Genomic DNA, 1,153,433 nt, shown 5'->3' on the forward strand with positions numbered 1-1,153,433 from the left:
TTTCCTCAGTTGTCTGCGTCCCATGAGACAGTACGTGTTTGTTGGATTTAAGGGAGTTTCAGTTTTACACTACTTTGGCTTTATGCGCCGACCGCAAAATGTAACCCTCATGTAAAATGCAGACCGACTGTATATTCAAGGAGTACTTAAAGTTCTTCAGAAACCCTAATCACAACCATTGGTAATATAACTCCAAACCTTCAATGATTTTATGTCACATTAATTAATCAGACTAACTACTTCTCTATGGTTCTGTGCAGTCACAACAGTCACTTGTGTCATACATTTTCTACCATCAGAAAGGAAACAATATTCAGAGAGACAGGGTCCAATCCTGTCCAATTTTTCAGTGCCGATGCAGCTGTTCCAACGGCACATGATTGAGACATTCAAAATTATGCATGGGAAGGATAAAGTGGATAGAGAAATGCCCTTTACCCTCTCACATAACACCAGAACCAGGGGACATCCACTAAAATTGAGTGTTGAGAGAGTTAGGACAGACAAAAGAAATTATTTCTTTACTGAGCATGTGGTTGATCTGTGGAACTCCTTGCCACAGGGTGTGGTGATGGCATCTGGTCGAGGGGCATTGGACAAATTTCTGGAGGAAAAATCCATTATGGGTTACAAGACATGATGTGTATGCGCAACCTCCTGATTTCAGAAATGAGCTATGTCAGATGCAAGGGAGGGCACCAGGATGAGGTCTCTTGTTATCTGGTGTGCTCCCTGGGGCATTTGGTGGGCCACTGTGAGATACAGGAAACTGGACTAGATGGGCCTATGGCATGATCCAGCAGGGCTGTTCTTATGTTCTTATGAGTTGAAAAGCAGAACTTCTATGGCTGAGGAAAAACATTCCAGACTGGAAGCCCAAGCATTGCTTTCATGTGAAATAGTAATGCAAGCCAGATCAAGACAGAATTGGTGGAGCACAGTGAATAAGTATATGGGATGGAATGTGGAAGACCAAGTTGCTAATGTAACTCGGCTATGAATGGGAAACCAAATGACATCAGTTGTGCAGTCACAGTTATTTATTAAAAGGTCAAGTTAAAAATTAATATTCCACCACAGAAGTTATAAATAACAGCTGAGGATCATTTAAGGGAAAAGGGATATAGGTGTGGGAAAAACATCTTTCTCCTCCTGCAGTTTTTCAATTAATTTCTCCCCCCCCCCCCGCGTTTCTTTTCTTTTTGTGGGGGAAAATGTATGAGAACCTATGCATTTTCTACCTGGGTGTGGGGAAGGCAACCAGGGGTGGGTTTTTACTGTGGAAACTAAAGGAATAAACACTAAGAAAGTGCACAGAATACCAAGACTGATAGAACAGCCTGATATGAAAAAAAAAGGGAAGGAGAAAGAAAGTTAAAAATGAATATAGACCATTTTACAGCTGTTAGTAACATTATTGAGCAACAGCAGTCTGAATAGATTATAACTGCAAGGACATGGAAAAGGCCAGTGTTTCTCAAACTGTGGGTCGGGACCCATTAGGTGGGTCGCAAGCCCATTTCAGGTGGGTCCCCATTCATTTGAATATTTTATTTTTAATATATTAGACTGGATGCTACTGTGGGATGTGACTGCATTTGGGGAAGTGTTACATACCTGTACTTTTACGAAGCTATTATGTATAAGTTAATGGGACTGACTCCTGGGTAAGTATGGGTAGGATTGCAGCCTACAATTGTTGAAAATTTTCCTGCTTGATGATGTCACACCCGGTCATGACATCACTTCCGGTGAGTCCTGACAGATTCTCATTCTAAAAAGTAGGTCCTGGTGCTAAAAATGTGTGAGAACTACTGGGCTAGACCATGAGACACTTTTAAAAAATGAAATAATGCGAAGAGTGAGATACATATATGACACGGCAATAGTTTGGCTATTTGCAAAGAATCCTGCTTTGGTGTTTTGAAACCCAGTGCAAGGACTATTTAAGTTGATTATGTAGAAAAGGCCTCAGACAGTGAGGCAAACCCTGAGTATTTAAATTCATTAGGCCAGTGGTTCTCAAACTTTAGGTTGTGACCCAATTTTGGGTGGATCACAGGCTGACTGTGGCAGTGAACTGTAGTGCCACAAGACATTATGAGGCACTTCTCAGAACCTGCAAGGCATTCTGGAGCACAGCATAGGCAACTAAGGGCCCAATCTGTCCAATTTTCCAGCACTGGTGCAGCTGCAATGCAGTCCTGAGGAAAAGGAACAAATGTTCCCATACCTTGAAGAGAACTCTGTGACTGCCTCCCCACCACAGGCTGCAGTGTACATCTCACTGGCACGGCTGCACTGGCACTGGAAAATTGGATAGGATAGGGCCCTAAGTGGGTCGTGGGCCAGTGCTATCCAGAAGCTGCAAGGCATTCTGGGACATGACGTAGCCACCATGGCTGACGAAGTGGGTCACAAAGGTAAAAAGATCAAGAAGCATGCATTAGGGCAGTGTTTCTCAAACTGTGGGTCAGGACCCACTAGGTGGGCCGTGAGCCAATTTCAGGTGGGTCCCCATTCATTTCAATATTTTATTTTTAGTATAGTAGACTTGATGCTACCATGGCATGTGACTGCAGGGAAATGTTACAACCTGTACTTTTAACAAGCTACTATGTATATTCTTTTAATAATGATAGTCAATTGGACTTATCCCTGGGTAAGTGTGGGTAGGATTGCAGCCTAGGATTGTTAAAAATGTTCCTGCTTGATGATGACATTCCGGCCACAACATCACTTCCAGTGGGTCCTTTCTGATAGGGGGTGTGGTTTCCAGCAGCATGGCGTAAACACTAAAACTCTTACTTCTCCTGCTGAGATAGAGCTTTATCCAGAGAAAACAAGAAGATATCTCCCTATTTGACAATTTAATTTGAATGATAAGTTGTGAGTAAAGAAGCTGAGGGAGTTAAGCAGAAAAGCTGAAGGGGAGGATTAAAAGAGTTGTAAATTTCGTGATAACAAGGAGAAGCTTTCCTCCCTTTTATAGTTAATGTTAAATGAAGGACTGGGAGAGATAAAATGTGTTTGGTGAATGTGAAAGCTGACCGGACCTAGAAAAGTTTAAATTAAAGAGAAGAATGTTATAGAAGATTTCTCCTCCCCTCATTGTTTGTGAGAAAAAGAATCCCGATATTGATAGAAGCTGATGGATTCAGAGTCTTTCTCCTATTCTCTTCTCCATTTCTGAGGTGGACTTTTGAAGAAATAAGTTATTATTTATTACTAAAAAGTTAAAGAGGAAGCCATGTTGGCCATTTGAGTGTATAATTAATAACAGCTGGGGAAAGGAGAAGATAAGAAGGGACTAGAGACTTTATTGGCAGCTGAGGAGATATTGGAGTAACTGTGGAGCCATCTGTTGGAAATTTACAAAACATACAAATTGGTAAACCAACTTTCTAAATATCAAAAATAATTGATGCCAAGAGGGAGGAAAAAAGAAAAAGTTAGTTAGATAAGAACATCTAAAACCCCAAGTGATCATTCCTTGGAAAGAATTAGATGATTACAAAGGATTGATACTGACAGGATGGCTGGAGGAGGAAAAGAAAGCAAACAGGAGGAATTACAAGATATTAAAAGCAGTATGGTACAAATGTGGCAGGAAGTGAAAAAGGAAATTATGATGGAATTAAGGCATGTAGAAGAAAGTATAGATAATAAATTAACCAAAGAAATGCAGAAACTTAATATACAGATGGAAGGAATGAAAAAATAAATTACAGATAGAATTGAAATTACCCAAAAGGAAGTAGAAGAGATAAAAAATAAGTATGAAAAATCAGAAGGAATTATAAAAACTAATGTGACAAAAATATATAGACTGGAAACAACAGTAAAGGAAATGGAAAAGCAACTGGTGAAAATTATGGATCATAGCAGGAGGTCAGATTTAAGGATTAGAGCAGGGGTGTCCAAAGTTTTTGGCAGGAGGGCCACATCAGCTCTCTGACACTGTGTCGGGGGCCGGGGGGGGGAAAGAATTAATTTACATTTAAAATTTGAATAAATTTACATAAGTTTACATAAATGAATATTAAAGATGAACTTATATGAACGAATGAAGGTCTTGCAATAGCTCAATGCCTATAAAAGGCCTTGCACAAAGCAAGGCTGGCCTTTCCTTTGCTGCCGCTGCTGCATCACAGATGTGAAAGAGCAAGCAGTGGAGGGAGCTCTCATCCCAGAGCTCACACGAGAGGTCAAACAGTCGCCCTCATGCTGAGAGAAGTTGCGTGGGCTTCAACAAATCTCTGGAGGGCCAGAGGCTCATTGGAGACAGTGGGCTCCCTGAGGGCCACATTGAGAGACCTCAAGGGCTGCAAGTGGCCACCGGGCCGGGGTTTGGGCACCCCTGAATTGGAAGGGTGGGGAGAAGAACCTTCTAGAGGATATTTTATAATGGTTGAGAACAATACTCCCTAAGCAACAATGGTCACAATATGATCTGGAGAGAATACATAGAGTTGGGAAGAAAAAATCAACTGGATTGCCTCCAAGGGACATTTTATTAAAATTTTGGAATTTTCATAAAAAAGAGGAGTTATTAAAAGTAACTAGAGCAAATTCAGAAACACTAAGGATTAATGAAACTCCTGTTCTCCTTGCTTCTCCTTGTTTGGTTTCCCTGCATTGAAAGAAATCCCCATAGTTGGGTTCCCCTTTTGTTAAATTGCCTGCTAGCGTGTGTTCCTCGATATCATTGCAGGAAGTGTGGGGGCTAGTGAGTTGAAGGCACCACACATTTGTTTGTAATTCCCCCTCACCCAATCCTCTAAACAGGAATCAAAGCCTCTTTCCCCTCAGTCGGAGCTTGTACTGGGCCATGGTGTAGCTAATGAAAGTGTAGCCCAGTGCCAAGTGCAAAATGGTGCCCCAGAAGTGATGTCACACCCAGACTTTTTGAAAAGTGAAAAGTGGGGGGAAAGTGTCACTATGTGAAAAGTGACATAACTAAGGTATCTGCTACCCAGGGTCAAAGAAAATTTTGTAGCCTCCACAACATAATCAAATTTAATTTATTAAGTAAGTTAAATAAATAAATAAAAAGTTTTCTGGTTAAATGGCCATATCTTTTGATAGAATACAGATATTCCAGCACAGTTTCATTACATTTACCATTACATTACCTATCCAATAATATATAATATGATGTTATCATTCGTGAGCCATTAGATATTTGATTTTCTCTGTAAACCGCTTTGTGAACTTTTTGTTGAAAAGCGGTATATAAATACTGTTGTTGTTGTTGTTGTTGTGTGTACCAATCAGGGATGGGCAATTCCAGCACAGCTTGACTTGGGTTGAGTCACAGGGTCTCTGTCCCCCCACGACGGACTTTCTGAGTTGCCCAGAATGTTTTGGTGACTCAAAAATACTTGGGTCTTGAGTTGTTCCCTTCAAAAACCCAGCTGTGGGAAAAAACAGGGCTGCTGCTAGGATGTGTATGTTTGTGTCGGAATTCCCTTTAAACACTCCACTGCTGGAGAGCAGGGGCAGAAGCTACAAGAGGGTCACACACAGCAGCTGTGTGTGACGACCCAATACTTTGCAGCCTTACTTAGAAGAAGTCTCAATATAAAAAAAACTTCCTCCTCCCAAGTAGCAATGGAGCCTATCAGTAGCATAGCTAGAAGGGTGCAAAGCACTAAGTTTTGCAGGGAGCCTCACCTTGGTTTGCAGAACACTACATGTTGCACAAAGCCTCACTGCAGGCATGAACGTCCCCCCCCCCTTCAGAGCAAGGATGTGCAGTGTAGGGCTGGCAGGTGAGGTCATTGTTTGTGGAAAAACACAGCAGCTGCCCCACCTTCCTACACCTGAGGAAGCTCTCTGAAAAGTGGGTGTAAGGACAGCCTCTTCAGGTGTAAGCAGGTGGGGCAGCTGTGATGTTTTTCCATGGACAATGACGGGCAGGTCTGCCTCACCTGACGCCGCTGCTGCATTGCACATCCCTGCTCTGACATGCAGGAGGCCACTTGCATGCTTGTGGTGAAGCTCTGTGCAACACGCAAGTCAAGGTGAGACTCCCTGTAAAACTCAGTGCTTTGCATCCCCTCTAGCTACACTACAAGAGCCCACAGCAGCCAGCCATGAGTCACCTGATTCAATGAAGTGTTCCCATCCCTGATACCAATGAAGGTATTTTCTAGTTAATTGGCCATAATTTTTGATAGAATATAGATATTCCAACACAGTTTGTTGCATTGTATTCAGTATTAATTACCTTTCCAATGATATATAACATGATGGTGGTATTTGTACATACCAAGATTCTCACAATTTTGGCCACTAGTGTCAAACTTAACTTGTTGTCTGCCTGAAGCTTGTCACCTGGTGCATTTGCTATCCCCTACACCCCCTTAGCTATGCTACTGGTACTGGAGTTATACATAGTTGCTAGATTTCAATACATGTTAAAATTAATTATCAGAAATTAAAGCGGGAGGTATTCATCAATTTACAACTCATATTTAGGAGATTCATTTAGGCCTGTCCCATTCCATGTGCCCTGGCAAATACTGATCTATTAAGGATGAACAGAAATGTAGATTTCTGATTTTCCCATCTGATCCTTGTTTCCCCGGGGTTGTCCAGTCCTATGGAGTGGAGCTTGTGTCTTCAACAGCCCGTGGAATAGTTCACGTGCTTGAATCAAATGAACATATTCCAGCTTAAAATTATTTCAGGAATACCAGCTGCATAAACAGTTGCCACTCACAGTGAATTGTACAGATGTTTGAATGTATTATCAGTGCATTTGAAATCTTAATCTTGTTCCATGTATAAGAATAAAATTGAAATTCTGTACTTGATACTAGAAAGCTTCAATGTTAGGTAAAACATCCTCTTGTGCAGGAAACTTGGTGGATTATACAGCAGGTTTAACTGGAAGATGGAAATATCTATGATGTAGCCTTAAACTCATCTGAAGATGTGACTTTCAAAATTTGTTCCCTACAAGTGTTTCCAGCTTGTTCCAGGTATGATTTAAAACTAGCAGCATTTCAGCAGTGACTTCATCTGTGTCTGGATTGCCTTAACATAATGCATTTTCAGCCCTAAGAGTATCTTTGAAAGAATGCTGACTGCACAGAAAGCCATGAGTATCTTTTGAGTCGGAAAGCTTTTCTTTCCAGACATCCATAAACTAGTCCTCATGTATATCATGGTAGGATAAGTATCTGAAACCAAAGGAATTTAGTATTTGAAAGATAGTGCATGAACAAGCAAATGTTTCCTGGCCTTATGTTAAAAAAGCTTGAGGTGGCAATCTTTTGCAGATGTCGGCTGCAATCTTGTGCACACTTACCTTGAAGAAAGTTCCATTGAACTCAGTGGGACTTAGTTCAGAGTAAACATGCAAATTGCACTGCACGGATAATCCCACAGCCAAGGAAGACTTGGAAGACCAAGCTCAACATTGCTTTCATATCAGAATCTCTACCTGGCGCATGAATTACCTAACATTCCCAGTCATATACCCCAGGTTTCAGCCTTTGCTCAAAGTTCTTTTGTGCCAACTGCATTCATTTTCACATGTTTCAGGGATTTGATCAAGGTGAAACAAACTTTGTGACCTGGCTGGAGGCCTGTGCTGTATCCAGTGCAAGACTGGGGCCAGAAGTGGCTCAGCTGGAGGCAAGGAGAACCTCTTCCCTTTACCCCCAGATAAGCTACCACAGCCCCAATGGGTCTTCTTGGACTTGTGCCATCTCCAGAGGTGGCGTAAGTCTGAGGAGATCGGAGTGGCTTGCAGCTGCTCTGCACTGCTTGGGAAATGGGGTTGGGATCCGGCATAACAGCAGGGTTCCAGACCCGCCTCCCATCCGCCCACCCCTTGGACTGCCCTCCACCCGCCCTACCCCCGCTCTGGAACATCTCCCTCCCTTTTCCTCCCTGCCCACCCCAGACCCTTGCATTGTCCGAGCTCAGCTGACGCCACCCTCCCTGCCTGAGTCAGTGTGGCGGCTGAATCCAGCCTCCGCAGGCCACTGCATGTCCCAGTACTAGCCCAGCTGACTCTTGAGGAGGCGCAAACGAGCAGATGCGCCCTCAGTGTCCTGGTTTTGACCTTTGAAATCCTAAATGGCTTTGGATGAACTGTTAAGATATGCAGAGGAGAGGTCATTGGTTTTCCAAAAGGATCCCTTCTATGTTGTTTTCAGCGCTAGCAAAACTAAATACAATGCATTTGGGTTGTCTCATGCATTGTGAGATAGTGCCAGGCACCTGGACCATTTACCTGCACAGCAAAATACAAAGCACAGCAACATATAACCTGATTTCTGACCCTACCTCTCAGAAACTATTCCCTGAACACAGTCTCATTCTTTACTTCATGGTGGAATGAAATGATACAAGGTACATGTGTGTAACTGTCCTGGGAAGCTAGAAGTCTTTGGTGATATACTTAGAGGAAGTCTATTGTAGGGGACAGAATTTAACTTTTTGTTTTTTGAAGGAAGTCAAATGTAGCCATTTTGATAATTGGCCTTTTCAGCCACACTAGATGCTGTTCCAGAACCACCATTCAGAGCGCGATACCATAGTCTTTCGAGACTGAAGGTTGCCAACATACAGGTGTAGGATTGATCCATTTGCCTTTGTATGGATGTCTGATGCTCAGTCCACAGCTAGAATTCTAAGTATACATTCTAGGAAATAAGAACTATTTTCAGTGCAATCCTATGCATGACTACTAAAAAGTTAAGTCCCACTGTATTCAATAAACACACTTTCCCAGGAAAGTGTGTATAGGATTGCAGTGTTTGTCTGTAAACTGGTTTGTGAAGTTTTGGTTGAAAAGCAATATATAAATATTTTTAATATTAATTATTTAGCACAATGGGACTTCTTTCCAAGTAAAGAGGATTGTAGTGCATGTTCCTGATGTGAGGCTTCAAGTCAACTCTGTGCTTTTTAGATATATTTGTACCTGGAGACTCATTTCCCCATTTGTTCACAATCATGATTCACCTGCATGAGACCAGAAACTCATAATCTCAGGTTAGTTGATACTGCAATCAGTTGCACGGGGCTTCAGATACTTCTTACATGATAGGCTTTCACTGTGTGCTCCTAGCTCATGAGGCAGCACTCATACCAAGGACATCTGGGATGTGCTCAGTCAATAGGCTAAGGTGGAAGCATGTCTAAGAGACAGAAAAATGACATGCACAGCTACACAGGATAAGGTATAATCGTCCACAGCCCAACCATTTACTTAAATTTATTACATCACAATAGGACAACCTAGTAAAATACACAAAATTCATACCAGTCCACATTGCCAATGTACAATCTTTAAAGGGTTAGCATCTGTCTTTATATTAATTTTTTTAAAGTAAGCTAATGCATTCCATTTATAATAGCTGAAATGTCCTGTCATTTAGGCAGTTTAGAGAAATCTAATTAACTTTTTAAAAACTAACTTCATAGTCCTTTTGGCACTTTAAAAACAAAACAAGAAACTAGATTCCATATCATACCAGTTGATACAAAGTACAGCATAAACTGTCCAATGGCAGAAAACAAAGTGTCTTTTCTTCTAGTTCACTACATAGTCCAAGTACGTACTTGATGGAACAGGGCCAGCCTTATTCTACTGTGCTAGTTCTTGTTCAGCTTGTGTCAATATGGAAACATCCTTGGAATTATTTCACAGAACGTTGAAGATTTTTTTGTGTGCCTAAGGTATGCATGTAATAACATGAAGATGAAGGACCATGTGAAAGCTGTACCTTCTTTCTATCTTTATATGCATTTCTTATTTTCTGCTTGGGAATGGAGAAACATTAGTCTGAAAAACAGTCACCTCACAAAATTGAGAAATTGAGACTTTTGTAGCATTTACAACATTATCCTATTCTGGCTGGATTTCCATTCTCGGTAACAGAGTCTATAGCTTCTTGGGTAACAGATGCCATGAAAAAGAATAAATCATTAGGAAAAGGATGCTTGTGCCAAAGACTTGTTTATGCAAGAGAGTGTTGTTGCATTTGCTTTTGCAAACTTTTGGTCTCTGCAGATTCTGGTACATTTCGATATTATAAATTCCAGCTGCTTCTTGCATCACATATTGTACGCAAAATGACAAATCCCACTCTCCTTCGTGGCCTTTGCTCCCTCCAGCTCCTGAACTGTATTCTTTCAATCAGGTTTTGGCAAAGTAACTAGTGATTGTTTTATGTTACACTGATTGCAGGCTCCATGAACTTCTGTTTATTCTGAAAAGCAACTATTGTATCAGTCTTCCCTCTCCTGCCTGAAATTATCCTGAGAACCCATAAGGAAATCTGAACAAACTATTGTGGCTTTCAGAAGACTGTAATTAGAATCAAGACTCTTAAGCATTTTCAGACTCCTGAAATTTGAAGGGAGAAAAAAAGGGTCAAAATGCTTGCAGCATGATAAATCGGGGTTTATTTTGGAGAGACTGTGCTAGGCACAAAGTGGGATTCACTTTTATGCCTGTTTTTAAGACATGGATGTCTTCCGCCAAGAAGGGCCTCATACCAAGTTCATGGGATTTAGCCATCATCTCTGGATCCCAGCTGGAATGCTGAGTGCATGCTTTCTCTTAGGCACTTAAATTTTTTTTACTCTCTCACACACACGGCTCCTTGGAATTATAGGCTACCCTATATCATGCATGCAAGCAAAACAAAGGGAAAAGAAACCTGAGAAAATAAGATGGCTAGGTTATATGCGTATACAAAATGTCAAAGACATTTGGGTTATAATAAAATTCTCTAAGGAGTAACGCCTTTGTTAGAACATTTCCCACTCCAGAACTCTACTCTGAAGACGGGTTACACATTATGCCCACACCCCCACTTGGACAAACAGCTTCCACACTGTGGCTGTGCAGCTGCTGTAACATGGCTTACCACGTGGATTGCTGCTGCTATCCCATGAAGACTTCCCATGCTATTGCCAGCAGCCACCTGAAATACTTGGCAGTGGTGGAGGCAATCCATGTGACCAGCTGTTCTGCACAGCTGATCTGCTCATGGATTGGCTGCCATGCACAGGCTGTTTCAGCAGAAGCCACGTAGGGAAGCAATGGTGCAAGCAATCTAAGAAACCATTTGTTATCTGCATTTATTTTTAGTTTCACAGGAGCCCACTGAAAGGAAGGATGAGGGTTCACTGTGGCAGCAGATGGAGTACATGAAACACTCCCAAGAATTTTAAAATGGATTGTCATATAGTCTGGTAAGGTGGTTTTTCAGTGCTTTTTTGCATTTCTGCTTTGCAACCATAAAGTCATGTGGAATGACAACAAGGAGGTTGCCATGATAGGAGATCACTATTCAGTCTGTCCCCTGCATGAAACAGTGAACACATGCAGGATGGAAGCCAACAGGGAAGGGGGCGGGGTCAGTAGGAGAGAATGCTGCTCCACTTCATCGAGGGGCAGAGAAGGATGTACCCAGCAACTGGATTATCCCCTATGATATTTATTAGGTGTTACACAGTGCTTACTTTCCATCTTCTTATGTTAAAAAGAACAACTTCTTCAGCAAAATATTTCTCATATTAATCATTTTCATGTGTGCCTGTGCTAGAAAGCCACTATAACTGATGAAAAACACAATAGTGTGAGAATGAATCATACATAGAAGACAAAACATTTTACTACCATTGCATTAATATGTGCATAATAAAATCTGTGCATAAGGCCCAAGCTAATGCAGCATCATAATGTGCTTTTTTTGACAGTGGTGTCAAGCAGATTCACAACAATGACAAACACAACTTCATCATCAGCTGAGAGGGATATTAACTGAGCATGCCTGGACAGGAAAGACAACAGAACTACCGCTGTGGGATGTGCATCTTTCTAGAATCTTTCAAGACTCGTTTCACTGTTTCTGTAGTAGATCCTTTGAATCACCTTCACATCTGGTCATCGTGCAAAGCTTATCAACTATACTCTGTTTTTAATCCCTGTGTTTAGGTTTGATAATTTTTCCAAGAACAATTTTTTAACTGTAAAAAAAAAAAATCCATAGTAAAAATAACTCACTATATGATACATATACCCCAAACGGTCAGATACTTTATATAATAAAAGATGAAAATAGTCACTTTTCATAATAAAAATAACTTCTATTTTTGCTTATTTTACAATATACTTAATACTCTCTTCTTCACTTAAAAGTTTAAAAGGTCCTGTTTTTTTTTTCATAGCACATCTGAGTCGATACAGGGGGAAAGAGGCTTATAAACATTTTGCACAGCCACACTCCACGTGTCTCTCTAGCTCTTCTGTGAAGGAGGAGCCGTCCTCACACTGGAAGACAAATTTCCGCCTTTTGCTCCGGAGGGCAACGCAGCACTGATCATTCCCACAGCTGCCATGACACTCCATGCGAGGCACCTTCACACTGGAAACACAGGAGATGGGACCTTGCTGCTTCCGAATCAGTTCACGAATGATCTCTCCTTGGCATAGATTCTCTGTTAGGACAAAGTAACACATGACATGAGAACGTTTGCGTAGCCAAATCATGAACATTTAAGAACACAAGTTCAATACAATCCATGACTTTATAGTGACCACGTGCTTGCTCTTTGCGGCAGAATATCCACCACAGGTAACTTTGCCATAATGTTACACTGGAAAGTCTTGATTATGCTGGTGTAATCTTAGGCTGATATAAAAGGAACATCAGCATGAAACTGCCAGTATGTCAAATGGATGAACTAGAGCAGGGGTCTCTAAACTTTTCCGCATCAAATATCTGGCATAGTGGCGAGGGCCAAAAAAGATATAAAATTTAAATCAATACATTAGAGATGGAACTTAGATGAATGACTTAATGAATGATTGAACAGGCTCAAATGTCCAGGATTTCTCCATGCACCATTTAAATCGACCCCCATTCCCCCACCCCACAAGCACAACTTCAGTTGTTTGGTCAACTGCGCCAGAGGCTCTCAGGGGATCAGAGGCTGGCTGTGGGCCGCATCTGGCCCCTGGTCCAGAGTTTGGAGACCCCTGAATTAGAGGTTAGAAGGGGAGAGGGGGAAGCAAGACTTAGACATAATCCTATAACTGCTCAATGCTAACCCTGGCAATGGTGTGACAAAACCATTGGGTTAATTAAAAACACTCCAACTGAAGTTAATGGAGAACCCAGAATGATTGCCACCACCTTCTGTATCACCTACACAATCATAGTGGAGGAAAGCATTCCAACTAACTCTGTAGTCAATCATGGCACATATCCAGCAGTTTATAAGACCTAGCAGGGAACAGATACAGTATCTCAGACAACAGGATGTGCAGCATGAGGCTATACTATTCTGGTGTCAACTCATATAACTCAGAGCACACATGGGAACTTTGGTGAATCGACACTTGGCAAAAAAAAAGAGGGCAGAAGCCAAGACTATCACAAAACATAAAGACAGTGGTTCCCCAACATTTTTCAACTGGTGGCTCTTTGAACTTACTGGGCCATTGGCGGTGGCTCCCCATTAGGGTTACAATCCTATACATTGTATAGGGTGAGGGTTTTCTGAAAGGATTCCATGGCTCTCTGGGCTGGTTTCTGAGGCTCCCTGGGGAGCCATGGTTCACATTTTGGGAACAACTGCATAAAGGGCATATTGAACACTTGTCTCCTCTGAACTGCAGTGAAACCTCACCAAAGGACACCATGACACCAGTGCAATGCAGTTAGTGGCCATCACCATAACAGTTGTAGGATTGCTCTGCCATTCTCATGACACCATGAGTATGATGTATTTGTATAGTCATCTATCAACAAGTTCACTGCTAAGGTTTAAGAAGAGACCAATTGCCTAGTTTAATGAGATTGATTGAGATTGATTGAAATGACATAATCATTTGTGTATATTGATACTACTGGAATTTATCCAAATAGTGCTTTGGGACAGGAGGATTGTAGGAGGGCTAAGCTGCTGTCTGTAGATGTGAAGCTGTCTGCAAGGTGGGAGCTCTTCCTGTTTATTTCCTGGTTACAATGACTTATTTTCATCATTATAATCTCTAGCAAGCTGTAACCCACTGAGAATGAGATGTTGCTGATCCACTCTAATTAGATTTTACACCACACTTTCTAGTAATAACATGTTTTTCCTACATGTTAATAAGGTTCATATTTAAAGCAATGAGTCAAGGAAGCTGTAATAGTCAAGAGGCCTCCCTTCAGAAAATGGAAGTCCTGCTGAAATAAGGAACACAAACTCTGGCAAAAGAAAGGTAAGCAGTCAATAAAGGACACAGGAAGTATGAAAACTGAGCTTTAAAAGGGGATCGGACAAGTTTATAGAGGAGAGGTTCATCAATGGCCACTAGTCATGCTGGCTATGTACCACAGTCACATCCAGCAGAAGTATGCCTCTGGATACAAGTTGCAGGGGAACAATGGTGGGAGAGAAATATATGCTCTCTCTCTCCTGCTTGTGAATTTGGCTTCCCAAAGGCAGCTGGTGAACCGCTAAGGGACAGAGTGCTGAACATGATCCAGCAGGGCTCTTCGTGCATTCCTCATGTGTTCTCATCTAATTGATGCACACTCTGTCTTCAGTTCATCATTAAACATACACACAACAGAATATTATGTTTCTAAGGAATTATAAACTGCTTTCAGCTCTGTATAGATACTGACCCCCTCCATTATAGATACAGAACAGTTACTGAGGGATAGTTGCGTTTTCTAGATTTTTAACCTTTCTAAACACGTCATGCAAGCTGCTTATGTAGTAGGATTGAAGGTAGAAGTGACTGCATGTTTACAGCAGTGCAGATGCAAGAACATAAATATGCATTGTTGATATGTGGAACAAGCACACACTGTTTCAGCACCATTTGTAGACCCCAAAAGCCCATTTCCTGTCAGTTGCATTGTATCAATAGTAGTGTTAAAGATATTTCATATCTTTATTTTTGGTGTCTGGGATCTCACAGAATGAAATCTTCTGAACTCTCTTATCACTTGTGCTCCTTAATAAAGAACAAACAGATCTAAGCAAAGTACATATCACACATGTTGCAACCATACCAACCTCTATCACAGCGTTCTCCACTGTAGTTTGGATCACATTCGCAATAGGGCTCCCCGTGTGCTGAGATCTTACACTGTCCGTGAATGCATTTCAGAACTCTGCAGGGGTTGGATGAATCATTCTTTCTATCACAGTACATGCCCATATAACCTTCTAGGCACTTACATGTGTAAGCAGAGTTGGTGGCTATGCATTTACCATAGAGGCACCTTTATAGGAAAGAGGAAGGGAGAAACAGCATGTGTTAATTTGTGGATCACATACAGAATACAGAATTTAGAGTACTGCTGACAAACTCATAGATAGGTTTTCTTTTTGATGCATAAGGTTCCCATTTTCCACCAGACTTCTGAAAAATAACATAGAACTTCACAGTTAGGGAGCTTTAGAAATTGCCCCCCTCCAAATCCTCCTATAACTACAATTTAAAAAAAAAGTTTTATCATGTAAAGAAGTCACCAATAATGGGGCGAAAACTTATTTTCTTTCAGTAAAAATGTATTATTTTTAATACAAGTTCTTACAAAAACTGTGATTGGTGGCTATCATTTTAGGAGAGGCATTCCACCTTCTCTTTCACACAGGAAAGGCAATGTCTCTTTTAGGGACAATGCCTGCTACAAGATAGGGGTATCACCTTAAAACAAAGAAAGGAGAAGTATGCTTTTGACTTTAGAATGAGTATTTTAACCTTCATGTAAAATGTATGCAACTTCAACCAAGAAACTTACTAATATTCATATGCTTAATGGAATAATTAATCTGGAAACAGTTCTTAAAACTGTTGTGTTGGTTGGTTTATGTTGGTTTAAGTCAGCTATTGTCAACCTTCTTCATGTCACAGCACACTGACAAGGCACTAAAATTGTCAAGGCACACCATCAGGCTTTTGACAATTGATAAGGCACACCATGCTGCCAGTGGGGGGGTCACATCCCTCATTGGCACTACTAGTAAATGACCTTCCCCCAAATTCCTGTGGCACACCTGTGGACCACTCAAGGCACACCAGTGTGCCACGGCACAGTGGTTGAAAATGGCTGGTTTAAGTGTTGGTTTATTCAAATCATTTTTTGAACCTAAAGTTCTGAGAATTCTGATGAGAAATAACTTGACATTTAGCTTATCTCTGTTAGATTATGTTCAGAAGTTGGAGGCAGCATTCACTGATGACCATCTTCACAGTGGGTTGTGTTTTAGGGCCCAATTGTATCCAACTTTCTTGCCCCAGTGCAGCTGCAGTGCAGCCCCAAGGTAAGGGAACAAATGTTCCCTTGTGGAGGCCTCCATAACTACCCTCCCATAACATGACTACACCAGGGCTGGAAAGTTGGATAGGATTTGGCCCTTAGTTAGTCACTGTTCACTATTCAACACTGGATGAAACTTACTTGCTATTGAGGCAGGGATCTTTAACTTCTTGATCACACAGTGAGCCTGTCCAGCCTGGGTGGCACTCACAGACAACACTTGTCTTCTCAATTGAGCGACAGATGCCATGCTTGCAGATGTTACAGGACTTGCAGCCAGGAAGGACCCCTATGGATTGATGTGGTAGATCCTTGAAATCCTGCAGCTCATTATTAATGCGGACATCATGAATGCAGCCATGGAAACCGCTGGGTGTCCTCTCTGTACCCTGCCGCAATGAAGACAGTCCTGTGGACGTAGGAATGCCTGCAAAGGAAGTCAGGAAGTACTACAGGATAATACTTTAGCCCTTTAATGGTATCCCAAAAACTCTTTATAAATATAATATCACAGAAGAAAAATCGTAGGAGTTCACGATGCATAGTATGTTTGAGATTACATCTCTCGCCTCCTCCATTCCCATGCCATCATTTATTAGGCATGACTAATTGATTTAAGTTTTGCATCTCATTCCAAAGCAGATCATGTTGAAAGTACACCACATGATGCAAAGAAAAAGCACTTGCTTGGCATGAATTTCCTAACCCAGAAAAATTCATGTCATAAAAACAAACCAATAAGATTACAGTGGACAGCTTATGAAGTTTGGACATTTATTTGTTATTAATTTCTAAACTGTACTCAAGGATGGCACATAACAAAATAAAATCAACCACGAAAATAAAAACAACACAACACATGGGAACAGTGTGACAAACACAGTAAGGAAAAACTACATTCTGTACCAAATGCTAACTGAATGAAGAGAGCTTTTATGCACTTCTGGAATGATGCCAAACACAAAACATGGTGGATGTCAGGAGGAAAGTCATTCTACCAAATACATCTGGGGCAACAGGTATAAAAACCCTGCTTCGGTTGCAACCTAACATGACAATGGAATTCGAAGCAGGGCCTGATCAGATGAAGGTAGGAGGTGTGAGGGACAAAGCAAGGAGAGGTGGTATGCAAGACCTGGGCTCAAAACTCTGTTCAGCCATGAAGTTCAGCACTTTGCTCTACAAATGCACTATTTTTCAAACTAGCCTGCTTCACAGGATATATTGCAACTTATCCTGATCCTTAACCACACAAGAATGTGGTCTGTCTTTGCTCTTCGTTTTGGGCATTTAAGGGTTTAAAATCCCTCTTCCAGCATTGCTATCAATATCAAAATTTTACTACCCTCTGGTGGCTGCATTTATCACTTAAGAACTGTGAGAGATCAAATCACATATCTCCTGATGTTCAACCCCCTAGCTACAATTCTGCAAAAAACCAAACTCACCTCCAATGTAGAGAGGAGTGTCATGATCAACCACAGGCTGTTTCTGCAGTTTACCAAGGCTCTTGGGAGCACCCTTATCTACAACCAGGTTCAAGGTCTGGTTCAACACTACCAGCTCCACACTGTGAAACTGCCCATCATTGACCGTTTCCACACTAACAGAGAAAACAAAGAGACAAGGGAATTAGGAAGTAATTAACAGAAGTATCATATCCAAGTTTCTATTATGGTAATTCCCTTTAAACTCTATTAACTGTTGTAAGAAAAATACAAATGCAGGACTGAGTAGATATATGCAATTAGAATACATTAATATATAGTTCTTTGGTTACTGGCTGAGATTGATGTTTTATATGTTAGCAGATCTGAGGGAATCAATTAGTCCCACACGGCAAAGTGAAGTTCTGTTAATAACTTTACAACAACAACAAAAGGACTGTAGTCATTGTAACACAGACAGAACAATAAGAAGGGAAAAATAAGTAGGCGTAGTCAATGTAGGAGAGAGAGAGCAACCCTTTAGGCCCAAATCCTAACCCACTTTCCAGCACTGGCATAGCTGTGCCAATGGGATGTGTGCTGCATCCTGCAGTTGGGGGGCACTCACAGAGGTGTCCTCAAAGTAAGGGAATGTTTATTTCCTTACCGAGAAGCTGCATTGCCCTTAAGTCAGTGCTGGAAAGTGGGTTAGGATTGCGCCCTTAGACTAGCAACTAGACTAGCAACAAGGTTACAGCTTCCCCATACTGTAGCATACAGTAACATATATACCCACACCCACTGACTATATAATGAATGGCCCTGCTCATATGCTGCCATTCTTCCTACATTATAAATACCACCTTTTTACTTTCAGTCAACTAAAGTAGTGAACAATCCAACAATGTAAACGGAATTTTAACCTGCACTGACTGCTTGCTTGTTCCAGAGAGCAACTGGTTGAACAGATTCACTTTTTTATCCCACTTTTTTCCATTAGTGGTCCAAGGTGCAAACAACGAAACTTATGAAAGACAATATAAATATAATATTGAAAACAAAAGTTGAACACCAACAAGTTCTTAATTGGAGATGCCGTTTGTCAGCACAATACTATACACGTGTACTCAAAAGTAAGTTCCATTGCTTTCAGTGGGGCTTACTTCTAAGAAAGTGTGCGTAGGATTGCAGCCTCCACAAATCAATGGATTGCTCCTCATGGCTGGTATACTCTGGTTCCTGCTATGGGAGCTGCCTTTTATTTAAGTTTGGGAGGAAAAACGAGTGATTTCTGAATCAATGTCGTTCTCTCTGCCTTATCTGAAGAAGTTCAGGTAATAAAAGATTAACTATAGTATTTAGCAATGCTATTTTTTATTTCAGGCATAAATCACTGGGTCCTCCACAGCACATGGACTTTCTAGATTAAGGGATAAAAGCTCTGATTCACAGGATTATGGAGGCTCAGATGTCTAGCAGACAGTACTGAAACTTTAGGAAATGTCTAAATAGAAATGTGAGCTGTTTCAAAGATCTTCATTAAAATAATTAAAATTTGTTCTTATTAAATAAAAATAGTTTTCATTTACTCTTCACTGGCTTTTTTAAAGATCCAGGTATGCAGAGTCCACTTTTCTAACTTCTATATATAATTTTTACAAAATAAAAAGTGGTTTTTCTACTGCAATTTCATTCTTCCTTTCTCATTCCTCCATAACATGTCATCTTTTTGTTTTTTGTTTTTTTTAACTAAGTACAATACACTTAAAAGCTTTAGTCATAACAGACATTCTAACTATCTCATTGAATCAGAGGATATGATTCAGTAGATCAAACTGAGCTGGCTGTCATAAATGTGAATGTTATAGAAATTAAATGCTATCGTGCTGAAAAATGTGGGAATACATTATCACTATTTGAAAATATCTGTTCACAATAAAGCATTAACTGTTCATATTTTTGGTTCAAATAGAGTAATAGGCAATAGCTACTGTGAAGTGCACAGCTGTTTGCAGGTGCCCTTTCCTAGTATTGCCCCGGAATATGTGAAACAACTTTTCATATTGTTCGGTAATGCTCAACCATCACCAGTGGAAGGCAATGAAGGGGGTGAGTAGGAAAATCTCTAAAAATTCTTTCAGTGGGGCACTTGTAGGGTTAATCTGTTAGTATAAATGAACCCTAAATTATTACCATAGCCGGGACCCATGGTGTGATCGCACTCCACTTCCGGTTTTGCAGAGGCGGGGCGCGATCACTCCATTTTCACTTCTTAAGCTTCGGGGAGCCCTACAGTCTGTTGCACAGGGCTCCCCACACCCCTGGGAGGCTGCAGGAGGCTCTGGTAAGTACAACCAAGCCCCTGCAGCCCCCTGAGCAATGTGATCCTGGGGATTGCGTCGCTGCCTTCCCTCCACCCCCGCAAGGACTTAGAGACGCTCAAACTCTCCCAGAGAGTTTGAAAACCACTGTGAGTGTGTGTGTGTGTGTATGTATGTATGTATGTATGTATGTAAAATGTGTGTGTGTGTGTGTGTGTAACATATATATAAAATGGATGCATGGATATGGTCTTTAGAGTTAAGCACTTTAAAATCCCAGTGATTTTAAAATTAAGCACATATCTGCCACTGAATTCAATGGGACATATATATAAGACATTTAAAAACAATGAAACACAATAAAACTTGGATCCCCATTAAAATATGTTCATAAAAAAGCGCCATGCCAGGTGTCAGCATAGAAAGGCTTCCCTTAAAATAAAGGTCTTAAGACCCTGCTGAAAGGATTCTAAAGGGGGAGATGTTCTCAATTCCAGGGGGAGGGAACTCCACACATGGGGAGCCACCACTGAGAAGGCCCTCTTTCTTGCTGCCATCCCCGTCACCTCCGCTGGTGGCGGCACAGTTAGAAGGACCCCCTCTGATGACCTGAGAGGATGGGTTGGATTGTATGGAAGGAGGTGGTCCCTCAAGTACCCTGGATTATATCACATTCAATATCACATCCAAACTTCCTTGGGAATGGATGCATGGATATGGTCTTCAGAGTTAAGCACTTTAAAATCCCAGTGATTTTAAAATTAAGCACATATCTGCCACTGAATTCAATGGGACTTAAAAATACTGGGTGGGCTATACCCCAACTGTTTTAAAACCAAGAAGTTGATAATGCATAATTAAAGGGGTATTCATACTCTAATGAGAACCTGAAAAAACTTATTTTGTTAATCAGCAACTGTACCCCAAAAGACAACAGTAGTTTTTGAGAAAGGATTTCTTTTCAAGGAGATAAGTGCTTATATAATTATTTCTTCCTTGAGAGCTTGATTTGCTGCTGCTGTAGAGTAGACAGCCGTCATTGGAGACAGCTGGAGATAGTGGCTTGGCTTGGCAGGAGATGAAGAGAAGAAAGCCACAGACACTAAACAGTGCGTCACTGGCCAGCATGGCATACTGGCTGTATGTGGGGATGGGGAGCACCATTTCTGATGAAGGCAATGTTTGTTAACATGGCAGCTCAATTGGTAATAAGGTGTGTCCAAACTGATCCACCAAAAATAATGCTAGAGATGAAAACACCCAGACCAGTGTCTAGGGTTCATCTTGCTGTACTCTCTCTCTCTCTCTGTTTAACTACCTACATTACAGAAGGGACAGACAAAAATTTTCTTAAATCAGCCACATAGTGACAATGCCACAGTATAGCAAATTATTAAATGCTTTCAATATTAATGTGCAGGTCTGTCTTCAGCCAGACACAGTAGAGTGGAAACTTTTGCTGGTTTGAAAAGCTCTGGAAATGGCATGGTGTGACATTAAGGTGCAGTCTAGTACTTCATTTCTAGGTGGCAGTAGAGCATCACAAAAAGACAATATGCTCACAAGAAACAGCAGTGCTTGCATACTGACTACACAATCATCTCAAATCAGAATGTAAACAACAGCATGGTAGAAAAATCAAGCTGGGGCAGGATGAACTACCACCAAAATTAAAGCTTTCTAGGAAAGGAGAAGAATGAATCTGATCTGTACAATTGAAAAAGAGAACATGTAATAATGTTTGAACATCTGTAAATGATCTTTACATAGAGGGAGGGAGGGAGGGAGGGAGAGAGAGAGAGAGAGAATTTAAAATGGGAGTTGGATCAGAACCAACTCTGTGTTTGGATTCATAAAGCCAAAGCTTGTCTTAACAATTCTCTGCCAACCAATTAGAAACACTGCTTGAATTTTCACTGTGGGCTAAGTTCCAGTTAAACTAAGTGGAATCTGCCTTGTTTGAAACCATTCTGGATTTCACAATATATCCTTTAAAAAAACTCATTGAAATATAAACATATCTCAAAATATTCAAATGCATTTGATTTGACATCTCTATAAAAAATAGCAATTGCTCAATCTGTGCATAAAATGAAAAACAAAAACAAAATATAATGTATAGAAAGAAGCTGTCATCAGCAGTTATGTTACACAGGACAGGATTGCCTAGCTTTTGGTGATCTGGATTACCAGAATATTTGATCCATTCACCCACCTTCTTTTCCCTATTCATATTTTAAACTATAGTAGCTATATTTCAGCTTCTAGATCAACACACATGTTAACGTCACTCTGTTTTCTGCTAAGTTCACCAAGTATCTTCCTGACTAGTTCACTCTTAATTTGAGCCATATTGCAAAATGTATACTGTGTTTTATCCTATTCAATTAACTGTTGTTGGGTTCTTTTTGCTTTTACAGATTAACAGCGAATTAAAGGGTGTTTGGGAACACATGATGTACCCTTGGATTAAAGGGTACACATGATGCTCAGTCAGGTGATCTTATCCAGAATGGAACACCAAGGGGGTAATTTTAATAAGAAAAATGGCCTGCAGAGAAAGACCTTTCCACTCCCATCCTAAACTTTTCAATTCAATTACAGCTTTCCACAGATGCTTTGAGAAAAGGAAGAAAACCACCAACCAGTCATGGGGAAAACATGCAGATAAGTAGGTGTGTTGTGGAATTTGGTGCACAGACATCAGATACTGCAACTATATTGAGTTTCCAAATCTAATATGAGAATGAATTGCCTACATAAAATGCACCAGAGGGCTTTCCTATATTATCCACATTCAGGACAGAAACAAGTCAAGCCTCCGTAATACTAGGCCCTATGTCCCCACCAATCAAATCAAGATAGATATAATGATTAATAACAAAGAGAAGGGAACAAAAACCCATGTAGACATATTCAAAGGGATGCCTTTGATCCAGAATAGGTGCACACAGACTTCTTTTTCTTGCTCTGAAAAGATGTGCACCTGCTTTATTCACTCGCGGGTATGCTGTTGACAGTGCTTAGTGCTAGAGGTAATTAAAAATGTTCCCTGTTTGAATGACAGGCAGAAAATGAAGGTGTTTAGCTGAAACTGGAAGCTGAGTACTAGGAAAAAAAATCACTCCACTATCTCTTAAGAAATCAGATATCTAGTCAGGAAATGAAACTGCTTCAACTTTATTAGCTGGGTGGCAACTTGTACTTATAGGTTCAATGTTTGCAGCATAGCTTAAGAGAAGCAGGTGAAGAAAGAGCTTTTGGATGATACATGCCTGGAGATCTGGAGGGCAACATATGATTTTCAAAAAACGAAGGCATTCATAAAACAGGCAAGAACATTATGTTTTACAAACATGCACATCTATTTAAATAGTCCTTAAACAATGCATTAGGCAGCCTTGAAATAGAATGCTATGGGGAAGACATCCCCTAATCAAAGTTAACTGGAAGCAAAAGCTCATACTGAATCTTTTCAGTGTGTTGAAAGTCCTAGATACATTTACACAAAACAAAAGAGAGTGATAAAATCACAGCTGTGAAGTGCCATAAATATGATGGAATCAACCTGAGGGATGTACAAGATCATGCATGCCATCTCAACAGTTGCTTTTCATGAATAGTGAGAATTTTTGTCTTTCATTCCAATAGTTGGCAATGGAAGCCCTGGGTGAATCACGGCAAGCTGTAAGCAGCATAAAAGTCCCAGATGAGCATCTTGATCATTGACATATCACTTACTATGAATTCTTTGTCTGCATTTTTTTTTTAAAAAGACACTACTTATATGCTTCCCACAACAGGGAGTAAATTATAGTTAGATGCTATATAAAATGTCATTTTGCTTTGCTTATGATGACTTTCTGCTTGCCCTCACTACAATTATTAGGAATCAGTACATTTCTAAGGGAAAACAATACAGTCATTTAGAGCTAGAGCTTCTCTAGCATCATTTCATGTTAGCGTCGTCATCATCTTTGATGCAATGGCCAGTCTACGAACAGGCCACTTAATGATGAATATGTTACACCAGTGACAAAAGTTCTTCATTGGTCCCCACTTTTTTGGCCTGTGAAGCCTTCAACATCCTGGGACTGGGACATCTAAATGCTTGTTTTACCTTCCAAATTAACCTGTCACTCAACATCTTCTTCACAATCCCTTCTCCACATGTACTGCCTTCAGAGTGAAGGGTGGACTACCAGACAGAGGGCTTTCTTGGGGGTGGTGCTCAAATTATATTTCTCCCTCCACTGACATGTCCACAAGTGCCTTCTTTTCTATCTTTTAGACACAAGACCAAGTTCATTCTGTTGTCTTGTTCTGCTTGTTGTCATCTTTAATGAGTTTTAAAAGAGATCCTTTTAACTGCCTTTTAGTTGGACTTTTAATTCCTGTTTGATTTAATATGCTGGATTTTTAAAATTGTATTTTAGTACTTTACATCATAAGCTGCCTTGGTGTGGACAGAATTGTGTTTGCATTTGCATGTGTGTGTCTGCATATGCATCTATATCTATAGCAGTTGCATGATCGGAAGAAATTCAAGTTTACCATGGTGCTATAGAAGACCACAAAGTCATAAAAAACTGTAACTAAAATTCTGCTTAACATAAGGCTTCAGAAAAACGATTGTCAACTTTATTTCATGAGTCAATCTCCTCATTATATAATATGAAAATCAGTTGCTTAAGAATGAACAATCAGATTACTAGCTTCTGATCTTGCTTTACAATACATCATACTCTATCATATGTTATAGATACAATGTATCATTATATTCTAATTTTAAGTACTGCAGAAACTTAAAATTTAAGAACATAAGAACTTAAGAAGAGCCCCACTGGATCAGGCCAAGGGCCCATCTAGTCCAGCTTTCTGTATCTCACAGTGGCCCAACAAATGCTTCAGGGAACACACTAGACAAATGACACAACCTGTGTCCTGGTACCCTCCCCTGCATCTGGCAATCAGAGGCAGCCTACCTCTACCTGGGACATAACTACCATGACTTGTAATCCATGATGAACTTTTCCTCCAGAAATTTGTCCAATCCCCTCTTAAAGGCATCTAGACAAGATGCCATCACTACTTCCTGTGGCAAGGAGTTCCACAGACTAATTACATGCTGGGTAAAGAAATGTTTTCTTTTGTCTTTCCTAACTCTCCCAACACTCAATTTTAAAAAGCTTTTAAATATCAAGTAAAAACAAGGTCTCAAGGGCAATGGTAAACTGAGCCGTTGGTTGGCTGAATTACATTGCTTTAAATTCATAGTGGACATTTGCCTAGAAGACATGGGCTCTAAAGCCCCATTTAAAAAATGTTTAACATTCCAACAACAGCACAGATGAAAATTATCCAGTGGAGAAAAGAATCAATAAAAACCTTCTGTCCAGAAAATGTCAGCTATAATCATAATTTTTATCCTAACTGAAGTTCTTACAAGGCAGAAAATCAATAAGCAGAATGTTTACAAAAAAATCTAGCATTCAAACACAAATATACAGTGATTTAAAATAAAGCCAAAAAGGCCCCCCCCCCCTTATATATAAATTGGAAAAACATCAACATAGTGTCTTTTGGAAATGTTGGCAATAAAATATCTGCATGTTTAAAAGTTTCTGGTTTTAAAGTTTCTATCAACCATAATATACTTTTTTGTGATGTCAGTTTTGGTTTGAGCGAAGGAACTTCTTGCGTTAATTTCCCCCTCCTTCAGGTTAGTGATAACTGGCAATATACTTTATGTAATCTCTGCTTAAGGATATTTACTGACTTCTACCTGACATTACAGTGAGTGCCCAGAAAAACATTAATGCAAACTTTGACCTTTTTACTCCAAGAAACAAGGCAGAAAAAATCTGAGGTGAATCCCAAAAGCATCTCAGACTTTTCTTACATTTTACACTGCTTCTGAGTGAAAAATAATTAGCAACATACTGATGTGAGTTACTTCCATTCCACTCACAAAACAGCTACTACCAACTTACTGCACAGCCTTCACGGTAGTAATTGCTTTTCATTTTATCTAACTGTATTTGAATAAATCAAAGATACCCATTGGGCTAACACAGGGGTCTCCAAACCCCGGCCCTGGCCCGCAGCAAGCCTCTTTCCGGCCCGCGGCCAACCTCTTGTCCCCTGAAAGTCTCTGGCCCACTCAACTGAACATGACCAGAACCGTGCTCTGATTCTGTCTGGAGGGTGTTCTGAGGGCCAGAGAGGTTGAATGAATGAGCCCATTCATTCATTTATTCACTCATCTATGTTTCATCTCTAATTTATTTATTTAAATTTTATATTTAAATTTTTTTCCTGGCCTGCCACACCATGCCAGATATTTGATTTGGCCCTCTGGCCAAAAAATTTGGAGACCCCTGGGCTAATACATTAAAGAAAAGTACATCTAAGTTAACACAAGAGCTTTTGACTTGAAATAGTTCAAGAAAGAAAACGTTTTTTTCCTGGTATAAAGTAGAGAAAAAAGGCCTCTGTGCAGCAAGAATCCATATCCTCCCTCCGATATGCAATTTCATCTTGGACTGGAAGATGGCTGAATGGGCTACAGTTCCAGTTTGAAACCCATCTAAGGATTCCATATTCTATCAAAGTGTGCACCAACTGCATTTTATCCTTTGTGGGGTATTCCCGAAAGACTCAGTCTGGAAATGTTAGCATGGCATTTCATGGACATGCAATAGACTGTAGGAGATGGGGGAGGAGTAGCCATGTTGCTGTGGTGCTGATACATACATGCACCTGCATGTGTTTATGTTGAGTATGTGCTTCACTGTGGAAAAAGAGGAGATCAGAGGTTCTAAAGATTCTAGGGACTAGATTCTAAAGGCAATCTAAACGTTCTTACAGTGAAAGGAATTTAGATGACAGAGAGATAGGTAGCGGAAAAGGTGTCTGGAAAACTAGGTCTGTTTTACCTTACTCTAGCAGAAGTCTCTGCCTAGACCTAGAGTGAGGTGAAACTGACACCCCACAACTTGCAACTCTTCCTGCAATAATGGAGGACAGCCCTTATATTAGTTGAATGCAATCTGCAATACTCAGGATGGTTATTATTATTATTATTGCTGCATGTATTCTGTATTATAGGATTTGGAGGTTTGTTTAGTTTTGCAAAGCACTGAAATTAGCACATGAACCATCTGGATGATAGCTGCAATCCACCATGGTCCATCTTTCACCAAAAGGTGAGCTTCATTCTGACAATGTATTAGTCACCACAGCTGCGATTCAAGGATATCTGCAAGAGGGATCCGAAGGGCTTAGGAATGGACCTCAACAGATGGGAAACCTTGACCTCTGAGCGTCCTGCTAGGAGGCAGGCTGTGCAGCATGGCCTTTCCCAGTTTGAAGAGTCACTTGCCCAACAGACTGAGGCAAAGAGGCAAAGAAGGAAGGCCCGTTGCCAGGGAGACAGACCAGGGACAGACTACACTTGCTCCCAGTGTGGAAGGGATTGTCACTCCTGAATTGGCCTTTTCAGCCACACTAGACACTGTTCCAGAACCACCATTCAGAGCATGATACCATAGTCTTTTGAGACTGAAGGATGCCAATGATGATTAGTCACTTGGTCAGGTGAAAAGTCTAAAATATCCTTTGTCTTACTCTTATACAACTTTTATTTGATTATGTCTCAGCTTTGTCTTATTGGCCAAGGGCATTGGTCAATACCTTAGGCATTGTGACTTGCCATTAGATGCTGGCCAGGTAGGGAGAGGAACCCAATCTGGGCTCATGCCACCTGTAGTAGGAGAGGCAGGCTACACTGGTAACTTCAGTGTGAAAGATCTTAATCCCTAAACAATACATGTGGTGGCCTGGTTAATGACAGCAATCCTGAAATATTCACCAGCCCATTTGAGGTGGGGAGGTAATCCAAGGATTTCCACCACAGCTCTATGTGACTGTGGCATAGTTGTACTCTTTGTTGACCTTATATTATGGTGTGAATGGGATTACTTGGTGACAAACCTGAAAACGTTCAGCAGTTATACACCTCAGAATGACAGAGTGTTTACTATGGGTTTTGCCTCTTGACACAGCAGGCTCTCTCTGCTGGTGGGGTAGACTGTAAAAGCCTTTTTTTGGAGGGGGAGTTGGAAATATCAGCTGCCTCTGAGGTTAAACTGAACTCCTTTGTGTCCTAGTACTGCCACAATCCACATCATGAGACTTCTTAATGGTGTCTAAGATTTACTTATAGGAAAATACGTTCATTTACAGAATAGGAAGCAAAAGGAGTTGGAATTTTCCCCATTCCGAAACCGCCTTTTTAAGGGTAAAAAACCTAATGCACTTAGACACTCTTCCTTCTCTCTCCATCTTTTGACATTCTTTAGGTGCAGTTTTTCTCCCTTTGCCCAATCTTTTCCTATTGAGATTCATGCAAATCCCCATTCTGCTACACTCCTTAAACTAATAAAAGATTAGAGTGACATTTCAGAAAGGGCATCACATTAAGCAGCAGCTTTCACCATCTCAACAGATCACACAGCGCAAAACATAGCCAGCGAGCAGGCCATTAATCTTATGCTAATGAGGTGTCATTCCAAATGGAGACCTCCTTCTTGATCAATGTGAAGGGCACGGGAATAACGAGGACACTGATGCTTAGTACCACTGGTAACTTTGCCAGGAAGAGGAGGATCCATAAAACACGGTGATATCAGAAACAACCTCTTGTCATTATAGCATTCTGCTATCTACAATAGGGAGCAGGCACCCGCTCTGATCTGTCACCTCATGTGTTGTCTGCAGCTAATGAGCCTTCTCCTATGTTCTAATTAGTGGCATAAACCTGCTGTAACAACTCTGGCTTTGCTATAACATGGAATCAATTAGGATTAGCTGCAGAATAAAGAGGCTGTTTTCATGCCTATCCCACAAGGCTATAATCAGTGGTGAAAGTAACCAACAAAAACCCTTTGGATGGGTAGACAGCCTAGCTCAGACCTAATGATTGGCCTTTCTGTTCCAGTACAGAGCCTAATTAGTCAATACACCACCAGCACCGAAAGCAGCATACTGAGTTTGCTTCCACTTTGTTGCATACAGCGTAGCCCTCTAAAAAGAACAGATGGCAGCTCCAAGCTGAGCTAATTACCCATCCTGCCTTGTTTCCTGAGTATTTAAAAAATCTCACACAATAACAGAGACTGTGCAAGTGGTTTCCTGTTTCTCTGTTCATAAAATTGGTCCTTTTAAGTTTACTGTGCAGGGCCATAGTATCCTCTTTAATGAGAAGATATAACCTTCCTTTGGGGCATCAAAAACTACCACAACTAGAAATAGGACTTTGGGTGCTAAAAAGCTTTGGCCAACAACATCTCATTTGACTTAATGGATGAGTTTTGCATTAGGAAGGCTTCCCTGGGCCTCCTAAAGCCTTAGAAGGCATTAAAAAGTCAATTCCCATATTACAGAGAAACTGGAAGTCACTTTTTTAACCTTAAGGCTCAGTCTGAGCATGGCAAAGACTGCAGATGGAAGTCCATGGCCTCTTTTGGGCTCAGAGGACACTCTGGAGGTGAGGAGAGCGGATTTCCCCTCAGCTCCGGGGGGGGGGGGAGGTGTTCGCCCATATCTGCAGTTTCGCTTAACTGCAGGGGGTTCTGGAATGGAACTTCCGTGGATATGGGGGCATACCTGTACTACATTTTAAAAACTCATCTCTTCCCCATTTTCCTCAACTGTAGCCACTCTCATAACTTGATAAGAAAAATAAGAAATGTATGAAGATTGAAAACATACAAACAAATTATAAGTAAGTAATCAAGTTATAGAAGGGGGAACTATAGTAATATGATTTATATTTGTGGAAAACTGTGCTTCCTAATCCTTCAGTCAGAGAACTTACCTGTATATGGTTGTGGGTGGAGAGTTCAGTGTGTCATAGATAAGCCTTACATGACCTTGATACAACTCTAAAGCCAGGGGGTCATTGTCCCCTTTGTACAATAAGATGCCATTGTCTTTATCTGTTGCCACCTACGAACATCAAAGAGAAGATGATTAATGATGAAATATAAAAGTAAACAACAGTGCATACATAATATATTTTGGCATGCTTAGAATAAGCAATAAGCATTCTAATACTATTTCTCCCAATGTCACTGTGCAACTCTTCAGGGAGTATGATAGATAATTTGTGGATTACATTTTGTGAATGGCAACTACAAACATTCCAGTTGGCACCTCTGTGAACTGATATTAAGACCCATATCACAGCTCCTATGCTTATTCTGTGTGAGGAGGTTTTGCTAGCACAAATATTCAAGAGAAAATAAACTGGAAGGACACACTTCTTGTACTACCAGATGCTTAACTGGAAAACTCTGTATCAGGAATCACTGCTCATGTTAAGCTTCCTTCAGATCAGAAGAAAAGTGGGAAGCTCATGAACATATAGAGCTTGAAATGTACATCAAAACTGCTAGATTGCAGCCAAGAGCTGAATTTGAAATCTTGAGTTTGCTTGTTTTTGTAATATATAACCAACACTTCTGCTTTAAAAACCCTCAAAATAGCTAACAAAATTCTTTAAACAGCATAACATTCCACATAAGAAAAATATTATTGTCCTTTACGTCACTTATTCAAGACATTTTTATTCCACATCTTTCATGGTTTGAGATGACTTAGAAACAAATAATAAAATGTAACATAATAAACTTCTAGTAACTTTATTTACCCACAGGCAACATACACATGCCATAAATTGTCAGCATTAAAATAAACCAGCTATTCAGATTTACTTGAATAAATGGTGTAGTTTCATCAGGGTTGATGTCATAGGTTAGTCAGGTAAGGCACTAGCCTAGGGTCTTTCATCAGAGGCAAACTCCTGAAGCCTCAAGTACTGCTAATAGTGGTAGTAGTGACTGTGCCATTTAAGTAGCAATAAAATATCTGACCAGGATTCTCTCTCAAATGCAGGGTTCCAAGAGGGAGTGCATGTGAGCTATTTTATACAAAAAGTGCTTAAGCAAGCAAGTCACAGTAATTTTCTTGTGATTGATATCCTGCTCACCTCCCAATTTTTGCCTGTTTTTCTTAAATAGGCATATTTTTGGACATTTCTACCACCACCAGAGGACTTCAGGATGCTATAGCACCCCAAACAGTCTGGTTGGCATCTTAGAGGCAGGAGTCATTACCCTGGTGATGTTCCTCTACCTGAAACACTATTCTCAAAAAACCTACACGGGCAAGATATGATCTTACTTCCTGTCTGAGACCAAACAAAGAAAATGGCTCCCAGCTACTCCACCTGTTAAAATTGACATTTGCCTACTAATTACTCAGCCAAGATCACATTTCTAGGTAAAGGGGTAGGATGGAGTGGCCAGGTGCTTTCATCCAATCAGGTAACACCATCAAACCTAGGTTCCTTAAGGCCAAGCACATGAATGTTTGGGTTTGTTTTACCAGGTCTGCCATTGGAACCAGCTGCTGGTTTGCAGAAGACACACCTACTTACTTCTCTGTGAGTGCAGGAAGTCAGCATAACTGGAACAATGTAAGATGCTAGCAACAGAGACTGCATTTCTAGTTGACTTGTTTAGGAAATTAATTTTGTTTTGCTTGTTCCTTCCACTCCAAGCCAACTTGCAAACTTCCCTGGTAGCAACACATCGGCATTTGGTGTGCTTTTCTCTCAAGTGGCTTACCTGGCTACTCCTTTTGGACATTACTAATTACTACATCCAGTTTTGTCATGCTAGCTATCTCACAGTAGTCATTCAGTCAAGTCTTGGCATTTTTCACCAACCTACCTGCTGTACTTCTTTCTACTACTTCCACATATTAATTCCCTTTTTTGAGTTGTTTTTAAATATACTTGTTATGTTTTGACTCCTTGCCTGCCTAGTCCACTGTCAGTGGTAATTAAAGTAAGTAGATTTTTCCAACTTTAGATCTGTCCATTTCGGTCAAAGTTTTCAACTCCCAGCATTTCAGCCATAGTTGCCATAACTTTATGGGGAACATAAATTCCCCTTAGCTAATAAATACTCTTTTGCAAAAAAAAAGAGGACTCAAAATATAGAGTCTGATGTAACTACCAAGAACACTGGCTCATATTATTTCTAGTCAATCTATCAACAATGTGGTTTTGACACTGCAAAAGATAATATTTAAAGGATAAAAAATGTATATTCATATACATATACAATGTATTCATATACATTTTTTAAATTGTCAAAATATTCTCAAGCTGTTGAACTGAAAGTGACTTTTTGTTTATTTTTTGCGTTATTTTCATTAGGAGGCACTCTTTAATCCTGTTTTAATAGATATTTAGTTAAAATTACTTTTAAAAAAACTTGACTGGCAATTAACTACCAGATGGAGAAATAATATTTTAACTGCAAAATAAGCTTTGAGAACACCATCTGTGGGAGATTCATGTAGTAAATAAGTCTGGCTTTCATGTTACCATCCAAAGTACATTTTTGTCATGAACCTGTTTCATAATCAAGCCCAAAATATGACCTTTGTTGCTGACTGTGCCTCAGCTCATAAATCTTGAAATGAAAAATGAAATATTTTTACTTTGTTATATAGGCTGAACCAGAAAGAATGGGAGTGGCTTCATATATTATTAAGAAAGATTAAAGCAAAGCTGTAATGTTTCCTCTTTCGATGCCTCATGTATTGGAAGAAATTGTGTATCTCCCCCATTGACTGCACAATCCTATTCCCCTCCCCCACTAGCATTGCGCCAGCAGAGGTTGCTTTGTGGCAGTTGCAAAGCAGCCTCTGCTGATATATGCTGCAGGCCCACTGCCAGAGAGGTCGGAGCAACCTCCTGCATGGTGGCAGATCCACAAAGACCTGCTAGAGCATGTAAGCCCCCTGCAGGGGGTTGGAGGGAGGCGGGTAGAGAGCTGAATGGGGTAGGATGGTGGTGGAATGAGGCAGTAATTGTGTGGGAGAGAGGGCAGATTGAGCCCAGGAGGGGGCAGGTTCAGGGGTGGCAGTGCATGCCAGATCCTAAACCCCTTCCTGGGCCTGATCTGTCTTCAGGGATCAGTAATATTGTTGGCACAGGTTCAAGTTAACCCACAGCAGTTACTGAGGCTTACCCTGAGGAAATCTCCAGTAGCTGAAAATCTGCTGTGGGATACAGCAGTAGCTTACCTTACATGAGTAGCAGTAGCATAAGCTTCAGAAGCTTATGAAGCAGTTGATTAGTTGTCTGCTAAGGAGGCCAGGTGTTACTTTGGGACTATAGTTGGAAGGGGATTGCTCTCTACAGGGAGACTGTTTTTCCTGACATCTCAGTCATACGTACATTCAATATGTGCATTGGCCATTTGCCTAAGTTCTTTGCCATTACCTCTGTCAATAAATGTGCATGATATGGGATAAAAGAAATCTGAAATATATTTCTAATCGGACCACTGTGTTGACTGAAGGCATAGTCTTATCTGTATGACTTACTTGAAGGGAGATGTTTGCTTGAGGGCGGACTTTTGCTGGTGGCAGTTCAACATAGGAATCCTTCCCAACAAAATTGACAGTAATGAGTTTCTCACACTTCTGGCCAGCAAAGCCAGCCAGGCAACGACAGACTGGTTCTTGCTGTACGACAATGCATTGTGCTCCATTTTGGCATTCATAGTGGTCACAGGGGCTGGTCTGGAGTAGAACCATTGGTGGAGGATTTTCACAGAAGAGTCCACTTCAAAAATAAGAAAGAGAATGTTAATCTGAAAGTACCAGCAAGAGCTTAAAAGATACGAGGTTCGAATCTACTAAAATTGTCAACCTCTGCTGATCTATGATATATGGAGAAAATAAATACTGGGCCAATTCTGAATTAATGTTTCATACCCATGTGTTGATTTTTGAAATGATCTCATGATGATGAAAGAGTACATCACAATTGGTTATCATATAACCCTTCTCAAAACAATCCTGGAAAAGTACCCACAGTACTTTGGTTCAGGTACAAAGAATAATCCTGGGGAATAGAAAACCCAAACCTGATATGTACTCATGAGATCACTGCATAATCTGCATGAGCAGAAAGTATTACATAGCAACCAGCCTGATCTTCTAAAACAGAAAATGATCTGTTTCAGATGCATGCTTAACCAAAGAAATTTCAGGCTTCGAAAGAATGCTGTAACAAAATCAAAATATGTGATTGAATTGATGGCTAAATATTCATTTGGGGCCCAAATCCTAACCCACTTCCCAGCTCTGGCATAGCTGTGCCAATGGGACGTGTGCTGCATCCTGCAGTTGGAAGGCACTCACGGAGGCCTGCTCAAAGCAAGGCAATGTTTGTTTCCTTACCTAGGAGCTGCATTGCCCTTATGTCACTGCTAGAAAGTGGGTTAAGATTGCACCCTGGGATAGTTATTCTTGTGACTTTTGAAAATAAAAATATTAAACAACCATTCAAAACTATACCACTCATTTCATGTAGTTCCCTTAAAATATATCCTGAAATTAAACAAATATATTCTATCTGACCTCAATGATTTGTAGCAACGTAGGTTTTGAAAGCAACACACATAGCAGTTCCCATAACTGTGCTGGAAATAAACATTTTGCAAGTCTGTTCAGCAGAAAATTATCTTCAAACAGATTAGAATTGATAATAATGCTAAAGCTGGGCTGACTGAGGTGGTCTTGACAATGGCATTGGAATGTCCCTGGCTGATTTTGCTGGGAGATTTCAATACTGAGGCCCCAATATCGGTTGGCCCAGAATTTCATGGCTGCCATGACAACCATTGGCCTGTCTCTGCTAGCTGTGGTCCTGATTCATGTGGATGGGCACATCTTGGACTTGATTTTCACTGCTGGACAAAGAGAGGGTGGTGGAGAAGGTCACATTTACTCACCTTCTAATAGTGGGGTGTTACTGCCTAGAAGTTACTTCTAATAGGGGTTGTTACTGCCAGGAAGCTTACTGAATTATAGCAAAAATGCATAAGGGGGAAAGCAAATGGAAACAAGGTTGCTTCACTGTTCTGTTCAATTCCAGCTTTACCCAGCAGTTGCATCACTCTAGGTGAGACATAAGGATTTAATACAGGTGGTTGTTCCACATCCACAGGTTCTTTGTGGCAGTTAGGAGCAGTACAGGAGCCAGCTAATATGGATTCCTAACCTCAGTGCTGGTTTGGTAGAGGCAGCACATTCCTAGCCCCAAAGTGGATAAATGATGGGGGGAGGTGGTCTTTTGGTCCCATTGTCTCCTGCCCCTAAGAAAGTTGGGGGGTAATCTGGAGTTTTGCCCTTCTCTGTCCAGAGTAACTTGACAGCTTTCCTCAAGTCCTCTATCTGCTTATTCTCCAACATCCCTATTTCCTTGCCTTTGCCTCACCCTGTTACTAGCTTTCCACTCCATGGGGTATGTTGATTTATCCTCTCCTTCATTCATGTTGATTTATCTTCTCCTTCTCCTCCAGGGCTTCCTTCATCCTCCTCAGGCTTTCCTTCCTCTCCTCTTGTTTTTCTCTTCCCAGGTTCCAGCTTCTCTGTGTGCTTGTCTCCTTCTCCTTCTCTGCAGTCATTTCCCTTCTTGGATTCTCCAGCTCCTCATCTTGCATTGCTCCTCCTTCTCTCTCCTTCATCTTTCTCTTGTTCCTGGTTTCCTCCACCTCTTTCTCTCCCCAGGCTCCTTCAGCAGCCCTATTAAGACACTGGTGCAAGCTGCCCAGGCCTGCCTGATTGTGGCAGCTGCAGTGGTGTCACAAGGCTGAGTGGGCTCAAGGAGGTGCATCACCACACCATCTGAACCTCCCTTTAGCAATATTTGTGCTGCTTTGGGTCCAGTCACTGCACTCTCACTGTGGGTGGTGTGTTTGCTGTGGCGGCTGGGCCTGAAGCGGCCTGAAGATCACCAAAGGGAGGCAGGTTTTTTTTGCATCTAAATCAAAATGAGAGCCCAGAGAGTAGAGGGTGATGTGATCACATGATTACATCACCCCCAAGCTTTCAAAACACCAAGATCAATGTAAACGCTGCCACCCCGGATGCAATCCATGGTAGGAATGCTTCTTGACATCTGTCACCTGTGTGTCTCTCTAAATGTTGATGCCTGGTGACAACAAAATTGCCAGACATTGTAGAACTGAGCAGCTGATCACAGCCATCCTAGGCAGCCTCCCTTGAATGGTGGTGAGCCTTTACAGTTCACAGAGTCAAAATGTGGCGAAGTAGTTCTAGATCAGAGTTTTGAGTAATCTGGACACTAGTTTACATTTGGTTTTTCTCTTTAGTCTATCTTAGTGTCAGGGGTCGAGCCCTTGTCCAACCCCTGCCTTACCTGGCTGCAGGCCAGGGGCAGAACTGCCTGGCCATAGAGCCACCACCACCTCTCCAGTTGACCAGGTAAGACGTAGGGCAGCTGGGTGGGATACTGTCCCCCAGGGCTCACCTGACCTGAGCAGTGAGCAGGGCCTAGTCACCATTAACCACCAAAGAGGAGGGAAACAGGCCAGGGTCAGGGCCCCTTTAAGCCTAGAGAGGGAGGCAGGGGAGGAGCCAAGGGTGTGGCTGGGCAGGATAAAAGCAGGGAGGCCTGTGATGACAGGCAGTTCTGGAGAGGGAAGGCAGGATGCTGGAGCCCCTGCCTGAAGACCAAGGGCCTCAGGTCCTGCCTCCAGGGAGGAGGGCAAGGGTGTCATGAAACCTCTCCCCCTGGCTTGGTCTGAGGCTTCCCCTGCAAGGAACCCCAGGGAGGTGGACACCCGACCCAGGGGTCCCATGAGACCATCCAGCCCACGCTCAGCACCCTGCCAGAGAACGCCCTGAGACCCCCCCTTTTCGGGGCACCTCTCACACTTAGTATTCTAATTTGTGTTAAAAATTTCTAAGAAATTTGCTTTCCCTACTGGGATAAGCCAATGACAGATAATTACTGACAAATAAATAGCTAGTGGAAAGATGTGTGAAGAATGATTGTGAACTTTCAACAAGTTACTCACTTATTCCAAGCATAAACTGTACATTGCAACTTCATATCCACTAAACCAACTATGCTCAATTTTCAAATACTGCTAGACTGGGACATTAAGCAGGTAATGTGGCAAAGCCAAGGAGGAGGCAGATTAATTTCATGGTCTTTTTTCCCCTTCTTCTTTAGAGAGCCTATCAATGTTCCTGCATTTTGCCCCCTGCTCCTCTTTATAAGAAATTTCTAGATTCAACCTACCAAACCATTTGCAATGCATAATGAGCACAGCATTAACTTACTCTGATCATTTGGAACCACTGCAGCTAGTGAATAAATAATGCAACAAAAGTCACTCGACAACACACAGAAGATGGCAAATAGATTCCACAATGCTATATTTCCTGTTTCTATATATCTATGCAACAGTTAAGATATTTATTCTGTTCTGCATTGTTGTAGCAAAGCCTCCTTAGTTGGACTTGGAGTCCAAGCTAGCAATTAAAAACAAATTTGATGTCACAGAAATGGTGTATTCCAGATCCTATGTTTTCCAGCAACAGCCTCCCCACCCTCTTTCTCTCCTCAGACTTGCACCAGCTAAAGAACTGGTCTGGGGAGACCCATTGTGGAGCAGGAAGCTTATGGAGGTGTAAGGGGATTTAAATCCCCTTTCCCCTATGAAGTTTCCCGATCTGCTCCTCCACTGAATACAGCGCACCTGATTTGGGCACAGCTGCATGGGGAGGGGGGGGAAGGAAGGATAGGATTGGACCCTTAATCAAGATCCAAAACACAGAGTAGCCATTAGTAATTAGGGGCCTGTTCCTACCCATGTATTAGATGAGTAACAGATTTTGTGGTGCCAGCATTTAAACAAATGAGAGCGCAATCAAATTTCCAACATTTCCAGCACTGGCATAGCGGTGCCAGTGGGACGTGCTGCATCTTGCAGTTGGGTGTCACTCACAGAGGCCTCCTCAAAGTAAGGGAATGTTTGTTCCCTTACCTCAGAGCTGCATTGGCCTTAAGTCAGTGCTGGAAAGCACTGGCATAAGGGGTTAGGATTGCACCCTGAAGATACAATTCATCTTAACTAAATTGCTTTGTGAATTTTTTTCTGTTGAAAAGCAGTAAATACCTATTGGTATAATATTCCTAATGCTTAACAACAATAATAATTTTTTGTTCTTTATAACATAATTATTCTTAATAATTATAATAAGCGTCCTATGCATCAATAGTTAAGGGCTTGGACAACCTTTTCTGCTTGTTTTTACCTGCCATAAAAATTCACCTTCAGTTATAAACCTAGAATAACCAAGAGGCAAGCATCAAGTGCCATGGAGTTAGAATCTGTGCTTAATAAATTCTGTCCAAAACAAAAATGGAAAAAAATGGAAAATATCTTTCAGAGGAGAGCACATTTCCCAAATACATAGCATGATATTAGCCTAATTAATACAGGTAGTTTGTATAATCTACGATTAACTGCATGCCTGCTGGGATTCTGCAACAAGTCTTCCTAAATTGGATCCTTTAATGACTACCCATCACTCAGTTTCTTACAAAAAGGGTGCCATTTGTATAAGAACTGACTGGTCCTTCAAATTGATGTCTGCTAATACTGAACTTTAATGCCTCCCCCCCTTTTTGGCACCACCTTCAAAAAACAACCAGCCCAGATACTACTGTTTGATGCTGACTTTTTTCCTCAAGATTGTTATAAAACTAAAAAAATATTGAGTATGCTCAGTGTTTTGCACAGAAAAAACTTAATAGTCAATCTTCAGAAGAAAACAGTTTATCATCTTTAAGCCTTTGAAATGATAACAATGGTTTATTGAAAGACAATTGGTAGTGTGGTTTACATCATTTAAATATTTGGGGTAGGTTAAAGGATGACATAACCCTTTTATTTTGTCAGTAGGGAGGTAATAAAGCCTTTTCATGTAACAGTTCAAAGAACGTGTTGTAGGAAATGTGGATACATGGTGTCAGGTCAGCAGGGGAGGATTGCCCTTGCTTTCCTGATAGCAGAATGGCATGGGAGCATAGCATAGGGAGATAGCAAAAGAAGCAGGCGATCTCAAACAGAGCCAAAGAAGCAAACACAGGCTTGTTTGTTGCAGAAGCATGCAGAAGAGTAGTCAAACGGTCCAGAAGTCAGGGATACAGCAGGTCACAGTCACGAGAAGGCAGTCCAAAATCAGTACACAAACCAGCAGCACGGCACACAGACACTCCACCACAACAACCCACACCTTGGTGTCTGTGCTTGCCCCATATAAATGTCATAAATTTCATACAAAAATGTGTGAAAATATATACCGGGGCCAGACAATCAGAGTAGGGTGACCTCATAGTGACAAGACAGTCTTGTGACCCACTCTGATTGGCTGTCCAGTGGTGCATTGCACCACTCCACCATAGCCTACATGACTCTGCGCACATCTTCCCAGAGTCATGTGACTCCCACCTGCAACAGGTGCAGCTGATTGCATCAGCAGTGCTGCCTTGCTGATTGCTTCACACCAGGCCCAGATATCAGGACCTTCTGCCACATCCTGGCTAATAACAATCTCAGGCCTGGGATGCCAAAAACCTGACACATAGAAACTATTTAGACCAGAAGAATCAAATGTAAGCCTCATGGGTTGGATGTGGGCTGCAGGAGCTCTTTATCCAGACCTCAGGCTCTCCCAGCACCACCATCAGCTGCTGACTTGTGCTGAGTGTCATTGCTGAAAGGGCAGTCCACATGATAATTGGGCTCTCCCATATCTTGAAAATATGATCAAGTTGTGTGCCTTTTCTCTTTTGTCATTTACAGATAATGAGTCAATGAATTCCTGAGAAAAAAGTGCTTATTTCTGGTCATGACCTGCTTAAGGACATCCAGCCCTCAGCAAGAATCATAAATGCTATTTGGCCTGCTGTATGAAATGGGTTTGATATCCCTGAACTAGACAATGAGGAACATTTTATTTGGTGGTTTTCTTATATTTAGGAGAGAGAAAGCAACTGTCAGGCAGCCCGATCCTAAAGGTGGAACTGCCGCCAGGTGCCAAAGCAGCTACCACTGCATCCTGCAGTTCCACGGCAGCCACTGGAGATACCTTTGGGGGAAGGGAACTTTCGTCCCCTTCTCCCAGGGAAAGCCCCAAGCCCTGCAATGGGGCTTCTCAAGTCTGTGCCAGCTATTTTGCTGGTGTAGACTTGATTGACTACATGTTGGACTTTCCGGCCTGACATGGAGTTCAGGATCTGGCAAAGCAGAGCTCTGCAGGTTCCACCCCCTCCTGTCCTGGTTCCTCCACCTGTCCTACACTCCCCCCATCCTTCCCTGCCGTAGAACACTTCCTCCCCCTGCCTCGAGGCTCTCACTGCTCCCTGGAGCTCTTACCTAGCTCTGGGAGGTGTACGGCCAGTGCTGGGCTGGTGCTGACTCAGTGCAGGATGTCGCGGATGTGCCTTATGGTACATTTGCAACACCCAGCACCAGCAGTTGGTGCTGGCCGGGGTCAGGATTGGGCCCTTATTCATTCTAGCATAGCATCTCTCCTAGTGGCCCTTGTGTGTGTGTGTGTGCGTGTGTGCGTGTGTGCGTGTGCGTATGTGTGTGTGTGTGTGTTTAAAGATTCTGAGCACCTTTGGAATAGGGAACCGCTGTTTTATTCCTTTGCTATGTAAATTGCTTTGAGAACTATTCCACTGAAAAATGGTACATAGATACCAATACGAATAATAATCTTTCTAAACCATTTCAGTGACATCATACCAACATGAAGGTGCTATTAAACTGTTATCCCACCCCATTCACGGACTGGCTTCATTGCTCCGTCACCCATGACAACTATTTTGCAACCCAGAAGTGCTGCAGCAGCACCACTATTTGTATATCTAACTAGTGGAATCTGAATCTGACATCTGGTCCCAACTTGTAAGAAGTGCCTATGGCTTCAGGATTAGACTTTATGATTCTTGTTTACTTAAATGATTGCTGCTCAGATTCCTTTGCTGCAAACTTTCACAGTGGGGGAAACTTTGAAACAGCAACATAACAAAGAAATAAAACAACATGTATTATACGAAGCTCAGCAGTTGCAATATATGTTTCCCCTCTAGAGTGACATCTATCAGAAAAACAGGTGGCTTGCTAAAGGAAAGGTTTAACAAGTCAGACTCTACTTACTATGGGTTCATGAGTTGTAAAGAGAGTTCATGCAAAGGTGAAAACAAATTTAACACAGAGTCAATATCTGGGAATAGGAAGAGAACACGCTATTTATTTGAGGAGTACACATACTAATAAGCAACCTCAGAGTTGCCTACACAACAGCTATCAATAAAGAATGATATAACCTGTATTTGCCCTTGCTCTACAGAGGATGAGGTCAGATTTACTGAATGTGGAAAGCAGCAGCCTTGTATGCAAGTGTTTAAAATCCACTTCCTCATCCCCCTTTCTCTCATTTCCCCATCTGTTCTTCCTGCTTTCCCTCCAGAGTGCTGAGCAGGATTCTGGAGCAATGTGGCAACTATCTCAGAGAGCAAGGGCAATGTGGGGGGCTGGCCCACCCAGCCAGATTGATGTCTGGTACTGGTGGCAGTGGTTGGATAGTCAAGAGAAATTTGCTGCTGTTGTACCAGCAGTCCCATCTACATACAAATGAGAACATCCTCAGAGACTTCTGTATCATCATGTGGCTTCTAGGGAATGCTCCCATTGGCTAATACGGAGGGCAGGAAGAGTTGCTGTGGTTGCATTGGCAGGATTTTTTTTTTTTAAATTAGATTGAGCTGTTACCATTGTTGCTCTCTGTGGATGATTGCTGTGGTGTATTTTTAGTAACAAGTTCTGCATTGGGCTCCATACTGAATAAATGGTAGATACTGCATTTCCCAGTCTAGTTTAAGGTGTGATGAAGCAAGTTTACTTAGCCACCATTTTTAAATGTCTTTTTTTTTTTTTTTTTTTTGCAGTAAAATAAATCCTTTTGTTGTACCTTTCACCATTTCCTCCGTTTTCCTTTCCCTGCCAAATTATACAGCTCTGCCATTGGCCACCAAGCAGGATCCCTGCACATGACTGTTTTTCGCTGTGTGTGCATGTGACATGTTTTAAAACCACTCCCATTAACACTCCCAGCCTTAAACAAGGGTCCAATCTTCTCCAACTTTCCAGTGCTGACACAGCCATGCCAACAGGATATATGCTGCATCCTGCAATGGGGAAGCAGTCAAGGAGATCTCCTCAAGGCAAGGGGAGCATTTATTCCCTTACCTTGGGGCTACATTGCGGCTGCATGGTGCTGTTCAACAGGATTGGGTCCTAACAGAAATAGTTTCAGTTGATACCCCATACTCCCTCATACTTATAGGAGCTGTTTCTCCTGGCCCTAAGAAGCCAGAAGAGTCAGATTTCCCAGCCTGGATTTGAGCAAAATTACTGAAGAAATAAGTAAGCACTGCATGCTGACTGCCCTAAGTAAGCAAGCAAGTAGCTAATAGCTCCTCTAGGCAAAAGGACTGTTCCGTATTTAAATATGATGCCTTAAAAAAAGACATTCAAGAACGTATTTATTTTAAAATGTATATCCTGGCTTCCTAGTTAAAAAGGAACTCATCAATACATCAACTATTGTAGAAACCTGGCCCAGGGTAAAACTGATTTGAGAAACAAGCACAAAGTTTAGAGGTAAAACATTACTGCTGTAAACAATTACGGAGTACAAAATCTATCTATCCATGCCTGCTTCTTCACTCCTTCTATTATCTGCCATGACAGAGGATTAGTATAATGTGGAAAATGTAAAGGCAGACTACACTCTCCATAAGTTCTTGTGCTAAGGAGGAGTGGTGCTGATGAAAATCAAGGCTCAAAGAGATACCCTTCCAAATTTCAGTGCCCAGATTACAATAGGCTGCAACAGATATTTGCCAGACTCCTCTCCAGTCTTCGTTCAGGACCATTAAAACCTGACATTGACTGCTATTTTGGTTGGGAAACCTCATGTATTTTGCTGGTTCTATGCATGAGTTTAGAAGCTGCAGTTGGCCACAGCTTCCCAGTATGCAAAAGCAGCAAAACATGTACAAATTATACAATGGTCTACATCAGTGCATAGCTAGCGAGAGGCGGGGGGGGCAGTTCACCCTAGGTGTCAACCTTGGGGGGTGGTGACACCACAAGTGATCAAAATCGCTAAAATCATGGTTTTTAGGAATAATACCATCAAGTTATATACCATTTGATGCAGAATTTACAGCGGAATGCAATGAAAAAACCGGAGTGAAATATCTCCATTCTAACAAAAGTTATGGTCAAAAAACAAAAATCCATGGAGCCCTATGGAAAGTAAAACTGAGTCATATCATGTGTTTACTCATGAGTAGGTAAGTGTGCCTTCATCCACTGTAAAGGGCAGGCTGAGAGTAATCCAGCTACATCAGAATGGTCCGGATCTGATGAACACAGCCCCCCAAAAATACCAGAGAAGGAAGTCCCTCCCTCCAAGTTGATGAATGTATTGAGCCCTATGGAAAGCGAAACTAAGCCACATGGTCACATTTACTCAAGAGTAAGGAAACGTGCCTTGGCTCATGGTCAGGTGAGGCAAAGGGGAATGTGAGGTGACCTGAATGGTTCTGATCTGATGAAAGTGGAGCTCAACAAATGTTCCAGAAGGCAGCACCCATATTAGAATAAAACAGAGGCTTGAGCTGGTAAGGTGAATTTTTTTCTATTTTAGACTTGTAAAGCTAGGTGGGTCCTGATAGTGATATGGTTTAAATATAAGAACTTACATTGAGCTGGGCACAAGGTGGGGTTGAAAATCTTATTTTTTTGTATGGGAAAATTTTGTTTGTATTTTGTATTTTTTGTATGTATTTTTTTTGTATGAGTGGTTTTTTTTGGTATTTTTTTTGTATAACAAAAAAAAAATCTTATTTTTTGTGTTATTGCAGGCAGGACACTTGGTGGAACAGGGCTGGCTTCCCCTTACTCACCGCAGACACTCACGCATAAGTCGATCTCACAGATAAGTCGAGGGCAGGGTTTGAGCCAAAAAATCATGGCATTTTCAATGACAGTCTGATAAGTCTGGGGTTAAAATTAGGGGGGGTATCTGACTACAGTTTTGTCTGATTTTATCGGAGGCCAGATCCTGAAAAATAACCTGCCAATATTTGTTACCTAAGAACTATACAGTCTTTATTAAATATATAGTAAAATATCATAAAATACATTTTTATTCTTTTTAAATTCTGGTCTTTGCCACCTTTTTGTTAACACAATCAGAGTAAGTGCACTGTAAACAACATACTAGTAAAGCAACCTGGGGTTCATGTACCCTCAGGGGCACTCAACAGGACCTTTAGGGGTACTTGAAAAAGAATGGAATAATGGCAGAAAAAGGCAGGTAGTGCTCCAGAATGCCTTGGAGGGCCAGCAAGGCAGGAAGGGAGGTAGCTAGCTGGCTGTGAAAGCTCAACCAATAGCTAGGTTTTGGTCATCAATTCATCTATGAACCAGTGATTGAAAACCAGCACAGTAAAAACGCTGAAACATAATATGGAAAGTGATCAATCACCCAGAATTTCTCAGCACACTTGCGGTACAAGAGAGTGCAAAAGCATAGTCTTCAGTTCTTCAAAAAGATGAAAAGAGAAAATACTGTGATGAATACATGAAGTCTGGGCTTTCATATAGAGGAGATGAGGGCTTGTATTATTAATACGGTTTAGCGGAAGCGGAGTGCAAGCACTCCACTTTCACTTGTGAAGCTTCAGGGAGCCCTGAGGACTGCCACACAGGGCTCCCCGCACCCCTGAAAGGCTGCAGGAGGGCTCTGGTAAGTGTATGCAAGCCCCTGCAGCCCCCCTGAGCTGCGTGATCCTGGGGATCGCCGCTGTCTCCTCCCTGCCTCCTGGCTGCCCTCATCCCTTAAGGGGAAACAGGCCAGGGCCCACAGGCTGGGGCGTCACAATGCCCCAGTCTGAAAAGCCCCGATCTACCGTATTTGTTTTTCTTTAATTTACCTATTTATAATCATTTGTTTTAATTTGCTTGATGATGTCACTTCCAGCCATGATATCACTTCCAGTGGGTCCTGGACAGATTGTCATTCTAAAAAGTGGGTCCCGGTGTTAAAAGTTTGAGAACCATTGCCTTAACTCAAAATGGACCAATGAGACATTCTTGGGCTGGGTCGGTGGGTGGGTGACACCCTAGTGACCAAAATTGTGGAAACTGTGGCTGTTAGGAATAATACCATCATGTTATATACCATTTGATGCAGAACTTCATCCATTGCTTGTGGGGAAATATTCACTGCATTTATTTTCTGGCCGTTATAATTATTCATTTCAAGTCATGTCTATTACTATCTCTCAGTCTCACCTACTTCACAGGGTTGTTGTAGGGGAGAAACCATGCACACCATCTTGAGCTCTTTAGAGCTGTGGTTCTCAAAATCTTAGCACCAGGACCCACTTTTTAGAATGAGAATCTGTCAGGGCCCACCGGAAGTGATGTCATGACTAGAAGTGATGTCATCAAGCAGGAAATTTTTTAAACAATCCTAGGCAGCAACCCTAGTTTCATTTACTATCATTGTTAAAAGCATATACAGAGTAGCCTGTTAAAAGTACAGATCTGTAATATTTCCCTGATGCAGTCACATGCCACCCTCCTAGTGGGTCCCAACCCACAGTTTGAGAAACAGTGGAAGGGTGGTATAAACATGTAAAAAATTAATTAATTATTAATTAATTAAGTTGTATGAGGGTGACAAAAATTTATGGGCGCCAGGTGTCAAATTACCTAGCTACACCACTGGTTGACATTCAGGTTTCATGATTTATACGGAACTTCTTTTAATGTAGAACTTTTGTCATATTTGGTGATCATTACATGTGACATGCAACAGACCTTCTATCAAATCGTTAGAAGATCATCATGTGCTTCCTTAGACTTCAGCTCAGGTACTATCACTAGCTGCAGTTTATTACAACTCTCCTCATTTCCATTCCCATAGGCCTCTCAAACAATCTGTCTCTTTCACTGGTGCTTACACTTCCAAATAATTACACGGTTAATGCCCAAGGCATGTGCTACAGCACCCTCTTGTAAATGAATTGAAATTGATTTTACATGCACACACATCATAGAACTCAACTCTGTTGTGCTCACAATGTTTGCAATCGCTGTCTTTACAAAAAAGGATTCAAAATTCCCAGTAGAGCATCCTGCCAGGAAAATACAGAAGGCCAAATTCATGTAAAGAATACTAAGTAGAAGGATTTTGTTAGCAGAATGTTAATCTTCCGTTTGGGCAACTGCAGTGCCCCAAGAACAAAAAGTTGACTACATAAGAATTTAGGCTTCACTGCTCTACAAATAATATAGGGACAAGACAACAGTTCTGTCCAATTTCTGTGACTCACATTCTGTTTACATATGAGCAGAATTAATTGCTTCTCACCCTTTCCTCAAAGAATTCAAGGTGGTAGAAATGGGATAACTTGTTTTACCCTCACATATCCCATAAAGTATGTTAGTTTGATAGATTGTGATTTGCTCAGACCTATCAAGGGAGAATTATGGCTCAGTAAGACTGGAATCCAGGTTTTCCCCATAATAGTTTACATAAGCAATCCAAATTTCCATGTACGAGATTGTAGATTGCTTATTTTCATTGAAATAATTGGTATGTCACAATATGGCTTTTTGTTTGACAAGATCAAGAATACTGCAGAGGCACAAGAAGAGGGCAAATAGGGTACAAGTAAGCAACAGATAATTGCAAATCTTACAGTGCACATCTACTCAGAAACCCCATTGAGCTCAATGGAGCTTAGACCCAGTTAAGAACAGAATTGCAGCCTCAGTAATAGGTATGAGCAGTCAGGACATCCTAAAAACATTCTAGCTATTCATGGCCTTATCCTAACTAGCACCTCTGGAACAAGCATTCTGTCGGCATGAGACACTTTCTGGCAGTTGCAAAGTGCAACACATCAGAGAGTGCAGGCTGGCCGCTGCCAGAAGCAGCAAGAGGCCGGCTCTGTGCGGCAGCAGACTAGGCAGCTGTTGCCCCAGGTAGGATTGCACAGGAGGTGGGAGGGAGTCAGGGGTTGGGTGGAACGGGGTGGGGAAGAAGAAGAATTGAGATTAGGAAGCGGGTGGGTTTGGCAGCAGTGGCGTCTGTGGAATCCAAGCCGCCTTCTCAGGTTTGACCCATCTGCATGGGTCCACATGGACTTGCACTAGGGATATTGATGGCTTAGGTCTCAGTAGACCCACCAGGCTGGCAGGGACTTAACCTGGGGCAAGGGAACAAATGTTCCTTTCCCCTGACTGAAACTCCCCTGCGGAATGCAGCAGATGCCATGCTGGCGCCACTGCATTGCCGCAGAGGGAGTTATGGTGGATCCTATACACCTTTTCCTGGGAGTAAGCTCCACTGAACACAGTGGGACTTGTTTCTGACTAGACACCATAGGATTGCACTGTTAGTATTGTTTTAGTATACTGGGTCATATTAATGTTCTATATTGATTGTGCAAGCACCTTTACAGTACAACTTGCGACAATTTAAGCCCAAGCCAGGCTGTTCCGCTACTCATGCTTCTGATGTATGTTGAGAATGTCAACATGCTCTGACACTTGTTGGTCGTCTTTACATTCAACTTAAGGTTGGCTTTGGATGTAAACAACTTCCCTGAAATCTATGATTTCTTATATGCATAGTGCTGCTCACCACATCAAAGGCTATCATCCTAAAAGCAACTGGTTGTAGCACCACATTACTTTTAAGCATGTTACAATTCCATTAATGGTTAAAGGTTATGTGCCACCAACAAACAGATGCTTTTAGGAACCTATGCGATTAAAGAATTTTGATGAGAATATCCATTAGCCTTTTTTGTGCAACCAGCATAACTTCAAGGGGAGACAAGACAGGCAGAGTGGACAAAGAAATTCAGTTGCTTATCTTAGCTTTTGTAAGCACTGAGCTCTGGAGACCATGGCCTTACATCACAGAAAGAATCAATACCTGTTCTTCAAAATGCTAAAAGCAGAGAAATGGGAGAGGAGTATGTGGTAAGGACAACAGAAGGACGACGATGAAATTGGGGAAACAGTAAATTGCTTTGGGTTCAGTGCCAAGGAAATAAAGTTCTACATTTCTATTTTAGGAAAATCCATTTAGTCCAGTGTTATTGCTGTCTTGCTGCATGTATATCTGTATGCACGCACATGTGCTTGCATGTATGTGTGTTCCCAAATACAGAAAATATTTGTCTGGAAGAAAGTAATATCTAACTCCCAGGCAGTGATAAATAAATCCATTTGGCAAAGTGCTCTTATCTTTGACGTACAGTGAGATTTCTGGAAGACTGGTCTATTGGCAGCTGTCAGAATTAGACTTCAAATTGTCAGACAGGGCCATGGAGATCTTGTCACCAAAAGCAAAGCACTATTATGACCATCAGAATCTTATGATTTCAGAGTGGTAGGGTATGATAGGGAGGAGGAATGCTATATGACACAGAACATAACTTGATTTTCTCAGTTAGCCTCTGTGTTAACCCCACCATACTCATGCACACCTTTTCAACACTTAAGCATTTAAGGTTACTTTAACTGTGGTGAGTTTTTATCATTCTCTCATACTAAAAGCTTTGCTTATAAAGGCACCCCCCATCAGCTGTGGACCCAGTAGCCAGTATTCAAATATCCATGTTTTCAAAAATCCCCGTCACCAGTTATGGACCTGGCTCCTGTGGCACCCTGGAGCACAGGTTTGCAATGCTGCCCCTGCATCATGCCCCCTCCCCAGGATACTTATTGAAGCATACGGAGCCTCATGCGGTGTTTGGGACTGCTGCAAAAGCCTTCTGAGGTTTCTGACGTGGTCTTAAACAGTACTTCCTATTTCCCAGAAGTACTATTTAAGACCATGCTGGAAGCCTCAGAAGGCTTTTGTAGCAGTCGCAAATGCTGCACAGGGCCTTACCCACCCCTGGAACAGCTCTGGAGTGCAGGCAGAGGTGGCAGCAGCACAGTGGTGCCACCCCCACAACGCCTGCAGGTGTGGCACCTAGGGCTTTTGCCCCCCTGCCCCCCAGGCCAGCCACTGCCCATTACACACCCTCCATTGCACAAAAAACTGAACTGCTTGGAAGTTCAGCTTGGAAGAAATTACAGGAAGTGTTTCCAGCCTTCCTGACACTGTTCCTGAGTCTTACTGGTTCTTTTCTAACCACAAAATGGAAGCATGAAGCACTCACAGAAAGTAAGGCAGAGGACTGAAAAGAATGTGCCACTAAGGTCTTTGAACTCAATGATAAGTGTCACAGTCTTTTCAGCCCTCTGCCTCATTTCCTGTGAGAGCCTGTGAGTGCTTCCTTGCTTCCATTTTGCAGTTAGCAAAGACCCAGCAAGACCCAGGAATGGTGACAAACAAAAGCAGATAAGTAATCTGCTGCAAACACAAGCACATAAGTAATTTGTGTGATGGGGAGCACGATGGGGTATTTTTGAACCTTTTTATAGGGTTCCCTTTTATCTACAGTTTCCATATTTGCAGGGAACGGGCAAGGAACAGCATCCCCTACAGATATAGGTGAACACATGTATATACACTGCTTTTATCCTCTGCAAAACAGGCATAAACATCAGCATCAGACTAATAAATCATCCTCTGTGTACTTCTCACTTGAAAACATTTGAACATATATAATTTGAGTGGTGAATCTATTGTGCCACTGCACTTATTGTTCTGGGCAGATTATTGTTCTGGGCAGATTATTATTATCCGGGCAGACTTATTGTTCTGGGCAGATTCACAATCGTCTCTGAATTTAGCATGAGGAAATTCTCTTTTCCCTGTTGGCAACTAAAGGGGTTGGGCACAGCATTGACTGGCTGGCCATTGTGACACCCATCTTCCCCTGCTCCTAAGATCCGTTTTTCAAGTTTCAAAAAAGTCTTTGTGATTTTTTTTTAAAGAAAATAAAGCACCAAAGAAATTTTTAAGCAGAGGAATATGCAAGGTGTTGGAAGCAGAAGGCACATGGAAGTGTTCAACCTGCCTGAGCCGTGGAAGGAGGAAAAAAGAGGAAATCAGTGTTGGAATAAGGGCAAATACATGTGCCAGTTAAAGAGAAATGTCATAGAGTTACTCTGTTTGCCTTACTATAGAAAAACGTCCTCACTCCTTTTTGTAGGTATGTCTGTATGTACCCTAAAGGCTGCAATCTTATGCATGCTTCTAGCTAATGGATGTTCAATGGGAGAAAGCCCTATGGAACACAGCATGACTTTATGAGTAAATATGCAGAGAACTGTGGTCTTCATGTGATTTAGAGCAAAGAATGTTTGTTCAAACCACATCCACCACACTTAAAATGTTATGTGGGTCTTTTCCCTAACACAGTATCTTTCCAGGTATATTGAAGGAAACACTCTAATGGCATTTGTCATGTTTTAGAACTTTTCTCTTAATCCTTAAGTCTATTGTACCGCCCTGTAACCATTACAACAAGAAAACTGAAGATGCAATTCAATACAATTAATTATAAATGTAATTAATATAATTTACGTCTGTTGGGAAGGATATTATGCTAAATACCTAAATACTTACTGGCCCTTAGTTTTAACAACAACAATTGGGTGCACTCTGTATCCAATGAGACAAAAACAAAACAAAACAACCAGGTTTGTGGTCTTTGCAACAATTCTGCCTTAAAGGTTTCAGAATGGCACAGACTGCTTTTTTAAATAGGCAGTGCTATCCCTTCCAAAATGAATCCTTTTATTCTAGTTTTTGATACATGAAATCCCTTTCCTGAAAGTCATATTGTCTTGGGGTCTGCATAAACCAAGGATGAATGCAATGACTTGTTTTGTCAAGACAGGAAGGCATAATTCAGGTTGTCACCTATTACTGAGAAGTGAAAGCTGCCATGCTTGGTGGTAGTTGACTTATGTTTATTTTATTAATAACTCCCTTTCTATCCATTGTGACTGCTGCACCTGAACCCAAACAAAAGTAAAAAATTATTGACACCAATAATGTGTACATATAACAAGTCCCTGTCATTTGGCGGTATGCTTCTAACCATTCTCTAAAGAGTCACTGAACCATGAATATAAGAACATAAGAACAGCCCCACTGGATCAGGCCATAGGCCCATCTAGTCCAGCTTCCTGCATCTCACAGTGGCCCACCAAATGCCCCAGGGAGCACACCTGATAAAAAGAGACCTCATTCTGGCGCCCTCCCTTGCATCACGCATTCTGACATAGCCCATTTCTAAAATTAGGAGGTTGTACATGCACATCATGGCTTGTAACCCATAATGGATTTTTCCTCCAGAAACTTGTCCAATCCCCTTTTAAAGGCGTCCAGGCCAGATGCCATCACCACATCCTGTGGCAAGAAGTTCCACAGACCAACCATACGCTGAGTAAAGAAATATTTTCTTTTGTCTGTCCTAACTCTCCCAACACTCAATTTTAGTGGATGTCCCCTGGTTCTGGTGTTATGTGAGAGTGTAAAGAGCATCTCTCTATCCACTCTGTCCATCCCCTGCATAATTTTATATGTCTCAAACATGTCCCCCCTCAGGCATCTCTTTTCTAGGCTGAAGAGGCCCAAATGCCGTAGCCTTTCCTCGTAAGGAAGGTGTCCCAGCCTCGTAATCATCTTAGTCGCTCTCTTTTGCACCTTTTCCATTTCCACTATGTCTTTTTTGAGATGCGGCAACCAGAACTGGACACAATACTCCAGGTGCGGCCTTACTATCGATTTGTACAATGGCATTATAATATTAGCCGTTTTGTTCTCAATACCTTTTCTAATGATCCCAAGCATAGAATTGGCCTTCTTTATTGCCACCGCAGATTCATCGACACTTTCATCGACCTGTCTACCACCACCCCAAGATCTCTCTCCTGATCTGTCACAGAACCCATCAGCCTATATGTGAAGTTTTGATTTTTTGCCCCAATGTGCATGACCTTACACTTACTGACAATGAAGTGCACCTGCCATTTTGCTGCCCATTCTGCCAGTCTGGAGAGATACTTCTGGAGCTCCTCACAATCACTTCTGGTCTTCACCACTAGGAAATGTTTGGTGTCGTCTGCAAACTTTGCCACCTCACTGCTCAACCCTTTCTCCAGGTCATTTATGAAGAGGTTGAAAAGCACCAGTCCCAGGACAGATCCTTGAGGCACACCGCTTTTCACTCCTCTCCATTGTGAAAATTGCCCATTGATACCCACTCTCTGCTTCCTGGCCATCAACCAGTTCTCAATCCATGAGAGGACCTGTCCTCTAATTCCCTGACTGTGGAGTTTTTTTAGTAGCCTTTGGTGAGGGACCGTGTCAAACGCCTTCTGAAAGTCCAGATATATAATGTCTACGGGTTCTCCCACATCCACATGCCTGTTGACCTTTTCAAAGAATTCTATAAGGTTCGTGAGGCAAGACTTACCCTTACAGAAGCCATGCTGATTCTCCCTCAGGAAGGCCTGTTCGTCTATGTGTTTTGAGATCCTATCTTTGATGAGGCATTCCACCATCTTACCCGGTATGGATGTTAGGCTGACCGGCCTATAGTTTCCCGGGTCCTCCCTCTTTCCCTTTTTGAAGATAGGCGTGACATTTGCTATCCTCCAGTCTTCTGGCACCGTGGCCGTTTTGAGGGACAAGTTGCATATCTTAGTCAAGAGATCAGCAACTTCATTCTTCAATTCCTTAATAACTCTTGGGTGGATGCCATCAGGGCCCGGTGACTTATTGATCTTTAATTTATCAATGAGGTCTGAAACATCTTCTCTTTTAACCTCTATCTGACTTAATTCCTCGGTCAGGAGGGGCCATTCGGGCAGCGGTATCTGCCCGAGGTCTTCTGCCGTGAAGACAGATGCAAAGAACTCATTTAATTTCTCTGCCATCTCTAAGTCTCCTTTTATCTCCCCTTTCTCTCCCTCACCATCCAGAGGGCCAACTGCTTCTCTGGAAGGTTTCCTGCTTCTAACATATTTGAAGAAGCTTTTATTATTCCCCTTAATGTTGCTGGCCATGTGTTCCTCATAGTCTCGCTTGGCCTCCCATATCACCTTTTTACATTTCTTTTGCCATAGTTTATGTTCCTTTTTATTCTCCTCATTAGGGCAAGACTTCCATTTACGGAAGGAAGCTTCCTTGCCCTTTACAGCCTCTCTAACTTGGCTCTCTAACTTTACAGCCTCTCTAACTTGAAAAATAGTTCAGTGGGCCAAAAGCATCATACACAGAGATCAGGATTTGTCTGGAAGGAAAAAGGGAGACGCTGCTTACCTGAATCCTTGAGGACAAACACAGGTGTACCCATTGACAGCATCTACACACAGTGCACCATGGCGACATTTGTGTTCCACACAGTCATCATCGTCAGTTTCGCAGTGTCTGCCACTGTAGCCAGGTAAACATTCACATCTGAAACAAGATCATCAGTGATCCCATAGTGATCAATAAGCACTTCAAGAAGCACACTTCAATAAGTACAAGAGCATTCAATTAGACAATTCATGATATGATAATGAAAGCATTATAAAACTGAAAGCAAAAGGGCATTGCAAAAAATCTGATGATGAAACAATATTAACATATAATTTATTTTTCCAGAACATAAAAGAAAGCATGATACAACCTTTGGTTTGTGCAGGGCTTCTGAAGCTTATTTATGTATGTGTATCTTTGAAGTATAGTGGGCCCTCCTTCTCTACAGGTTCGGCACCCACGGATTTTACCCAACATGGCTGCCAACTCATGCTGGAGGGCCTCACATGAACTTCCAGATGTGACTGGAAGTGCATTCCAGTCATATCCAGGAGGAGTTCTGAGACACTGAGAGGCTGCGCAAAGCCTCCCAGAGTCATAGAATCATAAAGTTGGAAGGGACCTAAAAGGTCATCTAGTTCAACCCCCTGCCTGTAGAAGGAAATCCTCCCAGAGCATGTCTAGCAGGTGCTTGTTGAGCCTCTGCTTGAAGATTTCCGGTGAGGGAGAATTCACCACCTCCTTTGGCAATCTGTTCCACTGCCAAAATACCCTTACTATCAGGAATTTTTTTCCTGATATCCAGTTGAAATCTCTTCCCTTTCAGTTTGTACCTGTTGGATCTAGTTCTACTTTCAGAGGCAATTGAAAACAAATTTGTCCCTTTTTCCATATGACAGTCCTTCAGGTATTTGAAGAGCGCTATCATATCTCCCATCAGCCTTCTTTTCTCCAGGCTGAACATACCAAGTTCCCTCAACCTTTCCTCGTAGGACTTGTTCTCCAGCCCTCTGATCATCTTTGTCGCTCTCCTCTGAACCTGCTCCAGTTTGGCTGCATCTTTCTGAAAATGAGGTGCCTAGAGGTGGACAGAGTACTCCAGGTGAGGTATAACCAATGCAGAGTAAAACGGAACCACAGCTTCTCACAACTTGGGAGCTACAGTTCTACCAATGCAGGCTAAAATAGCATTTGCCTTCTTTGCAGCCCCATCACACTGCCTTTCAGAAGGCTCCAGCAGGCCTTCTGAGGCACAGGGAGGTTGTATTTTACAGGAAAAAACACACTGTTTCAGAGGCATCACTTGTAGCTAGTTGTGGATGGCTGCCAACAAGTACAGAAGATAGGGTAATGTTACATAGTAAGGTAATACAGGTGACATATTGAGAAATCGTAGCTGAGTTAGGAGATGTGAAATGTGTTAGGACAATTAAACCGAGATTTAAAAATATTTCTCCATCAGGTGCAGGAGGTTTATCAAATGGCAAAAAAAAAAAAAATACTGATGAATGAATTTCATAATATTCTCAAGATATTCTCAATATTCTCAAGATTGTTATGAAACAATTTATCTTCATTCTTATAATGGTGCTCATTGTTTTTATGTTCTTAATATTTCTCACTTTTAGGGTGCAATCCTAACCCCTTATGCCAGTGCTTTCCAGCACTGACTTAAGGGCAATGCAGCTCTGAGGTAAAAGAACAAACATTCCCTTACTTTGAGGAGACCTCCGTGAGTGACACCCAACTGCAGGATACAGCACATGTCCCATTGGTACCACTATGCCAGTGCCGGAAAGCACTGACATAAGGGGTTAGAATTGTGCTCTTAAGTGTAGTTATGGTACTGGAAGCAGTGTGACGATTAATTTCTCAGATCTTGATACGAAGATAAAACAATGAGGTAACACCATAACCCTACCTTTAGATGGCAATTCATTCCCAGAAAGAAAGTGGTTTAGAGAAACCCATGTAACAGCAAACATATATAATTATATTTATTTTTATTATAGTTGTTACATTGGTTTTGTTAAAGTTGTGTCAGCATTTCCATTATAAACTCTATTTTCAGAGGTTTATTTCTCAACCATAAAATATGTACTCTAGGCTGAAATTTGGTATTGAGAATCTCAGACAAGAGGGAGCAGATCTCTCTGGAAAACTGGGCAGCCTCTCAAAATCTTAGACACTATGTTTTGGACTGGCTTGAATGTATTTCATCCTATAAACCACATTTCAAACCTCCCAGCTGGATGTTACTCTACAGCTGGGAAATAATAAGCATATCATTCAAACCAGAAAAGAAGGACATCTATTACTTCCCCCATTTAGCATATGCTATGCATTTTTGAGACTGTACTTTCATTTACCTCTGAACTCTAGATATCAACGTCTTATTTAAGTCTAATGCAGGCCTTCTAATTCTAGACCATTTTCTTCTTTGCAAGAAAGTCTGGGCGCAGAAAGCTGGAGAAAGAGCTATTATCAAGATTTTAAAAGGGAAATATGGGGCAAAGATTATCATTTCATTTTTGGAACAATCCTGAAAGGACCTTACAGCACTAAAAAAAGTGTTCTGGTAGCGTAAGACTCTTCATGGCTGTTGTAAAATGCGACATGACGCAAGCGGCAATTAACCAGGTCTGCACTCCAGAAACTGGAATTCATTATCAGTGCCTGTAGGTCAGCACAGGGGGTGGGACAGAGATGGGGAAGGGCAGAGCAAGGAGGAGATGGGGCGGGGAGGAGAGTGGGTTGAAGCTGGGAAAGGGGTGATATCAGTAGCAGCTGTGTTGCTAATACTCTATCCCCTTCCTAGCCTTGATCCCCCGACCCAGGTTCACAGGGACATTTGCCAGCTACTTCGCTGGTGCAGGTCTGAGTAGATCTGGTGGGCCAGCGAGGGTTTTCCTCTGGGCATGGAACAAGTGTTCGCTTACCCTGAGGAGACAGCTGGGGCCTGAAACTCTTCCGCAGATACCTCACGTGCCCATCAGCATAGCTACACTGCTGTGTGGGGAGTTATGGAGGATTGGGTTGCCCATCTTACATGGGTGTGCTCAATACCAAGGTAGCATTGGCACTTCCAGGTCTGCTGCCTGGAATTGTCCCTAACTTACCACTGCTACCTTTACCTGGGGATTTGTGCACCCGCAACATCTTCAAAACACCCTCTTATCTCCTAGCCGAGATTCTTCAGTCATACAGTTCTTTTCTGATAACATGAATGGTACATGCAAGGAAGGAGCACTTTGCAACTCATTCCTCTTACTCCCTCCTTGCACGGGACATAAAGTTTAAAGGGAACATTCCTTTAAACTTTAAATGTCACATGAAGATGGAGCAAGAGGAAGGGGTAAAGGAAAGAGGAAGGTAGAGAAGCAAGTGATCTGATTCCCGCTCACTTTTAGCAAGCAAGAAGTGGATCAACATGGCTTGTGTCTCTGGTGGGCTGGATGGAGGCAGGTGATGAGGGAGCGGCAGATTCAGGGTGACCTATTATCAGTGATTCCGGGTGACCTGAATCTGCCACTCCCCTGTCACCTGAACTCGACACAAGCTTCCCCAGGGGAAGAGGACAAATGTCTCCATAGCAGCTGAAAATGCCTCAGGGATTCAGCATCACTGATTTAGTTTGGATTGGGTTGTTTATCAAACATTAAAACTTATAGTGAGCCCAGTCTGATACCCAACTGCCAGTATTGCCTCTCTCTTTTTTCCATTCTACTTTAGCATTTTCCCCCTTGCTTACTATTTGCTTTGGAGAGTCTGTCCAGCTCTTGTTTTTTGGCTCTGGATCTAACAATTTCATGCACTGTTGACAAGATCATCTGCCATCAGTCAGCTCCTTTAACACTCTCCACCCAGGACTAGATGCCATGACCAGGCCACATTCAGGTCACTGTGCTTCCAAGAAGCTTGACTCCTCAATTTGCAATTCAGAGCAACTGCCTCTAGTCACATGATCGAAACAGAACCGCTCCTATCAAGCTTACAAATAACACTTTGGATCAGATAGAGTTACACTCTATAAGCATCGAACAGAAAAAAAAAAAAAGCAATACAGTGTTGGAGAATGTGTTTTACTAATGCAAACATTTTCAACCACTGTGCGGTGGCACACTGGTGTGCCACGATGGTGTGCAGGTGTGCCGCAAGAGTTTGGCGAAGAGTGATTTGTTAGTTGAGCCATTGGATGTGTGTGCGCCCCTGCTGTCAATGTGGTGTGCCTTGTCAATTGTCAAAAAACCGGGGGTGTGCCTTGACAATTTTAGCACCTTGTCAGTGTGCCATGAGATGGAAAAGATTGAAAATCACTGGGCTAGAGACTGTTCCTTCTGAAAGTTTTGCAAAGAGCACAGCACAGGAGCCGAGCAACGCTTCAGGCACTGGCAAGCAAACAGCATCCGTCATAAGATGCTGTGGGAGGAAATAGCAGCATTTAATCCTGTTGCTTTATTGCTCCCTGTTGTCCTAATACAAAATGATGCAATAATGAACAATGTGCAGGTCCTTATTCAAAGCTGCCATGCATTACTTTTATGATGTGTATTGGCCATCACAGTAATGATAGAACCACCACTTTTCTTGCAAGGGTTGCATTAAATCAGTGCTTTATTCTTCAGGTAGTAATTCTATGCTCCAGAATAATAAAGCTTATTTATAACTGTGCTGCAATACGCAGAAACTGGGCAAATGGCACAACAGGCTTATTTCCTGGGAAGTCAGACTGCATTAGGCTAACTTTGGAAGCATTTTGTATAGAAAAAGAAATTATAATAAATAAAACTAATAAACTGGAAGATACACATTAGGTATGTAAAATTGCCCCCTTTTACTCATGGGCCCTTAGATGCGCTCCTGGCTTCATCCAGCAAGGCTCTTCTTATGTTCTTAAAACTGCAGATATGAAGACCAAAAGCAACAAAAGCTACTTGCCATAGTGGTGGTTACAAAAGATTCTGTATAGCCATGTACAATTTCCTTGTATTTTTGTCTTTAGTTGACAGCTTTCCCTCATATGTTATTGTCATTTCTTGGATTAGTGACATTGTGCTTTGAGGATGTAGCTCCAAGCTGCCTGTTAAGTCCTGGACCAGAATGCCAAAGATTACTTCCATGGGCTAAACTTTGAATCTTGCATTTTGTCTTTTTTATGTGTTATTATGACATATAGGGCAAAATCCAGAGGTACCCTTGGGCCGACGCAAGTCCGACGCAAGCTCAGGAGGGTTGCAAATGTGCCATAAGGCATGTGTGCGCCTCCTCAGGAGGAAGCCAGGTTGGTGCTCAAAGAAATGCCGGCCTGTGGAAGCCAATGCAAGCCTCCGTGCTGGCTTCCTCCTTGCAAGTTACTTTGGCCCGCATGGGCCAACGCAATGAAGAAGGGTAGGCGGGGCGAAGGCAGGGAGGAGGCGGAAGGGAGGTTGTTCCTGGGCAGGGGGAGGGCGGGCAGTGGACGGCCTTGGGGCCGGGCGGGTGAGGAGCAGGAGGCAGGGCTGGGATCCAGCAGTTATGCCAGATCCCAACCCCTGATCCCAGGGAGAACAGAGCGGCTCCAAGCTGCTCTGCTCTCCTCGGACTTGTGCCACCTCAAGAGGTGACACAAGTCTGAGGAGACCTATGGGGGCCAGCAGCTCTTACCTGGAGGTAAGGGGGAAAGTTTCCCCTTGCTCTGGCTGAGCTGCACTGGAGCTCCACCCACCAAGCCGAACCTCCTACTGCTGCATGTTGCATTGCATTGTTGGTCTTGCTGACAGGTGGCAGGAGTCTGGGGGCCCCATGTGTTCCACTGGACATCACCTTGAGTACCAACGGCGGTACAAGTACTACTGGTTGAGAAACGCTGCTCTAACCTATTCCTTACCTGACCTGTATAACAGGCATACAGATGCTGATTAGATGGCTGGAAACAGATTATACATTTTGGTTCAACCTTTTGAACTTTGTCTGCAGAGGGACATCCCAGTCTTGTATCCTCTGACTTGTATCCTGATCTACCTTTGTCCAGCACAGCAACTGGACCAGACAATTGCCAGTTCAAATTTGTAAAGGTTGTCCTACATCAGATCATGTATCTTTTGATATGTGTATATTGGGGAGAGTGAGGGAAAGAAAAAAGTTATAATTCAACTGCTGCTTTATTGTTGTAATCAAAAGGAATGCTTTCTGGTTTTAGCTGCTGCTTTATTTTTATGATGCTACCTGTGGCAGAAAGGCAGCATACAACTGTAGGTCGCTTCTCTTCGACATTACCATTATTCATCTTCTCACTGCTGTCCTAAGAAACAGTTTAGCATGGCTGGTGTACCTGTCTTCCCTCACCCCCGCTTCTATTACAATTATTGTTGCTGTGCCAGAAAGTTTGCAAGATAGATCAATAAATTTGCATTGCAGAGACAAAGCTCTATGGTAATATAGTTGTGTTGGTTTTATATACAATATAGGATGAGTGTGTGTGTATGGGGGGCAATTCAAGAGCAATTACATCAGTTCTGAACTGAGGCTCACTAGAGAGGCTCTCTCTAATAGCATGGGGCAGTTTAAATTTCCACATGCTAAATGATGGAACCAGTAAAAAAACTAAGAAGCAGGAATAGGCACTGAAATGCTATCTGTACTTTCCAACATGCTGTGACGAAAGGATTAGCCAAGCAATGGATCCGTTAAAAGAAAAAGCCTGAAGAAGTGTCAGAGAGTCATCAAGTACTAGTTGGGTGTCTGCTCCTACTCAAAAGAGGTCATTTCAGGCACTCCACATCATTCAACAGTTTTCTTTTGCATAGGAGATGTTGGCTTCTTCCTACATGCTTTCAGTCAGCAGATATGTTTTGCCATCAGGTATATATTTTGGTTTGAGGAGGAAAGAATGGCTTTGAACTAGTGCACAACAACAAATGCTCAGTACTGTCATTATGCAACAACCAATCTGGGACATTAAATCCCTACAACAGAGAGATAGCAAACCAAGAACATATAAATTCCAAGTGCTACCTTTAACATTTTGTTAACAGAAAAACAAAAGATCTCTGTACATTGTAGACATGCAACATCAGGCAGTTTGCACAGCTACACCCTGATTAATTATACAACATAGACAAGGCAATTTGATATGAATCCTATATATATGTACTTGGAAGCAAGTTCTCCTGTGTTCAGTGGGGTTTACTGGAAGAGCCTCAAAGATATGTAAGTAACAGAAAAGTTTACCATACTTAATGATAACATACAGTGGGCCCTCCTTATCTGTGGGGGTTTGGTTCCAGGTTCCCCCACCCCTGCAGATAAGGAATTCTGCTGATGCTCGGGTCCACTCTTGAAGCTCATACAATTACTTACCTGAAGGTGTCTCCTGGTTTTGTTTACTAGATAAAACTAATTCTTCATCCAATCCCATTGATTTCTGTGGCTGAATAGTGCCTACCATGTAAATATCAATATGTACACACTTACCGATATCCTTTGTCAAGAGAGATACACTTGGAGTCATGTTTGCAAGGGTTTAGCTCAGGTACACATTGGTTGATCACCTCGTCACATAGCTCTCCTGAGACAAGAGACAAATTAAGAGGGCTTTTAAATACACGTTTGCTATGAGAAGTGTGCTGATTCTCCTCAAATATCTCCAATCTGAGGTTTCAGAGATGGTTTGAGGGTATGACAGACAAAAGCAAAACAGTACCACAAACTTGGAACAGTTCAATCAAGTTGTGTACAAGGCTTTAGAGACAAACAGATTTATTGGGGCATAACGTTTCTTGGATTAGAGACTACAGCTGCAATCCTAACCACACTTTCCTGAGAGTAAGCCCCATTGAACAAAATAGGACTTACTTCTGAGTAGACCTGGTTAAGGTTGTGCTCTACTTCATCAGAAATATCACCATGGCACAAGTTCTTACTCCATGAAAACGTATGGTGAGTCTGCTAGTCTTTAAGATGTCACAAAACTCCCTACTGTTTTTGTTGCAACAGACTTTGAAAAGGTACACTTCAATGCAGTGGTGTCGCTAGGGAGGTGCGGGGGGTGTGGGCCACACTGGATGCCGCGTGGGGGACACACACGCCCTGGGGGGATGACATGCTAAAATCGTGGCTTTAGGAGCTACCCTGTCATGCCATACACTGTTGGATGCGGAATGTCCAGCGGAATGCAATGCAGGAAACCAGAGTCAAATAGTTCCTTTTCTTCAAAGGTTATGGCCAAAAAACCAGAAAGAAAAAATGCATGGAGCCCTATAGAAAGTGAAAGTGAGCCATATCATGCGTTTACTTGCAAGTAGGCAAACTTGCCATAGTCCATCAGAAAGGGCAGGCTGAGAGGAATCCAACGACACCTGAATGGTCCTGATCCAATGAATGTAGCCCCCAAAAACACCCAAGAAGGAGGTCCCTCCCTCCCAGCTGTGAGTCTATTGAGCCCTATGGAAAGCTAAGCAGCCTCACGGTTGCGTTTACTCGTGAGTAGGCAGACGTGCCTTGGCTGCTGGTCAGGTCAGGCTAAGGGGAATGTGAGGACACCAGAATGGTCCCGATCCGATGGAACTGGAGCTCAACTGATGCTCCAGAAGGCAGCCCCCCCCCCACTAAAAAGGACAAAAAATAGAGGCTTGAACTGGTAAGGGGAATGTTTTCTATTTTGCACTTGTAAAGCCAGGAGGGTCTTTATCTTGATATGCTTGAAACAGAAGAACTTTAAACTGGGCACTGGGGAGGGCTGGAAATCTCACTGATTCTTTTTGGGGGGTGTTATTGCAGGCAGACTACAAAGAAAATTCACTTGGTGGAACAGGGCTGGCTTCCCCTTATTAATTCTTTTATTTTAATTTAATTATTTATAATTATTTATTTTAATTTGCTTGATGATGTCACTTCTGGCCATGACATCACTTCCAATGGCTCCTGGACAGATTTTCATTCTAAAAAGTGAGTCCCGGTGCTAAAAGTTTGAGAACTGCTGCAATAAGGTGTTAGTAAGTTGACACGGGGTGCGTGTGTGTGACTCTACAAGTTTTCAAAATTACTAAAATCAGAGTTTGGAGGAATAATACCATCATATTATATATCAATCAATGTGTAATTTCATGCAGAATGCAATGAAACAAACCACGTTGAAATATCTGTGTTCTATCAAAAGGTACAGCCAAAAAACCAGTGGGGGCGGGGCAATGGTACATCACAATGCCCACTACCTGGGGCGTTGCCCCACCTACTGCATGGGGTGACGCGCAGGCCTCCTGTACCGGGTGACATGAATCCTAGTGACGCCACTGCTTCAATGCACCAATACTGTCATGGTATCCATCTCAACACAGCAGCACAGGATACAGAGCAGCATCACATGCATTTCTTCCTCCTATGTGGTACTTCACCATGTGGCAAGTTCCATGGAGCCATTAGCAAAAGGAACTAGTGACTCATTTATTAATACATCTGCAGCCCAATACTATCCCCTGCCAGCCCAGAGCAGCAGGGCTGCTGACAGAACACATGCTGTATGCTCTAGCGGAGGGGTGACCGGATCACCCAGGAGCAGTCAGTAAAAATTTATCTCTCCGTAGGCTGGAGGAGACGCCAATGGGTCTCCTCAGATGTATGCCAGCACTTTTGCTGGTGTACATCTGAGGAGATTCCTGGGGGTGGTAGCAGGCAGAGAAGAGGGGATAGATCTTTCCCCTTCTACCCCCAAACCATCCCTGGTTCAGCCTGCTCCCTGCCCTGAGCCTTTCCCAAACCACCCCCTCCACCACTTTAGCTGCTGGGAGGGGTATCTGGGTGTTGCTGACATGTGCAAAGAGCCTCTGGCCATTTGTGCTGGCAGTTTGGTAGCACATGACAGCTGTGTGGCATTTGTGGTGCCACACCGGAACTTAACAGCAGCAGATCTTGCAATCTGCTTCCATAAGACCCCAACAGAATTGGGTTGCCCATGACATTACTGGGGCTCCATAAACATTTAATGTAAACATTTACTTTCATTAGAGTGAATGTTTTATTTTCCTAGAATAATATCACAACTTTATTCAACATTATAAGAATAGGTTTTCATACTAATGCTGAACAGATTTAAAGCTGCATACAATTATACAGCATGCACTAAAAGAGCAAGAATCTCCTAGACCCACAGGATATGCTGTCTTCTTAGTAAAATGGGCCTCAAGTGGAAGCAACAGTTCAGCTGTTTTTAGTTATTACCTGTTCAATCCAAGGCCTAGTCTTGTATTTCTAATAATGAACAGATCCGCAGTATTGGGAAAAAAAAAACAGCCGTCTTCTGAGTCCCATATTATTTGGTTATACTTCAGTACCTCAGAACTTGAGATACTGCCCATGATGGAACTGGAACCCTTTTCTTGTAAGGAACAGGCAGGTTATTAAATCCTCATACCAAATGTGATCACAAAGTCTCCTGAGCAGTTTTACCACACTGTAAAATATCACAGACAAATAGTGTGTGCATAGACAGCCCAACATGCATTTTGTATTCACATCCCTGTCTCTATAGATCCACAACAACACTCAATAGCAAAATGAAAATGTAAAGAATGTTGTCAGTCTCATTCTTCTATGTATTCACCTTAATGAAAAACTCATTTAAGGATTACTGGCAACAAAAACAATATATAGCATTGCCAGTGCTCTTGCTATAAGTACTGTAGTCACAAGCCTGGCCCAAATATCAGTCATAAATGCTGCCCAAAAGAACTACATAGAGTCAGAACCATATGGGACCTTCCTGCTAAAAATAAATTATTGCACTCACCTGTGAGTAAGTGCCCAATCCTATCCAACTTTCCAGCACTTGTGCAGCTCTACCAATGGGGCATGAGCTACATCCTGTTATGGGAAAGCACTCATGGAGGCCTCCTCAAGGTAAGCAAATGTTTGTACCCTTACCTTGCTGTGTGTGTGTGTGTGTGTGTGTGTGTGTGTGTGTGTGTGTGTGTGTGTTACAATTCAACACTCAGGCACTTAGTCCAACTAATACAAATGCAACTTCTGAATTTTTGTAAAATGCAAGTTGTAAAATGCAACTAATACAAATGCTGCCCTCTCCCAATCGAAGCTGCTCTAAGGCCTTTTTTGTACATTGTACATAAACAAAAGCAGGGTTAGCAAAGAGTGTACTTGAGGGAGTGAATTATTGTTTCTATAGACCAGCCATTTTCAACCACTGTGCCGTGGCACACCAGTGTGCCACGGATGGCCTGGAGGTGTGCCACGAGAGTTTGGGGGAGTGTCATTTGTCAGTAGGGCCACTCTCGGGGATGCGAGCCTCTGCTGTCACTAGGTGTGCCTTATAAATTGTCAAAAAACTGATGGTGTGCCTTGACAATTTTAGTGCCTTGACAGTGTGCCATGAGATGAAAAGGGTTAAAAATCGCTTCTATAGACAATCATTTAGTTATAGAAATATTTATTTCTATACTTTTTCCAACATTGCAATGTAATAATAATAATAATAACAGTATTTATATACCACTTTTCAACTAAAAGTTCACAAAGCGGTTTACAGAAAAATCAAATAACTGGCTCCCTGTCCCAAGAGGGCTCACAATCTAAAAATGTATCTTCTTGAACCTAACAGATTTAAACCAGCAAAAGAGCTGGCATAGATTCTGGTAGGCCCATTGGGGACCAGGAAGTGGTGAAGATATGTACAAAATTTTTTTTACTTACTTCTTTGCTGCTGCCCAAGCCCCAGCCAGGCTGTGGGATGCAGCAGAGGCTGTGTTGGCACCGCTGCACCCTGAAGGCTAGACAAGGATAGGACTGGCCATTAATATGTATGGGCTATGGACAGTGTAAAATCCTGGGCAGCCACCACCACCACTTTGTTTCTGGTGCACTACAGAGTAGGTGAGAAGAGGAGAAAAACCCCTCCTTGCCACCCCTGCTGCTGCTCATACCTGTTGACAGGTGAATAATTTCTAGGGGGAGTGTGCTTTGGGAGGGTGAATAGCTGACAGGGAGCACTGATGGGGAGGCAGTTGCAATTTCCTCAGTTGTCTTGGGAAATGATCCCATTTTGTCTTGCTTTTCCAGAGAAGTCAAATAATTTCTAAACTAATTTGAGGAAAGCGGAGAAGAACCCACTCATCACTAAAAATAACGCACCAAATCCATGTCAGAGCCATCATCTCTGCCTCCTCTCTTGGTACTATTCTACAGTGGCTTTCAGAAATCTCAATTGATTTTCCAATGGTACTTTTATCAAACACAACGATACTTTCTCACTTCTGCCCTTTCTCCAGTTTTGCCTTGCATTGATTTTCCATGCTGGATGACACTTGCTGTGCTACAGTTGTTTAGCCAGACCAGAGCTGGAGAGCAGAAGAATGGTCCATAAGGCAATATGAATGTTGCAGAGGAAAACATTTTTCTCCATAATACTAAAACTTACCGGGGGCTCAAAATGACTGCTTGGCAGTAGGTTCAGGGCAAAGAGAAAAAGAGTTATTCACACAAAACATCAATCGTTTATGGAATTCAGTTTCTGGAAATTCAGATAAGGAAGGGGTCATTGCCTTAGAAGACTTTAGAAAAGGATTCGATAAATGACCCGATCTTATCACATGTAGGCATGCATGGATCCTGTACACAGGCCAGGGACCAAAATGGCTTGGAGACAAACTTTATGTACCTCTCTAGCCACTGCCTGGTTCCCTATGGGACTTTTCGGATCTATGCCAACTCTGTTCACGAGTGTTACTTCTAAATGTAAGAAATAGCTTTTTGGCCATGAGGACCATGAAGGAGGATTGCCAGATCTCCTCAGGTTCAGACCCTAGGGCTGCTTACACATGTAAGTGAATGGAGAAGGGCCTGGTGGGTAAAGCACCTATCAGTCAGTGACTAACCCCTATCTCCCTGTGTCACTCTTTTAACTGGGAGTGAACAAGGAAAAGGTAGCTCACACTGCCACCACCCAAAGTTAAAGACCCTATATCAAAGCAAGCCTCCTTGAGAAAACCTTCCCCAAATGAAAAGCAGCTCCCAAATCTGGGGAATCCCCTAAGAATAAAACAATAGCAGAATGTCTGGGGCAGTCTGTAACTGAAAGATAACATATGAATTCAAAAGAAACAGATATCCTACCTCCCCACATATTCTCAATGTTTTATTCATTTCCCGTTTGTGTAACAGGCTTGTGGCCCTACAACCAGGCACTCAATGAAGAAAGAGATATGGACTGGTGAGCAGCCTCTCTCTTAAACAGAGTCCTCATGGGAACTGGAGGGTTCTCCGGTTTTTCGCTTTCTCACATCAGTTTACATGGTCCTTCAACTCATCTTTGCAGCATTATTGATCTACTTCATCATAAACTACATCACAAACTGCATCTGCAAGATATACTGCAGGAAGAAGAAGGCAGCTGCTAGAGGGCAGTAAGTGGCAGCCAGTGTCCCCTTTTGCTGCACTCATGGAGAGTCACTACCATAGTGTCAACCTTAGACCCACAGCTTTCCTTGTAGGTGTGGGGCATGTGACATCACAGATGCAGCTGGGCGTCCGAGGTACCTTCCCAGACCCCCTGGAGCTGGGCTAAAGACGACTCGCCATGAAGTCATGAAGTCACCCAGTCAAATTTAATATTAGAAAGAAACATTTCAAAGGACTGTTGGGGTGCCCAAACCTAAATCAGACTCCTGGAAGGAGCAGATCTGTCATTTGTTCAGCTTCCAGGTATCATTGAGGCACATCTAGAGTCGGCGCCAGGGTATTTTGTGCACTGCCCAGGGTATTTTATGCAAGGCTAACTACTCTCTCTCTCTCTCTCTCTCTCTCTCTCTCTCTCACACACACACACACACACACACACACACACACACACACACACACTGCAGATACAGAAACCATGGATACAGGGGACACTATTCAAACACTGAAGCAGCCCCCCATGCTCATTCCATTACCTTCGTTTTTGTGTTTCTTTCATAAATAATGTGAAATCCTTGCCGAACTGAAGAGTGACATACAGTCAGCAAGCCTGCACACTTCAGGCAGGAGACCAGAGGCATAACTAGGGTGGAGACTGAGGATCACTTGCCCTGGACACTACGTCACAGGGAGGCACATGACTGCCCCTCAGGCTCTGCCCTAGTTCTAGTTATGGAGAAGGCAGTGGTGGCCTTACATCCCCATTCTTTTTCCTGTGGAAAAGGAATGGAGGTGCGAAACCATTGCAGCAAGTGCCCCACTTCTGCGAAGAATCCCCCTCCTGGAAGAATTTGGAAGTGAGTGCCTTGCACCACAAGCGGTGCATGGCAATCACTTCTGGGTTCAGTACAGAGGAGGAAGTGCCAGCGGCTTCACGTCCCCTGTTCCTTTTGCTGTGGAGGCTTCCCCTGAAGGGTAAGTGACTTCAAGATTCCTTGAAGGGAAACCTCCACAGGAGAAGGAATGGGGGAAAGAAGCAGCCACAATGAGTGTCCCTCTTCCAGGGAGAGCCCAGAAGTGACTGCCTTACACTGTAAGTTACACAAGGCAGTCACTTCCGGGTTCTCCCTGGAGGAGGAGGTGCTGACGGCTTTGCGCCCCATTCCTTCTCCTGTGGAGGCAGCCCTTCTCCACAGGAGAAGGAACAGGGGACGCAAAGCCACTGCAGTGAGCATCCCCTCCTCCAGGAGGAGCTGGAAGTGATATCATGTGACACACCAGTGTGCAGGGGCAGTGTGTTTCGCCTCTGAGGGAGACTAACTTTACATTAACTGGAAGCACTTCCTGTTAATGTTCAGTTAGGCTCCATCTAGTGTTCAGGCTGGTTCAGTCACTCTTCATGTCAGCAAAAATTTCCCTTTAAGGAAGACACACAGGTGCATCCAGCACTAGTACACAAAAACTAAGGTAATAAAATCAGTGCAGGAGGTGCAGGCCACTCCCCCCCCCCATTCATGGATAAATGAATCCATGGATACCTGATCCGCAGACAGAGGCCCGCCTGTATGTTTTGTGTGTGTGTGTGTTTTATCCATTTAGTCATGTCTGACTCTTGGTGACTTTATAGGCAAGAGCTCTTCATATACCCTGAGAAGCACAGCTTCTTTTAATTGTTGGACATTAAACTTTGTATCTGTTTTGATGGTATTCAAGCCAGTGCATTCTTTGCTTTCCCCTTCTTCTTGTTCCACTAACAATTTCTAACATCATTGACTTCTCTAGTGAATTCACATACATGACAAGTTTTATGTGTATCGTGGTACTGATCTTAAAATTTTTAAAAAAATATTTTTATTGCATTTTTGCAGTTGCATTTATTATAGCTGCATTTTTACATGAATTAAAAAACTAATCTATATAAAATGGTGTCCCTCAAAGGTCAGTACTTTGCCCCCTGAAATCTGTGCCTAGTAGCAGCTGCCTAGTAGTCCTAATGATAGCACTGACCCTGGTCACACCTGTGCACATCTTTCCTCAGTTGTGGCAGGCGCGGCACATTTTCAGCTAAGGAGTCCCTGACAAGGGGTAAGGAAGCAAAGAAATGAAGGACACTCTCTGTAATCCAGGGCTTTTGTCATAGTGGAAGCCATGTTAGTCCCTTTTCCTGCACTGCCCAGTCAACCTCCGACAGACTTCCTGACTCTGTAAGAATCCCAGGAACCCTTGCAGCAAACAGTGTGGGAGCTTTCCTCTGAGGCTATGTGTGCCCATATAATTTCCCACTCCAATTTGCACAGCAGAGTTCTTCCCCATGTTCTGCACACCTGGATTTCAACCAAGGAAGTGGGGTTCCCCTAACAGGAAACACTTTTTGATAGGATATATTTCCCAACCCTGGTTTCTTGCAAGAATGTTTCCCAAGAATTGCGAAGTTGGAGTCTCACTGCTGCAACCCACTGACCAAATCAATCCCTGTGCACAATATATTCACCAGCACGCAATACATTCCTCTGCTCCCCTCCCCTGGACCTCAGAGAGGAAGTATATCAAGGGTACAAAGTTTCTTCTTAAAGGGGAAGGGGATAAAATAGAGCAGGGGAGGGTGGTGACAAAGGTGGGCAGAACAGGCATGAGGAGGGGGCAAAATAGGGTAGGGGAAGGGTGGTGACAGCCAGAATAGTCTTCGGAGCCCAGGTCTATCTTCCCATGTAGTGTCGGCAGCTAGATACAGTAATATGAAAAACCAAATGCATTCCTCTCTAAAATCTTTTAAATATAGAAAATCATTGCAGAAAATTAGCATCATTGAATTTAGGCTCACACTAGAATGGAAAGTGTCCTGGTTGCACCAAAAATACTTCTGCAGTAGCTGTAGCCCCACAATTATGTCTCTAATTTCCTATATACTCCTTCATGGTAAGAGGATCTACATGCCAAAGAGTTACTGCAGTAGACCAGTTTCCTCCTGGATTTGACACAGTTAAGGAGTGTCATGCATACATTATTTTTTTTCTTGGCCAGGAAGATTTTCTAAAACCCCATGTCCAAATAGATTATGTTTATTTTGTTCAGCTGAACCAGATACCTTGGATCACATCCTCCTTCGGCGCACTGCTCATTATAATCTTAGGTCTCACTTACTTGACACTTTTCTTTCCTCCCTTCCTGTTTCCCTTGTTGATCCTTTCCCAATTCTCCTTAGCGATTTTTCCCTCCCATTACCAACTTGGTGGCGGAATTTTTAGAGGCAGTCTCTAAGGCCAAAATCAGAAACTAACATCCTTTGTAAAGTTGTATCTATTTTATTATGATATGTTTGTTCTTGTAAACTCTTAATATGCCAATAAAGGTTACTGAAGAAGACATTTCTTGGCCCAGCACATATGGCTTTTGGTAGCAGCAATAGCTGCACAACTAGCATCCCATGTGGGAAGTAAGTCCAGGTGAGATATGAAAATATCCCAGGAATTTTCTGGACCCGCTTCTTTGGCTCCTGGGCCCCCTTTTTGATCCTGGACCCAGGTACAAGTTATCCCCTTTACCCCCATCTCACAGGCTCTGACTTTTAGTTTAGTTCATAGCTTTCTGCTGGTTCCCTAAAGATACAGCCAAGTGCTAGGCTTATCATGTATCAACCTGGGATTTTCCCAGGGAAGGGAGAAAAATCTGCTGACAAATGTTGAGACTTGCAGAGAATGCAAAAGTGTTTCAGTTTTTAAAATCAGTGGCTCAGTCAGGATGGTGCTTATTATCTTTTATACTGCATCTAGGTACATTTAAGTATGGAACATGAATTATTACTAGCACTGCAGATGTGATAGAATCATATTGCATACAAACACTTGGTACAAAGGTTTTGGCAGTGGTTCATAAACTGGGGTTGGGGTCGGCAACCTGCCATTCTGGAGCCGCAAGTGGCCCTTTCAGCCTTCTCCTGTGGCTCCCTGCGGGGCCAAGCCGTGGGGGGAGGGGCACGCTCCTCCCGTGAAGCAGCCGCTGCTCACCAGCCCTAGCGCACAGGCGCAGCTCCCTCACCTCCTGCGGCTGCGCCCCATAGGAGAAGACGTGAATGGCTGGCGGAGCAGCTCCTGCCCAAAGAGCCTGCACCACCGCCGCTACCGCACATTCCCTCCCGCCCGAGCCACAGCCCCAGCCGCCTGCCTGTGTAGGGGAGGGTGCGTAAACGAACCTGACCCCAGGGAGCCAAGGCAAAAGCAAGCAATTGAGTGCAGCTGCTCTGTCCTCCTCCCAAGCTTAGAGCACAATCCTGTGCGCGTCTCCTCAGAAGTAAGTCCCAGGAAAGTGTGCACAGGATTACAGCCTTCAAGCTCCCCACTCAGCATCCCCCGGTCACTCACTCACACTCTCACTGCCCCATTTCCTTCACTTGGAAACTTGAAAGGGGTTTGGAGACCCCTGCACCAGATGGTATTCTGTATATGTTTGTATACTGTATGTGTAACATACTGTATATGTAGCACCAAAGCATATTTCATGGTTGTGAAGTAATCACTGTTAGTATGCCTTTTATTTTATGCAGTTTTGAACTCTTAGCTTGTTTGTTCAGGAGCACCTTTGTGAACAGTGTTAAGTAGTACTAAGTGGTCTTGTTCAGAGGTAGTATTGTGTGGAAAGGCATTTACAGAAGTACAGAAGTAAATGACAGTAAAGAATGACAGTATCCTTCACAAGCAGTTCACCTGTGCACAATCTAAAACAGTTGTTCTCCAACTGTGGGTCTGGACCTGATTTTTAGTGGGACCTAGAAGAGGGAAGTATATTATATAACTGTGACCTACAAGAGGGAAGTGCAAACTATATATGCAGTGTATATATACTCCCCTGGGAGTGAGCCCTGTTGACTCTACTGGGGCTGACTTCAGAGTAGACAGGGAGAGGAGCCACTCGCAGGCTGCACTCCTGTCCATGCATCCCTGGGATGAAGCCCCGTTGACTCTACTGGGGCTGACTTACCTTTTCCTCTGTTTTTGCACTGGTATGTATGGAGATCTGCCCCCCCCCACTTCCATGTGTTGGTTCTGTGTGCAAGAGGTTTTGCAATGGTCTTGCTGTGATATCTATATAGAGATCTTCCCTCCCCCGCACCTTCTCCCAGTTTTTGCACTGGTCTGTATAGAGATTTGCTCCCCCCCCCACTTGTATTGGAATCTAGGAAGATCTGGTGAGTAGGTAGATGTGGTGTCAGCAGTGGCCCCTTTGAGGGTAAGGCCTGGGCATCCAGCAGAGTGTGCTGCACAGCTGCAGCCACTTGAAGGCAATAGGGCCCTCAGGAATATAAGAGCACCTGAGGCAGGAAGGGTTTGCGGTTTGTAGAAGGAGTGCAGGTTGACTTTGGAATCTGACCTGGCTTATTGACTTTGACTTGGATACTCTGACTGATTTGACTGACTTTGGAATCTGACCTTGTATTGTAACTTGGCTTATTGACTTTGGACTCTGCCCTGGATACTCTGACTGACTTTGTGACTAAGGGACTGCTAGAGACACTGGAGTTTGAAGTGTGGCTGCTGTGCCCAAGACCTGCTGACGATCCAGGGTCTGCTGTAGTGGTGGGAGGCTGCTGGCAGGAGAGAGGACCTCTGCAGGTTGAACAGGGGAGCTATCCTGGAGGTGGGGTCCAGCAGGACTGCAGGGCAGAACCAGGGTCATTTGTTGGGGGAAAGGGGAGCTAATTTGCTTAAAGTGGGCATAATTCTCCAGGCAGAGAATGGCCTTGGAATCAGGCAAAACACCATAGAGGACCAGGCGTCTGAAAACACAGGACAAGAATGTATGACAAAACTAACTAAAAGCTACAAGAGGGGGCTACTTTATAAAAATGGGACCTATAAGAGCATAAAGGTAAAAAAACAACAACAACTATATATGCAGTGTTATCTTCATTTTAGGTGTCAAAAGGGTTTTGTGGCTCCCGAGGTTTTTTTTCCTCTGGAAAATGGGTCCAAATGGCTCTTTGAGTGTTTAAGGTTGCCGACCCCTGAACTGGGGCATTGTGATGCCCCAGGCAGAGGCCAGGGCGCCCTGCAGTCCTGCTGGACCCCACCTCCAGGGTAGCTCCCCTGTTCAACCTGCAGAGGTCCTCTCTCCTGCCAGCAGCCTCCCACCACTACAGCAGACCCTGGATCGTCAGCAGGTTGTGTAAAAATTGTGATTTTTACTGACTCTGCAGTGTGGGGAGCCTTGCAGAGGCTGGTGTGGGGGCTCCCCACACCCTCAAGAGGCTCTGCAGGCTCTGATAAGTGACAACAAACCCCTGCACCTCTCCAAAGTGGCACAATCCAGTGGATTGCATAGCTGCCTTCCACCCTCCCTGCCCCTTAAGGAGGCAGAGGGCGCTCTGCCTCCTTAAGGGGCAGGGAGGGTGGAAGGCAGCTATGCAATCCACTGGATTGTGCCACTTTGGAGAGGTGCAGGGGTTTGCTGTCACTTATCAGAGCCTGCAGAGCCTCTTGAGGGTGTGGGGAGCCCCCACACCAGCCTCTGCAAGGCTCCCCACACTGCAGAGTCAGTAAAAATCACAATTGCAACAACTGGTTTTGCAATCACAAAACTGGAAATAGTTGCAGTCACAATTTTGAGGTTCTGCGCAGCGTGGGGAGCCCTGCGGAGGCTGGCATGGAGACTCTCCACACCCCTGGGAGGCTGCTGCAGGCTCTGGTAAGTGGCAGCAAGCCCCTGCACCTCTCCAAAGTGGCACGATCCAGCGGATTGCGTTGGGGCCTTCCCCCCCCACTCCCGCACACACTTACTACGGCTAAAACTCTCCCTGAGAATTTGAGAATGGCTGGTTTTGGGGGACTCTGGTTTGGGGAATCCAGTCTCTCTGCAGAGCATCACTACTTTAAAAATCATGAGAGTATCTTGAGATAATGCACACACACCAACTCCAAGCTATTCCTAAGGTACTCCTATGTAAGGAATGGCACAAGGGTGCGGGTCTCTTGTTGCCTTGTGTGCTCCCTGAGGCATCTGATGGGCTGCTTTGAGATACAGGAAGCTGCACTAGATGGGCCTGCGGCCTTACCTGGTAGGGCTGTTCTTATGTTCTTAAGACCGAAATGTGAATTTACCAATATTCAAATCTTAGTCCACTCTCACCAAGAAAAGTGAGAAACAGGACTAAGATTATCTGACATACATATCAAGGTTCTGTTAAAGTACTCTTGAGTTTTTATTAGAATCTCTTTTGTTTTGTCCCATTGAAGGCATTGTCATTTGTTTCTAGTTGGATTAATTTTTTCAGAGTTTTTCAGATTTTCTGGCTTGAAAGAGTCATAAATACCATACATTTTGTGTGTTGGCCAAGCTTGTGAAGCTTAATTCTTATCCCACAAATCATCCTCACAAGACAGACAGAGATCTGAGGTATGAAAGAGGCCAATGTCACTACTGTTGTACCCCCCTCATCCTTCAGCTCTAGCCTTCCTTTTCTTTAACCCCACCCCACTCCCTTTTGCTTCTTTTATCCCATTTAAATACAGAAGAGCACAACTGGTATTGGGCTGAAGGCAAGAGGCCTCAGGACTCACAGGCCAACTACAATGTTAGTTTGTCAATCACCATTTTAGCTGGCTGCCAAGGAGTTACCTTTCAGCTGTTTCTTGAGGAATTCAGTAACTTGCTTGCACAGCATATTTGAATCTGTAAACAAAAGTCCTGGAAGCTTTCTGACTTGGAGTAAACAAAGTGACACAAAAAAGGGTCCCCAAACGCAGCTTTCCTCACTCAGTCCATGACTAAACCTAATCAACAGCTGCATGCTGATTGAGGACCTGGCCTCCACAATTAGTTTAGATATTAGCGTCAGGTATCCAACATACAATTTTCCCCAAACCGTCCATCAAGAACTCTGAGACAAAGTTCCTATTAGTCTTTCCCTGGAGGCTTGGGATATCAGAAATGAAAAAGGTCAGAGAATAGCCCTCTCACTGCAAGTGAGTGAAGTTATTTTCATAGCCTTTCATTTTGAAGGGCTCTTTCCTTGCCTGTAGCTATGCAGCTACAGGGATCTGCAATGCAACCACAGCCAGAGAGGATTTCCCTCTTTTCAGTTCCCTCTTACCTCCTGCTGCTGCAAAACTTCTGATTTTTCCAGCCCCAGTTCTCTCAAAAAATCCTGTTTTCCCTATTTCCTTCTCCCCCCCCTTGTTTGGGATATTATGCACCCCTTACCTTGTACAGATCTTATCTTTACTCAGAAATGGCTTACATTTAGGGCCTAGTTGTTTGAGTACCTAGTAAATACATTGCATTACTTTTTATTTTGATACCCTCTTCCCATTATTGTATTATTTTCCAAACAAAAGAATTATCTGTTGTTGCACCTTTACCCTTGTTTCCCTCTTTCTTGTATGCTATTCCAGTGAATTGTGCTATTGGCCACTACACTCGATCCCCACACATGTAGTAGAGTCCCCACATGTGCACATGTTACATTTGTCTTAAAAAGCAAAGAATATGGGACTATGCAAAAAGTGGTTGTTTCGCATAGTCCCATATTCTTTACAGGGATTCAGCAGTGAACACTACACCAGAATCAATACAACATAGTTCTGCCACTGTCATATGCTGTTTTGTTCTCTCAGTCACTCACACTCAGTGATAATTTACTTTTGCATGTAGGAAGCACCAATCCTAGTATAAACTGGAAAACAAACCATCTCTGAACTGGTGGAAGCCTCAACACTTCAGGGCTGCCAATATGCACATAGCATATATGTAGCTCCAGCAAACCCATATGTTATTTTCTCTGACCTTACTTACATAAGTAAAGCATTGAGAAGGACATTAATGATGTTTGTATGCCTTAACCCACTGAGGAGTCACTGCTAGGAACATACGAGCATTTTAACGTATTTTAACACTGTTCATAACCTCTGATGACTCTAAAATGAAAGTAGCAAAAACAAGAGAGCAGTAAAGAAATCTCTATGTAGTTTGTTTCATTTAATCATTTTGCCAGTTTACCACATCAGAATTGCCACTTTGGAATATATATTATTTATTTCATGCCACATTCAATGTTTCATATCCATAATACGAATCATATTGTTTCACGCTCAGTGGAAAAGAAAAATGTTGAGTACTGTATTTTTGACATATTTTTAAAAATCCAATTTGTTATTATCTTAACAGTCAACTGGTTAAAGTTCAGACAAATACCATATGATCCAAATGTGTTTTGCCTACAATCTTGTTTGGGAAATTCTTTACATTTGTTCCTAATATTAAGCAGAATAAGTAAGGATGCATGGAAAATATTTTCTGCTTTCTGCAAAAAAACTTCTGGAGAGCCCATAGGCTAGGAAAAAAGTTTATAAAATAAAGCAACAAAAAAGGAGGACCAGGAAATGGGGATAAACTGAACAATATATAACTGGCTAATATTTGCAACTAGCTGTAGGAAAATTAGCACAAATAAGTAAAACAGTATTATTATTAAGAATATTTACACACCGCTTTTCAACAGAGTAGCTCAAAAAGTAGTTTATATAGAAATAAATCAATAAATGATTCCCTGTCCACAAAGGGATTACACTCTTTAAAAAATACAGAAGAGACACCAGCAACAGCCACTGGGAAAAATGCCATGCAGGGGTGAAGAGGAACAGTTCTCTACCCCTGCTAAATACAAGAGGACATCACTTTAAAAGGTGCCTCTTTGCCCAGCCAGTCAGGGTGGGTAACACTTTCTTAAGGCCCAGTATCCTACAAGCTGAGCATGCATTCTGCTGGAGGCAACTGTTGCAAAAGCACCGTAAAGTACTTTTCAGCAGTGTGCTGAGTAGCAAGATGTTATTGTTATATACACTAATCCTGCATCTTGCTCAGAAGTCTGTAATATTTAAATAATTGTTTCAGTGTACCATTTATTAAAACTCCATTCCTTTTTTATTCCCATCATGCTGGAGCAGGGATGAGGAATGAATGAAGCCTTATGTACTTCAATGAATGACATGCACCGAAGAAAAAAAAATCTAAAAGTTAAACACTTGTGAGATGCAAAACTAGAGTGTATGACAATGAACAGATCACTAATTTTGCATTGCTTCTAAATGTGGAATATGTCACTGAATTTTTTTTTAAATACTATAGAATAAAAAGAAATGAAGAGCTGTGTTTATTTCAATGGTACTTCTATCTGTGATGCAGTTAAGTGTTGGAATTTCTAGTGAACTAATGAGTTAAACATACACACACACAGAATTCAAAACACCGTTGAAAATTATTCTTGAATGGATTATTATACAAATAATCATTTAAGACGGAATTAAAATATTAAGTAGCAGAAGAGGTGCTTTATATCAAAGCCATTCCTTAGCATTTTTATTGGTTTTAAATTTAGTAACCAGGGACAAAATCTTGACCATGCTGAAGGCAGATTCTTTGCAGTGGGATTTTATAGTCATTTTACCATACGTCTATGAAATGTAATATACTGAAGAAGAAACACAACCAGCTCATTCTTCAATTTTGACCACTAGAGACCAGTCAGGTTTGATCCTTGTGATTAACACATAATTCCTTTAGAACTGAAATGCAATTCCTTCATCTTAGCTGGTATCATTTCAGATCTCAGATTTCAGGTGATTAAATTATTCAGCACTAGTATTTTAAATTACATAGACACAATTTGACCCTATTTTTATTCAGTTGCAGGCCAATTATTAGCTTCAAGGAAAAAGGTTTCCTTGAATTTCTGCAAAATTAACTTCCATGCTTCTGAAACAATATGGTCCTAGTATTTCACTAGATTATGCTTTAGTTTCTGAGATATTTCTCTTTTCCGAGCAAAATTATACAACCTTTTGAAGCCTTTCATCTAAGCTCCAAAATACCTCTGCAATCAGGCTGCCTACTCTCTTTTGGAAAGTTCCAGTCTCAGAATGCACAGATGAATTTAAAATTCTTTTGAGAGGACATGGGGGAATAGCTCTAAACTGGGCAAGAGTAACAAGGCAATAATAAAAATCTGTTTTCCCAGGGTTATCAGATGGGATTTTCTTGAAATACAAAGCAATGTTCTATGATTCATCCCTAAATATCCATTCATACATGAGCCCTGCATTTGAGACAATTAAGACAAATATTCTAGTAGGTAAACCAACCCTGAAGGTTTTACAAGTGAGCTTTGTTATAGGCGTAAGTAGAAGATGGCTAAAAACGTTCCTCACAACTTGACTTTTCATGCCAAGAGCTTCAGAACTGAGCTATTTTAAGAGACTGATGTGACTCACTGAAAGTTACTATCAACATTGAAATCCCAGCCTAGGCCCCCATTCAAATTATTTCCAGCAACTCTGGGAAGATGCAATATCCCCATCATACAGGAAGAGTTGCTGGAACTTTTGCATAGCTTTTGCATAGCTAAAGGAAGACTCTGCTGGAGGCATGCGTCTACCCATTTTACATGCAGATAGGCTATAAATGAAAAATTAACAGATAATATAGATACAAGGCAATAGGAATGATTGGATCAAAGCATCAGGTTCCTAATCTCTTCACACCATTGGAATTCAAGCATTGGAAATGTTTCTGGCAGAAAGATGGTTAAAAATAACAATTAGTTTTCATTCAGATGTAAGCGTTTTCCTAGTCAACCCTGAACCCAGACATCCCAGATGGGCCCCAAACAACATTTTAAGAGTTTGGGAAATTTCATATTTACTTAGCAAGCCACTCAAATCTGATACTTATTAAATCCCATGACATGTAATACACTCCAGCTTACTAGAAGCCTTCCACTAAGTGTCTGAAGCTCAGAGAGTAACAAGACCAGTTCACATTTTCATGGTTTCATAAAATGAAGCTATTTTCTTACAAAACATATGGTGACTATAGCCAGTTAATAGTTTGGTGACTTGTGTTCTTAAATCTTTGGGCTAATATAGTTTCTACCCATAAAATCAGAGAGAGTGGGGACAGGGAAGAGAAGAGATCTAAAGCCAAGGACAGACAATGTGGAAAGCAGATCTTTGAAATCTGCCATTGATGCACTGACTGAATCTGTATAACAATGGTCATCAATGTTTTTTGTGCCATGACCCCCAATAAATATGAATATGAGACTGAAGATCCCACTCTCCTCCTGGACCTGCCCTGCCCATCTACCACCCCTGTTGCTGCCCAGCCCAGCCCTGCCTGCCCCATAGGCGTGCATATTATATAAAGAATTGTATCAGTTTTGATAATGCAGTACCAATATTGGATTTGATCCAAGACCTCTCCTGCACAGGCTTTGAAAAGTTTGCCCCAACCCTCCAAATAAGGCTTTGCAACCCCATTGGGGTTGTGACCCACGGGTTGAAGAATGCTGCTGTATACTATTCCTCACACCAAAGATTAGAACTAAGTAGCTTTAAAGTTGGGATTAGGTTTTTACAGAACCGTATATTTCAGTGTTCTTTAATTATGAATTTCTCAATTATTATGACAATCTGAAAAAAAGCTAGAAGCTTCCCTGAAGTTATGGAATGGGAGCAGAATATTAATGTAAATACATGAAGGTGATTGATGTACGTAGTGCTTTATAACCTTAAAGGAAAATTGCTTTACCCTATTGCACCTTGTGGAAACAGTAATCTCTTTTAATCTCCAAATCTGGAGCAAAATGAATAGATAAAGTTGAGAATTTGGAACATAGGAACAACCCTGCTGGATCAGACAAAAGGTTCATCTAGTTCAGCATCCTGCTTCCTGCAGTAGTCAAACACATTGCTTCAGGAAGCTTGCAAACAGGCCTTGCAGGCAAGTTGTCCTCTACTTTAGCAACTGGCATTCAGAGGTTCAAAACAGCCAGCATGATTCATTGCCATCAATAGACTTATCCTCCCCTACAGGTCTGAACTCCACTCCACCCCTTAGAAAACAAGAACATCATCACATAGTTGGTGTACAGTCCACTTTCTGTCACAAGGAAATTCATACCTCTTTTGCTTTTTCACCTGCCTTTCAGCTTTCTTCCACATACACAGACATTTTCATATCCTTCCTCATTCCTTATCAGGCAAGCTCAAAATGCGCTTTCAAGAGGGCTCATTTGGTGCTGAGTGTGATTTTTATTGTGTCAGGCAAAGATATTTCTATTTGCCCAGGTCCTCCAGCATGTTACCTAATTGGTTTTAAACAGCTATATTTTGCTGTTTAATGAGTGAATTTTTTACATAAATAAAAAAAGTAATTTTTATTACAGCCTGTTCAAGTAACAAACGTGCTTCTAGCCATAGGTGCCCAGCTCTGCAGTCCTAGTCCTTTCCTGTCTCACCTGAAATCTTAGAGAGCCAACTGTCCTACTTAGGCACAGTATATTTCAATTCTCAATTTTCCTACTACCATTGAATTCAACAGGCTTAGAGAGAACTAACTTGTCACAGGATGCAGCTGTTGTTAAGATGCCTTGTGACTGAATAGAGATAATTCAGACTGTGACATTCCTGATTGTCCCCCACCACCCATGGCAGTCCAGATTTCACCCCAGTTTGAAAAACAAAGGGACAGGCTTTTTCTGAAAGAAGCCTGCAGTTATCCAAATCCTTCACGGTATCTGGTGCCTATTAGTAAACCTAAAATAGGAAATAGCAAGAATGCCCCCATAATTCTTGCTTCATTGCTCTAGTAATTATGTTTGCTTACCTGTGTAATTAGGGAGGCAGAGGCAGGCGTAATTGTTTATTCCATCCATACAAGTTGAGTTGTTTTCACAATCATTATCTTCACAGTCATCTGGATTAATTTCACATTTCTTCCCTTCGAATCCAATAGGACAGGAACAACTTTTAAGAAATGATTAAAGAGAAGTATTAATTTGCATTTTGAACTGAAATGATTCGGAAATAGGATTTGTATACACTGCATTATTTTAAAAGCTTCTACCCTACCTTTCCCCATTAAAAAAAAGTCACAAAACAACTTACGACAAGTTAGCCTTAAAAAAAAAAAAAAAGATACACCATATCCTAACCCCCTTCAGACATGCCCTCCCCCACACCACAAAACCCTATGCCAACCCAGCTGGCACAGGCAGGAGTAACCCCATAGAAACAATAGGAAAACGTAAAACCACAGAAAATTGCACCTTCTGCCACCTCACTGCCTCGTACACTCTCCTACCATGGCGAATAGCAGGGGTGCCCTAACCCCGGCCCTGGGGCTACTTGCAGCCCTTGAGGACTCCCAATCAGGCCCAAGGGGAGCTCCCAGGGACTTGCTGGAGCCCACACTGATCTAATGCAAATGCTCTCAGTGTGACGGCCAACTGTTCAACCTGTCATGTGAGCTGTGGGACGAGGGCTCCCTCCACTGCTTGCTGTGTCACATCTGTGATGCAGCAGCGGCAGCAAAGGAAAGGCTGGTCTTGCTTTGTGCTAGGTCTTTTATAGGCCTTGAGCTATTGTAAGACCTTCTTTCATTCATTTAAATTCCATCTCTAATATATTCATTTATGTAAATTTATTCAAATTTGAAACATAAATTAATTATTTTTTTTCCCGGCCCCCAACACAGTGTCAGGTGGATGATGTGGCCCTCCTGCCAAAAAGTTTGGACAACCATATATGGCATATAGGATACAGACTACATTTGGTAGCCAATCACAGCACACCAACCCTGCAGGGAGACCTCAGCTCAGATCATCACATAGCATGGAACTGTATTTCTTGGATATCTTGAAGGGGACTTCAGTTGCAGGAACCATGGTGAAAGGACACCTGGTACATAAAGGAAGCACTTTGCACAAACAATTGTCCCTCACATCATGTATGGCAAGATAGTTTGTTAACACTTGCCTTCTCAGAATTCTTACTGCAGCTAATCTGCTCCAGGAGGACTCCACACTCAAATACCCAACAGGAATCACAGAAGGTGCCAGATGAGAAAAACAACAGAATATAAGGTTGGGAGGAAAGTGGCCTGCTTTGCCTTCTAACAGATAGAGATGAGTATTAGGGTTGGGGAGATGCATTATTTTGTTGCAGGTTCCTTTTGTCCTTTCTATTCTTTGAAAATACCATCACCTGTCAAGTTTTAGGTGCAGGCAGGTTGGTGGTTATGTGCAAACAGACACAAGTGAAAACAGTGATGAACACTGCAGTTGTGGGGAGGGCATATAGGAGCTGGAGTTTAAAAAAGCAAGAAAACCCCAGCTTCTGAAATAAATGAACAAAGTAGGAAGACTAGAAACAAACAGGCAACTTTGTGTAAGCTGCCACCGCCAAGTTTACTTAACTTGATTGTGTAGATGAGCAAAAGGAGAGAGACAATCCCCCTTACTCCTAAGCACCCCCTCCCAAACTTACATTTTTAAAGACATATGAATAAAAGAGGTACAAAGAGCAGTAAGAAGAACACAGACTCGAATACTTTCAGATAGTGTGTAAAAGCACTGCTGCTATTGCACTGTTTTCTTTGTTGTTTTTTTTTTAAAGGACCATAACTGTATTCAAACTGATGGCGTGGAAGAGCCTTGACACTTTTTATCCTATGCTGACCACTCATAGGTCATGATAGCTGGAAGGGATGGGGATATATCTTTGGAAGGGATGACTGAAAACAAACTGCTTGAATCAATTCCACTTAAAGCCCACTAAATCAATATGAAATATTTTCTTTGCCTGTCCTTTACCTCATTAGTACCAATAAAAAACGTCCTCTTTCTGACCCTGTGGAGATACACGGGATCACAAGAGGCAGATAAGAGAAGAGAAGAAGAGCTGGCACAGCATCTTTTGTAGCCAAGACAGGGTGCGGAGGTGGGAGGGGGAAGGATAAAAGAACTCTAATTAAATAAAGTGATCCATTCATCATGTCTCCCGTTTCCATTACAAAACCCCATTTTTCAGGGGTTTATAACTCAGCCATAAAAATGTGCTCTAGGCTGCAACTTGGCATACAAGGTCTCAGTTTGGGAGCACAGATTCATTCTTTCAATTTAAAAGAAAATAAAAATGAGGAGCTAGCTAGTTATTTCTATTTTTTGTTTCTGCATGTCACATTCTGATGAGAATTGGTGATGCATACAATTAATGCTATACTACTGATAAGAACTCTGGCAACAGGCCAAAGCCCTGGAACTGGAGTACTTTAAAACTAAAGTACTTTAAATATGTATTTGCATTTACTAACATAAAATGTCCTAATTAGTTATAGGTTCAGAATGTGCATTTGTGAAATTTTTTTTTTTTAAACCTTTAGTACAATTTCAGCCCTATTCTGTCCCTTTCCCTGCATTAGCAGGCTGTGCTGCATTCTATGGGTGAGGGGGCTCCAAGGCAGGAAATTTGGGAGAGATGAGGGAAAATATTTTTCCTTACCCCTCTGTAAGCTCTTCAGCTGGCACAAGTCTGTACAGACAAAGAGAGCACGGCGGGAGGCTCTGGAGGGGACAGATCCAGCACAAGTGGCTCGAGCTGGGTGACATCCCCTCCTGCCTCCAACACACACCCACCCCTCCACTAATCTTCCCACTCCATCGGCTTACCAACATCAGCAGAGCTTCTCCTAACTGCTGTTGCCACACACAGGACATCTGCAGCGCATGGCTTTACACACTTCCAGACTGGCATTTGTGACACAGTAAAGTGTGCTGCACAACTGGAGCACTAGTTACAGCGGCAGAGTTGCTTGATAGGATTGGGCCATTTGGGAACAGAATGACACATCCTTGGGTGTATCCTCAAAGACCAATTTACCATCACACTTTGCTGGAGGAACTAAATTGGCAACTTGAGGAGTATAGAATTGGGGGGTTGGAATTAGACACTAGGGTCATTAGACACTTGGAATATTAAATATAGAACATCTAGCTCAAATGAACAAGTTATCTCTAATTAAGAGACATTCCTTCCACCATCCGTCCTGGCTGTAATTTTATAATTTGCAAAGCTTTAGCTGTTGAACTGAATAATTTGAGCAGAAATTGGGTGAGAAGAAGAGTAATTACTGAATATGGGTGCATGTTTTTACTGTAATTTTCCAGCAAATCTGTGAACCTGGATCATTCAAACAATGCAGGAGTTTGGAATGTAAGAGTTAAGTGGCAGAGCAAATGATGTATAAGCAGAAGAAGGTTCCAGAAGAAGGTTCCATTGCATCTCTAAGTAGGGCTGGGAAAATGGGCCGTGCCAGAAATCTGAAGAGCCACTACCAGTTAACATCAACAATACTGAGCTAAATGGACCAGAGGTCTAACTTGGTGTAAGGCGTCGCTAAGGGATGTGGGCTGCACTGAGTGATGCACACGGGGGAGTGACACCACTACTGGCCAAAAAATTTTAAATCTTGGTATTTTTGAATAATACCATTAAGTTATATTTCATTTGATGAGTAATTTCATTCAGAATGCAATGAAACAAACCATTGAAATATCTCTAGGCCAGTGTTTCTCAAACTGTGGGTCGGGACCCACTAGGTGGGTCGCGACCTGATTTCAGGTGGGTCCCCATTCATTTCAATATTTTATTTTTTATATATTAGACGATGCTACCATGGTATGTGACTGCATTTGGGGAAATGTTACAGACCTGTACTTTGAACAAGCTACTATATATATTCTTTTAACAATGACAGTAAATTGGACTTAATCCTGGGTAAGTGTGGGTAGGATTGCAGCCTAGGATTGTTAAAAATGTTCCTGTTTGATGATGTCACTTCCGGTCATGACATCACTTCCGGTGGGTCCTGACAATATTCTCATTCTAAAAAGTGGGTCCTGGTGCTAAATGTGTGAGAACCACTGCTCTAGTCTAGGCTATCAAAAGTTTTAATCAAAAAACCAGTGGGTGATGGTGCATCACCAGGCCCACTGCATAGGAGGAGGTCCATCACAGAGGTGATACGCTGTCCTCCTGCATCGGGTGACACAAACCCGAGTGACACCACTGGTAAGATGGTTACATACGGATAATATCCTGGCTAGTTCTTCTGCTGTTGGGAGAGGCCTCTTGGAACAGAAGGAGCATTCTTGTTGCACAAGGGATTCTTGAAGGGGACATTCTATCAGTTCACAGAGGGAACCTCCAAATGTGGAAAAACTAGTTGAGACGTTCCCCTAAATCCATTAATGCTCTGGGTGGGTGGGGTTAGGATCCCCTGCTAACTAGGCAAAGAGACCATCTGAAAGTGGTTGCAGACTTGTATTTAGCAGTGACAGCACCACTATCCCTATTCACCATAGAGCAAAGCATCATTTTCAATAGAGTTCTCTGCTGCATGCCTTGTATATATATATTTTTTATTTTGAGCTTTGTGGAACAGGCAATCATTTTTCAAATTTCTTTTGCTATATAAACAGATTCATGAATGTTTAAAAAAAAATTTATCATTGAAAGAGGTGAGTGTTTTTGGTCCCAGAAAATTATGGTAGCAATAAAGGATTATGTACACAAGATCTTAAGCCAGCAGGACTTGGAGAAGGAGCTGGTCCATTTAATGCAGTAACCTTTGCTACATAAATTCATGCCACAATAAGACATGATAACTATGCTCTATGAAAGGCAGCACCTTTTTTTTCGGGAGTGTATCTATTAATAGGATTCTAATTAGCCAAACAATGTAGAAAGATACTTGACACAAATTCCCATGTGAAACGGCACCCATTCAACCTCCATATTTCATACCAAATATATGAATTTGGCCTATTTTTCAGCTGCTAGGGAACTTTCTGTCTTTCATTAAGAAACATGCATCTTGATCCAGGGCCAAGAACATGTAGCACATAACTTACCGTAGATACTCACGTATAGTACATGAAATTTTTGCCAAGTAATCAAGCTCCAATTATCACTTCGCCTGATCTCTGGGACAATCAGAGGGCAGAGCCTTTCAGCTCTGAACAGTTTCCTTTCTCAAGTGGCAGACAGACAGGCACCAAGTTTCTCAAGCACCAGGCAGGCAGGGCAGAGATCGTTTCTACCACAACTGGGAAATTCCAGCCAAAGTTCACCTTTTAATCTCCTTCCTTCTGCTGCAGCCTGGTTCTGCTTGGCAAATGCTTGCAAAGCAGGTCTGCTTTTTGAAACACCAGGATGGGACCCTCCTTACCAGGCACCATTATTCAGTGCAATTCAGTGCACCATTACTTAAGAATAACACCCATGGAAAGTAGTGGATCTACTTCTGAGTAAAAAGAGCTGAAAATATATGCAGCTGCATCTCTCTGCTGTGAATTGAATTGCACACTCCCAGTTATGTGTTATGGGTTGCATGTTGTATGTAGAGCTTCTGGCTTAACACACCAGACACCTTAAAGGTGTCTTTGATTCATGGTTCAACCTTTTTCACTGGCATATTCCTTGGTAGCCCATTTCCATAAATTGTACCCTTCCTATTAGCAAAATGTTTGTAATTAGTAAGACAAGCCCTCATCTCCTCTATATGAAAGCCCAGACTTCACATATTCATCACATATTTTCTCTTTTCATCTGTTTGAAGAACAGAAGGCTCTGCCTTTGCACTGTTTTACACCAGAAGTGTGCTGAGAAATTCTGGGTGATTGTTCAATTTCCATATTATGTTTCAGCTTTTTTACTGTGCTGGTTTTCAATCACTGGTACATACATGAATTGATGACCAAAAACTAGCTATTGGTGGGGCTTTCACAGCCAACTAGCTACCTCCATTCCTGCCTTGCTGGTCCTTGCAAGGCATTCTGGAGCACAGCCTGCCTTTTTCTGTTATTATTCCATTCTTTTTCAAGTACCCCTAAAGGTCCTGTTGAGTGTCCCTGGGAGTACATGAATACCAGGTTGGGAACCACTGGTATGTTGTTTACAGTGCACTTACTCTGATAGTGTTTACAAAAAGGTGGTGAAGACCAGCATTTAAAAAAAGAATAAAAATATATCTTATGATCTTTTACTGTGTTTTTAATAAATTAGAGACTACAGTTCTTAGGTAACAATTAGTGGTAGGTTATTTTTCAGGATCTGGCCTTGGGCAAAATCAGACAAAACTATAGTCAGACACCCCCCTAAGTTTAACCCCCAACTTATCCGAGGGTCATAGAAAATTCCATGGGGTCGACTTATAGGCGAGTATCTGTGGTAGTACTGCACTTTTCAGAGGCACTTTTCTAGCAGAATTCAAAATGGCTGCACTAGAAGTACTAAATTATATTTGCATGCTCGGATCAAGTGATTTAGTATTTGGATAAGATGATTATTGGCCAGATGTACTGCAAGTTTACAAATCAGCTGTTGTGTTCAAAACAGGTTTTTTTTTTTGTTTTTTTTAAAATAGCAAATGTTTTAGGGCCTTTTGGCTAAGGAACTATGCACACCTGCATATCAACTGGACATACTCAATAGCCCATAAACACTGAACTCATCCATCAACTATGGAACATTAATGCTGCAAAATCTATCAGTTCAGGTTTTTTAAAATGCTCTTAAGTCCGCTTTAGATTATTGGAAGGAAAAGGCAAAAAGAACTGCAGACTGATGCAGTCCAGCTACAGAAATAATATGCACAATTAGCACAGGAGCTATATATTTTTCAACACAATGAGCAGGACCCAGGGAAAATTAAATAGCTTTGAGAACCGTTCACTTCAATGGACTTTTCAAACAAATCTTTACACCTTTCTCACTGAAATAAACAGGATGTTAAACTCCTTTAAGATGTTTACAGGCCAATGGACTCAAACACCACTGAATTCACCAGTGAAGCTTAACTCTGGAGAATGTGAATGCAAGCTGTGAAATGGGTACACTATGTCTTGTTTGCTGTCCTATAAATCACAAGAGGGCAAGCACATTTTTAATTACAAAATATAAAATAAATAAAAGGGAATTGTCTCAAAAAGAAAACACCATTTTAGACAATGGACAATGAGAAGCTTTTAAAAAGGCAATTATTAAGAATTCCATGGGATCCCATGCCCTCTGCTGACACTGTTGTGGCAGCATGCTACAACAGTAAATATGAGAAGTGGAATCACCTGCTGTTTGGGCCCCTTATGCTACCTACACACAGCAGGAGAAGGGAGGGTGTGAGGATGGAGTTTCAGTCATAACAGGGTGAACTTCCTGGCTTATGTCACCACCTTACCGTTACTTAAAAGATAATTTTTCTTGTCTGCGACTACAGGAACCTGGGAGTTAAATCACTTGGCATTTCATATGGAGGAACGCTTTGGCTTAAGTTTCCTTTTACAAGTGCAAAGATTTGACATGTTTGGCAGCTGTACTTGTGTATTAATACGTTTCCCTGGGAGGAGGGAAATGTATAGAAGATATAATTTCTTTCGCAGGCCACACAACAGAAAATTCCAGGGGACGGACGGACTTCTTTTTATAACATTTAAGACCCAGCATATTACTTGACAGAATACTTTCTCATCTTGAGGCATGACAAATAGGGATGCAATTCCTCCTGTTGTCAGCAGGAGCTGCATGTTGACTATTTGAGTGCAGGACAGTAGTTGCTTCCTGACCATGACTGCTCAGGTCATGGAGATGTTACATGGAAGTTCCATGTAACTCTCTCAAGTTTTTCCTTAAATGAAAAAAAGCTGCAGGAGATTGCCAGGTTAAAAGAAAAATAGTGAAGGTTAATTCCTCTCCCCACCCCCAGGGCTATTTACTCACTTAAAATCATGCAACTGATATAGAATATCGGGGGGGGGGGATATACAAGTAACCACACTTCCTAGTCCTATTCCCTTGGCTCCTGCTTCTATGTCTTCCCACCGTCTTTCTCCAGCCTTTACCTCTTTTCAGTCTCAAAATATTAGAACTTGGAAAAAGTCAATGAAGTTCACTGGCAATAAGTTCAAGTGGGTTGGGTAGCCAGGACTTAGGATAACATTTCATAATAAGATGTTCCTTTAAAACCTATTCAACAATGACAACCTTTCAGAAGAAAAAGTTTGCAGTTACTTATAATGCTAGGATAGGGGGGAAAACCTCTTGAACAATTGTGAGTTAAATGTCCTAAATTTACTATGGTCAAACTACGTTACAGGCACCCCCCAGTATCTGTGGTGGATACGTTCCAGGCTCAACTCCACAGATACTGGAGACCACGGATAAGGGGGAACCCTATCTCCACGGTTCTTGGTGGATCCGGGAACTGCAGATAAGCAGATTCGTCGATATTGGGGGACACCTGTACTATGGAGAAGGTTTTAAAATGCAATAAGAGGAAAATAAGGTGGCTATCAGAAGAAAAAAATATGCCACTATGAAGCCAAATTAATGGCATGTCCCAGTCAAAATAAAGTGCTTTGTTCCCTTCATTTAAACAGAATACATTCAAAATTCTTCCACTGAAAGAAACAGAACTTAAAAATGCTTAACTTTGCTTGTATCATGCCCCAATTTAATATCTGGTAATGAGATAGTTATAAGTTTTCATTATTGTGAAATAAAAAAGGTTGAAGTCGCTTTTTCCATTATCTTGCTTTTAGTCCAACTGGCTTTCACTTACCTGAATCCATCTTGATTTGTGTCAGTGAGATGGCAAGTTCCCCCACTCTGGCATGGATTTTGAATGCAGGCATTAATGGGTATGCTGCAGTCTCGACCCTATCAAAAAAGTTCATGAAAAATTGTTAGTTTTTTTTCCCCTCACACTCAAGCTTAGCCATTCTAGATTACCCTGCCTGGTTTTTTTTTTTTTAATTAGAATTATGGATACATCCTTTTGGGAACTAGAAGATGCTAGTTATTTATTTTATCACCTACTTTGAGATATTTGCTCCTGTTGTACTAATGTACTTGTAAAGTATTCAATATAAACAATAATAAACCAATATGATTAGAGGCATGGTGCATGGAGTAACATAGATCATGTTCATGACTCAATCAAAAAATAAGTGAAGCAGCATAATACCAAGAAACAGATATGAAAGAATGCTAATTTGAACACAGGATTTACTATAGATTTTTTTCTTCTTCAAAACAACAGCTTTAAGGTTACAAATAGTCTTGTGACAGCTGCTCTGCTTTGTGGTCACTTTTACATCCGTCTAGAGAACAAAACCTGCTCCAATTATCTGCTGATAAGTTCTGTCTACTTATGCTTACGCTCCAAAGTAAAATAGAACCCAATGTTAAGGTACAGTAGAACAATTAATGGATATAATAAACAAAATTGTATGGCATTCTATGTATATGAAATAGATGACAACTACTGATGTCCATTTCAGATCTATTTATGAAGGACAAGAAAGCTTTTGGTTTGGTGTCACAATTATTATTGGATGTTCTGCATGAAATATTGGATAAAACTTCCATTATTTTGCTCTTTAGGGCGGTTTCAACATTTTGTCTTTAAGTAGCCCATTATATCTCAGCTAGTTGCATTTTCTCTAATTTAAGAAAGTGTGAATCATGTATTTCTTTACAATTAATAAAATTCCTGTAATATGCTTTTTAAAAAGGAAGATTTTGTTCTGTTGTAAGCCAAAGGGATGCTTATTGGTACAATACACCTACAAAAATCATACCCATATAAAGCGAATGGAATGGCTCTATTTCTCTGTAATTAAACAGGAAAAAAATCTTAAAGACTATAGTGAAATTGCCACTAAAAGTGTCAACTCAATGTTTTATCGTGATGAAAAAAGCAAATTCCATGTTATGGATTATTAGAAAAGAGACTGAAAACAAATAGCAAGTATTTTTTTAGCAAGGGCAGGAGGTATATTTTTAGCAAGGGCAGGAGATCTGGTCTAGAGGGTAGAGCCTCCGTCTGCCTGAAGATAACATCCACAAGGTCGCCAGTTCGAGGCCACCGGCACCGTGCGACCTTGAAGCAGCCGAGCTATTCCATCTGCTCCGAGCATGGGAGGATGGAGGCCAGTGTGTGAAGCCAGATCGGAACGAAACACCTGAATGTAGTGGTTCTTGAAAGAAAGAACCTTCTTTCAAACTGTAAAAATCCCTATTTAATAAGGGATTTAAATAAAGCCTGCCTATGTAAACCGCCTTGAATAAAGTCTTGAATAAAGACCAAGAAAGGTGGTATATAAATACCTGTTGTTGTTGTTGTTGTTGTTATTATTATTATTTTGTCTCCTCCATATAAATCTACGGTGCTTGGGAAACTGAGCATAGGTCAGTCTGCTCAAAGAAGGCAACTAAAAGCCACCTTGGGCATCTGCTCCAGCAGTGGAAAGGCAGGGTATAAATATTTTAAATAAATAAATAATCAAGAATTTGAAACATCTTCTGTATCAAGGAAGATAAGGAGATCAAAGTTGCAATCATAACCACACTTCCCTGAGAGTAAGCCCCACTGAACAAAATAGGACTTACTTCTGAGTAGACCTAGTTAGGATTGTGACCCAAAAGATACAAGTTGCTGTTTTTAATTTAAGGGGTGATGTGACAAATGTTTAATAGTGACACGCCTAATGCTCATAAAAAAGTCAGGATAGACAAAAAGAAATACTTCAAAACAACATGTAATTAATGTACAGAATTCACTTCCAACAAGGTGAGAGACCATGTTGGACTACATGAACATTTGAGAAAACACAGCAGAAAAGTTCTGATGTTTACACACTGTCCTACTTATGTTTCGAGGAATCATAGCACAATGGATTGGTGCTCCACTCCTGAAGTTGTGGCCAGTGCTGGGCAAGACACAAGCATGAAGGACTCCCAGGGGGCCCCAGGGTTTTTCCTCCACTGCTCAGAGATGAAAGGGGATTAGCCTTTGCCCCGTCTGCCTCCTCTCTGGTGGCTGGCTCCTCTGAGCTACCCAGAGGTCCGTCTTCAAGAAGTTGACCTCTGCCTCCTTCCCATTCTTATCATAGGCCTTTAAGCCATTTCTGCCCAATGATGCATTTATGCAACAGGGATCAAATGTGTACACCTGTGGGCTGTTAGAAATGGGTTAAAGGGCTTGTAAAGCCCTTTCCCATGCAGGTGTACTTCCCTCCACCAACCACCAGAGGGCTTGGATTAAGTATTTCATTGCTGAGACAATGGGAACACTGATTGGCACATTTTAGTGTGGTTGATCATGTAGCTAACTGTGAAACCTGGCCACAGGCTGTTAAGAAACTGGAAATTATTTTTCCCAGAAATGCATGCTCATTATAAATGAGCAGGCACTTGCAACAATAGCACTCTAATTGTGTGAATTGCTCTTCCCAGACAGTTTAAGTTGCTTGTCATTTCAAGTAGTGGAAGTCCAAGAAAAACATCGGCCACTGTCATACAAAAAAAAACAATACACGCTATCTGCTGCTTAATATTGTAAAAAAAAAAGTTTGGGATTAACTTTGTAAAGAATGAAAATCCTCTCCATTATTTCTGTTTGCAAAATTACATTAACAGTTATTGAGTTATGATGAGTTGATGAGTTTAAAGATTACTGAAATATTAACTAGTTTAAATATTTTACAGAATAAAGAACATGCACAGTTATAGAATCACCTAGATGTTTCCTTCAGCTTTTAATAGGTCCAAATTTGATAAAGACTAGTGCCATTTCATATCTTGTTATAGTGCGAATTCATTCTTTTGTTATAATGGTCAGTCCTCTTTCCATTGTCCCTCCTTTATTTGGAGGCATAGATGCTCTGAGATAGATGGCTGTGATAGGATTGCCTTACTGCCTACACATGTGAGCACCATTCTGGATTTTCTACCTGGAACCTCGGTATTGTTCTAAGCAATATTTCAAAAGGCCAACTGGGGATAGGACGGAATAGGAACAGGTACAAGTGACCTGGTCCTCTTATCCTCAGTGCAATGCCTTGACAAGATAAAGAAAACAAGTCCAGTCCGTCCCCAAAAAGAATGATTGAAGTTAACTATGAGGATAATATGGCTAACAAGATTCAAAAGGTTGCTTAACATCTGCAAATGCTGTCTTTGCACATGAGTAAGCAGATACCCTACTCATAAATGTTTACATTTTTAATACGTAACATATACTGGTTGGAAACCAAGGAGCATCACCTGTACACGTATTGCTCTGCTGTGGATACAAGGCAGCCATGGAGTGAGAAATCTTTCCTATTCTTTGTTAGACATAACATTTTGAAATCTTTGCTAGACGGATGCAGGAATATGACAATATAATGCACAAATGTGCAAGAGTGGAGTCCTATGGAGTGGAGTCCTATGTTAAATTATTAAGAATATTTATATGTTGCTTTTCAACAACAACAAAAGTTCATAAAGCAGTTCCGAGAGAAAATCAAAAAACTAAAGGGCTCCCTGTCCCAAAAGGGCTCATAATGTAAAAAGTTGGAGGAAAACACCAGCTGCAGACACTAGAAAAGGCCCTGTGCTTGAGTGAAGAGGGACAGCATATTCACACTTCCCCTGCTAAATATAAGAAGAGCACCATTTGAAAAAAGTGCCATTTTGCCCAGTTAGCGCAGTACATGCCTGTACTGTTTGTAGGACCTGCTGAGCTTTGAGTCTATGGGGCTGCGTGATAGTGAGGGCTCATCAATATAACCAACATTGGATGCTTCCTCCTCCATTCTGGATATCCCTCAATGCGTTAAAGCCTGCCAGCCCAATAAGGCTTCTGAGTTCAGCAGTATGGAGGCTGTTGCATCACCTGTCCATCCGTCTCTTGGTTCCTTCCCTTGGCTTGCCCCAGCCCCAGAGCAGCCCTCAGGTAGCTTTCCAGAGAACTCTTATCATTGCCAGGGTTATGAGTGTTCAGCTGGAGTACCCAAGATGGTGCCCAAGATGGTGGGGCAAGTCTGGGACACAAATATGTCCAATGATTCTCTGTGGACCAACACCAAAGCCTGTTTGGTGCAGCACTGGCACAGTATTTGCAGCTAACGAGAACAGAATCAAAGATAACAAGAAGTAGGTCGCAAACCTGCCCCTCGCAGATAAGTGAATTCGCATATAAAGATAACTAACTATATATCCATTTTCTAAAGATTCATGGCCTAGAGTTCAAACTCTAATGGATAGTGTGCTATGTAATCCTTGGTTCTAGCATCAGGGGACTGTCCTACCCTGATCTAGGGCTCTATGGCACATTGCTACAGAACACAATGGAACTGCAGGTAATAATTTCTTTGGCCACCAAGATACAGGGGATAAAATCCTGCTTTCTTAGACTACTGGAATTTAAAATGCTCCTAGTTTCAGGAGGCGCTGGGATTCTGGTCTCCAGTGCCTCGCCTCCTGCATTGCCCATCTCTGTCCCCTCAGCAAGCCACGCTGAATAGAGTCAGAATGCCCTCTAGGTTACAATGAAGAGTCAGTTGACCCCTAGCCTAGATGCGGTCAGCTGACCCCATAAGAACATAAGAACAGCCCCACTGGATCAGGCCATAGGCCCATCTAGTCCAGCTTCCTGTATCTCACAGCGGCCCACCAAATGCCCCAGTGAGCACACCAGATAACAAGAGACCTCATCCTGGTGCCCTCCCCTACATCTGGCATTCTGACTTAACCCATTCCTAAAATCAGGAGGTTGCGCATACACATCATGGCTTGTACCCCGTAACGGATTTTTCCTCCAGAAACTCGTCCAATCCCCTTTTAAAGGCGTCTAGGCTAGACGCCAGCACCACATCCTGTGGCAAGGAGTTCCACAGACCGCCCACACGCTGAGTAAAGAAATATTTTCTTTTGTCTGTCCTAACCCGCCCAACACTCAATTTTAGTGGATGTCCCCTGGTTCTGGTATTATGTGAGAGTGTAAAGAGCATCTCCCTATCCACTCTGTCCATTCCCTGCATAATTTTGTATGTCTCAATCATGTCCCCCCTCAAGCGTCTCTTTTCTAGGCTGAAGAGGCCCAAACGCCGTAGCCTTTCCTCATAAGGAAGGTGCCCCAGCCCCGTAATCATCTTAGTCGCTCTCTTTTGCACCTTTTCCATTTACACTATGTCTTTTTTGAGATGCGGCAACCAGAACTGGACACAATACTCCAGGTGTGGCCTTACCATCGATTTGTACAACGGCATTATAATACTAGCCGTTTTGTTCTCAATACCCTTCCTAATGATCCCAAGCATAGAATTGGCCTTCTTCACTGCCGCCGCACATTGGGTCAACACTTTCATCGACCTGTCCACCACCACCCCAAGATCTCTCTCCTGATCTGTCACAGACAGCTCAGAACCCATCAGCCTATATCTAAAGTTTTGATTTTTTGCCCCAATGTGCATGACTTTACACTTACTGACATTGAAGCGTATCTGCCATTTTGCTGCCCATTCTGCCAGTCTGGAGAGATCCTTCTGGAGCTCCTCACAATCACTTCTGGTCTTCACCACTCGGAAAAGTTTGGTGTCGTCTGCAAACTTAGCCACTTCACTGCTCAACCCTGTCTCCAGGTCATTTATGAAGAGGTTGAAAAGCACCGGTCCCAGGACAGATCCTTGGGGCACACCGCTTTTCACCTCTCTCCATTGTGAAAATTGCCCATTGACACCCACTCTCTGCTTCCTGGCCTCCAACCAGTTCTCAATCCAGGAGAGGACCTGTCCTCTAATTCCCTGACTGTGGAGTTTTTTCAGTAGCCTTTGGTGAGGGACCGTGTCAAACGCCTTCTGAAAGTCCAGATATATAATGTCCACGGGTTCTCCCGCATCCACATGCCTGTTGACCTTTTCAAAGAATTCTATAAGGTTCGTGAGGCAAGACTTACCCTTACAGAAGCCATGCTGACTCTCCCTCAGGAAGGCCTGTTCGTCTATGTGTTTTGAGATCCTATCTTTGATGAGGCATTCCACCATCTTACCCGGTATGGATGTTAGGCTGACCGGCCTATAGTTTCCCGGGTCCCGCCTCTTTCCCTTTTTAAAAATAGGCGTGACATTTGCTATCCTCCAATCTTCTGGCACCGTGGCTGTTTTGAGGGACAAGTTGCATACCTTAGTCAAGAGATCTGCAACTTCATTCTTCAATTCCTTAATAACCCTTGGGTGGATGCCATCAGGGCCTGGTGACTTATTGATCTTTAATTTATCAATGAGGTCTGAAACATCTTCTCTTTTAACCTCTATCTGACTTAACTCCTCGGTTAGGAGGGGCCGTTCGGGCAGCGGTATCTGCCCGAGGTCTTCTGCCGTGAAGACAGATGCAAAGAACTCATTTAATTTCTCTGCCATCTCTAAGTCTCCTTTTATCTCCCCTTTCCCTCCCTCACCATCCAGAGGGCCAACCGCTTCTCTGGCGGGTTTCCTGCTTCTAACATATTTGAAGAAGTTTTTATTATTCCCCTTAATGTTGCTGGCCATGCGTTCCTCATAGTCTCTCTTGGCCTCCCATATCACCTTCTTACATTTCTTTTGCCACAGTTTATGTTCCTTTTTATTCTCCTCATTAGGGCAAGACTTCCATTTACGGAAGGAAGCTTCCTTGCCCTTCACAGCCCTTAGCAAAACAGTGAAACATCAGACCCTGTAAAATCATTGCTTCCAAGCCAGTCCAGAAATCTCAGCAACTGGTCTTAGCAACAGTACAGACTCCTTCATTCTGCATCACCTTGCTCTGATTAGTCTGGCACCTGAACACCAGCTTTCCTCTGCAATGGAAACTACAGTAGAGAATAACCTTCAGCATTTCACCTGCTCGATCAGCTTTTTCTCTTCCAAAACTCCTGTTGCTTTCTGCCCCCTCCACACAGGAAAACATTCCCAAGTCCTGGAGTAGGGAGTTCTGCCAAACTTCTGTCAATTTTCAGAAGATTATACATTTTGTATACATTGTTTCCCAACCAGAACGTGGAAGCAAAAAGGACAAAGAGGACTGTACAGCAAAGTAACATTCCTATTTAATGCTGTTTGTGCTCACTAGAACTCTTGGTAACATTAACAAAAGATGTCTAAGGACTGATAGGGACATTAATGCAATTTAGGAGTAGATTAATGGAACCTTCAGAACATAATGCATGGAATGGCATTTCAGCCCTGGGTTTTTCTAGGAGACAAGAACAGTTTTACAGAGCTGACACACCCCCTGAACAAAATACTGCTCTTAGTTTTGTCTGATGAAATAAGGTAAGATTCTGTCCCACAATAGGTCTCCAAGCTTAGATTTGGCAGCTGAAATTTTTTAGCAATTTGACTATGAAAGAAAATGAGCAAATACTAATGAGATGAAATTTATCGATTTTCATAGAGATCAAGATTTACACAATTTATAAATAATGCTCAATGTATTATGTCTACTCTAGTTATGCCCCAAAGGGAATTAAATTTCTCAGTTTCTCCATGACTAAATTCCTCCTACTGGTTAGAGTTGTGGAAAAGATGCTACATAGGCACAAATTTTGAAAGGTGGTATTTACTGCATTATTTATTGTGGCTCCTGTAACTTTAGTGTACATATTTTTGGGTTAAGAGTTCAACATTTGGGTGTCTCTATGACAACATGAAGAATTGAGGAGCCCTGGGCTAGTACTGTGTTCTATGACAACTCATTTTCAATTCATCAGGAATTTTTAAGAGCAAAGATTTTAAGCAAAAAGTGAGAACAAGATGTAAGGACAATGACAGAACAAAGTAATCCATCCACAGCAACAATTGTAGCTGGTAGCTTTGTTATTGGGTATATACTTCTATCTGTTGGGTTCAAACTGCAGTTGATCAAGACTCTCACTGGGAACTTTTGCACAAGTAATTGTTGTTTGCAACTACTGAGAAAGCAAACTTAGGGTTCAATACTATCCAACTTTACAGCACCGATGCAGCCACAGTTCAGCCCCTATGTAAGGGAACAAACCTTAAGGAGGCCTCCAAGACTGCCTCCTCCATGCTGAATGCAGTGAATGCTCTGTTGGCATGACTCCATCAGTGCTGGAAAGTTGGATAGGATTGGGCCTTCAAGTTTTTTTATCTTCAGAATTAAACATAAAACTGAACATGGTTGTCTCACACAGATTTTGTGAGGATTTGTTCTGCATATAATCTGAGCTAATGTGATGCAATTCTAGAAAAAATAATTGAAAATTATCTGACAGCAAAATTAAGCCCTGCTATGCTCAGTGGGACTTACTCTCTGTTAAGTGTGCATATGATTGTGATATAAGGATCTTTGTTCTCATTCTCCAGTTACAGAACACAATAATATAGGCAAGGGGACACACACTGATGGATGAACACCAACAGCTATAATGCCATTCCCATTTCCTGGGAGTACCTCCTCTTGAATTTAGTATGACTTAATCCTGAGTAAAACATGCATAATATTTGATTGTGGATGTTGATAAGCTCAATATATGGAGAAAAAAAAGATACATATGTGACATGAAATCTTAATATTTTATATCAGTGACAGGTGCAGAAAGACAGAATAAAGTAATGGACTTTCATTCTGAATTTCACAAAGATGCCCTAGAGCAACAATATGTAAATCATTTTAATATCACAGAACTGAAACTCTTATAATCGGCACTGGTTGAGCCTTAGATTTAAGGTTGGTCATATAAATTGTGGGAGTGACCTCTGACAGAAAGCGAGGGACTATAATTGGGTAAAAACAAATTGGAAAAGCCCAGGGAGCACAGTGAGCCAGTCCCAGCTTGGTATGCCTTTGAATGATGAAAGCCTCCAACTATTTATCATTATATGTCAATACCACGTGTAGGACATAAAGTATTTTACTATGCATAGGAAATGGCCATGTTTCAGTGATAGAGGGACACCACATATTTTGTATGCATAAGGTATATGGCTCAAGGGCATTACCAGATAAAGTATCTCAAACAGTGGGGCTGGGGAAGCCTTCCACTTCATAGACCTTAGAGAGTTGCTACAAGTCAGGGAAGACAGTATTGGACCAGATGGTCTAATGGTCTGACCCATTTATAATACAGTCTTATATGGTTACAAACTTCCCTTACCTATCTTCAAAAGATCACGTAGGTCTGCACTCAAAGTCACTAAGCAAATGCCCCTATTCCCCACGCAACCTTTGTAGTGGCTGTTTGCTGGCATTTCTTCTGCAGCTTTTAAAACTGAGAGCCTTTAAGGGGGCAGGTAACCTTTCATTTATTTACAAGTGGGGCCTTAGTATCTGTGGGGAATCTGTTCTCAGACTCCCCGTGGATATAAAAAAATAGCAGATAAACAAATCCACGATCTTTGGCCCCTTAAACCCTCTGAAAAGGACTAGAGCTGTGCTCCAGTCCCCTCCAGAGGAATTTCTGAAGCCTGCAGAGGCCATCGGCATCTGCCTGCATCCTCTGTGGGTTTCAGAATGGCCTGTAGAGACACCCCCCCCCCCACACAAATTCAGGTTTCCCTTGAAAACCAGAAATGATGTTTTTATGCCTTTGAAGGCATTCTGAGGCCTGGAGAAGTTCTCTGGGGTAGTGTTTCTCAAACTGTGGGTCAGGACCCACTAGGTGGGTCACGAGCCAATTTCAGATGGGTCCCCATTCATTTAAATATTTTATTTTTAATAGATTAGACTTGATGCTACCATGGTACGCAACTGCATTTGGGGAAATGTTACAGACCTGTACTTTTAACAAGCTACTATTTAATGCTTTTAGCAATGACAGTAAATGGGACTTACTCCTGGGTAAGTGTGGGTAACCTTGTAGCCTAGGATTGTTAAAAATTTTCCTGCTTGATAATGTCACATCTGGTCATGACATTACTTCCAGAGGGTCCTGACGGATTCTCATTCTAAAAAGTGGGTCCCGGTGCTAAACATGTGAGAACCACTGCTCTAGGGGCTTTGGTTCAGGTGGGGAAGAGTCTGGTCCGACACGGGTCCACGGGACCCACGCTGAGCCAGATCCACAGATGAAAAATCTGCAGATAAGCAGGCTTCACCTGTACTTTTAGCTGTAAATATTCTTAATAATAGTACATGTATGCTCACACAAGAGTTTGTGGTGGATTGATTAGGCACAGGCAGCCCAATCCTGAGCTCCTCCCTGCCATCTCCCCATCCTCTCTTCACCTCCCCCCACCCAAGAACACCTTCTCCCTGCCTTCCTCCACTCACTTCTCTACCGCCTTGGCGGTCCACATGATCACCAAGCTGTCAGCATCAGTGACCCACATGTGCTAGCCTAGTGCTGGACGGTGCTGAACTAGCGCTGGCACTGGACTGACACTGAGGGCCACGAACGTGCTTTAACGTGCTTTGTGACACTCACAGCCGGTGGAGCACTGGCTGTGCAAGCTCAGGATTGGGCTCTAAGGCTGCAATCCTATACATACACAATTTCTGAGCAGACATGCATAGAATTGCACTGTAGAGAATGAATTGGGGAACAGGAGACATTCCCATTCAGATATCCCCCAGGCCTTGCATGGCTTGGCTAAATTTGAACCTGTTTATCCATGTCTAGGATTCTATCCACTAGATTCTTCTGAATTACTTCAATACTCCATTTTCTTTTGTATCAGTGACTGCTTTCATCTGTGTTAACACATATGGCTGAGTGCCTGCTGCTCATATGGTTATGAACTATGTAAGTGCCAGATAAGTAAAACATCTTTTGACTTCTACTGCTGAGCGATCAGTTCAACTCCTTCAGCTCCCTTGCCCAAGTTCATACTTGGATTTAGGGTGCCTCCCATCCCACCACTGTAGCAACAAACTCCTCCACACAAGATTTTTCCACGTCTACATCAAACAAGGAATAACAACTGCAGAGAGGGCAGACTTAGGATAATTTATCAAGGTAAAGGAAATAGCTTCCAGATGGACGGACGTGTTTGGTGCTAGCTGATGAGAAGGAAGCAAGGTATTGTTACTGAATTAGCATGGCACTCTGGTGGAGAACAGCTTGGTGCAAAGAAAGTGTTTCTTTCATACAGATTACATTTGAACCACAAATTTATGGCAAAGATGTATGGATTTTTTCATTTTCTTTTTTGTGGGGGGGGGGGAGAGCTTACTGTGGGCCTCCCTCGCACAAGCTGCTCTTGTACTTGGCTATTGTTCTTTCCTCTGCTCTCATGACGACCTAGGTCAGTTCCATCTATCTTATAGAATGTTATTAGTCACTTTCAGGTGCAACAGCAACTGAGCAAATGCACATGCATCAGGACTATGATAGAAAATTTGGGCATCCTCAAATTTGTTGGTATTCCTCACGTCTGGATATTAGCTTTTCTGATTGGGCACTGCTGCATACAAGAGAGAGACCAGAAAGTCTCTTTTCTCCCTTGGGATAACTCTGTACTCATGCAAGAAAATTATTGGAATGGATATACATTGCCAGTGTGTGGCACCAACGTATATTTCTCACTGTGAACTTAATCCTACCTACCCTGGATCGAGTTGTTGGGAGGAGGAGTTTACAACAGTGCAAGAGACTTCCACTGCTGTAAAATGGCTGTTGATGGTGTGTGCAGTGCTCTGTCAGCGGCCACTCTGTGAGTGCTACCACAAGAGGCATCAGTCCTGCAGCTTTGCCACTAGGCCTAGTCATGCCTGCTGCACCTGGTAGGTCAATCAAGGGTGTGGGGGTGGGCGGCAAGTGGAAGCACTAGGGGTATAACTTGGTGGAAAGAGGGGAGAACTGGGTGGAGAGGAGGTGGAAGGGGATCCTATGCCCTCCATTGCAAGCCTCCTTCAAACCAAAGGAAGTGGCATATGTTTGAGGAGACCCACAGGCAGCCCCAGGGCTTACATGGAGATAAGTATGAATATTTTACACTTACCTCCTGTTTGCCTCCCTCCCTCACTGCTGGATGCAGTGCACACCTTTTTGCTGCTGCTGCATTGGCATGGCTGGCAAGGGATAGGATTGGGGCTTTAAAGAGTCAACAGGCCACTTGGGATTTCATTCAGTAGTGTAGTCTGATTGTAAACATACCTTGTAGCCAAATGGACATGTGCATCGGTAAAAATCCACTGGATCATTGGTGCAGGTTCCATTCTTTTTACACGGGTTGGATAGGCAAGGGTTACACTTGGACACAATATTGATATCCACAGGCCCTGAAATATGAAAAGAGTACAGCTGAAAAATCGGTGTCTAAAGTTCCAGTTATTCTCAGATACAACATTTGTTGATGTTACAAGGGTATATTCTCCTTCTTTATCTTAAAGAGTTTCAGGTGAATTGTACTGGGTGGCACTATGGTTTACGCACAAATTAGTGCGGACGCAGTAGGGGGACAAAAACTACTTCTGTAGAACCTTACTAAACTACAACGAAGCATTTCTTAAGATGGATTCATTGCACCACGCTATCCATGTAATGAACACAACAGTTAAACTATAGTAATTGGAGACTTTCCTCATTTGTCAAGGGGATTATTATTTTTTTTTTTGGTGCATGCAGGTTGCAACCAGCAGAAAGAGAAACTGTTTTCTGCAAACATGATCAATGTGTACATTAGTGGTATGAATGCATTTCACTTAATAATGACCAAATCAGAAATACATCTTCATCCCTAATTTTCATTTCCTTTCTTGTGGTTAATTTCTAGCCTTTGTCTTCCTTGTGGCTAATTTTTAACTGCAAGGAAGGGGCAATCGGTTTAATGGTAAGATTTAAATATAAATCTGAATTTAGTAAAGCCATTGAGTAAAGTACATAGGTGGGCACAGCACAATGAAAAAAGTGAAACACTATTCTTACATAAGAATATAAGAACAGCCCCACTGCATCAGGCCATAGGCCCATCTAGTCCAACTTCCTGCATCTCACAGTGGCCCACCAAATGCCCCAGGGAGCACACCAGATAACAAGAGACCTCATCCTGGTGCCCTCCCTTGCATCTGACATAGACCATTTCTAAAATCAGGAGGTTGCACATACGCATCATGCCTTGTAACCCATAATGGATTTTTCCTCCAGAAACTTGTCCAATCCTCTTTTAAAGGCATCCAGGCCAGTCGCCATCACCACATCCTGTGGCAAGGAGTTCCACAGACCAACCACACGCTGAGTAAAGAAATATTTTCTTTGGTCTGTTCTAACTCTCTCAACACTCAATTTTAGTGGATGTCCCCTGGTTCTGGTGTTATGTGAGAGTGTAAAGAGCATCTCTCTATCCACTTTATCCTTCCCATGCATAATTGTGTATGTTTCAATCATGTCCCCCCTCAGGCACCTCTTTTCTAGGCTGAAGAGGCCCAAAGGTCGTAGCCTTTCCTTATAAGGAAGGTGCCCCAGTCCAGTAATCATCTCAGTCACTCTCTTTTGCACCTTTTCCATTTCTACTATGTCTTTTTTGAGATGCAGCGACTAGAACTGGACACAATACTCCCGGTGTGGCCTTACCATCGATTTGTACAACGGCATTATAATATTAGCCGTTTTGTTCTCAATACCTTTTCTAATGATCCCAAGCATAGAATTGGCCTTCTTCACTGCCACCGCACATTGGGTTGACACTTTCATTGACCTGTCCACCACCACCCCAAGATCTCTCTCCTGTTCTGTCACAGACAGCTCAGAACCCATCAGCCTATATCTAAAGTTTTGATTTTTTGCCCCAATGTGCATGACTTTACACTTACTTTTTACACTTACTTACATTGAAACGCATCTGCCATTTTGCTGCCCATTCTGCCAGTTTGGAGAGATCCTTCTGGAGCTCCTCACAATCACTTCTGATTAGAGGGACCTGCCCTCTAATTCCCTGACTATGGAATTTTTTCAGCGGTCCCTCACCAAAGGCTACTAAAAAAACTCCACAGGGAATTAGAGGACAGGTCCTCTCATGGATTGAGAACTGGTTGAAGACCAGAAAACAGAGAGTGGGTGTCAATGGGCAATTTTCACAACGGAGAGAGGTGAAAAGTGGTGTGCCCCAAGGATCTGTCCTGGGACCGGTGCATTTCAACCTCTTCATAAATTCTTGTAAGCCATGAAGAACCTAATAGTAAAGAACATGGCCCTGTCTGAACTAGGAATGCAGAAAATGGACCATCTGCAGACAAAGTGTGTGTATACAAACATCTTTACACCTATGATATTGTCTGCACATTCAGTGAAACTTCCAAATATGGTGAAAAAGGTATTCATTTAGAAAAGGTTGGGGAGAGCAAAAACTGAAAGACTGCACATATGTGCTGCTCTCCTGCCGACAATGAACTCTGGCAGAAAGAGGGACAGATCAGATGCAATCTCTCAGTGAGCCAAGTGGCCCCTAGGCTAAAAGGAAGCATCCTGCTTGCCACTTGCTTCCATTTAGGTGAAAGTATATGCAGAAGGGAAATCAGAGAAGCGACAAGATATTCTACGCATTTATCACTGGACTTCAGTTCACTCCTTCCGGGATCCTTTTATCTGAAACCACTATTACGGGGACTCGGAGCCTGAAGAAACCACTTCTGGGGAGGCAAATAAAGGGACGTATAATAAATGCCATTTCATCGTTGTCGTATACTTGAACTCACTCCCAGGGTTTTGGGGTGCTCAGAGTTGTTGGTTCTGAACCCTAGAGCCCTCAAAGATCCCTGTTCGGTAGTACTGCCACCACCCTGTAAGAGCCAGTGTCTCAGTCCAGGGAAACCCTCTACGCTTAACTATATCCCTTGTAGGCACTGAGCACTTTCTTTACTTAAAGTCTCAGTCCTCAAGTTTCTAGTCCACAATGAGGATTTTTGGTAGCTTGCTGAACGGCTAGGCAGGATTCTGAACCTTTGTCCCCAACAGACAATGAACCAACATGGTAAAAGGATTTTTACTTTATTAAGTACATAGGTTACAAAAAGTTACAAAAGGCAGCAAATGCTAGAGGCATAAAAACTTCTGGGAAACATATCAGCATAAAACAACAAAGCTAACTGGCTATCTCTGTTATTTCCTAACTCTCACCTGGGTCAGCTTCTTTTGTAGATCTTTCAGCTCTCAGTTACCTATGAGGTCCTGGCTGGGAAAGATGTGCACCCTCGCCAAAAGACAAAGACCAAGACGAAGACAAAGGGCAAGACACCCCTTTGGGCTTTGTTTTTTATACTTCTCAAGCCAAGAGGATGGTGTGACTCTCTACTCATTTCAAACTGCCCAATCAGAACTCTTGGGGACAGAATCTTCTCGAAGTGGGGCTGGATGCTAGTTCTCTTAGTTCTCTCCCTCCCCACTGGGAATTCCTGGGCGCCTCTCCGGCTACTGAGGTGCTACATTTATCACCTTCCATGAGTTGTAAATACCTTTCAGCTAGGATTCAAGCCATTCTAAGTTACTGGGTTACTTTGGTTCAGGCTTTGCAATGCTACTAGGCCTGAACTGCACATATTCATGACAGTCGTCATCATCAATAACGTCATCACAGTCTAACGCTCATACAAATGTATTTTCCATAACACAATTTTCAATTCATGTTTCCTATTTACAGATGGTAGGCTGTTTCTTTTCAACATTCAGTGTCATTTCTTTAATCCTCCCCAGCAGCTATAAAAAGGCTGAAAATGTAAACAGTAATTTAAAAAATGCAAATACATTAAAACAAACATATGCAGAGACCCCACACATTTATCCACATATAGAAGACTGTCTTATAGCTTGTAACAGAAAACTGTACTGTTTGGAAAACATATGTTTCACCTGAATAAACTGTCTAAAAGGCAGGAGGTTATTCACTGGGCACAATTATGGTCTATTGTGGCCATTCACAAATTACTGGTGGATGCTGAGACAGCTTATAGACACATAAGGGAGCCAAAATGGAAACCAGAAGTATTCAAAGGTTGGGAGATGGGCAGCCCAATCCTGAGCTGCCTGGAGCTGCGGGACCCGGTGGCTTCACAAAGGGCTCCTGCCAGATCCAGAGCCTCCACGCACTACTCGGGAGGCTCCTCCTCCTCCCTCTACCATGGGAGGCTCCACGTTCCGAGTAAGGGAAGCAGTCCCGCAATGGGACTACTCACTTTAGCGGTGACTGTTTCATCGCCGCTAAAGTGAAGGCACTCGTGTAGGGCAAGCAGCCCTACCCGAGCGCTCTGGATCCTGCGGAGCTCAGCTCCGCAGACTCGTCTCTCCCCCGCCCCCGGGAGCGCCCCCGACCACGCCTGCCCCCAACCATGCCTCCCCCCTCCCCGGAACGCCACCCCCATGCCCCAGGAATGTCCCCATTCCCCGTTCCGCAGCCCAGTGGTTGCAGGCACCATCGAGCTGTGGAACACGGGCACCCACCGGGCAGTGGCTCTGTGCCAGCCGGAGCTGAGCCATCTCTGGTGGGAGCCCGGCCAGTGGCGTCACTAGGATTCGCGTCACCTGGTGCAGGAGGCCTGCGCGTCAACTTTGCCCCGCCCCCACCGTTTTTTTGGCTGTACCTTTTGTTAGAATACAGATATTTCAGTGTGGATTGTTTCATTACATTCTGCATGAAATTACACATTGACTGATATATAACATGATGGTCTTATTCTTCCAAATTCTGATTTTAGTGATTTTGAAAACTTGTAGAGTCTCACACACACACCGTGTCAGCTTACTAACACCTTATTGTAGCAGTTCTTAAACTTTTAGCACTGGAACTCACATTTTAGAATGACAATCTGTCCAGGACCCATTGGAAGTGATGTCATGGCCAGAAGTGACATCATCAAGCAAATTAAAATAATGATAAATAACTAAATTAAAATAAAATAATTAAATAAGGGGGAGCCAGTCCTGTTCCACCAAGTGAATCTACTCCGAAGTAAGTCCCATTGTGGTTAATGGGGCTTATTCTCAGGAAAGTGTGGATAGGATTGCAGCCTGTGATCCCAATCCTATGCATGTCTACTCTGAAGTAAGTCCCATAGTGGTCAATGGGGTTTATTCTGTAGTCTGCCTGCAATAACAACCCCCCAAAAAGAATCAGTGAGATTTCCAGCCCTCCCCAGTGCCCAGTTTAAAGTTCTTCTATTTCAGGCACATCAAGATAAAGACCCACCTGGCTTTGCAAGTGCAAAATAGAAAACTTTCCCCTTACCAGCTGAAGCCTCTTTTTTTTCCTTTTTTTTGGGGGGGGGGAACGCTGCCTTCTGGAGCAGCTCCATTGGATTAGGACCCTTCTGATGTCCTCACATTCCCCTTTGCCTGGCCTGACCACCAGCCAAGGCACGTCTGCCTACTCGCGAGTAAACACGACTGTGAGGCTGCTTTGCTTTCCATAGGGCTCCATAGACTGGGAGGGAGGAACCTCCTTCTCCAGTGTTTTGGGAGGCTGCAGTCATTGGATGAGGACCATTCTGACGTCCTTGGAGCCTCTCAGCCTGCCTTGACTAAGGTAAGTCCGACTACTCGCGAGTAAACGCGGCCACGTCACTTCGTTTCAGGTTCAGACTCGCAGCTGGGAGGGGGGAGCTTCTCGGGTGTTTTTGGGGGGCTGCATTCATTGGATCGGGACCATTCTGCTGTCGTTAGATTCCTCTCAGCCTGCCCTTTCTGACGGACTATGGCAAGTACGCTTACTCGCGAGTAAACGCACAATATGGCTCACTTTCACCTTCCATAGGGCTCCATGCATTTTTTCTTTCCGGTTTTTTGGCCATAACTTTTGAACGAAAAGGGCTATTTCAACTCTGTTTTTCGCACTGCACTCCACTGGCCATTCTGCATCCAATGGTTTATGGCATGACATGGTAGCTCTTAACCCCGCGATGTTATCACGTCCTTCCCCCAGGGCGCGTCACCTCCCTGGCGCATCACCTGGTGCGGCCCGCACCCCCGCATCACCTAGCAACGCCAGTGAGCCCGGTGGTAAGCCCTGCAAATGTGCCTTATGGCACGTTTGCGACTGTAGTCTGCACCGCAGAGGTGCGACGCGGACCACAGGACTGGGCTCTCGGTAACTTTCAATTTTCTTTCAGGAACAACAAGGTTTTTGTTAGAAAAACAATGCACAGCAACTTCTTTTGTATAAAAATGTTCAAATAATAAAAGAGTGAAAATTTTGTTGAATCCTTCAAGTCACACCGTTACTTTTACAACTGAATTTCACATAATTAAGAAGCCATTCTTTGCATTAAAAATATGGACTTCAATGATGAATGGTGGGAAAGGCATATCCGTTTGCTCAAAGGGGTTTTTTTTTTTTCTTTACCAGAGAAGCAAATATTTTCTTCGGGCCAATTAAATGGGAAATAATACCAATACACATGACTGGCGGAAAATGAATAGTTTGGCTAGGCAGCATCTTTAGTTCTTCAGATTAAAAAGTCAGTCTGTCTTTGAGCATCCCAGTTAAAGTAATTATTGACAAAGACTACAGACTGAAGTACTTTCTCTCACATACTGTCATATTTAACAGGATCGCACACACAATTCCATGTCATTAAAAAAAGTGATGTTCACCAGGGTGAGTGAAATAACATCCTTTGTCTTATGTGTGACAAACTTGCCATTAAAAAGTGTTTCCTGTAGATAGGAAAAAGTGTATAGTTACACCAAAAACTGATGTGACTGAAGGCTCACAGGTTGTGTCCTAACAGAGCCATTATGCCACATGTGCTAGGGATAAATGACACTCATCAGTGTTCATGCCTGCGTATGAAGTGAAAGAGATACGAGTTCACCAACAACTTGCATGATATGCAACAGAGAGCAATTGTACACTTATACTTACCTTTGCACTGGAAGTGGTGAGTTGGTGTTGTTAGCAGCAGCCTATCTGCCATGTCATCTGGACTGCTGCATCGTGCAATCCCTGGTTCCTTGTACCCAGCCTTCACCCACTCAGAAAGCCAACGCAGACTGCAGTCACAGTGCAAAGGATTGGTACCAAGTGCTCTAGGGAGAATTGAAAAAAAACAACATAACCCACAGAGTTATTCAGGTAACCTTTAAAAATCATTTGATTTAGTTTACAAAAATGTTTACATGCTTAAACTTTCAGGCAGATGTGATTAAAAGAAAAACTGTATGATGATCAATAGGTTACATTAGTCTCCAATATTGATTTCTGCGATGCCATCTGGACAGTTTCAGTCTAAGCGGCAATTCCTTTTGTCCATCCTCCTCCAGGTCAGTTGCCTTACTGCTTTCAATTCAAGCTCTTACCTAATTGCTATGGAGAAGTGGGATTGACCATCTTTAAAAGTAGAAAAATCAAGTTTCTCTGTTACTTGCAACCCATGCAAGTAGATCAGAAAAGGGGCAATGAGATTTGATTCCTCCATGCAATCCTATAACTGGGCTCCTTCAAAGCAGCCCCAACTACATTCTACTCTTCAGTTCTGTACATCTGGGATATCAAGAGGACTCTTCGCCCTATGTATTCTTCCTGAGTGATGCTAGTATATGGGGGTTTGGGGATGTGGCTACTACAAAATTCTTGCTAGAATGGTAGAATTTTCTGAAGGGGGACTAGGTCTCATAAAGGTGAATGCATGGACACCGTGAAGAAGAGTACTGGGAAGCAGAGTGAGAAAATCACTGCCTCAAAATGTCATTTTATTTTTTCACAAATTCATTCATTATCTTTTTCTCTTTATCCTCACACATTGTAAATTGTCAGTTCTTTCTCTGAAGGAGACTGGCCTTAAACATGAGACATATTCAGCATTTTCTTATTCCTTTTGACCAATACTTTGGTTTTTGTCCTTCATGGGAAATTCATCCTATTTCCAGGATTTTGTTTCATACTAAAACAATTAGTATCTAGTGAATAAGCTGACATGTTTCAGACTAATAATTCCCCATATCGGTAGATTAGGCAGATGAAAAGTAAATGCTTTGAATTATGGTCATTCTATCAAGTAATGAATTATGTAGCCTGCTCATTTAAAAAATGGTTTCTTTGTTTTAAAAGAATAATTTTTTCTACCAAGGTTTGTAAAAGGAATTATATTTAAAGAAATAATACTTCTTACTGAATGATATGTTACTACCTCCATAAAATATTTGTCTTGGATCAATTCATTTCTTCTTGGCTGATGTAGATTTACATGGTACTGTGCTTGATTGATGCATTTAGTATGGTGATTCTATACATTCTCTTTAACTTCTAATTAGACACAGGCTGTAACCTTATACAAACTTACATAAGAGTTGTCTCATGGTGTTGAATAAGTCCTATTTCAGAGCAGAAATGCATAGGATTATGCTGTTAAGGGAGTTACTTATTTGGGATCTGTTAACAGGAAATGGGTGCCTAATTATAAGACACAACTTGAAGCTTCATGAAAGTATATTTTCTAAGACAGTCCACCATTTACAACTTAAATTGTAATTTATTAGTATACAAAGTTCTGAAGGAATGCTTTTTGACAACAATCTATATGTCTTAGACTGGTTCCAACATAATGCTTGCACTTCACAGGAATACTTAGCAATGATTCTTGCAGAAGAAAAACATTATGCTGGCTTTGGCTCCCAGAGAGAAAGTTAGGAAACTATTTACACAGAAAAGTGATCAAAAATTGATTTTGGATGTTGACATTTTCTGTTGGAGATAACACAAATAATTTCTGAAAATAGAGTCCAGGCTCAAAAATGCTTTGGAAAAAAATGCAGACAAAATACTGACATATGAAATTCCACTAATGTTGTTGATATAATTTCACAGACGTGACTGATTAAATAACTCTGCCTAGACAAATTCATGCTGAGAGTTCATGAGTTGAATTACCGGCAGGGGTTCATCCATCAAAATTAAGTAAAGGCAACAGCAATGTTTCCTTAAAGGGGCCAAATATACCATATTTCCCAATCCTTACTAACTAAAAACACTTTGATGTACTATCCGTGAACTGGCTGGCAGACACACACACACACACACACACACACACACACACACACACACACACACACACACACACACACACCATTAATTTGCATTAAATCCAGGATACCAACAGTGAAATAGAATGATTTAAAGGAATAAGAGAATTTAAAGTGTATTCATTTATCACTTTCAACATGGAAATAATACCAGGGTTGCAAAAATTCCTGAGACTACAGTTCTCTGCTTGCTTATTTGTAATTTTCATTGAAATCAGTGGGATTCACTTCTGAGTAAAACACACAGGTTTGGTCTTTAAGAGCAAGAGCCATATACCAAAAATTCCAAATGATCAAGAGGCAGAAAATGACATTATCTTCAACTTTTACCACCACCAAATGTACTTTTCTGAAACATTCCTTCCACATTCATACATTCTATTCCCAGAAACCTTACCATAATTCCTTTTGTCCTTGCAAAGTGTCCTTCTCCCCTATGCATTCTTAAGGTTTAGCCTTCCCACTCAGGAAAGTCTACTTCATCTATCCCCTCATCTTTCTTCCTTTCTCTGGAGTTTTGGCAGTTGCAGCTTATCACAGAGTGTAAAAAAAAAAAATTCAACTGAGGAACTTCTCTCATCTTCACAAATTTTAAAAATACTAGAGCACCTTTGCATCTGGACACCCACCCTCTCATGTTGAGGTAAGTGCTGGCATTAAACTGAAAACAGCACACTGTATCTAGGGATAAGCTGCATCTCAAATCAATCACTTTAGTTTTCACCATCAATTGGAGTGTGCAATCCATGCCCAAGGTCCTTAATGTAGCTAGTACAATATAGCCACTTACAGCCCAATCCAACTAGCTTTCTATGCCAATGCAACCACGGCAATGAGGAGTGCACTGCATTTGGGAGGGGAGGTCACAGAGGCCTCCTCAAAATAAGGGAATGTTTGCTTCCTTACTTCAGGTTTGCATTGTGGCTGCAACAGCGCGGGAACGTTGGTTAGGATTGGGCTGTCAATTTTCTATTCAAACAGACAAACGATTTCTGCTTTAGCTCCAAGAACTCTCTCTAATGGGATTTAGGGTACAACTTATTGTGCAACAAACAGTGAGTGAGCCAGGAGTGATGTTATCAGGAAATATGAAAGCATAATAAAGATATTGTATTCAATTAAAAAAAATCTGTCTGCCCCAGTTTCTAAAGAAAGAAGAACAAGAGGAGAAGCAGGAGCAGGGAATTACAGGTTCTTCTTGTAGTTCTGACCATGATGCCATGCAGAAAGCTTTTATAATACCCTGGATTCCACATGACATGGAGATGAGATTCTGCTTTGTCACTAAGTGCTGAATGAAATCTTAAGAATCTATGAAGGAATTGGAAAGCAGCCAAAAACTATAAGGCAGTAAACAATGTATGCATTGGCTCTGTTTGATGGTTTTAAAAATGGCAATAGGTTCTATGACTTTAACATATTGTGATCTGTCTTGAGCATTTCTGGATGATGCTGGCTTCAAACTGAATAAAAGAAAAAAATATATTTGAATTAGGTGTGCTTTATATGGTTGGTTGCATATACTTGTGAACTTGTTTATTCCGTTGCTTCTATTGCTCTAAAAACATAAGTGCAATTTCTTAAGGTGAACAATCTACCATGAGGAGCAAAACCATTTCCACTTAGCATAAATTTGAAGAATACCCAAACTTATTTATATGACTTGAAACCTTGCATGGCAATTTACTCTGAAAAGCAAAGGTGTTAGTACCACCCAAAGCCAAGATAATTAATTGACCCAGAATATATTATTCCAGAACGAAGGAATAATTCTACATTCTACATTTATTACATTCAATTCTATATTCTACACTCATTATTTGGTGTGGAGGTTGAATGAAGGTGAAAGCGCTAATTAAAAGTTGAGGTTACAGAAAGCTCTTAGATACTGCATTAAAAAATCTGCTCCAAAGACGATTTCCAAGTTTGTTACCGGGCAATCCTTCCTTCTGTTTTGTGATTCCTGGAAGAGGCTATTAGAAGGTAGCAGTGATTATGGCAATAATTTTGAAGATAATTTATTTGGATCAGAAATTTTGGAATTGTTTGCATTTTCCTTTGCCTTCAAATCTAAGTTGAAGCCTGCCTGAGAAACTTATAATGCAATCCTATGCATGCCTACTTAGAAGACCACTGAATTCAATAGGACTTAGGGCGCAATCCAGCCCTTGACTTGGGTGCAATCCAGCTCCACTCTCCTCAAGAGGTGGAGAAAGTCCAAGGAGACCCATAGGGGTCAGTAATCCTTACCCAGAGGTAAGGGGAAATGTTTCCCTTGCCTCTGGCTGATTCACTTATGGCCCCTATCCTCTTGGCTTACCTGTTCCAGCACAGGATAGGATTGTGCCCTTATTCCCAGATAAGTGCAGACTGTAGCTTTAATCATTTGAGTTTTTAAAGAACCTGTAAGTGCATACCACTGGACCCTAATGATTTCTTACTTTTAATTTGCCTGGGTCTTTAAGCAGCATGTTGGGAAATAAAACGTAACTTGGTGGTTTTAACAATTCAGCAATGGTTGACCATAGGTGGCTTTAATCTTGTCTCTCCTCTTGTCTGCTTTCTTCTGCAAACTTTATCACAGACCATTTTGTGATACAGCCTGGTTAATGTCTTCTCCACAGCAAGGGGGAGAAGTGGGTGAGGGAAACGCCCTGCCACGTGGGTGAAAAATACATTGAAAACTGCTCCTGGGAGAGATCGATTGGAATGTAACAATTCCAAACATAAACGCTGATAAGACCATGCAACTAATTTGCAATCCTGCTGGATTTTGGTTTTATGTTTTCTGAATTATCTGCATTTAAATCTGACATAAGATATTTGAAATTTTTCTAAAGTTCAACATCACTGTAATATATCATTTGTCTTCCACAACTGATTAATGTTTTAAAAGATCATCCATGAAGATGGCCTTCAAATTTGCTGTGAAGGTACAAAATGCACAACAATAATACATATATACATGACTGCAGTGTAAAACAGCTGTACAAATCCTACTTAGCAAAATGATTTGTACAGTATCATTAGTTGATTGAGTATTACAATACTCACAGGTGGGAAAGTGACACAAGATCGTTGAAAGACCCTTCAGGGACACTGGAAATATCATTGCCGTGAAGAGTCCTAGGAAAGGAGTGAAGAACATGATATTGGAACACAGTTCGCACCAAGTACCATGCTAGTTTTAACCACTTTTCAAGACACACAGGATACATGATGGAGGAAACAGAGAACTTTGCCATCAGCCTGTTTTAAAATTAAAATGCCCTGTGTGAGAAGCTTTAAGAAAAAAAAAGGAAAATCACACAGATAAGTCTTAATCTTTAGCAACAAGGTTTGGTAAGAATGCAGAGGGCCCACAACCAAATGCAACAGAAAAAACTGAAGGACAAATCAAAGAGTTACCTACAAATATATCTTTGTGGAAAGGAAGCTAAAGTCTGCAACACTGCACATTAATTCCTTTACATAGAAGGGTTTCAGAACATACCCAGGTGAGAAATTATTTCAAGACTGTTGCCATAAGGGAAATCCAACACATTTAATAAACAGGTTTAACGCAGATGTTATGATGGCAATTGCATAATCTTATTTAAGCAACTGGAGCAGGTTACAAATTCTCTCTCTCTCTCTCTCTCTCTCTCTCTCTCTCTCTCTCTCTCACACACACACACACACACACCTCTGCACCCTCTCTAGTCCAAAGTACAAATTCCAAATGCCAGGTACAACAGCTGTTGCCTGATGTTGGAATTTTTCCATTTACCCATTAACTCAGGATGTGATACCAGTTGCAATCAAGTTCTGGCTTAAGCAGGAACCTTGGTTATTTTATCCATAGGAAAAGTGATCTTCAGCTTGCTTAATTAATCAAAGTTTAAGCAATGACAGCATAACATTTGCAGTGGTCAACAGCATTGTCCTCTTGTTTGGTCTCATTCTCTAGACCACTGGTGCTCAAATTGGTGGGTCATGACCCACCATCGAATGTAAAACATTCCCCCTTAAGGGGAGTGGCACAGAAATGGGCACCCTGGTGGTGCCTCAATGATCATGGCACCGCAGGCACTCAGAGGCTTGTCACCCTACCTTTCGGTAAACTGGAAGTTGCTCCAACCTGCAGACTGGAGCAATAAATTGTATGGGGGAGACACACAGAGAGGACTGTGGGCCTACTGGACCCTCTTCAAGACTTACATTGCCCCCCCAGGTAGGGTGACAAGCCTCTGGGTGCCCGCAGCACCATGATTGCTGTGGAGCAGCCAAGACGTTTGAGAACTGCTGCTCTAGACCATTTTGAATAAATAACATTTTAGTAGTTTAGAGTTTGGCTGCATCAAGAACTGCAAGAGGGAAAGATCTTATCTTGGTTCTAATGAATTATCTCTATTGGAAGCAAAGGTGTTATGCAAGTGCTGCCCATAATGATCAATTATGATGATTAATGCTAGTATCATTTATGCATGATCTACCTCAGGAAATCTTGGGCATAGGCACAACATAAAATGTGCATCCGCTTTTGCTCTGAACAAATTTCAATTTGAGACATACTCAAGCAAAGGTAACAATCTAGTTGTCAATTTATTATTTTTATGTTTTATAGTTGGTGTTTAACAATTTAGCCCAAATCTGACCCAAAAAGGTTCTCTGGAGATATCTGCATACACATACACACACAAGCTAAACACAAAGTTATAAAAAAATTATTTTATATTTATAGGGATAATAATAGGTTATCAGGTCAGTTCTACCCATAGCCATTGGAATTCCACTCCAATTTGTTACGATGCCATGAAAGATATATAACCCAGAAATTTGTGGTAAAAAGTGAAATGCTTCAGTTTCCTTTGGATCAGTTTGTGACTCTGGATCTCCATGGGTAATACAATACATGCTTAATCTATTAACTTTGCATTAACTATGTGATCAATGTACATAATTATGCATTTCATTATATACCGCCTATTTAAATTATCTATATTCAAAACCGTTAAGCATGTCGTAGTGAAGGTCTGCACTCATAGTTTTTGTAGTGTGCCTACTTTTGTTCTATAAATATTTTAAAACTTTTTTACTTTCAATATCATCTTCTATCACAGAATATAAACACAGGTTGACAGCATTGTCTTAATTAAACAGAAACGCACTTGTGAAATCCCATTGAGCTACTCCTAGCAGGACAAACAGTGTGTTTGTAGGACAGCTATGGGTCATTTCACTGCAACAAACCTGTGTTTGTCAGAGAGTATATAGTAAGGAGCTGCAACCAATTCCAACTTCCTGACAGGTGTCCCTTTATGATACCTGCTTTCAAACATCTATTTGTTATACTCAGGCACTTATGTATATGCTAAAAAACAACCCAACATTTAGGCACAAACCTAAAAAAATGAATTGTGTGAAGTGAAACATGGATGCTCAACTGCTGAACCAGGCACACCTTAATGCACCTATAATTACATTTAGTATTCAGGGATGCATTTTGACTAATTTTCCTATCTAATATTGATAGAGTAAATTTGCCAGCAAACAAAACAAACAGGGAAGGAGTGGCTCATGGGCAAAAGAGTCCTGTTACCTGCACATCCAAGCCAGTCAGACAATGAGCTATGTTATCTTTCAAAAAAGAAACCTGAAAACGTGGAAATGGTTTTGCTGATTATTCTGCAACTGAGGTTCTCTTGGGAACACTGATAATAAATAAATGACACTAACAGATTGCATGCTGTCACTTGGAAGCACTTTTCCCCCCAGGAGAATTGATTTTTAATAACAACGTAGATGACATGTGGCGAGGGTTGTAGCTGACACCAGAGTTTTGTAGACCATAATAAATCAAATCAATCTGGAGGTTTCCAAATGTACAGAACTCAGAAAGAAAGACACTCATTCATGCTTCATTTCACTTTTGCACGTTATCTCTCAGAATAAAAGTCTGTTTCAAGATACCATTAAGCAGGTCTTCTAAGCAAGCACCAGCATCTGTATTTATGAAACAAGTCCTTACTCAACATCACATTCTTTGCACCAGTGGAAAACCACATGGAAAATGTATGTAATTTTGATCACTATTTAATGCTTGCATAGTTGAAACAAAAGGTATGTCCCCATTAATCAAACTGTGAAGTAGTAAATTATCTTTTAGATATACACAGACAGTTACATCTTGCTAATTAACACTTTCTGGCATTTGCTTGTATATAAAAGCATTTCTCAGATGATGTGTCCGGCTTCAATATGTTTATATCATGCATGAAGTTCCCCTTAGTGGCAAAACAGATTTCCATAAGGCATCAACAAGTGGCAGACCATGGGCTATATCTGACTGTACACTGTTTCCAGTTGGCCTGCCTTCTCACCAGTGTCTCCTTTCACAGTTCCCTTAATTACCTATTCAGATCCCAGGGTAGATACTGGCATCATGAAAGAAAGACGAAGCAAGGGTGCTTCAGGAGCACATGATTAATACAACCCAGATTCTTCTATCAGTGAACACTCCATAGGCTACCAGACTCTGATCTGGCTAGCTGCAGGAGAGAATGAAGCTGCTGCAAACATAGGTGGCATGCCACCCTCTGTTGCCTACAGCAGCAATTTTCAACCCTTTTCATCTTACTGTCACACTGACAAGGCACTAAAATTGTTAAGGCACACCATCAGTTTTTTGACCATTGACATGGCACACCATGCTGCCAGTGGGTGGCTCACATCCCCCAATGGTCCTACTAATAAATGATGCTCCCCCAAATTTCCACAACACGTCTGCAGAACATTCGCGGCACACCAATGAGCCATGGCACACTGTTTGAAAATCGCTGGCCTATAGTTTCTTCTAACCTCCCAGGACAGGCACGCACAGATCTGGGTGCCAGTCAGTCAGTATGAGACAGGGATGCTTGTTGGAGGAGGTAGAAGACACTGGCCTCATCAAACTTGCACTTTCATGTGGATGGGCTTCTCAGCTATTCTTATTATCAGCTATGTAAAACAGCATATGCCATTTTTATGGTTTCACTGTCACCTGTTACAAAAGATGCTGAAGCATTTAATACAAGTCCTCTTATGAGGAGCCAATTCCTCAGGCATCTTTATAATTAATAATCTTCTGAATGGCTAAACGGATCTGTCTCTGCACAAAAACCAAACATTCACCTGCATCAGTGCTTCCAGACTAGTTTACATCTCAGCACAAGTACATTGAAGCTAATTGTCTGGAAATCTGAACGGTGAGGTAGTGAGACAAGTGAAAGCCATCTGCTTGTTAAAAGTCCCACTGTCATCTACAGCTGAAACTGTAACCCAGATAAAGTGAACAATACTTACAATACTCTAAGAGACTTAAGGCCATTGAATGCATGTACTGGGATACATCGTAATCTGTTGTAGCTTAGGATCCTATGGGATCAAAAAGAAATAGGTTATGTCACTTTGTCACCAGATGACTGAAGCAGAAGCAAAGCCAAATTCATTCACTTAGTCCTTATTTAACGAAACTGACTTTGCACTGAGCAGCAATTACCTCAGAATACTTACAGTGTTGATAGCTGTGTCATATTACTGAAGGTATAATTGGCCAACATGCTGATGCTGTTGTTGCTGAAGTCACTGGAGAAAATTGCATAAGTAAAGGTCACTGGACACACAATCAAAACCATGAACCAAGTTATTTCAAAACAAATGATCAACGAGGACTGATACTGTAAGGCAGGGGCTCTCAAACTTTTAGCATCAGGACCCACTTTTTAGAATGACAATCTGTTTAGGACCCGGAAGAACATAACCGGAAGTGATGTTATGACCAGAAGTAACCTCATCAAGCAAATTAAAATAAACAGTTATAAATAATTAAATTAAAGTGAAACAAATAATTAAACGAGGGGAGATGAGATGGGGAAGCCCCTCCTATATGAACAAGTGCTCTCTGTCACCTGCCTAAAATAACCTTAAATCCCCTCCCCCCCCAAAAAAAAATCAGTAAGATTTTCAGCCCTGCCCAATTTATTTAAGTTCGTATATTTATACCAGTTCAGTGTGATTTGGGATGAAAACAGTTCTAAATCAAGCATGCTTTTTGGGGGGGGGGGGGGCTGACTGAGATTCAAAACTTCCCACTAAACAGCATTAAAACCCCAAAGTGATGGGGAGAGGAAATGAAACTCCATGGGGGGGGGGGAGGAGAGCAGTTTGGAAAAGACAACAACCCTAAAAAAAGTCTTTAAAAGAAAAAAAATTCACCTTACCAACTCAAGCCTTTGTTTTTATTCTTTTTAAGGTGTGCGTGTGGGGGAGGGCTGCCTTCTGGAGCATTTGTTGAGCTCCACTTTCATCAGATCAGGACGCTTCCTCTTTGCCTGACTTTCAACATGAGCTAAGGCATGGTTGCTTACTCATAAATGAGACTTTATAGCTTATTTTCACATTTCACAGGACTCAGTACATTTGTCAGCTTGGAGGGAAGGACTTCCTTCTTGGATATTTTTGGGGGCTATGTTCATCGAATTGGGGCCATTCTGGTGGAGTTGGATTCCCCTTGGCCAGCCCTTTGCAATGGACCAAGACACATTTGCCTACTCATGAATAAACAAGCGATGTGGCTCAGTTTCACTTTCCATAGGGCTCCATGCATTTCCCTTCTGTCAGTTGCAGCTTTGCGACCCACCAACAATCAGGTTACAACCACCAAGTGGGTCACAACCCACAGTTTGAGAAACACTGCTCTAAGGGTATAACAATACTCCAAGAAGATCAAACCAACACCAGCAAAGCAGGGTCTTTTCTTGGAGTGTTCATGCAAAAGCACACTGGTGGGGGGGGGGGGAAGAGAACACCTACCCTGGTGATTTCTAAAAAAAGACTTGAAGTCAATTACAATATAAGACATACCCAATAAATGTATTTTTTTTAAACCAACTTAAATAATACATTCCCAGTAAAAGACTTGACACAATGGCCACCTCATTGTGAATGGAAGATTGGACATTTGCTGTTCCAGGGGCTGCAGCATGGCTGGTTTAGAGGCTCTTAACCTTCTTGGTTAAAGTGATCAGTTACTAATATTTCCCTATTTAAAAGCAGGGCTGAGTATGTGCTTTCTAGTTCCAAAGAGCCTCCTATACTAACAATAATTCCAAGGTCACTCTAGCAACATTTGTGCAAATTTGCCAGTCATAGCTACAATTTTACAGCAACATACAAGATGGCCCCAACAGTATGGAATGGAAGGAATGTTTTTCTTGGATTGGCACCAAATGCTGAGATACTTACATCAGTGTCAAATGCTTGAATATGGAGAGTTCCTTTGGCACAGCAGATAAGTGGTTTCCTTCCAGGTATCTGAAAATAATGTTTTGATTATATGTTATTGATTACTTCTGCAAATATAGAAACAATTAGAATTGTAATAGGGTATGTTATACTTTGTGATCAACTAGTTTATTTTGTCACCATTATGATCAATGGTGGAAGGCCCATAGCCAGGGAGACAGTCCAGGGACAGACTGCACTTGCTGCTGGTGTGGAAGGGATTGTCACTCCCGAATCGGTCTTTTCAGCCACACTAGACGCTGTTCCAGAACCACCATCCAGAGCACGATACCATAGTCTTCCGAGACTGAAGGCTGCCAACAATTATGATCAACTAGTTATGCAACATAATAAGTTGTAAGAATGGGGATGAGCACGTTCATTTGGGTTAAAAAAAAATCCAGGTTGATAAGATCAGAATGAGTATACAGATGGCTATGTGAATCCAGATGTATAACTGAATGACTCCTTGGACAAAAGCCTATTTCTGCAAGCCCAACAATCTTAGTGGATTTGTTACATTTATGTCAACGTATGTTAAGTAAACCCAACACTCTATCACCATACTGCAGTTTATGCAAGAAACAATGTTATTTGGATTTCATGAATATTTCTTTCAGTGCACTTTTAAACACAAGTTATCTCAATTAGTTAAACATGTCGTCACCTTTTTAATTATATTATATTATATTATTATTATTAGAAGTTTTTTTTTTGTTTGTAAAAATATTTGAAAAGCAACATAAGGTATGCTATTAAAAAGAGAAAAAAGTGTAAAGGAGCGACTTCGGTATCCACTGATTTGACTCACCACTGATAGCGGGGTCCACCATGAAATGCCATGTAACAAGGGAACAAAAGCATTAAGATCCAATTTCCTACTTTGTGCTGTTAACCCACACTGATTGTAAGTTTAGCTTTAAAGACCCACTTCTGAGTTTCTTGCCCATCCATTGTTGTGCCAGAATGCAATGGTACAGACGCTGTTCAGTCACTACATGGGATGAATAATGGAATCTAATGCAGGGGTGTCCAAACTTTTTGACAGAAGGGCCACACCATCTCTCTGACACTGTGTCAGGGGCCGGGGAAAAAAAAGATTTAATTTACATTTCGGATTTGAATAAATTTACATAAATGAATATACTGTAGCTGGGACTTATATGAATGAATGAAGGTCTTGCAAAAGCTCAAGGCCTTTAAAAGGCCTTGGACCAGGGGTGCTCAATATGTGGATCACAATCTACCGGTAGATCGCGAGGCAAAATGAGTAGATCGCGGAGTGCTGACCCCCCCTTCAGGTGCCTCTGGGAGGAAACGCCGGGAGTAAGGCCCACTGTACTCAATGGGGCTTACTCCCAGGTAAGTGTGGCTAGGATTGCAGCCTCACAGCCTAATCCTAGGCAGGTCTACTCAGGAGTAAGTCCTATAAGTGTACCCTGAGCCCCACTGAGTATGTGGGGCTCAAGGTACACCAACATACATTGTGCACATAAATGTTATGATGGCGTGAACATTGTAAAAAAAACTCTGGTAGATCTCCGGGCCTTGCTGGGTTTCAAAGTAGCTCTTGAGCCAAAAAAGTGTGAGCACCCCTGCCTTGGACAAAGCAAGGCTGGCCTTTCCTTCACTGCTGCTGCTGCATCACAGATGTGAAACAGCAAGCAGTGAAGGGAGCCCTCATCCCACAGCTCACGCAAGAAGTCGAACAGTCACTCTCATGCTGAGAGCAGTTGCATTGGGCCAGCACGGGCTCCAGCACATCTCTGGAGGGCTAGAGGCTCATTGGATACTGGGGGCTTCCCGTGGGCCAGATTAGGAGTTCCTGAGGGCCGCAAGTGGCTCCCGGGCCGGGGTTTGGGCATCCCTGATCTAATGGAATAATTCCATTCAATTAGATTCCATTATTCACCCCATCAAGTGGCTGAATGTGGTATAGCATGTATACCAATGCATTCTGGGGCAACAACGGAGGAACAAGAAACCTGGAATTGCTTCTTTAAAGCTACTTTTCAACTGATTTGGTATCCACTGACTTTTTTAACCCACTGGGAGTTCCAGAATGAAACTCCAGTAGATAATGAGACATGACCTGTATATATACTGGGTCATATGAAAAGAAAAAAGTGCACACAGAGTGTGGACCTTAAATGGAATCTGTACATCCTGCAGGAATTTTGAAGAGGAGAGGTAGAAAGTGCAAGAACAGGAATTAATATTAATATGATCTGGGGTGCATTAAAATCAGATGTCTGCTATACCAACAACCTGCTTGAATACCCTTCTGCCTCCCTTGCAAACCAATGGACAATATCACCACCATGTTATTCTTGCTTTTCTTTAGATAACAAATACTAAACAGGGGAATCTATTGCAGAAACCTGACATAAACGCCATGATTTAGTCTTCTAGAGATCAAGGTAAAAGTGGGGTAACACCCCCAAATATGTCTTTACAATAAGGAAGGGGTGCCCAAACCCTGGCCTGGGGGCCACTTGCAGCCCTTGGGGACTCCCAATTCGTCCCGTGGGGAGCCCCCAGTCTCCAATGAGCATCTGGCCCTCCAGAGGTTTGCTGGAGCCCGTGCTGGCCCAACACAACTGCTCTTAGCGTGAGGGTAGCTGTTCGTCTTCTCTCATGAGCTGTGGGATGAGGGCTCCCTCCACTGTTTGCTGTTTCACGTCTGTGATGCAGCAGTGGCAGTGAAGGAAAGGCCATCCTTACTTTGTCCAAGGCCTTTAATAGGCCTTGAGCTATTGCAAGACCTTCATTCATTCATATAAGTTCCATCTCTAAGGTTTCATTTATGTAAATTTATTCAAATTTGAAATGTAAATTAAATCTTCCCCCCCCCCAGCCCCTGACACAGTGTCGGAGAGATGATGTGGCCCACCTGCCAAAAAGTTTGGACACCCCTGCTATAAGGTTATACTTAATTAAAGCTACTAAAAAGAACTCCAAATGCTAACTGACCTTATTAGAATTATTTCTGCCCTCTCACTGCAAATTGCTTATGCAGGCAATATTTCAATAACACATCAGAAGCTGACTCAGTCTAGCTGTGCTAATCCATACAACCATTTACTTTAACTACTTAGTAAAAATGTAAAATGAATACACAATATCATGTATAAATAAGGCAGCTTTATTTAAGAAGTTAGATATTGCTGAGGTTATGTTTTAAAATTTACAAAATGCATTATTGCGCAAGGCTGCCTCAGAGGCACAGGAGGAACAGATTGCTAAAATTCTCACGTAAAACTACTTGAGCCTAGTTCTGTACCAAATTCTCAGCCCTCCAATATTTTGAAGCAAAATGTGGAAATGTTACTGGTTATGTAAGCTGACAGGAATGTTCATACAATGAAGGGTTGTTGGCAATGCATATGAAGTTCTTACTCTTTTTTTACTGTGTGAGGTCCAAATGCTTATTTTCAATATAGCACTTCTGTTGTAGAGATGACACCTAGGTGGATGGTGGTGCAGAGCTACATTGTATCTGGGCCTAGGGTCAAAAAGGGGGCCAAAAGGAGTCAAAAAGGGGGACAGGGAATCAAATTCAAAGGGAAGAGGCCCAAATGAAATTTTGTACCCTTTGATAAAATTTATCTCAGGGGCTCTGAACACAATAACCATACCATTTTTGGAAGCTGTATTATATTTATTTTACCTCCGTAGTGATTCAGGATCCAATCTTATCCAGTTTTCCAGTTCTGGTGCAGTTGTGCCAGCGGGGTGTGCACTGTATCCTGTGGTGGCGGGCAGTTACTGGGGCCTCCTCAAGGCCTCCTCAAGGTATGGGAACATGTATTCCCTTACCACAGGGCTGCATTGTGGCTACATTGGAGCTGGGAAGGTGGATAGGATTGGACCCTCAGTTCTTCAGTATACCACTGACATAAATTAGCACTCATATAGCCCTTTTAAAAGAGTAGCAAAACCCAGAAGGATTTCTTCTTTTCTGTACAAGCATACCCTATCACTTCGTGAATTTTCATATCTCTAAACATGTACATCTTTGACAGCTGTGTGCTTCCAGCACTTGGGCGCACATCTACTTTGATGCACAGGGCAAAAATACGAAGTGGGAAAAACATCTCTTTGTCTTTCTCTCCTGTAACAAGGCTATTCCCTCTTTTCAATTCCATACAACTGGCAGTGGATCAATGCTAGCGCAAGCATAGGAAAAAATTAATAAAATGTAGCCTCTGTATATGGGGAACAAATGTACTTCTAAAAAAGACTTCAAATATTACAAAGCTCTTATACTGAAAACATGTTTGTATGATTAAAAAAAACCCTATGCAAATGACATGTGGATTATCACAGCTTTTTAGTACACATGCACAACAAAACAGATGTATCTGCAATCATGGCATAGTATTTGCAGTCATGTGATAACACTGCAAATAATGGTGTGATAACACACATTCAATTTTCATGCTTCACATAAACACTTTCTATATTGGAAATATAGAAAGTTTGGCCTTCATACACAGCTTTATTTCCTAATAATCCATATTAAGAACATAAGAAGAGCCCTGCTGAATCAGGCCCAGGGCCTATCTAGTCTAGCTTCCTGTATCTCGCAGTGGCCCACCAGATGCCTCAGGGTGCACACACAAGACCACAAGATACTTGCATCTCATTATCACCTCCCTGCATCTAGCACTCTATGCTCACACTCCCCAGCGAAGACACCAGATTGCAATTCGGTTTAACTTGTGCTACTTTATTGAACGGAGTGACCCATACTGCATTTACAAAAAAAAATAAGATTCTTGCACATCATGGATGGTTTTTATGAAAGTTTAAAGGCTTCCACACTTCTAATAATTTTTAGGGACCAGAAAACCATTTGAGTTTGCTTGGCAGACCCTGAAAGGGTTTGCAAGAAAGAAAATGAATGTCCCATATTCCAGGATCCAGTTTGATAACTGGTTTATTTTTGATCCCAAAGTTGTCCTCCTCAGTTGATTACAAACTGAACTACATCTTCTAGAAAAACACAAAGTGAGAGGACAATTTAGCAAGGTATTCAGTGTCAGAGCCTAATGATAATAAAAAGGTAAATCCTTTATTATCAAAGGAATAGAAAAGAAAGCTGACATTTACTCAAAAGGTATGAACTTTCAATATGAACAATCCCCCAAAGTGAGATTTACATTTAGAGTAGGTGGGGGGAAAGGATCCAACTTGACTAGGATTAGGTCAAAGAAAGGGATACTAAGTTATTTCTGAATTTTAATTTGTAGACAAAATCAAGTCTAAATGAATAGTTTTATCTTTTCAAGCATGGAGGTCCCTTGGTCTGCTAGATGACTCTGTACAAATCACAGTCTCTGCATATGTATAAAATGGTGAAGCCTTATCAGCAGAATGGTGGTAGTATTCTGAAATGGTACTATGAAGGAGGTGTATGGGGTTTTAAGGGGAATTGGAATTATAAGGGATTATTTAATATATAAGAGGATGATGGGACAGGTTAGGATAAAGTAACTGAGGGAGAGTACTTAACATAGAGGGTAAACATGGGAAAGGAAGCTATGCTTTTGAAGTTAGAACTGCATAGTCAGGCAGAGTGATGGAGTGGAAAAGGTGTGAAGCAGCAGGAAGGGGGAGGAAGAGTTAACTTTGAAGTGGAAAGCAGAAGAAATTCAGAAGGCCAGATGGCCTTGGGAACAAGAAAGGCAGCACCAGGGCCCAGAGATAACACACAGGTGCAATTGATAAGATCATGCTATGGAAGAGAAGTACGTGCAGGGGTTCTGATTGGACTGATGGCAAAAGTGGATCCAAGTGTACGAAGTGTACGACTGAACAGCATAATCAACCATAATCAACCAGCATAAGACACTGTAAGTGTATATAGGCATGCGAGTAGAGTAGAATCAGTTCGCTTTCTTATTTTCCTGTAGCTATGTGTGTACTGACATCTCTAGCTGCCTTTGAGAAGCCCACTAGTTGGGTGGCAATTACTTAAAGTACTAACCTCAGTTATAATAAAGAACTTTTACTCTGATTTTTGGAGTGTGTGTGCTCAGGGGCGGGCTTGGATGACTCAGGAGAACCCAAGGCCTTGTGCGGGCAAGCAGCATGGGAGTTGGGCAGCCCAATCCCTTCACAGGTACACTACCACTTTAGTTTGCAGGATGGTGTGTGCACATGCACATGTTTTAACGCTTCCTGTAAATTGGTTTTTTTTTAATCCCTGCAAATAAAGAGCTAGAACATCAGGAAAAAAAAGTTATATCCCTGCTTGCTCCCCACCTTTTATCAAACTCAGAATAAGAACATAAGAAAAGCCCTGCTCGATCAGACCATAGGCCCACCTAGTCCAGCTTCCAGTATCTCACAATGGCCCACCAGATGCCTTAGGGAGCACACAAGACCACAGGAGACCTGCATCCTGATGCCACTTCCTTGCTTCTGGCATTCTGAGATAAACATTTGTATCTGAAACAAGTCATAAATGCACAATCTTATCTAACTTTCCAGTGCTGATGTAGCTGCAATACAGTCATGGGATAAGTGAACAAACATGATCTTATCTTGAGGAGACCTCTGTGACAGCCCTTCTAGTGACGGATGCTGTGGACACTCCATTGGCACGGCTATATCAGCACTAAAAATCTGGATAGGATTGAGCCCATCAGTTATTGTGACACTTAAAACTCTTATGATTGTATCAAGAGTATATTTTCCTGGGTTGCTTTTTTTTAAAGATTTTTTTTGTTCTATTCCAATATTGTCAAACCCTGGAACATTCAAACTTCCATTTCTGCCTTGTATTTTGTCAAGCTCTCCAGTACCCAAGCCTTTCTCCACAACAACTTTGTTATGATTTTTTATTTTCCCTTTCAAACTGATTTCTAAATCTAGCACAAGCAGAATGTGCAAATAAATAAATAAATAAATAAATAAATAAATGAAAATGTGCATTGCACTAGCACACGCTGCCACAAAGCAGCCTTAAAGCAATTTAAGGCAGCACAAGCTGTCAGCACACCAGCCGGAAGGCTGGAACCTTTCTGCACGCATCAGTGGACATCAGGAGGCTTGCTGAAGCAGGTAAACCTAGCGCAGAGGATGGAATGGGGTGAGAGACAGGGAGGGGTTAGAATGGGACAAGGATGGGCAGAATGGGGATGTGGGGTGGGTACATTGCACCCACTGAATCCAAATCCCCTTCCCGGGCCTGATACACCTGCATGGGTCCACGCCAACTTGAGCCAGTAATATTGCTGATACAGGTTTGAGTTTATGCATAGAGACTGCTGGCACTTACCCCAGGGCAAGGTGGTAAATGTCCCTTACACTGAAAAGACCTCTAGTTGCCAAAACTCCTGTATGGGATGCAGCAGAGGCTGTGCCAGTGCTGTTGCATCACTGTGTGAAGATTTAGGTAGAACTGTTAAAAATCTGTTTCAAGCTCCTAATTTAAACTCTCTCTGGTCTCTCTTCTATTTCAATATGATCATCATCATCTTAAGCAGACTAACTTTGATCCAAAGCAATGTAACTAGCTTCAGAAAGTAGCGTCCATCAACTCACACTGATAATTCCATAGTTCCCTTGATGCAATTCAATATAAGTAAGTGTAAAGTCATGCACATTGGGGCAAAGAATCAAAACTTTACATATAGGCTAATGGGTTCTGAGCTATCTGTGACAGATCAGGAGATCTTGGGGTCCTTGTGGACAACTCGATGAAAGTGTCGACCCAATGTGCAGTGGCAGTGAAGGCCAATTCTATGCTTGGGATCATTAGTAAAGGCATTGAGAATAAGACAGCTAATATTGTAATGCCGTTGTACAAATCGATCGTAAGGCCACACCTGGAATATTGTGTCCAGTTCTGGTCGCCACATCTCAAAAAGGACATAGTGGAGATAGAAAAGGTGCAAAAGAGAGCAACCAAAATGATTACTGGGTTGGGGTACCTTCCCTATGAGGAAAGGCAACAGCGTTTGGGCCTCTTCAGTCTAGAAAAGAGGTGCCTGAGGGGGGACATGATTGAGATACAAAATCATGCAAGGGACGGACAGAGTAGATAGAGAGACACTTTTTCCCTCTCACATAACACCAGAACCAGGGGACATCCACGAAAGCTGAGTGTTGGGAGAGTTAGGATAGACAGAAGAAAATATTTCTTTACTCAGTCTGTGGAACTCTTTGCCACAGGAAGTAGTGATGGCATCTTGCCTGGATGCCTTTAAGAGGGGATCGGACAAATTTCTGGAGGAAAAGTTCATTACAGGTTACTAGTAGGTATGTGCAAGCTCTTGGTTTTAGAGGCAGGCTGCCTCTGATTGCCAGATGCAGGGGAGGGCACCAGGACGCAGGTTGTGTCTGTTGTCTTGTGTGCTCCCCTCAGGCATTTGGTGGGCCACTGTGAGATACAGGAAGCTGGACTAGATGGGCCCTTGGCCTGATCCAGCAGGGCTCTTCTTATGTTCTTAATGTCCTGCATCTGCATGCACATAACAAGAGGCTAAATAATCTCAGGGAGGGCTGGCAAAGGTGAATCATTTGTTAACTGTAGAATCAGGATGACTTGTATATGTGAATGAGCCATCAAAGATTAATCACACAGATAGATACTACATATCATCCAATGTTCACTCTAATGCCGTATTTTACAAGAAAGACATCAAACATATATCAGCAAATGTTGGAGTGATCAAACAGTATACATGCATGTGTAATGAAGTCCTTTGCCATCTGCCATTTTGTCAGTGTTGTAATATCATGATGCTAAAACAAGCTGTGGTAACACATAAATTAAGAAGAGAAACTGCAAATGTGGGTGTTAATTTGGATTAATATGCTGAAATGTTCATCCATTGGTTCAGATCTTAAACAGTCTCAATTAAGTTGCTGCATTAAAAAAAATACAGCAAATGAAGAGTGGTCCACTTGATAATGTTCCTTTCAGTTCTTTATTGCGGAAGATATTTTTTTCTAAAATCAGTGAATCCTTCATTACTTGATGCGTCATTTGATACTGTTGATCATTTGATACTGCTATTCTTCATTTGAAATGCAGTTTAAATTTTATAATGCTGCAGCCATTAAAAAGCATTTTGTACTTTGACCTAATAACTCAAACATAAAACTGAAAAAAAAAAATTTATCTCCAGTGGATTAAAAGAGCTGCTAGAAGTTTTGTCATTTTAAAGAAAGCTAGCAGAGGGTGATGTCAGATTAAGCTTTCTGGGAAATTGTTTGGTTCCTTTCACTGTTAAAGAGGAAATTCTCTCAGTTATAAATTAACAGGTAGCACATAAGGAGCAACTATTCTTCAGAGAACAGAGACATCAGAATCTACAAGCAGACTTCTCCATCACATGTTGCACTTTACAATTATCACTTTGGTCAGCAGCTAAGATACGATAGATAGCAACAACATCAGTCAGCACTCAATTTCCTAGCAATTTTGTAAGCATCTCAATTTTTCCCTTAAAATGTGAGTGAACTAGTTATCTGGATGCAATGAAATTTGGAACGAGAATGTAGCCACTGAGCATGCAAAAATAATTGCTACTGTTCTGAACTCCGGGCTGTTGCAAATGGAGAGAGCACCCTTGTCTCCTTCATTAAGTCATGCAGCAATTTGGGTGGCTGGCAAAGCCTTCAGATTGAGTGGCATATGTATTTGGTTCCAGAGAAAGTAATGAGGACAAAGGAAGCATGCATCTTTCTAGGAAAGGCAAAACAATCTAAATTGTTTTGCCCTTCCTAGGAAGCTCTGAAGGATGGCACAAAACATCACTGATGAGAGCTAACTGCTTCCACACCAGGCATTGGTGAACATCCTGTTGGGTTGTACAGTATCAGACCATACAATTGAATATGCTTTTCAAGGATTAATAATTATATTAATTATTGGTGTCTACTGGTGAAACAATGGAGTTAATATTTAAAGGAATGCGGTCAGACCCTTTTCCTGTTTCTTCTTGGAACTGGCAAGATCTACATAGTCTTCCATGCGTTATTCTTATTCGAATAACGTGTCTTATTCGACAATCAGCAGTTGTGTGTATCTCCCCATCTATCTGCAGCAGCCACTATTATTAATACACAGAAAAGGAACACAGTAGGTTCTGTCAAAATTTGTGTCAAAACTTGGATTCCGTAATTCTACCCACAGAGGGATATAAAATGGTATGACATTTGATCCACAGGGAGAACAATTAAGATCACCCAACAAAGACTTTACCTTTTGCATGGGAATCTCACTTCAAGCATCAACAACCACTATGCACAGAAAATATTTGTACACAGTTCCGTCATGGCTGACTGCTTAATTGATTTTTATTCTTTATTTATGTACCTGTTCTGGGTTTGCTATGATAAAATCCACATTTATGCTTCCACACAGCAATTCTTTAAATGTAAACTTCAGATACATAGAACGACCATTTTAACACATCTCCCATGCATGGTAAAATCATCCTTACTACTTCGCAGATTGATACAGATGACTAAACTACCCAGAGATTAAAGCTTATCCTGGGCTCATCTGTATGATGCTTTCATTTCCAGCAAGGAACTAATATTTTCAGTTTTCTTCTCTAGGTAACAATCTCTCCTGACAAAGATTACTTGCGGGTTATAACTGACAGGTGACTATGAGTGCAATTCAATCTCTCACCATTGACAACGATGTAGACACGCTAAGGATGTGCGTTCATCCAATGGTTGGGGGTGGGAGCATGATGATCAGGAGGCCTAGTGTTCAAGCTGCCACAAAGGGCATTGCACTGCCGGAACACAAGTTCTGACAATGCAAGGCCCAGATAGAACTGGACTGTTTGAGACTTTTTCCATTTTGCAAGCTTTTTTCCCCCCACCAAATATAAAACAGCCCTTTATTTTCTGTATTATAGGACATACGTAACACAAGACTCACAGAGCAGATATACATTAACTCCCTTCCGGCCTATTTGCAGCTTCCTGGTTAAATTTCAAACACCTACTCTATGTGGTCCACTTCCCACTTCTTTGTGGGAAGAAAGACGACATTTGAATTCTAAGAGATCTTCCTGTCTGTGCTCCTGGCAGGGATGAGGTCACTTGAATCTGAGCATCTAATTAATTAAGGGGGAATTAAATAAAAAGGGGGGAACACAGCCCTGTCTGACCCCTTTATTAACTAAAATTGGTTTCGTTAAATGACCACTAGATTAACACCTAATCCTTATGCCAGAATTGCTATATAAGCTGACCATAAGCAACAATAATCGACGATCAATAGATGAAGCTGCAAACTTATCCCATAGGGATTAGATCAGGGGTGTCCAAAGTTTTTGGCAGGAGGGCCACATCATCTCCCTGACATTGTGTCGGGGGCCGGGGAAAAAAAAGAATTAATTTACATTTAAAATTTGAATAAATTTACATAAGTTTACATAAATGAATATATTAAAGATGAACTTGTATGAATGAATGAAGGTCAGGCAATAGCTCAAGGCCTATAAAAGGCCTTGCACAAAGCAAGGCTGGCCTTTCCTTTGCTGCCGCTACTGCATCACAGATGTGAAACAGCAAGCAGTTGAGGAAGCCCTCATCCCACAGCTCACACGAGAGGTCAGACAGTCGCCCTCATGCCGAAAGCAGTTGCGTCGGGCCAGTGAGGGCTCCAGCTAGTCTCTGGAGGGCCAGAGGCTCATTGGAGACTGAGGGCTCCCTGAGGGCCGCATTGGGAGTCCTCAAGGGCCGCAAGTGGCCCCAGGGCCGGGGTTTGGGCACCCCTGGATTAGATCAAAAGCAGTCTTGAAATCAACAAAGGCTGCAAAAAGTCTAGAGCCCCTAGTGGCCAGATGTTTCTCGACAAGGAATTGCAGCACCAAAGTCTGATCGAGGGGTGATCTTCCAGGGCAAAATGCTGCCTGAATATCAGCTATAATGTCTTGAGATTCCATCCAGGCTAATAGCTTATCTCTTAGATGTAAAGCATAGAGTTTGCTAATAACATTTAGCAGGCTAATAGGCCTGTAATTTGAGGGAATTTCATGACTTTCTTTCTTATAAATGGGAACTATAATCGCCCAACCCCAATTTGAAGGCATATTAGCAGTTTCATCGATATATGAAAATAAAGCAGCCAAAGTTGGAGCCCACCAATCCTGGTGTTCTTTAAGCAAATCACTCCTAATAAAATTTTGCCCTGGAGCTTTTCCACTTTTTACTCTCCTGATAAGAGAGACAACCTCCTCACTAGTTACAGGTTCCCATGATGGAAGATCTTCAGCTAATAATTTTGATCTTAAATCTGGACAGGGGGGTTCCTCCGATGCATAAATCCCCTGAAAGTGTTTCACCCATTCTGATGCTGTAATATGATTAGAGGCTCCCGAGGGAGACACTTTCAGTAGTGGATTAATTGTATGCCAGAAAAGAGAAGTATTTTTCTGAATGGTTGCACTAATTAAGTCTTCCCAATTTTTCTTTATGAAGGTTTCCTTCTTAAGTTTGATGGTTTCCTTAAATTGCTTTTTTAAGTTTTTTAGATGCACATAATGAGCCTCCAATTGAGATTCTCTCGCCATAATCAGAGCAGCAGTAACCTTCAGGATCCTACGTTCAAAATCGTACCAATCATAAGATCTACGTCTCAGACTGATACTGTTGCGCGTGTAACTACTTAAAAAAGATTTTAAGGCAGCAACAACATTATTATAATGCGATAAAGGGTCACCCTCCTTAGCTATAATCGCATCCCTAAAGCCTGTTACCCGCTCACAACTCAAAAGCCCCTGAATTTTAACACTGACATGACTGGTCCATTTCACATCTTGTCACAGGACCTGGATGATCAGTAGGGTGATGAATCTCTTTAGACTTAAACTGCCCAGCTGTTGAAAGTTTGAGCGATAAAGGGAGGTGATCACTCTCTGATCTACTAAGTACCCTGAAGTCCAGCAAATCTGGGAGCAATGACCTAGAAATAGCCACATAATCTAGAAGTGAGGGTTTAGCCCCCCTCCAAAAGGAGGGAGCACACAGCCGGGTGATCCTCAGGCCATGAGCCATTAAGAATTATTAGATCTTGCTTTATGCAGCATTGGGCCAAAAATAAGCCCTGACGATTACACCTACAGTCATTTGATACCCGTTTGCACAATGGAGAAGGGTCAGAAAAAGGTGGAGGAAAAGCTCCAAATTTTGTAAAGAGTTCAAAATCATTTCTGCCCATTTTAGCATTAAAATCCCCCAAAATGACCACCTGAGCAGAAGGATGTGCCTCTTGAATCTCCCCAAGATTCTTCTCAAAATTGGTCCATATTTGCCTTAAAGTGACTAAACCCACAAGTGGCGGGAAGTACACATTAACCAAAATTAGGGGACTTGGCTGTAAATTAAGTTTTACCACCAGAGTATAACGGTCAAAAGCAGGCAGGGATTCCACTGCAATAGACAAATTTGTAGAGATCAATGAGAGTAATCCCCCCTTAAGTCTACCCCTTCCCAAACCAGGGACTGCCGGAGTTAAAAAGGCTCTAAAGCCATCTACTTGGGGGGGGGGGAGAGGAGAGCCAGACTTCCTGAAAACATAAAACATCCCATTTCTTGACAAAATCCAAAAAATCAGACTGCCCTAATTTCCCCGCCCACCCCACCACATTCCATGAAACAAGATTATACAAGAAACAAGAAATACATTAGCTGCACTCGGGTCAAATACCCACTGAAGGGGCCTGACTATTTGCAAAAGGAGAGATGGTAAAACTTATATCAGCTGCCACACAGGGATTCGGTACAGGGGACTCAGCCCCCACATTTCTGTATGGAACCCCCTTGGAGACTCTTTGAATCCCAACTGGGCTTGAGCCCAACTTCACAGCTGGATACAAATTTGTAGTATTTGGAGAAGAATGAGTACACTGCGCTGGGCAATCCAAAATTGTCTGGTCATTACCAGATGAAGATTCAACAGCCTCCATAATGTTCAGTTCACTAGAAAGATAACTTTGTTGTGAAACATCAGTTACTGTTATTCCAGGGGTTTGACATCCACTATGTGCAGACAAGAGCGCCCAGCCATGGGCAACAGAAGCAGACTTTACTTCTTCCAAAGTACTCTTTCCAACCTGAGAAGGAAGCAGCAGAGAGGCTGAAGAAAGAGAAGGTGCCACTGACTGTTCTTTAAAGTCCATTAGACACTGTAGATCTGGATGAATGATCTTAGAAGCAGGTGTTTGTTTCACAGCTACATCCATTTCCATCAAATCTTCTGGAGGGGCAGCCTGCTTCTGGAGTAGAGTAGAAACCGATGTATCTTGTATGTTTTCAAAGTCTTGCACCAGTTCCTTCAAAGCTGAGATCAAACGCTCCTGTTCTAACAGAGCTAGCTCTGAAAATGACTCTTTCAGCTGAAGTTCAAATGTGGGGTCCAAAAGTTGAGAGTCCATATGCTCAGAGGTTCTAGGCCTAGTAAGGGAAACCTCTGCCCTAACTATATCGGGATGTCCAACTCCCTGAGATTGGGTAAAAGCAATAATGGGAGGTTCATGATAGACTTTCTTAGGTCGTATTCCAAAACAATATAGAAGAGAAGATAACTTAAAAAGCATTTGAGGTATTATATCCTGGCGAAAAGACAGCAGAATATTTTGCCAATTGGGAGAAGAACTTAACTTGGTCACATTCAGCAGGTCCACTTCGTGCAAATCGCAGCGTAAAAGACTGCTCAGAGAGGATTTTGCTCTGAATTTTGTATGCCACCTGCCATAATTTAACTGGCTTTGAAAAATGGAGAGGGAGATCTTGCAAGGTTGCAGTCTTCTTCTCATCCTCACTTCAGATGTTGAGAAAACAGCAGGAATGTCACCCCCACAGGGAAACCTGTCCCTCACTGTGAGTGCTTTCATCTGCCTACACAAAGCCTCTAACTTGCAGGCCATAGACTGCTGGCCTCTAAAGATAGTATGTAGAGTTTGTGAAAAGAGAGCACATTGTTTACCAAATAAGGCTTTCAGTTCCTTGAGACCTATCAGTTCCAAATTGTCTGTATTAGTAGCTACATTGCACACTGAATTGGGTTTCACTGCCCCCTTAAGTACACAGGGGGATAATGGCGTCTCACTCCTTTCTCCAGGATGACTTGATGTTTGACTCCCTTCTTCTATCTCCTCGACCCCCTCTGAATTTAATTCCACAGTCTTACTCACTTTTACATGATTAAGTGGGCATTCAGATAGCAGCAGCTGTTTAGAAAACCTTGAGGCTGCGTTTCTTTTTCAGGGCGGTTTCCCCGGAGGCAGCTGGGCTGGTTCTCTGTCACTTGCTTCGTTTCTTCATACCAACAGATAAACACTGATTTCTTATCCCCAACAAGGACATTTGCAAACCAAAACACTTGGCCTGCAGACCTACATTCAGAGGTGCCACAGAACAGGATAAGTTATAATAAGGCACACATAAACAGGAGAAGAGAAGTTTTTTAGACGGAGCTCAGGTGAAACAGGTCCTCCCTCTCTGAGACCGAAGCTCCTCCCCGGCCAAAAAGCACATTGTTATACCATCTACTTCAATGAAAATGCCCTCAGGGAGGCTTACTTCTTGATTGTGCAGGTACATGCTGCTGTAACAGAGAGTAGCAGGTACATGCTGCCTCCACTGTAAAAGAAAGGCAAATGCTGCTGCACTTCTATTTAATTGTGATTCTGTAACAACTGACTACAGTAAATCAGGCAAATTATGGTGGTGCAAACAATTATATGGTGGTCAAAAGGTTTTTAAGGACAATAAATGAGTCATCCCCAGTCTTGTCTCATTTTTCCACTGCTACATCAACACTATCCATTTTTGTGACACGTGCTTTGAACACTGCTATCATACTGTACCTGACAGCAGTGATTGCTGCTGTTGCCACAGAAGCATGAACCCAGGATGAAATAACCTGGGTCAGCAACTGCATCAAGGCATTGTCAAAAACTGTGATGCTGCAAACATCAGTACAGGTGTTGCCTCCTGTCTGTGTATATGAGACTGTAACAGTGCCATGTGAACCAGTCAAGCAGTCTACAAATATTTAATATAAGGGCCAGGGACATGCCAGATCAGATATTCCTACATTTATATCTGAAAAAATAAGTTCCATTTCAGGGCCCCTATGGTCAGTTGCCAAAGCTGAAAAAGTTGGAGGCTTGAAATGCCGCAGGCAGAAGATACTGCAATGTTAACTAGGCAAGGACAGAAAGCTAGGATCACATGCATGGCCAATTCAGAATCTTTATACTGCCTGTCAACTACAGACCTGATCTGCATAAGCCTGCACACCCCTCATGCCACAGGAGACTGGTGTTTATACGACACATAGTAGCTCCTTAGACAAGGTTCTGTTCTCAAACTGTGAGATTCCTCCAAGGCTATGCTTGTTGCCCAATAATGATTTATATCTCAGAGAAGTGTTTCCAAAAAGTAGTCAGGAAGTATCCCCTTGGACACAAAGTTAAAGCATGGGTGTTGATCAATAATAACATAGTGTATCCTCTACATTGCCCTGTGGCACACATATCCAGTTCACCACCACTGGAAAAAAAGTACTATTTAAGTATTACTTCAGCATTTGGCTACAGTGAAACTCTACCTGCTGCGGAATGAAATTTTCCATCTGTCTCAGTATCCATTTCAGTGTATGTTATTTAGGACCTGTTGCAGTAAAAGATTTCCTGTTGGATGGATATTTTGAACTTTATATACAGCTCTAATTTACTGGGTTTTGTTAGATGTATGGCAGATTTTTTATTAAAATGAAATGTATAAACATGCATGATTACCTTTTAATAAAAAGCATTTCGGCTGAACATGTTTGTCACATAGCAGATGCGATTTTCCCTTGGCAAATGTAAGTTTATAAATGCAAGTCTCCACAGCATTCATTACAGTGCTACTAAATAAATCCTCCCCTTCATTATTGGAAGTATGTCTGAGTGCCAGATCAGACCAGTGAGAGAGAGAGACTCGTGGGATGCCCAGAAACTCTTGAATACCTTGACTCAGATATCAGGAAAAGCATGCACTGCTAAGCACAGATCCATAGTTACTACTCTAAAGCTGAAGGGGAGCAAAGGTTAGGTATTGGAGATAGACCCCAGCGCGAGAAAGCAGATGTACAATGAAGCATGAGCACACTTTAGGCCTGCTTCCAGCATGAAGTTCAAAAGACTTATCTTGGGAATCACATGTCTCTTTAAGAAAAATGAAATGGAATGCAGAGGTATTACTTTGAAGACGCATGTAAAGCAAGCATTTAAAAACCTTTTGGGAGTCTAGAAATCAATACGGATAATTACCTTCTGACACCTGAAAAAAATGAGTATGAGAGTATAAGGACTGCTGAAATAGTCTTGCAAAATAATAGCTGCTATGGGGTGGGTAGAGAAGCAGCCCCATACAACAGCGCAATCACTAACTCTGACTCAGCACTCAAGACTGAGTGCCCTTCAGACCAAATCTCCATTTCATCAAGCCCATTTCTATCTGGGGCAGTGTTACTAAACCAACTGGAAGAAGGAAAGATTGGAAAAACTATTTAGCCTTATGTCCTGTGCATGAATAGTTGATCCCTGTAGAGGGCTTGTCCTGTGGCAATATAATGGAAGAAAGCAGAATATATGATCCCCTCAAGTGTCTGAACTTGCTCACGCCACAGTGGCAAAGATGGCAACGGAAGAAATACCTTGCCAATCAGGCTAAAGGCCCACCTAGTTCAGCATCCTGCTTCACACAGTGGCCAACCAGCTGCCTCTGGGAAGCACACAAGCAGGAGATCAAGGCATACAGGTGCAACCTATTTATCCACAGATTTTTTTTACCTTCAGATTTGTCTCAAAGCGAATCTGGTGGGGGGAACTTAAAGTCGAACACACCTTTGCCTTCTTTGCCCTGTGTCTGGATCCCTGAAGCCCAAAACACTGCAAAAAGGCTCCGCCTCGCCCAGGCAGGGAAATAGCCCTATGAAAGAGGTTCCCCTTTCTAAGGAACAGTAACACTCTTGGAGCCCCTGAGCCAGCAAAGAGGCTGAAGAGGGGAAGAGGGGGGGGTGGAAAACCTCTGTAGCCAGAGCATGTGCAGCAAGGTGGAGCTCACTCACTCACTCGGGCAGGTGTGGTAGCCACAGAGGGGATTGCTTTAAAAAACCCAGGGAGTGTTTGCCCAATTCCCCCCCCACCCCGCCCCAGATGGTGCAGGCTCTCCAGCCTATGGAAACAAAACAGTCCAGCAAGCAAGTCTTCCCAGCAAGCAAAGCATGAGATTTAGGCTACAATCCTCTCCACACTTTCCTGGGAGTAAGCTCCTTTGACTACAATGGGGCTTACTTCTGAGTAGAAACGCATAGGACTGGACTCTTGGAATGGAACTCACCGTGAATAAATAGGCTCCACCTGTAATTTCCTGCCATTGCTCCCCTGCAACTGGTTACTGGGACCTTGAGGAGAAACATGAGTCAGAAGAATCTCTCTTTTTCTCCTCCTACAAGTAGTGATAACTTATGAACGAGAGGACTGCTGGGGAGCCCCTCCCCCACCCTCCTAGGGGTTTCTGAAAGATCTTGCCTGAAGAAAGGCAAGAAAGGAGAAGCCCAGGTCATGGAGCTCCTGTCACCAGCTCCAGAGAAACTTCAAGGGTCTGAGACAACATCATTTAAAAAATATTATCATTCATTTGACACATTTATATCTCACCTTTTCTCCCTCAATGGGTGTCTTTTTATAACGTGTATATAATCTTTTGTAACATGTTTGGTTTAATAGTGTAAAATCACCCTGAGTGCCTCTGCCAAGGCAGAAAGGCAGTATATTAATGCTGTAAATAAATACAAAAGAAATAATCAGTGAATTCTTGAGTATGTGCATCTGACAAAGCAAGTTTCAAAAGTCCAAACACAGATTAAGCTGCTTCTATACAGGTCCAGCCTTGTTATACACGGATTTTTTATACATGGATTTGACTCAACACTGAGTCACTGCAATGGCCACTGCAAATGAGAAGGAATGTGCTGATCCCTGGAGAAGGGGAAAAATGCACCCCTTTAAAATGCTTTTCTTACTGTTGTAGAGATTTTTATCTCAACATGATGAGAAGGCCCTTTAAATTAAAAGAAAACAGTTCTTTACAATAGTTAGAGAGAGGGCAAACAGCTGAAAATCCATCAATCATTCTCTCTCCAAGACCCTCTCCCTTCTCCCTGAACACCTGAAAGAAAGATAATCCTTCCTAAGCACCTAGAGAGAGACTGATTGTTGGATTGTCATCTTAATGACTCTGACTTAACATCACAAGGTCAGCAAGGCTGTTTTTAAATCACCTGAGCAAAGGGACTTTGCTTTTTAAATTGATTTGCTATAGTGTGATTTTGACATCCCGTTCTGGGAACTGAACCCACGCAAATAATGAAACTCAACCTGTACTATGAAAAACATATGGGGTACTATTCTAGGAATTTCTAGGAATCAGGCCACTCAAAAAGCCAACCACTTCTGACAAACTGGTCTTTTAATAATCGATAAAAGTAGATGAGGACAATTACCCAGCAGCAGAACTACATGTCTTCAGGGGTATAGGGTATAACTGGCATATATTGAACAGCAATGTTAAATACAGCTCTTGAACAGCAATTATGAGAGACTCAAAACATCACAGCCAAAGACTCAGAAAAACTAAAAGCTGAATTCCTCCCAATTGAAACACTGTTGGGCTGAAACAGCAGTAAGGGGTTGTAATGCAGAAGTAAATTTTGTTTACACTTTTGAGATACATGAACTAATGAATAAAAAACACTGAGGAAGAGTTTACATTCATTAATTTTGTGCACAACTTTCAGTATGAAGGGAAAAAAACTCTTCCTCCCCATGTTCCCCCCCCCAATGTATCACATCACACCTTGCTGTTGATGTCCTCCTCCACTGCAACTGCTTCTTCTAAAGTGGCCAAGCAGGGAGGATGCTGGGAAAGCAACCAGAAAGCTATTGCTAGTATCCTCCCCATCTCATCACCTTGCAAGAAGTGGTGAGGACTGAAAGGCAACAGAGCTGGCAGCAGTCATCTTCCAAGCATCAGAACTGAAGGATAAGGAGGAAAGCCCCAATCTTCCTCTCAAGGAAGGAAGGGTCAAAGGCCAACTCAGATTGAGGCTGTTCCTGGAGATTTTTCTCCCAACATGGTACAATGTTGGAAATTCTACTATTTTCAGTAGTCAATTAGAAATTGATGCCGATTCCTGGAGACTCCAAGGCCAATACTGGAGGGATGATAACCTTATGTATACCTACAAAAGTTCCTTGCCATATAAAAACAAATCACCCTTCAACAAACAGAGAACTAAGGAGCCCCCAAAAGGGGTAACTTGGTGCCCAAATCCATCCGAATTTTCAGCACTTATGAAGCCACAATGCAACCCAGAGGTAAGGGAACAAATATTCCTTTACCTTGAAGGGGCCTCTGTGACTGCCTCCCACCACCACAGAATGCAGCGAGCAACCCGTTGGCACAGCTGGATCAGTGCTAGAAAGTTGGATAGGATTGGGCTCTCAGGCATCTTTATAGCTGACAGAATCATAGATAGTATGGATGCTCACAAGGTTCGAATACATTCTGAAGTCTTTAGTCTATTACTTTATTGGCAACACATTTGGCAAAATCAGTGGAGGCCGCTGTAAGCAAAAGGTTGGAGATCAAAGATGAAGAAAGCATGGGTAGAGGAAACAAACTAAGCAATGAGAAGGGGGCAAAAGAGGACATTGTCCTCCTCCCTGGACAATGACCTGGGGCTCTGTTTAACCCATTTCTGCCCAGTCCACAGGTGTACACATTTCATCTCTGTTGCATATTTGCAATGTTGGGCAGAAATGGCTTAAGTACAGTGAAGGTATGTAGATTATACATCCCAAGGACATCCTCTTGCCTGTCACCTCCTTCTGCCTCCCACACTATGGTGCTTCCCAAAAGCACATCAAGTCTGAATCTCTTGGCCAGGAAATTGTTCTTAGGTTTCAATGGAGAAAGGAGTTTTCTTGCCATATTCCCATTTTGCTAGTCATTGCTATATCATTTGCTGTGCCTCACTCTAGCCTTGGCAAATAAAGAGTGTTATTACAGCTTCTGTTTCCCATCAGACTATCAAAGACAGAACCTAATAGAGTTTATAGGCAGAAGAAGCATTAAGTACACTCACCATTTCTGTGATAAGGATATAATTAGTGGCCACCAACTGAACTTACATGCCATAAAACCAATGATGTCTGCCTCATATTCAACAGGCAATTTGAATCCAAGCCACATTTGCATGGAGACACTGAAAGTGAAGAATGACATACCCCACCGCCAACTTCTTATGTCATGCAGTTTCCCTTCTATTACAGTATTTTTTCCAAAGGAAAACCGCACACTCTAAACTCACAGCAAATGAGATGCTGTCCTCACCTCATGCAAATCTCCTTTACAATTTAATCCAATTATCTGTGTTATTTTTAGCATGTTTTTGTGAGTTTCAGAGAAAAGAATCCAATGTTGGTTTTCTCTGTTTTGCTTTTCTTTTAAAAAATGTCAACGAGCAGGGATAATTAGCCCACAGATAATTGTGGTGGGAATACGTTTTCAATAGCTCAGTCAAGTGATCCATTGTGAACATGCTACATCCTGAGGATAAAGCACTACAGAACATTCAATATTGACTGATTTAATTTGACTCACATAGTTAGAATGAGCAAAAAGAGGTAAAAGGCTGTTTGGCTGTTAAAACAACCCCATTCTAGGCACCTTCCCATTCTAGTGAGGCATATAAAAGAGGATGTACCCATCACAGTGGAAAACTATTATCTAGAGAACTCGGAATGAAGAGCACGGAAGACAAATTGGCAGGGCTGGCCCAAGACTTGCTGACACCTGAGGCGGCCTGCCAAATGGCGCACCTCCTCACCCAATGTCATTACCAACCTCTGCTCTTCCCACTCTCCAATGTCTTAGCACAGCACTGTCCTCTGCATTTCCTTTGCCTCTCTGTCCCGCAATTCCATTTCCAATCCAGGAAGTGGAAGGAAAAGCAGTGGAGGCAAGAGGGTGGAGAAAGAAGAGTGCCTCCCATCAATCTACTACCTGATGTGACAGCTCTAGTTGGTCTCATGGATGGGCCAGCCCTGATCACTGGCTACCAGTGATGATGGCTATATGCTACCTCCAGATTCAGAGACACCGTGCCTCAGAGCACCAGTTGCAGGATAGCGCTTCCAAGGTAAGAATATACCCTCATCTCCCACATCTCAGTTTCCCAAACGTATTGGGTTGGCGACTGTGGGAGACAGGACTAGATGGGCCTTTGATTTGATCTAGCAGGACTGTTCCAATGTACTTTTAATCCATATGCAAAATTGGCCTTGCTTTACCCAACAGCAGGTAAGGGTGCAACACTAACCCACTTTCCAGCACCAACATAAGGGCAATGCAGCTCCTAAGTAAGGAAACAAACATTCCCTTACTTAGAGTGAGTGCCCCCCAACTGCAAGATGCAGCACACATCCCAAAGGCACAGCTATGCCAGTGCTGGAAAGTGGGTTGGTATTTGGGCCTAAGAGAATCAATTGTTCAGTTCTACTAAAGTGTGCTGCACCTACTTGTTCTAAGCAATTTAAGTGATATTGCTAAATTATTACATGGAAATAAAGCTCTTTAAAATAGGCTTTATTTATTAATGGGCAGGAGGTCTGGTCTAGAGGGTAGAGCCTCCATTTGCCTGAAGATAACATCCACAAGGTTGCCAGTTCGAGGCCACCGGCACCGTGCGACCTTGAAGCAGCTGACAAGCTGAGCCGAGTTATTCCATCTGCTCTGAGCGTGGGAGGATGGAGACCAGAATGTGAAACCAGATCAGAAAGAAACATCTGAATGTTGTGGTTCTTGAAAGATAGAACCTTCTTTCAATTGTAAAAATCCCTATGGGGATTTAAATAGCCTGCCTATGTAAACTGCCTTGAATAAAGTCTTGAATAAAGACCAAGAAAGGCTGTATATAAATACCTGTATTATTATTATTATTATTATTATTATTATTATTATTATTATTATTATTATTATTATTATTATTATTATTATAATAAATATGGCTTACAGTTCAGTCACATCTTTGGGGACACCCTTAGGCAGGAACCGCAGCCCTTTGTTGCTGCAACGAACCACTGAATCCACACAGGTACACTGGTCTGGGCAACGGGGCGAGAAATGACAGCTGCTTTCAACATTGCCTGTGGGGGGTGGGGGGAGAGGGAGAGGGAGAGAGAAGGCATAAAATAAGTTTAAATAATAATGGGGTGAGCCTGAGAAAGTTCAATTCTAATACAGCAACTCACCTCATATAAAATAGTTACACCTTCAAATAATCCACAACTACGGTTACTGGATTACAGAATCGTATCAATTCTTTAGGTGGCACCTCAACACCATATATTAAATGCAAACTCACCCTGTCTTTTGCACTATTCCCATACTTATAACAACAGCACATGGCCAAATATAAGCACTACAAACTGAATTAAATTAACGTGGCCGTGGAGGAGAGGATAGCCAGGGGGCAATATATATAATAACAGAATTGTAGATTTCTGTTCATCTACAGTGAAAACATTAAGAGCAGCTTTGCTTAGAACCCATGGAATCTCTTTTTTAAGATTTCCAGGGCTGGACAGATATTGGTCTGGAATATTTTTGTGTACATGATCTTGAAAGTTAAGGTTACTGCCTCTGGAGATTCCTTCTATGGCTATGAGTCTATCTGACTGGTTCACAAATGCATATACAGCACAATATATCTGTACTTGAATATTATATCCTATTTACTTGTTATGTTCAATGCACATGCACTTTGTACAGCTTACATATTTGTTGATCTGTATGTGCATACAGTTATTCACAGTGTTATGTTTAACATGCATACACTGGCACTTGTGATCTGTGTCTTACATTTTTGAGAACAGCAGACATTGTATTGAACTTTTATAAAAAATCAACTACAGGAAAATATGTATACAGGCATGCATCACTTAATGACCTTCTGGCCAGTGACAGCCCACATATGTGATGGCCGCTGCTGGTCATGTGGTTGGACCTGGACACACACACCCCTAGCCTCTGAAGGCTTTGCTCCCCTTGCCTCTTTTCTGAGCCTCCTAGAGGCAGCATGTGTGCTCCCTCTGTGTGCTCCCTCTGTGAGGCTCAGAATGCTCCGATCGCGCAAGAGGTACGATTTCTGGTTTCCTCTGGGAAACCAGAAGTCGGATCTCTGTGTGATTCTGGCATTGTGAGCCTCTTGGAGGTTCAGAAAAGCCTCCAGAGATGAAGGGAAAGAGCCCCTTGCCTCCAGAGGCTTTGCATTATGTCAAGCTCCACTTGACGACTGGGATGCTTGTCCACATCCCTGTTTTGAAGCAGCACACAACTGTACATGTACAGTCATCTGTACATGCATATCACATAATGTGCGAATAGCCTTTGTACCCTTCATGATTGACAGCTAAATGACTGAGCCCTGACTTCCCTGAAATGCATGGTGTTTAAGAATACGTGAAAAAGTATGGAAGTTGTGGCCCACACACACATTTGATGTTGCAATTATTACTTGGTACTGAAATAATCTAGTACAAATATGCATGCGTGAATCATGCCCTGAACAGCTAGCCATCCTGTTTATTATTTTTGTGAAAAAAAGAAAAGCTTAAACATATCGTGTGTTTCCTGGCATGATGAATATTGGTTAAAGAGCAGACGTTCAATATTAATACAGCACATTCCTTAATTTTTCTAATCACAAGACCTCTTTGTTTTTAACAAGCATAATGAGAATAAAAGAACAAGATAAGTTATGCATCCATAAGTGCTGGAGATCCATGTGTGCTTGCATAAAAATATCTAATATTTTCATCATGACTGTTGAGTTGTATAAAACAGATCTTATAAAACAGATTAAACCTCACAACTGGAGGGTAAGAGGGTTACTGTTACAAAGCTAAATCTTTGAAATGAGGGCCATTAAAGCATGGATTTCTCCTACAATGAATATGCAACCTCACAAAACGTTAAGAAAAAAGTAACCTGGAGTATTGTGTCCAGTTCTGGTCACCGCATCTCAAAAAAGACATAGTGGAAATGGAAAAGGTGCAAAAGAGAGCGACTAAGATGATTACGGGGCTGGGGCACCTTCCTTCTGAGGAAAGGCTACGGCGTTTGGGCCTCTTCAGCCTAGAAAAGAGACGCCTGAGGGGGGACATGATTGAGACATACAAAATTATGCAGGGAATGGACAGAGTGGATAGGGAGATGCTCTTTACACTCTCACATAATACCAGAACCAGGGGACATCCACTAAAATTGAGTGTTGGGCGGGTTAGGACAGACAAAAGAAAATATTTCTTTACTCAGCGTGTGGCCGGTCTGTGGAACTCCTTGCCACAGGATGTGGTGCTGGCGTCTACCCTAGACGCCTTTAAAAGGGGATTGGACAAGTTTCTGGAGGAACAATCCATTATGGGGTACAAGCCATGATGTGTATGTGCAACCTCCTGATTTTAGAAATGGGTTATGTCAGAATGCCAGATGCAGGGGAGGGCACCAGGATGAGGTCTCTTGTTATCTGGTGTGCTCCCTGGGGCATTTGGTGGGCCGCTGTGAGATACAGGAAGCTGGGCTAGATGGGCCTATGGCCTGATCCAGTGGGGCTGTTCTTATGTTCTTATGTAACCTGAGGTAAGAAGCACATGTCTAGAAAGTTTTTGTATGCTCTAAAACCAATAAAAAAACTTCAGATGTTTCACAATTGAATTAGGCTCTACTGAACATTGTAACAGTCTGCTATTTGCTGATTATTCCAATAACAGGGATAAACAGCAATTAGTATGCCAAAAAACAACAAAAACAAGAACAAAAACAATAATTTGAACAGGTATTTTCTTTTGCCCTTGTGCCACTACCAGAACATTAGATAAAATCCTCAAGTTAGAGTGGATGTTTCAGCTCAAATACAAGGAATAGATTGATTATGGCTGAGTAAATGTTAATTTCCATTAGGAAAGTTGCTTGGAAAAAACAACAACATGGTGACAGAAACAGAATTCTGCTTTTCAGTCTGATGCTGGTTTCTTTTATCAAACCAGAACTAAAACAAGCCACAGTTCCCTGTGTTTATAGTAACACAGCTTTGGTTCATTCTGAAGCAAAAACAAAAGCAGGAGCTTCACCCTTCCTCTTATGTGTGAGAAAGCAGGGGAGGTGACGGAGACATACCTGTATAGGTCTGTGGGTGCTTCCATTTTTGTTCATTTGTACCAAACTAGTACTTTCCAGGTGCTAGGATGGGGAATCAGCTAATGCAGGGGTGCCCACACCCCGGCCCTGGGGCCACTTGAGGCCCTCAAGGCCTCTCAATGCGGCCCTCAGGGAGCCCCCAGTCTCCAATGAGCCTCTGGCCCTCTGGGGATTTGTTGGAGCCCGCACTGGCCCGATGCAATTGCTCTCAGCGTGAGGGTGACTGTTTGACCTCTCGCGTGAGCTGTAGGATGAGGGTTTCCTCCTCTGCTTACTGTTTCACGTCTGAGATGCAGTAGTGGCAGCAAAGGAAAGACCAGCCTTGCTTTGTGCACGGCCTTTCATAGGCCTTGAGCTATTTCAAGACCTTCATTCATTCATATGAGTTCATCTTTAATATATTCATTTATGTAAATTTATTCAAATTTTAAATGTAAATAAATTTTTTCCCCCGGCCCCCAACACAGTGTCAGAGAGGTGATGTGGCCCTCCTGCGAAAAACTTTGGACATCCCTGAGCTAGTGTAATGATTGCTATTCCCCCCTCTTATCCTTCTCAATGTATTCCTTATATGCTTATATGCTTCCAGGCCTCGGGGAGCACTGCAGAGGGCTGTGCAGGGCTCCCTGCACCTCCTGCAGCCTGCTGCAGCCCTGTCTTCATAAAGTAAGTCACAAGCACCCCCTCGCCCCCCCATACTGGCACGATCCTGGGGATCACTTCCCTGCCTCTCCCCTTCCCCCGCCCCTTAAAGGGATGGGGGAACCTTTACATGAATGGTGGGTTTCGACCCACCAGTTTGATAACCACTGGCTTATACTGTATACGCAAGCATTGCCACTGTAGCTGGAAGACCATCTCTATTATTTCTGCAGATATTTCAGCGTGTTAATTAGGAACACTGACCATTCAGAATGTTTATCTGCAAAAGCAGAAATACAATTTTTTGCAAGGGGAATACTTTCCAAGTTCTTGTTCTGTATGTTAGTTCAGATCTAGCATTATTGTAAGGCTTATATTAATTGTGCATTAGTCACACTCTGAGTATTAGTGAGTGAGTTCTATATACCATAGATTTTTTAAAGTTTTTTTCTTTAATTTTACAAGCTATTTGATTACTGTTCATCATAGACATGCATTAAAAGTTTTGCCAAACTTGCTATCGCTCAAGTAGTTTCACATGTTATTTCACATGACATATGGCCATTTCAGATCAGACTATTGCATACTTGCTCTTAGGAATTGGAAATGCTGATTCCAATCCCTCACCTGGAAGGTCCTAAAGAGCTTCACCAAGCAACAGAAATTTTCCCCCCAAATCATCACAGACCTGCTCTAGATGTTATGAAATACTTTGAATTTTAGTATTTTTTCCCCTGATGAAAATTAGAAGCCCCTAAGTCCTGTGATGCAAACATACTGTTCTGTTTTTTTTTTTAACACTCATCTTTGTCGCCTGGATATGGAGAATAATAAAAGACTCTCCACAGCAGAGGAAGCTGGGCCCTTCACAGCCCCACTAGCTTAGAAAATATATCACATCGGATGCAAGGAAGTCCCATCAAGACATTGTTTTATGGGAGAAGAATGAGAATACAATATGCTTATTTGTTTGAAGAACTAAGCTACACAGGATGGAAGAGTTTTAAGCGAGCATTACTAAAGAAAACACATTTCTGAAAACACCGGGCAAGTAACACTTCTCTTTTGGCAGCTCACTCTCTCCAGACTATTTAGCTAAAACTAGTAGTATTGACTCTACAGCAAATTCTACCAGGAACGTCATTAGACCATTTTCCAGAAACTGTCCTTACCATCACATGTGAAGTCCTGGGTAGCCACATCCTGAATTGGAATCTCCTTCAAGAAAAATGGTTTCTGGCACCGAGGATTTCCACTGACAATTCTCCTCTTCCTCAGCCACTTTCCCAGCCATGCCAAGTGGCAGTTGCAGTTAAATGGATTAGAAAGCAAATTACTGGAAAGAAAATGAAGTAAAACACACTGCCAGTTATTACAGAAATAAAGGGATGGGTTTTTCCCCCCAAAACCAAATTGTCAGACAACTAACTACTAGTCTCTATTGTGGGTATCTCACAAAGGAGACTGCATGTCCAATAGTTAAATCTTCTTTTCAATGAAGAAATCCAAACTGGATTTGAGAGGTTTTGTTTTCTCTCTGCTACATTTTTCTAACTGGAGACAGACTACGAGGAATGTGGTCTGCCAACCCGGAAGATGCTTCAGCATAGTGCTACTTCCTTGTTTCAGGATGAGGGCCAAGCCCTGTGTCTCTCAGTGACACAGGAGATCTGTAAATAGAATCTCCCTTACAAAAAAAAATTAACAATAACTGGAACAGTGGAGGGGGGGAGGATGGGTATTCAGAACAGCACTGCTCAGAAAAAAGGGGTTATCTTGTTCCCCTGCATCATTTCCCAATGTATTGGATTCCCAAAGGATCTATTTGCTGTATGAGGAAAACATACAACTACCCATATGGTACTTGCATGTTATTGTCGTGGAGTACACAGGAGCTGGTGAGGGGGAATGAAACTGGGAAAATAATACAGGGTGTGAGAAAGCCCTTAAATGACTATCTGACTGCCACAGTCCCAGTCCAAATCACCTCTTGTGGCTCTTTTTAAAGTAAAACAATGAATCTGTTGGAGATTCTATTATTGGATCTCCCCATGCTGCTTTTTCTTTATTTAAAATATTTATACACTACCTATTAGCCTCAACAAGGGACCACCAAAGCAACTCACAACACTGGATAAAAATACACTTTGGTCCTGATATCACAAGAAGCAGAACACATTTACTACATGCATTAAGTAATAACTCCCATATCGTTTCAGCCCAGCTGTTACAAACTAACAGAAATTCAAGCTAACAAAACATGGCAAGAAATGAATTGACTGATGGCAAGCAAAAGCCTTCCAAATCCAGTCTCACTACCTCAGAATTCTTTTGTTTTTAAAGTAATATTGGTGCACATCATATATCAAAAGCACAACGGAAATGTGCCATCAAGTAAGGTTAAGAGCAGCAAATCACAGACATTAAAAAAAAAAACCTCACAGGTGTAACTCCACTGCCAGAGTTCAAGCCCAGCAGTATGCAATACATTAAAGCATAAAACTTCAGTGACATTTTTATTGCCGATGGTGGGAAGAAAGGGATCAGCACACAGCCATACGAAGATCCTGAGAATCTAATGGTTATGTGAAGATTTGTTCAAATGAATCCAACAAAGGACAATGTGATTGTCAGACTGTAAAGCCACAAAGCCAACATAAAAAAAAGAAGAAAAAAGTCATATCTGGCTTTCAAAACTCTGCTAAAAACTCTGTCCATAAGTTTAAGAAGACAGTGATTTTCATACATTAAGGATCTCAGATTAAGAGCACAATCTGAACACGTACAGCTGGGGCTCCAGCCCTACCACCAGCGGTGGGTGTCGTGAAAGTGCTGCAAGGCACTTTCCTGCTGGCAGGAGACAGCCAGCGCATGCAGAGAAGCCAGCACTAGTTGTATTGTATGCCCATTCGGATTGGGCTCTTAATCTGAGATCAGCACCAGGAAGATGACCAGGAGGAGTGCCGGTGGGGTGGGGAGGCATTTCAGGGTGGGGGAAGGTTGTAGAAGGCAGGGAGGGGGAAAAACTAGGCAGAAGAGGACAGATTGGAGGGAGGATTGGGCCTACAAGCGTGGCGGGGATGGCAGCAGAGGCCATCTTATGCTTCCTCCTGAGCTGAGCCGCCCAACACAGGCCTCTGGTTCTGTGCCCAACAAGTACAGGTCTGATGAGACCCACTGGCACCAGCCATGTTCTACCCAGGGTAAGGGAACTGCTGTTCCCTTACCCAGAGGGGACTCTGGCAGCTGCTCTGGCCCTGCAGGATACAGTGGCAGCCATTTCGATGCTGCTATACCTTACAGCACCTGCAGCCCACAGATTGGGCTGCCAGAGTCTGTGTAATCCTGGGACTTACAAGTTACAGAGCCAGTTTAAAAATCTATTTAATATTTTTGCATTATCTTTGCACTTCGAAGTTCTCAAGCAGGTTTACAAGTCCTGCTTGCTACACATGGGATACAGGGCCTGCTACTTTGCAGTACACGAAACAGACTTCAAACTCTGCTTCATAGTCAGCTTAAACCGAATTGTTTCAGACAATTAAGTTCCTTTGGCTCCAGTGGATATTCAATCAATTAAAATACTGCAGCTTCATGTGAGCTGGAAACTGAGCTGAATATATGTACAACTTTCATGATGGCAGTGAAATGAGTAATGTAAACCAATAATGCAAGTGATTCTTGATAAACAACATGTTTGTTCAAGCCTTTAGAAAAATAAGTGTATAAATGTGGATAAAACTATTGCAACTGTTGTCATGCTTCCGTTTTTCTTCAAGGCATCATAGTTTATTAGAGAAAGGGAGACAAAATATACTTATGTCTTGGCAAAGCTACAACTGTTTCTATAGCAAGATTATGATGTGCCTTTTGCAGGGCCTATGAGAGGAATTTTAGCAGGGAGTACAAAGTTTCTTCTGGGCCCCTTCCCAAAGGGGAAGAGGGTCAATGGGGGCAAAACAGGGGAGGGTACTGACAGCCACAGTAGTCTTTGGAGCTCAGGTCTACTAGGCTTCTTGATGCAGAGCCCAGGTCTACCGGACCATGCGGCATTGGCAGCTAGATAAAATAATATGGAAAACCAAACACACTCCTAAATCTCTTTAAAATTTTTGAAATACAGAAAATTGATTGCAGAAAATTAGCATCATCGTATTTAGGCTCACACTAGAATGGATCAAAATGAACTTCTGCAGCAGCTGTAGCCCTATAGCTGGGTCCCTGAGCTTCTATACACTCCTTCATTATTATGGGATCCACAAGCCAAAGAGCTACTTTAGCAGGCCAGTTTTCTCCCAGATTTGACACTGTGTTAAGGAGGGTCATTGATGCTTTCCTGGTCCTGATGTGTATGGCTTGCAGCAGTACTTAACACTGCATGCATGTGCTTGTGCCCCAGCATTATGCACTGGTAGTGAGTTCAGGTGAGATAGGAATATGCCAAGTCCCAGGAACTTTCTGGGTCCCTCCTTTGGCTCCTGGGCCCCTTTCTGACCCTGGGCCCAGGTACAAATTACCCCCTTTACCCCCTCTCCTAGGCCCTGGCCTTTTGCTGGACTCATGAGAATGTGCATATTGAAAATATCAGATAGTGAAGAAGTGTTGCTGTGCAAATTGTTTCTGATAATAAAGGATTTACAATCTGGAAGGGGACATTAAACTGAAGCATTCTTAATGCAAGTTTTGACTATATCTATTTTAAAAAAAAGAGTTTCTCATGTACAAATGGTGACATTTGACCACTGAAGTGGTATATAATTGGGTAATCAGATTTTCCTCCACAATGAGAGTCAGGCTGCAATCCTATATACTCTTACTTGGGAGTTAGGTCCCGCTGAATTCAGTGGAACCTGCTTCTAAGTAGACATGTATAGGATTTGCCTGTCAGTCACACAGAAGTAGGGCAATGAAGTATTCTGAAAAGTGGTTTATTAATATTTCATTTTATCACAATTTAGATAAGAAAAAGACCAACAAGTTAGTAACTGAAATTCAAGCTAGACTACAACTGAGCAAAAGCAGTGCTCAATGCTATCTTTGGCAAAACTCCATGAATGTGGGGGAGGGATTCATTTATGATCCAGATATCAAGTAATGGCCAGTATGCAATTTAAAGTGTGCTTTGTGGCCTCTTATTATGCACACATATAACTGTGTATACAAGCTCAGCATGGAAAAAAATAACAACAGTATTGCAAAGCTGAATTATTAGTTTTTATTCTACTGAAACCTCACAACTGGGAGGAGGGAGGATCAAGCACATGCGTGAAGCAAACATTTGTTCTTCTTTCACTGCAAACACTATTGTCAGAGCTGCAGTCATTCAGAAGTTGTTAATGATGATGGCACAAAAGCCTGCATAAAGCCCAAACGAAACCAGTAATCATTAAAGCACTATGAAGGAGAAATCCAAGTTAAAAACTTGGAAAGAAATGTGATCATTCTTAGGAGTGATGAGCCATACAAAAAGAATGTAGGGTCTTAGTACAAGAAAGAGCAGGAAACCAGAAAAGTGTTACTAAGTTTTTTGGGTAGGTAGACCAATGGGAGGTCTTAAGGATCTGACTCAAAAAATTAAAATGGTGTGTAGAAGAACAGTTATACAGTCTGTATGGAATGGTAAAAATGCAATAAAATCTCAGATCCCTCAATTTCTTTTGGGCACAACAAAGTTCAGTCTTATATGACAATGCTTCCTCTTTGCAGCACCTAAATTAGATGCAAAGATCTTGCCACACCAGCACATATACACCGACTCAATTAATTCAGCACCAGTAAGAACATCTTTCACAGTATGTGGTTTCTCTGCAGAAAGAAAAGGGACAGAGCATTGATACAGGTGAAGACCCTTGTTGTATTGGTAGGATGGTGAGACCAGATTCCTCAGCAGTTAGGACATTCTAATGGATGGTGCCACCATTGAAAAGACCCTATACCTGGTGGAGGCTCATCGCAACCTGGAAGACAAGGACAATTGGCCCATAAAGGAAGGCACATATGGTTGAAGATGTCCTTGAGATAGCCAGGTACTAAACCGTTTTGACCTTTAAGGGTCACAATGAACACTTTGAATTGATAACACATTTAAAATAACCAATGCAATTCATAAAGAATCAGGATTATGTGATCATACTGAGCAGTCATGGTTAACAACCTGACTGCTGCAGTTTGTACAAATTAAAGTTTCTAACTATTTTCCATGGGCAACCTCACACACAGTAGCAGAGCTGGGGGGGGGGCTGTAAGTGTTGCATGGCTCAGAAACTCATCATGTAAGCAGCTCCTCTCCCTTGCGGCCATTCTGAGGAGCAAAAGCAACACCTCTGTTTTTATCATTTTCAGTGGCTAGGTGGGGGGAGGAAGCTGCCTTCTGGAGCATTTGTTGAGCTCCACTTCCATCAGATAGGGACCATTATGGGTGATCTTGCATTCCCCTTTGCCTGGCCTTCAACACAAGCTGAGGTACGGTTGCTTACTCATGAGTAAACTTGAATGTGTGGCTTCGTTTCACTTTCCATAGGGCTCAGTACATTCATCAGCTTAGAGGGAGGGACTTCCTCCTCGAGTGTTTTTTGGGGGGGGCTGCGTTCCTTGGATTGGGACCATTCTGGTGGCATGAGATTCCTTTTGGCCTGCCCTCTGCAATGGACCAAGGTATGTTCACCTAATCACAAGTGAATGCACGATGTGGCTCAGTTTTACTTTCCATAGGGCTCCATGCACTTCCTTCTCAGCAATCATCTTGTCAGCTTCATGACCCACCAACAGACCCACAGTTTGAGAAATCCTGTAATAACTTATTTCACAGTTTTATTGTGCTAATGAAAGTGAAGTGTTTGGTACACTCTCAAGCACTATATAGTTGATGATGATGATGATGATGATGATGATGATGATGATGATGATGAAGACAACAACAATGATGATTCTGTAAAACTGACAGGATGGTGTAGTGATCCTAGTGTTGGACTTAGACCTGGAAAAGCCAGTTTCAAATCTCTGCTCACCACGAAGCTTCCTACATGACCTTGGGCCAGTCACTATCTCTCAGCCTCACCTACCTCACAGGGTTGTTGTGAGGATAAAAGGAAAGAAGAAACTATGTACACCACTTTGAGTTCCTTGGAGGAAGAACGGTATAAAAAACCCCAATATTTTACCCCACTTCCTTGCTTTAATGTAATTAAATTAAAACAACTATTGAAACCAAGTTCATCATTTACTGTGGCAAAAAAAAAAAAAATTACTTACATTGTAGATAAAGAAACAAGTGTATTGAAGGCTCCTGGTGTGATTGTTGTTATCCGATTGTCATACAGAGAGAGCAATCTTACTGAGCTCAATCCTGTGAACGTGTCATTGTTTACACAACTGATCATGTTGCTCCTGAGCATCCTGAAAAGATTAAAACCTAGCATTAGAATATCTTTACTGAAAGGGGGAGGGAGAAAGGAGACACAAGGAAGATAATGTTTGGAGAAGTAATCAAAACGCAATGTGCTAACTAGGGATTAGCCAATGCACAGAGATATCCACAAAACTCATATTCCCTGGTTTGGAAATTAAAACTCTGGGGCACAATGCTTGCCTCAAATACAAAGCATCTATTACATTTCCACCATTCTTTCCTTGTTCAGGTTCCCTTCCACCAAGCCCACCCAATCCTACCTTTCCACTCACATGTCCACAACCTCATTCCACACAAGATGTACAGCAGCAGTGGACAGACTAGTTAAGGAAAAAACTTCACTTTCCAGTGCAAAAGAATTTGCAAGCAGTTTGGACTGCTGGGAAAATGTGATTTCCTTGCAAAAGAACCCTTAGCTTGAGGGAAGACATTTGTATCCACAGTTCAAAAAAATGAGTAACACCACAGCTCATTTATGGCACAAAAGAAAACATGAGGAAATGCCTCACTTCTTATTATGTGCAGGCTTTAACAAATGCCTGACAGCACAGTCCTATATATTTTGCTTAGACGTTAGTACCACTGTATGATACAATGGTGCTTACTCCCAGGTAACTGTGTACAGCAGGGGTGTCCAAAGTTTTTGGCTGGAGGGCCACATCAGCTCTCTGACACTGTGTCGGGGGCCGGGGAAAAAAAGAATTAATTTACATTTAAAATTTGAATAAATTTGCATAAGTTTACATAAATTAATATATTAAAGATGAACTTATATGAATATAAAAGGCCGTGCGCAAAACAAGACTGGCCTTTCCTTTTCTGCCTCTGCTGCATCACAGACATGAAACAGCAAGCAGTGGAGGGAGCCCTCATCCCACAGCTCACGCGCGAGGTCAAACAGTCGCCCTCACGCTGAGAGCAGCTGCGTCGGGCCATTGTGGGCTCCAACAAATCTCCAGAGGGCCAGAGGCTCATTGGAGACTGGGGGCTCCCTGAGGGCCATATTGAGAAGCCTCGAGGGCCACATGTGGCCCCAGGGCCGGGGTTTGGGCACCCTGGTGTACAGGATTGCAACCTAAGGCTGCAATCCTACACGCAATTATATAGAAGTAAGTCTCATTGAACTGAATAAGATTTACTTTTGAGCAGACATGAAAAGGATTGTGCTGAATGTTAACTTTTCAAGCTAGAAAACCATATGCTTGATCCAAGACTCAGTTCTGTAGGAAGAGGAACACAGGGTTTGAGTAAACAGATATTCGGTATAGACAGAAATATTGAACAAGCAAAAATCATAGAAGATCAAATGAACAAAGAGATCAGTGACTTAGAGATCTATGCATACACCAAGTGTTGTTTTTGTCCCAAACAGCCTGATAGCAAAACCAGCAGGACTGATTGAGCGTGATCAAACAACCGCTAGATGCACAAAGCAATGGGGCTCCCCCCCCCCACTGCTGTGATCTAGGAAAGGCAAGCAGGTTTTAGACTTACAGTGTCTTGAGCCCTGTAAGGCCTCTAAACATTCGTCCATGCACGGATTCCAGCTGATTCCCTGTCAGCATCAGTTCCTGCACCCCTGCTGCCCCATCAAAAGTGCCTTCGCGGATCTCTTTTATCTTGTTGTTACTCAGGTTTCTAAAATGGGTAACAAAAGACAAGCAATATTATTTGACAATGCTGTACAAGTTTCTATAGCACAAACACAGGCAGGTTTGCGCTTGGCAGTGAAGAAAAAATGCCAGCACAGTGTGAAAGAATGGGCCTGGGGTATTCTCTGGTGCCAAAATTTCCCTCTTTTTCAACTCTTCTCACACCTCCCAATATTTTGCAAGTTTTTTTTACAGGAAGAACATAAAACCCTCAATGCATCTGCCAGCATATCTGACTTCAATTCCTGTATAACTTCAGCAGAATGCTACTTTAGACAGTGACATTGTGCTAGTGCAGCAGTAAAGTCACCCCCCGCCCCCTTCTAAGCATGCATTTGTTTTTGGACTGGGACACAAATTTCTCTTTCAAGTATTCTTTTGCAGAACAGGATCCCCTGAAAAGTGGTTGTGAGAAATACAAAAAATCAGAAGCTCATAGCAAACAAATAGTATTAACATTTGTCAACCAAGCATATATGCAAATCAACATGCATTGCCTTATTTATGACATACTACCTCTAGTAGTAGTATGATTCAAAAAGGTGTTTTCAGTTGGACTAATTCATTCTTTACAGGAGGAATATGGCCCTTAAAGTATCATGACCATAGTTATCATCTAACTGCATATGTCAGTACTGGTATTACTCCTTATGATTGTATATAACTACTCTAATGAACTAACAATGCAATCCAATACACATCTACTCAGAGTCCACTGAGCTTTAATGGGGCATTTTCCCATGCAAACAGCCTAAATGCTTCCCATGAAATACTAAAAACAAACCAGGCTCTGCACACAGCTGGATGAAATTAAAAGACAACAAAAGGTATGGCAATAGGTATGATGCCTACCCCTACCAACTGGGCAAAGAGGTGGCTTTTAAAGAGATGGCTTATATTTAGCAGGGAACTTATAACTGCTGCATAGTGTTCTTTCCAGAGGGCGTTGTAGGTGTCTCCCTTGTGTTTCTTTTCAGATTGTGGATCCTTTTGGAACAGGAAACCATTTTCTTATTCCCACCTGAACTGCTCTGAGATTTTTAAATGAAGGGGAAGCTTGGGAGGGGGGTATAAGAGTTGCATATTCAAATATTGTTTAGAGGTGAGCAATGCTTGCATACTATTCTAGCACAAAAATATGGCACATTCATCCTGGGCACCCTGATGTAGGCATAGAAGGGTGGGGTAGTGGGGTATAATAGCCCAATTCTACCCTAGCACCCACAGCTACAGCAGCAAACCAAACCGCTGTATCCTATAGGGCCAGGGAAGCAGCACCATGTAACAGCCAGGCGGCCTCAATAGGTCTCCTTGGATCTGCGCCTGTTACTGAGTGGGAGCAGAAAACTGAGGAGACCCGTGTTCGGCTTCCTGACCTGGGATGGGAGTTGGGATATGGTGGCAGAACCTGCTGCCATCTCTGCCCCAATCCGCTCCTCCCCTCTCCCTTGCCCCGCCCTCACCCACCCAATTCTGCCCTCTTCCTGTCCTCCCCCTACCTTGAAAAGCCCTGCGGCAGGCCGCCAGCCAACCTCACTGTTGGCCGTTGTCACTGCCAGGAGCTCCCAATGTCTGTCTTTGGGTGCTGAGGCACAGTGCTGGCACAAAAGTTCCTTCCGGCACCTTTGCAGCAGCCTAGGTCAGTGGCACTGGTGGAGTGCCAGCACCACAGCCCATAGGATTGGGCCCTAAACCTTTTAATTAAATAAACTGTAGTCATTGCCTACAGGCCAGGGATGATCTAGTTTACATGCAAAAAATTTGCAGTGGTCATCACTGAGTGAAAATAATGTTGAAGGCTGAAGCTGGACCATGTGAGTAACTGATAGCCTGGTTTCTGTCTCCTAAACAGCAGAGACAGCCTGGCTGCACAGCTTGTGACCCATCACCTTTCTTACTGTCTGAGTTAACAAGGGAGGGAAGTGTCGGCTACAATAAAAGCACAAAAATAACCACAATAATATGAGCTCATTTTTCCTTTAGTCTCTGAAAACAGTTTCATGCATTTTACTTCTATCTATAGGATAAAGATTAGACTTTATGGTCAATGTCAGGGAAAGCCCAGAAACTATGTTATGACAGATGAATTTCATCTGATGCTCAACTGTTGCCTGATGAAAAACTTAGTTAAGCATCTCTTTTGAATCTTCAGATTATGTAAGAGTTCTTGTCACCATATCTGGGTCTTACTGCAACTGGGGACCAATTATCCAATTACATTTTAAAAGCACAGGTAGCTTTAACTTTTTCAGGGATGGTGCCCTTCTGCTAGCTTTTAAGTGTCACTAAACATGTTTTTATTCTGCAAGACATTTCGATGAATGTTATGTTCAGCAGTTGGATTGTGGATTGGTTTTAAATGCTTTTGCTTTTAATCTAAGTTTTTAGTGTATGTACTATATTATATTTTATGTTGATTTTTAACACATTTTTAACCTTAAATGTGCTTTTACAGGAAGGGCAGGCTAAGAATCCCTTTAATTCTTATTTTTTAATTCTTAAATCCATATGCATATGAATGCCGACATCCTGAATTGGTATACTGGAATGCACAGAGCAGATTCAGACTTCAATTCATCATGTCATGGCAACCAGGACATGAATTATTTGGTGTGAGCTGATGTAGCAAGAAGGTTTCTGAGGCTGCCACAGGTTGAGATGGTTGTGTGAACAGACCCTTACTTGATACAAGGTAAGTTCAAATGATTATCATTATAGCTCAGGCTGAAAGTATGTAATGCAGACAATCAAAAGTTAAGATGCAGCTGTGGTGGAAACACAGTTAATGAATACTCCCCTACATCTATAGGGCTTTGGGTTTGTATCTCAGCAGCACCCTTTAACATGCCCCAAAGTAAACATTTGAAATCTGGAGAATTTCAAAAACAGTTTTTAAGCTGTTCATGGTTAGGGGGGGAAAAAGCACAGATAAAACACACAAGGCCATGAGAACATTTCAAATACTTCCCTGTATTATGGTTTCTTTCTCTACAAATTATGCGTACTCCTCATCTTTTAGAGCACTAATGTGCACCCCTGCTTTACTACTAAAACCACAACTGGCCAGAAATCCACTACAACCACTCCTTAATGCCATACCTCACAGGTGAAGAAGGTTGCACTTAAGCTGTCTGTGAAGGCTCTAGAAATATTTTCAATGTGCATCCACCTCAGCATTTTAGTATTATATTCAGATATTCTTTTCCTACTAAAGGCTTGCAGTTCACATTTATCAGAAGCAGGCACCTAATGGCTTTTCAGTATTCATGCTGAGCTATCATGTAAATTTGTACCAAGGGACTTCTTAAAAGCAGGAACAGTTGACCCTGAAATCAATTGTGTCAATGAATCCTTTGGGGCCACTTAAACACATGACTTATTGACAGAACAGACAAAGGCTCCAAGTGAAGCTACTCATATAGACCGTTACTGCATACCAATTTCTTTTTGGTCAACTTATCTAACTGAATACCCATTCACTTGCTTCCTTTCTATTGTGGGCAAAGCAAATGGGGAAAGTTGATTAGGTTTCACCCACTTGGAGATCTTCTTGCTTAGATAGCTACCCTTATCTATGGAGGAGCTACTTTCCCTGCCCACCAAGGGGCACCTTTTTGGCTATGTTTTTCCTTTTTGGGGGGATCTGAAACTCTGCAGTCCGAACTCACTTCAACAGGGACATGCGGTATGGGAGTAGTAGGTGAGGCAAAACCATCCTGTTTTAATCTGTGGAAAACCACTGCAGACGCCACCACCCATTTACACCTGAGGAGGTGCTCCTTTTTCCCAAGTAAGTGGGTGTAAGAAGAGCTTCCTCAGGTGCAAGCAGGTGGAGGCAGTTGCAGTGCTTTTCCACAGACTACAATGGGGCGGTTCAGCTTGACCTGCCACCACCACACAGCACATCCCTGCACTTCAAAGAAAGACATTGTACCCCAGTTTACCCAGTAGATTAAGAGCCCAGTCCTATTCTTCTCCCTGCCAATGCAGCAGCACTGAAAAGGCTACCGTTGAATCCTTGGGGAGGGGGGCAGTTGCAGAAGTCTTCTTTGGGTAAGGGAACATTACCCTTATCCAGGGGCAAGCCTCTGCAGTGTGGACAGGTCTACTTGTACATGTGCTAGCAAAATTACTGGCACAGGTTCACTTGGATCCATGCAGCAGGATCAGGAAGAGGGCTAGGATTCAGCAGATGCCACTGCCACCAAACCTGCCCCCTTCCCTCCTGCCATGCTGAGGGGAATGCCAACTTATCTGCCTTGGTAACTCTGCCTGGATCCACTAGTGCACAGAGGAAGACTCTGGCCTTCCTGCTGGCACTCTGGCAGTATAGGCACATGCTGCTAGACTGTTGTTTATGACAGCCTTGCCAGTCAGTGCTTGAGGAACTCTCATTCTGCCAACAAGGTGGCTGATAGGGGATTTCCTCCATTCTTCCTCTAATCCTTGTAACAACTCCCAGTCCTTTCTAACATGCTTCATTTCCCAGTGTCCTTTTTAAACCTCCCCTTAACCTTCTCCTTCTCTCTTGTGGGTCTTCTCTGGCAGAGGACACTCACCCCAGCTGGCATACCTACTGTCACTCTCTTTCCCACCCTCACTTATCTGTGCCTCTCCAAACAGAGCTATTGACCAATATTCTATTTACCCACAACAACTTAAATCTCTGCACAACTGATCCGACAAGTAAACGTTACCTTTTTCTTGTTTCTCTATATAAAGTCTATTTTCCTTCTATTTTGTGGTTACTGTTAGCCTAACTGGGGGCACTCTGAGGCTGCTATTCAGTCAATGGTCCCAAAACAGCCATATGCTGCATTTTGGCTTCAATTCATTCAATTTGGTTTTAATTCAGGGCCAGGCAAACCTGAGTCTAAAACTATATGTGTACATGTATAGTGTAGACACAAGTACATGTGTAGTATAGTCACAAGTGTGTGTATGAAAGTAATGTTGCCAACAACTATTGTCTTCATTCTTGGGATGATCTATTTGTTGTTTCCAATTTTAATGTCTTTCTCTCTCTGTCTAAGCAGGAGTTCCTCATTTTCCATCTATCTCTTATAGCTGGTTTCAAAGTACAGTGCTTCCTTTCTCTCTTCTCTGCATCCTCTCTTAGAACTTCTTAGTTGCTAAGCATACAGCTTGCATATAGCCTCTGAAAATGTCCTTTGAAAATAAGTTTTTTTGGCGAGGCCTGAAGACCCTGCTCTTTAAACAAGTCTTCTGATTCCATGGCCTTTTTAACACTTTTATACATCTTTTAGTTTCTTTTTGACAGACTGGATTCCTCTGTGATTTTGCTGTTTTATGCTCTTTTTATTCTGACTTTATTCTGACTACTGTTTTTATGGCCTCTGTTAATGTGTTTTTAATATGTTTTTATCTGTGTTAAATCATGCTTTTAAAAATTGTTTTTTACATGTTGTAAGCCACCCTGGGTCCCTTTCAGGGAGAAGGGTGGGATACAAATAAAGTTTATTAATTATTATTATTATTACTTTCTGTCGCTTCTGCTTGGTTTTAGTGCTTTGCTCCTATGTCTAATATTGTAATTAATTCTTCAATAAGCCCCATTCTAGTTATTCTTTAATCCTGTCTCTTGTATAACTGCTTATGTGTCAATATATATTTGGGATGAACCAAGGGTGAGCTTTTCCACTACTTCTGTCATTTTCACACGCAAATAGTATGTCCTCTACAATTCTATTTCATGGTTAATGATGTGTGGAATAACTGTCAGTGCCTCATTCAAACAGGTACCTCTGATTTAAGGTTGTACATCCTATTGCATTTCCTCTGTATTTTCTTGGTTAGTATGAAAAAGGATTGCCCATGTTTGAACAGTTTGTAACTATGGCTTTAACAATGTATCCGCAACAATTAGAAGGTGATCATGCTTAATTCCCTGCTATAAAAATCTTTCCCTTCTGATTTCTACCCAACCCATCTGTGTTAAAAGAATAAGAGTGGTCAGATAAAGCACTTTTTATTTCTGTGCAGTTGACACACAATGATACCACAAAAACAAAATCTTCAAAACACAAGTACTGTGAGGGTTCCACTTCTCATTCTTCTAATTCCAGTGGACAATATACAGCGGAATTAGAATTGTCCAGTTACCATTATAACTGGTGTGGGATCCATCTGAACAAAATCTGAACTGTTTGAACAAAACATCTGATCCATCTGGCCACAGTGAAAAAGCAGCTCTATGTTGTAGCAAAACAAGCAATACTGTTACTCTATAAATTGCTATATATACTGGCAATGTGTTAACAGTACAACAGCAAAACAACAGGCACTCTACTCAGAAATACTATCTTGTAGCAATTTCCTACTCAGAAATACTATCTTGTAGCAATTTCCTACCATGGAGAGGGCCTCCTTCATGGACATGGACAAAGGGAAGAAGAGTTCAAAGGCAATATCCAAGCACTGATTTATGAGAAATCTGCATTCCTTGAATGTTAAATAGCCTTAGACTCTATTTTTAAAAAGTGAATAAGTTTCAGAATTCCAGATGAGGAGAGGTGGTGGTTAACAACATTAATAACATTAAAAACAAGCCTGATTAATGGTTTTTTGGAAGTGCTCTTCTGGATTGAACATCACAATACGATGCACCAAATATTCTCTCTACAGTGGGATAAAGATAGCACACAGGTAAAGGAGGACAAAATATCCCAGCTAATTAAAAAAAAACAACCTTGAGAGCTTCCTGCTTGGAGGCCTCTATGTTAAATCAGAATGAGGCAATTTTTATGAAGAACCGCAGAGCATTATGACCTCTTGCTGCCAGAATACAGACATCTGAACTGCACCTGTACTCTTACATGCTTATCTTCTGCCATGAGTAGATCGTGAAGAATTTATTGCTTCATAAGACATAAAATGGTAAAAGGGAACATGGCTGTTCTGTGCTATATTTATTGCACAGCAATGCTGTTTGTCCAACTGTTCCTGGTCTTTAACAGCAACATGCAAATAGAGGAAAGGTACAGTACCAGTCTCTTAAAGTCTTTCATGAAATAAACAAAGGAAAGAACTATCTATTTCCAATAAGCACAACACTAAAGAGTGGACAGATGACATTTGGAAATCCTGATATAAGTTGCCCTTGAGAATTTCTGGACCTCAACTGATAGCATAACCCTACAGCTACTTACTCTACAAAGCAATATAACTCATTAAGTTTGAGTCTTAAGTGCTACTAATTATCAATTACTAATTGGGGATAGAATCCAAGTCAGCTTTGGATCCTGAACCTTATATAATCTGATATGAATACTGAGACCAGGTGCTAAAGCGCAAATATGGAAAAAGAAAAAAGGAGAAATCAGTACAGTCGTGCCTCTTTTTCCACAAAGGTTCTGTTCCCAGAACCCCACAAATGCTGAAACCTGTGGATATTGAAATCTGTGGGTCAGAGTACACTAACCCTCTGGATGTGACCAGAGCTGTGCTGTGGTTGCTTTCAGAGGCCCTGCTGAGGAAAGATCTTCTCTGGAAGGCCTCCTGAGGATCGGGAAGGCCACGCCAGTCTCCCTGAAGGGACTCTGAACATGACCAGAGCACAGCTCGGAGATCAGGTAAATCCATGGGCTCGGGACCCGCGATGAAGTAAAACTGTGTGTCCCAAATCTATGGACAGGAGGCACGGCCTGTACATAAATATAACAATTATGTGATCTGCATCTGGTTATCCAACTATTATGGATTCTTTTTTCTTCTACAGCCTAAGAATGTGGAGAGGATTTTTTGGATTACATGCTTTTGTGTGTGTGCGTGTTCGCATCAACTGCATCACTTCATGTCTCAATTAGACCTACTATGGTTACCTATGCATTAGTTACAACAAAGTTGCGCTATTGTAATGTGCTGTATGAGACACTGTCCGTGAAATCCACTTGAAAACAAATTTTGTTGCACAATTCTTGACTGGTGCTCAAAGGAATCATGTCACTGCTATTACATCAATTACACTGGCTTCTAGTCTGTTTCACGTGCACGTTCTTATTTTTAAAGGAAATAATGCATCGCTTCCCAAACTTTTTAGCACCACAATCCACCTCATCCTCCATGGTGGGTCACAATGTGATGCTCCCTGTAGAGCCGCAATGCCTTATTCAAGCCCACAGAGGCTGCTTCTGGGTCACTCCGGGCAACTAAGCCATTCCATTGGCCTATGTAGGCCCTAGTGCATATGAGGTTGCAAACCACTGCACATTCAGTCATGACCACCAGTGGGTCACAATCCACAATTTGAGAAAGGCTGCTTTAATGGTTTAGGATCAGTGTACTTAAAGACTTGCCTTCCCCTTCAAATTAAACAGCCCATCACTTGAGGTCTAATAATAATAATAATAATAATACAGGTATTTATATACTGCCTTTCTTGGTCTTTATTCAAGACTTTATTCAAGGCGGTTTACATAGGCAGGCTTATTTAAATCCCCATAGGGATTTTTACAATTGAAAGAAGGCTCTATCTTTCAAGAGCCACAACAATTCAGATGTTTCGTTCTAATCTGGCCTCGATCCTGGCCTCCATCCTCCCACGCTCAGAGCAGATGGAATAGCTCGGCTTCAGCTTGTCAGCTGCTTCAAGGTCGCACGGTGCCAGTGGCCTCAAACTGTTGACCTTGTGGATGTTATCTTCAGGCAAATGGAGGCTCTACCCTCTAGACCAGACCTCCTGCTCCTAATTGGTTCCTCCTCTGTATACCACCACCACCATAAGTTCAGTTGGGGTGACAAGGGAGGGCCTTCTCTGTGGTGGTATCTCTCATGTGGAACTCCCTACCAGTGAAGAGCAGGATGGGTCCCTCCTCCCCAGCATTCCAATGAGAGTTGAAAACCCATCTTTTATGGTCGCATTTGCGTTTTGGCTTTTGTTTCTTTTTAATGTTTTGTTGTGTCTGAGTGTGTGGATGGATGGGTGGGTGTGTGGCGAAAGAGAGTGAGAGAGAGAACATAATTTTACTGGTTTATTTAATATATTTTACCTTGCCTTTCCCCATTAATGTGAGTGAAATATTATATCTGTACAAAATTGGTGGATCTTGTTTTTTTTTTTTTGTATACCTCCTTGCCTGAACTTTTATCTTCTTATCAGTATTATCTTGTTTATTTGAATTGATTGAAAGCTGCCTTGTGTGGTTCCTATTTGGAGGGAAAGGGTAAAAATTCTTTAAACAAATTAATAAAATAGAAATAAAGAAACTGCAGGTATCAGGTACAGGCAACACAATTTTCATACATTATGAATGCATTTATGATGTGACTACAGTCTAGCAAGCTCAAAAGCAAGAAAGGATGGTCCAATCTGCCATGCTACAAAATTTAACATATATTCAACAACATGCTAGATGTTTTTAAAGGTAAGTTTTGTCAAGGCTGCAGAGCACAATACAAGAGGTCACATGTCTAAGAACTACAACACATACTTTTCTTACTTAGTCTACTTTCTGTATAGGAAAAGGAGCATAAACCATATTGTATGAAGTGTGGTGTGTTATTTTCTCCATGAAAACTGTGAACAATTAGCAGGATAATCAGCTAACCAAGAATACATTCACAGCAAACAAGAAATGGACAATATATCAGACAACACTGCCTAAGACAATGGTAACTAGGTTAGGTCTACTAGGACAGTCATTTTACAAGAAAAAAAATGGGAAGCCTCAACATAGTCGTAAGAAAAAAACAACTTTTTTCCTGAGTCAGAAAAGTATGCTGATTAACATATTTATATCAAAATCAAACTGGAGGAAGCTTTCCATTTTGGGGTATCATAGCTGATTTTTACTTGGGGCAATGTGAACAGTTAAGTGAACATAAGTGGATATCTATTGCTCTGATCCACTTAAAATGTATGTCAAATTAAAGCCAAATTAACTCTTATTGATGCATCCTGTGCCACTGTCAAGAATTCCAGGCAGCCATAATGCTAAACATGGTAAAAGAATTGATCTATTACACAATTACACACTTCATTATTTCTCTAAAGGTCATTGTTTCAATTATTGTAGCTATAGGTTGTTCCAGAACATGTTCCAGAACAAAAATCCACAAGAAGCCTTGTTTAAAGAACTGTTCGCAATTATAGAAACTTTACATTGTTCAAAATTATATTTTTATTACAATTTTTAAGAAGTTATTTTTGCTGTTAAATTAATTTGTTTTTTGTAATTTCTATAACTACCAAATTTCCCGATAGATCAATACTATTTTTTCATTAGGTTTTTCCTAAAACTCAAAAGTAACTGCTGACTTGGATGGTGAAGCAATATGCCACCTCTGTTGAACCTGTCTTATTAACTATATAAGAGCAAACTGTGATACTAGATTCTGTGCATGTTTACTGTGAAGTTTACTCTTGAATAAATGTGCACAGGATAGCAGCCTAAAAGCCCAATCCTGAGCTCCCAAGGCACACAGCTTCAGTGGCACCGAAAACAGCTGCTGCTGCATCCTGCACACCTCGGGCTACCACAGGTGGCACCTCGGGAGAAGGGAACTTTCATCCCCTTCTCCCGGGTAAGGGAAGTAGCCTCGCAATGGGGTTACTCAATTCACTGTCGACCAAAAGGTCGGCGGTGAGGTAAAAGAGTTTGTGTAGGGTGCCTAGCCCTGCACAAACACTCTGGATCCGGTGGAGTGGAGCTTCATCAGACCCACCGCCACCCTTTCCGCTTCCTCCCTTGGCACGCCTCCTGCCCATCCTCTTCCTGCCTCCCGCCTCCGTCATGCCTCCTCCCTGCCCTCTCTCTGCCCTCCACTTGCCTCCCCAGAACGCCTCCTCCCCGCCTCCCCCCCTGCGCTTTCCTCTCCACAGCTTGGTGGTCCGTGCAACCACCGAACGGCAGAGGCCGGGCGCCCACCCAGCAGTAGCCCAGTACCAGCCATTGCTGGGCTAGCATGGGAATCGGCCCAGCATTAGGTACAGTGTGCGCTGGCGGTAAGCCGACGTGTCGAGCCTAGGATTGGGCTCTAAGTCACCCCATCTATTTTTTTAAATTAAATATAATTTTAACTTACATCTTCCTTAGGTTGGGTAGCTTCTTGAATATTCCAGTAGCTTCCAGAACAGAAATATCATTGTCATGTAGACGCCTTATGAAAAACAACAACAGAAGCATTGTAACACCTTACAATCTCAGAAGTGCCTCTGTGGCTTGCAAATTTGTCACACAAATATTAACAACAAAAACAAAGAAGTCTGGCTTGAACAATTCCTTGTCTACTGTCCTCTCTGTGCGCATCTGCACTGCAAGATCAATGCAAACACATGTGCTTCAACCACTTTGTGACATACCAGGGCTTTGTAGCTGAATTGCACGCGGAACAGTTCATCAAGACTACCCCATTAAAGAATAACTAATACCAGGGTTAACTGAACTGAAGCCGCAACTGCTGCTGTCCAACCCCCAACAAGAAAAAAAAATTGGAGTTACTTACCTTGGTCCTTCTCATGTGATCTCACATTACCAAACAGTAAGCACAAGTGATGCTGGAAACTCCCAGCATGTCCCACAGTTTGTTTCATTTAAAGAGATCCTAAACAAGCATCCAGGTAAGTGGTTGCTTTCCTCATACCCTCACTTTGCACCTTATTGTGCAGTTTAAAGGGACTGCAGAAGGAAGGAGATAAGGGAGTAGGGAAGAAGGTTGCTGCTGCTCATGCCCCCCAAAACCAAGTGGGTCATGGCAACCAGCTTCCCTACCCTCTCACTGCACTCCTTCCTTGTGTAGTTGCTTTATATTTAAAGGGACATTGCAAGGAAGAAGCAAGGTGAATGAACCATGCTGCCTGCAAGGTTTTTCTGACATGGGCAGCAGTGATCCACTTCCCTACCTACTCACCTTGCTCTTCCTAACATGGTCCCTTCAAATCACACAAGGAAGGAGTGAGGTAAGTAGGTAGAGAAGCAGATCAATGCAGGTCTATGCATGACAGGCTGGAGGTGGTGACAGACTCAGGGTGAAGGATGAAGACACCTGGAATCTGATACTATTCCCACTGTCCACTGTGAACATGAGCCGCCATGGATGTGAGCCACAGTGGATATGAACTCACTTCATGGATGGGCCAGCCCCAGCTGCTAATACTACACTTAAAGTAGTACAAGCTATGAACATATGGGGCAGCTCAGCTGAACCATCCCCACTTCCATATATTTAAAATAAGAACCCAACATGCCAGGAAGTGGATGAAGCACACACCCTCATGTTGTAAAAAGGGGGACAAAAATATTGTCTATTGTCATAATTATAATAATACAGATATTTATATACCACCTTTCTTGGTCTTTATTCAAGACTTTATTCAAGGCAGTTTACATAGGCAGGCTATATTAAATCCCCATAGGGATTTTTACAATTGAAAGAAGGTTCTATCTTCCAAGAACCACAACATTCAGATGTTTCTTTCTGATCTGGTTTCACATTCTGGCCTCCAACCTCCCACGCTCAGAGCAGATGGAATAACTTGGCTCAGCTTGTCAGCTGCTTCAAGGTCACACGGTGCCGGTGGCCTCGAACTGGCAACCTTGTGGATGTTATCTTCAGGCAAATGGAGGCCAGACCTCCTGCAGTTTGGCTTACAAATGTGTTTCTAATATTAACTGGATTGCAGACACAAGCTATAATTTTTCAGAATTGTGTTAAGAATCAGAGCAATATATTTTGAATTTATTTGGGGGGAAAACATAACAATTTTGACAAACATTTTAGAGCTTCTAAAGTAAAAGTGACTATAGGTGAGGTTGGTCCAAGGTCACCCAGTGACTGGCCCAAGGTCACCCAGGAAACTTCATGGCTGAGCATGGATTTAACACAACCCTTCCATTTAAAAGACTCTTGAAAGGAAATGAGTTGTGCAAACATTGTTCTAAAATAATGAGATTTTTAAAACATGTTTTAATTTCCTCCATAGCAGTTTAGAAAACTTCAGACTGCAGTGCAGCAGTAAGCTCCATCCATTGACCTCTAAAGCCTCTAAATGCACTGGCCACAAAATAAGAAGAAATAACAGAATTATGTTAACAGTTGGGAAACCCACATGACTCCTTGTCAGAAATACAACACTTACAGGTCTGTGGTGTATTCTGGGAGGTGACTGGGAAGTCGAGTGAGCTTTTGGTTCGAACAGTCTACAATCGTTCCCTCACAACGACACTTTTCAGGACAGATGAGATCCATAAAGCAATCCCCACTGAACTTACTCCTGTAGTCCTCTGAACCTGCAAAATTGAAATGTTTTCAGGTAAGTAGCTGCATTATAAAATAACTGAATCAAATTGGTAATAGAAAGGCAAGCGTGGCAGTGGTTGTGACCAGGGGCAGGCAGGAGGGTTCCTGAGTGTCCAAAGTGCAGGGCACACTTGTGCTGCATAGTAGCTTACCCAAATTACTTCAATATAGTCCTAGAGACTGAGATCTGTTCCCATTTCTTAGAAGAGTGTTTAAGATGCCTTTTCCCCTTATAGAAAATATTTTCTGGATAGTAATTGCCCCATGGCAAATGATGTCTTAGACCAGGGCTCTCCAAACCCCGGCCCATGGCCCAGATCTGAGGTTTGGAGAAAGCTCTCTCCCCCATGATCAGCGCTTACCATTCTGCATCCTTGTACCCAGATCAACTTGAAAGAAATGCAGCACCATAACAGAAGAGTAAGTGCTGCTTGAGACGGGGAGGGCTTTTTCGGAACACAGCAGTTTCCAGTTTGGAGACTGCTGTCTTAGGGCGCAATCCAAATTGCACCTTGGGCCGATGCAAGTCCCTTACGCCAGCCCAGGAAGGTCGCAAACTTGCCATAAGACACATTTGCGCCTCCTGATGAGGAAGCCGCATCGGCACATCCAGATGCACCGACACACGGAGGCTGAATCCAGCCTCCTTGGCCACTTCCCCGCCAAGTCTTGCAAGGCTAGGCCAATGCAAGGGGATAACATAAGTGTGGGGGAGGCAGGGAGGAGACGGGAGGGAAGCATTCCTGGGTGGGGGAGGCTGGGCGGGAGGTGGGGCTGGTATCTGGCAGTGATGCCAGATCCCAACCCCCGTTCCTGGGGAGAACAGAGCGGCTTCAAGCCACTCCATTCTCCTTGGATATGTGCCACCTCCAGAGGTGGCGCAAGTCTGAGGAGACCCATAAAGGCCTGCAGCCCTTACCCGAGGTAAGGGGAAAACCCCTTGCCTCTGGTTAAGCCGCTTCTAGCCACTATCCTGTGCCGGATACAGCACAAGCCTCCTGGCTTGCCTGTTCCAGCACAGAATAGGATTGCGCCCATAGACAAATAAAAGCAGAAAAACAAGACAATCAGCTCAGTTGAAATATGATTAAAACCAAAAAGTCTACTTTGCATGGATAAATATTTTTACAAAATGGAATAACACTAGTGCAGTTGAAAGGAACATGAGTTCCAATCATATTCACTTTAATCACAATAGTTAATGTTTATATTTAGTAAAAATTGTACTTCAGCATTGTGCTGCAGCTGTCAGGTTCCCTTTGACTTGTTTTAATGAAATGCTGCTCTGGTTAAGTTCAATAAACCAGTCTTTTGCAAAAGTAACAACGAGAGGTTTAAATGTGATCTGTGTGCTTACGGCAACCAAAGCTATTAGTGGATATGTAATCAAAGAGTTGCCAGCACAGATCCAATCATGCATTATTTGCCCACTGACTTCATTGTTCATTATGGGAAAAACTAAATATTTTTCTGAAATCATTTATTATGTCCGCCCATCCTAACTAACCTAATTGCTTTTAACTTTTCCAAGATTTGTAGGCCAATCGTAATTGCAACTTCTAATTGTCAATGCCAAAAATCATTTAGATGAGAAAGACTAAAGTTTTAGAACAAAAATTTGGGGAAGAAAAATGGTTGGCGGGTAAAAACACACAACTGAACTGCAAGAGGACCCTGAAACGGGCCATGAAAACATGAACCTTAGCTGGTATTCGCAGAGACTTGAGTGAATATTCAGCCATTAGCATTCTTGATCCAATTTGAAAACACCAACACTACTGTTTGCCATAGCTACAATCTAATGCAACTGTTCTCTGTATGAAATATACACATACCCAAACACTGCCAGGCAGAATATTCCACCTAAGCATGATGCATAAAACTTATAAATCAACTGGTCCAGAGTTCAGTTGCCTGAATGCTAACCAGGACCTGCGAAAGTGGTCACATTAGGCTAGTTAAGGAATGGCCCAAGACTTTCTGACACCTGAGGAAGCATTCCAAATGCAGCCCCCCTTACTTGAAGAATTGTCGGCTTCTGTTTCTCCCACACTCCAACATTCTAGCTCAGCTCTATCTTCCTCTCCACATTTCCTTTTCCTCTGTCCTGCTCTAGAGCAGCAGAGGCAAGTAGATAAATATAGATTGGTACCCCCCCCTCCAACTGCTGCCTGAGGTGATTGCTTCAGTTGGCCCATGGATAGGCCAGCCCCATACTGGTTATTAAGTAGCTGCAGGGGTTACTAGGCAGCTCCCAAGCATAATTCAGAGTGTTAGTTTTGAGTTTTAAAGCCCAAAATGGACCTAGACCCTAGATATCTGAAGAAATGTCTTCTTCCTTACATTCCTCATATGTTACAATCATCCAAGAGGTTGCTTTGAAGGATATGATACTAGTAGACATCCACTGTGTAGCAAGTAGACTAGATTCTTAGGGCACAATCCTAACCCGTGCTGGAACAGGCAGGCTGACTGGTTTGCGCTGTATCCAGCACAGGTTTGATGCGGCCTGGGGTACAACTTGGAGTAAGAAAATTTTAGTCTCCTTCCCCCAAGCAACACCACAGGCAGCCCTGTGGAGCTACTTGGATCTGTGCCTGCGATTTCATGGGTGCAACTCTGAGTGGCCCGAGGAATGCCGCTAAACAGTTCATCCAGTGAGAGTACAACATCTTTATAGTTGATTCATATGAAAAAGCAACAGCAGGAAAACAAAGTGGCAAAGATGTGTTTTTTCTCTCTATAGTCTACCCACATCTTAAGTGTGATGAACTTGTGCAAGTTCAACTTCATGCAGTTGGCAAAAAAAACAAAAACCGCCACTTAAATACTGTAGGCAATTCCACCCACCTTTCTACTTACTAAGTACATGCCCAGGAGGGAGCCTGAGATAGGAGAGTGAAGCAGCTGTTCTTGCCTGTATCTCACCATTTTTAAAGAGAAAGTATGCCTTTTCGCATCTCAGAGATTTTTAAGGCAATTTTGAGTACATGCGTCTTTGGCTTTACACTTCAACCTCAGAACGTAACCCTTGCATATGATGCAGGCTGACTGAAAAGTGTGCATTAATATTTTAAATCTGAGTTATCTAGAGGACTATGGAGTGCAAGGTTATAAATACCATATGCCGTCATCAAGTACTCTGAGTTACCCATCAACCTGCAAGGGAGCAGCAATCAGCAGCCAACAAGAGGAAATTTACTATTTAACTTGAGCCTTGAGATCACTTGGACAGGTGGCAGTTCTATCATGTTATTCCCACTAGGGAAGCTAATGTGAAAGCTAGCCATCTGGTTGTAGTACCAGTTATACGAGTCCATCCATCTCAACATGCACTACTTTATCAGCATGCTCCCACGTGTTTTTAAGTGGTTATGGTGTGATTCAAGACATACAGCATTAAGGATTATGTACAGGCATTCCTTACTTTATTATAAAAATCAGTTTTGGTGATCCCCTGGAAGGCAGCTTGGAAAACTGTATTGTGGAACTATGAAAATATTTCTGAAACATCATAATTAAAGGTTTTGATGAAACCGAAATGTGTGAGACATGGCATCTCGCTCTTTGAAATCAATTTCTTAAGGGCATACTGCTACTTTATTTACATGTATACTATCTGCAATATTTTTCTGAAAATATCTATAACCACTAACTCTTATAGCTTGTGAAAGGACCCAGGTTTGTGGACCAGTAAAATGGTAGTTCCATTCCTTCTGGTCTTACAGGTCTTTGTTGCAAATATTGCATATCTTTTCTTATAAACAGGAAACAGAAACTTTAAGGAGACTAGCATCTCCCCCAACTTTTCATACACATCCATTAAAGAGAAGAGGCAACCCAGAGAACAACTCTCAGTGAAAAAAATAACAGAACCAAAGAGTTCATTTTAAGCTATAAGCAGAAGTGAATAAAGATAATTTACTATTACAGGTCAAGCCTATTTATACACGGATGCCCAAAACAGCACAAAGGTGCATGGGTTCCACAAGAGATGCGTAGAGGTTCTTAAGAAGGCAAATCAATATTTTCTCTGAAGGTAGAAATTTTAAAATAATTGACAGAGACAAACAGACTGCAAAGAAAAAGAGGCAGTAGTTGCATGCACACTGGTACCATGCACACTGTAGACAATTAGCCCTAGATACATTTTAATTGTTGACACAAATGAAAAGCATTAGCATAAAGTGTGCAAGGAGGTGGAACAAAGGTCAGTATTCTAGGGCTATGATGTCAACTACCACTCCTAGTATTCTATTCATTTGCTATGGTTTCAGTTTCAGACAAAATGATGCTATGATTGAATACCAATTTAGTTCAATGATATTTATATCTAATACAAACAGTGATTTTCTCCGTGTTACGCAAACAGTGGACCATGCAGTACAGTAGCCTAATGCACTGTCTAGGTTTACAATATTCCCTTACAGCACAATTCTCTGCATGTCTGCTCATAAGTAAGTCTCATTAGAAATAACAGAACAGAAAAGTACGCTATAGGAAAATGCATATAGAATTGCAGCCTTAATATAATTTTTAAACATTTCAGCACTACATCTGAAACACAACTGAGGGTACAATCCTAAACCCTTATGTCAGTGCTTTCCAGCACTAAGGGCAATGCAGCTCTGAGGTAAGGGAACAAACATTCCCTTACTTGGAGGAGGCCTCCGTGAGTGATGCCCAACTGCAGGATGCAGCACATGTCCCATTGGCACAGCTATGCCAGTGCTGGAAAACACTGACATAAGGGGTTAGGATTGTACCCCTAATCAATCAACTAGATGCCCAACTTGTTCATTTTAAGAGGAATTAATACAGCAAGTTTGCTTGCAAGCTAAGTTTGCTTGCAAGCTCTGTGGCAAAATCACTCCCTGCATTGTCTTCAATTTTGGGGTTTTCTTATTATGAGATCTGTATCCAGCTTTTTAACTGTATGGAAATTACAGTTCCCTTTACCACAGAGCCTCTTTTTCAGTTGTCCTGTCAGTACGAGGAAATCTCTCACCTTTTGATGCTTCTGAAAACAGAAGTGTCCCAGCATGCCAAGCTGCAGGAAAGCATGGAGCCTTCCATGGTGCTTGACAGAACCATGTTCAATTTGTATTGTTCTACCACATGGTTAGATCAAGCACAAAGGAAAATCCCATCAACAGCCAGAATCAGTGTTAGGCAGCCACCAAAGAGAGAGGAGCGTTGAGAGGAAGCAGCATGGAGAAGCACAAGCTGGAGATTTCATTGTGAGCTGTAGTCCACTTCAACCATGCATTAAGGAGCCGAAGTTCAAGAAGTCAATATTTATTGCTACAAATGCAAAAACACTTGCTAGCACAGCCTGTTAGCGTGTGAGAACACCCACCAGAAGATATGACTACAGGTATTATGATAGAAATCCAGTCAAAGACTTACAATGGACAGCCTTCACTGTGTTCAACATACTGTATACAAGGAGCATGGGTAAACTGTGAACATCATCCACACCACCATTATCACATTCATAGAATACTGTAAACCTGTTCATAACTCTAAGAAAACCTCCATTCAGTTTGGTAGAAGCAGCAAACCTCTCTTATGGTCCAAGTATTTATACAAAACTTACAGTATTATAATGAGTTGGATAATCACACTTTAGCCGTGCTCATTTCTTTCCTAAAAGACCACCTCATTTTATAGACGGGGCTTAGGTAAGAACTAATAATTCTGAGAGTATCATGATTGCTTTTTTGCCAAATGTAACGTATAATACTTGAGTCATTTCTTGGTTGAAGTTTGACTAAACATTGGTTACAGTTCGATAGTTTTCTTCTTAACATTCTGTTCCTCCCACATTGTCAGTGTAGGACTTTTAAATCCTCTTACTCGGAATCAGTGAAGCAACAGGCATCTGGCACTAGTGCATTTTTCTGAGCCATTTCCTCCCAAATTGGTAGAAAGGAGAAATCTGATGATGAAGATTATTATTTTAAATACATTTTCAGTATGTTCTGTTCCAGGTCTATATGCCATCTAGCAGATTTTCATTACCTATATCTATAGTTTTGCATACAGAGAAAAAAGTCCTCTTATGAATACTGGAATTTTGGCTTAAATCAAGTTTTTCTACCAATGAGAACAGGAACCTGAGCATTCTGTTCCACTTCCAGCTCACCATCTTAAATACAGTAAAAACTAACAAAACCCCTCACAAATTTTAGGGTTGCTACACACCTGTTTGCTGCTAAAAAAATATACTTCCAAATGGCAGATAGAGCATATGGTTGCCATAACTTATGTCAAGAGGTGATACCATGTGAACTGGAACTCTTGTGTGGCACTGGTTTTCATGTGCTATCCAATCAAAACAAAAAAAACTTTAAATAAGTTATAACAGCAACGCTGAGCTTCCACCATAAAAATCTACTTTTGGGAAAAAGTATTTCCCAAACTGTGGGTCATAACTCACCAGTGGGTTGCGACATGATTGCTGGTGGGTCATGAAACTAACAAGCTGATAGTTGACAAGGCAAATGTATTGAGCCCTACGGAAAGTGAGACTGAGCTACAATAGCATGTTTACTGGCACATAGGTAAACATGCTTCAGTCCACTTTGAAGGGTAGGTTGATAGGAATACAACACCACCAGAGCAGTCCTAATCCGATGAATGCAGGTCCCAAAACACACTTGAGAAGAAAGTTCCCCCTTCCTCAAACTGACAAGGCAAATGTATTGAGCCCTATGGAAAGAAAAGCTGAGCCACACATGCACATTTACTCACACATAGGCAAATGTGCCTTGTCTCCTATTGAAGGTTAGGTGAAGGGGAACACAAGGCCACCAGAATGGTCCTGATCCAATTAATGTGGAGATCAATAAGCACTCCAAAAGGCAGCCCCTCTACCACAGTAAAAAGGATAACAACAGAGGCTTGATAAAAATAGAGGTAAGGTGAAACTTTTTTAAAGCCTTGTAAAGCTAGGTGGTTCCTGATAGAGTGTCATTTTAAAAAGTGGATCGCAGTGCTAAAAGTTTGGGAACTACTACTATACAACTTAGACCTAAGTTCCATTGTATTCAATGGAATTTACTCTCAGCAAAGTGTTACAGGATTGTAGCAGGAATGATAAATTTGAAAGACAGGTGTGAATTTAGTTTTTAAAAAAAGCTCTTAAGGTTGTAATTAGCAAGCTTTTACTGACATCATGGGAATAATATTAACATTGGAACTGTTCCCCTTTAATATACAGCCAGTGTTCTTGTAAGTGAAATTATCACACCTTCCTACCCAAATATACATGGCAAATAAGGTATGCGAGAGTGTGCATGCAATATAATTCCTTTTCCAACATGTGACAGCTATTCAGGAAGACTGTCACCTGTGAAACAGTCCACAATTAAAGAGAGAGACACTGAAATCAGTATTATTTCCTAGTCAAAAGAAGATCTCTATAACCAAGCTTGAAGACACCTGATTTCATTTTTTTTAAAATTTTTATTTTCTGTCATTTATTTATTTATTTAACTCTAATAAACATAAAATAGAAAAACAAATACATACATAAACAAAATTCCAATAAAGCAGCACGAGCGAAGCCAAAACATTCCCATACTTATAATCCAAATACATACAGTCCAAACATTAACAAATGTTAATCTATACCACTAATACTTCAAAATCAATCTTCAAATCCAAAATACCTCAAATCCCCATCCTCTCTCTGATTCAAAAAATCAATAACTGGACTCCAATTCTTCAAAAAGGTTTCTGTTGAATTCTCCCTAAGCAAAATTGTTAATTTAGCCATCTCCGCATAATCCATAAGTCTTATCCACCATTCCTCCACCGAAGGTATATTCATAGTCTTCCAATTTTGAGCATAAAGTATTCTGGCAGTGCTTATCATATACAAAAATAAAACTTCATTTTTTCTTTCCACATACTCATCTGTCATACCTAATAAAAATACTTCTGGCTTCAATTGTATATTTGTTTTTAAGATCAACTGTATCTGTGCATGAATTTGTGACCAATATTTTTTAACTTTTGAACACGTCCACCACATGTGGTAAAATGTTCCCTCTTGTTTCTTACATTTCCAACAACTATTGGACATAGTTTCATACATTTTAGCTAATTTACTTGGTGTCACATACCAACGATAGATCATCTTATATATATTTTCCTTAATGCTAACACTCAAAGTAAATTTTGTCTGTTTTATCCATAATTTCTCCCATCTGTCCATTGAAAGTTCATAACCCACATTTTTTGCCCTCTGGATCATGCATTCTTTAACCTGTTCATCTTCTGTTTCAAACTTCAAAAGCAATTTATATATTTTAGATATTACTTGCTCATCTGATCTTAATTGTTTCTCCAATATTGTCTCTCTCTCTTCAAAACCATATAATTTTTTATCAATTTTAAATCTTTCTAATAATTGTAAATACATAAACCATTGGCAGTCAAAACCCTCTACAATCAATTCCTCTCTAGACTTCAAAATACATTGACCTTGATTACATTTCAATAAGTTCTTATACAATAACCATTTATCTCTTGGTACAGTTCCCAAACCAAAAAGATACCTGATTTCATGATGCCTGGAGAACACCACCATTATAAGGACCCAATCCTATCCAACTTTCCAGCATGTGTGCAGCTGCAATGCAGTCTTGAGGTAAGTGAACAAATGTTCCTATACCTTGAGGAGGCCTCTGTGACTGCCTCCCCAACACAGGAAGCAATGCAGACCCCATTGGCACAACAGCACCGGCATTAGAAAGTTGGATAGGATCAGGCCCTTAAACAGCTTGCACAGGACGTTGAATTTGTATTTACCTTTCCATTATTAATGATTACTATACATGCTTTAGGCCTGCTTTGGGAGTTTGTATTTATTTTCTTGGTTTATAAGCATTTTCTATATATTTGTCAAGTTTATAGGTATATAGGCAACCGCTGTTGTAAGAATTAATGTCACAATGGATGCCACTATGTAAAATACATATTTTGTTATTGCTAAACTTAAAAGGTAGGAGGCACAGCAGTTTATTAACTTGTTCATCCAGTAGTATTCAACATGCAACAATGGTAGTGGTACAGCGGTAAATTATGAAGTGGAGGGTTACATCATGACACATTCCATAGCCATACCCCAGTAGGACTATAGAACAACAAAGCAATCTTTAAAGGCCTTTATTAGAGTGCTTTCTTCTTCTAGCATTTATTCTTATTTTGAACTTGACTGGATTTCTTTTAAAGATCTAGCTAATTTTATGACAAACTCTGAGTGGGCTGCAATTGATTGTATAAAATTAAAAAATATTCCACTTGAATATAAAATATCTATTAGAGAGCTAGTCTCTAAGAACGTTTTTCAGAAGCAAGTCCCACTGTCTTCAGCAGGCCTTCTTCCCAGGTAAATTTGCATAGGATTTTAGTCTTAAAGCATCTTGAGCTACATACTGTCTCTCAAGAGCACTTGTGAAAGACAGTAGCATAAATATTAATATATGCCTACATGCAAATCTTTCGGTTTGGCTCCTGCTGATCCCAATGTTTGTTTTTTTGCCGAAGATCCTTTGAAAAAAACCATTTCATACGCAGCATTTGAGCGTTCCTGCTGACAACATCTCCACTTTTGTTGTAGGGGAAGTCCTTTCTGCTCTCCTTCCACTACACCCCTGACAAAGGGGGGAAACCCCAAATGAAATCCATCAGCTTGGCACCATTTTGGACATGTAGCCAGTGATATCTGAAAACATTCACCATTTTCTACTGAGAAGTTTCCTTTGCAAACTGTTACTGAGAACTCATGCCCAGATCCCAAACAGATCCAATACATGTTTTTGACAGGTTCTGAAAAACAGAGGACGACCTGCTCCGACACACAGAATTCTTCTGTAATGATAGAGGTTGTGTGGAAGGGATACTAAACATTCAGGCACTCATGCCTCGGTCTTCCAGCATCTGTACCAAAGCTGCTCTCTTCAATTTGGGCTGAACTACCAAAAGGCAGCATCTGACAGGGAGAGATTTCTGTTGGCAGATGGCTCATTGTCCTATCTGCATTGTTAGTTGTGGTAGTGGTGTGTATGACAACTATCTGGCATTGTAACAGCTAATTAAATCAGTTAAATGGAACAGGAATCAAATGCCACAGATACGGAGGAAAGGCTTTTGGTAATCAGAGCTTCAAATGAGAATCAAATTCTTATTGTTATGGTAGGAGAAAGCAAAGCTCCAGTGACTCTGTTTCCTTTCATTAGCAGGGAAACCACAGAACATGGACAGATCAATCAACAGCTAGTCAAATGGGAAAGAAAAGAGGATAAAGAAACCTACAAGAGAAAACAGAAAGAGACATTTCTTGGAGTGGAGCAACATTTTTCATGCCATTGGTAGCATTAACTGTAGAGTTGTACACTAATCAAGGAGTCCTGCCAATTTTAAAGCAATGCTAGGCTATCAGTGGGCAAGTACAATCTGCTGCTGGATTCCTTTGATTTCCCTTTAGAAAACAAAAGGTGTATGGCAGTTATCTTAATCAAAGAATGCCAAGGAGAAGAGCCTGCAGAGAGGAAGAGTCTCTGGTGAAATGGGGCTGCCATATCTTGCTGGATATTTGCCAGCTACTGGACAGAGACAGCAGGGGAGAAAATAAACATTACAATTACTAATAATATTTCTATACTGCTTTTTCAATAGAAGTAGTTCACAAAGTGGTTTACATAGTTAAATAAATCATTTAATGGTCCCCTGTCCCCAGAGCGTTCACTATCTTAAAAAATATAGAAAAGAAACCATGTTGGAGTGAAGCGGGACAATTGCTCCCCCCCATTAGATATAATACAACACAATACAATAAAAGGTGCCTCTTTGCCCAGTTACCAACGTCTCCTTTCGAATGAGTGGTTTATTAAAACATGTAGTAATAAACTCCTATTATCTCTCTTAGGTGTTTTAAGGAAATATCTGAATGTATAAAGTAAAAATGCAACGAACATGATACAGCAAATACATCCATTATATAAGAACACTCATCAGGGAATTAACAGCACAATTCTATGCATGTTTACTCAAAAATAAGTCTCATTGAGTAAGGGTGTACAGCTTTGCAGCCTAAGAGCCCAACCCTGGGCTCGGCGCGCCGGTACACCACCAGTGTGCACTGTCACAAAAGTGCCATAAGGTTCATTTGCGGGCCCTACCACTAGGCAAATGCTGCTGGTAGCCCAGCGCTGGCCGGCATGGACCGTCAAGCAGCAGAGAAGTAAGCGGGGAGTGGGGGGAGGTGGGGGGGAGGCGGATGGAGAGTGGGGAGGAGGCATTATGGGGAGGCGAGCAGAGGGTGGGGGTGGTGTGCTGGGGGGAGGGAGCGGAGAGGGAGAGAGGTGGGATTGGTGGAGCTATGCTCCACCAGATCCAAAGCCTCTGCATCGAACTCACCGCCCAACATGGTGGCACTAGATTCACTGTCAACCTTTTTGTTGGCAGTGAATCAAGTAGCCCCACTGCGGGCTACTTCATTTACCCAGGGGAAGGAGATGAAAGTCCCCTTCTTCCAAGGAGCTCCTGGCGACTGCCTGAAGCACGCAGGATGCGATGGTAGCCATTTTCGGTGCCGCTACAATCGTGCATCCCAGGCAGCTCGGGATTGGACTGTAAATTGCTTCTAACTCTCTGTTGAGTATAACACCAGGAGTTCCTCTGTGCAATGCCTAGAATAGCCTTCTCTCATCAAGCATTAATTTTTTTTAGCAGTTTTGACTATTTATTCCTGTTTTTAGGTATGCAAAAGTCTAACTAAATCCTTAACCATCATCATATCATTCTCAAGACCACATCCTCAGGGCTTTTGTTTTTGATCTGAGACAACCAACCCTAAGCAATTTAGGGAAAGATGACAGACAGTACAGCTTTGGGCTGCTCATTTATAACATTTTGCATAGTTGCCAGGTGCTTTGCTGGGTTATGACCTTTCATTTTCACTCAAGAGCAGATACAAAGTAGCTAGATATTGTTCTGATCTAAGCTAAGAGGAAGAACTGTTGACTTTGCTTATTTCATGGTTCTAAAATATTCTCTTTTATTCACTCACAATCCTAGTCAGACCAGATTTCTTCTGCATAGCAAGGTCTAAATATTTGTTCTTTAAAAAATTAAACCCAACCCGTGACACTCTTACTGAAAACAATTTATTGATGCTAAATACAAATCAAACATTTTGCAATCAGGATATCACTCTAAGGGTGCAGTCCTAACCCCTTATTTCAGTGCTTTCCAGCACTGGCATAGCGATTCCAACAGGACGTGTGCTGCATCCTGCAGTTGGGTGTCACTCATGGAGGCCTCCTCAAAGTAAGGGAATGTTTGTTCCCTTACCTCAGAGCTGCATTGCCCTTATGTCAGTGCTGGAAAGCGCTGGCATAAGGGGTTAGGACTGCATCCTAAATGTATGAAGGAATTTAACAAACTCAAAACCACCAAAGGATGCCTGGATCCCTGAGTTCCCATAGTTCAAAACAACACTGTATTTTAATTTCACCCTCTATCCTTTGAAAAGTTATAAGTATCAGAAGCTAAAAAAAGAAGCTATCAAGTAGTAGCGGCTTTAGAAATGAAGAGAAACACACCATACCTCCACGTAATTAAAAGCCATTTACTCCTGGATTGGGTTATTCCCAGTTTCAGCAATAAGAAACTGAAGCTCTGACTGACCCAAGGCCAACCAATGTACCCATAGCAGAGAAGAGACATATTGAAACTCTTGATTTCCAGGACCACACAGGCTCTCTTCAACAGCAGAGCTCACTGTCTAATTGCTTCATACTAGATCTGGCTTCCAAATGTCACTGGATCAAAATAGCAAGTAAATTTTAAAAAACTGCCACCACAACTCCAAGTTATGTATGTAATTGATATCCATAGGTAGGTATATAATAAACGACGAAACATTATTGTATTAATATAGGGTTGTTTATGGATGAAGGCTAATTGAGGAGAAAAAGAGTGCATATAATTCTCTCTCACATAAAACCAGAGTCTTCTGACATTTGTACTTAAATCAACAAGCATGAAATCCATCAGAACCCTTTTTCAGGTGAAAAAAACAAACAAACATGAAGATAATAATGACATTAATTTTTTCTTCTCAATCCAGTTAATGATTTTCTGTAACAACAAACTCTACCTATTCTTGATGTTTGCTTGAAATAAATACTGTATTGTATTATTTCTATGTACAAACTAGAGACGAGCAAATAAAGACTTTTGCCTTCAAAAGGCAATGTCTCTGGACCGATGCCTGGAAGATGAGACACACACTAACAACAAAGAATACTGATTGAGAATGGAGAAATCTGTCTATTCCATTTCAAGTCAGCTCTAGAGGTCTAGATATGATAAACATTAAAGCATTTATCAAATCCTGCAGATCAATTTTAACAATTTTTTATTACTTCAACAGCAGTTTTGTTTGAATCATTAAAATCATCAAGATTTGGTCAACAGGCAATTATTGTGCATCAGACATCAGATTTTGACTACTCTGTCCTTCAAAAATTATTTCAGCAGTTACCTGCCCATACTTTTTCATGAAGCCCTTTTATTACCAAAAAAAATTATTCAATGAACACATTAGAACCTGTTTTCCCAAATACTGCATTCATTTGAGAATGCCCCAACTAAACACGCTGTAGTTGGGAAAATATAACACTTTTCATTCAGCAATCACATTCTTTATTATTATGACAGCAGCGTGGAATAGGGTTGCACAAGTTTCCACTGCCAGTACTAGGGTTCTGCTTTAGAGTCCTGATAGCTGCTTTACAGCTGTTGCAAACGATGCTCTGGCAACTTCTGAAATGTGGCTGGACAGGCCAGAGTGGCCCCATGAGCAGTGGTAGGGTGAGGAAGGCCCACTGATCCAGATTATGTTGGCAGGAAGATCAGAATGGGAGAAGTGATGGGGGCATGATGGAGACAGGAAGGTGTGGCATCCAGCACAGGTGACTAGTGTTGATTGCTATCCCCTCCAGGAGCAGCCAATGCCCCCTTTGTTTCCTTGGACTTGAGCCAGCTAAGGAGCTGGTGCTGGTCCGAGGAGACCCACTGGCAATCAGAAGGCTTATGGAGGTGTAGGGGGAAATATTTTCCCTTTCTCCTCCCAAATTTCCTGATCTGGCCCCCCACCATAGCATACAGCACAGCTTCGTTTGGCACAGCTGCATGCTATGGCGGGGAAAGGGATAGGATTGAGCTCTTTTTTAAATTATATTTGTCAGAACTTGGAAATTGTGTAATTCCCTGCACTGAAGTCCTGCCCAAGATGCTTTGATACTTTGACATTCGAATGACTGCTATTACACTTTTGTATTTTGTTTTTATTCTCTAATGGTCTTTTAATTATTTGTAGGTTGCTTTTTCAAAAAAACTTTTGTTGTGAGCCTGGGCACCTTGCTATTGGAAGGGGAATGGCAGAATATAAACATTTGAAAATACATACATTAATAACTTCTCTACCTAGAACTTTGTCATGTCGCAAATTGGTAGCGATGCAATTGCCTCGAAAATATCTACATCTAATATTTGCAGAGGGATATTGCACTATGATCACTGAAACATCATATATGAGGATCACAGAATGGCTAAAACAAGCTTGTAATACTGTTTTAGTGATTGGTAGAAAAGTCCTCCCCACAAATAGTTTATCTGTTCAGTGAGTATTTTCTTATGAATGATGTGAGCAGAGCTGTCAGAATTTTGCTCAAAGTACATCTGAATTCTTTCATTACTAAAACACATAAATAAAAAACAGACATTTACCACACAGGATCATCTGGACCATATCTTTGTTGCAGCCAGCATATACAGTGCTGCATTCCTTTCAAAATTACATACTATCTTTTAAACAACCAACTAAATAATTCAAAATGCAAGCTAAAGGTTGGTCTCTCTTTTAATGCATAAGGTAAATAGGTTTTCTGGTGGAGTAATCCAATTGCCTAAATTTAATTTTAGAAAGATGCTCCATAATACCCATTATAGCAAACACTGTCCTACAGATTTGATTAGCAGGCTCTTTGGACCTGCTTATTTCTGAGCTGAAAGTGCAGCACAGCCTAGATAAATAAATTACCTGAGCAACGGAACTTCTTGCTCTTGATCTGGCTGATTCGCTTGTTGGCAAGGCGACGTGGGCTACTGCATCGAGCGCCGCTGGTTTCTATTGGATTATCCTGCAGGTAATCAGCCAGCCACTTCAAATGGCAGTCGCACACAAATGGATTCTGAGCTAAATGCCTGCAAGAGGGATGGGATGTTTAACCAGAAGTGACCTGTGACACTGTGCTCCATCATGGTGGTTTTCCTTTTTCTTTTTACAAATATAAAATTGAAGAGTGGAGTAATTGAATCAGCTTCCAGTACACCAGGCCTGGCGGAAGCCACATGGAGTTGTAACTTGAATGGAAGAAATTCTATGAGCCATCTTATTATTTAGTTCATAAAGTCTATAGGGAGCCCTTTCAAGAAGGAAACAAAAATTAATATAGCAAAACCTGCTTTTAAAGGGTACAGACCTTCTGTCTCCGAAAGCCATAGCTTTCTGACATAAGGCACTGCATTTTTTAGAAATGCTAGAAGAATTTATTGCAAAGCTGAAGCTTTCCAGAAATCAAGATGTGGTTGTAGGCAAAGGTGCAGATCTCCTCTCAGGACTGAAATTAAAATCTGAATACATTGGTCAGAATAAAACCTTTTCTAAAAAGAGAACTCTGCCTTTGAAAGGCTTCAGCAAACCAAGCAAAATTTTATTTACACTTTTTCTTTGGAAATATCTTCAGCAAATCAAGCAAAATTTTATTTACACTTAATCTTTGGAAATATCTATTATATTTTATCTGAGAACTTCAGTTTCTTAGAATGATGTGAAATGAATAAATGGGACTGAATTCCTCTTCAGTTTGTTCCTGTTTCTATTAAGCCAACTGCAAAATGTAATGACTTCCATATAAATATATATGGAAATGACTTTAAAAAAATGCTTGGGGCATTTGGTGGGCCGCTGTGAGATACAGGAAGCTGGACTAGATGGGCCTATGGCCTGATCCAGTGGTGCTGTTCTTATGTTCTTATGTAAAAAGGTATATAAATCACTTCAATATAAAACTCTTCAAAGGCATCGCACAGTTTATTGTTTTATATTCACCTGAGCCAATTACCTACAATAATCCTCCTTGGCTGCCTATTTGGAGGACTGAGAATGAGTTTCATGCTATGTGCCAAATTTAACAGAATACTTCCTGGTTTGCCTGATTGGACATAATGCCAAACTGTGATTTGATCAAACTGTGCTTTAAGTAAGCACAGCAAATTAGAATTACAAAGCACATTTTGATTCTAGTTTGCAACTCTGGCTTAGAGGGCTTACTCAAAGAACAGCTTGCTGGTTTGCATATAGCAGCCAAGTGTGGTCTGATCAAGCCAGAAGTGTTCCATGAAGTCAGACATACAAAAGGAGGAAGGAATATGTAAGCAAGCACAGGTTTCATTCACAATCCATTAAAGGGATCAGAAACATGACACCTGAAAACAAACAATGGGTGCCACAAGCTGATATACACAGAGTGCTATGAAGAGGGGAGGCTGTACATGGGAAACAATAGAAGGGATTTTTTTATTATTGTACTAACAAATTAGGAACAAATTATTTCCAATTATTTCAGTAAAATATGACTGCTATTTTATGGCAACCACTGAATCAAGAGCTGTTAACGTACACTGACTTCCCTTCTCAGCAAATATTTACAGGATTCTCAAAGTCCAAGTAAGACTTTGGGAACCATTGGGCTATATGCATCAAGGGTTAAACAATGTGCTACTTGGGGAGAGAGCACTGCTGCCCAGTCACCATTATAGCCAGACCTTGACATTTATTTATACATCAAGTAGCAGTCTCTAGGGACTCTAAAAAGTTTGAGAACCACTGTATATGGGGATAATAATACTATATTTAACAAGGATTACAACCAGATAATACATCTGTAGTACTAAAATACTATTTGAACACTTGAAAAGAGCTATATACATTTTTATATTATTGTTAATGACACAATCACATTATGTGTTACAAAACACTTTTCAACTGTCCAAGTTGGCTCAGAACCTATCTCCTGAGAGATCACCTGTCAGCTCACCAAGCCCTGGCGCTAAGTCCCTCCTAATCATATATTTTTTTTAACCAAAAACATTTCTCATGGAGCCTAGAAACCTGGCTTATTTAGAAAAAAATTAATTCTCACAGCCTTGTGAAGAAAGGCTGTCCAAGAAAATGTCAAGAAATGGCATATATAGCATATTGAATAAAAATAAAACCATTTTGACTCCTGTCTTAATCCTTATAACCTGATACCATCTTTCACTGTAAGACATAAAGAAAACAAAAATATATCAAATTAATATTTTGAAAAATAATATTTTAAAAGGGACTAAATGACCAAAAAAGGTATGATGATATGTAGCATTTGCTCTGCGAGAGTGGGAATGTAATTTTAAATGAAATTTCATTATCCATGAAATATGCAGCTTTGGATAGGGATTGATACTGAATACCTTTAGGTCACACAAAGCCAGTGAGTACATGTTCTAAGGGAATGTAGTTTAAGGCCAGGGTCCAAAGAAAGGGTAAGTATGTGCCAGAGACAATCACATATTCAGCTGGAGCTCTGCTTCTGATTTGGGATGCGACTTTTTAAAAGACATAATTTTTAGTTCTAGATGTTAGGCAGAAATGCTGTCATGAAACAGACAAGAAAAACTCTGACTAGAACTGCTTAGCCTATTGTTGGAGCCTAGTCTAAGGGCCCAATCCTGACCAGTGCACACCAGCTGGGCTAGCACCACCACTCAGTGGTCGCGCGGGCTGCTGGGCAGCGGAGAGGTAGGTGGGAGTGTGGGAAGAGGCGGGGAGGAAGTGATCCAGAGAGGGGGGAGGTGGAGGGAGGGTAGGGAGAGGGCAGAGAGGAGGCATGCCGGGAGGAGGGAGCGGGGCGGGAGGGAGGCAGAACTGGTGGATCCTGAGCCTCTGTGTCGGACAACCCTTGGTCATCATAGAATTGAGCAGCCCCATCGCGGGACTACTCGCTTTACATGAGGGAAGAGGACAAAAGTCCCCTTCTCCCGAGGAGGCAGCGGCGGCTGCCTGAGGCGTGCTGGATGCTGTGGCACCCATTTTCGGCGCTGCTGGAGCCTTGCACACTGGGCAGCTCAGGATTGGGCTGTAAGTATACTATATTTAATTCATTTTGAGTCTGTTCATATCACCAATTTTGTTCAGAACATGATGCTCCCTTACTTTAGAAAGTGAGGCACATGTACATGTATAATAAAAAGATTCTATGAACCCTCATTGATTGCAAGGAGTGGTGTGACACAATAGTCACACTACCAGCTCATGGTGACAGCAGCTGCAACAGGCCAATAGCATGAGAAGAGAAAAGTTTCCACCATTGGTAGCAACATGAAGGATCACTGACAACAGCAGTATCAGGAACAAACAGAAATCTCCATTACTACTATCCTTTATCCCTTCATTGAAGTGACACCTCAAGCGTTGAATGGGGAGTTCTGACAGGCTTCCTCTTTTTCTGTCTTTAGATGAACTGTTAAGATTTTTATTTAAGAAGGCATTTTGAGTTTAATGCTATTCTCTTCACTGGCTTGTTCCTGCTTTTTTTAAATTGTTTGTTCTATTGGCTCTGGTACTGATAGGTTGAATGGTTTTGGATTCTGATTGATTGTATGCTGGTTTGAATACTTTCTTTTTTTTATAAAAGAGGTTTATAAATCACATAAAATGTTTTCTTTCCTTTATTTCTGTTTTCCTTTCTACGCAACCTATGTTTCCTTCCATCTCTTTGTCCCCTTTTCTAATCCTTGCCATGTGAACCTTTCAATCCCTCTCCCTCAGATGGAATTAAACTGGCTTTGTTGCACATGAGCATAAGTGTTTGATTTCCGTCCCTGGTCCTCAGGCAGACCTAATGTTACCCAGGATTAAGGGACTGAAAGAGGACCAGAGACTCAAGCGCACGCTTCTTCTTGAAAACCTCTATAAGCGTGCTGATTGATTGATTGATTGATTGATTGATTGATTGACTGATTGACTGATTGATTGATTGACTGATTGATTCATTCATTCATACCCCGCTTTATCTCCCTAACAGGCATTCAAAGAGGCTAATTTGGCTGCATGGGAGGAGATCCAAATGTAATATTCTTGAATACTCACAGAGTTTGAATTGATTGTAGAGGGGCAAAAAGTCCTCTGCTGATGGTCTGTAGTTTATTGTCATAGAGAGATAGCAAATTGAGATTATGCAGATCTTGAAATGTGTTCACCCTCAGACAGTTGATTTTATTGGCATTGAGAAGCCTGTAAGTAAAGAGAAGAGATTTAAAATATACACATTCCTGAGTATCATATAAAGCAAGCCTGAACTCAGAGATTTGTCTCAGACAAAACCTTATAAAGAGCAGGGAATCTTTGTTGATATCTTTAGCCTATCTAGTTCCATCAGAAAGCAACCATGCATAATATAGTTGTTATAGATATGTATAAGTCCTGACCATTTTTCTAAGATTCTTGAATACTCCCAGGATTCTCTTCACTAACGTCAAATTATAACATGCTGTTATATGCAATACGGAAATGTTCAGCTAGCAATTATTATTCCCATACAGACAGAACCACACATCCCAGAGTTCTTCGGGATGCCTATTAAAAAAAGAGTAAATCACAAGAGTACGCATATCCTAAGAAGAGTCAGATCCATGAACAAGAAGCTTCAAAAACCTTGACAGACTTTCTGAGAAATAAAAAAGTATGTATTTCGTAACATTTCACTACCAAATTCTATAAGGTGGCATAGATACATTTTCTACTATTTGTACATCAACTTCACAAAGTAGACTGGCTCTAATGTGGAATTTCTGTGTTGTAACAATACAGTGTGAAATTGAACCTAACTCCATGCACGGGAGATTTTCAGCTGTCAGAGGTCTCCTTGGAGTAAGGGGACATTTGTCCCCTTGTCCTGGTGTAAGCCAGGACAACTTGGCTTGCTTGGCTTGCCAAGTTGCTATGGGGCAACTTGGACCTGTGTCAGTTCAACTGCTGATGCAAGTCTGTATTTCTCCATGAAAGAAGATGAAGCCCAGAAAGGGTTCAAGATTTGGCATGTGCTTTTGCCACCAATCCTGCCCCCACTTCAGGTCTTTACTCTGTATTAAGTGATCCTCTGTCTTTGCATATAAACACAAAAGTGATTCTGTAGATAACAGTAAGACCCACCTAGTCCTGAATTCTTTGCAAGGTGGTCAAACCGGATGCTCAAACTAGAATCTGTAATTTTTCAATAAGAAGGCAGACAAGCTACTAGACAGACACTCATTGCATGAATTATATGAGTGTGAGCTGGGGGTGTTAGAAGTGTCCTCACTTGTGTGGTACCTAAACTAGAACTGGCTGGTAGCCTACACAAACTGAGTGCATGCCCTGCAATATGCTCCAGAATCCATGGCAGGTATACAAGGGGATTATTAAAAGACCAAATGTGAAAATGGTCTCCTAAAGGTAGGAATTTTGAAAGCCATTCTATTTGGACATTATTATTAGTAGTATTAACTTTATTTATATCCCGCCTTTCTCCTCAAGGGACCCAAGGCAGCTTACAACAATTAAAAACACACATTAAAAACATGATTTAAAACAAGGTAAAAACATATTAACAGACATCTTAAAAAACAGCAATCAGATAAAAAGTTTAAAAGAGCAACCAGCAGCAATTTATAAAAAGAACCCATGGCTGTAACCAAGTATTAAAAGGTGTTTAAAAAATGTTGTTAAAATGGCCAGGAACTCAGAAGGCTTGTCTAAAAAGAAAAGTCTTCAGGCCTCTCCGGAAAGTTTCAAGAGAGGGAGCAGTTCGTAAATCAAGGGGCAGGGAATTCCATAGTGTTGATGCCACTACTGAGAAGGCCCTATTTCTTGCCGCAGCCCCCTCGCTGGGCGGTGACACTGGTAAAATGGTCAAAATTAGTAACAAACACATACTGTGCTGCATTATAAAAGATTCTACCACTTCTCAATTACATAGAAACATTTTATAGCTCACACTGAATGTACACAACACTACTGTGCTGCACCAAACTAAAACCTCATCTTGTAAAGCAAAAAAATATGTCAGAGCTTGCAAAAAAAAAATACACTTCAGCTGAGGCTTTTTCAAGCACGTGCACTGAAGTGGCAAGTAAATAGATGAGATAATCAACAGCACTTCTGCACAATAAAGATATTCTCCTGCTTGAATTATTAACTTGAGTACAGTTTTGAGCATTTCACATTTAAATAATCTTCTGAGCTCCCAAAACAGAATTATTGAAAATAATTGGTTTGATGGAGGGAAGAGAAATGTTGATGTAGTATTTACTCTCAGCAACATTTTAATTTACCGATCCAAGATGACAAGTGAGCAAACTACAGAAGAATAACTAGATTACTCTTAGTTTGGAAGAGCAGGTTAGCAGTCTTAGTACACTCAGGAGACTACCGATTGGCTTCTGTCATTGTCAGATAGACAAGAAATCATTTTAAGTACACTAATAACCTGAGAGACTATCAGAGGGACAACCGCACAGAGCTTATACAAAGAGATTACTTTTTTCTCTTGCCTGTCTCTTATCGCAGTATCATTAGCAATTCTCCTATAATTAATAGCACATGTGTTCTGTGATTAATGAGGTATATCCTGAATGACAGGTATTTAATAAAAGTGAGAATGGGTAAAACTATATGGGGGGAAAAGAATTAGACCAAATTAGACTGGGCATGCTCTACTACCTTGAGAAACTGTAGCTGTGCTCAGATAAACTTCACAATCTCTACTTAAGGACTGGATATCTTTAAAGGATGCTTACAACCCAAATAAAGAAACATTAAATGTTGAAGAACAGGAACACAGTCATGTCTCAGCATCTGCGGATAATGAAATCCATGGACTGATACAGGATCTCCAGACGTGACTACAGGTGCCCTTCAGGGACATCTGAAGGTGTTCTGAGACACAGGGAGCCTGCATATGTCCTCCCCACATCTCAGAAGAGCCTGTCTGAGGCCTCTAAGATACACTTCTGGTTATAGGAAAAAACAGAAGTGTGCCTTGGAGGCCTCTGGCAGGCCTTCTGAGAGGAAGTGCATGGCCTCCCCACGTCTCAGAACACCTCTGGATGACCAGAAGAAACCTCTGGTCACGTTCAGAGGGTACAGGTTGGCTGGCCGCTGCAGGTTCAGAACCTGCGGATAGTTAAATCTGCAGATACCAAATCAGTGGATAAAGAGGACTAACCTGCATTTCAACACAATAATTATTCAATTTTTTTTTAATTAAGTTTGAAAACCCTAGCCAGAAACACAGTTTGGATTCTTTCACCATTCTATATAAGCTGAAATAAATAAATCTTAGCACTTCTACAGTGCTTTCAGAGAGAACAAAGCACTATGCATGTATTATTTTGATGTAATTATTCCAACAATCCTGCAAGGTATTATTGTCTCTATACTGCAACCTGGGAGCTGAGGCTGAGGGGAAATGGCTTGCCCATGGCCACTAATGAGTTCATAGCAGGGGCAAGATTTGATTAAGGAAGGTTTTCAGGAACAACTGGACTATGCCTCAATTACCCCTGCTAATTGGGTAAGAGGCACTTTTTCAAGTGGGTGCTCCTTTTTTTAGCAGGGGGAGAGTAACTGGCCCACCTCACCCCAGCACTGTCTGTTCTAGTGGCTGTCTGCTGGTATTCATTTGCATCTTTTTAGATTGTAAGCCCTTTTGGGACAGGGAGCCATTTAGTTATTTGATTTTTCTCTGTAAACCGCTTTGTGAACTTTTAGTTGAAAAGCGGTATATAAATACTGTTTATTAATAATAATTAATAATAATTATTCTTCATGTGACTTATAACTGTCCTCGGGTCCAATCCTAATAAACTTTCTAGCACTGGTGAAACCGCAATACAGCCCTGAGGTAAGGGAACAAATGTTCCCATAACTTGAGGAGGCCTCTGTGACTTCTTGCCCACCACAAGATACAGTTCATGCCCCACTGGCACAGTTGCACCGGCCCTGGAAAATTGGATAGGACTGGACCCTTCCTCTATGACAGTGTTTCTCAAACTGTGGGTTGGGACCCACTAAGTGGGTTGCGAACCAATTTCAGGTGGGTCCCCATTCATTTCAATATTTTATTTTTAATATATTAGACTTGATGCTACCCTGGTATGTGACTGCATCTGGGGAAATGTTACAGACTTGTACTTTTAACAAGCTACTATGTATATTCTTTTAACAATGATAGTCAATGGGACCTACTCCTGGGTAAGTGTGGGTAGGATTGCAGCCTAGGATTGTTAAAAAATCTTCTGTTTGATTATGTCACTTTCAGTCATGACATCATTTCTGGTGGGTCCTGACAGATTCTCATTCTAAAAAGTGGATCCCGGTGCTAAATGTGTGAGAACCACTGTTCTAGTACATTTCATAGAGAGCTGAATGTTAATGCTCCTTTTCTAATAGGCCTGGATCAGAGATGCAGACAAAAGGACAGTTTTCTATTCTGCTTGTTCTGCTCTATATAAAGAACTGCCAAGCATTGAAGTATTTCTGCCCAACGTTGGATATACACAACAGGGACTAAATGTGTACACCTGTGGGCTGGGCAAAAATGGGTTAAATATAACAGACAAAGAGAAGCTGCTGCATGTCAAGTTGTTGCTTTTATCACATGAGGAAAAAAGAGTAAAGGTGAACAAACTTAATACAGGTAGAATTGAGCCCAATGTGTATGTGTGGGGGGGAGAGGGTTGTAAACAGATTTTAGATTTGACATTTATCCCAAGCACAGCCAGCCCAACTGGGACTGCTGCCTGACACTGTGTATGCACCTTCCTCAAAAGAGGGTCCTTACTCCTTTACTGCATTCTGTCTTCGCATGTGGCAAAGCACACTGTCCTTGGGTTTAAAGTTTAAAGGGATGAGGTTTAAAGCCCCATGCAAAGATGGAGCACAGGAAGTGAAGTGGATGATCCCATTCTCACTTACTTGTAGCCCATTTTGTCTGTTCTAAGTCTCCCAACACTCAATTTTAGTGGATGTTCCCTGGTTCTGGTGTTGTGTGACAGGGAAAAGAGCACCCCTCTATTCACACTATCAATTCCCTGTATAATTTTGTATGTCTCAATCATGTCTCTCCTCAGGTGCCTCTTTTCTAGACGGAAAAGCCTCAAGCGCTGCAAGCTTTCCTCATACGGGAGGCAGCGCAGCCCAGTAATCATTTTGGTAACTCTCTTCTGCACCTTTTCTAGTTCCCCTACGTCATTTTTAAAGATGTGGGGACCAGAACTGAACACAATACTCTAGGTGATGCCGAACCATCAATTTGTACAATGGCATTATAATAGTAGCTGTTTTATTCTCAGTCCCCTTTTTAATGAGCCCTAGCATGGAATTGGCCCTCTTCACTGCTGCTGCACATTGAATTGACATTTTCATCGAGCTGTCCACCAGCACCATTTTGAAAGAGCCTAGTCCATTTTGAAAAAGCCTTTACCCTTCCTTACTAACATTGCATAATGTGTTATAACGCTCATGATAAACTTTAGGTAATTGTACTGACTACCAGGATACTCTCATTAGACCATTCTTAGCATTATGTCTCCAGACTAATAAGAAAAAAATCCAATCTACTACCGACTAAATGCAAAATTAGATCTAATCAAAGAGTACTTTTCCAACTGCTCAACAGCAGGTTTCAAACCAATGCATGGTTATTATGCTTCAGGAATCTAAAATAAAATAAGATAATCACAAACTGATTCTGATGGCTTAGAAGACAAATTCAGAGCATTTAAAATGTTCCAGTTAACATAATATAAGTTTACATCTTTATAAAACAAAAAGGTCCAGGAAACACTGCAAGTAAGAGTTTCTTTCTTTCTTTCTTTCTTTCTTTCTTTCTTTCTTTCTTTCTTTCTTTCTTTCTTTCTAAAATTATGCTTTATTAAGTAGGTGTCTGCTCTTACTTTTTAAATCTTTATTTTTATACTAACATAACAAATATACTGTATTGCAAGATCAAGTAGTTTCAGCATGACATCTAACAACAGAAAAAAATTCCAGATGGAAGCAAAAATGAAAATTTTTTAAGTGAAAGGGGTTGAGGTGACCAACAGGCCTTTAACCATAATGTGTAAAATAGAATGTACTAACAAGTACCAGTCCTTCTCCAACAACAATTCATAAGACAGATAGCCATATGCCATGAAAAAAGTCAAGACTGCCACACTTCCTATAAAAGGAATCTAGGACAATGGTACTGTTTACTGAACAAAACAGCTTCTACCTTATGGGTAAATATAAGCTTTCAGCCAGTTAGTAAGGTCCTGTAACCATCTGAATGTCTCTCTTGCTTTGGCTCTGTTGATTGCATTGCTTTTAATTGTTGCAATTATGTTGTTAGCTGCTTTGGGCTACAAGACAAAAAACAGCATACAAATCTGAAAAAAGACCCAATCATATGGACTTTTTGTGACAGGAGGAGAAGCATCCTGCTGTTGCAAAATGCCCAGTGATGGCACATGGAGCTCACCACTGCCAGGCCAGTTCAAGCTGCAAAGCAGTAGTGGCATAGGAGCCCAGCTGCGGCAAACCCTGGGCTGTGTCAGCCTTGGAAATTCAGTGGTGGAGGCATGTTGTGAGCAGGGAGAGGGAGGGCAGGGGGCGGTACAGGAGAGGAAGGGGCTGAATCTCAGTGACAGTGACTTGTGCCAGGAACTTATCCCTGGAACTCTGCCTTGGACACCCCTTGACTCTCCTTAGATCTACACCAGCAGAATAGCAAGAATTCCCATAGGTGATCAGGTAGTCTATTGGGGTCTGATCACCCCCCCCCCCACTAGAGTATGTACTGCACCTATATGGCATGGCTGCATGCTATAGTGTGATGGGGGGTAGGATTGGGCAATAAAAAAAATACAGATGCGAGAGATAGGCATCTGTGCCATTTTTCATTTTGGGTATGCATTTTAAAATTTTTGAGGCACTGCGTCTTCATGTCTGACACCAGCTTGATCCTAAAAAAAAAAACAGGCATTACTATCCACTGCTGGACTGTGGACCACTAACCTCAAAACACATCTAACCTTTAGATTCACAGGGCAGTCTTCAACTGATCTTTATTTCAGTGTGCTTTATTTCAGTGTGCTGTGGAAGCAGATAAACCTTAGAATTGCAAAGCACTTTTTCCCATATTTCCCTGAGTAGGAAATACATACTTTCTGATTACTTACCATTTGTTTATACTGCAACACCACTATGTAATAGCTATGTATTTAGCGATTAAAAGTATTTCTAATGACATCATCTATTGCTCTTGGGAAAACTGCCAAATAAGCTTGTTGAATTAGCTACTTAAAAGCCCCAATAAATTTTCAGAACACCAGGTAACAGAACAGAATCTACTTTGCTGAAATTAGAGGTGTAAATATCTATAGATTTTGGTCAAAAAACAATCAAACCAACAAAAAGCAATACTCACAGCAATTGCAGAGACACAAGTCCATCAAATAGACCTTTGGGAATCTCTGTGATTTTATTTCCATAGAGTACTCTGAAAAGTATGAAGGGAAAAAATAAATGGTATACCAAGTTTTTGTATGTATTTTTAGAAGTTGTTTCTCCTTCAAAATGTAATATTTCTTCTAGATACCATATCAAACATTGTAATTTGTTAAAAAGTTGCTACATGGAAACTCAACTCCTCTGAAATGACACAGTGGATGGATGAATATTACAGGATCATATTTGATCTGGATACAATTTGATTTACCACCTGAAATTTGTGGGGTAGCTAGAAATCATATCAGTGTGCCAAAACTCCTCAGCCTGGAAACAAACATCAAACAGAAAACACAAAGTAGTCTTGATATTTGAAAACATAAACAAATAACTAAAGTTGATACTGAATTATAAAACAGAAACATCTTTGGGTTTTCAAATATCCCACATTCACATCAATTGCTTAGGGCTATGCAGAGCGGACCGTCTCACTAGGTTTAAAGCCATATGCAATCTTCCATATCATTAATCAGAATGAAAGCAAACTAGATTCACAAGGAAACAAACATGCCATTGGCAAATAGTTGACGCTCAAAATTTATTCTATTTATTTAAAATATTTATAGCCTGTCTGTCCTCTTTCCATTGAGAGGTGCCCAAAGAGGTGGCTAAAAGTATGGTATTCTGAATCTCCAGAACTGTTGTTAGTGGGACACTGGAATAAGGAGAAAAGGGTTTTAAAACGCACATGAGGGATTATTCAGAGCTTAAGTTTGTGTCAGTATCTGGAGTGTTTCTAAGGATAGAAATGTTATTTCATTATTCAGAAGTAGTTATAATTTCTTATTTAAGTGTGAGAATACATCATCTCAAACCATCTATGCAGCCCTCAAAAAGGTTTGAAATGCCATACAACTTCCAGAAGGAAATGCTAAAGGCAGTAGCAAAAGTTTAACAGGCAAGCGTACTCTGCTGCTCAGCAAAAAGCTGCAGGAATGTTGGATAATGGCTATTCTGGAGATAAGAAACTTCAAGGTAGAAGAGTTGTTTCTAGCAATACTGAAGAAACCCCAGCCAAATAAATCAAGGTAATACAGAAATTATTGCAGTAATTGTCTATCAGCAGATTCATTCAACAGCATCTTGGTTCATCTCTGGCAGCCCCCCAAAATGACAAAACATCCTCACTCATGATGTGATAATGGTCGTGTGAATTATTGAACATGCTAAATACAAAGACCTGGGTTCCATTCGGCTCCAAAGTAATCTAACATTGGAGCTTGAATCAGGAGAAAGATTTTCACAACATAGACAGATCCAAAATAAATTCATCACTGAATAACAGAGGACTGCCTTGACACATCACATGAAATGTCTCCAGACAGTCTGGACAAGGTCTTTTAAGCTCTGGCACAGCCACACTAAATGTGCAGAAAGCCTACTGGCAACCAGAAGTCTTATATATTTGACACTGTGTGCAAAAAGATTGTAAGCCCCTTGAGGATAGTAATAGATCTGTCTTGGTGAAATTGCTGTAACATTTCTTGAGCTCAGAGGATAGGGCAGGCTACAAATATAATAAATAAGCAAAGAAATAAGAAGCTGATGCCAAATGCTTATCCAATACTATTTTGTCTAATATTTAAGCTAAAGGACTCATTGAATAAAATGGGAATTCATTTTACTTCAGTTAGTGTACAATGAGGTAAAACAGTGTTTCTTAAACTGTGAGTCAGGACACACTAGGTGGGTTGCGAGTCAATTTCTGGAGGGTTCTCACTCATTTCAATATTTTATTTTAACTATATTAGACTTGATGCTACCATGGTATGTAACTGTATTTGGGGAAATATTACAGATCCATACTTTTAACAGGCTACTATGTATATGCTTTTAACAATGATAGTCAATGAAACTTACTCCTGGGTAAGTGTGGGAAGGATTGTAGCCTAGGATTGTTAAAAATTTTCCTGCTTGATGATGTCACTTCTGGTCATGACATCACTTCTGTTGGGTTCTGACAGATTCTCCTTCTAAAAAGTGGGTCACAGTGGTAAGAGTTTGAGAACTACTGCTATATGGAACATATCTCAAAGTAAGCTCCAAGGAACACAATAGTATTTACCTCTGGGTAGATAGGAATAAGACTGCATTCTTAGTTTTGTTCCTTACTCTGCGAACATTTCGGTTGGCTCCTGATTATTGTTTGCTGCCTTGGTTTGTATTATTAGTGTTGACATGACAGTTGATTATTTTATTAACAGATACAAATTTAGCAATACGTGTGTATCACCCAGGGGCGTACCATGGGCAGCAACCCCCAGCGGGGAATCAGGAGGAGCAAGGAGGGCAAGCGGAAGGAAGGGGTGTCCAGACACAGGGAACCCTCCAGGGAATGTCCTGGAAGAACAAGGAGCCAGCCAAAGAGGGCGAGGCTCCTAAGTCTTTGCTATAGTCAGCCTCCTCACCTCTGGGGCGGGGCAGCACAGGTGCCACTTCCCCTTTTAACAGAAAGGGTGGGACCGGCAGGGAGAGGATGGGCGATCTCACAAGATCTCAGCCCCAGGTGGGGCCAGGAAAAGGCGAGGCTAGAGGGACTGCCCAGGAGGATAAGAGGAGAGGAGACAGCACCTTCCTGAGCTCCATAAGGAAGGGGCTAGGGAGGGGAAGGGAAGAAAGTGCCTCTAGTAGACGAGAGGCAAACAAAGCTGAGAGACAGCCAGGGGCTGGAAGAGGTCCAAGACTTTGGCTCCTTGAGGAAAGAGCTTCTCAAGGGCTTTGGGAGCTCCCCAAGTACAGAGGACCCTAGGAGCATCTCTAAGCTGAACCCACAAACTGGTGAGAACAGAAAGGAGAGGAGGGCATCAGCCCGACCCAGCTCTTTCCAAAGAGACTGCACTGACTCCACGCGCCCAACACCTTTCCTGGTGAGGATTGTGGGAGAAAGGTCAGTGGGGCAACTGGCCCCTTGATTTCAGGAAACTGGAAAGACTGTCACTGAAACTGTACCTGGGGGGTACTGGGGTCTTGTGAGGGAACAGGACCCCTCAATGAATGTAAAGGCCGCAACCAAATTAAAGAAGGTAAACAAACCCCTTTTTTCAGTTCCCCGTTCTTCGCGCCAGCCAGGGAGAGACTGGGCCGGTCTGGAAGGTACAGCAGAACCAATACCCCGCGGGTCCGCCTTTGTAATGGACATCACAGTGTGTTATATAGCATGATAGATGCTTCAAGATTTTGCTGTCTTACACACATTATCTGTCTTCCAATTGATTCTAGGTCTCGAATCATCACAGAAAAAGTTCCACTCCATGGAGATGACGTGAACATTAATGAAGGATGAAATTCAGAACAAAGTCTCATTGGCTGACCTATATGTAATTATGACTTCAATGCTTCAGAACCAAGTTAGTCCAAAACTGATTTTGAAACTACTGTATAATCAGCTTCTACAAAACCATATACGGTTTAGCCTGGAAAATAACCCATCTTAGTTGGAGATCTTATCTGGGCAGCCTCTGTCCTTTTAAAGTTACCCAAGCATTTTTGACATTAAGTCAGTTTGTTTATGGGCAGTTCAGCTGAAACAGCACAGTTTCTAGATGTGATAGCATGAACTGGCTGCCCTTGCTTTAAGGATAAGGACATTTTTTTTCCAGTTATGAAAAAAGTTCCTAAAAGGTGCACTCTGCTATAATGCTTTGCCTTATACAACATTTTAGTCTATCTACTTTAAAAAAGCAATAATACTAGCACTTAGTAGCTGTGGTTCCTATGACCTAGCCATATCATTTGCAAATTAAATTCCAATATGTTTGCTAAAAAATAAATAGGGTCCTGGGCTTCATTCAACAAGATATTCTCACTGAATATTATATTCTCTGCTATTACTGCCAACATGGCTTTTGACACCCAATGAAAGGAAAATATCGTGTTTTGCAGACCTGAATTGCTGATGTTTTGCAGACCCGAATTGCTAACCTTCGTATATGGTGTTCATCTATAAAAGGAATGTAGACCTGCATAAACAATGCCACCTTCAAGTCTGCCTGATCAATTTCCAATTTAAGAAAGATTAGGTTCGTCACACAAGGTGACAATTGTACAGGGAAAAGGAAAGCATCACACACTAATACTTGATCTATTTATTTTTAAGACTCCACATCTCCCATTCAAGGTTACCCTCTACTTACAGCGAGGTGAGAGATTTCAAGCCCTGAAAAGCATCTGATGCAATATCCGATATTTGATTCTTGCTGATATCACTGTAAGGATACACAAGGGAAGAAGACAAGTTACCAATGAAAACACAATTTAGCAATGTGCTCCTAGCTTAAAAAACAACTCCCTTTCCAAAAAACCACCCCAAAACAATTTATCTTTAGATGCTAGTAACACAGTCTAAGTCAACTCCTTAATCCTGTTGAAAGAAAGATGCTTATTCACTGATAAAGGAGTGCATATTGTACTGCAATCACCAACTTGACTGCTAGGGTGGCATCCTGTCAATCTGAATTTAAGCCTATGCAACAATACTGACCTTCAAGTATCATCTCGTTTCATATAATCATTTTATATATATGAGTGACAGATAGCTGAACTAAAAAAAATCTAGATCTGATAAGAGAACTGCAGGAACTCCCAGGCATCCAGTAAATCCCCTGCTGCAGCTTTACAGTTATGGTTCTTACAGGCCAATGTTTGTGACATATGAAGACCACGTTACATCAGCGACTCTTCCCATTTACACCAATATAACTATTTATACTAAAACAAATATTTAATAAGGTTACCAATTTAAATGCACATGGAAAAAAATATGAACCATCTCTGTAATCTACTTCCCTTACACATGGAATCCACTTTCCTTTCTGACAGAAAGATAATTTTGAGACCTAACCATATTATAATTAGCGTTATTTAGATTTAGAATATTTTAAATACTGCTTTTCAACAGAAAAGCTGACAAAGTAGTTTACACAGCAAAATAACCTTACAGACTAGCCAATGTTTTTTAGCATAAGTTTATGTGGACTGCAGTCCACTACACCAGATGCAGATGTTATCTTCAGTTGCGCACAAAAACCGAAGAAATTAAAAGAAAGGTCTCTGGCCAAAAGGAGCTCACAACTTAGGGGAAAAAAACCAAAACACAGGGGAGCTGGGAGGAATGCTGTGCCAGAATAAATAGTGACAGTTTTTCTATTACTTGCTCAAAATAAGTCATTGCTTAAAAAGTGTCTTTTGCCTAGTTAGCAGTGATTACGATGGTGCTTTCTGATCTGATTGGAATTAACTTATCTTCTGATTTACCCTCAGTCATCAAAGTTTTCACCTCAGCTTAACTCTGTACAGTGAGCCCTCCAGCTTCTGACCATATAATTGGGGGGTGGATGGGAGAGACAGAGATCTACCAAAACCCTTCCCTTGAGTTTTGCTATAAAGGTCCAACCTTGTTATACATTGATTTTTTATACATGGATTTGACTCAACACGAATGACCCCCTGCAAATAAGAAGGAATGTGCTGATCTCTGGAGAAGGGGAAAAATGCACCCCTTTAAAATCACAGTTTAAAAAACTGCTTTTAACTGTTGCAGAGAGACAGTCACACAAGTGATTACAGGTATAACCTAAGTATCCACACATTTTTTCTATCTCACAGTTGATGGGAAGGGCCCTTCAAATTAAAGGAAAACAGTAATTTAATAATGCCAGAGAGGGCAGCTGGCTGACAATCCATCAATCATTCTTTCTGCAGGCTTCGCTCCTCCCTTCCCCCTGAGCACGTGAAATAAGGCTAAATGGCAGCGATTATAACCTTCTCCATTCTTTCCCCCTTGCTGGGGCTTCTGGTGCAGGGAGGAATTGCTGCCCCCTAGTGAAGCCTAAGCTCCTGGAGAGAGTCTGATTGTTTCTGTGTGCATTACAAAGGTCAGCAAAGCTGTTTTTAAATCACCAGAGCAAAAGGCACTTCGTTCTTAAATTGATTTGCTTTAGTAAGTTTTTTGCCATCCACGTGAGTCCTTCGAAAGGAAACCCTCGCAAATAATGAGACTCAACCTGTATTGTCTTCTCTTCCAATTAAATACATGGTAAGGACAAAGTTTCATTTCTTGTACCACAATGTCAGATCTCCGGCCTCATGAACTCTACATGCATAAGTTGAACCAGATGCATGAACATCTAATCCATTCGCAACTTCTTCTAATCAATATTTCTACAACAGCCATGGCGGCTATGGTCAAACCGAATCATGTTTTTTTTTCTCCCTCTCATATTCGATCTCATGCACAGCAATAAATCAAAATTTTCTTTACCACTTTCATAGGAAAAAATTAAATTCTTTACCATTCTCACTTGGGAAATACTAGATGTGCAAAATACTTTGCACATAAAGCCTACTCCTTCTCTCCTGAGAAGCCTGGCCTCCACTTACCACGACCCTATAAGAGTGAGCAGCCATTCAGTCATCCTTGCAAGATAGGAATCTTCGTCCACTGCTATTACTCTGCTGTCACTCCACATAACTACTGCCTAGTAATAATTTAAGCTAAGCCCACTCTTTTCCTTGGGATTCTACAAGTAATAAGACTTTCCATTTAAAGACATTTCAACGATTAAAGCACTTGAGGCAGACTACTGGTTCAAAATCTCCTCAAGTAATTTTTTGGAATAGAATCATTTTTGTTAAGTTTTTAAACAAAACTATTGCTCTGGGATCTAATTATACCATCTCCTACTGTAACTTTGGTTCGTTAAAACTGTGAAAAACATTCTTTTTGTTTTTTCTTTTGAGTTAGACACCCAACTCATTTGAAACATCCTGAAAGGTAGTATTTACTCTCAGGCAACCTTTAAAATCTCTTTACATAACAAGCAATCTTCACAACATGTGATTAGAGACTGACGAAAAAATGTACCAGTCAGGTTTCGTGACATACAGCTGATATCACACTACTTCAGTGTTTCCCAAACTGTGGGTCAGGACCCACTAGATGGTCCCCATTCAGATGGGTCCCCATTCATTTCAATATTTTATTTTTAATATATTAGACTTGATGCGACCCTGGTATGTGACTGCATTTGGGGAAATGTTACAGACCTATACTTTTAACAAGGTACTATATGCCGTAGATACTCACGTATAGTACCCAAATTTTTTGCCAAGTAATCAAGCTCCAATTCTCACTTTGCCTTATCTCCTGGTCAATCAGAGGGCAGAGCCTTTCAACTCTTAATAGTTTCCCTTCTCAGCTGAGCTGTTGCTCAGCTCAGGCAGTTGCTATAGTTACTTTCCAGGGACATTCCAGCCAAAGTTAACCTTTTATTCTCTTTCCTTCTGTTGCAGCCTGGTTCTGCTTGGCAAATGCTTGCAAAGTAGGTCTGCTTTTTGAAACACCAGGATGGGGACCCTCCTTCCCAGGCTACAATTCAGTACACCATTACTTAAGAACAACACCCATGGAAAGCAGTGGGTCTACTTCTGAGGAAAAAGGGTTGCAAATATCTCATCTCTCTGCTGTGAATTGAATTGCACACTCTCAGTTATGTGTTATGGGCTGTATGTTGTGGGCTGCTATGTAGAGTATGTAGACACCTTAAAGGTGTGTTTGATTCATGGTTCTCCTCATGTCCACCTTAAAGGTGAATTTGATTCATGGTTCCCCTGCAGGGGTTGCCAACCTTTTTCACTTGCATATCCCTTGGGAGCCTATTTCCATAAATTGTACCCTTCATATTAGCAAAATGTTCGTAATTATTACAAGCCCTCATCTCCTCTATATGAAAGCCCAGACTTCATGTATTTATCACAGTGTTTTCTCTTTTCATCTGTTTGAAGAACAAAAGACTCTTCCTTTGCACTGTTTTGCACCAGAAGTGTGCTGAAAAATTCTGGGTGATTGATCACTTTCCATATTATGTTTCAGCTTTTTTACTGTGCTGGTTTTCAATCACTGGTTCATACATGAATTTATGACCAAAAACTAGCTATTGGTAGGGCTTTCACAGTCAACTAGCTACCTCTCTTCCTGCCTTGCAAGGCATTCTGGAGCACAGCCTGCCTTTTTCTGCCATTCTGCCATTCTTTTTCAAGTACCCCTAAAGGTCCTGTTGAGTGTCCCTGGGACTACGTGAACACCAGGTTGGGAACCACTGTTTTACTGGTATATAGTTTACAGTGCACTTACTCTGATAGTGTTTACAAAAAGGTGGTGAAGACCAGAATTTAAAAAGAATAAAAATTTATCTTATGATCTTTTACTATGTTTTTAAATAAATTAGAGACTACAGTTCTTAGATAACAATTAGTGGTAGGTTATTTTTCAGGATCTGACCCTGGGTAAAATCAGACAAAACTTTAGTCAGACACCCCCCTAAGTTTAACCCCCGACTTATCTGAGGGTCATAGAAAATTCCATGATTGTTGGTTCAAACCTTGCCCTTGACTTATCTGTGGGGTTGACATATAGGAGAGTGTCTGCGGTGTATTATTTTGGCGATGATAGTAAATGGGACTTACTTTACTCCTGAGTAAGTGTGGGTAGGATTGCAGCCTAGGATTGTTAAAAATTTTCCTGCTTGATAATGTCACTTCCGGTCATGACATCACTTCCGGTGGGTCCTGAGATTCTCATTCTATAAAGCTGATCCCAGTGTGAAATGTGTGAGAACCACTGCACTACTCTGTAGCTTTTAGACAATTATTAAAAAACCGCAGCAAAGCATTCTACTGTACAGCGAAAGGCCCCAACATCTTCAGCCATTTCTTGATATTTGTTCTACACTGCTATCCTGCTACTTGATAAGGAATTGCTTTTACAAGAACATGTTGTAAAGCCAGAAAAGCAAAAGAAAAGGAACAGCAATACTTGCTAAGTTCCTTTGATCACGTGTGTCATCTTTTTAAAAGCACAGTGGGTTAACTCAGAAGAGAGTTCCAAGTTCCAGACAGGCTTCTTTTAGTCTTAGATGCTAGGTGAGCCCACCAATAATATTAATCAAGTAATCATTAACAATCCTAGAGCTGAACAAAAGGAACTCTCCAAATTAAACTAACAAAGCAGACCCCAATTAGGAATTTCAGAAAAGCACTTTTTCTACACTAAAAGCATTATCCAGTGGCTCCCAAACTTGCTGGAAATTTGAGAACCAGGGGTAAGTGCTTGCAGGGGAGGGCTAAAGACAATGATGCAATCGCCATGATCGCATCGCTGTTGGGGATTAAAGGGTCTTTTAGCTTACTATTTGCAGTGCTGGCCTTTGGGGGAGTTCAGAACAAGTAAAAATAGTGATTGCAACCCACTTCCCATTTGTGATTGCAAAACTGGAAGTGGGTCACGATAGCTATTTTTAGTTGTTCTGAGGAGTGAGGAGCCCAGCAAAAAGGTCTGTGGGCTCCTCGCACATCCCAGAAAGCTGGTGATGTGAAGAGTAAGTTAAAAAAAAACAACACCTATCCCTGGCAGCAGTGCAATTGTGGCAAATGCGTTGCTGCTTTTCACCTTCACCCTGTCCCTTAAGGAGGCAGAGACAGGGCTTCCTTAACTAGGGCATTGCGATACCCCAGTTTGAGAACCTCTGGCGTAATCCTACGTATCAACTTTTCATCTGGTAAGTTTTTAAGCATGGCCATGTTTTGCTTTCTTTTACACTGACATAATTCATAGTAATTATACTGAAGTTGCTGAGCATTTCCTAGACTAATCAGACATAGATACTAAAAAGGATTCCCAGTCCACCATATTTACTTAGAAATTAAAGTGATTTCCCATCAACAATAATATACTATTACATTTGAAAAATTGCTCTTAACAGAGCAGCCTTTTCCTGCTATAAGCCAGTTGCTTAAAATTAAGTTAACAAATAAGCAGGATGCACATACCTAAGGCCTTTTCCTCTGAGAAAATAAATCTCATATTATGGAAAAGTATTAAGTACAGTAACTTCATCTCAGAGAGGACAATCAAAAATCAGTAGTGTTTTAATTGTTATGCATAGTCAGATGTATTGGCTGATTTACACCTTTCCCCCTTTATATGTGCCTAATCTGCTCCTGAAAACAGCCCTTATAGAGGAAATCTGAATGCATACAATTACTACATTAATTTCAATGGGAAAAATTCTGACTTGTTCTAAAGTCATTCCAAATTCACCCCAAAATCACCCTAAATGCTTAACAGCATAAGTAAAAAGTTGTTTGACATAATAAAATAGAATAAATAGCATCAATACAATGTTTTTATAGCATCAATACATCAACATTATACAGCATCGTACATCATACAGCATCTTAATATTTGTTTTTCATTGCTGTTCTATTTGATATAAAATTGCTTTTATAAGAACATGTGTTAAAGTCAACTATGAAAATGTTTCAGATGTTCTAGCATCTCATAGTGAGGTTTAGCACCTTAAGCTTTAGTTGCAAGCTATGATAAATTCTCTTAAGTTTCATTTATTTTCCCACTTTCCCCATATTTTTCATCTTCTTCTGTTCAGAATCCATATTCACAATAATTTGTAGAAATAAAACACAAAAACAGATACATCATAAAAGGGAGTGCGTGATGCGCATGCCTTGAAAGTGAGGGGATGCGCTACACATCAGGCAGCGCATCTCACATGGAGGAGACCTCTTCTCCACCCATGCTCAGACCTCCAAGGGTTCAGAAGAGCACTTCCTTTAAAGCCCTCAGGAACACACTTGAGAACAGAGATGCTTCTGGACATCTGTACTACCAGTGCAAGAAGTCCAAAATTCAGTCCAACCTCCTGGAACTCCTTCTTGGGCATATGAGGCAAATTTGTCTCTGGAGCTCAAAGAAGAAGGGAGCTCTGCTTTGAGCTACCCAGTAGGTAGACCTGGGTAAAATGGCAGACCTTTCCTTCCTGAGGGGCGTGGTCCTTTGCCTCCCATCCTTCCTGAACCTTATATAAAACATCTTACTATGGATAAAGTGGAACGGTCTAAATATATGCAGTCCGGATAAGTGAAAATCTGTATTGTGAAAGTACTTAAAAAGAGGGAAGAGTTTACTTAGAAAATATTATCTGTGCAGATCCATGTGGACTTCACCATATAAGCTGTTAAACATTCAATGGATCTGGAAAGTCATTGTATATATGACTGGGTTGATTTTCTATTAGTTTTCCTTTCAGAAACATTACATGTGGCCTTAAAAACATTACAACATTGAGGGTGCAATCCTAACTAACTTTCCAGCACTGGCATAGCTGTGCCAGTGGGGCATGTGCTGCATCCTGCAGTTAGGGGGCAGTCACAGAGGCCTCCTCAAAGTAAGGCAATGTTTGTTCCCTTACCTCAGAGTTGCATTGCCCTTACCTTGGTGATGAAAAGTTGGTTAGGATTGTGCCCTTAGCTGCCTGGCAAAGAATCTACTGAAAACGAGGTCTAGACTGCAAAGTATTCAAGATGCAGGTGTGTATATTGTTCTTATACACAGGGCTCAGCAAATGCAAGCAAGTCCCTTCTTTTCCACAATCAAAAGTGTAAAGCCCACTTGCAGACATGGCTGCCTCTGTATGCATTACTGTAAATGGTAAAAATGTTATATATTAGAACAACTTACATCCTTTTTAGTTTCTTGTACTGAGAGAAAGCTCCTGCAGGAATGTTCTTGATTGAGTTCTGTTCCAAACGGCTAGAAAGAAAATAATAAAAGTTAGTACCAGAAAAAGAAATCCTCCCGGAATAATTTTTGCTTTTTTAAAAATTTACCAGACACGATTCAAGACAAAGGTAACATACAACAAAAAATCATTACAAACTGTTAAATTTCATTAAAACTTCCCAAATCCCTCAGCAACAGCAAAAGAATGTAGTAAAAATATTTTTGAAAAATGTTGGGGTCAACAACTGCCTAATGATCCTACACCCCCAAACAGTATCGTAGTCCACATTATCTTCTGCCTTTTGTCATCAACAAAAGTAAGAGTGCTAATTAACTAACTGTCCACTTCCAAAAAGTCTAGAGTGAATCTAAGATTTAGTACAAATATGAACTACATTTAATATATTCTATAACCTTTACATAAACCATGAGCAACAGTTTACGTACACTGAACTAAAGGGTTCTAAAGTGATGCCCTTGGCTCTACCTTCCAGCCCTACAATTCTAAGATTTGTTTTGTTCTGTTGATAAACAGCTTCCTTGGCCTTTGGGAGCTTTATTTTTAAGGCTTCAACAACTGTTCAGGTCAAAGGACAAGAGCAATTTCCTTCACTCTCTCTAATAAAACAGCAAGGCCTGGAGAGAGCGTCGAGAAGCTTGATGAATTCAAAGATATTTTCCCGGAACATGCTGTGGCATTAGGAACAAGTCCCTGTTTGCTCTAGCTTTGATTTCTGTTTTTAAAAAGAACTCCGCTGTCCATGCCAACAGAATAGCAGAAAACAGCAGGACGACAAAAAGATACACTTAAAGGTGACAAATGATCTTCTAGCAAAGCACCTGAAATCCTGTTCTAATCAATCTCAAGGTTCAGCACTTTTGGTCACCTCCTTAGTTGGCACCCTACACATCCCTCCCTCCGTGTGTGTGTGTGTGTGTGTGTGTGTGTGTGAGAGAGAGAGAGAGAGAGAGAGAGAGAGAGAGAGAGAGAGAGAGAGAGGAAGGAAGGAAGGAAGGAAAAGCATTAACAATCATATATTTATGTGTCTATATTAAAGAGTAAAAACCTAATACAGCTTTTTAAAGCCAGTACATATTCTTGGGAGTATCAAAAGTGTTTGCCTTGAAGAGAAATACCTGTTGCAGACTAGGTGAAACAGTTCTATCAATTCAGATTACAACTCTCTCTTTTTACTAGTGGAAAGGGAAAAAATCTTGGTCAGCTTGCTAATGGGAGCAGTTTGCTAGCCATTTTTCCACTCTGAGCAACACCTCAGATAACAACTGCCTACCACTGCGTAATTGTTTGTCAAGGCTACCCGTAACACTGACAGATCATTAAGTGGCAGGGGGAAAAAAGGAACAAAGCATCAGTACAGATAATTCTTAGCTGTTAGATGAATGGAGTCTACAAATGAGACAGCCCCATTGTATTAGCAGCAGTTCTGCACTCTGTTTTGGCTGTGTCAGAACTCATTCCTTCTGTACTAGGAAACCAAGAACACACTCATAGACCAGGAAGACATTATCTTACTGAGCAAGCTCATGTCTCTGCTGTTTTGGTTTACATTGTTAGATCATCTAACTCTAAGATGTGCTCTCTTCAGAAGCCCAGAGTTCCAAAATATAGAAAGATATACATAAATTGTATGCTGTCATTCATATAACAAGGAAAAAAGGTGATATAGGATATGATTGCAATCATGTCAATTCAGACTTGATCCTTGTCTCTGTTGAAGTACCCATCAAGGCGTAAATTTCTACCTGACAATCTAGTCTGTCTTTAAATACTCTCATATCTCAAATTTAATTTTAAATGTGCTTGCTAATTGATTAACGGAAAACAAAAAATCAATTAGTAGCATAGGCCAACACACATTTCGCTTCCTTAAATGTTACACCAATTCCTGGGTATATTTGGGGGCCGATTCCAAAAATGGCATCCGTTTTGCCCTATCACGTCTAGTTTTGGAGACACGGCATAGCCTCTTTAGTGAATGGTTCAAGCAGGTTCCTCATAAGGAAGTCTACACCATGGATTTCTCAAGAGGAAGCTGCTTGAACTATTCACTAAAGAGGCTATAATATATCTGCAAAACTAGACGTGATAGGGCAAAACGGATGCCATTTTTGGAATCGGCACCCCAAATTCATAGCAAACCACCATAAAGTTTGGGAAAAACTTTTATGGCCCTCAATTTTGTAGGCCTGTGTAGTTATACAGCTGTATAGTTTACTGGTAGCTGAATATGATTATGCTTTCCTGTTTTTATCTCTTTCTTGACACTTTATTGTAATATAAATCTACATTTAATGGATAGAGAAATTAGGGTTTCAATGTATTGTATTGTAAAAATGTAGGTATTATATATGTACAGTAGTCACATAAATTACATGAATGTAAAGTTAATATTTATTTCAGATTTTTAAAAGGGTTCATATAATTTCCTTGATTCCCCCCCCCCCGGTGGTTAAACTGAACTTTACCACAATTAATTGGGAGGAGAGGGAACAGAGAAAGCAGAGGGCCTGAAGTGACATACCATCATGATGCTTTTGCTTCCTGAATACTGGAAGATACAACAGAAATTATTTTCCCCTGCCAGAAACAAATTTTATTCCATGTCCAATTTAAATTTATTCCATGAAGAATTTAAATATGGAAACAATGTCTAACATGCCTTCTATGGGAAACATTTGGTTCCATTTTATACTTTTTTTTGAAAGGACTGTAAATGTGTTGCAATCTTGCTTTCTTTAACCTACCTGTGCAGGATTGTAACCTGTGCAATCTGAACTATGCTGGTAGCGATAGAAGCAGTCCCAAGTTCCCTTGCATCAGAGACACAGTGACGCAGTAGACTGGAAGCAATGCTGCAACAGTCAAGGTTTTCTAGTTCAGGAATGCTCCCAGTCTTGAACACTTCTCTAAATCCCACAAAAATTAAAAGGAACTTTCTTTTGCTGTGCTATAATAATTCTGTACAATGATCCTTTCTACAAATGTTGAATTCTTTAGGATGACGCAGGTAAATGCCAGTGGATTTTAACTTAGATAACCGCTACACATGCTCTGACTAAGTTTAACCCCAACCAATTTTTCTGTCCGTCAGTTTAGCTCCTGGTATCAAACTCCCTATTAGAAATAATATTTTGCTATAATAAATAGCACTCTATGGTACTGTCATCTATCTTACAGAAAAGACAGGCTCGAGCACAGCTTTCTGCCTGGCTTTCCTCTTGTGAAGTCAAAATGAACTGCTAAGAACGTTTCCAAGAAACGCGCCCTTCCTGAGACAGCCTGCCATAAGAGATTGGTGATTGAATAGTATTCTGCTTTTCAGCTGCTGCCTTTGTAGCAGATGCCACAGCAGATGGCGTCTCGGCCAGGGCTATGGCCGCAGGAGTTGCCATGCACCGCAGCACCTGGCTGCGTAGCTGGGACGTGGATGCAACCTCACACGCCAGGGTTACCAGCCTCCCCTTCCAGGGAGCCAAGTTGTTCGGGGACACCCTGCATCCACTACCGGTGGAGTCCAGGGGAAAGAAGAGGGTACTGCCCACCAGGGAAAGGAACCCAAGGCCCGCCCAGTGACCCCAGCGCCAGACCTCTCGGCCCTCAAGGAGCTCTAAACCCATTACCACATCTTCTGCGGCCCCCTTTCAGAGGTCAAAGGCCCGTCTGGCACCCAAGACGGCCAGCCTACAAGCCCAGAGGACAGCAGCCCCAGCACATTGGTGCAAAGGGCCCAAAGTCTCCATGACAGCCAGCCAACTGGTTCCTACAGAAATGGAAAAGGTGCAAAAGAGAGCGACTAAGATGATTACGGGGCTGGGGCACCTTCCTTATGAGGAAAGGCTACGGCGTTTGGGCCTCTTCAGCCTAGAAAAGAGATGCCTGAGGGGGGACATGATTGAGACATACAAAATTATGCAGTGGATGGACAGAGTGGATAGAGAGATGCTCTTTACACTCTCACATAACACCAGAACCAGGGGACATCCGCTAAAATTGAGTGTTGGGAGAGTTAGAACAGACAAAAGAAAATATTTCTTTACTCAGCGTGTGGTTGGTCTGTGAAACTCCTTGCCACAGGATGTGGTGACAACATCTGGCCTGGACGCCTTTAAAAGGGGATTGGACAAGTTTCTGGAGGAAAAATCCATTACAGGGTACAAGCCATGATGTGTATGCGCAACCTCCTGATTTTAGAAATGGGTTATGTCAGAATGCCAGATGCAAGGGAGGGCACCAGAATGAGGTCTCTTGTTATCTGGTGTGCTCCCTGGGGCATTTGGTGGGCCGCTGTGAGATACAGGAAGCTGGACTAGATGGGCCTATGGCCTGATCCAGTGGGGCAGTTCTTATGTTCTTATGTACGGGTCCCCAGACCCAAGTGCTCACTAAAGCACGGCAAGACACTCAAGGCAATCCAACACCTCCTACAGGTCGGGGACATCGAACCGGTTCCAAGGGAGCAGTGGGGGTCCAAGGTGTACTCCCACCTCTTCACCGTGCCCAAGAAATCCGGTGGCACCAAAGCCATTCTCGACCTCAAGTGGCTCAACAGATGGATGCATCAACAAAAATTCAAGATGGAGACCCTACGCTCCACCCTGATGTCCATCAGAAGGCACAGCTATATGATGCAGAAGGCACAGCTGAGATCTGCCTCACCAGAGAAGGGCGCCCTACACCTGCACCAGACCATCCAATGTCTCTGGAACCACTGGTTCCTCATCAACTTAGAGAAGAGTCACCCTCACAGACCACAGAACACCTGGGAGTAATCATCGACACCTCCCAGTTCAAAGTTTTCCTGTCGACAGAACAGCGGGCCAAGACTGCAGACCTGAGTAACGCTGCCCTCTGCTCCCTCAGACTGGACGTATTGATGTTGGCCTGTATCCTAGGCATGCTGACCTCCTGCCAGGACATCTTTCCCTGGGCCAGGTTCAGGGCACGGTCCCTCCAGCACCTGCTGCCGCCCTTCCAGGACTTCATCGTCTCCAAAAGGAGCAAGCGTGTCAGACTGGACCTTCGATGGTAGATGCGGCCATGCAGGCTGGACCAGGGCTTGCCCATCCAGATACACCACAGAGCCGTCCTATTCACAGATGCAAGTCTCCAGGGATGGGAGCCCACACCCCTGAGGAGGTAACACAGGGCCGCTAGTCCCCAAGCAAGAAGACAGCTCCCATCAACCTGCTAGAGTTGAGGACCATTTGACTAGCCCTGCTGCCCTCCCCCAGCTCAGGGACCAAGGCGTTCTAGTTTACTACAACAACATCAGGGCAAAGGGGGCACCAGGTCAGCAGCGCTGCAGATGGAGGCACGCAGACTAATGCTGTGGGTGGAAAAGAACCTCAGGTCCATCAGAGCCAAGCACATCACCGGACTGGAAAGCACAGCAGCGGACTGGCTCACCTTTGGCTCAAAATAAACAAGAATTGAAGGTCATGACTGTGAAATTCTTATCCTATGACCCAAGAGATGTGAAGGTGTGGCTTCAACCACTCATGTAGAAAAGAAAAAGAAAAACTAGTGTATTCTATAGGCTATGAGATGCAGGAAACTTGTTTTAAAATATCTATGAAACATCTACCCTAATTGGCATACTAGCAATGTCCTTTGTGCAACGCTTCATTCTTTTGCCAGTTATCACTGCTCCATACAATTTGCATCTTCCTGATTCTTGCTTACTTCATTACTCTCACATGTAGTGCAAGGGTAGTGCATGTAGACAAGGGTATTCACATTACACAAGGGTATTCACATTACATTGAATGCACATTCAATCTGTTTATCTGTACCCAACATTTCAGCGGTCAGCTGCATGCATTGTAAAATAAGCACATGTTGGTCATTCAGAGAATGAACGTACAGGCACCAGCAATTATAAATTTTTACTCTTATTTTATGGCTGGGGTAGTTAAGAATTTCAACATCACTTTGATTTTAGTATGTTTTATAGTCAGTGGTAGCTTTGGATGACCAGTAGACAGGTGGATACCAAACTACTCATGCAGCTGTTGCTTATTTCCTGACCTTTGTTCAATTAGGGCAGGTGTCAGTCAGACTGGTGCTCCCAATACATAACTACCCAAGCTGCTGTTGCTGAGGTGCAGGGTGACAAAGGTCAAGATAGCAGAGATGGACAATGCTGATTCATCCTATCCACTGCCACATTACACACCACAAAAGCTTTCTATGAAGGGACTCCCATTCAGCATAGTCAATTACTACTATACACTTTTCTTTCCAAATCCAGGAATCCAAACTAACTCTCAAATGGAATTATTGAGATAGGTTTCAATATCAGGTGGAGTCACATTAGATGCTTTGAATATTTGTAAAGAACAAAATTCACTCAGAGCATTTAATGATTTAGAAGAGGAGGAAATGAGCAGCTCTGTGTTTTCTGAGTTTAAAGGACATGGCGCTTAGAGATTAATAACCTGAATTGCTGCCTGCCTGTAACTATTCTAGCTGAAGTTCAGAAGGCAAGTCATTTTTGCCTCCTGTAGTTTAAATAGCATATGACTCTGTCATTTTATCTGGAGTGATACCAAATACTAAGCTATTTCTTAATGAATACTGTATTAGAACAGAAACTATTCCAGAATTAAAAGTCAGTAAATGAACAGTCAGTAGTATTTCTCAGGAGCTCATTTTAGCACTAAATTGTGCAATTTCTTCCTGTTATAAAAGCCCATCCTGAAGGTCTTGGGGAAATGGAAAAGATACAGTGGTATTAGTTTGATTTATGTGCTTGATCTATGAACCAAAAGTCTATGGAGTTACATTATCTATAAAAGCAAGAAGTTTTAAGTGCCCAAGTCATTATGTAAATACAGCGCTGAAAGCATAATTTAATTACTGTAATTGCTGATTTGATTGTTTTAACAATGTTGTAAGCTGATGGTCCCTGTGGGGATGAAGGGGGTTGGTTCTGTATCTGGAAATTACTCATTAAAGGTGGCCAGACAAGGGATAGGCACAACTAGAATAGGTATTACAGAGCAGCTCAAGCCAACATTTCAACCATGACAAAACTGGAGTCATTACTTCAAAGTTTCTACAGCTGGTTGCAAGAACTGATGCTTGTTACTTCCCCAAGGAGTTAGATGAAAGTAACATGATAACTCATTGTTACCATGTTGTAATGGAAGTGCGTAAGATTCCTTGAGGAGATAGGGTGTGGTTTCAACAATGGCCCCTTGCTTTAGCAGATCTGGGAAGCATGGGGTTAAAACCAGGGCCTTAGATTGCAGTGAGTTTGCTGCACAGCTGCAGCCACCTGGAGGCAACAAGGTTCTCAGGGTTAAAATAGCACCTGGAGGAAGGAAAGGGGGTGGGTGCAGAAGGAAAGAGGTTGAAGAGACCAAGAGAACAAGAGAAAGGAGCTTGGAGGAAAGAGGATGGGCTAACTGACTGATGAACTGATTGACAGACGGACGGAACAGAGACTGTGGAAGATACAGGAGACTAGTGTGTGGTTGCCACACCCAAGAGCTGCTCAGAGCTGCTGGTGTTGCTGTGGTGGCCAGAGAAGCTGCTGGTGGGAGAGGGAAGGAAGGAGGACCTCTGCAGGTTGAACAGGCGAGCCACCCTGGTGGTGGGACAGTACCCAGCAGTGCTTTCTGCAGAAATTAGGGCTATTTTGAGTGAAGAAGGGAACTGATTAGCTTAAAGTGGGCATAAGTTCTCTAGGCCAAATTTGGAAAGGGAATTTGGCAAAACACATGTCGCACTAAATCTTTGAGACAGCCTTTGCAATCCCAGCCAGAGGACTTAACAGCCAGCCTGCCACCTGTTGCCTGCGTTGCCAATCTTGTCCAGCCCACTCAATTTCACAGGGCTAAGGCATGAATTAGTAGGTATCTGATTGGTTCCTGTCTCTTAGAGATGCAGCCTAGCTGATCTGTAGTCAGCATTATGAGGCTTTTGCCACAATCTGGCTTTCTACGTTAGTGGGAAATTTTTCCACCAACCCCAGACTGTCATTTGGTTGAAGTTGTTCTTATTGCTTTTGGTGACCTTGCATGTTTTATGTTGACCAGGGAGGCAGGAGTAGGGATTTCAGTACACATCCTGAGGAAAGCCAAAGTTGGTGGGTACCTATCCCTGCAGGCTTTCCTGTTTGGGGAGGCTGGCTTGTCTTTTTTTTTTTTAGCACAGAGCTAAGACAGTACTTACATTTCTACAATATTTTCAGGCAGGTTGGCAGGAATTTCAGTCAAACCCTTTCCTCGACAGTCCACAATATTGTTGCTGCAAGTACAAGCAGATGGGCAGCTGATGGAATTGGCATTGCAGGATGGAGGTTCAGCTTGTGAACCTGAGAAGGCAAAGAAATCAATATCAACGTTAAACAAAGAGGTGTTACTTTTAGAGGTGTTTGTTCCCAGTGAGTAAGAAAGGATTACATTCTAAGTCTTATGGAACACAACGGGCTGTGTAAATAAAATACAGTTTTCAAATACCTTTAGTATATCTGTGTATCTCTATTACTATAAAACAGAACCTATTTCCCTTGTTCAGGTATTAATGGTACAAAAATTGAAACTACTACTAGCGGGCTGTATATGTCAATGGGGAATGTTACCTTGACAAAAGGAAGAGAGAATTATTGGAAACTCAATATACAGAAATGTCACAGAACCTCCTGAGAATCAATGCCTGTGCACTTGAGTTACCATCAGCACAAACAGATGCATGGTCATCTCATTGTTCAATATAAGACGTATTAGGAAACAAATAGACACATACATACACAGTTCCAGTCCATCAACTTTTAGAACAGATTAACAGATTAACAATGTAGAACACATTGCAGTAGCACAGACATAATGTAAATAAGGCATGTACTACTATTTTTTAAAATTAATTTCTTAGGGGGATGGATTATGTTGCTACCTTGGATATTGCCATCTTATTTTCCTTGACTGCTATTTTAATCTGTACTACTTTGTTGCTGTTTGAGTGCTATTTTTTTTAAAATGCTGCTGGTATTGTTTTTATTATGTTTATAAAACATTTATTATGATTTTATTTTAAGTGACCCTGGGCATCCCATTAGAGGGGGAAAGGCACGATAAAATTATTTAAATAATAAACAAAAATAAATAAATAATAAAAGTGCCCAGAAGCTTAAAATGGTCCTAAATGCTGCAGCCAGACTGTTTGCAGGAGCCAGTTATTAGGAATAATAATTGACAATAATAATACTTAACACTCATATAGAACTTCTTGAGTATGCAAGGGCGCAATCCTATCCAACTTTCCAGTACTGATGCAGCTGCAATGCAGCCCTGATGTGAGGGAATAAATGTTCCCTTACCTTGAGGAGGCCATTGTGACAGCCTTCCCACCACAGAATGCAGCGCATGCCCCATTGGCATGGCTGCACCAGTGCTGGAAAACTGGATAGGACTGGGCTGTAAAGTGCTTCACATGTATCACAGAAGTCATACAAGGCACTCCAGCAGCATGTAAAGCCATGCACTGCAAGAATGCTGGTGGAGAGGCCACAGCAGCCTCTTGCATGCCAGTGGATTGTTGTAGGCCTGCCAATAAAGGAAGGCTGATGGGGGTAGTGTGATGAGGAAGAACAGGAGGCAACAGGAAGGGGAAGATTGGCTCTGGAAAAGGGGTGGGTTCAGTATCAGTAGCGGTCACCAAATCCCATTCCCAGAACTGATCCTACAGCACAGGTCCATAGGATTTCACTGGCGCGGGTCTGAGTAGAACTATCTGTGCCAAGGAGGCTTAACTATGGTTAAGGGAACATTTGTTTCCTGAGACCTTCCTTCCTAAGGCCTGGATGTCTCCCCCAGGACTGCTCCCTCTGCAGGAGCCTTTTTGGCACCACTGCATCAAAAGTTGGGGGAGGATATGATTGGGCTGTAAGTCACAGAATTCTGTGAACAAGCATGTTACTAATTAGTATATGAGATAAAAGAGCTCAACTTTCTAACTTATCTGTACTTTGCTGGGAAAATATTGAATTGTCCACGCATACTTCAGATATTAAATTACCCTGGATACCTAAAATTGTCTGAGGGATTATTCAGATATTTTAGAAACTAACACAACAAGAATTCCTCGTTAATTCAAAAGGTATGCACACTTGCAGCCTGAAAGAAGTTCACCAACAGAAGGAGGCAGACTGTCACATTTTGACCGGCAGAAGTTAACAAACAGAAGCTCTGACATTAAAAATAAAATTGCAGAGCTTCCACATATGCATGGACTTACTCAATAAAAGCAAGTGAATTCAGCTGGGACAGCCCTGCTCATCTGGACTGTGCAAAGCACAATGTCTATATGAGATGACAGCTGAAGTCACTAGGGAATCCCCAGCATATGCATGAGTTCCATGTTTGAATATGCTTTGGTTTATCCTATTTCGTAGCCTTAAAGAAAATTCATTTTTTTTATCTCAGCTATTCAAATGGGCTGATCTGACATCTGTGGCCCAAAGGGGAGCAAATCAGGTTATTCTGTTGTTGTGTTTAATAATTTAAAATGTAAATTATATGTAACTGTAACTTAATTTTTAACTATTTTGGGAATCTTACATGCATACAACCCAATGGAATATGATTACTAAATGCTTTAGATAAGGTTCTGTTGCATAGGACTTTTGCAATTCAGAGCTAAGAATACTGATCACAGAAATCAGTTACAGTAGACTGAAAAAAGTTCTACCAATTGGCAAAATAAACACAAATTTCATGTTGTGATGCTTATGCAATTTCTGCTACCAGTGACAATTTGGGTGACTTAAAAAACATCCCCCCCTCCAATTTTAGAGGTATCATCTTCATTGAATCAGAATACATACCCACCACAACTCACAGTACATATGCATATTTCACATACAACTGCTCACTCATTCTATTTGTATGCTAGTCGGATATAGAAGGATTCCCCTTGAGAAACAGCATTATATTATTTGTTAATTATTCTTCCATATTAATATGATTTGAGACTACAATTTAAAAAAGACAATTGAAGTACAAAATCGTTAACATGGCCCAGCAGTTCAGAAAAGACTCTGAACAAATCATAGTAATTATAACATATGGTTACATTGTTTAGCTAGCACATGATTGAATTGGAACTGGCAAGGAATGACATTTAAATAGGACCAACATTAGAATAGTTTATTCAGTGCTTAATGTGAACATCAATGCAAAATGGCAGAATAAAGCAATATCCAGGATGTTACCTGAACAGATGTATTCTTTTTTCTGAACATCTGCAACATTAAATCCCCTCAGGTGAACAGGTGCCATGCAGAATGTGAACTGTCCAACTGATCGTCTCTGACGCAACCAGTCAGAAAGCCAAGCCAGGTGACAATCGCAGTACAAGTAATTGGAATGAAGCCGTCTGCAATGTTCAGAAAGAGATTCACATCAGATCTACTATCTTTCCAAATGGGAGCATAAGAGAACAATCTAATTCATGTTCAATTAAATATGCAACCCTACAATCTGTATTGGTTTTGTGGATCAGTTGCAGAACCCTGATGATCATCAGATCGCAGTTTAGTTTCAGTATTCGACTACAATTCGACCACAGGAATCAGCGACAAAGATTCTGTCACCTGGCAACATAAAAGCGCTTTCACATTATAAATAATAATAGCTGAATAATTATAGCAAACAAGAAGTAAAGCAAGGTGTCTTTTTGGATGGCATATGTTGAAATGGAATGCTTTTGGCAACTTGGTTGTGAATTTTATAGTGCTTTGACTGAAATATTTTTTGAGCCTGTTACCTCTTAGTCGCCGCTTACTGCATGTAAATCTGATACTACCAGTCCAACTACATCTCAGACAGAACAGTGGTAAGACCACTGGTAGCTGGTGAGGTTTATAGTTGGTGGGGCCAATGTCTGTTGCTGATGCATAGCATACATCACTACAACAATTGTAGCGATTCATGCATGCAGTACACACACATAGTTTTCTTATGTGTATGTATACTTTAGGATAACCACTGCATTTCAAACAAAATCCCTTCACTGAGACTTCCCCCTATAATGTCATTTCCAGCAAATGACAACTGACAGTCACTTCTTGCATTATCACATTAATGATATCAAAAATTGAACACTGGAGAGGAATGTGCTCGTTTGTGTTGCTTCACATATCCCCAAATGTGGAGCCTATTGATTATAGCCTTTATTCATACTCAAAGCTCAGTATGAGCAGCATAAAATCAACAGTCTCCACACTAGGGACTGTGTGTGGTAACAACACAAATACAAAACAGAACACAATCCAAAAATACAAATACAAAACAGAACACAATCCTCTCAGGACCTCAGCGCAGAACAGAATAGCCAACTGGAGAAGTCCCTCCCAAATGTTTTTTTTTATACAATATCAAACTATTAAGTACTGATTTTAACAATCTCCTAGAGATTAATGTTGATTCCTGGAGAAATTCAAGTCAATCCTAGAGGGGTGGCAACCATAGGACAATGCTGCAGAAATTTAGACATTAAGGACATCCATACGATCTTGTCTACTCAGAAAGAATTAATACTGAACACTTCAGATGCAGCTAGACCACACAGACCAGTCATTTCTCACAGCTTAACCACAGGGGTTTTTGTGAGGATAAAAGGAGGTTGAGGAAATGACATGTCTTGCACAGAGCTCCTTGAGGGGAATGGACTTGTTGAAAATAATTCCTTGGTGGGAGGGAGGCGGTACTGAGAGGAAATTTGAACATATGATTTGAACATCAGGTCTACTATGCCAGGCCTATCCTTCTACACCAACTATGTCAGATGCTAGAAACAAGGCCTGTTGCAAAGGGAGGGACAAATTTGATCTTTAGAATTGTGCCTAATAGGGAAATTGCTTCCTACACAGTCAATTGGAAGGAAGTGGTATCCAGGAAGTATCTTAAGCAGGGCTGGCCCTATTATTTATTTATTTATTTATTAGATTTGTATTCCACCTTTCTCCCTGAAGGGCACCCAAGGTGGCTAACAATCAATTTAAAATACAAACAAACTAAGATACAAATAAACATTAAAAATACAAAACACTTAAAAACAATTAAAACAAGATAAAATACATAGCAGCAGATTAAAAGCACGCAGTAAAAGATAATTTATAAATTTATAAAAACAGCCCTTATAAGTGCCTCAAAGTCTTTCCTGAATAAAAAAAGTCTTCAGGCCCCGCCGGAATATTAATGACAAGGAAGCTGTCCTCAATTCAAAGGGGAGTTAATTGCACATAGTGCAGATGCCACCACCGAAAAGGCCCTATTTCTGGCCGCCATTCCCTTCACAACTCTCAATGATGGCACAACCAACAGGGCCCCTTCTGATGACCTTAGAGAACGGACCGAACTATACAGAACAACGCGGTCTCTCAAATACGCTGGCCCCAAGTCGTTTAGGGCTTTAAAGGTCATAACCAGCACCTTGAATTCAGTCCGGAAATGAATGGCAGCCAGTGCAGTCACCGGAGTAGCGGCATGACAGTGTCAAACCACTGACCCCCCAGCAACTACCCGAGCCACCGCATTCTGCACTAGCTGTAGCTTCCGGACCATCTTCAGGGGTAGCCCCACGTAAAGCATATTACAATAATCTAATCTTGATGTCACCATGGCATGGCATGGGCCACCGTGGCCAGATCCGCCTGAGACAGGTACGGCCGCAGCTGCCGCACCAGCCGAAGCTGGGTGAAGACGCTCCTGGCCACAGCCAACACCTGGACATCCAGGAGTAGCTGCAAGTCCAGGAGAACCCCTAAGCTGGAACCTGCTCTTTCAGGGGGAGTGCAACCCCATTCAGAGCTCTTTGTTATGCGCCCCAGTTATAGGCTCACTGGATTTATGTGATTGGCTGAAAACTGCCTCAGCAACAGCCTCAGCAATAATTGGCTGAAATAAATTTTCAAAACTTGCAGCCAATTGCTGCTGAGAAGGGCAAAAACAATTGGAAACTCCCTGCACTGTTGTAAAAAAGAAAAGAAAAAGGAATGCGAGTCTATGGCCTGCAGGCCCCTCCCTCTTACCCTGGCAGTCTTAGAAAAGCATAGACAAAAAGCCAGCTTGAAACTAGATTGCTCGTGCATCACCCAATAAATACATGAGACAGGGGCTTGAGTTAAACTGGGCCACTTTATTTAAATAACAACAGGTAAACACATCTGAGGAAGTAAAACTAATACCTTCCCAGCATGCAGGCAACTAACTTAGGGGACACAGTGAGAGTTCTTATGTTCACCAACCAGCCTCCTTGAGCCAGCAAATGTCTGAGGAGTGCCACTGGCTCACTAACTGACTTTGCTCACCTCAGGATGCACACCAATAACTGCCTCCCTGACTCATACAACATGTGCCAAAATGGGAGGAGGGGCTGGACAATGAAGCCATCTGTCGGCAGCAGCCAGCAAAGCTCTGGGGACCTCAGGCAGAGTAACAAACTAGCCTTCAGTTGGAAGAAAGGATGCCCTAAAACTGGACTTCACCAGTTGTGTTCTGGAGCCGGATTGAGGAAAGATTCCCCATGCCCCAGTAACTGCTGGCTAGGCTCTCTTTCCCCCTGAAGTAACTGAAGGCACCAAACAGTCCTGTGGTATGGACAGAGCCAAGCAAGGAATACTGCAAGTGCAGCAGTGCGCAATCCTAACCAATATTCCAGCATGACCTAGCCGCAATGCAGACCCAAGATAAGGTCACAAATATGCCTTTACCTTGAGGTGGCCCCCCTTGACTTCCACTCACTGCAGGATGCAGTGCATACCACACTGGCACAACTATGTCAGTGCAAGAAAGATGGTTAGGATTGCGCCCACAGACATGAAAGAGAGACGCAATGGGCCTGGACAACCAGAACAAAACCAGGAGTATTTAGATGGTGACTTAGCCTAAGTAACACAGCAATCTGTACTTGATTAATGCCATTTAGTCTTTAAATGCATTTCTTTCTTTTTTCTTGGAGGGGCTAAGCCCCATTTGCCTCTATGGAGGAGTATCCACTGGATAAGACATTTTCACAAGTGTGTGTTTAGACATGGACATAAATGATATTTGGGAGATTCAGTCTCCTCAGTTCTTGAAGTTAAGCTGCCTTCTGTTACATTGCGGAGGGGAGAAAATCTGTATTTGAAAAATGATGTAGTCTGAATCGCCAAATAAATTCTGAAATACTTCATCCCATCTCTATGACTCATGACAGGCTGGTATTAAAGCAAAGTTCAGATGACAAAAGTGTCATTTCTGTAGCACAAGGCTGGACAAAGCACTCATTTTTGACAGACTAACATTACAAATTACAGTGACAAACATATGGTGCTATAAAACACAGTTTAGTATAACTCTGAAATAAATTAATACTGTGAGAGAGTTCTGGCTGAATGTTAGACAGTCACAATTGAACTCAATGGTGGCGCCTAAACCGACAGTCTGTAGATTTGTATGTCTGCTGGTGGCCTACAAGGCTTTCTGGCTGGGAAATTTACAGAATTAACTTAGGCCCAAATCCTAACCCATTTTCTAGTACTGGCACAGCTGTGCCAATAGGACATTTGCTGCATCCTGCAGTTGGGGGGGCACTCATGGAGGTCTCCTCAAAATAAAGGAATGTTTGTTTCCTTGCCTGGGAGCTGCATTGCCCTTATGTCACTGCTGGAAAGTGGGTTAGGATTGTGCCCTTAGTTGCTTTGTCCAGGAAAGCTTAAGTTGCTTGACCCACAGGACAGACTATAAAAAGCACACATATCTTTCCATCAAATATTGGATGTGGGCTGGTTTTACTGGCACAAGGAAAGAGATTCAGGTAGTGACAATTGGAAAACAATGGTGTGGCTTCTTTTAAAAGTAAAATAACTTTTAAATGTGAAATAAAAGAAATTCAAAAATTAGCAAGTTCAATATTGTGCATGATCCAGAGTACCCAGTACTTAATCAAGTTCCAATAAAGTCTAACTGAATGCATTGTTTAATCAATTTTAATACATAAGAATATTAATAAGCATTTGTCATATGTGGTTGGAAATAACCAGAGTCTGAAATTGAGTTTAATTATTGCAACGCTGTGTCAAAATCTTCATGGATAATTTGAGACTGGTTCTTTAACAAAGTATCATTGGACCCAATCCTACCCAACTTTCCATTGCTGATGCAGCCATGCCAATTGGGCATGTACTGCATTCTGCAGCAGGGAAAGAATCCGGAGGCCTCCTCAAGGCAAGGAAATGTTTGGTCCCTCATCTTAGGGCTGCATTGTGGCTACATTGGTGCTAGAAAGTTGTATAGCAGGGGTGCTCACACGTTTTTGGCTGGAGAGCTACTTTGAAACCCAGCAAGGCCCGGAGATCTACCAGAGTTTTTTTACAATGTTCGCGCCATCATAACATATAACATTTATGTCTACAATGTATGTTGGTGTACCTTGCATAACCGCATGAGCCAATATTGCACAACACAACATAATTAACTATAAACATTTTTTGTAATTACTTGAGTTTACTTTGATGACTTGCACTGAAGTGAATCAGCCAAGGATGCATAGTCCGGACAGTAGCTGCTGACAGCCAGCCTCAAGCACACTTCCAAATGTTCATCAGTCATGGTGGAATGGTACTTGGACTTAATGATCTTCATGTAGGAAAAGGCTGACTCACATAAATAAGTGGAGCCCTTCCTGCCTCAGGTGCTCTTATATCCCTGAGGGCCCTATTGCCTTCAAGTGGCTGCAGCTGTGCAGCACGCTCTGCTGGATGCCCAGGCCTTACCTTTAAAGGGGCCACTGCTGACACCATATCTACCTCCTCACCAGATCTTCCTCGATTCCAATACAGGGGGGGGGGCAGATCTCCATACATACCAGTGCAAAAGCAGGGGAAAGGTGTGGGAGAGGGAAGATCTCTGTATAGACATCACAGCAAGATCAGTGCAAAACCCCTTGCACACAGAACCAACAGATGGAAGTTGGGGGGGGGGGCAGATCTCCATACATACCAGTGTAAAAGCAGGGGAAAGGTGTGGGAGAGGGAAGATCTCCGTATAGACATCAGAGCAAGACCAGTGCAAAACCCCTTGCACACAGAACCAACAGATGGAAGTTGGGGGGGGGGGTCAGATCTCCATACATACCAGTGCAAAAGCAGGGGAAAGGTGTGGGAGAGGGAAGATCTCTGTATAGACATCACAGCAAGACCAGTGCAAAACCCCTTGCACACAGAACCAACAGATGGAAGTTGGGGGGGGGGCAGATCTCCATACGTACCAGTGCAAAAGCAGGGGAAAGGTGTGGGGGAGGGAAGATCTCTGTATAGACATCACAGCAAGACCAGTGCAAAACCCCTTGCACACAGAACCAACAGATGGAAGTTAGGGGGGGCAGATCTCCATACATACCAGTGCAAAAGCAGGGGAAAGGTGTGGGGGAGGGAAGATCTCTGTATAGACATCACAGCAAGACCAGTGCAAAACCCCTTGCACACAGAACCAACAGATGGAAGTGGGGGGGCAGATCTCCATACATACCAGTGCAAAAACAGGGGAAAGGTAAGTCAGCCCCAGTAGAGTCAATGGGGCTCACTCCCAGGGATGCGTGGACAGGAGAAAAGCCTGTCAGCGGCTCCTCTCCCAGGGAGGAGCCTGCCAGGTGCTCGCTCCCTGGACTCGCTCCCTGGGCTCGCAAGCCTGCCAGGGGCTCACTCCTAGGGATGCGTGGACGGGAGAGAAGCCTGCGATCGACTCATTTCGCCTGGAGATTGACTGGTAGCTCGCGATCGACATAATGAGCACCCCTGTTGTATAGGATTTGGCCCATAATCTCTTTTTAGTATTACATTCATGATCTTAATGAGGAGGCATTTGGTTTCCTAAGAAATTATTTAAGAGACTAACAGCCCAATCCTAACTTGCTGTGAAAACGGGCAGGCTGGTGTGCCTGCACTGTCTCCATCACAAGTTTGGGGCCAAGAGCAGCACAGCTCAAGGCAGGGGGAATCACCTTCCCTTACCCTGTGTTATGCTGCAGCAAACACAGTGGGTTTGCTTGGACCTGAGCCACCTCAGGAGGTGGTACAGATCTGAGTAGAATGGAGCAGCCAGAGGTTGCTCCACGCTGCCCAGGAATGGGGGTCAGGATCTAGCATAACCGCCAGGTCCTGGCCCAACCTCCCACTCCACACCCACTCACCCCTGGGAACACCCGCCACCTGCCCACCCTCTCCCCTCCCCCCACCTCCTCACCAGCTGAGCTCAGCCGCACAACTGACCCATCCTCCAGGGCCCACAGCAGCACAGGGATGCCTGCACATATCCATGCACCAACCTAACTTTCTTCAGAGAGGTGCAAAAGTGCTTTACGGCACTTTTGCAACACTCTTGGGCTAGTGCAAGGGACTTGAGTCGGCACAACTCCTCCTTACGATTATGTCCTAAGGGCCCAATCCTATCCAGCTTTCGAGCACTGATGCAGCTTCAACGCAGCCCTGAAGTAAGGGAACAAATGTTCCTTTACCTTGAGGTGGTTTCCATGACTGCCCCCCCCCACTGCAGGATGCACAGTATGTCCCATTGGCATGGTTGCATCTGTGCTGGAAAGTTGGATAGGATTGGACCATCAGGAAAATAACCTTCTTTCTGCTTGACTGACCATCCGTTTAGTTGTACAATAGTGTTTTCAATGCTTATTTCACAAAATTACAGCTCAATCCTATTGGGCTCCTATGCTGGCAGAACAAGCATTCTGCAGTACTGACTACCTTATGGCAGTTACAAAGAGCTCTTAGGTAGCGCATGGTGATGAGAGCTGCTGGAGCACCTGTGGCAAAGCTGGAGTCTTCCCCCATGTGTTGGCAGATCCACAAAGGTCTGCCAACACAGTAGGATGAAATAGGAGGCAGGACAGGGTGAGGGGAGGGCAGAACAGTGTGGGGAAGGGCAGAACAGGGAAGCAACAGGGGCAGGGGATGGGCAGATCAGGTCTGGGAAGGGGACAGCTTCAGTGGCAGCGACTGCTGCTGAATCCAAACCCCCTTTCCAGACCCCCAAGTAAAGTCCATGCAGACCTGTGCTAACAATTTCACTGGCGCAGGTTCAAGGAGACTCACCTGCACAATGGAGGCTGACTTCCAGGTAAGGGAATAAATGTTCACTTACTCAGAAGAGACTCCGTGACTCCCCTCCCGCAGGACGCAGCAGTTGCCATTTTGGTTTGGTTTGGACGCAGCAGAGTGTGGAGGGGAGGATAGGAGTAGGCTGTTAATGTTGTTCCTCAATCTCTAATGCCCAAGCTGTGCTCCAACTTTTGATCTGCAAATTATTACGTGTGCTGATATTCTTTACCATATAGGATGTGTTTAGGAATCTTCCCTTGAGAGAAGCCCACTGAAAAATTTAAGCATTTTACACATCACGCATGTAAACTGTATCTTTGATAAATGAGTACAGTAAGGGAGCTCTGCTGTGAGTGAAATGATTTGTTGCTCTCCTTCTTAGGCAACTTTTTATCTAGAGAGGAACACAGACAACTACCTCTGCAGCTAGTCATTCATTTGCAGAAACAGCAGGGCAAAAAATGAATGCAGGGCAATATTTAGTATATAAATATGGATGTCTCTTCCAAAAGAAAGTAGAGCAATGCATACTAATTCTTGCCAGATCTAATCAAGACTTTTTAAAAAAAAAACCTATGAAAGCAAACAATTAAAAAGAGAACAATTGAAAAGGGAACCAGAAAATCAAACCTGTAATGTAGAATAAAATTAATAGCTACAAAAAATGACTTTAGGATGCAGTTCAATGCTCAATTTCTGCCAGCTGAAGATCTTAGATTTGGTTTAAGTTTCCTGTGCTGGTGATGTTGATCTCACATCAGGTTAATGCTAGAAAAATGCAAGAGTCATGCTTGCATATTCCATCCATTATGCAATTCTCTCAGCAAAGGAGTCAAAAATGGGCCGAGCCATGGGCACATTGGATAGGAAGAAAAATCATTGTATTCAATGAGACTTAAAATGTGACTTAAATTTGGCAGGATCATATACTGTATCATAAGGACAACACCTTGTTCTCCCTATGGTAGTCAGTAACACAGTGGTATACGCTATTATATTGATACGACAGGGAAACTCTTAAATGTACTTCATCGATAGTACTGAAAAAAATTGTTAGTCAATGAAGGCTTCTACTGAAATGAGAGAAGCCTGTATAAGAAGTTACTCATTGCTATATTTTTTTGAGCCAATTTAGATTCATGTGGTTTCCCCACCAGCTTTTCTTCACCTGCGAAAGTCATCTTATTAAAAGAGAGGAAGAAGAAAACTCATAATTGAAACCAGAAACCCAAACCTTCCTAAAACACCCTCTCTCACACACATTGTGCGTGAGTGAGTGAGTGAGTGAGGAAACAGCATTTCTTAATTATTATCTTAGTTAATGTTATCTCGCAGAATATAAAGGAAATACTTTTCTGATTTAAATACATTCTTAATCAAACATGTAGAATGTTCACTTAGTGTAGTTTTAAAGGCCTACTACATGGGTAGTTCCATAATTTGGCACAGTGAACTGAGGTTCATTAATATCCACCTCAATAATATTAATTTCTATTTCTTTTAACATACCTTAATAATCAAGATACGCTAAAAGAAGTAGAAATATTTACTAACACATTGAAGAGAATTTGTAACAATTTAGAAATAAAAACTAAATGCATCTTTCCTACGCATCTTGAAATAAATTCTAAAGATAAAACTTGGAAAGATCTAAAAGATGAAAGATTATCAAAGATCTAACCTCTCTGTTATAGTTTAGCCCTACTATTTTTCATTAAGAGCAGAATTGTTTAGAAAGTTATTGCAAATTATTTCAAGCACACATGGACTGAACCATGCCACTTAAAATTGATGGAAGCAAATTTATAGCACACAAAAGGAGAATGAATACGAATTCTAGTTTTTAAAAGTGCCCTTCTAATCACAGTCTAAATTAAATTTTGAGAAATTCCTTTTGGGTCAGCATTCAAGTTTTATAAAACTTAACTCTCAAAATTTAATATAAAAGCTATCCTTTAAATCCTCTTTATGACTTCCTTCCCCCTTTTCCCCTTTAATTACAGCAAAAGGGAATTAGTCAATATAAGTCACTGGGGAACTACATACAAAATCATCTTTGAAATTAAACTAAAGGGAAAATGGCACTGTGGTCTGGTTTTTGATCAATTTGAAATAGTCAAGAGACATCTCTACGCTAGTACAAGAAAAATAATCAGTGGTTTCCACTAAAAATGTATATACCATTAATTGATTAATATTGCTAATAATCCATGTCATCAATGTTCATTAAAGAGGAAACATATACAACCATAAACCTGCAGGAAAAGTTACCAGTCTGACAGCATGGGAAAATGATAGCCAGTTTATTGGCATACAATGGTTATTCTACCACTACATCTAGCAGGAGATCAGTTTAGTACAACAGGTGATCCACTAAGCTGAATGCTCCAGTTCACCAACACTGAATTATAGCCTGCCAGGTGCATAATAACCCTACTATTTTTGCAATCTGACAGACAGCAAAACTTAAGCATTTATTGAGCCCTTGGTTATTGTCTTATGCAAGTGTATGGGGTGAATATAGACTAAGGAAGCAAGTGGAATCTGGTGTAATATGGCACCAATGAGTAAAGGTATTTGTTTTCTGTGAGTAAGATACGATACAGCCTAAGTGTTACTGAACTCAGTGGGCTTACTTCTGAGTAAAGAAAATAACATTTTCAAACATCTCTACCAATGAGCATGAGCTGTGAACCAAGAAGCTTGATTAAAATGTCATCTCAGTCTCAGGACTGGTTATTGAAAAGATTGCTGAGACAATGTATGTGATTTAAAATCCTAAAGCACCATCATCATCTTAGATCCTGAACTTTAGACTATAACCAGCCCAGCATAGGCTCTGATGAAGTAGTATAGTAATAAAGAACATGAGAAGATCACAGGATATCAAGATCTGAGAGCGGAACTTGGGTGTCTCTGGGAGAAGAAGGTCAACATTGTGCCAATTGTCATTGAAGCCCTTGGGACAGGGCAGAGAAGTCTGAAGAAACACCTCAACATTCTTGGCCTTGAGCAAATTACAGTAGCTCAGCCCAGTTCCAGAAAACAACATTGCCTGGAAGAGCAAGAATTATATGATGATATCTCTTCTTTTCCCAGGATCATCGCCTAGATCCCAAATTGCAGACTAAAACCAGCCCAGCATAGGCTGTGATTATAACAACAACAACAAAAACTATAACAATAATACATATAGTATAGTATGTTTTGATTGTGCAAAGCACTTCGCATGCATTATCTTACAATTATCTTACAAGTCTGTATGCTATGGGAATGGCTTGCCTGAGGCTACCTAGTGAGTTCATGGCAGAGGTGAAATACAAACTGAGGAAATTTTGTTTCACAGGGCAGTCTCTTAGGGTTGTGTCCTCAGATTTCCTTACACCTACAGAAATACACCTATTTCCCTTGTCCCAAATAGGGAAATAAAATAAAAACAGATGTTTTTTGGCTTTCTTAGAATAAACTATTATTTCCCCTGAGTTTACATTTTTAAATAGCACATTATAATAAAAACCTGGAACACAATAGGCATTAATACAGGCTGTGGAGTTTCAGAATTGAGTACAGTACTTACAAGGTCCTGATCTTTGGCATATGGTTGAAGCTGGTGAGAGGGATGCGTGTGATGTTGTTATTATTGAGGGTACTATAAAAAAGGGAAAAAATACAGATGGATTCAATAATTTACATTATTTTGACAGCACTATTTATAGAATCAAACTATAATCAGCAAAAAAAAAATACCATGGGAGCAATCTGACTGTAGTTAAAATGGAATGTGTACTGTAAATATCTATGCACAGACAGACACAAAAAAACCAGCTGAGCATAGCGAGGTGTACAATGCCTACATTAGATTATAATGAAAGATTCCTGGTGGTGTCTTCCCAGCTATGTATGTGGAAGCATGGAGACAGATATATAAGACTTCCTTATAGAGAGTTTTGTGGTTAGTATTCAATACAGGTGCAATCAGGTGGAATATGCAGAGAGCTCCCATCTTAAGAAAATTCTTAAGAGAACCTGAATTGCATTTATTTATTAAAACATATCTCCCACACCTTTCCCTCCTAAGAAGGAGATGTCCAAGGCAGCAACAATCCACTGAAACAAAATAACAATCATACAACTATAAAAACAAATAAAAAAAAATAAAGTATCAGCTAGCCCTCACATAATGATGATCTAATGCAGTGTTTCTCAACATTTATTCCCCACCATACAACTTTGTTTGGTCCACCTACTGGAAATATTACCAGAAGTAACTGGTGATGACATCACCGCCAGTTACTTCTGGGTTGAGAGACCAGACGTAACATGACAAACACCAATAAGAGGCTTAGGGTGGAAAGGAGGGCTTTCTAGAGCACATGAAAAGCATGCTTTGGAGCTCTGCCCACCGAGCCGAGCCTGCTACCAATGTTTGTCGCATCACGTTGCTGGTCTCCCTGCTGGGTGGCAAATGTCCAGGGGTTCCACAAGTACCACCAGAAACCACCCCAAGTACCACTGGTGGTACCTGTACCACTGGTTGAGAAATATTGATCTAATGATCAGTGTTCAAAATTTTTATTGTAAAACAATGCAGCAATTCCGTCAACAAACATGTTAAAATGAGCGGGTGTTTGCACTATAGTACTATCATGGAATACAGATGAATTATGAAGGTTGAGTGAATCATAGTAATGAGTGGTTAGAGACTGAATAGCAGCTGCCTCTAAATCTTGCACCTTTGTTCTCTTGGCTATTTAAAATGGATTCTGAACCAAGAGTACAACAACAAGAGGTTTCATTAGGTCAGAGTGAAGGAGATAAGGAGCAGACTAAACAAGAAAAATTGGGATTTTTTATGGTTTGGGTGGGAAATTTAGTTTAGGAAGAAGACATTTTGGGGACAAGACAAAAGAAATAATATGGGGGGAACTGGAAAGAGAAACTCATTGTAAATGGGGAAAATACTCCTGGACATTTTTGGACAAAGTAGTGGTAATTGATATTTGGAACTCAGAATTTCCTCACTGCATTGTACTCAGTTTGTGTCCTCAGGCAATTCATTTATCTCAGTCTAGTCTAGCATGCTATTTCCAACATTGGACAGTCAAATGTTCCTGGAAAACTTACAGTCAGGACAAGATCTCAATAGTATTCCCACTTGTGTGTGCCCAGTTTCTAGAATTCAGGGGAATATGACTATAGATGGTCTAGTATTTAGGATGGTAGATATGAAGGGATTCTAAAAGCAGAGCTTATGGGTGGGGGTGATACTGCTGATCTGAAACAGAGGGCTTTGGTGCACCTTTCTTCCCTTTGCATAAAGGCGAGTCCCCTTTTTAGCAACTTTGGGAACCCCTTTGCAAAACACCTTTGATCAACATTTTTCATTCATATGCAGATATCCACACAATAGTTTTTGCTTATGTTAATCATCACAGTCCACTTACATTTATTTAATGAGAACTATTTTGCAGCTCCTTCTGAGAAATGTGACCCCTTCCCTTCACCATGGCTCCTGGTTGCTGATTAATCACTTCTGCATTCCTTGGTTCAGCAAACCAGGGAGAGGGGAGGGGGTCGCTTTTCTCAGAGCAAGCAGCAAAATAGCAGTTCTAATAATCTGACTTCCCAGAAAAGCAATTTTTAGAACAAGGATTGTAAAGGGGTGTTTCCCCCCTTTTTCAGGGGTCAGCAGGGTCCTTATCATTTGCAGTGTCCATTAGTATTGAGTTCAATCCGTGGATTAAAAAATCAGTGCATAAAAAGACTGGACCTGTATTTTACAGGTTAAGGCAGAGACAGCAATAGCTATACTCAAAAGCAGAAAGGGCTGCTACTAAGGGCAGTTTAAATAGTGACCTCGATACTTGGTGCTGAGCACCTGCCTGGAGGGATGTTCTGCCAGATTCCCAGTCCAAGCTCCGCCTGGAGAACTATGCCCACTTTCAGCTAATTAGCTCCCCTTCTTTCCTCAAAAATGACCCTGGTTCTGCCCTGCAGTACTGCTGGACCCCACCACCAGGGTAGCTTGCCTGTTTAACCGACAGAGGTCCTCCTTCCTGCCAGCAGCCTCCCGCCACTACAGCAGCCCCTTGGTCCTCAGCAGATCTTGGGCACAGCAGCCAAACACCAGTCTTAGTGTCTCCAGTAGTTTCTGCTCCAGCAGCTTCCAAAGTCCATTCACACATCAGTCCATCAGCAGTCTACTGGCCATCAATTCCTCAGTCCATGTCTCCAGCCTGTCCTTCCTCAAGCTTTCCTCCTTCTGCTACTCACACCAAACTGTCCCTTCATCAGGTGCTTTTATGCCTGATGGACCTATTGCCTTCCAGTGACTGCAGCTGTGCAGCACACTCTCTGCTGGATGCCCAGGCCTTACCCTTAACGGGGCCACTGTTGACACCACACCCTACCTCCTCGCCAGATCTTCCGCGATTCCAATACAAGGGACAGACCAGTAAGTTATCTATCAGAAGGATTAACTGGTATGATGCCACAGATTCTCTGGTCAGGAAGGCCACATTTTGAACAAAACAGGCCAGGAAAGCTACACACTGATTTCAAGTCATGTAATCACCCCCCCCCCCACACACACACATTCCTTAATTAAGCCTGGAATTTAGTGCTCCAAATTGAGACAGAACTTGCTTATAGCTTAAAAACTCATGTCATTTTCATGCCTTCAAAATGGAAATGAAGGTTTCCAATTCTAACTCTTGCTAGAACAACAGATTTAATGGTTGACCACCCTTTCTGAAAATCAAAGTCCAGGTTTCACATGTCCAAACATCCTCAGCAACCACCTGATGAAGAAAGTTTTAGCCCTTGATCTAGAAGATTTTCTAGCTGCAGTTCACTTAGCCACCACATCCCCCAACTGGGTGGGTGAGACAAAAGCAGAACACCTCCTGGCTCTTGTCCTAATAGGAACACCATGACTGATACACCACACCTAAGAGTCCCATAGGATTCTATGAGGCAAAAACTTACAAAAACCTTGGCTTCAGAGCCTTGTGTTCTCTGCCCCTTGTTCCTCATTCTCCACTCAGTTCCTGGTTCCTCCAATCCATTCATATCCTGCCTTGCTGAGTCTGTAGCATTAAACTGCTGGTGCTGCACCCAGAATGGTAGTTTCACAACCCTTTTCCTTTCCAGTTTCACTCTCTTTCTTCTCCTTTCTCCTTCTCCTGAGTGTTACTGACTTACTGAAGTCAGCCAATAGCCATGACTTGCTGGGCAGTCAACTTCCTTAGGTTGTTTTCTATGTGCCCTCATCTCCTCTCTCTTTTCCTCCTTTTGGGATGAAAGCAATCCTGTTCCCTTGCCTGGCTTCCTTCAAGGCTACTGCCTCCATTGCATTCATAGCCCTCTTTCTCTCTGTGACTCTCCCCACTTTGTCCAGGGAGACTTGCTGTCTGCTGCAGTGACCCTTGCAATGGCACAATCTCAAGCTACTCAGAAAGTGACAGTTAACTTTGGTCTGCAGTGCAACCCAAAGCCAAGGACCCAACAAAACTCATTTATCTTTGGACCCAATCTTATTCAACTTTTCAGCACCCATGCCAATGGGGCATGCAATGCATTCTGTGGTGGTGGTGGTGGTGGTGGGGCTCTCATGGTGGTCTCCTTAAGATAAGGGAACAGTTGCTTTCTTACCTCAGGGCTGCAGCCAGGAGCCCTGCACTGTATCCAGCACAAGATTGAGGCAAGAAGTGGCTCAGCCAGAGGTAAAGGGAAACTCTTCCCCTTACCCTGGGTAAGCCACCATGGCCCCAATGTATCTCCTCAGACTTGCACCACCTCAGGAGGTAGCATAAGTCTGAGGAGAACAGAGCTGCTTGCAGGGGAATAGGGTTGGGATTCATCATAACAGCTGGGTCCCAGCCATACCTCCGGCTCCCCACCCTCCCTGGAAAGCCTCCTTCCTGCCTCTTCCCCAGACCCCTGCGGCCAAGCTCGGCCGATGCAACCCTCCTTTCCCAAGTTGGCGTGGAGGCTGGATACAAACTCCAGTGGCCAGTGCATGTCACTCCCAAGAAGGTGCAAACGTGCTTTACGAGATGTTTGCGACCCTCCTAGGCCTAACAGGGAGTCAGGATTGCACCCTGTGTATATGAAATAACACAAATATTGAATTTTGTAATCTTGAAAATATCATTTCAAATGTTGCAAGACTAAATTGCAATCCTAAACACATAGCCAATGATTGAAAAAATGGTAAAATTGACTCCCAACAGTTTGGAGATAAATACTTGGTGGACAAAAAGGCAGGGTGACTCTCTTCTCTCCTTGCAAGTAGCTATCAGGAGCGTGCTCATTCCATTTCTCTCATTTGAATTACGCAATGTAAGCAATTACAAGCATCCGTGAGTAATGCAACTGTAATGAGAGAAGTTCATGACTTCACAATGATAAACATTTTACAACATCTTACCAGCACTGAAATTATTCTGTGGGAGTCATAATGGTCAAGGATTAAATTTTACTCCTACAAGATCAGGAAAAAACTATGATGGAAAGTAACATTTGTATTTTAATTGCCTGTGTTAACCAAGGTGACAGGTGACAATATGAACAGATATATAATTTTGTAGCAAGTGAAGTAAGTGCACAATGAATTTGCAGAGACTGTCATGTCGCCATTCAAAGGTCCATTACAATCGCTCTATGCCATAGCAAAACCAGTCTGTTTCCTCACAGCAGAAGAAAAAATGTACTGCAGAAGCCTCATTCTCAAGGGACATGGCTATGCACCAATTAAATATGCATGATGTGTCTTTGTTACATGGGTTTTGAACTGATGTGCATTTTATAACTCCCCCCCTCCAACCCACTGGGTCAGAGTTGGAGGGAGACTTTGGTTTCAGAATATAATACAGCCTCTGATTTTCTGTTACATTTGATTTCTGGAGCCGATTACCACAAACAACTAATCAAATTGACAAATGATATGGTAGATTAAATTTTTGATTAGTGCTTGTTCAGCACTAATGAGCATCTAGCATGATTACCAGGGGGCTGTTAGCCATTCAAGTCTCTGGATGATAAGCAGCAGGCTGCTTTTTGTATGACATTTGGCTCTGTTATAGCTCTCAGCACAATTCCATTCTGTAAAGCAACACAAAGCCACAGGCGATGCTGTGCAGCAACAATACACAATCATGCACTTTCACTTCTTCTGCTTAAACATTGGGAGGTGTACTCAAATGTTTTACAGATATTATTGCCATGTCTAGAATGAAAATCAGTGCCCTTTTTTGAAGAATGCACCAGGGTAGGTTTGGGGCTTTTTTTTTTTTTTTTTTGACAGGGGGGCAGGTGTACTTACATTTTTTCTAACAATGATTCATTCATTTGCTATACTTGCACTTATACTGCTTTCAACCACTTCTCCCCAAAAAAGAGTAATTTTTAGGTTGAAGTGTAGTTATTTTTAGCTTTACATGTACAGAACTTTGCACTTTCAGGAGATCCGATTATAGACAACTACAAGACTATTTTGTAACAGGTAAACTCTGTGTTGTTGAACAGCCTGCACTTCCCGCTTAATTTCTTTATCACTTTAGAACCAGCCTTTGGCAAGTTTCTTGAGCGGTAATTTATTCCAGAGAACAAATGTTCAGTGTATATTAAGAGTCATGTAGCTCTGAGACCACGACACAGACCTTTGAGACTGGCTTATTAGTAATGGCAACAATAGGAGAACTAACAAGTGTAACATTTCTCTCTGTCTCCTTCAATTAGATCACTCCTTTATCACAGTGCACTTTGTTAGCTGTCTGTGTGTGTGTGTGGTGTCCACAATGCCATGTAATTGACCCCAACACAACAATACAATGTGTGTTTCTGCACATACCTGTCCACAACAGATGCAAGTTTACAGCATTCCAAGAACTGACTTAGTAAACTGTTAGACATAATTTGCATGCCATTAACACAATTTAGTTTGAAAACAGCTGAACATTTTTATATAGCAATATATATAAATATTTATAGCAATATATATTACAATAACTTAACTGAATTCTCCAAAATGAATATATGCACCTACTTTATCCAGCACACAATGTATGCCAAATGACCATCTTAAGGGCAAAACAACTTCAGAAAAAAATCAATGTCATTGATTTTAGTGGGATTGCTGGCAATCAAGGAACTAATCAAGAAGTTTTAAACTATAACCCAGTGGATCTCACTCCTTTAGCACATGGGACCAACTTTTAAGAATAAGAATCTGTCAGGACCCACCAGATGTGATGTCATGACCGGAAGTTACATCATCAAGCAGGAAAATTCTTAACAATCCTAGGCTGCAATCCTACCCACACTTACCCAGGCGTAAGTCTCATAGACTATCATTGTTAAAAGTATGTTCATAGTAGCCTGTTAAACGTACAGATCTGTGACATTTCCCCAAATACAGTCATTTACCAGGGTAGCATCAAGTTTAAAAAAATTAAAAATAAAATATTGAAATGAATGGGGACCCACCTGAAATTGGATCACGACACACTTAGTGGATCCCGACCCACAGTTTGAGAAACACTGCTATAACCAATGCAAGTGCTCAGATAGCTTTTATAAAGGAATCTCTACCTGTCTCCCCACACAAGACTGGAATTCTGTACAGGGGAACACACTATTCTTTGTTAAGAAAGATTAGGGATGCAGACAGGGATGCAACATCGCAGGGTTTGAGTGCCACAATTCACTAAAGAGGTAGGGTGAGTTTAGTGGAGGACTAGAATGGTGACTTGTCCAGCATTTGTAGCAGTGGCTGGACTCACTATGGGCATCATCCCCCCCCCCCACTTATTCACAGTCCATTGTGTACAAATGCCAAACACTGAGCTGACATGACTAAGGAGAGAAAAACAGGGGCTAGGACTTTCTTGGGGTAAGAGGGAGAATTCTAGGAAGCAAATGAATGTTTTGTAGAAAGCTAACTGGAAGAAGAGAATACATGTGGGGAAAGAAAAATTTTTAAAGAAACTATTTTCAGTCCATATGAGGCATAAGAGTCAAAATTCAGGGTATAGCTGTTACATTAGAACACGGGTTCATGTAGTCAGATGAAAGTCCTTCTAGCCTAGCATTCTATTCCAAAAGCTGATAATCAGCTACCTCTAGCTCAGCAATTTTCAACCTTTTTCATCTCACGGCACACTGACTAGGCACTAAAACTGTCAAGGCACACCATCAGGTTTTTGGTAATTGCCAAGGCACACCATGCTGCCAGTGGGGGCCTCACATCCCTATTGACCCTACTAATAAATGACCTTCCCTCAAGTTCCTGTGGCACACCTGTGAACCACTCACAGCACACCAGTGTGCCATGGCACAGTGGTTGAAAATGGCTGCTCTAGCTACTCACCAGCAGGGCCATGATGGTGCTGCACTTTCCTCTGTTGTTTGGCCTAAGCATCTAGTATCAGAGGTATACTGCTCCTAGGGCACAATCCTAACCAGGTCTACTCAGAAGTAAGTCCTATTTTGTTCAACGGGGCTTACTCTCAGGAAAGTGTGGTTAGGATTGCAGCCCTAGCCATATAACTTCCACTGTGTAGCACATATTTTGGGGTGCAGAAGCAAAAAATGGCATCGCTTTTGTCCAGCTGGCTCTCATTTTGTGGGTATGGAACAGCCACCTTAGAAGCTGATTCAAGCAGCTTTACTGTGAGGAAGCCAACGCCTTGGCTTCTGACACACGCGGCCTCCTCATGTATCCAGGAGGTCATGTGAGGCCCTCCAGTGTGGGTAGGCGCCAGTGTTGAGTCAAATCTGCGGGTACCAAACCCGCGGATAAGGAGGGCCCACTTTATGTAGCAAATAAAAAAGATTAAATAAAACTGGCTTTATTCCTGGCATTCTGGGTTGGAGCCTGTAGATATTATGATGGACTGAGGCAACTTTTAAGAAAAATCTTGTGTGTGTGCTGGGATGCGAAAACAAGTTCACATAATGGTCTTGGGCAATGTAATTTTCAGTCGTTAAACATTATAACGTTAAGGTATTCAAAATATTTTTTGTCCAATTAAAACATTTTCTGTGATCAATTTGATTGTAATGGATGTTTTACAACATCCAAGCATAAAATTAAACATATAAAAGAATAAGCATGTAAAAAATAGCAGCATATCAGAAGCAAAATGCATAGTAACAGTAAGCACATATCACTAACAACTTTTGTTAATGGCAGTGTCTCTCCATAATGCCTGAAATACCATCCCTGAAAAAAATGTCATAGAAAGAAAAGATAGGAACAAGAGATTGGAAAAAAGCGCACACACAAGCACAAACAAGCTGGGGGGGGGGAAGAGGAGGAGGAGATGGGTGATGTGGGATCGAAGGTGGTGCTAGGTGGGTGTGGGATCGAAGAAAGGAAAAAATGAAACCAATCTGAAAATAAAGAAAAAGTACTGTGAGAAAAATGCAGACTGTGAGAAAGTATGACAGCTCTTAGCCTAATACAATGCACCACCAGCAGTGACGCTGCAAGTGATTACTCCACAAGCATCAATGATTAGGAAAGCACAACAGTGTCACAAGGGGCCTTCGTCCATGACTTATAGTAGTTGAATTCTAACCTGACACCTTAAATTAGCAGTGAAATTAGTAACAGCTGGGATTTTTGTCTCACTACTTGTCCAATTGCTATATCCATTTGACAGCCTCTTAGTACTATTTTTAAATAATACAAGTGCTAAATGGTCTCCAGGTGTCACTTTAAAATATGTGAAAATAAACACATCATCCTGCTAATTTGCTTCCCACGTGCTTGCGTCTCAGATGCAACTCTTTCCCAGTCCCCATCTCCTTTTTTCAAAAACATTGCCAAAATGGTGAGAGAATATTATTAGTCCCCAAGTATTAATACAAAGATATCCCCACCTTTAAATAAATATATTTATGAATGAAGGCAGACTTATGAATGTGTTATACTTGATATCAACAGGTTCATTCATGCAAAGAGGCCATTCCGGGCAGCAACGGTAACACGAAGGTGCTTGCCGAGCCAAACAGCATCTCCTGCATGTTGCAGTCACTACCTAGAACGGCTCCTACAGCAAGCGGGAGGGGCCACTTTCATGGTGCGTTGCAGTGCCTGTAGTACCTACAGTTTTGCCCCTCCTCTAGCTACACTACTTAGTATTGGTAGTTTGAAGAAAGATACAGCCCCTTGTGTCTGGTTAAAATAAAAAAAAAAACAGAAACTACATTTACCTTTAAATGAATTCCTTTGAAATCAGTGAGGCTCAACAGTAGCTATGAGATCTTTCTGGCTTGGTATTTCCAAGATCACTAGCAGTCAAAAATGGCAGTTTCAGGCAACTAGTCATCTTGCTACAGAACATCGCTTAAGTACAGCAATAATTGTTTCAAATAGTTGATGACTGACACTTGGAAGTTCCCATGCATCTTTTCTGCTTACAACGGTATTCACCCAACAGGACAGGGTGTACACTCATTATGAAACTGTAGATAGTGTTATTTAATAAGTGCCAAACAGATTAGGACACATACAAACACTTTCACCTTCCCTGAACTTTGCAAAGCATAAACATAGCTCTTTTTCAGTCAAAAATTTTCTAAGCTTGTCCCTGCAAGTTGCTATTGTTTCTTAAGAACATAAGAACATAAGAACATAAGAACAGCCCCACTGGATCAGGCCATAGGCCCATCTAGTCCAGCTTCCTGTATCTCACAGCGGCCCACCAAATGCCCCAGGGAGCACACCAGATAACAAGAGACCTCGTCCTGGTGCTCTCCCCTACATCTGGCATTCTGACTTAACCCATTCCTAAAATCAGGAGGTTGCGCATACACATCATGGCTTGTACCCCATAATGGATTTTTCCTCCAGAAACTCGTCCAATCCCCTTTTAAAGGCGTCTAGGCTAGACGCCAGCACCACATCCTGTGGCAAGGAGTTCCACAGACTGACCACGCGCTGAGTAAAGAAATATTTTCTTTTGTCTGTCCTAACCCGCCCAACACTCAATTTTAGTGGATGTCCCCTGGTTCTGGTATTATGTGAGAGTGTAAAGAGCATCTCCCTATCCACTCTGTCCATCCCCTGCATAATTTTAGTGTTACCATCTTTGATCCTTCAATTTGCAATGGAAACTCCATTAAGAGCACTCAGATATATTTCCCATCCAATTTTGCTGCCTTAATTTTTCTGGAGCAAATCGAGCAGGGAATGGAGTGGAAGAATGTAGCCTTTTCATCATCCCTCTTATTATTAAATGACTCATGTGACTAGCTTTAAAAATTAAATATTACGTCTTGAAAATAGGAGAGTTTTTTTATGTTACTGATGGATTCTTATTTGCTTCTTCTGTCAGAGATGAATACATTCTCATTCTTTGTAGGTCTGTAGGATTCAATACAACAATATTAATCCATGTAATACCCTTCTAGGGGAGAAAGGCATTTATTTCAGTACAATTTTATTTAGCCACATAGGCTATGGAATCACCACTGTATCTCAGATATCTAAAGTATGTTTATATTGGCTTCATCTAGGACAGAGAATGGAGTTTATTTGAGAACATTTATTTTACATTCCTAGGTTACTGAAAAGTTGCACAGAATGCATTTTATATTAGACACATACTTTTGGGAAGATCCTATACCATGGTATCTCCACCAAAACAAAAGAGTAGATGACTACCTCACTGTGATATCATAGTTTTACTTTAATAAGTACTCTGGTAGAGGAACGAGTTGATTCTTGTTTGGGTGATTAGTGGTCACAGATATAAAAGTAGTTTTTATTCATGTTATTAAGAAAAACAAAAACAGTACATGTGTGATGAATAAGAAATAGGAATTCTGGTGTTTTTGAAGTTCACAGAAGGAGGTTTATAAAGTTCTAACGTACTATTTGCGACCATTTCTTATATCAACAAATTACTATTTGTGACCACTTCTAATATCAATAGTTTCATAGTGACCTCTGAAATATCTATTCCATAATAGTACATCTATTCTTAAGCCTCTTCTTGAGTCATAGTATCTCTTCTCTCTTTAAATATTCCTACCATGAATCAATATGCCATAAGAACATAAGAACAGCCCCACTGGATCAGGCCATAGGCCCATTTAGTCCAGCTTCCTGTATCTCACAGCGGCTCACCAAATGCCCCAGGGAGCACACCAGATAACAAGAGACCTCATCCTGGTGCCCTCCCTTGCATCTGGCATTCTGACATAGCCCATTTCTAAAATCAGGAGGTTGCGCATACACATCATGGCTTGTAACCCGTAATGGATTTTTCCTCCAGAAACTTGTCCAATCCCCTTTTAAAGGCATCCAGGCCAGACGCCATCACCACATCCTGTGGCAAGGAGTTCCACAGACCAACCATACGCTTAGTAAAGAAATATTTTCTCTTCTAACTCTCCCAACACACAATTTTAGTGGATGTCCCCTGGTTCTGGTGTTATGTGAGAGTGTAACGAGCATTTCTCTATCCACTCTGTCCATCCCCTGCATAATTTTGTATGTCTCAATCATGTCCCCCCTCAGGCATCTCTTTTCTAGGCTGAAGAGGCCCAAATGCTGTAGCCTTTCCTCGTAAGGAAGGTGCCCCAGCCCCGTAATCATCTTAGTTGCTCTCTTTTGCACCTTTTCCATTTCCACTATGTCTTTTTTGAGATGCGGCGACCAGAACAGGACACAATACTCCAGGTGTGGCCTTACCATAGATTTGTACAACGGCATTATAATATTAGCCTTTTTGTTCTCAATACCCTTCCTAATGATCCCAAGCATAGAATTGGCCTTCTTCACTGCCACCGCACATTGGGTCGACACTTTCATCGACCTGTCCACCACCACCCCAAGATCTCTCTCCTGATCTGTCACAGACAGCTCAGAACCCATCAGCCTATATCTAAAGTTTTGATTTTTTGCCCCAATGTGCATGACTTTACACTTACTGACATTGAAGCGCATCTGCCATTTTGTTGCCCATTCTGCCAGTCTGGAGAGATCCTTCTGGAGCTCCTTACAATCACTTCTGGTCTTCACCACTCGGAAAAGTTTGGTGTCGTCTGCAAACTTTGCAACCTCACTGCACAACTCTGTCTCCAGGTCATTTATGAAGAGGTTGAAAAGCACCGGTCCCAGGACAGATCCTTGGGGTACACCGCTTTTCACCTTTCTCCATTGTGGAAATTGCCCATTGACACCCACTCTTTGCTTCCTGGCCTCCAACCAGTTCTCAGTCCAGGAGAGGACCTGTCCTCTAATTCCCTGACTGTGGAGTTTTTTCAGTAGCCTTTGGTGAGGGACCGTATCGAACGCCTTCTGAAAGTCCAGATATATAATGTCCACGGGTTCTCCCGCATCCACATGCCTGTTGACTTTTTCAAAGAATTCTAAAAGGTTTGTGAGGCAAGACTTACCCTTGCAGAAGCCATGCTGATTCTCCCTCAGCAAGGCCTGTTCATCTATGTGTTTTGAGATCCTATCTTTGATGAGGCATTCCACCATCTTACCCGGTATAGATGTTAGGCTGACTGGCCTATAGTTTCCCGGGTCCCCCCTCTTTCCCTTTTTAAAGATAGGCGTGACATTTGCTATCCTCCAATCTTCTGGCACCGTGACCGTTTTGAGGGACAAGTTGCATATCTTAGTCAAGAGATCAGCAACTTCATTCTTCAACATTCATTCCTTAATAACTCTTGGGTGGATGCCATCAGGGCCGGTGACTTATTGATCTTTAATTTATCAATGAGGTCTGAAACATCTTCTCTTTTAACCTCTATCTGACTTAACTCCTCGGTCAGGACGGGCCGTTCGGGCAGCGGTATCTGCCCAAGGTCTTCTGCCGTGAAGACAGATGCAAAGAACTCATTTAATTTCTCTGCCATCTCTAAGTCTCCTTTTATCTCCCCTTTCCTTCCCTCACCATCCAGAGGGCCAACCGCTTCTCTGGCGGGTTTCCTGCTTCTAACATATTTGAACAAGCTTTTATTATTCCCCTTAATGCTGCTAGCCATGCGTTCCTCATAGTCTTGCTTGGCCTCCCATATCATCTTCTTACATTTCTTTTGCCACAGTTTATGTTCCTTTTTATTCTCCTCATTAGGGCAAGACTTCCATTTACGGAAGGAAGCCATTTGTCCTAATTCAAAATCTATTCAAACATTTCACTTAAGATGGTTGTTGCTTTGTGTCCTAAACCTCCGAGAAAGATATATTTGCACAGGCCTAAAAAATCACGCCTTTTTTTAGTTGCTAAGGATGTTACCCCTGGGGGCTGGGGATAAGCATAGGCCCTCAGTTTGGCTGTACTTGTCGTAAGAGGCGACTAAACAGCCACCGGGTAGATGGGACTCGTCAGCCTGGGAAGGCAGCTCATCTGAGAGAAGGAAAACTCTGATCCCAAACCTCCACTGCCTTGTGGCTACATCCAGTTATGGAAAAGGCTTCAGGAGTCAACCTCGAGGCAAAATCTGGAGCCGGAGTCCCTGAGGCAGTTCATGGCTGAACACAGTCACGTTCTGGCAACTCCTGCGACGCCGCTGGAACCAACCGTATTGGCCTCTGCCTTTCCATTGGACCATTTCAGCGACGTGGAGAGGGGGGATTTGCTGCAGGGGTAACAGCCTATCCTCCATACCTACTTTACCCAGGCTTCGCATACTGGAGAGGACACTCTGTTCCAGAACTACCATTCAGAGCGTAACACCATAGTCTTCTGAGACTGAAGGATGCCAACCAAGGATGTTTGAAAAATTTAGGATATTTTTGGGATGCTAAATCCAAAAATGTATCGGTTTTGCCCAGCTGCATCTAGTTTTGGGGATATGGCATAGCTGCCTTATATGCTAATTCAAGCAGCTTCCTTGTGTGGAAGCCTATGCCATGACTTCCTCATGAGGAAACTGCTTGAATCAGCATATAAAGTGGCTATGCTATACCCCCCAAACTACAGCCAATCAGGCAAAAACAATGCCATTTTTTGATTCAGTACTGCAAAAATATCCAAGAATAGGTCAAAATTTAAGACAACAAAGTAAGTGTTGGAATGTGTAATAGGTTTGATGATGTCCACGTCTCACCTATGTGGTTTGTTGTAAGGACAAGATTTTCATTACATTGACAAAGTATGGAGAAGTAAAAAAAAAAATCAAACTGGCCTTCCCTTGAAGATATCCCGTTACCAACTGCAACACTTACAGAATAACATAATTAGAGTTGCTCATTTAAATTCAGAAGAATTTGCGTCCTGAGTCCAATGAGCGACATACTTGCCCAATTGTGCTGAAGTTAAAATGCTAAACACCAAGCATCTCACACATTATATACAGGTTTTTTTTAAACTAAACATTTTGTGGTCTAAAAACCAGATTCTAGGTTCAGCTAACATTCTACACTTTACTTTCCCTCAACAAATGTGGAAAATATCTATTCCCAGTTAATTTCAATGCTTACATTAATGGAAAAAAAATGTTCATTCATTTCAATGTGCATGTAATGAAATCCTAATAATCAACATGCATAAAATCTTTATATACGGACACCAATTACCAATGAATTTTCAATTACATCTCAATTTGTATTTTCTTCAGTTTATTTATATATTCTAATACCAGTCTACCCTACTGATCTGCAAATATTTTGTAGGAATCAAATTTTAGTATTCTTGTGGTACATTTTATAGTTTATGGTTATCTTTAAAACCTAGCAAAAGGTATATTTCACAATCTATTACTGCTAAGTGCAATTGCTCCATTGTTCAGGATGAACTTTGATCATCTTTGATCACTTTAAACATGTAGGCGGTACACTTTATATTATGAAGATTTTAAAAAATATAGCCCCTAATCCAAAGTCATAGTCCTAAATTAATTTAAATCAAGGCATATTAATTGCTGGTGTGCTAAAGCCTAAGCAGTTGTAACTCTACTCCTGAAGGAGAAAGTGAAAAAGGTACTTACCTCCTGCTTTCCTTAAAGATGAATATGTGTATTTTTAAGAAACCCTTATGCTTATTATGTCAGATTACCTAAGTGAACAAGCTATAGCCTAAATGTTAGTTTATATTCCGATTCTGTTCATGTGCACACTTAAAAACATTTTAAATGAACAAAGACATTCACACTACACACCAGTCAATAAAGTACTCTTGATTCTTCTCTACCAAATTATCAAGCCAGGTCTGTGTTTTGCAGCAGGATAGCTGCCTTAAGAATCTGCCTTGCCATTTTATGTATGGCGAAGAACAGCAAGAGTGGTTTTAAGACCTATTCAGAACCGTTATGACCATATCAGTGAAAATATTCATCTTCCTCTAGGGCTGGCACTGATCCAGCTGCTGCCCTTCAGCAAGTGTCGCACTGCGGCACACAAGCTATTCCTGATGATCTCCCTATACTCTCACTATGGCTGCTAGGGGCGGGTAGGGCAAACCATGTAGTTCCAATAGCCACATTAATAGCTATTCTCACAGAACATGAAGACAAGGCACAAGAAAAATAGGTACTATAATATTTTTTCTTTCTGTTAGGACTAGCAATCCAGCTTCAGCCAACAAACATAAGAATGAATAACTGCAAGGAAACTAATGACCAGATCAGATTCAACTATCCCAATAATGAAGAAATTCTTTCTGCCCATATAACTTAGCTTGTCAGACAAGCAGTTTACCTTTCAAAAGCAATTCTTTATTCAAATCATGTTTGTTTATGATGCCAGTAAGGAAGGCACGCTGAAGAAGAACATTTGAAAAATAAGCTATGGGTTTGGTGGAAGAAAAAGGATACAATATCTCAGTGCAGACATATTTGTTCAGAAGTCCTTTTTCAGGTTCTACTAGAGCAGCATTTGTGGATCTCTGGAGCCCCTCAAGACCACTGTTAGGAATAGCAAGGGCTCCAGAGACCAAGACGTTTGGGAACTGCTGAACTAGAAGAACAATTGTTATCAAAAAGCAAACATTCTTAAGATCAATAACTTGCTCTTACAAATGTATTAGATTCTAGAAAGGACTTGCTCATGAGTGTTGAAAACTGGGTTCTACAGGATTAAAGTCAAGTTTGTTTCATCTTATCAAAGCTCTAATATTCCATCACAGTTATTCACAAAGCCTTAAGAGTGCTACAGTTTTAGTACTGAACATTGTTTTAGAAACCATTGCTCTTTTTCTTCTGACATGGGTAGGAAACTGATCTCTGCTACTGGAGAAAAGAATCATAAAGTGAAAGTGCAAGAACGAAACCAATCAAGTCAGTTGGAAGTAGAATGGCAATTCAGCATGGACCTGCAACCTAGTTCACCTAGCCATAACATTTTGCTTTGGAGGATTTCCCACACATTCCTCCCTGGCTCCAACAAATAAAATTTTTGCAAAATAAAATCAACCAAATAAAAATATTTTTAAAGGCAAACCCGTGGTTTATTTCATTTCCAAACTTTTGGTTTCCACTATAAGTTTAGCTTGTTGTGTTCATTTATTTGTCTTGTGATATGCAGTTCTTCAAGTCTCTCCCTGATAATGTTGGCTATACACATTTAATTTAGCATTATATAATAAATATAACCAACAAATTGAAAAATTTGAATGTAGATGATGAATACTCACTGTGATCCACTTGTGGAATATCCATAAAATAAATACAAGACGTGAAAAAGCATTAATAAACTTAAGTCAATTTGAGGTTACTGTCTGTTAATAATCCACAAGCCTGAAAATAAACTAAATATTTATCATGAATCTGGTGAAAATCATTTATCTGGTTTTAGTATTTATATTCAAATTTAATAGGATACTCCTTCACTAAGGAAAGTCCATCCCCACAAGTTTAAGTCAGGAGATAAGTGCCTCACCTGAGTTTCAAATGCCACTGCAGTAGAGGTGGGAAGAGATGGCTCTAAGATACCACAGACCCACCTGAGTTACACCCAGCAGCGAATAGGCAGGCTCTGCAGTTGGCGAAGAGATAAAATACGCTCTCTTCTACTAACCCCGCCCAGCACGCAAGCAACCTCATTTTGTTCTGGCAGAAGCTGAGTGGTCTTCAAAGATGGTGTCACAGAGACTGCATTGCGGCAGTTCATGGACTACTGCATGGCCAAATGTAAATCTGAAACTGATTGACCCAAGTTATTCACCATAAATATGAGATAGTTCCAGTGAATTATACCATGTAGATCCTAGAAAACTAGAATGCAGAAATACTTCCAAACTGGGAAATCTAAGCCATAGCAAGCTAACCTCCTCCATGAAAGTAGATGTCTTCTCATCTCAGACCAAAATCTAAGCTATTTGGTCCATTTGAATTTGGTCTATTTGAATGAATCTAAGATACACAACAAATTCATTCAGTTGCAGTTCCTTCCACACTTTAGGGAAAGCAAATGGGACATGCTACTTAGGTCTTTATCAAAATGGAACTTAATTAAATTGAAGGCTCATTTCTTGCTTACTTCTCATGAAACTTCAAAACACAAACTAAGAATAGTTGAATAGAATAAAGAGAATTTTCAGGTTTTATAATGATAGAATGCTAAAACATCCCATTCACTTTAACTATCACCTTAACTATTACAGTGTGCCTATATAATCAGTCTCTAGATATACCTGAACATCTCTAGAAAGTCAATAGCTGGGAAACATAGTTCTACTATGGCCATGATTTAATGACATATGAAAGTCTAGTACTACTAGAAGCTATTACTACTACTGTGTTACTGTATAGCTGTGATTTGAGACAATCATAACAACTGCAAAGGTCTGAAGTATTAGTGCTATTAATATATAATATATTATATAATATATATTAATTAGTACTATATAATTAATTAATTATATTAATATATAATATATATTATATATTAATATAATTAATTAATTATATAGTACTAATTAATTAGTACTATAGTACTATAGTACTAATTAAAGTACTATAGTACTTTTCTAAGAGGCATTCTTGGGGGTAAAAACTGGCTATAAAGGTGCTCTTAGAAGAAAAAATCTGAAATTAGGGCCTAAACCTACCCAACTTTCCAGCACTAATGCACTTGCATTGTAGCCCTGAGGTAAGAGAACAAACATTCCCTTACCTTAAGGAGCCGTCTGGGACTACTTCCCTCACTACAGGATGCAGCACGCATCCTGTTGGCATGGCTGCATCAGCCCTGGAAAGTTTGATAGGATTGGACCCTAAATATAGTTTGAGTAGTAAAAAGATAATAGTAATGCATGGCAGTAAATTAAGTAATTGTAAGTGTTTCCCAGAAACTTTGGGTAACAAAAGAATGGCCTTGCAATGTTTCTATGCAGAATCCACCTTCAAAGAATTCAAATTGTTATTTAAATTCACTCTGACATACAGTGGATTCATCATTGGATCTGGCATTAGATCATTTGGAAATCTGGGGACAAATACCATACACGAATTGGTGGCAGTTCTTTTTTTAATTGCTTTTCTAGTGAAGACACAACACATTTTTTTTTTTACATTCAAGAGAAATTAAAGAGGCAGAATCGGGGGTAATTACTCATTGTGAATCATTAAAAAAATTGACCATGTCTGCATAACAAGTAAGTAAATTCATGTGTACCATAGTCTAAATATTCAGCAGCTATCTTGATTTGACTCGGTTATAAAGGTCGTCATATTTAAAAAGAGCTATAGAAATGTTCTCATATGAGCACAATACAAGTCGAATAGGGTGGACATTCCCAAAAACATGGATTAATTCAGAATAATTAAACAATGAATATGAATATAGAATTGTTAGCATCAACAGCCTTTTGTCAAAATATGCCCACACTCCTCCAAATGTTTTCAAAATTATGACATTTCCCCTTAAATTCAGGCTATTTCAGAGATGAAGGGCCCAATCCTATCCAACTTTCCAGCACCGGTGCATCTGCAGTGCAGCCCCGAGGCAAGGGAACAAAGGCTCCCTTGTGAAGGCCTCCATAACTACCCTCCCACCACAAGATGCAGCACACACCCCATTGCACAACTACACCAGGACTGGAAAGCTGGATAGAATTTGGTTCGAAAGCAGCTACAATGCATTCTAATATGGAGAACGCCTTGGTTCTCTATTAATAGTGGAGAGTGAAGCTTTTCTATAGGAAATGAGACAGGAAAGTTTTCATAATGGGATTTGGACATACCACTATTGCAGCACATTTCAACTAGAACCCAAAGGAACAACCCACAACTATTTGACATTTAATGCCAACCATGTGCTAAGTGTGCTAGTGAAGATTAAAATTACATGGATAAGATCATTATGCCTGGTGATACTCTTAATCTCTAGTAAAATGGGGGATTCTTTTACAGTTTTGACCTATAAATAGTAAAATGCAGTCCTCAAATAGCATTTTGAAACAATGCGAAACCAAAGAAAACTTGGCAGCTGATGCAGGAATTCAGGTCCGGCTCTACCATTATCCAGGGAGAAGCAGACTGCCTCAGACAGCAGATTTTGAGATTGTATTAAAGGTCAGCAAACGGTCAATTATTTAGTATTATATTTTGACCACCACAGTGGGGAAGGACATTATTTGAATATTCTGCTTCATGCCCCAGAATGTTTTGAGCTCTGTCTTTGCATATTCTTAAAAGTTATCTCTACACTGATAAAACGTAGAAGTTACAAGGAAAGCGCACTTTGCTCAACTATACTGAAACTGCAGGCACTGCAACTTCCACTACTTTGCATTCAAAGAGTGTCGTGCAATGCGGTGCATGGGTCTGGGCAGGTCAGAACTTAATAGCATACCTGAAAATCACAGTATTCCCATTTTTATCACAACCACTTTGATCACAAAGACATTTTATCACAACTAGGGGGAATGACTCTCCCAAAGTCATATACATGATGGGGATAGTAATAGTAAAAAAATTAAACCATGAAAAGTGACCTTAGAATTAAAAGGCTTTTCTTTAGAAAACAGAGGAAGAAATGAAGACAATGGTTGTGGCAAGGAAGGCAAAGTTACATACTTAGGAGGATATAAAACAGGATGAGCATGTACAACAAAGCCTAAGTTCTGTTACACCAGTGTTGATGTTTTGCTTTAGTGTTAGTTCCTGTGTTTTATGGAAATGCTCATCAATATAATTTGCAATGATATGCAGCAGATTACAGCATTAAGAAAATACTAGTCAAGGTAGTTTTACAGATACCCCTGACCTCTCCCCTAAAGCAACCAGCTTAACAGCCATCAGGGATTTTTCAGACAAATTCAACGTATTAAATTCAGTCTCCGATGTCTTGTTCTCTGCTGCTGGTAGATGATAGAAGGCCTGTCACCTTGATGCCATCTGGCCACTGTTGTTTTTGCTCTCATATTTCTAGCATGTGAAACTGTAAGAAGATTGTCTCAAGTATCTCCATATGCTGTGATAAAACTGTATAGGCGTGCCCCGGAATCCGTGGGAGTTCCGTTCCATGGATACTAGGGAAACCACAGATACCAGGGAAATCCTGGTACCCATACCAGGGAATGTCCCCCTGAGCCCAGCAAAGGCCACAGACATTCATCCGCGGTCTCTGCTGGGCTCAGACTGAGCCCAACAGTAAAAAAAAAACCCTTCTGGTTTCTCCCAGAGGGCTTCCCCAAGCCTCCTAAAGCCTTATAAGGTATTAAAAATGTCACTTCCAATTTCATGGAGAAATCAGGAGTAGCATTTTCTTTACTGCTGGGCTCAAAGGGCTCTCCAGAGGTAAGATGAGCAGGGCCCCCTTTGCCTCCAGAGGGGGTGCACGTGAGGGGCACATGTGGGGAGCACGCGGGGGTCCGTGGACCCGATCTGCAGATAAGTGAATCTGTGGATATAGGATCCATGGATACGGAGGCCACCCTATTAAACTTCAATTCTTTTTGATTTAGCATTGTTGGTTGCCATTTAGGAATGGGTGCAATGTAGTCAACAGTCTTTCACATCAGGCCCCCAAATTTATTTAAAGCACATTAAGAGCCTGTTTTCTTCTGAAATGAAGTTTTGAAAAGCACCGGTTTGAACAACTTCACGGGAGCTTCTCACATGTCTAATCTAATTCCAAAAAAGGAAATTGAAACTGCTAGCACTATGTTTTCCCAGCGCACAGCTCTTTTACTACAGCGATCTACAATGAGACAGGGACTGATAAGGGAAATTAGTGGATGTTCTGATAGCACTTTCTGCTGGAGTGCCTACAGATAGCTGGTGAGGTAAAGAAAAGAGAAGCCACCTATCAATCCCAACAATCTCTCTGCATGTTGGCCTAAAATAATCTGCCAAGGCAGATGTGTATCTTGCTCTGTTTCCAAAAAGCAAATTCAAGGAAGAAAAAAAAACACCTTTCTTTAAAAATTAATCCTATTAAATCTGATTTTAACTGGAACAATATCAGTTAGCTAATTGATTAAATAATGACAATAATGACTATTATGCATTTTTGGTTTTCACTTCATTGTGGTCCCAAACAAACTTTCACCCACTTACTGTCGTAAGTTTACTCTAAACATTGCTTTATATTTAAAGGGAAGATTCTTTTTAAAAATACTTATATAATTTACCCGGCATAATCTGAGAGAAAGTGGTACATGCAGCTGAGCAATGTTCTGATAGCGATTTCTGCTCATTAAATATTCAGTTTGCATAATGACAGTTAAGAATGCAACTCACACTATTCAAATTAATCCTAATTCTCTAAACTGATGATACTTTGTAGCAACATAAAACAACAAATCACATCCTTTTGCCATTTATGGGATTTCGTTATGTAGTGACATCTCATTTATTTAGAAATATGTCACAATGTTGAACGTGGCACCTAATTAGGTATAGAGATATATATCTCCACAAAACAGCAGGTCAATAGATACAAAGTTTAATTCCAAGGTTCTTTAAAGAGACTTTTCCTAAACAAGAACATGCCTTTCAATTGAAAAATACACATAATACGTATTTGTTATCATATGTTCTATGGTTTACCTCACAGGTGCAAACTTGACAGATTGCTGCACTTTACTAAGTATGGTTTTCTAGTTTACACTGCCAGATTTCTTGAATTGTGAGGTGGAACTGCTAAAGAGGATCAAACCGCTGCTAACTTAACTGCATCACCATCTCTAACTGTCACTTCCTCTGTGATTTGAAAATAGGGGCGCAAAAGCATATCAGTTACTTTTCTTCCAATAAATGGGTTCACCTGGAGAAAGCTCAAAAGTGGTTGAGGCTGTGGATAGATATGGGACACTGCACATTTTTCTGAGGGAAGTGATACTTTGAGTTATTGACTATTATAGTGCTATTAGGACAAAAATAATGGCCCAGTCTCCAACCCATGTATTTGGGTGAAGGGCATAGGAATAATGGTCCACTACAAAGGTTTATAGCAGTAAGTACTATATAAAAGATGGGATTCATTCTAGTAATAGTATTGTACATCCTCAACAAAGGTGGGCAATACCTTTATTCCAAGAGACTAAAGGAAACGGTTTTAACCTTTTTTCAATTACCCACCACTCTCTTCATATTTCCACAATGAAAAGATTTAGGCAAATATGCTGAGGAAATATGTTGCCTTGAGGTATTGCCATAATAAATTGATTATTTCCAATTTTCTATTTTATTCAAATTGCATAATCTTAACAGTGCTTTTCCTGAAAACAGAGTACAGAATACTATCAGATTTCCCTGCACTAATAATTGACTAGCCATTTGAGTTATCCTTTGACCACATCTAGCAGATCAGAGAACTGCAATTCCAAGAGAATGATCTCTAAGTATAAATAATTTCAAATGGGGAGTCATAAACTAGGAAAGGCGTGTCGTAAAATGGACTGACAAACACATCTCGAACTGTTCTTTAGTCAGTATTCCTGGTAAGAGTTCATAGTGGTACGTGAACAAGAGTTTTTAGGTTTTCTTTCCAATGGCAGCCACCTGATGCCCTCCAAAAATCATAAAGTTTGGGGCATTCCCCAAGAGCATCACCTATGAGATAGGAGTAATTGTCCCTGGAAAGATAGAATGCCTCCCTGTCTGTCCACAGAAGCACTTTGGGCACGTGTGCAGGCCTGTTTAGATCCTGGTTATTTAAACATTGAAAAAGTGTAAATGCAGATATTTTACCACCTGGAAGACTACCTACAATAATTAAGTGGAGATTTTATATACACTTACCTGAGAGTAATTTCCATTACTTCAGAGTGGGCATGCACAGGATTGCGCTGTTTGTGATGAACCGCTGACATTTGCAGTTTTTCATTTTCAAACCATTATTTACTACATATAATACTTTGAAGGTACATATCAGACCATTTTAGGTAACCAACGTATTCTTCATGGGAATGTCTTTGCTCTACTTGTAACACTACGATATTTAGCCACTAGTGAAAAGCTCCATGAACAGATAGTACCCACTGGTGGAAAGAAGACACAATGCCAACAGCATAGATTACATCATAGATTACTATCTATACTATAAAATGTTGAGACAACAGTTTCATTGCCAGAACAGTGTTAGTCACAAAAATGTCTAGTGTTCCATTCAGCTTGCTACTGTAAAGCTAATTTCAGTCTCATTTTTATTCTTGGCCCAACTGCGCTGAAACTGACATAATGGATGTTTGCTAACTAAGAAGGCACGTGCCAATTATGGGATTACATTTAAACTTTAGACCAGTTAATTTGCTCTACAGTACTAAGCAATGGTAGGAAATCTCCTCCTCTGATTTTATGAATGTCAGTTTGATCTGAACAAATGAAATATAATTACAAAAACTGAGGGTTCATTCAGAACACACAAATGCAAATCGCAGAAGGATATCCACATGATATGAATGTAAATTGAGATTCTTATGCAAATACATTGCCCAAATCACTTAAAGAGTTCAATAATCAGAGAAATTCACACAATATGATTGCACAGTTTTCTAGGCAATGGAACCATTGCAGAGGTCCTCTCACTCCTACAAAAGCACTGCTGGTAAGGAATCCGTTTTGCTTAGAGGGTGCTATGAACGTCATCGGGGTTTTACTATTGCCTTATGAAAGTAGTCAACGAACGGTTCATAATTTAAGTGACGTTACCAGTTCACATCCTTTTCTTTATAGAGAGTGGAAGTCAGACTTACATTATTTGATGTCACTTTTGATTTTTCAAGTGGGGATGAACTGAAGAACAGGCTTTGCCCAGGTTACTGTGCAGTGACTTCCCTCCTGCTTAATTAACTAGAGGTGAGAGCAGGATTTTAGAAATGGAGCAGTAGCCATGTTCTGAAGCATTTACATTCTGTGCACTTTGCAAGTTCTTTTGTCAAATCTAATTTTCAAGTTTCATCATTTTTTAATTGGTGCTCCTTTTGCCAGCTTTCAAGGCTGAATGTGTGACATCCCATGTGCATTTTTAAAATTACTTTTCACTTATCCTTTATATATCCTGAAAGTGTGCTAAAGAATCTAAATAAAAGTATAATACACTGTGGAAGCAGTGTACAGAAAAGGAGTGTATGTCTGGAAATGACAACACAGAGTTTACAATAGATTCACAACACAGAGTTTACAATCAATTTCTCCACTGGCCTGTACCACAGTTCAGACACAAAATGGTTACTGTATGCGTGTGTGTTTGTGCATGTGGCAGGATTTTAAACATAAGTGTACAAATATTAAAGGAAAGTTTACTAGACAATCCATGGAATTCAGGATGCCACAAGCAGTGCAATTTGTGGTGAAACGAAAGCAACTATTTCTGATAGCCAGTGTGACAAAGTATCAGAACTATTCATTATCTTAAAAAGATACATCCACTTACACAGTAAAATGACTTTTTTTTTCTTAAAAACAGTCAAAATACCTTATTTCCCATCTAAATAAGCAATGAATTGGACAGAAACTCTTTCTAAAGTATCAATTTTTCCACAAAACTACCGTTCAGTAGAACCAGCGCTCAAATTCTGATCAGAACTCAAGACAATATGCATTTTCACTAATTAGTAACATGATGTATGTGCCTCAACTTTTGAGGCAGATGTAGAAAATCAATCATCAAAACGTAAATCATCAAAACATCAAAACACAATCACACATTTAATTTTATATTAAAAGATAGAACTAAGAAAGAAAACTGAAAGACCAAAGCACAAGTAAAGGGCACATTTTCGCCATGACTACAACCAGAATGTTTTAGTTTATGAGTTATGAATACGGATAGAATCACAACACAATTTAAAAAGGCACCATATCTCAATACACGTCTAGTTTATGAATAAGGACGTACAATTTTCCCATCTAGGCCTCTAGGTGGACACAATCTTCACCATGAGCGTTAAATTGGATAAGGCCTAATCACCTTTACCACAAATAGACTTAGAAGCAGGCCCTGCTTCAAGTAGTAAGAAGTTTTAAGAGTGTTCTTTGACTTGCCTAACTATTTATATATCTTCCAAAAATCACTCATTTCATATACTAGGCACTCCAGAAGAAAAAAAACGCAAATGTCAAACTTTTCTTCATAACTTCTTAAAACTTCTAATTGAGGAAATAAAAATCAAGTGCCTGTAATAATGCAATCCTTTACTATGTTTTCATTAATTGGTTTTTTAAAATGTAGCTAGAATAAAGACAGAAGGCTTGCATGTGGGGATGAAGCTAGTCTGCCTTCACAAAGCATTGTCACAATTTTCTTAGAGTACATTTTAAGTATTTAAAAGTATTTAAGTATTTAAGTATTTAAAATGTTTCTCTTACAGAACAACCCTTCGCATATCTCCTCAAAACTATGGTTCATTAAGTTCAGTTGGACTTACTCCCAGATGTGTACAGGACTGCAGCCTTAATTATTGTATGGGAAACGCCTTGATAAAGTGACCCCCATTTATAATTCAGAGTAGTGCTAATTTGATCTGCTCAAGATACTGTAAATGGTTTATGGTTTTACAGTTCTATGCCTTAAAATTGCGGAATTAAAAATTAAGAGATGTGAAGTTCACAGCACCAATGTAGCAGTTACTAGCATTATCAGCCTTTTCCTAGCCACTGTACCCCACTATCCTGCCAAAGTCCTTTCTGTATGTTCATCTCCCCTGTTTACGTCTACTGTAAATCATCTCCCCTGTTTAGGTCTACTGTTTAGGTCTACTGCTTCCCAATATTATGCCACTCAAACCTGTTAGCCATCCTCTGCTCTGTACTACATACAGGTTCCAGCTGAATGAACACAGAAGGCTATATGTGATTCGAAACTCATTAAACCCCATCTGTTCAATACACAAACCTATGTGGCTTTTTCACTGCTCCTTAGGACCATCACAACCAAAGCCTTCTTTTACGCCTTAATTAACCATAACCTCAAGTCAGCAAGTGAGAAATTTCTGTTGACTGTTTACACACTCCAGCCAAAAAGAAAACAAACAAAAAAGAAAACAGCAGCACTGCAGCATGCACGCGCAAACACACAACACGCAAACACACTCCTCTCTCTGTCTCTCTGTCTGTCTGTCTGTCTCTCTCTCTCTCTCTCTCTCACACACACACACACACAGAAACATACACACAAACACATAAGAAATCAGAAAGTCAACTCACAGAATCTCCAAGTCACGCAGGGCTCGGAAGGCTCCATCTTCAATGCAGCTGATCTGATTGTTGTCCAGTTGCCTGCAGGAAGGAAGGAAAAGTATGAAGGATGCCTGGTAACCATGCTGCCTTGGAGTACCATGTTCTAAGCTCCACTGTCACTAAGGTGTCCCTCCACCCCCTTGCAGTCTTTACTTGTCACCAGGAGAAAGCCTGCTTGGAGCCTGCCACGCTGCTCTTTCTCTCCTCACTGACTGTCTGAAAGAGCTGCATAGTACAGCACATTGAAGCCTGTCAGGTCTCAGTAAATATTAATTGCGCTTTTTCCCCCCTCTAAGGCAGAAGGGAATAATTTCATTACATTAGGGCATCCAATCCATTATGAGCTTTTACCGTCATGTCACTGAAACAATTTCATTAAGCTAAAGGCCTGTAAATCATTGGAGGTCACCGGGCTGCCCTCTGTGACCTCCCAGAAAGCTGTTTTTTCCCTTTTACTGGAAGTTGTAGGCCTCCGTCCTGACAGTACTAAATCTCAAGCCTTTATCTGCCCAAGAGCTTCAAGGGTGCACAGGGAATATACCAATTCCAAATTAGACTCAACTAATCTAATTTTATAGTCTTTTTATTATTCCAAGCACCAAATGTCTGTGGTGGTTCGATGCTTTTCTGCATTGTTACCGGCCCCATCTGGTAGGCCTGTCTATTGAAACATTTGTGACTGAACAGAGAATCCGCGCAAGTGCATCAAGCAAGAGAGATCTAATCAAGAAATTAAATGTCAAAATATACATGCTGGGGGCAAATCCTTAACCTTGGGCACATCTGAATATGCCTGGGTAAATGCAGGCATGACCAAATAATAGGATAATGGAAAGAAGGAAATGGCCATCGTGTTGCTTATTTCAGAGGCCGACCAGGTGTCTCCCAGTTACCCACACAGGCAAGCTGGGCCCTGTCAATCATGAGCATCATTCAGTGCCTCAAAAAACTCAGATGAACACAGTGGTCAAGCCCCGATTTGTTTCCATACAGCCACATTTACTTACATATCTGATTTAGCCCAGAAATTATCATGAGGAACCCCTGCATAATGATTCAGTGCAATTGTAACTAAAAGTTTATCATATTACCATTCCTCATTTATTGCTACAGACCACGATTTTTCAGTGATAAAATAAAAACACATAACACCGCTTTCTGTATTTCTCATTTTTGTAAAAGAAGTAAAAACCTGAAACATGTGAAAAAATAAACTGGGAAACCTGCAAAAGAAAAATTAAAAAATAATGGTTTGAAGGAGGGAGAGCATAAGTAATGACTGTGGCTGCATCTGCCGACACTATACCACCTATCTTAGCTACCGAGTACACTTTTAAAGCAATTATAACTTATAATTATAATTTATAAAAATGCACTCTTGGGATAAAAACACACAAATGTGCTTTTTGCACTTTTCCTGCCTGTGAAAAAAATGAAATATGTGAAAAAATAAAAAGTTAAAGAACATCTCTATTTATTGCTCATGATACATGGATACTTCAAACACATTAAACATCCAACGCATACATAACTTTCCATTTTAATTAAGCAGGAACGCAAATTTTAACTAACTATATTTTATGCCTTCATGGATATTTTAATCCTCCTTTTAATGTTATCCGCTTTAAGCATCTCAAGTTTAAATGGGTTCAAAAATGAAATGCACCTAAAAATATGTGTCATCAGATGCTGTTTCAATGCTGGCACAGGCCTCTCCACTGGTGGTACTGGCCTTCATGTGGTAGAAATGTCTTACAGCACATTTGTGACAACATGCATGCCCGTCCCGCTGATGGGAGCTGAGGGGATTCTGAGTCCTGCAGAGGCCGCAGGCAACCGTCTGCAGCTTGTGCAGGCCTTCGAATGAGAGCTTAAAGTAATAAAAGTAACTTCTGGTTCTTCGTCAAAATGGGAAGTGATGCTTTCAATGCCTTATAAGTTATAGGGAAGCCCAGGAAAGGACCAGAGCCCCCGTGAGCCCAAACCCCACTTCCCTGGGCCCCCATGCCTTATAGGGCATTAAAAACATCTGGTTTTGACAAGAAACCAGAAATTGCACTTTTTTTGCTTTAATTTAAACTGTCATTCAGAGCCCTCTGGATGCAAGGGGGCAGAGTTCCCCTCTCCCCCAAAGGCTGGGGGAAGCATCCCCTGTATCTACGGGGGTTCTGAAACAGAACCCCAGTGAACATGGGGGCACACCTGTATAGGTGGGGCCTTGGTATCTGTGAAGGATCTATTCTAGGCATACAGAAAACCGTGGATACTGAAATCTGTAGTTTTGGCCCCTTTAAAGCCTCTGAGGGCAAACAGAGCTGTGCTCTGGTCACATATGGAAGGTTTTTTGAAGCTCGCAGAGGCCATGCGCATCTGCCCACTGCCTCTGTGGGCTTCAGAATGGCCAAAAAGGCTGAAAAAAATGCTTCTTCCATGCAACTAGTTGCAAAAATGCAACTAGAAGTAGTTTTTAATGCCTTATAAGGCTTCCCGGAGGGCTTCCCCAAGCCTCCCAATGCCTTGTAAAGCATTAAAAACATCACTTCCAGTTGCCCTCCAGAAACCAGCATTAGCTTTCTTTTTGCCATTCTGAAGCCCGCAGCTTCTGTGGCTTTGTGGGCTTCACAAAGCCCTCCGGAAGTGACCGTAGGGTTCAGGTGGAGCCAGGTCTGGCTCAACGCAGGTCTGGTGAACTTGCATTGAGCCAGATCTTCGGATATAAAATCCGCGGATCAACAGGCTCCACCTGTACTTGCAATTTTAAAGTTCCATATATGCCAAGGTTCAATAAAATTGGTAAGAACATAGAAAATACACAAGTACAGTTTTGTGGTCCTGAGAGATGTTATATCTTTTGGCATTTCTACTGCCTTACATACATTCACTTTTAAAAATTCTCTTTTTTCTGTACATCTCAAAATTAACTATTTTATTAAAAAAAAAACTAAAGCAATATGTTTCTGTCTCTTTTGCTACAGGACCTTGATTGTATTACAGGCATAGTATTTTCACATATATACCACATGGAGAAGAAAAAAAAAGAAATCATGCAAGTGATCAAGCTAAAACTCATACTTTTTAGCACTGGGACCCCCTTTTTAAAATGACACTCTACTGGGACCCACCTAGCTTTATAAGACTTTTTAAAAGGTGATCTAGAAAGACATATTTTATTTCTTTGCAAAAAAGAAAAAGAAAAAAAAAAAGATCCATTTCTCGTAATGAAGCAACCCTAATGAGTTGAGGGGCTTAAGTTAGGTGACCCAGCCTTCACCTGCCCCCACTATCTGTCACTGATGAATCTGGAAAAAAACACACCAGAAAAAAATGCTCAAACATTTTTCTCCCTATACTGTATTTACACAAGCTTTCAAACTGCAGGAGCTCAGCTCTTTGCAGGGAAGTTAGCAGCTATCTGATGGTTAAATAGCCTCAGGGTTTGAGGTAATTAGTTAACTGACTTTTCCATCCCCAGTGTTTTCACTGGAGGCTTCTTGGGACCCACCAGAAATCTGGTTCCGACCCACAGTTCGAGACACTCTGAGCGAAAACATTCCCTCTAAATATAAAATAATAAGAGAAAACTATCTTGACAGAACATACTGGGAAGGAGGGTTGGAAGGAGTGGAAGTAACAGATAAAAATTGAATCAAAATCTATCAATTCATTTCCTAGATATGTTAGAGCAGGAAGAAACAATTCCCATTTTTTCTATGAATGGGAAGAGTGAATTAATACTAGCGTAACATCATTAGCTTGAAAATTCATAATAGCTCAACACATAACAAGCAGTTTGCCTGTTATTTCTAGTATCGCTATCATATTTCAGTGTTTATTAATAGAAATGCAGTGCTAAATCAGATTCATCTAGCAAATTTGTCTCAATAGCTGAAAGTGTTTTGACACTTTTAACAGAAATACACTTTCCATTTGCAGTTGCCCCAAATTCTACAGTAATTAGATGAAACTGCGAGTGTAACAGAGGAAAAAAAAGAGGTTTGACATAGAATGTACTTTAATTCTGCTGTGAGATACGCTGTAACAAAATTAGTACATTTTAAAGAGTAGACTAGAAATGCAAGCATACACAAACTTCTTAGGAGTAAGCCCTATTGAACCCAATGAAATTTACAACTCAATAAACATTTATTATTTCAAATATTTAAATTCCGCCTTTACCTCTGAATAAATGCAGTGCTCAAGGCAGCGACATGCACAGGATTCCACTGTAAAATACCCTTTTCAGTTAATACAAACTGAAACCTATGCACGCTTTTGTGAGAGTAAACCCCACTGAAGACAGTGGGACTTGCTTTTAAGTAGACATGCCCAGGATTCGCTGATAATCTTTTACAGCCCTTTTGTTTCCCACTCACAGGTGCCACTGCACCGAAAAGGCATGCATAGTAGCCAGTGGGGGAGGGGTGGCTTCAGAGGTGAATGGGGATTTAAATCCTCATACTCGTCCGTAAGCCTTCTGCCACATAATGGGTCTCCTTGGACCCGAGCCAGTGATTTTGCTGGTATAAGTTTGAGGAAAGAAAGGGGGTGAAGAGACTGCTGCCAGAGGGAACAGGATCTAGCTTCTCCATCCCCATACATTCCCCCTCCCCACCTAGTTTCACCTTCTCCTTGCCCATTCTGCCCTCCTCCACCCCTCCCATTTCCCCAGCTGGCAAGATCGAAATGTGTGTGGGAAGGCTCCAGCATTCCTACTGGTATTCCAAGCAGCTCACTACTCAGCGCACTGTTTGAGCACACAGTGCTGTTGGAACGCGTAGTCCATCAGCGTGGCAGCCCAATAGGATTGCAATCCTATGCATGCTTACCTGGGAGTAAGCACCACTGAAGACAGAGAGGTTTACATATGAATAAATATGCATGGGATTGGCCTGCTAAAAACAAATCCAAAACTCAGCTCCTTACATTGACATGCTTGGAAAGCAACCATTTGCAACTGTTGAGTACAACCTTTCACTCATATAGTGTTCTGGTGCATCAAACTCAGTAGTATCATTTATACCAGGGGTGCCCAAACCCCAGCCCCATGGCCACATGCGGCCCTCGAGGCCTCTCAATGCGGCCCTCAGAGAACCCCCAGTCTCCAATGAGCCTCTGGCCCTCTGGAGATTTGTTGGAGCCCGCACTGGCCCGACACAGCTGTTCTCAGCATGAGGGTGACTGTTTGACCTCTAGTGTGAGCTGTGGGATGAGGCTTCCTCCACTACTTGCTGTTTCACGTCTGTCATGCAAAAGCAGCAGCAAAAGAAAGGCCAGCCTTGCTTTGTGCAAGGTCTTTTTAGGCCTTGAACTATTGCAAGACCTTCATTCATTCATGACAGTTCATCTTTAATATATTCATTTATGTAAACTTATGTAAATGTATTCAAATTTTAAATGTAAATTAATTCTTTTTTCCCTGGCCCCTGACACAGTGTCAGAGAGATGATGTGGCCCTCCTGCCAAAAACTTTGGACACCCCTGATTTATACTACAACCAAATTAAATAAACCATATGAAACAGTATGAATAGTCACACTAGGAACATATCCACCACTTATAAGTAATTATAACAGAGCAGCTGCCATATTATTTGCTGCAAGGAATATTTAAAAAGCAGGCTTTTCAATATTGGCTGCTCTCCTTATAACTGAAGGCTGCACAAAGATTCTAACTTGCGACTTATAATAACCATGATCTTGGTCCTAGAGATTATAGCTATAACTGGTGTCCTTTTTCAAATACAATTTCTGAAAATAATATTTTGCTCAGTTGTTGTCATTCTGTTTAGTTAGAATTCCAAACTTAAAAATATTATACTGACCCAAGATGAGCCTTTAAGTCAAATGTAAAAGTTCAATTAATATTTCAAATAGATATATAATTTTTATATATAAACATTTCAATGCAACAGCGCCAATGACTTTGATCACCACATCTGAGACCATAAGGAAAATGAAACTTTTAATTTTTCCAAACATAGCAAAAATTGCTTAATAAAAATTAAATATACAAAATTTCTGAAGGGAAATTATGGAATTTGGTTTTTCTCAGTTGTTGAATTTTTCTTTCTGGTGAGTGTGGGTCCAGAATATAATTTCAAATGCTTTCCTGCTTTTTGTCTCTTTGGCGAATGTATGAAAAATGGATAGTTGTCACACATTCCACTACTGCAGTCAACACATTTTAGAAATTAAGCTTACAGGACAAATGGCGCCGAAGCGGCTACTGCTGCATCCTGTAGCCCCACAGCAGCCACTGGAAGTCTCATTGGGCAAAGGTTACTTTCATTCCCTTCCCCTGGTGAAAGCCCAAAGCCTTGCAATGGAACTTTTCAGGATCCCACGTCCCATCCACTCCCACTTCCTCCCCCCACCCCAGAATGCCTCCTCCAGCCTCCAAGGCCCTCACCGCCACCACATGCTGAGTTCTTACTTAGCTCAGCATCAACTGGCGCTGGGTCAGTGAAGGTGCCAACTGGGCACAGGGTATCACAGGTGTGCCTTGTGACACGCTTTCAACACCCAGAGCTGGTGATGGAGGTCAGGATTGGGCCCTAAGTTCTCCAGTAGGGAATTCCATAGTTGTGGTGTCACTATAGAAAAGGATTGCACCCGTGCCACCATCCCTCTAACTTGGGATAAAGATGGTGAGAGCCTCATCAGATGACCTAAGAGAGTGAACCAGAATGTATGGAAGAAGGTGGTCCCTTTGACAAACAGGACACAAACAGTGAAGGGCTTTAAAGGCCAATACCAGCACCTTGAATACACACATGCATTGAGAAGCACAAGTACCCAGAAGTAACTATGTTCAATGCCACTTACTCTGAGGTAAGCATGCTTAGGTTAGTATTTTTTCCACATTATGTTTTATGTGTTCAAAAGTTTATAGTGAATTCTAACTTCATGACTCAATCAGATCTAAAACGCTTTTTGCCTCAGTGACCTGAGACATAAGATTAGAGTGTCCTACAATATATAGCTAAATTATCTGCTCTGGTGTCACATGTCCCTAGAGAACAAACACTTCCATGACAGGCAATTAACTGTAGATAAAGCTAACAAGGACAAAGCTTAGGCGGAAGCTACCAAAAATACATTGAAAGAACCAGATTAAAATTTACTAGCTAAACGAGATAGAGAGTTTTTTTTTAAGCGTATAACAAAAAATGAAGACCTTTTTAAAAAGATGACAATGTAAGCGAAATGGCTAAAAAGACCAAACCAGGTCAACTAGCACCCAGTTCAAATCTCACCTCTGCCATACACTGGGTGCCCTTCGGGGAGAAAGACGGATTACAAATCCAATAAATAATACACGAGCTACTAGGTGGTCTTAGGTAAGGGAGTCTTCCCTCAGTCATTCTCGCTGATCTGATTTAAGGCACAATCCCAACCCATGGATGGAGATATGCCAGCACAGCAGGAACTGTGCCAGTGTAAGGCATCCCATGCCAACCGGCACAGGTGCAACCCTGGCTCACATCCCAGGCTGGTGCAACCCAGGCAGGGTACTGAACCAGCACAGTGGTGGCGGTGCTGGGGGCGTTCTGGGGACTTCTGTGGGAGGGGCACAGAGCAGTGCAGTGGCACCAAATTCTATCCCTCCCACACGAGCCAGACACACCCTCTTCCTATGACAGCCACTGCACCAGTCATAGGCCTGGGGTAGATCTGAGGATTCCCAAAGGGGAGGATTCCCAAAGGGGTATCCAGGAAGGCATCACCAGCTGGTAGGGAGGAGAAGCTGCAACACTACAGGTGCACCTGCCGGTGATTTGAAGCACACCTGTGATTTATATATTGGCCTATATTGGCCAATCAGTCCCTCAAAGAAAGCACATTTTTACATGAACGTGGTTCAATTGCACTTGAAAACAACAGCAATTTGAGGGACTTACAACCCGATCCTATTCTGGGACAGTGCTAGGAGATGGCTGTTGCAAAACATGCCATTAGGCACACTGCAGCACTCAGAACAACAGAGGCATCAGCGTGGTTGGGAGCCAGGCCTCCACGATGGTCTTTAGAGCCCTGGGAGCCATTGGTGGTAAGTATCCTGCCAAGTGGTAGAGAAGTGTTCCAAGGTGGAGGATGGTGGCAAGAAGCCGATGCCTGAAAATTTGGCAAGAAGTAACTAGGTCACAGTCTCCACTACCTCTCCATCTCTGGTGCAAATCCATCAAGAATGGGAAAGATACAGCAGTCTAAAATCTACCCAGAATCTTGAGGCCTTTCAAATATTCGTGACTTTTTCCATCAAATTCAAACAACATTTTTGAAGAAACAGACTTAAAATGCCTGTTGCATTCAGCGGCTGATTGTACTGGCATACTTATGTCACACAAGCACATTTGGGAGATTTGACAAATCTTCCTGAAATGTGAGATCACAATCCAGCATCTCATTAAATTTGGTCCAAATAAATCAACAAATAAATGAGTGAGAAGCTGCACTTTCAAATCTCCCCACAAACCCACTTTTCCAGTCTTCCTGAGATGTAGTTTGATACAGTTAGAGATCTGATTTCCTGCCTCTGCCCCAGCAAAAAAAAAAAAAAAAAAAAAAGGATTTGGCGCACATCCATTAAGAAATGAACAAGACATCAGGGCCCACTGGCTCCCTGTCTGTTTCCAGGCACAAAAGTGCAGGTCTTCACTTTCACATCCATATACATGTATATAAGTTGAGGTAATCAAATAAAGCCCAGCCTCCAACCCCTTCTTTATTGAAGATCTATCCTAGTGGTACAAGGGCCTTTTCAACAGGGGCACACCTTCTTTGCAAGATAACTTGCAAGGCTAACTCTGTCCTCACCCTTTGGAAACTGGTTAAAAAAGTCATACTCCATTCAACATTCTTTGGGAGAGGCAGATAACCTGTTTTGTTGTGGAGTTATGGAGGAATTTTACTCACTAGTGAGCTGATTCAAAAGATCATACTGCATTTTGATTATAACCAGGCAAATTACACACTATTGTCTACACATCCCAAAAGCTGAGGAAAAAACTACAACAAAGAAGTTAAATTGACCTCAAACAATTTCAGTCCATTGGGAGCCAACCGAGTTCTAATGATTTGTGCGGACTTTGGCATGTCTCCCTCTCTAGGCTGTGCCTTTATTCTGCAAATTCTGAGATATATATCATAAATTTGCCAAGCCTCCCATTCCTGTACAATTTATTGTCCACTCCTCTTCCAACCTTTCTAGCTTATTTATTTCCACTTCTTTCCTATATTTCAGGTCCAGAATAGGCACTGTATATATTTTGAAAAAGTATATAATTAAAATACAAATTCTAACTTTAAAATGTTAAAAATTCAAATTTCAACCTATTCAAAATACATTGATAATCCCATAGCCTCTTAAGGTTGCAACCCTATGCATACTTAATTGCAAATAAGCGTAAATGCATACAGCGAACTTCTGAATAAATATGCACAGAATTACATTGTCACAAACCAATTCAAATAATCTGATCTGATGCATAGGTACGTGCAGTGGCGTCACTAGGATTTGTGTCACCCAGTGCGGGAGGCCTGTGCATCACCCCATGCAGTGGGTGGGACAACGCCCCAGGTGGTGGGCGTGGTGATGCACCATCGCCCTGCTCCCACTGGTTTATTGGCTGTACCTTTTGTTATAACACAGCTATTTCAATGTGGTTTGTTTTATTGCATTCTGCATGAAATTACACATTGATTGATATATAACATGATGGTATTGTTCCTCCAAATTCTGATTTTAGTGATTTTGAAAACTTGTAGAGTCACACACACCCACCCACACACACACACACACACACACACCCCTGTGTCAACGTACTAACAACTTATTGCAGCAGTTCTCAGACTTTTAGCACTGGGACCCACTTTTAGAATGACAATCTGTCCAGGACCCATTGGAAGTGATGTCACGGCCAGAAGTGACATCATCAAACAAATTAAAATAAATAATTATAAATAATTAAATTAAAATAAAAGAAATAATTAAATAAGGGGGAGCCAGTCCTGTTCCACCAAGTGCATCTACTCTGAAGTGAGTCCTATTGTGGTCAATGGGGCTTACTCTCAGGAAAGTGTGGGTAGGATTGCAGCCCGTGAGCCCAATCCTATGCATGTCTATTCTGAAGTAAGTCCCATAGTGGTCAATGGGGCTTACTCTGTAGTCTGCCTGCAATAACAACCCCCCAAAAAGAATCAGTGAGATTTCCAGTCCTCTCCAGTGCCCAGTTTAAAGTTCTTCTATTTCAGGCATATCAATACAAAGATCCTCCTGGCTTCACAAGTGCAAAATAGAAAACTTTCTCCTTACCAGCTGAAGCCTCTTTTTTGTGCTTTTTAGTGGGGGGGGGGGAGGCTTCCTTGTGGAGCATATCCAGCTCCATTGGATCAGGACCATTCTGGTGTTCTCACATTCCCTTTTGCCTGGTCTGACCAGCAGCCAAGGCACATCAGCCTACTCATGAGTAAATGCGACATGAGGCTGAGTGCTTTCCATGAGGCTCAATAGACTGCAGCTGGGAGGGAGGCAGGAACCTCCTTCTCCCTTTTGTGTTTTTGGGGGTTGCATTTATTGGATCAGGACCATTCTGACGTCCTTGGAGTCCTCTCAGCTGCCCTTTCCGATGGACTATGGCAAGTATGCCTACTTGCGAGTAAATGCGTGCTACGGCTCACTTTCACTTTCCATAGGGCTCCAAGCATTTTTCCTTCCAGTTTTTTGGCCATAGCTTTTGAATGAAAGGAGCGATTTCAATGCTGTTTTTTGCACTGCACTCCGCTCCACCCCACCCCCTAGCGACACCAGTGGGTACATGGACTGGAAATCTTCCTGTGGAGAGAGATCTACTGCTGGGGAACAGTCATCAACCATGCATGCAAGTGTTATTGAATGTTCCAGAGGTTCCAGAGGTTTAAGCTCTCTGCCTTCTTTCTGAGCACTGGTTTCCTGTGTTTTTAGTTCTAACAGCCCAAATTCTAGGGACACTGCTGAATATCTACCTGTTTGAAATAAGTAGGACTATCCTTTAATAGATATTTCTCCTCTGTACAAAATGTCAGTAAAAGCTCTATACTCCAATTATGACAACTGGAAAACCTGAGAATACTAAGGCCTCTGTTTAGATGATGATGCACCATTATCAGGTTACCCTAATGTAACATTATGTCCTGTTCCTATGTCATAGGTTCCTCTGCAGCCTCTCTTATCTTACACAATCTAATGAAAAACCTCTAAGCATGCTATCCACCTCCTAGATCATGTGAAAGAAAGTTTAGGGTGAATGGGTATATCGAATAACCTTTAGAAAGATAGGTATGTTAAGTTGCAACCCTATCCACACTTTCCTGAGAGTAAGGTCAACTGACTATAATGGGACTTACTTCCGAGTATACATGCGTAGGATTCAGCTGTTAGTTGCAACAAAAACAATGGTGCCTTGATTTGTTGAAACATAAGCTTTCATAGACCACAGCACACTACATCAGATGCATGAAGGGATAGCCTCAACTGGCAGGTGAATGCACACATCATGTGCAGAGCCATCCCTAGAAGGCTGAGGGCAGGGTGTGGGTCCGGGGCAACTCAACCAGTGTGGAGTCCCCCTACTGTGGCCATATATTAGTCATGAGAGTGCAAGACCCAGGGCGGTCGCCCCCATAGCCTTAACCAAAGGACAGCTCTGATCATGTGCATTCACACACACACACACACACACACAGGCACAGGCACAGGCACAGGCACAGAAAAGAAATTGTGGAGCCAAGAGGTACATCCTGTGACCATTCTATGTGAATCTTACAGGTTGCAATCTTATCCTCACTTTCCTGGGAGTAAGTCACATTGAATACAATGTGACTTAATTCTGAGTAGACATGCATAGGATTGTGCTGACAGTTATATAAATATAGTGATAATTCACAACAGCAGAAAATGAGAAGCACAGGTGGGCTTCCTTCTGTACACGTTCCAGTGTGCAAGCAGCCCGAGAGACAAGTTGCAGAGGAAGGAGAGGGTTCCAGTAAGTCAGATGTAAAAGCCTTCATATGGGCATTGTTGTGCTAATGGGGGAGGGGGATTGAAAGGTGCTTTTAAGTCTTCAACCAAATAGCTAAAATGCATAGCTGAACTGAGAAGCCACCCAAAGTATCTTCTGTCTTTAGGAAGGCAAAGATTACTATGCTACTAAAAACACACTATGCACCTGTTTAACCACTGTGATCCTTTGAAGTGAATAGGACTTCTGAGTTAACATGGTTAGGACCATGAAGAATAACTTTAAGTCATTTCAGCAAGGTAACAAAAAAAAAAAAAAAGAGAGAAAGAAGATTACCTAATATAATTGCTTTTATTTGTCTGAACCGCAGCCTATCTCCTGTACATATCCCTATGTGTGAAAACTTTTTACATGAAGGATTTTATTTTAATTAAGAAGCTGATGCAGTTTATTATCTTCTGTAAGATGGAGATAAAATACACAGGCACTTTATTCCAAATGTGAAATCATTTTACACCTGAAAGACCAATAAAAATTGAAAAAGAAGCTCCATTTTCAGGGAGACATATGGTTAAGCCTACTTTAAACTTAAAATTCATACTTTATTTAATGCCACGTAACCTGGCTTCTATAAGAAACAGCACTGGACTGTTAAAAATACACTCATTTTTGAGACCATGCATTTCTCACTTAATGTGCAAACTAAAAAATTCATTTTTAGAGCTCTCTGTGGTTGCAAGAGCAGTCAGCTAGTGACAGTTAAAATCATATTTTATCTGATCTAACATATCTGAAAAGTGTCACAATATTACATGCTTTGAGTATACCAATGCATTTTTCCCTCATGAACATTTATTTGCAGGGTAGGTTATATGATATTTGGAGAAAGCAAGCTCAGTGATTGGAAGCAACTATATACCTCTATCAATAAGAAAAAGAAAAGTTCCATTCAAACCAAAACTATTTAAAACTGATTCACACCAAATTTGTCCAGCTGTACTGCTTCTTCACATAATGATCTCTGAACACGCTTTATACAATTAGATAAAGACTGCTATTGAGAGTCTCCATCTGTTAACCCTGTACTGCTTGTTTAAAATTACTTTTCTGCACAATCATGTACTCAGAGACAGTAAAAAAATAAAAGGCGAAAAAAAAAGAGAGCAATAATGTGTGTGTGTTTGGAGTCAGTGCCAGGAAATGCTTGGCCTTTGGAGACTTCGCTCCTAGGGCTGCAATTTGTGTGACTTGACAAGTGCATGCTTGGGACCCCAAAGCCCTTGTGCAGCTGTGGGATGAAGGGAGGAGAAGGAAGCATTTGCAGGGTGACCAGATGTCCTCTTTCTCCAGGACATGTCCTCTTTTTCAGCCTTGCGACCTGGAAAAGAACTGAAATGTCCTCCTTTTTCCTGTGAGAGGATCCCTGCAGGCAGCACATTGCCTTCTTGCAATTAATAAATTATAGGTAAGTATATGCAAGTTATTTTTAAATTTAATAATAAGTAATATAGTGTTTAAATTAATCCCATGAAATCAACATATGAGTGCTTTTAGCTTTTATTTTGTCATGTCCTACATTTTGAGGTGCCTCGAACTCTTTTGCGGTTATGATATCTGGTCACCCTGAGCATTTGACTGTAGCTCTCTTTCACCTGCCTGCTTACATTTGGCATCAGGAGCAACACGCCTATGAGAGTCTTGCAAAGGCAGTCCCTCCTCTGCCATTTCCTCTCCTAGAGTGAGCAATCCAATTGACCAGAAGTGGAAGACCTTGTTTTCCTCTACCACTCCTGACCAACTGGTCAGATTACTCAACTTGGAGACCAATGCAGAAGGGGGTAGCAATGGCATGATGCATGAGGCTCAGCACTTTGTTCTTTAAATACAAAGAAATAGTGGGTGCCAAAATGCTGGGAGTCAGGCAGGCCGGCCTTGGAGAATCTGTGAGTAGCCAAGCCAATGCAGAACCTGACTGGTGCAACAGTGTTCAAAGTGTGAGTGTGTGTTGTTCAAGCATAGTCTAGTTCCTGCTACAGCACATTGTGAAGCATCATGCAAACCACACAAGAAAATAAAAAGGGATGGATAAAAAGAACAATTTCTGTGCTTGTACCTCCAAATATCTGTCTACTCATTTGTGGAAGTTTCAAGACTTGAAAAGGGGGAGTGAATTAAGAGACAATTGGGACAAAACAAGCACAACTGGGGGGGGGGAGAGAAGAATGCCTGGCTACTGAAAATCTTGCCTTGTCTTGCTTTTTTCCTAAAAAAAGAAAAAGAAAAAGATCCAGGGTGCGCCATCACTTCCTGATCCACCTCCTCCCACAGCATTTTCACCCTGTTTTGCCCTCTCCCTGCACCCACCATTGCCTCACCTGCTCTGACAGGGGCAACATGATCCAGTGACTTCTGAGGTCCAGCAACATTTGGGAGCGCTTGTGGAAGTGCACCCTAAATGGCCACACTCCGTTGGCAGCCATTTTGCAACAGTGAAAGTGTCTTATGCTGTGGCAAACCACTTCACAGTACAGCCCAATCCTTCACAGGATTGGGCTGTTACCAAATTTAAACCATAAATCTAAGTGTGGGTAGAAACAACCCTACTTTGCAGAAATAGGGGTGCATAACAGACCCAAATACTATCTTGAAAACCCTGTACTCTCACTGAGTTTGTATAGGTCACATTGGCCTATTTCTGCAACAATCCTGCTGCACTGTGCCTACAGCCTGCTATGATTTGTTCAAGGAAATTATTTGTGCTGAACTGTTTTGGCCAAGACACTACATGTTGACCTCCTGCAATCCCCAGAGAGCAGACTAACTCAGTACAAAAGGTTTGCATTAAATGTAATGAAACAAATGACAAAATCAATAAACCAGGAACTATGAGGCTATCATAAAAATGATGTAAATCCAGAGTTCACAATGGTTATAGAGCTATTTAAAATTGTAATTAAAACCAGGACAATTTTTTCCAAGATAAAAGCCTCTTTGACAGCCACAAATATATGCTACAGGAAGTCTTCAACAAATATATTCAAAGTTGACATGAAGTCAGCATAAATTAGTAAAAGATAACCTCTAAGTGTGCATTTTTGATTCAAAGGAAGTAAAAACAGAACTGAGCATGTTGATCTTTCACATGACAGTATAAATGGCATGCTGGTACATACGGCACCAGTGGCTCGCTAGGAAGTGTGTGTGTGGGGGTGTGTGTGGGCAACACTGGGTGATGCACATGAGGGGGTGACACTACTACTGGCCAAAATTTTTAAAGTCTTGGTATTTTCAAATAATACAGTCAAGTTACATATCATCCAATGCATAATTTTATGCAGAATGCAATGAAATAAACCACTCTATTGAAATCTCTATTCTACCAAAAGTTATAGCCAAAAACACAGTGGGAGTGGGGTAATGGTGCATCACCACGCCCACTGCCCAGAGTGTTTCCATGCCTACTGCATGGGAGGCGGTCCATCATGTGGGTGACGCACTGGCCTCCCTCACCAGATGGTGCAAACCCTGGTGATGTCACTTTATGGTACCATCCATTTCAAACAAGTTAAGCTCAGAAAAGGCACTACATAGCCCTAATCAATGTAATCAACTGTGTGTCAAGGAGATTTTGTTTAATACCAACAGCAATCAATTCCACTGAAGGGTCGGTTTTAGCTCCATGTATTTATCCAGCCCTACTATTCAGACATTGACTTCATTTGCTGCCCAGGTAAAAGAAACATTAAGTGCCATCATGCAACATTTAGGCTCCAAAACTATCCTTCCCCTCCCCCTGCTGACATAGCAACACCAAATGGCTACTGCTGCATTCTGCTGTGGGGGGGGGCAGAGGTCTCCTCTGGGCATCAGAACATTCATTCCCTTACCTGGCCATAAGCCTCCATGGCACAGAGGGGTCCTGCACTTGTAGAATTGCTGGCTTAGTTCCATGTGGACGCAGGCCACAGGAGCAGGTCTGGGAAGGGGGCTAGGATTCTGCGGGTGTTGCCAAACCCGTCCACTTTCTGCCCTCCCCTCACCTCCATCACTGCCCCATTCTGCCCTCTCCTGCCCCGTTCCACTCCCCTCCACCCTGTCCTACCTCGCCCACTGCCTTACCTGCATTGGCAGGTCTGCAGTGATCCTCTGGTACACATAGGAAGACTCCAACCTAACCACTGGGACTCAGGCAGCATGTGCCTTCACTCACTGCCTGAGTGTCTTTTGCAACTGCCCAATAGGATAGGGCTGTCAGTCATCTTAATTAATTAACATTAACAGTATTTATATACTGCTTTTCAACTAAAGTTCACAAAGCGGTTTACAGAGAAAAATCAAATAACTAAATGGCTCCCTGTCCCAAAAGGGCTCACAATCTAAAAAGATGCAAATGAATACCAGCAGACAGCCACTAGAACAGACAGTGCTGGGGTGAGGTGGGCCAGTTACTCTCCCCCTGCTAAAAAAAGGAGCACTCACTTGAAAAAGTGCCTCTTATCCAATTAGCAGGGTAAGTCATATGACTAGTCATATGACTACTAACTCATGGAAAATGTTTATCTGAGGTTTTCAGGTCTTATTCCATTATATATATTCAGCTCTAACATCAAGCAACAAGGTGAAGAATGTCCTGCTCAAGGTTGTACATGAACAAATTAGCATAATGTTAACTTAAATAACAGTCAATAACCTCACAAAACCTCTTCTTCCTCCTCCTCCTCAGTCCCCAAAGCATACAATTCTCATAAATTTTCAGAAAATATAGGTGTACTGGAGACAGCTAGGAGGGAGTGCCTTGAGTATCATTCCCTTGTACTCAAAGATTTTAAACTTAATCCCCTCAAATAAGAAACAAGGACTCAGAACCTCCATGTAGTTTCTGCAGAAAATCTCATTGCACAATGAGAATGGAGTACAATAGAAACATTTCATGAAGATTTGTTGGGTACAGAGACAGAGCAACATAAAGTTAAATACAATTATGTCCGTCTATTCCCCAAAAATATATGAAAAAAGGTCTGGATTAAAACTGGGCTAAATTTATGCAAATCAGTGCTGTGTAAAACTTGCACAACAGGTCCTAACACCAGACTTTTCTTCTCCCTTTAGTGCAGGTACCTGCCTGGAACAGCAGCAAATGTAGCGCTTTGCAAACAGGGTAAATGCCCTATGTACTGAGTCCACACACCTCTAGAACAGCGTCGAAAGCCTCATGGAGGTTCCTGACGTGGTTGGAAACTGTATTTCTGGTTTTCTGGAAGTATAGTTTAAGACCCCGGGGAAGCCTCAAAATGCTTTCCCGGTCAGTCCTGGAGTCACACAAGGCTCCGTTTCACTTTGGTGTGTGTGGGGCGGAGGGGGGAACCTTCACATACAGGGAGGTAGCAACACGGACCTTTGCCCCGGGCGCGGGGCTGGGTAAATCCACCACTGCCCTGGAGGAAGCAGCATGTTACTGTCTATCTCCCTTTTCAGCATTCCCATCCTGACTCACAGCTGTAGATCATCTGCTGCTGATCCATGCTTTTCTACGTCAATTCCCAAGGGTTGAATTGCATTGTCTCACCCGTGCCAGAGAACTTTTGATGTAGACTCTGTAATCCAAGCTCAAGAATCACCAGACAGCATCCCCGATCCAGACAGCCTCTTGAGATTGGTTCTGGTCCTCTCTATGATTCATGTGTCCTCCTCAGAATGTATACCAAATGCATTCCAAGTCCTGCTCTCTGTCCTTCACTACACCACACCACTAGAACAGACTAGTTCTTCAGGGGCAACTAGCTAGATTAAGATTATATGAACAGTGGGACGGGATGGGAGCAGTGATGGACTCAACAGAATCAATCCTGGGAAGGTGAGTAATACTAACACAACCATGCTAACTCCTTTCCCTTTCTGTTAACCATCCAATGGGGTGCTAGGGATTTCCTGCCTTGCCATGTGCAAAGAAGGGCAGGGTAAAGACAACTGCACCTTTACTTTAGGACAGCAGTTCTAAAACTTGTAGGAAGTTTGAGAGCACAGGTAAGTCTTGGCAAGGGTGGGAGGAAGGCAGCGACACGAACTGCAGGATTGCGTCGCTGCCAGGGTCACAGGGGCTTTTTCAAACTTACCCCTGCCTGCAGCAGCTTCCTAGGGTGTGAGAAACCCCACTGAGCCCTCTGCAAGGCTCCCAAGATTCAAAAAATTAGAAAATGTTATCGCAACCACTCCCAGATCACAACTGCAAAACCAACCCACAGTTTGAGAAACATTGCTCTAGTTGATGTTTTCTGATAGGATTTGCACCTAGGTGGCAGGCGTGCTGAATCAGCATGTCTGACACCTGTGAACCACATGGAGACACTACTAATCCCTGTGCTGTGCATTACTATAGGCAATTCAGGATATGCCTGAATTCAGAGCAGCAGATGTAAAAATGAAGGGCCAAATCAGACAATATCATTCTCTGATCTGGCCCATGTGTGCGGAAGGAATCAACACTGTGCCTGCCAAAACCGTGATATTCATATGTTCCAAACTGTGTAGACTGTTACCAAGTGTGCATTTAAACATGCACACACATGTGCACACAAGGTAACACTATCTCCTGTGCTGGGTCCCTTTGGAGGGGAAACACAAGGAAGATGAGGATGCAAGCTGCACTATGCAAACTTTATTGTGAGGATAATTTGACAATAGCAGAGAAAGGGAACAAAAAGTTAAAGGCCAATTCAGTGTTTCTTAGCCATTCATATGGCCAGGTCCTAAATGTAAACAGTTACTATGTGAAAAGGGGGGAGCGATAGGGAGAAAGGAAGGATTTCCTTACAAGGGAAAGGACTGCATAATAGCACAAGCATGGAAGGGAAAAGAAGGGGGAGAGAAGAATGTAGGAGAAATAGGTGGGTTACCACAACTGTAAAAGATGGATCAAAAATAAACACACAAACACACAGAGAATGTAAGAACACTAAGTGCTTTGTCAATTTGACTGCACATGAGATAGTAAAGCTAGAGTGGAGTTTTTTGGGTGATGGTGAGGCTGCACTAAGGACCAAGGTTCCCCGTTTCTGCTGGTTGGGGTGCTGCACTGCAGGAGTCACAGGGTAGGATGCCTGTTCCAGATTAAATGGAAAGGGTTCTGAAGCAAACCCCAAGAGCTAGGCAGGAGCTGTAGCAAGCTTTAACTGAGAATTGGGACAAAAAATCCAAAGCCGCTTTCCTGAGGGAAAGGGGCACGTTGCTTACTGCGGCACTACTGGATCAAACACACAAATACAGTGGGAGCAAGGCAGACAAAGGAGGGAGGGACAAAAGATCCCAGGCTCTAGTGACGCAGATTTTTATTTCTTTTAATCCCATACTGTTCTGGGGGATCTTTGTGGGGAACTTGTGACTGGATGGTCCTTGATGACACATTATCCCTGGTTATGAGTGGCGCCACCTTGCTTGTAAACACCTTGCTATTGATATGCACTTTGCTGAGGGTGCTGTGGCTAGCTAGCTCAGCAGGCTAGTTGCTTCATTACCATGGCTCCTTGATTGAATTAGGCCAGCGATTTTCAACCCTTTTCGTCTCAAGGTACACTGACAAAGCACTAAAATTGTCAAGGCACACCATCCGATTTTTGACAATTGACACCATGCTGCCAGTGGTGGTGGGGGGCTCACATCCCCTATTGGCCTTACTAATAAATGACTTTCCCCCAAATTCCTGTGGCACACCTGTGAACCACTCATGGCACACCAGTGTGCCATGGCACAGTGCTTGAAAATGGCTGAATTAGGCCATGGAGTTGGTGAGAACAACTATAGCTGGAGACCCTTCATTTGTGTCATTCAAATCTTTGTTCCAAATTTGGAAGCTTCCAGGTTGTGGCTTTTGTTCACAGGATCAACTATGCTCCCCAACCAGGTGCTGCCTTTAGTAGAATTTTCCCAGGATTAAGAGGCTTTCTTCAAGCAAGCCTGATAGAGCTGGGCAGGAGGAGAGAGGTAATTGTTAAACATGGTCTTCCTTTTGACCTGTGGATCTGAATTCCCTTGCCATCAGTGCTTCTTCTAAGTAATGGTATTGGCCTAGGTTGTGCTCTTCTAGAAGGCACCCAGCACGTGTCACGCATCTTGCATATTAAAAATAAAATAAAATAAAGATGATTGATGGGGAACAAGACCCACATTGTGTGGTTGATGAGAGGATTTGGGGGATGAGAGGATTAAACCCAATTGTTTCCTTTCTTGTTCCTCTGTTCGCTCTACCCTGCACTCCACTCCTCTCATATCCTGGTTTATCTAGGAGAATTTCTAAAATTAATTCTGGGAATGCCTTTTGCGAGAGCTGTTCCACACTTCAGTGCTTCCCCTCTCCTGTTAGCTTTGTAAACAATGTACTTCCTCAATGACATTGATTCCAGTCCAACCTCTGCTGCAGGGACCTGGCATAGATTGGGCTTGTGCTATTGACAACCGTACTACACCAACCTAATGAAGTTTCAGCCTGGTTCAGACTCAGCCCATAACCTGTCCCCGTCCACTACAACACTGGCTCAGATTGGCTCAAGCATTGGAAGTCTTTGACCTGCTTGCAGCTGAGCCCTGGTGGCGAAAAATGCACGGCAAGTTAATTGACACAGATGGATTGTGTCCTGCCTATTGTGTGCTTTATGTCGGAGACCTTAGGAAACCATTCCAAGTGACCCTCAATTTATTTAGAAGAAGAATGTGACACTTTCCTTGGCTCAGTTGCAGTTACTGGAATGGGGTACAGCTTTAGCAGTCTGGAGTGCCATGAAGGTTGCTAAGCTGCAGAGTATATTCTTATTTGCAAAATAAATTGAAAATTTTAACACATTTTTCCTCAAATCTTTGATTCCATTATGTGACATCAAAAATGACTAGAATTTTGACTTCTGAAGCAGGGACACTTTTGTGCAATTAATATTATGCAACCATGCACATTGAGTAAAATCTATAGAAGGATGAATAGAAGATTGTACTGAAAGGTTCAACAGAGAAAATGTTTGCATTCCTTTTCTGCCTCCGGCTACAGGCTTTGCTAGTCAAGAGATATCTTTCAACAGCAAATCACTTAAAAGCCAAACTTGTCACCCCTGAAAAATAAATTTCTCCTACTGCAGTGCTGGCCTTCGTCCTTCCATCACCACACTTGTCCCAGTAAAATGTCAAATTGGTAAGATATTAAACTGGACTTTGGCTTAACTTTAAAGCTACTGAAAGAAGCTATAGGCACATCGTTCAGAGCTTGTTTCTTGCTTATTTCTTTAAAATGAATTAATTCCATCACTTAGACTAGATATTTCCAATCACTTTATCATTAGCAAGCCTAAATTCTAAAGCCCTGCAACACTCTCAAATTAAATTGAAAATTACAGTGTTGTCATCCTTTGACCCTAGGTTCGATTCTAGAAGAGGGAAAGCTATAAATAAGAACAGTGCAGGTGTGTATGAAACAATATATGACTGCAGAGCAAGCAATGTTTAATTTATACCAGTGTTTCTCAAACTGTTCCTGAAACAGGTCAATTTCAGGTGGGTCCCTATTCATTTCAATATTTTATTTTTAATAGACCATGGTATGTGACATGGTATGCTACCATGGTATGGGACTGCATTTGGGGAAATGTTACAGATTTGTATTTTTAACAAGCTACTATGTATATTCTTTTAACAATGATAGTAAATGGGACTCACTCCTGGGTAAATATGGGTAGGATTGCAGTTAAGGATTGTTAAAAATTTTCCTGCTTGATGATGTCACTTCTGGTGGGTCCTAAAAGATTCTCATTTTAAAAAGTGGGTCCTGGTGCTAAAAGTTTGAAACCACTGAACTAAAGGAAACACATGTGGGGAAATAAATTCCATTTTGAGTCATCCTTGTATCTCATCTTTAGATCAACACTCCTATTTGGAAAAAATATTTGGTAGAAAATTGTCATATTGATTCTTTGGGGTTCAAACATTTGTTCCCTGGGCCAATTATTAGGGTTCTTTCAAAACCTTTTAACACCATTACAAATTACAAATTATAAAGAACTAACTGCAATGAAATATCATCTAGAAAATGGTTTTATTCAGTAAAGGAGAATTCATCCTTGGCTCCATCTGCATTTCAATCCATAACACTTTCTCATGATGTAATTGCGAAGTAGGTGCTTTCTGCATTTATAACTACAGCATTGAACAGATGGCAAAGGCTGAGATTAATCTAATCATTAAATTAACTTATTCTGGAAGTAATTTTTTTCTGACAGGAAGTTGGTGACATAATTTTAATAGTTCAGTAATGCAGCCTAGGTTCGGAATTTCCAAGGAAGTTAAAAGTGATAGCCAAAGGGTTATTTCCTGAATTCATTAAGGTCAGCATCTGACAAAATTCCACTAAAAGGAATCACAAGGATGTCATCTATTTGGATTACTTTGAAAAGATGCAAGAAGAAATGCAAGCATGTGACCCCTTTTAAAGTTACTGGTGGTGCGTCCTATACTTCCATTAAGAACATTTTTCTTGTTTGTTGGAAGCTTTTCAACTATGAATTCATGTAGGGGGAACAGGAAGCATGACTGCTTCTCCTGCTAGGGTGAAACATGAAACAGTGGGTCAGAGGGGGTTCAACCCTCTTACCTTTGCTTTGCCAGGTCGCTTAGCTACTGTGTGGACTGAGATGCATTTGCCTACGCATGAGAAAAGGCACATGTGCTGCTCTGTTTCAGTTCCCATAGGGTTCATTACATTTTCCTTGTCAGCTAATAGTCTGTCAATTTCATGACCCACCAAAACTGGGTTGCGACCCACTGGTGGATTGTGACCCATAGTTTGAAAACCACTGATGCAGTTACATTATGAGAGGAGCCTTTACTACAATGGAGGCCACATGTTGTGTTGTTATTCCCACTGCCCCCTACCTTTTTGCCCCCCACTTCAAGCATTGATATGAGTTCCAGAAGCAGAAACAACCTGCACATCTCACAACAGGAGAAGACGAACAGGTTTACTTCAGATATAAGAAGTACAGCGATCAGAAGGCATGCGACCCTTGCACTTCTGGTTCCTGCTGAAATCAGAAATTCTCAAAGCTGATCTCTTTAGACTTTCAGGTGCCTAAGGGCACTTCTGGAAGGAACATTTCAGAAGAATCAGAAGTATGTTGGATATACTTCAAGATCTGTTGAACTTAGTAAGGCATGCACCAAAAAGTTGATAATACAACTGGTTTTTTACAGGCAGTCCAGGACACTGCACAATAAGCATTAAATCAAATACAGGTGCAGCCTATTTATCCACGGATTTTTTTGTCTGTCACACCGGGCTCCCCACACCCTAGGGAGGCTGCAGGAGGCTTGCGTAAGTGCACCCAAGCCCCTGCAGCCCCCTGAGCGGCGCAATCCGGGGATTGCACCGCTGCCTCCTCCCTGCCTCCAGGTTGCCCCGCCCCTTAAAGGTGCAGAGGCCAGGGCCCACAGGCTGGGGCGTCGCAACGCCCGAGTTTGAAAAGCCCTGCCTCAGCCCAAGGAGACCTCCAGCCTGCTCAATTTAGCATAGGATGTAGCAGTAGCCATTTAGAGCCACTGCTCCTGTGCTGGATATGATTGGGCCATAGGCAGTGGTTCTTGAACTTTTCCGGCTCGAGCCTCCCCTGATCCTTGTAGTCATTGGCCACGGCTCCCCATTACAACATTTCACCTCAGTTACCCCCAAAATGGGGATGAAGGTGTTATAATTATACACTGGAAACAAAAAAAAAACAGCTGCCAGCACTCAGAGGCTGTAATCCTAACCACACGTACCTGAGAGTAAGCCCCATTGAACAAAATAGGACTTACTTCTGAGCAGACCTGGTTAGGATTGTGCCCTGAGTTTGTTAGCAGCACACCTGGAGGGTTTTGGAAAGGGAGGGGGGAAGAAGTGATTAATTTGCTGAGGGAGGGGAAGACTTTGTTTTGTGTGTATCTACTAATTGCAAACTGATGCAACCTGAGACCCAGAGACTGTTTGGTTGGAATCCTAACCACACTTTCCTGGGACTAAGTCCCATTGAACACAATAGGACTTACTTCTGAGTAGACCTAGCTAGGATTGTGCCTTTTGTCTTACAAGAGCAGCCAACAGAGTATCCCTCCCCCCCCCCCCTAAAAAAAAGGAGGCAGGAAGAAAAAGGGGATGGTGGAAAAGAAATGGGGATTTTTATTTTTAATCAATTTTTGGAGACAAAGCCATCAAGAGTGGCTTTTTTTCTTTTTTGAAGGGGGAGGAAAAAGAGAAAGGTGAAGATCCTGGGTTAAGTCCAATTCAGTGCAAATTCCTGGGCAGCAGGGCAATCATGGGCCAGGGCAGATCTACCCCTCCCCATCCACCAGTGCCCCCGCTGCTACCTTACCTTCTCTAACAGGCACAGAAAGGTCTGGAGACAGCTGGGGAAAACTGCAGCCTCTTGTAGCAGCCCTTGTAACATTGGACTGCCCATGAAAAATTTTGCTGTTTGATTCTGTTTACCTTGCCTAATAATAAGGCTGTCACTTCTCAAGACTCATAAAGGACAGTGAAGGAATGTGCATGGATTAAATAATAGTATGCAATAGTATGCAAGCTGATTATGCAAGCTGTATTATTATTACCTATTTGCAAGCATGGAAAATATTTCCACAGTGTCCTCTTATATAGCATGGGGATAGCAACAGTTCATCTTCACACAGGTTCAGTGTCTTTCTGCATTTTTTTTAAAACTGTAAGCTCTTTTATTTTGATGTCTAAAGCACTGTGAATGACTTTTTGTTGAAAAGCAGTATAAAAATAGTTTAATAATCATAAAGCATTCATTACACAATTGGCTCTTAAATATGTATTAGTTGCATATGCAAATTTTAACTTAAGTTCTATCACAGATACTACTTACAAATTCTTCACATCAGTGATTCCTCGAAAAGCCTTCCTTGGAATGCCTTGAATCTGATTTTCACTTAAGTCTCTGGACAAAACAAAACAAAATATATACTGATTAAAACAAATAGACCAAAACAAATATAGAATCACTTATCCCTACTGACCTTTTAGATTTGGATAGATAGAAAAGTTTACACATCTACATTATTTTGACTGAACATGTGCTGATATTTTGCTGTGCATATTTTACCCATTTCATGAACTGCAAAACGTATGTGTGATATAAAACCAGCGTGATATAATGGTTACAGTGGGTTCAAATCCTCACAGCCATGACGTTTACGGCAACAACTTTGAGACTGTCACTATCTCTCACCCCAACGTTATGCCCCCAGATTTTTCCATCATTAAAATGGTCAGGGGTAGCGAGGACCATGCATGACATCCTGAGCAACTTGTAGGAAGTGTGGAATATAAAATATAAATAATCAAAGCAGTTAAGGAACTTATAGGTTACTATTCTTTTTCGACTGAGGACGCAGTCCTATCCAACTTTCCTGTGCCGGTGCAACTGCAATGCAGCCCTGAGAAAGGGGAACAAATATTCCCTGTCCTGGAGGAGGCTTCCATGACTGTCCCCTACTGCAGAATGCAGCACATGCCTTGTTGGCACAGCTGTTTGTATAATCTTTGTAAACAAATGTATACAGAACCTGAAGTTTATAGAACAAAACAACTTTTTAAATGTATAGCAAAGTTAAGCTAAGTGTCCTTAGTGTCACTTTGTGTCCAAAGTTAAGCTAAAAATTTTAAATAATGTAAGTGAGCCTAGCACACCATTTGCTGTTGTAACTGAAGAGTGCATTGATTTTAGAGCCGTTCATCCCAAAGTTACTGATATTTGCAGTTTGAGGCATTTATAAGTAGCTTCCCTTGAAGCTGAGGGTTTAAAAAACAAACAAACAAAAAATGAAGCCGCAACTATTAGAATGCATTCCATGGGATTTTTCTCCATGTCAATAAATTCTGCGTTCTATTGTGAACCTCCATTAAATTGATTTTATTGAATAACAACATTGTGGCTCTGAATGAGAGCACCACATAGAAAACCCACAGTGACATCCAGGTCAAGCTGTGTCACAGAGGGCTTTTTTCTGTTTTCCATCAGGATGATGGTCTATTCACCCCATTCAACCCAAATGTCCTTGTCAGACAAATTCAATTTATACTAGTCATCTAGTCTACACCAATTCCTCTTGGTAGCTGTAATTGTTCTCTCAGACTGACAGACAAATGTACACAAACAATGCCTTCCTGTTTTCTAAAGATGAGTTTTCAAACATATCCATATGCTTTTCAACTTTTGCAATTTATTAAACAGTGACCAGTAAGATAGCCCTATTTTCTTCATCCTTTGCCCACTACTTGATACTGAAATATTAAATGCTGCATGGAAGACTTTTGTTCCAGCAGTGATAGGCTGGGGTGAGATTTCAGAGACGCAACAATTCCGTACTAAAGTATGTACAATGGAAAGCAATATGAGAGAGCAACAGCATCTGGTTTCATCAATGAATAAAACATGGTTACAAAGATTTAACAACAAAAATAAGCAACAAAAGAGAAAAAGAACTATATGGTACATGAATCAGGAAAGCATCCACTTTATGCAATATATTGACTATCATATCTACAGTTTATGTTATGTCCTTAACTTTTATCCTTCTCTGCTATCTTTTCTCAAGGTATCTAAGAAAATAGAAGATCATGGGAAATTAATCTTTGGTTGTAAAAAAAATTGAATAAAATAAATCAGTTTGTTAATTGATTAAGGGCGCAATCCTAACCCCTTATGTCAGTGCTTTCCAGCACTGCAATGCAACTCTGAGGTAAGGGAACAAACATTCCCTTACTTTGAGGAGGACTCTGTGAGTGACACCCAACAGCACATGTCCCATTGGTACCGCTATGCCAGTGCTGGAAAGCACTGACATAAGGGGCTAGGATTGCGCCCTAATTTTATCTTCTATTGAAATATTCTTCACTGGCCAACAATGCAGTCTCTTCAAATCTCTACGGTTGTGCATTGATTTTATAAAGTACTTCCCATATTCTAACAGCCTGATAACTTTAGAGGTACTGCTGGGGTGATACTGATGTTTCAGCAGCACGCTGCATTTATGTAGCTGCCCATTCGCATTACAAGTACGCTGCACTGTGCAGGTATTAAAATACGTTGATCTCTGTTTGATACTAATGTTTGAAAGGACACAAAGACTTTTCAAGAACAAGTCTGTCCTATTCACCCAACATACAGAAAAGTGAACATATTTCATAACAGAAAAGTGAATTTTAATTGGTCACATTCATGGCTGTTTTCTCCAAAGAGCATTTTGTAAAAAATCCTTTTAGTTTGTGACAAAGGTAAGAATAAGGTATAAAACAATTTCTCCCTCCTTGTACTGATAGAAAAGAACTGTAGTTACTGATTTCAACTTCACAAAGAATCATCTCAAAGAGAGAGAGAGAGAGAGAGAGAGAGAGAGAGAGAGAGAGAGAGAGAGAGATGCAAACTACACTATTATTCTCTACAAAGATCCCTGCCTCTTTAAGGTAATGCTTTCTATAGTCTCCTAGTTGAAGAGCAGGTCTTGAAATAGCTACATGGGGCCTGAAACAAATGAAACATGCACCATCTTACTTACACACATACATAAGTGTGCACAAAAACAAAGACTCAAGAAATATCAGAAGGGATCACTTTCTTTCATTGCAAAGTGGGTAGGAAAATGGCCTGAGATTGCATCCCTCACAATCACCTCTGAATATGGCGATGCAGGATGCTGGTGAGCAGAATCCCTTCAGAGAACATCTGATTCAGACTTCACTTAATACAGGCTTGAGGTAATATTGTAAACTCTTTGTAGATCCATCCCCATATTGCAATTTCCAAAATTGCCAATGTGCTTTCAAAGAAGGCCTGGAAGTGACTCCTTTGCATCTTCCACAGCTAACACGTGACATCATAACAAAAGGCATCAAGGTTGTTCACAAATGTTTTTATTAGCTTGTTTTTAAAAGTATATTCTTAATGATTTCCATCTTAAATCTTTCCATCTTAAACTCTGCTCACTGGGGAAGAGGCACTTTTTCAAGTGGGTGCTGCTCTTTTATTTAGCAAAGGGAGAGTAACTGGCCCGCCTCACCCCAGCAGTGTCTTTTCTAGTGGCTGTTCTTTTGCATCTTTTTAGATTGTGAGTCCTTTAGGGACAGGGAGCCATTAGTTATTTGATTTTTCTCTGTAAACCGCTTTGTGAACTTTTTTGTTGAAAAGCGGTATATAAATACTGTTAATAATAATAGTCCAAATGTTAAATATAGATTTCTGCTCAGTTGGGGAAGAAAAGAGCAATTTTTAATTGGTCTGGGGGAGAATTAGGAGCTGACCTGACTGCCCCAGATAAGGAGTTTTTTAAAATAAGCAGGTGCTGACAGTTTTTGAAAGGAAATCAACTTTCTGTTAAGGCCATTAGAGAAATTGTCTTCATCTGCAGTATATTATGCATTCATTTAACTGTTTGAGTATGAAAATTTTTGATGTAAACTGTCTCTATCTGCCTCAATTTTCACAAGTGTTTAAACTTACTATCCTTTAAAGAATTCTAAACAACGAGTTTTGTGACATCTTAAAGAATAAGCTATTGTAGTGCACACTTCTAAATAGCCTGCTTCCATTCTACAGACTAACATGACAATTCCTTTAGAAGTTTTAAAGAAACAGAAGGAAGTTCTTTGCTAATTTAAAATATTGACTCAAAAGGATTTAGATCATTGATAAGATTTGGTTATAAAGTCTTGGGGCAAAGTTACAGTACAATCCAGTTATTTCATTTCAGAAAAGTTAAGGGTTCAATCCTGCATTTATACACAAGAATGAGGTTTCACAATCACAAGCAGGCACCAGGACTGTCACATTAACTCTGACTGACCTTTCTCACTTCACAGCTACCAAATTAGTGGTAGAGACAATTTCAACTAACTGGTGGCTTTTATGTTTTCCAAACACAGAATTATAATTATATTGTTCTATCAATATGCAATCTTTAGAACCAGGCACAATCCATAAGCTTAATTCACCTACAAAAATTACTTAAAACAATAGGTGGCTGTCTTGATTCATTTGAAGAAAAAAAATGTAATTTGGATTACATAATTTTTTGAATCACTGTCATTAAACCGTGCCAGACTTGATTCATCCACAAACCATTTCCCCTTCTTCTTTTTTGTTTGCTATTAAGCATTAGGAAGAGTTCTGAAAGTTTCAGAAATTTTTAGCTGGCCATTATGTCACTGTTTCTGTTTGGGTGCTGAATTCCTGTTAACCTCCATAGTATCAATTCAGAAACACAACAGACTTGCTTTTGCACATATCACTAACAGTATTTTTAATATTTCTTTTAGGTTGGAATAAAAAAATCACATTAAATCATGAAACAGATTCCAGCTGCTATAAGAATTACTTACATGATTACAGTCTGACACACTGAGATCCTGAACAACAACTTCCTCAGTCTATATTATTCAATCATGTTATATCTGCCAAGCAATCTTTGATTATACGCTGGAATTAAATTGATATTTTACTTCTCTCTAGAATTCAAACGGCCTTTTCCATTCCAACACATAAACATAAAATTTTCCCCCCTCCCAAAAAAAAAAATATCCATATGTTTCAACATACAAGTCTTAGCTTACTGAACATCAACTGAGATATTTCCATTGAGGTTAGCAGAGTCCTGATGGAATTCATACGGCTGTGTATATTTTGTCTGGCAGAGGTAGGACTTTGAGCAAAACAAGCACTGTTCTGCTGGAAGTTACTCAACTTTAACGTAATGACATTTTGAAATGCTACTTCTGGGACTTGTCAGTGACTTAAGGACATTTCTGTTTGTTTATAATTGCATGCCTCTATCACTGAAATACTAATTTGCCAAGCATAGGCCAAATAACCAAACTGTGCGTCCACCTTTCCTTTATGGTTGTTATATATATAATACTAACTAATTCACTGAAAGACTCTCACTGCACTACATATTCATTTTGGATAATGCTATTGAAAAGAAAAAAAGTTGACTGAACACCAGAAGCATTTGTAGAAAACTGTTAGGATGACCAAAGTATAAAATCAGATTGCTTTATTTTAGATGAATATTATATTGTCAACAAAGCGCATAACACATGTTTAAAATCTATCAATGTTAAGATAAAATCCTTTTTCTTGTGCTCCCCACGAAGTCATCAACATTGATCATCCTTTTGTCCAACAACTTAATTCCTAAGAAGCTTTCATGATAGTAGAAAACTTGCAAAGCAAGAGTAGAGTGGTTATGATTTTTCAGACAACCTGGGTCAAAACATGCTGCGGTAAATAAAAGAGCACTGAGTAAAATGTAATGAGATACTCCAGTTAGGACCTTGAGATAATCAGTTAGGATCTTGAGATATATTATCAACTGCTTTTACGGAACCAGCCATATTTAATATCTTTCTTCCTTGACACATAACGTTTTTGGAAGGGATAAGCAAGACCGGGAAATACACCATTACAGTCTATTCAACATTGGTAAAGTAACAAATATACTGAAGAAAAAAGTATGAAATACCTTACTGGATATGTGAAAAGCAAGTCTTGATGGGTATTTGGCCTTACAGCATACAACAAAGATTGTACAACATGGTTAGTGTCAGACTTCTCACTTAATGGCACACAATTGTGCAAAAAATGTGTGGGTGTGTTCTTGCTATTTAAAAGCATTAAAGTATCTTCTGACATTTCAAGGTTTATTCCTGGAGAAGACAAGGACAGAACTCTGATTAATCAGCAAATGTCTTGGCTCAGCACTCTGTAAGAATATTTATCTACATAATAGCACTTCCAAAAATTAACTAGACTTTCTTTTGAGTTGCCATCAAACATGTTATTGGATTGCAGATTGACAATGTCAGCTCATACAATTAAATTAAGTATAAAAGAGAAAGTGATGGCTGGCAGGGGGAAGGGAGAAGACCACATGCTTAACTGGCTCATATAAAAGTTCCCATGTTCCCGTTTTTGTTTACATACTACAAGGGACTACATAAGGGACAAAAAAATGGTCCTATGGCAATTAACTGTTATCACTTCTGGAAGGGAATAAATTGTAGCTCTGGCATGTATCTGCCTGAAGTCTATTCGTCATAAAGAGGACTGGAAAAGTAAGTGTTCCAGCTAACATATGTTTGCTTATTGTAAGCACATGTTTGAAATTCACAAAGTAGGGAAGAGAAAATGGTCTACTACCAATATTAGGAGGACTTGAAAAGCTAATCATGCAAAGAAGATAGTTTCCAGCAGCAGTTCACTTCAGTAAGCTCTTCTAAGGCAGGATTAATCTTCCCATCTCCATGCATACATTCAATGGCACTGTTAGGGGACAATTCTCCTAAAGGGTTGGGAATGTTGGGAAGAACTGTGTCTTGACCTATAGCAGTGGACAGGAGGTATTATTCATTAGCTTACCTCTCATACAATGACAAGATTCAGGTAACAGAAACAAAGCAAAGGGCATTTTTGCTGCTTCTGCCTTGCACAAGGCAAGGAGGGAGAATTAAATCAGGCCTTCAGTGGAAGGCCAAAGCAGGGACAAGACTCTTCAGTCATCTGTATGTTGGGCTGGAAAGTCACCTTGCCTATCCACCCAGTATAACAATCAGATATTAGCTGATCACTCTTGAGGGCTAAGTAGGAATTTTTGCCCTTCGCCAGACTGATCTATAGTTGAGTTTTTTTGTACTCATTCCAGACTATTTCAGAGGGTGTATGTAGTGCTTTAGCCAGGTTGGCCACAGATGGAACATATTTGGGAGAACAGGGGTTAAATACTGTATATGGTTTGGTGTATCCTATGAGGTAGGTTGGTCAAAGGGCCACTGTCCATAAGCTGCCCGGCTCATAAATCCTTGGGCAAGGATTGTAAATGCAACCTCAGTAACTGCTTAGCTTGGGGAGGGCTGTACCAGGTGTCACCCTTAGGAGGCGGTGAAAACACACCAACCGAGCCTCCATTTTCCAGTCTTTGCTGCCTCACTCTCTCACAGGCAATCATGTTTTCACTGCTCAGCAGCAAGAACATGAAGTGACTGGGCTTGGAGAGGACCAAAGATCACCGAATGGAGGTGGGCTTATTGCATTAAATCCGATGCAATGACCCGGTAGGTTGGGGGAGATGAGATTACATCATTATGTTATCCCTGAACGTCCAGAACGTTGAGCTCAAGCAGGTGAGCACCACAACAGGTGATGCACACCCCTGGGATGCCTCTGTATAGTACAAGTCACTATTCAACAATTCAAAGAAGAAATGCAAACATGATTCTTCAACCAAGTTCTACACATTGTATCCAATTAGTTTCAATGCACTGACAACTCTAGCCTGCTCTAAATAGCCTTTTTCTTTAATACATGAACAGAAGGTTAGATACAACAAATAAAATGCAAATCAACACTGTGGATAGAGGAGAAGATGTCTCCAATTCTAACAACTGTTTGTGGAAGCAAGTTTGCAAGCAGACTTTCTTGCCTCTTCTTTTCCGAAGCATCCTCCCTGAATGCCTCCAAAAGTAGATCCTGTGGGTTCCTCAGGAACTTGTTGAGATTGGGCAATTGCAGGGTGTTTTTCCAGATCCCCAGTCCAAGCATTGCTTACTTAGAGAATTATGGCCACTTTAAGCTAATTAGCTCCCTTTCCCCCCCAACAATGGCCGTAGTTCTGCCCTGCAGCACTGCTGGACCCCACCTCCAGGGTAGCTCGACTGTTCAACCTGCAGAGGTCCTCCTTCTTTCCCTCTCCTGCCAGCAGCTCCTCCCACCATTACAGCAGCACCTTGGTCCTCCACAGGTCTTAGGCATGGCAGCCAAACACCAATCTCAGTGTCTCCAACAGTTTCTGCTCCAAAGTTCATTCACCCATCAGTAGTTTCATAGTCCATCAGCTCCTCAGTTCATCAATCTTACATTTCCTCCTACTACTACCCACACCAAACTCTCCCCTCATCAGGTGCTTTTATGCCTGAGGGCCCTATTGCCTTCAAGTGGCTACAGCTCTGTAGCACATTCTCTGCTGAATGCCTAGGCCTTAATCCTTAAAGGGGCCACTGCTGACACCACATCCTACCTCCTTGCCAGATCTTCCACAATTCCAATACACAGGGTAAGGGGGAAATCCTCTGAATTTGAGCTCAACAATTTTCCACAAGTTCATAGAGAAGCTTGTTCCTGGATTGGGGGGATCTCCCCCTCAAATCTCTCACATCACATCTCAAACCCCAGAACTGGGTGGAAGGGGGCTTTGGAGTAGAGGTCACTTATGTGAACATCCTTCTGCGTGAAATTGTTATGATACAACCCACTGAACACTTAGAGCCTAATCCTGTGGTCGGCGGCATGGCTCCGTGCCGCCGAGCACAGTCACAAACATGCCATAAGGCACATTTGTGGGGCTCACCACCGGGCTCCCACCGGTGCTAGCCCAGTGCCTGCGGATGCTGGACAAGCGTGGGGCGGTCATAAGAACATAAGAACAGCCCCACTGGATCAGACTACAAGGCCCATCTAGTCCAGCTTCCTGTATCTCACAGCGGACCACCAAATGCCCCAGGGAGCACACCAGATAACAAGAGACCTCATTCTGGTGCCCTCCCTTGCATCTGGCATTCTGACATAGCCCATTTCTAAAATTAGGAGGTTGCACATACATATCATGGATTGTAACCCGTAATGGATTTTTTCTGCAGAAACTTGTCCAATCGCCTTTTAAAGGCATCCAGGCAAGACGCCATCACCACATCATGTGGCAACGAGTTCCACAGACCAACCACACGCTAAGTAAAGAAATATTTTCTTTTGTCTATTCTAACTCTCCCAACACTCAATTTTAATGAATGTCCCCTGGTTCTGGTGTTATGTGAGAGTGTAAAGAGCATCTCTCTATCCACTCTGTCCATCCCCTGCATAATTTTGCATGTCTCAATCATGTCCCCCCTCAGGCGTCTCTTTTCTAGGCTGAAGAGGCCCAAACGCCATAGCCTTTCCTCAGAAGGAAGGTGCCCCAGCCCCGTAATCATCTTAGTCGCTCTCTTTTGCACCTTTTCCATTTCCACTATGTCTTTTTTGAGATGCGGCGACCAGAACTGGACACAATACTCCAGGTGTGGCCTTACCATCGATTTGTACAACGGCATTATAATATTAGCCGTTTTGTTCTCAATACCTTTTCTAATGATCCCAAGCATAGAACTGGCCTTCTTTACTGCTGCCGCACATTGAGTCGACACTTTTATCGACCTGTCCACCACCACCCCAAGATCTCTCTCCTGTTCTGTCACAGACAGCTCAGAGCCCATCAGCCTATATGTGAAGTTTTGATTTTTTGCCCCAATGTGCATGACCTTACACTTACTGACATTGAAGCACATCTGCCATTTTTTTGCCCATTCTGCCAGTCTGGAGAGATCCTTCTGGAGCTCCTCACAATCACTTCTAGTCTTCATCACTCGGAAAAGTTTTGTGTAGTCTGCAAACTTTGCCACTTCACTACTCAACCCTGTCTCCAGGTCATTTATGAAGAGGTTGAAAAGCACCAGTCCCAGGACAGATCCTTGGGGCACACCACTTTTCACTTCTCTCCATTGTGGAAATTGCACATTGACACCCACTCTCTGTTTCCTGGTTTTCTACCAGTTCTCAATCCATGAGAGGACCTGTCCTCTAATTCCCTGACTGTGTAGTTTTTTTAGTAGCCTTTGGTGGGGGACGGTGTTGAACGCCTTCTGAAAGTCCAGATATATAATGTCTACGGGTTCTCCTGCATTCACATGCCTGCTGACCTTTTCAAAGAATTCTAAAAGGTTCGTGAGGCAAGACTTACCCTTACAGAAGCCATGCTGATTCTCCCTCAGCAAGGCCTATTTATGTGTTTTGAGATCCTATCTTTGATGAGGCATTCCACCATCTTACCCGGTATAGATGTTAGGCTGACCGGCCTATAGTTTCCCGGGTCCCCCCTCTTTCCCTTTTTAAAGATAGGCGTGACATTTGCTATCCTCCAATCTTCTGGCACCGTGGCCGTTTTGAGGGACAAGTTGCATACCTTAGTCAAGAGATCTGCAACTTCATTCTTCAATTCCTTAATAACTCTTGGGTGGATGCCATCAGAGCCCGGTGACTTATTGATCTTTAATTTATCAATGAGGTCTGAAACATCTTCTCTTTTAACCTCTATCTGACCTAATTCCTTGGTCAGGAGGGGCTGTTCGGGCAGCAGTATCTGCCCAAGGTCTTCTGCCGTGAAGACAGATGCAAAGAACTCATTTAATTTCTCTGCCATCTCTAAGTCTCCTTTTATCTTCCCTTTCCCTCCCTCACCATCCAGCTTCCATGCCCAGCTCGGAACGGACCGCCGAGCTGCGGAATGGGAGGCAGGGGTGTGGACAGGGGCAGGCGGGAGGTGGGGGGGAGGCAGGAGGGTCAGCGAAGCTGCGCTCCACAGGATCCAAGGCGCTCATGCACAGCTGTGCGCCCTACACGAGCGCCTTTCCTTGTAAAGTGAGTAGCCTGTAAAGGTAAAGTGAGTAGCCCCATTGCAGAGCTGCTTACCTTACTCGGGGGAAGGAAACGAACGTCCCCGTCTCCCGAGGTGCCAGGATTCGGCAGCAGCCCTTCTTGGTGCCTCCGAGCCTGGGTGCCCCGGGAAGCTCAGGATTGGGCTGCCCCCCTACAATCCTATTCACATCTACTCAGAAATAAGCACCACTGAATTCAGTGAGACTTACTCCCTAGAAAGTGTGTTTAGGATTATAGCCTTAATGGTGCAGTACGGCAAATTATATTTTGAATGACTGAGTGGTTTTATTTCTATCGAACAATATTTGCAAGAAAACATTGTTTGCAACACTTGGAAACTATTGCACATGCCACAATATAGAAGTTTCAATAGCAACCACACATTAATTTTTTAACATTCTTCAAACGACTGACAGGAGCAATTCATTGACATTATTATCTGGAAAATGTGTGTTAAGGTTCTAACATGGCATATGTGTGCTAGGAAAAGACCACCAGTACACTGAATTCCTGAACGAACACCAGTACACTGAAAGTACACTGAATAAGTGGAAGATTTATTTTAAACCTTTTGGATACCAGGCATCAATAATAAAGTGTTAGAATAAATAGTTAAGAAAGGCGTTAAAGATATAGAGCAGAACAAGAGAATCTCTGAACAAGCAAACTCTCATGCATAATGGCTTTCTACATAGTGAACTTTTGCAAGTCTGTACTTAAAAATTGCAAGCATCTTCAAAATTCAAGAATAAAATTTCCAAGCACATAGTTAATGTTCAAATGGCAGAATATATTGATTCTCTGCCCATCTCCAAGTATCTTAAGTTTACCCAGAAGAGTATTTTATTTAATTAAGCTGGTGCTTTATTAATATATATATATTCCTCTATTGATCATAAGAGAAGCTGACGCATGTTTGAGTCAGGCATACATCAGATCCATTTAATGGACCTCCACTTAGGAGAGTGGTTGGCTCTAAATCAAGGTAAATGGGAGCAAGTGCTCCTTTGGGATGGCAGGGCTTAGCTGAATCTATAACATTTTTAAAGGGGTTTTTTTTTTCCTTTAAAGCAGAAAGCATATGGAAATTAGATATGAAAATGGTCTCTCCTTGCACGTTTCAATTAAGTATGTCAATACCTTAATTAAATTGCTCAAGTTAATGAGATTTATACCAATGAGCGTGTTTTATACTTATAATAGCTTTTTTGGCTGCTGTTCAGAATGTCAAATAAATTGTGAGAACTGGGATTAAAAGTAGAAATTGACATCCTGAACTAAAGCCAGTAATTCTTCTAGACTCATTTTTCCCTCCATTCATGTGATTTTGGAGAATTAATGAACCTTGTAATAACTTTGCTCTTTTTTTAAGAGACTTTTTATCCTTCAACTCTTATATCAGTTTCTTTGCAAAGTGGTAACATTGTTATAAGGTACACTTTGATCATATATAACTATAAGTTCATTCTCTTCAGTATCTTGCAATCTATTTTAAGAATTTTTTCCCTGATAAATAGTAAATTTTATCATACAACATAATTCACTGGTAAAGTCTTAAAAACAATTCCAGAGATTAAAGGAGAAATAAATTACAGGAAAAGAATAGAAACCCCCCCAACCCGATTTTGACTTGGTATTTAATGTAAGCAATAAATAAATGCTTTAAAAATCACAATACGGAAACTTGAACTTCATTATTGAACGTGTTTCTAAAACACAATCATATGCATGTCTACTTAGAAGTATCCCCCATTTGGTTCATGTAAGAGTGTACAGAATTGCAATCTCAATAAAAAGGAAAAGACATGATGTATTCTAGACATAGTCACCTTTCTCCTTCTTGTTGACTTCTCAAGCCATTGTCGTCAAGTGTTTGTATAGGTCAGTGTGGTTCATCTGACTTAGACCCATCAAATGCAGTGATCATCTGTTTCCTAGCTGAATGTCATCAATGTGAAGTTTTAAAACTTTTTTAAAATATTGGGAATTATGGTTTATAAACCATATCTCACACAATGATTATACACTAATACTGGTCTGCTAGCAAAGTTTATCTTTTGCATTTTGTCAGCTCTGTACCTAGGATTATATGATGTGATGAGAAGTGACATGCATTATTTCCATTGATAGTAGATGATACATTTGGGAATGAGACGAAGAATGAAATGGTTTATTTGCAAAATGTGTCTCTCTTCTTAATCCTTTACAAAAATGTAACACATTGCAAGTATTTTATTCCCATTCTGATGATTTTCTTTTCAAATTATAAGCTTCTTTGAGCTTTAGGATAGTGCAATAAAACAATCTGACTATATTTCTTTTTAATTCAGCTAAGTAGGAGTGTTGCCTCATACTCACTGGCCTCACGTGTACGGAGCAAGGCATTCAGACAGGGAAAATAATATTCATTGAAAAAGTCTGGGGGGGTTGTGGAAGATCACCATAGTCTAGAAACAAAATAGAAATATGATACAAGGTGGGTGTTGGGGCAAATTGGTACACAAATGGCTGGACCTCCGTTTTTACCTACAGCACATTTTGACTGTCCTAGTTCCAATCAGCAAGAACAAAAAATGTGTTTTTAGTTCTGTCAATTGCTATTGTCACAGAATCACAAGTGTATGTGTGTTATTCTCATGATCATGATTTATGTTGCTCCTACAATCCACCCAACATTGGGGTACTCGGCCCAGTTGTTTAAAACTACTCCACACTAAGAAAAAGATATAAGAATTATTTGTCTGCAGCTGTTACCATGATCAAATTAAAATAAGAGTAACAAAATATCCTTAATCATACCAACAAATTTGCTTTTTACTCCTTTTGTCATACCATTAAGTTAATTTCTTTAATTGAAAACCTGATAGCAGATTCCTAGATAATGAAGGATGAATTTTTCAGAAGAAATCTGTTTGTTGCAAGAGCACATGAATGAAATTGTTGTTGAAATATCACAGGAGAAAAGAACATTTCAGGATGAATGTATTTTATTTGCCAGTCTGAACAATTTAAACTTAAAACGATTCAAATTCTTGTCACTTTTTTTAAGGTTAGCATAATCCTTTCTGATCAATATAACCCTAAAATAGGGAGTAAAGCTATTCTGAAATACGTCATTCTTAGTTCAAGACTTTAAGGCTGAAAATAATAAGAGTTAATACTCATTGCCTTGTTTTCATTTAAAGACATTATTTTTTAGTTTAAGAATATTTTCGGGTTGATATTAGATAGCCAAGGCATTTCAGTACACATGATAAAAGCCTTATATATTCAATTTTTATTAGAAAATACCTTTCAGAGTAAGACCTTTGTTTAATAATTACAATTAGGCTGTTAAAAATTATTTTATTTCAGAATCTTGTTTATTTTTTAACTTGAATAGCAGGTTTTTTAAAAATATGTTGGTCATTCACAGAATATATATCAAAACAATAAACTCCCTAAAAGTTTTAAGGGCTGCACATTCTCACATCACCCTGGTACATTGTTATCATGATAGTGATATCACTGTGTTAGTGATAATAACCCAAGGACAAATTAAAAGTAGGAGTTAAAATTTCACCTTTCTGTACAAAAAATCCAACAAAGACAACTTACAAAATAATTTCAAATAGACATATTAAAAAAAAAAAACAGACGGGGAAAAAAGCATGTAGGGAGAAAGTGGAAAATTTACCACAAAAAGGTTTGTAATTAAAACTCCTGTACAAACACTACCAGTGGACTTTTCACAGGGCAGTGACACAGGCTAAGATAGAGGAGAAATATAGTGAATAAGGAAGAGAGAGTTGTGTCATAAAAGTTCTAGTGGGCCATAAAAAGGTGTTGAAAAATGTGTGTGGAAAATAAGAGCTTGCAAAGAAGAACTGAGGGGGAAGGCCTATTGGGGAGTTTTCTCCTCCTGGAAATCTAAATTATCTGAATTTCCTGATGTACAGAAATTAGCAAACTCGCACACCACACTATCAGTAGGGAGCCTACACAGTTCACCAGACCATTCTTACTGAAAGATAGTAGCAGGGTCTGGCAGCCAGGCCTGAAACCTGCAAAGTAGAGACTAATGGCCCAATCCTAACCTCCCCCCGCCCCTGCCGACATAACCGTTGTTATGCAGCAGAAGCTGCATTACACCAGTTGCAACATAGCTTTTATCAAAACATGCTGCAGGCCCACCAGAGCAGATAAGCCCATGTAGGAGTTGGGGGGTGGTTGAAACATGGGAAGGGGTGGGCAGAATGAGGGTGATGGGAAGGAGGGCAGATCATGCCTGGGAGGGGTGCAGGACTAGCACTGCATGCCATATCTCAAGCCCCTGCTGGGCCTGATCCCCCTTCACAGAGCAATGCAGACTCATGCCAGCAATTGAGCTGATGCAGGTTCAAGTTGCCCCAAAGTGGCCATTGGGGCTTACCTTGGGACAAGGGCACAAATGTCCCCTTATCTTGAGGATACATCCAGCAGATGAAAATCCCTTGCAGAATACAATGGTAGCCACACAGGTGCCGCTGCACCTCTGTGTGAGGTTTATGTAGGATTGGGCTGTAAGGGTACAGTTCTAAGCACACTTACCTGGGGGCTGCAGTTTGACCCTATCTCTTCCCCTACCTGCTGGTGCAGCTGCACTAAAAAGGTGTGCACTGTATCTGGGGTGGGAGGAGGCTTTCCACCTCAGGAGGCAGACCTCCTGGGGGTCAGGAGGCTTCAGAAGGGAAAGGGGATTCCACTCTGCAATGGCTATCCTTTGACCTGTGCCAGCAGTTTTGCTGGTAGAAGTCTGAGGAGAGAAAGGGAACAGGGAGGCTGCTGCTGAAGGGGATAGAATTTGGGACATGCCACTGCCACCAGACCTTGTCCTTCCCACAGCCCCTGCCCCATTCGTCCCCCTTCCTGTCCGGTTTTGCTACTCCTTGACCCTTTCCATCCTTGCCTCCTGCACTGGCTTTCCTGTTGTGGTGGGTGGCCAGTGATCCAAAGATGCACACAGAAAGGCTCCAGTCTTCCTGCTGGTGCTCTGGCAGCAAGCTATTCACTGTGCTGCTGGAGTGTACTTTATGGCTGCTTTGCAGCAGTCTGCCCTGGTCTATGTGCATTTCGCAAGCAGGGCAGCCCAATAGGATTGGGTTGTAAGTCACACTGAACGCAACAGAACTTCCTTCTGAGTAGACATATGCAGGATTGCATTGTGAGAGGCCTTCCTCCTCCTTCCCATAACACTTAAAAGACTAAGAAAAGGTAAATTCTGCATCCATCCAGTAATTTACCCTCCACTTTAAAGGCCATACTAGGCATTAGATATGTGTCAGGGCTAAAAACAGAGCATGGTGGTGATGACCATGTTCAAGCTAGGGTTTGAGAATGAGCATGGGGGTGAGGTCAGGGGAGTAGAAGTTTGAGGAAGGGCAATGGGAGAGGCTGAATGAGTGGTCATATAACTGCCATTTAGATAGAATGGAGATAAAAGGGGTGTGGAAAGGTGGAAGATTATGTTGTGGGTAATAAACCAACTATTATTTAAAATAAGGCTTTTGCTTTATTTTTAAAAGGGTTTAAATGCTACATTTTTCTTTTAAATATACCTTGGTTAAAATGAAATCTGAATACAAGCGTATTCTTGTAGCCAAGATCCTCAAAGCTCACCATTCTTGTTCAAAGAATAATCCATGTAATGTTTCCTTTTTTGTTATAAACAGACTTACACCAATAAACAAGTCAGACCCACTTCAGATCCATTGCCTAGAATTCCATAGTCAAGGTAGATATTAGATTCTGCATAAGAGTATGAAATGGAGCTTGCAGACATGGCTTGAAATTGGCCTGAAATCTATTTCAATGACTCTACTTAAAGTATGACCATATTCTTAAGTAGACAGATAAAAACTGTCTGCCTGTCCAGAGCCTTACCAGAGTCCAGAGTATGTTCTTCATCGCAACTGTTTGCCACAGTTTAGTTTCAAAATGTATAGAGGTGGGGCCTCTGTATCTGCGAGCAATACATTCATGGATACCGAAATAGTGGATAACGAAATTTGTGGTTTTGGCCCCTTTAAACCCTGAGGGGACACCCAGCCCTCCTAATGCCTTCTAAAGGCATAAAACATCACTTCTGATTTTCGTCTGAAAACCGGAAGTTTTTTTTTGTTTGTTTGTTTTGCCTCTAGGAGCATTTCTGCGTGCCGATGCACTCAGAAAGCCCACTGGAGGCACAGGAGCCTCCACCGGTCACCTTTGGAGGCACAGGAGTTCCGGTCACCTTTGGAGGGTTCTGGCTGAGCCAAGTCTGGCTCAATGCAGGTCCAGGAAACCTGCGCTGGGGCTCAAGCTGTATATAATCCTATATAAACAGGTAAAGCAGTGTTTCTCAAACTGTGGGTTGGGACTCAATAGGTGGGTCGCAAGCCAATTTCAGGTGGGTCCCCATTCATTTCAATATTTTATTTTTAGTATATTAGACTTGATGCTCCCACAGTTTGTGACTGCATTTGGGGAAATGTTACAGACCTGCACTTTTAACAAGCTACTATGTATATGCTTTTAACAATGATAGTCAATGGGACTTACTCCTGGGCAAGTGTGGTTAGGATTGCAGCCTAGGATTGTTAAAAATGTTCTTGTTTGACGATGTTACTTCCACTCATGACATCACTTCTGGTGGGTCCTGACAGATTCACATTCTGAAAAGTGGGTCCCGGTGCTAAATGTGTGAGAACCACCGAAATAAAGCATCCATATAGGCAAAGTGAGGTCCCTCTGGTCTTTCTCTTTAGCACCACATTGGGGTGTGGAATGTTATAAAGGTTTTCTTTTCTCCAATACATGTGCAATCTACACGTGCAATATGTGTGCAGTCTGATACAGCACCACCAAAGCTAGAAACATACTGGAAGTAAATAAACTATTTACTATTCAACAACAAAAAAACCTGTTATAAGTAACTTACTATATTTACTTCCAGTTTTTCACTCATAAACCACCAAGTGTTTTAAACAATTATTAGAAACCATATAAATTTTTTAAAAAAATAAATAAATAAAATTATGAAAACAACAACTGAACAGCAGTAGCAAGTAAGGGGGTGGGGAAAGATGGCAACTGGGGCAGGGGTGGGCAGATCAGGCCTGGGAGGGGGAAGGCTCAGTGGCAGCCATGTATGCCATATCTCATTCCTCCTTGCAGACCCAATCCGCCAAACTTGAATTTGCATAAGCTGTTTATTGCTCAGGCTGGGGCTTACCATGTGGCAAGGGGGCAAATGTCCCCTTATTTCAAGGAGACCTCCAGACGTCCCCCACAGGATGTAGTGTGGACTGCACTGGCTCTGGCTGCAGTGGCATAGGGGTGGTAATGGTTGGATAGGATTGTGCTGAAAGTCTTCCACCCACACACACCAGTTTGTGCTACACAGGAAAACACCACTTCCCCTTTTACATATGAGTTATTCTTTCTAAAGCACAACACTGCTTTTAGGATTCTGTACTGTGGGTATTCATCTATATTTTCAGGTGTACAGGGGTTTCAGTGTCAAAGGACAACTAGTTTTCTACTGAGAAAAAATAGTTTTGAGATTTTTTTACTGCTATTATTGGCTTTTTATTTTATTTTTTGATTGTTGCTTTTATGATTTTTTTAGTGTTGCTATTTTGCTTCATTGCAACAAGCAGGGTAATAATACGATAATACTGTCTGCAGCTACTAATATCAACATTAGTTTTGACACTCACAACAACAAACTGATCTCATGCACCAAAACTGCCATTTCCCCTCCATTCGTTCATGCAACCAACGCAAATAGTGTTATGTGCACTACGCTTGCACAGTGTGGAATAGGAAATGTTCTATGATCTGCGGATATGCATCATTTACTGCATAGTGTGGAGGAAACAGCAAACTGCCCTTCATTATCTCTAATGGAATCTCAAGGTCAATGGCCAGTCATAAATGTCCATTTTAAATAAAATATTAGAAGCTCTCTGTCCAATGACTTTTTATACTGGTTTCTAGGGAAACTAGAAGATTTTTTTTTTTAATCATCACACATTTGGAGACTGAACCAAAAAATCATTGAAATGGTTTATTCCAAATTTTCATTTCGCATTAGGCAGAGGACTAACTTCTTGGCAGACTGTTTCAGAACCATTATATATTCACATTCCACTTAATAACATAGTACAATTGTGCATCGCTTAGCGACAGGGATGGCACCACCATCATCAAGCAAGGCTTGACACTATACGAAGCCTCCGAAGACGGAGGCTCTGAAGTGGCCACCCCACTTGAGTGTTTCTCTTTCATATGCTGCTTGGTTGCTGATACAGCTCAAGAATTCTAGCTTGTGGTATTTGTTGCAGGCAGCACAATCTTTTGTATCTCTGTGAAAAGGATGATAGATGTAGGTCTGCGCTGATCTCCACTCTGTTGTGCTGTGTATAAAAATTTGATGCAAGGGAATGAATAAGCAGAGGTTTCGGTTCAGGACAGATGGCAGGTGGCTAGGGGAATTCAGCCAAGAAAAGCAAAGAAGTAGACAAAACTCAGGCTTGCTTGCAGTTACATGAAAAGTTTCAACTGCCAGCCTTGCAAGAGATTTCCAAACTTGATTAGCCACTTTGTGCTGCATTGGTGGGACAGAAATCCATTAACAGGCTATCATGATGAACCACACACAGCAATGAAAGCTGCACCTTAAAACCCATTTTGTACCAGGAGTGCATGAACTCACCAATTGTAAGAAATGGGCTAAATAAAACTTCTTTTTCTAATTTTTTTTTTTTTGTGGAAAAGTGGAGAGATGCACTTTTTCTGCACTTTTTCAGAGCAGTAAGGTCATTCCATTTCATGCACCAGAAGGGTGCACTGTTTGCACCCTTGATCATGATCACTGTTTTTAGGGAAAGTGGGGCACTGGAATTTTCTGCAGAGTATCTCTCCCACTGGAAGTAAAACTGAAACTTCGGCATACTTTTTATGGCATACTTTTTATGGAAGGGACTAGACTTTGTAATCCACTTTGATTGAAGCCCTTCAGTAAAAGGTAAATACCTGAAATCAGCTGTGGAACAAACTGGTGTACAAACACCCCTAATGTAGGAACAGGAGTCACCTAATGCAGGAACAGGAGTCAACGTTTGTAAGTGGTACATACTTAGCTCAAGTTGAACTGCCACAACAGGTAGCTCAATGTAAAATATTGGGTTTTTTCCCCCTCAAGCTTTGTTCAGGGCATTCACAAATCAAGGAAGCCTCTCCTGAGGCCATGCCTTCCAAATTTTGCAAGAGATGGACCTGGATGCTCAGTCAAAAAAAATATATATATAGTTGGGGAGGTATTCTTGCGTGGGGGCAACTTTTGAATATGATTTACATAAAGATTTATCTGTCAGTACCTTGGACAGCACTGCCCAAAACACTGTACCTTATTAGCCACAGGTGCACATCTGCATCCATTTTGTTTCAGGAATATGGACATCCCCCCCCCCCCAAAAGCCTTTGGTAGAAAAAAGACAGATGATGTTAGTGCTTTGTGCTTCCCCTGAAGTGCAAATAAAGAAATAAAATCCTGAACAGAATCACTATATGGAACAACATAGTACGGTGTTTTGTAAGCCTTCATGTCAGGCTCTGCTGGTCATACTAAACACACCTCAGCTATACGCTTAACTAAAAGGGTATGTCTAGAATGACGGTAGTTAATAAAAGAGAAGACTCCTCACTGCATTCCATAAACATGACCAGAGTTATGAGTAGAAAAATGGAAGCGCTGTTCAGCCAGGGGAGAAGATATGCTGTCCCTCTCATGCAGAGCTAGAATGCTGTGAGCTCTTGGATGAGCTGCCTCTCAAATGTTCTCTACTCTGCTGGATCAGAATGCCAGCAGTCTGACTTTATAGCACATGACATTCAGTGCAAAGGTCCCTTGATTAGCAACACAAGCAGAGTAGAGCATGATGTTCATAAAACTGTTGACCAACCTGCATGAACAAGAGCACTAGCTTAAACTTACGGTAGGAATGCTGGCTGTGAGCCACTCAGCCCAGCTCTGTATGCAACTCTGAACCCCGACTGTGTTGTCTCCAGAAAGCAACCCTCAGGAACTGTCATCATGTCAGTGCAATAATTTGGCTGGTGTAGGTACAATGGCAGCCTCTGTGTTTGACAACTCCCTTTGACAGCACAGCCCTGCTCTAAACAAGCTTCTTGTTTCATCTTTCACTGGAAAGCTTTTGCAATTCTGAAAGATCAGTGCAAAGGGACACATGCTGTGTAACCCCTGCTGAAACTTTACACACATACAGAGAGCTGTCAAACAATTAAACCACACCTCCAGCTGTCAGAGCCTCAGAGCACTCTTTTCTTTCCAAGCCTCTGCTGGGAGAGTGACAGCTCAACAGCATGCTTCAGGTATTGCACATAGCAACAACCTGTAAGGCTTCTCTGATACGGAACCTGTTTAATTGCTAGATGAGTTTACATGCTGCACAGCACACCACAGATATTTCTTTGCCATGACAACTGATTTCAACAAAGGCCACTACCTTTATTCAAAGAATTGCTCTGCCAATAAACCACCTAATCTGAAAGAAAATTTTACCAAAGTGGTTGCTAGACTAATTCAGTAGGAGTTGCTTCCTCAAATCAGCAGCTTCCATTGCTCCCATTCTCCAACGCTCCCCTGTCAGATCAGCCTGACGTGACCAGCCTCCTTCATTGATGGGTTGGCTGTAGGCACAGCTAAGGCACCTGGGCACACCAAATTTTTTTACACCCCCTCATGGGACAAAATCTGGAAGTAACTGCAGTGATATGATGATGTCACTGCCAATTACTTCTGGGTTATGGCCTGCTCAGAGCAAAAGAAAGGGGTGGGGGAGCAAAAAAAAAGCACAGGTCACCCAACAAATCAGTAACCAACAAAAAACCACTGGCCAACTTGATGACACGCACACAATTTAATAGGAGTTCTAGTATTAGCTATTCATCATCATCATCATCATTATCAGGACTATTTATGTACTGCTTTTCAACAAAAAAGTTCACAAGTTGGCTCACAGACAAAATCAAATAACTAAATGGCTCCTTGTCTCAAAAGGGACCACAATCTAAATAGTTGCAGAACACCACCAGCAAACACCAGCCATGGGAAAAGACAATGTGCTGGGGTGAAGAGGAACAGTTATTCTCTACACACACACACCCCAAATATAGTGATTAGTCTCACTGGTCAGTTTTGACTTAAGAAAATCAACTTTTGTTACGTAAGCCTTTGTGTTTTCATTTTCTGGTTATTTGGTTAAATAACATTTGATAGAATACAGATAATTCAAAGTGTTTTGTTTTATTGCATTCTGTATTTAAACTAACTTCCTATCAAATGTTATATAACGTGATGGTTTCATTCATAAATACCAAGGTTTTCACAATTTTGGTCATCAATGTCAAACTCCCTTGACACCCCTCAAGGTCTGGTACCTGGGGGAATGTACCCCTTTCCTGCTATTAGCCATGCCACTGGCAGACTGTGGCTGCTCTTTTCCTGTTCATGTTGATTTCTCCCAGGTCTGTAGACTAGAAACAAAAGACTCTATACACCCACCCAGCAATGGCGGCGTAGAACTTGTCGAAAAATCAACTCTGCAAATACAAGCTACCCCAGTTACATTTTTCATTCATCCTCATGGTGTAGATTACAGGACACAACATGTCCTGTTTTTATGTACTGGTGGTAAATGTGATAAAGTTTTGGTGGTAAATGTGAACCAGACAATATGTTCAATTTAGTACTGCCATAAAATAATCATATTTTATTTTGGCAACAGTCATGTGTTAATTCAGGGTATCTGCTTCAATTCCTTCCTATTTTCTGCTTCACTCTCCATTTACTTCCCTCTATTCACTTTTACCTATAGGAGAAGAAGTGTTCCTATACAACTGTCATATCTGAAGCAAGCACTCAGCTCTGTACAGTATGCACTTTTTGGCATCCTTACTTTCCAATTCTTACTTTTTCACCACATGTATTTATGCCTAGGTATAAATGAGAAGTCTCCAAATGCTGCAACCTTCACTCTCTAAAAAAGCCAGCATGGTGTCCTTTGCAAGAGTGCTGAGCCCAGATACAGAACTCAAGGTCAATTCCCAATCCACAAAGCACAGTATAAAACTCTAACCTCCTCAATGGATGAAAACCATATAAGAAATTAACTTGGTAAATGACAGAAGTCTAAAAGAATTCAGAAGAAGAAAAAAATTAATTCCTGGCCTTGCAGTGAATGCTGTAGAATCCCAGGAATGAAGCATTCAAGAAACGGCCCCCACACTTCCTTCTCTATTGTCACCAACAGAACCTAGTTTGTCCATACAATACAAGCACAATGAACTGTCTTGCATGGTCAAGAATCCCAGACAAGATTCAGTCTGAACTACTCAGGGTAAGGAGAAAAGGGATACACACACTTAGACAGTTTCATTTTTCATTTCCTGACTTTCAGTCTGGCACAATATTTGGGTAGCAACCTGACTGTTACAAAATGATGGGTTGTTCTATATAATTATAGTAATTAGTAAGGTTAAATTAACAGAAGTACCCAAAATCCCCTTAGGGAGGTGAGATAAGCAAATACGAAGTATAATTACTGAAGTGGTCCTGTCTGTACCACCCTGGAACTTGATATTTGATTTGTGTTAACTATGCTTTTAGTAGTGAGGATGATTAAAGAGTAGAAAAATTAAATAGTCTAGAAACAGCAAAGTGCAATGTAAATTATCATGATGGTTTTTGTTTATGCTTCTATGCAGCAAGCTTTGTTTGGGACACTGGCAATCAGCAGGTAGCACTGAAGGCAGACTTGCACAGAGTAACAATTTGAGATGAACACTTTTATTCTCACAAATACAGAAGTGACTTAAAAGTCAAAGGAGATGTAGTGCTTATCCAACTCATTTTAGCCAAACCAGTAGTTAAGCAGCAATTTTGTACATACAGGAAAATTACCAGAGACACTGCAATTATTCTTGAATGAGTAACCCAAACTAAACCGCAAAATTAGCGCATAATCTACTCTTTTTAACAATATCACAGCATCAAAGAGCCAGAGTTGTCTCCAGATACCCACAGTGAGTGACCCAATGAGAACACCCATTCATCCTGGAAGTGAAGTATAGCTGGAAGACAGCCACCTGATGCCTGCAGTATGTGTGTGTGTGGGGAATCTGGTGCTAAATAATTTGTAGATGACCTCACTCTGGGTCAGGGTTTTTAACACCATAGAACAACTCTCTTCTTGTGATCTATTGAAAGTCATCCCTCAGCACAGAAATAAAGGTAGATGAAACAAACGTGCCATTCCCCCAGAGTGAAGAGATGATTTATTCTAAGTTTTAAAGTAGCTGTTGAAAATATGCATGACCACCTATGATAAAGGAAAGATCTGGGCATATGTCACTGTGCTGACTAGGTAGGGTTATTTATTCATTTATTTATTTATTTATAGAATTTATATCCCGCCATTCTGTCCAGGTAAAGGGCACTTAAGGAGGCTTACAAAAGAAATAATATAAAAACACAAAATACCTAAATATGTATAAAAACAAAACATTTAAAATCAATAAAACACAATAAAATTTGGAACCCAAAATTAAAACAAATTTTAAAAAAATTATGTGATGTTATGTGACATTATGTGCTGATATAAGCTGAGAAGTGCCTAAAAGGGATTCTCTTATGACTAAAAATGGCTTACTCCAAACAATTTATTGTTTAATTAAGGACCCAAATCTATCCAACCTTCTAGCACTGATGCAGTTGTGCCAATGGGGTGTGTGCTGTGTCGGGGGGGGGGGTGATGGTCCCCCCATCTGAGGCCTGCTCCAGATCATTTGTTCCCTTTGGTTTCCTTACCTCAGGGCTGCACTACAGCTGCATCGGTGCTGGAAAGTTGATTAGGATTGGGTCAAAATGTATAAAAGGTTGATGTATTTTTGAAAAAAACACAAAACAAAATAAAAACAAACAAAACATAAAACATGTTTTATGTCCATATAACATGATGTGGTTACAAAAGGACAAGTTTTACAATGAATTTTGATCTATTGCATATTCTAGTGGCACAAAATTAAATGGGTTAATTTAACTGATATCTATTTCATATTCAGAGGTTTTCATTTCTGCAACTATAAGACTTCTTCTTGAACTTCTATACACCTGTAGTTATGGATCACTGACCCTTTGTACGAATTTTGACATGATTATTGTTAAAAGAATTTGATGTAGATTCATTTGCAGGCTTGGTGCTCTTTTTGGTCTTGATAATCCAATATCTGTTGTTGCTGTCTTTGATCATTATTTTGGTAATTTTTGGTCATTGTCCATATATGAACATGGTCACTGTTCATATATGGACAGCCCTGTCAATACATTTCCGAGCTCTCGGAGTAGTTTTAAAGCTCAAATATTCCAGACTTGTAAAAAATTAATCAGTCCTATTCATCAGTAAGGACATTTCCATTAGCATATCCTACATTTTTTTAAAGTAAAGCAGAATAATGATAGTTGTCGTATGTTGATATAAAAAGAATCAAACGTGCTCCATTTTTTGTTTGTTTCTTTGCTGCTTAAAGGACACTGCATAATTAAGAGATGGTCAGGAAGGAATACAATAAGTCAATCATGATACACAAGTCTATTAGAAGATTGGCAACATTTAAGGCTCCTGCTATTTCTCAGGGGCTGCCAATTGAAGAAGTGATTTATGGAGGAAACTTTTTCATCAAGTAATAGCAAATGGTTTCCAAGCTCATAGTACTGAGCAATCTTCTGGAAGCATTGAGGTAATTCTCAGGTCTTTGTAACCGAGGATTCAGTCAAGCATTTTGACTAGCTCATAAAATGTCTATCACTTATTCAAGGTCAAAAAACCCCCAGGATAAGAACAATCTCAGGTTAAACAGGTGAATCTTGGCATTACATATGGGGCTTTCCAATAAAGCACTCAATAGCTCAGTAGATGGGAGAAAAAGCAACCTGACAATAAGCTTCTTGGATATTAATACTGGGGTGTTTTGTTCTGTTTTTAAACAGCACATTGCTATTCACGTACGCTCTTTAAATTCCAACTCAGAACTCTGCCTAAAATTGCTTATTACTTCCTCATATCATCTAGGTCAGTGTTTCTCAAACTGTGTGTCGGGACCCACAAGGTGGTTCATGAGACTATTTCAGGTGAATCCCCATTCATTTCATAGTGTCCTTTATTTTTAATATATATTAGACTTGATGCTACCATGGTATGTTACTACATTTGGGGAAATGTTACAGATCTGTACTTTTAACAGGCTACTATGTATATATGCTTTTCACAATGATAGTCAATGGGGCTTACTCCCTGGTGAGTGTGAATAGGATTGTAGCCTTTGGGATGTTTGAGGAATTTTTTTTAAACAGAACAGCAACTGCCTGGGAGCGTTAGTTCTTCTTTATTTTAAATAATTTTTTAAACTTACACTTATTGTAAACTTTTAATTTATTTACTTGATTGATTTTGTTGCAAGGGGGTGTTAAAAATGGTCCTATTTGATGATGTCATTTCCGGCCATCCATTCTAGGTTAATGACATTACTTCAGGTAGGTCCCAACAGGTAGTCATTCTAAAAAGTGGATCCCAGTGCTAAAGGGTTTAAGTAGCACTGGTCTCAGTAATAAACAGCAAGGCAACAGTCAGGTAATAAACAGCATTCTAGCAAACCTCTCAGCATCACAATACTATTAGCACATGGTCATCTGAATTATCATTTTCGTCTCTCTCTGAGAAAAACTGTCCACTGACAGGGATTCAGTTGTGTATCCAGTGGGCGTGGGGGGGGTGGATCACCCTGGGTTCCACCCTGAAAAGTCATATGTGGGTGTCTGGGGCAGCCTGACTAAGATGATACTGCCACTGCTTTGTGAAGTAGCCACTCAGCCCAGCTCCAAGCTGCTGCTTCTTTGCATACCCCCTTCTGAACAGGGGCCAGAAAGGAGTGCACAAAGAAGAGGCCACTCAGAGCTGGGCTGAGCAGCTTCTTTTTTGCCAGGAGGAAACACCCAGCAGCAGCTTCACAATGTGCCCACTGTTGCCCACTGTAAGCGATGTTGTTCAAGCGGGTTCAAGAGTTGACAGAACACCACCCAGGCAAGCACCTTGCCCCTAAAATGGAGATATATGTGTGCACATACAAGCAATTTATCTATATCTGTTATTGATGCTATCAGAATGTTGCGAACAGACAGGCCCCAGGTAATTCTGGACCATGGAAGGGATAGGAATATAATGCGGTGAAGTGATTCACTTCTGGGCCTCAAAACTCTGGTTCAAAAACAGAAGGCCTCTCTTTTCCTCTTGCTAAAAGCAGCCAGCAAATTATAAATATTTTGGACTGGCATTCGGAGATGCAGTCCTGTCTTGTACCTCTTTTATTCTGAATAAAAGACAATTTTCTGGCTCAGGTGGACATTGGCTCAGTTGAGACCTGAAATGAACCTAGATTCTGCCCAAAGTGCTGGCCATCTTAAGGGTGTGCAACAGAAATAATTAAATGGGCCCAAAAGGGCTCACAATCTAAAAAGATGCAGAAGAACACAAGCAAACAGCCAGTAGAAAAGACCACTGGTGAAGACAAGACAGTTACTCTCCCACTGCTACATATAAGAGGAACAGCCTTTGAAAAAGTGCCTCTTTGCCCAGTTAGCAAGGTTGGGCATTACCCAACTTGCTTTTCTACGTTTGGTGGAAAATAACTGAGTTTCTTATGGGAAGGGGGACATCTGCCCCCATAACCAGAGAAGCAAGTTGAACATGCAAGGAGAAAATGTCTAGGAGTGTTAGCATGTTAGTAAATGAATATACAAGCAATATGGCTTAATATCAAATGAAAAATGAAATAAACATTTTGTTCTTTATAATTATCTGAGTTTCCTTTTAAAATAAGCAGTCAAGATTAGTAAAGAATATATGATTCTTTCACATAGAGTGACATATTGAATGAGTCATTGTGACACATAATCTAAAACGTTACATCAACATTCATCTAGGTTTAATTTTCATGATGTCAGAAGTTAAGGCAATATTGCATTATACTTAAAGCTGCAGTATAAAGGGTGTGGACACCCATTCAGTTTTTTGTTCCTACACTTGCATATTGCTGCTTAGCATCTATGGTCACAGTACATCTTCTTCTATTCGAAGAAAAAAATCAAGATCTGTCCAAATTTTAAGGCAACACATTTTTTAAACACTGATTATATCTTTAAGCAGCCTGTTTTTTGTTTTTTTTACAACTACTGAGCTTCAGCTTTCTTTGGTAACTAACATCTTGAACTACTTGAGTCTGGTTCTTCCAGAACAAACTTCTGGAAGGGAGGGAGAGCCATTTTCTTATGGCCACTGCAAGAAAACCACAAGAAGCATTTTTACATCATTATTTTCCACTGCCTCCTCCACTAACAGCCCAGTCCTATTGGGGCTGTACACTGGCAGAACACATGTTCCACCAGTGTAAACTTCCTTATGGGAGTCTTATAAGGTGCTCCAGAAGCGTATAAAGTCACGTACTGCAGGAGTGCCAGTGGAGAAGCAGGATGGCCTCTTACATTCCAGCAGATCCTCATAGGCCCGCTGACAAAGGTAGAGGAGACAGGATGGGACATGTGAGGCAGAACAGAGATGGTGATGGCAGGTGGCAACAGGGGCAGGGGAGGGTGAAACTAGGTGGCAATAGGGGTGGGGGATGGCGGATCAGCTCTGGGGGTCAGATTTGGTAGCAGTGCCAGCCACCAAATCCTAGCCCTTTTCCTGGATCTGTTCCCACAGCACAAATTCATATGGACCTGTCCCAATGTTTTCAAAGCCTAGGGGAACCCTGCGGAGAACTGTGCAGGGCTCCCCAAACTTCCTGCTGCTTGCCCAAGCCCACATCATGTAAAAGCACCCCCACGCCCCCCCTTAGCAATGTGATTCTAGGGATCGTGTTGCTGCCCCCTTCCCCCACCTCTTAAAGTAACAGAGAAAGCTTTACATGAACTGTTGCGCTTCAACCACCAGTTCAAGAACCACTAGGGTTCTTTAGAACTAGGGTATTCTTTACTTCATAAGGACTAGGGTATTCTTTACTTCATAGAAATGCATGGTACAAAAAAAGGCTGTTTATAAAGCTGTTTGAAGCAGGTTTGTGCTTTAGAGGTAGGTTGAAAATGAGGTACAAAAAAAAAACAAAAAAACAGACACACGTAGGTATCCAGATTATTTAAGCTGAAAGTCAGCTGAGCACTTAGGAACGGCATCAAAAGTAGCCGCTTACCAGTGAATTCAACCTCATAAATTGTTAAACCTTGACCTGCTTTCTTGGATTTAAGTTAATAAACTCTTGCATTGAAAAGAAAGGTCATGCAAATTGTACACAATTGTACAAATTGTACACAATTGATCCAGCAACAAACACATTGGGCAGCAGTTTTCAAACTTTCTTGGAGAATATGAGCAGCTCTAAGTTCTTGTGGGGGCGGGGGGAGGCAGCGGCGCAATCCCCAGGATCACGCCACTCAGGGGGGTTGCAGGGGCTTGGTTGCATGTACCTGAGCCTCCTGCAGCCTCCCGGGGATGCGGGGAGCCCTGCGCAATCTTCTGCAGGGCTCCCCACAGCTTCAGAAGTGAAAGTAGAGCTGCCTCCAGGCTGCCCTCACCCCTTAAGGTGAAAGTGGCTAGGGCCCACAGGCTGGGGCATCGTGATGCCCCAGTTTGAAAAGCCCTGACATAGGGGTCTGGCAGGATTCCATGAAAAGTTTTGATTGTCTTCTCTAATTAGATATTTAGTCTGCTCTTCTAAGGAATTAATAAACAATTTTGTCACACTGCAAAGCCATGAGGACTGAAAGTATTCTTTCAGTTAGTGTCTTGCCTTAAGAGTGCAATCCTGTGCATGGAGTAAGTCCCACTGCATTCCGTAAGGTTTGTTCCCAGAAAGTGTTCATAGGATTGCAGCTGTAGATTTTTTCCAGTTGCAATTCAAAGTTAAAGTGGAAAAAAGTGCAATATTTGTGCACTTACAGTGCGTTGTTCACAAAGGAAACAAAATCACCTAACTAACCTCAATATTCAATTACCTTAAGAGCTTTAAATGTCTTCCTTCTGACAACACCATCAATGCTGCTGAATTCATTTCCATCTTGTTGCAATTTATGAGTCACTTGAATCATATTGATGTATGATACAAAATCATGAAAAGTAAGCCATCAAAATATAATATGTGGAGTGCATGAGCCAAATCTAATGAAACAGGTAAGAAGTCCTGGAAATTAGCATAGCTTTATATTTGAGATTCTTATAGATACCTCGCAATCTTTTTTTGTTTCTTCTTTGCTACCTATTTGATTTTTCTCTATTAATTCATATAGTTAGGTACTGAAATACAACAACGGGAGAACAGTGTTGGAAGTGAGGGTGGAGGAGAGGGGAAACCCGGAGTAGGGTACAAGGGAAAATGGATAGCAGCAAAGAGCTTTGTTAAAACTCTGATGTCCCAATCCTATTGGGCATTTATGTCGGTGAATCTTATGATCTTACCGATATTATCCGTAAGTGCCGCTGAGGTGTTGTAAATGTTGTACCACTATTGTGAGTGTTGGACCTGCCAGCATAAATGGCTGGAAGCTCCATGCACCCGCCAGAGATGGGCACAGCCTGTAATGGAGCAAGTAAGGTGCTGGTGGGGGCAGGCCATGGGTGGTTCAGGGGAAGTTCAGGAGAGAAGTAGCGCAGGGAATGGGGCAAGCAGGAGGCAGTTTAGGGTAGATCTTGGCATTGCCAGTGCACCCTTTTTTCCAGTCTGATACACTCCCTGCCTCCTTGGACTTATGTCAGCAAAAGAGATGGTATAGGTCCAAGGAGACTAAGCGCGCAATCCTAACCCCTTATGTCAGTGCTTTCCAGCAGTGCCAATGGGACATGCACTCAGGGCCTATGAGAGGAATTTTATCAGGGGGTACAAAGTTTGTTCTGGGTCCCTTCCCAAAGGGGGAGGGGGCAATGGGAGCAGGCAGACCAGGGGTGGGCAAAATAGGGTAGGGAGAGGGTGCTGATAGCCACAATAGTCTTTGGAGTCCAGGTCTACTAGGCGTCTTGATGCAGAGCCCAGGTCTACCTGACTATGTGGCATTGGCAGCTAGATAAAGTAATATGGAAAACCAAACACACTTCTAAGTCTCTCTAAAATCTTTGAAATATAGAAAATCCATTGCAGAAAATTAGCATCATCATATTTAGGCTCACACTAGAATGGACCAAAATGAACTTCTGCAGCAGCTGTAGCTCCACAGCTGGGTCCCTGCTTCTGTACACTCCTTCATGGTTATGGGATCCACAAGCCAAAGAACTACTGCAGCAGGCCGGTTTCCTCCCAGATTTGACACTGTGTTAAGGAAGGTCATGGATGCATTCCTGGGCCTGGTGTGCATGGCTTGCAGCAGCAGTTAACACTGCATGCATGTGGTTGTGCACCAGCATCATGGTTAGGCAGCGAGTTCAGGCGCAATAGGAAACTGTCAGATCCCAGAATCTTTCTGGAGCCCCTTTCTGACCCTGGGCCCGGGTACAAATTACCCCCTTTACCCCCCTCTCCTAGGCCCTGCATGTGCTGCATCCTGCAGTTGGGTGTCACTCACAGAGGCCTCCTCAAAGTAAGGGAATGTTTGTTCCAGTACCTCAGAGCTGCACTGCCCTTATGTCAGTGCTGGAAAGCACTGAAATGAGGGGTTAGGATTGTGCCCTAATTTAGTGTCAGGTGCTCTATGGAGAGGTAAGTTAAAATGTTTTTATTTATCTCTCCCAGGCCATATAGTTGCTGTCCCACCACAGTATGCAGCATGTGCTCCGTTGGTGTGGCTGCATAGTATAAAATGGTGGGGGATAGGAGTGGGCTGTGGAAGCTGAAAGTAAAAATATAAATTCTAATGCCACATCTTCCAAGTAATTAGCTAGACCACTAACAGCACAATCCTATCCACCTTCTGAGCTGATGTAGCCATTCCTGCGACATCTCAGAGTGTTGCAAATGTGCCATAAAAGATGTTTGTAACTACTCTTGAGGTAGCAGCACCTGCCCAAAGGCCTGTGCTGGTCTGCCAGCATTGTATCCAGGAGCAGTACCGGCTGGTGCAGGTAAGTTGCACCAGGTAGCCCAGGAGCATGGGAAGGATGGCAGAGAGGTGGGGAGGGGCGTTTCTGGGTGGGGGGTGGAATGAGGGGCAGATCAGGCCCAGGAGGTAGGCGGGATCAGCAGAAGCCTGCTCTGCTATATCCTAACCTTCAGGCCAGGCAGTCCTACTCAGGGCTTCCTGGATTTGGACCAGCTATCTAGCGGGTGCAGATCCAAGAAGCCCTGCATGGGTGGCTGGGGCATTACTCAGGATAAGGGTAAATATATACCCCTTACACTGATGAGACCCCCCAGCTGCCTTCTAACCTGTGCTGGATCCAGTGCAGACCATGTGGCCTGGCTGTGCTGGCGCAGGTTAGGACTGGAGTACCCACTTCTTACATGCACTTCTTACATACTAACTACTAATTCCTCAAGTCTCTTTTTGATATAATGTGTTCACCAACAGGCAGGTTTTGTCCATCATTCTCACATGTTGAACCTTTGTCTACTTCCCACATTGTGGAGCTCTACTACAAAGCTATCCAGGATGTAGTAAATCTCAGTTATACTGTCATGTGAGTGCATTCAGAAGAACTGTTCACAATGAGAAAATGATGCTGACATCAAAATGAGTATAGCATACCTAAAATGAACACGAGTTTTATTCTATAAACGGCTTTCAGTATAATAATAGATAATTCACTTATTCTTCCTGCACTTCAACTTGTCTTACCAATAAAAGGCTTTGAAGCTGAGGACATCAAAATGTTTTAAGTGCAACCAATTCTGTAAATCATTAACTATACCTCTAAAGCTATAAAAGTCTCTCTGTGACAGAGCTAATATTATAGTAAGGCAATATGGATCCATATTAATCACACGACAATATGGAACCATCAAGTCTTAAATATTTAAGATTTTTATGCTCTTTTTACACTTAGAAAATTGTTATTTAAAAAAAACTTTAATAAGATTTTGACATTTTCTCCTTGAAAACAAAGTGATACCATGGAAAGGAATATGGAATAAGGAATATGAAGAATACATTTAAAATATTTCTGTTTATGAAACAAACTGTTTATTTCATATTTTCACTTTTTAAAAGAATGGCAGACAGAAGGCAGTCAATCTGCAGTTTTAGGCTTTGTTTACTAATTTAAAAAATGAATACTTAAGCTAATTTATGCTAGTTCAAAATTGGTTAAAATAATTTTTCAGTTCAAATTACTTTTGAAATTATTACTGCAATTTAATTGGCATTTTCTATGTACTGTTTAAATTTATTGCCTAAAGGTCAAACAAAATAGACTAATACACCTTGTAAGCTATTGTAATTACGCCATGGTGATTATGATTCAACATTTTGAATCCATTATAACTAGGCTGGCAGTCGCTTTCTGGCAGGTACAGAGTCACACTGAAACCAAACCCCCTTCCTGGGCTCAAACTGCCTTCATGGGTGCATGTGGGCTTGTGCCAGTGATATTGCTGGCGCAGATTCAAGTTCTCATGTGGTTCTGCTTGCCTGTACTATAGTTCTCATGTGTATTATAAATAAGCTCATAAAACTCATTCATTCACATAAGTTCCATCTCTAATGCATTTATTTATGTAAATTTATTCAAATTTGAAATGTAAATTCATTCTCTTTTTTTTCCCCTGGCCCCCAAAACAGTGTCAGAGAGATGATGTGGCCCTCCTGCCAAAATGTTTGCCCACCGCTGGTCTAGTGCATAGCTAGAAACAACTATGCACTGCAGGAAAACGAGATACTGCTAAGGGAAACCAAACACCCCCAAACATTCTTGAAATTTATCCAGCTCTGTTTCATAATTTGTGTGAATTATTTAAATTCTCTCATACTTTTTTCCAAATGACAAAATGTATTAGTAAGCACCTAGACAAAAAGTTTAAAAAGAATCTTCTGGAATGAAGCACATAAGGTACATACATGCTAAGCATTAAGGTGAAAGTCTTTTTGCAATATATGTGCTTTTTGCAATATATGTGCATAACACTACCAGTTATGTCGAGGGTCTGGGGGGGAGCGGTCCCCAACAGTATTGATTTCTGTATATTTCCAAAATAAAAATACATAGCTTCTCATTTATAGCATGTCCATTCACATACACCATTCATGCTGCCTTCTTGGTACAGAGATGATGCACTTTATGAACATACTTTTTTTTTTTTAATGGCAAGATGAAAGCTCCAAAACAGTACTTATAAGTTGTACATTTTGAGTGTACATCCATAAGGTGGATTGTAGTTTTGTAAATGTTACAAGCAGCTATAGGACATTCCCTGCAACAGTTTTTGATTAAGAGTGAAGTAAACCTCCTCCCCCCTCCTCCAGCACTCAGGAGAATTGTTATTGCACCTGAGACATTTTATGAACTAACAGTCCAATCCTATTGAGGACTGGGCTGTCATGCACAGCCTTCTGCAACAGTGGAAGTGAGTGCCACTGCAGTAAAATGCCTGTCAAATTCCAAAATGCTATAGAATTGGTCCTCCAAAAGGTCCAAAATTGGTGTTCACAAGGTGGCAGCACTCCCAGTCTGCCAGTGGATCTCCAGTCACCAGCTGGAACAGGTAAGGCAATGGTGGGGGTGGAGAGGAAGTAGGAATGGGGTGGAGAGGCTGAGGGAAGGGTGGATCCAGCAGCAATACCACATGCCAAATCCTAACCCCCTTTTCTTCTGCAGCCTCCCTGCCCCCTTTCTTTGAACTTGCAACTCGGAATTACTGCAGAATCAACAAAACATGGTTGGAGCATTCTTTGATTGATCGTGTGGAAAGTTGTTACAGAGACAGAGTCCATACTCATTAAAAAATTGATGACTGAACTGATCAGTGCTTCTGTAATTTCAGGAAACAAATTACAGCTAAAGTGAAAAAAGTTATTAAACTACAAAATGTAAGCAAGGTAAACCAAGAAAGCTGCAGTCTTGGATTCAGTTGACACAGACTTGCTGATTACATGCTGACTGCAGCATCTAGCACTGACTTTCATGTGTGAGTGAAATATCACAGGTCTAACATCACTGGTTGAACTTGTAATGTGTTGTCATCTCCAACACAACTCTTTTCAACAGAAGCCATTCACACCTTCTGTTGCATGTCACCAAGGGATGAGAAATCAAGTGTAAATAGAAGTGTGAACCAGGCAGCTCTAAGAAATTCCTACTGCAGAGAACAAGAGACTAGAAAGAATATGCAATAAGGCATCTAATAGTAGGGAAACTATCTGAAAAGATGGCTTTGAACAAATTTTAAGATTTGTAATACCTAAAGGAAGGCAATATGGTTATAAAGCAGTGGTTCTCAAACTTTTAGCATTGGGACCCACTTTTTAGAATAAGAATCTGTCATTCTCATGTCATTCTTATGATCACTGGAAGTGATGTCATGACCGGCATCATCCAGCAGGACAATTTTTAACAATCCTACCTACACTTACCCAGGAGTAAGTTCTACTGACTATCTACATAGTAGCCTGTTCAAAGTACAGATCTGTAATATTTCCCCAAACGCAGTCACATACCATAGTAGCATCAAGTCTAATACAGTATATTAAAAATAACATATTGAAATGAATGGGGTCCCACCTGAAATTGGCTTGCGACCCACTTAGTGGGTCCTGACTCACAGTTTGAGAGGCACTGAGCATCTATTTAACATACCAACCAGTATTCCAGAATTTTGGAGATGTAACTGATACAATGTTTCAAGATATTAAAGGATGCTACAGAAATCAGGATGTTGTTAAACAATGTACATAAAGTATGCACCTTGAAGAAACTGCAAAAGAAAACTTAGAGAAAAGAATTCTCTAAGTCTGGATTGAAGTCTTGAAGCCTGTATAATTTTTTTTCACAAAGATTGTGCAATACCATATTCTTCATTAAGCACTTCAGAACTTTTGTTCAAAGAGCCAGGGTCACCAATAACCCTTTTATGTACTTCTTGATTTCATAAATAGCAAGTGTACTGAATATTTGGCTACTGCAATAATCTATGAACTGCAGAAAAAAAGATTTCCTATCCTTATGGTGTGATATTTAGCTAGGGTAGTCACAACTGGCAGGTACAGACTAGGATGGGGCGTAGTGATTAGTGATCTGGTATGTACCTTGAGGTAAGAGTCAGAGGGAGAACCAGAACCAATCCTGATAGACTCTCTCTGGCTCAGGGATACAGGCTCAGGCTTGAATCAGGCTGTCTATCTGAAAGGTAGGCTTGGGGTAGGCAAAGCAATTTGACTGCCTTGACCCCCTTTCCAAGGGTTAGCATGGAAAAGCTGGAGTCACTGAGAGACAAAGGGTGCAGTCCTAACCAACTTTCCAGCACTGGCATAGCTGTGTCAGTGGGGCATGTGCTGCATCCTGCAGTTGGGGGCAACCAAAGAGGCCTCCTCAAGCTAAGGCAACATATGTTCCCTTTCCTTGGAGTTGCATTGCCCTTACCCCGGTCCTGGAAAATTGGTTAGTATTGCGCCCAAACCCAGATTGCCAAAGGGGGAAGTGACTGTTGCATGCTGTTTCCTCCAGGATAGGTGCCCACACTAAAGAAGGAAGGTTGGTGTAGATAGAACCCATTGCAGGATGTCATAGCAAATTTGTTTGTTGAAAATAGGTACACATGGCCTAATTTACTCCAAAGCTGATCTTGTCTCCTCTCATTTGTGGGCAGTACCAGTGCAATAGAAATTTGTTGCACTGCCAAGAATTTAGCTCTGGACTTAGGACAGGTGAATAAAGAGTAGAGATATTCTGACAAAATGACAGGTAGCTGTCATAGAGTTGTATCCTAACTTACTATGAGCACAATTCCATTGTCACAAGCTCCTTCTACAAGTGAATGTTTTACTAGTATAAAGACATCATAGGTTAGTAAAACTCTACTTCGGCCAGTGGAGCTGAGCAACCTATAGTATCAAATGTGTGTGATCACATCAGCACAACCATTTCAACGCCCTGCTCACTCTACCATTGGCATTCCTGGCTGGCATTGAGAAAAACCTCCTAGGGATAAATTGAATAGTTGAATTTGTAGCTGAATCAAAATTATGGTCTCATTAAGTACACACAACCCATATCTGTAGTGCTTCATTTGTAAAATAACAGTTCTGCCACTTAAGTCCATCTGCATATCATGCACTCTGACCTGGAATTCTGACTCCTAATTTAAAGTGTGGGAGGGCTAATTGTCATTATTCAATGAAGAGGGAAAGACACTCTACAAATGCCCTTTATATAATTGCTTCACATATTCCAAAGTTGAGCCCTGGCAAGATCTAACTCAAATAATAACAAAGCATCTGAACTAAAGGGCAAAATGTGTATAATTACAGTGTAGTGACAGAAATAATTACCTGATCATGTAAACGCAGGGCCAGTGGTGTACCAAGGGGGGCAAGGGGTTAATGCCCCTGGTGCTGCATCTGTGGGGGTGGTGCTGCCAGCCTCCCCCCCCCCATGCCCATTTATCTTTTTTTTGAATAGGCTCTGGTGGTTTCTTCCTCTTTAAAAAAACCATCCACCTGATGAAGGAAGAGACAGTGTACAATCGTGCCAAGAAGGCTGCAAGTTGTGGCCACTCCAACCACAATTCTTGGCTGTTCTGGGCTGCCTCCTCCTATAGAGGAGGAGAGGAAGGTGGGGGCCTAGAGTGGCAGCATGCCAGAAATTGCAACTGTCGGTGCACTGCCACTCTAAGCCGCCCCCTTCTCTTCTCCTATTAAGGAGGTTTGGGGGCAGGCCAGGACAGCCCAGAATTGAACCAGGAGTGGCTGCAAATTGCAGCCACTATGGCCGCAATTCTGGGTTCTGGGCCGCACCCTCCTCTCTGGGAGGGGCGGCCTAGAGCAGCAGCGTGTTGAAAGTTGTGACTCCCAGTATGCTGCCGCACTAGGCCACCCCCCTCCTCTCCTCCTATAAAGGAGAAGTCCTATTAAGGAGAAAGGGGGGGTGGCCCAGAACAGCATTGAATCACGTCTGGAGTGATCACAACTCGCAGCCACTCCCGGTGCGATGTCATACCTCTCTGCACTGCATCCTTCCTTTCCTTGAAGAAGAGGAAGGGGGACAGCTCTTGAGGTTTGGATATGCCTAATACACTTCCCCCTAACCAGTGATCCCCCAGTTGCCAGCTCACTAGCTGTTCTTCATCTTGCTTCCTGGATTCCAAAGAAAGAGGGGAATGGAGTACAAGAGGAAGTGTGGAGGAGAGACGAATAGTGGGCAGAGCATTCCCACCACTCATACATCCTTTTTGGTCCATTTCTCTCTTCCTTTCTAAACCCAAGGAGCGGAAAGAGAGAGGAGACAGTTGCTTCTCACCAGTCCGCTACCAGTAGCAAACCTCTTCAGTAGGCCTCATGACAGGGTTGCCCTGTGTAAGCCAAATGTGTTAGATTGTGTTCTTGCTTTTTTGACAGGGTTCCTGTGCCATTAATACTGATATGGGTGAAAAGGCAATACTTTCCCATCTGCATGCTAGAAAAATTTTGCCAGTTGAATTTTTCCATTATGCCATAAAAGGCAGGAAAAAAGGTGGCAACCTAACGAATAACCAATCATAGCCATCATTTATCCAACTGCCTCCCAAACATCTCTACAGAAAGAAAATTGTAACAATTTTGTGTGGTCTGATTGAATTTTAAGGAGTTTATGGAATTAGACAACACAGTGTAGGAATGTATTTGTAGAGAGGGTATAGCAAGTATGTTATCAGGTGCTGATTTCCTTTTTCTCATTAATAGAGTTGAGCTGAACAAGCTACATATTGCTACTGAGATGTTGATTCTGCAGTTGACGGAGCAGTCAAAACAGTGTATTATGAACTAAAACAAAAGTAATAAAACACTGACATTTTCTTAAATGAATGAACGATGCACAAGATTATGTACAAAAATCAGGGAAGTTTTCTAGGATTTTAAGAACTAAATCCAGCCAGTGTGAATTATCTCCGCATTGTCACAATGGCCAAACTCCTATAAACCTTACCAGATTGCATGCTTAAGTCTTTGTTATGCTCAGCGCTATTCTACATTTAATCTCTTTATAATGAACTTAATCCCATTAGTTGCAAAGAACAGCTAAATGCCAAAGTAATTGGATAATAGCCCTAGATTTTGTAATTATTTCATTATACCAGTAGGCTCTCTGTAGAGCTGTATGCCTACTGGCTACTATCATACTAAAACAAGCTTTTAACACAACTTTCACATGTCACTAATTCAGCTAACATCAGCAAACACATCATTCAGGGATGTTAATTCATGTATTAAGGATTCCAAAACTGCAGCAAATAGATATGAAAAGCCCTGCTGGATCGGGCCAAAGGCCCCTCTAGTCCAGCATTCTGTTTCCCACAGTGGCTGACAAGTCACCTCTATGAAGCATCAGCTACCTCTACAAAGTCAACAAGCAGGAGAGAAAGGTACACTTCTCTCCCTTCATTGCTCCTCTGCAACTGATATTCAGAGGTATATGGCTGTTGAATTGGAAGGTAGCACAAAGCCACTATGTCCTTTCCTTTAAATCACAAGCTGTTACTAGCTCTTACTAGCTCTTGGGACAATGCCTCCATGTTGTGAAATAGTGTTGTCTCTGATGGTCAACAATTTTAGAGTTGAAAGTGTACAGCTTTCAGGGCTTTCAATGTTATCTTAAAAACTTGAGTATTCTGATATCACTGCTATTAAAAGTCACGCAAGCCAAGCAATACTGACAGATAAGTGTCAACATATTGAAATCTCTTTTGTTCTATGGGGTGCTACTGAGGTTCAGTCCCAGGCAGAAATGAAAAGTTACACAGGTTGCTTATCCGAACTGCTTGGATGGGAAGGTGTCTGGATTTTGGATCTGCCTGGATTTCTAAATAATTACATAAATATAGTAAGAAATGCTTCCTCTCGCTCTTTTTACTGTTACCCATACGGGTGTCTGTTGGCTTCTTTGACATTTTTCGACATTGTCTGTACAAGTATAGAACAGTGGTTCTCACTCCGTGAGCACCAGGACCCACTTTTTAGAATGAGAATCTGTCGGGACCCACCGGAAGTGATGTCATGACCAGAAATGACATAATCAAGCAGGAAAATTTTTAACAATCCTAGGCTGCAATTCTACCCACGCTTACCCAGGAGTAAGTTCCACTTACTATCATTGTTAAAAGCATCTTCATAGTAGCCTGTTAAATGTACAGATCTGTGACATTTCTCCAAATGCAGTAACATACCTTGGTAGCATTAAGTCTAATATATTAAAACTAAAATATTGAAATGAATGGCTACCCACCTGAAATTGGCTCGCAACGCACCCTGTGGGTCCTGATCCACAGTTTGAGAAACACTGGAATAGAACTTATAGCTTGTACCTGCACCTTCTAGTGTTCATTACAGAAAGTTTTTTTAAAAATAAATCTTGGACAAAAAATGTCTGGATTTTCGAATAGTCTGAATTTCATATGTACAGATAAGAGACAAACTACCTGTATCAGAATGTTTCTGTGTTATAGTGGCACAGACCCTCAATTTCCCTAGAGTGATAAATATTCTAACAATATCCAGTTATGTTAGGTTCTTGGAGCCATCAGCAATTCTAAAATTGTTGAAGAGTTATTGTAAAAAACAGAAAGTGTAAAATTAAATGTTGGCCTTGTTAAGGATGGGAACAAGATAGAGAAGGAGTACATTCACATTCAGCAATTCTTAATATAGCCAGATGAATGCTATTTCCCCTTTATTTGTGTGGAGCAACAGTGACATCCAGGGGAAAAGGAGTGTGATCACAGTGTGAATCATAGAGTGTGATTTAGTGTGATTCATTAAAACATTGTCTTTTCAGCTGTGCTAAGACTGTGACATTTTACATATAGCTTAGCTAAGCCTGGCTGTCAATTCTGACTCTTTTATGGAGAGCAAGTCTAGAAAATAATCTCATCCGCAGAGTTATGGGCATTATCCCAGAATGAATGGGATGTGACCACTTGTGTTATGTCCGATCACGCTCCACTTCTGGTTTTGCAGAAGTGGACAGCGATTGCTCTACTTTCACTTCTGATGACCTGGGGAGCCCTGCAGATGCTCGCGCAAGGCTCCCCACACCTCCGAAAGGCTGCTGCAGGAACTGGTAAGTGCAACCCAGTCCCTGCAGACCTCGTGAGTGGCGCAATCCTGGGGATTGCATTGCTGCCTCCTCCTTTCCTCCCCCCTGCCCCCGCCCCTTAAGGGGAAAGAGGCTAGGGCCCTCGGGTTGGGGCGTCACGACGCCCCAGTCTGAAAACCACTGGCTTAGTGTTTTGTTGTATTCTTCCTACTCCATATGGACAGCTTTATTAAGTTGTTTACCCTCACTGGAAATATGACAAGGGTCAGATGTACAGGATTCAACTCAAATCAGGTGTCAAGGGCTCAAGTACACTATTGCTCAATCTTATAAGGCCACTGAGAATACAGCTACTTTACTTCTTGTTCTCTCAACAGCAGAAGATGCAACCTATTAAATACACTTTCTCATAAGAACATTTACATACTGCTTTTGAACAAAAAGGTTCACAAAGCAGTTTACAGAGAAAACCAAATTACTAGATGGTTTCCCATCTAGTGAGTTTCCCATCTAGTGAGTCAACAAGACTCACAACTAAAAAAATTCCAGAAGAAGTACCAGCAAACAGCCACTTAGGAAAGACACTGCGCTGGAGTGATGGGGGGGGGGAGTTACTCTCCCCTACTAAATACTCGTATAAGAGAAGCACCACTTGAAAAAATGCCTATTTGCTTTGTTACTAGGTAGAGTATTCTAGGACTTTGTATTGGACTGTGGATTGTGAAATTGGGAATGTAGGTGGAGGAACAGTTAGGAGTATACTTTATGTAGAAAAGTAGGACAATAATGAAATGAATGATTTAACAACCCAATCCTAACTAAACTTCCCTGCGGCAATGCAGCAGCTCCGGCGTGGGCTTCCGCTGCATAACACTTGGGAGTTTTGGCTGCTGGAGTCTCCTCAGAGTAAGTGATAATCAAATCTGAACCTCAGAAGACCTCCAGATGTGACAGTAAGGCCATTCCGGCCACGTCTGGGAATTCCTGTGAGGCCCTCCAGCTACAGGGTTGAATCCACGTTGAATCACATCCTTAGATCCCAACCCTGCAGATAAGGTGGGTCCACTGTACACATAGGGGCTCTTTCAGATCTTATAATGAATATTTGGCAGTCAGTCGGATGCTATCCTGCTTTTCCCCTCCACATGTTCAGACTACACCTGAAAAGACTTCCTAGTTCACAAAAGCCAAACGGCGTGTAATTTTAAATCACAAAATTAGCACTTTCAGTTATACCAAATTATAGAACTAAACAAATTTAGGGAAACTAAAGATATATGAGAAACATTAAAATGGATGATACCAATCTCTCTCCCATTTCCAAACAATTTTAAAAGACCTTTCTAGATGTAATTGTAAAACTAAGTTGCAATCTTTTATTTAAAATCCAATACTAGGAAGTACAGAACACAGTCAAAGTGTCAGTGACAAAAATTAGATTATTTTTCAGTGAAACAAAATTGCTTGCTAATTTTCCAGAGGCATCTCATATTGCAAAGGGTGACGTTTCTCTATAAAAATTGATCACTCTAAAACAGAATTTAATGAGAGAATGACTTCATATGCAACAGTCAGCATGGGAAGTTTGCTTCTCCACTCTGCCTGAAGCAGAAGTTCTCTTATATGAGGGAACCCACTGTATTATTTTCAGACATCCTATACAGCAATCGTTGAAATTAAAATATTTGTTTTCTGTGTCAAACAAGTGACACAGGGTTGAGATTGTGGTGTCATATGGTCCATCCTTCTCCCCAAAGTTTTCCTGTCTGAGGTGATGGAAGGAGCTGCTTTTAATCTACTCTAGGTAGCTGTGAGCCTTCTCTAAGCTGGTAGAGTTTGCGAACTTTAATGTTCATGCCAGGGACTCTGGGTAGGACCAACTCAGTGCTTCTTGGCAACCCTAGTCCAGACTCAATTAACATATGATACTACACACCCTCCTGGACACATGCTGGACTTGGTGTTTACCAGTTGGCAGGTGCATAGCCATCTGGTTATGGAAGAGGTTCAGTCGCTTCTTTTTACAGGGACAGATGAAGGTGACCTTTGGATTAATCAGATCTCCTTTTCTCCTCAGGATAAACCTGTAGATTTACAAATGTAACCAGGTACCTGATGGCTTTGGAGGGGGGATTTCCTGCTGTTAGGGCCAGTGATTCTGCTGTGGCCCTGCTCAACTACTGGAATGGGGAAATGACTAGGGCCACTAATACAACTGCATCTGAGCATCCTCAGAGCACCCAACCATAGAAGTAAAACAGTTTTCTGCCAACTAGTGAACTGCTAGTAATGAAGGGCCTGGACAGACACCAGGCAAAACTTGACTTTGATAGTTCCTATTGTATTCTCTGCATTTGCTTGTCCAGTTGTTAATTATTTTCAGTTAATGTGGCAGTTGTCTGCCCTCTCCTGAAGAAACCCTTCCTGGATTTAACTGTTCTCAGCCAGTCTCTATAGTCTTTGAACAGAGTTTTGAGTTGGTTGTAGCAACCCACTTGCAGAGCTTTCTGGATGACTGATTAGTAATCAGTGATTAATTTATTTCAATGTGGTTTTTGACCAGGGTTTGAAATGGAAATCACTTTGGCCATCCTAGTTGATTATGTACCAGGGTTATAGGCATTTGGCATCATCCATGCTTCAATCTGTATGAATTCACTGGGGTGGTTAGCTGTCTGGCCTGGATGAAACTAAATAAGCTGAAATTAAATCCAGGCAAGACAGAGTTGCTATTAATAGGAGAGCTGCAAGCAAGGTTAAAGACTTTCAGTCTGTTTCTGGATAGCATTATGTTCCACTTGAAAGAGAGTCCAATCCTGAGCTTGGCACAGCGGCTTCATGCTGCCACGCACTGTTGCAAACATGCCATAAGGCACGTCTGTGACACTTACCGCCGGGCTACCGCCCGTGCTAGCCCAGCACCTGCCAGCACTGGGCTAGCACCAGGTTAGTGCAGGGCGGATGCCCAGCCTCCGCCACTCGGCGATCTCACGGACCGCCGAGCCACGGCATGGTAAGAGGGGGCAGGAAGGAGGCATTCTGGGGAGGGGGGAGGTGTGGGGAGGTGTGGGTGGGTGGGAGGCATGCCAGGGGGAGGGAGAGAGGTGGGTCCCATGGAGCTCCACTCCACTGGATCCAAGGCGTTCGTGTGGGGCTCAGTGCCCTACACGAATGCCTTTACCTTTGAGGGGCTGCTTCCCTTACAAAAGTCCCCTTTTCCCGAGGTGCCGCCTGCGGCAGGCTGAGGCAGCAGCCATTCTCGGCGCCACTGCAGCCGTGCACCCTGGGCAGCTCAGGATTGGGCTGCCATAGATTGGATGTTGGACTGCCCCTGGACCCAATCCTGCACCTGTATGTCCTGGTGTTAGCTGTGGCTTGGGGTATCTTTGCTCACTTAAGCTGGTGCGTCAGCTGAGTCCTTTCTTGATCAGCAAGACTGGACAGTGGCTGTCCACACACTAGATTACTATAATGTGCTCTTTGTGGAGCTGCTAGTTGAAATTTCAAATAATGCAGAAGGCTGCTGCATGATTGTGGATCAGCACAAGGGGCAGTAAGAATGTCACACCTCTGCTTTATCAGCTGCATTGGTTGTAAGTCTGTTTCAGGGTGCAATTAAGGGTGCTGGGTTTGATCTTTAAAGCCCTAAATGGCTTAGATCAGCCATTTTCAATCACTGTGCCATGGCGCACTGGCGTGCCGCAAATGGTCTACAGGTGTGCTGTGGAAGTTTGGGGGAAGGTCATTTATTAGGGCACTGGGAGATGTGAGACCCCCACCAACAACATGGTGTGGCTTGTCAATTGTCAAAAAACTGATGGTGTGCCTTGGCAATTTTAGTACCTTGTCAGTGTGCTGTGAGACCAAAAAAAATTGAAAATCACTGGCTTAGATAGATTCATGAAGCATGAATCTGCCCACCCCTGAAATAAAGTTAGAAGGCTTTCCTGCATATTCCACTGCAGGCAGAGGTGTATTTAGCTGTGACATGTGAGAGGAACTTCTCTGTAGTGGCTCCCAGATTATGAAACTCTGCCATGGGTGTTAGGCTGATCCCATCACTTCTACAATTCTAATGCTCTGTCTTCTTTTAGTTATGCTGCTTTGATTGGGGGGGGTGCTGTATACTGTCTAACATGGTTTAGTTTTCTTAATAATTGACATTTTTATTGCATTTTATTGTAATTTTAATTCATTGTGCCTTAAATGCTTCCCTTACGAGAGGGGAAAGGCAGGATACAAATATTTTAATAAACAGATAAAATGAGGAGGCATGCCAACAGGAATCTTAAGGTGTTTGCATGCCCTTTTCCTCCTACATCTTCCTTCCATCATATTCAATTCTACTCTCAGAAACTACAAAATACTTTTACTGCGCAACAGCCTATTATGTTCTCAAATGCCAGGTGACTCCTCCAAGACATGTCTAGGCAATGAAACACACCACAACTTTATGGCTGGCTGCAATCATAAGTCCTAAGTCCCTGGTATTATTAAACCTGCATCAAAAAAATATAACGTGGTAATAATTAATGGTTGTTTTCAGGAGCCTAAAAGAGTAACTTACAAGTCCACCCTCAGAATTAGTATTGTACGGAAGAACCTTTTTAAAATACCCTTATTCACTCCTTCTCTCATGTCTGCGGAGGGCTCGCTGCCACCATTTCCAGTGATATTTCCGCTGCACTTGTGGAGATCCAAACCTCCAACTCTACTCACCTCATAAAGAGCCCCTCTCTTGTGTAGCAAGCTTGGTAGAAATGCTAATTTATGAAGTTATAGCTCTTTCGAGAACATCATATGTCAATAAAATTGAACTCTCTCTAGCTCCTTTAACAACGTGTTCATTTGCCAAACACAATCTCTTCTTACTCCCAGCACATTAAGCCTACCGATCATGTTTAAATTTGTTTGCTTCCGCAGTCTGTAAGTGAAGATTCAGTATTTTTGTGCCTCTGCTTGAAGTACAGAATTTCAGCAGCTGGATTCTAATAGTGAACTTAGGTTGTAAGACTTCAGCGCAGGGTCTCACCATACATGCTGTTCAATACAGAGTACTTTGTCTAATGCTCTTGCCATAACTGTTCATGTAGAGTACGAAAATCACTGCTAACAGATTTGAATTTCTGATCAAGAGCCATGAAGAAAGACCTGGTGCTATAGGAGTGAAATAAGGTCTTGAAAGAAGTCTCTGAGCGAAGGCTCACAACCACAGCAGAGTCTCTTAAAGAATTTGCCTAGGACAATTCAAAGTCAGCCTGAGCAAGGCACTAGACAAGCAGGTGGCAAACTCCAGCGGCCCATCACCCATTCATCTCCATCTCACTTATGCCCTCCTCTTTTCTCCTTCTTCCATCTTCCCCTACTTTGGCACAGATCAAAATGGCCTTGATACATATCTATCTTTATTTGAATGCAATTTATATCCCCTTTCGTCTTTCAAAAGTTCCGTGTCACTGCAGGAAGAAGTCTGCTGTAATGCCTTTTGTCTACAGAAGAACTGGCCTTCCAAGTAAGAACTAGGAATTAATTATATCACTTTCTGGCTCCATGGTAGATCAAGAAATTACACAAAGCAATTCTGATGTAATCGACAAACACAAACATAAGTGGCGATGAACACGGGGCAATTTCTCTATCTCTATTCACATACTTTCCTGAAGCATAGCACTCCTCAACATAGGCAAATTCATCTCTTGTGAATTCTCCAGAGGATGACTACTTTAGTTTGTCTTTTTACAAAGGCAAAAGTGCACTGTTAACAGTAATATATTATTTGATTTACGTGAAGAATGAGAAGCAAAGAGGAAAGGCCTAGATTTACATGCAAACCAGCTTTTGATTCATCTCTAGCTAAACAAAAAGCCTCATATTTTTTTTTTGACAATTCCAAGCATTACAGCTGTAACAACTTTATTATTGAATCTTTACGCATGTTTACATTTTTAGCTGATTGTTGGCACTGCAGCCACATCTGGTACCATTTCTCTTAACTTGCCTTATTATTCCTTTCAGCAGACTCCCCTAGTGAGCTGCTCCAGGATCTCTAAAAGCCCAGGGAGCTTCCTCTCCCCACTAATTTCCCCCCACTTTAAGTGTCTCACACTTTGCTAACCTTTCACTAAACAGCTAAAGGCCAGCTTGTTACAATTCTTCCCCTTCTTTCTTCTCCCCTCCCTCCCCATGCCTGGGTGGAAAATATGCTGATTCTACATTTTTGCCAGCCTCCCTAGACCCAGGTTCAAATACAAACTTTATTCTGCCACAAACCCCAAGTTGGCTTCATTAACCCCATTCATCTGTATATTTATAAGTACTTTTATATAATCAACACTCTTTCCTAATAAACAAAGCTTCCCCCAACCTTCCTTCCTTTATGGCAGGCAGCATGTCTCTGAGCGTATGCTACTGCAATCACAACCACATTATGGCTAGGGTGAGTCTGTGAGTGAAATAAACATAAAATTTGGACTAAAGATACACAGAACTACAGAAACATGCTTTATGATTTCACTTGTAGTCAAGTAGTCTGCTCTCACACGTAAGCAGTGATGTACAGTCTTATTGATGCCCAAACAGCAGGCTTTGTTGAGGATGTTCATTGAGAGGCTAAAGAAATATGTTTCCAGTGTTTCAGAGTTGTCATGAAATATCCTGGAAAGTGCCACCACTGTGGAATATCTTGCTGGACCTCACCCCTATCATCTCTGAACAGAGAAAGGAGGAGACGCTCAGGAAGACAGAGAGGTCAGTCTACTTCATGCTCCTTCATGGTCTGTGCAGGAGCAAACTAATAGTTTGGAGCAGAGGCGTAGCTAGGTCATTTGACATCTGGGGCCCATAATTTTTTGTCACCCCATATGACATAATTAATTATTAATAATTATTATTATAATTATTATAATAATTAATAATTATAATAAATAATTAATAATTATTTTAATTAATTGATTCACATTTTTATACCACCCTTCCTCTAAGCAGCTCAGGGTGGTGCACGTGGTTCCTCCCCTTATTTTGTCCTCACAACAACCCTGTGAGGTAGGTGAGACAGAGATAGTAATAGTCATGACATGGAATGAATAATAATAATGGCCAGAAAAATAAATGCAGTGAATATTTCCCCAAAAGCAATGGATGAAATTCTGCATCAAATGGGATATAACATGATGGTATGATTCCTAAAAGCCTCGATTTCCAGAATTTTGGTCACTAGGGTATCACACACACACACACCCAGATGTCTCATTAGCCTGTTTGGAGTTAAGGTAGTGGTTCTTAAACTTTTAACACTGGGACCCACTTTTTAGAATGACGATCTGTCCAGGAATCACCGGAAGTGATGTCATGGATGGAAGTGACATCAAGCAAAATAAAATAATTATAAATAATTAAATTAAAGAAAAACAGATAAATAAGGGGAAGCCAGCCCTGTTTCACCAAGTGAATTTTCTCTGTAGCCTGCTTGCAATAACACCCCCCCCCCACACACACACACAGATAAAGCAGTGAGATTTTCAGCCCTCCCCAGCGCCCACCTTACCAGCTCAAGCCTCTGGTCTATTCTTTGGGGGAGGAGGAGGTTGCTGCCTGCAATAACACCCCCGACACACACACACACAAATAAATCAGTGAGATTTTCAGCCCTCCCCAGTGCCTACCTTACCAGCTCAAGCTTCTGGTTTATTCTTGGGGGGGGGGGGCTGGCTTCTGGAGCATTTGTTGAGCTCCACTTTCATCAGATTGGTACCATGCAGCTAGCCTTGCATTCCTTTTTGCCTGACTTGACCAGGAGCCAAGGCACATTTGCTTACTCACGAGTAAATGCGACCGTGAGGTTTGCTTTCGCTTTCTATAGGGCTCAATACATTCGTCTGCTTGGAGGGAGGGACTTCCTTCTTGGGTGTTTTGGGGGAGCTGCTTTCATTGGATAGGAACCATTCTGATGTCATTGGATTCCTCTCAGCCTGCCCTTTCTGAAGAAAAATAGCAAGTTCACCTACTCACGAGTAAACGCACAATAAGCCTCAGTTTCATTTTCCATAGGGTTCCATGCATTTTTTGGTTTCCAGTTTTTTGGCCATAACTTTTGATGGAAAGGAGATATTTCAATCCGGTTGCTGCATTGCATTCCGCTGGAAATTCCACATCCAACAGTATATAGCATGATGGGGTTACTCCTAACCTTCGCGGTGTTAGCAGTGTTGGGGCATTTGTGGTGTTACACCCCCCCCAAGGGTAGTACCCAGGGCGGTACTGGTTTGGAGATGACACCTGCACTGCACAGGGTGGTTAAAAAGTTTTTTTGTTTTTCAATTTTTAAAATAATGTTCTGGCACAGCAGCTGAGCCTCTCCATCTGCAATTTTCAACCAGTGTTGGTGTACCGTGAATGGTCTACAGGCATGCCATGGGAGTTTGAGGAATGGTAATTTATTAGTAGGGTCACCTGGGATGTTAGCCCCCACCAGCAGCGCCACGTGCATTGTCAACTGTCAAAAAACTGATGGTGGGCCTTGAAAATGTTAGTGCCTTGTCAGTGTGTCATGAAATAAAAAAGGGTAAATCGCTGCCCTTCATTCTCCTCCATTCCTCAGTCATTCCTCCATAGTGGAAAGTGAGGGCCAACTTTCCAGCACCAATGCAGCCAACAATACAGTCCTGAGTTGAGAGAGCAAGCTTTCCCCTGCCCTGATGAGGCCTCTGTGACTGTCCTCCCCTCACAGGATGCAGTGCCTGCCCCATTAGCAAGGCCATTTAAGGGCTGTAAAGTTGGATTGGACTGGGCCCTGTAGGTGCAGTGACATTTTTAACAGCAAGCTTTCTGAGGTATTCCTTCTCCAGAACCAAAGACAACAATCCTTCTGTTTTGTACTCCATAATTTCCCTGAGCAAATGGCTGCTTTGAGACACAGAATGAATGTTAGTTTCCTTGTGTTACCATACCTGCTTTAGGACAGATGTACTAACATGCACAGGTATGAGGGATCTTTGACCACTGGCTTGTGGCAAACCTACACTTACTAAACTGCTGTTTATTGGGGGACTCTAAGCTCCCACAATTTGCAAGCATGAATAAATACAAGGAGATAAATGTGTCTTAGTTAATGCCCCCTAATAAAAAATTTAAACACACACACACACACACACACACACACACACACACACACACACACACACACACCAGAAGATACGAGTATTTCTTCTAGATCTCTTTTTTTAAGATTCATAAACCTAGGTGGGTCCTGGTAAGAGTGCCATTTTAAAAAGTGGGTCCTGAAGCTAAAAGGGTTGGGAACCACTGACATAAGCTATTGTCAGCTTTGGAAAATGCCACACTCCATGTGGTTTTGTATTAGGAAGGAGGGTAGGAGGAAAAAAAAGGGGGGGGGAAACAGGTCTTTAAAGCATGTCTGGGTTTCATGCCATCCTGACATTACCTTGGGCTAATATATAAACACACACACACACACACACACGCACATACACAGTGCCTCATATGAGAATAGGGCAGTTCAGTAACACATTCTAGATCAGGGATGTCAAACATAATGCCCATGGGCTGAATGCATCCCCTGGAAGAAATTTATCTGGTCCCTGTTACAATTGGGCTCTCCCAGGTTGATCTTTGGGATCTCTCATATCTTGAAAATGTGAGCAAGATTTGCACATTTTCTCCTTTTCTGTCATTTGCAGCTAATGAGTTTCTATGTGAGAACAAAGTGCTTATTTCTGGCCATCATCTGCTTAATGATGTCACTTCCAGTCCTCAGCAGGCACCATGAATGCTCACTTTGCCCTTCTATATGAAACGAGTTTGACATCTAGATGTTTTCCTTGGACTAAAACAGGTGTGTGTGCATGCTTCAAAATTTAAAATCAGGTGATGCATACTGTAAATACACACAAAGCTTTTCTCACTCCTAACAGAAATATTCGGAACATAAAAAGGAATAAAATTCCTTTTTATTCGGAGAATAAAAAGGAACATAAACTGTGGCAAAAGAAATGTAAGAAGGTGATATGGGAGGCCAAGTGAGACTATGAGGAACGCATGGCCAGCAACATTAAGGGGAATAATAAAAGCTTCTTCAAATATGTTAGAAGCAGGAAACCCGCCAGAGAAGCGGTTGGCCCTCTGGATGGTGAGGGAGGGAAAGGGGAGATAAAAGGAGACTTAGAGATGGCAGAGAAATTAAATGAGTTCTTTGCATCTGTCTTCACGGCAGAAGACCTCGGGCACATACCGCTGCCCGAACGGCCCCTCCTGACTGAGGAGTTAAGTCAGATAGAGGTTAAAAGAGAAGATGTTTCAGACCTCATTGATAAATTAAAGATCAATAAGTCACCGGCCCTGATGGCATCCACCCAAGAGTTATTAAGGAATTGAAGAATGAAGTTGCTGATCTCTTGACTAAGATATGCAACTTGTCCCTCAAAACGGCCACGGTGCCAGAAGATTGGAGGATAGCAAATGTCACGCCTATCTTTAAAAAGGGAAAGAGGGGGGACCCGGGAAACTATAGGCCGGTCAGCCTAACATCTATACTGGGTAAGATGGTGGGATGCCTCATCAAAGATAGGATCACAAAACACATAGATGAACAGGCCTTGCTGAGGGAGAATCACCTCACGAACCTTTTAGAATTCATTGAAAAGGTCAACAGGCATGTGGATGTGGGAGAACCCGTGGACATTATACTATATATCTGGGCTTTCAGAAGGCGTTCAACACGGTCCCTCACCAAAGGCTACTGAAAAAACTCTACAGTCAGGGAATTAGAGGACAGGTCCTCTCATGGATTGAGAACTGGTTGAAGGCCAGGAAACAGAGAGTGGGTGTCAATGGGCAATTTTCACAATGGAGAGAGGTGAAAAGCAGTGTGCCCCAAGGATCTGTCCTGGGACCGGTGCTCTTCAACCTCTTCATAAATAACCTGGAGACAGGGTTGAGAAGTGAAGTGGCTAAGTTTGCAGTGGTGAAGACCAGAAGTGATTGTGAGGAGCTCCAGAAGGATCTCTCCAAACTGGCAGAATGGGCAGCAAAATGGCAGATGCGCTTCAATGTCAGTAAGTGTAAAGTCATGCATATTGGGGCAAAAAATCAGGGGATGGACAGAGTGGATAGGGAGATGCTCTTTACACTCTTTACACTCTCACATAACACCAGAACCAGGGGACATCCGCTAAAATTGAGTGTTGGGAGAGTTAGAACAGACAAAAGAAAATATTTCTTTACTCAGTGTGTGGTTGGTCTGTGGAACTCCTTGCCACAGGATGTGGTGATGGCGACTGGCCTGGATGCCTTTAAAAGGGGACTGGACAAGTTTCTGGAGGAAAAATCCATTACAGGGTATAAGCCATGATGTGTATGCGCAACCTCCTGATTTTTTGAAATGGGCTATGTCAGAATGCCAGATGCAAGGAAGGGCACCAGGATGAGATCTCGTTACCTGGTGTGCTCCCTGGGGCATTTGGTGGGGCGCTGTGAGATACAGGAAGCTGGACTAGATGGGCCTATGGCCTGATCCAGTGGGGCTGTTCTTATGTTCTTACTCAAGGTCTTTGAAAAGACAAAGCAGGAAAATTCAGATGTTTTCTATTGAAGCCTGACATGAAGACTAGACCAGTTTATTTGTATAACACTATCACTGGCTGTCTACATTGTTTCTCATGATAGTAAAAATGCTGCCAAAGTCACTAACAAATCAAATATGAAAGAATGGGTGTAGGTGTTAACAGATGGCACAACTACATTCAGAAAGGACCTGAATATAACTAGCTCTGTTCTGTAAATAAAAGTGTTAATGCAAAATAGAACTTCTTTAAAAATAGTAGTGTGAACTCACATCAAATAATGCATCTTTTTCAGTAGTAAAGCTGATACACAACATATCCACTATTTGCATCTAGTTGGCATAACAGCCAGTGTAAAGCTATAACTGAGCATTGTGCTTTGGCTTATGAAATCCAGATTCATTTCCCATCTTGATTCATTCATTAAGGTCATTGGTAGAGGTGCGTGAAATTGGTGGTAATTGGTAATAAAAACACTACAACATCGCTTTCTGCACTTCTCATTTTTGAAAAACAAAACAAAAACACCCCCCAACCTGCCAAAAAAAGCCATTTTATTTGATTTTTATTTATTATTTAACGGGGGGGGGAGTTGCATGGGTAATGACTGCGGGTGCATCTGCTGATGCTATATCACCTACCTAATACACTTTTAAAGTGATTATTATTTATACTCATAATGTAAATTTGGGGGGGGGGAAGAGGTAATACAGCTTTCTGCACTCCGTACTTTGGAAAACACCAAAATCCATGAAAAAATAAAACCGTTTTTACTCACCTCTAGTCATTGGTTGACTTGGGTAACTTGCTTTCACTAAGCCAAGCCAAGTTCACATGGCTGCTGTGCAGCAAGAACACTGTTGTATGTTGGCTCTGTGAAAAACTAAATGGGAGTGCCACCGAAGTCCATTCGCAACCTGCCATCCAACTAAGGGCCCGATCCTATCCAACTTTCCAGTGCTGATGCAGCCAAATTACAGCTCCAAGGTAAGGAAACAGATGTTCTCTTACCCCGAGGAGGCCTCTGTTACTGCTCCCCATCACAGGATGCTTCATTGGCACGGCTGCATCAGCACAAAAAAAGTTGGATAGATCAGACCCTAAGAAACAACCCAGATCAGGACTTTGCAGATGGTACTGGCTTGGTTCTCAGTGGTTCCCACTACAACATGAAGTAAACCAAGTGCTACTGAGGAGATAATAGGAGTGGGAATGTTCTAACCAACCACTATTCACAATGTTATATGTGAGATTTTGAATTAAATGGAATTCTTAGGCTGGATTATCAAGATTTTTTAATATGGGAAAATAGATGTTTTTGAGTCTTAGTAAGTTAAGCCTTGCTTGACTTCATCTCTAGTTTCACTGTTAGGATAATGAGGAAGTTTCTGCAATCTTAATTTAAAAAGTGAGGAACTAGTTGCTTCACGTACCATTGTCACAACCTCTCTGATTAATGCAGAAGATGGCACAATACATTTTATTGACTTCATGGTGCCCAGAACTTTGCTGTCCTTGTGGTTCATGCCTTTAAAATTTAAAATTAAATGCTTTTAAATAACCTCTGTGTATCCAGCACATGAGCACAAATAGTGTTCCACAGCAAATAGTGCACTGACCAGTATAACACAGTATCTGGAATCCATTTTGAACATGTTCATATAGAATGATATCACAAGCATCTTAAAATGTTCAACATATGGTAACAGTTTTCTACATTCCTCACCCAGGGTGCATGAAACTTTACAGAATCTTGATAATTTCAGTAAAGGAACTAAGGAGAGATTTAAAACCTAGATTAAGGAAGCCCTGAATATGAACATCCATTAACTTTGGATTTATTTCTCCCTGAGATCATTAAAGAAATGCACTGAAGACGCAGTGAAGGTTTATACCTCAAATGTTTTGGAGATAACACTTTACTGATGCAGACATGTAGACAAAGCACCCGTTATTAATCATTATAACGACAACCTTCTTTCAGCAAACACTTGCATGTTGCACGAACCCTAAAAAATTGGCATAAAGAGAAAACTAACAGATGCAACTACTAAAGAAGCTGCTCCTTCTCGTACTCTGTCATGCTGAGCAAAGACATTTCTTTGGAGCGAGTTGGAGTGCTGTCTCCTCTGTGTGAGATGCAAGCATTTCCAAACCCTTCCGTAGGATGTACATGTTGAGAAGCCATTCATCTTCCCTTCCTTCCCATTCTGGCTCTGTAAGCAGTTCATCTGATTTCATTTTCAACTCTGACACCACTTACCATAATTCAGAAACCTCTGAGAAACTGAGCCATGTATAAATGGATGGATGGTCGGATGGACAGATGGAGGGACACACACATACCCTTAAAATATAACAAGAAATAGCCCAGGTGCTTCTTGAATCAAGATTCTGCCACGCCACATTTTAAAACCTTTCAGGTAATGGCATCTAAGCTGATCAGATTTCACCTAGCAGCCTGCTCCAACCACCACATAACTTCTGCTTTTTCCTGCCCGGACAAATAATTTTTGCCATGGTTAACAAGATGCGTCATCACTTTGAAATCTGTGAGACAAGTGTTTGCCTTCATTTCAGGCTAGTGGCTTAAGGGAACACCAATGCTTTCATCTGCTGTCCATCTCAGACTCATCCCATGGCACTCAGAGGGCCATTGTGAGTGTGAAAACCCAATACTCATTGTGACAACTCAGTTCCCTCCTGGTGAACAAAAATAATGGCTTACATGACAAGAGGAGACTTGACCCCCTAAAGAAATGATAGGATATGCCCTTTGGACTCATTTTTTTGCAGAAAGACACTAAGTAAAACCACATGCAGGATTTTGTCTGACAGTTTTAAAGGAACACTTTGTAATCCTTATCAGTTGATATGCCATGAAAAATAATCTGGCCTGTTTAATTCTTTGGGTGGTCACCATTACATAGTGGCCCAAAGCATTCCAGTTATAAGTCCAGAACACAGAAATCCCATCTTTATGTTGCAGAGGTAACTGCAACCCATTATTTATATTAATTTATGTAAGATTTTATTTCTAATACATTATGGGATTTATGATGCAGAGTGTATATTTAGGTTTGTGAGAATTACATATTATGATTGTCTACATTTTCTACCAATTTGAATTTCAAATTGTGGCTGATAACACAGCTCAGTTTCAAACAAAATTATAAAACTCATTAACTCTGCTACACAGATATATGTCTCAGTTCCAGCAGCTCTCCCAGTCCCTAGAATTGCACCCCTGCTAATTGGGTAAGAAGCACTTTTTCAAGTGGGTGCTCCTTCTTTTAGCAGGGGGAGAGTAACTGGCCCACCTCACCCCAGCACTGTCTGTTCTAGTGGCTGTCTGCTGGTATTCATTTGCATCTTTTAGATTGTGAGCCCTTTTGGGACAGGGAGCCATTTAGTTATTTGATTTTTCTCTGTAAACCGCTTTGTGAACTTTTAGTTGAAAAGCGGTATATAAATACTGTTAATAATAATAATTAATAATAGATGAGTGTGCCTAGTTTGGATTCAGCATACAGTGTTCTGGCCAAGCCAAAGGCCTGGTTCCCACATTCATAAACATAACTTGATGTCTCTTGGCTGAACTTATCAACCGCCTCCACTGAAATGTTGAGCGTGTTACTAAAACTTTGTGTTGTTTGACCTATGACAACTGCTGGGGTCATGATGAAAACCCACTCTACGTGACCATTCTTGGGATAATTAGGGGATCAATATGCATAAACTGAAATGTGTCACCAGTGTCCTCCCTCTTTCAACACATGTGCAGTCTTTCCTAACTCAATTTTGGCTTCTAGCTGGCAGTCTTAGGAGCTAGGCAGAACTTTGCACTAAAGGAGGTGAGGTCAGGCTGAACTAATAGGAGAGATCATGCTAATCAAGGGCCATAAGAACAGCCCCACTGGATCAGGCCATAGGCCCATCTAGTCCAGCTTCCTGTATCTCACAGCAGCCCACCAAATGCCCCAGGGAGCACACCTGATAACAAGAGACCTCATTCTGGTGCCCTCCCTTGCATCTGGCATTCTGACATAGCCCATTTCTATAATCAGGAGGTTGTACGTGCACATCATGGCTTGTAACCCGTAATGGATTTTTCCTCCAGAAACTTGTCCAATCCCCTTTTAAAGGCGTCCAGGCCAGACGCCATCACCACATCCTGTGGCAAGGAGTTCCACAGACCAATCACACACTGAGTAAAGAAATATTTTCTTTTGTCTGTTCTAACTCTCCCAACACTCAATTTTAGCGGATGTTCCCTGGTTCTGGTGTTATGTGAGAGTGTAAACAGCATATCTCTATTAACTCTGTCCATCCCCTGCATCATTTTGTATGTCTCAATCATGTCCCTTCTGAGGCGCCTCTTTTCTAGGCTGAAGAGGCCCAAACGCCGTAGCCTTTCCTCAGAAGGAAGGTGCCCCAGCCCCGTAATCATCTCAGTCGCTCTCTTTTGCACCTTTTCCATTTCCACTATGTCTTTTTTGAGATGCAGTGACCAGAACTGAACACAATACTCCAGGTGTGGCCTTCCCATCGATTTGTAAAATGGCATTATAATATTAGCCGTTTTGTTCTCAATACCTTTTCTAATGATCTCAAGCGTAGAATTGGCCTTCTTTACTGTTGCCGCATATTTAGTCGACACTTTCATCGACCTGTCCACCACCACCCCAAGATCTCTCTCCTGATCTGTCACAGACAGCTCAGAATCCATCAGCCTATATGTGAAGTTTTGATTTTTTGCCCCAATGTGCATGACTTTACACTTACTTACATTGAAACGCATCTGCCATTTTGCTGCCCATTCTGCCAGTTTGGAGAGATCCTTCTGGAGCTCCTCACAATCACTTCTAGTCTTCACCACTCTGAAAAGTTTGGCCTCGTCTGCAAACTTAGCCACCTCACTGCTCAACCCTGTCTCCAGGTCATTTATGAAGAGGTTGAAGAGCACCGGTCCCAGGACAGATCCTTGGGGCACACCGCTTTTCACCTCTCTCCCCACTGTGAAAATTGCCCATTGATACCCACTCTCTGTTTCCTGGTCTTCTACCAGTTCTTAATCCAGGAGAGGACCTGCCCTCTAATTCCCTGACTGTGGAGTTTTTTCAGTAGCCTTTGGTGAGGGATCGTGTTGAATGCCTTCTGAAAGTCCAGATATATAATGTCCACAGGTTCTCCCGCATCCACATGCCTGTTGACCTTTTCAAAGAATTCAAAGAATTCTAAAAGGTTTGTGAGGCAGGACTTACCCTTACAGAAGCCATGATGGTCACTTAGAGACTGCTGTGGAGACTTCATTTTGTGGCATTTTTTCCCTGCTGAAGAGACTCCCTTCTTTTTGCTGCAGAGACTCCCTTCTTTTTGTGGCACTTTCTTCCCACACTATCTGATTTTGTAGGGCTGTCCAATGCTCAGGAAGTCTCTTGCTCAGATAGCCACCTTCACCTTCCGAAGAGCTGCCTTCCCTATGTTTTTCTGTTCCTCTGGAACCTGAAGCTGTGCAGTTCAGCCTTGCTGATTAGAAGGACAATGTACACTAACCTCCCCAGCAGATTAGGATTGATAATCTCTTATATAAAAAGTTGGCCTTCCTTTAGATGTTCCTACAACCTGTGTTAGTGACAAAACCTCTCATTTTTGCAGTAGAGATTCCTGCCATCAACAGAAATTAATGAATGCCTTAGGACCCAATCCTATCCAATTTTCCAGTGCTGATGCAGCCATACCAATGGGGCATGTGCTGCATCCTGTGAGGGGGCAGTCTTGGAAGCTTCCTCAAGATAAGGGAACATTTGCTGCATTGTGGCTGCATTGGTGCTGGAAAGTTGTCTAGGCGTGGGCCCTGAATGTATCTATGCACTACAGCATGTGAAATCCTGTTGAATAAACATGAGATACAAAAGGATGGAAATGTAACTATTTAGAAGAATTTTCAGTACTAATAGATTAAGGGCGCAATCCTAACCCCTTATGCGCTTTCCAGCACTGACATCAGGGCAATGCAGCTCTGAGGTAAGGGAACAAACATTCCCTTACTTTGAGGAGGCCTCCGTGAGTGACACCCAACTGCAGGGTGCAGCACACGTCCCATTGGCACCGCTGGAAAGCACTGACATAAGGGGCTAGGATTGCGCCCTAACAAATGTTCTTCATTTAAAATATGGGACACTGTCCTTAAGGACAAAGAATTTAATATTAAGTAATACAGCAAGTATCTCTGTACAAGGATGGTCTTGGAGGTACCCATACAAACTATTCGCTAAAAGAGGAAAGTATTATTTCCTCATTTTGACAACAAGAAGTCAATGCCTTTGGAACTGCTTTGTGATAATATCTGTTGTTCAAAGATTCAAAGTCAGAAAATAAAGGAAACAGTAATTTAATATATGGAAGAAATCTGAGGATAAACTAACCACATTTATTTTTAATGGAACATTCAAATTGTGGCACCAGGAAAGGAGAAACTGTTGTATAGAAGTCAGCAGAGTGCTTTCTCAGACAGCTCTGATACCAGAGATATATTTGCACATAGAAATCTACTGTTATTGAAATAAAATGGGATTGTATACCTCATCTGGTTTGGACAGGTAGCGTTATGATCATTTCTTGAAAACCAAAAACTTGGGCATACTGTGAGAAAGGTTGAGGAAATCTTTCTGCTGACATTTTCCAGGGAACATGGTGAGAATGAAGTAGTTTGGAGAAAGGGAGAATGCCTGCTTCTAATGTAGATCTATGTGGTGGGGTTGGTTCTGTCCTTTGCATCTCCAACTCAAAGATCTCAGGTAGCAGGACTGGAAAAGACCTCTGTCTGGAATCCAGGGGAACTGCTATTGGTTTGATTGCACTGGGCTCGATGCACTATTAGTTTGACTCAATATATGACAGCTGCAAGGCTGGTCCAGCCTTGAACAACATGGCTTATGTTCACAGCAGGCGATGGAGAAGTGGCAGATTCAGGGGGCCCTTCCAAAGTCTGCTGCCATCTCTTTCCACTTTGTCCTCACAGCCCCAATCTTGATCACTCCACTATTCAGCGCTGGCAGAGCAGGGTCGCAGGACCCACAGCATATGCAGTGCCGAAATTGAACGGTGCCGAAATTGAGAGGTCTCCTTGGGTTAAGGGAACTTTTGTTCCCTTATGCTGTGTCAAGCTCTGGCCAGCCCAAAGAGGCTACTTGGATCTGCACTACTGAAATCACTGGTGCAAGTCTGAGTAGCCCTGGTAGGGCTTTCACACTGGGGAAAGGGGTTAGGCTACTACCCTTCTGGGCCTGAATCACCTCCTCCCTGCCCCCTGTTGTGAAATGCCCATGCCCCCATTCTGCTCTCCCCCTGCTTCTCCACTGATCAGCAGTAGCTTCCTGCTTCATCCAGCTTAGTGCCTGGACTCAGTGTCACAGGACCTTTGTGACACCGGCACATTTGTGACAGCTAGCATTCACTAGCATTCATTACCTATCTACCATTAAATCATTCCAATCTAGTCTTTATTAAGTTAGTCTGAAGTTGGCCATTAATAGCTATATTTGCCACTTTTTACTTGGATATTTTCAGCATGTTTTACAGTCATAGATCAGGAAATCTACCAGCAAGCATGGAACAATTTCTGAACATGCTGTTTTTGTTAACATTTAATAGCAGCCAACCAACAAATAACAATTTTGACTTCCCTCATAGCATGGCAGGTGCAGGTTTCAGTAAGTGCAAAATATCTCTGCAATTTCCAAACAATGCCTGGAAATAGCTATTTACTGTCTTTGGTTTATGAGCTTGAAAATCAGGTTTCTGCTAAAGCAGAGTCATAAATTTCACCTGTTATTTTCATATCACTCAAACTATAGCTACTATTACAAAGGTGCTAATGCCACAGATGTAATCGTTTTGCCAAGTTAGAATTCAATGGAGAACAGGAAAAAAAACCAGCAGAAGTAATCTGGGGTGCAACTTCGTGTGAGTCAACAGAAGCAATTCCAAAGAAATAACCCATGTTTAGAATTAGACAGAATATCTATTGCAAGGTCCTAGACTTGAAAATTTCCTATGTTAAGCAGTGGGAATATGCTGTTAGAAATCTGTGATTCAAATTGTTCTAATAATTGGATGGTTGCAGAACAAACACTGCAATATGGCAGCTGCTTATATCATCATCCCTGGCAGCCATAAGAACTAGAGTCCTGACTATCCATGAACTATCCCTGCAGTACCCTTCCTATTTCATGAAAACACAGGGATTCAGCAAGGTCTGTGCCACAGCATGGCCTATTAGACTACTATGTTTTTGGTTTTGCCACTGTTCAATCCAATGACATAATTTAATGCTACCTGTTAAGACTCCCAGGAAGTCAAGCATCCATCTGTACTGAACACCCAAAAATCAAGCACTGCAATCACTGCCATCTTGCTAGAGACAGATGGGCTATACGTGCAAGAATCTCTTACATGCTCTTTATCTTTCTTTCATAATTGGAGGAGACTCAACGTGGACTCTGTAAGCCACAGTTCAGTGGCAGAGCATGTACTTAGTACATGAAGGTCCTAGGATCAGTCCCTGGTTTCCCATGTGGGACTGGAAAAGACTCCTCTCTGAACCCTGGAGGGCTGATGCCAGTTTGAATGGTCAATACTGGTTTGACTTGGGTCAAAGGCGCTGCATATTTTTGTATTTTAAGCAGAAAAGGATGCTTGTTTCAATTCCAAATAGTAACTGACAGTCCAATAGCAACTGACAGCTAACCAACTTTCCAGCACTGATGCAGCTGTACCAATGGGGGGCACGCAGCAGACAGTAGTGGGGTGCATCATGGAGGCCTCTTTTGTTCCTTTACCTTGGGGTTGCATCAACACTGGAAAGTTGGTTAAGATTAGGCTTTGAGAGATTAATGATGCATTTGGAATCTAGGGAAACAAGGAAGAGTTTTATGTAGCACCATATTATAGGTGCAAGCAATTTCCATTTCTCAGATTCAGATTTAAAACAACCAGCTCAGATCACTGAACACAGAAAGACTCCTGTGACACACAGTATAATCTCACACAGATGCCTCTCAGGAAAACTGAATGTAAAACGAACATGTAATAAAATTGAGAGTAAACAAGAAAGCTTGTAAAAAAAAATGAATGTCAATTTCTAGGCAGGGTTCCTGCTCAGATGCAATTCTGTTCAGCCAAACACTTTAGAGAAACCATCAGTGAGCCAGCCTTGTTATAGAGCACTCATGTCGAATAACATCATGTGAAATTGCTTTCCTTTTCAGCTTACCCCTATTCTATATCCAAACTTTAAAAAAATATCTCATTCATCAAATAGCTAAAGACATATTTGGCTGGATCCACACAGTCTTAGCACTGTCCCCTGAATTATGTCTATGGTTACAACAAATGAGCACAAAAACAAGGCCCAGTTATAGTTCCTTAGATTTAGTTTTCCCATGTTATAAGAGAGCTATTACTTGTGTGCTGCTGCAGCCGAACATATCGGGTTGCAGCCAAGGGGAGCTTTGCTTAAATGATTTGTGGAAACTAACTTTGTTTCAAATTTTCCATTCTTGCTCAGGTTAAACCTGAAGACATCATGTAGGAACCTAGATTCACAATGTATATGGCTTTTAAAAATCAGTAAATTACACATATATGCCAAGTATCTTCTGTTGAATTGACATCAACTGCACTAAATTGGAGGTTTTCTGACTGCCCTGACTATTTCCAAAGCCTTCTGAGCAAGAACAGAGTAGACAAGTGCTAAGTTGCAAAGTCTAGAGACCAAATGTAATCTACCTCCCACGAAGCCCTAGTTGACCAGCAGCACATATCTTGTGGATTGCGCCTCTGTTCCATTTGCAATGCCACTTTCTATTGGATATGTGCAACTGGCACATTCCTGTGCTGAAACATATACAGAACAATTCCCCTTCCTTTTGCTTTTATCTTCACCTTTGAATAAATCTAGCAACCAAACCCTGCAAAGAATAGCAGCCACGAGTGCCCTGCTTATTCAGACAATCAAAAACTAGATTGTGCTTTGGAACTTAATTTTTCTGATAGCATACATGACTGCAATTACCTTGCTTCAACACAAGCCATTTCTGCCCAACGCTGCATATATGCAACAGGGACTAAATGTGTAAACCTCTAGGCCGGGCAAAAATTGGTTAAGTTTCTATATAATATAGAATAAAATATAAAAATATAAAAATATATTTATTCTATAAATAAAATGAATAAAAAGGGTATCAATATGCCTGACAAACTGACAAAGAAAAACAATTAATAGGCAAAAATATGTAGTCCACAAGCACTTATGGTTGTTTTTAGGCTTTTCCAGACAATGAATCCAAATGTCTTTTCCCTAGCCAGAGCTCCTGTTGCAGGAAAATCACATTTTCCCAGCAGTCAAACAACAACATTTGGTATGAATGCAATTATGAGCATGTTTGGATGAAGCCCGAGTGCCAGGTCTTGCTCTAGTACTGTATTACAAGTACTTAGTATAGAATGCCTATGGCACCATTGGTGATCACTGATAAGTGACAACTGTGGCCTACAGCATATTTAAATAGGGACAGTAAGAACTTCCACTAGTGTTTTTAATACCCAAGTGTGCAGCTTTCACTGGGTCCAAATCTGGGGACATCTTCTGAACCAACTGATCCAAGCTGGAGACATCGTCTGATGACATGTCCTACGCAAGTCACTTTCTAGTGCATGTGAATGACCTCAACAGCCATATGGGCTGTTGAAAAACTTAAATACAGTAGACATACAAAGGAAGACTTCTCAAGTTTCTGCTCAGTTGGACTGGGGGTTTCACAGAACTTGGTCCCTGTGGGCCAATTCTGAGTTCTACACAGCTCCCTTGTTCTTGAAGTTCCAGAGCTCAGCTCTGCAGAGTCGCTCAAGGACCACTCAGTTTCCTGGGGATTTCAAGCATGGCCCTTTGGGAACTTTTGCAAAACTCACTGTCAAGAATGTATTTTATAGTCAGGATCCGGAAGAAAAAAACAAAGTGTTTTTTCCAGTGATGGTGAAACTGCAACTGTTTTGGCATAGCCTTCTTTTAAATGTTTTTAAAGTTCCCATCTCATCATTCAGATCTAAGAGTGCTCACAAAGTCTTGGAAAGTGAACAATAACAACAACAACAACAGAGTTAAACCATTATTAAGGAAACTTCTTCACTTTGAAAGCAATGGCAAATTTCTATTTAGAAAAAAAACCTTCAAGATCTATGAACTGCCCCCCCCATTTTGCATTTGAATGCAAATCTTTAAAAACAGGTAAGTAAGGAAACAACCAACAAACAAGCTTCCTGCCACCAAATAAGCATACCCTTATGGTGATGGAGTTGTATTGCATCACCAAGGATCATTCAAGGCTAGCAGAATACTCAGAATAATGCTGAAGTTGGTTTTGAAAGAGCAATATCTAGACCTCTAAAAATATTAGGAAAAATTGTCTGAACAGATTGTGCTGCCCTCTGCTGGTTTTCACACTGCATTTTTACCCATGTTTGACATACCATACTATAATACTAATGCATGTAACATCAAATTAGTTCTTTGCCATACATTTTCTATGGGAGTACTGCATTCAAATTGATGAATGAAGTGGGTACAAACCTAAAGTCACTGGGATGAATTGAACCAGGTAAATACTGGGGTAAATACTGGGGTTCAGCTTTTGTAGGCAAGAGGAGACTGATATAGGAATTCATGTAAATCAGAAGCCATTAGAATGAAGTGGAGGAAAAGTCTAATAAATGTTATATTAAAACAACACTTAGGTTATTGTGTTATAAAGGTTATTAGCAAAATGGAATGCTGTGTTTTGCATAAAGAGAACTGAGTAGGGAAGTGGCAACAGAAAAAAGGTTTTAGTAGCTACAGTGCAACATATAAACAATGTACAAACTAATGAGGCTCAGGGACAAAACAGTTAAACAAGCAAACCAAGAAGCTGCTGCCCCCAACTCTACATTATCTATGATGAGACTAAAATGTTTTCAAGCAGTAGTGACCCCTGCAGTGCTTGGGGAAGGGTTACTCAGGTTTAAAAAATCCTTAGAGTCCAGTCCTATGCAGGTTTACTCAGAAGCAGACCCCATTATAGTCCATGGGACTTACTCTCAGGTAAGTGTGGACAGGATTTAGATTTAGGCTCAGATCCAAAGTAGTGAGACATTCTTGCACTTATCCAAAGTGACTTTTATGTTCCCTCCCTCTATCTGCAGTTCCCTGTGAGCCACTCCAAAGTTTGGAGGACCCTGTGCAGTAGATGAGAGGAGGCCCAAAGCCTGCAGCTGAAAGTCAGTTTCCTCTATGCAGAGATAAAAATGCCTTCCAGTCACAGATAGGGAGGAGAGTTTAGATCCAAAGTCTAGGATTTCCAGACTTTTGTACTAAGGCATTTTGAGTCATGCCGTCTGGAATTCAGGCCCTTATCAGTTTGGGTTGAGAGCATTGCTGATACTGTCCTTCCATCTCTGAACATGGGGGTGTCATCGATACATTATGATTCCTGAGACCTGATTCACCATCAGTACTACCTGCACTGCCCTCTCTCCCTCCTCCCTCTCTGGCTTGGGATTGGAGAGTCCTGCACCCTTGGGAGTAACCACCAAAATGGCTGCACATAATTGTGTCAATAGTTGGGGGGCTGTCTCTTCAGACTGGGAGCAGGACTGTGGGAGACGGAAGGACTTCACCGAGTGAGAAGTTTACAATTGCATGGGTGTAACAAAAGAATGAGATGGTCTCCCCTTTCATTTGCAAATCACTGTAGGGCCTCATATGACTACTTTACCCCCATTGAGAAATGTGTATTTGAATTATCACATTGTTGTGAAACACATGTGAACATGTTGTGTCCTCAAACCATGTCACGCACATGGCGGCTTGGCACCTAAACCAACATCCTGAGTGTTTTTTAGGGTCTCCAGAAGGCAGGTCTGCATTCAGTTAAAAATATTAATCAACTGCAGATGTGTCCCAATTAACTGCACAAATGGATTTTAAAATTAGTTTTAATACAAATATTCATAAAAACTGTAGGAAGTAGAGATAATCTTAAAAGAGACATTCCCCCTCCTCTCACACCAGTGGCATCACTAGGGTTTGTGTCACCTGGTGCAGGAGGCCAGTGTCATCCCCATGATGGACCTCCTTCCATGCTGTGGGTGGTGCAACGTCCCAGGAAATGGGCATGGTGATGCACAATGGTCCTGCCCCTGCTGGGGCTTTGGCTATAACTTTTGACAGAATAGAGATATTTCAACGTGGTTTGTTTCACCGCATTCTGCATGAAATTACATGAAATTACATGATATATAATTATTCAAAAATGCCAAGATTTAAAAAATTTTGGCCAGTAGTTGTGCCACATCCCTGTGCGTCAGTGGCGTCGCTAGGAGGTGCAGGGGGGTGCAAACCTCACCCGGTGACGCGCACGGGGGGTGATGCGCACTGGGGGGGGTGAAACGCTAAAATCGTGGTAGTTAGGAGTAACCCCATCGTATTATATACCTGTTGGTGGAACAGGGCTGGCTTCTGCTTATTTAATTATTTGTTTTACTTTAATTATTTATACATACTTATTTATTTCAATTTGCCTGATGATGTTACTTCCACCATGACATCACTTCTGGTGGGTCTTGGGCAGATTGTCATTCTAAAAAGTGGGTCCCAGTGCTAAAAGTTTGAGAACTGCTGCAGAAAGGTGTTAGTAAGTTGACATCCTTGGGGGGGTGACACCACTAGTGACCAAAATCACTAAAATCATAATTTCGAAGAATAATACCATCATGTTATATATCAGTCAATGCGTAATTTCATGCAGAATGTGTTCTATCTTTGTCCTATCAAAAGGTACAGCCAAAAAACCAGTGGGGGCAGAGCGTTGGTACATCGCCACGCCCACCACCTGGGGTATTGCCCTGCCCACTGCATGGGGGGTGACGCGCTGGCTTCCTGCACCGGGTGACACAAACCCTAGTGACACCACTGCTGTGAGTGTCATCCGGTGCGGCCCGCACTCCCCTAACGACACCACAGTCTGAGAGAAAAGGGAATGCCTCTTCTCAGTCGATGCCATGCATGATCAAAAAACAAAGTATACTTCATGCTTCAGAACTATTGTTTTTAATTTTGTACAAATTCAAGAAGATTTCACAAACACCGGAAGCCTATGCACAATCTTTTCAGAAGTAAACCTCACTATAAGAGAATGGTGAACTATTCAACTAGTGAACTATTCAATTCAAATTTAATGAGACTTACTCCCAGGTAATCAATCAACTAACCTCAGATAATTGAGAAACAGTAAAATTCTATAGGCCCCAAATAACACAGTGGAATTTACTTCTAAGTAAATCTGCATAGGATTACACTGTGAGGCTACAGTTGTGTACACATTTACCTTGGAGTAAGACTCATTGAAAAAAAGTGGGGCTTACTTCTAAGAAAACATGTATAGGCTATTATTGGATTGTATAAGAGAACTTAAATCTGATCACACAGTTCTACAACAGTTCTGCACTCCCGGGTAACTGAAAAAGTCAACTTATGAGAGGGATAAGCAGTTTTGGAAATTCAACTGCCATGTATAGAGTGTTCTTTTTTGGAGGATCTCATATATAATAAAAATAAAATGCATCAACTGACATTAATACTGCAGATAGGGTTCACTTACAGGGGTAACCATTCTTTGGTGTTTTGCGACACTGTTTCTGATACACTACATATGGAGCACTTTTTGAAAACTAGAGCTATTGGTGGCTCAATGGGTGGCCTTCCTACCAGCAAACCAGGAGAATACATAGCTCTGGCATTTAAAATCAGTCACCTTCACCATGGAAGTGCAGGAGGCAGTTTTTTGTGCCTCACTAAATAATTCCTTGATAGCAAAGTATGAAGCATTTGCTAGGACAGAAAATTTTTAAACCATCATCATAGATGCAGTAATCGATATACAAATTATACGAAGGAAGTCACAGCTGCTCCACAGAGGAACATGCCTGTTTCTCTCTCTGCTTGAGCTCAGCAGAAGACTAGACCACCCCATCTTCCTCTGGGCAGCCAGGTAGTGGCCAGGCAAGCAGGAAGCTGCTAGGCAGATGCAAGGTGTAAGAAACCCTCTGTCTGCTTGCTGCCTCCCCAAACCTGGCAACTGAAACAAGAGTTTTAACAGCCCAATCCTATGCATGTCTACTCAGAAGTAAGTCCCTTTAGAGTCAATAGGGCTTACTCCCAGGAAAGTGTGGATAAGATTGGTCTGTCAGTCAGTTTCTTGGTTTGACTGCCTGTGCTTGCTGAAGCAAAACAGGCCTGATTCCAGGCACCATCCAGATGGAGGAGTGCCTGGGAACCCTAGGTACACTGTCTTGAGCTCCATTATGCAAAAAGGCAGGATATAAATATAAGAGCCCAATCCTGTGTGTACCACTTCCTGCACTGGTGCTGACTGCCATAAAGCAGTCAGCACCAGTTGCAAAAGGTACTCCTACAGTATGCCTGTCCCTTTCCGCCCACTCCAGAGGTTCTTCTGCCATTTTGTTATGAAGGTAGGTGAGCAGGAGAGGTGGGAGAGGGTGCAGAGGTGGAACAGGGGCAGGGAAGGGGTGAAACAGGGCGGGAGAGAATGGGGATAGATGGATTGGCCTAGGAAGGGGCGGGATCAACGGCCCTGGCACCACTGATATACTATTCCTCTTGCTGGACCTAATCCTGTGGCACAGTTCCATGAAGACCTACACCAGGTATTTATCTAGTGCAGGTCAAAGTAGACCCCCCCTGCACTGCACAGGCTCACTCCCAGTCAAGGGAACAAATGTTCTCTTACCCTGAGCTTCTGGACTGCCCACCATCCACAGGATGCAGCATTTGCCATTTTGGCAAGGGGAAAATGGATGGGATTGGGCTGAGTTATTAATAAATATAATGCATTCGACATTAAGAATAGTTTCAGGTATGTTGCACTAAAAGACATAAATTGCTTTAATGTATTTTAATAATCTTTCCAACATACAGGAATATTTCTTACCTTAAGGATGATTTTCCCCATAGGCATCTCTCCTAATCTTAAGCAAAAAAGATTTCTGATTTATGCACTCTTCAGTGCATCTGCTACAATGTGTCCCTCATGACAATTTTTTTTTCTGAGTCAAATACCCCAAAATCCAGATCTCCTCTGTAATACTACCTCCAGTGCAGCCATTCTAGCGTATTGTCTTTGGTATCTATGGAGACTGGCAGCAACTAAGGTCCAGGCATCCAAGTCTACTGTCATTCAAGCATAACATGATATTTTCTACCACCCACCCTGCTAAATTAAGGGCCCAGTACAAATTAAAGTTAATAAATCTTTATAAAAACAAGCCTGATGCTGTGAAATATTAACTAGTGTTTTTATAATTATTCCAGCCATGGCAGTTTTTAATAGACCAGCATTAAGCACAGGAGGCAAACCCTAATTCTGTTATATAGCAGGACATCCTTTGACTGCTTCTCCAAATCTGATGAACAGTCATGGTGGTTAGAACTTATTCATCTATAGCTGGGAACTAGCCACAAGCAAGGGCAGAGAAGAAACCCCTCCATGCCTAATTTCACATTAAGGAGTTAAATTTGATAGTTTATTTTTAGGGCTGCCGGAATGGAGAGGTTCAGGAGTGCTTGGACCACACGGAGGAAAGTCGGTATAGAGTTGGATAAAAGTATCAATAGCACCAGAAGAAAGAAAATTTTTATGGGGCCAGAGTTGTGCTGTAATCAGAACAATCCATTGTAGTTCATTTGTGACACTTTTCATCTTAATATATTTTGGATTTTGACAGGATTTTATTTTTCCCTAGAACTGAGATAAACTAAATATGTATACCCAAATAATATATGCAGTTCATCCATACAGCATGCTTCTTTGCTATGACAGCGCATTAATTTTGATATACCTCAGGTTTCATTTGGGAAGCAAGCTACTGTCATTAGTTGGCCTTCCTCCCTCTCTGAAGATCAGTGTGCCTCAAGGTTTTGATCCCCACCCATCTGCCCATTTCTCAGTCGGAGATTAGGTGGTTGCTGTTGCCATCCACCTGATTGACCTTGGTGGGCAGTTTTTTACACCTACCCCATTTTACACCTACACCAAACTGTGTTCTTTGGGTTTGGTTCTTTTTTAATCATGGTGATATCTGGCAGGCATAGCATGGGCAGAGTATAAAGGCAAGGAGCTTTTGGCATGAAGGTAAGCAGAAGTAGGGGCTGTACTGATCCCTAGATGCTGGCTAGCTAGTAATCCCTGTGGCTTAGAACTGCAAAGTCAACCTCAAATGCTTTCTAGCTTGAGGGAGGCAGTGTAATCCTGCTTCCTCAACCCCTTTGAGGTTGGCAGAGAAGCTCAGAGAGACAACAGATGGTCTGCAGCTTGGAGTCAGTGTAGAGATGCCCGAAGGAGGAATAGAATGGTTTGCCTGCAGTGGGGGAAGAGTGCATCAAGGCAAGGTCCACTACAGGATTGACTATTACAAGTTTTACCTGACTTCATTAATGTGGCCAATTCATATCCATGTGTTTTACTGAGGAGGGGTGCAAGGGCAATGTTCTCTTTACTTCCTTGAAACACAGGCAGTATTACTCTTTCGATTCCTAAACCATGCAGATGGAAGAATTAGTCAAGTCTGTAAATCCTTGTGATTCATTAGAAATTTTGGGCATGGAGTTTAAAACTTAAGCTTCCTCAGCTGTTTACATCACACCCAAAACTTCAGTTGTTGTAAACAATGCTGGAGAACATTTACCCAGCAATTTCTAAGAATCTGTTAAGCCAGGGCTTTAGCTTTTTTTAGCCCATAACTGCCCCCAGCTCCCCAAAATTATATTAGAGCAGTAATTCCCTGCAAGCCTTCTAATAATTCACTGTGGAGACTACTTTCATCTCAAAAAATAACACCAAACTGCAGCAATCACCCCCGTATTCTTTCCGTAGTGCAGTTTTCATAGAATCACCATTTGGGAAGGGATCTACATGGTCGTCTACCTGTGGCAGGAAATCCTTCTAGAGCATCTCCACCAAGTGCCTGTTAAACTGTCTTTGGAAAGTCTGGTCCTTGGGAAACAGTGGAGCACAAAATTAAGGCTTTTATATTTCCAACCTGTGGACACATTGTGCCACTGCAAGCCTGCACTAGCACAAAAGTGAGGCAAAGAAGGGAGTAGCTCTGCCACTTGTGCAGCAACAACTATACTGAGAGTAGTATCAGGTGGGTAGGTATCATTCACATGATGGAATTCAAGGGTAATCAAAGCCATGGCATATTCCTGTTTTTTGTTTTGTTTTAAACATGCCTGTGCAGTATCATACCCAACCAACTTTCCCCTCCTTACTGATTGCCATCTTTCCATATTCCTCTTCATAGGTTATGCATGTGGGGGCCACGTGTACAGTTACAGGAGTGTTCTGCCAAGCCCTGCCCCTGAGGCCAACATGCTCCATAGCTCAGTGACATGCAGTGAGATCCAGGCCCAGGGAGTCACCCTCATTCATCCCTTCCCCAGTGATGAAACACACACATCCCCAAAATCTGGAAATTAAAAAAAAAAAAAACTCACTTCCCCCACTGGGTGCTAGAGAGTGCTCAGCACAGGCCCCCTGTGGCAAGCAATAAACTTGCCGCAGTGCTATAGTGCTCTCCTGGAGCTAGACAGCGGCTATTTGCATAGTCTCCCTGCTTTTTTATGGGTTTTTTTTTTAAAGAAAAGAAGCAACTCTTCCTGCTGCCTCCCCAGAAGTTGCTGATGCATGCATGTATCCTGTTAGTTTTTGATTTGTTAGCCAGCCATCCTGCTTTTTTAAAATTGGAAGATAACCATGATTACATCCTAACATGCTGGAGCACTATATTTTTTTTTATTATTATTGGGCAAACAGGGGTAACTTTCCCTGGTGGCTTTAATTGCACAGGTGTCCCTGTGCAATTTTGTCCTTTGCAAGCCATCACAGCTACTGAGCTGATTCACAGCTTTCCTTGTCCCCTCTGTGTTTGTGTGTGTATTGCTTTAAAAACGGAAGGAGCAGAAAGGAGCAGCTTGGGAAGGGCAAAACGTACTTTAAAAAGAAAAAAAACTTGGGGGGGGTCCTTTTTTTTTTTTTTTTAACTTGCTGGGTTAGGGTTGGAACCCCATGTGTGTTCAAACACTTTACTCAGGGACAGCCGGAAACAGGACTACAGAGCTTGCTGGCTTGGGTGAGGGTCAAAGACACTTAGTTAACTGTGGAGACTCTCCACAGTTAAAGAACATCTGAAACAGGCTATTTCTCTATTGAATACTGTATTCAAAGCTCAAACACTACTGCAGAGAAACACTGCACTTGCTTTTAGATGTGCCAAGACATTGAATTGGGGCACTTTGATGTAACTGTGCATGGTCACACATTAAGAACCAGGCCCGCTGGGCTCTGACCCAAAGTTCATGTGCCGCCGTAAATCAAACACCAGGCTTAAAGCCCTAGTCTCTTAATTTAATCCATATAGATCTCAGCACTCAAATGGAGATAAGGCTACAAGAAGGTCTAACTGCTAGTCTGAAGTATTTTAGACTCTTCTGTACTTATGTACTCAGGAAACTTATTTCATGAAAGAAAACCTGAAACTGAAGTCTGACATTAATGATGTTCTCTGGGTTTTTGTTTTTTTCTTTTCAAAAATCCCAAAACATTATACTGAAGAGAGTTTCTATCACACTGTGTTTAAACGACAAAACCCTGTGCTGGGTTTCTCAGGGTAGTACAAGCAAGCAATCTAATATCAGGTACTAAACAAGATAAGGAGAAATTTATCTTTATTAAATTATATAGAAGAGGGTCAAAGATTTAAATCCTCTGCCTCTCATTATTAGACTTCAGATGACAGATTCATTCCAGAGCACAGAGGGAAATATATTATCCCAAAACAGGATATGAAGTTTGGTCCCAGTAGACTATTTTCTGTTAAGTAAATTTACCATCTAATCTTTTAACTGTCTCCCCTACAGCTCTGTCCAAGACTTTTCTATGATCTCTAAATCCACACTGTACATAACACTGCCTTCTGGGCCAAGCATTACTAGAACGTTGATGGAGGATGAACCTCACTGGAAAAACCAAAGGGGAGAAGGGGGAGCCGGAGTGGGAGTTGAAGGGCCACAGCTGTAATCAAGCCACTAATGAAGACAATATGCCTAGAATTCTCCAAGGGGAAACGAACAGAAAGATAGAATAAGGATGTAGTAAACCTTTTGTGATGATAGAAGTATTATTAGTTCCTATTTAAGAAACAGCTGGGTTGGATTAGATCGACAAACAATATTAATTGAGCTACATTAACAGAGCCATTAAATTGGCAAAATCTGCTACGTGACTTTTTCATGCCAATGTAATTTCAGATAAGAACAAACCATCACATGGCCAGGGCCAATATCAGCAGCAGAACTTCCATTGGTTTCTTTCCACCTCCTCCTCCTGTTCCCTGCTAGTGGGGCCCATGACTACTATGCTGTCCTTGGCTTCATAAATGGTTTTGCTAAAAGTCCCAGACTGACATTAAGCTTGTTTTGAGGGTGGAAAGATGGAGAATGGAAAACAAAAAAAATCATTTGTAGGTTGCCTAATAGCTTTCTTGCTTCTCACCATTTCTTTCTACTCTGGGGGTGGGGGGTGGGGAGGTGGTAGAGACAATTATGCCCTAAATGTATATATACATGATGAAAGGGCCCCAGTCCTCCAAATACCTGACACTGGACCTGAACATGGTACAAAACACAGACCAATTTTCCCCCCAAATATTCCATAACCATAATATATGCTTGTTTTATATTAAAAGATTTCTACCCTGCCTCACTCCTGAAGGACTCGAGGCAGCTCAAAAGTTTTAAAACACTATGCGTAAGAAGCAAGTTGAGCTGGTATTATTCCAAGTGATACTGCTAGACCCCTAAAAGGTAACTCCCACAGCGCTAAAGCAAAAAATAAGAACATATTTCCATGAGTCTGTAGACATTGTCGAAGATCAGAAGTGAGCACATGAGTACAGGGTGCTGACAGATTTCCTACAGACTGCTGCAGCATCTTGCATATGCAGGTGCAGAACTTGCAAATACAGCCCCCTCTCAGCCTGCTCATCTACTACTTCATCCAGCCTACTCATTTAGATCAGCAGTATTTGCTGAATGCTCTCCACAAGTAGGCAAAGTTATTCCTGGAGGAACTGAAGCAGCTGTCACCAGATATATAGTACCACAACACCATATCACTAGGGAGTTTGGCCTGTGGCAGACTTGCATGCTGCAATAACCAAATCACACTGGCTGAACTAGAGGTGCCACAAGTCAAAAGAAGGGATTATTAAAAGAGCTTTGGTTCTGCATTTACACATTGTCAAGCCAAACTTGCAACCCATAATTGATATGAAACCAACAATATAACCAATACAGAAGTGCACAATGCCCAATAGTGAGCAAGAAGAAGGAGAAGACACTACCATGCAGTCCAACCCAGACTTGGGGAAATCTCTTCCTCAGGAATAGAGCGACCATGAAGATGAAGAACACAAAAATAACACATCCTAGACTAGTATGAATGGCTCGTCCACCTGAGACTTTAACATAAACAACCAAAACAAACCACCTCACAGAACAAATTACAAGCAACTTTTAGCAGTTATTTAAAGGGGTGAGGTGGCAGTTCATAAAACAGCTCACAACTTTTGTTATGTTACATTTAAGGTTTCATTTTGCCTCTGGCCACCTTCTATTCTATGCTTAACCTCTGCGCTGCCTTCCTAGGATTTTCCCTGTTGAAGTTTCTTTGTACTTTTTAATCTGATACTCTCACAATTGTAATTGGCTTGCTTTTTACCAAGGGAGTGCACTGTGCATATTAAATTTAGGGTAACAATACTCAAGGGTATGTCTCTTGTTTCTTCAGCTGGAACTCTTTTAATGCAAGTGTTTGTAACTGAAAGTTTAAATAGAAACCTCCAATTTCCCTACAATTGAGCTTCCACGGGACCTTTTATAGGACATAACTCACAGGTTCAGAAGGGCTGGGCTGGACAGTTGCTTTTTATGGGAGCTCTGTGTGGTCTTGAACAAGATTATGTTTCTCCTCAGTCATTCTTCATGAACAGCTTAATTTTTTGGTACTTTTCAAAACAGAATTAGTGTGTTTTGAAGTGAGCTACTGCTGTGTTGCCCAAGTTACAACGAATCACTCTCTTAACTGCTATTCACTGTATTCAATCCACACGAATATGGTACAAGTAATAAACAACAATACTGAGCAGTTCTACAGCTTTTTCTGAGTGTGCCCAGTGCATCACTTATATTAACTTGAAGTTGTTCTTGCAACAACTCTATAAGGCAGTGTTTCTCAAACTGTGGGTCAGGACCCACTAGTTGGGTCATGAGACAATTTCAGGATGGTCCCCATTCATTTCAATATTTTATTTTTAATATATTAGACTTGATGCTACCATGAAATGTGACTGCATTTGGGTAAATGTTACAGATCTGTACTACTACGTATATGTTTTTAACAATGGTAGTCAAAGGGGCTTACTCCTGGGCAAGAGTGGATAGGATTGCAGCCTAGAATTGTTAAAAATTTTCCTGCTTGATAATGTCACTTCCGGACATGACATCACTTGCTTGTTGTTTGTGGATACCAACAAATTGTCATTCAGAAAAGTGGGTCCCAGTGCTAAAAAATTTGAGAATCACTGCTGTAAGGTAAGTAAGCATTACTATCCCATGCTGCAGCTGGGGAGCTGGGCTTGAGAGGGAGTAACTTGCCCACTGAATGAGTTCAAGGTATAGGTAAGATTCAAACCGGAGAATTCCTCATTCACAGTTCAGTCTCTTAGTCACAATACTACGTCAGTTCTAAGAACATGCTATTAAAAAGACCACAGCATAAGTAATGTAGGAGTTTGTTTTCTACCAAATTTTATTGGATGATGTCACAGGAGACTTTATCTTACCATTATGACAGATCTCAAGAAGTCAAGAAATACTTCACAAACTTTGATAATGGTGATGAAAACATATATGAAGATGCCTAATTCTGAATCAGACCATGGATTCACTTAGCCCTATACTGTTCACTTTGGCTGGCAGCGGGCCTCTAAGGTCTCGGGAAGAGGTCTTAGAATTGCAGCCTGGGATGCTGTGATTGGACCTTCGACATTCAGTACACCAAGCATGTGCTCCATCACCGAGCTTTGTTCTATGTTAACTTCATTTGCCTTCAGCTTTGATCAGTGACACAAATGACAGGAAAAATCCACAAAATTCTACCTGATAAACCACTGTACATGTGCTTGTGATCCTGACATGACTAGATATGTGCACAGACGTACACACTTATGAACAGACACACGCATAGTTTTCACTGATGCATGGCTTTCTAAAACAGGCTGCTATACTGACCCTAACTCAAGACTCTTTCTGAAGTTTTTTAATCCCTGTTTCTGCCTACCCGTCTGACTCTTCTTACTGCTATCAAATCCTAGCTTGATTCAATGCACCACTGCTTTCTTTTCTACAGCATCATATCACAGCCGGGCACATCAGCATTTCCATTCCTCAGGCTTTAAGATAACCAACATATCCACAACAGCTTCCTTGTCTGAGAGCATTGTTAACTGTTTATCTCACACTTTGGGTTTGGGGATCAGAGAAATATACATTAATTCCAACCAAGAAGACAAAAATCAGGGTACTTATTTTTAAATTTTTTAGAGTTGACTGGCTTATTGCTGCATGAATTTTGATAGGCAAGCTTCCAAAGTTTTATACAAGCTGAGTGCTGGTGTGTTGTAGTTGCCAAGCATGTGGACAATGAACCAGGTAAACCCAGTGTAAATGTAATCTCAGAATTAAGCTCACTAGGTCAGTGCTTCCAAAACTTTTTAAAACAATCTATCATGACCCACTGAACAGAAAACGATATAGAAATATTTTTATTTATTATTTTTGATTAATAAATTAATTAAAAATAATTGCTTCCAAGGTTGTAGAAACCTTATTATAGTATGCTTGTGTAGATATTTGCTAGACTCTCTAGAAATGGAGTTCAAGGACAGTTCTCTCAAACCTTTACAGTCATTCCAGGGTACCCAGAAGGCTAAACTAGAGAGCAAGATGTGCAGTTCAGAGAAAGGCTGAAACTGGGTTCACATGTGATCTATAACATGTCAATTACTAGAGAAAATAAGAAAATGTAACATTTTAATTTGGGGGTATGAAGATTACTTCATACCACAGGTTAGCAGCTAAAAATCTTCTGCAAATCAGAGAAGTGTGCTTGCAAAGGTTTTTTCAAAAAATGTTTCAAAAACATTTTGCAACCCACCAAAAATCGGTTGACAACCCACTGGTGAGTCCTGATCCATAGTTTAAGAAACACTGCACTAGGCAGCTTTCAGCTCTCCTGCTCCTGAAGATAAGGGTAATAATATTGCCAACCTAACACAGGCAGGGTCACCAAGAGAACTAGCACCTAGTGGTTAGCTTTCATGTACCCCTTCCTGCTTTCCCTATTTTCTGGGTCAGCATCTGAATGAGAGGAAACTGGCAGTTCTAACCTCTGCCACAATCCCAGGTCAAAAATACGTACCAACAAAGGCCTACCAGGGAGGGGGGCAAACCCTCCCAGGAAAGCAGAGAACCTCAGAGGTTATTACAAATCAGATTCAGTTTCAGAACCTTTATTGGCATATCATACTCATACATAGACAAAGCAATTCACAGACTTGAAGAGTGATAATAATTCCTTAAATGTTAAGAGGTACAACCCATTCCTCTAATACTATTGATTAAGCTGCAATGTTTCAGGAGATGCTTTAGAAAAGCCCCCAAAGTCTCAATTAAAGTCAAATTCTCAGATGACAGTAAGTTCAATTCAGTAGCGCCCACAAGCAATCAGACATGATAATCATCTGAATTACTTGTGAATAAGGACTAGGCAGGCAATGTCAAAATATAACTAGTTTATTAAAAATCTCAAAAGAAAGTGAATTAAACAAAAGGGATAGAGAGACAAAACAAGAACAGTTGGCCCTCCTTATCCGTGGGTTCAGCAACCACTGATTTAACTCACCCTGGGTGCCAACCCCGCATCTGGAGGGCCTCAAAAACCTCCCAGACATGACCGGAAATGCCTTATTGACACCTCCGGGAGGCCTTCTGAAGCACAGGGAGTCCATGAGGCAGGAAAAAGAACCCCTCACAACATCAGTGTGTGCACCACCACAAACTGAAGGAGAACCACCCACACAGGAAGAATCTTACGAAGGGCACTTCGTTGAGTGGTTCCTCAGAATTGGAACAGGCCTTGCCCCAGAGATAAAAATAAGTTACTTTGGGTTCTGTTAAATAAAGACTATCACTTAACTCAAAAAGTTCAATAAGCTTATATCAACAAAAGCAAGTTGGTAAACTGCTAATAAAAGCTATTCTTACATATTCTGTATCTGATGACATTGTCTGGCTCGGAAAACAGAATCTTATACTGGCTGGAATCCAACTAAAAATGTATACATCATGGAGAAAGCTATTATTTATGAAGAGCCAATTATGCCTGGGATGCCATACAGATATATCAATGTTATGTTCATATCCTGCGAAGGACAACTGGACAACTAAACACAATCCGCAAGGAAAAAATGTGTGCGTATCTGACAAACTTATCTAAGGATTTGTTAGAAAAGGAAATCAAATCATCTGCATACAAACCTCAAGGAACCAAATAAATCTGATTTGCAAAATAAATGTATGAGGAGTATGCTTGCTATCTTATCAGTTGTGGGAAATGGATACCAGCTGTTGGAGAATGCAGTGGGAGGGATATGAAGACTACACTAGGATGAAATGTTTTGCACGGCACAGAGAAACTAAGCTCTGCATCTTCACGAAAGTTTAGTTCACTAATCAGATACAGCAGTGGTTCTCACACATTTAGCACCAGGACTCACTTTTTAGAATGAGAATCTGTCAGGACCCACCGGAAGTGATGTCATGACCGGAAGTGACATCATCAAGCAGGAAAATTTTTAACAATCCTAGGCTGCAATCCTACCCACACTTACCCAGAAGTAAGTCCCATTGACTATCAGTGTTAAAAGGATATACATAGTAGCTTGTTAAAATTACAGGTCTGTAACATTTCCCCAAATGCAGTCACATGCCATTGTCGCATCAAGTCTAATATATTAAAAATAAAATATTGAAATGAATGGGGACCCACCTGAAATTGGTTCACAACCCACTTAGTGGGTCCCAACCCACAGTTTGAGAAACACTGAGATATAGTATTGCGATTGTGTTGTATTGCACTTCCTGATTAACTAGGAGATGGTCTGACACAACTTTGGAGTACCTTTGGAAAACACGGAGTGGAAATGTGCAGGGCCCACAGCAGTCAATACAATTCCTAGGTACCACTGAAAGCCCAAAGCATACAAGTATGAGTAGCTGACTTGACAGTACAAACTTGTCACAGGATTTTACGTAGAATCAAGTTTTTCCCTTCCCTTCCAATTCTTATAATGTATGTACCACTCCTACTCCCCTTGGATCTTGGTTGGCATGCTTTTCAGCATATCTTTGAAATGAACTATTACAAGTAATTTTGTTCATTGCAAAAATAACAAAATTGCTTGCAATATTGACAGAATATGAATGTTATAACCAGACAACAGTATGCCAGATGCAAGTCATATAGTCCATTCTGAATCCACAAGGTGAGAAACAGACTTCTTTCTGCACAAAAACCGATTCATGGTTGTTATTGTTATATAGTTCCCCACAATGGAATGTGGTATCATTAAAAACACAACTCCAAATAACAACATTTTCAAAATGTCATTATTAGAGTACTAGTGTAAGTCAAACTAAAGTTGGTGGATAAACTCCTACTAGCAATAATCAAGCCAGCCTAGTTTCTATTGTTGCTTTCAGAACATGGAACAGAATTCATGAGACAGCTGGATCTGTCTTGTGCTCCCTTTAAAAAAATAAAATAAAATGTGTACTTCTTTTAACTAAAAGTTGACTTGTAAACCTTAGGAGAATAGTAAATGTTTCAACATTATAGCTAAGTATTCTGCTATGTAATTAACTTTATGAAAAGGATATGTTATTAGGAAGTGAAATTATCAAACAAGGAATACATAAAGTAATGTATAAAGCAATGCTGTCTGAGTGTTACATGACAACAAAATTAGCCAGCATGGCAGAGAAAGACTGAAAATGAGATTTAAACAAGGGCAGGAACTACATAGTGTTACAAATATTTTACAACATTCCAACAATAAAGTACAGGAAAAGGATTAGTGACCACATTTGTAGGCAACCACAAGTATTTTTTTTAATACTAGTAAGTATTAAATGACAATGACAGTATATTGTCAATGAATAAAATCAACAAACCACATATAATGAGAGATCCCAATCAACATTACAATCTTCCTCACTTATTTTCCTTGTCGTCTAGTTTTAGATGAATGTCCTAATCAGGTAACATTTCAGTTGACAATGTCTAGAAACAAATATATTAATTTCAGTCTGACAGTCTACATGTTGTACTGGGCTGGCAGCCAGTCCTGGCTTATGTTAGCCGTTCTTGGAACCCAACAAATGAGGGGTTTTATTCATATATTTTTTTACATTATATTTTACTATTCTCAAACAAGAACCAAAGTGGCTAATAACATATCAATTAAACCAGAGTTGATACAAACTATAATAACCAGCAGAAGAACATCAGAACACACTCAAATCAGCAATGGTTAAAGTAAGTAAAAACAGTAAGAGCAGCAATATAAAATCAGATGACCCCAAAAGCCCTCTGAAAAGCCAGGTGTTCATGGTGGTGTCTGAAGTGGTATAGGCTCACTTAACCTAAAGGCAGGACATTCCAGAATGATTAGCTGTTCCCTGGGTAGGGGCCACAGATAACAATCAGGTTGAATCTCCAAAGGAGATTGGAATCTCCTTGCTGAAGAACAGCACAAGCTGCAGGGAGTAAATACTTGCCGTACTACAAGCCTGCAATGTTTACCAGTTCTATACCACATTTTGGTGATGTTTTGATAAAGTTGCCTGGGAGTCTGAAAATTTAAAAAAAATAATAAATCTCCACCTATCGGTCCCCCCACTTTCTGCATCCTATCCTATCCTAATCAGGAATCACACTGTGTCACTGAAGGCAAATGAAGCCTTCTCTTTTCTGCTACTCAAACTGGAAAAGAGGGGGCAGAGGTGATACCCCCATTACCCAGACAAACGGGTTGATGCTCCCTCTCCTGGAGCATCCCAGTGGCAGTTTCACGGTCTGGCAAGATTTTTGCCCCTCCAGCTCTAGCCACAAATAGTGGCTAGACGAAATAGTGGCTAGACAATATAGACGAAAATCCACATGTGCATCCCATTTGAAAGCAAAGCAGGGCAGACAGGCAACATCCCCATTCAGATGCAGATTCAAACCTAGATATCCTCTACTTGCACTGGATTACTTTCAATTGGATGTGCACCCAGTCCACATTCTGTCCTAACTATGTGCAACTGCAGCAGGGCAAAGGAGTGTTAGCCAGTTGGGTTAGCAATGTAGATGTGTTCCCTCTTCATCACCTGCCCTGCAAACAGTTTTTTGCCCTTCCACAAAAGGGTGGGGAATAGTCACCAAAAGGTGGGGAAACAAAACAAGGGGGGCATTAATGTCCGTAAGACATTTGCACAGCCACTTCAATTTCAATTCAGTAGTGTAGTATTTGCTATGACTTGACAGAATGGAGAAAGCATAGATGCAATCTGACACCAACAACCGAACTTAAAATAAAATATCTGTCCCAGGGCTCAATCCCATCCAACATTCCAGGGATGATGCAACCACAATACAGGCCCAAGATTAGGGAACAAACATTCCCGTACCTTGAGGAGGCCTCTGTGACTGCCCCCCCCCTCACTGTGGGATGCAGCACATGTCCCACTGGTATGGCTGCATCAATGCTGGAATGTTGAAAAGGATTGGGCCCTCAGCCACTAATGCTGAATTCAGCTTGCAAGCGAGAAGACAGGAACAGGAGCCAGTACAGTATTCGAAAGCCAGTTATGCACTCTAAACAGGATCTTAAATTGCCGGACATGTCTACGCCTGCTTTATCACCATGAACTTCCTAGTACTTTCAAAACTCTTTTCCACACATCATCCTCAAGGTCTCATAAACATTATATAAAACTTTATGTGAAAAATTTCTTATTTATATTTTTAAGCCAGTTTAGCACACTACACAGAGTTATTTTACAGGCTGTGTTATGATATCTGCAGCAACAGTAAGTGCTCATAGTTGGCAGTTGTCTGTATCTTTTTTCTGCCAAGAGACATTAAATGCATCGTAACAATGAATATTTCACTTTCAGGCGTATCTTAAGCAGAAAGTCAGAATTCTGAAGACAGCCAAGATTTATCATACCTTTGATCGAACAAAAGGAATTATTTCTTTACCCAGTGCATAATTAGTTTGTGGAACTCCTTGCCACAGAATATTGTGATGGCACATGACCTAGATGCCTTTCAAAGAGGATTGGAGAGTTATGGAGGAAATGTCATTCACAGGTTACAAGCCATGATGATTGTATGCAACCTCCAAGTTTTAGAGTTGGCCTATCTCTGAATGCCAGAGGCAAGGGAGTGGCAACATGATACAGGTATCTTGTCTTGAGTGTTCCCAAAGGCATCTGGTGCCTTTGTGAGAGTCAGGAAACTGGACTAGATGGACCCTTGGCTTGATCCAGCAGGGGTCTTCTTATGATCATCTGGAATTTGACATCTGACACAATTGGGGGGCAGAGAGACTATTCACTGCCATCCTAGTCCCCGGGTAGCATCCAGAGTCTTCTTTGTTTTGTGGAAGAATTCTTGCTTCAGTGGAAGAGCCCTTGTTCTGGTGGAAGACTAACTCTGGATGCTACTTATCACACATCAAACACTAATAATGGCACAATCAGTTAGCATAGTAAGCCCCCCAACACTCCAGTCTCTTCTCTCACTACCTGTGCCTCCAAGAAGAAATGCGGATGAGTTATAACAGAGAAATAAAAAGTTACAGGGGAGAGAATACTTGGAAGCAACTGTATGCATGACTGGCAGGACTTGTGCACAATAAATGATTGAGGTCACTGTCTGACAGAGAAACCATCAAGAGAAGGGGAAAATTCCTCAGTGAATTGTGTAATACAGTGTTTCTCCATCAGTGGCACACATACCACCAGTGATACTTCAGGTAGTGGCTGGTGGTACTCAGGGAACCCCTGCACACTTGCTGCCCATCAGCGAGACCAGAAATGTAGCACAACAAATAGCAGTAGGAGGCTTGGCTCCAGCGGCAGAGCTCCAAAGCATGCTTTTCCACACTTGTCCACCCTGTTTGCTGTTCCCCCCTGTTATAAACAGGTTCCTGTTTCAGTCTATTTGCTCTGCCCCTTCTCAGTTTCTCTCTCCTATCCTATCATCCTTTCCTGAAGCCTCCCCAACCCCTTTCCCTCCTCAGACTTACACCAGTGAAATTGCTAGCACAATCCAAGGAAACACATTGTGCAGCAGAGGTGTAAGGGGATTTAAATTTCTTTTCACCTCCAAAGTTTTCTAATCCACCCCCCCCCCACTGGATACAGTGCACCCATTTTGGGGGCATTTGTGCCAGTGGGGGGAGGATAGGATTGGGTTGTAAGTCATTCTATTATTATTTTTTTAGATACAGAGTTCATGAACAAATGTTGTCTGGGGGATCAACAAAATTTGAGAGGGGTCGCAGAAACATTCAAAGCAAAGATTTATGCCCTTTCCATGTATTCTCCCAAAGAATACTGCCGGCTCCGCTGCTTACAGCAGAATGAGGGGAACACTCTATTGCTTCTAATACAAAGTACTCCCATTAAGGGCTTGCTACATATTCAGGCTTTGAAATATTGCCATTTGCCATGTCTCTGCTTCTAGAAACAACTCCACAAAATCTAAAGGGTTCATTGTTGAAATTCCCTTCCCTCTTGTGCTTTTTCAACAACTGAGTGAGATCGTGTGGGCAGCCACAAGACAAAATGTTTAGGTAAGTGCAGAATCCAAGACATTGGCACACAACACTCTTCAGCAGTTATTCATACCGCTGAGGTTCTACCACGAAGAAGGTATATTCAGATGTATTCCTGAGAAGCCAGGGGACAAGGCAGAGAAGCAGAATGCAACATTATACAATTCTTTGGTCCACAACATGGAAAATGTGGTGCTCAAAAAACACCCAATTCATCTGAACTGAAGTAACCCCTCCTGGATATCAAGACTGTATCTCAAGTATTTGATGTAGTGTGTGATCCCAAACAGTTATGTAACATAGGCAGGGCTATGTACGCAATACAACCAACTGTAAATAGCCCTGTTACCATATCAAAAAAATAATGACAATACAATACAGTACAAGAAACTCTGAGTTTTATTTTATTTTTAAACAAAACAATATTCAACAGAAACTTTTAAAAATGCACTTATGACCTTGGAAACTCTCTCTCTTCTTGGCTAGAACAGACTAAAGAAGTCTCAGTTTTCAACTATGCCCACAATATATTTGGCAGGGAAATATAAATGAAGCCATAAATATCATCTTGGAGTAGGACGTCAAACTGAAGCTTCTCATCATTCGTTACATTATAGTTTATTTGCCAATTTAAAACATAATCAGCTGCTCTTTTCTTTTCCTTGGACAAAATTGTTTGTCTTTCCATGGCCCAATTATTACAGTATATACAGGGCAGCAAATGCATGAGAATTAATCCTGCCATCTTTGGCCTCAGTGGTTTTGCAAAACAGCAAATATCGTTTCCAATCAGCTGCACTCAATACAGATTTCAAACAGGAATGTTCAATACCACTTCCATGATTTCTGCTCTTCCATATCGTGTACTTCCACTGATAAGCCTGGTTTGATAGTACTCTGTGGCACTCTCTCTCCACCCCACTGAACACTGAACAGCGTATGTATTGATGTCTTATAACCAAAACAGAAGGTAGGAAATTTATCTCCCAATTTCAAATGTGAAATATAGGTGGATCCTCATTATTTATTTTATTTATACTCCGCCTTTCCCCCTGAAGGATACCCAAGGCTGCTCCATTCCTAGAACCCTCGCGGATTCTGAATTCCACGTGAAATCAAATCACGCGGATTTTGGGGTCCACCGAGCTCCGAATGCAACTGGAGCCTTGCTCCAGTTGCAACTGGAGCCTTGCTCCGGTTGCATCCGGAGCTGTTCTGAGGCCTGTGGAGACTGCGTGCCTCAGAAAAGTCCTTAAAGTTTCGGAAGTCAACTTCCAATGCTTTTGGGGGGGCTTCTGAGGCCTGTGGAGGCCACACACAGATCTCAGAAAGGCCTCTGGAGATCCTAGAAGGGCACTTTCTGGTTCTCAAGGGCCTTCCGATGCTTTCAGGGAGCTTTTGGGGGGGGGCCTTTCTCCACAGGCCTCCACAGGACTCAGCCCCTGGAGGCTTCAGGTTGGGCCGAATCTGGCTCAACAGGAGTTTCGGGGGACCTGTATATATGTGATTTTAAGGCTTGTACTGTAAATAGAGTTCAAGATTTGCACTGCAAAGTTCAAATTCTGACTAAGGATGACACAATTTTTTTGAGTATGACAATGTATTTTTGAAGTAGAAGTTTCCATTCAAATTTTGTCTTGCAAGACAAACTTACAACACAATTCTAAGCATGTTTATTCAGACATGTGACTTCTAACCTCCATTTGACTTACTTTCCAGCAAACGTCTTTAGGATTGGAGCCTTAGTTTATCCTTGGAGATTGATATATTGTCTCCTAAGTATTAATGACACTCCAATACTGTAGCTTAGAGCTGCAGTTTATCACATATGCCACCCAGTTCTTTTGAAAGATATTGACAGTACCCATGTACTAAGGTATACATGACAACAGCCTGTTTCTACACAGGCCAACTTAATACATTATAGATGAAGAAAACAAAGAATTGCCAGCAAAACGCCCACCCCAGTCAGGCCTGAACCAGTGATCTGAACCATTATGATCCTACAAAAGCAACACATGAAATATGAATTACAGAAGCATTAAGAACTTTCAAAGCTGGTATGCTTGAATAGATGCACTCAGCCTGCAACCTGAAGAGCTTATCTTAGATATACAGGTGTGCGCCACTTAACGATGGAGATACGTTCTCCTATCCCTGTTGTTATGCGGTTAGGTTGTTAAGTGAACATTCCACCCAATCTAGTACCTTTGTTTTGTAAACAGGCACTCTGCTGCAGGCTATGGGAGACCTGATTGCCTCATTAAGAGCCTCAGTGTTGTGCTCTGACCACCGTCATATATACAGGGCAGGAGGTCTGGTCTAGAGGGTAGAGCCTCCGTCTGCCTGAAGATAACATCCACAAGGTCGCCAGTTTGAGGCCACTGGCACTGTGCGACCTTGAAGCAGCTGACAAGCTGAAGCCGAGCTATTTCATCTGCTCTGAGTGTGGGAGGATGGAGGCCAGAATGTGAAGCCAGATTGGAATGAAACACCTGAATGTAGTGGTACTTGAAAGAAAGAACCTTCTTTCAAATTGTAAAAATCCCTATTTAATAAGGGATTTAAATAAAGCCTGCCTATGTAAACCACCTTGAATAAAGTCTTGAATAAAGACCAAGAAAGGCGGTATATAAATACCTGTTACTATTATTATTATTACAGTCCATCATTATGCGACCCGTTGCTAAGAAGCGCATGCCTTACATGATGCCTACACTCAAATACAACCCCTTCATTGCATCTTTTTCTGACCAGTGCAAGAAAGTGCAAGTCAGCTTCCCAATAGTATGCCGAAGAGCTTTTCAGCAGTCCCCAAGTCCACAGCGGATCATTATCTTTCATTTTCCGGTACTATTTTAACTGACTATTTTAACCGATCTGGAAGTAGTGATATTCTTGTAGTTACCAACCAATAACTACAACCAATAACCACCAACCAATTTGTAGTTACCTATATATGAATTTGCCCAGCTTATAAAGCTTGCATACACTACAAAGCAAACAATTTTAGTCAAACATGGAACCTCTTCTCCAAGTTAGATTGCAAAACAAGGTTCTACTCATGTTCAGGACGTGTTTTTACTTCAAGACTATTTTAAAAAAAAGTATTATTCAACATAACCCACAAATCAGTCTCGGCAAAACAAAGACCCCTCCCCCACAGGCAGCTTCTCAACCTTGTGGAAAAGAATGTACTCTCCCTGAGCTTATCTGACGACACTTTGAGAAACATCCTCAGCCCAAATAACCTATTCCTTATGCTGTGACATTTTATTCAACCTCTATTAGCTTCTCCTCCCTATTTACTTGAACGTTATAGTTTATGGTGAGGTGGCCTTTCAATCCACAAGCCTCAGTCTTCAAAGCAAATTAACACAACGTGGTCTGGGGAAGCTGTCTTTTTCTTAAATTCTGATGCTTCTTGTCCACTGTTGTGCCAATTCCTAAAAATGCCCCTTTGGGGATGTTTGCTTAACTGTGTGATTAGCATCCAGGTCTCATTCAACATGTAGATGATACAGGGCAATCAGCAATATGAATCAGTGCAGAACCTGAAATCAAACTGTGGAAAAAGTATATCAAACATTCTGCAAATGTACTTATAATTGCTGATCTAATTCTGACTCAAGTCAAGGAGTTTGTGTTTGCCCATCACTACTTGGGCGAGAATCTAGCAGCAGAACATACATAAATTAGGGATATATCCGAGCAGCATTAAATGCACAATAAAATGGATATTTCAACTTGTTCTCCCTTGAGAAGCACTCAGATATAGCATTTCATCAGGACCTTTCTTTACCATCTTTTCTCTGAATCAAATTTTCCATCTGGAAGAGAAAGAAATAATTTCATCTTGCTCTAAAAGGAATCTCTGATGTAAATGGTTCTGACACAATGGCAGCCTCTCTTATTGGACCTGCTTGGGATGTCCAGGTCTCCGATGCCTCACAACATGGAAATATTAGGCCAGCATAGTATCATAGTTTGGACTAGGACCAGGGAGACTTGGGTTCACATCCCCACTTGGTCATTAATCTTGCCATGCGATCTTGAGCCAGTCATAAAATCTCATCTAAATCTATCTCACAGGGTTTAAGGGAATTTGTGGGACTGTGTATGGAGCCATAACAATGTGCAAATGCTTGTGAGGGAACTGAAAGATAAGAATTGCAGCAATTGAACAGAGGCATTTGACAGCAGCTTCTTTTCAGCAGAGTTTCAAGTACTGAATCAATTTCCTACTAGGAGTATTCTTTTTATTAAAAAAAAAAACTGAGTAAATATCTGTAGGAAAATAGAGTGAGCTTGGAGTTCAAACCTGCCTGGAGCAAAATGTGCTAATCTTCTGGAAGACATCATTTCCTGAAGATGTTAGTCTCATGTGGTGAAAATGAAATCAAACGTTTAGTACATATCTGGTTAGGAGAGATTTTTCAGAGTCATTCATGCTTGTTCAAAGAGGCTTGCTTCCTCTTTGCAGTCTTTGTATTTCTGCATATGCAGAAATATGCAGAATATGCAGAATGCAGAATATGCAGAAATATGCAGACTATTGCAGTCTTTGTATTTCTGGATGCTTCACAGTGGGATTCTCTTCTGAGTAAAGCATGCATAGGACTGTGCAGAAAGTAACTGAGGCTGAAAATGCCAAGGAGCACACCGAGATGCAACACATGAGTGTAGATTTGAGTTTTAAAGCAGTATAGGGATTTTGTGGCCTTTAAGGGAAAGCTTTGGGGGGAGGAGATAAATACACTACTTGTATAAATGGCATATTCACTTTAAATAGCCCTCTCATTTTTTATTTTTTTTTCATTCAGAGAAGCAGTCTGGGGGTTCTTTAAACAACTGCTGGGAAGAAATCAATTTCAGATGCACATGAATGGCTAATGCCGGCGCCCAGTGGTAGACCTCAAGTCTTTCACTTCAGAAAAAGGCAAAGAGAGAGCAATGAGTTTTTGTCTTTCTTAGGGCGCAATCCTAACCCTTTATGTCAGTGCTTTCCAGCACTGACATATGGGCAATACAGCTCTGAGGTAAGGGAACAAACATTCCTTTACTTTGAGGAGGCCTCTGTGAGTGACACCCAACTGCAGAATGCAGCAAATGTCCCATTGGCACCGCTATGCCAGTGCTGGAAAGCACTGACATAAGGGGTTAGGATTGCGCCCTTAATTATTTTTACATACCATTCCTTTTACTCCTTTAGAGGCCTATGAAGACAAATCTCTGGACAGACTTGTATACAAATGCAAAACATAACTTGTAATCTGTGGAATTTCCACTTAAAGGACATCATTTCTTGGGAGACAAAAAAGTAACCTCTTGGGTAATAGTGCAACTGGAGTACTCTCAGCTGCAATCCTCTTCTATGAGGAGAACAGGAAAGGAGTCAACAGCTTTCAAAATAAGTCAGATAACTGAAATTTGGAATATGAGTTACTATACACAAATATAGATCTCCTTAATGAATATTGGCAGATATTTACATAAAGCCCCCTTCATGTGAAACTAGCCATATACAGGCACCAAGATCAATTTAATCCAGAATGTTGCTCATTCAATGTGGTTCCATTTTCTGAAAAAAGCTGAAGAGCACAAACCTGGTTACCAGCAGCATTATTCCATTCCCAAAACTAAAATATTTAAATTAAACTTCAGCGTAATTCAAATTTTACATAGTGTCCATAGGTGCTGCTACCGCACAACCTCAGAGAAAATAAGACAATCTCTGTTTCCAGAGTATTGCCTTCAGTGAGCTCATTAGGAAATGTTCCTTTTAAAAACTAGTAGCGGAAACAAGAAGCTGGTTTACAGAATAATTTAATTAGCTTCTTTGTTTTCTTTTGTATGTTATATGCAGTTCTGTATTTTGCAGAGGTTTCAAACAATGCAGATACTACTGGAAAGGTCTAATGTTATTAGAAAGTCCCAATAAAGGCAATATAGTCTGTCTCCAAGCACATATGATCACTAACATAATTTCTAATCAAAATAATATTTTATAACATAAAAGGAATTCAAAGGAAATAAAAAATGCAACGATCATCACAAAAATGTGCAAGAACCAAATGGCAAGATCCCAAAAATCAAGGATAGGACTGATTATTCACCTAGCCCAAAAGAGTCCAATTTGAAACTCCTCTGATCCAGAGCTCTGCAGTGTTCACATGCTGGCACACAGCTCCCATTTGTACAGGCTTCTCCCTTTGCTTGAGTGGACAGGTACAGCTCTGTGCAATCAACTAGTCATGAATGCACAAAGTCCACATCATCAAAGTAAATGAAGAAGGACTTTAATATGCCGGAGATGTATATCAGAGTCACCTATACATCAAGGAACTAAAACATAGACTTCTGTGTCAGCAATATAAATGTTCTTGCATTGCATCGTTAGCAGGACTGCAACATTAACGCAATTAGTTTGATTTTAAAAGGTACCCTGAGCACCGTTTAAGAGAGTCTTTTCCCGTTCTCTCTTCTTGAGTAAATGTCTCTCCTGAGGCCAAACTAGACATAACATTGAAGATATTATTGTCTAACTTGAACTTTATTTTAAAACAAACACAGCGGCCAAGTGAGGACTGGATCTGGATTAAGACTGGCGTAAGCATTTGGAGGTCTTGAACCCTTTGCTTCTGTGCCATTTTCCTGACAAAAATCACCCTGGAGCTGCTATGGCTCCACAAAGGCGTCACTGCAACAAATGAGTGTTTTAGAATTTCCAAATTGAAAATGTATGACTTCAGGAAGGATTTGTGGTAGGAGGTTGCCAAGTAAGTAAAGGGTTAAACAGTCCACCTTTGTGACCCAGTCCCAATTGGCTCTTGAGTCCAAAACAGCAGGGCTGCTGTTTTCATTTTAAAATAAGCTCCAGCCTAAGCAATGGTGCATCTGACGCCACACGTAGTTTGTTCCTAAGACAAACTACTAGAACAGATGTGTGCATGATCAAAAATAAAGGAGGCATACTACTTGCATTACTCATCTGCAAATGTGATTGATTAAACAGACTAATCACTATACAATTACATCCCACTCCTATGCAGGTCTACTCAGGAGTAAGTCCCATTTTGTTCAATAGGACCTACTCCTAGGAAAGTATGCATAGGACTGTAGTGTTATCAACTATAACAATCCTATGGCTGCTTAGAAGCTCTGATTGAGTTCAATGAGACTTGAATGAAGTGCTTATGTATATAATTGCTAAGATTATTTAATTCAAAATAGCTAATCAGTACCTAATAATAACCTAATAGATAGCACTACACAGAACATGCCCATCATCATTCTTCTCCAGTTGCATGCATCCTGCTGCCGGCCATTCTTTAAAACCCAAACTCTTCGCAATATATACGATTCTATGTTGAATACGTATTCTACTAAGAAATAAGGTGATTGATCATTTTATCAGTCCCTACTGCTCTATAACTACAACTTATGAATGTGAGATGCTCTTTAACCCATTTTTGCCTGGCCCACAGGTATACACATTTCTTGTGAGCAGTGCGGCAGAACAGTAAGCACTGCTCACAGTGGGCAGGGATTCAGTATCACACTGTTTCTGGCCCGCAGGCTGTGATTTGGTTGACACTGAGCCAGATCAATGTCACCACCCTCAGGCAGTGGCCTTTCCCAGCCCTGGTACTTTTATCTATAACAGCAGGGATTAAACCAGAGACTTTTGATGTACAAAGTAACAAATTAGCTACTGTTGAATGAGAAAAAGGTTCAGAATGCAAGCACCTTACTTGTGTGTTCATTCAAAGTGCATTTCAATGTCACAAAGTAGGCAGGTTTAGATAAAGGAATTAGTATGTGTCTCCCTCTGCATGCAGCATCACATATTTTCAGGTAAGGAGCAACAATATAAAACTCAATATCCCTTACTGACCAGCCCTTTTCAGAGCTGTCAGCTCTACCCTTCTTTTGTTAACCAACTCATTTTAAAGTCTTCCTACATTTCCCTTGTTCAGCTTAAAGTATAACTGCCTACAGACTGGGCTCCTACTCTTTGGTAAAGAGTATTACATTACATAAAGTATAAATTACATAAAGGACACTAACAGTTTACAAACAGCCAGCAGGTGGCTCCATATTACACTTCCCAATTTTAACCAAGTGCCCAAGACTCCAAGTTACACCCATCCGAACACAATACAGAAGCCAGCTCTTAGCAAACCTGCAAGCAAGCCTTTTAAAACCAAGATAAATGGAGAAGCTAAAGTAAAGCTATCAAGCTTATTACTCAGTAGTACCATATTACAGCATATTTCTTACATAATAAGAAATATGATTGTATTTACATAAGGTAAGTACAAAGAGTATGTATACACTTTCTTATACAAAGTGACAATATACCATCTATACGTATTGACTCAGAAGTAAGTCTCAATTCATTTAATGAGGTTTGCTACCTGGTTTAGGGTTCCAGCCCTTAAACACTTAGATTCTGCATTCTACTTTGTAAACTTACAATGTTAATTTCAAAAGCAAATGACAACACTTAAAATATATTTTTTCCTAAACATGGGTGGAGCTGAAGAATTATCCATGTCACTGCATTAGAACTGAAATCTAAGTACCAACCACACACCAAAAGAAGTATAGGAAACCTAACAAAAATACCCAAAGTGACAAGTCTAACAGCTATATTTATTCTTCAACATAAGGCGCAATCCTAACCCCTTATGTCAGTGCTTTCCAGCACTGGCATAACGGTGCCAATGGGACAAGTGCTGAATCCTGCAGTTGGGTGTCACTCACAGAGGCCTCCTCAGAGTAAGGGAATGTTTGTTCCCTTACCTCAGAGCTGCACTGCCCTTATGTCAGGGCTTATGTCAGGGGTTAGGACTGCGCTCATAGTTAACTGCCACACACAAGACACACCCCAATCCTATTCTTACCTTCCAATGTCATTGCTGCTGCTCCGCTAGCACTGACTGCTATAAAGCAGACAGCACTAGTCATAAATGGTGCTCTGACAGCAAGCTACTCAGTGTGCTGCCAGGAACATTGGTGGGAAGGCTCGTGCCTTAATGCTCACATCATTGACTCTCCCATGTCCACTGGAGCAGGTACGTCAGTGGGAGGTGTGGGAGGGGTGGCAGGAGGGCAGGGCAGGCCAGGGGTGAGACTGGGCAGTGAGGGGGATGGGGTATAACCAGACTGTCAGGAAATGGAGCAGGTTTGGCAGCAGCGGTGGCCACTGAATCCAAACCCTCTTCCAAGACCCAATCCTGTGGCATGAGTCCACATGAACCTGCACCAGCGTTTTGGCGAGTGCAGGTCCAAGTAGACCCTCCTCACCACGGAGGCCTACCCCCTGGGTAAGGGAAAAATTCTTCCTTTTTCTAGAGATTACCTCCACAACCACCTCCCACTTCAGGATGCACGAGTAGCCATTTTGGTGCTGCTGCACTGGTGGAGGGGAGGAGAATAGGATTGGGCTATCACTATTTTAATCAATCATTTTATTTATAGAGAGTTTATTTATGATTTATAATCATAGAGGCTCTCACTTCTAGAAACTATGCAGTCACTTTCTAAAAACTCAGTAAAATGCTACTAGTACTCCAGACTGATGCAATCTACTGTAAACTAAAAACCTGATGAAAAATTAACCTGATTTAAAAGTGGGAAAAGGAATGTTTACAGACACAGAAAAGGAATCTACAATAGATTCATTTAAATATACTGATAGAATGGAAGACTCTGTAGGTACTTTATTTAAAGTGAGAAAATTCAAATGTGCTGTGCCAGAAGCAAGTTACTGAGAGCCCCTGGGGAAGACCCAGCACTGGGCACCTAATGGTGCCCCCTGCCCTCCTCCTGGTGGCATATTGGAGGCTCCCATTAACCAGACCAGGCACTAGTACTGTCAGAAACCTAGGTTTGTGGTAGCTGGTCTTCCTTCAGAACAGAGGCTCTTGCCTTAGTTCAAGATTAGTAGCATCAGACACCAAGTCAGACCTGCAAAAATCCCAAGCAAAGAGGCTGCAAATGTAGGTGCTTGCTCCAGCAGAAACAGAGGGTTTAACTAGAAGCATGACATTCCTAACAATGTTGAGAGAACAAAACTGTTCTAAAGTATATAGCAGTGGTATTCAAACTGGGGAGCCACAACACCCCAGCCTGAGGGCCCTGTTCTCTGCCCCCGTAAGGGGTGGGGGCAGGGGGAAAGGCAGCAACACAATCTCCAGGATGAATTCACTGGAATGTACTCATCAGTCCCCTGCAGCAGCTTTCCCAGGAGTAAGGGGAGCCCTGCACGAATGTCTGCTGGCTCCCTAGCCTGCAGAAAGTGAAAGTGGGGAGACCACGCTCCACTTCTGGTTTTGCAGAAGAGGAGCGTGATCGCTCCACTTTCACTTTCTGCAGGCTGGGGAGCCCTGCAGACGCTCGCGCAGGGCTCCCAGCACCCGCAGGACGCTGCTGCAGGGACTGGTGTGTACATCCCAGTCCCTTTAGCCCCCCTGAGCAATGTGATCCTGGGGATTGCATTGCTGCCTACCCCACCCCTGCTGCCTCCCTCCCCTCCCCTGCAAGCACTTACTGCGGCTTTCAAACCCCCAGAGAGTTTGAAAACCTCAGGTATATAGGATTGCAACCCAAGGATCACAACCTTTTCAGTTTTTTTAGTGCATTTAATACAGTATAGCAATTGAATATCAACCCTGGTATTTAATAGAGCAGTTAATATCAACCCAAGCCTAGATGTCACAACTCTGCCAGGAATTAGACTCATTGTTCTCTCCTCTTGCTCTATGTACTACCCGCCACAATCTTGTTTATTCATCATAGAAGCATTTATCTTATAATGTAAAATAAATCTGAAACAAGCTAATGGCTGAACATCACGAGTAAGTATGGCTATGACATGGATTTTGTCACTATATGTTAGGCAAAAATAATAATTCTGTGTTTCAAAGCCTGTTGTTAATCAATTAATCTGCCCAAGGAGGCACTAATTCTGCTACTGGAATCTACATTCCTCTTCTGCAACAAGTGCCTTCAGCGGGTGCTCTCTTGGCAACAGTAAAGAGAAGATGACTTTAATGGAGTCTTAGTGATGTGTATGCACACTCAGTTTTATTTAACTCATTGGCACAAGGCCACTTACCACAAACACTTTAAAATAGGCAACCAGGGACAACTGAAAATAATGCAGATGGACAGTTAAAGCATAATGGCCCTAAGCACCTGAATGGCACCCAAGGGGCAGGGAAGAATTTTTTCCCCTTCAGGATATGCAGTAATATTATTCTAATATAAGAAAGCAAAGCTGCTTTCTGCTTTAAGAGACTACAGAAACTAGAGAGCTGAGTAAACAGCTTATGTTCCGGGGGACGGGGAGACAGGGGGGACAGTGTATCTTATTTTTGTTTCAAGTCAGAGCCTGAAACTATCTACATCAGTTCTGAAAAGTTTGTGATCCAGTTTTGCTTTCGCACGCAATGCCATGCACTGCAAAAGTGTCATAATTTCTTGTGGGATCAGGACCTCTCAGTGGACAAGAAAAAAAGACTTGAGCATTTGCAGAGCCTGGCCTTTTCCAGTGAAGTAATTAAGTCAAAATGCTTGACCTGGACCAAACTACATATTACAGAGAAATTACATGCAACTGTGGTCAATTTTTTTGTAAAAACTAAAGAAAAAAAAAAAACTGGCTAAAAAGATGGCTGGGCAGAATGGCAATCAGTTGCTTTTCCACCAACAGGGATAAAATTACAAGGACCTGTATTATTCCTCTACAAGTGGAAAAGGATCTGGGGAGAGAAGAATTTTGAAAAGAAAAATTATTCAAAGGGAAACTGTTAACCCACTCCTCTTCCCAAACATTCTTCAAATTTCAGCTTCCCATGACTGCTTTTCATTTTTAAGAATTCAGGAGACCATAACTCAGGTCTTATATATAATATTTAGTTTGACTCTGACGTATGAGATGAAACGGGGCAAGGAAAATGCACCGGTAAGCTCCACCCCACAATGATACACTTGCTGTCCCGTACCCCACCCTCCCTGTGATCAGCATTTGTCACTGCATAGGCACAGAAACGACTGGAGCTTCACTAGTGTGACACAGCTGGTGCTCTCTCTCCACACGCCTCTACACATACAGGAACATATGGAGGACAGCATGCAAACAGGGCTGTAACTGAGCAGCTGCACAGAGAGCGACAGACTGCAGAAACAAGAACCCAAGAAAGTCTTGCAAGGCCAGAGAGAAAAGAAGAAACTAGCAGGGGCAAGGCATGGAATAATTTGAGTTGTACATAGTAGGTGGCTTGTTACATGGACAAAATCTGCTAGCACAAAAAGGAAATTAACGGAGGGACATGAAAAAGACTGATCAATTACATGTGGTAGACAGAACAAGACAGAGCTGCTAAACCTTCTTGACCACAGAAGACCTGTGCTTTTTAATAGAGATGCAGTGGCTCAAGAAGCAGGACAAGAGTCCAGGCTCCTACAAAGGCCATATTGAGTGTCCTTCTGTAACTGATGGCCTTGACACACTGCTGTGTTATCCTGTGAAAGAATGGACTTAGATTTGAGAGCATATAAAGGTGATCTGTCAGCATGCTCCGTGCGCAAGCAGTCTAGACAGCTGCATGATTTGCTTCTGCATTGTATTTTGACAGTGTTTGACTGGCTCAGCTATGATCAAATTACACAGAAGACTGCAGGAAGAAACCACTGCTAATTAACTCACAAACTTTCATCCACATAGCAGAGAGTGGTCAGGTGACCAAAACAGAGAAAAAGAACAATGGCAACTCTTGGTACGTTTGTTGTCTCATGCTGTCATCCAGAGGAAATGAATTACTTGCTTTTGCCTCCGGCCTTAAGTTGTGCTCCTAAAAATTAATCAATGAAAATGATAGACAGGGAAAGTCAGGCAGCATCAACAGGGAATTTTGAAGGCTTCTTGCCAGATATAACAGGAATAAATACTAAAGCCGCTTCCAGAAATGAAATAATGTTCTAATTTTGACTGATAAATGCAAAACCTGAAGCCCAAAGCCTACAAAGCACACATTCTTGCACACATAGCTGTGGCCCATCTGTGTCTGGGGGAACATTATCACAGCTCAGGCACCCTGAAATGAATGACCCCTGTTAGCAGAATGTGGTAAATCAGAATAACCCATCAACTGCGTGCTTTGCCTCACTCTTACATTTATTTCTCATTTTCTCCATGTCTACTATAGTGATCCTATTACATTAGGATAATCTCAATTGGAACCAGCTACCGACATGGGAGAATGCCTGCAATTTTAACTTTATTGCAAGGTCTGCAACAGCAACATGAATCACAAAGAATATATATTTTCCAAGATCTTTGGATGAGTTTCTAGTACTTGTGGTATTGTTGTGACAAGTCTTTCAAGGTCACTGGTTGCTGGTATTGTCGTTACCTTATATTCCATTTAGGCTGGATTCCAGAAGCCTATGAATGTCCAGTTGCTGAGCTGACATTGCCTGTGAGATTTTGTCCTTAAAAGGTGGCATTGGTAAACTACCATTTCACTGTTTATTGCATGGCAAGGGCAATCCTCTCTCCATGATAGGTGCTACAACTTTTGCAAGTTATAAAGCAAAGCTCACTATGTGATGTGTCACCATGGAAATTGTTAACAGATCATCTGAACTAATTCACAGGTGCATAACTGACATTCATATGATAGCCACAGTCTCCGCAAGAACCAATTTCTTCTACATGCATTACCTTTCAATTATACTTCATTTTTAACCCAAGCAGCCCTGGCTCTCCTAATACAGTTAAATTAAAAGCAACATCTCCAACTCGACCCCTCCAAGCTTTAAAGAGTCTTGTCACATAGTATCTTTTATTTTTCACATTTGCTCCAAATCTGATGAAACATATATAAAAGCTAGTTTCCAGAATTTAAAAAAACAAAAAACTAACTGATCCCACAAAGGTATCAATCTTACGTCATTTTAGGTACCTCACTGCGCACGAATCTGACCAAATGAACCACATGAGTGAAGTTGAGAGTTATATTTGCTTGCAAAAGGTTAAAAATTCTGTATGGACCAGGAAACCGATACCTGCAGTAGCTCTCCACTTCTCGTACCCATGGTGGAAAACACTCCCTATCACTCTTCACATGTTACAAGCTTTTTCCTAAACAGAACTTAACTGAACTGGATCTGATCTTAACTATGAGAACATGTTTTAAAAAAACAAACAAAAAATTCAAGAAACTTTTCTTAATTTTTATTTTTGCCAAAAATCATATGAGGATGATGTTTTAGCATTTTCCCCATACAAGTCAAATGCTACTTTCATAGAATCATTTGACTCAAGGAGGTTAACTTAAAAAGTCAAAATGGAGTGACTGATAATTAGAACTGGCTCTCTCTGTGATGCTAAATAACACATCCCAGATCCACCATAATGAAAAGTTACACCTCAAATGCATCATAAGAACATAAGAAGAACCCCGCTGGATCAGGACAAAGGTCCATTTAGTCTAGTTTCCTGTATCTCACAGTGGCCCAACACATGCTTCGGGGAGCACACAACACAACAAGAGACCTGCATCCTGGTGCCCTCCCTTTCATCTGGTAATCTGAGGAAGTCTACCTCTAAAACCAGGAGCTTGCACATACCTACCATGACTTGTAACACATGATGAACTTTTCCTCCAGAAATTTGTTCAATCCCCTCTTAAAGGCATCTAGGCAAGATGCCATCACTACTTCATGTGGCAAGGAGTTCCACAGACTGATTACATGGTAGGTAAAGAAATATTTTCTTTTATCTGTCTTAATTCTCCCAACACTCAATTTGAGTGGATGTCCCCTGGTTGTGGTGTTATGTGTGAAAGAAAAGAGTATCTCTTTATCCATTCCCTGCACAATTTTTTCCAGTACTTTTTTAAAGTACTTTTTCAGTACTAAAAAGCCTTCCCCAAGCGGGAAGATCTTTATTAGTTTTTCACTACAGAAATAGCATCTGCCCAATACGTTCAAACACAGACATAATGCAGAGAAAAAAAACACCATTTCACTCTAATATGGATTTCTTAATAGACTTGTAAAGGATCAACCACCATGCTTCATATGCCTAAAAGAGGCAATTCTGAAATAAACACTATGAATTGACAGTTTGACCAGAATTTTCTGCTTCAACTCTACAGGGTTTCATTGAATGCCACAAAGTACTAAAACAACCCAAACAGGGTTTTACTTCAAGTTCCTCTAGAACCTCTTCTTACCTCAATAGGATTAATCTATCTCTAAAATGTGCTTAGCCTAAATAAACTCATCTGTATCTAATTAGTTCTCAGACAGGAATTCCTCCTCACCCACCAAACAAACACAAAAAGCCTCCAGCAATCTTGCTGCTTTTCCTAGCTTTCTCTACAAGTCAGCACAGTAGGTACAGAAGATGTGTCATAAGGTATCTAGAAATCTGCTCAGAACAAATGAATGACAGATAAGACCATCCCTTGGGAAGATCAGATAGTCAACTGCCAGTTTCACAAATCAGGGTCTGACACATTTCAGAAAATACCCCATTGCTAGTGGGTACTATTCAAAGAATTACATTTTGTCAGGACAGAATACTTTATAGGAATAGCAATATAAACTTCCACCTGTAAACGGTATTGTTGGATCATAAGCAAAGCTGTTCAAATTTTCAGCCTAAGTTTAGAAACAGATGTTAAGCTATAGTGTTAAATATATTAGTCCTAAAAAAAACAAAACTCTCTTCTATAGGTGTTCTATTTCCCTTTCTTAAATACAAAGAGGAAAAACAGCAATAGAGATGGAAGAGATATTTTATTCCAGAGAGAAGCACATTAAGAGCACCATTCTGTTTCACCTTGAGCATGGAAATGGAAAGCCAGGTCGTGTATATATAAAGTTTTTAAAAGATCACATCACTCTATGGCACATGAGTGGTATAGAATTGCACAAGGCATCTTGCATCGAGATGATGAAGTTAAGGGTCCAATCTTACTAAAGACTCCCCTGCCACTGCTGCCACACCAGAGAAGTATGTACTGCATCCAGCAGGAGGGGCAGCCCGGATGTCTCTTCATAAAAAGGGAACTTTTTCTCTTACCTTGGAGCGAGCCCCTGCTACCCCAAGGGATCTCCTCAGATTTGTGCCAGCTATTTGCTGGTGCAGGAACGAGGAGTGAAAGGGAGAGGGCAAGAGGGAGCTCAGGATATTGGAGCTTTGGCTTTTCAATTGTTGCGTTTGATTTTGTTTCTTGCTTTTTAAAATTAGCTGCTGTTTTGTTTGATTCTCGTTGTGAAAATTCTTGGTTTACCCTTATAGGCAAGAAAGACAAGATAAACATTCTTTACTATAAAATCATGCAATTAACTAAGACTACAATTCTATAACACACTTTGCTGAGTGTAAGTTTCAAAGGGAAAGCAAAGAGACTGACTTCTGAATTAACCAGTGTAGGATTGTGCTGTACCATACTCCTTGTCTCATTAATACACTCATTTGTCTACTTCCCCTGATTTCACTCCTGATAATTCATGTGCTTCCTTGCTCAATCAGGATGCCTCCTGTTCTGACTGTCTTGCCTCTTTGTGGTCATAGCCTTATTTTAACACCTTGCTACACCTGACGCCACACTTGAACTTCTGTCAATGCTGAAGACAACACAAAATCCCCAGCCACAGGTTCAGCTCATTTTCGGCACTGAAACCTGATCTCTGCCATTAGCTACTGGCAACTCCATTCTGCAGTCACATTAACAGTGTTTTCACAGTGAATGGCAGGGAAACAAACACACAGCCCCTTATATGAACAGGAAGCAGAGAATTCCCTTCCTCTTTAAAGAAAACAAGATACCATGTAGAACCCGTTTCATGTGGTTTGAACAGGAGACGCTCACTGTAAAAACACTGCAAAAGCTTCATGTTTCATTACACTTGAAGTTGCTCACCTGAGACTAGAGGGAATGACTTGCTCTGGACACTACAGGGGCTTATTCCTGCAATTTCCCGTCCTAATGAGAATGTAAACACGAGGAAAGGGCTATAAGCGTTTGGTTTTGGGAGGCAATTCGGAATGCGCAGAAGCTCAGAAAAAGGAGGCAGGAGAGGTAAGCAAATATCAAGTGAAGTCTCTGCACTTGCCCTATGCAGTCATGCTGCTAGATGCAGGTCATCAACTTCTGGTCAGAAAGGAGGACAACTATTCCCAGAACTAATTTTAGTGCCAAAGTCTACTTGCAGTTTTATCTGAAATGGCAGGTTGGTAGCTACACTGCTGGTGCTGTCCAGGTAAGACATGTCAGGCATACTCTGCAATAAGCAGATATCAGAAGTCAAGTCCCATCTTTAGCTGGAAGTCAACAGTCACCATAAGAAAACAGGATGAATTTTTACATTTCAGGCTACATTTTATGTGACATTGTTATCTGCATTCATAAGAAGTTTATGCCTGACCAGCCAGTCCAAATCTGACTTCTCAGGAATTCAGAATGCTTTTTAAAGGTGACAATTTTAGTCCTTTTGACAATTATCGTCCCAAATTTCCAGACCTGCTTGACCTTATCCATAAGTCTCCTGCAATGTCATTTATCTCAAACGCTACCACTTCTTTAACGCTACAAAAAATACTCAAGTACTAGAACTGGAAACAGTTCCTGAGATATGCTTAAAAAGTTAACTAGACTAATGCTCCAGTTGACTCTCACTGTTCATGCACTGTGTCTAATTTCAGCTGCACCAGAGCATTCAGCTGGAAAGACAGATACAATCAGGAAAGGGAATTATAGACTGTACAGCAATTTCTAATGCTCTCGGGTAATCAGTAATACCTATGCACACAGTCCATCATCAACTTTCTCTTTGGTGCTAATGAGAAAATGAATTTAACAAGAATAAATGCTGGTGCTTGCCTTGCCTACATATTCAGAAAGTAACTGCATTGACTTTTTTGTGATTTTCTGAGAGTACATGCAAGAAACTTGAGTGAAATCAGGAGCTGGATGCTAATTTGCTAATAGCATTTGTTACCGTATTTTTCGCTCCATAAGACGCACTTTTCCCCCCAAAAAAAGTGGGGGGAAAAGTGTGTGCGTCTTATGGAGCGAATACTGCAAAAAAAAAAAAAAACTCTGCCCCCGGCCCCGCCCGCTCTGCTCTGCTTGCCTTCCCAGGAAAGTGTGGGTGGGATGGCAGTCTTGCTGAGCAAGCCCTCCTGTCTCCTCAGAAGTAAGTCTCAGCGTCACTGGGGCTCACTCCCAGGAAAGTGTGGGTGGGGTGGCAGTCTTGCTGAGCAAGCCCCTAGAGCAGGGGTGCTCATTATGTCGATTGAGAGCTACCAGTCGATCTCCAGGTGGAATGAGTCAATCGCAGGCTTCTCTCCCGTCCAAGCATCCCTAGGAGTGAGCCCCTGGCAGGCTTGTAAGCCCAGGGAGGGAGCCAAGGGAGTGAGTCCAGGGAGCCCAGGGAGTGAGCACCTGATAGTTCTGTGTGGTTCTGTGTGCAAGGGGTTTTGTACTGGTCTTGCTGTGATGTCTATACAGAGATCTTCCCTCCCCCACACCTTTCCCCTGCTTTTGCACTGGTATGTATGGAGATCTGCCCCCCCCCCCAACTTCCATCTGTTGGTTCTGTGTGCAAGGGGTTTTGCACTGGTCTTGCTGTGATGTCTATACAGAGATCTTCCCTTCCGCACACCTTTCCCCTGCTTTTGCACTGGTATGTATGGAGATCTCCCCCCCCCCCAACTTCCATCTGTTGGTTCTGTGTGCAAGGGGTTTTGCACTGGTCTTGCTGTGATGTCTATACAGAGATCTTTCCTCCCCCATACCTTTCCCCTGCTTTTGCACTGGTATGTATGGAGATCTGCCCCCCCCCCCAACTTCCATCTGTTGGTTCTGTGTGCAAGGGGTTTTGCACTGGTCTTGCTGTGATGTCTATACAGAGATCTTCCCTTCCCCACACCTTTCCCCTGTTTTTGTACTGGTCTGTATAGAGATCTGCTCCCCCCTCCCTTGTATTGGAATCCAGGAAGATCTGGTGAGGAGGTAGATGTGGTGTCAGCAGTGGCCCCTTTAAGGGTAAGGCCTGGGCATCCAGCAGAGTGTGCTGCACAGCTGCAGCCACTGGAAAGCAATAGGGTCCTCAGGGATATAAGGAGTACCTGAGGCAGAAAGGGTTGTGAAGGAGTGCAGGTTGGAGAGGAGACTGACTGGGTTTATTGAATTTGGAATCTGACTGGACTTGGATACCCTGATGGATTTGACTGACCTACCTAGAACCTGACCTTGGACTGTTATTTGGCTTATTGGCTCTGGACTCTGATTTGGTAACTCTGATTGATGGGACTGATTTACTTGGCATCTGTGGACTGGAACTGGACTCACTTTTGCTTGCTGCACTGGTGAGTTGCACAAGGGGGACTGATCAGCCTTAAGCGGACATGAGGCCCAGTGGTTTGGAATTTGGCAGAACATCATTGTTGCAGAAAGATAATGTGCTCCCCTATTTGTGTGCACCTGCTTTTGTGAGCTTCATAAATTCTGACTCTAGTGATGATGAGTTCTTGGGGTTTCCAGAAAACTAGAGTACTCAAACCTTTAAGTCTCTCAATTTGTTAATGACAGTGATAATGGTTCTTAATGCCACTGTTGACTGCTGTTCACTTTACATGGTTCAAATGTTGTTCTGTTATAGTTTATTAAATATTTTATTACACTATTTGGTTCAGAATATTTTTTTCCTTGTTTTTCTCCTCTAAAAACTAGGTTCGTCTTATGGTCAGGTGCGTCTTATGGAGTGAAAAATACAGTACATCGTGTGATGGAAATTTCTGTTCTGTTACCAGACAGCAGGAAGTCTGGGTGTTCCTTCATTATTTCTTTTAATTGATGGTTTTTAAAGTATGCAACATGATTTCCATAGCTTGTGCAGCATATCAGTATGACAAAGCTGTGCAATATCAGCGATTTATATATATTTCATTTCCAGGTGGAATGCAATGTTTTCACTCGAGACATTGCCAGGTTCAGAAACAAATTTCTGGAATTCTAAATTACCCTCCCATATACTGATTCTATCCCTATTCAGAACATCTGAACTGAGCTGTTGGAGATGCTTGAGAGAAGGGAATAAATACGAGGAAGTACTAACAACTTTGAGGTAATACGGCTGAGTGAAGTGTAGGCAATGATCTAAAACTGGAATCTGAAGGAAGGGTACATAGAGAATGAAGTTTAAGGAAGAGGGCAGAGGACACCAGAAATTTAGGCAGAAAGGAAATAATCATTAAGAAGGTTCTGAAAAAACTAAGCACTCATGATGAGAAGGGGCAGTGTGCTATAGCAAGAGGAATTCTAGGGAGGCTGGTCAAGAAACAGGGTGGCTAAACACAATCCTATCCATATCTACTCAAAAGTAAGTCACATTGTGTTCAATGGAGATTAATCCCAGAAAGTGTGTATACAGGATTGCAGTATAAATAAGAAAAATATTTGGGTAAGAAGAAGGAAACGGAACAAAAATGGGTGGAAGAAACATTGAATTTAAAATGGGAGGAGACAAGGGCCTGGAGCAAAAATATAGTATGTTATGAAATCTTGGCAAATTTAATTTTAAATCCTGGCCATGTACATGGAAAACGATTACAAAAAAGTTGGTCTGACTGTTCGACAATTTGTAAATATGCCAAACCCCATCCCATCATTTACCCTTACCCATTCCAAAAACAAAACTCAGATCTGAAATATATTAATACAGGAAATGGCTCTTCTGGGTACATACAAAGAGCATTTTTGTCACCCCATGTCAATAACACATCTGAGGAGTCCACTTTTTCAGATATCAATTGACAGGAAAGTTAGTCAAACCATATGCTGCTCTGTGCTGAATCCAGTTAAGATCCTTGCCAACATAACATTAAAGAAGAAAGACAATTTTGCTATTATTGACAAGGTGAGTGGTGCAAATCCTACTTGCAAATCCAGAGTCTGATTGCATCTTCTTCATCAATCAGCACATGAAATCAAGGGAAATACCCAATTGATTACCACCGCTTCCCTTATATGTCAATCACCAACGCAATGCAGTTATTGGCTAGAATGCTGGGAGATGGGATCAACCTTGTTCCTTATTACAGTTGGACAGAAAACTGCTTGCACCTATTCCTTCATATTTCTAGAACTACAATATAAGGTTTATACAGTTACTCTAAAACATTTTTCAAAGCTAGAAGTTTGGGCCACTTAATGCCCTTAACAGGTAGCAAGCAGCAGTGTTTAGAATATAGGGAACACTAATTATGGTGACCCTAAATATTTGGTCATTGTTTTCAGTCACTTAAGCTGATGTAGATGAGATACTCATCAAATGTAGGCTCATCCTGTAACCCTGCAGTCTTCAAACTCTCTGGGAGTTTGAAAAGCGCAGTAAGTTCTTGCAAGGAGGGGAGGGAGGCAGTGGGAACAGGGGGAAGGCAGCGATGGGATCCCGGGGATCACATCGCTGCCCTCCCCCCCCCCGTCCCCAACCCTTAAGGGGGCAGAGGCCAGGGCTCTCAGGATGGAGCGTTGCAATGCCCCAGTCTGAATACCACTGCAGTAACTAAATGTAAATAAGGCTGCAATTTTACAAGTACTTACCCACGACTAAACTAGTAGAACACAGTAAGACTTACTTCCAAATAAAGATGCAATGTTACATAGTATTATGAAACCAACAGTACTTTGAGATTAGTTTTCCATTTTATTTAGCCTGCAGAAACATTGCTAGATGTACTAGAAACAGGTGAGCTACTACTTGACCTGCTGCTGCTTGAAACAGCAACATCTGCAACTCATTAGTTCAGAAAATTGATGATTGGAGTGGGGGGGAGGGTGTTACTGGCCAGTAATAAGCAAACAAGAGTTTAACTCATGCCCATCCTGGTTTATAAAATGTGCCAGAGGGGGGACTGAGTGGGTGGAGAGGGTAATAAATAATCTCTTGCCGAAGATGCCCTGTCACTGTGCTTTAAGTTGATGGTGGTGCTCCCTCTGCTGAAGAAACCCTCCCTAGACTCCACTCGTGGCAACCCAACTACAAGAATTCCTGGATAAGATGAATTACCTTGATTCTTTCAAACCCAGCTTTTGACCTAATTTTGAGACTGAAACAACTTTGGTTTTTCAGTGAATGATCTGTACAGGGAATTGCATACAGCGGGCTCCTGTCAATTCTGCTAGACTGCTCAGTGGCAATTGGTTCCATTTATCATGCAAACTTTCTAGGTTGCCTGGCCACAATGGGTACTGGAGGGCACAGCCTTTGGCTCCATTTCTGCCTGGAAGGTAGTTCCCAGAAGGTGGTGGTGGAGAAATCCTGCTTGACCCATTCACGAAAGAGGCTATGCCGTGTCTCCAAAACTAGGCATGATAGGCCAAAATGGATGCCATTTTTGGAATCGGCACCCCAAATATACCCAGGAATTGGTGTAAGGAAGCAAAATGTGTGTTGGCCTGTGTTATCTAAGATGCACCTTTGAAAATAACCAGGTAAGTTTTCCTGATTAAAGTGTTTGACAGACAGAATGTTCTTTTCTGCTTCAGGCACTCTCTACACTTCCAGCACTAAACAGTTCTTACTCTTCATACAGCAAACTTAAACGTTTAAAAACCATCAACTATCTTCTATCCAGATATGAAGCTAATTACATTAGGTAATTTGTTGAAAGGAATGTAAAATAATTTAATTCCTCTAAGTAAATTAAAAAGCTTTTGATGTTTGCCTTACTTCTTGGCCAAAATTTAGAAATGACTTTTGCTGATTTATGTTACTTTAAAGATATGGTTTTAAAAGCTATTCTTATCTTAACAAAATAGATAAAGCTTCGAGCCAAATGCTGTGTGCCAAGAGCAGTTCGCAAGTCCATCCTCTTCAAATGGTCAATATTAAAGTACTTAATATTTAGTTATTTGATTCTTTGGCTTGCACTTTGGAAAGGAACCCAGGGGAGGAGAGGTGCACGGCTTCTAAAAACATTGTAGTTTCAGTATAAAGATGGGGGGGGGGGAAATAAAGTTCCCGCACTGTCTCCCTTTCCCAACATTCAATGTCTTATCTAGTTCTCAAAACAAGAGCTTATCTGGTATTAAATGTCCAGAAACTGATAAGATCCAATAAACAGTAGTTTGGACCGATAATATAATCGGCCTCTGCCATACAGTCAAGGATCAAATAAGTATTTAATACTTATTATGAGACAGATAAACTTCTTTCAATGCTAATCCTATGGTAATATGCTGTAAATTGGATTGGCTGTCTTGTACCTGCTTTCAAGTAAATGTTTTATGGGTTAAAGGGCCAGGGTCACTAGATCTATACACTGGATATGGTATTTTAACAGTCACATCCTAGCATTTAATACACTGATATTGGCCATTTTTGTGCAGACAAGACAGAGAATTTCTCTAGCTAGTAGGGATGGGTACTTGGGCCCTAAAGATTCATCTTAAGTTGCGAAAACACCCGTTTTCCACAATTTGTGGGAACTCAAGTTACACATGTCAATGACTCAGACCCTGACTCGATTCCGGGCAATGATTTGGAAAAAGAATCATGACTCATATAGACTTGAGAAATGAGGACTCATAATTTTTGTGCCTGCAGTTCGGATTTGTGTCCCTGTCTTGAGGAGAGCACTGAGCTGGAACAACATACAACAGCACTGAAGAAAGCAAATTCCATTCTAGGGGTCATTAAGAGGGGATAGAGAATAAGACTGCTAATATTATAATGCCCCTATATGTCAATACTGTGGTCACATCTGGAATGCTGCAACCCATTCTCACACTTAAAGAAGGATAACAGAGCTACAAAAGGTGCAAAAGAGACCAACGAAAATGATCAGAAAGTTAAATATCTTCCTTATGAGGACAGACCACCGTGTTGTGGCTTTTTAGCTGGGAAAAAGTGATAAAGGGGAGGGCATGATTTAGACATATCTGCCTTGAGTGCCCTTACCAGGAGAAAGATGGGGTATAAAATTATTAAATAAGTAAATGTGCCTGACCTGATCCCCCTCCTTCTCACAATACTAGACCCTGAGGTCATCCAGTGAAACTGACTGGGGTGAGATATAGGACAGACCAAAGAACTTCTTCACACAGTGCATAATTAGCCTGTGGAATCAATTTCCACAAAATGCGGTGAATACTCACAAGCTTGGCTGGTTTTAAAAGGGAATTGGTCATATTCATGGAGGACAGGCCTATCAATGGCTACTACTCATGATGGTTATGTGTTACCCTCCAGGCTGAGTGGCAACATGCCTCTAAATGCCAGTTGCAGGAAAGCTATAGGCCTCTTTAACTGCAGGTTTAGCACAGGTGGGATTTGACTCAGTGCAGTTCCCAGACCCATTGTAGAGGGCCTCACCTGACCTCCCAGATGTGACTGGAAGCACCTTCTGGTTGCAGCCTGGTAGCATCTACAAGTTCTATCGGCTCCACTCACAGATTCCACTATCCGCGGGTTTTGGTATCCGCATGGAGTTTGGGAACAAACCCCTGAGGGTAGCAAGGTCCAGCTGTATCTTTCTAAACTGCTTGTGGGTCTCCCAAAGAAAGAACCAGAAAATAGGTCTGGAACTATGTGGGTCTTTGGCTTATCCACCAGGGTTTTTCATATGTACATATACAGGCAGGGGATTCAATTAAAAAACAACAACAGAAGTGTGTGCGTGTGTGTGTGTGTGTGTGTGAGAGAGAGAGAGATATGCAGATTCCCCAAAATCTATATCTCTTGCTGGTGGTATATTATGCACTGCAGTTATGAAATAAGCCCATCTTTTAAAGCTAGCTCTTTGAGACAGAAGGGATAGTCATTCCCAGCAGTCAATGCTTAGTAGTATCCGGGGCTTAAGAGGATAAACCTCTGAAGCAGATGAGACCTCCCATTGGCACATCAGTTTTAACACAAACACTTAGCAACGGAGATGAACTGCAGACCTTTTACCATGGATTTAAGTCATCCTGGCCTTCCTAAGTCAAGTGAAGTTTAATATTTTTTGTGGACTGCCAAGTAATGCCTCCCAGAAAACCACACACACTTCAACATAATAACCAGCCTCTGCACAGCATCTTTTCTTTGAGACTGAATTACACACCTCACCCACCAGCAGGGTGGTCCAATCACAAAAATGCTGAAGTCTTTTTGGCAGTGCAGCCAGTGTGGTTGAGTGCCTGGTGTGTAGATAAACATTAGGAATTCAACAGCAATTCAAGCCCTGAATAGCCAGAAGCTGAAAATTTTGGCTGAAAAGTGAACAAAGATAAACAAACAGCCTCCCTTTTCCTACTTTTTGCTGAACAGTTATACAACTCCTCCACCCATACCTTTGTTCCTATCACAATTTATAGTCATCCTGAGATATTTTATCTTATCTTATCTTGAGGATGAACTATTGCAATCCAATAGTTAGAGAAACACCATGTGATCTAGTCCAACACCCAGCTTATACATCTTGACTGAGAGCTACTTATCTTAGCTGTGCTCATTATCTGACAGTTATGTAAGTGATTAGAGAAGCATTTTAGTTATATATACAGTTCTAAGAGGATACATACCCTGATTGCAAGAGCTTCACAGGTAAGCCATTTGTTATAAAAGCATAAAGAGTCTTCCTGGATCAGAACAAGAGTCAATTGACCATGTCCTCTTTTGAACAGTAGTCAGACAGATGCCTTTGAAAAGTCCTTAGAACACAAAGACACTTGCTCCTCCGCCTCCATGAAGAATACATCATCTGAACACAGAGGTCCCATCCATCATGAATCTGGCAACAGAAATTTCCATGAACAGAAAGTACAAGTAGTTTCTTGGGCTGAACTATTCACACATCTTTAAGCGAATTGTCAGGATTCCGGTACCACCACTTGAAAATACAGTTTGCTGAATGCACTGTAGGACATTTAGGTCTAATTGAAGAGTCTGAAATAGCATAAGAGTAATTTTACATGCTCCAAACCAGTGAAGGTTCATATAGCTCAATCTTATATTAGGAAGGATTTCACTGAATGCAGGGCAAAATCTCAAGAAAGTGCTCACAGGATTGCAGCCTAAATCTGGAAGCAAGGGCACATATTGGGACAACTACCAGAAGCTAGATACCAGTCTCTCTGGGAACATACGAACATGGTGTGGGAATTTTCCACAAAGCCTAAAGCAATTCCCTTTCTGGTTTCTGTATTCTCTGCCTGTTTAACTGAGCAAAAAACTTTTAAAAAATGTAAAACCATGCAGCAAAGAAGCCTTTTTAGGAAGGGAGGTCCAATCCGTTGAGATTCTCAAACATGTGACATTAATCCAAGAGATATGGAAACAAAAGGACAGAGGCAACTGATGGCTTTGCTTTTTATGCCAAATAAGTATTCTGAAAGTTACCTTAGTATGATCTGGCTGACATATTATCCTTCTTGGCCAAAAGATCAATATTGTCACACTGGGCTTTGTAGATTTTGGGTGATAACCGTACTTTTTATCACTTTAAGGGTTTGTAAAGATGGCATCAGCAACAAGTAGAGTCCTCAGTTGTTCCAAACCATCTACATGACCTGACTTGATTGTCACATAACCAAACCAATCCAAAAGGAGAACTAACTTTAGCATAACCCCTTTTATAGTTGAAACGTAGGGGAAGCCCAAGTGAGGCTGTGGCTCGTACTGAGTCGCAAGCTGCAGGGAGTAGCAAAAAGGTTGTTTTTCATCCCAGGCCTGCTCCAGTCTCCCTGCTGCCTGCCATGGACAGAGCTACTCCAATCTGCTTCCCACTTGCTAAAAAAAAAGCCATGATGTGTATGTGCAACCTCCTGATTTTAGAAATGGGCTATGTCAGAATGCCAGATGCAAGGGAGGGCACCAGGATGCAGGTCTCTTGTTATCAGGTGTGCTCCCTGGGACATTTGGTGGGCCACTGTGAGATACAGCAAGCTGGACTAGATGGGCCTATGGCCTGATCCAGTGGGGCTGGTCTTATGTTCTTAAGTAGGAGGTGAATCAGGAGGAAGCTAATCTTCACAGTCCCTTTAAACAAAGCAGGGTGTGGAAGATACCATGGTAGCTCTGCCAGTGTGTTCCACACTTCCTGTTTTGTTTAAAGGGACTGCAAAGCAGAAAGGTGAGGGGTAGGGTCTCTGACTTCCATGCAGTCGGCAGAGAGGTGTGCAATGGTATCAAGTGGCAGGTCACCTTCCACCATCTGTGGTGAAACACTTTCTTAGGTAGAAGATGTCCTGCCTTTTCCACCGAACTTTATATATTGATTGACACACAGTCAGTCAAGACACACACAGTCTTGTGTGTCATCATGCCCATCAAGAAAAGATGTTGGCCACCCCCCACTTCAAGAAAATTAGCATGATCAATTGTTCCAATCATGATCAATTGGAAAGGGGTTAAGAAATTTGGACAGGTTGAGAAAGCATGTATGCCACTTCTCCCTACAAAGATATTTCTCCTTACAGGGAGATAAATAGAAATGGCTGCTGTCATCCTGCTCCCCAAAACAGACAATAACAGAATGGATGTCGGTTTACAACATCCACAGGAAAGCAGGTTTTAGTAACCAATCCATTCATGCCGGTGTTGCTAAACAAGCAACTTGCTCTACATTCTTTTTTATTTATACTTGGTGAGGCTTCTCTATGAGCAGGTAGGTATAAATGCTATCTGAAGCCTGATCTTGTGCAATTTTGTTCAGAAGTAACTCCCTATGACTCCAGTAGGTGTGCACAGAGCTTCAGTCATAGGTATGTGCAGAGCTCTTTTTGTCCCAATATTAAAATATATGCCCAGATGTTCAAACCTTTGAGAATAAGATGAAAACAAAGTTAGGGCCTCAAGTGTTGTAGCTCAACTAATGTGATATAATAGAACTGTAACATTCGGTAAGCTTAAGAGGTCTTTCTCCTTCATTGCAAAAGCAATTGTGGAAAGCTAAAAAACAAGTGGTAATAGGGATTTTCTTACTGAAAGATTAGGTAACAGACTGGTTAACAAGTCACAGCCCCTCTTTCAGTTTTAACACTTTCAAAAACCAGGTCTTATATGCATGCCTTTGTTTGCATAGTTTTTGGCATCATGCAGACAGTAGAATTGGCTCCTGGTGTAGTAAGTGCATGTTCTAACTCACTGTATGGAGAGTAATACCATTCCTTACATGGGAAAGCCTCTGTTGCTACAAGCTGACAAACTAGAGTGGTAGTCTTGTTAGTTGGTAGCAGCAAAAATAACAAAGAGTCTTGCGGCAACTAAAGACTAACATTCATTTCCGTATCAGCTTTCATGTGTCTGGTGAAGTGGACTGTTAACTTGTGCTGAAATAAATGCATTAGCCTGTAAGGTGCCACCAGACTCTGTTGTTTAAAAGACCAGAGCTCATAATACAGATTTGCTGAAGGAAGCTTAAAACTGAATCCATGTGCTGCCAAGAATATCTAGGGCCACCAAGCCTAAAGTTATGCCTATAGAAATATTTTCAGTATTTAACTCCTGACAGCTGTTCACCCAGCTTCTTCTTCAAAAGTTACAGAATGAGATTTCACCATTTCCCCTGGCAATGTTTCTTATGCTCATGTGCTTACTTAATGCTAGAAAAATCAGCCTGAACTGTTGTGATGTCATGGAAACGGGGGGGGGGCAGGAGGGGGAACAGAAAGCTTGAGGACAAAAGGTAAGAATGCCCAAGGCAAGAGGAATGTAGCAAGTGGCAGAATGTGTAATACAAAGTACCAATCCAAAGGGAGTTGAGGCAAGGACAGTCTTAGGAGCTACAGGGCCCAATGCAAAACATTTTTGCAGGGCTCCGCACTACTATTCCACCCATGGCCCTCTGACACACCAGGATAAGTGGCAGCAGTGAAGCATCTGGCAACGGCCTCACCACCTACTGCTTCCAGGGAGGGGGAGATTTCAATCGGACCCACGGATAGGAAGGGCCATACAGCAGCAATGCTTTGTTCACTGTGCTCTCCTTGCAGTGCCTCAACATGGAAGATTCCATGCCGGAGCATCAGCTACATCAGAGTGAGATGCTGGCTGCTGCCGCTCCGCTCGCTGCCCTAGTGCAGAGCCCCTCCAGGTGCGGGACCCAGTTTGGCCAAATTGCCCTAAGGCTGGCCTGGAATAGAGGAAGGAATGGGCAGAAATAGAAAAGCCACAGTGTTGAAGGAAGAGGCAGGAAAGATGTAGAAGCACTTGAAATGTGAGTGTGGAGGTGTGAAATTTCTCACACCTTCATTCTATTGGGAAAGAATGCAAAGATACTCATCATGTAGCCTCCAAGGAGTTCTGTCTGCAGAGCAGCCCAACAGGCATACAAATGTTGTCAGTGGGATGAGACCACACAGGTGAGAATGACAACTTTTATAATAAACCAATTAACATTCTGGCCCCAGTCACACCCACTTGCGCAAGGAGGAAACCATTTCCCTGTGAGGCATATGTAGGAATGTGAAGCAACCTCGAGGATAAGGCCAAGCACATGAGTCATGCTTACATGACTGTTGCCTTCCCTCTTATTCAGTCACCAACAGCTTGGAAAACACCAGTGCCAATTGGCTTGGCTCTGAAAGTTATTTGATTCAGACTCTTGTTTCACTGGTTTGAGATTTCACTACCAAGGGAATGGCTTTCACACAACTGTGTGTGCATAAGAACTGCCACACAGCAATTAGGACTCCTTCGCAGGACTCCTTCAAATTGAACTTATTAAGTAGAAGTGCTTTAGAGTACAATGTTCTCTGTATTCGCACTCGCACACATAGACACACTCTTAAAATACCTCAGTAGCAACCAAGAAGATTCATATTGCACAAAGAAGATTGGGTCTTCCTTGAGAATTACACATTTCTTCAACGTAACAATGCGGTTTCCTCATAAAACATTTGGATCAGCATTAGAAAAACAGAGACATTACCAGACATGTGTACAGAAAGGAAAAGCCAATTTACAACAATCAAAATAATTACCCTTTCATTACAAGTTATTGTACAGGAATTGCTTGGCTTTGTTTTCTTTATACTCCAACAAGAGCTATATCTCACCCTAACATAACAATGTTAGTGTTGTTATATGATTTTAAGATTGCCAGTGTTGTTTCGATTTTTTACAGCTTAAGAAAGTGTGTTTAGCACATTTTTTCCCCATTTAATGTGTTCTGTTGTGGGAAAAGTAGCAAAGTCTTTCATTGTGTACTTTGCATTGTAAGGCAAATATCTGTGGGATGAAAGCATTTTGGTTTAACATCCCAGATTCTTTGGAATTGAGGAGTTTTTTCCCCCCCTCTAGAATCTCTTATAACTAGTGGAGGTATTGGTTTCTTCAACAAAGTGGCAGAAATCAGTGCTTCAAGCAAACATGAAACATGTTGGATTTTGTCGATTTTTAGAATTGCAATTAGTGTGCTAATTTTAAACATGTTAACAGAAATTATCAACATTTTAGGTAAAGCAGTAAACATGCTTTACGTGTCCATTTCTATGCATAGGGGCCCTTCTGGGGGATTGTGACCTTATCCACACCAGAAAAAAATATATTTCAGGTAGCAAGTCTGTCGGGGCCCCTCCTGGATGCCCTGACCCCCGACTTACCCTGGAGCAGGCACCCCATGCCCAGGGTGGGGAGGCTTCCCTGCCCTTGAGGGGGGCAAAGAAGTTTGGCTCAGCCCAATCAGACAGAGGGGGCTGGCAGGGCAAACAAGGAAGCAAGCCAGGAACAGGAAAGGCCTTTTCTGCCCCACCTGGAGGAAGGGGAGGGGCCAAAAGGGGGCAGGCTTGCTCCATAAAACAGGGAGGCCAGGGATGAGAGGGAGCAGTGTGAAGCAGGGAGCTGTGAGGTGAACAGCTCCTGCTCCCAAGCCAGGTGTGGCAGCTCTGCTAAGGAGGAGGACAAGGGTACTGGAACCCCTTCCCCTCCAGCCAATCTGAGGCCTCCCTGGGGTGGAACAAGCCTGCTCCAGGCTCCTCTAGGGGTGGGCCCCTACTAAGTCTTATTCTCAGATTTGCAATCAACCACAGAGAAAAAGTTTACAATCATAAAGTAAATTAAGGCCCAGTCCTATGAGGGTCTTGCATTCTAACAGTGCTAGGTCCTTTATGACTTTCAGAAAAGGCACCATGTCATTTTGCATAGCTGAGCCACCACCACAAGTATAGAGTGGCTGCGCACCAGCAGCCTCAAAATGACTTCCAGCACTGGTAAGACAGCGTGGGGGGTGGAAGGCTGACAGGGGGTGGTCAGAACAGGGCAGAGACTGGGGTGGGGGCAGACTGAGGCTGGGTAGGGGACAGTATTAGCAGCAGCACCGTCTCTGATATCCTATCCCCCTTTCTTTCCTCAATTCTAGTTCCCAGGTGCACGCGAACTTACACCAGCTAAATCAATGGTGCAAGTCTGAGTAGACCCAGTGGGGCAGTGAAGGCTTACTCCCAGGTATGGGAACAAATGTTCACTTATCTAGAGGAGATCTCTGGGACTGTCCTCCCCCTGCAGGATGCAGCATACGTTCTGGTGGTGCAGCTGCAAAGACGAGGGGAGAGATTCAGGTAGGATTAAGATTTGATGTCACATCCCTAACATCCCCTTCATCTGAAGACATGGTGGAAAGCTCCACAGATGACAGATAATAGGGGAGCAGGTTCCCCCAGCAGACCCTAGGAAACCCCACAACTTTGAAAACTTAGGAGCCTACTCATACTAATAGGATTTTGTTCTGCCTTGTTCCTTTGACTTAGAGCAGGGGTGTCCAAACCTTTTGGCAGGAGGGCCACATCATCTCTCTGACACTGTGTCGGGGGCTGGGAAAAAAAGAATTAATTTACATTTCAAATTTGAATAAATTTACAAAAATGAATATATTAAAGAGATGGAACTTATATGAATGAATGAAGGCCTTGCAATAGCTCAGGGCCTATAAAAGGCCTTGCACAAACCAAGGCTGGCCTTTTCTTTGCTGCTGCATCACAGACGTGAAACAGCAAACAGTGGAAGGAACCCTCGTACCACAGCTCACATGAGAGGTCAAACAGTTGCCCTCATGCTGAGAGCAGTTGCATCAGGCCAGTGCAGGCTCCAGCAAGTCTCCAGAGGGCCAGAGGTTCATTGGAGACTGGGGGCTCCCCACGGGCCAGATTGGGAGTCCCCGAGGGCTGCAAGTGGCCTCCAGGCTGGGCTTTGGGCACCCCTGACTTAGAGGATATTCATGAGAACTTTACAACAGAGTTAAAGTTCCTAAGTATCACTGGTGCTTAGCACTTAGCACAAAGTCTATTAGCATTTGCAAAGTCCCATTAAGGGAGAGATTTCCTTAGGAAAAAGACACAAGGGTTGGCCTGGACTAAATTGTAATTGATATAATAATGCCTTAATATGCTCCAGATTTTTGCTGAAGCAAGCTGCAATCATATTCTTGTGCAAGTATCCAGGCAGATCTCTCCCACCTCTCCTTAAAGCTGTCCTACATCCAGATTCCTGACTGGGAATCTTGTCTCTGCTCTGGTCAGAATGCTTGTCCTGCTACTGACTGGAATAGGATAGTTTCCACTTCTCAATTATCACACTACAGGTGGGCCCTCCAAATCTACAGGATTTGATGTACAGGAAATCCAAATCAGAGGATTTGATGACTCATGTCTGGAGGGCCTCACCTTACCTCCTGGACATGACTGGAAAGTGTCCTCATGCCTCAGAAAGCCTCTTGGAGGTGGGCTTCAGAACACCTCTGAACATGACCAGAAATGCATACAGAGATCCTCATGGCCCCCCACCCATGAATTTAATTGTGGTTTTGGTATCTATGGGGGGATCCAGAAACCGATCTCCCATGGATACCAAGGGCCAACAGTATTTTCATTCAAAACATTAATGCATTTTTGCCCAGTCCACAGGCGTACACATTTGCTCCCTTTTGCGTATATGCAACATTGAGCAGAAATGGCTTAAACACTTCAAAATGTCCGCCTGAAAGCATTCCATCTTCCTGTTGCGAAATTTATCCAACATTATAACTAGTTGATATTTCTGAGGATGAAACTGTGAGGAGCACTAGGAACATCTGTTACCATTCTTCAATTATGGTGGCAATTTTACAAAGGCAGGGTGAACCACTTTCAAATATCTCTATCATGTCTCTTCCTTTAAAACCAATTCAAAGCCTACAAAAATCAAAAACTAAGAAGAGCTGGCAAGAGATTCAAGAGCAGAGCTGGTTTTCAGCATGAAAGAAAAGTCTCCACTAATGTTTCAGAGAAGAGGAAGAGGTGTGAAAACAGATGTAATTCAAGCAAGAGAAAATACCACAGAATGACTTCATTTTTGTTGTTTGTCTTACCTTACTGAAGAATACACAAAGGCTTTATATATCTCAATAAGCCATGGTCTTTTAGAATTAAATGTTAAGCATGGATTAAATACTCTCAGGTTAAAGCATAATCCTGAATGTGGTTTGCTTGCAATGAAGTGTGTAAATATTAAGGCATGACTAATCTTTTCATAGCTACTTTCTGCACACCAACTTTCCATAATTACATACATGATCTTTAAACTAGTATGCCTCTGTTCGATAATTCTGCTTCCTACTATTCCTTTACAACTAAATGTTGCTTATGATGCTTAGAAAATAAGGCCCAAATCCTAACCCACTTTCCAGCTCTGGCATAGCTGTGCCAATGGGACGTGTGCTGCATCCTGCGCTTGGGGGGCACTCACAGAGGCTTCCTCAAGGTAAGGGAATGTTTGTTCCCTTACCTTGGAGCTGCATTGCCCTTACTCCGGTGCGGGAAAGTTGGTTAGGATTGTGCCCTAACTGTTATACAATTCCCAATATTAAATGCTAGCAGAACATATACCGAGGCAAACAGGCTATTAAAGAGTTGTAATCTAAGACTTATGAATTAAAACAGTGCACAGCCATTCCCAGTCTGGATGCATTTTAGTAATTAACATCCTATTTTGCACTGGCACAGCCAGGCCACGTGGCCTACAGTGTATCCACTGCAGCTCAGGAGGCAGCTATAGCAGTCTCCTTGGGGATATATTTCCCCTTGCCCCAAGTAAAGCTCCAGCCATCCCTATGGGGTTTCTTAGATCTGCATCAGCTATTTAGCTGACACTAAATAGCGCAAATCTGGGAAGCCCCATATAGGGCTGCCTGGCTCGGGGTTAGGATACTGTGGAGGAGGCTTCCACTGATCCTGCCCCCCTCCTGCCCCCCCATCTTCCCCATGCCTTCATCCCGCACAGCACAATCTTACCTGTACTGGCTGACAAAGGCTGTCAGACCAGCACTGCAACATCTTATGGCACGTTTGCCACACTCAGAGCTGGCACAGGGACAGCTGCGCCAGCTCAAACTGTAAGTTCAGCTTGATTGCACCGTAAACGGTTTTTCTATTATTCACAGATCTGATATAAATTCAGTTTCGAATAAATGTATTTATAAGAACACCTCCTCTTAGCTTAGTGGGGAAACAGGGTATACCCCACTCACTTCATCATGCAGTCAATGTAACATATGAACTTGCCCCTCCGTGCCTATATCTGATTGTGTGCAGTCCCAACTCATGAAACATCCTTCCTTTAAGCCATTTCTGCCCAAAGTTTCATGTATACAATAGGGACCAAATGTGTACACCTCTGGGCCAAGCAGAAATGGGCTTAAAAGGAGAGGTTTACAGAACTGTGCAAAGTAGTTCCTCGAAGAGATTGAGAGTTAATATGGAAAGTTTGGTTCATGCTTTGTATTGCTGTCATGGCAGAGCGGTATAAACACTCCTTCAGACAATGAAGAGGAACACTGCCCCAGGTAACGTGAATTGTGGCAAAACATAACATAATTACTGTTTGACAGCTCTGCTTAGGCAAGCCAAGCTCTTTCTGAAGCTTTTTTTAAACATCTATATCACTATGCCTTGGTTCAACAAGGCATAGAGATATAGATTTTTTAAAAAGCTATCTATGTAGTGACATAGATGTAGTGCTATAGATAAAGTGTTATTGATGTAAAAAAGCTATGTAAAAACAAAAGTTGTTGATAGTTGTTTTTTTTTGGGGGGGGGTGTTAATAAATTTTTATTTGCAACACTGTGGTCTTAACCGTAGAGATAGCCAAGACTTCACCAACATGCTTAAAACCATTAGGATGATAAACCAAGTTAGAATGCTTAGGAAGTGTTATGGGAAGCACGCATTGAAATAAATAGGATGCCGAATGATTATTTCATCTCATCTGAACAACCACAGTCTAAGACTATAGGTGTGCATTTCCCTTGCTCCCACTTTTCTTGACAACTTCATTTCCTGCACTCTTCAGCAACCCAGACAGATAAGTGTTTAATGTACAATGCGATTGCGATTAAATTTTCAAAGGCATTCTTCATCTGGATTCCAGCTGGTACAGAATCTCAATTACGGCTGTATCATCCCACCAGAGCTCCATTATTGACATGTCGAGCCTTAGATGAAGGTGCTGGATTTAAAAACTCCAAAGAGCTATCACAACATCTGACCACAATCAATTATCTCTTAATGAAGGAAAAGAGTTTCCTATTCTAGGGAAACCCTTAATTGGGAAGCTTTTTTGGTATGTGAAATAGCACTTAAAATCCCTGTTTCGTTTTTGTATTAGGATTTCCTGGATGAAAGAAAAACAAGTCATAACATTACCAAACTGCTGGCAGGTTTTTTATTCAATACCATATCCTTAGTAAGGATATTGTTTGGTTTTCCAGTCAGCTATAGCTACCAAGTTAGGAAACAATTGTGGCTCTAACACAATAACATGAAGTTGCCCTACACCAGCCACATGTAAACTTAACACAGGCAGCCCAATTGAGTGCAAATTCCCCTGCACTGATGCAGCAGCACCAATGCAGCTTGTGCTGCATGCTGCAGATCTCCTCAAGGTAAGGGAACATTCATCCCTTTGCCCCGAGGGAAAGTCCATTTGGAGCAATGAGTCTACTTGGACCTGTGCCAGCAAAATTGGTCTGTGTTTATCTGTGTCAGTGGATCAGGCCTGGCAAGGGGGGTAGGATATGCTGCTGATCCTGCCCCCACCTGGGCCCGATCCTTCCACCCCGGCCCCATCGCCACCCTTTCCCCCCACCCCATTCTACCCCTTCCTGTCCTCCTCCCACTCTCCCCACCTCTGCACCGCATGCTGCAACACTGCGACTGCTTAAGCAGGTGCCAATTCTTCCTCTAGCACCAGCAGGACGGCACAGACCTTCTAGCCGGTGCTGCAATCTGGTGCACTGTTGCAGACTCTCACAAATGTGCCATAAAAAACATTGCATCCACCAGATTGGATTGTGCCCAGAAACACAGTTTAGCTTTAAGAGAGAGAGAAAGGGCAAAACCTTGGGCTTGCACAATCTCTCCTGCTCTTCATTCATCCATGCATGAAGTGACAGGGTTGAGTTTCCAATTTCAGCTGAGAATGAACCACAGATTTTCATTATGTACATTTGAGATATTGTAAATGCAACATTTCCAATGTGTTTGGCATATGGGATGTTCTTAAAAATACTCATATTCCATACAATTAAGAACTTGTCTGTGGTCTTCCAGGTCAGAAGACAAGGATGACATAACTTCTAATGTGCTGGACTCATTGTCAATTCACATGTTCCAATACAGGCTATACTGTGTCGTGCTGTTGCACACAATTTTTCTTTTCTGCAGTAAGATAGCTGTACTAAATCATTTTAAACTATTTATCAGAGTTTATGCTATCTAATACCAGTTACACCAATGAATGAAACACAAATCACAGCTCTAGAACATATCCTACTGCTGTTCAACTCCAGACACTTATCCCTGTAGTTTATCACCACCATCACCAACACCATGGAATAAAACATGAAGAAGTAAAGAAAGTTCAGACAGAGTTCTTCAGGTGCAATGTATTTTTAAAAAGTTATATTCATCAATTCTTGGACATTTTTTCCATGTTTAGAACAATGTTTACAAGGAACAATATTTTTAAATTACCAATTCATTCCTGGCATCAGGACTAGATCAGAGCTGATAGGCTAACTCCACACACACCTTCACACATTATCAACATGGTGAAAAGTGTGTTTCAATTACGAAGCTTATCACCACTTCTCGGTATTATATAATGTTTTTGTGACCTTCCCTAAAGCTAAGTAGAGGGGAAGTGGTGGCGTCCTCGTGATACCAGCTATATACAGGTTATTGATTCAAAATGTGTGGTTAAATTCTATTTTTCCAGGTTCCCCCTCCTTAAGCTTCAATAAATTAATACTTTGATTTCCTGGATGATAGCTGAGGATGTGATTAACATCACAACTCTACGCATGGTTAGTCAGAACTAAACCCCACTGTGGTCAACAAAGTTTACTCCCAAGTGGGTGTACATAGCATTGCAGCATAAATCATCTTCAGCTTGTAGGACATAAGGAAATGTTGGAGACATGAATTTACATCTGCATAGTTATTCTGCTATGGCACTATCATGTGATGCACACCACAAGTAGAAGGGCGGAAATGGGCACAGCTTGGGGTTTGGCAAAGGGAAAATGGAATACAAGCAGGTCCTGTGTACCATGCCTGGCTCAAGTCTCTGTGACTCTTGAGCCTGTGATGCAAGAGGTCTCCCTTACCTCAGACCCATCACCCCTCTCTCTTCCATCACCCCTCCAATCAGATCTCTCTTGTTCTCATTTCCTCCTCACCTTTCCTTGGTTAGAGCATGTCACTTTCATCAGTGATTTAGGCTGCAATCCTGACCATACTTTCCTGGGAGTAAGTCCCATTGAACTCAATTGAACTTACTTCTGCTATGCAGGTCTACTGCTATGCAGGATTGTTTCCTAAATCTTTCTTCTCCTAGTCTCCTCCTTTCAGTCCCAGGTTCTGCCATTTCAAAAGGCAAGGAGTGCTGCAGGAAGGAGGCAGCCAGGCACTGCCTGGTGATTAAACTGGTAAGGCACGTGATGGTAGTGAAGACCAGGTGAAGCTGCTGTGGAGGTTTTGAGCGCAATGCCACCAACACCACTATGCCACCTGGTGGTGTTTCATTGGGTCCCCTACCTCCTTTTATTTGCATCCAACTATGTGGTACCTTAACACATTATGAGAATGTGCTCTAGAAACTGATTAGCCTAGTTTGTTAACTTATATATTTTTTTTTACAAGTCATGGTTTCCATTACATAAATGAACTGGAAAACTGTGGTTTGTGACTTCCTTCTCATCTGAACAGGTCTTTATGACTAATGACAGTCATTGCAGCATAAATTAAAGAGACTGACAGCCCAAACCTATCCTGGGCTGACTCATTGTGTACATCAACACTAGCCGGGACCAGGCACTGACTTAGAGGTAAGTACAATTTTTTTTTACTTACCTACCTTGCCATGCCTTGGGACTACTCAGATCTGTGACAGCTCTTTGTCTGGCATAAACCATGGTTTAAAGGGGCTTTGTACTAACTATGGTTGGATGTGATGCCTGAATCGACAAAATGTAATTAAGGCTGCAATCCTAACCACACTTTCCTTATAGTAAGCCCCATTGAACAAAATAGGACTTACTTCTGAGTAGACCCGGTTAGGTTTGAGCACTAAGGCCATCACTTCACTTTCAGAACTGCTCCACCATGGTTATGGTTCTGAATTTATGAAGAGGAGTCCTGAGAAGATGGCCTGATGTACATATGGAGTTTCAAAACAAGGTTTAGTTTGAAACTATGTCACTGTTTGCTGCTATGTCTGAAATGAGTCCATATACTATGATATGAATATTCATCATCTATTATTTACAGAAGCAGTTTAATACATGAGGTCTGTACTTGGATGAAATGGACAGCATTCACTGTAGACTCACAATCTAAATAGCAGATGCATTATTATTTGTATACTCCCTACATTAAAATAAAAACTGTTCCATTTTGGGGGGAAAGGGGTAGTATGAAAAACCAAAAGCCAATTAAATGGAAAAAAGAGAGAAACACATGAATCAACTGGTATGAACATGCAGAAACGATTCCCATAACTTAACCCAGGATGGGTAATGTTTTCTGAATGTTTTCAGTTACATCTGCTCAGTTTTGAAGAGCCAAGCATATTATAGATAATGTGGGTGGGGGATGAAGCTGCTGCAACAGTCTCTGTATTACTGCTTAAGATTAAATACAGGCAAACCACACCAGGTTATGATATTAAGTCGGGTGCTCATACGCATACGATTATTCAAATGCCTCTATCTCCTCTGTCTGGAAAATTCAGCTGGAAGTATCATGAGAAAAATACCAGCTTTGTGGGAAGCAAAGACAGCTGTACTGCGTCTTCCTTCTTCAAGCAAATGCACCCGTCCTGGGCAAGATGCTTGCTTCTCAAGACTACTAATGTTTAGTACAATGTCAGCACCAGAAATGAACTTCCCAAGAAGAATTGCTGCAATTCTAACAATCCCATACTAACCCACACAGACTATGCTATTCTGTTATTTAACACTGGCCTGTCCAGACTGGCAAGAAGTGGTCCTCACTCTCCAATGCTAAGAAGAGCCCCGTCTGTCCAACGAAATGTTGCTATAGCTGTTGTTTGTTTTACACATGTGACTGCTGAAAGAACCTATCCCGTGCGCTCTCTGTAGCCCTTATTCCTTCCTTCTGAACAAACATTTACTCAGGAGAAGTCTAGTAGTCTTTTGTCCCTCTAGTCATTTTATACTTGCTCTCCTTGTGTCAATACCATTGTCCTTGCCATTTCTACACCATTTAAGCCCAGATCAAATAACAAAGGATCCGTTCACAGAGTCTCAAGTGAAGATACAGAGTCAGTTTGGCACATGCCCAAGTCAAACTACACATGACATTGAACACGCTATTGTAATTGCATGTGTTAAAACAATTGTGGTGTTTTCATTAAATAGCAGTTGTGCGAGGGGGAGGGGCCTGATTATGTTCAGGACAATAAGTAGCAGCTGAGGGGTTAACTCTCTACCCCTGTATCATGGTCCCACTAAAAATCCACCCCCTCAACACCTAACAGCAATCGTGCCAAAAGGAATTTTCTTCTGTGGCTAATAGTAACTTTGGAAGGATTTTCACCAGAACAATAGGCTTGGGGCAAAGGGGTTAAACCAGCTTTCTCAACATCATGAACCTAATCATGATCTCATTGCCCCATTTATCCACATGACTACTTAAAGAAGAAGAAAAAAGAACTTTTACACTAACATATGAATATGCATTGTCTTCACAGTGAATTGCATTACTTTACATACAGTTCTTGGGAAACCTACCTGTCACTAGTGTGACTGAGCCCCCTTTACAGCAGCAGTCTTGCTGACATCCTCTAACAGAAATCAGATCTCCTTTGCAATTCCACCAACTAGATCCCAGCAAGAACTTGGATCACTTACTGACTTCTGCAGCTTAGTTAAACAATGTACAGTTCAATAAGTACTGAGGAAGATCTATCACTTCCCCAACACTGCACTGAGATAAAAGCTATCCTCAAATCTTCTACACAAAACACATCACTGACAGTACTGCTGCCCTGTTGTAACATTTGCTTTCCAGCCTCTTAAAATCTCAATTCTATCATAAATTGATAAAAATCATACTTCCGTGTTTTTCTGTTTATTGTCCAAGATAGCCATTTCATCTTTCCATGTCAACCTGCCTGTGTGTTAAAATAATCTGCAGAGGCCCAGAAACACGCATTCCGGCAACACAAGGTTCTCTGTGGCAGCGGCAACATTGTGTGTTTCCAGGCTGCTGCCACAAATGGCCAGAGGTGTGACATATGCACGAGCAGCTGCTTGAGGCTCTGTCAGTCTTGGGAAGTTGGCAGCAGGGAGTGAGAGGTACAGGGGTGTTCTGGATTAGAGAGGGGAAAGAGTAGAGAATGGGGAGCAGACTGAATGGGGTGGATCTCAGCAGGAATTGTGCATGCTGGATCTTAACCCCCATTTTTCAGCCCTCCCAGACCTTTTTCTCACCACATACTTAAGCCAGCTACAAAACTGCTATGGGTCTGAGGAGACCCATGGGTGGCCAGAAAGCCTATCCAGAGGTAATTAAGTTTTTCTTACTTCTGTATGACCTTCTGATCATCCCACCATTGGATGCAGCTTGTGCTCGGTTATTGCGGCTGCATCGTCATAAATGGTGGGGGAGTTACAAACTTTACAATGATACTTACAAAAAAAATAAACATAAAATATAAACATACGATAAATTATGATAATAAAACAGCAAAATCCACATAAAACAAGATGAAAGAACAATAAAATTCAATATAATATTTCATAAGCAGCCACAAATGATTATCATCAATGTTCATCTGAAAACTCAATCAATGGCCCAATCCTAGCTGGCTTTGTGCTGTTTAATTTCTGTAAGTGCCATTGTAAAGTCTGTATTTAAACTGAAAAGTATTTACTTCTTTAAATACGAGTTTATTTTGAAAGCATCAATGTGTACTATGGTTGTCTTAGCTTAGAAGGACCAGGAGTGCCTGCATTATACCTGCGTCTGTTTTAATCAGTCTGCTGGTTCAAATAAGTGGATGGGCTCTAGAGAGGAAATGAATTCACAACAGGATGCCTTTTGGTTGATTAGCTTCAGCCACGAACGGCAATCCGAATCATTTGATTCAATATACAATGGTGATCACAGGGATAATCAGGCAACAAATTTGAGCCATCGGTACTTTAAATAAACTAATACTTAAACCTTTTTGTACCATTTTATTCCTTGTCACAGTGGCATGTTAATACTTGGCAACGCAGGATGTAAAAAGCCTAACCTGGAAAAAACATTTAGAAACTTTTACAAAATGTTTACTTCTTTGGGAGGCTGACCAGAGTGTACTATACAGTCTGAAATCTGTGCCTCTCATGAGTATTGTAAACTATCAAGTGTATTTAACCAATTTTTGCCCAGCCCACAAGTGTACACATTTGGTCCCTGTTGCGTATATGCAACGTTGGGCAGAAATGGCTTAACTGAAACAAACAAATTAAAGGCAAACCTTTTCCACTTATACTCTATTTTGTATATAAGATCTACTTTTATGTTTGCTCTCTGCGACCCTCTCACAATCCAGAGAACAAGCATATGTGATGAACTGTTCTCCCAAAATGGAGCTTTGCTACCTTTTCCCTGAATAATGCAAGCTACCAGTACACTGGGAAATGTTTATGAGAAAGTGAATAAGTCACCACAATTTCAGTCCCAGACTTCTTCCCACCAAAAGGTTACACCTACATCTCCCTCTACCTTTGTACAAAGCTTTGCTGCTGAAACAAATAACATTCTGTGACATCACAGTAATTTAGCTGGAGTCAGGCAAAAGGAAAACAGTCATTTTCAGCTGCCTCCACTTTCAACTGTTTTATCCCACATCTCTCTCAAGCACCATCCTTCCTCTTACAGCCCAATCCTATACTTGTGGGCAGTGGCACAGCTAAGGGGGTGCAGGGGGTAGCAGTCGCTCTGGGCAACAAGCTTTAGGGGAGCAACAAGCTGAGCTTGACACTAGTGCAAAAATTGAGAAAATATTGGTATGTACGAATAATACCATCAGGTTATATATCATTTGAAAGGCAATTTAATGCAGAGTGCAATGAAACAAACCACATTAGAATATCTGTATTCTATCAAACGTTATGGCCAATTAACCAGAAAACTAAAACACAACTGCCTTAAGGAACAAAAAGTGGATTTTCTTAAGTCAAAACTGACTGATGACAATGGTAGTTCTGAGAGCCAATGACATGTTATTATGATACAGCACGGAACCAATAAGAGCCCATTCCTGTGCTTGGTGGCACAGCTTCAAGCCACCGAGCACTGTCGCAAATGTGCCATAAAGTACATTTGCGAGCCTCTCTGCCAGGTTATGGTTCTGAATTTATGAAGGATACAGAAGGCTAGATCAAAGATATCGCATTCTGTGGTAAATGTGCAGCAAAAATATTTCCTCTAAGAATTTCTGAAGTGGGCAGATGCGCTTGACAATTGACAAGCAGAACAGCTTTACTATCATTTCTAAAATTTCTGCTGTCACCCTAGCATTCCTGTGCTTCAGAAATCACTGGCATACTCGTCAGAGTTTTGAAGGCCCTAGACTTTCTGGATTCCCCCACAACAAAAAGCTCATGGTTTTGCAGGTCAGATGCATTAGTGCATACAAACACTGTTATGCACTCCTTGTTCATTTTGAGGCTGTGACCAGACTTCTTATCCCCAGAGTAGAATTCAGCAAACAAACAATGCTGGAAGACCAGACAGAAATCTGGTCCTGGCAGATTTCCTGCTGGGGGTTGCATCTTCATTTGCCCCCCCCCCCCCGGAGTCCAGCTGGAAGTGGCACACCCCTCCAATTTAGGAGGAGGCGCACGCAGCTTCTAGCTCTGATGGAGCCTTTTGCATCGCTCCTAAGTGGTACGAAAGGCTCAATTGGAGCTATTTTGCACTGATGAAAGTGGAGCCTAGGAGGTGAGTGTTGCTTGCCTCCTGGAAATGGCGCTCGGCTCCTGTGTGCCACTTCCAATGGCACCAAAAGCTCAGACGGAGCCTTTCACCCCACTTAGCAGCAACACAAAAGGTTCCATCAAAGCTAGAAGAAGCAAGCACCTCCTCCAAAATCAGAGGAGGCTCCTCCAGCTGGCTATCCAGCCATTCTGAGGGCTGCCCTCTTCTCCTCCCCTTTCTTTAAAGGGGAGGAGAGGAGGATGATCCTCAGATGTGGCCAGGAACCATGCTGACAGTAGCTACAGGAATGCAGCCACTGTTGGCACAGTTCCCCACTGATTGGAGGGCTGCCCTCCTCTTCTCCCCTGTAGAGGGTGGCCCTCATATCCTGCATCCACTGTCACTGGACTCCTGCAGCCACTACTGGCACAGTTCCCAACGCACAAAAAAAAAACAAAAACAACCAGTGGCAGGGGAGTGGGCTGTGGTGCAGCCCCCCCCAAGCCTGGCACCTCAGGCATTTGTCCCCATTGCCCCCCTAGGTATGCCACTGCTAGCAGATCCCAGTTTCATAGAACAGCCCAGTATATTTGAGATGGCAACAAACCATATTCCTCCACAAACCACTTAAAAATAGTGCTATACTCCTCAGCAGCCATTTCATCAACACACACCTGCTCACCACTGATATCTAGTTTATGGATCTCATACCCACACTTGAAATTACACAACCGTCCTCCAGAAAATCCACATGATTCACTAACCTTCAAGTAGCGAAAGGGGGGAAGGGAGGGGGAGGAATAGAACAGAACAGTAGAAGGCAGGGCAGGAAAGGCGTGGATCAGGCCCAGGCAGAGTTGGGCCTGGCATATGGCACATGCCATATTCTATCCCCCTTCTTGGATCCAATCTGCTGATACAGAACCCCTCAGACTGGCGCCAGGGATTTAGCAAGTATAGGTTTGAGTAGCCAAATACCTCCTTAGGTTGAGCAGACCTCCAGACTGCAAAATTCCCCTGCAGGATACAGTGCAAGCTTCAGCAGCGCAGGGGTATTTCAACAGGATTGGATGATAAGCCAGTTGAAGGCATTCCAGGCCATGACGGACATGTGGGCATCCAGACTCAGAGGCTGATTTAGGAGCATCCCCAAACTGTAAAACTTGGTCCTTCAAGGGGAGTGCTACCCCATACAGAACAAGCCTATAATTCAATTTCTGGGTCACAGATTTCTGAACGAATAGCAGCTCTGTCTTATCCAGATTTAATCTGAACTTGTCAGCTCTCATCTAGCCCGACAGCCAGTAGGGTACTTCTGAGGGTCAGCTTCTCAGTGCAAGTTTTAAAAGCATTTGTGAGAAACAAAAGAAAAAAGTGCACAAGTGAGGGGGACCTTCCGCTTCAATGGTTAGAAATCTAGGAGATTTTGGATTTTCCCAAAATTATTCCCAAAAAATTAAAGTATTTCATCTTTAAAATTCCCCAAACAAAGATGACTTAGGAACTCTCTCTCTCTCTCTCTCTCTCTCTCTCTCTGGTGAAAAGAAACTCTTTCACGCACTCTTGGCATATCGTAAGTCCCTAACATACTCCTGCTTCCAAATAGTTCTACCATTTGAGACAAAAAATCTGAGTGATATATGAAGCATAGCACATTTCTTGCCACATATCATAGAAGACTTTACTAGGGAGGAATTCTTTTTTTTTTTTTGTCCTTTTTTTTGTCCTTTTAAATATGTAGATGATACTCAATTTATGAAAAAAGCAACATCTTTCTCCAACTTCAAACAATTCCATCTTAGGACAGTATCCTTTTTTAAGAAATCCATATGGCAATATGAAAAGCAGTAAATGAAATTCTGGCCAAAAGGCTTTTGATTCCTCCTTTCCTCCCTAAGGAAAAACAATGAATGCCAGATGTTCTAGTGAAATGTCTTCATATCTTCCACTGTAGCCGATCTGTCTCAGACAGCCACAATGCATTTTATTTATTATTACGCAGGGGTCAAGAGGTGTTCAGCAGATTTATATGAAAGCTACAGACGTTTGTAAGCTCCCCCCCACTTTAATTCACCAAAGCCAATTAAACAAGCATTAAAAGTGCTCATTGTTTCCCTTTTAAGTCTTACGCTCTGAGCTCATCAGGACCGACAAAGCATTCCATTTTCTGGCTGCCTGTAAGAATCACAAAAATGAAGCTACAGCAGGACAAATGTCTAAGCAGCAGCTCAGAAGGAGTAAAAAGACACATGTACCTGGTGTGTGTGGGGGGGGCGAAGGGGGCAGAGGTCTCTGTCAACAGTCACAAAACACTTAAGCAGACCAGCCTAATTGGCATTGTTTCCTTCATGCCTCTTCACCAGCCTTAATAATGATTACGACCTGGAAAGACAAGGAGAGGTTTCCCCTAAACCGCCCTGCTAGCAGTGTTTTCAGACCTATCACTATTGAGACAGCAGCCCAAGAGTAACTTTCCTGTGCCCAGTTCAATCAACCAGGAGTTTCTGATGCTCCAGAAAGAAAGGCACATGGATCTCCTCGCTTGGAGAAGGTAGACCAGCCGTTTTCAACCGCTGTTCCGTGGCACACTGGTGTGCCGCGAGGCAGCCTCAGGTGTGCCTTGGAGCCAGAGGATGTAGGCAGCAGCTGCGCGGAAGCAGAGAAAAAGGAGCAGCCGCGGCTGCTTTGCATCGCCTGCTGCTGATGAAGAGGAAGGCTGCAACCCAATCCTCATTTACCTGGAAGTAAGCCCCGTTGACTATTATGGGGCTTACTTCTGAGTAGACACGCCTAGGATTGGGTATTAAGTCCCTTGTCTGCCCTGTGTGCTGATTGGGCAGCCAGAGGAGCCTGGAGGAGGAATGGGCAGGGTGAGTGAGAAGGAGGGAGCCGGGCCGGTAAGCAGGTAGGAAGCTCCAGAGTCTGCTGAGGCCACCAGCCTAAGAATGGGATGGCTGAGGGTCCATGAAAGTCCCTTCTCCTTGCCATAGTAGCTGCAGCTCCCCAAAGCTCCTGCCTTGCAGAGGAAGGCGTTGGACCACAATCCTCTGCACACTTTCCGGTGAGCAAGCCCCATTGACTAGAATGGGGCTTACTTCTGAGTATACATGCCTGGGATTGGGTTTTTGGTTGCACTCTTTTTTCTTAAGTACAGGAGCAGGCAATTGGCAGTGGGGGGGGGGAGAATGTGAGGCAAGTGATTCTGGACCTTTGGAAGGTGGGGAAGAGTGAGGGGAAGGACAGTAAGAGAGGTGCTAACTGTGATTGTGAGATGGGGGAAATGTGCCTGTGGGAGGGAGTGGGGTGAAGAGAAGTGCCAACTGCCTGCTCCTGTATTTGAGAAAAAAGTGCAACCAAAAGCTCAATCCCAGGCACGTCTACTCAAAAGTAAGTCCCACAGGCACATCCCTTCCATTCTTTGACTGCAATCCTAACCACACTTTCCTGAGAGTAAGCCCCATTGAACAAAATAGGACTTACTTCTGAGTAGACCTGATTAGGATTGTGCCCTTTGTCATGTAATGATTTAATTGTATAAATTATATTAATTAAAAATTAATTGTAATGTAGTAATTTAATGTAAGTTAAAAACTGGGAGTATGCCTTGACAATTTTAGTGCCTTGTCAGTGTGCTGTGAGCTGAAAAAGATTGAAAATGGCTGAGGCAGACATTCTCCAGAACAGCGGACACATTTCCTGAATGGAAGCTTCTTCAGGAGAACAACATAAAAGTGCTAAAGCAAGAAGCACAAGAAGAAGTGCTACGGAGCCGAAGCAAGAAGTGGCTAGCAAACATTTTTAATAATTAATACATATCCCTCTGAACAGTTTCTTAACTCTGAATACAAAGATTTCACTGTAGACTGAGCAAATTATACTGGAGGGTTATTGGAACCCAGCCAGACTCCATGTCTATCTGCTGTTTGGAACAATTAAAGATTTCAGCACCAGCCAACAAAGGGAACCCAGAATGTCCCAAGCCACTGGCAGCAGCACTTTCCAAGGAGCTTCCTACAATATCTTCTATTGTCCACAGGAGTGCGCACCATGTCAGTGTTCTTCAACCTGTGGGTTGGGTTGGGGTCGCCTCATTGAACCCAATGGCGTCATTACGCCTCATTGCGGGGGTGGGGCATGGCAACCTTTCAAAGGCTATGCAATAGAGGGCTAGGATCCAATTCAATAATGGTACAGCGTCATCAGAAAACTGAGTTATTGATATAATCCTGCACAGCCTCTTCTCAATGTCTTGCCCCACAGCTCCTTAGGCCAGCCCTGCTCAGGCTGCTAACTCACAGGGATGTTGTAAAGACACAAGAGGTAAAGGAAACGGGGGGCAGGGGGGTGGATTGGGTCCTGGGAGGGGTGCAGGATTAGCAGTGAATCCCCAGTCTCGTACTTTATTCATTGGGGGACATGGCACTTAAAGGCTGAAGGCCAGTGCTCTGTGTTATCCATTCCTACTGTATTTCCCTTGCCTGTAGCCTGCTCCTTCTTTCTGATAAATTCCCAACATTCATTATCTCTTAGAATTACCAGGTTTTTCTTCACGAGCAGCTCACTGGCTGTTATTCTGGACTTCTGGCCCCAAAGCACAGGAAATGTCAGACTGGATAATGTAACTCAAAGTAATGATGCTATACAGATCCATGGCCATTAAAAAAATAGAAATCACTTCCATAGGGCCACAAGGATCTCTCTCATAGAAACAGCCAGGGCCAACCCCGCAGCTAAGTGAAGTGTTTGCCTCAGGTGGCAGATTGGCAGGGGGTTCCCACTTCTGCCCATCTGTGTACCACTGACCCTCCTCCTACCACTTACTGGATTAGAAAAGGAAGAGGGGGACAGTGCAGAAGTGTGGAGGAAAGAGCAGTGGGCTATGGTGTCGGAGGAGCAGAAGTTGGCACACCACTAAAGAGGGCAGTATTTGGCATGCTTCCTCAGGTGCCAGGAGGTCTTGGGCTGGCCTTACCAAGGCCAGCAACCATATTGTTTACATGATAAATACAGCCTCTGCTATATATCATGCTTGCCAATTATTTAGTTGTCCACTTTTTCAAAAGATAATTATAAAGGGGCTCTCTCTCTCTCTCTCTCTCTCTCTCTCTCTCTCTCTCTCTCTCGCTCTCTCTCTCATACACACACAACTAAGAAATCTCCTGTTCATCCTAAACCACAAAACATGTCAAAATAAGGAAATAAGAATACTTACAGAATCTGTGCCTTCCAGGTTGCTCCCCAGATATCAGAATAAAGTTGCATTTTACCAAAAATGTTTGCTGAACCATCTAATATCAAAATCTGTGCAGTGGTGTCGCTAAGAGGGTGCGGGCCGCACTGGGGAGGGTGACGCGCCAAAATCATGGTGGTTAGGAGTAACCCCATCATATTATATACCATTGGATGCGAATTTTGAGTAGAATGCAATGCAAAAAACCCAGAGTGAAATATCCCCTTTCCATCAAAAGTTATAGCCAAAAAACTGGAGAACAAAAAATGCATGGATCCCTATGGAAAGTGAAAGTGAGCCGTATCGCGCATTTACTCATGAGTAGGCAAATGTGCCTTAGTCCGCTGGAAAGGGCAGGCTGAGAGGAATCCAATGACACCAGAATGGTCCTGATCCAGTGAATGCAGCCCCCAAAAACACCTGAGAAGGAAGTCCTTCCCTCCAAGCAGATGGATGTATTGAGTCCTATGGAAAGTGAAACTAAGCCTCACGGCCACATTTACTCACAAGTAAGTAAATGTGCCTTGGCTGGTGTGGAAGATCAGGTGAAGGAGAGTGCAAGGCTACCAGAATGGTCCTGATCTGATCAGGTCCATTGAATGGTCCGAAAACCTTACTGGTTTTGGAGGGGGGAGGTGTTATTGCAGGCAGGCTCAGAGGAAATTCACTTGGTGGAACACGGCTGGCTTCTGCTTATTTAATTATTTGTTTTACTTTAATTATTTATACTGATTTATTTTAATCTGCCTGATGATGTCACTTCCACCATGACATCACTTCTAGTGGGTCTTGGACAGATTGTCATTCTAAAAAGTGGGTCTCAGTGCTAAAAGTTTGAGAACTGCTGCAATAAGGTGTTAGTAAGTTAACACCTGGGGGGGGAGTGTGACACAACTAGTGACCAAAATCACTAAAATCATAATGTGGAAGAATAATACCAGCATGTTATATATCAATCAATGCGTAATTTCATGCAGAATGTGTTCTATCTTTGTCCTATCAAAAGGTACAGCCAGAAAACCAGTGGGGGCGGAGCAATGGTACATCACCACGCCCACCACCTGGGGTGTTGCCCCGCCCACTACATGGGGGGGTGATGCGCTGGCATCCCACACCGGGTGACATGAACCCTAGTGACACCACTGAATCTGTGGTTCTTCTGGAATCCTATTTCGGAAATGTCACCATTAATTAAAATGTATACTGGCTGTAAATGGGGGGGGGGGGAAACTCTGCCCCATTTTCCAAAAGAAAATAAGCGTGTGTTTTGTATTTGTTTTACTTATAAGTTAAAATCCCAGATACGAGCATTTCAAAGCTTAACAAGACAGTGCAGGAGCAGCGATTTAACTACTATGAAAAAAGCCAGTTCCTTCTCCTTCCTTTCTTTAATATTCATTCTGCTAGAGCACAACTGGATTAAAAATAAAAATAAAATAAAAGGAAATGTTTACAAATCAGTAAGTAAACTATTATATCAGTGCAATCCTATGCAAGTCTACTGAGAAGGAAGTTCTACTGCATTCAATGGAATCAACTCCCAGGTAAGTGTGCATAAGATTAGGCTGCAATTCTATATACACTTTCCTGGATGTTGGCCCCAATAGACATAGCAGACAGTCATGGAGGCCTCCCAAGGTAAGGTAACATTTGTTCTCTTATCTCAGGGCTGCACTGCAGCTGCACGGGTGATGAAGTTGAATACGAAATCTTCCATATTCAATTTCAACACCAGTGCAGCCCTGAGGTAAGAGAACAAATGTTCCCTTACCTTGGGAGGCCTCCATGACTGCCCCCCTCCACTATGTCTATGGCGGGCATCATTTTGAGCTTGGCATGGGGCTACACAATCATTACCTATGCCACTGCCCCCCTCCGCACCTTCCCAGGGGCTTCTGAGAGATCTCATGCCCTGAAGAAAGGAGGAGCCCAGGCCATGAGAAACTTTCCACCAGTTCCTGAGAAACTTCAATGGCCTGAGACAACATTGTTTTTTAAATTGTTTGTAAATTGTTGCTATATTGTGAACCACTTACAGTGCCTTTGCCAATACAGAAAGGTAAGATACCAACGCAGCAAATAAATAAGTCTTCCAAAAGCAGGCTTGCAGGCCTGAAACAAAAGACTTGTTTTTACAAGTTTTCTGATAAAACGCAACGCCTTCATAACCCACTACAGAGTTCTCAGCTTCCAAGTATCTACCACACACAGTGGATTTCTGGATATTTCCCAATGACTCCTTTGAAAATGTTGGCACATTTTTAAAATTCAAATGATGCTTGCATTGACTTCACTACTTAATCTGATTCCAAGGACAAATCGAAATTTGGAACTTTGCTATTTGGACCCATACCTTGGCTCTAAGAGCTGTTTATTTCATTATCTTCATTTTAACTGATTTTTTGACAACCAGCAGGATTGATTGCTTGGTAAATTAGAAGATCTGCATCATCTACACAGTTCCCACCAATCTTTCTGCTCTTCTGTTTGGAGTAGTTTCATTGCAGCTTGGATATGAGAGAAGAAACCTTTTTGACGATAACCTCAACAACAAAGTTATTTAGGCTTAGAATAGTTAAAAAAATAGTACAGCCTAATTCCAGTCTGTTCACATGTCAACCTGTGAATTACATCTGGCACTTCTGCAATTCAATTCACAACTCCTCAGCCAAAATTGGGACTGGACAAGGAAAATGAACAGCATTTTGATACCATTCCTAAGTGTTGAAGCATATCGGCCATGTATGGGGAGTGTCATTTTACCTTTCTCAGGTGAAAGAGTTAGCCCTTTCCCTCCCTTCACAATACTTAGCTTCTGCCAAACTAAAGCAGTAACCTAGAGACTATTCTTTCTTAAGACAAATGAGAGCATCAAGCCCATCTCCTTTTAGTAAAAGAACACAGCTGATGCACTGCCTTCACCAGCACTTTGCAATTTTTGAACCTAGAGATTCCTGTCTTCAGTAAAAGTACCGTGTGGCTTTTCCAGTACACCCTTATAAAGCCAAGAAAGCTCCTTTACAAACCCCATTGTTCACTTCCACTATTGGCACAGAACCACCTCTTAGTGCCATCTGGTTAAAAAAATTAATAACTACCATACAACTGAACAACTGTTTTACACTTGTATTAACACCCTGAAGGGTTAAATTAAAGAGATAATCAACTATTATGCTGAGGTCCCAATCCAGAGCCGGCCCCTGTGCAGCTACTATTCTAAGATTTTTTAAAAATCATCCCAAATTAGGCAATGATGCATTTAATACTTCAGTGCAGATAGACAGCATCCATACAGGAATGGACATTTGGATGACCCAGTTTATAGTCATGGTTCCCTATTTAATGTACACCTTCTTAGCTGGATTAGAGGTGAGAAAGCCTAGGAGCATGGGTTACAAAGGAAGAAAAAAAATGGAGCTCCATTTTTGTGCCTTGTCCATTCCTCCCTGTCCACATTTTTTCAATTTTTTTTTTTGCAATATTTAAGGCAAAGCAACTGTATCATGTATTATATAACTTTAAAAGGCTGCATAAAACACAGGAACTGCAGAAGCAAAATACATGACATGCTATGGTTTTTCAGAGGTTAAGTTGTATTTCTAAAGAGGTCACCACCAGGAGAAACAAAGTTACACTTATGTCTCCCTTCCACCTAAGTTACTGGTTTGAAACAGTTTAGAAGAGGGATTAGATACACTCTTTGAGGACAGGAGTGTCAACAAAAGCTAGTCACCATGATATCTGAATGGAACTTCCAAGGGACCAAAAAGAAGGGGAAGCTATTGCTTGTGGGTTTCCTGCAAGCACCTGGCTGACCACTGTGGGAAAACAGGATACTCGACTAGATGACCTGATTCCACAGGGTTCTTTTTATGTTCTTGCATTGCTGGGTTATGACTAAGTGAATATTACTTTAAAACTTTGGCAAGCCTCCCTTCCCCTTAAAAAGTTACAAGGAGCTGGAACTCTGATAAGTATCTTCCCTTTCTAAAAGAGTATGTCTAACTCATTGAGTCCCCTAGCATAAAACCCAAAGTATTTTGGGTCACAATCCTTTTCCCTTCCTCTTTGACCAAGAGGCACATTTCCTTTCAGGCTCAAGCTGTCTGGAAGTGCCTCATTCAAAGGCCCTTAGGATTAATGCTGAAATAAATTTGACTCCAGAAATAGCATGAAAAGCCAAAGAGGCCAAAGTATGAACATGCTGTGGAAATCCTCAGCCAAAACCACAAACTTTTTAGCTTGTGCCTGAATAAGGGCTTACACAGGAAAATGAAACCATTATCAAGTTACCAAAACGCTAAATCAGTTCCCCCCCCCACTTTAACGCATCTAGGCACAGGACCAGTTTAAGAGTTAAAAATGTCTCCCTCTGGGCTTATTGGAAATTTGCTGAGAGCTTGGGACTAGCATAGTTCGCATTACAGATGGCAGTTCAGCTGGTGACAAATATCACCACATACCTCCGTTTTGTTTCATTAGGAAAGAAACCTAGAATTACATGTATTTAATTCCTTGTTTCAAAACTGCCCTACTAGTAAAGAAAAGGCTTTTTTTTGGGGGGGGGGGGGTGAGTGACCGCACTCATGCTTGGACTCAAGAGTGAGTTGAAACTGAGAATATGGCCCTGAACATGCACACCCTTCATTCCAAGAAGCCAGGCTACAAGAGAGATCACACTAAGTTGAGTTTTATATTTATAGTCAAACTGCAGCTCAGTACTTCAAACAACAAACATTGTTCTCAATGGGCACCACCAACTGTTAAGTGTGATGCTTTCATCTGCAAGAAAAAGATCATCCTCTGTTGCACTGAGCAACATCACTGAGTTTTGCAATGACTCACCTCCAATCCAAGGTATTCTGACCCCCAGAATTCTCTACCTTAACTGACATCTGATCAAAGGATAATTCACTTGCAACTCATTCACATCCCATCTACACTCACTGATCCTCCCCGCCCTTACCTGGTTGCTATGGCTGCACTGAAGCAGGTATCTTCTTGGTTGCAGGTATTTTGGTTGCAGCCTGCAGGTTTCTTGGTTGCAGGCCGCAGGTATCTTCTTGGTTGTTTTGGCGGATGTAGGTCTTTCCTTCCCTACCTCTCTAAGGGCACAATCCCAACCTCTGGCACTTGTGCCGGCCCACTGGTGTCAAAAAAGTGGCATAAAGCACTTTCATGCCACCAGGAGAGCAAGGAGGCCAATGCAAGTCCCACTTGGCTGGAATAAAAGGTAAGCCTGCGCCAGACAAGCTTAGGCCAACACAGGGGCCACGAAGGGGGGATGGGGAGGGTGGGAGAGAGGCATTTCAGGGCGGGGGAGGGTAGGTGGGTCCATGGGCGGGTGGCAGGTAAGCAGGGGCAGGGCCAGGGCCAGGATCCAGCACTTGTGCTAGATTTTATCCCCGTTCTTGGGGATAAGATCCCCTTTCTTGGGACAGCCTGGGACAGGTTTGGGCTGCACCACCTCCTAAGGTGATGTAGATCTGACTAGCCCCATTGGGGCTGCTGCAGCTTTACCCAAGGTAAGGGGAATGAATTCCCCTTGCTCCAGGCTGAGCCGCAACTGGTCCCAAACCTGGTTTGGATGCAAGGCAGGCCCGATGGCCTGCCTGATCCAGGGCAAGTTAGGATTGGGCTGTTAGAAAATGAAGTGATCCAGGAACATGAAACCTTGGGAAATGTAATAAACATGCTAAGGGTTTGACGGCTCTACTTCATACTGGACTATTAAAGTATTTTCAGGATGAGTACTGTGGTCTATATTAAAATTAAAAACTAAAGACTAAAAACTAAACTAAAAACTCTGATAAAACAGAAAAATAAAACCATAAATAAAAGTAGAGATTAAAACGAGAACTGAAGACAAAAACTAAACTAAAAAACTAAAAGTCTTCAATTTTAGTATTTGGTTTTTAGCACTTAGTCTTTAGTTTTAGTACAGACCATGGCACCTATCTTGAAAAAACTTTTATAGCCCAACTTGGGAAATGCATTCACTGTCACAACCAAGAAGTTGCAGTGGCAGCAGCTCCCATCACAGCATCCATCTAAAGAAGGTTGAGAAAGAGAGGATGGTTGCCTGTTCATGAATGAGTCCCAATAAGGACTTGGGCACAGAAATAACCATGACATTTTCTGACTTTCTCTGAAGTTGGTTAGTCAATGATAAAATTAACCCATTACAGATCAAGTCCAAGGAATTTGCTCTTCACATTTTCTTCACTACTTTGAACATGGATTTGGGGGACCAACTGCTATTTATATGTGAAACATACAAAAGTGCCCTAAATGTGAGAACCAACTTCTATTCCAGTATCTCCATGTTCAACTGCTCACAAACTGGATAGACAATAATTTACGAATAATATACAATACATTATAGACAATAATACACTAATATGGTGTAGCTGATCTGAACAAACTTTAGAATTGTAATTTTACTTCCCAAATGTATATAACTTTCAGCTTTTTTTTCTTTTTGAAAAATTAAAAAAAACTGCTCTTTATATGTATTGAGAAATAGCAGGAAGGCTCCACTGTTTACAGACTTCTCTCATCAATCTTCCATACCAAGTTGCTTGACACATTCCACATTTTTAACCAACTCCGAGTGACTAATTATAGGGCAATTATGCCTATTTGGACCTCTGGTAGACCTTTCAACAAATGTTCATTTTCCAAAGACTAACCATGAACCCTTGAAAATTAAAACTAATAGGTTATGCTGAAAGCAATTAAGACCATTTTGTCATACCTCAAAGCACCATCAGGACAGAGTTACATGTTTTTTACCAAATATACTTGAGACAGATTATGAACAGCTCTGATTTGTGATAGTTTAAATAGCATATCCATAACCCAAGTCAAACAGTTACGTTCATGGAACTCAAAAAATTGAACCAATGAATGCAGATTTAGTTTACTTTTTCTATAAAAAAAAAAAAATCCTATTTACAGAATTATAAACATTCTAAATGCAACTTATTACAGCCCAGAATTGCACAGAAAGAATTCAAATCAGGTAGAAAAAGAGAATTTTAAATGCGTATAAGCTAAGTTACAATCCTCAAATGTACTTCCTAAAACTCTGATTCTAAATACCTTACTGACATTTTTTGGTTCCAAAAGCAGCTTCATCATCATTGTAAGGTCATATTTGGTGATATTGTATTGCTTCAGTTATCAATAAGATCTTCCTAAATTCTGATCGCGCCAACTATAGTAGTGATAGTGTAACAGGCTGCCTAGTGATCAGATGGGACGAATAAGAACTGCTGTTTAAAAATAAACAAAAAAACTAATGCCAAGTCCTGATCGGAAGCATTCAAATCCAGGTCTTATTATTGGATAAGACATTGCCACTTCAGAACTCTTCCTTCATGGTTTCTCCTTGACCCTGAGGCTTGAGCAAAGGTGGAGCATAGAAGTAGTAAAGTAACATTTCAGAGCCTTCTGCCACATATATAGCCAGGATGCTCTGAGCTTCTCTCCTTCCTACGCCTTCCTCCACACCCTTCCACTGCCCAGTTATATCACCTCCCCACCCCATTCTGCCTTCCACTGTTCTCCCGCCATCCTGCAGAGTGTCTTACCTGCTCTGGTAAGCGCTGGTCGTCAAATGACAGTGAGAGGCCAGAGCAGGCCTTTTCGCTGGCGGGATGGGCCTCCCTGCTGGCATAACATGCCTTATGGCACATTTGCAGCTGTGCACATGCTTGTCCTGCTGGCAGAGGCCAGTACAGGATTGGGCTGCCTATTCCTTGTGAAAAATAATAGCCTTTCATGTGATGATGAAAAAGTGATTGATAACAACAAAACACTGAAAGGTAATAGACTTACAGTGTAATCCAATATGGGCTGAACATTGGTGGAACAGGTATTCTACCAGCACAGGCTGCCTTACAGAGGTCATAAAATGTGTTCAGCAGCAAGTGCCAGCAGGGAGGCTGGAGCTTTCCCATGCCCACTAGAGGATTCTGGAGGAGGTAGCATAGTAGGGGGAAGTGGGGTAGGGTTGGGGGGAGGGAGAATGGGGGGAGGAGTGCAGAATGAGGCAGTGACCGGGCAAGAAAGGGCAGCATGGGGCAGAAACAGAGGCAGGGCAGACTGGATCCAGGAAGTGGGTGGGTTCAACAGCAGCAGTGGCCACCAAATCCTAGCCCACTTCCCAGACCCAATCATGCAGCAGGTCCAAGTAGACCCTTCTGTGCTGTGCAGACTTACTTCCAGGTAAGGGAACGTATGTTCCCTTATCTAGAGGAGACCTCCACAACTCTCCTTCACAGGAGGCAGCAGTAGCTATTTCAGCATTGCTGCGTTGGTGGAGGGGGAAGAATAGAATTGGGCCATTCGTGAGAGAATGATTTGTAAAACTTTGGGGTATTGCTAAAATGAGGGGGGGGGGAAACCTTACTTTTTTCAAACCAGAGAGTATAGAGAATCAGTCAACAGATAAAGTGAGGAGTGTAAGGACTTTAGCGATATGCAAAATTTGGTTACAAGAAATCCATTCCTCTTGTTATACGTAATATACACTGTATAAACTAAATTAACGTTCTTTCAAATTGATTGCTGAGGATGGAGGATATAATAGATTGAAGATTAAATGGTTACTTTTTAAAGTTGCTGATATTTGTGGATTTTGTTCAACTTAGTCCTATATAATTTGTACTGATATTTTATTGTATCCGTTTTATTAAGTAAAAATATTAATCACACAATCAAACTAAGGATTCATAATCCTAGCAAGGAATTATATCTGGATATGAACAGGAGCCTTCACCTATAACACAGAATTATCCCCTACCTCAGTGATTCCCAAACCTTTTAGCACCAGGATCCACTTTTTAAAACGACAGTATATGGGAACCCACCTAGCATTCTGAGACTTAAAAAAAATGTTTCACTTTACCAGTCACTAAAGCTTCTGTTTTTGTCCTTTTTACTATGGGGAAACATTCTGGATCATTTGTTGAGCATATTCATTAGAGTGGGATCATTCTGGTGGCCTTATATTCCCCTCCACCTGGACTTTGATAAGAGCTGATGCATGGTCATCTACTTAGGAGTAAACGCATATGTGCTCTGTTTCGGTTTTCATAGGGCTCAATACATTTTCCTTGTTAGCTATCAGTTTGTCAGTTTCACAATCCAACAAAAATTGGGTCACAACTCACCGGTGGTTCTTGACCGCAGTTTGGGAACCACTAACCCACCTTTTCAGTGTCCTTTTAATTCTAAAATGGATAACAAACATACAGGTTGAAGGAAACCTGGTGACATATTGTGTAGTATGACCCTGTAAAGAGTCATGAACTGAAGCCATGAAATGCTTTGCTACTACAGCAATGCAACAACTAGACAAATGTGCTTGGCCAAGTTCGCTGAATTTAAAACAGAATTGTTCCATCTCCACTACATGCATGAACTAGCCAGCTGTTCAGTTTGATTCCTTAGTGAGTAAGCAAAATATGTTTGTTATGACATTTTAGTATGAGAGGTTTCCCAGATTCGTTTACTTTACACAAGTGAAATGGTGTAAAAGTAACAGTTTAACTTGGACCATGCATCTTAACAGAAGCTACCTGAGAAAGTATCCTTGTTAGAAAGGTAACTATTGTAGAATATATAATGAGCTGTTAAGTATCAATATTTCTAATTTTGTATTAGACATGTTTAGACAAAGTACCATTAAGTTCAGTGGACAAACTCTCAAGTAAGTATGCACAGGACTGCAATCTCACAGTCCAATGCTATCAACCACCCCCCAACACCGAAGTGTGCGCTGCATCCTGGTGGGGCAGTTCCAGAAGTCTCCTCCAGGTAGGGGAACATATGTTCCCTTGCACCAGGGCTCTGCTGGACCCTGCTGTCAGTCTCGGCTGACAGCTGTCCTCTGCTGTCCTGAACGGGTCTATTCAGACCTGCACCTGAAATTTTGCTTGCGGAAGACTGAACGGACCAGGTGGATCAAGGCCAAGAAGGGGGAGGATATCAGCAGAACTGCTGCCACTGACAATCACTCCCTTCCTGCCCGTGACACATTCCCATCTCTAGTCCCTGCCCTGTCCATTGACCCCCACCACCCACCTAAATTTATTAGCACCAGGGCTTCCACAGAGACCAATGTCACCTGGTCGCTGCTGCTCACATTTTGTGGCTGTGGCCAGGCTCTGTGGCGTGTCACATTGTGTGATGCACATAAAAATGTGCTGTGCCACTGGAACATCTGTTCGAGATTGGGCTGGATAGGATTGGGCTGTCAGTTACTGTCAAGGAGAAAAGTTAAGGAAAACCAAGGCTGGGATTGTAACACAACTCATCAAAGCATTATTAGACAAAAGCTTCTTCCTTTGAATGGCTAGTTCAACTGGTCCATGTTCTAACATACTATTAGTTTATATGAAAATCTACTTTAATAACCAATTTAAAAGGAAAAGGTATCTCAAAGCAATGCTGCATGCATGGGAGAGCTATTTATTGAAGCAATCAAAGTCCGGTGAAAATCAAAGAAATAGACTTTACAGCAACATAACCAAATGTACATTTTCTAACCAATTATTTGCTGTCAAATAACAGGTATCAAAATGTCTGTTAAAAAATTCAGTATGTCTAGTACCTTAAACCAACTGTTTCTGAGAGGAGCAAGCACAAAAAAGTACCAAAAGCAAACTACAGGACATTCACATATGGTAAAAGTATTGTTTAAGTTTTCCAGAAAAAATAAAAACTGCAAGTAATTTGCATTCCATCTGTGAGCTACTGTGAAATGGCACCACCACACTACAGCTAGAAAAAATGCAAATCCTTCCGAGAATGATAGTCTCTTCCCTAGAATGATGCAAGCCCAGAAGACTAGCCCCACTGGGCTTCCAAAAAGCCAGGCCGCACAAGAAAAGCAGCAAGGATCTACTTCCTTCAGTATGGGTGGGCTTGTCTCTTTGCTGCTGGCTCACCTCTGAGTATGGAGGTAAGCCAGGACATGGAGGTTGAGGAAGGACAGGCTGGAGCAGTGGGAGGAAGCATTTCATTATTTCAGTGCAGGCTAGTCCGTCCCTCTGCAGTCAGCTTCCTTTCAAAGGAGGCAAGCCAGGTGCAAAGGGAGACCTGACTGCAGCTCTGCTTTGGATGAAGGCAATTTGTGGCCCAGCACTTTGCACATGATGCATGTTTACTTTGACACTGTAATCATGCTGGACTTTTATGACTTTGCCCACTAGAGGAACAACAGTGCACTCCATTGCAAATCAAATATGAGAAGAGATGCAGGGTGGCTTTTTAAAATATACGATGTCACCAGGGTTGGTCCTGGCACCTGAGGCAGCAAGCCAAAATCCTGGCATAGATGTATCAGCCTTGGACAGTGATACACCAGCCTCTGCTCCTCCATTCCCTGGTTGGGAAAAGGTGATAGAATGAAAAAGGAAGTGTGGAGAAAAAAATAATCAGCTAGAGCGATCTCCTCTACAACTCCTCTTCTGCTCTGTTCTCCTATTTCTTTTCCAATCCAGGAAAAGAGCAGTGAAGGTGAGTGAGAGGATGAAGCATTCATAGGTGGGATGCACCTGATGCCGCAGATGCCACAATGTCTGCTGATACCCTGAATATCAACATGCTGAACATCTCGATATCCCGTCCAATTTTCCAAACAGTCAGGTTATGTATCATCAAGACAGGGAGACTGAAACAAAGTAGCCTAAAATTTATGGCAAAGTGTAACCGCTGGAGAGGATTCCAAGATGTGTGCTTCACAGCATGGATATTTAAGTCATTATTTTATTCAAAGAACCATATGATTCTCAGAACGCATTAGAAATTGACTTCTGACTCAGCCTCACATTCCTGCCTGGCTCCTTTGAGATGAAGGGTAATGTAAGCCCTCGCTGCTATTCCTCATTCTTACATATGTGGAAAAAACTTCTAAGCAGTTTTAAATCATTGCTGGGCTCCCACATTTTGCTGTACAGTCTGCTTCCATGGCATCCTTGCAACACCGCGTCCCAGGATGCACTGGGTATGCTGGACACTTCAGAGGAAAGAAGCAAACATTTTCCACTTGTTAGAAAATGTGGCTCCCGGATGGGCTGTGTTGCTCTCCTGCTTTAATTAACCTTGATCGTCTTTTATCATATATTTGATCATAAGAGAGTTTAACAAGGACAACATCACTATGTTCAGGGACAATTCTAACTGTTGCAATGAATTACATAACACTGAGAATTATACAATATAGGATGTGTGTCCTACACTAAGAACTGCATCTATGGCAGTATAAGGGCTCCAGGACTGCAATACTACTCACACTTTCCTAGGAATGAGCCCCATTAAACTTGTGGAGCATACTTCTGAACATGCATGCAGAGGATTGCACTGTAAATTGCACTGTAAATTTTCACGCACCAAGACTTGGTATGAATGAGGTTCTTCTGCCTCTCTAGCTGTTATGTTTTATTCACTACTTTAGTCAACTGACTAAAGCCCGCAGGCTAAATCCCTGCCTGATAGCCCTCAGGTTGCTGGTTCAGGACCTGCTATGCGCTCAAATTCTCAAATATTGTGAAAAGTTGCCCAAACCATCATTTCATATTTTTGGCCTTTTAGCCCATAAGATCAGGCAACATTTTCCTACATTGCCTTAATTACAAACCAGTCACCATTTCATGCCACTTCCAAGTTCAAAGTCTAAAGGGTTCACCATTTCCAGCTCAGGAGGACTGGGTTACTGCAATCATGACCAAAAGGACGTTTGGAAGTTTTACATGTGAATAAACCTCAGTGTTGCTGCTTCTGCAGTTACTGTTTGACCAAAAACCTAACAACCCAAGTACATTCATTAATTTTACCTTCTCCTACTCTTTAGGATTTGTCTAGAAACTCACCTGCAAACTCATGGCATAATCTCAAATGTAGACCCATTAAAGTACAGAGGTCTTTATATTTTTTAAATCCAATTTAAATGGGAATACCTTCCCTTGATTTTGGAATGCTTCAGTGTTTCTTTTGGGAATGCTGAGCACAATTAATGGAGTCTATGGCCTGTATATGGTTATGCATATTATTATTATTACGCATTATTCTGGTATTTTAAGCTATTAAGGCTTTTTTAAAATCACATTTTAATCTTTATTGTTAGTCACCTTGGATGTCCCATTTTCATGGGAGGAAAGGAGGCATATAAATATTTTAAATAAATAAATAAAAAGGATATGGTTGGTAGAAACAGAAACATTATCTAAAACATTCCAGGCACAGAAATAATTAGTTACATTATATATTATAATAAAAAAAAAACACAAGTAAAGACTTTTCTGCTGTGGTCTTGTTAAAGTAATCAATAAACCTGGTTTCCATATGAAGAGTTAAACCCATCAAAGTTCAAAGCCTTGTAAATCTGACTTTAGTCTCCTTGTTGAATCTGATGACAGTTTAGGGGAGACAGCATGGTATCTAGCAGGTGTTCACCAGACATATGCAGGTGCAGACATTGCTGAATGAGGTGCAAGCTCTATGCTTAGTGGTGTTTGTGTGTACATCTGTGATCCCTGGTGTCCATGAAGGCCACAAGGAGTGATGTCAGGATAAGACTTCTGCCTATTTCGCCCAGTGATGACATTCTTGCTGAGCAACCAAGGGCGCAATCCTAACCCCTTATGTCAGTGATTTCCAGCACTGGCATAGCAGTGCCAATGGGATGTGTGCTGCATCCTGCAGTTGGGTGGCACTCGTGGAGGCCTCCTCAAAGTCAGGGAAAGTTTGTTCTCTTACCTCAGAGCTGCATTGCCCTTATGTCGGTGCTGGAAAGCACCAACATAAGGGGTTAGGATTGCACTCCAAGTCTCACAACCAGGCCGACAGCCCAGTTGGGTATGATCTTGCAAATGGGAAGGAAGTCTGGGGGCAAGAAGCTGGAGAAAGAGAGAGGCAGTCGAGTAGGTGAGAGAGATGAAGCAGGAAGATGAAGCAGGGCTGGAAGAAGCAGAATGAGGGAAGGACAGAAAACATAACAGCAAATAAGAGCAGGGACTAGAGATCCAGGGATGGAGAGGTAAAGATGGAGGAGAAAGAAGGGGCTTGGAAAAGACGAGATGGGGGCCAGGAGGACCAGGGGGAAGAAGATTCAGTGAAGGAAGGGAAGTGCAAAAGGTTGGAGGGGGCTCTGCAGAAAGGAGGTACAGGATGCAGGTACCAGGGAAGATACAGAAACCTTAATCTGGCCCTAACTGCACAGAGACAACTACTAACATCCCCTGGATCAGCATCCACCTGGATTACAGCCACAAGGCGTAAGCCAGCACTCACCAGGACAAGCAGCCAAAGCAACATTGGTGTGAGTTAAATCACGGGTTCAGCTGCATGAACACAAATGACAGCAGACTCCCCTCAACTGGATTCACACCCTAACCCATCAGCAGCCTGCCCCCCCCGCCCAGTTAGCATTGAACTTGATCAAGTATCTGTGATCTGAGATCCTCATCTCCTTGCCATGTCATGATCCTCTCTCTATGATGTGGAACGCACTGCTGGGATAGGGCTGAGGAGGCAATACACCCACAACACCCTTCCACAACCAACAGTTGCCCCTAACTTTCCTGGTAACTTGATTAGTAGCAAACTTGGCCCTTCCCCGTGGCTTTTTTTTCAGGACAAGAGAAGTGAAGCACAATGCTGTATTCCTCGACTCTGCCAAGTCAGTCAGTGCAACTAGAACCAATGCAAAGCTAGTCCAGCTAGAAAGAATACCTGTGGGGTATAGGAATTGTTTTGTTGAAAGGGCATACAAACTATTTTATAGTGGCTAGTTACATAATTATGCACCCCCCCCCCTCCGAAATGTTTATGTGGTACTCGAGGCAACTGCAAATCCAGTTCTTGTGTTCTCTTGACCACGTACGTCATGTGTATCCAGGAAAGCTGTGTCAGTTAATTCTGTGTTACCAACTGTTGCAGTGCTAGACAGACTGCCCTAAATATACAGCACCTGTTCCACAAGATGATATTTTTCATCCACACCTAACATTATAAGCATCCAAGGTTCATTATAGTGTCTACTGAGCATTATTGCCGAGCAACAAAGTTTTTAAAGACACGGCCAGCAGCTCAGCTGGGTATGATTTTGCAAATGGGAAGGAAGTCTGGGGGCAAGAAGCTGGAGAAAGAGAGAGGCAGTCGAGTAGGTGAGAGAGATGAAGCAGGAAGATGAAGAAGAGTGAGGGAAGAATGGAGAATAGCAAGCAGGAGCCACAACTAGTGATCCTGGGATGGAGAAGTAAAGTGGGCAAGGTGGAGAGAGAAGGGGCTTTGAAGGAAGATGGAGGCCAGGAAGAGAAGGGGTAACAGGAAGAGGAGAAGGGGAGAGAGGTGGAGAAGACTGTTTAGTTTGAATGTAGTACCTATGAAGTTGGTGGTTTGGGAGTCAGACTTAAATCTAGAAGATCCAGGTTCAAATCCCTGCTCAACCATGAAGCTTCCTGGGTGACTATCTCTCAGTCTCACCTACCTCACAGGGTTTGTTATGAGGACAAAAGAAGGGAAGAACCTTGCACACCATCCTGAGCTCCTTGGAGGAAGGGATATCCAAAAATGTAAAAAATAAATGAATAAAATGGGTTAACTATTACTCCAACTGCCCAACTTCTCCTTTTCTATTATTTTTCATTCATAGTTGTTCTGCCATTGACCCAGAAGGCTGCATTGCCCACCTGCTCCGTCAGGGAAGTTATATCTCAGAGGGACTGATCTTAGCAAGGTAGAGGTAGTGGTCTATTACAGAAGGAATCCGGCAGAGTAATGAAAGCCTTCCAAAACTGCTGTAAAATGTACTCTGCTGCAGTGCTGGCGTGCCAGAGTGCCGTAATAGCACTTGGAATCATAAAACAGCCTGCCCAATTGCTTGAAACCCTTATAAAACATGGTGAACTTGTATCACATAGCTAGAGGATATACTAAACAGTACACTGCAGTTTTCTTGTTCTCTATTTCCAAAACACTTCAATTTATAATTATAATGCTTTAGCTTTGAGAAATTTAACACATTTTGTAAAATTGTACAGTAATATCAAATGCTTAGCTTAAACTACAATTGTACCTCCCCCAAAGCTCTGCCATTTGAAAAATGTTGAATAAATCTTCTCTTTTACTATTCAAAAGGTACGCCATCTGTCATTTTCACGGAAGACTTTCTTCAAATCACCCTTCTGCTTACACAGATCACAGAGAAAGTGTCATTTATCCCATGAAAACAGAGAATTTTAACTACATGTCTTAAAAAAATACACTCTGCATAGCCGCACTGATCTCTGTGTTAGAGACCCCATTATGGGTTTTATTAAAAACAAAAACCTGCAGGCATATGGAAGGTTTATCAGCTCCAAGAGCCAGTCTTGCATGGGGTGTATACTGTAAATTCTGCACCATTATTGAAATTCCTCGAGCCCACACAGCATCAGAACTATTATGATCCTTCTTCAAAGTTGTTCTTTGAAAATTTCCAGTGCTACATATTTCCGCCTTCTTTCCCACCCTCTGCTAACTTCTCTTCAGCACTTTATAGCTGTAAGCGAGCCAGGACTGCATGCCAAGATGGGGCTCAAAGGAGGGGTTTCTAAAGGAAGAACCCTCCCAAATGGAAACACAAATGGCATTTCATTTTAGCAGTTGTGATGTTGCTTGTGCTTTAGATTTAATTCCTCTCTGTCCTTATATACCATGTCTTTATTAGGTGATACACAGCTCCAAAAGCATCACTGTTTAAACTCCTGACTCTTACCATAAAAAATGATTAGTTTTAAATGACTACCTTATTACTTTATAGATTCCTTCAGCCATGGAGTTCATCAGCCTATTTCAACACAACAAATCTAGTATAGTTTCAAATCTTGTGTGATTTGTTTCTTTAACAGAGGGCCTTCTTCCACCTGACTCCTCCAAGTCTGTGGAATTATTGTATTCAGTGACTTGTGCATCTGACATAAAACCACTGCAGTTTATTTAGAGATTTTATAGCCAGAAAGAAGATAGCACTGCTCTTGCCTCTAGACACCTTTAATATGCACAACTGAATAAAATATATTCTCAAAACAAAAACAAAAACAAAGAACCAAAGAACATTCAAGACATTTGAATGTCTTGTGGATCTTATGGTTCAATTCCATCTTTGGAACTTGGGCCAATTTAGTCATTTGAAATCCACATGTATACAATCTATTTCTATACAAAGAGGACTAGCCGTCAGGAGAATACAGCTACGTGGAAGATATGACATTGAAACTGGCAAGTGCTCAGACACAGTCCAGAGGCATGAGCACAATGGCTCATTTGTTTAACTGTTGCACTCACCTGAACTGCTGTCAGAAAAGAGTGCATCTGCTTTGTCACATGTTATGCTGCATGCTTGGGGTGCTCAGCCTGCTCTGACAAACACAGACACTTCCAGATCCTAGTATGCTTCTCCATCTTCATCTTGGCACCTGACCAGGCATCTCACTTACACTGATATACAGTCCTCAGTTTGATATCCAAGTGGCAGCGTACCAGTAACCAAAGGAAAATGTGTTCTTGGTGCATATTCTGAAAGGTGCACGCGTGTCAGGATTCAGCACCTTATCTCTGCACCAGCAGTGCTTTGCCTGTTCTGTAAACCAGGTAGATAAAGTAAGGGCACCCCACAGGTTACAGTGATTGTCAACGGGCTCACAAGGGGAATTCCTGCTTACTTCAGTTCCTAAAGATCTGGCCTCATAGTTTGTTACAAAGTTTGAACAACTTATCACAACGAGCATCAGCAACAGATTTCTAGTGCCTCACCTCACACTTTCTTCTCTAGAACTCAACCTTTGGTTTGGCCCCAATGAACTGACTTGTCACGGACACTTCCAGATCCTAGTTTGCTTCTCCATCTTCATCTTGGCACCTGACCTGGCATTTCACTTACACTGATATAAACATGAAACATCGTTTACTTTCCAGGTGACTTTCCTCGAGAGTTTGGTTGGTCTATATCTTCCCTTATACTTGCAGTGAAATGCTCCACATCAAGTACCACTACATGCATGCTTATACCAATACATTAGGTAAATACAAAGGGATGTGGGCTGTCACCTTTTTTATTTACAGTTAGTTTCTAACTCTTAAGGTGAACAGAAACATTTAACAAAAACTTCTCCAAAGGCTCAAAGTTGGTTTACAAAAGTCTGATGATTGATATACAAGGTAGGTTGGCATGCTTGTAAATAATAATAATAATAATAATAATAATAATAATAATAATAATAATAATAATAATAATAATAATAATAGAGCATAACAATTAAAATTTAGAACAAAAACAACATTTTGAAACAGATATCCGTATGTACTGATTGAGCAGTGACATGGTGATCTTCTATCTGTGTTCATGATGAAGAAAATAGTTTTGTACTATACAAGTTTTAATTCTATTGTCAACATTTCACTCAATATGCTTAAATTCACACATACAGTAATACAGGTGTGTCCCATATCTGGGAGGGTTCCATTCTGGGAATCCCTACCCCACAGATAGCTGAATCCATAGCTACAGGGGGATGCTCCCTATCCTCCAGGGTATCCCCAGGCCTCAGAATGCCTTATAAGGCAATAAAATAGTCATTTCCAGTTTTATGATAAAACTAGAAGTAACTTTCTTTTAGTACTCTAATAGTCATTCTGAGTCCTGCAGAGCACATGAATGGACACATGCAACCTTCGCAGGGCTCAGAAACCCTCCAGAAGGGGTGTGCGGATGGGCACAGATCGGATTCACAATTTACTGAAACTGCAAATACAGGATCTGCGAATACAAGGGCCGCCTGTACTCTCATAACTCAGAGATCTGTTTTGGAAAGTCAAGCACTGCATGAAACAGAGCTATAGATACTTTGTTCATGTAATAGGTAGGAAACAGGAGCTGATTGGCCCAGAATGCACTGCTTCCATTGGCTAAAAAGCTTCAATCACACAAAGGCAAAGAGTGGTGTAACAAAGCTGTGTTAAAGGAAGCAGCATTATGGGAGTTATTACTATACATGCTTCTATCTGAATCTATCTATAAAAATGCTGTGACCTTACTCATTGATGGGAGATCTCAACGTGCTCACAAAGCAGATGAAAAACTGAAATTAGGTGCAAACTTATTCCAAGATACCATGGGTACTGGTAAAAATGGACAGTTCAATGCCTCTTGCCTCAAACTCTCAGCATGAAGTTTACCATATATAGCAGCCATTTGCGACAGCAGAGAACAAGCCAAGCCACAGTTCTCAAGGAATGTAGGGCTGTGGGAATTTCTCCTTCATGCACATTAACGCTTGGATTAGGAGTGCAAGCAGTAGCCAGGAAGAGATCTATGCTTGCACCAGAAAAAAAAAATGCATTTAACAGCCTATATGGACATTCTATCTAGGGGCTTCTGTTTAAGTTCTGGAGTCCTATTCTTCATTTTGTAACGAGGCAGTCTTCCTCATCCTTATTGATCCAGGCACATTAAAGAATGAAAGAGAGAAAGAGAGAGAGAGAGAGAGAGAGAGAGAGACAGACAGACAGACAGACAGACCGACCGACCGACCACATGCATGCAAGTTTGGACTTCCACAGGAGACAGTGAGAAGGTCCCGACTTAGGCCAACAATTAAAGATATAATTTTTCTTTAGTCCCATTGTTAGCATCTCCTAAACACAGATTCTTCCATGAAAAACAAACATGTGACCAGCATCTCCTCCATCACAAAACTTGTCACTGTAACACATGATAATAACAGCAGAAATTTTACAGTTCTTTATTTCAGGTATTGATTGGACCACTTCAGTGAAACACTTCAATCTTTGCCCATGCATAAGCTCAATCAAAAATATAGCATTGTAGCCATATAGATACACAGGTGCTCAATCATTCTCTCTCTCCACCTAATCTTAATTGCCATTGATCAGAGGCACTCAAAGTCACAACCACTGAGCGCTAGGAATATGGTTCCTAGCTCGACCCGGACTTACAGCTCCGGCACGCCGCAGGACTTTATGTTCCCAAACCAGCTCTGGCCAGTCGTGTCTATGCTGCAATACCACAGTGGGCATTGCACCTGGATTTCCATGAAGAAGCAACTGCCCAGAGCATCATGTCCCTGATCCGGTGACATGAAGTCCTGCAGCATGCTGGAACTCCAAGTGCTGGTCAAAGAAGAGAAGGATTCACCCGAACCCTGGATCCATCCCTCGGGCCGTGGTTCGACCAGCCCTGCCACAGATGATGGAAAACAGCAATTAAGGGCGCAGTCCTACCTTGTACTGGAACAGGAAAGCCAGGAGGCTTGTGCTGTATCCAACGCAAGAGAGGGCTCCGCAGTGGCTCAGCCAAAGGTAAGGGGAAACTTTTCCCCTTACCCCGGGGTAAGCCAATGCAGCCCCGATGGGTCTCCTTGTACTTGCACGACCTTCTGAGGTGGCAGAAATCCGAGGAGAGCGGAGCGGCTTGAATCAGCTCCACACTGCTCGGGAACGGGGGTTGGGATCTGGCATAACAGCCAGATTCCAGCCCCACCTTCCACTCCCCACCTGCCCACCATCTGCCCACCCCCTCACCCTGGAACGCCTCCTCCCGGCCCACCCCAGAGCCTTGCAATGGCCAAGCTCAGCCGATGCAAGGATCACCCCACAAGCTGCCACGGAGGCTGGATGAAGCCTCCATGTGCCAGTACAACTACATGCGCTGGCATGGCTTGCTCTGGGGAAAGCGCAAACATGCTTTACGTCACATTTGTAACCCTCCTAGGCTGGTGCAAGGGACTTGTGCCAGCCTAAGTCATAGTTAGGATTGCGCTGTAAATAACGTGGCACTCAAATATATTGTTTGTTCTAGTAGTATAGATTGCAGCATGCTACATTTTCCTAGCAGAAATCAATGCTGCATGTTCTGGTGTACTGTTAATTGTTTTAATTACTTGCAGAGAAACATCCTTCCAGACACATACTCCATAACTGAAACCTGCCCTTGGAGTTGGATCACAGATATTTAAATCTAATTTCTGCTGATAATGAGAGAATCCAGAGACAGACAGACAGGCGCGTCAGCACACATACAGACACACTCTGTCTTTCCCTCTGTGGAAACAAAGCTATAAAAGGAAGGTGTTCACATTTCCCAAACCTCGTTGGTAAAGTACTGACGACAAATCAAAGAGCTGTTACTGAAAATGAACCCTGTGTTAATTACAACCAAATTACTGTTGATGGATTATGTGATTAACATTCTACTGCAGGCAATTTTTGTATCTGAAGGAGTCATGCAACAGTTCCAGCACTACTTATCCTTTTCCTTCACGACTTGCAAATTGACAGAAACACAATTAGTTCAGAGAACACAAAACACCCTCATAGACTTGTATTCCAAGTAACACAGATACGAACTAGATCCTAAACTCAGAATGGATAGATTTATGCCATATTTTACTATGTTGACCAAGAAATTCTTAACCTTCCAATGCTGGCTGACTCCATGTTTGCCTTCAGCTTGTTACCAATGGCCAAAAATGAAGAATAATGTTTAAGTAGCTGAAACACACACACACACCCACACACACACACACACACCTACACACACACCTCTACTTGTTCAATTGAAAGAATAACCTCAAGCCTGGTGTTGACTTGTTAATTGCCACAGGGCAAGAGCAACCATACACCACAATGACTGCAAAGAATGTCCAGGCTACATTCAAATAAAGCAAATGTCATTCATAAGAAAGCAATTTTCTATTTAACATTGCCTTTTGTGCCTTTCAGCAAATCTTTGTCAAGAACAGAGCCCAGAATTCACTTGAGTTGTTTGTAAACCATAACATTAGTCCAGAAACCAGTCTTCAACACACTATGCAACAAGACAGGACCTTCTATTACAATCGGCAGATTTCTTTGGATAACATAAGTTTCTACTGACACAATTTGGTTCTAATACTTAGGCAGAAGTTTAACTTAAGGTTCTTATATACTGCCATTGCAGTGTATAAGTGGACCTTTAGCATAGCAAATAAAGAAGTTTGTTTGCAGATTTGTGTTTTTGTATATTAAGATTTCTTTTCTTTGCGAGTCATTTTGGACAGCCTTTGTAAATGGAAACATAGGATAAAAATATGGAATAAACAAACAAATACATTATCAGCACATATACTGGTCTGCTGCTGATTCTGCAACCTCCCAGGCCCAATTCACCCGACCCTATCCTGTTACCACTCACCCCCCACCCTATTCTCCTCCCTACCTGCCCTCCCCACATGCCTGTGCCACTTGGCAGGGAAATTATCTGGCATGTGCTGCTCCCTGCACAGGTGTGGGTGGGAAGGCACATGACATAGGATTAAAAAACGCTGCTGGCAGGCCTAGATGGCGCATTGTTGCAATGTGCTTTACAGCACATTTGTGACAGTCTGCACTAACCAAGTATGCTCTCCTCTGGCACAGAAGAGAGGGTCAGGATTGTGCCACTAGCCTTGCAGCCTATGGATCCAGCCCTATGGATCCAGATCAAGGCTGGATGGCCTTGCAGCCTATCCAGACCTCCTGGATGCTGTGTCTACTCTGAAATGTGCTGGAAGCCTGTCTCCCAGAATTACACTTGCGCCTGCAACTGAAGTCCCTGCACGACTTGGACACTATGAGTGTACCTAGAATAGGATATCCTGGTTCTAGACAGTAAGGAGATGCCTGTTTTGCAACTAATATTTCAAGGTTTCCTTGGCGAGTATGCAACCAATGAAAACAACCTACTTTGCATGCCATACTACAGAGTCCTTACCTTGTTCCCTTAATATAAGCAACTAGTGTACTTGTTTTCTTCTATCAACAATTGCAGGAGGCAAATATTCAATTGACAACATACCTAGAACAATTATCATTTTGTTAGATAACAAGACCAGAATCCAAGATATTGTTTTGGTGAGAGACTTCAGCCTGGCCCCTATGCAATATTTTGCGTTTTCTGCTTTGGCCAACAGATTCCCCCCCAACACCATATCACAACCTGCTTTGAGACTGCACTGAGTTTCAGAAGCAGTTTGCTAGGCAGTATGGAGAGCTGATGCTGGAAAAACACAAGTTTCAATCCACCTTGAGCATATAGAACTCATGTTGTCATTTGCTGACTCCCAGCCTATGTTTATATATCTGACTGAATACTTGAGTACAGCAAAGGATCTGTGGATACATCATTTATGCTCTTAAATGTGAACTCTTTAACACATTTATTTAGGAATACGAACTGATTTTTTATAGAATTTACTTTCATGTATTTATATTTATGAAAGAGTTTAATACTGATCCCATTTTATGTGTTTATTTACCTCCTAAGCAGTTCCCTATTGAAAGTTATACTTTTCTTTATACTGAGGGGAAATTCACTATCTGCTGCAATCAAAATAAACGTTCAGATTCCTTCATGTTATTTTAGGATAAATTAAGTGCAAAAAAACTTTTAAAAAGCAGATTGCTATTGTAACTTGCGTAACATAAATAATTGTTTTAAATGTGGCAGGTTTGACAGCATGCAAGGAAGCAGACAGCTGCTTCACATTCTAACACACAAAGAGAGCTTAGCCACTATGTCAGTGTAAATTTTATGCTCTCCACAAAACTGAATATACTGTATATTAAACAAATACGTTTGTGGAAATAAAAGACACACACATGCTAATTAACTGCTGCTGCAGATGTTACAATTCCTAGATGAGGAGCTGCCATATTGAACTTTAACCAAGGCTAACCAACCAACAGGATATTGTTCTTGTGATCTTCTTGTCTTCAAAGTGGTGGCTTCTCATCTGTTTACTGACTCAAAAGTTTAATTAGCCATCTGTATGGACTCAATCTGTACACAGCAGGGAAGACCAAACACTGTCAGAGTTGGTCTAATAGATCACACTCTATTGGAAAACACAAAGCCTTCCAATCTTTATTGGCAGGGCTGGCATTCCTGCAACATACCACAGATAATTACTCTTTCCGACCCAAACAGGCATTTCTTCCTGCTCACACAACCATACACCCCATAGGTTCTATATGACTTTTGTGAGATAACTAGAACGTTGTGAAAAAATTTTTTAAAAAAATCCACCATATCTCCTTCTAAGACAATGCGTGTGAAGGTAACGCTACTGAATTTCATTATTTTAGGCTTTACATATTTTAGGTTCATTTTTAGGTTTTATTTTAGGTTCTATGGAGAACTCATGCAAGGAAAGCGCCCTACAGGTAGACCACAGCTGCGATACAAGGACATCTGCAAGAGGGATCTGAAGGCCTTAGGAATGGACCTCAACAAGTGGGAAACCCTGGCCTCTGAGCGGCCCGCTTGGAGGCAGGCTGTGCAGCATGGCCTTTCCCAGTTTGAAGAGACACTTGGCCAACAGACTGAGGCAAAGAAGGAAGGCCCATAGTCAGGGAGACAGACCAGGGATAGGCTGCACTTGCTCTCAGTATGGAAGGGATTGTCACTCCCGAATAGGCCTTTTCAGCCACACTAGACGCTGTTCCAGAACCACCATTCAGAGTGCGATACCATAGTCTCTCGAGACTGAAGGTTGCCAACTATTTTAGGTTTTACATATAGCTACTGCCTTCAACAATGAATCAATAATATATACCATGGACAATTATTTTATTTTTGTTTTCACGATGCCGATGACCACTCAAGTTTTTTTTTAATTTTGCTTTAAAGTCTTCTTTTCTCTATGTTGAGATATTACAGTATTCAAAAGCACAACACAAAACAGTATTCCCTGTACATAGAATATCATAACTCTGAAAAAAGTAATTGCCAAAACATAACTTTGTGAACTTTTAGTTGAAAAGCGGTATATAAATACTGTTAATAACAACAACAACAACTGCCTGGATAAATTTTCCTGACATCAAAAGCCTGCTTACTGCTGCAGAGAAAGGATCCAATTGGAAGCCTTTGCTGTAATTAAAATGCTGCTATGTCACCACCTGAGCACTGAAGATCCCTCCCAAAACAATCTGGCCTTAAATGTTGAAGGCTCATATTGAAATTATGAAGGATAACCTCAGAGAATGCAATATAGATAGGAATACCTATTTATTTAAAATAAATAAAATTTTAAAATAAATAAAAAATAATTTATTTTATTTAATAATAAAAAACCTAGAAGCTTATTTCACCTAGAAGCTACCTGCTTTGGAGTGATTTGAATGGCAAGGTCTGTTACTGTTAGAATATGCAGTAATATATTGTTGCAGCTGTACCAACAGGGGGCAGTAAGGCAGGACAAGGGTCTCTCCCTTTACTATTCTGAGGTAAGTCACGCTCTTTCTTAAGCCTGACTTATTTCTGCTCCCTCTTTCCGCTTGAAAGAAGACACATACCTAGAGAAACAGCTAGAGGATCCACTTCCATCCTTTCCTACTGCGGCATCCTTGGCCTTGGCAATCACTGGAGAAGACCGGTGAGTGATCAGCTCTCACAATGGGCAGTGTATAGCTTTAGCATTGCCATGTGGGATCTATGCGCCAAGTCTCATGAGAACTTATGGGGCCAAGGGTGGTTGGAGAGGGAAAAGGAAAAGGAAAGGATTGAAGATCTAAGGGGGATACGAGTGAAATGGGGAGGCAAGAGGAGGAGTGGGCAGAATGAGTATGGAGGTGGGAATGGAAAATGGACATGGGAGGAGATAGACATAGGAAACCATGAGGTGACAGACAGGGAAGAGTCAGAATCAAACATGATGTTGGGACAGCAGAGTTGGTGCCGGTCCAAGGAAAACCACTGGAGGCCAGGCGGCCTAAGGGGAGGTAAGTAAAAAAATATTTTAACTTACCTCTCTTGGGCTATCTGGCCACCCTCCTACCAAAGCATGCAGTACATGCTCCCTTGGCGCTGCTACATGCTCTGAGCTGGCAGAGGATGGGATTGGGCCATAAGATACAGCATTTCTTATTTGAAAAAACATAAAAATAAAAGATTGCAAGTGATAATAGCTTTAATACCCATAAATCACAGCAATAGTGAGAGGGATCCTCTGGACAAACAAGGTGCAAATAACTTTAAAAACACAGCAGTGTTCAACTTCATTTTATTGGCACACTTCTAGAAATGTGCTTGGTTTTACATAATGTATCCTTACAGTTAAATTGTTAAATTACATTTTTAAAAAGAGGATTAAATACAATTATTTAAATCTAAGACAGACTGATCTCTATCCTTGATTAACAACAAGCACTGTAATTTGCCGTCTTATTTAAGTATGTATTAATAGCTTAATTAAATAAATTATGCCTCCTAAGTACTTACACATGAAAAAAAATTGTTGAAGAGAGCAATGTTACTAACAAGGCTCCTTTCAAGCTAGCAGAAAGTAGTGATAGATTCATAACTTGAAAAGAAACTAGCACATGCACTGAAGCAGGACTAGCTGGGTATAGAGAATCCTAAGAGAACAGCCTGCAGCGTCTGGATTACAGTTCTTACCAACCAAAATGCAGGACAGACTAAGGGCCCAATCCTATCCAACTTTCCTGTGCTGATCCAACTGTACCAATGGGGCATGCACAGCATCTTGTGGTGGGCAACAGTCAAACAAACTGAAGCCCTCTTCAAGGTAAGAGAACATTTGTTCCCTTGCGTTGGGGTTGCATTGCTGCTGCACCAGGGCTGGAAAATTGGGATAGGATAGGGCCCTGAGTTGTAGGTTGTCAAAAGAGCCCCCTTAGCAATCTATGTATTTAGAAAAGTAGGAGTCTAATCCTATTCCCACCAGCCAAGATCATGTAGCACTGCCCAGTGGTGTCGCTAAGGGGGTGCGGGGGGGTGCGGGCCGCACCAGATGACGTGCAAGGGGGGTGACGCACACTGAGAGAGGACGCGCTAAAATCGTGGTGGTTAGGTGTAATACCATCATGTTATATATCGTTGGGTGTGGAATTTCCAGCAGAATTCAATGCTAAAACCAGAATGAAATATCCCCTTTCTATCAAAGGTTATTGGCAAAAAACTTGAAAATAAAAAATGCATAGAGCCCAATGGAAAGTGAAACTTACTTGTGAGTAGGTGAACATGCCTTAGACCATCTGAAAGGGCAGGCTGAGAGGAATCCAACAACACCAGAATGGTCCTGATTCAATGAAAGTAGAACCCAAAAAACACCCAAGAAGGAGGTCCCGCCCTCCAAGCTGGCGAATGTATTGAGCCCTATGGAAAGCGAAACTAAGCCACATGGTTGCGTTTACTCGCGAGTAAGCAAACATGCCTTGGCTCCTGGGCAGGTCAGGCAAAGGAAAATGTGAGGCCACCAGAATGGTCCTGATTTGATGCAAGTGGAGCTCAACAAATGCTCCAGAAGACAGCCCCCCCTCCCAATAAAAAGAATGAAACAGAGGCTTGACATGGTAAGGTGAATTTTTTTTTCTGTTTTAGGCTGCAATCCTATCCACACTTTCCTGGGAGTAAGCCCCACTGACTATAGTGGGACTTGCTTCTGAGTAGACAGGCATAGGATTGGGCTCTCAGACTTGTAAAGCCAGGTGGGTCCTGATAGTGATATGCTTGAAATATAGGAACTTAAATTGAATTGGTACTGGGAAGGGGTGAAAATCTTGCTGATTCTTTTTTTTTGGGGGGGGGTGTTATTGCAGGTAGGATACAGAGAAAATTCACTTGGTGGAACAGGGCTGGCTTCCCCTTATTTATTTTACTTTAATTTATTTATAATTTTTTATTTTAATTTGCTTTATGATGGGTCCTGGACAGATTGTCATTCTAAAAAGTGGATCCCAGTGCTAAAAGTTTGAGAACTGCTCCAATAAGGTGTTAGTAAGTTGACACCCTGGGGGGAGGTGACACCACTAGTGACCAAAATCACTAAAATCACAGTTTGCAAAAATAATACCATCATGTTATATATCAATCAATGTGCAATTTCATGCAGAATGCGATGAAACAAACTGCACTGAAATATCTTTATTCTATCAAAAGATGCAGCCAAAAAACCAGTGGGGGCAGGGCAATGGTAGATCACCACGCCTACCACCTGGAGTGTTGCCCCACCCACTGCATGGGGGTGATGCGCTAGCCTCCTGCACAGGGTGACACAAACCCTAGTGGCGCCACTGGCACCGCCGACAGAGCTATGCCAGATGTTAAGGTCTTGGGGGGATCGGATAGACCAGAAGAGGTAAGTAAAAAACCTTTTAACTTACCTTTCCATAGGCTGCCTAGTCTTCAGTGGGTCTCCTCAGATCTATACCACTTCATTTTGGCAGAGTGAGTAGCTTTGGTCATTACCAAGAAACAATGCCAGTCAGTGCCAGAAAGTGTACACTCATTCATTCAGTGTTACTTCTTTGAATCACTTCAAGAAGAATTTTGTACAGAGAAAATACATAGGTTTGAAGAACTTGCATATACAAGCCTTGTATCGCTTGTGTAACATTTCCCATTCGGTCTCCTTCAGATCTTGTACTCCTAAGTACAAAGTACCAGTAACGATATTGCCCACACTCAGGCTTCTGTCTTTTCCCACCAACCCCATTGCTCTGCCTGTGTGTATTCCAGGTTGTGAGTTGGGGGGCGGGGCGGGCAAAAAAACCCCTGTTTTTGCCTAGGTAACTCTGTGAAGTGTCATGTGTACAGATGGAATTAGGAAGCAGCAACGGCAGTGCAGAGGATGGAGGGTCCGAAGTCCACATAAGCTCATGATTTCACAATGAACTGGCTTTATTATGGGTCAGTGAGGATGTGACTCATGTGTAAAGCACACCTGGTCTGCATCATCTGCCCTGAAAACATCTGGGAATCTGTCTAGCTTGGGTGTACTGCTTTGAAGAGCAACAGATTTCTTTACTTATCCAGTTACAGAAAGGGAAGGAGGCTGCCAATCCAGTGATTCAGACATCATAACTGGTGCCTACAGGGTGGAGCCTCTTACATCCTTATCTTCATTCCTCCACCATTCCAATTCACTCCTGTTCAGAGGGAGAAATTTTCATCCTGCCAGCTTAGATGACACTACTGGCTACTGTCCAAATAGAAACACACATACAGCGAGAGAGAGAGAGAGAGAGAGAGAGAGAGAGAGAAATTGTGTTTGATACAACTACTCACTGTAATACAGAAGCTGTTCCACCCAAACGCGTAGCACTGCATAATTTGTGAATGGGTCAAGATACAACCCCACTAACTTCTACACACTACATTGCTGCACAATAATGTTTGGTCCAATAAGGAATTCATCAAAGGAGACCATTGCTTGAATGTACCTGGGTGGCAGTTGCGCAGAACAGCAGGTTGGGCCCAGCAACAAATGGTTTTGTTTGATTATATGAAGCACTGCATGTCTTCAAAATGGTTAATTCTTATAAAAGAAGCTTTGATCCTTTTATGCATTTTCCACTATTTTATCAACAAGTAAAACTGAATATATCCTGCTGCTTGAAAATCAGCCTTGTAGCAAAAGTGTAACCACTGGAAGTGCCATCCTGGCAATGAGTGGCACTTTGGGTTCGCAGAGCTGACACAGAGCCCAATCCTATCCAGTTTTCAAGGGTCGGTGCAGCCGCGCCAATGGGGCATGCACTGCATCTTGTGGTGGGGCAGCAGTCACAGAGGCCTTCTTAAGGTATGGGAACATTTGTTCCCTTACCCTGGGGCTGCATTGCAGCTGCACCGGGGCTGGAAAATTGGATAGCATTGGGCCCACAGGAGTCTAACTATGTCACCTCCGAGAATATGTCAGTGTTGACTTGCCAAGCTCAGTCCTGCATTTCTGACTGAATCAACTTCTTACTGCGACCTCTCATTGCTAATTTAGCACTTGAAACATAATTTAAATGCTTTTACCAACTCAAGAGAATGTTAGCTTGTCAAATAAGAACTAAAATCTCTCACACAAGCCAGCTCTGTGTCCCTGGCTAAAGCCAGGTTAGAGGCAACAAGGTTTATGACCTTTTCACCCATGCTATGGGACTCCCTCCCAGTTGCACTGAGAACTGTGCCACTCCTAGGGCTAAAGAAGGGGCTAAAAACTTTCCTTTTTCAGTTAAACTTCCAACTTTAGATGCTGTGTATTGCTGCCTTTGCTATTTTATGGTATTGCTGTTTCTAAATATGTTTATTGTTGCTGTTGATTTTGTCTTTCAGGCCTTTGAATTTTATGTTTTATAGTGTATGCTGATGTTTATCTTTTATTGCTCGTATTTTATTCTAATGAATGTTGTAAGCTGCCCCTCAGTGCCTATTATGGGGAGGGCAGGGTATAAATCTTTTAAATAAATCAATGAAATCAAATTTGACACCATCAATAGCTGACTGGTTCACTGTCTATGGTTGATGTGGTGGCTTCCAGCAATGGACAAGGAGCATTGCTGACTTATGGCAGCACTCCCAAAATGGCCACTTACAGAGTTTTGTAACAGTAGAACTCAGACGGCACAACTCTACTGCAAAGTGCTCTGGGCCAGCAGCCCAGTACTACACAGGATTGGGTTGCCAGTCAGGAATCCATAAATTCCCTTGCCAGTTCACCAGTAGAAAGTGGCCCTGACCTTTAGGTTAAGAGAACACCCAACAGCACGGATCTCTTTCATAGACTCTTACTTGTGCTGCAATTTTGAGAAAGTAAGAAATAGAAGAGTTCTCTTGTACTGTTTCTTACCCTACCCAAAGTTCAGGACAATGACATAATATCCCACCTATCTCACAAGAGCCCTCCACACTAACTAGAACCTTTGGGAAAGAGGTGAAGATCTCTCATGGGCTAATCTTAAAAGGGCCTTATGCCACCGGAACAAGCACTCTGGTGGTGTTGGGTCCTTCACAGCTGGTGTAAAACAAGACATGCCATTCAGTGTGGCCTGGTTGCTGCTGCAAAGGGCAAGTGATTGGGTCCACATGCCAGGAGTACCTGTTGGTGCTGGTAACTCAGCACAGGGGTCGGGAGGGAGGCAGAGGGCGGACGGAACACAGCAGGAAGGGGGAAGAATGGGGTGGAGATGGGACCGATCAAGGCCAGGAAGGGGGCAGTATATCCTATCCATTTTCCTGGCCCTGATCCCCTGACCTTGTCCTGGTCCTGATTTTCACTAGCTGAATCACTGGGGCAGGTCTGAGTAGACCAGCAGGCTGGCAAGGGCTTATCCCAGGGCAAGGGAACAAATGTTCTTTTACCCTGAGGAGGTAAGATACAGCAAGTACCCTACTGGCACAGCTGCATCACTGCATGGGAAGTTATATAGGGTTGGGTTGCCCGTTAGACTGAGGTTTTGGGTTACTTAAGAAGCATGAGGAGTCTGGTGTAAGTCCATGATTTGGAGGATTAGGTTCATGATGTCCCAACCAGACCAGTGAAAATGCATTTGCCATAATCAAGTTCTCTGCATAAGCTGCTTCTCCTCGTCCCCTGCCTATTAATCCAGTCTGACTTTCTTTTAAACATCTGCTGGTATGTTATTAGCTTTTGAAACTGTATTTATATAACACACATTCTGGGTGTTGGATGGAAGAGAACAAGAAAGAAAAACTGATACTTTCAGCTTCCAAAGAATAATTTGTCAAATCTGTAGGGTTTATGAAGATGCGTGATCTACCGCCAGTGTGCCATATGCAGCCTTCAAGGCATTTCTGTGTGGCCAACAAAATCTTGTAAAAATGCCTTTTTGATTTAAAAAGAGGGAGGAATTCCACCTTAAGGTGGGGCCCTATTAACTTCACTGCCTGAGCCAAGTGGTGAATCCAGGAATATCACGCTATTCCAATTCCCCATTTTGCACAGTAAGGGAGTTGTGGTAGTTGCACAAGGGTACAATAGTTCATCTTTCCTTCACTACATCCAGAATGAATTTAGAGCATAAGAACAGATCTTCCTAGTGTGGTCCTGACTAGACCTCACTTGGGCTGACTTGACTGCCAACCCATATCCAAGTGTACGATCCCAACTCATGCTACTTCACTCCTTGTCAGGAGAAAAAGCCAGTGTCATAACGTTAAAGAACAACACCAGCACTATAAACGAACTGTGAAGACGTTCTTCTTAAATGGCTGCAGGTGATAAACAGCCCAATCCAACAGAATTTCCCTGAGCTGAGGCAGCTATGTCACTGGGGTGAGTGCTGCATCCCACAGGGCAGTTTTGAGTCTTAGAGGCCTCCTCAACTAAGGGAGCATTTGTTTTGTGACGGCCATAAACCACACCACGCCACTAGAACGGGTTCTGACAGTTAAGCAGCCCCATAGAATTGGGCTGAAACAGATTGGGCTTGTCCAGAAATTGGGCTTGTCCACCTCTTCCATGCAGACTATATACATGGACCATTTGAATGAAACAGCAACCATTTGAATGAAATTCAAATACTATGCTAATTAGGTAGCTCATCTTACTCATGACACCTTTCCTTTGTGGTACACAATGTTGAACAAACTGCCTGTAAAAAATGTGCCAGAATATTCCACACCTGCTCACCACCTTTGAGCGTTTAAAGATTAGTACACTACATGTGAATATACATAAACATTGTGGAAGTATAGTTCCCACTTCCCGCCACAGGCTATGTGACTATTTCACAGACACTACAGAAATAGATATCTTTTACTTTGTGTCAACCTGACTTATCTAATCCAGCTGTCATAAATTCCTTTGGCACCTCCAATGTTTTTATAGTGAACCAAAGCACACAGTTTTCAGGTCTAAGTAAATGATTTAATAGTTTGCAATGCCTCCTCTCCCTCCCAAATTCCTTTTTCATTCCACAGCAGCTTGAAGAGAAGCTGGACAGCCAGATAGATTTTTGGATTTGTTCCTGATCTGGATTAGTACTTAACTCTCATGTATGATAAATGGCCACACTTTGCCTCCATGCATATTTCAGACAGATAATCTGGATAATATACATCAACTACCATTAAATTATGCCTTTGGTGACAAGTCCAAAGCTTGGAGACCTACTAGAAATCTTTTTAAAAGTCATTGGCCACGCTACATTAACACTGCATGAGAGAGCAACCAGTGGGCGAGGGCTGTGGGGTGGAAGGGCACAAGGAGCTAATAAAACTTCACCATCATCTGGAAGTGGGACAATTTGGGAAGTGGGAAGTGGGACAATTTGGTGTCAATATCCTCTCGCCTTCTGATAACAAAGATAAAAAAATAACCACATTAATACAGCAAATGCAAGCTAATTGTCAAGGCCAGTCTTACTCATTCATCCACCCACCCACACCCTAGAAAGTTTCTTAATTCAGAGCAGAACAATATATAATGAAGAAAGTATGTAGTCCTCCTGTCTGCCTTGTAACACTTATGGAGGGAACCACTGGTGGACAGGAGAGTGGGTGCTCAAAAGTCCCGTCCCGTCCCCCCCCCCCCCGGAACTGGACTACAAAACTGGAAGTAAGTCTTGCTGAGAGAGAACCTGCCCTAGGGAGAAGGAACTTACAGGAAAGAATGTTAAAACAAAGCAGGCATTAAACACTCTTCCCACCATTTCTGTTCTCTTATATGTCCTCTTCTACCCCTACATTCCCACTACCTTGGCAAATGTGGAGTTGGGACCATATGTTTGCAAAAGTAACATCTCATTTCATTCTTAGAGTTGGCAGATTTTTACTTTAAATTGAAGCCTGAAGCTTATAACTTATTTGACCATACTGTCTTAGAAATAAAAGCTGTTCAGCTCTGAGAAGACTAGACCCAAGGGTCCCGTCCCCCCCAACAATCTAAATACTGTAGCCAAGAAACCTTATGAATTAACTTAAGAGAAGATGGATATATGTGTTTGGAAATAAAATTGAATTAAATAATGATCATACTTTTTTTTGCATCCAAACTATCACTTAAAAATGTTATTTGGCAGCCTTTGTTATATATTGCCTTATTAAAAGTTAAACACTGTGACATTTACAATTAGTTTGCTAGAGGTTGGCTGCTTCCCCCAGACAAGAACCTTCCTAAATCAGTCTATGAGCAAGTCTAATATGCAGTTACATGACAGCAGAAGGCAAAGGATTAGCAAAAGGGTTGGTCTACTGTGTCGTCCCTAAATTTATCCATAAGTTTTGCTGAAGCTTTGGGACTCCATCAGCATGAGATTCTTAGACATGAAGCTGTTAAATGTAGCATTTGAATCTGTTTCCCCAGTTTCACTCTAGGGCCCAATCCAGTGGAGCCCTAGCATTGGCGCTGAGCTCCAGAGCTGGTGCTGGGTGTTTTAAATGTGCCATAAAGCACATTTACGGCACCCTCCAAGTAGGGAGTGCCGGACAAGCACCAGTTGGTGCTGGGCTCAGCGCTGGACACAGGACATCACAGGAGCAGCCAGTGGTAACACATTACCAGGCAGCAGTGTGTTTTCCAGGTGGGGAGAGGTGTTCCAGGGTGGGGGAGGGCAAGGGAGGGACCAGCCAGGGAGGGGTGGGACTGGCGGGCCCCTGCTCCACTGAATCCTATCCTCAATATCAGGCTGAAAAGCCCAACATGGAGATTGTCTCATCTGTGTGGGCAAAATAGCTGGCACAGACCCGAGAAGCCCCATTGTGGGCCTGGGGCTTTCCTCAGGGGGAAGGGGATGAAAGCCTCCTTTCCCTAAGGATACCTCCGGCGGCCTTGGGGGGGCCACTGCATACAGCAGTTGACATTTTGGCACCGCTGCATCCAGCAGCCCTGCTGAGGATAGGATGGACTAACTGTCCCCAGTACTCAATCCACTACACAAGACGGCCTTTCTCTCTCAACTGTAAATATCACTGATAGGGCCTAAGACATTTTCAGTTTTAGTCTAGGTGTGCAATGTTTTGCAATATACCTGGCATTGCCTATTCCTGCTCTAGAATACAGGGATGGGCAGGTCAGGTCTACCCCCATCAGGAGACCAAATCTCTGATTGATGCTTGAACGCTCAATACTAGTGACAGTATTAGTGCACAATGTACCATGAGGGGACAGGTAGGAGTACACCACAGGGATTTGCCCCAGAATCCCCATAAACTTGACAATAGCAGTGCCAGAACATTTTGTGGTATTTATACCTTATTATTTTGTTCTCATACAAGTCTACAGTGGACAGGAGAATCCATAATGGGAATATCACCAACTGTTCAAAGTTATGGTGCCCACCTCAGCAGCAGTAAGGTACTAGTACCCAAAAACATTTTTTTACTGTGTCCTCTGTTGGGGTTGAAAAATTGATCATTTTATGCCAATAAAGGTGGAATGAATGAATGAAAAAATTGATCAATTTTCCGGAAGGGTGGTGCTGGTGGAAAATTGATGTGACTTTCCTGGGGGTTCGGGGAATGGACTCCTCAACTAAAAACACAAGGCAGATTTAAAAATACTTAAGTGAGCCGAGTTTATTATTATTCATTAACCTTATGAGTTATTTAGGTTACTATTTCTCTTCTGGGGGGGGGGGGAAGTGTGCCACAGAATGCCTATGTCAGTGGCATTGCTACCAGGATGTGGGCTGCATAGGGTGACGTACAAGGGTGGAGGTTACACCACTACTGGTCAAAAAATTTTAAATCTTGGTATTTTTGAATAATACTATCATGTTATATATCACCTGAAGCATAATTTCATACAGAATGCAATGAAACAAACCACATTGAAATATCTCTATTCTGTCAAAGGTTATAGCCAAAAAACCAGCGGGTGCGGGACAATGGTGCATCATCATACCTACCACCCAGGGGTTGCCCCACTCACTGTGCAGGAAGAGGTCTATCATGAAGGCAATGCACTGGTCTCCTGCACCAGGTGACACAAACCCTAGTGACATCACTGCCTATGTCCTTCACTGAATCCAGAAACCTTTCCTAATGCCTGCTGAACAGCATAGTGGTGTCCACCACTGTCCTTAACAAACCTTTGAAGAGCCTCAATATCTGCCATATAGTTCAATATGTGTGCTATTACATGGCAATATATCAACGTCCGTTAAAGTTCCACAAATTCTGAACGATTAACTAATCTTAGAAATAAGATTAAGGGTGTGGTAGGCAAGGATAATAATAATAATAATAATAATAATAATAATAATAATAATAATAATAATAATATAGGTATTTCTATACTGCCTTTCTTGGTCCTCAGATTTCTCCTTAGACTTATTCAAGACGGTTTACATAGGCAGGCAAATTTAAATCCCCATAGGGATTTTTACAATTTTGAATGAAGGTTTCTATCTTTTCAAGAAAACACAACATTCAAATGTTTCTTTCTTGGTCTGGTCACACATTCTGGCCTCCATCCTCCCACGCTCAGAGCAGATGGAATAGCTCAGCTCAGCTTGTCAGCTGCTTCAAGGTCGCACGGTGCCGGTGGCCTCAAACTGGCGACCTTTGGATGTTATCTTCAGGCAAATGGAGGCTCAACCCTCTAGACCAGACCTCCTGCCCGTCAATCTAGCTTGAATCACTGTTTTTTTAATCATTTGAGAAGTGTATGTTCCTTGTTCTGAACCACCCCATAGTCCAATGATTAATGAGGCATGGTTCAAAGGAGACTTCATCCTTCTTAGCTCCACCCATTCCCTCAACAATCCACAAAGCATTGGAAGAGAATTTAAGCGTACATTATTAAATAAATATAATCTGTGGCTGTCATCTTCAGAAAGTGTCAAGTCACCACTCAAGTCTTTTCGCCCCAAATTGGTACTATGTCAGTCAAGCCCATTAAAAGCTACAGTTGGCAAATGGAATTTTTTTTAAGTAGAATGTCCATCTAGTCTTTATCTGAGAATAGTAAACAACCTCAACAGTTAACAGCTCCTTCAGCCAATCTCAAATTACCCTCCTATATAAGAAGTCCAGCTTTTACTCTAGTCATTTGCTCTTGTTTGCATTCTGCTAGAAATACACTTCAGCACCTGCCCATTTTCTCCAATGAGCGAAGTCTCATAATTGTTCCAACTTGCACTCAAAATACCCCATGGTACATACCATGGTTGCAGCCCCCTAAGTGGAAAGAAAATGATGACTTCAGCAGCATGCAAACACCGCAAAGTGGTGGTTGGCTTCAAAAAGCTCCATAGAGGTTAACCAAGATCCTTACTAACAAATAATAAATTATGTCAACACTGCACAGAAACCATATGGTTGCCTTGAATAATGTCATCATATCATCTCAAGCATGAACACAGTGAACAAGTCCCTTGAAAGCAGGCAGTTCTCCTCCTGGATTCATCTTTCCATTCTGTCTCATAAGTTGGTATCTTTATCTGCAGATATTCAAACTAGATTTTATTACGAGAAACATTGGTTAATGAAATAATTATATTAGGCATGCATTCACAGTCATTAGCTTGACTGATTTACCAGCATTAGAACCAAAATGGTTAAGAAGGCTAGTTATAGGGAAATCTAGGAGGCCTGGCTTCAAGTTCCAACTCTGTTATGATGCTTTGGGCAACTCACTATCTCTTGCATCAGGCCCCAATCTGTGAAAGTGGCCTATCAATCTGAGATGTTGTGAAAACAAAGCCATTTTACACTTGAAAGCACACAACCAAAAGCAGAATATAACATGATTGGGTATATTTCAGTATAATGATGACAAATTAGGGTGCAATCCTAACTCCTTATGTCAGGACTTTCCGGCACTGGTATAGCGGTGCCAATGGGACATGTGCTGCATCCTGCAGTTGGTTGTCACTCATGGAGGCCTCTTCAAAGGAAGGGAATGTTTGCTCCCTTACCTTAGAGCTGCATTGCCCTTATGACAGTGCTGGAAAGCACTGACATAAGGGGTTAGGATTGCGTACTTAGTGTCCCTTATCTAATGAAAATTTAGGAGAAGGGGAAAACCAAACCAGTGGTTATAAAAAAGCTGCTTTTGGATAAGTCAATCTAATCAGGAGTCAGCAAAGTTGGATAGAAACAAAAGATGAATAAAGATTAAGTGTTGATTAATTGCAAACATTTTTTCTAAAGATTTTGCAGTTTTGTTCAAATTTTCAATGAGAAAGTATATGTGATATTTTTCTGCTGATTTGAAAAGGTGAACTATTATGGTTAATGAAGCAAAGCATTTGGAGAGAAAAATACCTGAAAGTTTAAAGAGCGCAAATTACATCAATTGTACATAACAGTAAAAGTGCAAGGGAAGACACTCTGTAACAATGCAATCCTATGCAATTCTGTGCAATCCTATGTCTACTCTGAAGTCCCACTGGGCTCAATGGAGCCTACTCCCAGGAAAGTGTGCATAGGATTTCAGCCTGAGTGTGGTGGGCATATATCAAGTCCTACTAAGCCATCACACTCTTACCTCCCAGTATTCCCTTCTGACAGTACTACAGAACCTGTTCTCTTCCTACACACTGCCTACAGTTTCAACAAAAACAGGAGACTGCCACAAAATCAACATGGGCATGATAATGTCACTGTTAGCAAGAAGCACAAACACAATATTGCAGAAAGGCATCTCCATCTGGATTTGAATGAGAATGTGCATCCAAAATTGCTAAAAAACCTGCTACCAGATAACAAAGTACCTCTAATGCCACTTAATCCGCAGCACTGTTTCTAGTTTAACTAAGACCCAATCTAGCTTGCAGAAGCTCCGCACTTCACCCCAAACAACATGATTTTCTAACAGATGCTCATGTTTCTCAGGCTTCTGGGGTAAAGGTCTTCACTTCAATAACTCATTTTGGGAACCAGAAGCACTAGCAGTTACAGTGAACTACAAACCAGCTCTATGTTCTCATCTCGCTACCTCTGAAATGATTTCAGTATTGCTGAAAATTAATTGTTCACACTAAACAACTGAAGTTTTGTGAGCTCCTCATGCAGCTTTCTAAAGTCTGGTACCTCAGGTAAGACCACATTCCTGCATCAATAACTTGCCAGAATGTTTCTAGAAACTAGCTGGTTGTTGAAAATCTACAGCATTCATTACAAAATAACCAGCAGATGATGACATATGTAAATTCACAGATAGGGATTTGTTATTACAAGATATTGGTATGATATTAATATCTATAGTATAATATTAATATCGTGATCATGGATTTAAGACCCTAAGAACATGCTTTACTAACAGAGTAATTCAATACATGCCTACACAGTTCAACTGAGCTTACTCCCAGGTAAGTGTGTATAGGACTAGGACTGCTACCACACATTCACTTGCCTTCAGAATTGTTAAAAAAATTTTTTTAAGCCACTGCAAAATAGCTTGAATGTGAGTACAGTGCACGGGAAACATTGATAGAAGAATCTAAAATATATTGGAGAAGAATTTTGAAGAGGTGGCATATAAACAATATTAAATAAATAAAATAGAATGTTCTAAGTGGTTCTCAAACTGTGTCGTTGCAACGCCCAAGCCTGAGAGCCCTGGCCTCTGTGCCCCTAAGGGGCGGAGGAAGGCAGCAATGCGATCCCCGGGATCGCGCCACTGCAGGGGCAAGGGGACTTTTTTCCTAACACATCTTACCTCTTGCCAGGGTCCAGGGTGTGCACGGACCACCACAGAGCACTCTGCAGGGTTTCCCGCAGCTTGAAAAATGTGAAAATAGTGAATGCGACCTACCACTGGGTTGTGATTGCAAAACCGGAAGTGGGTCACAATGGCTATTTTCACTTTTTACAAGCTACAGGAAGCCCTGCAGAAGGCTCTGCAGGGCTCCCCACACTCCCTGGGCACTGGCAGACGGTAAGATGTGTTAGAAAAAAAAGGGCACCTGCCCCTGCAGCAGTGGAATCCTGGGGATCATGTCACTGCCTTTTTCCCCACTCCCACAAAGACTTATCTCGAGGTTTACTCCCGAGACGTTTGAGAACTCCTGTTCTACGTATATCACTGTGTGACCTGCCAGTGATTAAAGTGGAAACCAGTTGATTTTATTCTCTAATTAAGAAAGTTGATGCAGGACTTGATTCACAATCCAGGCTTAATGATCTTTTAACAGCAGATTTGGGGCAGAAAATGTCTAAGCACGTGGAAACATTCTGAAGAGTCCACCTCAGGTGCTAACAAACAGATTCATACAAAATGGACTCAGAGAGGTGAGAAGAAGATCCCTGGCATTCCCAGCACGGCAGGGAAGAGGCAGAAAGTGGGAAAGCATCTTCATAGGTATGTACAAGCTCTTGGTTTTAGAGGCAGGCTGCCTCTGATTGCCAGATGCAGGGGAGGGCACTGGGACGCAGGTTGTGTCTGTTGTCTTGTGTGCTCCAAGGAGCATTTGGTGGGCCACTGTGAGATACAGGAAGGTGGACTAGACGTGCCTCTGGCCTGATCCAGCAGGGCTCTTCTTATGTTCTTATTCCCTTCTCTCAGTGTGCTGAAGTCTTCAGGGCCCTGGGTGAAGGGAAATAAAACAATCCCCCTGGCCTCTGCTCCCTCCCAGTGTCCATGCTGGAAGTTCCAGCAGAACTGTCTGCACTTCTTACAAGCTCAAAAAGATCCTTGACATTTTGAGTGACGAAACAGATGGGAGCAAACAACATGAGAATGGAGGTCTGTGGATGGGCTGAGAGCTGCATTTATGTGTGAATGAAGAACCTGAGTCCTGTACATGTGGAAATTTAAAAAAAAATGTTTTCCAAAAGATTTCACACATCTCCTTCTTAAATAAGAGAATGGCTACTTCTTCAGGATTATTGGTTGTTACTTTGGATTCGCTTGCTAGAACTAATTCAGAAATGCCTTCATGTTCAAAATGTATGCGCTGCATTACATTATTTAAAGACCAGTAGCCTAAGCCTCATCATTCCGCAGGACAAGAGAGTAATGTTACCAGCTACAAGGATGTTCAGACATGAGAACAATACTATGTGCCAGAACTTAAAACCTCATGCTATATTTAAGGGAAATGTCTAGTTACGCATCAAAGCAAGCAAGAGCTTACAAAAACAGTTGAACCCTAGAAATTATACCCTGAGAAAGCCAGAAATAGTCTTCTGCCTTTTCCAAGTTTGTTGACTGAATAATGAAGGGAACAAGTGATTAAGGTTTACAACTTAGACGCTGGTTCTCATAGTTTCTGTTCATAAGCAGATTTAGTTCCCATCCTAACCGCCTCAGATGACACACCAAAAAAACGATTGTGTCAGTAAGCCAAAGCCAAATCTTTAAATCAAGAACACAGCTGACATTCCCTAGAGAACTTTTCCCAACCTAATATTTTAGTTAGACATTATGTAGGATAGAACTTTCCCAACACCATCTTGCAGAATGCTAAATGCTTCTTGGCTAATCAGCTTTGGGAGTCCTAAAATAAATGTACATGTTTGTAACAGTATATAAAACATGTAATTTTCAAGTGCCCCTTCCATTAATTGCTTTGCTTAATTGCAACATTTGCTACAAGATCATAAAGAATATTCTATATTAGAGAGCCCAATCTTATTCCCCATCATCATCGCAACCACACCAAACTGGTGAATGGTGCCTCCATAGTAGCACTGAAGGGTCAGGAGGCTTCAGCGGAGAAAGAGAATTTAAAATCCCCTTATCCCATGTAAGCCCCACAGCCTGCAATGGGTATCCTCCGACCTGTGCCAGCAAGTTGTCCAGTGCAAGTCCGAGGAAAGAAAAGGGGTGGGGAGGCTTCTGCCGGAGGGTATAAGGTCCGGTTCAGGCCATCCACAACAAATCCTCCCCCTTCCATGGCCTCCCAACCCCACCCCTGTTACACCCTTTTCCCAACCCAATGTCACCCTCTCCCCACATCCATTCCTTATGAACATAAGAACAGCCCCACTGGATCAGGCCATAGGCCCATCTTGTCCAGCTTCCTGTATCTCACAGCGGCCCACCAAATGCCCCAGGGAGCACACCTGACAACAAGAGACCTGCATCCTGGGGCCCTCCCTTGCATCTGACATAGCCCATATCTAAAATCAGGAGGTTGCACATACTCATCATGTCTTGTAACCCGTAATGGATTTTTCCATCAGAAACTTGTCCAATCCCCATTTAAAGGTGTCCAGGCCAGATGCCGTCACCACATCCTGTGGCAAGGAGTTCCACAGACCAACCACATGCTGAGTAAAGAAATATTTTCTTTTGTCTGTCCTAACTCTCCCAACACTCAATTTTAGTGGATGTTCCCTGGTTCTGGTGTTATGTGAGAGTGTAAAGAGCATCTCTCTATCCCCTTTATCCTTCTCATGCATAATTTTGTATGTCTCAATCATGTCCCCCCTCAGGCGTCTCTTTTCTAGGCTGAAGAGGCCCAAATGCCGTAGCCTTTCCTTATATGGAAGGTGCCCCAGCCCAGCAATCATCTTAGTTGCACCTTTCAATTTCCACTATATCCTTTTTGAGATGCGGTGACCAGAACTGGACACAATACTCCAGGTGTGGCCTTACTATCGATTTGTACAACGGCATCATATTACCAGCCGTTTTGTTCTCAATACCTTTTCTAATGATCCCAAGCATAGAATTGGTGTTCTTTACTGCCGCTGCACAATGTGCCGCTGCACATTGACTTTTCTACACCACCCCAAGATCTCTCTCCTGATCTGTCACAGACAGCTCAGAACCCATCAGCCTATATCTAAAGTTTTGATTTTTTGCCCCAGTGTGCATGACTTTACACTTACTGACATTGAAGCGCATCTGCCATTTTGCTGCCCATTCTGCCAGTCTGGAGAGATCCTTCTGGAGCTCCTCACAATCACTTCTGATCTTCACCACTCTGAAAAGTTTGGTGTCATCTGCAAGCTTAGCCACCTCACTGTTCAACCCTGTCCTGTCTCCAGGACAGATCCTTGGAGCACATTGCTTTTCACCTCTCTCCATTGTGAAAATTGCCCATTGACACCCACTCTCTGTTTCCTGGTCTTCTACCAGTTCTCATTCCAGGAGAGGACCTGTCCTCTAATTCCCTGACTGTGGAGTTTTTCAGTAGCCTTTGGAGGGACCGTGTCGAACGCCTTCTGAAAGTCCAGATATATAATGTCCACAGGTTCTCCCACATCCACATGCCTGTTGACCTTTTCAAAGAATTCTATAAGGTTTGTGAGGCAAGACTTACCCTTACAGAAGCCATGCTGATTCTCCCTCAGCAAGGCTTGTTCATCTATGTGTTTTGAGATCCTGTCTTTGATGAGGCATTCCACCATCTTACCTGGTATAGATTCCACCCTTCCGCCATTCCCTCCCATCTCTCCTGCCAGCCTACCTGCTCTGATCATTTCAATCCTTTTTTCCACATTAAATATCTTTAGCTTTTTGAGAACTTATTGTAAAAGGTCATGTCGGTGTGAGGTTCAAATACATTATGTATTCCATTGACAGCACTCAGATGCCCAATTTTCACAAAGTGAAAAATCATTTAGATTGCTAGGAAACTAACCTAACAAATCATTAATATGCCAACATCTTTTAAGTTATGGGCCTGGCACTATTTAAAGAAGCATTAACAGCAGCAGGACACAGCCCACCAGCATTTCTCCAGGAGTTGCACAATATAAGAACCAACTTCCAGTTTAAAGTTCCTAAATATTGAAAGTCATGTGGAAGAAGCTCTGTGGAAATGTGGAAGAAGCTCTGTTTGCACAAGTGGGGAGGGAATATTTTGGACAGCGTCCTTCTCTGCAGCTTCCTAAAACTGGCCCTGACAGCCCTCAACTTCTAAAACCAATTTTCAAGGACCACAGGGGAAAGGGGAGATTGGTGAAAATCACCCCTCCCAACCTGTTCAGGCCAGCCACGGACCTCCACAGCCCCACGCCTGGGGCAAAGGCACCCCCTCGCACAGGTATCTGCCCCCCTACTCACCAGAGGCTCATGGAGCCTCATGCAACCGCAGTCCACACCAGAGAAACCTCTGTGAGGTTCCCCGGCGCTAAAAACTGTGCTTCTGGCAAACCGGAAGCAGTTTCTGCCCCCGTCAGTAGCCTCAGAGAGGCTACCGCGGGGTCCTTGTGGCTGGTGCCTGGGGCATTTGCCCCATCAAACCCAATGGTAGGCAGGCAACTGGTTCAGGCTTTCTTCCAGAAATGGAAATAGTATTTACAATATAACCCTCTATTTATAATATATTGCTGGGAAGATTTACACTAGGATGATAACATCTACTACAGACTTGTATAATTCCCCTGCTCTCAAAAGGGAGCAAGCATGTGGTGGAGGAGAACCACAATGAAGCTGAAGTTCAATGGTCCAGACTCCAAGTCAAATACCAAGAGGGGGAAAAAATGAGACTGAAGGTCCGATCCTATCCAACATCTCAGCGCTGATGCAGCTGCAATGCAGTCCCTAGGTAAGGGAACAAACAATCCTTGAGGAGGCCTTCGTGACTGCCCCCACCACCACAACAGGATGCAGTGCACACCCTGCTGGCATTGCTGCATTTGCACTGGAAAGTTGGATAGGATCAGGCCCGTAATGATACATCATGCTTGATAAAGTTTATGCAAACTCTTTTTCTTGTCTGTATAGCTACTATACCTCTTTTCAGATTCCAGGAGCTTTGTCAGAATCGAACAAGCAACTGCTCGGCCAGGACCACATCTAGAAAACAAAGTGCGAGAGCACTTGTACAGGAAACTCTAGGACTTGTAGAGTGAGAGAAGTGTGCCTCTCTATTTGACATGCTCTCTCAAGAACAATAATCTCCAACTGGCCTTGTAGAGGCAGGTGGAGACAAAAGGGTGCGGAATCCAACTAGCAGTAAGAGGGAGGAAGAATCACTGTAATAATCCAGGACTCTGTAAGGAACGAGATAGAGGCTATTAAATACTAGCCTTCTTCCTGGAATGTTTTGCTTCTGCTCTTTGACAGGGTGCCATGTGAAACTGCAAGGCGAGGAAGAATTACTTGTTACTAAGCTCTCTTGCCTGCTACTTCAAATGAAGTCCTTCTCTTTGGAAGTAAGGGACTAGGAGAAAGCACACATTGTTCCTGAGTGGACAATGTTCCGTTCAGCATCTGCTCCGATACTGGATGGAACACTGCGGAGAATCCAAGGCCTCCAAGTTAATGAAAATGTGGCTTTCTGAAAACCAAACCAAGAAAAGGAAGTATCAATAAATTACTTCACGTGCGATGTGGCATAGAATCATAGAGCTGGAAGAGGCCTAATAGATCATCTAGTCCAACCCCCTGCCTTAGGTAGGAAATCCTCTTAGAGCATCTCCAACAGGTGCTTGTCGAACCTCTGCTTGAATATCTCTAGTGAGGGAGAGTTCACCACCTCTCTTGGCAATCTGTTCCACCACTGAACCGCCCTGAAGGTCAGGAATTTTTTCCTGATGTCTAATCGAAATCTCCTCTCTTGCAGTTTATACCCATTGGTTGTAGTTCTACTTTCAGAATCAGTTGAGAATGAATTACTCCCTTCTTTCATATGACAGCCCTTTAGGTGTTTGAAGAGGGCTATCATATCCCCTCTCAGCCTTCTCTGCATTGATTTCACCAGCTATTTTTCAGGATATAGCCATGAAAAAGGCTGGTGCAAACACACTTTAAAACACCCTCAATAAGCAACAGAACTCAACCAACTGAGAGGTACAATGCTTTGGTAGGAAGAGAATGGCAGTTAGGTACAGGTGACATGAGGTTTTAATGACTTACAACTGGATGGTCCTGGGCAAGTTACATTCCGATCACGTTCAGGATCTTGGCTTCAGATCCCCATATTTAAAAAGGGAATAGCAGCAACTTATGGGTAGTTGCAAGGACAAACAAAGATAACAATTGTAAAGTACTCTGTACTTTAAAAAAAGGCTATATACATGAGTAAGAACCATAGTAGTTTCCATTAGTGCTTATCAATCAAGGTTCTCTTTTATGGAAAGGGCAGTAAACTCAAATCAATCTTTCTAGAGACAGTTTACTACATACAGCTGTGTCCAACAAATGCGCCTAGACAAGGAGGTCAAAATGTAATATGAGTTCAGGGCAGATGACACTGTTCTATCGCATTTTTAAGCATAAGAGCGTGTGATGCTGGTAACATAATGAAGTGCTAAGGAACAAATCGTATTGCTTGGCAGCGCAAGGAGCAGAGCGGCTGGTGTTTATGTAGCATCAGTATACAAAATTAAATAAAACAGGTCTTTGCTAAAAGTGTGCTATTTGGAAAATTATGCTGATAAAGTGGTTCACATAAAATTGGAAGTGTGCGAGTTAAAGACTCTAAGTTAAAATAAACTTCCTGAAATAAGGGTTTTGGGGCAGTAATGCAGGAAAAACAGAATTAAGTGGCCGCTGGCATTTTTTTTTTCCTTGCCAATAAGTATGGGCACAATCCTACCCTGCGCTGGAACAGGCAAGCCAAGAGGCTTGCGCTGTATCCAGCACAGGATAGGGGCCCAAAGCAGTTCAGCCAGAAGCAAAGGGAAACTTTTCCCCTTACCTCTGGGTAAGGCACCTTTGCCCCTATGGGTCTCCTCGGATTTGTGCCACTTCCTGAGGTGGCACAAGTCAGGAGAGCGGAGCGGCTTCAGGCTGCTCCAAACTCCCCGGGAAGGGGGCGTTGGGATCCAGCATAAGTGCCTGCCGCATCCCGCTCCCCACCCGCTGCCCCTGGGGCCACCCACTGGCAACCCTCCCAGCAACGCCTCCCTCCCACCTCCTCCCTGCCACCCCAGAGCAATGCAGCGGCCCAGCCGGGCTGACCCAAGGCTTGCAGAGGCTTTTGTCAGCCTCTGCAGGCTGGTGCACCTCAGTGCGCCGGACCAGCTTACTCCCAAGGAGGCACAAATGTGCTTTATGGCAAGTTTGCAACCCTCCTGGGCAGGCATATGGGACTTGCACCAGCCCAAGTGAAGGGAAGGATGGTTGGCAACCTTCAGTCTCAAAAGACTATGGTATAAGCCTACAGCATCCAGTATTCCCAGGCAGTCTCCCATCCGAGTACTAACCAGGCCTGACCCTGCTTAGCTTCCGAGATCAGATGAGGAAGGATAGCGCCCTATGCAATGTGCACGTTTTTTATTATTAAAGGCATTGTCCTGAATGTGGATTATTTAACTCAATAACTTGATATAAAGTTTCAATTTTTTTTATTTGCTTAAAACCATAGGTTGTCGCAATACATTAAAAGAAAAACAACAAAATATATAACAATAACCAATAAAAACACACATCCTTAAGATTTATGGAGTTTTGCACGGATCTTTTTTGTGGCTTTGGCAAACTTTGCTACTTGATAGGTGATAGTAACATCTGTACCCGCAAGCAAACTGCATAGCTGAGCAGGCAAGGGTCTATCATGCAATAATCTAAGCATACCAGCAAGAAATTGATTCCTAGGATGTTCGTACAAGTGACAACTAAATAAATAGTGAAAGATATCATCAATAACCCCTAGTCCACAAAGACAAACTCTTTGATAAAAGGGGGTATTATTATATTTCCCCTCCAATCAGGCCGATGGCATACATTGAAAGCGAAGGGCTGTAAATGCTTTTCGTATCGGAGCAGCAGTTAAATTTATAAAATAATTTTCTAAACCAAAAGATGTTTTATAAACATGAAACCAAAATACAGATGACATTTGGGAAATAATACATACATACATCCTCTTAGAATAAAGGCTAATTTTTTCTTTGAGCAACTTCTTGATGATATAAAGTAAACACAAGGCTGGAAGCAGTGGCCTAGTAACAGGTGAATCCATAGACAAGGCACTAATGAGGTGGCAATCTTTGCTGGTCCCAGCAAGGCTGTATTAAAGATGAAGGCCTCCACAAGATGATATTGCTATTTGCAACAATAGTTTGTCACCTCAAAATTCATGCTGTGTGCTATGATTGGGGTGCGTGTGTGAAAGAGAGAGAGAGAGAGAGAGAGATCTGGCAGCTTCCAGGAGGAATTTTTTACTTGCCTCTTGGGATGCTGCCAGTTCATCTATGAACCTCCTCGGACCCATACCAGTCATTTTTCAAGCCTTAGGAGAGCCAGGGGGTACATTAGGTTGGAAAATGGAGGATAGGATCTGATGAAAGTCGCTGCTGCCAGATCCACCCTTCCCACCCTCAATTTGCCTCCCAGTTCCTCCCCCTCTCCATCCTTTTACTCCACTTTCCCTCTCACTCCGTCTACAAACCACCCTCACACCAGCCTACTCACCTTAGTGCTGTCTAGGGTCCTCACCTCAGCAGAGAGGATCTGCCACTGCAGCTACCCTGTGGCAGTGGCCTCAAATGGCCCAGCACAATCTTCACACATTCACAGGACGCTTTTATACCAGCAGGACGCTAATAAAAGGTCCATAGGATTGGGGCATGTGTTTCATTACTTCCACTTGAATCTTTTTTATACTATGAAACTTTTCTTTGGTCGCTTGACCCACTTTTCTGATGTGCTGATAACCAAAGCAACTTTGAAAAGAGAACTAGATTTGGCTGCCTTTAAGAGCCAGTTCGCATATGCACATAAATCCACTGGATCTCATAATTACTCAGTGTTTGATGACTCACAGCTGAATGTGTGCACTTCCTTCATTGTGACTGAGGTGGTATGAAAATCCCTGTTAGGTCTGATCTGTTGAGGCTCTGTTACACAAGGATATTCCAATTAAAAAGAGATGGCCATGCAGAGTTAGCAATGTCTTCAGAGTTAGCAATGCAGACCAGGGCCAGCCCATCCATGAGGCCAATTGAAACAGTTACTTCAGGCAGCAGACTGCCAACTTCTGTCCACCTGCTTACCTCCACTGATCCTTCTTTTCCCAGTCCCTGGCTGGGAAAAGGAAAATGGGACAAAACAGAAATGCGGATGAGAGAAGAGTGGTGAGTTAGAATGTTGGAGGAGTAGAGGCTGGCACATCATCTGGTAAGGGGGGGCAGCTCTGATATGTCACCTCAGGTACCAGGAGCTTTTGGGGCAGTCCTGATGCAGTTAGGTATAGCACACATCTAGAAAAACAGAACAATAATAGAGCCAACAAGCCATAAGCAAGTAAAGGTTCTAAGAGGCCCCACTCTTGTCAAAACCAGGATTTCTTCAGAGGAGAACTACATTTCTTTTCAAAAACAAGAGCTTCCAAAGAAGTGGGAATTAAAAGGCTACAGCAAAAGAACCTCTACAGGAAGTAACTTCCTCTGCCCACGTCGGTGAACAGCTCTCAGCAATTACTCTGCATGGTTTCTGCCACGTCATTAAGATATGTTATGTTATTGTTTTTATAAAAAGATGGAGGTGGAATTCAGCACATGATTATAATTGAAAACAACTGCTGATGTGAGCTGCCTTGAGTGCCTTGTGGTGAGATATAAATTTTAAAACAATAAACTCAAATATGGCAAATAAGTAAATATATGTCTTTTATTAACTAAACCTAATCCAAAATTAAGTCTTGAAAGAGCCAAGGATATAAGAAGGCAGACCGATTCAAAGAGCTTGATCTTGTGGTTCCTGAATGTAGTAACTGTGTTGGCCTTTATATCCACTTTTGTAGTATCTGCATCAAAATACGTTCTTCATCTATTAACATTTACTATAATCGTTTACGTAGACTGTACAGAAAATTCTACCTTTCTCAGTCATATTTCTGATTCCAAAAGTGGACAAAAGGAAATCACCTCTACAAGAATTTAGCAAACTAGGTTGTCTACATCTCTGTTGGGTGGGCTAGCAGAAGCGCTTTGCGACAGCGGAAGAGAATTACTTAGGGGAGACCTCCAGCCTGCTAAATTATCACACAGGATACAGCATAGGCCATACTGGCTCCGCTGTACGGGAATATATGCTGAATAGGGCTGCTCACCTATTACCCTATCTAATTTCTACAATTTAAGATGATTCCTTCCAAATCAATTGTCTTACCTAACATTCTGATGTAAGGCTGAACATCTTCCTCTTTGGCTTGCTTTGAAATCATTCAGTATTTGTGCACTGTCCAGCAAGCCACAGGAAAAAGCTGATTTGTTTTCTAAGAGTTCTCACCTGCTTAAAATGTTGGTGCAGGAGTCCAAATGTTTTCCTTCGTGCATTATCATATTGGCCCTTTGAGCTGTAGTCCCGTTTCCTTGCACCAATCCCACAGAAGCAGGCCAACTTAAAAATCCAACTGGAACTGTCTAAACATACATATCTGGAGGCAACAGACAGTTTTAGATCCAGATATAGAACAACTACTACATAAAACACTGGCAAAAAGATAACAGTGGAAGTGAACCAAACAGAGAAGATATTCATCAAAACAAATGCTGCTGGTCTGGTCATATTCAAAGCAAACAACAAGACTTCAATTCATCTCTTGATTGGCATTAACACTGAAGAAATTCAGGGCATGGTGACCACAAAGCAGTTGATTTTGGGAACCTCGTCTGCCAAACACAAAAGCACAGAATCTCACTTAGCATTCTGATCCAGAAAAACATTTGGAAGAAGGGAAAAACAGCATTCAACACACAATATAGGGAAGCAGTTCTGAATGGACAAATCTGTATAGTTAGTAATCAGATTGTGTCCTAGGAATATGAAGGATTATGCTTTATGTCATACTTCATAGTGAAGACAAAAATAAGAGGTACATGTTTTGCGGATCAAGAGTTTTAAACTGAAACACAAAATGGCTGTCGGAAGTCTAATTTTGTGCTCAGATTGTATTACATGCTTAAAATTACAAAAACAGAAAGTTCAGGCTATCGTCTTGCACTTGGAACTTAGACTGCCCATTTTGTTGCTTCAACTATCATTATTTCAACCACTGAAATTAAGGCTGAAAGAGTATTTCTGGAGATCTTCCACTTTTCAACTGTAAAGAGTTGTGCATACATGTACATTTTCTAAAAGCACAACTCATTAACACATGGGGCATCCACATACACTGGATTGTACAAAAAAAAACTTTTAAGTGGGAAAACAGAAGCTTTCTTTCCTCTAAGCTTAGATGCAAAGGAACAAAAAGACCTGTTTACTTCACTGAGGTAGTTTGCTTCTTCCACAGAGCTGTGTAGTTTGGTGTTTCAGGTTCTACTTACATCTTAACTAACAATGCAACCCAGATTATTGATTAGGCTCACTGAATCTGTAGTGAGTACCAGTGTTCTGTTTTTTTGGTTTTTTTTTTTTTTAAGAAAGCATGGAAACAAAAGTCTATTCATGCAAGAAGGAAAATCATCAAGGTACCTTGGTTCTTCAGCACAAAACAGAAGCAAGATGATGGTTATCAATCTAATCCCCTTCCATACCTTTTGAAACACACCATTATATATACATCTGGCTTTAATGACGCAGTACCCACTTCTAAGACTAAAAGCCAGGGCTGGTATTCAAAATCAACACTCCTATGACGATTAAGCTGTCTGTTACCTGCCTCCTCCTTGCAAAAGGCCAATTGACAACGTGACTTCCTCTGGGTTTCCATGCTGGGAATTTTTACCAGATGCATTCCTTCCATACCAATCAATCAAGTGAAGAAATTAAAGCTGCAAACCAGTTTTTAAAATATATCAGGCATAGCTATTTCACATTTCCACCAGCTAGGAGTTGTGAGCCAGGAGTTGTAGAGATTTGGGTGTATTTAACATGCTGGATTTTTCTCTTTAAGGTTCAGTATTATAAGAAGGAACTAATCTCTCTCTTATTTTAATTTTAATCTATCATTAGGAACGTGTGCCTCTTTCTCTCCCACCCTGCCCCCTGCCTTTCTTCAGTTTTAATCTGAAACTCTATTAGCACATGCTCTGGAGTGGCTTAAAAGATGCTGCTGAAATTGCATACAGGAAAGTCACTTTAGGGCAATTTCCCACCTGACGTGCACATTCCACAAGCCTACTGAAGCCCGGAAAATTGGAGTAATTTGGACTGGTGCTTGCCCAGCATCATGAAAGAACAATTGAGCACAGTCAAGAGTTAAAATTTAATATGCCTTCAACATAAAGATCAATCTTATTTGCAGACCTGTCCATTCCTTAATGGAAGACTAAAGGAAAAATACCTACTCTAAATAGTTTTCAAGTTGAAATTGCAAGATCACATCTGTTGAAAGTAGAACATACTATTCAAGTGACTTTTTCATCAAGTCATTTTTAGCAAAAATAAAAATAAACCAACCTGTCGTTGGTTTAACCAGCCAATATTTTTTAGGTAAATGCTCACAAAGCAAAACATTAATCATGTATCTGGCCTCAGAAAATCATCCCATCTCAACAAACATCCAATTTCAGTATTTTGGTTTATAGATAGGGATTTCTATATACAGATTCAACATTTGAGAAGATGAAGGATATTTTTCTTCAAAACAAAATTTTATAGATAATGACATCATATAGGGAAAGTTACAACCCTCCAGCTGAAGTCTACTGTAATTAAAAGCACTTGGCATATGCAAGACCAAACTTCTCTTCAGTTATTGACTTACTAGTACTCTCTGGGGAGCAAGACTCTCACATCACGTTCTCTTTTATTAACAGGCAAAGCCGTCAACTCTCCTGGATTGCCACCTTTTTTTTCTAGCAATGCCTGACTCCAGTGCCTTTAAGCAGCTGCACAACATCTAAAGCTATCCTCCTGACACTATCCATGCAACAGATAAAGATTCCTTTGCTGGAATTTTACCTGCCATGGGGCTGCTGAAAGTGCATGAATGAAAGATTATACAGTGTTACCATTAAATGAGCTGTATACTATGCTTAAAAATTAACAGCCCAATCCTAACCAGCACTGCTACAGTCAGGGCAGCATGAGTCATGCTGCATCCAGTGCTGGAATTGGGTAGGCTGGAGGTCTCCTCAGAGGCCTTCTAGCCAGCACGGCTTACTCACACCGTGACACAAATGTGCATTACATTTGTAGCATGTTTGCTACACTTATTGCGGCAACAATAGGATTGCATTGTAAGTTCTTCAAACTATATTGTTCTACCTCTGCGTTCGATCAGTGTATAGTGCAGACAGGCAATTTCTACAACACGCTCCATTCTGAAATAGCTGACTCCAGTCTTCGCAGCCTAACAACCCGCAAATGTGCATCTTTTCTTGCCATCACGTTGTAACCAGAAACTTTTCTGGAACTTGAGACCTGATCTTTTCTTATTTTTTTATATACATTTATGCTTTTTCCTGAAGCCTGATAAGCAAACAATTTAAATCAGTCGTTTTTCAGTTAAATGTCTCATTGACAAACTTTTTGGTAGATGTAGAGCATTGCATTTAATAAAGCAGCCTTTTGAAGAACTTGAGCTATTATTCCAATAATTTTAGCTTGCCTTGGAAGTCTTCCTTCAGTTTTAGATTAGGGGCTGCGGCTGCTTCAGGAGAATTGACAGTGGCGTCACCATCTTAATAACCGCCTGCTTAACATATATGCACATGGAATGGAAAAAACATAAACCAGCTCTTTGATGGGTACATTTTGAGGCAACGTGTCAGTGTTTCAAGCTTCCCATAGTCATGCCTTTGACTTCACACTCTTTGCAAAGCTAAGTTCACTAGTGCTTTCTGGTTTGCTGCTAAACATAGTTCAAGTAAGGCATGGGACTGTCAAATAGAAATAGTACATTGCTGATAGCTATCTCTCTCTCTCTCTCTCTCTCTCTCTCACACACACACACACACACACACACACACACAAGTTCTAGTCTGATGGTAGCCACAGTTCAGCAACTACTACATCTTCTATGAAATTAGGATCAGGTTTTTGCATGTGCAGGTTGTTTTATACCATTTTTCCCCACTATGAAATAGTTGCAGGAGCTGAAGGCAGCAGCTCCAGCAAATGTAATTACAATACCATCTCACACAACAGCATCAAAGAACTATGGTCATATAAGCCCACACTAATCCTTTTGTTAACAGAACGGAAGGCTATTATTTGGAGTCATCAGTAGCAGGAACTCTCTTTTAGAAAAAGAATAGAGACAAGCCAGATAACATTCAGAGTTCCATAATTCTACGATCTTTGACTCTGATTTTTATTTTAAGAGAGCATAATATAAACTGGCTGATTTACTTAAACATGCTAATTACATTACAGCACATGCATTTCTATCTTATTCTCCCTATTTCCATGCTTAGAATTGGATACTTCTCTGCTGAAAACAAATTTTTTTTCCAAGTAACACATCTACAAAGGTTTCCTGCTTTTATACACAATGAAATTACTATCCATGGATAAAGAATTATTACAAATAAATAATGGAAGTAATTACAGTACAAGGAGAAAAAGTGTATTTATCTTATTTGTTGGGATATATTATGACATATTTCTTATGTCAAAAAGGAATTTCCCATTGAAATGTCCCTTTGTCCTGCCCATCAAGCAGCTGTGATATACACATGCAAAGCAATGTTTCATGTTGGTGAATCTGAAATCAAAATTCCTGCATTAAAAGAGATCACAAAGTTAATGTACATATTGTCCATGCCCCCTGGACAGTTTGTGAGATTGCTCTCAGTTTCACCCAAGGACCTCAGGAAAAAAAAAACAATTACAAGAAGTATACAGGTACACTTAAGGTGTATATCATAACTTGTATAATTTATGTCTTACGTGCAACTTTCTTATATATACTACAAGGATATATTATTAAACTTTATGCTCTGCTTTGGAAATTATTACGGAGATCTGCACTGTCTAAGACGGGGTGTCAAACAAGGCCCAGAGGCTGGATGTGGTCCCCAGAAGCTTATTATCTGGCCCTCAGGCTCTCAGCTGCTGAGGTTTTACAGCTGAAATGGCAGCCCACATGAAAATTAGGCTTTCCCAAATCTTGAAATATGATCAAGATTTGCATACTTTCTCTTCTGTAATTTGCAGTTAATGAGTTTCTATACGAGAACAGTGTCTGATTTCTGGCCATTAGCTGCTTAATGATGTCACTTTCTGCTTAATGATATCACTTCCAGCCCTCAGCTGGAACCCTGAATGCTAACTTCGGCCCTCTGTATGAAACTAATTTGACACCCCTGGTCTAAGATTTCTTTTAAGTGGATACAATCATCATTTAATGGGCACTTGGACGAATTCAGTTTATGTCATGCTGAATTAAGCTTGTGTTATCTTTTAACCTCCAGCAACTACTGGGATAACTATTTACAATGGAAACTCCTTCTTGGACTATTTTAGAAACATTTGCAGTGGTCCTTCTGCAGAAATGGGTTGTATTCCTGTCTACATATGTCAAAATTACAGAAATCTCCTTATCCAAGGTTAGATATGTGTGGAACATGATGGAATGAAGATATGTATGTGGAAGACCTGGACTGATAGGAAAATTTTTAGTTTACACCAATTAGGGTCCAATCCTATGCTTCCCTGGCACCCAAGAAGACAGTGGCACCAAAATGGCCACTGCTGTAGCCTATGGGTTAAGGGAAACTCGTAGAGGAAGCTTCCCTTACCCTGTGTTGAGCCCAGGAGACCCCAATGGGTCTACTTGGATCTACACCCACTATTGAGGGGGCGCATAACTGAGGAGACCCGTGTTGGTCCCTGTGGCTCAGGTGGTTGTTTAGGATTTTGCTGCGGCCTCTGCCACCTGATCCTCTCTCTGGGTCTGTTCCTCCCTTCATCCAGTTCTGTCCTACCCATGCCCTGAAAAGCATAGCTGAGAACCAGCAACACCATCTGGAGCTCCCCCCACGTGTCTTCTCGGCACTGAGGTCCAGCGCTGGCGTCAGTGCAGGTGCCGCAGCCTTACCAGCAGTGCCAGAGTGCCTTAAGGCACTTTTTACAACACCCAGAGCAAGTGGTGAGGTGACAGTGTATGTGATAAGCCTGACAAGATTGGGCTGCTAATTGGCCAAGATCAGGAGTTCTTTTCATTCTCAAGGCTGATGGTTAGATATGAACTGCCATTGTCACTACCATCAGCCCCCCCCCCAAAAAAAAAAGACTACAAAAAAGACTAGAAGCCACATATTTACCCTCACCTTACAGTCTGAAGGAGAATTACATTCTGGCACCTATAATGCATCAATGGCCCTTTACTGGGTGCAGGACTAGACTTTCCTTGGAAGCATAATCGCATAAATCTAATCACGTTTGGAGGTCTATCATTGATAATGTATTTTGGGGTAAGGCTGGGCCAGACCTGATGTCAATATAAAATATAAAATAATAACATAAACTGCTTATTTAGCAGGTGAAAAATTTCATTTTCAACAAAACTCAAAAAGACATCCTAATTCAGACTCTACAACCTAACACCACAAGAGGGCTTCTTTCTCCTGAAGCCGTTTCAAAGCCCTTTTTGCATGAAAAGGAGGAATGAAAAAGAAGGGATGAAATAACTGTATCCTACATTTCTTGTGTTCTACAGAGTAAAATTAAGCATCTCATTAAATTTGTCAATCTAACATGAGCAAGCGAATCTCAAATACAGATTTTGGAAGGGTGTAATTGCCTGTCACAAAAGGTACAGCATAGGAAGCACAAGCACTTGAGCATACTCAATGTGATTTTGACGGGGAGCTGAATACACCTATTTAAAAACTCACAAGGGCAATAAGATTAATGCCATTTAACCAGGCCAGGGAGCAGGCATGCTGCCCTCCTTTCATACACACACATACAAAGAATGTGTAGAATAATTCTTTAGAAAATTCTACACACAGCATAGTTAGAACAATTCTTATTCACAGTCCAATCCTACACCAGCTCCCACAGGCGGGACAGGCACACACCCTTTGCAAACATGCCATAAAGCACATTGGGGCTGCACAGAGGCCAGTGCCATTGGTGTAGAGGCTTCCGCCTGTGGGCTTCCACAGGCGCTAGTGCTGCACCTGCTGACCAGGGTAAGCACACTGTCGAGTGGAAGGGAGGTTGGGGGGAGGGCGGAATGGAGGTGGGAGTAGGTGCTTCAGAGTAGGGGAGGGCAGGTAGGAGGGTGTTTCAGGCCCAGGAGGTGGGCAGGGACAGCAGTAGAGACTGCCTTTCCCTTCTCCCGTGCCTGAAAGTCCTACATGGGGCTACTCGAATCTGCTCAAATGATTGAGCTGGTGCAGATCCAAAGAGACCCATAGGGGCTGCCAGGGCCCGTCATGGAGAACTGATGTTTTGGTGCTGCTGTACTGTGGGATAGGCAGCTCCGATAGGATTGGGCTGTGCTTCTTTTCTTTTTTTGTAAAGAAAGGAGGGTGTCAGGGAACGGCAAGGTCAGACATGGGCCGAGGGCTCATATCCATCGGAGGGCCTAACCGGCAACTCAAAGCCTGAGCCCTACCCATGCCAGTGTCACTTTCCGCCTCATACAAAACTGCATAGGCTACAAATCTGTAACACTTTCTTGGGAGTATGCCCCATTGAGCACAGTGTGACTTACTTATGAGTAGAAATGCATAGACTTGTCCTGTTAAAAAAATAGGATCTAAAGTGCAGTATGATTTATGTCATGAAGAATGAGATAGTAGAAGGGTGCACAGATTCAGGACACCATACTTCATAACGCATTTCAAACACCAACTGACCCTTTCTTGAGGGAGCAGGGAGGAAAGCGACAAAGTACACTCTAATGCGCAACTGCTTAAGAATTGCGTTTTGCTAGCTTACAAGGATTTCGTTGCCAGAATATTTCAATATGCCGCAAAAACACAGTTTTTGAATTAATCTATCAACAGTTTGCAAGTTGCTATGGAGAAGTACACAAACTTATACACATGCAGATCAACATTGACACTGACTGAAGTAATGTCGAAAGGAAAAAACAAAAAAATAATATTATGAAAATAGGAACATATCAGTTGTTGATGTTGCTTTCTTTCTGCACCTCAAAAGGCATTTGTGAGAAAAACAACCACAGAAGTGTGTATTAGTTGCAGGGCAAGTTGTCAAAAGTGAAAGCAGATGAATGACCAGAAAAAGCTACTTTCCATGCTGTCATTAGAAAAGGAAAACCATGCAATCTTATTGCAGCATTTAAATGTCAAAATAATTTGCACAGCATAGTTACCATTCAGAAGACGGATTACATCAACACCAAATCACATGCACTCCCAAATCCACCCACAAGTTGCTCAGTCTTCAACATGTAGCAGCCTTGTTCTTAGTACAGAAGAAGCCGTATCTCTTTATTGGTATATGCTTCCAGTGTAATGAACAGCGACATGTGTTAACATCTGTTGACCCCTGCTAAATGGACAAAGAGACAGGTTTTAAAATAGAAGATATTTAGCAGGATAAGAGCAACTGTCCCTCTTCCCGGAATGGTGTCCTTTGCAGTGGCTGTTGCTGCTGTTTCTTCAGCATCTCTTAGACTGTGAGTGTTTTGGTGACAGGGAACCATTTATTGATTTATTTTGCTGTGTAAACTGCTCTGTGAACTATGTTCAACTTGGTTCAAAAATGGTATAATAATTATTATTGTTATTCTTCAAAAGCAGCAGTCCCTATACTTGAGTGATGCAGCTCCAATGAAGAGTCAGGCTAGAGCCAACAGCAACAGGTGGAACCCAACTGGCCCTTTTTGACATCAGTTCCCAGTTACCACAATAACGCACATAGAAACGCACCTGGGTTGGGACACCTAGCATAGACTATAGCTGTTTTTCCTCATCTATCCTCATTGTAAGGGCCCTCCCCCCAAAAAATGTCACATTTCTTTTTCTTTCCCTCTTTCTGGTTTTCCTACTTTGTGTCTCCATTGATAGCATCTCCGCTAAACGTGTTTTATTGCAAAGCACTCCAAGTATGTTGATAGGAAAGGGAGTGTATCAGTTAACGCTGTTATCTTTCAAGTGGTCGTCTGCAAGGCAGACTCCTTCCCTTGGACAAGTTTTGCTTCCTCATTGAGTTTTTTTACCATAAGGAAAAACTCCTGATAAGCTCATGGCTCCAGCCTGATAAATGACTCTTCAAAAGGACGGCATACTTGGATAGCTCCATAGTTTTGTCCAGAATGTGACTGTGAATGCTTGAAACTCTTAATATAATTTAAGTAAAGATTAACCTCATTTCACCTTTCGCCATGAAATAAACTGTTTAGATTAACCATGTGAAATTGTGCGTGTAATTTTGCTATATTTCCTGATACAAAAAAAAAAAAAAAAAAATCAGGCAATCAGAGTATTCTGTCAGGTTATCTGTAAAGAACTTCTGGCAGTCGTTATTTGCAAGATTATTTTTGATTTGTCATGCTGAATCTGTTTTCTATATTTTATGAGATTTGTGTTTAGGACTTAGTCACTGAATTCAATCCTACCTAAATCCGAGCACAATGATATAGCAGTGCCAATGTGACTTTTGCTGCACCCTGTGGGGAATTTTTTTGCTGCTGGAAGTCCTCTTGTTCTGGGGTAAGCCACAGCATCTGCAACGGGTCAACTTGGGCCTACACCAGCAAGTTCATCAAACCCATTCAACCCCCTTCCTGCTCTCCTGCACCCCATTTCACCCCTGCACTGGCTTTTCCTGCTTTGGTGCACTCTGTTGCTCCACTGCTGTGTGCATGAAGGCTCTAGCCTTCCTGTCAAAAGCATGCCAGCTCTCTGCACTGCCTCAAATTGCTTTACAATGCTTTTGTAGCAGCCAGCACATGCATTAGACCATGACAGTCTTTATATGCTGCTGGATATATTCTTTATATAGTCTTTATATACTTTCTTGTAGACTCAGTCGTAGACTTGAATCTCATAGACCCAAGGTGGTTTACAAAGGCATGCTGACCATAAATTCTGTTTCTTCAAATGGGGTTTTTACAAGTGTTGAATGAGAGAATAGAATGAGAAAAACTCATAAGAACCCTCCATTTCTCCAGGTGTTAGATCCCATAGTGCAGTCATTGTCCAGGCAGCACAGCCCCTGTCCTTTCCAAGTTTCAACATTAGGTAACCAATGTTCTGTCTATAACCCTAAGAGAATATAGAATCTAGCAGTGTTTCCCACAGTGTTGCAAGCCGATCTTTGGTGGGTCGCAAAAACCATTTGAAACATTAAAAAAAACAACACAAAAACTTTGCAAGCACCCTTGCCTGCTTTGCAGAAGAAAATCATTAGTTGGAATTCTTACCTGCAGTATGAGGTAACCTTTATAACCCCAAATTTAACACTTTCTGATTTTCTCTAGAAATTGGCATGTCAGATCAAGTGTGAACCATGTTTCAACCTTTCATCTGCCCTGGAGGTCCTTAACTGCACACCAGTTCAGTGGGTACTCTGGAATGACGGTAAAGGTTTGGGAGAACTGTCCTTGAACTCAATTTCTAGGGAGAGTCTAGCAAATGTCTACACACAGAGACTATATGTAATGGCTCTAGCAGCCTCGGGAGCACAGAATCCTAATTACACAAGCCAACACACATTTTGCTTCCTTAAACGTTATACCAATTCCTGGCTATATTTGGGGTGCCAATTCCAAAAATGGCGTCCGCTTTGCCCTATCATGTCTAGTTTTGGAAACACGGCATAGCCTCTTTAGTGAATGGTTCAAGCAGCTTCCTCATGAGGAAGCCTACACCATGGCTTCCTCATGAGGAAGCTGCTTGAACCATTCACTAATGAGGCTATACTATATCTCCAAAACTAGACGTGATAGGGCAAAACGGATGCCATTTTTGGAATCGGCACCCCAAATTCATATCAAACCACCATAAAGTTTGGGAAAAACTTTTCTGACCCTCAATTTTGTAGGCCTGTGTTATTAATCAATAATTTATTGTTAATGTATAAAATATTATTTATTTCAACATTTCTTTTTTTCACATGGGTTGCAACAGACTGTTATTTTAAAATGGGTCCCGGTGCTAAAATGTTTGTGAAGCACTGGTCTAGCATGAAGGCTTCATTTCTGTTCTGAAGTTCAGAGGGTAGTAATGCAATTTAGGAACTCACCTATAATTTACTAACACACATTTACACTTCCATTTTAGTAGTGGGCTGCCCTCCTTGTTATTTTGAATTTGACTCTATAGATTTTTTGGATGTGTCAAAGTAAAATTAGCTGATTTGTGATATCCATTCCAACCAACCTATAGTGATTTGGGCTGAAATAGTGAAGCATTGGGCCTTGGAAGTGTTTATAAGAGGTGACCGATCTTGAAGCAGTTGCTGTGATATCTTTGGTATCTCCCATCTAGCCAACACTATTATTAGTAATGCAGGATAAAACATACAAAGGCTTATATGTTATCCCTGACCAAACAAATAGCTGCTTCAGAGGTACAATTTAAACTGGGGGGAAAACAACATGGAAGAAAACACAACTTTTCCCCAATTCAATTTTGGAACTGCTAGTTAATGAAAAAATAAACACACACACACAAACCACGTTACAAGAGATGCTGATCGCACATCACATGTCTAATTTGATTTTTGACTGTGAATTATTTAAGTCTTATTGGCTTGTTACCCCTGCTTTTCTTCCCCTCCCCAGTCACCTCCTTATCTGCTACAGCTGTTGCTCAGCTTCTTCCTTCTGGGCCCTTGGTAAGGGGGGTAGTCACACAATTGGGAATGGGGGGGAGGGGGAAGAGCAGCAAGTACTGTGTTCTGTGTGCCAGTGGCAGGGGGTAGAGTGAGGAAAAGAATAGCACTTCAGAGGGCTTGAGCCACAGTAGAAGACACTCCCACTGACTTGTGCATCAAGTTTGCCTTGATGCAGAACAAATTCCATGGAACAATTCTATGTGGAGTCCATTGTCAGTATGCATTGCTTATTCCACAACCTTGAAAATGTATGTGTCATGCACTCAAGGGCTGACAATGCAAAGGATATTTCAGATATATCACTTCAGGATTTCTTTTTTCGTGGCACAACAGAACTCTTCTTTCCAGCATCATAGAAGAGTCTCTCGATCGTAATTACAGGTAGTCCCCTACTTAAGTACAGGTTAGGTTCCGGAAGTCTGTACTTAAGTTGAAATGCTCTTTAGCTGAAACATTATGCATTTACTTCTGTGAGTTAGGGCACAATCCTATCCAACTTTCCTGTCCTAATTGGGGTCTTACACAGAGCAACTTTCTGTAGTGATTGAAAAACAGTATAGAAATATTTCTTTCTCGAAATAAATTACATATAAAATAGAGAATAATTCACTCCCTTGTGAATATAGGGGGGCCTGTATCCCGTATCTCCGGATCAGGTCTGTGGACACCCATACACCCCCTCTGAGGTGAGGGAAGCTCTGCTCCCCTCACCTCCGGAAGGTCCTCTGAGCCCAGCAGGGGAAGCTCTGGGCCTTCCCTAAAACTCCTAATGCCTTATAGGGCATTAAAAACATCACTTCTGGTTTCATAGAAGTGAAAATTTTTTAGCAGAAAACCTCCGTCTGAGGCCAGAAGAGGCTGCAGACGGATTACCACTGGGCTCAGAGGACCCTCCAGATACAGGGGCACGCTTGTATATCCTCTGTGGTAACCCTGCTTTTTTTATGTATAATGTACAAGATGGGCCCTACAGCAGCTTAGATGTTAGGGGCTGCATTTGTATTAGTTGCATTTTCCAACTTATATTTTACATTTCCCAGCAAGTTACAATTTGCATTTGTCTTCGTTGGAGAGGAGCACAAGTACAGTTTTTACCCACCACTTCTGTGCCTCTCTCTCTGTTAAAAAAAAACAGTTTCTCTCTCTCTCTCTCTTTCAAAAACCAGCACCATTTCGCCTGTGTGAAAATGTTAGCATGGATTAACTGTGCCTACACAGAAGTGTGAAGTACCTGTCCTTAAGTTGGGATGTCTGTAAGTTGGGTATCCTTAAGTAGGGGACTACCTGTAAGAAAAACTCTTGGGAATATTGGAAATATTAGGAGGCCATGTGTCCACAAGTGTTCCTTCAATATTCGAATCATTATGTTGGAAAATAAAGCAAGCAATATTCCAAATGACTTTAATATTACATTGCAAAGACAGCCGAAGAGCTACTCAGGCTGTACATTCTGCAAGAGTCAGTAAGCTCTCCTGATAAGAAGACAGAATGCGATGCACAAAAGAAAGGAACTGCTATTATGGCAAATGTAGCTGAAATGAAAGATACGAGGATATAGGAGGCGGAGTTAACAGTGAAGTAGCAGGGAACCTTGGAGGGCTCCGGGGGGGGGGGACGGGACTGCTAAATAGATGTGTTTTCCAAGGACCTCAATAATGAGGTAACTCTTTGTTGCCAAGAAGAAGGAACAAAGGCTGAGAGCTTGAATGGGGCAGTCTCTTGAAACAGCGGTTTCAGAGATATTTTCCCAGATTGCTCTGTGCTGAATCACATCGTATCCCGGATGCCATCTTCGGAGACGATTCGGACAGCTGAGGACTCCCCCCCCAAGGCCTAGATAAAACATGAAAGCGAACAAAACCTTTAACTGTGAGTAACCAGTTCATTAAAAGGCTGTAAAAAGAATTACAGTCAAGAGGTTGGAAGGAGGGAAAGACAACTTTAAGATTATTTAAGTTGGCTTGCAGCCACCCAGAGGGGAAAAAGTGCGAATGTGGATTTAAAAAGCCCCTGCTGGAGCAGTTTTTCTTTTTTGTAACGATGATTGGAAGAAAAGTAAAAAGGATCACCTTGTTGGAATGGTATGCATGGAAAAGAAATTAACAATTAATCTTTAAAGTATGGAACAATTTTCACTTTCGTTTTTGCCACAAAAGACTTGACTCAGGCCTGAACAATTAAAGTTATACTAACTTAATTTGACAGTGTTATTAACTTGAATTGGATTACTGACCCACCCCTTTTGGATATAAAAACTTAAAGACCATCTTTGACAAGAAGAGATGCAAGACAATAAGAATTGGATGACTCTTTAACTGTGGGAATGGGTTTGATTTGATTCTGATAAGAATGACATCAAAAAATTTAAAGGATGTTAGCAAAAGCCAGACCTCATTAATGGATATGTTGCAAGAATTCAGAAATGAACTGAAGCAAGAGGTTGGAAAACTATCTGAACAATGAGGCAAATAAACTCCTCCCTGACAAACAGACAAACAAAAAAAAGTATGGATGGAAAAAAGAATGGACCAAATGTCAGACGAAACTAAAGAATTGGAAATTTTTGTAATGAGACAGGAGATGGAAAAAGCAGCATTTATTATTAGAAAGAATTTTCAGGAAGGAAAAAGAGGGAACTCTTGGAGAAACAGCATGTCCTTTCAAGAAGAAGAAGAATCTTTGGATTAAATTCAAAAAGAACAAAATGGAGAAAAACGGAAGAAGAAAAGAGAGGGATTAAGAAATATAAGGGAGTTAAGAGGAAGAAGGAGGAGTGGAAGGAGCAGTGGGAGGAGCAAGAAGGAAAATATCAACAAGACAGAACAAAGAAAATACTAAGACAGAAAGGGAAAGTAGCTAACTAGTGCAAATTTTTGTAGATATTAATGGATTGAATTCTCCTCAGAAGTGAGTATTCCATTAATTATGTCAAATCAAGTAGATTTAAATGAAAACAAAGTTGGAACACAAATATTAAGATAATTAAAGTGGTATTAAGATAATTAAAGCAGTATCTTCTAAAGAGAATTTATATAAATTGTTTTATAGATGATATTTAATGGCAGAGGAAGTAGCAAAAATGTACCCTGGATCATCAAATAATTGTTAGATATGCAAAGAGAATTAGGGAATTCTTTATTCTATGTGGTGTTTATGTGGAAAGTAAAGAAATATTGGAAAATGACATATATTGTTACAAGAGATATTGAATTGTGTAATGATATTGAATTGTGTACCATTCAAACTGGAAATATTCCTTTTAAATGTGATATCAGAAATTGAAGATCAATGTAAGAAACATTTTATTGTACATATCAGTATAGCAGCAAGAATATTGTATGTGCAAAATTTGAAGCCTTTTTATGATTGGATAAATAATTTTAGTTAAACAATAGTGATTGTTTAGTTAAATCATTTATTAGTATAATGACAAATAGGATAATTTTTGTATCAATGATTTGTTTTCCAGTCGTTGTTGATTTCTTTTTTGGAATAAGAAATGTTGTAATCTATGGCCAATATCCTTATGTGTAACCTATGTAGTCCCAGCCCTATGTTTAACCCATTTTCCTTACCTGTAACTATAATAAATAAATAAACTTTGCACAAAAAAAGAAAGATACGAGGATATAAATGGAAATGTGCCCTCCAATCCATAGAGCATGCCTGTTCTAGCATTCCACTTATACAGTCTAGTGTGCCAAGTAAGGTCCACTTTACACATGACAAATTTCCTCCAGAGATATCACTTCTGAATAGGAAAATCCACATATACTGCATATACAGAGCCTCACTTGATGAAGCCAGATGCGATAGTGTACATATGATATAAATGCTTTTTCCTATGTGGAAGTGCATGTTATACTTCAAAGTCACAGGCTATAAAGAAAAGCACCATTATACATATTACTATATTATTTGTAGTCCAGAGTGTTCCACATTAATGTGTGTTCCATAGGCTATTTGTTCCTTTTTTTCCCCCTACTGCCAGCATGCTTATAGAAAATCCTGTTGAGCAAACATGAGCCATCACAACAGAAGCTAAGCAAACATCTTTTTACCAGCACTACAATATGTTGACAATGTCTCAGTGTGAGCCCTTCAAACACTGTGTCTTGATGGAGTGACAAAGCAGCATGGAGTTAATTTTTCCACGCTTCCAAAGTGCTTGATGTTCTAAGTAAAAATTGGTTTGACAAAAAATAATGCTCATGGATATCTGTCCTTCTTTGGAGGGAAACTTTACCCAACTCTTGGACAATTCCACCAACAGCTGCAACTTGCTTGCACAGCACATTTGACCATGTGGACACAAGCCACCTCCTAGAAGCTTCTTGACTTGGAGCAAACAGGTTGCGAGCAACACAAAAGAAGGATCGCCAACCATAGCTGCTCTCACCAACTATATGGCCAAATTCAATCCAGGAGCCATGCTAGGAAGCTACTAGCCTCCTGAGCTAGCTACCATATCCTCAGCTAGGTGCAAGAACAATTAAAAAACCCAATTAGGACTGGGGATAACCATCAAGGATTATCAGGTCACAAAGGAAGTTTCTTTGATGGCTTACCGAAGAAGTTCCCACAGAACCCTATGAGAGAAAGAGATAGAAAAAGCTGGGTCGCAGGAGCCCCCTTGACTTCGTCCTTCATGTTGCTCCCTTGCTATTGGTTTAGTCATTCACTGACCCACTGGTGCTAAATTAAGCTACCCCCATTTCAGCAGCAACCAGAGGATTATCAGCCAAGTTGGCATCAAGGATCAATAGCCACCCACTCCTTTCCACCCTTTCCCTCTGCTTCTCTCTCTGAGTAGAACTGAAGCCACTAGTCCAGCTTGTCATCCAATAACATTCCCCCTTTCCCTGAGAAATCAGCTCTAGGTCTCTTGGTCCTACTTTCCTCCCTCAAGCCAACTAATGCTACTGCCTGATTCTTGGGCTTGTTCCAGAGCCCTCTTTCTGTTAGATCTCTGCTCAGGCATAGCAAACAAGTTGGTTCAAGGAAAGTTGAAAGCAGCTGAGTCAGCTGAATGACACAGCACTTGTGCCTGCCACACCCTAATTAGATGTGGAGGCCCAGATTGGCTGCTCTGCCCACTTAAGCCACAGTCTGCAACTCCACCAGTGCAGTAGGTGTTAAACTGTGAAACTGCTGCCGGAGACTTTGACTAGTAACTCGGAACTGCTATATTCAACGTGTATGACCTGGACTGCTTTGACTACTGTGTGTGTAACTCCTTGCTCAAAATACAACAGCTATTCAAAGACTCTACTGTGTACTGTGCTCTACTTTGTACGCACCCTGCTCTGCAAACAGGACATACCCAAGTTTCCTACCTTAACGCTTTCTGCCTCTCAAACCCTGTTTTTGAACAGAAAAATCATCTGGTTTTGGTACTCTTCTCCTGTGACTCCCACAATGCATCACACCCATCAAGCAGAAATGGACTGATAATTGTGATTCTTGGCACACTCTCACCACTGACCCACAAACTCTCCTCTACGTTCTGTGTTTGTCTTGGGTGGAGTCAAATTGACAACACGCTTAATGTGCCTATCATTTTCTTTCTTTGTGTGTGAACCTGTTTTTGAACAGGTTTAGTGGAGGCTTAAGATCAGCCTCAGTCATCCTGTGAAGACAAACTCTCCGAACCATCACTCCAGTTATTCAAACTAGTGGAAGGTGTAAGGTAGGCTCCCTCTGAGAAGCTGCAGAAAATTCATCGAATGGGAGGGAATGGCTCCCCCACCACAAGTGGATGAAGTGATTTCATGGTCAGCTTACCCTTGCCTGTAGCCCTTGGTCCAGGCTACAACTATCCTTTGGCTGTAGTCTGAATCCAGGAACCCTGCTTTCCTGACACCTGCACAGCTTTCTTTCCCCGTTCTTCCTGATACCCTAAACTCCCAGTTTTCCAGCCCCAGGACCCCCTGGGTAATCCACATTATTTCCCTACACCCTTTCTCCCTCTTCTCTTCCCCCTTCATGCTTGTGTCAGTACATGCTCCTTTCCCTTTTAAAGATTTCCTCTTCCATTTCCTTCCTCTCTCTATAGAAACTATTTCTGTTTAGGACCTAGCTATGTGAATGGCTGAGAAACCCCAAACTGCTTTTCTTTGCTTCCCCTTCCCTCTTATTGTTAATTATCCCCATGATAACATTTTTGTGTTGCGCCCTCCGCCATCTCCTTCCTCTTTATTTTCCACTGAATCACTGAGCTGTGCCATTGGCCACGGGATCCCAGCACATAAGATAGTTTTCCCCCATGGATGCCTGTTACCACATGTTTGAAAGCACATTCAGTAACAGTTTCACTGTTGAATTATGCTCATTCTCTTCTACTCATCCCCATACAAATCCAAAGTAATGCCCTTAAAACAATGTAATAGAAAGGCACGATTACTGTGGTTTTTGACAGTGTTTCCTCAATGTACCTCTTTCTTCATAATTCTTGAGCAATTTCTGCAAATGTTTTAGAAGTGCTGTAAGGATGGCATGTCCCTAACATCAATAAGCTATAATCAAACAGTCAGCTCTTTTTTTCTGTGAATGAAATATGGCAGCAATTTGACATCTCAGCAGTGCTCTGCTCTCCTGAACCCTGGCAGTGACCCAAGAGATTTGCACTCCGCTGCTAATCAGAGAGCCAGCCAAGGCCATTTCCCACAACATAGCTGAAATTCTCCTGCTGCTTACCTTGTCTGCTTCAGTTACCAAGCCACACTGAAACTATTTGCTGTATTCCCAGACTGTCAATCATAGCATCTTTCCACAAGACCCTCCTTCAGCAGCCCTCCAACCTTACAGACATGCTGCGAGGAGGATGCAACTCTTTATCTACATCCATTGGTGCACAACAACCTCAAGAGAATTCACAAACCAAAACAGTTGTTCTTTCCAACACTGAGAACACTGCATAAAAAATTATTGCCAACCAGCAGATATTCTAACAGCAGGACTGAGGGCAGGTATTTCAGTTTTAAGCTGAAGCTCATCCATTTATTTTTGAAGATCCACATACACACATATATGCTGTGTGTCTCTATGCCTGAAATTTACATAGCACGCTATGTATCGGCTCCTGAAATTCTGGTATAAATGTACACACACACACACACACACACACAGAGAGAGTTTACTAGGGTGCACTCACATTCTATTTATTCTGAGTTTGTATCAATTCTCTGAGGTTGGAGAATCCAAATCAAAGCTGAATTCTAAATAAGACCACCCAGCACTAGTCAAAGGAAAAAACTACTGAGAGATCAACCAGACTAACAAGGACTAATCTAAGCAGCAACCTGTTGGGTCAGTTGATACTCTCTGAAACTTAAAGGTTTATAAGTTCTACTTATGACTTAGTAGGGTTCTACTCCTGCCACCATCTATAGCCTCCCATTGCCCTTTTAGTATTTTGCACCACTCACTTTGGGTTCATTTCTGGCTTCCCTGACCTTCAGCTTGATTAGAGCTGGGTCTAACAGTCAGGAGATCTTGTTTTGTACAACTTAAGAAGCTGCTATGTACTCTCTAATGGTGAATTCATTGCCCATGTAACCCCTAACAGTTACGCATGCTCCTCCCCTCATAACAAGGAACCTAGTTTTTCCAGCCTTTTTCTCATCTGGCTTGTTAGGGCTGGGCAAGATCATACCACCGGAATCCTCTAGCATCTCCACAGTTTAGGCTGCAATCTCATACATGCTTACCTGGGAACAAGCCCCACTAAACATAGTGGAACTTATTTCCAAGTAAACTTGTATAGGGCTGTGCTACTAATGTGATTTTGTTTTCTCTCCTAAAAGCACATTCCCTACAAGCAGCAGGTTGCACTGGAAACTTCATAGAGCAGGGCACAAACACTGTAGCACATGAGCCAGCATAGCAGTAGTCAATCCACATGCAAGGCATGTTATCTGAATCACACAAACGTTTGTATTTTATGAAAAATATACAACCCAATGCTGCAGATTCAGCAGTCTCTTCCAATTAGTTCTGCTTTCTTTTCTAATTTTAATATACTTGTCCATAAAACCTTCTCCAGTATGGGTCCCTTTTTCGTTTTGTTTTTGTGAAAACTCCTAAAATTTGTGTGTTCAAATCATATTTGGGATATTGACTCAATAGCTGATATAAGGCAGGTATTTTACAATTCAATCTGAGTCATAGCAGAGAAATCAGCTCACAGGAATGGAGAAGAAAAAACCCAACATCCTTTTATTTGTTTGGATTAGTTAAATTAGGATTAGCAGATCAGCATCTCAGGAAAAAATGCTGTCTGTTCCATTTAAGTAAGACTCAGATCACATGCCAGAAATGCCACTTTGCTTTCTGAAATACTTTATTCTCTTATGTGGTTTTTATACAACAATTCATCCATACACTGAAGAGTAGGTTTACCAATGAAACTCTTAAAGGCATTGAAGGAAGGAGGAGAGTGGGCGAGTCACACAACTATACTTATGATTATGTCCTAACAAGTCACCCCCACAACAAAGACATATCCATTAAGCAGGTCATCTGAATTTATTATAACCGACAAAAGTTATACTTCTGTGATGATCAGGTCAAATAACGCTAAGTTGTTTACATGCTTTTGAGTTCTCCAGAACTTTCTTCAGGCTTCATGTTAAGCAAAACATAGAGAGTGGAAATAAATATGGCATGTGGGGAAAAATCTAAGTTCTGCAGTTTACAGCAGTCATCTGGCACAAAGTTGTTCCCCCACCACAAAAACACACATTTTAATATAATATCTAGCAGTTACTCAATCTCCGTACAGCACTAACAAGAACACAATGGTTCCTTGCAAGACAGAGGAGAAACTTGGTAGACTTTATAATAGCGGAGCTATACATAAATTTTAAATGATGCCAGAATTAAAAGAAAACAAACTAGGTGTTGTAGGTTCCCAGTGCTCTTCTCAATTTTATCAGCAGAGTGTTGTTTATCAATAGCAGGGGCATACAGTAGTTCATGGTTTTTTTTGCCAGCCGTTCAAATGTTTAACAGGGAAACTATGTTTGTCATCCATTAACTTGCTAGCAAGTCTTTAGCTCAGTCAGTCTCCTGTCAAGCCTTTTGCATTCTGTTTCACACAAAACTTTCCTTTAGTTTCTCAAAAGCTGATCACAAAACCACAGCATGTACTAATACCATCATCAGAAGTTTCCATGGAAGTACAAAGGAATGAGGGAAGGAGCAATTAGAAATAGCCTTTTATGTTCAATCACAGTAAGGTGGGATTAATGAGGAACAAAAAGTAACCACTGGGGTTTCGAAGGCATATATCTTGTTTACCTCTTTATGACTTTACCTTATAGGGAGGACCAACATTTTACACCCCTTTGTTAATCCAGCAGCACCAGTAGCCATCTTGTTGGTTTTTGTTTTAAACAGAGTCATTTGAGTAGATGGTCTTTGCTAGGACTGTTCAAAGCATGGTTTCAGCGCTGAAAATACCATACTAACCTAAAAAAGATCTGCAACAGACTTAACAGGAAATATGGTGCTCATGTTCAGGATACAATTCTACTTTTCAGGTTTGAATATTAGCTCAATCCCTGCAACTGCTTAGCAACTGACCCTTGGCAGCTTTGTATCTCAATTTTTCAGCATGTTAATTAATTTTGGTTTTCTCCCATGCATTCACTTGGGATAAAAGATTTTATTCACAAGATGAGACCTGCTTTAGAATAATTACAGGTATAAACCCAAGTGCCTCGTGCAATTTGTTGTGTTCTTTTCTTACTCAAAACAAGTGAGGTTGTAACAGTGGGGCGGGGGGAGCAGATGCAGTAATACGGCCTCAGGTAGTAACACTGAATTTGTTCTTTTTTCTGTTAAAACTTTACATCTGAAGAGCTCCTGTAAAGAGCAATCTCTCCCACACCCATTTTTCCTCACAGCATGCTTAACATATATCACCTTAAATCCTGTTTTGTGGGCATGTTCCATTGATTTTCTATAAATTTTGATCACGTTTAGAAATATAAAGTTGAGAAAATTTCTGCAGGTTATGGCTGTTGGTGATTTACTATGTTTTCTAAACAAATGCTTGGTAACATTTAAGCACTAGGAAAGCTTCTCTTCCTACATCTACATCTAGTCTAGTGATGAATTCAAATATATGCCTGATACCTGTGAGAAACAAAATTTCCCTAACGTTTCAAACACACCAGGTCCTAGCTCCTTAAATAATTTTCATATTTGTATCCCTTCTTCAAAGGAACTCAAAGTACTGTACTAGATAGGAATGATCTTCCAGCATGATAACTTGCTTGAAAATGATTAAGTACTCTAAGGGGTACTTAGAGACCTTCATAGCCAAGAGGGCCATTTCCTTACTGGCCCTCACATTTCTTTATTTCTTTTCCTAGGAAGAGCCCTTGCTGTTCTCCAGAACCTGTAGATACTCAGGGGCCCTCCCTGAGATAGTAATCAGCCTCACAGAGACTCGAAAAGCAGAAGTGCTGATTTCTGAGTGTCTCTGAAGTCAGTGCCAAGATGGGGAATGCTGTGACCATTTCCAGAAGGATAAGGAATCCCTGACCCTAAGCCAAGTCTTTACTATGTTAAGTACAATGGAGAAAGTTCCAAGTTGCCATATCCAGCTCAGAGCCAAGAGAGGAGGACAGTCTTTCCTGTTACAGCTGTGCTGGGACTAAGAGAATCTGAAGCATCTCAAAAGCTCAGAAACAGGGCCTCTGAGAGGAATTTCATCAGGGGGTACAAAGTTTCCTTTGGGCCCCTCTGAAAAGGGGAGGGGTGAAACAGAGTGGACAAGGGTGGTGATGGGCAAGCAGAGTGGAGGTGGGAGGGGCAAAACAGGGTTGGGGGAGGATGGAAACAACTGGAAAAGTCTTTGGAACCCAGGTCTATCCACTCATTTGGCATCGGCAGTTAGGTACAGTAATAGGGAAAACACACTCCAAAGTCTCTCTAAAATCTTTTAAATATAGAAAATCATGCAGAAAATTAGTATCATCATATTTAGGCTCCCACTAGAATGGGAAGTGTCCTGTGCACATCAAAACTTGCTTCTGCAGCAGCTGCATCCCTGAGCTCCTATACACTCCTTCATGGTAAGCAGATGCATAAGCCCAAAAGCTACTGCAGCAAACCAGTTTCCTCCCCGATTTGATACTGTTCCTCAACTGTCAGTGTGAACTGACCCCAGATTTGACTGGGCATTCCTCAGCCCAGCATACATGGTTTGCCAGTAGCTGCAGTCCCACACTTGTAGTAGTGTCCCCAGTGTCCTTTGTGGGCAACAAGTCTGTGTAGATAGGAAAATGTAAGATCCCAGGAAATTTCTGGCCCCCCTCCTTTGGCTCTTGGGCCCCCTTTTTGACCATGGGCCCAGGTACAAATTACCCCCTTTACCCCCCTCTCCTAGGCCCTGCTCAGAATGGCATTATAATTGAGACTAGGACCCTTCTGGTGGTGGAGGGGGAGAGAAGATGGACCAGTACCAAATGCATGTTTTAGCTGGCTACCAAGGACAGCCAGGATTTGCAGATATCTGTTCATAGCTTACATAGGTCTCTTCACACATGTCTTTAGGCCCAATCCTATCCAACTTTCCAGGGTGTGGACAACAGGGCATGGCAACAGGGCATGGGCTACATCCTGCAGTGCAGACACAGTCATGGAGGTCTCCTCAAGGTAAGGGAACATTTGTTCCCTCACCTCAAGACTGCATTGCAGCTTCATTGGTTCTGGAAAGTTGGATAGGAAAGAGCCCTTAAAATACAGGTAAGATCCAATTTATGTGATGGAAAAAAATGACGACAAGTAAGTGTTCCAAAATGTATGAGCCACAACTTATCAGAAAGCCAGGATTGACTGCAGTGGCATCAAGCAAACACAGACTGGCAAACTCCTTCTACAGTGGAAATGTACAGTATATGCAGGTAGTCCTAGTGCCAGTGCTGCTATCTACCAATCCCACTGGCTGTCAAATGCTACTTAACCAGGCATTGACCTTACACCTGAGATCTTAAAGAGAAAATTCCAACTTCTGATTGGACAAACCACACTTGAAGAAAGCAAAAAGAAAACAACTTTTTGCACATGCTAAGATAACTGAGATTCATCTCTCTCAGAATAGTATGGAGACTTTTCTGAAAATCTTTGCCAGGGTCAGTAAAACATGACATAAGCAAAAGTAGAAGAAGAAGCATACCACAATCTCTGAAACTCATGATTACGCCTTTATATTCATTGCTGCTTCTCTTCCCTTTTTGCTGTATTTGGGGGGGAAAGGGGGGGAACATCTGCACATATTCGTTCTGAGTTGCTAACTTCACACAGGGGAGACTGGAAATCCAGGATGAAACCTCAATTACTCACTTTCTGACATCCCCTCATTTGTTTCCTACTCAGTGGAGATAATTTGTTAACGTTCCTTTCATACTTCAAGAAAATACAAAGAGCCCTCTGCCTTGTGCTGGAAATTGAAAGGAAAGGTGCCATAGGATTTGCAACCAGAGTCACTTTTCCAGACAAGATTTTGCTCAAATTATGCCATTTAGAGTCAGAGAGCAACACAAGCAATAAAAATAGCTCCAGTTTGATAAATGGTTCAAACGCCTCTTGGCAGTATGTAGTCTTCACCTCTGACCTAGTGAATATCCTTTCAAACCTGAAGTGCCCCCTGAAGACCTGGTGTTCCTTGTAATTATTTACCATCTTCTGAACAGACCTGCTGGGGTCTGTACACAGGAAAGCCCCAATTCCTGGATGAGCCAAAACCATGGCAACCTCTGCTTACACTGGCCATGTTCCTTTTGCCCTGGCAGTGCTTAATCACTTGAGCTCATTTCAAAGGTGAGCTACTCGTTCATGCTCCCACAGAAGACAAGACCTTTAATTGAAGGGCACATTCTCACACAGCACTTGTCTCCCAAGACCAGAGTTCTCCCACGCAAGGGCTTAGTGACAGCATTAGGTTGCCATGAACTTTGCAATACATTTCAAGGAGGTGGTTTTGACCTGAAGGACCTATAGGAATTGGGGCCCAAAGATTAGAAACAGCTCTGTCCCACATTTTCATGACTGATAGCCAACTAGCAACACTAGCTACACTTTGAAGACCAAAGTTTCTGGTCTCATAACAGAAAACAGAACCTGAAGGTGGAGGGACACAACAGAATATAAGAAGAGTCCCTGCATAAGCTGTAGACATTAGAGATAGGGAAACTTCCTAGATCTTTGTATAGAGGATTGTATAGACCTTTATTCCCAAAAGTTCTGGAATTTTGTTATTTTGTTGGGATTGTCCTCAGTTCTACAAAACCTTAAGATCATTCTTTGTTGGCATTTAACACAGTTCTAAGCTGCAATTAGCACCAAATATATATATATATATATATATATATATATATATATATATATATATATATATATATGAGAGAGAGAGAGAGAGAGAGAGAGAGAGCGTGCACTGAAGTAAGAGCCTACATTCTGTGTATGTACAAAATTTTGTTTTACATTCTTCATCTTCTCAAACAAGTGACATCCAAAAGACACCTGAACATTGTAAGCTGGCACATCTCAAGCTGGGCAAATACGTATTCCAACAGTTCAATCCTGAGGGCTGCAAAGCAAAAATTTAATGTAGGAATGGGCAGGTTCAATGAGGAAGAATCTTTCACTGCTAAGAATCAAGTGCTTTTCTGCTTTCAGTCTAAGTCCTGGCCACTAATTATAGCTTAGAAAGAACTGCTGAACCCCTGAACAGCTGACTTTTAAAGTTTTAATGAGCTGTACAGTCCTTGAGCTCAAGGTTGGCTCAGCCATGAAGCCACTTGAACCCCTCACTTTTGGTGGCATACTGGGAGAGGCAGCAAATTGGTGGGGGATACTCACTTTCTGTTCAGCCATTCTTGTTACTGAACTAAGGCTGAACCTTTATGCTGGTACGAAATTACAAAACCTGGCACAGTAATCAGCACAGACCCTCACCCTGACTATAACCAGGGTAATCCTAACCCTACAACCTGTAAAAAAAGTTTGCCCAGGTATAAAAGACTACTAGTTATAATTCTGTAGCTGTTTTCCTATGAGCTGTGCACTTCTGCAGAGATCATAGGTCAAGATGCAAATCTTGCTTTTTCAAAAACAAATAAAGGCTGCTTTCCCTTATCTAAATGTTAACATATTGATTTTGTTTTGATAATGTGGCTTACTATAGAATACTGATTGGTCATGTAATTTGTCTTACTTGTGAATGGATGTGATCATTTGAATGCTTGTTTTACAAAGCACTTTCTAAGAGCACAATGGGATAGAAGTGATTCAGCTATTAGAACATGAATTCAGGCATTTAAGTCATGAAAACACATCCAAACACAGATCTCCACAGACCTATTTCCAGAATATCCGGTCAGGATCAGCCCCAGGATCAGCGACAATGCCAGATTGCTGAGGACCATGGGGCAAAGCCATTCATGGGTCCCCCTCAACCTATCCCATGTGGTACACTGGGTGCTTCCGCCATCACTGGAAGGTTCAAGGGTTGTCCTGGCCAACCCATGGCACCACTCAGCCTATGATTAAAGAAACATATTTGGAGTGAAATTACAAACATAATCTGTATGAAACAGCAAAGGTTTCCCTCTTCTTCTCTCTTTTTTTTTTCTGTCATCCTCCCTGCTCTCTCCCCCCCCTTTTTTTGCTTTTGCCTTTTATACTGGAAACACAGAAGACAAAATTCTAAAAATAATGCATCAGAGTAAAATGACATTAAAAGAAAAAAGCAAACATGAGGTATATGAACTCCAGGTTCCTCCTCCTGGCAAGAAAGGCCAAAATAATGTAGGCACCATATCCATTTAACAGTATGCTACACATTCCTTTCAAAGGTTGATTGTCCTGTATATTCCTACCAGTAATGTCAAACAGATGTCACAAAGAACCATGTAAATAATTATAGAAATTGCAGACATATTCTGTAATTGAAGAGTACTGCAATTTGATTGCCCCTTTCCTTTTAACTATGGCTTTTGGGGAGCTGTCCAATTATCAAATCTCTGAGCAGTGATTCCCTTGACTGTTTTATTTACACATTCAAAGGATGCAACCTCTCTTCATAGTTAAAAACATTGCTTGACAGCTTATGAAGAACACAACATATTTGCATTTGGCTTCACGAGGAAACCTGAAGGCTGTAATTAAACTGTTACAGAAAGGAAAAAATTATGACATATCCACAGTGATAGGAATGATGTTGAAATCCAGGAAAACTTTTTCACAAAAGATATGCACATTATTAACACTTAACTTCATTCTTGTATAGCAGACACACTAGCTTAAAGTCTGTCTCATATTGTTTGTGGAAATTAAGTTGTCCACATGTACAAATGCTTGGCATTCCTAAGATAACTCAAACATTTATTGTAAACATTTTTGCTATTAGTTGAGAGCTTATCCTGGAAACTGAGGATAGGAAATCACAAGATCATATACTGCAGTATATATAGCCAGCAAGTAAATTAAAATCTTTTTTACATATCCTGGTGGGGCACCTGAGCACCTATGGGTCTCTATTTTGCTGGTATATATCCAAGGAGAGTGAGGGGGTGGGGCAGGTTGAAAAACTGGGGACAGGATCTGGCATGTGCCATTGCCACCAAGATCTACTGTCTACAGCCCACTCCCTGCCTCCTGTGCACCCCTTCCTGCCTTCAAACCAAGCATGAACCACCCATAACTCTCCTCTCCACCACTTTATCTGGGATGTTGGAGTGTCTGGGCAAGTCTTCATTGTGCAAGACAGAAATGCAAGGTGCCACTGTAGGGCCAATTGCAACAGTGGATCAACAGAACTATTTTAAATTAACCCTAGGATTTGGGTGTTAGTATGTTTTCTAGGTATTCATACTGAATTACTGCTGGACACTTTGAAGGTCTCTTTAGCAGAAAGGTGGGATATAAATATCCTAAATAAAAGAAAGAAATACGCTGTTAGCAATTAACATGCTGCGGCTATCAAGTTACTCGTCACATTTTAAATTTTTTTAAGACCTGAAATACAGTTCAGATACAAAAACAGGCTAAGATTAAAACTGACAACATGCTATGTGTAGATATTTTCATAAAGAGTGAAGTGAAATCAGTCAGCAGGCTGAGGCCAGAAAGCGATTTCAGGTTGCCTTCTTACAAAGGTGACCAATTATCATTATATTGTAACATTTCATTGAGAAGTTTCCTCTAGGCACTGTGCCCATTCAATGGCATGGGAATACCTTCTTTAAGCACAGCTTCACAAGCATCTAGAAAATATTTTAAGACACATGAGAGATGAGAAACACCACAGCTTTTCTGCAGGCACCAAGAGGCATGAAAGATACTGTGACTGAAACACAATTCTGTTCAAACTGGTCACCCCAGTCTGAGAATACCGAAGTCGGCACCTCTACAGACACCAATTCCTCTCATATGAAACAAACTGAAAAGGAGTTATAACTTCTGAAACATTCAGCTAACTTTTCAATTCAGGCAATAGGAAAGGCGCCCGGAAATGCTTCTCAAATTTGTCTTCCAGCACAGACATTGTACAACAAACCTAGACACATCTCAAAATCCACTTGATTAAAGTATCATACCAAAACCCCACAGCCAAAATTACTGACTTAAGAACCAAACAAAGCGCATATAGGGCACCAAAAATAAAAACTATACTTACAGTCTGGTTAGCTTCAGTGTGTTCTGAAAAAGGAGCTCTGGAAGAACTTGCAGTTTATTTCTGTTCAGGCGCCTAAATAAAGAACAGCCAGAGTTAAAGATCCTTTGGAGACTCTTCTATTAAGGCAAACGAATATGAACAGTCAGTAGAAGTCAGAATAAGTTCTGTTCACACAGAAACTTCTGAGCTCGTCAACATAGATTGAACTTGGTAAGGAAGAAAAAAAATTGGCAAGGAACACTGAATCCAACTTTCAAATTATGAACAGCATGCTGTACTACAGTGCTTGGGGTAATGTTACTTTTTGGTTTATTTGATATGCCCTTCTGTCAATTTCTCCCTCTCTTGCACACAGAGTTTACAGAGTTTGGCTTAATGCTTTTAGAACTATATGTGGCTTTGAATAGTACAGAGTTTTAAGAGATCAAAAGGCAGGGTAGGCAGTTCCATCCACCTTTGATCATTGAAGCTGTAGTGGCTAAGTGCCTAGAGAATAGATATTGCTTTTAGTATTTATATATACAGTAATAATAACAGCAAATGTACTAAGTTCATTAAGAAGGGAGTCGGCCTTGGCAAGCATAGGGATCCAAACCAAATTACTACACTCTGAACAAGTGGTTTCAGAACTAGCTAAGACTATCTTAAGTTATGAATGTGACCTCCAAATTAACTTCATAGGGAAAACCAGGCAACTCACTGTTATGCTACCATTGGCCCTACTCTCTTCTTAAGCTCCTCAACACCAGAGCATCACCAAACAATATTTCTCTAGAACTACAATGTAGAAAAGCAAGCAAAAACTTTAGTTGTTGCTTTTTCAGGGATAGGAAGCTACCAGAGATGATACATTTGCCCAAGCCCCCTCCACCAATAAGCACATGAAGCATAAATTGGATCTAAACTGGACCACATTTATTAACTGAACAACTCAACAAGATATGAACTCTGCAGTGGGTCTTAACTGCTATTACTCCACCCTCCAATAGTGTGGGCACCAATCCCGGGGAAATACAACCGGCCACTGTTTATTTTCCTGGGGCATTCCCACCTTGTCTCAAACCTGTCGATCATCAAAAGTCAATTTATACTTCTCAGTGCCAATCCCAATGAGTCAAGGATTAATTACACAGTAGATTACACTGTCCACACAAGCCAATCTTTGAGATAGACTTTGGAGACTGAGCTGGAGTGGTCCCCAGTCAGCATCCCAGAGCCAGACAGCCTCTTGAGAGCACTTCTTGTCCCTCCTTCAACTCTTGCTAAATTCAGGGTGCACACCAACTCTTTACCCTATTCCCTGTCCCACACTATTCCTGACAGATGTGACCAGTCTGGCTAAGCAACCATCTCACCTGCCACAGTATGGGATAGGGAGAAAAAAAGACATACCAAGGACAATCAGGTGTGAAGCAAAAATTCCTACCAGGCTCCCAGAAGTGATCTGCTAATCACAAACAATGAATGGGTGGGAGGGTGCGCAGAGGTTTCTGCTGACACAATCACAACTGAGACAAAGAGAAACAACTAAGCCCAGAGTCTGCATCTGGCTCCTCCACCACCGCAGGACCTCTTCTTCTTACCTACATGGAGCTAGGCCAGACACCAAGCCTTGATGCTGGGCAGGACTGAGCTAAGCTAACTCTGTTTCTAGCATGCATTAGAGGGACGTAATTAGCTGTATTTATAGACCCTTTTATTCCAAAGGCTTAGGTCTAAGCTGTGCAACAAAAGTAAAATAAATGCAACAAAATTAAATAACATTCTAGAGCACTGATTCTCAAATTCTGAGAGAGCTTTACTCCCTCAGTAAGTTTTTGTGGGGGAGGGGCAAGGGCAGGGAAGCATTCCCCAGGATCACGTCCCTAAGGGGGTGAATGGGGGTGCTTTCACTTACTTGGACTCAGTGAGGGCTGCTGGAGGAGGTGTGGGGAGCCTAGTGCAGCCCTCAGAAAGAATCTCCAAGGCTTTGAATCTTGAAGTGGAGAGATCGCAATGCACCTCCTGCAAACAGGAAGTCCTTTGTAATCACTCTATTTCAAGATTCCAAGCCTCAGGAAGTCCTGCGGAGGGCTGTTCCCGCACCTCCTGAAGCTTCCAGCAGCCCTCACTGAGTCAAAGTAAGTGAAAGCAACCCCCCCCCCATTCACCCCCTTAGGGATGCAATCCTGGGATTCCTTCCCTGCCTCACCTCTTCCTCCACACTTTAAAGGGACAGGGGAAGTGTTACACAAACTGGTGGGTCGCAACCCACCAGTTTCAGAAGCACTGTTCTAGAGAGAGCCTAAGCCATATCAGTAATGTTGTCCCCATGGGTTTCACCCTTCTTGGTTTGAAAGATGCAGGTAACAAGTAATCAACTAGATTCAGCATTGCTATTTTGATGGGGTGAACTTTAATTAAGGGGGGGTCTGAATGCAGAACTCACTTGAAAAATTCAAGTCATTTCTAGATCCATTCTGAGTCATACCCTGACCCCTTCTGCGGGCCCAACTTGAAGTGGGATTCATTCTGAACCTTGCTGCGAGCTAGCCCCCACCTCCCGCTCTGCCAATTCCTCCCTATTTCAAACCACGCAACCCTTAGTTTTATAAAGAGTGGTTTCACTACACACAAAAGAGGTCTTGCAGAATGAGCTCTCCTTACATGTTCAGTGATCTGACTTCACTCTTGTCAGTTATTCCCTTCGCCTTTGCAATGGGGGGGGGGAAGGATTACACGCCAAGTAAGGGGTTATCAGGTGTTTGGAAAAAAAACATCTTTGAGGGTTTTTTTCAATCATTCAACAGGAACATTTTTTAAAAATCACATAGTGTTTTCAAGGCTCTCTGTGTGCGACATCCTAAGTTGCAATATGTTCCCATAGAAGGATGGCAATTAAAACACAGTTAGTTGCTTATGCCATGTTGAGTGATAGGTATACATGCTTGAAATCTTGAAATAACCTGTTCTGGTGGTGTATCAATGATTGCATTCACATCTGCAAAATACATTTAATCACCTACAATTATGTTATGTCCCTCCATTATTCCAAATACTTTCTTCCTTTCTGTTTCCATGGAAGCTGTGTTGTTCAAGTCTGGATTTATTCAAATGCATCAGGCAGTGCAGTACACAATGCACAGACAACCATGTTGCTATCCACTGGATATCCAGGTTCTGAGGTATGTATGCCTATGCTATTTATGTCCTTGTTGCTTGGCTGCATTATGAGTATTTCTCAGTGCTTAATTTCTCATGTCATCATGAATACAAAAATGTGCAGCAGGAACACTTTAAAGCAATAACTGATTTAATTGTATGTAGAAGAATTCAAATCATCCAATACAAATGCCAAGAGCTTCTGAGGCCACATTTTAGCTGTACCGTACTCTGTGACTGATCGGAGGTTTGTGAAAAGCACGCTAAGCCCTTAGGTAACCGCTGAAAGCCACAGGAACAGCAGGACTGAAGCCACAGTAATTTTCTCTTTATACATAGAATCTGAGGGCACTTCATCACTGTTCTCTGTCAGCCAGAGAAATTTCAAGAGTATGAATTCTGTGTACTGGCCCAGCATTTCACCTAAGATAGCGTTGCAACCTCAATATGGCAAGACAGAAAGTTAAATTAACATCCCAGCCAACAAACTTTGGCACAGGAGTGTGATCGAGGAAGGATGGTCTGGTGTTTGCCTTAACATCTTTAACCAAACAAAAACACAAGAATACTTTCTTCCTTCACTTCTAATCCATCTGCTTTTTCAACAGGGCTGTGGAATGTAGCAGCTGGATCAGTGCTGCTTTCTTTAGAAGCAAAGTCCATCTTCTTATTGGGGAGCTTTGGGTGTAACTTGGTCATTGTTTCAGAGGTTTGCTCAAGTCACAGGAGCTAATCGAGGCCAGTTTACATGACACAGCTGCATTTTGTTTAGATATGTGGAACGGCTGCTGTGCAAAATTCACTTTATCAGCACTAGTTATTTTGTAAAATAACTGGCTACATCCATTAGTGTGGAACATGAAACAACAAACTCCAAGTATTTTGTATATTAATTAGTTAGTTTGTATGGCAGCAAGTTGTTACGCTTACTGCTGGAATCCATTTAATATAAGAAACAGAATCATCAAGACTGACTACATCTGTTAACATTAGGGTTCTTTTTAAAAAAACATTTTGTAAGAAAACTTTTAAATACAGGATATTTTGAAACAATATGTGTTGGGCCCATGATTGTGCCCTCACATAATTAGGCTGCAGGAAAACTCATGCACAGTTGTGCATCCAACTTGCCAGCCATCATGGTCCATGGGGTAAGAAGCACAGATGGACCTGCGTTATTCACAAGGGTTCTGTTCCTGGAACCCACGCAAATACCAAACTTCGTGTGAAACAAAGTCACCCAAAATTTGGGTTCCACCCAGCTCCAAGCATTTCTCTGGTCACGTCTGAAGCTGTTCTGATGCCTGTGGAGGCCACGCGCAGCCCCCACGGGCCTCAGAAAGCCTTCCAGAGGTCCTAGAAGGGCACTTCACATGAAAACTAGAAGTGCCTCTCTAGGACCTCTGGAAGGCTTTCTGAAGCTCATAGAGGCTGCACAAAGCCTCCACGGGCCTCAGAAGAACCTCCAGAGCAGAGCTCCAGTTGACTCTGGAGGGCTCAGATGGGGCCAAGTCTGGCTCCATGCAGGTTTTGGAAACCCATGTTGAGCCAGATTCAGAAGTAGAAATTTTGCGAACAAAGAGGTTCCACCTGTACTCCAAAGTAGAAGGGAGTCCAAGATAGTATAAAGCAGCTACATGAGTTCCTGCGTCCTGAGTCACTGGTCCTTTGGGACCAGTATTTTCTACACTGACTGAGAGTATGTCTCCGTGGTTTCACATAGTGGTTTTTCCTAGCTGCGATACAAGGACATCTGCAAGAGGGATCTGAAGGCCTTAGGAGTGGATCTCAACAGGTGGGAAACCCTGGCCTCTGAGCGGCCCGCTTGGAGGCAGGCTGTGCAGCATGGCCTTTCCCAGTTTGAAGAAACACTTGGCCAACAGACCGAGGCAAAGAGGCAAAGAAGGAAGGCCCACAGCCAGGGAGACAGACCAGGGACAGACTGCACTTGCTCCCAGTGTGGAAGGGATTGTCACTCCCGAATCGGCCTTTACAGCCACACTAGACGCTGTTCCAGAACCACCTTTCAGAGCGCGATACCATAGTCTTTCGAGACTGAAGGTTGCCAACAACTTTTCCTAGCCCTTCGTCTGGTTTACTGCCAGAGATTAAACCTGGGATCTTTGGCATGCATAGGCAATACTCTGCAACTAAACTAAATTCTCATCCCCTCCCTACCATCTCCTCTACACCTGCACAGTCTCAGGATCTGTGCGGGGCAAAGGAATGCCCTTTGCAGAATGTGGTTGCTTTGATAATTCAACTAATTAAACTCTCTTTGCAAATGCCTTTTGTCACATTTATACTTTCCAACTCTTGTTTGCTTCTAAAATGAATTCCACTGGATGGATTGCCAGTACCTATCCTCACCCTCTTTCAATTTAAATAGAAATTTGAGTATGTTCAAGCAAAATAAGCTCTTCAAGATTACATCACAAATCTGTTTTTATCTCTGAGTGCAAGACAGATGTTCACTTAAAACAATAATAAAATGACCAGCCTAATTATGCCCAGTGATTTTTTTATAACTTGCAGGGTTTTTTTTTTAAGCAAAGCTGTTAACAGATCCGTAAAACTTCTCCAGTGTTCTTAAACAAGCAAACAAACAAAACAAAAATCCAGATTTCTATGTGACTAATGAGGAAAACATCACTTGCACCAAGGGAAAAACAAAGTGTTGAACACTGCAGCTTTCTGTTCTGTAGCACATAAATAAAGTTTTCAGTTGGCAGCTGATCAAACCATTGCCCTCTGCAAGGCCAAAACTATTAGAAAATGCAAAAACCTCATACATGGACTGAATCTGGATTTGGAGGACGTTCTCCTGTAGAGGCTCCATTAAGTCAATAGCTTGAGCCTGAAATCAAGGAAGTAGAAAATACCAAAGAATAGATTCTTCGTATCTAAACTAGTATTTATACCAGGCTGGGCCAACTGAGAGGCTTCATACCACCTAAGAATTGGAGGGGCTGTTTTACTGTCAAAGTATTCATGGCTTGAATAGAATAGGAATGTTTTCAGGGCTGGAAACCCTGCATGGGTGAAAAAGGTTCAATCCTAGCGCCAGACCACCAATTTGGCCATCGTGCTGCTTATCTCCAACTCCAAGTCACTTATGAACAAACTAAAAGCACAATCTCAAGACTGATCCATGGGGCACACCACTTTTCACCTCTCTCCATTGTGAAAATTGCCCATTGACACCCACTCCCTGTTCCTCAATCAGTTTCTAATTCATAAGTGGACATGCCCTCTTAATTCACTGACTTTTGAGTTTTCTCAGGAGGCTTTGACGAGGGACTGTGTCAAACAGCTTCCAAAAGTCCAGATATATAATATCAATGGGTTCACTCATATCCACATGCCTGTTGAACTTTTCAAACAATTCTAAAAAAGATTCATGAGTCAGCATACCTCCAAGAACATTTCTCTCTTTATAAAAGTTCCTGCCCCTTACAATCAATGAAAAAGAAGCTGTTCTGGACTAAAAGACTGCAATTTACATTAAAATGTAAATCTTAAAGACAACTTTTGGGAAATGATGTATAGATGGTATATGACACCAGTTAAATTAGTGAAAATATATGAAAATGTATAGATGTTGGAAGTGTAAGCAACAAGGAGGATTTTTTCATCATATGTGATGAACCAAAGCGAAAAAATATTGGATTTTGATACACCAACAAATGCAATTGATCTTTAAAGTAAATCTGCAAATGAAACCAGAAGTTTTTTGTTGGGAATATTTGACAACTGGATTCAGAGAGACTTTGAAACTATATTTTTATATATGACAACTGCGGCTAGACTAATGTATGCTAACTATTGGAATGTTCCAGAGGTACCTTTAGTTGAAGAATGGTGGGTAAAGGTAATGGACTTAGCTGAAATGGACAAACTTACAATTTTTCAGAAAGAGAAATCAGTAAACACTTTTATGGACAATTGGAAACAATTCATGAACTTCCTTCATGTGAAAGGGAAAATTGGTCTTGGGAGTTACGGATTTGAGGATTAGAAAACTGACCTAGAGATAAAAATTTTTGGTTGAAAATAAAATAAAGAATTGATAATTTTAAAAAAGAAAAAAAGAAAAAGAAGCTATTCCAGGCACAATGGACAGTTATAATTATAACACAGAACAGTGACTATCTTTCATTATGATGGAACTCCCTCCACTCACCCTTACTTGCATTTAAAAAAATCAAAGTACAGATTACTTTTTGGAAGGATTTTTTATGTTTTAACTTTATGCTTTAAACCACACTGTGACACGGTATGCTTACACATGAGATGTAATGCTATTGTAATTGTATTTCTAGAAGATGTTTTGATGTAATAAAATAAATAGGCAGTATGGTTTCTGCATCAGCCATGCAGTGCTCTTCCTAGAACTATATGTTTTTCCCTGACAATGTGAAGACAACTGCTGTTGTCTCCAAAGACAGCGATGATAACACAGTGATGAAGGCTGCTGACTCCAAAGTTAAATACAGTGATGATGTGACAATAATCCTAGACTTCGGGGTCCAAATATTCTTTGAAAAGATTCCACACCTCAGAAACCAAATCTAGTATCTTTTAGAACAATGTTTCAAGACTAGCCTGTATTAATGCTACAGTTTCATTTATGGTCATGCAGTTGATTTATTTGTGCACTCAACTGTGGAAAAATGAAATCTTGCATTAGGAAACAGTCGGAGCATGAGCAGATGCTGAGCCTGCAACTCACAATCATGCTTTCCATATATTTGTACTTGTCACGCTATCAAATGGTTAAACCACCAGCTGTCACTGCTAGGGGCCATCTCAGGATGTGAAGGCAGTACCTGCTCTATGGGAAAAAACTGGAATATCCATATACTTTTTGTCATATCTACCAATTTACTTTTCTTCCACTTTTAAAATTTATGAATTGCCTTTCCACTTTTCCAAGATTCCAAGGTGATGCCCAAACCAGTTCCAGTTGTTTGAGCGAACATCCATGCATGTCTTCAGTATCTTGAATCTTACACAACCATAAACTAGGATCCTAGAGTTTAGAAAAGTCTTACTGCACTGCTACTACAACCAATGAGAGGCTGTTGTCAAAAATAGCCACTAAGCACAATCCTACACGTATCTACTTAGACGCATGTCCTACTGAGTTCAGTGGGACTAACTCTCAGGTAAGCAGAGGACTGCAGCCCAAGACTAACTTTCCACTCTCCCTTTATAACATCTAAGTAACATTTACCTAATGTCGTAACACTATAACATTCTGACTTTTCTAAATCTATATTTGGCACACAATCATGTTTTATACGCACTACTAGTACATACAACCGAACATCCAAGAATGTATTTAGAAATCTGTGCATAAATCACATTGATGTACAAACATCAACATCCCAGAAAAAGTATAGTTTAAGTGAGGAATATCCTGGAACATACTCCATCCTACATCTACTGTTGAATCTGTAATACTTTTGTGCACTATTTCTTCATTCGCAGCTATAATCCTGGCTTTGGAAGCACAGGAATTGTGGTTTTAAGCCCTCTGGTCTATTTAAACATGACCCTTATTTGTTTTTCCTTGAGTTCTTATGGGTCAGTGACCTACTATGCAAATGTTTTTGATGAAATCAGGATGGCTTATTATTCTATTAGTTAAAATAAGCTTCCGTGTTTTTCAGGCCTGTGCAGATGCACTCATGCAAACCAAAATAATTTCTCAGAATATGCGCCTTGTGGTCCTTTCTAGCTGCCCTTTTCCCAAGTTTGGCTTCCTCCTGTGAAGACCTGTTGACAGAGCTGCTAATGGCTTCCCCTGCAGAAGAGAGGCCAACTTTTTAAGTGTTTAGGAAAGAGCTAAGTCCACTCTCATCAGTACAGAGAGATCAAAAAGTTGCAATGTTGCAGAGTATAGTTATTACTTACCGAAGACAGACACGCTATGCCGTGAATGGAGCTTAGTATTACTGCTCTGTCAATCATCTTAGCACTCTAATAAAACAGGCCACAAATAAAAACAGAGTAAAACAGTTAAAAGTTCCAAATTGCAAGTTCATACAAAGCCAGTGTGGCAGAGTGGTTAGAATCCTGGACTCGAGTTCAAATCCCCAACCAACCACAAAGCTCACTGAGTGCCCTTGGGCCAGTCACTCTTTCAGCCTAACTTTCTGCACAGAGTTGTTGAGAGGATAAAGGGGGATAACCCACATATTCCCGCACCACCCCTGAGCTCAATAAAGGAAGGGTGGAATACAAATGTGAACAATAATAACCTTGTTCAATCCAATATGTTGCCTTGTTCATATTAATAAGCCATTTCCGAAAGTTCAAGGCAACAGCTGGCACTGGCTGAGGAAGATTCATTACCAAATGCCTTAAATCTTTGAAAATGAAGCAGCTGACCCCAATCTTGGTTTCTCTTCCTTTCCCCTCTCCACATCTTATGAGACTTAGCTCTTTCTGTGGACAAGAACTCATCTTTTTATATTCAGCTCTTAACCGCAACTGTTCTAATACATCCCAGTTTAATTAAAGCTCAGCTATACCTTCCAGCTCAACATCAATATTTACTCAGTTAAAAATGCACATTCTGCTGTGTCTGTGTATGGCCTGCCTCCTTGCAACCCAATTCTAGTCCAGTTCCAGTTTTAGATCTTATGTATCACTGACTAATCAGAGGCGCAAGTAAAATGCATATATAGTCATGCATCGCTTAACGACAGGGATGCGGACCAACACCCCCGACATCAAGCGAGGCTGGCCATTATGCGAAGCATCCGAAAGGCAAGGGGAGCCATGCTCCCTTGGCATCGGAGGCTTGGGGAGGTGAACAGGGACCAGCGGCAGCCGTCGCATATGCGGGCTGTCATTGGTTGGAACGTCACTAAGTGATATGCAAGTTGTTGTGGAAAAACCAAGGAGGCTTGTTTAAGCTTAACATTCTGTCCATCCTGACTACTGCAGCAACAGTAGCTGTTAGTGCTACCGCCTCAGTGTGATGTACACCACAGTTATACACCAAACCATTTAGCTGTAGCATCCTGTTTTGTATTCCTAAGTAGGTGTGGTGGTTCTCCTATCATTGACTATATACCTGGCTCTGGGGGGAAAAATTAAAGAGTTAACCCTCTTTAAAACTCCTATACGCTGTAGGACCTCTTCTAATGTATAGTACTTGGCTCCTCCATAGGAGAACTTTTGCAGTTGGTCAAGTATGGATTTTTTTTTCAGGAGAGATCTACAAGCAAGTGTCATATTGGTGCTTCAACAGGAACAGTTCCAGAAGTCCTTCCTATAGAAGAAGAATTTACCTCAGAACTAGCCTTTAGCTCAAAAATAGCACCCAAGTACAATAGCTGGGCTGGCCAAACTTGCTGAACTAAAGAGCAACAAATGATAAACTTCTGATGTTTGAGAGCCACAATATTTAAGAAGCATTTACATTCTTAAATATATTTACTCACCATGAATATTAAACTTGTGTTTTAATCCCGTGAACTCTTGGTGTATACCCAGTAAATAATTATGAATCCTGAAAATTTCTTATTTATCTTTTATATTAATTGCGACTTAAAAAGGAGCTCAGCCAACATATTTCCAAGACCTGCACATTATGTCAAAGAGCTGCATATGGCTCGCACAGTGGCATAGCTAAGGGGATGCAGAGGGTAGCAGCTGCACTGGGCAACAAGCTTTAGGGGGGCAACAACCTGAACTTATAGTGCCCAAAATCATGAAAACTTAGGTATTTTTGAATAATACCATCATGTTACATATCACTTGGTGTGAAATTTAATGCAGAATGCAATGAAACAAACTGCATCAAAACATCGCTATTTCATCAAAAGTTATAGCTAAATAACCAGAAAATGAAAGTACAGAGCATTATGCAACAAAAACTGAATTTTAACTCAAAACTGACCAATGAGACTGATTGTTCAAGAGCCAATTAGGTGTTGCTTTGATACAGCAGGGAACCAATAAAGTTTTAATATGATTCAGCTCATTTCCATGTATCATAATACAGTTACCCCTGCTAACTGGGTAAAGAGGCACTTTTTCAAGTGGTGCTCCTCTTATATTTAGCAAAGGGAGAATAACCGTCCCTGTTCACTCCAGAACAGTGTCTCTAACCAATATGGGGCACACTTTTTATTTATTTACTTAATTAAATTTGATTGTGTCAAAACCTTCTTTGACCCCTAGTAGCAGATACCTTACCTATGCCAATGGGGGGAGAGGCCGATTTTTCCCCATTTTCACTTTTTTAAAAGTTCAGGCGTGACATGACACACTTCCGGGGCATCATTCTGAGCTTGGCACTGGGCTACACGATCATTAGCTACACCACCAGGCTCGCGAGCTGCAGTTTGGCTACCCTTGAACTATAGACTTCTTAAATTTTTAAGTGCCTTCTTAATTTTTCAGGTCACTATGTTACAGCTCCTCCCATTACAATGAGTCTTGTTCAGTACCTTCTACCAGAAGAATATCAAACTTTAGAAGGTTGGTTATTTTCAGGCACAAGCCCAGTATAACCGAAATGGACATTAACATGAAACAGCTGAACTAACATTTATTTACTCCAGTTCATCAACTGTCTTTTTAATGACTAAATAGGAAACTATTTGCCAAGAATTTCATAACATTCTTTTTGAAAGAGGAAAATATACTTTGATGTGGGCCAAATTCATTTTCTACTATTTTCTTCCCTGCTCTCCTTTTCTACAGGAGAAAAGAAATGCCTCATAAAGATAAATTGTCCATTTCAATGTGCTTCACTCATTTTGCCTGCCTCTAATTCACCATGGCCAAGTGGGAATTACATGATTGTCTCCAAGCTGAAAATCGTCTCAGTTGCACACTGAAACAAAGCCCAATCATATCCCCCCCCCCCAATTGATGAAGCCATGTCAAAAAGATGCATACTGTATCCAGTGGTGGATCAGGAGGCTGGGGAGGGGAAAGGGGAATTATTTACCTATCCATAAGCCTCCCATTCACCAAAGGGGCTCCTCAGAGGTGAGCAGCTCTTTAGCTGGCACAAGTCTGATGAGAAGAAAGGAGCAGGAAACCTCCACACAGAGGAGATAGGATCAGGTTCACACTATTGCCGCTGAACCTACCCCTCCCATTACCTCCCTGCCTCCATTTCTCACCCCTCCTCGTCTAGTTTTGCCTTATTCCTGTCCCCTTCCAGCCTACTCCCTGCTCCCAACACTGCCTTACCAGTGGGGTCTGGTGGCCCTGTCATAATGGGCTCTGCAGGATGGTGTGGCTGCAAACCTATGCACACCTACCTAGGACTATACCCATCGACTATAACAGGACTTACTTCTGAGTAGAAATGCCTAGGATTGGGCTGTGACTATGTTTTATCAACTGAATGTATGCTTCTTCATTAGAAGAGCTACGGCATCAAGTCTTTCAAATTGCCCTTGGCCCCTTGTGTGCATCATAACTGTATTTTTTTTAGTACTTATACTTCCAACACATCTTTCCCTTACTTCCCAACAGCAAAGTCTACCAAGGTACATCCCCAAGGAATGAGTTTCAATTACTGAACCCATCAATAGCTTACATTGCGCATATTTGTTGGATCACCACACTGGTTGGACTTCCTTTCAAAACCAACGGCTCTACTAACCTTAATAAGAATCTGAAGAATGCAACTATTCAACGTTTCCACTAATGTCAAAATATATCTTATGCTTGAATTTACAATGGCTGGATGCAGTTGATTTTAGGGTAGCTAACCTTACCACTGAACGAACAGCCATTCTTCCTCTAGTGAAACTTTCTGAGGCCACATTTATTTGCACTTAGTAATTCAACTACCCAAGTATTCTGCTATCTATTAAACTAAATCATTGCATTATGGTTTGAGAACTTATGAGCATCCAAATGCTTAATCTAAGTTACAGTTTTTAGGAAGCGTAAATCTTCAAAGCAAAGTCACTTGAAAGTTGTCAACAAGTACGTTTTTGGCCTGAACACCATCTATAGACCTTTTCATATAATGAAAAATTTACATGCAGGAACCATAACAAGCAATAAATTTCAAAGAAAAATGTTCATATTTTTAGTTTGTAGTTTTAGCTCCACTTTGATGTGTCGGCAAGTGAAATGCCATTAAAACAACATTCATTTGGCAGTACAGTTTCATGCCTTTTGAATAACCACAAATGAACCACGTATTATTTCAAATGATATTTTATGGCAATATTAATGACTATTTGGCCAAAGAAAGTTGATCTGTCCTAACAGCTACTTTATTAAAACAGGTTAATAATATTTTTTTTCAACTAACATAACAGATCAAAATACAAGTGTAATTAAACATTTTCAACAGAAGTAAAAAAGGAAATTATATGAATAAAATCCAAGTTAAAAAATGTAGCCTAATGTTCAGCATTCAGTCCTGCAGAATGCATTAGTCAATGACACTGCCATTCAGGCAAGTGTATGTTATGTCACACTTTCCACAATGTGGGCATGCTTGTAACGATTGATATTTCTTGGAGCTCCTTCACACAAGCATTTGAGCCTCTGGCAACTGTGGCTTTTGTCAATCCATGCCACCACAGGCTGTGTGAGTCAAGTGAATGCCAAGTGGCACTATCTGCGCCAGATGCTAAACTGTGCATGGATAGGATTTGGCATTCATGTGCAACTGCACATTTTAAGTATTGGCAGTTAAACTTCAAAAGCCAATCCAGGTTCAAGCTCAGAAACTGCAAAGGAAGAGAAAGTAACAAATTAGGGCAGTAGTTCCCAAACTCTCAGGGAGTTCGGGAGCCACTTTAAATCTTTGCAGGGGAGGGGAATGAAGCAACATGATCAGGATGAATGGGATCACTCCATTGCCAGGGCTTTCAGGGGCATTTTTACAGTTTTTTACCTGAGCTTGCACTGGCCTCTGGGGAGTGCAGGGAATCCCACAGATCCCCCGAGGGCTCCACAAGCCTTGTAAAATTTAAAAATAAAAATGCAACACACTTGCAGTTTTTGATCGAGAAACTGCAAGTGGGTTGCGATCTTTAGATTTTATGAGATCTTTAGATTTTAGATCCCTCAATAGTTCCCCCCCCTCCAAAAAAAAATAATAGTTTGGATATTGGTTATACAGGTTGAGTCTCATTATTCGTGAGGGTTCCGTTCCAAGAACACATGTGGATGGCAAAAAACGCACTATAGCAAATCAATTTTAAAAACAAAGTCTCTTTGTTCTGGTGATTTAAAAACAGCCTTGCTGACCTTTGTAATGCACACAGAGGCCATCAGTCTCTCTCCAGGGGCTTAGGCTTCACTAGGAGGCAGCAAGCCCTCCCTTCACCAGGAGCCCCAGCAAGGGGGAAAGAATAGAGAAGGTGATAGTCGCTGCCATTTAGGCTTATTTCATGTGCTCAGGGGGAAGGGAGGAGTGAAGCCTGCAGAGAGAATGATTGATGGATTGTCAGCAGGCTGCCCTCTCTGGCACTATTAAACAAGTTTTCCTTTAATTTAAAGGGCCCCTCTCATCAGCTTTGAGATAGAAAAATCTGTGGCTACTTAGGTTATACCTGTAATCACTTGTATGACTGTCTCTCTGCAACAGTAAAAAGCAGTTTATTTTACTGTGATTTTAAAGGGGTCATTTTTCCCCTTCTCCAAGGATCAGCACATTCCTTCTCATTTGCAGGGGCCATTCGTGTTGAGTCAAATCCGTGTATAACAAGGCTGGATCTGTATCTTTAAAACTGATTATTGTGCTTTCAAGAAATGTCATGACAGAAAATATAACTCTTCTATATAATTGTAACAATCTGAATATGCATCATTTCCAGGGTCAACCCAGATTTTTCAAGGAGATGGTCAGTTGCTACCTTGACATGTCCCATAGCATCATTCTGTTCCCACCTGTGCTCCATCACAGGGAGATTTCTCCTAACAGGAGAATTCAAGAGAATTAAAGAAAAAGAGATTACTTACAGTCTTTCAAGTTGCTTTAGATCTTGAAATGCTCCACGTTCAATCACACTAATTTGATTCTCTTCCAAATGCCTAAAAGATACAAACAGTTGTTGGTATTAAAAGCCAACAGTGTTCCTATCATTCAAATTGGACAAATATAAGATTTGTCTCTCCTAAGATCTTCTCACTCTCTTTTTCTTCTTGGCTGAATATATACACATGAACATAATACCTTTTAAAATTTACCTTCTCATTAATTTATTTTTGTTTGCTTTTTCATCCATCACACCAGTATGTGACTAGCAGCGCAATCCTATTCTTCCCCACTGATGATGCTGAGCTGCCAAAATGGCTCTCTGCACTCTGTGGGGGAAAGGGGTGTAGTTGCGGAGATCTGGGTAAGGAAACAATCATTCCTTTACCCAGGGATAAGCCTTTGCAGTGTGGCAAGGTCTAGTCAGACGAGCACTAGCAAAATTTCTGGTGCAGGTCTGCGTGGATCCGGGACATGGGATCAGATCCAGGAAGGGAATTAGGATTCAGCAGATGCAGCTGCTGCCAAACCCATCCCCCTTCTAAATCCGATCTGTCCATCACCACTTTGTTCCACCCTTCCCCCAACCCCATCCTGCCTCCCTTGCCAACTTACCTCCATTGTCAGTGTCTTTTGGTTACTTCAGAGAGAGTGGGAAGGCTTAAGTCTTTCTGCTGGTGTTCCAGCAGTGTGCGAATTTGCATGTTGCCGAAATCCTTTTAATGGCTGGCACTGACTGCTTTATGGAAATCAGCACCAGCGGAGTACAAGTTCAGCTGCCACCCAGCCCCAGGAGTACTGGGTCAATAATGACCAATACAGACACTGATTCCAGAGGGAGGTATTTGATAAAATAAGAAATGTCACTTGATTTCTCCAGTAGCCAATGCATTAAGTTCTACTAATGTTCTCTTATGAATTTCTTTAAGACAGTTTTCAAGCAAGTGAAAACAAACAGTATATCAATAAAAATCAGGTGAGAAAGCGACCAGAATCCCTTTCAGGCACTCAGATGAGCATATGTGGCTAAGGGGAGTGGACATCTGTGGAAAATCCTTGTGCATGCATACAACTACATAAGCTGAGAGCTCTCTGGCCATTATCAAGGAATCTGTTAAAGCAGGTTTCCTGACTGCATGGGGAATCTCTTCTTGTATTAAAAAAAACTAACTTAAGTCAGTAAAAGACATCTGCCGCCTTGGGTGCCCTTCGGGGAGAAAGGCGGAATACAAATCTAATAAATAAATAAATAAATAAATAAAATCTGCTGTCATGGAACAGAAGTGCCATTAGGAGTCGGCCAGGTTGAGCACAGGGCCCGCTCCTCAGACGGCCCACTTGGCTGGGCTCACCCCCTGAACACTTCAGACCTGGTTAGCCACAGCAAACCCCCCACCAGTTGTCAGTGGAAGGTTAGAAGAGCCGCCACCCAGTGCCCACTACTGAGAAGGCGATGGGCCCAGGTCATGATTTTGCCCCACATCTTCAATAACCCAGCACTGCTCCTGACCATGATTCCACTCCCTCCTCCACATTGTCATCAGAACATCGGAAAGGGGCAAATAACTGGTTATACTGTACCACAGAACAGCCCGCCTTTTATATGTGTGGATGCAGCATGCATAGTTGGCTATCTGCTTGGCAATAGGTTTCACTCAAACAGACAAGCATACAAGGAAGAATATTGCTTATGGTTCCTCCTGAATACCAAAAGCAAAAGAATTGCTTTAGGGAGCAATTCTTTTTCCATACTCACAGAACACGAAGATTCTTAAGTCCAGCAAAGTCCACCTTTGTAATCCTTGTAATGTTGTTTCTGTCAAAGTCTCTGTAAGGAGAAAGGAAATTCATGTTTTACGCAGGCACCTGCCAGGTAGTTCAGCAATTTAAGGAATAATTTAAGAGCTGTCTGAGAGACAGAGACAGAGAGAAAGAGCACACACATCTACTCTTCCATACAGGACTCACAGGATGCACTAAACCAAAACTGAATTTATTCATGCCGGTAGGCATTTAGCAAGCTTTTAAGATTGGTGTGCCAGACAAGACCAATTGGCACATGAAAAATGTCAGCAGTTTGCTGGAGGCAGCACTGCTACTAGAGCTACACTGTGTTTCTTTTGCTTTGTTAACTCCAGGAATTAGCTCTGCCAGAGTTTTCCAGAATAACTACAGGTGGATATCAAGCATGCTGTATTCTGGCGGACTTCAAATAACGCTATGAATGGTCAGGCACGGGGGGGGAGGGGGAACAAAAGCAGTAATTCTTACAGCACTGAAGTTAGAACCAGTATTCAATGCCATTATCATGCAGAACTAATTCAATGTATATAGCAGAAAACTACCTTAAGGTATCAGGACAAAGCAAGATGGTAACACACATTGCCCCCTTCCCTGGGTGGGCACATGTCATCTATTTCATAGATTTGTGTCCCACCTTCAGTATCAAGCCCTTCTAGAACAGCTCACTATATCAATCAATCAAGACAGACAACAAAACACCCACAAAATAAAAGAGCCGATTCTTTTGCAGTATAATATCACTGTCTGCAGAAATTAAGACTTGGAAGGTCTTTGATGGATGCCAGAACAACATGAGAGTGGGTGCCAAGGAAGCCTCTCTGGGGAGAATATTCTATTATCAAAATGCTATTATCCAGAGGCCTCCTCGGGGCAAGGAAACAGATGCTACAATCAAGGAGGCCCTTTCTGCAGACATGAGTGAGCTGGTCAGAGCTTATCCTGGATCCACTTGAAAATTATTTGTTATCTACCTCCCGCCACCCAAAAAAAAAATAGAACTTAGATAATTATGAAGCCAATTTGGGATACTTTGGATTGATTTTCCCGGTCTTTCAACACTCCGCCTTTTCCTTATCTTTCCCAGCAGCAGAACATCCCTGCAAAGATGAGGGAAGGTTTTACTAAACCCTTTCCTCCCCCCCCCCCACATTTTTGGTGCAGGAGCAGAACAGATGTCATGCCAATGCAGTCTTGGTAAATGAGGAATTGTCCCTTTCTTGCTGGTGATCTGCAACAGCATCAGAGGAAGGGAAAGAAGGAACAAGCCTTCATTTACTTACCCCTAATTAGTGCAGCAGCAGCTCTGCTCCTGCTTCCAAGCTAGCCAAAGGCAGAGGAGGGGATGAAGGAAAAGGACCCTCCCTCTGTCACCATTGCCACTGGAACCCGTAAGAAGAAGGTGGGAATTGGGAAGGAAGAATGGAAGGGTGAATCTCTCCAAGCTCTTGGAGCTCGAAAAGATTCCTGTAACTTTTCCTTCTGAGAAGGTTCTCTGGAACACAAAGAATTCTCCAAGAATTTTTTTTCTGAATCCAATCCTTATAAAATTTTCCATCTATGCCTTTCCCCAGTTGCCACCAGCCTCACTTTGGACAGCAAGGGCAACCAGAGGAGGGCCTCTAAAGAGGATGAGATAAGCATGTCACTGTGGGACTTTCAGGTACCGAGGTCTCTAGAACAGGTAAGCATCAACACTTTCAATTGTGCTTGGAAGCAGGGCAAGGCAAGCTGTTCAGGATACATTTCCACCAAGCAGTTCCATCAGTTGTGTTCCCATCAGAACAGTAGCTTCTGAGAAATCAAAGCATGCATGCATGGACTTTGGCAAAGTCTGACAAATAGCAAAAAATATTGTGACTTCTAGCCACCACAGTTTTGGAAATACTTGGAAACGGAGTTGACAAATGGCTTCAGGGGACACAGCTCATGTATACTATCAATATGTTTCTTTATTTTATCAGTATGGCTATCAGATTCTGATCTCTAATCCCATTATTTGCCTTTAAAATTATAATATTGTGCTATCAATAATCAGTATCATCCAAACGCTAAGACTCAATATGAAACCATGAGTAAAGCCCGTGAACTGACAACATATACACAAAGTAAATTGATTTCTGTATGTCATACAGATTTGTATTATCCACATTCTATATCAGAGTTTCATTTGTGAAGAATTTTAGTTTCCTTCCCACAGATGTTCTCTACTGCAGTGAAAAAAAAGTTTGCACCATGTCTTGTGTGCTTTTTAAGTTCCCAAATCCCTGTGATTTCCATATTAAAAACAGACACACAGAAAGTAGCAGGAAATGGACTAACAACATGATATGAATTATTACTCAGAAGTAAGACCCAGTGCGTTCAGTGGAACTAACAACCCAATCCACCATTACTCCCTGCACAGTTATGCAGTGGCACCAACATGAAACCTGCTACGTCCTGTGAGGAAGTCTCAGAGCAAGGAAACATATGATCCCTTGCCCCAGGATAAACCCACAGCCAGCTCAGTGAGTCTACCAGGACATGCATCAGAAATATTGCTAGCACAAGTCCACATGGACCTGTGAAGGCAGACTGCACCTGGGAAGGCGGTTTGGATACAGTAGAAAATGCTGCCGCTGAATCTGCTCCCTTCCGGTCCCATCACCGCTCTGTTCCACCTACCCCCTGCCTCCTTCCCACCCCCTCTAGAGGGAACCATAGGAGAGGTAATTGGAAGTGATAAGGGAAAACACAGCTCTCTTAGTAAAACAGAGAACAGGGAACAAAGGTTTAACGGCAAGGAGATTAAGAGCCCAACCCTATATTTAGAAGTAAGCCCCATTATAGTCAATGGGGCTTACTCCCAGGTAAGTGAGGATAGGACTACAGCCTAAGAAAGCTAGCTGAAAATAAAAGCCTGATACAAAAAATATCCTAACTTGACTCATGTTCTCCAAGGCTGCCAGTTCAGTATCCCCAAAGTGGTCAAAGGGCTGAACACAACCCACACTGAACTTCTGATGCCCAAGTCTGAATCAGGGCAACTGCACATGGAGTTGGGGGAGGGGTGTTATTTCACTCCTGGGTTTTAAAGCCAGTCACCATAAATCCTGCTTTCTGAGCTGTTTTCATCATTTGGAGTCACCTGAAGTTTTCTTTAAATATCTCACTCTTGGACATCCAGTGGGCATTGGAGATCAATGAGTTAACTCAGGGTCATGTTTCTCTGTATACTGGTCAAGGGGAAGATGGGATAACTAGCACTCAGATCCTCACAGCAATCATCAACTCTGCCTCTCCCCAACAATTCCTTACCACATATTCTGCCATCTGCATTTTTCATAGACAAAAATTCAATGACTAAGCATACTTGCGACTATGTATACTTGGTTTCCTATTTGAAGTTGTGGCTCTAAGACAGAAAGAAGGCCCTCAGGGAGATGGGGGGAGAGAAAATACCTATAAAAATGCAAGTGGATACCCAGCTGCTTTGATTATCCATTTGTCATCATTATTTACTTTTTAACACCTGTATCCACTTTGTCTCTAAAGGGCTTGGAGCAAATTGCATATGGTTCCCAGGTGGTATTTCATCCAGGTTAGACCCACTTAGTTCTGCTACTGACACTGAGCTGTATGCCTTGATTGAGATATGACAGTCAACTACTTCTGGTCAGCTTGGCACTTCCCTTATGACATCATCATAACAAAATTAAAGGGCTTCAGGGTATAGACCCTATATATCACCAGGCAATCATCCATCTGGACCTCCTTAGAGAATCATTCTTTCTACAGACACAACCACAGGGTTAGAGATATGCCTACCACTGCCCTCTGCTGGCTACATACAGTCTTTTCCAAAACATGGAAGACATGTTTTCAACAATAATTAAAGAGAGGTGAAAATGAACTGGAGTCACTTTTGGTGACCCACCTTACATTAAATATTTTAGGGTGCTGAATCTAAACGGCTAGCCAAGGCTTCCTTTTGTAAGAAATAGTCAGTAACCATATTTGCAGAAACACATGACCATAGGACACCATTTGCATATGCAGTTTGCCTATTTGGAAATAGTATTGAATGCTACTGTATACAGTGTTACAGTCAGACCATACTGTATGTTAATCTGCTCTACCAGGCTGCACAATTTCTCATATCACAAGTTTAGGATAACGTTTTCCTTCTACAGGGATTGGATGCAAAGCAGATTTGAATACAGTCAAATGAACTGTGTGGTAAAAAAAGGAGCTTATATGAACTGACACATATCATGACAGTCTCAATACTGACAGCTCTGAAAAACTAGTAACGTCCAATGAAGACACACACAAGAAGTTATTGACATATCAGAAAGAAGGCACGAAATTATATAAGTACACTACGTTCTAGTATTCAGACACCTAGATGTGATTATCTAGCACTCATTAAGATCAGACAGCAATATAATTTATTCATGTTTTGCAGTGACTTGAGGAATTGGAGACACCAACTCACATACAACAGTAGTGATGAGTCAACAAGTGACTACAAAATGGTGTATGGCCCAATGCATACCTTCAAGTGCATCCCTCTTCCTGTTACCTTGGTGGGAAACCTATCACGTAGGTTTCCCACATGTGAATAGGTCAATAGTTAAAATACAATTATCACTGAAGCAGAGGCCAAATATAATACCAGGTTAACACAAACATAAAAAGACTAGTGAACAAGTTTCAAAAGCATGACAAGTGTTACAAAGCAAAAGCAGGTTTAGTGGAAAGTAGCAACATTACTGATAGTGTAGAATTAGAAGATCAGTGAAGAAGATTGAATGAGAGCCCATGCCTATATATGTCTACTCAGAAGTAAGTCCCATTATAATCAATGGGACTTACTCCAGTGTAAGTGCGAGTGGACTGCAGCCTTACGGGCCAATCCGATTTAACTTTCCAGCACTGTTACAGCCTTGCCAACAGGGCAAGTGCTGCACCTTGTGGTGGGGGCGTATTCATGGAGCGTTCCTCAAGGTATGATAATCTTTGTTCTCTGCACTGCAGCTGCATCAAGCACTAGAAAGTTGAATAGGATTGGGCCCTCATCAAAATGTGTGTTGGGTAGAACAGGACAAATGCTGTCGATGGCTTATTTAACTCAATATAAAGGAAAGTGATGTAGAAAGTTCAGTTCAATCATCTAGTTCAAATTCATGGCAGTAAACATTTACTTCTAACTACTGGGCAAAGGAAGTCCTGGATAGTAATCAGAAGGTCTGTCTGGTATGTCATCTTTGAAAATGTGTGAAGCAAGAAGTCGACAGATTGTAGTAGCTGGGAGATAATACAACTTTCACTGACCTGGCAGTCAACCTAACAACCTGATTAAACTATTTTTTATCTCAGTTATAGTAGCAGTGCACATGAAAGGCTAATGTCACCATGCTCTCAGGAGAAAGCATCCAGTGGTAGGACCTGGTGTGCAACCTAATGACAAGTACAGGGACCTCTCAATTTACATGGTCTCAATTTACAAATTTTTGAAACAGCACAGTTCGAAAATAAATAACAGAAGTTCAATTTACATGAGCTGATTTTTGAAGTAAGGTTTCCCACACTTCCTGATGCTGGGATGGCAGAACAGACACATCCAATGTTTAGTGCATCTTCCAGTGTGAAACCATGTGTGAAAAACTTTCATATGACTTGTCTGGGGAGCCTGGAGCTAAAAATGGGCAAAAATCAATCACTATAGACAGTAAAACTAGATGTGATCAACCAAATTCAGAGAGGAGATCATGTATCGGATGCTGGCTGCATGCTAGGCTTGTCAGTTCATACCATTCAAGAGTGGTGAGTGCTCAATCACAGACATTTGCAAATGCAAAGAAAACCTCTTATGCTCAGAGTTCTATAATGGAACATACAGTGTGGGTGCTAAGCACATGGACTAAAGATCAACGTCAGTGCAGTATACCAGTTAGCAAGTTCCTACGAGTTCCTCGTGGTTCAGAAAAAGCATGCACAATCTTGGAAGAACTGCAAAAGGAGGAAGAAGTTCCACTGAAGCCATTCACTTCACTTGAGAGGGCTTTGACTATTTTAGATGAAGATGACTTAAAAGCAAACATCACTTTTGAGCTATGTTTTCTGTTCACTTTTGAACAGAAATGCATGCTTGGCTACCTACACAGCATTGCAGAAAAAAACTTGCAAGAAAAAAAATGAAAGCCCCACAAAAGACACTGTTATCATACTTCTCCCAAACATCACAAGATCCAAAATTTGACAATGAATTCTCAGCCATTGACATTAGTAGCCTCATCATTACACTCCCAGAAGCCTCCCTCTTTAAGTCAACAGTCATCAACATAAGCATGCAATTACTTTTTCCCTAACCTATATCATTTATGTACAGGGGGGGCCCCATATTCGTGGATCCCATATTGTGCCCCCCCTCGCACACACAAACCCCCTCGCATGCCCCCTCCAGAGGCAAGGGGTGTCCCCTCATCTCTGGAGGGGCTTCTGAGCCCACTGGAGGCCAAGGAAATCCATCCCCACCCTCTGCCAGACTCAGACTGAGCTCTGAACGTGAAAAAACCCGATTTCCAGTTTCATGTAGAAACCAGAAGTGACTTTTTAATGCTTTATAAGGCATTAGGAGGCCTGGGAAAACCCTCCAGGAAGTGTAACAGGAGGAGTGTAATAGGATGAAGACAGGACACATCAGGCCCAGGAAGGGGGTAGGATTGGCAGTGCTGGCACACACCAACTCTCATTCCCATTCCTGGGTCTGACAGTCTGACATGGGGCTGCTGGACTTGTGTTGGCTACTGGATAGTTCTACTCAGATCTGTGCCTATTGCACAGGCCGGGGTCTGCTCCTTCCCAACACTGGATACAGCATGGGCTGAGCAGCCCCGTGGCTCTGGTGCTGGTTAGGATTGGGTTGCGTATTAAGTTTCTTTATCTTCATTCATTCAGGAAAAAGCATTTTGTATGATAAAGAATGCAAGACAGAAACAGCTGAAGTACAAATGATTCAAGAATTACATACGGCAAAGGAAATTTCACCACTTGAATCACACTGTGCCTAACAGTTCACTAACAAGGTAGCACTACTCAGATATATCTAAAGCAACATTTGCTATTTCCAATAAAAAGTAGTCTTGGGTGACCAAACAATGCTGACATTTACATTCAACTCCCCAGAAATCTATCAATAAAATCTAAGGTCACATTGTCTCTCTCAGGAAATACAGAACTACTGTCTATTTCCAACAGACAGCTGATGACCATCAAAGTCTGGATACATGACCCCCCAAATGAATGTGATGTGAATTCAGATCCGAAATAACTATTCTGAAAACTACTTATTCAGTGCAGGTGAGAAGCAAAAAAGACCTAACTAGGCAGGCAGAATGTCTTGTTTCAATGTGTTGATCAGCAGCTTTAGGGCAAACCTATTTCCTTATTGCTTCTGAATAAAACGGAAGACTTGCAGACCAACCTTACTTAGCTTTCCAGCACTGATGTAGTTGTGTCAACAGGGCTCATTCTTCATCCTACATTGTTGTGGGGGGGGGGCAGTCACACAGGCTTCCTTGATGCAAGGGAATGTTTGTCCAAGACTGAGCCTTAGTATGAAAAACATGTTTTTTGTTTTTTTGTTTTTAAAGGAATAGACGTTTTTAATGCTTTATAAAGCACCGGAGGCCTAAGGAAGCCCCTGAGGGGCCCCAATCCGTGGATATGGAATTCATGGATAAGGGGCCCTCTTTTATCTTGAAAAATATTTTTTTTTAATTTTATTGACCTTTCAAGTAGGGTTTTCTCTGTCTGTAGAATAATCTTAGATTTAAACCTCTAAATGTTTTAAGAATTGCTTCTTTAAAAAAACTATTTCTTTAAAAAACCAAATAGTTTTCCGTTTCATATAAGATGGAGTAGAATGGAACTAGTCCAAGAGCCTGAAGCAGAACTACTATGGAAGACAACCAAAGCACTTGATTTCAACATCTTTCTAGGAATAAAGCAGCAATACAATTTGAAAATCAAAGCAATGAAACCCATTCAAAAACAAATCATATACTAAGAAAATCAACTGCAGCCCAGAATACTATTGTCCAAGAAGACTGATGGCCCAGTCCTAGTCAACTTTTCAGCACTGACATGGCCATGTCAGTGGAGCGTGTGCTGCATGCTGAGGTAGGGGGGCAATCATGGAGGTCTCCACAGCTCCACATTGTGGCTGCACTGGAGCTGGAAAATTGGTTAAGATGTGGCCCTAAGAGCCAAGATTAAGACTAAAAAGTTAGAGTATGGTCTTCTTAAACTTTGGACTTCCAGACTGACATGGCTACTTTGGTAGGCAATTGTGTTCTGAACATGTCCACCTGCACTGATTTAAACGGAAACCAGAAATGAGTTTTTTTGTACTTTACAGAACTTTCAATGCAATGCTAAATAATTTGCCGTCTTTGTCATGGGGAGCAAGCGAGTCAATGATCTGGAATAGATGTTCAAGTCTTATTAATCTGCACCCGGCACAAACGTGTAATACTCCCCCTTCACTTATCTGTGAAGAAGCAGGTCTTATCTGTTTTGAAAAACTGGAGGATTAATTTGTGTCCTTTACCTTATTTTATTTCCTTTGGTTAAGCGCCTTATGTTTCTTGATAGCTAGTATTTATAGTCAGACATGACAACATGGCATGTATGTATTCTAATTATACAAGTGAATAAATGCTCTTCAGACACTGTTCTCTGTCCTTGGGATCTAGTGTCAGTTCTTCGATGCTCTCTGGAGACCTGAGGCCTAATCAATTCCCTCCCATATGTTCTGAATCCTGTAAATCCTCTCAGCAGCATTGGTATCCTCTGCCTCTGGGGTCCCCAAGTATTTTAATTCTTGTTCTTGCTTCCTGCTGCCAATTGGTTTGCTCTTCCTGCCTGTGCACTGCAAATGCAGGCAGGAACAAAGGAATTGTGAAATTATAGTTCTTGGGAGTTGTTGGCATCCTTCAGTCTCGGAAGACTATGGTATCGCGCTCTGGATGGTGGTTCTGGCATAGCGTCTAGTGTTGCTGAAAAGGCCGATTCGGGAGTGACAATCCCTTCCACACTGGGAGCAAGTGTAGTGTGTCCCTGGTCTGTCTCCCTGGCTGTGGGCCTTCCTTCTTTGCCTCTTTGCCTCGGTCTGTTGGCCAAGTGTTTCTTCAAACTGGGAAAGGCCATGCTGCACAGCCTGCCTCCAAGCGGGCCGCTCAGAGGCCAGGGTTTCCCACCTGTTGAGATCCACTCCTAAGGCCTTCAGATCCCTCTTGCAGATGTCCTTGTATCACAGCTGTGGTCTACCTGTAGGGTGCTTTCCTTGCACGAGTTCTCCATAGAGGAGATCCTTTGGGATCCGGCCATCATCCATTCTCACAACATGACCGAGCCAACGCAGGTGTCTCTGTTTCAGCAGTGCATACATGCTAGGGATTTCAGCACGTTCCAGGACTGTGTTGTTTGGAACTTTGTCCTGCCAGGTGATGCCGAGAATACGTCGGAGGCAGCGCATGTGGAATGCATTCAGTTTCCTCTCCTGTTGTGTCCATGACTCGCTGCAGTACAGAAGTGTACTCAGGACGCAAGCTCTGTAGACCTGGATCTTGGTATGTTCCGTCAGCTTCTTGTTGGACCAGACTCTCTTTGTGAGTCTGGAAAATGTGGTAGCTGCTTTACCGATGCGCTTGTTTAGCTCGGTATCGAGAGAAAGAGTGTCGGAGATCATTGAGCCAAGGTACACAAAGTCATGGACAACCTCCAGTTCATGCGCAGAGATTGTAATGCAGGGAGGTGTCCACATCCTGAACCATGACCTGTGTTTTCTTAAGGCTGATCATCAGTCCAAAATCTTGGCAGGCCTTGCTAAAACGATCCATGAGCTGCTGGAGATCTTTGGCAAAGTGGGTAGTGACAGCTGCATCGTCGGCAAAGAGGAAGTCACGCAGACATTTCAGCTGGACTTTGGACTTTGCTCTCAGTCTGGAGAGGTTGAAGAGCTTTCCGTCTGATCTGGTCCAGAGATAGATGCCTTCTGTTACAGATCCAAAGGCATGCTTCAGCCCAAACAATTAAGAAAATCCCAAACAAGGTTGGTGCAAGAACACAGCCCTGCTTCACTCCGCTTCGGATGTCAAAGGGGTCTGATGTGGAGCCATCGAAGACAACAGTGCCTTTCATGTCCTTGTGGAAAGATCTGATGATGCTGAGGAGCCTGGGTGGACATCCAATCTTGGGGAGAATCTTGAAGAGGCCGTCTCTGCTGACCAGGTCGAAAGCCTTCATGAGATCTATGAAGGCTATAAAGAGTGGCTGTCGTTGTTCCCTGCATTTCTCCTGCAGTTGTCTAAGGGAGAATACCATATCAGTGGTGGACCTGTTGGCTCGGAATCCGCACTGCGATTCTGGATAGACGCTCTCTGCAAGTACCTGGAGCCTCTTTAGTGCAACTCAGGCAAACAGCTTTCCTACAACACTAAGGAGAGAGATGCCGCGGTAGTTGTTGCAGTCACCCCTGTCGCCTTTGTTCTTGTACAGCGTGATGATATTTGCATCCCTCATGTCTTGAGGTACTCCACCTTCTCTCCAGCAGAGACAGAGGATTTCATGCAGGATTTCAGTGACGATGATCTCTTTGCAGCACTTTAGGACTTCAGCAGGGATGCTGTCTTTTCCAGGTGCCTTGCCAAAGGCAAGGGAGTCCAGGGCCACGTGAAGTTCTTCTAGGGTTGGTTCACTGTCAAGCTCCTCCAACACAGGCAGGCACTCAATGTTGTTCAGCGCTTCTTTGGTGACTACATTTTCTCTGGAATATAGCTCAGAGTAGTGCTGCACCCAGCGTTCCATCTGCTGCGCCCGATCCTGGATGACCTCGCCTGCGGCAGACTTCAGAGGGGCAATTTTCTTCTGTGTTGGACCTAGGGCCTGCTTGATACCATCATACATCCCCGTATTGGCCAACCATATTGGCTTCTGCCTTTCCATTGGACCATTCCAGCAACATGGGGAGGGGGGATTTGCTGCATGGGTAACAGCCTATCCTCCATACCTACTTTACCCAGGCTTCGCGCACTGGAGAGGACACTCCAACTTCGCCATACGGCGTCGGCACAACACGGGAAGCAGCAGTTTACCGGTTATAAGTCTTCGCTCGATTGGCGTAGAGCGTGACTCCAGGGGCTGCTTCTGATGGTGGGAGAGATCATTGCATCTCATTGGGCAGCTACCGCCTGCCTTAAGCTGGGCAGTCCCCAGCCAGTAAGGTGTTGCCTCGCCACGGTCCGTTAACCTCATGAAATGCGTGGGGTTTAGGGTGAAAACCAACAAGCGAATCGATAACTCTGCACCATGCAACAGAAAAAAGAAAACTCCTGCCCTAAAGCTGGGCACCTGGAACGTAAGGACAATGACACCTGGCTTCTCTGATGATCTGCAAGAAATAGACAATGCACGCAAAACAGCTGTCATCGACATGGAACTGAGCAGACTGCAGATGGACATCGTCGCCCTTCAAGAGACGAGGCTGCCGGATTCCGGATCTGTCAAGGAGAGATATTTCTCATTTTTCTGGCAGGGAAAACCACCAAATGAAACCAGGGAACATGGCGTTGGCTTTGCGGTCAGAAATACCCTGCTGAAATCCATCATTCCACCTACTGTGGGAAGTGAAAGAATTTTGTCCCTGCAGCTCCAGTCATCAGCAGGACCTGTCACTCTCATCAGTGCTTATGTACCGACTCTGTCGTCTCCAGCAGAAGCCAAAGACAAATTCTATGATAACCTAGCCACCACTATCAGGAAGATCCCTGTAATAGAGCCATTGTTCATCCTTGGTGATTTCAATGCTAGAGTTGGTGCTGATCACAGTTCGTGGCCCACTTGCTTAGGTCAGTTCGGCACTGGGAAGATGAACAAAAATGGCAAACGCCTGCTAGAGGTTTGCTGTCATCACGGCCTCTGTGTCAGCAACACGTTCTTCAACACGAAGCTCCAACGTAGAGTCTCTTGGAGACACCCAAGATCAAAGCACTGGCACCAGCTCGACCTGATTCTCTCCAGACGCTCCAGCCTGCCCAGCATCAAGATCACACGCAGTTATCAGGGTGCTGCCTGCGACACTGACCACTCGTAGGTGTGCAGCAGAGTGAAACTGCAAGCAAAGTGACTGTATCACATGAAAAAGGAAGGAAGACCTCGCATTGATACCAGCAAGTTCCAGGATCAGAGAAAAGTGGAGGAAATTGCACGAGCGCTTGAGGAAACTCTTCCAGGCCCGGCCAATGCAAATGCATCCAACAGATGGGAACATTTCAAGAATACCGTTTACAACACCACCTTGTCCATATTTGGCAAGAAGACCAACAAGACGGCAGACTGGTTTGAAGCCCACTCTGAGGAGCTGACACCAATCATTGAGGAAAAGAGGAGAGCTCAAGCAGCATACAAGGCCTGTTCCAGTGAACGCAACCTGCAGGTCCTCCGAGCTGCTCGTAGCAAAGTCCAGCAGACTGCCAGGAGATGTGCTAACGACTACTGGCTCAAGCTCTGTTCCCAGATACAGATAGCAGCTGACACGGGCAACATCAAGGGGATGTTCTTGGGAGAGTATGTGACATAATGGCACTAACCTTTCTCTGTCTCTCAAACTACAAGTACTAGCAGTTTTTTATACAGCACATGCCTTGTGTTTCACTTGTGCACTCTCGCTCTCTCCCTAAGCCACTTCTCATTGGCTCCTGCAAATCTCACAAGATCAAGACCCTCCCACACACACACACACTCTCTCTCTCTCTCTCTCTCTCTCACACACACACACACACACACACACACACACACACACAGAGGTGGTGCAACCCAGAATGCCTCTTGATGTCGTGAGTCTGCCACGCCTTCGATGCCAAAAATCTTATGCCTTGTCCCCCATCTTGTGTGCCAAAATCTTAGAAGCTCCTGACAACATTGCAACCTGTTTGCCATCTGCAATGTGTATGTGTCTTCTTTTCACCTCCATTTTCACCTCCATTCTATCAGGGGAATAGTCTGAGTTCGACTGCTGAATTTTACATGATAGCTGGCCTAACAAGGAAGCACTTAAGTAGGTGCAATCAACTCTAACACAATTATGTGACTATTCATTTCACTTTGTCTAACAGAGTATGCAGATGGTACACATTCTTGACCACTAGCATTTCAGCAGCTTTTCTTCATTAGAACAAGCTCTCGGCACGAAGCAAAAGCAGAATGCTTACTGAATGCTGCAACAGTTACTTTTAAAGACAGCACAGAGGTCTCTCAAAAGCATTTTCAAGAAACATTAACCAAAGGCAAGGCTCCTCTGCGATGCATCTTTTTCAACTGAATTAGGAAAAAAAAATCCCCAGTTGAACTCTGGAAAAATTATTTCTGAACCCTGCTGAAGTTTAATGTTTGGAACTTACATTGCCAGGCTGGTAACAGACAGGAAACCAGTTAATCAAGCACCAAATGAGTTCTACAGCCAACTACCAACCAACATCACTGCGGCCTTTTATCTTGCCATTGTAGCTCTCCTGGCCATTTCAAGATGGTGAGGGGAGGAACAAGCACTTAGTGGTTTCCTAGCAATCACTTGCCAGTTCTTTGAAAAGGGATGGTTGGCATGCACACGGTTGCTAGGGCAATGCTGGGAGCTTCCCTTCTCCTCCTCCAAACCAGAATACAGTCATCTGGCAGAGACTGACAAACAGCAGAGACAGCTGTCAACAGGCTACAAGTGCCCACAACAAGAGAAAGAGACGGCTGCAACTCCTGTCCTCAGCACAGAGATCTCTGGCCTGCTCTTAGGAGTCCAGAATCAAGCCAAGTTCCTGCCATCATAAATATCTATGGGACTCTTTTAAAGGAATGTTTAGGCTTGAAGCAAATACAATGGAACATCGTCACTGTTGAGCATATGGAGAATGAACGGCTGGAATTCTTACATGACATCAAGCCAAAACATCTTTCAGTAAGATTTTCCAACCCACACAATAAATCAAACTGATGTATACTGATGTATACTGAGAGAGGAGCAGAAAGCGATCCAACAACGTACTTCGGTGTTTCTCAAGTCGTGGTGTGGAAGTTTGAGTGGTACCTTAGCCATGATCGCTAGTGATTACGAGGAAGTAGGTGCTGTACACCTCCACTGGAAAGGGTTAGCTGTTTCAGTTTTCCTCAGCTGTTTGCCTAGCAAGAAATCATCTAATTTTCCAGCAAGGAAAGGCCCAGGTATCTGTACCTATCATAAAACTTTCCATTTTAGGCTCTGCCATGTGTTGCTTCTTGTAAACGAGCAAGGGTCTGAAGCTGCGGACTCTGACAGCCAGGTCCAAGTGCCTTCTATACACTGCTGTGGCATTTTGCTAAAAGAGGGAGCCACTGGTCAGCTACTCACTGTATTTCTGCCCTGCCAATGAAGCAGGCCAGAAGGTGATACATACTGCAGTTTGGGGATTCATTCATTGTCATGTGACCCAATGGGCATTTGGAACTTGAATGAGCCCTAAAAATACACAAATACTGGCCTGGATCCTCAGATTAAGAAATCTGTCTCTATGGAAATGACCAGGCTGCTGAACAGCTGCATGCTTACCATAGGGTGAGATGGGGCAAATGCCCCAGGTGCCAGCCGCTAGGACTCCTCAGAAGCCTCTCTGAGGCTCCTGACAGGGGTGGAAACTGTGCTTCCGGTTTGCCAGAAGCACAGTTTATAGCACCAGGGAACTTCACTGAGGTTTCCCCTGTGTGGGCGGAGGTTGCATGAGGCTCTGTGAGCCTCTGGTGAGTGGGGTGGGGGTAGATTTCTGCACGGGGGTGCCATCGCGGAGCTTTGCCCTGGGCGTGGGGCTGCGGATGTCTGCAGCTGCTGCTGAAAGACAAAACTACTTTTTTTTCTCCTCACCTGCCCAATGTCTGATTTGCTTTGTCTCTCAGTATTTTTTGGTTTGGTTGCCTAACTAGACAGTGCTTTATATATAATAAATAATCATATATTAATAAATATTAGTGTATTACTGAATACTGTATAGTTGTAGTATTGATTGAATCCTTACAACAACCCAGTAAGATAATTAACTCATTTTTGCCTGGCCCACAGGTTTACACATTTGGTCCCTGTTGCATATCAGAACCTACAGTCATGATATCTTACTGCAGTGCTTTCCAAACTGGGTCACAACGCCCCAGCCTGTGGGCCCTGGTCCCTGCCCCCTTAAGGGGCGGGGGCATCCTGGAGGCAGGGAGGAGGTAGTGGCGCGATCCCCAGGATCGTGCCGCTCAGGGGGACTGCAGGGGCTTGGGTACATGTACCCAAGCCCCTACGGCCTCCCAGGGGTGCAGGGAGTCCGGTGCAACCTGCAGCAGGGCTCCCCGCATCAGTGAAAGTAGATGCGGAGTGATCGCGCTCCACTTCTGCTTTAGCGGTCCCCCACTTCCTGGGGATCACACCACTGCCTTCCCCCGCCCCTGCTGCCTCCCCCCTCCCACCCACACAAGAACTTAGTGGCTCTCAAACTCTCCCAGAGAGTTTGAGAACCACTGTCTTACTTCAATTCTGGACACACATTTGGTGTGGAATGATCTGGTTAAAACTCAATATATTCTTAGGGGGGTGGATTCAGGGTTATCAGAGGTGGTGGCTAAGTATATAAAGCTGATAATAAAGAGATGCACCTCAATGGTGATTCCCAACTATTGATATTTTGAGATGATATGCCATTTTAACATGTAATGGGGTGGATCAGGTATGTTAATTGTGGAATATATGTTGTATACCATTCTGTATATTAACAGTGAAAAGATACAGAAAACTACAGGACAGGCTTTAGAATGCACGCTAGTTTTGCAAAATTTGTATTTTGGTGAGGAAAGGGGTTTTGCTTTGCGTAAGAGGAAGAGTACACCTGTCACCTTGTCTCTGCATAGTAATTTATTTTCCACCACCAGCAACCTTGTCTTATTGCCTGATCTTGCAAGTCTGCAACCATTCCAGTACTTTTTTGTTGTGATGAATACAGAGACTTCAATGCACTGAGATGTTTTGCTACCAAAAATAATTCAACATGTTCATAAACCTCAACTAGGAAGTTTGACTTATCTATTTTCACTTTCATTGTAATGAATTACATACCTTCTGGCCTCATAAAATGTTTTCTGCATGCAACACATACATGTAGCCAGGCAAATGAGGAAATACATGGTCTCAGATAGACACAGTTTTTTCAAGAGGAGGAAGCAACAATGGAATGCAATTATTTCAGATAGAAAGTTAAACACAGACTACAATGGCATGGAATGCCTACTTTACATAAACACCAGTCATGTGAGTTCAGAGCTAAGCTGTTACTTTGGAGGAAGCTTTACCCATAAGCATGCTAGAATAGCCATTTAATGCAAAGCATATTTTGGTAAAATATAGCAAAGGGGTTTTTTCAGTTTAATGTAGCGTACGTTTCTACTAGCAGGAATGTAACAAGCATGGGAGCCAACCCCGATACAAAAACAAGTTTGAATTGCTTAACCACTCCATCCCTCTGCAAGAGCAATTATCGCCAGCCATCGAAAAACTGTCAGTTTGCCTATTTGAACACCAGCTTTAATAAAGGCTCAAACAGTTGGATTATTTCATTTGATTTAACCTTGAACTATAAACAAATTTAATTTTTCATCCTTGATCTGTTACTGAACAATTTAAAGGCTTCAAAAAACAGCTTTATCCTGCTGATTACCTCCTACTGTTTAATGATACACACATCGAAGCTGCCAGGTTTCATTCTGCTTCAAATACTTTCTGAAGGCATAAATACCTTTCTCCTATTTTATTTATTTATTTATTTAAAAAATCCTGTTCTTGCCCTCATTTTCAGATAAACGGCCAGCTGTCCTGTTTCCACAAACACAGAGGCAAACATCAGCCTAAGCTTTCCCACTGTGCAAGAGGATTAACAGCTGTTGAGAATTCATGGACTCCAGATTCCAAGGTTCTTATCTCCAGGTTATTATCCTGACATAACAACCCTTCTCTACAAACAATTAATTACACAGTGTTTTAGTCCACCCACTATCCAACTGTCTCAGGGTAGGCACCTATCACTACGTTCCTGAACGGCTATAAAGCACACCTAAGATAATTTCTTCCCGGCTCTTATTGCCATGATCTCTTATCTCAGGATGAAAAAACAGGACTGCGTCTTTATTATAATTCACATAAATCTAGAAGTTGCTTCTTAAGTGGGTTAAAAAAAAACACCCAGAGGCTGACACAAACACAGAGGTTGTTATATCTCCTATCATAGAAAGAAGTATTCATTTTAGGGCCAATCATTCCAACTTAGTCATAAATGTAGGTTTCAATTGAAAAATTGCTGTTCTACTGAAGGGGCATGTGAATCAAAGTCCTGTCTGAAATTCCTCCTACTAGTGGTATGAACAAACACTGAAAACCACACTAAGATGAGATTGCAATCATTTCACAAGCGCACATAAAGAGAGGAGAAAAAGAGGAAACAGTAATGTCATTATGTCATGCCCTGGTGCGCTGATGTCATGATGTCACATGATGTTGTGATGTTATTTCTGGGTTTTCCCTGGAGTCGAGGACTGGTGCCTGGAGGAGGGGCTGGCTCTGCTTGTGGTGCGAAGGTAGCCTCTTCTGGGTTCTCCACAGAGGAGGAACAGCTGGGTGCATGCGGGGCCAGCGCCTCCTCCCCTGGGGAGCCTGGAGGTGATTGCCTTCACACCACAAGCAGCCCAAAGGCAGTCTCTTCTTGGCTCTCCTCGAGGAAGGAGTGGCTGCTGCGGCTGCTTGGCATGTATGATTCCCTCTGAAGACTCCCAGCCTCCAGAGGAGATGGAATGGGTGCAGGAAGTGGTCGCAACACAGCTCCTTCATAACTAGGGTGGAGCCTGGGGGGCAGTCTTGTGCCCCCCCCCTTGGCATAGCACCTGGGGCGAGTGCTTCTCAGGTTCTGCCCTAGTTATGGCTCTTGGCCCAAGGTTGCTCAGCAAGCTTCACAGCTGAGTGGGGATTTGAACTGACAGGTCTAAGTTCAATTCCACTACACCATCCTGGCACTGACCATCATGTAAAAGTGGCCATTCATTGTTGGTGTTCATATCTATCATAATTAGCAAACGCAGCTACTGCTGGAGCAAATGATGAGTTGCTGCTTTAAAAAAAAATAGTCACAGATAACTCTGATTTAACCCACTGTTTAATAAGGACCTACATCTCCATGACCTAGTCCTAACAAACTCATCACTTGCTTTCTCCTTGCACCCACTGCAGGTCCTTACACAAACTCCGAACTGAAAAGAAGTGATCCACCTCTTCAAGTTCATACAAACGTCATGTCTCCCGGGCACCTGACTTAATCTGCTTTTGAAGTGCTGCTTCAAAAGCATATGATGTTGTGTTCCTATAAGGCAGTGTTTCTCAATCAGTGCTTACAGGTACCACCAGTGGTACTTGAGGCGGTGTCTGGTGTACTCGCTGGACTCCTGGACACCTGCTGCCTAGCAGTAGACCAGAAATGCAACACCACAAACAGTGGTAGGAGGCTCCAAAGCATGCTTTTCTGCACTTGATAAAGTCCTCCCATCCACCCTGAGCCTCTTACTGATTTTTCTCAGGTTGCAACTGGCCTCCCAACCCTTATGTAACAGGTAATGATGTTATTATCAGTTATGTCTGGTGGTACTTTGAAAAGGAGGACTGTGTCAAGTGGTATGGCAGAGGACAAAGGTTGAGAAACACTGCTTTTGTGCTATAAGGAACACAAATGCTCTGTAGTCACCTTTAATGTGCTGGACCCAGTCCGATCCCCTTGAGCAGAGGGTGGTGGATGAGGGTGACGGAATAGCCCTCTGCCCATGTGATTTCAAACATTTTATCTTCCTAGTCCACCGTCATAGTAAATCTGTTTTCCTTCAAGTCATAGAAATAGTTATCAAAGTATTAAAATGAGCATCTCACAGGGGCATACAGAGTGCAGAGATGTTTACCAAAAGAAAGGAAAGGCTAGTGTATCTGATGGGCAGGAAAAAGTTCAATTCAAGCGAACTAAATATGTGTACTGTTCTACATTCTGAGCCAGAATTTTGTGTGGGGAACAGTGAAGGAAGATCACGTATTTATTGCCAGTACGCTTGCGGTTTGACTCCTGGGCATCAGCTGACACGCCACATCCTGCATCCGATAATGATTTTGGTCATCTTAGAAAGACTTCTGCTGGAATTCTTCCACTGCACTTTGTCCTTGGCAAGATCTTTTATTCTTTCCGCTGAAAGAGGCCTTCTGCACACCGCAGGCTTCTCCTTTCAATACAAGTTTCAGGAGTCTGACACAGAAAAAGGGTTCTCATGCTTTTAGCCTTATTGTAACAGGCAGGAATACAAGAGAGTCATCACCTGCATGGAGTTTCAGCAGACAACTTTCCTCCAGAAAAATACTTTTACTCCTATTGTGCCACTGCTGCTGCTTATCATTTGCCATCTTTTTTTGATCAGTCACAACCAAGAACTAGTGACTAGGCACAGATTTTTCCAAGCTCAAAAGAAGCTCCTAAGAACACTTAAGCAAGGAACTGCTGTAGGAAGAGGATGATAGATTACGAAAAGCTTCTTAATTAAGGTCAGAAGTTTGTTGACTTCTAAATTGTTCTAATAAGAAGCAGAACCGTCACTGCGTCTGCCAGAAGAACAAGAAGACAATTTAAAAACTCCCACCCTTCCGTCCAGATGCATTCTCATGTTCCTATTTTCCCATTTGTTTTTCAAATCCCTTTTGCACTGTTTTTATTACACTGATGCTTCAACATATTTGTGCCATTAAACCATATTAAGAGTTCTACGTTCAACCATTATTCTTAAGGGCTTGGCAGTGGGTGACAGTATATCTTTTGTTCCAGCCATTCCAATCATATAAAAGCTGTCTCCCAAAACTTGCATGGTGGGCCTATCATCCATCAATCAACATTGAAAATTATTTTTTTTAAAGCATAGTTGCATTTTCTTCAGAAGCGTGCCAATGGTTTAGAAAACAACTTCTTTAATGGACACCATAACCAAGATATCAAGGGCCACAAAGTTTTATATCTTGACAGAACATCTCCTGAGACCAGATCTATATTTTCCTTCCAGAGTCAAGTTTCTCGAAAGCTGGCAGTTCCATCTGGGAGCTTCAGGCAGTAACAAAACTGGTATATGCAGCAAGTATATTCTGTTGACTTCCAGAAGGATGACAAAACACCTAGTTCCCTGAAGGAGGATTATGCTGGATGTGTGCATATCAGCACTGCTTGCCAACTTGGGCGGTGTCATCGTCCACAAATTAAGCAAGTTTCTGAACTCAATGCCAGCGTTTTTTGTATTGTCCAGCAGGCTAACAAGCTAGATTGGAGGTTCAGTCAACTAGAACTGCCAAAATGCAACCCAGATATTCTGAAAATTTACCACAGAATTGAAAAACAGCAGCCTTCTTGAGGTTTCTCCCATTTGTTTTCCTAACCACTGCCTGCTATAGTAAGAAGGACTCCAGGTGTGCTGTTCATCAGACAGTGAGCAAACAGCAAATGAAAGGACTGGGGGAAACAGGTGAAAACATTGAGACCCACTTGTTTCTCAAGACTGCAGCAAATGTAAAGTTCAAATCCTAATCTTAAAAATTCAGAGTAATTCTGAATTGCTCCTGCATGAGTATCCATCATTCTTCAGTTTGAACTCACCACTGTTCTTGTTGAGGCATCTCTGTTGGATGAGAGTACAGATGGAAGAACTGCGTTTTTGAGCAAGGCATCTGAGAGTCTGCGCCATCTCAACATGCTTTTGAAAACAGTGCCAAATTCATCCTGTTATAAATATGTCTGCGTGAACAATTGCTAACATCCAAACTCAGTCCTTTGCTTATGAATAGCAATTAAATGCTACCAGTGGAATGGAGACAATCTTCCCCAAGATCTTTCCAAACAATAATTAGTCTCATGCCTCCATTGTGGGACGCATCATGATGTCTAACAGACTGGCCAAGGCAGGCTAGCAGAAACCACTTGACAACTTGCTTGGCTGTTGTAGGGTTACCATAGAAAGAAGGTTGCCTTTTGTTTGCATTAGCCAAATGCCATGGCAAGCAAAAGGGAAAGAATAAGCTTTCTCCTTTGGACCACTTTCTCCAGCTTGGTTAGTCAAGGAAAGGCTACAACCACTGCGATGATGCAGGACAAAACTGTGGTGAATTGTTGAGGAAAGTTTTTTAGGCATTTTAGTTGCTAAAATGAAAAAGAAACCCCATAATTATCTGTCCATCCTTAGATTTTGTTTTTGGGGTTTTTTTCCTGCTTGGTAGGCCATTCCATGCCCACAAAGGAAGTGATGCTTGGCATCAATCATGTTAACATACGATTTTTCTCTAAACCAACTCTTTTTCTTCTAAGTTAAGTAACAATCAGATAATTGATTCCATTCTGTTTAAGGACTTAAAGCCAACTTGGTCAGTGTTACCCATGCACAGATTCAGTTGTGCAGCTGCCATGATCTCTTTCTAGCAGGTTTGGTTTTTTTTGTTTTTTAATTTACTAGGATTGTTCAGGGAACAGAACATGGCAAAAATATTGGCTCTCTTATTATCCATTTTTAGTCCTTTAACTTACAATGAGAAAACAATGTGCAGGCAGTATGTACTGAATACTTGGGATAGGTTCACATGTTATTCTTTTTATGGTGGGAACATGCAAAATCAAACTTCCTGAAATTGTGTATTAGTGTCAGGAGTAAGGAAACTAACAGCTGGAGCGAGCTTTATAGACACTTTGCAGCAGTTGCCACTAGTGGAACTTTATTTTAACAAGCCAAAAGAAGATGGAAGCTTCATGTGTCCATCTTCTCATTGAATAGTCTCAGGATAGCTGGCTGGGTAGGAATTTTTATTTTTTTACCTTTGGTGAGGATTGGCCTTCGGTGAGGAACTTTTTCACTTACCCCACACTATTCTAAGGGTGTCATATTGTTAGCCAGGTTGGCTGCAAGTGGCCTGTATTGTGAGGGACAAGGAAAAGGAATCAGGATTTTGTATGCACCCCAAGGTAAGCATGAACCACAAGGTAAACCAGAAGCAATCTCAAGAGGTTATCTGGCTTGGAAGGTGCTAGCTGATGACTTCTCAGGCTTCTTTTGCAAAGCTGACTCTTGAAGGCTCTCTGACTTGGGGGTGGCAGTGCAATTCTGCTTCCTCAACCTCCCCAGCCCCCTTGGGTTTGGCACAGAGAATCACAGATTGGCAGCAGCCAATCTACTGCTCTGAGTCAGGGTGGGAATGCCCAAAGGAGTAACAGACATTGCTATCTCCTCCAGGTTAGGAATAGAGTGGAGGAGTGTTTGGAGTTAGAACCTGCTACAAGATTTTTGAATGGCACTGATTTCAATAAATCTGGCCAAGTTTTAATCCAAATCTTGTGCCTTATTGGGGATACGTGTACAATACAGGGTTGCATAAAATCAGACCCTAACCTCCACAAGATCAGACCCAAGATTCTTCTCATCCACATGCCTGAGTTACCCAACCACTACAGAAGGCTTAGAAAATTGGGGGGGGGGGGACGGGGGACAACTTCCCACCTTTCCTGTTTCTTCTGGGATTTTCTGATTGGCTGGGATTCTATGAAAGTTTCCTGGGTTATCTATCTCAGCCCTAGACTCTCCAGTGGCATGCTGCTGTTAGTGCCTCTCTTTGACCTAAACCCACTTAGCTTTACTTTTCAAGCATTTGACTTTTGTTTACTCCTTGTTATGAACTGCTCCAGTCCAAGTAGCATCACCTGTCTGTCTGCTGCCCACTGCCATCTGGAAACCAAAGACAGATGAACCACTCATTCAGCTACCCGTGTTGGACCTGGATCCTATTTAGCTATTGACTATTGGCCATAGTGCAGTGATGGACCACGTACAGGATGCTGAATTCATTGAAGTTTAGTGCTGGAGAACAACAAAAGCCGCTGTAAGACCTTAAGCATCCTAGTATCTGCTGCACTATTGCAAAAAGAAAAAACATTATAGCTATATTAGGATGTAATATCTACAAGACTGATTACATCCATATGATTAGTTAATGCATTTGCCATGTTTTCCAACAGTTACCAAACCACTGGATGACTGATTCTTGCTTACGCTCTTGAAATGCAAACCAGGAGTTTCCCTGCTCTCTTTTTTAAAAACAGCCAGCAACAGCAGGTATTTTTCAGGATGATACCAGTTATGCAAGATTGCCAGCATTTTACCACTTTAAATCAAAAAGCTGTTAGCACACCCCAAGACTGTCATTAACAGTCTGAGCAGACCTGCAAGCATTTTGCATGCACCTCAGGCTGGGGCAGCACTTAATTTTTGATCAGACTAGCAGTAAAACATGGCATTCTCTCCATTTGGGGGATGCACGGGCTAGAAAGTCCCCACTTCACAACCGAGCCTACCAAAGAAGTCTATTTACTTATTGGTTTATCAGCATTCAGAATATTTCAACAGTTAAGCTACTTGAGTATAGATAAGAAGCAGAGGCCTTGCAAATGACATCCCTGTGTGTATTTACCACCATGGTTCCTGCTTTTGGCACCAAGGTTCTACTTGCCAGTTACAATGTTTTCACAGAGAATGCCAGAATAATCTCCCTCACCCCAATACTTCCTCAAAAGTATGTTGGTTTCATCTGTACGTGTGTAACTTCAAGTGTAGCGTATTATCTTAAATAATATTTTTCAGCAAAGAAATCTCCTAACCAGCCACCAAAATCTGATCCAGCAATTTGTGTGGAGATGTTGGAGCTTAACTAACTAAACTGTGCAACAACTGGAAACCAATTGGGTTGTAACACCAACTGTTCTTGAAGAGTCAGGCAAACTTCATTCACTCCATCCAAGAATGCATTTAAAGCATTTCTGTAACATAACACTCCAAACCTCGTAAAAACTCCATGGTCAGCACGCCTAACTGTTCCAAATAAATATGCTCAGAACTGAGGTTAAAGGAACAGTTTATTCTTGTTTTGAGTAAAAATAAGTCCCATCTACTGCTTTTTAAATATGCAGCACAAAGATGCAACCCATACAAATTCTGCAGAATAAAAGCAATACTCATTTCCATCCTTCAAAACCAATTTGTCACACTGTCCCCATACCACCAATAATAGATTATGCAAACCTGTTGGATTAAATGGGCCACATTCATTCCAAGTAATATTCCAACCCCACAATATTCCAACCCTACAATGGTTCCTATCTCTGGAAACTCCAGACTTCAATTTCAGTGCAGGTTCCTGCCCTGAGGGAAATGATCAACTGCCGTCTGTTCCTCCTTTTGAGCATTCCCAACCTCACTCCAAGATACAGATCATCTGTCTCGATTCAGCTTCTTAATGTCTCAACACCCTCCGCCATAAGGGGTCAAGGCAGCAGAATTGGGCTGCCTACCCCAAGAAGACATTTGAGGTCGATTTTGACTGTCAGAGATCTCCCCACCACCACCACGATACCACCCCACAATTTGACCTACTCTCCACCCCAAATTGTCCCCTCCACCACCTTACCTAGACAAATGGAGCTTCCAAGCAGTTCTGGAGCACACATTAAGCCGCTGGTTGTTCCCACCAGTGGCTCCATCACACACAACAGCAGTGCAACATTTGCACGATCACTGGGTCATTTACCACAAATGGCACATAGGATTGGGCCATTACTCCTTACAAGTGTGCTTAGGATTGTTGGCTTCAATCACAAAAGAGCAGCCTATTTAGTATCCCTCTCCTATCTCCGGGCTACTAGTACTATTCAGCTACTAGCTCCTTCCCAACAAAGTTCAGAAAATGACTAATTGAAAGGATAGTAGCCAGCAGAAGTAGGACCACTTTAAATTACACGGTTCAGAAAACCCACTACTGAGACCAGCCTTTCAATTAGCTGTTGATCGCACTCATGCTGGCTCCTGGGCTCCTGAAACTGGCCCTTTGTTTCTCATTCATTCATTTTTTTTAATAACACAGTTGTGCTTTATCAATAAAAAAAACTTATTTGTGCACTTCAGTAAGGCAAGGTTCCAGCAGTGGGAAAAGAGACCAGAGAATGGGACAGGATGGTGGAGATGGAAGCAGGGAATGCAAGTCAAAATACAGAAAGGCTAGGCATCACCAATCACATCAAATAATTGCTTCACTGACAACTCTTTCCACTACACACACAATAGTAGATGTGCTGTTGCCAGTCCATGCTGAACTGGCAGGTACTGCAACTGCACTGATAGTCAGAAAAATCTCCACAAAAACTGGTCTTTTGTGAAAACCATGGGAGAAAACACACAGGAGAAAATCATATGGGGGGAAAAAAGAATGCAAGAATTTGGTGTCATGTTGTCATCATGAATCTCTGTAATAGCCTGATAAAAAAAGAATTCTACAGTATGTTTGTGACTCTACAAACAAGTTACCTCCAGCCATTCCTTTGCATGCTTGCCCATCCCATTGTCCCTCCTTAGTGTACATGGAGGGGGGGCAGATTAGAAGCTTCCCAGCTAATCTGCAGCAAACAGTATACAGTAGTTTGCCATTTCATCCAAAGGTGGTAAACGTTTGTTGCTCAAACAACAGTTCACTTTCCAACCAGGATCACCCCATGGTTTCAGATCCTGGTCTGAATTAAACCACAGCCTGTCACATTCAGACAATTGAAAACTGAAGCATGTTGCAAATGAGAAGCAGAAGTGTTTGATTTCCTCCCCTTAGGCAAGAAGGAGGAAAAATCAAGCCAGCGTGAGGTTTGCTACAGCTTGTTCGCACAACAACAAACCATGGTTTGTTGCTGTGCCTGAATTGGGTCTGTGTGTGTGTGTCAAAGTCAGCTACTCCGCCCAAACTAACCTTAACTGTCAAAAGGGAAAAAAAAAGGGTTCCTTGTAGTGTAAGCATTGTTATTAATCACTTGCAGGTTTCTTGCTAAAAAGCTCTTGGAATTGTTTGGTACAACATTATTCCCCCTTCCAACAGCAAAGAACAGACAATAAACATCATTTTAAAGAGACGGCATGTTTCAATTTTGCCAGGAATGCACAGCTGGGCTAGAAGCAGCCGGTCCACATTGTGCAAGTGACCCAGCAGCATTACGGCAAGAGAATCAAAGACAGATACGTCCCCCTGGCATTCAATATTTGCAAGCCTTGATGCCCTTTCAGTATGGCCTACAACGTTTGTATCCTCTTAAAAGAGTAGCTTCGTTTTCTCAAATCTCTTAATAGCTCCCTTTCATTATTCATTAACAGTACTACCTGTTGGCCTTATTTTAATAGACTCTCAGGACAAGCAATTCTCCACTGTTGGAGATGCGGTTACAGTTGCCACACTGTGAACAGGAAGCATCTAATGAATTTTAGTAGCACATCTTAATCCAACTAAGAAAATCAGGACCATATATGCTCTAGCTGTGCAACAGCAGAAGCTGGTATTTGAGAACATCTTTGGGAGAGAGGAATGAACAACAGCAACTTGCAATGCAACTTCGTTTTATTCATCTTTTTGTTCCTTTCCTGAGGTTAAAGAGGAAAACAGTTTCTGTGGGTTTTTGCAATGCAGAGGGTAAGCACTCTGTGTGTTTACTATGTGAATCATCGTAAGTATTTTTGTTTGAGCCACCATTTATGTCCTCTGTATTTAGTCTTCCTAATGTCTGAAGGATGCAGCATGGAGGAATTTCTGCGTTGTTTATTTAGGGTCCTGTGTAACATTGTTAACATTACCAAGGTTCTGTACAAATTACAGCAGACTTTAGAGGAAAGTCGAAAGTAGGCCACGCAATGCAAAATGCAGAAATCCTCACTCCCTGCCAATTACTGCTCTTCATAACATTAACTAGCAGCTTTCTTTCAAAGGGAAAGAAACACAGTAAACACACATGTAGTAAACACACATGTAGCTTACTACATACGCAGCCCGCATTCTCCATTTCAGATCAGTAGAGTTTAGTTCTACGGTGATGGCGTAAGCAGTGTTCAGTATTTCTCACGATGCCAAGCCTGTGCTGAACCAGTTTCTCAGAGGACTGCCACCTCAAAAATGGGGGAAATAGGTGCATACTTGTAGATTCCAGTGATGCGCGAGGGGTGGTTGCTGCCACTCCTGTCTGTTTCCTTCTCTGTCCAGCTGCCCACCCTTCCTTCACCTGCTGTGGTGAATAGGACTGCATCTGTCCAAGCAATTTAAAGAGAAGGGCAAATGACAAATCTAAGGAGGAAATAGGGAACAGGAGCTACCTGATTTCCTGAAGCATTGAGAGATATTTAAGTATATGCATCTGATGTCCAGACTGTAAAATGGCAAGCTACCTCCAGTTTATACAGATTTCACTTTTTATTTTGATCATAATCTACCTAGCACTTTCCACCTTAAAGCTACTTTGCAGTCTCTCATTCATTTGACAAACTACTTCAAGAAAATGAAAATCACTGTTAATCCCAGTTTGCAGATTGGAAACAGAGACTGTAACTTACCAGGGGCCACCAATAGTCTATAGCTGTGATTTTCAACCTTTTTCATCTCATGGCACTCTGACTAGATACTACAATAGTCAAGGCAAACCATCAGTTTTTGGACAACTGACAAGGCCCACCATGCTGTTGGTGGGAGCTCACATCCCCCAATGACCCTACTAATAAATGACCCTCCCCCAAACTCCCGCAGCACTCCTGCAGACTGTTCACGGCACACCAGCGTGCTGCAGCACAGTGGCTGAAAATGGCTAGTCTATAGCAAAGCAAGGACTTGCATCAGTGCTTAGTGATTCTATGACTACTTAGATTAGAGGCTCAATAGGCAAATCAACTCAAGTGTTTATAAATAATAAACACTTGCTGAGCTGCGAGGAAGCTACTACATTACAAACTTCATCCGGTCCTAATTAACAGCCCAATCCTGCCTAAATCCCTGTGTGACAATGTATAAGTGCCAGCTCAAACACTTCTGTATCCCACAGGGAATTTTCAGCTGCTGGAGGTCTCCTCAGGGCATTTGTTATGGAGCAACTGGGACCTGTGCCAGCTCAATTGCTGGCACTAGTCCATGTTGACCCAAGAAGGTGGATCATGACTGGGAAGAAGATTGGGACTTGGTGTGCACTGACACTGCCAATCTCACCCCCTCCAAAGACTGAACGGTCCTCCACCCCAAGCCCATCAATGCCTTGTTCTACCCACCCCATCTCCCTTTCCATCCACCACTCCTTGTTCAACCCTCTCCCTGCCTCCCTCCAATCCCTTGCACAGGCTTATCTGCTACTGCAGGTCTCCGTGGGTCCACCAGTGCACAGGAGGCCACTCCGGCCTCAACTGCTTAGCAACTGTTGTAAAGCAGCCTCCTCTGGCACAATGCTAGTTACTCTGGCAGAGGAGGGAGATAGGATTGGGCCATAAAGTAACTAACTTTCACAAAATCCCTTGAAATTGTAACTGCCACTGACAAATTTTTTTTTTTAATATGCTGCTAAACTACTGCGGCATACAAGGAGCTCATTTGCCTTGTCCCCGACTAGAAAACAAGACATGGATACAGCAGATCTAAAAGAGCACTCATTGCATCAGTCGCTAACAGTTTCAGCACGGCCCTAAGCAATCCCACAGTTTTCAATGAGACTTAATCTGCTAGGAAGTGTGATCAAATTGTAGCCTTAAAACAAAAATGAATCATGCTGAATCTAATCGTAATAAGAATTAGACAGATGTCAAGTTTCCAATATTTGTAAGCACTGAATTTAATTTCAAATGGTTACAAATAATAAATCACGCAGAAACAAGTTTACGGGTTAAAAACCCCATTTTTCAACCATGACATCTTTCAGTTTTTCCAAATTTCATTTTTCTGGCATAAAAGACGGGGAAAGAAAATTGAACTTTTTTTTTGCCACAAATACAGATTTCAGAGGCAGAAAAACCAAAGGACTACATCTCAAAAACTTAGGAACAGCAAGATTTGAGATTGCACATGCAAGATATTTGATTCGTCTTTTAAAATGTTCTGACAAAGTAGCAATTTCCTAAGTCTGTCTTCAATAGTTAGCCCACCTTTCTCCCCCCCCACTCCATTTTGAAGGGAGCGCCAAAAAAAGTCAAACTATCTGTCATGAAAGCCTTACACTTTATCCTATTTCAAAAAGACATTTGGGAATTTCTTTTGGAACTCTTGTGGTCAGAATTTCAAGATTCCCTCCATGCTCAAATTCTATGAGCCATGAACATCTGTCCCATAACCACATGCTATACAGAGCCTAACAGCCTTCACTTCCAAGACATGTTGTCCTGGATGTGAATTTCAATGCGACTTAGTCCAAAGAAAGTTGGCACTGGATGGAGGCCTAACGCAGTTTTATTTCTGAACAATAATGAATTTCTTCACCGATAATGGCAAGCTAAACTGTAGATTTAAGAGGTCTGGATGTAATCATTCATATCGCTTAACTAAGTTCAGGCAAGTCTAAATCTGAAATATATTTGGAATTCCTGCTCTGGCTAAGAAATAATAGAATCATAATGATGCTTAGGGCTTAAATGTGATTTCCAAAATACGAACTTATAAGTATTAACAGCAAAAGGGACAGTAAAAAGCTGGCTCATATTAAAGTCTTGCAATAAAAGTCATTCCCATTTTGTTAGTGAATATTATGCATTCCTGGACTATGTAGGCTTTTGCACATGATGAACTGACATGAAGCCTTATTAAGTGCTGCTTTCTCATATCTCACACTGGGAAACCCTTGATAGTTCCTACCCGGGAGCACACAGATCACTGTAGATTCATGGCTCCTGTATTTTTTTTCTTGGTAAAAATGGAAGGCTGCAAACTGAATTAATTCAGACTTACTTCCAAGAAGATATGCATAGGATTATGCTTCATGATAGTTACAGCCCAATCTGAAACTTTTATATCCAGAACAAAAGCCATGAGTTCAGTGGGGCTTGCTCCCAAGTAAGTGCACACAGCATGCATCCTGGGGAGCAGCTAAACTGCTTAAGTCTCATGAAAATCAATTACTGTAGTATTAAAGGGACCAATCCTATCAGCACGCTGTAGAACTTGCATTCTGGCAGTGCAATGTACTTGACAGCGGTCACAAAAGGCAATGTGCCAGACTGTGAAACTGGGCTGTGGCCGAAAGCAATGAGTGACCTCAGCCGCGAACCAGCAGCCCCAGGGGAAGCCTTGGTACTGGTAATTCTGCACAGAAGGGTGAAAAATTGCAGGCAGAACAGGTTGGGGAGGGGGAAGAATGGGGCAGGGACCAGGGTGGGGTGTGCGTCAAGGCTGGGAAGGGGTCAGTCTTAGCAGCAGCAGCGCTGCCGATATCCTATCCCCCTCTTCAGCCTTGACCTACCTTTTCAGGTCCACCAGGACATGTTCCAGCAAAAACACTGGAACAGGTCCAAGCAGATCCATTTGGGAGGTGGAGGCGTACCCATGGGCAAAGGTACTTATCCGAACCTTTGGGATTGCTCCTCTCTGCAGGACGCAGTATATGCTCTAGCGCTGTGGCTGCATTGGTGGATGGGAGTTTAGATCGGTTCGGGTTGTAAATAAACTGTTTGCTGGGATGTACTCCGGTAAATGAGGTATTTTAAGAAATACAGTGTAATTCACTATGAGGTTATCAAGACAAAACACTGAAAACTAGTGGAGAGCTTGGTAGTACAGTACTGTATACGACAAAAAGATATGCATACAAGTAAACATATACAAGCTGTACCATTCAACTCATTCCATACGTATATTTTACTAGCCTGTTTTACAAAAGCATCACATTTTCTAAAATCCTCACAATCTGAAGTTGCAACTGTTTTGTATGCGTTATCTTCAGGGGACACAAGGCAAGCCGGAAGGGCTTGTTATGTCACTCAACAAGTAGAACTTCCTCCCAAACAGGCCTATAGTGGTGCAAAGAACTGCCACTTCTTCCCAACAAGTTGATGAGAACATACCTATCTAGCAGGTTTGGATGTGTAATGTAGATGTTAGTTCGACCAACGCTTTAGTAAACTTGATTGTCACTTCAAAAGGAAAACCAGAATAACTGCCCAGCACCACAAGCACTTGGGGCTTCCTTCCCACCCCTTCCAAACAAAGACTTTAGCTGGGGCTGTGTCATCCTGGTGGTGCCAGACCAGGACCTCCTAAGCCCAGTATCACCTCCATCAAGTCTGTACTGAGAAAACATGGCACCCAGAAAGTGTACCAAGTGGAAGAACCACCGCTGGTCTAACTCCAGCTAGATTGCCATACTTGGCAAAGGTCAACACTTAAAAATAGCTAAACTTTTCTTGTTAATGTATAGGTACAGACTATTATTTCCATTATGAAGATCTATTTACATTCAGACTTCTCAGCATGGCATCTGTATGTTTACCAAGACCATGACACTGCTATTGATGTGGGGCAACCCTTTTCAAAATGAACCATATTTTCAAACACATTTTGAAGCATTCCCCCAGGATTCAGCATGAAATGGAATGTTGACACTCAGGTGTTTGTGTTCTTTATACGGGGAGGAGGCGGGGAGATGGAGTAAAATTATTAGGGCAGTTCAAATATAGGTTTTTGTGGGTTTTAATTCATTATATTTATTGATGTTTTGTACAGTATTTCTATGTACTATATTGTTTTAAATTGGTGTCTGCTGCTTGTTTCTTCTTATATTTTATGACTGTAAGGCACCCAAGTGCCTTGATATGCGGGGAGGGAAGGAGGGATATAGATTTTACAAATAAATAAATAAAATTAGGTGCAGGCAAGCTTAGCCATCTGCCAGCCTACTTTTTGCTCTGACAACATTTATAAATCAAGTTTTAGCTTTTAAAACCTCAGACACTGCCATGTAAATAAGACTAGCTTGATCTATAGTTCAGTTATTACTGGTTCCAAAAAGTGAAATGGTAAGAAGGTGGTCTCAAGTGTCCAGCAATGCATGTTTCCAGCTGCGAAATGAACTATGCTGTGTATTTTAGGTTATATAACTGAAGAATCAGTTGCTGACTGCCACCCTCATTGTGGTAACTGACACCCAACTCTAAACACATGTGCTTGGAAGTCTATCCAGTCAATTTCCAGTGGAACCTATTTATGAGAACTTTATGAGGTTGTAAAATGATACCTTTATTAGGATCAATTAATATTCATGGTGCAGCATGTGAGCAATAGTTGGTCTGACTTAAGCAAGCACTTAAAACAAAGTTAAATAACATACATTTATTAAGCACAAAAATAGCTTAACTTTTACGGACCCTGTTAATTTTGTCATAATGAACGAATATTATCTTTTCAAAAATTTTCTAGGACTTCACATCAAAGCTCTACAGGCCAGTCCTATGCTTCGCCCTGCCAGCCAATGCAGGCAAACCAAAATGGCATGTGATGCATCCTGCAATGGAGGCAATCCAGGAGGTCTTCTCTGGGTAAGGGAACATTTGTTCCCTTACCTGGAGATAAGTCTCCATGGCACAGAGGGGTCTACTTGGACCTGCACTAGCAAAATCACTGGCACAAGTCCATGTGAACCTGGGAGTGGAATTGGGTTCAAGAAGTGAGTTAAGCTGCCACCAAACCAACCCACTTCCCAGACCCAATCCACCCTCCCCCTGTCCCGTTGCCTTTCTGTTCCACCCTCCCTCCCTGTTCTGCCCTCTTTCCATCCTCCCTCAAGCCACCCCACATCTTCCACCAAATTATCTTCTTGGCAGGCCTTCTCTTGGTCATTGCTCTGTTTGAGGCCACTCTGGCCTCCCCACTGGTGGGCCGGCAGCATACAGCTCACATACTGCTGGCAGGCCATTCATGATGGCCATAAAGCACTCCCCACCACTGGACAGCTAGCTCCAATTGTGAGGTTAGGATTGGGCTGGAATGCTAATTTAGGAACTGACACAATGGGACATGTATTGACTCCCATGCTTGGAAAATAATACAAGGCCATAACCAGGTACACTTATACACCTTACAAAAGGAAAACATGCTTGCCTGTTACGGCAAACTCAAAAAAAGAATCCGTGTCATCTTCATAATGACACTTAGCACTTCTGAGTGTGCAAGATGCTTCATGTATATTATTTTGGTGTTGCCCTCACAGCAGCCTGCAAGATGAGTAACAGCACAATCCTCTGCCTGTCTACTCAGAAGTAAGCCCTACTGAGTTCAATGGGACTCACACCAAGGTTAAGTATGTATAGGATTGTAGCCCAAGTACCTTTATTGCTGTTGGGGAGCCAAGACTGCGGACTAGTCTAAGGCCACTAGTGAGAATTCACAGCAGATGTGAACCCCAGAAATCCTGATTCACAGCTCAGACTCTTGGCCACTGTCTTATACCTCCTCTCTAAAGCCCCACGGTTTGACTGCAACATTCAAGTGGTGTTCACATACTAGAGTCAGGTGTAGTGTTACTGGTAGATCAGGTGTAGTGTTATTGGTAGATTATGTATGCAAACAGAGATAGAGTGGAAATCTATTTACTAGATGTGAAACTAGAAGTGTCACAGGTTGACTGCTACTCCTCATATTTCAGGGACTTTGGGGCCCACCAATGACCACTTTTCTTCTCTGGACCCACTTGCATATCCAGGATACATCTCTGTAGTCTGCCTCTGCCAACAAGGGCAACACAGTTGACAAACTGGGAACTAGCCTGTACGCTCTTTTGCCACAATATATTCCTACATGCAAGGAGGCCTTTTCATTGGTGGCAGCATGGCTGGCCTCAGAAACCCACTAAAATGCTGAACGAAAGCTGGTCACACCTCAGCTACAAAAGGATTCGGAATTTCCTGTCTTGCTTTGGTCTCTCAGAAAGTGACAGAAAAGGGTAGGGTACCAGACGCACATCCCATCATGCTCAGATTTCTCGGCTATTTGTCCCTTTAGCCCAGCAATTTTCAGCCTTTTTCATCCCATGGCACACTGACAAGGCACTAAAACTGTCAAGGCACACCATCAGGTTTTTGACAATTGACAAGGCACACCATTCTTCCAGTGGGGGCTCACATCTCCATTGGTCCTGCTAATAAATGATCTTCCCCCAAATTCCTGTGCCACACCTGTGGACCACTCGTGGCATACTAGTGTGTCATGGCACAGTGGTTGAAAATGGCTGCTTTAGCCCCATCTCTCCCCTCAGAGGGAGGCATGTCCTGCACCATACCCACATGCCCAATTTGGTGCTCATGGGAGGCCAGTGTGCGGCCAGACAGAGCCAGACCCAAGCAGCTTCTGTGAATCAAACAGGCTAGCAGAGACCAGGCCAGGTCTGGTGCGCAACCTTAGTGTTCACTAAGGCAACGAGATGCTCGACAAAGGTGCAATCCCCATCAAGCGTGGCAGCCTGGGATATGCCACTGTGAGTGAGCAAGCAAGCGCACAGCCTGGTGAGCGAGGCATTCCAGGGAGCATCATGTGGAAAAATGCCAAACATACTTGTTGCATGTGGGCTGGCGGTTTCTGCTCTCTTCCTCTCTTTGCCTTGACACACAATGGCTAAGTGGCTCTGCAATTAAAAAGCCCACACCGCAGGCTGCCTGTGGGCTCTGCAGCACAGCACATGACCTCTTCCTGAAGTGGTGCGCAGCATCCCTGCGCCCACCCCACGGTTACCAGTGTGTGTGTCCCCCAGGGGACTGTGTCTGAACTTCCCTGCCATTCAATCCCCCGTGCCCGACAGCCTGGCCAGAGAGATCCCCAGAGCCAGCCTGGGATCACAAGCCCAATGGTTAGAGACGCCTCTTTTGTGGCACCAGGTGCACCCACGCATGCCCTCCGGGAGAACCCACCCGGGCCGCGGCCCCCTCCGCTGGGTGCTACTCACAGTCTCTCCACGTTCCTGGGAATGCCTCGGGGCACCGATCGGAGTCCCAGTCCGTGGCAGTCCACATTGGATCCGGAGCAGGTACATTTACTGGGGCATCCCTGGGCGGGCAGCCAAAGCGCGGCGCTCCACAGCCCCAGGAGCAGCCAGAGGCGCCCCGCCGGCCGCTCTCTCCCGGAGGCCAGCAGCATGCTCGCCCGCCGGCCCGCTCGCTCGCTCGGCAGAGTAGTGGCGAGAAGCCCTCCGAGCCAGTCCCAGCAGCAGCCGCGCAGCGCGGGGCTACCAAGGCATCGCCTGTAGAACGCTGCCCGGACGGCTCCTCGCTCTGCGCCCCAGTCCCAGTCCCGCGCGCAGCCCCCTTGCGCTCAACCTGCCCCGCCGACTCCCAGCCCAGGTGACCGGCTGGTGGGAAGGGCAGGCGGCAGCCGGAGCTCAGCAGCCCAGGCGCGCACAGGCAGGGCAGCGCGGCATGAGGAGGGGGGCGGCGGCACAGGCACCCAGGCGGTCCCGAGAGCGGAGGCGCGGGGAAGGGTCCGGGGCGCTCGCAGCCGGCCGCCTCTCCATGCACTGGGCAAGGCGAGGCAGGCGGACACCGGAGCCGCGGGGCCGCCCCTTTCCCTGCCCAAAATAACACCTTCGGCGCCCATTGGCCGCCGCGCCGCTGACGTCACCAAACTTCAGGAAACTTTGGCCGCGAAGGTAGGGCGAAAGTTTGGGGAGCGCTGGGCTGGCTGGCTGGCTGGCTGCGGGAAGGAGCGGCAGGGCACGCTTTCCCTGCGCTTGGGGAGGTCGTCCAGAAACCGAGAGTGCCTCTGAGCACCAGCAGAGGGCCTTTTCCCTCACCACTGAGGTCGCCGAAGCCACATCTCCTGGCAGACTAATCCTAGCCACACTTTCCTGGGAGTGAGCCCCCTAATGGGACTTACTTCTGGGCTGTGAGAGCCCAATCCTAGGCATGCAGCAGTAAAGTCCATTATAGCCAACAGGGCTTACTCCCAGGCAAGTGTGGATAGGATTGCAGCCTTACTCGGGCCCCTTCACCTTCTGTTCCAGCAGTTAAGCACTGCTCAGGTATCTCTGCCCTTCCCTTCTCTGTCAAAACAGTCCTTGATATAATGCTCTACATTTCTGAGCCGGAAACTGAGTAATTAGCTATTAATGACTTTGTTCACCTAAAGAATCAACTCCCAACTTTTTCCCTAGCACCTCAATTCCTGTTTTTTAGGACATGGCTAGAAATAAAAGAGTGCAAAGGCTGAACTGCATAATGCATGGCCACCAGACCACCATCATACACGGATTTCAACATTGGGATGGGATCCTATTAGAAAGTACAGTTATCTGTAAGCAGGGTCTCTTAGTCAGAACTCTTATCTCTTAGTCAGAACTGCAGAAGAATAATGCTGTGAGCAAAGGCAGGGTCTTTGGGGGGGGGGGTGGATTCTGTAAGACCAAGAACTGAAAGAAAATCCCTAGCTTGAACCTCATTTCAGTCATAATCTCATCATCAGCATGAACCTGGATGTGTCTACTCAGAAATATGCACCACTGAATGCAGGGGGACATGTTTCCAAGAAATAGGATTGCAGTCATGCAGCCCGATCTGATGCAGAGTCAAGCCTACTACAGCAAGATGGAGCTATTGCCTATAGGAAAAGACTCTTGGGCAAGCCACTACATCTCAGCAGCAATCCTGCATCAATAAAACTGAGATAACAGTATTGATCTACTTTGCAAGGGTGTTGTGAGGATTATGCATATGAGTCATTTGAAGGCTGACAACAAAAAAGTGCCTCATGAATATGTCAAAACATCCTTATTGGTTAAGGCAATACTGTACTCTAAGAGCTAAGAGCCCAATCCTGAGGGGTTGTGTCAGCCCACTGCCAGTGTGCACTAAGAGCCCAAACCTGACGGGCTCATGCCAGCCCACTGCCAGTGTGCACTACTGCAAACATGCCATAAGGCACACCTGTGACAGTCAGTGCCAGCCTAGTGTTGGAGCTGCCTCAGCGTGAGCCTGCGCTGGGCCAGTGCTGGTCGGAAGCCAGCTGGATGCCACCCAGCACTCCATGTGAGCACCGGGTGGCAGAATGGTAAGTCAAGGTGAGGAGAGATGCGTTCGAGGGTGGGGGAAGCTGGAGATGGCGGCAGACCCTGCCGCCATATCCTATCCACCCTCCTGGGCCAGGAGACACAACACAGATCTCCTTGAATCTGTACCTGCTCAATAGCGGGCACAGATTCAAGGAGACCCATCGGGGCTGCTTAGTTGCAGCCCAGGCACTGCTTCCCAGCTCCACGGAATTTAGTGGTAGCCATTTTGGCGCTGCTGCAGGCCTGTGCGCTGGAAAGCTCAGGATTGGACTGCCCGTCCCCAAGTTATTTCTGGGTCTGTTCCAGAGGTTTATTCAGATATTGGGATGGATATAAGTTGGAACAGTCAGCTCTTGACAACTCTGTGCAACAACACCAGAACAGATGGACTGCACTTGTATGAAAGTGCCAGTGTGGCTGTCCATAAGCAGTGGCATCATTAGGGGGGTTCGGGGGGTGCGGACCGCACCAGGTGACATGCACAGTGGGGGTGACATGCACTTGGGAGTGATGCGCTAAAATCATGGTGGTTAGGAGTAACCCCATCATGTTATATACCGTTGGATGTGGAATTTCGAGCAGAATGCAATGCAGAAAACCAGAGTGAAATATCTCCTTTTTATCTAAAGCTATGGCCAAAAAACCAGAGAACAAAAAATGCATGGAGCCCTATGAAAAGTGAAACTGAGCCATAGCGCGCGTTTACTCACAAGTAGGCAAACTTGCCTTAGTCTGTTGGAAAGGGCAGGCTGAGAGGAATCCAGTGATACCAGAATGGTCCTGATCCAATGAATGCAGCCCCCAAAAATACCTGAGAAGGAAGTCCCTCCCTCCAAGCAGAAAACTGTATTGAGCCCTATGGAAAGCAAAACTAAGCCTCACGGTTGTGTTTACTCGCAAGTAAGCAAACGTGCCTTGGCTGGTGGTCAGGCCAGGCAAAGGGGAATGTGAAGCCACCAGAATGGTCCTGATCTGATGGAACTGGAGCGGAGTGAGGGCAGAGAGATGGTACATCACCACGTCTACCACCTGGGGTGTTGCCCCGCCCACTGCATGGGGGTGACGTGCTGGCATCCCGCACCAGGTGACGTGAACCCTAGTGATGCCACTGTCCATAAGTCGGATATCTGTAACTCAGAGACCCCATGTATAGGAGCCCTCATGTTGGACAAGACTTCTGAGACTGAAGAAACCATTCCAGTCAGGACTGGCCTCTGGCACTGAGAAATTAAGCATAGCTTAGAAAAGTGGAATCTGTCTGGCCATTATGTTCACATGCCAAAACATATTGTTTCTGGCTTTCAGGAAGGGGAAGGGATTAACTAGTGAGTTCCCTGGGCCGAAGACCTTGGGAGTACCTCTGCAGTGAAAGAGTATGCTCACCCTCAGTGTTCAAAAGAAATTGCAAAAGAAATTAGATGTGAAATTGTTTCTGTTGGCTTTCCAGAGTCATATTCCAGAATGTTAGATATTTCTGGTGTTTCTTATTGTTAAATATTTGGGGAAATATATTTAATTTAATTTCTAAATTTCATATATTAATATTATGTACTAAAAGAATATATTTACTATGGAAGAATTTCTATATGGAAGAATCGGGGTTGTAATCTTCTTTTAGATATAAAGTTTTAAGAATGCATTTCTCCATACCTAAGAAGCAGTTGGAGCTCAAAAGATAAGCTCAGTTGTGTTTTCCCCTTCCATCACAGTGGTGGCCAAATTTTGTGGGTCACAGAGATTGGAAGCAGAGACTGAGGCAGTTCTAGTTTCGTGGTTTCTAAGTGATAAGTAATTCATTGTGTATGATGATTCCTCTCAGTGCTAGGAAGTGCCAATTGTTAAGTTGTCTGCCATATTATGGGGACCATGAGATATTAAAACAGCAGCTCATTCAGTAAAGTAGATAACCTTATTGACTCTGAGGTGATTGTATGGCTTTTATTTTATTTTTTAAATGTCTTTTCTCATAGCTCTCTGAACAGCACTTGGTTATGGCACCAGAAATTGTAGCCCAATTCGTTTTACTGTGTCGGACACTCTTCCATTTCATTGACCCATCAAACCAAACAACTGTTTCTGGAGCGAACATCTGAAGCAAGGAAGAAGTGAATGCCAGCTCTAACGCACAGCACTCGAGGCACATTAATACTCCACCTGTATTTAGGATGTAGAAAATTTTGGCACATTTTTCCCTGCCAGGATGCATGTTTTTCCATGCAGTCTGAGTCCCTTTTTTGCACACTGAGGGTTCTCCAGGCACACGTTTATAGTGAGCAGCACTGAGTCAAGCCACCCAACAGGCTAGACTTTTTAATGTGGAATTCTCAAGTTTCAGAACTTCTAAGGAAATAACATTTTTGTCTCTTTTTTCCTCCACTCTTGTACTACCCTCTGGTGGTAGAAATGCTTTACATTTTTAACCAAACTTGACTTTTGCAGTAGATAGTTGTCTGTCCAAAGCAGGCACAGTGGTTCCCAAATACTCCCAAATTATAATGTCTTTCTTCCCTTGTATCCAGTGCATCTTTAGGTATAATTTCAAATCACGTGATAGGTACTTTAGCTTCATATAAATGAAATATTGACAGAAATACAGCCCAGTTTATCAGTACATGGTAATAGTCTGGGGTCCTTGTCCAGAGGGTAGACTTCTGGATTGGGGGTTGTAAGGGAGGGTCTAAAGGAAAATCTTGCAAAAAAGAAGGGTGAGGTACAAAGGAAAGAGGAATGGTCAAAACTTCATGTATAAACATAAGACGTCCTGGGACTTGAGGCAATATGTCAAATGCTACCCCACCTTACTTCATGAACCAACCTCCCAATTCCAACCCATCATTCTCTTTGCCTCCACACTTGTTTCCCTCTCCCCTTTTAATCCAGGGAGTGAGAGCAGGAGGAGGTGCAGTGAAGGCAAATGGGCAGCATGAGCTGGGCACCCCATCTGCTGCCCAAGGCAATCGCCTCCTTTTGAGACCAGCTCTGCTAAAACACATGCTTTACATTTGGAAAGTACCACCTTGACTGAAACCCTGGAAAGCTGTGTTGCTTGTGCATTAAAAAAGTACTGAGCTAGCTGGACTTGAAGATTGTGACCAGGTGGATACCAGACAAAGATCTATACGATGCCATTTTAGTACGTGTAGTAAGAGTACAGAGTAAGATAAGCAAAAACAAACAAGCAAACAACTCTCATGCTTTTCCCCCAAGGAGCTTACAATCTAAAGTTAGACACCAAAGTGAAGCAGGCAAAAACAAAGACAGAAGACAAATGTAGCAAGAGGTGAATGTGAGTGAATATATGCTTAATATATATTGAGGACAGGCCGTAGCTCACTGGTACAAATGCAAATGGTACCAGCAACAATCCCTGTTGTCTTCTGATAGGGCTAGAAAAATTGCTTGTCTGAAACCATGGAGGGCCGCTGCCAGTTAGTGTCAATGATACAGAGCTAGATGAGCCAATGGTCTGACTCGGTTAAGTCAGCTTCCTATCTTCATATTCCTTATATATCATGTTGAGAGTGAGCACGGGCTTGAGGGACTTTGCTTCAGAAGCTGCTTCTTCTGAAGTTTCAGGACTCACTTCCTAACCCCACCCTGGTGCACCTACTTTGAACTTCTCCATGCAGTGTGATCCCACCTGTACTCTGTATTCTGATTGGCCCCAGAACACAGGTGGGGAGGGGGGCAAAAAGGAAGGAGGTAGGTACTGCTGGCAGACTGCTGAGCAAGTTTTTCCACTTCAGCTATGTTTTCTTGGCTCTGTCACTGCTGGGTGTATCCAACATCTTTAAATACTTAGGCACTACCAAATTAGTTTACACAAACACACACACACATCATGTAGTGCATTGTGCAACTAAGCAATGCCAGAGTGAGAGCTCAGGTGAAATTTGAAAATGTAGTTCTACACTTTTTTGAATTTACAACATAGTGCTTCAAAAATATCTGTTTGGGACATTTGTTTGTGTGTCAGCCCAATCTTTTGGGCATGCTACACTGCCAGAATGTGTGCTCAAAACAGATACTTATGTTCTGGTGTCGCAGCATGCTTTATGACTGTCATAAATGGCGGCATGCCATTTTGGGCAGCTGGGCCAGCACCGCAAGCAGACTGGCCACAGGACAGCTGCCTTCCAACGAGCCCCAGTGCCAGTAAATCAGTGCAGGAGTGGGTGGGAGGCTGACGTTGGTGGGAACAGAGCAGGCAGGGGGAGGAATAGGGCAAAGACTGGGGTGGGGAGGGGGGAAGGACAGTATTGGTGGCAGTGGTGCTGCCGATATCTTATTTCCCTTCCTGGCCTCAATTCACCTTCACGGCTTCACTTGAACTTGCACCAGCAAAATAGCTGGCACCGGTTCAAATACATTCATTCAAGCAGTGGAGGCTTTCACCCCAGGCAAAGGAACAAATGTTCCCTTACCTGGAGGAGACTTCTAGGAACTCTCCCTTCCCAAGATGCAGCGCTCTCTGGTAGCACAGCTGCATGGAGGGGGGGTTGGTGGGATTGGGCCCCCTGTCTCTCTGTGTTAATGAATGACTTCTTGCTTCTATTTTGTAAAAAGGCCACCGCTTAATGTCAGAGAAAGATTTCCCATTTTCAGATTTAACCTTTGCTTATGTCTGTTTTTTTGAATCTAACTTTTGGATGGAATAGTTGCTGTTAGGAGAATGAAAGGGCAAAATAGACATCTTGCAGATGAAACAGTATCTCCTAGATTCCTACTATGACATGGCTCCAGTTTGAATTCTACATTTTAAAAAAAAAAATGTAAATACAGAATTACATCACTTTGTGCATTCACATTTTATAGTTAGAAAAGGCTGCATCTGGCAGGGACTCGTTCAGGATATGCATACCCAAATAAAAAATGCATATGTGCATGTCAAATGTGAAAGCTGCGTGCCTGCAAAAAGAGGTACTTATTTCTTTAAAAACATTCTGAAATGGCAGCTGGGAATTAAGATCAGAATTTCTGGATTGTTCAAGTTGTGTACTTAATTCTACATATGTGCTCCATGACCCATGGCAGGGCATGCATGTATGCTATATGAATTTGCCAAAGTCATTAGATCAGAAGATTTTAAAGATGAACCTGCTTGGACCCATGTCATCTTCACTCAGGTGAGCTGTTCACTAGCTTTAGGACAAGCACTATTTGTGCTGTGTTCGGAACAATTTGCTTTTAGGCAGAACAATTTCAAACAGTTACATTTTGGGGGTGCAGTTAGGATGAACACTGTCCTGTAAGTTTACTAAAGAGTACTCGAGTTACACTATTTAGGATAAGGTCATGATCTACATTCAGAGACTTCTGTCCCAGAAAATTGGAGAGGCTTCACAAAAAGGGCTGTGAGGACCAAGTTTTGTTCATATGGCTGTGGGCTTGTTCACAGCTGAACCTCAGGATCGTGATAGCTGAGAGTCAAGCTTTATGCACTTACGCCTCTAATAACGCAGGCCTGTGAAACTGAGGGACCGAAAAGCATTTCCCCCCCCCAAAAAATTTATGGTGGTTTTATATGAATTTGGGACGCTGATTCCAAAAATGGCATCGGTTTGCCCTATCATGTCTAGTTTTGGAGATACAGCATAGCCTCGTTAGTGAATGGTTCAAGCAACTTTCTGGTGAGGAAGTTACGGCATTCCTTAACTCACAAGGAAACTACTTGAATCATTCACTAATAAGGCCATGCCATATCTCTGAAACTAGATGTGATAAGGCGACACTGATGCCATTTTGGAATCAGTATCCCAAATATACCCAGGGATAGGTCTAACTTTTAAGGCAGCAACATGTTGTTTGGCCTGTGTAATTTCTTCCTCAGCTGTTATATGCACCCTGGGGAAAGGGTAGGACATACAGTGAGGAATAATAATAATGATGCACTCTGAATTCCTCTTGGTTCATTTCACTTCTGACTATCTTGCAAAGGAGCCAGAGTGCCCAATCCTATCCAATTTTCCAGCACCAGTGTAGCCTCAATGCAGCCCCAAGATAAGGGAACAAATGTTCCCATACCTTAAAGTGGCCTCTGTGACTGTGTCCCCACCGCAGGATGCAGTACAAACCCCAACAGCATGGCTGCACTGGCACTGGAAAATTGGATAGGATTGGGCCCTGAGTCTCTACCCCATCTTCTGCCCTGTCCTTTGTGAACCATCTCCCTGGATTCTGACCTTGCTCCAGAAACTGACTGAGGCACAGTCCTATTCAACTTTCTAGTGCTGATGCAGGCACAATGCAGCTCCAAGCTAAGGGAACAAATGTTCCCTTATCGGGGGGGGGGGGTGGTATCCATAACTGCACCCCCACCATAGGATGCAGCATGCACCCTATTGGCATGGCTGCATCAGTGCTGAAAATTTGGATAGGATTGGGCCCCGAGAGTGGAGACTTCCCTCTTTGGTTAAGAAGTCTATCCGTCTAAGCTTGGAAAACAAACATGGTTTAGCAACATTGGTTTCAATTTTGACAATCTCTTTTTCACATCTTAAACAAACAAACCAAGAAAGTCACCCCAACTTGAGACACAGCAGAAATGCCTGGGTGGAACTTGCACACCCTGTTCTTCCTAGATTTCTGTCATGTATTAAGCCATGCTAAGACAGTGAAGCACAGTTTTAGACATTGATTTATGCATGTCCATAGTTTTCAACATGTTATCATAAGAACAGGTTCCATTTTCCAGTAGCTGTTGTGAAAGCCCAGATCGGCACACAAAAAATTTCATACCAATATCTACTTGGTCCTAGGTTTGGACATTAAAATAGGAATATTATCCTTTGAACTTTAGGGCTCAATCCTAACTAAAGGACGTGCCAGCGGAATGCATGCTCTGCCAGTGTTGGCAGCTGCAAAAGTACCATAATGTACTTTGTGGCAGCGCGGGGAGCTGGCATGCTGGCAGAAAGGCCAGAGCCCTCCCGTGCATGCCAGTGGGGCGATGGATTCCCACCAACCTGCGCAGGGGGGTCGAATGGGGTGGGGGAGGGCAGGGAGGTGGTTGAATGGGGTGGGGGTGGAATGGGGAGAAAGTGGGGGCAGGTAGGCAGACTGGGCCTGGGAGAAGGTGGTTTGAGTGGTGGGGAGTGTGCAAGAGAAGTCTGTGTTGGATTTGTTGGTCCAAGGAATTAGTGTGCATTGTTGCATAGTGCTTCCTGATGACAGCTGTTTATATAGAACAAATTGGTAAAAAGTGTGCACCAGGTCTACCCGCTACATTGCTACTAAGTTTAACTCAAATAGAGGGTATCATATGGTTTCACAACACATGGCCAGGTGTACACAACAGGTTATGGCAACATACTTATCCATTATGAAAATAACAATTAAGTGTCAAGCTTCTGTTTGCCAAGCAGTCACATTCTTGGCCATGTAGGATCAGATGTTATTATTTAAGGCTCATTGTTATCTAGAAACAATCCCAGTCCGATCTAGGCCAGCACAGTTTTCAACCCGCATGCTCACTGACTGTTCTGGTTTACCCAGAGTGACTCATCTATTAGAATAACAACCATACTGTTATTGCTGACATTTGTGTTTATTTTGGCCTCAAAGAGATAGAAGTCCCTAACAGGGCTGGTCCAAGACCTCCTGGTACCTGCGGTGGCATTCCCAATGTTGCTCCCCCTTATTGGGTGGTACACCAGCCTCTATCACTTCTCTTCTTGTTTCCTGGATTTGAAAAAGGAGAGGGGAATGAGAATGGAGCAGAAGAGAAAGTCTAGAGGAGAAGTGTCTTCTTCTGCACTTCTTCCTTCTTCTTTCACTTTTTGGAGGACCAGAAGAAGGAGTAACAGAGGTTGGTGAGCACTCAGTCTGTTTTGTGGGTGGACCAGCCCTGTTCAATAAGTCCTGGCTTTGCCAGAGGTTGTTTGATTGTCTCTATCAATTCAGTTCAACCTCCTGTTCATCCCTTCAGTGTGTATGTTGGAGGCTGGATCCCATTTTCTCAACAGGATCAGAGTGGAAATTGCTCTTAGCTACATTCTGAATATTGAATACAAACTGGGGTATTGTATACATTTAATGCATTGATTAAGCTTATGAGCATATGGGATGCTAGACTATGTATACTGCCAATGTTTGCTCTTGAGGTGATGAACTGGTGAATGTTTTGGTGCATTGCATTTATTTATGAATCTAAATCCTAGCCTTGAATGGAACCCAAGCCTATCTTTGTTTAAGCACAAATGCAGCCTCAAGTGGCAACCCAATAGGTCTTATGTCAATAATTACTGAACATACTTTGTCTCTGCTCATGCTTTGTAAGTGACACATATTGCAGGCTTCAACAAGGCACTTCTCATCTTCTCTAATAACCATGTCCCATGTATTTACAAGAGAGTCTGTTTGACCACCTTCTCTTCCTGAATTACTTTGCTGACGTGGTGGGAGAGTTCCCTCAGAAGCTGAGAAAGTAGGAAGGGTAAATAGGCTGTGTTTGGAAACCCTCAATCTTTCACTGGGGAGAAAAGCCCCCCCCCCCACTCCATTCTCTTCCCTCCATATTATTTCTCCTGCTTTAGAAAGGCAGCAATGCCTTGTGACATCAGCGGCTGTTCTACCAATCCCCACTCTTACGTCAGACTTACTTTTATGCCTAGCAACTAACATGCTTTACAACTAATTAACTAGCCATGTTCATCAGGCCCACAAAGGATCAAGAATGTGGGCATACAGGTGTGACCAATATAGCAGTACAGGTGTGACCAACATAGCTTCTTTCTGGGAAGACAACCAAGTGATACAGGAGGACTTGAGGAAGCAAGAATGAAAAGCAAAACAAGCCATGCTCGTTATGCAAGGACTTGCTGCTCTCTGTTATTGTAACTGCTACGTTTTTATTGCATCCTTCCTTCATAGGGTGGTGTATGTCATTTTCCCTTATCCCCATCTCTCTTCACAGTAACTCTGCGAGAGATGACTGACTGAGAGTTAGGCTAACCCAAGGTCACCCAGTGAGCTTCATGGGCTGAGTGTGAATTTGAACCCAGGGCTCCCCAGCAGTGGCGTCACTAGGGTTCGCGTCACCCAGTGCGGGATGCCAGTGCATCACCCCCCATGCAGTGGGCGGGGCAACACCCCAGGTGTTGGGCGTGGTGATGTACCATCTCTCCACCCCCACTGGTTTTTTGGCTGTACCTTTTGATAGAACAAAGATAGAACACATTCTGCATGAAATTACGCACTGATTAATATATATAACAGGGGTGCCCAAACCCCGGCCCTGGGGCCACTTGTGGCCCTCGAGGCCTCTCAATGCAGCCCTCAGGGAGCCCCCAGACTGCAATGAGCCTCTGGCCCTCCAGAGATTTGTTGGAGCCCACACTGGCCTGACGCAACTGCTCTCAGCTTGAGGGAGACTGTTTGACCTCTCGCATGAGCTGTGGGATGAGGGCTCCCTCCACTACTTGTTGTTTCACGTCTGTGATGCAGTAGCGTTAGCAAAGGACAGGCCAGCATTGCTTTGTGCAAGGCCTTTTATAGGCCTTGAGTTATTGCAAGACCTTCATTCGTTCATATAAGTTCATCTTTAATATATTCATTTATGTAAACTTATGTAAATTTTAAATGTAAATTAATTCTTTCCCCCCCCCCCCGGTCCCCGACACAGTGTCAGAGAGACAATGTGGCCCTCCTGCTAAAAACTTTGGACACCCCTGATATATAACATGATGGTATTATTCCTCCTAATTGTGATGTTAGTGATTTTGGTCACTAGTAGTGTCACACACACCCCCGGGTGTCAACTTACTAACACCTTATAGCAGCAGTTCTCAAACTTTTAGCACTGGGACCCACTTTTTAGAATGACAATCTGTCCAAGACCCACCAGAAGGGATGTCATGGTGGAAGTGACATCATCAGGCACATTAAAATAAATAAGTATAAATAATTAAAGTAAAACAAATAATTATATAAGCAGAAGCCAGCCCTGGTCCACCTTTGTGGAACTTCCTTTGTAGCCTGCCTGCAATAACACCCGCCTCCAAAACCAGTCAGGTTTTCAGCCCTACCCAGTGCCCAGTTCAATTTAAGAACTTCTGTTTAAACCAGATCACTGTCAGGATCCACCTGGCTTTGCAAGTCTCAAAAAGTTTCACCTGATCAGCTGAAGCTTCTGTTTTGATCCTTTTTAGTGGGAGGGGGGTGGCTGCCTTCTGGAGCACTTGTTTAGCTGCAGGTGCATAGGATCAGGACCATTCTGGTAGCCTTGCACTCTCCTTCACCTGATCCTCCCCACCAGCCAAGGCACGTTTGCTTACTCACAAGTAAACGTGACAGTGAGGCTTAGTTTCACTTTCCATAGGGCTCAATATATTCATCTGCTTGGAGGGAGGGACTTCCTTCTCAGGTGTTGTTTGGGGATGCATTCATTGGATCAGGACCATTCTAGTGTCATTGGATTCCTCTCAGCCTGCCCATTCCGAAGGACTAGGGCAAGTTCGCCTACTCACGAGTAAACGTGCAATACGGCTCACTTTCACTTTCCATAGGGATCCATGCATTTTTTGATCTCCAGTTTTTTGGCCATAACTTTTGATAGAAAGGAGATATTTCACTCAGGTTTTTTGCATTGCATTCTGCTCGACGTTCTGCATCCAACAGTATATGATATGATGCAGTTACTCCTAACCACCACGATTTTAGCGTGTCACCTTCCCAGTGTGCATCACCCCCCTGTGCGTGTCACCCAGTGCGGCCCGCACCCCCCACACCCCTAGTGACGCCACTGCTTCCCAGCTCTATTCAACATTCTAATCATTACACCACATTTTGCTGCATGCTGCAACCATGCAGTGATAGGCTGTACCTGAATAGGACTGATGAGGAGGAAGTGGCAAAAGATTGAGGTAAACATACAAATGAGGAATTGGATAACCTGAGCTGAAAGGAGGACAGAGCAAGGGCCAGACAATCATTAAAAGTATTTCATATCTGGAAACATTTAATAGGGGCTGGTTTGGATGATACTATCTGACCAGCCAAACATCACATGAGGGATAGCTTGTGTGTGTATCTCTCTCCTCCCAACAAGTTGTGCTGCACCATCAGGGCCCAATCCTGTCCAGTTTTCCAGTGCTGGTGCAACTGTGCTAATGGGGCATGCACTGCATCTTGCAGTGGGGCAGCAGTCACAGAGGCCTCCTTAAGGTATGGGAACATTTGTTCCCTTACCATGGGGCTGCACTGTAGTTGCACCCAGGCTGGAAAACTGGATTAGGCCCTCCGTCACGTGGGACGGGGTGGTACTTCTGATTACCCCTAATTGTACAATTAAAACTTTATTTATTTGTAGTGCAGTTATAGAGTACTGTATGATTGGTGTGTTTAGACATTTTGCTTCCCACATAGTATAACTATGTGGGTTGGTGAAACAGTGCCCCAGGTGAGAGAGATACGTACATACATGCTTCTCCTCTTGCACTTGGGCAGCCAACTTGGCTGGTATTGTCTTAATTGGCCCAAATAGTATTTAACCACATGATGGGGGTGGTTCATACATTCTGCCTCCCCTCCCCTCACATGTCTGTGCTGGGAGAGAACAGTATCTCAGGTGGGGAGAGTGAGATACACACAAATATGTTCCTCATTATGTGATTGGGAGACGCGAAGGACAGTATCATACAAAATGGACCTTAGACTGTTATGAATCCAGAGCAGGTGAAATAAAATGGTGGAAAAAATGGTTTAGGGAGGGGGGCCAGAGCCAACACTCGGCGCAGTAGCAGTGAACTTCGGGGGCTCTCGAGGGGAATGCTAAATAGATGTGTTTTCATGTGCCTAAACAACTAAGGCACGCTTCGTTGCCAGGAAGACGGTACGAAGAGCTGAGAGCTCAAACGGGGGAGTCCTTTGAAACAGGCAATTTCAAGGATTTCTCTGTGTTTGCTCTGTGCTGAATCACATTCTATCCCGGTCGCCATATTGGAGAAGATCCGGAAAGCTGAGAACTCCCCCTCCCACGGCCTAGATACAACAACATCATAGCGAAAAAACTTTAAAATGTGAGTAAACTTGGCTCATTAAAAGGCTTTAACAAGAACTGTAATCAAGAAGTCTGAAGGAGGAAAAGATAATTTTAAGATTATTTACATTGGCTGCTAGCCACCCAGAGGGGAAATAAGCGAATTTGGATTTCCCCTGCTGGAGCAAACACAAGATTATTTTGTTTAATGGTATGCACCAAAGAGAAATACATAAGTAATCTTCAATGGATGGAATAAATTTTTACTTTCATTTTCCCAGCAAAAAGCCTTGATTCAAGTCTGGTCATTTAAAGGCATACTAACTTAATTGGACAGTGTTATGGGCCTGGATTATTGATCCACAATTTTTTGGAAGAAGAGATCTAAGATAAAGATTTGGGTGACTCTTTAATTGTTTGATTGATTTGACATTGTTATTGATTGGACTTGGAACACTGATTCATATTTTTTGGACATAAAAACTGGAAACTAGCCCTATAAGAAGTGGCTGGATTTGATATGGACAAAAATGGCACTTGAAAGTACAAGTCAGTCCTTATTAATGGATTTTTTGATGGATTTTAGAAGTGAAATGGAACAACAGGTCAGAAAATTATCTGATCAAATGAATAAGACAAGCGCCTCCCTGTTAAGCAAGCAGGACCGGATTACAAATAATAGACAAGAAAAAAAAATGGATTCAATGCTGGGCGAAGCTAAAGAAATGGAGTATTTGAAGTACAGACCAGGGACAGACTGCACTTGCTCCGGGTGTGGAAGGGATTGTCACTCCCGGATTGGCCTTTTCAGCCACACTAGACGCTGTGCCAGAACCACCTTTCAGAGCGCGATACCATAGTCTTTCGAGACTGAAGGTTGCCAATACTATACTATTTTGAAGTGAGACAGGACATGGAAAAAGCAACTGTCACTCAAAAAATCAAGAATTTGAAGGAAGAAAATAGAGGAAACGACCAGAGAATATGCTGTCCCAAGAAGATGAAGAACTTTGTGATTAAATTCAAAAACAGAAGGAAGAAAAAGAAGAAGAAAAAAGATAAAGGCCAAGAAATTTAAGAGATATAAGAAAAAGAAGAAATGGAAGGAGTAGTGGGAGGAGCAAGAAGGAAAGTACCAAGAAGACAGAGAACAAAGCAAGTATCAAGACAGAAGTTAAAATAGCTGAATAGCAAGAAAAAATTTTTTTTTAATGTAGTTAAATTTTTGCTAGAAATGAAGAGTATTTTATTAATTATATTAAAGTAGATGAAAATGGAATTTAGAATATAAGTATTGTGAAAATTAAAGTGGTATAACATATTAAATTAATTAGATGAAAATGGAAATTTGGAATATAAGTATTGTGAAAACTAAAGTGGTATTAAGATAAATAAAAGGGTTGTTTTTTAAGAGAGAAGGTATATAAAATAAATTATAGATGCCAATTCATTCTAGAGAAAATATTAAACGTGTACCTTAGGTCAACAAATAAATGTGGGATGAGTAAAGAATTGAGGGAACTTTTTATTATATGTAGTGGATAGGTGAAGTGTAATACCATTGTAATTGGAGATATTTTTTTTAGATGTGATATTAGAAACTAAGAATCAGATAAGAGATTTTATTTTAGATGGTAAGTTTAGTGGTAAGAAGTGGTAAGATGTTAGTTTAGTGGTAAGAAGAGTGTATAAGTAAAAATTTGAAGCCTTTTTATGATTGGATAGATATGGAAAATGATATATAACATGTTATAAGAGATATTGAAGTGTGTAATACCATTGTAACTGGAGACATTCTTTTTAGATGTGATATTAGAAATTAAGAATTAGATAAGAGATTTTATTTTAGAGACTAGTTTAGTGGTAAGAAGAGTGTATAAGTAAAAATTTGAAGCCTTTTTATGGTGGGATAGATAAGGTTAGAGAAAAAATATTGATTGTTTAGTTAAATTATTAATCAGTAGATTTATGAATATGATAATTTTTGTATTGATGAATAATTTAGTTTGGATTAGTGTATGTTGTAATCGATGGCCACCACCCTTGTGCGTAACCTATGTAGTCCTAGCCCTAAGTCTATCCAATTTTCCTTACCTGTATCTGTAATAAATAAATATTTTTTTTAAAAAAGGAAAAAAATGGTTTAGGGAAAGTGAAAAGAATTAAGAAGTTTTGGTTGGTGAAGGAAAATAGTACCGCTGACAGTTCATTCAGGTTATGTCAAAACGTTTGTTTATAAATTATGGTTCTTGAATAACATGAGTGAGGAGGAAGCCAAGGTAAAGAAAAGAAAAGTGGGCCAGAGTCCATTGTGAGGGGAAACCGGGGCTGGCGTTCACCAGTCCATTCGGTGACAGCCTATTATTCTGCCTGCATTTCCACCCTTTGATGGACATTTCTCTCATAATGTATCAAATAACTTTCCAAACATAATTAGAAATACTTGTATGCCCAATTCTTTTCACCACATAAACTCTTACTTCTTCTTAATCATCTGCTAAAGCCAAGATCCTTCGCTGATGTTGATGTTGAAAACTATACATATTTTTTTAATTTAATATAGGGCCATGGCAATATAATTTCAATAAAGTTCTGTTATACTACAACTGGTTTAATTGGTTATGGATGTCACTTCCTTTAAGTAAAAAAATACTATATTTTTGGTTTTAATAGCTAAATTATGCTGTTCCTTCTCCATGCTGGCACACGCATTGGCGCATGAGCATGAGGTCCTGCATACTTCCAAGATGTATTGCTATACTGCGTTCCAGCTTTTACAGAGAGCTGCTGAAGGCCACATATTGGCATAAAGAGAATGTTGAAATACTATTCCATACAGACATATACACAGGAAATCAGCCATTATATGTGTGACAATAGAAAATCATTCCATACCGTTATACACCTGGTCAGCATTGGGGAACTCGAAGAAAGACAATGCTCCAAATTTGAACTGAGAAAAATCATCTAAGCATAATTATAACACTGCTACAAAGTTTGTCTAAATGCAGTTTTTCATGATGTAGAGCTTGCCGTCAACTGCACTGCGTAGACAAAACTAATTGGTGCATGTTCTTGCTGCATCTCTTCTGGCCATGCAAATTATCTGAACAGACCTGACATAACTAAAAAAAAAAAGGGAGCATAGATGGGGCAAAGCCGCTGGCAAGGAGTTAGTATCCGTTAATTTATGTTATGTGATCTCTGAAACACAGGGCTTCCTCTAGACCTTTGATATTCCCATTTTCCCCCATACAAGTCTAGCTTTAGGCCTGAAAAGAAAATTGGCTTGAATGTTATTCCAAGTGGGTCATGCCCTTGGCCACAATAAGGAGTATTATAGGATCAGTTAAATCATTTTAAGCAATAGTTTGAGGTATTTGCCCACTAATGGTCTTTGAGAAAAGCATTTTTTTTTTTTGTCCCATTCAGGTCATAAACTGCATCTCATCTCTCTAATGGAAGGTGACGATGAGTCACATTGGACAACATGCTCTGTGGATAGCCAAGGGCATATGCCAATATATGTATTTTTTGCTAGCCTCTAAATATGTTTCTATTTTAAACTCACCTTAGGTGCATTCATATTTAATCTCCCTGAGTGCAACGGAGAGACATCTTCTGAAGCAATGGAATTAGATTTTAACAGGTTCTATTCAATTGCTTGATAACTGATTGTCTTAAGCCCAGATCTTGACCTTTAATGGCTGCATGTCAGATTTTCTTCTGTCTTTGCCTGTTCAGTTAATTGCATTTCAGTAGCTTTAAAGCAGAGGTAATGAAGTGGGATACTCGAGTTAAGCAAACACTTAAAATATTATGGACTAATCACATCTTCCTGTTTAAATGGAAGCTTGGTCAGCTTCCACTTGCCTACATAATGATGAAGATAGTGCACCTGGGTTCTTTGGATTTGCAGGTTAACTTTTCTTTCCTTTTGCTGAGGGGTATTTACACAGTTGGAAGAAGTAAAAAGTCTGTAAGTTAACAATGTGAGGTTTAAGCACCAGGATGTGATAAGTACAAGTGGTACTTCGTTTCTAGAATAAGAGGTGCCCAGACCAAAGCCTGCCTGCCTGCCTGCCAAGTATGCCTTCTGATCTGGAAGCTCTTCCCCTAAAATCCCAGATACAAGTGGGCTAGTTGTTGTTCATCAGCAGTGAAAGCAAAGTACTCGGCACATGTTAAACATCACACTTTCTGGTGATGACTACATCTGTTTCAAGACTGAGATTCCAGGATTGGTGATATTTCATACAAATTAAGTCATTAAAATGATAAGAGAGTACAAAAAGATGCAGAGACCAATCCAGAGCTCTTAGTGCCGGCCCTACACTGTTGCTGAGTGTTGCAAACGTGCCATCAGGCATGTCTGCGACACTCAGTGCACATCTGTGCTGGTGCTGGCTCAGCACCAGTCTGTGCAGAGCCCAGCGCCAGCCTAAGCTGAGCCCAGCACCAACCAGAAGCCTGTTGCATGCCACTTGGAGAAAGGGAAGAGCTCCGGGCAGTGGAGAGGTCAGTCGGGACGGGAGGAGAGGCATTCTGGGGTGGGAGAGGGTGGGGAGGAAGGAAGAACCAGGACACGAAGGGGTGGGATAGACAGGGCTCTGCTCTGCTGTATCCTGAACCTCCTGTCAGGCCAGAACCCTGACACAGGGACTCCTAACTCTACACTGGCAAAATAGCTGGCGCAGACTTGCGTAATCTCATTGTGGGTCCTGTGCCCTTACCTTGGAGGAAGGAAACGAATGTCCCCTTCCCCCAAGGAGATGCAGGTGGCTATGCCAGAATAGCTCCATCTATGCCAGTGCAACGATGGCTCCACCAGCACAGAAATCCACCTGCTGATGGACATGCCCGAAACTATACACTTTGCCTTACTCTTGTTTCTTTGCCAGAAGATAGGGGTCCCTTCTTTCCACCCTAGATTACTTTCATGTCATTGAGCTGGGTTCAGGGTGGAGCTCTTCAGGGTGAGAGGCATCTCTGCTCTGAGAATGTGCAGCATCCTTACTCCATTACTCCTTGGGCTCTCAGGGGAATGTTCTTCAGTAGTCGTAAGTCCCCTATTCTTTGCTACTATTGGTCAATGAGGCAGACAGTTGTAGAGAGAGAGGGAAGGAGGGCTGTATACTGTTGGCCATACTGGCAGGAGCCAGCCATGATGCAGAGCATGGGGAGTGTAGCTAGCTGGGTGGGCTGCAGCAGATTGGCCCGTGCAGTGCTCCTTCCGATAGGTCCACGTGCTGCAACCTCCCAGCCAGGTGTACCTGTGGTTATGCAAGGTGTTAAATACTAGAGGAGCTGCTCTTTGCTTGTCTCTTTATGTGGCTGGATGGTTAAAGAGCCACTTTATGGAGTAGCTGCTGTGAGTTCTAGTCTTGCCTCCCTCTCTTCTTCTGACCCTGCCATGGGTGTTTCTGGCCAGTCATGTACAAGGAGAGTGCCTTTCTGGTGAGGGCAAGTCCTTTGGATAGGCTGAAACCATCTTGCCTGTCTCCTAGCAGACATATTTTGCAGTGAGCTACCATCACCTTCACCTGCCTTGCCTGCCTTGTATTTAGACACCGCTTGAGATTCATCCCAGGCCTCTCCTGGCAAACAAGCACCTTCCAGTTGGTGAACCCCCTCACAGAATGTCAAAACTTTGCTATGGAGTGACTTGTGTGTTTGTTTCACCTGGTTGTTAGCCCACTTCCAAGGAGTTATCTTTCTGTCATGCTTTGATGTGGCCATAAAGGTATTTCTTGGAAGTGTGTTTTGTGACATAAAGGAATCTGAATCCTAGGTGCTGGGATTCCTAGGAGTATTCCTAGGGTAGACCTTGATGCTTACACTACAGCAGGTCATGCACACACATCACATGCTCAAAGCATGTCTAGAACCTACTGCGTAGCAATCTCTGCTACCATATCTTGTTTATAGAGGTACCCATTGTGAGGGACAGTCAGTGCTGGGAGACATTGGTCCTTTCAACTACCTTCTAGTACAATTTAAAGCAGTTTCCATATGATGGCCACTGTAACATTTGTAATATAGATATACACATTGCTACTGACATAGCAGGAGACATTACTGGGCAAGAGTTTAGACAAGCTCATCTGTTTTTCAGATAAACATGAGGTCCTGAAGCTCATATCCAAGTCTGGATGTGGCAAGGTTTGCCAGCCTCTGTAGTGGAACACATCGGAATTGTGGACAGGAAAGTGTTGGGATTTCATGTATGTTGCCATGAAAATGGTTATAGGCCCTTATGAATGGTATTCTCTTCTAAAAATTACTAATCAAGTTTCCTTTTTTCCTTTGAAAAGCATTTTTTTAAAATCTTGCTTTTTTAATCTTACTGGCTTACTTTCTGACCCCATGTACTGATTTTCATAGCCTAGCCATTGTCGAATTGTTTCCTTTGTGTTTCTCATCTGCTTTTTGGATCTTCTTATTTATTGCCTCAGCTTGTCTCAGGTTTCATTTTTGCACAGGGTCCCCGGGCCAATTTAGAAGCATTATTATTATTATGTATAATGCACTTGCATGTCTCTACCTGGTTGGAAAGTGTCCGAAGCTACTCTCAGAGGAGGGACTAGGGTTAGGAGTATAGCCCAAGAAAGTGCAAGTAGGACTTATGCGCTCCCAAACTGACACACATAAAACTGCTTGGTATCTCAGAGGTTTGGGGGATCTCACACCTTCTCACCCTTAGGGATTTTTTTTTTTGTAACACTTCCTTCCAATCTCTACAAAAAGATTGAATATGTTTTGGATGCATACTTCTTTTCCCTTGACAGATTCTTTTCAAAGATTCTTGCTCTTTCAAGATTGGCTGTCAAGATACCAACTGAACCTTTCATACAATTATGTATGGCAATTCTACTTTTAATAAGTACCTTTCCTTTTTTTCCTGATAACCTTCATTGGACCTCATGTTACTTGCACTGTTTGTCATGTCCAATTGTGTACATTTTCACCCTCAGGGACAGCTGTGGTTTTATACCACAGATGGGATTAGCTTTCTCAAATTAATATGGAAAGGATTTTTTTCTTGTGTTGAGACAAAGAAGAACAGATAACAGGAAAAATCATGCTTTATTTGCTGTGTATTACTTTGAGTAAGCTTCTGAGACAGGACTAGTTAGAAAACTCACAGCCCAATCCTATCTAATTTTCCAGTGCTGCTGCAGCTGTAATGCAGCCCCAAAGTAAGGAAACAAATATTCCCATACCCTGAGGAGACCACTGTGACTATCCCCCCCAGCACATGTCCTGTTGTTGTGACTGTACCAGCACTGGAACGTTGGACCGGATTGGGCCCTCAGTCTCCTGAATCAGAATGGCTTCAAACATTCATTATATGTGCAAATATGGAACAGGCAAGTGAGTTGATTTAATAGTCTGGTGTGCATTTAAAATCAACTTTGTATTTATTCCATTTCAGAGAAAGAAGCTATGGCCCCATAACCTATCATGGAAATTTGCAAGCCTGACGTTTGCCTTCAGAATAGCCAGTTGCATGACCTCCTGTGAGAAGAGAGCTTTTCAAAAGGAAATGCATTTTTAGAAATATATATTTAATTAACGAGCGTGTAAGCAGTACTTAAGCTCACACAGAGTAAGCTTGTTTGGTTCTGCCAGTCAGCTTTAAGAAGAACTGCATTAAATACATCAAATGAGAAACAGACCTGACTTGAGGCAAGGGAAAGTTAACTTGGTTTTTTGCGGAGCAACATTTGTCTCTCATTCTCAGGAACCCCTAAATTCAGAATCAGGAGCTCTCTCCCCGCTGTGTGGTAAATAACCAGGACTGTGAGGAGTGAAGAGGCTATGAAGTGGCCCCATCTATCCCAAGTGGAGAGAGTACCTTTCTAGGCAGGAAGTGCTATATAAGGCTTCCTGGTATGAGACTGGGAAAACCAGCAAACAGTTTTCTGGATTTGAGCATACTTTGGCTTCCCGCCTCATCTTCTCATTTATGGTCCTAACCTGATAGCTCCTGCCCATGCCCCAGTCCAGACACACGTACACTAGATATATTCTCTTTCATGCCTGCAAAACAAATGGAAAGCTTTTCTGAGCTAATCACAATGTTTGCAATTTTGTGTGAGGGTCCCAAGTGCTGAGAAAATGTTTTCCTTGGCTTCCAGTCCTGCACTGAGTTATACTTGATTCCCAGTAATATCAACAGAATTTCAATATGCAGAACCAGCTGGAGGATTGTAGCCATGGTCACTCTTTGCAGGATTCATTTATGTTGATGGAAATGCTTACTCTTGAGTTTAATTCAGATTCCCCCCAAATGTGATACTCACTGGGCACAGTATAGTAAGTATACTATACTATATATAGTAGATATCTGTATTGTACTTTCTGTGTGTGATTTTATTTATGTAGTCATTCATTCAATTTATATTTTGCCACATGCTTTAACTGAGGGCCCAATCCTATGCAACTTTCCAGTGCTGATGCAGCCGTGCCAATGGGGCATGTGCTCCATCCTGCAGTGCGTGAGGGAACAGCCATGGAGGCCTCCTCATGGTAAAGGAATGTCTGTCCCTTTACTTCAGGGGTGCACTGCAGCTGCTTGGGCACTGGAAAGTTGCATAGGATTGGGCTGTTAGTCTCAGGTTGGCTAACAATAGTCCAAAATATGTATAAAATCTGGAATAAAACTATTTCCTCCAAATCCTTCCAGACTAGTAAGGCAGTGGTTCCCAAACTGGTGGGTCATGACCCAACAACCAGGGAAGCACTTTTCCCTGTCCTTTTAAGGAGCCGGGAGGGGGGGGAGGAAGGCAGCAACGCAATCCCCAGGATCGTGCTAATGCTGGGGGGAAGAGGGGTTTTTACACATACCTGCAGGAGTGCCAGCTTCTGGGGGGCCTGGGGAGCCCTGCAGATGCCTCTTCAGGGCTCCCCAAGCCTATGTTAAAGTAAAAAGTACAATTGAAAAGCACTTCTGGCATTCCCTCAGGTGAGTGTGAAAACCCTCATCTGTCCCAGCAGCAGCATGATTCTGGGGATCGTGTTGCTGCCATAGCCCCTCCCCCACAGACACTTAGAGTGCACCCAACTCCCTTGTAGGCATTTGGGAAGCACTGTAGTAAGATCTTACCCAGTCTCATAAAAGTCAGGACAATGTGGTCCTACCAAGTCTGCAAAATCTACATTTCTACTATGAAGGTGCCACCACTGAAAACGCCTTGAGAGCAACTGTAGTATTCAGAGCATGATCCCATCTGATGACTTAAATGCACTGGCAAATTGATATGTAAGGAGGTATTCTTTGAGATAGCCTGAACCCAAGCCAATCTGTACTTTAAAGTAACACTTGGCATTCTGCCCAGAAATGAACAGGGAGCCAACATAGATCTATCTTTCAGCACAGGTGTTACATGCTCTTTCCATTTGACTCCCACTCACCAAGTGAGGTTCTGCTTTCTTAACCAACTGAAGTTTTTGGACAGTCTTCAAAGGAAGATCCGCTAGTGAGTTATAATAGTCCAGCTTAGATACTATGAAATAATGTATAACAATGGTCCGCTAACCCTTCTTTAAGAATGACCACAGAAGCTGTATCAGCCAAAACTGATCAAGTATCTGGTAACAGGTGCTCCCTGGGTTTATAGAAGCAGTGCCAGATTGAGGAACACCCTGATTGTGTACTTACATTTACAGGTGGGAGTGCATCTCCACCCAGAATGTCCTAGTTGTGTATCTTCAACTGATTAATTCTTATCCATTCCACCAAACAACCAGTCAGGGCCTTGACCACCTCACCTGTTTCAAATCAAGAGAGAACCCGAACTGAGCATCTACTTACCGAGGCAGCTTGCACCCAGGTTTCCAAAAAAACTCTCCCATGGCTCAAACCTATCCAAGTTTCTAGCACTGATGCAGCAGTGCCAATGGGGCATGTGCTGCATCCTGAGGTGGGAGGGAACAGTCATTTGTTCCCTTACCTCAGGGCTGCACTACAGCTGCATTGACACTAGAAAGTTGGATAGGATTGTAGTGGCGTAGCGTGTGTTGTCTATTTCTGGGGCAAGGCAAGTACTGCGCCCCCTAACTTATGGACCATGGTAATTAAAGTGAAATGAATTTAATGCTAGTATATGCAAATTTATTTAAAATGCCTGTTTTAATGTGTGCATATTTTTCAATAACAGTATAGAAATGTTACAGTATTGACAGTACTGTAATTAACTGTTACAGTATTGACATGGGGGGAGTAGACTAGGTACAGCAGGTCTATGTTGCTTACTTCTTTCCACTCTTTCGTTCCTTGGCGGAGTGAAGCTTTCAAGAAGCTTCTAACATTAGTGTACTATGAAAACTGGTCTTTTGCGGTCTTCCAAGGTGGCTGCTGCTAGCTTAGTGGGACCACTAGAAAGTATTTTTGTACCCCTAATAATTTTGTGACCAGGACAACCGCCCCTGTGCCCCCCATGCTACACCTCCTACAATACAATCCTACAGGGGTACAGGGGTAGGATTGGGCCCCTAGAGATTTCCTGCAGAAGTTGCAGCATGGGAGACAAAATGAAGCAGTAGCGCTAGCGCCACCCTCAAGGACCTTTCTGGCATATCTTACTGAACCTTTTGAGCAGGACCACTGCAAAGCAATGACTCAAACCAGGGCCTAGGAGAAGGGGGTAAAGGGGGTAATTTGTACCCAGGCCCAGGGTCAAAAGGGGGCCCAGGAGCCAAAGGAGGGGGACCAGAAAGTTCCTGGGATCTGACATTTTCCTACCTACTCAGACTTGTTGCCCACAAAGGACGATGCATGTGGCTGCAGCTACTGGCAAGCCATATATACTGGGCCAAGGAGTGCATTACATGATGCTCCTTAACACAGTGTCAAACCTGGGAAGAAGCAGGACTGCTAGAGTAGCTCTTTGGCTTGTGGATTTGCTTACCATGAAAGAATGTTTAGGAGCTTAGTGACACAGCTCTAAGATTACAGCTGCTGCAAAAGCAAGTTTTAGTACCCCCAAGACACTTTCCATTCTAGTGTGAGCCTAAATACTATGATGCTAATTTTCTGCATGATTTTCTATATTTAAAAGATTTTAGAGAACTTAGGGGTGTGTTTGGTTTTCCGTATTACTGTATCTAGCTGCCAATGCCACATGGGTGGTTAGACCTGGGCTCCTAAGATTTTTCCAGCTGTCTCCACTCTCCCCCCCACCCTGTTTCACCCTTCCCTGCCCCATTCTGCTTGCCCGTCACCACCCTCCCCTCCCTGCTCTGTTTCACCCTTTGCAAAGAGGCCCAAAAGAAACTTTGTACCCCCTGATAAAATTCCTCTCAGAGGCCCTGCCTCAAACCAGCCAGGCAGCCCAGAAGGGTACTATGGTTAGTGGTCCTGAAAAGTCAAAGAGAATCGACAAGGTCACATTTCACTGAACTGTTTAGTAAAGGTCATGCTGTCTTCATCTAATTTAGTTGATTCACGACTATCACATAACATTAACAGAAAAGAAAATTGCAGGCACACACAACTATTAATATTTGATTGTCGGCAGTCTCCATGCACTGCCAGAATTCAAATGAATGCATAACTATTTTTTACCTTGCAAACTAGCAAGCATGAGTAGCCTAGCTGCTAAGAGACTGAGGGTGCAATCCTCAAATGTCGATGGGCTGACACAAAGCAGCCCACTGGTGTCGTGAAAGTGCCATAAAGCCCATGACAGTGCCGTAAACCCGCACCGGCCGAGCCAGGCCGGTGTGGGAGTCTGGGGGGGCATAGGGAGGGCGGGGAGGAGGCGTTTCAGGGTGGGGAGGAGGTGGGCAGCAGATGGGCCCATGGAAGGGTGGCGGGTAAGCCTGTGCCGGATTCTAATCCCGATCCTGGGAGGTGGCGCAGATTTGAGTAGCCCCATTGGAGCTGCTGCAGCTTTACCTTGAGTAAGGAGAAGGCTGAACCACATTTGACCCCAACCCTAAGTTGGATATGGGCAGGCCAGCCAGCCTTCCCATGCCAATGCTGGTTAGGATTGGGCTGTGAACTTTCAGGACTTTCAGTTTGAATTTTGCCTCTCTCATATAAACTCACTAGGAAGCCTTGGGTAAGCCACCCAACTGTTGATTGTGGTGACTGTTTTCTGCAAACATGTATGCAGAAAGTTGTGTTTATTTCCGCTGTGCCATCCAAAAGCCAACATTGTTTACTGTTTGTGTACTGTTTACAACAGTAAACAAATATTAAACCCTTTTAAGAGCAGATCATTTAAATGAGACTTAAGCTCAATGAAACTCAATGGAACTTAGAAGTGTTTCTTGACTTTGGTCAGATCGTGCTCCATATTTGACATTAGGGTCTCTCTTTTCATGTATTGCTTCCCTTCCAAATCACCTTATATTAAAGATAGTCTGAAAGTCAGTCTCTGGAAGCTCCCCTTCATGCTTCACAATCCCAAGCATGTTGACTTAGGAGTACCGTAAGTCCTGCTGAAGCAACAATATGCAGGTTTTAAAGCTAAAACAGTTGACTAAATTAATACCCAGGACAGACATATTTCTGATACAACCTATATTTATTTTCTTACAATTAAACTGGTTGCTTCTTTCTTCAATTAGTGGCTCTGGTAGCAGTGGCTCATGATTTGCTTTATGGTTCCTTTATTCACAAAGGAATATTCACAAACTGTGAAAATTAACAATTCATGTCCTGTAATCTTCAGTTCCCTGACTTGAGCAGTTTCTGATTAGAAGGTTACATAGATCTCTACCATGATTTGACTGTTCCCTTCTCAATTTTTAACCAATAATTTTCAAGTCAGGTGTTACTCGATGCTTTTGGAAACTCAGAAAGAAGTGTAGTTGTGTTTTTTTTTAATTTTCCACAAAGATCCTTGTGGCATCTGGTTAACTTATTACAGCATGAGTTTTTGTCAAATACCGTCCAGGTGGTATTTAACAACTCTGCTGTGGTGTTGTTGCTGCTGCACATCTATTATAGCAACCTTCTGAAAAGTATTTTTGGACATAAATTTCACACTTCTCTCCTTGTTCTCTGCCTATCAAAATACAGTTTTCAAGAACCAGATTACAGTATGGATATGATTTTAAGAGAAAAAAACTCTTTATTACAGAAATATAATTCTTCCTATTATATTTGTATGGCATTGAGGTGTTACACTTTCTTACGGCCCAGTCCTATCCAACTTTCCAGCACTGATTCAGCTGCAATGCAGCCCCAAGGTAAGGGAGCAAACATTCCATTACCTTGAGGAGGCCTCCATGACTGCCTTCCCACTGCAGGATGCAGCGTACCCCCTGCTGGAATGGTTGCATCAGTGCTGGAAAGTTAGATAGCATTGGGTCCTTAGCTCTCTTATCTCAGAATTCGCCAGCTGGAGAGAGGATGCACAGGGCACAATCCTATGCATATCTACTCAGAACTACATCCTATGTGTGCAAAGGGGCTTAGTCCTAGGAAAGTGTGGATAGGATGCAGCCACAGTTAACCCATTTTTTGCCCAACCCACAGGTGTACACATTTGGTCCCTGTTTCGTATATGCAATGTTGGATAGAAATGGCTTAATTAAATTTTGACATTAAATCTAATCCAGAGTTATGCAGTGCAAACTTAGTTTCTTCTGAGTGAACAAATCTAAGTTTGTTTATTGATTTCTGTATCTTACTTCCATATTTCTGTCTTACTCCTTACTTAAGTCAGGAGGTTTAGTCTTAAACCATATTTTTCTGAGGATCCTGGACGTTCTCAGTGCTGTTTTTGTTTCGGCACATCTTCAGCTCTTGTAAAGTGAACTTGTATTCATTAAATTACTAAATTCCCTTTATGGAATTGCACCTGTGTCCTTCCATATGGCTCAAATCAAATATTTACATGGTCATCAATAATAGCCATTTGAAACAAAAATCATCCAGAACCCAGAAGCTAATTGAAACAACCCATTAGTTCTGAACTAATTTGTGATGGCATGAAGGCCAAGCAGAAAGCTGGAAGCATTCCAGAAAGACTCCTATGAGCCTTTAAAATGGTGTAAAATGAGCATTGGTATGATGAAGTCCAATTAAATATTGACCTGACTATAGGGATACAATTTATCAGGTAGTTTCTGTTGTTACATCACATAGAATAACTGGCCCTTGTACTCTACTAGGAATAGGTAAAATGTCTGGCAAGTGAGGTAACATTGCTCAAACCTTTAGCTCTTTGTTCGTTGCCGAGTGCAGGGAGATGTATGAACTCCCTCTTTGCCCAAGATTCTGGAAACATGGAGGAAGGACATGCAAATTACCAATTAATCCACATCTATATTCTAGGTAAAGCATCACTTCATTAAACACTTCTATGAGACCTGAAGTAAGACTGCTGCTTTGGTAGAGAAGGTCCATTCCTTCTTTGATTTTACAGTATCTGTTGGAAGCCTTGCTTCCATGTTTCTGTGCACATATGCTTGCCTGTCATTACAAGATGCAGCTTTTGGCAGGCATGTTTTCTGCCTGTCCACCTAAAACCCATCATAACAGACATGGCTTTTCTATAATCTGCAAAAAATGGGAGTAGTTGGGGGGAGGAAGGCAGGAATTTTATCAGGTAGTAGGGGCTTGTCTTTCTGGAAAGGGAGCACATGTGAGGTTAGGGGCCTTGGGATGTTTCCCACTATCTGCTTTCCTAATGTATTTTATTAGCCCTTGATTTTCTACTTTTCTTATGGGATGTTGTCTGAGGTTGCAATCTCACACTGAGCAATGTTGTCTGAAGTTGCAGACACACTTGGGAGTACAAAAAGAGGTACTTCTGAGTAGACATGCATAGGATTGTGATATTCTGTCCCGGAGGTGTTCTGTCTAATATTGCTTCTCCCCTGGGGGCTGGGGATAAGAACAGGCCCTCCGTTTGGCTGTATTTGTCATATGAGGTGACTAAACAGCCACCGAGTAGATGGGACTCGATAGCCTGGGAAGGCAGCTCATCTGAGAGAAGGAAAACTCTGATCCCAAACCTCCACTGCCTTGTGGCTACATCCAGTTATGGAAAAGGCTTCAGGAGTCAACCTCGAGGCAAAATTCGGAGCCGGAGTCCCTCAGGCAGTTCATGGCTAAACACAGTCACGTTCTGGCAACTCCTGTGATGCCGCTGGAACCAACCGTATTGGCCTCTGCCTTTCCATTGGACCATTTCAGCACCGTGGAGAGGGGGGATTTGCTGCATGGGTAACAGTCTATCCTCCATATCTACTTTAACCAGGCTTCGTGCACTGGAGAGGACACTGTTCTGGAACCACCATTCAGAGCACAATACTATAGTCTTCCAAGACTGAAGGATGCTAACAACAATATTGATTATTTTTTATTTTTGACAAGGTTTTTACTTTTTCCAATTTGTTCAAGGACAGTGGTTCCCAACACTGGCATAGCTAGAGGGGAGGGCGATGCACTAAGTTTTGCAGGAAGCCTCCCCACAGTGTGCAAGTGGCCCCTCCCCCTCCCCTTGGGAGCCATTTGCCTGGGGCCCCCCTGCCCACATGGCTCCCAAGGGGAGGGGCTGCTTGCACCCTGCAGGGAGGCTCCCTGCAAAACTTAGTGCACCAACCCCCCTAGCTACGCCAGTGGTTCCCAAACTGTGGAAACCAGCCAGGGGAGCCACAGAATCCTCACAAAAAACCTGTCACCCTACACAACAAATAAGGACTGCAGTCCTTATGGGGAGCCACAGTCAATGACCCAGTAGGTGAAGGGAGCAATCAGTTGAACAAGATTGGGAATCACTGGTCTAGGAGGATGGGAGTCCCTCCTGAGTACAGGAATCAAAAGTGCAAACTGGCCCTGCCTCCTTCCATGGGGAAGATCAAGGATAAAAAGTGCCCTCTTCCTCCTTTCAAGGACAGGAATTTACAGTAAGCAATGTCCATTGCTTCACTGCAGTGGCATTCCTAGAGAGGGGGCAAACAGTAAGTTTTGCAGGTGCCTCAACTTGCTGTGCAAGCAACCCCTCCAGTTTGCCTTTAGAGCCGCCAGCAGTGGGAGCAACATGGAGTCCCCTCCTCCTCATTGCTCTCACTGCCAGGAATGGCTCCTATGGCTTGGGGAAGGGAAGGGGCCACTTACACAGTGAGTTGAGACACCTGCCAAACTTCCTGTTTTGCCCCCTCTGGGAATGCTATGGTTTGAGTGCTAGATTTGTTATCACAACTGTGCTTAAAAGGAAATGGAACTACTTCACCTGCAAAATATTCCTTTGGTACACAAGAATTACACACCTATTTGTTCAGCCCTTCTAGACACTCATGGTTGAAGCCAACTAGTGACTGGCTTTTTTCCCAGGTGCCACATCAGATACTTGACACAAGTTTTTTATTAACCCAATGACAAGTGACAGCTTGCTTTTAGGACCAAAATGTTCTTATGGGATGTGAAAGAGAAGTTGCAGTTTTATTAAAACACACACATACACGCGCTCGCACACAGAGAACAGCAGTATTAATTATATTCAATAAAGGACAAATAAGGATAGGAACCACAAGAACTTATTCTCTATTTATATTCAGGGCACTTTAAAACAATAGCTAAAGGGAAACAGATGAGTTTTTATTCTTGTTCTAGCCAAGAATTTATCCATGTAAGCATCAGATTCAAATATCTAGAAGGATAACTACACAAAGCCTGGCTCATTATATCTGCCTTTCATGAATGAGACCTAAATTCAATGCGCCATTACATCAGAATTACAGCATTTTAGGAGGTCTCTATCCTACATAAAATATATTCAAAAATAAAACACTTTGGTTTAAGATCAGTCAGTACTGACGTGCTTATAACTTTCCCTTGTGTCCCAAAAAGCTTGGAAAAACAGAATTCAAGGCCCATTCCTAGCCTGCACTGGTACAGCTAGGCTGATTGGCCAACACTGCATACAGCACAGATAATGAGCAGGCTGGAGGTCTCCTTGAAGTTCGGGGATATTTTTCCCAATGGGGTATTTTGCCCAGTGGAGCTACTCAGATCTGTGCCAGCTAAATCACTGGCACACGTCCAAGCAGCCCCGTGTAAGGTATTCAGGCCTAGGAGGGAGAATAGGATTTAGTAGAAGCTTCCTCCACCAATCCCACCCCCTACCAGGCCTGATCTGCCCCATTCCACCCTCTCCCATTCCAAAATGCCCACTCTCTGCTTCTGTTTCACCCTCCCCCACCGCTCAGAGGAGAAAACACCTCTGCTGGTGCCTCGGGTTTGGATACAGTCACAGAGAACGGCCATAGGCCTTTCCGCCAATGCTGCTGGCTCTTGAGTAGTCACAAATGTGCTTTACAGCATGTTTGCGACCCTCTAGGCCAGCAGCGCCAGCTGAAGCCTTTGATATCATTGCAAAGTGGTCACCTTAATTTCTGTGCCAGATTATCAGGATTATTTGGCTAAACATACCTGAAAATTTGCTGACTGAATACGGCAAGGCCTTGACATCTGGGCCTGTGTGTATAAGCCCATGTAGATGTATACGTGAACCAGTATGCAACTTGCTGTTTCCCATGTGATCTGACCTGACCAGTGATGTGTATGTAAAAGTGCTGAGTCATGATGACTCTGCAGCCACAATGTAAGTGAATGTAAAAGTGGAACCAGTGCACCATGGGAGTTGATGCAATCAGTCAGGAGAGGATGAAGTAATGGAATGAGGTCATCCTAAATGTGACTGGTGCACTGGAATATTTAAGGGAGGCAGACACAGCCTACCTTTGTGGGTCGTTGTGAGGAGTCGGAAAGAGCGCGAGTCTGTGTTGGAGAGTTGAAGATCATTGCTATAAATACATATGCTGTTTTGCTGCCGGAGAGACTGCTTATCTGTATATTTTGTAAATACAGCTTGGTGGTGGACATCTGCCTTGTCTGTGTTCCTTCTTCCTGCGACTTTCTTGGAGCCAGCAACCTGCTACACTGCATTATTTGCACCGGGGTGTCAAACTCATTTCATACCAAGGGCTGAACAGCATTCATGATACCTGTTGAGGGCTGGAAGTGATGTCATTAGGCAGAAAATGTCATCATTAATCAGCTCATAACCAAAAATAAGCACTTTTCCTCACTTAGGAACTCATTAGCTGCAAATGACAGAAGAAAAAAATACACAAATCTTGATCATATTTCAAGATACGGGGGAGCTCAATTTTCATGTGGGCTGCCCTTATAGCAGTAACACCTCAGCACTGCTCAGCAGCTGAGAGCCTGAGGGCCAGATAAAAAGTTTCCACGGGCCGCACTCGGCCCCCAGGCCTTATGTTTGACACCCCTGATCTACACTTTCAACAGGTTATGATCCCAGCATAACGCCAACACAGATAAGCAATAAAGGCTTTGTATAGTCTTGTATATTATGCTGGCTTTACCAAAGAGGCTCCATGCAACCACACTTTGCCTTGATCTTTCTGATTAACATTGGTTATTACACTCATATCTTTGTCTCTCTTATCCATACTTCATACCAATCCACTGAGGTATGTTGTGAGCCATTGCACCTGGGTCCCTTCACACAGTCAATAGTTCCCTGTGCGCACATGCCTCAGAGCACGTATGGTATCAAGTGCAGTATATGTAAATTCATACAGCTTCCAGCTGTGATTCTCAAAGAATCTGCCCTAGAGGTACTTCCTGCCCTGAAAAGTTCAGGTGGACTCCAGGTTGATTCCAGATGCTAGACTCGAAGTAGTACCAGTAGTTGGAGGAATTGTGGAGAGTTGAACTTTTTGGTTTCTCCAGAAGATAACAAAAATGCAGTAAGACTCCAGTGTTCTCTCCTCCAAAAAAATCCAAACCCAGATAGCTGCCCCTGGCACTAATCTCTGTTCTGGGGAAGTGGGAAGCATGCAAGTATGCATTATATGTGTCTAAATAAATAAACTGTTACCCAGGCAACAGTGCCATGAACAGGCTTCTTCTGAAGGTCACTTTGACACTCTTTATTGCATTTCAGCAAGAAGAGACTCTCATAACAAAGACTCAAGTATGGTTTGATTTTCTTGAGATCCAAGTACACAGATTAAAGGCACAGACCTGGTCTTTCCTTGGCCAGATTGATTAAATTTAGGTTAAGGGCCCAAACCCTATCATTTCTGCCACCCATTGATGTAGTGATGCCAAAATGGTGACTGCTGCATCCTATGGCGGAGATGCAGTCACTTAGGCCTCCTCTAAGTAAGGGAACAATAGTTCCCTTATTCAGAGGTGAGCCTCTATGGCACAGAGGGGTCTCTTTGAACCTGAGACAACTATTTTGCTGGTGCAGATCTGTGTTGACCCATGCCACAGGATCGAGCCTGGGAAGGGAGTTAGGATATTGGCAGTGCCAGCGCTGCTGATCCACCCATTCTTTTGGAACCCGATCCACCTATTCTTGCCTTCCCTTGTCCCTCCTCACCCCGTTCCACCCTCCCGCCAGCCCTCTCGCCATTCCTGTTGATTTACCTAAGTCATCCAGTGGTGGGAGATATGTCATCACTGGCAAGAAGGCTCAGACCTTCCCACTGTTGCTGCCAGCTGTGTGCTAAGTCATGCACTGTCAGAGCACCTTTTGCACCAGGCACTGACTGCTTCACGGCAATCAGCACCACCACAAAGGAGGAAATGATATCATGCAGTTCGGGTTAAAAATGTCTATGGATACCTTTGCACTTCAGCTTGATCCCAGCAGGCATGCAGTGGCAACCACGTACAGTACTTTCTTTTGTGTTGCAAAACTACTGCAGGACACAACATAGGTAGAGCTCCACCAGCCCATAACACAGCCTTCTGAGGCAGAGGAGTTCAACAGGTGAGTTGGTACCCAGAAGAGAATTGCAACCCTACCTCAGATGGGTTATGGCAGTGTTGCTGTCATCGTTTTGAGGATCAGTCTTGTACAGTTTGAACCAGAATTACTAACATACATGAAGTAAATCCCACCAGATATTTTGGAGGGGCTGTTTTAGCGAAGGCTTCCAAACTTATGTAGGCCCCCTCAGTCTCAGTCCATCCACTGGTCACTACACTCCAATCTCTGCCTTGTCTTATCTTCAGGAGTATAAATTCTTCAAACAAACAAACAAACAAATACCTGCCATGTGCCTGAGTGTCATGGAATTAAGTGCTGTATGGTGAGTCTTCCCGAGTGTCTCACTTTTGCTTTAGTTGCGGTGGCACAAAGCCATTGTTTGTAGCGCTTCATTTGCAGCAAAAATTGATGTGCCATGTTGTTGCTTTAATTCCATAAGGCTTACTGTGTATACAGTGTGGCACTGCATAGTTTAAAGGCAAAAAAAAAAAAAATGAAGCAGAAATCAATGTGTTTGTGTCAGATGGTTTTCTCCAGTGGTTCTGTTTAATGCAATGGGCTTCCCAGGAGATTTTCTAATATTTACGCAAAGAAGCCTGTTCAAGGATTTGACATCTGCATTTAAATCCAGAAGGCCAACCATCCTGCCCCCATTCCCAATAACCAAGGGCCCCCCCCCTAATGGTTTCCTGCATTAATCTTACTTTCCTGCTGGAGGAAATGCTGTAGTTGGGCTAGGCTGCCTTTTGACATTATTCCTTTCTTTGCTTTGTATGTTACTTTCCCACATGCCAGAGATATGGCTGATATCAGTGGGGTTATAATAAGAAAAGATGGAAGTTCAAAAAGGGAAAATTATGGTATATATTTATGTATTACCATGTGTTCATATATTATAATATATAGCAAATATATAAAATATTACATTCCAGAAAAACTGTTTTGAAACAGATCTATAAAAGTATACAAATTACCTATTTACATGGTAATGTGGGTACCAAAGACTTAGCCACAGTTATAGAGCAATCTGTGGATGATTACTCAGAAGAAAGTCTCACTGAATTTACTGCAACTTTCTTCCTAATAAGTGTGCACTGCATTGCCAACTTGGGACCCAATCCTAACTAAATCCCTTGCAGCCAACGCAGCCATAACAAAGAAGCATGTGCTGTATCCTGTGGGTAGGTGGGCGGGCAGTCATGGTGGTCTGCTTGAGGTAAAGGAATTTTAATTCCCTTATCCCAGGGCAAACTTCTGCTGCCCTACTGGGTCTCCTTGGAACTGCACCAGCTCTTTTGTTGGCTCCACTCTGAGAAGACTAAAGCCCAAATCCTATCCAACTTTCCAGCTCTGGCATAGCTGTGCCTGCAGTTGGGGGGGGCAGTCACGGAGGCCTCCTCAAGCTAAGAGAATGTGTGTTCCCTTACCTCAGAGCTGCATTGCACTTATCTGGGGGTTGGAAAGTTGGTTTGGATTGTGTCCTAAGGTTTGCAGGCAGTGGGGATGCTAGGGGGTGCGGGTAGTGGAGGCCACACCGGGTGATGCGCAGGGGGAGGGGACTCGCACTGGGTGACGTGCTAAAATCATGGTGGTTAGAAATAACCCCATCATGTTATATACTGTTGGATGCGAAATTTCTAGCAGAATGCAATGCAAAAAGCCGGCATGCAATATCTCATTTCTACCAAAAGTTATTGGCAAAAAGCCAGAAAACAAAGAATGCATGGAGCCAAATGGAAAGTGAAACCAAGCCGTATTGTGCATTTACTCGCAAGTAGGCAAACCTGCCTTAGTCTGTCAGAAATTGCAGGCTGGGAAGAATCCAGCAACACCAGAATGGTCCTGATCCAATGAATGCTGCCACCAAAAAACACCCAAGAAGGAGGTCCCTCCCAAGCTGGTGAATGCATTGAGACCTGTGGAAAGCAAATTAAGCCATATGGTCATGTTTACTCACAAGTAAGCAAACGTGCCTTGGCTCCTGGGCAGGTCAGGCAAAGGGAAATGTGAGGCCACCAGAATGGTCCTGATTTGATGCAAATGGAGCTCAACAAATGCTCCAGAAGGCAGGTCTCCCCCCCCCCCACAATTGTAAAATTGTGGTATTTTTGAATAATACCATCATGTTATATATTATTTGGTGCACAATTTAATTCAGAACGCAATGAAACAAACTGCATTGAAATATCTTTATTCTATCAAAAGGTACAGCCAAAAAACCAGTGGGGGGTGGGGTGATGGTAGATCACCACACCCACAACCTGGAGTGTTGCCCCGCCCACTGCATGGGGGTGATGCGCTGGCCTCCCGCACCAGGTGATGCGAACCCTAGTGATGCTACTGTTTGCAGGTCTCCCTGCAAAGATCTGGCACAGGTCCAACAAGACCCATTGCAGAGCAGGCTTATGGAGGGGTAATTGCCCTTTCCCCTCTGAAGCCTCCCGATCTGCAGCTCCCTCACTGGGCACAGAACATGCATTTTTGGTGTGGTTTCATCAGGAAAGGATTGAATTGGGCTCTAAGTTACACTGGCTTTGTATCAAGACACTGGCCTGACCAGACCATAGAATTGCTGTTAAGTTGTTTCATGCATGCTTATCCATCACATGGTCTCCAGTTTTGTTGTCTCGGCTGCTTCCCTGGAAAAGCATTATGCCTGAGGCGATGGGAGACAATATGAAAGATTTGTGTGTGGTGAGATAGTTGTTTCACATATGCAAGTCATATGTTGCAACTGTCAAGTGATGAACTTGGATATGTATCACCAGTTGCTTGTAATATATTTTAGTCCTCATGCAAAATACTTACATTCTAGCATTTCAGACTACATTTATGTGAATACCACATTTTGGAGAGCATGGAATATCCTGCAATTAGTACAATTTTGAAATTTGTATTGTGAGGATAGATTTTTTAAAAATAAGGTTTTCCTCTCCAGCTGAGTAATCTTTGTAATTGATCCTTCCATATGGACCTAAGACGCCTGCATGCCAATTGTCTGGGCCCCTCTTAGCAGGAGGGGATGTGAGGTTTGGCCCTCCTGGGTGGCCTCACTGTCAGCTCTGGCAAACTTCCCATGTGATGGGACTGAAGGGGGGGGGAGAGAGAAATGAGAGAACAAAAATAGGACAGAAGGGAGAAAACAAGGGAGGAGGCCATGCCCACTTGACCTGAGATTGTTTTCTGCCAAGCTCCCTGTTCTGAGCTTCGCCTGGAGAGCCTATGCCCCCTTTAAGACTAATTAGTTCCCCCAGTTTGACTACAGCTAAATCTGCCACTACCAGCAGGAAGGAGACAAGTAGGTGGCTTGCCTGTAAGTCTGCAGGGTCCCAGCTCTCCAAGCAGCAGTCCTTCCAGGTAAGCAGCAGCACCTCAGCTTTCCAGCACTCAGCAGTCTGATTAAGTAGTTTGTTAGCCAGATAATCAGTCCAAAAGTTCAGTGTGTCCACCCCATTTCATCCACTCCCCCAGTAGGCGGTTCGTTAACAGAGTCATGGGTCAGTCTGTGAGTCAATAGCCAGTAGGTAAGTTAGCTAGAAGGTTAGTCCAAAACACAGAGCCATATGTCAGTCCATGAATCAGCAGTGCAGTCAGTTAGCCAGCAGTTCAGCCCATTTAGTCTAGAAGCCAGTCTCCTTCCCCTCCCTCACTCTCTTGCTCCTACAACCCATAAACTTTCTCTGTATCAGGTGCTCCTTATATCCTGTAATGGCCTGACTGCCTCTAGTGGTTGCAGCTGTGCAGCACACCCTCTGCTCAAAGCCCAGGCCTTAACCCTTAAAGGCGCCACTGCTGACACCGCATGCTAGCTCCTCGCCAGATCTTCCAGGATTCCAATACAGATGGTGACTCAGAAGCATTGTGAAAGGGGAGGGGCTGGGCAGCCCATCCTCAGCTTCCTGGTGCCCACTGCATCAGTGTCACCAAAGTAGCTACTGCTGTATCCAGCAGGCGGCAGGAAGCTGCTGGGAGTCTCCTTGGGGAGGGTACTTTTGTTCCCTTCCCTGCGGAAAGCCCCACAATGGGGCTCCTCAAGTCTGCACTGGCTATTTTGCCGACGCAGACTTGAGATACTCCACGTTGGGCCTTCCCTACCAACACAGAGTTCAGGATCCAGCGAGTGGAATCCACCCCCTCCTGCCCCATTCCATCCAGTCCCCACCTTCCCACTGCGCCAAAATTACTGACTGCCATACGGCAGTGCTGAAACACTGGCCAGCCCTCCACATGGCACTGGAGCTCAGTGCCGACTGGCGCTGGCCCAATGCCAGCAGCCCCTCCTCTCTGGGTGCCACAGACATGCCTTTGGCACATTTGCAACACCCAGCGTTGGTGCTTAGGAGCTTTAGGATTGGCCCCTAAGTTTTTCATTTCATTTCTTTCATCTTTTTCTTTCATTTCCCCTTAACTGAGTCATCAAGGTCTTTGAGAACAAGGAGAATTGTTTCCTTCCAAAAGATTCCCTCTCAGAGGCTTGAGACAATGGTTAGGAGGAATCAAGCAGTGGGGAGACAAGCTCCCCTACTGCAAAAGAGTGTCATGCTTTGTGGTTTACTCCATGCCTGCAGCCCTGGCTTCAGGCTACAGAAAAAACCAGTTCAAGATTCATGCCATCACTTCCTCACACAATGTACAATTTATGGAACTCTCTGCCACAATGTCTGGTGGCAGCTACCAATTTAGATGGCTTTTTAAAAGGACTAGACAAATTCATGGAAAATATCAACAGGTACTATGCATGAAACCTTTGTGTACAGAGGTGAGGTACTTTTGAACATTAACCAACACCAGGAGATTACCATCACCTTCAACATCTTCCAAGGGTTTGGCCACTGCGAACAACAGAATGCTGGGTTTGGTGGACAGTGGTCTGATTCAGCAGGGCAATCCCTTGGTAACTTTATGCATTTTTTAAATCTATCATGCAAAAATGGAAGGATGTTACTTGTCAAGATGGGTGTAGTATATCTGTGTGTTAATGTAACAACATTGTGAACGATTCCAACTTTGACTGGCTATATATTGCACAACTCCTGCAGTCGTTCAATAACTTGGGTTCCAGGGGTCAGGCTGAGTTTTAAAACACAAGCGACATGCGTCTGTTTCACATTTTTAACCACTAGATGGCCTTCTCTAGATAAGAACATACTGTAAGCCACAGTATGTACTATATAAATTCCGACGTTTTGTAGTTCAGTCCTATAGGAGGGCCTAAAAAACAGTTGCTTAGAAAACAAATGGCTTTGAAGTAGAATAGAATACCCCTGGAAAGGATTATAAACACTTTTTGAAATTGGCAAGTCACCATATATCAAGCAGTCATTTGACATTGCCAAAACTTTAAGGCTTGCTAGGTGGCTATGCCGATCAGACAGTAAGAAAATGGTTCATGTGCTTACACTCAGAGACGCTCTAAGCCATCTTGGTTAACTCCTTGCTGAGGTGTTGACATGCCCTGATGGATTTTGACACATCGATTCATGTGTGGTTTCTCAAGACATTTGGCAACAAACAAAAACAGAACAATTACTCCTTGGAGTGGATGCTGTGAAGAGTAATGTTTCCCCAGGGTTTGTGAGGCTGCCATATTTGGAGCAGCACAGAGATCAAGCTGCTTACCTGGAAGACAATACAGATTCCTCATCATTTTCTGCTTCTCTCGCTTTTTATGCTTCACTCCTTGGCTTATAGGCAGAGCCTTCATTATTGTGTTTGACTCCCCCCAACCCCCCCATCACAATTCTGTAACTTGGCTTTGTAATTTTTTATATTTCTCCTACAAGAAAAAGGTTGAAAATGAAACGAAAATAAAAAATGAACTTTCTTGTCTTAATTTTTGTTTTGTTTTCAGGTCTTTTTTTCTCTGTGTGCACATCCAGTATTCTACTCCTTGCATTATTTATCCTGCTCGCCTTTGTGCTGTTTCTTTTTTACTAATGTCAGTTTTAGCTCAGGTTCAGTTTAAGTACCTGTTGGTCACCATCACTTCAGAAGCTGTCACTGCTTTCCTCCTTGGTTTCTTGTCATATTCCAGCCATTCCTTTGCTTAGATTCTTGTTCACTGAAATGCGGTCTGTTTTTGCTTGTTCTATTTAGCATGTTCCCTCTTCTTGAATATGCTTTGTACTGAATATGCAATTTTTATTTTTTGTTTTCTTTTTTCCTTCAAATAATTACTATGCTCTCTTTTACTTTGGAGGCGACTCTTGCCCCCTCCACCTCTTCCCAGGGAGGATATTTGATATCAAATGTGCTGGAATATGGTTCATCTTGGTTTGAGAGAATATGCAGCATCCAGATATACTGTAGAAAGTGTTTATTATCATATACAATTCACTGGTATCTGCATATACCAGTCCTGGCCCCTAATCTTCTGCCAGCCAAGTCATTGCACGCTTGTATTCGCATAGAGTTTCTTCACATCAGGGGGTTGGGGTTGCTTGAAAGAAAAGCATCCTGGGAGTGGCAAGCCTATGAGGGAAGATAGTTGGCAGTTTGGGACTTCAAACTCTTGCCCCATCTAATAAGCTGGCTCTTTCTAGCCCCAATGTCTTTCCCTTCCCCTTTTCCTGAAATCTATACTCCTCCAGCTCTTCTGCCCTTGTTTGTCTTCCACGTTCCCAGTTTCTTTGTCCTTCCAATCCCCCTAAGGTTTCTCCTTCTTCTCTTTAGCTCCCCTCTTTTCTTCGTTCCCCTTTATACCTCTGTCCAGTTTGCTCCTTCATCCTCCATCTTCCTTTCCTCCTTACACCAAGTCCTTTGCCTGTTTGTTTGTTTGTTTCTCTCTCTCTCTCTCTCTCTCTCTCTCTCTCCTCCTCCTCCTCCTCCTCCTCCCTTGATTGTCTCTGCTACTACAATTAGTTGGCCTGGCTTAGCTGTACATGGCTCTTATTGATTCCTCCCCCCCCCCACTGACCAGTTATCTCCAGGTGCCTTGGATCTGACTTAATGGCCAGGGCAACCCTTGTGGGCTGTGCAGCTACATGTGACAACACAGAACCTTACAACTCCTCATTCATTTCTCATACTTTGAAACTAAGAAATCAAAATTTGGAGCACAACCTCGCCACAGTACATTTTTTTAAGTCCCACTATTTCAATGGCAAAGTTAAGTACATACTTAAAATGGCTTCCACTGAAATCCAAGCAATTTCAGATGCTTACACAGTGTGTGCAAAACAGCTCAAAGATGAGCCAGGATATGGGCATTCTAATGGAAGTTATGGCAAGGTGCCTCCCATGACTCTTGCATGATTCCATCATATAGTGTGCAAGGTTTTCTTGTCTCACTGTTGCTATGCACAGGGTTGAGCACAGGGTTGAGCCCTGCAAAGCACAGGGTTGAGCCATAAGCTTCAGGGCACAATCCTAACCCCTTATGTCAGGACTTTCCGGCACTGGCATAGCGGTGCCAATAGGATGTGTGCTGCATCCTGCAGTTGGGTGGCACTCATGGAGGTCTCCTCAAAGTAAGGGAATGTTTGTTCCCTTACCTCAGAGCTGTATTGCCCTGATGTCAGTGCTGGAAAGCACTGACATAAGGGGTTAGGATTGTGCTCTCAGTTGTTCTCATCCCACTTCTTAGCAAATAAGGGCATTCTCCACATATATTGCCCTCTTAAGATATCAGAACTCCATTATTTGACCCTTTGTCCACTATAATTTGAATTCAAGGGGCTGGTGAAGACCTTAAGGGCGCAATCCTAACCCCTTATGTCAGTGCTTTCCAGCACTGACATAAGGGCAATGCAGCTCTGAGGTAAGGGAACAAACATTCCCTTACTTTGAGGAGGCCTCTGTCAGTGACACCCAACTGCAGGATGCAGCACATGTCCCACTGGCATCACTATGCAAGTGCTGGAATGTACTGTCATAAGGGGTTAGGATTGAACTCTAAGAGAGGAAACCATGGCAGAAAAGGCAGGCAACTGCAGTCTGTGGGGCAAGCAAATGGTCCACAATTAGGCTTGCACTTCGTGGTGTAGGAAAGGCAGGATACGGCAAAGCAAGCAAACAGCAAAGCAGGATAGGACAAGCTGAAGAGCATGCAGGTAGAGGCATGTAAAGTAGGCAGGTAGAAGAATAAACCAAAAACGCAGTGGAGTAGCTCAGACTGATGATCTGCAGCAAGTCTGGGAAGTTGCATAGAAGGATGTGGAGTGTACTTGGTTGGTTTGAGAAGGTTCTTCTCATGTATTTCTGCTAGCTGGCTTTTGGTAATCTGAAAATTTTGCTAGGACAACCATGTAAGTGCCAATGTTTGAATGTTTTCATTCAAATCTTCTACACCAGTGGTTCCCAAACATTTCAGCATTGGGGCCTAAAAAAAGTTTCACTTTAGTACCCAGCCTCTGTGGCTGTTTGGCAGCAGTACCCCTCCCCCCATAGCAGGTTATTTAACACTTGATGTATATAGCCTTGTCGGTTTCATTACCCACCAAAAATTGGGTGGTGACCCACTGGTAGAACTGCTGTTCTACACTATATCTCTGTCTAGCTCAATGGGATTTTGGGGTGGTGGTGAAGTTTTTCTTTCACATTGGCGTTAGGTTAGTCCACCACAAAGCTATTTCCTTGACTATGAGCTTCATTCCTAGTTTTTACAAAAGTACATCTCTGTTTATCCTGATATATTTGCCATGTCATTGATCATCCAAAATCACCTACCATCAGATCACCATATTTATAAACTGCTACGTGCTTACATGACACATAGCATAGCCTTACAGTAGGCCAGGGGGGTCTCCAAACCCTGGCCCAGGGGCCAGATGTGGCCCATAGCAAGCCTCTTTCCAGCCTGCGGCCATCCTCTTGTCCCCTGAAAGCCTCTGGCCCACTCAACTGAACATGACCAGAATTGTGCTCTGATTGTGCCTGGAGGGTCTTCTGAGGGCCAGAGAGATAGAATGAATGCGCCCATTCATTCATTTATTCACTCATCTAAGTTCCATCTCTAATTTATTTATTTAAATTTTATATTTAAATTTTTTTTCCAGCCCTCCACACCACACCAGATATTTGATGCGGCCCGCTGGCCAAAAAGTTTGGAGACCCCTGCAGTAGACTAGTCTCAGTTGAAGGTTAAACCGTCTGAATGCAAACAGTTTTACGCTTATATTTGTTCATGTCCATTTCTGTCCTCTCCCCATGAGTCGCCTTGGCAACTCTTCCCTTGGATTCCAATCTAAGAGGCTTCTCCTCTCAACAGAACGCTCTCACTTTGTGTGCAAGCAGTGCAAGCCCTTCTGTGCTTACAGGGCTGTTTACTTGGGAACAGTGCCAAGCTCTCTAAATTAACTCTATCTAAAAACTTGGTATGTGTCAAGGGTCTTCCATTACTTGGATGAAGTGCATGCATGCCATGAACATAAAAAACTTTTCTGAGTAACTTTATTCAGTCCACCCCATCACCACAATCACCTCTACTGCTGAATGACTTTTTAAAGTGGCTTTCTCCATTCAAATCACTACAATAAAATAGGTGTCTGTTGTATAAAACAGCATGGGATGTGAATGATGGATCACAAGCTGGTTCATGGACGTGACTAACGGTTTCCAGTTTGCTACCATAGAACACAGGGGCAAGAGTTGAAGTCTGCAGTCCTAGGTCCACTTATGCAGGAGTAAATCTAACTAAGGGCACAATCCTAACCAACTTTCCAGCAGCAAGCTAAGGGCAATACAGCTCCGAGGTAAGGAAACAAACATTCCTTTATCTTGAGGAGACCACTGTTACTGCCTCCCAATTGCAGGATGCAGCACATGCCCCATTGGCACAGGTATGTCAGTGTGGGAAAGTTGGTTAGGATTTGAGCCTAAATAGGATGGGGCTTGCTTCTGAGTAAACCTGCATAGGATTGGGCTAAGAGGGTGCAATCCTGTGCACATGTGCTTTGTGCAAAGAGGGACAAAGAACCCAATCCCCCCCCCCAATTCTGAACCCAACCTGATGATATTTACTCACCTGAACAAAAATGACTCAAACAGCTGTAAGGAAGTTAGCAGTTTTGTAGGATCAGATGGGAACCTATTGATTCTTTGTATCATCTGTCCATGCTGAGCTGACAGCTGCAGTATGACCTTCTAGCTGCCCACAAAAAGAGAGCCAGGGTGGTATAGTGGTTTGGGAGGTGGACTTAGAGCTGGATGATCCAGGTTCAAATCCCCCCTCAGCCACAAAGCTTCCTGAGTGACCTTGGGCTAGTCACTTTCTCTCAGCCTGACCTATCTCACAGGGTTGTTGTGAGGACAAGAAGAAGGAGGGGAGGAGCAGCTGTGTAAACCGCTGTGAGCTCTTTGGAGGAAGGGCGGTATAAAAATGTGAAAAATAAATAAAAAGTCATGCCTTGACATTCATTGGGGTTTCATTCCCAAAACCGCTGCAGTTGCCAAAACCCACAGATAAACAAATCTGCAGGTCAGGGCACACCAGACCTCTGAATGTGAGCAAAGCTGCACTCTGGTCACATACAGAGGGTGTTCTGAGGCCTCTAAAAGGTCTTAGAACATCACTTCCAGTTTTTCCCAAAAGCTTCTGTCACATTTGGAAGGTACAGTTTGGGCCTTAATGCAGGTTGGGGAACCTGCGTTGAGTCAAATCCATAGATGCAAAATCCACAGATGACAAGGTTCAACCTGTAGTGTTTATCCAAGCCAGCACAGGAAGGAAGGACCATGCTTAGAATTAATCCAGAGAGAATAAAAAATAAAAGCAGAGGCTGGATCAAGCTAAACCTACTGGTTTGGAATTAAAGCATCTTTCCAGTACAGCAGTTCACTATATTCTGAAGTGGATGAGCTTATTTACTTCTGTCTCATCTTTCTTCCATGGTACTAAAGGTGCCATGCAAAGGATTCCCAGGCACTCTGTATTTAGGGACTGACAAGACCAATGCCTGCTTAGCGTCAACAGATTTGATGCATCATGGGCATTCAGAACATCTTGGTGCCAAGATAGTTCTCTCAAAGGCTGGGGGGAGGAAATATTTAGTAAAGAATTTATTCCAAATTTGCGAGTTAGAGACCTAACTCGCAAACACTGTGCAAATGTCCTTCTTTTTGTTCCTTCTGTTCAACTTTTCCTTGATTTCAGAATGTCTGGGACTAATTAGCCTGAGAACTAAAGCTGACTCCCGTTGTGGTTATTTGGCCACTGGCATGCAGACTGGTGGCTCTATTAAACAGCCAAAGTTGCAGTGGGCCATGGCCAGGCTGGATGAGAGTCTTTTTCCCATCCCCAGCCCTCATGAGAAGACTAATTCCATTCAGCCATAATTAGGGACCGGTTAATTCAATGCAACTGTTGTACAAAGGATTGGCATCCTCTTGGTGTTTTGATATGTGGGAGGATGTTTACTCAGGATAAGCAAAGAAATGAAGCTAAAAGTTTTCAGTGGGCAAGCCACAATGAGGAATGAAGTACTTTGCATCCTTCGTAGTTTGGTTCATTTGCATTGGAGTAATAGGCCTTCAACTATGAAACCAGCTTAGTTAGACATCCCACATAGTCAACTTTTGGCTTTTTGCAAGCCAAAGTTACTTCTATCTAACTCCAGCAACTTATGATTCTCACCTGACAGATGGTTTTCCTGTGCTCCAAGCAAGAGTATAATTGGCACAGAGGCTAGAACAGTGGTTTTCAAACTCTAAAGGAGAGTTTGAGCCACTGTAAGTTCTTGTGGGGGCGGGGGGGAGGCAGCAGGGGAGGGGGGAGCCAGCGGTGCAATCGATCGCACCATTCAGGGGGCTGCAGGGGCTTAGGAGCACTTACCCAAGCTTCCTTTTGCTCTCACTGCTCTCACTTTTGCTCTCACTTTCACTTTCACTGCTGCGGGGAACCCTAACAAAGGTTTGTACCAGGCTTCCCACACCCTGGGGAGGCTGCAGGAGGCTTGGGTAAGTGCTCCCAAGCCCCTGCAGCCCCCTGAGCAGTGCGATCCTGGGGATCCAGAGCCACCAGTCTGCACATGGTTGTCCTGGGGATTGCGCCGCTGCCTCCTCCCTGCCTCCAGGCTGCCCCCGCCCCTTAAGGGGGCAGAGGCCAGGGCCCACAGGCTGGGGCATTGCGATGCCCCAGTTTGAAAAGCCCTGGGCTAGAGACTCTTTTAGATGATGACATCTCACACAGATGATAAGGCACACCGCTGAGACAGTGATGCATTTTCCCAGAGGCAGGTATCATCTGGTTTTTCCACATAGTAAGCACATGGTTACTATGCCACATGGAAACCAGCCACAAGGTTTACATATCTTGCAACCTAGTCCAACACTGTAAAATAGAAGCAACTAGCAACTAAAGCATTGGTTTTCTTTTGCCTAGTCTTTTTTCATTTCCTCCTCTTTTGTCTGATTTTGAATTTTCTAGTTCTGTTCTAGAGCATATTGGTTTTTCTCATATCTTTCTGAGTATTTTTTTTTTCATCTGACCATTGATGGTGATTCTCTTTCTTCTTTGCATTCTTGGTCTTCAGACAAATATGGGAAAGTCAAATTTTATTGGAAATAATCAAACCTGGATACAGCAGCATGGACGATCAGTAATACATGGAAAACTCAACCTTGACATTTGAATTGTCATAATGTGAGAGCACTGGAACTCTTCTGGATCTCTTTGTCATCTTTCTCATCTTTTAAGAGAAATTATTATATAATTATTATATAATATTATACAATAATAATTTAAGAGAAATTTAAGAGAAATTATTATATAATAATTGTTATCTAGTGACTATTAATTCTAATTCTTATTGAAATTATTTATATATTGCTTTTCACAGACAAGAATTCAGAAGGCAGCTTTGCATACCAAAATAACGGAAAAACTTGTTTCTTCTCCCAAATGGGCTCACGGTCTTAAAAAAGATGCAAAAGACACACCAGCAAACAGCCACCTTAAAAGACATGCTGGGCTCATTCAGGGCAGGTATTCTCTCCATGCTAAATAGAAGAGATCAGCTGGTGCCCACAGAGGAGCTTATCAGAGTCAGCACTATGAACTCTAGTGAGGAGAAGAGCAGCAGTGGGTCGCGAGCGACAGATGGCACAGCCCCAGCCTATCCTGCATGGGTGAAAGCTGATTGGCCATGCAAGCATAGCCACTGCAACCCTGGTACCGTATCTGGCTCAGGAGGAAATGTGGTCGCTCAGAGGAGGGCTGGAGTTCTCCAGCCACCAAGCTGGATCTGAAAGGGGTGGGAAGAGGCAGTCCTGTACATTAGTCCAAGCAGTGGTGTTCCTGGGGGGGGGGGGGCACAGTACTATTATTAACAGTATTTATATACCGCTTTTCAACTAAAAGTTCACAAAGCGGTTTACAGAGAAAAATCAAATAACCAAATGGCTCCCTGTCCCAAAAGGGCTCACAATCTAAAAATATGCAAAGGAATACCAGCAGACAGCCACTAGAACAGACAGTGCTGGGGTGAGGTGGGCCAGTTACTCTCCCCCTGCTAAAAAAAGGAGCACCCACTTGAAAAAGTGCCTCTTACCCAATTAGCAGGGGTAAAGTTTTGCAGGACTCTTACCCAATTAGCAGGGTACTAAGTTTTGCAGGACGCCTCAGTGTGCCATGTACACAGCCCCTCTCCCTACCATTGGAGCCATTCCAGGCAGCATCTCCTTCTCTTTGCTTTTGCTGCCCAGAATGGCTCTGATGGTGCGGGGGAAGGGCAGCTTACACAGCACTTTGAGCACATTGAAAACACAGCAGGTTGAGAAACCTTGTGCCCCCTATCTGGCAACACCACTGAGGACAAGGGGTATAGACATCTGAGCATGGTCAGTGAGAATAGTCCAACTGGAGGGCAGCCAGGCTGTCAAGTTCTGGGAAACTCAAGGGGTCAGCCCAGGTGACAGGCAGAGTGGCCCAGGAGGAGGACACTGGAGGGGGAAAGCAGCCCCCTCCCCAGGGGTATTTTCTGAGACCTTGAAAGGCAGGATTTGCCCCTAAGAGGTACCAGAAAGGGAGACAGGCAGGAAAACCAGAAAGGTTGGCAAACTTTGACTTCCACTGAGGACCCCTGGTGGTAAGGTGAACAGCTGGTATTGGAGACCTGTTTGCTCATCTGATGATCTGTAAGAAACTTGCCTTATAATGATACAAATAGAGGTATGCAAATAAAGGTAACTCAGGGCCCAATCCTATCCAATTTTCCAGTGCTGGTGCAGCTGTTCCAATGAAGCCCCATTGAACCAAACAGGACTTACTTCTGAGAAGACCTGGTTAAGACTGTGCCCTCAGATAGCTATTCTATATTAAATTTGCAAGCCTACTAGCTTCTTGAAATAGTTTGGAAAGCTAAATTCCATAATTGGTAAGGCATGCCCTTTTAAAGTAGCAGTACAACATTGAAGAGGCAATGCTCTTGGTAACACTTTTTGGTTACTGCGACAGGTGGCAGATGAATTAGTATTGTAGAACTTCTGCTTTCTCTTTTTACTGGAGTCTGAACTCTATTCTTGTTCACCATAAACCCATTCTTGGATATTTTTTTTGTAGGATAGAGCTGGAATGGTAATAGAAAAAAAGATTTTTTCATAGTTTCTAATTCAGATTTCTTACTCTTGGGTGAGTGTGGGTAGGATTGCAACATTTGGGATGTTTGGAGAATTTTTTTTAAAAAACAGATCAGCAACTGCTTGGGGGGGTTAGGAGGGTTCTTCTTTATTTTAAATAAATTTTTAAACTTATTGTAAACTTTTAATTTACTTTCTTGATTGATTTGACTTGGTTGAATGGGAGGAGTTAAAAATTATCCTGCTTGATGATGTCACTTCCAGTCATGACATTTAGTTATTTGATTTTTCTCTGTAAACCGCTTTGTGAACTTTTAGTTGAAAAGCGGTATATAAATACTGTTAATGTTAATGTTAATGACATCACTTCTGGTGGATTCCAACAGACTGTCATTTTAAAAAGTGGGTCCCAGTGCTAAAAAGTTTGAGAATTACTGTTCTAGAGCAGGGGTGGCCAAACCCCGGCCCTGGGGCCACATGCGGCCCTCAAGGCCTCTCAATGCGGCCCTCAGGGAGCCCCCAGTCTCCAATGAGCCTCTGGTCCTCCGGAGATTTGTTGGAGCCTGCACTGGCCTGACACAGCTGCTCTCAGCGTGAGGGCGACTGCTTGACCCCTTGTGTGGGCTGTGGGATGAGGGCTCCCTCCACTGCTTGTTGTTTCACGTCTGTGATGCAGCAGCAGCAGCAAAGGAAAGGCCAGCCTTGCTTTGTGCAAGGCCTTTTATAGGCTTTGAGCTATTGCAAGACCTTCATTCATTCATATAAGTGCCACCTCTAGTATATTAATTTATGTAAATTTATTCAAATTTTAAATGTGAATTAATTCTTTTTTTTCCCCGGCCCCCGACACAGTGTCAGAGAGATAATGTGGCCCTCCTGCCGAAAACTTTGGACACCCCTGTTCTAGAGCATATGATATTCTAGTTTACTAAGAAGAAAACACTAGGCCCTAGAGGGGCTTTAAATGGTAGGCACATTTTTTACATTATGCGTCGGTATTGCTGTCCACTTGGAGTCTATTGCTTCTGAGGATCAGAGTTGGTGAATCTCAGATTTCTATCTGCAGGACGTTGGTGAGTGCTGATTCCATATTGTATTGGCAACCTTCAGTCTCGAAAGACTATGGTATCGCGCTCTGAAAGGTGGTTCTGGCACAGCGTCTAGTGTGGCTGAAAAGGCCAATCCGGGAGTGACAATCCCTTCCACACCGGGAGCAAGTGCAGTCTGTCCCTGGTCTGTCTCCCTGGCTATGGGCCTTCCTTCTTTGCCTCTTAGCCTCAGACTGTTGGCAAAGTGTCTCTTCAAACTGGGAAAGGCCATGCTGCACAGCCTGCCTCCAAGCGGGCCGCTCAGAGGCCAGGGTTTCCCACTTGTTGAGGTCCATCCCTAAGGCCTTCAGATCCCTCTTGCAGATGTCCTTGTATCGCAGCTGTGGTCTACCTGTAGGGCGCTTTCCTTGCACGAGTTCTCCATAGAGGAGATCCTTTGGGATCCGGCCATCATCCATTCTCACAACATGACCAAGCCAACGCAGGCGTCTCTGTTTCAGCAGTGAATACATGCTAGGGATTCCAGCACGTTCCAGGACTGTGTTGTTTGGAACTTTGTCCTGCCAGGTGATGCCGAGGATGCGTCGGAGGCAGCGCATGTGGAAAGCGCTCAGTTTCCTCTCCTGTTGTGAGCGAAGAGTCCATGACTCGCTGCAGTACAGAAGTGTACTCAGGACGCAAGCTCTGTAGACCTGGATCTTGGTATGTTCCGTCAGCTTCTTGTTGGCCCAGACTCTCTTTGTGAGTCTGGAAAATGTGGTAGCTGCTTTACCGATGCGCTTGTTTAGCTCGGTATCGAGAGAATGAGTGTCGGAGATCGTTGAGCCAAGGTACACAAAGTCATGGACAACCTCCAGTTCATGCTCAGAGATTGTAATGCAGGAAGGTGAGTCCACATCCTGAACCATGACTCCATATAAGCCAATGCTATCAAGAAGCTGCTATCGAGCGCATGACCAAGTTTGTCTCTATAAAAGAGAGTTAGGTGAGTTTCAGTCTGAGTTGACTCATCCACAAGGCCAGCTGAGGCTTCATTTGCCCATTCATCTCTATTGTGCCTCCTTTTCTCACTCCCTGGATTGAAAAATGAAGAGGGATGGAGCAGGAGAGGAAGTGTGGAGGAGTAGAGAGCAGTGTGCAACATTTATAACCCACTAGTCTCCTCTTCTCCACACTTGTCATTATGCTCTGTTTTTCTTTTCCTTTTCCAATCCAGGAAGCAGGAGTGGAGGCGGGAACATCACCAGATAAGGGGGCAGTATTTGGCAGACTGCCTCTGATGCCAGGAAATGTTGGGCTGATCCTGATTGTGTATGGGTTTTTTTTTTGCCATTGATCTATCATTTAAGCAGATTCCTTCAGCTCACTTAGAACCACTTGGAACTGCATGACAACTACAGAACTAGGATGCAATAAACAGCACAGGACCATTTTTCTCTATTCCAATCAATAAAGCTTGTCTTGAGGCTAACATCTGACCATGGGCAAGAAATATACAGTTGCGCATGTAAATTTCATTTTTATGGAAGAAAACACCAAAAAATAAATAAAAACATTTAAAAGCAATATTAACCACTGATAACTGTATCATATTAATTTCAAAATCATGTTGCTAGTTATCATTGTTTTCTGTTCAAAACTGTAGTTTACATCTGTGAAGCTGATATTTAATTCATTACTACAATCCTGTGTAAATAGACTTTGTCAGGCATTGGAACATTATATATTCAAGCTCTGCTATATGCTACAAGTTTTTAAGTTATGTGGGATGTTCTCAGCGGTGGTCGTGAAGTTCCTATATTTTAAGGCCAGTGTTAATATATATTGAAACCATATTGTTGCATACCATGAGTCTTATTTCACGTGCTTTCCTGCAGCCACTCACATTCTGCAACCCCCCATCAGGCTATTTGACATACGCCTTTTATAAGCTGGTCCCTCTAATGCATTTTCAGAGACAGGTCCCAGGTGAGGCTGTCTTAGCCTGAACATTCTTAACTGACTATGAAACCTAGGCTTTGTGATCAGAGCAATAGCCAAGGCTCATAATATTAGGGTCACTGAAAGCATACACTGTGATTATTTCATGCTTATATTTTTAAAGCCAAGGCAGAAAAGAGCGCTTATGGAAACAATCATTGCTGCTAAACTATCTCAAACTGGGTTCCTCCATTTCGAGTGGGATACCAGCAGGGAATGGGATACCAGCAGAGAGGGGGTGTATAAACAATTTTCCAGATCTTATTGCTAATTCTACAAGCAGTCAAGGTTCAGATGTTCTTAAAGTTTGAGTTGTAGCCATTGAAAATAAGGAGTGGGACCGTGCATTTGTACAGCAAATGTAAATGTACATCATATGACTGTAAAAATGCGTTTGTATATGTACAGGGTTGTAGGAGCTGGAGCTAGACAGAGAATGTTGGAGCTAACTGGAATCCATGGAGCTTCTACGTGTGTGTGCGTGTGCGTGTGTGTGTAAAAGAGGACCACAAAGTTGTAAAGTTTGAGAAACTCTGGACTGCCCCATGTTGGTTACTTTCTCTGATTTGTTGAAGACTCAAAATATCTCATCAACTTTACTTTGACCCTGTTGTGGGCACAATGTTTCTTAGTTAGTAGCTATCACAATTTGTCTGTGTGTCATAACTGAAATTAACTGCAACTGAACAACTCCTACAAATGTCTTAGGCAAGTGATTTGCTCAAAATCAGTACTGACAGCAGAAGAGCAAATATCTCCATATACATCAGAATGAAGTGGGAAGCAAGTTATAGTGTTCCAAGGTGACAGAATGACATTCCAATACTATCCCCTGCCACCAGCACTGATGCAGTCATGTTAAAAAGGCACACACTGAATCCTGTGGTGGGAGGGTGACGCAAAAGGGTGGGAGGGTGACGCAAAACCTCTGCTAATTGGGTAAGAGGCACTTTTTCAAGTGGGTGCTCCTCTTTTTAGCAGGGAGAGAGTAACTGGCCCACCTCACCCCAGCACTGTCTGTTCTAGTGGCTGTCTGCTGGTATTCATTTGCATCTTTTTAGATTGTGAGCCCTTTTGGGACAGGGAGCCATTTAGTTATTTGATTTTTCTCTGTAAACCGCTTTGTGAACTTTTAGTTGAAAAGCGGTATATAAATACTGTTGATTGATTGATTGAAAAGGGTGGTAAGTAAAAATAATATCTACTTACCACCTTGTAAGCCCTGGGACCATCTATGGGTCTCCTCAGACATGTGTGATCTATTTTAGTGGAATACGTCCAAAGAGGGAAAAGGGGCAGTCAGGTTTGCAAAAGAGGGGATAAGATCCAATTTGCAGCATTGCTACCAGACCCACCCCCTGTAAATTCCCCACCCTGATTCCTCCTCCTCTTCCTACCTAGAAATGCCCTTGTTCCTCCCACCACCTGCCCCCACTGCCAAACCACTGGCACTAGCAAATACCAAATCGTGTCCTCTTTGCTGGCCTGTGTACGGGGCCACTCGCATTTTAACTGGCAGCTCATTGCACTCACGGCAAAGCAGCACTGTTGCTGGTGGGTTCTGCCAGCATCCTTGCATTTCTGCTGGTGGAATGCATGTTCTGCTGGCAGAATGGATTAGGCCATTAATCATATTGCTTCAGTACACCAGTAGCGGATCCTATTTTGGTAGAAAACAGGCACAGCAAAGAGTGGTCTGGGCTAGAAACTTTCTCATGTATGTGAATTTTTATTACCTTGAATACCTGAAGTTTTTGATTAACTGCAGTGGGGAGTTTAACATAAGTTTTTGCATGTTCATCATGATACAGTGTTTATGCCTATAGTGAGAGTACAAGGGAAACAAAGCTGAGTGAATAAACAGGCCCAATCCGTTTTCATCTTAACTTCAGTTTGTTTGGGATATAAGGGCAGAGACTGACAGACAGTCCAATACTAAAAGTGGTAACTCTGCCATGTGCAGCGGCTCCAAAGTGGCTACCACTGCATCCAGCAGCACTGCCGAGGCCGCCAGAGGTCTCCTCAGGGAATGGGGCTTTCACCTCCTTCCTCTGGGGAAAGCCCCAAGCCCTGCAATGGGGCTTCTCAAGTCTGCATCAGCTATATTGCTGCCACAGACTTGAGTGACTCCATATTGGGTCTTCAGGATCTGGTGGAGCAAGGCTTTGCCAGCTCAACCCCTCTCCCACTTCAGTTCCTCCCCCTTCCCTACCCATCCCCCACCCTACAACATCTCTCTCTGCCCCTGAGGTCCTCACCGCTGCCTGGAGCTCTTACTTACCTCCAGGTGGCATCTGGCTGGCCCTGGGCTCAGCACTGACAGGTTCTGGGCTGGCACTGACTCTGCACAGGGTGTCATGGACGTAACTTACAACCCATTTGTGATACCCAGCGCCAGCGCTGGCCCAGCTTAGGATTGGGTCCTTCATTCTAACCCCATAACCCAAGTTCTGAAAAGCATTTTCAAATGCAACAGAACATTCTCCACAGCAGTAACAGAGGCCCTGTGCCATTTTGTTCCCTAGTGCAGTGGTACTCAAACTTTTCCGGCCCGTGGCTCCCTTGACCCCCATGGCTGTTGGCTATGACTCCCCATCATGTTCCTGAGGGCTGGAAGTGACATCAATAAACAGGAAGTGGCTAGAAATATTAACTATATTAATATTAATTATATTAATCATATCATTAATTAAATGCAGATATTAAAAATATATTATTAATACACAGCAATATACATGCTTTATAAATGATCAACTGCTGATCACTGTTGGAGAAAGGATACTGGAATAGGTAGATTTTGTCTGATCCAGTAGGACTTATTTGTTTTTTAACTTTGCAAGCATACCAACAGAATTGTTTTATCAAATGAAGTTTGTGAACAACCAGTCTGACCAACATTGCACGCACACACACACACACACACACACACACACACACACACACACACCTGTGGACCCCAATCCAACTAGTCATTTCTCCCATTCTCCTTGGATAGGATTGAACCCTTTATTAATTTAATGAAATTAAATTTTTCCAGCAGCTGGTGGGGAAAACAAAAACAGACCATGAAAATATATCAAAGCTGATAAGGGTTTGGTTAGGAAGCTGATTTGTCTCCTATACTAGGAGATGCACAGCTCAATCCTATGCATGTCTACTCAGAAGTAAGTCCCATTAGAGTCAGTGGGGCTTACTCCCAGGAAAGTGTGGACAGGATTGGGCTGGCAATCAGTTCATCAATGGCTGATAAGTATTCCCTTCAAATAGCAAGACATCACTTTAAAAATACAGCCTCTCCTCTTCAGTCAAACAACAAGATTAATAATAAAAACTGTTCCCTTTTTCTGCTCTCGGCCAAGTAAAGTGTGTGCTTGTCTCCCCCCACCCCCCCCACCCTTTGCCAACTGCATGGAAACAACTTTAAGAGCCCTGGTGACTGGTAAAATAGGAAGTGTCTTATTTGGGGAGGGGGAGGAAAGCCGAAGGTTTGGAGATGGAAAGGGGGGAGTGGAAGAGGGAGGGGGTTGAAAAGAGAGATTTCACTTTGATGAGGTCCCAGGCTGGCAACTAGGAACCAACCAGACAAGGATCAAGGAGGGTTTCTTTCGGACTGTCAGCAAGGGCAAGGACTGCAAAATGAGCATGCTTGGTACTTGCCAGATGGGGGCTGGAGTGGAAGAGCTTTGCAAACAACATGCAGCGAACACAGAGGGCGGCAGCCTTGGAGTGGAGGGAGAAGAGGGCGGGGTGGAAGCTGAGGGAGAGGGAGAGGGAAGAAGATGGGCTCGTATTCTGCCCAGGGGTGTGATTGTATCACTGCGAGAGGACATCCCGCGCCTCCCCTTTGAGTTCCTGGCACCGCCCTAAAGAGCTGCGCCTCACAGTTTGAATAACACTGCACTAGCCTCTTGGAGCACCATTTAAGCTTAATCACAAGGGCAAACTGAGCATACTCGGTATTTGCCAACTGGAGGGTTGGAGTCAAAGAGGACACAGAAGGCGGCAGCCTCGGAGTGGAGGGAGGAGAGGGCGGGGCGGCAGCAGCCACTCTTGCAGTCACTCTTGGAGGGACCACCTGAGCGACCCCCATTTCTTCTGCTTTAAAAAAAAAGCACAGAAGACAGAGGGGCTCTATCCAGGAACGGTGGTGTGACTGTGTTGCAGTGAGAGGACAACCTGCGCCTCCCCTGTGCGCTCGTGGCGCCTCCTCAGGGAGCCGTGCCTCACAGTTTGAATAACACTGCCCTAGTGCATCCTGTGGTACAGAACTGTGACAAGTGAACAGAAAATTCTATAGGTATATGAAGATGATGGGTGTATTTTACTGGTGCCACACTATAGAGCAGGGGTGTCCAAAGTTTTTGGCAGGAGAGCCACATCATCCCTCTGACACTGTGTCAGGGGCTGGGGAAAAAAAGAATTAACTGACATTTAAAATTTGAATAAATTTACATAAGTTTATACAAATGAATATATTAAAGATGAACTTATATGAATGAATGAAGGTCTTGCAATAGCTCAAGACCTATAAAAGTCCTTGTACAAAGCAAGGTTGGCCTTTCCTTTGCTGCTGCTACTGCATCACAGATGTGAAACAGCAAGCAGTGGAGGGACCAAGAGGTCAAACTGCTGAGAGCAGTTGCGTATGGCCAGTGCGGGATCCAGCAAGTCTCTGGAGGGCCAGAGGCTCATTGGAGACTAGGGGCTCCTTGAGGGCCACATTGGGAGTCTTCAAGGGCCACAAGTGGCCCTAGGGCCGGGGTTTGGGCACCCCTGCTATAGAGTGGTACACTTTGGAAATGGAATTTTGGCTTTATAACCTCTTCTCCCTGTATAGAACTGTGCCTTTGTTTACCATCAGAGACATGGAATGGCTCTGTGGAGGAATAGTGATGGATGGTGGGGAAAACATAGCTTGTCACAGTGGTGATAATGGAAATTAACAGAAATGGTAAGATTCCTCAGTGATACTTAAATGCCTGAAAATGCAAGCATGATTTCAGATTTAGCCTGAGGTGTTTCTCAGATAAACCTGCTTGCTCATCCTTCTGGATTCAAGATTGGGCATTTGGCCCATTTAAGACCAATGTAGTAAAAATTTAGATCAAACCATCAGCCATTCCAGAGGACCATCTCGAAGTCATTGTGGCAGGCAAATACATATGTCACAATTCAAAAATGATGTTCAAAGCTTTCTGTGTTCGGTGGAATTTGAACAGATGGAAACAAGTTTAATTGTTATACAGTTTCAAGAAACTTAATGCTGGGAAGTTTGCATGAGAGTTGTTGGCAAAATAGGCAACTTACCCTGGAAAGAACAGCTGTGCTTGGCAAAGCAGGGGACTAGACAAGTTTACTAAAAAAAATAAAAATAAATAAACAAACCACTTTGTTTACAGAGGAGTAAAATAAGATATTTCAGTGAAAAGCTTCTTAACATTTTGCTTCAGCAATTGGTAAACCGCTTCCTGCTCTCAAGCTTAGAACGAGCCATTATAGCTATTTCTGTACTAGTTCAATCACACGTAGATTGATACTGTTAGGGATATAAGCAAGCAGTTTACTTTGAAGAAGCGCCCTTTCCTATTGCAAAATTTGTATATGGTAAAAGTTGATGAAAAACAGGATGGATAGACTGTAAGGAGGCTTTAATCTTGTAAAGCACAAAACAAATGGACAGGAGAAAGGGAGTGTGCATGAAAAAATAGTGCATATCCCAACTGAAATAACACAGATTTGCAAAATTAATCCCATTTCCTGATAAATGGATATGTCAGAAGAGACACTGTCACTGGTAAATATCTTATTTGCTTGGACAGAATGACAAACAGTAGGGGTCCTGTTCAGGTAGCAGCTGTGGCCAGGAATGTCTTTATACAGCTTTGGCTAGTTTGCCAGTTGTGATCCTTCCCAGAGAAATCAGATCTGGCCACTACTATGCATGCCTTACGTACGTCCAGATTGAACAACTACAATTCTTTGAAGCCCTCTGAAAAAGGATTCAGGAATTGCCAGTGGTGCAAAAGCTTTCCTCTAGGTTGGTGGTGGGAGCCTTCTGTGGTGGAGCATAGTACTTCTGTTTTGTACCATCTTCGGTGGCTTCCTGTTTGTTTCTAGATGAAGTTTAAATTGCTGGTCTTACCTCTAAAGTCCAAGATGGTTTGGGTCCAAGGAATCTTAAGGACTGCCTTCCCAATGCTGAAAACTTCTAAAGCTTTGTTGGCACGTGTGAACAAAAGGGCCTTCTTGGTGCTTGTGCCCAGGCTTTGGAACTCTCTTCTCCAGGAAGCCTGATATCTCCTCTGACCTTTTGACACCTGATCAAGATTTGGCTAGTCTGTCAAGCTTTTAAGAACCTGAGAACTGATAGTGCCAGGGAGTTTCTGTGAATTGTGTCACTCTGTTGTATTGCATAAATGTTTATGTTGTTATGATGATTTTTATCTCTGTTGTATTTTTTTTGTTTTAAGTTTGTGACAAACCAGAGGGAGAACCAATATTCTGTATGCATTTTAAAAAATAAATTAAATAAAAAGAAAATATAGATTTTCAGTTAAGATTGTGTTGACTGGAGTAGCTACCGATGGACTCAGCTGATAAGGGCCCAATCCTATCCAACTTTCTGACTCCGGTGTAGGCACAATGCATCCCCATGGAAAGGGAACACATGTTCCCATACCTTAAGAGGGTCACCACTGTATACAGTGCACACCCCACTGGCACAAGTACACCAGCACTGAAATTCGATAGGATTGGACCCTAAGTGAGTATAGGATTATAGCACTGGAAGCATAAATATTACTTACATATAGTATGTATGGCGCTTCAAGTTTCACCTAAATTGAGAATGATAATGTGTTGGTATCAACGGAAGAATCATGAATTTAATGCTAGGATACATTTCCAGACCAGACTATGGTCAAACAATATTAAAGCCCAGGCAATTCCTTTTGAGATGACAACCACTGGTACATAAAAGACTGCAGAAAGGTAGTGTGATATTAATGAACACGGTAGGAAGTTTGCCAGCCTTTAAGATTAAGGTAGTATACCTAGGCATGGATCAGCATGACATTTCCCAGGGCAGATGACATAAACGTCATGAAATGAAAGGCCTAATTGTCTGTACTCGCAGTTAACGTAGGAAACGTAATCAGATGTATAACTGTGAACTGGGAGATATCCAGTTTAGATAAAAAGCAAATGCGGCATGATTTGGAGCCAGGTAAAAATGTACTTATGCCAAGCTGACTTCAGGCATGAGACTTAAAAATCAGGGAACCAAAGCAGATCTCAGCTTGCCACCTGGCCCTCTTTTCGGGCCCCAAGCTCTACTTATTGTAAAAGCCCTATTACTTAGGGCTGTTTTATTTCAACAGATTCTGTTGCCATTGCCAGGACTACTAGACAAAGACATACTAAAGACTGAATTGGCAACTAAAACAATTCCATGTGGGAGGGACTGCCTCCACGGAATCATGCAGTGGCTGCAGTACTTACTGTACTGCACCTCTAGCTATACTGGTGGGCAAATCCACTGAAATCCTATTCATGCCTACTCAGAAGTCTAGTAAGCATTTTAGCAAATGCATAGCAAATGAAAAAATTGAATTAGTTTACTGTGCAAGTATATAATTTATTTTAATCTTTTATGTGTATTTTTAAAGTTTTAAAATTTAGGACCCCTTTATAACATATGCTGCTGGCCCGCCCCATACTAGTTTAATCCAACCTTGGGAGGCACCACCCACCATCTTTTCTTACTATTTGCTCCTTATTGGTTTTTGCTTGGCTACCCTTTGCTCCACTTTTATTCAAATAGAGCAGTAAAGAGGGCCAGAAGAAAGAAATTGGGAGGACTGCCTTACTTCCAAAAAAGAAAGTGTCCCCGCCCCCTTTTACAAGTCGGATATGCTCCTGACGTCCTTCTTCCAGGCCAATTGTTGCTCTGTTTGAAAGCAGTGGCAGAAAAAAGACCATGGAGGAGGCAAGATGAGGTGGCTTTGGAGGTAGCCTATGAGTGCAGGGTGCTGCCAACACCTATTTACCACCTGAAGCAACTCACCTCACCTTGCCTCATTGACTGGCCAACCCTGCATAGAGTTGCTACTTACATAAGAACATAAGAACAGCCCCACTAGATCAGGCCATAGGCCTATCTAGTCCAGCTTCCTGTATCTCACAGCGGCCCACCAAATGCCCCAGGGAGCACACCAGATAACAAGAGACCTCATCCTGGTGCCCTCCCCTGCATCTGGCATTCTGACATAACCCATTTCTAAAATCAGGAGGTTGCGCATACACATCATGGCTTGTACCCCATAATGGATTTTTCTTCCAGAAACTTGTCCAATCCCCTTGTGCCTAGTAGTGTCTAGTAGTGTCTAGGCCTACTTGTGAACTCCTTAGTCCTTGTTGGAGTACTGTCTGTTTGTGTATTGTACCTGTTTGCATCCACCTCCCTTTCTTGGCTTGTGTGATGCATCCTAACTCCTGCTGCTCAATGACTATGAAGTTCTGGTGTGAGATCTTATCTTGTGCATATTTATGGTGGCCCATGAGGAATACCCTGTCAAAGGTACTGTACCACATACTAGCTCTAGGTCCTGAACTATATTCAAAGGAAGGGCCATATAGAGGGAAGAACTTTTAACTTCAAATCATCTGTGGAAATACATGTCCTAAACCAAAAGTTTTTATAGCACATTACAACTTAGTGTTGTTGTTTATTTTTTTTTTAATATGGGATTTGGAGATTGATACAGAAAGGGAATTGCTTCAAACAAATGTGAACTCTGAAATTCAATTTTTAAAATTTTTTTTATGGCTGTTTCACTTTTTATCTCAGTTCCATTGTTAATAGCTGTGAATTAAGCAAAACAGAGATGGAAAGCTTTGAACAAAGTACTATAATATAATGGGAAGATCAAGTTAATATCCCTATGGAAGAAACATGCTTAGCTCATAGGAATCCTGTGGCAAGGGAACACACTGCCCTGAAGGAGAAAACTTGTCTGTCAGCACTGTGGTGGTTTTAAGCAAATGAAATAAGGGGATCGCTAAAGTTATGAATTACTCAAATTACACAATGGGCCACAGGCAGATGAGAAGAGAGATTTCCAGATTAAGTAATATTCATTTTTAAATAAAAGTTGTTTTGTGGTGTTTTTTTAAAGTAATCAGCTGCTCTCAACCAAGACAATTGAAAAGCCACCATCTGCTGCTAATTCAATTAGACAGTTCAAAGCCACTTTTGCAAAGCAGACTGTTATTGATTTATTCCATAAACATATTTTTCAATTATGCAACATGGAGGTCTACATTCTTTTTCATTATGCTTTCCTTAGAAATTATAATGACCCACGGATCAAGGAGAAATCTGAGTGGTATAACCGAAAGCAAAACAGTTAAATCCCAATGACGTCCCTCCATCCTGCCACTTATCATCACTGCACACCCTCCACTTTCATTGAGCTAAGTCTATGGCTAATGTTTCATCAGTTACACCACATCTTTCCATGAACTGCTGAAGCCTTTTCTTTTCTTTTCTTTTCTTCAGAACAATACGGCTAACATAGAGATTAACCAGACCCACTAATCTGTAGAGGACAGCCGGCCTTGTATGCAAATAGGTCTCAGGAGGCAGGTGCAGCTGCTGCTGGCAACACTATCTGAACTTCAGGGGGTGCATGTGGGCAAAACAAATATTACCACAACCAAACAAGGCATACTACTGCACACTTGCGGCTGATGTGACAGTGAGGCCTACACCTCCCAGTGGAGCATTGTGGCTTCTGAGGCCTGGCCTCTGAGGCCTATACTTCCTAATGGAGCACTGAGGCTTGGCTGGCACATTACATTACAGTCAGATTGTCTGTTTTGTTTGGTTGCTGCCCTGGAATTTGTATGGGTTGTTTCACACGGCTTGATTCATCCACATAAATAATGTTTTTGACTACTCTGCCCACATGAAAGGCAAGTGTGACATGGACCATACATGCAGAGTGTTTGCAGGTACTTGTGTGATCACAGCAACTGCACTCTTTCCAACAACCGTGACTGTAGATAGCTATGGTCTCATCATGTATACCACTCATTTACACTAGCCATGTATATAACTTGATTCATTTGGCTGTACATCCTAGTCCATGATAAAGTGGAGCAATTCAGCCATAGGAACCAGAACTGAGAATGACTGATACCTCATTAGCTAATTATTTTGCCTGTGGGTATACAGGTGTGCCCTTTATCCGTGGGGTTCTGTTACAGAACCCCCTGCTGATACCTGAAACTGCAGATATGGGTGATCGCCTGTCCCAGTGGTCAGGGGGCTGCCCAAACTGAGCTGTATGGCTCAAAACACATGACTTCCTATTTCACAGAGAAACAACGTCAGGTTTTTAATGCCTTATAAGGTCACTTATAACGTCACTTCCAGTTTCTCCGTGAAACTAAAAGACGTGTTTTGAGCTACTCAATTCAGTATGAACCCGGCAGAGGTCAGGGATGGACACCTTCAGTCTCTACTGAGCTCAGAAGCCCCTCAAAAGGCGAGGGGAGCAGAGCTTCCTTCCCCTCAAAAGGCGAGGGGAGCAGAGCACTCCAGAGGGGGTGCGCCCTGAAGGGAGCATGCGCTGGGGGGGCCTAGACCCGATCCACAGATAATTAAATCCATGGATATGGGATCCGTAGTAATGGGCCCCCCCATACATGACTCCTATGAAGAGTGTGGTCTACAGTAACTTCTGAACTAGCCCTAAAACAAAGAGAAGTGCTAGAATTAAACTGCCTGCATGTTAAATGCTCTAACATGAACATTGACTCACATGTATGATTATGGTATATGATAGGAATACCACGGCACTCACTTTTGTTGATCTTGTGAATATGAAACTCATACTGTGACAGGCTGTGAAATGGCCTTGCATATGATTCCTGTTTATTGTTTTATTTCCAATGTATTTCTTGCCATTTCTTACAGGCCTAGGGCAGCTTAACCTGGCCGTAACTATACATGCCACTAAAACCGAAACTACACAACAAACAAACAAACCCTGGCACCAAACACCTGCTTAAGTGCCAACATTGCATTCCTGTAAAAAAAAAAAAAAACCAGTTCATGCCTCTCTCCAAGCAAGAACAGGAACAGAGGGCCAAAATACACATGACAGATCTGTAACAAGATCCCCTGACATTGTTTTTTGCCATTAAAAGCAGCTGTGGTATTCTGCTTTGGAGTGGGGCTGTAGTGATGGGCAAGGGGTTTAACCCTTTCTGCCTAGCTTAAATCCCCTTCCCCCAAAGCTGCTAAAAACCCAAGGGGGGGAGGGGAGGCAGATACCCATAACTGTCTTCTTTCTTCTCTGCAGTTAATAATCGTTTCAGGAGGATTGAAACCAGGAAATGGCATGGGGAAAAGGATTAGAACTTCTCCCCCAGAACTGCAGCTCCAATCCAAAGCAGGGCCACCCACAGTTTCTTTTAATGAAAAAAAAAAATGGTATCAAGAGAATCGATTATGGATGTGTTTGACCCAGAGTCATGTAGAGCCAGGAGCAGTGCTGTGCACATCAGTGTCCAGGCGACAGTGGATGGCCTCAGGTGAGCTGCCAAGAGATCTTGGTTTAGACAGGTCTACTGAGACACAAAGTCTTCATTACAAAACTGTTGCTTTGTATGGACAGGCAACATGCGGGGAGACAAGAAACTATGATGTCGCTTATGAAAGGCCATTCTGTAGCCTTGTTGTGCACTCCACTTGTGCAGGATTGTGAGTTTTTAAGGCACAAGAGAACTCTTCCAGATTTTTTGTCTATATAGGATTGCGAAAATGAGTGATGATGAAAATGAAAACTGTGTAACTACTGTGTAAGCAAGCAGGTTCCCTTCAAGGAAGGGAACACTTTTTCCTGTGTGAAAGTCATTTTCTACCCTGCCTTGTCATGGTTCTGCTGCCTCATGTGTTTGTAACAGCTTCGTTCACATCCTCTGATCTAAGCCAGGATAATATACATTGGTATGCAATGTAAAATCCAAAGAAATAACCATCATCCATTTTTTAAGCAAGAAGAAATGGTCTATAAGACACTGCGCAGGTACTAGACTGGGGGAATCTCCTTGTCTATAAAAGCTGGATAGACTGTATAGTGCAGATACCTTACCCTTTGCACCAGAAATTCCTTTGATATAAATTCTTAATAGAAAACACCTGTGAAATATTGCTGCTGGGGGGGGGGTGGAGAAGAAGGAAGGACTACAAGAGGGAGGTTACGGTGGCAGTGTTCAGAAAGAGGTTATGAATGCTTAACAGAAAATAAGGTATCCTGTTCTGCTTGTATCCTAAAGTAGCAGTGTATGGGACGGTTACCGTCTTTTCAGTGATAGGCTCAACTGATCTGTGATGGAACCTTCATGCAAAACTGGAAGCAAATGTCGTATTTACTAGGTGAAAGTGAATAGAGCTGTTAAAAAAGTTAGAGCTTGAAGAGGAAAATTCTGTGAAGTCTGTTCCATTCGCTAGTGCATGCATGAGCCTGCTTAACATCAGGGAAGTGGCTGGGAGAGTTCAGGAATCCTGGCTCACAGAATCAGACAAGTTACGTTGGCAGGGCTTCACATAGTATTGCATAAAAGTGTGAAAGAATTGGATCTGGCTCTTGGCTCCAAAGAACAATGAAGCAAGCCACAGTGACAAGAATGCGCTGCCGCATCCTGTTCCAATAACTTGTGTGGATGTCTTCCAAGATCCTGTGCTTTTGATCAAAAAGTGATTTACGGAAAAGATACCCAAGTTGAAACGGATGATGATCTGGGAAAGATGTGAATAGCTGCAATGCTCTCTTGTGGTCGAGGGCTGCCAAGGCCTAGATCATATACTTAGTGAAATGAATAGCACAGAAATTTAATTCTGGCCATTAATTCCCCCACACACTGCCCTACTCCCATCCTGAGTATCTCAGAGGGAAATAGCCACTTTCAAAAGGTACTGAGCCCCTCAAATTGCTGATGGTCATATGGTTCAACTTTAACATCTAAGTACACCTTGATGTGAAAGGACCCAAGGTGAAAACTATCTATGACGTTAATCTAACCAAACACCTTGAAATTATAGCTGTCAAATGCTTGACAACTTGAAAAGGATAAATCCTCCCTTTCTTTCTTTTAGGCTTTCACCTACAGGCTTCTACTTACTTCTGTTCTTGTCTTTGCCTGCTGTGCCTCTTTCCTCCTGGTGATCTAAACCTCCTCAACAGGAGTTTCAAATCAAGAGTTCTGGCAGCAGTGTTCGTTCCACTAGCAAGGCTAGGTTCAGGGGTCAGCACTTTGGGCAGTCACGAAAAAAGCAAGGCCATCAGAGGCCATCAGTGTCCAAACCCAGGCTTCTGTATGGTGTAGGAAGCATGATTCTCTTAGCTGAGTCACTGTGTTGTCCCCTCCTTCCATCCTATCTTTGAATTGGTTTCCTCTGTTGCTGGATCCTCTGTGAAAACACTCCCATTTTTAGATGGGAGAGTGTCTGGAGGAGATGACAAGATAATGGCTCTGTCAGCCAAGAGATTTCATAAGGCACACCTTACCCTGAGTCAGATCACTGGACCATCTATCTCAGTATTGTCAACACTGACTGACAGTGCCTCTCCAGGATCCCAGGCAGGGGCCTCTGCCAGTCCTACTCAGAGCTGTCAGGGATTAAACTTGGAACCTTCTATATACAAGAAAGTGCTACCACTGAATTACAGTCCCTCCCTGTTGCTGTCATAATTTACTTCTTCTGTCTCTGTCTGTGAACAGGTTTCATCCAGAGATACCTGCATAATTATATGAGCCGCCAGGAAAAAAAGCTCCCTTTCACTGATAGGGAGGGTGCTTGGAGGAGTCGATGACAGAACAACTCACTCAGAAAACAGAGCTGCTCTGTCATTGTCTACTTTCACCTTTCCCATTTACCAGCTTGCTGTCTTCTGTTAGCCCTGCAGGGGATCACAGGGTGATCTTTCTCCAAGAAAGATCCAATACATGAAACTGAAGAGGGTAAGAAGAGAGAAGGCGGGTGATAATCAGTGCAACTCTTTTGTGACCTGGCACTGCTGCACAGGAGAAAAGAAGATTGGGAGGGTGGCAAAGTGGAGGAGCTTTACTGCAGTAGCCGCCCAATATGGCAGCAGAAAAATCTATTGACCTTTCCCCATGCCAAGGTAAGCCAGATTCACCTTTATAGGAGATGATACCTGGTCAATTTCTCTTTATTCCAAGGTGTATAAATACTGTTTATAATAATAATAATAATAATACAGGCATATATGCGTACTCTTTTGCGGTACCTGCCAGGAGAGCATGGTCCGGGCCAGCAATGTGATTATTCTCTATAATCACCACCTCCTTTTTTAAATCAGGCGGAATCTAATGAAGTTGTGTCTGCTCCAAAATGCCAACATAGCTCTGCTTGTTCCAAAATTCAAAATGAGCCTGCCCACTCCAAAACACACATATACACAGCATTACACACAACAGCCATACATACATTAATGTGGCAGCTGCCGCTGAAGGGGTGCTGAGGACTGATTCAGTGCCCCTTCTCTATCCCAAAGGTGTTCACCCCTCCGGCCACTCATTATCAGGCTCCTTCATTTCTTCCCTCTTGTGCTTCTTCTCCTTGCCCCTGACAGGCCATGCTTCTTCAGCCTATAGCCCCACTGTTCCCCCTTTTTTCTTTTTCTTTCTCTTGCCCATGTACCGCTCACTTTGTAGCCATTTCTCTTGGCCATGTCCTTCCTCCTCTGGCCTATCTTGCCTCTGTATTATGCTCCCATTTCCTTTCTCTGGTGGTATTGCTAGGGGGGTGCGGGCCACACCGGGTGAAGGGCACGGGGGGAGGTGATGTGCACTAATGACTGAAATCAGGATTTTTAAGAATAATATCATGTTATATACCATTCTATATGTAATTTACAACAGAATTCAATGAACAAAACCAGAGTGAAATATCTTCATTCCCTTGACCGAAGAACGGTACACTCCTTCTATCTGGGATGGTCATCCTCTTCCACTGAGGGTGCAGCTTCGGGAGGGACACACATGGAGTGGTGAGGAAGGAAGGAGCATTCACCTGCCACCTGCCTCTCCTGATCACCTCACTCACTGTGATTTCACTGGGCCCTGCAATTCCAGCAGCACCTGGTGATGAAACCATTGCCGGTCACGGTGGGAGCACCGAGGTGGCCTTGTACATATGCACAAGGCTAGCATCTGCAAGAATGAAAACCTTTGCTCTAAAAATGTATCTGAATATCTAGGATTCATGCGTTCTTGATCAGATTTGTCCACAATTAAAATTTTCCATTTCTTTTTGTGATTAATACAATGTTAGAAGTTTTCTTCACCTCGATTTCATAGCCCCTTGAAATTCAAATGTTTTAAAGAACAGAGCTATCAACTCTTTTTAAATATTTGGCACTTCTATCTGTTCCAAGTAGCTTAGTAAGATCAGCATTGGACCATGAAAAATGGCATTCCTTATTATATCTTTAATATGTCCTATGATCTTGATCCAAAACTGTTGTATCCTGTGGCAAGCCCACCGATAATGAATCAATCCCCTCTCAATTCTTTCTAGGTTTGTTCTTGGACAAGGGGCTTAATTTAAAGGGACAAAATATTAAAATACTAACATGTTTATGGATATTTTCCTTATACCAGTGTTTCTCAAACTGTGGGTCGGGACCCACTAGGTGGGTCGCGAGCCAATTTCAGGTGGGTCCCCATTCATTTTCGTTTTTTTAAAAAATATGTTAGACTTGATGCTACTGTGAATGTAACTGCATTTGGGGAAATGTTACAGATCTGTACTTTTAACAGGCTACCATGTATTTGCTGTTAATGATAGTAAATGGGGCTTGCTTGTAAATGGGATAGTAAATGAGTAAGTGTGAGTAGGACTGCAGCCTAAGATTGTTAAAATTTTCCTGCTTGATGATGTCACTTCCAGTCATGAGTCATGACATCACCTCCGGTGGGTCCTGACAGATTCTCATTCTGAAAAGTGGGTCCCAGTGCTAAATGTGTGAGAACCTTATACGCAATGGTGAAATGTTAAATGTTTCAGATAGCCATAGTCACATATCTCAGTTATTAGGAGCCCTCATATTTTAACCAAACCCCAGATCTTTATTCTGAATATGAGCTCTGACCACCTTACCTAATAGTGATATTGTACCGTTATATCCTATATGTCTCTTGGCAATCAGCTTCCTTTCCCCCCCCATCATTTATTTATTTAACTATAATAAACATAAAATAGAAAAACAAATACATACATAAACAAAATTCTAATAAAGCAGCACGAGCGAAGCCAAAACATTCCCATACTTATAATCCAAATACATACAGTCCAAACATTAACAAATATTAATCTATACCACTAATACTTCAAAATCAATCTTCAAATCCAAAATACCTCAAATCCCCATCCTCTCTCTGATTCAAAAAATCAATAACTGGACTCCAATTCTTCAAAAAGTTTTCTGTTGAATTCTCCCTAAGCAAAATTGTTAATTTATCCATCTCCGCATAATCCATAAGTCTTATCCACCATTCCTCCACCGAAGGCATATTCATAGTCTTCCAATTTTGAGCATAAAGTATTCTGGCAGCGCTTATCATATACAAAAATAAAACTTCATTTTTTCTTTCCACATACTCATCTGTCATACCTAATAAAAATACTTCTGGCTTCAATTGTATATTTGTTTTTAAGATCAACTGTATCTGTGCATGAATTTGTGACCAATATTTTTTAACTTTTGAACATGTCCACCACATGTGGTAAAATGTTCCCTCTTCATCATTTTCATCTCATCTTTCCTTTGATTTCTGCATCACAATTCACTGATGATTCTGCTGCTTCTTTTTGGCCATCTCTGGGCTTCCTAGTTTCCATGGTTCCTGGGGTCTTACTCAACTGGCTCGCACTACCAATCCAGTTCCTTTTGTCCATAGAGCTGGCGTGAGGCTTTAGTTCAAACCAATGACCTCTCAGTTCTCCCCGAGGAAGAGGCTTATGAACATTCCATGGTGCTTGTTTGATTATCTCAGTGCCTAAAACATTTGTGAGCAATCCAAGACATGATGGAGCTCAGCCAGTTGGAGCAATAGGTACCTCTGGGCAAAATCACTTTGAGCATTGTAATATAAATATTTTTAAAAATTAAAAAAAAATTAAAACAATATTTTAAAAATAAAATACATTTTATCTCTCTTATGGTATACTTAGGCTCTATTTTTACATATCTTGAAGCACAGTAGCTAGTTAAGGAATTCTGGGTGGTATTCTTCAAGAATGGGTTTTCTACGTTGCGTTTTCAATTAAATGTTGGCCAATGCAAGTCATGCTTTGGTAATCAGAGGATCTTTGAAGACATGAGAAATATTGAAAAATTGTCTTTTGTATGCTTTACACTTTAAAAAAAAATGAAGTGTTCACATTGCTAACTGAATAAAGACTAAACAAAAGTATGGCAAAGGCAGACAAAACAGTCTTATGATCTCATCTAAAATGAATATTTTGATGCACTAGTCCCACATTTTATCTAGTGCTCAGATCTTAGTATCCTGATGGGCATACAAACAGCTATACAGTAATTGTACTCCATACTTAAGAGGCTTTGTGGGGTGGTCACCCCAGAATTGTGAAAGAAACACCATGGTGGTCAAGTGGCATGGTCATCCCTCGCTAATTACACATAGTACAATGAGTCACATAGTCTGAACTCCACCATTGCTGATGCCGATTGTCTCATGATGGCTCAAGCATTGCATAGTCTTTTACATATGTAGATGATGGCTTCTCATGGGTGGAATGTATGAGCACAACTTCTTCAAAGAATAATTTGTTTTTCACAGTCTGTGAGCTCAGAAATTCCAGCCTTAAATTAGCATGTTAACAATAACTGCTGCTGTCTTCGTAATAGCAAGTAAATGATACACCAGACAATAGCTGTTTAGGTTTCTTATTTTTGCATATCTAGATGGCAATTATCTGTCTTTCTGTGGCACTAAGAACTTCCATGGAATCTACAGTCCTTTTTGTCTGGTTGTCATAATGACAGCTACACTGCCATCTTGAAACATGTGAGACAAATTATCCCCTGGCCATCTTTCGAGGCAGATTGGAGGATGTGCCAATGAATTTGTTTTTGACAGTATTGCTGATACCACTTGGGTACAGTCACAATATTTCCAGAATAAATGAGGGATAACACTCAGCACTGAATGTTTATTACAAGGCTGGTTTTCTAGGTCTCTCTCTCGGAGTGGCTTCAGATCTGTGATGAATGTAACTGCTTTGTACTTAAGTGCCTTGGTATCTTTGCTTTGGCTGAATAAAGTTGTCTCATTAATCTTGTCCAGGAGATTCAAGATGTTCTTGAATGACGTGTAGAAGAAATTCCTGGACCAACAATGCACACCCAGTTAGGTGGGGGGAAATCCCAACTGATATCTCCAAATCAATCTCCAAAGAGGATTGCTACAAAGTACCTGCAAAATCAGTATAGCAGGAATAAACCCACCTTTGGCAATTTCCAGGCAAAATGTCTTCAGCATTTAATAATCTACAGTCCTTTATAGAAAAAGTTTCCCTTAAGAAAGTATTAGGAGGAAGGCTGGTTGTTGGTTACAGAGTATTCCATGACATGTAAGTGCTATTTGATAACAGTATGCATCACCCAACAGATATACAAACCAAGCTTTGTATGCAACTCGTGGTACAAGCGTTCATCTTCATTAATTCAGGCAACACTTTTACAAAATGTAGTGTTATAAACTAAACTTCCAACACCTAACTCATAACCTCGACCTGCAAGTATGCCACGATATGACAAACTGGCCGGGCTGAGCCAGAGAATGAATAAACATAAATCAGATATTTAAATGGCAAAAGTGGCTGAACATTTCAGACTTCCAAGCTGTTTAGACCCAAGACTATGACACCTAAGCACAATATATTGAGAGACCGCTGGTTTGATCTGATCTGACATTCTGAACGCAATCCTAAGACCCAGAAGGATCACAAACGTGCTATAGAACACGTTTGCGCCTTTTAGCTGTCAGCTGGGCTGGCACAAGGATAGTATCCAGCTTCGGTGCAGATAGAAGGAGGTAGATCCACACCAGCTGAGCTGGGCCAGTGCAGGGGTCTAGGAGGGGCAGAGAGGAGGCGTTCCGGAGGGAGGGTGGGTGGAACTGTGGACAGGAGAGTGGGGGTGGGAGAGCTGGGGATGGGGCCAGGACCCAGCAGTTATGGCGGATCCTGACATCTGGGGCTGCTCCGGGTTCCTCAGATCTGTGTCACCTCTTTAGATAGGGCAGATCAGTGTAGACTAGCGGTTTTCAAACTCTCTGGGAGTTTGGAAACAGCTCTAAATTCTTGGGGGTGGGGGGAGGCAGCGGCACAATCCCCAGGATCGCGCCGCTCAGGGGGCTGCAGGGGCTTGGCTGTACTTACCAGAGCCTACTGCAGCCTCCCGGAGGTGCAGGGAGCCCTGCGCGAGTGTCTGCAAGCCTCCCCAATGCTTTAGAAGTGAAAGTGGAGTGATCGCACCCCACCTCACTAAATTGGAAGTGGAGCATGCATCAGGGAGCCTTGCAGACTGTCACGCAGGGCTCCCCGCATCCCTGGGAGGTTGCAGGAGGCTCTGGTAAGTACAGCCAAGCCCCGGCAGCCCCCTGAGTGGCACAATCCTGATGATTGCACTGCTGCCTCCTCTCTGCCTCTGCCCCTTAAGGGGGCAGAGGCCAGGGCCCACAGGCTGGGGTGTCACGACGCCTCAGTTTGAAAAGCCCTGGTGTAGACCCATTGGCACTGCAACAGCTCTCCCTGGGGTAAGAGGAAGTGATTCATCTTGCCCTGGGCTGAGCCACTTCTGGCCCCAAACTCATGCAGGATATGGAGCAGACCTACCGGCCTCCTCATTCCAGCGCAACTTAGGATTGTGCTGTCTATCTCTTGGCCTGAATAAAGATTGTGAATGGTTGGTTAACGAGCTGAACAGAGAATTATGTGACAAACTAGCTTGCACATTTTTTATTTTAATGTAATATGGTCCTACTAAACCTATGATACTGTTCTGATTTGGATTTTTGGTATCTGCATTTTTTTCCTCTTCTTCAGAGAATACTGTATGCTGTGGTCCAGGATGCAAATCCTAGAACTGGAGAAAGATAATCTTCTACCAGCTAATGATGGGACTTTGTCTAAGGAGAGGGAAAGAGGTGCTCTCCACTGCACACTACTACCTAAGTTGACTTTTACATATTCTGTGCCTGTGGCATAATATAAAATTGAATCCAGCTTTTGCTAATGTAAGAATTACCATGTTTTTCTTTATTTATGCTCTCTGCCTTACGAGGGAACTGTGGGTTCTGATGAATGATAGAGACAGATTTGAGTAACTGCTGACATTTTTTTCAAAGGGAATCTGGTCAGTGCTGCTTTCTTCCGGTGTGCTTTGATAGAACGTTTGCACCGGGCACAAAGTTACTGCAAAGAGCATCCCAAATCACCTATACAGTGGTTCTCATACTGTGGGTCCAGGACACACCAGTGAGTCATGACCCAATTTTTGGTGGTTCATGAAACTGAAAGGGCAGATTAGGCTATGTGTATCAAGGGTTAAACAAGCTGCTACATAGGGGGTGCATTGCTGCCCAATCATCATTATAGCCACACCCCTTGGCATTTATAAATCAGGCAGCAGCTTCTAGGACCTCTAAAACCACTGGTTTGGGAACCAGTGCTGTAACATGTTGTAGATAGATTTTCTACCAGCAACTTCTCTCCCACTTTCAATGGTAGCATCCCCCTATGTCGGCATCTATGTATATATAGTGGATCTCCAACACCTTCACTGTCTGATCAAGTATTCTCTGTAATCTCTAGTTTCTGAAAGCTCATTCTGCAATATGGAGCGTGCACTAGTTTGTCTTTAAGATGCCCCAGGACTCTTTTCTTTTTCAGCAATTCACTTTTAAAAATACTGTTTTAGTTTTTTAATATAAAGCATAACAAGCCATTTGTAGTTAGCCAGTACAATCAATCTGAAGTAAGATGTTTACAGACATATTTCAATATATCATGGCTCCAAATACAATTTAAGGATAAAATAAATAAATAAAAACCATACACCTAAAGCCAGGAAATGACACACTTGGAAAAATCAGTTGAAAATAAACAAATCTTCATCTCATCACAGTTTTGCCTGTGATCTGTTTCCATGCTTACACTGTAAATCGTACAAGAGTTGTTCCTTCTTACCACTCACGTTCTGGCTAAATAGTGCTTTTCTGTCAAGGCAGACCTGAACCTCCATCCTTTTTGCAAACTTTCTCCTGGGCCTAGCTTGCTTCAACAATGCAGAGGCCCTATCCTATCCTTTAGCTATGTCAGTGCATACCAAATATACAGTGCACCAGTGCTATAACAAGCCCCCCTCCACCATGTAGAAGCCCTCCCACCAATGGATAGCACCACAGATGCCGGTGCAATGTTGGAAAAATTCCACACTGACGTAGCTTGAAAGCTTTTTGGACACCAGTGCAACTCTGCAAGTGGAGAGGCTTAAACAGGAAGGAGGTTTGGGTGTGCCGTGAGAGGGATGTAGTAGGGATAAAGAGAAGTTGATGTGCACCATATCTTAACCCCCCTTCAGACAATGGACAAGCCCCCAATGGTGAAAAAATACTATACCAATGACAGAGCTGGTATAGGCAAGAGTAACCCCAGAAGTAACAATGGAGAATGGAAAAACAGCAGAAAATTCCACCTCCTGCTGCCTCTGCCCCACCCATGTTCCTATGATGGAGCATAGGATACAGATTAAGGATAGAGCTGGCTCACAAGGGAGAGGTGAAGGAGGGAGAAGTGGAGGAAAATGACAACAGCTGGAGCCAGGCAGAGAGAGAGAGAGAGGAAGGTAAGTGGGGGAGGGGGGAGTCCAGTGGAAGAAGAGGAGGATAGTGGGTTTGAGCAGTATAGAAAAGAGAAAAGGAGAGAGGCCAGAGAAGGAGGGGCAAGTGAAGGGAGAGAATTGCCCACCCCTAGCAAGAGACTCAGAAGGGTCAGGTGCTTGGGGCAAGTGCTTTACAGAAGAAAGTGCCAATCAAGAGGGTTGAGAGACATCCTTTCATGAGGAAGCATCTCCAAGGACAGAACTGGAGGAAAATCCTGGGACTAGATTGTTCTGCCTGGCCAACTGGAGTCAAAGGTTTCCCCACCATTTTCTGGGCCATTCTGGAGACATAGAGCCTCTTCCTGAATTGCTGAACTGTCTTCCACGGGGACTGCAGCATGCCAGCAACTTAGAAGTGAGATATTACATGTCTTTGGTGCTGTTTCCTGACTGGCACTCTGTTAAAATTACATTAAATACATATAGACGACATCCTGACTTTTCTGCCTGCATCTAACACTGTCATTTGCACAACCTGAGGCTGGGAACTTGTGCAGGGCTTTTTTACCTCCACCTTCCAGTGGACTGTGAAGAAGATCTGTCAGAGGCCTCCCTTTATGCACAATCCAAAGCACCCTTGGGCTTTTGCAAGTCCCTTGTGTCAGCCTGGAGGATTTGCAAAAGTACCGTAAGGCACTTTCGTGCTGCCTTGGGAGATGGAAGGCTGATGCACAGACATTCCCTGGCCTCCAGAGGCTGCCTCTGGCACCACTGCACTGGAGGAAAGTTAGGTTTGTGCTGACCTTGTTGGGCCAGTGCTGGGGTCTGGAGATGTCAGGGGGAGGGCGGAACTGAGGCATTCCAGGCAGGGGGAGGGAAAGCAGCAGATGGGCCCATGGACAGGCTGGAGCCAAGCCGGGGTGGGGGGTTAGGATCCAGCACTTGGACCAGATCCTAATCCCACTCCCTGATGACCCATCCAGCTCCAGGCTGCTTGGATCTGTGCTACCTCTTTAGGTGGCACAGATCTGAGTAGCCTCATTGTGGCTGCTACAGCATTGCCCGGGGTAAGGAGGATGAATTCCCCTTGCCCTGGGCTGAGCCACAGGCAGTCCCAACCCTGCTCTGGATATGGGGCAGGTCAGGTGGCCTCCCTCATCCAGTGCAGGTTAGGTTTGGGCTGCCTGCTGTTCAATGCAAGTTGCATTTGTTTCAGCTTGTGCACAGGGATGAAGACCTTAATGACAGAAACTGAGCAGAGATTCAGTTCATACCTGACATGATGAAATTAAAGAGAGTTTTGCACTTGCATGCATGCATTGAAGAGGCACATCATTGTGTGTGTCAGCATGAGGGAGCGTGCTCAAGCAATCAGGAGCCATATTTGGGGACAGTTAGCCTTTGGGTGTCAGATTCAGCTGTCAGGATTCAGGTGGCAGGGACGACTCTCCCTCTTTCCCGAATCAACAAGATGTGGAATCCGGCTCCTGTTCAATTTCATACATTACTTTGCCATCCACAACTGGACTTCTGCCACTTGTGCTGACAGGTTCTCTCCTGCTTATCTCACAGATCCACAGAAGCGGGAAGAACATGCCCATGACTGCACCTGCTCCCCTGCTGTCAAAGCATCTTTCAGCCCACAAACCTGACTGGAGAAACTGTAATCACTCTTCTCCCTTTGAACTTGCTCCAGTAATTTAACTTGGCACCTGTGAGGAAAGAATTAAAGGGCAAACACTTCTGCCACAGTTTCTCACCTTGTGAGAAATATTGACATAGACTATGTGGCTGAATTACTTGAAGAGGCTCTTACTGTGCAGCTCTCTCCAACACCGGATATTTTGGCCGTTATCGGTTTGCTTCATAGAGTAGTCCCAAGCTGGTAAATACACCATGCTTTTGTCATTTTTAACTCATATACATTCTGATGTTTAAATTTATCACCCATATTAGACTTGTCCTGCTCGATAGCTGGTGCAAGTCTGAAGAGAAGAAAGAAATGGGGAGGCTGCTAGAAGTGGTGATGGAATCTGGCACTCACCATTGCTGATGAATCCAGCCCCTCGTGCAGCTACCCCACTCCTGCTCTTCACCTTCCCTGCCTCCTTTTGCCCCCTTGCCCCCACTGCTGCCTTACCTGCTCCAATGGGCACAGTGGGAACCAGCAACCACGGAGCGCTGCTGCCTCTTGTGGCAGCTATCCCAAAATGGCTACAGACAGAACACCTTGTATGCTGTCAGAAGTCATTTTTTGACAGCAGAAGTGTTTTCCCCAATCACAGCATAATTTGGCTGGCAGCTCAATTCTGGGTAGGATTAGGATGTTTCCCCTGGGGGCTGGGGATAAGAATAGGCCCTCAGTTTGGCTGTACTTGTCATAAGAGGCGACTAAACAGCCACCGGGTAGATGTGACTCGTCAGCCTGGGAAGGCAGCTCATCTGAGAGAAGGAAAACTCTGATCCCAAACCTCCACTGCCTTGTGGCTACAGCCAGTTATGGAAAAGGCTTCAGGAGTCAACCTCGAGGCAAAATCCGGAGCCGGAGTCCCTGAGGCAGTTCATGGCTGAACACAGTCATGTTCTGGCAACTCCTGCGACGCCGCTGGAACCAACCGTATTGGCTTCTGCCTTTCCATTGGACCATTTCAGCAACGTGGAGAGGGGGGATTTGCTGCATGCATAACAGCCTATCCTCCATACCTACTTTACCCAGGCTTCACGCACTGGAGATGACACTCTGTTCCAGAACCACCATTCAGAGCATGACACCATAGTCTTCCGAGACTGAAGGATGCCAACTAGGATGTCAATCACACAGAGGTAGGCTAGGCAGTTCATTAACAGCCCAATTCTAACTAACTCCCCAAAAGAAGAAACAAATGAGAAACAAACGTTCCTTTAACTTGGGTGGGCCTCCAGAGGCTGAAAGTCCCCCACAGGATACAACTGGTGCTGCTGCAGAGTAAGCCTGTGACAGGCCAGTGGTTCTTCTTGGACCTTTGCTAGCTCTATAGCTGGCACAAGTCAGTGTGGACCAAGATCAGGAGACTGAGGTTGGATAGGAAGTTAGGTTTCGGTGGACGCCAGTTCAGATCCACCCTCTTCCCTGGTCCTGTTGCCACCCCATTCCATCCACCTCCTGACTTCTACCCACTCTCTGCATGTGCTTACCTGTAACAGAAGTTGGGCATCGTCTACTAGCACATGGAGCCAGCTGCTCAGCACGTGTGGTGGTGGCCAGGTCACATGCTCCAGCGTGTGACCTTCTGCGACAGCTGGAAAGGGGCTTACACCCTTGGAATGCTTGTTCCAGCAGCATACATGCCATAAGGATCGAGCCGTAACTGAAAGAAAAATAGTTCACTCCTCTGCAAATTTATTCAGAATCCACTTCTACTGATTTCAATACTGTTACTGGAAGTGCTTTTTAAAAACACATGTAACATGCACACATGAAGGAGGAAGCAATCATATGCTGGGACCTTGTGCAAAAGCTACTGACACGCCTGTTTAATTTGACTGTGATAAGGAGGGCAAAATAAGCTGCACTGAAATTCTACTTAGAATGCTCAGAAACAAACAAGGTTCAAACTGGGACTTCCTGAATTATCACACTCACTTTATGGTATTGTGGAAGAAATTCCCAAAATATTTTGTTTTTCCTACCTAAGAACCTGAACTGGAGAGTGATCAAATTTTGAGTTATTGGCAAGAGACACTGGCACTAACTGGCTTTTCACTTCATTTCTGTGCATGTAAAATACATGACCTGTACCCAAAAAAGGGGCAGCAAATTGACCTTAGCTTTAAGAACAGAAAAACGCAAGGAATCCAAAGTGTTCCATTCTGAAGGATAAGAAAGCATTGCAAGGTCTGTAAAACCTTTATGTAGTGTTAGAACATAAGAACAGCCCCACTGGATCAGGCCATAGGCTCATCTAGTCCAGCTTCCTGTATCTCACAGTAGACCACCAAATGCCTAAGGGAGCAAGCACACCAGGTAACAAGAGACCTGCATCCTGGTGTCCTCCCTTGCACCTGGCATTCTGACATAGCCCATTTCTAAAATCAGGAGGTTGCACATACACATCATGGCTTGTAACCCGTAATGGATTTTTCCTCCAGAAACTTGTCCAATCCCCTTTTGAAGACATCTAGGCCAGATGCTGTCACACATCCTGTGGCAAGGAGTTCCACAGACCAACCACACGCTGAGTAAAGAAATATTTTCTTCGGTCTGTTCTAACTCTCCCAATACTCAATTTTAGTGGATGTCCCCTGGTTCTGGTGTTATGAGAGAGTGTAAAGAGCATCTCTCTATCCACTTTATCCTTCCCATGCATAATTTTGTATGTCTCAAACATGTCCCCCGTCAGGTGTCCCTTTTCTAGGCTGAAGAGGCCCAAACACCATAACCTTTCCTCATTGTGTTACTCATAGTGTTGCTGATGTAGTGTTCTTTCTGTATATTTCTTCTTTCTGTATGTTTTTCCTTGCTTAAAAAGTATAAGGGTATGTGATTTGTACTTGTGGAAGAGATCATCCCCATGATCTCTCCTTACTTGCTGTTAAGTAAGAAATCCAAAATAAAGCTGACTGTATTTCCTGCTAGCTCAGAGCATGTGAAGAGTTTTTCCTCTCATGGTATACAAGAGGCAATCTGATGTTAAGCAAGCATGAAGTGATGGAGCCCTAAGTAAAGTTAATTAGGAGGAGGAAAGAGGAACCTCTTAGAGGGAGAAGAGGCATGGCAAAGAGAGGGAAAACAAGGGGGAATGAATGGACATAATTAGATTAGGTGGGCTCCCAGAAGAATTCAGGGAAAAGGGAAAGAAGGTTTTAGGGAAAAGAAAAAGGAAAAAAAAGAAAAAGATAACCAAATGAATTAGTCAAAAGAAAAGAGGGAGGTATTGGTGATTCAGTGCCACAGCAGAAGGCTGTGGTAGGAAATGATTTCCTGTAGCCTGAACTGATAGGCAAGAGATAAACCCAGGAATAGGCCATAAGAGCACCCACTTGAGGTGAGGAAGCTAATATTGCCCACTGAACAAATTCTCTTTACTGCTGCCCCAGGTTTTCTAGAGTTCTTGAAGGGTCAGTTCAGCAAGTTTGAAAGGAAAGCCTGAGGCTGATCTTGTCTTTTGAAAGGTGCCTTTTCCAACTCAGGAATCCAGGGAAGTGGCTAGGGTCATAAACCATTACATCTGCTGTTCCATTTAACTCATTTTTGCCTGGCCCACAGGTGTGCACATTTGATTCCTGTTGTGTATATGCAACATTGGGCAAAAATGGTTTAAATGCATTAGCATTTAAGCCAGCAATTTTCAATCAGTGTGTCATGGTAGACTGCTGTGCTGCGAATGGTCTGCAGGTTTGCGTGGGAGTTAGGGAGCAGAGTCATTTATTAGTAAGGCCATTGGGAAATGTGTGCCCCCCACTAGCAGCATGGAGTGACTTATCAAAAAACTGATGGTGTGCATTGACAATTTTAGCCCCATGACAATGTGCCATGACAGGATAAAGGTTGACAATCTATGGTTTAAGCAGTAAACAAGCTCTGTCTTAATCTGAAGCATTGAATTTCAGCATTAATTAAAGATTGGAGAGGGGGAGGTTGATTACATGGCTCAAAATCAGAAGTGTGGCTTTCCTGCCTTTTTATCAACAGTGTGATCTTCCTGACTGGAAGATCTGTGACCTCGTGCCAACATGTCCTTCTAACAGGCACATTATTGGTCTACCCTTTGCTCTTCAGGCAAAGTTCCACAAGACATCCAATTTCATATGATTGTTCAGTACCAAGTACATGTGCTTAAATCTGTGTCTCTGACACATCAAAAAGAAAAAGTATATTGACCATGCAGTATGCATGTATATGTACATGTGCCTTGGACTGCAGTCATAGCAGTTATGTATGCAGTATCATTGTTATAAAGAATAGTTACAGGATGCTTCCTCTTTTTTTGCTTTTTCTTGAGATTGCATCAAAAGAAAGGACAGTCCAGCCAAAGTTAACCACTTTTTAGTCCCATTAATTTCAAAGTAACTTTCCTATGGACAACAAAGAAAGTTTTTCTTTCACCTGTTTATGACCAAGGTGAATCAGATGTAAGGTTTAAGGCAATTTGCTGCCCATCCCTAAGCCAAATGTAGCAGTAAATAAAAGTAACATTGTCAGACTGATTTTTGGATGTTTGCCAAAAGCAAGACGTCTCTGAATATGAATTAACAGGTTACTTTACCCAAGTAGAATACTACTAGATAAAGGATGCTCTGAAGTCTTCCTTTATTTACATGTGACTGTCATTGATTTGACTTTGCTGGAAATAGCATGTATAATTTTGACCAAAATTTTCTAATAACTCCATCAACTTTTGCTTTTAAGTCTCCAGTTTAATAAGCCCCAACCCATACATAATTTATGGGCTTAGTTTTGTTCCATATGATTGCATCCTTTCCTTTATGCAAAATATCTTTACAAAAATGGAAATATAAATAGAGAGCAGATGGAGCACATGAAAGGTAAATTAAATATATTCTGGTTCCAGTGATTCAAATATTTTTATTACAATGACTAATCAGTACATAGATACAAAACTGTCAAGAAACAGGCTTCTAATTTAGTAAAATAATGATCTTTCTGCACTACAGTGTCTAAAGCTATAAGGAATGTATTAACTGTCAAATAATTAGTGTGATTTATAAAGCACTAGCAAAATGACTATCACAGTACTGCCAAACCAACAATAAAAATAACAAAATATGTTGCTGTCCTATTAGGATTCGGTCTATTTTTAATAAAAGGCTGGTTGACAAAGAAAAGGGGTGGGGAGGAAAAAGGATAAGTTTATGGATGCAAATAATAGTAGTTGCCCTTGTAATGAGAAACATGTTTTCTTCCTCTTGTTACTCAAAACTCCCATATTGTATGTATGTATGAACACCCAGTTTGTTTCAGTTCAGTTCAGTTGTTTAATTTAATACTGTTTGTTACCTTTACAGCACAAACCTATGCATGTCTACACAGAAACAAGCCCCATTATGCTCACTGGCTTTTTATCCTGAAAAAGTGTGTATAGGACTGCAGCCTCTGGGCCCAATCCTAAAGACACTCAGTGCTGGCGCTGAGCTCCAGTGTCAGTGCTGGGTGTCACAAACATTCCTTAAGGCATGTCAGTATAAATCCATTGGCCAGTTAAGTTCTTCTGAGGAGGTTTTCCTCTGTATGCCAAGAGGTTCCATCAGTGAACACATGAAATGGAGCCTTCTTGGTACCTGTGCCTTAGCACTGAAACCCCTCCTCCTGTAAGGCTTATACTGCTTCATCTCTCCTGACTTTCCAGCCCATGGCAACAACATGGCTGTTCTACCAGACATTTGTGGTAGGAGTTTTTAGGCTGTTCCGTTATTTTAATATGATATGTTTACTGCTGTTTATTTAGTGTACAGGCAGCTCTCAATTTACATGGCAGTTACATTCCTGAAAACTTGCACATATATCAAAAATGCATAAGTGAAAACTAGCATTCTCATACGAAAGGGAAAAGGCAGCGATTTTCAATCTTTTTCATCTCATAGCACACTGACAAGGCATTAAAATTATCAAGGCAGACCACAGTTTTTTGACAACAAAGCACACCACACTGCTAGCAGGGAGCTCACATCCTCCAATGGCCCTACTAATAAATGAACCTCCCCCAAATTCCCATGCCACTCCTGCAGACCATTCACAGCACATCGGTGTACCAGGGCACAGTGGTTGGAAATCGCTGGTTTGGGGGAAAATTCAGCAAGCACCCATATTGATGACTGGTGATTACAGAAGGAGGCTACTGAGAATAGCGCGGTGAGGCTGCCCATGTCACACTCAGGCAAACACTCACATAGATCGATGTCTCTCTTCAGATATATGAAGGAACATATTCCAACATAAGGTTGGAAGGGGGCTTGGCATTCCGCTTTCTTTGACTTTCTGAGTCTCTTGTTAGGATCTTCCTTGCTGTCACACTAGCAAGATCAGCTGCACCCCTCATCTGACCTGCTTGAGAGTCTCAGGTTAGAAAGATCCAGCAGTTCAGGTATAGATGCCTCTTCCAGGCAGTCCTATCAGCCCCTTCCAGCACCATTGGTTGATGACCATCCTCCCCTCCAAGACCACTCAACTCTTGTCCAGAAGCAACCACAGATATCCTTACAATTCAAAGCAGGGGGTGGGGTAGGGGAGGGGAGAAGGAACAAGATCTGAGTAATTCTGCTACTTTCGTTCTCCAGTGCACATAAACATTGGGAGAGTGCAGTGCAAATCATCTGCATCTCTTCTTTCTGATACTTATTGGGGTAGAAGGAAAGCTCTGACCAGCAGAGTTCCCCACTTCCTTTTTCCCCCCAGTTAGTTAAGGTGGAAAATCCTGCGTTTCCCTTCTCTCCTGTGTCTCCAGTATTCATTCAAGACAAGTAGAACCTGTTCCCTTATTTTTGCCATGCTATTTCAAAAATAAGCTCACATAAATAGCACTTCTGATCTTAATTTGCAAATCAATCTTTCAAAAATGTGCAAATTAGAATGGTGTAAATCTAGAGTTACCAGTATGCATTTTTTGTTTTGTCTTGTATGCTGCTTTTGGTCCCTGGATGAATGTAATCGATAAAATGTAATAAATAAATGTTACAATGCAATAAAACAAAATGCTGGAGATGGTGGGACTTGAATCTACACATGAACCACAACAGATTTCTTATAAATATTTTGAATAATACACCCCCAATAATAAATCACATGGTAGCCGCAGGTGTTGCCATCTCTGAGCACTTTGCATTCTGTACTATGCAAGCACAACGGGGACAAAAGGGAAGTCAAGATCATGCTCTGGAGGGCAGCCCTGCATAATGTCATAGAGCTGGGCGTATCCAAATCAATAAGGGGCAAGGATCCACTCCTGTGTACAAATCTATTCCATACCTGTAATTTTTTTAAAAATGCCATTCCTTTAAGATAAGATTGATCGCCAAAGATTTTTAAGTTCTTCTTCAATGTTATATGTGCAAAATTAAGTGTAGAGCAGAAACTTGTGTAGGCCAACTGCCACAAGATGGTGCTAACAGCACAACATTTGAATGGTGTTGTAGCATTCATGTAAGGCTTTCACTCCCAATGATGATGGTTCTATCTAATCATCCCACTCATAATCAGGAAGGAACTTGAAAACTACAACATTATTTTCTTTACTTGCATGTGTACCTGTAACTGTTGTACAGACAGGGCCTCAATATTCTCAGATCAGTTCTTTAACCCCCCCCCCCCCCTGCAAATACAGAAAATTGCAGATAAGCAAATCTGCAATTTTTGGCCTCTTATGCCTCCAAAGGGGACCAGAGCATAGCCTCTGCCTCTGCAGGCTTCAGAATAGCCCGGGAAAGTGAAAAATGCCACTTCTGGTTTCACTGAAAAAAAGGAATGATTCAGGGCCCACTCCTATCCAACTTTCCAGTGCCGGTGCTGCAGCAATACAGCCCCAAAGAAAGGAAACAAAACATTCCCTTACCTGGAGGAGGCCACTATGATTTCCCCCCTACCACAGGATGCAGTGCATGTCCCATTGTCAAAGCTGCACCAGCACTGGAAAATTGGATAGGATTTGGCCCTCAGACTGTTGCCTGATCTACCTAGTGAACTACTTGTTGAAATATCTATCAAACTAGTGTAATAAATGGACAAATAATTTATAATCTAAAATAGATTTCATAGTCTTTCCCACATTTTCCAAATATATGCAAGCATAATTGGGGCTTCATTATATATGTGCAATGCACTGTAAGACTTTTACAGTATACCTATAATCAATTTGACTGGCCTACCTCCATATTCTCCAAATCTTAAAACAAAACATTAAAATTAAACTTTAATGTTTACTATTAATGGAATTTCAGTAAATGCATACTAGCTTCATTGCCAATTACTGCAGTGATCTAAAAATGGTGAGCAATGGCCTGATTCAATATTAGGCAGCTTTGTATGATCATATACCTTACCAAAAGTCAGAAACAGCATTATTGTGGATATGGGACAATACATATAAATATTTCCTAGGAAACCAAAAGTCATGTGTTTTTGACCGACACAGCCAGTCTGAGCCTCGTGGAGGCAGCACGCAAATGCTCACTGCCTCTGCAAGGCTCAGAAAAGTCTTCAGAGGTGAGGGGAGTGCAGCATCCCACAGCATTGAAGGCTTCGGGTGAATAGGGACCAGCATCAGCTGTCACATATGGGGGCTGTCGCTGATCAGAAAGTTGCTAAGCAACGCACGACTGTACTTGAAGCAAAGACTTCCCTGGTGTGCTCTGATGGAATCTCTTCCAAGAAGTAGTTGTTGATGTGCCTTTGTGTTCCTTCTATACCACCTCAACATTTGTAAAACAAATTATTTCTATATGAAGACACGTGAAGGCTTTAGGGCCCTTGAAGGAAACTGATCCTGCAGAAGCAGTCCTGAACTCTCAACACTATTTGCAAAAGAGAGCACTCATGATGCAGAGTGCTGAGCAGAATAGTAGTTAATGTAGCAACAAGACGGGCAAAAACAGCAGCACTTTCCAATGTGACTTGGTTCAGCCAAACTTAAAATCTGGTGTAAAAGGGCAGTGCTGCTGAGCCCTGCTTGAATGACAGGATGCAAATCAACTCTTCTGAAATGTTGTTCAGTGTATTTTGTTAAATGTCTGCTATTAAAATAATTTCAAACTCTTCAAACTTCAATAATTTCAAACTTCTTAATTTGGATGGTCTACATGCATTTTTAAACATGCTTCATACATTATAGAAGCATTCTTCAATAATTGCAAAATCCTGGTTTAGCCTTTTCTTGACCTACTTAAAAAATAGCAACACCCATTAGTCTGGTTGCTAAATTCAACCGACTCAGGGCCCATCCTATCCAATTTTCCAGTGCCGGTGCTGTGGTACCAATGGGGTATACACTGCTTCCTGTATTGGGGAAGCAATCAAAGAGGCCTCCTCAAGGTATGGAAACATTTGTTCCCTTACCTCGGGGCTGCATTGTGGCTACACAGGTGCTGAAAAATTGGATAGGATTGGGCCCTCAGAAGCTAGATTGATGTGCAAGTCCATCTGGATTGATTTATTTCGCCTTTCCTCTTCTAATTTATCCAGCTGTGAATTAGTCTAAATTTATTATATTTTCAATTTTCTTTAAAAATAGATATTTGCTGTTAAGTTTTTATTCATAGGAAACAATCTCAAGTGAAAAATATAAAATTAGTGTTCACAGTTAAATGCAAAAACTCAAAGCAATACAGTGTTAGCCAACAAACTGACACCTATTTAGAGCGGTGAGAAGGGAAGTGTTTAGTTTGGGTTTACTTTTTGTTTAAAAGATACAATTTTGTACAAAATATTGGATGTTACTCCCAATTTAATAGTTATTTTAAAATAAAGTTTAAATAATTTGTATGCCATTCAAGATATTGATGATAATCTTGATCTATATTTCAGAAGTCTGCCTCTCCCATACATTCATATAATCCAGCTCTTACCATCTATAAGTGCATCAAGATAATCTTCATAAACATTTCTAATTAACAGTGCAAACCTAACTGAGCATCAAGCCAGCACAGCCATCCCTGCACTGGCTCAGAGTGTCAGAGTGCTGCCTTCTGAGCTGCACTGGATGTGCCCCCCCTGTGTGAGCACAGCTTCCAATTGGGCTGTCAGTGAGGTATTTTGACCCAATAATTCTCTTCCTGTAGCTGTTTCCCTTATGAGTCTGTTTTAAATAGTAAGCCTGCAAATAAGGCTCTGTTTAGTTTCTTCTGTTTTATCTTGTATACTGCCTTGCTTTCTTTAAGTGCGATAATTAGCAATAGTTTATCATTAATTTATTCTCCAGATGTATACATTAGAAGTCACATAAGCAGTTATAAATTAGGTTCTAGAGGAAAAAAGGAAGTTAATTGTCCTAGTAACTTTCTGTTGAGCACCAGGATACATTAGAAAGAGACTGTCCTGGGATAAATAGCCCATATGGCCCCTCTAAGTGAACAAGCTTAATGACATACTATATCATTACCAATCTTCTTGGCAAGCCATACCCTGCAGCCCAAGCAGAGAAAACAAATGATTCTTGGAGCTGATGGCTTGATGATCTCAAATATTTTGTATTGTTTTAACAATACCCAAAGGGGACTTCACAGGAAACATGAACCGAGAAATCTTAGACACTGATATTATGCACTGTTGTATTTTGTTTATATTATTAATTTCCAGTTACACTCTGTTTTTGATTATTTGACAGACTGCACACTCTTAAATTCATTCATGGGATATTTAGTAATTCAAAGAGGCATTTTTTAAAAAATTATTATTATAGTACATATACCCTGGGATGGCCAACTTCTGTATTACTATAGATCACTATTTTCAGCAAGTAATTTAGGGGCAAAATGTGTGTTTTGTTACACAAAGACCTTCACATGTATGGGCAATTTCTATAAATAAAATTGGTGCCATCTTTAGTGCAACATTTAAGTGTGAGCTCTGAGCTTAGGAACCCAGAAGTTTGGCAATAACACATATGATGTGGTTGCAATGCCACATGTTGAAAGGGGTCTGTACACTGGCAGCACCCCTCAAGAGTGAATCTGTGGTGAAGCCTTTTGCTTTATCTTTAGTAGAGTCTTGGGTAGGGAACAGAGAAAATTGCTTTGAGTTCAGGGTGACCCAAAAAAAACAGAACCCATAAAAATTTTATTAAATCCTACAAAGGTCCAGTAAATTTCAAGAAACTTTTCCTTGGTTGACCAAGACATATTGGGGAAGATTATTGTTTCAATATTTCAGGCACAAAGTCAATTTGTATACCCTGAAAGAAAAAAGAAGAAAAATTAAAATTAACAGTTTTATTCAAAGATTTGTGGGTTCTGTTTTTTTTGGGTCACCCCATATGATGCAGAAAGCTAAGCAGATCTGGCTCTAGTCAGGATGACAGATGCCTGTGAATCCCATGTATGTCAGCTGGTGTTCCATTATGGGAAAAAGATGAAACAGAAAAAGTAAAAATAATTTTGGGGCCACATGCAGTCCACAAACTACAAGTTGACCATAATGCTACAGAAAGCAGATTCTTCCAGGAAAGGAGCCGCTGGCGCTGGGCCAGCATCAGTAGGCACTGAGCCTCATCGTCACATGGAGGTTTGGCTGGTGCTCCTATAGTACCGGTCAGCTGTATTTTGGGGGCAGGGAAGGGAGGGAGTAGATGGAATGGAGCAGGGGGAGGAACTAGGCTGGTAGTGGGGTGGGGCCAGCAGAGCCTTGCTCCACTGTATCCTATCGTCTGCGTTAGGCTGAAAAGCCCGACACAGAGGCTCTCAAGGTTGTACCAGCAAAATAGCTGGTACAGACTTAAGAAGTTCCATTGCAGAACCTGGGACTTTCCCTGGGGGAAGGGTATGAAAGATACTTCCAGTGGCCTCAGAGGTGCAGCTGGATGCAGTAGTGCTGTTGCACCTGGTGGAGCCAGTGGGGATAGGATTGGGCTGCTGGACATTTAGTCCAATATACTTAGGAAAAGTTGAGGAACAAAAGGTAACTTTGAATGTTTCATTCATCAAAATGGAAGCAAACATGAATTTTCATATCCATTTGGTAAAGTTCAAATTCTGTTGAATAAGCTTGTGGCACAAGGCTTTTGAACACAAAAGTGAGTTAAAGAGAATATCTTTATGCTGAAATACAAGAAGGACAGAAGAATGTGGCGTACTCTCTCTCTCCAGTATATAGTGCATAGTGTTTCTTTAGTGTCTGACTGAAAGCACTAGAACTGTATTTTAAAAGGTGTGTGGTTAACAACAGGCAGCCACACTATGATTTAAGTCAGAAACTGTGTACTTGAAGAACAGAATTTCTAACTGGCACTTGGGATATCCTTTGCTGCTATGTCCAGAAATCCCCCAATGGAGGCCAGGTCTACCCTTTGCTTTGAACAACCAGTAGCTGTGGCTTCCACTGGCAAAGAAGCAGAGACCAGGTCTACTTTTTGATTCAAGTGGCCACTCAAAGGGTAGACTTTACCTTTACCTCAAGATCCCTGGGGGAAGCCAGGCCAACTGGCCTCTCAGTGGAGCATTTGACACTCCACAGGCCACTGGTGTAATCTCCTTTTGTTTATCTTAATCTTTTGCCAGTTTTATTGAGCAACTCTTGGTTGTAGCACTGTGAGATGGGAAAACGTCTCTATCCAAAGTATGCATAATTTTATAAGCCATGTTTCCCTACCCTCTTAAGTGCCTTCTTTCCAAGATAATGTCTCAAAGAACCCCCTGGAATCAGATGCTGAACCCCCAAACCTACAAAAATCTAGTTCTCAGCGCCACACACAAAGTCCAAAACACCATATAGGAACTTGTGAATTTTACTTGTGAGCTCAAAAGCAAGTGTTTTCCCTATACTTTCTTCATGTAGGAAAGCATTATTTCACATTGTTTGACAAAGGACCATGCATGTGTGAAGGGCTTGTGACATCACTTTTGAGAATGCAGTTGTAAAGTTTGTTCCAACATGTTTGCACTCAAACTCAAGAGTACATTTACTACTCTCATTTCACTATACAGTAATTGATATTTAAATGGTTTATTATCCACCCTGTGCTACTTCACCTATTACAGATATCTCTTAAAAATTCTATTGAAGGGCAACTATGTGTGTGTGTCTTTGTGTTTCAGACCCACAGCTCTCTAGAGCACATTCTAGTGCAGTGTTTCTCAACCAATGGTACTTGAGATGTCTGGTGGTACTTACAGGACCCCTGGACACCTGCTGCCCAGCACCAGGACCAGGAACATGACATGACAAACAGTGGTAGGAAGCTCTGTGGGCAGAGCGCCAAAGCATGCTTTCCCATGGTTGAAAAAGCCCTCCCGTCCACCGAGCCTCTTACTGGTGTTTGCTGTGTTGCATCTGGCCTCCCAACCCAGAAGTAACTGCCGATTATGTCATTGCCACTAACTTCTGGTGAGACTCCAAATAGGTGGACCATGTGAAGTGGTACAGTGGAGAACAAACATTGAGAAACACTGTTCTAGTGCATACATATTAATATTTATATACCGCTTTTCATCAAGTAGTTAACAAAAATGTTAACTAAATATGTTAAATAAATCAGATGGTTCTGTCTCCAAAGTGCTCACAATGGCTCTTTCTCTCTGTATACACCACACACACACACACACAGAAGAGACACCAGCAACAGACACTGGAAAAAATGCCATGCTGGAATGGAAAGGGACAGTTGCTCTACCCCTGCTAAATAAAGAAGATACCATTAAAAGTGCCAAAGCTACAATTATTTTGGTAAACTATAGTTAGATCCATTGCAAGCAGTGCAAATTAAGCTTTTCAAGGAAGAAGTTACAAAAGCAGGTCACTATAATCATAACCTGCCATGGAAGTAGATGGGGAAGGGGCAGATTATAGCTGAATGAGTAAGGGGCAGATTATAGCTGAATGAGTATAACTAGAAAATGAAAATAAGCAGCCTATATAGAAGCTGTGTATAAAAGCACAAGGATATTGAAGGGCTCGCTAATTTCCCTCAGCTTTAGTTATAACAGAATCAATATAGCAGAACTTAACAGGGACATGAGGCGACTGGAGTCCTCCAAAAAGCAGTGTCACTGCTGTGTGAGCCACAGGGCCTCTGAGAGGAATTTTATCAGGGGGTACAAAGTTTCATTTGGGCCTCTTCCCAAAGTGGGAGAGGACAAAATGGAGTGGAGGGAGGCAATGAGGGCGGGCAGAACGGGGACACAACAGGCAAGGGGAAAGTGGTAACAGTTGGAATAGTCTTTGGAGCCCAGGTCTACCAGTCTTCCCAGTGAAGAGCTCAGGTCTAACTTCCTGCCCAATGTTGGCAGTTAGAAACAGTAATACGGAAAACCAAACACGCTCCTCAGTCTCTCTAAAATCTTTCAAATAGAGAAAATCATTGCAGAACATGAGCATCATTGTATTTAGGTTCACACTAGAATAGAAAGTGTCCTGTGCACACCAAAACAGACTTCTGCAGCAGCTGCAGTCCCACAGCTGTGTCGCTGGGCTCCTATACGTCCCATCACGGTTAACGGATCCACAAGCCGAAGAGCTACTGTAGCGTGTCAGGTTCCTCCCAGACGTGACACTGTTAAGGAATGTACGCATTCCTGGGGCTGGTGTGCATGGCTTGTGGCAGTAGCCGCCACCACGTGCCCACAGTAAAGCCCTCAGCATCCCATGTGGGCAGTGAGTCTGGGTGAGATTGGAAAATGTAAGATCCCAGGAACATTCAGGGCCCCTCCTTGGCTCCAGGGCCCCCTTTCTGACCCTGGGCACAGGTACAAACTACCCCCTTAACCCCGCTCTTCTGAGCCCTGCTGAGGCACCCAGAACCCATGCACTCTGTCAGTACGTTGTCATGAACTTTTAGTTGAAAAGCGGTATATAAATACTGTTAATAATTAATAATAATAATACACGTGCACACCCTCCACGCACAGATTGTGGCTGCCTGGGTGCTTCACACAGCGGTGGCACTGCTTTTCAAAGGAGCCTGGTGGGGAGGCTCTGCCTCACCTGCCCTCCCCCCCTCACAGCACATCCCTAGGACTTAAGGGGGGGTTAAAGCCCAGGAGGGAGGAAGTGCATAAGAAATCTCATCACAAGGCAGACAGAAGGAGTAAAGCCGCCACATCCCTTCTCCCCAAGTCCCAGCGCAAAGCCTTCACAGCTCTGCTCTCAGGACGAGCAGGTGGCTTCCCATCACTGTTCGAGAGCCACACCCTGCCCCCAGGAAGGCCTTCTCTCTTCCGCCCACTCCGCCAGCAAGGCAAGTGACAGTTCACTGCGCAACCGCCTCTTTTTATAGCAAGCTTCGTGTGACGTCACTGGAGAAGGGGGAGGGGGCTTTCGCGTCTTTAGGGCTTCCTCACGGACGCCTGACTAGAGTTTGGCAGAAAAAAGTAGGCAGTGAGCAGGCAGCCCTTGCAGTTGGGCGGGACCCAGAGGGAGGGGTCCTTTTGAGTGGCCCGCGCCAAGATTCAAGAGAGGAAGGGGAACGGAGCAGTTGGACGATCAAGACTTGTGCAGGCTTCTCGTGGAGGCAGTGACGGTTTAACGGTCAGCTCCGGAAAGGGGAGGGGGGGGGGAGAGTGAATTCACAGGCAGTGGATGAACTTGGGCTGCAACCCACCCTTTCCTGGGAGGAAGCCCCACTGAGTACTATGGGGCTTACTTCTGAGTAGACAGGCAGAGGCTTGGGCTCCGAGGCTGCAGTCCTAGCCACCCTTTCCTGGGAGGAAGCCTCATTGACTACTATGGGGCTTACTTCTGTGTAGGCAGGCACAGGCTTGGGCTCTAGTTTCCCTGCCTGATGCTGTTTTTATGACCATTTTAAGGGTGCAGTTCACAGCATGCATATTCAGAAACCATTCCTAGCTGAAGGCATAAAAAGTCCATTCTGGAGTGCCTGTACTGAACCTAGATCTCAAACTGAGGTTGTTGCGTTATAGCACAATCCATTTCATGTCTACTCAGAGGTATGTCCTGTTGTATTCAGTGGAGCAGGTGAGGGTGTGTAAGAGTGCAGCTTTAGCACTTCCCTGGGTAAGTGTGCTTACCTAGGAGTAAGTCCCATTGAACTTAGTGGGGTATACTTCTGAGTAGACTTGCATAGGATTCCACTGTTGGTACATCATAAACTGTAACATTCATAGGGTCAGGGAAATAATATTCATACTGGTTTTTCTGGACCAACCAATATCACTGTCTACGAAAGCATTTGAGATAGGTAGAATTCTGGCTGGATGTTTAACAATACAGTATTTGTTTCTTAGTGAGAATACAGCATTTATGCCTTTGTCTTCAGCTTGTTTGTCTTAGAATAAGGGATGCTTCTGCAGAGTAAATGAGGCTAGAACTGTGCTTTGTACTGAAAATGCTGCTAACGTAGATCCATGCCAGGATAAAGAAGCAAAGGAAGGGTTCCCTTTGGAAATATAAAAAGTTGAAGATATCAATGCTAGCAACCAACAGCTTTACCCAAATCAGATCCTTTTTACATGATAATGTTAGTAAAGGTTTGAATTATTTCTCCAACATGCTCCCCAATATGCCTTTTTCTAATTTTAGAACCAACATTTTGCTGAGTTAATGCAAAATGAGTGTTTTGTTTTTTGAAATAACTTTTAAAAGAAAAGGGCATTCCAGTGTAGGTGGCAAGAATTCGCTTCTAATAACATTGGTCCACAAATAGTACTTTAGGGGATGTGCTGTAGCACTGGGCACTGTTTATATGGCTTTATCTTCAGATAAGAAAATACTTTTTCATTGACTTGGTGTAGTGCATCCTGAAACCTACATAAGAACAGCCCCACTGGATCAGGCCATAGGCCCATCTAGTCCAGCTTCCTGTATCTCACACCGGCCCACCAAATGCCCCAGGGAGCACACCAGATAACAAGAGTGCCTTCCCTTGCTGGTGCCCTCCCTTGCTAGGCTTATGGAAACAAAGAGGTCTTCAAGATTATTCTAACAATCCATTTTAGCTATCCAGTAGTGGCACTCCATGAAGGTAAGAAGAATGAAGTGAAACTCTGAACAGCGTTGCAGATTTAGTACTTGAGTTTTTCCAACAGGATGCTACAGCTGCCTTGAGTTCCATGGTCACTGTGTGTGCGCACCTGAGCTATTCTGGGAAACTCCCAAAGCATTGGTGTATGGATCCTCTGTTTCTTATGTAGAATCTTTCCCCAGATCATGTGGCTAAATATAGAGTTTGATCTCATAAAAGCCTCCTTTTAAGCTCTTTTTTCTTTCACAAGTTGTTCTCCTTTAATTTAAAGTGAGAGTAGTAACTAGTAGCAAAACATGCTGTTCAGTATAGTAAGATGGAGTCCTGAAGTGAGAGAATGAACTGTATCACTTTAAATGCTAGTAGAATTTTTAAAGAATGATGTGTCTCTGTCCATAATTGTTAGAGCTCTATCTGATCTGTAATGTGCCACCTGTATAGATATCAAGACAACAAAGTTGGCATAATTATTTCTAGTAAGGTTTGATTTCTTTGTTTTTATCTCTTTTATGTGGCTTATTGCTGGTGTGAAGGCTTTCAAGATTAGGGTATGTATCTGTAAGCAAAGACAGGACCTACCATCCAAGGCCAGGTTGTGTCAGGATGGTGTTGATACAGTTTTACTGAGAGTTATAGATGACTTCTGATGGTGGTCTATCCATCTTACATATTGTTCTTTCATTTTCCAGGGCATTTAAAAGAGAATGACCCAGTCTTACAGGAGTGCAGAATTTTCTGTGTTTGGCAAAACAACCTGCCATGCATTGGGGCTTAGGTAGGGATTCCTTTGTTGCCAGCAATTATTGATATGTTTAGCAATGTTCCCATTATCTTCAGTGGTCATTCACTGAATGAATTCATTTTCTTTTGCTATCTTTCCTAAGTACTTAAATGCAGATTAGTGATCCAGTTCTCCTTAATACAATTAAATCATTACATGACAAAAAAATTGACAAGAAGAATGGAGAGAGAAGTATATGTGGTTTCTGAAAATGAGGAAAGATCCTATGTTCAAATTCTTATCAAAAGTGCCAGCAAGTGTTGGCAAAGACAGGGCAGGTTGATCACAGGGTGAGGGGCAGTGAGGAGAAACAAGTGCAGGATTAAACTGGGGGTGGGGGAGAGAGAGAAAGAATGTGAGGCAGTGATTCTGTATCTTTGGAAGGTGTGGACAAGTGAGGGGAGGGACAGTAAGAGAGTTGCTAACTGTGATTGTGAGATTGGGGGGAGGAATATGCCTGGGGAAGGGGGTGGGGGAGAAGAGGAGAGAGAAGTGCCAATTGCCTGCTTGTGTATTTGAGAAAAAAGAGTGCAACCAAAATCCAATCCTATGCATGCCTGCTCAGAAGTAAGCCCCATTATAGTCAATGGGGCTTGCTCTCAGGAAAGTGTGGATGGGATAGCACCCCCAGAGCCTAATCCTATGCATGCCTGCTCAGAAGAAAGCCCCATTATAGTCAATGGGGCTTACTCCCAGGTAAGTGTGGATAGGATTGTGGCCGAGCGCCCTTCCTCTAAAAGCCCCAAAGTGCAGGGAGGGTAGCTTTGGGGAATTGCAGGCAAACCGGCAAAGAAAAGGGACTTTCAGGAACCCTTTTCACTGTCAGCCAGTTGGGGGCCTCAGCAGACTCGCTCACTATGTCCCTGCTTGCCTGCTTCTGGCTCCCTCTTCTCACTCACTCTGCAGCTCCCACCTCCTGGCTCCTCTGGGCTTCTCTGAGGGAGGCTCAAATCAGCCGCTTCTCATGCACGTGGGTGCGCAGCTGCTGCCTGCCTCTGATCCCGTGGCACACCTGAGGCAGTCTCGCGGCACACCAGTGTGCCGTGTCACAGCGGTTGAAAACTGCTGCAGTAAGGTATGATTTCCCTGCAAGCTGCACCAAATAAATATGTTGAAGGTTGAGTCAAGAAAGGTTGTATGATATTTGATAGTCTTTACCTTTCAGGTAAATCCCTAATCTGAAAAAGAATAGTTTCCTAAATTCATTTGCGTGGGACAGCTAAATATTTGGACATTGAATTTACCAAAAGTTGGTTGCTGACAGAAACGGCAAACTGGGATATAATTATTTGTTCTGTGTAAGCCAAGTCTGGATTATGGCAATGCTAGTTGGTTTGGAGACTACCTGTAAAGAGATAGGTGCAAGTTGCCAGTGTCAAAGCAAAGTTACTTGTTAGAACAATGTCTGGTACTCTGAGGATTGCAACCTCGGAGTACCAGACATAGTTCTTACAAGTAACTTTGCTTTGAAACTGGCAACTTGAATGTTATCAATATGTTGGAGTTAACTGGTTCTTGTTTTATGTTTTGTTTACTTCCGCAATGGATTACTTACAAAATTGATTTTGTTGTTGAAATTGAGAGCAATAAATCATGGCATGTAGAAACAAACTGTGGTACCTCCATGATAGGAGAATGAACCTTTCTGTTTCCATATTGCAAGCTAGACAGAAATATTCATTGTTCTGTAGAATAGTGTAAGTGGTGTATTGTATAACCTGTGGCCCTGAAACTTTGTTGTGCTAATAAATGCTAGTTGAGGTATGACAGTATATTTATCATGGAATTTTTAGTGACAAATGTAATTGGGCAAAAATTCCTTGAGCATCTAAAGAGCTGGGCCCCGAAGTTCCTTAAAGGTGAGTAAACAGTGATAGGGAAAAGTTGCTTAATTACTGTGACTTGGTATGTGCTGAAAGAAAAAAGAGAGCTTAAAATGTTGTTGGCCTTGGTTACAGAGAGGCAGTGTTCTTTGACAGCCTTGTAGGTTTTGGCAGCCATGGAAATAGTGAACAGCTGCTTCAAATGGATTGAAAAGGATTTGCATTTCAATTATGTAGCCATGTGATTATCATCTATTCTGAGAGGCAACTGTAAGGGTGATAAAACAAGCTGAAGGTTTTCAGAGAAGAAATAAGCAGATTTATTAGATAAGCCATTGTGAATTTGAAGTTCAAAATATAAGATGGAATGTGCTTGAAGGTAAGTGCTAGTAATTTTTTCTTTCTAATAAATGATAGGGTTCAAAACCTTTTCTTTAAAGGCTCTTATGTCTGTATTCTATCCAATAGCTGTTGTGCAGTTGATTTTTGGAGCAGAAGCTTGTGTTCTAGCTTTATTTTCACTATTTCTCCAAATCAGGCTTTCAGTTAACATTGGTTATCCTGAGTTTTTTGGATTCTTAAAAGGGAAAAATATTCAGTTGATACTGTACTTTAAAATGCAGAGGTATTCTGACATCCAAAAGTAGAGATTATAATGTAGATTACAGTCTGAAACTATCCAGCCCAATTTGATGGGAGAGGATAAAGGCTGCTGTATCCACTGTTAATAGTGTAACAGCTAATTTCAGCTGTTTGTGGTACTGAAGGGTATTGACTTATGTGTAGTGTATATACAAAAGCCAAGTGAACAGATTTAACAATTCAAAACTAGAAATTTTTGAGCTTCAGATACACATCTTCATTTGTTAGGAATTAGTGCACTGATATGTGGATTACTTTTAATAAGCCTTGGAAAGCTGTGTATGTGATTCCATTGGGTACAGAGAATTATGAAATTGTTGCATGAAAAGGTGGTTATAATTCTGGTCAAGGCAGTATAACTGGGTTATGCAAATTGTTCAGTAGTCTTCCTTACCATGGTTCTACTTGGTTGGGGATGGGGAGTCATTCAGTTACTACTTGAGTTTTGTATCTATAACCAAATTTTATTCATCATGCCCTGTGGACTTAAGCAATGGTTCAGAGACAATCCTTATGATCTAAAGGTGAGATAAATAATGCTTAAAACCCACTTTCATCTCTAATGTTTCTTTAAAGAGGATAATCAAGAAAATTGCAGTTGGGTCTTGTTCAGACACTGCATGGAACATTGGTGTAAGCATGGTTTTCTTCGGTGTTCACAATACTTGGGCTTATGTGTTTCTCCCTGTCTGTGTGCATGTAGAGGAAAGTATAAGTTTATGGTTCTGCTTTAGAATAAATTGGAAGGTGTTGTGAGAGCTGAACCCAGAAAGTCCAGACATCCTCTAATGAGAGTTGAAACCAAGCCTACATCTTTAATGAGTTTAAACTGTAGTACCTGTTATTTACAATATTCATATGATTTTTGGAATGTCAGAAAAATCTATATATTAGATGCATTGTAGTTAATCTATGGAAGATTAGCTGTGCAATTTGTCTTGTTTCTAAGTCTGACGGAAATGTATTTTAAAGGTGCAAATAGTGCCCTTTGAATGTCTACTCAAATTATTCATGAGCTGTCTTATTTTGCTTTACTTGAGGGTAATTAAAATTTGCTTCTCTATTTGTTCTTATGACCTATATGCAGTTGTGTGGAGTGCTGTTGTGGGAAAAATGCTTGGGTACCTGTCTATCCAACCAGTCCTCATGTTTTTACTCTTTTTCTGCCCTCCCACTGTCTCTTTATCTCTTAAGCAGTAAAGAGCTATTGGTGATTTTAGATGGGGGTCCCTCTCATCTTTCCAGCCCACCCCTGTGTTTATAAGGACAATCTTTTTCTTTCCACCCCACCCCACCCTATGTTTATAAGGACAATCTTTTTAATGCAGGCCAAGAGTTAGTGCTACACATAATGGCTCTGGTTTGGTCCCAGGATAAGTGCTGAATGTATAGTTGCCTTTATATTATTGAAGGGCTTCTGGCTTCTAATGAAAGACCACAGTTCTTGATGAGGGTGTATGTGTGTCTCAAATATTTGTCTTTAATGCTAGGCTGCTGAACAAGATGGCAGTCAAATACGGAAGCATCCATGGTTGGGTCTTGGTTTACAATAGAGCTAGGCTATGTCTGCTGAAGTCAGTTTTTCAATAATTAAAACAGAGCTCTTATGGCTTGCAGTTTCCTTGACTTGCCTATACTATCATATCCATATGGCTTTATTAGTTGAGAATAAATTGAGGCGTAACAGGCTTAATGTTTTAATCATATGCTTATTTACAGATTGTGTATTAAAGAAAATGGAAGCGGACGTAGAAACAATTTCACGTCTTCGATACCAGCTCAGAGAAGCTGAAGAAGAAAGAAAAAAGGCAGCACAATATGGCTTAAAACTGATAGAAAATGAGAACTTGTTGCAGAATAGGCTGGATGAACTGCAAACTGAAATGGTCACCATAACGGAGGTGAGCTTTTCAAGGACTTAACAGACTGGGTTCATTTCCTACTGATACAGAAACATGAGTATCATAGCATTACACTGTAGGAAATCATGTTGTTGGATTTGGGGCTTGTAGACCATACAGCTAACAATTTTGTAAAAAAATAACCAAAAAATGTCGTCTTGAGCACAAATGCCGAGCTTTCTGATATGTTGACCTAATGGTTGGCTGCAATAATTGCCTTGGATAAATTGCAATGTTGAAACTTACTAGAGTAAATAATGGCTTGTGCATGCCTTTATAGAAGGCAGGCTTAAATCAAAGCTATATTCTACAAGCATAAGAGTAGTTGTGCATGCACAAACATTGCATATAGCAGTCTTGCGTAAGTATATGGGCAATGTACAATTATGTGATGTATTGCAAATATGTGATGCCTAAATGCAAACACACACTTTTATGTGTGCTTGTAACACTTGATGTGTGAAGCAGAGTTGACTTTTGCTGATACCTTCCCTACACGTAAGCAGAGTATTGCACCTGGCTAGACTAAATGGGGAATGCTAAAAGAGGCCTGCATTTCCTAGCTTTTGTTTTATGGAAAATAAGCTTCATATTCTGTCTGCCTTATGATCATTGGACAATTTCACTTGTCCTAATACACAGCCAGTGTGCAGAATTATTTTCAGTTGGAGGATAAACTTCTGCAGACTTAACTCTGGTGTCCTATATGGAAACATTTCTAATGGCTTTCAAATTAACTTTTGAATATTGAAGGAGTCACTAGGGCTGGGAACCCAAGAAGCATATGTGTGTAATGCACTTCCATGTGCCCCAAAATGTGCAGTGTTTGTGTGCGCTTTATTCTTCCCTTGCTTCATATAAGAAACAACTTGGGAGGGTTCTGTTACCATCAATGCTGTCTTTTTGTGAACTGGAGGAATTGGGAAGGAGGGTGTAGAAAAACCCTAGCCAAGGTCTACGCTGTTGACCATATATATCCATATATATCTATGCCTTGTGGGATTCTTACAGTGATCTTCTATCCTACGTTGCAAACTGTATTTGAAACACTGGGTTTGAAAGTGACATATTGTTGCTGTGGTGTTGGGATATGCATTTACCAACATCAGTTGCTTCATTGTACATATGAGACTAGTGCATTGTGGACTGTGATCTTCTAAAAACTCTGAAACGTCTTTTTTCAGAATTTTGAACAAGAAAAGTATACTCTCCAGAGAGAAGTCGAATTAAAGACTAGAATGCTGGGCAGTCTAAACCTTGAATGTGAGGCACTTAAGCAGCAGCAAAATATACAACTAGATACACTGCGGGAACAGCTAGAAAGACAGCATGGACAAGAAATAAATGAACTTAAAAATAAGGTTTGGAATATACAAATACATATTACTGTAGTCATCAATTATTGCAAATAAAATTAAACAATTCATTTGACAAAACTGTTCTGAACTGAAATATTTTTTTAGCTGTTCTTCCATGTTGCAAGAAAAGCAGGATGTAGATGTTATAAAGCAATGGACTCTTGAAGCTAGATGGAAAATCAGATGTGAAGAGGTTCATGTATAAGGGATGATAAATGCAAGACTTGTTTCTCTGGTCAATGTGCTTTTTCTAAGGTGGAGAAATTGAAATCGGAGCTAGATGAAACTCTGCTTAGTGAGAAGCAGCTGAAGCATAAAGTGGACCACCTGAAGGAGGTCATTGCTTCTAAATCGGAAGAACTGCGGATAATGTCAGAGCGTGTACATGAAACCATGTCTTCAGAAGTCCTCAATCTTCAACTTGAGCTGATGACACTTGAACAGGCAAAGGTATGCAGCAAATAATAAAGGATTTCAGCCCTGTGTGTGTAGGCATCCTGAACTCTTGTGGCTAAATTGCAGAGATAATAGCTAGGGAGATCAACTTCCTAGTAGTAACCCAGCCCATCTGCAGTTGTCTTTGCTTTAGCACAGTGTTCTAAAAAAAGTTCTTTTCCGGAACTTTTCAGCACTGTGACCCACCTCATTCTTTGGTGGGTTGCATCGCAGTGCTCCCAGTAGTGCTGCAGTGACTTATTAGGAGGCCCTGGAGGCCTGGGTTGTGCTGGGCCTGTGACACCCTCTGTTGGCCTTTGTTCTGAGACTGTGGAGGTTGCAGGCCTTGGTACAAACTGGAAGAGGCCTCCAGGGCCTCCCATTAAGGCATTGCAGCACTACTGGGAGCATCACATCAGGCCCACTGCACGTGAGCTTGTGGCTTACAACTTGAGAAACGCTGCTCTAGCACCACTGAAGGCAATAGGACTTGCGTTCTGTTTTGCATGCTGGACTGCAATCTGTGTCGTTTTGAACAGAGGAGTGAAAAGGCAAAATAGCTTGGCAAAACAACTGCTGTGTAAAAGGAAGTACAAGGCTAACCTTGTACAAGGATTTTTTTAATACGTGGATTTAACTCAACAGGGATTACCACTGCAAATGAGAAGGAATGTGCTGATCCCTGGAGAAGGGCAAAATGCATCTCTTTAAAATCACAGTTTAAAAAAACTGCTTTTCTTACTGTTTGTAGAGAGACAGTCACGCAAGTGATCATTCCATTATTCAGCTGAGTCTGGCAAAGGCAAGGTGTCTTTTGCATTTCTAGTTGCTGACTGCTTCTCTACAACAGTAAGAAAAGCTGATTTTAAACAAAAATTGTAAAAGGACGCACTTTTTAATTTTTTTAAAATTGCTTTAATTTATCACATTTTATGGTATCAGCAGGCAGTCCCAGAATCAAACCCCTGTGAATGTTGAGAGACAACCTTATTAGGAGCAATGGAGGGGCAAGAAACCTGGAAGTGGGTCTTTAAATCTATTTTTCCACTGTTTTTTTATCCACTAGGGGTTCTGGAACAGAACCCTAGCAGATAATGAGACATGACCTGTACTGATTATACTTAATTCTGTGACAGGCAGATCTTGAAGACAAGTTACATGATTTGCAGTATACCAAAGAGCAGCTAGAACTTGGAAACAGCAATCTGGTTAATCGACTGGCACGACTTGAAGAGGAGAAAGAAGACAGAGAAAAAGACCTTGTTTCTTATTGTAATGCACTGGAGGTGATGTATCATGCTTGCCTGCCATTTTAACCAGCAGCAAACAAACTGCTGAAGTTAGTTCTAAAATAGTAGAGCTTACTTTCTAATTGCGATTTATTGATTTCCTTGGCACAAACTGTAGTGTTTGACTGTGTATATGAATTGAACAGATCAGATGCAATGCTTAATCCACTATTAGTGATACTGGGTTAAATATGTAAATGTACATATATAAAATGTTTGTTTACAACTCCTACATTGCCTAAAACACAAATACAACAATGCAGTAAAACAAGCAGCAGTAAACTAAACAAGAGTCAATTGACTTCAGGGAATGCTTGTTTAAATATACAGCTCATTAGGTTCTAGCAGAACACCAGCAGAGAAGAAAACAGTTGTGCACCAGAAGGCAGGGAATTCTGCATTTTGAGGGCCCCCACTAAGAAGGTTCTCTTGCATGTCACCACCAACCAAACCTCAGATACATTTATAGCACCTACACATATAAGTGGTAAAAATAAAAAGTAGATCATATTTTGTGGGGTGCAAGGCTAACTATATATGTATACATGAACATGCTGGTTTATTCTGTCACCTACCAACTTCTGCTGGCAGATTCATCTGTCATCTGTTTCTTTGGAAAACCCAGCAGTTGCAGAGGAATCCAGTTGTTGGTGCTAGTGTCAAAAGCTTTCAGTTTTCAGCCCACTACAACAAGTGCTCTTGCAGTTTCTGTGTGATCAACTGCCTCCAAATATATCTTTCTAAAATATTAGGCTGCTCTTGCTTCATGCGTGAACAATAATCTTGATCAACCTCTAATGGCAGAATAAGGGAATTGTAGGTGACACTTGAAGAATAATGTGGGTTTTTTTCTTTCAGAACATATATATGACATTGTTCAAGTTGTTATACTTGAAATAGAATAAGAATTTTCATGGTTATCAGTTTTGTGAGATGGAGTCTACCACTGGAGAAATGATAATTTATTATGGCAAGAAAGATGTGTGGATTAGGAGTAGGCCATCTCGCTTGGACTGGGTCCTTGGCTGTAGGTTATCCTGTTTGGTGAGAAGTGGGGAGATGGAGTGTTTGCCTCATGTGATGGTAACAGAGATGTTGCACTGATGAGTGACAGGACTAGTAGTTTTGGAGCCACAAAACTGAAAAGGAAATCTGTGAGGCAAGGAAAGTGTAACGAGTCTGACTTTCTGCTACCAATGCATATTTAATTTTGACAGCATAAGGTACCTAATGTTTTTCCTTTATTTAAATTTAGAAAGCACGTGAGGAGAACAGAGACCTTCGAGTTCAACTTGACCATGCATTGCAACAGGCCCTGGATCCTTCCAGTAAAGGCAATTCTTTGTTTGCTGAGGTATGTATTATATTGCAATTACTTTAAAAGTGATGTGATTATCTTTGATATTTAGAAAATGTTTTTCCTGGTATGAAGGTCCTTTACACTTGGTCGCTTCGGCCAATTATAGAATCTAAATAGGAAAGGTACTTAAACAACTAGTTTAACCAACTCTGTACTTGAGATTTTAAGCTCAACAGATGGAGTGTGTAGTATAGTATTGGCCATGTAACAAGGAACATTGTATTTATTTCAAGGCATGCAGAAGGCACACATCTATATGTGGGTCTTGACCACCTCCTTTCCATGGGCTGGAACCAAGAACATGGCCATTTGCAGGCCTGACAGCAAGAGGCCACAGATCCACAGGCCGCACTGTTGATTGAGTCATGCAATCACCCCGTTTTCTTAATTGATCTAATTCAGCCTAAAGCATTCCAAATTAAAATGGAAACTTGTTTTCTCAAATTCAAGTGGAGTGTACTGGCCCCAAATCGTGCTAGAACAGTAGGTTTCTTGTCTTGTGATCATGGCCACCCCATAAGGGTTCCTAAATTTAGGAAAAATGAATTTAACAAAACAAAGGTGTCCATGTTCCAGTACTCCCACAGTGGGAGTCCAGTGATATTTAGGAGCAAGTAGGCCTCCAATCTAGCCATGCACCCTCAAATAGGTGTGAAAGACAAAGGAAAAACAGAATAGGGAACCTCAATTAGCAAAGGAGGGTCCCTTGATCATTTCACCCCACCTAGGATCCCAAGGGCCCTAGAGCCTTTGCCCTCTGCTATCTTACCTTGCTGTCTCTCTGTGGAACATTAACTTGCTGGTGCTGCTTTATGTTATCTCCATTCCAGCCAGTATCCAAGGACCACTGTGCCAAATGGCACCCAGGCATGGTAACACCCTGCCCTACCTTTCCTTTCCAGCCTTTCTCTCTCCAAGCATAGCCAAACCGTTCAGACAGTGCTGGCTGGTCAGCGAACCTATCAATATGCCCCTCCTGCCTCTGCGAAAGCAGTCCAGCTTCCTTGTCATGTCCCTTCCCATTGTTTTAGTGTAGGCAAAGACTTTCTGCTGTTTTTTTTTCATTTGTGAAAGCTTGCTTTACTTGGGCAAGTAAGTAGAGATTTGCTAGGCTTGGGCATCTTGCTGCCATGGTCCCTGCAACAAAATTGTCTCAAGCCTTGCAGAAAAAGGATCTTTAACCTTGGTCCTTAATGCAGCCTCACTAAAGACCCTGAAACATCCCCTACCTTTCCTTACATTAGTCACATTGGAGACAAGTTTAGTATTAAATCATTTCTTTCTCTGCTTGAGCGCTGTGTATTGTGTTCAGTTTTAGTCTATTTTTCATGGTCTTAGTGGAGACTGGAGATCGGCCTTCAGTGTCTTTCCCAGACAACCCCTGTAACAACGCCAAGAGCTAAAGAGTCCAAAATAGAACTTTACTGTTGGACAGTCCAGTTGCTCCCCTGTGCGCAAATTAGGTGTGTTTCAAATACACTGCCAGTAGCCTCCTTTCTAGTTAAAATGCTTCAGGAACTGCTCTAGTATTGTAAGAATCTAAAGAGCTATTATTCCTGATGATGTGTTTTGCAAGTTCTGAATTGGTATGTCGGGTACTAAATTTTAAAGAAATTTAAAATCCAAAACATGCTTCAAAACTAGAGGAGCAAGTTATAGCAACATTCAGATAAAAAACAAAACCCAAACGTAGTGTTAGGTAAAAACATACAAGTAAATACTGAAGCACCCTGCGCATATAAATGCACCACAGTGGGTTGCGAGCCACAGTGGGTCTTGACCACCTCCTTTCCATGGGCTGGAACCAAGAACATGGCCATTTGCATGGCCATATATGCTGGGCTGAGGAATGCATATATGATACTCCTTAGCACAGTGTTAAATCTGGGAGGAAACTGGCCTGCTACAGCAGCTCTATGTCTTGTGGATCTGCTTACCATGAAGGAGTGTATAGGAGCTCAGGGACACAGCTGGAAGACTACAGCTGCTGCAGAAGCAAATTCTGGTACATTTAGGCCAGTGTGAGCCTAAATATGATAATTTTCTGCATGATTTTCTATATTTAAAAGATTTTTGAAAGACTTACGAGTGTTTTTTGGTTTTCCATTATTACTGTATCTACCTGCGGATGCCAAATAGATGGGTAGACCTGGGCTCCAAACACTTTTTCAGCTGTCTCTATCTTCTCCCTAGCCTGTTTTCCCTGCCCCCATTCTGTTTGCCCATCACCACCTTCCACTACTCTGTTTCACCCTCCCATTCTGCAAAGGGGCCCAAAAGGAACTTTGTACCCTCTGATAGGATTCCTCTCAGAGACCCTGCTACTATGTATATGCTTTTAACAATGATAGTAAATGGGACTTACTCCTGAGTAAGTGTGGGTGGGATTGTAGCCTAGGTTGTTAAAAATTTTCCTGCTTGATGTCACTTTCGGTCATGACATCACTTCTGGTGGGTCCTGTCAGATTCTCATTATAAAAAGTGGGTCCTGGTGATAAATGTGTGAGAACCACTGAAGTACACAGTAACACAAATAGAAAGGTGAGGGCCCATAGAATTCCCCTCAAAAGTAGGAACTTAAATGATGAGTTGAATTTGCTGTTGGAAGTAAGTGTTGCAGTTTTAAGCATCACTAATCTGAGGATAACATAGTGTGGCATATGTTAAAGCAGAAAGTGCTCCTTGAAAAGCTTATTGTGAAGCACTTAAGCCAGGTTGCCTGGCAACCTTTTCATTTGGTAGTTTCAGTACCACCACGTAAACTGGCAAGTACTTTTTGTCAGTAGCATAGAGAAGCTTCTGTGGTATGTTGGATAACAGGTCAAAGCCATTTTGTGTCTCACATTAGAGTATAAGATGATTTGAAAGGTAAATTTTGCCCCTTTCCTGGTATCTATAGACTTTTCTACTCAATTTTTTGGATTTTTGCCAACTTCTAAATGTATTAAATATGAAATGATTATGTGCAATATTTTTTGCTTTATTTGCTAATTAGGTGGAGGACCGTAGAGCAGAAATGGAGAGGCAGTTGATCAGTGTGAAAGTAAAATACCAGCTGCTGCAGAAACAGCATACTTTCACTAGAGAACAGCTGCAAAGAATTAAGGTATGATTAATCCAAGCTTTTGTTTGCTCAGAAGACAAATGAGTGCAGCATAAGAATTGTGTTTGTACTAAAGTGCTGTGTACTTGAATAGTTAAGTACTTTCTGTTTCAGAGACATAAATGACAATTGCAAAATTGTTCTGAATTGAGAACAGTAAAAAATTGCTCTGTTCTGTTTCCTAAATATTTGCCCCAGCTGTACATAATGATCCTTTCATCTTTTATATTTTTAATTGATGACAAGGTAGTCTCTTGAGTAATGGAGTAGGAGGACACCTGCTTTTAGGGTTCTTCTAGAACAGGGTTCAGCAACCTTAAATATTCAAAGAGCCATTTGGACCCATTTTCCAGAGGAACAAAAACCTCAGGAGCCACAAAACCCTTTTGACACCTAAAATGAAGACAGCACTGCATATATAGTTTTTTTCTTCACCTTTATGCTCTTATAGGTCCCATTTTTATAAAGTAGCCCCCTCTTGTAGCTTTTAGTTAGTTTTGTCATACATTCTTGTCCTGTGTTTTCAGATGCCTGGTCCTCTATGGTGTTTTGCCTGATTCCAAGGCCATTCTCTGCCTGGAGAATTATGCCCACTTTAAGCAAATTAGCTCCCCTTCTTTCCCCCAACAAATGACCCTGGTTCTGCCCTGCAGTCCTGCTGGACCCCACCTCCAGGGTAGCTCACCTGTTCAACTTGCAGAGGTCCTCTCTCCTGCCAGCAGCCTCCCACCACTACAGTAGACCCTGGGTCATCAGCAGGTCTTGGGCACAGCAGCCACACACCAAACTCCAGTGTCTCCAGCAGTCCATTATTCACAAAGTCAGTCAGAGTATCCAGGGCAGAGTCCAAAGTCAATAAGCCAAGTCACAGTCCAAGATCAGATTCCAAAGTAAGTCAGTCAAATCAGTCAGAGTATCCAAATCAGTCAATAAGACCAGCCCAGCCTCCTCTCCTCCCTCCAACCTGCACTCCTTCTCCAACCCACACCCCCTTCCCACACCCCAGAGGCACCCTGCTGGAAGGAAAAAAGGACACAGACTCCAGAGGTGGGGAAGAGAAGAAGCCAGAGCTGGGGGGGGGAAGGTGGGGGGGCAGCCACAGGCCAGCTTCAGCCCACCTGCCCTCCCTCACTCAGGCTGCAACCCTCTCCACACTATCCTGGAAGTAAGCCCCATTGGCTACAATGGGACTTCTGAGCAGACAAGTTGGTTGGAGATCTCAGGCTGCAGTCCTCTCCACACTTTCCTGGGAGGAAGCCTCACTGACTACTTGTGAGTAGACCTGCATAGGAGGGGGCTGAGGCTGCAGCCCTCCACACCTTCCTGGGAGGAAGTCCCACTGACTACAGCGGGGCTTACTTGTGAGTAGACCTGCACAGGAGGAGGCTGAGGATACAGCCCTCCACACCTTCTTGGGAGTAGCCCAGGGACTACATCTGGGCTTACTCTCGAACAGACCTGCGGGGGCTCCCACTCACCCGTCCTTTCGCTTGGCCTTCAGCAGGCTTCAAGGCTGCCATCCCAGGCACCCTTTCCTGGGAGTAAGCTTCATCCTCTGTAATGGGGCTTACAACTGAGTAGACAGGCATAGGAGCAGGCTCCACGGCTGCAATCCCAGGCACCCTTTCCTGGGAGCAAGCTTCATCTGCTGTAATGAGACTTACTACTGAGTAGACACACAGGATGTCTTCTCTGCTGTGGAGGAAAAGCCTCTCCTTGTACTGAATGGGGACCTGCTCAGGGAAAGTCCGGCTGCAAGGGCTCCAAATGGCTGAGAAGGAAGGCGACTCAGGATTGGCTGGTGGTCAGCCAGTGAAGGGCCCTAAGCCATTCCAACAGAAAAAGCCAGGAGCCTGCTGGATGCTGATTGGCTGAGCCTGCTGGAGAGTTGGGGAAGGGAAAAACAGGGAGCCTAAGCCTGCAGAGCTGGCAAAATTGAAAAGGGAAACCAATGCGGGGCAGGTGGGGTTGAAGGGAGAGGAGGGCAGTGAGCTCAGGGGGTGGAGGGAAGCAGCCTGCACTCCCAACACAGGTGCCACCTGTCACCCTCTTTGCCACTTTCACCTGGAGGGGCCGCAGCAGACAGCTGAAAGAGCCGCATGCAGCTCTAGAGCTGCAGGTTGCTGACCCCTGTTCTAGAAGTTCATTCAGCAAAAATGAGGAGACTGATTACTTGAAAGAGCAACTTTCTTTAAGTAGCCCCTCATTTCCCCTTCCCTCCAAAAAGGGGGAGGAGGTTGAGATAAGTATACCCTATACTGCAAACAAATTTAACTGCACAGTCTTAGGTATGTGAAGTTCTATTGTTCTGTTGGGTCTTGTTCTCAGGAAAGCATATTTTGGAAGGCAACCATGGAGAGTCAAGAAGTATTGCTGCTTTTTTATTTACAAGATTGTGAATACTGTAGATAGTCGCCTATAAGGCAATAAATTTGTCCCAACAGATAGATCCTGAATCTGCCTTATCTGCGGGGCCACTCGGCTGTTTCAGGCACACTGCAGAGCAGCTGTGGTGCTGCTGGGGAGCGTAAAGCACCACTCGTTCCCCCACTGCACAGGGGGAGCCTGCTGCTCCCTCCTTCCCACCTCGAGCGGGGAGCCTGCCTCCTTGCCTCGTTGCTGCTCCTGGGCATTGCAGTCCCGCCCGCTCAGGCTCCCCAAGCCTGGTCTCCTTGGCTCTGACTTCCTCCTCCTCCACCCCTGCTCATCTTCGCAAGGACAGGAAAGGGGAGCAGGAGCCTGGAGCGTGTCCCATGCCTGTTGTCAGTGGGGCTTACTTCCAGGAAAGTGCGCATAGGATGGCAGCCTTTGAGCCCAAGCCTGTGCATGCCTACTCAGAAGTAAGTTCCATTATTGTCAATGGTGCTTACTCCCAGGAAAAGATTGTAGCTTAAAGGTGGGGCGAGAAACGGGAGGGCTGCTTCTTCATGCAGTGTTTACAGCTCTGCATCTGCTTCTTCCGAGCAAAAGGGAAGAGGGGAGTCCCCCACACAGCCTCCCTCCCTCCGGCCCCCACTCCTGCACTGCCTGCTTCTCTCTGCCCTTCAGTCCCAGCACCTCTCTTTCCTCCATGAGCCTTCACTCTGTTGTACTGTTTTCTCCCCCTTCTCTTCTTCCTTCCCCCACTGTCCTTCTTTCTCTGCCCTCTATTTACAAGCCATGCAATCAGGGAAACTGACCAGGAAACCCCCTGACAGCCTTGATCCTGCTGTAAATCAAGAGGAGGAAACAGCCCTCTGACCAGGTGAGGGTGGGCTTGTTGCAGCTGCAGGATGCACCTTCCCTGAAAGTGGAAACACTCCCATCAGATGTCTCACAAACTACAATTCAGAGCACCATTACTTAGGAATAACACCCAGGGAAAGCAATGGGTCTGCTTCTGAGTAAACAGGGTTTCAGCTATGTGCAGCTGCACTTGGTCACAGCCATTTGCTGTTGCTTATCTCTGCTGTGAATTGAATTGCACACTCCCAGTTGTATTCTAAGTTGTATGTTATATGTAGACCTTCTGGCTTAAGAGCAGAAGACTCTGCCTTTGCACAGTTTTGCATCAGAAGTGTCCTGAGAAATTCTGAGTGATAGATCACTTTTTTACATTTCAGTTTTTTTCCTGTGCTGGTCTTCAGTCACTGGTTCATACATGAACTGATCTCTAAAAATTAGCTATTGTTGGGGCTTTCACAGTCAACTAGCTACTTCCCTTCTTGCCTTGCTGGCCCTGCAAGGCATTCTGGAGCACTGCCATTAATCCATGCTCTTTCAAGTACCCCTAAAGGTCCTGTTGAGTGCCCCTGGGGGTACATTAACCCCAGGTTGGGAACCACTGTCCTCTTAGTATGTTGTTTACAGTGCAGTTACTCTTTGATAGTGTTTACAAAAAGATGTTGAAGACCAGAATTTAAAAGTTTATGAATAAAAATGAATCTTACAATCTTTTACTATATTTTTAATACATTAGAGACTGTCCGTTCTTAGGTAACAATTACTGTTAGGTTATTTTTCAGGATCTGGCCTAGGGTAAAATCAGACAAAACTATAATCAGACACACACATCCCAAGTTTATTACCCCGACTTATCCAAGGGTCACAGAAAATTCTATGATTCTTGCCTCAAAACCTGCCCTCGTCTTATCTTTGAGATCGACTTATAAGCGAGTATCTGCGGTGAGTTCTAATCTTCAAAACAATTCTGTAATTTAATGAGTACTACAGAAATGTTGCAGTAAACCTATAACTTCAAAGTTATCTTGTATCTCAAGACGTCTGAAATACAAAATTAAAAGGTTAATATCCTTGAACAAAACAGGCTCTGCCTAATATATAAAAAACCTTTCAAATCTGAGGCCTTCTTTATGGGCTGGAGTCTTTTCAATAAAAGGTAAGATACAGTCAAAATTCAAATGCAGAATATTTTAAATTAATCTTGCAAAATTCAAAATTGCAGTTTCTGTATCCCAGAGCTTTTAAAATTGTTGGGCAAGGGAGGAGGAACTGGCTGATTCCATTTGATATGAAAATTTTTCTATGGGCCATTAGAAAAATTTTTCTAGTAGTCATTAGAATCCCTTTTGACACGTTTGACACGTTTGACACGGTCCCTCACCAAAGACTACTGAAAAAACTCCACAGTCAGGGAATTAGAGGACAGGTCCTCTCATGAATTGAGAACTGGTTGGAGGCCAGGAAGCAGAGAGTGGGTGTCAATGGGCAATTTTCACAATGGAGAGAGGTGAAAAGCGGTGTGCCCCAAGGATCTGTCCTGGGACCGGTGCTTTTCAACCTCTTCATAAATGACCTGGAGACAGGGTTGAGCAGTGAAGTGGCTAAGTTTGCAGATGACACCAAACTTTTCCGAGTGGTGAAGACCAGAAGTGATTGTGAGGAGCTCCAGAAGGATCTCTCCAGACTGGCAGAATGGGCAGCAAAATGGCAGATGCGCTTCAATGTCAGTAAGTGTAAAGTCATGCACATTGGGGCAAAAAATCAAAACTTTAGATATAGGCTGATGGGTTTTGAGCTGTCTGTGACAGATCAGGAGAGAGATCTTGGGGTGGTGGTGGACAGGTCGATGAAAGTGTCGACCCAATGTGCGGCGGCAGTGAAGAAGGCCAATTCTATGCTTGGGATCATTAGGAAAGGTATTGAGAACAAAACGGCTAGTATTATAATGCCGTTGTACAAATCGATGGTAAGGCCACACCTGGAGTATTGTGTCCAGTTCTGGTCGCCGCATCTCAAAAAAGACATGGTGGAAATGGAAAAGGTGCAAAAGAGAGCGACTAAGATGATTACGGGGCTGGGGCACCTTCCTTCTGAGGAAAGTCTACGGCGTTTGGGCCTCTTCAGCCTAGAAAAGAGACGCTTGAGGGGGGACATGATTGAGACATACAAAATTATGCAGGGGATGGACAGAGCGGATAGGGAGATGCTCTTTACACTCTCAATACCAGAACCAGGGGACATCCACTAAAATTGAGTGTTGGGTGGGTTAGAACAGACAAAAGAAAATATTTCTTTACTCAGCGTGTGGTCGGTCTGTGGAACTCCTTGCCACAGGATGTGGTGCTGGCGTCTAGCCTGGACGCCTTTAAAAGGGGATTGGACAAGTTTCTGGAGGAAAAATCCATTATGGGGTACAAGCCATGATGTGTATGCGCAACCTCCTGATTTTAGAAATGGGTTATGTCAGAATGCCAGATGCAAGGGAGGGCACCAGGATGAGGTCTCTTGTTATCTGGTGTACCCCCTGGGGCATTTGGTGGGCCACTGTGAGATACAGGAAGCTGGACTAGATGGGCCTATGGCCTGATCCAGTGGGGCTGTTCTTATTTTCTTATGTTCTTTTAAATTTATTCACTAAGTGACATCCAACTAAATCATATACTGAACTTTACACTGAGAGAAGATTGATGCAATTTAGCCTTCAACATGATTATACCCTCTATATTGCAAATACTAGGATAATAGCATGTTTAGAGTAACAGTGCATAGCCACTAAGAACAAACTCGGTAGAAGATGAATTTAGTAAAACTTGCATACATCTTGATATGGCAGTCTATTGTGTCTAGATAGCAGGGACACCATTTTACAGTACAGTATGCCAAAAGCCTCTCAAGGTGGTTTGGTTTTTAGGCTACCTCTGGTTTAGTAAAACACCAGCAGCAAATCATTTTGCTGGCTTGCTGTGTTCCAGACCTCAAAATACTTTCTTTGTGTGTGCAGAATGGAAAATAATGAACAGTTTTTTTCCTTAAGTGTAATGCATTTATTTTGTAAATTTATATTCTACTTTTGAAGTCAAGCTTTCACAAGCCAACTTAAAAACACAAGAAAGAGCAAACAAAATTCCTGAAGTACTATAAATCATCCAGAACATGTAATGTCTTTACTGTTTGGCTTGTACTTTATCACTCCTAATCAATTCTTACCCATGCTAAAGAAATAAAAACCCTATTCAGAATATTTTGTTGGGACTCTGATCTAAAGCTGAAGACTGAATTGCACTTGATTGTGTATATCACGAACAAATGCTGACTGCCGTTAATTTATAGCAAGCAATATTACCCCAAAGTAGAATGGGATATTTGAATGTATATTCATTCCATAGTAAATGTTTATAATCCATCCTTCCCTCACTCCAGCTTAATTATATAAAAAGAATGGGGGGGGGGGTATAAGAAATGTTTTATCTTCATATGGTGTCAGGATCAACCAGATCAGACACTAGCCACTGTGGGCCTATGGGCTGACCCCCTCAAGGCTCGCTTTTTCTGAAGGTAAGAACAGGAGCCTTTTGCAATGAGTATGGGAACAACACTGATTGTTCTTGAACACTTCCTCCCCCTCCCAGAGGTCAGTGTGTCCAGAGATGCTCCTGTGTGGCAGGAGTTTGGTCACTAGGGACCATTCAACTTACCTCTGGACTGAAGAAGGAAGGCAGGAATGCACAGGTTGAGTAGGCACATCCTGCTTCCTCCCACCTGCAGAGGCTGACATAGCCAGTGTGTGGGCTTCAGGGTCCTGCTGGGAAGGGTAGAAGGGGAAAGAGAAGCCCACCTACTGCAAGTAGTAGTAGTAGTAGTTCTGCCTCAGACCAAATAACCAGGGGAGGGGTTCTAGGAGAATAATGAAAGCTGGAGAAAGTGTTTGTGTACACAGGAAGCATGAAAAAGGGCCTTACTTAGAGCCTCCTGGTAGCTCTACTTATTATTTATGGGTACTGACAGTTTAGGCCAGGGCACATGGGCAGGAGGATTTGCTCTGGACAGATGTAAAAAAAGATTTCTGGTAGAAATTCAAGTAAGTTACTTGGGTACACTTAGAAATAGCAGCCTAGTCATAGTTGATCTTGGGTTTGCTGATAGCTGGTATTTTTTAGCCAGGATGTATACTTCTGCGTTAGCTCTTCAGTGTATGGAGGTTTGTAATGGAACCTGACCAAACTACTTAATGGATGGCAGAAGCTTTTGTGGGCTCAACTTTTAAGGCTGCCCTGAGTAATGGTTACTGTGTGTAACAACTGATTGTAAGTTTAAAAATGAAGAATATGAATATTTTCAGAATGTTTTGGAGGTTTAGATCTTTGGGAGGGAAGCAACTTGTTATACTGAATCCATCAAGAGCTACTGATGCTTGATAAGGACAATACATGCTGAAATCTAAATTGCAGTTTAGATGCATACAAAAACCTTGGGCTGGCTCAGTTGAACTTTTGACTTTGAACAACTGCTATGCCCCAGTGCCATATCAGTGTGTGTTTGAACCTCTCCTTAATTTCAAATGCATTTAATATGAGCGGGAAATGGTTGCTGTTGGATAAAAATGAGTTCAAGCTCCCTTGGAGTCCTGGAACTTTCTGTCACAATTCTTTGGATCTTGTCATTCTGTTTAACCTTGCATACTTGAGTAACAGAATGTTTGGAAAAATGTTAAATGTAAAATTTGGATTTATAGCTTCAGATGGCTACACTCCTACGAATGAAAGGTTCACATGGAGAGCATGATCAGCTGGAGCGTTTGCAGAATATGCTTCAACAAAAGAATGGTGAAATAGAAGAACTCCTAATGAAAGTGAAGCAATTGGAGAAGTCCATGGTATGTGCATGTTCAAGCAGGCCTATTTTGTCAAATATCATCACTTGAGTAAGGAAACGAAAGTAGTAGTAATTCCACTTTCCTCTGTGCTGGTCAGACCTCCTCTAGAGTGCTCTGTCTAGTTCTGGGTGCTACTTCTTAAGAAGGATGCCGCCAAAACTATAGCAGGTTCAGAAAAGCATGACAAAGATGATCAGGGGTCTGGAAAACAAGTACTGTGAGGAAAGGTAGAGGGAACTCTTTACGTTTAGCCTGGAAAAGAAAAGGCTGGGGGGAGATATGATGGCGCTCTTCAGTCACCTGAAGTGCTTGTTAAATTGGGCAAGGATTTGTCATCTGCTGCCCTGAGAGCAGATCTAAGGGCTGAAGCTGTGCGAGGAGAGACTTCCGTGGCATGATAGGAAACTTTTTTTAATGGTAGAGCAGTTTAGCAATGAAACCAATTTCCAAGGGAAGTGTAGAATACTTCAGTGGGAGAGAATTTGAATGGAGGCTTGACAAGCACCACTTAGAGATCCTCAAAAGAGGATCCTCAAAAGAGGATTTTCCTGCTTCAAGCAAGGAGTGGACTAGATGGTCTTCCAATAACGATCAGAATATGTAGCTGAAAGTACATGACTTGTCAGAGCAAGCAAGCTCAGTACTCTGTGTCATGTGGCTTCATTTTAAACCAGGACTCACAGATCCATAGGCTTTTCAACAAGTGTCAACCAGAGTATCTTCTGCTTCTCACTGGGGGAACAGATGAGATTATCACCTGGCCCCAACACCTTCCTCCCTAAAGCTTTGTAGTCAGAAATGACCTGCTTGTAGCTGTTCTTGGCAATGCCATTTGATCAGAAAAGGATAGTGATCTGTGAGCTTGACCACCTTAAGAACATAAGAACAGCCCCACTGGATCAGGCCATAGGCCCATCTAGTCCAGCTTCCTGTATCTCACAGTGGCCCACCAAATGCCTCAGGGAGCACACCAGATAACAAGAGACCTCATTCTGGTGCCCTCCCTTGAATCTGGCGTTCTGACATAACCCATTTCTAAAATCAGGAGGTTGCACATACACATCATGGCTTGTACCCTGTAATGGATTTTTCCTCCAGAAACTTGTCCAATCCCCTTTTAAAGGTGTCCAGGCCAGTCGCCATCACCACTTCCTGTGGCAAGGAGTTCCACAGACCAACCACACGCTGAGTAAAGAAATATTTTCTCTTGTCTGTTCTAACACACAATGTCCTTGCACTGGGAAGGCAACACAATTAACAAGCTAGTAGGCTGGGTCCCCACATAGCATCTTCCACTCCTCTTAGCAGGGAATCTACAACAATCACCATCTTTCTTGTCCCCAGTTGGTCAAAACTGCTCCCTGCTGCCTGGTACAATCAGCTGTTGGTGTCTTCCATCAGGATCTTCAGAGGACATAGAACCTGAAAGACACTGGAAGCAATTGCATAGCTTCAGTAATTCAGGATGTTTTCTGATTTTTCCTGTTCACGATAGTCTCTTGCTTCCACGTAGATTGTTCTCCTCCACAGGTCTCTTCTTCATTAGGGACTCTGTTGCAGCCTCTGGACTCCCCAGCTTCCTTAATGTGGCAGAGGGTGGAAACTTGCTGTTATATTCTTCTGACCTCTTCTTCCAACAAGGCGACCATCTTGCACTTGTTGCATATGTAGTCCCTGATATCTGAGGGCAAGAAAACAAACATAGCACATGTATGGAATGTCGCCACCGTAAAAGCCTTCGTTTCCATCCTGCAACCTTCTGATTACGCTTCGTGAGAGCAACTAGTGGTGATCCTGGCCCCATTGCCACCTGGGGCCACAACCCCAAGCTGTTGTCTCTCCGGCAGGGCTGCCACCCCTCCCTGCCTTCTGCTTCCCTGGCCCTCAGAAAAAAAAGTCACTTCCTCTGTGAAACTGGAAGTGATTTTCTTCTGCCCTCCAAGGGCTTTACAAGGCCTTTGGAGGGTAGGGGACGTTGTTGTGGCTTTTCCAGCCCTCAGAACTTTTCTGGGTGGACAGGCCCTTGGGGGCAGCCCTCAGCGCACTGGCTGACTGTGCCTTGAGGGGGTGGATGGTGGCGTGGCACCATTCCCAAAGCCTGGGGCATTTGTCCCCCTGGCTCCCCCTCAGGTATGCTGCAGCAGACAACTCCTCTTTCACTAGGAGATTTGCTTGGGCTCACCAGTGACCTGCCTGAGGGTTGATTAGAAATCCAAGCCTGTTTGAGCTTGCCATGAGCTCTTCCTCCTTACCTTCAAGATATTGCTGGGAGATGTACAGGTGAGCTGCTCCTCTCCCAGATGCCTCAGCCTGCTAGGACTATCCTAACTCATTATGTATAAACAAGCAGGTAGAGTACTCTCTGTAAAATGTAGGACCCCATGTTCTGAGCCAGAGTGAGAATTTCTTATGGTGCTCCCACCTACTACTTTGACTTTTCCGTTGGTAGGTAATGTTTGAAGCAGTAGCTATGGGCAGGAAAATGTACTTCTGGTGGAACAGATGTGCTCTAGTTTGGCACTTCTTGCAGGTGCTGTACTCCAATCTGGCCTCACTGCCTGATTCAGGTACTTGGCCAAGGAGTAGCTCAAGATGGGATAAGAACTTGGTGCAGCAGCTCCTTCGGCTGAAGCAATTCCCCTTCCCTGTCTTTTTTGGTCTTTAGTTCAAAAGAATTGGTCTGTGCTCTGAAGTATGTGGGTTATTGGTTTATTTTGTTCCCTGATCATTTTGCTCTCCTCATTAAGACTGGTTTTTTTTTTCTGTGACAAATGATACACTTCCTCCTGTGTGCACTGTGATAGAACTACTCATATGTAGTCATTTAAAAAAGTGTTGCCACTAATTAATATTTAAAACCAGAATACTGATATGGCTGAAGGCAAATGGTAAGCTTTAATTTTTTTGTAACAATCTCCCCAGAAAGTATCTGAAAACTCGAGAGAACTGAAGTTTTCTAAGACGTCAGAATATGCAGAACTTGAAGGTGGCTACTACACTGATTTGCTTCAGATGAAACTTGAGAATTCAGAGTAAGTGGATGGAAAAGAAATTGGCATAATTCATACTGGACTATTTACTTAGCTGTTGATTGGTTGGTTCTAGTCGGAGTAAAAAAGTTTCATTTGAATTTTTTAAGAGCAATACTGAAACCAGTAGTTTGTACCAGATTCTTTAAAAATATTCTCCATTGTCACATATTTCATTGTCTCTAAAAGACGAAGTTTACACTTAGTGGTACAATTAAATATTAGGCAGTCTGATTTGATGGTCCCGTTTTGCAAGTACTTGGGCTGTGATTGAATGCTGGTTATTTAGAATATCTTCGTCCTCCATGGGTGATGCAAAGGTAATCATGTAGGACTCTTTCTTCAGTGGGTGTCTTGCGTCTGTGTTTTTCCAAAGTTATGTTTAGCAGACTCAGTGTTATGCAGCCATAGATAATGGGCTGACCCCTGAATGAGCATGGCATCTGGACTAAGTGGTGATCCTTTTTATTTATTTATATTCCACCTTTCTATTCCTACAAAAGAGACCTAAGTGGGTCTAACAGCCAGAGCCACTATGAAATATAATAATCATAACAATGTAATCCTAAAATACAAAGCATAACAATAAAAGCTGCAACAAACCAGAGATCATTATAAAGAGAAGACCATCCAGAAAAAAACCCCCTGTCTAGCAGCATTTCTAAAAGGTCCATGCCACTGCGCAGATCCCTTTGATAGCTCTGCAGCATCACAACTGTGTTGCAATGCTGCTTCTGGATGTATGGTGACAATGTGATCGCATTGCTGAACTTCTGGGTTGCCAAGCTCATCACTGCACCTAGCTCATTTGGGAGGTGTGCAACTGCATTGCTTCTTGTGCTTCTTGTGCAAAAGACATAGTGGAAATGGAAAAGGTGCAAAAGAGAGCGACTAAGATGATTACGGGGCTGGGGCACCTTCCTTACAAGGAAAGGCTACGGCGTTTGGGCCTCTTCAGCCTAGAAAAGAGACGCCTGAGGGGGGACATGATTGAGACATACAAAATTATGCAGGGGATGGACAGAGTGGATAGGGAGATGCTCTTTACACTCTCACATGACACCAGAACCAGGGGACATCCACTAAAATTGAGTGTTGGGAGAGTTAGAACAGACAAGAGAAAATATTTCTTTACTCAGCGTGTGGTTGGTCTGTGGAACTCCTTGCCACAGGATGTGGTGACGGCGACTGGCCTGGACGCTTTTAAAAGGGGATCGGACAAGTTTCTGGAGGAAAAATCCATGATGTTTATGCGCAACCTCCTGATTTTAGAAATGGGTTATGTCAGAATGCCAGATGCAAGGGAGGGCACCAGGATGAGGTCTCTTGTTATCTGGTGTGCTCCCTGGGGCATTTGGTGGGCCACTGTGAGATACAGGAAGCTGAACTAGATGGGCCTATGGCCTGATCCGGTGGGGCTGTTCTTATGTTCTTTGATCACCTTAGAGGTGCTGCCCAGAAGGCCAATGGGGAGTGTTCAAATCTTAACTTGCCCAGAGGGAGTTCCATAACTGGAACAGCGAAAGAGAAGGCTGTGTCCCCCTTGTTGCCATCAGTTGAGTTTCAGAAGCTGATAGCACACCTAGGAGATCCTCCCCTGATGACTTAAGGTGGTTCCATATGGCTGTTTCATATGAAAGCAGGTGGTCCTTGAGATACCCTGGCCCTAAACCATGAAGAACTTTAAAGACCAAAACCAGCATCTTGAATTGCGCTTGGAACTGACGGGGTAGACAGAATGGTCTGACAGATCTTGCCCCCATAATCGTACAGGTTATTATGCTCTGCACAAATTTCAAATGATCTTCAAGGGTAGCCACCACCCAAGCATGCTATAGTAGTCTAGCCTCAGTGTCATGCTGAGTTGTCACCATGGCATGGTCATGGTGGTTGTCTCTGAACAATTCAGGTGTGGTTATAGCTTGTGCACCAGCCAATGTTGGACAAAAGTCCACCTGGCCTCCAGGATCAGCACTGAATCCAGGAGAATCCACAAGCTGTTGAATTGGTCCTGCAGAGGGAGCGCTTTTCCATTCAGAACAGGTTGCTGATCAAATACATGCATTGCAGCTTTCCAAACCATTTAATTTAAGCTTGTTAGCTCTCATTCAGTCTTTTACTGACCTTAAGACTATGGTATAGGATTTCCACTTCTTCCCTATCATTCAGTAGGACAGAGAGGTTGAGTTGGGTGTTATTCACATAGTGATGAGACTCAAGCCCCTGGATGATCCTGCCCTGAGATACATACATATTAAACATTCCCTAATTTCTGCCTGTGTTCTACTGGTATTAAAACTACTATCAACTTACATACCTGTTACTGTTAAACTTTGCACATTTCTATGGTTAACTTCTAGATTAAGTTGCTTATTTCATTTTAGATTCTAACGTTGAGATTCCATTCAAACTAAATGGTAGTCAGAGTTTGTATTTTAGCACTGTATACATGAAAGGATAAATAAGAGGATTACTTACGAGTACCAAAACTGAGCTATGAAAGGCAGTGAGTGTGGACTTGAGGTAATGATGACACAGAATTTAGTGCTGATTCAGTTCTAAGACTTGGTTCTCATGCTCACATTGTTGCGCTTGTGATTTTTTTGGCAGTAAGGAAATAGAAGATTTGAAAAGTGAATTGTCTTTGCAGCGGATGAAGGCTTTGTTTGAGAGTCAGCGTGTTTTGGAAATGGAAAGGAAACTTTTTGCAAGTGAAAGACAACTTGAGGCTTGTCAGAGTGAGAGTATAAACTTGCAAGTGGTGTTGGATGAATTGAGAATCAAATATGAACCTGAAGGTAAGTATGCGTACTTAAATGGAAAAGAGTTCAATTTTCACATTATGCAAGCTACTGAATGCTTCTGGTTGAAAATAATGTGATCAATTTGTGACTTTCTGTATGGAAAAACATTCCTTGGCACTCCTTACCAACAAATACAGTTAATTCATTTAGCCTTTAGTATTGGGTAAATAAGGCAACATCTATAGATAAAGGTGGGTGAAAATGGTGATAGAGTGGAAATTGAAACCAATAAGTGCTAAGTGTGCACTTTACCTTAATATGACTGTAGGTCAAGTTTCCTGTCATGATCCGTATGCAGTTAAGCTGGGGTGTTCACAGTGACAAATATCAGTGTCTGCCATCCCAAGAAATTAAGAATTAAGTCTGAATTTGGGCTTGACTCTTAGTGAGTTCATTCTTGCACATCCTCATTCTCTTCACCCTGAATTTACCTGGTGGTGGTTGTGACAAGAGAGGTCTTGCAGGAGGCCTCTCAACAGCACCTCTAGTAAACCCTGTGACAAAGACAAGTGAACAGCAATAGGGACCTTGCCTCTGTCTCCAGAGTTTATGGGGATAGAATGAGTGGGATCAGGGACTTTCAGGAGAATTAGAAGAAGATATTTGGGCATACTCTCATACCCAGTTATGTTGTTCAGGCATTGATGAAATGTGAACTTTAAAATGGGCACCAATTTTAAATAAAATAAAATAAAGTTTATTTTCCAAAACAAAGAGGAAAATAACTTGCATTAACTGAGACAATTTAAAATCAAGATGGAATTGCACTTGTAACTTTTTTTCCCCAAACTTGGATCTTGTGATAAATTCGAACTACTGAAAAAGTGACTTATTTGGTACTTGAAGACCAGAGCTGCATTTCTACTCTAGGGGTAGAATACATCCTGCTTTGTTTTTTGTCTTAAACTATTCCATGGTGGATGCACTAGAAAGGGTTTAGCACATGAAACATACTAGATACCTTACTGTTAGGGTTTAAAGCCATTTAGTTTTTGCATTGCTGCGTGTTCCATAAAATGAAAAGCTTATTTTTGTGTCATGTAAACTTTAGTGCTGTTGGCAAAGCAAAATTTTAAAATAACCATGTGCATCGTGGTGATGAATGCTATTTACCATGTTGCCCACCAAGCATTTTTATTTGATGTGTGAAGCATGACAGCATGGTGCTGGGTGCCTGTTGAGAGCATGATTCAGGATAGTACCAGGACTGCAGGAGGCCTAAGATGCATAGGCCAAGGGGAAAGCCACACTTTTGTCAGCACAATTGCTTATGCATGCACACACCCCTCTCCTCCCACTTTATCAGGCAGACTTGGAAAAGCCTTGCCTGCTTCTTGGAAAATTCCATGAAATTTTCATGAAAACTGCATCTTGTTTCCACAGTACATTTGACCCTATGAACAAAAGGCACCTTCTAGGAGCTTCCTGACTTGGAGAAAAGGAGTTGTTGGCCACAGTAATAAATGTTCCCCAGCTGTAACTGACCAGCTTCATGGCCAAATTTCAATTGCAAAGTCATGCTAATGAAGCAACTAGCCTCCTGAGCTAATTACCACACTCACAGCAATGTGAAAAAAGAAAGAGGCAATCTTTTAAGACTGGGGATCAGCCATCAGGAACCGTCAGGTCACAAAAGCTTCCTTGCTGATCAAACCCATGAAAGATTACATTGAATCCTGTGGGAGAGAAATATATTTTAAAAACTGATTCGTTAGAATCTTGTATCTTCAGAGTCTCCTCTTGCTCATCTGTCTGCCTTGATGCTGCTGTGTTGATTCACTTGACCCACTGGTGCTGCGTTAAACCACCCTCAGTCCAGCTGCAATCAAAAGACCACTGTGCCAAGAATGGCACCCAGGATTGCTAACTGCCATTCATCTTTGCACTAGAAGCAGCTGTGTTCAGTGCAGGATGGGCAGTCATCCTTGTTGGCTGCCTTGCAACATGTTCCTTTCTCCCAGGAAAGCAGTTTCAGCTCCCTTGAATGAGCTAAGGGCCCAATCCTATCGAACTTTCCAACACCGGTGTAGCCGCAATGCAGCCCTGAGGTAAGGGAACAAATGTTTCCATACCTTGAGGAGGCCTCTGTGACTGCCTCCCCACTACAGGATGCAACGCATTCCCCATTGGCACAGTTGCACCGGCACTGGAAAATTGAATAGGATTTAGCCCTAAGGCTCCTGGGGCTCTCTTTAGAGCCTTTTCCACCTTTTATACCCTGTTTAGGAGAATCAATTGGTATTAGCACTTTTGCCCCATGGCTCCTGAAGTGGATCACATTCAGCAGAAACAGAGTGGTTATCTTGGTTTTTGGTGCAGCCCCGCCATAGACCCACAAATGCCTTTTTCCCTATTCATCTCATGTGCTGTCAATTGACAACATGCTTGGTGTATCTATCGTATCCTCCTTTGTGCAAGTGTGATGTGTATGAATTCATTTCCAGCCTATTTTTAAACTGTGTTAGTGGAAACCTGAGATCAGCCTCAGATGGACTCTCTTAACTGTCACAACTGCTTAAGCTCACTTCTCCAAACCCATTGCTGATTAGAAGGCATTGTCCAGTGGGAGACTAGCTCCCCCACTACAAGTGTGTGACATGACTTCATAGTCCATAGAGGAGCTTACTCCTTGCCTAAAGCCCCTGGTTCTGGCTACAGCCATCCAGTCATGGCCTGAACTGTAGAAATCCTTCCGTCCTTTCCTTTCATTCCTCCAACTTTTCTTCCCTCTGTCCTTCATGATACCGTCAAACCTCCAACTAAGAAATACTGTGTTTCATTATTTTGATTCCCTATTTTTAAACTATCCCCAATAAAACACTGTTGCACCTGTCACCTGGCCTCACTCTTCATTCTCCACTGAAGCACTGAGCTGTGCCATTGACAGGGTCCCAGAGCACATGATGAATTTCCCCCGTGTTGAATATATTTACAAGCACAAGTGTATTTACAAGCACATCCAGAAACAGCATCCCTTGTTCTAAAACCAGGTGTTTTTTAATTGGGCATAATAAAGAGCCACCTCTATTTTAAATCTCCAAGGTGTTTTGGCTGTGTGAAATCTCATTGCTCTACTGCTACCTGTTGATGTGTTTATGGGTTATTTTAGGTTAAGGATCAGATGAGAGAGAGTCAGATGATGCTCTTCTAGTTTACTGTTACAGCTGTTAGCCTCTGCAGAAAAATAAGCAACAGCTTTGTATTATAGGAAAAATAAAGTTTGGGGCAGTTACAGAAGTAAAATACTTGATAGTTGCTCAGATGTTCCCCAACTATCTAGTCCTCTTTCATAGAACAGCACTAATGCCAAAAACCTGTTAATAAAAAGGGGCTGAAACGGTGAGAGGTCAGAAGTTGGGCTATGACAGAAACTCCTTTATTGGGAATGTTGAAATGGAACAGCAGGTTTTAGCTTAACTCTGAGGCCTGGTTTCAAAGAATACATTTGTTATTCCTGACAAAGGATTATGTGGTTGATCTTCATTGAAGCTTCTCTCACAAAGTGGTTCGAATGCTTCCTCTTAAGAGAAAGATACATTAAACTTTCATTAGGTAAAATAAATTTAGGCATTTGTTTTAAAGTAGTGGTTCTCTATCGTTCACCTTACCATTTCACCTAGTACACCTATTCAAAGTACCCCTGCCAATTGCTTCTTGGTTGGGAGGCCAAATGCAACACAAGTAACACCAGTAAGAGGAACAGGGTGGATGGGAGGGCTTTTCTGAGCATGATTTGGCACTTTACCGGCTGAACCAAGCCTCCTACTGTTCTTTGTGTCATGATCCTGGTCTCGTTGCTGGGCAGCAGAGGTCCAGGAGCCCCGCAAGTACCACCAGACACCACCTCAAGTACCACTGGTTGAGAAATACTGATTTAAAGAGTTATTCTACTTTTTTTTCCTCCTAGAGTTAACAAGAGACTCTATCAAGAAAGCTCATGGGGGTACAATTTCAAATATCTTACAAGCCTTTGGCAATGAAACAACTTGCTTAGGGTCTCAAAACAGTGAAGAGGCTAAAACAAATGAGGCTGCTCTGAAAACTACCGTACTTCATGCAGTGCCAACCAACACAGTTCTCCCTCCAACAATGCAGCAGAAAAATGATCAACCTGAAAAGAAGAGAGTTAAAATTAAGGAGGAAGAACCTGACTGGAAAGCCATAAACAAAAAAGATGGAAATTATAGTGGATCATCTTCCACCATCAGGTCAGTGTCTAATATGTATGTGCAAGGCAATCAGCACAGACCTGCATCTCTTTTCTTTCGCTGCATGAACTATGCTATCCACGTCTTCATTTATTTTCTCAGTGTTGCATGCAGTGTAATTCCCCAGTTCCAGCTGCCTACTTTGAAACTTTCAAAACCCTTTAAAAAAACTGAAAAGGACTCTTAAATCATGAACTTCCACATTTCTTAGAGCTAAATGGAGTATTTTTGCTTTCTTAAAATCACTGTCATAATGAACTACCACCTACACTATTTTCATCTGCATTGGGCGTTATGTTATTCACAGTGCAGTACTTCCTGCTTTTTAAGTTGAAATACATTGCAGTGTAGTTTGGAGATCTCATGGAAACATTTGCAATATTAACTTGACATACGCTTTCAAGTTAAAAAATACATTTGATTGTGTTAAATGGCTGTGGCACCTAATAAAATAGATTTCATGTTGAAAGAGTTGGGGGAGATATGGTAGCTATCTGTGTGTTTAATAGCATACAACAGGAGAAAGGTGTTAATGTTCTGCTCAAGAGGAGCTTATTGTAATCACTGTATTTCCTCTTAAGTAATAATGCAAGTTTTTTTGGTTAAAGTACCTGGAAGAATTCATAGTAATGATTTTACTTGGTCAGATGTGTGGGCAGCCCAATCCTACCTAAGTTCCTCCATGTTGATGCAGCAGTGCTGGCGTGCCTTCCGTTGCAACCTGTGGGGAAATTTCAGCAGCTGGAGATCTCCTTGAGGTAAGGAGACATTTTGTCCCCTTGACCCAGGAAGCCCCAGCAGCTAGATTGGGTCAACTTGGACCTGCGCCAGCTATATAGCTGGTGAAAATCCATGTTGATCAGACCTGGGAAGGAGAGATGGGATACAGCTTGCGCCACTGCTGCTGATCCTGCCCTTACACCCCTCCCTGCCCTTCTGTCACTCCTGTGCCAGATAGATGTATGTACTCCGACAAGCATAGCTTCATGTTCATGTGTCAGTGGGAAGGCTGTGGCCTAAGAAGGCATTCCTATAATGCGCTTTCTCACAAAGTGCTTTATGGCACTTTTGCGACATCTTGCATAGCAGGTTAGGATAGGGCCATAAGTGGCTTTTCTTGATAATAGAAATTCTTTCTTGATAATAGAAATACAAAGGTATTTACAGTGCAATCCTATAATAATAATAATAATAATAATAATAATAATAATAATAATAATAATAATAATAATAATAACAGTATTTATATACCGCTTTTCAACTAAATGTTCACAGTACAGGAGGCTTGTGCTGTATCCAGTGCAAGATAGGGCTCCAAAGTGGCTCAGCCAAAGGTAAGAGAAACTCTTCCCCTTACCTCTGGGTAAGTCACTGAGAGCCCCCATGGATCTCCTCAGACTTGCGCCACCTCCTGAGGTGGCATAAGTCTGAGGAGAGCAGAGCGACTTGAAGCTGCTTTGCACTGCCCATGTATGGGGAGTAGGATCCAGCATAACAGCTGGATCCCAGTGCCACCTCCTGCTCCCCCCCGCCCCAGGATGCCTCTCTCCCACCTCCTCCCCACCCTCCCCAGAGCCTTGTGTTGGCTGAGCTTGGCTGATTCAAGGCTCACTCCCTATGTCTGCGTGGAGGCTGGATTCAGCCTCCGTGGGTCAGCACGCCTCTGCATGCTGGCCCCCTCAAGGAGGCACAAATGTGCCTGTTTGTGACCCTCCTGGGCTGGCGCAAGGGCTGGCGCAAGGGCGCAAGGGACTTGTGCCAGCCCAAGGGCGAGTCTGGATTGTGTCCTTAGACATCTTTCAGGGGTGCAGGACTGGAAAAAAACACATAAGTAGACTCTTTAGATAGGATGGTGGTATAGCTCACTTCTGTAACTCTGTCATCATGCTGTATAGCTCTGGTGTATAATAAATGCATATTTGACCAAGACAGGAGTCCTCAAATGAGAGTTTTGACTCCAAGAGGGTTGATAAGCAACTTGGAAGAGAGTTGCAAAGCCCTGCAGAACTAGGTTCAATCTCTGAAATATTCATGTAGGGCTTGGGAGACTGTTGTCTGAAATCTAGAAAACCACTGGCAGTAATTGTAGGCAATACTGAGCTTGGATCAGGGTGGTCCAACATGAGGCATGCAGGCTGTACGTGATACAGTACATCACTTTGCCTTTGGCAACCACTGAAAGGCCCAGCTGCAGCCACCACCTGCTGCTGCTGCTGCCACCACCTTCTCCTACTTCATTGGCCTTGGGAGAAGGAGAAGCTGGAATGGTGCAGCAGGAGATCAGAAAGCTCCACCACACCTACTGCCTTCTTTCTCCTCAACCTACTTTAGAAGCTCAGAATCCAGAGAAAACTGGTGGTCACACACGCACATCATGACCAATTACTTCTGCATCTGTGCACTCAGGATGGGGGTTGCCAGGGTCATGCGACATCCCCACTGCTGTTAAAGTTTGGACCACTCTGGCTTATGTGGACCAGTTGACTTTCTCCAGGGGATCTCAAAGTGTGAGTTGCAACTCATATGGGACAAGTGATGTAAATTTGTATATTTTTCAGGAGTCACGGTAACAAAGTTTGAGAACCTTGGCTCTAAGGCACACAAGGTCCAATATCATCATATGTAAGTTGTCTCTCTTAGTAGCTTAGTGAACTCTATTCCTGCTAGGCTGCATGGCTGTGCAGCTCTTTAACCCAGAAGTTGGGCAATGATGCCTGCCATTCTCGAAGAGTTTCTGGAGATGGCATCGAAATGAGATGCAGCGGCAGAGGGAACGTTGTTAGTGAAATGAAAGTCACTTCTCTGAATATTAGTGGCTTTGAATCGTGGGAGGAGTATGGGATGATAAAAATAGTTTTTGCAAAGAAAAGGAAGTAGGTAGGTGGGAGATAGAAACAGAGGCTGTCTTATGGAATATAGAGCGCTGGTAATCGCTAGATTTGGTTAAGTCAAGTCATGAGGTCAGTGAATAGTCTGGGCTTTTCCTTGTCCTGTTGATTAGACATAAATTGTTTGCATAAGAACTTGTGATTAAGTAATTATGCTTTTGTGCAGATTATACTGCTTCATCAGGTTTTATCATAGATGGGGCAAGTGGCTGTCAACAAATTGGGATCAGAGCTAGACTTGTCAATGAACAATGATTGCCAGACCTACAGTAGAATATTGGGGCTGGGGAGTAAATCTGCAAATGCTATTGCAGGCAATTATTTTAAATTGAATGTGCAGATTGTTTTGTCAACAACTGTAAAAAAAAAAAAAAAACAAACCACCCTGAAGTCAAGCTTCTACTTGAAGTTACACTGAAAGTTCTAAATAGGTGAAGGCAGTGGTTTTCAAACTCATGGAGAGTTTGCACTGCTGTAAGTCCTTGTGGGGGTGGGGGGAGGCAGCAGGAGCGGGGGGATGGCAATGATGCGACCCCCAGGATCACATCACTCGGGGGGGGGGGGCTGCAGGGACTGGGATGCACTAACGGATGCACTTCCAGTTTTGTAGGAGTGGAGCACAGTTGCTCTACTTTCACTTCCAGTGAGCTGGGGATGCTCGCGCAGGGCTTCCCACACCTCAGGACGGCTGTTGCAGGGACTGGCGAGGGCATCTCGGTCCCTGCAGCCCCCCTGTGCGATCTGATCCTGGGGATCGCGTTGCTGCCTCCTCCCTACCTCCTTGCTGCCCCCACCCCTTAAGGGGAAAGAAGCCAGGGCTTTCAGGCTGGGGCGTCACAATGCCCCAGTTTGAAAACCACTGGGTAAAGGTATTGTGTAGGTAAGTAGCAAACGCGCAGGATATGTGTGTGGTGGATTTAAGATATGACACAATGGAATTGATTGTGTCAGAAGTGAGGTGGGCTGTGGAGGGCTTGGCCCCTAAAATAGATGGTATCTTCAAAGGTCAGAATAGATAGTGGGATAGAGAAGGGATAATTGAGTTTATAATGGAAGAATATTGAGAGGCATGTGATGGCATTTGAGAAAATACAGAAAGTTATGAAAATGTTCATCATGAAGGTCAAGTTGGGCTTGACATTCTTGAAACTTTTGTCCTAATCTATACCTTTTGGTAAGTGGTTTTGTTTTTAAAGAGGAACTTAACTTGATCCTCCATTTCAGTATATCTTTTCAATTTGCTGTTAAAGATTTTTCATAATAGTACTTTGAGCACACTCTGAAGCTAGGAAGCCTTTTCTTTAGCTGTTTGTGCCATATGGAGGAGAAATTTTGAGGGGGAAACACACAGATGTTCAGCTGTAAAGATTTAGTGATGATGCTTCAGAATTCTAGACTTGATTTGTGCTGTAAGAAACATGAATCGGCTGTACACATTTAAAAATTGGCTAACAGTTCTACTAAATGCTGCTAAACTGAACAAGTTACTTTAACATTTTGTCAGGTGCAAATTGGAGTGGATTAGCTGGATGCAAACTTTAACTGTTGCAGTGCACTACATACTAAAATATCATCCCAGACCTTTGAGTCTCGGATCACTTACATGCTGCCTTTGACAGCTTGGGTGGGAGATTACTGCCTGAAAACTGGAAGATAGAGGAATATAATGGGCTTGGTTTAGGTCACTTGCAGCTTGGGCAATGGCAGGCCCTCTCCCACTTTCCATTTTTGGAATTCTATTGTAATGATACTACAGCAAATCCTCTTATCTACTACTTCAGTAACCATGGATTCACTTAACCACTTCTATGAAAGTGTAACTCATTTCTCCACTTGTGGTCTCTTTGTGGCCGTGTGTAGTAGTGAAATAATTCTGAGGCCTATCGCGCAGCATCAACACAAGTTCTACTATGATACTCGTAAATCTGTCCATGACTTTATCTGCAAAGTGCTGTATGTACTGTAGTATGGAAAGTGTTCTTTCTAAGAACAGTACACGAGGTGGTGTGTCTATGGTAATGAGTAGTGAATGTATATGTTGAAGAGGGTTGTGGGACCCTAACCCCATTTTTCCCCCCATAGGATCAGTGCTTCAGTAACTGCAGTTTCCGTTGAGATTTTCCTCAACATGGGTTTCCTGCAGTTAGCAAGAATTGACTTTACTTACACTGCTACCTAATGCAAGAGAATCTGTACGGTCCCAATAAATGTTAGCTACTTACTATCATTATCTCAGACTAGTTTACCACAGGGTTGATAAGAAGTTATGTTTTTTGAAAAAACCAAGTGCTTGTGTTTGGTTTAAATCAGATTTTAAGTTCTCTTGTTTTATATATAATAAAACTGGTTTGTAATGAAATTCAAGCTTCATACTAATATATAGTCTCTTGAAATTGATCACATAGTCTTCTTATGAATGAATGTTTGTAAAGAAAGAACTTTGGGGAAATCTATTTTTGCCATACTTAACATACATATTTATATACTGCTTTTCAATAAAAAAAAGTTTGCAAAGTGGTTTTACAAAATAAAATAACTAAAGGGCTTTTGGCCCCCAAAAGGCTCACAATCTAAAATGATGCAGAAGAAACACCAGCAAACAGCCACTTGGAAAACAAACACTGCTGGGGTGAAAAGGGACAGTTACACAAAAGTAGTATTACTTGAAAAAGTGCCTCTTGTCCAGTCAGCCTGGTAGGATAATAGTTCATTGTACTTAGATTGGCTTGATTCGGGGTGTATATGCCATGGACTGTCAAGTTATTAGAAATCTTTCACAGATCTCTGAGTGACCTTTCACTTCTACCCTGATCTGAACTGGAACAGTCAGCACACTAATTATAAATATTTATTATTATACTGCCCTATTCAAGAGCATTGCAATTTAACTTCCATCTCATGGAGAACATGAATCTGCTCAGGAATTAATGGGTGGTGGGGTACAAAACAAAGCAGTGTTATTTTTTTTTTTTTAAAACCCTTTTGCTGAAAAATAAGTAAAGGAGCTATATCCCAAGGGTCACAAAACAGCACATGCAAGCCATCTTCTTGCTGCCTCATCCCCATGGCAGTTTGCTGAATCCCCTGCAAACCTGCTTCTGAGACTTGGGGAACTCTTGGGAACAATCAACGTGTGTTGACTGCGCAGTAGAAGGAGGAAATTTATAAAAACACACGAGGAAACTTCTGTCATAAGGACTCTGTGACTTGGACTGCAATCCTAACCACACTTTCCTGAGAGTATGCCCCATTGAACAAAATAGGATTTCTCAGTAGACCTGGTTAGGATTATGCCCTTGGTCTTTTTCTTCTGCCTCCGTAATCCCCTGTGCCATGTACCAGACCATGCCTGCATTTATCCTGAGCAAGTTTTTTTTTTTTTTGGGGGGGGGGGTTCAGGGAGATGTCATAGGTGAAGGGATGTGGAAGATAGTTTGCATGCATGCACCATTTACATTGGATTGTATCCTGAGAAGCAACATTAGCAAGGTCTTATTTTTAGAATGAAACATTAAATTGTTAATGATTATGATAACCAATCAATATATACTGTACTTTTATTTAGGAAACATAGATAATTTTTAATTTTATAATTTAAATTGATCTGTTTTCTTGGTGATCTTAATTGATGCTTTTAAGTTCGTCTGTTCTAGGTTTCCAGAGCTAGCAACCAGTGTTGGCATCAAGAAAAGGGTGAATACTATTACAGGTGGAGCCTCTTTATCTGCTGGGATTCCATTTCTGGACCCCCCCCCCAGCAGATATCAAAAACTGCGGATAATTAAATCCACAGTTTTTGGGGCCCAACTTTGCTCCAAATGTGAATGGGGTCTTCTGATTCTTGAAAAGGCTACGCACAGCCTCTTTGAGACTCAATGGCACCTGGAGTATTTTTTGACAACTACTGGTTTTTGCTGAAAACTGGACATCATCAAAAAATGCTATGGGCACCATTCTGAGCCTTGGTGGTGCATGGCCTCCGCAGGCTCAGAAAACCTCCCAGATGTGACTGGAACAAGGATCTGGTCACGTTTGGGAGGTCTACAGAGGAGCGATCTGGGGATTTGGTATCTGGTGAGCTGAATCCTGATGTTGAATCCACAGAGAGAAGCCCCACCTGTACTTCTTATAGTCAAAAATGAATGGGCATTCTAAGGTGACTTAACAGCCAGGACTGCTACTATGTGGAAATGCATCAGACAAATATGGCAAAACACAGCATAGATTTTTAGATTAGCCATTGCAAATCAGCAAATAGCCCACAATTTGTGGTGTTTTTTTTTTTTTTTGCCAACTTGTCCATACTTACCTACATCAGTAGTTTGTGCATACCACTGACTTTAAAGAGGAAAAATTGCCATCACGGTTAAAGCTGTATTTATTTTGCTTCAGGCAGTTCTGACTTGCTAAATGCATGTTGCTGTTTCCAAGTTCTATGTGACATTCTATGAGTAAATTGAAATAACTTATTCCTCAGTCTGATACTTTCTCTGTACTAGCCAAGTCAACAGATTTGTTGTGTACCAGATGTACTGGTTGTATGTTGTAAAAGTTGAATGTTCAGCCCTTAGCTGTGTATCTATATGTAGTCATTGACCTAAGCTGCTTTCTTTCTCTTTGTGGGACTTTCTTCTTATGCCTGTCTGCTTTTGACTTGTTGGGCATGGCTTGTTGTAAATGTGTGCTGTATCAAAACTAATAGCCAGTTAATGTGAGAGAACTAGGAAAGACAGTAAAAGCATAGTGTCTGAACTATTATATTTTGAATTGCAACTTAATAAATATTAAAGCTGATGTTTAACTTAAAAAGTGAAACCAGAGTGGTTGCTTTACCTGTAGGTTAACATCTGATCCTGGAATAAAAAGAGAAGAAAACTATGCTGGTGCAGCTCAAGATACAAGTAAGCATGAGAAGAAAAGCCAAAAGAAGGTGTACCCTGTAATATACATGTCTTCCAAACAAGCTCCTGAAACTCAGTGTGCACAACAATGAATTGAATGCTACTGAAGACCTTATGGATTTGACTGTAGAGCAACATGTTTGGCTTGGTGCTTCAGTGGTTAGCATGAAATAGACTGGTTGGGTATTCTGGTTGCCAGTTGATCAGTATGCCACCATAGCAAGTGTATATGGGGGGAGGTTAAAATTCTTACATTTCTAGTTTCTGCCCCAAGGTGTCACTCCAAATATACTTTTTTTTACATACTGATGTATTCACAGTGTTCAATTTAATAAAGTTTGCAAGTTGTACATGTCTTCATTCTTTGTAGTTTTTTTTTTTTAAAATTCTTGTATAATGAAAGAAGAAATGCTACACCTCTGGTCTCTTCATCTGTTCACACGGATGGTTCTGTGAGAACTACAACAGCATCCAACCACTGCTAACTTCTTGAAAAATCCATATGAATGGGTCTAGATGTGCCACAGGTGGAATTATGGAGTGCTGTCAACCCACAACTGAAGGGGCAGGATTTAAAGTTCTGTGGTACAGAAGGCCTATCAAAATTCCAGTTTGATGTGTTACCATCTAGGCTAGGAGCAGTAATTCTGCAGAAAATGACTACTAGGAAACAGTGGCATTTGTATACAGTATAAGTGAAATGATTGATGCAGGAACAAGATATGCACAAATTGAGAAAGTTGCTGGGAATCCTGTTTACTTGTAAATGGTTTCTTCAGTATATCTTATCTTTGGACATGCAGTTCAGGTGGAAACAGACCACTAGTGCCTCATAGCATTGTTCACTAAACTGTTGATTGATAGCGCCTTTAAGAATTCAGAGAGTGATGATTGAACAGCAAAAGCATGATTTGTAGCCTACACACTAGGTAAATTTTATGTTTTGCTGTGGATGCCTTTCCCAGAGCTCTAAGCCCTGCTTTGAAAGCAGAAAAGTTTCCAAGCGGTGAGGGCAGACAAACACAGGATGTCTTGTCAAATTTCTCTCTGTGGCAGAGAAAAGGGTGGAATGAATCAAAGGGAAACAAAGAAAGATGACTCATTTTCTTTAGAATTCTCATCAAGGGTGGCTGAAAAACTAGGGCAGCTGTGATCTTTAGCTAAGAGTGCTGGAACTCCAGGTGTGAATTTTTTTGTAATTGATAATTATTAGACAGTTAAAGTGGGGTACTTAGGAATCTGCCAAATGAGAGGCATTGAAATATCTAGGGAATGGGTGTCAAGCTTGTTTCATAGAGCAGGCTAAATAGCACTCATGGTTCCTGCAAAGGGCTGCGATGTCATTAAGCAGGTGATGACCAGAAATCAGCACTTCGGTTTAACCTAGGATCTCATTAGCTGCAAATGACAGAGAAAATATGCAAATCTTGATCATTCATAAAGTAACTACAAATTGGCAACCTGATGCCTTAAAGAAGGCAAATGCTACTCAAATGCAGCAACTTCCAGCATGGTTAGGGAAATATATTGGAAGTGGACACTATCTTACACTCTTACTGAAGATAGGCATAGAGGTTTTGTAAACTCAGCCCCTTCGTCTGTAGTATTATGTGGGTGTGGCCACAAGATTCGTGTTTTTAAAAAACTTTCAATTTTTTTAAAATCGAGTTTAGGATAAAGGTTGTGCATACTGTCTCTAAAGTGATTCCATCACCCCTCATTTCCCTCCATTTGTTCAGTAGGTACTCTAAAGAGGTGAATGAAAGCATGGGAGAAACTTTCAGGATACTTCAATGCTGCAGTCCTATGTTGGTTTAGTTGAGAGTTATGAAGTAAGCGCCCAGGGAACATTTCAATTTCCTGGAACTGAACATTTTGTGTAAATTACCACTCTTCAATAGAAAAATGTCAAATTATTCACACGTGCATTCATTCAAGATGTATCATGAAGCTGCTAAATGGGATGTTATTCACAAGCTTGACCCAGTTGACCTAATCCTGAACAGATGGGCAGGAGCTTCTGAGCGACTCTAGTCTTGTGAGCCAATTATACTGAACTTGGGCCAACTTAAGGCCCAGTCCTATCCAACTTTCCAGCACCGGTGCAACCATAAGGAAAGGGAACAAACATTCCCTCATCTGGAGGAGGTTTCTGTGACTGTCTCTCCACCACAGGATGCAGCGCATGCCCCATTAGCATGGCTGCACCGGCACTGGAAAATTGGATAGGTTTGCACCCTTATTTCCTAATAAAAGTATTGACCCATATGGGATCCAGCCAAGGTGCTTTGCTGTCAGCAAAGAGCAGTGGGCAGGAAGGATAAAAGCAGGCCCCTCCAAGGTTGTGGAGCTGAGGGGAGAGCTGCTTCCTTGCCTCCTCCTTTGCTCTTAGCAGCAGGCTATACATGGGAATGAAAAGAGCAGGCCCCCTGAGGTTAATGGTAGCCAAGGGCCAAGCTGCTTCTTTGCTTTCTGAGGTACAATTAATAGTTGCAGATTTTCCCCATATCCAGAAATGTGTGTAGTATGGACATCACAATTGTAATAGCAGGGCTGAGAAGTCTTAAGACATGCCATTCTAAATGAAGTCTTTTGTGGGAAACCAGCATTTCTCTATTCCTGAGTGAGGTGCCAGTATTTCTCAGACAATATTAGTTAATTCTGTTCACATACCTACTTAAAATATGATTTAACTTGCATGCAAGATAATCTTTTATTTTTTCACATTTTTAGATTACCCTTTCTCCAAGAAACTCAGGATAGTGTACATGGTTCCCTCCTTTTGTCCTCACAGCAACCCTGTGAGGTAGATTAGGCTGATGGATAGTGACAGGTCCAAAGGCACCCAGGAAGCTTCATCAGTGAATGATTTGAGCATCGGTCTTCCAGGTGTAAGTCCAAACCACGACGACAGGGCTTTTCAAACTGGGGCGGGACTTGGCGGCATAAGGTGGCAGCAGGGAGGAGGCAGCGGCACAATCCCCAGGATCGCAGTGCTTAGGGGGCTGCAGGGGCTTGGGTACACTTACCCAAGCTTCCTGCAGCCTCCCGGGGGTGTGAAGAGCCCAGTGCGATCTTCGACAGGGATCTCCGCAGCAGTGAAAGCAGAGCGATCGTGCCCTGCCTCCACTAAAGTGGAAGTAGAGCGCAATAGCTCCGCTTTCACTTTCACTGCTGCGGGGAGCCCTGCTGAAGATCGTACCGGGCTCCCCGCACCCCCGGGAGGCTGCAGGAGGCTTGGGTAAGTGCACCCAAGCCCCTGCAGCCCCCTGAGCGGCATGATCCTGGGGATCGTGCCACTGCCTTCCCTTTCCGCTGCCTCACCCCTGCCCCCGCAAGCTCTTACAGAGGCTCAAACTCTCCATGAGAGCTTGAAAACCACTGCACTACGCCGTTCTTACTCTCATCATTCAGAAAGCTCAACATTCAGAAAGTGTATGTGGCCATCGTAATGCTCCTAATTCTGTGCTTCAAAATGGTGGCAAAAAGATGTAGCAAGGCCTATAAATAAAGTTTCACCAATGCTAAAATCTGGATTTATAATAGAGTCGTTTCAGTTGTACTTGCATAAATTGGTTATTTCATGTTTCCATATTTTCTGTGGCATTTTCAATATTGTAGGGGTCTTATTTCCTTTTACAACACAAAGCTATCCTGTTTAGAAGTTAAATTTATTTACCATGCTTCTTCTGTGCAGTATATAAATGTACTTATTTCTAAAATCTTTGATTTGCATATCTGTAATTATTAAGGTACTGCATGTAATGTTTTTACCTTTGTTATTTAGGACAATGATAAATACTGCCAAAGATCCAATGAGCTATTTAATTTATATCTCACCTTTTCCTGGTAAGGCACTCAAGGTGGCTTACAAGATTAAAAATCAACAACCACAATAAAATTAGCTTAAGTGTGTACTTAATGTGTGTGCCCTGCAGAACCATAGACATCTTCCTTTCAAGTAGTAGAGACGCATGCTGTTTCTGAAGTGCATGAGGGCCTGCCTTGAGAGGAAAAAATGAAGTTTCTATTGTACATGCCCAAGCCTTGGAGATGTTTAAGTAACTGTTTGGATCTGGACTAGGAGAAGCAGATCTTGTATTAGTAGCATCTGTTACCAACTGTGTGTCTCACAGATGCCTGAGTAAACAGAACATTTTTCAGCAGGTGATAAGGTGCACAGTGACAAGGATTAATGGATCTTCCTTGGCAGATGAGTGGCACCACTGCCAAAAAGTCCATGCTTCAGACCTCCACGTCATAAAAGACAGGCCATAAAGCAGAGCTCCTCAGCTGATTTTAATATCTAGGGAGGCTTATATGGAAGGAAATGTTTCCTGAGGTATAAGTATTACAAAATAACTCCCCATTTCATCCCACTGATTAAAATAATTTACAACAGGCAACAAATACCATATAACCATAACCAAGAGCTTCAGACTATTTTGCCTCAAATTCAAGAGCCAATACCCTTTCGGTGAAACATGAAATTAAAATGTTGCTTCCCTGTTGGTGCAATGTGAAAATATTCTAATTTATCATGGTTTCAACTACCTAGCTGAAAAACACTGAAAACTAAAATTGCAAGTTGTGATTTTTCTCCTGATTCCACTCTCTACACAGAAATGAAGGGTAATCTTGTGTGCATAATAATGGTACACCAGATTTTGAACTGCTCTAAGTTCTTGCGGGGGCGGGGGGAGGCAGCTGGGGTGGGGGAAGGCAGCGGCATGATCCCCAGGATTGTGCTGCTCAGGGGGGCTGCAGGGGCTTGGGTCCAGTTACCCGAGACTCCTGCAGCCTCCCGGGGGTGCGGGGAGCCCTGCGCAACCTTCTGCGGGTTCCCCGCAGCTTCAGAAGTGAAAGTAGAACAATTGTGCTCTACTTCTGCTTTAGCGGAGGTGGGGCGCAATCGCTCTGCTTTTGCTTTCAAATCTGCGGGGAGCCCTGCAGAAGGTTGCGCAGGGCTCCCCGCACCCCTGGGAGGTCGCAGGAGGCTCGGGTAAGTGGACCCAAGCCCCTGCTGCCCCCTTGAGCGGCACAATCCTGGGGATCCCACAGCTGCCTCCTGGCTGCCCCCGCCCCTTCAAGGAGTAGCGGCCAGGGCCCACAGTCGTGATGCCCAAGTCTGAAAAGCTCTGTGGTACACTGTTGGTGGGTTGCAAAGTATCCTCTTGCAGTTTGTGTCCCCGCACATATAGCTATCTTCATAATGTGATCTTGGATGTGTTAAAAGCTGAAATCCTATGTGTGCTTACCTCAATGGAAGTCCCATTGAAATCAGTGGGATTTCTTTCTGAGTGGGCCTGAAGTGATAGATCTTGGTGTGTGATGTTAAATATGCAGTAGCATTTGGGAGTTCTCCTCTCGAGTTTCTACTTGCTTATCATTGTCCTGTTTAGCAAGGCACCCGGTTTGCCTTGCTCCCTCCTCCACATGAAAGAATCACTTTCGTTAAGCACAAGACACTCATTGGGGGAGAGTAGAGTAAAAGAGGAAGGAAGCTGAGCGATTGTTAAAAGAGCAAAGCTTACTGCACAGCAGCCCTTGGGCCTGCCAAATCTGCCTTGTGATTTGACCATCTGTGAACATTTCTGGAATTTTATCAGTTCTGCCTTCAGTTCAGTCTGCAGCAGTTCTACTGAATCCCAGCCTCCATGACCTGCTGAATTCATTGACAATGACTCCTTGGCACAAAACGGATAAGAAGATTGGAGTGGGTATGTATCCTTTAGGCTTTTCCTCTGTGGGTAGAAGTGCTGACATGTCTGAAGATAAATCAATTAGGGGAGGGGGAACCGCTTTCTTTAGAACATAGTAGCCTTGTGTGCTGGGCCCATCCTGAACATGCACATTTAGAAGCAGGTTTTATTGAAGTTTCCTTCCAAGCCTTTTGGGCATTGTACTGTTGTCGGACACAGAAACCAACATGGAGGTTGATCACTGACTTTGAAATTAGTTATGTTAAGTCTTTCTCATGAAAAAAAAAACAGATTAAAGTGTATTTTTTTCCCTTTTTTGGAGGAATGAACTGAGTTGTGCAACTCGTCCTCTTGCTTCCTCTGTCGTCTCCAGGAAATGCAGAGGAAGCAAAGCAAAGTCATTTTTAGAAACAAACTTTACAGGCTTTGACATTTAGCTTCTTTCCTGCATAGTAAGTGCATTGAATATACTTCTCCAGTTACTACTCTCTTTATGTCTGTAGTAAAGTCTGTGTTTTCTGAGACTGCAGATGCATTGTCCACTGGTAGCATGACACCTCACATCAAATTACTAATAAGAAGCATGAGTTTCTACAGTGCTAGGGAGACTACTGCATGAACATCTCTGCAGTAAATAAGTACATGTAGCTGTAGATTGAAACATTTGCCCCCATTTGAAACTTAGGATTGTGGTAGGACACTACATATTATGACCTGATAGGTATTGTATGACGTTATTCAACACACCATTTGATTCTGGAAGCAGATTGTACGCAAAATGCTTTCGGGCACAATCCTAACCAACTTTCCAGCACTGACATAGCTGTGCCAATGCATCCTGCAGTGGGGAGGCAGTCAAGGGGGCCTGCTCAAGGTAACGGCATGTTTACCTTACCTTGGGGCTGCATTGTGGCTAGGTCAGTACTGGAAAGCTGGTTAGGATTGCGCTCTTCATTACTAGAAGTTTAACTTGCAATTTTGTACATGCTTACCGGGGAATAAGCCTCATTGAACATAGTGGGACTTACTTCTGAGTAAACATGTGCAGGACTGCACTGTCAATGAAATGAAATGATGACATTGCAAAAGCATTCAGAACGCTCAGCAGGTTTGGTGACTGAAGCAAACTACTATGGAAGCAATGAATTGAGACACTGGTGTTTCCTGCAAGCAGGCAGAAACCTCTAGCTGAAGTCTGGCAGGCTTCTTGGCCCCAACACTAATTTTACTCTGACAGTATGGCATCTCCAAGAGTGCTCTTCTCCTCTATGCTGCAGAGTACTGTGAGATGCTGAAGACTGTGCAAGAGGTCCATGCCGTCCCTTGCTATTCCAGTGTTGATCCCTTTACGCTAGTATGGGGAGCACCACAGCATGAACTCTTCCTACACAGCATGGAGCTTCACATACTCCTGGCAGTGCAGGAAGGAGTGCCACTGCTGACGGTTCCACACTACCAAGGTAGCCAAAGAGTGTAGTTTCTCCTTTGTAACAGATGAAATTTCCTGTTGAAGTTTAACTGGCCAATAAAGTGTTATGGTGTAGCAAGGCTGCATGGTGAAGTACTGGTAGTTAATCTCAGACGAAGGCTTGGGAGACCTGGCTTTAAATCCCTTCTAAATCATGAAGTTCACTAGGTGTCATTGGCCCATTTGCAAAGTCTAACCTACCTCACAGGGTTATTGGGAGGATAAACGACAGGTAGAAAGGACATGTGCATGTCTCATTGAGCTTTTTGGAAGAAGGAAGGCTAGAAACAAGGGAAAAAAGAAATATGAGATGTAGGGAAATAAGGCACCCTGATTATATGGCAAGCAAGTGATCTGCTAGTGAGCATTTTTAGTCTTATCAATGCTCTGCTTTCATTTTTGTGGTTCTCAAATGATGCAATTCCAGCTAAATGTTCCTGTTATATTTTTGTGGGTCTGCTGAATCACTAACAAAACTTAAGAAGTATGAATTAAAAAGCTATATGAGGCCAGCCATTCTGATTCTGCATTCTGGTGGAAAAACAAAGCAAACCACCATCACTGCCATGAAACATTTCAAAAATTGTCTTTCATTTCTGTAAATTCATTGGCAAAAATTGACTTGAAGCTAAACTTGGACTTTGCAAATTCAGCCATTCTAGGTAGTGCCAACTACTACCATGATGATGAGACAAATATGAATCGCAAGCAGGGAAGTTGTGAGACTTGAGCTATCATTACGTATACAATTGAGTGATGCTGTAAAAACGTGATGATGGAGTGGATTCCAGCTTGTTCCATCACCAGGCAGCCTGATCCACAGAGTGGAAATCCTTTTGGGAAAGAGGCTCAATTTGTGTGATTCTATCTTCGATGAGGGAGAAATTTGAATGAACTTACAAAGCTGCTTCAAATGGAATCAATCCAATGGACCATCTAGCCCAGTATTATCTGCTCTGATTGGCAGTGGAATTCTCAGCCTGAGGCCTGACTGACTAACCTACTGACTAACACTTACTGACTAACCTTTTTAACCAGAGATGCCAGGGACTGGACATGAGTCCACCTGCATGCAAACCATGAGTTGTCCCCTGAGCTCTGGTCCTTCCTCAAAATGGAATCTCCTGCAGAGTACTGGGCTCACACTGATGGCTTTCCACACAGTGGACAGCAGCTCACCCTGGTCCTTCAATATGCTTCTTTGGTGCCGAGTCTGGGTAAATGTATGAACAGGGGCATAATAATAGCGATCGACTTGTCTTTGGATGGATCCTTAAGAAACGATGTACCTTTTGTGAATGTGTTCCTTACTTTTGAACTTTCTTGCTACAGTTGAACAAACGGATTGATATTTAACTATATTTTAAAGCTGCACTTTTCAATACAATTACTAGATAAAAACCTAAAATTGTAGCAGAAAAAACGGTTGCCTACTAGTTGCAATTAGGCTGTAGTAACATGTGTGGGCCTTTCTATGCAAGTAAATTCAGTGCTTAAAATACTTAATAATAATAATAACTTTATTTTTATCCCGCCTTTCTCCCCAAAGGGACTCAAGGCGGCTTACAACATATTAAAAACATAATTTAAAAACAAATAAAAACATATTAACACATCATAAAAAAACAGCACTCAGAGTAAAAAATAGGTAAAAAGAGCATAGAGCAGCAGCAAGTCATAAAAGAATCAGGCCTGTAAAAATATTAAAAGATGTTAAAAAGATGTTAAAAGGCCGAGAACTCAGAAGGCCTGTTTAAACAGAAGGGTCTTCAGGCCTCGCCGAAAGGTCTCAAGAGAGGGAGCCATTCTTAAGTCAGGGGGAAGGGAGTTCCATAGCGTTGGTGCTACTACTGAGAAGGCCCTATTTCTTGCAGCCGCCCCACGTACCTCCCTAGGCGGCGGCACTTGTAAAAAGGCCTTCTCTGATGACCTAAGAGGACGAGCCGGATTGTATGGGAGCAGGCGATCTCTAAGATACCCTGTTCCAGAGCAGTATAGGGCTTTAAAGGTCAATACCAGCACCTTGAATTGGGCCCGGAAACGAATGGGCAGCCAATGCAGCCGCTGGAGAAGCGGACTGACAGAGTCGAACCGCCTACCTCCAGTAACCACACGGGCCGTGCATTCTGCACTAGTTGCAGTTTCCGAACTGTCTTCAAGGGCAGCCCCACATAGAGCGCGTTACAGTAATCTAATCTCGATGTCACAGAGGCATGGATCACCGTGGCCAGGTCTGCATGATCCAAGTACGGCCGCAGCTGGCGCACCAGCCGAAGCTGAGCGAAGGCCCCCCTAGCCACAGCCGCCACCTGGGAATCCAGGAGCAGCTGCGAGTCCAGGTGGACCCCCAAGCTGCGGACCTGCTCCTTCAGAGGAGCAGTTCAAAATACTTCAAAATACTTCAGTTCAAAATACTTCAGTTTTTCTCAACATTTGTCCACCACTGTACCACTTCACATGGTCCACCTATTGGAAGTACCACCTGAAGTTGCTGGTGATTACATCATCGCCAGTTATTTCTGGGTCCAGATGCAGCATAATGAACACCAGTGAGAGGCTCAGGGTGGATGGGAGGCCTATTTCGAACACAGAAAATCATGCTTTGGAGCTTTGCCAGTTGAGTTGAGCCTCCTCCTTGTGTTCATTGTGTTATATTCCTGGTCTCGCTGCTGGGTGCCAGAGGTCCAAGGGCCCCACAGGTACCACTAGACACCACCTCAAGTATCACTGGCAGTACCTGTGCCACTGGTTGAGAAACACTGCTCTACTGCAGTATTCTTCCATCATTTCAAGGAAACTGATAACTATTGACATCAAAACTTGCATCACCATATGGATCCGGGTAAAGAACAAAACTAAGAAACAAAATCCCACTAATAATCCACAAAGGAAGTACAAGTCTCAGTTACGTTAGAATTCTGCAGGTCATTAGTGTGTTTTCAAGGATATTGCTGGTAGCATGGCTTTATTTCCAATTTTGTGGCACATGTTTCTTTCCCCAAGACATGCCAATAATTTGACAAATTATCTAGCTTGAACAGAAACATTTGTAGTGCAGAGTGATTTTTGGTGTTTCTAACACAGTTTAGGTCCTAGTGTCTGGCTCGGGGCCTCTGAGTACTTCCTCATTTGTTTCATGCAACGTGCTCAGATGCTTTAGCCAGGGTGCTGTGGGATGACCCTGGCAGCCTCTTCTTTTGGCTCTCCCCGATGCCTCAACCATGGCTGGCCAAGACTGCAAGTTCAAGCAAGTCTTGGGTGCCAGCAGTGGTGTGACAGAGCACCATGGAAAAAAGGCACTGTGACCCTGGTAAGTTAGGGAATGACTAGCCTAATCCTATCCAACTTTTCAGCATCAGTGCAGCTACTGCATCCTGGCAGTGGGGGGGGGGGGGGTTGGCCTCTCAAAATAAGTGAACTGGCAGCCCAATCCTATCCAATTTTCCAGTGCAGCCATGCCAACCAGGTGTGTACTGCATCTGCGGTGGCGGGGCAGTTACGGAGGCCTCCTGAAGGTAAGAGAACATTTGTGGTTCTAGAAAACTGGTGCTAGAAAACTGGATTGGATTGGGCCCTAAGAATGTTTAAAAAAAAATTCCGAAATAAGTTCTTTCTGCTCTGTGCATCTTGGTTCCAAGAAAAGCATGCATTGAAAAAGAAATAAATTCAGGACCTGTGTAATTTCAAATGACTTGGGAGTGTTTAAGCTGTAAGTTTCCACTTACTCAATTAGAAAACATGAGGCCTGCAAAACCACTTCCTTTGTCAGTTGCTTCGATGTCAACATGCTAACAAGAGATTTTTTTTAAGTACCACACAGCAAGCAGTGAAATACCATCGTTCTTTTACTGTCAACCATATTTTGATTATTAATTTTTATTTTCTTAACATAATGGTGGCTACAGGAAAGAAAGTACATTTTTTTTCCCATCCCACATTTGATTTTTGATAGTTGATTTCTTCTAGTGCCAAAATCAACAAAACTAAATTAAGGCAGCTTAGGAAACTTATCCAAATATTGGTCTGAAAACAAAGCCAATGGAATAGTTTCTCTGTAGCAGACCACTAGTGCAGCGTGTGAATACTTGTATGTCATTGATACCTCCAAAGCTGTAATGTGAAAATGGGTTCATCAAGGCATCTTGGGCTGCAACTCTAAATGTGCTTACTGCAGAGTAACAGCACAATTCTAACAGGGCTGTCCATCATATCCCACAGGGTCAGGGAGGCAGCCAGAGGTCTCCTCCTCCTGTGTGGGGCCCTGGCAACCCCTTCAGATCTGTTCCAGCTCAATCTCTGGTGCAGAATAGAAGAGATCCAGGTAGGGATTTGAAGTGCAGGAGGGGGGAAACAAATTCAATTTATATAGTGATATTTCATAGAACTAGAGGCTGAACGCATTCTATTGTTATCATACCAAAACAGTGGACTTTCAACAAAAAAAGGTAGGGTGCAATCCTAACCCATATTCCAGCACTGACCTAGCAGCAATGCAGCCCCAAAGGTAAGGTAACAAACATGCCCTTACCTTGAAGAGGCCCCCCCTTGACTGCCTCCCACCGCAGGATGCAATGCACGCCACATTGGCACAGCTAGGTCAGTGCTGGAAAATTAGTTAGGATTGCGCCCGTAATCTCACCAACACCACCAGGTTTCTTCATCTTTTTTAAACCTAGACCCACCTTGAAAACTCAGGCAAGCTTAAGGTCTCTCTCTTTCTCACTTTCTTTACTTTTAAACTGCTGTTTACTTCATACTGAGGCTTTTGACAGTCTGTGCTCATGAAAACATCTCAAAGTGAGGCATAGTTTTTTAAAAAATTAACCTCTAGTTGAAAAAACTCAGTTTTAATGTAAAATTTAAGAAAGTACAAAACGTTAAGGAACATTGCTTATTGTACAAGATTACTATTATACACAGATCATTCTCATGGTTGTAGTTAGAATACAAAGGAAATGAAGCAGAAGAAAACCTTTGAGAGATATTTTAATATTCAGGGTGAAGTTTAATATTTAAACTTCAGGGTGGGGTCTTGAAGATAGCAAAGTGCCTACCAAAAGCCAAAAGGATATTCTCAAGAAATGGCAATGCAGTCCTAGGCTGAATATCAATCCTATGCATGTTTATTCAAAAGTAAGTCCCACTGTGTTTAATGGCACTTATAGCCCGATCCTAAGCCAGCTCCCGCCAATGGAACAGACATGTATGTGGTCGCAAATGTGCCATTAAATACGTTGCAACTGCCTGGAGGCCAGTGTGGTTGGTGGAGAGGCCTCCATCATTGTTAGAGCAGTGCCCACTGAGTTAAGTAAACCACTGGGTGGTGGGGAGGCAGCAGAAGGGCGAAACAGGGCGTAGAAGGTGTGTAACTATGTGGGGGAGGGCAGACCGGGGCCGGGTCAGGTTCAAGAGGGTGTTGGGGACAGGAACAGGGGTTGCTGCTGCATCCAAGTTGCTGAGTCATCATTTAATGACTAAAGGACTTGAGTTGAGTCGCCTCCCCTGTTAAAAAGCATGCTACCGGGAAAAAAATGGAGCTGCTGCTGAGTTTTGTGTGTGTGTGTGTGTGTGTTGGAGCTCTCTTTAACAATCTCCTGCTGTCCCTGCCCATCTGTAAACAGGGCAGGAGGGGTGGGAGGGACTGTGAGAGAGCAGTAACAGAAGCAGCAAGGGGAGGAGGGAAATGAGCAGCAGCTGCGAGGCTTACCAGGATGATGCGATCCTTTGCAGCCCTATTCAGAAGTAGTCCCACTGTAACCAGTCATTCAGTGAAGCTCCCTCCCCTCCATCAGCCATGCTGTGCAAAGCATGATTGCTAGGAACCCCCTTTCCTGACTCCTCCAGCCAATCATAAGGTAAGAACCCCCTTGGCTCCTCCTCCTGCCTTCTCTCAGCCAATGAAAATATCAGAATGCCCATCATTTGTCCGAAGATCATCCTTCCTTCCTATCACAGATGGGGAAAAGACCTTTCTCCTGCCTCTCTCCCCCTCCCTGGGCTTCTGCAGTAAGGCAAGAACTCCCTTGGGCTCCTCCTTCTACCTTTCCTCCGTGAATGAAAATATCAGAATGCGCATCCTTTGTTCAATGATCATTGGTTCCTTTCTTCCTATCAGAGATGGGAAAAGCGAGCCCAGTCCCGCCTGCTCCCATTCTTTGCAAGCATTAACCCTTCCCTGCCTTGTGGCTGGAACTCCTTGCTGCTTGCCCAGAATACTGGCCCCATGAGGTTTTTCATGTGGCAAAAACAGTAATCAAGCACACCCAGACAGAGGGAGACTTGAGTCAGCACATGTGGGGATGAGTCTTTTTCAGAGTCTTCCACATGTGTGACTCACGAGTCGCTGAGTCACCCCAAATCATGCATTTTCATGACTCAAGTCTGAGTCACTGACTCAAGTTCCAAACCCTGCTTTAAGGTGAGAAAAAATGCATAAGTTTTGCTGTTAATTGTTCCTATGAAAGCCTGTCTTTGTGTTTGCTGTATCTTTGAACAGCTTTCTGTGTTTTTTAAAATAAATATATTGTCTGTGCCAAGACTGATTTCTGAATGACAGTGGAAAGGAGGACAAGATGAGAACACTTAATAATTTGAATCCATTAAATGTGTGTTCAGGACTGAAGTATATTGACTCCTTACAATAGTTCAGCACAGGCCAATTTCTTTAAGATTGAAAGTCCAATTCTCCTCTTGGAACAAGTCTAATGCTCACTCCTGTCCTCCAAGTTGATTTAATGAAAGTGTACAGAAGCTTTACTTCACAAATGGGATTTATGTCTCTGAGCAAAGTTTGGCATTAGACTGTAATCCTATGCATACTTACCTGGAAGTAAGCTCCACTGAATACACTGGGACTTCCTTCTGAGAAAGCATGCATGCGCTGCACATAGACTTTATTCTACCCATATATAAAGCCCTTGTAATCTGGCTATGGTGCATGTTTAAAACAATAATTCCGAAATGTCACCTTCAACTGCTACATTTTTGAGAGAGCTCATTTTTTTTCTTGCTAAATATTTGATATTTCAGGTTTGAATTAATCACCAGCTAAAACAAGCACTCATTAATGGTGTGCTCTGCTTTAACCTTTCCATGCAGCCTTTAGTTTCCTTTCACACACAGTTGATTTAATAGTCTCAGGTGAAAGGTGAAGTGTAATCCCCTGTGTACCACAACATGTTCAAGAAGATAATTGGTCTGAATCCACAATTTTTTATTTCTGTTTCTTCACAGCGATATACAATTTCAGAGCTGCAAAAGTGCCACAATTATCTCTGCATATTGGAGATGTAGTCCATATACTGGAAGACTGTGAAGGTGAGAAACTTCAGTTGATGTACAACTATCTTATTGATCTAAAGATATAACAGAGCCAGCAAAGACAGCTTCGGCATGCTTCCCTTGAATTCTGAACAATTTAGAAGGCAAGGGTTCCTGGGACAAAGCTTTCCTTTATGATTTTCCTTCATTGAGTCCCTTCGGGGAGAAAGGCGGGGTAAAAATAAAGTTATTATTAAAGTTATTATTATTACCTGCTTGTAAGAAATATGCAAGTAAATATGCTTGTTTTCTGAAGTGCAGTTTGGGTGAATGAATGTGACTAACAGCAAGTGTTGCACCCAAAGACATGTGTCTTTGAAATTGAAAACTAGCTCATATTAGGAGACAAGACTTGCTTAACCCATTTTTGCCAGGCCCACAGGTGTACACATTTGGTCCCTGTTGCGTACATGCAACGTGGGGCAGAAATGGCTCAAGCTGTCTCCTTTTCCTAGCATGCAGGTTTTACCATACTGATATTTGAGATAAAATTGCCAAAATTAGCATAAGCAGAGCACCACTTCTGAATAAATATTATTCTTAATAATAATAATTAATAATTAATGTGTTACCAAAACAATCCAAGCCCTCATAGTGGCTTTGGTTGAATTATAAAGAGAACATATGGATGAAGCAGATTTGTAGATTTATGTTCTGTGACAGTGTATTAACAACCATACTTGTGGAGAAAGTCATCGCTATGTTTGAATACAATTGTGTCTACCTGTGATTTAAGTTGCCTTGGATACATTAACAAAAAAGTGGATGAACTTCTGTAGCTTTAATACGTGTGAGGCTGCATTTACATGCACATATACTTGGAAGTAATTCACATTGAACTCAATAAAATGTGCCTCTGAGTAGACAGATATGTCCAGGATTGCACTGTTGCAGTTGAGAGACTGAGGACTCATGGTTGTCCCCTCTACTGGCTTTCTGGAGTTCTCTGGCTTCACTGCATAGGCTACTCCCTTTAGCCATTTTTCAGTGGAAGAGAAGAGGGTTGGGGTGCAGAAGTAGGCAGATGGGATTTCTCCCTGTCCCTTACGCATCATCCCACTGGTGCCTCCAGTGTAGGTTACAAGGGTTACTTAAAAGGGGAAAAATGTGCTTTCCCTCTCTCTCTTGGAACCAAACAGTTAGCTTGCTCAGCTTCTTTTTAATTCAAAGATAGTAGATTATCTTTTTAAAAGTACCTGGCTCTTCTAGTGGTTGTAAAGTTGCAGAAAGTACAACTTTGAGACCAACGTACACATTACATCCAAATATAACATGCGCACTCAGAAATGAATGTAGTATTGGAAGAAAATTAATGAGATGGTAGGGCTAATCTAAACAAAGATAGATATCCATTTAGTTATTTGATTTTTCTCTGTAAACCGCTTTGTGAACTTTTAGTTGAAAAGCGGTATAGAAATACTGTTAATAATAATAATAATAATAATCTGAAAAGTAGGATCTGAGGTCATTCAGAGATGAGAACACCATAAACACATTCACAAAATCCTCAACACGACTAGCATGTTTCATACCAGTAGAGGTCTCTCTTGAACTACAAACACTGAATTCAAGTTCTAAGAAAATGTACTCTTCCAAAAATGGTTAACCAAAATATATTAAACTGACAATCTACAGGCAGTATTTGGCATGCAATTTTTGGTCTATGTCTGATCCTATAGCATTTTTTGATTTCTTGCCTCTTTATATAGTGGGTATTCGTCAGATGTTCTGCCCTTCACATGTTCTGCACTTCTGATTGCCTCATTCATGGCAGAAGGGTGCTTATGTTCCTGTTTTGACAATCTTGTCCCCTTTGTTTTGACCTTCAGCTTATGATCCTCTAGCTTCAAAACAGGAACAGAATAACAAACAAGAACCAGAAGGGAGAAGCTGAGATAGTTCCATTTGTGCTGAGCTGATAGCAACAACGTGTAGCTGCACAACTACTTCTTAAAATTGTACTTTTATTTACTAATTACACATTCCAAAAACATGAACTATTATTGCTACAAGTTCTTCAGCTTTTAACAACCTAACCTGTACAGCTGGGTGCTAAAACAAGTGGCCCCAACGTAGGGCTGGCATCAGAGGGTTGGGTTTAGTCTGAGGAAGACTCTGGCTCTTCCTGGGACAGTCGATCTGCCACAACCACACAATGCCTATGGGCACAGATGTGGTCTCAGAGATCCACAGGGGACTCTTCAGAATGACCCCCTGTGGATTTCTGAGACCACATCTGTGCCCATAAGCATTGTGTGATTGTGGCAGATGGACTGTCCCAGGGCTCCCCATTGAGGAGAGAACCTATGGAGGGCGGTTTGCCAAGAGCCTCCTGAAACCTGGTACTGATCTTTCTCTGGGCTTCAGAAGATGGCCTTTCCTGGCTTAACCTGTGTCTAGTCATAGTACTGAATACGGAGCAAACTGTTTTAGCATTGTTTTATAGCAGACGAGACTTGACTGTGCTGCAACGTGGCTGTACAGTGGAGTTTGTGCTGGCCTGCTGTGCCCTGGCTGCTGTCAGTGAAGCTGAAGTCAGGCTCAGGTGGCTTTTCCCTTTAGGAAACGGCTGTCAAAGCAATTTTGACTCCTATTGGTAGATTGTACCACAGTCCGACAGACCTTTGAGGCAAAATAAGCCTCTGAGAAGGGATGCCTCTGTGCCTTCTGGCTGGGGGATTGAAAAAGACATGAAAGCTGTTTTCAAAGCAGGGAAAAAAGTCGACTGGAAGAGAAGCAGCAGCACCCACCAAAGCCCAGATTATTTTGGATTACTCAGTATCTCCAACACAATTGTAATCAATGCAGGAGAGGTAATTCCATGAGATAACTAAAGAAGCACAGATGAGAGGCAAGTAACAGATAACTGAAATTTCTTTGTTCGGGCCACACAGTTGTATATGGAAATGAATTTATTTTGGCATTAATTTTGTTCTGCAACTGTCAGGGCAAGACAGCATACTCATTATCCTAGTGTCAATACGCTAAGACTGAAAATTTCCTCTCTTGACCCTTCCTTTGCCGAGAGGAGCAAAATTTTGGTCTCACATAAAATAAAATAATAACCTAGGTATTTATGTACCGCCTTTCTGCTCATCGGATTACTCCTCTGACTTTATTCAAGGCGGTTTACATAGGCAGGCATTTCTAAATCCTTCAAGGGGATTTTTACAATCATAGAGGTTCCCTCTTTCAAGAACCATCAACATTTCAGAATGGATCTTCCTGGTTTGGTCTCACTTCTGGCCTCCAGTTCTCCCACGCAGGCTGACAAGCAGCTCCATCTCTCACATGGAGGCAGCCAAGACGCTTCTTGCTCACACCAAGAGCAGGTGGAATCACTCAGCTCAGCTTGTCAGCTGCTTCAAGGTCTCGCCATTCTCAGCCATTCAGGGAGCTGCTGGTGTCCTCAAACTGACGACCTTCTGATATTATCTTCAGGCTAACGGAGGCTCTACCCTCTAGACCAGACCTCCTGCCCAAACCAGACCTCCTGCCCTCACATGGAGCATTTCTGGGTGAAGACAGTATTTGTACAGAATCAACAGTGAGAACCTGCACCCAGTCATAATCGTGAATTGAAAAGCAACTCTTCCAACCTCATAAAATCCACCCAGAAAGTTCTGTAAATTGAGACTTTTGTTCTTGTGTGAAAAATACACTGTTCAGAGCAAAAATTGGTTTTCCTGCATCAATGACCAGTTCTGTTCAGTTAGGAAAGCAACTTTAAGTGAAAAATCAAATTTTAAGTTGATAGTGTTGGAAGACACTCAATGCTAGCTGTGGCTAATTAGCCGCTGCAAGCTTAAAGATCCGTTCAGTCAGCAAATGATCTCTAGGCTTCTGGTCTGTCTTGGTAAGACTCACTGATTCTTTTAAAGATTTGTCCACAAATGTGTGTAGTTTGTTGGTGTAAAGGGTTGTTCTATATGTAGCCACAAAAAAAGGAAAAAGAATGCACTTCTGTCTAAACTGAGGGAAGTGTGTTCAAGTTAGCCTTTCGTAGTCCTGAGGAAAATGATACTTCTGAGGAAGAATAATTTCAGCTAGCCCTCCCCCTGTTTATTGTTAATGCTTCCTTTTAAAAATGTCAACCTATTTATAAGTGGGTTATAAATTATAAAGGAGTTAACCCATTTCTAGCCCAATCCGATTCCCTCCCCTGACAGTGTAACTGGTGGGGACTGCTTTACGGAAGTTGCAAAGTAGCCTCTGCTGATGTGTACAGCAGGCCTGCTGGTGTGGAGGCCGGAGTGCTCTCCCTCATGCCAGGTACCTATGGAGACCTGCTGGAGCTGGTAAGCCTGTATAGGGGGTTTCAGGGAAGCAGGAAGGGGGCAGAATGGAGGGGGGGGTGAGGGTGAAACAGGAGAGGGATGGGCAGAATGAGGTGGGGATGGGGGGAGGGTGAATCAGACTCAGGAAGGGGCTGGGATCATTGATAGTGGCACACACCAAATACTGACCAACTTCCCAGGCCTGATTCCCTTTCCCAGGTCAACACGAACTTGCACCTGAGATTGACCTGTCACAGATCTGATCTGACCCATAGTGGCTGCTGGGGTTTGCCCCTGGACAAAGGGGGTAAATGTCCCCTAACCCTGTGAGAGACATTCAGCAGCCAAAAACCCTCAACAGGATGCAGCAGTAGCTGTACTGGCTCTAAATAGGCTTTTAGATAGGATTGGGCTGTTAGAATGCCATCTTATGCACATTATCCTGGGAGTAAGCCCCGCTGACACAGTGGGACTTATTTCTGAGTAGACATGCTCATGCTTGTGGTGTTAGTTTTGCAGAAATGGAATGTATGGCACAGCCTTAAAAAGTATGTAATTATAAAATCAACAATCCTGATTTTACTTTGAATTTTAGATTGGTACAAAGGATACCTGGTAAGACATAAAGGAATAGAGGTAAGGTTATTACTGTTGTTATCATTCTTACTTTTAGTGTTATATATATATATCAAAACTTTTTAAAAAAGAAGTGTATGGCTTTGGCTATTCAATAAAACATGGACGATTTAAGGAACTTTCAGTAGAGCAGAAAAATAATAAATAATTTCTAGAGGTGTTTGAAAATTGTGTTATTTATTTTACTCAGAAGCAAGCCCGCTGTGTTTGATAATTCTGTCTTACTGACTGGAAACAAACACCTCTAATAATTGTATGACTAGGAAAAAAAGTACCAGACAACTAGTTTTACACTGGGATGGGGTGGGGGGGATGGAGTCTTGAACTTTGTTTTTCAAATAGCAGCCCCTGCTCTCTTTGTCTTATACCAAACTACTTTTGAAACTGACAGGATTTTGCAAAGCACACTGTGATATCGCATGATAATCTTGATTGAAAGGGAAAAAATGTTACCTCATTCCAGTGGGTTGACCAAAGCCCTTGGACATACTTAAAGCAGTTCTTTGGAGTGTAGCTTTCATATCCAAGTTCGAAGCCTTGAGAATGTACTCTAAAGCAGTGTGGGTCAGGAAACACAAGGTGGGTTGTGGGCCAATTTCAAGTGCGTCCCCATTCATTTCAATATTTTATTTTTAATATATTAGACTTGATGCTACCATGGTGATGCTACCATGCAATGTGATTGCATTGGGGGAAATGCTACAGACCTGTACTTTTAACAAGCTACTATGTATAATTCTTTAACAATGATAGTCAATGGGACTTACTCCTGGGTAAGTGTGGATAGGATTGCAGCCTAGGATTGTTAAAAATTTTCTTGCTTGATGATGTCACTTCCAGTCATGACATCACTTCTGGTGGATCCTGACAGATTCTCATTCTAAAAAGTGGGTCCCGGTGCTAAATGTGTGAGAATGCTGCTCTAAAGTGCTCCAAAACAGCCAATGCAAACAGTTGTACTAGCTTCTGGTCCCTCTTGAGGCACAATTTGGAGGTCCAACTTTAAAGCCCTGCACATAACTTCGGAGCTGGGTACCTGAAGGATCGTGTACTCCAGCCTGCTGGACCATTAGTTCATCTTTGAGGCTGACTCCTGAGTTGCTCTGCTATCTGAAATAAGGCAGGTGACAACTGGAGTGGGGATCTTCTTGCACCCCATTATTATTACTTTTTAAAGTAATACAGTAGTTGATGAATTGTGTAAATAACATTATAGTAGCCATTTTAATTCCTGTGTGTTCTTTGCATTTTTTGTGTTATTTTCTTCTGTCTTCTAGCTTATTTGTGATATAAGTGTCAATTTAAAAATATGGCTCTGGGCAGAGTTCTTTTCTAGATTCTTGGGTTCTCTGCCCATCTCTCTCAATTTTGGTATCTTCCCAGTTTAATTCTTGACTGATTTCTTATTCTCTTTATTGCAAACTTTCTAGTAGAAAACAAAGCTGAATAGTCACAGTTCTTTGAAATACAGTGTACTTTTGTGCTTGACAGCACATGTACAAAATTGAAGAAAGTAACTTTTTTGTTGCCTTGTCCTTAAAGATGTGTGTTTCAATCATGGTTGATTATTTTGTTAGATAGCATCAGAACTCATCTCTTTGTTCCCTGTTAAGCAGAAGTAATTTCCAGTTTGTTTCTGAATGCTACAGTTGTGCATAATACAACGCTTGAAAGATCCTTTCATATCCCTGTGCTCTAGAGATTGCTTTGAACAACAATTTATAAGGCTTTATTGATGTTTATGCCCATGTGATCAAGTGATAATGGAGTTGCTAGTATAAGCATCTGTCCTTAGAAGGGAGCATGCACTTTAAAAGCTTAACATCTTTCTTTTCATTATTCTTATTATGCCTACTTTGTTTTTACCATGGAAATTATTGTGTACCTGTTCTTAGAATGACTATTCTGCATGAGATACCAGCCAGAGCAAGTACAGTGTAGGTTTAAAATTGGGGTGTCAAACATAAGGAACACATGCTGAATGTGGCCTCTGGAAGCAATTATCTGGCCCCATTATAATTTGGTTCTCCTAGCATGATAATTGGGCTCTCTCATATCTTGAAAATATGAACAAGATTTGCACATTTTCTCTTGCACATTTTCTCTTCTGTCATTGACAGCTAATGAGTTTCTATGTGAGAACAAAGTGCTTATTTCTGGTCATCATCTGCTTAATGATGTCACTTTCTGCCTAATGATGTTCGGGGACATGATTGAGACATACAAAATTATGCACGGGAAGGACAGAGTGGATAGAGAGATGCTCTTTTCCCTCTCACACAACCTCAGAACCAGGGGACATCCACTAAAATTGAGTGTTGGTAGAGTTAGGACAGACAAAAGAAAATATTTATTTACTCAGCTTGTGGTTGGTCTGTGGAACTCCTTGCCATAGTATGTGGTGATGACATCTGGCCTAGATGCCTTTAAAAGTAAATTGGACAGATTTCTGGAGAAAAAATCCATTCTGGGTTGCAAGCTATGATGTGTATGTGCAACCTCCTGACTTTAGAAATGGGCTTTTCAGCCACACTAGACGCTGTTCCAAAACCACCTTTCAGAGCGCGATACCATAGTCTTTCGAGACTGAAGGTTGCCAACACCATATGTCAGAATGCCAGATGCAAGGGAGGGCACCAGGATGCAGGTCTCTTGTTATCTGGTGTGCTCCCTGGGGCATTTGGTGGGCTGCTGTGAGATACAGGAAGCTGAATTAGATGGGCCTATGGCCTGATCCAGCAGGGCTGTTCTTATGTTCCGGCCCTCAGCAGGCACCATGAATGTTAACTTTGGCTCTCTGTATGGAATATATTTAACATCCCTGGTTTAGAATGGAGAAGAAAACCTATAGATGCCTCTGTACTTTTGAGTGGTTTTTTTGCAGTTCTGGACATGTCTTGCCAGTAGAACAATTTCTTGGGCCCTTGGTTCTACTACAGCCATGGATCATGTAGTAAAGTCCAAGATTACCCTCGATATCAGCAATTTTCAACCTTTCTCACCTCATGGCATACTGATAAGGGGCTAAAATGGTTAAGGCACATCATCAGGTTTTTGACAATTGACAAAGCACACAATATGCTGATAAGGGGCTCACATCCCCCAATGGCCCTACTAATAAACAGGCCCCTACTAATAAAATGGCTCCTCTTCCACCTACTCCTGCTGCACACTGGTTAAAAATCACTGCTCTGTATATTCTCCATGCATGTCCCTTTTCCCTTGCAGGCCTCCAGCACTGGATAGCCTTTTTACTCAACATCCTGCTGTCTGCCTTTGCATTTCCATTCAAGCACTTCCTTAATTAAGGCACATCTTTTAATTCTGGCTTTTACTGGTTGACCCTCCTTATTTCTTTCTTTCTTTTTCTTCCTTTCCTCTCTAGCATGTCTTGTCACCATTAATGTTAGATTATAAAACTGTGCATGAGCCCTGTGTTGTTTTTTGTGCCGTGCCTATGTTTTATATATTTTTATCGGCATTACTTATAAAATAATTGTGGTTGGATACAAAGTTATAGGAGTTGTACTGCTAGCAGATCTCTGATGCTGATAACTTTTGTTGAAAGCTGGCTACTGCTGGTCACCGTAAAGCATTTTCTCTCTGGAATTCTGTGATATAGGGTCATTTTGTGGCATATTCTGAAGAAACAAATGTGCTTTGCATTTGGGAATGCTGAAGGTGCTGCTTCAGTTGCTACTTCCCACAGAGGCATGACAATTGACCCAATTCTATTACCCAGTAGTGGCGGCAGAGCGTGCACTCCACTGGTGCAAGGTTATCACGGTAAAGCACCTTCTGATAGTGCAAAGGCTAGAAGCGCCAGCAGGAAGGTTCAGCGCAAGATCGGGGAGGGGGTGGAACAGGGTAGGGGCAGGAGGTGACAGGGACAGGGTGTGTGGATTGATCCTGGGAGGGCAGTGGGATCTGTGGTGCCAGTGCATGCCCTATCCAATCCCCCTTCCTGGGCTTGAACCATAGATAGGATCAACTTGGACTTCTGCCAGTGATATCACTTACACAGGTCTGAGTTGACCCATAGTAGCTGCTGGGGCTTACACCTGGGGAAGGAAACAAATGTTCCTTGGGGAAGGAGACCTCCAGCAGCCAAAATTTCCCCACACTGGCACTGCTGCTTCACCCTGTGGGAATTTAGATAGGAATGGGCTGAAAATAAAGTTTTAGAAAAGACAAAACCCCCAACACCAACCAAGTTAAGCTCCCTGTGGCTCAGGGTTAAGCACTGCTTTGCACACCGAAGGCCCCAGGTTCAATCCCTGGCATCTCCAGGTAGGGCAGGAAAAAAATCCTTTCCGAAACACTGAAGAACCACTCTTAGTCTGTGTTGACAAAACTGACCCAGAAGGATCGGTGCTGTACTTCAGTATAAGGCAGATTCTTCTGATCTCCTGAAGCTGATGGTGATGTTACAATAAATAATTTAAAAATGATTGCAGGCTATTCCTTGGGCAAATATAAAGTCTTTGGATTTGGGTTTTATTTTTGGGCATGCTTGTTACACCAGCCCTTCTGCAAACAATAGTATTTTGGCTTATTGAAGAGCCCTTTTGAATCTGACCCAATCTGCTCACATGCTGGTTTCAATCTGTGCTTTGAATGTTTGCTTAAACTAGGGGTGTCCAAACCCTCACCCAGGGGCCAAATCTGGGAGGATTTTATCTGGCCCCTGAGGTTCCCCAGCCTTTAAGGGCTAAAACTAACGCAAAAGACGCACTTATGGATATATACCGTATTCAGCCACTAGAGGAGCCAAATGTAATGCAATGCAATGGAAAGAAATTATTTCATTACATTACATTACATTCAGCGCCTCTAATGGCTGAATGAGATATATACCGATGCTGAGAGACCTGTAATATAAATTATAATGTTAGTTAAACCTAAAACGGAACAGAAACTGAGACAAAAAGTTTGAGATTTTTGTCAGAGGCTGCTTGATGCTTTTTCAAAGTCCATTCCCCCCTTTTCCTGTGCAACTAAATTTTGCTCTCTGCTGCTCTTCTCCTTTCACCCCCACCCACTTATTGTTTTCAATCAAACTCTCAGTACATCAGTCTTCCATGTATTTATTACTTGTTTATTTTACGGCGCTCAACACCGTGTAAGATACGTGATGCAGCCCTTATGCTGAAAGGTTTGGACACTCCTGGTTTAAACAATATGGGGTAGCTTTGGGGCTATTTCACAGGCCTGTTATTTTCAGTAAATATTCTGCTTGATACCTGTTTAATAGCTAGAAAGACATTTCTAGCTTTGAAAAACTGACATTTCAGTTTTTCAACATGTCCTTGTCCCCAGAGGTACAGAGACTGAAAACACGTATTATATGTTGTGCTAAAGACAAGGCTTCCAAGAGGATCACCAGCTCATAGACAGGGTATTGGAAATGAGAAAGACATTGCAGAGATGTCTTAATACATGGCTTCCTGTTGAGCCTTATAGATATTGTGAACTAGCTGTCTTGTATATTTGTACTTGGAGGAAGTAAGAGGTTCTTGGAGGACAAACGTCAAGCCTTCATTTCAGCTACATTAATTTTCAGAACATCAGCAACCTTTATAAGGCCAGCCGATGCTTGTTAAACATCAATTAAAGCTGAAAAGATCAACTCTGCTTGAGAAAAACTTGCTGCAGCGTTTGTAAGCAACGTTTAGTGAGGGGGATGTCAAATGGGATGTGGACTCCTCAGGCTGAAGAAGATAGATGGAAGTCAGTCAGCAGTGACCACAAGGTTTCTGGGCAGTATATTGTATTGTATTGGCAACCTTCAGTCTCGAAAGACTATGGTATCGCGCTCTGAAAGGTGGTTCTGGCACAGCGTCTAGTGTGGCTGAAAAGGCCAATCCGGGAGTGACAATCCCTTCCACACCGGGAGCAAGTGCAGTCTGTCCCTGGTCTGTCTCCCTGGCTATGGGCCTTCCTTCTTTGCCTCTTAGCCTCAGACTGTTGGCAAAGTGTCTCTTCGAACTGGGAAAGGCCATGCTGCACAGCCTGCCTCCAAGCGGGCCGCTCAGAGGCCAGGGTTTCCCACTTGTTGAGGTCCATCCCTAAGGCCTTCAGATCCCTCTTGCAGATGTCCTTGTATCGCAGCTGTGGTCTACCTGTAGGGCGCTTTCCTTGCACCAGTTCTCCATAGAGGAGATCCTTTGGGATCCGGCCATCATCCATTCTCACGACATGACCAAGCCAACGCAGGCGTCTCTGTTTCAGCAGTGAATACATGCTAGGGATTCCAGCACGTTCCAGGACTGTGTTGTTTGGAACTTTGTCCTGCCAGGTGATGCCGAGGATGCGTCGGAGGCAGCGCATGTGGAAAGCGCTCAGTTTCCTCTCCTGTTGTGAGCGAAGAGTCCATGACTCGCTGCAGTACAGAAGTGTACTCAGGACGCAAGCTCTGTAGACCTGGATCTTGGTATGTTCCGTCAGCTTCTTGTTGGACCAGACTCTCTTTGTGAGTCTGGAAAACGTGGTAGCTGCTTTACCGATGCGCTTGTTTAGCTCGGTATCGAGAGAAAGAGTGTCGGAGATCGTTGAGCCAAGGTACACAAAGTCATGGACAACCTCCAGTTCATGTGCAGAGATTGTAATGCAGGGAGGTGAGTCCACATCCTGAACCATGACCTGTGTTTTCTTCAGGCTGATTGTCAGTCCAAAATCTTGGCAGACCTTGCTAAAACGATCCATGAGCTGCTGGAGATCTTTGGCAGAGTGGGTAGTGACAGCTGCATCGTCGGCAAAGAGGAAGTCATGCAGACATTTCAGCTAGACTTTCATTTCTGGGCAGTAGTGTTCCAGCAAACTCAGTAAAATTATGGCAATGATTTAACTGTATAGGTTGTAACACCACAGTATATTAAGAAAGAAAAGTTCACCAGAGCTATTTCCTGGATTGCTATATATGTAGCCTATGCCACCTGGTAAAGTATAACCAGGGTATATTCTTTTCCAACAGGGAATATTTCCAAAGTCTTTTATCCACATCAAAGAAATTGCCGTTGAGAAGAAAAGGTATTGCATCTAGATTATTCTTTTGAAGTGTTATGCTAACTAAGTGAAGCTGAAGTATTATGAGACAATGACTTTCTAGAAACCTCAGCTTGTGTTTGGAAACATCCCTCAGCGGAGTCAAATTCAGTAGAAATTTGATCGAAGGAACAAAAGCTTAGTCGTCAACCCAAAGGCCCTCTATGGTTTTATTCAAGTTGTGCATATTGGGTTGTATCCTCAGTTAACCTTCAGCTTGTGTAAGGGACAGCGCAAGTTTTTTGCCCACAGACATGTGAATGGAGTCCTGACTATCCTTTGCATATGCACAATACAATGTATTGCATGACATATCCTGGTGGGCATTACATTTTAATTCATTGCTACTCAATATCTTCTGCACAGACTTGTGCAACCACATATAGAATAGCATTAAATGCTACCTTACTCCTGTGTGTGAGCCACAGGAAATTATTATTGTCCTTGTCTCAAAATTATATTGTCTCTTATTACTACCCCTAGGGAAGTTGATTAGCGGCAAATTCAAGCCAGACAAAAGGACGCATGTTATGTATATTTCAACTTATGGAATTCACTATCACAAAATAGCTACTAAGTTAGATAGCTTTCAAAAAGAGTTACACAAACTCATGATGAATGGGGACTATCAACACTTGTTAGGCCTGCTGAATCGAACCTTCATCAAATGCATTATACATCTGAATGCCAGATGCTGGGACAGGCCACAGGGGTGGGCTGTTGACTTTGTATCCTGCCGGAGACATCCCAGAGACATCTGGTTGGCTACTGTTGGAAAAAGAATGCTGAACAACATGGACCTTTGATTTGATCCAACCCTTTTATCCCAATGTTGATGTGCGCCTACATGATTAGTACTCTAGCTAAAATCTCATAAACTATAGATGTTGGACAGCTTGGTTAAATTCTGTAATAAAAGGGATTTTTACAGATACTTATTCCTGCCATAAAATGAAAAAAGTCTAGAGATGAGCTGCAGACATAATAGTTTACAGGCAAAAACTTTCATCAAAGCATTGTTTTCCTTCTGCTTAGAAATGCAGAAAACATAATACCTGCTGAGATTCCTTTGGTGCAAGAAGTGACTGGTACGCTATGGGAATGGGGCAATATCTGGAAACAACTCTATGTGGTAAGTTTTTTTTTTCCCCCTTCAGAATTGATTGCAACTATTATGGCTGCAGGGAAAGAAACTTTAACAGGCTTTTGTAGTTAGATACCCATATTCAGCAGGCAGTCCTAAGCCAAATTACTATGGTCTAAGTCTTATTGAACACACTGGGATTGACATTTGAGTAAAAATGCATGCATTGTTATTTATAAACTCAGTCTTTCCTTATTACTGTATTTTTTTTTCCACAGAAGGCTGATTTAAGAGAATTGTTAAAGAAGCAATCCCTTCATTAAAGGGTTTGGATTCTATTGTTAAAATCCTGCCAGTACATCTCTACTTTTAGCAGCTGAGTCTCATGCTGTGACAAGTCTTTGAATGACCTTCAGTATGTAATGCAGACATGTACTTCAAGTGGAAGGTTGAAAGCACCTGTAATTTGGAGCCTGCCTGCTCTTGCTTGTGGCGAAAAGCTGCTATTATATATTTCTAGTGACTTATTTTTTTACCATGTTGTGACAGCCTGTCTTAGTTGAAGAAAGTGACGATTGCATGTTATACAGCACAAGTACACAAGGTGAATACGGTTTGTTTATGCACTGGGCAGACTGCTCATGGCACCTAAAGCAGGAAGCAGTAATCAGGGGCCATTTCTAATAACAACACTTCAAACTTGCGTTTCAATGTTATTAGAAATAGACTCTGTTCATTTACGTGCTTTAGGCACCATGATCAGTACAACTGGTGAGAGAGAGCAGGCTGCAACGAATCATAAGCAAAAGCTTAAAACAAACAAACAAAAAAGATGACCATTGTTATGACAGAGGTTATTGGATTTGTAAAAACACAGTTGTAGCATGTAGCAGACCTCTTCCAAAAATGCAGTTTTTATGGCAAAAGAATCAGTAGAAAAATTAGTGTAGGAAATATAAGTTGATAACTACAATAACAAAAACTTTGTGCAACTTATTTTGTGCCCTGGGTCTAGTTTCTGGTCCTTTTGAATAGTCCAGGCCCCTGAGATTATACAGGCCCAAGTCTTCCACTGCAAAACTGAAATTGTGCTCCAGTTTTTCAGATGACCTTTTTATCCTAGGACTTCCTAGGCTTGCCTCTTTCACTGGGGTTTGAATAGGGATCCCAGGTGATATAGTGACCCGTTCCCATTGGAGTCTCTGTCAACAGAATTTCATTCATTTGGTGAACGTCCTTCAGTTGGTGTTGGTGAAGACTAATCCAGCCCAGCTTTTCCCTGTGTGGAATCTAGGCAGAAAGGGTGAGACTGGATTATGCGAAAGGAAGTTTTGCACTTCAAGTTTCTTGAAGAACCAGGGTTAACTTCTTAGATAGCTCTTGTATTGATTCACTCTGTTTCAGTGTCCTGACTAAGAGATAATACACACTTGAATGTGTGATGAAATTGTTAATTTTTCATGCCTGGTACTTTGTATTCCATGTTACCAGTGCTGACTCAAGATTTTGTGATGCCTGAGACACCTTGCCAAATGCTGCCCCCCTTACCCAATGATATACCAGCCTCTGCTCCTCCCATTGTCCAGTACTCTAGCTCAGCCCTCCGCTCTACATTTCCTTTTCCTCTCTGTCCTCCTTTCCCTTTCCCAATCGAAGGAGGAAGAGGAGGAACCATGAAGGCATGTAAACAGGGTAGAGATGGGCACCTCCAACCAATCTGCTACCTGATACAACTACTTATAGATGGAAGTATCCTGTATGTTACATTAGAAAGCAGGGTGGTTTAGATTTTACATCAGAGATGGGTTCTTTAGTTCTCTGACATACATTCATCTTTTTCATCTTTGAAATTTCAGATACATAAAATTTGAAATATATGTTTCAGGCAAACAAAAAGGAACGCTTTCGACAGGTGCAATCTATGATGTGTGAGTTAATGGAGTGGAGGTCACAGCTTCTCTCAGGAACTTTGCCCAAAGATGAACTCAAAGAACTGAAGCAGAAAGTCACCTCCAAAATTGACTATGGCAACAAGTATGTTCCTTTGTTTTGGTTTACCTCCATAGCTCATCTCTTCCGAAGAAGGGAGTCTTGTCTGCTAAGAGATAGCACTCATGTACAATGGGTTATATCGTAAGTTGATCATGGAGAATTACACTTAGGATATAGCCCAAGAATTAGAAAGCTTAAATGTTTATATAAATTTCAAGTCATGGAATATAATTGGTGTGCTGCAGGTGAGATGTGCCAAACTTGTCCTATCTACTCTAGTATTCCTTTTAACAATAAGCAAATACAGTTGTAATAATGCAAACATTGCCTAAGAGCAGGCATATTGGTTTTTTTAATAGAATGGTAACTCAACAGCCCTTTTAAAATTGTGTCTGACATCTGCTGCATGTACTACTCCTAGATATACCATGTACTTAAGAGATGAACACCTTTCTATGTCCATCCAAGCCAGAAAGTTGAAAAAGGATAAAAAATGAATGTATTTTTGTTTGTGAAAGCAAAGTGTGTGAGATTCGAACTAATAAGTTTGGGAATTTGGCAGAGGTGACCTTTCTCATTTAGCAGGAGATGGGTACTTTATTGTCCCCAAAAGAAGAGCAGCCAGCTCCTATGTGACTATTGTGCAACCAGCAAAGTTTCCTTTCATTCATCTGCCACATTCATTCATCTGCCACATTCATTCATCTGCCACAAATGTGTTATAGCATGCCAGTCAAAAATATATTCAGATAATGATCCCCCCTCTGTATGTGTGTAATGATCCCCCCTCTGTATGTGTGTGTGCGCAACCTTTGAATGCTCCAAGCACTTTATGTACGTTGTCTCAGAAACCATTAACATTAGCATTTTATGATAGTGAGTTGTTGATTGCATGTGTCTTTGCTCTGCAGATGCTAGTGTGGGTTTGGTTCTTAATAAGAACCCCTGGGGTTCAGTGCTTTCCTGAGGATTCCCCCCCAGATGTCCCCCTTTGCCTGGTCTCTGTAGCTGAGATTGTGGCAGCAGATAAGATAGATATAATCTACCAAAATGTTTACCCATTCAGCTGCTAGTTCAATAAAGACAAGGTGAGAAGCAAAAAAGAGGTGTGTGTGCACTAACCACTAGGCTCTATTTCTAAGAGTTAGCCTGCCTTCTCCCTTCCCTGACAGCTTGACATGAGACATTAGCTTCACATTAGACATTATCATTATTAATAGTTATTAAGTGCTTGAAAAATGAGGCATTCTAAAATATAAACGAGAAAGTAAAAGAATGGAGACTTGCTTGCCAGTTTACAATCTAAATAATAATTAGCAGGCGCATTATGGAGATCTGTGTTCTTTGCCTCTTATGTTTTAAATGTTGCCTGCTCTATTCTGTACATGTGTAGAAGGGTGTTCAAATTAATCTCCTCAAAGTGTGTGGCCACTTGAAACATTGCCTTTTTAGTGGGTAAAGCGCAGAACTCCATTACACATGCTTGGTAAAAATTTGATGTGTAAAGTATCTCTGAAAGCCCAATAGAGTGGGGGACAGAGATTTCACATGGAGTCAACCAGTTGTTTAAAAGGTTCTAAGTTTCTGGAACTTGCATATTCTTCATCAGAACAGAAATAATAGATCTTATTCTTTTGTTCAAATGTGTGTTTGTGCATATGAGAGAGAGAAGGTGTTCTGTACTGCAAATACATTTCAGAGACTGCTTGGAATGCAAGCTTCATTCATGCTTTCAGATTGTTTGCCTTAACTTTGAAAGCTGAGATAGCTGCTGTTTTTAAAAAGAGCCTTTAGACTCTGGATTATTGCATGTTCTTATAGCCCCAAAACATTTTGAGAACTCTGAACTGTTTTATATTGTTAGGGAAGGGGCTAAGTTTTAAATACCTAATGAGGTGCATCTCTAATACAAAAACAGGCTCTTGCTTTGGAAATTGGTACTAATGCCAAGCAGTAAACAAATTCAATATACAGCAGGTGATGTGAAATTTAAATATGAAGGGAAAAATAACTCTCAGATATTATTGACAACATGCTCTCTTTATTTCTGCAGGATACTTGAACTAGATCTTATAGTTAGAGATGAAGATGGGAATATTTTGGATCCAGACAAGACCAGTGTTATCAGCCTCTTTCATGCCCATGAAGAAGCTACTGACAAAATCACTGAGCGAATTAGAGAGGAGCTGGTATGGAGTTTGCATAACTTTACTACGTTTTCAAATAGATTACAGGTTGCGTCTCATTATTCACGAGGGTTCTGTTCCCAAGACTCACTTGGATGGCAAAAAACGTACTAAAGCAAATCAATTTAAAGAACAAAGTCCGTTTGTTCAGTTGATTTAAAAACAGCCTTGCTGACCTTTTGAAATGCACACAGAGGCAGTCAGTCTCTCTCCAGGCACTTAGGCTTTACTAGGAGGCAGCAATCCCTCCCTTCACCAGGAGCTGCAGTGAGGGGGAAAGAATGGAGAAGGTGATAATCACGGTCATTTAGCCTTCTTTCATGTGCTGGGGGTGGGGGGTGGGGAAGGGAGGAGTTTGCCTTGTGCCTGGAAAGAGAATGATTGATAGATTGTCAGCCAGCTGCCCTCTCTTGCATTAACGAGGCTATTTTCCTTTAATTTAAAGGGTGAAAAATACGTGGATAATTAGGTTATACCTGTAATCACTTGCATGACTGTCTCTCTACAACAGTAAAAAGCAGTTTTTTAAACTGTGATTTTAAAGGGGTGGATTTTTCCCCTTCTCCAGGGATCAGCACATTCCTTCTCATTTGCAGTGGCCATTCATGTTGAGTCAAATCTGTGTATAAAAAATCTGTGTATAACAAGATTGCACCTGTATTTCTTAGTAATGGAAGATGATCTAAGCCAGGGGTCACCAAACTTTTCAGTATGAGGGCCACATCATATATTTTACATATTTTTGCGGGCCCCAAAAAATCAGTTTTATGAATGAATGAATGAATGTACAAGTTTTACTTGGATATTTTTTGTAATCAGCATGGGATGGTTCAGAACAAAAGAGAGATGTGACAATTACAAAGAAACAATGCCATGCTTAAAATGAGAAATGATATGTAATGAGTGAAAATGTCAAACATTAGCAAATGCTCTGACAGAAAAAACAAGTTGCTGCAGGTCGGATAAAATCTTGTGGTGGGCTAGATGTGGTTCCCAGGTGGTAGTCTGGAGATCCCGTAATCTAAGCCTAAGAAATGTATTCTTTTTTTGTCTTCATCCAACAAAGGGTGCAATCCTAACACCTTATGTCAGTGCTTTCCATCACTGGCATAGCAGTGCCAATGGGACGTGTGCTGCATCCTGCAGTTGGGTGGCACTCACAGAGGCCTCCTCAGAGTAAGGGATTGTTTGTTCCCTTACTTCAGAGCTGCATTGCCCTTATGTCAGTGCTGGAAAGTGGTTAGGATTGCACCCAAAGAAGTCTCCCATAACCAGAAAATGAATATTGGGAATATTACCTTTTTACTTTACAATGCACTGTCAATTTTTTTTTAATTTAACCTCGGCAAGGTTTTTAGTATTTCAAAAAGATGTACCCATTGATACAGATGGGCTAATCCCTCTGTGAGCGATGCAATCACCCCTTGTGAAAGAAAGGGAGACCTAAAAACGGTCACACTGTATGACACAGGCTGCAATCCTATGCACACTTTCATGGGATCAAACGCCACTGGACACAGCACAACTTACTTTGAAACGTGCATAGGATTGCACTGACGTACCATCAAATGTTTTCCAAAATGCATACTTAACCAGCCAAGCAGCTTTATTTTGATTTGGAAATCTGCTGTTCATATATTGGCCTCTTAAATGACTTCATTCTACTGGTCCCAGTTTTCAAAGCTTACTGTGTTGCGGGCAGCAACTGTGCATTTCAAATGTGACCTCCTCCTGTAGTCTAGGCCCATTCTGTGTTCTTGAGAGGCTGTTTTCTATGCCAGAGTAAATGGAGATGCTGTCACCATCTTAGCCTCCTTGAAGAACCAAACACAATAGCTCTTATGAGCTCCTCTATAGTTGGATGGAAGGAAGTAGTCTAGTGGCACTTGAATCCACATTTGAAATGTCTTGACAATACTGCAAAGCTTATTTGGAGATATTTGTGTGTAACTGACAAAAAATTAAAACCTAGTTTCATGTAAGAAGTCCACAGTGCAATTGATGAATCCTTGAAATGATCATTTTTAAAATACAGTATTATTGATCAAACATCTGTGTCATAGGCAAGGCAACGGTGATAATACGTAAGCATGCTTATTTTGCAAAACTGATAGGCTTCAATAAATTTTCACAAAAGTGCTAATTAAGTGCTCAATCCATTCAAGTTTCCAGCGCTGATGCAGCCACAATGCAGCCCTGAGATAAGAGAGCAAACATTCCCTTACCTTGAGGAGGCTCTGTGACTGCCTTGTCACTGCAGGATGCATCACATGCCCCAGCGGCAAGCTGGGATGGGATTTGGCCCTAAGGCAACTATCCTATACGCACATACATTGTACCAAGTCCATTGATCATAGGGTGACTTCTGAGTAAATTTGCATATGTTTTCACTGTAATAACCAGTGGGGGTCCTGGCAGTTTTCCCGTCATGGACTACCCCCATTTGCCACCCCAACCCAGAAGTAATTGTGGTGACATCATCGTCACCGCAATTACTTCCACACCACTGCCTCCATTTCCCCTTTAATAAAACGGGGGAGGAAGGAGGCAGCCCTGGCTCTGGTGGAGCCTTCCACGCCACTGTTAAGTGGTACTCAATAGGCAAGCACCACCCACCTCCTGAAAGTGTTGATTGCCTCCTGGGTGCTGCTTTTAGTGGCGCGAAAGGCTCCATTGGGGCTAGAGGTGGTGTGTGCCTCTTCCAAAATCAGGGGAGACGTGTGCCACTTCTGGCTGGCTACCTGACTATTTGAGGGTTGCCCTCTTCTCCCCTTCCTTTAAAGGGGAAGGTTGGATAACCTTCCTTCCTTGGATAAGGTTGGGAACTGCACCTAGAGTGGCTGCAGGAGTGCAGTTACTCTAGGGATGATTCCCCACTGATCTGAAGGCTGCCCTGAGGGCAGCCCTCAGATTGGCTCTGAACTGCACTGACAGTGGCTGTGAGAAAGCAGCCACTGTTGGCACGGTTTGCGCTGACAAAGTGGGGGGGGGAGTGGGTCGTGGTGCCGCCCTCCACAAACCTGGTACCTGTGACGTTTGCCCCCACTGTCCCCCCAGTATGCGCCTGGTAATAACCCAATCCTATGTTTCCTCCCTCCCCCACCCCTGGTGCAACCATGGCAAAAATGTGTGTGTGTGTATCCAGTATGGGACAGGAGGCTTTAGAAGGAAAAAAGAATTTTCTCTCTGTAAACCTCCTACCCTGCAATGGTCTGCTTGAACCTGCACCTACCCGGAATTTTGCTGGCACAAGTGTGAGAAGAGTAAGGAGGTGGGAAGGCTGTTGCTGGAGGGGATAGAATCTCGTGTGCGCCACTGCTGTCTGATCCACCCGTTCCTGCAGCCTCCATTCCTCTCCCTCTGTGTCCAGTTTTGCCCCAACCTGCTCTGTTCCACCCTCCCCTGCTACCTTACCTTCTTTGGTGGGCTGCTGGCACTCCGTTGGCATACACAAGAAGGCTTTGAACTTCCTGCTGGAGCACCAGTTTTACCGCTGTTTTTTCAGCAGTTGTCACCAGTTGCTGAACACCAGAATGCGTGTTCCACTGCTGGTGAGGCCCTTGCGTCATAATTCTTGTATCCCAAGAGTCTGAACTCAAAGTTCATCTCATAAATGCACCTAATACATGTTATAGTTTACATTGTGCTCTGCCTACAGAAACTGTGACTGGCCCCCATTCTAAACTATATTACTTATGCTTAATTGCTTATGGTTTTCTTTTGGATAACATCAAACCCCTCTTACCTTTGTGTACAGTCAAAGGACGAGTCTGATTATGGAACCTTTTCCCGAAACACATCATCCCCCACCCACAGCCTTTATGTTTTTGTAAGGAATTTTGTCTGCAGAATAGGAGAAGACGCTGAACTTTTCATGTCCCTCTATGATGCCCAAAAAGACGCCATCATAAGGTAGGCTACTTTTCTTTCATCACTGCAAGGCAGCAGTCCTCTCTCATAAACTGAAGTGTGCTTCTGTGATCAGTGTGTGACTCTTTACAGTGATCCATTGCAAATAAAACAAATATCTTTAACTGCTTGAGGTTGTAAATTGGCAGGTACTTCACATAAAACTACTGGCATGAATGCCTTCGTTTAAATAATGTTTCACACTAGGAACAAGACACTTTACAAAAGGGATTGCAGTGGGTGTTTTGGTACATTAAGAGACAGAACAGCCAAAGAATCAAAAATAGAATGAATGGGCATAAAGGTAGAATGGTTGGGAAAAGGCAGATAATAGCAAAAGAATCAATGAAAATGTCCTGTAATTGGCCCTTTAAGTATAAAAGAAGTGAAGCCGGTTGCTGGATTTGGACACAAGTTAAAGTCTGTTCTGTGTAACCTTAGGGGAAGAGGCAATGCTGGTCACACTTACTCTTTACTTATCATTTAGTGGGAGAAGAGAGGCTTATTAGTGGGCCTCAGAAGGTCTTATAAGGCCTTAAAAGTTGCTTCTGAAAACCGAAAATGACTTTTAAGGCCATACGAAGCCTCAGAACAGGCTCTGGACACAACCAGAGCATAGCACTGGTCACATTTGGAGGGGGCGGGTGTGGCCTAGGGGTGGCTCTCTGACTACAGCCCTCAGCCAGGTGCTGCAAATAGTATGTGGCCCCTGGACTGAAGTGAGTTTGACACCCCGCCTTAAAAGTTATTTAAGTAATTATAGTGTCCTTGCAAATCCAGTCTGTTGCATAATTATTTGAATTGGACTTCATAGCAAGGCAGTATTTCATCTTTGGAATAAGGACCTTCAAAAGCCTTACAAATTACAACTGTACAAAGAATGGCATATATTTAAGTATCAATCTGTAGAAGATGCCAATCATCTTCTCTTGCCATTCGTTGCTATCTGGCTTTCCCTCTCTGAATGTGTAACTGATGCCCTTCTGATGTCTAACTACCTCATGCCCTTCCTTCAAGCTGCTCCTCTAAACTCACTCACTTGACTGTTGGTTTTCCCTCTTAATCTTCATAACAATGCTTTTCCTTCCCTTTGTTTGTCTCTCTCCTTCCTTCTGATACACCACTGCATGCTTTAGAGATTATCAGCAGGAACCTGTCTCTATTGCCTATATAACTCTGTAAGGTGCTGTGTACACTATACACCAATGGTGGTATAAATTATGATAAAAGTGTTCAAATTTGTGCTGAGTAATGAATATTAGATGATACTGTATTACATGTAAGTTCTGCACTTTAAGCCATTGGGTGACATGATCCTACTGTGTCTGTTTTCTTTCGACACAGTGAAAATTACTTGATCAGGTGGGGAAGTAAAGGTTTCGTCAAAGAAATTGACAATTTCAACAACCTGAAAGTGGTGTTCACTGTAAGTAGCTAGTTTTGTTTTCTAAATGCTCCCCTTGTTTCATTTATTTATATTTATTTTTAAAAACTGTGACGTTTCATTATAAGAAACATTTCTCATCTCCAGTGTAGGATGTTCTGTTTTCTTCCAAAATTGCTGGATTTTAAGGAGAGAAAGCATCTAGAAATTGCACCGCAGTTTTTCTTGGTGGTCTGATTTAATACAAGAATTTAAATAGCAAATGTGACTTGGGCTGCAATCCTATACACACTTATCTGGGAGTAAGCCCCATTTAATACAATGGGACTTACTTCTGAGTAAACATGAATAGGACTGTGCTCTTGGGCAAAGAGATGGTTGATGGTTTAGTTGGAGAATTGCCATACTCTGGAAAAGTATCATTATTCAAAGTATCGTAAAACTAATTTTAAGTAAAAGTAGGTGTTCTTATCAATAACATTTAAGGGAAAGTATCTGCATACAATTCAAATTTTTAATCCATAAGAACATAAGAACAGCCCCACTGGATCAGGCCATAGGCCCATCTAGTCCAGCTTCCTGTATCTCGCAGCGGGCCACCAAATACCCCAAGGAGCACACCAGATAACAAGAGACCTGCATCCTGGTGCCCTCCCTTGCATCTGGCATTCTGACATAACCCATTTCTAAAATCAGGAGGTTGCGCATGCACATCATGGCTTGTAACCCGTAATGGATTTTTCCTCCAGAAGCTTGTCCAATCCCCTTTTAAAGGCGTCCAAGCCAGTCGCCATCACCACATCCTGTGGCAAAGAGTTCCACAGACCAACTACACGCTGAGTAAAGAAATATTTTCTTTTGTCTGTTCTAACTCCCCCAACACTCAATTTTAGCAGATGTCCCCTGGTTCTGGTGTTATGTGAGAGTGTAAAGAGCACCTCTCTATCCACTCTGTCCATCCCCTGCATAATTTCGTATGTCTCAATCATGTCCCCCCTGAGGTGCCTCTTTTCTAGGCTGAAGAGGCCCAAACGCCGTAGCCTTTCCTTATAAGGAAGGTGCCCCAGCCCTGTAATCATCTTAGTCACTCTCTTTTGCACCTTTTCTATTTCCACTATGTCTTTTTTGACATAGTGGAAATCCAGGGCAAAATTCTTCTAAAATTATACTAGCTTAAACTGTGGTGAGTTCAGTTTACTTTTAGCTCCACTTAGCTGTGCTCGTCATCTATCTGGAGATGAAAAAAGCACCAACTGTATTATTTTTATGGTTAGATGTAGATAGTCAAGATACATGACCTCATAGAATAAATCAGGATCCAGTGGTAATTGACCCTTATGACTGTAGCTGGTTCATAGCTATATTTGGCAGAAGTTAATACTACGGTAAAGGGGAAAAAGTCATTATTAATCTTGTAGACAGATGTTACACTAAATAGAAGAGGTGTTTGAAATCACTGAGACATACAATTCCTGTCCTAAATGTATAATTACTCAAGGACATCTGTAAATTATTGCTAATGTATATAACTGAGGAGGAAAAACCCCTACCAGTTATCAAGGGACCAATGATATATATTTTTTATAGTGCAAGCTTAATGAACAGCGGTTTTATCATGTCTCATTTTTTAAAGTGGAATGCATAGGTAAGCTGTAGGTCTCAACCCAACAATATCCATTGACACCCTATAATTAGTTTAGTAAGTTTAACTTTTAGCAGCTACTCTGCAAATGCAAGGCTATTTTTTGACCTCCTCCTACCCCCCCCATGCTTAAAAGGCAGTTGTGAGGTTATACTTTTCCACTGATATGTGCCATAGTTTTTAACCTTCCTTAGTTTCCTTACTTTAACCTTCCTTAGTTTCCATGTTTAAGGGTCTTGAACCAGATTTCCAAACTGTATTTTAACTTTTAGCAAGTCTAAAAATTGGTTTATGGGGTGGAGGATTTAAAACTGAAATCAAAAATCCAGTGGGTGTGAGAATGGGCCATGTCAGCACCAAGTAACTGCGGACCTTGGAGCAAAGCCCATGGTGGCTCCTGCTCACTTCTGAGGAGGTAGTACACAGTATACATCATACCTAGGCCTGGGGTCCAAAAGGGGGCAAGATAGCCAAAAAAGGGACCAAGGAGCCAAAAAAGGGGAGCCCAAGAGCCAAATCATATTTGAAGGGAGAAGGAAAGGGGCCCCAAGGAAACTTTGTACCCCCTGATAAAATTCCTCTTGGGGGCTGCCACTGATAGTGAGGGTTCAGCGTAAGCCTGACTGTTCTGATGGGTGTAGGCGCCTGGCTCTGGGGAGTGTTTCTGCAATATCTTGGGTTTTGATTCTAATGTGCTTGCAAAATAATGCTTGAAATGGTGAAAGGATTTTGGAATCCTTCAGAAGTTGGCTTTTTTGAAATGTCCAGGTTTTATATCCTCTTATTTTACCTTCATAATTCCATTTTAAATTGCCTATTAAAATCGTTAAGCTAATTCTGATGGGTGAGTCATTTTCTTGAGTTAACTTAAAAATGTAAAAGTTGGCATAAATATGAGTGTCTGCTTAGTTGTTTGATTTACTTTAGAGTGACTTCTCAAGATACTTTACTGCGTTCTCTTAAGTTCTTGTTTTAAAACAGAAATGTAGACTTCTATAACTCAAATACAAATTCTGGACTGATTCTGGACTTTGCTTTCAAGGGAAATTATTATAAAGTCTTTCTTACACAATTCTAAATGAGTAAATTGTGGGTTTCTACTTGGCACAAAATTTTACTGTTCTTCTCTTAACTGGCCTTTGCTCTCATGTGTCTTAGGATCTTGGAAATAAGGATCTCAACAGAGACAAAATTTATTTGATCTGTCAAATTGTACGGGTTGGAAGAATGGATCTTAAAGACACAAATACCAAAAAATATACTCAAGGCATAAGACGGCCCTTTGGAGTGGCAGGTAACAAAAAATTAATGGCTGGGGATCAAAGGGTCTTACACAGTCTTCTTCATGATTGTGGGGATTTTTAGCTGCTGTAACTGCACTATCCCTCAATGCTTTCTTAAATGTCATGGACCTTCCAGATCAGCATTCCATTAAGTGGGAAAGGGCTGCCACAGGAAAAAATCAGCAATGTTCATCTCCTGCCCCCCCCCCACCCATGCCTGAATGGATGTACCTTGTGCACAGGTCTTTCTGAACCCCAACGAATGTAAAATACTTACTGCCAGCAAATGCTCTAAATAGAGCTGTATAAATCAGCTGCTTCATTACTCCTCCCAAATATGATGTAGATAAAAACATTTATAGCTGAAGCACTATTGAAGTAAAAAGAATGCTAAATGTTGCAGTAACTGAGATCTGGCATAGTATCAAGGGAGGAAAGTGGCTGTCTAGCCAAAGAACTTTTTATAAGTTTGCTGAAAGTGTTGCTGCTTAATGAAGATAGTCTTTGAAGATCTACTCAAAGACTATGAGAAGACTATTCAGGGATGTCTGTGAGGCTGGATGGGTGGCAACTGAGTTACGGACATTTGAAGATGGAGTGAGGGACCAAAACAAGAGATTTCATAGGTAATGGGAAAGGTGTGAATGATGTAAGCAATTTGTCCACTTGAGCACAGTGGACATGGCACAGTGTTTCTCAAACTGTGGTTTAGGACCCACTTAGTGGGTCATGGCCCAATTTCTGGTGGGTCCTGCAGAGCTCTCAATGAAAACACAGGTGGTGGAAAGATGAGATAACTATTTGCCTCAAGCCCTTCATAAACCAGATAGCTTCTAACTGCCTTGCAAAGAGCTGAGCTCCTGCAGTTTGCAAGCTTGGATAAATTTAGGAAGATAAATGTTTGGGTGTCTTTTTTCTGGTGTGTTTTTTTCCAAGCTGTCAAGGCCAGGTAGTGGGGGCAGATGATGACTGGGTCACATAACTGAGGGCGCAATCCTAACCCCTTATGTCAGTGCTTCCCAGCTCTGACATCAGGGCAATGCAGCTCTGAGGTAAGGGAACTAACATTCCCTTACTTTGAGGAGGCCTCTGTGAGTGACACCCAACTGCAGGATGCAGCACATGCCCCACTGGCACCACTATGCCAGTGCTGGAAAGCACTAACATAAGGGGTTAGGATTGTGCCCTAAGCCTCTCAAGGCTTGAGGCTATTTATTAGGGCTGCCTCATTATGAGAAATGGATCAAGTTTTTTTTGAAAGCAAGCAAATAAGGGCCCAGTCCTATCTAGCTTTCCAGTGCTGGTATAGCTGCAATGTAGCCCCAAGGAAAGGGAATAAACATTCCCTTACCTAGAGGAGGCCTCCATGGCTGCCCCCCTACCACAGGATGCAGTGCATGCCCCATTGGCACAGCTGCACCAGTGCTGAAAAGTTGTATAGTGTTTGACCCTAAACAAATAAATATTACTTGTAAGTGAATTTTTTAAAAAATTATTTCTTTCTAGATCATCTTTGTTTAAGTCTTGTGAAGCTAGATGGGTCTTGATAGAGTCCTGCCTAATTTTATCCAAGCTTGCAAACTGCAGGAGCTCAGCTCTTTGCAAGGCAGTTAGAAGCTGTCTGGTTTATGAAGGGCTTGAGGCAGTTAGTTATCTCATCTTTCCACCACCATTTTAAAAAGTGGGCCACCATTTGAGAACCACTGCCATAGCATAAGATACCATAGTAGTATGTTATAAAGTAAGAAGAAAACTAAAACAATTCACATGTGCAAGTTTTAGCCCTTGAGTGCTAATGTATTATTTAAACAAGTGCAACAAATTACTTGTCTCAGGGACCTTGAAGTCCGGTTAATTACTGTCTACCTGGGGCCTGGCGTGTACTGGGCATTCCCTGTTGTTATGTAATGAAATTAATGGATGAAGTGGGATATTGTAGTCAAATAATTGTATTATTTTTGTAAAATCTGAGTAATTTTGAGCACAGCTTTTTTGACTCTCTGATGTTTATTGGCATTCATTTTACTGGCAGCAATGTCCTTGGCAACATACTACTTGTACAGAACAATAGGTTTCTTTATATCTTTTTAAAATTGTATTATTTCATTTTCATAATGAAAATTAGGCTGAACTTTAGAAAAATGAAACCTGCAGCTTAATGAATATGTGGAGAAAGTAATTGCATTTTGTTAGTTAGAGCAATTTGCTTAGTGATACTGAGAGTCTCACCTTTAGTGTAATACCTGTCTAGAAGTCCAAATCTATGAGGTACTGTACATTTTAAAAAGGGGGAGGGGTTAGTTATCTTCATGCTGTTTCTTTACATATTTTGATGGATTATGTTTTCCAGTCATGGATATTACAGACATCATAAAAGGAAAAGCAGAAAGTGATGAAGAGAAGCAACATTTTATTCCTTTTCATCCGTAAGAAATTTTGCTCGTTTGTGTCTTAGTGTATAAAACAATGCATTCTCATATCAAATCTCCCACAATTGACGCAGAAGCAGTTTATTTTGCTATCCCAGATTATTTTATATAAGCAGGTTATTTTATCCCTGTTAAAGCTCTTCCATTTTAGCTATCTCCTATAAAACACTGAACTTCTCTTGAACAGAAGAGAAGTTCATTGTTTTATAGGAGATAGCTAAAATGGAAGAGCTTTACAAGAGATAGCTAAAAGTAAATTCACCAGTTTAACTGAGCAAGTTCAAATCTGGGGAAGAAATATTTAAGTGTTTTTGCAATCAGCATTCTTGGAAACAGACCCTTGAGCAATTTTGTTAAAAGCAAATTTTCAGGAACTGCATAATAAAGGTATATGTCTTGATTTACCTGAACATCTTAAGTGTAACTTTCTCAAAAGTGCCGTAATCCAAGACAGGCATATTTAAATCCATTGAAATCATTGGATTTAAACATGCCTAGCTCTGTGGTACTTTTAAGAGACAAGCTCATTTTGTTTCTTAAACATGTCAGCAACACAAGTCAGTCAGGGCCCAATTCTATCCAACTTTCCAGCGCCAATGCAGCCATGCTGCATTCTGCGGGAGGGGGGGCATTTATAGAGTCCTCCTCAGGGCTGCATCAGCACTGGAAAGTTGGATAAAATTGGGTCCTCAGTTAATAAATTCTGGTTGGATCCACAGATGCCTTTCCACATCTGCAAGATGTCTTCCACTTGCAGATAGGTAGCTTTGCATCTCTCAGTACAGTGTTGTACAAGAGAAAGACACACTCAATCCAAATATATTCTTCCATTTGACCAAACAGCAACCAAAAATGGAGCAAGAGAACTTTTATAGAGCCCATTTAGCGTAGTGCTATGTGCAGTAGCACTAGAACAATTTTTTCCTGCAGCACCACTGCTCTTGAATCTGCATCTGGTAAGCACATTGTCCTGTTTCTCTTCTTTAAAATAGCCATGTGCATGCACATGCACATGCGTGTACACGTGATTTTTGTTGGGGCCACAATGCAAGGTTAACCCTTTCCCCACCATGCCATGGTTCTGAATCAGAGTTCCCTGCAGCTGATTTTCTTTTTTTAAGAGAAAGATGGAAGCACCTTGGTGAGTTTGGTGTCATGTATAATTTGGCCCATTTGTTACCCTTGTGTAAGCATTCCGTTGATTTGTGGCTCTGGGATTATCTTCTTTTCATGAAGTTTGAAGCTCCTGTTATTTACTTTTGCAGCTTCTTACCATCATCTCCCACATCTTTATCTACTGGGGCTGACACAAGCTTTGTTACAAATCCAAATAGTGCAGGAAACAGAGGGCGTATGCCTGAAAACTTGTTCTAGATTCAGTTCCTACTTATTTTATTGAATTCTTATATGAATCCTCTTGTCTTTGAATTTCCATAATATTTTTCTTCTTCCTTTTAGAGTGCCAGAAAATGAGTTTTTGCATAATCTTTTAAGCAAGGTCATAGCACTCAAAGGCGATAGTGGAGGCCAAGGTAAAGTATACATGATCTTAAAAGTCCCATACACATACACACCCCAGGAATGACAGGTCCTTAGGACTGATTCGTTTTTATGATGCATGCCATGCAAATGCCTTGGGAGGATGTAGAGCTGTTGCATTGTTTATGTAGAAGCACTGATTCTTAAAACTTGATTTGTGAAATTGTATAAGCCGTTTTATTGGATGTACAGATACGGATTCTCACAAAAGACACTTCCTTGGGAGTGGAGCTTGGTGATGACTCATGTATGGTATTGCCAGGAGTGCTTTTTTAAAAATGTGTAACGTGCAATTTACAGCCCAGTCCTAACTTGTGCTGGAACAGGCAGGTTGGTTGGTCTGCGCTGTATCCAGCGCAGGGTTGGAGGTGACTGTGGCACAACTCAGGCAAGGGGGGTCTTTTTCCCCTTATGCCAAGCACTGCCCCAGCCACTGCAGTGCACTGGATCTGCACCAGCTAAATTGCTGGCACAGATCTGAGCATCCCAAAGTTAGGCTGGGCTTCTTGGGAGCAGGACTAGTATCCAGCCTTGGTGCCAGACACTGGTCCCACCCTGCTCCTGGGCCCAGCCCACCCACCAGTTCACCTGCCGCCCTCCCTCCTCCCACCCCAGAACGCCCCTGAAATGCCTCCCCTATGCCCTCCCCCAACCCCACACTGATGGCCCATCACCAGCGCAAACTCACCTCTGCCGCAGCTTGCTGTGGTGCGGGAAGGCCAGCATGAATCCTTGTGTCAACCTCTGCAACTTGAATAGAGGTGCAGAAGTGTCTTATGGCACATTTGCAATACTCCTGGGCCAGTGTAAGAGACTTACGCTGGCCTAGTGCGATCTCAGGATTGTGCTGTTAGTGTGCAGGAATCCTGTATAGTGGCCAGTGGCATAGCAATGTGCATTGGTGGGAAAAGGAAGAGGGAGGCATGAATGAAACATGCAGTAAAAGGTTTATTTTAATGACTAAAAAGGGGGGGAGGGGGAAACACAAAAATGGTGCTTAGTTGAACATGCCTATTCACTCCTATGGCTAGCTGACATAAAGCTACTTTTAACCATTCACTCTTGACTGAGCCCTGTATGTAAACTGTTGTTTGGGAAGTGTGAAGAAAGAAAGTCCTTAGGAGAAGTAGCAGAGCAAGAAAGGGGAAGCAAAGGGGAAGAAGAAATGTAGGAAGATTAGATCGGTTTCCCAGAGGGATCCAGGGATTCCCTAGACCTGTGTATTTTCATCAACTTAAAAAAAAAAAAAGAAAGAAATAGTATAATGGTCATGTTTTTGTGGGGGTCTCTTTCTTTTGTTACAAAAATTAATTTTCTTGAAACACCTACTAGATAAGAAAAAGAAACATTAATGTAGTAGTTCACATTTGACTATATGCACTGTTTTTCTTTTCTTATGTAAGGGCTGTGGGTGACGATGAAAATGCTTGTTGGTGACATTAATCAGATTAGAAAGGACTATCCTCATCTTGTTGACAGGACAACTGTTGTGGCTCGGAAACTTGGCTTTCCTGAAATAATCATGCCAGGTAAGAGGTTGTTTATTTTTCTACTGGCGTGCCATTTTGTCTTGCGTTTTTTTAGTTCAGATGCCACAAGGAAAGGGTGTGCATGTTGAATGTTGTGTGTTGCATTATTTATAACAATAGACGTCTGTCAAAGATGTTGAAATATAATACTTCAGCAGGTGGAAATGTGTTTTCTGAATAAAAACATTGATATAGTTGTTCATCATGATAATTTTCTGCTGGCTGACCCAGTTCTAACTTGGTGCATTTGGCTGCAACTTTGTGTGATGGGTTGGGGGCAGGAAATTGGTGGCAGTGCTCTGTCCACTGCTTCCCCCAGCATGCCACACCTGCAGCTGTGCGCCAGTCCTTGTTCTCTGGACTAGAGAAGTGGTGACCCTCTTCCTCAAGTACTGCTACTGTGAGCAAGTCACAGTGGCAGTTTTGAAATAGGGGTCTGCTGTGCCTGCAATCCTGTTGCAAGTAACCAAATGAATCAGTGTATGAGGCAGTGTAGCAGAGCTGGTAGTAAAGGGGAGCTCTAGAATTGCTCTGCTGCTACCTTTCTGCACTCCTGCTCACTTTTTCAAAATATATTGGGCTAGCATGATGGACAAAGACTTCCTCTCTTGCTTCCAGAATGGTCCATCCATACTGACTAGGCAGTTATCAAGGAGAAGGAGATGAAAGCAAAGGGAAGAAAGTTTGGGTGTGTATGCAACCTTTTAAAAAAGGGGAGAGAGAAATTTGTATGCCACTTCCGGTGCTACTTCAGCTTAGACCTGGTTCTGCCACACATGATGTTGCTTAGGAAGCATAGGTTTCAGGGGCTGAGAGGATAACTAACATTGGGATTTTGGGATTTCCATTAGCTCTTACACAAAATCAGCATTCAGTCTATTCAAGAACATGTACATCGACATATATGATTTTGTATCACAAAAGACACCTAGAATCAATAACATTTTAAAAAGCTGACGCTTATGTATGCATGTTAGCAAATTACAATATTGTTATAAATTCCATTGGGAGATGCTTTATAGGAAGGCATACAGGCAAGGGAGAGCACCAGAAAGCAGGTCCCTTGTTATCTTGTGTGCTCCCTGAGATATCTGGTGGGCCACTGTTAAGATTCAGGAAGCTAGATTACAGGCGTGATTACCTTTGGCCTGATCCAGCAGGGCTCTTCTTATGTTCTTATAGCTATATTCACTGTCATTTAAAACCTCCAGTTTCTTAACTAGTACATGCTGATGGCTTCAAAATTTCAAGTTTTGTCTAAATAAATAACTGGGTACAATTCACCACTTTTCTAATGGAAATGTTAACTCCTATCAAACTGTTTTCCCACTCTGCTTTGAAATCAATCATATCCTACCTACTCACAGGGGTAATATATTACTGAGAGTTCAGAGTGGTTCTTGAATTGCAGACTGGTGCAACCCATTGCCTTCATTTATGGCCTTGAAATATGAAGGCCAGGATTCCGAAAGGTGCTGTAGTACTTGTGAGAAGTGCATGTGATTTTTCATGTTTTTTTGTTGAACATTTTTCCTGGAATAGCAGACACTGGTGTCATACCAAAAACTCCTTTTGAGACTATTTTGTTTCAGAAGCTGTTTTCTGTGCTGCCTGGAGGGACGGAAGGGTCTAGTGTTTAAAAAGCTCAAAGCCCTCTTGAACACACAGTGCTAGATACACAGTTGTACAAAGCCTGACCCAAGAGAGTGCAGCAGAGGTGCGTGTGGCTCTTTCCCGCTTGCTGTTCTGTCTTGACTGTCCTTAACCAGAAGGGGTCATTGCAGGATGAGAATTACCTTCTGATGGAGAACCAACATAAAGCCCTTTCCTGGCAATGGCATCAACTCTAATGATAACTATAAGAGCTGAATTTCATTTTCCCTCGAATTTTCACCTAGCAATTAGTATGCAAGGCATAATTTTTATAGGTTTGGTTGAGTTACCTGTTTGCAATCCTTTTTATCCTGGTACTTGACCTTTTGCATTTTTCCCACAGGTGATATCAGGAATGACATCTATATCACCTTGCTATATGGAGACTTAGATAAGTATAATAAAACCACCCAGAGAAACATTGAGGTCAGCATGTGTGTCTGTGATGAAGAAGGAAAAGTGATACCAGTAAGTGTTGCATTCTTCCAAGCAAATCAAAGATGAACAAACTCAGCTTTGTTGTGTCCCTAAAAACAAATGCAGTTGTGGATAAATTTGTTCAGCAGTTCTAGCCTATTGGTTTTGTTCTATTAATATGTGTATAAGGAAAAATCTCACTTGATCTTGAACCTACCCAGAGTCCTGTCTATGTAGGCTTATAACTGCAAGCCTGTCTTATGTTTATGGGATAAGGAATGTCTGAATTTGAAAGCCGCCTGGCCAGATATATGTATATTACCATATTTAAAGGATTTTTAAAAAACATATGGCTATTAGGACTCAAGGGCAAAACTGACAAAGTTTCTTGGTAATGCATGGACATCAGGTGTGGTGTTACAATGGAAAAAACCACTATTGTATTATTTAGTAATATTTGTAATTTTGAAGAAATGATAACTCCTTGAATGGCTTTTAAATGGTCTGGGTTTGGCCCAGTTCACTTACCAGAATATTTCTGTTCCATACTTCAGGGGTGCACATTCCAGGCTAGATCATGTAGGGCTGTTCTTGCAAATGTCATGTATACCTACAGAAATGCAAATAGAAGAAAGAGACACACAGCCTGACAATTAAAGAGCAGTGAATAAACAAAAGAATTTCCTTTGTTAGTATATAAGTCCTTTCCAGAAGAATAAGCCCATTGAAAAACTGATTGCTTTGTTACAGGAGAAAAGATAGGTAATGTACTGTTGACCTGTAATTGTATACTTTGTTTTCCTTGAAATGCTTCTTTGAGATGTCCAGATTTCTTCAACAAACTCCTGGCTGGAAAGTACTTTTGAAATATGGGCACTTAAAAACAGAAATACTTAACAGCTTGGGAAATACCAACTTTCTTCAGTTGCAAAATGAAGAGGTGTACCTTTTGATCCTGTGTAATACTTGCACATGGGACAGTGTTCTCTTTCAGTGATGATAGATGTTACTGAATGACAGCTCATCAAAACTCTTTGCCAAGGAAATTTAATCCATTATAGGTTGAGCCAAATTAATTTGACATGGGCCCAGAGTGGATTGTTTTTTCTCCTCAAAGCAGTCCTTATACATGGTAGGAGAGTAAGACTGTGCCTTTCCACCTGTTCCACTATACATCCAATCATGAACATAATACATTATTATTTTGAATATTTTTATTGTAATTGACTGTATATACTGTGTTCATGTTCAGTATGAAGTGAGTGTAATCAGAATTGCTTATACAGGTGCTGTGATCTATTCTGAGCGATGCCACCCCATTCCATCCCACTACTAGAATCTGTACCAGCAATCTTTGCTTTACTGTCAAATTTCTAGGTTATTAGTTGAGGGGCAGAGTACATATTAGCTGAAAAAGGGTGAAAAAACTTTTGGGATATTTGAGTAGAAGACTAATTATTCAAAGAGTTAAAAAAAATTAAATAAGGAAATTACTTGTATAAGCCTTTTAAGAAACTTATAAGAGAGGATGAAGAAGCAGTAAGACAGTTGTTGATCAGCTAAGATGCGAAGTTGCCATGTCTAAGCCCCCCCCCCCTGCCTCCTTGGCTGCTATGGATGCTGGGTCTTCACTTGTACATTGGAAAATTGAAGTGCCCCTGCCTGGAGCAGTTGAGTTTATGTTAATGAGCTTCAGTTGGTAAGACAAAAAGAAGTTTTTAAGTTTTATGTCTGTGGAACAGAATCTTTACAGTTGGGACAGGTACAGCATTTCCAACCCAGAAAGAAGTGAGATGCAGGCACAGCCCTTGCCTAATTATGGTGTCCTTGGAAGTGCTTTCTGGCTGTGCACTTACCTCCTCTGAAGCAGCCAGAGTTAGATGGTTGAATGACTGGCAACGTTAAAAATGAAATTTTTATCCTTGAGGGATTTAGAAATGCCTGCCTATGTAAACCACCTTGAATAAAGTCAGAGGAGTAATCCGATGACCAGAAAGGCAGTATATAAATACGTTGTTGTTGTTGGTTGTTGTTGTTAAATTACAGTATATATGTGATGAAAGTGTTGTATGCACAGAAACTAAGAAGCTCTTTTCTTTATTTCTGTTCTTGTAAGAATGCTATTTGTTTAGGAGCTGGAGACAAGCCCACGAGTGAATACAAATCAGTTGTCTACTACCAAGTCAAACAGCCCCGTTGGATGGAGACATTAAAGGTGTGGCAAAGGGGAAGAGGGGATGCCTTCTGCTTCCTATTTAGAATCTTTCCTGATGAGGTGCTGCTACTTATGCTAAATTATAGACTTTTGAAATATACCTAAAGGAATGCAAGGCATAAAGGAGTTTGCATTTATTGCCCCAAAACAATACAATTGATATTTTAATTGGAACAACACTATAGTTGTTAACCTGCCTTGGACCTGTAAGATTGGGTAGAAATTCAAACACAAGTAATAACAGAGATCGTCTCATTTTGTTTTCTCCCAGTGTGTTCATTACCACATTGTACTTTTTATCATACTACAAGCAATGTGGTTCAGTAACCTGAGAAAATTACAAAAATACAGTAATTTTCCTTCCCAAACTCTCAATACAATTTATTTCCATCAGGCTTGTCCTTGTTAGAGAAGAATTAATAGACATCTCTCTAGGTTGCCTGTAACTTGTAATCAGCAAATTCTTGGAAGGTTTGATGGAAATAATTACAAAATGGCTGTAGGCTACCAGAGAAGCTTATTGTAAATCTGCTTCTTTTAAAGAGAGAGCACTATAGAAAATTATTGTCCTAATGTGGTTCTTAGGTAGATAATGAGTTTAATTCCATTAAGGTGTTTTAACAAGAGTAGACAGAAAGCAGCAGGGAGGAAAATGCGTAATATAATATATACTTGTACAAAAACATGTTTATTTTCCCCTGTTCAAAATGTCCTGTGACCAGTTTGTCTCCCAAAGAAAATCCAGGATAGACTTACAATGAAGCATTTGGACCTTTGTTAACCAGTCTTTGAAATCTTCTGTGCCCAAGAATATTCTAATTTTAATTAGCAGTGCCCAGCTGTACATGAGAAATCTCTACAGGTAGAGGTATCTGTGATGAATGAAAGTTATGACACATTCTCAAGAATGGTCCAGATGTATGAAATTTCTTTCATTTGGAGCAGCCTGGCTGTTCTGAAATGCAGCTGTGTGGAAGAAGTGATATCTGACTGGCACCATTTCCAGGAAACGATGTGCCTGAGCATGGGGGCATGCTTGTCTGCCATCAGAGTGATGAGAACCACCACCAAAAACTGATGGCTGTGTTTGCAGATGCACCAGGACAGTATTATGTTTTCCTTGTAGCAGCACCTCTAGGAATTGTTAGGCTATTACGTGTGGAAGAATTTTCACCTGGGTCTCTGTTTCTGCATCTGTGAATCCTGTTTATACAACATTCCTCTTTTAATCCATACTCAACATGAAAAACAAATAATGAAGGATTATTAGAAGTTGCTTTTTGAAATTTGGCTTTATTGGAAAGTAATCACTATTATCTTGCTCAGTGATAGATGGGGTAAGTGTTTGATTGCAGTGATAATGTAAGAATAATGGCACCAATGGTATGAGTCTTCATGAAAATGCAACTGTTCCTTCAAAGGCATTTCGCCCAACTATGAAGTAATGTGCTAGCCACTAAGAAGTTGGCATATAAACATTGCAGAAGAGCATTGCATTTGATCATGTCGCTACCCCCCTAAGTACTAGCAGGCCTTGCCTCTGTGAAATCAAATTATTTTGATTGTGGGAACTGTTCATTTTAATAGCTGTTGGTTTACATAGGTAGCACTGCCCATTGAAGACATGCAAAGAATTCACCTGCGTTTTACATTTAGACATCGGTCATCTCAGGACTGTAAGTAACCCTGTTCCTCTCTCTGCTTTCAATGTGTAAGATTAGGTCTGTGGAGCATTTAGAAAAAGAAATTAATACCAAATTCTATATTGTGCAGCAAAAGACAAAGGAGAAAAGAACTTTGCAATGGCCTTTGTCAAGTTAATGAAGGAGGATGGGACAACTCTGCTTGATGGCTATCACTATTTGGCAGTCCTGAAGGTATGAGGGACTATTTTACTATGCTGACTGGAAAATCTTGTATTTCTCTGTGGCAAGCTCCTACTACTCCTAAAAATATTTAGACTTTGATCCTCAAAGCAGTTGGTTCGACTTAAGTTGCTCTATATTATGCCTATAGTATCTGAAATGTTGTGAGGTATAGATATTTATTGCCTGTGTTCTCCAAACCTGAAGGCAGTCTTTACTTTGTTTAAAGAGATATCATGTGATCCATGACAAAATATTTATGTAAGTCATACATGAGGATGGCCAACTTTTGATTTCAAAAGTTCTGTGTCCCCTGTAAAAGTGACAAATCTCTCTCTGCCACTGAAGTTTCAAAACTGGCTTCCCATATGGAGTAGGGCATAGTCTGGTGTTATCTAGGAAAAGTACATTGTGAATGTTGCATTTAGGGCACAATCCTAACCAGGTCTACTCAGAAGTAAGTTCTATTTTTAGGTTGGGATTAGGATTAAAAATGGTTAGGATTACAGCCTTAGTCTTATACCGCCCATAATCTCCCAGTATCCCATTTTTAAAATAAACATTCTTTTAAAAAAGATTACCAGTGTGGAAAAATGTAGCAAAGCTACAGCTGTAGGAATTTGACTTGTTCCGGTGAGTTTCACTTGCACTTTTTTCCCCAAGGGTGAAAGTAAGAAAATGGAGGATGCCAGTGCGTACCTGGGTCTTCCTTACTCGCGCCATCAAGTAGACTGCAAGGGCTCGACCTTAAGTCGAAGTGCAAGCAATGTAGGAGGGCTCTCAGTCAGCTCAAGAGATTCCTTTGTCATTTCAACTCTTGTTTGTTCAACCAAGCTGACTCAAAATGGTAAGAACCTAAGGATTCTGACAAGGATTTTGATGGTGCACTTGAAAGGTAATCGCTCTCTCTTCCTGTCCTTGAGTATATTTCTGCTTCTCTCTGCAGTGGGTTTACTGGGCCTTTTGAAGTGGCGGATGAAGCCTGAGCTGTTGCAGGAAAACTTGGAAAAACTGAAGATTGTGGATGGGGAAGAAATTGTGAAGGTAAATCTTATTCATGCTTTTAAAGATACAACTGTGATGGAACTGAAGTTCAGATTTTATTAATAGTTCTTAAGAATAGTGAACAAGGTTCTGTTTGCAGTTGGGACCTCAGTATGTACGGATTTGGCATCCACAGAGTTGACTTATCACTGATACCAGAGTCCACCTTTTAACATCTTGTAACAAGGGGAAAAAAGCATCAAAATCTTACCTTCCTACCAAAATTCCTACAGTTAGGGCACAAGCCTATCCTGCGCTGGAACAGGCAAGTCGTGAGGTTTGCGCTGTATCCAGTGCAAAATAGGTACCCAACGTGTCTCAGCCAGAGGTAAGGGAATACTTTTCCCCTTACCTCTGGGTAAGCTACCCTTGCACTATGGGTCTCCTCGGACTTGTGTCACCTCCTGAGGTGACACAAGTGCGAGGAGAGCAGAGCGACTTGAGGCCGCTCCTAACTCCCTGGGAACGGGAGTTGGAATCTGGCATAAGTGCAGCTCAGGATTGCGCTGTTAATTAATTAAATTCCTACTGTTAAAATTCACACTGTTAAATAATTATAATTTCATTCCATAAGATTCCATTATTCACCTCATCTAGTGACTTGAGTGCAGTATAGCTTCTATACCATTGCATTCTGGAGTGACAGTGGAGGAGCAAGAAACCTGGAAGTGGGTCTTTAAAGCTTTTTTTCCACTGACTTGGTATCCACTGATGTTTTTTTAATCTGTAAGAGGTTCCAGAACAGAACCCCTGTGGATAATGAGGCACAACCTGTATTGTTTTCTTTTTCTGTCTGTCATCCTGCTGCTTTTATTATAAACATTATAAGGACTTACAGTACTCTCAGTAGTGAGAGGAAGTCAAGCTATTACCAAAAACTTACATGCCCTTCTTTAAGTGTATGCATGTATATTTTGATTTGAAAAGAATAAGCTTTTATAAAATACTTGTCTCCTCACAGCATAGAAGTTCTATAGGTGCACAAGTGAAGAAGCTGGGTGCTATTCCTGAGACCCTTTCCCATTTTATTGAAGAACATTAGACATTTCTTTGAGATTGAACACAGGAAGCTGCCTCCTACTCAGCAAGCTCATTGGTCCTCTAGTTCAGTATTGTCTGTCTATGCTCTTAGCGAGCAGTTCTCCAGGATTGCAGATAGGGGTCTGTCTCCAATAATATAGTCGTGTTCTCCTGTGCCTTCTGGAAGCCTCAGCAGAACCTTTGTGTAGCACTTCCTCCCTCCTGTAGGTATAGGAAGGAAGGATGTTTATTTTGATCATCTTCAGGGGGAGGGGCTACCCTCTCTTCCAGTCTAGCCCTGCCTTGTGGCATCAAGCAGAGTTCCTTTTTGAACTCAATGAACTCAAAGCCTTTTTAAGTCTGCGGAGCACAACCTGAGTAATTCCCTGTTCTGTCCTCCAGTCCTCAGTCAGGGCTTGTGCGTAAGACACACAGGGGAGACCTCAACAGGGCTAGGGAGTGTTCATGATCACCTATGCCATCCCCTGCCCTGCTGTGTTTTGGCTAAAAAACCCTAATAACAAGCCGAACCTCATTTCTCACTCTCCTGCCATCTAGAGAGGTCACTTCAAGTATATGTGTATGTATGGGGAGGGGTGTATTCCACCAGTGGTGGGAATTTGAGTCAGTGACTCGGACTCGAGTCATGAAAATGCATGATTTTGGGTGACTGGGCAACTTGTGAGTCACACATGTGGAAGACACTGAAAAAGACTCAAGTCAGGCTCCCCCCTGTCTCAGGACTCATCCCCATGTGTGCAGACTTGAGTCTGCCTGTGTCTGGGGTGCTTGTTTACTGTTTTCATGGCATTCAAAATCTTGTGGGGCAAGCATTACAACGGTGAGTAGCAGGGAATTCCAGCCAGGAGGCAGGAAAGGGTTAATGAATCAGGTGGGAGGGGGGAGGCAGGAGTGAAATCTTTTTCCTCATAGGAAGGAAGGAACAGATTATCATTGGACAAAGGATGGCCATTTGGATATTTTTATTGGCTGAGGGAGAGCAGGAGGAGGAGCCCAAGGAGTTCTTTTTAGAAGTCCAGGGTGGGGGAAGAAAACTTTTTTGCCCGATTCTACTTTCCAATATCATGGCTTCTTGGCTGTGTTGTTACTTGGGGGAGCAAGTCCCACAGTGGGACTACTTCTGAGTAGGGCTGCCAAGGATCGTGTCATCCTGGTAAGCCTCCCAGCTGCTGCTCATGACTCCCTTCCTTCTGCTGCTTCTGTCCCAACTCTCTCACAGACCCTCCCACCCCTCCTGCCCTGTTTACAGATGGACAGGGACATCAGGGGATTGAGTAAAGAGGACACCCACACCCACACACACACACACACACACACACTTTCCATGGCTGGCTTTTTAAAGGGGGCGCAACTCGACTCAAGTCCATTAGAGTCACTAAAGGGTGACTCAGAGACTTGGAAAGTGCCCCCATTACGACTCTTTTTCGAGTCGAGTTGCGGGAGCCGGTGACTCTGTGACTTGACTCAAGTCAAGTCACACTGGATTTTCTCATCACTGCTTTCTACCCTGGTCACTGTTTGCAGCTACAATTTCCCAGCTCCCCAACCAGGTGGCCTTAGGTGTTCCACAGGCAACACAGGCCCAAACAACATGAAGCTCCTTCTCCACCCTACCCTAGAAGCTGGAGAAGCAGACCAAGCCTTCCAGGAGCAACTTTGAAATACAGAACTCCTCAGACGAGCAATTTTGCTTGGAATCCAAAAGAAAGAAAACCTATTGTTTTCTTACCATGATTTCCCATTTTCTGTGCCTTTTGGAGGGCATACTTCTATTGATGTGGCTCTGGGGAGAAGAAATCAAAGATGATGTTACAGAGGGGGTTACAGCTGCTGTTTCAGGACAGAGAGGGTAGCGCTTCCTAGGAAGAAGATGTGCAAAAGTAAGGAGACCTGCCTTACAGCTACCGGGGGTGGGGGGGGAGAAGTGTTACCTGAGGGTCTGGAGTGCTCTCCAGAAGGCTCAGAGAACAGGAATTCATGGAAAGAAATTTTCCTTTTTGTTTTTCTAGAGCAGCAGACTGTTGATGACTTTAGGCAAGTTAAATGACTCAATCTACTCTAATTGGCCCCACCAGAAAATTATTGTTTTTCTCTGTAGGCCTATCAATTTCTGGAAATGATAGTTAGAGACCATAGGCAAATTAAACATTCTGTATGTCATTACCCACAGAATCATGTTGAAATCAACATGTGTTCCCCATACAGTACAATTTGGCAATGCTTGCCTTAGACTTTCTGGGAATTTAAGCTTATTCATTTTAATCACATGCACAAAAGTCAGGAAAATGGTGCCTTTGCTGGAATTTGCCGCCTGAGGTGATTGCTTCATTCGGTTTCATTTCTGTCCCTGTAACTGATGGTAGTTTGTCAACTAAAGAGTATTGCAAAGTGATCTGGTATCTGTCATTACTCTTTTCAGTTCCAGCCTTGAGTGGTTCATTGTTGATCCACGTTGGCAGCAACACTGACCCACATGCAAAACAATGGTTTCTGCACACAGAAGAGTCTCCACAGGCATGCAGAAGTATATTAATTTGTAAATTAAAAATAAATAGCTCAACAACCTATGTTCAGTGGCTTCTACAACCTACAGAATGGTGAGACTGTTGCAGTAAAAAAAGAAAGAAAGAAAAATGTCAGGGAAGGAATTTATAGAGGGCCTCTGAGGGGACACATGCCCTGAGGTTCAAAAAACCTGCTTTTTCTTTTCTGAAGAGGGATATTTCAGGAGCAAGGGAAGGAACAGGGATTCAGTTTTCCCCCACTCTCCAGAAAACTCCCTCTTCCCCAATATGTAGCAATAAAGTGCTCACATTTGTGGTCTTTTTACCTCCCTTCCTGAAAGTCTTCCCTACCTTCTCCCTCCTGAAAGCAAAACCTACCTCCCTGAAAGCCTCAAGTGTTCCAGGCTGACTTGGGCTCTGGACCCCAGCGTGTCATGTGGGAACTGGGCATACATTGCAGCATTTGGCTGTGGGAGTCCCTACTTGCTTGTATATATTTTAACGAGGATTCCTGGTTTATTAACATCACTGTTTTAAACCCTTTTCTGTCCTACCCAAGAGGGTGCTTTTCTTTGTTTGCTTTGTTTTCCCTTTTTTCAACAAGCATGGTTCTTTACCTCAATGATTTAAGAAATCAATTCCAAATATTTTTCAAACCAAAGAAAACAGTTGGTGTTTTTGCTCTGTGCCTCCTACTCAGGTTTGTTCACTTGCGTTGAAATCTCCTTCCGTAAACTTGCCTTCTGTCCTGGTGGAAGGGAGCAGGCTTTGCAGGGAGCAGCTTTCTTGATTTACTAGATCTCAAGGGCACTGCCAGGTTTGTTGTCTGCATTGGTTGGGGTGGAGAATGAGATCTAATCTTTAAATCAAATGGCGTGCATAGGTAAGAGGAGCTGCACACAAATGCACAGAAACAAAACCTGCTTCATCATCTTGAATACTTTTCCCCCAGCTTGGCTTCAAGACTAGAGCTGGGGAGAATCTCTCCATAAAATACTGCAAGCCAAGGCAGTAATTCTAGTGCTCTACAGCAAGTATAACTCATTTTCTCTTGATTTGAGACTTCCCACAAATATTCTTCTGGGATGCTCACCTTGATTAAAGTAGAATCAGCGAGCTGCTGCTTTAGCACTCCCCAAACTTATCAACATTCTGGGCACAGCAGTTTGTAACAATCATAGATCCCTTGATTCAAGTCTTTACACTTTGCGCATGATTAACTCATAGTAAGCACAATATCAAGGCCAATTTGAAAGGCAACCTGCTTCTGCCTGTACAAATGAAAGATGCTCACATCACTGTAAGAAGACTGAAAGCAACCAATTATCTTCTCCTTTCCTGTGAATGTACATAAAAATGCATACACATCTCTGAACATAAGATGAATATAGATGCATTTTACTTTGGAAAATATTGTGTTATGAGCAACATTGAACATTGACATCCAAATCCTAACCAACTTTCCAGCACTGGCATAGCTGTGCCAATAGAGCATGTGCTGCATCCTGCAGTTGGGTGGTGCTCATGGAGGCCTCCTCAAACGAAGGGAATACTTTGCCAAGTTTCCTAACTTAGGAGCTGCATTGCCCTTATGTTGGTGCTGGAAAGTAGGTTAGGATTACACCTTTAACGGTGTAATTTTGTTTTGGGGGGGGGGGGAGTGTCTTGGAAATGAGTTCCAGTTACTTTTTGATGGAGAACCAGGACATGGTCTGAAGCTAAACTAAACCAGGTTCGGTCCCCAGTTTTTGCTCCTTAATTTTCTCCCTGATGATTTAAATCTATTAAGTTTGTGGGGCTTTCATTTTGATTGTTATACACTTTTATCAGCAAAATGTGATGATGTGTTGGAAAGAACTTCTGTGGCCTAAGAAGAGTTTTTGGTATTCTCTATATTGGATACTGTATAGCAATGTTCTTCAACCTGTGGATAATGACCCCAATGGGGGGTGGGGGGGGGGTTGCAGCAAGCTCATTTGGGGGGGGGGTCACAGCAACCTTTCAAAATTTGTGCAAGACAGGGTTTGGATCCAATCCAGTAATGGTACTGCTTTATCAAAACGGAGTTCTTGATATAATCCTGCACAGCCTCTTCTTGCTGTCTTGCCCCGCAGTTTCTAAGATGGCCCTCCTCAGGCTGTTACATAACAGGGTTATTGTGAAGGCACAAGAAGAAGGGGAAACGGGGCTGATATGGGCAGGCAGTGACAGGGGCAGGAGGTGGGTGGATTGAGTCCTGGGAGGGAGGCAGGATTGGCACTGGGATCCTGGTCTCATACTTTTTTTCATTTTGGGGGGTTGTGGCATGAAAAAGGTTGAAGACAACTGCTGTATAAAATAGTGGTTGGAAGCTGTGAGGCTAGTGACTGATTTTGGCCTTCTAAGGGTTCTGCGAGGTTCTCCAGTTGCTAACCCACATTGTCTCTTTCTCTCTCTGAGCTTCCTGAAACAACATGAAGGGAGGGAAAAACAGGCCTGGTAGCGTGAGCGAAAGAAGAAATCTTCCCCTTACTGCTGTGTTTTACTCTACCCCGCCCAGCTTGGCTAGCAACCTGAGTGAAAATGGAAGCTGGGGGGGGGGGGGTGGAGGCTGTAGTAATAAATTACATTATGTCAAATGTAATTTTTACCTTTTGTGCCTGTTGTTGTTAAAAATCAGTTGGGGGCGCAATCTGGATCAGAAGTACTGTGACAGAAATAGAGGAATGCATAGTCCAGATTTCTCTCCACAGTGGAGGAAAAGAATTAAAGGCTCCTTCCACCCTCACTGTGATCCTGATTTAGGCTTTCCCCCATGATTGATTTTAATAAATAATACAATAAGCATGCAAAGGCCAGACGGCACATTTGTTAAATGTGAGATGAGGCATACCAGTGAGTGAAAATAGATTTTCTTTTCGTCTGCCTCCTACACTTCCATGTTTCAAGTATCTTGATGGGGAACTACAGCTGTTTTACCAGCAAGACACTCTGGGTTCAGGGGAGGCAGTGGTAGTCTACTGCTGACATGTTTAGTGTGGTGTCTGACAGGGCTGATTTGACAGGGTTTTAGAGGCTGTACTGCAAGGATCTGTTTTGCAGCACAACCTTGAATATTCATAGTCTTGTCACTCCAAAAAGAGGACGTATTCTTTTCATTCCAACATAAAATGCAGGTGATGCTTCGCTTTAAATAATTTTTTAGAAAAATCACTGCTGTGCCTGTTTGAGTTAAATGTGTGGTGTGACTAAAATAAATCCTGAAAGATGTGGTGATATGCCAGGTGACAGGCCTGATGGAGGGATCTTTTGAGGCATGAAGCACTCTCCCTGGAGCGAGGGGGCATGTTTTCCTCTTAAAGGAATCAAAATGTTTTTCAAAGGATCTTTACCCTGTCATGGTGCCAGAACGATTGAAATGCTTATTTATCCTTTTAATTTCCTTCCACTCTTCATTCAGTTCCTCCAAGATACTTTAGATGCCCTGTTTAATATCATGATGGAGCATTCTCACAGTGATTCATATGACATTCTGGTCTTCGATGCACTGGTAAGAACCTCTGTACCAAATACTACAAACATATATACGTGATGTACTAGCCTCCGTTACATAAGAAAAGCCATGCTGGATCAGGCCAAAGGCCCAACATCTTGTTTCCCACAGTGGCCCACCAGCTGCTGTGGGAAGTCCACAAACAGGAGAGAAAGGTATACTTCTCTCCCACCTTTGCTGACTTCAAAGGAATATTCAGGCAGGCCGCCAACGAACCTGGAGGGAGCGCACAGTTATCATGATTAGTAGCCACTGATTAACCTGTCCTGTATTGTTTGTTAATTGCAGCATATGGGGACTATCATTTTACTGAGCCACTTACTATAAGAATAGTTCTGTGGCTTCAAGGCTATAAAGCATAGTTACTTTTTAAAAAACTATTGGATTTATTAGATTACATATTTTGGATTTTTTCTTTAATTGAATGGTTCATTGTAATATCTAGATTTCTGCCAAGCTTCTTAAAACTCAGAATTTCAAAATTATATTTAAGATTGTTTTGGGTGTGTGAAAGCACTAATCCTATTCATCTGTTACAGATTTATATAATAGGACTCATTGCAGACAGGAAATTTCAGCATTTCAATACTGTTCTGGAGGCATACATACAGCAACACTTCAGTGCAACTTTAGCTTACAAGTAAGTTAGTTTGCAATAGTTCATATGAAGAAGAGCTTCAGCTTGGTGGCAAAGCACGTACTTTTGCATGCTGAAGATCCTTAAGAACATAAGAACATAAGAACAACCCCACTGGATCAGGCCATAGGCCCATCTAGTCCAGCTTCCTGTATCTCACAGTGGCCCACTAAATGCCTCAGGGAGCACACCAGATAACAAGAGACCTGCATCCTAGTGCCCTCCCTTGCATCTGGCATTCTGACATAGCCCATTTCTAAAACCAGGAGGTTGCACATACACATCATGGCTTGTAACCCGTAATGGATTTTTTCTCCAAAAACTTGTCCAATCCCCTTTTAAAGGCATCCAGGCCAGATGCCATCACCACATCCTGTGGCAAGGAGTTCCACTGACCAAGCACATGCTGAGTAAAGAAATATTTTCTTTTGTTTGTCCTAACTCTCCCAACACTCAATTTTAGTGGATGTCCCCTAGTTCTGGTGTTATGTGAGAGTGTAAAGAGCATCTCTCTATCCACTTTACCCTTCCCATGCATAATTTTGTATGTCTCAGTCATGTCCCCCTTTTTCCATTTTCACTATGTCCTTTTTGAGATGTGGCGACCAGAACTGGACACAATACTCCAGGTGTGGCCTTACCATCGATTTGTACAACGGCATTACAATATTAGCTGTTTTGTTCTCAATACCTTTTCTAATGATCCCAAGCAAAGAATAGAATAGAATAGAATCCTTCATTCTGTTCCTGGCATGTCCTTTTAAAGGGTTTGGATAGCAGGGCTAGGAAAGGTAGTTTCTGTCAGAGACCTAGGAGAGTGGCTGCCAACTGGAGAAGTCAATATTGGACGAGACGGACCAATGGTCTAACTCAGTAAAAGGTGATTTCAGTTTATGTTCATATGCCAGTTCAATAACAATGTATGCATGCATCTCTGTGTTGATCTTGGATAATGAGATACACAAAGCAGGTAGAAGAATATATCAGAGAAAATATTGTAATTGCCCAATATGTGTTGCTTTAAAAACGCTCAAACATCTTTTAATAGAATAAATATTTTCTGTTTTGCATAATTTTCCATGTTTGTCCATGTAAACAATCTTCATTGTTTACATGGTTGAAAGTACTTCATTTGATCTGTGCTGGAGTTTTATGAGTGGTGGACTGGAATAGGGCTATCTGTTAAATCAGCATTTCCCAAACGTGACCCTGCATGGGTCATGACCCTGCTCAATGCTCCACTGGAAAGTCTTTCTGGGAGCTTCTGGAGGCTGCTTCTGCATTCGCTAGGCATGTGACCTATTCCATTGACCTCAGCGGGCTCCAGAATGCCTCATGGAAGTGACTGGAAATAGCAGAAGCAACCTGGAAGTAAACCGGAAGCCACTTCTGTGAACTGGAAGTAGCTTCTGGTCATTTCTGCAAATCATTCTGGGGCCCATGGAGCCAGTAGAATGGGTTGCAGGCTTAGCGCAACACGGAATTGGCCTCCAAGGGCTCCCAGAAAGGCTTTGTGCAGAGCATTGATCATGGGGTCGTGATCCACTGCAGAGGATGAGGAGGGTCACAGCGGGCTAAAGTTTGTGTTAATGCTGACTTGCATATTTTTAAAATCTTACTGAGATGATCCCTTCACAGATATATTTGCTGTCCGCATGGGTGCATAGTGAATAGTCTGCTGCAGACTGTTTTCCTAAATATATGTTGTACTTTGGATAAATCAAGTTTGTAGAAAATGTAGAAATCTACAGAAGATGTGGGGCAAACGTTAAAATGAAAACAGTGAAAAAAGTGTGTTTTGTCTTCTAAAAATGTATGCAGTAAATGGAGTCTATGGTGAAAGTCTAGGATTCCCCAACCTGCCATGAGTCATGTGCTTTTAGGTGCAGCTCCTTTTCTTCCCCTTCTTCCGTTGTTTTTGCAATTTCCCATTTGTTGCCAAAATATGTACAGGCTGCCAAAACGTAAAGACTGTAGCCTAGATCACTACTGGAGTTTGGATTCCTTTTTTTGGCTCAGAGAATTCTCAGCCCACACTGTCCTTGTAATATAGTTCAATGCAAATGATTGTGGGCCACTGCCCAAGACCATCCTGTGTGATAGATAGAAATAATAACTGGAAATAAAAGGTCATGCTACTCTGGCTTTGTCCCTCATGAGCTGTGCAATATTTGTATTTGAATTACAAAGCAATAAAACCAAGCCTGCCATGTTGTTCTGTGAGTTTTTATTTATATCTCTGTCATACATATCTGTCACTTGATGCTATTTAGAAATCCTGTGTGACAGTTTTTCTCTTTGTAATCTGTTTTCTCGATTTCAGAAAACTCATGACTGTTTTGAAGACTTACTTGGATACTTCCAGTAGAGGGGAGCAGTGTGAACCAATATTAAGAACCCTGAAAGCTCTGGAATACGTGTTCAAATTCATAGTTCGGTCAAGGACTTTGTTTTCACAGTAAGTATTCAATGTTGATTGGTTTTGAAATGGCACCAAGATGTAGTAGGCTTAACAGGGTGGAGCTGAAAAGGACAGATTAAGTAAACAAATAAATATCCAGAGCCACTGATGACATTTTAGTTGAATAAAAGAGAATGAGAAAGACTATGATCGCTAAATGGTTTCTCTATGTACTTGAGGCAGTGTAGCTCTGAATGTCAGGTGGGGGGAGGGGGAAATAACAGTGGAAGTTCATTGCCCTTGCATTCCACTTCTGAGCAACCAGAGGCAACTAACTAGCTGCTGCTGAAAATAAAATGCTGTGCTAGGTGAATGTAGGTCCATTTGAACAAGCAATACACATTTTTGTCTCTTAATTATAAAATGATGTAACCCTTTATGGCCTCCTTAACTCTACTGCAATCCAGAATCCTAGGATGTAAAGACTGTGGACTTTCATGGTTGTTTTTAGAATTAGCACTAACTTCTGTGCTGTGCTAATCATCCATAATAATTTTATGTGCCTTGGAATCTGTATGTACTGCATTTGATCAGAAATATTCAGAGGATTGTGTGTATGGTGGACAGCATCATACATGCCTAATAATACAATGTGGATTTCAGTGCACTTAGGAGCTGTTCATTCAGTGACTACCAAAACTAGTTAGATGGCCAGACTTGTGTGTACTTGTGGGCTGTAACTTGTGGCCAGACTTGTGGGCTGTAACTTTTGGTTTGTTTTGTATATAGCACATAGTTACTATGGGTGTCGATGAAGACACTTCAGTGTTGAAAACTTCAGAAAGGTCTTATAGGAAACCATAAAGGTCCAATCCTAATGGGCGGCTGTGCCACCGGAATTTGTGTTCCAGTGATGTAACATGCTTTATGGCTGTCGCAAAAGGTGACACGCTATTCAACGCAGCCTGGCTGCTGCAGCTGCAAAAGGCATATGACTAGATCCGCTTGCCAGAGACCTCCCAATGAACCCTGGTGCGGGCAAGTCAGTGCCAGGGGCAAAAGGGGTTTGGAGGTAGACTAATGAGGAGAAGACTGGGGTAGGAAGGCGGGCAGATCAAGGCGGGAAACAGGTGGTATTGGTGGCAGTGGCACCACCACCAATATCCTATCTCCCTTCCAAGCCTCTGTTCTCTTGGATGTGCGCTAGCTATATAACTGACACAGGTTTGAGTAGACACAGTAGGGCAGTGAAGGCTTATCCTGGAGCAAGGGAACAATTGTTAAAATCTATAAAAAGAAAAACATTATTTCATGGCAATTTGTCATACTTCTGTGGACTTGGTTACTCTTTAGGTCAAGTCTCAATTGCATTGAAATCTTTATGCTATTTCCAGGCAATTTGATACTTGACCTAGAGTTGAACCCTGATAAAATTAGTGATATGTGTTGTACGTAAGAATTATTATACTGGAATATTTACACAGTGCTTTTTACCCCCCCCCCCTCCAGTTCACAGAATAGTTTATATTGCAAAGGGAATAAGAGGAGGGTCCTCTGTTGCAAAGCTTGTCACGATCTGGAAAAAGACACAAAAGGGACACCAGCAAACAATTGCTGGGAAAGACACTGTTTTGGAACAAATAGGAGTGGTTGCTCTCTCATTGCTCAATATGAGAGCCATCAGATGGGATGATGCCACTTTGCCCAGTTAGTGAAGAAGAGAGACACAAAATTATCAATTTATAGCCTCCTATACAGTCAGTGGTGATCTTGGCCCCGGTACCACTTGGGGCCATGACTGCAGGCTGCCACCCTCCCCCACTGGTGGGCTGTCACCCCCTGCCTCTCTTCTGGAGGACCATGGAGGCTGTGCACACCCTCCCCGACCCTCAAAAGGCCTTGTAAAGGCCTTGGAGGGCCAGAAAACATCACTTCCAGTTTCACGGAGGAAACCGGAAATGACATTTTAATGGCTTTTGAAGGCATTCAGAGTGCCAGGGAAGTCTCCCCAGCTCTCAGAAGGTCACTTCCATGAAACCGGAAGTGATTTTTTTTGGCCCTCCAAGGCCTTTACAAAGTCTTCTGAGGGTTGAGGAAGCAGCACACTGCTTCCCTGGCCTTCATAAGAACATGAACATAAGAAGAACCCTGCTGGATCAGGCCCAGGGCCCATCTAGTCAAGCTTCATGTATCCCAGAGTGGCCTACCAGATGCCTCAGGGAGCACAAGACCACAAGATACTTGCTTCTCACTGCCTCTTCAGAATGCCTCTGGACAAAAGACCCTGAGTGTCTGAGTGCTGCCAGGGGGTGGTGGTGCTGCAGGCGGGTAGATGGCAGTTTAGTACCACCCCCCACCTGGTGCCAGGAGCATTCCCCCCCTCGGTACGCCACTGTATACAGTTTACAGATGTATCAGTTTACATTTAAAAGTCTCCTGTGTCAATCTTCGGGCGGTGCATTTTGATCCATAGCAGGACTTCATGGTTGTGCTGGCTGACCTTTATTGGTGATAAAATTGATGGGAGCAGACAGTGGCAGTAAGTTTATTTGATACAGAGGTTTTGGAACATTACTTTTAAAAATTCTGATAATTGAATTGACATTTGTGAAGTCAAGAAGGAGGTATGGCTTGCATACTAAAGAAATGTGAACTTGGTGTGTACTTGAAATATACCTGATAGAAGCAACATCTTTTCTTTTTTTTTATGTTTTATGGGATATTTTTTCCTTAAGACTATTCTCTATACAAATGTTTAAAAAGTGTCAGAAATGAAATGGCAAGGAACAGCTTGACTTTTTTTTTACCTGAAAGCAGCTCAAAGGTAATTGATTTAAAACACAAATTTCAATGGAGTTTTGCAGCACTGTAAAGATTAACAGATGTATTGTGGCATGTACATATGTGGGTAGGAATTATCTTCTTCATGGTGAGTGAAAGGTAGTTGCATCTCTAGAAGATTTGAACTGTGATCAAGAGAACTCCTTTACACACACTGGATATGGGCTTGCACATATGCTGCAGTGTGCTTGACTGTTCTTTAAAACAGCAGTGCTTCCCCATTGTATTGCAGATTACTTCTGAAGGTCTGCCAAGTGTCAAATGCAGTCTCTCATGCAGAATGGGAATGAGAGGTAGGGGAGGGAAGGAATGAGTAAACTGGCTGTGAATGCAGAGTTTGCTACGCAGCTGTCTGGTTTGTAGGATCAAGGTGTTATGAATGATCTTGTGAGTATTGGCAGCATCCAACCCAGTTCTATGTTGTACCACTTCAGCAATTTATAGAGCATGCAAAATCAAGCAGTAATTTACAGCCAACACCTGATGGTTTAAAAAGATTAATTGGATAGGTGTTGCATTTGGAGAGGCCAGTAGTCTGTTTCCTGGGGTATTGCAAATGAGAAACAGAGATGGTACACAGCTAGCTTTGTACTACACATAGTGCCTGATGCATTGGTATAATTTCTACCAAAGCAGCAAGTGGTGAAATCTTGTTCGTGTTGTCCATAGGGGTACAAACAGCACTTGTAAAATGCCATCCTGCTTTGCAAAAAATAAATTCAGCACATCCCCTAATACTGTGTAGTAATCTTCCATAGCTCTAATTGTATTCTTCAGAATTAACACTTCACTGTTGCCAAATGGGTCCAGAGAGAAGGGAATCAGGAAATCCAATAAGATTGTAATCAACTTGCACATTTTGTTTCAAGTAGTAGTCTTGGATTTGGGGTAGTGTCTGAGATCTGCAGTGTTCAAGAGCATTACTTTGAAGCAAGTGATGATCTCAAGTTCTTGCCAGTTCAGCATGCATTTCCCTTCTAATACATTGTGTTTTTTCTATCATTTTAATTTGTTTTTTGAGTTTATGACAATCTTAGTCAAAACTAATAAAAAAGGCAGATTTTATAATATTGTAGAAAGGCCTTTTGTACTTCCCAAAGAGTCAAGTAAGGTTTCCAGTTTCATTGTACAAAAACCTGGCCTTATGCCTGAAATACAGCTGTACAAAAAACCCAAAAAGTAGTTGAAGAAGTGTAGAGTTTAAACAATTTAAACAATTTAAACAATTAGAGTTTAAGTGAAAAATGCCACAACGAGAAGACAGGGTTTTTAAAAATGAGAGAAAAATCTACAGGAAGGAGCAGGTAGGATCCCATGGAAGCCATCATTTATGTTAACCCCTTTCCCTAAGCATGCTTAAAAGAAACACTTGAAAAATTGGTTCCATATATTCTGAACCATTTCTGGAACTCAGGGCTTTTTATAACCAATATGTTCCTTTGTGCCATTATCAGCATTTTTGGCACCCAAGCTTGAATAGTAATTCTTACAATTCTTCACTATAGAAAGCTTTAGTTGAGTCCCATATCGGGTCACCTGTCAATCAAAATTTGCAGAACGTCAGGGTTTCAGAATCCCTTTTTGAAGCCACATTTCCACTGTTTGTAGTTTCCAGATCCTTTCAGTGGAATAGTCATTTTAATCCTTAGGTTTTCTTCTCCACTGACTGATGTTCATCTATAGGGAAACAGGGACTCATTTTAGGAATGCAACAAAGTTCAATGTTCACTTGAACTAACACTCTCTTTACATAAAAACCTAGCTCTGTCTACTTTCTGATTCTCTGGTTGTTGAATATTCATGTGAATGCCCCCCACTCAGCACCTGATAGCACATGGGGTGCTACCATTGCAACCAGTAGGCAGACCAACCAGGAGGCCACCTTGTCCAGTGCCTCAGTTGGCCAACCCCTGATGCTTCCCCTTAAGTAAAAGGCTTGGAGAAATTGACATTTGCACTGATCCAGCAAGACTTTTCTTATGTTACAGTAACATATTTTCATGTAAAGACACTTTTTTTTCTGACCAAAAAAGGCTGAATTACGTTCCTGTTGCAATTAGACTAGACTTGTGTTGTCTGTTGCTAGTACAGCTCTAGAAGCCCAATCCTATGCTTCCCCTGCCAGTGCAGCAACACCAAAATGGTTACCACAAAATGTCCCCCCACAGGGGGCAGTTGCAAAGGTCTCCTCTGGGTAACATTCAGGGACATTTGTTCCCTTACCTGGGAGTCAGCCTCCACAGCATGAGGGGGGTTCTACTCAGACCTATGTTTGCAAATTTGCTGGCTCTGGTTTGGGTGGACCTGCAGCATAGGATTGAGTCTAGGAAGAGGGCTAGGATTCGGTGGCGGCTACTGCTGCCATCTCCCCCTTCCCAGACCAGATCAGCCCTCTCCTGCCCTGTAACCTCCTTGTTCCGCCCTCTCCCACCCCATCTTACCTCTGCTGGCTGGTTCACTGCCCTAGTGTTTGCGGGAAGGCACTGATGCTCTTGCACCTTTGAGCACTGTCTGAATGTTTTTTGCGACTGTCATAAGGCAGTCACCGCTGGCAGAACACATCAGTGATAAGAGCCCATAGAATGGGGTTGTTAGAAAGCCCCAGAGATTGAATATTTATCTTGTAGCCTGTTATTGACAACCATATCAAGCCTATTATTGATATTCTGGTTTCATTATCGAACACAAAATGTGTTCCTGGCAAAGTATAGTTACCATTGCTTCTGCCATGTTATGTTTCTGCTAAATTCACTAAAAGCTAAAATTGTTTAGTTGCTGTCAATTCTAAGACAATTCCTTTTGGGGGTGAATATTGTGGGGTTTTCTTCATTTTTTTAATGTTTTTATTTCATCCACACCTCACCTTCCTTTTCTTATGAAACTTAAGGTGATGTATATGAGGGTTCCCAGGCAGTCACCTACAGAAGCACTAACTAGATCTAACCCTTCAGCAAGGTAGCCAGCTTGCATGCATGATTCATGGCTTGTCATGTACTGTTCTTCTGAGAGCCAACCTTGGTAGGCCTTAAGATGAGACAAACCACATAAGAGAACGGGGGAAACAGTACTATTTCTTCAGAGACCTGAACGATCCTAGTTCCAGAAGGATCAGTACGTAAAAACAGTTCTCAGATACGTTATCTCTCCCCTGGCCCTTTCTAGTGAGTTGTAAACAATAAATGGTTGAGTTATTAGAAGTCTGGTGTTTGCCACAGTTCTCACATATTCAATAATCTTGACAAGAGCTTTAGGCATCTTTTGATTTCTTTCTGTAAGTTTTCCATCATTTAAAGACAGTCTGTTTTTCCTTTTTCACAATATTTCACTCTTCTAAAATTCACACAACGATATATTTGAGTTATTCTTTTGAAAGAGATTTTTTTTTTTTTTTAAAAAAAACCTTTTTGCAAAAGTGGGAAAATAAAGATTCAGGAATTTTTGTTCAAAAATGCCCTATAGTTATCCCTCCATCTCCACTATAGTTTGTTGACCAATTTATTTAATATTTTTGGTTAAAACCCACTTTGACCAAATTTCTATAACTAGCCTTCAGATTCACTTTTCACAGTTTTTTTGTTTATTTAACTCTAACCAGTCATGTATTCTTAGATCTGAAAAGAGCTATGAGTGTTAAAGGCACATTACCCATTTAATTCTCTATTTAAATGGTTTGGGTACCCACTAATAGCTGACTCACCTGTTCTGTATAAATAGTACCAGAGAATAATATTGTAAAATCTTGAAATTGATATTTTGTATAAAACTTATGGTGATTTATCATAGGTGCTCATTATTCAATATACACATAATCACTGTTATCCTTTGTAGGCTGCCAGAATATAGATGTGTCATATGCAGTGGCTTTTGAAGGTGGTGCATTATGCTAACTTGTTCAGCTGTCAGATCAAGAATATTGTGTAAATCTTGATAATGTATTAGCCATGTTGTTTGTTCTAGAACAACATTTCAGGCTACAGCTGAATATTTATATACCACTTTTCAATGAAAAACTTCACAACGTGGTCTATATAGCTAAAAAAAATTGGATCCTTATCTGATGGGGCTCAGCAAACAGCTGAAGAGATGCTAGACTGGGTTGAAGAGGGGCAGTTGCTCTGCCTGTAAATGTAAGAGGTGCACTGCTTAAAAAAGTACCTTTCTCTTCAGTTAGCAGGGTTTGCTTACAATGCATCATATCTTGATGCAAGGCAAGGGTGAGGCTGGACTTTTAATTGCGAAGAAACTCTGTCAGTTAGGAAACCTAACATGTAGGTTGGAGAATTTTTGCCTTGTATGTATACAATTTGGACATTGTTAAGGCCCATTCTAGCTACAGTGAAACTCTGCATGTATTTCCATTCTCAATTGAGTCTCATCTAGTGGGGTGGATTAATTTGTTAGTGAAGAAGATTAGGTCAGCTTTAATGACTACTGATAAACCTGATACAATGAAGGCTAGAATACTATTATTATCTAATGTGAATTTGAAATAGCCCTAATTTTGCCATCAATTAGCAAGCTCTTTTTTTTTTTTTTTTACTGTTCTACTGTTTCTGCAAAAGCCAATATACATTAGCTGATATTTGATTTGATGAGATACACAACAAGTGATAAACGACTAAATCCTACTCTTGCTTTTTGGAAGTACTGCTGGGATATGATATCACTTTGTAATTTGGCTGGTAATCCAATTAAAATGTACTGCTTGATTTTGTTAATATCTGGATTTGGCACAGAATTGGATAGTGATGGAGTTATTGTGGAAACCATTATAGATGACAGTGGTTGCATTAATTGTGCTGCAGGAAACTTGATTAGATGGAGTCCAAGAGCTTCACAGCTGTAAACATTTATGGTACAGTCTTGTTTATCTGAGCTAAATGCTGACGAAGAACTTTATATAAGGTTGGGCTTCTGTTGTTTTGTGCATGTGGCAAGCATTACATGGGGTTTCTAACACTATAGAAAGCTGAGTTAGTCTAGGTTTGATGATGATCATCATCATAATTAAGATGTTGCTACTAGTATAACTATTAATAAGAGATAACAACAACAACAACAACAACAGGTATTTATATACCGCCTTTCTTGGTCTTTATTCAAGACTTTATTCAAGGCGGTTTACATAGGCAGGCTTTATTAAATCCCTTATTAAATAGGGATTTTTACAATTTCAAAGAAGGTTCTTTCTTTCAAGAACGACTACATTCAAGGTGTTTCATTCCGATCTGGCTTCACATTCTGGCCTCCATCCTCCCACGCTCAGAGCAGATGGAATTGCTCGGCTTCAGCTTGTCAGCTGCTCCAAGGTCGCACGGTGCCGGTGGCCTCGAACTGGTGACCTTGTGGATGTTATCTTCAGGCAGACGGAGGCTCTACCCTCTAGACCAGACCTCCTGCCCTCCTCCCCTAAAGATTGAAATAACTTTCAGTAGCTAGGCATTATACTGGTCTTGATTACCTTTCTAGTCATGATTTAGGGAGGGCACTTTTGGAAAGGAGCTCATGATGTATTATTTGTTTATATCCCAAGGCAGGAAATAGTTAACACTACTAAGACAATGAACCCTGTGGCAGCAGACCTGGACTCTAATGTCATTCTCCAGATAGCTAAATTCAAAATCTCAGGTGAACTTCTCAGGCCATCTAGTTTTGCTTCTTTGAGCAGAAGCCAGCCTGACATACCATGTGACATATCATGTGACCAACTCCTTTTGGAGCTCTCCCAAATGTTATAAACAGCTTTCCAAGCAACATAGGAAGTTCCTGTTTGAGAAGAAAAGATAAGACAACAACCCATTTCTTGGAATTGTAAATATGAGTTCAAACTAGATGTAATGTTGGGAGATCCATGATCGTATCTCCCACATTTTAAAGTGGCAAATGCAGCTACCTGTGGGTGCTGTTTGAATGAGGTCTGTGGCACAGGCAAAAGAAGACTCTAATGCTATATCCTCAATCTGAATGTTGATTTCTGCACAGGGGAAATCATACAAGTATCCATATTCATTGATACATGTGAACCATTTATTGATTTATTGTGCTATGTAAACCATTTTTGTCGAAAAGTGGTATATAAATACTCATGATAATAATATAATATGGTAAATGGAACATTTCCTTCAAAAGTTATGGCCAAAAAACTGGAAAGAAAAACATGCATGGAGTCCTATGGAAAGAGAAACCGAGCAGTATCACGCGTTTACTCGTGAGTAGGCGAACCTGCCTTAGTCCTTCGGAAAGGGCAGGCTGAGAGGAATCCAAGAACGTTGCAATGGTCCTGATCCAATGAATGCAGCCCCCGCAAAACACCCGAGAAGGAGGTCCCTCCCTCCTAGCTTCAAATGTATTGAGCCCTATGGAAAGCAAAACTAAGCCACATGGTCGTGTTTACTTGTGAGCAGGCAGATGTACCTTGGCTTGTGATCAGGCCAGGCAAAGGGGAATGTGAGGACACCAGAATGGTCCCAATCCGATGGAACTGGAGCTCAACAAATGCTCCAGAAGGCAGCTTCCCTCCTACTAAAAAGGACAAAAAAGAAGAAGCTTGAACTGGTTAGGGGAGTGTTTTCTATTTTGCACTTGTAAAGCCAGGTGGGTCTTTATCTTGATATGCTTGAAATAGAATAACTTTAAACTGGGCACTCGGGAGGGCTGAAAATCTCACTGATTCTTTTTTTGGGAGGGTGTTATTGCAGGCAGGCTACAGAGAAAATTCACTTGGTGGAACAGGGCTGGCTCCCCCTTATTTAATTATTTCTTTTATTTTAATTTAATTATTTATAATTATTTATTTTAATTTGCTTGATGATGTCATTTCTGGCCATGACATCACTTCCAATGGGTCCTGGACAGATTATCATTCTAAAAAGTGGGTGCTGGTGCTAAAGGTTTGAGAACTGCTGCAATAAGGTGTTAGTAAGTAAACATGGGGGTGTGTGTGTGTGACTCTACAAGTTTTCAAAATCACTAAATTCAGAGTTTGAAGGAATAATACCATCATGTTATATATCAATCAATGCGTAATTTCATGCATTGAAATTATGCAATGCAATGCAATGAAGCAAACCACATTGAAATATCTGTGTTCTATCAAAAGGTACAGCCAATAATCCAGTGGGGGCGGGGTGATGGTACATCACCATACCCACCACCTGGGGTGTTGCCCCGCCCACTGCATGGGGTGACACACAGGCCTCCTGCACCGGGTGACGCGAATCCTAGTGATGCCACTGCATGGGAGTAAATCCTGTGGAGCTCATTGGAATTACTTCTAGATAGACATAAGATTGAATCATGAATGTTTCTCAGTCCAAAACCACTGCAGTGGGTTGAAGTTGTTTAAAATAAATGTATTAAAAGGGGATAAAATAATATACCAAGTAAATATAAAAGGTATAAAGATCCAACCCCACTCTACCACCCTCCACTAACATCTCTAAAAATAGCTGTTTTGTGTGTGTGTGTGTGTGTGTGTGTGTGTGTGTGTGTGCAGGGCCACTGAACGAAATTTTATCGGGGTACAAAGTTTCTTTTGGGCCCATTAACATAGATGGAGATAGTGAAATAGAGTGGAGGGTAGCAATGGGGGCTAAACATGCAGGGGGAAACTGGCAACAGCAGGAATAGTCTTTGGAGCTCAGGTCTACCAGTCTTCCCAATGCAGAACTCAGGTCTACCTGCCCATGCAGTGTTGGCAGTGAGATACTGTAATCTGGAAAAATAAACACACTCCCAAGTCTCCCAAAAATCTTTCAAATATAGATCACTGTAGGAGATTAGTATCATTGTATTTAGGCTCACACTAGAATGGAAAGTGTCCTGTGTACACCAAAACTGACTTCTGTAGCAGCTGTAGTCCCGCAGCTATGTTGCTGAGCTCCTCTATGCTCCTTCATGGGAAGTGAATCCATAAGCCAAAGAGTGACTGTAGAAGGTCAGTTTCCTCCCAGGTGTTAAGGAATGTATGCATTCCTGGGCTGGTGTGTATGGATTATGGCAGTAGTCACCACCATATGCCCATAGTAATTCCCCCAGCATACCCCCTTTACCCCCCTCTCCTAGGCCCTGTGTGTGTGTGTGTGTGTGTGAGAGAGAGAGAGAGAGAGAGAATTTGGATTAGGAAGGCGATGGGGAGGGGAAACATTTAACAGTGCCCTCGTTCAATGTTGCAACCCTGATCTAAATCATGCTTCACATATATTTGGCAGCATTTATCATTTTAAACAACCAAAGTCAGGTGTGGGCCCAAGTTAAGGAAAATATGAGAAAATAAATGAGAAGGATCTCTCTTGCAACTCTTGGTGCAAACCATTCAGTCCACCCCATGAAGTTCCTTTGAAAATGAAATGATTATTAACACTGAGACACTAATCATCTTTGGTGAAAGCTGACATATGGATCAATGCTTTTCAGTGTTGTTCTCAAAATACTATATCAAAGCATAGCCAATGTGTTTATCAAATTTGAGTGTGATACAAACTTGGAAAGAATTGCACCTGGACTGAGGGTAAAACATCTCAACATTATTCTAGTGAGTTATTCAAGTTAGCAAGCATGATAAATGGTCCCAAAGTCTAACTGTACAAAGAAAAGATTAAGGAATATTTAGTTTGATGAAAACAGTATTAATAGGAGACATATTAACAATGTTGTGATGTTACAAAAGGTACAATGTATATCCAATAAAGGTGGGACAAAAAAAACAGCGTTTTAAATTATAAGGAGTTGGATTTTGGTTAGATATTTGGAAGCCTGTCCTAAATAATAGAAAAATTTAACTCACTGAGAGAAACAGCTTACAGAGCTTGTGAAACCTCATTCACTGGAGGTTTCCAAGAAAAGGTTGTGCTGGCATCATCTATTGGGGCTGGTATAAGTACATACTGTAATCTTAGTCCATGTTGACCCACTCAGGGCAAACATCCTTTATCCTGGGGAAAGGATAAAATGTTCCCTTACCTGTAGGAGACATTTGAGGCCCCAAACTCCTCTGTAGGATACAGCATGTGCCCTGCTGGTATGGCTGCATCACTGCATGGGGAGTTAAACAGGACTGAGTTGTTAGTGAAATAACCAGCTGGCAAATACAGTTGAGCTTAAAAGAACAACTACCCCCTAACATGCCTTAGTTCATTGGTTCCTATCTTTACCTTGCCTTTGGCCTTTGCACCCCTCTGATTTTCAGTGAGGCCGGTGGAACTGGCCATGCACGGATTCCCTTTTAGAACCGACATCAGAACCCAGACACACATGCTTAGGGTTGACTTTTAATAACCTATGTTCAATGAAATCATAGGTTTATCCAACTGGATAGTTTACACCTGTGCATCACAACCACTCCTCTGGACCAGTCCTCCTGGGCTTTGATGCCTAATCAGCTGGTGCATACCAATCCCAGCAGGGAACCTGACTCTTCCCAAACTCCTTGTCTGCTTGGCCATGTGATCTTTCTCTAATGATTGTGATTTCAAAGTGTCTCAGGGAAGCCTCTTTCCTCTTTAACCTTACGCTGAGGCTTTCCATAAGGGAAAAATATGGCTATAAGGAAGAAACAAGGGACCTCCATCACTACATGCTTCCAAGAACAACATTGGATTTAGGTGGCCCATTGTGTCTCTTAAAATTGAATTGTTTTGAGAAGGTGTTTCTTAAATGCTTTTAACAGAAGAAAAACTAGTGAACTTGTTTGGTACACTAGCATCAGCAGTGTATTTTTGGGGGACATGCCTGAGTACTAAGAACAGCACATACAAATCTGGTGGCCCTTGGGCCCAATCCTTACTGGCCACTGCACTGTCGGAACTCTAGTTCTGGTGGCACAACATACTTTGCGGTATCCTAAAATGCAGTGTGTTGTCACATGCAACTGGGCTGCCAGTAGAAATGGCGAGTTGCAATGGCTGCATAGGAGACTTCAGCATAAGTCGGTTAGTGTAGATAGGGGTAGGCAGAATGGGACAGTGATGAGGAAGAAAAGTTTGGGGGCCACAGCTCTGCCAATATCCTATCCCCCTTTGTAGTCATAGCCACTTCCCTGGGCTGGCTCAGGTCAGAGTAGACCTTTTGGGGAAGCAGAGGCCTGTGGGACTGACCTCCAGAGGATAAAGCGGGTACTCCATTGGCATGGCTGTGTTGTTCGTGGTAGGGGCATTTAGTTAGGATTGGGCTGTTTACTTTGTTGTGCCAGAGTTGCTCTTTCTAATGCAAAAATAATTTCTATTCAGGCTGTATGAAGGCAAAGAACTGACAGAATTTGAAGAAGCCATGAGGAGGCTTTTTGAATCTATCAACAACCTGATGAAAAGTCAACATAAGACAACAATTTTGTTACAGGTTTGTCTATTTTATCTACTTTGCCTTGACTGGCTGCATGCAAGGACAAATGTGGAGAGTCTGCCTTTTGTTGCCTCCATAAACTGGAAGGAATCTCAAGGACTCTTTTTTTTTTTTGAAAGTGGGATTCCTCAAGGGACTTCAGAAACATATATGCTAGTGATATTTCAACAACCTGAAAGATCTTCAGGGGTCAACTAATCAGAGCAATTGCTCAGAAATATAAAGCATCTTATTTGGGGTCTGCAGAGGCCTTCAAGTAAAGCAGCAGGAGCATGGGAGCTGATTTTCAATATGCTTTTTCCTCAAGTCTCCCATTGTGTTTTAAGGGCTAAAAACCACATGGGATGGAGCTGATTTGTGTGGTGCTTTCCAATGAAAGTAGCACCCATGCAATCAGCCTCACGGAGGATTATCATGCTGCTGTGGTGTCCCCCTGAGGTGCAAGGAAGGGGCACCACTCTCAGTTTCCTGGCAATGGCATCATGGTTGAGGGCTGATGGGTGCTGGCAGAGCCAAGGAACTGTAGCAGGCATCTGTAGAGGCAGGGGGCATGAATGAGAAAGGCTGACCAATTTAAGGATGGAAGAGAAGGGGAGGCAAGGGGAAGGAAGAGACAAGGGGAGAGGCAAGGGGAAGCCAATGGAGAAAGTGGAAATTAGTGAGATTGAGGGAGGTGTGAACAGGACAAAGAGAGTAAGATAAGAAAGTGGGAAGAAGGAACAGACAAGGGAGCCAACAAGCTGCAAGTGGAGGGAGGGAGAAGAGTCAGGGGACAGAGAGAGAGAGAGCTTCTCAGGAAGGGTGCAAGGGGGAGCAAAGGATCACCAGAAAGTGCTGTACAGAGCTAGACTTGAAAGGGAAACTGCACAGCTACAGAAGCTGGCTACAGCTGGTCCCTGGGAAGGAACTATAGGGCCATGGCAAACTGCCTGCCACCAGGAACCCCCCACATATTTTCCAGCTTTCACAACCCTGTGAGAGCTTGACCACATGGAATCCTTTAACAGGGAACAGCAGGTCTCTGAACTAAGCCAGATAAGGTTGCAAAACTTGCTCTGAAGTGGTATGAAGATGAATTGTGGGGGGCTGGGGCAGTCAACAGCAAAAGAAAAGCAGTGTCCAAAGAAATATTCTGAACACCTCCTTATCCAGGTTGGAGAAAGGGAATTTTTGGGAGCACTGCCACAAGAGGCAGCAGTGCTCCATGTCTGTGGCTGGTTCTTGTCCTGCCTGCCAGATGAAGTAAGGCAGTGGTGGGGCAGGAAGTTGAGCAGAGAGACAGAAGGAGAGATGGATCAGGTGGCAATGGTGCATATCAGATTCGGTGGCAATGGCACATGTCGGATCATATCCCCTCTTTTTTGAGCCCCCCTCCCTTTCTTCTTCTTGGACTTGCACCAGCTACAGAGTTGGCACAGGTTCGAGGAGGCCCATTATGGAACAGAAAGCTTACAGGGGTAAGGGGAAATATTTCCCTTTTCCTCTCTGAAGCCTCCTGATCCACCCCCCCCCCCCCACACACACACAGGATACAACAGGCTCGTTTTTAATGCACAGGTGGGGGAAGGATAGGATTGCTCCGACTCTGCAGATAAATCCCTACTGAGCAGCATTTTGGTCACAGTGATCTGCATTGGCCCTCAGTGTAGCACCACCATGTTCTTCTTCAACATTTATGATGTGGAACTACTCCTCTTGAAGTCACCATGGTAGTGTAATATTTCAGTGTGCGCCAGTTTATTCAGTTCCCTCAAAAAGGTGGTTTACTTTTTCAATTCAGCGATTTCCTAAGCAATTTGGTTGGTGTAGAAATCTTCTTAGGAATATATATTTATAACTTTTCCTCCCAAGTAACTTTGTTCAGGGTTGTAGACTAAGGCATTTTCTAAATGGGATTAAGTTGCAGTCCTAAACATGTTTACCAGGGAGCAAGCCCAAAAGAGCTCAGTGGGACTTGTTTCAGGGTAATGTGCTTAGTATAACACTATTGATCTTGCTTGCTTTGCTTTGAGGTATAAATGATTGTCCCATCTTTTCTGTATTTATTTTTTACTGGATTGTGTGTGTGTGTGTGTGTGTGTGTGTGTGTGTGTGTAGAGCGTGGCAAATATATTAACACAGTATAGGTTATCAGAGATAAATTTTGCATTTGTAGCAATCTTTCATGAAAATATATTCATGTCTGTTTTGATGCTGTGTTTGTCACCGTCTGTAAAGCCTCAAAATTAGTGTAGTTCCCCCCCCCCCCATTACTGGGTTTGGATAGTCAGATCTCAAAGAAGAGCAGCTATTAGAGCAAATATGATCAATTAAACTTGGAATTCTTGAATATATCATAACATCCATGCTACAGTTTTACAGGCTACAATATGGGATGAAATCTAGGAAATGTGAGAAAAAAAATGGATGCAGCATCTTACATTCCATAGTTCTTTGCTGTTAGAATACTTCTTTGGACCCAATCCTATCCAATTTTTCAGTGCCAGTAGAGCCGTGCCAATGGGGCATGCACTGCATCCTTTTGGTGGGGAGGCAGTCACGGAGACAACTTCAAGGCAGGGAACGTTTGTTCCCTTACCTCAGGGCTGCATTGCAGTTGCACCAGTGCTGGAAAGTTGAATAGGACTGGGCCCTTTATCACATAACTTTCAAATGTTTTATATTAAACCCGAAATTATTCTTTTTGATCATAGTGAAAGCCCACCACATAAGCATTTTTTGAATACTATATTTAATTACACATTTCCGCTCTACCTTTCTTTAAAGTGTTCATGGCGTCTTAAAAATAATGCTATAAAAGCACAATACAAGCAGCACCACAGGTTAAAAACAAATTCAGAAGAGAGCCTATTCTTTAAAACTGGTCATGGATGGGGTGAGGGAAAGGATTGTTGAAAATGAAGCATCTTGAGGTGGTGCCAAAAATTGCCCACTCTTGCGCTAATGGGGTAGAAGAATTACTTTGTGGTGAGATTGCTCAGCAAGGCAGATCTGTTTGACTCAAGCACATGATATCATTTTGGCTTTGTCGTTTCACACAAGCAAGAATAGCTCACATGGAACTGTTCATAAAGGTGTAACTATCTAGAAGACAGAACTGTCCAAAACGTATCCAAATATAATACATGATGACCAGCAAATTAATATTTCAAGAACATAGTGGGAGAACCTGAAGCCGAAAGGAAGGGAAATGCCAATTGTAGTCAGACTTCTGCAGCAGGGAGAAGATAAGGTGCAAAATACGTTGGAAACTGTAGACACTAAAATGGAAATATCACAGGAACGTGCACATGAGCTGAATATAAATGAGATCAATTGACTACCTTGATTGTGGAACTAAATTCAGTTTAGGATGTGGAGAGAAAATAAAGGAGTAATCTGAGCTGCATCACTGAGATTGCAGTGGGTAGACACTTCTCCTTCCCGGTTCCTTGAAAATTCTTTCTGGATGGCAGACTCTTGATGCAGTGGTGCTAAGGACACCTTCTTATTATCAAACAGTTCAGACAAATGTACTATTGATAATTGACTATACTTACTAACAAGCAAGCAAAAGACTGCTTAAAAAAAGAAGAAATAATTAACCAGAAGAATCCATTGAAACCAGGAGGGAAGCATTCCAACAATCCCAATCCTAACCAGCCCAGTACCAGCAGAATGAGCACGTGCATTGTCGCAAATGTGCCAGACAGCATGTTGTGGCAACATGGAGACTCATGGTATTCTATCCTATCCTATGGTACCCTACCCCCCCCCCCGCCACTGGGCCTGAACTGCCAAGATGAGGCTGCTCAGACTTTAACCAGTGATGTTGCTATAGCGGTTTCTGGGTTATGCCCTGGAGCAAGGGGACAAAAGTTCCCTTACCTCAGGGAAACTTTCAGCACCCTCTGTTCTGGACACACTGGAGGCCATTTTGGTGCCACTGCTTTGCAGCGTGGGAATCTCAGTAGTATTGTGCCACAAAACTGCAATCCTATGCATGCATATTAGGGGGGAAGTCCTATTGAAACACCTGGAACTAACATCCGAGTAAGGATGGTGCTGCAAAGCTCTCCAATTAATCTTCTGCCATTGTAGACTAAAATTGAAAGTCATAGGTGCCAATTAGCTGAGTGTACATTCTGTCTCCGTCTCAGAGCCCAGACATTTAAATACAGTAATGGCTGTAATTTCATTTTGTTTCATTATTTTAAATGGTCTTCCATGAGAAATCTAATTTGTGGGGGAGGAAGCACAGCTAGGGATTCATCCATCATAGTTCATGGCCAGTTTTATTGTGAACTGGCTCCTATGGATCATCTGTGTTTTGATTTTTCAGGCCAGGAAGGTTACAGGCCTATGAACATTACTTGGCAATAAATTCCATTGAATTTATTTAGTGGGGCCAAATGCGGAATAAGCAAGTACAGGACTGGGATATAAAAGGCAAAAATTGCATGCGTCTTAGTCTACAGTTGTCTGTGAAACTTTCACATAAACAGTGGTCAAGAATTTATTGTTTCTCTAGGTGGCTGCCTTGAAGTATATTCCATCTGTTCTCCAAGATGTAGAAACAGTGTTTGATGTCAAGTTACTCAGGTGAGCTGACACTCAAGATTCAATAATATGTAGGTGGCTAGATTCCAGAATTTTTTGGCAAGAATATATCATCATTGGTTCATTTATGTATATTCACAGTTTTTATATCCAAATGCATTGCTAGTGCAAAGCTTATTATGGGTGCTATAAACCTATCTGATTTCCAGCAGAAACCATAACTAATACTGTTTGCTTAAAAAAAAACATGGGCTGCTCATGCCCAAATATAGAGCTTTGAACTGTTTCTATACAGAATATGTAAAAATAATGACATTTTCTATCAGTCAATTTACCTGTTGTGAACAACAGACACTATATTGTCGTCATCCCCCTTTTTGACCTCTCATTCTTAGAAAATTGTTGATTCCTGCAACGTGGTCACACTTGCAATTTTAACAGTTTGTAAGATCATCATGGTTTTAATAGTTCCTTTGTAAAAAATAAAGTCCAAAACATCTATGGTAATCTGATTTATTAAATTATTTCATTTATTTGCAGCCAACTCTTGTATGAATTTTATACTTGCATTCCACCAGTAAAGCTACAGAAGCAAAAAGTGCAATCCATGAATGAAATAGTTCGCAGCAACCTCTTTAAGAAACAAGGTAAATTCATTCTGACTTTGGAATTTGCTCTTAGGGACGTGGTATCATAAATGTCTGCTTAGAACTCTGACAAAATCTGTGATGTTAATAAAGAAAAATGAAGTTCATTCAGATGTCAGATGGGAAATCTAAAAAGAGAATGTGTGGCTTCTTCTCCCCTATCAGTTGTGCAACATACTGTTCTTTCTCTCACAACAATTTCTCACTTGATAGAGAACTGGCTGCCTCTTACAGGTGCTACTTCAATGCATAGGGGCCAGTTCAGATGTTACTGTTATCATTCAGCCAGCTCACAGCACAAGTTGTGGCCCCTCCCTTGCTTGCCCCACTGTTCTCAGAAGGTGTTCCTAATTGCACAGGGGGCAGGGCAGCAGTTTTGATAAGGTAGGCCAGAATTATTTACCTCCATGATGCGAATGGGGAAGAGAGATTGGGAGAATGGTAGCTTGCTTAACCCATTTCTGCCCAGTCCTCAGGTATTCATATTTGATCCCTGTTGTGTATATGCAGTGTTGTGCAGAAATGAATTAAAGTCATCCTGTGATTCATGACTTAGAATTGAGCTATGAAGATTTCATAATTCACACTCTTACCCGCTATAGCAGTGGTTCCCAAACATTTTAGAGGCCCTAGAGGATGCTGCCAGATTTATAAATGCCACGGGATGTGGCTATCTATAATGGTAATTGGGCAGGAGTGCTCCCCCCCCAAGAAGCAGCTTGTTTAACCCTTGATGCATATAGCCTAATCTGCCTTGTCAGTTTTGCAAACTACCATAAATTGGTTCATGACCCACTGATGGGTCTCAGACCCACAGTTTCAGAAACGCTGCACAATGGAACTAGAGCTCTCTATTCATTAGCTTTACCAGGAGGAGGTAATCTATTTCTACAATAGCAATTCCACTACATTACTATTAACAACAATAATTTTACCTACGTTCACAGCATTTTTGTTCCTTTGCTTCATCCTTGACAATTGTAGGCTTTGGCTCAGCAAAAGCAAGAGTTGAGCAAAGAGATCCTGATGTAGATGTTACACGTCTGTATCAAGACTTTCAGGCAGCCATATGCACAAATACTAAACAAACTCATTACACAATGCTTTAAAACAGGGGTGTCCAAACTTTTTGGCAGGAGGGCCACATCATCTCTCTGACACTGTGTTGGGGGCTGGGGAAATAAAGAATTAATTTACATTTCAAATTTGAATAAATTTGCATAAATGAATGTATTAGAGATGGAACTTATTTGAATGAATGAAGGTCTCACTATAGCTCAAGGCCTATAAAAGACCTTACACAAAGCAAGGCTGGTCTTTCCTTCGCTGCCACTGCTGCATCACAGACGTGAAACAGCAAACAGTGGAGGGAGCCCTTGTCCCACAGCTCACGCAAGAGGTTGAACAGTTGCCCTCATGTTGCGTCAGGCCAGCATGGGCTCCAGCAAGACTCCAGGGGCTCATTGGAGACTGAGGGCTCCCTGTGGGCCGGATTGGGAGTCCTTGAGGGCCGCAAGTGGCCCCCGGACTGGGGTTTGGGCACCCCTGCTTTAAAGTATGCTCTACTGTTTAAAAATAGCAGGCTTATAGATTCTCTAATTATTGTTTTATACTGCCTCTGCTTGAAAGTGTTTCAGAAAATGCCAGTGACAGGCTATGACTCAGAGTGATGATCAGATGCTTTGCAATTTGCATGTGGTGATGAGAACTTTTGCATGTCAAATGCTTCTTGCTTGAGATATATGCAAAGATGCCAAAGAGAACGTGCCCGGTAGGCATTTGATCACCAACAGTTTCTTCTGCCACATTTACTTTATCCTGTAAAAGGGTGCCAAAGATAGTAATGAAGATTAGAGGATGGACTGGTATGATTCAGAAGGAACATCACCTAGTAATTCATGCTGTTTAAGAATATCCCTGGTGGTTTACCCTGTCAAATGGCCTCCAGCTTCTGCCTGTGCTACTTATTTATTTATCACAATCGAGTTGCAAAAAAATTCATTTTTCACAACTTCTATGAATTCGAGTCACGTGTTTCAAAAACTTGGGCACTCACTTGGGACTCGGGCGTTTTACCCTAAAAATGGATAGACTCAAATAGATTTGAGTCAAGACTCACTTTGTGTGTGCTTGCAACTTTCTTTCTTTCTTTCTTTCTTTCTTTCTTTCTTTCTTTCTTTCTTTCTTTCTTTCTTTCTTTCTTTCTTTCTTTCTTTCTTTCTTTCTTTCTTTCTTTCTTTCTTTCTTTCTTTCTTTCTTTCTTTCTTAAAAATGACTTTAAAATGCCTCTGGATGAGTCGCAACAGCCGCTATTATGACTTGTGGTCAACTTGAGACAAGGGGGCAGAGACTCAGGACAAGGGGGCAGAGACTCAGAGTGGAGGACTTGAGTCCTGGCGCTGTGTCTCTGACACATCCCTGCTTATTTTATGAACATCCTGAAATATTTTTCTGTCAAGATAAAATGCAGAACAAGGAACATCTGTATACAATATTCTAGCAAGCAACGAAGAATCCTGTGGAGCTTCCAAGACTAGGGGTGCAATCCTACCCTGCGCTGGAACAAGCAAGCCACGAGAGGGGCAAGCGCAGGATAGGGGCCCAAAATAGCTAAGCCGGAGGCAAGGGGAAACTTTTCCCCTTACCTCCTGGTAAAACACGCTGACCCTTAGGGGTCTCCTCGAACCTGTGCCACCTCCTGAGGTGGCACAAATCCGAGGAGAGGAGAGCGGCTTGAATCCACTCCAATCTCCCTACCTCCTGCTTCCCACCCACCCTCCCCCTGCCCAGGAAGCCTCCCTCCCATCTCCCACCTGCCACCCCAGAGCTTTGCATTGGCCCAGCTGGGCCGATGCAAGACTCACAGAGTAGGTTGCCACAGTGGCTGGATTCAGCCTCCATGTGCTGGCGTACCTTTGTGAGCCAAAGCAGTTTACTCCCGAGCAGGCGCAAAAAAGGGACTGGATTGCATCCTAACTCATTTCTTATAAGCTTTTGTGAGCCAAAGGCTGTTTTGAGTATTTGAGATAGTGGCATCTGGCCCTCAAAAGCTTATACCATAATAAATTTGTTAGGCTCTAATGTGCTAAGAGATACTCTGTTTATGTTGCAACGGGTCTTACTTATCTACTTGACTGAAATTATTGAATAACTATAATTGTTTTAGAAAGTGGGAAGCAGCAGAACAATTGTTTGAATAGCTCTCTGCAAAATGGTCTTATCATGGAAAAAAAATGGGAAAACCCACTTTAGGTTTACCTTACTTTCTTCTGAGTAGTTATACATAAGACTGTATGGTAAGTTTAGTTAGCCATGTTTAACTTTACTATCCTATTTATGTCTTCTCAGAAGTCCCACTGAGTTCAATGAAATTTACTTCCAGATAAGTGCATATAGTAGTGGTTTTCAGACTAGGGCATTGAGATGCCCCAGCCTGAGAGCCCTGGGTAGTTTTCCCTTAAGGGGAGGGGCAAGGGGAAGGCAGAGACGCGATGCTGAGCATCGCGCCTCTGATCTGGGCGCAGGGGTGCACTGCCACTCAGCCTTCCGGGGGTTGGGGGAGCCCGGCGCCAGCCTCAGCAGGGCTCTACATGCAGTGCAGCGCCCTCCAGAAGATGACTGTGACCACTTCCGGTTTTGCGATCGTGATCCTCATGGACCATTTATTAGTAGGAGGAATAGTAATAAGTTTTTGTTAATTTTAAAGTAAAAAAAAAAAATCTCTGAAGTCTTTTCCTACATTCTTTGTTATCAAAAGGACAATGTAGGATTCAACAGAAGAAATATCATGAAATCCTTTAGGGCAGGAAGTCCCTTGTCTAATAGCAATAAAGGAATGTCATTCAAAGTGTTTTGATATACAAGAAGTTATTTGCAAAACAGTCAGGTCCTTTCTTCACTGTTGGTAAGAAAGGCAATCCATTTTTAATTGTGCCCAGAGGCCTGCGCAATGGGCTCAAGAGCTTTTACAAAATTTAATGAGAGTCAATAAATGAACAAACTCCTTTCATGTTGGAAGACTACTTTTCTCTTCTGTCACAAATCCAAGTCATCAGTAGCTTAAAACAATATGCAATTCTTGCCTTGTTAACTTAGATAATTTAAATGGCTTCACAAAAATGTTACACAAAAATGACACTGCAGTAAGAAATTTTGATTTTGTTTGCTTTTGATTAAATTGAGGATAGATGCCTTTTGTTTTCCTCTTGTCTGGTGCTCATAGCTAAAATCAACATAGGGTGCAATCCTATCTTGTGCTGGAACAGGCAAACAAAGAAGCTTGCGCTGTATCCAGTGCAGGATAGGTGCCCAAAGTGGCTCAGCCAGAAGTAAGGGGAAACTCTTCCCTTTACCTCCGGGTAAGCCACTGCAACCCCTATGGGTCTCCTTGGAGTTGCGCCACTTCATGCGGTGGCACAAGTCAGAGGAGAGTGGAGCGGCTTGAGGCCTCTCCGCGCTGCTCAGGAAATGGAGTTGGGATCCGGCATAACTGCCAGGTTCCAGCCCTGCCTCCTGCTCCTCGCCCGCCCACCCCCAAGGCCGCCCACCGCCCTCTCCCCCCCACCTGGAATGTTTTCCTCCTGCCTCCTCCCCACCCATACCAGAGTCTTGTGTGCCCGAGCTTGGCTGATGCAAGGCTCGGTGTCTCCATCAGTGTGGAGGCTTAAGTCAGCCTCATATCATAAGGAGGTGAAAATGTGCCTTACCCGTTTGCAACCCTCCTGGGCTGGCGCAAGTCACCCGCCCAAGGGCACCACAGAATTGCTTCCATAGTTGCATAAAGTATGGATGAATGCAATGAACTTTAGAATGGAGATTTAAAAAGAAAGTGTTGGATGGTTTCTTTTAAATTAGGATAGTGATGTTTCATGCTCTGGAACTGCAGTATAAAAAATTGAAATCCATTTACTTAGATTTTTGAAATCAGTCACTTCCATTAAGGATAACGAGTCAAACCCCAAATTCTGCAGGGAAACTTTTCTTATTTTAATGGACAGTTCATTCCAAATGACTGTGCAACTTCTGGAGAGATTTATCAAGTGAAGGGCTTGACACAGAAAACTTTGGGGTTTTCCCATATGCCAAATATTTCATGAAGCTAATCCTTTCTGCATCGTAAAATTACAGCTGCTGAGCTGGACAGAGGTATCAAGGATTGTCAGCTGTAGCAAGAGAGCAGGAGGTTCTTAATTTGGAAGTTACTAATTCTGTACAGAGCATATTACAGTATGTGCCACTTAGAGGATTACTAATACTGTTAGGTTTAATGAAGATACACAAAACTTAATGAAGAACTAATAACATGCATGATATTGCTGCTGAAACAACAAAATTTTTCAGTGAAGAAATAGATAGTGGTACAAGTGGGAAATAACTGAGGACTTGAGAGAAATGAACCAGTAGTAGAAAAGAGCAGAAAAGGGCATGCTATTTTGTGACAGAATAACTAGAGAATGGCTGGGTGTGCTTTTTCAGGCATGCGGAAACATGCTCACATGGGCCAAATCTGTTTGTGTGCTGGGACCCTGTACAGTGCAGCTCAGTGGTTTGGCAGGAAAGGAAGTGAGCATGAGGTTCTTAATTTGGAAGTTGCTAAGCGAGAGTGGAAGTGCAACGAACTGTATTGCAGGGATAACTTTACACATGCAAGGAAAACTAATAATAACACACACACACACACACACACACACACACACACACACACACACACACACAGAGAGAGAAGGAGGAGAAAAATAATAGTGGCCCTAAGAATGTTGCCAAATTGACTTCACAGAAGGCTAGAAGGGCTTTTGTGCATCAAGGACAAGTCCAAGGACCACGGTTACCAGTCCTTCCTCTGTTGACTCATGTGTGCTGCATTACAGGAGTCACAGGTCTAGAATGGAGAGATGAAGCACCCCTCCCTCCATTAAAGAGCAGGAAATGAAAAGCTGAAATGGCTTTGAAACAAGCCCAGAGGCCAGGCCATCACTGTAGCTGATGCAAGGAAGGAACCAGGGTTAGAGAGCTAGAGCTGCTTTCACAGGAGAAAGGGCACACTGCAGAGTGGCTTACAAAGGATGAGTGTCCATGCTAGCACAGTAGTTTTCATCGCACTTGAGTAGAGAAGCAGGGAAGGAGGTTGGAAAAGAAAAGGAGACTTACCAGTCCTGGGTGCTTGCTTGGCACAGTGCTTCTTGGGAGTGCTTCATGCAGCACTGGCAGGTCAAATGAATAAACACAGCAGCAGCAAGGCAGGCAGATGAACGAGGGACAGGAGACGTGTGAACCAAGTTCTTTGCAATGCTTTGTGGGATGAGCTTAACAAGGAACCTTCTTTTGTGGCTTGATTGCCCCTCCCGTACCCAATATGGGTGCTACTGTTGTTTTGCACCTCACTGAGGATGGAACAAAGAACTCTAACTGGCTCTGGAAGCCAGTGGCTTCATTAGCATTGAATCCTTAATAGAATTTGGCTGTGGAGTTGGTGAGGGCAGCTAGGGATGGGGGCCCTTCTTTTGTGCTGCAATTGTCTTTGTTTTCTTCAAGTTGGGTAAGAAGAGTATATGGTTGAAGAAAATGACTGCTTGCCATCGATAGCCATGCTCTTTGACTGGATTTGAAATCATGCCCTAGGTATAGTGCTAAGTGGCACATCCATATTTAGCGATCTTTGTCAGAATCGATCTTTTGGGAAAGGGGAGTATACATTTTCTGCAAACTTGATAATCTTGCTGAATATTTTGACATGGCAGATGCTGACTACTGTGTATAATTGTTTTCTAGAGATTTCTAATGAAATTTGCAGTCATTTATAGATGAAGTCATTTGCAGGTTACCCATACTGAAATCTGTTTGAATGTCACTTTGAAACTTTTTGGATTAAATCAATACTGAAAAGGATTCAAAAATGTCTCAGTGATAACATAGTACAGCTTAACATTTGTATAGGGCTGAAATCTAATTGTATAGGGGTGAAATTGTATAGGGGTGAAATATAATAATAATAATAATAATAATAATAATAATAATAATAATAATAATAATAATACAGGTATTTATATACCACCTTTATTGGTCATCAGATTTCTCCTCAGACTTTAATTCAAGGCGGTTTACATAGGCAGGCTGTTTAAATCCCCGTAGGGATTTTTACAATTAAAGAAAGGTTCTATCTTTCAAGAACCATACAACATTTCAGATGGAACTTCTGCGGTCAAGGGAATCTAGGGCTGAAACATTTGTATAGGGCTGAAAGCATGATTTCAGTCATGCTGAAATCTGTTTGAATGTCACTTTGAAACTTTAGACGAAATCAATACTGAAAAGGATTCAAAAATGTCTCAGTGATAACATAGTACTGCTTAACATTTGTACAGGGCTTTTGAATGCTCCAAAGACTTTGCATACATTGTCTTGTAAGCCATACAACAACGCTGTAAGGTGGTTCAGTAATATTATCTCTGTACTGAGCATTGGAGAACATGACTTGCCTGGGGGTAAATAAATGACCAGATGAGATTTGAATCCAATAGTCCCAGATCAATAACTTGCATTGCAATATCACAGTGCACACTTTGCTGGGAGTATACCCCACTGAAACCAGTAGGACTTACTACTGAGTAATCCTGCTTTGGGGAGCACTGACAGTCTTTTTGCAACTGGACTGAACTTAGATAAGTGTCACCATTACACCTTTTGACACAAGACCTAATTGATGGTCCTTCTAATGCTTAATCTTTTTTAACTTTTTTTTGGGGGGGGGGGGAAGGAGGAAATGAACCTTATTTCACATTAAGCATTTAAATGAGGAATAGGCCAGAAACAATCTTGACAGTTTTTCATAGCGTCCATTTCAAAACCTATATAAAGACACAATTGAGATGTTTGTATTTGTCAGCGTTACCCGTACACAAAGGGAAGCTCATGTGAAATTGGTTTTTATACAGATGGAATCTGCTGTTCTAAGCAGGAGGATGGTTAATATCTTATAGCAAGGTGACAAGGGGTCTTACGGTTTGAATGCTGTGTCAGTGCTGTGTAGCGCTTAGAGCCATGCATACCTCTGCCTTTTCTAATATTTGAAGGCTGAAAACAGAATCATTCCTGAGGAAGATGAATATTGGACACCTGGAGACAAATGGAGTAATATTTAGCAACTCTGCTGTTCTAGTTAAGGATGTTTGCTACATGAGAATAAATGTGAAATCTTCTCCTTGGTTTTACATTGCATTGCAAATATTGAAAAACTGTTCATCTTGTGGTGTTTTACGCTGTCCTCACTTCTATCCTTGTGACCAGTGGATCTTGTGTTTGCCAATATAAATGACATGTGGAACGGGGCCATCAATGTGTGCACACCTTTGCATGCTAGTGGCTTAGTATTCCGCATATTGAGTTATCAACACTGTGTATTGGTTTGTATTCCAACAAATTGCCATATGCATTTACAAATAGGATGTGAGGTGGGCCAGCATCAAAGGCCTTGCTTTTCTTAACCAGTTAGAGGTTAATGTATTGAGTATGTTTCAGCTGAACCGAAAGTTCAGGATCAAATTAGATGTGATGGTAACTTGGCCCAGCTCAAGTCACCCTAAATACTTATTTGAAGAATTTTAAGTTTATAGGGGAGGGATAAGGAATCTTCCCCCTGCCCATGCTTTCCAGCCTGAAAAAATGCCTCTCTGGATGGAATTTACTTCTTTTCTCAGAGCTTCCCTGGAAGACAAACAGCTAGTAAGAGATGATTTCAGCAGGAAAGCATGACCAGGGCTGGGTTCATTACCACCCTCCTGCTTGTTCCTATTGCGCTTGCTCTCCTTATCAGTCTGATACTAGGTTGCGGAGGCTGCCCCTTGTGATGCTTTCTGCCCACCCCTTGATGACACATTGGGAGCTCCTACTGCCATCAGTACTGAGGGTTAAGGGGGTGGCCCAGGCAGGTGGGCTTTCAGCTGGTGTCCCTCCTGGTTGACATTAATCCAGTCCTTATCCCAGGGATCTCCAAACCCAGGCCTGAGGGCCATATCCAACCCTCCGTAGGATTTTATCCTGCTCTTGAGGTTCCCCAACTCAAAAGACACACTTCCAGGTATATACCGCTTTCATCATCTCTAGTGCCTAAATGAGACACATTCCAATGCTGAGAGACCTTGAATATAAATATAATGTTGGTTAAACCTTGAGAAGAACTTGGCCCAGCTCAAGTCTTCAGTGGAGAAGAAACTGAGACAAAAAAAGTTTGAGATTTGTGTTAGGTTGCATAAGGCTTCTTCCCCCTCTTCCTGTGCAAGTCAATTTTGCCCTCTGCTTCCATCCTCTTTCCACCCCCACCCACTAACTGTATTCAATCATTGGTTCTTCATGTATTTATTTTCCAACCCTCAGTACTATGTCAGATATACTACGTGGCCCTTGTACCAAAATGTTTGGAGTCCCCTGCCTGTATAGTGGTTTAGTGGTGGTCCAGTCCTGATAGAGGTTGATAATGTCATATCTAGTTTGGCCCTAAGTCCTAGTTAAAAAAAAAAATGTAAGCAAAACAGTACGTACGAGAGCTGAATCACTTGATTATATAATAACTAGCCTAGGGCTCTTGTGTCTTTTTAAAGCGCATCAGTTTTTAAAACAGAGTTTGAGATAACCACATAGCTCAGGGCAAAGTTTCTGCTGCCTCAAAATTAATCATTGCAAACAAGTTCAAATCTTTGGTGAAAGTTAATAATTATGTAAAAACGTGTCATTTACCAGTATTTTCTATAAGTCAAGCATTCAATAGTCTCAGTGAAGTCAACTGTAAGTGAAAACCACTGGCAGAAACATTTCTGTTACTGTGGAAGATAGTAGTTTATTTGGAAATATAGTTTGTTTTTAAACCTGCCACTTAAATTCCAGCAAGAACCTAAACTCTAAAAGATCCTTTGTGAAAACTTGTGCCATAGAAGAGGGAAATCTAGATCATTCTTCATATTAAAATCAATTTTACAGGACTGTACAGATATTTGTACTTTCTAGAAATGCATCTGACATAGGAAACGTGATGCTGAGCATCTTTGACAGGAACGCATTGCAGTTGGTAGTGTGTACATAGCAATAACCTTAGATGCTGTTTACTTATCAAATTACCAAATCAAGAAATCTCATGGGCTGCATAATTTTGTTTTGGCCTAGAAATATCATCTACGTTCAGACTACCTCTGAAGAACTACTGCTTTTTATGTAGCAGAATTTTGTTGTAATTTAAATTATTATTACTATTATTATTAACATACTTCAGTAATACCTATCCCTAAAGAAGTTATTTTTATATATGTAAGGGAACCAGTTCGTCTTGTTTGCTGAATACTAGGATTCAAAGAGCTTCTGAAAACCCTCCCAAGTGTTCTTTTCTCTCCATGAAAAGAAGAAAAAAAGAAAACGTTTTTCTTTTATAGCTGACCCTGATGCCATATCCCAAATTGCTTTTGAAACTCTTCTCAGTATCAAAAGCAGCATGCCATATGGGATTGATGGCTGATGGATGAGCAAAGTGTGTCTAAAGCTCCACTGGACTCAAAGAATTAGTTTTCTTTGCTTCTCTTCACATTTGCCTCATCAACCATGGAAACCCTAGTGGTGAAATTGACAAAGAAAGCTTTTGGCCTCATGCATTTAAACAGCTTTATAAGAACATAAGAACAGCCCCACTGGATCAGGCCATAGGCCCATCTAGTCCAGCTTCCTGTATCTCACAGCGGCCCACCAAATGCCCCAGGGAGAACACCAGATAACAAGAGACCTCATCCTGGTGCTCTCCCCTACATCTGGCATTCTGACTTAACCCATTCCTAAAATCAGGAGGTTGCGCATACACATCATGGCTTGTACCCCATAATGGATTTTTCCTCCAGAAACTCGTCCAATCCCCTTTTAAAGGCGTCTAGGCTAGACGCCAGCACCACATCCTGTGGCAAGGAGTTCCACAGACCGACCACGCGCTGAGTAAAGAAATATTTTCTTTTGTCTGTTCTAACCCGCCCAACACTCAATTTTAGTGGATGTCCCCTGGTTCTGGTATTATGTGAGAGTGTAAAGAGCATCTCCCTATCCACTCTGTCCATCCCCTGCATAATTTTGTATGTCTCAATCATGTCCCCCCTCAAGCGTCTCTTTTCTAGGCTGAAGAGGCCCAAACGCCGTAGCCTTTCCTCATAAGGAAGGTGCCCCAGCCCCGTAATCATCTTAGTCGCTCTCTTTTGCACCTTTTCCATTTCCACTATGTCTTTTTTGAGATGCGGCGACCAGAACTGGACACAATACTCCAGGTGTGGCCTTACCATCGATTTGTACAACGGCATTATAATACTAACCGTTTTGTTCTCAATACCCTTCCTAATGATCCCAAGCATAGAATTGGCCTTCTTCACTGCCACCGCACTTTGGGTCGACACTTTCATTGACCTGTCCACCACCACCCCAAGATCTCTCTCCTGATCTGTCACAGACAGCTCAGAACCCATCAGCCTATATGTGAAGTTTTGATTTTTTGCCCCAATGTGCATGACTTTACACTTACTGACATTGAAGCGCATCTGCCATTTTGCTGCCCATTCTGCCAGTCTGGAGAGATCCTTCTGGAGCTCCTCACAATCACTTCTGGTCTTTACCACTCGGAAAAGTTTGGTGTCGTCTGCAAACTTAGCCACTTCACTGTTCAACCCTGTCTCCAGGTCATTTATGAAGAGGTTGAAAAGCACCGGTCCCAGGACAGATCCTTGGGGCACACCGCTTTTCACCTCTCTCCATTGTGAAAATTGCCCATTGACACCCACTCTCTGCTTCCTGGCCTCCAACCAGTTCTCAATCCACGAGAGGACCTGTCCTCTAATTCCCTGACTGTGGAGTTTTTTCAGTAGCCTTTGGTGAGGGACCGTGTCAAACGCCTTCTGAAAGTCCAGATATATAATGTCCACGGGTTCTCCCGCATCCACATGCCTGTTGACCTTTTCAAAGAATTCTATAAGGTTTGTGAGGCAAGACTTACCCTTACAGAAGCCATGCTGACTCTCCCTCAGCAAGGCCTGTTCGTCTATGTGTTTTGTGATCCTATCTTTGATGAGGCATTCCACCATCTTACCCGGTATGGATGTTAGGCTGACCGGCCTATAGTTTCCCGGGTCCCCCCTCTTTCCCTTTTTAAAAATAGGCGTGACATTTGCTATCCTCCAATCTTCTGGCACTGTGGCCATTTTGAGGGACAAGTTGCATACCTTAGTCAAGAGATCTGCAACTTCATTCTTCAATTCCTTAATAACCCTTGGGTGTATGCCATCAGGGCCCGGTGACTTATTGATCTTTAATTTATCAATGAGGTCTGAAACATCTTCTCTTTTAACCTCTATCTGACTTAACTCCTCGGTTAGGAGGGGCCGTTCAGGCAGCGGTATCTGCCCGAGGTCTTCTGCCGTGAAGACAGATGCAAAGAACTCATTTAATTTCTCTGCCATCTCTAAGTCTCCTTTTATCTCCCCTTTCCCTCCCTCACCATCCAGAGGGCCAACCGCTTCTCTGGCGGGTTTCCTGCTTCTAACATATTTGAAGAAGCTTTTATTATTCCCCTTAATGTTGCTGGCCATGCATTCCTCATAGTCTCGCTTGGCCTCCCCTATCACCTTCTTACATTTCTTTTGCCACAGTTTATGTTCCTTTTTATTCTCTTCATTAGGGCAAGACTTCCATTTACGGAAGGAAGCTTCCTTGCTCTTCACAGCCTCTCTAACTTGGCTGGTTAGCCATGCGGGCACTCTCCTGGATTTAGTGGAACCCTTCTTTCTTTGCGGTATACACCTCTGCTAGGCCTCTATTACTGTTGTTTTAAGCAGCCTTCATGCACTCTGGAGAGACTGGACTCTTTTTACCCTCCCTTTCAACCTCCTTCTAACCAGCCTCCTCATTTGAGGGAAGTCCGCCCGTTGGAAGTCAAGGGTTTTTGTTAGAGATTTGCCTGGTATTCTTCCCCCAACGTGCACGTCAAAACGGATCGCAGCATGATCACTGTTCCCCAATGGCTCAGTAACGTTTACATCTCTAACCAGGTCCTGCGTACCGCACAAAATTAAATCCAGAGTCACCTGTCCTCTGGTGGGCTCCGTGACTAGCTGATCTAAGCCACAGTCATTTAGCACGTCAAGAAATCCAGTTTCCTTATCGTGACCAGAACACAAATTGACCCAGTCAATATGAGGATAATTGAAGTCCCCCATGATTACAACCCTGTCCCTCCTTGTCACCTCCCTGATCTGTTTCCTCATTTCAAGGTCCCCATCCGATTTCTGGTCTGGAGGACGATAGCACGCCCCCAGTATTACATTGCTGCACAAGCCTGGTAATTTAACCCACAGAGATTCTACGGTGGAGTCGGACCCACCTTCAATCTCTACTTTGCTGGATTCTATCCCTTCCTTAACATAAAGGGCCACCCCACCTCCAACACGCCCCTGCCTGTCCCTCCTGTAGAGTTTATAACCCGGGATTGCGGTATCCCACTGATTCTCCGCATTCCACCAGGTTTCCGTTATGCCCACTATGTCAATATTTTCCCTTGTCACCAGACATTCCAGTTCTCCCACCTTTGCTCGTAGACTTCGGGCATTCGCATAAAAGCATTTATACACGGAATGCCCCAGGATGGGCTGCTTATTAGCTCCTTTGTCCCTGCATCCTCTCATTGTGCCAAACCGTCTATCACATCCCATCACCCTACCTTTCCCAATTTCTTCTCCTACCCTGCCTTTGTCTTGTTGTTCTCTAACCTCCCCATCCTCATCCCATAGGGATGAGGAGTCCCGAACCGGATGCCCCTCGGCTCCTGTCGGCCTTCCCCCAGGGATCAGTTTAAAAGCTGCTCTGCCACCTTTTTAATGTTATGCGCCAGCAGTCTGGTTCCATTCTGGTTCAAATGGAGCCCGACCCTCTTGTACAGGCCCCGCTTGTCCCAAAACGTTCCCCAGTGCCTAACGAATCTAAACCCCTCCTCCCTACACCACCGTCTCATCCACGCATTGAGACCCCTGATCTCCGCCTGCCTAGCTGGCCCTGCGCGTGGAACAGGTAGCACTTCAGAGAACGCTACCTTTGAGGTCCTGGCTTTCAGCTTCCTGCCTAAAAGCCTAAATTTGGCCTCCAGGACCTCCCAGCTACACTTGCCCACATCGTTGGTGCCGACATGCACCACAGCCGCTACCTCTCCCCCAGCACTGTCTACCAGCCTGTCTAGACGAGAAGTGATGTCCGCAACCTTCGCACCAGGCAGGCAAGTCACCATGCGGTCCTCACATCCGTCGCAAACCCCCCTCTCTATGTTTCTAATAATCGAATCCCCCACTACAAGAAGCCCCCGACCCCCCTCCTGCCGAGGAGTATCCCGAGTGCGCTCGGATACGGGCCCATCCCCTGGAGAAGGGATCCCCCCTAGGGGATTGTTTCCCTCCTCTCCAGGATGACGTCCTCCAGTCTTGGTGAGTTAGGATGTTTTTATCCCCTTTTTACTGGCTTCTCCTGCACAGTTCAGTTTTCTCTGGTGGAAAATACTCAAAGTTATGATAGTATATTATAAACAGTGACTAGAATAAATTGCTGTTTTCTCACATACACTTGTATTCCCCTGCTTTATCATTATTGGAGACTTGAAAGTCCATATGAAATGGATGCTTGGAATTAGAGAATGCGGTACACGTACACACACACACACACACACACACACACACACAAATGCTGGCCTGGAAAAATTAGGGCTGACCTGTCCATGTGAGTGAACGGCAGCCCAGTCCTGAGCTGCCCGGCACCCAGGGCTGCAGTGGTGCCAACATTCGTCCCCTTCCCCAGGGTAAGGTAAGAATCCCCGCAATGGGGCTATTAGACTCTGCTTCCTCCTAACCTGATGCAGGGCTATGGATCAGGCAAAGCTGAGCTCCGCTGATCCCACCCCACCCTGCTCCCTCCCCATGTCCTGCCTTTCCCCCACCCTTCCTGCATCAGAATGCCTCCCCCCTGCCCCCACTCACCTCTCTGCTGCCCAGAGCGCAGGGTGGCGTCCCGCCGGCCTCTGACTGGCATTGGCCCAGTGTGGGCTTGCACTGGACCAGCTCTGGCGCTGGGCCAGCACTAACTGTTGCAGGTGTACCTTATGGCACGTTTGCAGTAGTGCGCACTGGTGGTAAGCTGGTGCGAGCCTGTCAGAATCGGACTTTGAGACCTTAGGCTCATGTGGCAAATTGGTGGTGGATTGTTCAACTATGTCCACTTCTTTCACTTTTCCTCTTCCCCATATTAGAAAAGAAAAAAAAAGAAATAAAGTGATTAGGAGGTGTAGAGGAGAGGAGCTAGAGTGTTGGAGTTCCTCTGTCCTGCCGCTCTCCTCTCCTTCGCAGTTCATCCTCCTTTTTGAATCCAAGAGAAGGACCAGCAGCAGTAATGATGCTGGAAGTGTTTGATACCCCACCTCAGGTGTCAGGAGACCTTGGTTTGTCCCTGGGTAAAATGAACTTGAGTCCAGTGTGTATGGATTGTTTGTGTATGTTGACAGTGTTCTGCTGTGGGGCAGTGAAATATATTCCATAAAAAAGAGTCAAGGCCCATGGGATTGGACCCAGCCCATGTAGTTGCATCACCCAGTCACAGTTGCCAACCATGTAATGAAAAAGCAGCTCCCACATGACTGTGGATACATCTAAAGGGCATCTAATTACCACATCATTCTGTGTAGCTATACAGTACTGCCTACCCAGTTTCCCATCAAGTTGGGATGTAGAAATTTTAATTATCCTGTATTTACTCATTTACGTTTGCAGTGTCAGCTTGTCTTCACTCAGTATCTTTTTGGAATTCATAGTGATCCAAGCATTTAATTGCACCTGATTCATCTTCTCTTACCTTCTTTTATAAGCATTAAAAAAAGCAGTTGTGAACTTGGACAGCTGCCAAAAAACTTCTATTTATTGGGTCATAGAACAAATGCACCTTACTTCTGGCATAAATACATTCCTCCCCAGAGACGTTCAGGAACTGTAAATGTTATTTTCATATAGTTTGTAGTCATGAGAGCATAACTGAGTAATAAATTAAAAGTAAATTTCCATAGATATATCAATTCACCCAAACAAGCTGAGGCTACACAGCAGGGCTGTCAAACTTAAAGTGTAATTAAAATTAAAATTTGCACAAAAAGTAAGGCTCAGGGATATGTACTAAATTGTGCTTACTATGTATGCCTTAGTTGTTGTCAGTGTCTGGGATCTATGGAGAATTGAAAGATTGTATTAAGAAGCAGAAAAAAACAGCCGTGACACCAAGCCACCATCATTACCCAAACATTCTCAGATCTCCTACACTTCTGATCCAGAAACCTTTGTGCTATCCTCCCCCAATACCCTATTATTGCACCATTAATGGACACGGCATTTTACACAGAGTACAATGTCCAGACACTGTTCTGAGTGGTTTACAGTGTAGATAGACACCAGGAAAACAGAGAAGGGGAAGGAAATGGAGGCAGGATAATATGTAATTGTTTTATGGCCCAATCCCACCTCTTCTGCTGGCGCTAACTGTTGTAAAGCAGTCAGCACCACTCCTAAAGCAGTCAGCACCACTCCTAAAAGCTGCTATGACAGGGCCTAGGAGAGGGAGGTAAAGGGGGCAATTTGTTCCTGGGCCCAGGGTGAAAAAGGGGGTCCAGGAACCAAAGGAGTAGGCCCAGAAAGTTCCAGGAATCTTACATTTTCCTATCTAGTCAGACTTGTTGCCCACATGGGATACTGGGGACATTACTGGGGACATTACTGGGGACACAGTATTAATGTGCTTCTACCAACATTAAAAAAAAAGAACACTATTTAAGACGCAGGCATCTAGATAGGAGGAGAAGGGTGACAGATGACCTCTGAGCTGTGGCTCTAGCGAAAGCTATGCTTTGCCCATACATCAGGAGCAGCCAGATTTCTGAATGGTTGTTTTCTGCTTTCCCTTTATTTCGTGGAAATAGAGTGTATATGCATGCAACATGACCAATCGTCATTAGTGCTGTTTAAGCCATTACCCATGAAGAGGTCTGCATGTAAATTTGAGGGCAGAACGTCATTTGTTTTAAAAGATTGTCCTTCCTTGCCAAATGAGTCTTCTGCTTAGTCTTCCGCATCATTTTGTTTCCCTGCTTTGATTCACTGTAAAATGTATGTAAAATGATTCACTGTAAAATGTTCTCATTTTCTATGCATATTTTGCTGACTTCGTATGCATTGGTCATGTTTTCGTCTTCTCCCTCAAAGCAGTGGTAACAGACAGTGAAGAGTAGAATGGCAAAAAGTTAGCTTTCAAGAAAGATAGATGGAACATAGATAAGTATATGGTGGTCTTCACTACAGAACTGCCCTTAGTTATTTAGAAAATTAATTTCTACTGCAGAAATATCTTTTCACAGTGCCATTGATAGGATGTAGGGGCATGATTGCTAGAAGTCCTGACGCTAAGAGAAACATGTATTAAAGATTATGGTTTAAGGAGAGTTGTATTCTTTCAGAGAAGGCAAATATACAAATATCTGCAATGACTCCTCTTCTCAGTAGTCAATTCTTCCTTTCAGAATGCAGAGACATTCTGCTTCCTGTCATTACTAAAGAGCTGAAGGAATTACTGGATCCAAGGGAAGAGTCACAGCAGCTGCTCCCAGAGAAGAAGTATTGTGTTGAATTACTCAACAGCATCCTGGAGGTTCTCAGCTGTCAAGATGCAGTGAGTATTGATGATGACAATGATTATGTAGCTGGTTCCAGTTGGTTGTAAGTCTGTGCTGATTAAGTTGTAAAATATTGATGTTGATGACTTTCATTTAAATTCTAAATATAACAGGGCCTTGACAGATTGAAATCATTCTCCTAGTTTTCACTGTGGCAATTTCCCACTCCTGGTTTTCACGTTCATTTGCCTTGACACGTTATCAATCCAGAATCTGTTTCATTTTATTAAAGCCAAAGGCATCATGCTGTTTCATTACTTTGTATCATTAATAGCATCCACAATAGCCATAGTCTGGAGATTGGGAACATGCTGCTGCAGACTTGCAACTATCGCTTCCCCATTGACTGTGGTTAAGTCTAACCAGGATTACTGGAAAACGTGGTTTGCCAACCAACTTCATAACATGGATTCAAAGTAATCCTGGTTAGTCTTACAGTCCAATCCTACCTAGGCCATCTGTGTTTTAATATTTCTGAAAGGTTAGTGCAGTTACCTGGGCTGTCCATTGTCAGCACAGAGGTTGCAGTGGGAGGAGAGGGCAGGAAAACCCTTGTGTGTGAGTGATTGCACTTCTTGGAACTCCATCCTTGAACTGGCATAACACTAATTTTTGCTTTATTGGAGACATTTCAGATTAGCCTGGAGAGGTGAAAAAAATGCCACTTCTGGTTTTCCCCAGGGAAACTGGAAGTGATTTTTTTTTTTTTTGCCTTTTAGAATGCCTGGACCTTAGAATGCCTTAAAAGGCGAAAAACATCATTTCAGGTTTCCCTCGGGAAACCAGAAGTGACTATTTTCTGCCTCTCTAGGCCAGGGGTGCTCACACTTTTTTGGCTCAAGAGCTACTTTGAAACCCAGCAAGGCCCGGAGATCTACCAGAGTTTTTTTACAATGTTCGCGCCATCATAACATATAACATTTGTGTGTACAATGTATGTTGGTGTACCTTGCATAACCGCATGAGCCAATATTGCACAACACAACATAATTAACTATAAACATTTTTTGTAATTACTTGAGTTTACTTTGATGACTTGCACTGAAGTGAATCAGCCAAGGATGCATAGTCCGGACAGTAGCTGCTGACAGCCAGCCTCAAGCACACTTCCAAATGTTCATCAGTCATGGTGGAATGGTACTTGGACTTAATGATCTTCATGTAGGAAAAGGCTGACTCACATAAATAAGTGGAGCCCTTCCTGCCTCAGGTGCTCTTATATCCCTGAGGGCCCTATTGCCTTCAAGTGGCTGCAGCTGTGCAGCACACTATGCTGAATGCCCAGGCCTTACCCTTAAAGGGGCCACTGCTGACACCACATCTACCTCCTCACCAGATCTTCCTTGATTCCAATACAAGTGGGGGGGGGGAGCAGATCTCTATACAGACCAGTGCAAAAACAGGGGAAAGGTGTGGGGGAGGGAAGATCTCTGTATAGACATCACAGCAAGACCAGTGCAAAACCCCTTGCACACAGAGCCAACAGGTGGAAGTTGGGGGGGGGCAGATCTTCATACATACCAGTGCAAAAACAGGGGAAAGGTAAGTCAGCCCCAGTAGAGTCAATAGGGCTCACTCCCAGGGATGCGTGGACGGGAGAGAAGCCTGCCAGCGGCTCCTCTCCCAGGGAGGAGCCTGCCAGGTGCTCACTCCCTGGGTTCACTCCCTGGGCTCACTGGGCTCGCTCCCTGGGCTCACTCCCTGGGCTTACAAGCCTGCCAAGGGCTCACTCCTAGGGATGCATGGACGGGAGAGAAGCCTGCGATCGACTCATTTCGCCTCGAGATCGACTGGTAGCTCGCGATTGACATATTGGGCACCCCTGCTCTAGGCTATTCTGAAGCTTGGAAAGGCAGTGGGCGGGTGCGTGCTGCCTCTCTGGACTTCAGAAAACCCTCCAGAGGGGACCAGGGTGCAGCTCCAGTCCTCTTTGGAGGGGCTATTGGGGCGAAGATCGTGGATTTGAGTACCTGCGAAATTTGGTATCAGCATTGAGAATGGATCCCTTGCAGATACCGAGGCTCCATCTGTATTTCCCACTATAGTTGTTACTTTATCTTGAAATCTTTTGAGGAGTCGGTGGATTTTAGTTTTCAAAAAAGCATAATTTTAGTTTGAAATGTGCATTAAGAATTAAAGATTAACATAATCCAGCATCTTCCTTTTCTGTGTTTTAATATTTCTGAAAGGATAGTGCAGTTAAGCCAAATCTGAAACATATGGCAGATGTTTGAAATCCAGGCTTAGGGACACGATGGATAATGTTGCCGATGCCCACTGCTACTGCTATAGATTTATAAATAGTAGTAACCTGTTTATAAATACCAGTAGCCTAGTCCAGGGGTTCTCAAACATTATGTTACTCTGACCCCTGAAAAATAATGTATATATTTCTCTCTCATGTTACAGATAGTCGCAATCCACACTTTGAGAAGCCCTGGAGTAAGTTCTCAAATCCGCGGGTCCCAAATCTGTGGGTAATGAGGGCCCACTTCAAGAGTGAGAGGTTCAATTCTGCAGCATGACTCAGTTTTGGAATGGTTGATGTGGGTGAATGGAACAACCTCAAAGTGCCTCTAAATTAGGCTACCTGTAACATGAGACTGAGCTTTTCAAAAGAAGTTAATTAAAGATTATAGGCAAACAAAAGGCACGTTTACCTTCAGTTACTGTGTTTATGAGATCAGTTGCAGAGCTTTAAATGGTTGCAAATGAAATACTGTAAATAGTTGCATTTGGACAAGTGGGAGTTAACTGGAAAGACAGGAGAGAAAGCAATGGAATGAGGCTGGTCTGAACTGGGTTTCCTCCCCAGTCAGCCAGAAGATCAGAAGAAGGGGGGAGAAGGATAGATTACTGATATTCTGCAGGGCAGGTTCTGAAGACAGCCTGCTTAAGCAGCAAAGGCTGAGCTGCACAATTCCAGGTTCCAGAGGAGAGAAAAATACAGTAAAAAAGGTGCTCCTTTGAGCCGGGTAGGTAGGTCCTCCAAGGGTGAGGGCAGCTATTAGAGCAAGAGGCCTCAGCAGGAGGAGTATTACCAAGCAGAAAATATGGAGGCTTTCAGCAGAGAAGAAAGCACTACCACAATAAAGGAAGTCTCTATAGAAGGAGTCCATCAAATTGCACAGTAGCATGGATATCTTTTCTGAGGGTATGGTGACCTAAAATTGGAGGAGGCCTCTAAAAGTGAAAGAATTCTCAAAACATGCAGCATGGACACTTTATAAGTTTATAAGTGTCCATAAGTGTCATAAGGGTTTATAAGTGAAGTTCTGCTTCCAGAGCAGGAGCAGTTATAGGACTTTGCACAAAGAAAGCAAAGGCATTGTTGGGTGGACAAAGAGGTTTGAAGCTTCTGTCTGGGAATGCAGTTGAGCTTTCCTGAACTTAATTGAGTTAAAGTATGTTTTTTCAGGTGGGCACGAAAATTTGATTTGCATCCCAACTGAAGTTCCTGAGGGGCAAAAGGCATGGCAGGGTATGTGCTGCACCCAAGCTAAGGTTGTTGATGGAAGAGGCTTCCTGGCATACAAATCTGAAAAGTTGTCCAGGTGGCCTGGCCAGTGGGTGACTAGAACTTAGAAGTCAATCCTACTCTCCTCCACTCCCCATGCAGAGGTGCCAAAAAGGATACTTTTTGTAGCCTTTTTGGCTACATTATGTGGGGGAGATAAAATAACCAAATCTGCCACCTTCCTGGACCCATCTCCTTCCCCTGTTGCCATGCTATTCCACCCTTCCTCACCTCTTCCCATCTCCCCCCACTTTACCTTTGACAGTGGGTGGCTCTGGATCTGCTGGAAAGGCTCCAGCTTTCCCACCAGTGTTCATGGCAGTGTGCAACTAAATGCCCTGGTGGAGCACCTTTTTACAACTGATACTAACTCCTTTACAGCGGTCAGTGCCAGTGGAAGAGGTGTACCAACATCACCCAGCCTGGATATGATTTTACTGTAAATGTATTATGCAGCAGAACTTTTGCTTGCAGCAAAATTCTGTCTGGTTGGGACACCAAATTTGCAAGACCTTGGAAGACAGGAGACACACAGATACCCTGCAGTGCTACAGCCTTCCTTCCCTTTAATGGCCCTGTAATTAGCATGACCTTGCCTAAGAATTCAGCATGACTTCACTTTTTCCAGGGTGAAGTCCTGCCCAGCTTCCAGGAATACCAGTCAGAAGCCAAAACTGAGTTACGTGCTCACGTGTTGGGAAAAAGAGGGTGTTTAGAACATTGGTGGTTCTAGAGATTGAGGCTAGTACCTGAGGTTTTACGACCCCACCATCCTGGCAGTCCTGATCCACAATTTGAGCATCTTTGGCCTAGTACTGTGGAGTTTTAGTTGTAGGTTTCACTGAACTCAGTGATGTGAACTCCAAGGAAGCCTACATGACATTACAAACCTAAGAATTTTCACTGTAGTCCTTTGCACTTGACCCAAATGGTGATGTAGATTTTCTTGAGAATAGCAGTAAGAATGTGTCCCTTACAATCACCATCGCCACCTCCAGCAATTTTTGCAGCTGGGTTAATTATCTAGGTTTATAAACTAATCTTCTACAATAGGAACAAGCCTATAGCTCTAAACCTTATTTGAATTGTGTGGCTGTAAAACTCCCTTGACATCTAAAGTGCAGTTATTTAAGATAATTGTAGAGGAAACATGGTATAGATATTATAACGTACTTCCATGTTTTATCTTTTATCTATTATATAACCCTTACCACATAGGAGTCAATGTGCATGCTTGACATGTTCATTTGTGACAATGCTAAATTCACTAGCACTATTTGAGGAAGTTGTGCTTTGCATATGAAAAGACCACTTTAAGCCTAAACATTTTTAAGCCTAAACATTTTTTTTTTAAACCGGTTCTTTGTTTCCTCTGCCATGGCAATGTAGTATGTACTTGTCGGATTCAGTTGTTTGCAAAAACCATTGAATTGTTGGCTGTTGTACATTACATACTTGAAATTTCAAGCATTATTCTCCAAACTCAAGTTTTATAATTTAATTTAGTTCAGACTTTCCAGAAGGAATTTATTTGTGCCATTTTTAGAGATTGTATAGTGGAATTCCAACTGCAGTAGAAAGATTTCTTGACAGCTGCTGAAGTTCATGCCATTTTTTTCGTTATGTTTCTTGCATCTGAAAAGAAGGCTTTGCCTCTGTTCTAATGGTAGATTTATGAATTCCCTTTTCACACTGAACTACTTGCTGTGGAAGGTGAAGCATGAATATTCTCAGACTGTTGTCGTTATTTAAGAACTAAATATAACTCTCAAATGCTGTACACATCAAAAAGTGTCCCTGTCATAATGGCATATGCTCTAAGGGCCAAGATGCATGTTATTTTAAGCCCATCATTAATTGATGGGCTTTACACAGGAAGTGACCTGGAAGTGTCCTTTTTTAAAGTCAACAAACAACCATGGGGAGACTGGCATTGGACCTCTGCATGCAGGGTGTTGTGGCACATTCCGTTGATGAAAACACGCATGTGTGTACAATTATAAATTAATCCCAAATAGCAAAAAACTTAAGTACAAATAGTTAGCATATTTTGAAGTGCCCCAAACTAATCAATTTGTAGTAGATTTACTTTCTACTGAGCCACTGGATGGAATAGCGTCTGTCCATTTTTACTTTTATTTCTACATAATTAATTGACCAGAGATGGGCTTTTGAAATGAAAGATGAATATTGGAAAAGGAGCCTACCTATTTCTTATTCTCTTTGTTTTTCATTGGAGCCCAGACTAGAGCTCTGTGATTCCAGCTCTATTTAGCTCCTATTCACAGACTGAATAGGTCTGATTTCCATGTCTTTGAATTTTTATTATAAAGCTGAGTTTTTAAATTCTTAAAGATGGGTCCTTGTTGACAAAATGTAAACTTTAACCTAATTAGTCAGCATCTACTTGGAGGTGCTCTGTTGGGAAAAGTGAAAGATCAAATTAGAGATCTCTTATGAGACCTTGGACCTAGAGTTACTTGTTAGATTTATCAAGGCAGAGGGAGTGAAGGGGGAGGGAAAGGAGGAGGACAACCTCTTAGGAAAACACTGTCAGAACCCAGCATCAGTCGATGACAGGCCCTCTGCAAATGCCAAACCTGCCAAAAGGAGCTGGGAAACCTGCCAAACAACCAGATGCTGCTTTTGGAAAGAGATATACCCTACTGTGGCATCTGGCACTGTAATTGCTGATCAAAGAAAGAGGATGAGAGTTAGTTTGCTTGGGGAAAGCAAAGTAGGTGCAAGGCTATTATGTTTCAGTTTTAACAACTTCAGGAAACTGGCAGTGCTGATAGTACTATGTGTTTATTCTGCATTCGATTATGCAAGGTGTTTGTTTCATATTGCACACTGATGAGTTTCACATTAGTACTGGTTTATATTTTGAATTGATGAAAGCTGTGTTCTCAGAAAACGGGAACGTGCATTTTCCTAAGCAACAGAAACACATTGACAGAACTGGTAGTATATGGGTGCAATCCTACTCAGATCTACTCAGAAGTAAGTCCCATTTGGTTCAATGGGATTTACTCCCAGGGAAGTGTGATTAGGATTTCAGCCTATGCCTGTACACATGGATTGATATGCCAAGTAAGGACCTGCTATTGGGCTGCCCGTCAGGTTACCTCTTATTCAGCTTTTTTCCCAAGTTGAAAAGCCCCAAATGCTATAGCTTTACATCATAAGGAAGTTGTTCCCACCCTGTGATCCTTTTGGTTGCCCTCGTTTAACCTTTTACACTGTCAGAACAAGATATAGATTTATGCCAGCATCATGATGCCATTGCACTGGTGGTACACTGTATCCACCGTGGTATGCTAGTGCAGTGTTTCTCAATATTTATCCTCCACTGTACCATTTCACATGGTCCACCTATTTGAAGTACCACCAGAAGAAACTGACAATGACATCATTGCCAGTTACTTCTGGGTTGGGAGTCCAAATGCAACGTGACAAACAGTAGTAAGAGGCTCAGGGTGGACAGGAGGGCTTTTTCAAGTGCAGAAAAACATGCTTTGGAGCCTCCAACCACTGTTTGTTGTGTCGTCTTCCTAACTTTGCTGCCAGTCAGCAGATGTCCAGGGGTCCTGCAAATACCACCAGACAACACCTCAAGTACCACTGGTGGTACCCATACCACTGATTGAGAAACACTATGCTAGAGTAATGTTATACCAACAGCGAAGAGGCATACAGGATAATGTTCTCAAAGTTCTCACTTTTGTGTCCATAGTTCTCTAACTATGGTGGGCAGACAGACATAGTTCCATGTTGAATATCTTGATATATCATTTGTGTTGCCTTTCTAGGTTGATCTATTCCTGGTGCTGTGCTGGCTCCTATCAAAATCATGTCTTCCGAAATGATGTGTGTGGGAGAACATAGTTTGGGCACTTTTGGTTGACTTCAGTTGGAGTTTTATTTTTTATTTTTGCAAAGGGAGCACTTTTAGTGGACAACAGAGACTGACAACAAATGTAAGGAAGGCAGAAGAATAACACTTGTATACTTCTACAGCAGAGGTCTCCAAAGTTTTCAGCAGGAAGGCCACATCAAATATCTGGTACAGTGTTGAGGGCCAGAAAAAAAAAATTTAAATTTAAATAAATTTGAATAAATTTATATTCAAATATATATTAAATTTAAATAAATTTCAGTACCCATGAATTAAGAAAAAATTTCTGAACAGACCTGGTTCCATGATTTCTCCCAACAGAAATGTTGCAGCAATCCTGGTCAGTGCCCCTCCATGTACTCCAGCTGTGGGTTGGACCCACATGTACCCTCTGGAGGTGAAGAGAGCTTTGTTCTGGCTTGCAGTGAGCCTCCAACCTTGGAAGCCCAAGGTCAGGCCCAGCAGTATTCCAGAGGTGAGAGGAGCTCTTCAACCTTCAGCCCAGCTTGGTGGCGAGGGGAGCTCTGTTCTGGCCTGCTGTGAACCTCTGGCCCTCAGGCCCAGCAGTCTTCCAACGGCAAGGGGAGCTCTGCTCCCTTTGCCTTGGAGAGTGATCTGAGGCCTTAGAAAGTCACTCCTGTTTTTCCATTGGCATTTTAAGGCCTTAAAAGGACTTTGGAGGCCAGGGCTGTGTGGCCTCCCCGGCCTTAAGATCATTCTTTGGAGGATAGCTGGACTCTGAGAGCTGGAAGCTTGCCGGGGGTTGGAGGCTCACTGTGGACTGCATCTGGCCCGCAAACCAGGGTTTGGAGATCCCTGCTCTACAGGTACTGCTGGTGAGTGACTATGGAGTTGTTAGGGAGTCCATGTCCCATTTGTTCTTCTGACTCCTACTGTCTACTGCAGTTATTCTCCTTGCTGCTTTGCTGCTAGCAGTGCACAGGAATGCGACTATGTTACACTAGCACAGCCCTGACACAACGTTTGCTTGGTGCAGCAGGTCCATAGGACTTGCCTTGAAGCTGTTTTTAAACCAGCAATGAGGAAAGGCTCTGTTTTTGAACTGTGTTTTTTGTTTCTAAAGAAAGGCAAAGCTCTAAACTCTCCTCTCTCTTTGTTTAAAAAACCATAATGTATTCTGCAACATATGTTCAGCTGGCAATATGAAACCCAAGGTGACACTAGGATAAACGAAGAAATTCACAGGAATGTTTTTCAGCATAGTAATATGTGAGGTAAATCAAAAGTTGCCCAGCTTTAGCACTTCTATAGAGAGGGCTAAGCTGGCAGAGTGAGAAATCAATGATTCATTTTATTATGCTGAAATCTATTGCCACATAAAAGTTCTTAGAATATATACGTAGTTAACGGTTCTATAAGGCTTTACGTTGCATATTTAATACTAAATAATCACTAAACCTAGACATGATCAAGTCTTGTAGTTTGATTGTTAGCTAATACATTCAGCAGATGTAAATTTCCTGAAACAGTTGTATGGAAAAAGAAATCCTTCCCTGATATGGAAAAATAGCATGTTGGAGAAATGGTGAGTCCAAACCTTGCTTCTTGCACCTACGCAAGGATAAACCCTGTCTTTGGAGAGATTTTGTTCAGCTGTTTCAAGGGCCAGTTTGCATTCCTAAGTTAAGTGGTAGTTATTGGGTGTCTCAGAGCCCAATCCTATGCATGTCTACTCAGAAACAAGTCCCATTATAGTAAGTTGGGCTTAGTCCCAGGTAAGTGTAAATAAGATTGCAGCCTGACACCCTTTCACCTGGACCAGTACTATGTTCATGATAAGGAGTCTTATCTACATTAGTTTTCTGTAGGTCATTCTCCATTATCTCACAAATAATGGCATTTCTTTTGCAGGAGTCAACTTACCAGCATATTCAAGAAATAATGGTCCAGTTGCTACGCACCATTAACAGGACTGTCATTAGAATGGGAAGAGATGATGCCTTAATTGTGAGTAATTAAATGTGTGTGTTATTGGCATCAGTCTTGCTGATGCTACTCTCCCCCTTCTCTCTCTCTCTCTCTCTCTCTCCCTTCTCTCTCTCTCTCTCTCTCTCACACACACACACACACACACACACACACACACACACACACACACACACACACACACACCTACTACTGCACATTCAAACACACAAACTTGGGTCTGTGTTTGTTCAGCCCAGAATGAAAACACAATTTAGGGAGTTTGCACTTAGGAACCAGATTGGCCAGGACGTGGTGAAGGCTATTGTGGAGCCACTGACTGGATGGCAGAGTGAACAACCTCAAAGTGCCTTTACATAGGCTAACTGCGAGACAGAGTTTTCAACATCGAATATAAGTTTTAATGAAAAGAAATAGAAAAACCAGAAGATGTTTACTTGCATGATCAGTTGCATGGAGGTTAGTGATTATCCATGAATGATGATTGAAAATAGTTCTGTTTGGACAGGTACAGGTTATATTAGAGGTGCCAAACTCACTTCATACAGTGGACTAGATAGCATTCATGGTGCCTGCTGAGGGCCAGAGGTGACATCATTAAAAAGGAAGTGATGTCATTAAAGCAGATGATGACCAGAAATAAGCACTTCATTCTCACATAGAAACTCATTCTATGCCTGAGCGAAGAGAAGATGTGGAAATGTGCAAACCTTGAAAATATTTTCAAGGTATGGGAGAGCCCATTTATCATGGGGAGCTTCTGAGGGCCACAGTCAGCCCAAGAGCCTTATGTTTCACACCCCTGGATTAAATGGGGGGAGGGGGGAGGCTGCTAGCTGGCCTGTTTCCTTTTCCTGAGATGATCCAATGAGAGAGGAGAAGATTAGTGGGGTAGAGCAAGGGTGGTTACAGGGATTTAATTTAGTATTCTAAACTTGTGCTTGCAAGTGAGATTATGCCAAGGTAGAGAGCCTGAATCTGCAAGACCTTAGAGAAGGGTGACATAGCAGCCTTCTGTTCCAATTGATGGTTCTTATTTAGTGTGATCTTGATTAGAAGGAGCAGCTGTGCCTCACCCCCTCCAGGGCAAAGTCCTGGCTGACCCTCTAGAAAGCCTGCTAAGGAACCAAGATGGAGTCAGGAGAGATTGTGCACAGTTGGAAAGGGAGGTCACTGGCAACACAAGGTACAGTTTGAATTGAAACATTGCTGACAGACTGCCAGGAGGATATGTAGGGCAAGCAATCAAAAATTTTTCCTAGAGTTTAAAAGGCTGCCATCCAACTTTCCTGCACTGATGCAGTCATGCTGATGGGGTTTGCACTGCATCATGTGCTGTGGGGACAGTCACAGAGGTCTCCTCAAAGAAAGGGAATGTTTGTTCCTTTATCTTGGGGCAGAATTGCAGTTGCATGGACCCTGGAAAGTTGGATAGGATTGGGTCCTGAACCTGTCACTTGGTTTCACCCCTTCAGGAGAGTTTTCATCTTTGGTCACCTATCCTGGGAAAGTAAGAGGAAGTGAAGCTCCTGTTCTGACCCTTATTGAGAGAAACTGTAGAACTAATTTTTTGCATTTGCAACCTTCAGTTTTTCTTTGGGGAAAGAAAAGGATAGAAATATGATATATACAGTGAAGGACAATAATCATTAGGCAAATGGGATCTAGGTGAAAAAATCCACTCAAATCCCAACAATACCTGCTTCCTCATAAGAACATAAGAACATAAGAACAGCCCCACTAGATCAGGCCATAGGCCCATCTAGCCCAGCTTCCTGTATCTCACAGCGGCCCACCAAATGCCCCAGGGAGCACACCAGATAACAAGAGACCTCATCCTGGTGCCCTCCCTTGCATCTGGCATTCTGACATAACCCATTTCTAAAATCAGGAGGTTGCGCATACACATCATGGCTTGTACCCCGTAATGGATTTTTCCTCCAGAAACTTGTCCAATCCCCTTTTAAAGGCATCTAGGCTAGACGCCAGCACCACCTCCTGTGGCAAGGCGTTCCACAGACCGACCACATGCTGAATAAAGAAATATTTTCTTTTGTCTGTCCTAACCTGCCCAACACTCAATTTTAGTGGATGTCTCCTAGTGTTCTGGAATATTTTTCTTGTCCAGTTGCAACATATGAAGTGGGCATGAAAGTATATTCTGCCACAGAGATGTTATTCTTTAAGGGATCACAACACTCTGCTGCTTGAACTTTATTAGAATAAGCAGTAGGGGGAACTTAGTATCCCCTGTTAGCTTCTCTTAATTAGCTGTTGCACAAGTGTTGCTTAATCTGTATGGCACTTGTCTCTGCTACCTCTAAGCATTTGTTGATGGCAGAAAGTATCAAAATGGCTAATTTTCCACAGAGTTTAAAACACTGCCAGATGTGATGGGCTAGAGTAAACATCTCTTGCGATAACAGAGGTTAACAGACTCTCCTTTTCGGAATCCTGTCTACTGAAAGTGATCTGCTTGATCATTTAAAGCCCAGCAGGCTGTCAGTTTGGCAGCAAATGTAAACACTTCCAAACTGCTGTGCTTCAGAGTGTTGATCCCTGTTCATTATTCGTGCCAGTTAAAGAACTGTTTGTGTTCAGATTTGTTCCTAATACAATTGCATTTTCATATCCCATGTGTTTATTTTTGGCTATCTATTGTGTCCATGGCTACAAGACTATTGCTTTTGTCTTGTGGCATCATAATGATGTCCGCTTGATTCCAACGGAGTTAATGCCTGCTTTTCATTGTACATTAGATGTCAAGCAGTGCATAACATGTATGATTAACATAATCTGTGAACATTTCTGCGAAAAGCCTTATTGAATGAAAACTGTTGAAGCTCAGCTTTGTTTTCTTTCATGGACTAGTATATGGCTTTGATGTTTTTCAGTTTTTAAGCCTTTACATGCAAGGCGATCAGATCTCTGAAGGACCTCACAAAAGCTACCTTTACTGTGCTATTTTTCATTCCATGCAAAATTCAAGTATAACTAGCCAATACCATTCATGTTAAAGAATTGGACGGAATGCTGCCCTTGTAAATTTCAGCCACCACCTCTGAAAGCTGGCTCAGCTGAGATATGAAGGAAACAAGGATTGGTCTCTCACTTAAAAAAAAACAACAAACTGTCAGAAAGTAATGTGTGAGTCTGGCATGTGGGAGGGAGCACACTGTGGCCAACAACAATGGATAAAATTGAGATATTTTATTTCTAGTTCTAGTTCTAGTAACTGCCAAATACCAAACCATGCTTTGAAATTACTACTCATCTGCTCACGTTAGGAGAATAAAAATTGTCTCCAGGTGACTAGGCAGACTTCCAGTTTTGTTTAACTGGAAGATATCCCCCCCTTTTTCAGATATTCCACAGCTCTCTCTAAATTTGATTGTGTATATATGTGCATGCTGTTGAGTAATTTTTGTAGATTTGTTTGTGAGGCTGTCCTAAACAATTGTATTCTTGCTTTGGTTGGGCTGCAAATTAGTTTCTATACTCACCTGGGCTCTCTGGTCTGAAGTACATTCCTCCCTATTTTGGTGTCAGGAAAGGACCCTGTGAGCAGCTGGGGTGCAGAATCCTATGTTTCATAACTGACCTGTCTCAAGCAGCTTCTTGGGTAACTGGTAAACAAGGGAGTATGACTCAGTAGAACTGTGATGCGCTCAAAGCAGCAATAGCCTCTGCTAGTACATCTCTCTGGCTGGTGACCACAGCTGTCTTTTCATAGAATCTCTTGCAGCTCCTGCCTGCATTTGACTGGAGGTGTCTGTGCATCATATCTTATATTGCTCTGTGATGTGGTTGCTTTCTGCAATGGCTGTGTTACAGATAAGATTGTCCAAGTAGCCTGCTTTTCTAGGTCAGATATTCCTGGCTTAGGCCTGCTGCCACTCATTGATAGTCTTAAGTTGTCAGAGCCACTTACTTGGCATTTCTTTGGTGGCAGTAAGGTGCCATGCATAATCAAAATAGTGCTGGATAACCTTTGCAGCAAATCTCCCAGTTTGCTGAGCCTTCTATGAACATTCCTTGTCATCCTTGTACTAAGATTTATCTCTTACAGTTTATCTCCTTTAACATTAGTCCGTTTGCCGGGAAAGACATTAACATGTTTAATGTTTTAGAACCATTTATGTTTAATTTAAGGTTGCTACTGTCCAGTAACACTGTTCTCTTGAAAATGTATTCTTATAGTCTCGTCTGTATATTGTTGCACAGGCTTTTCCGTCAACAGAGCTAATAATCATCCAGGCTGGATTATATTTCATCATGTGTATGAACTGAAGTACTGAAAACTGGCTGACTGGGAAGGGTAACATCCAGGAAAAGAAATCTGCAAGTTTTGTGATTCTTTCACAAATAAGTTGTTTTGATATGGAGACAATTATAATGGAACTCACAGGATTTGATAAGCAAGCAAATTAATAAGGACCCCCATTGTGTTAATTTTAGTTGTTTCATTCTAATGGTAATTGCACCTTAAATGCTGACAGATAAGCTGTACTGAGCAGTTGGATTCCTCTTACTATATGAATTGAAATGCCATGAGATACCCAGCAATTTGCAAAGTATCTAGGGGAAAATATACCCCTGCTGCTTATCAGTTTTTAGAAAGTAATCAAAGTTAGGAATCTATGAATATAACTCTCTGAGACTTAAAGTTGGTGGAGTTAAGAAACAGACTAATTGCAGACACAGGCATTTTAAGCTAGCATAGCTTGGTAATAAGGACTCAGTGGTAAGATCCTTTCTTGTTCCTCCTTTCTTGTTTCTTAATGTTGTCAAAAATTAGTAGAAGAAATCTTCAGTTTTATATTCCCTTGCTCCCACCTCTTGTTTGCAAGGTAATGAAACTGCAGTGTTTACCAGAGATGTGCCCAAGTCACTAAGCTTGAGTTGAAAGTTGAGTTGCGAGTCTCTGTCCTTTCAACTCGACTTGCAAGTCATAGCACCCCCGTTGCAACTTGACTTGAAAAAATTTCAAGTTCTTTGAGTTGTGAGTCTGAGAGCGCAATCCTAACTTGAGCTGGAAACAGGCAGGTCAGTGGTCCTGTACTGCCTAGCGCAAGTTTCGGGCAGTTTGTGGATTGCCTCGAGGCAAGGGGAAACTTTTTCCCTTACCCCAGAGAGAGCTACTGCAGCCCCAATGGGGCTCCTTGGATCTGCACCACCTAAATTGATGGCGCAAATCTGAGCAACCCAGGACTGCTCTGGGCTGCCCAAGAACAGGGTAGGGATCCGACATAACTCCAGATCCTGGCCTTGACTCCTGCTCCTCACCCGCACATGGTCTCGCTTGCTGCCTGCCCTCCCCCTTCTCTGAAATGCCTCCCTCCTGCCCTCCTCATGCCCCCCTCGACTCCTGCATCGGCCAAGTTTGGCTGACGCAACTCACCATTTCCCTGGGCCAGCATTGTTGCGGGGAGGCTGGTGCACATCTGTACACCAGCCAATCTCCCCTCAGAGTGGTGCAAACGTACTTTAAAGTACTTTTGCAACACTCCTGGGACAGCACAAGGGACTTGCCTCGGCCCAAGTACGGGTCTGGATTGTGTCCTGAGTCTCTTCGAGTCAGGAGTCACAAGTCCTTGAGCAAAATTGCACAGATAAAAGAAGGTGGTGGTGGAGTGTGTAAGTAAGCAAGAAAAGGCACACAATAAAGATACAAGGACTCAAGTCATTTCAAATTGACTGGCCCCAAGTTGTGAGTTGAATTGGGGTCAGTGATGAGTTGGGGCCAGTGACTCAAAAAAAGAGTCTGGATTTGAAATGATAGACTGAGAATATGTGACTATATGCTGGAAGAATGTCATAGGGATTCCTGACCAGTTAGGGGCTTGTGTGTGTAAGAAAGGGAGAGAGGGGTGAATACTTTCACAAGGATTGCTGATGTAACTGATCAGACAGTCAACTGCAATTTTATGTGCATAACTAGTATTAGGGCAACTTGGCAGGGTTTGGGTGATGCACAACACGGTAAATCTTTTTTACATTGTTAAATAGTTCTTGCTGTTGGCAGTGGGGGTGGGCTGCGTTGATTTTCAAAAGTATCACCGGGAGTGGAACTAGGAAAATATTGTTGTAGCTGGTTTTGCAATCTCTTTTTCTGCTGAATTCATGGCATACGACAACTCAATCCATTCTTATGGTTGGTATGTGCTTGCTGTGATGCTGACATTAGGATTTGGGAGTTCCTGTTACTCTTAGAAGTAGCCATTTTGGCATATCTTGAGGCGGCTGCTTCATATACTCCAGGAAAAAAAATAAAGGAAATGCAGTTGAAATGAAACACTGTGAAATCAGCTCTATCCAGATGGCCATTTAACTGATTGTGAAAGATAGGCAGACTGAAACATGACAAATATCTGTGGAAAAGTGGCCAACTGGCATTGCTGTAATGATTATGTTTACTATACGAGAATTTTTGTTACTTCACAGTGTGATGTTGTGGGGAAAAAGTTTGAAAACAGGTCTGAAGCACACCTTTAAAAAAGGTACAATAGATGCAGCTTCCATTCTGGGGCTTGAATTTAACTTCTGATTTGGAAAAAAAAAAACTATCTTTAGATTTTGGAAAATTGCTCAGTAGGTGGAAATGATGGGATGCAAGGAAGGACACTATTATACAGTATACATTCTTTTTCCTTTGGGCCACTTTGTTAATCTGCATTCACGGCAAACACTGCTACTAAGTTATTGAGTCTTGAGACAGGAAAAATAAGTCAATTTATTGCAAAAGATATTATGCCAATAAAAGAATCTAGAAATATACAAAACATTATATTTGATTAATACATTTTATCAGGAAAGTAATCTGTATTGGAGCCCATTTATTTACCAAGAGTTGTGATTGTAAGAGAAATAGGTATTTATTGTACTGGGAAAGGACATAAACCTTTTATTATGGTTTGTTATTATCATGGAAAATTGAATATTTTATTGTTACAAGTTTCTTCCAAAAGATTGCTTTCCCCTGTAGAGCAGATTAATTTCAAGTTCAGTAGTTTCAGAATATTTAACATGTGCTATACAATATTTTACAAACTTTCTCACTCAAGTACCTCCTTATGCCTTTTTTGGTAGCACATCATATATTCATTGTATGCAACTGAAGCTATCACCATGTGTAGACAATGAAGATCTTCTGAAATGTGCTCCAGTGAAGCTGTAGACTGTCATGGGACATAGTACTTTCTGCCTTGCAAGCGCATAGTTTAAACTTATACATTCATAAGTCCTCTAATTCATGATGCTGAAAGGTGAACCAAGGGTGCCCTTATTTGTTGTATTGTATCAAATTCTGAATAAATATTGTGGTATGATTTTTAATATGTGATCACTATCCTTTCCCTGGTGCAGCTTCCTCCCTCACAGTTGAGTAATGCATTTAACACACTGTATGCTGTGCACAGAATTACCTTGCTGGATTATTTGGGATCATTCCAAATGAGTCTAGTCCAGCATTCTGTTTCCAACTGCCCAGCAAGATGCTTTTGAAAACTCACAAGCAAGACGTGAAGGTGTTGGCCATACACTTTTGATGTCAGCAGATGGTTGACATGCCCAGTTTTCACAGCAATTTTGTGGAAGGGAATGCCTGAATTCACCCCCTCCACATACACGCATGCACACCCAGACAAGTGCTGGTTTCAAAGCTTATTCTGTTAACCATTGTTTTATGCTCTCAGAGGGCACTGTGCATGGACCTTGTTCAGCATGAATCTGATTCAGTATACACCATCTGAATCAGTATTTGTAACGCTCTGTACTGGGTGAGATCTGTAACCAGCACGCCATCCTTTCTGGCACACAGGTCCCAATTCAGTAAGATGATCCCGCTGTGGAAGCCTTTTTGCATGTTGGCTATCTCTTTTGGATGAGGTTGGCTGTGTTGAAATTCATAGGAGTGGCAGAAAGCGTGACATATCCTGCGGATGTCAGCTGTAGCAACGTCTGTAATCTTGGACATAGGTTGTTGTAAATCATGGACTGTCCCGCAGCTAGTTGCTCACATGTCAGATAGTTCCTGTAAAGGGGAATGTGGGGATGATGGCTTGAACAGCATGCTCCAGTTCCAATAAAGGGCATATGGTGGTGATGTAGAAAAACATGCCCTAGCGTAATAGTTGAAATAGGCAATAGACTCTACTAGTAGTAAGTGACAGTATGTTGGCATCTAACAATATGTTACAGAAACCTATGTTTATATAATGATATAATAAAAGGGTGGATACACTAGAGGCATATCAATAATATGAGTTTGATAACTGCAAGTAGTTTGCACATTCTGGTTCATGTAATTAATAGTACTTTCAAATCATTTCAAATGTAGCTGTCAAGTTACAACTGACAGACATGCTAAGTTATTCTGCAATAATCTTCTGAAATTATTTATTCTAAATGTGTGAAAGTTACATTTTAGGTTTCAAATCTTGGTGTGATTTAAGAAATCAGCTTCTGATCTTTTTATGTGCCTCATTTCTGAATCATAGTTTTAACATCATCTCAGCTTACTTTTGCAGTCATGAGAATGCTGAGCCCCTTCTCCTGCTTGCCTTTTGCTGGTCATGTGTTGTGTTGGGATTGCTGAAACATATCCAGCCCATTATCATGAAACTAAAGCCATTTTGCAGAGAGATTCCAGTGGCCTTTTCTTTTTCAGATCCCTGGTATGCAGCTGACTCACACCTTTTTATGGAAGACACTGAAAAATACTTGTCTGTGTAGACAACTCTGTCTAGCATCTATGGCCAAGCTGGGAGTCCAGCTATGTTGGCCAGCTGCTTACCACATCAATTGGCTTGGTTGCGTGGAGAGTTTACATGCCAGTGCCAGCAGCTTCCAGGAATGTGTGCCCAGGAACAACTACACAGGGAGAAAAGGGAGGATGTGCCTTAGTAGGGTTTTTTTTTCCTTTTAGCAGATTGTCACTAAATTCTGTCCAACACAGCAACGTTTTCAGCAATTGACTCATAACCTGATCCAACAAAATGTTACGCTATCCTAAGCCCATTGATTGTAGCCCTAACATTGGGTTATAAAAATTCCTGCCGGAAATGTTGTCCTCCCCTTTTCTATCCTTCTGATTTAAGCCTCAGCCTTTTCCTTTCTGTCCATCTTACTTAGAATATAAACCTTCTGGGCAGGGAACATATTACATCTGTCTAGCAAAGCACCAGTTGTCCCCTTTGCAGAATAAGTCTTCCCACCCCCCCAAGTCCAGAGTCAATAGTGCAAAACTTAAAAGTGCCATGATTAAAATGGAGTGTAACAGTCATGAAATGTTTACCAGAACTTTTCTTCTATAATACAGTGCTTAATTATTACTGGAAAAATATGGCTGACCTTGTTTTTATAGTCATGTTTATGAATATTTACTGTATTTTTCTGTATCAACGGATGCCGACTGCGAGCCTTAACTATTTTTCTTATTTGTGCATTGTGAAGGATGTCAGATACACTTGGGTACAATCAATACAGAGCTGCTATAAAACAGTTTGTCAGGGAACTGTAGCTATAAAATGTGTCTGAAATCTGAAATCTCACTGCTTCAGAAATTCTAACCTCGCCAGAATAAGGTTCCATATCATGCCATCATGTTCAAGTAAGATTCAGGTGTCAAGAATTACTAAATAAAAATGTCACAAAGGAAAACCTGTGCTCCGTTCATTTTAGTTGCTTCAGTACATTTCAAAACAATTTAATCTGAAAGATTAGCATTATATCTAAATATGTTGTTGCAGTCTTTTTTTTTTTTTTGAGAGCCAACTAGGCAGACTCTTGATCACAAACACGATTTTTCAAATGTTGCTTTTGAGACTCACTTCAGACATTTTGACCAAATCATAGTTCAAGTGGCTTCATGTTGGCTTACTCTGATTCTTTTCATCATTTTCTCACTCATAGTAACTATAGTTTGCTCTAGTATGCCAGTTTGAACATCACAGCAAACTATAGTTCCCAGAAGCCAGAAAATGAGGGGAAGGAAACAGAGCAATGTGTAGAGATGAGGAGTGGGCCAACATGAAAGCCATTCAGTGATGGTTTGGCCCTGACATTGCTGAGGCGTTATTTTCCATACCCAGTCCTTACATGGTCAGATCCACCAGAAGCATTTCTTTTTCTTTGTCTTCCTTCTTAATTCCTGTTTCTCAGGGACTGAATGTTCAGATGGCTGCCTTTGTAGAGGTGCAACACGAGGACACTCTTCCACTTGCTCCAGTGTTTTCAGAACTTGGTGAAACCTACCTTCTTGTTGTCTGAAGTCATATTCTACACTACATGATAAAAACAGGGGGAGGGAGGGAAAGAAGTTGTAAGCTTTTGAGAAAGAATGACATTTTGCCTGAAAAGTGAAAATTCACATGGCCTATAATTTCAGGAATGAAGCACTGAAATGCTTCACCTGGACCTATTGGATTTGAAACAGACACCTCTTCCCACATTTATAAGGAAGGTTTTGGACCCATGCTTATTTGTGCCAAACCTAATTTATATTTGTTGAAGACAGCATCTCAAAAAGAGTTCTAGATCAAATGATCACAGCTGGAACTCAAGCTCATTTAAAATATATCAGTCCAATAACAGTTAATGCAAAATTTTTGGTTTCCCTCTTCCTTTGTGCTTAAAACTGCTTTAGTTAATCTGACAAACTAAAGCTGTCAGCTGCAAACAGGCAAATAATTATGCAGTAAAACGTCCAAGAAAAAAATGTAAAAATATATGTCAACATTTATCTTGTATACGATTTAGCTCAGTGTTAATTGCTGGTGTGGTAGCTGCTAATAGAATTTTTTTTTTTATTAAACCGTAAAGGAAGCAGTCACAGTTCTTAAGTAAAATACAAATGAATTAACTGTGTGTTTTTCACAAAGCAGTATGATGTTCCTTTGCATGCATTGCTTGTTTCCAGATAGCTCAAACTGTATTCAAATAGGATGTCAAGATATTCCTGCATCATGTTGATCATTTTGAATTACAAACGTCCTTCCAAATGCTTGCAGTGGCTATCAAACAATAATAAAACAAGCCAATAAAACAATTAATAGAAAACCCTTAAATTCAAAATGCTAAAGATACTCAACATGGTTAGAATAGAGCAGCAGTTCTCAAATTCTCCAGGAGTTTGAGAACCACTGGTAAGAGCAGGAGGGGGTGGGGACTGGGAGGGGGACGTGCATGGGGGTGCCACAGTGATAGCAGAAACCAGAAGTGTGCCCCGACCTGCCGATTGGAGCAATAAGACGCTTGGGGAAGACCCACAGAGGGGATGCGGGCCTCGCAGACCCTCTCCAAGACTTGCAGACCTCCCCCACCGATAGGGAGACAAGCCCCCGGGTGCCTGTGGTACCATGATTGCTGTGGCACCACTGAGGCACCCATTCTTGGACCACTCCCCTTAAGTGGGAATGGCCCTTTTTTATGCCTTATGGTGGATCACAACCCACTACTTTGAGCACCAGTGGACCAGAGAGCTTATTTGCCCACCTTGCAAAAGCCAGCCTGAATAAATGCATGTAATACAGGTTGAGACTCATTATTCGCGTGGGTTCTGTTCCAAGCACTCACGTGGATGGCAAAAAAAAACGCACTATATCAAATCAATTTAAAATTTTCTTTGCTCCAGTGATTTAAAAACAGCCTTGCTGACCTTTGTGATGTAAGATAAGAGTCATTAAGAAGACAATCCATCAATCAGTCGTCCTCTAAGAGCTTAGAAAGGAGTTTCGCTCAGCCCCTCCCTTCACCAATGCAAAGTGATCACCTTTCTTTCACTGTTCAGGGGGACAGGAGGGGTCGCCCAGAGAGAGAAGGATTGATGGATTGTCAGCCAGCTGCCCTCTCTCTCTCTGATTAATGAGGCTATTGTTAAAGGACTGTTCAGTTTTTTAAACGGATTTTAAAGGGATGCATTTTTCCCCTTCTCCAGGGATCAGCACATTCCTTCTCATTTGCAAGGGCCATTCATGTTGAGTCAAATCTGTGTATAAAAAATCTGTGTATAAATAGGCTGGACCTGTATTTATTTCTAAATATCAGGTGAGCAGAACACAACTTGACCTTTAATCAAACAGTGGGTGTATCCTGAGGGCCAAACTACAAGTTACATGTAATATGTGTTTTGGTCCCTTTGGTTTAAAATACTAGAGCCCCTCCCCCATTTCCTTGCTGTCGTTTTTGCTTGCCCCCGTTTTTGCTGCCCCCATTAAAGAAGGGGGAAAAGCAGCCAAAACACATGTTACACATAACATAGTTTGAGCCTACCTTACTGCAGAGAACTGTTGTCAGAAGTTCTTTAGGCAAGTGGAAGGGTCACCCCTTGAGCTTGTGCAAGTGGTCCTTTTGTGAAAGACCTTTTTTTGATAGCAATTGTCTTTTCATGAACAGGAGTTTTGAACACCAGAGCTATTGTCTGTGATAAGTTGGGTCCTAACTGTTAGGATACAATCATGTAATCTTTGGGCAACAACAGGCCCTCATACATCCTTAAGGAGTTGTGATTTCCTCAGGAGGAATTTGCAGCATGGACCAACTGGGAGACTTTAATGGGTGCCTCTTGGCATCTGAGATCAGCAAGATCAGATACAGACTTGGGGGTCACACCTGTAAGAGGGCTTCCCTGGCCAGACCAACCCCCTTGAACTCTCTAGTACTGGTCAGCCATGATGGATTCCTCCTCATTTGCCAGGAGATGGGAGGAGCTGCTGATGAGTGCCTCTGTCAATAAGCTGGTGGGGAGAGTTAGTGCAAGATTTTGCCCTATGACTTCCAGCATTCTTGGGTCCCAGCATGGAATGTATAGATTCTAGGACATGAAAGACTCAAAGTCGTGCTTGCTTACTTAGTGTACTTATCTTCATAGTTTTGCTCCGATTTGTGTCAATTTTCATTTGTAATAGGCCTAATGCCTTTGAAGCACTCATCAGAACTATAAACCTATTCAGTGGTTCTGTCATGTTACGGCTTGCAACCAGAGACCTTGAACAGTCTTCAATTGTGCAGTGGAATTTTCTGGTCCTGTCTTCCCACTTGGGACTTCCCACTGTCTTCCCACTTCCCACTCTGGAGGAATTCTCCAGAGTGATGTGTGATGTCATATGAGAAGTTGCAGTTGTGCTGAGATGAGAGAGAATCAGCTGAAATCAGATAATCCCCTTGCACAAGTGAAAGTGATTTGTTCAAAAAGCTCTTTAGACCTCTTACAATACACAGAATTACAATAGCATGCTGAGGTGCCACTGGAGTGGAGAAAACTATGCATTTATTAATTAGAAATTATTCATAGCATAAAACACCATGGCATTGGAAAATAGCATTGCTAACTGGAAAACAGAACTTAAAATACACAAGTATGTTTGTTCATTAGCAAGCTGTGCTTACTGGCCCACCTTAGCATCTATGCACCTCAGGTTCTACCCCCTAGCCTATGCACATTTTGCAGAAGATCTGAAAGGGTTGCCTATGTGAATCCAACTTGACACACGTACCCATTCCTAAAAGACCTTCAGCCAAACTTGCAGAAATTAGGCCAAGCAAGAAGATGCATGGAAGTTGGAGCAGATAAATTCCACTTTCCCTGCCATGCAATCAGCCTGCACATGGTAGGAAAGTTAGGAACAGAACTTAATACTTTTGTTCTTGTCCTAATGTTTGTCTTGGTTATTTCACTCCTTCTGTCTTCCTGTTGTTCAGTTACCTTCATCTATGTTCAGTCTATGTTGCTTATGAGGCATTAAGTTAAAATGACCTATGGTCCTAAAATCGAGAGCTGCAAGATTTAATTGGTAAATTAATCAATTAAAGCTTTCCCTGATTAATTGGGGCCAATTCTAATTGGTGTGGGCAAATTTAATCAGTGGAGCTGTGATTTAAGGGCCCATTTGTTTATATTTTGAGGCCATTTTGGCTAGTGAATTACTATAATAGGGAATAAGAATAAACTATGAAAGATGACTTTTAACAATGAGTGGACATATTTGTTCATTCTATTATATTGCCTTATACTTCTTTCAGCATCTCCAAACATCACCTAGAGTGCAGTTTTCCTCATTAGCAAATTTAGTTTCTTGTCAGCCCCACCAGGTGTAGGTTGTGATGAGATGTACAGTTCACATATCTTGTTATCTGTTGTAGTTGCAGACAAGGATTAGTCTTTTTGATTAACTCTTTCATCATCAACGTTTGCAGTCTGGCCAAATTTTCTAAACAGACAGCATGAATTATGTTGTCAAAAATAATGCACTGGGCCACAACAGAAATCTTAGGGCACCCTTACAGCATTCCACAAATGCCAAAAACATCCTGAATGTTAAGAAGCAGATTCAGCAAACATTATTTCAGCATACCTTCGCATTAGCATAATTCCATTTCAGCCAGCACTCTAGTGAAAAACTTGTGGCAAGAGGGAAATTTGTATTCATTAAAGAAGGATGTGAAATGAGTGGTGGTAGTCTTTGATCCATACTACAAACCAAATGGGGATGAACAGGATGTTTGGGAGGTGGCTGTTTTGGTATGTGCGAAGTTTTTAAGGTCAAACAATGTCTTATAGGTAGTGGAATTTAGAATCACGGGAGGGTGTTCAGGATTGTAGAGCCTAAATGGGCAATAATGAAGAGATTTTGGCAAGCAGGATGTAGAAGATGGAATTGGGTTATAATGGTGAGTAGTCTAAAGTTACTCCTTGTCCTTCAACTGGTCACCATCATGTAAGTGATGGCATGGTCCATGGGTGTCTCCTTTGGGTAGGGAACTTGATACTGATGGAAATATAATCCACACAGTACTTAATGACTGAAAAAGCTATCAAGATGTCAAAGTATATACGCAAACCACAGATGTGGTTTCCTGACTACTTCTCTTTCCAAGGAAAATGTCATGGTCACTCAGGCAGAATATTACAGTGATGTAGTGATGGGCCCCATAATTTTCTTTAGAATGTTCAGAGAAAGTTGCAGCCAGAAATGCAGGTAGGTGCTAAAGAATCAGAGAAGGGTGGAAAATAGACAGGAGGTTTTCTGCGCCATTGATGGAATATCTTTACAAGGAGTAGTGCATCTGTGATACAAGTTAGCATGTTAATGTTCCATTTCCTGACCTTGTAAAATCTCAATTGAAAATGCTCTTTATGGTTTAAAAGTCTTCCTTGAGTCATGAGTTTTAATATCCTCTCTGTATACTAGCGTGTTCATAATTCACCAACAGTTTCCCCCTTCCATTGTGCTTATTGAGGAGCTCACAAACAGAAGTTACATTTATTGATCGCAAAACGTGCTTTGTTGTTGAAGTTCAGAAAGTTGGCAGTCTTGTAGACAAGTCTTTTTTGTGCACATGGCTCTCAGTCTGAATTCATAACTTTTATTGTTTATATGGTAGAGAACGGGTAACCGTTAAGACATTTATTTATATATTTGAAACATTTCTATCCTACCTTCCCCTCCATATAGTCCTTCAGGGCCACTCACAATGAATAGTTCAGATGGTAACAAGTCTTCTTTTTCACTGATGGCTGCCCCAATTCTCATATAGCATCTCCTAAACCAACTCATCCTCATTACTGTCACTTTGCCAGACATATCAGCCAGTGGCCCATTGGAGAAAACACACAAGCACCCATAACTATAATCTCCTACCATGTTTTTAGAGAGGCTGATGGTGCTTGTCCCTTCCTTCCCCAGACATTCTAAGTGTCAAAAAGGGCTGTAGGGGACAAGATGTATCGAAATAAACTGTGTTGGATCACCAGCATACTTGGATTGGGAATAAGCTGTTAATTCCAGTAGTCCAATTCGAAATGTAGTAATACTCTTAACACACACAAAAAGGGATTTTATATGGATTATTTAGATTACAAAGATCTCCACTGTGCTTACTTCACAGATGAGAACAAGCTGCAAATGCCATCTGTCAGTAGCATCTTACAAGGAACTTTCCCAAAGTACAGCATCTCCTAAGGAGGCAACATTTTCATAGCATGTTATGATCCACTCATCTTTTGGGAAATATGCAGAGACATAAGCAAAATATCTCAGTGTTGCCTTCTGTCTGATATGCATGATTAATAATGATAAAGGATGAGTGCTGAGACAGCTTGTCTAACTGTCATAGAAAACAGTTTAAAACTGAATATATTAAGACACAGGAGAGAGGGAATTTAAGTGTGCTGAATCTCTTATGAACCACTTAACAGATCATTCAAAGCAAATTGACATTCTTATGACATTATTGTTTTACATTTACAGCTGTCTTAATAGGAAGTTGTTCAAACACCATGCACAAGCTTTTACCATTCCATCGTTTTTCCTGATCAGCTTTAGCATCTGATAACCTGATACTGGGACATTCATTTAACTGCTCATCCATCCCACACCTAGGGAAGGTTCAGACACCATTAGCATTATTAGCACAAGCCTTGAGCTTATGGCTGAGGAGAGTAAACTTGGTGTAAAGTCATGCTGTAAAGCAAGCCATGCATGTGATGCATATCAGTGCATGTGAACTCCGGAAATCAATGTTGTTTTTGTTTGTTCAGATTCTGTATATGCTGCCTTTCTGTCCCAATAATGTTACCACCAAGGTAGCTTACAATAAACACACGCACACCCCACATCCACCCACACACACACACAGAGCAAATGTATGAGTCAATCAATCAATCAATTAGAAAGCAGTCAGATAGGCAATCAGCAAGATAGTCAAGAACAAGCACCAAAGGGAATAAAATTAGACACAGCAAAACAAACAAATATTTATAGAAAAGCCAAAGAGAATAAAAACATTTTCATTGCCCATTAAAAGCTGTGCAGTAATTTAACTGCAATAATAAATTGTAGTTTGCGTTAAACCAGGAACAAAAGCAGCAGCTTTCTCCCCTAAAATGTGAGCTCAAAGCTCATTCTAGGGATGCTTTAAACCATTGTTTAATCATAGTTTAGCTTTATATCTTAACATAGTAATATACTGTATTCTATTGGGAACCCAGATTGAAGCAACTTGGTCCATGTGATATCTGCTTTTAATGACTCGAGCAGATTTGTGAATACTAGGCCTTCTAGGATCACATATGGTGCAGCTGATTCAGATAAATCTGATAGTACCAGATAATATTGGGACTTTAGATCTCAACATGACTTAGTGTGATTTGTGATTTCCTGCTTGTGGAGTCAAATCAAGAGGGGGTAAAAAAAAATCTCCACAATTTAAATGCCATATGTGACACAAACAAAAAAACCCACTACAATTCAAGTTCTTTTAGTTAAATATGCTTTGGTTTCTGTCGCTTTTCTTATGTATTTTTCCCCATGCAAGAAAACTGAATTCTCACTATACATCTTTCCCACTATCAATCCCATTACATTTTCAAACAAATGTAATTTCAAACAAATTACTTCTTTGGTTAAGGGGCTATTTGCCCTGAGTAACGCCCCAGCCTGCTGTATGGGCCTATTCAAATTGCCACCAGCTATGTAGCTGATGGAAGTCTGAGCAGCCCTGTATAATGCCAGCTGGGCTGAGAGGGGTTTTAAAATATGGTGGAGGAGGTCTCCGCTGATCTCGTCCCCTTCTGTGTCCAATCTCCCCCCCCATTCCACCCTCCCTTGTCCAGAAACACCTCTCTTCCACCTTTGGAACGCTCTTCCACCCTCTCCCTGCCCCTGTGCCTCCTTGGCATATTACTAACCTCTGCTAGTGTCCCTGGATCAGAATGCAGTGCTGGCGGGGTGGTGCAGATCACTTTGCCAGCGCTGCTTACTCACCACGTGTTGCAAATGTGCCTCATGGCACATTTGCAACACCTTCCACTGGCACAGGGGCTGCTGTGCCAATGGATCATCAATATAGGATTACACAGTGAGTGTGTTTGAAAGCAAGGGTCATCCACTTCAAAAAGAGGTAGAACATTTGTAGAGTCAGGTGAACACTGATAAGAATATGTAAGTGGATGCTTAATATCACATTGTATGAGTGATTGGCTGCACATGCCATCGTGTTCCATAGTGCGTGGGTACATGGGTTTCTGAGGCTATAATCCTATTATACACACTTTCCTAGGAATGAACCTCACCGAATACAATGGCCCTTACTTCTAAGTAGACCTGCATGGGATTGTGTTGTCAGGTGTGGAGTGTAGCTCAATCCAGGTCTTTTCCTTACCATTTTTCAATGATTCTTAAAATGAATGTTAAAATGGGCTTAAACTGAAGGTGGTAAGTACATGGAGATAACCTTACAATAACTGGGTACTTCAGTGTACATGTGAAAACAGGGATGTCCTTGGATCCCTGTTTGAAGGTCACTTCATTTTTGCAGGTACTCATGATACAGCAATCTATGAGGAAGATACCTGCATTTTGTTCAGTACAAATAGGCCCTCCCCCCGCCCCGTTCAAATGCTACAGGGAATCAGGATCGGGTGCTGCTTGCTATAACATGTTTTCATGCAGTGAAATAAATGCATGCTATCTGCTCTCATATTTTGGGTATAGCCAGATATCTACTTGAAATCTGGAGGTACTAAAACTGTAGCATACTAAGTAACTTTGATGAATCTTCCAGATGTGAACACTTTGGATTTTTACAATAATTTGAAGATCCTTAGAAGTGTAATCAGCAATTTCTGATGCCTCAAGTTTAGTATAGGCTGAATATATTCTCTCACTTATAAAACAGAAACTTCTAAACAATATTCTTTTCACAGTGCATCCAATATTTGAGATTTTAATTATCCTCTAGTGACTTGCAATTTTGGTTGGCAAAGACAGAGCAGTGGAGATGAAGAGGCAACAGTGATTCCTGGGCATCTGCAGGAAACTACAACAGAAATATGTCTCATGTGCACCAAGAAAGTTTGTCACTTATGTCACCAACGTTACTTTAAGAGAAAAACTGACTGCATGCTCTTGACATGCTATTCTCTGCCTCTGTTTTCCTTCAGACTTGCCTGTAAGGAAAGAAGGGACAGATTGACACAGCCACAGTGTATGTCAGTTGGCAGTCACTGGATGGGAAGAGTGGAGACATAATCATGCTTTATCCCATCTCTCTTGATGGTGGATCTCATGTTGTGGTTTGAGGTGTGTCTCAGCCTTTGACAGTTGTATAAGGTTATTATGCTCCCTTATCTTGTCATGGAAGAATATTCTGGAACAGGCATTCCCAAAAAATGCTGCTGAGGTGAGCAGCATGCCATGAATAAGAACATAAGAACATAAGAACAGCCCCACTGGATCAGGCCATAGGCCCATCCAGTCCAGCTTCCTGTATCTCACAGCGGCCCACCAAATGCCCCAGGGAGCACACCAGATAACAAGAGACCTCATCCTGGTGCCCTCCCCTACATCTGGCATTCTGACTTAACCCATTCCTAAAATCAGGAGGTTGCGCATACGCATCATGGCTTGTACCCCATAATGGATTTTTCCTCCAGAAACTTGTCCAATCCCCTTTTAAAGGCGTCTAGGCTAGACGCCAGCACCACATCCTGTGGAAAGGAGTTCCACAGACCGATCACATGCTGAGTAAAGAAATATTTTTTTTTGTCTGTCCTAACCCGCCCAACACTCAATTTTAGTGGATGTCCCCTGGTTCTGGTATTATGTGAGAGTGTAAAGAGCATCTCCCTATCCACTCTGTCCATTCCCTGCATAATTTTGTATGTCTCAATCATGTCCCCCCTCAAGCGTCTCTTTTCTAGGCTGAAGAGGCCCAAACGCCGTAGCCTTTCCTCATAAGGAAGGTGCCCCAGCCCCGTAATCATCTTAGTCGCTCTCTTTTGCACCTTTTCCATTTCCACTATGTCTTTTTTGAGATGCGGCGACCAGAACTGGACACAATACTCCAGGTGTGGCCTTACCATAGATTTGTACAACGGCATTATAATACTAGCCGTTTTGTTCTCAATACCCTTCCTAATGATCCCAAGCATAGAATTGGCCTTCTTCACTGCCGCCGCACATTGGGTCGACACTTTCATCGACCTGTCCACCACCACCCCAAGATCTCTCTCCTGATCTGTCACAGACAGCTCAGAACCCATCAGCCTATAACAGATCTACCATTAGAAATAAATGCATTAAATAATGAAAGGCTCTTATGAGCCCCAATGAACCATCCACAGAGGAGGCTGCTTGTTGCATCTCTGCATGATTCAGCACTCTGGTTTTATCTCCATCCAATCAGTCTCTGTTGGGTTGCATCAAGTGTAATTGGATTCTTCAATTATTCCTAATTCAGAGATTTAATAAAATTCTCCCCTCAGAGGTAGCTGCTTGTTTCATCTCTGACTGATTGCTCTGGTCTCCTACAGGCAGGCAGAAACTGTGGGTGGAGGTCTCTCGATGTCTTGACTTCAGTAGAATCCAGTAAGCCAAACCTTGGTTTGTCTTAAGAGCAAAATGAGCCTACAGTGTAATTTGGAAAGAAAAGGTGCTTCAGTTCTGAAAAATGTACAAAACACTGCTCCCTAGTTTTTCACCTCGAGGTAATTAAAAACTTGTTTTTAATTTCTAATATAAATTCATCCTTTTTTTTATCAGTTTTTCTGTTTGCATTTCCTTTAATCTTAAAAAGCTACCCCTTCCATCAGTGTGTTTACCTAGTTAATATAGTTTTAACCCAGCTGACTGTAAAGTACACACATACGCACACACAAATACAATTTCTTAATTAAAAATATGCTCAGGCCAACTTTTTTGCTTCCTTCAGATCTTACATTTAGCATCCTTAACAATTCATACTTGCTGGCCCTCTGAAGCTTAGATAATTAGATGGCAAATTCTCCCTTATGTTTATAGTAAGCATAATTGCAAGTCTTAAGGGTATATTCTTTCCCCTCTCATTAATGTGATTCAAGAGAAAACTATACTCCGTTTTTGTTTCTATGGAAACACTGACCCTTGTAATTTCAAAGTGGTATACAGAGAATTTAGCTGGATGAGTCATGTTAACATCAATCGGAGTTAAATAATTCAGGGCTAGGTAATGTGATTTCTGTGCACTTTGGAACCCTCTTACGTAACCTAGCCTGCAAAATATGTTCTGAAGCTCAGCTCATGCTTGTCCTTTAGTTCACAACAAAGCATGCAACTTGCCCTTGTTAAAGCAATGCCACAGGAACACTGGTCCCAGTATCTCAGTGTTGTCCATGCAGAGCTGTAGCAGCTCGCCATGGTCTCAGGCCCAGATCTTACTCAGTTCTCTTGGGAGCCTGACATTGCTTCAGTTGGAGCTGAACCTGGGACTGGCACTCAGCTAAATGTCAATTACATTTGATTTGGTTGCATTTGAGCAAGTGCTGTAATTTCTCTCAAACTGTGTCGGGATGCTGTGGTGAAATGTCTTGCCATTGTTCCCTTGCTTGACCATTATACGGTTGGAGAAATGGGTTCACAGAACTCCACATATCCCTTTCCATGATCAGGCTGGCCCCAGAATAGGAAATCCCTGTCCCCCCTTTTTTTAAATTACACACCATATTAAAATAATGTCTAGAAAGAATATTTCTTCAACATTTCCTTCCTATGGGCAGTTTGACTAACCGTGGTTAACTAATTGAGGCTGCCATGTAGTTATGCAAATTTCCTATTATATATTTTATTAAACTACTACTTAAGCATACTACTTTAGCAAATTAATTAAGGATAAAATCATACATTCAAACAGTCAGCATCTGTTACCATGGATTATTTCATTTTAGCACCTCCCACCTTGACCCACATTTTAGAATATTTGTCTCAGTGGCATAGCTAGCGGGGGACGGTCTGCCCTGGGTACCACCCGGGGGGTGACACCACAAATGTCCCAACCGCTGACATCACAGAGGTTAGGAGTAACCCCAACATGCTATATACCATTGGATGCGGAATTTCCAGCGGAATGTAATGCAAAAAAACCCAGATTGAAATATCTCCTTGCCATCAAAAGTTATGTCCAAAAAACCGGAAATCAAAAATTGCATGGAATCCTATGGAAAATGAAACCGAGCCATATCGCGCCTTTACCTGTGAGTAGGCGAACTTGCCATACTTCATTGGAAAGGGCAGGCTGAGAAGAATCCAAGGACACCAGAATGGTTCCTGTCCAATGAAAGCAGCCCCCCAAAAACACCCAAGAAGGAAGTCCCTCCCTCCAAGCAGACAAATGTATTGAGTCCTATGGAAAGCGAAAGCAAGCCACATAGTCACGTTTACTCACGAGTAAGCAAACTGCCTTGGCTCCTGGTCAAGTCAGGCAAAGGGGAATGCAAGGCTAGCAGCATGATCCCCATCTGATGAAAGTGGAGCTCAACAAATGCTCCAAAAGGCAGCCCCCCCCAAGAATAAACCAGAGGCTTGAGCAGGTAAGGTGGGCACTGGGGAGGGCTGAAAATCTCACTGATTTATTTGTGGGGGGCTGAAAATCTCACTGATTTTTTTGGGGGGGGGAGTGTTATTGCAGTCAGGCAACAGAGAAAATTCACTTGGTGAATAAGAACTTTCCTCCCCTTATTTATCTGTTTTTCTTTAATTTAATTATTTATAATTATTTTATTTTGCTTGATGATGTAACTTCCAGCCATGACATCACTTCAGGTGGGTCCTGGACAGATTGTCATTCTAAAAAGCGGTTCCCAGTGTTAAAAGTTTGAGAACCACTGCCTTAGCTCCAAACAGGCCAATGAGACATCTGGTGGGGGGGGGGGGGTGACACCCTAGTGACAAAAATTCTGGAAATTGTGGCTTTTAGGAATCATACCATCATGTTATATGCCATTTGATGCAGAATTTCATCCATTGCTTGTGGGGAAATATTCACTGCATTTATCTTTCTGGCCATTATTATTATTCATTCCATGTCATGACTATTACTATCTCTGTCTCACCTAGCTCACAGGGTTGTTGTGAGGACAAAATAAGAGGAGGAACCATGTACACCACCCTGAGTTGCTTAGAGGAAGGGTGGTATAAAAATGTGAATTAATTAATTAATATAATTAATTAATAATAATAATTAATTATGTCATATGGGTTGACAAAAATTTATGGGCCCAGGGTGTCAAATGACCTAGCTATGCCTCTGATTTGTCTGGAATGACATGAAGCAATGAACCATATTCCCTATGCTCAGTCTGAACTAGCAGTTCAACACGTTCAGGATACTAAGTAATTGCTATCACAATTTCACGGAACATGGATATTCTCTCTCAGTGGTAGTTAAATGTGTAATTTCAAAGTGGCCTCAATAGTGTCAGGCTGCCTTGGTGACCCTTAACCTAATGAAGAGCAACAGCAATGATAACTACCAGTATAGATTATTCAGGAAAGTAGGGAAAATCACAAGTATTCGTAAATGTGAAGGAACCACTCTAGCGAGATTCTCTTTGTGTGTTCTCAGATATTTTCATACACTATATGGAGACAAAATGAACCAACAAAAATACTGAACTAGGAGAATTTTCAATAAGCACAATCCAGAATGCTCATTCGGTTGCCGCAACTCCCCTGTGCCAGCCCAAGAGTGTTGCAAATGTGCCATAAAGCATGTTTGCACTTCCTTTAGAGCAGGCTGGGCTGCCACAATGTTGCACTCTGGCCTCTCTGTGCTGGATCCAGTCCTGGACATGATGAGTTTGTGCTGGCCAAGGCAGGTGGGGGTGGGAGAGGATGGTGGGATGGTGGAACAGAGGTGAGGAGGGGCATTTTTGGATCGGCAGACTGGGAGGTGGATTGGGCTTGGAGAGGGGTGGAATTGGCCTCGGCAGCACAGGCCACTTCTTAATCCCCACTCTTGTTCCCTGCAACCTTACACAGGCTGCTCAGATTTGCACCAGCTGGCACAGATCCCAGTAACCCCATGGGGTGACTGGGGCATGACACAGGTTAAGGAGATAAATATCCCCTTACCCCAAGTTGTCCTCTAGCCGGCAACTAGTTGCACTGGATATAGTGCAGGCCACTCAGCTTGCCTGTTCCAGTGCAAGTTGGGATTGGGCTGTGAAGGTGCAAACACAGTTAAGTTTAAACTTAACTTGGGCTTTCATTTTTCAATAAAGCCAAATTTCATGATATGGTATTTGTATGATAGGCGGTTCAAGGTGAAAATTTAGAGCACGCTTTCGCAGACCCTGCCACATTCTGGTGCTTTTGTCAATAGTCACTGGATCCTCCAGGGAGAATCTGAGTGGCATGTTCCTGCTGTGTGCTGCATACTGAGACTGAGCAATCAGACATGCACAGCCCAATCCTATCTAACCCACCCACCCCCACTGATACTGCTATGCCACCAAAGCATGACCTGCCTCTTGCGTGGTGGGTCTCTTGAAGGTCTTCTTGCCTGGAAGTCTCCCCTTGGTAAGGAAACATTTGTTCTTTCACCTAGGGGTAAGAGGTAAGGATTGGGCCCGCAGTTTTTTTTTTTTACAGAGGAATGTAGAACTCAGAAATGGCCATTGAGGAACATTTAATGACAAGAGTGTTTCTTTTTCATCTCACCCAGAACAAGTGTTTTGTAATTCATGAGCAGATTTTCAGTGAGCACAGCATCTGCAAAGGAAAGGGGAGACTGGCAGATTCATTCCTCCCTTTTGCACCAAATGAGCTTCTTCTGTAAATAAGGAGCTCTTAGATGTAACTCATTTAGTGTATTCAATTATTCTGATTGCTAGTTTTCATTTTTTTTAATGGAAGCACTGTTGTCAACATTTTTCTTACAGCATTTTTGAGAGTGCACATGCATTTATCCCAGTGTTTTTATATACAATTAATTCCTTCACTCAATAAATTCTATTTACTTTCTAAATTGCTTGTTATTTTCTTTCTGGATTGTTTGCTTTGCTGTCAATAGCTCCCTTTCTCCTACCACTGAATAGCGGTGTTTACCATCGCATTGACAGCTTCCATTTCTCTTTATTTAAGTTCTTACAATTTTGCTATTCAAGTTAGAAATTAGATGCCATGACTTTGTATCTGCCAGTGCACTGTTTTCTTATCTCTTTTTTTCTAGATGTAAAGCGTCTCGGCCTTTTGTCTTTTCCAGTTTTGTGTAGTCTGTGTCTTTTTCTGATTGTATGACTTTTTCCCTTCTTCCCTAGTTTGTGTCATATTCTGTTTATCTTATTTTATTCCACTACCAAACAAACCTCCACAATGACTTAGAAGAGTCAAATTACAGCAACCTCTTATGCCACACTGTCAATATCTCCCCATCCTTTTCTGACATTTGTCTCTGCTTCTGTCTGTAAAGGTTCTTTTTCTTTCTCTCCCAAACAGTCATTTTGAATGGTTAGTGGTAGTTTTCCGAATGGATGCATCTACCAAATTAACTCACACTTTAGAACTTCCATACTTCCATACTTCCATAGAACTCACACTCCATACTTCCTTGGTTGGAATCAGAAGGTTAAGAGCCAAGTATCAGAATAAGCCAGAGCCAGGGAAGATCGTTGCTCAGGCAAGCCGCAGCCTGAAGAATTCTCATAATCCAACTTGGGTTGAGCCTTATCAGGACCTGGGAAGTCTTCTCTGCCAGGGATCATGCTCCAACTTCTTTTCCTCTTGGTTTTGACCCTTGATGACTGCGAAAAGCCAGACATCAAGACATGAAGGAAAGCTTGGTGTAGCCATTGAAGGGCAGAGCAGGATGAACACTTTAAAAGACTGAGAACCTCTTTGGGGACAGGGAGTCATGTTCCCCATCCTCTTTTTTTTTTTGCTATGTTAACTGCATTGAAATTTCTTTGTTGAAAAGTTATGTATAAGTATTCTTAATAACAGAACCAGAGAGTGCCACATGTAGAGCTCTTCTTCAGAGAAATCCTGGGAAGACAAAAGTCCTGACTAGCTTTTGAAATGTCGATGGTAAAATTCTGTCGATACATTTTGGGTAAAAAGAGGCAAAATCTCAGAAGTGCTCTGAATAATTTATTGGTGGGACAGAAAAAAAGTATGAATAATGTCTAGCAAGAATTTTCTTCCTCAGAAGACAACTCTGAAAATAGAAGCTTATAAAGCTGTTAAGGTTTTTTCCTAACTACTTTTTTTTTGTAGCTACTTAAAACCATTTGCACTTGTCATTTGAAAGTGGTAATCTTCACCTTAAAAAACTTGTTTTTGTTAAGGAAATGGAACATATGTTTTTATAGCTAACTGTGGTTCGCAAATACAGTAGTCTTCTGTTTTTGTGCTTAGTTAATAAGAATACAGTTGATTTTATTTAACAAAACAACAATATGGGCTATCATAACAAGATGTAATCATGCTTTAAGAAGTGAGCTTACTCACAAAGGGAGCTGAGTTTGGCCAGGCCGCTCCACCAAACAGCTCACTGTGGACTCATGGCTGCTTCTGGAGCAACACCAGCAGCTGCCTTCTCTATTCCTAACTCCCTGTCACCCTTTCAGAAGGCAGAGAATATGGGGAGGGGGGTAAGGAGATGAGCAGCGATTCTCCTTGAGATGGCCAGTCTCTACTCTTTGCCTTCACCCCTTCTTTCCTGCCTTTTGAAAAGAAGGCAATGAGGTGAGGAGAAGGGCAACTGCTGGAAAAAGAGAATAAGGGCAGTGATGGTGAGCAGGGGCTGATGGGGCAGTCAGAGGGGGCATTTTGGGGGCCCTGGAAGGAGGTTGAGGAACATATTGAAGGGGTGATGAGAGTGTTCTTGATGAAAGTGTTGGTGAGAGTGATCAGAGGGGAATGGTTAGAATAATCTCAGGACCTGGGCCCAGTGGGTGGGTGGGGAAAAATTGCTTAGCATGCAAAATACATGATAAAGAGAAGGGGAGTGCCAGACCTTGGTCCTTCATGCTGGGGGGCTTTGACTGAACCTACCTCATGCTGTAGCTGTGCAGAACCTCTAACTGGGTCTCCCTGCCTCTATCTTCTGTTACCTTACCTCCTGTGCCACCCATGCCCTTCACCCTTCAGTGGGTTAATGGGTATGGGTTTTCTGCCAGATCTGCTAGAGAAAGGGTACCTCTAGGGCATATTAGTGAATATGATTAGCCTTATAAAATCCTGGTCTCCAAGCCAGCCTAGAAGTCTAGGCAACTCATCTGAGTAGTAGTCAAGCAGACTTTCCTTGCCTTGCCCTTCCTGTTGAACGGATTTTGACCCTAGCCCAGCCTAGTCGTTTGCCTTTGACTCTCTGCTCCTTGGAGCATAATATTCAATAAAGCAAATCCCAAAGGCTGAATTAGATGGCTGAATTTTTCCTGTGCTGTTTGGATGCCTTGGAAGATGGAATAAACGGCAGTCAGAGAATCAACACAATTGCACTGGATAACAGATGACCGGCCATATAGTATGAAACAGAGATTCACTGAGTTTTTAGAAAAGCAATTGAACAAATAGCATTGAGTTAAACTAATTCTTCATTCTTTATTATGAGATGGGCTGCAACTGGAAATGGGTTTGGTTTTCGCAGGTGTCTCAGCAGCACTTTGCTGATTATCATTCGCTCTTAAATTATTAGGTAAATGGTTTTCAGTCAATTGTCTTTTCTATTAAGTAATGCAATACATCACAAGGAATGCAAACCTACAAGATGATTGATCTTTGCTCTTTCCTATTACAGAACATATTCTGTCAAAAATTGATGAGCTTATATACTTTCAGTCTTCTTTGGATGTCAATGACTTATTTGTTCAAGTAGCTTGTTTCTACATTATCATTTAATGCTACCAGCATCATAATTTAAGGATCAAGTGAAGACAGGAAACTTAACCATGTAAGAACTGTGATAATGTAACTGTTTCACTACAAGCAGGCTTCCCCAATTTGTTTTAAGTCATAAAATGGAAAGAAATCAGTTTGCAAATTAGAATATGGAGATTCGAGTATAGATATGAAGTAGGGATTATTATTAAAGGCATGTTTGCCACTCTGAAAGAACATAGAATAACATGGAACTCAAGAACAGCTGTGCTCAAGAGCTCCTATGTCCAAAGTCACATTCCAGGGGAGTGTTTCCCAAACTGTGGGTCGCAACCCAATTGTTGATGGGTCTTGAAACTGAAACTGACAAGCTGGTAGCAGACAAGGAAGATGTATTGAGCCCTGTGGAAAGTGAAACTGAGCTGCACATATGCAGGCAACTATGCCTCAGTCCACTTTTTGAAGGACAGACTGGACAGACAGACAGATACAACACCACCAGAATGGTCCTGATCTGATGGATGCAGACCCCCCCCCCAAAAAAAAAAAAAAACTTGAAAAAGAAATCCCCTCTCTCCAAGCTAGCAAGGAAAAAACATGTATTGAGCCCTATGGAAAGTTATACTGAGCTGCACATGTGCGTTTACTCATGAGCAGACAAACACACCTTGGCTCATTGAAGGTCAGGTGAAGAGGAATGTAAGACCACCAGAATGGTTCTGCTTCAGTGAACATGGAGCTCAACAAATGCTCCATAAGGCAGTCCCCTTCCCCCCACCATAGTAAAAAGGATAAAATCAGAGACTTGAGCAGCTGCTAAGATGAAACTTTTTTTTTTTTTGGTCTTGTAAAGTTAGGTGGGTTCAGATAAAATGTCATTTTAAAAAGTGGGTCTTGGTGCTAAAAAAGTTTGGAAACCACTATTCTAGGGCCAAACTCAGTTTGGGCAAGGTACTCTAGAAACGAGATACGAGAGTATTTAACTCTCCTCCACCTTGTACTTGAGACTGGGACAGCTTTGCCTGGCCCTGCCTAGTGTCCAAAGCGTAGAGTCTCGGCTGGCTTTACATTGGTGGGAGGTATGCTGAAGTGGAGCTAGAGGCAGACTCTAGGCTGCATTGCTCCTTGGTGTCTCAATGTAGTTGATTCAGCATGAACCCTTGCCCATCCACTTAGTGTGAGATTAGCTGGATGCCTTCAGAGACTGGGTAGGAATTTTTTACTTGGCAACTGAATAGCCTTGGTGTGGAGATTTTTCATCTACCTCATACTGTGGCACATGAGGTAGTTGTTTAGCCAGACTGGTCACATCTGGCTTGATACGGCCTCTGCTGTATCCTAACCCCCTCCCCAGCCTTTCTGGCATTATACCAAGTTTCCTGGATTTGTGCCAACTAAATAGCTATCCCAGATCTGAGAAACTCCATGGGGGTGACTGGGCCTTTATCTGGGGTAAGGGGAAATATATCTCCTTACCCTGTGGAGACCTCCAGCCACCTCCTCAGCTTTGTTGGATATAGCACTGGCTATATGGCCTGGTTGTGCCTGTGAAATTTAGGATTGGGCTGCCCATCTAATGTATGCTTTGGGTCCTTATTTGGGTGAGTGCTTGGGCAAAAGAGACACCTATCGACATATTGTTTTGTATTGAACAGTATACCATTGTTTGTATTGAATACCATTGTTTTTACAGCTCTGACTAATGTCTGCAACATCCATACAGGATAATGGGAATCAGTGCAGGCTGAACACCTTGGACATTGGGAAGGGGGACAAGGTACACAGGCTGTGGAACATAACTACATGGAATGAACATATCATTTAAGTAAAATCAGTATCCTCCAGTAACATAGAAGCACTTCCTAAAGAATATGTCACACATGCTCTTTCTCTTTTAATGTATGCAAAATACTTGATGAATTTCTTCTTATGCTTAAAATATGCCAGTAACCTATTTGTATCATGTTAATTTGAATCAAATCAAGTTTAATATTCATAGTTTGCTTCATATACCCTGGAACTTGAAAAAACTTGCTGTCGGATTCTTTTTATGTAAGGTAGTATGAATCACTCTGTAATACTCCATAATCTGTATTATTTGTTCTGTTTTTGTCTGCATTTCTCGTGAACCCAAAACAAGATACACCACACACACACAAATACAACCACAGTAAAATCACCCAATATTTTAAAGTAGAATCCAGTATTCTTCTCCAAAAGTAATTTTTATGTACCTGTAATTGAGTAACTATTAATACTGTAACTAAGTTTTTGTCATGTTGGCCTAACAGTAAAAAAAAAAAAAATTAAGGACAATGGATTGGATCCCACCGAGAACTTCTATAAATGGAAAAAGTCCATTCATGCAGGGGGGAAGGCATGATTTTTATGGATTCTCCTTTCCCTCTGCCCCCCCTTATGCTCCTGAGGACCTGCAGTTTGATCCCATGGTAAATAACACTGTAACAGTGTATAATATATCATTACCAATGCTTCACACAGCATTCTCCCTTCTTCCTAAATTTCTTTTCAAATTTACTAGAAGCAAGTTTTGTGACAGTCAATGTAATTTAAGATGAAATGACAGTTCTTTTCTTTCATTGTACTACCATGCCAGTGTGTTAATCTTTCAATCTTTACGTTTTAAATCATCACCTGAATTTCCTCTCTGAAAGTCAACAGAGAACTTGCAGTATTTGTCATCTATACTTGTGCTTTGGAAGTACTGTAAGAATTTTTTGGCTATACTAATTGTACTTTGCAAACCCATGTTATTTTAATAATTTCTCCTACAGTTGGAATCAGAAATGTCTTCTTCCCAGTGACTTCTTGAAAGATAGATTTTGGCTTGTCTTAAGTATGGGTGCAAATCATGATAAATTAATGAATACTTAGCCATTGGTTTCAGTGAAACAAGTTAACACCTTTTGGCCCTTTCTTTTTAAACAGTATAGCAATACCAGTGAGCTGAATTATATAGCCTATAGAGACAGATACATACAATTACCCATTGATACGAGGTACCTGTAAATGATACATGCAGTGTTCTGGCAAGTGCTGCAATTGTTGAGATCTTGGCCAGTGCGGTAGAAGTTCCGCCTGCAATAAACAATAGCTACCATGATTTATTTATAAAACCAGCAATTTTACAGCTAATCCTTTGCTCACAAAATTGACTTTCTGTAGGGCACTTTCATATGTAACTCTTTAAATATTAAGGCTTGGCATTTGCTGTCAACCCGACTAGCTTAATCTTTAAATATATAGGATATGTGGTCTTGTTCAGGCTGTGCTGAGTGCATGTTTCATGGGGAGAAATGTAAGTGGGAACCAGGTGGTATGTGGGTATGAACATAATGAGTCTTTGGATTACACTGATCATAAAAGGTTGTTATGATTGTCTGATATATCTGGAGGCCACTTGCCACATTTCATTTGTTAAGATGTACATGTCTCCTTTCGATCAAGAGCAGTCTATGTGCAACAGGAAGTAACTGTGCCAACCAGACCTATCATGATAGTAGTACGAGTGGGAAACATTCTGGACAACAGAAGAGTTTTGAAAACAGGCACTAGAACACAGAACATGTATTAATTAGAAGGTACTTCTGAAGCATATTTTGAGGTCTTTCTATTTTTTTGTGTCCTCATATTGTTACTCCTGTTTTGCAGCTTTTGTTGTTTCTTAATGAGAATTAGAAAGGTTTTAAAGTCCTGTGGTTTTGATTTGAAATAATGTGCTTTGTGGCATTCATTTCTTCAGTCTACTGCCTGAACAAATATCCACTGCCATTTTCGGAAGTGTTCAGGGTTGTCCTTGGCAGTCATCTACCAGGGATGATTGAGAGACAACTACAATAACCTATTTGCAGATAAATTGCCTAAATGTAAGTTTTAATTGGAATTTTACTCCCAAGACCACCCATTAATAACACAGGCCTACAAAACTGAGGGTCAGAAAAGTTTTTTCCAAACTTTATGGTGGTTTGATATGAATTTGGGGTGCCGATTCAAAAAATGGCATCTGTTTTGCCCTATCATGTCTAGTTTTGGAGATAGAGCATAACCTCCTTAGTGAATGGTTCAAGCAGCTTCCTCATGAGGAAGCCATGGTGTAGGCTTCCTCATGAGGAAGCTGCTTGAATCATTCACTAATGAGGCGATATGATATCTCTAAAACTAGATACACAGATGCCGATGCTTCTAGATCAGCTAGTCACGGAGCCCACCAGAGGACAGGTGACTCTGGATTTAATTTTGTGCGGTACGCAGGACCTGGTTAGAGATGTAAACGTTACTGAGCCATTGGGGAACAGTGATCATGCTGCGATCCGTTTTGACGTGCACGTTGGGGGAAGAATACCAGGCAAATCTCTAACAAAAACCCTTGACTTCCGACGGGCGGACTTCCCTCAAATGAGGAGGCTGGTTAGAAGGAGGTTGAAAGGGAGGGTAAAAAGAGTCCAGTCTCTCCAGAGTGCATGGAGGCTGCTTAAAACAACAGTAATAGAGGCCCAGCAGAGGTGTATACCGCAAAGAAAGAAGGGTTCCACTAAATCCAGGAGAGTGCCCGCATGGCTAACCAGCCAAGTTAGAGAGGCTGTGAAGGGCAAGGAAGCTTCCTTCTGTAAATGGAAGTCTTGCCCTAATGAAGAGAATAAAAAGGAACATAAACTGTGGCAAAAGAAATGTAAGAAGGTGATAGGGGAGGCCAAGCGAGACTATGAGGAACGCATGGCCGGCAACATTAAGGGGAATAATAAAAGCTTCTTCAAATATGTTAGAAGCAGGAAACCCGCCAGAGAAGCGGTTGGCCCTCTGGATGGTGAGGGAGGGAAAGGGGAGATAAAAGGAGACTTAGAGATGGCAGAGAAATTAAATGAGTTCTTTGCATCTGTCTTCACGGCAGAAGACCTCGGGCAGATACCGCTGCCCGAACGGCCCCTCCTAACCAAGGAGTTAAGTCAGATAGAGGTTAAAAGAGAAGATGTTTCAGACCTCATTGATAAATTAAAGATCAATAAGTCACTGGGCCCTGATGGCATACACCCAAGGGTTATTAAGGAATTGAAGAATGAAGTTGCAGATCTCTTGACTAAGGTATGCAACTTGTCCCTCAAAACGGCCACGGTACCAGAAGATTGGAGGATAGCAAATGTCACGCCTATTTTTAAAAAGGGAAAGAGGGGGGACCCGGGAAACTATAGGCCGGTCAGCCTAACATCCATACCGGGTAAGATGGTGGAATGCCTCATCAAAGATAGGATCTCAAAACACATAGACGAACAGGCCTTGCTGAGGGAGAGTCAGCATGGCTTCTGTAAGGGTAAGTCTTGCCTCACAAACCTCTCTTGACCTACTAGGTCATTGGCCACAGCTCCTCATTAGGGCTACAATCCTATACATTGTATAGGGTGGTGGGTTTTTTTATGAGGATTCCATGACCCCCCTGGCTGTTTTCCATGACTCCCTGTGGAGCCATAGCTGGGAACTACTGGACTAAATGATTACATCTGTATTTCAGATACATATGTGGGTATAGACCATTGCAATCTCTTGGTTAGTCTTTTCCTTTTTTCAGTTCTTACATTCAAAAAGATGCCCTATGGAAGAATCTTGCTTTGTCAAATAGTTTCCTCTTTACATCATATAACGATTGAGAGCAGCAAGAGATTTTTTTAAAAATTGTGTTCAGTATTTTTACTGAAGAGAAATGGAAAACTGCCAACCTATCACTCTGGATGGGAGAATGTAAATAAATTTTTAGAGCCCATTAGGAGATTTATTGGTTGTTGAGGTGCAGTGAAGCGAATCCAACCGTGAGCCTATAAAACCAAAACTGAAAAAAACCTTGTTGTTCATATTTATCAGTCACTATCCAAGTATTTAGTTCCTTTGTTATATGCACAAACAGGAAATCATGCTCTTTGGGTTTTCTGATTTTTTGGTTGGTTATTATTTTTTTAATCCTTAAAGTTCAGAGCAGTATCTTGTTTCCATTCTCATGCGGTACATGATCAGCCAACCGCATATTACCCGCAACATTTTTTTCTGTTAATTAACAAAAACATACAAATGCATGAATAACAAAGAAACACAAACACTGCTCAAATTAGGGGAAATGGTTTCACTGCTATTCCCGCTCCCTGCCTCCATAGACTCATGGAGGTGATCTGAGATCTTATAAATATTCTGTTCAGTTCTACTCTATCTTGACTGGAATGTGATACCTCTGTAGGGGCTGAGTGGAGAAAGGATGTTTCCAGATGGGAGCTCTTCTCTCCTGCTGATAGCACTGCAGATAGCCAGCGATGTGCTAGCATTAGACACTTGCAACGCTTTTGCTTTTCCATCCATACATTATGAAAAGAGGAAGGACTAGCCCTGCAGCTAAGAGATATACGTGTTGGCAGAGAGAAGCAGCGTTTCAAAAACAAATTGTGGGAGACATGCACTGAAGTGCTGTGGTGGCTGAATATACCAAAGGGGGGGAAAGAGAGTAGATTTCTTTTTCTGGAACTGGAGAGAGACATAGTGCCTCCTTATGTTCCATGTCTCAGGCACTGTTCAATATCTCCCTTTAATAGTATGAAATAACCTTTCCATAAAGAGGGGCATGATGAAGTTGCTGCAGCTAATAATTGCCATTGTGATGAAGGGACCCCTGCATTATAATTTGGGATACTGTAGAGTTGGATAGGGTAACATAATTACATTTGACGTTGCCATCAGGGATTGTTTCAGAAAACAAGTTGGGGGGGGTAGTTTCTATACTTTGCAAGGAAAATGAATGTCGCAGTTGGCTCTCAGAATTATAATTATGAAGAGTTCAGGTGAACTTTCACAATTTGTTCTGTCTGCCCGGTCAGTGAGGTCTGGAGGTTAAGTAATTTTATCATTTGGCCCTCCTGCCTGCTTGTTTAGCTGGAGAGCTGCAGGTTCACAGCTATTGTTTCCTATAAGCAGTGCCTAGCATAAGTTATCTCATTGCATAGTTTTGACAAAACCGAGTTGTCTAAGGAGGACTATGCCTGAGAGAGGGGGTTAGGATTTGGCTCATGCTGGCACCTCTGACCCACCCCCTCCTATGCCCCATCTGCTCATCCCATGCCCCATGAGGCAGGTCTTGCTCCTTGTGAATAGTTGTACCAGAAAGTACATTTGACTCTCCATCCAGTTGTAAGTAGCATGGTGTGAACAGTTGACATCTATATTTAACTTTGCATTTGATTTTGATTGCATTTGAAATGGGTTTCTGGCCCAGCAAGTGATGCATATGATGAAGTCTGCTAATACACATAGGTATCTTCATCTGGATTTACAGTTTGAGTATACCGTGCTTTGGATTTGTCTAGATTTTGGAATAATTGCATAAATATAATGAGAAATGCTTCATCTTGCTCTTTTCACTATTACTCATATGGGTGTCTGCTGGCCTGTTTGGCGTTTTTCAACAATGTCTGTACAGGTGCACATCATAGAGCAGAGAACAGAACTTACAGCCTGTACCTGTATTGGAGGTGGGAACGAGCACAGAACCTTCTAGTGTTCACACTATAGAAAGCAAGTCTTAGATAAAAATGTCTGGATTTTGGAATAGTCCAGATTCCAGATATCCAGATAAGGGATAATCTATCTGTTTTCCATTGTAGGTTTTTCTTTTTCTTTTAGTTATATATAGCTATTGGAACAATTCAAGCAGAGATTACGTAAGCTCAAGCAAACATTTACGTATTACAACATAAGGACCAGTTTCAAGGAAAAGGCGCATCCTTTTCCTTTCAGATAATGCCACATGTGACACAAACTCCATGTGGATGCCCAATTTACATGGTTTGTAGCCCTCCATAAAGGAAGGTGATCACATGAATTGGACATCCTTACAAGCCGGTGTCCAAATGAAGCATATGTGCCATACATGATGGTGGTGGGGAGAGGTATGCATTTGTTCTTCCACCAACTGAAACTCTTGTTAGCCTGACAGATGTCTGAAGATGGCCTATGTATGTCTGCTTCAAACAGTGACCTTTAGTCAATTTTACTGCCCTTTACCTTGGGTATTTAGTTTTGATCAAGAAATACTACTGCCATGTATAATTATACTTCAGTCCTAAATTTTGCAATACCTGAATTGGAATTAAATCTTCAGGATCAATAAGTTTCTGATGCTATTTGGATTTTAAAATACACATTGATAAATCTTACTGAAAAAAATGTGTCATAAATTTCATGCTTAAAATGCCACGAAAAATACTAGGACCTTTTGTATAATGGAAAAAGTATTGAACCTCACAGAAAACATGATCAGCTCTTTCCTAATACTCCCAAGAGCAAAATTTAAAAGAAAACAATCTGGTGTTATCTAAAAGTCTATAGTTAACTTTAATCAAGTAATTTGAAATATCATCAAAAACGCCCCATACCCTTCATTGAGGGCTCTGGCCTTTTCCATGTCTTGAATTACATTCAAAAGGACTTTAATCTTCTCTTGGTTTGACTGCAAAGATTCCTCAACGGACTGAAGCCTGTCTTGTAGGGCACACAGCTCGCTATGCGCCAAGTGAATTTGATTAATTTCTTTAATCTCTTTGTTCTGTGGTTTTATTTCAGTCCCTGGCAGATAGGCATTTATGTGAAAGCCTTCTAAGCAGTTGTCATACTGTGGCACTTCGGTATTGGTAGAAATGTTCTCTGTTATAGTTTGACATGAGAGAAAAGAAGGTGATGCATTGTTGTTGGTGAATGATGTTGTTTGGTTATCATTAGTCAGTGTCAGCAGGCTGAAGTCTGTTTTCTGCTGTATCGGCTGCTGCTGGTCTCTGAGGGAGCAGTATGATGAACTATGGTGTAACTGAGGTGATGACAGAATAATTTCCTTAGGTGTAGTGTCATCGTTAGATGCAAGTAGCTCAGTGTAGCTTTTCTCTTCACACAAACTATGACCCACTCTTGCTTCATTACAGTTACTACTTATGCAAGGGGGAGATTTTTCTAAGCCCATATTCCCCAAACAGTTCTCATTGGATTGTTTCATAGCTGTAGAAGGATGAACTGAACTGCTTAAATCCATTTGTGTGTCTGGGCCATAAATGGGGAAATTGTCTTGTGCAGTACCCGGGTGTGTATATTCAGGCACCTGGGTCGAAACAGTTGCCTTTTCCAGTTTACCAAATTTATCTGTAATCAAATGGACAGGCCCGTTGCTTTGTGCTTTAGGCAGCCTTTGCAACAGCAGATTGGCTGTTGTGGCTGCCCTTGGTCCATCGTCTAAATGCCGAGTCATGCTTAAATAAGAGAGACTGGAAGAAATTACATCCTGTTCAGAAAGATTGCCATTGACTTGAATGGAATATTCAGATTCCTGTGGCACTTCTGTTAAGGACTTGCTTGTAGTGATTTTTTTCTTTTTAAAAACTGGAAAGTGCTTCCTGAGGCTAGGAGAAGTCTGTATGGCAATATTTTGTAATCCTTTGTGAGGTGGAGAGAAGCAAAGGGAATCAGTGACTTGGTTGTGGGGTTGGGGTTTTTGTGTGTTACCCAGCTCAACTGGGTCTTGAGCAGCTCCAACTTCCAGTTCCGATTCTGGCACTGGTGGGTTGTCTGTTCCATCCTCTTTGAATCGGACTTGTTGAGATTTGCTCCTGCGATGGTGGGGCTGCCTCCGAAAATCCACGGAGTCCAGGCTGTTCCGTTTCAGCAACACGGGACGCACTTTGATGCCTTGCTGAGCCATTGTGTCGCAATTTAATATTGGCAGATAATGTGTTTCTTTGCGACCCATTTCATTTGGTCATTTGAACAACATCTGCCCAAGGCCCCCGATCCAAACAGAGCCTATTGTTGATGGGCACAAAACTAACCTTTCATTCTGTCTGCTGACCGTGGTGATTTTTAGTTAATAAATTCTGATTTGTGATGTTTAAACTTTCTCTTCCTACAGTATTATTTTATGATGTAAATAGTAAACTTACAATTTAAATATCTGATCCCAGATACTTTGTATTTGCATAGAGTGTAAATAACAAGCGTAATAACAGTTTGGGGCACTTGCTTCCCAGATGCATAGTTTGCCTGGAAGAGCATGTCCTTGAGTAGTTAACTGAAACTCTTCCTTTAGGGGCTTTTCTTCTTGTCCCATCTTCTTGTTTTTACCGATGAAACTGATCTTAAATAGCTAAACAGATGCCAGCAAGTTGTGGCCAAAGGAAAATAAAGCATCCAACAAGATTAACTAGAAACAAATTATTGAAGTTCGCTCTTTGATCTTGTTCACGCAACTGTGAGGTTAAGAATGTCAGAGGACTGTGTGATTAAGATGCAATCCAAAAATGCTTTGATCCCTGGAGAGCAGCCTTTGTAAAATAGCACACAAGTGTTTTCTGAAAGAAAAAGAAAAAAAAAAGTTGTCATGGAAAAATCTAATAAATGCTCTTAATAGACTGTTACCAAAATTTTCTATGCAGCAGTTATAAAAACTTACCTTTTTATAGCATTCCAGTATTTATCTCTGAAATCTTGTCATCACCCTAATCCCACAGTATCTGTTAATTAAACAATTATCAGCTCAATCCTACTTAAACCCCAGCACAGTGATGCAATGGTGCTGATGCAGCCTCTGCTGCATCCTTTGGGGGAATTTTGGTTGCTGGAGGTCTCTTTGGGATAAGGGGACAGGTGTCTCCTTGCCCTGGGTTAATTTCCAGCAGCCACTAGGGAGCAATTGGACCTGCACTTGCAATATCACCCTTGAAAGTTCACGTTGATCCATTCAGGGAAGGGGTTTGTATTCGGCTGGCTCCACTGCTGCTGAACCCGCCCCCATCCCAGGCCCAATCTGCCCATCCCCCACCCCATCTCACCATTCCACTCTTCACTTTTCCCCATTTCATCCTCTGCACTGGACTTACCTGCTCCAGTGGGCCTCTTGACATCTGCCAGCTCGTGTGGAAAGGCTCTAGTGCCTGCACTACCACAAAATGCTTTACAGCTACTATATGGTAGCCTGCAGCCATAACTGTGCTGCAGTTATGTTACAGTTAGTTAGAATTGGGCTGTTTGTTTTTTTTCCCTTATGCATGCATTGGTGACATACAATTTTTACATAAAATACCAGATACAGAGACTGAGAACTTGGGTTCTGATTCATGCTTTCTTGACAGTGATAAGGGAGCTGCTTCCCATTATTCTGCAAGGTCGTGATCAAGGATTATGTAAATATGGAACAACATAGGTGAGGCCTATTGTGTGGTTCCTTCTGTCTAAAGAAAGGGAAAAAAATCATGGATTAACTTGGACATGGTTACAAGCAGCAAATAAGAGACTTTCATGTGCCTCTGACTTGGCAGAATATCAGATCAACCTGCAGGTACTTGCCACTGGGAGACCATTTAGGAACCAATCCTATCCAACTTTCCAGCACTGGTGCAGCCACAGTGCAGCCGTGAGGTAAGGGAACAAACGTTCCCTCACCTTCTGGAGGTCTCAGTGACTCCCCCCTCACCGCAGGGTGCAGTGTACAGGATGCTGTGGCACAGCTGCACCAGTGCTGGAAAGTTGGATAGAACTGGGCCCTTATTTCCCAAAGGGAGGGATGCCTGAAAAGTTAGGTTGTGACAGCTAGTACTCCCAGTCCCCATCAGCCCTCCCTTGTAGGTGCTATAGTGCTTACTTGCAGACACCACCTCTATCCAGAAGGAAAAAAAATTTACTTGCAAGGAACGAAGCAGGGCATTCGGTATGTAGCCTGGGGAGTGATGGAAGCGGCTGTGTGAACCTAGGGTTGGACTGGGATGCCATTTATGGGCTGCTAGTTGACCATCATTTAATAGGAAAAAAGTCATAGTGGATCAGTTACAAAAGTGATGCATGTTGTGTATGGACTATAAATTCAAGAGTCTTGTTCCATTTTTCCAGATTAACATCTGGAACATCTGGACACAAGAAAATTCCTCTTTTATAAATGACATTTTCTTGAAAATAATATTTATCTGTGAATCTATTTTGTGCACATAAAACTGTATCTGAAAATACAGTAGTCCTTCAGTATCTGCAGAGAATCCATTCCGGGTCCCACCATGAATACCAAAATCCATGGTATGATGTGAAAATGGAAACCAAAATCCATAGTGTGAACTGGAAATGGCTTCTGGGAGCACTAGAGGCTGTCCCACACCATCCATGGATAGACAAAGCTGTGGATGCCAAGACCAGGGACGGTGAGAGCCACTGTATATGAATTTGCAGATATCAGTTAACTAAAGTTGGATTGGTAGTTTTGCGATACAGGTGAATCTAGTATCTAGTATCTGTGATTTGATCTTGTTTGATTATATTAATGTGAGCATATCAGCCACAGCAACTTCCACAATATCAGATGTATTTTCTAAGCATCACAGATCAAACAACTTGCCTTGGCTGACATCCATCAGGCACTAGACATTAAGTTACTACTGTGAATGAAGACACATAAAATGGCACCATGTATGCATTCCAAAGTTTTGTGCAAAATCCTATGCCAACATTAAAATCTGTAGGGGGCTTAAATCTAAAAGAAACTGAAAAAAAATTTTTTTTAGCAAGAACTTCTGTTCTTGCTACAAAGTGCATTGTTGACTGCAATAAAGAGTGCGTTATTTACTGTGGATGAATAATTGCCAATATTAAGTGACCTTTTTTGCCTTTGTGAAGCATTCACTCATTTTTCTTTTCGCCATTCACCAATTTGTAAATGCCTTTTGTCTGAACCATTATTGTCTAATTTGCATTGTGGCATTGTTCCAGTACCTAGCTAATTGTTGTTGTTTATCTCTGCTTACAGCTGTTTGTTTAACATTGCCCTTATACAGTTGTAATGTCTACTGTCATCTATTGCATTGAATATTTTTCATTGTTCTGTGTTTTATGTTCATATCACTAAGGCCTAAATCCTAACCAACTTTCCAGCACTGGCACAGTGGTGCCAATGCGACATGTGCTGCATCCTGCAGTTGGGTGGCACTCATGGAAGCCTCCTCAAAGTAAGGGCATGTTTGTTCCCTTACCTTGGAGCTGCATCGCCCTTATGTCAGTGCTGGAAAGTGGGTTAGGATTGCGCCCTAAATGATATATTCTGCATTTTAATCCTTCTCCATAGTGTATTTTTACAGTGGCTCTAAACTAATATTGAAAGCTTTAGTCTTGATTATGAATTATATGCAAACTGGTATATTCTGATTAGCTTAATAGTCATGACTGTTAGCTGCCCAACATCTGATGTTCAGAGGCCCTAGTGCATAGTAGATTATTTCACAAGATTGTGCCATATAAAACCTGCCAAAGAGAGATTGTTACTGGAAGATGATGCTCTTCTCTCTCAATAACACATTGACCAACACACATTTTACTGTATTAAAAGTCAGCCCTATTCCTGGCATACTGGAAACGCGGTTTGAAAAAATGGCATCAGTTTTGCCCTATAACATCTAGTTTCTGAGTCACGGCATAACCTCATTATTGAATGGTTCAAGCAGATTCCTAATGAGGAAGCCATGGCATAGGAAGCTGCTTGAACCATCCACTAACGAGGCTATGCAGTATATCTGAAACTAGAGGTGAAAGGGCAAAATAGTTGCCATTTTTTGAATCAACACCCCAAATTCATATAAATCTACCATGAATTTTGAAAAACTTTCCTGACACCCTAATTTTCAGGCCTATGTAATGATTCTGCAAACAGAATAGTAGAGTTCTGTTATTACAGGAAAGAATCAGAAATAAACAGAAATTCTATGCTCGTGCATACCACAGAACCTCCCAAGAACCTGAGGAAGACCCAACTGATTCAGACCAAAAATCTGTCTAGTTCACCGTTTTGTTTCCCACAGTTATTGACTAGATTCCTCTAGGAAGCTCACAGTGGATAACACGATGCAGTACATGAAACTAGTTCTTCTTATGTGTGACAAATAGCACAATATGTGCAAACTCCTTTGAGGTTCTGCTCCCTGTTCCTGCAGTGTTGGGGATTGCTCAGCATGTGCAATACCATTATGGAATTTAGGTTTCTTTGTTTAACCAACTTATACCCTGTCCTTTAAACTGGAAGTGACATTTTTATCCCTTTTAAGGTATTCTGAGCCTGGGGAAGCTCTGGTCACCTTTGGAAGGTTTAAAGGGGCCGAAACCACAAATTTCCTTATCCGCAGTTTTGGTATCCGCGGGGTTACAGCCACATATCTGCCACAGATACCAATGCCCCATCTGTATCAGATAAGTTATTAAATCTTTCCAAGTGTTGATATAAATATAGAGTTCCTTTACTTGTGGCATGCATAGAAACTTACACTTTTGCATAGAATTTCTATTTTTCTCCTTTTTCTTCATTAAACTCTGTTTCTCCAATAGATGCCCTCCTATTAAAATCTCAAATATTGCTTCTGTAAGGCTGAAACATTAAGTTTGGTGAAAACTCTCTTAAAAAAAACACAAACCCACAAAAGCGAGAGAAACTCCTGCCTGTGATCCATATGCTTTTTCTTTCTATTTTTTGTTGATGAGATGTAAATACTGTAACATTTATGCCAGCAAAATGCTAACACAGCACAGAGTGCCAGAGTTTTCCCGTGAGATAAAAGGCATTTTAGATGGTGGAAAATGCTACTGCTTGAGCAGAGGTATAATTTCTTTTCCCCCACATGAAAGTGCTGCACAATTTTGTGCTCATGTAGCGTTATCGAAATGCCTCTGCAAACTGTAGTATTCTCTGTGACAAGTACAAGGGAGAAATGCTATCAAACACTCCCTTATAGGACTCCAGAAGGTAATCCGCAGCAGTAAGACAATTTTGGCAAGTCATCCTAGGATAAATTTTAATGATCAGCATAAGCTTGCATAACATAAGAAACCCCAGCAAGGTTTACAGCCCTATTTTGTGCTAAGGTATCAGTTCAGGAGGACTAGAAAGCGCTCATTAGAGTTTGATGGGCTACAGAACAAATGTTAATGGCTTCACCTTTAATTTAAGGCAGTCTTTGTTTTTATAGCACACCTTTTATTATAGGCTAAGTTATTAGAAGGTTTTTTTTTCTTTTAAGAATCCATAGGGCTTGCTGCTCTGTAAAAGAACCAGACTTACCCTATGGAACAGTCCTGTAATTTTCTAAAGGGAAAATTTAATATTGACTAGAGACAATAAGCCAATCCTTTGGCTGGAGAATTCAAATACATATAGTCCTTTCCATTCCCCAGTTACCTCATCAGCAGACTGTGGAAGAATCTATTTTTCTCTCCTCCATCTCTTTACTACTTTTTGTCCCTGATGCATGCTCATGCTTTCTGCCTCTCTTTCTTATCTGTTCTTATCCTACACATGCTCCTCTCATATGTCTTGTGCATTCCATCTCTCTTTCATTCCCATTCCAACATACTCTTTCGTCTCCTTTTCATGCTTTCTTTGGTTCTCTTCTTCCACTTATTTTCCCAGTGTAATTGAAGCTGTGTATTTAATGGTGAGGCAATACAATAAGCTATATTTAAAAATAATAACCATATGTTTCCAAGCTTTCCCTCTCTACTGCCCTGGCTTGATTCAGTGAATGCGATACCACGAATTAAACCTCTCTTCAGGCCAAAAATGATAGGCCTCTTGCTTTGCATGTGTGAGGTGTTGCTAGGTTCATTGTTCATTCATATTCTTAAGAATAACCAACACATATAAGGTTGTGTGCTGTGGGAGCAACCAACAGACATCTCAAACTGTGAATGGTGTTAAATAGGTCAGGGTTCCCTGGTCTCTAGGAGTGAATGGCTGGTGTAATGTGAAATAGGAAGACATATGAGAGCACTGAAATAGGCAATTTGTCTTAACTTCTCAGACCTGATTATTTAATAAATAGTGCACTGTAGCATCAAAAACAGAAAACTTGAGGAAAGGGCAAGTCATAATCCAGGTATTTATTTATAAACAGTAATACATATGCTTTAAGTAAAGCAAAGTCATACTGCTCGCAAACCTTTTGTTTGGGTCAACACACATACACCTTAGGGCCCAATCCTATCCAATTTTCCAATGCTGGTGCTGCTGTGCCTATGGGGTATGCACTGCTTCCTGTGTTGGGAATGCAGTCACAGAGGCCTCCTTAGGGTATGGGAACATTTGTGAATATATCATTATATCAAGCAAAATTTATTATATACCTGATATCATATCATGTTGGCAGCCAAACTTTACTCAATTGTTTTCCTCCTCTGTTATGACCCTTGTAATTCTATTAGGAAAATGAAGGATGGAGGAATAGTCTTGTGAAACATATGGGGGACCTTTTATGTGTTGCTTTCTGAAGTGTCTTAATGGTCAGATTATGACCACATTCCATTTACAAAATATTCATATAAAGAAAGCTGTATACACTTTGGTCTGTTCCGGAACCCCCTGCAGATACCAAGTTATGTGGGTATTGGGATCCCACTGTAAATGGGTTCCAAGAAAAAATATAATAATAATTTCATTCCATTACATTCAGCCCCATCCAGTGGCTGAATGAGGTGTAGTGTCTATACTGATGCATTCTGGGGCAATGATGGGAGGAGAGAGGAACCTCCACACGACCAGGAAGTGGGTCTTTAGAGCTCTTTTTCGCCCTGAGAGCCTTGAAACTGGCATGGTTTTGCCGTGCCAAGGTAGGAACGCCTGTTTCGGTACTTTTTTGTTTTTAAGCACATTTATACTGGGACTCCAGTATCTGCTGGCATCCGTGCTAAGTCAAATCCGCTGACACCCAATCCGCAGTTACCAAGGTTTCACTGTATAGTGAACTTTCTGCATATGATTTTTTTTTTCCTGATTCAATATTTACCCTTTTTCTCCATTTGACATGTCCTCAGGTTTTCAGACATGGCCCAAATGACAGTAGCAGGAAGTAAAAAATAGCACTCCATTTGGGAGCATAACACTTCTCTTGTAACAACGCACACAAGGTCAAGGCAAAGTCATTTAGGTCCACGTGACTCAGGATGTTTCTCTATAAACAGCAAATGAATTGCACCTCTGTTTTATTGCCTGCTCTTGTAACTTTTTAAAAGGATCAGCGGATTGATTGTGCGGTATAGAGACATGCTTGTTCACAGTGCTACTTCGCAAAACATTTATGACATATTTTCTGCTCCATTTTTTTCTCTTGGCAAAGTTTGTCTTTGCTGAAATTCATAAAACTTTTTTTTAAACAAGTGCGCATACATTCCAGATTTGAAGGGTTGGCTGGGCAGTTTCTGCACAGCTGATGTGGGCTGCACAGCATGAATTTATAATGATGAGAAAACTGATGAGAAAACCGTATGTCTTTCTCCTGATCATGTAATTACCATAAATTCAATTGAAGCCACTGACCCATGTTTGCTCTACCTGGATGTAATGGCCACTGGTGGCCATCATAGACCAACTGTCTTGTGTGAGAGAGCCAAAACAGGAAGCTAGGTGAAGGCTTCGTCACAGATCAACTGCACTACCACCTTCTCAACACACCAGCCATAAAAGCTTAGCTGCTCTGTATAAGAAAACCAGGATAGAAAGGGAGGCAACTGAAGATGCCATCACACATCTGCTCCTGCGTCTACTCTGAATTGCATCATGAACTGCTTCCCTCCTCCATGTTCAGAGGAATTCAACGTTCTCCGTGTAGGAGGTGTTTTGTTTTTTGTTTTGGCTTTACTTTCAAATTTTTTCAGTTTATTTCGATCTGTTCTCCTCTTCTGTTCCTTGCTATGTCTCTCCTTATGGGGTCTATTTGTTTTATGGTTTTGATTTTTTTCTTCTGTTTTAAGGTTCTAATTGTTGCACCTTATGAATGTTATGAGTTAGTTTAGTTTAAAAAAAAGTGGGACATGAAGCTGATAAATCAATGTAATCAAAGTGCTAAAATGATTGAGATTGGAACATGCTCAGCAGTGCCTAGAGAAATTAATGGACTACAATAACTGGGCAGGAGCATGACATGGAGAATACAATAACTGGGCAGGCCATGAGATTCTCATGTTGGCAACCTTCAGTCTCGAGAGACTATGGTATCACGCTCTGAAAGGTGGTTCTGGAACAGCGTCTAGTGTGGCTGAAAAGGCCAATTCGGGAGTGACAATCCCTTCCACACTGGGAGCAAGTGCAGTCTGTCCCTGGTCTGTCTCACTGGCTATGGGCCTTCCTTCTTTGCCTCTTAGCCTCAGACTGTTGGCCAAGTGTCTCTTCAAACTGGGAAAGGCCATGCTGCACAGCCTGCCTCCAAGTGGGCTGCTCAGAGGCCAGGGTTTCCCACCTGTTAAGGTCCACCCCTAAGGCCTTCAGATCCCTCTTGCAGATGTCCTTGTATCGCAGCTGTGGTCTACCTGTAGGGCGCTTTCCTTGCACGAGTTCTCCATAGAGGAGATCCTTTGGGATCCAGCCATCATCCATTCTCACGACATGACCGAGCCAACGCAGGCGTCTCTGTTTCAGCAGTGCATGAGATTGACATGCATTATAATAGCCCTTTTTAGATGGTCTATATGTAGAAGTGACATGTTGAAATAGAATTAGAAATTAGCTCAAAAGAATATTTAGATAAATTGACAGAAAGTTTCTCCTCAATAGACTATACCTGTGGCTCCCAAACATTCCTAGAGTTCAGGAGCCACAGTAAGTGCTTGCAGGAGAGGGGGGAATGCAGTGACGCAAACCCCAGGATGGTGCTGCTGCCAGGGGCTTTCTTTTACTTACAAGACACGGCAGCCACCTCTTGGGGATGCGGGGAGCCCTGTGGAAGCCTCTGCAGGGCTCCCCAAGCCTTGGAGAATGTAAAAATAATGCTTGGGACCCACTTTCGTTTTGCGATCATGAAACTGGAAGTAGGTTGCAATTGTTATTCTGACATCCTCCGAGGACTGGGGAGTCCTGCGGAAGCTTCTGTGGGGATCCTTGCAGTCTTGGGAGGCTGCTGCTGTACCTTGTAAGTAAAAGAAAGCCCCTGGCGGTGGGGCAATCCTGGGGATCACATCGCTGCATTCCCTCCTCCCCACCCCTTAAAGGGGCAAAAGCAGAGGTCCTCAGGCTGGGGCATTGCGAAGCTCCAGTTTGAGAGCCTCTGGACTAGACAAAGCGCACAAAAAAGTCGACATTTTTCAGTCCTAAGATCACATCCCTTCCATTATTCTCATTCTTTGACCAGGTTAATATTCTGGTTTGTATGGTTTATTTGATGGTTAAAAATGGTGTGATGTAATTGCTTCATGTATTGTGGCCAAGAATTGTGGTCTTTTGGCTTAGCCCCATGATACAACTAATCACCTGAAAAATCCGCACAAACTTCTCTTTCATAAATTATTGTCTCGGAGGTTTCCAAGCAGGGGTAGAGAGTTAATTGTTAACAAGAAGTCCTGAGGGGTGTATGATGGATTTTGTTTTGGTGGTATGAGAAGCTTGTCAAAGTGATGGAGGATAAGTAGTGGAAGACTTTCAGGGATTAGAACTTTGAGTTTTTGGTCCATTACTAAGTTGTCTTCAGCTCTGGTATTCTAAGTACTTGACATGATAAAAGTTAATGTGAATATGTGTATACCTGAGATTTTTATACTATCTCTTTTTAAGGCCAATGAGTACTGGCACCAAATACATGGATTTACATGTACAAATTACAACCAAGTATGAGTTTGACACTAAGACAGTTATGAGTCAGGTGTATAAATAAAAATTATGCTCAAACAGATCTCTCCTGCTGTTAAGAGTAAACTTTGGTGCATCATAATGATGTGATCATTCTGTTTAGCTTATGGAAGAATTTCATCAGATAATGCAAGCTAAGCCTGATAGTTATAGACTAACTTAACTGGAATTTGCAAGGGATATAAAGGGAGCCCCTGTATCCGCAGATCCCATATCCGCAATTTCATTTATCCATAAATCCACGGGGTCCTCCCCGTGCTCTGCTCCCCTTGCCTCTGGAGAATCTTTGGAGCCCAGCAGATGCTGCAAGCATCCGCCCATGGCCTCTGCTGGGCTCAGAATGACATTACTCGTAAAAAAAACCAGGTTTTGACCAAAAACTGGAAGTAGCATTTTTTTATCTGTAATGCATGCCTATAAGTTGCTAACAAGCGATTACAATTTTGATTAAAACGTCTCATTGTTTGAAACAATAGAGACGGCTTATGTTGTCCCGCCAGTCCCGCCTCCTCCGACATGCCTCCTTCCCGCCCTCTTCCTGCTTCCCGCCTCCCCATAACACCTCCTCCCCGCCCTCTGCTCCCCTCCCTGAAACGTCACCTCCCCATGTCCCTCCACACCCCCATTTACCACTCTGCTGCTTGGCTACTCAACGGTCGGTGGAGGTAAAGTGCCCGCCCAGCAGTAACCTGGCTCTGGCCAGCGCCGGGCTACCACTGGTGTTTGCTTGGCAGTAGGGCCCGCAAACGTGCCTTACCGCATGTTTGTGATAGTGTGCGCCAGCAATGAACCAGTGCACTGAGCTCAGGATTGGGCTCTTAATTCACTGTTCTGAAATGGTAGGTGAAGCTCCTATTAAGTTATGACATGAACCAGTTTTAAGATGACATGGTTATGCAGATACAGAATAGAAACCTTTTTAAAAACCCTTCTTTCACACTAGAATGTTAGCGACTGCTGTATTGGCCTAATAAGAACTAGTCAAATCAGTACACTCCAGCAGAAGTGTATGTCTCCACAGGTTTACATCCTCTGTCAGGTTACTAAAAATGTAGTTTAGCTATTTAAATCATTCTGTGTTCCTCTCATTAACTAAATAGAATAGATTTTTCACTACGTGGCATAAATGTTTTAATAGTAATTTAATGGCATTTGTCCTTGATAAGATATTCATTTTAATTGACTTTTCATTATTTACAACCAGCAGCATTATGAAAATGGCTGCTCATAAAAATGTGCACGCCAGCCAGACAATTGCTTATGTCAAGTATTTAAATGAGATTCCCTGTTTAGGGCGTGCTGTTCCCCAAATTGCTGCAAATACATTAGAGCATTATTGGTAATATAACGAATAAAACATTCTTTATTCCTTTGAAATGGCTTAACAGATAGCTGGTCCTTTCAAGCAATTTAAACTGGATTAAAATTCAGCTCTAGTTGGATTTGGTTAAAAGCTAACCTTTTGGGGTTTTTACCTTCAGATTTTTCTAGATAAAGGGTGAACGTGTATGACATCATTTAACTGTGTTCCACATACTTAGAATGTTATAGTAAATGTTAGACAGTGGATGCACGGTGAATTTTGCCAGTAATTCCTAGCACTTTAAGAATGTCAATGGAGAATGTCACAACATTATGATATTTCCCAATAAAACTCAAGAAATTTCAAGTGTCACTGCCTAATGACTACATTTCCATTTCAGAGATTGGGCTGGTTATATCCAAGTAATACTTAGTCCTACCTTACTGTGCTGTTCTTGCTGTTTCCGTAGGACCACTGTATTGCGGTGACTTGTAGAAATGTCTGATATAATGCCTCTGTCAAGACCTTGACCCAGCAACCACAGCCACCAGTCTGCAGCCAACATGCATTTCTTGACAACTTCTCTAACATTCTTGTCTCATTCCCTCCCCCTCTGCAGCATACTGCATTTCCTGACCTGTGATGTTTCTGCCGCAACCCCTTTCTGAGTAACACCCCATTCCTGAGCTTCCCAGTGCCCACTGGAACAGTGGCGCAAAGCAGCTACCCCTGTATCCAGTGAGTGCTGGGAAGCACCTGGAGGTCTCCTCAGGGGAAGGAACTTCTGTCCCCTTCCCCTGGGGAAAGCCCCAAGCCCCACACTGGAACTTCCAAGTACACACCGGCTATTTTGCCACCAGCTATTTTTGTCTATTTTGCTTTCTAACCTGACATGGTTCAGGATCCAGTAGAGCAGAGCTCTGCCCATCTTGCCCTCCCCACCTCCCAGAGGCCACCCTACCACTTGGCGGTTGCACTTACCCCCGGTGGCGGCACATCCTCTTTCTGCTAGCACTGGTCCTAGTGCCGGTGGGCTCAGCGCCAATGTTCCTTACAGGAGCTGTAAACATGCTTTGTGGCATGTTTATGGCACCCAGTGCCAGTGCTAGTGCTCAGCGCTGGCACTGATCCTCTTTAGGATTGGGTCCTTAGTCCTCCCCTTTCTGATTAAGGTCTTGTTCAAGCTCTTTGTTCTCCATCCATTCACTATGTTTCATCCTTAAAAGTATTTTGTGAATAACATTCTTTGCATCTTCTTGGACTCCAAGAAGCTTTTTTTGTGAACTAGCATGAGTAAAAGTGAAGGATGTTGATTCATTGTGTGCCAAACCCTACTTCATTTCATGGACATTTAAGGTGACTTTACAGTCTACAGTTTCCTTGGTTGTCAGTGACCCAGAGCTGAGACTTCCAAGTTTCTTCTCTTCTGTACTAAACATGATTTTACAGCATTCAATCTTCACTCTTGCTCCAATATCATTGGCTGGAATGGATAGGAGATGCATAATTTATCAAGACACCGCATGAATTTAACCTTTTTTTACATATTTTGGGTTGAAGGGAAGATCATGACCCATGGACTATCCAGTTATCCACACAGTCAAGTGTGTTTGACCATCCTGTGAATGGCCTGACAAGTGGCTATGTGGAAACTCAATAGAACACAGATTCTCTCTTGGGAATTTTCATTTGAGCTGTGGTTTTGAGAAAACAGCAGTCGTAGTGGAAGAGATTCCTGCTGTTGTGTTTCTCCATATTCCACTGCAAATTAAAGGCTCTATGTGTGCTAGAGGACACTGGGGAGAGGAGCTGATTGGCATTGAGTAGAGATAATGGCTGGCTAAAAATCCAGGCCGTTATTTGTACACCTCATGTGAGTACCATTTTAAGTGGCATCTCTGTGATTTTTGATATTATACTCTCGTCTGCACCCAAACAGCTGATATCATCAGAATCCATAACACCTGTGCACAGCAGCTAAGGATTCAGTGTGTTATTGCTACTTGTTAGGTGAGTAGCTATGAGATTTTGGTACTAATTAATTCCCATGTGAAAATTGAATGGTTAAAACCAGACTGAAACTGCAAGGGTATTTGAGCATTGTTTTTTGTGACCCTAGATGAGTCAGTACTCACATGACAAATGGAAGTGGAAGCCCCCCCCCCCCCATGTTGCTGGATAAGAAGGTGATTTGAGAAATATTCTGGCTATTAATTGAATGCTAAGTTGCCTATGGTGATGACCCAAATCCACTCTTGTTCATCTTGAACTGAGATACTCTTTCTCATCCAGAATTCTTTTCTATCTATCAAGCCATTTTCGACTTCAGAATAGTAATTGCCACATTTTCTCTCTCTCTCTCTCTCTCTCTCTCTCTCTCTCTCTCTCTCTCTCTCTCTCTCTGTGTGTGTGTTTTGTTATCCCTGTTTGAATATCAAGTACTTAGTTATAAAATGTGCAAAGGAATTTTAATACGATGTTTCCGAAAGGGGTCTCCTGGAGATGGGAAAGCCTAGGGCAGTTTCTGTTGTCATGCTGGCTTGCTAGTGTTTTGTTTGGCTTGGCAATAGTAGAATAGTACTCCTTGTATCATAGCAACAGTCTCATAGCCCTTGACATTTGCCATAACCAGCGCTGCCTCTGCCACCTTCTTTCCAAGAGCTGTATCTAATAACCAATTTTTTTCCTTCTCTATAAATTAACCTCAAATGGCCCTGGCAAATGATACTTGAAATTCAGTTTTCTAGCGATTGTTAAGTCAAACCACATGCACTAAAATATTTATTTCATTCTCCCAGCAGTTTTTTTATTTTATTTTTTATTTAAAAGAAATGATCTAAAAAGTTCCAAAGTACCCACAGGGTCAGTGCCCTTGTTTAGATACTGCACATTATTTGTAAGGGACCATAAGCCAGGTATAGAGAATATGCACTTCTTACACAGGGTCCCAATGTCAGTCCCTGGTATCATTTCTCCAGGTATAGAATCACAGGAAGCAGGGCCACTAACTAAGACCCTGGAGATCTTGGAGAGTGAGTTCTGATGGACTGCAAAACTAGATGGACCATTGGTCTCATTCAGTAAGGCACAGCCTAATCGTATCCAACATTCTACTGCTGATGCAGTTGCAATGCAGCCCTGAGGTAAGGGAACAAATACTTCTTTATTTTGAGGTGGTTTCCATGACTGCCACTACCACCACAGGAAGCAGTGCATGCCCCATTGGTCCAGCTGCATCAGCCTGGAAAGGTGGATAAGATTGGGCCCAGAGTCATATGTTCTTACAAATATACAGGTAAGCATGTAAAAAGTAAGTAGGGTTACATATAGGTGATGCTTAGCCTTAAAGCAGCATCAGTTTAGCCCTGGACCTTTCTAAAAAGTCCAATCAGAAATCTCTTAGCAATCTTTCCCAGCCAGTGCTGAAGCTGAAACTGTCTTCCTGTTCTCTCTCCAAACTGTTTCAGTCAGTCCCCCATGTGACATATGTATGGCTTAAAGCATACTCCATGTGTATTTTAGTTAAATACTAGCCTGATAGGTAATCAGCAGATATTAGGAAGACACCTATGGATCACCATCAACTTGCATGCTATGCAAGAACTTCAACTGCTTGCCGCGGCAGAATAGTGTGGCCCATATTAAATAAATCAGGTTGTTTTCCTTCGTGGGCATTCAAAATCTGTCACTTTACTCCAGCCCATTGTAGGGCTAACTGTGGTTAAATGCCACAAAGTTTATAGGTTCTATAGTGTGCTCAAGTATGAAGTAAGAATACCTTCCTTGTCGAGAATGCTGCTATAAATACATGGATTTGTCAATTAGCATAGGCAATATGTTTGGAGAATCCATTGGAATCATTTCAAGAAGCTGCAGTTCATTTGAATTGTCAAATGATAGCTCAGAAGTTCTTCTGTGCCAGCTTCAGCAGCATCTAAATATACATTCAGCATGCCAGCATGACATCTGTTGATTTGAATCCATGATCAAAATAAGTTTTATTTCCAAAATATCAATTTATATGTTTGTTTTAATGATATGTTTATTGCAGTTGTAGTCTTGTGTGCTAAAAACACTTCTCAAAAATATTCAGCTATCAAATCCTCAACCATTCATAAAGGCTTCAGGTTAAAAATATGTTACAATGTGATAAGTTACAGAGCCTGACTAACAGGGAGAATAACTTTGGCAACTGCATTTGGCTTGGCTGTGTTCAGTTAAGGCATAATTTAGCTCTGGCTGTGCATGTTGTTGCCCCACAGCTCTTAAAATGAATGCCATAAATGTTCGTGAATATTGGTGGGTCCAATTTTATTGGTATGTGCCAAAGGAAGCATGGCAAATGAACATGCTGTAAACTATTCCATGGAACCAGCAAATCCGCAGATACTGTAATCTATCAAGCACTTGGCAAGAGTGCACAAAAAGGTTTTAGATGCCCAGAGAACCTTTCAATATCCAAGAAGTATTCCCTTAGCTCTGTGTGGTCAGCTAATTCTGAAGTATCCTGAATTGCTAACTAGTTCTGAAGCGCCCTGAAGGGCCAGATATTGGTGGTGTGCAAAAAAAAAAACACAATTCCACTGGAAATTAGTTGTTAGGTTCTGTGGACTTGGACCCTGACTTGCTGCAAGACAATTTTTCTTTTTTTTTTCACCTACCCCAGACTGGTGAAAGAGGGAAGGTATGTTCAGTAGGTTTCATACATTAAAAATTGGTCACTGTGTTTAATAAAGTGGCATACATTAAACCAGCCATTTTCAACCACTGTGCCGCGGCACACCACAAGTGTGCCACAGGAATTTGGGGGAAAGTCATTTATTAATAGGGCCAATGGGAGATGTGAGCCCCCACTGGCAGCATAGTGTGCCTTGTCAATTGTCAAAAACCCAGTGGTGTGCCTTAACCATTTTAGTGCCTTGTCAGTGTGCCGTGAGATGGAAACGGTTGACAATCACTGCATTAAACCCAAGTGCAGTCTTGTGTCTTTGTTGCGGGAGTGTGAGGGTAAATAAAATGCCAGATGCAGGGGAAATGGCAGTTAGATACAGGAATCTTGTTGTCAGGTGTGCTCCCTGAGGCATCTGGTGGGCCTCTGTGAGATACAGGAAGCTGGACTAGATGGGCCCCAGGCCTGATCCAGCACGTCTCTTCTTTAATGCTCATGTTAGCATACAATTGGAGCAGTCCAGTGTGGACTTGGAGTTAACTGTGTAGAATGAGGTTTCTGCACCAGGTTTATAACTTGTAGCATGGTCTTGGAGATGCAAGTATGAGAGATTAAGTGGGTCATGTTTGCTTTTTAAGGCATCAGTAGTGTGTAGTAATGTCTGAAAAAGCTCAATGCTGCACATTAAGTATCAATCAGTTCCACAAGATCACCAGAACTGTAGGCCAGTGATTTCAGGATCCAGTCCTTTGTTGCTTATATGCATTCTAGAAAAGAAATTATTTCAACCCTTTCCCATCACTGCAGTATTTTTGTAGAAAACACTGCAGTGGGGTTGAAGGTAATAAGTTTTTTTTAAAACACTGCAGTGGGGTTGAAGGTAATAGATTTTTTTCATATGTACATACAAATTCAGAATAATACCAATGGGAATATCAACTGACTCTCATTGTCTATTCCACTTCAGTGTTCAGAAATGAACTTAGCTGCAAACTAAGTTTGAATTTCAAGGACTAATCCTTTTTGTATACATAACTGACAGGAAAATAAATTGCTCATTTTTCTTGAAAATTCAAATGTTCAAGTTTTCATCTACAAGAGATGTTTGTCTTTCTAAAAAGTCTAAGAGCCCAATCCTATCCAACTTTCCAGCACTGATGCATCCATGCTAGTGGGCACGCACTGCATCCTGTAGTGGAGAAGCAGTCACATAGGCCTCCTCCAGGTAAGGGAATGCTTGTCCCCTTATCTCCGGGCTGCATTGCAGCTGCATCAGTGATGCAAAGTTGGTTAGGATTTGGCCGTAAAACACCAAGAAAGGCTGTCGTAGCTGTGTTTCCTAACCCACAACTTGTCTCTTCACCCCTCCCTCTAGATCAGCCATTTTCAGCCACTGTGCTGTGGCCCATTGGTGTGCTGTGAATGGTCTCCAGGTGTGTCACAGGAATTTGGGAAAGGGTTATTTGTTAATAGGGTCGGTGGGGTATGTGAGTCCCCCACCAGCAGTGTGATGTGCCTTATTAATTGTCAAAAATCTGATGGTGTGCCTTGACCATTTTAGTGCCTTCCCAATGTGCCATGAGGTGAAAAAGGTTGAAAATCACTACTCTAGACCAGGGGTGTCAAACTTGTTTCATACAGTGGGTCAAACAGCATTCATGAAGCCTGCTGAGGGCCAGAAATGATGTCATTTGGTAGGAAGTGATGTCATTAAATAGATCATAACCAAAAATAAGCACTTTTTCTCATTTAGGAACTCATTGGTTGCAAATGACAGAAGAGAAAATATGCAAATCTTGATCATCTTTCAAGATATGGGAGAATCCAATTTTCATGTGGGCTGCCCTTTCAACAGTAACAGCACAGCTCAGCAGCTGAGAGCTTGAGGGCCGGATAAAAAGCTTCCGCGGGCCACATCCAGCCCCCGGGCCTAATGTTTGACACCACTGCTCTAGACCAAGCAGAGGGTAGGGAGCTATCTGGGAAACATTCCTCTCCTATAACAGCACTGAGCCCCGGGGTTCTTATTGAAAATAAGTAGTGTCTGTAATGCATAGAGATGTGACAACCCATTGAATTACCCCTGAACATGGACTAGGCAAGCAAAGAGTCCAATTGTAACTAGTTAATGAATGTCCAAAGGAAAAGAAATTAAACAGACTGGGGGGAAAGGGGGTGGGGTGGAAAAAGTACAAGCTGGATGATGGAAAATTCCTAACTTGGTTAGATGGATACAGAACAGAGCTTGATCAAATAGATACAGTAACCACTTAATGCTCAGCAAATGAAACTGGGATGCTACTCAAGAACCCAAACCCCTCCCCAATGTATATATCCCATACTGGGGATATTGGCTTGAAGTGGTGGGGGAGGGAGGCAACAAAAGCAAAAGAAACACATCCGGCTAATTTTACAGTTTCTACCACTAGATTACCACTTCTGCTTACATTGTCCAGGGGATCCTCAGTCCATGCACTTACTGCAGAGTAAATGGGTACCTTTTGGGTCCAAACACTAGGGCACATCTGAACTCCCTATGCTTGAGCTTAAAAGCGTTAGGTTTGATGATGTACCTGAATGGAGAGGTGGGGCTCACCTGGCTACTACATCCCACCCCTTTATTTAGACCAGGGATGTCAAACTCATTTCATCCAGAGTACCAAAATTAGCATTTATGCTGCATGCTGTTGGAAGTTACATCATTAAGCAGAAAGTGACGAGATGATGGCCAGAAATAAGCACTTTGTTCTCACATAGAAACTCATTAGCTACCAATGACAGAAGAGAAAATGTGCAAATTTTTTTTTCATATTTTTGAGATACAGAGCCCAATTATCAAGCTGAGAAAGCCCAATTATAATGGGGGCTGGATAAATTTCTTCTGGGGGCCATATTCAGCCCACGGGTCTTATGTTTGACACCCCTGATCTAGACAGAAAGGTTTGACTACTACGTGGGCATAGCAGCTGTATTACCACGAAGACTAGTTACTAGGCAGGAAGGAACCCCCCCTTCATATCCAGCGAGGGGAAAATGGAATTTCAAACAAAGGAAAATGCTGCTTGCCAACACCTTCTCAGGCTACTGAACATGTAGGCTACTGAACCTGCATAGGACCCTCTGGGGAATGTGGGAAAATAAGGAAAAATAGGCAGGCAGGCAGGCAGGCACAGGTTATTCATCAAATTTACAGTATCACAAAATATGTGATGATTATGAAGGAAATAAGAGAAACCCAATAACACATTTGACTGTGAAGGTAAGTATATTAGAAGCCCTTAGGAATTGCAAGGAAGTATAAAATTGTTATAGCTAAGGGAAATATAAATTAAAAGGCCAAGAAAAGGCTGGCTGTTGCATGAAAAATTGAAACATAACACCTCTGTGACAAAGAGGAGAAACATGACAGAAAAAAAGGTGACCAGGAGTTCCCTTCTAAATAGTCCTGCATCTACAGGGCTGTCGTGCAGTTACCAGCTCTGAATTCAGCCATATAATTTGCTTTGGAAGCAAGTGTAGCGAAATATACGGAGCTGAATTCGGCGCTGGTAACTGCACCACAGGCCTGTAGATTTGCTTTGGAAGCACTCCTAAGGCATTACGTTTGATAGTGCTGCTTAGACTCCTAATTAAAACAAAGTAGCAGTGTTCCAATAAGCACTTTTGTATACTCCTTCAAGTGCACTGTCATCAACTTTTGGACAGAATCAATTTTTTATAAAGAATTGCCTCAGCAAGACCACCACCTTTCTTGATTTCCTGTACAATGCTTTGCTCTGATGCTATGGTTGCTTCCAGCACTACATTTTAAAAATAAGAGTAAAATCCCACCAGCCAGCACAAGGTGAGAGTCAAAAGCATCTTGGTAATATCAGGAGGGTTGGACTCGATGCTTACATTTAGCAAAGCTCCCTTGTGTATTACATATTTGGATCTGACCATGTTATAACGTGTCAGAGCCCTTATTTTGACATGCATTGGAGTTGTATATACCAATGTCCAGGAGCAGTGCTCCTGGAGAATTCAACAACAACAACACTCATGGCCTCTGAGACTGCCACTGTGATCACGTACAGCTGACAAGCCCACTACCAGCTTCTTGGCTGCCAAGGCTGTCAGCATTGCAGAACAATCTGAATTGGGTTCTGCCACTGTTCTTATATAGTGTGTGTTTCTCAATTGTTTTTATTTTTGTTTTCGTGGAAATTTTTTGTAAGCCATTTTGGTTATTTGCTTTAGCAAGGGAATGGCTGGATAGAATTAAAAAAAAATACATGAACTACTTACACATCTCCTTAGGCTTCTGATGCAGGCTCCCTTGTTGCTTTGGCAACAAGAGCACATGAGGCAAGGTTGGAAAGGGAGCTGGTTCCAGTCAGCAGAAATGATGAGATTGGAGTTGGATGCAAGGCTGAGGGCTCTTCCTCAACAGCTACAGGGAAACAAGTGGTCCACGAAAGCTGCCCTTTGGAGGGAGAGGAAGAAGTGGGTGCTGTATAACCAGGGTTGGGAACTAGACTGGGAACTAGATGGGAACTCAGACTTGAGTTGAGAAAATGTGCATTTTTTGGTGACTCATTGAGTCTTGTGCATGGAAGACTCTGAAAAACACTCTGGCCAGGGGCCCCCTGACTTGGCCCTCATTCCCACACATACTAACTCTAGCCTGCCTGTATCTGGGTGTGCTTTCTTACTTTTTTGGTGGCATGAAAGACCTTGTGGGGCCATCATTCCAACTGGGCGAGCAGCAAGGAGGTTCCAACCACGAGGCAGGGAAGGGTTAATCCATCCAAGCAGAAAGGGGGAGTTGGGAGTGTTCTGTTTTGCCCATGATAGGAAGGAGGGAGGGAACCCATGATCATTGGACGCAGGATGGGAGGGCAGGAGGAGGAGCCCTAGGGCTTTCTTGCTTTAGGATTGGCTGGAGGGGGAAAAAAGGAGGTGGGGAAGCAGGGGGCAGGCAGTTCGTACAATTATGCTTTCCAAACTCATGGCTTCTATGGGCTCAGTTGTTACTTGGGAGGGGGAACCCACATTGAATGACCAGCTGAGGTGGGAGGATTTCTGAGTGGAGCTGCCAAGGATCGGGCTATCCTGGCAAGCCTCCCAGCTGCTGCGCATAACCCTCCTTCCTCTTGCAGCATCTGTCCCTGTTCTCTTGCAGTCCCTTCCATCCCCTCCTGCCCTGTTTACAGATGTGTGGGGACAGCAGGAGAGTGTTCAAAGAGAACTCTGACACACACACCCCTTGGCAGCAGCCTTGTTTTTTCTATTGCAGGCTTTTAAAGGGGACAGAGCGACTTGAGTCCTTGAAGAGGTGACTTGGCAACTCAGAAAGTGCCTCTGTTATGACCTTTTTTCGAGTTGACTTGTGGGGGGGGGGGTGGAGACACTTTACTCGAGTCAAGCCCCGCTGGATTTTCCTGTCCCTGTGTATAACCCAATTTACCCTCTCATACTAGCATAAGGCAACAGAGTAGGCTTTCCAGGTGGGTCAAGCAGTACTACTGGGATGGTACCATTATTGTAACAGAGGGATGCCACCTTCTGATGTGGGCTAGGGGGAAATGAGAAACTCCCACAATCTGGCAGATGAATAGATATGAAGTTTGTGACCTGCACATGGGCTGGGGGAAAGGAGCATATATATCCTTCCAGATTTCTATGCAGCTCTCTGCTTGTCTGTGAATAAACTGTGCTGGTTTATTCTGTGTTGTATAGGAAAAGAAACAGCTGTAGCTGTTATCAATAATATTTTCTCCTCCCCCCACAGCTCAGGTAAGGTACATGGTTCATTCCCCCATTTTGTCCTAACTATCCTGTGAGATAGATTAGACTGAGAGTGATTGGTTGACAGTTAGCCAGTAAGATTTGTGGCTAAGTGAGTATCTGAACCAGGTCATCATAGACTTACACTGACAACCTGTGGGCTTAAAAAAAAAAAAATTAAACATCATTTTGATCCAGCTGTTTCTCAGACACCCTGCCTGGTAGCTACTATTTATTGTTTCTATTATGCCCCCTACAGTGCTTAGAGTCTTGATATTGACTCAAAAGACAACAGAGGAAGGTGGGCAAATAGTACGTGGCTGTTTCATTTTTATGCATCTAAATGTGCAGCGCAATCCTATCTTGCGCTGGAACAGGCAGGCCAGGAGGCTTGCGCTGTATCCAGCATGAGATAGGGTGCCACAGTGGCTCAGCTGGAGGTAAGGGGAAACTCTTCCCCTTACCCCCAGGTAAGCCACTGCAGCCCCTTTGGGTCTCCTCGAACTTGTGCCACCTCCTGAGGTGGTGCAAGTCCGAGGAGAGTAGTGCAACTTGAAGCTGCTCCGCGCTGCTCAGGAACCGGGGTTGGGATCTGGCATAACAATCGGATTCTAGTCCCGCCACCCGCCTGCTTCCAGGACCGATGCAAGCTCAGCTGATGCAAGGCTCCACAGCAGAGTCAGTGCGGAGGCTGGATGCAGCTTCCACAGGATGGCGTGCATTCTTGCACCGGCCCAGCCAACTCACAAGGAGGTGCATACTTGCTTTACAGTACATTTGCGACCCTTCTGGGTCTGCACAAGGGACTTGCGCTGGCCCAAGGGTGACTCAGGATTGCATCCTTAGTCACAGTAGGTAATGATGACTGAAGCATTGTGCCAAAAGTCTTCACGGTTACCCTGTTCAACAACATTATACTGAGTGTGTGTGTGTGTGTGTGTGTGTGTGTGTGTGTGTGTGTGTGTGTGATGGCCTAGGTGATTCAGCGACTGAACAAGGATTTGAACCTGGGTCTTCCCTGTTCTCATCCAACATTCTAACCCAGGAATGCCAAACATAAGGCCTGTGGGCTGGATGTGCTCCCCAGAAGCAATTTCTCAGGACCCCGTTATAATTGGACTCTCCCAGTGTGATAATTGGGTACTCTCATGTCTTGAAATTATAAACTAGATTTGGACATTTTCTCTTCTGTCATTTGCAGTTAATGAGTTTCTATGTGAGAACAAAGGGCCTCTTTCTGGCCATCATCTGCTTAATAATGTCACTTCCTGCTAAATGATGTCACGTCCATCCCCCAGCAGGCACCATGAATGCTATTCGACCCACTGTATGAAATGAGTGTGACACTCCTGCTCTAACCACTACACTAATCACTGAAACAACAACGTTATGAATTATTGTTTTTATATGTTGACAGGAAAGTTAAGTGATAGCTGTTTGTTCCCATATTCCACAAATACACATTTCACTGGTGTCCTTGGACAGTTCTTACAAAATTGAATGTATTTAACCTTTGCTTGAGACCTTTACTTCAGTCCGACTTGATTTAAATCTGTTATAGTTTTTTTTTTCCAAAGCCTGGCAAAACCCTAACACATAGTTGTAGTATCTTTCTGCAGAGTTAAACTCTATTGGGTTAAGAGTTTGTACATAAAAGCTTCTTTTCAAAACAAATCCTTAGGCATGCTAGTTTTCATTTGTTGGGATTTAAAGAACATTTGGTTCATCAAGTTAAATCTTCAATTATGAAAGGCAAGGCAAGAAGAAGATTTGCTTGGATTTTTGTTAAAACTTCCAAATACAGTTAAACAGCTAAGGGATATCCAACTGTTCTTTTAATATTAGTGAAGCTGTCATGTGTTCCGTTTTTTGTTTTGTTGTTTCAAGAAAGTACCAGTTTCATCAAGATTCTGCCTCTTAATCAAGAGCAAAATACAGGACTTTCTTTTAATCTCAAAACCAGCCTCCAAGGCTTTTCATAAACTAACCTTCAGCGTTTACAAAGGCAGAACTAAATGGTGCTTTCTTTCATTGTTGTTTCATTTCACTGTTACTAGACATAGGGGTTTGTCTACTGTCTATTTAAATACAAGGAGGTACATGATGCAAAATTCACAAAAATTTAGAGAAGATGATAAGGCAAGGTACATGGGAAAATCTCATAGTGGAGCAATTCAAATATTGTGTGTTGGCATCCTTCAGTCTCGGAAGACTGAATGCCTAGACGCCTTTAAAAGGGGATTGGACGAGTTTCTGGAGGAAAAATCCATTATGGGGTACAAGCCATGATGTGTATGCGCAACCTCCTGATTTTAGGAATGGGTTAAGTCAGAATGCCAGATGTAGGGGAGAGCACCAGGACGAGGTCTCTTGTTATCTGGTGTGCTCCCTGGGGCATTTGGTGGGCCGCTGTGAGATACAGGAAGCTGGACTAGATGGGCCTATGGCCTGATCCAGTGGGGCTGTTCTTATGTTCTTATGTTCTTATGTTCTTAAGACTATGGTATCGCGTTCTAAATAGTGGTTCTGGAACAGAGTGCCCTCTCCAATGCGCGAAGCCTGGTTAAAGTAGATATGGAGAATAGACTGTTACCCATGCAGCAAATCCCCCCTCTCCACGTCGCTGAAATGGTCCAGTAGAAAGGCAGAAGCCAATACAGTTGGTTCCAGCGGCGTTGCAGAAGTTGCCAGAACATGACTGTGTTCAGCCATGAACTGCCTCAGGGACTCCGGCTCCGGATTTTGCCTCGAGGTTGATTCCTGAAGCCTTTTCCATAACTGGATGTAGCCACAAGGCAGTGGAGGTTTGGGATAATAGTTTTCCTTCTCTCAGATGAGCTGCCTTCCCAGGCTAACGAGTCCCATCTACCCGGTGGCTGTTAAGTCACCTTGTCTTGAATTACTGGTCGTAATTCAAATATTATGCATGAAATGTTTTGATTCAAGGTAATTTCTCTTCTTGCCATAACCTACATCCACCAGATACAGAGTTGGTGAGCAGTCTGATGCTCAAGCAACATAACTTATTCTTTCCCCTTTTCCCCCCTGAAAAGCTACTTTTGAGGGTTGAGGGATTCTCCAGAACAGCTTGGTTGGGTGGGGGGGATGGGGAAGAATCAAACAGCCAAGTCCACCATAAATCCTTGCACAGTGATGCAGTGGCACTGGCACAGGCTCCACTGAATCCTGTGGGGGAATTTCAGCCTTAGGAGGTCTTCTTGGGGTGAGGGAATATTTGTTCCCTTGCCCTGGGGTAAGTCCCTGTGGACCTTGTGAGTCAACTCCCCCCTCCCCCACCCTCTTCTTTGGGTCTTTGGTCAACTGTTGGAGTTTGGGAGGTCTCCCCGCCAACGACCCGACAGCACACACCAACAGAGGCTGCTTTGAGACTGCTATAAAGCATCCGCCACCAGTACAACACATATTATGCCAGTGCCCAGTCAGCATAGGATTGGGCTGAAAGGAAACCTTGTGTGAGTGGCAGCAGCAATCATCACCACATCCCATACCATTCCAAAGAGTCCTCCAGGGGGGTCATGAAAGCCTTTTCTACAAGTAATATTGTGCGTCTCTGGATCCGAGCCATTGGATTTTCCCCCCATAAAATATCTGGTGTACTATATAAGCCATTTTTAATTAAACACATTTTCTGACCAAATGTGACCAAATAAGACTCAGTGAAGGAAAAATTAATAGGCATTGAAATGTGTGATGTTTTCTCCAGCTGCCTTATTAACCTCATGCTCTGTATTTCCATTGCTGTTTACAAAGCTTTGTCTTTATGCGCAATGCTTGCTTTGAACAATAGTGTGTTAAATTGTGCTCTTATTTGCGGGGAATGTGATTGACATTCATTTTGCTATTCATGTATGTGATTTTAAAAGTCTTCTTTAACATTAAATCTCTTTTAGCTTCAAACATTTTCAGTTTTTCAAATCAATTTCTCAAATTCTGGTCTTGTTTGCAGTTTATCTGAAGTCACACACAATCTATTTTTTACAATTAAACACTGAAACAATCCTCCAAAGTATAATTCATATCCAGCATTGGTCTAGTGTAAATTATTGGCTTGTTCCCCTATCTCAATATAAAATACTAAGCTAAAACAAGAAAGAAATTTTATAACGGGCATTTCTCAAAAGTAGGGTGATTAAGTAGGAGGGAAGCGACAAAATGACCAGAAGCAAATCCCAGATCCAATAAACAATGAACAGCTATCCTTGGCATTCAGGTCGACAATTTGATCATAGTGATGCTATATTTTAAGAAGCTGGTATTTTCCCAGAAACCATGGTAGAAAAGGAAATAGGGCAATTCTAATAAGCTTAATCTAGTATAACCATATTGGGAAGCTGTTTTAAGATACTCTATAGCTCACTATACTGTGTTGTTGTTGTCGCTTTTGTGACACTCTCTCACTTCTTCAGTTATGGGAAAATGGAGGGGGTATATGTGAAAGGTATTATTGATTCCTGAATTGTATCATTTATGCTTCCCTCCGTCTTTGTGGCCATTAAAAAGTTATTTAGGGGCATCTGTCATTACCATGAGCACTGAAGCCATCTTCTTATCTTTTGCTACATTTATAGTTCATTTGTCCTCACCTGTCCTTTATGAAAGCTCAAAAAACTGAAAATGACATGGTTTACCCTGCACATGCCCAATTTTGTCTGATCTCAGAAGCTAAGCAGGGTCAGGCCTGGTTAGTACTTGGATGGGAGACCGCCTGGGAATACCAGGTGCTGTAGGCTTATAAACCATAGTCTTTCGAGACTGAAGGTTGCCAACCAACCCTGTTACTAAGTGAGAAGCCATGATAAGGAGAGAGAGCCCAAGAGTGCTTACCATGCTCAATTCAGACTAGCCTGCCAAACTATGGTGAAGGCATGGTGTACTGTTTGAAATGACAACAATCCCAGATACCAGGATCTGAAACTGTGGGTTGAAGTGGGTTTGATGCTAGAAGATTATGGTCACAATGGCTTGGTATGATATCTGATTTGACAAACCATGATTAAAATCATGAGTCCACTGTCACTGTCCTAGAGACTGAGGGCCCAATTCTATCCAAATTTTTAGCACCTGTGCAGCTGCAATGCAGCCCCAAGGTAGTGTAACAAATGTTACCCTACCTTGAGGAGGCTTCTGTGACTACCTCCCCAACACAGGATACAGTGCACGCCTCATTGGCACAGCAGCACTGGCACAAGAAAATTGGATAGGATTGGTCCCTGACTGCCCAATCCTGAATTTCCTGGTGCCCCAAGGAGCAGCGGTGCCAAAATGGCTGCCACTGCATCCTATGCATATTGGGCAGTTGCCAGAACCTCCACAGGGGAAGGGATATTCATCCTGTGGAAAGGCCCAAGCACTGCAATGAAGCTACTCAAGTCTGTGCCAGCTATTTTGCTGGCACTTCTTGAGAGGCCTTGTGTTGGGTTGGGAAGCCCAATATGGGGTTCTGGATCCAGTGGGTCCCGCTCCCCACACCTGCCCCACCTTCCCCCTGTCCTCCTTGCACCCTGGAATGCCTCCCCCACGTCCCAACTAATCTCTTCACTATCCGGAGCTGGTCCCTTGTTCCATGCAGCTTGCAGCTAGCCTCTGACTGGTGCTGGCTCAGCTCGAACTGGCACTGAGCTATTGCCAGTGCTGACCCAGGGCTGAATGTAGTGGGCATGCCTTACAGCATGTTCACAACACTCAGCACAGGCAGAGGGCTGGCGCAGTGATATCAGGATTGGGCTGATCAGATGGAAGATGGATGCAGAAAAGCAGATCTAAAACATTGGTTTTCCTATATGTTTAGAAGCTAAGCCATCGCTTGCGTTCTTAATTATATTTTGTGGAAACCATTGTTTGACATTACATGTGAATTGAGCCTTACGATCGCTGTGCTTGAGAACACTTCTTCCAGCAACTGCAATGATGATAGTTGCGGCTAGCACTGAATATAGCAAGGGTTGTGACAGCTTGTATATATAAGAATTTCAGTGAGCAGGCTCTCACAGCCTCTTATTTCTTAGTATACAGGTACACAGGTATGTTTAATGAAAGATAACTCTCATAATTTAAGCTCTGTCCTCTGACAGCTTCATGTATGGAATACCTACTTAGAATGAAACACAATCAAAATGTTCTGTGGTGGCTTAGTTCTCTGTCCCACAATCAACAGTAAACCATTTACTCACTTTCCTGTATTGCCGCCAATAATCTCAAGTGTGTCTTTGGGATCTGTTGTTTCTGCCATTATGCCTTTTCTTTATTCTGCTCAGTTCTATCTCCTTTTCCCCATGGAGAAATGAACTACATGTACTGACTTTGTGCTAATATTCTTTTAACTTTAATTGCTTCAAAATGTCAGGAAAACTCCCCATTTTTCTCTGTAGCTCTTCCTCCTCTTGCTGTTGTAGTTTTCATCACTCACCTTGCAGTTGAGAAAAGGTTTAGTGATTTCTAGGATAGATACTTTTGATTGCTAAGCAGCCAGTGTGATAGTTTTATATAGAGTTGGCCTATTCATGAGGCCAAGTAAAGTGGCCACTTCAAGCTGTGAACTGGAGTGGGGGGACTGCACTCTGTAGCTGTTCACCATCGTAACTGAGTCATCACACACACACACAGACATTCACCCTGCCACTGCATTAACTTTCTTGCCCATTTTCCTTCTTACAAGGACAGCAAACAAAAAGAGGGTGATGGTGGTGGCAGCCTCTCTTTTCCTACAGCACTACTACCAAGAGCCAGAAAGAAGATGGTTATAGCAGCAGATTATGAAGGACACAGGGAGATACTAATTCTGTTTCCTATTACTTTCCTTTCCACACACTTGTGAAGAGGAAAGTGATCAGGAAACAAAATAACGGGAGCCAAACTTTTCCTCTTCCCAACTCTCTTCTTCAGAACAGACTGGGCAGGAAGAGCCAAGAAGTGGAAAAGGAAGTTATCCCAAACTGCCGACCTGGAAAAAAAAGTGGTGGGAAGATGAACACTACTTGATCATGAGACACAGCAGGTGGAGGCAACTGCAGTTACAATGAGGAAGATGGTGGGGCACACACATGCTAAAGCACACACCAAAAAGGAGGGCAGAACATCTGCACTGATTCAGGTTCTGGTTTGCCTTATAAAATTTTCTCTGGACATGCAACCAATATTGCAAACATTGTCCTGCTCCAGTGACTTATTGAGGGTTGCTATGATTTGAGCAGAAAGTTCTGGGTGTCCAAGAACGTCCCTAAAGTTTCCCTCCACCTGTTCTGAAACTGATGAGCAAAAGAGATCTTTCTGCACATTCTGTCTTACAGCAGGTTTCATTTGGGGGATATTTTCTTCTTTTGACATTGTCAAAACAGTCAGTTAAAAATAGATCAGCCATGAAGCTCTTGGCTGGCTTCCTTACAGGCTAAGTATTAATTTATCTACAACAACCTTTACAGTCGCTGCATGGGTTAACAAACTTGCAAACTACAGGTGTGCCTCTCTTAACAATGGGGATATGTTCTCTTATCTCCATTGTTATATGATTAGATTGCTAAGCGAACATTCAGCCCAATCTAGTGCCTTTGTTGTGTAAACAGATACTACCTGGGTGCACAAGCTACTAGAGATAGATTGCTGCCTCTTTGCATTAAGAACCTCTTTGTTGTGTTAACAAACTGCTGCAGGCTAAGGGAGACTGCCTCATTAAGAGCTTCTTTGTTGTGCTTTGACCACTGTCATATACACAGTTTGTCATTAAGCGGAGGGTTGTTAAGCAATATGCACCTGTACTTCCATGTAGGCATTTTCATCAATTCCACAAGGAGATGATCACTTGAGATGATGCTACTACAATGATGACAGTGAGAACTACCACCATCCTTGTTATTTTCTGTACAGCAAGGCTCTCTGAGTGATGGGAAAGAAGATATGATACAATGAAATAAATCAAGCAATGAAATGAGTAGAAAACCATATACAGAATAAAAATAAAGAACAAGAGAAAGATGAAAAGCAAACTCTGATTTAAAACCTCTCATTAAAAAAATGAACCAACACTGTGAAGTGAAAATGTTTTCAAATGTTTTCAAAACTTTCCATTGCCATTTGAAACTGAGGGCGCAATCCTGAACAGTGCACACTGGCTTACTGCTGGCATGCACTATCACAAACGTGCCAGGCAAGCGCTGGCTGGTGCTGGGCTACCTCCGGGCAGCCATTGGAGCTCTGCTGTTCAGCAGTCATGCGGACCGCCGAGCAACGGAGAGGTAGATGAAGGCATTGGGGAAGGCAGGGAGGTGGCATTCTGGAGAGGGGGGAGGTGGGGAGAGGGCAGGGAGGAGGCGTTCCAGGAGGAAGGAGTGGGGCGGGAGGGAGGCAGGACCTGCAGAGCAAAGCTCCACCAGATCCAGAGCCTCCATGTCGGGCTCACCACCTGACACGGAGGCTGTTGATTCACCGCTGATCTTTTGGTTGGCGGTGAATTGAGTAGCCCCATTGTGGGGCTGCGCAGTTTACTTAGGGAAAGGGGATGAAAGTTCCCTTCTCCTGAGGAGCCGCAGGTGGCTGCCCAGAGCACGCAGGATGCAGTGACAGCCATTTTCGGCACCGCTGCAGCCCCACACCCCAGGCAGCTCAGGATTGGGCTGTCAGTATGAACAGTTCCAAATCAACCTCCTTGAGCAGAGAGTTCTGTGACTTGGAGCCCAATCCTATGCATGTCTACTCAGAATTAAGGGCCCAATCCTACCCAATTTTCCAGGACCAGTGTAGCCATGCCAATGAGGTGTGCACTGCATCCTGTGGTGGGGAGGCAGTCACAGAGGCCTCCTCAAGGTATAGTAACATTTGTTCCCTTAGCTTGGGGCTGCATTTTGCATGCACTGGTGCTGGAAAGTTGGATAGGATTGGGCCCTCAGTCACATTATAGTCAGCAGGGCTTACTCCCAGGTAAGTGTGGATAGGATTGCAGTCTGAGGCAACATCATCCAAACTGCAGTTAGATCTTACAGCTGCCCACCATACTTCATATGATGGGGTGCTCACAAGAAGGAAAGTCTCTGTGGACAAACCTAATGCACTGTGTGTGAAAATATATATGGGAGAAGGGGTTCCTTCAGAAGCAAATCACATCATATGCACAAGTGGGAAATTGGTAATTGCTTACAACTTCCTAAGGCATGCACTTATATGCTGGATTGTTAAAAAAAAAAGAAAAGAAAAAAGATTTTCGTATCATTTATGAAGTGCCTCCTAGTTGAATTTCTGCTTGCATTACCAGTATTTGGGTGGTCGGCTTTCCTGGGCAAATAGGATGTGATAGGTAACTTCTATTGCACCTCTAAATATAAAACGGGTCCTTTATCTATGGCCCATAGGCCATGAGCCCAGTAAAACTCTTTGCTGTTAGCCTGCTGAGCCCCCGTAGCATTATAACTGTGTGCAGCAGCCCCCTCCCCAGTTCCTTCTTCTCCCCTGATCCCTGCCCATTCATCACCATGAACCTTCTTTCTCCCACAGGATGAAGTGATGGTTGGGTTGGGTCACTCTCAGTTCACTCTCAGTTCAGCTGAAAAGGCAAGCGCAACTGCATTTCTTTTTCTCCTATTGTGAAAATTCTTAGAGTTAGGTACAAAATGTGTATTTTCTTTTCTGTAATAGATCTGCTCTGGCCCACTATAAGACAAAACTGAGTTACATGGCATGTGCAGCTAGATGGCCTTAGATGACAATAGTCTGCTGATTTCCATCAGTTGGGTGCTCCTCGGTTCCATAAGGAAGTTGTTACGAACTTCCATTTTCAGCTTATCCCTCAGGTTCACTTTTTCTAAACTAATCTTTCTCATTAGCACTCTCATTCCACTGACGTTTGATCACAGGCTTCAGAGAATAATGCAAAATACTGTTTGGAATGAATTTCTTGGCAATACTCAATTGTTTAGCAGTGTTTTTAGAAAGAAGTTACAGTCCTGAGCTTTCTGAACTGTGTGTTTGAAGTGCATGTAGTGGAGGGGGTGATGGTTGCAGACTGAGATCCCGGAGTACTTCATGAGCTTCAAATGACGCTTTAGAGCAGTTCAGCTGAAAGATGTGTTCTTGTTCCCTCCTCTCCTAGCAGCATGCTGCCCCAAAGGTAGTGAGTTTCTGATGGTCATCAACTAAACAGAGGAAATTGCAGCAAGCTAGCCAGAAACTGCATAATGCCTAAATGTGTGCAGTGAATACAAAGGTATATTCTGCACTGCTGTGCAGATTTTCAACGCATTTACATATTCAGCGGTTTCCGTAAGGAATATTGAATTTCAAATTGTTAGCTCCATTTGGAGTGTGCACATTTTAACTTTGTGACTAGGGTATGTTCTACTTTCATACAGTGAAGAATTAAAGCATTAGTTGCCGTCCAATTTAATTAGCTCCTGGAAATTAAACAATGTCTTTGTCTTAATGAGAGAATTGTCACAAAAGCACCATCAGTCAGGAGATCTGCCCCTTGAGTCAAATTTTTAACCACATTCTCTTTCAGGGAACATTCTGGATTTTTACTGTCTTATACTCCTTTTTATCTACAGGCTAAACCAAGTCAGAGAAAGTATGGCAAGAATTAAAACAAAACAAAAACCTTTTTTTAAACTGCAGAATTTTTATTACTGATGATGGATATGTGACCAGAACAAATAAAACTGACTTTTGGATTCTTAATAGAATAGCTGAATATATATATTTTAACTTATCAGTGGTTGTGCAGTAAAGTCATTTGCAGAACTTAATACACAATTTTTAGCATAATTTCTAGCAGAGCTCTTGCATTCCAAAACAGAAAGGAATGTGATCTCCAATGTAAAGTGCTGTCGCTTAGACTGGTATTGCAAGTGACATTTAAATTGTCATTTATTTTTAATCTCTGCATTTGTGCTTCAAGTGAAAAAAAGAAATCCTCTTGGCCAGAATGTACATTCATTTCTCAAATGGATCTCTAGTACTTCTTGAATAGCGATGGGAAGATTCCCATGTGCTACAATCTAGAATAAAAAGCATCCAAAGTGTCACTTATCAAAAGAATTTAATACTGTGTATTGGTTTCCCTTTCTGTTTTTCCTGTAGTAGGACATGGTCAATTGTTCTGTTACCTTTGATAGATATAACCTACTTGATTGTGTAGTTTTTCTTGAGAACCCTTTACATGTCCATATAAAAAAGTTAATGTGCAAAGTATCCATAAAAACCATGTGCATTTGTTCCTTTCCCCTCCATTTTCTGATTAATCCCCCTCCCCCCAACCATTGCTTTTTACCCCATTGCCCCATACAAGTACCAATAGGTACTTGTATGGTAACTGTGAGTTCCCTTGCAAGGAGAAAAGCAGCGTTGGGAGGAGGTTTTATCCAGGAGCACAGCAACGGAGAAAGGGTTAACCCCCTCCCCCCCAGTGCTGTAGGCCCAATCTGGTTCACCCCATGCCCCCAAAGTAGCTATTAATTCTTTATAAAGCAGGAGATGCAAATTATCGATCTCCCACATCACATTTAGTTTGGCCATACTGTGACACCTAGCAAAGGTGAGGACAAAAGTGTGGGAGGAACAGAAAGAGAGAACTCCTTTGTTTTTATTCCATCCCCTTGTGCTCTGTACATGACTTAATTACCATGTCACAAAGCCTTGCACATTGAGGGATGAGTGGATTTAAACAGCTACAATTTTTTTTAGCTCTTGAGTGTTCTGCCAAGTCCTTCGATTCTTAGCATAATGGTAAAGATGCCTGTTATTAAGGAGTGAGTACAGGAGTGAGGCTTCCCAGCTGTCACTGCTTTTCATTCAGGCATAGATCAGGTGCTTGCTCTCCTTTAGAATATGATCAGGAACACTGGTGCTGCCCTTCCTGATGGAATGCTATGTGTGTTCAGTGTTTGACTCTGCAGAAAAATGCTGAATGTGCAGGGAGTTGAGCTAGTGCTCACCAGTGGGAGGTGGTGTAGGACAAGCACTTGTGATCCTCAGAAACCTGTTATGTATTCACTCTCCACAAGGGAGTGAATGCCTGAACATGGCTAGTACTGTACTCTGGGCACACAGATGAATCTCAGGTATATTCATAATTTGAGTAGATACATGTTCCATTCAATGCAGGTACAATCTGTATACAATCTACATAGATTGCTGATCTCTAAAAATGAATCCAGGTATAGACATTGAAATGAAAATATATACCTATGTACAGATATTCTGTCTCTGAGTCCAGGGTAATATGTCCTTCACCAAGGTTGAGCTCTGAAAAAAATGGTTCAGTGAGTTTCAAGCAGAAGTTGATTGTATGTTATGCTTATTGTCTGTCTTCATTGTGTCACTAAGAAACTTCCCTTCCTTACAATCATTGCCACAGTTTTGCGTTTTTAAAATGAATAAGGTGTCGAATGAATTGATGCACTTACAAACATTTATGTGGTACTATTTAAAAAGTAGAAAACCAAGGTGGACACTCCATGGGAAAACCATGGGAAAGATTCGGCTAGACCAGAGATTTTCAACCTTTTTTGTCTTGTGGCACGCTGACAAGGTGCAAAAATTGTCAAGGCACAACATCAGTTTTTTGACAATTGACATGCTGTTGGTGGTGGCTCACATCCCCAAATGGCTCTACTAATAAATGACCCTCCCCAAATTCCCGTGGCACATCTGCAGAACATTCGCTGCACGCTAGTGTGCCACGGCACACTGGTTGAAAATGGCTGGGCTGGACTGATGTCTGAGGTGAGATCATTTGCTGATGATAAGAGGAAGCTGGACTCGCATCTCAGGGTGAGAATTCACAGTGAGCTGTATTTTTATTTAATGCATTGTATCCAAGATACCTCTTGACTAATTCCATGTGCCCAAGGGGAAATTTCTACTGATTATTGAGTGGCAGCTCCCTATGTTGCACCACAGCCCTCTTCAAACTGAAAAATGTTTGATAGGGCCTAGGGAGTCTTCTCAAAAAGAAGTCAAAGATTTCACTCTACATGACCAAATCCATGGGCACACCTAAATAGCTCTTTGGGTCCAATCCAATGCCTGTTGTTATTCTAAGAGTATCCTTGAAACCGTACCCTTGTACTTAAATCCAAAGTCAAAAACTTATTAACAAATAGTTGTGCTGTTAGATTCTTATAAAACTACTGACAGAAGCCAAGTTCAGGCATGGTTGGATATTTCCTGACACATCACAATTAAGTATTGATATTCTGACTTTACATTATTGATTACAAGATGTTTCTTGTCTTGCGTTTTAAGCCAGCCTTATAGTGTGTCAACCCATAGTTGGACATTTGCTAACAAAAAGATTTTCTTCCTGTGAAAGCTAGTTGGAGTACACTGTCACATCTTGATTCCTCCTGCCCATCCACAGATTGAATAGTACTGCACATCAATGTACTATTATGGTTTTGAAGTTAAGTACTTGAGCGCTGCCAAAAATAGAAATTTTTGGAAATGTCCTTCCTTTGCAGGGATGGGCACTTGACTCATAGTGACTCGCCTCGAGTCACCCAAAATAGTCTTTTTAGCTGACTCATGTTGACTCAAGTTGTGGATGACGCTGTCCCTGACTCCTTGTGACTCAGGGCCAGTGACTTTAAAAATGAGTCAAAATGACTCGAGTCCCTATTTTGGGTCCCTACCTTATGTGTGTGTTCTTGCTTACATATTTTTTCATGGCTTCCGCATTGTGCCAAAAGACCTTGTGAGCAATCTGATCACTGGCATTCTGAAGGACGGCAGCAGCAGCATAGGTTGGTTCTAGGAGGTGGGGGCTGGAGGGGTTTGAGGGGAGAAGAAAGGCTTAAGGGTTTTTTTTGGGCTGCACCAGACTTGTTTCTCAAAATGACTCGTGACTCAACTCGAAAGACTCAAAATTTTTCATGAGTCGAGTCAAAATGGCCTTGTGTTACAACTTGCGAGTTGAGTCGTGGAATTGTTGACTTGGGACTGGACTCACAACTCAGGCTCATGGACCTGAGCACATCCCTGTTTCTTTATTATACAATGGCAATGCACTCACTGTTAAGAAAAGAAAAAAATACTGCCAGATTAACTTTTGTATTTTCTGACTATGACTGCTTGTTTCACAATATCAATACTGTTTTAAATACTTAGATTTGTTTTCATTTTAATGTAACATAATTTGAAGGAAAAAAAATATGACTCAAATAAGGATTATAACAAAGGCGACATATTTCTAGAATCTCTCTAGGAGACCTGAATTGGTAATTGATGCCTGCTAGTATAAATATATAAGTTATATTAAATTCAGGTGGCCTGTCTGAGCAACTCAACAAAAGTCTTGTTTTAGCTTCCTGCATGGGGTGGGTATGGATTACGGAGATATTTGCCTATAAAGCAGCCTTATACTTATACTGAGTCAGAACATTGATCAGCTAGGGTTGGCTCACCCACGAGCTATAGTGAGGTGGCTCCTCTTATAACCCAGTCCTATGAGTGCAAGGTCCTTTATGGCTGTTGTCATTCAGCACAACTGGACCCCCACCACAAGCAGTGAGCAGCCATGCACTAGCAGCCTGGACCAGTGGCCTCTCTAGGGGGGTGCAGGCTGCACCAGGTGACATGCATGGGGGGGCGACAACAACATTTTTAAAATCTTGATATTTTCGAATCATACCGTCATGTTATATCTTTTGATGTGTAATTTCATGCAGAATGCAATAAAACAAACCCCACTGAAATATCTCTATTCTATCAAAAGTTATAGCAAAATAAAAAAAAAGGTGGGGCAGGGCAATGGTGCATGATACCCTATGTCCGGGCCATTGTCCTGCCCACTGCACGAGCGAAGGTCCATCAAGGGGGTGACATGCTGGCCTCCTGCAGCAAGTGATGCAAACCCTAGTGATGCCACTGGCCCAGAAAGGAGCCCCAGCACTGGTAGGTCAGTGCAGGGGGGCAGGAAGTAAGCAGGGGTGAGTGGAATGGGGCAGGGAGTAGGAGGAATGGAGTGGATACTGGAACAGAGAGAGGGTGGATTGAGGCCGGAGAGGGGGTGGTATCAGTGGCAGAGGCCTGGCCTAAAACCTATCCCCTTTTCTAGCCTCACTCCACCTTCCCAGATGGACTTGAACTTGCACCAGCTAAATTGCTGTTGCAGGTCCAAGTAGACCCATTCAGGCAGTGGAGGCTTACTCCTGGGCAAGGGAATAAATATTCCTTTACCCAGAGGACAACTCCAGGACTGTCTTTTGTAGGATGCACCACATGCTCTGGTGGCAGGGGAGTTAGATAGAATTGGGCTTTTAGTCTTTTTTACTTCATCCCACTGATCTTTAAAATTTTTTTATTTATATTGTATAGCATTATCAAAGTCCATAGCAATTTGTAGAGAATGAAAACCCTCCCTACCCCCAGGGGTTGTCACAAGGGACTCCTTGTTGCTCTGCCTTTTCAAAGGCAGAACAGCAGAAGTGGGTGGCAGGAAGGAAAAGGGAATGATTGTTTGGGGGCAAATTGGGCAGTGATTATATTGCGGGGGGGGGGGAGCAGCTGGCCCAAGGAGATCTGATTGTGGCACATATTGCACATAGGAGGAAGAAAATAATTTTCCGGAAGTGAAAGTTTGCTTCAAAAAAGGGGAACCATCTTAAATAGAATCATAATAGAGTCATATAGAATGTTGGAGTTAGGTTTTTGGAGGTCATCTAGTCCAACCTCCTGTTTAGTGCAGGATAAGAACATAAGAAGAACCCTGCTGGATTAGGCCAAAGGCCTATCTAGTTCAGCTTCCTATATCTCACAGTGGCCCACCAAATGCCCCAGAGAGCATACAAGACAACAGGCACAACCTGTGTCCTGGTGCCCTCCCCTGCATCTGGCAATCAGAGGCAGCTTGCCTCTAAAACCAAGAGCTTGCACATACCTATGATGACTTGAAACCCACAATGAACTTCTCCACCAGAAATTTGTCCAATCCCCTCTTAAAGGCATCCAGGCAAGATGCCATAACTACTTCTTGTGGCAAAGAGTTCCACAAAGTAATTACACGCTGGGTAAAGAAATATTTTCTTCTGTCTGTCCAGGATACTGCAGCATCACTGACAGGTTCTGCTTCTGTTTGAAACCTCGAATGAGGTTGTGCACTACTGCACAAGGCAGACTGTTCCAGTGCCACACAGCTTTTACCAGTAGAAAATTATTTGTCATGTGTAGCTTAAATTTAGACATGTTATTTCCCTGTGGTTTCAACCCCTTGGTTCTAGTCAGGTACCTAAAAGAACAAGCTGCCCCTTCTACTGCATGACAGCCCTCAGATACCTGAAGATTGCTTTCCTTAGTTGTCTGTTCTCCAGGCAAAACATAATCTTTTAACTGTTTCTTACAAGGTTTGGTTCCCAGACCTGTCACCATGCCCTCCTCAGAACCCGCTCTAGCTTGTGGTGCCCGAAACCAAATGCAGAATTCCAAGTGAGGTCTGACTAGTGCAGAGCAGAGTGGAAATATTACTTCTCATGATCAGTACTGTGCCTCTGCTGATGCAGCCCAACAATGCTTAGCTTTTTGAAAGCCACATCACACTGTAGTGCCCCTTCAGGTATAGGGAGAACTATATTGTATATACTGACAGTTGCATTCTAGCCTGGGCATGGTTGGCAGATTGTGTTTGTCTTGGTGGGGCACAAGCTTTGCAGGCTGGTTTTAATTACATGATTTCAATTGAGAAGAAATTGCTTGATGCTTTTTCTATTCTAGTAAAGTGTTTCATTTAGCCTGCAAAAGGAATTATTTTTCACTGAAATAAAATGAATTGGATGTTAGATTGAACTTCACTCGGGGGCTTTGTATAAATTGGGAGAAATGTACAGGGTGGCCTCAATGTCCCTATGCAGGCTTCATGTCCAAATCCACCCAATCTCATGCACAGGGATTTGGTACTCACCCTGTGGTGGCAATGCTTTATGGAAGGCAGTGAGCCTTTCTAATATGTTTTTTGTGTGCTTGATCTTGCTTGCAAGTGTACACAAGTATTTGCTATAAGGCTAGCTTTGAACTGAATGCATTTTAATTAAACATAAATCTCTGTGGTTACAGAGAAGACAAAAGTGGTAATGCTATTCTAATATAGTTGAATCTCAAGTATTTTACTACTGTAAGAAACTGAAGATGTGGAAATGATTTATTGTGCTTCTGAATGTGCGTTCTGCCAGAACCCAGTTCACACCTTACATAGAACTTTAATGTCTGCCTTCCCCTGGTTACTCAGTATAAGAAACAGGATGGGCTTTAGGGTGATTAGGCCCAATCAGGCCCCATGCCTGAAGGTTCCCATGCTAGGGAGGTGAGCAGATTACCCGCAGCCATAGCTGGCACTTTGGTTTGTAACGGTTGCTCCTCCATGCTGAGGTGTCATAGGACTGATGCAGCTAATACAGCTTTGCCACGGGAAAGCACTCCTGCCCACCTCTGGCTCCGATTGGCCCAAAATTGGGGGCCCAATGACAGTTGGCAGTGACGTCATTACATCACTGCCACCTACTTCCAGGTGCTGCGTGTTGCACCAGGCGCCATTGGCCCTGGCCCCCCACTCATCCTTGTAAGTAGGCAGTGGGTGGTCCACCTGCTCCTCTGGGCCACACAAAAATTTTTAATTGGGCCTTGCAGCTCTGGCCCTAATAAGAAGTGGGATTCTGTGGTTCGTGGACTCATTTGCATATGTGATGTAGAGGTCTCCACTTCACATACTAAAGCAGAAGCACAAGTGGCTAATGCTTCTGCTTTCCTCACTTCTGTGTAATGTGTGAATTAGTGCTAAGTCTATGGCTATAAGTATGCTTGTTATGTATTGTTTGGGTCAATGTGAAGTCATGAAACGGAATCATGAAAGTGCAGTGGTACCCATTATGTGGAAAATGTGATTGGGGGTTGTACGTCATCCAGTGTTTCCTGCAGAAAAAAACACAAAACATATCTTAAAAATCCAATCAGGGTTCCTAGATACATGAGTCCAGAGATTTAATGATGTAATATAAGCCATCCATACTTTAAGTATTTGCTGCAGTGAGCACCAGTGCAACACCAGCATGAAGTAGCAGTTGTGTCTGCCACATAAAGTGTAGAGGCCTCACAAAGTTCCAGTGTTTAGGATTAAACTCATCTGATTCCCAGACTTGAACACTGCACTTGAACAATCTCCTGAAGTGTAATGTGGGAATAAAGGGAAGCTTAAAGATGACGTGGATATTGCAGAGAAGCTGGATAGGGATCATTAGGAAAGGGACTGAAAATAAGACTGTTAGGGCACAATCCTAACCCCTTATGTCAGTGCTTTCCAGCACTGGCATGGCGGTGCCAATGGGACATGTCTGCACCTCTCCAGACTGAGAGCAAAATCCAAAGTCCAGCTGAAATGTCTGCGTGACTTCCTCTTTGCCGACGATGCAGCTGTCACTACCCACTCTGCCAAAGATCTCCAGCAGCTCATGGATCGTTTTAGCAAGGCCTGCCAAGATTTTGGACTGACAATCAGCCTGAAGAAAACACAGGTCATGGTTCAGGATGTGGACTCACCTCCCTGCATTACAATCTCTGAGCATGAACTGGAGGTTGTCCATGACTTTGTGTACCTTGGCTCAACGATCTCCGACACTCATTCTCTCGATGCCGAGCTAAACAGGCGCATCGGTAAAGCAGCTACCACGTTTTCCAGACTCACAAAGAGAGTCTGGTCCAACAAGAAGCTGACGGAACATACCAAGATCCAGGTCTACAGAGCTTGCGTCCTGAGTACACTTCTGTACTGCAGCGAGTCATGGACTCTTCGCCCACAACAGGAGAGGAAACTGAGCGCTTTCCACATGCGCTGCCTCCGACGCATCCTCGGCATCACCTGGCAGGACAAAGTTCCAAACAACACAGTCCTGGAACGTGCTGGAATCCCTAGCATGTATTCACTGCTGAAACAGAGACGCCTGCGTTGGCTTGGTCATGTTGTGAGAATGGATGATGGCCGGATCCCAAAGGATCTCCTCTATGGAGAACTCGTGCAAGGAAAGCGCCCTACAGGTAGACCACAGCTGCGATACAAGGACATCTGCAAGAGGGATCTGAAGGCCTTAGGGATGGACCTCAACAAGTGGGAAACCCTGGCCTCTGAGCGGCCCGCTTGGAGGCAGGCTGTGCAGCATGGCCTTTCCCAGTTTGAAGAGACACTTTGCCAACAGTCTGAGGCTAAGAGGCAAAGAAGGAAGGCCCATAGCCAGGGAGACAGACCAGGGACAGACTGCACTTGCTCCCGGTGTGGAAGGGATTGTCACTCCCGGATTGGCCTTTTCAGCCACACTAGACGCTGTGCCAGAACCACCTTTCAGAGCGCGATACCATAGTCTTTCGAGACTGAAGGTTGCCAAGATGGAGGGCACAATCCTAACCCCTTATGTCAGTGCTTTCCAGCACTGGCATGGCGGTGCCAATGGGACATGTGCTGCATCTTGCAGTTGGGTGTCACTTACGGAGGCCTCCTCAAAGCCAGGGAATGTTTGTTCCCTTACCTCAGAGCTGCATTGCCCTAATAGTGCTGGAAAGCACTGACATAAGGGGCTAGGACTGCGCCTTTAATATTATAATGCCCCTGTACAAACATGTGGTGTGGCCGTATTTGTACAGTTCTGGTTGTCACAAATTATAGAGCTAGAAAAGGTGCAAAAGAGGGCAACCAAAATGCTTAGAGAACTGGAGCCCCTTCCTTGTGAAGCTACATTTGGGGCTTTTCAGTGTGAAATTGATTAAGGGAGGCCATGATTGGCAAATATTAAATTATGCTTGCTGTGGAGAAAGATAAGTTGTTGTTTTTTTTAAATTCATCTCTCACGTATTAGAATCAGGGTCAACCACTGATTGGCAGGATATTTCAGATGGACCAAAAAAAGTACTTCACATAGTGCATAATTAGTCTGTGGAATTCATTGCCACAAGATGTGATGATTGCCACTAGCTTTAATGGCTTTAAAAGGAGGTTGGGTGAGTTCATGGGCAACAGCTCTATTAATGGCTGTTAGTCATGATGGCTATTTGTGACTTTGGGTTATACAGCATATACCTCTGAATATCAGTTGCAGGGGATCAATGAGAAGAAGTATGCCTTTTCTGCTACTTATAGGCTTCCTGGAGGCTGCTGGTGGACTACTGTGGGAAATGGAATATTGGACTGGATTGACTTTTGACCTGGTCCAGCAGGGCTGCTCTGTAAACATGTAATGGTACTGCAAATTATGGAGACAGGGGAAGTAAACTCCTGGTTCTCCCTGAAAGTTGTGGAATGAATGGAAAACAGTAGCACCAGGAAAAGTGACTGTATTTTCTTTTGAGGTGATACATTTATACATTTTTACATTGTTCCAAATTGATATTAATCAAGCAGAAATTACATGAAAATGTGAAAAGGAAAAAAAATAGAGGGCATTATGCAACAGTTCCAGTACTGTATGATTATGGCCTCCAAAATTGCTTGGAGTTGTGATGCAAACATAAAGGATAATCAAGCAATATTATTCAATGATGTATTGCATTGATTACGGACCTCCACATATACTACAAAATATAAGGCTTCTGAATAGGAACAATAATAATTCTAGATTCGCACAGGTAAAATTATTTTTTCAAGTTTGCTTTGCTTATATTCTTGCTAATAGACTTGCTTTTAAAGCCTGTCAAATCATGCTGAAAACCCTACTGAAGCTCTTAGGTTAAACCCAGTAGTTTTTTGTGTTTTTTTGGTTTTTTTTAAACAAATATTAAGAGGCAGGTATTTTTACTTAGCTTTTATTAAAATTCATTTCAAAAGATGGTGTTTTTACTTGCCTTTTATTACAATTTAAATGTCCTCCAGATAAATAGCAATGAGGAATGCCATTTGCAGAACTAAAAAACTGAAGATTGCCTGCTATCGCCTGTCTTTTGTGAGTCCACTTCTGTGTTTCTAAACACAACTAATAAACGATCAGTACAGCTTTGTAGACAATGTACTGTAATAGCACCAATTTTCTTGCTTTCAAACGTTTTAGTAGATAGATGTAAAAAAAAAAATATAAAAAGAAACCACTGTGGTATTTCAATAATCTATGCCCTAAATTATATGTCTCGTCATATTCAGAGGACTGGTAGAAAAGGTGAGAAAATGTAGCACTGTCTGTCATAAGTTTGGGGAGTATTCATATTAATAAAGACCAGAAGCTAGGTCGCATTAATCCTGGATCAGGCATGTGGTTTGAATGGTTAGCGGATTTCAGATGAGCCTTCAAATGGCATGCTATTTTTGCTTCTTTATCAGAACAATCCATTTATGAAAGAACATCCCAGTGGTTGCATTGCCAAAATATAGTAAAAGCATTAGATGTGAGGAAGATAGAAGAGTGTTTGGAGGAATTAATTTGCTTTTTGAACCACTCTTGAACATTCCTGGTATTCTTCAGTATTGGAGAAAAGCTAACCCTTTCATTATGGCAAATATAGTGTTTGTAGGAGGCATAGGGTGCATCCTGGAGAAGTGGAGTGTTCAATGAGAGGTCCCCAGAGGCAAGTCTAGAACTGTTCCCCTGAGGCTTCTTGGCTAGGGGATACTGGCTGGGAGCCCCCTGCCCCATGGACTATAAGGTAAACCTCAAAGGGTTCTCAGCTTGTAGTGAAAATTCACTTAAAGCCGTGGTTCCCAAACTTAACTAGGTCACAATGAGGCCCTTGCAGCCTCTTCATCCCAATTCAACCAGGTGATGCCAACTTGGATCTCATGATATCTCATGAAGAACCAAGATGATGGCACCCAAACTTCATGAGACCCAAAATGAAGGTGCCTAAATCTTGCGAGATTTTATGAGATCCAAGATGGTGGCACCTGGGAGAACAGTGTAGAAGTCATCAGGGATGTTCTGTGCCACCCCTGTGAGTGTGCCACAATGCCCTAAGTCTGCGGTTTTCAAACTCTTCTGGAAAACCCGCAGTAAGTCCTTGTGGGGGCGGGGGGGAGGCAGCAACGTGATTCCCAGGATTGCGCCACTCAGGAGGGCTGCAGGTACTGGGATGCACCACCAGTTCCTGCAGCAGCCGTCCTGGGGTGCGGGGAGCCCTGCACAAGCCTCTGCAGGGCTCCCCAGGTCAGCAGCAGTGAATGTGAGTGATCGTGCTCTGCCTCCGCAAAACCGGAAGTGGATCGCGATCGCTCCACTTTCACTGCTGCTGACCTGGGGAACCGTGCAGAGGCTTGTGCAGGGCTCCCCGCACGCAGGGAAAGATGCTGATGGGACTGGAGGGTGCACCCCAGTCCCTGCAGCCCCATCAGAAATGAAAGTGGAGCGATCGCGCTCTGTTTCTGGTTTAGCGGAGGCGGGACGCGATTGCCCCACTTTCATTTTGGAAGCCTCTGGGAGCCATGCAGACGCTCACGCAGGAGGCTGCAGGAGGCTGTGGTAAGTGCAGCCAAGCTCTTGCAGCCCCCTGAGTGGCGCAATCCTGGGCAGCGCCACTGCCTCCTCCCTCCCTCCTGGCTTCCCCCGCCCCTTAAGGGCAAAGAGGCCAGGGCCCTCAACGCCCCAATCTGAAAACCTCTTCCCTAAGGTGTTGCGATGCCCACTTTAGGAACCCTTGACTTAGAGCAATGTTTTTCAAATGTTTTGGCAGTGACATATACAGCTTTTCTGGCTCCAGAAATCCATGGAGTTGATACACGTTGAATGATGATGATGATCTAGAACGCTCAATGATGGTGCCACCATCATCATTACTGAACTCTGGAGCACCAAGAAGGAAGCTATAGGGGGCTTTCAGCTGCACAGCCACATAGCTACAAGGAACACTGTATTCTCATGAGTGTCAGGAACATCCACAGAACCGTCATTTGGGTTATAACCTCTGATTTAGAAACCACTGTCTTAGAGCCGTAATGGGAACCTTCATAGGGGGAATAGACAGCTGCTGTCTCCTCCAAGGAAGGGAACCCACACCAAAAAAGAGATGGAGTGGCAATATAGTTAAGACCTCAGCATGTCTGGTGTTCCTTGTTGGCATCCTTCAGTCTCAGAAGACTATGGTATCATGCTCTGAATAGTGGTTCTGGAACAGAGTGTCCTTTCCAGTGCGTGAAGCCTGGGTAAAGTAGATATGGAGGATAGACTGTTACTCATGCAGCAAATCCCCCCTCTCCACGTCACTGTAGAAAGTAGAAAGGTCCAGTAGAAAGGCAGAAGCCAGTACGGTTGGTTCCAGCAGCGTCGCAGGAGTTGCTAGAACGTGACTGTGTTCAACCATGAACTACCTCAGGGACTCTGGCTCCGGATTTTGCCTCAAGGTTGACTCCTGAAGCCTTTTCCATAACTGGATGTAGCCACAAGGCAGTGGAGGTTTGGGATCAGAGTTTTCCTTCTCTCAGATGAGCTGCCTTCCCAGGCTAAGGAGTCCCATCTACCCGGTGGCTGTTTAGTCGCCTCTTACGACAAGTACAACCAAACTGAGGGTCTATTCTTATTCCCCAGCTCCCGGGGGTTAATGTCTGGTGTATATATCTCAATAACACTATGGCTTGATTAATTCTCGGACATGCTTGTCTTGAGCTTTATTGGGACATGTGAATGCAATTATGGTGGTTTTTGATGTTGGTTAATTTATGTGACTGATGTATGATATGATCCCCAAATATGTAATACCAATACTGTACTCAGTACCATTTGAAATGGGGATGGCATATAGAGAGCAGAAGAGGACATCGCTATATTTTCCTTTTGAATTCCTCACATTTCCTTGCCCCAGTCTGCAAATTGTCTATCTATGTCCCTTCAAGCTTGAGCTCTGATGTACCTGTGTCTTAACAATACAGCACTTTTGATTTAATTTGCTTTCTTGTGCTGGTAGATCAGTGCATTGTTGCCTAGCAGCTGTATGTGCTCCTGAACTTTTGTTTTTAATTTGAAGAGAGCTTGTATTAACATAGCCTCTTATGACTTCTGTTGCAGTATAAATCTCAGGAGTCTGCTTGGGCTTCTCTTATGTAATACATATGCCTAGTATCACATTTGTTTCATCTGTAGATTAAAGTATAAGGTGATTACGTTTGTATTACTTGCTGCTCCTGTAATTATGCTGACTTCTTAAGATCTTTTCTCATAGTTGGAGTAGAATTTTCAATGCTGAAAACACGTGAAGAGTACTATTTTTGCTGTGCCAGTAAAAAATTATATGCCAGTCTATGTCCTATAATGGCTTATTTCCATAAGGCCTACACATCTGAGTCATAAACATGGAGCACTATGGGAACAAGCCTCAAGTTTGCATGCTTTTCCTCACTGTGTGCACAATCTTGACTGAGCCCTGTGCATTTATTTTTCACATTTTTATACAGCCCTTCCTCCATGGAGCTCAGGGTGGTGTACATAGTTCCTTCCCTCCTTTCGTCCTCACAACAACCCCGTGAGATGAGAGTGAGGCTGAGAGATAGTGACGGATGCAAGGTCACCCAGGAAGCTTCATGTTAGTTGGGTTTTGAACCTAGATCTTCCACGTATAAGTCCAACTCCCAAACCACTACACCAGAGGTTCTCAAACTGGGGTGTAGCAATGCCACAGCCATAGAGAAAAAGTTGCTACCTCCTTAAGGGGCATGGTGACCTTCTGCTGACGGAACTTCTGCAATTGCACTAAAGCACGAGAAAGGGGTTTTTTAAAAACTTACTCCAAAAACCAGAAGTGGGTCACAATTTCGATTGGCAGCAGTTTTGAGGCACAAGGTGGTCTGCAGAGACGTCTGCAGTCTCCCCTCACTTTCCTTACTGCAACCCACAATAAGTTTTTTAAAACCCCTTTTTCGTGTTGCATCACATTCATGGGAGCGCTGTTGCCGCCCCCGCCCCTGCTAGCACTTACGAGGTCCCAAATTCTCCCAGAGAGTTTGGGAACCTCTGCACTACACCATCCTGGCTCACATTTGTACATATGTGCCTAGCACAACAGGTGCAATACTTCAATGGGACTTACTTCTATGTCATTGTGTATAGGTTTACACTATTCAGCTCTTCAATGAACTTTTCATTTGGATTGGTTCAACTGCAGTGATTTACTTGGCACTGCTGGATATTGAAGCCTACCACAATGCCAGGCACAGAGGCATGACATGACTGAAATTTTATAGGAACAAACTGAGGTGTAGGATTTGAAAGAAAGCTGTATGTTACCATTGTTTCACACAAGTTCAGCTGAAAGTTTTGAAATAAAATGATGTTGATTTAGGGTAGTACAGTGTTTCTCAGGACCCACTAGGTGGGTTGCGAGCCAATTTCAGGTGGGACCCCATTCATTTCAATATTTTATTTTTAGTATATTAGACTTGATGCTACCATGGTAGGTGACTGCATTTGGGGAAATGTTACACATCTGTATCTTTAACAGGGTACTATGTATATGCTTTTAACAATGACAGTCAATGGGCCTTACTCCTACAACAGTCCCACTGGATCAGGCCATAGGCCCATCTAGTCCAGCTTCCTGTATCTCACAGCAGCCCACCAAATGCCCCAGGGAGCACACCAGACAACAAGAGACCTGCATCCTGGTACCCTCCCTTGCATCTGGCATTCTGACATAGCCCATTTCTGTAATAAGGAGGTTGTACATGCACATCATGGCTTGTAACCCGTAATGGATTTTTCCTCCAGAAACTTGTCCAATCCCCTTTTAAAGGCGTCCAGGCCAGACACTGTCACCACATCCTGTGGCAAGGAGTTCCACAGACCAACCACACACTGAGTAAAGAAATATTTTTTTGTCTGTTCTAACTCTCCCAACACTCAATTTTAGCAGATGTCCTCTGGTTCTGGTGTTATGAGAGAGTGTAAAGAGCATCTCTCTATCCATTCTGTCCATCCCCTGCATAATTTTGTATGTCTCAATCATGTCCCCCTTGAGGCGCCTTTTTTCTAGGCTGAAGAGGCCCAAACGCCGTAGCCTTTCCTCATAAGGAAGGTGCCCCAGCCCCGTAATCATCTTAGTCGCTCTCTTTTGCACCTTTTCCATTTCCACTATGTCTTTTTTGAGTTGCAGCAACCAGAACTGAACACAATACTCCAGGTGTGGCCTTACCATCGATTTGTACAACGGCATTATAATATTAGCCGTTTTGTTCTCAATACCTTTTCTAATGATCCCAAGCATAGAATTGGCCTTCTTTACTGCTGCCGGGTAGGATTGCAGCCTAGGATTGTTAAATTTTCCTGTTTGATGATGTCACTTCCAGTCATGACATCTAAAAAGTGGGCCCAGTGCTAAAAGTTTGAGAACCACTGGGTTAGAACATTTCCTGTTGGTAACTGCTCATTGTATGCAATCACATATGAGTATAATGAAGGATGATACACCGAGAATACTTTAAATTGGGTGTGTGCATTAATATTTTTTTATAGCTGAGCATTTTTTTGCTTGCTGCCTTCATCTGTACATGAGAATTCAGAATAGAACATTGCTTGGGTCACTAGAAGCATTGCCAGCAGTATGTCTTAATTTACATTGTTTGACACTTATAGTTAATAAATCCTTCAAGATTAATATATACTAATTAATTTGTATATCCAGAGAGTTAAGTGCAGACCTAGGCATGTCTACTCAGAAGTAAGTTCCATTGATTACTCCTAGTTAAGCATGTATAGGATGGCAAACTAAGGGCCCAATCCTATCCAACTTTCTAGTGCTGATGCATCCATGCCAACAGGGCATGAGCTGCATCCTGTAGTGGAGGGGCAGTCACTTGCCTCAGGGCTGCATTGTGGCTGCCCTAAGTTGGCCTTTTAAATCTCTCTCTCTCTCTCTCTCTCTCTCTCTCTGCATGTGTGTGAATACAGACACAACATTATGGGGTGCTAAAAAAATTGTTTTTTCATCATCTTATGTCCTAGCCAAATGGTTTAAATTTTTGCAAAATACTCAGTTACAGAATTACCTATCTTTAGAGTCTGACGTCTGCCTTCCAATCTGTGCTTGCTTGTTACAGGAATGCTAAATTTGTTCTTGGTATTTCACATGGTTAATATTTTGAGAAGTGACACTAGATGCATTAGAAAGGGGTGTGTGTGCGTTTTTCAATAAGCATCGGCCCCATTTCCATTGCAGATATTGATAGATGCAGTATTATGGCTGAATTAAATACAATTACTCTGAAGAAACTCACAGGCTTTCAGCTGTCTGACACAAAGGCTTGCAACCCTCTGTTCTATGTGAAGGGAGAGACTTTTATACAGTATGACAAGCAGATTTGAAAGCCTGTTGATGAGTAGATACATACAAGGCTATGTGTATTTGGGGCGCCTTGCAATGCTGAAAAATGAAAGGCCTCAGATGATGGATAGGAAAGAGGCTGCCATGCACATGCTTTTGGAAAATGAACTGGCATTAGTTTAAGAATATTTATCATAAAGTGAAATACAACCTGGATCCAAATTTATGAACCTAAGAACTAAGCTAAGAAAGGGACAGCTACAGAGCTGCCACAAAGAAGATTGTGTGGGTGCTGTTTGGGAGGCAGCTCCACTAGTCATTTATAAAACAGAAGCTAGAAGTTTCTTGTTATTTCTGTGCTTGCATTAGAGGGGGCCTTATCCCCCTTACCTTTTGTGATAGCCCCATCAGTCACTATTACTAGAAGGCTAAAGAGGAGGAAATTATTTGCCAGAAATTGGGAGAAATGTAGAGCAGAGCTTCTGGATTGCATTAAGGACCCTTGTACTCCCCCACCCCACCCAATCACTTGAGTACTGGGAGGTTCTATTTTTCAGAACACCCTCTGGACTCATCTGGAGGGTACAGGTTGGTCCAACGGCGCAGTTTCAGAACCTGCAAATAGTCAAATCTGCAGATACCAAATCCTCAGATAAAGAGGACTGACCTGTACCTAGAACTGTAGGAGATAAATACTCCAGATTTTTAAAGCAAAAAGCTCTGTCCAGAGTGCAAACCTGCATTTTGTGATTCTTTGGTTCATAAACGATACGGAGGCAGTGCATATGCTCATGGTGTTCATTACTCCCTGAAAATCTTCAACTATTTAGCCAAAACAATCCAAATTTTCATATACCATTTTTGAAATGCCCCGAATTTCAGTGCTTTTACATTGAAGTGTCTGTGATGGTAATTCTGAAGACTATATGCACCAAAGTGATAAACTCCTGGTTAATTCTATTGCATGTTTGCTCTGTGGCTTATTTGACAGAAGAGATAGTCCTGCCCTGTCAATGGCATGACTTGTGGAGTCAGGCATATATCATTATCTGTCTAGAAAGCTCCTAAAGTTCCTAAGTACTGTGCAATAGTAATTAAGAAGTCACAGTGCTCTGTCTTCAGGCTTCTAATGTTAAAAGATTGAAGATAGGATTTGACTAGAATGTGATACAGTAAAATCAGCAGATAGACCAGTGATCAGCGCAGAAAACTCTGGTTCATTTTCCTTATCAAGAAGCAACTCTTCTCTTCCATGACGCTTACTACCATTTAGCAGCCATTTTCTCTTTATAGAAAATTCCAAATTGCCATGAAATAGCCCAAAATATGCATGGCCTTGAAGCAAAAACTTAAGGGCTAATCCCTTTACCCAGGAGAAAGTCTAAGTCTTTGAGCAGGGGTGCCCAAACCCCGACCTGGGGGCCATTTGCGGCCCTCGGGGACCCCCAATCTGGACCGCAGGGATCTCCCAGTCTTCAATGAGACTCTGGCTTGCTGGATGCTTGCTGGAGCCCACACTGGTCCAACATGACTGCTCTCAGCGTGAGGGTTGACTGTTCAACCTCTTGCAAGAGCTGTGGGGTGAGGGCTTCCTCCACTGCTTGCTGTTTCATGTCTGTGAAGCATCGAAGAAAAGTCTGTCCTTGCTTTACACAAGGCCTTTTATAGGCCTTGAGATATTGCGAGACTTTCATTCATTCATACAAGTTTCACCTCCAATATAGTCATTTATGTAAATTAATTCTTTTCCCGGCCCCCAACACAGTGTCAGAGAGATGATGTGGCCCTCCTGCCAAAAAGCTTGGACAACCCTGTCTTAGAGTAACCCTTAGAGGTGTGTGTGTGTGTGTGTGTGTGAGAGAGAGAGAGAGCCATTACACGTGTACCTGCCTGTGTTTTCTGAGCTGCGCAGAGCATGTTTGCAGCAACACCAACCTGGGTCAATTGTGGGACAGAACATTCCATTCCATTGCAGCAGTATCAAGTTTGTTTGCAGCAACACCATCCTGGGTTGGTTAGAGGGAGGGAACAAACCTGTATGGATGCAGCAGCACCAAGTTTGGTTTAAGGGAAGGGATAAGGAAAGCCTGTATTGTATGCAATGGAACTTCCCATTTCATTGCAGCTGCATCAAGTTGTCTCACTGGAATTGCCTCCATGGAGGCAACAACCTCCCTCCAAACTTGACTTATCCATGAGTCATAGGAAATGTCTGGATTTTTGGCTCCAAGATTTTTTTGACTTATTTACAAGATTGACTTATACTCAAGTACATAAGGGTAAGCAAAGAAAGGGAGCACTGCAGAACTGCCACAGAGAAGATTGGTATACATACAGATGCAGAGTCTAACTCAGTATGGGACTTTTTCTGTACCGTTCCTTGTTAACTTCCTGGAAGGACTGAACTGTAGTGGGTTTGGTTCATCAAGGAGGATGTATGTAGTATGCTATGTGTGCGCATGCTGGAAGAGATGAGAAGAATCTGCCTCTAAATGTGGCTCAGCATGTTCTTGAATTAATCCTTGAGCAATACTAGAAGGAAAGCATGAAGGGGAGAGCTTCCTTGCAGCTAACTGCCCTGTCTGTCCTGGTCCCAAGTAAGATAGCTTGGAGTGGAATGTGTTGCTCCCCTTTTCCTTAAGTGTGCTTCAGGGTCCATGATGTCATCATGTGCAGTCCTAATACTCTCTGTGCTATCATTGTTACTATGCTCAGAAAAAGCTATTAAAAAGTCCAGGGTGTAGCCTCATCTTGAATTCATTTAGTAAGCTACATTTTACTAAGTACCTTCAAAATCTGGAGCCACAAGAAAAACAGCATGAAAAGGCACATCAAACTCAGCAGAGAGAACTTTTTGGCATTTTTTCAATTGCTCTGCATGAATGCTTCACTTCCCTGTCTTAAATCATACATAATATATACGGTCTCAGCTTCTATAAAGGAAAAAAAATCTATTGTAATCCACCGATATGAAATATTTTTCTCTTCTAGAGTGATTGTTTCATGGTGTGAGCATAACCATAAATTAACATCTTTATGCGTCTATTGTATCTTAATTCAAAATGCATTAGTTAACCTAATATTTAAGGGAAGCTGGCATGTTTGCTCAGCTCCAGGCTTAATCTCAAAATTGAAAAATGTATGGAGTGCTCAGGCACACTATTTCTGCAGAACTGTGTATAAACAGTCCACAGCTCTTTAGGGCTAATAATAATAATAATAAAACTTTATTTTTATCCCACCCTTCTCCCTAACGGGACGGGCTAATAGAACAGTCCCCTGCTGTAGTATTTTTTGGCCATGGTATATGTGAAGTTACCTGCTCGGTTAGAGGCTGGGGTCCTGGGGCAAAAGCCTGCATTAAGTTTGCCATGGTACCTCCTGCCCTATCCCCTAATAGCTCATTGGCCAGTAGTGGTGTCACATCCCTGTGCACGTCACCCAGTGTGGCCCCCACCCCCTAGCGACATCACTGCTCTAGCCCTTAGAGTACCTGCTGTCGTTTGCCCTAGAGTCTAGCTCCCTAGACCAGTGTCTCTCAAACTGTGGGTTTGAGAGCCAGTTTCAGTTGAGTCCCCATTCATTTCAATATTTCATTTTTAATCTATTTGATTTGATGCTATCATAGTAAGTGACTGAATTTGGGTAAATGTTACACATCTGTACTTTTAACAGGTTATTATGTATATGCTTTTAACAATGATAGTAAATGGGACTTACTCATGAGTAAGTGTGGATAGGATTGCAGCCTAGGATTGTTAAAATTTTCCTACCTGATGGGTCCTGACAGATTCTTATTCTAAAAAGTGGGTCCCAGTGGTAAAAGTTTGAAAACTACTACCCTAGACCAACCTCTTAGAACCAATGGTTGGTGCCTGAACAAGATGCAGGCTGGTCAACCAATCCCTCCTGATCCCATTTCTGGCACACAGTCCCATCTGTCTTCCTCCTTGTTTCATCTCTCCTGTGGGAATGTCCTTCTTTTTCCTCTGGGTCCCTTCTTTCCTTGCCTCCTGATTCTCATTCCGGTGTCCTCCTAACTGTCTGCCCCCACCCTCCTTAAGGGCTGCTATCACTGACCCACCATCCCTGCTCCAACTGCATTCAGCTGGTTTTCTCCAGCTCTCTTAGGCTGCAGTCCTATGCACACTTACCTGGGAATAAGCCCCATTGACTAAAATGAGACTTACTTCTGAGTAGACATGTATAGGATTGGTCTCTTAGCTAGCTGCCTCATTCAGGAAGCTGGTACCCAGTGATGAAGTCATCACCGAGCATCAAGGCATCAAAGTGGCTGCCACATTGCCCCGCCTCCTGCAGCAAATGGGTGGTGTGGAGGTCACATTACCTTTGAGTATACCTCACAGCCCTGCTCTCCTATCAGCACACAGGAGACAGATAATTTCCACAAAAGATACCATTATTTCCAAGCATGGAAGGATATCCGCTCCTGAAGAACTACGTTGCATACACTCAGAGAGGGAGTGCTGGCTCAGCTCCACACAATACCATGAGAGGCAGAGCCACCCATACAAGAGCAATACAGACCCATCCTACAGGAGGATACAATCTTTTACATACTGTCCTGAGAGTATGCCCATGGCACACAATTTACTCACTTCTGAGTAAACATGTAGAATTGCAAGCTCACTTAAAGCCCCCAACCTACACACTTAGGGCTCAGTCCTAACCCACTTTCCAGCACTGAAGTAAGGGCAACGCAACTCCAAGGTAAAGGGACAAACATTACCTTACCTTGAGGAGGCCTCCGAGACTGTCCCCCAACAGCAGAATGCAACACATGCCCCACTAGCACAGCTATGCCAGTGCTAGAGAGTTGGTTAGGATTGTACCCTTAGAATATTTTTAAATGTTTAATTTATACCCCTCTACTTCCTCCAAGGAGCTCCATGTCAAAACTTTCCTGCCCCTGGAAAGTTAGCAGAGCAATCAGAGAGGAGTTACTGTAATCTTCTTGTAAAATGCTATATTTTCCTATGAACTTGGAGGGTGTACAAGTGGTTTTTTAATTTAAAAATATAGTTTAGAAATATAGTTGGGATAGTTTAGAAACTGCTATTACCATCCTGCATTCAGGGAAAAGAAAACAAAAAACAGAAACATCGACCCCAGTGCTATACCACTTTTTTCCCCTGAATGTATTCATTGGCTCTACCTTTACAGCTAAAGTTATATTGCATGTATTGTTTAGGTCTTGTCAGTAATGAAAGGTCAGAGAGATGGCCGTATGACCTAAAGAATGGCATTCATGCTTCGTGCTGCATAGGTCAACTCACTTTTATTTCTGGTGGGTATATTTTGAAAATGTCATGCAAAGCATCGTCTGCTGTGATATAGGGGGATTGTTTATGTATTTTAAGGGCCTTAGATTTGGAGCCATAAACAGTATTGGGAGAACTCTATAAATCATTGGATGAATCCCTGAGGGTAATACCTTAGTACTAGAGCAGGGGTGCCCAAACCCCGGCCCGGGGGCCACTTGCAGCCCTCAGGGACTCCCAATCTGGCCCTTGGGGAGCCCCCAGTCTCCAATGAGCCTCTGGCCCACCGGAGATTTGCTGGAGCCCATGCTGGCCCAACGCAACTACTCTCAGCGTGAGGGTGACTGTTTGACTTCTCACATGAGCTGTGTGACAAGGGCTGCTTGCTGTTTGACATCTGTGATGCAGTAGCAGCAGCGAAGGAAACACCTACCTTGCTTTGTGCAAGGTCTTTTATAGACCTTGAGCTATTGCAAGACCTTCATTCATTCATATAAGTTCCATCTCTAATATATTCATTTATGTAAATTTATTCAAATTTTATTCCCGGCCCCCGCTACAGTGTCAGAGAGATGATGTGGCCCTCCTGCCAAAAAGTTTGGACAGCCCTGTACTAGAGGATATCTTAGTGACTGTGTTACTGTGTGCACCTGAGTGGAAAAGGCTAGGTGGAGCTGCTGATCCAGCCACTCTGCAACAGCAAATCTTCCACTCTTGTAGACAGTATTACTGTAATTCAACCTAATGCCATTCTTCAGCAAAGACATTTGCAGCATGCATGACATTTCACAAAAAGTGGGCTCATCATAGATACCTTGAGGAGATTCTTTTTGGAAAACAGTTACTTAGTGAAGATAAAGGCACAGGAAAGGAGTGAAGAGTGCAATATCTCAGTACAGTATCTGATATCTGTGGTGAACTTTACAGTACATCAGACTAGCTTTTGGCAACAATGAGCTATTCCCTCTTGTATTCTCCCTTGGGTTTCTGGGGTTACAGTAACTACAGCAAGATGGTAGGTTGGTATAATACATCATCAATTGGTGATTATGACATTTCATTGCTCAGTGTCTTATGAAGTGGGAGATGGTGTGGTAATATCAGATAGGATTCAAAGATAAACCTTATTGACCTAGCACTGCTTCTCATGATTGCTATAATGGAAGTATCTGATTAACGAGAAGACTTGAACCTGAAAAAAGCCCAGTTAGCTATAAAGCAGTAATTTAACATCCTGGATCCAAGATTCTGTCTTATGTGGCCATTCAGCCTAATGCTTGATGATTTGTTCTTCCTTAGGGGATTATTTTTCTGCGAATGCTGGGCTTGTCATTGCTATGGTGATTATGCCCAGCTTTCATATCCATCCTGACTCTGAAAGGTGTTATCCTTGACTAAGGAACTGAAATATGGAGCACTAAATTGCAATAAAATGGTAGAAAATAAGTTCTGGAGGAGTCGTAAGCTAATTACTTCATGCACAAAAGTATGTACAAAATGGTTGTGGAGAAGCAGATAAATAGTGAAAGGTGTAAGTTTTTGGTATGAGGTGGTCTTCAATCTGAGGGACAGAAGTCCTGCCTTCTCTTTCAGATTCATTTATTTACCATATTTCTATCTCACCTTTCTCCCCCGGATTTCATGATTCATAGTTCTCTTAAACGATAGAAATAATATGTTTGGGTTGTTTTTTTTTAACTGCCATGATACATTACAGATTTTTTGCCTCAGAAATTAATCCTAATTGTTGCAGAAGGCTGATCTAGAAAACATTGTGAGATCTCACAATAAAACTTTAACAGCGCAATCCTATCTTGCGATGGAACAAGCAAGTTAGGAGGCTTGCACTGTATCCAGCGCAAGATAGGGCTGCAAAGTGGCTCAGCTGAGGGTAAGGGGAAACTCTTCCTCTTACCCTTGGGTAAGCCACTGCAGCCCCTATGGGTCTCCTTGGACTTGTGCCACCTCCTGAGGTGAGCAAGAAATGACAAGCCAGTATTCTATTAGCTGGGACCAACTTATTCCTCCATTCCTGACATCACCCTTGTAGGACTTCTGATTCACTAGAATGTGCCATGCTTTGGCTCTTGGCATGTAACTGCTTGGAGGCACGTGGACAAGCTGAGTTGTTGCCTCTCTGCTTTACGCAAGTACAGGCAAAGCTTGTGCAAAGACAATCCACTTGGCTTGTTTGATCCTGTGACTGGATCAAACCCAAAGTTCATTGTTTTACTGTGGAATACACTTGCAGGATACATGCATATCAAATAATAGCTACATGTCCTACTGCATCGGACCCCATTAGAATACCTGTAGCCCACTGAATTAGTTTCTTCACTAATCCTTTCACTAGTTTTTTTTTTCATTTTTTATACCACTCCTCCTCCAAGGTGGTGTACATAGTTCCTCTCCTCCTTTTGTCCTCACAGTAACCTTGTGAGGTAGGTAAGGCTGAGAGATAGTGACTGACCCAAGGTCACCCATGAAGCTTCATGGCTGAATGGGGATTTGAACCTGGATCTTCCAGATCCAAGTTTGACTCCCGAACCACTACACCATCCTGGCTTTTACTGCAAGTTCAGCCTCAGATTCTCCCTTGAAATTTTATTTTTGACAGGAATTAAATAAACTCATCCTGCCACAACCAGGCACAACTAGACCTGGAATGCTGCCTGATGCTGCCTTGGGTCCACTGCTTCTGCACAAGTACCCCCCCTCCCCCAAGTTAACTGCTTACCATGCTTATCACACAGTTCCTTCACCTGCAGAACTGCAGGACTTCTGGTTTAATTTAAAGGGACTGCATGAATAAAGGAACTTCTTCATTTGCGTGTCCTTACACTTCCATATCTGAAGAATCCACTTCTGGAGTAAAGTAAGGAGACATGCAATCCACTTTCTATCTGCATTTAGCATGTAGAAAGTGGATCAGTATGAGTTGAATCTGCAGCAGGCTACAAGGGGGCAGCAGTAGACTCGGGTTGAAGGGCACCCCAAATCCACCACCCCCTGCCCCTCTCACAATCTGCCATGGATGCAACCCACATCACCTCAACTAATGGATGGGCCACTCTTGCACCCAGAATCTTGCCTGCCTCTTTTTCATGTTTTCCTTTGACTTTCATGCTTTTCCTTGATCCTTCTGGGGCTAGGCAGAAGGTGGGGGCTGGGCAGCATGGTTCAGATGAGAGTATTCTGTAGCAGACCTGCACAGCAGAACTCTAATCCTAGCTCAAGCCATAGGCTAAGTGGCTAGCTTTGAGTAAACTCGCTTCCATTCTACACCTGCCAAATGATGTGCCTGTGAGGGTTATTTTTGAATCCCAATACTACATAAATATTTAATAACAAAATTAATTGAATCTGTGGCTGTGGAGCATATTTGATTTTAGTATAGTATTGAATTGTTAAAATATGAAGAAGGGAAATTGTGCACATCAGGTTTTCACAATTTTACTGAAAGGAGCAGGAGATCCGTGGAATTAAGGACATGGGAAGATAAAAATGAGTCGTACAACTGTGCATTCCATTTGTCCTGTGAAAGAGATTCTATCCCTTTACTAAGGATAAGTGTTTTAAGAGACCTTTAAAGACAATTTTATTGGAAGATATTTTCAGTTGGTGAAAATACGATGGATGTAATGGGTGTACTTACATGGACGTAATCCCCATTAAACTCAATGGACCTTACTTCACAGTTGGCATGCATAGGATTGTGCAAATGTTTGATTGATAGTTAATACCGATTGACAATTCTGAATTGTAATATTCTGTTGAGTATGCATTCTCCTAGTCACTTTATGTTTGAATGAGTCATGATTCAATTGCAAGTGCAAAGAACCTGGATTATTGTTCAGGGTCAGTTCCTCCAAATAAATTGAGTCACTGTTATTTCAACTCACTAAAGATGTCTTCAGTTTACTTTCTGAGAAGGGACTAGTTTTATTTCCCCAAAGGCAACTCTATTTGCATACATTTTTTTGTTGTTGCCCTTAAGGGGATGGCGCATGAAAAGCATATATATCTTGCAAGACTAGACTTGGAGTTCTAGGATGTTTATATGATGAGTTATCCTGAAATAACTCCTGCATTCATTTCAGTTCTCATCTGTTTATTCATTCAAGGGTTGAATCAAGGTCAGCGAGCTCATGACTTGCATCCCTTTCTATCTTTGGATAAGTGAGCATGTAAACAATAGGCAGATTGTTATCTCTACTGTATGTTCACAAAGGGGTGGCCTAAGGCATGATGATGGCAATCTGAATGGCCTTTCCTACCTCTAATTAACAAGAGTTTCACCTGCACATACCTGATTGAAATGGATCAGAACTGAGCAAGGACAGTACTGTTCATTTCAGTTGGAAAGGATATCCTTATGGATTTTGCATTAAGTTTCAAATCGTTCTGTTTCCTACTTTGTTGCCCTTAATAGCATTCTAACAGCTTTGTAGGCACATGTACATGAGTTGTTTAACATTAGGCCTTTTACTGTTGCTAAAACTCTGATTACTATTAAACATCTGCTTTGTTAGATGCATGTATAAAATATCTTTAATGTTAAAGCCTTTCTTCTCACTGAACACTATATAATATGTGACCAGCCCATTTATTTACCGAGTAGCTTAGCTGATTGTGCCTAACAGATGTTTTATGCAGTAGTTATCCCTCTTCCAGATCTAAAACTGTCTCTACTTGGTTTGGGGGCTGTTGAATTTCCAAGTGATTCAACTGTGGCTGGCAAAATTGCCAGTGGGCAATATGTGTGTGACGTGCCATTAGCTCTCATATATAACTTTACATACTAGGAGATAATTCTTGAAAACAGAGTAGTTTTTTTTTTCCTTAATGGTCACCACCACCAAAAAGCTCAGAATTATCAAGCCAGTTCCAAATGAATGCCAGATGCATAGGTGTCTTGGATGATGTGCTGTAATAGAACAGAAGCCCAGGCTAAATAATAATTGAAGTGACTTCCCTTCCTAAAACTGCAGTTCCCTACAAGTTGGTCCTGCTCTAAAGTGGGCATTAAGGTAAGAGTTCTAATCTTAGCAGTATTTCAAGATCTTTCAACCTGATCTTACTAAAGGATGCAACAGTGGAATACATGTTCCGCTGGTGTGTATTGTCGCAAAAGCGCCATAAGTGCTTTGTGACAGTGCAGACAGCCAGAATGTCAGCAGGAAGCCTGGAGCCTTCCCACACATACCAGTGGCTGTCAGGACACCTGCCAGATCAGGTAAGTCCAGTGCAGGGGTGGGGGAGGGCAGGGTGGAATGGAGAGACAAAGGGACAGGAGAAGGGCAGATAAGTCTCGGAAAGGGGATTCCCTTTCCCAGACCTGATCTGTCTGCACGGATCAATGCAGACTTTCACCAGTGATATCACTAGCATAGGTCTGAATTGACCCATTGTGGTTGCAGAAGCTTGTCCTGGGATAAGGGGACAAATATCTGTTTACTCTGAGGAGACCTCCAGCAGCCAAAAATCCCCTGCAGAATGCAATGTAGCCCACATTGGTGTCGTTGCATTTAGATAGGATTGGACTATTTGTTTTGGCTGCCTATCAGGAAATCTCCTAGGGATGCAAAAGTGATCCTGATCCAGGTTCCTTCATGTTTTCCAAATTTCTTATTAACGTCTGCAGCATGAACGTAGTAGCTCTAATCTTGCTTCCAGTTAACTGTGTTTATGAAACATTACCCTCTATTTCACTGCCAAATGCTTAGAGCCATTTGATAGTGAAGCATGCTGCTTCTTTGTACCTCTCCTTCAGTGAAGGAACAAAACTTAACTCTGTCTCTCTAGGGAGTTTAAAAAAGGTTCAACAAATGAAAAGAGACCAGATCTGGTGTCTGATTTATATCTTCCTGCCTTCCAAATTATGTCTTTATAGTCGTCGGGGGAAGAGCTCAACTTGCACACTGTGAACATTCCTGCAAAGTAATGGATGACTTCAGTATTTTAGTGGTCAGATACCAATGGCATTTGCTTAGATTAGTTTTAAAAGGTAATGAAAAGTGGTATGATGAGTCCCAATTCCAAAACCAGTGGCTACTGAAAACCATTACAGAAGCTAACCCTCTGATCACAAAATGTATTCAGGGTCAAACGATGGTACAGCTTTAATAAAATAAAATACCACAAATCTATGTTGGTCTCTTTAGCATATACAATAAGATTATAAAATCAATAGGCTATCTAAATGGAAGCCAATGGAAAGTTATTGAAATATGAATCCATGTTTCACTCTAGGTGTAAAATCTGAAGAAAATGCACTTAGGAATCAACTGAAGACTGTGCCTTGCTCCCCTGGATGGTTTCCAGAAGGGGGAGCTGAAATAATCTAGTAAAGCGATCACAAAAAAGCAAAGATAAGCATTTTGCTGTTCTCATGGGAAAGGCAATACTATAACCTTGTGCTGTACCTAGGATAATAAGGACACCAGTCAAGTGAGATGTTCATTAAAAATGAAATTAAAATCCATGATCACATCAAGGGTTTGACCCCTGCTGGGAAAATTAACAGCATGTCATTTATCCAGTGGAAGATGCAGTATTATCCCAGCAATGCTAAGAGCCCACCCGTTTAGGGTTGGAACCTCAAATCAATCACATATGCACAACTGTATCTTGGATCATGTAGTTATTGCAAGGTAATATTTGTACCAATTGTAAATAATTGCACCCTTTGTTGGATGAAAGCATATCTGTGATGGTTGACTTTGATTTTAGTAAGATACTGGGCTTGCATAAACCACTTGCATGTGCTCGTTTCTACATGATTGGACATAATATTTACAGGCTTGTGTGTTGGCCTCTAGCTATGCAGCATTTGTATGCCAACATGACTGCCCTATGGCCCATAGATTGCTAGTATGTGATCAACATGTGGCTTAACCCTTTAAATGCTCTTGGTCTGAATATAACTTTGCATGAGTCTTTCTGGGGACCTAGCAGCTTTTCAAAATTGATCACCAATCATCTTAAAGTGCACATAGTACAAAACAACTTAGCATAAATTTACATATGGTTTTAACCATAGAGTTTTAGATATCTTTTTTCCTCTGTGGCTAATACGTATATAATTCTACCACCAGGATAGAAAAAAGTAGGTGTTTGTTTTTTTCAAACTGGAAAAAAACTATACTGGTTAAAATCCATGATCAGTTGGGCAGAATGCAAATATATATAAATACATAGTGACTTTGGAAGAGCTATCTGAATTTTTATCTGGTAAGATTGTTAAAGAAAATATTTTAAAATGAATATATGGAGTTGCCTACCATTGACATTAACAGTCCAATCTCTATGAACTTTCGAGCACTGGTGCAGCCATGCCAATGGGTCCGCGTTGTATCCCATTGGCGGGGCCAGTCACAAGGCCTCTCAAGATAATGGAATGTTTTTTCCCTTACCTTGGGGCTGCATTGTGGCTGCACCGGCACTGGAAAAATGGTTAGGATTGGGCTGTTAAACAGTTTGTAGTCATGCTGTTAAGGCTAGTTTAACATGTATCTTTATGCATGCTGATGTAGCAGAAAATGGAGATGAAATCAATAAGGCTTACCTGGAAGGACATGTAGTTAGGTTCAAACTACAAAACTGCCTCAGATAATGATATTGGTTAGACTAAGTAATATGGGTATATAAGACTCAGCCCTTGACCAAGGTGTGACATGGATCGGTACGACCTCTTCCCTTGACTTTAGCACAGTTATGGTATCCGAACAATACAAGGGATTTTTGGAGAGAAGATATCACAAATCTGAGTTCTGATCTGAGAGCATCCAGAAGGTATTATCACCAGGTTATTGATGATAGGTAGATAATAGATTTTAGTTAATGAATTTCCCAGGGTTCCCCTTATCTAAATTCTACCCAAGGTTCATAAATATGGCTTTCTGGCTTTGGCAATCCTATCATTTCAGGGGCTTTCCACAAAGGTAACTGGCAACAAACCTGGATTTGTGATATAGTGTACTCTTAAACCATGGACCTTGCCCTTTAGTATAAAGATTGCTAAAGAAATAGGACGTGCCTCAGGACCCCTTGCAGTATGGCAAAAAATATTGCATTTGGTAGGTATACCACACATGATATTTCCTTCAAATCCCTTTTCAAAAACCGCATTTTGTATGAAGCCTTTGGAACCACACTTCAATCTCTTTCCCGGTTATATCTAAGCTTATACTGTATATATGTAACTGATAAAATTGCATTTGCTTCCCATGTTTACCCCTGCCTTTATTTCCTTCCCTCTCTCTTGTGTGTCCCTTGTGTCAATATCTAGATTGTAAAACATTGCAAGAAAGGGGCATGTCATTTCACTTTACATCACTTTTCTGTATGACATTTTACATAACCATGGTTGTTGTTGGTGCTGTATAAATAAATAAATAAATAAATAAATTCAGAATAGTAATTGTGAGATGCAGCCCAGCATTCTCTGAAATTGCAAGAGATCCTGGAGGGTATGCCACAGCTACTATGTTGTATGTTGCAGCAACTTTGGAGTAGCAAGATGCCTTATATTGGGGCTGCCCTGAGACTGTGAAAGTGATTAACTTCATGGAAATTCTAAATTCAGAGTTTGCTAAAAACAAGCATCTGTTGTACAGTATGTTGTAAGAATGAAAAACCTTTCCGTCTGTTATAGAGCTGATTGTACTGTCTGTCAAACATCTGCAAGATAAACTTTTAGGAAGGGCATCCTGCTAAATCACAGAACAAACGTAGATGAACTTTGCTCAATAAATTTAATTTCAATTTCTGCATAATGCTATTGCAAAGCTGAGACAGTTTTCAAAAGATTGAAAGTGCTGCCATGTCTTGTTAATTCTATTTTTGTAATGTATAGTGACCTTGGGCCAGTCACTTTCTCTCAGCCTCACCTACCTCACAGGGTTGTTGTGAGGACAAAAGGAGGGGAGCAGTCGTGTACACCGCCCTGGGCTCTTTGGAGGAAGGGCGGTATAAAAATGTAATAAATAAATAAAATATCTTGTTTTAAAACAGTATAGTTTCTACTTTTCCTACATAAAAAATACTGCTATTCTTCAAGGTTTTTCCCCCCTCCACCTTATGGGTTTTCTTGCTTTTTCAGGAACATGGTGTTGATGATTCTTCTGTTTCACTGCTGTAAATGTCAACTGAAAAGTTTTAGAAGTGAGGTGGTGCCATCATTCAACTTAAGCAGCAGCAGTATTTCATCAGTTAATAGATGAATTGTTGAAGTACCTCACATTGGAGAATTAAAGGGCAGTAGGCAGTGGTTAAGGAAAGGGGTGGCAATGCTAAGTTGCAAATATGGCTTTCTATTTGCCTTGTGTCTTACAGGACCAGTAGTACTAGGCAAAATGGAAACACAGAGGCCCTGTTCGGATGTAACAGCAAACCATGGTATATAGGAGCTGCATCAAGTCTAGGTGTTTACAGATACTCCATCTTTTCTACCCCTTTGGTCTGTGAGACAAAGAAATTAGAGGCTTCTGCTCATGTTTGCAACAAACTGCAGTCTTCTGTTTCATCAAACAGGGCAAACCATGGTTTATTCACAAACTAGGCTATCAAACCAAGAATTATGGTTTGATACCCTTGTTTGTGAATAAACTATGGTTTACAATTACACAAACCACAGCTTGTCACTTTCAGATAAAATGGCAAATAGTTGGTTGCAAACCATGAACAGAATTGTCCTCTCCTTGTGTGTGAAGTGGGAGGGGATGAAGCAGTTTCTGCCCAATGTTGCACATACGCAACTGGGACCAAATGTATACACCTGTGGCCTGGATAGAAATGGGTTAAGAAGGGAATGTGTGAATCTTAGGCTCAGTGTGTGCATAGCAACCTTGATTCGTTGTTCAATCTGAGCCGATTTGAGAGTTTTGCTTATAGCTAAAATGCTATGCTATATTTCTCCAGAAAAGGAGAAGGGTGCAATAGGCAACAACTACCTAGGAATAGGTAACGTATCACTGAGTAGATTCAGAAGCTGTATTGGCAGTATTCTAGGTTCTTGTTCCCAGTAATATTATAACTGTGTACTATAATGCTACATTGTATCCATTAACAAGGGCATGATATAACCTAAGTTAATAGCTACTACTTTAAACAATGGTAATGCTTCAGAAATTTACACTTAATTTACACTTTACACTTTTTCCTCACACCAAAAAAAAGTTACCATAAACTTTACATGAACCAGTGACAGTAAAGTGCTACTTCAGATAATTTCCTTCTCTCTACAATGTTTTTAGTGTTGTGATAAGACTTTATTCACTGATTGCAGGTAAACAATTTACAAACATATTTCTGTGCAGAAAAATGTACATCTTACCATTTGGCAACTGAGATCAGTGATAACACTTCCCAAGATTATAAAGACCACTCTGGTTGTGTGTTACATTTTGGTATTGATGCACAGGAGGAAATATACAGTTGGATTCTAAGAGCCCAATACTAGGCGTGTCTACTCGGAAGTAAGTCCCATTATAGTCAATGGGGCTTGCTCCCAGGAAAATGTGGATAGGATTGCAGCCTAAGCGGCACAAGTGGAAGGAAACTTGCACAAATAAATTTGCAACACAATCCTTTCTATGTCTACTCAGACATAGTCCTATTGTGTTCAAAGGAGCTTACTTCAAGGAAACAGGATTACAGTCTTCCTCCCCCTGCAACTTTTGAAAAGCCTTTTCTGATGGTCAAGGAATGCTCTAGAATGATTTCGGATATGGGATGGGGGCTGAAGGGGGAGGGGGAATCAGTCAAAATTGTGCAACAGCATCTGCACAAGTGAAGGTTGATTATAGATTTGTTACTAGCCAGTCAGTCACCTAGCCACTAGTAGGAAACAGAAATGGACTTTTGTTAATATTCTGGCAAATTTAGAGACCATAATACTGCATTTATTTTACTTCTACAGAAGTGAAATAAGATAAAAATCATATAACAAATGTTCCTGTTTGCATCCCAATATAGAAAGAACAATTCATTAAGATTGTCCATAGAACATGAATTAATACATTTGCTAGGACTGTCCTAGGACTGGTGAAACTATCCAAATCTCAAAATTTCATCACATTAACAGCCTAATGTAATTACTGGCTCTGTGCTTTACAAAGTACACTTGCCCCTTTCATCATAATACAACATTTTGATTGTCCCATGATGTGAAGAGAAGTATATTGACGAGAACTCACATTTTGCATATTACTTTGTTTATTAATGAAATCTTATTGTAGGCTCCAAAACTGCTGATTTCAAAGTCAATGAAATAGCATTTGTATTGTAGTTGTGTCCCATAGAGAGACCGTGAATCCATTAAGAGAATTGTGTATTTGTTCCCTCTTTGGCTAGAGGTGGAAGGTGTGTTTTTTTTAGCACACATCACCTAAAAGATATACTGTATGCCTTCATTTGTTCACTTTTGGCTTGCACTCAAACTCAGGTGCTATTGCACAAATCTGCAGGGACCATTTGTATGTCAGGAAAAAAGAGGCATTAATGATGAGCCTGGACCCTGTTCCTTCCAGCCAGGTACAGCCTTGAACCTCCTGCTGTTGTTTTTCTGTCTCATTTGATTCAAAGCTTTCTAGCCTCTGGCTCCTTTCATCCTTGTCTACAGAAACAAAGCCATTTTAAGGCTTGAAGGTCAAACTCAGTTATAGTCCTCACATGACTGCATAAGTGTTGATGTGAGTATGTCAGAAGCATCTTGAAATATGCAAATGGCTGTAATCTTGCATACTAAATTTAGGACTTTTTTCACTCCTCCCCTTCATCACTGACTTTATATATGGCCCAACTGCTGGTTTCTTTAGAGGAAACATCTGTTTTGAAATCTTGGTTGCTATCGTTCATGGGTTTTATTAAATTGAAGCTTTGTATTGGTATCTGTTCTAAATTCTTGAAGTTTAATGTAAGAGAGCAAAAGGCTACCAAGTCCAACCTCTTGCTACGCATCAGGACCATCCATATCACCATGGATGAATAGTCACAATCAAACAATGGTATTTCAAAAGCCTGAGGGTGCCTCTGTAGAGCGCATGGCCTCAGATGGTTCAATTAAGTGCTGCAGGAGACGGCAGATACAAAGACCAATAATGAAAAGACTGAGGTTTGGATCAAATATACCAATCAGACAGTTTTAAGGAAAACTTGAAAACCAAAACTATCATGGAGTTCATGTCACTAGTGTCAACGTTCGTTTAATTTGGCTATGGAGTATATCTCAATGTGACGCCAATACTTCTGCATGTATGTATGTATTTATGTATCTGTTGCATATGCCTATATGTCAGATATATATTTGATTTCAGACAATTTTATATGAGAGCAAATACATGGTTTTATCTGGATAGGGTATTTTTACAACACTCCATATTTTATTTTTTATTTTGTTTTTGTTTCCCTGTAGCATCTTCTCATCAGAGTAAAAACCCTGGTTCACCAATTAGACTTATTGACCTTTAGAAGAAATCCCTCATGCGGTCATAAGCCAAAAGTAAAACTTATTTGGTCACATGCCAAGCCCAGCAGCATAAAAAATAACTGGAAAAACAAATTTGCCAGCTCAAACAATGATAGTATTATATTGTGAATCTAATATCTTGATGATCCCTGAAGTGGAAGGTGGGTCACCATAACAGGCGCAGACAAATCCTATGCATGTTTTCTTGGAAGTGCAGGCGTGCCCCCTTATCTGTGGGGGTTCTGTTCTACAATGCTCCATGAACAGTAGAAACCACAAATACAGGCAAATGCCCATTCCTGCAGTTTGGGGGGGGGCACTGCCCTGGAGGCAAGGATAGCTTCCCTCACCTCCAGAGTGGGCACATGCAGGGGTGGGGTGCGTGGAGGGCAGGACCCGATCCATGGATAACTGCATCCACGGATACGGGATCTGAGGTTATGGGGGACCCCCTGTGTATCCCATGGAACCGAGTGTGGCTTATTCCCAAATAAGTGGACGTAGCTTTAAACTCTGTTTCAAAGCTCTGAGGAACTGTCTGGCTAGTTTCTGTTTCTGCTATAACTGGTGGTGGTGGTGGTGATGATGATGATGATGATGTGTGTGTGTGTGTGTGCGTGTGAATTTGCAATGTTGACACTTTTATGAAAAGGGCCAACCTACAGGTAATACTCAAATTATTAATAGTCTAGAACAGTGCTTCCCAAACTCCTGCAAGGGAGTTGGGAGCACTGTAAGCATGTGCATCATAGGGGCTATGTTAGCAATGCAGTCCCCAGGATTGTGCTGCTGCTGGGAATGGGAGGGTATTTTTCATTTACTGACAACCAGTGCCAGAGTCCTGGGGACGCTTGGGGGTCCAGAGAGCTCTCCACAGGGCTCCCCATGCCTCCAAACAAATAAAAAAAGAAAAAAAAATGGGATTCACAATGAAAATCAGTGCCCATTTTTTTCTTTTTTACATGTTTGGAGGTGTGTGGAGCTCTGCGAAGGGCCCCCTGGACTCCTCAGGACTCTAGTGCTAGCTAATGGTAGGTAAAAACCTCCCCCTGTTCCTGGCAGCAACACAATCCTAGGGATCACTTTGCTGCCTTCCTCCTCCCCTTAAAGAAGCAGGGACAAGTGTTTCTCTGATTGGTGGGTTCACAACCCACCAGTTTGGAAACTACTGATTTAGACAGGTTATATTTATTTTGTGAGTAGCAGTGAGTAGCAGTTATATTTATTTTGTGAGTTGCCTTCTTCCCCATAGTTTGGGACTAGGGTAGCATGAATAGGTAGAGAAGCTTAAACTCAATTCCTTTGTCATGGTCCCAACTCAGGGGAGAAGGTAATCCAGCTGTTCAGAACAGGAAAAAAAACTAATCCTGTTTGGGTTAATGATGCTTAAAAAGATATCACATCTAGTTTGATTCTTAATGCTCTCAGAAGTCAAAGGTGCAAAGGACAACAGGCTAACTTACCTAGAATTTACTGTTAATGCCAAGGAATTCTCTGTGGTCAAAAATGTCAGAAACCATCAGGGTAGAACTGCTTGCCATGCAATTATCTTTTTCAATTTGAATTTATTTCCTCCCATCCCACAATCAACCCACTAAACCCTGCAGTGCCCTTCTAGAACCTCTGGAGGCCTTTCTGAGGCCATGTGCAGCCTTTACAGGCTTCAGTAAAGCCCCTGAAAGTGTAGAAGGCCACTTCCGGTTTTTGGCGGTCTTTCGATGCTGTCAGGGGCTTTTCTGAGGCCTTTATGGACCCCAAAAAGCCCTCTGGAGGTCCTAGAAGGGCAGTTTCTGTTTTCAGCCAACTGCCCTTCTGGGACCTACAAAGGACATTCTGTGACCCATAAAGGCTATGTGTGGCCTCTATGGGGCTTAGAAGAGCCTCTGGAGACGACTGGAGCACAGCTCCGGTCATCTACGGAGGCATCAGGTTGGGCCAAATGTGGCACAATGTGAGTCCAGGGTACCCGCATTGAGCCAAATCCTTGGATAAGTAGGCTCAAACTGTGTACTTAAGTATAAAATCCATGTATAAGTAAGTTCAAACTGCGTACTTAGAACAAGAAAAGATTTGTGACTTTCATTCAAGTATGTTTGTCCCCCAGAATTCAGAAAAAAAAATGTAGCACTCTTTACTGAACCGAATTTATGTCATGCTATCCTTTAATAGACTTTCCTTTTCAATTTGTTCTATTATGATTCAGTAATGGTTTACCATTTGTAATGAATTCTGAGATTTTGTTAGAATATTTCACCAGTGGAAGATACCTTCACTTTTGTACTAAGAATTTATTTGAATCTCAGTCTGAACCAGTCCACCTGTTGTGGAATGTGGTCACCTGTTATAAAGACCTTGTTGACTCCAGCACTCCAGTCTGTGTAAGCCATGGCTTTAGGTTAGCAGAGCTGCCTCATAGCTGAATGCCACAAACTGGAAGAAATCACATGAAAGTCTATGCTGCATACTGAAGTGAAGTTGGATTGACTTTTGAAACTCTGACACAATCACCCTGTTGTTGAGTACCAAAAGACAACTTTCGTTCACCATGGTATTGAGTAAGAGTTGGTCTTGGCCAACCTGAAACACCACAAGTGTAACAAATTAAAAGTTTCTGGTGAAACGTTTCACATTGGTCCCCAGTCAATGCAACCACAAATGACCCTGTATTGAGGGAGAGAACCTTCAGTTGGATAGGACAAGGTACAAGGCATTTCCAGGTCTCCGCTAAGACTAATATTGTCTTGTAGGATATTTTATATGTATTTACTGACAAGAATGACAAATATAACTATTCAAGAGCAGTGCACCACCATATATAGCTCTGTTTTATTGCTACCCTTGTGAAAGTAGTAGTCATAACAGAGAATCCTGTGACTAGTTTGAATTTGAACTCAATATAGGCCAAGCAATAAGTTTCTATTGCAAGTTTTGGGTTGTAAAAATTTAACTGCACCATGGGGCAGCCCAATCCTGAACTGCCCAGAGTGCAAGGCTGCCGCAGTGCCAAAAACAGCTGCCACAGTAGCAGGAGCGCATCCCAGACAGCCACCACCACCTCCTAGGGCAAAGGGGACTTTCGTCCCCTTCTCCTTGGTAAGGGAAGTAGCACCGCAATGGGGCTACTCCGCTTACTCAATAGCCCTGCAATGGGGCTATTCAATTCTGTGGCAGCTCTAGAGCCAACACATAATCAAAGAGTCCTGTGTTGGGCTGTGCGGCCCGACACGGGTCTCAGGAAATGGTGGAGCTGAGCTCTGCCAGACCCGCCCCACTCCCTCCCTCTGACATGCCTCGTCCCGGGCCTCTGCCCTCCTTGCCCCTTTCCCCGCCGCGGAACACCTCCCCCGCCTCCCCCCACACTGCCACTCACCTTTCTGCTGCCCAGCAATCCAGGCGACCACCAGGCAACAGTATGCAGGCCCAGCACCAGAGCTGGCCCAGCACGGTCTTGTGCTGGGCTAGCTCCGGTACTGAGTCTGCAGTAAGGGCTTGCAAACGTGTCTTATGGCACATTTGCAACAGTGCGCGCTGGTGGCAAGCCAGCACACAGGGCTCAGGATTGAACTCTAAGGCAATTATATTATAAGCACATCTTGTAAAACTTAAAGGGGCACAGTCTATTCTGTTTCACATTTCATGTTGCGTATAAGAACATGGCTAGATGAATGGTGGCACTCAGGAATAAGCATTGCAGCTTTCTTTGTTGAACCTTGGTTGTCTAAAGAAATACTTGATGAGAGAACTACTCCTGAACAGAATCTTTCAAGATCCTGGGGAATGTGGTTTATTGATGGAGCAGGAAACATGTTTTAAGCCCAGCGAGTACAACAATATGAAAACAATTGCTTCAGTTAATATTTTGGTTACTAGGGAGATATAGGATTGGAGAAAAATAGCGTAATTTTATAACCCATAGCAGCCTTTCTAACTCTCAGAACACAAGCTGCTGCTATTTCCTTTTCATAGTTATTCCAAATTATATGTTTTATATTTCCCATTACATTGATCCAGGAGGTGGATGTTTATACTCTTAAATTCTGCTAAACCTCAGATGGTCCCTAAAACACAAAGAAAACTGAACTGAGAACACACAGCTGACGAGTGACTTTTCCAATCTACAACAAGAAGCTGTCAGCGAGAAGTGCAAATGGGGTCTACCTAAGCTACTCTCCAGTCACCTATGAATGACAGGGAGACAGCTCTAGTGAACTGTAAGACAGGAAGGATACGTAGAAAAATAAAATTTCAAATCTCTGGGAGGTGATGGAGTTTATTGTTATAGAACTTATGCTGGGAACTGGTGACAAATATGAGTGAGGTGGCTCAAATCTTCAGCTTTAGAGACATTTAATGAGCACATACCAAGTTTTCCCCCCAATAAAGGTATTGTCAGTATCCGCATTATGGGAATGGTCTTAGCTTTTGCAGCCAGATCATTGTGAAGTGGGTAGGAATATATTGTATGATTTTCATTGGAGGTCTAAAATTGCTCATTAAGGCAAACAGCAGGTTGCTTTTACAGTTTTTCCAACCCAAAATGAGGATCGGCGTTTGTATGTGTTTTCAGTCAGCTGGGAAACAGTGCGTTTGCTTCCTCTTTTTCTGTTCTTTACCCCCATGTTATTGACATACTCAGTGACCTTTAATAGGAATTTAACAACTTTACATGATAAATTGGAGATAATTTATGGAAGCCTTGCTAACTATGGAAGCAGAATGTAAATTCCTCAGGGGATGTATCTTCCTTTGTTGGTACACCTGTATATGCTGATGGTACTATATAATAATAATAATTGAATAAAAAGTTTTTATTAAGCACAGTTTCAAAGCTGCACACCCATCATGGCACATCCAGACCCTAACTCTCTTACAACTTTATTGCATCTAGTTCATTTGAATGTTTACGGTTACTGATTTCTGTTATGTGTGAGATGTGTTGTGGTGCATGGTTAACCTGCATGGACAGGTTTTGCACGGGTTAATTGCCCCTCGCCACACACAGAAAGGGCTGCTTTGTGTGGGCAGGATTGGGGAATCCCCAATAGTTGTCAGCTTGACTTGGGCAGTTCTATTCCAGGGTCACAGATCTATGTGGAACTATCCATTCCTCTATGGGGTTCTTGAGGAATTCCACCCACCTATAACTACTCCCCCCGTGGAGAGAAGTAGGAGCATCCTTTTCTCTCTCCTTTGATAATCACATGTTAAAGGATGGATTTGTGTATGCGGGAGGGGGGAGAAGGGAGATCCACAAGTCTGGATAAGGACACCAATAGTTAATTGTCAGTGTCGACAGATAGCTTTATTATTCACACATCATCTTGACTCCCCCCCCCACCTTTTACTGCTTTTCTTTTATTTATTTGGCCTCTGTATGTTGTTTGTAGTTGCTACGGCAACCTATCACCATGTACCATGTAAAGTATGGTGAGATTTGGTTGCTAGGTGCTGGAGTTTGCCATCTCTTGTTGTAGAGCTCTTTGATATACCCCCCATTAGAACAGCATTTTAAATGCCTTGGGATTGTGGGATTATGCATACAACCATCCTCACTCTTGTACTCTGCAAAACCAGGCTTACTGTTTTAATATTGATACTTTGTAACTTGCTGTTTATTTTATTTACCTCTCAACACAATGTTATTTTTCTTTAGCTGACACTTCACAGTATCTTTATTACTATTTTTCAGAGTCTAATGAATCGCCTTATCATAATTTCTTTGCTGTCAGAGAGCTCTGAATATGCACTGAAAGAATAACAGATTTTCCTGTGACATCTTGCTTTGTCTTTATATTGTGCTAATAGATATAAACTCACTAACACCTACCTTGTCATTTTTTTTCTTCTTCTGGCAGTATTTAATCTTTTCAAATATTGTCAGCCAATTTGGTTAATGGACATTGTTTTACTTAGTTTATAGTCTCAATCAGGTGATGAGCCATTGCTGCACATGCAGTCATTAAATTTATATCCATTATTGATTGCTTCTATTGGTAATGGCATAGTTCCTTCCCAACAGACTTCCCTCATCAGTCAAGTGTTTGCTGTGATTACACTTATTTTTACACATGTTTGACCTAGTTTCAGTCATGCATATCAACACGATGATTCATTACACATTTTTAACAAGGCTAAGCACAGCTGAAATGACATGTTAAGATTCCACTTGAGCAGCTTCATCGCTCTGGTTCCTAGTTTTATTTATTTTGGAATAAAAATTCTTATTCCTCCATCTAAAGTGGTTGAAAAGACAAGATCAGCGCATATTCCAATTGTTTAGCAGCTGTGTTTGCAAAACGTATCTTCTGCTTCATCCCAGGATATAAGTAATAAAGAGAAACTGAAAAAGTGATGGTGGTGCGGGACTTTCTGTAGGGTATTTTAAGAGCAGCCAATGCTGGTCTTGAGCCCAACGTTCTTGCACAATATAGATTTACTTTCATCACGTTTGTAGTTTGCTGCCAGAGTTTAGCAGACCTCAAGCTTGTGCAAGTTTTTGACATTTTGAAAAATATATTGCAGAGCCCCCAATAACTTGGAAACAAATCCTTCTACCTGGAAATCTGGGCTCATGGGATTGCTTGATTGGAAGAGAGTGAAAGGATGGGGAGTAGGGGGTTACATCTCAAAACCAGATGGAACATGATTAATTGAAATACTAAGAATCCCACATGAGGGGGGACCTGAACTGCCAGGATGGCTCAGTTGAATGTAAAGTTAGGTTGTTGGCATGAAGGTAAGAATTTTCAGCAGCAAACCTCCTACTGTCTTGTCCCCATCTGTAGCACCCATTGCTCGGTGGCTTAAAAGTGGATAACACGACCATAATTTTAGCCCACAGGCAACAGAACTGTTTTCATCAAACAAAGCATGGCATCTGTTAGTTCACACTGTTCCCATTTGCAGTTGCTAAGTCTATACAAATATGCAGGGCTACAATGTGCAGGGCTAAATACAGCTAGTTGGATTTTAAAAGTTGGCTTTAATGTATACAGTACAGCATAACATTTCAAAAATTGATTTTGATTAAATCAAATTGTAAGTATCTCTATCAAGGACTACTAAAAGTACTGCTTAGATTACTGAAAATCATTAGTAATGATATATTTATGGGGAGAGTCAGTGATATTCTGAACAATCTTTCAAATGGTATTAAAGGCATCAGAATTACAAAGTATGGCTAGATGAGAAACATTTCTCAATTAATACTTGCAATTATCTTTTCTCTCCAGATTTAAAAATCAGGACATTTGGATAAAAAAGCTATTAGAATTGCAGCTCATTGTTTTGTATATGCAGCTTATATTCTCACATACACACATGCTCTCTAAAATATTTGTCCCCTGAAAGTAAACTACTATAAGCAGAAGAAAAATCCCAAAGCATTTCTGACTGGAAAGAGCATCAGTAACAAAAGCCACACGTCCTTACCTGAAAGATCTGGGATTACCTGCTGAAAATATCTCCTTTTAGTCTTCCACAGATAGTCAAAGCTCTGAATAGCACAAATGTTACTCCAAAAGCAGAAATATAGAATCATTTATGTTGCAATGTGCACTGTTTATATGCCAGAAGTGTACTGGGTCTGCTCACGTAGGGATAAATAAAAAAAAAGCAGAACCAACTGAACAGAAGCTACCATATGAAAGTAAAAAAGACCTCTAGTGGCTGTAACCTGAAGTTTAAAGAGGCTTCTTTTCTTGTTCTAAGTGGTAGACAAAATGGTTGGGTACGTCAAACTGCAGATAGTTTACAGTGTTGTGTGTGACCTTGCTGTATTTGTCATGATAAAAACAACAACAACAAGGATTTTCAAAGGATGAACTTTATATGTAGGATGAACTTCTGACTGTAAGGATTGAGGAATAGTTGGAAGGAGCAGAAAACTGATCTAAGAAGTTTGGCATGTACTATAAACCCACGATGATTTATGGATGTCCCCAACTTGATTTTTCTTTTATGAGTGTGTTACATTACCATGCATTCCTCAACAAATACAGCCGACAACAGGTATGGGATTAAATGGGCCACTTTATTAAATTACAACAAGCGCAACAAAGCAAAATAGGTAAACTATACCCAAACTAAGTGCAGGGTTCTTAGTGGGGGAAATGGTCCTAGCCGTCTACGTCCACCCGACTCCAGGCATAGCTCAATAGTTATTAAGCCCGCCTTTCGCCCAAAGAGGGTAAGCCAGCCAAACTACTCTGCCTTCAGGTCACCCCTGCAAGGCCCCAAAGTTCAGACCAGGGGCTAGCCAGCCTGCCTCCCCGAGCCGGTCAAGCATCTTGAGAGTGGTTCTGGTTCACCCCTGCCTTGCTGATGCCGAGAAGGTCTTCTGCCTACCCACCCTGCACTTCTACCGCCACAAGGGGAGGTCAGCCTAGCGCTTGGCCTTCCCTACACAACGGAACTGAGCCGGGTCTAGCGCCTGCGCGCTAGATCAGCCTCAGTCGTCCCGCCCCCTAATGCCAGCCAGCCAATCAGCTGGCAGCAAAGCCCTGCTGCTGGCTGATAGGGGGCTAGCAATGGCAATCATTGCTAGCGTGCCCATACAGGCACGCTAGCTGCCTTTCTAGCAGAAATACAAAATGATCAGCAAGCTAATACAATTTTTTTTCTTTATTGCAACAAGAAACTTTCAGTAGTAACAAAAACCTGGTCATTTGTTTCCATGTGCAGTCTCAAGAAAGAGTAAGTTTCTTCTAATGCCCCAAAATACTTCATGAGGTGTAAGGATTTCAGCTGAGCCAATTGAAAGTGGGCAGCCTGAAGCTAACCAGCACTGGCGCAGTGTGGCTGCACAGCACACACTGTATCCAGCACTGAGAAGGAGCAGGCTGGAGGTCTCCTGTGAATAAGGGACCATTTGCCCCCTTACCCTATGTAGAGCCCCAGCCCATGCAGTGGGGCTACTTGCATTTGCGCCAGTGAAATTGCTGGCACAAGAAGCCCTGTGTCAGGCTTTCAGACCTAGGATGGGACATAGGATTTGGCATAGGCTAGTGCCACCAATCCTGCTCCCTTCCAGGCCTGAGCCAAATCATTCCTGCCCTCTCCCTACCCAGTTACACCTCTTCCTCGCCCCATTCTGCCCTCCCTATCCCTTCAGTGATTAAACGTTCCATCTGAATGCAGCTTGGTGGGACAGGACATGCCTTTCTGCTGGTGCAGCCTACTCATAGGGTGCCACAAATCTGCTGGTACAGTGGCTGCTCCACTGGGGTAAAGTGGGAATAGAAATGCACCCGAAATGTGCTTAAGTTCCTAGATTAAATTATTCTTTCTTTCTTTCTTTCTTTCTTTCTTTCTTTCTTTCTTTCTTTCTTTCTTTCTTTCTTTCTTTCTTTCTTTCTTTCTTTCTTCTTTCTTTCTTTCTTTCTTTCTTTCTTTCTTTCTTTCTTTCTTTCTTTCTTTCTTTCTTTCTTTCTTCTTTCTTTCTTTCTTTCTTTCTTTCTTTCTTTCTTTCTTTCTTTCTTTCTTTCTTTCTTTCCCCAATGTAAATCTTTAAACCATTGGTTAAATTGATGTATTAGGAATACAGCCATATCCTGGGGTCTAGATGTTTAAAATATGTGTGTAAAAAGTTGACTAAAGAAAAATGGACCTTGGACCTTGATAGGACCTCTTCATCTCTTATTTCACTTTTCCACCTCTTTGGGTATAATTTTCAATCAGGTTTGTAAATTTCTTCTCTGGGTGACATTTTTATCGGTATTGTAGAGGTTAATTCAAATTATATCCAGGGAAATATTTTTTAGTTCCTGTAATTGCCTTGCAGAACTTTCCAAGAACTGGGATTTCCTCAACATGTATTAAGTAATGATAAAATTGATCATACTGGATTGTAAGAATACAATTGGATTGTGAAACAAGATGACAGTTTCCTGCTATAGGGAGAGGGACAAGCACAGGAGCCTGTGGCTCACAGAGATTCATTCACTTAGCAGGAAATTGTCATTTCCTGTCAGTTCAGGATTCCGCCATAGTTTCTTGCTAAACAGTCAACTTCATAATCCCATACAGTCAATTTTATTGTGTGCAAGTCAAGAAAATCATGTATGATTTACATCACAACAAAAATAAAATCTATTCCTTTCATTCTTTCATGCCTGAAGAAGAGAGAAGTGTAGGGAGTGCCCAAGCCCACAGCTCACTAAAGCTCATGGTTTTAGTAGAAAACCATCGTTTCCCACTTCATCTGAACTGATATTGTAACTTTTCAGCTGGTCTACCCATTTTGAAGTGTATAATCTTTGTAAATTGCCAATTTTCCAGCATAATCCAGAAGCATGCCTTTGCTTTTCTGCTGCCTCCTGGCACGTGTTGATTTTACATATTTCTCTTTCTCTCTCTCTTGCAGAGTCGTTTTGTGGCCTGTATGACTGCAATCTTGAATCAAATGGATGACCAACATTACGCTTCTTACATTGAAACTTTTCAAACAAGCTCAGAACTTGTGGTGAGTTGTCATGGAAACAGGGGGAAGTGGATTTTTTTCCTCCAACCTTTTGACCTTGGATCTCCGCTAGTTTCCTCCCAAAGGCCCAAACATGCATAAATGATAGTAATAGTTCCTGCCATTTTGACTGTTCATTGTCCTCCAGAAACACCATGAATCCCATAACCCACCCCCCTCCCCAAAGATTAGTTATTTGCACTGGGTAGAATGACCAAAGCAGTTCACATGAGTAGGAGGAAGATAAAATAAAAACATAGTATTGAAGTTTAAAATGGTTGGTTTTTTTTTAAAAGCAAATCAAAGTTCATATTACACATAAACTTAAAAGCAAGAATACACTGGGAAAAACAAATAAAAACATAGAAAAATGAAAATTCCGTAGATTCCTTTCTATACTCCCTGATACTTGAAATTTGGATACTCCCCAAAACTTATAGGGTTCCAAGCATCGTTTGTTTCCAAGCCATTGCAAAGAGCTTAAAGAAGGTATCAGTGGCATGTCAAGTTGGACTCCAGTAGTTCCAGAAAGTGATGAACTTCACCTTGATAATAGGAGAAAGACCTCATGGGTCTGAGGTACAGAATGCTGCTGTCAGTTTATATCAAGGAGTTTTGTCCCATGGGTGGCAAAGGGAGAATTATCTATGCTGGAAGACTTGAGTCCCAATTGTTGACAGAGAAAGCTCAGCTATTAGTCAAGTTTTCATGATGACAATGAATACAGCAAGGAAGGAAAGGAAGGGCTTATGAGAAGCCAATCAAGAAAAGTAAGATGAATGAGGTCATATCTATAAAAAGATAACTTCTGTCCAGTAAAAGGACTAACATTTCAGATGGGAGGTTTAGGGGTGAAATTTCAAGGTACTAAAACACCCAGGATGTTGTAATGGTTCCATATTTGAACTTAGACCTAGAAGATTCAGGTTCAAAATCCCACTCAGCCATGATGCTTCCTGTGTGAGCTTGGTCCAGTCACTATCTCTCAGCCTCATCTACCTCACAGGGTTGCTGTGTGGACAAAAGGAGAGGAGGAACTATGTATACCATCCTGAGCAACTTGGAGGAAGGGCAGTATAAAAATGTGAAAAACTAAATAAAAAAGAGTTGGAATTCACCACCAGATGTCTACATAAGCCCTACCTGAAATAGAAGGTGTAACTTGTCCTTCTTCTGGCTGTGACAGACCGCGAGCATTCAAGGAAATTAATAATACGCACATTAGCAACTAGAACTTTTGAGTTTTGGAAGTCTTTAGAAATCTAGCTAATATAGGCTGTTTTCAACACACAAGTATGTGGCAGACATTGTCAAAAAGAACGATCGAATTGCCCAATAGGCTATCATATATATGAATATTTTGGGTTCTTCCCCATCTTAAAGCTTTGAGAAAAATCAAAGTTGCTGTACTAATATCTAGCCTATTTTGGTCCCCATAAACCAGTGGTTCCCAAACTTTTTAGCATTGGGACCCATCTAAAAAAAAGCTTCGCTTTACCAGCTGCTCAAGCCTCTGTGGCTATAATGTGTAACAGTGATTCTCCCAGGTAGCAGTAACCCTTGATACACATAGCCAAATTTACCCTGTCGGCTTCGCAAACCACCAAAAATTGGGTCATAACCCACTAGTGGGCCACAGACCTACTGCCAACAGTCAATTTGTGTCTGAGATCCAGGTGGATCTCAAGGCCAAGGCAATTTCAGTGCCAAGACCAGGTCAGAAACCACCCTGGAAAGGATCCAGGTGAATCTGGATGAAATTGATAATTTGGATCCTTTCCAATGTATTTTCGACCTGGTCTTGGCACTGAAATTGCCTTGATTACCTTTGTGAACAACCTTGGTTACCCTTGTGAACAACCTAAACCTGGGGATTTACAGAGGAACATGACACTGTTGATTCTTCTAGATTCAAGTGGCTTTTGATACAATCATTGATGGTATTGTTCTGGGATGCCTGGTGGAGATTGGACTAGGAGGCACAGTTTTACAGTGGCTTCAGTCCTATTGCCTGGATTTTTTGCAGATGGTGGTGCTGCCTGGGTATTATGGTTTCATTCCATGTTCCTTTAATGCTCAGGCGTTGGGGGGGGGGGAGGAAAAAAGCTAATTTTTGCAGCTACTGGAATGCTGGTGTAAAGTGTCTCCTCCCCCTAGCTTGCTTTTGCTTTCGCAGCTGGGACTGGCTCTGCAGGTGGGGGGGGGGGGGAGAACTGGCTCTGCAGGGGCCGCTTTACAATAGTGTTCCAGCTTCTGCAATACTTAGCTTTTTGCCTCCCCTCCAGGAACGCCAGTGCTTTGATGATGGGTGCCCAAATATCCATCGTTTCATCCATGCTCTCTAACACCTGCATGAAATCACGGAGGGAGGTAGCCTGAAGTTTGAATTGAGTTTTCCAACATCAAATCTCTTGGAGCCATTGGGAACGGTAGATGGTTCTGGTCTGAGTAAATGTGAACAAATTTAAGCTTCACCCAGAGAAGATGGTTCACACATTTAGCTCTGCCCCTCGCCACCCCTCCATCAGTGTGTGTCTCTGTGCCTATCACAGAGAGGTAGAGAGGGAGCATCAGGATCATTGGGGGTTGGGGCTAAGTGCACAAAGAGCAGGAGGAATTAGCTCAGCATGTAATGATGGTTTGCTCCTTGTGGAAGAGCGAATGCCTAATCAGGGCTACTTTAAGTGTGAGATTCATTTGGTCCTGGTGGAACTGTCCAGCTGAGTTTAGTTGAGGTTGCTCTCCCCTGAAAAATCAAGTAGGCAACTTGGAGATGCTGCTAGAGCAGGGGTTCTTGGAATAAAACTCCCAAAGTAAGTCTTTGTGGGGGAGGGGGCGAAGGCAGCTAGTGAGGACGAAGGGGGGTGTTTTTACTTACTGAGGGCTGGCGCAAGGTCCAGGAGTTGCAGGGAGCCCTGCACAGCCCTCCACAGGGCGACTCAAGTCTTAGAATACTGAAAAAGCTATTGCAAACCACTTCTGGTTTTCACAATTGCAAACTGGAAGTGATTTGCAATCGCTTTTTTCAGTATTCTAAGACTGAGGGAGCCCTGCGAAGAGCTGCGCAGGGCTCCCAACAACTCCTGGTCCTTGAGGCAGCTCTCAAGTAAGTAAACCCCCCCTCGTCCCCTTTTGAGATGCAATCCTGGGAATTGCATCACTGCCTCTCCCCTTCCCCACCCCTTAAGGGGCTAGGGACTGAGACTCTCCGGCAGGATCGTCGCAATGCCCTAGTTTGAGAACCAGCCAGGATGCCTGATTTACCAGGTTTAGCTGTTTCACTAGCTGTGACCCTACCTGGAAAGACAGCCCATACTTTTAGCTGCTTATGCAAGGGTAACATTCATACTGGTATGAATGTACATGGTCCTGTACTAGTACTGTACATGGCGGTGCTTTTAAATGTGGTTTCGAAACTTCAGTTGGTGCATAATAAGGTCAAGTAAACACGGTTGGCTGGAACACGTTAAAGTTGTGTTTGATGGTTGCCATCACACTGTCAGGCCCAATTTAAAGTGCCAAATTAATCTTTCAAAGCTCTGAGTGCCTGGGTTATTTTAAGAAACCACCTACTTCCATTTGATTGGCCACACAGTTCTTGTTCACTAGTCCAGTGGTTCCGAAACTTTTTAGCACCAGGACCCACTTTTTAAAATAACACTCTGTTGGGACCCACCTAGCCTTACGAGAGGTAAAAAAAAGTTTCACTTTATCAGCCTCTCAAGCCTCGGGTTTTATCCTTTTTACTATGGTGGCGGGACCACCTTCTGGAGCATTTGTTGAGCTCCAAATTCATTGGATCGGGACCATTCCCATGGCCTTGCATTCCCCTTTGCCTGCTCTTTGATAAGAACGAGACCATTTACCTACTCATGAGTAAATGCACATGTGTGGCTTGGTTTCGCTTTCTGTAGGGCTCAGTATAGTTTCCTTGTCAGCTTGGGGGGGGGGACAATTCCTTATTGAGTTTGTTTGGACCTGCCTTCATCGAGTCAGGACCATTCTGGTTGCATCACGTTCCCCTTGACCTGCCCTTCGAAGTGGACAGAGGCATGTTCACCTACTCATGAGTAAACATGTACTTGCTGCTACATTTCAGTTTCCATAGGGCTCAATATATTTTCCCACTCAGCTATCAGCTTGTCTGTTACACAACCCACCAAAAATCAGGTCGTGACCCACTGGTGGGTCCCAACCCACAGTTTGGGAACCACTGCTCTAGTCTGTTGTGGATGGAAATTTGGTAGGCTGCTACTAGAGATGGTGCTTTCTCTGTAATGGTGCCCCACTTGTGAATTCCCTCTCTTGTAAGGTTAGACTGGGTCTTTCTCTATTGGTTTTAAGATCTATTGGTTGAAGATCTTTCTGTTCCAGAAATCATTTAGCTCTCTGCAGAGTTGACTTTATATTGACTTTATTCACTCTTTTGATGGCAAGAGCATTGTTCTTTTCCAAATTCTTTTAGCAATGATTCCATGTGGTTTTATATGTTTTTGTAATCTGTTTCGTGATTATTATCTATTTTGCCTTTTAGGACTTTCTGATGGAAACATTCATAATGTTTAAAGACCTTATTGGAAAAAATGTCTATCCCTTGGACTGGATCGGTATGAGCATGGTACAGAACAGGTAATCAGAACCCATAAAGCAGACCTGTACTCTTTATAACCTTCCAGACCTGAAACAGCCAGGCGACAAGGAGTGGCAGCCCACCAAGGGACATATTAAGCTGGGAGTGATAAGGGGTGGGGAGGGGATGTTGCGCATCTAACCATCCACACTGTGTGATTGTTGGATTGTATTCAGCTTGATAGGCTCATGTTGTGCAGATGTGCCACAGAGAAAGAGAATTATCTACAAAAATGAACTTATTATTCTTGTTTTATATTCCCATCCGTCCCTTCAGTGCTAAAGAATCCAGCTCTTCTATAGCTGTTTAGCTATTCCAGATTCATAGGACAGGCTGAGATAAAAATGTAAATATATTGCATTGGGAGAGCGGCCCTTGGCAGATTGAACCTTTTATAATTTTAAGTGCTATCTATATCTTCCTGTCTTTGTTTCTGATTCTGTATCCGTTAATGTACTATGGCTTGCCTGCATTGCTACTGCAACAACATTATGCACTTGTCTCAATTTTAGAGAAATTTAACATATTCCAAAAAATCACCTTTAACACCTGGAGTTGGTTCCAGTGGCTGATGTGTGGTGTCTTTTGTTAATTCGACCCTCTATCTTTATCTGTTTCTAGTAGAATAACGATGATCTAGATCCTAAGATGAAAAACACCATTTTACCTGATTTGAGATTTCTCCCCTTTTGCGGTTGCATTTTGCATTTTTCCAGTGCAACTGAGCAGGTTTTTATATAAAGGTATGTTGAAAGCATCAGCAAAGTAAGGAAGGAATAGATAACACCAAGCAAAGATGCTGCTTGCAGAGAGACACAAACCCACATAAAATATCAAGACACACCCCAATCCTATCCACACTTTCCTGGGAGTAAGCTCCATTGACGCTAATGGGACTTACTTCTGAGTAGACATGCATAGGATTGGGCTGTCAGCCTAGTTCTTCTCATTCCTATGTGAAGAGCAGGGTGTGTCATCCAGAGTGCATATTTTGTTGCTGTTTGTTGCTGTTTATAACCAATTAAATCTATTGTTGAAAGATAAAGCGTTGCTTCTGGTTCGCATCTCATCTCTCAGAATATCAGAACTAAACAATTGTACAGCTAATCCATGAAAAAAAATTGTGAATTTAATGTGGTGGATTCTTATTTTAGTACTCTGAATCATCCCCAGTACTTGGAAGAGAAACATCGCTGCAGTGCATATGTGAAAGAAATCACTTCAAAAATACCCACACAGTACATGACACCTGAGTGTAAAAACACTGATGTGCTGCTCTGTACATCCATCTTTATGACTGCATTCTCAGTCATCGCAGAAATTCAGATAAACAAACAACTGGCCAATTAAAAAACTAATAAGAATTAACAGGATGCAAGTAGATGTAAAAGTGGTTTTCATAATACACAGTGAAAAACTGGTAGTTAAGCACAATAAGGCATTCCAGAGTTGCTTTCTCTATCATATTAGAGACCAATCTACCCAGTGATTGCAATTTTTTTAAAATTAGGAACCACTATCCATTAATTGGCCCAAGCAGGATCTCCCTGAGTCACTCCCTCCTCACCTCACTCCCTCCTCACCTGCCTCTTGCCAGCTGTATGTCAGTGTCATATTTAGCATTTTTTATCTTTTTCAGCTCTTAATGGCCCAGTTCAGATAGTCATCACAACTATTAGGCTAACATGAACAAGCCACAGCGATTCACAGACTCATACTCTCCCCCTTCCCTGCCCTCATTTACACATGAGAAGCCTGAAAATTTCTGCTTGAGCTTTTCAAAGAAAAGAATAAAAGCATTGCATCCCATTAGGTTGAGCCATGATTTGTGGAAGGCCCAGGTTCTGATGTAATCCATTTTTGAGACACCTTCCCCACGCTCCCAACCTGAGCTGAATGTTTTGTAGAACTGTGGTGGTTTATAAGAAGCCTCCTGAAACTCTTGGTCCATCTTAGTCAGCATGGTCTACCCTGACTGGCATCAGTTGTTCTGGGTTTCAGACGAGGGTCTGTTCCTCCCCACATATCAAACCTTGGACCTTCACAGAATGCATGTACTCTGCCACTGAACTATGGCCCCACCATCAACTATCTCTTATAAATATGGACATTTGAAGCATGTGGTGTTTTTTTTAAAGTGAAGCCCATGTTCCAGCTACAGGGAAAAACCACCATTAGGGATGAAGGAATGAAGCCAAAGAAGAACTAAACTGAGTGTCCAAGCTAAAATCATGGAATTGGGTCATGCCCAGGGGGACTTAATGTTTACTGTACCTAATATATAGTACCTAATGTTTACCTAAAGCTTAGTGTGGCTTGATGCATAGCCTTGAGTTATCCCTGTATCACAGAAAATACCTAAGGCTGTACCTGTATCTAGTATAGCTAAAGTTTCAAGCTGCTCTGTAACATGGACTGAGCAGCCAAGTAAGTGAATCCTTTGTTTGGGAATGGACCTTGTTCTGCCCTGACATGGTTAGTGTCATAGCCCTTGCCAAGGTGTTGAGAAGATGATGATCCCTGTAATGTTTCGGTAAGGTGCTTCAGTCACTGCTACTGCAGTTGCTGCTGTCACTTCCTTTGTCTCATGCTGTCACTTACCTTAAAACCAAGGTAACCAACTTGCAATCTAGCTTTCCTTTACAAAGGGACAAGAAGCCCTGTCTCTCCTCTCCACACTGCCATCCTGGCTAGCAGGGGGTGCAGATCCAACCATCATTCTTTCCCTCTGCCTGCACAAGCCTAAGCAGTCCTCCTCTGAAGCACAGAAGTTGCTCTTATAAATGGATGCCTGCATAAGGTTGCATGAATCTTGGCTGTGTTTCTTTGCAAATTGATTCCTAACTAGCTTTGCATGAGAGATTCCATAGGCAGCAACGATTTACCCACTTGTATCACACTACAAAAAATGAGATTTGGGCTCAAACAAGCAGACTTCTTTTTTCAGAAATATCTCCTGTTTTTCTGATGTTTGTCACTGCTTGGAGTATTTGTGCAGGTTATTAATCTATAGAAAGGCTTTTTAATACTTTCCTGACTTAACAGTCCTTTGCATCTCACATCTAAATTGCTCTCACAGTTAGAACATGTCAGCTTCTACATTATTCATTGGTACAGTAGTTTTAATTCAATGGAGCAATGACAACACATCGATCCCAACTTGGATCACACTCCCTTTGGGATTGTCTCATATGTACTTTGCATCCGTCCCTGACATTAGCAATTTAAGTGTGAGATTACTCTTCCTGCGTCCATATTCACTTGACTGATGCATAACTTTGGTTTACAATTAGATACAGGTATTCATAAAGTCTTTTATTTCTTTTAAAATATTTATTTATTTATATTAAAGCAAAACAAAAAATTTGCCAGGTGATAATCCTGAGGAAAAATCAGATATTGCAGATGTTGATTAACTTGTGAAACCTAACAAAAGAACAGCCCCGCTGGATCAGACCATAGGCCCATTTAGTCCAGCTTCCTGTATCTCACAGTGGCCCACCAAATGCCTCAGGGAGCACACAAGACAACAAGAGACCTGCATCCTGGTGCCCTCCCTTGCACCTGGCATTCTGTCGTAGCCCATTTCTAAAATCAGGAGGTTGCACATACCCATTATGGTAATGCAGGTATTAAATGTTATTCTTTCAAATAGTTTGCTATGTCTTATATTTGACCACTGAACAGCACTTATCTCACACTTTGATGTCAGCACTGAAACCACTGCAGAGAAATCTGTTTTATAGGACCTCTTTTCAGTTGAGTGTTTGAGTTGCTGTGTTTTGGTTACGTTTAAAAATCAGGGATGGGAGCCTGATTTGAGTGTCCTGAAATGCAAAAATGTCTTCAAATCCAGTGGCATTTTGTGTTATGCATTTATTAGGGGAGGATAAGAATTAGGGACCAAAAGAGAGAATGTTTTAAGTTGCAAACTCAAGAATTTTCTACAAGGCTAATAGTCTAGCACCATTTACCCCCAAAAGATCCCAGTTGTTCTTCAGGACTTAAAATTCTAACAAGGATTTTTCTAACCAAGAGCTTTTCTTGTTTCTTTAATTGAAAGATTCCATTTATAAACTATGTTCAAATGCATATAACCAACTTAATTGCCGTCTGTGGTAGTGCCTGTTTGCAAAAGCCTAATAGCATCTCCATATGTCCCCAGTGATTTTATGTGTGCTTTTGTTTTTATGCTGCATGATAAAATGTTGGACAGTGATAAGCAGTTTCTGTCTGCAAGTTTCCTGCATTGAATACTCATCTATAAACAAACTGCCTATTATTTGAGAGATAGGAGTACAGTTTGGATTTACAAGTTGATCATTCCAATACCTAAGAACAGTCTTCTGCATTTTGAGACTGGATATAATCCAACATCCTTCATTTTGGGCATGAAGGATGTTGGATTATATCCAGTCTCAAGTGAAGACAGACAGATGTTTTAAATGTGAGGGAAGTTGTTTGAACACACATTCTCTGTGCTGAAAACAAAAGCCTCAAGCTGTTTGTAAATTCCTCTCTCCCCAAGCATACATGTGAGTTAAGTGTGTGAAAAGAGAAGCAGGCTTGGCATGCTCCTGATGCATACTTATTGAGCAGAACATCTACAAGAAGAACCTACATGTACAGTATACAGGGAGGCTTTCCATACCAGTGGGAACCTTGCACAATACGGATTCTTTTTGGTATATTTCATAATAACATAAGAAGAGCTCTGCTGAATGAGACCAAGGGCTCATCTAGTCCTGCTTCCTGGCCCACTAGTTATCTCTGGGAGCACTCAAGTCATCAAGGTCCCTGGATCCTGTTGCCTCTGCATCTGACATTCAGAGATAGGCTACCTCTAAAACCTGGTTGCATATAGTCATGATGGCTTGTAACCGGTGATGAATTTTTCTCCACAAATCTGTCCAATCTCCTTTTAAAGGCATCTAGGCCAGATGCCATCACCACATCCTGTGGCAAGGAGTTCCATGGACTAATTACACACTGAGTAAAGGAATATTTTCTTTTGTCTGTTATAACTCTCCTGACACTCAGTTTTGGCAAATGTCCTCTGGTATTGAATTGTGTGTGAGAGAAAAGAACTTTCCTGTAGCTTCTCTATATGACCCATGTATAATTTTGTATGTCTCAATCGTGCCCTCGCTCAGGTGCCCATTCTTTTAAGAGTCTCAAACATTGTAGCCTTTTCTCATAAAGGAGGGAACCCAGCCCATTAATCATTTTGGTCACTCTCTGCACTTTTTCTAGTTCCACTATATCCTTTGGAGATATGGCGATCAGAATTGAACACAATATTCCAGACTGTTCATGGGAGGGGGGACAGGGCTCAAAAATTCTGGCAGACTCCAGAAGGACATCAGCCCACCCAGTCCTCACTTGTGCAGCAGCCCCTGAGGTGCTCCCATTTTCCTGCCTTAGCCTGGCTTGCTTGGAGTGCAGGGCAAAGGGGGGCGAAGCTCTCATGGGGCTTTGTCCCCATTCTTGCTCCATTATGCATCACTCTACACCAGTGGTCGCCAAACTCACGACTGCTGGGTTTAAAAAATGCAGTCCCCATTCAGGCCGCAGCTTACCATTCCATCAGGTGAAACTTTCACCTTGTTCAGGGGACAAGGACACTCTGGGAAGTTGCATCTGTTGCCCAGTGTTCCACAAGGTTGCATGACAGGATGTCCAGGCTGATGTAACAGCCCAGAGCATCCCTGTGCCTCAAATGAGGTGAAAGTCTTGCGGCAACCCAGCTGAACAGTAAGATCCACTCACGTTGTGGACTAGTTAGTCTGAAACCCAGATACGGCCCCTGGGCCAGGGTTCGGAAGGCCCTGCTCTACACTTACATACAACAAAGCACTTCTGCCATTTTGCTGTCCATTCCCCCCCACTGGGTGAGATCCTTCTGAAGCTCTTCACAATCCATTCTTGATTTTATCACCCAGAACAATTTAGTATCACTGACAAACTTGACCACTTTTCTGTTTATCCCCAACTCCAGATCATTTATGATCATATATGAAAAGCACAGAACAAACTTTTGGGCACAAGGAAAGGTAGGGGCTCTTAATAATTAATGTCATCACCCCCCTCTCCCCTCCAATTTTGCTGATATCAGGACCCCTGTAACCTTCTAAAAGCAGGTGTTTTTAGGGAGGTGTTGCAAAAGGTAAGATAGCTAGACCAATTCTCTGTAATTTGAGCACTGTTTCTACCTGCTAATAATCTCTGTTATATACGACTATTAATGGAGCCTTTCCATCTGGTTTCACTAGCTATAAACTTTGATGTCTCCCTGAAAAAGTCCTTTCTGATTGAGTTTGTTTAGACATTCAAGTACAGGTCATTAAGGCTTGGTTCACCTGTCACTTGATGACATTCAATGATTTTTGCATGTCTATCACAGGAAATCCGACTACAACAGAACTGCGGCTACTATGCCTGCAACAGAATGGGATGGTATAGGTAATGGGATGGCATAGTAATTACAAATTACACTTTTGGTGTATGCATATAAAACATGTTGAGCCTGCATTTTGGCCATGATGTCTCTAGGGCTGATCACAAACCAAAATGTTAAAAACAAATTTAATAGAACACCCCACATAATTGTGTGTGTCTACTGATTTAAGCAAGAATCAATACTGACTCACCTAACAAAGATAGCACTAAATGTCTGGGAAAATGCTCCTTCCATGTAGCCTCCACTGCAAACAGATAGCAAACCACGGGAGAAATGTTTTCAGCCTAGCTCTTTGCTTGCCATGGTGGTCTGTCTGCAGGAAGTCCTTAATGTAGGGGAGTATCCAAGACTGTGATTCCCCACCAGCAGTCTGTTCCACTATCTCATTCCATTGTATGTGTAGATTCGGCCCTTGCTGTTTCGCATCTCTTCAAATTAATGATGGTCGAAAGTTCAGAAATGGGGGGGGGGGAGCATAATGGCAAATGTATGAGTTTCCACCCACCCAAACTGATAATAAACTGAATGCAAACTCCAATGATATTTACATCTGCTTCATAATTAATTTGCTCACATGGTTACTTGGGTGTCCTCCCCACCACCACCACCACCACGCTGCAGCCATTCCCTTCCTACTCACTTTGTGATGGTGAGAACAGTTGGGAGGTATTTCCAAAAGGCCAGTTCATTTCAGCCTCCATATTGCCTTGCTGTAATGACAGTGTCCCAGAGACTTGTAAACATAGTTCATAATATGAATGTCAGGCCCCTGAAAATTAGATGCTCCAGGGATCCTTGCTCCTAAAGTGTTGGAATGTACAGTCTTGAGCACAGGTGGTTATGAAAGCTAATAACATGAGCAAATTATTTTCTCCAAGGGAGTGGGTGTTCAGATTTTAAAAAATCTTGCTAAGCAATACATCCTGAAATTTATGAAGCATAACTGCTTCAGGTTTTGTACACTAAACAAATATGTGCAGCTTCCTCCTCCCAAAGACTGTGCAATTCTAGTAAATACATGATAGGAAATGATTAAAAACCATCACATAAAGAGCAACATTCACCTGTATTCTTTGCTAGGGTCGAAACTACATAAAAACCAGGTACTACAATACCTGGTACCTTATAATTCAAAGTCAGGCAGCCCAATCCTAACAAGCCCCAGTGCAGCGGGTACAAGTGGCCCAAGCTGTATCCTGTGCTAGGAGCAGACTGGTGGTCTTCTCGGGGTAAAGCACCAGTCTGCCTGATAGAGCTATTCAGAACTGCAGCAGCTAAATGGCTGGCTCAAGTCCAAGAACGCTGTGTTGAGGGAAAAGGCTCGGGAGGGGAAATGGGATATGTAGTAAGCCAGCTTTACTGATCCTGTACTGCTCCCAGGCCTGTTCTGCCTCTCTGTCCTCTTCCCACCCAACAACACCCTCCCCCTCCTCTCCCTGCATGACCTGGAGCAGCTCCTAGTGGTGATTTCCTGGCTTGCCAAGGGGCTCACCTCTTGCTTGTACCCATTGATTAGCACTACAAAGAAATGCTTTGGGTGTGGGCTGCTTTCCAACCACAGCCTTTTGTCATGGTGTGAACCGCAGGAACCTTTTCCCTTCACACATGCACACACTTGTGTGCGCACGCACACACTTTATTCTCTTCTTACCAATTGTTTTGATCAACATGATCAAACAATTCAAACAATTGTTGATCAATTTGATCAACAATTCCTATGAGTGAACGTTCTGATGTTCCAACAGGACCTGGTCATGCACAGCTGCCTTTGCTCTTTTGGCTACCATTTGTTCCTGCCAGCAACCCAGGGTTGCTACCTTCAGTCCTCCCGTTTCCTATACAGTTGAATCTTGTATCCATAAGGGATTTGTTCATGGAGACACAGCCTCCCATGGATACCACAAGCTGTGGATAAGCAAATGTATGGGTCTGGTCTAATATGGCCTCCAGGTGCAACCCGAGATGTTCTCTGGTCATGTCCAGGAGGCTTTCTAAGGACTGCAGAGGCTTGACTGGAGAACACCTCCAATCATGTCTGGGAACAGTGGCGTAGCTAAGAAGGTACAGTGGGTAGCAATTGCACTGGGAAATAAGCTTTAGGGGGGCAACAAGCTGAGCTTGACACTAATGGCCAAAACTGTGAAAATCTTGGTATGTGCAAATAATACCATCATGTTACATATCATTGGAAAGGTGCTTTATTGCAGAATGCAATGAAACAAACCACATTGGAATATATGTGTTCTATTAAAAGTTATGGCCAATTAACCAAAAAATGAAAACACAACTGCCATATGGAACAAAAAGTGGATTTCTTTAACTCAGAACTGACCTTTGAGACTGATTATTTTGAGAGCCAATTAGATATTATGATACAGCATGGAACCAGTAAGGTGTTAATATGAGTCAACTCTCATTTCCATGTATCGTAATACAGTTTCTCCTGCTAACAGGGTAAAGAGGTTTTTCAAGTGGTGCTCCTCTTATATTTGGCAGAGGGAGAATAACTGTCCCTCTTCACCCCAGCACAGTGCCTCTAACCAATAAAAGGGACAGTTTTATTTATTTGCTTATTTAAATTTGATTTTGTTGTGGGGGGGGGGGGCCTACAAAATCTTCTTTGACCCGAGGTAGCAAATAGATGCTGTAGCTATGCCACTGGCTGGGGGAGGCAGCAGAGTGAGTGGTGAGCTGCTGGGGGGAGAAGACAAGTTTTCTTCCAGTTTTCACTTTTCAAAAAGCCTTGGCGTGATGTCACTTCCAGTTGTGACATCACTTCTGGGGCATCATTGTGAGCTCTGCACAAGGTCATTAGATATGCCATTGTCTGGGAGCTTGGGTCTGGTCCTCCACTGCTGGTTTGGAACCTGCAATAAGTTAAATCTGTGAGTTCCAAACACGTGAATAAACTAGACAGACCTGTACCATAAAATCCCCACATGCCTAAGTCCAGCTCTCTCTGGGACACCTGCCTAATTTTCCTACATCCCTTCATCCCCTACACACTTGTGCCACTACATGCACCCTCTTGCCTCTAAGGCACCGGTTTTCAAACTCTTGGGGAGAGTTTGAGCCGCTCTAAGTTCTTGCGAGGGCGGGGGGAGGCAGCAGGGGCGGGGGGAAGGCAGCGGCGCGATCCCCAGGATCGTGCCACTCAGGGGGGCTGCAGGGGCTTGGTTGCACATACCTGAGCCTCCTGCAGCCTTCCGGGGGTGTGGGGAGCCCTGCACAACCTTCTGTAGGGCTCCTCGCAGCTTCAGAAGTGAAAGTGGAGTGATCATGTTCCACTTCCAGTTTAGCAGAGGCGGGGCGCGATTGCTCCGCTTTTGCTTTCAAAGTTGCGGGGAGCCCTGCAGAAGGTAGCACAGGTAGGCTGCTTTGTTACCAACGTCTGTGGAACTTGTATCTACTAACTTGAAATTTTGCGTGTGGTGCGTGTGAGTGATATTAATCAATGAGCAGCACTTTGAAATTGACTGTGGTGGCAAAGTACTTCTTATATATATTTTTTTCTGCCTGCCATATTGTATTTATTGGTTAGGACAGTTAAGTTAGGTGTGGTCTTCTGTGTGTTTTTACAGAACTTCTGATGCTGTTTTTAGTAGAAACTTAGAATGCAGACAACAATTAAGCTACTTCAGTTGTAAAATATTGAAAATTGCTGTTACTTCAGGGAAGTAGACATAAAAATGAAATGAGAACTGATAGCAGAAATGTGTTTGCGTGATGAGCAAGATAAATTTGTCCATAGCATAAGCAGGATGTTTAGGTAAACATAAAATTGACTGATCAAGGAGGCTAGTTTTGTTGACATTAGTCATAAGTATTGAAAACTGAGCAAAATCCATACATTAAAAAAACTAGTGATGTTTAGTTTTAGTTCTGCAACAAAATACATTCCATATGTAGCTTAAATTCTCTGGTTTGTTAAAAGAGAGAGATTCCCAAATGAAATACAACTGTTCAATAGTTATGGAGTGCTAGATGCTGCATCTCAGCAAATAATGACTTTAATGTGCTCAGTATGTCAGGACCAGATGCAGTTCCCATGACTTTTAGTTGTTTCTGCTTTCCTATCAGCTTCGGATATCTAACAAGGAATAGCTTTCGGTATTTCTTTTGAAATCAAACAATTTATGATCTAGTGAGTGATTACAGAGATCTGGCTCCCTCACCTTCTTCCACAGATCAGTGGTGAAAGGAGCAAGATTGCTCTTTTCAGAGCTCTTTAAACCAAGCAGGAAGTGTAGAGGACTTGGGGAATGATGCCTGCATGCTTTGCATTTCTTGCTTTGATTCAAGAGTCTGTGTGGCAGGAACCAGGTAAAGGGGGCGACAGCACAGGCAGGGGGCAGCAGAGTTATGTGCTGCCTCAGGTAGCCTTGTAGCTTCAGCCAGCCCTGCATTGGGGTTTTTTCTTTTGGAAAAAAAAGGCTATTGTGGGGGGACATGACTGAGGCCTATAAAGTATGCAGTGGTGGCCAAACCAGATTCATTGCCCAGTGCCACTGGTGGGTCACTGTGGGAAACAGGACAGTGAATTATTTGGGTCTTTGGTCTGACCCTGCAGGGTTTCTCTTATGTTCTTAAAAGCTGAATCCACAGCTTGTCCAAGAGGCTGTCCTTATGAAAATATCAGGATAAAGATGGCTACAGGAGTGAGCCTATCTGGTTGTTTCTGTCAACAAGAAGTATGGCTAGGCAGATGGTCTCTTCAGGGATCACCCAAGCCATTAACTAACTGGAGAATAGAATAGAATTCATGTCCTGGTAAAGAGGAATAGTATCTCAGTGAAATGTCATATCAGTTGCCAGGGTAGGACTGGTTCAGGTCCACGTCAGCAAGAAGCAGAGAATCTCATTAGCTGAGCAGAAAGTCACCTATTACACTGACAGCAGGGCATTTCAGGAGAGATCCAAATATCACAGCTAATTGGCTGAGTCTCTGAGACCTTGATCAGGGCTGAGTTATTGCTGCATCCAGAGACCTTTTAACAAAGCATCCCATTTTCCTCTCTAGATTCCTAGAGAAGACAGATGATCTGATGTTGTATTAGTTCAAGGAGTATGGATATCTTTCCTCTTGTTTCCATCCTAGCACTGACACTTTGTAAGAGCCAGGCATGTCAGACAAAAGTGATCCCTTCTGGCCAACACTACAGTTCTCAGATTTCCATGTCTCTCTTGATATGTGTGAGCCCTAGACAAACTTACACAGACACAACTTCTTTGCCTAGTCTTTTACCCAATCTAAATTACAGATTACTGTCCATCTGGATCATAAGCTGCATAAACTAGAGGCAAAGGGGTGTGCTCCAATCATGATAGACATTATCATGGTTTCCTGAAGGATGTCTAGCCTGGCTTCTGTAACACGACTTAGAATAGATGGTGTAAGATCAAGAAGACTTAAAAAAAACAACAACCAAACTCAGATTCCTCCCATGAGATTTAGGATGCAATCCTAACCAGCTTTCCAGCTCTGACATAGCTGTGCCAATGTGGTGCGCACTGCATCCTGCAGTGGGGAGGTAGTCAAGGGGGCCTCCTCAAGCTAAGGGCATGTTTGTTACCTTACCCTGGGGGCTGCATTGAGGCTAAGTCAGTGCTGGAAAGTTGGTTAGGATTGCACCCATAGTTTTTTCTCTAAGATGACCTGGATAAGAGCTCATGTCCTAATACTCTTAAGCAGCAGTTCCCAAACTTTTTAATGCTGTGACTCACCTTGTCCTCCTCAGTGGGTTGCAAGTTCTGCCTACAAACCAGAAATAGCTTCCGGGAACTTCCACGGAGCATTCTGGGCCTATGGAGGCCAATGGAGTGGGCCATGGGCTGGCACAACCTGAAAGCAGGCTTTCCAGGGTTAAAACATCCTATCCATTTGAAATTAGCTATACATGTACATTTTCTGTGATGATTGTGTGATACTGCATGTAGAATCTTCATTCACCTCCAAGACCAGTCTGATCTTTAGTCACAATCAGCAACTTTGTGCCATGTTTCATACAAAACAGTATACGTGCTATTTTCTGTGTAAGCTTATAGTCAATAAAACAGTCTTTACAAAGCAAGCTTTATGTCACTGAAGTTGACATAACTTCATCACCCTCATGATGCAATCTTGTCTATGAGCAGTACATACAGTCCTTAGAAAAGAATGATTGTACATTTTGTAGATCTACAGATTATACTTAAGAAATCTGTAGATCCACCAAATGTACAGAGCTGTTCTTGAATTAAATTGTCTGTTGGTGTAAATGCTTTTCCAGGTCTTCATTTCAAAAAATGCAGCATCAGGGAGACAATAGTTAAATCTATTATGCATCAGACTTTGAGGGAGAATCTGCTGATTCACTGTAAACCTCTTTTGTACTATTCCAATAGCTTTGAGGTAGTGAGGTTATTGCCTCCCTCTGCACAATGCACTCTCATGCGGCCAGTCTCTCTCTGCCTCTGTGCCTCAAGGTGAAAAATTAAAGTTAGCATTGCAAGCCCAGCACTTTCTTTATCTCTTTCAATATTTTTCAATAGCAGAGTCAAGTGTAAAGGCAGTATCCCCTTGCATTTGCCATAACCTCACAAAGCTCAAGGAAGATGAAAGTGAAACGTATTTGTATTGGCTTGTAATCCTTTATGCTGTTATCGCAGTGGATGCTCTGCCTCAAGGAAAACAAATATGTATTACACATCCATATTTCAGGAGAAAAACTGAGAACAAGTAGTACAATTCGCTGAAAGCATTTGTCATCTGCTCTTTATGTATAATCGACGATGTTCTCTCTTCAGAAAGGAGTATGTAAAGATCTGGAGTACTAGGAGGCAGCTTTTGATCACTGCATACTGGAAATTGGGCTAGGCTCCAAAGAATTGTGCAACTGGTTATGTAAGTCCAACAGAGCTTTAAACTTGTTCTTGAACAGCATACCTGTATTTTCTGAGATGCCATTTGGTTGTTAAAAACAAGCAAACAAAAAGCAGCACCTTTTGGCAACTGTGGGTCATCCCCGAGCTTTCCTCTCCCATGAGACTGAGGTGGTTACATTAGGTAGTCCTCTCTTTGCTCTCCTGCCTCTTCTGTTCCTGCTCCTTGGATTTGAAAAGGAAGTGGTGAAATAAGTGGAAATACAGAGGAGAGTGGTGGGCTAGAACAGGAGGGGTAGCAGCAGAGGAAGTTCTCTGTGCATCCTCATGGCTCAGGCAATTGATGGCCATGGGTCTTGGGTCTCTGTTTTATGTCCAAAGCATGAATTGCTCCAGTCAATGTGAGGATTATTAAAGTCCCCCATGATCACAACATTGTGTTTCATGGATGCCTCTCTGATCTGTTTCTCAGGCTCCCTTCAGAGTTTTGATCTGCAGGTTTATAGCTCGCCCCCACTACTAACCCATTTTTGTCTGGCCCACAGGTGTACACATTTGGTCCCTGTTGCGTTCATTCAACGTTGGGCAAAAATGGCTTAAATTGCTCCTTGAGCCTGGTAATTTAACCCACAGTGATTCTATAGTGGACCCCCTTCACTTTCTACTTTGCAGGATTCTAATCCCTACCCTCGATCGATTCCTGCTCTGATAGCAACTCAGAAAAGCAGTTTCTGAGCTGCTATTAGGACTTCCTACTCAAAGAAAGAAAAACACCCGAAAGTCCACTGGGCTGAGTCCTAAACACATACTGGGTCACAGATCTGATTTCTTAGGCTTAACCAGATGATCAGTAAATGCTTTGGCTACCTTTTAATCTTTGCATGATAGTCTCCCCCGCAAGGCTAGTGCACCCCATCCTTTACACTGGGTTGGATATAGTACTATTTCCTTTGAATGAGGACTCATATAGCTATCTGTTTGCTCCTCTTTTTAAAATGAAAATAGGGTAGTTGTACTGGAGAGGCTCTGTGATAGCACAGAGCTTTTCAAAAATAAAATGCAATTCAAAGTTCATGAAAAAGCATCACATTGCTTTTGGGGAGTGGAAAGTTGTGTTGCTGATATTTGCCACTCTTCCAAAGACTGGATAACGCTCCTGTGCTGGAATGCTACAGAAGGGAGGTGCTTAGTAGGCTCTAAAATGTTTTTGGAAACCCTTTTGAAAACTGTTCGTTACAAATGGCATCAGAAGTAGAAATGGGAAATGTCACTATTCAGTTCATGCCTGTGAAACTCATGTGACCACATGATACATGACAATCATAATTGCAATGGGCACACTATCTGAAGAACAACTGGTCTTCTCCAGGTACAAAATACAGTATAGCACTTTTAGTGTTGGGGAAAATGCAGTATTGTTCCAACAGAAGTACAGCCTTGAGGGCAGATTAACACTGCATGCAACAAATAGCCCAAGTGACTGTCTTTAACTAAAAGCTAACCAACTGGAAGGCTCTTAGGGTTACAGTTTGTGGCAAAGAAGCTTTCTGATATGACTTGCACATCAGGGCAGGACTGCTAGGAAGGCAAAGACTGGTCTTTCTGACCTGAAACAATGCAAGACTCTGGACACAGCGAGTTCAGAAACCAGAGCCTATAAGCAATTCATGCTTTCAGTTACCAAACTGGTATCTGAAAGCAAAAACGCAACAGTTTTTCTGCTCATTTTTCAACCTTGAGTAAATACACTCATATAAGTTGGTTGAATTTATATGGGTCGTAAATGGAACTTAATCAGCTTCCCTCTACCTGGAGTGTTGAGGCCAAACATGGTTTGAATCCATCAGATAACTAGTGAACACATTCAAAACAAACATTAACTGAAGCAAAGGTTAAAAGGTAAAGTATGTACAGTGGTGCTCGCAAGATGAAATTAATTCATTCCGCAAGTCGTTTCGTATTGCGAAAATTTCGTCTTGCGAAGCGCGGTTTCCCATAGGAATGCATTGAAATTTAATTAATGCGTTCCTATGGACAAAAAAAGTCAGAACAAAGTCAAATTTGGTTTACAAAGTGTTTATTAAGTGCTCTTTAAAGGCATACATACTGTACAGAGGATTTCAAAAATTTCAAGCACAAAACTTCAACTTTTTAATTTTAAAAATTCGTCTTGCGAAGCACGGCATAGAAAAATTTGTCTTGCGAGTCACCAGAAAAAATCGCAAGAACGCTTTCGTCTTGCGAGTTTTTCGGTGTGCGAGGCATTCGTCTTGCGAGGCACCACTGTATATCAATCCTCAGAAAGCTCTGGGGCTGGCTTGAAAAATGTTAGTGTGGATTTGAATATTTGCATTATACCATATCAGTTTCATGGGGAAACTCCCTTCAGTCCAATTCAGAACTTCTTGGTATGCATCAGTTTTCTCCACAAGTGCAAGGATGTTTATGTCCTTCCAGTTCATTATAGCGAGACATTTATGCAGAGGGTGCTGTGTATATGTGTGTTGCTCCCTGAAAATTAAAGTTTGGCTTGGAACCACACACATTGTTCAAGTTATGTATTATGCAAATACTGTTATACCACAGCTTGGCTGTTCCCTCAGTTTTTGCTCACACATCATAGTACTGCCCATTTAACAAGTGCCACAATGAACAACAAGAGTTTCATTGACTGTAAGGGATTCACACTGCACCTGCACCTGCACAGCATCTGGGGCTGCAATCCTAACCACACTTTCCTGAGAGTAAGCCCCACTGAACAAAATAGAACTTAATTCTGAGTAGACCAGGTTAGGATTGTGCCCTGGTTTTTGTACCAGGGCTACTGGGCACTAACTAGACAGGAACAGAAGCTCATTTGATGTCTGAGCCAAAGAAGAATTTTGGGGAGAAATGCTGCTCAACACATAACACTGTCAAACTACAAACTGACCCAATTTATATACCAAGCCAGCTAATTATTGACATCAGCACCATCACTTCATCAGAACTTGGTACATTTTTCACATGTAAGGCAAAACCTGAAATTATGATCGAGTTGAGTTTGTAAAGAGGATGCAGCTTCCTTGCTAGCACATTTTCTTTGTGTGTTCAGGCATGTCCCAAATATTGCTATGAAAATGTTGTATCAAAATAGGCACCTGGTACCATGTTATAGCCACAGTGTAGATGTACGCTAACATACATGCAATTTTTTTTGTTGAAAAGCAGTATATAAATATTTGTCATAATCATCATAACCACCAAATGGGTCATTCCAGGCATGTAGAAAATTCCCTCACTTCCGCTTGTAGCCTCAAGTAGCTGTGAAGATCTGAAATAATCAGTGACCCATATGGTTCTTATGTACATGCATATGTTATGACTACAAGGTGCCACAACTACACATGCATTTTTGGCAACAACCACATTGTATGTGAATGTATGAGTTAGCTTAGGAGTGCAATCCCAAGTCTTCTATTAGTGGGTGCAGGTCCCTTGCCCTAGTTGAGGAGTGTCACAAATGTGCCATAAGGCACATCTGCAATAGAGGGGGGAAGTGCAAGTGCAAGTTCCAGGTTGAGCAAGTTTACTCTGGAGGCGGGCAGAGGGTAGGAAGCAGGTGGGCCTGTGGGCGGGCCAGGCCTAGGAGGGGGTAGAGCCAGGACCCAGCACACTGATCAGATCCTACAACCCCACTGGAGGCCCAGCCTAATGCTGTGCTCCTCTTTAGGTGCCATAGATCTAAGTAGCCCCATTTGGGCAACTACCGCATTACCTGTGGTAAGCAGAATCTATTCCTCTTGCCTCAGGTTGCGCCAGGGTAGGCCAACTGGCCTGCCTATTCCAGTACAGGTTAGGACTGGACTGCCTATGTAGGAAGCATCCTCATTCTTTCCTTGTCCAGCATTTTCTGCTGTCATTGGACCTTTCTCTGCTATAAAGGTGTTGAAAATGTTCCCTATATTCAATGGGTGTTGGGCTTTCAAAGTCTCATCAGATGGCTTAACTTAATGCTCTGGTTGCTGGGGAATCCCTTGAGAGGACTCAAGCTAATCTGAATGCAAATTTAAGCATTCAGGAGACCACTTTGTACAGTCTACTCATGGGACTATACTACTTTGCAATACAGGTGGAGGATCACTTGTTTTGAAGTACTTCTGTGTCAGAATCATCCTCTTTGTTGAACACTTGCACGATAGGGAGAAAGCTAGCACTGCTTTCTTTCGGTTTTGAATTTTCTCTTTAAAAAGCTCTTGCACACATCCCCAAGTTGCTTGGAGTACATTGAAGAGGAATTTGGAGGGCTCTTTTAGTAGTCTTTTGGGAATGAAACATCTAAAAAAAAAAATCAGTTCTCTGTGTGTTCCTTTGGATTACAGGATAAATTTACATCTATATAGTTAAGTTTTCCTGCAGGTGTATTTGAAATTGCTAAGCACTTGAGGGATACACTAAACTGAAATGCAGTGAATGGTTCATAGCAGGGAAACTATAAAATTAGACAAACTAAAATGTTTGAAGAGGGTTGGAAAGTAGCAAGTTATTGAATAAACTGGATAGAATTGATTTGGTGTGCAGTCGGTGTAGACCAGAGCAGTATAAAACAACGGCAATTCTTTTAACAGAAATATTGAAGAATGAGCCTATTCACTTTGCAACAGATGATATGACATTAGGAGTTTTGCAAAGAAGCATTTTACCCTACCAGGAAAACAGTCAATTCAAATTAGATCACTTCATCACTCTGATGACTACATGACAAGTCTTGCCAAAGTTCATACAGTAGACATCTGTGCCTCTGAAACACTTCACATTCATAATGGGCTGTCATATCAAGTGTCCAACTCCATCTTCAAGTGTTCTCTTTGTGAGTTGGTGGGTTGTCATACTATTGTCAAACTGTGTCACTTTTCTCTTCAATTTTAACATTCTTGCAGTTATCTTAGTTGTTAAACTATCTAAGTCATATACAGATATTCTCTCTCCAGAGAGAAGAAACATGTTGTGAGCTCTTCTGGTTCCCCTGCCTTTGCTGTTGGCTGGCTAGGCTCCCACTCTCCTTAACTGCAGAGGCAAGTGGGGAATCTGGACTGAGTTTCCCCACATGATTATAACCCTGGAATATTTGACAATTCTAATCAGGATGAGAAATTCTCTGCAGTCAGCATTTGCCTTTGCAGATAAACACTGAACACAGGCAAACACAGGGGCAGGGCAAACCAGCTTGTCATTGGACAGTGGGGGTCCATCCAAGGGAACCCATCATTCATTTCCATTTCATGCATATGGCTCATATCAGTGTATTTTGGACGCAGAAGAAGAAAACGTCTACTGTAACCTTGCCTGTATCATACAGGTTACCAACTAAGTCAGAGGGACTAGGCTACGCTGAAAATTATTGATTTTATCAGATTTTCCCCACCCTATTTTCAGATATAAACTGCCCAATCCCATACCCAACCCCTGACACTCATGCAGCCATGTTGGAGGAGTGTGCACTCTGTCCAAGGGGGGGGGGGGGAGAATCAGGAAGCCTGCCAGAGATAAGTAATAAAAAATTTACTTACCTCTGCTTAGGCCTCAGAGCCCTGCTATGTAAGTTTGAGGAGAGAAAGGGGGTAGAGTGGGATGAAAAATGCAGAATGCACATGTGTGTTTACTGTCAAAATCCTCCCCTTTCGACCTGCTATACCCCAGAACACCCCCAAGCCCCCGTCCCTGTCCCCACTGACAACTTACCTATGCCTATGGAGCCCCCTAGAGCTGCTTCTGCACACATTGCGCTTCTTGCCATTTGGAGCAGCACCCTGGCAGTGCACAGCAACGGCTTAGCTTTCACACTACAATGAAGGGCCTTATGTTACCAGAACACATATGTGTTTGCAGTTATAGGGGAACATGTCGTCCTGATATGGACAGTACATTAATTTGCTGTGGATATCAATCTGCTGTCCATTTCCCAGTAACATGTCCCCATCAAATTGGGAAAGAGATAGAATAGCAAGAAGTCTGGGGGAAGTCCTCCTCTCTCTCTTTCACACACTCACACAAAATTTTGAAGGCACTTGTGGGAGCTCAAAACTGACTGGAAATTGCATCTGTTGATCTGAATACCATTGCTTCCAATCTCAGATAGGCTGGCTTGTAAAATGGGTTATATGCACCCAGGGAAATTTCAGGCAAGTTGAAATCTCAGATTACTAGGTCTCAGCGAAGAGAGTTGTCCTTTTTTCCTGACTCTAATGTAACTACTGACAAAAGACGGGTATTCTTATCTTCACCAGCAGAGGAGAACAAATGACAATATTCCAGTTAAATGCTTCTGCTCATTCAATCTCCTCCTTATGAAACTATGGAGACTTTGATGCTTCCTGAGTTATTACCCTGGTGTTTCTTCCTCCATTTTTACTATGGGTACTGATCCAGCTCCTGGAAGTTCCTCTGGGCTTACATTTACAACAAAGGGTCTCCTCTCCCTACTCCTTACTCTTTTTAGTAGTGTAACATGTAAGAAGCACATCCATACTGTAAAAACAAAAACTATGCAGGTTAGATTATTCTTTAAAAAGGATAAAACTTCACAAAATACATGATTATGTTATCACCAAAATGATAATTGAGGAGAAAAAAAAAGATGAATAGATTACACACCACTCTGAGCAAAGGGGAAAATTATAAATATTCAGATGCTCCTAAAAGCTACATGCTTCCTTGCTATTACAAACATAGAAGGCTTCTCAGTCTGTGCCATAACATTTTTTTTCCTTTGGATTGTCCTCATGAATTGCAGTTGGTGAATTCTTTCAGACCTTTTAATGAAGGCAACAGTCCTTTACAGCCATTGCATTTCTGTCCCACATACTGCTCTTGCTACTTTCTGTGCCTTGGGTGTCTGCATGTGTCCCTGTGTGGCCCTTGTGGGATCTCAACCCCTGAGGTTTGCAAGACACTTTATAACAATAAAATGTCTGCATAACTTTTAGAACAGCAAGAAAATGTGAGCTGAGCTACCCAGTGTATCTAGACTGCAAGTGGTAGAAATGTTGCCCTCCATCAGTAGTGGGAGTATGTTGCTTAGTTTAAACCATGTAGGTTGCACCCTTCCACTGTTGCTTGATCTCTAGCTTGGCTCCCTCCCCCTATTCTGTTTCTGCTTTTGTAACAGTGCCTGCAGTTCTTTCTTTGTCCCAATAAAGTTCTGAACAAAAGTTGGTTTACTGTGTGCGGAACTGATTTAATCCTTCAGCTCTGCAAACAATAACCTAGACCAGTGTTTCCCATACTGTGGGTCAGGACCCACCAGTGGGTCATGAGTTGATATTTGGTGGGCCACAAAAAATTTTTGAAACATAAAAAAACCAACTTTACAAGCACCCTTGCACAGTTTGCAGAAGAAAATCGTTACCTGGTATGCTAACCTGTAGTATGAGATAATCTTCATACCCCCAAATTAAAATGTCATATTTTCTCTAGCAATTGGCATGTCATAGATCAAGTGTGAACCCAGTTCCAGCATTTTGTCTGGCCTGGAAGTCCCTTACTGAATATCTTGCTCTCTAGTTCAGCCCTCTGGCTACCCTGGAATGACTCTAAAGGTTTGGGAGAACAGTCCTTAGGAAGAGCCTAGCAAATGTCTACACACAATATCCTATATGTAAGGTTTCTGGCAGTCTCAAGAGCAAATAACCCCAATTATTATTAATAAAAATATTTTTCTCTTTTTTTTGTCTAATGGCTCACGATAGATTTTCATTTTAAAAAGTGGGTCCCAGTGCTAAAAAGTTTGGGAAGCAATCACATAGACAATTAAGCATAGTCAAAACATGATGCAGCTTAAGCAGTAGTAATCTGAACATAAGAACATAAGAACATAAGAACAGCCCCACTGGATCAGGCCATAGGCCCATCCAGTCCAGCTTCCTGTATCTCACAGCGGCCCACCAAATGCCCCAGGGAGCACACCAGATAACAAGAGACCTCATCCTGGTGCTCTCCCCTACATCTGGCATTCTGACTTAACCCATTCCTAAAATCAGGAGGTTGCGCATACACATCATGGCTTGTACCCCATAATGGATTTTTCCTCCAGAAACTCGTCCAATCCCCTTTTAAAGGCGTCTAGGCTAGACGCCAGCACCACATCCTGTGGCAAGGAGTTCCACAGACCGACCACGCGCTGAGTAAAGAAATATTTTCTTTTGTCTGTCCTAACCCGCCCAACACTCAATTTTAGTGGATGTCCCCTGGTTCTGGTATTATGTGAGAGTGTAAAGAGCATCTCCCTATCCACTCTGTCCATCCCCTGCATAATTTTGTATGTCTCAATCATGTCCCCCCTCAAGCGTCTCTTTTCTAGGCTGAAGAGGCCCAAACGCCGTAGCCTTTCTTCATAAGGAAGGTGCCCCAGCCCCGTAATCATCTTAGTCGCTCTCTTTTGCACCTTTTCCATTTCCACTATGTCTTTTTTGAGATGCGGCGACCAGAACTGGACACAATACTCCAGGTGTGGCCTTACCATCGATTTGTACAACGGCATTATAATACTAACCGTTTTGTTCTCAATACCCTTCCTAATGATCCCAAGCATAGAATTGGCCTTCTTCACTGCCGCCGCACATTGGGTCGACACTTTCATCGACCTGTCCACCACCACCCCAAGATCTCTCTCCTGATCTGTCACAGACAGCTCAGAACCCATCAGCCTATATCTAAAGTTTTGATTTTTTGCCCCAATGTGCATGACTTTACACTTACTGACATTGAATCTGCAATAGTGTTAACTTCAAAAAGCTTGTCAGAAAAGAAAAATGTTGATTTGCTTCCTAACATCCATCAGTGAAGTTGTCTTGCATATTTCAGAGCATTCCATGAAGCAGATACCACTACTGGAAGAGCCCTGCTCACGTTCTGTATTTTAAACCTTAGTGTCAAGGCTTTAAGCAGTTTGTGGAGGCATGCAAAACCATGACTCTTACGATTTGAAGGTCACAGTGTCCCCCCAATACTGTGTGTTACAATTCTGTTTCCACTAGATTGGCTTAAACCCTTAAGTGAGATATTATAATGATGACCAGGTCTTCTGGCATGTATATCTAAGCCAGAGATTTTGTGGCATGTCATTCCTCCACATTTTCAATAGCTTTCTGCCGCTCTCACGATAAAGCTCCTCCTGGTTTTACAGCTCCACATGCAGGCATGTCCATCTACGGTTCCAGTGGTAACTGGGAAACCAGTACTAATCCCTATTAATTCAAGGAGCCAACACTTTTGAATATGCAACCAACCTTCTATATTTTCTTTTTTTCTGAAATGCTGTTTCTGGTCTTGTATTGAGGACCTATTTGCAAATGTTTTTGAATTCCTGTAACTTGTAGACCAACTTTTAGCGCTAGGTGAGGGGCTAAATTCAGGTTGTGGCTAGAATTGCACAGTGCAATTTCCAGTGCAGTTCCCATGCAGCTCTTTGGATCCCAATATCTATCAATAAGATGAACATGGAGACACTGTCTTGGACCAGCAGGATCCAAATCACAGTCCACGGGCTGGATCTGCGTTCTGAAAAATGCATCTCCATGGGGCATGGTGCTTTCTGTTCTGCGCCACAGCATCTTATCTTTCAAGTTGATCTTCTCAGAAACTCATGCAGGGCAGCCTCTTCTGCTAGGGAATCCAGGCACAGACAGGCAGTGGAAGCAGCTGCACGGTGTGAGTTTCTGAGAAGATTGACTTGAAAGAAAAGAAGCATGAAACAGAAAGCACTGTGCCACACGGGGACGAATTATTCGGAAGGCAGTGGTCCGCAGTTTGGAGACTACTGCCTTAGATAAACAACTCCCAAAAGAAGCAGAATAGTAGCAGCAGGAAGTCCAGTTCCAATTTTCCATCTATTTTTTTGTGTAATTACAGGGAAGCATTGTTTGAACATTGTTTCTCACCCAAACATTTGTGTTGATTTACATTATGTCATGTACAACATGAATGAGTAAATAAACAAGATCATTTAGTAGGAAGGAACTGGTAAACAAGATAATAAGCAAGTTTATTGTTTATTATATTATTAAGGTAATAAACAAGATAATTTAATATTTCATATTACTGTGCAGAAGGATTGTCCTAATGAGCAAAGAGTCAATCTAAATAATTGAATAAGTTAATATTTCTGCCTGGCTAATCAATTAAAAAAGCTTACTTAAAAAAAAAAAAAGTGTATAGCTGTGACTTGGGAAGTAACTTTGAATGTGAAAGATTTATTATGCTATATTCACAAGAACAAACTGGAATTGTGCAGCAGACCAAAAAGACCTGGTCCTGTTTTCAGTGATGAGTATTAATTAGAACACGGTGAATACCAGGTGCTAAAGGAAACACTATTCCCATATATAAATTAATGTACTACTAACTGTATTGTGTTACCCTTCACAGTTTTTCTTTAATTCTGATTTTATACTGAGATAACATTTCTTTGTATGTGCATGTTCATTTTTAATATCTGTCTTTAGAGTGTTTTTGAGAGCCATCAACAAATTTTCCGAGACTATGAACCAGAAGTTCCTGGAAAACATGAATTTTGAAGAACAAGTGAGTGTCTCTCTGATTTCATTTCATTGACTCTACAATTAAGCTTAAAAGCTATTACTCTGGATTCCATTTGTGTGACCGCTGCACACCTGGGATTGAAAAGATTTACAAAGTACAAAAAGATTAATCAATGTTTGCGGTGAAGCTTTTAGTTCAACCTGGTCTTTGGGCTTCTATAAGGTTCTTGATCATTGACACTGGATATGTTGTACTCAAGACATGCAGTACTGATTAGTTGAGATTTTTAGTACTGATTGGGATGGATTTGCATCAGAATATTAGAAGTTTGTTTCTGTTTGTACTAGCCATTAGCAGAAGTACTTAAAGTATCAAGCATTGTAATCCTTAAAGAAGATCAAGGCCTACCAGGACAGTATCTTTCAAATGAAGATTCCCACTAATTTAAGATCTTAAGATACTGACAGATGAAATATTGTCATCTTGGCAAGAAATGTGCTCTGATTCAACTGGATTATCTGTGGTTAAAGGATGTCAGAGAGCATAAAGAGGTTAGTGTGAGATCAAAGGAATTCAGTTATAGAAGAAACTACATAAAGGGCCCTCTTTCTTCTTTTTTATTTGACCTAGCAATATATTTTCTTATGACTGCGATATAAATAGAGAGTTGGAGAATTCACAGTATAAGAATTTCAAACTATGAGCATTTCTTTGTAGGTGGATGATATCTCATTTGAAGCCTGAAACTTTTAAGAGTTATACAGAAAAGCAGAAGTCCATCTAATGAGGCTTTATCACCTAGTGATGGAAAAAGGATGCAAATATCTGACTTGTCCTGTTACCAAGCTCCTCCTCAATAGTTGTTGGGCTTTTTTTTACATATTTGTCCCCTTCCTTTCCACTATAGCAGGGCACCCATGGTGCTTACAACATAATAAAACAGCATCAATAAAATGTAATATAAATTAAACAATTAGAATGACATCAGCACCACACAGACAAAACAAATGGCATTAAACAGCATTAAAAACTAGAAGGAGCTGTGAAATCACAGTTTAAAAGCAGCAGCAGCATGACAGGATGATAAATAGCAGCAGCACTAAAGGATATTATCCAATGTCAACAATCAATGAATGGATAACAGAAATAGGGCTAGACATCTCTCTCTCTCTCTCTCTCTCTCTCTCTCTCAGAAAAGAGTTCCACAATTTGGGATTTGGGCATGACAACAAAGACGACTCTCTTGGGTCCCAACTAACCAAGTGTCTGCTATCAGTGAGACATGCAGGAGGGCCTTTTCTGCTAATCAGAACAAGCAGGCAGGATAGTATGCACCCTGAGGCCAGGGCTGGCCCATGACAAAAATCCCAAGCCGAACAGGAACAGGAAAACCAAAGCTCACATTTGTTTTGCCAGATTCCTGGTCCAAGCTTCACCTAGAGAATTATGCCCACTTTTAGCTAATTAGCGCCCCTGTGTTCCCCAACAGTGGGCCCAGTTCTACACTGCAGCACTGCTCAACCCCACCACCAGGGTAGCTCGTCTGTTCAACCTGCAGAGGTGCTCCTTCTTCCCCCCTCCTGCCAGCAGCTTCTCCAGCCACTACAGCAACACCTGGGTCCTCAACAGGTCCTGGGCATGGCTGCCACACACCAATCTCCAGCAGTCGCTGTACAGCAATCCTCAGAAGTCCATTTGCCCATCTGTCTTTTGGTCAGTTAGGGTGCCTAAGGCCACCGAATGAGAATTAATTGCATTGCTAAGTTTCAATCCAGGAAAGACATGATTTCCAAAGACACCTCAAGGCCCAATCCTATCCAGTTTTCCAGACCTGGTGTAGTGGTGCCAATGGAGCATGTGCTACATCCCATGTGGCATGTGGGCATGTGGGGAGGCAGTCACTGAGGCCTCCTCATGGTATGGGAACGTTTGGTGCCTTCAGGGCTGCATTGCGGCTGCACTGGTGCTAGAAATTTGGATAGGATTGGGCCCTCAGTCTCTTAGCCAGAATGCTTTTGAATAACCCCAGACTTCACCAGCAATGCCTAGTGAATAAATGCAAGTCTGATTGGGTCTATTTGGATTTGTTTTTAACTGCCCGCTTTTTATAACAATGAGGAAAGAAAATGCCATAATTCACGATGCTCAGCAAGACCACAGCAATATATTTTCTTAATTCTCTTTCAGCTTTTGAATGTCTCTATAAACAAGGGTTCTTTCTTTTTACAAAGGCATTTAATACATGTGGAAATACGCCAGCCTGGTACTCTTAGAGCTGGGCATTTTGTTGCTTAGTTGCACTGCAGCGACCGAGAAGGTATCTCAAAAGGGACCACTTTTCTGCCTTTGCTTCTTCAGAAGGTCCATCTGCTAACTTGGAGGGGAGGACTGCTGTGAGCAGTAAGAAGGCAGTTTTTTCCCTCTGTGCCTGTGCAGTTTCTGCTTAGACAAAAGGTGCAATTTGGATAGCACTGTGTGCCTTTTGGACGCCCACTGGTGCTTCACAACCAACACTGGGTGCTATCAGAAGTTGTAGCCATGTTTGCTTCCAGCATTAAATCATTTTTAAAAGTGTTGTAGGCCCTGCTGGATGCTTTGATTGTCCTTCTAACCGTGCAGTGGTTATAGAATTAAATAACAAAAAATAAGCTTTGTATCAGATAGGCCATATGCAGCAATAAAAAAAAAGGTAGGTAGGCTGTTTACTGTTGAGAGTAAACAATTTTCAATGTGTGAAAAATAGCTCTACATTGCCCTTTAATAGGTATTTCGGATTCTAACCCTGATTAATTTTTCATCTGTTTGTCTCCTCTCGGATTGTGCTAGTAAATTATGTGACCTGACTCTTTGATAGTACCAATCAATTCATGTTTAGTTCCTTCTGCAAGTTTGCATGCTATCTGGAGATGGAAAGGTGACACTTCCTCAGATTATGCTGTTTAAGGATCTTTTTGAGCCATGATGGGACTATTATTATTATTATTATTATTATTATTATTATTATTATTATTATTATTATTATAACAGTATTTCTATACCGCTTTTCAACAGAAAGTTCACAAAGCGGTTTACAGAGAAAATCAAACAAACAACTAATGACTCCCTGTCCCAAAAGGGCTCACAATCTAAAAGGATGCAAAAGAACACCAGCAGGCAGCCACTAGAAAAACAGTGCTGGGGTGAGGAGGGCCAGGTACTCTCCCCCCACTAAATAAAAGAAGAGCACCCACTTAAAAAGTGCCTCTTACCCAGTTAGCAGGGGTTATTTGTGGGGAAAATACAAGAAAACTTGTGTGATTGTATCTCCTCCTTGTGGTTACTTTAGCATGTTGTGTGATACAAGGCTCCTAGCAGAGTAAGGGAAATGTATGATCTTGCTATGCTGGTGCAAGGGTATTAGCACAATGGTTCCCAAACATTTTAGCAGTGGGACCCACTTTTTAAAACAACACTCTATCAGAACCCACCTAGATTTACGAGACTTTTAAAAATGGTGGCCAAGAAAGAAATAATAATTTTATTTATTTATTTACAAATAATTGTTTGTTTGCAAAAAAAAAAAATTCATTTCTCGTAATGAGGCAGCTCTAATGAATGGCCTCAAGCCTTGGCTTAGTTGTGTGACCTAGCCTTCACCTACCCCCACTACCTGTCATTGACAGAATTGGGGGGAAAAAAACACCAGAAAAAGGACCCTCAAATATTTATCTTTCTATAATTATGAAAGCTTGCAAACTTCAGGAGCTCAGCTGTTTGCAGGGTGATTAGAACTATCTTGCCAGCTGCAGGTGCTCAGCTCTTTGCAGGGTAGTGGACAGCTATCTGATTTTTGAATAGCCTCAGGGCTTGAGGCAATTAGTAATCTGATCTTTCCATTACCCTGTTTTCATTTGCTGCTCTGTGGGACCCACCCGAAACAGAATCATGACCCTAAACCCACAGTTTGTGAAATGCTGCATTAGCAGGTTCATGGTGAATTTTCCATTAAGAAAAGAAACTCCATTCTTAGTGACAAAGTGTAAAAGGTGGTGTTGGAGCAGTAAATTAATGCTTTTGGTGGAGTCCTGGCTGATACTTAATTTAAAAACACTCGTGAAATGTATCACACATTTTCTCCCTGATTTTCAACAGTTTTTTTTCTGCTTTATCAGCGAACAAACAATGATGCTCAGCACACCTCCAAAAGTGCATTCCGAGTTTGTTTATAATTTATCTCTTTGCTATCTTTTATCCTCCTCCTTTGGTTCAAAGTTGCCTCATTTTTTCTTTCTTTTTCAAGTTTCGAGAAATGGTAAACAGAATATTGATTTAATATTAAAAGCTGAATATATGTTTAGTATTAAAATACTTATTGTATGCAGAACATATATTAGTGGTTTTCAAAGTGGAGACTGCTGCTCACCAAAAAAGCCCTCCCCAACCCGTGCAGCACTTACCGTTCCACTGCGCTGCCACATATCTTTCCACCTGATCTGGACAAAGCGACACTCTGGGCAGTCACGTCTCTTGCCCATCACCTCAGCAGGCTTTGCAGCAGGATTTCTGGGCAGACTTGATTGCCCAGAACATTGCTTGTCCTGATCAGGGGGGAAAGATATGCAACAGCATGGTGTAACAATAAGTGCTGCTCATGGAGGTGAGGGCTTTCTCCGAACTCCAGATCTGGCCGCAGGCCATAGTTTGGAAAGCCCTGACATGTATCAACTAATTTATGTGTGTAAGCCATAGAAGTACTTGAAGTTACATAGTACATGGTTACATAGGAATAAATGGGATCTACAATATATTATAGATTACTGAAAGATGAAAGGCACACAGTCATTATTGGGTACCTGTTTTGCATTGAAGAATCTCCACAATAAATCTTACTTTTGGTATGTGCTGCTAGTAGGTAACATCTTTGGTCATGGTGTAGCAAGTTTTGACACTTTAGAAATAATTTTTATTATAAAGAGCATCCAGAGCATAGCGCTCACTATTTCCTCTTAGCTGCTAAGTACTTTTCCCTCAGCCCTCAAGCAATATCCCATACTGCTGCTAAGGTTTCCCCAACTCTAAGCAGTATCCTTTGAGGAGGGGCTGAGGTTTCAGTAGGGAAGAAAGGTGGCTTCTGCAATCATAGTGCTATGTCGTGGATGCTACCTTATGTTTACTGTATTCCTTTCCAAGTATAGAAATATAGGGCCATTAGCAACTTCCAGAGGAATAGCTGTGTTTGTCTGTTGCAGCAAAAACAGCAGTCATGTAGCACCTTTAAAAGGTAAACCAGTTTATTTCAGCATAAGCTTTTGAGGGCTACAGTCCATAAGAGATAGGAAGCATATTCTTTTCCACCAATTGCTTGACATTTCCCATGAATTTATCTTCAGTTAGCAAGAGAATAAAACCATCAGGATTCTGAACTCAATGAATGATGACGTTAGAAGGGGAGTGAGTACATGTAAATGACTTGACATGAACAGACATTATCTTTGGCTGTTAGCTTATACCTGTTCTGTTATACATTTAATTCCATCAAAAACAAGGAGAGTTCTTACTTTTTTTGCAAAGCTATGGTTAACTTACGCCATCACCGCACAATGTCATCATTACACTGCTTTTTTGGATCTGGGGAGTTGTGATATTTCGGGATATGCAAAATTTCGCAGGCACTGCTGTGGTTTATTGTTATTAGCTAATGAACCCCATATAAATCTCCGGATGCTGCTGAGGGGAACGTAGGCCAGCGGGTATAAAAATCACGCACTCTTGCCTTTATTCTAATTGCACGGTAATAACTGCTTCCAACTCTGCATATTAAAACGTGGCACTCCTTCCACTGGTTGCCTTCATACATTATTTATGTTTCACACTGCTTAATGTCACCTCCCATTTTAGTCGAAACCCATTTCAGCCATTCAGTGCTCTGTCTTCTGCTCAATTTACAGCTGTGGAACAACTATTTTCATCTTGCAGTGGCTTTTATCACCCAGGATTCCTTGCAGCTAGAACAGTTCTCCCATGCAAAGTGCATTAAGATCCTGAACAAGTAAGGCTTCTTTTGAATAATTTGGAAGTTGTCTTATCTTCTTCTTATTTCCCAAATAAAGCTTTGATAAAGGTAGTGACTTTGACATATTCTCTTGCAGGTATGGAGACATGAGACGCTTAATTGGCTTTGCGATCCGTGACATGTGGTACAAACTTGGTAAGTAGAAGTGCCCTCAGAAGCACAAATGCTTACTCCACACTCTTCTGGTTGAGGAGAAATGATGCTAGGCTGAGATATTTGTTACATGTGACTTATTAGTTTTGCTTCATAAATTCCAGCATCCTTATTTGCAATTTGTATATTTGCCTGTGTGTGGGTGGGGAATAATACCCTTGGCAAAGAAATGTCTGTATTCTGACCTGTCTACTGTATTTTGTTGTGTGGTTCTGGTTTTATTGTTTATTTTTTTGTTTTGAATGTGACCAAAACTTTATTTTGTTGTTTGATGTTATATATACTATACACCACATTGGGCACCTTGAAGGAAACATAGACCAAGTTTATTATTATTATTATTATTATTATTATTATTATTATTATTATTATTATTATTATTATTATTATTATTATTATTATTATTAACAGTATTTATATGCCGCTTTTCAACTAAAAGTTCACAAAGTAGTTTACAGAGAAAAATCAAATAACTAAATGGCTCCCTGTCCCAAAAGGGCTCACAATCTAAAAAGATGCAAATGAATACCAGCAGGGTGAGGTGGTTTATAAATGGTTGAAAAAGAGTGAATGTACCCAGTGTTACTGTGAGCCTAAAAGATTGGGAGGGATCAGAAGGCAGGAGAGCGTGTCCTGTTGATGCAAAGATGGGTAAGATGAGAAATTCTATCTGTTATGAAAGGGTCAGGAAGCAAGAAGCCATTGCTCACACATTGTGGACCCTAAGGGCTTCCAATTTTGACAGCTTCACAGGGTTAACCTTCAAGTGAATCAACCTGAACTAGTCTACTCTGAGTGATAGCTCTTGGAAGGGGCACCATTTATCTTCCTCCAGTCTTCATGTCAGTTTGTCCATCTGTCAAATAAAACTCCAGTCTGAAGAGATCATTATCTCTTTTGGTTCAAGATTGCCCATGTTTAGTACTGGCACTGCAACTTTTCATTTATGAGCATGCAAGGGAGAAAAAAGGAACAAAACCAGTGCATTTAGAATTTTTATATCCTTTATCACATTATCACATTTATTTTTGCTTTATTCATGCATATACAGTTCAGAGGGGACTGATCTGTTCTATCCTGAAGCAGAGAGGATATTTGGATTCCCAATTTCCACTCAAAGTTTACTTGAATGTCCAAGTTCTTTTGAGGTAAAGAAGGGAGCAGGGTTGAATAAAAATCTTAGCTTAGTTTGGATTCAGTTATACTAAAGTCAGCAGGAATTCAGCTGTGAGCTGGGCCTAGTTGTAATTTAGAACGGGAATTTCTGGCCCAAATGCTTTTTCTCACAATGAGTGTGTGCAAAATAAGTCATCACGAAACAAAGCAAATGCCTGACACAACAATATGTAGTGGCCCAAGGGTTAGCACTTCATTCCCAGGATGCCACTTCCTTTAAATGAGGGGGAAAAAAATATAGAGACAAAGAATGTATATGTTCTTTTAGGGCAAGTTTGTCTCTGAAAAGACTGAAAAATTAACTATATTAAACATGCCAGTTCTCATTTGCTTCAGCATGGAAAAGGCAGGATATAAATTTCTTGAACAAACAAACTCTTGCATAGTACAAGTCTTGTTCTATCACCTGAACTTTTGTTTACTGCCTAGGTAACAGTACTAGGGTACTGTTTTCTGGACAGTTGTGTCCAGGTAAAATGTATCCCAGTCATTGGCATCCCTGGACAATTGCATCTTTTTTGCATCCCAGTCATTTGCATTCCCCTATAACTGGACAACAAACCCCATGATATACAAGGGTGGTAAAGGTATAAAATAGGTATACAGTTCAATTTGCATCATTGGTTGCAATTCTGTGAGTTAATATGTAACCAAATTTCTCACCAACCAAACCTTCTTGATCAAATCATCTGGATTCCAACTTTGCATATTTTTAAAAATAAAAAAGTGCAACTAATATAAATTTATGTATATTGGAACACTAATGTCCAGGACTCAAAAAGAATGGATGCAAATATCCAGTACTGGGACACATTTGACAAGGACACAGTTGTCCAGGACACAATGTCCTTGTCACCGGTAACAACTTCTTGTTTTCAACTTTGATTCCACACAGCTCTCTTTCTTACAGTCAGATATAGGTCTAGATGTGTGAAGAAGTAACTTAATGAATGAAAATTATTTTCAGTTTTTATTGCTGTTCATTTTTATTACTATTTTGCATTCAAATGGGATTGTTCTTTTTTTCAGCTGGTTTTATTAGGATGCTAAAGTAAAAGATGTTTTAGGTACAGATTACTAACTCTTGCTGCTGAAATCAAAAAATAAATGAAAATAGTAGAAGCAGCTGTTTAATATCCAACTGACATGAGAAAAAAAGGGATTCTTGTTCCACATTTGTTTGTGAAACCATTGCAGTAGCTCTTGAAGAAAATGACTATAAAGGCCATGTTCAACACATATTATTCTGGCTTGTCTCCAGAAAAAAATGATGGGGGGGGGGGGGCCAGAGGAAGAGCATCTGCTTTGTCTGCAGGAAGTCTTAGGTTCAATCACTGGAATCCCCAGGAAGAACTGTGCCATGATAGTCCCCTATGGGGAGGGCAATACAAAGGCTCTGAGCAATGGAGTGCTGCAGCCAACTGCCAGCTGTACACACCTGACTTTTACCTGCTTCCACCATGGTCTGCTTTGGCACCCCCTGCCAAGTGCTTCTCCTCCTCCTTGCCTGCATCTCTCCACCTTTCAAGATGGTGGGCAGAAGGAGGAGAAAGGGGCTCATACAAACTCCCTTTGATCCCTGATTTACAAGGTTGTTTACCCAGGTCTTCAAAGTACAGTAGTTCCTTTGGGGGTCACGTTTCTCTGGTCAGCAAACAAGCATGCGCAAGCAGTTCATTTAAAAACTTTATTATAGTTGCCTCTAGTTAGCAAATAGGGAAAACCTCCACCCTGGAACACTGGGCAATTGAAGGTTTCCAATAGTTTAAGTGAGAACATATACATTTTCAGGCAACAGAAAACAATAACTACTAACTACTAGCTAACTACTTACTACATTTGGTTGGTTCTAAAAATTCAAAGAGTCCCACCATGCAGGGTTGACATTGTTCATATGGACAGAACACTTTGCTGCATGTAAGGTCAAGATCAGCCCCCCCCCCAGACTTACCTTTGCCCTCTCATTACTAAGGCATGTCCACCCTGTCCCCAGATGTCTGGCAAAGATCCCAGTGATAGCTCATGATCCTTGTGCCTCAGCAGCCCCTGAGATAATGGCCACCTGGATGCCTTGCTCACAAATAAATAACTGTCCAAAATGCTGGTGCCAGGCATCTCTAAATTTCTAGCTTATTGTCCTGGGAAAAGGTAACCTCTGACCATCCATTCAAAAGGGAGAGCAGATCTTACACGTCCCCTTCTATCCTGCCTCCCTACTTCTCAAGGAAAGAAATCACCACATCATCACAATGGGGGGTGGGGGTGGAAACACCCTCCCTCCCTTGCCATCCATTACCTCTCCTCTCCCCACAAGGAGCTCCATGAAGAGGCAAATGCCATCTCCATCACAGACTGGAAAAAATATTTCTCCAAAATCCTGAAGATCCACTGCCAATCTGTGTTGACAGTTCTGAGCAAGATGAATGGTTTGACTCAGTGTAAGGCAGGTTCATACTTGTTCAACATTTACCCAGCACATTTCTTAATTTTTTTCATGTGATTACTTCTAACAGTTATAATTCCTTACACTTGTCTAAATCAATATATCTCTGTTTAGCTGTATCTCAGGAGTTTTAGCTGTATTTCAGGAGTTCATTCATCAATCCTCTAGACCAGACTTTGCATAGCATATAAAGGACACACAAGTCCATATGAAAGCAAACTAGATATGAGGTTGGGAGATCTGTAATTGATTCTCCTGTGAAGGTTTAAAAGGTTAAAAGCAGCCGGGGTGGGGCGGAGGGATTGGAATAGATGTGTAGCACTGGGGCGGTTTCTGAATTCACCCTTTATTTCAGCCATTTTCAACCACTGTGTGCCATGGCACACTGGTGTAACATGAATGGTTTGCAGGTGTGCCACGGGAGTTTGAGGTTGGGTCATTTATTAGTAGGGCCATTGGGGAATGTGAGCCCCCCACCAACAGCATGGTGTGCCTTGTCAATTTTCAAAAAACTGATGATGTCTCTTGATAATTTTAGTATCTTGTCAGTGTGCTGTGAGATGAAAAAGGTTGAAAATCACTGCTTTATTTGGATAAAAAATACAGATAGCCAAAGGTTTTATAATGTGGAGGGGAGGGGAGGGGTGAGGGAGGTGGGAGGGAGGCATCCAATATATCTGAGCAACCATATTAGTCCGTATTATTCATCCAACTTACGCAAGTGTTGAAGCTCCCTAAATTACTTTGCATAATGCAGGAAATGAGACCTTGAGAGACGAGGCCTGTGTGGAAGTGCTGTTCCCAGATTGTATGACAAGGCGTTTTCTGCCAGTCCTTAATGCAGCAAATTAACTCCAAAGCAGACAACAACTGTTCGTGTTTTTCCTTGTGCTTTCTCTGAAGCATGAGGCATTACAAAATACTGTCAAAGAAAACACATTGAAGGTGATGAGCAAATGGCTTGAGCCGTATTGCATTCTGTAAAAAGTCTTCTTGGAGGAATATTCAAAACCAGGATTTTCTCTTCCAGATGACATTTGCAAACCCATCTCTTCATTTTTTTATTGTCTGTCATAATTGCAAATGTCTCCTGAGGCAGACTCTGATGGTTCTCTATTTCATGTGGCTTTTAAGTCATTGTGCAGCTGATCTATAATAGAGTTACCAGGACAGGGTTTCTATTCTGAGCTTTCTAATGGTTGACATTAGTCATCTAAGAATGAAGGCAGATACTTTTTGTCCATTGTGACGGAGACAAGAGAACATGTCAAATGGCTGCTGTAGAGTGTTCTCTGATGGATTGTCATTGGGGGGGAGAGGGAGGAAATGAATTGTTTCCAGTTATTTTCTTTTCCATGTACCCACATCCTTGAGATATTTGAAAATGGAACACTGCCTGAGTCTCTTTGTATCCCTCTGAGTGTTTCTTCTGTTCTTAACATCTTGCACTGCAAACAGACTGAACTTGGCAGTGCAGATTTAAGGTCTTGCAAAACTGACTGCCACGCAAATCTGCCCTTAAGCTGACGATAATGCTAATAGCAATATTTATATAATGCTAGAATATCGTATGATACAGTGGGGTATATGGGGTATGTTCACGTAGCACTATCTGTACTTGAAGTGCTTCAAGAATGTCACATACACACAACTATGCAAGACGAACAGTGGTGTTACGTCAGTTTATGGGGCATATATGGCAGTGGGCCCATATGGGCATAACATACTCATACGGTGAGGGCAATGGCTTTCCAGTCAATATGCGGCTGAACCAAAGTTTGAATCATAACCAAACAGAACATGATCGTGTTATGTTTCACTATATTGCACCAGCTTTTAATCGGAGCAGCTCATAGGGAACCTGCGGAAAGCATGACTAGAGAATATTTAAATCTTATTGACTTGTAATAGGAAAAAAAACTTACAGCCCAATCCTATTCTGGATTGAACTGTCTGTTCCTCTGTCATAAAATGTTATGTTCTTCCATCATTAAAATGGCTGCTGATAGAGTATACAGTGTTTCATCAGCAGCCATTTTGGGAGTGCTACTCCAAGAGATAACAGTACACGCCATCCATTGCCAGACCTGCCTGGATCCACTGGCGCAAGTAAGGAAACGGCGGGGGCAGGAAGGCGCAAAACAGGGCAGGGAGGCCACAGGAGGGGGTGGATCCAGCAGTGATAGCATGCACTGGATCCTATCCCCCTTTTTTGTAGCCTTCCCACCCCTTTCTCTCCTCAGACTTGTGTCAGATAAAGAGCAGGTGCAGGTCTGAGGAGACCCATTGTGCAGCAGGAAGCTTGTGGAGGGGTTAAGGGGATTTAAATCCCCTTTCCCCTCAGAAGCCTCCTGATCAGCCCTCTCCCCTTGATGGATACAGACCATGTTTTTTCAGCATTACTGAACTAGTGATGGGCGGAGTACAGGATTAGAAACTGATTTCATACTTTATTGGAGAAGAGTCAAATAAATAATTAGCAGTGGTCACAGTGCTGTAGCCTGTGATGCTCCTGCACCACTTATTTAATACTGAGTCAGTAGACTTATACCATACTGGGAGTCATCACATACATCTGATGGTAAAGGAGTAGAAAGCCAGACTTATGGAATTGCTATATGAATACATTTGTGTCTGGTTTTTCATATGGTGATGTTACATTGGTGTTATGTTGAATCAACGACTTCTTAAGGATTTTGTTTCATTAATTGAGGGAAAAGAAAGTAACTCACAGGCTGTAATCCTAACCACATTTTCCTGAGAGTAAGCCCCATTGAACAAAATGGGACTTACTTCTGAGTAGACCTGGTTAGGATTGTGCCCTAAAAAGCTTAACTTGTTTGATATTATTATTTTATTTAATGTTTTGATAGCTACACATTATCCATATACAGTTTAATCATCTATTTAATGTTGTCTTTTGTACTTTTTTTTAGGGCAGAATAAAATCCGCTTTATTCCAGGAATGGTTGGTCCAATCTTAGAAATGACCCTCATTCCAGAAGCTGAACTACGGAAAGCCACAATTCCAATCTTCTTCGATATGATTTTGTGTGAATATAAAAACACTGGAGAATTCAAAAAGGTAATATAAACCTTGCATAGTGTTTGTTAGTATAACTACTATCACACTTAACTGCAATATCCGATGAAAGTGTAGAGATTTGTGAGTGTTTTCTGTACAAGTGTGAGTTTAAGTAAAAAGAAAAAGAGTCATGGCACTTTGGGTAAAGGTGTGAAAGGCTGAATTTATCAAAAATGAGTTGATCTGACCTTCTCCTCTCAGAAATGCATCATCCAATTCAAACAAATAAAGTGGCTGACCCCACAGAATCACAAATAAGCCAAGTATGAATAGAATGTACCTCAAGCAGCTGTTATATGGAACATTTTGCAAGAAGTGAAATGAAGTATTTGATGCAAAATGGCTAGATCGATCCTGCTGTGAAATGTGTAGTTGAATGAAAAGGATGTAGAACTCTGCCAAAAAGAGACCTAGGCTGTAGCCACAAGGTTATGGCTATGAGAGGCAGCTGGTCCTTCCCAGGAATATTCTTGAATTGAAGTAAAAGTCATTTTGCATTTTAAAGAAGTAGCAGCCCAATCCTATGGTGGATTGGGCTGCTGCGCAGAGCTCTTTATGACAGTGGAAGTGACTTCTGCTGTTGTAAAATTGGTTCTGATGGTGTGCGCAGTGCGCTGTTGGTAGCCATTTTGCATGTGCTGCTTCAAGAGGCAGCAGTGCCACAGCTCTGCTGGATCAGGTAAGGCAATAGTGGAGGTGGGGGGTGGACAGGGCAAACTGAAGGCAAAACTGGGAGGAGAGGAGGAGGAATGGGGCGAGGAAGTGGCAGGAGGAGTGGTCCTGGTAGCAATAGCACATGCCAGATTCTATCCCCTCCATTGCGAAGCTCCCATTCCTTTTCCTTGTTTTCCAAACAAGGTGGTATAAGTCTGAGGAGACCCACAGACAGACCTAGGACTTACTGGGAGGTAAGAATAAGTGTTTTATACTTATCTCCCATTTGGCCTTGGATCGTCCCGTCCATACCTTTTCAAAGCACATACCTTTTTAGCATAGCTGCATCAGTGGGGGTGGAATAGCAGTGGAGGATAAGATTGGGGCCTCAGTCTCTAACTTCTTTGCTTGTGGTGATATATGAACAAGCATGCTGGTAGTATTCTGTTCAATTAGTCACTAAGAAATCATACAGTAATACCAGTTTAAATACAGGTTGGGCATCCTTTATCTGAAGCACTTGGGGTGAGAACTGTTTCGGATTTCCAATTTTTCCATACTTCGGAATACTTGCATATACATAATGAGAGACCTTGGGGATGGAACCCAAGTCTAAACATAAAATTTATTGATGTTTCATATGCACACAGCTTGAAAGTAATTTTATACAATATTTTTAAAAATTTTGTGTATGGAACAAGGTTTGCACATGAAACACAATTTGTGATTTTATTTCTTTAGTCAAAAACGTCTTTAAAAATGTCATGTTGGCATTCAAAAAAGCTCAGTATTTCAGAATATTCCATATTTCTGAATTTTAGTTAGCCATATTTCAGAATTTGTATTTTGGAATTCCGTATTTTGGAATTCTAGTACTCAACCTGTAATTTTAAATATATTGGCTTGCCTGTGTTTCTGTTCTCGCTATTCTGCATTCTGATACCTTTAACTGTGGAAGCAGAGGACTTGCATCTTTGACTTGAAGGGACAGCATGAATGCAGGAGCTCCTTCATTTACATGGTCCCTATAAAGGAAACTGGAAGTCTTGCCTTTCCATCTTTGAAGCAATTGCAGGAGGGGTGTGGTAAGGAGATAGGTGGTCTACGTTCTTCTTGCTTTTAGCAGACGGAAAGCGGATCAGTATAGGTTGCATCCATGGTGTGCTGGAGGGAGATGGTGGTGGCAACAGGGGGAAGGGCACCCCAAATCCATTGCCCTCTTGCTCCCTCTGCTATCTGCTGCTGATGTAGCCTGCACCACCTCGCCTAAGCAGAAACTCTGCTTCTCCTCCCCAATCAAAACTAGTCATTGCAATAATTGTTTTACTACAGTTCTGTGTGTTCAGTGCACACAGTCCAGAACCACCTTTCAGAGCGTGATACTATAGTCTTTCGAGACTGAAGGTTGCCACCAATGTGTGTTCAGTGCAATATCCTTGGGCTGATCCATTTGGATTTTTAAAGATTTGATCGTTTTTGTCTAGTGCTTCATGCAGTGGATTTTGAATCACAGCTGATGGTTTAAGGAGCCCTTGTGATGCAGGCCATGATAAATTCATAATTATTAATCTATTTAGTGTTAGATTTCATGCAGAAGAACTGTTAACAGCTCAGTATTTACTTTTTGAGAAGAAACATTCAGCATGGTTTGTGACTGGGGCACATGTGTGTGTTGCATTTTTATTTAAAACATCATGATTATATCAGCTGAGCCAGGAACAATCTGGCAGGTGGAATTGTTGATGTTGGTAGCACAGCACAAAGCTTTTGGCCTTAGTCCAGGACTGAAAACCATTTTGCTTCTCTGCATCTGTTCTTTCCTTGTCTTCATAGGCCTCTATTTCCGTTTTTAATTACTGCTTCTTATTCTTGGCTTGTAACTGTTTCTCTTGAGGATCAACGCAAACAAACAGGTAGACCAAGAAATCTTGAAATGTGTAACTCAAACCACCTGCTTAACAAGGATATTATCTTAAAGTGCCCAGGGGAATGGTAGGTGGAAGGCAAGTGCACAATTTGGTTAAGATTTCCAAGAATTAATATATTGTTTATTATTATTACTACTACTATTATGAATAAGAATACTTATTTTACACTTATCTGTAAAAACGTTCACAAAGTAGTTTATAGAACAAAATAAATAAATGGTTCCCTGTACTCAAAGTGTTCATAAGCTGAAACAATGCAGAAAAAACACCAGTTAGTTGCCACTGGAAAAGATTATATGATTGGAAGGGGGACAAAGAACCATTGCGCGCTCTCTCTCTCTCTCTGCTATATATTCAGTGTTGCATGTTGCAGTACACAGATTTGTGTTGCCTAAGCTTCTGCCCAAACATGAGGTCACACTGAGTGTTAGAACACATGATTTGGACACTTGAAGTCTTAGACGTCTTTCATGGTGTCTCTAGTTAAAGGATCTTGGGTAGCAGTGCTGGAAAATAACTCTCCCTGCGGAGACCTTGAAGAGCTTCTGCCAGAGGAGACAATACGGAACGAGATGGACTGATGCATCCAGCTCCTTATTACATTACCGAGTTTTATTTCATTTATTTATATTATCTGATCTGCCTCTTTTCATTTTTGTGCTGCTGTTAGACTGCTTGCACTGTATGAATGTCAAGCCAGTGGCGTCGTTAGGGGGGTGCGGGTGGTGTGGGCCACACAGGGTGATGCACACAGGGGGGTGACACGCTAAAATCACAGTGGTTAGGAGTAATACCATCATATACCATTGGATGTGGAATTTCCAGCAGAACACAATGCAAAAAACCACAGTGAAATATCTCCTTTCTATCAAAAGTTATGGCCAAAAACCGAGAACAAAAAAAGGCATGCAGCCCAATGGAAATTGAAACTGAGCCATATCTCGTGTTTACTCGTGAATAGGCAACCTTGCCTTAGTCCGTTGGAAAGGACAGGTTGAGAGGAATCCAATGACACCAGAATGGTCCTGATGCAATGAATGCAGCCCCCAAAAACACCTGAGAAGGAAGTCCCTCCCTCCAAGCAGACAAATGTATTGAGCCCTATGGAAAGCGAAACGAAGCCTCATGGTCGCGTTTACTTGCGAGTAAGCAAACATGCCTTGGCTGGTGGTCAGGCCAGGCAAAGGGGAATGTGAAGCCACTAGAATGGTCCTGATCTGATGGAACTGGAGCTCAACAAATGCTCCAGACGGCAGCCTTCCCCTCCCCACCAAAAAGGATCAAAACAGAGGCTTCAGCTGATAAGGTGAATTTTTTAAAGAATTGCAAAGCTAGGTGGATCCTGACAGTGATCTGGTTTAAACAGAAGTTCTTAAATTGAACTGGGCACTGGGTAGGGCTGAAAACCATAGTGATTTTGGAGGGGGGAGTTATTGCAGGCAGGCTACAGAGAAAATTCACTTGGTGGACCAGGGTTGGCTTCTGCTTTTTAATTATTTGTTTTACTTTAATTATTTATACTTATTTTAATTTGCCTGATGATGTCACTTCTGGTGGGTCTTGGACGGATTGTCATTCTAAAAAGTGGGTTCCAATGCTAAAAGTTTGAGAACTGCTGCAATAGGGTATTAGTAAGTTGACACCTGGAGGGGGGTGTGACACCACTAGTGACCAAAATCACAGTTTGAAGGAATAATTCCATCATGTTATATATTAATCAATGTGTGATTTCATGCAGAATGTGTTCTATCTTTGTTCTATCAAAAGGTACAGCCAAAAAACTAGAGGGGGCAGAGTGATGGTACATCACCACACCCACTACCTGGGGTGTTGCCCCGCCCACTGCATGGGGGGTGATGTGCTGATATCCCACCCCGGGTGACGCAAACCCTAGTGACGCCACTGTCAAGCTGAGAGCAGAAATGCAGTGGGTCTGAAGACCCAGGAAGTGTCATAAAGGAAGGCTGGAATGTGCCCTTGTTGGTAAATCCCCAGACAGGGAAGTGCTTCCTTCTGTTGCTTTAAATCAGGGGTGCCCAAACCCTGGCTCTGGGGCCACTTGTGGCCCTGAAGGACTCCCAATGCGACCCTCAGGGAGACCCCAGTCCCCAATGAGCCTCTGGCCCTACGGAGACTTGCTGGAGCCCACACTGGCCCGACTCAACTGCTCTCAGCGTGAGGGCAACTGTTTGACCTCTTGCATGAGCTGTGGGATGAGGGCTCCCTTCACTGCTTGCTGTTTCACATCTGTGATGCAGTAGCAGCAGCAAAGGAAAGGCCAGCCTTGCTTTGTGCAAGGCCTTTTATAGGCCTTGAGCTATTGCAAGACCTTTATTCATTCAAGTTCATCTTTAATATATTCATTTATGTAAACTTATGTAAATCTATTCAAATTTTAAATGTAAATTAATTCTTTTTTCCCCAGCCCCGGACACAGTGTCAGAGAGATGATCTGACCCACAGAGGGTCAGATGTGGCCCTCCTGCCAAAAACTTTGGGCACCCCTGCTTTAAATGATAGACTGAGGGTGATACATTGTGAGCAGATCTGTTATGGAAAGCTCCAGTCTACCATTTGACACAGCAACCTTATTTTTTGTCTTTCTGTAGCTGTGTTTGTTTATTTAAAGTATGTGGGCTTCACCTAACAGGCTCTCAGAGCAGCTTACATGAAATCAGTCAGCGGGAAATAATTACTGAAATAAAAGCCAAGGAAAGGGGAAGAGAGAGGCAGTGCCTTCCTAGATTCCCCCCCCCCCCCCCCACAGGACACTTGGTGTTTCTGGGGCTAGTTTGAATCAGGACAGGCACAGTTCCAACCCAAAAGGCACCAACATCTGGAGGTGCCAATGGCAACATCTTGCCACCTTGGCTTTCCCTTGCCTTCTTCATCCTCACAGGGCAGTTGGTGTTTCTGCAGTGGTATGAGGGGGAAGAAAAGCACTGACAGGTGGAGTGTAAGTCATTCTGTTTGGTATTCCTTGTATGCACACATTTGCTGTTCCAATCCTGCAGAACATCCAAAAGTACAGAGAGTTGGTAGCGTAAAGGGCCACACTCTGCATCATAATTTTCCAATCAAAAGAATATTTTCTGACTGAGCTACGAGGGTTTGCTTCTGCTGATCAGATAAAACATCTGCCAAAAAGAGAAAATCAAGTGACTGGCATTTAGAACTATTTTTAGGAAGGAGAAAAAAAATGATAAACCCTTTGCAACATAAATTAAAACATCATTGAAATAAACATGGGGCTAAGATTATCTTTTTAAAAAAGATCTGTCTCTGGCTTAGAAAAGATTAATTCAGAGGCATAGTAGTATTTTGATCCTGGTAAACCACATATATTCATGTCGCAGATCTCCACTTAAATCCTTCACTCAACATTTCCATCACACATTTTAACCTGCTGTGAGCAGGTTTCTCCCCTGACAGTTACTAGAAAGGCAACAAATAACAGTATTTACTTTGAATGTTCACTGATGGGGTGGGAGGATCGGCTGCTGCCTGGGTTCATTGTGAGGTCTGCTTCCCATGTGCCTTTTCAATGGCACAGGTGGGTCTTGATAATCACATCCATGCCTCCAGGTTGTAATGTAATGCTGGGAGGTGCAATACAGGTGGCCTGTTTAAGAAGATACATGTGCGAAGTAAGTCATAAGTAGTAGCAGTAAGCAGCTAGAAGATGCTCGGAAAGACAAATGCGTATTACCCTCCTGACATGACATTTTTCACAGCCTCTTGTATAGATATTTTGGCCCAGGGGAAGAAAATGTTCACATCTCCCTCAGTAGCCTTCGTTCTTTTGCTTTAGTCCCCTGACTCCCATCACTCCTGTCAGCCTAGAGGCAGTACAAGCACAGAAACAGCTTCCTTTCCCATTCCTCTGCTGATCATTTCAGAAAGTAAAGGGAAAAATAAATCCTGCAAAATAGAAAGTGCATCCAAATGAGAAAACAAGCACTACCACCCCGACACCCTGCTTTCAGTCTGCAGGCACTAGTCACTACTTTCCTGGCTTGCTAAGGGGAGGGATGGTATGATTGGACCCAGCCACTTCAGCAAGCAAGACCATGTTGAAGTAATCCACTCATTATGTGTATCCTGCGGCGGATGCTGTGGGCTTTGCTGTTAACTGTCACCTTGCCTAAGGTTAGCCAGGTAGGGATGTTATCCCTGCAGACAGAAACAAAATAGTATCACGTTAATGCCAGAATTATTTTAGATTGGCAGGAAGGTAGTAATTGAGTTCTTTTCAGTTTATTGCCAGAAAAAGAATGACTTGAGATGACGTGCCAGGTGGTTGCTGACTCTCCAACATCCATCACTGAGGGTATGCTGCTGATGTACTGCTTGTTTGCACTGACTGCAGGCAGACGTACCCTCCTCTGTATGCATAGGGTGACTTGCTGCCTTTCTATGCTTGGTAGCCTTATACTGCATGCAATTTCATTTTCTTGCATTCTGTGAAAAAAAGGCTTTGAGGGCAAAGAAGCTTGAGGTTAGGAGCTTCATTTGCTGGGGTGGGCATCTGTGTCTTGCACCATTCCTGCTCTGTTACATATGTGCACCCATCTAATTTGCTGCCTTTGTACTTTATGTACCTCCAAACATGGATCAAAACAATCAAGCCAAGAAAAAGAAGTGGAGGAGGTCTCTAAAGCACACAGAGAAGGCAGAGATGATTAGAACTGGTATGTTTCTGAACCAGCCAGAGACCCTATATCTCCCTTGAAATAAAATGTGCATGGAGATAGAAGAAGGATGAAGTTGCATGAATCATTCACATATACAAGTCGCTGCAGAAAAATAGAGCAGGGCCCAGAGAATGGGGCCCTGGGCAGACTGTGTCACATGTGGCACACAGACTGTTGCCAGCAATTGGTGACACAGGCTGGACTGAGACTAAAGGAACACAACCTCTTTGGCCTCTCTTACTGTCTTGGCCGAGTCAGAGCTACAAGCTGGTTGCCACTGGCACTGGTAGAGAGCAGCAGAATGAACATTTTCCTTTTGGCTGCCATTACAGCAAAAGAAGAAGAGGCCAAGAGGATCAAAATGAAATTTAGATGTCTGGCTATTAGCAATTGTCATGGGAGCAGCTGTCATGCTGTGCCTCAGAGCAGAGAAGAGAAAGAAGAGGAGAGACTGCTTTTGAGAGGCTACAGCGGGGAAGGGGACACAGACCAGATGGGCTGGGTGGAAAAACGTGCCTGTGAGATGCACGTTGACAAAAAAGTGGGCTGTGGGTCAGAATGCATATATGTATGTGCGTGCAAGGAACAGAAGTTTTCTTTTGTTATCTTTTAAAGACATTGTCTTTTAAAGATGTAATATGTTGCAGGAAGCATGAGAGATGAATGAGAAGGCTTATACATTTTTGCCACCTACTTGTAGTCTTCCCTCATTTCATTCTACTGTCCACTGAACTGCTTCTGTCCTAGGCTTTCATCTAAGAGCTGCGGTTAGTCCTACATCTCTGGCATTATGTTTGGAGATGAGATATTGGGGGGATGGGAAAGTATTGAATTATCAAAGAGAAGCTATAAAACAACCCACTGGAATATTATGGGTGGCCTAAAAAATGAGCAGACAAAAGTTTTGAGGGTGCCCCTGGGCCTAATTGGTGAGAATAGACACATTGTGTAATCACATGTTAATTGACCTGAATACACAGTCTCTGCCCTTATTTCAAAACATATTCAGACCATTTTCCATACACTTAAAATATTACATCTGTCTTCATTGAATGAAAGGAGAAGAAAAACTGGATGAGTTGTAAAAGAGATGCATAGTTGGGAGCAGTCTAAAATGGTTTTTTTTTGGGGGGGGGGTTAATTTAGGTTTTATCCTTAAAAAAAAAAAAAGATTGAAAGTGATGCTATGTGTTTTTATTCCGAATTTACCCATTTTTGCCCAGCCCACAGGTGTACCCATTTGGTCCCTGTTGTGTATACGCAATGTTGGGCAGAAATGGGCCCATTTTCTGCCTAGCCCACAGGTGAATATATTTGATCACTGTTGCATATAGGCAACGTTGGGCAAAAATGGTTTAAGTTGCTAACTTCTCAATGTTTTAATGTTTCTTCTTTGTGTTTGTCAGCATTAGATTCACTGTAGTTGTTCATTCCAGTAGCATGCAAATCTTAAATGGCTCCTGTATGTTTAATTCTATGTGGTTGTGCTCTTGGAGGGGGGTGTTTTATTCCTGTTTATGCCTGTAGCGATGTCTGCTGACAGCCAGAGGCATAAAATACATATATACCACCCATGGTGATGGTTGGGTGCCTTCTGGACTGAAGTACATTTGCCTACTTGTGAATAAATGTACAGTGCATCTTGGTTTCACTTTCCATAGGGCTCCATGCATTTTCTTTGGCAGCTTCTGATCATGTTCAGAAGTCTCCACAGCCGGTTAAGAGTGAACGGTAGTGGCATGTAGAGTTAAGGGGTTAGAAACACATCCAGAAGCACTTGGAACAGTTCACAGATGCTTCACAGTCACTTTAATAGGTAAATTTTGGTGTTGTTTCGTTAATTGAACAAGATATCACTTTTTTCATTTTATAAACCCAATTTCGGTGTTATTTTGCTATATTTCGTTATTACCAACTGCCTCGATGCATAGATGAAATGTAGTCATGCTTTGGGTTAGCAGCTTGGAAATTATTGATCTTGTATCCTTAGTAGTGAAAAGAAGAAACTGTATGGTTGGTTATGGTTGGTTAGTTACAACCATATGGTTGTATGGTTGGTTAGTTACATTGCAGTGGAACCTTACTGTGCAAGAAGGGTCTGAATCAAATTGTAATTTAGAAGAATGTAAGCATCTCTGCTTTGAAGTCACCAGCAATCAAATCTAGACAGCCTCACAAGGGTCAAAGGAAGGAAGGCCAATGAAAAGGCAGAGTTTTCTCGTGTAGACATTGTTGACAAGAGACTCAGTGGAATAATTAATCACATCAGGCATCACTGAAGAGTAGAACACAGAAGTGACATGTTTCCTGACTGGTAGTAATACAGTCTAGGTAACATAGGACAAAGATGAAGGAAGAGGACAAAGAGATGAAAGAACAACAGAGATGGCACATACCAGTAGGAGAGCTTTAAGTTGAAGCTAAAAGCATTGAATGTGTGAACTGTGGTTTCTCATGGACCAAACAACCAACTCTATGGTAACAGGTTGTTGAAGGAGAGATACAGAAGAGGAGAGGGCAATATCCTGACTAACAGAAGAGGTGAGATGGTTCTAATGTAAGCAAAGAATGTGGCTGATGGAAGAACCTATGGTTTTGCCTTATCTCTATCTTGCACATAGTCATTTCAGTGCAAATCTTCTAGCTGCACCTTTACAGATTTCATACAGCAGATCAAGCCCCCATCTCCATTGTTGTTATCACCACTAGAACATTGGAGCTGTTCACAAATTCTGTGTGAGGGAGTCATAATGAATGTAGTGTCCTTTAGGCTATGCAGTGTGAAAATTGACTCTGACCAATTTTCATATGCTAATTTCTGTCTGAGAGAAACGACTGATCAACAATGAGTGGAAGTTTACTGATATTCTCTTTGGGGTGAATATGGAGATAGAATTGAGAGAATTACCATATTGCCAAAGTACATGCAATTTTACAAGATGCCTAAGGTGGCAATCTTATCCTTGCCTGGGAGCAAGCCCACTGAACACAAGTGACACTCATAGAATTGTACTGTAAGCTGCTTGCATGGCTAGGGGCAGAATCCTATCCAATTTTCCAACTTCGGTGTAGCTGCAATGCAGCCCCGTGGTAAGGGAACACATGTCCCCATACCTTTGAGAAGGCCCCAGTGACTACCCGCCCACCACAGAATGCAGCGCACACCCCACTGGCACAACTGCACCAGCACTGAAAAACTGGATAGGATTGGGCCCTAGGTCTTCTATGAAGAATTTTGCTTGCAGTTCCTCAAGGAGAGTATTTCTGTGAGAATTTTCAAACCTTTTTTTGGTTACAGCCTTTAGACACGCGATCTCCGAACTGTGGGACCTCTGCATTAGGGAAATGCCTTCCCTTTCGTGAGTGGAACATACCATTCTGTCTTATCTTTTGATCCAATCTTCTTGCCAAGTTGCTCTGGCCAGCCGCTTCCATCCAGAAATCCGGACTCAGAGCCTGCTGGGGTGACAGGCAGCGAAAGAGACTGCCTGGCATGACTTTGCAATAAGATCAGATCAAAAGTTAAGACTGCGCCATGTGGGACAGTACACTGCGCTCACAATGGGAAAGGTGTTTTGCAGACACCAGATCCAGGGTTTGGCACCTACTGCTAGTTCATTTTATATTGGGATTACTCTTGAGTAAAAGGGTTAAAGATGGCAACCTTATAAAATACCCCTATTTTAAATAAAATACAAAAAATCTTGAAAAATTCTTTTAAATCTAATCATGTACAATCACTTTATTTAGTTATTTGGAGCACTGACATTCTACAGTGACATTCACAGTTTTGCATGAAGAATGCCTTTTATTCACACCATCTTTGTTTACTTAAACATTTTTTATTAGTAGCTGGACTGGTGTTTTATAAGTTTGCCAAGGGAACAATTATTTCTGCCTGTAATAAGCATTAATCCCACTGATAACATTGATGTTTTTACTGTCTTTGTGCATCATCGGTCCTTAGATGAAGAGATTATGGAATTATGTTCTATAAGGCTGCAGTTTGCAGTTCACCTGAAATAAAATGACTTAGTTTAATTCTAAAGACAAATTCTGCAGACTACAACTATTCAGAAGAAAATCAATAAAGCAAACAAAGTAGTCATATATCTTCAGAGAAAAAATGCTGCCTACACTGGACTGGAGTCTTACACAAAATACCATGAAGCATATTATTTCACATGTACGCACAGTTCCACACACCACAAAAATATGCTTTTTGCTCGTGAAGATGTTTTTGGCCTCACTGTAGTATATGAATTTCCAACTGAATTGTTGTTATGTGTGTGTGTGTGTGTGTGTGTGTGTGTGTGCGCATGCACACACCTGCATGTGTGGTTATTCAGTGAGTCAATGAACTAAAAAAAAGTTTGTCATGATATGTCTTGTTAAAATCAATGAGATTTTTGTTGGATCAAGAAATTATCTTATTGTTTTCAGTGGTGCTTCTGGCATGATCCTATCCAGAAGTAGCACCAGCCTCATGGCTCCTTCATGCAGCCTGTTGTTCTCAGCCATACATGTACATATATGAAAAACACAAAATAAAGTCATAGATCCATAGAGTTTGAAGGGGCCTACAAGACCCCTAGTCCAAAGGCCCTGCCTGTAGCAGGAGATCCTTCTAGACTAAGAGCAGCGGTGCCCAAACCCCGGCCCAGGGACCACCTGCGGCCCTCGGGGCTCTCAAACTGGCCCGCAGGAAGCCAATGAGCCTCTGGCCCTCCGGAGACTTGCTGGAGCCCATGCTGGCCCAATGCAGCTGCTCTCAGTGTGTGGACGTCTGTTCAGCCTCTCATCTGAGCTGTGGGACAAGGGCTCTCTCCACTACTTGGTGTTTCACGTCTGTGATGCAGCAGTGGCAGCGAAGGAAAGGCTGTCCTTGCTTTGTACAAGGCCATTTATAGGCCTTAAGCTACTGCAAGACTTCCATTCATTCATATGTCCCATCTTTAATACTATATTAATTTATGTAAATTTATTCAAATTTTGAATGTAAATTAATTCTCTTTTCTTCTGGCCCCTGACACAGTGTCAGAGAGATAATGTGGTCCTCCTGTCCAAATGTTTGGACACCCCTGACTTAGAGCATCTCCAGCAGGTGCCTGTCGAGCCTCTGCTTGTACATCTCCATTGAGGGAGAATCCTCCAGCTCCCTTGGCAATCTGTTCTGCTACCAAATACCGTCCCTCATCGTCAAATGACACCTTGTCAACTATTGTTGCTGAAACTTTGAACTTTCAAGCTTCCTTGAAATTTTGTTTGGTCAAAAATGCCCAGAGCAAAACAGCTTCGCAACCGAGTTGTGCGGGTTCACTGGCATATCAAATGACACTGACGAAGAAATCCCCAGAAGAAAACAATCCATTCAATTTCTCTTCTAATAGGCTTACTCGATGCATGTATGTCATAAATGCTGCCAGCCCTGGATCAGTGACCTCTAAACATCAAATTATGAGACTGTGAAAGCGGAACTGTTAAAGCCATGGCTCGTCACCCAAAGTGAGATTTGCTCGGGGTAGACTCCGCAAGGCTTATTTGGCCATTACTTATTTGGGCAATTTAAAGCAAAACTTTTCTCTTCACGCATCATTCGGTCTTACTGCCTTCAAAATTTTCAAAGTAATTTAGAATTAGCTGTGTTCTTCTCTTGGCAGGAAAGACTTGTTTTTTTCATCCACATTTACAAAAGCAAGGCTTCCAATGTATGATTTCTCTGTAGTTCTTAAAGAAGATGAATTATCTACAGAAAAAAATTACAATATTTTCATTTCTTAATGTGGTCTTAATTGCCAGATTTGCCAATCTGTTGTCAGCAATCAATGCTCTTAAATATTTAAGTGGTGGTGGTGTTTTTTTGCTTTTTCACTATTGGCTGCTAGTCAGAAAACTTGGCAGTTTCCATTGTGCATTCTGTTTTATCTGTATTGATCTTGAATGGTGTTTTTCTCCCCTTCTTCCATGAAATCTTCACTGCTCCTTGGCCCCACATCTTCTGTGTGTCTGACAGTGGAAATATTATTGTTATGCAGAAGTTACTGCAGGTCTTTAATTTTGTGCTATTTCCGCAGCTTGCCAGTGATTGTGCCACTCTGCAGGGCCACTGACAGCTGGCATTGGGATTGGGGCAAGATGCCTGATTTGGACTCCTTCCTAAATTTGTTTGCTATGTATAGTTTGTGTTATGGAATGGGCCTCCTGCAAGCTTGGGCCTCAAGGATTTTGCCGCCCTGTGCCCCCTTTCCTCAGGCCTACCACCTGGTTCCCTTTTGGCTACAATAAAGTGCACCAAACATCAACTCTGTAATCTAGAGCTGGTCCAGCATAGTAGATCTTTTGTTCATAATTCAAAGTACAGCCTAAACTTTACCAACTCTAATGATGTATAGAACTGCTTTGGAATGAATCTGTTTGCTTCAGCAGTCATAAGAATAATGGTATGGAGTTCACAAAATGAACTGTGTATGCTTTCTCCTCATCATGTTGCTTTCTGTCTGAGGTACAACACACACAAAATCACTTGTCTAGTACATTATATGTATATTCAACTATTCTGTGCACAGTAAGGGGTTGGGGGGAGTGTTTTGCAGTGGTTCCACTCTTTTATGGCTGATAGGTGAGGACAGCTGGGGGAGATCCTTCTGCTAACTTTTTTCCTAAATCAGGAAGTTCCTAGAGGAGGTGGCATTAGTCGCAGGATCAAATTTGCTGTGCTGTGTACACATTGGAACATTTGACTAGGCAAAAATTGGAGTCCATCAGGTTGACATATGAGTGCATATGAGTCCATCACTCATATGAGTGTGTGTGGGGGGTGGGGGGAGTGATTTTTCCAATTGAAATTGCAGTCTTTCTCTTGGCCTGTGGATCACAAACCTCTTGTCATCAGTCCTCTTGAAAACCAATAGTTACTGGCCTGGGCCATGCTTCTCTAGCAGAAAGCCAATGTCATGTACATGTGTGCACATGCATGTTCCCTGCATGCACTGGATTAGAGAAGTAAAAAGAAATTTAAAAGACTGTTTTTTATACTACTATAAAAATGCTAGTAGTATTCAGATATTCTATTATTAGAGGTGTTTGTTTCCGGGGAGTAAGATGGAATTACAGCCTAAGTCTTAATGAACACAATGGGCTTACTGAGTAAAAGTAATGAAAATGAACACCATTTTCAAACACCTCTACCTATTATTATTATTATTATTATTATTATTATTATTATTATTATTATTATTATTATTATTATATTTTACATTATTAGCGTACCACATTTCAAAAAAATAAAGTTCACAAAGCACAACCTGAAGTTGAGTGGAAACTTTTTCACAACAAAAGAATGGGAAAAAAACACACTAGCAAACAGCCTCTGGAAGATTTGGTATGCTGGGATGAATCAGGACTTGCTCTCCCACTGCTAGACATAAGAGAGCCATCACTTCAAAAGTCTCTTTGCTCAGTTAACATGGGCAAGCAAGCTTTTCTTAAGCATTTGATCAAACAGCAGTGTGTAATTCAGAAGTGAATACATATGGATATCAAAGACAAATTTCAAAGAGCTCTCTTTCTCTTTCCTGCACTTTAGTATATTCCAGTGCCAAATCATTGACTACTCTGTAGAGTTTTTGGATAAATTAAATTTCCCTCCCTCCCTCCCTCACACACGCATACACCCAGTTTAACTGAACCGAAATATGAATGAGGAGAACCTTAAGAATGGAGCTGATCAAAATGTCCTATCTAGTCTGCTTTCCACAGTGACCAGCAAAATGTTTCTGAAAAGCTCAAAAGTGGGAGATAGGGCGCAATCCTAACCAACTTTCCAGCACTGGCATAGCTGTGCCAGTGGGGCATGTGCTGCATCCTGCAGTTGGGGGGCAGTCATGAGGGCCTCCTCAAGGTAAGGCAGTGTTTGTTCCCTTACCTCAGAGTTGCACTGCCCTTATGTCAGGGCTGGAAAATGTGGTTAGGATTGCGGCCATAGACAAATAGTCTCCTGTTTTTGTTTCCCAGCATCTGGCAATCTCATTTGTTACTGTGAGCTCCTGGGAGGAAGGGGGGATAGAAATGTAAATATAATGTGGATAAGAATAAATCCCAAGCAAATAATTATGGTTATATGTTCACCAATGGTTTTACTTCCTTTCTCTGAACAGTTCGAAAATGAAATCATTTTAAAACTGGACCATGAAGTGGAAGGAGGTCGTGGCGATGAGCAGTACCTGCAGTTGTTTGAGTCAATGTAAGTGAAGTGACCACAGGCAGTGTCCTTAACGATCCGTTTTGAGGCTGTTATGTTTTAAAGTTGAATGTTCATTTAAAGTGTGTTTGTTAAAGTGTAAATCATGTTGTTTTTATTTACATACTTAATATATATTGCATATTCTTACATGGAATTTCCAAAGCTCATATCAGAGTATCAACAATTTGTTCTCGCAAAGGAATTTTGCATCCAGAAGTTGCTATAGCATGTGTTAATTTAAGTAGTGGTACATACATTGGCTGACATTTTTACTCTTTTGGAGCCACTGCACAAACTGGACTGGACTGCCTGAAGATTTGTTAATTTTTTTAAAATGTGGATGTGTGTGAATATTGTCCCTAGCCTGGAATTGAATAAGGCTTGGTTTGAATGAAAGGACAACACAATAGTGTCTTCACATTTCTTCTTGTCACCCACTTAATTTTCACTTCTCTAAGGATATTTGGAAATTGATAGTGCCTTCCTTTTTCCTGCAGATATATTCCTATTATCTAAGCTTTAGAGATTTTAGAGGCACACTTTCAGTATAGAAACTAATTTCAATGAACTGCATGCCTCTCACATTTTCATGACTTCTTGCTGTAGCCCCCTTTCATGTTTTACAAATTCCCTCCAAGGGAACAAAGACTTTGGGTGCAATCCTAACCAACTTTCCAGCACTGACATTAGCTGTGCCCATGTGACGTGGACTGCAACCTGCAGTGGGGAGGTAGTCAAGGAGGCCTCTTCAAGGTAAGGGCATGTTTGTTACCTTACCTTGGGTCTGCACTGTGGCTAGGTCAGAGCTGGAAGGTTGGTTAGGATTGCGCCCTGTAACTCGTAACGATGCATCCCTTCTTACTTTGCAAAAGCATTCTCTGTTTTCATGTTTTATTCTGTTATACTGTGCACCCTTTTGGCAAGAAGCAGTACAATGGCCAGAAGTGAAATAAAGCTTCTATATAGCTGGACATCTATGGATACAATTCGCACAGGAAGCATTTGGGTTGCATCCCAAAAAGTCCTGAAATTCTGGTTTCCTGAAAAATAGAGCCAGTTCCATCCTAGGGGTGGGGAAAAGAAATACAAGCAGAGTATATCAGGGATCTAATATTTTAGTAGGGTTGCAAAAGACAAACATTCCTAATGATAGCTCTTTTGAGATGCAAAAATGTTGAGCAGGAGGTGAAATGCGTCTGTGGAAATGTATCAGTTTGCAGCATATAAAATTATGATGATCTGCACTTTCAGAATTATAGAGATTCCTGGAAAATGCCACAGAGATCATTGCAGTATTTCACCCTGACATCTCCCAGTGCTGCTATATTGAATTGTTGCACGACTTGACGGAGTCTAATGAAATTCACCATGTTATAGATTCCTATCTATATTTGTTCTGCCAAATTGAGAATAGCCAGGGTGAATGATTGGCGACACGGCCCCTATTTTTCCTGAGGTATCCCAGAAACACTCTGCCCCATGATGTCGATAATAAGTTGGTAGCTTGTTTGGAAAGAGATTGAAGTGGTATTGGAACATAAATTTAAATAATTAATTTAGTATACATCCTGCTTATTTAGGCTAATGTGCTTGGGGGGGGGGCACAGGCAGTGTTCTGTACAAGAATCAAGGTATGCTTTCCTGAAAGAACCAAGCCAGATGTTCAGATCTGTGAAGCAGCACAATTGTACACAGGACTTTGCATGGCAGACTGCTTGTTTAAAGCACCTCTATGTCAAAATCTTCAATGTGTAAAACCTAATTAACAGCCCAATCTTATGGCTCATAGTGCCAGAGCTACCTGCTTTGGGCAAAACTGCCCAAACACTGGCGGGGAGGCTATGGAAAGGGGTGAACTTGGCTGTCATGGTGCTCAGTGAATCCTATCCTCCTTCTCTACAGCTTCCTTGCCCCCTTTCCGTCCTCGGACCTGTGCCAGAAAAGTGACTGGCACAGGTCCGAGGAGACCCATTGTGGAGTGGAAGACTTCTGGAGGGGTAATGGAATTTAAATCCCCTTTCCCCTTGGAAGTCACCTGATCTCCCCCTCACCCCCCCCCCGAAACAGCACACACCTTTTTGGAGCACACACCTTTTACAGCACACATCTTTTCAGAGCAGTTGTAACAGCGTGGGGTGGGGGGGAGGATAGGATTGGGTACCCTATGTGATAACAGCAGGCAGTACCACCAATTGTGTCTTTGTCACTGATTATTCCAGTGAAGACTGAGGCCCCAATCCTATCCAGTGCTGGTGCAGTCGTGCCAATGGGGCATGCACTGCATTCTGTGGTGGAGGGACAGTCACAGAGTCCTCCTCAAGGTAAGGGAACATTTGTTCCCTTACCTTGGGGCTGCATTACAGCTGCATTATGGCAGCAGTGGTTCTGGAGAGTTGGATAGGATTGGGCCCTGAGGCAGTAAAGTTAAATGTAAGAGCTGTATTGAAACAGTTACCTACAGATTAATGCTATGCATTAAAACCATCAATTAATACTACAAAAGAGCCAGCCTACACATTTCAAAAAAGAATGTAGTACAGCCTTGGGTATATGCCACATCAGAATGCAGGTGGAGAATTTTATGCTTGAATGTTGTCCTGTCACAAATGTCATGGACTTAGGCTGCAATTCTAACCACACTTTCCTGAGAGTAAGCCCCATTGAATAAAATAGGACTTACTTCTGAGTAGATCTGGTTAGGATTGTGCCCTTAAAAGGCTAGTATTTTAGTGAGAAGGCAAGGCTCTTGTCTGTTTTGCACAGTGGGCTAGCAGGAAGAAGTAGCTGCAAAAGCTCTCAAGGAGAGGAAGGCAAATATAGTAGAGATGAAAGAAACCAAATGGAGCAGCTTAAATGGATAATTGGACACTTAGCCACAGCTGTTTTTCTCTCTCAGAGTGGATTATGTGGGAATGTACCAATTTTACAATTACTATAAAGTCACTGAAGTGGAATTCAAGACACCCTCAAAAGTATCTCTCCTGTATACTTTTGTACCTTGGATTTATAATTTCTGTTATGTTGTACCTTTACGAATCTCTTGTATTCAACTCATAACAGGTGTGTAATACAAGTATTTGCATATAATTCAGTTTTATTTATTTATTTTGTTTGTTTATAAATCCATATATGTCCATGTATTGTATGCCATATGCTAAATGTATTGGTATTGGCAACCTTCAGTCTCGAAAGACTATGGTATCGCGCTCTGAAAGGTGGTTCTGGCACAGCGTCTAGTGTGGCTGAAAAGGCCAATCCGGGAGTGACAATCCCTTCCACACCGGGAGCAAGTGCAGTCTGTCCCTGGTCTGTCTCCCTGGCTATGGGCCTTCCTTCTTTGCCTCTTAGCCTCAGACTGTTGGCAAAGTGTCTCTTCAAACTGGGAAAGGCCATGCTGCACAGCCTGCCTCCAAGCGGGCCGCTCAGAGGCCAGGGTTTCCCACTTGTTGAGGTCCATCCCTAAGGCCTTCAGATCCCTCTTGCAGATATGCTTAATAAATAATAAATAAAGGGAGGCCTGCTCAACCTTTTTGCATATATATTCTACCTGTAGCTAAAAAAGCATGCCACTGAGGATGGGTTTAACATGAGAATTTTTGGTACTTATTAAAGCAGATAGAGAGATGGTAATTTAGTAAAACATTTTTGCAAAGGAAAAATATGTGGTTCTCTGCAATGTATTTGGTAGTCCAATCCTATATCTCAGAAACGTGATTCTGAGCAATATAGGATATGGCATGCACCATGTGACACTGACACAGCCGCAGCTGTGCTAGCAGGGCTGACATCTTGCCATTGTCATTCCTATTCCTCTGGCAGATACTCCACAGATACCAATGCAATGCTACATAGATGTTCCTGCACTGTTGGTGCAATGACAGCTGACGTAAACTGCAAAATGGGCTGAAGATATGGGTGGGATGGGAAGAAGTCCATATCCTAAAATTCCTCTAGGCATTGGATGCACCCCAAACATTGGCACAGTACTGTGTCAGCATCAGAGCTGGCATAAGAACCAATAAACTTAGAAAAACGTCAGTAATGTTGGTTATAGCAAACCCTTTGGTTGGTGTTGCTTGGCTCCCAGGCTAAGGGCCCAATCCTACCCAACTTTCCAGCACCAGTGCAGCCCTGAGGTAAGGGAACTAATGTTCCCATACCTTGAGGAGGCCTCTGTGACTGTCTCCCCACCACAGGAAGCAGTGCATGCCCCACTGGCACAGCAGCACCAGCACTGGGACATTGGCTAGGTTTGGGCCCCATGTCTCGGTTTAATGTGATTCCAATGTCCTGGTGTTCCTAAGTACTGTTGGTGCTCCCTTTGTGGTGCATCTTAGTCCCTCCTTCAGCAAGACTTCTTTCCAGCTTGTGAACTTTCCCACAGGAACTTGAAGCCATGCCATGGAGAGTCTTGTCTATTTATGTTTACAGGCTTGCCTGCTCCCAAGGGAGTTGACTTCCTTTGCTTGACCTCCTCTAGTCAAAAAGTTATTTCTCAAAAGTTTACATGAGTGGCTAAGAAGTGTGCTGTAATTTTTGGTGGTTCTCTGTTTTTGCCTCCTTGCTGTCAGTGCAATGTAGATCTTGCAATGGGAGGTGACCTTGTGTGTGTTTATGTCTGTGTTGTGTTGTGTTATGGGAATATCACCTTATGGTTGGTGGTAGCTGATGATGCTGTATTACTCATTCTTGGGGCCACAGGGGTGGGGTACTGGCTTGGTGGTGATTGCTTATTGGACCTGTGTCTGTTGTTACCCCCTGCTTGGTTCACCATTGTGGTGCTTCTCTGACACCAGTGTTGGGGTGGGTAAGTTGCAGAGATTGGCTCCTTGCACATCTGGGCAACCTGGGGCTGTTGTCAGATGCTGCCCATGATTGGAGACTGTGTTGGGGTTTCCATAGATGCTGGCAGAGTCATTGACAGGACTACACCACTCTAGAGTTGACTAGCCCTTGTTTTACCCTCCCCTGTATGCTGGATCAACTTAGAATATGAGGGACATTGCTTGGGTGTTGTGCCAAAATAGCAAGGAATATGGCTGTAGTTGGGAATAGGACTGTGTAGTAAGAAAACCTTCAAGGCCCTGAGATTGTCCTTAAAGTTCAGCTGCAGGTTGTGCTACCTAACACGTACAAGTTTGGTTCTGAGTACTGGATGGGAAATTTCATACAGGTGCATGCAAATAAGGCCGCAATCCTGACTCACCCTTGGGCCGGTGCAAGTCCCTTGTGCTGGCCCAGGAGGGTTGCAAATATGCCATGAGGCCTCCTCAAGAGTTGGCTGGGCTGGTGCGCGGAGGCTGAATGCCTCTGCGCCAGTGGAGGGAGCAAGCCTTGCATTGGTCGAGCTTGGGTGATGCAAGGCTCTGTGGAGGGTGGGTAGGAGGTGGGAGGGAGACGTTCCGGAGTGGGGGGGGTGGGCGGGGGGGCAGAGTGCAGTCCCGGGGATGGGCAGGTGGGAAGTGGGAGGCGTGGCTGGGATCTGGCTGTTATGCCAGATCCTTGCCCCCATACCCAAGCAGCACAGAGCGGCTTCAAGCCACTCCGCTCTCCTCGTACTTGTGTCACCTCAGGAGGTGGCACAAGTCTGAGAAGACCCATAGGGGCTACAGTGGCTTATCTGGGAGTAAGGGGAAGAGTTTCCCCTTTGACTGAGCAACTTTGCAGCCCTATCTTGCGCAGAATACAGCGCAAGCTTCCTGGCTTGCCTGTTCCAGTGCAAGATAGGGTTGCGCTGCACACTACATAGAGTTCTTTGAAGGAAGAGGAGGGTACAAATAAACTTTTACAAATAATAAATATATTCTAGATCCCAGTATGAAGTTGCTTCTTGCATTCCTTCTGGAAAGCCAATGTGTTAGAATGAAGGCTAGATTATCCTATGGATCTAACATTATATCCTCATTAAAACACAATGTAGTAATATAACATAAAATATTGCATTTTTTGAAAGCGTACTAATAAATAACACAATTTCTTGGCATATGTAAAGGGTACCAATACATTACAACCAAGCTTTGCATATAAATGGAGAACTGCTAATTAAGCTTAGGGAAATCAAGAATCGTGCATAATGCAACAAAGCAACAATTCAAGAGAGAGGACAGGGTCATTACATTTTAAGATGGTGGAATGTAACTGAAAATTTTCTAACTTCTTGACATCATTTTCCAGTGCAATATCCCTCATAATTTCCATAATTTATTAGACTTGAAACCTTTAATGGAATTGGTTACTTACTGCTGTAATCACTTAAAAGCTAAATCAAAATGTAGGAAGGCAGAATGCTCGCAGGAGATGTGACTGCAAGAGTACAAAAAGGAAGTTCTTCAGACTTCTGTGGTTTTTTCCCCCCCAGAGGACAAGATTCCCACATCTCACCTGAAAATAAATCCAAGGTCATTAGGAAAAGATAGTCAGTACTAGCTCCACAAGTGGGACACAAGGAGAATCTCCTGCTGCTGTCGCTTCCTACTTACCACTTGGTAAACCGAGTCCCATGGCAATGCTTACTAGGAGATTCTGAAGGAGCAGTGGCAGCTGTGAATCATCTTCCTCTATGTCATTTTACAATTCCTGGATGTCTTATCCTTTGTCACTGTGTCAGGAGTCAGAGCATCTAGATTTTGATAAATGCCATCAGGGAAAGAAAGAGGATGGTTTGTTACTGCCCTGGGCCCCTGATTGGTTTACCAGCAAGCACTGGGGAGCAGCATCCTGCTGACACTGTGCTCCCCACTGTTGTCCATTGTACAGCAGGGCCCAGGGCCCATTGTAAGAGCTTACAGGGAAGTAAGCCTTTGAGGTAGCAGGGGTATAAGTCCTCCTTCATGCAGTCACCTGCGACCATAGCTGGAACCATTGTCCACTTCCTGGTTCGCTGGCCCTATGGAGAGAGAGCTAGACACACGAGCAATTTCCAAAGCATGATGGAGTTTCAGGGCTTTTGCCTCCCAAACTGTAGAACTACTGCTGATGCTGTTGTGACATGTACAGTACTCATTTGCATCAGGATGTGTGGATGGATTTTTTAAAATTGATCTTGCTATAGAAAAGAAGCTAGACTCTTTACTGTTCGTTTTCAGGTTGACTTGATGTGGTTGTGAGGGATAGACAGAACAAGCAGGAAGCATTATTGGGCTGGGTTAGAATTACAGAGGCACTATCACATGCTTCCATATTATCATACTGTCTCACTTGTGTCTATGCATGGGCTTATGAACACCCATAATGAAGTAGAGAAGGGAATTCATGTGTAATGAAGGGTATAACGACTCTCATGTCTGTGAAGCATTAAAAAAATGCTATGATCATGAAATTCATTACAGTTCTACACACAAATGCATGTATGTGCCCCTGGTTAACCCAATAGTTTTTACATGTAATCATGAATATGCACAAGTTTGTTATGGGCACAGGGAGCTGATTTGCCAGCTCTTTCACACTTGAGAATCAGCATTTAGTGACCTGTGTGTGTGTGTGCATTGAGACCTGTCACCAGGTTTTCCTACCTCTAACCAGGAAACAGGACTTTTCTAAGTGTCACCTCTTTAGAGGAAGGACCTTCCTGCTACTGTATGTCAGGTGCATAGATTGATGACTTTTTGGTACTAGATCAAAACATTTTAGTTTGCCCAGACACTTTAATTCAGTGTGTGTTTTGTTGCTGTTGATCTTGAGATTTGTTTTTAATTGTAATCTTAATTGGTTTTTACGTGGTCTGTGCTCTATTTGCTGCAGTGATGCATCAGTGGTTTTAGATCTGTTGTTTATTGTTGTATTGCTTTGAGCTAATTTAGGTGTATTTGTGTATTAAGGTTACCACCTTTTAAAAATTTTTTTTGAGGATGTCATTAATCAAGGAAAACTATTCTGTACAAGTTGTAGAGTTTTCATTACTCCTGCTTCTCATATTTCAGGCTGGCAATGATTTATGTGTTCATTCATTAAAGTAACTTGTATTCCACCGTTCTGAACAGGGGCAGTACCATGCAACAGACTACAGTGATCTCAGCATATCAAGACTCATAATCTTTGCACAAAGCATATACAATATAACCCCCCCCCCCCCACACACACACACACATGTATTACAGGCTTGTTGCAAAAGTGTTGTTGCTCAGAGTGACAATTTATGGTTGCACTTCAACTGGGTCACCAATGATTAGGAATATCAATGTTTGTAGGACAGTATTCACAGTCAGGCTTAGGCTTCAGAGTCTAGTTTAGTGAAGAAGTTGTAGGACCCAACCTGGAGACAGAAAACCATCCAAACATCTCTGAAGAGGGTTTTTGTTGCCCGATGGCCTCCTAACATAGTATGGAGTTTGTCGTAGAAAATATAGCAGAATCAAGTCTGTCTTGTAAGGTACAACTGAGTAAGCTGTGTTCAGTCGTTAAGTTGTGTCTGACTCTTCGTGACCCCATGGACCACAGCATGCCAGGCCCCCCTGTCATCCATCAACTTCCAGAGTTTGTCCAAATTCATGTTCGTTGTTTCAGTGACGCTGTCTAACCGTTTCATCCTCCACCATCCCCTTCTCCTTTTGCCTTCGTTTTTTCCCAGCTTCAGAGTCTTTTCTAAAGAGTCCTCCCTTCTCATGAGATGGCCAAAGTATTTGAGCTTCAGCTTCAGAATCTGTCCTTCCAATGAACAGTCAGGGTTGATTTCTTGTAGAATTGACCGATTTGATCTCCTTGCAGTCCAGGGCACAATACAGAGTCTTCTCCAATGCCATAATTTGAAAGCATCTGTTCTTCAGCATTCAGCCTTCCTTATGGTCCAACTCTCACAGCCATACATTACTACTACTGGGAAAACTATAACTTTGGCTATACGGACCTTTATCAGCAAGGTGATGCTCGACTTTTCATTAAGTTGTCTAGGCCTATCATAGCTTTCCTCCCAAGAAGCAAGCATCTTTTAATTTCATGGCTGCAATCACCGTCTGCAGTGATCTTGGAACCCAAGATCAATTGAGTATAGTGCTGATATTATTCATGAATGTGTTTATAGTATGTTTTGAAGATGGGGTATTCAAAATGAGGCAGTATATGGATGCTAATAGTTGTGTTTGTGTTAATTTTTTGTATGTATCCATTACACTGTTCAACAATGAAATTTTTAAAAGAATGGAAGTATTTTTTCTTTATAGATTTTTGGGCACTGAACACGAAAATAGCAGTAAAAATCCTCTATTAGCTACGGTTCTGAATTAATTTGACCATTTATATTTTGTATAGATATCACATATATTTCAATGGGATGTCCAAATTGGATGAATCTGGTTCCAATAGCTTCTTCGCTATGATCACGTGATCCACGAGGCAAAGACACGTGATCCAACTCACCCAGACCAGAATTTAACGTTTGCCACGCTGATTTATGAGTGTCGCTATTATAACATCCCATTGCAATATAGGTGAAACAGAAATGGTCTATTTACTCGGAAATTTGAGCTAGGAGAGTACAGGTCCAGCCCATTTATACACGGATTTTTTATACATGGATTTGACTCAACACGAATGGCCACTGCAAATGAGAAGGAATGTGCTGATCCCTGGAGAAGGGGAAAATGCATCCCTTTAAAACCAGTTTAAAAAACTGAACAATCCTTTAACAATAGCTTCCTTAATGAGAGGGGGGGGGGCAGCTGGCTGACAATCCATCAGTCCTTCCCTTCCCCCTGAGCATGTGAAAGAAAGGTGATCACTTTGCATTGGTGAAGGGAGGGGCTGAGTGAAGTTCCTTTGTAAGCGCTTGGAGGAGGACTGATTGCTAGATTGTCTTCTTAATGACTCTTATATTACATCACAAAGGTCAGCAAGACTGTTTTTAAATAACCAGAGTGTTATATAGTGGGTCTCACGCATCAGTAGACTTGAATAAAAGTTCCATCATAGTTTATTCCTACTCCAAATGAGGTAAAATCACACTGCCACATACCCCAGATATATATACAACTCCAACAAGCCTACATCCCTCTTGATTGGACAGCCAATCCATATAACCTGTTGCTTTTCCCACAGGTGATAATACTCACATACATAACACAGAGCAAAGAAACTTTGTTTTTTAAATTGATTTGCTATAGTGCGTTTTTTGCCATAAGTGCTTGGAACAGAACCCACGCGAATAATGAGGCTCAACCTGTATTTTAATTGTGATTTTCATGTTCAGTGATCAAAAATCTATAAAGATCTGCCAACTTCATTTTTGTAAAAAAAAAAAAAAAAAGTTAAAATTTGTTGAACAATGTTATTTAATTGACAGTATATATTTGTAATTTTGTGATTAAATACTGTATTTTGTTTTTTAACACAAAACACATAAAAACTTTTATTTATTCTCCCTCCCCCCCCCCCCACATTTTGGGAGACTGTTGAATCACTAGCATGGTAGAAACTCTCTCTCTCTCTCTCTCTCTCTCTCTCTCTCTCTCTCTCTCTCTCTCTGTGTGTGTGTGTGTGTGTGTGTGTGTGTGTGTGTGTGTGTGTGTGAGAGAGAGAGAGAGAGAGAGAGAGAGTATAAAAGTGCAATGTTTATATATAATGCTTATTTGCAATTTACTACATCCCAAAAATAATTCCAAATATTTGCTATCAAAGAGTTTTATTCATAGATTCCCATTCTTTTCATCTCTCCTTCCCACTTATCTAGCCGACAACTATTTGTTTCTTCCACACCCTGCTGATTCACATCAAATTGTCTTTATTTTCAGACTCGTTGAATGTTCCTCAACCTACCTTCCAATTGCAAAATCGGTTGAAATGTTTGTAAGTCTGGTAAAAGGCCTTTTGGAAAAGCTACTGGATTACCGTGCCGTGATGAATGATGAGAGCAAGAATAATCGTATGAGCTGCACTGTTAATTTATTGGTATGTGTTGAAGGCTTACTTGAAGATGCATTTCTGATGAGAACTCAAAAATCCATACATGAGCATAGTGGAAAAAACATTCTGAAGTTGGGAGCAATCCAATCTATCTAAAAACACACTGAAGTTGTTTCACTAAGAACAGTTGATTTGAAGGTGGCTAGGTATAACAACTGAGAGGATTTCATGGAGAGGCAATGCAAGTTATGTGGTATCATACAGCTAGAAGGGAAAAATAGATAATTTAGTCCAAATTTTACAATGCAAGGTAGTGACATCCACTCCCAAAAGATCACTCCATTCATTCCTGACTGAACACTGCTGTAGAGAGGAAAAAGAAAGCTGACATGCTAGTACTACAACTACTGCTGTGTACGATTTATGTAGTACTTTTTGAGTGTTCAAACTCTTCTGCTTGCATTACATGAGTTATGTCCTTACAACAGTCCTTTAAAATAGGTCAGTATCATCTCCATATTGTAGATGAGGAATGGCAGATATAGCTGACGCTAAATGAATACACGATTCCTGTTTTACCTAAAATAAATAACTTGGGTTCAAATCCTAACCAACTTTCCAGCACTGGCATAGTGGTGCCAATGGGGCATGTGCTGCATTCTGAGGTTGGGTGGCACTCATAGAGGCTTCCTCAAAGTAAGGGAATGTTTATTCCCTTACCTCAGAGCTGCATTGCCCTTATGTCAGTGCTAGAAAGTGGGTTAGGATTGTGCCCTTGGTCTGGTAGTTTTGTGGCTTAAAAAAAAAGTAGTTGAAATGGTGCAAGTTTTCAAAACATGGTGGAACCAAGATAGAGGTACAATGCATTTTAGGACTTTCCCCTTGCTGCATTTCAACTATGGATCACTCTCCCACCCTGCTATTTTAAATGGAAAGAAGCTACAATTGACTTGCAAGTGAAGCTGTTTTCTATGTAACCCATTTCTGCCTATCCCACAGGTGTACACGTTTGGTCTCTGTTGCGTATATGCAGCGTTGGGCAGAAATGGCTTAAAATAGTACATCGGAGAACAACTGTGACTGGAACCACAATGGGGCCAAAGTCCTAAAGCCTCCACCTTCTGCCATGCTTCATTCCTGTTTCATGTCACCCATGACCACTATTTTTTAAAACCAAATCATTTTATTTCAAAAAACTTCAGCAAGTGACCCTAGCTGCATGGAAAAGCAACATTTGCCTTGCCTACCAGAGGTTGAATCCTATTCATCATATTTTCTGTATAGGCCAGGGATAGGCAAGTCAGGCACAACTTGAGTTGAGTCTCGAGTCTCTGTCCCCGGTGACTCAACTCGAAAACGAGTCGTAATGGGGGCACTTTCCAAGTTGTCCGGTGCGTTTTCACAACTTGAAAAAACTCGAGTCTTGAGTCATTCCCTTTAAAAAGCTCTCTGTGGCTCCATGGAAGAAAACAGGGCTGCTGCTGTGTATGTGTCTCAGCGTTTCCTTTAAACACTTCCCTGTTGTCGCTGCCTATCCCAATATCAGGCAGCAGTGTGGAACGTGTCGACCCCTTCCTTTCCCTTCCTTCTCTCCATGCGATCCCACCCCAGCCGTGATGAAAGAAACCCCTCCCCTTTCATATCAGGGGCATGGCAGGAAGCAAGGACACATCCCAGCTCAGTAAAGCAATCTGAGAGCATGAGAGCATGCGCACAAGAAAACTGCTTGCTTTGGTTGTGAGGGACGCAATGAGCATGCGAGGTGTGGGTGGTACTTTTTCTATCCTCTGAGAACAGCCTCCCCCCCCACTTTTCCCCACCTCCTGCTCCTACAGTCCCTCCTTCTGCATGCAAAACTCACTTGTCCCTATGGGGAAAAACAGCTGCTCCTGTCTTCCTCCATCCAGTGGTTGTTTCAGTGAATGTTCCATCCAGTGGATGCGTCTCGCTGAGTTTGTTAGGCCTCATGCTAGATAAAATTGGCACTTTTGCAGAAGCCGCTTCAATTTCTGCCCCATGAGACCCTGAAAGTTTTTTTAAGCACAGACAAAAAAGTTAACCATTTCTCTCCACCACCCCAACCCATCTCTGAACACAGTGTACCATGTTGCTTCTGCTGCTGCTAGCGTGCACCAAAAACATCTTCCAGATCATTGCAAGAGGTTTTTGCAGGCAAGATGGAGGCAGCTCAACCCTTGTCCATTGGCGGACAACTTGAGTCATCCAAGCAGATGGCTACTCACAAATCAGGGCCCCCTGACTCGAGGGCCCCCTGCTGAATCTTCACTTGCGTGACTTGAGTCTCCACGAGTCAGCAAAAAATACTGATTTTCACAACTCGGACTCCCAGACCTGGTATAGGCCACAATTTTATGTAGCTTCTGCATTTGCCTGATATTAGTCCTATTGTTTGGATATTGTGATTGTGACTGTAGGAAAGAACACACACATTCATTTTTTACCATCTAAGCAATTAACCTTTCATTAAGATTTTTTGTCTTTCAGTCAAAGATTTCACTTTAATCCCATTTATGCCAGAGTTGGATCTGTTTAGCTAATAGGTCTGTCTTGCAGAAGTAGGTTGTAGCCCTAGCTTGTGATGGTACCTTGTAGATAATAATAGTATGAACATTGGTTTCAGCGGGAGATAGTGCATGAATAATGTATATTCTGTTCTTAGTCCTAATTATAGCTTTAAAATTTTTATACAAACCATGCCACGAAGATGAAGTGGTTTTCTGAATGAAAAGTTTTGTGTATTTAAAAACTAGAATGAAACTATCCATGATAAAGTACTCTGGGCATGAAGATGATCACATATCATTCATTTTCCTTCCCTAGAATTTCTACAAGGAGATTAACCGTGAAGAGATGTATATAAGGTATGATAATTGCTCTGCTGATTTTGTTGCTGGAGATAGCAGTGTTGCTTTCCCTTACCCTGTTGTCAGGATGTTATCTAGATTTGTAGTAAATACCTGATGGCATACCATTCACTTTGAGTTTGTAATATCCCCAGGCTCAGCCACAGCCATAAAAAATATTGTAGGAGCCTACTACAAGCTTCAACACACCGTACATATTCATTAACTGCAATTTTCCCCCTGGCATTTAGTCTGAGTGAACCAATCAGATGCCCGGCTGCCTGTGTTTTGAAAAAAGAGTTATGTAATTGGAGATGAAATCTGAAGCAAAATGGATGATGCATTTCAAATTGACAGATGGAGTCCATCTTGACTGCTTTGCTTTTGATGGAAGCTGCAAATAAAGAATTGCTTTGTAGGATGTGCTGCAACTGCAGTCTTACATCAATAGCGCAACATTTGGAATGAGTTAAGACATCACAAACCTCTCTGCAGAAATGGCTTCTTATGCAAGACAGAGCATCTACATTCCATTCAGCTACAAAGATACCAATACTCTTATGAAGCCATTAAAATTATTTCTGTCTTGCCATATGCAAAGGTCAGCATATTGACCGAGCTGTCAAGGGCAAGTTGGATTATTCTCAGCTCATAGGCAACTATGGATTCTGCCGAGCAAGCCAACCAGCATCTTTCAAAGTGTGACATTAGGATAGGCTGGTTTGTAGAAATGGGTTGCACCTGGAGTGTAAATCTACAAATGTGCAGAAGTCCCAATTGAGCTGTTTTGATGTTCATTCTTTTTTGTGCGAAACAATAAAAACAGAAAACACTCATTTTTTAAAAATCATTTTAAAACTTGTTTTTAAAAATTGTCTTATCAGCTGTACTCCAAATTCTTTTAAAACTGTCCATTCAACATGCAATCACATTGAAAGTCATTTTTTTTATTCATGTTGTTTCATATAAGAATATGGCTAGCTGGCAAAACTTTTATTCCTCTGTGAACTTGTATAATGCCAACTGTAATTCTTAGATCACATATGTACAGACTTTATTTGGTTACAAGAAAGCATAAGGAAAAAAAATGTTCCATATCTGGAGTGTAGAACACATCCAGATGAAAATCAGAAAATATAGGATGTGACATTTTCTTTTTTCTTTTTTCCTTTTGCGAGTCAGCAAAAGTTCATGCAATTGGTAATCTTCAACTCTTTCATTGTATTTTCATGTGCATTTTTGGTGTCAAGCTTGCAGGTCTTCACATTTTCAATTCATAATGGTGAGAGGTAGACAGCTTGATGCAGCCAGAGTGAAATATTTCAAATATTCCCTACTGATTTGAATGAGAAATAATTTCACCTTAATGTTATACCCTTACACCTATTTTGGCACTCAGATTTGATTGATTGCAACACTCCTCATCATACCAATTATAAATCAGTCCTTCATCGATTTCAAGTAATTGTGAAGTCTGGATATATAGTTACTTTTGTCACCTTTTGCACCTTTTGTCCCCTTTTGTCCCCTTTTTCTCCATGAATAGGTACTTGTATAAACTTCGGGATCTTCATTTAGACTGTGAGAATTACACCGAAGCAGCCTACACCCTTCTTCTGCACGCCTGGCTTCTGAAAGTAAGGTGCCTTTTGGAGACATGGGCCTAACAGTAGTGGAATGGGAAAGCAAAGAGGAACAATTGCATCCTAACAAATGGGGTTATATAGAGGGCTGCTGAGAGATGGTATTGGACCAGGAGTACTGTACTGTTCTGTACTGTGAAATTTGTTTTGTCATAGCCTGGGCTCCCTGGAAGTCTGGACCCCAGGGATTTTGCCCCCCTCCTCAGGCCCGGTTGTACATTATCTAGGTCTGCATCAAGGAAAGCATACGTGTCAAGACATGTGTGATGAAACTGAATTTGTTGCTTCTGTGCTGGCCTTAACATGTTTCTTAACAGCAAAGGCAACTAGCCTGCAAAAGTTCAGCACAGCTCCAGTATTTCATTAATTCAGATCTAACACATAAAATAATAACTTTAGGTTTTTAAAGTGAGACGTTGAGGAAGTAGGTGATGGTGCCCAGAATCTTTAGGATGGGGCAGCACTAGTGACTAGTGGTAATGGTGGTGATAACACTTTCTTGCTTTAGTCTGGTTTTCCAGAACAGGGGTCTCCAAACCCGTGGTGAGCCTCTATCCAGCCCACAGCCAAGCCTCTGATCCACTGAGAGCCTCTGGCCCACTCACTATCAGAGCTATGCTCCAGTCGCATCTGGAGGGTATTCTGAGGGCCAAGAAACCTGCAGCCCTCAGAAAACCTTCTAAAGGCCTGAAAACATAACTTCCTGGTTTTCCAAAAAAACTGGAAGTAACTTTTTGTGCCCTTAGAAGGCTTTCTGAGGGTCAGGAAGGCCTCCCTAGCCCTCAGAACACACTCTGGGTGTTTCCTGTGATTTGTTAGTTCTGAGGTATTTACTCCTGTATATTTAAGTAAGCTGCTTCGGAGGTGGGGGGAAGGGGGTCCATTTGAGTGTGTGCATTATTTCTGTGGTGTATGTTGGTGCTTAGAGAAATCCTAGCAATCTTCCTGTGATGTGCTGGTTCTGAGATATTTACTCCTGTACATTTAAGTAAGCTGCTTGGAAAGTGGGGGAATGGGAGTCCATTTAAGTGTGTGCTTTATTTCTGTGGTGTGTGTTGGTGCTTGGAGAAATCCTGGAAATTTGAGCCCATATGTTCATTCCTCCAAGTTGCAGCTGTAATGCAATTATTTAAATTTTTTATTTACATTTTATTTTCTGGCCCTCAACACTATACCAGATATTTGATGTGGCCCTCTGGACAAAACGTTTGGAGACTCCTGTTCCAGAACATCCAAACTAACACACCTCAGCTAGAATTCATGTTTCAGGTTCATACAAGACAGCTGTCATGTATCTCAGGGGCTAATTTCACTGAGGCCTCAATCCTAACCAATTTTCCAGCACTGACATAATGGCAATGCAATTCATAAGTAAGGGAACAAACATTGCCTTACCTTGAGGAGGCCTCCACAACTGCTCCCCAACTACAGGAAGCAGCACATGTCCCACTGGCTCAGCTATGCCAGTGCTGGAAAATTGGTTAGGATTGCGCCCTAATTTTGTCATGTAGCTGTGCGTGTATTGGCTGACATGCTGCACTTTTTTCCCCCCTCCTTCTCAGTGGTCTGATGAACAGTGCACTCCTCAAGTCATGCAAACCGAATTTCAGAGCTCGCAAACTCATCGGCAGCTGAAAGAGCATTTATATGAGATGATAATAGAATACTTTGACAAGGGGAAGGTCTGTTCTGTTTGTTTTGAAATCCTTTATCTAATGGCTCTTGATAATTCTGAGACCTTTATTACTGCTTATGAACTCAAATGGAAAATGCATCTCATAAGTTAAAAATACAGAATAGATAACTACTTGAAAAGGTTTACCTTTTGTATTTATCATGTAGCCTCCTGTTTTTAGTACTCAGAATGGTTAGATATTGGGTTGTGTCCAAAGGTTTTGCTTTGTGACCATCAGCTCATAGAAGGGGGCCTTCCATGATTGCATTTCTCTTTCTTTTCATTGCTAGAAAACTTTGGATGCAACTCATTGTGTTTGTATGTGAATTCTATTAATAAAGTCAAATTCTGTTTATAGTTGTGACTTTTCTATTAGCAAGGTGTTGCTATGATTCAGACCACTTTTACATCACTCAGTGTAATGATTATATATCTAGATCTGGCCAACACTATCAAGGTCTGCATAGTCAATCATGAAAAAAGCCCTGTTAAAAGCCATTGCTTTGAGCTATGGCATTTAGAGGTCAATGGTAGAATAGTTTTTATCTTCAAGGAGCAGAAGTTGGTATTATTTAGAGATAGGCTGAATTCACTGGAGTAACATAAAGACTGCTTTCAGAAGACATATTTAGATTTCCTCATTTGGTAGTTGTAAAGTCTGTCCTTTGTTGTCGACATCTTCCTGTTGCCTGTAAGAGTAGTTTTTATGTGGAGATGGATATGAAGTTGACCAGACTGGGCACCTGTTGGAAAGGTAGCAGCATGTAGGTACCAGAGTGGATGCCTCTGATTATCTGAGTGACTTTCTCTTGGTGATCTAAAAACAGGAAGAAAGAAAATACACTTTTCTATGTTATATTGCCATTTTGAATGCACCTGACTTCATATAATCAATCCATTCTTAAATAGTGATAAGGGAAAACACAATTTATTTCTCTTAGTCTAAATTACTGTACTTCTGAACATTGCAGATGTACGAAGAAGCAATATCCTTGTGCAAAGAACTGGCAGAACAATATGAAATGGAAGTGTTTGACTATGAACTCTTAAGCCAGAACTTGGTAAGGACATGGTTCTCTCAAATATTGCAAACGCTCACTTGCTGGTCATTTCAGTTTTTTTATTAAAACATTTTTTTCTAGTTCAGTTTAATATTTTGAATAAAGTACATAATGGACGTACCTTGTTGGCATCCTTCAGTCTCAGAAGACTATGGTATTGCACTCTGAATAGTGTTCTGGAACAGAGTGTCCTCTCCAGTGCGCGAAGCCTGGGTAAACTAGATATAGAGGATAGACTGTTACCCATGCAGCAAATCCCCCCTCTCCACGTCGCTGAAATGGTCCAGTGGAAAGGCAGAAACCAATACGGTTGGTTCCAGTGGTGTCACAGGAGTTGCCAGAACGTGACTGTGTTCAGCCATGAACTGCCTCAGGGACTCCGGCTCCAGATTTTGCCTCGAGGTTGACTCCTGAAGCCTTTTCCGTAACTGGATGTAGCCACAAGGCAGTGGAGGTTTGGGATCAGAGTTTTCCTTCTCTCAGATGAGCTGCCTTCCCAGGCTAACAAGTCCCATCTACCCAGTGGCTGTTTAGTCGCCTCTTATGACAAGTACAGCCAAACTGAGGGCCTATTCTTATCCCCAGCCTCCAGGGGAATGGACTTACCAAGATTTCATTAAAATGAGTCTGGTTCATCACTGGATAGTTTGCATCCCTCACTGACTTGAAGCCTGTATGTTGTATTTTCAGGTTCTGCAACCTAAACTGTGATATTTGATTTCTCATGGCTTTTTCAAACCTACACAACGTTAAATAGGGTTCCAGGTTACTAATAGCCCAATCGTAATAGGGCCTTCCGCTGCCAAAACTAGCATTCTGGCAGTTTGTACCATGTGGCCACTGCCATCAGTGAGCAGTCAGGTCCATGCATCAGTGGTCTGCCCACGTCCTCTGAAACTAGTAGTCAGCAGGGGCAGAGTGGGAGGGAGACAGGAAGGGGAGTAACAGGGAAGAAAATTGGGATAGATAGGAGGGCAGATTGAGGCCAGGAAGGGAAAAAATGTTCCCTTACCTGGAGGAGACCTCTGGGGCCTGAAACCCCCCTCCCCTTGGGACACAGTGCTGATGCAGCTGCATTGTCACATGGGGAGTTACGTAGGATTGGGATGTCCATGATCTATGAGCATGTGTAAAGTCAAACTTAGGGTGACTTTAATCCTGAGAGTGCCCTCTGCCGGCACAAGTCCTTTGCGCTGGCTGAAGAGTGTCACAAAAGTGCCGTAAAACACTTGTGTGCCACCTTTGGTGGAGGGATGCCAGCGCACAGATGTATACCAGTCTCTGAATGCTGGCCCAAACCCTGTTGGGCTGGCGGAGAAGATAAGCCCACGTTGGCTGAGTCAGGCCAGTGCAGGGGTTTGGGGTGTGTGTGGAGAGGATGGGGAGGAGGCATTTTAGGGTGGGGAGGGTGGGCAGGCAGGCTCGTGGGTGAGCAGGGGGCAGGGCCAGGATCTGGTACTTATGCTGGATCCTAACCCTGGTCCCTGGCAGTCCAGGGCAGATCTGGGCTGCTTGGATCTGTGCCACCTCCTGAGGCTGAGGCTGCTGCGGCTTTACCTGGGGTAAGGGGAAGCAATTTTAGTTGCTTTCAGCCCTGACCCCATGTTGGATACAGGGCAGGCAAGCTGGCCTCCCCGTGCCAGTGCAGGTTAGGAATGAGCTGCCCATCAGATGTACAGTACTACAGTAGTCGTTTGAAAACATTTTATATTGCTAAATAATTAATTGTGAATCCCATTTTTGTGTGTGGTATGAAACTAGAGAGACTTGTCTGTGTTCTTGCTTTTAGATTCAGCAAGCAAAATTCTATGAAAACATTATGAAAATTCTGAGGCCTAAACCAGACTACTTTGCTGTTGGATATTATGGACAAGGTTTCCCCACTTTCCTAAGGGTAAATGTATATCTACTTTGTGTCCTTTGTCTTTAATAACTGCTTGTACGGAGCCCTAAAGAATGTCAATACCCTGCCAGTGAAAATGGAGTTATTCTACGAGGGTGAGATTTATCTTCATTGAAGTCTGCATTGCACAGACTTCTCTGTTGCAGCTAGACTGGAGGTGTCATTTGTAACAATAGTGAGTGTCACGTTTTTAGGAAAGAAATGTGATTTATCATGTTCCGTTTCCTGCTGATTTTCAAGGTTAGAAGAGGCTTGCAGAGACAGCAGTGGGGTGGTAAGGGAGCATTTTGGATCATTAAGAGTCAGTTCTTAATTAAGGGCTGGTTTATAGCAGGCACAGTGCTAATGTCGACAGTGCAAATAGGAGAATGACACAAGAAATACAATGCATAGCAATGAGTAGAAATGAATATTTCATTTGTGTTTGTAATTTGTCTTGATGAAATCTTATGTGAATAATTATATTTATGTCAACTACACTTCTCATAATTCTGTTTGCCTTTAGTAGTTTTGGGGTCCAGTCCTATCCAAATTTCCAGTGCCAGTGCAGCCATGCCAAATGGGGTTTGCGTAGCATACTACAGTGGGGGTGGCAGTTACGGAGGCCTCCTCAAGGTAAGGGAATGTTTGCTCCACTGCAACTGCCTCAGTGGTGGAAAGTTGGATAGGATTGGGTCCTCAGTCTGCAAGTCCCACTTACATATACTCATCATTTTCCCTCCCTTACCTTCAGTATACTCTTAGACCTTAGCAACTGAAACCATTTCAGAGGGAAGAGTGAGATGGAGAGAGCGAGTGATAACTGTAGCGACTTGACTTCTGGTGCTGTTTGCATTTAAAGGGATGGTGCAGCCGTGCCTCTATTCCCCATCCCAAATTGTCCTTCCTGTGTAACTTGTTGCTCTCTGAGCCTTACAGTATCATTGGTATTCCGAGGACAGCATTGTGTATGCAGTGTGTTTTCATTGCTGTTATGGGGAAATGTGTAAATACTGTCATGTGTACGAGTCTCAGTAATCAACTAAATCTTTCTTACAGAACAAAGTATTCATCTTTCGTGGTAAGGAATATGAGCGGAGGGAAGATTTTCAAGCGCAATTGATGAGCCACTTTCCAAATGCTGAAAAGATGAATACAACTGCACCTCCTGAAGATAATCTCAAAAACTCCCCTGGTCAATGTATCCTTAAATTATGAGGATATTGTAAAATAAACAAAGGAAACCTGCCATTTCTTAACAAGAAAGTCTACAGGCAAATAGTGAAATTCCCTGAGTATTAGGTAAACCTCCCATGTTATAATTTTAAAGTGCACTTATAAAATGATGTATATATGCATGGAAAATTAAACATACATACACATATATGTATCATGCTGGGGCACTTTGCCAATAAGCTGAGCTTGGCCATGGATGTTTGTGTACTCAAACATAGTTTTCTGTAGCAAACATAGTTTTCTGCCCTTAGTTAGAACTTTCCAACAATGAATATAGGCATTCCATTTTGAAGGCTAAGATTCCTTTTCAGTCTGTGGCAGTTCATTTCTTCATGAAATCCTGTCCCCAGTGTACAAGACTGTATGGAGAAATTAATGCATATAGCAGTACATGTGTTATATACCACAGAAGATTAATGTAAGAAATAAAGGCATAGCTCTGTGGGTGCATTATGGTGGCAGAACACGCTTTGCAGCTGTTGCAATGCAACACAGCCAGAGCACATGGCCTGACCGCTGCCACAAGCGACAAGTGGCCAGGTCCATGTGAAGTGACAGAGGATGACTGCCAGTGCAGGTAAGGCTGCACAGGGGTTCAGAGGGAGGCGGGGATGGGGTGGAACAGTGTTGGGTTAGTTGGAGCAGGAAGGAGATGGGGTGGCCGAGGGTGGATCAGATCCAAGAAGGGGGCAGATTCAGAAACAGCAATGCCCGCCAAATTCTAACCCCTTTCCAAAACCTAACCTTACAACAACCCTGTAATATATTTATCCCCATATTGCAGCTGGATAGCTGAGACCAAGAGGGAATGGCTTGCCTGCGACCATCTAATGAGTTCATGGCAACACCAGAACTGAAGAAGTTCTGATTCACAGTTCAGTCTCCAAGCTAGTGTGCTATAACAGCTCTCTATATATCTGTAAATATAAAAGATGTAAAACACTAACCATAAGATGTCATAAAACAGCAGCCAATCAGCAAAAATTAATGGAAGAGAGACAAATTACTACAAAATAATTAATTCATCAAGGAAGTGATTTCATGAATAAAAAAGTATTCATGTGGTGACAAATTTCCACCAACGATGTGGCCAACTGAACTTCCCCCAAGGGACCATTCCAGAGATGTTGCATTGCACCTTAGAATTACACAAGCACACAAAAATAAAACAAAACCAAAGCATCAAACAAGACCTTCCAATCTTATTCAAAGGAAAAGGGACAAACAAACAAACAAACAAACAACAACAGGACAACAGTGCCTGAGATGTTTCAGGCCCAGGTCATTTAGGGCTTTAACAATAATGACAATTGAGTTCGCTATTTTCTCATCATGTTGTAATGCTGGTTGCACCATCTTTGTGTCCCATGTTTTCTTCAGTCTTCTCGTTTTGAAATGAAATAGAATGTCACAATAGAATATTGTTGTCATTTCTAAGCATTGCACTGTTTACTCAGTAGGAATGGATTTTTGGATGGATTTTTAAAGTCCAAGATCACATTGTAAAGTAGGCATAGAAATCTTTAAAATCCTTGCGCTTTTCTTTTACAGGAGTGCTCTATAGCAGCTTGTCAAAACATCATCTCTGCCTCCATTTCCCAGGCCCCAACACTCAAGCTAAAAGCACTTAAGAACCAAGCTCTTATTGTTCTTAAATCACCCTTCACCTTCCCTTTCTTCTGGGCTTCTTATTCTAGGGGAAAAAAGTTGTCACACAGACACATGATTGCTATTTCAATACTAGGCAGACTCTGCTTACCTGCAGGGTGCAATTTTGAGGGTCTGTTGTAGTAACCAAACAAATGTTTCTCATTTGATTTATACAATACAATTTAGTCCCCGTTCCCCACAAAAAGCTGTATATAACAAATACGTGGAACTGTACAGTTCCCTCCCTTGATTTTTTTTTTTATTATTTATAAACCAACAGGGCACTTCACAAGTTATTTAAATCATGTAGGAAATTTTAGGAATCCGACATGCATATTTCCATTTGTCCTGTGCAAAAATGATGATTCCATAGCGATCTAGCTTTAAGATGTCAATGCTTCTTTTAAAAATGCATGTATTGGTTGCTACAGGCAATCTGAATATATATGTCTCACTCTTCCTCTTGAAAGCTCAAAGCAGCTTACATAGGGCTACTATGGATGCAAGTCCAGGCATTGATCAAGTTCACCCCTACTTAACTTCAGTAATTGTATAACATTAAGGGCTTCCTGATCCCTTATTAGAGCCACAACCCCTTAAGATATTACCCCTGAGTTACAATTCACTGATTTCCTTATGTTCCATCTTCCAAAGCTCAAAGATAACAGAAAATATGTTCTACATACCTACTACACCAACCGCACAATTTGTGCTACTTTGCCCTTGGCCATCCTGAGGGCAGATTTCTGAGTGTCATTGGAGAGGTTAGGGGGCTGGAAGGAGTGACAAACTGTTGGTAGTTAGCACCATATTTTTAGGATCATGGAACTACCTCTAATTTGCAAACGGGTAAAAGTAATTTACAGAGTCAGTGGGCTCAGAAATCTTATGTCCTGCGTCTCCCACATGGAGTGCCAGAGAGTAAAATGTGCACAATTCTATGTTGGGTTCTATGTTCTAATGGTCAAAACTTCAGAACATATTTCCTGTAATTGCAGGTGGCACACAAAAAAAACCAGATTAAGGTTGAAATGTAATTGCAAATCTACATTCCTGTATGGTCATCAATTCATTAAAAAACTGATACAAGCATATTTAAATCAGCACATGCAGTTGACATCAGGGAGAGACTTAAAAGTACGTTAAGGGCCTAATCCTGTGGGCCAACTGCAGTGCCGGAACTCATGTTCCGGCAGTGCAGCATGCTTTATGGCTGTTGGAAAAGGTGACACACCATCGAGCACAGCTGATCTACCACCACAAGCAGTGAGCAGCAGCTGCAGGAAAAACCCCAGCACCAGTTATGCACCAGCAGCCACAGGAAAAGACCCTGCACCAGTAAGTCAGTGTGGGTGGTGATCAGGGGGCAGCAGGCGAGTGGAATGGGGCAAGAGAAATGGTGCAGAAACTGGAGCAAGGAGGGGGTTTCTAGGCTGGGGAGGGAACGGAATCAGTGGCAGTGCTGCTGATGATATCCTAGCTCCTTTCCCATGCTTGATCTTCCCTGCAGGTCCAAGTAGACTCTTCTGGCAGCAGATTCTTACCTCTGGGAAAGGGAACACATAATCGGGACATCACACCCCAAAGGATGTAGTGCACTTTCTGGGGGCACAGCTGCATTAGTGGGGAGTTTAGATAGGATTGGGCTATCAGCGGTCATTGGGCTGTCAATGGTCCATTCAAAAATCTTTGAATTTGTTTGTACATTTTACTTTGAAAAAACATGCTATTTTCGACCACAACACTTTGTTAACCTAAAAACTACTGATTAGTCACAATTTCCCTATATTTCTTAACTGCACAGCTCTTAATTTAAGTCCCTTTTGTGTTTTTTAAGTTTTCAGATTACTGACAATGTTCTGTCACAAATGATTGCAGAATATGCTTTGCTTTTGATCTTAACTGGTGTGATTTTAGATATACAATGCTTCACAGTGCAACCAGTTTTGGAAGAACATGTCCGATTCAAAAATAAGCCAGTGCCTGATCAGATCATCAAGTACGTATGTTTCTCTTTTATTGTATGGACACTTGAAACTGACACCCTGATGGGTTATCAGAACTTAAACTCCCTGTCAGCATGAAAGCTAAAATTGATCAAAGAAATAATCAAAGGCGCATGTGTTACTAGAAATGACAGAAAAGGAACATTTCTATGTCTAGTGGTGAACTTTCAGAATATGAAGTTTTACCCAGTCTTAGAGTCCAGTGCAAAGCAGACCAAGTCATGATGGGCTGGAATGCTGAGACTTGGGAACTCATTTTTCCTCACTTACAGGCATCCCCTGCTTTCCAGGGAATTGTTTTTCGACAATTCACTCTTTCAACACATTTCAGTTATACCCAGGTGTCATCCACTCAATGCATGCTCCAGTCTCTCTGCTGTTCTAAAGGCTAGAATTGCACTTCCCTGTGATTTGCATGGTGATTCAAACTTTGGTATGTGTGTGCATGACAAAGAGAAAGCAAGCATCAACTTTAGCTATGGGTCTATTTCCATTCTCAAAGACATTAATGAAAGTCCATTTGCAGAAATCTTTGTGTAACAGCAGGAATTTCCAAGATAAAAAAGGCATTTGCAATTTGCTAGCTAAAAAAAACATTGGATGCAAAGTCTGTAAACTAAAAAAAAGACCAGGCTCCACTTTTCAACCATTTCTGCTTTTCACCACTGCTCCATTCCCAAACCTGTCAAATGAGTGGGAGACACCTGTATTTGCTTTGGCCTGAGAGTGGGAGAGTAGCAGCCAGGAATATAGGTCTAAAAATGAGATAGGTCACACATGCAGCTAAATGCAAATGTATAGGAATTGCTTCTTTCCTCATTTTAACAATCTTCAGATTGGAAGAAGAGGGAATATCCCTGGCAGTGGTGAACATGTGTACATAATACATTCTTGGTTTTCTTGGAGATAATAGAAGAACTGGGTTCAAATATGATGAATCAAATTTATTATGCTCTCAGGTATCACTGGACACCATGACAATTATTGTAACCATCAGCATCTTCTTGCATAATGCACATGTCTAAGGGCGCAATCCTAACCGGCAGTATAGGTGGCCCTGGAGGTTCGCAAATGTGCCGTAAAGCACGTTTGCGCCTCCTTAGGCAGCAGCTGCGTCAGTGCATTCAGATGCGCCGCCACGCAGATGGAGGCAGAAGCCTCCACTGCGGCTCTTGTGCCATCGCTTGTGTCGGTGCGAGCACACCAATATAAGCAGCAAAGGTAGGCATGGGGGGTGTGGGGAGGGGTGGGAGGGGGGTTACTGGGCGGGGGGAGGGAGGGGGACGGTGGGCCTGGGGGGCGGGCGTGCAGGGAGCCAGGGACGGGGCTGGGACCCTGCGGTTATGTCAGATCCCAACCCCCGTCCCTGGGGCGAGTGGAGCGGCTTCAAGCCGCTCTGCTGTCCTCGGACTTGTGCCACCTCCAGAGGTGGCACAGGTCTGGGGAGACCCATAGGGGCACACAGGCCTTACCCATGGGTAAGGGGAAGAGCTTCCCCTTGCCCATGGCTGAGCCACTGCTCGCTGCAATCTTGCGTTGGATGCAGCGCAAGCCTCCTGGCCTGTCTGCTCCAGCATGGGTTAGGATTGCACCCTAAGAGTCACTGTTCTCCTACGTTGTCATTTCTGGAGGCAAAACCATTCCCAGGAACTGGCGTATCTATTAGCATGTTGTTATTCTTTTGGGTTAGCTTACTATGTTTATTTCTACAGATGAAAAGTCACCAACCATTCCTGGTGTCATGCATCTTTCAAACTCCCACTGCTATATGACTGTTTTTAGTTGCCTGTGTTCAAGACTTGAATCTACCACTTCTGCTTCTTTGTCAGGAGAAACAAGATGGCTTTGGTAGCAGCTGCTGCTCTAAGATGAGCAGGCATTTTTGGTTGATTGTCTAACTTCACATACCTATCTTGTCTTTCTTACTAACAACCTCAGTCCTCACCAACTTTCCAGCTCAGAGACAGTCATGCAACCAGACCTGCACTGCATTCTGTGGTGTGGAGGCAGTCACAGAAGCCTCCTCAAGGTCAGCGAACATTTATTCCCTTACCTCAGAGCTACATTGAAGTTGCAGGCAGAGAGAAGACCGGAGCAGGCAGTGGGAGGAACAAGGAGTTTCTGGGTGGGGAGGGGAGAATGGGAGAGGGAATGGGGAGGGAAGAGCAGATCCTGTAGGCTTGTACGATTTCGGCTGGGATCCAATCCACATTCCCTTTCCCCTTCTCACTCCCTTGCTCTCATTGAATGTACGTCAGCAAAATAGCTGGTTTAGATCTGAGAAGACTCATTGGATAAGTAGATGCTTGCCCTGAGGTAAGAGAACAAAAGCCTTGAAGAGGCTTCCTTGACTCCCTCTCCCCACTGCAGGATGCAGTGTGGGCCCCATTGGCATAGCTGCAGTGATGCTGGGAGAGTTAGTTAGGATTGGGTTCTGAGTTTTCTAGAAACCACTTACCCATGTTGTAAAATACCATATAGGAAAAAAAGAGGTGGATCCGAGCACAGCAGCGAAGAAGTTACTTTTAAAATTAATAGCATAAGGATAATTTCCCAGTTGCATCTGCTACCTAATTTAAAAATTCTTCTACCATGAGACACACAAATGACTATCCTAATGAGGGACACCTTGAAACTCCACAAGTCTTCATATCTGGCCTTCCATCTGTCATGCTGTTGCTATTAAGGAGAAAAGGACCTACTGCTGAAGGACCAATCTAGCTAATGCTGCCAAATGTGTGTGATTGAGCAGAATGATAATTCAAATGTAATGCAATAGAGATCTTCCCTTAGACAGAACCTTTTGAGCCTTTGTTTCCTTCAGTCACTTGTTTCCCGCTGCTGCGGGAAGATAAGGGTGCTAACTTTGGGGGAGACTTTGCTAACCATAAGGCCAGCATCAGTAAATATATTTTCACAGGATGGAAATGTGACCTTGGGTGGGTCGGTATTTCTTTGTGAAAAATGGAACTCCTGAGCTTGTCAGCCAGCACCCACTCCTTTCAACACTCGCCCCCTGTCAGTGTCTGATTTCAATTTCTGTCTTCTGTCCCTGGCAGTCAATCCAGGCAGATTACCTCTCTAACTGCAAGTCTTTCCTACATCAAGGCTCTTGCCAAGCCATGGTGTCATATCAGTGCCTATTTCCTCTTTCCTTTCTACAATTGCTGTCCAGGCTTCATCTATGGAGATCTCTTGCCTAGATTGCTCTGATCTTCTTGGTCACGAAGTACAAATGTTAGTAAACAAATAGAACCAAACTACCCTTCTATGCCAACCTGGCTCTACATTGGTATCGATCCATCATCTATAGACAATAACTGTCAAAAAAATGGTAAAAAGGGGAAGCCTTGCTGTATGGGGGATGGGAAGCCTCTTTGCTTTTTCCCCCTAATTCTCCCTAATTTCCTATTTCCCACTCCCTCTAACTCCATAGAGGTCAAGGAAATATTAAAAAATTGACTAGACCTGAAATGTAACCGCTTCTGAATGAACCTATTCAGTTTCTAAGATGATTTTCTTTATATAAAGCTTACAGGACTGCATGTATGGATATGCTCCCATGATTCACATATAAGTAAATACATAAAATAATGTTCACATTAATGCTCTGGAGTCACATGTACATGCATAATTCTTGCCCTCCCCAATTACCTGTGGGGCTCCTTTTGCCCCCATAGGTCCAGTGGACAAGGAGAGACTGAGGTTGCCCTTGCATGTCTGATGACTGCATCTTGACCATCTGATCACATCTGCCAAAGATTCCTTCTGACCACAAAAGATAACTGGCAGGAGGGGTTTGGAGGTAGACCAGGGAGAAGACTATGTTTTTCTGGTTCATCCAAGTTTATATAGATTGGGACCAGACAGTTTTTCATATGTATGCACCACAGATCTGCTGATCTGCTGCGTGTACCTACAGACAAGCACCAAAAAAAGGGGAAAGTGAAAGTCTCCATACTCAAAAACAATGAACAAAGAAGAGTTGGAGAGTCATTAACATGACTGGCAAAGAGTGAGAGAAATTAGCTGACACAGCACCAGGTTTGTCTGCACCATGTTACAAGTGAGCTTATAGGTGGAGAGCAAGTTTAGTAGATTTTGCAGGGGAGGGAGAATGAGCAAGATGGCAAGAGAGGAAGCATGCACAAGATGAGGTCAGTTTAAAGGTTTACATTACATGGATTGAGGAAAGAGCTTAAGGGCGCAATCCTAACCCACTTTCTAGCACCGACATAAGGGCAATGCAGCTCCTAAGTAAGGAAACATGAGAACATAAGAACAGCCCTACTGGATCAGGTCATAGGCCCATCTAGTCCAGCTTCCTGTATCTCACAGTGGCCCACCAAATGCCCCAGGGAGCACACCTGATAACAAGAGACCTGCATCCTGGTGTCCTCCCTTGCATCTGGCATTCTGACATAGCCCATTTCTAAAATCAGGAGGTTGCACATACACATCATGGCTTGTAACCCGTAATGGATTTTTCCTCCAGAAACTTGTCCAATCCCCTTTTAAAGGCATCCAGGCCAGATGCCGTCAGCACATCCTGTGGCAAGGAGTTCCACAGACCAACCACACGCTGAGTAAAGAAATATTTTCTTTTGTCTGTCCTAACTCTCCCAACACTCAATTTTAGCGGATATCCCCTGGTTCTGGTGTTATGTGAGAGTGTAAAGAGCATCTCTCTATCCACTTTATCCTTCCCATGCATAATTTTATATGTCTCAATCATGTCTCCCCTCAGGTGTCTCTTTTCTAGGCTGAAGAGGCCCTGAAGAGAACAAACATTCCCTTACTTTGAGGAGGCCTCCGTGAGTGCCCTCCAATGGCAGGATGCAGCACACGTCCCATTGGCACCGCTATGTCAGTACTGGAAAGTGGGTTAGGATTGGGGCCTAAAAGTTTGCATTGCCAATGGGCTGCATACAAGAAATAAAATTCCGAAGAGGGTCTGAATTACAGAGACTGGGCACTGCACATGAGACAAACAATGACAGATAGCAAGGAATTTGTGGCTCTCTGGTGAGGCTACACCAAAGGTTACCAGTCCGTATCTGCTGGATTGAGTGTGATGCATAGCAGGAGCCATGGGACTTGGGTGCCAAGACCAGGCAAATCCTCAGAGCTTAAAAGAAGGAAGAGGACTTTGAAGACACATGAGACTCCTATAGTTCACATTAAGGTGTGAACACTATTTACCTACCTAGGCTATATATTTTTACTACATTTATACCCTGCTGGGTGGCATTTGTCAGAAACAAAATATAAAGAATATAAGTGCATTTGAAAAATAAATAGAAGAAAGAAGTTCATTTCTGTAAACAAAAAAAAAATTCAACAAATGAACAGTGTTATTCTCTTTGTGTTAGCTTTGATTATTCTTCTTTGGGCATTAAAGCAGTTAAAACTTACTTATGCAGGACGTGCAGGGCCACTAAATAATACTGAGACTGAGAGTTTGGCTTCCCCTTTGCAAGCCATTGTTGTTTTATGGCTTCATGCTTTTTGAGTGACCAGATTGCTGCCCTGTAAGTAGAATTGTCACAAGAAGTGATCTTGTTATGTCTGTAAAGTGGTTGAAATATCACACATATCAGCAAGAAAAATATCATCTGCTTCACCAGGTCATTTACAGCTCACCGTAAAACATAGTACTTTATGTGTGTCCATAAAAAAATAAAATGCAAGAGGGAGGGAGGGAGGGTTGATAGATTGGCCACCATAAGAAGCAGCATCTGCAGAGCGAGATTGCAGCAAATTGGCATTCAGTATGGCTGGATGAGCTTTCCTACTCTCTTGATCTTTGAAAATAGTGTTGGCTGATATTGTTTTTCATATAATACTTCTTTAATGAGTGTCAACATTTTACTTTTACCCATTTTGTAACTTTAAAACTTTTTTATATCAAGAAGTTACTACCTGATTAGGGGCTTGATGCGACAAGGCCTCAGTGCCAGCTATTTCTAACAGGGGTGAGAATATGAGTCAGGTGATTCGAGTAAGTCACAAAAATCAGTGTTTTTCACTTGTTTACACTCCAGTCATGCGCGTAGAAGACTTGGCAAAACACTTGAGTCAAGTGCCCCTTGACTCAGCACCCATCCTCATGCATGCAGACTTGAGTCCGTCTGTGTCTGGGTGTTCTTGCTTACTGTTTTTGTGGCATGAAAAACCTTGTGGGGCCATCATTCAGACTGAGCAAGCAGCAGGGAAGTTCCAGCCAGGAGGCAGGGAAGGGTTAATTTTTTTTTATTTTTTTTGCATCTGAGCAGGAGGGGGAGAGGCAGGTGCAGGCTCTTTGGCCAATCTCTGAAAGAACCAATGATCATTGGACCAAGGATGGGAGGTCTGATATTTTCTTTGGCTGAGGTAGAGCGAAAGGAGGAGGCGAAGGGAGTTCGTGCCTTTCAATTGGCTGGAGAAGCTAAGGAAGGGGGAGGAAGGGAGGAAAAGACTCTTTTGCCCATCTGTGAAAGAACTGATGATCAGTGGATGCAGGATGGGAGTTTTGAAATTTTCTTTGACTGAAGTAGGGCAGAAGGACATGCCCGAGGGAGTTCTTGCCTTACAATTGACTTGAAAAGCCCAGGGAGGGGGAGGAGGCAGGGAAGCTGGGGGAAAGGTGGTTTGTAGCGATCACACTTGTCAAATGCATGACTCCATTTTTACTTGGGAGGAGGGAGCCTCATTGAATTACTGGTTGCAATGGGACTACTTCTGAGTAGAGCTGCAAAGGATCCGGTCATCCTAGTAACACTTGCAGCTATGGCACATGACCCTCCTTCCTCTTACATCTTATGTCCCCGCTCTCTCACAGTTGGTTCCACCCCCTGTTTACAGATGGAATGGGGACATCAGGGGAGTGTTTGAAATGAACTCATACACACACAGCCCAACAGCAGCCCTGTTTTTTCCCCATGGCGAGCTTTTTAAAGGGGGCAACTCAACTCAAGTCCTTTAGAGTCATGAAAGGGCAACTGGGCGACTTGGAAAGTGCTCCAGTTAAGACTTGGTTTCGAGTCGAGTTGAAGAGGGGGCAGAGAATCATGACTCAACTTGCCAAGCCATGCTGGATTTGCCCATCCCTAATTTCTACTCCTTAACACTTATTGTTGAACTAGTAGCAACACACTAGACTGAGAACTGAAAATTGACATGATCTGTACCCAGGGACTGGCATGCAGTTTTTCAGCATAATTCTATGCATGTATACTCAAAGTAAGTTCCATTATGTTCAATGGGGCTTTCTCCAAGGAAATTGTGGATAGGATTGGGACCGTTGTCTTCCTCCACTCTGGTCCTACAACAGATTTTGTAGTTTTGTTTTTATTTTAAATAGTAGAAAACCCTACATATCCTGTTGACGAGGGGGGAAAATGAAATGAGTGTACATATCACAAACAGTGATGACATTTTAAAATGAAATTTTAAGGTTAATAGGGGGACACCTATTGTTTGTTTTGGGCAAAAATGAAGGCGTGAGACAAATGTTCAAGAATTAGAAAAGAAGGTTGTGGAGAACATTAGCCAACCGACCTATTCTTGAAGGTTCTAGATACCTTTTTCCACTGTTCATTCTTGATGTCTCCAGTCTGGAAAGTGGCAGAAAGAGCAGCTATTGAGTGGTTGATTCAAATAAAGATTAGAATTGAAATGTGGAGTTTCCACCCATTTCCATACTGATCCCAACAGGGGACATTAGTAGAGACTAGCCTGACAAAGTTTGGCAAGAAGAATCTAATTGAGGTTCTAAAGAACTTTCAGTACACTCTGATCATTGTAGCGCTGGAGTACTCCACAATATTTGATGGGTCACTGGAGAGTCCTTTACCAATGGATGCAAACAGGGCAAGGTGAATAGGTTCAGACTGACTTGCTCTTTTGAGATAGGAGCTTTGTCTGTGTCGAGCATTCTCAGTTTAAAATATTATCTTTGGTTGATAACCCTATGTGCCCTTCATGTCCTGGAGAGACCACATCTCTCAAGAATCATTTAGAATGCTCAGGACTGATCCTGACAGCCCAGTGTTCAAAAAGGGACTTAAATTGAAATTTTTATATACAAGCAATTTTTGCTGACTGGAAAGCTAACTGAAATGGCTTATAACATTTCTTTTCTTACAGTTTTTATAAATCTAACCATGTCCAAAGATTCCACTATTCAAGACCAGTCAGAAAAGGGTCTGTTGACCCTGAAAATGAATTTGCTGTAAGTATCTTTTCAGTGATGTTTTGAGCAATGACCTGGACTACAGGGATCAGTCATTTAGAGGTGATATATGTGAACACTTAGGCAGGGTGAAATTGGACTGGATTGTGTGTGTGTGTGTGTGTGTGTGTTTGTGTGTGTGTGTGTGTGTGTGTGTGAATAAAATGTCTCAAAAGGAAGGAAGGTGGCTCAGGGCCCAATCCTAATGGTCCACTGCATTTTGGTGGTGCAGCGTGTTTTATGGCTGTCTCAAAAGGCAACACGCCATCAGTGCAGCATGGCTGCCTCTGCAAGCAGTGAGTGGCCAGGTCTGTACAACAGTGACCCACAAGTGAGCCCCAGCTCCAGTAAGTCAACCTGGAGGTGGCAAGGAGGCAAGAGGTGGGTAAAATGGAGAGGAGGAGGAACAAGGAGGAGACTGGACCTGGGAGGGGGATTATTGAGGCCAGGAAAGGTAAGGTATTGGCAGCATTTGCACCACCAATATCCTATACCTGTTCCAAGCGTCAATCCACTGACTCAGGTCTACTCAGACTTGTGCCAGCAAAGTAGCTGGTGCAGGTCCAAGTAGACGCATCGGGGCAGTTGAGGCTTGCCCTGGGGCAAAGAACAAATGTTTTCTTACCTTGAGGAGTCCTCCGGGGGTTGAAATGTCCCCACAGGATGCAGTGCAAGCCCCATTGACATGGCTGCATTGGCACAGGAGGAGTTAGGTAGGATTGGGTTGCCCTTAGGACTGTTAGGGCTGAGATAATTGGGTCTTCTTGACAGAACTGGTACCTTTGAGCCAACAAGTACCCTGGTCCGATCTTGCCTGCTGCCACTAGCACAGTTTGTGACTGAGGAGTAGGTAAGCATAGTAGAAGTTTCTCCAGCTCACACTGAGAGGTACCATGAGAAAGTCCAGTGGAAGCTATGCAGACAAGAGTATGTCCAGTCAACCAATCACGATTGCTTTAAGGAAAATGAGGATGAAGTCAGGAAATCCACTTTTCCTGCAATGTATTTTTCTGCTGCGTAGTTGTCTTGTTAGCAGTGTACTATTTCACATTAATCTTGCCCCTTCAAGGCTTATGCCTTACTTCAGTGCACTTCCCTATATGCTCTGCTCAGCTACGGACTTACTGCTAAGAAATTTGAATTTATACAGACCCACCACTCATTGTAGACTTTGCTCCAACTCTTATGCAAGTAAAATACAAGTTTGCCTATTTCTTATGTTGCATTTTCTAAATATGCGGAACTCTTGTGAGTTATTTGTTTTGTTGAATGGGCACTCAAACATTACGTATACTATAGTAGCATCTAATGTTGTTACTCAAATATTGCTCCCACTGAGTTCAATGAGATTTTCAGCCTAAGTCATGCATAACTTTACTTGCTAATGGATTTGTAAATTGGTACCTTCCAAAACAAGACTTCTGTGCGTACACCAGATGCTAAAGTGATTCATGGGAATCAAATTGTCCTAAAAGTATTAATATATTAAGTATTAATATTAAGCAGTCCTTAACATTGTTAATAATTATGATCAGAACAAGAGAATTTCAAAAATTTTAGTCTTATCAGCTGTTTACTCTTAGAATAGCGATGATTTCCATATGTTTACAGAATATTTAAACGATATATCTGTAGAATATCTGACATTATGCAGGTCATGTCTTTCATATACAGCTTTATGTGGAACCTTTTCAGTATAACTATATCTTAGTCAGGTGGACTATCAGATAATTTGTTGGTTGTGGCACAGACTGAGCCTTTTATTCTAAATCATCTCTGGTTCATAGCTAATACTTTGTCCGCTCTGCTACATTTATTATTCTTCCATTTTTGGATCTCCCTTGTTTTAAGTGATTACATAACAGTGTCCTAGTTTAGAATTAGATTTGTGCATATATACTGGATTTTGGTGATATTTTTGTCATGATGTTGGGGGGGGGGGGAAGCTCCTTATTATTTCAATTGCAGTTCCAATAAGCCTTTAATAGCCTGACAATGTGATTTCACTGTTGCTTGTCCCCTCTGTATGTCTTTTAATAGTCTATGTGGATTGAAAGAACATCCTACATTACAGCTTACAAACTCCCAGGAATTCTGCGTTGGTTTGAGGTTCTCTCTATGTCACAGGTGTGTATTAGATTTCTGATTATTGTTAAAACATAGCTTAGCCCACAGAAATACAAAATAAAGCCACAATGCTGATTTTTTTCAATAAGAAACCAAAGGATTATTACAACTGCAATGAATTTATTATCTATATTGAACAAGGTGACACAATACATGATTGCCACTGGAAATTCTGATGAAATATTAAATATCTTTCAAGTTGCCTCGCTGTATTATGAATGCAGAATTCTCTCTGGTTTTCAAGTGTATTCATTTAAAAGGTTTCAAGTGGTACAAATGATACTCTTTTGTTTTCTTCCTCATAGACTACAATTAGTCCTCTGGAGAATGCCATTGAAACGATGTCTCTGACCAATGAGAAGATTCTGGCTATGATCAATCAGTACCAGAGTGATGAAAATCTTCCCATTAACCCTCTCTCCATGCTTCTGAACGGAATTGTCGATCCTGCAGTTATGGGAGGGTTTGCTAAATATGAGACAGTAAGAATTTTAGTCGTAACTCTAAAAGTAAAACAATCCCATGATTTATTAGCTCAATAACACAACCCTCAAGACAGCACTGACTGTTCAGATGTTAGGGGGGAAAAGGCTGAATGATATGTTTTCCTACTTGCAGGCTTTCTTCACTGATGAATACATCAGGGACCACCCTGAGGATCAGGAAAAACTAAACAGACTCAAAGACCTAATTGCATGGCAGGTAATACAATGCTGGGTACAATTCTGTGAGGTCTTCTGTTCTTTTCTCTCCCCCCCCCCCACCCCGCTTATTGATCTGGCTGCCAGTGGAGCAGCATAATGTGACTTTAAATACATAGTATAAATATATAGCCTAGATCTTATGCATGGATTACACTCCAGAATCCCTATGTACAGCTAAAATTGTTTATACTCAAAATTGCCATGAAAATCTTTTGCATTCAGAAAATATGTACTGTCTCTTTAAAAATTATGAGACAGGTGGAAACTGAACTGACAGAGGGAACAGCAGCTTCATTCTCCAATCTTACGCCCACTCTTAGACATGTATTTAGTAAGTCGAGTGGTGGATAGAATCGCCTGCACTATATCATATAAAATCATATAAGAAATAAATCCCTCCCCCTTAGTGGGCCTGTGTGTTTTGAGAACTAGACTTATTGTACTGTTGCCATAGTGAGTGTTCAGTAGAAACTATTGCAGTGGTTCCCAAACTTTTTTGTACCGAAGCCCACTTTTTAAATCAACACTGTATCGGGACCCACCTAGCATTACAAGACTTAAAAATAGTTTCACCTTACAGCTGCTCAAGCCTCTGTTTTTATCCTTTTTATTATCGGGGGGGGGGGGCCTGCTAGAGTGTTTGTTGAGTTCTAAATTCATCAGATTGGCCCATTCTGATGGCTTTGCGTTCCCCTTTGCCTGGCCTTCAATAAAAGGGTATTCATGAGTATAAATGCACATGTGCCTCAGTTTCACTTTCCACAGGTCTCAAAACATTTTCCATGTCAGCTTGAGGGGGAAGGCTTCCTTCTCGAGAGTTTGTTGGGGCTTGCACTCATCGGATTGGGACCATTCTGGTGGTATTACGCTCCCCTTAGTCTGCCCTTTGAAGTTAACTGAGGCAAGTTGCTGAATCATAAGTAAATACACATGTGTGCTGCTCCATTTCGGTTTCCATGGGGCTCAATACATTTTCGCTAGCAGCTAGCAGCTTCTCAGTTTTGCAACCCACCAAAAATCAGGTTGCCACCCACTGGTGGGTCCTGATCCACAGTTTGAGAACTGCTGAACTATTGCATTGTTCTAGTTCCAACAGAAATGCATGCAGGGTGATTTGCAACTATGTTCTTGCATTCATGGTTTCCCTTTCTTACAAATAAAATCCCATTTTGGCATTTATACAAAAGAAACTAATTTGCTTTTGAAGATGAGGGATGGTGACCCTTGTCGGAAACAATTGGGTAGATTGCACAGAAGAGTGAATAAAAAGCCAGCACAGAAAAAGGAAATCATCCTAACCCTCCTATGAGTCATCTTGGGAAACTTTTAAAATGACCTCATGACCTCTGGAGTGTTTCTTCATTTTTCAGTAATGGTGTTCACCAGTGTTCTGACAAAGACATCAAAATGGATTCCAAAATCGCTAGTGTTACACTCTTGTCTTCTATTCTTGAAACAATAGTGAGATCAGAGAGGCGATCCCATGAAGCTGCAAACTGAGAAAATTGCAAGATAATCCAGGAAACTTGGGAGCACATGTGAATCTGTGCAAATGCAGAGCTCCACACAATATACATATGAAGGCCTTTCATGTTTGGGCTTCCCCACAAAGTCCGAGGGCAGGAAGACTGCACAAGCAATAGTTTCATCTATGCATAAAAAGCCCCTAGACTAGGCTGCTAAAGGTTTAACATTAGAAATTTCTATTATCTATAAAATGATTATGTGATTATTTTTAACAGGGGTGGGAGGGCAGGGAATAAAGCATCACATTTTGTGTATTTTTCTTGTTTTCAAAGACCGGGATACCAAGCAATGTCACAGGAAGAAATCACTTCTGCTCAAATTTGGGGGGAGGGAGGGGGAACAGGCCACATTGATTCCCTTGGTATTAGTTGCCACAGGAAAGGAGAAAAAGCAACACTCAGATCTCTTGGGAATAACACTTCTATTTTTATGTTCTTGTCAAAACACTTAATGTCGCAACAAAACTGCATGAGGGATGCAGCGTGATGGTAAATCATCCTTTCCATGAGCTAAATTTTATTGTTGCTAGTCTGTTGCAGGATAAGCACCAGTAATTGTCATTTCCCCCCCTCTTCTCACTTGTGCACCAAGAAGAAAAAATACTTTTTGCTGCGGGTAAAGGTACCCAAAGAGTTTATTCAGTGGTACAGTAGTGTAAATGCACACAGGGAAATCTTTAATTTTTACTTAATGGAAAAAGTTTTTCTTGATGAGCTGTCCAACTATTCATTATTATCTCACACATAGAAGGAGCAGGGGTACAAAGCTGCCAGTGCCTTCTCCTTCAGGGAGAACCCAGAAGTGACTGCCTTGTGTCACTTATGGTGTAAGGCAGTTACTTCTGGGTTCTCCGTGGAGGAGGGTCACTCACTGTGGCTGCTTCTTGCCCCTGCCCTTTCTTCTGTGGAGGCTTCCCTTCAAGGGGATCCTACACAGGAAAAGGAACAGAGGGTGTAAAGTCACCTCCTGGGAGAAACCAGAAGTGACTGCCTTGTGCCACTTGAGGTACAAGGCAGTCACTTCCGGATTCTCTCTGGAGGAGGGGCGCTTGCTGCAGCTGCTTTGCACCTCCTTTCCTTCTCCACAGGAAAAGGAATGGGGGTGTGAAACCACCAGCAGCTCCTCAGTATCTAGGATGGAGCCTGAGGGGCAGTCACGTACCTCCCCTTGGCATTACGGCCAGGGCAGGTGCCCTTCAGTCTCCACCCTAGTTATGCTTCTGGTCTCCTGCCTGTAGTGTGCAGGTTTGTTGACTGTATGTCGCTATTCAGTTCAGCAAGAATTTCACTTTGTTTAAGGAAGAAACACAAGAACTACGGTAATGGAACGGGCATGTGAGGGGGCTGCTTCAGTATTTGAATAGTGCCCCGTATCCATGGTTTCTTTATCCGCGAGGGGTGTGTGTGTGTGTGTGTGTGTGTGTGAGAGAGAGAGAGAGAGAGAGAGAGAGAGAGAGAGGGTAGTCTTGCATAGGGCACAAAATAGCCTGGCACTGGCCCTAGATGTACCTCAATGATGCCTGGAGACTGGACAAATGGACAAATCTGCTCTTTTCTGAAGTCTGACTCAGGGGTTGGCATCACCACAAGCCTTTGAAATGTGTTTTTTTTTTTCTAATATTAAATTTGAAGGTCTGGTGGGTCATGACTTCATAGTGAATCTTCTTTAGCCCAGTTCCAGGGGGTCTGGAAAGTGCCTCAGATATTCAGCTACATCTTCCACTTGGGCATCAGGTGGTAGAGATGGTGGGCTTCCTGACAGACTTGAGATTTTATTGCCTGCCAAAGTGCTGCTCAAAGAGCAGAGTGAGTCCAAAGATGTTCTTGATGAAAGAGATTGGCACCTAGGGGACACAAATATATACCAGGCATCAGAACTCCAACTCACTGATGAGCAGAAATGAAGCAGAGCTTAACATTGCAGAGAGGCTTCTTCCAGGTGCATACACACTCCCAAAGAACCCATAATCTATACCATGAGATGTGAAATAGGGCTCATCCCTCCAGATATAAAAAGTGATGTCAGGGCTGATGTAGGCACAGAAGAGACCAAAACATGGCAAGCATAATGCTTCTGTGATGTCACATCCCCCACACCTACATGGAAAGTTGAGGATCTAAGGTTGACACTATGGGGTAGTGGCTCTCTGTGAGTGTAGCAAAAAGGGACACTGGTCGCCACTTCCCTCTTGTAGCTGCCTTCTTCCTGCAGTATATCTTGCAGAACTCGTTGCTGTAGTTTATGATGGAGTAGATCAATAACATTGCAAAGATGAGATGAAGGACCATGTAAACTGATGTGAGAAAGCGAAGAAACCAAAGTGCCCTCCACTAGTCATGAGGTCTCTGTTTAAGAGAGAGGCTGCTCACCATTCCATAACTCTTTCTTTGTTGAGTGCCTGGTTTTGGGGCCAAAAGCCTGTTACACAAATGGAAAAAGAATAAAACTTTGAGAACATGTGGGGAGATAGGATATCTGTTCTTCATTTCTTTTGAATTTGTATTTTTCAGTTACAGACTGCCACAGACATTCTGCTGCTGCTCAATTCCTAGGGGATTCCCCAGATTTGAGAGCTATGTTTCATTTGGGGCAGGTTTTCTCAAGGAGACTTCCTTCGATATGGTCTCTTTAACTTTGGGTGGTGGCAGTGTGAGCTACCTTTTCGCTGTTTGCTCCCCGTTAAAAGGATGACACAGGGAGATAGGTGTTAGTCACTGCCCGCTAGGTGCTCTACCCACCAGGCCCTTTTCCATTCACTTAATAGTTCAGGGGTCTGAACCTGAAGAGTTCTGGCAACCCTCCTTCATGGTTCACAGGTCTAGGCCGAAAAACTATTTCTTATATTCAGAAGTAACACTAATGAACAGGTTCAGTTCTTCCTCCTTGGGTGAGGTATTGATAGACCTCTAAGTCAGGGGGACCTCTAAGTCAGTCCAGGTCTAATCTTTCCTCCCACACTGAAGCTTTTCCCTTACTCAGAGTGGTAAACCAACCTAAGCCCCAGATGCTAAAGAGAAACAGAAACAGGAGCAGCTCCAGCCCTATAACAAAGTCATGGTAGGGCATGTCCATCACGAGTACTAACATGATGCTGCCTTATGACCAAAGACCAAGAGCTGCTCTGGCAGTTTCTGTATCAGACCTAAAATCTCCTTGGAATAAACCTCTGACATCACAGTGACATCACTGTAAAGCACGTTTGCGCCTCCTTGGGAGTTGGCTGGGCCAGCACAGGGACGTGCACAGGCCCACGGAGGCTGTATCCAGCCTCTGCACTGACCTGGGGAGACAGGGTTGCGTCAGCCAACACAGGGGTCTGGGGAGGAGGCGGGAGGGAGGCATTCCAGGGTAGGGGAAGCACGTACACAGGGCAGTCCCAGAGTATATATGCCAATAAAGATTCTGACTGACTAACAAGAACATAAGAACATAAGAACAGCCCCACTGGATCAGGCCATAGGCCCATCTAGTCCAGCTTCCTGTATCTCACAGCGGCCCACCAAATGCCCCAGGGAGCACACCAGATAACAAGAGACCTCATCCTGGTACCCTCCCCTACATCTGGCATTCTGACTTAACCCATTCCTAAAATCAGGAGGTTGCGCATACACATCATGGCTTGTACCCCATAATGGATTTTTCCTCCAGAAACTCGTCCAATCCCCTTTTAAAGGCGTCTAGGCTAGACGCCAGCACCACATCCTGTGGCAAGGAGTTCCACAGACCGACCACACGCTGAGTAAAGAAATATTTTCTTTTGTCTGTCCTAACCCGCCCAACACTCAATTTTAGTGGATGTCCCCTGGTTCTGGTATTATGTGAGAGTGTAAAGAGCATCTCCCTATCCACTCTGTCCATCCCCTGCATAATTTTGTATGTCTCAATCATGTCCCCCCTCAAGCGTCTCTTTTCTAGGCTGAAGAGGCCCAAACGCTGTAGCCTTTCCTCATAAGGAAGGTGCCCCAGCCCCGTAATCATCTTAGTCGCTCTCTTTTGCACCTTTTCCATTTCCACTATATCTTTTTTGAGATGCGGCGACCAGAACTGGACACAATACTCCAGGTGTGGCCTTACCATCGATTTGTACAACGGCATTATAATACTAACCGTTTTGTTCTCAATACCCTTCCTAATGATCCCAAGCATAGAATTGGGCTTCTTCACTGCCGCCGCACATTGGGTCGACACTTTCATCGACCTGTCCACCACCACCCCAAGATCTCTCTCCTGATCTGTCACAGACAGCTCAGAACCCATCAGCCTATATCTAAAGTTTTGATTTTTTGCCCCAATGTGCATGACTTTACACTTACTGACATTGAAGCGCATCTGCCATTTTGCTGCCCATTCTGCCAGTCTGGAGAGATCCTTCTGGAGCTCCTCACAATCACTTCTGGTCTTTACCACTCGGAAAAGTTTGGTGTCGTCTGCAAAATTAGCCACTTCACTGCTCAACCCTGTCTCCAGGTCATTTATGAAGAGGTTGAAAAGCACCGGTCCCAGGACAGATCCTTGGGGCACACCGCTTTTCACCTCTCTCCATTGTGAAAATTGCCCATTGACACCCACTCTCTGCTTCCTGGCCTCCAACCAGTTCTCAATCCACGAGAGGACCTGTCCTCTAATTCCCTGACTGTGGAGTTTTTTCAGTAGCCTTTGGTGAGGGACCGTGTCAAACGCCTTCTGAAAGTCCAGATATATAATGTCCACGGGTTCTCCCGCATCCACATGCCTGTTGACCTTTTCAAAGAATTCTATAAGGTTTGTGAGGCAAGACTTACCCTTACACAAGCCATGCTGACTCTCCCTCAGCAAGGCCTGTTCGTCTATGTGTTTTGAGATCCTATCTTTGATGAGGCATTCCACCATCTTACCCGGTATGGATGTTAGGCTGACCGGCCTATAGTTTCCCGGGTCCCCCCTCTTTCCCTTTTTAAAAATAGGCGTGACATTTGCTATCCTCCAATCTTCTGGTACCGTGGCCGTTTTGAGGGACAAGTTGCATACCTTAGTCAAGAGATCTGCAACTTCATTCTTCAATTCCTTAATAACCCTTGGGTGGATGCCATCAGGGCCCGGTGACTTATTGATCTTTAATTTATCAATGAGGTCTGAAACATCTTCTCTTTTAACCTCTGACTTAACTCCTCGGTTAGGAGGGGCCGTTCGGGCAACGGTATCTGCCCGAGGTCTTCTGCCGTGAAGACAGATGCAAAGAACTCATTTAATTTCTCTGCCATCTCTAAGTCTCCTTTTATCTCCCCTTTCCCTCCCTCACCATCCAGAGGGCCAACCGCTTCTCTGGCGGGTTTCCTGCTTCTAACATATTTGAAGAAGTTTTTATTATTCCCCTTAATGTTGCTGGCCATGCGTTCCTCATAGTCTCTCTTGGCCTCCCATATCACCTTCTTACATTTCTTTTGCCACAGTTTATGTTCCTTTTTATTCTCCTCATTAGGGCAAGACTTCCATTTACGGAAGGAAGCTTCCTTGCCCTTCACAGCCTCTCTAACTTGGCTGGTTAGCCATGCGGGCACGCTCCTGGATTTAGTGGAACCCTTCTTTCTTTGCGGTATACACCTCTGCTGGGCCTCTATTACTGTTGTTTTAAGCAGCCTCCAGGCACTCTGGAGAGACTGGACTCTTTTTACCCTCCCTTTCAACCTCCTTCTAACCAGCCTCCTCATTTGAGGGAAGTCTGCCCGTCGGAAGTCAAGGGTTTTTGTTAGAGATTTGCCTGGTATTCTTCCCCCAACGTGCACGTCAAAACGGATCGCAGCATGATCACTGTTCCCCAATGGCTCAGTAATGTTTACATCTCTAACCAGGTCCTGCGTACCGCACAAAATTAAATCCAGAGTCACCTGTCCTCTGGTGGGCTCCGTGACTAGCTGATCTAAGCCACAGTCATTTAGCACATCAAGAAATCTGGTTTCCTTATCGTGACCAGAACACAAATTGACCCAGTCAATATGAGGATAATTGAAGTCCCCCATGATTACAACCCTGCCCCTCCTTGTCACCACCCTGATCTGTTTCCTCATTTCAAGGTCCCCATCAGATTTCTGGTCTGGAGGACGATAGCACGCCCCCAGTATTACATCGCTGCACAAGCCTGGTAATTTAACCCACAGAGATTCTACGGTGGAGTCGGACCCACCTTCAATCTCTACTTTGCTGGATTCTATCCCTTCCTTAACATAAAGGGCCACCCCACCTCCAACATGCCCCTGCCTGTCCCTCCTGTAGAGTTTATAGCCCGGGATTGCGGTATCCCACTGATTCTCCGCATTCCACCAGGTTTCCGTTATGCCCACTATGTCAATATTTTCCCTTGTCACCAGACATTCCAGTTCTCCCACCTTTGCTCGTAGACTTTGGGCATTCGCATAAAAGCATTTATACACGGAATGCCCCAGGATGGGCTGCTTATTCGCTCCTTTGTCCCCGCATCCTCTCATTGTGCCAAACCGTCTATCACATCCCATCACCCTACCTTTCCCAATTTCTTCTCCTACCCTGCCTTTGTCTTGTTGTTCTCTAACCTCCCCATCCTCATCCCATAGGGATGAGGAGTCCCGAACCGGATGCCCCTCGGCTCCTGTCGGCCTTCCCCCAGGGATCAGTTTAAAAGCTGCTCTGCCACCTTTTTAATGTTATGCGCCAGCAGTCTGGTTCCATTCTGGTTCAAATGGAGCCCATCCCTCTTGTACAGGCCCCGCTTGTCCCAAAACGTTCTCCAGTGCCTAATGAATCTAAACCCCTCCTCCCTACACCACCGTCTCATCCACGCATTGAGACCCCTGATCTCCGCCTGCCTAGCTGGCCCTGCGCGTGGAACAGGTAGCACTTCAGAGAACGCTACCTTTGAGGTCCTGGCTTTCAGCTTCCTGCCTAAAAGCCTAAATTTGGCCTCCAGGACCTCCCAGCTACACTTGCCCACGTCGTTGGTGCCGACATGCACCACAGCCGCTACCTCTCCCCCAGCACTGTCTACTAGCCTGTCTAGACGAGAAGTGATGTCCGCAACCTTCGCACCAGGCAGGCAAGTCACCATGCGGTCCTCACATCCGTCGCAAACCCCCCTCTCTATGTTTCTAATAATCGAATCCCCCACTACAAGAAGCCCCCGACCCCCCTCCCGCCGAGGAGTATCCTGAGTGCGTTCAGATACGGGCCCATCCCCTGGAGAAGGGATCCCCCTAGGGGATTGTTTCCCTCCTCTCCAGGATGACGTCCTCCAGTCCCGAGACTTCCCACCCGGGCAGCCGAGGAGCTGCACGCCTGAGGTTGGGACGAAGCCTGATCGTCCCCAGAAGTCTCCCCACGGTCCTCCTCTGGCTGCCTGCGCTTCTCCAGGTCGGCCACCAAGGCTTCAAGGGAGCGGATGCGTTCCCTGAGAACCTGGAGCTCCTTGCACCGAGGACACACCCATGACTAATGCCCCAGAGGCATATAATCATACATGTGGCACTCGATGCAGAACACTGGATAGCCCCCACCCTGCTGCTGGCTGTCTGACTGCATAGCTTTTTTGTTGTTGTTGTTGTTGTTGTTTTATTTAGGGGTCCTTTTAAAAACCGTACACTGGATAGCAGCCCTTTTCTCTAGGGAAGAGGAAGGGCAGTGTATGGGGCCCTGGCCTCCTCGCCCTGCTGCTGAACTTGCCCAGATGCTAAACTCTTGTGCCTTACCTGGCACTTAGTTCTCGAGGCTCTGGGTTCCCAGAGGCCACACGCGTCTGCAGAGAGCCTCACGCGATGGCCCGCCTAGCTTTATACTCCTGGCTGGCTCCTCCCCCCCTCCTTCCTTCCTGATTGAAAGGGGGCTGGCCTTCCCAGGTGAGTTTACAAAAGCTCAGGAAGGCAAATGGCTGCTGATGGGCGTGACCTACTCTGCAGGCTCCTGAATGGACTGCTTGGATTAGCCTAATGGGGCTCTTAATGGGTTGGGAATTGGCCCTTCCTAGGTCCTTTCCCTCCTAGTTCTGTTCTCTTAGGCTGGACTGTTTTTGTAACCTCAAGCTAGTTTTTATTTGGGTTTGTTTAATTATTTATTGCTCTCTAGATCCTGTGTCCCAATTTACTGACCTGTTTAGGTTATGTTCTAACTTAGATTAAGTTTAACCTGGGTTAATACAAGAAGTATTAATTGGTTGCCTTTTATCAGATTATTATTATTATTATTATTATTATTATTATTATTATTATTATTATTATTATTAACAGTATTTATATACCGCTTTTCAACTAAAAGTTCACAAAGCGGTTTACAGAGATTCTTATGCTGCTAAAAAGTTTTTGATCTTGTGTTAGAATCCCTGATCTCTAGAAAGAAACCCAGATGTAGGCTTGGACTTGTATAATGCAGGTTATCTCATTATCTAGTTTGTGATTCCACTCACTGAGCCACCATGTTGTGTCTACTCCTGCTAGAGAACCTTGGGGTTTTAGCAGAAGGCAACGCTGATATCTGCCCACCCTGTTTGAGCTCATTCTTGGGGTGCTTCTATAATTCAGCCCCTTTAATGCTGCTAGGACATAGCTGATCTGCAATCTGTAATGGAAGTAGGATTATGTCTTCAAATGGTATTTAATGTAACTTTGTTTTCTACATTAAAATCTACAATCCCTGTCCTCACAACCAAAGTGGGGTGGGGAGAGAGGTAACTTTTTTTTTTTAAGCTAATGTTTAGGAACACAGATCTGCTCTAGTCTACTGAAAGGTTTTTTTTTTAAACAATAAAATGATCAACAAGTTCAGAGAATTGTGGGCTTATCTTCCCCAGACCTTGCCTTGATGCTTCATCAAGTATATAGAAATACCGAACGTTCTCTTCCTTTTCTATCTCATTGTGTGCATGCGCATGCATCCTGTTAGAATCTGTGGGGTACCTCTCTGGAGGTGGTTGGCTTTCCCTGGTTGGCATGCTTGCTTGTTGCATTGGGTGCTGCTGCTGTACCTGCCTTCCTTTTTCTTCACCTTAAGAGGCAGATGGCTGGGTGCTGTGCTTCTCAGCAGGATCAGAAACATCTCTTGGAGCTTGGAAATCCCTGCCATTCAAGATGAACTTCAAAGAATACAGCACAATTTTTCAGACGAGAGGACTGAAAGGAGCAGGCGCAACAATTTTTTTTCCTATTTAAGAAACTTACAAAAACAAATTAAGATTTTTTTTTAAAAGAAAATAAAAGCCACAAAACCATGGGAAAGGACTGTGTCATGCAACATGAAATGACTTTGCAAGAAAATGCATGGCAGAAGATACATGGCAAGCTATTCAGAAAGGCAGGGCATCTCCAAGCATGTTACCAAGCTGCTTTTCAGATCACTCCAGGTGCCTCAACTGGACTTTTTTTAACGTCAACATCTATGAAGTTGTGCAACTGTTTTGTACTCTACAAAAAAAGTTGAGTTTTCTGGGGTCTAAAAAGAAACAGAATGAGCTCAGGGAAGATACAGCTTCACCGCAGAATTCTATCATCATTTGTGTGAATCCTGCCACTAAAATCAAGTGACAAAAGCATAGTTATTCCAGAACTTCAAAGCCAATCGGCCAAAACAACCTGTGTTCTAGTTTTTAAAAGAGCATCAAATGTAACAAAAGTCCCTTTATTCAATCCTCTCTGGTCTGTGGCCATCCTAAGGAAACAATAATAGGAATCTAGGATTGCTGCTGCTACATGTTAACAAGAAAGGCTTTTTTCTCTTGTATCATCTGGGTGTTTTCTTCTGTTTCCAACACAATACTACACTGCTTCTATGTTCCTAAGGAAAGTAAGAAATGTCAATTGACACATATATTATAGTGCTCTGATTTGTTATTATATTTAGGTTAACAACTCCTGTAGTGATCAAGCAGACAGCATGGCTAAAATCCTTACCTCTGTTCTCTCTTAGATTCCGTTTCTCGGGGCTGGAATTAAGATTCATGAGAAGAGGGTTTCAGATAGCCTTCGTCCTTTCCACGAACGTATGGAGGAGTGCTTTAGGCACTTAAAGGTCAAAGTGGAAAAACAATATGGAGTCAGAGAATTGGTAAGACTGTTTCCTTTTATTTCCTTCTGGCCTATTAATATTTGTTTTGGCTCTCCTGAAGTGGAAAAAAAAAACAACAACTTTACAAGCAATCATACCATAAGATTTGTCCTGTGATCAGAAGGCACTACAATTTTCATCCAGCCAGGTCAGGCAACTTATTTGTTTCCTGAAGCCCTGGATTTCATCTTGTGGAGAGCTGACATCCTATTCTCCTTGCAGGCTTTAACTGTTTGATTCAGTTTTACTGAACAAAGACTTCTAGGTAGTGAACTTTGAAGCTTATCCCTTAGGAAAAATCATATCGCTTAAGAAATGCAAATTGTGGATATTGACCAGTAGCTATTTTTGTATGCATCAATGGAAGGTTAGTACTGTACCTTTCTTCAGTTCTGCAGCTTGTCTTAATCATGGAACTGTTCAGGGCCGATGAGAGGAATTTTAGCAGAAGGTACAAAGTTTCTTCTGGGCCCCTTCCCAAAGAGGAAGGGGGGCAGTGGGGGCAGGCAGAACAGGGGGGATAGGGCAGGGGAGGGTGCTGACAGAGTGCTGTCAGCCACAATAGACTTTGGAGCTCAGGTCTATTAGGCTTCTTGATGCAGAGTCCAGGTCTACCTGATCATGCGGCATTAGCAGCTAGATAAAGTAATATGGAAAACCAAACACACTCCTAAGTCTCTAAAGGGAAGGGGGGATGCTTTCACTTACTGGTGCAGGGAGCCCCACGTAGCCCTCCGCAAGGCTCCCCAAGACTTGGAATGTTCAGAAACAACGCGCAAACCACCTCCTGGTTGCGATGTGAAACTGGAAGTGGTTTGCGCATGCTGCTTCTCAACATTCCAAGCCTCGGGGAGCCCTGCAGAGGGCTGCGCAGGGCTCCCCACATCTTCTGCTGCTTACAGAAGTCCACAGGAAGTGAAAGCACACCCTTACCCCTTTAGAGGTGTGATCCTGGGGATTGCTTCACTCCCTCCCCCCTTCCCCTGCCCCTTAAAGGGAAAGAGGAAGCTTTTCACAAACTGGTGGGTCGCAACCCACCAGTTTGAGAACCACTGATATATACAATAATTTCCCAATGTGATTTTCTGACCCTCCTTGGTATTAACATATCCAGTTCATTCTAACTCCATCTTGGGTTAAAATTCAGCATTCATAGCCATGTACTGATGAAAAGTAATTTCCTTCAGATATATGTGACTAAACAAAATTATTGTGTTGCTTCTTAAGAAGTTTCTCACAAATTGATAAGTTTGGGGATGGCAGTACTTAATATATCTTCCAATACAGATGAAAGCCAATCAGTTTGAAGGGTAGACTCATTCTAGTTTTATCACCTCTGTCTGGTTGCTGGTGTGTGCTCTTTCCATATGAAAGGCAGCTGTGCTGATTGTGTCTTCTCACTGCATTTGGGATTCTCCAGATGAGAAGCAATTCCCACAGCACATAAAATGTGTTTGAAAATAAACTTGGGAGCTCTAAATGGCTTTCCCAGGTCTCTTGCCAGAGGTGGCTCTCTGAGTAAAATGAGACAGTGTCAGAAGACTGCCTGAAATATGAAATTGCATACCAATTTCCATACAGGTTTCATAATATCTCTGCAATCATTAAAAAAAAAAAATGCCTTGACTTTAAAGTATTAAACTCAGGAAGGTGGCAGTGTTGTTTTTTTCTGTCATATGTGTATTGGGAGTAGTTTCTCTATCTGTGAAACTTTGAATGATAAAATAAATGAAGAAAGCTCAGCCTCTGATATTATGAACTGAAAATAGAGGACGACCTATGTTCAAAGCACAGCTTAGTCATAGACTGCATGAGGAAATACTGTTACCTTCAGAATGTGTTAGGAAGAATCTAAAGCAACCCCAGAAACACAATATTACCTGGACATAATGTGTTTTATTTGTCAAGTACTTAGGAAGATTGAGAGTGTTTTCAGCCAGCAGGAATCATTTTAAGAATCTGTGGGTGCAATCTTAACCCCTTATGTCAGTGCAGCTCTGAGGTAAGGGAACAAACATTCCCTTACTTTGAGGAGGCCTCTGTGAGTGATACCCAACTGCAGGATGCAGCACATGTCCCATTGGCACCGCCATGCCAGTGCTGAAAAGCACTGACATAAGGGGTTAGGATTGCACCCCAAGTTTCTAAGATGCTGAGATAGAGAAATAGAGGACCCTGGACATTGTCTCACTCACTTTATACAGAATAGAAAGTTAGGTCAACATATTGAGCTTCTTGCTGAGCAATTAAGGGTTAACAGTACATCTCTTGACCAACCTGATTAGAAACAATAAAGGGCAGCAAACAATTCTAGGTTGCTAAGTTCCAAGTCCTGGGCCCCCGTGTTGCTCCTGTGCCTGTCCTCTGATGGCACATTGGGTGCTACTATTGATACCAGTATTGAGGTATCAAGGGTCAGCCTAGCCATCTGAGCTCTTTAGTGGTCACTGGCTTTCATCATGATTCCTAGTAGCCTCCTGTTAACGGGGGAAGAAGAAGAAGAAACAACAACAAAAACAACAATAAAGGTTTAGGTTTGAGTTAGGTTGCTATGGGAACTGTGCTGGACTCTAGGTTATGCTGCTTTTTCACTTATAAGTGTTTCTACACACAGTTCATTAATTCATTTTTGAAGACTAAATCCAAAGGAAATAGCATTTCCTGGTTGACAAATTTCCAGTTTGTTCTGCACCAACACTTAGTATGGGTTGAAATGCCGGGAGAACAGGTGGGCAGTGATGACTAGACTACTCTCAAACTTTTCTTCCTTTCTGTTTCCCACCAAGCCGGATTTTGATGACAAACGCGTCGGCCGGCCAACATCTATGCTGAGATCGTATCGTCAGATGTCTATTATTTCATTGTCCTCCATGAATTCAGACTGTGGCACACCAAGCAAGATTGTTGAAGAAAGGTTTGTTTTGTATTTACCACCACTCTTAATGACGGGGAGGCGACAGCAGGGTTTTTCTTTCCAGGAAGCAAGCCAGTCATGATTGTTCAATGGCACAGTACTGAATAATTTCCACTTCAAATCAGTCTCATTTTATCTTGAGGAAAAATAGAGCCTGTGATGACTTGGCTTAAGGAGTCTTTAATCTTTTAAACAGGGAGGATTTTAATCTTTTCGGTTTCTTAAAGCAGGTTCTTTTAATAGCAAAAGCTAGTTTTAAAATTAGCAGTGGCAAGCTGATTGCACTGATAACTGGTTAACACTGAAGATTTTTTTGACTCTCTGTCCGTCACTATTTGTTACTTATACTGCTTGCTGGAATCAATCCTACCTCCATGAGAAATGTAAAATGTACTGATGCAATACTTGCTTCCAAAATCAGTTGTGAGACTACTTCCTAAAACTGTTCCCTTCCTGGATTCCTTTTCCACATGTCTTTTAAGTAATGGAGCGACTTCTAATGGTGTGATTGCGCAACTGTGTTTTCTAAATTAGGGTGGGAAGATGATCCCCTCAGATGTAATTATGATGATACTTGTGGTGTTCTGTAAATTCAGTTAGCATAATGTCCTGGAGCTGATACTTCACCAATTAAAACCAAAGCGGTAAACATTGCCTTTTCTGAATAATAAACAGTTATTTTTCAGCAATACCAGTTATTAAACAGCAATACCATTTTAATGACATGGTTTTATATCCAGTAAGATACACTCAGGGTGACTAGATACAAAGGGGGACAGAAGTGCCTATACCTTTAACAGTTTGATAGGAGAGGAAATTTTTGTAGATGCAGTTTTTTAAACATGGGTTGAGCTGCACCTGCCAAAATTCCCTCTTCTATATAATGATTAAAGGTATAGGCACTATGTCCTCCATTGTGTCTGGTCACCCTGGGTACAGAGGTATCTGCTACCACCAGGAGTACATAAAGCAGGGGTGAATAATTATTCATTTTGTCAGCTCCACCTGACTCACCCCAAAGAGAGTGTCAGCTCAATCCTAAATTGCATTGGAACAGGGAGGGTGGCAGGCTTGCCCCATATCCTACGTACAGTTGAGGCCTGAAGCAACTCAGCCCAGGGCAAGGGGAATTTCCTCCCCTTAACCCAGGGAGAGCCACTACAGCCCCATGGGAAGTGGCGCAGATCCAAGCAGCCTGGAGCTGCACCAGGCTGCCCAGGAATGGGGTCAGGATCTGGCACAAGTGCCGAATCCTGGGCCCAGCACCCGCCACCCGCCCTCCCCTCACCCCAAAATGCCTCTTCCCCATGCCCCCCAGACCTACAGGGTGGCTGAGCTCGGCTGGCACAAACCTACCCTATTCTGTCACTGCGGAGGTTGGATCAGACCTCCATGGGCCAGCGCACCTCCGTGCACCAGCCCAGCTGACTTCAGAGGAGGTGCAAACGTGCTTTATGGCATGTTTGTGGCCCTTCTGAGCCAGCGCAAAGGACTTGCGCCGGCCCAGCACAATCTCAGGATTGTGTTCTGTATAATCCTGTCCTCCCTCAGCACTCTTTCTTCCAGCATCCTGCAGTTCACAGGCTGCTTTACCAGGTTCTTCTTAGGTAACTTTCCTTGTAGCCTTGGGCTGACACTTCCTGTTCTATCCATTTCCTTTCAGCAAAGTTCATGCCATAGCTGCAAAAAGACAACATGACAGCAGCTTCCCTTAACCTTTGCCAACCCTCTTTTTCTGCTTTTCTTCACCCGGATGTGTGCACTTGAAGAAACACAGAGCAGGAGTGTTCTTATGTAACAGATTTGCAGTGCTGTGTGGGACAGGCCTGTCTTTTGGGAGAGTGGCAGTGCCATGGGAAGTATGATTCAGAGAGCTTTACCTCAATTTACATCTTCTGCAGCTTTGAACTGGAAGTCCTGTCACCAAAGGCAACCACGTCGGTGTCGGATGAGAATGTACGCCAGCCAAGCACCCTGCCTGAGGTTAAAATGAGAAAGTGCAGGAAGAGAGCAACAAAGAGAAGCAGCGTGGTGTTTGCAGACGAAAAAGGAGCATCTGAACTTCCTGATATGAAATGTGTACGTTGCTGTATCAGGGTACTCTATTGTAATCCTGGAGTACAAGCTGTCCATTATGTATTGGACACCTGTCTTCTGGACATTACACGTCTCTTTAAAGTGTCAGTGGTTAGGTTGCTTAAGCCATTTCTGCCCAACGTTGCATATACTCAACAGGGATCAAATGTGTACACCTGTAGGCTGGATAGAAATGGGTTAAGTAAGTAAGTGGTGGAATATACATTGCTGTGGTGGATCATAAAGGAAAGATGAATAGTTCGTTCTGCTGTACAGTTAGGGCTGGGAACTGAGCCTAAAACAGATACTTTACTGCCTGGCCAAGGGCAGATAGACTGTTCGGTTGGCAACCTTCAGTCTCGAAAGACTATGGTATAAGCCTACAGCACCCAATATTCCCAGGCGGTCTCCCACCCAAGTACTAACCAGGCCTGACCCTGCTTAACTTCCAAGATCAGATGAGATTGGGCATGTGCAGGGTAAACTGTTCTGTGGTAGGTTATACTAGAGATCCAGCTGGCTGCACATTTGTGGTCTCTGGTTCCATCTGGGGTACTTTCAAGAGAAATCAGTTTGTGATAGTTGTGAACTTTGTTAAAGGGGAAAAAAAGGTATTGTTAGACATAGCAAGTTTACAAACTGTGCTCTATAAAGAGTGCCAAGCTGAAGACTACATCATTAGCACCTTTTGGTGCCATCTATCATTCTAGCATTTTGATCACACTAATATATCATTGGCCTGAGTTATATAACTTGTGCTGCACAATTTTTATAACATCATCCCTGAGAGGCAAATGTGTTTGAGTATTAAAAAAGCAATATCATTAAGAAAAAAATTCAAAGTGTTGCAATAAAGAAGCCTTGTCTAATTTAGTTTGCTATCCAGTAGCAGAGCTAAATAAAGCTGAGATTGGATCACAAATCCTTTGAAAGAATAGTTACAAAGTACACAGACCTATTTCCCAGAAGATAAGCTGTTTGAGAACCCATCAAAAGGTCATCAGCCTAATTCATTGCTCACACCAGGGGTAAATTGGGTCCCTTTTACAATCATGCAAAATGCAAAGACTTTTGAAGTTCTGTAATTCTAAATAGCTGCTTCTTGTGCCTGTTGAGATCATAGAATTCTGTTTTATCCATGGTGATAACTTAAATTGCAAGAACTCAAACCATGCCTGTCAAACAGATGTGGAACAGTGCTGTGTAGGTGTCTTGGCCACACCGTCACTGAGAATGAAATAGGGGGAATTCCGGAAAATGACATTTCAGTTGAAGGACCTGCTGAAGATTTTCAAATATGCCTAGCCATATAATACCAATGGCTCACAATGGCCGTGTAGATTTTTCCCAGCTTTCTGGGAAAAACCTATTGCCATCAAGATTGGAGATGTACAGCTAACAACATTTGCCCTCTCTGAACAAATCACATTCAGCAATCTTTTCTTTTTAACCAGTTAGCAAGTTGTCACTAAACTAATTCAAGCTTAATTTATATATCTGTAGCAGCATCCTAGACATATTTATGCCCTTGTCAGTGAGGCTTATTCCTGGAAAGTACGCAGAGAATTGCAACCTTAATGAAGAATCTCCTTTTGCAAATATGGAACATTAGTACAATAAAACTGTAATTAGGTATACACATTTTCCTGGAAGAAAGCTCCCTTGCATTCAGTGAGACTTACTTCTGAGTAGACATGCATACGATTGTGCTGTACAGGAATTCAAAAGTGTAAATGGTTTGTTTGCATTTCGTGAAATTTGTAAATAATTTTTAAATAACTTTTTCTTTCCTTAAGCAACAGAACCGAGAACCCAACCTTCTATCAAGTTTTAATCATTGTCCTTCAGCTAGTTTCATTAACTTCAAGAAAACCCGTAAAGTGGTTCCTAGTGGGTTGTAGTCTTAGAATATGGTTCACGTTCTAGTGAATTCAACAGAACAATCCTGTTGATCGTAATGGTGCTGGATGGCGTTCATCAATGAATAAAATGACTCCTTCATTTTACAGATCTTATTGAATCAGGGAGTTTTTCATTCTCTTAGGGCTAGCCAGGGGCAATTTTATTTGTAAGGAATCATACTTCATGAACAGTACAGACCCTTCAAATAATTAAATACATCTCTGTTTGTCAAAACAAGTCAGGCACACAATCTGGCTGTAATAGTTTTACCTCATGTGTATTTCTTCAAAATAACTGTTAGAATTGAATAATTCACTTTCCTGAGCCTGTGTACAGTAGCAGTTTTGTTTTTGTTACTGCACAGCTGTCAAGAAAATATGAATTTATGAGTGACACCAACCTTTCTGAACACCTGGCTGTACCTCCAAAAACATCTGTTCTCAAGCAAATGAGCTTTGCCAGCCGTTCCATGCCAACTATACCAGGTAAGCCAATTATGATAAGGGAATGAAAGCTCTGCGCTTTGGGTCTGTCATTAATTAAAAACAAATAAAATTGGTTCCTTCTGTTCCTTCTTTAATAAAAAAGTGTTATCTCTTCAAATTGAAGTTGTATTGAGTAGGACGATAGTCAGATATCATTACTATGTTCAATATCTTATAAACCCAAATCAGATATTTTCATAAGCTGAACCTCAGAAATACATTGTGCATTATCTAAACACTGAAAAATGTGAAGATCACTGTCACTCTAGTCCTTGAAAACAATTGCACAGAAGTGTCATAGTGTATTTCAAGTACACCTGCAAGCACACACATGTAAATGTGTTCTCTGGAGTTGTCAAATCTCTGGAGTCATCAGATGTTGTACGTTTAATTTTTTTCCCCAGCTTTTCTTTACAAGCACTTGAAATAAAGAGTGAAAGCAAAGGTATACAGAAAAAATCTTCTTGTTGTTAAGAAAGAAAGAAAGAAAGAAAGAAACTTGTAAGGAACTTAGCAAATGAAACTTGGAAGTATATTTAAAGAGCGAAGAATCCACCCTTTATTCATAGCATAATGGAATCAGGCTCTCACTCTTAACTTACTGAATCCTATGCACACTACCTGGGAGTAAGTTCCATTGAATTCAATGGGGTTTACTTCTTAATAGACAGAGGGTTGTGCTGGAAATGTTACCAAAAGGGCTGTTTTGTTTAGAGGAATAATTACACTGCCCTTATTGGAACATTAGGATCGTAGGCTGAATAACAAGATGGCGTAATGCAGAGAAATTCCCTTTTGCTTAAAGAGGAGACTTTCAATAAAAGATTATGGTTTATTACAAAAGAACAAAGGGAAATTCCTGTGGAGAAGACCCTCTGACACAACACAAATGTGTTGGGCCTTGGAAACAGAGAGAGTGTGAGCGGGCAAGACCTCTCTTATAAGGAGTTGGGAGATAGACTGAGCTGGAAGGTAGCTTGATTGGTGGTTGCTTAACTAAATGCTGGGTGCTTGGAGTATGTATACATTTGAATGGGGATCAGCATGTAACTATCAGTTATCAGCAAAATTCAATCAGGGGTTGATGGCTGGCTTCCTAGAAAGGGGAACTTAACAAAGACTGTGTGGGAAAAATACAGGATGCAGGTACAATACAATGAATCAGAAACAGAATTTCAACACCAAAATCATGGAAGGCAGTTCAAGTTTGCATACAATAATGTAGGAGATGCTTAAACAGTGCTTGGATTAAGACACAAGACTTCCTCCCATAATGTGTGACTATGGGGGGGAGGGGTTGTGTAACCATGAGCTTGTGGCTTGGCCAAAGTCCCGGAAATGTGGCCTGTATGCTGCGAGAACAGTTTAGCTTGCATGATAAAGTCCATAATAGCACAACCAGATATATATAGAGAGAATCACAGCTAAAAGGCAAAGGGGGATTTTCACGTAACAGAAATGCTTTTGTGAACCATGACAGGCCAGTGGTGTCACTAGGGTTTGTGTCACCCAGTGCATCACCCCCATGATGGACCTCCTCCCATGCAGCGGGTGGGGCAACACCCTGGGTGGTGGGCGTCATGATGTACTTTCACCCTGCCCCTGCTGAGTTTTTTTCCTCAGTGGATGGCCTTAAGGCGCTTCTCCCCCTGTTTGGGAGCGGGGGTGGTCAAGCACTAGGCTGACCCCTCCTTGTGGCAGGTGGTGCGGCAGAGCCGTGCTTGGGACTGTGGAGTGCACTTTCAGACAGCATAGGCAGGGCAGAACCCAATAGCAGTCCTCAGGGGCTCAGCAGCACGAGGACATTGACTGGGGCCCTGGCCGGGACCGCGGGGCCCTCCTCAGAGGCTCAGCAGCTTGAGGTGGCACGGTCCGCGGTCCGGCTGCCTTCCCCTTAAGGGACAGACCTGGATGAGCTGCGTCACCCAAGAACGGGGCGCAGCTTGGAGTCGGGTGCACATCCTGCCTGGGGGACAGATTTGGTTCTGGGGCCGCCCAGTGGTCCTGCCTCCGCACCACACAGGGGTTTTCACTGCCCCTGCAACTGCAGGTCTCAGCCTCCTTTCTGTATTAAAATGCTCGAGTCTCGAGTGTTGTCTCGAGTGTTCATTGGACTGTGCCCAGACAATTAACTAGCTTGTGCTCTGCCTTGCTATTTTTTTTTAATGAATCTGTGTGCTGTTTTCTAAAGGCCTAACTCTATCAGTGTGCTGCCCAGCACAAGAAGAACCCAATGCATCACAGAGGATGAGCCAGGCGAGCATCCGTCCCAGCTTGGAATTAGACAGAAGAACCTTAAAGAAGAAGAAAATGAACCAGTTCTTCAAGACAATGGTAAGTGATAGTGTTTTGGTTGCTAGAAAGAGACAAGACTACACTTGGGGTAAGGGGGACTCCAGGGAAATGAAAAGCAGCACTGAAGGAAAAAGAAAAAGAACAGGAAAAGAGAGACAAGATAAAATGAAAAACAGGCATCCATCACCCCAAAGTCTCAATGAACTCCAATTTTCTAGTAAGTTTCTTAACATGTTTACCTTTGCCAAGTTTACACACATGCAGGTTGATTTAGCTGCATTTGTATGTGTTGATGAATTGCACAGCCATATAGTCAGCTTTGTGGCACAGAATCATTGAGCATGAGTTGTAATGGACTAGTTGTATCTGCACAGCCTGTACAGCCTGTATCTGCACATGCTATTGCTCGTGTGATTGCTACTCAACCCCAGGCCTGATTGACCGTAGCTTGATATATTGAAAGTGCAGATGGACAGAGAAGAAAAAGCCTGAGAAACCGTATCGAGTAAATGCATGTCATTGCATTTTTCATACCTATCTACAGTATTTTGTATTCACAGCATGTTCCAACACAGCAATTTGTGTATTGAGTTAACACAAAAAGTCTCATTTTGACCTTGACTTGTTCTCTTGGCCTGATTTATGAGCCAGCTCTCCTGGCAAAATTAGGAAGATTTGTTAAGATTTTTTTTTTTAAAATTTCCAATGAACTGGACAATGACAACTCTGCTTTAGCAATCCTGCGAGGGCATTTTTCTATTAGAACATGAGACCAGGCAACTTACTGGATTCCCTTGCTACTCTTGTAGTGTATTGGCCAGCAGTAACCTGCAGTATTTTAACCCAAAACATTTGGAGTGGTGCACCCACACAATTACTAATTCCCAGCAGTGAACTGAGGATTAGACTCAAGCTTCAAACCAAAGAACATGTCTTTCTGTGAACATTTGTGAAGATGTTAACAGTGCCGCAGTTCCAGTGCAGCTCTAGGCAAAACTCACATCAATTCCAGTGAAAGAAGAGCTCCGTTTTTAAAGTGACACATAGAGTTTAGATCATGTTGACTTACAGAGACTTTTATTGAAAGCTGATAAGAGTCCGAGCGTTCAAAACCTGCCTTATAACAACCCCTGGCTTTAGAAATTACATTTTGCATTTTACTCTGATAGCAAAAAAAAAAAATAAAAAAAAAATCAAAAAAAAAAAATCATGGTGGCTAGAAATACAGAGGCTACTGATATTTATGGTGATTCAACCTAGGCAAATAAAACATGTTGTTTTGTGGAAATGCATCAAGTTTTCTGACCTCAGTATTTCCATTTCACAGTGTGCTTTAAATGGCAACACGTGTGTATGTGTGCATGTTTTAAGATTTGCCCCTTGTCTTAGGAGCAGTTGACTTGCATGATTCAACCATAGGACCTTGGCAAACCCCCCAAAGTCACATTGTAAATAATACAGGCGATTCCGCCCACCATTCTACTTACTAAATATGTGCCCCAGAGTAAGCAAGACATTGGAGAACGAAGCTGCTGTTCCCTTAGCTGGTCTCTGTTCCTGCCAGTCTCTTTTTTTAAAGAGACAATACATATTTTCCAGATGTAAAGGATTTTCAAGGAAATTTTGAATATACACAATTCTGACTTTAGGCACTAAGTCTGGAATGTAATCCTTGGGTAAGACGCAGTGGTGTACCTGGGGGGGCAAGGGGGCAAATGCCCTGGCTTCCACACCTGCGGGGGCATTGCTATCAGCCTCCCTCTCTCCACCCATTTTTAATCATTTTTTAAAGAAAAAGAAGCCAGCTTCTTTCAATTATTTTTTTTAAAGAAAGCTATTCTGGGCTGCCCCTTCCTTCATCCCCCCCTTTTTTTAAAAGGGGACAAAGGGACCAGCTCTCACATCAGTGAAGTCCGGAACCATGTCAACGTGAGGGCCACCCCCTTCTTCCCATTTTAAAAAAGGTGGAAGACAGAGGGGGTGGCCTAGTATCATGTCAAGTGTGGCTGCGAGCTCCTCCTTTTTTTATAAAGGAGGAGAAGAAAGATGTGGCCCTGAGCAGTGTGAAATTGCACTGGGAGTTGCAGCCACTCCCAGAGCAATTCTCTGCTGCTCTGGGCCACATCTTTCCTCTCTTCCTTTTTTTTTTTTTAAAGGAGGAAAGACATGGCCCAGAGCAGTGTGGATTTGGTCCAGGAGTAGCTGCAACTCTCAGCACTATTCCAGAAATAATTGTGGTGACATGATGATGTCATTGCAATTATTTCCGGGTCAAGGGGTGGGGACGGCAAAGTGGGAGGCAGCCCTGGGCAGCAAAGGTCCCAAGGCCGTAACTGGTGAGACAAGGGGTGGCTGTAATCGGCATTCAAGGCAAGTTCAAGTCGCGTGATCTCAGTAATCCTTCTCAGTCCCTCAGTAATCCTCAGTCCCCTTCTCCCGAGGTGCCTCTCGCAGTAGTGCGGGAGGCGCTGGATTAGGTGGCTACCCTCCTTGGTACCGCCAAGCCTGGGCGCCCCGGGCAGCTCAGGATTGGGCTGCCTGGTGGCAATCCTAACCACATTGTCCTGTAAGCCCCATTGAACAAAATAGGACTTACTTCTGAGTAGACCTGGTTAGGATTGTGCCCTTTGCCCAATTAGCAGAGGACCTAATTTGGAACTAAGAGGCACCTTTTAATGTGGTCTCTTCTTATATTTAGTGTGGGGAGAGCAACTGTCCTTCTTTACTCCCACATGGCGTCTTCCAGGGACTCTTATTCTTTCCAGGGACCGATGTCTTTAAGAATCTGAGCCCATTGGGAACAGGGAACCATTTATTGATTTATTTTGCTATGGAAACTGCTTTGTGAACTTTTTGTTGAAAAGTGGTATATAAATATTCTTAAAAATGTGCACAGGTTTGCAGTCTTTACATAGTTAATCATGTTAAAATCAAACAGCTTGCAGAGAGAGAACATAATTCTTTTCTAAAGTAACTTCTTTCACTAATAAGAACCAAACAAAAGCTTAGACCTGAATACATCAGTCAATCAACAGGGCACACATATAATTTGAATTCATTATAACTCTTTACAAGAATGAAGTTTTCCTCTTCAAAGAGATGGCAGCCTTACTGAAAATGTCAAGATTTGATTCAGTATTTTTCTTCTGAATTCTCCCTTCATTTTATGTTGGGCTCAAATATCATGTTTGGGGGAGAAAATATTCTCAAAAGCTGCTAGGATTGAATCTTAAAAGTTTCAGCACCTTTGAAACTAGCCTAGTATTGACTGCTTTAAAAGCAAAAAAACTGAATGAAGCAGAGCTATGTGGCAGCCACCATACTGAATACCTGTTGCCACATCCAAAATTAGTGTCTAATTGACAGGAATGGGCCACAACTCGCATGACGCGGACTTGCGTTGCGAAAATACACTTTTTTTGCTATTTGTATGGACTTGAGTTACGTGTGTCAAAAACTTGGGCACTGATTTGGGACTCAGGGATTTTACCCTAAAATGAAAAGACTCAAATAGACTCAAGTCAAGACTAGCTTTTGTGTGTGCTTGTGACTGTTTTCTGTGTATTTGCTTGCTTGCTTTTTTTTAATCACTTTCAGGATTTGACTTCTTTCTCAAAAAGACATGGGCTTGAACCAAAATGACTTGAAAAATGGCTCTGAACTAGTTGTGACAGCTGCCATTATGACTCACAGGCAACTCAAGTCAAGGGGCATGGAGACTCAAGACAACTCAGGACTTAGGGGTGTGGCTCCAGCATATCCCTGCTAAGGATTCATAAATAGGATCATCTTGGCTATGACCACACATCAACTATGGTCATTATGCATTGTCATAGGATTCATTTGGGAGATACACAACCCCAATTTAATTATTTGGGTGGATTCTTATTGCAGTGAGTTAGGTGGAAGTGATAGGTTGCTGTATCCCGAAGTGTGAAGGAACTCGGTAGAAGAGCTGATTGCCTTCAGAGCCTTCAGAACAGGCTACAAGTCATATCTCATTATCCACGGGGGTTCCATTCCAGAACCCACAGTGGATTTAAAAAAAAAAAAATCAGTGGATACAAAATCAGTGGAAAAATAGCTTTAAAGACCCACTTTCTTGTTCCTCCATTGTCACCCCAGAAGGCATTGGTATACTATAGACACTATACGACATTCAGCCACTAGATGGGATGAATAATGGAATCTTATGGAATTCCATTATGGAATTCCATTATTCATCTAGAGCAGGGGTGTCCAAAGTTTTTGGCAGGAGGGCCACATCGGCTCTCTGACACTGTGTTGGGGGCCAGGGAAAAAAAAGAATTAATTTACATTTAAAATTTGAATAAATTTACATAAGTTTACATAAATGAATATATTAAAGATGAACTTATATGAATGAATGAGGGTCTTACAATAGCTCAATGCCTATAAAAGGCCCTGCACAAAGCAAGGCTGGCTTTTCCTTTGCTGCCACTGCTGCATCACAGATGTGAAAGAGCAAGCACTGGAGGGAGCTCTCATCCCACAGCTCATATGAGAGGTCAAACAGTAGCCCTCACGCTGAGAGAAGTTGCGTTGGGCCAGTGCGGGCTTCAACAAATCTCTGGAGGGCCAGAGGCTCATTGGAGACTGGGGGCTCCCTGAGAGCCACATTGAGAGGCCTCGAGGGCCGCAAGTGGCCCCCGGGCTGGGGTTTGAGCACCCCTGATCTAGAGGCTGAGTGCACTATAATGTCTATACCAATACATTCTGGGATGACAATGGAGGAGCAAGAAACCTGGGGCTTTAAAGTTATCTTTAACCCCAAGAAGCTTGCAACCTGTGCGATTTGACTGCGCAAAGGTAGGAAATTGGATTTTGGTTGGTTTTTTCCTTGTTTCAAGGCATTTAAAGGTAGACCCCAATATCAGTTGTGAGTCAAATCAGTGGATACTGAGGTACCACCTGTATTATGAGTTTTTATTGAAGAAACCTGTGTTTGAAGACAAGTTGTTTGAGCAAGTGGTGATGACCCAGGCTTACTTGAATGAAACATGTTGTGGTTGTTATAACAATTACAATATTGAACATTGCAATATTCTGCATATTTATTAAAATGTTTTAAGCTGCCTTGGGGTCCACCAAAATCAGGAAGATGGGGTTTGATCTCAGGACAATACAGGACTGGAGAGTTCCGGTCAGTGGGAAGAGGCCCAGGCACAGATTTCTCGGTCAGCACCCAACAGCTTCTCTAAGCGGGGACCACATTTGCCTTATCTCTGCCCCCAAAACTAATGGGACTCTGATGGAAATGCTTTGTGAGGCTAACGGAACACCATCATATAACTGAGCTTCAGTTTGCAAAGTCTTATCTTGCTCCAGTGATAAGAGAGTGTTTTAATAGTAGGCACTTCCTGGCTTTGCAAGGTAAGCCTTAAAAGGTTGTTATCACACTTGAAGTTGCCATATGAGGCTGGGAGTCCTCATGCCTTAAGAATGGCTCCCTCTCTTGAGACCTTTCGGCGAGGCCTGAAGACCCTTCTGTTTAAACAGGCCTTCTGAGTTCTCGGCCTTTTAACATCTTTTTAACATCTTTTAATATTTTTACAGGCCTGTTTCTTTTATGACTTGCTGCTGCTCTATGCTCTTTTTACCTATTTTTTACTCTGACTGCTGTTTTTATGATGTGTTAATATGTTTTTATTTGTTTTTAAATTCTGTTTTTATAGGTTGTAAGCCGCCTTGAGTCCCTTTGGGGAGAAAGGCGGGATAAAAATAAAGTTGTTGTTATTATTATTATTATTATTATTATTATTATTATTATTATTATTATTGTTATTATTATTATTATTATTATGCCTTCATAGTACTACTAAAAACAGCACCCTTACCGTCCATCTGAGCATTACAGGTGAGCAAATAATTATGTAGGGACAAAACCATTAGGAAATGTCATCATATATTGGCCAGTAATTGCAAAGTTTTTATGCAGTTTCAGGGTTAGTTGTTGTGTTTAGGATACACACCCCCATATGGCTTACTGCAAGAGCCTGGGAAGTGCAACATGTTGAAATCTAATGTTGTTTTCTTCTTCTATCCAGTACAAGTCCAAGCAGTTTGAAGATGGGAAGAACACTGGTGGTGAGCAACAGTCTGATTTCGTTACAGAGCTGTGAATATATCCTGTCATTTGAAAAAGAAGACATTTCCTTGCAAATGGGAGTGGGGGGTGGGTGGGACAACAAGATTCTAAACTGGAGATGTGGACTGACCAAGGGAAGCTTAGAAATGCAGACAAATTACATGAAGAGTGTGTATATTTGCTGTTTTAATCAGTGCAGAATTGTAAGTAAAATATTTACTGTTCTATTCCTAAATCCACACAGTAGGATGCCACACAAGATGTTTAAAGTAAACAAGATAATCTGGAGATTCATGCAGTGGGGCATTAGAACGAGCATACTGGTGGCACTGCTCATAGAACATAATGTGACATTGGTGATGTGCACTTAACCTGATTTCTACAATCCTCTTATATTTTAGTGTGCATTTTATATTATATTCATGGTGACAGATACGTGCTTGCTTCTGTTATGAGCTGAGCACACAGGATTCTTGAAAGGCTGACCTTGTACACTGGGTTTTTGAAAGGCATGGTACTGTGAGCTCACTGAACTGGTAATTCTTATCATGAATGTCCAATCTTGTTTCAAGATTGACTGAAATCATATTTTTATTGAAGCATAGGCAAGATGTATAATTTCATTCTATGAGAAGAGTTCGAGGCCACATTTTATCTTGCTGTATTTTGGAATTTTTCAAAATAGTTAGCTCTTTTGTATTTGAAAAGATTTTTCCAAAGTGTATCTGTATGAAAGAAGCTTTTTTCCTTTTTTTAATATGGTATCTTATCACCTAATCACTTCCTGTAATCAAGTGTTAAATGTTTTCTCCAATTTGCTCAGACTCATCCTTCCTGGAATTCCTCCAAATCCATAAGCATATTGCACACTCATCTCTTCTTACTGACATTAGAAATAACTTTACAACTTGGAATCCTGAACCGTCCAAATAAATGCCTTGCATTTTTGGCATGCACATCACAGAGTTAATAACCAGTTCTTTCTTTCAGTTCCAGAAGATGAGTAAAACTATGTGGCTTTTTAAGAATTAACTTGTCCTTTGTTTACGGTGTCAGCAAATGCAGCTTTAATTTGAACTTAAAGTGAAGTTTTGCCATTTCATCATGTCCAAATGTTCATTTCCTTGTATACTTCTGAGTTGCTACGCACAACTCACTGATTTAATAAAGTGTGTGCCCCTCGTAGTTTTGATTTGCTTCTTTTCTGGTTAACGTTATGGAAACATAAATTTCTGAAAGCTCCACATGTCTGTAATAGTCTGTGTTCTACAGTCAGTGGTGCACTAATGCTGAAGTGCCTAGGATCAAGTACTACTCATGCCCTATGGCTTGTGGCATCAGAAAGAAACACAGGCACATCAGCAGTCATCCATTTAGGCCCCCTGATTGGAGGCTACTAAATCAGTATTCAGATACAGTCATGCAGTTATTATATAAGGGGAATAGTGTTTTAAAGAAACAACACCACTTCCAAAATGCCTGAACTTTACAATTCTGGCAGAATGATCATTCCTTGGAGAGAGAATCTTGCTCAGAATTCTGAAATCCTGTCTCAGAGATTTCTTAGTATATATTGCATAATATATCCCAAACAGCTGGTGCCGTGTTCCAGGTGGTGTATTAATGATGGCTTCTTTTCCAAGTTTTGTCCTGGAAAAGTTAAAGTATCACTGAAGATACACTAACCTTTTCTCAGTCGTCATCATGATACTTTGGCAGGCATGGCAATAAACAAACTGACAACTGGGAAAACAAGCTTAGTATGTCTACCCCCAAGTGGAAGGCTAGTGACTTTCCTTTGAATACATTTACTTGGGAGCAGAAACTCCTCACAGTCACTTGAACTTGCACATTTGTCTCTCGTGGTTTTTTTTTTTGTTTTTGCTTTTTGTTTGATCAATGTGTGTATGTACCACAAACATGCAAAGAACCAAAAAGGTATAAAAGAAACAAATGCACAGATTCGAACTTGTAGGCTGAGGTGGCTATACAGGTGCAGCCTATTTATCCACGGATTTTTTATCTGCGGATTTGTCTCAGCTGTAACTCTATGGAATTTAGCACAGTGCATTTTTTGTTAATCATGCCGAGTCACAGAATGAAACTAACACGGATAAATAGGCTGCACCTGTATACATGTATATTTAAACACTGCTATATGGGAGTCAACAAACAAATGAACAGCCTGCTCCTGCTCCCCGGTAGTGCCAGTCTTGTACATGCTGCCAGGGAGCCAGCCATCGTGAAAGAGCTAGAAAGCATTTTGCATTGGTCAGAAGGAGGAAGGTGCTGGTGCAGAGACCAGAGCAGGTAGGCGCTGGGACTCCATGCTAGTTGGTGGAGCCCCAGGAGACAACAGTGGTAAGTATTGTGCTGTTGCGCAGGGGCATTCCAAGGAGGGGGAAGGTGGGGAAGGGGCAAAACAGGGTGGAAGATAGCAAAACAGGTAGGGACGGCAAAGAAGGCCTCCACTGGAGCCTAACCACCGCTTCCAGGCCTGAAAGCCCTACATGGGGCTACTCAGTTCTGCACCAGTGAGCTGGTCCAGATCTAAGTAGCCCCACTGGGCGTTCTGGGGCTTGACATGTTCCCTTACTTCAAGGAGACCTGCAGCTGCTTCCCTGCCCATGCAGGATACAGTAGTGGCTGTTACAGTGCCGCTGTATTGCGGTATAGGCAGACCTGTTAGGACAGGGCGGCCCGAGAAATAACAAACAGTACAGATGTGCAGACACAACTCTTCTTGTTTAAAACAAAAATCCTCCCCTCTTACAGAGCTTTGTTCAGTTCATCTAGAACTGACTGCCTTCACTGTTAAACATCATCACCCTCACTATAACATCTAAAAGTATACCAGATGTCTGTAGTCCTCCAATGCCCTACAATTTAAAGGAAGAAGTTCTGTAGTCCCTAACATCCTTGTTGCTTAAGACTGCATGTTTCATTTGCATTTGAATGATGATCTCATGCTCATATCTTGGTTCGGCAAAATCAGATGCTGTAATGTAGCACGTACAGCATTTTCACGCACACTGAATCATCTTAACACTATGAAGTGTACCATGAATAAATGAGTGTTTTCCTTCGTCAAATTTGGTCCTCACTGGTATTCGTTACTGGATATTCGTGTTTTTCAGGTGCCTCTGAAGAACTGTATCACTTAATGTAGCTGTTAATATATTCACAAAACCAGAGGTGTTAAGGTAATTTCTGCTCCTGGATGAGACAGAAGGTCTTTGTTGTGTGGCTCAACTTCTTTCTTTAGCATTGCATCCCCTTAACTTTGCTTGGAAATGTTTGACGCTATATGCTAAAATTAAGCCATTTCTGCCCAATGTTGCATATACGCAACGGGGACCAAATGTGTACACCTGTGGGCCAGGCAAAAATGGGTTAAACCAATGTCCTTCAGTTGGCCACTGTTCTGTCCTCATTTCTTGTTCCAGTTATTCCTAGGGTTCAGACATAATGCAAAACCATGGTTTGTGTTAATCACAATTAAGAACCTATGCCCTAGTTTGAACTTCCAGGCATACAACAGACTAACAATAATTTAGAGCTCCTTGTACGCAGATCCATAAATTCACTCTCTTCTCCATAGCATAGCATCCTCTTGAGACAGACCAGTGACTCTAACTGCAGTTGATAGTTTGTGAATTTAAGCATAATGTGAAACCACAATTACTACAAAATGAGGTTTGCAAACTGCCACAAACTGTGGCGGGGGGAGGGTGGTTCAGACCCGGAAGGGAGGCGGGGATGGCAAAGGCATCCTCCACTGGATCCTAATGCCTCTGGGCCTGAAAGCCCTACGTGGAGTGCCTGCGTGTTGCCGTTGCTGCCTGGAGTGGGTCCGACAGCAAATGGGAGGGACCACTTAGATGATGGGTTGCGGTGCCAGCAGTACTTACCATGCTGCTCCCCGTAGCTACTCCACTGAGGACTGATGACACTGAGCTTCCTGGACCAAGGATCTGACGCAGTTATAAGGCAGTTTCTTACGTTTCAACCTCCTCTCTTCAGATTTTTGCACAAACAGTAAAGTTCGCAGTCTTATGAACACACTAATGCATTTGGTGGGGGTCTGCATTTTGGGACAATTATAACAGCACCTTTGAAATGTAAAACAGTTCTGGGTAGCTACAAGATGTCACAGGTATCTAGAGAGGGCATAGAGTATATGTTTTGTTTTGTTTTCCTTTTCTCTGTACTTCTCTCTTTGAGTTCTCTCTGGGATGGGAGGATTGGTAGGGGTTTGGGGAAAGGAGAAACCCAATTGATGTGGTGCCGTTGTGTTCTTGCTTGGTCTTACCATCGGGTGAGATTTGGGCCCACAATCACCTCACTGGTGCACATGGGTCAAGAGGGAGGAGTCTGGCTGGCTTCTGCCAGCAGTACAGAGACCGCTGGGCAGTCTGGGTTCACCCCCATCCCAGGGAATAGGCAATCAACTGCTGCCCCCCTAAGTCAGCTGCTCGTACTTGAAGGGGAAGAAGGTTCAAGTCATTTCCTGTTGCTGGAAATGTAACCATCTTTACATTTACCTCTTTATGTAACCATCTGCAAATTTTGTATTGGCAACCTTCAGTCTCGAAAGACTATGGTATCGCGCTCTGAAAGGTGGTTCTGGCACAGCGTCTAGTGTGGCTGAAAAGGCCAATCCGGGAGTGACAATCCCTTCCACACCGGGAGCAAGTGCAGTCTGTCCCTGGTCTGTCTCCCTGGCTATGGGCCTTCCTTCTTTGCCTCTTAGCCTCAGACTGTTGGCAAAGTGTCTCTTCAAACTGGGAAAGGCCATGCTGCACAGCCTGCCTCCAAGCGGGCCGCTCAGAGGCCAGGGTTTCCCACTTGTTGAGGTCCATTTTTACCCAACTTCTGTCCAACGTGGTTCTTGGGGACTGCCCAGGCAAGAAAGTGTGATGTGTGTTCTCCACAGTGTCCGCAAGAAGGTTTGTATTGCTGTAATCTTGTCCGTTCTGTTTGTCACAAATGTTGAAGTAAACTATTTATTTAAAAGTACTGAGGTAGTATAGAAAGAGAAAGGTAACCAGGATACAACATGGAGCACTAACCAAGGCTGGTGCAGGGGTGCATGAGGTATGATGCCTTGAGAAGTGCTCAGGACTATAAAGGACTTTAGTATGTACACGGTATTAGATATGGATGTTCAACACCAGTAAGCCATGGTTTCATAAACCTGTAAGGCAGATCAGCATCTATTCATTGCAGCTCAGTTCCCTGTAGATTGACATACACTGAGCACACACCTGCCAATTCAATACAAATGACAAAGAGCAGGCAGCAAGGGACACCTTACTGTGACAAAGTGTTGGCTACAACCATCTGGTGGCAACAGCTTACAACTATAAATCATGCAAGATTGACAAGAGAGTCTTCAGAAGGCTTTGCCACTTGGGTTATCTGCACTTAAGTTCAAGCAACCTGAAATCAAGTGAAAAATCCACAGCCGCTAGATTCAATGGTACTGTATCAGTTCCATTTTGACATCTCCAGTCTATGAACTATTATGGTCAACATATTAGCAAAGTGTCACTTAGAAATGTCACCAAATAGCCAAATAAAATACAGCATAGATTAAAACTTCCCTTTCAGATTTTAGGAATGTTGTTTTCTGATCGTACCAAAGTCAATTTGGCTCCCTAAGGGAGTAGTTAAGACTTTAATAAACAAGTGGCAGAGATATTTTAAATCGTTGATTTATCTTAGGCTGTCAATTTGCAGCACAGTTCAGTTTGGGTGGCCCTGGTGGAAGCCACTTTCCCACAACAAAAATGGCTGCATCTGACAGGTTCTTTGTGGTCCAAGAATGAGGTGAATGGGTTGAAGGTTCACCTGTGGAAAAGAGAGCACTAGCATATCATAAGGACCATCACATCAATGTCCAATAAGTATATATTTGTAATTTTTAAGCTCCTCAGGATGCCGGCACACCGAGAACAGTATTTTCTCTGCTTCTGCTTCTGTTTCTGCTTCTGCCCAAGTATCTCTGGCTACAGGTTGAGCCATTGCTTTAGCTGATGGGCTTTGGCCGTTGGCCAGTGACCTCTGACAAAAGTTAAAAATTTGCATAGCAAGTTAATGTCATCAAAAGTCTGGAATTTCTCGCTGCTCCATTCACAGAGCTATGCTCCTGATTCCTGGAATGTTTACAAAGAATTAGATTTACAAACACAGCACAATTGTGCTATGCCATTTACTAGTGCTACTCTAACTAGGACAACTGGCTGATCTGTTGAATTTGATGAAACCAGCTATATCGCTGTCCCCCTGCCCAGAGCTTCTGTTAACATGTTTTCAAATCAGTTGGCAGATGGAGTCAGAGAAGTATTCAAACAAAATGGTTTCTGGTCTGCCCACCACTTCTCCTCTGCCCTGCCACAAGCACTCCGGCTGCTGTTCCCTCTGACTGGCACAGCACCACCTTCTTTTCCTGTTTCTGCCCCTCCTACAAGATTGGCATGCCACCCTGCTCAGTGCCATGTTTCTCCAACAGATTGGTTGGCTGGGTGGCTCTTTGACAGCAATGCAGAGCTTGATTTATTGTATAGGAAGCAGTGACAAAATTTTGTGATGGACTGAATATGGTGGAGAAAAGAGAGAAAGGAGTCAAAATGAGAACTAGATGAGCATCTGTGCCTCATCCAGAAACTGCATGGTCAATGGATAAGGAGATGGAATGAGGGGGGAAGAAAGCCGACAGACATGTTATGGTACGCTTCAGACCACAATGCCTTTGCATATTGCCTATAAAATGAGGCGTCTTTGTCCTACATGTCTGAAATTTGATAGGCCTGATAGGCTTTGGATGGGGTTGTAGAACGCCTAAACATTTTATGCCAATAAGATGAAGAAAACACAGGAGTTACATGCAGCAGAAGAGCTGCTGGAACCTCTCCATTGAAACTCAGGGAGGTTTACTGTGCACCTTTTACAAAATTGTCTCCAGTTGGGAACTGGATAATGGGTTAATAAGTTGAAATGATATCTGATCAAAACAGGGGTCCTCCTGATCCAGAAATTCATAACTCAGGTGCTAGACCATTGACCTGTTCTGAATGGAGTGGCATTTCCTCTGCAGAACCAGGTGAACAGCTTGAGAATCCTTCTGGACCGACTGCTCCTGGATCACCAGGTTCTTGCTACGGCCAGGGAGGCTTTTGCCCAGATTTGGCAGCTATATCACCTGTCGCCCTACTGACTCAACTAGATCTGGCCAGGGAGATATCTTGGTGATATCTTCATTAGATATCTCAGTAGCCTAACTGTGATGGACCTCCATGGCCAGGTTTGATTGAGTGCGCTATACAGAGGGCTGCCCTTGAAGAAAGTTCATAAAGTACAACTAGTACAGGATGTGGCTGCTCATGTAGTTGGTTTGACTCTTTTGGGTCAATGCTCCAGTGGCAGCTTGACCACTGATGTGTTTCTGGGCCCAATTTAATGTGCTGGTGTTAAACTTTAAAGACCTTTGTGGTCTGGGTTCTGGATACCTTAGGTACCACCTCTTTCAATATCTTCTGGTCCATCCCCTCAGAGTATCTGGTGGGACCCTGCTTTGAACGGCACGTCTAACAGAAGTTAGGTGGGTGATGTCAAGCAGGAGGGCTTTATCTGTGGTGGCACTGCAGCTGTGAAACTCCCTTCCCTATGAATTAAGAACTCCAGCCTCGTTCTAATGCCTCTAGAGATGGGGGTTGAAGGCATTTTTATTTCAAATGGCATTTTGAGGATGGGTGGGGTACTGGGATGGATGACCTCTCTTTTTATTCTTACCACTTAAGGCTTTCATTACCATTGCTGTGGCTGATTTGCTGTTTTATCTGGGGTTGTGACTTGTTAGTCATAATTGATCTCTGCTGCTATGGGGATGAATGGAGCTCATGTGCATTGATTTGTTTTTGAATTTTATGAATTATTTTAATTGTATCATAAATGTATTTTGTGTTGCGTATTTCTGATTTTATTCTTTTATATGATGACTTGTTAGCTGACTTGAGCTTTTCGAAAGGCGAGATATAATTTTTTACATAAATACATAAAATGGCAGCCCTTTTTCTAAAATCTGTGAAATTTACAGTTATGATTCTTTGAGGGCGTTGCACATTCACTAATGTGTAAGGACGCTCATACATTTTGCTAGGGGTGATTATTGATTGTTATATTGACCTTTCTGGTAAAACTCTCTTTTAATCACTTGCTGTATAACTGAAGTGGCTCTCTTCTCAGTCTTGTGAGTTGACTGGTTTTTGCCAATGCTGATTCTGCACCTAGTTGAAGGCTGAAATTCTATAACTGTTTCCTGGGAATAAGTAGAATTGAAGACAATGGGACTGACTTCTGAGTAGTCATGCCTCGGATTGGGCTATGTCTCCTTACAAATGTTTCTTTACCTAGAAGAGATCACTGGGACACCCCCCCCCCCCACAGCATGCAGTACACTTTGGTGGATGGCTGCACTGGCAAGGGGCGGGGATTTAGTGCCCCATCCAATGCAGCCCACACTGGCCCAGCGCTGGTGCGCAATGTTGCAAATGTGCCATAAGGCACAGCTGCGACGGTCTGTGCTAGTCTGGCACCGAAGCTGGCTCAGTGTGAGCCTGTGCTGAGCCAACGATGGGCAGAGGATGGGGGACCACCACCCGGAGCTCCGAGCAGGCACCGGGAAGCAGAATGATAAGTCTGGGTAGGGGGGAGGGGGGAGGTAGGGGGGAGTCTCTCCAGGGGGAGAGAGAGAGGCAGGAGGGGGGCAGAGATGATGGCAGCCTCTGCCACCATACCGTAAACCCCCTCCCGGCCAGGGTGACCCAACATTGGTCTCCTTGAATCTGCGCCCACTCAACTGCAGGCACAGATCCAAGGAGACCTGTTGGGACTGCCTGGGGATTACATGGGGTAAGGGAGCATAAGCTCCCTTCTCTGAGTATCCCCAGCGCTGCCTCTGAGCCCCATGGGATGCAGCAGTAACCATTTCTGCACTACTGTAGTCCTGGATGCTGGGAAGCATTTGGACTGGGCTTTTAGTTAGTATTGAGCTGTTAAAATGGGAACTTCAACACACACAATGTTCCCACTCTGATGCCACATTTTATCCTATGTTCACCTTGTATTGCCCTGTGTTGGAATGCCAGCCTCTCCTATGAGGCAAACATCATGCCCTAGGCTTTGGGAAGGGGGGGAAAGACAATTTAAGTCCTCTGTTTTGAGGGAGAGCTGTACAAAGTAATCCATGTTTTGTAGTAATAAAGGAGCCTTAGGCTAGATGCATACCAAAGGGGAGGTTCCTAGCAGTAAGTGGTGGTTGGCAACCTTCAGTCTCGAAAGCCTATGGTATAAGCCTACAGCACCCGGTATTCCCAAGCGGTCTCCCATCCAAGTACTAACCAGGCCTGACCCTGCTTAGCTTCCGAGATCAGATGAGATTGGGCATGTGCAGGGTAACAGTTGCTGCTAATGTGAGGTTAGTATACACAGCCATTTGGGGTTATGATAACAGAGAATACATTTCAAAATGTCTATTTTTCAGATTTTGTAGTATTTGTGCAGTCACAAATTTCAAGGCTCGAAGGCAGGAGTGTCAAAGATAAGGCCCACGGGCTGCTTCCAGAACCTCTTTGTTGTACTCTGAAATGATCAAAGAACTTCCAGACAGCTTGGTCAGCTAAAATTTGGTGCTCACTGATGATCCAATCCTCCCAAAAGGCTGGAACTGCCGGGGCAAAAGCCACGCTGCCATTCTGTGGGCCACAGATGCTAGAGCAAATGCCCAGAGGCCCCACACACATGCATCAGTGGCCCACAGAGCCTTCACCATTCTCTGCCATCACCTGGTGGATTGGGGACAGATAGGGGACTGAGGGTGGGAAGAGTGGATCAGGGTGGCAGTCATGCATGCTAGATCCTATCCACTGTTCCTTGCCCGCCCCCAGAGCTGGCACAGATCCAAGGACACCCATTGGGGATCAGGCAGCCTACGGTGTGATAAAAAACTTTTTAAATCATCTCTCTTGGGCAGTCTGGTTCCCCACACCATTGGTGGAGTTGCACGCTCTTGGCCACTGTAGGATAGGATTGGATTCATGGTCCATATATGCTGCTTAATTGAAAAGTAGGAGAATGGAATATTTTTGCATCTGATGTTCATGGAGCACGACATTTTACCTCTGTGCAGGCATAGATATACCAGCATGGAGATGGGTCACCCCTGCAAACAATGAGGAGCCTTCTCAGTCAAGGATCTCAACTACAAGCCAGGTGGTGAACTACAACATGGCAGCTCAGGGGTGGGACACAGTTCAGCAGGCAGCCATACTCCAGTGCTGCCTCATACTTACCAAGCATCAGAATCTTGACACCTGTGCGAGACAATACTTGGGGCAGCACCTCCCAGCTTGGGATAGGGATGAGAGTAGCCCTCCATCTCCCACCAGACAACAAGCCCCTAGAGAGAACAGGAGTATTAAGAGTTCTAAGAGGAAGCTCAGAACTCCTAATATCCTAGGAAAGGTGGGGGAGGGACAGGAAGGGGAGGGTCTACTATGAGCATCAGACCTCATAAGAGGTCAGTTCAGCTAGGGGAAGGCAGAGCTGAGGAAGAGGGACAGGAAGGCCAGGCAGCAGCAGCAGCAGCAGCAGCAGCAGCAAAAGGTTTTCCCCACTGCTGGATCGATCCAGGGAGGCAACCAGCCTCCAGAGCAGGGCCATTCAAACCCTGGCTCAGGAGCCGGATCTGGTATTTGGGTGGATCCATCTGCCCAGTGAGCAGACCTTTTGGTTCCACCCGAGCGCCACGCAAAGTCCTCCTCAAATGGAGGACAGGGATGCTCTGGGCAATTGTGTCTGCCTGGAAATCCTGTCACATAGCCTTATGGAATGCTGGGCAGCGACTGCCCAGAATGTCCCTGTCCTCCGAATGAGGATCTTGTGCAGTGCCCGGGCGGAATGTTTGGATGTGATTCAGACAGCGACCACATTCCAGTTGCACAACGGTTGCAACTTTGAGTGCTGCTGTTCTAGAGGAAGGAAGTGGGTGAGTTAACCCCCTTTCTGCCCAGAAACTGAGGTCATTGCTACACCCAACAAAGGGAGAAGATTGATCCCCCACAAGAACCACAGGAGCTTGGTGGACACTGCAAATGGTCTGCTGGCCAGAATGCTGACCTTTTGCATTAAGAAAGAAGGCTCTGGGGGGCCGTAGCTTAAACAACCTCTTAAGAAGGGCCAGCATTCCAACACAGGGCAAGTTAATTCACACGTGGAACAAAATGTTGGATATGAGAGGTCCATCAGGCTTAGATTTCAGAAGAAGGATTGGGGGGGGGGGGCTGCCGGTGATGGCCAGATATGCCTGCACATTCAGAAAATTAGCATTGACTCCTGGTGTCTATTAATAAATCATATCAACCTACAGTTGGGACAGAGATTTCTGCTGTGACTTGTAATATCATGTAATGCAGGATGCTTAGAAACTGGTGTTCTGTAATGCTCTGGCTGTGATTTAAATCCAGGAGACAGCAGCACTACATAAAACATAAAATATTGTTCCATTACAAAGAGGTGGAGGGGGCAGATATGTGGGACATCTAGACAGCACAAAGCTAAATGAGCAGAATTGGGAAAGTTTAAAATGCATTGCTAAGCACAACAGACAACCTGGGAGTATGCTCCCCGCACAACAGTACTCCAAATGATGGCTCCATAACTGTTAATGGAAATTTGCTCACCAAGCAGCAATGGATTAATGCATGGAAAATGCACAATTACAGAGGTCAGTCTGAGGAATCCTTTGAAGTTTTGTCAAATATCTGGGGTTTTATTCAATGAATATATTGCATTTTATCTTAAGCTCACACTTGCTGTGTGGTAAAAACTACTTTTGATATAAAGTAAGGAGTGTTGTTAATGCAAACTTACAACAGACATTTAGGGTGCAAAAGTGAGGTGCCACAAAATCCCAATCACATTGAAATAAATGGCATTCAGCACCAAGTTCCAGGCTTCAAGTCTTAGGCACAACTCAATTGGACTGTGCAGTTACACATTATAAATGCCTTCTGTTTTCAAGCTGATGAATTCTTAGGTTACGCCAAGTATTAAATTGTGTCCTTGGAGCCATAATGGATGAGATTTACATGAATGCCTATAATATTAGAACGATTAAACAACTGAAACACTGAAATTGGAGAAAAAATAATGATTGCAACCCACTTCTGGTTTCACAAACTGGAAGTGGGTTGCAATCGTTTTTTCATTCTTTGCAGCTTGGGGAGCCCTGCAAAGGGACTCCCTGCTCCCCCAGGAGACTGCTACAGAGTCTTGTAAGTAAAAGAAAGCCCCTGGCTCCCCTGACAGCGGCATGATCCTGGGGATCGAGTCGCTGCATTCCCCCGTCCCCTGCCAAGATTTACCTCAGGAGTATTATTCCCAAGACGTTTGAGAACTCCTGCTGTGAAGGTTTGGGGGAACAGTCCTTGAACTCAATTTCCGGGGATAGTATAGCAAATGTCTACTCTCTCTCTCTCTGTAAGGTCTCTAGCAGCCTCAGGAGAGCAGGACCCTGATTATTAAGGTGTGATAGAATGCCATTTTTAAAAAGTGGGTCCTGGTGCTAAAACATTTGGGAACTACTGCTTTACTTAATTCCCCTTCCCGATTATTGTGAATTATCCCCACACTCAAATTTGTTTTCTTGCACAATTTGCTCTTGTCTTTCTCCTTATTCCCACTGAACTGTGCTATTGGCCACTATGCTGGATCCCACTACAGGAAATATTTGCTCCCCCTGTGAGCATATTACATGAGTTTAAAAACCCTCCCACTAACATCGGGCACTGATGAGGGGTGCCCTGTTGTCGTCGTCCCCCCGCCAAGCCACTTCAATCAGCTATCTGATCCTCTTATTGCTTGCTAAGAGGAAACAGCCAGAAGACCTGAATGGCTGCAGCCCACCTTCCCCTCCTCCAAGATTGTGAATGTTTGCAGGGACAGAGCTGAAAAAAAAGCAGCAATACAGCCGTTGTGTTTGGATCACTGACTTTCACAAGCTGTCCAAACAGGTTCACTCAGTTCTGCTTCCTTCTCCTTCTAGTCTGTTCAGAAAGAAGAACTGCTTCTGTTTGAATAGGAACAGGCAATGGTGGGAACCTTCTGTGTGTGTGTGGAGGGTGCATGGGAACACACACACAGAAAGGTGGCATTTGTTGTGGAACTCAGGCCCTGCAGGAACATAAGCTGCTCTTTTGGACATCAGTCTTTGTGCACCTGTATAAACATGTGAGTAGCTTATGGGAGCCCCCCCCCCAACATACAAAGATCATAAGAAGAGAAACTGTCTCTTGACAACGTGAATATTTTGTTTAAAAGATATGAATGCACATGTTTTGCAGTCCTGGGTATGCAGACCCTATTTTTCCCCTGCACTTCCATCAGTGTTCACAAGAGGGAGCTAGTCACCTACAGTTTTCAAACAGGGAAGAGAGGCTAAACACAGATATTGTTTTTCAATCTTGTACTGCACTATTTTAAGACTAAATGAAAGTCTGCTATTTTAACTGCAAAAGCTTATATCTTAAATACATTTATGCTTGGAATAATAGAGAAACTAAGAGAACTCGGATTTTTTTTTAAATTTGAACAATGTTTTCCACAATGCCACAATATACATATGACTTGGCAAATAATGGCACAAGCATCACATTTTGATGGATTTCTATTGTTTTAGTGGTACGACATGGTTCTTAGTTGCACTGTATATTCTTTATTTTCAAGGCATTCTTCCCTTATTGCTAGGATTGCGATGTGGAGTACTTCCACCTTCACCTAGAACAATTCACACACCCCACTTTTAGCTGGTACATGTTATGAGAGACTTACACTTGTGTACCTAATAAAACCATAATGTTTGGAAGAGGTACACGTGTTCAAAAAAGACACCATGTGAACTTGGCGGTTGATCCCTGAGTATACCCATAGCGAACAAACTGGAACTTCAGTACTTCATGATCACTGCAAATGTACTAATGCATGGCGGCAACCAGCTTAGGTGGGTTTTAAAAGGGTTAGGCAAATTCATATGGGATAGGTTTGTCAGCTGCTATTATCGATGCTATGCACATGGACCCTCCATGTTCATAGGGAGTATACCTGTGTCTAGTATACCTTTAAAGTATACCTTTAAAGGCTAGGCACAAACAGGGAAAGCTTCATCTTTGAGCTTCTAGTGGCCTTTGGCTGATCTCGAAAACTAGGCTCCATAGACTTTTGGATAGGCATCCAGCAGGTTGATTCTTATGTCAAAGAAAGTATTAAATACATGGCAGATTAAATTTGCAGAATTATTGTTGCTGAGTTTAAAGTACTCTACTGATGTGGGAGAGGTGATCTGTGTAACAAGGTTCCATTCATTCTTCAAACAGAAGCAAGGACTTAATGAGGAGTGTTGTACAGTACTATGAAGTGTAACATCAATGCACTGAAGCCCAAACTGTAAGTTGTATAGCATTAATGTAATCTTTTCATTAATTTTCATCCTGCCAATTGGGTAAAGAGGCACTTTTTCAACTGGTGTTCTTGTATATTTAGCAGGGGGAAAATAACTGTCTCTCTTCACTCCAGCGTAGTGTCTTTGCAAGTGGCTGTTTGCTGGTGCTCTGCTTCTTTTTAGATTGTGAGCCCTTTGGGGCAAGAGGCCATTTAATTATTTGATTTTGTCTGAAAACCACTTGGTTAACTTTTTGTTGAAAAGCAGTACATAAATATTTTTTATTAATAATATTGTACAGTGCAATATGGTTTTCTTTAAAGCCATCTCTTCTGCAAGCTGTATATGAGTTACAATTCACAATTAAATGTTCGTATACACAGACTTCTGCATGCTTCTTAAAACTGAAACAAAAAAAGCCTGGTTGTGGAGAAAGCATGGCTTCCTTTCCCAGCTAAAGTGTAGAAAAATAATTGTATTGGCATCTTAACATACTCTGGGCTGGCCATAACATGACCAAACTCTTTACTTTCTGTTTAATACTAATCTGTTGTATTTGCATATTTATGCTAGCAGTTTAGGGGAAGGAAGCACAATGACCTTCTGTGAATTGTTGCTTCTGTGCAGTGCAGCTCTAAATTATCAAACAGAACATCAATAATCACTGACCACTTAGCCTCTGCTGTGATATATGAAACTTTATGATAGTGTAGACATTTTACAGCTTTGTGGAGCCTTCGTTGAGGTTTACTGTTCTTTCATTCTAGCTTTGGCTTCTTGACAAAGGCCACATATGGAAAACACCCATTTCAGTGTATTTTAACTGTAAATAAGGAGACACTGCCCCAGGGCGTAAGCAGTGAAACTCTGTTCATCAAAGGCTAGATCTTACTGAACTTTCACTTACATAGAAAAAAGCCTTTGGAAGACATTCACTTGCCTACATTCAAGTACAGGAATTAGCAACTTTCTCATCATATTTCCGAGTGTGTTTTCAGAGGTTTTCTTTGCCATAGTTGCATCTCTTGTTATCGACTGAACAGATTACTAAATTGTGACTGACTTCCCATAACAGTTTTTATGCAAACATTGAAGCCAAAGAATAATTGTGTGAGCAAATACAATCATTTATATTTATTTCCTGATAGTGAATGCAAATAATGTAAATTAGTGGATTAACAGGAAGCTTGCATGCCATTTTGTTCAGCATCTTGTGAAAGGCTTTAACATCCTTCATGACTAGGGGACAATTTATGCACACATAAGAACCGCAGGGTGTATTTCTCCTGGATTTGGACCACCGCAGAATAGGGGGGAGAAACCACATCATGGAATGCTTCTCCCACATCATGACCTCATGCACAAAGAGCAGCAGAATAGCAGGGAGAAAGTTGGACTAGAAGACACACACTTGACTCTGTATATTGCGATGGTTGAGAATTGTATGTGAATTGTGTTTTTTAGTGTTCTAGCCAGGAAAAGCATCATTCAGGTAGGAAGGTGTTTTTGTAGCACCCTTAGGCAAATGTGTAGACAGCCAATGGGGCATTTTTGGATGTGGAAGCAGAATTACCACCTCCCTCGCTGACAGATGCTCCTGGGCTTGTAACAGTGTTGCAGTCAACAAGTAAGCTTTTCTTGCCAGGTAACTATTGTGATGGGGAAAACTGCACATATTTAATCTGGAATAAGGTTTGCTGGTGTTATTTCCTAGAAAACGGTGTTTGGTTTGTTGTTGATGGAATCTCTTCTGTTACTTGCCAGCCAGCCAGACACACTTCGTTGCGCTGGTTTTATTTATGGTAGCTCTGTGTCTCATGTTGTGCTACAGTGATGTGATGTGTTCTACCTCTGACATTTGTCGGATTAAAAATGTGGTCACACCGATTCGCAGAAATCTGAAGAGATAACCAAAGGAATGAGTCATGTGAAAAAGTTTGGTTCTTTTTAGCCTGTTCTTCAGGTACTCCTTTCTATATTTCTATATGTACTCCTTTCTTTATTTTTTAAGGTTCATAAACCTAGGTGTGTCCCAACAGTTTCATTTTAAAAAGTGGGTCCCCGTGATAAAAAGTTTGGGAACTACTGTGGGTGGGGAAGGCGCTGCTTGAAAAAAGGCGCGGCTACAGCTCAAGAGTGGAGGTAGCCTTCAGAGTCAGGTTCCAATCCTGCCCATATTTACCTGGGAGTAAGCCCCATTGACTATAATGGGACTTACTTCTGATTAGACAGGCATAGGATTGGTCATGCAGTTTTCTAATCTCAGGGTTGTCCTTGGTTATTGCCTCTCTGCTTCAATTCATAAGTTGCTTCAACAGCATAAGGGTTGCTTTTCCAGCTTGTCATGACTGGGCAACCATCGTTTAGGGAAAAAGCTACTTCCCAAACCTCCCCAGAAGCTCCTGCAAGCACACATTACTGCAGGATTGTGGGTCAAGCATAATTTCAGCAGATGACACCTTTCCCAGTGTAAACACCAGGTTGTATCCTAAGTTATCCTTCTGCTTGCCTAAGGGGACTTGCACATGCAGAAGTGACAATGCAGTTGTTGCTCACAAAAACTCACATGGAATCCTGTCTTGGCTTTCCACTAGCACAGCCCATATGACACCTTACCCAAGATAACACACACAAAGTTGTCAGTCTCTCATTGTGCAGTTTATTTTGCATGCGCTTGCACAACTATATGCAAAACAGCACAAATGCCTTCTCATATGATTCAGAATACAATCCACAGAGATGAGGAAAGTGTTAAGTTTTGTCTGCTGAATTTCTGCTTCTCAAACTACTGTAAAAGGCAGAGGAGCCTGGACTGGAAAAGAAAAAAGCAGCTGCTCTGTTTTTAGGTTCTGCAAACATTTAACAAAATGAGCCTTGAATCCTGTCTACCTAAACGAAGGCTAATTAGTAGCATTTTGATGGCTATTTTGGAGTGGAACACATTTGAATGAAAACATTTTTAAAAAGGCATGCATGCAGGAGCGTCTGGGGCATGACTTTAGATAATTGCTACTCTGTTTCTTCCTGTATAAAAATTACAGGGAGTCACTTTTTTACTGTGCCTTAGAAGCTGCCTGGCAGGCTGGCATTCAACAGATGAGGCATTCCTCCGCACTGCATCTCCAAAAGCCACATTTTGCTGAATTTCTGCAAGTCATGCTGCAACTGAAGAGAAAAAGTGGCACCTTGGTGTGCACAAGGGCACAAGTCTGATTACAATCCAAACTAAAAAAAAAAGCATATTGTTAAAATTGATATTAATGGTCCCTATGGGGGGAGGAAATAAATCATAAGATGGAGCTAGGATGGATTCTTATTTCGCTGTTCTTGGAAAATAAATAATAATAATAATTTTAAAAACCCATGCTAATGGTTTGGGATCATGTTCCATAATCTGGTCAGTGATTTATATGTATGAGCCTCACATACCAATCTTAGGCATGTCTACTCAGGAGTAAGTTCCATTATATTCAGTGGGGCTTACTCCCAGGTAACTGTGGATAAGATTCCCACTTCAGTTCTATAGGCATTCACAGTAGTTGATAGGTGTGTCTTGAGCCAACACTCAAAGTGTTTTGTTTTTTTAGAGGAGTGATTTGGTAAGAATTTCTCATTCTTAGTCACCAAATATATTGTTTATAGATGAAATCTTTATGTACTGCATTCTGAAGCATGTAGTTGAGACAATTAACAATTCTAAAGCATGTAGTTAGGACACTCTCACCAAGTTCAAAGATAATTATGCTGTAATAATTGTTTCTAGGATAGCAAACCTTGTAGTTTAAAATGTGGATAGTTCCTTTTGCATTTTCTATTGAGATTGAAATGAGTTTGGGGAAGAAGCTCTTTCTTATTGCATCAGTTTTACATGCAAGTGAGTTTCAGCTTTCTTAGTGTGTCAGTCATACTAGTGGAAAATTCCTCCATTCATTTAAAACAGATAAACAGTTGTAACTTTCAAATTTGGTTAATGTGACATCTATTACTGGCTTGGACTGTCAACATTCCAAAAAAGGGATATCACCCTGATCTCCAGCCTATCAGGATGCACCAGGCTGAGCCCTGGAAAGTAAACCTAAACATTTACAGGTGTATAAGTACCGGTGCTAGCTAGCAGAGATAATGCACCTGTATCAGGGAAAGGACTAACGCAGGTGTGTTGTAACTTGGTAGGCTGCCAGAGCTAGATTATGAGCTCATTTGATCCACAGATACATTCACCACCGCGCTGCAGCCCACAATTTCCAAACATCGGCCAGGAGCCTCCTGAAATGAACCTTTACTATGAAAATTTCTTCCATTCCCAGAGTGTTCCTAGCCCACAAAGGCCTACAAACTTTGAAACAGGCGACTACAATGCTGCGCCCAACTCTTATTTGTGGACCTTCCATAATGGACCTTCAATAAACGCACCACCTTATTTGCCAGGATCCAATGGCAGTCCTTACATCCCACAGGCTTATGGGATGCAAAGACAGCTCTTGCCTAACATGCATGGCTTGGCTGGGAATGAGATGGGCTGGCTCCCGATGCCATCGCAAGAGGAGCTGATGAAGCTGGTCAGGCCACCTTACTCCTATTCTGCACTCATAGCCATGGCCATCCATGGGGCACCAGACAAGAGGCTGACTCTCAGCCAAATCTACCAATACGTTGCTGATAATTTCCCCTTCTACAACAAAAGCAAAGCTGGCTGGCAGAACTCCATTCGACACAACCTGTCTCTCAATGATTGCTTCAAGAAGGTGCCCCGAGATGAAGATGACCCAGGTAAGAAGATGGCTTCGATGGAGTCTTTTTGCTTCTTAATCTACCATAAAAGGTGACTCACTATTACATTTCCCAAGACATCTACTGGGCCAGATTCTGATCCAGTTTTCTAAAAAGCAAATGGAGCTGATCCACGGCATTACATATAAAGCCGTAAGTGGTAGGGATATTGATGCTTGCTTCCTCCTTTACCCAGTGCCAATACCTGCTTTGTAATTAATATGGATTGATCATCAAGAATATCCTCTAAAACAACTGTTGCTTATGTGTGGCTAATACTGTAATGCAATGCATAGCAGTGAGGATATGGGTGGATCGATGCAAATTGATTTGCTTTTTGGAAGTCAGCAGTTTGTGTCAGAAAAATTGAGATGGTGGTTTTTAAAAATCCTGCTTTTAGTCCAGAGAAAGAGAAAGAACTTGAACTTCCCAGTATTTTCAAAATGTTGCTGAGAAGTCCCATTCTGAGCAGCAACTGAAAAACTCACTTTTGTACTGGCCCCTGCTCTTGTGCTTGTCACAGTTCTTTTTGTGTAGATATTAGCAGATGATGTTTCTAGCTCCATGCTGCAAAAGGACATGGACAGTGAAGGCAAGTTTTTCTCTAGCTAGTTGCACTAGCCCCCTTGCCCTGACTGTCAAGTCACTTTGGCTGCAATCCTAGCCACACTTTCCTGAGAGTAAGCCCATTGAACAAAATAGGACTTATTTCTGAGTAGATCTGGTTAGGATTGTGCTCTTTGGCTTGTTTTTCCAACTGATTCACTTTCTAATTTCTAAGTGTTGTTGCTTACATTTCTGGTGGAATAAAATGGTTTCTGCGGAATATTTACATGCAGCCTGTCTGCTGCCATTCCCTGGGTCAAATCCTGTCTGGCCCCAGTGAATTCTACAGAAGTTAACGAAGAGATCCTTGTGACTGAGCAGACTCTTGTGTCTGCTAAATAGGACTTCTTTTAAATAAAAAGTTTCTGTTACTTAAAGGTTTACTTTGGGGAAGTCTGAGCAGGTGCTGAAGGAACCAGACTGATTTGAATACCAGCACTGTCTTTTTTTTTTTTTTTTTTTAAGGGTGTTGCCTAATGTCTTGCTTTTCCTGAACACATGCCAGAATAAGCCCTGAGAACCAACTCTTTGTTGGCAACAACTATATTTACGTTTAGCTGCCCTTGTTTTAACAGGGAAAGGCAATTACTGGACTCTGGATCCAAACTGTGAGAAGATGTTTGACAATGGAAACTTTCGGCGAAAGAGGAAGAAGAAGTCAGACTGTGGGGTCAGCACAGCATCTCTGGCTTCAGACAAATCAGAGGACAGCACCCTCAGCGGCAGTCCCAAGGCAGTGGAGCACCAGGATATGTTGGAGAACTCTTCTTCTGGAACTGACAGCTCCCCTGAAAAGAGATCCCCACCACCTCCCTCGACCACTCCCTGCCTCAACAACTTTCTGTCCAGCATGACGGCCGCATACATGAATGGATCCAATTCAGTCAGCCGCTCAGTGCCCCTGGGACTTAGTGCAGACTCTGCTGACAAAATGGGACAGAACATGGTAGGCTTCAATGCCTACCCACCTGTGTCTAACATCTCCGGCCACAGCAGTGGAGAGTGGTCAAATTCCATGCCCCCTAATCATCTTGGCTACAGCAGCTCCATTCTCAGCCAGTTCAACCCCACTTTCTACAATAGTCTTACTGCCAGTAATACTCTGTACACAAGAGAGGGATCTGAAGTGTAAACCGAGGGAGGTTTTGGGACAAGAGGAGAAAGTGTAAGAGTTCATAGAAAGGAAATGTGAAAGGTGCTTCCTGGTAGCTCCTCACTTCTGGTACCTGGCTAATATTTTTTTAAAAGTACAAACTCAAAAGCTTTCTCTTAAAACAAAGGTTCCCAGGTGGTGGAATTCACAAGGTCATAATAGCTTCAAGCTGCACTGTACAGTAGTGACCTTCAGAAATCCTCCACTTGTCCTAGGATTTGTACCTAAATGCATATCCTTTTAGTTCCATGTTAAACAATCAGGAATAACTGGTTTTCGTACTCTCTACCATAAAAGCAGAATAGAATGTACACATAAACTGTAACAATACTGAATGCAAGTATAAAAGCATGCATAAAATACACAGTAATCTTCACTATACCATCTTGATTATGCTTCTGTGGTTAACTGAAAAGATAGGGCATATCCAGCCAACATTAAGGCTGTAATTTTATGCACACTTTCCTGGGAGTAAGCCCCACTGAACACAGTAGACACACAGAGGATTGTGCTATAAGTCCTTTGAGTCCACTGATTTAGACAGGAAAGTTTTGATGCTTTTCCCTCCCACTGAAACCAATGGTATTTCACTGTAAACAGGATCCAATCGATATCTGTCATTCCTTCTGAAGTATGTTCATGTTGGCTGATCATTCTGTGTAAGGTAATACAACATGAATGAGAAAACTGGTGAAGGGGAGGGAGTAAGGCAAATTTTGTCCAGTCCTTCAGAATTCCAAAACAATACAATTCAAAGCTTGCCCCTCAGTCATTATTCTCTGCCTTTGATGTTTACAGATGCAAATAAAGGAAAAGATCCAAGATCAGGAATTAGTTTGTTTCAAAGCCAATGGCAATTTTTAATTGGGAAACAAGCCAATGGCAATTTTTAATTGGGAAATCCTGTTTGTAGCTAGGCAGGGTCACATAGCCAACCCTCACCTACCTTAATAATTCTCCCAGAAAATAATTTAGGTTTGGATGTTGCACATGTCAGACATGGATAACAAAATATGGTTGTCACACAGAATTTAGAACTAGACAAGACATCTAAGCCCAGGAATGTTTTTATGTGGGGAGAACGTGACACTTGTGAAATATCGCTGAAAATTTTCTCTGGTGCATCTTGGAAGGGAAGTCACATACCAATGCTCCTTTATGCAAGAATACCAGCTGATAATTTCTATCGTATTCTCTAGAGTTAAAAAAAAAGCAATGGAATTTGTTTTGTTTATGTTTTTAATATAAATCCCAACATACTCAAATGTATGTTACTAACTCAAATGAAGCATTTACAGTGTTTAAAAAAAAAGTTCAGCTTAATTTACGTACCCATTTCCTATAGTCTTCACCATTCACAAGCGCTCTTGGGTAAGGTTGTCAAGAAAACCTTGATGTATTATGACAAGCAAAAACAAGCCAAACACTGTTTTTCTGTATTTTTATTCCTTGTATTTTGGTTACAATTTCATAATGGGGACATGCAGGGAAGTATTTTTAATAAAATATTTGTACATAAATCTGTTGTTGTGCATACCCACGTTGTACTGGAAGCATCCAATGTGATGAACATGGAATGCTGTTTTTGGTTTTCTGACAGAAGCTCGGGGGGGGGGGATTGTCAGAGGTTGGCCAGGTTGAGCATTGACAGAGGGCCCACCTGACTAGGCTGACCTGTTCGAGTGGTAGCACAAATGCACCATCAAGGGATAGGTGAGGGTGCAATGAGGGGGCACTTCAGGGCTTTGTTCCAGGGACCCAGTACCAACACTGACTAATTTTATGGTTTGCTGGGAGAAACCAGTACAACACATTCTCAATTAAAAGGCCAAAAACTGCAAAGTATTAATGTCTGATCTTTTGGCTTCCATGTCAGTGAACCAGCTTTAATCTTGAATAGAAAAGAATACAAACCTTTCAAGTGATCCTGCTAGGTATATTTAGAGCCCTTCCTTCCAATTATAAAGACCAATTTAAATGAAAAGTACATTTAACCACATTAAATACTTTGGCATTTGAGAGGGACTATACACAGTGGAAGAGTTCTATATTCAATTATCAGTATTTCCACTGAGAAAAACTCTTGTCTGAAAGCCATGAGGACTGCTGCCTCCCAGCATAGACAATGCTGACACAGATGGACTGGTCTGACACAGGGAGTTTCCTTTGTTAACGTCTCATTGATATTGTGACAGAGATGGGTTCATGCCCAATTCTTCAATTGGAATCAAGAGGCCTCTGCTGTGTCATACTCAATACACGTCTGAGAGTTCAGACAAAAAATATGCTTTTTGTCTATGCATGGGCGAATACAGTGTGTGACTGAGTGAGTCTAACAGATTCATTTTTAAAATTTGTAAGCTGCCTTGAATGCCTGAAAAAAATAATTTTAGTTAGAAATCAGCATGATGTTTGAAGGGGTCTGACAGTGCTCTCAGATTCCTTAACAAACTACAGTCCCCTCTCCCCCCCAGAATGCACTGGGGGAACAGAAGTGCACTGAAAGTGGATCAAGATCCCTATTTTGCCCAACTTTCCAGCGCTGCTGCAGCTGTGCCAATGGGAGATACCGGGTAGATAATGCCATGCAAAAATAAGCAAGCCTTGTGCAGAGTCCTAATTATGAGTGGCTTTAGCTCTGTTGAGTCATCTTCTACAAAACACTTTCATCTTGCAAAGTTTTAGATTTTTTTCCCATCTGATGAAGAAGACCACAGTGCCCCCTCCATACTTTACAGAGGAAAAAATGAGGCTAAGGTCTAAGAAACTATTATTGGCAGAGATGGGAATTTTATGTCTTCATTTAAAACATGGATATCCTGCATTAACTGCTTGTTGCAAATCTTACTCTCTACACCAGTGATTTTCAACCTTTTTCATCTCATGGCTCACTGGCAAGGCACTAAAATGGTCAAGACACACCATTGGTTTTTTGACAATTGATAAGGCACACTGTGCTGCTAATGGGGGCTCACATCCCCAATGGTCCTACTGATAATGGTCCATACAATCCGGCTCGTCCTCTTAGGTCATCAGGGAAAGCCTTTTTACAAGTGCTGCCGCCTAAGGAGGTACATGGGGCGGCTGCAAGAAACAGGGCCTTCTCAGTAGTGGCACCAACATTATGGAACTCCCTTCCCCTTGACTTGAGAATGGCTCCCTCTCTTGAGACTTTTCGGCGAGGCCTGAAGACATTTTTGTTTAAAGAAGCCTTCTGAGTGCATGGCCTTTTTAAACATCTTTTCTGTATCTTTTAGTATTTTTACAGGCCTGATTCCTCTGATTTGCTACATTTTGCTCTTTTTATCTGACTATGGTTTTTATGGGTATATGTTAATGTGTTTTTAATATGTTTTTATTTGTGGTTAAATTATGTTTTTAATCTGTTTTTAATATGTTGTGAGCCGCCCTGGGTCCCTTTGGCACAGTGGTTGAAAATGGCTGCTCTACACAATGGAAGCCTTGACTTTTCCCCTAACTCTAGCTAATTCAGGAAAACTTGGTGCTTGTAAAGGATGCCTTAGCAAACATACCAGCCCTTCATGGAATGCATGCCAAGATTCATTCTGGGCTTAGTTTAAAAAAAGAATCACCATTTGAGTTACAAACCCACTCAAAACATTACTGACCCAGACTGATGCTAGTCTCTCAAGCATGTTTGCTTACACAGAATGACCATCTAGTTGCAGCTAATTCAGTTCAAAACCCAAACACACAGGTGTTGGGTGCTGGCAGGGGTTGAGCTCTCCAGGCACATGTACCTTTCTAGCTTTCTCTGTTAGGTTGCAATGGAGGGAGCGTCTGTAAGCAAGATATCTGTTTTCAGATATTCAGCAGGACTCTGTTTGTATGGGAAGGCAGAAGGCAAAAATCTCTACTTGCAGAAGCCACGCACAAACCAGATTGGCAGGCACTTCACCTTTTACCAACTCATGACACTGCAAGAACCTGTCATGTCAAGTCATTGTACAGAGGGGGCATGTTCACATAAGCTTTCACGGAGTGTTTAGAATGAGTGGCTTTTCTGTGCCAAGAGTTAAGGACTTGAATAGATTTGGATTTAGACTCTTGTCCTATCCTGAATGCTCAGGTTGATATATATGCTTGAAAACCCCTGTTAATTAAAAATGCAAAGAGGGCACGTTTCATAGTACAAAGTGCCACTAGTTTGAGCCTTTCATGTTCACAATCATAGTGTGGAGGCTTTGCGGTTGAGGGAATATGGCACTTTGTGTGGCTGGGGCTCCTCTGTGCTCATTTCATAGTAGCTTGTTATATCTTTCCACATAATTCTGACACTGGTCATAGAGTAACTGCATTGTGGCCGAGACTCTGTATGGTGAGCTCTAATGTTTATGAGTTGTTTGATAGTCAATTATGGCACTCGCATTGCTGGAGGTCGTGTTAGTCTCTTGGAGCCTTAAAAGTCTTTATTGGTGTGATGTACATAGAAGCAAATATAAAGCTCATATAAAGGACAGAGGGTGCTGAAGACGAACACTGAAAGGCAACATGTGCACTTGCTTTTATGTCCAGAGCACAGACTTTGAGTGATGAGAAAGTTACCACAATTTCTTTGTGACAGGCTTGGAAAGGACAGGGATTCCACCAGTGTTCATGTCAGCAACCCAAAACAGTAATGCAATCATGTCTTTGCCTGTCCCATCAACGTTAACTGCTTGCTTGCACTCTCCAGTTCCCCTCACCTCCTGTTCAGGAGTGAATTGCCTGGTTTTTCCCTTTAGTCAGTGGTTCATTTGTGGAGGTACCCAACAAATATCTGTGCTACAAATCTCAGTGACTTCCTCAAGCCTTGCAGTTAATGGCATCCTGCCAGCCCCCACTCAGCAGATTGATATGTACCTAGAAAAAAATGAGGCCATTTGTTTTCTTTTCCATTTCAAAAGCTTGCAAGAGCTGCATGGGGCTGTGCATTTCTCCCAAATGTGATTCTGTCATGATATCGCTTGTGGCTCATTCAGCCTCTCTAAGCAGTCATAGAGAAGGGATGCATATGCCACTGGAAGGCAGCACTGAGAAATCTGTTTACTTCATAACACAGGCCTACAAAATTGAGGGTCAGAAAAGTTTTCCCCAAACTTTATGAATTTGGGGTGCTGATTCCAAAAATGGCATCCGTTTTGCCCTATCATGTCTAGTTTTGGAGACACGGCATAGCCTCTTTAGTGAATGCTTCAAGCAGCTTCCTCATGAGGAAGCTGCTTGAACCATTACTAGTGAGGCTATGCCATGTCTCCAAAACTAGACGTGACAGGGCAAAGCGGATGCCATTTTTGGAATCAGCACCCCAAATTTACCCAGGAATTGGTGTAATATTTAAGGAAGCAAAATGTGTGTAATAGCTTGTGTAATCAGCACACTTTTGTATTTGAAATGAGGCCATGTCTCACAATGCCAAGGCAGGCTCTTGGACATCACTGAGCTAGCTCAATATAGAAACTTGTATTCATGATTTTTGAGCACAAAAGCAGTCTCCAACCCCAACTACAGTTCCCACTGCCCCCCCTGTTCTGAGTCATGTATCTTTCAGTGCTGCATGACAAACAGAAATTCAGCAAGCTCCCCAGTTCAGTAGAAGAGATGGTAAATTATCTGTCCAATTAATTTCTGCCATATAGGCACTAGAAGATCGATGCCAAGAAGGGTAGCTACCATACTTACAGTAACAGAACTGTGAGTTGATTGACAAGCTGCCATAGGAATAGACAGGACTGGTATATATTGGGTTCTGGGCATGCACTGCTCCCATTCATTTGAAACAAGCAGTGTGGGGGAGGCTGCATGCTTGCCTGAGGCCCAGGTAAATGAAGAGAAGGGGAGTTGCTGCCTGTTCTCCTTCCCTATCCATGGGGGGTGCATGCTCACTTCCCCTCCCCATCAGCTCCCCTCTACCCATCCAGTGGTGCATGCACAGGGGTGGCAAAATCGTGAGGATTCAGGCAGCTGAGAGGCCTGGGCCACACTTGGCGGGGGGAGGGGCAACAGCAAGGAAGGGCTATCACCTTCATGGCCTGCTTGTGGCCTCCTTGAAGTGTCTTGATGCAGATGTACAATGAGAAACAGGATGCTGAATTAGATAAAACTTTGGGCTGAGACAGCAGGACTCTTCTGTTCTTGATAACCTGAGAAAATAAACCTCAGTAGTTAACAGAAATGTATTCTTTGTGGAACAGAACTTGTGACTGCCATTTTCTTAGGTCAGTGGCTGAGTACATTACGCAGTGATGCTGAAGCAACCCTAGATAAGTTGCAATGAATCCCAGACTGTGGTAAGCATCAGTTATGCCTGTTTCCCTTCAAAGCAGCTGAGGAGACTTCACTGTAACAGACTGTCATGCTTGGGATAGTCACAAACGAGGCAGCAATGAGATTAAACCTCCCTCTAGAGAAACTGCAGGGCAATTTGGATGCGCCCTACCTCACATACCAAGAAGGGTTTCTGATGCCTTTCTTTGAACCTAAAACAGCTTATCGGTTGCTGCCACATTCCCAGCTCTGTCTATGCAAAATGTTATGCAAATCAGACTTAATTCACTCCATTTTGCATCAAACTGGGAGGAAAGGCAGCAAATGTTGGCCTGTGTTCTAGCTAGGCTGTTCAGTTTACAGCAGGAATGCTAGGAATGGCAAGGGAGTACCCCATTTGTCCCATCAAGCCCTGGCCTGCTCAGGCTAGGGTAGTTTCTTCATAATTTGGCCAACATCTTTAGTTTCAGCACTGAGGAAGTTTGCTGACTGGGTACACCTCACCTTTCTAAAGCCACAAGCTTGTCAACACTAACAAAAAGAGCCTCTATATGAAAGTTTCAGTATAATACAATTACAGTGGCATATACTAATTCCAACAGAATTCATATATTCATTTTGGAGAACAATAGCTATATACATTTCTATAGGGGCTTTGGTAATTTCCACAAATATCTATGAGTAGCATTTAAGTAGTAAATCTGACAAATTATTTGAGTTGCATTTCTTTCAGCTAGCTTTCCTCCAGAAGCACGCTGCAGTAGCACCTTCAGTCTCAGCACAAGCAGTTGAAGTTGGCAACCTTCAGTCTCGGAACATAAGAACATAAGAACAGCCCCACTGGATCAGGCCATAGGCCCATCTAGTCCAGCTTCCTGTATCTCACAGCGGCCCACCAAATGCCCCAAGGAGCACACCAGATAACAAGAGACCTCATCCTGGTGCCCTCCCCTACATCTGGCATTCTGACTTAACCCATTTCTAAAATCAGGAGGTTGCGCATACACATCATGGCTTGTACCCCATAATGGATTTTTCCTCCAGAAACTCGTCCAATCCCCTTTTAAAGGCGTCTAGGCTAGACGCCAGCACCACATCCTGTGGCAAGGAGTTCCACAGACCGACCACACGCTGAGTAAAGAAATATTTTCTTTTGTCTGTCCTAACCCGCCCAACACTCAATTTTAGTGGATGTCCCCTGGTTCTGGTATTATGTGAGAGTGTAAAGAGCATCTCCCTATCCACTCTGTCCATTCCCTGCATAATTTTGTATGTCTCAATCATGTCCCCCCTCAAGCGTCTCTTTTCTAGGCTGAAGAGGCCCAAACGCTGTAGCCTTTCCTCATAAGGAAGGTGCCCCAGCCCCGTAATCATCTTAGTCGCTCTCTTTTGCACCTTTTCCATTTCCACTATGTCTTTTTTGAGATGCGGCAACCAGAACTGGACACAGTACTCCAGGTGTGGCCTTACCATCGATTTGTACAACGGCATTATAATACTAGCCGTTTTGTTCTCAATACCCTTCCTAATGATCCCAAGCATAGAATTGGGCTTCTTCACTGCCGCCGCACATTGGGTCGACACTTTCATCGACCTGTCCACCACCACCCCAAGATCTCTCTCCTGATCTGTCACAGACAGCTCAGAACCCATCAGCCTATATCTAAAGTTTTGATTTTTTGCCCCAATGTGCATGACTTTACACTTACTGACATTGAAGCGCATCTGCCATTTTGCTGCCCATTCTGCCAGTCTGGAGAGATCCTTCTGGAGCTCCTCACAATCACTTCTGGTCTTTACCACACGGAAAAGTTTGGTGTCGTCTGCAAACTTTGCCACTTCACTGCTCAACCCTGTCTCCAGGTCATTTATGAAGAGGTTGAAAAGCACCGGTCCCAGGACAGATCCTTGGGGCACACCGCTTTTCACCTCTCTCCATTGTGAAAATTGCCCATTGACACCCACTCTCTGCTTCCTGGCCTCCAACCAGTTCTCAATCCAGGAGAGGACCTGCCCTCTAATTCCCTGACTGTGGAGTTTTTTCAGTAGCCTTTGGTGAGGGACCGTGTCAAACGCCTTCTGAAAGTCCAGATATATAATGTCCATGGGTTCTTCCGCATCCACATGCCTGTTGACCTTTTCAAAGAATTCTATAAGGTTCATGAGGCAAGACTTACCCTTACAGAAGCCATGCTGACTCTCCCTCAGCAAGGCCTGTTCGTCTATGTGTTTTGAGATCCTATCTTTGATGAGGCATTCCACCATCTTACCCGGTATGGATGTTAGGCTGACCGGCCTATAGTTTCCCGGGTCCCCCCTCTTTCCCTTTTTAAAAATAGGCGTGACATTTGCTATCCTCCAATCTTCTGGCACTGTGGCCGTTTTGAGGGACAAGTTGCATACCTTAGTCAAGAGATCTGCAACTTCATTCTTCAATTCCTTAATAACCCTTGGGTGGATGCCATCAGGGCCCGGTGACTTATTGATCTTTAATTTATCAATGAGGTCTGAAACAACTTCTCTTTTAACCTCTGTCTGACTTAACTCCTCGGTCAGGAGGGGCCGTTCGGGCAACGGTATCTGCCCGAGGTCTTCTGCCGTGAAGACAGATGCAAAGAACTCATTTAATTTCTCTGCCATCTCTAAGTCTCCTTTTATCTCCCCTTTCCCTCCCTCACCATCCAGAGGGCCAACCGCTTCTCTGGCGGGTTTCCTGCTTCTAACATATTTGAAGAAGCTTTTATTATTCCCCTTAATGTTGCTGGCCATGCGTTCCTCATAGTCTCTCTTGGCCTCCCATATCACCTTCTTACATTTCTTTTGCCACATTTTATGTTCCTTTTTATTCTCCTCTTTGGGGCAAGACTTCCATTTACGGAAGGAAGCTTCCTTGCGCTTCACAGCCTCTCTAACTTGGCTGGTTAGCCATGCGGGCACGCTCCTGGATTTAGTGGAACCCTTCTTTCTTTGCGGTATACACCTCTGCTGGGCCTCTATTACTGTTGTTTTAAGCAGCCTCCATGCACTCTGGAGAGATTGGACTCTTTTTGCCCTCCCTTTCAACCTCCTTCTAACCAGCCTCCTCATTTGAGGGAAGTCCGCCCGTCGGAAGTCAAGGGTTTTTGTTAGAGAGACTATGTTAGAAGACTATGGTATCGCGCTCTGAATGGTGGTTCTGGAACAGCATCTAGTGTGGCTGAAAAGGCCAATTCGGGAGTGAAAATCCCTTCCACACTGGGAGTAAATGCAGTCTGCCCCTGGTCTGTATCCCTGGCTATGGACCTTCCTTCTTTGCCTCAGTCTGTTGGGCAAGTGTCTCTTCAAACTGGGAGAGGCCATGCTGCACAGCCTGCCTTCAAGCAGGATGCTCAGAAAAGAAATTTGAACATAGAACTCAATCCTATGCATTAGACAACTCACTAATAAGTCTCATTGTGTTCAATGGAGCTCACTCCCAGGAAAGTGTGTACGATTGCAGCCTTAGGGTCTCGCACAGGTCCATTGTTGTGATGCAGTTCAGTCTCCTTTCGTCTCCTGTAGTCTCATGGTGCAGTAGCAACCATGTAGCCAAAGCTCTGGTGGAGTGATGTCATGTAAGAGGCTTTGCAGTGAGCAATAGGAATGGGGCAGGAAAGGGCACTATATCCTTTCAGAGTATTCTGAAGATCAGCAGACTGGCCTATTGTCGTCCTAGGACTGGTGCAGCCTTACAATCTTGCATATAGCCCTGTTGGATCAGACCAATGGTTCACATAGGCCAGCATTGTCTACTCCAATGGTCAACTATACACCTTCAGGAAGCCCATAAAAAGAACATAAGAAGAGCCCTGCTGGATCAGGCCAAAGACCCATCTAGTCCAGCTTCCTGTATCTCACAGTGGCCCACCAAATGCCTGAGGGAGCACACAAGACAACAGACACAACCTGCGTCCTGGTGCCCTCCCCTGCTTCTGGCAATCAGAGGCAGCCTGCCTCTAAAACCAGGAGCTTGCACATACCTACTATGACTTGTAACCCGTAATGAACTTCTCCTCCAGAAATTTGTCCAATCCCCTCTTAAAGGCATCTAGGCAAGATGTCATCACTACGTCCTGTGGCAAAGAGTTCCACAGATTAATTACACACTGGGTAAAGAAATATTTTCTTCTGTCTGCCCTAACTCTCCCAACACTCAGCTTTCGTGGATGTCCCCTGGTTCTGGTGTTATGTGAGAGTGTAAAGAGCATCTCTCTATCCACTCTGTCCATCCCCTGCATGATTTTGTATGTCTCAATCATGACCCCCCTCAGGCACCTCTTTTCTAGGCTGAAGAGGCCCAAACGCCGTAGCCTTTCCTCATAAGGAAGGTGCCCCAGCCCAGTAATCATCTTAGTCACTCTCTTTTGCACCTTTTCCATTTCCACAACAACAATGTCCTTTTTGAGATGTGGTGACCAGAACTGGACGCAATACTCCAGGTGTGCCCTTACCATAGATTTGTACAACGGCATTACAATATTAGCTGTCTTATTCTCAATGCCTTTCCTAATGATCCCAAGCATGGAATTAGCCTTTTTTTACTGCCGCCGCACATTGGGTCGACACTTTCATCAAGCTGTCCACAAGGACCCCAAGATCTCCCAAGATTTGCAGATGACACCAAACTTTTCCGAGGTCTTGAACATCCCTCTGTGGTTGTTCTTCTTCAGCACATTCAGTGGTATAGCACTTCAACATGGAGGTTCCATCAAGCAAACCATTAGGATAGAAAGATTTTATTCATACTATTTATTATACAATACACTATACCATATTATATATATTACATATATATGTATACATATATTATTATATATGTATATATGTTATACAATATACAATGAGTATACAGGACTATACAGTGGTTCATAGGGTTATCTCCATTCTGTCTTCAAACCACCAGGTGAGATAGGTTAGTGCAAGAGATCCTGATTTGCCCGAGACCACCCACTTTCACTGCTGAAGAGGATTTGCCTCAGGGCCCAATCTTATGGTCTTTCTGATGGCGCAAAAGCCAGGACTCTGTCACACACTTCTGGGTTACTGGGTCACGAGGTGTGTCACATGGGTGGAAAGAGAGAAGGCAGGGAAAGTTTTGAGGAGGATAGGGGACAGGGAGTGGCAAAGGGAAGGGAGGGGTGGATCTCAGCTGCACCAGCACATTGCCCCCCCTTCTCTCCTTGGACATACTTCAGCTTAATGACTTCTGTATGAAGAAACCCATAGGTGATTTGGCAGCCTACCGGGCAGGAGTGGGGGGAAGAAAAAATAATGTTTTTACTTTCTTCCAGCTGGCTATGCAATTGCCTCCCCCCCCCCCCACTGGATGCAGCACACGCTCTGTCAGCACAGTGGCATCCGTACCAGTGGTTGGGGAGAAGATTGGGCAGTCAGTCTTCCTGGTCCAATCCCAAGGACACATTGGCTAAGGGGCAGAGTCAGTTTTCCTTCAGGATGCCACTTTAATTGCCAAACAAGCTTCAATGTGGGTCTTAGACCACTGAAGTAGCAAAATAGGACTGGAAAACCTGCGTTCAATAGGCAGTATTCCTGTTCATTCAATGCACTGCCAAAGTCAGCACAAAAAAACAAGATGTGTGCCACTTGAATGAGCATCCATGAACAGAACTTACAACACCCTTAGACATTCTTTGGACAGCTCCATAGAGTACATCCTTATGATGATATCTGATAGCATTCAGTGCTGTTTAATGAGGCATAGCACTACAATACAACCTTTACCGCATAGCCTACCAGTGTGCCATTAAGCCAAGATTTCAGTTGTTCCGGGCACTGGCAAGCATTGCTCAGAGTCTCTTTGAAACCTAGCCATGCCATCAAAAGGACTTCCTAGAATTTAATTGGAAGATTTTACACTGGGTGCAGCTCTTTCGCAAGGAAAGCTGTCCTTTGCCAAGTTGCTGACTTCATTTGAATTCCAGTTAGAAAAAGGGATCAGAGGACTAATGAGGAGGGTGAAACCCTGCCATGGCTAAGTGTTTGGTCATGACCAGCAGACTGTTAGGTCTGGGATTATTCTCTTTTCTTGTTTTTTGAATACGAAAGTTAAGTGCTACGATCCAAAGGGTAAAGATGAAATGGTACAGAGGCGTCCAGATCGGCTGCAGCATCACATTTGTCTGAACCTTGAATGCTATCATGATAGTAACTCCTATACTCTTCATTTCAGCTCAGATGCATGGAACAAAGGCAGAGCAATATGGAATGCATCATCCAGTTTCATAGATCATGGTAATGATAACTCAGGGTATAACCAGGGTATTTAAAGGATCACCTCCTTCCAAATATTCTTACCTGTCCTCTCAGATAATCAGAGGGGGCTCTTCTAACTGTACCGCTACCAGTAGAGGTGAGGGGAGTGGCGGCAAGTTATAGGGGCCTTCTTGGTGGTGGTGTTCCGTCTATGGAATTCCTTCCCCCTGGAATTGAGAACAGCTGCCTCTTTAGAGTGCTTTTGGTGGGGTTTCAAGACTTTTTTTAATTTAGGGAAGCTTTTAAATGCTGACATGGGGGGGCTGACACTTTTTATGAAACATCTTTTAATGATCTGTGTATTGTTGTTTTATGGTTTTAATTGTTTTAGTTAATGTTTTAGCATTGTTTTATCTATTGAAATATTCTGTGAGCCGCCTTGAGGTCCCCCAAGCAAGGTGGAAAGGCAGGATATCTCCAGCTTCAGACCCGTGGACCATCATACGAGACATTGTTTATTTTTCATATTTTTATACGGCCCTTCCACCAAGGGGTTCAGGGTGATGTACATGGTTCCTTCCCTCCATTTTTCCTCACATAACCCCATGAGGTAGGTGAGGCTGAGAGATAAGGACTGGCCCAAGGTCATCCAAGAAGCTTCACTGCTAAGAGGGGATTTGGACCTAGATCTTCCAGGTCTAAACCCAATTCTCAAACCACTACCCCATCCTGGCTCTTTTACATTATTCTACCTGTTAACAGCGAACCTTGTTTCAGGGACTGTCTGAGACAAACTTTCTGATGGTGTGAGAAAAAGAGCATGGCTATGACAGAACATGGTGTTCTATAATGTTCGGAAGTTTTACTGTGGAACTCTGTTGCTAACAGAGAAGATTCCTCCCATTTGTCTTTATCTTGTGAACAGAGCACTTTATCTTTACCAACTGAATGAAGCTTTTTTTGGAGGGTCTGCCTACAGTTATGCAAATGTTCATGTAAATTAAATCTGGACCTGGATTTCTTGGCAACTTATTGGGACTCCATTAAAAGTTGCCTCTTAATATAAAAAATGAAATCTCTCTCTGTCTCTCTACATTTCTGTCTATGTCTCTCTACATGTTGTGATCCTGAAAAGTGATATCATCCAAGGGATGATATGAAAATATGGGGTTTTTTGTTCTTGTTGTCACAGAGGAACATGTTGCAGATTTTGGAAAGTGCAATTCAGTTAACTAAAAGAAGATATGCATTCATAGTGGGAGCTCATTGACATTCTGCCACTCCAATACACTAGAAGTTATCAAGATGGCCCATATTAATCCTTTCATGCTAGCACTTATTCCTCCTTAATATAAGAACATAAGAAGAGTCCCACTGGATTAGGCCAAAGGTCCATCTAGTCCAGTTTCCTGTATCTCACAGTGGTCCATTGTGTCAAACACATGTGTCAAACACATGACAAACACATGTGACAAGCAATGGATTTCAATTTCACATGCTGTTTCTGTTCCAGCAGATTCTAAATCCAATTCTTCACCAGTGAATTCCTCATTAGTTGATAAAAGGCATGAAAAATGAAGCTCTAGTAGTTGAAGTTATTGGTTCAAATTTCTCTTCAAAACAAATTTCTCTTCAAAAACAAAATACAACAGCCTTTGGGGGCATTTCCCAACTGACTTGCACTGTCTTTTGAGAGACATTGATTCAGAATGACAGTCCCTAAACCAGATGACTGAACTGTCGTAATTCCAGTAAAAGAAACAATACTGAGAGAAGAGAGCTTTATGACATCTCTGCAAGCCATCCAAGTATCATGTAGCCCTAGAATACAGCCAAACTCAAGGAGTCATGCTTCCCATAAAATGGCAGCATAATCACTCTTTGAACAGTAGCTAAATAAAAATAAGTATAACCACTTTCCCAATATACTTTCCAATGCTTATTTCATAGTTTCTCCAAACAGTTTCCAGTGGTACACCAGAAAGTCTGCCATGAAGTCTACAGGGAGAAACAAGACCAGCTGGTTTCTCCCTTAATCTCAAACACTTTTGTTGTTGTTGTTGCTTGCATTGTAAATTACATTTCAATTACAGAGTCATGGAACTCTTCCCATGACTTCTATAAGGTGTCTGACAGTGCAATCTTACATATGTAGAAGTGGATCCAATGTATTCAGTGGGGATCACTTGCTCCTAGGCAAGTGCGCATAGGAATACAGTGTAAAACCCATAGAACCAAATCAATACCAGTTTATGGCCCAATCCTATCCAGTTTTCCAGTGCCAGTGCAGCCCTGCCAACAGAGTGTGCACTGCATCCTGTGGTGGGATGTCAGTCACAGAGGCCTCCTCAAGGTATCAGGACATTTGTTCCCTTACCTTGGGGCTGCAGTGCAGTTGCACCGGTGCTGGAAAGTTTGATAGGATTGGGCCCTTAACTGGCTACATTTGGAGGGGGTTAGCATCTGGCAGTGATATCTAAAGATTATGAAGCACCAATAATTGTTAGACCATTGGTTCTCATCTTACATTTGTCATTTCTCTTTGCTTTCAGTGGCTGCAGTATGCTTGTTGGAATGAAGGTAATTGAAAACACTTCAAATGAAAGATGCTTCTTCTCCGCCTCCATTTCCCAGCTCCAATATAGGGTTGCTGTTAGGACTACATCAAGACAATGCATGTGATGCACTTTGCACACTGAAAATGTTCTATACAAATACCTACGATTAATGTAAATATGGTTTTTGAGAAATGCTTGTATGTTCAGAATGTAAACATTGGAAGTAAACTATTCTGACAAAAGATGCATTCAGGTTTTGCTGTTTTCAGATTACAGGTTTCATCTTCTTTCCTGAACAACTAAGGGTGCAGTCCTAACCCCTTACATCAGTGCTTTGCAGCACTGGCATAGCGGTGCCAAAGGGATGTGTGCTGCATCCTGAGGTCAGGTGTCACTCACAGAGGCCTCCTCAAAGAAAGGGAGTGTTTGTTCCCTTACCTCAGAGCTGCATTGCCCTTATGTCAGTGCTGGAAAGCACTGACATAAGCGGTTAGGATTGTGCCCTAAGAAGTGATCAGGAAAAAGTGTTCAACATTGCTGATGATTACAGCTGTGAATTGTCAGTATTAAAGGTAATCTTTCCACACCAGTACATCCTTTAACATTTAAAGTCTTGTAGAGAAACGATAAAGTATGTAGGGCAGCATAAGCATCCTATGTGAGGCCTATTTTAGTAATCTTGCTTCTGTCCTTGAGGAGAAGCTTTTTTATAGTATTTCTGTTGCCCTTTGGAAGGATGCTGACATCACAATAGGTGTGAAAAATGAAGAATTAGCTTTCACATGTGTCATCTGTGTGCTGCAGAGTAGTTTTGGGAACACTAAGCCTGATTTATTGAATGCAGTCATGGAATGTGGCTAATTATTTGCTCTTTTTATTACCTCATTATACTTGTTTATGTAATCTATTAGTGATACAAGGCTTGGTGTTTTCAAAAATAAATTTATCTTCCCAATGTTTGTGATTTTTCTTTTTTAAGAGGAAGCGTCCCAATGTTTAGGAATTCAGGCCTATTAATGGTTCACAATTAGCTATGTGGACACTCAATGCTCTTGAAGCACCAGAACAAGAATTTGTGGAGGGAGCATGAGCAAGTATATAAAAGTGTTTTTCCTTCATATGTGTGTTTGTGCCATAAAGAATTAAGGAAGTTTCAAGTAGTTGTCAATCTTCATTAGAATGGCAGAACTCTGTGACATAATTTTGCCCTGTACTTTCTGGGGTTTTTTTGTTTGATGTTTGTTAAACTATGAGGAATTTATGAGGAAAGCTCTGGTGTTGAAGAGGGTCAGCAGATGGGTAACACATTAGCTTAACCTGAACAGTTTATATCACAAAAGTAAAGATGTTTGCCTTCTGTTATAACTCCCAGTGCTGAGTTTGAATAGTTTATATTATATATACTTATATAATAGTTTATATAAGTGTGTGTGTATACACACACACACACACACACTTATAAACTGTATATATAATAGTTTATATACTGAAGGCTTTTGGCTCTGCTACAACTGCCAGCAACTCTATAATCACAGCAGAGTTTCATGGATTGGATTAACAGTTTGATAGTTATCACAAGAAGCATTTAACTCATCATTGCCATACCTTGAACCTTACTAAATGACTTGTGTTCTTGGCAAATTGTCTCTTCAGTGTTATCGTGTTGCTGCATTACTGCAGCAATCGTATTTGTCCTCACTTTACTATCTGAGAGCTCTCATTGTATAGTAAGGTGGGTGTGCTCAGGGGATGTTTAGGATATGAACTGGGGTAGAGATGAGCAAGAATGTAGATGGAGAACCAGCCTATGAAAGGCCGTCTGCTTTAGGAACAGAGGGCACAATCCTAAGAAGTAAGTCCTATTTTGTTCAATGGGGCTTACTCTCAGGAAAGCGTGGTTAGGATTGCAGCCAGAGAGGGTGAAGTGGGAGAAGAGATTATTTCACAGTCTGTTAACTGCAAGAGGGGGAAGATGAGTGTGTTGGGACCAGCAGCCAAATTACTGACTCTCTAGTTCTTTTTCATTTGAATTTGTTTCCCCTTATACTTGAAGAGCTTCGGATCGGTAATACCATTTCAAGACTGTAATTGTGACATTTACATTTCAAACAAGGCCAGGACAGGGCCTCAGCTTTTAAATGAAACATGGTGTACCTCTGCATGCAATATTTAGCCATAAAATTTACAGCCCTGTTATCTGTGAGCCGAACTGAAAACAAACACTCATACAGGTGGAGCGTGCCATCTGTTTACATATAAACAAGTGGCCTAATCCAACCTTAAGGCAATAACCAGGAAGGGAGGGTGGTTCATTCTAGGAAACCAGTCACCTCAGGCAAAAGTTAATTTGTCCAGGCCATCTGCAGGGTGGCAAGGCCTAGGCGGGAGCAGCTACATTGCATGAGGCTGAGGCGGCTTGCTCCTGCCTTGGCATGGGCAAATGGGTGGCTGAACAAAGGAGGCAGAAAATAACCAGTTTACTTAAGCTGCAGGTTTGACAAATCTTTGTGTTATAAACATGGTAGTGAGTCACCAGGTCATGAGGTGATCAGGGAGAGTTTACACCAGGTGGCTTTCATTGGGATATCAGATGGGTTGGTCCCCTCATTAGCTGCTTCCCATTCTAGCAGTATTGCCTTATATCTTTTTCATGGCTTTTTTTTCTGAAGCAGAAGCCTCAGAAGCTAGCTATATGTCTCATGCCACTTGTCCAGGAAGGTATTCTCCCCTTGTCCCCACAAAATCATTATTGAAAAATGGTGCTGTATGTACTTATCCATATATTTAAAGTAGTTTTAAAAGGGGGGAAGCAGAAATTTTGGGCACCACTTTGGATGCCAGTTTGGCTTGGGCTAGGCCTGGAGGTGAGATTGAAATGGGCCCCAAGCAAGACAAAAGCGTGAGAGAAAGGAAACTATGCAGTCCAAACTAGCATCTAAGAATCAGTAAGAAGGGGTTGCAGGGACATTGCAGGACACCAAGCAAATTAGTATGCAGAAACATGACATACTTAGTTGTCAACATATGCTTGGCAGTTGGGAGGAGGAGCATGGAGTTCATGAGGAGCAACTCCGGTGCCCAAAATTATACAAGGGGTTGATCAAAGCCCCTGTACCCTTGACCAGGATACACACAGGAACTAATATTCCTACTTTGTGCCCCATTGGCTTAGCTTGTTCTATCCTGCTAACAATCCGGTTGGTGGGTAGGTTTGTTATCACCAAGGAGGCCCCAAGGACGGGCATGGCCAACTCAGAAGGGTGTGCCCATATTCTCCTCTTTCCAGGGACATCGCAAGAGACAGCAAAACTTCCCTAGAGACAAAGATCCTCTTAATAGCTGGAGAAGTGTGATTAGGTTTGTTACAAAAGGAGCGGAAACTTGAAAAACTCAAAGCAAAATATTTTATCCTGACCAAAAAACGCAAAGGTGCCCATAAACGCAAATGTAGAAAGCAAACATTCTACAAGAAGAATGAGGGACAAGAGAAGCAGCAGCTGTTGGTTGACTTTGGGTTTGGTTGGTGATACTCAAGTACCTCAAACAAAAACATTTTTTGCAGCATTTGTAGTGTTTTGTGGGCTGTAGCTGTACATTTTCAGTCAACAGTGTCAAATGGCAGCAAGTTCTGGGCTAATGTGTAACTGTTCTGGGACCTGTGCATAATTTTTTTAAACAGGCATTTTACATTCTAAATTTGTGCAGGCTTCTTAATAATCTGAGGTGAAAAATCTATACAACCCCCCTCCTGATTACCCATTTTCTGTGCCTTTTGCCTATCAGTCTATGCCAGGGGTCGGCAACCTTAAACACTCAAAGAGCCATTTGGACCCATTTTCTGGAGGAAAAAAAAACCTCAGGAGCCACAAACGCCTTTTGACATCTAAAATGAAGATAACACTGCATATATAGTGTTTTTTTTTACCTTTATGCTCTTATAGGTCCCATTTTTATAATGTAGCCCCCTCTTGTAGCTTTTAGTTAGTTTTGTCATACATTCTTGTCCTGTGTTTTCAGACACCTGGTCCTCTATGGTGTTTTGCCTGATTCCAAGGCCATTCTCTGCCTGGAGAATTAGGCCCACTTTAAGCAAATTAGCTCCCCTTCTTTCCCCCAACAAATAACCCTGGTTCTGCCCTGCACTCCTGCTGGACCCCACCTCCAGGATAGCTGTTCAACCTGCAGAGGTCCTCTCTCCTGCCAGCAGCCTCCTGCCACTACAGCAGACCCTGGGTCCTCAGCAGGTCTTGGGCACAGCAGCCACACACCAAACTCCAGTGTCTCCAGCAGTCTATTAGTCACAAAGTCTGTCAGAGCATCCAGGGCAGAGTCCAAAGTCAATAAGCCAAGTCACAGTCCAAGGTCAGATTCCAAAGTAAGTCAGTCAGAGTATCCAAGTCAAAGTCAATAAGCCCAGTCAGCCTCCTCTCCAACCTGCACTCCTTCTCCAACCCACACCCCCTTCCTGCCTCAGGTGCTCCTTATATCCCTGAAGGCCCTATTGCCTTCAAGTGGCTGCAGCTGTGCAGCACACTCTGCTGGATGCCCAGGCCTTACCCTTAAAGGGGCCACTGCTGACACCACATCTACCTCCTCACCAGATCTTCCAGGATTCCAATACATATGGTAGTTATGACATCTGCTTATCTTACATGGATACTAAAGAACTCCCCCCCACCTTCCAGAGGCACCCTGCTGGAAGGAAAAAAGGACACAGACTCCAGAGGTGGGGAAGAGAAGAAGCCAGAGCTGGCGGGGAAAGGTGGGGGGGCAGCCACAGGCCAGCTTCTGCCCTGCCTGCTTGCCTGCCCTCCCTCCCTCAGGCTGCAACCATCTCCACACTATCCTGGGAGTAATCCCCATTGACTACAATGGGACTCCTGAGCAGACAAGTTGGTTGGAGCTCTCAGGTTGCAGTCCTCTCCACACTTCCCTGGGAGGAAGCCTCACTGACTACTTGTGAGTAGACCTGCATAGGAGGGGGCTGAGGCTGCAGCCCTCCACACCTTCCTGGGAGGAAGCCCCACTGACTACAGCGGGGCTTACTTGTGAGTAGACCAGCCCAGGAGGAGGCTGAGGCTACAGCCCTCCACACCTTCCTGGGAGGAAGCCCCACTGACTACAGCTTACTTGTGAGAAGACCTGCACAGGAGGGGGCTGAGGCTACAGCCCTCCACACCTTCCTGGGAGTAGCCCAGGGACTACATCAGGGCTTGCTCTCCAACAGACCTGCACAGGCTCCCACTCACCCGTCCTTGTGCTTGGCCTTGAGCAGGCTCTAAGGCTGCCATCCCAGGCACCCTTTCCTGGGAGTAAGCTTCATCTGCTGTAATGGGGCTTACTACTGAGTATACACACAGGATGTCTCCTTTGCTGTGGAGGAAAAGCCTCTCCTTGCACTGAGTGGGGACCTGCAAGGGCTCGCAATGGCTGAGGAGGAGGGCATCCTGCTGGAGAGTTGGGGAAGGGAAAAACAGGGAGCTTAAGCCTGCAGAGCCGGCAAAATTGAAAAGGGAAACCAATGCGGGGCAGGTGGGGATGAAGGGACAGGAGGGCAGTGAGCTCAGGGGGAGGAGGGGAGCAGCCTGCACTCCCAACACAGGTGCCTCCTGTTACTCCCTTTGCCACTTTCACCGGGAGGAGCCGCAGCAGACAGCTGAAAGAGCCGCAGGTTGCCGAGCCCTGGTCTATGCAATTTTCACTTCCTCCTTCAGGTGGACCCCTCTATTCCTCACAGATGCTCAGTCTCTTCTGGAAGGCCTGTGAGCAACCACTTTCAAGTCAGTCACTTGGGCAGCATTCGTCAAAAGTTTTCTCTGGGGTCAAGTTATCTTGACAAGATGACACCACTCTATTAACTGTTCTTGGGTTCCATATGACACATTTGGGGCAGAGGGGGCAATGATATACTTGAGGAAAACATGGCAGTTGAAGTCAAATCTGTTCACCAGCTCTAGCAATAGATGACTAAACCTGCATTGACAGAGCCCTACAAGTATGGAGCAGAAGAGACTGTACACCCTGCTTCCCAATATGGTCTCTACAATATAGGCCAGCCATTTTCAACCACAGTGCCATGACACATTGGTGTGCCGCAAGTGGTCCACAGGTGTGCCACAGGAATTTGGAGGAAGGTCATTTATTAGTAGGGCCAATGGAGTATGTGAGCCCCCACTGGCAGCATGGTGTACCTTGTCAATTGTAAAAAAAGCTGATGGTGTGCCTTGTCATTGTGCTGTGAGATGAAAAAGGTTGAAAATCACTGATATAGGCCCTTCTGCTACAGTCACTCAGCATGCTTAAAAGATGTTTTAGCCATTTTAAGTACCATAAGTCTGTTTATTGACCGTGTTTACCTTTAGCTCAGTTTGACTACTTGATTTATTTTTTAAACCAGGGGTGTCCAAACATTATGGCAGGAGGGCCACATCATCTCTCTGACACTGTTGGGGGCAGGGAAAAAAGAGAATAAGGAAATGAATGATTGACAAGCTTTCTTGAAAAATAGCTTGCCCATCAATCCAACAGGCTGATCCTAGGATACACTAGGCTCTGGGGCGTGCCCATGATTGAGATCCTGGTGAGTGCACCACTTTCTGGTTCATTCCTCTCCAACATGTAACCACAGGAAAGTAGTGGCTATGCATTATGGTACAGGTTATGTGGATTAAGATTGAGGTACAACAAGCCTGACCAGCATCCTATATGAAATGAGTGTGCAAGAAATTTCCAGAATCCTCTGTAACAGTGGTTCCCAAAGTCCTACTTGGACTTTGGGAACCCTGTGTAAATCTTTGCATGGGGGGAGGGGGAGAAGGGCAGCAACACAGTTGCTACGATTGCGCTGCTGCTGGGGAGAGAAGAGTTTTTTTCAATTAACTGGGGGTCGCTATTACTCTCAGGAGGGTCTGGGAACCATGCAACCCCCTCTGCAACCCTCCCTGAGCCTTGAAAATTTTGTATAAAGAAAAAAACCCACTTCCTGTTTCAGGATAAATACCAAAGTGGCTTTTTCTGCCTTTTTTCAAGTCTTGGGGAAGGCTGCGGGGACAGGGGGTCACAGGCTCCCCAGGGCCTTCAGAGAGCCATAGTGACCCCCAGGTAAATGAAAAAAAAAACCCTTTCCTGCCTGGCAGCATCATGATCACATGATCACCCTTTTCCGGTTCCCCTGGTAGGTCACAACCCACCAGTTTTGGAACCACTACTCTGTAACAGCAGGGAGGTGAGTCCACATCCTGAACCATGACCTGTGTTTTCTTAAGGCCTTGCTAAAACGATCCATGAGCTGCTGGAGATCTTTGGCAGAGTGGGTAGTGACAGCTGCATCGTCGGCAAAGAGGAAGTCACGCAGACATTTCAGCTGAACTTTGGACTTTGCTCTCAGTCTGGAGAGGTTGAAGAGCTTTCCATCTGATCTGGTCTGGAGATAGATGCCTTCTGTTGCAGTTCCAAAGGCATGCTTCAGCAGGAAAGCGAAGAAAATCCCAAACAAGGTTGGCGCGAGAACACAGCCCTGCTTCACTCCACTTCGGATTATTATTATTATTAACAGTATTTATATACCGCTTTTCAACTAAAAGTTCACAAAGCGGTTTACAGAGAAAAATCAAATAACTAATGGCTCCCTGACCCAAAAGGGCTCACAATCTAAAAAATTCGGATGTCAAAGGATCTCTGCGCATGAACTGGAGGTTGTCCATGACTTTGTGTACCTTGGCTCAACGATCTCCAACACTCTTTCTCTCGATACCGAGCTAAACAAACGCATCGGTAAAGCAGCTACCACGTTTTCCTGACTCACAAAGAGAGTCTGGTCCAACAAGAAGCTGACGGAACATACCAAGATCCAGGTCTACAGAGCTTGCGTCCTGAGTACACTTCTGTACTGCAGTCATGGACTCTTCGCTCACAACAGGAGAGGAAACTGCCAACTCTGTAACATAAAGAGATGTTTGTGGCACACAAGCAAGGTTTCTTGACAAACAAGTTGTGTGAAAAAGATTTCCTGAAGCTAGAATGTTTAAAAAGAACTGTGTCACAGCTGTGGCCTTTCTTCATAATAGCACCACTTGTTGGCAACCTTCAGTCTTGAAAGACTGTGGTATTGCACTCTGAATGGTGGTTCTGGCACAGCATCTAGTGTGGCTGAAAAGGCCGATTCAGGAGTGACAATCCCTTCCACACTGAGAGCAAGTATAGTGTGTCCCTGGTCTGTCTTCCTGGCTATGGGCCTTCCCTCTTTGCCTCTTTGCCTCAGCCTGTTGGCAAAGTGTCTCTTCAAACTGGGAAAGGCCATGCTGTACAGACTGCCGCCAAGCAGAAAGTTCAGAGGCCAAGGCTTCCCATCTGTTGAGGTTCATTCCTAAGGGTTTCAGACCCCCTCTTGCAGATATTCTTGTAGTGCAGCTGTGGTCTACCCATAGGGTGCTTTCCCTGCACAAGTTCTCCATAGAGGAGATCCTTTGGAATCCGACCATCGCCTATTCTCATGACATGACCAAACCAACACAGGCGTCTCTGTTTCAGCAGTGTATACACACTGGTGATTCCAGCTTGTTCCAGGACTGTGTTGTTTGGAACTTTGTCCTGCCAGCTGATACTGAGGATGCGTCAGAGGCAGCACATGTGGAAAGCGTTCAGTTTCCTCTGCTGTTGTGAGCGAAGAGTCCATGACTAGCTGCAGTACAGAAGTGCATTCAAGACGCAAGCTCTGTAGTCCTGGATCTTGGTATGTTCTGTCAGCTTCTTGTTGGACCAGACTCTCTTTGTGAGTCTGGAAAACGTGGTAGCTGCTTTACTGATGTGTCTGTTCAGCTCGGTATCCAGAGAAAGAGTGTCGGAGATCGTTGAACCAAGGTACACAAAGTCATGGACAACCTCCAGCTCATGCGCAGAGATCGCAATGCAGGGAGATGAGTCCACATCCTGAACCATGACCTGTGTTTTCTTCAGGCTGATTGTCAGTCCAAAGTCTTGGCAGGCCTTGCTAAAACGATCCATGAGCTGCTGGAGATCTTTGGCAGAGTGGGCGGTGACAGCCGCATCGTTGGCAAAGAGGAAGTCAGGCAGACATTTCAGCTGGACTTTGGACTTTGCTCTCAGTCTGGAGAGGTTGAAGAGCTTTCCGTCTGATCTGGTCCGGAGATCAGATGCCTTCTGCAGCAGTTCCAAAGGCCTGCTTCAGCAGGAGAGCAAAGAAAATCCCAAACAAGGTCAGCGCGAGAACACAGCCCTGCTTCACTACGCTTCGGATGTCAAAGGAGTCTGGTGTGGAGCCATCAAAGACAACAGTGCCCTTCATGTCCTTGTGGAAAGACCTGATGATGCTTAGGAGCCTGGGTGGACATCCGATCTTGGGGAGAATCTTGAAGAGGCCATCCCTGCTGACCAGGTCGAAAACCTTTGTGAGTTCTATGATCTCGGGCAAACAGCTTTCCTACAACGCTAAGGAGAGAGATGCCACGGTAGTGACGATGATCTCTTTGCAGCACTTTAGGACTTCAGCAGGGATGCTATCTTTTCCAGGTGCCTTGCCAAAGCAAGGGAGTCCAGGGCCACGTGAAGTTCTTCTAGGGTTGGTTCACTGTCAAGCTCCTCCAGCACAGGCAGGCACTCGTTGTTCAGCGCTTCTTCAGCAACTACATTTTCTCTGGAATATAGCTCAGAGTAGTGCAGCACCCAGCGTTACATAAGAACATAAGAACAGCCCCACTGGATCAGGCCATAGGCCCATCTAGTCCAGCTTCCTGTATCTCACAGCGGCCCACCAAATGCCCCAGGGAGCACACCAGATAACAAGAGACCTCATTGTTACCTCAAGCTACTGCCCGCCTTAAGCTGAGCAGTCCCCAGCCAGTAAGGTGTTGCCTTGCCACGTTCTGTTAACCTCATGGGGTGCGTGGGGTTTAGGGTGAAAACCGACAAGTGGATCGACAACTCTGCACCATGCAACAGAAAACAGAAAACTTCTGCCCTAAAGTTGGGCACCTGGAACATAAGGACAATGACACCTGGCTTCTCTGACGACCTACAAGAAATAGACGATGCATGCAAAATAGCTGTCATTGACATGGAACTGAGCAGACTGCAGATGGACATCATCGCCCTTCAAGAGACGAGGCTGCTGGATTCCGGATCTGTCAAGGAGATAAATTTCTCATTTTTCTGGCAGGGAAAACCACCAAACAAAACCAGGGAACATGGCGTTGGCTTTGCAGTCAGAAATACCCTGCTGGAATCCATCATCCCACCTACTGAGGGAAGTGAAAGAATTTTGTCCCTGCAGTTCCAGTCATCAGCAGGACCTGTCACTCTCATCAGTGCATATGCACCGACTCTGTCGTCTCCAGCAGAAGCCAAAGACAAATTCTACGATGACCTGGCCACCACCATCAAGAAGATCCCTGTAAAAGAGCCATTGTTCATCCTTGGCAATTTCAGTGCTAGAGTTGTTGATCACAGTTCGCGGCCCACTTGCTTAGGTCAGTTCAGCACTGGGAAGATGAACAAAAATGGCCAACGCCTGCTAGAGTTTTGCTGTCATCATGGTCTCTGTGTCAGCAACACGTTCTTCAACACAAAGCCCCAACATAGAGTCTCTTGGAGAAAGATCAAAGCACTGGCACCAGCTCGACCTGATTCTCACCAGACGCTCCAGCTTTCCCAGCATCAAGATCACACACAGTTATCAGGGTGCTGCCTGTGACACTGACCACTCCCTGGTGTGCAGCAGAGTGAAACTGTGAACAAAGCGACTGTACCACACGAAAAAGGAAGGAAGACCTCGCATTGATACCAGCAAGACCCAGGATCAGAGAAAAGTGGAGGAATTTGCATGAGTGCTTGAGGAATCTCTTCCAGGCCCGGCTGACGCAAACGCATCCCACAGATGGGAACATTTCAAGAATGCCATTTACAACACCGCCTTGTCCATATTCGGCAAGAAGACCAACAAGGCTGCAGACTGGTTTGAAGCCCACTCTGAGGAGTTGACACCAGTCATTGAGGAAAAGAGGAGAGCTCAAGCAGCATACAAGGCCTGTCCCAGTGAGCGCAACCTGCAGGTCCTCCGAGCTGCTCGCAGCAAAGTCCAGCAGACTGCCAGGAGATGTGCTAATGGCTACTGGCTCCAGCTCTGTTCCCAGATACAGATAGCAGCTGACATGGGCAACATCAAGGGGATGATGGTATCAAGCAGGCCCTAGGTCCAACACAGAAGAAAATTGCCCCTCTGAAGTCTGCCGCAGGCAAGGTCATCCAGGATCAGGTCTGTGGAACTCCTTGCCACAGGATGTGGTGATGACATCTGGCCTGGATGCCTTTGAAAGGGGATTGGACAAGTTTCTGGAGGAAAAATCCATTACAGGTTACAAGCCATGATGTGTATGCGCAACCTCCTGATTTTAGAAATGGGCTATATCAGAATGCCAGATGCAAGGGAGTGCACCCATCGGCTCTGTTCTCACGCCGACCTTGTTTGGGATTTTCTTCACTCTCCTGCTGAAGCATGCCTTCGGAACTGCTACAGAAGGCTTCTATCTCTGGACCAGATCAGACGGAAAGCTCTTCAACCTCTCCAGACTGAGAGCAAAGTCCAGAGTCCAGCTGAAATGTCTGCGTGACTTCCTCTTTGTCAACGATGCAGCTGTCACCGCCCACTCTGCCAAAGATCTCCAGCAGCTCATGAACTGTTTTAGCAAGGCCTGCCAAGACTTTGGACTGACAATCAGCCTGAAGAAAACACAGGTCATGGTTCAGGATGTGGACTCATCTCCCTGCATTGCAATCTCTGCGCATGAGCTGGAGGTTGTCCATGACTTTGTGTACCTTGGCTCACCGATCTCCAACACTCTTTCTCTGGATACCGAGCTGAACAGACGCATCGGTAAAGCAGCTACCACATTTTCCAGACTCGCAAAAAGAGTCTGGTCCAACAAGAAACTGATGGAACATACCAAGATCCAGCTCTACAGAGCTTGCGTCCTGAGTACACTTCTGTACTGCAGCTGGTCATGGACTCTTTGCTCACAACAGGAGAGGAAACTGAATGCTTTCCACATGTGCTGCCTCTGATGCATCCTCGGTATCAGCTGGCAGGACAAAGTTCCAAACAACACAGTCCTGGAACGAACTGGAATCCCCAGTGTATATACACTGCTGAAACAGAGACACCTGCGTTGGTTTGGTCATGTCGTGAGAATGGGTGATGGTCGGATCCCAAAGGATCTCCTCTATGGAGAACTTGTGCAGGGAAAGCACCCTATGGGTAGACCACAGCTGCGATACAAGGATATCTGCAAGAGGGGGTCTGAAAGCCTTAGGAGTGGACCTCAACAAGTGGGAAACCCTGGCCTCTGAGCGGCCCGCTTGGAGGCAGGCTGTGCAGCATGGCCTTTCCCAGTTTGAAGAGACACTTGGCCAACAGACTGAGGCTAAGAGGCAAAGAAGGAAGGCCCATAGCCAGGGAGACAGACCAGGGACAGATTGCACTTGCTCCCGTTGTGGAAGGGATTGTCACTCCCGAATTGGCCTTTTCAGCCACACTAGACGCTGTTCCAGAACCACCATTCAGAGCGCGATACATAGTCTTTCGAGACTGAAGGTTGCCAACAAACTAAGAAATGATCTAGATACTCCTAGATAGCTTGCTACACAAATGATATATCTACTGTACTTGTACATGCATGGCTCCCATTGATTTAAATGGTTTGCACATATTGTGATTGCAAATTCTGCAGCCACTATTTTTTTTTCATAACCTAACAGCAGGTATATATAAATTACTAGTTTTTCAATATACATTCAGGACTGGAACAATCAGTAGTGGTTGAGAGGAGAGGTTAACAGTGTGTACATGGAATATGCAGTTATTTCAGAAAAATGTGCCATGGGACTCTTGAAAGCACTTAAAGACCAATCAGGTCAATTTGCTCTAGGGAGCTTTGAAGACTAAACATGCTATAGGGAGCTTTGGTCCCCATGTGAGCAGGTGTGCATTTAGACCTTGAAAGTTATTTGACCAGTGAAACATCTGTGTTTATAGAAACGGAGTAATAGGTATGAATGGATGGATGAATGAGATGCTTTGAAAGCCACTGACTGCACTATTACTGTTCCATGTTTGTTAAATACAGAAATTCACACGCTGCCCTCCCTTCAGCAAACTATGCACAAAACCACTGTATGCAGACATAACAAACCTTCAATGTCACTTAGGGCGCAATCCAAACCTGCACTGGAGCAGGCAAGCTAGGAGGCTTGCGCTGCATCCAACGCAGGTTCATTGGGTGCAGCGACTCATCCATGGGCAAGGGGAAGCTCTTCCCCTTACCCCTGGGTAAGGGCTGCATGTCCCAATGGGTCTCCTCAGACCTGCGCCACCTCTGGATATGGCGCAAGTCCGAGGAGAGCGGCTCAAAGTCTCTCCGTTCTCCTCGGGGACGGGGGTTGGGATCCAGCATAACTGCTGGGTCCCAGCCCTGCCCCTGACTCTCCACGTGCCCGCCCCGGGGCCACCCATTGCCCACCCTCCCCCGCCCAGAAACGCCCCCACCTCCTCCCGGCCCTCCCACCTACCTTCGCTGCTTGTGTCAGCTGGCATCTGGATGCGCCGACGCAGCTTTCTCCCAAAGAGGCGCAAACATGCTTTACAGCACATTTGCGACCCTCCAGGGACTCCTATACCACCATAACTGCCGGTTAGGATTGCTCCCTTAGACTATGGCTCCTATTTAAGAGAGAGACACTAAAATATATTGACTGAAAAATAATTCTACTGTTAAATAAGCCCAAGCAACATTCAAGTAGAAAATAAATAAGGTAAACATGATAAATATTATAATGAGTTCCCATTGACTTTTAAAGAAGTATTCACTATTGTATAATATACTTTGCATGTATTGGCAGGTAAAAAAGGTAGCCTAAAGCATGGTCAAGCATCACTTGTATGATTGTACTTCTGGGAGGATGGTTTGCATTGTGATAGGTATCTCCTGGCACAGGACAATAATTTGGAAAGTGTTATTCTGTGATGGAAGTACAACAAAAGCTTGACTATGGTGTGCAGTAAGAGGGGGGAAAGTACTTCTATGTACCTAACAATGTGTTGTCTGTAAAGGGCAGAATTGCACTTTTGCCCAGAGTTAGGATTAGAAACACTGGTAAGGTTTGTTATAACAGTTACAGAACTTTTGATTTTTTTTTTTTCTCTAAGAGTATTATGCCGTTTCTGTTTTGGAATGAAGCCTGTAATCATGGGAAGAAAGCAAAAGGCACTTTGTAAGTCAGATAGCTTTTGGTGCTGTCTGACCAAGACCAGATGGCTTTTGCTATAATGTGCCACATTTTGTGAAATGTACTTTCAGCGACTGTAGAAATGCCTTCCATTTTGGTTTGCCCACGTATGCAAGTCCACTAATTTTTGGTCTGCATTCTTAGATGCAGTTAATAACAATTCTTTGTTTTGTTTAGCATCTTCTTCATCTATATTCCTTCCTTTGTCATTGGTATGTGTTTTTCCCTCTTTGCACCTGAATTATAGCTCTGAGGTAGAGCAAATGCAATGGAGGCAACCTCAGTCCCCAGCAACTCCAGTTATAAAAATCAGTTAGCAGGGCTAGAAAAGAAAGACCTTTTCCTAAGACATTGGAGTGTCATTGCCAATCAGAATAGTTAAGGATGGGTTAGATCAGTGTTCTTAAACCTGCAGGTTGGGACCCTAATGGGGTCACAAAGCCTGTTTTGTGTGGTTGCGGCAATCTTTCAAAGCCCACCCTATGACCTCCTTATTCCTCTTTCTACTCCTAACCTATCTGAAATACAGAGGCAGCGGTGAGATTGGCGGTGGGTCCCCAGTCTTATACTTTATTTATTTATCTATTTATTTAGTCATGGCACAAAAAAGATTGAAGACCACTAGGTTGGATGGAGCAATGGTCTGACTTGGTCTAATGCCAGTTCATATGACTTTATTGACTTTTATCATTAGAAAGCTGACATTTCAGAGATTGTGATGTAACGTTAAATATATACTCACATGTATTCATGTGTGTTGGATGTCTATGACCTCTAATTTACATGTCCTTTTCATCTTAAATATTACCAGTGGTCTGTTCATGTTCCACCATTTTCTATTTGCTTCATACAGGCTAATAAATATTAGTAAGTTGCCATGTTTACTTTATTTCTATCTCATGCCAATGTGTGCCACGGTTTGGTGCTTTTTGCTTACTGCCAAAGCAGTTGCACATCTCTGTGTTTGGTTTCATTGATCAATTTATCTCAATTACACATGAAGCTTCTGCATATCCATGGAATACTCATTCTGTCCTTGTTCTACTGATCATCCCTGAGAGGGGAGGCACCGAGGCAGGGTTCTAATTCATCATTGTTAGGATGACATTAATTCCATCTTATCTCCATTTGTTTTTTTCTTTCTTTCTTTTGTCCCTTCGGTGATATGAAAAGTGAGGCTGATCTGTGTTCCCAAACTTGGCATAGAATGAATTAATGGGCACATGCACACACAGACACACATGGACACTTTTTAAAAATGAGATTTTACAAAGGCAAAAGACCCTACCTAAGCAGTCGTGGTATATGATAATATTTCCAGTAGTATCTTTCCTCCTAGAAGGCCAGAGGTGAGCCAGAGTCATTGACAGAAAGGGATTTCTTTCTTCCTTCACTAGGTTGCATTCTGGGAATTTAGTTGTAAAATCTTCCTTGGCTTTTAACATCTTGTTCTAGGTAATTAATTACATCAGTGTTGCCATGCTGTGTTTCCTCCAGGTTACAAATTCACTATGACCAAACAAGATTCCTGTTGAATTGGTATTCCCATTTTTTTCACAGAGAGATCAGAACAATTATTAGGGTCTGTTTAACCTGATCGTGTTTTGACCAGCAAAGGAAAGAGATGCACTGTTTAGAATAAGTCTTGCTTGCTCCACAGCCAAGGCTACAAACACGGATGAGATTGTTAAGAAATGTCCTGAAGCTGCTGTCTCACTGTGACATTTGTGGGCAATAAGTGTTTACTCATGAAGAAAGGTTCTTTCTCAGGCAACCTGTCCATCCATTGCGCAAAAGCTTCCAGTTTGGGCAGCTGAAAGTACTAGTTCTTCCAAAAATAACAAAAGGATGAAAGAAATGAAGCCGATACTTAGAGATTCCAATTCAAATCCAATTAACATTGCTCTTGTGAAACCATCTCTCTCTCTCTCTCTCTCTCTCTCTCTCTCTCTCTCTCTCTCTCTTTTGTTATAAAGGGCTTACCATCCATTTTGGTAATAAAATGGGTCTCTTGGGGCATAAGAGAGCCTGTTTTCTCCCTTACCCTCTGGCATGAGAACATTGGCACATAGCATGCTGTAAGACCTTCCCATATCTTCTTTCCCAACCCTCATCAGGAAATGTGAGATGAGCTTGCATTCCTTGACCTAACTGAGAGAATGGAGCTGAACAGGGGTATGGAAGTACAGTAGGCACAACTTTTCATTTCCTGTTATGGCCTGACATACTGCTTGAGCATGTGTTGAATGAGGACAGGGAGAAATGGGGAGTGGGTGTTATGTCCTAAGGACAATCCTTTTGCTTGCAGCCACTGTGTCCATGACTTGCTAGACTGGGCACATATTATGCAGGGATTGTGCAGGGTTTTAAAAAAACAAAAACATTTTTGTACTGACAAAGGAAGCAACAGTAGAAAGGGGATCCCAGTTCATTATAGTTTTGTAAGTCACTTCTCCACCTTCTCCACTGATTCCCAAGAAAACTTTGGGGGCTTGCCTTAGTATCCACTTGATGTTTTGGCCAAGAAGGAACCTCCCAATTCTCCATGAATATCAGTTGAAATTAAATGTGGCATCAACTTTTAAGTAAGGTCTACCATTATGAGTCTTCCAGAATGTAAAACGGATTAGTCAACAGAACAAAACAAAATGAGTGGGCAACATTCAGTTTCAGAAGTCTGCATAATCATCCCTTTTAAACTCCAAACTGGAGTGTAGAAGTTATGAAGGAAAATATGACTAAGAAAACAGTATAATGGTATTTACATTAATGACAGGTCAGCTATTCTCGAATCTGATATTGGAGGCAGAAAGACTTGAAATTTTCAAAAGCAAACTTTGGTCATTTCTTCAAAGGTGCTTTGAAATCCTTTCAATATGGGCTCTATTTTTAATTACTGGGCTAGGCATCTTGGTGAATGGCATTCCTGACATTTCTGAAAGCCTCGGAATGCCAAAGGCATTATTAAGAAACAGTTGATTAAAGTTCCCCCCCCCTCCAAATACAACCTCTGAGATTGAAATACTTGTGGGAGGATTCTGTTCACTTTCTGAAATTGAATGTTCCAAGGGATTATTTTTGTAATTTTGTTTTCAGTCAGTTAGAGAAAGATTGTTTGTAAAAATGCAGCATTTTGTTCATGGGTGCATCCTATTATCCAAGACCGCAAAGTGCTACATAATAGACAGCTGTTTAGCCAAGTTACAGCCCAATCCCATTCACACTTTCCTGGGAGTAAGCCCCATTGGCTCAATTCAATTTCAACAACCTTTAATGGCACAGCACCCATTGGGACTTACTTCTGCTTAGACATGCATAGGATCGGGCTGTCAGTCTACAAACACTGAAAAACTGGCCTTCAAAGAGAAAGATGTATATTGAACATTTTGCTGGTCTTGCAGCCTAATTCTATATGGCTCATACAAAAGCCACCATAAGTGCTGCTGTTGCATTGTAAAATGTGCGCTGCTTTTATGACCACTGGCACAAACAACATAAGGCCCTGTGTGAGCACCAGTGGCTCCCAGACACTGCATTGGTGTAGTAAGGTGGCAGTGGGGGCAGTTTGAGGGCAGGGGAGAGGATTGGGGCGGAGACTGGGGCAGGCAATGGCAGTTCAAGGGTAGAAGGGGTGGATTTCAGCTGCATTAGTGCACACCAAATCCTATCCCAATTTTCCCAGCCTGTCACACCCACTGCCCCTCCTTGGACTTACACTAGCTAAATAACTGGCATAGGTCTGTGGAGACCTACTGACAACCTACAGAGAGATAAGTCAAAAAATATTTACATTTTCCTGTCCTGGGCTGTCTTGTCACCCCCCCACCACCTTTTGAAGCAGCACGTGCCATGGTAGCAAGGCTGCATTGTGTAGGATGCTTCCCCACCTCCTCCCGTCCCTGTCCTCCCCCCCCCCCCACTTGCAAAACTCACCTGTCCCTATGGTAAAAAACAGCTCCTCCTCTCCTTCTCCTAGAGACACAAAATAAAGATACATCCTCCATTCAATGGATAGCCCAGGGGACAAGAAGAAGCACTTCCCTCCCTTATGTTTTGGACAAATGTAGCACCTTTTGCAAAGCTGTTACTTTTCTAATGTTCCAATGTTCTAATGAACTTTTGCAATCCCCAAACCAAAAAATTAAACCATTTCCCTCCATCTGCAACCTCCTTATTGAACATAACATACCCTGCTGCTGGTGGCGCAGATGAATGCTTGGCTTCCAGATCACCTTCCAGGATCTTTTGGGTGACACAAAAGCGACGCAACTGCATCAGAGGCACAGCAGCACTTCCAAGCCGTTTCAAGGTGACTCAGGTCACCCGAATCCATGGCAACTCCCAAGTCAGCACCCCCAGACTTGAGTATTCTCAAATCTTTGACACATGTGACTCCGCATGAGTGAGCAAAAAACATGTATTTTTGTGACTCGAATTTGAGTCACCTGACTCGAGTTCTCATCCCTGGAAAACACAGTTGTCAAAATAGCTTACTTTGGAAAAGCATGAACCCCCCCATTAAGAAAGTAATGAAGACATTTCAGTTTTCAGTTCAGCCCATCCATAGTTGCATTTTGACTGATTTGGGTGTTGCAAAGTATAAAGAAGATGCTTTGAAGATGTATTAGATGATTACCAGATGATCAATGGATGCCTTAAATGAACTTACATGGTTTTTCTTCATATAAATATTGTTAGATAGCTTTAAGGTCTCTAGGAAGTGAAGTATTGTCACTTTGTCAGCCTGTTTTTGGCCATGACTTTTAATGACTTACGCTTGGGAGAAAGCAGACTTGGCAAGGTTCAGATATACAGTATTCTGCAATTATACATAAATCATCCTTGAGGAACACTAGTGCTGAAGGCAAAGAACACAGAATGTCCTTCCCTTTTTCTTTTCTTCTCTCTCTTTTTTTTCTTTTTTTGTAAGGGGGGTAATTCAAATACAGGTATAATTCAAACTCACTGTTAACAGATCCGTTTGAGTAAATGAATAAGACAATGTCTCTTCAAAACACTAACAGTAACCTATTTCATATTTGCATATGTTTTGAATGAAGATTGCCAGATCCATGCAAACCAGAAGACTGAGAAAGAATGTTCCCTTTGAGATAGGCATCTTAAAATACAAGATAAAAACTAATAAATAAGGTTCTTGAACAGTCTTGCATCTCCTTTGGGCTGACAAAGAAAATTCATTTGCATGGTTATTTGGGGAGAGTGTTTCTTAGTTTTTTTCATCAGTGCATTTAATCACAAAATATCCCCATTACATTGTTTGGATTTGTAATACTCCTCATTTGGTGTTTCAATTGAAAGTGGGGAGTGCACGTCATTATCTCTCTCACTTGATTTTTTTTTTTAAATCAAGCACAAAGGCTGATTTAAGATACTTGTTTCTTCTACACACAAGTACATCTGATCCATCCTTGGCCACACAAATGCCCAGATATATGTGCTAAAAGCTAATCCAAGATCAAGTAGCACAGTACATGGATTCAGCTGGCACTGATTTTCATGGCTGCATCATCAGCATTTTCTCTAGTTATGGGGAATCACAGCTGCCTGTACAATGTTCGCAATGCTGGTGTGTGTTCGAGGATATTCAGGAGGGTGTGGAAAGCCTCTTTGGGAAGAAGCCTTATGCTGATCAATGCTGGTCTCAGGCAGTCTAGTCCAATACTAACTTCTTGTCCTGTACTACCTAACCTTGACTGGCAGTGACACTGTATGATCTCAACTCTGAGATCACGAGATCCTTTAACTGGAGGTACCAGTGATTGGACAGGTCAGCTTATAGAACAGCGTTTCTCAAACTTTGAGGGAGCTTTACTCCCTCAGTAAGTTCTTGCGGAGGAGGGGCTAGGGCAGTGACACAATCCCCAGGATCATGTCGCTAAGGGGGGTGAGGGGGGGTGCTTTCCACTTACTTTGAACAGTGTAGGGCTGCAGTAGGCTGCAAGAGGTGCGGGGAGCCCTGCATAGCCCTCTGCAGCGCTCCCCAACTCTTGGAATATGCAATAAAAGTGGGCAAAGCACCTCCTGCAAAATGGAAGTGCTTTGCACCAGGGCCTAGGAGAGGGGGGTAAAGGGGTAATTTGTACCCAGGCCCAGGGTCAGAAAGGGGACCCAGGAGCCAAAGGAGGGGGCCCAGAAAGTTCCTGGGATCTGACATTTTCCTATCTCACCTGAACTTGCTGATGGGCTCTGCATCATGAAGGCTAGTAGACCTGGGCTTCAAAGACTATTGCGGCTGTCAGCACCCTCCCCCTATCCTATTTTGCCCCCTGTTCTGCTGCCCCATTGCACCCCTCCCAGAAAGGGAAGGGGCCCAGAAAAAACTTTGTACCCCCTGATAAAATTCCTCTCATAGGCCCTGCTTTGCACCTGCTTTTACTGAAGATTCCAAGAGTTGGGGAGTGCCGCGGACGGCTATGCAGCGCTCCCCGCACCTCTTGCTGCCTGCTGCAGCCCTACATTGTTCAAAGTAAGTGGAAAACACCCCCCCTCGTCTCCTTTAGTGACACGATCCTGGGATCGCATCACTGCCTCCCTCCCCTTCCCCCACCCCTTAAAGGGACAGGGGAAGCATTATACAAACTGGTGGGTCGTGACCCACTAGTTTGAGAACCACTGTTATAGAAGATATAGGTTCTCTGCCATTGGCCTATGGTTCTGAATTAATTGATATCCCTTCACTAAATTATTCCCTGGGTCTTATAGGCATCTGTATTAGGGGGCAACTGATTACCTTCGTTTCATTCTGTGGTACATACGTTAATAGTATTCTGTGGTATGATGTTAATCAGTCAACAAGGTTAATATTAATGTGGTATATAAGAACCTGCCATGCAGTATTTAATTTATTTATTTAAAATATTTATACTTCTTCTTTCCTTTTCCATTTAGCAGGTACTCAAGGTGGTAATAGGGTGGAATTACTTAAAGCTCCTTCCTGCCCAACAATTCTCGAAATATATCATTTCTATAATTAGCTCAATACTCAGGATCCTCTAGGATCCAATTTTCAGACTGATGGGAAAACAGTAACCTTGTTTTGCATGCAACAAAGACAGACATACAAAGACATAAGAAGCATCTGCTAATCAGAGCAGTTTTTGAAAAGGAAGAAGATATATGCCTTGCTTCCATAAATTAGATATGTCAACCTGATATTAGTCTCACTGATAATTGCCTTGTAAAAGCCAGCATGATCATTTTAATTATCGAGACTGAATGGACCAACAAGAAAACCCATCAACTTTAATATGAAATGACTTTATGACTGTGCACATTGTTGTGTATAGTAATAAAGGGTTACTCCAATGCTAAATGTAGTTCCCCTACTAACTGGATAGAGACACCTTTTTAAGTGGTGGCTGTCTTCTATTTAACAAGGGGAGAGCAATTTGTCCTATTCAACCCAGTGGCTGTTTGTGGGTGTGCCTTATTGTTTTAGATGGTGAGTTGCTTTGGGACAAGGAACTGCTTTCGAGGTTTTCTTTTCCATTTATTCTGCTATATAAATTATTTTGTGAACTATTTTGCCTAAAGTGGCAGATAAATACTGTGTCCTGAATAATAAACAAACAAACATTTGTTCACATAAGTAATAAATAAATAATAAAGAACTGCTGTGCTCATATCGAGACTCTGCCACTCTGTGGACCTCGGGGTAATTTTGTTGGTGCTTGCCCACTGCAGCACTGTGCAGCGCAGGATTACTCTGCACATATTTCCTTGCTTCATCTTTAAGTTGCTTTCTCCTTTTAGTATTGGTGTGTCTGGCACAACAATTGGCAGGAGCCTTCTTGGGGATAAGAGATGTGATGGCTTCTTGGGTGATGGCTATGAGAGATGTGAGGCGCAGTCGGGTTGAGGAAGGGCTCGGGTAGTGGACACTTCTTCAGGTTAACATGGTAGGTACACATCAAAATGGCCCCTGGAAAGGTCCTGCATAAAGCGTAGTGTCCTCACAGGGCGACCTTCAGCACCGAGACGCTCCTAGAGCTCACCATTGCGAAGACAAACCTGAAAGACGAACTCAAACAGTTGCCCAGCCGCCACCAGCTCGCATAAACCACCTTAAGTAAAGGGTTGTGTCATTTGAGCAAGGTACTCAGCAGAGCTGGTGTAGTTGTCCCCCTTGCTGCCATGGAACATGATGGAGAACTCCTCCCAGTTGACTACCGCATACCTCACAATAAGCTAAGGCATTTCCCTAGCCATTAGTTGAGTGTCATACATGAGATAGGAGAGGGACTGGAACAAGCAAGCTCTGTCTCTTGTGATGGGGACAATAGTGTGAAGCACCATCTCCCCATTAATATTTAAATACTCAATTGCCATACTGACTCACAGCCCAATCCTGAGCCGCCCTGAGCTCCCGGACCCGGTGGCTCCACGGAGGCCTGCCGCCGGATCTTGCACCTCCCGTGCTACCACAGGAGGCTCCTCAGGAGAAGGGGACGTTCACCCCATCCCCCGAGTAAGGGAAGCAGCCCCGCAATGGGGCTACTCACTTTAGTGGCGACCTTTCTGCCTTGGGTGCCCTTCGGGGAGAAAGGCGGAATACAAATCCAATAAATAAATAAATAAAGGTGGTCGCGTAGTGTGAGCAGCCCTGCCCGCGCACCTTGGATCCTGCGGAGCTTGGCTCCCAGATCTGCCTCTCCCCCTCCCCCAGACACGCCCCCCCTCCCTGGAACCCCTCCCCCATGCCCCCGGCCACACTCCCACCTCCCATTCCGTAGTCCAGCAGTCTGGGAGACTGCTGAGCCGCAGAACCCGGGCGCCCACTGCACGCCAGCCCAGCTCTGGCTGGTGCTGGGCTAGCTCTGGCAGGAGCCCGGCGGTAAGCTCAGCAAACGTGCCTTATGGCACGTTTGCGACTGAGATCCGAACTCAGGATTGGGCTCTTAAATTTATCAACCCATAGCTGTTATTTACAGCAACTACAGTCAAGAGAAAATGCCTCCTTTGAGGGAAGTTAGACTGAGGGCACAATCCTAACCCCTTATGTCAGTGCTTTTCAGCACTGGCATAGCGGTGCCAATGGGACGTGTGCTGCATCCTGCAGTTGGGTGTCACTCATGGAGGCCTCCTCAAAGTAAGGAAATGTTTGTTCCCTTACCTCAGAGCTGCATTGCCCTGATGTCAGTGATGGAAAGCACTGACATAAGGGGTTAGGATTGCGCCCTGAGCCACCCAACTCTCGAGTGAGTGCCCTTACCTAACTCTCCTCTCAGTGGAACACAGGGATAAGCAGAGAAAGGTCTGGCAGTAGCAGAAGTTATCAGGAGAAAGGCTTGTCAAAATCTTGGGGTAGCAGAACTTCACATTGAGCTAGAAATGCACTTCATTTCACTGTTCAGAAAAAACATTAAAATGACTTGTTATTTTTCTGTTATTTTACTGTTACTACCCTTTGCCATACCAACTATAAAGAGGTTATATAACTATAAAGTTAAAAGGGCCAACCTGGTCTCAGTTGCCATGTGACAGTTACCTGTAACTGTTGTCACAGGTTTCTCTCAGGCAGTAGCACAGGGAAAAAGCCATCCAGGCCTAAGTAATAGGAAGGGTTTTATAATTCACCCCTGAATTTAGATTCACCCCCTTCAGGGGTTGATAGGGTGAAATCCTGAATTATGTTTTTAATATTTGTATAGGTAACCTTTGTAAACACAATCCAAGTCAATATCTCGTTGGGCCTAAGTGATATTGAGGAATCTGTGAAAACACATTTTACCTCTTTTTACCCCCTTAAGCGTCAAATTTCTAAAAATCCCTTCTTAGTGGGTCCTTACAACATGAAAAGAATATAATCCCTGAATTTCATGTTTCTAGGTCCAGGGATTTGGGCTAGGCTTTCAGAATTCATTTTTGCCCTGGCTGTCCCTAGGTAGGAAAGATGAAGCTAATGGGTAATCTTGTTCTGCATCAATTCCCAATGAATATGATGGCATCTTTTCCAGCCACCATAACATCCTTCTGTGTTAGAAGGGAAAAGAAAAATATTGCCTCTGTGATTAAACTGCAGTTATAGAATTCTTGAATGGACCAACTAGCCAAACTGAAACTGGGCAGCTAATTGGACTATTCAGAGATATTGACCTCTGTATGAGTTAATGATTGTTTGATAGTGGCAGCTAAGATTATTAATTCAGTATCTTGTGGTTCAATGATAGTAATATATCCAGAGTTGTCTTAAAAAAGCAGTGTAGGAGCCCAGATAAATATTATTACAACTGATCATAATAGAATAGATGACTTTTGGAACAGGTAGCTAGAGAACAGTACTTCTGATCAGTCCTAAGCTCTACTCTGCCTAGTTCTGAAGATGGCTGAGTTTTAGGCATGCCAGTCTCCTTGAGGAGTTACATAACTGTGTCAAAGAAAAAGGTGAACCTCTTCCCTACAGCATGTGCACAATGCAGTATATGTTTCTTAGCTTATGTTAAACAGTGTTATGTTTAAAATTAACTGAAGAACAGCCACACAGCACTATGATGTTATTTGCTGTGAAGTGATTTAACAAATGTTTGAACAGCTGTTGCTGAACAAGCGCTAGGTATAAGTGAAGTAATCCTTGCTGTTGTTTCTTGTGTTTATACAAGAGCAGATCAATCAAGCAGGGGAGGATATAGCCAGAAACAAAGTGTTTATAGAGAATTATTGCCACTTCCTACAGTTTATACCATCTAATGAGTTCAAGAAAGCAATAGCGTTTGACCCCAAGTTTGTAAAGGCTCTCCTGAACACCATTGTCTTAGACACTTATGCTGCCCAGCTACAGCAAAGATGCTCACAAAGGACAGAGTTCACAGAGATAGAGGGGAAACCAGGCTTATGGGGGCTTAGGAATCAAACATTTCAACAGACTTATGAGTAAGGGCCCAATCCTATCCAATTTTCAGGCACTGATGAAGCTGTGCCATTGGGGTGTACGCTGCATCCTGCAATGGGAGAACAGTCACAGAAGCCTCCTCAAGCTAAGGCAATGTTTATTCCCTTACCTGAGAGCTGCATTGTGGCTGCATCAGCACTGAAAAGTTGGATAGGATTTGGCCCTGAATTAGGGCCCAACTGTTACCCTGCACATGCCCGATCTCATCTGATCTTGGAAGCTAAGCAGAGTCAGGCCTGGTTAGTACTTGGATGGGAAACCGCTTGGGAATACCGGGTGCTGTAGGCTTATACCATAGTCTTTCGAGACTGAAGGTTGCCAACCATTAGGGCCCAATCCTGACCTGGGCCAGCACTGGTACTGACCTCCAGCACCAGGGCTGGGTGTCACAAACGTGCCGTAAGGCACACCCACAACACACTGACTGAGTCAGCGTCGGTGCAAGCCCAGTGCCAGTTGGTTCTGAGCCCAGCACCGGCTGGACACCACCCAGAGTTGTCATCTCTGGACATCTCTCCAGAGTGCATGGAGGCTGCTTAAAACAACAGTAACAGAGGCCCAGCAGAAGTGTATACCACAAAGGAAAAAGGGCTCCACAAAGTCCAGTAGGGTCCCCGCATGGCTAACCAGCCAAGTTAGAGAGGCCGTAAAGGGCAAGGAAGCTTCCTTCCATAAATGGAAGTCTTGTCCTAATGCGGAGAATAAAAAGGAACATAAACTGTCGCAAAATGAAAGAAGGTGATACGGGAGGCCAAAAGAGACTATGAGGAACGCATGACGAGCAACATTTAGGGGAATAATAAAAGCTTCTTCAAATATGTTAGAAGCAGGAAACCCACCAGAGAAGCGGTTGGCCCTCTGGATGGTGAGGGAGGGAAAGGGGAGATAAAAGGAGACTTACAGATGGCAGAAAAATTAAATGGGTTCTTTGCATCTGTCTTCACCCTGCTAATTGGGTAAGAGGCACTTTTTCAAGTGGGTACTCCTTTTTTTTAGCAGGGGGAGAGTAACTGGCCCACCTCACCCCAGCACTGTCTGTTCTAGTGGCTGTCTGCTGGTATTCATTTGCATCTTTTTAGATTGTGAGCCCTTTTGGGACAGGAAGCGATTTAGTTATTTGATTTTTCTCTGTAAACCGCTTTGTGAACTTTTAGTTGAAAAGTGGTATATAAATACTGTTAATAATAATAATAATAATAATAATAATAATAATAATAATAATAATAATAATAATAATACCTCGGGCAAATACCACTGCCCGAATGGCCCCTCCTGACCAAGGAATTAAGTCAGGCAGAGGTTGAAAGAGAAGATGTTTCAGACCTCATTGATAAATTAAAGATCAATAAGTCATTGGGCCCAGATGGCATCCACCCAAGAGTTATTAAGGAATTAAAGAATGAAGTTGCTGATCTCTTGACTAAAATATGCAAAATATGAAAGTGTCGACCCAATGTGCGGCAGCAGTAAAGAAGGCCAATTCTATGCTTGAGATCATTAGAAAAGGTATTGAGAACAAAACTGCTAATATTATAATGCCGTTGTACAAATCGATGGTAAGGCCACACCTGGAGTGTTGTGTTCAGTTCTGGTCGCCACATCTCAAAAAGGACATAGTGAAAATGGAAAAGGTGCAAAAGAGAGCGACTAGATAATTGCTGGGCTGGGGCACCTTTCTTATGAGGAAAGGTTATGGTGTTTGGGCCTCTTCAGCCTAGAAAAGAGATGCCTGAGGGGGGACATGATTTAGATATACAAAATTATGCATGGGAAGGATAAAGTGGATAGAGAGATGCTCTTTACACTCTCACATAACACCAGAACTAGGGGACATGCAATAAAATTGAGTGTTGGGAGGGTTAGGACAGACAAAAGAAAATGTTTCTTTACTCAGCATATGGTTGGTCTGTGGAACTCCTTGCCATAGGATGTGCTGACGGCATCTGGCCTGGATGCCTTTAAAAAGGATTGGACAAGTTTCTGGAGGAAAAATCCATTACGGGTTACAAGCCATGATGTGTATGTGCAACCTCCTGATTTTAGAAATGGGCTATGTCAGAATGCCAGATGCAAGGGAGGGCCCCAGGATGCAGGTCTCTTGTTATCTGGTGTGCTCCCTGGGGCATTTGGTGGGCCACTGTGAGATACAGGAAGTTGGACTAGATGGGCCTATGGCCTGATCCAGGGAGGCTGTTCTTATGTTCAGATCAAGGTGAGATCTCTGGGCAATGATGAGGGTCTTGGGGGCAGGGGGAAGCATTCAATGGCAGGGGAGGATGGGGTGGGGGAAGGAACCAGGGCAGGAAGGGGTGGGACCAGTGGAGCCCTGCTCTGCTGGTTCCTGAACTTCATGTTTGGCCGGAAGCCCCGACATGAAGTCTCTCAAGTTTGTGCAAGCAAAATAGCCAGCACAAACTTGAGAAGCCCCATCTTGGGGCTTAGGGCTTCTCCTGAGGAGACTTCCGGCAGTTGCCATGGGGTCACAGAGTGCAGCAATAGCCGCTTTGGCACTGCTGCAGCTGGCGGTGCCACAACCTTTAGGATTGGACTGCTCAACCACTGGTCCATCTAGCCTAGCATTGTCTGTTCTGAAAAGAGGTCGTTATCTGGGCCAGGACAGTGAGCAAAGGATAGTTAATAACTTCAGGTTTATTGTTGATGTATTTATTAACATATTGTCATTCACATATTTGGCACTTTACAAGGATTGAGACAGGTCCCTGCCTTGAGAGATGTATGACCCAGTCCTAATTGGGCTTTGCCCTGCTGGAACTAGCATTTTGGTACTGAAGGTCCTTTCCAGTTGTCTCAAAGCATGGCACGCCATTTCATATGGCCTGGCCACCACTACAAGCAGTAAACAGCCAGGTCCGCATGCCAGTGGTTCATCCAAGTCCCTGAGCACCAATAAATCAGTGAGGGTCTAGGGGGAAGTGGAGAGGAGGATTAATGGAGTGTGGAGGAGGAGGAATGGGGTGGACATCTGCACAGGGAGGAGAGCAGATCAATGCTGGGAAGGGGGTGGTATCTGCGACAATACACCACCGATATTCAATCTACCTTCTAGGTCTCAACCCGCCTTCCATGACTACTCAGACTTGTGACAGTGAAATTTCTACTGCAGGTCTGAGCAGACTCATTCAGGTGGCAAAGACTTACCCCCAGGCAAGGGAACAAATGTTCACTTATGTGGAGGAAACCTCTGTGGCCTGAATCTCCCCCACGGGATACAGCAGCTGCATCACTGCACAGGAAGTTACGGAGGATTGGGCTGTTACAATGTAGCTATTAAGGGAGACAGCAGAGGAGAGAAAGGGAAAGGGAGGTATGGGTCAACAGATTCTCTAGTTGTTGTTCTCTTTAATTTTGTGAAGATAAAAATTAACTTCTCATTCTAAAGAGAATAGACATACTAGGGAATGAAGTCCTGCTGTTTCACTTTCAGAAAGTCTAACTGGAAAAGGAGAGGAAAGGGAGCCGTGGCATTTGCAGTGTATGCATATTAGGATACTTTTTGCACAACATAAGCTTACTGGGGCCAGCAATTACAGACATCCCAACGCTATCCTTTTCAGAACTCCTCCCCCCCCCCATTGTATGGTGTACAATGTTTTAAAGAACTTGAGACTGTTGCTAATCATTCCTTCTCTCCTTATTTCCTTTCCTAAGACCTGAGGTTTGTAGGATTTTTCTCCTTTTATCTTTCCAACAAAGATTATTGTGTGTTCTCAGTGCTGACGTGAGATGAGATGGAGAACTATAAACCATTCTGTCTGCCTTGGGGCTAACAAGAAATGCTATCGAAAGGACACTTTCCAAGAGCGTTTGAACACTGCAGATTTAACAGCTTCCACTATGCTTAACTGCCATGCTTCCCAAGTGAAGAACCCTCAGATGTACTGTTCTATGAAAAGGATAAATAAGGGTCTATAACAAAGAATACTCAGCATCGTCATAAAGTCATAATCCCCAGGGATCTTTGAGGGAGGACACCACAGCGAACTGGAATTCAAACTGGTTTAAAAGTTAAATTAGTGCTTGAATTGTAGGGGGAAGAGAGCCTGGCTTCCTTAGCGTATGTTTTGGCTCCCTTATATGCTGTTTTAGAAATCTACGGAAGGACAACCATAGAGTTACAGTAGAGGAAGTAAGGGGAGGCGTTTGTGGATTTCATTAAGGGCTCCCCTCCCTCTGTCTATTCCCCCATAATTCAAGAACTGGTATAGACGTGCCTCCGGTTCATTTAGGGGGTGCCTTACAATCATACTGTCAAGAAAGGCTCTCATTTGCAAGTGAACACTGAGTTCTATTAGTTCAGATTTTTTCTGGAAAGAAAAAATCCTTAATTACAAATAACCATGCTTTGAAGGCTCATCTCTGACACCTTGGAAACAGTGTGAGGAGAGGAAGTGGCGTCACTAGGATTCGAGTCACCCGTGTGGGAGGCCTGCGTGTCACCCCATGTAGTGGGTGGGGCAACGCCCCAGGTGGGTGTGGTGATGTACCATTGCCCCACCCCCACTGGTTTTTTGGTTGTACCTTTTGTTATAACACAGATATTTCAATGTGGTTTGTTTCATTGCATTCTGCATGAAATTACACATTGATTGACATATAACAGCTCTTCAACCTCTCCAGACTGAGAGCAAAGTCCAAAGTTCAGCTGAAATGTCTGCGTGACTTCCTCTTTGCCGACGATGCAGCTGTCACTACCCACTCTGCCAAAGATCTCCAGCAGCTAATGGATAGTTTTAGCAGCTAATGATAGCAGCTAATGATAGCAAGGCCTACCAAGATTTTGGACTGACGATCAGCCTGAAGAAAACACAGGTCATGGTTCAGGATGTGGACTCACCTCCCTGCATTACAATCTCTGCACATGAACTGGAGGTTGTCCATGACTTTGTGTACCTTGGCTCAACAATCTCCGACACTCTTTCTCTCGATACCGAGCTAAACAAGCGCATTGGTAAAGCAGCTACCATGTTTTCCAGACTCACAAAGAGAGTCTGGTCCAACAAGAAGCTGACGGAACATACCAAGATCCAGGTCTACAGAGCTTGTGTCCTGAGTACACTTCCGTACTGCAGCGAGTCATGGACTCTTCGCTCACAACAGGAGAGGAAACTGAACGCTTTCCACATGCGCTGCCTCCGATGCATTCTCGGCATCACCTGGCAGGACAAAGTTCCAAACAACACAGTCTTGGAACGTGCTGGAATCCCTAGCATGTATGCACTGCTGAAACAGAGACGCCTGCGTTGGCTCGGTCATGTCGTGAGAGTGGATGATGGCCGGATCCCAAAGGATCTCCTCTATGGAGAACTCGTGCAAGGGAAGTGCCCTACAGGTAGACCACAGCTGTGATACAAGGACATCTGCAAGAGGGATTTGAAGGCCTTAGGGATGGACCTCAACAAGTGGGAAACCCTGGCCTCTGAGCGGCCCGCTTGGAGGCAGGCTGTGCAGCATGGCTTTCCCAGTTTGAAGAGATACTTGGCCAACAGTCTGAGGCTAAGAGCCAAAGAAGGAAGGCCCATAGCCATGGAGACAGACCAGAGACAGACTGTACTTGCTCCCAGTGTGGAAGGGATTGTCACTCCCGGATTGGCCTTTTCAGCCACACTAGACGCTGTTCCAGAACCACCTTTCAGAGCGCGATACCGTAGTCTTTCGAGACTGAAGGTTGCCAACAAAAGGTCTTATTCCTCCAAATTCCGATTTTAGTGATTTTGAAAACAAGTAGAGTCTCACACACACAACCCGTGTCAGCTTACTAACAACTTATTGCTGCAGTTCTCAAACGTTTAGCACTGGGACCCACATTTTAGAATGACAATCTGTCCAGGACCCATTGGAAGTGATGTCATGGCCAGAAGTGACATCATCAAGCAAATTAAAATAAATAATTATAAATAATTAAATTAAAATAAAATAATTAAATAAGGGGGAGCCAGTCCTGTTGCAACATGTGAATCTACTCTGAAGTAAGTCCTATTGTGGTCAATGGGGCTTACTCTCAGGAAAGTGTGGGTAGGATTGCAGCCTGTGAGCCCAATCCTATGCATGTCTACTCTGAAGTAAGTCCCATAGTGGTCAATGGAGCTTACTCTGTAGTCTGCCTGCAATAAGACCCCTCCAAAAAGAATCAGTGAGATTTCCAGCCCTCCCAGTGCCCAGCTTAAAGTTCTTCTATTTCAGGCATATCAAGATAAAGACCCTCCTGGCTTTGCATGTGCAAAATAGAAAACATGCCCCTTACCAGTTCAAGCCATGTTTTTGTCCTTTTTAGTGTGTGAGTGTGGGGGGGGGGGCTGCCTCTGGGCATTTGTTGCACTCCAGCTCCATCAGATCAGGACCCTTCTGGTGTCCTCACATTCCCCTTTGCCTGGCCTGACCACCAGCCAAGGCATGTCTGCCTACTCATGAGTAAACACAACATGAGGCTGCTTCACTTTCCATAGGGCTCCATAGACTCGCAGCTGGGAGGGGGGACCTCCTTCTCTGTGTTTTTGGGGGCTACATTCATTGGATCAGGACCATTCCAATGTCCTTGGAGTCTCTCAGCCTGCCTTGACTAAGGCAAGTCCACCTACTTGCGAGTAAACGTGACCAAATGGCTTCCTTTCGGGCTCAGACTCGCAGCTGGGAGGGGGGAGCTTCTGGGGTGTTTTCGGGGGCTGCATTCATTGGATTGGGACCATTGTGGTGTCATTGGATTCCTCTCAGCCTGCCCTTTCCAACAGACTATGGCAAGTACGCCTACTCATGAGTAAACGCGCAATACAGCTCACTTTCACATTCCATAGGGCTCCATTCATTTTTCCTTCTGGTTTTTTGGCCATAACTTTTGAACGAAAGGAGCTATTTCATTTTTTGCATTGCACTCCGCCGGACATTCTGCATCCAATGGTGTATGGCATGACGGGATAGCTCCTAATTCTGCGAAGTTAGTGTGCCCTCCCCCTAGGGCGCGTCACCCCCCCCAGCACATCACCCGGTGCGGCCTGCACCCCCACACCCCCTAGCGATGCCAGTGAGGAGAAGTGAGCTTCCCCTCCTTGTTACTGAATTCTGTGTATTTTAAAATTATTAGTGAAAGCTAAGCAGAGATCAAAGACAAGTATCAGGAAGGAACATTTGCCATTTATACAGCAGTTTGTCTTTAAAAGATAATTAAAACCGCAGTCTGATATGCTTGAACTGACTAAAATAAAATAAAAGGTAACTGTGATCTGACAAAGATTGTTTTACTGCCAAGTATGTGCAATCATCATAAAACATATATTTAAATTTATATTACCATGATAAATCCTGAGAGTAGGATGGAATAAAGCAGTCCTATACTGCTGTTGCACTACCAGCCAGCAGGAAGGTTTTAACAATGTGTTTGTACAGTTAGCGAAGGTTCAGAACTGTTGCGTCTTTATTGGTTAGCGGTGCATTGATCTGATTTATCCTCTGATCTGAACTATTTTCACTTCACTTAGGTTCCATTTATTCCAGTGGAGTTTATTTCCAGGTAAGTATGCTTAGGACAGTAGTTTTACTTGGATCTCTCAAGAGTTGACTAAAGAAGAGAGACAGCACCAGAGGGTGTGGAGGTTCGGAGATGTGGTGACTTGCAGCAAGCTTGCATTATTTATCATTCTGTCAAGCAAGACCCACTCCCTTCTCTGTACGTTTTGTACCTATTTCTTCTGTATTGGAAGACAGATCCCTGAAAGAAACAAAGAAAAAAAATTGCCCTGCAACACAAAATGTACAAGTTGCCCATTCAGCAAGCCAGACCTGGTGAGGTAACCACACTGACTTCAGTGGGACTCTGGCCCAGTTCTTACTGAGGTGAAAACCTGTATGTGGGCTGCACTACTCTAGATTGCAATGGATGCTCCCCTGGTGGAGTGCGGCTCTGTACAGGAATTTCCCTCCCATAGAGAAGTGGAAGTTACAGACATAGGTCATAGCCCAGCCTTCTTACTGACATGCTAGCTCTCCATGTGGAAGATTCTTCTTCTCTTTTGTCTAATAGATGACCATTCTATGTCGTAATCCTCCATGTGTCACCTTAGTGGAACAACCCAAGCATAAGAGTGAAAACTGTCTCAGTGAGAATGGGGTATTCATCACTCTAAAGTGGCCACTGGAGTGCAATCCATACTGCAATCTTGTATGCATTTACCTAGGCGGAAGTTCCATTGAATTCAGTAGGATTTGTTCTGAATAGATATGCCATGTATTCTGCTGTGAGGCACCTTGTTAATATGCTTAATTAGACTAAGGGCGCAATCCTAACCCCTTTCCAGCACTGACATAAGGGTAATGCAGCTCTGAGGTAAGGGAACAAACTTTCCCTTACTTTGAGGAGTCCTCCGTGAGGGACATCCAACTGCAGGATGCAGCACATGTCCCATTGGCACCGCTATGCCAGTGCTGGAAATCACTGACTTAGGGCCTAATCCTATCCAGTTTTCCAGGGCTGGTGCTGCTGTACCCATAGAGTGTGTGCTGCATCCTGCAGTGAGGGGGGCAGTCATAGAGGCCTCCTCAAGGTATGGGCACATTTGTTCCCTTACCTTGCAGCTGCATTGCGATTGCACCGAAGCTGGAAAGTTGAATAGGATTGGGCCCATAAGGGGTTAGGATTGTGCCCTCAGTAACTAATATTTTTATACATTCTTAAACAGCTGCTCAAAACCCAGCATTGTGCAGAGAGTGTTTCTTTTCCATTCAAATACTCCCTCTCTCATATGCATATTATCTATACTTCCAAAACCAAAACGCCATGTGTGTTTTTAGGGTGCATGTGGGATACTGCATCAATTAATCTGAATGAGGTTTGCAAAGGCTAACATCCCACAAAGGCTAACATGTGGTAAGAATGTTGAACTGGTGTCTGAAAAAAGCTACACATCAAAATATGTGTCATTGCAATTTCCCTTGTTCCTCATTCAGGTTTTTGCTTTCCCGAACCCAGTCTTGTTCTTATTTCCTCAACATTCATTCAGTGAGGCAGTGGTGTAGCTAACAGGGTGCAGGAGGTAGCAAATGCATAGAGCAACAAGCTTTAGGGGAAAGCTGAGATTGACACTAGTGGCCAAAACTGTGAAACCCTTGGTATGTACGAATAATACCATCGTGTTATATATCATTGTAAAGGTAATTTAAAGTAGAATTTAATGAAACAAGTCACACTGGAATATTTGATTTCTATCAAAATTTATGGCCAATTAACCAGAAAATGAAAACTGCCTTATGGAACAAAAAGTAGATTTCTTTAACTCAAAACTGACCTAGGAGACTGATTGTTCTGCGAGCCAATGAGATGTTATTATGATACAGCATGGAACCAATAAGGTGTTAATATGAGTCAGTGCTCATTTCCATGTATCATAACACAGTTGCCCCTGCTAACTGGGCAAAGAGGCACTTTTTCAAGTGGTGCACCTCTTATTTTCAGCAGGGGGAGAATAACCAGCCCTCTTCACCCAGCACAGTGCCTCTAACCAATAAGGGGTACACTTCTTATTTATTTTCTTAATTAATTAAATTTGATTATTTTATGGAGGGGGAGTTACAAAATCTTCTTTGACTCCAGGTAGCAGATGGATGTCTTAGCTATGCCACTGACTGGGGAAGGTGGCATAGCAAGTGGGTGGCGAGCTGCTGGGGGGAGGAGATGGGTTTCCCCTAATTTTCACTCTTTTAAAAGCCTGGGCATGACTTCTGGTTGTGACATCACTTCTGGGGCATCTTTTGGGCTCAGCACCGGGCTACCCGATCATTAGCTACGCCACTGCAATGAGGTAAAACACTGAAGGAGTCGTTCTTGGTATTGCATAAGGCCTGAGACACAGTGTACATTGTAATGAAGTGTAGATTGGATCATAATAATCTTTTTAAATGAAAGTGAAAAGATTCATTTAACTAAAAGAAAACAATGTTCTTTTAATATAAAGTCATTTTCTCCAGTGTAAGATGTGAGTAAAATAAACAGTAGATTTAATAATTGCTAGTGAGTATCAGCTTCAGCATAATACAATTAGTTGTTTGTAGGGTATATGGGATTTCTGTGCACACACAAACAGAAGATATCCTTACCTTGTACATCTACGGTATATTAAACAAGATAAAATGAAATGAAGACATTCTTGACTTAGAAGCCAGCTGCAGAAAGAGAGACAGAGAGACAGAGAGAGAAACTCTGTTCGTCCTTTTAGCTGACTCATTATTTGCTGTACTTGAGAATATCAGTGGTCATTCTTACAGTACATTTTGTAAAAAAGAAATTGCCTGGCAGCTGGTGCCACTATAAAAGTTAAGAAGGGGATGGAATTTCAGCACAAAATGAGTTCTGGCTGGGTCTGGTTCAGTCCAGATTACTGCACAGAGAAATGTACTTCCCTAAAGCCTTGTGACAAACTTACCAGAATCTTACGAAGCCAGCACTAGAAGTAATCACGTGTACCTGTCTTACGTTGCAGCCGGATAACTGCTGCTCATTTGGCGATTGCTTAACAATTCATTTGCACCCGCAATTAAATATGGGCATGCATTCAAGGCATTTTCCTTCAGGCAGGCATGAGAATGTAAAAGTTGAGGAGTGTAAGTGTCTTACTTGTGCCAAATATTTTATTTATTACTATATATCCAATTAGCCATACAGGTTGGACAATTTCACAGATTCAGTCAACTGATGGAAATGAGAATTCAGAAATATGAACCAATTTCTGTTGCCCATCAGAAGTAATTGCTTCTATCTAAAAGGTGGAGAAGGGGAAACTTTTTCCAATGTGGAAAAGCACCTTCTCCATTCACATGGTTAGGGGTTTCAACTCATTCTGGCTAGTGTTGAAGCTGAAATATGCCTTGCCTTCCTATTTCTCATTGCAAACTTCAGAACCACTGAGAGGTTCTATTGACTTCTTCATTTCAGATTGAAGACCAGACCTATGTCTACTGCATCATTACTGCAGTAATACATGAGATCTCAGTATCTGAAGCAGAAAATAATATTTGATGACTTAATATAGCTACTGCTGTAGCTCATGGATGAGTATATACATGGTTCTCACGGCTACGACAGGAATATGGGTACCAAACCAGAAAGTGCTTTCTCCACTTGAGGATGCTGAGATAATTGGCATAAGATGGGATCTGGAAGAAACAAAAAACGCACCAGACAGACAAAGGTAGAATTTATATCAGGTCTAATAAATTCACACACTCCTTGCCAGTTACAGACTAGTTACAGGGACTCTTATGCATGTTAAGAAACTGTATGCAGGGATGACCCAACTGGATCTGCTGTCTGATGCTGCCCTTGACCTGGTGCTATCTTGCATTCCCTCCCAAAAACCCAAGGAAAGTAAAAACACAGTCTCATCTGGTAGAGCTCTTCTTATGTTCAGATGTTCTTACAGCTCTGAAGTGGGCTCTGAGACATGAGCACTCACAGTCATTGTGGCAATACACGAGTCTGTGTCCCTCAGTTGCTGTGGTTCAAGTCATGGCATCCCTGACAAAGGACGTGATAGTTACAAATGAATGACAATGTTTGTACAAACGGTGAAAATTACACTGTATTATTTTGAATGGTTACTTCAGCCCCTATGGATTCCACCGTGCTTGCACAGATGGATATAATGCCACACTGTCTGAGCTATAAACACACTGAATAGGCTGACTGATCTAGTAGATATTGTGCTGCAAAACATGTCCCCCCCCCCATTAGAAAACAGACTCATTCTGTAACTTAAGCATGGACTTTATTAGACCATTAATAACCACCTTGTGCAGTGTCGCCATAGTGCCTTTAACATAACAACTGCTGTTAACATATGTAATGACTACTTTGGGAGAGTGAAAACTGACCTTAAGGTCCCACTCCTGTCATCATCTGACAAACCAATTATAGCTTCAGGACAGGGAGCAGCTCCTTGATAATTCACCTTTAATTAAATTGTCCTTGAACAAACTGACTCATTCTTGAGCAGTTCCTTGGAACAAAGTATATGTGCACTAGCCCTGCCAACAAGAAGGCCAAGCATCAAGGCAATGACATTTACTGGGGCTTGTTCCTCCTGGAAGTCTAAACAACAGCAGTCCAGCGCAGTACTTGCTGAAGATTAGCTGAGGGCAACACTCGGTCAAACTAGACATGCAGACAAATGGTTGTGATTTAAGCATTCAAAACATTTGATCAGGAGTGTGATTTTTAGCCTTCAAACTGCAAGGGGAAGGAAGTGAATCTCCCTCTCCCCATATGTCTCAGTCTTTGTGCCCCCAGGTGTGTGCCCCCAAAACGGTTTTTAGCAAACATGGGGAGCTTTGCTTAGAAGCGTACTTGAAAAGTATACGTTCGCCTTCATGTTTAGTTTGAACTTCCAACATTGTTTCCTACAGGGTTGGAACTTGCTTGTTTTCCTGTTTTTGTTCTAAACTGGCCCAAAATGTTTCAGAGGGGTCTGATACATAGAAACTAAATAGGTGAAGCATTTCTCATGCCATTGCTAAAACCAGGACAGGAAAAGCTTCACTTACTTAGAGCTCAGTCCTATCCTTTTCCCCACCCGCTGGTGCAGCTGCATCAAAAACAACCGCACTGTATCTAGCTGGAGAGGGATCAGGAGGCTTTGGAGGGGAAAAACCTTACCCCTTACCTCTCCATAAGTCTCCCACTCTGCAGGGTCTTCTCGGACCTGCACCAGCTCTTTAGCCGGTGTAGGTCCAAGGAGACAAAGGGGGCAGGAAGACTGCCAATGGAGGGATAGGATTTGGTGTGCGCACTTTCTGCAGCCTCCCCTCCACTCTTTCTCCTTACCCAGTTTTGCCCCTGGTGGGCACAACTAGTTCCAACAGTGTCCAGGGAGTACTGCCACCTCTTGCAGCAGTGCTCTCAAAATGGCTGCGGAATCACTTCACGCTCTGTCAGCAGCCATTTTGCGACAGTGTCTTCTGCTGTTGCAAAGCACTCGGTAGTACAGCCCTATTCTGCATAGGAATGAGGTGTTAGTTTCAGCACTTCAAGCTGCTATTAAAGGCAGAAGAACTAGATCAGTTTTTTTAAAAGTTGGCAATGCTCACTTGTTCTGTGCCACAGATTGGTTGCATCATATAGATTCAAACTCACATCAGGGAAAATGCCTCATGCTGCATTTTGCAGGACTGTGGCTGGGAAAAAAGTGTGATGAGATTTCTGACTCAAGCCTCTCCTTCCGAATGCTTGTTTCTGTAAACATCGGCAGCAATCCAAAGAGCTACTTCAGGTGTGCCTCCAGAATTAGGACTGCCCTTAGATTGTGACTTCATTGTATTTGATAGCAGACCCACATACCATGTTACAAACTACTTTAGCAAGCTTTTGCTCAATTTCAAAAATTGTTTGACACGCATGCAGCAGGGCATGAGATGGTGATGGTGTTATATTTCAAGCAACTTATGTCCAAGGTCTCCTTGAGAGCAGGGAAACAAAGCCAGGAGGAAGTTCATTTGATCTTGACCATTGTACACGTTCCTACAGAACTAGAGAGTTTTTCACTTTCCTCTTGAGGAGCGCAGGATGATGTACATAGTTCCTTTCCTCCTTTTGTCCTCACAATAATCCTGTGAGGTAGATGAGGCTGAGAAATAGTGACTGGCCCAAGGTCACCCAGGAAGCTTCATGTCTGAGCAGGGATTTGAACCTGGATCTTCCAGGTCTATACCTGACTCTTGAACCACTACACCATTACAGCTTTTTAATGGATTTTAGCATGTCTCTAGTACCAATCACCAACTCTAAGGTTTTTAGTGCAGCTTTCCTTGAAGGAGTTTTCAGACATTAATTCCAAGGCCTTTACACTATGTTCAGTTAGGAAAATGCCAAAGCATAAAATGACCATAAAACTAGCAGTTATTTTTCATCTTCCCATAATTAAAAGATCCAGGGGATTAGGGGATTATGGATACTGCCATTCAGAACATGCACATTTATTACGGAATTGATCACCATAGTTCTTAATTTCCAGATCCAGAGTATGGTATGACATTGCCGAAGCCCTAAATAATAGTTAAACATTCAGGTTTTTAGCATCTGCAAATATCTGTTTGAGATTTAATAGCGGAAGCCCTTTTGAAAGCAATAGGTTTTCAAATCCTTCTGAAATGACCATATACACATGTTTGCTTGTGCGCAGATTGTAACAAGAGTCTTTACTCACCTGGGGAATGAATAACACAAGGAAGACCCTGCTGAATCAGCCCATGTGGTCCAGCATTCTGTTATCTCAAAGTGACCAGCCAGATTTCCCTTGGAAGCCCTCAAACAGGACATGAAGGCATAATTTCTTTTGATGTTTGCCCCCAGCATCAAGAACTCAGAGGTATAATGCTTTGTGATATGGAGATCATTGTATTATCTTAGGTCTAGTACATCTATCTTTAGTACATCTATCTATCTGGTACATCTATCTATTTGGTGCATCTATTTTTACTTCTTTTGTTGCTCATGGGACAACCAAAGCCAGTGGCTTTACTTTAACGCCCGGGTAGAAACTTGATATTTGTCATTGAATGTAACAGTAATCTGTTTGTGAACTCTTACAAAAGTTGCCTTGATTTCCCTGGGTTTTTTCTTCCTCTGTTCCTCACTCCTTCCCATTCATTTTGTCCTGGGCTGCTTCTTAATCTTGTATACTTGAGCTCCACTCAGTCACTGCTCAGTCAGTCATGAGGCACCTGGCTTGAGAGTCATGGCAGCTTCCGTAGGTAGTTTCAGTATCCACCAGTGAACTCTGTGCCCTGTCTGCTTCCTCTCTTAACTCAAGCAGCACCTGCTGCCTGGCCTGCTGTTGCTTCTGCTTCCAGTCCACTCCCAGAGGCAGGACCACCTTTCGTCCAGTGTTTACTGCAAACACTGGCAACAGGCTGGCTCCTGCAGCCTCAGCTGTCCCCTCCCATCCGCCGGCAAAAGTAGCCGTGGAAATCAGTCAAAGCTGCCTGCCTTTTTCTACAGAACAGAAAAGATGATTTATGTCCTCTGCTGAGTTATTGTTTTGTTGTGTAACCAAAGAATGTGTCTCTGAAGTGGTACACCTTCTTGCTGTTCAGAAGGGAGAGAGAAGGAATCACCAGTAGTTTTTAAATCCTCTGTGCAAGGAATAAGTGACTTCTAGAAGGTGGCAATAGGGGATAAAGAGGACCTATAGCTGGGAAGTGCTTCTGGAAGGCAGGAGAGATCTGAAATCTCAAAGCAGAGGAGATTTGCCTCAGTGCAAACAAGAGTAGTATATACTGAAAAGTGTGACCTAATTTAAAGATCTGCATTTCCAGTTCATGAGCACCAGCTTTGGAAAGGGGGTTGTCAGTCGCTCATAAAGTTTTTTCCACCTTATTGCTAGCCCTTCACATTTTCTAGCAGCTCCCCATGCTGCTTTGGCATTTCCCTGCCACCAGATGAACCCAGAATGCTTCCTCCTGGGTTTTTTACTTTCCTTCTTGGCAGCAACAGCAGGGCATGAGTGCCTAGAGTTAAGTGGTTAGCTAGTTAGCTTGCATTTTGGTGTTTACTACTTATTCACTACTTATTCACTTATACACCACTTCAGGTTGCAGTGTATAATAAAAATCAAAATAATGCACATGCACAGAATGCATCTTTTGCTTTTGCATCTATATATTTATGTGTTATCAGGATGGTGTGACTTTAGAGATGTAGAGGTTACCTACCTAAATGCCTGGGATCTGTTTCTGAAAAGCTGAGCACTGTCTGAAACAATGTTATAGGAGATGTCATTAAGGGAAACTGGGTCTGATGGGTCAGATTCTGCTGCTCCCATTGGCCATAGTAAATGTCAATCAATCAAAGATGAAGAAAGCTGTAACAAAACAGTGCTAAAGGATGTTATTAGATGAATTAAATCAGTGTTTCTCAAACTGTGGGTCAGGACACACTAGGTGGGTTGTGAGCTAATTTCAGGTGGGTCCCCATTCATTTCAATATTTTTATTTTAATATATTAGACTTGATGCTACCATGGTATGTGACTGCATTTGGGGAAATGTTACAGACCTGTACTTTTAACAAGCTACTATGTATATTCTTTTAAGTAGGATTGCAGCCTAGGATTGTTAAAAAATTTTCTGCTTGATGATGTCACTTCTGGTCATGACATCGGTTCCAGTGGGTCCTGACAGGTTCTCATTCTAAAAAGTGAGTCGTGGTGCTAAATGTGTGAGAACCACTGTATTAGAGTGTTATCCCTGTATTGTAGACTGAGAGAGGGTGGCTTGTCTAAGGCCACCAGATGAGCATTCATAATAACAGTTGAACCAGGAAAGCCCTGATTCCATTTCTTAAACTCTCTGTACTCTTTTGTAGTCCTTGTACATAGGACAACACATCAGCATGAATAAAAACTCACAGAGAAAGCATGAGGGAGAGTTTCCTACCTCTTGCATTAGCTCAGCATTTTTCAACCTTTTTCATCTCACAGTACACTGTCAAGGCACTAAAATTGTCTAGGCACACAATCAGGTTTTGGACAATTGACAAGGCACACATCCCCCATTGGTCTTACTAATAAATGACTTTCCCCCAAATTCCTGTGGCTCACCAGTGGACCACTCGCAGCACACCAATGTCCCATGGCACAGTGGTTGAAAATGGCTGCATTCAGTGGGGTCGCTAGGGGTGTGTGGGGGGTGTGGGCTGGACCAGGTGACCAGGCATGGGGGGGTGATGCGCACTGGGGGGTGACACACTAAAATTGCAGTGGTTAGGAGTAACCCCCATTGTATTATATACCATTAGATATGGAATTTCGAGCGGAATGCAATGCAAAAAACCTGAGTGAAATATCTCCTTTCTATCAAAAGTTATGGTCAAAAAACTGAAGAACAAAAAATGCGTGCATCCCTATGGAAAGTGAAAGTGAGTCGTATCACGCGTTTACTCACAAGTAGCTGAACTTGCCTTAGTCCATCAGAAAGGGCAGCCTGAGAGGAATCCAACAACACCAGAATGGTCCTGATCCAATGAATGCAGCCCCCAAAAATACCTGAGAAGGAAATCCCTCCCTCCAAGCAGATGAATGTATTGAGCCCTATGGAAAGCAAAACTTAGCCTTAGGGTCAAGTTTACTCATGAGTAAGCAAATGTGCCTTGGCTGGTGTGGAAGATCAGGTGAAGGAGAGTGCAAGGCTACCAGAATGGTCCTGATCCTATGCACCTGGAGCTAAACAAGTGCTCCAGAAGGCAGCCTCCCCCCCCCCCCCCACTAAAAAGAATCAAAACAGGATCCAGCTGATCCAGGTGGATCCTGACAGTGATCTGGTTTAAACAGAAGTTCTTAAATTGAACTGGGCACTGGGTAGGGCTGAAAACCTTACTGGTTTTGGAGGGGGGGGGTGTTATTGCAGGCTGGCTACAGAGGAGATTAACTTGGTGGAACAGGGCTGGCTTCTGCTTATTTAATTATTTGTTTTACTTTAATTATTTATACTTACTTATTTTAATTTGCCTGATGATGTCACTTCTACCATGACATCATTTCTGGTGGGTCTTGGACAGATTGTCATTCTAAAAAGTGGGTTCCAGTGCTAAAAGTTTGAGAACTGCTGCAATAAGGTGTTAGTAAGTTGACACCCGGGTGTGTGTGTGTGTGACACCACTAGTGGCCAAAATCACTAAAATCATAATTTGTAGGAATAACACCATCATTTTATGTATCAATCAATGAGTAATTTCATGCAGAATGTGTTCTATCTTTGTTCTATCAAATGGTACAGCCAAAAAACCAGTGGGGGCGGAGCGATGGTACATCACCACGCCCACCACCTGGGGTTTTGCCCTGCCCAGTGCATGGGGAGTGACACGCTGGCATCCCGCACCGGGTAACACGAACCGTAGTGATGTCACTGGCTGCATTAGCTACTTAACTCCACCCTTATCCACCATCTTCCTCAATACAGAGGGCGGTGATTCTGCTCCCCATGCCAGGTAGGCTACTTTAAGTCTTGTTATGACTGGTGCCCAGTTTCTTTACCATTGCAGCAGCATAGAAGTTGCTTCATTGTGGTTGGGGCTCAAGCTGTTCTAGTAATGCATATGGAAGAACCACACAAATGAATGGATCTTTCTCCGGACAGCAGTCACGTATAATTGGACGTGTATATACTTGCGGTTCACATGCTACTTCGTCTGTGCAAAGAAGAGTGAAAATGAGGGTGTTCATACTTGAACACAACATTTCTGGGTGTGTAAATCACACTCTCAGCAGATAATTTTGACATTACAATTAACTGCACAGAGATTCATCTCATGTGCATTATGATGTATGAAGACTGCAACAATTCAAACATATTTTTTGGGCTCGTGCATACAGATTGGGTTGTTGTAACGTATATAAAAGACTGGAAAGTAGCAGAGAGCAACATGTTGTAACATGGAAAGTGCAGCCTTTGTGTTATCACTGGGCCCAGTACGTGCATTTAGCTGCTATGCAGTTTAGGTGTCCAATCCATGTACTTGCAGTGGGTATTCGCTCATGCTTTGCTTCATAAAAAGCCCATACAAAATGACCTTAGAGCTTATTGGGTTCCTATCCCCCCCCCCCACACACACACAGCTTTTAGGGCTGTAAAGTTCTCTTGACTTCTCCTTGCTTCAGTATTTTGAGGAGGTGTAATGTCGTGATTAAGCACAAAATGCCTAGACCTCATTTACCTTGTGTTATGGGGGTGATAAAATCTTGGATAGGAAGCTGAGAGAACATTCATTTTGCACTGTTGTCAACCCTGATACCATTAAATCTTGAGACTCCTAATCTCTCCCATTTATCCACTTTTTGCTTTATGACATAATGAATTAATAGTGGGTCAGGATAGCACCTTTAGTCTCAGGAATCTGATAAAAATGATGGCTAGAGAGGACTGCAAAAGAGAAAAGAAGTCTTAAAAAGTCAGCTTGCCAAATGGCAAGGTGATCTTGAGGAATTTTAATTGGCAGTGGAGAAAAGCTTGGTGGTTGCTTGCTCACATAAATCATAGCCCTTGGATACTTCTTAACTTAGTGAAATTTGCTGCATTTTGAACCAGAGGAAGTGGTCGAAATGTTATGATCACTCATACCAGTCATTTCTCGGCTGTCCTTGGGCCTTCTCTGGTGGCTCACCAGTTCAGCAGGTTTATACACTACAATCTTGTGCGGTGATGATAAAAGCAAGAAGAGAGAGAATTGGTTAATGAATCCATTCCAGAGGAGTATCTGTGTTAGTCTGTTCTTGCAACAGACCCGACAAAAGGGTTTATCCTAAATTTAGGGCCCAATCCTGTCCAAATTTTCAGCACTGATGCAGATACAATGCAGCCCTAAGGTAAAGGAACAAATATTCCCTTACCTTGAGGAGGCCTCTGTGACTGCCCCCCCCCCATTGGATGCAGTGCACACATCATTAGGACAACTACATCAACACTGGAAAGTTGGATAGGATTGGGCCCTTAGTTAGTCATTGTGACTAAGGAAGTTAGTCAGATCTAATTCCCATTGATTTCCTTAGACATGGTTAACATATGACGCAATCTTATATGGATGATGTACAGATGCCAGCCTGGTAATCACCATCTCAAGTCCATCCATAATGAGGGGTGAGGAGAAACACCAGGTAATGCCACATCTGTGCAGCCATACAGTAACACCATCTGCCTCCAGTCATTGTATCCAGCCAGCCCAACACTGTCAACTAGAGAAGCGCTCGAGAGTGAAGCAAGCATTAATGAGGAAAGGGACCGTACCAACTAGTGGCCATTGCTGGGGTATAGCCCCCCCTCCCCAGCCTCTCGGAATGAGCTACACAGCAACAGTCACCCCGCCAACAATGGCGAGATGTCCCAAGGACAGCATGCATGGAACGTCACTCATGATACAAGGATACCACAGAGGAGCTACTGTGGCATAAGCAACAAAGGGGTAGAATCAGAGAACCCCCTTGGACACATGCCCAAGAAATACCATTTTGATTCCACCAGAGCAAGGGCAGAAAGTAGCTCTCTTGCAAGAGGACAGCCAAGTGAAACATACACACAAATTGCTGTATAACAAGCATTCGAGTTCCTGTGAGATACTTCACCAGCTGGAAGGTACCCTTTTGCCAGTGGAGAACCTCGGATGAGTCACAAGGGTGGCCTCAACAACACTTAGGCAAAGCAGGGTACTGGTAGCTCACTGAAAGAGAAATACACAAGCTGGGTTGCCAATCAGCTCCTCCCAGCTGGTTTGTCAAGTCACGGGTGACTGTGATCTGGCTGCACCAATTGGTTCACAGTCTTGTTTCTGTATGAAAAGCCACAGGGGCCTGACTGGAAAGTGTAGGTCAGCAACCTTGCAGAGGTAAGAGAGATATAATCCCTTGACGTGTGCCTTATCATCTGAAAAGGCAGTCTTCTTTGAGGGGCTTAAATACTGGGGTTGGTGTGCTGTGATTGGCTGTTCCATGTAGTCATGACTAACCAAAATTAGAATACAACCCAAAGTGTCTGGTGGCACCTGAAGGATGAGTATATGTGGTTCATGCTTCCATTGGTTTGAGCCCACTTAGAGCACAATCCTAAGCATGTCTACTCAGAAGTAAGTCACACTGTGTTCAGCAGCGTTTACTCCCAGGAAAGTGTGTATTGGATTGTAGCTTTGGTAACTTCCAACTAATAGCCCAATACTATTCAGGGTTTATGGTGCCATAACTTGCAATCTGCCACCATAACTACAGGACTGGTGGTGCAAAAACATCTCCCACATTCCCCACCAGAGTGTAGTTGAGCATAAGGGGCAGTTTGGAAGAAGATCATGGGCAATTTGGGGTGGGGAGCACACCTCAGCTTGGGGCAGGGGGTGGGTGGGGGGAGAATCTCAAAAGCAATGGCATATGCCAAGAATCTTATCTCCCTTTTCCCTCTCCGAACAGCCCCCTGAGTTTCCTCAGATTTACACCAGCAAAATAGGTGGAGGCCTAGTGGAGGCCAAGTGGCCTACAGGGAGGTAAATAAGAAAAACATTTACTGACCTCTTCTGGGCCATCTCATTGCCTCCCCATAGCATGCAGCATGCGCGCGATCAGCAGTGCAGTGTGCTATGGGCTGACAGGATAGGATTGGGCCCTCAGCGGTTTCTGGTTCTGAAAGCTTAAGCCAGAATATATGTGCTGAACCTTTAAGATGTCATCAGAGTCTTTGGGTGCAATCCTACCCTGTGCTGGAACAGGCAAGCCAAGAAGCTTGCGCTGTATCCAGCGCAGGATAGAGGCCCAAGGCAGCTCAGCCAGAGACAAGGGGAAACTTTCCCCCTTACCTCCGGGTAAGGCACCTTTGCCCCAATGCGTCTCCTTGGACTTGCACCACCTCCTGATGTCTTTCCCCAAAGAAGCTTTTCTATTGAAGAATATTATCACACCAACTCCAAAAATTCTAGTTTGCGAAAATGCAATTCTTCCCAGTGAGTTCTTGTGACTGTGCAATTGGAGGGCCTACATGAAATAAATGTGGTACAGAGAACAGGGCTTGTATCAGAAAGGACTGGGCTCCAATTTCTACTTTGGCTTGAAACTCACTGGTGAGTTTGGACCAGAAATTCTCTCTGAGCCCATCCTAATTTACAGCGCTCTTGTGAGGTTAAACAGACAGTATCCTGTCTGTCTGTCACTGTAGAGAAGATAAATCAGAGTCACAAGTGTAGCCCCAATCAAGTGCCACACCATCTTTGATTGATTATCAAAGGTGGTGAGGCACTTGACTGGGGCTACAGTTGTAAATGTTGATAAATTAAATTGGATTTTTTTTTAGATGACTTCCAGAAAAACTCTTTGTAAACAAATTCTCATTCTTCAAAGCTGGAGAAATCACTACTTCTCATCCTAAATTAACTAATGAGAATAATTCTATGTATGGTGCTGTCAGCTACTCTGGGAAGAGTGGGATGAAAATGGGAAGTAAAAAAATAAGAAGTAAAAAAAAGTAACTGATTAAAAGACCATTGAAATTCTGACATGGTATTTACCATCATCTCAAAAATAACAGCCAAGTTAATCCCACACCTGGCTACTAATATGTTAAAGATGTTTCAATTCAATGTGATCTCTCATTTGTTTGGTGTTCCTCTCCCAGGCCTCGAGAGCCATCTTTGGTAGAGCAACACCTCAATTTGACCTTGCTTGGTTGACTGTGGGACCTTGGAAGAATGTGGGAATGGAGCCTGCTTCTTTTCCTGCAGGCGTATGTAGTTCCCTGTTTAGGATGGATTGCAACATTCTGTTCTGAAGAATTAAGTCTTTTACAACTCTTTGTGAAGAAACCTAATAAAGGACAATACATTTAATTATGGTAATAACTCAGCATCATATTAAAAAAAACCCTCTAAATGCATTTCCAAACCCACAAAAGTTGGTGCCAGTTTAGGAATGATATCAGTAGTACTGGTATAACCAGTTTAACGGTCAAACGTAAATGACTACAAACAACCCTTTCAAATGGGCTCACGCTTGGGCTGGATTTCAAGTTCTTTTTTCCCCAGTATAAATCCCATTGTGTATACATTTTGGCAGGCAGAACAGGTTGCCTGACATATAGGAGAGGAGACCCGCTTTCTGTGTTAATCCACCCCTGGCCACAAGTTTCATAACAGGTTTACTCCAGTCCACCTCCATAAAAAAAGCAGCAACCAAGGGGATACCATCAGGATGTCTTCCAGCAGTTTCTAGCTACCAGGCACTGTGGCTCTAATTTCCACTACCTTTCCGCTAAGCTGCAAGCATCATTTAAGGAAGATCACTAGTGCCCAAGAATTGGTAGAAGGCTGCTGGGGTGGACTATTCTGTCCTCAGGACAGTATGTCGGATTAGATGGGGTCTTAGTCCCATGCCATTCTGTGGCTAACGCTAATCCTTTTAAACCAACATCTAACGTAATCCACAAAATTCATAGCACCTGTGAAATTAAATCTGCTTCTGTTGAAGGACAGTTCTAATGGCAAGTATTAATTCATTCAGAAATGGATGATAGCTTCGTTTCAAAAAGTATTTGGCAAGTTCATGAAGAGAGGTTTGTCAGACCCCAAACCTAACATTTTCCTCCCCTGCCGATGCAACCATGCCAAGGAGGTTTGTGCTGTATCCAGTGGAGGGAGGGGACCATGACACAGTGGGAGAGGGAAGTAAGGTAAAGTTTTACTTACCCTACTCTGCCACACCATGATCTCCTAAGGGTCTATTCAGTGCAAGTCTAAATGACCCAATGGGGCTTTGTGAGGCTGTGCAGAAAGTCCGGGATATTGGCAGTGCCATTATGACCTATACCCACCCCTGCCCACCCTCAACATGCCCCTCCCCAGAGCCCTCAATCTGCACCTGGTTCCACCACTCTCCCACCACTGCCACCAGCCAATCTTCCTGGAAGATGCAGTGGAGTCTGTCAGTGAGCCTTCAGAATTGCTGCTATTTGAGGCTGCAGTTCTAAAATGGCTGCATGTACTTCTAGTGGCCTGTTTACAAAGGCTGTTTTGCTGTCATAAATCCCTTCGCTCAGTCCTGCATGGGATTGGACTGTGTATAGCAGTGGTTCTCACACATTTAGCACTGGGACCCACTTTTTGGAATGAGAATCTGTCAGGATCCACTGGAAGTGATGTCATGACCGGAAGTGACTTCAGCAAGCAGGAAAATTTTTAACAATTTAACAAGGCTGCAATTCTACTCACACTTACCCAGGAGTAAGTTCCATTGACTATCATTGTTAAAAGAATATACATAGGAGCTTGTTAAAAGTGCAGGTCTGTAACATTTCCCCAAATGCAGTCACATACCATGGTAGCATCAAGTCTAATATATTAAAAATAAAATATTGAAAAGAATGGGGACCAACCAGAAACCCACCTAGTGGGTCCTGACCCACAGTTTGAGAAACACTGGTGTATAGTATTCACCTTGAGAATGAAATGGAACCCTGATGCACACAAACAGCATGTTTGCAGTTACCTGTTGCTGGGGCAATAGAATGGAGGATGGATATCACTATTATTCCCATGCTTCCCACCTGGCTTGCCACTGTTGGACAGAATGCGGGGCTACATGGGCTCTAGCTCTCCTTGTCAGTATAAACCTTGGATTTGTTTCCACTTTCAGTTTCTTTTACTGATTAGGGGCCCAATCCTGTCTAACTTTCCAGCATCAATGCAGTCTCAATGCAGCTCTGAGGTAAAGGAACAAACGTTCCCTTACCTTGACAAGCCCTTGACTGCCCCCTCACCTCAGAATGCAGCACACACCCCCTTGGCACAGATACATCTGTGCTGGAAAGTAGGATAGGATTGGGCCCTTAGAACCCAATCCTACATGTTTATTCTGAAATGAGTCCGAATGTATTCAGTGGTTCTTATATAAGTGGTGACTACATAAAGGATGACTTATATTCTTATATAAAGTGGTGACTTATATTCAGTGGTGACTATATAAAGGATTGCAGCTGTAGCCAGGGAGAGAATGGTGAGATTCATGTAAGTCAGACTGACCTTGACCTTGCCCATATTTCTGTGGATTTTCTTTTCCCAGACAGGATAAACCAACATGGCCAGGGGAATGACATTCTTAGTTCTTCATTTCATTCAAATGATGGTGTGTCTAAACATGGCACCTGCATTGGTCATGTCACTGCGCGTGTATGCTTCCCCTATTGCAAAATATCAATTAGGACAGACAGACAATGCAAAATCTGGCATCTGCTTTTTGAAATGTGATGTGTCAAGTAACTTTTTGCCTTTGGTCATTAATCCAAAGTTTTAACTGAATATATATATATATATATATATATATATAACTGAATATATATATAACTGAATATATATATATATATATATATATATATATATATATAACTGAAAATTATATATATATAAAACACTGGGAATAGATTTCAAAATGTGTGCAATAGCTTTAGGCTACTGAACTATTGAACTCCTCAATGAACCTGAAATTCATGGGAAATCAAGTTGGATTCAGAGCATTGCACTGGCTGGTTGAACACTGCTGTGATTAGAATAGATCAGTTCTGCCACCAGGTGCTGCCATATGGAGATGCATGGAAAAATCACAAGCAGCCATATGAATCTGAGTAGAGCCAACTTTTACTTTCCACAAGTCCAAAGCAGTCCCTCCATGTTGCTGCTTGCAAATAAGATCAAGTTTTGAGGATCAGCAGAGTCATTTCAACACATGTCAAAAATCACATGAACAGGGGCAGGGCTGGCCCCAGGACTGGTGGGGTCCAATGAAAGGTGCTCACACGAAGGCCCCCCCCCCTCACCAGGCAGCTGTGGCAACTGCAGCTGCGGTAAGCCAGACATTTGTGGTACTGTGCGCAAAGCATGGCACTCAGAAATATTTGACAGTGACATATCATCACTGCCAGCTACTTCCAGGAGGCCCATTTCAGGTCAAACAGTCCCAGGGGAGAGTGAGTAAGCCCAAACTCCACTTGCCATGCTGCCCTCCCAGGACAATAGTTGCTGGCTGCAGCAGTGGGAGAACCACCCGCCACCCCAGTGCAGGGGCCCCCAGAGAGTGGGGCCAATGTCACCAGATAAGTCACACTGTGTTATGGCCAGCCCCTGCACAGAGATTCTTCATTTGCTGTAGCAAAGCTCACCAGGCTCTTACTCTTGGCAGAACTATGGAAAAAAGAACTCATTTACAGTGGAGCTGAGTTACACAGAGTACTTTATATAGGGCACAAGCCTAACCAGGTCTACTCAGAAGTAAGTCCTATTTTGTTGAGTGAGGCTTACTCTCAGGAAAGTGTGGTTAGGATTGCAGCAATAGACACTGTAAAATAAGAGTAAGAGAAGCAACTGGCAATGGCCACTTGGACAGGAGACATGAAACAACAAGAAGATGGGAAACAAAGCTAATGGGAAGTCTAGTCAAAGCAGGAAAGAGCAACTCAAAAGCCTTGATAATAACTCAATAGTTGACAGTTCCCCCTCCTGATGGGGATGAACATATTTAACCACATCCACTGTAATGGTGCAGATCTCACTCTCATGCTGTCACTCTTCCCCTTCTGCACTCTGGCTACACCTCTTCAGCTACATGTAGGTAGGAATGCTGAGATGGTCTTTTCCTTCCTTAAGAGGCAAATTCCACCCTCTTAAATGAACTATTTTTGTTTATCTGGAGACCGAACCAAAATGTCCTGGTACCTACTACTGCAGGACAAATGCTGAAGGATCAGGCCTGCTTCAGGGACTACACAACTGCTCCTAGAGCACCTATCATCTCAGGATTTAAAAGAACAGTACAATGCATAGAAATTGACTGGATAGGAATCAGCTAATATTCTGCAGTTCTCTCCTCTCGAATCTCCAAGCTTTGAACTAGCCTTCCTGATCTCTTTAAACTCCTGTCCAGCTGCCTCTCCCCATTCTATTTTTAACATTCTGTCTGGTGCCTCCCTCTGTAACTTTCTACAGTTGTTCCCAGAAACCTGAAGTGTCTGTGAGTCTACCATGCTTCTCATTGATCTCAAGGCAGATGATGCAAGAATGGAACCACCTGAAACATTTGGGATCTTGTTTGGGTTCTAATAAAGGAAAACAAGTCTCCTGCAGCAGATATTTTCCTCACTGAAAATGCCAGTTGGTGGAGATAACTGCAGGAATTTGTAATAGGGTCTCAAGGACTCATTTGTCATAGGTCCTGTGTAGATTTATCCAACAAAGTAACTTCAAAAGGCCAATTTGGGCCATTGTTACCCTTACAGCACACCATCCTGACCTGGCATCACATGAATAAGTGTTGTGCTTGCATGTTCTCTCCTTTCTCCTGTCCTCAATTGCTCAGATTTTCTTCCTTATATCTGATTTACTGGCAGATGATAGGTTTGCCATTGCTTCCAAAATAGGGCCTATGCTGGTTTGCATAACTCAAGATTACAAACCACAGTCTGAATTGGATTCACCACCCTAATTTCTGGGCAAAGGATGATTCACCACTACATTGGAAGTGAAAGAGGAAATTGGAGTGCTTGGGGGGGGGGGAGAAGGGCAGAGGGAGGAAGGGGCATGCAGACATAGGGTTTGTTAATGGAGTTAAATGTTACATTTACATGTTAAATTAATGTAACAAGAAAAAGAGTGGGGTACCACTTAATGGAGTACCAATCAATGAATTTCAGTTGTATCTGAACTACCTTGCAGTCATTTGTATGTTTGAATGCAATGCGCAAGAATTGAATGCTATTTGGTGTTAGCAGTCTTCTCAACCATATGTACACCAAACAGCAGGCAAAGCATTTTGCAAACATTACGTGTTTGACATTGCAGTCAGTTAATTCTAAATCCCATTAGGCCCATCTCCTGAGACAAGCTTGCTTAAATAATCCCATTGACTTCAGTGTAACTTTCACTTGTGTATGCTACTGAAGTGAATACAATTTAGCAAGATCAAGCAGCTTGCTAAAAAAAAAAAAGATATATCTTTAAGGAACGCTGGATGTGATCTTCCACAGTCCTGACAGCTCTCCAATTTAAATTTGTAATATCAAGTCTTAACTTGTCCCCTTCCAAAGGGGATAAAAAAGATGTGTAATGATATTGCCAAAGGCATTGTGGAAATTTAAAGTGGAGTTACTCACAAAAAGGGTGCTATTATGCTTTTGGACAGAATTTGTAAGAGAATTAACTGACATCTGATTTGCTTTTTTAAGTAGAATGTTGTATTTGCATTGTCGGAGATCACAAAGTTAGCGCATGTGCAACATGCATGGTTGACTGATTTTACAATGAACCTAGGAATTTTCAAGACAGATTTGAAATCAGCAGCAGCTGGTGCAGGGCAGACAACCAAAACGAAGGTGTGTGCTCCACTGATTACAGTGTTGAACTCGATCAGTTCCATGATTAGGGTGATAATGTGCAAATGTGCTGATAATAATGTAGACTATCAAAACACTGGCTTACTCCCCACATCATGCACTGCTTTTGATATGAGTAGGATTGTAAAACCAGCTTGCTGGTTGGCTATGGCTGTTCACCTGGAGGAGGTTGAGCGTATATTGGCTGTTGTTACATACCAAAGATTTTACTTCTTGATATCAGCATGCAATGGCCTGCCAATTATTATCTGTTGACAGCAGCGACAACAGACATTGCACATGACTTGGGGATCTTATTTCACCATTGAATCCAATGATTATAAGAAGGATCCCTAGTTTTCACTAAGAAGCAGTCTCAGAAGAGTTCTGTGAATACTACTCAATTGACACAAGTTAAGAACAAAGTGACCCATTCATGAAGGTCTTCATTGGTAATATTATTCTTGAGTCTCAAGAGTGAAGTGTTGGGACTAGTATCCATCAGCAAATTCAGTGATATTCAATGTGGATTCCTTTAAGACTGGAAGTAAGATTAAGCATTTTCCCCACTTCACAAAAGAATTCTCTCTTTGTATGTTAAATTAATGTAACAAGAAAAATTACATCAACAAAGGCTGTTGTGAATGGGTCAGAGCCCAATCCTGGGCTTGATGTGCCAGCTTACCGCTGGCGTGCACTGTTGCAAACATGCCTTATGGGAAACGGGGAGAGGGCAGGGGGAGGTGTGCTGGGGGAAGGGAGTGGGAAGGGAGGGAGAGGAGATCAGTGGAGCTCTGTTCCACTGGATACCGAGCGTTCCTGTGTGGTTTGCCACCTGACACAAACGCTCTTCCCTCACCCATTGCGGGGCTACTTCCGTTACCCAGGGGAAGGGGACAAAAATCCCCTTCTCCCAAGGTGCTGCCCGCGGCTGCCCAAGGTGCACAGGATGCAATGGCAGCCATTTTGGGGAGCTCAGGATTGGGCTGTCACTCTGTTCTGAGCATGTGTACATCTGGTAGTCTTTGAATTTGCAGCAATACATCCTGGTAGACTAAAACATTTTCCTGCTACTTTCAGATTGTTACTCTTTGTGCTGTCAGGTTTGTGTCCATTGGTTCTCTTCTATAGACACAGACTTGTTTGTCCTATGCAGACAACAGAAGAGAAAGGGCATGTCTGGCAGATAATGGCATATACCGTGACATGATGAGGGATATAGAGGTGAAGGAGCCCCAATGGTTTTAAGGGGGTGATGTTTTTAGATGTTGCTGCCTGTAGACATAGCAGCAGGCAGGGAGGATGGGAGAGTTTGTTGTACATTCTAGTCCCAAAATTTGTGACTATGTGAGGTGGTTCTGGTGTCACTAGCGCACAGTCCTCTCAAATGCAACTTATTAAGAGTTAGCTTGAGTCAGGCTTTGCCCAAATACATAGAGGCTGTGAGATTCCTCACTTCTTCTTTAACTTTGAAGCAACATTATAGGGAGATTAGTTCTCTAAATATTGGCACAGACCATTAGGGGAGAAAGCAAAGCTGTGCTTCTTGATCTCCATTAGGCTAACAGAAGGGAAAGCTGTTCAGATCCACACAGGAACTGTCTGTTCTCTCTTAAATGACAACTGGGAATGTCCACAGAAAGGCAATGATACACCTTGTGGGATTTTCTGTGGACTGCAGTTACCACTAATCCTGTGATTTCCTAAGTCAACCTAAGAGGATCGACATAGATGTTATCCCAAAAGATGGAGTGAGGGGGTTCTAGCTCAGTGATAGAGCATATCATGCAGAAGGTCTCAGGTTCCATCCCTGACATTTCCACTTAAAAGTGTGGCAGGCTGAGAGAACTCTCTGAGCTCTGCCGCATCCAGAGCGTCCAGGTCGCGGGCCTGACATGGAGGCTCTCAATTCTACAGCAGCCCAAGGATTGCTGCAGAATCGAGTAGGGGAAGGAAACAAAAGTCCCCTTTTCCTGAGCTGCTGCCAGTGCTGCCCGGTTAGCACTTAGGATGCAGCGGCAGCCATTTTCAGGTCTGTGGCTGCCCTTACTCCAGGCAGCATAGGATTGGGCTGCCTAACCCCAACGCTTCTGCCACTGACAACTGACAACTGCCACGGACAACTATCTTGATTAGAAGGAGACATGTCTCACCCCTTCAGAGTGAAGTCCTGGCAGACTCTCTGGTCAAAAGCTAAGGAACCAAGATGGAGTTGAGATGGTGCACATTTGGAAAGGAAGCTCATGGGCAACATTGCCCTAAGGGTTAATCATGAGCAGGCCAATTAAATAGCAGTGTTATAATGCTGGGTAGACAGAATTAGGAGGAACAGGACAGCCTGACTTGGAACTGGTAGTTTAATTTTCAATACTCTTGTCATTAAGAAAATTTGATCATAGAAGACAGGAACTGTCACTCCAAGGCCTTTTATCTGTCTTTAATGATAGAGCTCTTCACAGAATCATTCAGCAAAGCTGGTCTTCAGAGATGAAATGTTTCCCATTAGTAATTACCACTGTAGGAGTTTTGCTGTTCCACCACATACCATTTTTTCAGAGCCTTGCCCTTATCTATTTCCATGTCCCTTTTTAAATAAAAGAACATTGGGTTAACATTGCCAACACAGCCTAATTAGATAAAGTGGATGTTACAGTCAGTTAGTGAGCTCATCGCAGATTTCCCAGCACTTGGTGACTGTGTAGCCTTCAGTTTCAGAGGAGATATTTTGTCTGAAATAAAGAAGCCGTGAAATTAGATGATGAGTGTTTCATAAAGATTGAATGGCTGTAAAGCACTGGGGAGATCATTCAATTTGCTCTAGGCTGCAGAATATTAGAAATAGAAGCTTTTCGTCTGGAAAATGTATCACAGTGCATTGCACTTTCTGTGTCTGAAGACAACCACGCAATGCATGGTCTTTTTATGTCTGAGTTGTTGGGGTTTTTTTTTCTTTGAAAACCCTTCACAGTTACTACCAGAATGGCATCAGTGATTCATTATGCTGTTTGACCAGCATTTTTCTTTCATATCGGAACAAAACCATTTGAAGAATCTCAGCCATAATAAATTGCCACTAAATATGGTCTAACAGAGCCTTCTTTTCCAGCTGGTTCCCATTCTGCTACATGCCAACTAGAAAATGCCTGTTAGATGGAAATTTCCACAGGGATTTGCTCTTTCAGGCTTGAGTTGTGCACATGGAGATTTTGGCATTACAGTTGCCCTGTGCATTGCACTGCAGATCACCCTCTGTTAAAGATGCAACCTGCTACTTTAAAAGTGGTAATCTACATTGTGACCCAGAGTATGATTCTCAGATTTCTCCCCTGTGCTTTACCAAGAAAGAAAGAAAGTAAATGGGGGGGGGGGTAACGTTGAGAGGTCTCAGATGACCAGCAGCCACTCTTCAGCATTTCATTTCAGGCAGGCATGGCTGTCTGTCCAGCGAGGTAGTGAATTTTGGGGTATCCTGTCATTCCTGTTGTTTTACTCACTTGCCCATCCACTCAGCAAGTTGCTTCTCTGGCGCTAACATTTCTCTGGTGCTGTTTCTGAGAAAAGAAACTAGCCACATTCTCCTATTCTCTACTTCCTATTCCTATTCCCCCTTCCTCTTGAAATGCTGAAATTTAACAAAGAGGAAGACGGATGGCTATTGACTACTGGGTGAAAAACACTGCTTCCAAGTCAGGGGGCAGGAATCAGGGGATGAGGTATGAGGGGCATTTGGCATCTCACATCAGGCACCAGAATAACTTGGTTATCTCTACAGAAAGGGGTCTTTTCCATTCCTCCGTTGTGAGGCTGAGATTGATCCTGGGACATTGTGCATCCAAACATGTGTGGACTACAGGTCACACTTCATTCATGAAAGTTTTAGAGCTGTAACTTAACATGTCTTTATATTTAATAAATATGAAAGACTTCTGTCTTATATTTTTTCATAGTTCCCTGATCAATTCTTTAAACCCAAGAACAATTGGTTATTGCATGGAGAATTTTTTTAAAATGGAAAAATCTGGATTAAACTGGATGCAACCTCAGCTTTTCCATCAACCTTTGATCGTAAGATTTCCGCTTCTGATGCCAAAAATTTAGCATCAGAAATGCACAAAGGGAAAAACAGGTGAAGGAAAGCAACTTAAAGAAAAATAGTTTGATAAGAGACAGTTACGTACATAATAAAGAGAGTCAGGAGAACTGCATTCTTTATGATTAATGACTGGTCTGTGAATGAATAACCCATAAAGAACAATTCACACCTTAGCATTCTGGTCCAGTGAGATGTAAATTATTTTAATGAAATTGTAAGATCTTTGTCTTCTATTTGTTTAACAATGTCATGTACAGTAAAAACTGCCAGGGTGTTTTACAAGCAGTTCATTTTATTATAAAAGCAGCTTGATTGACTTGATCCTTTAAAGCTATAAGTACACAGATATGCAGTAGCTGCATGTGCTAAGCAGAGGCACATTTCGGTGAAGGTTCAGCTTCAGGGCAGGTTACTGTGAATTTGCCATAGCATAAAAGGTTACCTTTTGACCCATAGGAACATCTACTCCAGGGGTGTCAAACATAAGGCCCAGGGGCCAGATGCGGCCCGTGGAAGCTTTTTATCCGGCCCTCATGCTCTCAGCATTTGAGTAGTGCTAAGGTGTTACTGCTGAAAGGGCAGCCTGTACAAAAATTGGGCTCTCCCATATCTTGAAATATGATAAAGTTAATGTATTTTCTCTTCTGTCATTTGCAGCTAATGAATTCTTGAGTGAGAAAAAGTGCTTATTTTTGGTTATGACCTGTTTAATGACAATACTTTCTGCTTAATGACATCACTTCCGGCCCTCAGCAGGCATTATGAATGCCATTCAGCCCTCTGTATGAAACGAATTTGACACCCCTAGTCTACATGGTGGGTGAGCATCTTAGGCGTGGGCTAATTCCTAAAAACACAAAATAACAACACATTATTAATAGTACTAATTGTAGTTTCACCCCTGCAGCACAAAATCTCTGTAGACTTTGGAAAGAAAAATTGTTATTAAATGATTCTGCCATCCAGTTAGAAATGGATGCTAGGCCTGCTGTATGGACACTGTTTTTTCTGTGGCTTTATCCCATACTGATGCCATAACAGCAGCCACCGATCACAGAGGTCTTTTTCTCCCTAATCATCACTCCTTGTCTCATTTGGGTGAGGACTGCAAGATAGGAATCTTTGTGACTGGGATCACCCAGATGGTTTTGGGCAGGACTGGCCCAATTCCTTTTGATGCCAGAATGGAATCAAATGGAATGCCAGAATTCCTTTTTGATTCCATTTGAACCAGAATGGAACCAGACTGCTGGCGCATAACATTAAAAAGGTGGCAGAGCAGCTTTTAAACTGATCCCTGGGGGAAGGCCGACAGGAGCCGAGGGGCATCCGGTTCGGGACTCCTCATCCCTATGGGATGAGGATGGGGAGGTTAGAGAACAACAAGACAAAGGCAGGGTAGGAGAAGAAATTGGGAAAGGTAGGGAGATGGGATGTGATAGACGGTTTGGCACAATGAGAGGATGTGGGGACAAAGGAGCGAATAAGCAGCCCATCCTGGGGCATTCCGTGTATAAATGCTTTTATGCGAATGCCCGAAGTCTACGAGCAAAGGTGGGAGAACTGGAATGTCTGGTAACAAGGGAAAACATTGACATAGTGGGCATAACGGAAACCTGGTGGAATGCGGAGAATCAGTGGGATACCGCAATCCCGGGCTATAAACTCTACAGGAGGGACAGGCAGGGGCGTGTTGGAGGTGGGGTGGCCCTTTATGTTAAGGAAGGGATAGAATCCAGCAAAGTAGAGATTGAAGGTGGGTCCGACTCCACCGTAGAATCTCTGTGGGTTAAATTACCAGGCTTGAGCAGCGATGTAATACTGGGGGTGTGCTATCGTCCTCCAGACCAGAAATCTGATGGGGACCTTGAAATGAGGAAACAGATCAGGGAGGTGACAAGGAAGGACAGGGTTGTAATCATGGGGGACTTCAATTATCCTCATATTGACTGGGTCAATTTGTGTTCTGGTCACGATAAGGAAACCGGATTTCTTGACGTGCTAAATGACTGTGGCTTAGATCAGCTAGTCACGGAGCCCACCAGAGGACAGGTGACTCTGGATTTAATTTTGTGCGGTACGCAGGACCTGGTTAGAGATGTAAACGTTACTGAGCCATTGGGGAACAGTGATCATGCTGCGATCCGTTTTGACGTGCACGTTGGGGGAAGAATACCAGGCAAATCTCTAACAAAAACCCTTGACTTCCGACGGGCGGACTTCCCTCAAATGAGGAGGCTGGTTAGGAGGAGGTTGAAAGGGAGGGTAAAAAGAGTCCAATCTCTCCAAAGTGCATGGAGGCTGCTTAAAACAACAGTAATAGAGGCCCAGCAGAGGTGTATACCGCAAAGAAAGAAGGGTTCCACTAAATCCAGGAGAGTGCCCGCATGGCTAACCAGCCAAGTTAGAGAGGCTGTGAAGGGCAAGGAAGCTTCCTTCCGTAAATGGAAGTCTTGCCCTAATGAAGAGAATAAAAAGGAACATAAACTGTGGCAAAAGAAATGTAAGAAGGTGATAGGGGAGGCCAAGCGAGACTATGAGGAACGCATGGCCAGCAACATTAAGGGGAATAATAAAAGCTTCTTCAAATATGTTAGAAGCAGGAAACCCGCCAGAGAAGCGGTTGGCCCTCTGGATGGTGAGGGAGGGAAAGGGGAGATAAAAGGAGACTTAGAGATGGCAGAGAAATTAAATGAGTTCTTTGCATCTGTCTTCACGACAGAAGACCTCGGGCAGATACCGCTGCCCGAACGGCCCCTCCTAACCGAGGAGTTAAGTCAGATAGAGGTTAAAAGAGAAGATGTTTCAGACCTCATTGATAAATTAAAGATCAATAAGTCACCGGGCCCTGATGGCATACACCCAAGGGTTATTAAGGAATTGAAGAATGAAGTTGCAGATCTCTTGACTAAGGTATGCAACTTGTCCCTCAAAACGGCCATGGTACCAGAAGATTGGAGGATAGCAAATGTCACGCCTATTTTTAAAAAGGGAAAGAGGGGGGACCCGGGAAACTATAGGCCGGTCAGCCTAACATCCATACCGGGTAAGATGGTGGAATGCCTCATCAAAGATAGGATCTCAAAACACATAGACAAACAGGCCTTGCTGAGGGAGAGTCAGCATGGCTTCTGTAAGGGTAAGTCTTGCCTCACGAACCTTATAGAATTCTTTGAAAAGGTCAACAGGCATGTGGATGCGGGAGAACCCGTGGACATTATATATCTGGACTTTCAGAAGGCGTTTGACACGGTCCCTCACCAAAGGCTACTGAAAAAACTCCACAGTCAGGGAATTAGAGGACAGGTCCTCTCGTGGATTGAGAACTGGTTGGAGGCCAGGAAGCAGAGAGTGGGTGTCAATGGGCAATTTTCACAATGGAGAGAGGTGAAAAGCGGTGTGCCCCAAGGATCTGTCCTGGGACCGGTGCTTTTCAACCTCTTCATAAATGACCTGGAGACAGGGTTGAGCAGTGAAGTGGCTAAGTTTGCAGATGACACCAAACTTTTCCGAGTGGTAAAGACCAGAAGTGATTGTGAGGAGCTCCAGAAGGATCTCTCCAGACTGGCAGAATGGGCAGCAAAATGGCAGATGCGCTTCAATGTCGGTAAGTGTAAAGTCATGCACATTGGGGCAAAAAATCAAAACTTTAGATATAGGCTGATGGGTTCTGAGCTGTCTGTGACAGATCAGGAGAGAGATCTTGGGGTGGTGGTGGACAGGTCGATGAAAGTGTCCACCCAATGTGCGGCAGCAGTGAAGAAGGCCAATTCTATGCTTGGGATCATTAGGAAGGGTATTGAGAACAAAACGGTTAGTATTATAATGCCGTTGTACAAATCTATGGTAAGGCCACACCTGGAGTATTGTGTCCAGTTCTGGTCGCCGCATCTCAAAAAAGACATAGTGGAAATGGAAAAGGTGCAAAAGAGAGCGACTAAGATGATTACGGGGCTGGGGCACCTTCCTTATGAGGAAAGGCTACGGCGTTTGGGCCTCTTCAGCCTAGAAAAGAGACGCTTGAGGGGGGACATGATTGAGACATACAAAATTATGCAGGGGATGGACAGAGTGGATAGGGAGATGCTCTTTACACTCTCACATAATACCAGAACCAGGGGACATCCACTAAAATTGAGTGTTGGGCGGGTTAGGACAGACAAAAGAAAATATTTCTTTACTCAGCGCGTGGTCGGTCTGTGGAACTCCTTGCCACAGGATGTGGTGCTGGCGTCTAGCCTAGACGCCTTTAAAAGGGGATTGGACGAGTTTCTGGAGGAAAAATCCGTTATGGGGTACAAGCCATGATGAGTATGCGCAACCTCCTGATTTTAGGAATGGGTTAAGTCAGAATGCCAGATGTAGGGGAGAGCACCAGGATGAGGTCTCTTGTTATCTGGTGTGCTCCCTGGGGCATTTGGTGGGCCGCTGTGAGATACAGGAAGCTGGACTAGATGGGCCTATGGCCTGATCCAGTGGGGCTGTTCTTATGTTCTTATGTTCTTATGTTCTTATGATGCCTGAGGCAGAATGCCACATGCCCCCCTTATCTGAGAATATAGAAGCCTCTGTTCCTCCAACTCTCCAATGCTCTGGCTCAGCACTCCCCTGCCTTTCACATTTCCTCTTCCTTTGTGTTCCCTCTTCCTTAATAGAGTCATGAGAGCTGCATGGAAGCAGGAGCAGTAGAGGCAAGTAGGTGGAAAGATAGTAAGTGGATAGGTTGGTGGGGAGATGGGTGCTTCCCACCAACATTGCCTAAGGTGACTACTTCAGCTGGTCTCGAGGATGGGCCAGTCCTGGTTCTGAGCCATAAAGACCACAGATAATCTGTTCTTATGTCATTGCAACACACAAAGACCACCTCAGTTTTATTTATTAAACAGGGAAGAGGAAAATCTGAATTGCTGAAGACAACTTTAGTTGATTAATTCAACAAAAATGTTACTTGGAACTGCAGCCAAAATTTCCCTATGTTTGTTTAATATAGGTGCGACCTTCTACTGATTGCCAGCCTACTCCCTCATCCCAAGGGGGTAGGTTCGCATCCTCAAGTCTTGGGAAAGACATCACCTCCCATCAGACTCAAGCAGCAGGCTGTTAGGTGCAGTTAATCTCTTTTATAGCCCAAGCCTATTTAGGATTGAGCTGTCACATGCAGCATTTTGCAACAGTGGAAGTGAATTCTGCTGTCATGGTTCTGCTGCTGCATTTATTTCAGTGGGACTTAGGACCCAGTCCTATGCCTCTGTGTCTGGCCACTGGCCTGACACAGAGGCTCTTAATTCTACACTGACCCTTGGGTCGCCATAGAACTGAGAAGCCCCATTGCAGGGCTACTCACCTTACCCAGGGGAAGGGGACGAAATTCCCCTTCTCTGGAGGAGCCTACAGTGCTGCTGCTGAGCATGTGGGATGCAGCGGCAGCCATCTTCAGCACCACAACACCCTGGGCACTGGGCAGCTCAGAATTGGGCTGTTAGTCCAATTAGTCCAGAATTCAGCTAGTCCAGAATTGGACTGTTAGTCTGTGACTCAGGGCCCAATCCTATCCAGCTTTCCAGCACTGGTGCAGCCGCAATGCAGCCCCAAGGTAAGGGAAAAAATGTTACCATAACTTGAGGAGGATTTTGTGACTACCTGTCCACCACAGGTTGCAGTACATGCCCCATTAGCACAGCTGTACCTGCACAAGAAAATTGGATAGGATTGGACCCTTAGTCCTTATTTGTGACACTGTGACCCACTGAATTTTATACAGGGTTTCAGAAAGATTTTTGAAAATGGAAATTTTGCAAATACAAGATTGCAACTTCCTTTTTTGCTTCAATTCTGCACAACAGATGTTCGGATGGATTATGTTTTCACCTTCAAATTCAAGGAATCATTTACATTATGATTTACTTTATGACAACAGCCCGAATGTGACTGTGAGAAGATCCACCTGGAATGTAGTCAGTTCTTGAAAGAAGGAACTTCTCTGTTCATTGTAGGAACATCTTCAAGGGTTTAGAGAAAGGCTGCCCGTGTAAACCACCTTGAATAAAGCCAAAGGAAAAATCCAACAACCAGAAAGGTGGCATATAAATACCTGTTAATGAACACTCACAGTGGCCACTTTGGGGCCTTTTAAGCCCTTGGAAGGAACAATTCTGAGATTTTGGTGCACTGACACAGAACTGCTTCATAAATGATCCATATTGGCTGCTGAGTCAGTACATCAATATGTGCACTGTGCAGAAACACACTAAGACTGTTGGAGGAAAGTAAAAAATCATGTTGGCAGGAAGTTAGCAGCACTGAGATAAAAAATGTTCTCGGCAACCACATTGAACTTTCATAATGGCTTTTGTTTTCCATCTTTCACCTATGAAGGGCTGTAAAATATACCAGATGCTCACCTTGAGGTCATTTCACTGGCAACAAGAAGTACAGGAAGAGACCACGTTTTGTGCAGCCAGTATGAAGGAATCTCTTTACAAGGATCAGCCACAAAGTACAAATTGATCATGTAGAAAGAGAGAATTGTATGGATTGATGCCAGTGTTCTAACAGGTGCAGTTGTTACTGTCTTTTTATTCAATAATTCACAATAAGTATACACATTTACAGGAAAAAGGAAGATAAACTAAAGATCAAACGCATAACATAAATGATACATTCAATGCCATGTTAATATGACCAGAACAAACTCTAGAAAAAACCTGTTTCCAGCTGTTGAACCAATATACAGTAGGGAGATGGGAACATAGTCCCCAAAGAAGGTAAGAAATGTTTGCATTTTCAAATGGGCATACTTTGTAGCATAGCTATTTAAGAAAGTGATTGTGAGTAAAATACATTATGAGCAGTGGCATTCCCAGAGGGGGGCCGCAGCATTAAATTTTGCAGGGCACCTCAATGCACTGTGTAAGCTGCCTCTCCCTCTTGCTGTTCCGGGGGGCATTCCGGGGGGGGGGCAAGAGCAATGCAGAGGAGGAGGCAGCTTGCAAAACTTCGCACTGTGTGCCCCCTCTGGGAATGCCACTGTGCTTTTGCAACAGCGTATGCTGGTGGACCACATGTTCTCTGATGCATTGGCTCAGTAGGACTGGGCTGTTAGTTTTGTTCATAGTTGTAGGGTTTGTGACTGAGTCATTACATAGTCCAGATTGGTCTTTGGAGTGTCCTGCTTCGGTCATAACTAACACCATACAATACTAATACTAACACCTTTCCACTGTAATTCCCATATTCCACATTCATTCTGAATCTCAATATTATTTAATATTGCAGTTAATGTTTTTTTTAGACTGTAAACTATTGTTTATTATATAAGCTGCCTTAGGTATTCTTTTGAAAATAGAAAGGTGGAGTAAAAATCTTATAAATAAATAAAATCATATTTCTGTTATTTTATTAACTTTTAAAATAATCTCATGGATGTACTTCATAGGCTGAGAATTAAATACAATGGAGAAATATCAGAAAAATAAGGCATTGGGGTGTAAATTCTCTCTCTCTCTCTCTCTTTCTCTCTCTCATGCTGAATGATACATGTGAATATGTAGTATCAGCTGCCAGCTTGTACTAACAATTATAATGAAAAACAAACGCGCGTGGTAGGCAGCATGTCTTGGGATGGTTTGAACAGGACTGGTCTGCTTCAAGTTCCAGTATTCTTTTCAGGATTGCAGTGTGGAGCACTTTCTTGTTTATAAGATAAACACAAGGGATGGAGTCTATCTGTGTAGCACAAAGGAGTGGCTGCCAACCCATAACACTGTGTAGAATGCGAAAATTCCACAGCTCTCTCCCTTTGGAGAATGGCACTGCAATCTATCTGCATGAGGGTTTTAGGATAAACAACATTTAAGTAATCAGAGCAGACAAGCTGCCAGGTATGTTCTGAACAATGTATTAGGCTCTTTGCCTGCTTTCCAGCTGCAAGAACCTTGCTTGAAAGTACAGCATCTTCAGGGTAATTTAGCTTGAAGATATAGGTTATACACTTTATTACTGGAAACACATATCAAAGTCAAATCTGCTTTTAGGGATCTTTATAATCTCCTTTAATATTTAATATTGGTGCCTTATTTTTCAGCTATCGCATTTGCAAAACTAGTTTTGCTCCATTGTTCCATTGCCCAATGTTCAATATTTTTTCTTTTTTCTTTTTCCAATTTCACATCACAGTTACGTTAAATACAGATGCTGTTGTGAAGAACTGATGGGGGCTCAATCCCAATTGCTACTGATGCAGCAGCAATGCAGCCCTGAGGTAAGGGAATATGTTCTTTTCCCTTGATGAGGCCTCTGTGAGTCCTCCCCTTACCACAGGATGCAGAGCATGCCCCATTGGCATGACATGACTGCATCAGTGCTTGAAAGTTGATTGGATTGGACCCTCAGAAAGAAACCAACACTACTGTGTGGAAACAAAACACAAATGTACTTAGACTGTCTGTCTGTCGACTGACCAGTTGATAGAAAGCTATGTGCTTGTGCTCTTACACACTATGTGCAGAAACGTTCATGTACAACCTCAGAGGCACTCGTTGCACACATCCAATAATAAAATTGTCAGAAAGTTAAGTCATGAAGTACAAATTACTTATCCTCTAAAATACCACAAATACTGTGGTATTTCATACAAAGTACTAAAAACACAGTGATATTTCCCCTTTGATTCCTTTGACAAGCCTAGAGAGAAAAATGATACAGTTTTGTAACATAATTGTATTTATACAGCAGGGTGCAATATACAGCAGGGTGTCAAACATGCAGTTGGACTCAGGTCAGTGCATGAATCATCACACATTTTTTCATCAGAGTGAAATGAATGGACTCAACAACATTTTCTGGGATCTCATACATTTGACAAACTCTCTTCTGCCCCCACTTAGAAGCACATACACCAGAAGGATACTCTTTCCCTCTCCACAATCCAGCTGTTTAAAAAAAATGCTACAAGATAGCTGGCATGGGCAGTCTGTTTCTCATCTTGAATCAGCAAGAGCTGTTTTAAATATATTCCATATCTTTTTCTACTACCAGAACCCTAGCTCTGTGGCAAAGCTTCTTAGCAAGTAAGGCATTTTAATGGAAACCAATGAATAGAGAACATTGAGCAGATTTATCAACCTGCATCTCCAGGGGCAGACTCAAGGGCCTGCCAGAACATCGATAGGCCAAGTGCCAATAGTGAGATGCCTAGTGCAGTGCTTTGGTCCAGGCTTCAAACAACCTGGATAGCTGTCAGGAAAAAACTGCTTTTTGGGCCCTCAGTTTCGTTGTGGCTGTACTCTACAGTTTACTTGGCATGATATCTAACCCAGCCCTATCCTTCACTTGATCTAAGCACTTCAAACAGATTTTAGATTTGATCATCAAAAATCAAATTTTTGATGATTTCTCAGTCTCTCTTTTTCTCACCATCCTATGTCCCTCCTTGAGTTAAAAAAAACAAAACAACACCAGGGCATAACCAACAACCCTTGAAAAGAGGAATGTTCCAGATCATAAATTGAGTTATGGGATATAGCTGATGCAATGTGCATGGCTGTATATTTTTAATTCTATGGCCCCCTCCAATCACCAAAGGCATCCTATACTAATTTCTTGGTTCTGTTCAGTCAGTGCTGTGACTCACTGCTGTTTCAAATGTATGAAATATCCCACTACGTCTGAAGATATATGACCATTCACAAACACTATCCTTGAGATATGGCATCAAGATACTCCCAATGCTCAAATGGGCTTTTGAGCCACACAGTGCTTGTTATCTGACTCCCACCAGAGTTCATTCAATTATTAACTTGACAAATGATAGACATCTTTACATTTCCTGAGTAAAAGCCCTTCAACCTCATTGCAGTCTCTCTGTACGTTATGCTTTGCAATGCTTCCTTTGGAATATATTGCTGTTAAAGTGCTTATTGTGTACGCTAATCTTCCCGTTCCATCACTCCTCAAATATTCTCAATTCTGAGAACTGTGGGGTCCATTTTCTAGCAAAGGAAGCCCCATGCCCTCCTGTTGAAATCATATTCTATCATTCTTAAGCAGACATTGCACAGGACTCTAACAACACAGACAGAGTTATGTGGCAATTCCTCACTGGTTTAGAACAAAAGTGAATCAATCTGGTTAAAAAAAAAAGTATAGCCGACAGGCCAATCCTATGCGTGTCTACTCAGAAGTAAGTCCCATTGAGTTCAATGGGACCTATTCAAAAGCAAGTGTGTGTATAGAATTTTAGATTAACGGTCCCAATCCTATGGGTCTGCTATACTGCCAAAACGCTTGTTCTAGCACCACAGAGTGCTTTATGGCAGTCACAAAATGTGACCCATGAGAAATAAGTCAACATGGGGGTGTTCAGAACAGGACAGGGAGGGGTATGTTGAGGCCAGGAAGTGTGTAGTATTGGTGATAGCAGCTCCTACACCCCTTCTTGGCCTCGACCCAACTCACTGGGACTATTTGGACTTGCACCAGCAAAATTACTGGCACAGGTCTGAGTTAACCCATCATGAGAGCAGAGACTCCAGGGCTGCCCCCACAGTAGGATTCAGCACACATTCAGGTGGTGTGGCTGCATTAGCAGGGGGTTAGGATTGAGTTGTAAGGGTGCAATCATAAGCACATTCACCTGGGAGTAAAGACCATTAAACACATTGGGACTTCTGAGCAAACATACATAGAATTGTGCTCCACATTTTTTGGCAAAGGGAAGCAAAACCTATTACAGACAAGCTAAATGGCAGATAACTTACTATTAGCAATAGCTTACATATCACTTTTAATATGTAGCCAGAGAGTCCAGTTACATTCTTGAAGCAAATCAACCTGATCAGTGGCTGGAGACTATGAACTGCTCTGAGCAACTATGTGTAAATAATATATATTTTTAAAATGTCTTCAAGATCTTCTCTGTTTATTTCCTTGCTGACCCCATCATTTTTTTTTAAAGCTGGTGGGTACGACTTTATTTTGTAATAGTCATGCTTATTGTTCTTCAGCAAATGTTTGTAGATCAAGTCTTTAGATAGCTTATAAATTTTCTGGTCCCTATATGAAACCTTGGTTGGACCCAAGTATTTACATTTGTGCTGAAAACTGTATCAAGTATCTGCACCCTATTTCCTTGTTTTCAAGTTCTGATTCATAAAATATCTTACCCTATCACTGCTAGTTTTTCCTGGGACTCTTCAGTAAAGGACTTTGTTGAGGCTTTTTATGATGGCCATGTTTATTCTTCTTCAGCAAAGCTTGTTTTTCTGTTTCACAATTCTAGATGCAAACCTTGGAAAGTCTGCTCAAAAGTAAGTCCCAGAGGGGATAGGATCTGGCATGCACCACTGCCACCAGATCCACCACCTCCCACAACCTCCCTCCCTCCCTGGTTGACCCCTTCCCTTCCCCATTTCGCCTCCCCTGCCCCTGCCTCCCCCACCATCTTACCTTCCTCAGTGGCAGTGGGTGCTCCATCAATGCATGTGAAAGGCTCTAGGCTTCCTGCTGGTGCTTAAGCAGCACAGTACTCAACATGTTGTCTGGCATTTTATAGCCATTGTTTGGCAGTTGCCGCCACTGAAATGTGCATTCCTCTGGCAGTGAGGCCCAATAGGATTGGGCTGACATATAAGTTGCAACTCTTTACACATGTACCTGGGAGAAAATCTCATTGAAATAACTGGGACATCAGAATACACATGCATTGGATTGTACAGATAGTTTATTCAAAGACAGAAAGAAATGACTTTTCGGATCTGACTCAGCTGTCGCATCACTTCAACATAGCACATATCTCTAATATCTTCTGCAAGAAAGCACTACAAAGAAATTTCATTTTTCCATTTAACACATGAAGAATGGATGCTGATAACTGTTGGTATGACTTAGTATTAAAACCACAATAAATTGAATGGCTGAGCATGTGGTTTAGGAGAAATTTCAGTTCAACATACTATTTAGTGAACCTGATAAAGGAGGCAGGTTTATGGTTATGGAGGGGAGAGAAAAACAGTTGATGAGCAATCCAACAAAGAATCCATAAACAGGAATTGTTTGTCATCCCAAGGACCATGAACACGTGTTCACTATTTACTACTAATTATAAGTTTTTAAATACAGGCACTGCTTTTCAACAAAACACCATTAAAACCACTGGAAAGTACAATGCTGGCCTGGATTTCCTTTTCAACAGTTGCTAGGACTTAGATCAGTGATTCTCAAACTTTTTAGAAGCCCTAGCGGCTGCTGCCTGATTATAAATACCAGGGGGTGTGGCTATAATGGTGATTGGGCAACAGTGCTCCCCCCCCCCCAGCAACTTGTTTAACCCTTGATGCACATGTTCTAATCTGTCCTGTCAGTTTCATGAACCACCAAAAATTGGGTCAAAACCCACTGGTGTGTCCTGGACACACAGTTTGAGAACTGCTGACTTAGGTGAAATGCCCCATAATTCCCTCCCTTAATAGGCTACAACACTGGGGACATTTTGGTCTTTTGGAAAGTTATGAAAGGGAGTGAAAGGGAGTGAAGATGGTGGTGAACTTACCAACAACAGCATTGGTACTTCCCAATGGTGCGCAGTTGCCATTTTCCCCCTGTGATTCATAAGGTGAGGACAGGCAGGCAAAACAGATCTCAAGCTGATTGATTTCAGGATAGTTCTGTCATTAGGTAGCATAAAGCACATGCCAGTCAGAGGGATGACAGTGCTTCTGGGCCTCACTTGCCGAACTCTGAAGCAAAAAAAAGGCAATTAGTAGCTGCTAAGCATGGCCAGGTGTATGAAGCAGGCTGTGAAAGCAGGACAGCTTCAGGGCAACTGTCTCCCCCACAGCCCCCAAATTTTAAAGAATGACTGACTAAGCCCACACAGTCCTAATCCTCAGTTAACGTTTAAGAAAGGGAGAAAGAGTGAAGGCCTGATAAAGCATAAGGATGAATGCTGTGCATTTTCACTTGCTGCCTGGAGGAACCATTGAAATATCAGCATAATTGTTATTGTTCCTCTAGAACAGGGGGCCAATGGTTGAATTAGTTATATTGTTCTTCCACTGTGAAAGCTGTGACATTAGTATTAGCAACTGAGGTGGCTTGGAATGATTCCTGTTTGCCTCCAAATGCCTACATTATTGCCAGGTTTTGGCAAAGGAAAGCAATTCTAAGGGAGGCACCTGGCAAGGACTGCGTGAGGCTTTTCACTGCTTCTGTACTGTAACTTTAAACAAGGCCTTCCTGAATAGCAGACAAATACAGCACCCTGCTCGTGTGTTCCCATGGAGATGTTGGTTGCATCTTTGGGTCTACATTTCTTTGCTTTTGAGATGCTCAGAAGAACAAATTGGTCAATGGTTTAATACTCAGACAAGCAAAAAAAAATATATACAGGTGGAGTCTCAGTATCTGTGGGGGATCCAATCTTTTGGACACTTTTAGAAGTGGTGCTCCTCTTATATTTAGCAGAGGAAAAGGAATTTCCTTGTTTATCCCAGCATAGCATCCTTTCCAGTGACTATTTGCTGCTGTCTCTTTTGCATCTTTCTTGTTTCTGAGCCCTTTTTGAGCAGGAACACTTTATTCTCTTTGGTTATGTAAGGGCGCAATCCTAACATGATGTTAGGCTGGCACAAGTGCCTTGCGCTGGTTCAGGAGTGTCCCAAAAGTGCCATAAAGCGATCCAGTGCCACTCTGGAGGCAGTAAGGACAGACTTCCTGCTCCATTGTGGGATCTGGAGAAGGCTCAGCCAGCACAGGGGTCTGGGGAAGGCAGGGAAGAGGTGGGAAGGAGGCAGGTGTTCAGGGGTGGGGGGAAGGTGGGCTATGGGCATTCCTGGGGACAGGCGGGTGGGAAGTGGGAGGCAGGGTCATAATCTGGCTGTTATGCCGGATCCTAACCCTGTTCCCGGACAGCCTGAGCCAGCCCTGGGCTGCTTGGATTTGCACTACCTTTGGAGGAGACACAGATTGAAGTAGCCCCATTGAGGCAGCAGTGGCTCTCTCCGGGGTAAGGGGAAGTGATTCTTCTTGCCCTGGTCTGAGCCACTAAGCGCCCTAACCTTGCGCTGGACACAGCGCAGGCCCACTGGCCTACCTGTTCCAGCAAGTTAGGATTGCACTGCACACCACTTTGTGATCTTCTTTGCTGAAAAAGTATTGTATAAATGTTCATGATGATGATGATGTGTGTATTTAGATGTAGACCTGAATTATTCCACAAGAGGATTGATGCAGAGAGAAGTGGGACCCGTCTGAGGTTTCCCCACATGTGAACCACTCCTAGGGATGTTTGATTGTATTTTCAAGTGGAAAGCAACCAGGTCAGAATCCCAATAAGCGACCATTTGTTCAGGCTCTTCTTCAACAACACTTTCATTACATCAGCCACCATATGGGATAAAGTAACAGAAGGATGCTTCTGTCTGAAACTCAACTTGTTTCAAACTAAACTAAACTAAACAGCAACCCAACTTTTAAAAAGGCAACTTTGGCAATTTTGTGGCTGACAACAGCCTCTGGGAGGTCAATGAGAGAAAATGTCCACTCCCCAAGCCAAAGATGTTACTTCTGGCTGCTGCTGTAGCTGTTCAGTTCTATATGGTTTGCCTTATAAGATGGAGATGCAGATGGCCCTGTTGTACAGGACGTGAAACAAAATTGCATGTTTTGAAATAAAAAGACTTCAGGGCATAATATTGTTATCAATTCACAAAGGGTTTTAAAAGAATGTTTTACAAAAAAACCTTTACTCTGCAAGTCTGCCTCAATTTTCAGTTCAGTTACAATTTGCAAGTTATTCCCTTTATCCTTTTACTTCACCATTATTATTATTAATAATGAAAAAACGGTATATAAATACTGTTAACAACAACAACAACAACAACAACAACAACAACAACAACTAGTGGAAAAAGTAAATGTTCCAAATGTAGTCCCCCTTAACTCCTTTCCCTCCCAATTACAAGTGTAAGGTACAGGGATGGGAAAACCCAGAGCAGCTTGATTCAAGTCGAGTCATTGTGTCACCGCCTCCCGCGACTCAACTCAAAAAAGAGTGATAACGGTGACTCTAATGGACTCAAGTCCCCCCACCCTTTAAAAAGCCCGCTGTGGAAAAAAACGGGGCTGCCACTGGAGACTGTGTGTGTCGGAGTTCTCTTTACTCACTCCCCTGATGTCCCTGCCCATCTATCAACAGGGTGGGAGTGGTGGGAGGGATGGCAAGAAAGTTGGGACAGAAGCAGCGAGAGGGAAGGGGGTCACATGCAGCAGCTGGAAGGCTTACCATGTCAATCCGATCCTTGCAGCTCTCCTCAGAAGCAGTCCCTCTGTAGCTTGTCCTTCAATGAGGCTCCTCCTCCCGCCCAAGTAACAACAGAGCCATGCTGTACAGCGTGATTGCTATGAACTCCTTCCCTGCCTTCTCTCTCTTCCTGGGCTGTGTTGCCCCCTTTAAAAAGCCAGACATGGGCAAAACGGGGCTGCTGCTGGGCTCTGTGTATGTGTGGGAGTTCTCTTTACTCACTCCCCTGCAGCCCCCTTCCATCTGTAAACAGGGCAGGAGGGGTGGGAGGGATTGAGTGAGAGCTGGGACAGAAGCAGGAAGAGGGAGGAAGGTCACAAGCAGCAACTGAGAGGTTTACCAGAATGACCCGATCCTTGATAGCCCTATTTAGAAGTAGTCCCACTGCAGCCAGTCATTCAGTAAGGGTGGCCCCTCCTCATCTCCTGCCTTCCCTCAGCCAATGAAAATATTAGAATGTCCATCCTTTGGCCAATGATTATCCATTCCTTCCTTCATGTCAAAGACAGGAAAAGAGAGCCCAGTCCTGCCTCCCCACTCCTGCTCACATTAACCCTTTCCTGCATCCTGGCTAGAACTCCCTGCTGCTCTTCGGTCAGAATTATGGCCCCACAAGTTATGGTCCCAGAATTATGGCCCATACACGCAGACTTGTATGGTCAGCAAGTATGGGGATGAGTGCTGAGTCAGGGGGGGCCCTGACTAGAGTGTTTTTCAGTGTCTTCCACACGTATGACTCACAAGTCGCAGTCACCCAAAATCATGCATTTTCGTGACTTGAGACACCTGACTCAAGTTCCCAACACTGGTAAGGTATTTTTACATTGTAGAAAATCAGATTTATCTAGAAGAGTTCGAAGATAAGGCGGGGGGAAACACATTGTGCTACGGAAGCAAACTGCACCCAGCAAATTACTCATGTACTTCAGAAAGCACAAAGAATGTATCATGTTTTTCACAAGTGTCACATCTCCTGTACCTAAACAATTACTATAAAATGGAACACAGGCACCAATAAAACTAATAAGAAGGATAAGGGAACAAAAACACACAGAAAGATGCAACTGACTTTTCTGTTGAATTTATATAGGAGTTCAGAATACCTGGGTCTCCCTTCACCTGCTTTCTGCTCACAAAAAACCTGAGTAAATTAGGCTGAAAGGAAGAGTGAAAAGCAAGCAGAGATTCAAAGGCAGGTCTCCCCAGGTGTAGTCAGGCACTCTAGCCACTATGCCACATTGTCTCCAAGATACTGAAGCTAGGATCTCCTTCATGCAAAGCATGTGGCCCCTCTCCATGAGTGGTGGTATGTGAGCTCTTTTCATGGCAAGAGAGCAGAGCTGGACAGCCTAGTTCCACTTGCCAGAGCTAGAATGTGAAATTAGCTGTGGAAATGAAATGATGTGCTTGGACTCTTGCTGCAGCTAAAATGAGATTGTATGATTGAGCTCTCCTTTGCTAGGGCCAACACAACAACTACTGTCTGCAAAGGAAAAGCAGAAGCAATGGAACAGAGCAAGGCACATCTGGGTACTTTTCCTCTTGTAATGCAGGTCATGTTACTTTAGTGCTACAGCTCCTCTTAGCCGTTTGGAAAAGCAGATGCAGATCTATAATGTTGTCAAGGGACCCAGGCCAGCTTTCTTGCAGATTCAGTGCAAGCCTTGCCATTGACCTTGGCGAGTTCACTAGGTTCAAGACATATAAGTATGAAATAAAGTACTGTGCTCCGTGAGCAGCTGCTCTAAGCTAGAAAAATGGTGAGCAGAAAGCAGTGCAATTTGAACAGAAGGTCAGAGAACTTTGCTATGCTTGTAAACTTATATAAGAATGTTATCTGAAAGGAGTTGCTACCAGACTCATAATCTGTTCCTCTCCTGCTCACTGGAACAAAAAATTGTGGTCAGTTGAATGACTGCTAAGCAAATTATTCAAATTTATCATTTCAAAGTGAAATCAGTATCATGCTGAGACTCTCAGCCTGATCTTGAGAGACATCTTTCTCTTCCAGTACTCTTGAAATGAAAGGAGTCTTCTAAAATGTTTTCCAGTAAAGGGTCCTTTGCAGCAGCAGAGCCAATTAAGAACATAAGAACAACCCCACTGTATCAGGCCATAGGCCCATCTAGTCCAGCTTCCTGTATCTCACAGCAGCCCACCAAATGCCCCAAGGAGCACACCAGATAACAAGAGACCTCATCCTGGTGCGCTCCCTTGCATCTGGCATTCTGACATAGCCCATTTCTAAAATCAGGAGGTTGCACATACGCATCATGGCTTGTAAGCTGTAATGGATTTTTCCTCCAGAAACTTGTCCAATCCCCTTTTAAATGCATCCAGGCCAGATGCCATCACCACATCCTGAGCCAAATCTGAGCCAATGTTTGAAAAGTCGCAGACAGGCTAAAGACTCCACTTTATGTTGCCCGGCTTCCTGGCATAAGACAGCGTACGGTACGCATTGTGGTACTGCAACGATTTTATAAAGGAAGAGAGACTGAATCCTCTCGACCATAATGCAGAAGGCCAAAATCCAATTGGGGATTCCATATAAAAGCTGTGCTACTACCTTCGCGTTGAATGTCTGGAGTGCTGCAGGAATGAAGGAATTCCCCCAAGCATAAAAGAATTGACAAATAGCTTCGGCTGTAATATTACTTTTTTGGATTGCTGATTGTCAGTTTGTTGTCCATGAATGCCTGTAATGAAACAAGACTCCTAGATATTTAAACATTTTAACTTGTTGGATAACATGACCTTCAAAGATCCATGTTGTCGGTTTCCAAGAGTGGCCAAAAACTACTATTTTCAATTTGTCGAAGTTAAGTCTCAGCTTATTTTGTTTAAAATATTTTAAACACATCATTATTAGTCATTTTAAACCAATTTTTGTATGTGCTAATAAAAGCATATCATCCACATATAGTAGTAGAGGCAGAGCTAATTGACCAATTTTGGGTGGATGGGCGTCTATTGTACGTGAAAATTATAATTTATAAAAATGCACCCTTGGAATAAAAACATAACACTGATTTCTGCACTTCTAACTTTGGAAAACACTGAAATCTATGAAAAAATAAAACAGTTTTCACCCACCTCTATTCATGAACAATTAGTTATATGTGCCTTGCTTCTGTCACCTGATCACATAGAACTTCAGGTGTGGCTAGACAACAGATACCTTGACTGTCTCCATTGACTACCTAGGCTGCTGTCCCCCTGGACAACACTGGAGAGCCTGTCACTTCTGCTTCCACCTGGCTCCAGCTCTCCAGGCAGGGGGGACGCAGGTAAGCCAGAATGAGAAGAGGAGGTTCTGCCTTGCTAGGCCATGAACATTGCTTTCTGTTCTCAGCTTGGAGCTGAGGTGACTGAAGAAGAAAGTTGAAAGATGAGACAGTCAATCATCTGGTCAGTGCCTTCATTAAGATCACCCAAATTGACTTTAAAGCTGCCATCCTATCCAAACTTACCTGAGAGTAAGCCCCACTGACTATTAATGGAACTTACTTCTGAGTAGACATGCTTAGGATTGGGCCCTAAAGAATGTAATAATAGAGTTGCAGCCAGTGGTGTAGCTAAGCTAGGGCCAGGGTGGTACATTCCCCCCCCCCCAAGGCAGAGTGGTGGTTTTCCACCACATCTGCTGGGGGGGGTGACAGCTCTTACCTGAGGTGTGCGGCAAATGCCACAAAATCAATTCTCCCGCCTTCCCTTGTTCCTGTATGGCTCCAAATGGAACTGTTTCTGGAGCCAGGGTCACACATGTGCAGGGAAGGGGATGACTGTCGTTGCATCACCAGCCCCAGGGCATCAGCCAGCCCACACTGGAATCTTTGCAAACAATACAATTTACCTTCACACTGAACTTCCTGGATTCATACACCTGATAAAATCACTGAGAACTACCAAGCAAAGATTCTCTGGGACTTCAGATTACAGACAGGTAAACCTGTATAATACAGTATGCAGATATAACAGTAATTGACAAAAAGAAAAATCTAGTTTGGATTATTGATATTGCAAATCCCATGTGGTAGAACTGAAGATAAAGAACATGAGAAGTAATGGTGTCGCTAGGGAGGTGCGGGCCATACCCGGTGATGTGCAAAGGGGGGGTGACGCGCTAAAATCGTGGTGGTTAGGAATAATACCATCATGTTATATACTGTTGGATGTGGAATTTCCATTTGAATGCAATGAAAAAACTGGACTGAAATATCTCCTTTCTATCAAAAGTTATTGGCAAAAAACTGGGGAAAAAATGCATGGAGCCCTATGGAAAGTGAAACTGAGCTATAGAGTGCATTTACTCACAAGTAGGCGAACTTGCCTTAGTCTGTTGGAAAGGGCAGGCTGAAAGGAAACCAACAACACCAGAATGGTCCTGGTCCAATTAATGTAGCCCCAAAAAAACACCCGAAAAGGAGGTCCCTGTCTCCAAACTGAAAAATGTATTAAGCCCTATGGAAAGTGAAACTATGCCTCCACTTTGCTTTTGCAGCTGCAAATGGCTCTGAAGGTGAGGGGGAGGGGCTGCTTTATATAGACATTCAGGCACCTGAGAAACTTAACATTCCCCCCCTCCCTTGGGAACCCTATTGAACATATGAAGAAGGCTAGCTTTCTGTCAGACATAAAACTCATCAGAATTCAAAAGTCAAAGATATCTCCCTGTTAGCACTCACTGCCTGATTGTAGCTGCTTAGCTTCTCAGTGATGCACCAGAGCAACTCATCCAGTCATGTGATGTCAAAGTAGATTAGGTATGTCCTGCTAGATGCCACAACACATAAACCCATGGGTTTTGAAGGTGCTATTTTTAAAACAAACATCAGATCTCGTATCTATTATTTCACAGCATGCCCACTTTTCTTTCTGTGTTTAGGAATAATTACCTACAGTTTGTAATACATTACCTAATTAGCTCCAAAGTTCTGATATCAAACATGGATTTTTGCATAGGGCATATTGGAAGCGAACATGCCTTAGAGTTAACATTCTTTTGGTTTTCTTTTTGAGGTAGGCCAAAGATCATACCTGCCATGTGGCTTGTTGCAAAAAGTTGAATCAGAAACACCTTTTTATTAATGCACAGTATATGTTTAACTCAAGAACCTGCTCTCTGAAAAGGTACACAGACATTAACGTCTGTTTCTAAAATGTCACACTGCCCCCTAGAGCTTGAGTAGGAGAAGCAGCAAAGAACCAAGACTGTATTGGTTGGCTTGTGATGAGCTGACAGCACAGTAAGAGTCCAGTCCTGCAATGACCAAATGTAAGATATGGAATGAGGTTGTCCACTGACTCACTCTGTACTGAAGGCATATATCTGGCTGGCAGCTTCCTCCAGAAATGCAGCCTCAGGGGAATGAAGAAGATGTGCTACAAGGATTAAACATGTCTACTTTTGGGTGAATGATGAGCAGAAGGGAATGAAATAGATGACTGCAAGTATGGGAAAGCAATAAACTCAAAGGACAGCAGGAATTATTTTAGGTGCCACTGAGGATACTGGCTTATATTAGACAAGGAAAGACTGAGAAGCATTTCCCTACAGTTAGCATTATTGGACCTCTTGCTGTCCAAAGAGGAATGGCCACACTTTGCAGGAATCATATCCTACTCTAACAGGGCATGGACATTTTAACGCTTGCATGTAACTCTTTGGCTTTCTGCTGCAGTAAGCTAACAAGTTTGTGGTTCCATAGAGCTGCAGTATCCGCAAAGTGCATTTGGCATTTCTCAGCCCTTCAGAGATTCCAAGAGACCCATTTTTCATTCCAGATTCATTTTAAACTAATGCCAGCTGACTGCCAGCTGAATACCAGAGGAATGATTGCTTATTTTAACAAAAAAAGCATCTTTATAACTGACATTGAGATGTGTGGCAGTTAGGGTGTGTGTGTATCTTACTAAGGTGACCTGAATGCATTAATGTGTTCCTTCGTAACACCATGTACAAGGTTTACAAAGTATTTTGATATTTTTTATCTAGTTTTTATCTTTTTTTTTTTTGTCTAGGCTTTGGACATGGCATTTGTCTGAGAAAATTATCAGTGCTATTTCAGAGACACTCTTACTGACATTGTGTGGAAGCAGCTAAGAATTGTTGGCATAGCTCCTTTGCAGTTGGTAAAAAGACATTTATACTGTATACTTTTCAAGAGAGCAAACTGCAAAGTTGGCAACAGAATTTGTATCTGCAGTTGCATCATGCAGGCAACTGGTCATCTGCAAGCTTTCTTTGAGACTGGTCATTATTGTCTCCAGTTGGATCATGGATTTCAGATAAAGCATTTCAGACAAAGCAATGTCAATGCCTGGCACCAATCCTGAAGAACAGCAATACAACAAAATCACTTGTTAAATGACCTCACAGGAGGGCAGGCGTCAGTTGTCCAAAGTAGATGGGCTGGCTGACCCGAGTGGAGATGTTCCATGGGCTGTTCTTTCTTGCTCCTGGTTGTTCCTTCTCACCTTGCCTTGGAAGAAATAGAGGAGCAGGAGCTTGATGGCAACGTGAATTTCCTGCTTCTGTGTTTTCCTGATGGCCATGCCTTCCTTCTGCTGCCTGCTAGGGAAGAGCATCAGGCCAGTGTTTAGCCCTGGAAATTACCACGCAGATGGGCAGACTTAAGCTGACTTACTCATACTTTCAGGGCCTCCCTGCCCTGGTGAAAGCCCAGCGGCCACTCTGGGGCTACCCAGGCCTGCACCAGAAAATCACTGGCACAGACCTGAGCAACCCTGTGTCAGTGAATTGGGCCTGGAAGGGGATGTGGGATCTGGTACAAACCTCTGCTGCTGTTCCCACCCCCACCCAGGCCTGGTCAACTCACCCCAACCCCCCAAAGGCTGCCCCCCAACCACCCTCCAAAGGCCTTGTAAGGCCCTGGGAGAGCCAAAAGGAAAAATCACTTCTGGCTTCTCAGGGAAACTGGAAGTGATGCTTTTGTCCCTAAGAAGGCCTTTAGAGGGCTGGGGAGGCCTCCAGAAGGGAGGCATCGGGCGAGACCAGTGGGAGGAGCCAGCCAGTGGGGGGGGGGTACAGCAGCTTGTGTTCGTGGCCCTAGGCAGCACCGGGACAAGGATCACCACTGTGATATTCGTAAATGTAATGTTGAAATAGGAGGAACAAGACTGATACCTGCAGAACACCAGAAGGAAGACAAGTGAACCATTAAGGACTTCATACATTTGTTAAACTGAAATAACTGTGTGAATATGGGCTGGGAAAGAAAAGCACATATGTAACTACATTATTCATTAATGATTATAGCACCAACAGCTATACAAGCTACCAACTCCCACAAAAAAATGAATTAGTGCAGCGCAATCCTAGCTTGCTCTGGAACAGGCAGGCCAGGAGGCCTGCACTGTATCCGGTGCAAGATAGGGGCCCAAAGTGGCTCAGCCGGAGGCAAGGGGAAACTCTTCCCCTTACCTCCAAGTAAGCCACCTCAGCCTCAATGGGTCTCCTCGGACTTGCACAACCTCAGGAGATGGCATAAATTCAAGGAGAGCTGCTTGGGGAATGGGGTTGGGATCCGGCATAACAGCCAGATCACAGCCCTGCCTCCCACTCCCCGCTAGCCTGTCCCTGGAACTGCCCTCTGCTTGCCCTCCCCCCACCCCAGAATGCCTCCCTCCAGCCTCCTCCCCATCCACTCCAGAGCCTTGCATCAACCAAGCTTGGCCGATGCAACCTTCCGCATCAGAGTTGGTGTGGAGGCTGGATTCAGCCTCTGTGGGCCAGTGCGAATCCCTCGCCGGCCCAGCCGACTCTAGAGGAGGCGCAAACGTGCTTTAAGGCACATTTGTGACCCTCTTGGGCCTTGTGCCAGCCCAAGGTGCAGTCAGGATTGTGCCCTAAGTGTGTTTACATATATGCTAATAAAGAATATTTGGGTAGACTCCTAGGTTGATGTAAAGGTTGATGTAAATCCCTACGGGGATTTAAATAGCCTGCCTATGTAAACCGCCTTGAATAAAGTCTGAGGAGAAATCTGACGACCAAGAAAGGCGGTATATGAATATCTTTATAAAATACCTTTATATAAATACCTTTATATATAAAGGTTGGACATTTGAAATCTGTTTTGGTTAAAGGAATATTTATCTTCAGGAAATGCATGACCAGGATTACAACCATGCACAGAAACTAGGAATGCTTTTTTTAGTGTAAGGATTAGTGGATTTCAAAATCATTTAAGAAGCAAGGCTGTTCATGAACAAAAGATTGCTCGTGAAACTGGAGCCTACTTACTCATATGTTCCTGCCCGCTGAATTTGCATGTAGATTATGTGTTTTTGACTAATTTTCTTAATGACCAACAATCAGAGCATCACCTGAAAATTCCCTCTGCCCCACACAAAACGCATCTGGGGCCTTTTCCTCATTTGTCCTTATCATTATATTTTTAATGTCCTTTAATAAATGTCTGTAAGTTCAAAAACACTGGAACTTGCACTTTGTTGTCTTACTAATGATTTACTTGTGGCTCTCGTTGTGTAAGAATGCTTCCATGTGATGTTTCCCTCATTTTCGTATCATAGCATTGGTTAACATGTTGTATTTCCTCACAGAATGAGGTATCGCCAGGTAGTGCTGTACATTTTGAAGGGGCTGGTGCTCATGTATTGAAGCCCCAATTAATGTGATAGTAGAACCTAGATACTAGTGCAAAGGAGGTTACGATAGAAACAAAGACGAGGAATCAGGTGAAGGTGTCTACATTTGGAAATGTTGCTTCAGTAATGACAGACTTCAGGAGGCAATCCTGTGCAGTTATGCTGCTTTAATCTTAACCCATTTCTGCCCAGCCCACAGGCATTCACATTTGATCTCTGTTGCATATACACAGCGTTGAAGCAGAAATCATTACACTGAAATGGCTTGATGATGAGAGGGTTGTGCCTATCAAATAAACATTAGTACTGCCACCACAATAGATGCAGTTTTTCTTTTCAGTTTTGCAAAAGGGTCAGTTACTTTCAGAAAAACTATTTTTGGATTATGTGTTAATGCTTTATGCAGTTTTAGGGAGTACATTGTTCCTAAAATCATGAAAATATAATATAGTCATAAAGAAAATTAGAAATAAACTGGAATCTTGAGTACTCTACCACAAAAAAGCCACATAGGATGATCCCATTCAAAAGCTAGATGTGTTTTTCCAATTATTTTTTGTTTCAGTTCAGTCTCTAAAATTCTTAGACTACAATCCTATCCACACTTTCCGGGGAGTAAGCCCCATTGACTATAATTGGACTTACTTCCCAGTAGACATGCATAGGATTGAGCTCCTAGAAGGATAGTCTATTCCAGGGCATGCTTTTTAGGACAAATGTAACATGTGCACACAGAGGAAATCAACCACATATGCAAAAATCGCTTTTATTTATTTAAAAGATGTGTATACCACCTTTCCTATGCTGAAGGCATAAAAAAAATTAAAATACAACATTATTTGCAAAAATAAAGCTTCTCTTAAATGATTGTTCATCTGAGGTAATGGAGGCTGTCTCAAAGTTTGTGTTGGAGGTGATAAACAAACAAAGTTATGGTACAGTATGTTGACCATGACCCAGCCACAACCAGCACAATTATGGTAGTACTTTAAAATTCCTTGGTAGTTTGGAAATAGCTAGCTAAACTTAATGTAAATTGTTAGGCAACATACAATAGATATTTTAGGTTTTTGGCTTAATTTTAGGTTTTAGGCTTATTGTACCCTTTTCCTGCTATTTTATGTTTTGCTGTTATTAAGGATAACTTTTTAGGCTTTATTTAACCCTGTCACCTGTCAGAGTTGTAAGAGACTATTACCTTTCCAGCAATTCTTTTCGCTGGGTTGTTGTTTTTCGGATGTATGCCAATAAAGGTTATTCTGATTCTGGAAAACATGGCGCTTATTCAGGGTGAGTTTATAAGAAAATCTTCTCTTTTCTATCTTGATGGCCCCTCGGTTACTTATCCATGGATCCAGGTGGATGCTTCAATTGTTCTGCATTCTGCCAAGGATGCAGCAAATTACAACTGTTGATTAAATTTACCTATGGAGTTGGGGAGAGGCGCTAGAGTCAGGGGCTCTCCTTCTGTGGCACAAGCGACTTTGCTTAATCGAAGTCAAGAAGCTCCCGGGATGTGGATTAATAATTGTACCAACATGCCTTACAAGCAGAGTCTCACCCATAATAACTGAGAGCATTTGTGTGACCAGTGGTTCTGTGCTGCTTTCTGTATTTCTCTCTTTCAAAATGACCCTACCACTCTGAACAGGATGGGTATATCCTCATTCAAGATTGCAGAGCACTGGGAATGTTCTATGTGGCTGAGAAACTTAAAATGTTGGTAGGATTCCTAAAATGAGGGCTAGACTTGATGCTGCCATGGTGTGTGACTGCATTTGGGGAAATGTTACAGATCTGTACTTTTAACAGGCTACTCTGTATATGCTTTTAACAATGACAATCAATGTAGCTTACTCCTGTGTAAGTGTGGATAGCATTGCAGCCTACGATCATTAAAAATTTTCCTGCTTGATGATGTCACTTCTGCTCATGGCATCACTTCTGGTGGGTTCTGACAGATTCTTATTCTAAAAAGTGGGTCCCAGTGCTAAAAGTTTGAAAACCACTGGTCTAGATTGACACTTATGCAATGTTTAATGGCTCAGGATCTAACATCTAAAATAAACACAAGTCAACCTCCCTTTCCACCACTTCACCCTGATTTCTCCTGAGATGTATTGTGGGTGCCTTATATATATCATAAATTTAGCACTGGTAGAGTGAAATGACCATTTCACACCACCATTACCATAGCTATCACTAACCAGCCCCTGAATCTATCTGCATATCTTTCTGTCCTCAGGTAGGAAGAACCTCAGCTAGAAACTTAGTCTTTGGGAGTGAACTTGGCTGAAAAGAGCAATTGTAATATATGACACAATATACGACTTATGCTAGGCATAGCAAATTTTCTAAATGCTTATCTTGGCAATTAACAGCCTGTTTCATCTCATGGTACACTAGCACACTGATAAGGCATGAAAATTGTCAAGGCACACCTTCAATTTTTTGACCATTGACAAGGCACACCTTATTGCTGGCAGGGGGCTCACAACAACACTTGCCCTACTAGTAAATGACTCTCCTCCAAACACCCACAACAAACCTGCGGACCATTTGCAGCACATCAATGTGCCGTGGCACAGTGGTTGCAAATCACTGGTTTATCTAATAAAAAGTGTCATAGCATCTTTAGAGCCCAATCCTGTGCTTGGCGGCACAGCTCTGTGCCGCCGAGCTCTGTTGCAAACATGCTGTAAGGCATGTTTGCCAGCCTCACTGCCGGGCTCCTGCCCATGCTAGCCCAGCGCCGGCCGGTGCTGAGCTAGCATGGGACAGTTGCCCAGCTTCTGCGGCTTGGCAGTCTCCCAGACCGCTGAGCCATGGCACAGTAAGCGGCGGCAGGGATGGGGGTGGGGTGGAGGCGTTCCAGGGAGGGGGAAGGTCGGCAGAGGGCAGAGAGAGGGTGGGGGGAGTCGTGCAGGGGGAAAGGGAGGTGTGCTGGGGGAGGAAGGGAGATGGGTCTGCGGAGCTTTGCTCTGCAGGATCCAAGGTGCTCATAGAGGGCTCGGCGCCCTACACAAGCGCCTTTACTTTACCGCTGACCTTTTGGTTGGCGGTAAAGTGCGTAGCCCCATTGCGGAGCTGCTTACCTTATCCAGGAGAAGGGGACGAAAGTCCCCTTCTCCTGAGACGCCTCCCACCGTAGCCCGGGGCTACGCAGCCCATGTAGCCACGGTAGCCCATGGTAGCCCAGGATGCGCAGGATCCGGCGGCAGCCCTTCTCGGTGCCGCAGAGCATGGGCACCCTGGGCAGCTCAGGATTGGGCTGTTAGACACTCCTCTCTCCTGTTGGTGGACTTTGGTATCTGATGCTCAATCTGTCATGGAAACCATGTGACAAATGAAAATGCAGAACTTTATTATAGTCACCCATGACAGGCAGAAACAGCTTTTTGTGGGTTGCATGAAGGACGTATGGCTCAGCATACGAACAAGATGCAGTTAACTTTTGCTTTCCAGCATCACCTTCATCTCTTCTTTTGAAGGTCAAGAGCAAGAAAAGCTGTAAGGGTTTGTTTTGATAACAGTCATATCACCAATAACTAGAAAACAGAACAGGCTGAACTTTTATAAACATTACATCAGACGTGTTGTTAGAGACAACATGTTTGCTGAAGCTTTCAGAAAGAATGGAGCCCACAAGTCATGTATTCTGACCGGCGGTGGATTTGTTTCCTGCTATGACTGGAAAGTAGATTGGGTACATTATACTGGTTGCATGAACTGAAACGATAACAGGAGGCCATCAGTATTTTGTGTAAACAAGAACAAGCAATCCCTACTTGAAGGACAAAAGAAGGGGGTCAGAAAATGAAGACAATGGAAAATCTCTGTGTCCTAAATTAAGGGACATGGGTTGGGATCCAAAGACTTACTTTGGTATACCTAAGGGTTTGGGCATGACCAGCGGACTCCTCTGCTATATCACACACACATACCCATACAGTTTGCCATATGGCATAGTCAGCAACTGTTTAAGAAATACAAACTGCATTCTGCCCGCCCGCCCCCCCCCAACTTGGTTGTGCAGTACTAATGCGTGATTCTTTAGATCCCATCCACTGGGGAAAAAATTACACTCAAATTATCGTTCATGTAATTGCCACATATACATACAAATGGTACCAGCAAAAAGAAAATATCAAGAATAAAATGAACATTATTTTTATGTTGCCAGCTTATTAAATCCTCAGACAAGTCAAATACATTCTTTGTAATATAAAGATACAAAATTATTTGTAAAACTGTAGTTTCTGGAGGTGATTCATTTTGTCATATTTGGATTTAAAATATCTAATGGGGCTGTGCTTGAAAACAGCCAAAATGCTAATCTTTTTATATGCAAAAATACAGTAAAAGCTTGAAATGCTTAAAGACATAGTTTTCAAAAAAAAAAAAAATAGAAAACATGTAAGTCATTAATATTTTGCAAGATAATGAACATTATGGTTTACAACAGTGTTTCTCAAACTGTGGGTCAGGACCCACTAGGTGGGTCGTGAGCCAATTTCAGGTGGGTCCCTATTCCTTTTAATAGATGTGTAAAATGTTTAAATGTTTAAAAACATTTGTATGTGACTGCATTTGGGGAAATGTTACAGCACTGTACTTTTTACAGGCTAATATGTATGTGCTTTTAGCAATGATAATCAATGGGATAATTGGTGGTGGTTGGCAACCTTCAGTCTCGGAAGACTATGGTATAAGCCTACAGCACCCGGTATTCCTAGGCGGTCTCCCATCCAAGTACTAACCAGGCCTGACCCTGCTTAGCTTCCAAGATCAGATGAGATCAGGCATGTGCAGGGTAACAGTTGCCCCAGGGACTTCCCCTGGGGGCTGGGGATAAGAATAGGCCCTCAGTTTGGCTGTACTTGTCGTAAGAGGCGACTAAACAGCCACCGGGTAGATGGGACTCGTCAGCCTGGGAAGGCAGCTCATCTGAGAGAAGGAAAACTCTGATCCCAAACCTCCACTGCCTTGTGGCTACATCCAGTTATGGAAAAGGCTTCAGGAGTCAACCTCGAGGCAAAAACCGGAGCTGGAGTCCCTGAGGCAGTTCATGGCTGAACACAGTCACGTTCTGGCAACTCCTGCAACGCCGCTGGAACCAACCGTATTGGCCTCTGCCTTTCCATTGGACCATTTCAGCAACGTGGAGAGGGGGGATTTGCTGCATGGGTAACAGCCTATCCTCCATACCTACTTTACCCAGGCTTCACGCACTGGAGAGGACACTCTGTTCCAGAACCACCATTCAGAGCGTGACACCATAGTCTTCCGAGACTGAAAGATGCCAACAATCAATGGGACTTACTCCTGTGTAAGTGTGGATAGCATTGCAGCCTAGGATTGTTAAAAATTTTCCTGCTTGATGATGTAACTTCTGGCCATGGCATCACCTCTGGTGGGTCCTGACAGATTCTTATTCTAAAATGTGCGTCCCAGTGCTAAAAGTATGAGAACCACTGATTCAGAATAACTTGGAAAAATATGCTTTCTTTATCTTTCTGTTTTCTTCACACTTGCTAGTGAAATGTATCGAAATAATGAAAACACTTGAGAAACTAGGCATAGAATATTATATGATTAGGCACACAGACACAATTAGAAATATTGCACCACACTAGAACACCCAGTTGAGCTTCCAAGAAGCAACAAATTTAGATGAATTATACCACAGTAATGTTTTAGAAAATCCAGCTAACCAAACAATGCATTCTCTGCTAAGTTATATTTTCAAGAGGGATGAGGGTCCAATCCTAAACTGGGCCGGCGCCATGCCCAGGGTGTTGCAAACGTACCATAAGGCATGTCTGTGATGCCCTGTGTGGAGCCAGGGCCAGTGCTGGCCCCTGAGTCCAGTGCTGGCTAGGCGCACCCGGAGATATGCAAGAGAGCATCGGGGGTGGGGGGGAAGTATTCCAGCGCAGGGGGAGGGCAGGGTGGGGGCAGGAACCAGGGTGGAAGGGGGTTGGACCAGCAGAGCTATGCTGCACAAGATCCTGAACTCTGTGTCAGGCCAAAAAGCCTGACATGGAGTCTCTCAAGTCTACACAGTCAAGACAGCACCAGTGCAGATTTGTGAAGCCCCATTGCGGGGCTTCCCCTTAGGAGACCTCTGCTGGCCTCAGCAGTGGCACTGGATGCAGCTGTAGCCGTTTTGGCCCTGCTGTACTTGGCAGAGCACTGCTTTCAGGAGAGGGCTCTATGTGCGCATGTGTGTGTGTGTGTCAAGAAATAGACTGACAGCACAATCCTATACAGGTTTATTTAGAAGTCTCTCTATATTGAATAGAATTCACTCTCAGGAAAGTATGTATAGAATTGCAGCCTAACAGAGCAAACACAAGCATGTCTACTCAAAAATAAGCCTCATGGAGTTCAGTGGAACTTACTTTCAGAGATATGTGTATAGGAGCGCAGCCTCAGGTTGCACTCCCATGCACATTTATCTGTAAGTAAGTTCCACTGAATTCTATGGGGCTTATCTATGAATAGGCATTAATTGGATTTCACTGTAATCTCATCAAAACCCTTTTGGTTTTGCAATCTAGACTCTACATATTTAAATTTTCTCTTCTTCCACCTTAAGCAAAATTTGGTACGAACCTAGGGATGTTCTGGAAACCCTTGCAAAGTATTGTTGGTTTATCAAAAACATTTGGCTTCCCCTGAAATTCCCTGAGGAATTTTTCCTCAGGAGGAACCACAAACATTTCTTTCAAAATTGAGTGGCTTGACTCTTGAGAAAGCCTCAGCATTAATATCACTATGTGGTTAGATCTCATACAGAATATCCCCCGTCCAAACAGCTTCCAAATCCCCATTCCCAAAAGTCACCATGCCATCAGGGTGTGTACAATGGGGGGGGGGGGTGTAGAAGCCTCCTCAAAGTAAGTGAACATTTGTTTCCTTGGGGCTGCATCAGTGCTGGAAAGTTGGATAGGATTGGACCATAAAGCATTTTTAATTTTGCTGGGTTGCATCCATGCATTTTTTGACAGAAGACATACTGACACATTCACATTTTAACCCATTTTTGCCCAGCCCACAGGTGTATACATTTGGTCCCTGCTGTGTATATGCATTGGACAGCAATGGTTTAATCACTTTATTGTGTTTATGCTTTTTTCAGAGATGACTATATGGTCTTTTATGATAGGAAACACATTATAAAATGTGTTTATATTATATTCAGAAAGGCCATTAGTTTACTATAAATATATTCAAGGAAAAAAATCTGTCACGTACTTCTAACACAGCATAGTAACAGATAGCACTAATATGTGTCACAAACTCACCATTTCATTTTTTCTGTTTTTGATCATGGTTTTAATGCCCTAGAAGACACCAATATATTTTCTTCCCCAGAAAAACCTAGTAACGAGAACAAAAACAGGTCAGAAGCACCATGTTACATACAATAGAAGATAGCAACTGGGCAATGTCCTTCACGCTCTTGTGAGTTGTAGGATGAACTATTGTAATACACTCTATATCAGTGTTTCTCAAGGTTTCTTCTCCGCAATCACACTTCACATGGTCCACCTATTTGAAGTACCACCAGAAAAAACTGGTGATGACACCATGGCCAGTTACTTCTGGTTTGGGAGGCCAGATACAACTTGACAAACACCAGTAAGAGGCTCAAGGTGAACATGAGGACTTTTTTGAGTACAGAAAAGCATGCTTTGGAGTTCTGCCTGCTAAGCCAAGCCTCCTACAGCTCTTTTGTTGCATTGTGCTCCTGTTCTTGCTGCCAGGCGGCAGGTATCCAGGGGTCCTGCAAGTTTCACCAGATAGCAGCTCAAGTACCTCTGTGGTACCCACACCACTGGTTGAGAAACACTGCTCTATATGGATCTTCCCATGGTTTGAAAATGTCAGCAAGCATCATGCATTAGCCTGCCTGTAAACAAGGCAATGGCAAACCACCCCGTTTATAGTCTGCCAGGATAGCTTCACAGAAGCGATGTCACCCCATGGGTCAGTAATGATTTGGTGCTTGCACAGTGGACCCTTCTTTCTTTCTTAACAAGTTTAGACTGACATCCTCAAATATTGCCTAGTATGAAGCATTTGCACTCGCTGCCAATTTGTGCCTGGGCCCATTTCAAAGCCTTGGTTCTGACCTTCAAAGACTTTGGGTCCTGAGTTCCTCTGGCATGATCCTCCCTGGCACTTACAATCTTCTGATAAGGGCCTGCTTTGAGTCCATCTTATGTGGAGGCTACAGGCTAGACTGGCCTCCATAGGAGCAGAGCTTTCATGGTAGCAAGAGATTTATTAGTAAAAAAAAGACTACACCAGTTTTTGAAGGCATTAAGAATCCTAAATTGTGAATCAAAGTCTGGAGTAACTATTCCTATCCCCCAAAAGTTGACTAATTATTGAAGACAGAATCTGGTCAGCAAACAAATATATGCAGAACCAATGGCCACTTTTTCCAAAGAGGACATGATACCAATTAAATTAAGTATGGCATTTATCCTCTGTCTTACTTGTTAAATAATTCACCTCCATATTTAAATTTTATATTATATACAATATATAGTCCTGTCTGTATTCCCGATTATTTTAATGCATGGGTATTTAAACCTCTACTTAGGTCTGTTGTAGGGGAGCAAAAAATAGGGGGGGGGGGAGAAATCTCTGGAGTTGCCAACACTGCAACAGCCTCTTAGTTCATCACAACTTTCCTTTCCTCTGAGAATTCCATATTGCTCTGCTTTGTCACAAGGTAGAGCCGCAAAGCAGGGGTTATCCTAACCCAGTGGAATATCATTTCCTGTATGCCGTTTGCACTTAAGAGCAAAATTGCTTGCTTTTTATCAAACAAATAATAACAGACAAAAGCATCATCATCTCTAAAGAGTTATATAGTGCCCTAGATGCCAGAGCTTCTTCTCAAAGAACTGGAAATCAAAAGAACAGATGGCACTAAATCCTCTGAGAAATACTCATCCCTAAATCTATAGGAGGATTTAACTAAAGCAAATTTGCCTTCTTGCTTTTTGATAGCAAAGCATTTCAACAGCTCTTTCTGTCTACAGCAAAGCTGCTTACAGATGTCAACAGTAAGTGACACAACAGCAGGTAGAAACCCTTCTATGATGACACAGGACAATGAGGCAGTGAAAGAGCAGGGTTTGGCAAAAGAGTTGCATGAATGGGGTAGTAGAAGGCAGACTGGAAGCAGACAGTGCAGGATGGAAAACCACAGTGGTTTGGAAAACGACTATGAAGCTTTGAAAGGAGATTGAAGAGAGAGGATTGATGGTGACACTGCTCCAGGCACAGGGGAGAAATGTGGCACAAAAAATAAAAGTGAAAGGTGTGCACAAGACCGACAGCAACTGAGTTCTGTACAGAGTGCTGGGTAAAAAACGGTGAATAAATAGAAATTTTTTTTAAAGACATAGTTAGGGATGGAATGTCAGAGAACCTGCAATGATCAACCCTCAGAGAAGGCCAGGAGGCCTAGTCACTTTCTGCCAGATTTTTGTGCCTGTTCTGCCAATTCACCAAATGTCTGTGCACATCCTACACCAGGATTTATCTAACTTCTAAAAATATCTGAAGTTGGCCTCATAGAGTGGAAGCATGCCTCCCCTTTTAAAGACAGCAATTAGAAGCACATCTTAATTTACCATAATAAGAGAAATGCTGGGTGTGGTGGCTGAAAAGGTATCCGCAGCTACACCTTACCAACAACTACATTTGAAAAAATGGAAGACAAGATGTTCAGAAGCAATGAATAATTGCGATGTCACATTCAGAACTACCTAGAAGGCCAAATTATTTTGCAAAAAATGCTGGAGTGATGCCATCTGAAAATAAGGCTTGCTTATAAACTGAGACAACAACAAAAACTCTTTTGCAGTAGTTCCAAATCCAGTTGCAGGCAACTGTACATGCATAATACGTGTTGATCTGAGATGGGAATTCCCACCTGCAGCAAAGGAAGCCCATTTGATAGAGTTTGGCTGGGCACCATGGTGTGAACCAGTGCGTCCAGATAAAGCCCTTGCATCTCTTGTTTGATAGGGGTCTCAGGAACTATTATTTCCCAAAGCAAAGGATACACTCTGAGGAAAATTCCTTTTGAACAATGTAGACAACATGGTTAAACAAGCTGAAAGAAATAAAATTAACACTGCTGGTTGAACCATTAAGTCAAAAAAGACATTTACAAGAACAATATCAATCTCATGAAACACTTACTAGACAAGCTGTGCTTATCTGTGTTCTCCTAAATGCAGCCATTCATAATTTTAATCCATTTCAAGACAGGTTAACCTTAGACGCCATCCTTCAGAGGCCAACTGTGCAAGCTGGTAGCATCAGTAACGCTTACAAATAAATAACTCAGGTGAATTCAGCTCCTTGCAAATTACTGTGCAATTCACTTGAAAACATTGTTTCACAGGCAAACTTCTTATTTTATCCAGAATGGTGGTAAAGGTAAGTAGTTTTAGCCAGAAAGGAGGATTTTTTCAAGACCAGTTCTTCATCATCTTACCATATACCAAAATATATTGTGAATTCTGAAAGCTTTTTTTAAAGCATATAGCAATGAAATTCCTTGTTCTATATTGATTCAAGATGATGCCTTCTAAGATGCAGTCCAAAAAATAATGTTAAAAATCTTCTGGACTTTCTTTACTTAGGTATGCCTGAGGCTTGCAGAAAATCATTTTCCTTTTGTATTCTTTCCTTTAGAATGGTGCAAAACTGATATCCTGACCCTCTCCAGTGCAGTTCTGCGAAATTAGCTTCTTTCTCAAAATGAGTCCCTGCTGGGCAATTTATATAAAGCAATAAAAATCTGCAAAATACAAAGACAAAATATATTTTTGCATATAATATTAGCATTGTCAACACAAAAGACTTTATCTACCAGTCAGGAAAGGAATATTCTGAATAGTGTCATTTGTTTGTGGGAATGCACAAAATAGTTTCAACAACTAACACTCCATGTTTCTTTGCAAAATAAGACTTTGCTGAGTGTTGAAGCTAAATGTGTTTGTGCCCACTAGTGTCTGTGTGTACTCTTGCAAACAAGCCTATACGAAGAAGAGAAAGGTCATTAACTACAAAGGTGCCTGCTGCCTTTGATTTGGCAATTTTGTTTTTACAGCTCAACCAAATGGAAGAATCAGCTCATTATGGCTGTAGTCCTATATGCTCTTGCCTGGGACTAGACCCCATTGAATACAATGGGACTTACTTCTGAGAAGACATGCTGTGCTGTAAGAGATATGAAAGTAAAACTATCATCAGCCTGGATATTTAAAGTTACTGTATTTTAATAGCGTCTGTCTTCATTTGGTCTCATTTTCCCCACTGATAAAGAAAACTTGGTGGTTTTTTAAGCTGTGATTAGGGCAGCCCAGAACAGTACGTGCACAGACAGCATCGTGGAAAGTGGGCTGCCCCATTCACTTCTATGAAGAAAGTGGTTCTTTGCTTCTGAAAAAGGAGGTACCTTTAGAGCAGGGGTTCTTAAACTGGAGTACATGGATTCACAGGGGGTCCATGGATGGGATTCAGGGGATCCATAAACCAGGTGCCAAAAAAATATGATGTGAATGTGCGCATATGCATTTTTCTGGGGAGGGTGCCCACAGTTTTAATCTCAGAGGTCTTCCCACAGGCGCATTGGCTTTACAGCTGTTTTATAGCTGTATTTGCAGAATGTGTGTTCTAGTGGCTTTGCTAGGGGAGTGCGGGCCACACCAGGCGATGCGCACAGGGAAGTGACACCATCACTGTCTAAAATGTTTAAAATCTTGGTACTTTTGAATAATACCATCATGTAATATATCATTTGATACATAATTTCATGCAATGAAACAAACTGTGTTGAAATACCTCTATTCTATCAAAAGTTATAGCCAAAAAAACCAGTGGGGCGGGGCGGGGTACATCACCATGCCCACCGCCTGGGACGTTGCCCCACCCACTGCTTTGGATGAGGTTCATCATGGGTGACACGCTGGCCTCCCACACTGCGTAACACAAACTCTAGTGAATCTACTGGTTCCACTGGCACACTTTTAGATAGGATTGGGCCGTAGGATATATTCAGTGTCTGTTTATATACATTTAATAGTCTGTCAATTTCATTTCATTTTACGTATTCTCTTCTATTTTGAAAGACAATTGTCTGGATCCATTGAGGACAATCTAAACATGAAAATATGGCCACTAACCTGTTCCTGGACTGGGGTCTCAGGAGGTAAGTAATTAAGAGCGCAATCCAAAGGATGCGCTCATCTAGCGCCTCCTCAGCCAGCCCTTGCACCTGCTTGGGATGGTTTCAAATGTGCTGTGAGTTAGCTGGGTTGGCATAGGGGTGCACACCAGCCTGTGGAGACCAGATTCTGCCTCTGAGCTGACCAAGCCCAGTATGTTTGTGCCAGCCAAGCTCAGCTAGCATGGGAGTTTGGGGGGGGGGCATGGGGAGGGCAGGGAGGAGCTGTTTCAGGGCATGGGGAGGGCAGGCAGCAGGCGGGCCCATAGGCGGAAGGTGGGGCCAGTACCCAGCTATGCCGAATCCTAGCCCTGTTCCGGAGCGGTGCATAGCAACTCCAGGCTGCTCCGTTCTGTTTGGATCTGTGCCACCTCTTAAGGCGGTGCAGATCCAAGTAGACCCATTGGGGCTGCTGTGGCTCTCCCTGGGGTAAGGGGAATTTTTCCCCTTGCCTCGGGCTGAGCCTCAGTCAGCCTGAAACTTGTACTGGATTCAGTGCAGGTCTATTGGCCTGTCTGTTCCAGCACAAGTTAGGATTGCACTGTAAATCAACCAAGTGTTAAAAATCACAAAAGGAAAATCAGTCTTGGTTATGCATATTGAATTTAGGACTTTTTCCCAGGTATGGATGATACCAGAGACCAATACAAGAGAATTTCACATTCAGTTTTCACAGCTCTCTCTCTCTCTCTCTCTCTCTCTCTCTCTCATGTCTAATACATAAAGGTAAATACCTGGCATGTCTGGAACATGCAGTAAAACAGTACAGAAATGGTACTTGCAGCATCTCAATCAGCCTCTAGAAACTCTGCAGTGGCAATGCAGCAAAAGAGCTCTTTTTAATATCACAACATTGCCAAGGGTTAGCTTTTGTGGGATGGCTGGACACCTTATCAAAGTCATTGGGGATTTGCACCACTTACTGTAGTGTGCTCAAGACCAAGCATAAGATCTTTTGGAAGGCAAGTCTAGTTGTCTTGTTCCACATAAAAGCCTGACCTGGACATTTCAGAAGAGGAGGTGTAGCAATTTGTCTTGTCTAATGATAAATACATGTATCTGATCCCTGATTCCTATAGCCCTGGTATGGTATCAATGAGAAAATTTCTCTTGTTTAGCACTATGGTGAACAAACCTGTCAGAAGCACAATTGATTGATACATGTTCTTGCTAATAACTTCATCATCTTTCCTCTATGAGGGGGAGGGTTCTCCTGAAATGTCTTTTTATTGAATTCAAAGGTTGTCATCTGTGTTTCTCAGTGCCACTTGGGGGAAAAACTTGGAAGAACGTTCTCTAAATCATTTTAAGATAATCCTATTCTGAATCAAAGTGCAGCAAAACCCAATCTGTTCCAAGAATAAGCCCTGTGCTGTTTACAAGAAAGTTTCATCAATCACTTTATTTGCTTTGAAATGTCAGTGTGGTACACACTCCTTGACAATGAGCCAGGACACATAATGAACATAAAGTAGAAAAAAGGCAATTTAACTGCAAGCCTTGAAACTTCTATAGCTGCTTACTTCATGGCAAGGTGTACCTGGCAGTCAAATACTATATTCATAAGCAATGTCAATGAACTTATTTCTACCCTAGTACAAAAAATAAAGTGGAAATCTGAACCAAACCAGATATTAATATATTGTCACAGTATTCCATCACATGGTGGCATCGCTAGGGGGGTGCGGGTGGTGCAGGCCGCACTGGGTGATGTGCATGGGGGGGGGTGATGCACACTGGGAGGATGACATGCTAAAATCGCAGTGGTTAGGAGTAACCCCATCATGTTATATACCGTTGGATGTGGAATTTCCAGCAGAATGCAATGCAAGAAACCAGAGTGAAATATCTCCTTTCTATCAAAAGTTATGGTCAAAAACCTGGAGAACAAAAAATGCATGGATCCCTATGGAAAGTGAAAGTGAGCCGTATCTTGCGTTTACTCGTGAGTAACCAAACGTGCCTTAGTCCATCGGAAATGGCAGGCTGAGAGGAATCCAAAAAAACCAGAATGGTCCTGATCCAATGAATGCAGCCCCTAAAAACACCTGAGAAGAAAGTCCCTCCCTCCAAGCAGATGAATGTATTGAGCCCTATGGAAAGTGAAACTAAACCTCACGGTCACGTTTACTTGCAAGTAAGCAACCGTGCCTTGGCTGCTTGGTGTGGATCAGGTGAAGGAGAGTGCAAGGCTACCAATATGGTCCTGATCCTATGCACCTGGAGCTCAACAAGTGCTAAAAAATGGGTCCCAGTGCTAAAAAGTTTGAGAACTGCTGTATTAAGGTGTTAGTAAGTTAACACCAGGGGGAGTGTCACCAGTAGTGGTCGCTAGTAGTGACACCTCTAGTGACCAAAATCACTAAAATCACAATTTGGAAGAACAATACCATCATGTAATATATCAAAATGCGTAATTTCATGCAGAATGTGCTCTATCTTTGTTCTATCAAAAGGTACAGCCAAAAAACCAGTGGGGGTGGAGTGATGGTGCATCACTTCGACCACCACCTGAGGTGTTGCCCCGCCCACTGCATGGGGGGTGATGCGCTGGCATCCCGCACCAGGTGATGTGAACCCTAGTGACGCCACTGCCATCACATACATCTATAATATAGATTCTGTACATTTCAGTTCCTGCTATGCGAAAAATACCCAACAATGTCAATCTTAATTATTTTAAGTAATCAAAGGGCACATCAGTGTCTAATGCAGGGGTGTTCAATACGTCGATCTGGATCGACTGGTCGATCGCGAGGCAAAATGAGTCGATTGCAGGCTTCTCTCCCATCCACGCATTCCTGGGAGTGAGCCCCTTTGACTCTACTGGGGCTGACTCGTGAGTAGACCTGGAGAGGAGCCGCTCACAGGCTTCTCTCCCGTCCACGCATCCCTGGGAGTGAGCCCCTGGCAGGCTTGTGAACCCAGGGAGTGAGCCCAGGGAGTGAGCCCCTGGCAGGCTCCTCCCTGGAAGAGGAGCCGCTGACAGGCTTCTCTCCCATCTACACATCCCTGGGAGTGAGCCCCTTTGACTCTACTGGGGCTGACTTACCTTTCCCGTTTTTGCACAGGTATATATGGAGATCTCCCCCCCCCCAACTTCCATTTGTTGGTTCTGTGTGCAAGGGGTTTTGCACTGGTCTTGCTGTGATGTCTATATAGAGATCTTCCCTCCCCCACACCTTTCCCCTGTTTTTGCACTGGTCTGTATAGAGATCTGTCCGTCCCCCCCACTTCCATCTGTTGGTTCTGTGTGCAAGGGGTTCACTGGTCTTGCTGTGATGTCTATATAGATCTCTTCCCTCCCCCACACCTTTCCCCTGTTTTTGCACTGGTCTGTATAGAGATCTGCTCCCCCCCCCCACTCGTATTGGAACCGAGGAAGATCTGGTGAGGAGGTAGATGTGGTGTCAGCAGTGGCCCCTTTAAGGGTAAGGCCTGGGCATCCAGCAGAGTGTGCTGCACTTGGGCAATAGGGCCCTCAGGGATATAAGAGCACCTGAGGCAGGAAGGGCTCCACTTATTTATGTGAGTCAGCCTTTTCCTACAAGAAGATCATTAAGTTCCACCATGACTGATGAACATTTGGAAGTGTGCTTGAGGCTGGCTGTCAGCAGCTACTGTCCGGACTATGCATCCTTGGCTGATTCACTTCAGTGCAAGTCATCAAAGTAAACTCAAGTAATTACAAAAATGCTTATAGTTAATTATGTTGTGTTGTGCAATATTGGCTCATTTGGTTATGCAAGGTACACCAACATACATTGTACACATAAATGTTATATGTTATGATGGCATGAACATTGTAAAAAAACTCTGGTAGATCTCCGGGCCTTGCTGGGTTTCAAAATAGCTCTCGAACCAAAAAAGTGTGAGCACCCCTGGTCTAATGGTTAATACTCTTGCTTGTCTGTTAAATTACTGCTATACTGTAGATCGGACTTACAAAATAAGAGCCCTGCTGGATCAAACTTAAGAGTTCATCTGGCTGGTCTGACATTTCAACAGAGATGCTTTCACTCTTTGATCTTCCCCCCAGCAACAAGTATTCAGAGGTACTGCTTCTGAACATGGCCATGCTGATGAGCATCATGAACATCATAACACCTGTCCTCAGTGAATTTGTCTCAGATGTCAAACCTCAATCATGTTCTCCATTAGCTACTTGTATGCCATTCCACTGAGTTGTGCCTTTGGCCACTGCACTCAATCCCAGCACCTATGGGAGATTTCCCCTGTGTGTATATGTCATGCATGCCTCAAAATGCACACCCAGTAACAGGACGGCCTAGTCCACATGACTCTCAAGGATCATCACCCATAAAAGTGTTTTTCTTTACCACCAACTAAATAACTCTGACAATTGAGAATAATGATATCCAAGGAGAACATTAATGCTTTATCATACTAAGTCCATTACTTGTAGTCATGAAAAATTAGACTGATTCCTATCTAGTAAGAAGGTAATAATTCCACATTGTATGGATCCTGAGCAGATAGTGAAGAAAATGAACTGAGAAATGTCTTTAATTTGTTTAAATATATTGTAATCTTCTCCATAAGCCAATGCAAAAAAGGAATAAATAAGGCATTGACTAAATACAAGGAATATGGATCCCTTAAGCAGTTTATCTCTCTATATAGATTCCTATGGTACAAAGGAATAAATCCAGAGAAACAGAAACTCAATATCTTCATGCAAAACTAACTGAAATGAAAAACTGTAATCCACGCCTAAAGTACAGCCACCAATAGGGACATCTGAATAAAATACTTAAATGAAATAGTAATGTAAATATTTGCACATGTAAAGTACATTTGAATTCTAGGGGTCACTTTGTTTATATAGATTTAGCTCTTATAGTTATCAGCCAGAAAAAGCTGCTCTATTAGCCACAAATTGGCAATTAACATTAAAATGTACTTACTGCTGCTGTTTGCTTTAGTTTAAAAATGGCTCTCATTTAACTTTACAAGGAAGAGAAGATTGATTTGCATGTTCCAGTAGTGTCAAGAGATAATAAACAATTTGAGGCATAAAGAATTAATCCTGTTTTGTATTATTTTCTCTAATGCTCTGACTCAAGTAGTAATGAGTGAGCATGAAGAGGATTTAGTTTTCTGAAGTAAGGCCATGTGTAAATTATATTTCTTATATACCATCAAGTTGAATAGGGTGCTGCAAGAATATGAAAGCAGTTATTTTAAAAGGAGAAATATTTGTCCATGATGAATATGTGCTTTCTTTAATACATGCTTAAACTGGGAAACTTTTTTCTTTATGAAACAGAAAATACAAGGTGCCCTATATAAAAGAATTACATCTGAGAATAAATTATTCAAATTTAATAACTTTGATTTAATTTTCCTACTTTGTCCTAGTTGCAGTTTTTCAGAACTGGAATTTGCTATCAGAACACGGTGGGGTGTGTAATCAATGGCTGAGGTAAATGAAAATGTATAGGAAAGTGCACGAGATACATAATCATGAGGACTTTATGCTATTTTACTTCTGTCTGATATGCTAGGGTAATCTGCTATTGGATTCCAGTAATACAACCTACACTGCATTGCCTTTAAAAATGATTAAGTAACTGGAGCTGCTTCAGGACACAGCCATCACCTGGATGATAATTGATGCAAATTTCTGATAATTTATCAATGCTGCAAGAGTCACAGTGGCTTCCAAAAAGTTTCTAGATGCAATTCAATGTGCTGGCACCCAACTTTAAAGCTCTGATGAAGGATGCAGGGAACCTAAGACTATTCCTTCTCATAGTTTTCTTCCTATATGCCAAGATCTTTGGATGATTCCCTGCCTTAATAGTACATTACTGTGGCTCGCTGGTGTTAGGTTGATTGCTATGTTTTTGTTAGTGCTACCTTCGAAAAGGAATTCCCTACCTAGGCAGGTCCAATAGGTAAATTCCTCTTGAACTTCTGAAGACTGCTCGAAGTTATTTTGTTTTGGAGAGTCGGTGAGAGACTTGGATAAATAACAAATTTTGTGGCTACCTTTTTGCTAGTTATTTGATTGGTTTTACTGTTGTTGTTGTTTACTTATTGTTTAACAAGATTTTAAAAGGTAAAGGTGAGCCACATTTATGGCCCTTGCTAGGCAGAATGATAGCAAATAAATCTAATATATAGCAATAATTATTACAACTGTAACATTTTTAATGCTAGTGGAGTGCTAGACTTTGGTCTCTATTGAACCCAGTTTCTCCAACTACAGAATCACAAATACATGTTTTTGGCCACCACCATCATTGCCATCCCATTTATACTGCCGAAACCTGTAAATTCTACAAGAGTAGTCTGTTAGAATTCATTGGGAAATTTGGTCTGTGAAAGGATTCCAGCTGGAAGTTCCTAGCATTCATGTGTATTGGTCTACATATCACATGTATAACTTCAATTCCTTTCCCTGCATCACCATTTTGGGTGCACAGTGAAGAGAATCTGCTACATTAATTCTTTTTTTTCTATATGAATTTTACATTAAAGAATATTTTACATATTTAATAATTTTTAGCTCACCTTTCTGCCCCCAAAGGAGCCCCAATTACAGCTTACAACAAAACAAACTAACATAACATATAAAATGAACACTAATCAATAATTAAAAAATCAAATAATAAAATCTAGAAGAATCAACTAAGAGCCAACAGCCCAATCCTGAGCTGCTGTCATCCTGAGCTTGGGGCTGTCATGGTGATGAAAATGGCTGCCAGTGCATCCAGTG

General features: G+C 42.4%; 5 protein-coding genes and 4 pseudogenes across 8 annotated transcripts; 4 read left to right on the plus strand and 5 right to left on the minus strand.

The window, feature by feature from the left end:
* Nucleotides 1–9,222: 9,222 nt before the first annotated feature.
* On the minus strand, nt 9,223–544,070 carry SLIT3 (slit guidance ligand 3). Its single transcript, XM_066612910.1, has 36 exons — nt 543,880–544,070; nt 508,950–509,021; nt 507,178–507,249; nt 492,073–492,144; nt 281,759–281,830; nt 256,835–256,906; nt 229,854–229,925; nt 218,396–218,559; nt 215,359–215,500; nt 207,117–207,188; nt 199,717–199,788; nt 195,504–195,575; nt 188,144–188,287; nt 183,992–184,155; nt 168,710–168,860; nt 166,657–166,731; nt 155,456–155,599; nt 153,805–153,948; nt 147,726–147,889; nt 142,727–142,859; nt 119,575–119,643; nt 117,844–117,915; nt 117,634–117,705; nt 113,362–113,433; nt 108,152–108,315; nt 101,458–101,582; nt 89,158–89,255; nt 80,368–80,507; nt 60,787–60,880; nt 53,353–53,490; nt 33,517–33,757; nt 29,930–30,060; nt 17,750–17,904; nt 16,443–16,728; nt 15,052–15,260; nt 9,223–12,474 (listed from the first exon to the last, which is right to left on the minus strand). The coding sequence occupies exons 1-36, from the start codon at nt 544,068–544,070 to the stop codon at nt 12,236–12,238; spliced, it is 4,569 nt and encodes a 1,522-aa protein (XP_066469007.1). The 3' UTR covers nt 9,223–12,235.
* Nucleotides 544,071–634,289: 90,219 nt separating this feature from the next.
* Nucleotides 634,290–674,728, plus strand: SPDL1 (spindle apparatus coiled-coil protein 1). The gene is made up of 12 exons (XM_066616605.1): nt 634,290–634,379; nt 640,798–640,979; nt 642,164–642,340; nt 642,593–642,787; nt 643,909–644,058; nt 645,317–645,415; nt 648,417–648,527; nt 656,479–656,619; nt 659,542–659,651; nt 662,259–662,446; nt 666,360–666,660; nt 674,388–674,728. Exons 2-12 carry the CDS (start codon nt 640,815–640,817, stop codon nt 674,539–674,541), a joined length of 1,791 nt encoding a protein of 596 aa, XP_066472702.1. The 5' UTR covers nt 634,290–634,379; nt 640,798–640,814; the 3' UTR covers nt 674,542–674,728.
* A 5,321-nt stretch (nt 674,729–680,049) lies between these two features.
* On the plus strand, nt 680,050–1,017,307 carry DOCK2 (dedicator of cytokinesis 2). Of its 2 annotated transcripts, XM_066613322.1 has the most exons (52): nt 680,050–680,169; nt 688,853–688,936; nt 693,812–693,852; nt 700,826–700,881; nt 701,932–702,028; nt 703,866–704,014; nt 706,026–706,161; nt 709,916–710,070; nt 711,412–711,493; nt 714,252–714,387; nt 716,727–716,802; nt 718,264–718,337; nt 719,748–719,873; nt 721,870–721,994; nt 724,060–724,158; nt 725,762–725,834; nt 725,932–726,035; nt 726,687–726,870; nt 726,970–727,067; nt 734,052–734,141; nt 734,684–734,784; nt 737,105–737,239; nt 750,250–750,358; nt 754,872–754,942; nt 755,441–755,547; nt 773,147–773,295; nt 782,587–782,682; nt 897,013–897,111; nt 901,643–901,737; nt 925,541–925,619; nt 931,505–931,605; nt 931,706–931,764; nt 938,338–938,486; nt 953,919–954,004; nt 964,726–964,882; nt 967,679–967,719; nt 969,248–969,338; nt 970,907–971,026; nt 971,991–972,080; nt 973,870–973,974; nt 975,022–975,163; nt 978,766–978,847; nt 986,982–987,066; nt 989,107–989,193; nt 989,499–989,675; nt 989,812–989,895; nt 1,001,325–1,001,462; nt 1,004,249–1,004,376; nt 1,006,278–1,006,455; nt 1,008,719–1,008,839; nt 1,011,031–1,011,173; nt 1,017,203–1,017,307. In XM_066613322.1, the coding sequence occupies exons 1-52, from the start codon at nt 680,130–680,132 to the stop codon at nt 1,017,275–1,017,277; spliced, it is 5,505 nt and encodes a 1,834-aa protein (XP_066469419.1). In that variant the 5' UTR covers nt 680,050–680,129; the 3' UTR covers nt 1,017,278–1,017,307. The 2 variants fall into 2 exon arrangements, with proteins under 2 accessions (XP_066469419.1, XP_066469420.1); XM_066613323.1 differs by lacking the exons at nt 986,982–987,066; nt 989,812–989,895; nt 1,001,325–1,001,462; ... (3 more) ...; nt 1,011,031–1,011,173; nt 1,017,203–1,017,307 and having other exon boundaries at nt 989,499–989,621.
* Nucleotides 789,443–820,448, minus strand: INSYN2B (inhibitory synaptic factor family member 2B). 2 transcript variants are annotated; one of them, XR_010793664.1, is made up of 5 exons: nt 818,717–820,448; nt 813,318–813,392; nt 792,760–792,944; nt 791,456–791,532; nt 789,443–790,693 (listed from the first exon to the last, which is right to left on the minus strand). XR_010793664.1 is itself a non-coding variant. In XM_066613324.1 (4 exons), exons 1-3 carry the CDS (start codon nt 820,072–820,074, stop codon nt 792,764–792,766), a joined length of 1,614 nt encoding a protein of 537 aa, XP_066469421.1. In that variant the 5' UTR covers nt 820,075–820,448; the 3' UTR covers nt 789,443–791,532; nt 792,760–792,763. The 2 variants fall into 2 exon arrangements, 1 of the variants encoding a protein (XP_066469421.1); XM_066613324.1 differs by having other exon boundaries at nt 789,443–791,532.
* Nucleotides 1,006,831–1,006,948, minus strand: LOC136642442 (5S ribosomal RNA; annotated as a pseudogene).
* Nucleotides 1,017,308–1,026,596: 9,289 nt separating the features above from the next.
* On the minus strand, nt 1,026,597–1,026,716 carry LOC136643351 (5S ribosomal RNA; annotated as a pseudogene).
* A 9,214-nt stretch (nt 1,026,717–1,035,930) lies between these two features.
* On the plus strand, nt 1,035,931–1,038,248 carry FOXI1 (forkhead box I1). 2 transcript variants are annotated; one of them, XM_066617099.1, is made up of 2 exons: nt 1,035,931–1,036,510; nt 1,037,692–1,038,248. In XM_066617099.1, exons 1-2 carry the CDS (start codon nt 1,035,931–1,035,933, stop codon nt 1,038,246–1,038,248), a joined length of 1,137 nt encoding a protein of 378 aa, XP_066473196.1. The 2 variants fall into 2 exon arrangements, with proteins under 2 accessions (XP_066473196.1, XP_066473197.1); XM_066617100.1 differs by having other exon boundaries at nt 1,035,931–1,036,507; nt 1,037,974–1,038,248.
* Nucleotides 1,038,249–1,078,695: 40,447 nt separating this feature from the next.
* On the plus strand, nt 1,078,696–1,078,817 carry LOC136642514 (5S ribosomal RNA; annotated as a pseudogene).
* Nucleotides 1,078,818–1,139,134: 60,317 nt separating this feature from the next.
* LOC136643534 (5S ribosomal RNA) lies at nt 1,139,135–1,139,254 on the minus strand (annotated as a pseudogene).
* Nucleotides 1,139,255–1,153,433: the final 14,179 nt, after the last annotated feature.

The sequence above is a fragment of the Tiliqua scincoides genome, chromosome 2 (genome assembly GCF_035046505.1).
Source record: "Tiliqua scincoides isolate rTilSci1 chromosome 2, rTilSci1.hap2, whole genome shotgun sequence".
Lineage (NCBI taxonomy): Eukaryota > Metazoa > Chordata > Lepidosauria > Squamata > Scincidae > Tiliqua > Tiliqua scincoides.

Excerpts from the sequence above, each read along its gene's own strand:
- FOXI1 (XM_066617099.1), top strand. The coding sequence starts at position 1,035,931 with ATGAGCTCATTTGATCCACAGATACATTCACCACCGCGCTGCAGCCCA. Across the intron at positions 1,036,511-1,037,691 it reads CCGAGATGAAGATGACCCAG|GGAAAGGCAATTACTGGACT; the intron begins GTAAGAAGATGG and ends TTGTTTTAACAG.
- SPDL1 (XM_066616605.1), top strand. The coding sequence starts at position 640,815 with ATGGAAGCGGACGTAGAAACAATTTCACGTCTTCGATACCAGCTCAGA. Across the intron at positions 640,980-642,163 it reads AAATGGTCACCATAACGGAG|AATTTTGAACAAGAAAAGTA; the intron begins GTGAGCTTTTCA and ends GTCTTTTTTCAG. Across the intron at positions 648,528-656,478 it reads AACAGCTGCAAAGAATTAAG|CTTCAGATGGCTACACTCCT; the intron begins GTATGATTAATC and ends TTGGATTTATAG.
- DOCK2 (XM_066613322.1), top strand. The coding sequence starts at position 680,130 with ATGACTCCTTGGCACAAAACGGATAAGAAGATTGGAGTGG. Across the intron at positions 716,803-718,263 it reads CATTTTATTCCTTTTCATCC|AGTGCCAGAAAATGAGTTTT; the intron begins GTAAGAAATTTT and ends TCTTCCTTTTAG. Across the intron at positions 925,620-931,504 it reads ACATGAATTTTGAAGAACAA|CTGTGGAACAACTATTTTCA; the intron begins GTGAGTGTCTCT and ends CTCAATTTACAG.
- INSYN2B (XM_066613324.1), bottom strand. The coding sequence starts at position 820,074 with ATGGGTCGCAAAGAAACACATTATCTGCCAATATTAAATTGCGACACA. Across the intron at positions 813,393-818,716 it reads GCCAGAGCCCTCAATGAAGG|GCGGAACTTCTACCGCACTG; the intron begins GTATGGGGCGTT and ends TGTTTATTGCAG. Across the intron at positions 792,945-813,317 it reads ACTGCATGTATCATTTACAG|TGTAGAATATGACTTCAGAC; the intron begins GTACCTCGTATC and ends TTTATCATGTAG.
- SLIT3 (XM_066612910.1), bottom strand. The coding sequence starts at position 544,070 with ATGCTGCTGGCCTCCGGGAGAGAGCGGCCGGCGGGGCGCCTCTGGCTG. Across the intron at positions 117,916-119,574 it reads TTCAAGCATTTGACACTGAT|TGACTTCAGCAACAACAGCA; the intron begins GTAAGTATCTCA and ends AATTTTCTCCAG. Across the intron at positions 16,729-17,749 it reads CACTCCTCTCTACATTGGAG|GCATTCCTACGTCCACAGGA; the intron begins GTGAGTTTGGTT and ends CTTCCTTTGCAG.